The sequence below is a fragment of the Pinus tabuliformis genome, chromosome 9 (genome assembly GCF_031772625.1).
Source record: "Pinus tabuliformis cultivar Carrire ecotype Pingquan chromosome 9, CPIR1, whole genome shotgun sequence".
NCBI classification, from domain to species: Eukaryota; Viridiplantae; Streptophyta; class Pinopsida; order Pinales; family Pinaceae; genus Pinus; species Pinus tabuliformis.
The window spans coordinates 3,946,766-5,100,198 of NC_142307.1; the positions used below are offsets into that span (position 1 = coordinate 3,946,766).

The window sequence follows — 1,153,433 nt, forward strand, 5'->3', positions numbered from 1 at the left end:
TCCCACTTTGTGGCAATGCCTACATCTGAAAGGGACACCTTCGTAGTCCAATATCTGATTCCTTGTGGCTTCTCGCCACTGAATGTTAATATATTCTAGAAGGCCACCTGTGAGGTCCAGGTACACAAGAATCCTTGCAAATGCCATGCAACCCGTACTCTAAAAGGAGTTATCAAGTGTGAGGCATTTATTGATAGCATTCCCAATCCGCTTGAAGACATCTTTCGTCCAAAATTGTAAGGGTAATACTGGCAGGCGTAGTCCTGCATCGACCCTCTCCTACTCCGGGTCAAAAGAGGGTGTCCATCTCCTAAGAAGAACAAGCGCTTGATCTATGTGCCAAACAGTAGAAAGAACCCAGTTGGTGTGGGCAAGGCAATTGAAACAGAGGGCAAACTAGCCCTTAACAAAAGTTTGGACCCTTGGAGGATCTTTCAAGTGGTTCCCCCAGACCTTTGTCATCCATCGTTGTAGCTTTTCCACATTGTAGTGTCGTCCTCAAACCTTCCCTACAAGCACTTTCTCTGCGGTCTCCATGGATTCCAGTAATTTGATGTCCTCGGTGATCTTTAAGAACACATCACAGTTACGAAGCTTCAAGTGCCTCTTTCTCTCTGAATCCCTCGAGGGTTTTACTGCCATAATATTTGGTGCCTCAATAGGTTGAGCTGTCGACGATGAAAGGGGATCCTTGGAGCCTGTCGCAGCCTTTGATGAGCAAGCAGCAAAGAAATCGGGAATTGGTCCTATACCAGTGAAATTACCCAGAGGGGGAGTCTCTGAGGTTAGGGGGGCATCTGATATGGGGTCCGATGTAGCTGAGACCACAATGTGTTCGACCAAGGGTTTACCAGAGGCTTGTGCAAGAGGGTTTGTGGCCGGAGCCCCTTCTAGGGTTTGTTCGCAAGGGTTTGGCAGAGATTTTGCAAAATTTAGAGTGTGAGGAGAGAGCAGTTGGGAGATGAGATCCAGATGTGAGGGGTCATCCTCGGGCAGCGTCACAGAGGAAATGCAAGAGTGGAAGAAAGGCAGGAGGGCTTCAACTTTCTTAGAGAGCTCGCTATCAAAGGTAAAGAAACCAACCGTTGTGGTCCTAGGGGTTGTCCAGATGTGCACATCCTCCGAAGGATCTGTGGAATAATCTACTAATTCATCCATAACTGTCAAGACTGCCCACTGACCATTAATTTAAATTAAATATATATTAATTTAATTTAATGATTAATATATAGTTAATTTAAATTAAATACATATTAATCATTAAATTAAATTAATATATAGCCCATCGGGCTTTGGATTGCACTGTTAAGGCACTCTGTAGATATTTTTTTTCAAGTGCTCAAAAAGTTTTTAATATATTGTTTTGTTAATTTAAATTAAATATATATTAATCATTAAACTAAATTAATATATTAAATATTAATTATAATATTTGCAAATTATTGGTTTTTAATAACTTAATTATTATTATATTATTATTTAGTTGATATATGTTACTTACACTAGAGCACCACACCTCTCATCTTGAAAAGTAGTTACACATAATTGAATTAGAATCAATTTGTGTTTAATATTAAAAACATTATATTAAATTTATTACAAGTCATTATATAATTAATAAAGGTTATATTTAAATTTGTTATTGTGAAATGGAGATGCTATATATATAAAATCAATTTGATTTTAATATTAAAAATATTAGGTTAAATTTATTACAAGTCATTATACGATTATAAAAGGTTATATTTAAATATGTTATTGTGAAGTGGGGATGCTACAACTTTTTACATAAACATAAAATTTTTACTAATTTTGTTTTTCTCTTATTAAATATATTTTTTAAAGTGCTTAATTTTTTTATATATTGTTTTATCAATTTAAATTAAATATATAGTAATCATTATATTAAATTAATATATTTTTGAAAAAATAGACATTTTATTACATGATGAGAAATTTAACAAAAAAATTATTAATTTTAAAATTTTAAAATTTAATCAATTAGATAAATGTGTATATTTAGGAATGGTTTTTGAAAATTTAATTTAATTATTAATAATTATTATGTGGATGGTAACGATTTAACCTCTATGAAATATTCTAAAATTTTCATAGTAGTATACACAAATGAATGATTGAGATTTATCTCAAATCAAATTTATCTCCAAAGTAGATATGTCCTTTTCACCCCTTTAATTAAATTAATTATTTTTTTATTAGTATTATATTTAATTAATTTTAATATTATAGCTAAAGTAGATATTAAATTAATATATGAGATTTTTTCATTTAAAGTTTATAAAAGTATATATATTTTAATCTTTTTTTAATTTGAACCTATAACATTTTACCAAAGAAACACATACTTTCAACAGTCGTTAGGATTTCTGCTCTACCATGGGTATAATTGTTAACACTGAAAAACAAAAGTTATGATTATCAAATCCAAGAAAGACACTTACACTAATTTTATGTATGACAATAGTAACTTGGAGGAAATGTCTTCCTACAACTACCTAGGAATTGATATTCATCTCAAGCTCAACTGGAACTATAGCATTGAGAAAAGGATTAATGGGGGATGTGAAGCTTATTTTGGTCTTGAAAATAATTGTAAAATGAAAAACTTCGTAATGTGGGATAGAAAGAAGTTCCTCTTTGAAACTTTAGTCACTTCTGTTATCTAATATGGATGTGAGGTTTGGGGTTGTAGCATCTCTAGAGAATCCTGGAGAAAGATTGAGCAAATCCAGAAGCGTTTTATAACGTATAACCTCAAAATTAAAAGAAACACACCCTATCCTATTCTCCTTATAAAAGTGGTTATTCCCCTATCGAGAGCCTAGCTGTGACTAGGCTTCTACTGTACAAGCATAAACTCAATAACACAGGAGACCACTTCCTAAGCTAGCTTTAAATTCTAGCCAAAACCACCTAAGGCTCAAATGAGGTTGGTATAAAGACACCAAGGCCTGGTTAAACCATTGGGATATCGACGATAACATTGCATTGCAAAACATTAATAACATTAAAAATATTGTTACTTCTAAGTTCAAGAAAAAATGTGGTGTGAGAAAGATTTAGTAGCTAAAAGAAAATTAAGATATTATAAGGAGGTCATCAACCCCACCCTAGAAGATCAAAAGTATCTCTCTGTTTTAACTAGCTCAAAAAAAAAATTAATATAGCCAAGATTAGAATGAACTCTCATGAACTCCATAGTGATACGAGTCATTGGGTAGTTTCTAAAACACCATGGATGGAAATGTTTTCCATCTCTGTAAGAATACGAACATCGAGGATGAAAATCACTTCCTCTTAGAGTGCCCCGCGTACAACCACATTAGATATCAGTTTCAAAATCTTTGTTGCAATACCGACCTTCCTAGCCTCTTAGGTTGTCAAAATTACAGTGAGCTTGGGAGGCTTCTCTCCAAGATTTTTGAGCATAGGAATAAAATCTTAAACCAAACTAAATAATTCATTTCTTTAGGTCCGATAGATGAAAGTTTGGTCTTAATGGACATTAACAACCACCATCATATATATATAAAAATTTTATCCTTTATATTTATATTTTGTTAATATGAAATTGAGATTTATAGTTTCTCCATTCCACATACAAAACAAATATATGTAAAATAAACAATTCATTAATGTGAAAATTTTCCAAACCATAAATACATAAATTTTCCAAGAGGCCGCATATTTTTTCTACAAACCCTCGCTATACACGTAAATTTTTTATTCAGTGCATACTTACTGCATAGTTATATTTTGATGGTGTTCATTTTTAAAGTCATTCCTATGAGTAATCTCCACAACTAATCTTATCATGTACATATTTTCATATCCGGGCTTCTTGTTGTCCCCTACATCTTTACTGGTTGTTTATTCCAATTTTCTTAATCCAGAGACCACTCAATTATTTATAATCAAATTTCTTGGGAATTGTTGGGGATTCTCAAGTAGAGCCCATGGAGGCATGGAAAGCTTTGTAATTGTACACAACGGGGTTTTAAAAGAGAAATTTTTTATTTTACCTTAATTAAATTAATCCATATTTTTTTTTAATGAAGTGAAATAATCTAATTTAAATAGAAAAAAAATGCATGCAAGTAGTAGTTGTCCATAACCCCAGATTTTCTCTATTCTTGTAAAGCCTCTCTTTCCTTGATTATTAAAACCCTTGCGTGATAGCCCATAAATTATTCCTTTTACCTTAGGGAGTTTCCTCCTAATATATTATGTGAATTTTAATGAAAACGAATTTACAATACTCGATTCTCTTCCGCGAAAGAATGAAATGCAATAAGATTTATTTAATGGTAACTTTTGGTACTGTCAATAATTTTTTTGGGTGCCTCCACGCAAAGGGAATGGAGTTATGGATTATTAAATTTTGGGTCCTTTGAAAGATAGTCAAATAATTTAATTTTCAAGTTTTCTATCCTTATGTGATCCACCCCTCAATTGATGCAATTGCAAAGGAAGTTAAATTTTGAGAAGGCTCATGTTGTTTTAAATTGTTACTTCGAATATAGTTTCATGTGCCCACCATGGCCTAGTTCACTCATGGTTAAAATTAATACAATCAGTCTATTTAGCAGTTTTGGTTATCAAGCTTTGTCATAGACGACGAAGTCTATTTTTCTTTATTATTTAATAACTTGTTATTTAATAACTTGAGTTGTCGCTGAGTTAACTCGATTGTCCAACTGTTGTCGAGTCAGATTATTTTGGCTTTACCGAACCCAAATACAAGTGAATTTTGACTATTATTTTGCTGAAGCTATTTTGGTATTAAAGTTTGGAGTTACTCAATGTTTTCAGTTATTATGTCCCATATTTTTAATCGTCAAAGTGGGATTATTAGTTTTACTAATCACGATGCGGGAATGCGTTATTCCTTTTTTCGTTCCTTGCCAGTAGAATATATGCTGGAAATTCATTTTCTTAAATTTTATATTAGTACTTGTATTTTCTCTCATTAATATTTTTAGGAGGGGTATTTAAACGTTCATTTGAAAATTCTCTTTTACTATTTAAGGGATTATTCCTTTGTAATCTCATAATAAAAATACATTTTCTTGAGTGAGTTTCAGATTTATTTCTATTGTATCCCATCTCCTTATTTAAAAGAGAGGTTTTCTTGCGGGAGTGACTAACTCTTTAATTTAATTTTCATTTCATTGTATTTATATCTAATTTATTGGATTGCTTCACTTGGTCATTAATAAATCTAGACTTCATTGCTAATTGTTTGATCTCATTGGCTATTTGGTCTAAATTACATTGAGTAATTCATCTTTATCTCACGTGTTTTAGATTGAAGTAGTATATCTTTAATTTCCTAATTAGTAATCTCATCTACAATCATTTACTTGTGCTTTCATTTGCATAATTCTCACTTGCTCCATTTGTCATAACATATTATAAGTGAAGATTTTTAAGAGCACTTTCTATTAAGGCATTTGAGTTATTGTTCTAACATTTTCATCTAATTGTCATTTCCTTTATTTGCTTTATTGATTAATCCTTACATGCTTCATTGAATCATTGTTGTAAGCTAATAATCTTGTCATAAATCTTGATTACAAGTGAATTGGTATTTCTTTTTTTGAAGCATCTTGTTTTGAGAGATGAGGGTTTGACATTGAGAGAACCTGGTGACAATTGAGAGAGAACTCTGTGTGAGCTAACACAAAGCCAGATTATCTTCCACCCCTTTATTGGCAAGGAGGTCTGTTAATCTATTTGTATTCCTTCTGATATGAACGAAAACAATTGCTCGCCCTTCTATAATGATTGTTGCTAGTTGTTAAACACCGTGGTCCACCAAGTATGCAGTTGGCTATTTGAGTGGGTGGAGATTATGTGATCGAGCTATGATGAGGAAATGGTACTATTGATCTTATTGTGAGTGCATATTTCTTGACATTGTTGTCGAAAGGAACAATGGAATTTGCAGGAACACGCATACCCATGGCCGCAAGCTTACAATCTTATGTCTTATGCAGGAAATTTATGTCTTATCCGGGCAATTAATATGGCTAAATGTATTGTAATTTAGGTATTCAATATGGTGTTGCCTTCACGGGTGCGCTTGCAAGCAGGCCATATAATTAATAAAATGATTTTATTTTGGTGTTGGGGAGGAATAACCTTCCCAGTCATCCGATCCGGTTCTGGGTCGGGTGGCAGTGTCTCTTCTTATTATGGTGTGGAATATTTCTTTGATGGTTTGATTTCTTAAATTTCCTGGGAGTAATTATTTAATAGCCATAAAAATCTCAAGATACATTCAATAAATTTGTTTAACGATTTATTTTTTTAAAAGCAATCCATTTAGTTCTTCTAACATAAGTTATGATTGCTTAAACAGATGCTTAAATATTTCACTCTACAACACAAAATTTCGATCCTTAAAAATCATGAATCTGTGGAATTAATATTAGTGTGACATGTAATGATGAATAAATTTCTTTCGAAGATCAAAGTACCTTCTTAGCACAATAATGCCACCAATATTCTTAAGCTTTAGTCATTCGAATTTGGATTATACATTGAGACAATTCTCTAAGATTTATTCTGAAATCATTATGACCTTCTAACTCATGTTTTCCTTGGTTTTATACTACAAATTTGTGATTGTGATAATTTATGGTAATTTATGGTTTAAGTATTGTGATTATTGATAATTTATGATAAAATATATCTTATTAAATTCATAAACTCTGATAATAACTTTTTAACTTTGTTATTATTAGACTCTGATATACTTGTTAAACTAGCTACAACCAACTTATTTCTCTAAAATCATTACAAAAGAAGGATATTAAACTATGGAAGTGAGACCTAAAATTCTAGGGGTACCACCATTTATTTTGGAAGATCAACTAAAAATGTTTGGCTAATATAAGTTTGGTGCACTCATTAGTTCCTCATTGGTTTTCCCATGCATCATTATAGACAGCAGAATCTCATTACATGGTAAAACCACTATCTCATTTTCTTGAGTTGTTTGTGCTTGCATTCTCTTATCATTTTCTAAAAACTATTTCATAAAAAGAAAAGTGCTACAACGGTTCTCTCCATTACAACCACATAAAAAAGTGAAATTCTAAATGAATCACCTAATTAAAGGTATATAGTTTTGTTATGACTCATTGATTCATTGGAAAAAATCTTGTAATCTTGGATGGTGATAATCTACCCATAATTAATGATGTCTAATTGCTGGCATGTTTTTTGTAACAATTCTCTAATGCAAGTGTAACCACTCACCACTAGTTCATTTTACAACATAGTTTTTGAAGTATTAGGATAATTGAAGTTAAAATTTGTCACCAATTAAAGTGCTCTAAAATAGTGAAATCTGTTCCAATTGACAATGGATAAACTCTGATATCTTATTATTCACTAGCATCTGTTCATTATTTCATTGTTCAATATTTTTTGTAGCAATTCTCTAATGCAAGTGTAACCACTCACCACTAGTTCATTTTACAACATAGTTTTTGAAGTATTTGGATAATTGAAGTTAAAATTTGTCACCAATTAAAGTGCTCTAAAATAGTGAAATCTGTTCCAATTGACAATGGATAAACTCTGATATCTTATTGTTCACTAGCATCTGTTCATTATTTCATTGTTCAATCTGATCTAAAATCACAGAGATAACATTCCTTGAATGTTGATCATACTATTCACTAATTATTTGGGTTGGATTGTTTTTCTCATTGTCCTTTAGCAATAGCAGTTGCTTGGCATTTCTTTGGTCTATTATTGCAAGAACACAACTCTCTCAATATGATCTTCTAATAAATTTAATTTTACACTGCCATTGCCATTCATATTACATGTATCTGCTCATTTACTACTATATTCTCAATGGCAAATCGTACAGACTTGGATTTCAATTTAGATGTTGAGTATAATGTTACAAGAGATTTCGTGATTCAGTTTAATTACATATAGTGGATAAAGATGTCAAAAGAGAAATGGAAAGGAGAAACTTGCTAATGATAGTTCATGTGATTATGGCCAACTTGGATCGTAGAGAAGAAGTATCACAACAGGGGTAAGAAATCAATAAGAAGAAACAACCGATTTTAGAACATAATGGAAGAGTTGGTATAATCATGACTTGGTACTCTAGCGGTATCACTATAAGGTCTATCTAAGGATGATGCACATAAAGAAGAAAATATTGGCAATCAACTAATGAACTTGAAAAATTAGGGTAATAATGAAGGTTATTTTAAGGAACCTGTAAGGTATGATAAATAGAATGATTGGAGAAGATAAGTTGTGTGCATAACAACATCTATAACAATGGGAGAGCCATATTGTAAAGTTTTTCTATAACAATGGGAGAGCCACATTGTAAAGTTTTTCATAGGTGACTAACTATATGAATGAATTATGGATAACAAGACATATGATAAGGAGATTTTATTATGTTGATGTCTTAAAATAGGAAAAGATAAGTGGATTACACTTGGTAGCTATCTTAATGAATTTATTTATCAGGTCTTACCCAAGTTGGAAATAGTAAAAACATTTCCAAGGTTTATCAGTGCTATAGGAGAGGAGGAAAAACCACAATGATTGGAGGTGAGAAATTCAAGTCAATTTAATAAAATAGAATGAAGTGAAGAAACTTCCATTTTTGAAGCCAATAGACATGGAATAGTAGGAAATCAAGACAAGGAGAAAAAGAAAAATATATCTATGAATATCGGATAGGAGAAAATGAAGGGATGTTCTATCAAGAAGAAAGTTCTTTTAAAGGTATTAATGAGTAGAGCTAGAAACACCATTGGTAATGGTCATAAGGATGATCTACATATTTTAAAAATGTGAAGGTGTGAAGTTGCATGATGACCAAATGATAATAAACAAAGAAGATATAGGAAGGAATGTTGCTAGAAATTTTAGACGGATACCTTGAGAAGGATTGTGTACATAGTGACAAAATAAGTGAAAGTCAATTAATAGAGATTGTACTTGACTCATTGTTTCATGAGTAGGAATTTCCATAACGTTAAAAGAGGTCGTTTCCACATTTAAGTTTCTCATGGACAATGATGGTAGTAGTGTTTCCAACTGTTTCAAAATCTAAAATAATGATACTATTTAATAAGAAACAGTCTTTTGCCCAACTTGATGAAACTGAATTTATGAGAAAGCATTCAAGTGGTATTGAGATACGAACTTTACGAACTCGACGAGATCAGAAAATATTTTCTGTGGATGAAGTGCTGATTGTTAAATAAGTCAACATGGATTAACAAATCCTTGCTAGTAAATTAAGCATGATATAAAATTAAATCATGATAAAAAAATGTTTATATGCAATTGCATATAACGGTATTGGAATCAGTAAGCCAAAGGGTAAATGGATGTAAAATCAAAGGATTTTAATTTTGAGATAGATGATTTAAATAATGATGCTATCACTAGGAAGAATATATGACGAGAGATTAAGACTCAAGATGATGAGGCTCATGTGAAATTTAATGATGTACTTAGATGATTATACCATTGGTGTAAATAATCAACTAAATAGTAGAAAGAAGTCGAACTGATTATTGAAAAGTAATTGACAACTTGATGAAAACATATTGACGATGTTTCATGCTATCATGGTAGGAAGATAATGATGTACATATGGTTCTTATAGTGATAAGGTATCCATACGATAGTAGCGATATGCAGAGGTATTATGATGTTATGTCAAGATATATTGACATATTCATTTACTAAGTGATGATAGGTATTTAATGTTCAATACTCATGATGGATATGATATGCATAACGTGGCATAGGAATTATGATGCTATAATATAAGGATTATTGACATGTGGTTCATTTATGAGAAATCATGATATGTCTTTAATATAATTATGTTGATGGTATCACTGAAGCATGTGATAATTCCGTACAAATCTATGACATGCATGAGCATGCAATTCCTTATTATTCATAATGTTGCAATTAACAAAGATGAACGTTCTTATGATGACATGCAAGAGTTGGCATGTGGATTATTTCCTATGATACTATGATGGTATGGTTAATGCATTGGATGCATATGATTCACAGGACTCCACAAATGGGCCGAGAGGGCCAGTTTATTTGATGATCTCGTGCGAGCCCATACGCACGAGGGAGAATAAGTAACACCATATGGGCTGGGGAAAAAACTCAATCAACACTACATATGCCAGTGGTTCCTTTGTCTTGTGTATAGCTCTTGATGGATAGCTCTTGAAGAGCTATGGCACCATCTTGAGGAGGCCAAGTGCCTGATGTTATAGGCTAGGTGTCTGTTATTGGATTGGGATGCCTGGGGCTGTGTGCCTTCGTAGTTGTGGAGGGAGTGGGCCAACCTTGCGAGATGCCCGGGGTCATTGAGTACCGGACCGGATGCCTGCCTTGGGGCAGATGAGGTTTGAGTCAGGCGCGAGCCTTGGGGCTAGCCTTGGACTAGGATACAGACCGGGTCATGCTTAGCCTAGTGCCGAAAGTGGGAAAAAAGACAGAGATTCCTTGAGATTTCCTGGGGTGTTGGGGACTTTCGATGCCTGCTGGTTATACTAGTTCAGCAGAGGGTGTTGGCAACAGGAAGTAAATAAAATAATAAATAATAAAAATAATGCATAATACATAATTCAACATAACTTGGGGACGAAGTTCCTTAAAGGGGGAGAGTATGTAATATCCCCCCTTAATAATAAATAATAAATAATAAGAACAATAAATAATAATATAATAATAAATAATAAATAATAAAAATAATTACTAAATAATAATTAATAATAGAAATAATAAATAAATCACTTAATAATAAATAATAAAAATAATTAAATAATAAATGATATTAAAAATATATACAAAGAAAATAAATAAAAATAAAAATAGTAATAACCATACTAAAACTCTAAATAAGAATAAATAGAAATAAAACAAGAAAACTATCAAAAAGAAGGAAATAAAACAAGAAAAGCTAAAAATCAAAAGAAAAGTAAAGAAATAAAACAAGAAAGCTAAAAATCAAAAGAAAGTTGCATGTAGACACATGGAGTGTGTGCATGTGGATGTGGTTCCCCTTCCAATGTTGTTCTATTTAATAGATGGTGAGGAAGATGAGAGGCATTCCTGCATTCCATCATTCCGAGATTCTATCTTGCATTCTCTTGGGAGAATGGAGTTCTAAGACTTAGGAGTGACTGGCAGTAGTACGTTGATTGAGGGCTTGGGGGTGTGGTTCCCCTTCCAGTGTTGTTCTATTTAATAGATGGTGAGGAAGATGAGAGGCATTCCTGCATTCCATCATTCCGAGATTCTATCTCGCATTCTCTTGGGAGAATGGAGAGAATAGAGTTCTAAGACTTAGGAGTGACTGGCAGTAGTACGTTGATTGGGGCTTGGGGGTGGCCAGTTGTAGCAAATCCTTGCACAATTAAGCCTACGGTTGGGTGGAGAATGGAGACCTTGTTGTCATCTGGCAGACATTGATCACAGATAATATATGTATGTAATTATTTGTTGATTCTCATTTTAATTAGGAAATTAATTTTATATTTACTTTGGACTGTTACACATTGATTGTTTCAAGGGGAAAATATTTACTCACTCATTATATATATAAAACTTTTCTCCTTTATATTTATATTTTGTTAATACGAAATTGAAATTTATAATTTCTCCATTCCACATACAAAACAAAAATATGTAAAATAAACAATTCAATAATGTGAAAATTTTCCAAACTATAAATGCATATCATATACTTAGTAGGCACTCCTTCATATCAAGAGCGACAAGTGTTTAATTATTGTTTCAAATTAAAAATGGGGAAAATATTTACTCACTCATTATATATATAAAACTTTTCTCCTTTATATTTATATTTTGTTAATATGAAATTGAAATTTATAATTTCTCCATTCCACATACAAAACAAAAATATGTAAAATAAACAATTCAATAATGTGAAAATTTTCCAAACTATAAATGCATATCATATACTTAGTAGGTACTCCTTCATATCAAGAGTGACAAGTGTTTACTTATTGTTTCAAATTAAAAATGGAGAAAATGTTTAATCCCTCATTATTAAATAAAAGTAAAACGTAATAACAAAATTTTTAACATGCTTAACATTCAAATTTGTCACATCAATTAAATAACTCACTTTCATTTAAACTAAATATTTCCATTTAAAAATATATATTATAACTATTTTATTTTTAAATTTTTATAGTTAATGTAATTCACTTTTAATTAGCATTGAGAGTAGGTACTCCTTAAAAATCCAAGGGAAAAGTGTTTACTTATTGTTTCAAATTAAAAATGGAGAAAATGTTTACTCACTCATTATTAAAGAAAAGTAAAACATAATAACAAAATTATTAACAATGTTAACATTCAAATTTATCACATCAATTAAATAACTCACTTTCATTTAAACTAAATATTTACATTAAAAAAAATATATTATAACTATTTTATTTTTTAAATTAATTACCTTTTAATTATTTATAAAAAGTTTATACTTAATCTAATTCACTTTTAATTAGCATTGAGACTCTTTTGCAGTAACATCATAAGCTTTTCACTTTTAGAGGCAATTGCTAGTTATATTTTACAACCAAATCAAATTAGAGTACACAAAAGAAAATACATACATTCTTGGCTTTCATTTGTTTGTGGGTTTGGCTTTTTTTCTAGGTCTTGTTTTCTAAATCAAGGGCGAAAAGTGTTTACTTATTGTTTCAAATTAAAAATTGAGAAAATGTTTACTCACTTATTATTAAAAAAAAGTAAAACATAATAACAAAATTATTAACAAGGTTAACATTCAAATTTATGACATCGATTAAATAACTCACTTTCATTTAAACTAAATATTTCCATTTAAAAAATATATATTATAACTATTTTATTTTTAAATTAATTACCTTTTAAGTTATTTATAAAAATTTTGTAGTTAATCTAATCACTTTTAATTAGTATTGAGACTCTTACCAACCTGAACACATTTTTTCCCTCCATAGTCTAATCTTTAATCTTTAAATTGTTATCTTTCTTTTTCTGGACTTTTTGAAGTAACATCATAAGTATATCCTGTGTATCTTCACATTTTTAGAGACAATTTCAAATTATATTTTACAACCAAATCAAATTAGAGTAGACGAAAGAAAATACATGTAGTGGACGCGTAGATACGTTTTCTTGGCTTTCATTTGTTTGTGGATTTGTCTTCTTTTCTTGGCCTTGTATTGTTATGTTTGCTGCCCCTGTCACAGTAAATTATGCCATATAAACAGTTGTTTATAGAATTCTCAAAGTTAATATATTTCTGGTGCAGATTAATACGAGACAGCTAGTTATAATATAAGAGGTATAGTGGCTATTTTCGACAAACATACTAGTTATAATATAAGAGGTATAGTGGCTATTTTCGACAAACATACTTATCTTTTCTGCAACTCCTCAATTTTTTGTCAATGGTCAGCATTTCATTGACGTCTGGACTAATATTAGCTGTCGCCATCTATATAAAGGTAGCATTAGACAATCATTTTAGAATACCAAATAGAGCAAAAAAACCTCTGTGGAGGTAACCTGAATAAGGATTTTAAAGAAGAAGTTAATCCATCATAGATATGATTACCAACTCTTCAATGGCATCAAGAGACTCAACCATCTCTGAATAAGAGTGATTATTTTGTAGTTGACTACAAAGACTGCGGAGATATCTGAAAGCAACATGGGTAATAATGAATGCAACATATCCATTGTGGTGATTAGAAAGAATAAATGGAAATTCTGTAAGATAATAAAACCAGAAACAACAATAGAAAGCCATATAACAGCTGGTCATCCCAGTTTGAGATTCTAGCACAATTGTTAATGGTTACTTTCTATTGTTGAATTTTGGTTTTTGAGTTAAAACGTAGAAACATTTCAATGTACATGGTAAAATTGCCAAGTGTAACAGCAGAAACTCTAATTAATTGATGTCAAAGTGGCATGGCCGATTTTTACGTTTAGGTTTTACCTGTTTTGACTAAATTGTGAATAAAATGAAGTTTTAGTGTCCTTAATGAAAATGAAGAATAACAAAATATAAAGCACCTTTCAAAGTCGAATGCCCTTATTTTTCCGGTCACCCTTTTTAAAGCAGCTAAAGCCAACTGTAAAAGATAAGATAAAAATTAGCTCATTTTGTAATGATATGCCATGAGAGAGAAGATAACTAGTCATCGAATAAAGGTTGAATAGAAAAAATGCAGGTGTATTCAGCAAAATTGTATGATATCAAATTAAGGTCACGGAAATTATATATTGATGACCATATATGTAGAGATGGAGGACAAATAAAAAGAACCGAAGGGAGAGAGTTTGAAATTACTATAATGGTGAGTTGATCAGCATTAAGTACTCATTAAAACATTGTTAAAACTTAATTTTTGGCAAATTTTGAAGTCAAAAGACCAAATTCCAAAAGCCTAAAAAGGTGAAACAAATCACCTTAATGATGGGTCTTCCAAGGCAGATCTATGGCAAATGAGGGCCTTGATTAATGAAAGGGGAGACAACCATGGAGGAGTGAATTGAAGCTTAGAAAGAAGGATGGTAGCATAAGAAGAGGTTCCAAACAGGCAATGTTCTTGAAGATTAGAGAATGAGGAGATGTTGACCTTATCCACCAAAAGCAAAAGATTGTCTAAGAGCCAGATTTATCAGCAAATATTGCGATGAGTAAGAAAGCACCAAACCTCTGTTGAAAGTGTGTAGCTCGCCTCTTGTAATTATTTCTTGAGCCTAATAAAAATTCATTATTTCATGATTGAGTAATTTGCTCTATGGATGAAAGTTCTATCGTGATTACACAAGGATTTCCACGTTACCACAAGAATATCATTGGATTGCTCCATTTAGGAATGACAAGGGGAGATCAAGGCACTACACCTTATCTCACTTTTGTCCTTGTATAGTGCTAATCAAACCCAATTGCAGCAAAACCTCTTCTCGAAGGTTCTTTCAGTAAGGGAATGATTTCATTGTATATCATCACTAACCTTATTAGAAAATCAGAAAGGCAGAAAAATTTCCTTATGTTGATACATACTTGTGTTATTCTTGTATTCTTATTATCTTCTTTATGTTCTTCTTCTATCTTAGTTTCATCAAACAATCATCAAAACAAAACATGAACATCAACAATACCAGATGTAGGCACTCAACAAGGGCTAAAACCCCTCTCTAAGGGAAAACACAGTCAAACTCTTCCACTAATCAAATTGAGATAGACCAAGACCTTAGACTTGACTAAAATACCTTCCTCCTCCACCAAGTTAACCTTCCAATGTGATTCAACAACCTTTAGTATGTATTGTCCCTTCCTAACTTATTTTGGAACAAGATTTATTTCTACATTTTGGGGCCAATTTTGTGAATACGGGGCCCATTTGATTTTTGATAGAAGACTTAGGAGTTAGAGACAAGTTAATTTTATTTTATTTTGTTTTGTTAATGATATGTGGGGACCACCCACATAAGAAATATGCACTGCCTAAGCCGATGATTCAAAATGCATAAGGGGGAAGAAAAGATGGGAAGAAAAGCTCCACGAAAGTTATAAAAGGAAGGCACCACACTTCATTTGACATTCTTGGCTTATTGAATTTGATTCTGTTGCTCGAGTTGTTTAGTTGGGTCACTTGTTTTTTAGCAAGAGTTTGCCAAGAAAAGAACTCACCCTTTCTTTGGGGACTTCGAGTGCCACCCTAAGAGAGGTTCATCCATTATCATCCGGAGGAGATTTCTAACATTTGTATTCAGTTCACCCCAACAGTGTTTGTTCTGGAGGTCGCAGTAGTGTATCTAGTGTGCCCATTACAACATTCTACCGAAGCATTATTGTTTGCTGGGAGAAATAGGGAAAGTATTGGTGGAGTTGATTGCTACCTTTCCAGAGTGTTTAAGGAGGATTTTGCTGGTGTATTGGTAGGAAGTGTGTTTCAACATATTTGGAGGGTGTAGGACCTTTTGGAGGTCGGTTTTGGAAGGTCAAAACTAGGCCAAACCATTTCTGGGTTTTTGATAAGGATCTCAGATATAAATTTGCAGAATTTTTTGAGTATCGAAGGTGGAGTTTTCAGCTTTATTCTTTGCAGGCACTCAGAACTGCGTTGTGCCTTTTTGGGAGTCGATTTTGGAAGTTCAAAACTAGGCCCAACCATTAGTGGGTTTTTATAGGTTTTTGACAAGGACCTGAGATATAAATTTTCAGAATTTTCTGAGCATCGGAGGTGGGGTTTTCAGTGTATCTTTGCAAATAGTGCATAATTGCTAGGGACTAGACAGTGCCTTTTTGGGGGTCAATTTTGGAAGGTCAAAACCAGGACAATCCATTTCTGAGTTTTTGATAAGGACCTCAAAAATAAATTAGCATAATTTTCTGAGCATTGGAGGTAGGGTTTTTAGCCATATCTCTGCAACAGACATTGCATATTTGATGAGAAGCGCAAAAGAGTAGTTGGACAGTTTCTGGGTTATCATTTCTTCACCTTGGCATTACTTTGCTTGCCAAAAAAGGCAAGCCCAGGTGTATTCCTTTCATATATATTTACTCTTGCGCTAGTTATAATAAAATGACTCAACTTCTTCCATATTTAGGAATTTAGACTTCTGTGATCCATAATATTGTTAGATAATCTTCGGCAAAATCACATAATCAATCTTTTGTCGACGCGTTTCGAACCAACCAGTGTGGTTCATCGTCAGGACAAGTTGAAGAACCAATCCAGCTTAGCGTGATTAAATAGAGTGTGCAGAGACTCCAACAGCTATAATGCTAACGGCTAATTTTGACCTAATGATCTTGGTCAAACTACTAAAATAGTTAATTAATATTTCGCGAAAAAGCTAAAATAGGTAAATAAAGGAATCCATTTGGTAATTTAAAATAAATAGGTATATTATTATTATTATCCTAAATATTAAGAGAATACCTATTTTAATTATGATGGTCATTATATCCCATACTATATATTAATTAATCTATATTTAATTATTATTCCAACATAAAATACACGTAAAGGTAATCAATCCCTATTATTTTTAGAATTTAGTTATACTAGATAATTGTGTGATAATTATTTAATGGTCTTTGGTAAGTTAGATCTTCACTATTATGTTCTTATAATATATCATATTTATTATTTAAATATATGGTCCAAAATAATAAGTTATATAAAATAATATAAGTTTATTAAAAAATCTATATCTTCTTAATAATTAATAAATCCAAACAAATTGTTAACCATTATTATTCCTAGAATTTAGTAATATCAGGTAAATACCATAATTTAGGGTTGTTAAAATCAAGTCTATTAATAATAGTATAACTAATATTATGGTATATCATAATTAACCTTTAAACCTAACGGTCAATAATCAATATTAGATCAATATTATTTATTCCAATAAAATATTAAAGGTAACTAAGACCATAGGTAAATATACTATTACTTACAAGATAAATACCATAATCTAGGGTTGATATGTTTATTACTATAACTAATATTATTGGTATATCATAATTTATCCTTTAAACCTAAAGGTCAAATCAATATTTATTAATTTTTTTTTTTTCAAAATTATTAAGGTTAACTAAGTCATTATTATTTATTATTATTATTTATAAGGTTTAAAACGGGTTTTTTAGATATTAGTTAAAGGGAAACTCAATTCTAAGGTTAATATAGAAATAATTAAAATGTATAAATACTGAAATTAAAAAATCAAATCTAATTATAATATGCCCAATAGTATCATAAACAGGTATGGTTAATACAATAATAGCCCGAAACTAATTCATAACTAATAATGACTCAAACACTCCATAATAATAGGACAAAACTGCCAAAAGAAAAATTAAGGAGGGGGAAGACAGAAACCCTAAGACCTAACAAAAAGGAGATGAGGAGGCTAGGAAGACAGGGTTGGGACCCAACAACTGCTAATCTTCCAACCATCATCCCTATTAAGGTTGTTCAGCCTTTTCTCAATCTCCAGGGCCTCTCTAAATTTGCGATGGTGAAACTGCGCAATTTTGGCAATGACTTGAGCCTCCTCTATACATACATGATGCATAGTCTTTCCTGCATGTTCAGCCAGGGCCGAGGACTTGGTCCTCCCATGTCTTAAGTCAGCCGAATGCTCGCTAATCCGCTGATTAATAGAGTGACCAGTCTCACCAATATAAGGGGTCCCATAGGAACAGGGAATGACATAGACGCCCTTCATGTCCTTAGGGTCAATCGGGTCTTTCACAGACCTGAGGGATCCACGGATAGTATTGAGAGGTCTAAAGGTTGCGGGCACATCATACTTCCTCAGAATCCTCGCAATCTTGTCCGTGGTTCCTTGGATGTAAGGAAGGTTCACACCCATGATATGATCATTGGGAACCTTTCGGAAAGAAGGCTCCTTCTTGGCCCTGAGGAAGGCTCTTTGACCGAGGTGCCTATCGTAACCATTCTTCTCAAAGACTTCTAGGAGGTAAGCCTTCTCCGCTTCCAGGCTCTCCTCATCTGAAATTCTAACAGCACGGGTGGCAAGCGTGCTAAGAACCCCTGACTTCTGAGTGGGGAAATGGTGTGAAGAAGCATGCAAGTATTGCTCAGTATGCGTCTTCTTTCTATACACCTGATGAGAAAAGGAACCATCCACCTTTTTAGAGATGAGAACATCCAAGAACGAAAGACAACCATTATCTTCTTTTTCCATCGTGAATTTAATGGCGGCGGATTGGTTATTGAGGTGACAGAAGAAACGATCGAGCTCGTCAGGACCATGAGACCAGACAACACCAGTGTCATCAACGGATCTTCTCCAAAGCTTTGGTAAGAGACGAGAGGAGGCCAAAGCCTTAGACTCAAAATCCTCCATGAAGAGATTAGTGACGACAGGGGACAAGGGGGAGCCCATGGCAACTCCGCAAGTCTGCTCATAGAATTCTCCCTCGAAGCTGAAAAAGGTAGAGGTAAGGCAAAGCTCAACTAACTTGGCCGTATCAGGGTCAGTTAGCTTATTAATTACCTTCATTGCCTCATTGATAGGAATGCAAGTATAAAGAGAGACCACGTCAAAACTAACCAAAATGTCCTCGGGTTCAAGATTAATATTCTTAAGATCCTCAATAAAGGCAGCCGAGTCTTTGACAAAGGACTCAGTCTGCCCGACCAAGGGTCTCAACTTTGCAGCGAGGAACTTGGCCAGGAGGTAAGTCGGACCACCGATGGTATTGACAATGGGTCTCAGGGGGACCCCATCCTTATGGATTTTAGGAAGACCATAAATCCTAGGAGTGATGGGGTTACCCTCAATAAGTTTCTGGGCTAGAGGAATCGTGGAATTGCACGACTTGATCGCAAGAGCGACTGCTCTGGAAACCTTTTTGAGGGGATTCTTCGAAAGCTTCTTATAACTCCCACTATTACAAAGATGGTCCAGCATCTTATTTCTGTAATCCTTTCTATCCATGATAACAGCAGCCCCACCCTTATCAGCTTTTAAGACCACGACGTCACGATTACTGTTCAAGCTCTTCAGAGCCTCAAAGTCGGCCTTGCTGATATTGCTACGGGGAGGCTTGGCCCTCCTCATGGTAATGGCACAATCCTGCCTAATCGTGTCTTTAATCTTATCAGGAAGGTTCTTAATGCCATATTCCACATTGCAAATGATTTCTTCAATCGAGATCTTTCTGGGGCTAAGGAAAAATTCAGACCTTTCCCTAAGAGACTAAAAACCGCAGGCGGGAAGGAAAAACTCGACAGATTCACCACCTTATTGCCCTGAGGTAGGGAACCCGATTTACACACCGACATACCCTTAATATCAGATTTACCATAACGGCTATCAATCCCATCCACTACTTTATTACCACGACTACTAATATTATTATTATATACTTTAATAAAATCATAATTATGAATATCGACTTTATCCTTGTTACTTTTATATGTTATAGCTTTATTACTATAATCCCAATTGTTTTTGCTACTATTATGCGTATCCTTCTCGCTATCCATAATAACATTAACGCTACAATCCTTGCCCGAAATTGGGTCTTCCTTACGCAAAGAGATACTTACGGTTTCATCAACCACCGAGACGCTCTGCTGGAAAGATGCAAATGGAACCACCGACTCCAGCTCACAGACGGCCGGATCACTCCGCAAGCCACGCATATTCGAACGGCCTGACCTCTCTGCGCCTATCAGCTCATCAGAGCCTCCGCGTAGATCAACAACCTCTGACCCACTAATATCAATGCCATCCGGAACAGCATCTACGCGCAGCTCCTCATTCACTGATCCAGCCACAACTCCACCTGACTGCTGCGAACGGATTGGAGAGCGAACATCTGAACCCATTGCTTGGTTGACCAGACTTACCGGCTCTCGGTTACCGTAGCCTGCTTCAATGCTCGACACCACGCCTCTACTCACACCACCGCTTCCTCTCACTAAATCATAGCCATCGGTTGGCGGATCAAGACCGACAGAAGAAGGGCCGTTTAAAATCCAAGCCCTCAGGGAGGAGACCTGATTAAACGAGACACGACTGCCTGAACCCCGAACATCAAAAAGACTAGACTCCTGAATCGTATAGCCCGAAAGTCTATTAAACTTCGCTGACTGTCTGAGCTTAAGGGACTCTTCCAATCTCAAGGATTTCAATGCCGAACAGGCATCAATCCTGGACCAGAGAGAAGCAGGGAAAATATTCGCCAGCTCCAAATGAGCTGCCAGAAGAAGTCTGGATCGATGATCCAGATCCCTCCTTACTCTGCTAATCTCAGATCTGATCAACCCTAAGCTAGCTTTCAGAAAAACGCCATGATTTTTTGGAACATTGAGACTATGTTTAATCCGGGCAAAGTTAGGAATAACCGAGGAATCTCTGCAACGCTTAAGAAATACCAGATCAGATTTCAACTTAGTAACCTGCATGCGTGACCGCTCGAAATGATGAACCTTCTTAGCAGCGGCTTCTCCGTGCAGGGAAATTATTAAGGAATTTAGACTTCTGTGATCCATAATATTGTTAGATAATCTTCGGCAAAATCACATAATCAATCTTTTGTCGACGCATTTCGAACCAACCAGTGTAGTTCATCATCAGGACAAGTTTAAGAACCAATCCAGCTTAGCATGATTAAATAGAGTGTGCAGAGACTCCAACAGCTATAATGCTAACGGCTAATTTTGACCAAATGATCTTGGTCAAACTACTAAAATAGTTAATTAATATTTCTGAGTGAATTAAATTGTTTTACATTTTTTGTGGTGTAAATTCTTGATTTTTGGTAACATCGAATGTGCTCTAAGCCTCAAAATTTGCAGGGAGGCTAGGACACATGTATTCCAGAATACCTAGAAACCGTTTTGGGAAATTCCACCCGGAGACAATTTTATTAAAATAATTAATTATTTTTAATGGGTGCCTAAGTCTAAACTTAGGAAATTAAAATAGTTAAAGGGTATTAATGAAGCTAGGCGTGATTATTCTAGAAAAAAACAAAGATCCAAAATGATCTGAGCCATTTATTAGAATCTAATCTGGGCCATTGATTACTCAACTAGAAGATTATAAGAAGGACTTCGATGGGCATTTGGAAGATACACCAGGAAAATACTAAGTTTCCAAGTAGATTGATTTTCTCATTGGCTAAAGTTCGACAAGAGAAAATCGAATGAGAGGTAGGTTTGTAGGTGTGAGAGAGAGAGGGTATCAAAAATAATCGAGGGTGTAGGTAATGACAGTAAAAGGCAGCACAAAAGAGGGATTCAGATCACCAGCGCAGAGGCACTGATGCAGGGACAGCGTGGAGGCTAACTAAGTGTGGTTAGCGTGAGGGCAGTAGGTCCTCTCAAGTGTCAAAAACTCACCATGGAGTAGGAAAATTTGTTTGTAAAATTTTCTCTTAGTGATTCTTCTTCTATTCTGTTATCCATAGATTATACATGAGATTTTGCTGAAAAATAATAAAAGAAACGCTCATTTGGTACACTGGTTTTCCCACATTGAGTTTTTTTTGGGACAATTGTCCAAAAATAACTGGGTTAATGTGTTTATTTGTGTGCTAGTATTTTCCTTACATTTGTTTTATGCAGTAGTTAATTTGTGAAGACTGCAGTGTATGTATTATGATATTTGTCATAGACAACTACAAATAATTTGTTTCATTAAATTAATAAATAGAAGAAATATTATCAATTGTTGTAGCAAGATTTGAAATTTCGAGATTTTCACATGGAATTAGAGCCAAGATAGGAGGCAAGAGAGATCTAGTGCAGAAGAAACAAGAGCAGCATGGCACTGCGTAAGAAGCTGCTCGAAGTCTCCATAGGGCTGTGCAGTCCTTGGGCCAGGCAAGAATTCGAAGGAGAGTTAATTCTTTGAGTGAGTCAACAGAGAATCAAGCTCTAGATCGAAGGGTTATCAAAGGGAGAGGGAGAAGTTGTGGTTCTTTTGCAGGGCAGATCTCCAGCTAAAACACAGTATCCAACAGTAGCAAGTACAAAGTTGAGAGGGAGAATAACACGAAACAACATGGATAGTCAAGACGTATTATCTTCCAAATTAGAAGAAGAATTCACATGTTTGTCAAGTTTAGCATGTGTTTGGTATATTGATAATGGGTCGTCAGCTCACATGACTAGAGTACGAGAGTGCTTCTCTAGCTATCAAGAAGAGAAAATGGACTTACATATCACTATGTGAAATAGAACGAAGTGTACTCTAATAGGGAGAGGCACCATAGAGTTTCATACCAAAGTAGGTACCAGCATAAGAACCACTAATGTGCTACATGTCCGGGGTTAGGAATGAATCTAATTTTAGTGTCCCAATTACAGGATAAGGGGTATGATGTATACTTCATTAAAAGGATGGTGTATGTCAAACATCCCAGCTGGAAGAAGATGTTACAAATTGGAGCTCGAAGCAACAAATTTTATAGATTGCAACTCGAATCTCCAACGGAACTGATAGGCCGTAATCATAATGGTGAAAAGGAACTGAATGAACTATGGCATAGGAAAATGGGACACTTACAGCATGGAACATTGAGAATTCTCATACAGACTGTTACAAGAGTTCCAGTCCTCAGTAGTGAGCATGATGATGTATGCAGAGGATGCGTACTATGGAAATACACTAAGACATGTTTTACCAGAGGTGACAACAGAGCAAGAGGTGTGTTGGGATTAATACAGTCAGATATTTGTGGCATGATTCCCACGTAGCGGTGGCAAGTACTTTGTCACCTTTATTGATGATCACTCTAGAAAAACCTGGATCTATTTCTTAAAGACCAAGGATGAGGTTTTTTATCAGTTTAGAGAGTTTAAGTCTCTCATAGAGAACATGATAGGGAAAAAGATAAACATATTGCATTCAAATAATGGTGGAGAATATACGAATAAAAACTTCACAGGTTTCTTTGTAAAGGAGGGCATCAAAAGAGAACAGACAACTCCATACAATCCACAACATAATTTAGTAGTGGAGTGGAAGAATAGAATAATCGTCGGGGCAGCAAAGGCTATGTTATATGACCAAGACTTGCCTAGATTATTATGGGCAAAGGCATGCAACACAATGGTGTATATCCATAATAGAACTCCTCACAGAGAATTGGGGAAGAAAACACATAAAGGAGTATTCACAGGGAAAAAGTCGGAGGTGAGTCATCTCACGATATTTGGAAATGTGGCATATTTCCACATTCCGGACGAGAAGCGTATTAAGCTGGATGAGACTACAAAAATCGTAGGGTATATTGAGACCTCAAAAGCATATAGAATCTACATTCCAGATAGCAAGATAATTGTAGTAAGACGAGATGCAAAGTTCATGGAAGATAGAGCTTCCAGGAAATTTTGAGAGATGCCAGCAAAAGATCAGTGAGCAGATGTTCCATTAGTCCAACAAAAAGGACAACAAGAAGGAAAATCAGGAAGACAAACATCAAGATCAAGTACCGTAACCAACACCAATATTTCCTTAGGAGGAGGAGATCCAGATAGCTCTCAGCAGGTGGAACAACGGGAATAGCAGGAGGATTTTACTGAGCCTCCCACTACCAGTGGTAGAACTAGCAGGGAAGTACGGCGGACACTTGGGGACACAAAAGAGTTTGTCAGAGCTCCTAGAACCGACAAGAAGCAGCGTAGACATCCTAACAGGTACTAAGACTTGATAGCACAGATTGAAAAACCCTCCAGTTTTCAGGAAGTTGTACAACATCACGTTTGGTAGAAAAGTACAATTTTATCATGACGAATGATGTCTAGGAAGTGGTACCTAGACTGGAGGATAGATCACTTGTAGGATCAAGGTGGATCTATAAGATCAAGTACACTGCAGATGGCTGTGTAGAGAATTATAAGGCTAGGTTTGTGGCAAAGGGGTATGCACAAAAAGAAGGAATAGACTATGAGGAGGCCTTCACCCCAGTATCTAGATATACCTTTATCAGATTCGTTATATCCCTAGTAGCTCAAATGGGATGAAAGATTCACCAGATGGATGTCAAGACAACATTACTGAACGAGGTAATAGAAGAATAGGTGTATATAGAATAGCCTGAAGGCTTCGAGACTCATGAAAAGAGAACTCATGTATGCATGTTAAAAAAAGCCATGTATGGGCTCAAGCAGGCACCTAGAGCATGGTATGGTCAGATTGATAGTTACTTGTAGCATTTCGGATTAATCAAGAGTGATGTTGATCCCAATTTCTACTATCTAATGGTGGATAATGAGCCACTTATTCTAGTATTATATGTAGATGACTTATTTCTAACAGGGTCACCTAGGCTCATAAATGACTGCAAAAAGAATCTTGAAGTAGTCTTTGACATGAAGGATAGGGGTTGATGCATTATTTTCTAGGGTTGGAAGTTTGGCAAAAGAATGGGGAGATCTTCCTTGGGAAAGGAAGATATGCTACAGAAATTCTGAAGAGATTCCAAATGCAGGATTGTTGGCCCATGGCTACACCTATGATCACAAAATAGAAAAAAATAGATGCATCGAGAGATAAGGAAGTGGACCCCACCTTGTACAGACAACTCATTAGGTCGCTCATGTATCTGGTCAACATTAGGCCAAACATTTGTTTCACTGTTAACACCCTTAGTCAATTCACGGTGGAATCAAAAGGGGTACATTGGGCTGTAGCTAGGCACATTCTTAGATATGTGTGTGGAATAGTCGAATATGGGTTGAAATACACCCGAGGAGTTGACATAGTAGATTCACAATGTTGAAGTTTCTAAGTTTACTTAGTTTAGAAACCCTTCATACACTTTTTTTGATTTACTCCTACCTACTTGTGATTTTTCTTTAACAAGTTATTTACAAAGTAAATACTGAAAATAAAAACCATTGCATGCTGAACATATTACAAATAAGCAACTAAAAGAAACAAGAAAAACCACACCACATGACACCATTACTTTTGGACTAATGTCCTCGGAAAAACCCAATGCAGGAAAACCAGTGCAAATATATGTTGGCTTAGTGGGGCTTAACCCAGGTTCAGAGTTAATTTAGCCAAACAAATCTCGGTACTACTGGCCCTTTTGGAAACAATCTATGGAGTGCGTACTAAGGTCTCACCTGAAGTAGTATGGGAGGGTGCTAGAACCATGTTTCCGCACCCTGGAGATGTCTGATGTGTTCAAGTGGTCTGCGGTTTAACCTTGTGCGCAGGTCGCTTCGCGCCCTTCCATCTACCTCAACCTGATACACTTCCTTCACGAAGCCCTACCCAGGGGCTGAGTGTTGCGCTTTGTTCTATTACCCAATATTTTACTGGTGATTCAATGTTAGTTGATTATCTTAGCCTACTTGCATGCTTTAAGTTATACTTAACAATATAAACCATTCATACAAGTGCACGTAGTAAATAAACAGTATATTTTCCAATTATATCAAACATTCATTGACCCAAGAACAAATACACAGAATTATGATATAAATTCTCTTTATTAATTCCCTCCTTGGTTACAGACTCGACTCTGCCCTACGCACTCAGCTGCAGGGGTCCGCACACTCAGTTGTGGACTACTAGGCCTATGCGCACTAAGCTACCGAGCCTTCTCCTACCCTACGACCCAAGAACACACTACACTTTGACTCAATCACTTTGTCTTCTCATGCTCTTCTCCTATCCCTCTCATCTACACTTAGAGCCTCGCTCTATTTATACAATCCCATGGTCCACGGACCATGGGTAGGTCTATCCAGCCGACATTACATTAAAAAACTAGGACGAACAACCCTGTGATGCTCTACACCTGCAATTCATAGAGCCTTACAACAAGATTAGGTAAAAACTTGGACTTTGAGCCCCAAAACATGCCTTGGGTGGATTCCATGCCCAACACGCCCCTAACACAAACATTGTGACTCGCCCTTGAGTCAATCTATCGTCGCGGTGATCTTTGCGCGAAGTCCCTCCAACTGTTCCCAAACTATGATGAGGTCAGCAGCGCATTGAGCTGCTGCTTGCTGGATCTGCTGCATCCATTGTTCCAAGACCTCTGTGTTTGAATTTCTTCACTACATATTTACTGGTATCCCCTGCATATGTTTATAGTCCCGTGCCTTTGTCCAGATCCTTGGAGCACGAACACTATGCTTTTTCTGGTTAGTCAGATAGTTGGGCCACTTGTGTAGGGCTTCAAGCAGTTGCCATTCACTTTGCCCAAAAAAGGTTCTCCATTTAGTTTAGCTAGTTGTACTGCACCTCTATCCATGACCTCCTTAACAATGTATGGTCCCAGCCATTGCTTTTGAATTTTCCCGGGAAGATTTCAAACTTACTGTCATACAACAACACTAAGTCATTTACCTTGAAGGTGTGTAACTTAATATGGCGATCGTGTCAGGCCTTTTCACACTGCTTTTATACCTCCTGATGAAAACCATCCAAGAACTGTTCCTCCTCAAGTTCTTCCAATTGCATGAGCCTTTCTTCCAGAGCTTCGCGGTCCATCATACCTGTGAGCATTGTCATTCGCAAACTAGATACAATATACTCCATCGGCATGACAACTTCCACAACATAAACTAGCTGGAAAGGTGTTTTTCCTGTCAGTTTCTTACACATTGTCTTATAGGCCCATAGTATTGCACGTACGTGCAGGTCTCAGTAAGTTTGCTTCTCATGGTGGAACACGTTTAGCGCTTCGTGTACTTTGTCAAAGGCTTCCACATGGATAATCTTTAGTGCGCTTGGTCTTATTATAGTTCATTGTTCGCGCCATCATCTTACCCACTCCTACTTGTTGGTCATGTTTCCTGTCGCGAGGATAGTGTGTGTTTGTGCAGGTTGCGCACCATATGCCTGTACCCATATGGAGAGGTGGGTGCACAGGTTGTTTCGTCCATCATAATTGGCTTTCATCCACATCTGAGGCTTTCCAAACCGCATGAGCATCATCCTTCTGCATTCACGCTAGTTCTCAAAACTTCTTTGATGCATACCCCACCATCTTATGGGCATAGTGCGCAGTGCCCATTACAAAGCACCGAAACGCTATTGTTTCGGTACTTCCCTTTCAAAATTTTTAAGGAAATCGTCCACCTCACTCAATCCATCATACAAAGGCAAATCTCTTACCTCTGTTGTCACGCAGCGTAGCGACCTTATCATCATATTAAAATTGAGCTTGGTTACCTCGTGTAACCAATTCTGTCATCGTTCTATCTCTTTGTCTAAATCTAAGGTGTAGGGGCTTTTGCGCTTCCACAAGATCCTGCCATCCGCGGTCAGATTTACCCAGTCCTGCCCCCACGTGGTTATCTTGTAGATGCAGTCGAGGTCGTCGATGCTGTCATAGTCACGCACTAACTTTGTGTAGCGCGATCCTTCCGCAAGGTCTAAAGATACCACTACACGCAGTGACCTTTTCTCGAATATCATCTTGCGCTTCTTTATATTTATCACTCCATTCATGTCAGTGGCCCAATCTATTCCCAGTAGCGCGGGATAGGGATTGTTGTCATCAACAATCTCTATCACTTCGAAATCTGCAAGCGCGCTTGCACCTTCAATATCCACCATTATTCCCTAGCAATCTTCCCATGGGTAGGATCTTTTGATGGTTCACCATTCGTAGTTGGATCGGTGACCATTGTAGTGTAGGCCTGCCCATGCATTCCCATGTCTGCTTTGGTAGGACGTTCGCGTTTGATTCTAGATCCAGAATCACTTGAGCCATTTCATATTCCATGATTTGCGTGGTCAATCCGATCTCCCTTCCTGTTCGCGTTGTGTACTTCCCGAGCTTCCGGACTAAGCGCGGTTCTCCTAGCATGGTCCCATCACATCTAATGATGTGATGAGTTATTGAAGTCCCTTCATAGCTTTGCTGTCGCGCAGAAGCTTCATGCATGTCTCCTGAAAGGTAGTGAGCATTGATGGGTTCATTTCGATTCCATTTTGTCTTTACCACCTGAAGTGGAGACCTCTGTGAAGCTCTTCTTAGCTTCCATGAATGTCTCCTTAGCGTGCTCCAAATCAAAGTCTGGTTCCTTCATTGGAGCCTTGCAAACCCATGCACTCTTCTCAGGCTACTTGCCTTTGTCATCTCCTATCGTAATACCACTTCGAAGCATGATATTTACATTCAGGTCTTCCTCGCGTGGCTCAGACCTCATCATTTGTAGATTCTGAGTCAGGAGAGGTTGGAGTGCCCCTTTATCGTGTAATCTTGCTATCTGCGTGGGATAGTCCTCCGTCTCATGATCAAACTAGGTACAATATAAGCATGATGGTCTCGTTGGATTTGTACAATTGTGGGCATAATGCCCCGGCCCTTTGCAATTGTAATAGATCAGCTTTCCACGACCTCTTCCTGGTCCCATTCCACCTCGACCTCATCCTTGAAATCTAGTGTGTGCCATCCCTGCATTTTGATTGAGGGCCCATGTTTCGGTCTGAACTCTGTAGGTAGGAGTCTGATCCATCATTAGTTCATAACTTCTACAAATTCGCTCATCATGGCCTACCAACCTACAAAAATTATAGAACAACTGTTGGGAACTCTATGTATACTTCTGTAATAGGTGGTAGTTATCCGTAGCATGATTCCCTCCTATCTAACAATTCAGACACCATAATGCAAGCGCCACGCTCGGTCCTACTTGTGCCTCTGGCCTCAATGGCATTGGTCCTCCTACCACCAGGTAGTTCACGAATACTGGGCAATGGTCCTTGTCATGTCCTTGGCCTTTGCACTTTATGAACCATATCTCCTCATGTGCTTCTGGGCAAGCCATCCTGTCCTGTTTCAAACTCTGTATCTCGAGGCACAAGTTTTGCAACTGCGCATGGATATGTTGAACTCCTAGGTTAGGATCTTGTGCAGTCTCATTGCAATATCCAAGGCCTAGCCCTGAGTGGATAGCTTCTGTTGTGACAACACATTCCTTAGATGCAGTGTTAGCGATGCTACAAACCATGCACTGGGTTTCCCATCCATCAAGTTCATGTTGGATTCACAAATCATACCCTTCAGTCTTTGATCCAGCTCCCAGGGGGTCTCACCTGGAAGCATCGCGATCTCCTTAAATCCAATAATCGATTGTGTCTCTGTTTTTCGCCTTCTAATTCCCTGTTTAGTGTAGCTTGAATATCCATGATCCTTGCGTTTGGATTGTCATTGGAGTGCTTAATGTACCACGTCAATGCATGATCCTGCAAAGCGCTGACTAGCATTACTTTATTTATATTGTCATCCATGACTCCTTGTGCTTCCCATACTGCCTTTACCACGAACCAAAATTGGTCCAGGCCTTTGTTCCATACTCCTTTGAACACCAACAACTTTATTACACTCGCCATATTGAACTGTGGTGGTGTGGGAAAAGACGGGGGTGAAGATGGTGAAACCAATGGTGGTGTAAGTGGGGGTGGTATGCATGGAATTCATTGCTTTATCATATTGATCGCACTTCTTGGTGAAAATTTCACGAGATCTTCCTCGCTTTCTTGTAGAGGTGAAATCAAGGGGCTAGTTTCTAGCTCTGCACTACCTTTGTTTCTGTAGATCCTCCCACTTTGTGTAGCCCAAAAAATCAATTTATTTGCATAACCTACTTTTCACATAGTAACATTTTAATCCAAGTGTTCAAATATTTAATGTTCTTACCTCGTGGTCCTTTGAGGAAGTGTTGTTCTGCCTCGCTATAGCTGACCGAAGTATCTACCACGAACTCAGTGATAAATCCTCCTATAATTTGATCAAGCCAATGGTCCACAACATGTGCGCTCTTATCCTCGAATGCTTCCAGTCTACGCACCAACTTTGGGGTCCATGCAATTGGTTTGTCATACCTACACCTTCCTTGATTGTATGCTATCTTTGAGATCCACTCGTACAACTCAGAGAGGAAGGATGAAAAGAAAATTTCGTGGATTTCCGTATATAGGTAGTAATCTAACCACTCTTCCTTTGATATCCATAGATTCTTGTTTTACTGCATTGTGAACTTGTGAATCTTCCTATCCAACCACTCTTCAATTCCTTTCTTTGCCGGATTCTAGTGATACGACATCATACATCTCTTATGCATATCTTGGTCCTAGCAATGGAACCATTTGTTGGCTTAGTGGGGCCTGACCCAGGTTCAGAGTTAATTTAGCCAAAGAATTCCTGGTACTACTGCAACTTTTCGAAAAAATCCACGGAGCGCGGAATGAGGTCTCACTCGAAGTAGTATGGGAGGGTTCTAGAACTAGGTTTCCACACCCTAGATATGTCTGATGAGTTGAAGTGGTCCGCGGTTTAACCCTGCACGCAAGTCACTTTGCTCCCTTCCCCATACGTCGCAACCTGATACACTTCCTTCGCGCAACCCTACCCAGGGGCTGAGCATTGCACTCTGTGCTATTACCGAAGATGTTACTGGTATTTCAATGTTAGTTGATTATCTTAGCCTACTTGTGTGCTTTAAGTTATACTTAACAATATAAACGATTCATACAAGTGTGCACAGTAAATAAAAAATATATTTGCCAATTATTTCAAATATGCATTAACCCAAGAACAGATAAATAGAATTATGATATAACTTCTCTTTATTAATTCCTTCCTTGGTTATAGACTTGACTCCACCCTCCGCACTCAGCTGCAGGGGTCCGTGCACTCAGCTGCAGAATACTAGGCCTCTGCGCACTTAGCTGCATAGCTTTCTCCTACTCTACAACCCAAAGACACATTTTACACTTCGACTCAATCACTTTATCTTCTCGTGCTCTTCTCCTATCCCTCTCATATACACTTAGAGCCTCACTCTATTTATACAATCCCATGGTTCGTGGACCATGGGTAGGTCTATCCAGCTGACATTACATTACAAAGCTAGGGTGGAAAACCCTGTGACTCTATCATACTTTTGTGCCCCGCACCAAAAATTCGTGGAGCTTTACAACAAGATTAGGTCAAAACTTGGGATTTGAGCCCCAATACATGCCTTGGGGGGATTCCATGCCCAACACTATCTGAGGGTTTTCTTATTAAGCAATATTAGAGTACAATCTGGGTGTCGAGACTGGCCTACCCAACAGAGAATTTCCTTAGCATCTATACCTCACAATTTGAGAGAAATCTCCTGGCTGAAACTCCAAAAAATCCTTCTGGAAGCTCCTCAACACAAAACTGCTCTGCAAACCCAACATCTGCCTAATATGGACTGCATCAGCCTCCTTGGCTGTTTCACTGCTCTCCCAACACAATCTCTGCCTTCTCTGTTTCTCTATACTCAATGCCCCTCAGCTGCTCTCCCGATCACTGATTCTATCTCTCTTAGTATACCCCACTCTAGAGAATAGAATGTCTGATCACTCTGGTGTACTCTCAAAGTGACCCTCAAACCTCCTCTTATACTTTTACTATTGACATCTCAACGATCGAGATTAAGTCCCTACTCAACAACTAATATCATATATGGCCTGATCCATGTCTTTTGGACCATTCCAACATAGATTCATATTAATACACATTAATATTTTATTTTCCCTAAGTTTAGACTTAGGGACTCCATTAAAAATATTAATTATTTTAATATCTCCTGATCTGTTTAGAATCTTTCCAAACCCTTTCTAGGTATTGGAGATCTCATGTGCCCCAACCTCTCCATCAAATTTCATGGCTAGAGCACATCCGATGCTACCCCAAATCAACACTCCCTCTTAGTGAGGGCTATTGTGCTCTAGCAATACTCCTCACTGAGTATTACTCTGATCATCCGGCATTTGTACCTGTGCTAATGCTAGGCCTTCCTGCCCAACATCCTCTACACTGCTTCCTCCTGTATTGTTGCCCATGGTTTTGCCATTGCCACTGCTGCATTTGTACGACAACTCCCTCGGCATCCGTGTCACTACTAGTCCTTTCTCCCAACACCGCATCCGCACTGCACCTCCTCTCATCATGCTGCATCGTGCTACCTACTGCTACAGTACAACTTAGTTATTGAGAAGTAAGTAACTGATCTCCCAACTGACCTCCTTGTTAGGCTAGAAACACCCACTGATGTTGAAGCTCCCTATACCGCTGACATGTGCTCCCTCTCTGACCTCTACGCTGCTACAACAATTCTCCTGCATCTCGCACCGTTGCAGACATCTTTGTTTTGTCCAACATTGGTGCAACACTCTTGTGCCTCTCTCACTACTGCAGCCTGCTAGCTCTACACTTTCTTGGGACTCCTGCACTGTAGCAATCTCTACTACTCCATCAGCATCAATCATTACCCACTCAGCGAGTCTTGCTACTCCTTGTCGGGGCTCCCATAGCAAGGTCTAATCCAAGAGCCTGGGCACCTCAAGGATCCTTCCCGTCATCACCTGTAGTTTGCCTGACTACAACTCAATGTCTAGGTGTGTTCACTCATGGCACAGTCATCATCTGTCAAAATTTCCTTCTCTGGATGCTGGCGTTGCCTTAGTCTCGAAAGACTCTCCCTTACTCCTCTTCCTTGGGCATTGGGTCACATAATGACCCATCTTCCCACAGTGGAAGCACTTGATCTTGGAGAGATCTTTCTTCTTTCACTTCTCCTACTTTCCCTCAAATGCTAGGGCCACATCCTCCTCCTCCTGCTTGACCTTGATCCATTTGCTACTGCTACTGTCTTTGACTGTCGTCTGATCTCTTCCTAACGAAGAGCTACCCACATCTTGTCCGAAGGTGGGAGAGTCCCTCTGCCCAAGATACTATGGAAAAACACTTCCCAATCTTCTAAGACAACATTCAGGGTTGTCCTCACCATAAGCTCCTGATCTGGTGTCGCTCCTATAGCAGTCAACTGGTCTCATATCTCATTCAGTCCTCTGAGGAAGGTGTTAATCGATTGACCTTCTTCATCTGATATGACCTTATCTGGTTCTCGAGCAGCATTTTTCTCTACACAAAATTATGCTGGTAGAGGTTCTTGAGAGCCTCCCACATCTCAACTATCATTTCCTTCTCGACTATATGTGGAAACACATAATCCTTGACCCTGTCAAGGATAATGAACTTGGCCCTCGCCATCGCCTCTTCGTACTTGTCATTATCATTAGGGTAGACTGGGATAGCTATAACTATCAAGAAGAAGTTCTTGACACAATTCTTTTCAAGAACTGATAAGATTCTGGCCTTCCAAACTGTGAAGTTCGATGCTCCGTCCAGTCTATCCTGGTCTCTTACCCCATGCAGTGCCATGACCATCCTCTACTTCCCTCTTGGAAGTTCTCAGTTTGACTCCTCTAAGTCTCTAATTCCCATCTGGAAGTTCTCTTCTGGACTCCCTCTGAGTCCTGATTTCCCTCCTTGAAATCCTTCTGCTACTTGTCAAGATGCCCCCTACTCTGATCATCTTATGCAACTGTGCTATTGATCCAAGTTCCTCAGCTAGAAACTCTTGTTAACAACTCCTCTGGACCTGCTCTGTTCGGTATTGTTTTGATTACAGTACCTCACCAACTCCACTCTGCAATATTTTTGCAGCCTTCTAGACTCTAGCAATTGCCTCTCTGTGAACTGCATCAGCACCTCTCTGCCTCATGCTAGCTCTGCATCACCCCATATGGGTCTGCGTTAGCGCTAGGATTCCCTACATGAGCCCTTTGATCCTCTGTGTTAGCATCGTTGGCCTCTCTAAGGCTCTGCGCGACTCCTAGCTTCTTCTGCGTGGCTCTGGCTGGCTCTGCGTCACACTTCTTGGCTTCTACGCTGCTAGAAATATATTTTGTCACCTTGGGGCAACTGTTTCCTGATGTTATTACTCCGCTCAGTTGATGTCTTTTAGTGCTCCTGTTATTTGCAATCACGCTCTGATACCATGTTGAAGTTTCTAAGTTTACTTAGTTTAGAAACCCTTCATGCACTTTTTCTAATTTATTCCTACCTACTTGTTATTTTTCTTTAACAATTTATTTACAAATTAAATACTAAAAAGAAACACCAATGCATGCTCAACATATTACAGATCAGAAACTAAAAGAAACAAGAACAACCACACCACATGACACCATTATTTTTGGCCCAATGTCCACGAAAAAACCCAATGCGGGAAATCCAGTGCAACTATCTGAGGGTTTTCTTACTAAGCAATATCATAGTACAATATGGGTGCCGAAACTGGCCTACCCAACAGATAATTTACTTAGCAGCTATACATTATATTTTGAGAGAAATCTCCTGGCTGAAACCCCAGAAAATCCTTCCAGCAGCTCCTTAGCACAAAATTGCTCTACAACCCCAGCGTCTGCCCAATCTCGATTGTGTTAGCCTCCTTGGCTACTTTGCTGCTCTCCTGGAACAATCTCTTCCTTCTCTATTTCTCTGTACTCAATGCTCCTCAGCTACTCTCTCGATCACTGATTCTATCTCTCTTAGCAAACCCCGCTCCAGAGAATAGAATCACTGATCACTCTAGTGTACTCTCCAAGTGACCCTCAAGCCTCCTCTTATACTTTTCCTGTTGACATCTCAATGGCCGAGATTAAGTCCCTAATCAATGCATACGATTAGATATGGCTTGATCCATGTCTTTTGGACCATTCTAACACAAATTCATATTAATACACATTAATATTTTATTTTCCCTAAGTTTAGACTTAGGGACTCCATTAAAAATATTAATTATTTTGTTCTGTTTAGAATCTGACCAAACCCTTTCTAGGTATTGGATATCTCATGTGCCCCAACCTCTCCACCAAATTTCGTGTTTAGAGCACATTCGATGCTACTCCAAATCAACACACATGAAAATTGAGCAAGTAGTTGAGTAGACTTGAAAAGTACCTTTGGGTATTGCTTTAGCATTGGACCAGGAATGATCTCTTGGTGTAGTAGGAAGAAAAATTCAATAGCTCTAACCTTAGCAGAAGTAGAATATATGGTGGCCAACATAGCTACATGTGAAGCCATATGGCTTAGAAAAATTCTTGTGATTTTGTTTAGAAAGAGGATGGAAGCAACCAAAGTTGTATCAAAGTCTCTGAGAATCCATTATTTCATGATTGGTTGAAACACATTGATATCATATGTCACTTTATCAAAGATTGTGTTTAGCAAGGGGTAGTACAGCTGCAGTAAGCAGATCAGATAGCAGACATACTCATAGAATCTCTAGGAAGAGCTAAGTTCATCTAGTTCAGGAAGCAGATGGGTATGATAGAGAACCTATTTCAGTAGCAGAAACAGATGGTTTCTTAGTTGCAGCAACAACAGAAAATGAGAGGGAGTATTAGTGTAGATGTAGAGTTGGCAGTAGTTCAACAGAGTCAGCATCAACATAGATGTAGCATCTGCGCAGTAGTTGGTGGGCAGTGATGTCAGACATCAACAACGTAGAGGGAGATGTTACAAAGTTTGATGCTTCAGCAGGGTGCATTACTATAGAACATTCCTCGCCAAGAGCGAGTGTTGGTTCATGGTAGCATCGGATGTGCTCTAAGACTAAAAATTTAAAGGTAGTCCAGGACACATGTATTCCATAATACCCAGAAATCGTTTTGGAAAATTCTACCCAGAGACAATTTTATTAAAATAAATAATTATTTTTAATGGGTGTCTAAGTCTAAACTTAGGAAATTAAAATAATTAAAGGGTATTAATAAAATTGGGCGTGAATCTTCTAGAAGAAGATGAAGATCGAGTCAATATGATATAATCCATTAATTATAATCTAATATGGGTTGTTGATTACTGAACTAGAAGATTATAACTTCGATGGAAATTTGGAAGATACACCAAGTAGATACTCAGTAGCCCAAGTAGATCAATTTTCTCACTGGCTGAATTTCACCAAGAAAAAATCAAATTAGAGGGAGAGTTGTAGGTTAGAGAGAGAGGCTGTCAGCAATATTCGAGGTTGCAGGAAATGGTAGGAAAAGGCAGTGCAGAAGAGGGACCTAGATCACCAAGGCAAAGGCAGTGACACAGGGACAATGCAGAGGCAATGACACAGTGTGGTTAGCGTGAGCGCAACAGGTCCTCTCAGGTGTCAGAAACTCACGGTGGACCGGGGAATTTTTTTGTAAAATTTTCTCTTTGCGATTCTTCTTCTATTCTACTATCCGTAGATTGTACATGAAATTTTTCTAAAGAATAATAAAAGAAACCCTCATCTGTTGCACCGGTTTTCCCACGTTGGGTTTTTCCGAGGACAATTGTCCAAAAATAATTGTGTTAATGTTTTTATTTGTGTTTATTTACATTGGTTTTCCACAATAGTTAATTTTTGAAGACTGCAGTGTATGTATTTCGATATTTGTCATACATGACTCCAAATAATTTGTTTCATCAAATTAACAAATAGAAGAACTACTATCAGTTGTTGTAGTAGGATTAGATATTCACATAAATTTGATATTTTCTTGCATATCACTATTTTTCTTATTTTGGAACATTACAGTGGTATTAGAGCATGATCTTGGCCCAATTGTGGGTAACTAATAAGATCATGGAAGATTCAGGTATGTAGGCATAGTAACGGGTGAAACCATAGATAAACCCATGGCTCAAGAGAAATTTAGTGTGCAGAAATTTTGAAGAGGAATCCATTGGGACAATGAGAGGTTGGCCTAGTTGAGGAGGGTGACAGACCAAATCCATCATCATCCTTACAGCAGAGACATTAGAGGTACAAAAACTGAGTAGGTGCAACCATCTACACCATGTGAGGTAAATCAATAGACTCACGACACCAGATCTCCTTGACAGGAGTAGATAGGATAGGAATAATTAGAGGGTGAGACTAAGAGGCACTTCTGTTGGTGGAGACCTGGCCTTAGATATGAGGGGCTTGAGGAGGACATTGAGCATGAGGTAGAGGACACGTGGGAGTGTGAGGAGCACATTGGTATAGCTAGTGTTGCACAAGAGTCACCATTGTTGGAAGCCAATTTGATAGCACCAGTTGACACCTTAGAGGAGAGAGTAGAGCATACACCCATAGGGCCATCCATTGATGAGGTGCCAGGAGACACAAACATGTCCACCATTGAGGAAGTGACATTCACTGTTGAAGTATCCATTGATGAGGTGTCCGGGTTCGTGATTGAATTTTCAGGTGATAGCAGTGCACGACACGATGATGAGGTGTCGAGATACATTAACACCCTTGATGCGGATCCAATAGGTACAAAGGAAACTAGATCTAAGACAAAGTTGTGGGATAACAGACACCTACAAAAACATGGAGAAAACATAGAGGGGCATGAGCTATTCATGGAGGGGCAGTTTGTGACTTATGTTGAGCCGATGGTGGAGGAGGATGAGCAGTTTTCTTTGGGGCCAACCACTGACTTAGAGTAGATAGATGCACAGACCGTCAACAGAGTTGCAGTACTTTTAGATAGTAGCTCCCTCGGGACTTATATAGATGGGGCTTGCAACATTACTAGACTACCTTTGCACCATGGAGAGAGAGATGCAGAGACCTCCCGACAAATTTTATGTGTTGATCAGGATGTTGAATTGAGGCAACATGAGATGCACAGGGTGAAACACTCGCAAGATGGAGGTCTTGTTCTATGTGTTGGGTTTTGTGCATTCGATCCCTCTCTTGGGTTTGGATGGCCAGAAATTCTGATTTGGTACACGATGGAGTGGGCTAGACTCATGGAGATGGTCGTAGTCCAAAGTGAAGCTCAGTGGGAGCTCTCAGACATCGAGAGACATCAAGGGTACAGGAGGCCCAGGTTGGCATTGGGATCTAGGTGGGGCTTCCTATCCATTATCAGACATTCGGGATGACTATGGCATTAATGAGGTAGTCAACCTAGTGCCTGAGAACATGCATTCCTTAGGGGAGTTCTAGTCAGAGCTAGTGGAGAGGTGGTTTGTGAGCATACTCCATTGGTTGTTTTGGCATGTTGGTTGCACATGGGGGCACATGATGATTAGCATTCTTTGGCAGAGCTAGTTGGAGGAGGTGGCATGGGTAGGCCATTAGACCAGATATTGTATGGAGATGATGTTCTCCCATTGAGGTTTAAGACTCAGGGTTCATAGAGGATCGGTACAGCAGAGATATCCCCTTTAGTAGGAATGGAGTTAGGGTGCTCAGGTCTACCAGGATGGATGAGGGAGATGACGCGTGTCATGGTGGGGTCACTAATAGAGTGGAAGACATTTTGGCACATGTGGGATACCATATGTTACAGGGTGGTATGATAGTAGGCAGTGGTACAGAAGATTGCATAGATTCAGGCCGTAGTGTCCAGTGTTTTATAGAGGGATATGACTTGATGCATACAGACCCAATTCTAGGCCATAACACCCAATGGTGTGTAGGTCTATGCAGTAAGGAGCGGTGGCATGCAGAGGAGCATGGAGATGAATGGTGGCATACCACAACATACCGGTTTACAATGTCGGGTAGGAGGAGTTACGCACATCGCATTGAGGACGCGCGGGGAGTGATAGGTGTAGTGACACAAGCGGGATACAAGATGGTACATGATGGTATAGTAGTAGTCAGGGGTATCGAGTGGTGTACAGGGACAAGTTGTGGCGTACAGTGGCATGTTGAGTAGTGCGGTGGTACTTGGTGGTATGCAGGCACACATGATGCGGCGTAGCGAGATCTTGGAGTGTTACCCCTAGGGAGACTTATGGACAGGGATAGTATGTGTACCATTGGATGCAACTCACCTAAGACCGATGAGGACATTGTTGAGTATCAAGGGACACCATGTTTAGTGGAGGCAATGTAGGGGGTTATCATCAGATCCGAGGTGGAGAGAGGGTCATTTGTAGGATTACTCTTGAGCATTCTGGCAGATTCTTGATCATACTCTTTGGGATATACCCACCCATCATCCTCCAGTGTTGCTTATAATTGTAAAGGGTTTGGTTGTCGCCATTTGACACTCTCCATTTAGGAAGCAAGGCATGGGAGGCTCACCCTAGGCATTTGAATGAGACATCGTGTGTCATGGGTTGAGAGGAGACTCTCTAGTTGAGACACTTGGTAGGTGCACGAGTTGATAGTTACAGGCTTAGGGATGACATGGTTGATTGTTGAGGTAGCATATGTTCCACCCCTAGGCTCATACTTGGGGAGGTGACCGAGAGGGAGTTACATGGTGCTTTTTTAGCTAGACAGCTCGAGACATGAGCATGAGGTGTGGAGGATGATAGTCCTTATTGGTGGGATGATGCCTAGGCTTCTGGCAATACCCGGGCACATCATTAGGAGTTGGGATAGTAGATATCGCTATGTGATTTGGCAAGCACAGAGCATATTTATATTTGTGGCATAGGTTCTTAATGCTAGGTGCCTACCTATTGGATACCTACATGAGCCAGAGATGAGGCATAGAGGGGTCCCAACAGTGAGCAACATATCACATTAGCATGTAGAGAAGATTGGGAGTTTTGGACCTCCAGTATGGTTATGGGATCCAAGGATCCAATGGATTAGTGGGATACTCCACTCCTTAGTGAGCATGGTCAGGATAATAGGTGAATACATGGGGCATCACTGAAGCCCTCACCATAGGACAAGGTAGATTGTTGCTAAGGATTGGCGCCAGCCATGGAGTGATAGGCACTGACATTGTTGAGTCACTTTGGTAGGATTGACCTAGCCTCGATCATTACATAGATTATTGGTGAGAGTTATGGTAGAGGAGGCTATGTGTTATAGACATTTTTGGGCACTACAACCCCAAGCATGAAATTTCCATAAACCAAGGGCTCCTAAGTCCCTAAAAGTGTTGTTCTAACCCCTAAAGGAACAAGGTCAATGGATTACAGCTTCTCCCAGAAGTTCTCCATGAAAAACTGCTTAGAATTGGTCAAAACATGATCATTTCAGCTGCTCCATAGGCAAAGTGCGTTGCATTTCACCTAAACACACTATGTGGGTGCATTGCATTTCAAAAAGCCCTTATATGGGGTGCGATGGGCGAGAAATGACAAATGGCAGTGTCATTCTGTGAGGTGGAGAGGCAATGGAAGCTTCCAGAAACTTCTCCTGTGACACTTGCCTCTCTGAATTCGACCAAGGATGAGTAAGAGATCATCAATCTCCAAGTGGAAACAAGAACTATAAGAAGGAAGACACTAATCAAATCACAAGCTGACTCATCTCCCTTACAGATATCTATATATGGATCCCTCATCCCAGAGATCTAGAGGCTGGAATTTTGCATATTGTAAGGAATTGTTGTTGGTTTCTTGAGACAAAACATCAGATTGTTGGGTGATCTAAGCTTTGTATGAGGTGAAGAGGGGCTTCCTTGCTGAGAGGATGATGCTAGGTCAGAACAACTGGTTGTAACTCCCCTTGGCTCTTTCTTGTTTATCAATAAAAGCTATTCACGTTTTCCTCCATACTCTTGTGTAATATATGTTTGCTGCATTTGTATGGTCAATTTACATCTAATCCTAGATTGTTTATGATTATAGATCCATGTTCTTGTATAGTGCTATGCTACTGTGATCTTATAGGTACTTTGTGAAGCTGGGCGTGCAAGGGAACAAATAGCGAAAGACTATCAAGAAAGACAGGAATCGAACCAGGAGGTTAGCGCAAGACAGAGGTTGGTCTTTTTTGTTCTTCTCTATCTATACTTCATAAAGGAAAAACGAAAGTAGCTTTACTTTGTTTGTTTTTAAGGCAGCTATCACACCTTAGTGGGATAAGCAGTTCTGAGTAGACACTTTTCCCTGTAACAAAATGGCGACTCCGCTCGGGACGAATTAGTTTGTTTGTTTATCTTCCTTGTTGTCTATTTCATAAACTTACAGACGGAGTCTGAAGTCGTGCCAGGTAGCTTTCGAACTGCATTTTCTATGCAAATTCAAAGTAGATAAATGTCGCTTCAGTCAATCTCCGGGATCTGTTTATGATTTAAACCACTGATTCACAAACTCTCTGATTGCCCCTTGTGGTAGCTCTTAGATCCTCCTTAGATCTACCCCTGATTGTTGTATTATTGATTACCATTTTCTCGGCCAAAACCCATGAACTAAACTGCAAACTGTGACCTGGAACCCAAGCAAAGTCTCATCTCTGGCCTAGCACAGGTACTGTTCTGAGAATCTGAAATTCAGCGCACTTCTCGAGTGTACTAGGTGCGCTGCATTTCAAATTCCCTGTGTTACAATTGCGCTGATCAGACCAGGCATTGTGCAGTTTTGGTTTCTGTGATTCATTCTTTCCAGTTCTATTCATGAATTTTGTTGCCTGTGATCAGTATATCTCTGTTTGAAACCCCTTTTCCTTGCTGTTATTCTGCCTCCTTTGTACAAAAGAACTGTAAATGTTTTTGTGTGTTTGTTGAGTCATTTTCAATTCTCCTTTGCAAAAAGTAACATAATCGCATTGTCGTCCTTTGGTTTGAAAGTGTCGCAAGTGTCGTTTTCAATCATAGGAAAGAGTTTGATTGTTGTAGATAGTCGATTATCCTGTTACTATTGTTTTTGGTCTGAATTTGTAATTTTTCTAGTGTCGAAAACAAGTATTCATTTCCAAATCGTAAGGTGTTGTGATCGTCTCCATTTTTGATTTTGAAAAGAAACTTGTTAATAACTGTCGCTTGAAAAGTAATTCAGATTTGTACATCAACTTTATTTTTATCATTTACATACTAAGAAAGGCGAAAAAAAATACATGCAGGTGCATTTGCATTTTGACAGTCTGATTGGTTTGATTTAGGAAAGTGCATTTAGAGTGTGCTCTTTTCTCTTTGTGAAAGGATTCTGTCTTTCTTTCCTTAGTAGCTAGGATTTTCATTGCACAAAGCAGATAAAAAGATTGTTTATCATCTTAGATTTCATTTTAGGAATTATATTACATCTCACGGTGAACCTGAAAGGAAAACTTCATAAACAAGATCAACTATAAAATAAATTCAATGAATCTAACAACACTTTGGAACATAACGCACAACATTTAGAAGTCTAGGCTAGAGACGTATTCCGGCGTCGTAAAGCCTGGTAACTGTTGTTCTCACTGATGGTTGGGTGATTCCTCCACTTTGAGACGGTAAGTGCCAGTACGGACTTGTGCTCCCACGTACCGTCAAGTATATTTTGGGAGACCCCAATAGCCTTAATCCTTTATCCATAGGAAGCCATGTCTGCCACCCTATCGATCGCAATGCACTGAACACAACATTCAGGAAGATTGACTGTTGTATCGTAAAAAGTATTCTGCAGTTTTGCGATTGGTTTGGTAATCCCTCTACCTAGATTTACAGAGCAGTCCCTTTCGTTCCTTTTCAGACTCTTTAACGGAAAAGGTCCATCTGAGCACTTGTTACTTCAGGCTCATTAAAAATCGAAAGCGACTAGAGTCATCTTTTTTTTTTTTCTCGACTCTTAAAAATTGAAAAAACAAGTTGTGTCAAAGAGTCTAAAATTTATTTTAAATGGAATAATCATCACCTTTTCCTACATTGATCTTAGGTTGAAGATAATGGAGTCCACCAACCAAGGAGTTCCCCTTGGAGGAAATCCTAGTCCCTTCTCCTCTTGAGGAGATGTTGGTGCACCCCATATGGCCACATTGTCGCTTCCAGGACTGACAATTGGCTTGCCCGTATGGCTCTTCTCAACCTCTGTCGTTCAGAACACCGCAATTCCTGAATAGTCGAGTCAGAAACTAGATGAATCCAGAGTTACCCACTAACCTTCTACTTCCTCCAATTCTTCCTCTCCTCCTTCTTCTTCGCTTGATGGGGTTGGTAAAGCCAAAAATCAAGTACCTGAGAAGAAGAAGGAAAAGAATAAGAAAGAGAAGAAGAAGAAGGACCCAAAAGCGAAATGGGGCAACCGAGCATCGTCTAGCGAAAATCCACACACTACACCGACCAGGCCTAAATCGCCATGTGTCATTTGCAAAGGAGACCACTATCATAGAGATTGTCCTTGCATCCCTCAGGTCTTAAGGGACTGGTCTCCTCGTTTGCACAACCCGGTGTCGTCAACCTCTGATGATCATGTTGAAAACACACCATCGACTAGTGAAAGTGAACCCCTAGGACAAAAAGGAAAATATAGATTTCCTTGTAAATTGTGCGAAGGCGACCATGCCGTCCACCGTTGTCCCTTCTTAGACGAGGCAAAAAGAGTTTTGGACGATCGTCCGGTTTCACCGTTACGAATTCCTCCTGGATATCAAAAAAATCTTGCCGAGTCCATCACTAGTTGAAAAACTGGCTGACCCGCCCAGATGGTCGGCTGAAGCATCTATTATTGAAGACAAACCATCTGAACCCATACTAGACGATAGTCAAAAGGTCACGGCGGCAGTTGACCCGGTCTTGCCTTCAGAGGTTCCATCTTCAGATGATACAGTCACCGAAGAGAACAAGGATGACACTGTCCAAATTCTTTTCGTAAGCACAGACTCTGATGAACATGGGGGCAATTTGCCCGCTCCTTTACCGCAGGAAGGAATTTCGTCAGAGTCATACCCGGTCGTCTATTCGGTCCCACCTCCAAGCAACCTAGTTGTCTCCTTCGATTGGAACCAACTAGGCAGACCCCGTTTACTGGCTAGAGTACCATTCTGCATCATTGTTCAAATATATAGGATGGTTATGGCTGGTACCATCATAGATGAAGGGGCTCTATGAGTATCCTTTCCTCGACTGCTTGGAAAGCGCTTGGTTCACCATCGCTTTTGCTTGAGATGAGAAATCTAACAGGCTTTGACAAAGGAACCAGTTGACCATTAGGGATCCTTCCCAATGTGCCCATAACATTGAGAGGAAAAACTGTTCAAATGAACGTAATGGTAGTTCAAGGACCCCTGGAATATAATCTGCTCCTTGGACGAGACTATATTTATTGCATGGGAGCGATTGTCTCCTCACTCTTTATAGTAATGTGTTTTCCGCACGAAGGAAGAGTGGTCAAGCTCGTAGACTAGCTTTCATTTCCCGAATCACACATAGCAAATAGTCATATACCATCCCTGAATGGTCTTTTCACACAAGGAATGTCTCATCAATCTCCAGTCCGTCCACCTGATGAGCGCGAGTGATTCGGGAGACATGACTAAAACCCAGGAGGCATGCACCCTGGTCTGCTTCGGCAGGAAAACTTTGGGTATAGGATAGGTTTCCGCGAGAAGTATATGACCTCCGTACTCCCATTCGCGATTGGAAGAGGGAGTTGGACTGGAATAAGATTCTCTTGTCCAAGTTATGTGGGTTGGCAAGCATCGCCACTCACCTTTGTTTATTTCGATAAACATCGCTAAAGAAATGTTTTGTTTACGCCGTTAATAAAACAATCTTTGGTAACCTGTAAGAGGTAAACCTCTCTCGGTAAAACAAATGTTTTAACGGAAGGAAGAAGGGGTAACCTTGAAATTCTGTTTTATACCTGGGGGCATGGAAACCTTTTGGCGTGCAAGCGAAGAGCGACTATTTATTTTTTAAATTTGTAGGTCCTCTAACCCTTTAAACTCATAGGATTGGTCGTTTCCTAACTTGCATAAAGAAAGGATGTGGGGAAAAACTCTAAAAGTTGTCGTTTTTATATATGAGACATTCTTATTATACGACTGTATTAATCGAGCAGTTTTAGTGCGGCCTTCATGCTCATTAAAAAATAAACATAAGCAATGAGCACATGTTCCTCCAGAGTTCAAGCTCATTAAAAAATGAACCAATTTCCGGTAAATAACCATCATGATGAATCCGGGTAGGCGTATTTTTTACTTACGCAAATATTATGAATCCCGATGGATTGCTTATCTGTAGGAATACTTCAGCCTTTAAAGCCTTGGTCGTGTTTGCACCGTCACCTCCACTTTTACACTGGCTGATCATTCACCTCCATTTGATTGTTTACCCATTTTGAGGAACAGCTGTGAAGATTGATCATGTTAGCTATCCTTGTAACACTGCCGTGATTGGAAAATTCCAAACCTTACCTAGAATCAGCTGCTACCAATTTTATCACTCGTTCCTCAAAAGACGAGTCTCCTCTAAGCTCTTTTCAACTGACTCGTAAAATATGAAAAGATTGCCAAGCCATTGGCCTCTCCAGCTCATTAAAGGGACCGGAAGTGCTATCCCTCCTCTAAATTTTAATCTTTTTGGACATGAGGGATTATTACACAAAAATATCGAGCGCTTGTTTTGTTCGGCTCCGTAAAAGTATCGAAAATTCATCCCTTCTGTATTGTTTTATACTTTTTCGGACTTAAGGGATTAGATGATGAAAAACGAATTTTGGAGTTTCCTTTACGTTCCTTTTCAGACTCTCTAAAATTGAAAAGGACCGAGTTATCTTTGTTGTTAAACTTGTTAAAATTTTAATAGCGACACACTTGTCTATAGACGAGAACGAGTTTCACTATCGCTAGGCTCGTTAAAACATAGCGATCGGTTTGCCCGAAGGGAAAATTATAAAACAAGCATATTTTATCCTCCTCAAGCTTGACAAAAATAAAGAGGCACTGGTCAGCAATGACTGGGGAAACATTGGGAAGAAAACTTGAAGAAACTTTGTTGGTAGCAAGTCGCTACATGACACTTTCACTCCACATCCAAGTCGGGTTGGGTTGTTTCATTCACCGGTCACATCACCATGGTCCCATCACACCATCCACATTTCGGGTTAATGCTACCAATCCATCATGTCAGTGTCGTCGATATGTTCAAGAGAAGTCATTCAGAGAATTCACCTGTGTCTCACCCGCTACAATACATTTACACTCCATTATTTCATGACCGCCACCCTGAACCTTATATCACCAGATCGTTTTCACCTCCATTAAAATCATTTGCTCCGTTCCGTGTCATTGATGTGGGATTCATTAAGGCCCTCCTATGACGGATCGCTTCTTGTCGACATCAGCTCATTATCCAAGAAGTTGATCTAGGAACACCCCATTCAGTACTTTGAAGCTTGCATGCCTCAATGGCAAGTTTCTCACTTCCGGCGACAGGTTTACATCAATGACCTTCGACCGAAAGATTTTGCGTGGTGTTCGATGCCAAGTCCTTTATTCACACCACGTGAATTTCACTACAGTACCTTGAGGGTCATTATCATTATCGGTGATTCCTCTCGCGCCTATTAACAGCTTACATCATTGGCTGGTAATCAGGGGATGTCTTTCCATGTTCGACTCTAGAACATCTCTCACATGGATCGACTTGTACTTCGAGTGAAGATCAAATGAGATTGAAGACCCCAGATCTAGTTTCATCCATCTGGGCTGCGATATATATTCAGGGAAATAAAGACATCAAATGTACATCATTGTTGCACAGATAATCATCCAATCAAAGGGATGATGGCTCTACCAGAATCATCAATCTACACTCAGACGATTGTCTGTCCTATGTACATGAAAATGAATTTATAAAGCTGAGCATGGGAATGCCCGCCTCAGCTAGATCATGAAAATATTATGAAGATAATGTATTGTATTGTATCTTATTACAGGTCTCCTCCCAGCTTGAAAGAACTTCGGATCCTCATAATAAAGCATTTCACCCGACATCAAAAGATTAACGACCTCATGCTTTAGGGGGCAACTGTTATAGACATTTTTGGGCACTACAACCCCAAGCATGAAATTTCCATAAACCAAGGGCTCCTAAGTCCCTAAAAGTGTTGTTCTAACCCCTAAAGGAACAAGGTCAACAGATTACAGCTTCTCCCAGAAGTTCTCCATGAAAAACTGCTCAGAATTTGTCAAAACAGGATCATTTTAGCTGCTCCATAGGCAAAGTGCATTGCATCTCACCTAAACACATTGTGTGGGTGCATTGCATTTCAAAAAGCCCTTCTATGGGGTGCAATGGGCGAGAAATGACAAATGGCAGTGTCATTCTGCGAGGTGGAGAGGCAATGGAAGCTTCCAGAAACTTCTCCTGTGACACTTGCCTCTCTGAATTCAACCAAGGATGAGTAAGAGATCATCAATCTCCAAGTGGAAGAAGAACTATCAGAAGGAAGACACTAATCAAATCACAAGCTAACTCATCTACCTTACAGATATCTATATATGGATCCCTCATCCCAGAGATCCAGAGGCTGGAATTTTGCATATTGTAAGGAATTGTTGTTGGTTTCTTGAGACAAAACATCAGATTGTTGGGTGATCTAAGCTTTGTATGAGGTGAAGAGGGGCTTCCTTGCTGAGAGGATGATGCTGGGTCAGAACAACTGGTTGTAACTCCCCTTGGCTCTTCCTTGTTTATCAATAAAAGCTATTCAAGTTTTCCTCCATACTCTTGTGTAATTTATGTTTGCTGCATTTGTATGGTCAATTTACATCTGATCCTAGATTGTTTATGATTATAGATCCATGTTCTTGTATAGTGCTATGCTACTGTGATCTTACAGGTACTTTGTGAATCTGGGTGTGCAAGGGAACAAGTAGCGAAAGACTATCAAGAAAGAGAGGAATCGAACCAGGAGATTAGCGCAAGACAGAGGTTGGTCTTTTTTGTTCTTCTCTATCTATACTTCATAAAGGAAAAATGAAAGTAGCTTTACTTTGTTTGTTTCTAAGGTAGCTATCACACCTTAGTGGGATAAGCAGTTCTGAGTAGACACTTTTCCCTGTAACACTATGGTACTAGCATGCTAGGTAGTCAGTCATGACCAGAGTGTCATGATGTCAGCAGGATAGGTTCCATCTGTGATGGGAAGGGGATTTTGGCATAACAGGGTTGAGCAGTTCAGCTACCCGTAGAAGTGAGATGGTTTCTATAGGGGAGGGTCATCCAGATCTTCCATTTTGTTTTAGTGATTCGTTGATGGTGTGGGGAAATTCACTGTGTGGCAGGTTGATCGACACAAGCCAGGGGAGGCCTGGGTAGACAAGGGTTCAATCCCACCAAGATTGGATTGCATCTTCAAGAGTTTACTCTTGTAGTGCATGAGATGGTACTCCGTAGGGAAATTTCATGGGGAGTTGGGAAGAGTCTGACCTTATCATGATGCTCTACTTATTGCTAGCATGCAGAGGGCTTTTGGTACCTATATTTAGTTGGATATCGAGTGGAGCAAGTTGTGCTTCACATTGATTAGGATGGCTTGGGATCCTAGTATCAAGGGATTCCTTCATGTTGGGACAGTACTGAGATTGGGGATGACTCAATGGTACATTTGGGACCTTGGTATTATTGGCGGTTATAATGGTGATCAACAGTTAGAGAGGGCACTTGTTCAGGCATTGCTTGAGGAAAAACAATTTTGGCAGGGAGGACTGTAATGTCCCTTCTTAAATTATTTTGGAACATGATTTATTTCTACATTTTGGGGGTCAATTTTGGTGAATACGAGGCCCATTTGATTTTCATAGAAGACTTAGGAGTTAGAGGCAAGTTAATTTTATTTTATTTTGTTTTTTTAATGATATGTGGGGACCACCCACATAAGAAATACACACTCCCTAAGAAAATGATTCAAAATGCATGAGAGGGAAGAAAAGGTGAGAAGAAAGGCTCCACAAAAGTTATAAAAGGAAGGCAACACACTTCATTTGGCATTCTTGGCTTATTGAATTTTATTTTGTTGTTTGAGTTGTTTAGCGGGGTCACTCGCTGTTTAGAAAGAGTTTTTGAAGTGGAGAACTCGCCTTTTCTTCAAGGTACTCCGAGTACCACCCTAGAGAGGTTCATGCATTATCATCCGGAGGAGATTTGTAGAGAGATTTGCAGCATTTGTATTTAGCTCACCCAAGCAGTGTGTATTTGTATAGGACACAATAGTGTATCTAGTGTGGCCATTGCAGCATTCTATCAGAGGGCTATTTCTTGCCAGGAGAATTAAGGGAAGTATTGGTGGAGTTGATTGCTACCTTTCCAGTGTTTGAGGAGGACTTTTATGGCGTATTGGCAGGTAGTGTGCTTCAGCAGATTTAGATGGTGTATGGCCTTTTGGGGTTCAATTTTGGAAGGTCAAACCCAAGCCAAACCATTTTTGTGTTTTTTGACAAGGACCTCAGATATAAATTTGTAGAATTTTATGAGCACTAGAGGTGGGGTTTTCAGCTGTACCTTTGCAGTAGAAAATGAAGGATTGCTGGGAATTGCGTTGTGCCATTTTGGGTATTGATTTTGGAAGGTCAAAACTAGGCCAAACAATTACTATGTTTTTTTGGGTTTTTGACAAGGAGCTCAGATATAAATTTTCATAATTTTCGGAGCACCGAAGGTGGGGTTTTCAGCTATATCTATGTAGCAGACAGTGCAGAATTATTGGGGACTACGTAGTGCCTTTTGGGGGGGTTGATTTTGGAAGTTGAAATTGCAGACTCCTTCACTTCAAAAAAAATAAATTACATTCCACATTGTATATTATATAAGCAATCAATATTGGTTGTTTGTATTCTTTGTGGGAATATGAAATGAAGCATTGTCTCTTGGACTTCCAAAAGCTGCTCACAAGCTTGTCTCTTCATTTTCAATTCTAAAAGAAACTTTGTGATATAAAATAGAGCTGAAATAAAAACAGCTCAATAGTAATGATTACAAGATACAAATCAGATTTGTATTGACTACATTTTCCAACCTTGTACCGTACAATTTTCTTGTTTAATGAAAGCATATGTTTTCCAGCTTGTGTCTCAATATTATGTCTCATTTTTCATCAATGGAAACCAATCAATAATTCTCATTATTCACACTATTTAACATAGAATTTGCACTTCACATCACTTTCAGCCTTTGCTCCAATCAACCTTGTAACAATGACATTCAACAAAAATTAATGTTAACATAATCAACATCAATCAATCAGTCATAACCATTTGACATCAATGCCAACATTACCAACAAAAATGAACTTCTATTCGGTATATAGTTAAAACATAATTTATCAATGCATGCACTCTCTAATTGTTATTTAGATAGATTATTAGAATTATTTAGAAAGAATCTTAAGTCAACAAGGCTTTCCATTAAGTATATTGTAGATGTTATTAATGCTAAATAAAAAAATTATATTATCAATTAAAATTCCATGTCTTAAAATTCCATGTCTTAAGGAACAATAAGGATTACCTGTCCAGGAGGAAAAATAAGCGGTGCATCTGTCAACATCAATTTATCGATCTCAACTTCGAGATTTTCCTCAATTTTATCATTAGATTTAATTTCTGCTTTAGATTCCTGATGAAAAATTCATTCAATAAAATTTAGAAAATAATAAGATCAACATATAGTAAGAAATATTTCCATTTCCCTATTATAGGAAAGAAAGAAATACATAAATTATATTATTTTTCATACATTACTGATTCGAGTCAATGGAAATCAAATGCACATCAAGCAACAAATTCAATTTAAGAAGATCGAGGGCATCTCTTGAAAAGGGAAAATAACAAAATAAACCAAAAAACAAAATTAAACCCAAAGCGACAAAGTAATGACCAATCGCAAATGCATATTTTATGGTTCTAGGAAAAAATATTATTATATATAATGACCATGAATGGAAGCAAAAATTGATTGGAAAACATATCATAGAAAGCATATCTTTGAATTGTATTAACAAAATATTGGATTTTGTTGATATCCTTTACTAGTATGTAATTATGAAGGCTTCAAAGGTACTTCCAAAATAGTATTGCAAATACCTATCCTCATCATATCTAATAGATTATTGACATCACATTTAAAATGGAAGGAACTTTAGACCATCAAAGAGAATAATAACATTGGAAGGAAATGTCCATTTAGGATCTTTGAAGGATGTAATCAATTTATCACAGGAAAATATAAACAAGTTTTAAAGTTGGAGCTATGGATTATCAGAAAAGAGTTGAAAAAATGGTAATGTTAATAAGCAGATCTGTGAGGTGAGGTCTTCAAACTTTGACAAAGAAATGAAAACTGCTAAGAGAATTTATAGAATGCATTAAGCATTGAAAACTAGCTTATATGATTCCACAAAAATGATTGTTGTAAAAAGCGATAGGTCTAAAACATGGAATTCATGCCTAATTGCTAAGTAATTTGTTGAGGAGGAATACTTGATAATTACATTTCCCCCTTGTCTGAGAAGCTATAGCTACGTACACTCTAAAATACAAGCTTTATCTAAAATACAAATAATTAATCTTTACAAGTGATGTGTATAAAATTGCAATATCCTATACTAAAGTGCTCAAGTAGCTAACATAGATTTTAAAATAATTAATTATGATTTGGTTGAGGAAAAGAATTTGTATTATAACACATTTTTGCACTTCAACCCCTAATTCAGACCAATTGAGGGAAATTAGAGATTGTTCTTGAGCCTCTATGTCGATACACCCCACCAATGGGTCGTTGTTGTATCCCTCCATTTGTTGGGCTATGTTGTCAATCATTTGCATGAAAATATGGTAGTCTTAGGGTGCAAAATTTTAGGGTAGGGGTTTGTCTACAACAAGAGTGCATCCTTTAATCCCTATTTTAAACACCTTAACCAAACAACGATGAAGGCATGGTATTGGTGAACAATATAAGAATTATTTTGGTACAAGAACACTTATTCGCTCCTAGCCTTGCACAATAGCTAAAAAATGATGATTATATGAGATCTCCCAAAGTGGAATACTTTATGTTTTGGGGGTCGATTGAAAGAAGGATGGTATGTATATATAAAATCTCTCATATTTGATTAAGTTGTTCTTAGACCACCAAATACTCCATCAAGAATGTAAATTGGTTTCTCGTTGATTTTTAATGTACCTTGGACAAGTGGTTTACCATGGGTTAGTCTCTACCTATGGAAAAGTGTCCAAATTAATTATTTTCCTAAGTGTGACTTTATAAAGTGAAAGTGAATTTATAAGTGATAAAGTCAATGTTAAATTATAAAGTGAAAAGTGATTTTAAACAAAGTATAATGTGGGCACACTTTATTTAATGAGTGAGTTAAAAAATAGAAAGTGAGAATTAAATGCACTTTTATTCTCATCCCTTAATCTAAATGAGTCTGAGCCATTAGATATTAGGGTTGCCAAAAAGTCATTTAGGGAAACAAAAGAGTGAAAAGAAAAGAGAGATTGCATTCATTTTGCATGAGCAGATTGAAGAAAGGAGGCTGAGAGTTGGAGAAAAGTTCTGAAGGAGAAATTTGTTGTAGCAAGTTGAAGGAGTGATTTCTGGGCAAAGATGGGCATAGAAATCAAGGCATAGAAGACAACGAAAGGTATAGTCCGAGCATCATTTGATGTTGTGAGCTGCACACTGTTCGAGAGAAGATTTTGAAAAAAAATTGAAAAAAACTCGTATACTCCATATGAAATCCATACATTTTGTATCCGTACAATACATATTTTTAGCTTCAAGTGGGCACAAAAATTGAGGGAAGTGGGCATGATTTTCAAGGAGTTTTGGGATGAAGAGAGAAGTTGTACTTTGTTGTTTTGTTTTGTTTGCAAACGTTATTTTCCTGAACTTGAAAGATAAACAAATTTGAAGAGCTCTCTAAAACGTTTTCCCCTGTGAAGATTGAAAGGGTTTTTCGTAGGCCTAATTTGACCAAAAATTTGTGTGTATTTTGATGTGTGTTGGTGGTTGGTTTATGTCCATATTTATTTTCATGTGTTGATAGTCCCATGTGTTTTAATCTGAAAAATTCATTTCTAGAATTCTATATGTTGAATGTATGCTTATGGGAAAGGGAATTTAATTGAATGGGAGTGATAAGGTGAAATTAAAACCAGGTTGGAATTGCAGGAAACTTTTTAGTCATCAAATTTCAACATAGTATTAGAGCTCCAGGCTGAAAATTGTAGTTTGAACAATAGACCGTAGTTTAGGACAACAAACAATGGTTTGGATGACAAACTAAATTTTGGACAACAAACTCAATTTGGACAACAAACTGATATTTTGGGATAGCAAGGTGAAATTTCACACAAACTGAACTTTTGGGACAACAAGGTGTGCTAGAAAGATAATTTCTCCATTTTCTTGGTTTTGTCAATTTTGGAAAACAATCATGGCCATGTTCTTAAGGATAGAGGAAAAAACTGGACGGGATATCCAACTATGTCATTTGGAAGGACATAATTCATATAGTGTTTGAGGAGGAAATAGTTTGGTACATAGTGCGGCAAATGGTTATACCTCCTACTACTGCAGATGAAATTGTTGAATTCACAAAAAATAATGCAAAGGAAAAAAGGATTTTGATGGAAAGTTTGAAGGATCACGTGGTTCCTTAGGTGAGAGGAAACACATGCATATTAGATGTGGATAGATCTAACCACTCCTTATCAGAGTACTAATGAGAATAGGAAGATGGTACTCAAATAACAATTGAAGAACATGAGGATGACAAAGGCTAAAAGTGTAGTTCATTATCTTGGCAAGCTCAAATGGGTACATGATGATTTGACTGTTATTCGTGAGACAGTTGCACCCACAAAATTAGTGAAGATAGTTGTAATGGGACTTCCTAAGCCTTTGGGAGGTATTTGGAGATGTTGTTACCTCTAGGGAGAATTTTCCCAATTGGGAAAGATTTTGGGATGATTGTGTGCAGCATGAGATATAGAATACTAGCAGTGGTGGGGTGAAGATAGTAGATGAGGAGGATGTACCCTTGACAACCAAGGGTAAAAACAAAGGGAAGGCCAAGAAATGGGCCTCATTAGATGGGGCTAAGGGAAAAGAGAAGAAGAAGAAGAAGAAAGATACAAATATGTCTAAAGTCAAATGTTGGGCATGTATGAAGATGGGACACTATGTTGCTACGTGTCCTGAGAGGAAGACCAAGGGGAAGAAGGGTACTGCAGCTTCAGCAAAGGTGGAGTAGTTTTCTTCATAGTTTGACAGGACTTTGTATTTATTACTTCTACATCTAGTAGGAGTACATCATCCGATGTGTGGTACATATAGGTCTTCCCACCATGTGACAGGTGCACAGGAGTTCTTTTCAGAGCTTGTAGAGAGGGCACTTGATATTGAGATTTTACTAGGAGATGACCGCACTATGAGAGTTGTTCGTGTGGGGACTGTGACCTTTGAGAGGGAGTCTTTTCCTCCTTTGAAGGTCATGGATGTTTTGTATGTTCTGAGGATGAAGAGGAACTTGATTTCAGTGTCTGCTATGGAGGAGAAGGGGTTTAACATCACTTTCTCAAGAGGGCTGGTAGTGATGCATCCCAAGGGAGATTCCATCACTTCGGCCAAAGTGATTGGAGTCATCTTTGGTAAACTATACGGTCGGCAGGAGCATTGGTGAGTAGCACATTTGGTAACACTCACACTAGTACCACAAGCAGTAGAGACTTGTTCGAGTTATGGCACAGGAGGATGGCGCATATGCATCATGGAGCTTTAAGAGTACTTAGGGACATCACTATTGGAGTTCTTGATTTTACTGTCGAGCATTATGAGGTTTGCAGAGGGTGTTCTTTGTGAAAGTACTCCAAGTTACCATTACCAGCGAGCAACAACATATATACAGGTATACTAGACTTGCTTCATACTGATGTTAGTGGTCATATGCCTCATGTGTCTTTGGGTGCTTATGAGTATTATGTTATATTCATTGATGACTACTCTAGGAGGACTTGGATATATTTCCTAAAGACCAAGGTTGAGGTCTTCAGTTGCTTTAAAGAGTTAAAAACTCTTGTGGAAATGGTGGTGGGTACACCAATGGTGGGTTTTTTGACTTCTCTGCATAGGAGGGCATTAGGAGAGAGTTTAAGTTTCCTTACAACCCCCAACAGAATGGGGTGTCTCAAAGGAAAAATAGAGCTATTGTTGGGGCTACTAGAGTGATGATTCATGATTAGGGGTTTCCCTTGTTTTTGTGGGTTGAGGCCTACAACATTGTTGTGTATATTCATAATAGGAGTCCTCACAGAGTATTGTGGAATATGACTTAGGAGGAGGCTTTCATTAGAGAGAAGCCTCATGTGGGACATATGTGTATCTTTGGATGTCTCACATATTCTTATATCCCCAAGTAGTAGAAGATGAAGCTGGAACCCATGGAAGAGAAGGGTATATTTATGGCTTACAATGAGACTTTGAAGGCGTATTGGATCTTCATTCCTTCTAAATGGAGAGTGGTGATTAGGAGGGATGTGAAGTTCGAGAAGGAGAGGGCCTATCAAATATCATGGGAGTACGATGAGAGAGAGTCATAGACTTCTCCTCAGTAGGGAGGTTACGTACATGGAGTAGGACCTCAAGGTTCTGGATCAACTAGTACAGGAAGTACTTCAGCATTAGTGACATCTAGGGTACTAGTGGCGAGTTCATCAAGTACTTCTCTAGGGAGTCCACTGGTACAGAGTTCACATGGCACTTCAGCTAACACAGGCACATGGCTAGTACAGGTTTTACGAGGACAGGTGTTGGTACAGGCACACAAGGGTCAGTTGACAGACCTTCAGGTTCACCAGATTGAGGGGAAGAGGATGAGGTTCCCTATGTGGAAGATTCTTCAGGGAAGAGGAAGCCCAAGTGGCTTCAAAACACCTTGAAGGAAGCATAGTTCATTGGTGTTCTGAAGAGGGTGAACAAGGAGAGTGTGCCACCTGAGCGGTTTTGCAGTTATGTAGCCAAGGCTACCAACATTGTTGACTCTAAGCCTACTAGCTATGAGGAGGCTACCAGCAAGGAGGTATTCAGAAAGGCTATGGTGGAGGAATATGCCTCTATCATTAAGAAAAATCTCTGGGAAGTGGTGCCTAGGCCTGAGGGAAAGTCACTTGTGACTTCCAAGTGGCTCTACAAGATCAAGCATGTTGTGGATGGCATCATTGAGAAGTTCAAAGTGAGGTTAGTGGCTAGAGGGTTCTCAAAAATAGATGGAGTTGAATATGATGAGATCGTTGCTCCCGTAGCTTAGTACACTTCTATCTGGTCCCTTATTTCTATTGCCGCAGAAATGGGTTGGTAGATCCATCAGATGGATGTGAAGAGTCAATTTTTGAATGGAGTTATACAGGAAGAGGTGTATGTTAAGAAGCCATAGGGATTTTAGGTACTTTGGTGGGAGACCCATGTATGTTGGTTGAGGCGAGCATTCTACGGACTTAATCAAGCTCTGAGTGCTTAGTATTCGAGGATTGATACTTGCAGCAAATGGGTTTCATGAAGAGTGATGCATATCTGAACCTATACTAAATTGTTATAGGGGATGATCCACTCAATCTTATGTTGTATGTTTATGACTTATTAATTACTGGGGCAGAGAGACTGATTAGTGGTTGCAAGGAGGATCTTGCTATGGAGGTTGAGATGAAGGACATTGGGTTGATGCATTACTTTTTGGGGCTTGAGGTGTGGTAGGAGGAGGGGCATATCTTTCTAGGGTTGGGGCAGTATGTTGTGGATGTGTTGAACATATTTCACATGGCAGACTGTAGACCCATGTCTACACCTATGATCATGAACTAGAAGAAGCTTCATGCTCCAGATTCTAGTTTTGTGGATTCCACATTGTATAGGCACCTTATTGAGTCCTTGATGAATCTGGTCAACACTAGGCCAGATATATGCTTTGCAGTGAACACACTTATCCAGTTCATGGTTGAGTCTAGGAGGGTGCACTCAATAGCTACAAAGCACATTATTTTCTATGTGCTAGGGACTGTTGAACTGTAGGCGGGGAGATGGAGTGAGGTTGGTGCTGGGTGTAGTTTTTGTACCTATATTCTATACTTTCTTTCCCCGTTTTTGACCTTTTTCCCTCCGAATCAATAGAACTTTACATGTTAACCACCTTTTTCCTTATTATGAAAAGCATATTTTGCCATCATGTTATTTTTCCATTTTTGTTAGATATAATGATGTAATATTCCTTTTTATGGCTAACTAGGGTAAGCATTGGAGAAGTATTTTGGATCCTTTCCTCTTTTTCAGGTGTTGCCAGCAAGAACGAGGTTATGGAATGAAAATCTGCAATCAACTAAGAGTAGGATGAAAGAGATTGTTGTTACACTCTATGTGTTGTTACAAACCTTGCTATTACACCATGATCTTGTTACAGACCTTGCTGTTATAGATTAGTGTTGTTACACCCCGAGTGTCAATATAAGGTTGTCGTTATCTAGTGTTGTTGTTACATCCCAAACTGTTACTTTACCACAGGGTGTTGTTACACCATAGTTGTCAAAGATGTGGGTACTATTCCACGCAGCAACTATTCGAAGTTGTGAATTATCTATTTAGAAAGTGAAAGATCCAAGCGGTTATGATTTTAACTGATGTATTTGAATAGAACTTGTAATTAGGAATTGGTTATAACAATTTCTATTTTATGATCAACATGAGAATCGTGAGATTCTCATGAATGATCTGTTTCTAATTTTTGGGTATGCAATTTCTATAAGAGAAACTTAATCCCTCAAGCATTGGGGATGGCATAGAGAGCATTGTTATTTTGATCCTATAAATTTTAAATATTCTTAATATCAAAGACACTGTGGTGATGTTGTTGTTGTTTCCAAGCTAAATTCTTAACTAATCTCATGTTCATTCATGTGCCTACTACACAACATTTTGTCACTGTCCCTGTACTCCCCATTCCTTGATCTTGGAGGACCTCTGCAGTGAACCCCGCATGCTTTTCCTTCATGAAGAAACTCCCATTATTTCCCTCTTCATGAGCAGATCATTTCCATTTTGCACCATTTCCCCTGAAACTTCTGTTTTTCCCAATTTACAAGACCAACGCTAATGACATTTGTCTCCCCCACGCTGATGTGTAGAGATTAGCACTATTCCCCACGCCGATCGGTGTGACTGAGATGTGTTCCAGTCATGTTGATCTTGTTATAGAAATTTTTTTAAATTAGAGCTGAAGCTTCCAACTCTAGAAGCTCCGTAACGAAATTTTGGTAAATTGTTTGGCCAGATGGGGTTGAGGATGATAGTTTGGGCTCCTTTCCCCTATAATGATGGAACTACCTCAAGGGATAAGTCATTCTCCCATGAGAAGAGGATCCATCTCCCATCCATATTTCCTATATAAACCTCCCTTCTTCCCAAGCACAAGCTAGTTAGAGTGTTGGTTGAGTGTGAGTATACTATTTTGATTAAACAAGCAAGTTATTACTAGTTGTAGCCATCTAGTTGTGTGAGGGAGAAGTGTGTTTGGTTTGGAGTGAAGTCCAAAGGGAAGAGCCTTTAAACTATTGTTGTTTGAAGCCATCATGGAATGCTAGCAGAAGTGTGTGGGAACCTGGTCTTGTTAGAGGAAGACTGCCACGTCAAGAAGAATGGTTATAATCTCTCTTTGATATTAATATATGCAACTATCGATTGATTTCCTACATGTTTTGTAATATTACATATTTTTGTCTTACAGGGGCCTGACCCAGGTTCAAAGATGATTTAGCCAAACAAATCATGGTACTACTGGCCCTTTCGGCAACAATCTATGAAGCGTGGACTGAGGTCTCACCTGAAGCAGTATAGGAGGATGCTAGAACCAGGCTTTCGCACCCTAGAGATGTCTGATGGTTTTCTTGGTGGTCCGCAGTTTGACCCTACATGCACGTTTCTATGCGCACCTATTAGTACCTCATATCCTGCAATGTTGCCTTCCCGCATCCCTACTCGAGGCATGATTCGTGTTATTACCCAAGTTCCTTACTATTAACCCGACAATATCCGATTACTTAACTTATCTGTATGAGCCTAATTATACTTAACAATTTTCAGTATTCATATAAGTGTGCACGATCAACAAAACATCATAAATGCATAGAAAGTAATACAAAAGAAGATACACAGTATTTGGAATCAAAACTTCTCTTTATTATTCTTCTTCTTGGGTTACAGACTCGACTCTGCCCTATGCACTCAGTTGCGAGGGTCCGCGCACTTAGCTACAGACTCAACTAGGCCTCTACGCACTTAGCTACAGAGCCTCTTCCTGCTAATACGACCCAAGACATTTAGACTTCTTCTCTATCCGCTACTAGATCATTACATCAATCCATTACTTATTTTTTTCTTAGTTTACAGTTTAGAGCCTCGCTCTATTTATCCACTCCCATGGTCTGCGGACCATGGGTAGGCTGACATGACATTACATTACATTACCAAACTTAGGACGGACAACCCTATGACTCAATGTATATTTTGCGCTCCGCGCCTACAATTCGTGGAGTCTTACAATACATTTGACCAAAACTTGGGCTTTGAGCCCCAAAACATGTTGTGGGGGGATTCGATGCCCAACAAGCCCCCAACACAAACATAGTGACTCACCGTTGAGTCACTATGTTGGCACGACGATCTTGGCATGGAGTCCCTCCAACTCGTCCCGAACTACCTGAATGTCTATAGTGCACTGTGTCGTTGCCTGCTGAGCCTGCTGCATTCTTGCTTCTGAACCCTTTGTGTCTAAATTGTGTCCTTACCTCTGTACTAGCATTTGTTGCGTATGTTTATAGTCCCGTGCCCTTGTTTGGATCCTCAGGTTGTGTTATAGACATATTTGGGTAAATCAACCCCAAACTCTTATGTTGATGATATTAGGGCTCATCAAATCCTAAAAGATTTGTTTTGTCCCCTAAAGAAACTTAGTCATCTGAATGCCTCATTCCCCAAAAAGTTTCATCTCAGAAATCATCCAGAAAGTGCCTAAAACTGAACCATATCTAAAGGCCATGTGTTAGGGTGAGATGCATCTCACCTACTACACTATCAAAATAAGATGCATCATAGTTTGGCCCTTTATTAAGTGTGATGGGCGAGGTTGGACATATTTCCGGGACAGTTTGATAGTTTGTTGCTCATGGAATCTTCTAGAAACTTCTCCTATGCCACTTGCCTCTCTAAATTCACCCAAGGATGACCAAGGGAACCAGGAAACCATCTCCAATTCCCCTCTCTTGTGGAACTAATTTCAACAAATGGAATGGCATTCATCATTCCCATTGATGACTCACCCTCTTGCAATCATCTATAAAAGGATCTCCCATCCAAGAGATCAAGGGGTTGAATTGTTGTGAATTGTAAGGAAGTGTTGTTAGTTTCAGTATTGAGGAGAGAGCATTGCATTACTGTTGGTGTGTTCTTGCTAATTCATGAGGTGAAGAAGGATTGAAGCTGGGAGGATGGCGCTAGATCAGACAACTGGGTTGTAATTCTCCTTATTATTAATAAAGTTCTTCAAGATTTTTCCCAATTGATTGTGTTAGTTGTAAATGCTTTCATATGTTCATTATATCTCTCATTCTATAATGTTTATGTTGTGATAGATCATGATGCTTTGGCAGTTCTTTGTTGTTGTAGCTGTGCAGGTACTCTCCAAGCGTGTTAAGTACGGGGAGGAGTTACAAGATCAGCCAAAAGGAGAGGGAGATCAAGTGAGGATCAAGCAAAATTTCCAGGTTCGTCCTCTACAATCTTTCTCTTATCTATCACTCATAGGAAAGATCATTGAATTGCTTTAAACTGTTGTTTCTAGGTTAGCTACCAAACCTAGAGGGTTAGTCGTTCGACAAGACACTAATTTTCCCAGAAACAAATTGGCGACTTCACTGGGGAAAACCAGATGATTGTTTGTTGCTGTTGGTTGTTCTATGTTGAATTTTAGAAACTATAGACAGAGTCAGAAGTCAGCCAGGAAGCTTTCAAACCGCTCTTGTTATGCAATTGCGTAGTAGATAAATGTTGCTTCAGTCAATCTCTAGTTTAGTTTATGAATTAAACATTTGAACTGAAAACGCATCTAGATGCCCTTCAAGTAGCTCAGTAACCTCTTAGGACATTCCATCATACTTTGCTTATCATTTTTTATCAAAACCAACCTTGATCCATTGAAAACTACTGCAAATTTGTGCCAAAACCATTGTCAGAAGCACTCCCTGAACATCGCACTGTCTTTCACTGTGAATTAATATGCATCTCACCTCTCGAGTGTGCAAAGTGAAATGCATCTAACTATCTACAAAGTCCAGGTATGATGATTGACTAAACTCAATTTCCCATCTAGGAGTTGAGGGTTTTTGACTTGTTTTTGTAGGTTTTAACCCTGTACAGAAATTACCTGCATACGAATTCTTAAACAAAGAAAATAAACAATGCGAGAGCATAACCCATAAAACACATATGCACATAGATTTTTCCTGGATCCCAAAACCGGGACTACCAGCTTGATTTTTCATTATGTTCCTTTCAATGTTACAATACATATTTATACATGCCGAAGCATCCAATACCATGGACCGAAAACCATCGCGTCCAATACCATGGACCGAAAACCATCGCGTCCAAAAAACATGTGCGAAAATCATGCACAAAACCATAGGTGGGTCCGCCCAAACTAACATATTGTCCAAAACGACCCCATAAAGTGGGGTTACGGGTGCCCTTCAAACCCCCTATTAACTACATGGAAAGAATATAACACAACCCAACAGTTTTTAGACTTGTTTTTGGTTGTTTGATGAATTTGAACAATACCTCATCATTGAAGTCAACTTACATCACTTAGATCAGCCTCAATTTACAATAGGATTAGTGAATGCTTTTGTGTGTTTGTTCTTCATTTACAATCGATTGTCAAAAGTAGTGATAGTCCATTTGTCGTTTTCAATAGAAAAGTGTCATAAAGTCTTCCATTTTCATCGAAAAGTGAAGTGTCACAAATCCTCCTTCATAAGCTTATTGATTAAACTATTTTGATACATTTGATTTAATTTGAGTTTGTTCAAAGTGTCGAAAATATATTTGTTCAAGTTTGAGAGTGTCATTATGAGTCTTCCTTTCCCGCTTGGAAGAAGAATTGTCAAAAATTGTCATTTTTGAGTGAAACATTTTGAGTCATTGCTGCATTTAGTTTTTCTTCTTGAATCATTCATATTAAGAAGAGATGAAAACAAATACATGCATTTGCATTTTGGCATTTTTGGTTTGTGTGCAAAAAGATGATTTAGGGAAATTGCATTAGTGAATGCTCCGTGCTGTTTGCTTTAAAAGCACTTCTATGCCCTATTCTTTGTAGTTAGGATTTTCATTTGTCAAATAAACAGAAAGATTGTTTATCATTGTAGATTGCATCTTTAGGAATTTTATATCATACATCACGTGGTGAACCATCAAAGGCAAACTTTTAAGAAAGATCAACTTTAAAATGAACTTCAATGAACTTAACAATGCTTTCGAATCTAACGCAACACATTTAGAGGTCTAGGTTAGAGATGTGTTCTGGTGTCATTAAAACTAGTGGATATCATTTTCATTGAAGGTTGGGTGATTCATCCTCTTTGATACGACAAGTGCTAGCACATACTTGTGCTCCCCGTGCCGTCACATGTATACTGGGAGACCACAATAGGCTTAAATATTTTATCCATAGGAAACCAAGTCTGCCGCCTTATTGATCACAATGCACTGAACACAACATTCGGGAAGATTGACTGTCATACATAAATCCTTGGTAATTTCTCTTTAATTTATCACCAAGGTGTATATTGCAGTTTTGTGATTGGTCTGGTAAACATTTTTGTCTAGATTCTCCAGAGTAGTCACTTCCATTCCTTTTCGACTATCTAAAAGAAAAGGTCCATCTGAGCACTTGCCCTTTCAGGCTCATTAAAAATCAAAGGCGACTAGAGTCATCTTTATTTTTTTCTCGACTCTTGAAAACTGAAAAAGAAAAGTTGTGTCCAAGTGTTGTTAAAATAAATTGACCATGAAATAACATCACTTTCCCTTAGTTGATTTTTAAGTTGATCAAGTAATCCGCAATCGTGGAAGAAAGTCAATCAAAACCCCGTCGTTCGTGGAGATTAGCGAGTCAACCGTCTTTGCCTCTAGAAGCGAAACCAATTTGGACAAAGCGGTCTCATTTAACTGAGTCTAGTTCATCTGGGTTATTTGGAACATTCATTTCAACATCGTCATAGACTCCAGTTACTCCAATTATTCCTGGTACATCCACCTTTAAAGAGGAAGTCTCGTAATTACCAGAGAACATTAGAGCTAATCCTAGTGTAATTGTAAACACTTCTGAACTTGAAACAACTCCATCTAGAGTTGGTCCGGAACCCATCCCAGTTCAAACCAAGGTTACATTTGAACCAAGAGTTGTTCAAGAACGTCCCTTTGAGACTGAACTTCATTTACCTGAACATCTGGACTTTGAATTTCAGTATCTAGAAGCTTTCACCCCTCCAACATCTGTCACTATATAAACTATACCTTCTTCAGCTCTAGAAATATTTTGCGGACGTGACGGTCAACCTCTTCCACCTGGTCTGATTGCTATAGAGGAGATAGTAGAGGATCCTCCATCTAACACCCCAGTTCATTTTGGAACTAGGATTAATTTGTATCCTGCTACTCCTCAATTTGCTTCCTTTAATCTTGCTTCATTGCGAGTTCTTGTCGAACCGTTAGGAGAGCCTTTAGATAAGTTAACCATGTCTAAAAAACCATCAACATCTAGGAATGTATCATTTGATGCAGCTGCGGCAGAATCTTCTATTGCTACTCCTTCAATGTTTTCTAGTACACCTGAGACACATTTATATGGTGCATCATCCATCCCAGTTGGTTATCAATTACTAGATGGAACCCACTCAGGGGTTGCTTTAGCACCATGGTCTACTCCCATTTACTCGTCCAGAATTCCATTTGGTTTTTCTCACATGGAAATTTAGCAATTTGATCCTGCATATCAGTATCAATATGGGCAAGCTAGTTATCAGAGACTGATATATCCTTTAAACACTGGACTGCTGCCATATGGAGAGTAGTATTCTTACTCACGCTTTCCTCCTTTTTCTCGAGGACAACCATATGAGAGTTTCCCATAGTATTCAAGTAAAAGTGGAATTACATCTAGTGGTTGGATACCAATACTGCCAGATCAACCAAGGGTTGTATATCCAACGCAACCAATCCAACCTGTGTCGAATATTCCCACTACACCTGTCATTACGACCATGTCGTAGTCACAAGCGCAACTTGTTGTGTCTCAACCCCAACCCATTCCTTCTTCCTCGCAACCTCTGGTTTCAAGGCAAAAGGCTCCAGTTTCTTAGGTTGTTATACAACAGACGCTTGTTTCTGGGGCTCAACCATAATCTCAGGTTAGTGCTCCTTTATCCTGAACGACTCAAGCATAAACAGGTATAATTAATTTGCAAATTCGTCAATCTTCCAGTATTGGGCAGTAGCAAACAGTCCAATAACCGTGGTTGTCGCAATATCAACAACCTTAATTCCAGCAAACCCAACCCCAGTTTGGACTTGGTTCATAGGCTCAAACTGGATTTGGTGAAGTCTACCGAGGACCTGGGCAATAAGGTTTTGCAAGTTATGGACAGTCGCGTTTCCAAATCGGTTATCAAAAACCACCCTATATTGGTTATGTCCAACAACCTTATCAAGGTTACTAGACACAGATGCCTTATACTGGTATGCACCCATAAAATATCATAAGTTATAGGAGTATTTCCTAAATTCAAGAAGGCAGTTCTGAGGATCCCATCCCATGCACCCACCACGGTTGTTCCTATGCGAGAAACTGAAATGAATCCAATGCTAGTAAGCAGAAAGTAAATCAAAATGAATTGCTCACCTAGGACCTATTGCTTAGGCGATTCCATCTTATCCTGGGTATGCTCCACCTAACCTGAATTTACAGTTGCTGTTTGTAGCAACTCTAGAACTACCAAATTTGAACTCGCTCACAAATGATCCAATTGCATATGCCCCTTGGTGGTCAGAGATTCCACATAAAATGCCATTTGACATTCCAAAGTTCAATGGAAATACAGGAGAAGACCCATCAAATCATGTAATGACTTTTCATTTATGGTGCTCATCCAACACCCTGAATGATGATTCAATTAGACTTCGTCTTTTCCAGAGAACTCTTACTAGCCCAATAGCAAAATGGCATATAGAATTGCCCAGAGATTCTCTTGATAAATTCATCATTCTTGCCACTACCTTTCTAACCCACTTTCAATTACCTATCAGGTATGAAACTGGAACATAACTTCTTACCAACTTTAAACAGAATACCTCCACTCACATATCTGATCATATTCATGAGTGGCAACATCGTCGTCGAATGGTAAAGATGTACATTCTAGATCAGCTTCTAGTTGAGTGTTTTATAAAGTCCTTATTGCCATATATCACTAAGGATGTGGCGAAAGGAGGAGTTGTCACAGAAGAGAAAGTCATTGCTCATGCCCAATATTTGTATCTGATTTATACATAATCAGGCATGCTCTATGACAAATTCCTAATGCTCCTAGACCAACTTTTACCGTTCCACCCCCTCCAAAATCGAGTAGGGACTCTCATGCTGACGACGATGTGATCGATTCCTCGAGCACACAAATGGTGAGAGGACCATCTAGTAAAGCTCTTGCTTTTTCAAATCAAAATTCAAATTCATATGAAAATACTCCTACCTTTGAGATTAATGTCATGTCATCTGACAAGGGAAAAAATCCAAAGCAACTAGGAGGCAAGAAGAAAGGGAAGAATAATAAGAAGAAACAAGAGAATTCCACTCCTGAAAAATCATCTAAAACCCCTACTGCGGCAAGGAAACCTCGTTATCCGTGTTTAATATGCAACAATGAGTAGTTTACGAGAGATTTTCCACATCGATCTAAGGTTTCTAAAATTTTAAAGGCTTCGAATACCTCAACAGTGCTGACAAACCCGTTTTCGAACCCAAAAACACATTTGTTTGCCACTGATAATGTTTCCACCTCCCAAGTGCTTATGCTATCCATTGCAAATAAGAAAAATGATGTTTTGGTATCAACAAGGAATAAAGATTATGGGAATCCATTATCATCAAACAACTAGGTTACTGATCAACCCAGTTCTTCGACCACAACTTCACCAGGAGTTATTCCACTGATTATTTCTGAATTAAAAATTAATCCACCGAAGGGATTTGTACATAAATTAACATTTAATCCTCATGCTCGAGCAACCCAAAATTACAATATAGTGGAGGATCTGGCTCAATTTCCTTCCGCTATGTCGACACTTGAGGTATTGCGAAATTGCCCCACCCAAAAGTAGGCTTTGTTATCAGCAATAGGTGGGATCAAACCTACGGATTCCAATCTTGTGGTTTTTAATCATATAGGATATACACCACAATTAACAACACAACTAGCTTTCCTTATATAGGTAAAAGCCCTCAACAAAAATTTTCATCAAACCATTATTGATGAGGGGGCATCTACCTGTATTATGTCAATGAGTTGTTGGAAAACTCTTGGTTCACCACCCTTGTCACGATCACCAACAACACTAAAAGCTTTCAATGGAAGAACATACACTCCATATGGGAATTTAAGTAACTTGCAAGTGGAAATAAGGGGAAAAGAAATAGATATTGAAGTTAAGGTCATTGATGGACTCCTTGATTACAATATTTTACTGGGAAGGCCTTAGGTTTACGCTATGGTTGCAGTTGTGTCCACATACTTTTGAACGATTGAATTTCCCTTCAAAGGTGGAATCAAACTCATCAATCAACTAGCATTTTTTGCTAATAGTTCACAAGCTACTGGAAGTATTCCATTAATACATGGACATTCTCAATCACTTCAAAATGTTGGAGTAGGTATCCTAAAAGATCCTTCCTTGATGGGTACTTTTGCCCTCCCGTCTCCATCTGGTTTTGCGGAAGTGGCCACAGTGGAAACCTGCAACATGATCTCTTCTACATCATCTGAGTTTAAGAATAGTTCAAACTATTTTGAAAGTGATGATCATTGTGAGATGTTGCTGCCAAGCCCCATCAAATATTTGTAGCAATCAATCTATTGGGATTGTGTGGCAAACCCAAATCCGAACTCAATGAGTGTTTGGGTAGATAGGTCTTTAGAATATGGCACCTCTTCTGATCCTTGGTCTCGTATACATTCTACAAATGAAGGAATCATCCAATCAATGATGATAGGAGAGACGTCATGGGAAGATTATCATCATCGTTCTCACCTTCGAGATGACAATGAAGATCATTCAAAAGAACTCAATCACCCTTCAATCGTTGGTTTTTTATTGAATTCTGTAAATACAATCGATTCTGAGTGAAATATGTCTAACATTGAAGAAACTATTTCCATAAATATTTCGACCAAACCCAATGTGTCGGCAAACCTTTTTGTCCATCAGAACTATAAAATTACTGTGCTCTTTTTTGCAAATTTAGAGATGTCTTTGCATGGTCTTATGAGTACATGCTAGGCAGTGACTCCAACATTATTGAGCATGAAATCAAGATGTATCCTGATGTCAAACTGATACGTCAATGGCTTCGACCCGTTCATCCAAAGAAAGTCATTGCCATAAAGGCAGAAGTTGAAAAACTTTTATGTGTTGGCTTCATTTACCTTGTGCCTCTCATTGGTTAGGTATCGAATAATGTTCCTGTGATGAAAAAACAAGGAACGATAAGGGTGTGCATTGTTTATAGAGATGTAAATCAAGCATGTCTGAAGGACAACTATCCTACAGCCTTTATCGACCAAATTGTTGATGAATGTGTCAGATGCAAAATCTTTTCATTCATGGATGGATTTTCTGGATATAATAAAATTAATATCTACCCATAGGACCAATCAAAAACTACATTCATATGTCCGTAGGGCACATTCGCATATCGTAAATTACCTTTCGGTTTGAAGAACGCAAAGGAAATTTTTCTGAGGGCAATGAATTATGACTTCCATGATATCAAACACATAGCTCAACCATATCTTGACGATCTACCTGCTCATTCGCAAATATGGACTGATCATCCAAAGCATTTGAGAGCCATATTTCTGCATTGCCAACACTACAAGATAGGACTCAATCCGCACAAATGTGTGTTTTGTGTCAGCTCTGGTTGAATTCTTGGTTTTGTAGTTTCTAAGAATGGAATTCAACTCGATCCAATAAAGGTTCAGGAAATTCTTAACATGCCTCCACCTTCAAATTTGCTACAGATTCAGAGACTTCAAGGGAAGGCAAACTTTCTGAGGAGGTTCATTCCAAATTATGCTGAGCTCACTAAAGGTTATACACATCTTATGAAGAAAGGGGCACCCTTCCATTGGGATCAGGTTACGCAAGCTTCCTTTGATGCTCTCAGAGATTCCCTGATAAAAGCATCATTAATGTATGCCCCCAACTATCAAAGAGACTTTTACCTGTATCTCGCCACTGCAGATACAACCATTGGTATGGTTTTAGTGCAAGAAGATGATGAAATTGGACATCCTATATATTATTTAAGATGCAATCTTAATGATATAGAAAGAAAGTACTCTTACATTGAAAAGTTAGCTTTAGCAGTCGTCCAAGCAGTACAGATATTTTGACATTAAATTCTCCTTCGCAAAACTACCGTTGTGTCAGATTGCAACCTTATGACCTACATCGTGTCACGTCAATTGCTGGGGGGGAAATATTCCAAATGGATAGTCATCTTACAGTAGTTTGATCTGGAATCCATCAAATCCAAATAAAAGAAATCTCTTACCTTTGCAGAGTTACTTTGTGACCTTCCCTCATCATCCAACAATTTAACATCAGAAGCATCAATCATGGAGGAGTCTCTATTTCTGATATCATTAAGTAATCCGTGGTATGGGGATATAGTGGTCTATCTCCAGACCCAAGCTTTTAGGCCTTACACCTCTCGCTCAGCGATGTATTCGATACCAAGCCAAAGATTATCTGGTCGTTGGTGATACACTTTATGATCGTAGTGTTGATACAATTTTATGAAGGCGCCTTATGCATGAGGCCGAGAAAGCTTTGAATCAATATCATTTAGGTGCTTGTGGGGGGCATGTATCTAGTTACGCAACTGCACAAGAATCTTACAAGTTGGTTATTTCTAGCCAACCATATTAAAAGATTGAATACTTGTAGTCATAAAACGCCATGCTTGTCAAATTTTTGATCGTAAAACCAGATTACCACATGCACCATTGCATCCAGTAGTTGATATTGGCCCATTCGTGAAATGGGGCATTGATTTCATGACATGTAAGCCCACCTCGGCCGAGGGGCATGGGTATATTATAGTTGTTGTTGACTACTTTACCAAATGGGCCGAGGCGATGCCTACATTAAACAACAGTGACGAAACGGTTGCTCTTTTTTTTTTTCAATCATATAGTTTCTAGATTCGGTGTGCCACAGGCTATAGTCACAGATCATGGGTGGCATTTTCACAATCACATGATGATCGAGTTAACTACCAAATTAGGATTGTCCCATGATAGTTCTACTCCATATTATCTGCAGGCTAATGGACAAGTTGAGGCAATCAACAAAGTCCTTAAGTGCATGCTGCAAAGAATGATTGGAGTCCATAAGCGAAATTGGAATTTAATCCTGTACTCAGCTCTGTGGGCATACCAGACCTCGGTAAGAAATGTAACCAGATTTACGCCATTTCAGTTGATGTATGGTCTAGAAGTAGTCTTACCAATTCAATGTGAAATCTCATCCCTCAAGCTCGCAATTGACCTACTACCCGAAACTTCTGAAGAAGAAGCTTGTTTCCTGGAATTAATCCATCTGGATGAAACTCGTCGTGATGCCACATTAGCTAATGAAGCGCATAAGAAACGCATCAAGGCACAATATGACAAAAATGTTAAGCCTCGTGTCTTCTCAAAAGGTGACCTGGTCTTGCTTTACAATCAGGATTCTGACAAATTAGGAGCAGTAAAATTTGAACCATTATGCATGGGCCCTTATATCATTAAATATGTGTTGACAAAAGGATCCTATGAGTTAGTCAATTATGATGGGATTCCACTGTTGTAGCCCCGAAAAGGGTTGTATCTCAAACGTTACTATGCTTGATTAAGTGTAGTAAAACTCATTGTACATATGCTTTCATTGCATTTTTTGTGTGTTTTTTTTAGAGTTTTCATTTTGGTTAGATAATCCACTTCACAATTGTTGCAGATTTCAAACTTTTTGGAACCATTTGTTGGGTATGTCGATGGAGCTAGTCGTAGCATGCAAAACCTATCTTCTGCAGCTTGGGCCATTTTCGCTCTAAGTGGCGAGTTAGTGAGTTTCAGGGGGATATGTATTGGTCAATCGACAAACAACATCGCTAAGTATAGCGCATTGATTTAACTTCTCTCTAATGCCATTTCACATGGCATACGTCGAATCATTGTTAGGCTAGATTCACAACTTGTCATTCTACAACTTGCTAGCGTTTATTCCATATGGAACTCAGCTATTCATCGCATGTTCCTAAGAGTTAGGATTTTGGAAAGACATTTTGATTTCCTTCAATATCAACACATTTCCAGAAACTTAAACACATTGACTGATTCATTAGCAAACTATGTGTTAAATAGACATTTGTAGCATATGTAAAGAAAGCATTTCACATCAACATTTGCATTAGGATTTCATCACTTAGCCAAAATAAAACTTCAAAAGTCAAAATAGATAGTTGTTTATAAGTTTTCACAAAATGTTTTGTGTCCAAGACAAAATTGGTCATCTAACCCAAAAACTCAAAATGAATGCAGAAAACATCCTAGACTAGTGATGCTGGTGATAACAGGTCACCGCATGTGCTATCATGCACAAGAGCCTAGTCCGGCAACTCGGTACATCAGTAGAATGGCGCTGTAGCTACATAGGTAGCTCGTTAATCTAGACATTTGGAATTCCAAGAGTTAATCCCTCTATCTGATGCTGCAACTGTGTAAGGGTCTCCACTATGTCCAGATCCCTAAGGACTGCCCTCCCTACAGCTTCACCCACTAGAGCATCTTCCTCTTGTGGGCATGCCACTGGTCGAACTGGTCTGATATCTGCATGATTTTATTTAGTCTTCCTAACAATCAAAAAATAAAATAAAAAAATAGAAAACTAAAAGAAAAGACGTGGTCAAATAATTTTACCTATAGCACTCCATTGCTCACCAACTGGTAATGACAAATCCGGATCACCTCGAAAATCTATCCCTACATATGGGTACTCTACGAAAACAATCTCCTGGTGGTCGAACCATTTGAAAAAGGCAGATGAAAACGAGACTTGTGACTGGACAACATGCCTCGCCATAAGGTCCACCCACCTCTGCATCTGTGGTTCTCTCAGTCCCGGCACTTCCAGTGAAATGTTTTGAGGTTGCATAAGTGGGATTCTTTCCAAAGAAAAGGCAATCAAAATGGATCCATAACCAAATTTCTTGGTTCTTCCAATATTTACTTTGGACAGTTGATCTTTCATGATAGGAAGCACTGCCTCGCACCAGTTGAACAACTTCAGTTCCAGGTATTCCAAGGCATACTACATGTACGATCTGTTCACTAAGTGTAAGGCCGCTCTACCAGCCAATCTAGCAAGGGTAAAAAGAATGGTCCTCAAAGGCCGATTAGTAACATCCTGGATATTAATCTTGCCATCTTTGCTGGGTTGGAATCCATCTCTACAGAACTAACGAATGTAATCTTTCACAGATTCGCGCCCACGAGCGAATCCTGATAGTGAAAGAGGGGCGCCACGTCTCAACAAACCCGTCAGAAAATAAATATCCTCGATCATGAAAGGAATGGATTTACCCTTGATCTGGAATACCTGGTCAATTGGATCCCAAGCATGAATAAGATACTGCAACAAACTTATCTGTTGTCTCATGCTAGATAAGCGGAAGAACTTCAATAAACCACAATTCCTTAACGCATCCACTATTCCCTGGTCATGTAAAGCAGTCATATCCTCTTCTTCATGTTCTCGTTCTCACCAGGCAATAACCATCTTGATCCAAAAAATATCTAAAATAAAAACATCAGGTGAGTTAGGATCCTTTTTTGGCAAAAACCAGTTCAAAAATTGATGAAAAAGACACTGTACAAACTTTCCCTTTTGCGCCCATCGCACCTAGCCTTTGAGCAAGGTGAGATGCATACTGATTTGCCTATTGATAGCCTAGTATGCATCACACTTTTTGATATAGGAAAAGTGTGATGATTGGAGAACAAATTTTTCAAACCCTTGAGGCCCAGAAAGATGAGGAAACTTGCCCAAAATTGAAAAAATATTTAATGAAATTGAAGAGCACAAGTATAGCTCCTACATGGTCCTGACAGCACGAGAAATTGTCCATAGAATCTCTTGCAATCAACTTGTTATCTCAAAATCAGGCCCTGGAAGGCTACTGACCAGGAAGACTTCAAGTAAGTATTTCAGACCTACTTTAGGTTGAAGCTTAGCCTCCTCAACCTGAGAGGGCTCTCTCTGAATGGGTTAATGATTTTTACTTAAGATAAGATGGCTAACTCTTTGTGATATATCTGTGATAAATATGGATGCTGGAAAAACATTAAACAAGTTTCCATTGGGCCTATGGAGTCAACAACACCTCAGTAAACAATGATACTGCCTTTACATAGAAGTCAGGGCATTCAGCATTTGAGTATTCAGAACATAACACATATGGAACCACAGCTCATAAATGCATACAGGAAATCAGAGCACAATCAGTGAATTCTGAGTGATTATACATCTATGCAACTGTAAAAGACATTAAGGAAAGGATAAAACCACACATTCTGAACATAGAAATCCTTCATGAATCCTGAGAAGTAAAGCAGCCAAATTGTATTACTGAAACTCTGTCTTTACATAAGCCAAAACAATGCTCTGTTATAAAATTTCCCAACCCTCATTACATTGTTGTTTCAGCTATATATAGAGTCCTTATTCTAACTGATTCGAGCTTCCTCCTCCAGCATGAGGGGAATTCGATAACTACCTCTAATGACACCTATCAACTATTTAACTAACTAATAAATACAATAAAGTGCTGACTGGAGTTTTTTAAGAGTTCTAAATTAACTATGACTCTAACTCCATTTTCCATGCATAATGGCTTCTCCTTGTTCTTTGACACTTGGTCTTCTTTCGATTTGGGTGAGCTGGATGTTTAATGCTCCATATTGACCTTGAATGCTGAATCTTTTAACTGCTCAGAAGTATTAGGAGATTTCCCTTGCTTCTCGGCTTCAGTTTTCTTCAAAAAGTTCGAATGTATAGAAGCATGTCTTCTAGCCTTTAATAACCCAAAACATGGAAAACTGCCACGTTCTTGATGCGTTGTAAGCTTCATCGATGAACATGTGTGCAGGCAAAAGTTCCTTGTATGCAAATCGTTTGATACCTCTTGAACGGTGATAAAGGGGCTTTACAACAGAAATTTTAAACTTGGGTTGAAATATTCCACCTTTTTTTAAGCATCCACCTGTCTTGATCTGATTGACTATTGTTGCTCCAGCTGATGTTTTGCACACCCTTTAGGCGTTTCCCTTTCAAAATTCCCGCTCATAATTCAAAACTACCTGTTTGCGTTAAAATCATCACCTACAGCAGTTTCGTAGCGCGCTACGAAACTGCTGAGTTTTTTCTTTAAAAAACAGCTTGCTTTTGCCCTGAGACCCTTATTAGCCGAGTATTTGATTGCCCAAAACTTCTTTAAACTTTACACATGTCGCACAGGGATTTATGTTTCCTCAAAAAGATAAAGTCAAGCAAATTTGTCAAAAATTTAAACAAAATCTTACTTGGCCTCAAAACTCATTTAGCAGGTAGCTGACCTAGCTGTGCCTTCAGATCTTCAATTTGTTTCTTCATAGCTTTATTCCCAGCTCTCAGTTGCATATTGATTCTTCTGATGTACCTGGCTTCTCTGATTGCTGGTACTGTCCATGTGTGAAATTGTGAATGGCCATCAACCACTGAATTCAACTGGTTTTCTAGGGTTTCACTCCCTTTCCATAGAGCTTTACGATACTTTGCGTATATGACTGCACGTTTTCTAGCGGCTTTCTTCAATTTGGCAATCTCATATTTAGCTACTTCTAATTGGCTCTTTATGGTTGCTATATTATCTCCTTGAGATGTGATGATTGTTTTGCTTGTGTCCCTTTGCGTTCCTTTCCCTGTTTCCTCTATTCTTGGCAGTGCTTCATTTACTTGCTGGAATTTCCTTGTTATAGGCCTTCTGGGTTTAAAAATGAATTCTTCAGCTGGCTCATCTAATTTAAGCTTTTTTGATCCCTTAGACTTCTTGGTACCTTCTTGCTCTGACTGTGTCAAATCAATTTGGAATGGTTCAGACTGCTCAAATTCAATGGCCTGTAATAAATCATTCAAACTTGCCTTAGACACTGGGCTCTCTTCAACTGCTATGGCTTTACCTTTTTCCTTATTTATCTGGCTTCTTGTCCTTACCCTTGAGACTGCTTCAGATGTGCTTGTTTCAGGTATAGTCTTCTTATCATGAGTTTTTTCCTTTGTTGTTTTCTGAGGTTGATCTTGAATGATTAGTGGCTTCACTGGTTTTCTTAGCTGTGACTTTGGAACCCTTTTAGCTCTTTCTTCTTTTTGGAGCTCAGCTATTGTAAATTCTCTGGCTAGTTGTGGAGTGAGACCAGTCTTGCTTTGGAATCCAGCCATGAAAATAAAAGAATTCCAGTCTTTGTCTATCTTTTGGAGGCCATCTAAAACCAGCAGCTTGATCAAACCATGGTGAAACAAAGAGGTTTCATAGTCCTCTTTCCTTAGCTGCACCTTATCACACATCTTACTCAAGGTGCGAAACAAATAAAAAGGAAGGTCTATGGAGACTTTCCCAGTGAAATGAAAAAGCAGTTTGAAATGGTAAGAATAAACCTTGTTGTACCTTCCTTCACAGGTTAAATATTTCTGTATGCAGGTGAGTAGAAGAGCATAATGTTCCTTGACATAACTCCTGGGCACTGCTTTAGTTAGATCTTCATTTACATATGCATCCTTTAAAAACTCCTTACAAGGATTCAGGTCAAATTTGAAATTCTTAAACCATTCCTCTCGTCCTCTTGGGATCTCTGTCACAGCAGATATTGCTTCTGGAGAAACCTGCACTTCTAACATGGCTACCTTTGAATTTAAACCAGTGAAGTTTAGCACAAATTCTTTAGTTACCTGCGTGTGTCCTCCTTGTAGCTTTTTGCAAAAGTTCCAGCACCCGGCATCTTTAAACGCTTTCTTCACCCCTTCATCTCTCAGCATTATGTCCAGGCCCTCAGGTTCAGTCCTCTAACATTTACCGGATCTGTGCTCTTTTTTCTCCATTCTTTCTTCGAGATCTTCACATACAAAGACTAACAGCTCCGGTTGAAATCGTGATTCAGCTCCTTTTTAATTCGGCCTCGCTTGATTAACAGCCTCGCTTGATTATCAGCCTCGCTTGAAATTTAAACTCTTCCATTTAAAACCTTTCAATACATAATCGGGCAGATTTGTCACTCATGCAGCACTTACGACCATCATTAAGGTTTATGCACGGTAAAATTCCTTGGGAATGATACTCTGTGCATATCAACAGATCTAGTGGTGGTGATAGTGGCAAATGAGCGTTCAAACGTGATACGAGAGGTACATAAACTGACATGAGAGGACATAACTGATGACTCACCCAACGGACTTGACATTTCGGGAAAGATTCGCTGCGAAATGCACGAATCCATGATTTCGCAGCGCTGTTAGTTTTAAATTTTCATGATGCGCTGCGAAACGGCCTAATCATGATGCGCTGCGAAAACGTTTATCCATGATTGCGCTGCGAAACTGGCGAATGGGATTACGCTGCGAAATTACTAAAAGACATGGTGACTCAGATAAGACAAGATATGACTATAGAACAATGATGGTGGAGGAGAACCAATGGGAGTTGAGTATGGTTCGAGTTAAAAACTTTTTAAAACTCCAAATCCTAAGTGAGGGAAAAAAAACGAAATCAACTTAACACAGACCTTTGTCATCGGACTAGGATAGAAATTGACATACATCAAATTTTTAGTTCTAAGTGATAACACAACTGGTGAAATTTTGGTGGGGGGGGCCGCTTTAGAGCTCCAAAATCCAAAATTTGAAATGAAATGGTGAAAATGAAATGTTAAAACTACTTTTATGTTTACCTTTCCATGTACTTCAAGTAATTGTTAGTTTTAGTTCATTTTTCATCCATAAATATGTACTTTTAATCAATTCGATGGAGTTTTGAGTAGGTTGAACAAATGTCAACAGAATCTGGTGCTAAACAGTGAATTGAGCATCTTTGACCACCAAGCAAACTTTTTGTCTTCTTTTCGAGCTTTGATTCAAAAATGAAAAGAAAACTATAGAGCCCTCTTTAAACACTTTTCAGACTCTCTAAACATGAAAATATTGCCGAGCACTTATATTTTCTAGCTCGTTAAAGTATTGGAAACGTCATCTCTCCTGTATTATTTTATCCTTTTTCGGACCTGAGGGATTACTTTACAAAAAATAAATTATAGAGTTTTATTTTCATCTCTTTTCAAACTCTCTAAACATGAAAAGTATTGAATTATCCTTGTCGTCAAATGCGTTAAAATAATAGCGAAAAACTTGTCCATCTAGAGGAGATCGTGTTTCATTGTCACTAGACTCATTAAAACATCAAATAGCGACGGGTTTGCCCAAAGGGTGAATTATAGAACAAGAATATGTTATCCTCCTCAAGCTTGACAAAAATAAAGAGGTACTGGTCAGTAATGACTGTGGAAAATGTGAAAACTATTGAAGAGTTTATGGTAGCAAGTCACTCTTGAACATGACACTTTCACTTCATATCCATGATTGAGTTGGGTTGGGTTATTCCTTTCACCGGTCATCATACCATTGGTCATTCATACCATCCATATTTTGGGGTCAACACTACCAATTCATCTCAGTGTCACCGACATGTTCAAGAGAAGTCACCCAGTTAATGTCTCATACACTACAATACCTCCAACCTTCATTTTTCATGATCGCCATTCCTGAACCTTGTATCGTCAGTTCATTTTCACCTCTAGAAATCATTTGCTTTGTTTCATGTAGTAGATGTGGGATACATCAAGGCCTTCCTATGACGAGTCACTTCTTGTCAACATGAGCTCATTATCCAAGAACTTGACTTAGAAACACCCATCCAGTGCTTTGAAGCTTGTTTACATCAATGGAAAGTTTCTCTCTTCCGGCGACATGTTAACATCAATGACCTTCGAATGAAAGATTTTTCATGGTGTTTGACATCGGATCATGTATTCACACCACGTGAAATGTACTGTAGTACCTTGAGGATCATTTTCATTATCGGTGATCCCTCTCATGTCTATTAATAGCTCACACCATTGGCTAGTAATCAGGCGATGTCTTGCAATGTTCGACCTCAGAACATCTCTTCACATGGTTTGACTTGTAGATCGAGCGAAGATTGAACGAGTTTGAAGACCCCAGATCTAGTTTCATCCATCTGGGTTGTGATAGATTCAGGGATACAAAAACATCAAATGTACAAAGTCTCTACACAGATGGTCATCCTAATCATGGATTATGACTCTATATCTATAGAATCACAAGACTGTATCTACAGACGACTATCTGATCTATGTACATGAAATGAAAAATTATAAAGCTAAGCATGGGAATGCCTCCCTCAGCTAGTTCAAGAAAAATATATTATTATGATGTATTATATTGTAATTTATGTAGTTCACCTTCCAGTTCGAAACTTCTGATCCTCATGATAAAGAATTTCACCCGACATGAACATTTACAACCTCATGATTTAGGGGGCAATTGTTATAGACATATTTGGGCACATCAACCCCAAACTCTTATGTAGATGATATTAGGGCTCATAAAACCATAAAAGAGTTGATTGATACCCTAAAGAAACTTAGTCATCTGAATGTATCATTCCCAAAAAAGTTTCATCTCAGAAATCATCTAGAAAGTGCCTAAAACTGAACCATATCTGAAGGCCATGTGTTAGGGTGAGATGCATCTCACCTGCTACACTGTCAAAATAAGATGCATCATAGTTTGGCCCTTTAGTAAGTGCGATGGGCAAGGTTGGACATATTTCTGAGACAGTTTTTTGGTTGGTTGCTCATGGAATCTTCTAGAAACTTCTCCTGTGCCACTTGCCTCTCTAAATTCACCCAAGGATGAGCAAGGGAACTAGGAAACCATCTCCAATTCCCCTCTCTTGTGGAACTAATTTCAACAAATGGAATGGCATTCATCATCCCCATTAATGACTCACCCTCTTGCAATCATCTATAAAAGGATCTCCCATCCAAGAGATCAAGGGGCTGAATTGTTGTGAATTGTAAGGAAGTGTTGCTAGTTTCAGTATTAAGGAGAGAGCATTGCATTAATGTTTGTGTGTTCTTGCTAATTCATAAGGTGAAGAAGGATTGAAGCTGGGAGGATTGCACTGGATCAGATAACTGGGTTGTAATTCTCGTTATTATTAATAAAGTTATTTGAGATTTTTCCCAATTTATTGTGTTAATTGTAAATGCTTTCATATGTTCATTATATCTCTGACTCTATAATGTTTATGTTGTGATAGATCACAATGATTTGATAGTTCTTTGTTGCTGTAGTTGTGCAGGTACTCTCCAAGCATCTTAAGTACGGGAAGGAGTTACGAGATCAGCCAAAGGAGAGGGAAATCAAGAGAGGATCAAGTGAAAGTTCCAAGTTGGTCCTCTACGATCTTTCTCTTATCTATCACTCATAGGAAAGATCATTGAATCTCTTTAAACTATTGTTTCTAAGTTAGCTACCAAACCTAGAGGGTTAGTTGTTCGAAAAGACACTAATTTTCCCAAAAACAGGTTGCGAAGACTGTGCTTTGGCCAGCTAGTCAGATAGCTGACCCCCCCCCTCTGTGTAAGGCTTCAAGCGACTGTCGTTTACTTTGCCTGGAAAGGGTTCTCCATTTGGTTTGACTAGCCGTGTCACGCCTCCGTCTATGACCTCCTTAACCATGTATGGTCCCAGCCAGTGCATTTTGAATTTTCCCAAAAAAATTTCAAACTTACTGCCATACAACAGCTCTAAGTCATTTACCTTGATGGTGTGCAACTTGATATGGCGGTCGTGCCAGGCCTTTTCACATTGCTTTTGTACCTGCTAATGAAATCCAGCCAGAAACCCTTTTTCCATGAGTTCTTCTAATTGTGCGTCTTTCTTCTAGGGCTTCACGGTCTGTCATGCCTATGAGCGCTACTATTCGCAGACTAGGTACGATGTATTCCATCAACATGATAGGTTCTGTGCCATAGACTGACCGAAAAGGTGTCTGTCTCACCAATTTTTTGCATGTTATTTATAAGCCCATAGTATGGAAGGTACATGCAAGTCCCAGTCATTTCATTGTGTGTTGCACACTTTGGTTAGTGCAGTCTCCAGTATTTTGTTGAATGCCTCTACTGTCTCATTAGCTTGTAGGTGGTACGATGTACTTTTCTGATGATACACCTGGAACTCCTCTATCAGTGTGCTACTGGTTTCATTCAGGAAATGTGTTCCGTGATCACTCATTAATATTTTCATATAGCCAAATCAGGTCAACATGTTTTCGAACAAAAAATTCGCAGCCGTAGTGGCCATGCAGTCTTTGACTGGTTGCACTTCTGTCCATCATGTCAGGTACTCCATCGTGGTGATGATGTAGTGCGCACCCATCTTTCCCTGAGGTCTCATCAGTCCCACAAAGTCGATTACCCATTTTTCAAATGGTTGCAATGTCATTTGTGGATTTAATGGCATCTCATCCCTTCGTGATGGCTTTCCAGTCCTCTGACATATATCGTAGGCCTTACAGTGCGCTTTTGAATCCTGGTGCAGGGTTGGCCACCATAACCCTGTGCGAAGAATCTTTTGTGTGATCATTCGTCCTGCATTATGTCCTCCTGCAGCGCCTTCATGTGATCCCATGAGGATCTGATGTCATTCAAATTCAGGTTTGTATCTTTGCAATATCTCATCATTGCCCATTTTGTATAGGTGCCCCGCGATGACGAAAAAGTCTGTCATGCGCACCACCAATTCCTTTTTCTGTTGGACTGAATATTCCTTCGACGCAGTCCCTGTTGTTAGAAAATGGATTATATCTTCGAAGTGTCCATCTGCGATGCATACTGAAAAGAGCTGTGCATCAGGTAGTCCCTCCAAATTTGTTGGTTCCTTGCCTGTCTCAATTCGTGACAAGTGATCTGGTCCTGCGTTCAAGCGTCCTGACTTGAATGTGACCTCAAAATCATATTCTTGGAATAGTAAGAGCCATCTGCATATGCACCCCCCAACACAAGCTTATTTACCAGGTATTTTAATGTGGAATGGTCAGTATACATCTTGAAAAATCCTCCAAGTAATAGTGTCAGCATTTTTGGAGTGCGTACACCATTGCTAACCCCTCGCGCTCGGTCGTGGAATAGTTCTTTTCTACTTTGGACAATCTCTGACTTGTAAACGCGATTGGGTGATCCATGCCCTCCATGCCCTCTTGTGTTAGTACGGCTCCCAGCGCAATACACGATGCATCAACATGTACATGAAATTCTATATCCCATTTTGGTAAGACCAAGATGGGAGCGGAGGTCAGTTTCCCCTTCAAGACATCCAAAATCTTCATGCAATCATCATTCTAGCAATATGTAACATCTTTTTTCAATAGCTTTTCCATCGGTGTTGTTATTTGGGCATAACTTTTGATGGAATTCCTATAGTATTTGGTGTGTCCCAAAGTAGTGTGCAGTTGTTTAACACTTCACAGTGCTTCCAAATTTAGGATAATGGCAATCTTCGTAGGGTCCACTATTAGTCCTTGTTTGCAGACCACGTCCTAAGAGGTTTCCAAAGGGAACGAAGCATGTGCACTTCTTAAGGTTTATCACAATCTAGTGTCCATGGAAAGTATCCAACATCAATAGTAAGCTTGTGACATGATGCTTAACTAATCCAAAGACAATCCAATCATCTAGATAGACCTCCAAGAACTTGTGGATGTATTCTTTGAACAGAGCCACAACGATGCGTGAAAAGATGGCTGGTGTGTTATTTAGTCTAAATGGCATAACGGTGTATTGAAAGCAACCCCATTCTATTGCGAAGGTTGTTTTTCTCTTGTCTTTCGGCACGATCTTGATCTGATGGTACCCTGAGAACCCATCCGTGAATGAGTATGCTTCCAGACCGCCAACATTCTCCAGTACTTCATCTGTGAATGGTGTCGGGAATGGATCGTGTACACAGACGTCATTCAGTTTTCAGAGGTCCACACATATTCTTATTTTTCCCTTCTACTTTTTCTCCTATACTACCATAGGACTCACCCAGTAAGATTCTTCCACTGGTTCAATAATTCTGGCTGCAAGCATTTTGTCTAGTTCCATGCAGAATTTTTCTTTGTACTTTGGATTCAAGCGGTAAGGCCTCTGCTTGACTGGATTCGTGCCGGGTTTTAGGGTGATCTTCATCATTCCCAAGTTGCCAGCAATCCCTTTTAAATGTGTAATTTTGGTCACAAATAAGTCTTGGTATTCACAAAGTAGCTCCGTGACCTTATCCACCATGGTATCATCCCAATAATCTCTAAGCGTGGCATACTTCGATTCCGCCTTAGTCCTAATGGCTACTTGCTTTGTTTTTAGTGGCATGGTGATATCAAGAACTTCAATAAAGGGTCTCAAACCTCGTGACATCCTTCTGTTTCTTGAATCTTAATATTATGTGGGTCTTCATCATCCTCTTCTATGTTTACATTGTAACATTATATCACATAACTTAGCTGTGTTGCCCATTTCGACTGCAGTACTTCTGTTGGCCCCTGAGGTATTTTAAGAATAGTTGCTTTTACTAATTATAGCACATCATCGACATTGTCCCACAACCGATCTTTGAACATGAAGGTTAACATAAATCCCTCATGTAGGATATCCCATTCGCTCATACCATGGCAGAGCTCTGTCTCAGTATACAAGTTCATGGGTATGATGTCTAGGGTATGATAGAACAAATGTGCCCATTCAGGCTATGGCTCTTCCCCATAGGCCTTGGTCCATTTCATGAGGTGTGCACGTGGATCATTGCAGCCGTCATATTTTTCTGTTAGCCGTATTTGTGGTTTCCCAAACCATAGTCGCATCATCCTTTTACAATCATGCCAATCCTCGAAACTCTGTTGGTGCGTACCCCACCATCTTGTAGGCATCGCGCACAGTGCCCATTTCAGAGCATCGAACCATTGTTGTTTTGGTACTTCACTTTCAAATTTGTTCAGAAATTCCTCCACTAATGTCAATCCGTCATATATGGGTAGATCCCTTGCTTTTGTTGTCACGCAACGTAATGATAGGCGTCGCGCACAGTGCCCATTTCAAAGAATCGAACCGTTGTTGTTTTGGTACTTCGCTTTCAATTTTGTTCAGAAATTCCTCCATTGATGTCAATCCATCATATATGGGTAGATCCCTTACTTCTTTTGTCACGCAACATAATGATCTTATCCACATATTGCAATTTAGCTTGGTTACCTCATGTAACTAGTTCTGCCATCACTCTACTTCCTCATTCGAATCTGAAGTGCAGGAGTTGTCGCGCTCCCACAAAATCCTTCCATTGGCTATCGGATTCACCCAATCCTGCTCTCACACTATTATTTTGTATATACAATCGAGATCATCATCACTATCATCGTCGCGCATCGGTTCAGTGTATCACGCTCCTTTGGCTAGATCTAGCGGTACTACTACACATAGTGACTTTTTCTGAAAAATCATTTTACGCTTCTTCAAATTTATGAATCCATTCCTATTGGTGGCCTAGTCTATCCCTAGTATCATGGGATATAGATTGTTGTCATCGACAATCTCTATTACTTCAAAACCCACCTACGTGCTCGCACCCTCAATATCCACCATTACTCCTTGCGATCTTCCCATGGGCAGAATCTTCTGTTGGTTCACCATTTGCAACTGAATAGGAGACCATTGCAATGTGGGCTTGCACATGCGCTCCCATGTTTGTTTTGGTAGTACATTCATGTTCGAACCTAGATCCAAGATTACCTTATCCATTTCATATTCACTGATTTGCGCAGTCAACCTCATTTCCCTTCCTGTACACAATTCATGCTTTCCAAGTTTCCGAACCACAGGCAGTTCTCTTGATCCCGCACACCTAGTGATAAGTTCCTGTAGTCCATTCACTGCCTTTCTATCATGTAGCAGTTTCATGTATGTATCTAGAAAGGTAGTGAGCACTGAAGGATCCATCCCTGGATCTAGTTGATCCTTACTACCTGAAGTGGAGGCCTCTGTGAAGCTCTTCTTAGCTTCCATGAATGTCTCCTTCACGCGCTCCAAATCGAATTTAGGCTCCTTTGTAGGAGCCTTGCAAACCCACGCATTTTATTCTAACCACTTACCTTTATCATCGCCAGTGGTCATAATACTCCTGAGCATCATGTTTATGTTTGGGTCGACCTCATCATTTGCAAATTCTGCGTCAGAGGAGGTTGGAGTACCCCTTTTTCGCGTAGCCTCGCTATCAATGTAGGGCAATCTTCTGCCTCATGATCAAACTAAGTACAATACAAATAGGATGTCCTTGTTGGATTCATACAATTGCAGGAATAATGCCCTAACCCTTCGCAATTGTAACAAATTAGTTTCTTGCGACCCCTTCTTGGTCCCATTCCACCTCGACCCCGTTTGTGCCCCTGAAATCTAGCACATGTCATTCTTGTATTTGGGTCGAGGGGTCGCATTTCAGTCTGCACCCTGTAGGTAGGGGTTTAGTCGATCATTAGCTCATAGCTTCTGCATGTGTGCTCATCATGACCTACCGACCTGCAGAAATTACAACACTGTTTTTGGGACATCTGGGTATACTTCTGCAGTAGATGACAATTGTCTGTAGCATGTTTTCCTCCTATTTGATAGATCATGCACCATAATGCAGGTGCCACGCTCAGCCCTGCTTGTGCCTCCTTTCTCAGTGGCATTGGCCCTCCTCCCACCAAGTAACTCACGAACACTAGACAGTGGTCCTTGTCATGCCCCTGGCCTTTGCATTTTATGCACCATACCTCCTCACACGCTTCTAGCTGAGGTGTCCTTCCCTATTTCAAAATCTGCATTTCCAGACACAAATTTTGTAGTTGCGTGTGGATTTGTTTGACTCCCAGACTGGAGTCTTGTATAGGGGTCTCATGCAATATCATTGCCATCTCCAAAGCTTCGACCTAGGTGGAAAGCTTTTGTTGTGACATCGTACTATCCTAAAATGTGGTGTTAGAGATGCTGCAAATGATGCGTGGCGTTGTCCATCCATCAAAGTCATGTTGGCTTCGCGAATCATACTCTTCATTCTTTGGTCGAGATCCCAGGGGGTCTCACCCAGGGGCATAATGATCTCCTTAAACTTGATAATGGATTGTGTTTTCAAATTGGCCTGCTAAATAACCTGTTCAGCGCGATCTGGATTTCTATGATTCCTATGTTTGGATGGTCATTGGAATGCTTTATGTATCATGTTAATGCGTGATCCTGCAACATGCTCACCAGCGTAGCCTTCTTGATATTTTCATCCACGACACCTTGTGCTTCCCATACTGCCTTTACCACAAACCAAAATTGATCTGGGTCTTCATTCCCTACTCCTTTGAATACTGGTAATTTTATCGCACTCGCCATACTGAATGGGGTGGGTGGCGGAGGAGGTGTGGATGGAGATGGAGGTGATGATGGTGAAACCAGTGGCGATGTAGGTGGGGGTGGAATGTGCGAAATCCGCTATCTTATCAAACTGATCGTGATTCTCGAGGAAACTTTCACGAGCTCCTCCTTGCTCTCTCGCGAGGGTGAAATCAAAGGACTAGTTTCTAACTCTTTTCTACCTTTGTTTTTGTAAATCTTCCCACTTCGCATAGTCCCAAACATTAATTTATTCACATAACCCACTTTTCACACAATAACATCTTAATCCAAGTGTTCAATGATTTAATATACTTACCTCGCGATCCTTTGAGGAAGCGTTGTTTCACCTCACTATAGCTAACCAATGTGTCTACCGTGAATTAGGTGATGAACCCTCCTATAATCTGATTGAGCCAATGGTCCATAGCACGCGTGATCTTATCACCTGACGCTTCTAGTCTGCACACTAATTCTGGAGTCCGCAAGATTGGTTTGTCAAGCCTGCACCTTCCCTGACTGTCTGCTAGCTTCGCGACCCCCTAGTATAGTTCAAAGGGAAAGGATGCAAAGAAAATTTCATGGATTTCCATATATATGTAGCACTCCAACCACTGTTCCTTTCATACTCGTGGATTCTTGTTTTCCTGTGTTGTGAACTCGTGAATTTTTCTATCCAACCAATTTTCAATTTCTTTCTGTGTCAGATTCCAGTGACACGACATCAAACATCCCTTATGTAGATCCCAGTCCCAGCAACGGAACCATTTGTTGGATTATAGGGGCATGACCCAGGTTCAGAGATGATTTAGCCAAACAAATCTCAGTACTACTGGCCCTTTCGGCAACAATCCATAGAGTGGAGACTGAGGTCTCACTCAAAGTAGATTGGGATGGTGTTAGAACCAGGTTTCCGCACCCTAGAGATGTCTGATGGTTTTCTTGGTGATCTGCGGTTTGACCCTACACGCACATTGCTATGTGCACCTATTAGTACCTCACAGCCTACAATTTTGCCTTCATGTAGCCCTGCTCGAGGCACGATTCATGTTATTATCCAAGTTCCTTACTATTAACCTAATAGTATCCGATTACTTTGTTAGTGTTAGTGTCTTCACACCGCCATCAATGATCAAATTTCACTCGTTTGCATTCATATTAGAAAGTCCCATTCTCAATGAGTTGCATTCCATTAGGTCATGGATCATCTGATGGTAGGCACATTTCAGTTTTTCCCTCATGACATATATCTACTGACCTCTTTTCATGTGTGATTTAGTCAATGGTTCAAGTTCATTTTCAGTTTATTTCATTAAATAGGTTTTAGGTCTTATGGTTGTAGTCTCATTAGGTATTAGGGTTTCACCATGTCAAATTTTCAGTAACCATTGACTAATAATGGTCAGTAGACACTTGAGGATGACAATAATTATTAGGATAGTTGTAATATCATAATTTGTAAACTTAATAAGTTTTTTAACCTCAAAACCAGTTTGAGGTGAAAAGAGAGCATTGGTATTTATTTGTAAATTTCATGTAATTTTATCATTTCTCATATGTAATTAATGGTCTCACGTTGTTCCTGGTCACTTGCTGATATTTCCAAATACATGCCACTATAAAAGCAAAATATCATCAAGCATCAGTTCACCTATTTCAAGCAAAAATCAAGCATCTAAAAAACAGAGTATTTGAAAAATCCAATAGACATTATAAAGTGGGTTTTAAAGAATGAAAAATCAAAAGTTCCCAAGCCATATAAAGGTCATTTCTCTCTCAAGTTATTTCATTGTTTGAGTTGAGGTTCATGAGCAAAAACATGATTTTGAGGGGTTATTGAGCAAAGGGAGGGAATTGTTGTGTTTTTGGAGAAATCTGCTTAGCGCTACGCACCTGGGTTTTTCTTGTTGTGTTATTTCAAACTGGCGCTACACACTTGGAAAGTGCACTACGAACTTGGCAGTTGAGCTACAAATCGCTGCAAATTGCATCAAATCACCTCAAAACTCCCAATTTCCTCCATTGCAAGTAAGCATCACCACCATTCTTGCTGAAAAGAATTGTTGCATCAGTCTTTGGTTGTTTTGTCTCTCAAAAACATTAAACCCTAATTTTCCACTAAATTGTCTCATATATTATAAAAACACACTCATTACTGCTGTCATATATCATCTTTTACTGTTTCCCTAAAGCCCATCCTCCCACACATAATTCCCTAGACATCACTCCCTAAACTTTTCCCTAGTTCCCAAACCCTATCCATATACCACAAATCCTACACATATTCCCCAAACCCTACACTATTCACTAACCCTACTCACCCCCTACATCCCTTTCCCACTCTTGTTCACCCTCATATATTTTCCTATTCAAATCTCTTCATACTCATCTCACCTTCATTCACCAATTCACCACTCTTCCTCCACCACTTTTCATTCACCACAAAGAGAAACAATTGTACAACAATGGAGAGGGACAATGAGTATGAAATGGAGGAAGAAACCCATAGTGACAGTTCCAGGGAGAGAGACACACAGGGCAGAAAGCCTCATAAGGGAGGAAAACATATCAGAGAGGAGTCCACCACTTTGAGGGAGCTGCAAGCCTACCTGTTTCTCCTTTCTTGTTTCAGAAATCAGTCATGTTTCAGTTTCTGTGAAATGGTGGAAAGCGTAAAATCTCATCATGAATTAGCAAGGTTGTTTGTGACACATTTGGACAACAATGAGGTAAACCTTGCTAGAGTTACATTCACTTTGTCACCAGCTGTCACTTTAGAGGCTACAGGTATTCCAAATGTGGGTGAAAAGTTGAACAAAGGTTAGGACATTGACATAGAGTACTATGAGCCTTACATCAAGGCTAAATATCATAATAGAATCAAGAGAGTATTCCCCTTTAAATTCTTGGAGGACATGTTTGCTCCATTAATGAAGATCATCATCAAGTACTTTACTTGTGAAGTCAGGTTCTCTCAACTGTATGCCTACCATATTAGACTATTGATGCATTTCACTAGGGTGAGAATGATGAATATCCCCTAATTCATGTTCAAAAACATAGAGAAGATGGAATTCATTGTGAAGAATAAATCATACCCCCAGCAGTTAACCAACATCTACCACTACTCTTTGATTAAAAGCATTGTTTTGCATTAGCTGAACCTTCTTAACATGCCATGGGTGTTATAGACATATTTGGGCACATCAACCCCAAACTTATATGTCGATAAACTACGGCTCTTTGACCCCTAAAAGAGTTATTTCATACCCTAAAAGAACATAGTCATCTGATTACATCATTCTCCAAAAGTTCCACCTGAGAAACCATCTAGAAATGGCCTAAACTGAACCATACTGACTGCTCCACTGGCAGGGTATGATGCATACTGAGTGGTACACTACCACGGTGCGATGCATACTGATTAGGCCTTCTATAGTGTGCGATGGGAAAGGATGGACAAATGTCCGAGACAGTTTGCTAGGTGGTTGCTCATGGAATCTTCTAGAAACTTCTCCTATGCCACTTTCCTCTCTGAATTCGCCCAAGGATGAGTAAGAGATCCAAGAAATCTCCAAGTGGAACCAATTGCAATAAGTGGAATGACACTAATAAACCCCATGGATGACTCACACCCTTGCACACATCTATAAATGGATCCCCCAACTAAGAGATCTAGAGGCTGGAATATTGTGAATTGCAAGGAAGTGCTAATGGTTTTTAACTGACAGTGTCGACCCCTAAAAGAGTTGTTTCATACCATAAAAGAACATAGTCATCTGATTACATCATTCCCGAAAAGTTTCACCTGAGAAACCATCTAGAAATGGACTAAACTGAACCATACTGACTGCTCTAGTGGAAAAGTGCGATGCATACTGAGTGGTACACTGCTAGGGTGCGATGCATACTAATTAAGCCTTCTATAGGGTGCGATGGGTGAGGATGGACAAATTTCCAAGATAGTTTGCTAGGTGTTTGCTCATGGAATCTTCTAGAAACTTCTAGTATGCCACTTGCCTCTCTGAATTCACCCAGGGATGAGTAAGAGATCCAAGAAATCTCCAATTGGAAACAATTGTAACAAGTGGAATGACACTAATCAAAACCCCATGGATGACTCACACCCTTGCACACATCTATAAATGGATCCCTCATCTAAGAGATTTGGGGGCTGGAATATGGTAAATTGCAAGGAAGTGTCGATAGTTTTTAATTGAGGAAAGAGTATTGCATTATTGGTGTGATCTTGCTATTTCATAAGGTGAAGAGGGATTGAAGCTGGGAGGATGATGCTGGATCAGACAACTGGGTTGTAATTCTCCCTTCTATTAATAAATTTATTTAATTTTTCTTCCATATGATTGTGCAATAGTGAATGTTATCATTTTTGAATGCTATCATCTATTCATTATACATCTGATTCTATAATGTTTATGTTGTCATAGATCACGATGCTTTGACGGTTCTTTGTTACTGTACTTGTCTAGGTACTCTCCAAGTGGGTTAAGTATGGAGCGGAGTTGCAAGCTTGGTCAAGGGGGAGAGAGAGAAAGCAAGGGATTAAGTGGAAGTTCCAAGTTGGTTCCTTATCTTTCTCTTATCTATTACACATAGAAGAAATTGTTGAATTGCTTTAAACTGTTGTTTCTAGGGTAGCTGCCAAACCTAGAGGGCTAGTTGTTCGACAAGACACTAGTTTTCCCATAAAAAAATTAGCGACTCCACTGGGGAATGAATAGATGTTTGTTTTTTGTTATTGTTTGTTTCATAAACTATAGACAGAGCCTGAAGTCAGCCAGGTAGCCTTCAAACTACTCTTGCTCTGCAAGAGCATAGTAGATGAATGTTGCTTCAGTCAATCTCTGGTTTAGTTTATGAATTAAAAATTTGACTTACAAGCACATCTAGATGCCCTGTTGGTAGCCCAGTAACCTCTAAATACATTCCTCTATACTTTACTCTTTATTGTCCATCAAAACTCAACTCAACTCATTGAAAACAACTGCACATCTGAGCCAAAACCCATCTTAGTTGTGCTCCTTGGCCCATCGCACTATCTGTCATTGTAACCCAGTATGCATCACACCTCTCGAGTGTAGAAAGTGTGATGGATCCCTGTTTCTATGAAGCCCAGGTGTGATGACTAACTGAACCCTTTTCCATTCTAGAAATTGGGGGTTTTTGACCTTGTTTTCAATTTTGTTTAGTTGTTTTGCTGCTTATGAACAATGCCTCCTTACTGAAGCCTACTTGCATCACATAGATCAGCCTCCATTAGATTAGGATTAGTAGATTTTTTTTTGTATTTGTTCATCATTTACAATCCCTTGTTGAAAATTTGCTTAAATCGATCTGTCACTTTGGTAGAAAAAGTGTCGTAATTGTCATTTTGTGTTGAAAAGAGAAGTGTCGTGAATTCTTCCTTCCCTTGATAGTCGATTGAACTTTTCTTCATGTATTTGATTTGATTTGTTTATATTTGAAGTGTCAAAAGCATTTTTTTATTCAAAATTGAAAAGTGTCGTTTAGTCTTCCTTTCTCTTTTGAAAAAGAAATTGTCGAAAATGTCATTTTGAGTAAAATATTTCAGATCTTGGCTGCATTTAGTTTTCCTTTTTGGCATTTTTCACATTAAGGAGAATGAAATCAAGTACATGCATTTGCATTTAGTAGTTGTAGATTTGTGTGTGAAAAAATGATTTAGGAAAATGCACTAGTGTGTGCTCTTTGCTCTTTGTTTGAAAGAATTGTAATCTTCTTTCCCTAGTGTTGACCACTACGTGTCAACTTCCCATAGCAGTACACCCCCTTTTCTTCGCAAAAGGGATAGCGTTTGATTGACGTGTCCATGCCATTCGATAGTCATCATCGACTTGATCAATTTATGTTGTAAACCTAGTCTGCATGTGTGAACTGTAAATAATCTTAGCAGAGTTGAGTCATGTATGTAAATTGCCTAGGTGGACCTAATTTTCTAGTGATAATCTATGTTCCGGAAGGTTTTTTGTCTCACCAATCCATGATCACCAGAGTTTTCCTTCAGCCTAAACCCAAAGCCGGAATGAATTTTGTCATTAGAATCTTAGAGGAATCCTAGTGTGTTGATTTGCTAGATTATATTTGGTCGCAGAACTGGGTGGTCTATGAGGGTCTATGTCAAATGGGTTTTCCCCTTTGAGATGTAAAATTATAAAAGTCATGATGTAAAGTGTCTTGAGGGTTAGAAAATGTTTTAATCCCCTCATAAGTCCTAGGTCCTAGATAATTTTTCCAAAGGCTAAGTTCGAGGATTCAAAAATAAAAATTTAAAAAATTAATTAATTAAAAAATAGATAAAAATAATAATAAAATTTAAAAATTAAAAGAATAACAATTAAAAAATAAAAAATAAAATCAAATAAATTAAAAAATAAGTAAAAATTAAAAATAATAATAATAATAATAAAATAATAATAAGTCAAATTTTTGAGTAAAAAATGCAGAATTTTAAAATTTTAATATATTAAAATGCATTTAAAAAATCGACGGATGAGATTAAAAGAAATCTTGATCCTCATCGACGGTCGAGATTAGTTTGACATTGATCACTCGAACTAGCTGTTGGGAATTTTTCCTTTAAATATAGTGCTAGGGGTCATTTGAGATCAGATTGGATCTGAGAGTCTGGTGCTAAAGAAAGCTCTCTTGTAGTCATTTTTTTGTGCAATAAAGAAAGACTTTGGGGTTAAGAATCTTGTTGGTGTTACTCTTCTGAAAGTGTTGTAAGATGTTTTATTTTCATGCATAATTTTATTTTCAGCCATTGATAATAGCTTGATGAAGATTGATTTAGGCACAGGTATCTTGTCTGATCTTTGGGGTTTGAATGATAGTTTAGATTCTGAAATATAGTGGCAGGTATCTCCATTTGATCTGGATTTCACTATCGTTTTTCCCTCTATGTTAATGGTTGATTTTAAGCTGTGCAGGAAATCTTAGTTTTGAGTTTACCGGGCGTTAGGGGAAGTTCTCGGCTGAACCAGCCAACTCCCGGATTTTGTTTTCTGAAAGAGCCCAGCCAGTTCTTGATCTTGGGCTTATCATTTGAAATTTTTTTATGAATGCATGTAGGGTTTTCTGAAGTGTCTCATATTAAAATTAAACTCTGATAATATTAATGTGATTATTGACAAATCTGGCTGCTTAAGAGCCTTCAGTTTGTAAATACTGTAATTATTTAGCTGGTTCTTAGGGTTTTTTAGGGTTTCATTTATTTTTTGCATTTTCAGGTTCTGGTTGTTTGTTTTCATTGTCTTCAGGTTGCAGGTACAAGTTTTGAAAAGTTTGCAGGGATAATCTTCAACAGGTTTTCAATTTTTTCTGAAGAAGGTCAACTATCTGCTTGCTGGGGTTTCAATTTCTGTAGGAAAATTTCCGAAATTGTTTTTTAGAGAGCCTCCTGGATTTGCTGCCAGGTTTCAGCACTGTCATCTTTCAGCTCAGCTTTCTATCTATCAGCTCTTGCAGAAAAATCTAAAAGAGAGAATTTAAATTTCTTTGATTTTGGTGGAAAGTTTCAGGGGTTTTCTAGGGCAGTTTATTTGCTGCTGCCTGGGGTTTTCAATTTTTTTGGGAAAATTTTCAAAAATTATTTTTTTAAGTGTCCAAACCCTTGGACCTACATTTTCCCATATTTACGCGGGTTCACATTTCATCGTGGCTCCCAAACCTACGTGTTATCAATCAGAATCTGTGTCTATTTCAACTATTACTCTCCCACGCTCAGCCTCCTACAAATACTACACATATCCCTCCTCAACCGATTCATCCAGCTCCACATTCATTTGCCATCAGTTTTTCATTTCCTCGCAGCAAACCACATCCGCTGTCCCTAACCTACAACGAATTTTTCTGCTCTTTGATCTCTGTCTTCTCCACAACCATATCATCTCCTCATGCAAACGCAGCCCTTCCCTTCACGCTGTCCTTCAAGCAAACCTGCTCCGCATGCCACCCACAACCAATCCACCTACAAACCCACGCCTTTCTTTGCTATCTCCCTCGTCCATTTCTCAGCCGTCTCTTCCTTCCGTCGTCGACCATCAACCTGCACACGCTATAGCCAAAACAAAAAGAAAATTTGATTTGCGTAAGTTTTTCTCTGTTCTATTGTTTATATGCATTGGTTAGTTTTTAGATTTTATTTTTTAAAATTAGATTATTGTTAGTTTTAGATTTTAGTTTTATTTTTATTTTAAATTTTTATCTTTGTAAAAAATATAAAAAATCGATTTCCATTTGTTTTTTTTAACTTAGATTTTAGCTTTTCCATTTAGATTTTTAAAATCATAAAAATTAAATAAATAATAAAATCATAAAAAGTTTGAAAATAAAAAATTGATTTTCATTTTTTTTAGATTCACTCTAAGTTCAAGTTTAGTTTTGTTTTATAAATCAAAAATATAAAATATATAAAAAAAAATCATAAATATTTTAAAAAAATAAAAAGGTTTCTTTTTAGTTTAGAATAGACTTTAGCCTTATTTAGATTTTAGCTCTATTGTTCTGATTTGTTAATTTTAGAAATTTTAAAAAATAAAAAAATAAATAAAAAAGGTTCTTTTAGGATTCAGTTTTAAATTTCATTTACTTTAGTTTAATTTTGTTTTATTTACATAAAAAAAATATAAAAATTATAAAATTATAAAAATTAATAGGAGTTCTTTTTAGTTTACTAGATTTTAATTTTATTTAGGTTTTTAGATTTATTTAGTTTTGTTTAATTTTTGGGATTTAAAATAATAAATAAATAAAAATAAAAGTTTTAGCTAAAAAGTGAAAAATCATTTTGGTGACTTTTGTGGTATTTTCCTATAGCTAAATGCACTTAATGTTCATTTTGAAGTTAGCTATGTGAGGGTGGTAACTGATCAGCATCTAAATTTTATGATCATTTAAAGCATTTAATTTTTTTCTTTAAGTTTAATTGTTGGATCACCGTTAAGGTGTTGTGCATTTGTTGAAAATCTTACATCGCTTGGGTTATTTGATGATAACTGATTGTTCTACATGGTTTATATTTCTGAAATATTCAATAAATAATCATTTAATCATCATCTCCTTAAGGCACTGGTCTATTAACTTAATAGAATAGATTAAGTGCTTGTTTCCCTTCGTGTCTCCCAGCCCAACTGGCTCTCAGTTGGTCATCCATTTTCCCATAGGGTCTACCCCCCTTAGCTACGGGAGACAGGCTTAAATGGAGAGATCGGAGGTCATAGTGACAGCCCCCGGTCTGAGCGTTGCCGTGACAATCTGTGCAACAACATTTTTTGGCACCGTTGCCGGGGGCAAAGTTTTTTCTATCCTTGGTTTATTCGACATTCATCTTCTCGTTTCTCATCATTCTTTCATCTTTCTCATCTCTCATTTGAGTTGGCAGATTCAACATTCTTTGGCATCTTTTGATCTTTTCATCACCTTATCTTTCGTCATATCAACAACTTCTCTTTGGTTTGTTTCTTGTTTGGGTGGCGACTCCATTTTCTTATTTTTCCCAGACAAGAAGACTCCCTCATATCTACTGGTTGGTTGCTTTTTGGATCCTAGAATTAGATTCATTATTCAATTGGCGACTCCACTTCTTTCATTTATTAATTTTCTTGAGCAGAGATCTCTTTCTATCATCCAATTGGTCCCTCGTTATTCATCATGGATTATTCGTTTAAACCATGTCATTTTACTAATGATATCCATGATATTCCGAAAGTGGCATTTCTAAATTACCGTTGTTCTCAAGTGGTGATTCAATCCCTGTTAAAAGACATCTAGGCTTGTTTACTCATATAATGATCATATATTGTAGACCCCCTCAGTATAATTATGAAGATGTCAAAATGCGTCTTTTTGTCCTTTCTTTAGAGGGTGATGCTTTGAATTGGTTTAATAATTGTCCTAAAGATTCTTTCACTTCTTTACAAGACATTGTCAATGCTTTTAAAGATAGATATGGTTATCCAGATAGCTCGCCTTGTGCCCCTAAAATTGTGCAACAGAATGAAAGTAATCTTATGAAAGGTTCAGCTGTCGATGAAAGATTCCAAGACAATTCTTCATATCAGAATGTGCCATCCACCTGTACTATTGTAGATCAAATCCATGATAGTGGAAAAGCAGGGACAAATGACAACGAAAAGGAAGATCAAAAGCAAATTATACAAGAACTAATGCTGCTAGTAAAAAATATGGAGATTAATCAAACTAATTACGCCAATGATGTGAGAACTTTATGCACCCACCTGGAAAAACATAATAGGGAGATGGAGATCATGCAAAATCAGCATGCTAAGGAAATTGAGGCCATGAAAACTAATCATGACACAGAAATTAGTTTTATGCAAAGCAAGTTATCAAGCTTAGAGGAAAATATGACGATCATGAAAGCTAATCATGATAGGGAAATTAATTCTATGCAAAATGAAGAAATCCAGCTGAATCAAGAAGAGCTTGAAGAGGTGACTCAAGTTCCTGAAGTTCCAAAGTCCCCATGCACCCCATGACCCAGGAGGAACAAGAAGAAGATGGGTCTAGTCCGAGCCTCCCCAGGATTCAACAAACACTCGGTAGTCGACAAAGGCAAAGCAGTGACCACCGAACCCATTGAGGAGGATGAAGACCTGGAAGACCTGATCGATCAAATTGATGCACAGGAGGAGGAAGAAGAAATTTTGTTCCAGTCGTTACCCCCATATCTCTCTCCATGGACCATGATGACCAAGCTAGCGAAAGACGTAGACGCTGCAAAAACCATGCTCCAGAGCCCGCTTCTTCAAGATGATATAAGGTTCAAAGGGTTGCCAATGGGGCACGTTCCAAGCACCAAATTCAAAGATTGGGACCTTGCAGACATCGACAAGTTCCTAGAACTAGTTGAAGGCACGTTATTGTTGTAGAAGTGGTTACTAGGCGTGGAGAGGGCCAGACTACTGAATCTCAAGTGGATACCCCACTATCACCACATGACCATCACCATATTTGTGATTCAACAACTGCTAGGTCTCATCCATGATGGCTATCTCTGGTTGGAAGAACTGATCCCGATCACAGCCGACCTAATCCACTGGATTACACACCTGCCACATAAAGGGAATAACCCCGCAGACATAGCCGGAACCAGTAGCAAGGGAGCCCTCGCCAAAACAGTGAAGGCCAAGTACAATCTGGATAAAGGAAAGCAAGGGTATGTCATAGTAAGCATCAATGACCTCGTAGTATGAGTTGCCACTCAGATCCTAGACGGTAAAATTATGAGAAAAGGTCGTGCAGATGAGGTGCCTGCCATTGTCATCGCATTGGCAGGACAGTGTGCCGAGGGGGTTCAGTTCAATTGGGTACAATTTTTATGCGACAAATTTCTGACCAATTGTCAAGAAGCACAGGACAAAGGTAAGACCTTTCATTATGCATGGTTGCTCTTATTAATCCTTCTGGTTACAGGTGACTTGCCGCAGGAGAGCCAGTTTCCCAGCATTGAGGATAGTCTACCCGAAGTAGTACGGTATATTTCACTCAGGGCTACAAAGGATGCAGCAAGGGTTTCCGCAATCCGGGCATTTGGGACCTCCGTGGAAGGAACGATATGGATGCAGATTGCATGAAGATTGCGCATGTCCTCCACAATTTACAATAATTTTCAAAGCACGACCGAGTTCAAAGCAGTCATGCATCACGTATATATCCACACGCGGAAGGATCTAGAGTGATCTTGGGTCACACTTCCATTCCTTGCAATGGATGGTGCCATTTACGCAGTATTAGCAGTATGGCCCTTGGAATGGCATGCCCCAGACAAGATCATTCACGACTGAGTAGTCGCACAACAGTAGAAGAAGGAAAGGCAGCAGAGATTCATACAACTAGCACAAAAAACACGATAGGAACAACAAGCCGCTTTGCAGTAGGGGACCACCACGAGCCTGATAACAATGGGGAACTAGACAAATAAAGGAATGGATTTGGAACATGATCTGCCACACGAAACAAAGACGCAGGATAACCTCAAGCGGTTGTGCACCAAGGAATCATTGGCCTCCCTGAAAAAGTCCAAAACGGCGAAGGCTCTAGAAAAAGATTTCATGGGCAGTAGCCAGCCTGCAAGCAATGTTACCACCAATGCGTTGCCTGAACTAATCACTGCACAAACCACTGTGTTGGGGGAGATCAGAGCACAGTTACAGGCCTTACAAGAGTGACCCCTAGGCTAGGTCACTCGTGAGCTCATAGAGGACACAGACGCCGTCGCGCAGATGGTCAGCACACACACACCACATCCTCTCTTTGCCAACTAAGGTTGTCCAAGCCACAACCACAGGTGTTGAAGGCAGTTGGGAATTAAATCTAGCAGCTCAGTCTAGAGACATACAATACCTACTGCAAGAGGGAGTAACTCAGGAACTTCATACCAGGGAAGGTCGTGTGTTCCACATCTTGATAGAACAAAAGGCAAAGATAGAATAGATCACTCTCTATCATGATGAACTGGCTGCACAACACTGAGAGGTAGAACAAATTGTGACAGAGCCGTGTGGTACGGTCCTCGAACTAGTCATCCTCGGGGACCTACCCCTAGCTACCAATATTGAGCACATGGTAGTCGGCTTTCGCACGGCCCAAGCAGAGGCCGCAAAACACCAAGAGGATCTAACGTTACAGATTGTAGAGCTCCGTATCAAGGCTCAGCCGCCCACACCTCCAGCCGAACGAGAATGCCGCCACAACAAAGTTGTAGCTGGACTAGAAATAATGAGTAGTGTTGTTCACAAATGCTCAGGACTACTCGGTCAGTTGCTCGGGATACTCACCACCCTCAAGGAGGATCCAACCATACAGCGAGTAGAAACTGAGGCGCACAAGTTGCAACATGCCTATGACACTACCCGTGGTGTTGCACAGATGGTCGCTATCACACAAGGGTTGGCCAAAATGAAGGAGGCCCAGGCGCTCAAAGCCCAAGTTGATGCGGTGCAACAACAAGAGGTGGCACTTAAAGAGCGTATCCAACCCTAGCTCGAGGAAGCATTTAGCGTATCTACAACCATTGAAGGCAAAGTCACGTAGATGCAGGCAGTATGTGTGATGGAGCAAGCAGTTGAAAATGATACGGATGCCTCAGCAGTTCACTTGGAAAAGGTACAGAGGTTTGTAGTCGAATTTGTTGTAGGGATAGACGAGATGAAGTTGGTGACCGACCTCCACACAAAGATTCCCGTACTTTCCGAGTGACTCAAGACAAGTAAAGATGATTGTGTTGGGGAACTGTTGGGTAGCGGAAGCCCCACGCAACGGTCAGGGGGCACAAAGCCCACAATTTTGGGTAAAAATGGGGTAAAGACTCTGCGGGATGTGCGGAGCGCGATTTGTAATAAGTTAAAGTCAAAAGGGTAGTCCGCCCAAAAATAATGTAAAGAAATGTAAGTTGAGTCAGCCCGCCCATGGATCGCGGTCCATGGAAAGGTTTAAATAGTGTGAGGCTCTATGGGTAGAGCAGCTAAGTTTTGTTGTGTGGTTTTGGATCTGTCATGTAATGGGTTTTTGAGGAAAGCATTCTGAAAGCGTCTTTTAGTCCAAGTCGAGAGTGTGGGTAGAGGATAGAGGCTCTACAGCTGTGTGCGCAGAGGCCTGGAAGAGTCTGCAATTGTGTGCACAGACCCCTACAGGTGAGTGCGCAGGGCGGATCTAGATGTACTAGGGATAAAGTGGAAATAAAGATAAGTTCCTTCTGAGAATTTTGTGTCAAATCTGAATTATCACAAATATGGCATTTTGTATGAGTAATAAGACTGTTTTGATCTATGTGCATATGATTTCTTATTGAATAGTTTTGAATCTGGGTTAAATCTTAATACACGAACTAAATAAATCTGATAAATGTTTTCTTAAAGACTATTCTAAAGTAGATTCGAGTTGCAATACTTCATCCACTAGATTAGATCTATAGACTACGTGCTAATAGACAGTAAGAGGTATTCGGGAACTGTGCGAAGACAATGTATCGCAAAGCTGCAGAATGGGGCGTGAAACCTCCAAACCACATCTAGACAACCCAAGGGTGTGGAAACCTAGTTCCAACACCCTCCCCTGCTACCTCGGGTGAGGCCTCATTCCACGCTTTGCAGGCTATTGCCGAAAAGGCCAGTAGCTATGGGATTTGGTTGGCTAAATAATTCTTCCGAACCTGGGTCAGGGCCATATAAGCCAACATTATGCATTAAGACAACATAGGAACGTCGTTAAAAATATTAATTATTTTAATATATTTTTGGATTTGAGGCATCTTTGGTTCATTTCTTTCAAGTTGAGCCTCACAGTATCCACAATATTAATCATACTTGTCAACATTTCAAATCCCAATAGGGATCCATCATCAAGACAAATTCTGAATGATGATAGAAGAAGAGATATAGTGAGAGGATAAATAGTAAAAGGATAATTTGATTTTAAAGAGATGAGGCGAGCTTAAAAAAAATTATTTCCATTTTTAATTCTTAATTGTTAATTTTTAATTAATAATTATTGAATCAAGTTTTTTAAAGTTATATTATAATCTTAAACTGTATTTAATATTGCTATTAAAAGATCCTTTAAAGAATAGTTTTTAATTAATTATTAATAGTTTTCTTATTATTCTAATGTTATTATAATGTGACTAATTTCTATTATTAATTTTCAATTCATTGTTATCCTTAAATTCTAATTAGTTTAATTAATTAATTAAGTACTAAATATTATAATGATAAATTCATATTTGATAAAGCTAGTTAATTCTTTTGATTTTTTTATTAATACATAATAAATTTATTTTATTTCTTATAATAATATAACTAATTTTATTGGATTTAACTAATTAATACATATTATTGTTGAAATGTGGCAACAAGAATAGTCCAATTTTAATTTGTCCTTGAATTAAAATTTGAATTTAGTCTCACCAGCTTGGAAAATAATTAATTAATTCATCTTGAGTTAGTTGAGAAATTCAAGCTAGAAGTCTTTGTGAAGTCATGCAACAGTTATTCCCTAAATTAAGGAGATTATCCCTTAGTTAAGGAGATGAGGATGAGTTTCATTTGAGTTGTAATTAGTTAGCTCAGTTAACTGAGTTAAGTCCAGTTAAATTAGTTCCAAACTGTTTTAGGAAGTAATTGTGAGTTCACTTAGTTAATGCATGCATGCATAAAACTAATGTACTCCAGATAACTGAATATTCTCTCATAAATAACTCATGCATGTCAGTATAGACAAAGACCCAGTTGAGATTAAAGGCAGGGGCAATGTACTATTAGTTGCAAGAATTTTCCTATAAGAAAATCTCTTGCATGTAGAAGGAATTCATTCCTTGGGATTTGCGCAGTTTTACAGTGTGTTGGAGTAGTGTGTGAGATCAATTTCACACAAGGTTATAGCTGGAGCAGCCAGGGAAAACTACACAAGGAAATAGGAGGCTTGGAGGGCAGAGGAAAGGCATATGTGTTGTCTATTCTGTCTATAAGCAACAGTGAGGGATTGTACTAAGAGCTAAGAGCTGTGAGAGCTAAATCTATGTGAAATCCTCAAATATTTCCACTTTTATGATAATACAGATAGCAGGGTTTTAGCTGAGGCTTTCCCTAGATTATTCTTCTGTGTTTCATGTGTACGATTTCTTCTTCTCTGTTATATGTGTTCCGATTGATCTTACTCAAATTGATTAAGCTTCCACAAAGTTTGATTGTAGAAGTATATCTAGTATTTTTCTTTAGTTACATTGCCTTATCAGGTGATCTACAGTGAGAATTTCTACTGCCGACTCAAGAGAGCTTTGTACAGGATGAAGTAGGCACCTCGTGCTTGGTACACCAAGATCGACAACTACTTCATCAGGTTGGGCTTCACAAAGAGTGAAGCGGATGTGAACTTGTACCACATGATGGTGGAAGGTAAGCAGTTGATCATTATTCTTTATGTTGATGATCTGATATTAACAGGTGAGGATTAGTTGATCATTTCTTGTAAGGAGGACCTTGCAAGAGAATTCAAGATGAAAGACATGGGTCTCATGCATTACTCCCTTGGCATGGAAGTGTGGCAGAAGGATGGGGAAGTGTTTGTGTCTCAAGGAAATTATGCCAATGAGATACTTAAGGGATTTTGCAGGAATTTACAGGGTAAGTTCCTCAGATAGAACACCAAAGGACACCGCTCACACACATATCACAGATCAATACACCAGTATTTTGACGTGGTTAAAACCCTCAAAGAGGGAAACAGTCCACGGCCTGAGCCAATGCGGCCACTTCAGGCAATTTATTAATAAAAGAATGAAAATTTACATATGCTTCTCTCATAGATGGATTACCCTAAAAATGACCCTCCATGCGCTTTAAATAGAAATCATGGACGAACCGGGTGTTAAGCCACGGATCAAGTGTCGGTAATACCGAGGAGAGAATGAACCGTTGGATCACTACATATCGTGACCATTGGATTGTAAGTTACAAAATGTACAAGGTAAAGAAACACACTTTACCTAACTCTATAGACCAAGTTGTACTTAACTATTTCCTATGTGTCGGAATATCCTAACATCCCCCCTTAAGAACAACTTGGGATAGGATTGAAGGATTTACAAATATGACACAATAGGAGAAGGAAGGAGGCACTAGAGCCTATCCCCCCTTAGTGACAACTTCCTGAACTCCAACCATAAATCGAAGTTTAGTGAACTTCACCTCTGTGAGAGCCTTTGTAAAGATGTCTGCAACTTGATCATCTGTTGAACAATATTGCACTTCAAGAACATGGTCGTGAATGAGCTTTCTAATGAAGTGCATGTGCAGTTCAATGTGTTTGCTCTGCTGATGTTGGACTGGATCTTTGCATAGCTGAATGGCACTTTGATTATCACACCAAAGTGTAGTCGGATGCTGCTGCTGAAAGCCAAACTCTGACATGATCTAACGAAGCCACAAGGCTTCCTTACTAGCTTCTACGGCACCACGATATTCTTCTTCTGCTTAAGAAAGAGAAATGGCACCTTGTTTCTTGCAAGCCCATGTAATAGGTCCTGAACCAAGAGTGAACACATAACTTGCAGTAGACTTCCGATCATCAGGGTCACCAGCCCAATCGGAATCAGTGAAACCAACCAATAGAGGAGATGCTTCGACACTGTAATGAATCCCAAACTAAACTATACCTCGAACATAAAGAAGTATTCTTTTAGCTTCTTTCCAATGACTTTCACGTGGGTTTTGCATAAACGAGCAACAAGGCCAACAGCAAAGGAAAGGTCAGGATGAGTATGGGTTAGATACAAAAGTTTTCCTACAAGTTGACGGTATAAGGTAGCATCAACTTCAGGAGAACTACTAGTGACTGAAAGTTTGACTCCAAACTGAAAGGGAGAAGGGGTTGGCTTACAGTCTTCCATGTGAAAGTGGCGTAGAATATCACAGGCATACTTGAACTGAGAAAGGGAAATACCTTCCTTGGATTGCAAGACTTGAAGACCGAGAAAATAATGTAAGTGTCCTAAGTCTGTCATTTCAAACTTCCTTTTAAGGATAGACTTCACATGGTTTATAAGGTTGGGATCACTACCAGTCAGGATAATATCATCAACATAAAGAACAAGAATGAAAAGAGACCTGCCCACTTTCTTGGTGTAGACAGTATTGTCAGAATGACACCTAGAGAATCCAGATTCTAAAAGAAAGTTATCCATTTTGGCATACCAAGCTTGAGGAGCTTGCTTGAGACCATAAAGGGATTTCTTAAGCCGACATACAAGGCTGGAGTCTGTTTGTATAAAGCCAATAGGTTGTTCCATATAGATTTCTTCATGCAAGTCCCCATGCAAGAAGGGGGATTTAACATCCATCTGATGGACTTCCCATTTGAAAGAGGCAGCAAGGGAAAGAACAAGGCAGATAGAGTTCATTTTGGCAACAGGGGAGAAAGTTTTATTATAGTCAATGCCTTCAACTTGTGAAAAAACCTTAGCAACAAGACGAGCTTTATGTTTATCAACTTTCCCATGTGGTCCATACTTGGTTCTGTAAACCCATTTGCATCTAACAAGTTTTCGTCCCTTTGGTAGAGGAATAAGATCCCATGTATCATTTGCCAATAATGAATGATATTCTTCATTCATAGCTACTTCCCAATCTAGATGGCCTGAAGCTTCTGCAAAGGTGTCAGGATCATAATTCACTGAAGCTTGAGCCAGTAAAAAAGAGGCTCTCTCGAACTGAGAACGTGTACATCGCTGATCTGTAGGATCACCGACAAGATCACCTGCTGCATCCCGAGTAGCACGGACCCATTTTGGAAGTTGAGGAGCTGAAGGAGGATCCTGAGAAGGTGGGGGAGGATTTTCATCCTCGCTTTCATCATCTGAAGAAGAAATATTTTCAAAAGTAGAAGAGATAGGGAGAGGTGGCACATCCGCCGAACTAGGCTTGCAGGCCGATATATTTTCATCAAAATTTACATCTCTTCTAATGATAACATTTTTGGACTTAAGTGGAATAAGTCTATATCCTTTGACATCTTCAGAATATCCAACAAAAATACATTTTTCACTCTTTGGTTCTAAAGCTTTATGTTTCTCATCTGGAATATGGGCCCATGCTTCACTTCCAAAAACACGAAAGTGACTTACATCTGGTTTGATTGAGCTCCATGCTTCTTCTGGAGTGATATTCTTTAAAACCTTAGTAGGAGTGTTATTTATTATGTAATTTGCATAGTTAATTGCTTCTGCCCAATAATTAAGACTAAGTCCTTTAGATTGAAGCATACAATTAGCCATTTCCTTTAAGGTGCGATTCTTCCTTTCAGCTACACCATTTTGTTGTGGAGTATATGGAATAGTATGTTGCATTTGAATTTCATTCTCAGTGCAAAATTTGATGAATGTGTTTTTAACATATTCTCCGCCATTATCAGATCTTAGCTTAAGAATTTGATGTCCATATTGTTTTTCAACAAAGGCCTTAAAGGCCAAGAACATGTTAAATACTTCACTCTTGAGTTTTAAGAAGTATACCCAAGTGCGTCTGGAGAAATCATCAACGAAAGTTAAGAAATACTTGTAGCCAGAGAATGAAGCAACTGGAAGTGGACCATGTAAATCACTATGCACGAGCTGTAAAGGGGCTTGAGGCGTGCCAAGAGGCACGTTTTTCAAAACTGTCCCGATGATGTTTTCCGAGTACACATCCAGAACAAACACCATCTCTGCAAGATACCATGGGAAGACCTGTCACCATATTTTCTTTATATATATTTTGAAGAGAGCAATAGTTTAAGTGACCAAATCGCTCATGCCAAAGTTTGCTCACTTCATCATTATGAGCAAAAAATACTGAGGGAAGATTTGATGACCCAAAGTTGTGAAACTTATACAACCTTGTAGAATCATCAACGATGCCAGTAGCTAAGATCTGTCTAGGATCTCTTAGGTCCTTAATTACAACATCGTGAGGTGAAAATTCAACGATTTTACCTTCACCTGAATGGGTTATCTGATATACAGATAGAAGGTTGCAGGATAAGGTTGGAACACATAATACATCATTAAATTGACCATTGTCTAGATGAACAATTCGAGTCCCTACAACACTAAGAGATTATCATCACCAACATATATATTTTTGGTGTTACACTCATTTAAAGAAGAAAACATGGCTTTGTTTTTGGCCATGTGATAAGAAGCTCCAGACTCAATGAACCACTCATGAGAATGAGAAGAAGAAGATACATTTAGTGCATAGCCAGACCGAGATGCTTGACAACCACATGCAGAAAGTGCCATTCCTGAAGATGAAGTTGAAGTTGAAGATTGCTCCATATGGATGTTATGCTTCTTCTTTGCTGCTTCCAAGGCTTCCATCTTCTTAAAGCATTTGGATTCTAAGTGGTCATCTCGATTACAAAAGTTGCAATGTCTATCAGTCTTCTTCCCTTTGTTTTTATTTGTCTTATCATTTTGTTGAAATGATTTTTCATTTTGAGGTTGAAATTGCTAGGGACCCTTGTTTGGTTTAGGACCATTCTTTTTAGGATACAACTTCTTAGGATTCTTTGGATTTGGTTTCTGTTGGGCGGCTAATGCTTTCTTAGAAGAGTTTCCAAGATGAAGAAGACCAAGGTGTAAGAGTTTTTCTTGTTCTCTTATTAAAGAATCACAAAAGGAATCAAAGGAAGGGGACTTGTAGGTTTGCCCTTGATAAATGAAGGCTTCTCTTGTAAAATGGAAGGTGGAAACAAACACATAATAGGTTGGTCCCATCTTAGTAAGAATGGAGTAGATAAGGCTACTATCTTCTTTCTTAACCTTAACACCTTCCAAGAGAAGTCTAAGGGTCTTGAACTTGGACAAAAAATCTTCAATGCAAGAAAAATTATTGGGGTCCAATGTAAGCAATTCATTTTCAAGTTGATGGGCTTTAAGTTCATTTTTAATTCCAGAGACTTTAGTAATTTGTTGCAGTGCTTCATCAGGAGTATCAAGTTCTGCAATATGGAATCTAAGATCTGGAGAAATAGACATCCCTATCAACCCACGTGCTTGGTCTTGCCTATTTTCCCATTTAGCTGCCTTATCTTCATCTTTCGGTTTGGTCTCTTGGCCTGTGGCTATTCTGTAAAGACCTTTACTTTTAAGTAAATCCACAATATAGGACCACCATTGGAAGTAGTTAGTGCTATCAAGAATGACTTGGCATGGACTTTCCATTTTTAACAGAAAATGAAACTGTAGATGCTAAAACTAAGTTTACCAATGGAAAGATCTCGAAAAATTAGGCTGTTCCAAAAAAAATGGTTCTGAAAACGGCTTCCGGATGAAGAAGTTATGGCTTTTTGAAAAAAAATTGATGAAGTCGCCGAAGAAGTGTGGGAATGTGCGGAAATGAAAAAATCTGCCCCCAAAAAATGGAGACTTGAACCCAAGACCTCTACTCTCATAAATTAGCTTTGCACCAAGTGAGCTATACAAAAATTTTGTGAGAGAGAGAGAGAGAGAGAGAGAGAGAGAGAGAGCTTGATTCTTTCGGTTGCATGCTTGCTTTGAGAAGGCTCTTTTTCCCTACAAAACAAAAAACACAAAACCCAACACGGACATACAAAAAAAAAGAACCTTGCGGCTTGAAGTTAGCTTTAGCCAAAAAACTAAATATTTTCAAAAATGAACCTTGCGGCTCAAAGTTAACTTTAGTTGGAAACTAAATATTTTCCCCAATGTTTCTGATTTTCTGAGATCACACTAAGGCGCAACAGAAAAGAGCATACGCATGAGAAAAATCCTTCCTTTCTGTTTTTGATTTGCCCAGATCACACAGAGTCACAGGGCAAAGAGCATACGCAGAAATGAAAGGTATAGATCTGGTAATAAAAAAAGCTAAATAAACCGAAACAGAAAATAACTGTAAACTGCAAATAAACATTGTATACCTCTAGATCTTAAAAATGACGCAGCTAGGGCTACCAGAAACCTTTTCTTGTGAAACGAAAGGGTTTCCTCACTAGAACAGATGCTCCCAACACAACAGAGTAGTCCTCTCGGCCTGAAAGCAGTCAGAAACAATATATCTAGGAAACAACAGTCAGATGCAATTCTATAGGCTTCAGATTTGGATCACCAATGGACGTGGCCCTCAACTTGGCTCTGATACCATGTAGGAATTTACAGGGTAAGTTCCTCAGATAGAACACCAAAGGACACCGCTCACACACAGATCACAGATCAATACACCAGTATTTTGACGTGGTTAAAACCCTCAAAGAGGGAAACAGTCCACGGCCTGAGCCAACACGGCCACTTCAGACAATTTATTAATAAAAGAATGAAAATTTACATATGCTTCTCTCATAGACGGATTACCCTACAAATGACCCTCCATGCACTTTAAATAGAAATCATGGACCAATCGGGTGTTAAGCCACAGATCAAGTGTCGGTAATACCGAGGAGAGAATGAACCGTCAGATCACTACATATTGTGACCGTCGGATTGTAAGTTACAAAATGTACAAGGTAAAGAAACACACTTTACCTAACTCTATACCTAACTCTATACTACACCAAGTTGTACTTAACTATTTCCTATGTGTCGAAATATCCTAACATCCCCCCTTAAGAACAACTTGGGATAGGATTGAAGGATTTACAAATATGACACAATAGGAGAAGGAAGGAGGCACTAGAGCCTATAGATTTCACATGGAGAAGTGCAAACCCATGTAGACTCCTCTAGCAGGTAATTGGAGGAAGGAGGATGATACATCAGGAGAAGTAGTAGAGGCTACTGTGTATCGGTAGCTTGTGGGTTCACTGATATATGTAGTGAACACACAACCAGATTTGTGCTATGCGGTGAACCAGTTGAGTCAAGATATGGTTCAGCTTACCAAGATGTTTTGGAAGGTAGCTAAGCATGTTTTGAGATACCTCATAGGCACATCTCAATATGGATTATGGTACAGATGGACAGAGGGAGTGAAGCTATAGGGATTAACCAATGTAGATTGGGCAGGGAGTCCATCAGATCAGAAGAGCACATCAAGAGGAATTTTCAACCTTGGGTCAGCTGTAGTTTCTTGGTACAACAGGAATCAGAGGTCGATTGCACTCAACTCAGGAAAGGCTGAATACATGGCTTCAAAACATGTTATGTCATTTGGATGTGGAAAATTCTAGTTGGTTTGTTTGATCAGAGGATGAATCCAACTATGATATATTGTGATAATTAGAGTTGTATCAAACTCTCTGAGAATATAGTATTTCATGAAAATTCCAAGCACTTTGACATTCGATATCATCATCTCAGAGATTGTGTGGTGAGGAGGATCATGTTGTTGCAGTATATTTTGACCAAGGAGAAAGATGTAGAAATTTTGACTAAGCATTGTCAAAGTGTAATTTCAAGTTCCATAGAGACAGGATCGGGGTGGCAGATAATCCCTTTGTTGTTGAGAGGGAGTGTTGAAAGGTGGAAACAAGAATATTCCAATTTTAATTTGTCCTTGAATTAAAATTCGAATTTAGTCTCCCCAGTTTCTTGGAAAATAATTAATTAATTCATCTTGATTTAATTAGTTCGAGAAATTCAAGCTAGAAGTCTTTGTGAAGTCATGCAACAATTATTCCCTGAATTAAGGAGATTATCCCTTAGTTAAGGAGATAAGGATGAGTTGTATTTGATTTGTAATTAGTTAGCTCAATTAACTGAGTTAAGTCCAGTTAACTTATTTGAGAAACCAATTGTGAGTTTAGTTAGTTAATGCATGCATGCATGAAACTAGTGTACCCCAGACAACTAAATGTTCTCTCATAAATATCTCATGTATGTCAGTACAGAAAAAGATCCATTTGAGATTAAAGGCAAGGACAGTGTACTATCAGTTGCAAGAATTTTCCTATAAGAAAATATCTTGCATGTAGAAGGAATTCATTCCTCAAGATTTGCGCAGTTTTACGTGTTGGAGAAGTGTGTGAGATCAATGTCACACAAGGTTACAACTGGGTAAAAATGTGCAAGGAAATAGGAGGCTTGGATGGTAGAGGAAAGGAATATGTGTTGTCTATTTTGTCTATGAGCAACAGTGAGGGATTGTACTGAGAGTTGAGAGTTGTGAGAGCTAATGTTGTGTGTGATCCTCAGATATTTCCACTTGTATGATAATACAGATAGAAGGGTTTTTAGCTGAGGCTTTCCCCAGAGTATTCTTCTGTGTTTCATGTGTATGATTTCTTCTTCTTTGTTATATGTGTTCTGATTGATCTTGCTCAAATTGATTAAGCTTCCGAAAAGTTTGATTGTAGAAGTAGATCTAGTATTTTGCTTTAGTTACATTGTGATCTACAATGAGAATTTCTACAATTATAATTAAATACTAATTGTTATTGTAACTGTCTTATTTAATTATAATTAATATAACTAATTTCATTAGATTAATACACCTTTATTTAACTAGAATAATTAATTGATTAATTAATTATTCTTTAATAGGTATTGTAGTGACTAATTATTGTTATATGTTAAAATTATTTATTTTTTTTTTTATTTTTTTAACTAAATGATTAATAAAATTATATAATAATTAATTCTTGTTATAAATAATTAATGATACTAATTCATTATTATACTTAAATTCCAATTATTTTAATTAATTAATTAATTACTAAATATTATAATGATATAATTAATTCTTTTTAATTTTGTTATTAATAAAAGATAAATAATATAACTATTTTTATTCGATTTTAATGAATTACTAGATATTATAATTAAATACTAATTATACTACCCAAACCATTTCTGGTTCTTGGAGATCTCATGTGCTTTAGCCTCTTTACCAATTTTCATGGCTAGAGCACATCCGATGCTACCCAAAATCAACAAAAAATGCAGCGTCAAAGTTGCACAGTGGTTGGTGGGTAGTGGCAGGCCGTCACAATGGCCAGGCATCAACAAAGTGACAGTGGGTGATGTAGAGACAAGGTGTTGTAGTAGTACTAGAACACCTTTCTCGCTAAGAGGGAGTTTCATATTTTGTAGCATTGAAGGTGTTCTAGTCTCGAGACTTTGTGAAGAGGTTAAAACATAGGAGTTCTCCATAACCCAAAAATCATTTCTAGAAATTCTAGCTTGTAGTGTCTCAATTAGATTATTAGCCTATTTTTTAAACATTTCCTAGGTTTAAACCTAGGAAAAGGGGTTAATTAATCAGTATTGATTGAGGAGTGTATGAATCATCTAAAAACTCACACAGATCAATCCAGAAGTAATCTTAGCCCTTGATTAATTTTTAATCTTGGCAATTGGAATTCCAACAAAATATTATAAGAGGAGCTCGTTGGGTAAATGGATACATATACTTGAGATCAATTTCCTTGGTCATTTTGATTTTGCAGAGAGTAGCAGCAGCTGCCAAAAGCATTTGAGCCGAAGAAGGGAAGCAAAGATAGAGAGGGGTAGAGACAGTGAGGCCGGAGGAAGATTTTCTAAATTCAGTGAGTACTTTGCAAAGAGGCAGAGGTAGCCACAGAGAGGCTACACAAAATCCTCAAAGAGGCAGTTCAATTTTGCTGGAGAGAAGTTTGTTTTCAGTTCCATAGGTTAGGAGATTTTCTAGAGTCCCGGAGAGACAGTTTCCCAGTCGGTAACAGACATGACATCTTGTTTAGCAGCTGATTGAGGAAGAATGTGGAAGGGATTGCACTAGGGTGATGTAGGCTTGTGAAAAGTTAGTTGGATGGCTAGATATTTAGTAGCAGTCGGAGCCCAGATTGCCTGTGGGGTGAGGAAAATTTCATCACTATATTTTGCCAATATTTTCTCTACAGGATTGCCAATTTTTTACATCCAAATTGTACTAAGATAATTTCACTATTGCTTAATAATAAAAACCCGTAGTTACTGCACTAGTTTTCCCAAGTTAGGTTCTTCTAGGGACTTTTGTCCAAAAATAATTGTCATATTTTATGTGTGTGTGTGTGTGCCAAAATTTTCTCAGTTTCCAATTTGTCTTCTATAGTATTTTTTATTTGTGAAGGTTGTAGTGTGATTTATTATATATATTTTGTAGCAAATAAACTATTAGTTAATTAATAGTTAGAACAATTAATTCTATTTGTTCCATCACTCTCAAACCCCTCCATCTCTATAATATCTCTAACCTGGAATATTCCTCAAACCCCAGCAAAAACTCCAACCAAATATGTGAAAATGATATAATAACCCAAAATGACAAAATAACAGTGGTACAACATGTGATATTGTAAACAGGAAATATAAGCAGATACTCAAGAAATGCAGCGAGAAATGCTAAGCCATTTTATTATATTGAGCAATAAAATAAGTACAAGAGGTGATCAGACATATGGCACCTCGACTTGCACAAGGCAAGTGAAGAAATACTCTCAGAATAACAAGGAATGGCCTCTTTGCGTGGATGCTGCTGGAGAACTGTTGTGTTATTGCTGCTGCTAGAGAAAAAATAATGATTTTGGGCTACTCCGCTCCTTGAAAAAATGTTGAAACTCTCGAATCAGGCTCTACTCAAGAAACCTAGAAAAACCCAGAAAGCTTTCCTGGAATGGCTGACCCTCGAAAAACACCCCCTTGGGGTTCTGCACAGTTCCTCAATGCCCTGTGCTACCACTGAAGAAAACCCCTCTAAACTCTGCTTGAAACACTGCCTAAAATCCTCCAATGAGACAAGATCTAGACCCCTGCTCAATCACCCAACATAAATCCACCTGCAAAACCCAAATCCTGCACTACACCCAAAAAGAACTGCGTCCCTCTCTAAGTGTTGCGTAGTCCTCCAAAATGCTGCTAAAACTGCTGCTGGAATGTTGATGAAACTACTGCTGAAACACCCAAGGAAATACCTTGCCCAAGCAGGCACTCGAAGTCCCCTGGGGCTAAGGGTGAGATCTCTGAACGGAGACACTCGATGCATTAAACAGTGTTGCAGACTAGCTAAATAGCCAGCGTGCTCAGAAGTCGAATGACTAGCTCCAAATGCAAATAACTGAATGAATCCAAAATGAGGGGGTGCCTCTCTATCTTATAGCCTCTGCCTCTCACAATCCCTAGGCTCACCGTATCCTGCATGATCCCCTTCTTGCCATGTGTTCCTTCCCTCCTGCGCAGTCCCTCCATGTGTCTGCGTGGGCCCTATATCTGCGTCCCCCTTTGGCCCCCTTGGTCCCCCTTTAAGTCACAACATTGTGCTACTAGGAAGTGAATTTTTATTCTAAAAGTGAGTTATGTCCCTAGTCCTCACTTTTTTTATTTACAAGTAACTATAGAAGGCAAAAAACTGACAAAATTGAATATTCCAATTAGCCATGGCTAATTAGGAATATTACAGTCTCCCCCGACAAAATGTTACTTGTCCTCAAGCAACTAAAGTGATGGATGCTGCAAGATATTCTCACTCTCCCAAGTAGCATCCTCATCTGGCGAATTCTTCCACCTCACCAAGAATTCCCAGACCATCCTGCTTCACAGCTACCTCTCCCTGGTATCAATAATAGCCTCCGGCTACAACACCAAATGCCCCTAATCATCCATGGGTGGTAGCTCATCTATCACCGTCACCTGTTGCCCCAATGCCTTCTTCAGGCATGATACATGAAATACATTATGAATCTTGCTGCCTTGGGGCAACTCCAACTCATATGCAACCTGTCCAATCCTATGTATCACCCTGTATGGCCCATAAAAGTGAGGCTAGAGCTTCTCAACCCCCTTCTGCTTTAGTGATGACTATCGGTATGGCTGTAATCGTAGGTAGACCATGTCCCCTACCTTGAACTATCTCTCCACCCGACCTCTATCAGCATACAGCTTCTGCTGGTTCTGTGTTATAGCCATGTCATCATTGAGAGCTCGGAGAATATCCTGACTCTCTTGGATCCAAATCTTGGCTCTGGGAGCCTTGCTATCACCAAACATCACGTCAGTAAGAGATAAAGGATGATACCCATATAAGGCATAGAATGGTGACATACCAATGGACATGTGATGTGAAGTATTTTTGTAGTACTCCCCTAGATGCAGCCATCTCAACCATTCTCGCTACTGCCCACTGACATAGTTACGCAAGTAGCCCTCTAGCCAATTGTTAACTATCTCTGTCTTCCCATTCGTCTGTGGGTGATAACTAGTACTCAGTGTCAACTCTGTCCCCGCGAACTGGAAAAGCTCCTGCCGAAACCCGCCCATGAAACGGTTGTCCCTATCACTGACGATGGTCTTAAGAAGACCATGTAGCCTGAAGATCTCTCTGAAGAACAACTCGGCCACTTGTGCTGCTATATAGTGTGTGGATATGGTAAAAAAATGTGCGTACTTTTTCAGTTGATCAACGACGACAAAGATACAATCCTTGCCCTGTACCATGGGCAACCCTGTGATGAAATCCATCGAAATACTCTCCCATTTCCCCTTCAGCATGGGAAGAGGCTGCAATAATCCTGTGGGATGGCTCATCTCTCCCTTGTTCCTCTGGCAAAAATCGCACTCCCAGATGTGTTGGACTACGTCCTCCTTGAGGCCCTTCCATGAGAACCTCTCCCTGATGGCCCTGTAGGTTTTGGTAAAATGGGGAATCATGTGATGCTTGGAGTATCTTCTTCTTTAGCTAAGACCCCTCAGTCAAGAAGATCCGGTTCCTGTAATAGCTGATCTCATCGACCACCCTGTACTTGTCAACTACCACCTGCCCATCCAGAACCTCACATGCAATCCTATCCTTGGAGTAGTCTACTAAGATTCGAGCCCTCCAATCAGTATCCAAGCTCATAAGAGACAACATGGCTAGTCTACGTGAAAGGGAATTTGCTACCATGTTGTTCTTTCCCTTGACATACTCAATGTCAAATTCATATGCTTGGATCTTGTTGATCCACTTTTGCTACCTCTCCTGTAGCTGCTTCTGCTCCAAAAAGAACTTGAGGCTGTTATGATCAGTCCTCACCTTGAACCTGTTACCCACCAAATATTGCCGGTACTTAGCCAATGCATGCATGATAGCCAACATCTCCTTGTCGTATATAGAATACAACTGCTCGTGTGAAAGGAGCTTCCAGCTCTCAAAGGCTATAGGGTGACCTCCCTGCATCAACACTGCGCCAATCCCCTCTCCTGACGCATCACACTCCAAAACAAAGGGCTGCGTAAAATCTGGCAACGCAAGCACTGGGAAGCTGCTCATAACCTCCTTGAGCCTGTCAAAGGCTTGCTGCACTGTATTCGACCAACTGAATGCCCCCTTCCTCTTCAAATCTATCAAGGGTGCAACAAGTTGTGAGAAACCTTTGACGAACTTCCGGTAGTAAGTACAAATGCCAATGTATCATCGAAGTTCCGTGACATTTCTCGGCTCCGACCATTCCTTGATGGCCCTGATCTTCTCCTCGTGGACGCTCACTCTGTCCACTCCTATGATGTGTCCCAAATACACCATCTCCGTCAACCCAAACTCACATTTGGAGAGTTTGTCATATAACTGCTGCTCCCGTAAGATATGCAATATTGTCTCAATGTGCTGGAGATGATCCTCCCAAGTCCTACTGTAAATGAGAATGTCATTAAAGAACACCAACACAAACTTCCTCAGGTGATTATGGAAGATATGATTCATGCAGGACTGAAATGTAGCGGGGGCGTTGGTTAGCCCAAAAGGCATCACCAAGAACTCAAAGTGCCCATAGTAACACCTAAAGGCGGTCTTGGGAATGTCCTGCTCCCTCACACGAATCTGATGGTACCAGATCTCAAAGCGATCTTTGAGAAGAATCATGCTCCCATCAACTCATCCATCAACTCATCGATCCTAGGTATGGGGTACCTGTTCTTTAGGGTCTTCTTGTTCAGGGCCCTGTAGTCAATGCACATCCTCAATGTACCGTCCTTCTTCTTCACCAACAACACAGAAGAAGCAAAAGGACTCGTGCTCGGTCGAATGTGCCCAAGAGCTAGCAACTCCTGGATAGCCTGCTCAATCTCATCTCGATAGGCCTTGGGGTGCCTATATGGGGTGGTGATCACTGCTTGGATGCCCTGCTCAAGCTCGATAGTGTGCTCAAACCCTCGATCCGGTGGTTGTCCTGGTGGAATCTCTCCAAACACTATGGCATACCGATCAAGGATGGACTGGATCTCTGGATGTACTGTCTGCCCTGTAGTCCCTGCCTCTGATGCCTGCAGCTCCACTACCCACTCCATGTCTCCCTTCCGGAAGACTACCTCCATGCGATGAGCCAACACAGTCTGAGGCAGACATGTGTTTTGTCCCCTATCTTCTCATGCCTCCCTTTCTTCTCATCATCCCACTCCATCTCTAGGGTCTTCCAATCTGTCGTGACCTTCCCTAGAGTGATAAGCCACTGAACACCTAGTATCATGTTGGTGTCTGGGATATCGACCACGAAAAAGTGGTCACTCAACGTGTAGGTACCCATCGTCACTGAAAGCTCTGGAACATATTGAGCACACGTCATGGTCTGATCTCCTGGGACCAAGGCTGAAAACCCATCGAAGCTCTCTGTCTGAATACCTCTCCACTCAACCATCTATGCATCGATGAAGTTGTGGGTTGCCCCACTGTCAACCAAAACTGATACCTGCTGGCCACATACTATCCATCGTACGCTTAACATCAGATACTTGGGAACTCCTCGCAATGTTGCATGGGCCCCTCTGGTAGGTGCAAAATATGCACCACCTGCTGCTGGCGGTAGAGGTGGCAAAGATCCCTGTATGGCATGGCTGTCTCCTACCTCCACATCATCCTCGTCATCCTCTTCTCCACTACTCTCGGAGAATACCTCAATAAAATGTGCTTTAATAGCAGCACATCTATGCCCTGGTGCCCACGGCTCTTGACATGTGAAGCAACACTGCTTCTTCTTCAGCTCCCTCTTGACATCATCCTCGATCTGCACTCGTCCTAGATTCTCCTTTGGAGGTGGAATCCTCACATCCTTCCCCTTAGACTGAAAAGGTTGTCTTTGGGGGTATGGTGTCAGGGTCCTGGGTAAGACATCTTGTAAGTCTCGGGTCCTGCTGATAACGTCCTGGAGTGGGGCTGGTTTAGTGGATCGGAATAAACCCTGAAGTGGCTCTGCTAACCCCTCAACATAGATATAGACCCTCCACACCATGGATAGGACTGGCACCATCACGGAGACCCTCAAGAAATCTGCAATGTAGGTCTCTGGGCTCCCTGTCTGTTTAAGACTCGTCAGCTCAAAGAAATGCTGCTCTACATCCCTCCGATAAAATCGCTCCATCAGTCTCCTGGTAAACTTGGCATATGTTGTCACTGTGGAGTACCCCAGTGTAACCATCCCATGAAACCACCAATCTTGGGCCTCACCATCCAAATGCAATGTTGCCACCTTAATGGCCTCTGCCTCCGACATTTGGTTAAGCTGGAAATAAATGTCCAGCTTCTCCACCCAAGACTTTACCAAACTATTTGATGAGCCATCAAACATAGGCAAGTGGAATCTACTCGCTGCATGGTGGGTGTCACCATCATGATAATATCGATACCCTCTATGATGGTCGCGGGGTCTTCTATTCCGTTGGAGCTAAACAAAATCTCTGAATGAGAGGGCTTCCTTGAACTCCTACCCATAGGCTTGGTACTCTGTAAAATAATCGCCCATATGCTCAGGCTCTGCCTCCTGCTGGGCTACGACCCCCGTGTCTGCTCCTAAGAAAGTGGGAATGGTAGAGTGTGTAGGGGCATGTGAGGCCACCCGCTGCGCAGTATCACGCTGCTCTAGCAAGTGATGGGATGCACCTGATCCCTCACCAATCTGAACGAATCGTGGGCTCTCATTCTGTCTGGCCTCTACTACAGTGAATCTCTACCCCATCACCTCAATCTGCCTCGACAGATCTTGCACTGATTTGAGGAGCATATCCGCAAATCTCTTCCCATCCTCGTCGACCATCTGTTCTGCGTCCACTACTGGCTCTCTCTGTTCTACGTCAACCACCGGCTCCTCCCGTTCTACGTCCACCACTGGAACACAGTCTCCCTCTTTGTAGGTATTCTCCAACCTACGTCCAGTGTCTCTGTATCTCCTCCTTCTGTAACAAATATAGGGTTTTTCCCCCGGTGTCATAAATTGCTAGCTCCATAGACTGAGCTAGATCTATGCTCTGAAGCCACTGTAGTATCCCAAACCCGGAATATTCCTCAAACCCTAGCCAAAACTCCAACCAAATATGTGCAAATGATATAATAACCCAAGATGAAAAAATAATAGTGGCATAACATATAAAAGTGTAAACATGAAATATAAGCAGATACTCATGAAATGCAGCGAGAAATGCTAAGGCATTTTATTATACTGAGCAATAAAATAAGTACAAGAGGTGATCAGACATATGGCACCTTGACTTGCAAAAGGCAAGTGAAGAAATACTCTCAGAATAACAAGGAACGGCCTCTTTGCGTGGATGTTGTTGGAGAACTACTGTGCCACTATTGCTGCTAGAGAAAAAATAATGATTTGGGGCTACTCCCCTCCTCAGAAAATTTTGAAACTCTGGAATCGGGCTCTACTCAAGAAACCCAGAAAAACCCAGAAATCTTCCTTGGAATGTTCAACCCCCGAAAAACACCCCCTTGGGGTTCTGTGTAGTTCCTCAATGCCCTACGCTGCCACTCAAGAAAACGCCTCTAAACTCTGCCTGAAACACTGCTCAAAATCCTCCAATGAGACAAGAGCTGGACCCCTGCTCAATCACTCAACATAAATCCACCTACAAAACCCCAATCCTGCACTACACCCAAAAAGAACTGTGTCCCTCTCCAAGTGTTGCGCAGTCCTCCAAAATGCTACTAAAACTGCTGCTGGAATGCTGATGAAACTACTGCTGAAGCACCCAAGGAAATACCTTGCCAAAGCAAGCACTCGAACTCCCCCAGGGCTAAGGGTGAGATCTCCGAACGGAGACAATCGATGCACTAAACAGTGCTGCAGACTAGCTAAATAGCTAGCGTGCTCAGAAGTCGAACGAATAGTTGCAAATGCACATAACTGAATGAATCCAAAATGAGGAGGTTCCTCTCTATCTTACGGCCTCTGCCTCTCAGAATCGCTAGGCTCACCTTCTCTTGCGTGATCCCCTTATTGCCATGTGTTCCTTCCCTCCTGCGCAGTCCCTCCATGTGTCTGCGTGGGCTCCATATCTGTGTCCCCCTTTGGCCCCCTTGGTCCCCCCTTTAAGTCACAATGTTGTAGTACTTGGAAGTGACTTTTTATTCTAAAAGTGAGTTATGTCCCCCGTCTTCACTTCTTTTATTTACAAGTAACTATAGAAGGCAAAAATCTGACAAAATTGAATATTCCAATTAGCCATGGCTAATTAGGAATATTACAATCTCTAACCCTAGGGCTTGGAGTATCCCAAGCTACTCAAAAACCAATATTCCACAGGGCGGAAATTGAAATAAACTCTGTATATGAAATGTAATAAGTGTTTTCTATAGAAGTTGTATGGAGTATGAGTAATAAAAAATTCACATCTCACCCTCAAATTTATACTATGACACACTTTGAGGGGTTAATAATGTGTTCTAGATCCTCAAAACCCACTTTCCCTAAGTTTAGTGGGAAAAGTGGGATTAAATTAAGCTATAAATAAATTAAATGGAGAGAAATAAATTTCTCCATGTGAAACAATGACATGGAAATGAATTGGAAATTATCCCAAGTCAAAGAATTGAGTCAAAGGACATGTAGAGGATGACTGAGCACCTTACGTCATAAACAACCACCCACTCAAGGAAATTGAATTTCTTGGAGTTAATGCAACAAATATCTTGGAAAATCGATTTTTTGAAAATTAATGCACATGAAATATTTTGGGGAGATATTGATTGAGATATTCTTGGGAGTTTGTCTCCACTTATGTTTTGTCACCTTCACACTTGGCATTTGTAATATCCCTTCCCTTAATAATAAATAATAAATAATAAATAATAAAAATAAAAATATAATAATAAATAATAAATAATACAAATAATAAATAATACAAATAAATAATAATAATATAAATAATAAATCACTTAATAATAAATAATAAAAATAATAAATCACCAAAATTGTCTCTAGTAAAAAAGGACAAAGTGACGATATAGGGTTTTTGGTGGAACGAGAAAAATGGCGGGTGTTTTCGAGCTTAGGTTTTCTGCAGGTCCTTTCGTTGCCGCCGCCGCTTCCACAGGTTTGCTCGACGCTGGAAAGAGCTGGAGCCTGTCTGCGGGATCCACAACACTTGATGAAACCCTCAAGTTTTGGGCCGGTTTCATTAACGGAAAGGAGCCGCTGGTATTGCATCAAGGTTTTGATTTTCTTTCCCCTTTCCTGGCTCGTTTCGGTTTTCTCAAGAAGACTCTGGGTACCCTGCTTCATCGCCCGGGGTTGTATTTTTCAAATAATCCGATTTCTACACAGATTCAAGATGATTGGGCCTCCATCGCGGGTGTTTTTCCCTGGGCTGTTTGCTCTGGATGCGTCAACGGGAAACAGAGCAGTCTTCCTATTCCTCTGCCCCTTCTTGGATTTCCGGGGCTGCATGCTTCAGATTCGCCCTCCTTTGTCCACAACGACTGCAGATCTGGGCCGGATCTAAACGTCTGTGTTAAAAAATCCAAGCTAGCTCTCAAGGATCCAGAACAAGATCGAACCCAAATTTTCATCAAACCACTGTTTGGGAAAACTATTTGCAAGGAAATCTGGTCAGGGCAGATGATAAAGCATTTAAAAGACGATATACAAGCAGATCTGGGCATCCCATCAAATCTGATAAATTTGATACATGCAGGTAAAATCCTGCAGGAAAATTATACATTACAGCACTATGGGATTGGCCGAGATTCAACTATCATTTTAAATTCTAGGTTGAGAGGAGGAAGCTCTGGTTCAGGCCCAAAGGGTTGTGGTTCTTTTAAAGATGCTGTCAAAGGGAAGGGGGAAGCCAAAAGCAAGCCACCATCTCCAGATCTTCCTGGTCCCTACATTGTGGAGCAAAGATTACAGACTCCTGCTCTGCAAATCGACTTGCCTGAGGTAAAACATTTTCACTCTGATCTTGCTTCACTAGCTGTCATATGCAGATTCAACGGGTTTTGGCCTAAAACAGATGCTTTAAGACAATGGATCTTCTCCACATGGACCCCAGATTGTGATATCCATTTGTGCTCCAAGGGTTTCTTTATCGTAAAATTTGATACGGTTAAGGAAAAAGATTTCGCCCTCCATGAGGGGCCATGGTTCTGGGGCAATGCTGGTCTATTCATGACCCCCTGGTTCCCGGGTTTTGATCCCTCCACTATGGTGGTGTCCAAAGTGCCGGTGTGGGTCAGGCTCTATAATCTACCATTACATTTCTGGTTTCCAAAGGTTTTTGCAGCAATAGGGAATGCCATAGGTTCATTCATCAAGCAGGATGTGGAAAGAATAGATAGATGCATTCATACTTTTGCCAGAATTTGTGTGGAGGTTGATCTCAGTGAAGGGCTTCCTGACAATATAATCTTGATCCATAACAACTCTCAGTGGAAACAGACTCTTGACTATGAAAATACGGCCTTCAGATGCCGTGGCTGTCAGCAAACAGGACACTTACAAAAAAACTGTCCGCAAAACAAAAAAGAAAACAGAAGGAATAAGAAGCAAGTGCACAAACCAAGAGGCTGGCAATGCACAGTGAATCCAGAAGAAGAAATAGAGGATGAGGGGGAGCCTAACGCCCCACCTGAACAACACGAGGATCCTATAGGGGACAATTCCGCGACAGCGATCCCAACGGTAAACAATCAGGAACACCTTTACTCCGATCTCGGAAAAATTACTACAGCAACAAACAAGAGTACAAAGTTTCACCAAAATCAGGCATAGATGACAAGCATGGATCCAAGCATGGGAGGCATCAAAAGGCACCACCAATCAGATAACTCAGACTCAGATAAAGAAATAGGGATTCAGAATGCAGAATCACAGTTAGTCATTGCTTCGATCCAGCCCACTCAAGGAGAGTGGCGCAAGGTTGAAAAGAAAAAGGGGAGAAAAGCTTGAAGCGTGAGCCTCTCAGCTTTTTTGCCCTTTCTTTTCTCTCTCCTCTCTTTCTTTTTTTCTATTCTTTGTGCACGTTAGTCTTCTAACGTTGCGTGGGGTGCGAAAGCACTCGGGCCCATGTGGCAGATTTCGGAATGCTTCATTGCATCTGCTTGTGTAACTTTTCATTAAATTTTTTAATAAAAGGTTACCGTTTTTTTCCTTGGAAAAAATAAAAATAAAAATAATAAATCATAAATAATAAATTATATTTAAAAATATACAAGAAAATAAATAAAAATAATAAAAATAAAAATAGTAATAACTATACTAAAACTCTAAATCAGAATAAATAGAAATAAAACAAGAAAACTATCAAAAAGAAGGAAATAAAACAAGAAAGCTAAAAATCAAAAGAAAAGTAAAGAAATAAAACAAGAAAGCTAAAAATAAAAAGAAAGTTTCATGTAGACACATGGAGTGTGTGCATGTGGTTCCCCTTCCAATGTCGTTCTATTTATAGATGGTGAGGAAGATGAGAGGGATTCCTGCAATCCATCATTCCGAGATTCTATCTTGCATTCTCTTGGGAGAATGGTGTTCTAAGACTTAGGAGTCACTGGCAGTAGTACGTTGATTGAGGGCTCGGGGGTGGCCAGTTGTAGCAAATCCTTACACAATTGAGCCTACGGTTGGGTGGAGAGTCGTCCCCAAAACCTGGTTGCGGTAAGCCTACTTCTACGACAGGTAAGCACTATTCTTAGTTGAATTTAATGTTAATTAGAAATGTTAATTAGATATTTATTTTTGGACTGTTACATATGGTATCAGAGGCGGGGTTTCAACTCTGTGTGACCTTTAAGTAAAAATTTTGAGAAAAATACTAATTTTTTATTATTATTATTTTGTTTGTGATGATCAAGAAAAATTTAGTCAAAGTAAATTTGAGAGAAAGAGATACAAATCTAACCTTTATTTTTACAATAATTATATATATATATATATTTTAAATAAATTTAGATGCATGGATGTACTTCAAAAAAAAAAAAAAAAATGAAACAAAGTACATCACATTGCGAGGAATAGTCTATTAATAAGTGGGCTCCATTACTTTCTGAGCTCTGGTATTTCTGAACTGTTAGTAGAACTATTTACTCTTTCTGTTGTTCGTTTGTGGAAGATGCAAGCTGTATTGACAAGTATGCGGTTTGAATCCTTCCACGTTTTAGGTAATGAGCTGTTTGTTATACAACTGCTCTAAATTACCGATGTCTGAGGTCCGCGATCTTGGTCACTGTAAATAATTGCGGAGATTATTTGGTATTATCTAGTTTTGTCTTCTTTGTTTATATGTATGCATGATATAGTTTTATTTTGCTGTCAATAAGCCAATAGATGTATATAACTATCTGTTCAGATCATGTTATAGCAGAATATATAATGTCGGTTTTTTACGATTCGTGCCTATTATTGAATATTCGGACAATGAATTAATCTGTCAAGAGTACTGAACATGCTTTGTATGTATGTTAACAGTCATCTTGTAGTTATTGCGTGTGTTGTTTGTCTTGCATGTTTGTATATCATTCCATTGCATATGGATCGTGGTGTAGTCGAACGATCATTCTTGCCACAATGATGATATGAAATCTTTGTTGCCTGCTTTATATTCATTCTCGTCCAGTGAATGAGTTGTTACAGAATAAACACGAAGGAAGAAAATACTCACTTTGTTTTAGTCCTGTTTAATTTTTTTTTTTAATCAAGCACACCAAGACGTTATAGTTTCAAAGTAAGCTACAAATTAGTCTTAATGTATTCTTAGAGCATAAAGCTTAGGTATCAATGCAACATCGCTTTTGCACATAACTCACGCTTCCATAGAAGTAATCGATCAACTGTTGAATCTTCAAAATTCTGTAGCAGTCCTCCTTGATAACTTTCAATATCTTTGGAATGATCTTCAAGAAAATTGTATAGGTAACTGTTCTGTTTTCATGTTTAGTGTAGTTAGTCAATCCTTTTCTGGCATTTGTTCTCCAATACATGGCTACTCTAGTGTAATTGTTGCATCAAGCTTGGGGGGGTGGTTATGATTTCCAGTGGTAACTAGTTCACTATGCTCCTAGGCTTATATATTCTGGAACGATCAACTTGTTTGTCAATAGCTAACTTGTAAAAAAAAGCAAACAGGGTAAATTGAGTTACATGGTTGATTGAGGCTCGAATTTACTATTTTCACGTAGGATTGTTAGCTTGTCATTGCTTTTTGCTCCTGTATCTAAATTGCTGATGGTGGAAAATAGAGATGCATGCGCGCACACACATATCTGATGCACCCCTGCATCCTGACAGACCTGGGTCCCAAAAATGGCATCTCGGTAGCTGTATTGCCACCCACAACCACTCTGGCACCATAAACATCAAACAAGGAATAAGATCTACATGGTGAAAATGTGTTTTGAATGGCATCTAAATTTAGGCATATAATGAGGGACGCTGGAATGGTAGAGCGCAGAATTTGTGTGCGGATAGTCCCGGTAAGAGGGCGTTCTTGGTCCCACTATTCTCCCAACGATATGTGCAAGACAAAAACGCACATTTCCAATATATATCTCAAATTCAACTGCTTTAGTCGCACAGTAAGATTTGACTTCAACACTTAAATCATTGAAAACTAGTAGGAGAGGAGTGCTTTGAAACACCGCCTTAGTTGCACTTTATGGTTGAACGTGCGGTGGATCGAACTCGAGACATCCCAAGATCAGTATCTTTGTTGTTAACAACCGCTCGATTGTGATGCAAATGCATTACTCTAATGGCATTAGTGGATTGAAACATCTTCAAACTTCATATAGAAAGTCATAAGTGGAATTTAACTTTGCAAATATTTGTAGTCCTTTTAATATCTTTTAGGATTTGATTACCTGTTTTCTCTTTTCAATATCTTTTAGATTTGCAGTTAATCAAATTCATTTCGGAAGGTGTTGGAGGCGTTCACAAACAAGGGATTTCGGCAAAGCTAACGAGATTCATTCCCACGATCTCTCAGCTATAAACCCGACACATTAAGATGTGTGTCTGTGCTTTATACGTGTTTTCCCAGCGAGAGTTTGAATCTCTCCGGCGATGAAGAAGGTTTTCGATTTTATCTCAGCCCGTTATTACAGAAGGTAATCGTTCAATGTCTGACTGGTAGAGTTAACCATATTTCTGGAGGTCTATTTGTAAAGTTCACAAACAATGGAATTTGGCGGGATCTGGATTCTTTCACCCTTGATCGCTATAGTATCTTCTCTGGTTTTCTTGGTACTCCTATGGATCCTGACATATGCTTTGGATTTTTTAAGGGCATGGATGGATCAGCAGTATTTCTGGAGGATCCCACTTCTCTGAAAAAGGTAACTGACATCCATAATTAGAAAAAACATCTTAGTGTGAATGCCTGCTTTGTTGAATTGAGATTAATATAAGGTATCAAACGTTCAATCTTTGGAAAACCCATGATGGATTCTTAATATTGTAATGCTAATGGATATCAATAGGCAGTAATGCGAGATATGACTGATCTCGAGCCCACTTCTACCCATGTTCGGAATTTAGATAAATAAATGATAATTGTTGTGGGTTATGGTGTCAAAGGGCCTGTTTTGAAATCGTTAGCGCCTACTAGGGGAATGACATCGCGGTAGAGGCAGGGGTAGAGCCCTCGGGCTAGGGAGAGAATGCGGACCGTTCTTTTGAAGATAATATAAACCGATTGATTCAGATATCCCATTTTAAATGCAGGCAAGGATCTTAAACAAACAAGATACTCTGCTTTTCTGTTTTATTTCCCTTCTAAACTAGCCGCGTATTACCAATCTGGGCATCACATTTATATCAGCATATGAGCAGAATTTAAGTGAATATTAAAGGGGCATATTTGTTGTTTCCTGGAAGGTTGAGTCACTAGACGTGTTGCTCCTGTAGATGCATATTTAAATAGCTGAAGCGAACCACTGTTCGTCAATGTCACTCATGCTATGATATTCCATATTTATACCTGAACTGCATGCTATCACTGTTTCGTGTTAAAAATATATATACGTGGATATCTACCCTGTGTACTTATTTTAATAGCCCTGAGCTTTGTGGGGAACATTCTTATGGAAATTAATGATTATTGTACACATTCAACTCAGTTAGATAAATGAAAGGACACATTTCCAGCACCTTGCAGACAATCTGTTTGTAGGTCTTGGAAAACTATCTTCAGACTATAATTATTATCAGAAAAATTGGTATTTTTTAATTGATTAGGCTAAACCTAAGCTGGATCACTTTTCAAATCTGGGCTGGGGTGGTCAAACCACAGCCGTTTAACAACTCCAAAACTGCCTCGCAATTCTAGACCGATTTGGATTGAAGTAAGCAACTGCAATGTTTAAAGGATTTTGATATTAGTGCAAAAATTGGGGAAATTTAAGAGGGTTTGTTCATAAATTGCAAGAGAGACATCACCTTCCATGGCTACAAGTTTACAATCTTCTGTCTTATGCAGGCAATTCTATGGCTAAATGCATTGTAATTTAAGGGATTCAAAATGGTGTTGCCTTCGCAGGTGCGCTTGCAGGCAGACCATATAATTAATAAAATGATTTTTTTTTGTTGGGGAGGAATAACCTTCCCAGTCATCCGATCCAGTTCTGGGTCGGGTGGCAGTGTCTTTTCTTTATGGTGTGGAATATTTTGATTCATAAATTTTCTTACATGTATTTTAAAACAATCCATTTATTTTTCTACATAAGTAATGATTGCATAAAAAAATACTTAAAGTCATGAATCTGCAGAATTAATATTATCATGACATATAATGCTTTACTCATTCGAATTTTGTTTTATTTTACATGGATCCAATTCTCTAAGTTTTATGGCTTATACTACAAAATTGTGATTATTGATGAACTCATAAACTCCATGTTTTTTATTTTAATAAGATATGTCTTTATACTACAAAATTGTGATTGTTGGTAATTTATGGTTTAAGTATTGTGATTATTGATCATTTATGATAAAGACATATCTTATTAAACTCATAACTCTGATAATAAGGACAAATTATTAACCTTATTAGACTTTGATAATAATTATTATTGAGTATATTGGTTCTTATTTTATGATGAATCTTGAGTTACAGTAGTGTTTTTTTATTTCTCTTACAAGGTCTCTAGATCAACCTTCTTTTCTTTTACAGTTCATCAAATTCAAAATGTGATATTAAATAAGACCTGATATTAAATTAAGTGTAAGTTAAAGTTTGTGCACTCATTAGTTCCTCATTGGTTTTCTCATACATCATTATATACAACTGGTTATTTGGTATGGATACCCGTCCTTTCCTTTGGGGTTCTCTGCTCTCATTACCTGGTAAAACCACTATCTCATTTTCTTGAGTTGTTGTGTTTGCATAGCTCTAGCAAAAATCTAAATGAGTCACATAATTAAAGATATAGTTTTATTATGACTCATTGATTCATTGAAAAAGTATATAATCTTGTAATATTGGATGGTGATCATCAATTGAAGTTGAAATTTGTCACCAATTAAAGTGCTCTAAAATAGTGAAATCTGTTCCAATTCACAATGGATAAACTCTGATATCTTATTACCTTTAGATAATCATTGTTCACTAGCATCTGTTCATTATTTTTGTTCAATCTGATCTAAAAACACAGAGATAACATTCCTTGAATGTTGATCATACTATTCACTAATTATTTGGGTTGGATTGTTGTTCTCATTGTCCTTTAGCAATAGCAATTGCTTGGCATTTCTTGGGTATATCATTGCAAGAACACAACTCTCTCAATATGATCTTCTAATAAAATTTAATTTTTCATTGCAATTGACATTCAGATTACATGTATCTGCTCATTTACTAAACATCATCAAGCTACCATTGAAGTTCCCTTCATTCTTGAGTGAATCAGTTGGGTTTTGCAGTATATATATAAACCACAGGAGGGTATCTTTTAGTCTCAGTGGCAAATCTTATAGATTTGGATTAAAGTTCAGAAGTTGAGTATAATGTTACATGAGGTTAGTGATTCAAGGTTAATTGCATATAATGGTCAAAGTTGTCTAAGGAGAAATGGAAAGGAGAAACTTGCAAATTTTTGGGATGATAACTAATGATAATTCATGTGATTATGGCCAACTTGGATCATAGAGAAGAAGTATCACAACAGGGGTAAGAAATCAATAAGAAGAAACAACCGATTTTAGAACATAATGGAAGAGTTGGTATAATCATGACTTGGTACTCTAAAGGTATCACTATAAGGATGATGCTCATAAAGAAGAAAATATTGGCAATCAACTAATGAACTTGAAAAATCAAGGTAATAATGAAGGTTACTTTAAGGAACCTGTAAGGTATGCTAAATAGAAGGATTGGAGAAGATAAGTGTGTGCATAACAACATATATAACAATGGGAGAGCTACATTGTAAAGTTTTTCATAGGTGACTAACTATATGAATAACAAGACGTATGATAAGGCGATTTTATTATGTTGATGTCTTAAAACAGAAGTGGATGGTAGCTATCTTAATGAATTTATTTATCAGGTCTTACCCAAGCTGGAAATAGTAACAACATTTCCAAGGTATATCAGTGCTATAGGAGAGGAGGAAAAACCACAATGATTGGAGGTGAGAAATTCAAAGAAACTTCCATTTTTGAAGCCAATGGACATGGAATAGTAGGAAATCAAGACAGGGAGAAAAAGAAAAATATATCTATAAATATCGGGTAGGAGGAAATGAAGGGATGTTCTATCAAGAAGAAAGTTCTTTTAAAGGTATTGATGAGTAGAGCTAGAAACATGATTGGTAATGGTCATAATGATGATCTACATATTTTAAAAAAATGTGAAGGTGAAGTTGCATGATGACCAAATGATAATAAACAGGAATGTTGCTAAAAATTTTAGACGGATACCTTGAGAAGGATTGTGTACATAGTGACAAAAGAAGTAAAGGTCAATTAATAGAGATTGTACTTGACTCATTATTTCACATTAAAAGAGGTGGTTTCCACATAACACCTCACATATAAGTTTCCCATGGATAAAGATGGTAGTAGTGTTTCCAACTGTTTCAAAATCTAAATGGGAACTGAATTTATGATAAAGAAATCAAGTGGTATTGAGATACGAACTTTACGAACTCGATGAGATAAGAAGATATTTTGGTGGATGAAGTGCTAACTGTTAAATAAGTCAACATGGATCAACAAATCCTCATGATATAAAGATTAAATCATGATGAAATAGTGTTTATATGCAATTCCATATAGCGATATTGGAATCAATAAGCCAAAGGGTAAATGGATGTAAAATCAAGGGATTTTGATTTAAATAATGATGGTATCACTAGTAATATCTTAAACAATGAAATTCACCAGAATTTCCTTGGGGAAGGAAGAATACATGATGAGAGATTAACACTCAAGATGATGAGGCTCATAATGATATACCGTTGGTGTAAATGATCAACTACCTAGTAAAAAGAAGTCGAAATGATTATTGAAAAGTAATTGACAACTTGATGAAACCATATTGACAATGTTTCATGGTAGGAAGATAATGATTTACATATGGTTCTTATAGTGAGAATGTATCCATATGATAATAGCGATATGCATAGGCATTATGACGTTATGACAAGGTATATTGACATATTCATTTACTACGTCATGATAGGTATTTAATGTTCAATACTCATGATGGATATGATATGCACAATGGGGCTTAAGAGTTATGATGCTATGAGGCTTATTGACATGTGATTCATTTATGTGAAGTTATGATATGTCTTTGATGCAAATACGTTGATGATCTAACTTACGAGGGTATTCATAAGGTGAAGTATGCAATAATTGCCTACAAATTTATGATATGCATGAGCATGCAGTTCGTTATTAGTGATAATGTTGCGCTTAACAAAGATGAACGTTCTCATGGTGACATGCAAGAGTTGGCATGTGGATTATTTCCTATGATACTATGATGGTATGGTTAATGCATTGGATGCATGTTGAGATGTGATGATTCACAGGACTCCACAAATGGGCCGAGAGAGCCGGTTTATTTGATGATCTCGTGCGAGCCCATACGCACGAGGGAGAATACGTAACACCATATGGGCTGGGGACAAAACTCAATCAACACTACATATGCCAGTGGTTCCTTTGTCTTGTGTATAGCTCTTGATGGATAGCTCTAGAAGAGCTATGGGACCATCTTGAGGAGGCCAAGTGCCTGATGTTCTAGGCTTGGTGCCTGTTATTGGATTGGGATGCCGAAGTCTGGAAGGGATGTAAAGGACTTCGATGCCTGGGGTTGTGCGCCTTAGTAGTTGTGGAGGGAGTGGGCCAGCTTTGGCAGATGCCTGGGGTCATTAAGTACCGGACTGGATGCCTGCCTTGGGGCAGATGAGGTCTGATTCAGGCACGAGCCTTGGGGCCAGCCTTAGACTAGGATACAGACCGGGTCAGGCTTAGCCTGGTGCCGAAAGTTGGAAAAAGGAAAGATATTCCTTGAAATTTCCCGGGGTGTTGGGGACTTTCGATGCCTACTGGTTATACTAGTTCAGCAGAGGGTGTTGGCAACAGGAAGTAAATAAAATAATAAATAATAAATAATAAATAATAAAAATAATACATAATACATAATTCAACATAACTTCGGGACGAAGTTCCTTAAAGGGGGAGAGTATGTAATATCCCTTCCCTTAATAATAAATAATAAATAATAAAAATAATAATATAATAATAAATAATACAAATAAATAATAATAATATAAATAATAAATCACTTAATAATAAATAATAAAAATAATAAATCATAAATAATAAATTATATTTAAAAATATACAAGAAAATAAATAAAAATAATAAAAATAAAAATAGTAATAACTATACTAAAACGCTAAATCAGAATAAATAGAAATAAAACAAGAAAGCTAAAAATAAAAAGAAAGTTGCATGTAGACACATGGAGTGTGTGCATGTGGTTCCCCTTCCAATGTCGTTCTATTTAATAGATGGTGAGGAAGATGAGAGAGATTCCTGCAATCCATCATTCCGAGATTCTATCTTGCATTCTCTTGGGAGAATGGTGTTGCATTCTCTTGGGAGAATGGTGTTCTAAGACTTAGGAGTCACTGGTAGTAGTACGTTGATTGAGGGCTCGGGGGTGGCCAGTTGTAGCAAATCCTTGCACAATTGAGCCTACGGTTGGGTGGAGAGTCGTCCCCAAAACCTGGTTGCGGTAAGCCTACTTCTACGACAGGTAAGCACTATTATTAGTTGAATTTAATGTTAATTAGAAAAGTTAAGTAGATATTTATTTTTGGACTGTTACATCATTCATCATGGTACATCGAATTTCCTTGAGGGACCACGCAGCTTATGAGGAGGATCTACACTAACCTCATTGGGATCATCATTTGAGGTGTGCTTCTCCTTGTGTATCGTTACCCCTTGATATTCTTGCTCTTATATTTCTACTTGCTTCATTATGTTATTATTTCCATGATGCTTTTCAAGTTATGTTGATGTGTAGCTATCTCATATTAGCATAAGGATTATTACTTGCTCTAGATTGAGAAATGTTTTAGTAGATGTCAAATATATCTCTAGAATTTTCTCTTCATTGCATTTGATTGAGACCATTTAGATTTAATCTGTTCGTGTGAAGTTTTGTAGACAATATTTCTTTGACCAATATTCAAGTGTGAGGGGAAGTTATTGAGCAAATCAAACCACTATTGAAAGTATGAAAATTATATCTATTGCAGCTATTGGAGATTATTCTTCCAAATTAGAAATCAATTCTGCAGTTTATTTACTACGGCAAATAACGAATAAATCACAACTACAATTTTCAACATAAAAATGTTGCGCATAATAAAATAACAATTTAGAAATTCCAACACACACACATAATAAAATTGACACAGTTATTTTTGGACAATTGTCCCTGGAAAAATTCAACTTGGGAAAACCGGTGCAACAGATGAGGGTTTTATTATTGATTTTCAATAGCAAATTTGAGTACAATAGTTTAGATGCTCAACTAACAATCTAATCTGAAGAAAACTATGGCAAAAATATTGTGAGAATTTTCTCTCACCCCACAACTATTTTCTGCCTCCGAAATAGCATCTCTAACCTCTGTGTGAGAGGCTTGTATCAACCTTTGCGTAGTCCCTATGTTTCCCCTTTGAATATTCCGGCCTTCCTTCCTTCGACTCTTCCAGGAACTAAAAACTTTCTCTCGGAATGTTTTTGCTCACTTGCTCCACTTGCTATTTACCCTCTAGCTCTATCTTCACCACTGAGCTATTTCTACTGAGAAAATTGAATTGCCTAGGCAACTAAGTATCTGCATTGGATGATCTCCATCACCATATCGAATTTCTTTTATAATCCATTGTTGGAGCACCAATGACCAAGATTAAAACTTAATCAATGGCTAGGATCATTTCTGGGTCAATCCATGTGAGTTTCTAGACGATTCATGACTTATGTCAATTAATATTGATTAATTAACCATATTCCCTAAGTTTAGACACTTCTAGGTGGAATTTCTAGAAACGATTTCTAGGTTTTGGAGATCTCATATATTCTAGCCTCTCCACAAAATTTCATGGCTAGAACACATCTGATGCTACAAAGCCTAACACTCCCTTTTAGTGAGGAATGTGTTCTAGTGTTGTTGCCTCTTGTAGCAACATCCTGTCTCGGCATCATCTCCTATTATGATGTTGATGTCTGGATACTACTGCCCACCAACCACTGTGCAACTCTGATATACGCTGCATCTTTTTTTTTGCTGACCCTACTAAACTACTGCCAACACTACATATGCACTGCAACTCCAAAAATAACTTGTCCCTAATACTGAAACAGGTTCTCCACCATACCTATTTGTTTTTTGAAATAGACAAACTTAGATCTCCCTAGAGATTTTGTTAATATGCCTACAACCTTCTCTTCTATGGGAACATATTGTAATTGGATTGCTCCTTGATATACACAATCTTTGAGGAAGTGACATCGAATATCGATGTGCTTTGACCTATCATGAAACACTTGATTCTTAGAGAGCTTTATGCAACTCTGATTATCAAAATAGACACTAGTCGTCTCTATTCTATGCCTGAAAACGCTTACTAGAAGCTTCCTAATCCATATAGCTTCGCACGTAGTTGTTCTAGCTTCCATATACTCTGCTTCTGCAAAATTAACCCCAATTTTTACCCTTTGGTAAGAGCTCAAGAGGAGGAATTCTCACCTAGATTAGGCATTTTAGATTAAAAATTAACCAAGATAATTGCATTCAAATGTAGTATAGGTGCATTCCATTCTAATACATCCCATGGTTTTATTTGCAATTGGTCATTTTAATTCTCATTGTTGAATTGAATACTTTATTTTGACTAGCATTATTTCATTGATATTTTGCAAGTAGAAATACTAATTGTTTTAATTTTGCAAGATATCCTTGTATGCTTTAGCAATTGATTATATATATTTGAAAGCATCCTTATATCTTGTATTGATTGTTTTATTGTGCCAACATTTTCTTGTTTCACTTTCATGATTACTTGTGATTTTATTTGAAATAATTTATTTTATATTAAGCAAATATCTTTCATTTTTGAGCAATACTTTAAAGGGCATTGGTCTTTCATATGCTTATGCTCATCTCACGTGTCGATGGATGTTAATGGTTATTTAATTTCATATAGCTCACGTCATATTTTCTTGTAATCTTTAAAATGAAATCCCCTTCATTTTAACATTCTCCTAGAAACCTCACATCTTTAACTTATTTTTCTTTTAGGGACCACCCCCCATAGCTAGGCTAGGAGATAAATTAAGCGAACGAAGAGAGTTGGGAATAGGTGACAAACCCTTCTCTTAGTTCCTTTCCACCACCCACACCTTGTGGGGTTAAATTATTTTCTCACGAACTATAGGTAGGTGTAGGTAGCAGGGTCACCAATCCCAACCCCTGGTGAGGGATAAATTTCTTAACCTTAAGAGGGTAATCATTGTTATATCTTACACATCGTTCTCTCATTCCCTGAAGCCCCGAATAGTTATAAATTAAAAATCAATAATATAAAAAAGGATTATGAAGAAGGGTGGAAAAACAAAGTTTGGGGTAAATCATGCACCACAATATGCTCCCTCCTATATCTATAACCCAAGTTTGGGTCTCCCTCATCATAGTTTCCCTTGTATCATGGCATGTGGCTTGGAGCCTTCCCCAATGCCCCACTCCATTCCATCATTATATCACATGACCATTAACACCTACCATATGAAAAATGTACCATGGACCTATTACTCCCTTACATGTTGAAACCACTTAATAGGGTCTAGGATTAACCTCCTCCTTGAACTTGGAGACACCAGTAAACTATAAAGTCCAGTATGGAAGGGGCATGCCACTATGGAGTGCCTAATTGGTTCCATGACTTGTAAGCTCATTTGCTCAATTATACTAATGATTTGTTGTACTAGAAGGTGAGGAGATGCATTAGATCTTATGTAGGATTGCAGGTGGCTCTTCATCTTAGGGTTTGGTCTCCCTATATGGGGTCCAAGCCCTTTAGAGGGTCATATTGGAATTCATAGGGTGTGCATTGAGAGCCATGGGCTTCCAATAGAGAAGAGAGTAGATATTTAGGGCATGGATCCTTCAAAACCACTCATTTTTCACTTGTGTTCCACTTATTTGATGATGATTATGCACCTAAACCACCTTGCCTAATCGGCTACACACTTGCACCACAATCTTGGATTTGATCTGTTGACACCTAATCATCAGGATTGGGTGAATAACTGAAATTGATGTAAATAAATAATAGAGAAGAGGAATAGTCACCGAGAGATGAAATGAACAGTCTCTCCCTCATGTATATAATAAACACCAACATAAATGAAATAAATGAATTGATTTGGAGGAGTTACTGCCTAGTCTAACATGGTATCAGAGCCATCTCCCGAAATTAGTTTTTGTGTAACTCCTAGTGTCAGTTTCCTGCCTATATTTTTCCTGGTTGCTTGAAGCCTGCTCCTGGTAGTGTCATATAAGTTTTTTGACATTGTATGTGTTTTTAAATTCTGCACCCTTTGTCAAGTCTACGCCCTCTATCAAGAGACCTGGTGCTCTTCATTTTCATTTTTGGTGTGTGAACAATGTCATATGTGTTTTTTTCATATGCATACATCCCAAGTTAGCATCCATGACCAGACCAAGATCCGAAGTTTTGCTTCCCTCAAATCCCATTTCATCTATCATCTGTTTGTTCGTTCTTAAAGCCTAGCGTTTCAGGGCCGCATGGGGTTCGAACTGTGGTTGCACGCTGCTCCGTTCTGAGCAACCTAGCGTTGAAGATGGTGGAGGAATACTGGTTGAGATCTCGTATAGCAGCGTTTTGGGGTTGGTTCCGTTGCCGAGATCCACTGAATACTGCGTTGATTGAACATATCAATAATCCACAATACCACTGATACCTCCATACTGGTAATCCACTGATACCTCCATAATAGTAATACCGCACCTGAATCTGAATTATAAAGCACCTGAATCTGCTGAATAATAAAGCACCTGAATCTGCTCATTATGTTGTGGCACAATGTAATATTTGAGTAAATGAAGACTTATTTAATGCTTCACTTGCTTCTTGGAGAAATGATTGGTTGCTTGATTTAGAAGCAGCTTGCCACCTGACTCATAGAAAAGATTTTTTTGAAGAATTTACTGACAATGTTGATGGAGCAGTATACTTTGCAAACCAATCAAAAATCAAGCCATCAGGGCTTGGCACAATCAGGGTCAAATTGCCTAGCCTTCCAGACTTTCTTCTGCATCATGTTCTATATCTCCCATAGCTGAAGAGAAACTTGCTGTCCTTGGTCCACATCCGCCTGCAAGATCACTCCATTCATATGTTTGATTGCAAGCTTTAGGTGAGAAAAGCATCTAACCACTCACTTGTCATGAGGGGAATAGAAGAAGAAAGGCTTCTCAAGCTGCAAGGTACCTTTGCTCGTGCACAACATTTCTCATACAATTCTCATTATGAAGAAGGTACACTTCCATCAAGTTTATTATGGCATGCTAGATTTGGACATTTGAACTATGACAGCCTTTTCTTGTTGAAGAAAAATGGTGTTGCTGGTTTGCCTACAATTCCTAGGAAATTTAAGCAATGTGATGCTTGCATTCTAGGAAAGCATAGCAGACAGTGTTTTCATGATTCACATTCAAGAGCACATAGAAAACTTGAACTCATTCATTCAAATTTATGTGATCCAATGCCTGTTCCTTCTACAAATGGAAATAAATATATGATGACATTTATTGATGACTACACCAGAATGTGTTGGGTTTATTTATTAAAGAACAAATCTGATGCTTTTCAAACATTCAAGAACTTTCATAAATGGATTGAAAATGATGCACAATCTCATATTGGGTCTATTCACACTGATAATGGAAAAGAATACACTTCAAATGCATTTGAAAACTATCTTTTCCAACATGGGATTAAACATCAAACATGTGCCTTATAATCCCCAATAGAATGGTGTAGCTGAAAGAATGAATAGGACAATCGTAAATATGGTACGCTCCATGCTCTTCTTCAAAAATGTAAAAATAATGTTTTGGGCTGATGCTGTTCTATGAGATGCATATTCAAAGAATAGATGTGCATCTAATGCTATCAGAAACAAGACTCCCTATGAAATGTGGTATGGGAACATTCCTTCGGTAAAGCATCTCAGGGTCTTTGGTTCCACCTATTATGCCTTGATACCAAAGGTACATAGAAATAAACTTGGTGCAAGAAGTCGTAAGTGTATCTTCCTAGGGTATTCAAACACCTCCAAAGCATATCGTCTCTATGATGAAGTCAATAAAAATTTTGTTGTATCTAGAGATGTAATTTTTCTTGAATCATCCAAAACTGACAATGTTGTTGAGTGGCAATTTGATCGCTTGGATAGATTCAAAAATGAAAAATCATTTCAAGAATTTGATAATTAGATTCCACATCTTGAAGGGGGGACTCCTATACTAGAACAACATGTGGAATCTTCTTCTGAAGCACTCTCTCCCTGCATGAAACTCCAACAACAGATGATGCTTTAAGTGATGTGATTGATAGAATTGGGAGACTCAATATTGATTCAGTCCCAACTCAATCAACGAAGCAGCCTAGACCATCTAAGAAAGGTCCTCCAAAGTGGTTAATAAAGACACTTGAAAGTGTTCATCCTGATGAGGTTGGAAAGACAGGAACTAGAAATTCAAATCGGAAAAATGGAGGTGATGTAGATGACTCTAATTCACTTGTTGATATGGATGTTTCTTATGATTGTGAATTGAATTTGTCTATAGATTTTGAACCAACTTCCTTCAAAGAAGCTGCTTTTCATGATGAATGGAAAGAAGTGATGCAAAAGGAGCATGATGCCCTCATAAAGAATGGCACTTGGAAGCTGGTTGATCATCCATTAGGAACCAAACCAATTGGCTGCAAGTGGGTCTACAAGAACAGGTATAAAGCTGACGGCTCACTTGACAAGCAAAGAGCCAGGCTTGTGGAAAAAAAAATTTCACAGAAGGAAGGGGTTGATTATGAGGAGATTTTTTCCCCCATAGCAAAATGGGCTACCATCTGAACACTCTTTGCCCTAACAGCTTAGAACAGTTTGAAAGTTCATCAAATGGATGTAAAAACTACTTTCTTGAATGGAGATCTAAAAGAGAATGTTTTTATGTCCCAACCGGAAGGATTTGCTGTGAAAGGACATGAACATAAAGTATGCAAACTTGTGAAATCCTTGTATGGCCTCAAACAAGCACCGTGAGCCTACTATGGAAAACTAACTGAGCATCTTTTGAAACTCAATTTCAAACATTATGATCTTGATGATGCAACTTTATTTGTCAAGAAAGTTGGAAAAACGGTTGTATATCTTGTGGTATATGTAGATGATATTTTGATGACAGGGAACAATGAAAGCTACATTGCATCCATAAAGAAGGAATTGAGGAAAGGTTTCGAAATGACTGATTTGGACTATGTTCATTACTATCTTGGTATTAAAGTAACTCAACATCCAAAGTCCATATTCCTTTCTAAAAAGTACATTGAAGATCTGTTGAATAGGTTTGGCATGAAAGAATGCAATCCTCTTATTACTCCAATGGAAAAAAACTTAAAGCTCACATCCAATGAAGGAAAAGAATTTGAGGATGCAATAAAGTATAGACAGCTTGTAGGAAGTCTCAACTACCTAACTACTACCAGACCAGACATTTCGTTTGATGTTGGAATCCTCTCCAGGTTTATGCAAAAGCCTTGTGAGGGACATTGGTCTGCTGCAAAAGAGTTCTAAGGTACTTGAAGGGAACTCAAGACTTTGGAATCAAGTATACATAGGTGGAAGAATTTAGCTTGATTGGATACTCTGATTTAGACTTCAATGGAGACAAAGAAATTGGGGTATCTACTTCAGGTTATGCTATGAGTCTTGGATCAGGAGCTATCTCTTGGAGATCACACAAAAAATCAGTTCCAACAGATTCCGCAACAAAAGTAGAATACGTGGTAGCAACTGAGGCAACAAAATAAATTGTGTGGCTCAGGAATTTTTTTGAAGATTTGCCGGTAAACAAGTAAAATCAACTGACAATACCTATGCAATAAAGTTGGCCAAGAATCCAAAGTTCCATGATCGAACGAAGCACATCAATACTAAATATCATCTGATTCGACATCATGTTGAGGCCAAAATAATACATCTCCGCCATTGTTCCACGAACGAGCAAATTGGAAACATATTCACCAAAGCGCTTGGAAGAGAAAAGCTTGAAAGATTCAGAACGATGCTTGGACTCACAAACATCCCATTAGATTAAGGGGGGGAATGTTGACACCTAATCATCAGAATTGGGTGAGTAACTGAAATTGATGTAAATAAATAATAGAGAATATGAATAGTCACCGGGAGATGAAATGAACAGTCTCTCCGTCATGTATATAATAAACGCAAACCTAAATGAAATAAATGAATTAATTTGGAGGAGTTACTACCTGGCCTGACATGATCGAGGGCCTAAATGGGGTTGTCTCACCATGGGAGACAAAGGGAGGGATTGTATCATTGTTCCTATTATCTCAGCCTAGCTTTGAAGTATAAGGTTCAAAAAATTTAAATTCTTGTTCAAAAGATTTGGACACTGACAGTTGGATTGTCAGTGAAAATTAAAAGAACATCAAATTAAAGGTGCTGATAGTTGGACAGTCAACGAGGATATATATATATATATATATATATATATATACATATCTGTGTGTGTGTGTGTGAAATTTTAAAGCGTTGACAATTCACATGTCAGCAGAGAACTGGGTATCAAAACAACCGAGCTTTGGCCAAATCGGGGGTGTGACATGTCGTTTCATGACTTCACATTAGAATTCATATGAATTTCTACTGCTGAGGGTAATAATCATTGTAAATTAGTGATATGAACTGTAATGTTTATATATTATTGATTAATTGTTTCACTATCATGTTTAATCTCATGTTTTTATGAAAAGAGTCATGTCGGGTTTGTTGAGAAATCTAGGGCATAGAGATTAAGTGATTTCTCTTTGATTAGTAACTAGTTATGAATGATTTTTACTTTCTTAGATTAGGATCTTCCTTTGCTTAGATTATTAGTGTTCATTTTGATCAAACAACTACCAATGCATAAACCATAAAGAGACAAGAGACACAGAATAATTTCTCTTTGATTAGTAACTATTTATGAATTATTTTTACTTTCTTAGATTAGGATCTTCCTTTACTTAGATTATTAGTGTTCATTTTCATCAAACAACTACCAATGCATAAACCATAAAGAGACAAGAGACACAGAATATAGGCTATCAGCAAGGGCCAAAACCTCTCACTCTTGAGAGGAAATCCCAAACAAATTCTTCTTCTTATAGAGATTCAAATTGGTGAATACCAAGACCAAGACCCTTGACCTATTTGCCACTCAAATACCAAGACACAAGTTCCCTTGATGATAGTCAACCTTGTACACCTTCCTTTGTCTTGGTCTTCTTCCACTTTGAAAATTCTTCTACTTCAAACCTTAAGCCTCCTAGAATTAGGTCTGCAATTCTACTTCATAAATATTAACTTGTACAAAAGACCTTTTCTTATGCCTTGATTTAATTCACTTGTGATGGAGTCTCCTTTTAGCTTGACTTGGACTTCCTTAAGACTTCAATCGGGTTACCTTGGAACCAAGCCTTACAGCAAATGGTCTCCTCTTTCTTCACACATCTGACGAGAACAACACCCTAAAATAGACCCAAAACCTGAAGCTTAGAACTTGGATGAAATTGAGTCCAAGAAGTTAATTTTTGAGTTTCATTCAGGATTTTGTGGTGGTCATTATTCTACTAGAACTATTGCCCACAAGATTTAGAGCGCTGGTTATTATTGGACTTTGATTTTTCTGATGTGCATAAGTTTTTTAGAAGTTTTCAAGTCTGCTAACTATTCACTGGGAAACAAAAGCTTGCTACCCTGCCCTTACAACCTATGGTTGTGGAGGAACCTTTTCAGCATTGGGGTCTGGAATTCATTGGGAAGTTTCATGAAAATTCTAGTAATGGCTACTCATGGATTTTGACTGCTACTGATTATTTCACTAAATGGGTCAAAGCCATCACTGCTAAGAATGCCACTAAAAAAGTCATTATGGATTTCATTGAAAATAATATCACTACTAGATTTGGTGTTCCTGCAAAAATCACTACTGATAATGCCAAGGTTTTTAGTTCTTCAGAATTTTCATCTTTTTGTTTCAAGTATGGCATTATATTATCCCACTCATCTAATTACTATTCTCAGGGTAATGAACTTGTTGAATCAAATAATAAAAATCTTATAATCGTTATCAAGAAAATAGTAGGAGATAATAAGATATCTTGGGATAGTAAAATCAAGTATGCATTATGGGCAGATAGGATTACTAAAAAGAAAGCTCTTGGTAAAAGTCCCTTTGAATTGGTTTATGGCTTGGATGTAACTTTACCTGTGCACCTTAAATTGTCAGCCTATCAACTCCTTCAACAATTTTCTACTAATAAAGATGTTGTTCAAAATAGAATTGATCAAATTGTGGAGTTGGATGAAACTCGTAGGACAAGTTTTGATAATATGTGTAAAAGTCAATATAACATTAAGAAGAGATTTGATAAATTGTCTCGATCTAGATCTTTGTAGGTTGGATGGTGCTCCTTTGGGATTGCAAGAATGAAAAACTAGGTAAACATAAGAAATTTGACAGTTTGTGGTTGGGACCATACATTATTCGAGACATTGTTGGGCCAAATTCATTCCACTTGATCAAATTGGATGGCAAACCACCTGACTTACCTGCAAATGGCTAAATACTCAAGCCATTATTCAAAGATGACATCTGATGCCATTGGGCATCCTTTGTATTGTATTTATAACCTTACACCTTGTCATTTCAGCATTTCATTTTTGTTTTAGGATTAGATTTATTTTTCATGTTACTAGATAGTTAATAAACGAAGAGCTTATATATATCCCATGCTTAATGTTATATGATGATTTTTGAATGGAAACTACTTATGTTATCTTATGTTTTGCGTGGATGCAGATTCTGGATTCTCACATTCCTCTAGTGCAGCAACATGTCCCCAGGTAGAGCCATATGGTTACCACTACGTGCCAATGACCCATAGCAATATACCCCCTTCTTTCGCAAAAGGGATAGTGCCTGATCGATGTGTCCATGTCATCAAGATATCATCATCAGCCTGATTGTCATGTTATAATGTAAACCCATTATGCATGTATATAATGTAAATAATCTCAGCAGATTCGTGTCATGTATGTAATTGCCCAGGTAAACCTACTTTTCTAGTGACGATCTACATTCTGAGAGGTTTTGTCTCACCGATCCATTCTTGGATGGTTGACAGAGTTTTCCTTCAGTCTTACCCCAAATCCAGAATGTATTTTTTCATTGGGATCTTAAGCGAGTCCTAATGTTACAGATCGAGTCTATGTAAAAGTGATTTGGGAATAATCCTAACTATTTGGTTAGGTTATTTTATTACAAATTTCTTGGTCTGTTTGATTATACTTGTGTCGAAAAAATGGTTAGTCTCTGAGGCTCTATTACAAATGGGTTTTCCCCTTATGATGTAAACGATATGAAAATTATCATGTAAAGTGCCTTGAGGGTTAGAAAAATAATTTATCCCCTCATAGGTTAATTAGTTAATTTTTTTGGCCAAATATTAATTAAAATCCTAAGTCAGAAATTTATTTAATTCTAGGTCCTAGGTAAATTTAAATTCTTTAAAGGCAAAATTCATCGGTCCTTAGAAATCAAAATTTAAAGGTTCCCGAGACTAAGGTAAATTAATTATTTTGCTAAATTTTAAGCTTTTGGTCCTTGGAGTTTAAGTCAAAGTCAAATTCTTGAGGAAATTAACTCAAATTTTTATTTTTGAGTTAATTAAAATGCATTTAATTGAAAAATTAGAATTTCCTCAAGAATTTAATATTTCGACGTATGTGATTAAAAGAAATTGTAATCCTCATCAATGGTTAAGATTACTTTGACGAGGATCATTCGAACTAGATGTTGAAGAATTTATCTTTAAATAGGAGGCCATTTGTCAGTTGATCCATTTGATCTTTGAGTTGTGCGCTAAGCAAAGCTCTGTGTGTAATTCTTTTTGAATAATAAAGAAAGACTTTGGGGTTAATCTTCGTTGGTGTTACTCTTGATGCAAATACTATAAGATGTGTCATTTTTCATGCACATTTTTTTTAAGCCATGGATAATAGATTTTGAAAAGTGATTTGAGTACATGTATCTTACTCAGTCATTGGGGTTTAAGTGATAATTTAAATTTTAAATGTAATAGCAGGTATCTCTATTTATCTGAATTTTATTTTTCTCGCTCTATTTTGATGGATGAATTGAGTTTTGTAGCAAATTATTGAATTTTTAGATCCTGGGGCATTAGGGGAAATTTTCAGTTGGACCAACCAACTCCTAATCCATATTTTCTGAAGAGCCCAGCTTAATTTGATCCTAGGCTTATCATAATATTTTTATTGGTGATGCATGAAGAGTTTTGAGCTAAGAACCTCGTTTAAAATTTAAAAATTAATTTTTTTATGTGCGAAATTGATGAATTTGGCTTTTGAGAGCCTTAGATTATCAGATCTAGGAACAGATTTGGACACACACTCCTCAGATCTGATAGATCTGTCAATCTTGTGTGCAAATCTATAAAGTTTTTTGGGTTTTCTGACTTGGGTTTCTGAGTTTTTATTTATTTTTTATATATCTTGGTTCTAGGAGTTTTTTGTTTTCAGGTACAAGTTACAGATCTGAAGGTGAAGTTTGATTTGAAGCCAGATCTAGGCCCTGGAGGGTAAGATTTGGCCTCAAAACCATCTTTTGCAAGGTCATTATTTTTTGAAGTCCAAGGGTTTTAAATTTTTAAAATTTAGAGATGATTTCACAGGGGTTTCATTAATTAATCTAAAGCAAAAAATATCAACTTAATAAAAAAAAATTGGGTTTTATTGGGCCACCATTTTCCATTTCATTTGCTGCCTAGGTTTTTTGTTTTTTGTTTTGATGTAGAAAATTCAATTTTTTTTAGGGAAAGCATCTTATTTCCTTTCTCTGCCTGCGTTTTTCAAACCCTTTGAAAATTTTCTTTTCTCCTTGTCCTCTCCATCCCCTGCTACTCTTTGAGCTTGATCCTCTACTGTCGAATTGTTGTTATTTGACCTCCGCAGACTCCCTCTCTGTCACTGCTCTTGCTTCCTGCCCTAGCCCGCAACTACAACTCCCTCAAACACAACTTTTCTTTGTTGAGTCATTCCTCAAATCCATCCTTCCCTCTTGTGTCCATCCTTCCAACCTGCATCTTCCACCCGCATCCTCTTTCCCTCTTGTCCGCAACCCTCCATACCTTGTGACCCTCCTTATTTCTTCTTCTCTCTGCATTTCATCCTTCTCCCATCACTGCCTAATCCACTAAACTTTGGCGTCTATTCCTTGTCCTCGACTCCACTAGGGTGTTCCACCGTAGTTGAGTTTCTCTTTCGCCATCCTCGCTCCTCCCTGATCCTCCAACTCCCTCATCCGCTAACTCTCCCTTTGTCATTGTTATAGCTAGGCTACCAGGTCCTCCACCCTAGCTCCATCCCTGTCACCGTATAAAGTCCAATCATTTTATTATTTTGGGTTAGACTTTAGTTAATTTCTTTGGTATTTTATTCAAACACCAAAAATTCGATTTCTATTTTTCTTTTCATTTTTTTTTTGGTTTCAATTTTATGGTTTTGATTTTGATTCAAAAAATATAATTCTTTTTTCTAAAACTATAAAATCATAAAAAATAAAAATAAAAAATCCTAAAAATAAAAAAAATAAAAAAGGCTTCATTTCCATTTTTATTGTGACTTCGAGACCATCTAAAAATTTAAATCAAAAGTATTTTTTCACATTAAAAGATTTTAATTTTTTTGTTTTATTTTTCATTTTTTTTTCAATTTTTATGATTTTGATTTTGATTCAAAAAATATAAAAAAAATTCTAAAACTAGAAAATCATAAAAAATAAAAATAAAAATCCTAAAATAAAAAACTAAAAAAATAAAAAGGGCTTCATTTCCATTTTTATTGTGACTTCGAGACCTTCTAAAACTGTAAATCAAAAGTAATTTTTTGCATTAAAAGATTTTAATTTTTTTGTTTTTTTTTTTCATTTTTTTTTTCAATTTTTATGATTTTGATTTTGATTCAAAAAAACAAAAAACTAAAACTAGAAAATCATAAAAAATTAAAAAATCTTAAAAATTAAAAAACTAAAAAAAAGAAAGGCTTCATTTCCATTTTTATTGTGACTTCGAGACCTTCTAAATATTTAAATCAAAAGTAATTTTTTGCATTAAAAGATTTTAATTTTTTTTTTTTTATTTGGCCTTCGGCCCATTAGATTTTTTTTTAAGTTCTTAAATCCTTTTGATTTGTTTTGGTCACATAGATTATTTACCGCATTAAGTCTTGCTTCATAAAACTTAGCACATCGAAGTATTCTTCCTAAGGACTAATTAAATTGTCAATTTATAGCTCCTTCTTGGTGCTCTTTTGTGTGTTAAGGGACAAATCTAAAGAAAACTTTGGTGGTATAAAGCATTTTAACTTATCCATAGTCAAACATACTTAAATTTTTTGTATCTAAAGATTGACTATAGGAAAGTGATAAATTTTCCTAGATTTGGGTCACTAAGCATAAATCATTTTAACTCTAGGATTATGAATTGATTAACATTTAAATTTCATGGTTTTTAAAGTATTTGGATATTTAGAAATTTGATTGCTAGAATATTTTGCATCTATTGAAATTGATCGTCATTGCTTAAATTATTTGATGTGTGTTACATGCTAGATATTTTGCGAATATTTTCAAGTAATTGTTAAAGTGCTCTGTTGTGGAATTGTAATAGATTGCATATCTTTGTTTCCTAAGCTGAGTATTTTTTGAGCATATGTTGACATTGATTCCAAAGAAGTTTTTGTTCTCTTTGAGCTATAATTGTATCAAAAGGATTTGGAATAACCTTGTGGTTTAATTGTAATATTTTCAGGAGTTTATTTTTAGGTCTTTATCCAATAAAGCGAACATTTTATTTTGGTGATTAAGGGCTTTTGTGACAATGTTTCTAATCCTCGAGTCTAACTTCACCTCATAGTGCATTCACATATAAATTAGCTTTGCATAAATAAAATTTACTTCCAAGCATAAGCTTGATCGATAGAGAGATAGGTATCCATCCATATTTGCTTGAGAAGCCTTCTTTTAATAGTAGTTAAAACGGTGACCTTGCAGTCGTCAGACCCACAAATCTCTGCAGCATCAGAGGCACCGGGTATGTTAGATTTTCAAGAGAGGTATCGTTAATCACACCTTAGTGTGCTTCACATTATCTTCTCTTTGCCAATTACTACGAAATTAGGCTTGACACAGAAAGGATTGAAAGATTCAATTTTAAATAGGCATTAAACTAAAATTAACGAAGATTCTTGCATCTCACATTAGTTTTATGATCTGCATTTCATATAAGATAGTCATTCGTTTAAGCAACAATTTCTAATCAATTACTTGGTCTTAATTTCCCTAGAAATATCGTTGACTCCATAAGGCACTAGTATCAATTGTCTAAAATCTAATCAAATCCTATAAGTCTTGCTAAATCTTAATCAACTACTTGGTCACCTCACTGTGTCTCCCGAACTGGTTGGTTCCCAACTAGTTCTTCATTCCATTTTTCAATACGGTCTACCCCCCTTAGGCTGCTATAGGGAGAAAACTTAAACGAAGATATTAGGGATCAGGGTGACATCCCCTGATCTGAGTTATTGTCATGGTGCCTAGACATTTTGTGCGACAACACCTGCCAAATGAAAACCTTGAATAGCCTCCTCTCTCCTCTGTGAAACACTAGACTCCCTGCTAGAGAATGTAGATCTATCCCTCTCCATTGTTGCTCATCAAGTGAGAATTCAGACTCCCTTGCTGGAAGTCATTTGACGAATAATTCTCTCAACCGTGTCTCTCTTTCCTTTGACATATTTCTTCCTAATATCTTCCTGAAAAAACTACGTCACACCAGGAACCCCTCTTCCGTGAAGCTTTTGTTATGCTTCTCTCTCTACCGCTGACAAATTTCAATCTGGAAATCCTACCCCTCCGTTGACTCACTCAGAGAGAGATTTACCATGAAAATATTTCCCTCTTGACCTGATTGCACAAACCCTCTGCGGATTCGAATCGTTGCCTCTGCAGAAATTTCAAACTCCCTTTCACCTTTAACGCTAGGCTCTTCCGACACTATTCTCTTGTTTCACCTGCACCCCTGATACCATGTGAAAATTTGGATGCCCAAATTTCTACTGCAACAACTGAATAAGTTTCTCATACTTGTTAATTTCTAAATCAAGTTACTTATTGTTACCTATAGTAAATATCGAAACTAATACACTACAGTCTACACCATTAAAATTATAAGTGAAATCAAACAAGAAAGAGACAAGAAACATATACACAGTTATTTTTGGACAAATGTCCCCGGAAAAACCCAATGTGGGAAAACCAATGCAACAGTTTTGAGGGTTTTATTATTATGTAGTAGTAATTTCTGAATACAATCTTTGTATGCCTTCCCAACAATCCAGTTACAGAGAATATCATTGACAGAGATATTTGTGACATTACCTCACACTATCACTAGAAGTCCTCGCTGATCCAGCCACTGTATAAACAACCCTTGGCTAGCTCTGCACTATCTCTGTGTAGTGTCTGCAATAGCCCAACATCACACTGTCTAGGGACTACATCACCCTTTCAATTCATTAATATTCTGCTTAGGAAATTCGATTTTCACCTTCCAGTCTGACACCCCGGCTTCTAGCTTCTGCAATCGATTCCTTCATCTAATTTTTTTAATTCCTTCTTGGCTTTTTTGCTGCCTCTGCATGGCCTTGCGTCAACATCTCTAGCTCTGTACTACCACTATTAGATCTCTCTCTGCCTTCTTTGTTGAGTATTCTCCGACCGGGAAATATCCCCCTTCAAATACTATCCATGCCCCTCTCTTCAAAAGATCATTATTGAAAATCTCTCTGGCAGCTGCTATTCTTCAGAAAATTGAATTTCTGATCTACTCTCTGTGCGTTCTCCAAGTGCCCCTCAAGCCTCTTCTTATATTTTTCTATTGGATAACCAACCACCCATATTAACTTTAAATCAATGGCTTAGATAATTTTTGCTTAATCCTCTTCTTCTTCTAGAAGTTACACCCACAATTTAGATTAATACCCATTAATTATTTTAATTTCCTAAGTTTAGACTTAGGGTCCCATTAAAAATAATTAATTATTTTAATTAAAATATCTCCGGTTGGAATTTCCCAAAACGATTTTTGGGTAATGGAGAATACATGTGTCTAAACCTCCCTACAAATTTTGAGGCTTAGAGCACGTCTAATGCTATTAGAAATCAACATACACAAGTTTCACTGGGAAATTTTTGCGTAGACACAGGAGACAGGGGTTTATGGGGCTAGGAGAGAAAAGGGAAAATTTAGTGGGTATTTGTAGAGATTAGAGGTGAATTTCTAGCAAATATTTGGGCTATGCTACAACATATTTATTTCTACACCATTTTCTTGTAGCCAAATTAAGCCCCACATATTTCTTGGGGTTACCCGGCATGTTGGATTTAGCTCAAATGCTTTCTGTGTTTTTGTAGGTTTATTGAGAGGAGGATCCAATTAATTTGGCTAATTTTTTTGAGCACTTTTGTGGGCCCTAACTTAGGGTTGACTTCAGCCAACAACAACAGTTTTTACCAAGCAGTGCACAATTTCTTCTGGGGACGTTTCTGGCACTTGGAACCATTGAATTACATTTGGGTTTTGCCTTATCTTGTAGTAGCAACCCTAGGTTCCATTTTCTATCACTATTGTACTCATATATTTTAGATTAATACCATGTATTAGATTTTTTGTTGTATTTTTTGTGTAGTAATTGTGGCTGTATTATCATAATTTTGTTTTGTTGTAGCTAGTGCATGTATTTTATATTCATTGCTATTCACTAGTTATGAACATTACAACTAATTAGGGCATTTTATGTAAAATTTAGTGGTTTGACGTGTAACACAAGGTCATTTTGTCATCAAACGTGTTTTTAGGGGGCTTTGTAGGCTAATTAGTAGTTTTCCTCTTCATATAAATAGAGGAGAGGATCATTCTATTCATTCATCATCACTTGTGACTTGATATCATCCTCCTTGAGAATTTCAGATTAGCTTGTATCTTGTGGAGATGTGATTCTATGGATAAATTTTGTCTATTGGAGCTATTTCTTGGCATTGGAGATTTCATTTTAGATAAAGGATTTTTCATGTATTTTTTCTTGTAAGTGAACCTCGTACTTGATAAATCATTGAATTTATGTCTAAAGTATGGAATGAATTGACTAGCTAAGGGTTTTCTATTGTGCCATTTATTGTTGAAAATAAATTGCATAGAATATAAATATCATCATTGTGTGCATTACTCATGTATGAAATGTGAAAGTAAATCCCCTTGGTGAATCTTTAAACTAGTGCTCCCAAGTGACTTTGATCCCTCGCAAAGATAATAACTAGGGTTTTGATCTACGGCATCAAAATTCCCGTAATCCTTTGCAAGATTTAGTGAATATTTCAGCTCTATAGACTCCTAGGCACTAGCTTTGTCAATTTGGTGATCAAACATAAATTCATTCCCAAACTAAATTTTCTCTCTTTTCTAATATCATCCCTCTTAAAGATAATACATCATCTAGGGGTTGGTGCGAATTGGCTTAAGAGGATAACTTTGGCTTGTGGAGAGATTCAACATTGAGGGAAGAGTTGATTGCCTCAAAATAATCTTTCTTTAGTGGACAGTGTTTCCATTTCAAGACCTAATTTTCTTGCCCTAAAAAGTCCCTAATCATTGTAGAAATTCAACTTGGGGGTTTGTTGAAGGCTTCTTAGACCATTTTCTTGCTAATATTCATTGCTTGGAAATCTTTTATTGGCCTATTGATCCTAGGATATCCCATTTGTCTTGCTACATATCAAGCCCTAGGTCAATCATACCCTAATTTGGTCTCCCCTAAGGAGCTGTGTTGCCTTTACTTGCTTTATTAAGCCTTGCACTTAATAAAATCCATCCTCTGTAAGCCTCTAGTGTCACCTTAATCCTTGAAGCTAGAAACTTTCTCATAGGTGACCTCTCTAACAGGAAACCTCCCATTGGTGAAAGTCCATAAATAGTAGGGGGTAGTCACTGTGGTGACAGTGGGCCACACCTCATTGTGGTCACTTAGTCTAGTGATTTCCTTATAGAGCTCCCCTCTATAATTCTTGCTCGATTTTGAGGCAACAAGGATTTTATCATTAGATGTGAGAGTTGGCTTATTGGGGCTTGACCTAGGTTCAGAGTTGGTTTAGCCAAAAAAATCCTAGTACTACTGGCCCTTTTAGCAACAGTCCGTGGAGCGTGGACTAAGGTCTCACCTGAAGTAGTATGGGAGGGTGCTAGAACTAGGTTTCCACACCCTAGAGATGTTTGATGAGTTCAAATGTTCCGCAGTTCGACCCTGTACGTACCCGCTATGCGCACTTCCCCGTACCTCGCAGCCTAAGATACTACCTTCGTGCAACCCTACTCAGGGGCTGAACGTTGTTATTACCCAAGTCCTTACTAGTAACCCGACGTTAGTTGACAATCTCCATCTACTTGCATTATTTAAGTTATACTTAACAATAGAAACCATTCATACAGGTGCGCACAATAAATAAATAATATATTTGCAATTTATATCAAACATGCATTAATCGCAGAAAAAATACATAAATTGATAACAAGACTTCTTCTTTATTAGTTTCTTCCTCGGTTACAGACTCAACTACACCCTGTGCACTCAGCTGCAGGGGTCCATGCACTCAGCTGCAGGGGTCCATGCACTCAGCTACGGACTTACTAGGCCTCTACGCACTCAGCTACAGAGCCTTCTCGTACTCTACGACCCAAAGATACACTTAGTCACTCAAACTCTTTGTTCTCTCCATTACTCCCCTTTTACACTTAGAGCCTCACTCTATTTATATAATTCCATGGTCAACGGACCATGCATAGCTCGACATTACATTACAAGACTAAGGCAGAAAACCCTGTGACTCTATGATACATTTCGCACTCCACGCCCTCAATTCATGGAGTCTTTACAACAATATCGGGTCAAAACATGGGCTTTGAGCCCCAAAACATGCCTTGGGGGGATTCCATGCCCAATAGGTCCCCAACACAAACATCGTGACTCACCCTCGAGTTACTCGGTCGGCTTGACAATCTTGGCCCAGAGTCCCTCCAATTGTTCTTGAACTATGCTAAGGTCTGCAATGCACTGAGCTACTGCTTGCTGGATCTGCTGCATCCGTTGTTCTAAGACTTCTGTGTATGGGGTGCTTCTCTGCATTAATATGTGCATCCCTTGTATGTTCGTGAGCTTTACTTTGATGTTTTCTGAGATAGTGAAGGCCTCGTCAATCCAAGGTTGGACGTGTGCTTTGAGAATTGCCTCCTTGTGTCGCGCCGTGTCTACCTGCTCCTTCAGTGCTTTAGCTTGCTACATCCATGCAAGTGTTTGGGTGAGGACTACTATTTGCGCAGTTCCTCGAACACTGTCGTATTGTTGTTGGAGTTCTCACGCTTCTGTTTCCAAGCACTGAATGTTGGGGTCCTCTTGCAAAGTTGTGAGGACCTCAAGTGCTTGTTCCAACATGTTGGTATAGTCTTGCACTGCACCTCTGATTTCCTCCAGTCCTGGTGTGATAGTGCTAGCACACTATTCTCTGATTTCTGGGGGAGTGGAAGGCTGCGCCTTTAGCCGCAGCTTGACGATCTGAAGATTCAGCTCCAGCTAAATCTTTGTCATTTCTTCCTTGGCCTCGGGAACTCCTGCTACTAGTCTATGGATCCATACCTCCGTTGGTAGATTTGCTGGGATGGCCAGCTCCGAGAAACTTCAACATGTGTCGCCTACCACTTTCACCAACTGTTGATTTTGCGACACTAATTCGTCATGCTGCAAGCTAAGTTGTTCCATGTTTATCTTTTGCTCTTTGAGGACTTGGAGCGTATGGCTCTCCCTAGTGCGAAATCCTATCGTTATCCTATCGTGCAACAGATATAGTGTCTCATGCAAAAGGGCAGCCAGATTAAGGCCAAGGCCTTTCATCATGCTAACTAAAAATCGATAGGCCTCATTTTCTGTCACCAGGGCCCCTTCTGGCAACACTATTTTGTTTTCCATTCATGCACACAACATCTACTCTGTTGTCGAGGATCCTGCTGTGAGGTGTGTAGAAAGGGAACCCACGTGAGGGGGATGCACCTATAACTCTTGCAACAACACTCTAAGGTCCCCCAACATAGTTTGGTGCTACTGCATAAAATCTTGAAGAGCCTCATTTGTGACATTGCGCACTATCTCGACGATGTCATGCAGATCACCCTCGGTTAAGGTGATTAGGTCAATGGCCAATTTTGAGGCCTTGACCTTCTTCCTCAGTCTTTCTCGGTCCGCCATGTGTGGGAACTTCAACTGTGTGTGTTAGTGCCTAGATTTACCTCAGGTTGAAAGGTAGGATCCAGGGCCAACATCAAACCACGCTCAGCCTGGTAGCTAGCCCTACCAGGTCAGGAGAGGGCTCTCTCCGGGTCAATCTCAGCAAATAATGATCGATGGGGGCTTGAGATGAATGATAGAAATACTGATCTTAGGCTAGGTATAAGTGTAAGAGAATTTTATTGAATAAAATTATGTTTTGTTGGCTCAGATGGAAAGGCAGATTTTGGGTGCGAGGAATGAGGCTCAGTCTTGCAGAGATCTCAATGGGCCAAGGTAAGTAATTGTTTTTGGTACTTCAATTTGAGTGAGATGGAAGGATTAAATAGGTGAGGAGATGAAGAGGGTAAGCAAAGTCATGGATCCTCTCCAAACAACCTAAAACATCAAGAAACTAAAGAAAACCTTAAGTAGAGCATTGCACTTTCAATGGATTCTACTTACACTCTTGTTTGTTTAGTTTAGAAGAAACAAGATAGAGAATGGGATACATGACATATAAGAAAATACACAATTACAAAGAAAAGCACTATACCAAAACAAATTACCACATGAATCCCAAAGAGTGCTGCAAACCCTGGTCCCAATTCCTTAGCCAAAATGCTTATATGAGTGTACAATGAAGCTCAAGGCTTTCTCAACATTCCAACCATGCTAATGAATGAAAAACAACATAAGATAGAAAAAAATAGCTCATCATTGCCTATAGGGGTCTAGCTCACATGTTTAGGAGCTGTTTCAACTAATTCTAAACTGAGAACTAGAAATTAGGCAACATAACAGCATGCCTCTAGAAACAAAGGAACTGATTCATTCAGTTTCAAACAACCTTTAAACTGATGAATCTACCTATACAAGTAAAAATCTAACATATTTACATCATGATTCATCAATGTACATCAAATTAAATCACAAATCTGTCATTAGGAAAGTGAAAAAGTCAAACTAGCCAAAACTGGGCCAAAAACAGAGCAAAACTTGGTCAAACTGACAATTTTTCCTCTATGCGTCGTGCTTGATTCTCTATGAATAGCGCCTGTGTTGACCCGCTTTTGGAGGCCTTCCTTGTGTCCAAATAAGCTCCAAGTGTACTTTTTAGAAAGGTCTACCTGTCTACTTTCCAACCCAAGTGGAATTTTTCAATTTGGCCTCCATTTGCCCCTCCAAAAGTCCATTCTCCCAACACTGCTTCCTGTGTGTCAAAATAGGGGCAGTGAGGTCATTTTTTGAGTGTTTTTTACCCTTTTGAGGGCTCAAACCCCGTCCAAAATTCTTGGCCATTTGTAGGAAAACATATCTTTTCATTCTAAATCCAAAAATTCTGAGTTTTTGTGCTTTGGAGGCTCCTAGAAAAAGCGAGGGCCACGTGGCGCGGTGCATAGGGCAGAAAAACCTGTTTTTTGTGCCAAAATTTTGAAAAATGCAAAAAGTGCTCCAAATTTTTTGAAATTTGGGCTGAGTCTTCTTCATCAAACATGGTGTTGGGCTAAGGAAGCCTCAACCAATATCTAAAGTCCTTCATCCTCTTTTTTCCTCCTTTATGCTCTCTTCAACTTTGCCTTTAAACTCCTGATTCTCGCTTGGCACACCAAGTTTCTTGACAAGTAATGATATGACAGGTTTATAAGCATATTCTTCTCATTGATGGCCTTCTCTAGCTTCCTCTCCAAGTGGATATTAGCTCTTTCAATCCATGACTCCCTATCGGCATTAATCTCCTGCTCAAGTGAAGTGAACTCCACCCTCCTCCTTTGGGCAGCTTGGCGATTCTCCCGAATGTTTTGCAACTCCATAATCACCTGTTGGTCCTCAAGCTGCTTATTTCTTTGCTCCAGGTACTGTATTTTCCATTGGGCTCTATCCAAGTTGATAGACAAGGCACCAATGTCCGCCTGCTACTCCTGAATGATTTCTCTAAGATTTGTGCTTTGCGGGCCCATATCAGTGTCATCACCCTCGATGAGAATGAAATCAGTCTCCCGCTCACCTAATGGTCCTTCCTCCTTTAGTGGCCTCTTGCCTCGGTCCTGAACCTGTTGTTCTGATGATGGAAGCAAGGCCCCTTCCACCTTGGCTGGAGATAACACTCGCTTTGCTGCTGCAAACAATCGTCTAGTGCCCTTCTGACAGGTGATGAATATTGACAAGCTAGCGGTATGTGTCTCATGGCTCTCATGCTGATAAGAAGTTCCACCTATCTCATGCAAAGCCTCTGAAGGTCCCTGTGGAGCTCTAAAAAACTCATGAGAAATGAAGTCCTCCCAAGTGATGCCCTGTAAGCCAAGCTAATGAATGACCACAATTTTAATGAGAGAAAAATGTTAAATACTGTTGAACTACTGTTGAGGAGTCTTGTGTTGCACTAGGGTGGTCATCTTCTCTATGTTTTAGCACATGAAGTAAGGGATGTTCATCATCCTTACCCTGGTAAAATGCATCAGCAGCCTGATATGATAAGCATACAAATGTGAAAACCGGCCCTCACAGCTGAAATACCTCATGATCAATTTCATCAAAGGGGCATAAGCATCTTTGAGGTATCAGAAAGGAAATACTATGTTGAGTTTCCTCATATAGCCAGGTTTGATGTATGGTTCATAATGTTGCTGGTCAATTTTCTGCCTCTTGTTCCATTGCTCTCCAATGTTGGGAATACCAGTTGCTAGTGAAATGGTTTCTGGTGTTAATGTGAAAGCGACACCAGCTAGAGTGGCTTGATCACCATGTAAATGCAGCACAAAAAAATGAGCTAACTCATGATGAAACTGAATGCTAGCAACCTTCTCACAAAATTCATAACATGACTAATGTTGGAAAGAAGAGATGGCAAGAGGGTAGGCCTATAATTCAGCAAGAGTGGTTGGTTCTTCTCTAATATGTTTTCCACCTCTATGAGGCCTCCTGGGTGCATGTCCCTCTGTAGGTGAGTCACTGTGGGTCTCCTCTTCATAATCATATGAAGGATCAGATGCCATGTCTGCTGGTGGATAAACTGTCTTGGAGCTGCCTTGATGAGAAGTAGGTGATTGTGATGTTTTTAACTTTTTCTACCAAAGGAAACAGTGAAATGAGGGACTGTTGGGGGGGGGGGGGGGGGGGGGGGGGGGAATAGTGAGGGATTTAGGGACTGTTGGGGTAGGGTTTAGTTAAGGGAACAAGGAATTAGGGAGTAGTTTGGGAGTTTTTAGTATAGGACTAGGGTTTGGGAATTTGCATGTGGGATTTTGGGAAATGGGATTTGGGATATGGGATTAATGAAGTTAAGGGTGTGTGGATTTAGGGGATAGGGAAATCAAGGAAATAATGGAGTGAGGGAGTGGTAAGGTGAGAGGATAACTTGGTAACAAAAAAACAATTTGAAACCCTAGGCAACAATTTTCTTTGAGAAATTTCAAATGGTAGGGTTTGGTTTCCTTTAAACAATCACCATACATTAAACACCATAAAACAACCTCCAAATTTGGATGCAAATTAGTGACAAAGGATCAACCTACTTGAACAAGCAATGATCCACAAGTTTTGGGTGATGGGAGCAAGTTTTGGTAGTTTTCGAGCTTTCTGGCTGTGTGTGCCGCACATCCAACCCAATGCATTGCACCCAGCGTATGCGTCACGCCCGTGTCTTTTTGCACTGAGAAATGCGGCCCAATGCACCATGCTAGTTGTGTGCGCGTGCCTCCTGCCCAGTGCACCGCGCCTCTGGTTTTTGATCGATTTTCTCCAACTTTGCTTTTCTCACCCCAAAATGTCTTTTCCTTGTTTCCACTTTGCAAATGAACTCTTGAAATGAAGAAATGGCTTATAAATAAGGAGATTTTAGACTTTTGGCTCATAAAACCCATTTTACAATGGTTTTTGAAATGACTTTATTTTCAAACTCTGTTTTTTGGACTTTTTCACTTCATTTGAACTTTGTGATGAGCTAAATGACCTGTGCTTTGTTTGTTTTGCAGGTGATTGAAGCTACTGGAACTAGGGAAAGTGACCAGGTTACAGATGAAGGGATTCACAATGAAGAAAACCAAATTTCATGATTTTTGTACAATAAAAGCAAAAATACTCTGTTTTTTCCTCAAAATAGAGTTTTGAAGAAAAACACATTTTCGAACAGTTGATGATGAAATTTATTGATGCTGAAACCTCCTCATGTACCTGCTGGATATTATTAGACACTTTGAAACACCTTTTGATGAAACCCTAGACCTAATTGACAATGAAACCCTAAAAGACCTTTGCAATATTTAAGAGAAGAAGAAGACTGTATATGCTTTTTAATGAACAAACATGAGCTAGCAGGTAAATGACATGAGGGGAACTATAGGAAAGCCACTACCGTCAGATGATCCATGCGCGTAATGGAATGCAGCAGACTGAACGAGACACCTAATATGCAATGCAACAAGAGGATTTGATCTCTGATGGAGGGATGAAGATACCGACACTAACATTGGCTCCAATGGGGATGGTAGCTCCTTGGAGGTGCCAAGAACTATAGATCTATGGGAAAGCAAGTAGTACCTTCGTCCATTGGGCTATGGAGTCAATAACTTTGAAAAATCAAAACTGAACTCTTGACTAAAGACTCAATTTCAGGGCTGAACATGACTCAAATTGACTCATTTTCAAGACTGAAATTGACTGAAAGACCTAACTCTAACAAACCAAACCAAAACTGAAATCAAACCTCATCTTTATAGCCTTCACCTCAGGCCCCAAACTGAAGAATGAAAATAGTACACACTTGCAATGGAATTTAAACAAACCGGTATTTACAATGATGGATAGGACAACAGAAAACAGTTCACACATAATACCGTTTAAGGAGTCGACCATTGACTGGCCCGCCAGGATAGTCTTTGCCATTCAGCTCTTGCAAAAGGAAATCATTTTGGCCCTAATGTGCAGCAACATTGTATGGTCCTTTCCAAAGAATTTCAAATTTGTCATGCTTACCTTTCTCTTCATTCCTTGCATCCCATTTCAGCACTATGTCTCCGATTTCAAACCTGTCTACTTGTGCTTTTCAGTCATATATCCTCTTAATTCTTTCCTGCAGCTTGGAAGTGTTTTGAAGTACCTCCTCTCTAGTTTGGTGCGAATGTATCATTTGATTGATCCTTCGCTGCAAGCTATCATCTTCGCTACCAGCTTCTTGCAACAATTTAACTACCGGGACTACCAAAGAGGTCGGGAAGACTATGTCCACACCGTGCAGAAGCTCAAAAGAATACATGCTGATAGATTTCTTTTGACTTACCCTGTCTGCCCAAAGTGCATTGACCACCTGTTTGTGCCAACTCTTCTTGTTAGTTTCCAACAACTTTTTGATAATGTTGACAAGAGATTTGTTTGAGGATTTCGCCAAGTCATTGCCTTGTGGGTAATAGGCAGTTGAATGCCCCAAAGTGATTTGTTACTTATGGCAAAATTCAATCATTCTTTTCGATTTAAAGGCTGTTTCATTGTCAGTGATCAACTTATTTAGACATCCAAAACGAGACAAAATGTTGTTTTCAAGAAATGAGATAATTACCAAAGCGGTGGCCTGCCTTGTAGGATCACCTCAATCCATTTGGTGAAATAATCCGTCGCTGTGAGGATCCACTTATGCTGTGCTAAAGAAGAAGGATGAATCTCACCAATAAAATCCAAACCCCACTACTGAAATGGAGCACTTACTTCAATGGGTTTGAGTGGTAAAGGCTGCAACTTCCTCTTACCTTGAAAAATTTGACATTCGTGACAGCTGGCCACTGTTTTGTACACATCAGCAAATAGGCTTGGCCAATAATACCCTTCTCTCAATATTTTATTGGCTGTTGTTTTCCAGAAAAGATGGCCTCCGTAATCTCCCTTGTGAAAATCTTCCATAACTTGTTTTGCCTCTTCTTCTGCTAAACAATTCAGTAAGACACCACCGGGATCTTTCCAATAAAGTGCACCATACATGACACAAAATTTTGTAGCCTTCAATTTTAGTGTCCTACTTTTGTTCTTAGCCATTCCAGGAGGTGATGACAACTTTTGGAGTACATAAACAATGTCTGAATACCAAGGAGGAAGGAGGAAAATTTCTGATACCTGAGTGGGCAGATTTTCTTCATCTTCCTCGGACATAGCAGCAATTAGATTAATGTCCAAGGCGTGCATATTTGACTCAGCCATTAGTTTAGCCAACCCCTGTCCTTTAATGAGCTTCATTGGTTTGATTTCCATGTCATATTCCAGCAAGGCAGCAATCCATTTGCCTCTCCTTCCCTCTGGATCTATTGCACTAAGACATCCTTGACAACAACATTAGGGACATAAGCAAGGATGTGAGAATGCAAAATATAAACCCGAAAATCTTTCAATGCTTTTACCAACACAAGAACTTGTTTTTCAATAATATTATACTTCAATGCCGCATCCCTTATGGTTCTGCTGAAGAATGCAATTGGTTTCTCGAGCTGGTCTCTCTTCTGCATCAAGATCGCTGCCATAGTATGATCCGAGGCAAATGGAAACAAAATAAAACCTGAGTATAGTCCAGGCTGATCAAAACCCGAGCTGAAGAACGAGCTAATTTCACCAAATTAAAAGACTTAACTACTTCCTCGGTCCACCTTACTACACTATCCATTTTAAGCATGTTTGTGATTTCTCTTAAGTGTTCTGCAAGATTGGGCACAAAGCAATGTAAGAAATTTATCTTACCATTGAAGGATTGGATTTCTTTCTTACTTCATGGGAAATCAATCTTTTGAATGGCCTCCACCCGAGCTGGATCGATGTGGATGCCCTCTTTTGAGATAATATGCCCAAGAAGCTTGCCTTCATCCATGGCAAACAAGCTTTTCTTTGGATTGAGAGAGATGCCATATTTCCTACACCGCTGAAAAACAATCTTCAAATGATAGAGGTGTTCTTCATCTGTATTAGAGAAAATTGTTAAGTCATCAAGATAAACAACTAGAAAGACATCTTTTTCATTAGCAAATGCTATATCCATCGCCCGCTGAAAGGTTGCACCAGCATTTTTCAATCCAAACCGTATCTTTGCATAATGAAAAGTTCCCCATGGAGTGGTGAACGTTGTTTTGTCCCGATCATCCTCATGCACCAGAATTTGGTTCAGAACCCGAATAACCATCGAGTAGTGACATCCGTGATGCTCCAACTACTCTCTAAAATATGTGATCCATCTTGGGCAATGGATAATTGTCTTTCAAGGAAACTTTGTTAAGATTTCTAAAATCAATGCATAACCAGATCTCACATGTTTTCTTGCGGACGGGCACCAAGTTTGAAATCCAATTAGAAAATCTTATGGGGACTATGATACCAACTTTATACAACCTATTCACTTCCTTCTCAATTGAGGGCAGTAGCTTTGGATTTATTCTTCTTAGCTTCTGACGAAAAGGATTTTGATTTGGCTTGATCGGGATGACATGCTGAATTATGCTCATGTCATATGCCTTTAAATCTGGATAATCCCAAGAAAATACATCAGTAAAAGAAGATAACAAACTGATATACTTTGCTTTTACTTGTGGGGGAAATACCTTTGATAATTTCACCATCTTAGGATTTTCAGCTGATCCAATTTTCACATCCTCAACTCCTTTTTCGGTTGGCAGAAATCTCGGTTTTCCAGCCACACCGTCCTGATCAAAGAGCTCTTCTAAAGGTATTTGACCTTTAGGAATGATGTTGTCTTTGAGCTGCAAAACTTCCATCTGATTGACTTCCATATCCTCATCACCATCATCATACTCCACATCAATAGAAGTGTCTTTGAATTTACCTTTATTTTGCACAAATTCATCAATCTCATCATCATCTTGGAACACTTGCCAATACCTTGATTGTCGGGGACAGTTGGGTGATGCTTCACGTGAATCTCAAAATTGTTGTTTGAATTCATTGGAATTTTCAAATTGCTTGCTAATGTTGCAAGTGAATCTGCAATGACATTCTGAGCATGGGGCACACAGGTTATAGTATAATCAGAAAATACTTTCAAGATATCCAACACCGCATTGCGGTAGGCCTACATTTGAGGATGCTTAGCTTGGTATTTTCCTTTCACCTACTTGATAACTAACTCGAAGTTGCCATACACTAAAATCCTTTTAGAATTCAATTTTCTAAGAACTTTTAGACTAGAAATTAAGGCTTCATATTCAGCCTCATTGTTTGAATAATCAAAAGCTAGTTTATAAGAGCAAACCTTTATATTGCTTGGCAACTTGTTTGGGGCGAAAACCGGGTTGCGTATCCAAATACCAATTCCAGCACCTTGCCTTCCTACCATGCCATCAAAGTCCATGCTCCATAGGCCTGTTTCATCCTCTTCAAAATGCTGAAATTCTTTTCCTTTTCCTTGTTGTCCATCAATATGTTGCTGTTGTTGGACTGCTGATTGCTCAGCGGTACCATCAAGTCTTTGTCGTTCTTGTTTTAAGACTTCTTTGAAATTTTTAGTGATCTCAGGAATGTCTTCTACTTCAAATATTTGGCTATTTACATCATTAAAACTATCTGAATACAAAACAAATGATTCTAGATCAGTATGTACATAGCTGATTGGATGATTTACCGGTTTCTCCTTGCTAGTGATCATGTACTTCATTTTCTATTCCCGGTATAGTTTCCTCATCTGATCGAACACGATAATGGTAGCATAGGAGAAATCAAGTTGCATTGTCCCTTTAATCTTTGCTCCCCAATATCTGGAAAGAAGCATGCCAAATTTAGGAGGTATATTTGCCATCACCACAACCATCAAATCGTTTTTAGCCGGAATCTGATCCAAACTGACCACCAAATCATTGATAAGACCAATGCACCTTTACCGGAATCGAAAGAGTAAAGGTCATGATATTTTCTAATGATATCCAATCCCAATTTCTCCATGATGGCTTTCAGCATGAGATTATGAGAGGCTCCAGAATCAAACATAGCATTATGTAATACAAAGTCATGCACCGTGAGACTGATATAGAAAGGAGCGACATCACTATCTCAGGACTGACCTTCCAATGCTGGCCCAAAAATCAGCTCGGGACTATCATCCTCCAAATTTACCATTTCAGATGATGGATCTAAACTCAAATTTTTAGACACCTGACTTTTATAATTGTTGTTATTCATCAACTCAGTCAAAGGAATGGATATTTTCAACTTAGAAATTTCATTTTCTAAGTTAAAAACTGAAACGTTTTCTACCTCTTTCATTGGAACATCCTTCTTTTCCGTTTTCTCCTTTGACACATTTGGTTGATTTAGTCTTTCACTTGCTCATGTCAGTTTGCTAGTGTTAGGATCAGCTATCTCTTTTCCCTTTTTCTGCACATTGGGAGGATCATTCTTTGACGCTGCTGCCTCCTTCCTTTTTTGAATTGGATTCACAGGCACATCTCTATTTCGAAGTGAATATTGCCACTGATGAGCTGACAAAGGATTCATGTATCCTCTTTGGTATTCATCAGACTCTTCCTCAAGAACTATCTTATTTTCCAAAATTAAAATTTCATCCCTTCGTTCAGCTAAATTCTCGGAGTACTCCTCATCTTCAGTGATGAAAATTGGCATGTCATTGGGCATAAAGAAATGATTTTCTTCTCCAATCACATTCTCCTCCTCTTCTGATTCCGGACCATGTACAAAATTCTGTTGTAGAGGTGTCTGCACTTGCTGCTGCGCTGCTTGGTCTTGGGCTCACTACTCTCTTTGTTTGATCCTATATTGGGACTGCTGCTAGCCACGGAAGTTAGAATTTCTGATTTTTGGTTTAGACTTTTCAAGTTCCATCCTATCAAGCATCTGTTCCACCTTCCGCAGCACTTGATCTGATGAGGAAGACTCTTCTTTTATTGTGACTTTCTTTTCAGCTCTTGCTCTAGCTCTCTTGGCAAGCAGATTTTATTCAACACTGACTGCAATCTTCTGCATGTCTTCCAAAGTAGCCAAATCTCTCTCTCTTAATTGATAAGCCATATCAATATCAAAACCGTTTGGGAACTTAATCAAGGCTAGCCCCATGGGTGGCTTTATATGATCAGGGATTGCATTGTAAACTAAATTGAATCTAATACAGTAATCTTGAACAGACTCACCAACATTCCGCTTGATGTGCTCATATTCAGAAAGGATCTGAAGAGGATTTTTCTTCACTTCCCAGTGGTCTAAGAATTGTCTCTGTAGATTGGCCAATGTAGTGATTCTTGCAGCCGGCAAGGCCCTGAACCATTTCCTTACTTCACCACCAAATGTCTATACAAAGAGTCTCATGGTTACATTTTTTGCATCAATCTCATGGAGATCGAAGAAATCCGTCATTCTGTCCACATGTTGTTGAGCTGTAACACTATGAGGAGTGCCATCAAACAAAGGAATTTTGCTTTGATAATCGGTGGGCATATCATCCAAATTTTGAGGCAGTACAAGAGGTGCAAAACGAGCAGCCATTGCCCTTGGTGGATTTGCAATCGGTCTTGGGGATGTTGGGGGAGTGGGTGCAGCTAATGTATGGGGGGTATGAGGAAGTGTATGCAGAGGTGAAGCAACCCTAGATGTTTGAGGAGTAGGAGTAGATGGAGGCGACACTACTACAGATTTTTTATCAGAAATAGTAGGCTACACGGGAATGGTAGGAATGAATGGAGGTTCGATGGGAATTCTTGAACTAGATGCAATTGCAGATGACCCAAGGGTTGCAAAAGTAGTCTCTAAGACATCAACAATATTAGAAGCCACAATTGAAGTCTGGAGCTGATTCAAGATATAATCGTCAATAGATTTATTGGCCCTTTCAGTTTCAAGATTTCTAAGAAACTCAGGATTTAAGGCAGTTGAAGCAACAACACTTTATGATTTGGTTTCAAACAAAGACAACTCAAATTTCTCATCAAACTCAAGATCCTCGAGATACTCAAAGCCAATAGGTCACAACTAAGCTTTGAACATGGGAATGACAGAACTTCCTTGGCGAAGGATTCTTAGAATAAGATTGGGATTTTCATAGAAAGGAGGGGGATCAAGATCCGGATTTGCTCTGGTATGTCTTTTGGAAGCCAGTGTGCTATTATTTCCAAAAAATCAAATGGAAATTAACAACTTTTTCAGCCTATAAAATCCTAAACTTATCATCCAAAAGCTTAGAATTATCAAATGTACTGGGGTGATCTGCAAGTTAGATACTCCGTTTATAAGACTAGACTGGAGATTGACTGAAGTAGCTTTTATCTACTTGCACTAATGCAAAGCAAAAGCATTTCGAAGGCTACCTGGCTAATCTTTAGGCTCTGTCTGTAGTTTATAAAATGAAGAACACTAACAAACAAACAATTTAGTCCTCAGTATGGTCGCTGCTATGTTAGTGCCTAGATTTACCTCAGGCTGAAAAGGTAGGATCCAGGGCCAACATCGAACCATGCTCAGCCTAGTAGCTAGCCCTACCAGGTCAGGAGAGGGCTCTCTCCGGGTCAATCTCAGAAAATAATGATCGATGGGGGCTTAAGATGACTGATAGAAATACTGATCTTAGGCTAGGTATAAGTGCAAGAGAATTTGATTGAATAAAATGATGTTTTTTTTGCTCAGATGGAAAGGCAAATTTTGGGTGTGGGGAATGAGGCTCAGTCTTGCAGAGATCTCAATGGGGCAATGTAGGAAATTGTTTTTGGCACTTCAATTTGAGTGAGATGGAAGGATTAGACAGGTGAGGAGCTAAAGAGGGCAAGGAAAGTCATGGATTCTCTCCAAACAACTGAAAACATCAAGAAACTAAAGCAAACCTCAAGTAGAGCACTGCACTTTCAATGGATTCTACTTACACTCTTGTTTGTTTAGTTAAGAAGAAACAAGATAGAGAATGGAATACATGACATATAAGAAAATACACAATTACAAAGAAAATCACTGTACCAAGACAAATTGCCACATGAATCCCAAAGAGTGTTGCAAACCCTGGTCTCAATTCCTTAGCCAAAATGCTGATATGAGTGTACAATGGAGCTCAACGCTTTCTTAAGAGTCCAACCATGCTAATGACTAAAAAACAACATAATGTAGACAAAAATAGCTCATCCTTGCCTATGGGTGTCAAGCTCACATGTTTAGGAGCTGTTTCAACTAATTCTAAATTGCAAACTAGAAATTAGGCAACATAACAACATGCCTCTAGAAACAAGGGAACTGATTCATTCAGTTTCAAACAACCTTTAAATTGATGAATCTACCTCTACAAGTAAAAATATAACATATTTACATCATGATCCATCAATGTACATCAAATTACAACACAAATTTGTCATTAGGAAAGTGAAAAAGTCAAACTAGCCAAAACTGGGCGAAAAACATAGCAAAACTTGGTCAAACTGACAATTTTTCCTCTATGTGCCGCGCCTGATTCTCTATGCATAGCGCCTGTTTGGACCCACTTTTGGAGGCCTTCTCGGTGTCCAAATGAGCTCTAGGTGTGCTTTCTGGAAAGGTTTTCCTATCTACTTTCCAACCCAAGTATAAGTTTTCAATTTGGCCTCCATTTTCCCCTCCAAAAGTCCATTCTCCCAACACTGCTCCCTATGTGTCAAAATAGGGGCAGTGAGGCCATTTTTTGACTGTTTTTTACCCTTTTGAGGGCTCAAAACCTGTCCAAACTTCTTGGCCATTGGTGGGAAAACATATTTTTTCATTCTAAATCCAAAAATTCTGAGTTTTTGTGCTTTGGAGGCTCCTAGCAAAAGTGAGCACCACGTGGCGTGGCACATAGGGCAGAAAAACCTGTTTTTTGTGCCAAAAATTTGGAAAATGAAAGAAGTGCTCCAAATTTTTTGAAATTTGGGCTGAGTATTCTTCATAAAATATGGTGTTGGTGCAAGGAAGCCTCAGCCAATATATGAAGTCCTTCATCCTCTTTTTTCCTCCTTGATGCTCTCTTCAACTTTGCCTTTAAACTCCCGATTCTCGCTTGGCACACCAAGTTCCTTGACAAGTAATGATATGATAGGTTTCTAAGCATATTATTCTCATTGATGGCCTTCTCTAGCTTCCTCTCCAAGTGGATATTGGATCTTTCAAGCCATGACTCCCTATCGGCATTAATCTCCTGCTCAAGTGAAGTGAACTCCACCCTCCTCCTTTGGGCAGCTTGGCGATTCTCCCCAATGTTTTGCAACTCCATAATCACATGTTGGTCCTCAAGCTCCTTATTTCTTTGCTCCAGGTACTATATTTTCCATTGGGCTCTATCAAAGTTGATAGATAAGGCACCAATGTCCACCTGTTTCTCTTGAAAGATTTCTCTAAGATTTGTGCTTTGCGGGCCCATATCAGTGTCATCACCCTCGATGAGAATGAAATCAGTCTCCGCTCACCTGATGGTCCTTCCTCCTATAATGGCCTCTTGCCTTGGTCCTAAACCTGTTGTGCTAATGGCGGAAGCGAGGCCCCTTCCACCTTGGGTGGAGATAACACTCGCTTTGCTGCTGCAAACAACTGTCTAGTGCCCTTCTGATAGGTGATGAACACCGGCATGCTAGCGGTTTGTGTCTCATGGCTCTCATGATGATAAGAAGGTCCACCTCTCTCATGCAAAGCCTCTGAATGTCCCTGTGGAGCTCTGAAAAAACTCACGAGAAATGAAGTCCTTCCAAGTGATGCCCTGTAAGCCAAGCTGATGAATGACCACAATTTTAATGAGAGCAAAATGGTAAACACTATTGAACTGCTGCTGAGGAGTCTTGTGCTGCACTAGGGTGGTCATCTTCTCTATGTTTCAGTACATGAAGTAAGGGATGTTCATCATCCTTACCCTAGTAAAATGCATCAGCATCCTGATATGATAAGCATACAAACGTGAAAACCGGCCCTCACAACTGAAATACCTCATGATCAATTTCATCAAAGGGGCATAAGCATCTTTGAGGTATAGGAAAGGAAATACTCTGCTGAGCTACTTCATATAGCCAGGTTGATGTATGGTTCATAATGCTATCGGTCAATTTTCCGCCTCTTGTTCCATTACTCTCCAATGTTGGGAATACCAGTTGCTAGTGAAATGGTTTTTGGTGTTAATGTGAAAGTGACACTAGCTAGAGTGGCTTTATCACCATGTGAATGCAGCATGAACAAATGAGCCAACTCATGATGAAACTGAATGCTAGCAACCCTCTCACAAAATTCATAACATGATTGATGTTGGAAACAAGAGATGGCAAGAGGGCAGGCCTATAATTCAGCAAGAGTGGTTGGTTCTTCTCTAATATGTTTTCCAGGTGCATGTCCCTCTGTAGGTGAGTCACTGTGGGTATCCTCTTTATAATCATATGAAGGATCAGATGCCATGTCTGCTAGTGTATAAACTGTCTTGGAGCTGCCTTGATGAGAAGTAGGTGATTGTGATGCTTTTAACTTTTGCTACCAAAGGAAACAATGAAATGAGGGACTGTGGGGAGGGGGGGGCAATAGTGAGGGATTTAGGGACTGTTGGGGTAGGGTTTAGTTAAGGGAACGGGGAATTAGGGAGTAGTTTGGGTGTTTTTAGTATAGGACTAGGGTTTGGGAATTTGAATGTGGGATTTTGGGAAATGGGATTTGTGATATGGGATTAATGAAGTTAAGGGTGTGTGGATTTAGGGGATAGGGAAATCAAGGAAATAATGGAGTGAGGGAGTGGTAAGATGAGAGGATAACTTGGTAGCAAAACAAAAGTTTGAAACCCTAGGCAGCGATTTTATTTGAGAATTTTCAAATGGTAGGGTTTGGTTTCCTTTAAACAATCACCATACATTAAACACCATAAAACAACCTCCAAATTTGGATGAAAATTAGTGACAGAGGGTCAACCTACTTGAACAAGCGATAGTCCACAAGTTTCAGGCGATTGGAGCAATTTTTGGCAGTTTTTTGGCTTTCTGGTTGTGTGTGCCGCGCATCCAACCCAATGTGCCACGCCCGTGTCTTTTTGCACTGAGAAATGCAGCCCAATGCGCCGTGCCAATTGTGTGCTCTGCGCCTCTGGTTTTTGACTGATTTTCTCCAACTTTGCTTTGCTCACCCCAAAATGTCTTTGCCTTGTTTCCACTTTGCAAATGAAATCTTGAAATGAAGAAATGGCTTATAGACAAGGAGCTTTTAGATTTTGGGCTCATAAAACCCATTTTACAATGGTTTTTGAGAAATGACTTTATTTTCAAACTCTATTTTTTGGACTTTTTCACTTTTGGACTTTTTCACTTCATTTGAACTTTGTGATGAACTAAATGACCTATGCTTTGTTTGTTTTGCAGGTGATTGAAGCTACTGGAGCTAGGGAAAGTGACCAGGGTTACAGATGAAGGGATTCACAATGAAGAAAACAAAGTTTCATGATTTTTGTACAATAAAAGCAAAAATACTCTGTTTTTTCCTCAAAACAAAGTTTTGAGGAAAAACACATTTTCGAACAGTTGATGATGAAATTTATTGATGTTGAAACCTCCTCATGTACCTGCTGGATATTATTGGACACTTTGAAACACCTTTTGATGAAACCCTAATGAAACCCTAGACCTAATTGAAAATGAAACCCTAAAAGACCTCTGTAATCTTTAAGACAAAAAAAAGTCTGTATATGCTTTTTAATGAACAAACATGAGCCAACAGGTAAATGACATGAGGGGAACTGTAGGAAAGCCAATACCGTCAGACGATCCATGCGCCTAATGGAATGCAGTTGACTGAACGAGACACCTAATATGCAATGCAACAAGAGGATTTGATCTCTGATGGAGGGATGAAGATACCGACACTAACAGTCTTGAGGCAGTCCCTGGGTCCACGCTTCTTTTTGTTTTTTCTGCTTCCTCTACCTTCTATCCATGTGAGGGTGTTTCTTAGCCTTTGCCCGCCTTTGTGGTTGCTTCCTCTGCTGTTGTGGCTGCTTCTATGACCTTTTTCTGCTCAGCTGCTTTCTATGCTGCTTCTCGCGCTGCCCGTACCTCAGTCGCTGCTCTTTCCTTCCACCTTTTCTCGGCCAATTGTGTGACGCGTAACATGGCATCATCCTTTTTCTTTTGTGCTGTCGAATTTTCAAGTTCCACAAGATCTGGGGCATGCCACTCCAGTGGCCATGCCTCCAAGACATTGAAAATAGTGTCGTCAGTCGCTACAAATGGTAGCTTTTTCCATTTCTTTACTGAATCCTTTCGTTCCCTGATGTATATATTATGCATGTTAGCTTTGAATTCTAAAAAACTCTATAAACTATTGTACACTGTGGGTGAAAAGAAAAACTTTCAGTTGATCCACATCTAGATGTTCATCTCCATGAGCACCTAGAAGATCTTGTTGTCGCATATCTGCTTTGCATCCTTCGCGGCCTGTAGCGAAGTATACTTTGCAGCCTCTGGTAAATCTCTGTCAATGATGGGGAATTGACTATCCTCCAGTAGTTCCCCTCGCTATGAGCACTATGAATGACAAAAACCATGGATAGTGGAAGGTTTTACCTTGCTCCTAGGCTTCACGACAATTCTTCAAGAATTTCATGCAGAGGAATTCAACCCAGTTAAACTGGACCCCTTCTACGCACTGCTTGGCCAGGGTAATCACTAGTGTAGGTACCTCGTCTGCGTAGCACTTATGCATCACGTTTCCTGCTAGGATTTGGGTTGCTACACGAACCGATTTGTCCTTGATGCTGGAGATGGCGTAGCCCCTCTTCTTCTTCTCCAGCTTGTACTTCATCTTCATGGCCTGCGCGAGGGCCAAATCATTACCCTTTCCTTCCGATATGGTTGCGGGGTCTTTTCCTTTGTAAGGTAGGCGGGAAATGTGGTGAATTAGGTTTGCCGTGATGGGGATGGTCTCCTCCAGCCATAGATACCCATCATGCACCAGGTAGAGCAGTTTCCTGATGATGAAAATGGCTATTGGGGCACGGTGGAAATGCGGTACAGATAATAGGTTCAACAGCACGGCTGATTCCGCTCTGCGCAGCCACTTATGCAGTTCTAATGTTGTTACCACCACTACGGTGTTCTACTTCATGAGGTTCTTGGTCTCTAGATGAGGGAACTTCTCGCGGTCAGCGAGGTCCCAATCTTCAAACTTCATGGTTGGCATGCAGCCTAGGTGTGTGCCTTCAAACACAATATCGTCTGAGAGGAGCGGGGTCTAGAGTGAACTCTTTGTTTTGTCCAGGTCCTTGGGCACCTTGTCCTTCCCTTTTTGCAGGAGGACATAGGTGGGAAATTTTGTCGCAGAGTGCATTGGTGGAACATCCTCCTCCATGCCTTTGTCTTCTTCTTCTGCGATGATGAGGGCCTGCAAATCTTCTTCTTCCTCATTTATTTCTATCATGACAGCTTTCCCCTTATCTTCCATCGATAGTTTGTCGCGCAACATATTCCTCATGGACATGCATACAAGAGCCATTACTTGCTTATCCTTCTTGGGTCTTGGCGTACGTGGTGATTTCAAGATCTATGTCACAATATCGATGCCTTTTGGAACATCCTCCACAGTTCGGGCCTATGCTACCTCATTGGTGGTTACCTCTTCTATTCCCAGACCATCCTTAGTTGTTGTCCTTGTATCTGGGCTATAGTTTTCACTGCGAATTCAGGGGCTCAATCAATGCTCAGCTTAGAATGCTCAGGGCTCTACTCAATCGCTCAATTCGTAAATGACCAAGTGTTGTTTGTTGGGAAGCCCTTTGTATTTTATAGTGCCTTTTGAATTCGAATTCGACTGTTCCCCCCAATTTCAGTTCATTAATTCCTTCTTGGCGGCATATTTTCCCAAATATTGCCCATAAATTGCATCTTAAATGTTTTACTCCTGCTCCATTGGCCTCAAGTCAATCATCCCATCATGAACAGTGACTTCAACAGTCACTTTTTGGCCAATCCATGTGGCAGCGCAGTCCCCCATGAACGGTCATGAACCTTGAGACTCTCCGCTTCTGTGCACATCTCCAACATTGCGCAACTCCTGAGAAGGATAGTTTATAGTCCCGCGCTCCCTTCCAACTTCGTGGAGTACTAAGACTGTCCTTCTCTTGGCTAGTTAGGTGGTTGCACCTCTGGTGTGGGGCTCCATCCTATCCTCCATCATGGTTCTCGAAGAATCCCCATCTTCGATTGTTATCATCGGCAGCGCGTACTACACCATTTGCAACGCACTACCCTGGTCACTATGCTCAATGATATGCAGTCTAAGCCAAGGCATAAAACTAACCAACTCATGGCGATAGTTCTCAAACTTGTTAGTATGATCATACGCACCTTGCCGTGCCATCATAGTGTTTTCAGCGAGAAACTCTCCCTTTATCTCGTCCCCCAGTTTCTTGACTATGCAAATCAGGGAATCTGAAATGGATCAAGTGATTTTGGATCTAGGATCAGATGTGAACGTCCTACCATGCATAGACTAGGCTTTGCATGCTCCATAGGGATTACAACATTGGCTTCATACTTCGGTGTTGGAAGTGCCCGTGTGGTCAGGGTTTTGTACATGGTCTTATAAGCCCATAGAACTGTTGGTATGTGCAGGTCCCAGTCAGTGCATCTCACCTGGTGGAACGTGTTCAGTACTTCGCATATTTTGTCAAAGGCTTCTATGCAGATAATCGTGACGCGCTTGGTTTTATCATACTTTGTTGTTCGTGCCATTGTCTTATCCACTCCTCCTTTTTGGTCCTCTTTCCTATCGCGAGGACGGTGTGCGCTTGTGCAGGTTGTGTACCATATGTCCATACCATCTGGAGAGGTGGGCGCGTAGGCTATTTCGTCCACCATACCTAGCTTTCATTTGCATCTGAGGCTTTCCAAACTGCTTTAGCATCATCCTTTTGCATTCACGCCAATCCTCAAAACTTCATTGATGCATACCCCACCATCTTCTGGGCATAGTGCGCAGTGTCCATTTCAGAGTGTCGAAGAACTATTGTTCCTGTACTTCTCATTCAAACTTGTTTAGGACATCATCCACCTCACTCAACCCATCATACATACGCAGGTCTCTTACCTTTGTTGCCATGCAGTGCAATGACCTTATCATCATGTTTCAATTTAGCGTGGTTACCTCACGCAATCGGTCCTGCCATCGTTTTATTTCTTCATCTGAATCTGAAGTGCAGGAGTTGTCATGATCCCACGAAATTCTGCCATCCACTGTTGGATTCACCCAGTCCTGCTCCCATGCAGTTATCTTGTAGATATAATCTAGATCATCGTCACTATCATAGTTACACACCGGTTCTGTGTAGCGAGATCCTTCCACAGGGTATAAAGGTACCACCACATGCAGTGACTTTTTCTCAAAAGTCATCTTACGCTTCTTTATATTTATCACATTGTTCATGGCAGTAGCCCAATAGATTCCTAGTAGCGCAGGATAGGGATTGATGTCATCAACAATCTCTATCACTTTGAAATCTACAAGCGCCCTTGCACCTTCGATATCCACCGTTGTTCCCTACAATCTTCCCATAAGTAGGATCTTTTTCTCATTCGCCATTCACAATTGAATAGGAGATCATTGCAATGTGGGTCTGCCCATGCGCTCCCATGTCTATTGTGGTAGGACGTTCGCATCCAATCCTAGATCCAAAATCACTTGATCCATTTCATATTCCCTGATTTGCGCAGTCAATCTCATCTCCCTACCTGTTTGCGATGTGTACTTTCTAAGCTTCCGAACTACGAGTGGTTCTCCTCGTCTAGCACATCTAGTGATGAGTTCTTGCAGTCCCTTCACCTCTTTGTTGTCACGCAGCAACTTCATGCATGTCTCCAAACAGGTAGTGAGCATTGAGGGGTCCATCTTCGGTTCTAGCTTATCTTTACTACTTGAAGTGGAGGCCTCCGTGGAGCTCTTCTTAGCTTCCATGAATGTCTCCTTCGCACACTCCAAATCAAACTCTGGTTCCTTTGTTGGAGCCTTGCGAACCCAGGCACTCTCTTCTTGCTGCTTGCCCTTGTCATCTCTTGTCATGATACTACTTTGGAACACGATGTTTACATTTGGATCCTCTTCGCGTGGCTCAGACCTCATCATTTGCAGGTTCTAAGTTGGGGGAGGTTGGAGTGTTCCTTTATCGCGCAACCTCACTATCAATGTGGGGCAGTCCTCTGTCTCATGATCAAACTGGGTACAATATAAACATGATGCTCTCATCGGATTTGTACAATCGTGAGCATATTTCCCTGGCCCTCCGCAATTGTAACAAATCAGCTGTTCGCGACCCCTTCCTAGTCCCATTCCACCTCAACCTCACCCGCACCCCTCAAATCCAATGCACGCCATCCCTGCATTTTGATCGAGGGCTCGTGTTTTGGTCCGAACTTAGTAGGTAGGAGTTTGATCCATCATCAGTTCATAACTCCTATAGGTACAATCAACGTGACCTATTGACCTGTAGAAATTACATAACAAATGTTGGGACGTCTGCATATACTTTTGTAATAGGTGGCAGTTGTCTGTAGCATGCTTCTGTTATGAAACCAGCTCAAGAAAAGATAGAAAAGATAAATCCACGCCTTAGAATTCAGCCTCTTCGAGGGGGCAACCTCCTTTACATTACATAAATGAACAATTCTTGGATGATACAAATGAAAATACCTCCTTTCTATATATAGGAGTCTAAGTGGTCCCAATACAATCAAAGCCTACATAACAATAATATTGTAGGGCACAACAGTAACAATGGTGGGCTTCTATGTGGCATAATAGTAACAATATGGGCACTACATGGGTACATCAATATAATAAGTGGGTTATACTAATAGCAATAAGGGGTTACACTAGTAGTATAGGGGCCTAACATGCCCCTCTCCTTCAAAAAGCGTTGTCCTCAACGCTTGAGTAGTTCTTGATGCTTCTATATAAAATTCTTGTCCTCCCATGTGGAATATTCAGCGGGTAAGTTCTTCCACTTGATGAGATACTCTGAAATTGATCGATTTCGTAGCTTTCGGGTTCTTGTTTCTGTGACTGCTCCAGGTTCCAATATGATTTTTCCTTCCTCTTCAATTTCTGGCAATATTGCTTGAATTGGGATCTTTTGCAACTTTTGAATAAGTGGCCATACTTCTTCGTTCTTCTTCCATTCATCCGTTGCTTCGTTTATCCAATTTGGTTGGATAATATAAATAGCACAAAACAATGCTTCCACATCCTCATCCTTGAAGCGTCTTCCCATTCGGTAAGGTCGCCATTTTTTAAGTGCATGTAGTATTGCCAACATTTCCTTCTCATAAATAGCTTGCTTGAGATGTAGCAGTAAAAATACCCAATCACTCACATCAAAACATTTTTCACTACGATGTTGATCTACCTGTTGTTTCATTTGATTTTGCACCGAAGTGGCATTATCCTTTAAAAGTTGGAGAACTTGTTGTTGATGCTCGATATGATCTTTCTCTACTTGAACCTTTTTTTTCTTGATATGTCCTTCTATCTTTTGAGGAGTGGTAATTTCTTCCAGTCCTTTACAAGATATGGTCGGATTCATTTCTTGATGCTCGATGTGATCTTTCACTTCTTGAACATTTTTCTTCTTGATGTGTCCTTCTATCTTGATAGTTTGAAGAGTGGTAATTTCATCCATTGAATTACAAGATATGGTTGGATTCATTTCTTCTTTCTCAATGTGATCTTTCACTTCTTGCACCTTTTTCTTCTTGATATGTCCTTCTATCTTGAGAGTTTGAGGAGTGGTAATTCTTGCCAATGCTTTACAAGATATGGTCTGATTCATTTCTTCTTTCTCTGGGGTGGTGTCCTGACGTATATCCTCTTCTTTTGATGTTTCTTGATCATTTTCTTCCTCCTCTTCATATTCTATGTAAAATAATTTCTTCTTAGCACACCTATGACCTTTAGTGCATTTGCTATCACAATTGTAACAAAGCCCTTTTTCTCTTTTTTCTTCCAATTGTTGTGGTGTAACCCTTGTAGGTTGTGGAAGGCTGGGAGAAACAACACTTCCATCTTTATAGTTGTGAGGGGTATGCTTCCTGGTTTCCATAATTTTTCTTTCCATTATGTCACAAAGCCCTTTTACTCTTTCCAATTGTTGTGGTGTTGCTCTAAAGAAGATGTTGCTCTTTATATCCTCATAATGTGCTATCATTTCCTCCGTGAAAATTGACCACGTAACAAGTTTTTTACGAGAACAAAGCCCTTTGTACCATAAAAATTGATCTGGTTCTAAATATGAAGATGCAATACATACCTTTTGTAACAGTTGTACACCATGTATATCAAAATATTGCTCCATCTGAAGTATCCAATTTACTGGATCCTTGCCATCAAACTTCCTCATCTTGCTTTTTCTTGATTTTAGGAGCTCTACCTTGAAACGACTGTAACTCTGTACTTTCAGATCTTTAAGTTCTGAACTGGTGACCTATAGTAGCTCTCTGTTTCCTCTTTCTAATGCCACAAGTCTGATCTAAATTGGATTCTCCAAGAAAAATTTATGCACAATCTCCCGCAGTGACCTGATTATAGCCTAGTTCAGTAGAGCGAACTTGTATTAAGTGCCACGTGTCACTGTTTCAACTTTTGACTCTGAAAAATATATAAACAGAAACTACAGTCCGTTTTCTTTCTGTAACTTCTTACAAAATTTCAATCCGATGCTCAGAAAGAAAGTTATGACGATTTTCCCCAGGTCACCTGTTTTGAGTGTAATTCAGGAGTCTGCAAAAAGACCAACTTCCGCAGATCATATCTCCGAAAATATTGCGCGAAAAGATCTGAAATTCGGACCCAAGGTTCAGCACGATTTCTTCTCAAATGGGTTTTTTTTGCGACTTCTGAAACGTCAGAGAAACAAAGTTATAGCGAAAATTCCACGATGACTTGTTTGGAGCAGCGAAACCCTAGAATCCAAAGCTCTGATACCAAATGTTATGAAACCAGCTCAAGAAAAGATAGAAAAGATAAATCCACGCCTTAGAATTCAGCCTCTTCGAGGGGGAAACCTCCTTTACATTACATAAATGAACAATTCTTGGATGATACAAATGAAAATACCTCCTTTCTATATATAGGAGTCTAAGTGGTCCCAATACAATCAAAGCCTACATAACAATAATATTGTAGGGCACAACAGTAACAATGGTGGGCTTCTATGTGGCATAATAGTAACAATATGGGCACTACATGGGTACATCAATATAATAAGTGGGTTATACTAATAGCAATAAGGGGTTACACTAGTAGTATAGGGGCCTAACAGCTTCCCTCATATTTGACAAATTGTGAAACATAATACAAGCACCGCACTCGGTCCTGCTTGTGTCTCTGGTCTCAATGACATTGGTCCTCCTCCCGCCAAGTAGTTCACAAAGACTAGACAATGGTCCTTGTCATGTCCCTGGCCTTTGCACTTTATGCACCATACTTCCTCGCGCGCTTCTGGGCGAGCCATCCTGTCTTGCTTCAAACTCTGCATCTCAAGACATAAGTTTTTCAACTACGTGTGGATCTGTTGCACTCCCTATTGGCTTATATGGGCCTGACCTAGGTTCAAAAGAATTATTTAGCCAAGCAAATCCCGCAACTATTGGCCCTTTCAGCAACAGTCCATGAAACGTGGACTGAGGTTTCACCCGAGATAGCAAGGGAGGGTGCTGGAACCACGTTTCCGCACCCTTGGGATGTCTAGATGTGGTCTGGAGGTTTTGTGCACTTTTTGCAGATTCGCGCTGCTCTATATTTGTGTAGATCCCTGATACCTCTTACTGTCTATTAGCGCATAGTCCACAGATCTAATCTATTGGATGAAGTATTACAAATTGAATCTATTTTGTATTGGTCTTTAAGCAAACATTTATCAGATTTATTGAGTTTGCGTATTACGATTAAACCCAAATTCACAAGTGCTCAATAAGAAATCATATATGCATAGATCAAAATAGTCTTATTAATCATACAAAATGCCAGATTCGCGATAATTCAGAGTTCACACAAAATTCTCAGAAGAAACTTATCTTTTAATTCCACTTATCACCAGTACATCAAGATCCATCCTGCGCACTCAGCTGCAAGGGTCCACGCACATAGCTGCAGACTCTTCCAGGCCTTTGCGCACACATTTGCAGAGCCTCTATCCTCTACCCAAACCCTCGACTCAGACTTACAGATTCTTTCAGACTACTTCTAACAACCCATTACAATTTAGCTCCAAGATCGTACCCAAAGGAAAAGAATTTCCCTCATAGAGTCGCACTCTATTTATACCTATCTATTGTCCGCAGACTGACTTACTTGCTATTATTTTATATTATTTTTCGAGTGGAAAACCCTTTGACTTGGTCTTTTACATTTCGCGCTAAGCATATTTCGGAGGTTTACAATATTTTTATTCTAATTTCTAGGTTAACAGACCCAAAACCATTACACGGGACCTTCGCTACCCAACAGTCCCCCAACGAAATTATCGTGACTCGTCTCGAGTCACTCGTTGGTGTGGCGAGATGCACTGCCATGGCTTTGTGGTTCACCTCCCTTTGAGTGATGCTTGTCTTCCTACTACTTCTTCGTTGTCTCCTACAATGCTTCATCCGGATCCTACTTCAGTGATTTTACCACTTCTTGCGACCGATGATGCACATTCTGCTCTGCTTGGTTAACACTAAACACTGCCCCATCGGATTTTAGCTCGAGCGGGGGAGCTGCATATGGGACCTCCTTGTACCACCTCAGCCACTTCCAACCTTTGTATCCACTCTTTGCCTTGTACACTACAGCTTGTGTTGCAATTTTGCAAGACTGTTGCTGTTGTCCGTGAGATCCCATTCCTAAAGGTGTTTCATAGATGCCTTAGTAACTTCATTTCCACCTGTGGTCTCCGTGTTTCCATTCTTTTGTTGAATGGTTGTGGACCAATTCTGCTTCGTGTCTCCCCTTTTCCGGTACATCCCATACTATTGAGGCAGTAGGCTGCAGAATTCCCATGACTGTCAACACCATGCTCCTTAGATAGTCTTGCTGCTCCATCGGCCACATCACCACCCTCGGGCTTATTCCTTGTGTAGAGATACTAACCAGCTCCATATCAATACTTAACATATGCTTGGCAGAAGTATAGTTCGTCTGGTGGATGCCCCTCAATGATTTATAAGTGATTCGAATTTCAAATTCCTTGATTCCCACTTGTTCCAGCATCCCTGTGGAAATTTTGTGATAGCTTGTGCCATGTCTGGCTCATACTCCTCTTAATTGCTCTCCACTCGCTCCCTTTTGCCATAATGCACACATCTTTTCATGAATAGTGACATGAACGGTCACCTCTGGTCGGAGCAACGTAGCAGCGTGCTTCTGACTGTGTAACCTCGATCTTGATGATGAGCCAGATCGACACGTATCATGGCACTCTCACCTCTTTTCCCCAGACTGCTTTACTGTCCTATGCTCTCTTTCAACTGGCTAGAGTGGTGAGATTGTCCCTTGAACGGTTATTCAGGCAGCCAACCCACCCGTATAGAGCTTCAGGTGACTGCCATTCACTCAGCCTAGGAAGGGATCCCCATTGAGTTTGGCAAGCTAAACTACGCCCCCATCGCGCCCCCATTGGTAACTTCTTTGACAATATAGGGTCCCAACCAATGCATTTGGAGTTTGCTAGGGAATTTGTCAAATTTACTATCATATAGCAAGACTAGATCATTCTCCTTGAAATTGCGCACCTTGATATGGCGATCATGCCATGCTTTTTCATGTTGTTTTTGTACTTGCTGATGGAATCCAGCCAAAAACCGTTCCTCCTCCAATTCTTCGAGCTGCGTGAGCCTTTCCTACAAAGCCCCATGGTTTGCCATACCTGTGATTGTCGCGATCCACAAACTAGGTACAATATATTCCATAGGCATAATGGCCTCCTTGCCATAGACTAACCGAAAAGGTGTCTGGCCCATCAACTTCTTGCATGTAGTTTGGTATGCCCATAGCACAGCAGGGATGCATAAGTCCCTGTCATTTCGTCGCGCATTATAGACCTTGGTCAATGCAATCTCTAAGATTTTATTGAATGCCTCAATGGTCCCATTCACTTTCGGGTGGTACAACGTACTTTGTTGGTGACAAATCTGGAATTCCTCTGTGTGCGTTGATTGTTTCATTTAGAAAATGCATTCCCTGGTCGCTCATGAGAATTTTGGGACATCCAAACCTTGTTAGTATGTTCTCGAACAAAAACTTCACAGCTATTGCAGCCGTGTAATCCTTAACCGGTTGTGCTTCAGCCCATTGGGTCAAATACTCTGTCGCGGTGATAATATAGTGCGCGTTCATTTTCCCTCGCGGCTCAATAGGTCCTACGAAGTCGATTTCCCACTTCTCGAAGGGTTGTAGCATCATCTATGGTTGGAGTGGCATTTCATCTCGCCACGATGGTTTCCCTATCCATTGACATATGTCGCAGGCTTGGCAGTGTGCTTTCGAATCCTGATGTAGAGTAGGCCACCATAATCCTGCGTGAAGGATCTTCTAGGTTGTGAAGCGACCCGCATAATGTCCGCCAGCAACTCCCCCATGTTCTTCAACTAGGATATATACTCACTCGAACTCTGAGACATATCAGCGCAATATCTCATCGTTACCCATTTTGTAGAGGTGTCCTACAATCATGGTGAAGTCTGTTGCGCATATCACCAATTCCTTCTTCTGCTGAATGGAGTATCCCTGCGGCGCGGTTCCTGTAGTTAAAAAATGGATTATATCTTCAAAGTGACCATCCGCTATGCGCACCGCATATATCTTAGCATCTGGTAGTCCATCTTCTAAATTGGTGGGTTCTTCGCCATTCTTAATTCGGGACAGGTGATCTGGGCCTGCATTTAGATGTCCCAGTTTGACGACGACCTCAAAGTCATACTCCTGGAATAATAGTAACCATCTACAGATACGCCCCCCCAACACAGGCTTATTCACTAGGTATTTGATCTAGGTGGATGTTGGTGGCCACCCACCTATCCCATTTGGACCCCCACAATTGCCTCTTTCAGTTTTTTAGTTTCCGTAATTGCAACACAATTTACTATTTTTAGCATTTTTTGGGTTCGGAACTTCGGAGCCATTTTGAGGCCCTAAACGACCTTTTTTTGGAAATATGGGGGCAACATGTTTCCATGGACTGACGTTGCCCCTCCTAAAGTGGTAGTGCTCGGATAGATCTTTCTAACGAGCTATCGTACACGTCAAACGGAGATCGTATGCCAAAGTTACGACCCTGGGAAATTGATGTACCAATTTACCCAAACGGGGCCCACAATTTGGCGTTTCATCTTCTAGGGTTAGGTTTTGGGATGTTAAGGGTTTTCCAATGTTTCTCAACAATAAATAGGCCTTTGAGCCTCATTGTAACACAGTTCAGAGGCATGCAGCCGCCACATCTCTTCTCAGAGATAAGCTACCATCGCCCTCGCTAGTTTATTTCTAATTCTAGTTGTAAGCATATTTCACTATTTCCCATTAATGAAATGAAGCATTATTTCTGTTGCATCTATGTGTATATGGTTATCTTGGTATTTTGTTGCGTTCCTATTTAAATCCATATTAGTGGTATTAGAGGGGTCTACTTTTTCTCTATTTTTCTTTACATGTCCCCAATGAGGTTGGGATATAAGGAGTTAGGGCTTGAACTGGTTGAACCTTTGCAAGACCAGCCTCGCAAAACCGGGCGGCCTCCCATGGTGGATGAAAAGAAAGACAAGGGAGCAGGAGATCCTATCAAAATCTTGGTCGAAGAAGCCCTCGAGTGACAAAGGAACGCGATGATGGACAACTTTGCCCAGATCCTTCAACGGCTACCCAGAGGTGATGCATTGGCTTCCAACAGCTACTCTAGAAATGCCACACCGTTTAAGGTACAAGTTAATTTTGAAATCCCCATATTTGAGGGTAAAATAGATGCAGATGCCGTAGATAAATGGTTAAATTTGCTAGATGGGTATTTTTATGTTCATGAATTTTCGAGTCGGGAAAAGATTGTTTTCACTCTTCTCAAAGCAGCCCCCCACGTCAAGGACTAGTGGAAAACCTATTGCGAGCAGAAGGATGAAAATACGGGCTCACTATTTTCAGCCACACCCAGTTGGGATTCATTCCAGGATGCCATCGAGGAGTAGTACTACCCTGTCAAATGCTACGAGGACAAATACATCAGATGGACCACACTGCGGCAGGGGCGGGACCAAGATGTGCCAGAGTTCACAAACATTTTTCATACCCTTCGCACACAGTTGGGTATCAAAGACTCTGAGCTACATTTGGTACTCAAATACCTCGACTACCTACACAAATATGTCCAGGAAGAGATGGAGTCCTTGAAAATCTCCTCGCTCGGCACGACGTACCAATACGCTGTCAAAATCGAGCAAAAATTCAAACAGAAGAAGCGAGACTTTAGATCTGTAAATCCGAAGCCCAAAGGACAAAGCCAAGGCAGAGTGACCCAAGACAACTCTTCGAAGCTGCAAGAAAAGAACAACACCATAAGGATGAAGAAGGACACAAGAAAGTGGTGTGAGTTCCACAAGATTCCCACTCATAACACAAAGCAGTCGTTGGTGGCCGAGTTGAAGGCTTCCAAATCAGATGCATGTTCTGACCCTGAGCCAAACCTGATAAGGGGAATGGCAAAGGGAAGCAGATCATTGATGCGGAGCCTAGTGCTACTGTTTCCATCGCCAAGATCTAGAAGAATGAGCCCGAAGACCCAGAGGACGGGGAGCGTCTTTTCAACTCACAGATGTGGATGAAGGGTTCGCTGCTGCAATTCATTGTCGACAGTGGCAGCCAAAAGAACCTCATTTCAGCAGAGTTCGTGAAGCAGTTGGGCCTACCAACTACACCACACCTGTAGCCGTATAGTATCGAGTGGCTTCATGGGACGAGATCTAAAAGTTCACCAGCAGTGCCACCTTCCCTACACCATCATGCCTTTCACAGACGAGGTATTGTGTGATGTTACACCTCTGGATGTTTGTGATGTACTACTAGGCCAGCCATACTTGTGGAGGCGACATGCTGTGTATGAGTCAAGGCCTCGTGCTGTCATTATTTCTTTGTGTAATTCATTATACAAGATACTGGAGGTAGCCCCACCTACTGTCACCTCTTTGATCACTACCAAGAAATGCAGCAAGCTCATCTCCCAGACTAGGAAATTCATCTGTTTGGTTCACTCCCAAAGTAAGGGGAAGATCGTCACCATGACCCCCGCAAAGGGTTCCTCCACACAGCAACAACAGTAAATGGATACGGTCATGACAAAACACAGGAACAACTTCTCCTCACCCACAGGGTTACCACAAAAGTTTTAGGCGGGCGATAAAGTTTGGTTACATCTGCAGAGAGAACGCCTTACCAAAACCCATCAAAAACTTAGACCGCTTCGACATGGTCCTTACACCAGTACCAAGGCTACAGGAAATGATGCTTTGAAGCACAACATTCCTCCATTCCTTCACATGCACCAAGTGTTCAATGTGGACCATCGTCGACCATGCTTCCCACCATTACTGGACACCTCAGAGATTGCAGAATAGCTCACCAGGGACCAAGTTCAATAGATGGAGGAAATCAATGCAATGGGGACCATTGCTTCCTAAGGGGGGAGGAATGATCCAGGTGGATGTTGGTGGCCACCCACCTATCCCATTTGGACCCCCACAACTGTCTCTTTCAGTTTTTCAGTTTCTGTAATTGCAACACAATTTACTATTTTTAGCAGTTTTTCGGGTCTTGAACTTTCGGAGCCGTTTTGAGGCCCTAAATGACTTTTTTTGGGAAATCTAGGGGCAACATGGGTCCATGTGGTAGTGATAGGATAGATCTTTCTAACGAGCTATTGTATGCGTCAAACAGAGATCGTATGCCAAAGTTACGACCCTAGGAAATTGATGTACCAATTTACCCAAACGGGGCCCACAATTTGGCGTTTCATCTTCTAGGGTTAGGTTTTGGGATGTTAAGGGTTTTCCTTTGTTTCTCAACAATAAATAGGCCTTCCAGCCTCATTGTAACATAGTTCAGAGGCATGTAGCCACCACATGTCTTCTCAGAGATAGGCTACCATCGTCGTAGCTGGTTTATTTCCAATTTTGGTTGTAAGCATATTTCAGTATTTTCCATTAATGAAATGAAGCATTATTTCCACTGCATCTTTGTGTATATGGTTATCTTGGTATTTTTTTGCATTCCTATTTAAATCCGGATCAGTATTTTAATGCCAAGTGATCGGTGTACATCTTAAAGTGACCTCCAAGCAGATAGTGGCGGAATTTTTGAAGTGCATATACCATCGCTAATCCCTCGCACTAAGTAGTGGAGTAATTCTTCTCATCTTTTGACAACCGGTGACTTGAGAGTGCAATCAGATGGTTAATTCCCTCTGCTCCTGGTTGAGTAAGTATTGCCCCTAATGCGATACATGACGCGTCGACATACACATGAAATCGACGTCCCATTCAGGAAGACCAATATAGGGGTCGATGCCATCTTTTCCTTAAGCATCTCCAAACTTTTGTTACATTCCTCATTCCAACAATAAGTAGCGTCCTTCTTTAGTAACTGTTCCATCGGAGTTGTGTTCTGAGCATATCTTTTGATGAACTTTTGATAGTAGCCTGTGTGTCCTAGTGTGGCGTGTAATTGATTGACACTTCGCGGCACTTGCAGATTAAGTATGACGACGATCTTTTCCGGATCCACCATTAGGCCCTGCTTATAGACCACATGGCCCAGCAGGTTCCTGAATGGGATGAGGAAAGTACACTTATTCAAGTTTAGCACAATCTGATGTGAGGGGAAAGTATCCAACATCAACCATAAGCTTGCTACATGCTTCTTAACCAATCCAAACACAGTCCAGTCATCAAGATAGACTTCCAAGAACTTGTGGATAAATTCTTTAAATGTTGCGATTACTATTCGTGAAAATATTGCCATCACATTCTTCAGTCCGAAGGGCATCACTATGTACTAAAATCAACCCCATTCAGTAGCAAACATTGTCTTACTCCTGTGCTCTGGCGTGATCTTGATCTGGTGGTATCTTGAGAACCCATCCATGAAGGAGTAGGCTTCCTGGCCCCCCACATTTTCCAGCACCTTATCTGTAAATGATGTTGGAAATGGATTGTTGACACAATCATCATTAAGCTTCCTGAGATCCATGCAGATGTGAATCTCACCCTTCTATTTCTTCTCCTGCACAACCATTGGAATTACCTAGTCGGACTCCTCGACTGGTTGAATGATCCCTGCTGCGTGCATCTTGTCCAATTCTTCGTGGACCTTTGCTTTATATTTTGGATTCAATTGGTAGGGTCACTGCTTCACTGGTTTTGCATTTGGTTTTAATGATATCTTCATCATTCATAAGTCTCCTGGGATCCCTTTTAGCTTTGTGATCTTCATTGGGAAAAAATCTCGGTATTCCTGAAGCAATTCAACGACCTTCTCCATTGTGGCATCATCCGAGTAGTCCCTAAGTGTTGCATACTTCGGCTCTTCTTTGGTTCCAATATTAACTTGTTTCATTTTCAATGGCATTGTGATAACTAGATCTTCGATTTCGAGTCCGCGCACCTCCCAGCTCCCCTCTGATTCCAGAATATTGATGTTTCACGGATCATCCTCATCATCTTCTACCTAGATAGTATAACATTCGAGGGCCTGTCTTAGCTGCCGTGACCAATCGGGTTGCACAGTTTCCTCTAGTTCTAGCAGTGTCATGAATATGGCGGTCTTTACCAGCTGTAACTCTTCGTCCATGGGGCCCATCCATTGATCTTCAAACAGGAATGTCGACAAAAACCCTACGTGCAAGATATCCCACTCGCCTATGTCATGCCGGAGCTCCGCTTCCGTATACCAGTTTCTGGGAATGACGTCCAGGGTGTGATAAAATAAGTGCACCCATTTTGGCTGAGGTTCCTCTCCATAGGCTTTGATCCACTTGGTCAGGTGCATGCATGGATCATCACGTCCATCGTATTTCTCCACTATGTGTAGTTTCAGCTTCCCAAATTTGATCTTCATCATGTGCTAGCAGGAGTGCCAATATTCGAACATCCCTTCATGTGTGCTCCACCATCGTGCAGGCGTCACGCATAGCGCCCATCTCAAAGCATCAAACCATTGGTGCTCTGGTACTGCTATTTCAAATTTGGTCAAGAATTCATCTACCATCGTCAACCCATCATAATTCGACAATTCACGATCCTGGGTCCTTATGCAGTACAATAATTTCGTCACCATGTTGCAGTGTAGCGTGGTTACTCCATTCAACCTGTTGTGCCACTACTCGTCTTCCTCATCTGAATCAGAAGTGCAGGATTCTTCATCAACCTGTGATATTCTTCTATCCTCCAATGTCTTGACCCATCCTCACTCTTGGGCAGACATTCCGTAGCTACAATCTGCAGTGTCATCGCGTTCTCTATCGTGCACCGGTTCGATGTAGCACAGTCCTTCAGCCAGATCTAACATAATTATGACACGAAGCACCTTTGTTTCAAATATCATTGTCCGCTTCTTTAGATTAATAACTCTGTTCATGTCAGTGGCCCAATCTATTCCTAACAATGTAGGATAGGGTGTACTTTCATCCATGAGCTCAATAACTTCAAAGTCTGTGTGGGTACTTGCACCATCAAGGTCTACCGTAACCCCTTGCAGCCTTCCCATGGGCAACACCTTCTGTTGATTTGCCATCTGTAATTGGATAGGGGACCATTGTAGTGTAGGCTTACCCATGCACTCCCACACCCGTTTTGGCAATACGTTGGTATCTGAGCCCAGATCCAAAATGACCTGTTCCATCTCGTAATCATCGATCTGTGCTATTAATCGCATTTCCCTTCCGGTTCGTGATGCATGTATTCCTAACTTTCAAATGACACGAGGTTCACTCCATCATGCGCATCTATTTATCAACTCCTGTAAGCCTTTAACCACCCCATTGTCGTGAAACAATTTTATACATGTCTCTAAAAAGGTAGTTATCCCGAGCTTCGCTATATGTTTCCTTATTGCCCCTTGAGTCCTGTCCATCCGCTTTTGTGGCCATGCCACGTCTCAGAACCATGTTGACATTGGGATCTTCCTCATGGGGTTCAGACCTCATCATCTGCACATTCTGGTTCGTTGTTGGTTGTGTTGCTTTTCTTTCATGAATTTGTGCTATCAGTGTAGGACAATCTATTAGCTCATGATCAAACTACTCACAATAACTTAACGAAATTATAGTTGGGTTGGTACAATCCCATGCATAATGTTTGGGTCCTCTATAGTTGTAGCAGATTAGTTACCTGCGACCCCTTCCTAGCCCCATTCTGCTTCGTCCTCGTCCACGACCCTAGAACCCACCACGCGCGATCACCGCGGTTGGATCCTGACCTCGCACCTGAGTCTACATTCTATAGGGAGGTGACTGGTCCATTAACAATTGGTAGCTATGATAGTCTCTTTCCTCATGGCCCATCGACCTGCAAAAGTTGTAGAATAGTTGCTGGGGGCTTTGGTTGTATTTTGGTAATAGATGACAGTTATCAGTGTTGTACTTTCCTCCCAACTGATAGATTGCACACTAGAGCAGGGCTATGGTGCTCAATCCTGTTAGTGCCTCTAGTCGTAATAGCGTTGGTCCCCCCATTGATATAAAATTTAGTACGATCGGGCAGTGATCTTTATTGTGTCCCTGGCTTTTGCACTTTATACACCATACTTCCTCCCAAACTTTTGCTTGCGGTATCTGTTCTTGTTTTAGCTTCTTCATTTCAACACACAAATCTTGGATCTGCGCTTGGATTTTCTGAACTCCCAACCCCGAGTCTTGCAATGGAGTTTCGTGTAACCTGATGGCTGTCTCTAGCGCTTGGGCCTGAGTTGAGATCTTCTGTTGTGATAGAGATGCCCTTAGATGTGGTGTTAAGGATGCCATAAACCTAGTGCATGTTGTGTATCTGTCAATGTCATGTTAGCCTCGCGAATAGTACTCTTTAGTCTTTGGTCCAAATCCCATGAGGTTTCTCCAGACATCATCACGATTTCTTTGAACCCTATAATCGACTGTGTTTCTGACTTCGGTCGACTAAACTCTTTCTTCAATTCGATAAGAATTTTTGCTATCCCTGCTGTTGGGTGCTTGCTTGAATATTTTATGTACCATGTCAGTGCTTGGTCCTGCAGCGTGCTGACTAAGGTAGCTTTTCTAATATTATCATCTGCAATTTGTTGCGTGTTCCATACTGGTGTTAGCACAAACTAGAATTGATTCGGGTCTTCACCTCCTACTCCTTTGAATACCGTAACTGAATCGCACTCACCATAGTTACCCTTGATCCCTTCGATCCTTCAACAGTCTTGTTTATAACGTCCCCGCGTTGCACATCAGACACCCCTTAGGCAGATCTCGGTCCCAGTAATGGAACCATTTGTTGGCTTATATGGGCTTGACCCAGGTTCAGAAGAATTATTTAGCTAAGCAAATCTCGCAGCTATTGGCCCTTTCGGCAATAGCCCACGAAGCACAAACTGAGGTCTCACCCAAGGTAGCAGGGGAGGGTGCTGGAACCAGGTTTTCACATCCTTGGGATGTCTAGATGTGGTCTGAAGGTTTTGCGCACCTTCTACAGCTTCGCGTTGCTCTGTATTCGCAGATCCGGAATACCTCTTAGTGTCTATTAGCGCACAGTCCAAAAATCTAATCTATTGGATGAAGTATTGCAAATAAAATCTATTTTAGATTGGTCTTTAAGAAAACATTTATCAGATTTATTCAGTTCGTGTATTACGATCAAGCCTAGATTCACAAGTTCTCAATAACAAATCATATGCGCATAGATCAAAACAGTCTTATTAATCATACATAATTCTAGATTCACAATAATTCAGAGTTCACACAAAATTCTCAGAAGATAATTATCTTTTAATTCTACTTATCATGAGTACATCCCAGATCCGCCCTGTGCACTCAGGTGTAGGGGTTCGTGCACACAGCTGCGGACTCTTCCAGGCCTCTCTGTGCACATAGCTGTAGAGCCTCTACCCTCTACCCAAACCCTCGAATCAGACTTGCAGATGCTTTCAGACTGCTTCTAACAACCCATTACAATTTAGCTCCAATATCATACCCAAAGGAACTGCCTTTCCATCATAAAGCCGCGCTCTATTTATACCTATCTATGGTCCATGGACCGACTTACTTCCTATTATTTTATATTACTTTTTAGGTGGACAACCCTTTGACTCAGTATTTTACATTTCACGCTCCGCATATTTCAAAGGTTTACAATATTTTTATCCTAATTTCTAGGCTATCAAACCCAAAACTATTATGCGGGACCTCCGCTACCCAAGACTCTCAGGTTAGGATCTTGTATTAGGGTCTTGTGCAGTCTCATCGCGATCTCCAAAGCTTCTGCTTGAGTGAATAGCTTCTACTATGGTAGCGTGGTCCTTAGATGCGGCGTTGGTGACGCTACAAACCATGCATGGTGTTGCCCATCCATTAAGGTCATGTTGGCTTCACGAATCATACCCTTCAATCTCTGATCCATCCATGGAATCATCGTGATTTCCTTAAACCCAATAATCGACTGCGTCTCTAATTTTGGCCTGCTAAATTCCCTATTTAGTGTGGCTTGGATATCCGTGATCCCCACGTTTGGATTGTCAATGGAATGCTTAATGTACCATGTCAGTGCGCGGTCCTGCAAAGCGTTAACTAATGTTTCTTTCTTTATATTGTCATCCGTGACTCCCTGCGCTTCCCATACAACCTTTACCACAAACCAAAATTGGTCCAGATCCTTGCTCCCTACTCCTTTGAACACCGGGATCTTTATCGTGTTCGCCATATTGAATTGTGGTGGTGGCGAAGGTGGTGTGGTCAAAGATGGGGGTGAAGATGGTGAAACTAGTGGCGGTGTGGGAGGGGCTGGTATGCGCAGAATTCATTGCCTTATTAGACTGATCACGCTTCATGGTGAAAATTTCACGAGCTCCTCCTCACTCTCCCAGGGAGGTGAAATCAAGGGGCTATTTTCTATCTCTATGCTACCTTCATTTCTATAGATCCTCCCACTTCTCATAGCCCCAAACATCAATTTATTCGCATAACCCACTTTTCACACAGTAGCATTTTAATCGTGTTCAAAGATTTAACTTACCTTGCGACCCTTTGAGGAAGCATTGTTCTACCTCCCTATAACTGATTGAAGTATCTACTGCAAACTCAGTGATAAACCCTCCTGTAATCTAATCGAGCCAATGGCCCACAGCGCGCGTGATCTTATCTTTTGATGCTTCTAGTCTGCGCAACAACTCTGGAGTCCACATGATTGGTTTGTCGAGCTTGTACCATCCCTGACTGTCTGTTAGCTTCACTATCCACTCGTACAACTCAGAGGGGAAGGATGAAAAGAAAATTTCATGGATTTCGGTATATAAGTAGCGCCCTAACCAATCTTCCTTCGATACTCCCGAATTCTTGTTTTCCTGTACCACGAACTCGTGAATATTTTTGTCTAGACACTTTTCAATTTCTTTATTTGTCAGATACTAGGGACATGACATCAGACATCTCTTATGAAAATCCTGGTCTTGACAATGGAATCATTTGTTGGCTTATTGGGGCCTGACCGAGATTTAGAGTTGATTTAGCCAAACAAATCCCTGTACTACTGGCCCTTTCGGCCTCACCCGAAGTAGTATGGGAAGGTGCTAGAACTAGGTTTTTCACCCTGGAGATGTCTAATGAGTTCAAATGGTCTGTTGTTCGACCCTGCATGCACGCCGCTATGCGCACTTCCCCATACCTCGCAGCCTGAGATACTGCCTTTGTGCAGCCCTAGTTGGGGGCCAAACGTTGTTATTACCCAAGTCCTTACTAGTAACCCGATTTTAGTTGACTATCTTAGTCTACTTGCATGCTTTAAGTTATACTTAACAATAGAAACCATTCATACAGGTGCGCGCACTAAATAAATAGTATATTTGCAATTTATATCAAACATGCATTAATTCCAGAACAAATACACAAATTCGTAACAAGACTTATTCTTTATTAATAATTTCTTCCTTGGTTTCAAACCTGACTCTGCCCTACGCACTCAGTTGCAGGAGTCCGTGCACTCAGCTACGGACTTACTAGGCCTCTGCGCACTCAGTTGCAGAGCCTTCTCCTACTCTACGATCCAAAGATACACTTAGTCACTACTCTTTTTTCTTTCCATTACTCCCCTTTACATTTAGAGCCTCGCTCTATTTATACAATTCTATGGTCCGCAAACCATGGGTAGGCTGACATTACATTACAATACTAGGGCAGACAACCCTGTGATTCTATCATACATTTCGTGCTTCGTTCCCTCAATTCACAGCGTCTTTACAACAACATCGGGTCAAAAATTGGGCTTTGAGCCCCAAAACATGCCTTGGGGGGATTCCATGCCCAAAAGTGAGTTCATGAGGTATATATGCAACTATTGCAAAAAAGGTCAGTATTGTTTAAGGATGCAAAATAGTTAGATTGTGCCACTTACTCTTATTTCATAGTTGTTATTGAGTTTTGAAAATATCATTCATTTCCATTACACTTTCACTATTATGTCCATTATATCACCTCCATTTCACTACTATGTCACCACATTCATCCCACTTTCATTATCATTGGGCCACATTTATGTTTTTCCAAACTTTATTAATTCTAAGCTTTTTAAGTGAATTTGTGGTTAAAAATTAGAAAATAATGTGCATATGCTTATACCTAACAAATGGGTTGAGATTGTTGACATGTGTAGGTTGAAAGGAGGCTTCTAGAAGACCCTTATGTGGCACTCTAAGGCCAAATTCGAATTTGAGTGGAAAGAATCATGGGATCATGAGGATATGTGTCACATCTCCTAATTATATTGTAACTCTAAGAAGACATGTGTCTTATCAGTTCCTATTTTGATTAGGACTCTAGAGGTAGAGGGAGAGATTCATGGACTCTCATTAATGAGATGGCTTCTCATATTTTTGTATAAATATGAGATCTCTCTTCTTCATTTGTTAGTTCTTAAGTCTTAGCTTGTTAGTTCTTAAGCTTGTTAGCTTGTGAGATGGCTTTGAAAATCTTTGGAGAGCTTTGTTGTACTTTGTAATTTGGAAGAATTTGAACAAAGCTTTGATGTTCTCAACATGGAAGGAGATGTGAAGTAGATGTCATGGAGCATATTAGAATGTAAGGTAGAGTAGATTCCATTTTGTAATTTTGCTTTGATTTCATTATGTTATTTGATTGCTTTCAAGTTTGATAGATTAGATTTTCCATTCATACAATTTTAATTCATGTAAGTGTGTTCAACCGGTTGATTGTAGATTAGTTTTTCTTTATATGTTTTTGCATCAACTAGTGAAATGAGATTAACCTCTCTGTTGACTTTTCTTTTCTTAGGTTTTTTTTTAATTCTAGTTCTGTTTTGATTTCAGTCTTCTTTACTTGCTTTGTTAGTTAGTTTAGAAATCAACTTGCTCATGTCATTGATGATTACCTCCGAAAGCCATAGCTAGACTAACTAGCAAGGGATCGAATTATGAATGTGTGATTTGATTTTAGTTTTACTTTTCTGCAATTAGATATTAAATTGCTCATATCATTGATGGTTATCTCTGAAAGCCATAGCTAGACTACTGGCGAGGGATCGAATTATGAATGTGTAATTTGATTTTAGTTTTAATTTTCTGCAATTAGATCTTAATTTCTCATATCATTGTCGGTTACCTTCGAAATCCATAGCTAGACTACTGGCGAGGGATCGAATTATGAATGTGTAATTTGATTTTAGTTTTACTTTTCTGCAATTAGATATCAGATTGCTCATGACATTGATGATTACCTCCAAAAGCCATAGCTGGACTACTAGCGAGGGATCGAATTATGAATGTGTAATTTGATTTTAGTTTTACTTTCCTTGCAATTTTTTATTTCTTTGAGTGCAGTAGCTTAAATCGCTTTTCTATATTTAGACAGCAGCAGAGATAATAGTTTCATGATCAGTAGTTCATTATTTACTTGTTTAAATAGCAGCACATTTTCCATTCTTGTTCAAGCATTACTGTCATCACTAGTACATTCTAAGACCTTCTGAAGTGTTAAGTTCTGGAAATCATTATAGAGGACATAATTGCCTTAAAATCTGTATCCATACTTGCCTTCTAGAGACTTAGGAATAGGATTTCCATTTGCATTAGACACTTTAGGAGATCAACAATAACAAAACCCCAAAACAAAATAAAAACTATAAAACAACGAAGAAAAAGGTTAACTAAGCACATATGGTGCACCACACTTCATCAGTTTACGATACCCGGATTGATAATTTATGTAGAGCAATTTAAGACGTTAAATTGACTAGACAGTTGTTTTAATCATTTTCAGGAAAAGGATGTGAATATCACTATATATGCCCTTCCTTTTCTTTCTTATTGCTGACATAACTATTTTTTTTTATATATAAGAAGTATCTTTTACAATAAAAAACAAATCTTTGGATTTGAATTGATTTTATTTTATATAACTAAATAAAGTACAAATATGAAAATTTTAACAATGCCAACAATTTGTAAATGGCCTTGACTAACCCATAAAATGCATTACAATCATTATGATATAAATATTCTCTTGAACCAAAACCAAACAAGAGCATAAGATATATAAGAGGAAAATTAGATAGATTTACCTCTATTTCACTTACAAAAGCATAAATTGAATGATATGGACCATAAACAATAATATCAAAATCAAGACTCTGCAAAATAAAAGTGCAATCATTATGAACAAAGAAAAGATAACATCCCATAGTAGAGACCCAAAACTCGTTAAATTAAAGAAGTACACATGTAGGGATAGAGTTCTCATGCCTTATAAATCAACATTTCATTGGATAAGACATCATTTTCGTTAATTGATGGTACATAAGGTTTGCACAATTGCTCCACGCTAATATAGGAGTCCAAAATTTTGCATGCAATATATATGCAAGTCATCCTATACAAAAATTAAGATTCTCTTAATCATAACAAATTAAACTATTGTTTTATATCTTGCATTGATTTCATGGATAAACAAGTGAGTGAATATTTTCCAACACTTACATATTTGTAGATAAAACAAACTAGAACTTATACCTCCCTAGTAGATGGTTTTGTGGACCAATTAAGAATGTTTACATTCATATCATCAAATCTTAGTTACTAACAAATTTACAATAGATGTATTTCACTTGTTTCAATCATTCCCTTATTGACTAACAATATTTGAAAAATGAACTCTAACTAATTTTGAAAATAAAATTTTGAGGACCCTATTACAACCCATTTTATACGTGCATGAATAAAGCCCCAATCCACAATGCATAATCCTACAAGAACATATAGGAAGATTACCCACTATCACCTCAACAACATGTCCTCTCACGTTAGGCTAGCTTCCCTCCAACTTAAGGGTAAATTCTCTATTATAATCACTAAGTCTTAGACAAAAGGGCACAAGGTGATGTCAATGGTAGCCTTTGAAACATCTTTTGGAGATTTTAAGGGATTTGGTAAAAAGTATAAAAGGGTGATGGAGGGATATGATCAGTGCCAATATACTTCAAGGGATACAAAGTCAAGAGGGATCAAGTGGAAACATGATATCAAGAAGTAAACCATATTAAATCAGTTATCCAATATTTTGTGGATTTAGCAATGGGATAAAACCCAGGAGATAAAGCAACCCCTCATCTAATCAAGGAAAAATCATGAAAACACGGTCCCAGTAGAAAGGATCCTTGCATAAGGAAATCCTTCAACCACAAGTTCAACAATGGCATGAAATAGAATCAAAACCCCTTCTAAGGAACTGTGTAGTATGGCCTAGGAAGAAGGATTAAAAATTACCCCTACCAACAAATGAGAGCATAAGAGAAGAGCCTCTAAACATCCTCCTTCCAATTGACAAAGTTTCCCTTCAAATGGATCAACCTTAGTAGTAAAGTAAATATTAGTTCAATACCAGCAAATTAAATAATAAACTTAAACATTAATAAAGTAAATTGGACTTTATTTTATTTTATGCCTTTTATGTCTTAGTGTGTATATGTATTTTAGTCTTGTTGCCACATAATCTATTATGCTCTTAACCTGCAAAATGATACCCAAATACAGAATATGCGAAGAAAAGATACCCAAAACACAAAATAGCAATGATTTTATTATTCAGAGAGTAATGTTCACTTGCCTCTTCAAGGGGGCAACCTCTAATAGAGCAGAGCTCGATTACAAAATAAGACATGATGCTCCTCGGAGGGAGTCTCTATCCTTTATATATGACTCATACATGCAATACCATGGGCCAATACCATGGGTTTTATTAATACCATCTATCTAATACTACGACCCATTTGCAACTAACTGTGGTTCCGTCATTAATTGCGGATTAACCACTTACAATTATTAATATGGACTTTATTGACTCTTGACTATGACGTGATCCCATTACATAAATAAGGGGGTTAGGGTGGGACTCTAACATGCCCTTCCCCTTAAGACTAGCCTTGTCCTCAAGGTTGAAGCTGCGGAAACTGCTGAAGAATAGTGGCTGGTTCCCAAGTTGCATCTTCCAGAGAGGTGTCTTTCCATTTGACGAGGACTTCCTTCATCATGCGGCCGCGCAGTTGCTTGTCTTGTGTGTCTAGGACCTATTCAGGTTGAAGCTAGATGGACCCTTCTTCGTCCAATTCAGGTAGACTGGTCTGAATTCTGCAATTGTCCCCAATCACTTTCTTAAGGTATGATACATGGAAAATTGGATGGATTTTTGTAGTAGGTGGAAAGGCCAACTTGTAGGCCACTTCTCCAATGCGATGAAGTACTTGATATGGTTCGTACAATTTGGGAGAGAGTTTCTGACACCCCTTGTCTTTGAGTGATGTTTGATTATATGGTTGGAGCCGTAAAAAGACCTGATCCCCTTCTTGAAATTGGTGCTCTGAGCGATGCTGGTCTACCTGTTGCTTCATGCGGTTCTGAAATTGATGAAGATTCTCTCGAAGATGGGCGAGCATGGTTGCGCGGTGTTGTAATAGTTGATCCATTGCTTGTACTTTTGAGCATCCCTTGAGACACGAAGTAGGTGAAGGCGGGATTTGACCATATATTGCTTCATAGGGAGTCATTTTGGTGGTGGCATGATAGTTGGTGTTATACCACCATTCAGCCAGAGGTAGCCACTGTACCCAAAGGTGTTGCTTTTCTGAAGTGAAACACCTAAGGTAGGTTTCTAGACATTTGTTGACGGCTTCGGTTTGACCATCTATTTGCGGATGATAGGAAGTACTGAGTTTTAGTTGAGTGCCTTGTATTCTGAAGAGTTCCTGCCAAAAATTACTGGTGAAGATCGGGTCGCGGTCGGACACAATAGAAGTGGACATGCCATGCAATTTGAAGATCTGATCCATGAAAGTTTGAGCAACCAAAGTTGGTGTAAACGGGTGGGGTAGGGCGCAAAAATGAGCATACTTCGACAGTCGGTCCACAACCACCATGATGACTGACTTGTTCCCTGACTTTGGAAGACCTGTAATGAAATCCATAGAAACCTCCGTCCAAATTGATGTCAAAATGGGCAATGGTTGTAATGTTCCTGGTGTGTTGACGGTTCCCCTTTGTGGAGTTGCCAGACATCGCATTCTGCTATGAAAGTAAGGATTTCCTTTTTCATGTCTTTCCAAAAAAATGATCTTCTGGTGCGAGCATACGCCTTCTGAAAGCCCGAATGTCCTGCAATGGGAGATGAGTGCAATTCTGCCAAAATGCGACTTTTGAGGGTGGATGTTGGTGATATTATGACTCTGTCCTTGTAGCGAAGAATATCATCCTGCCACGAGTAGCCCTTGGTGGAATTTGGATCTACCTGCAATTGACAAATGAGTTGGGAGAGCCCAGGGTGTGAAAACCATTCCCTGTGAGCCTCTTCAATCCAGTCTGGAATGGGGAGGGAAATTGCTAGCAGATTACTTTCCTCCTCAAATTGGCGAGATAATGCATCTGCCACACTGTTGTCTTTCCCTTTCTTGTAAATGATCTCATAATCATATCCCAGCATTTTGGCTAGCCATTTATTTTGTTGTGGGGAGGATAGGCATTGCTCCAAAAAATATTTAAGACTGTGATGATCTGTGCGGATTTGGAAACGTCGCCCCAATAAGTAAGGTCGCCAGGTCTCTACTGCATGTAAGATGGCCATCATTTCCTTCTCGTAGGTAGATTAGCCCAGATTCCTCCCACTGAGTTGTTGGCTTGTGAAGACCAATGGTCACCCTTCCTGCATTAAGACCGCCCCAATACCTATACCCGAAGCATCACATTAGATGAAAAAATATTTGGTGAAGTCAGGTAGTGCTAAGACTGGAGTGGAACACATGGCATTTTTTAGAGCTGTAAAGGCCTGTTGTGCTTCCTCATTCCAGAAGAATGAATTTTTTTTAGGAGTTGGGTGAGGGGCTTCGCTATGCAACCATAGTTGCGGAAAAATTTACGATAATAGCCTGTGAGACCCAAAAATCCTCTCAAGCTCTTCAAGGTCTTAGGTTGAGGCCATTCCTGCATTGCCTGGATCTTTTTGGGGTCCACCTTGACACCTTCACGCCCCACAATGTGGCCCAAATACTCTACTTCTGCCATGCCAAACGAACACTTGGTCATCTTGACAAATAATTTATGCTTGCGGAGCAGTTGCAAGAGTAGATCTACATGTTGAAGATGTGCGGCCCAAGTGCAACTATAGATGAGGATGTCATCGAAGAAGAGAAGGAAAAATTTCCTGAGATATGGTTTGAGAATGTGGTTCATAAGGCTCTGAAAAGTAGAGGGGGCATTACAAAGACCAAATGGCATGACCAGGAATTCATAATGGCCTTCATGAGTTCTGAAAGCAGTCTTGGGGATGTCGACTACCTTCATGCGAATTTGGTGGTAGCCTAAGTGAAGATCCAGCTTAGTGAAGAATTGAGCCCCATTGAGTTCATCCAGCAAATCATCAACCACCGGGATGGGAAATTTATCTTTGACTGTCAACTTATTGAGGGCCCTGAAGTCGGGACACATCCGCCACTCCCCATATTTCTTGAGCACCATGACCACTGGGGATGAATAAGGACTAATGTTGGGACGAATGACACCTGCTTCCAAGAGTTCCTTGATGATTTTTTCTATTTCATTCTTTTGGGTGAACGGATATCTGTATGGGCGCACATTTGGGGGTTGGGCCCCTAGAACCAAGGTGATGCTATGATCATGTTCCCCTTGCGAGGGTGGAAGCTCATGAGGCTTGTCAAAGATCGGCAGATGGTTATTTAAAATATGTTGCATCTCAGGATGAATTAGAAGAGGCTTGGTTTCGACTGCCTGGATGGCATTAAATTGAGCTACAACTCCATGATTGCCCTTTTTTAACAATTTTTCCATCCTATGCGAGCTGATGATAGAGGGGGCTCCCGCCTGGAGTCCACGAAGGGTATGTGTGTAGTTGTTCTGCTTAAAACTCATATATAACTCTTGGAAATCCATTGTGATTGGCCCAAGAGTGCGGAGCCATTCAGTGCCGAGGACAATGTCGCAACCCCCGATGTGTATGGCAAACATGTGGGTTTTCAACTGATAATCCCTCATTTGAAGTTTGACATTTTCACAGCGGCCTTCACATTTCATTGTGCCTCCATCCGCAATTTGAACTTGGAAGTTAGAAACTGCTCATACAAAATAATGCACTGCTTCTGCGACTTTTTGATGGATGAAATTATGTGTACTTCCACTATCAATCAAGACTACTACTGGGCGATGTTTAATAAAACCTCTGATTTTGAGAGTTTGAGGGGAAGAAATCCCTACCAAAGCATGCAACGAAATAACTGGTTCGTCAGAGACATTGTCCTTTTGGTTGTCTTCTTCTAGCGGCTCATGTTCCTCCAGTGGTGGATCTTCCTCTGTTGAGCTGTAGTTAGTGGCATCAATTTGAAAAAATTTGGGCTCCTTGCATTTATGACCTGGGGAGTATTTTTCATCACAGTAGTAACATAGGCCTTGCTTTCTTCTTTCGGCCATTTCTGCAGGTGACACCTTTTGGACCTTAAGTGTTTGAGTCGTGTTGTGAGCCTGTGGGGGGCGACCTTTAGCGGAGAAATTTGGGCGACTGTATTGGGATGCTAATGTACGTTCCACGTTACGAGCTACCTTGCAAGCCTCCGTCCATGTGGGAGGGTGGTGCAGTAGGACTTGGGATTTGATAGCTTCTTTAAGACCATTGATAAAACATTCCGTGTAAAACACATTTGAGAGACCCCAAGTGTGGAAGGCTAAGGCTTCAAAAGCTGTAATATATTCATCCACTGTACCAATCTGTCGGAGCTTAGTAGGACGACCCAAAAAAGATGATTCCTGGTCAAAGCGGTCTTGAAGAGCTTTGGTGAATTTGGTCCAAGTCCTAAAAGGTCCAGTGCAACGTTGATGCCATTCCCACCATTCCCACCTTTCATTGTCCAAGTACATGCTCCCCAACATAAGCTGAGTCTCATCATCAAAGATGTGATTCAATTTGAAATACTGCTCCATTTGTGCTATCCATGCCGATGGGTGAGAACCGTCAAATTTATGCATATACAACTTGGGAGGTCGCTGACTGGGTGGTGGGTGGGTGTGCCAGACATGAGGAGAGTAGCTAGACTCACCCTCATTGTGTTCATTGCCATTATACGCCTCCTCGTGGGTTTGCTCCTTGCCCTTCGGGACTATTTTCTCAACCATGGTACATAGTCCAGTAAGCTGAATGTGGAGGTTGTGCACTGATTCTTCAAGTTTGTCCATCCTTTCATTGGACATCGCTTGAGCTCTAGTTTCTACCATACACCAACCAGTTTTTTCTAAAATTGGGATCGCCTAAAAATTTTCACTAAGAAGTGAATGGTACCACCGTGCTCAGCTTGTCGTCCTGATTATGATGGGCTAAATCACCAATAAGTGCCTCGAAAGATCTCATATTTTTTAATTAATTAATTAATTAATTAATTATTTATTTATTTTATTTTAATTTTTTTTTTTTTTATTTTTTTTTTTTTTCAGAAAACTCCTAACGGAGTTTTACTCCTTCCTTATCAATACTGCAGTGGCCAAATCCTCAAAATGTCAATGCGGCCAAAAGTCCTACGAAAATTATACCCCGGTATAGGAACCCTTCACAACGACTCTGATTTGGTGGATCTGAGAGATCTGACTGGCGGATCTGATAGCTCTGGGCGGCGAAACAGACTGCTTTTGTAAATATGATGGATCTAATAGATTGGAATGGCTGATCTGCGAACTCGAGACTGCGGGAATGATGTCTGCTGCTGCTACACCCCTTTGCACAAGCGGATCTGGAAGAGATGATGTTTGATCCCCCGATAGAAAAGGGAACTATGGTCTTGAGGAGTGTCAGGTGTTACAGATCGCAATATACATAAGGGTCTGGCAGTAATACTCAACCCAATGTTTCAGGGCTCTAACTAAGGAGGATTGACCGTACCCTTAGCCGTACAACCCGACTACCCTATCGTATGGGCGAGTAATCTCTCCGAGTGTTGTTCTCAGTGTACTGTAGCCGCAAGATGGCCGACGGTTTATCTATGGCGAGGTTTCAAGGGAGCCTAGGGGGCTTCCGATATACCCAGAGGGTACATAGAAGACAGTCCGTGCGCGGTTCTGTCTAATGTGCTACTACTCAAAGGGGTACCCACAGGGGTTACAAGGGAGTCCAATAGACGTGACCACCTCTTGTATTTCCTGTGTGCATGCCTCCCCAAATCCGCAGGTTTATGCGCTCAATGACAGATCCCGTGGTTTAAAGACGTCGGAACACGTCGCTAGCCAAAAAACATTTTGCTAAGAAATGGAGATCCCACCGGCCCTGGAAAGTGCTCTGATACCACTTGTTATGCTCTTAACCTGCAAAATGATACTCAAATACAGAATATGTGAAGAAAAGATACCCAGAACACAGAATAGCAATGATTTTATTATTCAGAGAGTAATGTTCACTTGCCTCTTCGAGGGGGCAACCTCCAATAGAGCAGAGCTCGATTAAAAAATAAGACACAATGCTCCTCGCAGGGAGTCTCTATCCTTTATATATGACTCATACATGCAATACCATGGGCCAATACCGTGGGTTTTATTAATACCATCTATCTAATACTACGACCCATTTGCAACTAACTATGGTTCCATCATTAATTGCGGATTAACCACTTACAATTATTAATATCGGCTTTATTGACTCTTGACTATGACGTGATCCCATTACATAAATAAGGGGGTTAGGGTGGGACCCTAACATAATCCAGCAAGGGTCCTAGGAGGGGTACCTGAGGGGAAACTACTATACCAAGTGACAACAATGGGACAAAGACGCACTATAACCTCAATCAGTTTCCCCTACTCTTTAAGTACTTTCATTGATGGGAGGAGTCTCGGTTTGGAGGAAATCACTTGAAATGAATGAATCAATGGAGAGGCTCAACTAGGCTCAACTCTTCAAGAGAAGCTACGAAGGCTCTCCAAGAAACACCTAAGAGGAGATTCAAGACCTAAGGTTATGAATATTAAATTGATGATGAGTATGTCTAGAGTCAAGACTTCCAAAGTGAGGCGAGCCCTCTTTAGGGGATTTGCAATATGATTCTTCTTCCAAATAGGGTTTTTGTTCCACTAGAGAGACTTGGAAAGAAATCCAAGCGAATTCTAGGATTTTTGAGTAATCGTGGGAGAAAGTCCTCCAATGTGTTCATTATGTCAAGAAAGGGTAGAGAAAGGGTCAAGAATGATTGATTCCTTGATTTTTGTGTGCAAATGAACCTCAAGAATACCTCTTAACCTATGATGTTGAAAAAAATCTTTCAGAGTCAAAGTTAGGGCTTGTTAGAAAATTATATATTACGGAGCAATGGAACACATAAACTATTGTAGAAATATAAACACAGAAAATGCACAAAACAAGAGAGACATAGATATACGTGGTTCACCCAGTTTGGGCTACGTCCACCCCGAACAGCCAGTCGTTCCTTTCTATTATCCAGCAAAATGAAGAGACACAACCTACAGCAAATCCGCTGTAATATCCTCTGTTTTCTCTCACAGTCTCACCTCTCTATTTCTCGCTCACACAGAATACACATCTATCACACAGCCTCAAATACAATACCCTCATACAAAGAGAGGGGTTTCCTTCTAGGGAAAAAAAACCTAAACAAACATAAGTTCTACCGTCAGATCATCCGCCTAATGAACGGCCCAGATTGACTAGAAATTACTATACTTTTACAAGGCAATTTTACATTTATTTTTGGCTTCGGGGGCGCTACCCCCGAGCCCCCGCTGGGGGACCGCTGGCCCCCGAACCCCCGCGGGGGGGACAAGTCCCCCCCGCACCCCCCCGCGTGGAGGGGTGTACAAAACTTCCTAGGGTATACATCTGGCTGAAACAAAGACCTCTGAACAATCATGCTCCACACACAACAGGGCTTGTGTTTTCTCATAATCCAACTGTGGGAATTCCTTGAAACATTGGGGTGTGGAGAGTTCTAGGGCATTAAGTATTAGGTGATTTCTCTCAGAGATAACTATTTGTGAATTCATTTTACCTTTTAGATTAGATTCTTCTCTTTAGATTATTATTGTATTTTTCTTTCATCAAAGAGTTACCAATGCATAAACAATAAAGAGATAAGAGACTGAGAATGTAGGTCATTCAAAAGGGACAAAAGCTCTCCCACTTGAGAGGAAAACCCGCAAAAATTATTCTTCTTATAGAGACTTAAATTGATGAATACTTATTTCTCCTTCTTCCTACACCTACATACAAGTTAGTGAGAAAACCCTTTAACCCCACAAGGTGTGGTTGGTGGAAGGGAACTCAAAGAAAGGGTTGTCACACTAATCTCGACTCTCTTCATTTGAGCTATCTCCTAGGTTAGCTAAGGGGGGTGGTTACTAATGAAAAGTTAAGTTAAAAGTGATATGAGGTTCTAAGAGAGTTGTTAGAGTTAAATAGATTACTTCTTAAGATTTATAAGAAAAAAACTAGTATGATCAATAACCATCAATACATAAGATAAGCATGAAATATATAAACAACCAGTGTCTTCGAATTATTGCTCTTAAGAGATGAAATTATATTTTCTTAAAACGAAGTGAAATGATTTCAAATGGAAAGCCAAAGTAATCCTAAAAAGTGAAACAATATATTGTTGGCACAAAATATTATAAATGACTTTAAGATGAACAAGTCTACAATTCAAAGCATGGAAACTATCTTGCTCAAAAGGATACAATTAGAAATCTACTTGTGAGAATGAGATGACAAAAAGAACTCAAATTTTAGACCAAGATGACAACATGTAATTAAGTTTACAACCCAAAATAATAGTACTTGAAAGTGAAATAAACCATTCATGACAATATGCAATTAAACCAAAAGGTAAGCCAATTTCCAAGTACAAGAAAATTAAACTTGTTGCAAAATTAAAATATTACAATGCATGCATCCAAAGTGCCTCTTGAAATAAGATTTGCATGTGAGATTTTAAACCATCAAGATAGAAAGAAAATTAAGAGCTTTGCAAACGAATCAAATGTGATGGAATGTTGTTCTTGGTTTATTTTATTAATTACTGCTAAGGAAAAATTACAATTGAACTCTAATCGTCAGACCTCATCTTCACCCAAATATTTGGATCTCATAATGAGGAGTCAATAGAGGTAGAGGATCCGTAAAAGTCTATTCAACCAACTTAAGTTGGATGTAAATTTTAGTGAAGCTTGGGGCATGTAAGTAAATTAACCAACCATTAATTTCTAGTAGCATCGGATGTTCTCTAAGCCTGAACATTTGCAGGGAGGCTTGGACACATGTATTCCACAATACACAGAAATAATTAAAGGGTATTAATCAAACTGGGGGTGAAACTTCTAGAAAAAGATGAGGATCAAGCCAAAATGATCTAAGCCATTGAATAAAATCTTATCTGAGTCATTGGTTCTCAACGAGAATATTATAGGAGGCTTGATGGGAATTTGGAAAACACATCGAAGAGAGATCAAGAGATCAAATTTCTCAGAGAGGGTAGCATAATAGTTGCTAGAGAAGAGATTGAAATGATTTCTTGCAGTGAGGGGTAGGGATAGTTATGGTTGGAGAGTTTCTTGATCTGGGAATACATCACAAAGGAGGTAGAGAGAGATCTAGAAGAGGCAGTGCAGAGGCCACATCGGACAGCATAAGGCCAAGAAGAGGCAACTCATACCTTTAGAGGGAGTTCGAATTCCAACCAAGAGAGATGATTTTTAGTGCAGGAAGCCGAGGTGTGAGACCAGAAGGCCTAAAGTTTGAATCTCTAGACAACAAGAGATCTGGGAAGAGTTGACGCAAATTCCAAGAGAGGTTGACGCAAATCCCCAGAGAGGTTGACGCAGTAGCTATCCAGAGTCAACGTGGGGCCAGAAGTCTAGGGCTTGGATTAGTCGTGGATCACCAGTGATATTGTGAGGTATATCTCACTCATCTCTCTATCAATCAAATTCTCTGTATTGGATAGGCCACAAGGCATCAAAAGATTGTATTTATAAAATTGTTGCTTAATCATACAAATCCTGAGTTGTTGCACCCGTTTTCCCACATTGGGTTTTCCCAGGGACATTTGTCCAAAAATAATGGTGTCTTGTTGTGTGTTTCTTTCTTGCTCAGTTTCTAGTTTCTACATATAATTTAATTGGTGAAGGCTGCATTGTATTAGTTTTGGTATTTGATGTAGGATGTAATAAATAATTTGTTCACTAATTAACAAATAGAAGGAACTTAATCAGTTGTTGCAGTAGAAATTTTGGGCTTCCAAATTTTCACATGGTGTCAGAGCTGCAGGTGAAGCAAGAGAACAAATTTGAAAGAACCCAACGTTGAAGAGAAGGAGGGAAATTGAAGTGTTGCATAGGCAGCAAATTGAATCCCTAAAGGGATAGGGTAGTTCAGGCCAGGAGGGAATTTTTTTTCGAGGAAATTCTCTCTGAGTGAGTCGACAGAAGAAAGAATTCTAGATCAAAGTTTGCCAGTGTCAAAGGGAGCATCATAGAAGCATCAATGTAGAGCAAATATTTAGTGAGACGCATTTTTCTGCAACATCTGTTGAGGTAGAAAGATGTCAAAAGAGAGGAGACACTACCTTGAGGGAATTCTTCCTCAGAGGACTTTTAGCCAAGAGGCTTGAATTCTCATTTGTTGAGAAGCAGCAGGGAGCAATAGATATACTAACTTCAATAGGGAGTGCATAGGCCATCCCAGTAGCAACGCAAAGGAGAGAAGAGGTAGTTCGACAATTCATTGGCAGAGATGGCAGCTAATGGGTTGCGAGATCATGATGGTTGGAAGGTGCATCCAACTATGTGATTTGGAAGGCAAGTATCTCATGCCTTCTGGATGAGCAAGATCTCAAAACCTATGTCGACAGTGTCATAGTTGTACCCACAGATCTAGATCTACTCAAGAAGTACAAGGCTAAGATGGTAAAGGTCAATCAATTGATCCTCGATGGAGTGAGAGATCATGTAGTGTGTCACATTGCCGACAAGGATACTGTGAAAATTCCTAGTCCAAGGAACTCCTACTACAACAAAAACTAAATCTACTTCACCTACTTGATTTTTAAAGCACATTCATCAAGTTTTTCCTCTAAATACTGAAGCAAATTACTTCTGTAGCCTACACTAATTAAATATTTGATCTCATGAAACAAAAAACAGATCAAAGAACAAGACACATAGGACACACTTATTTTTGGACACAATAGTCCCTGGAAAAACCCAATGCGAGAAAACTAGGGTTTTATTATTACACAAGAGAAATATCTAAATACAAACCTAGGATGCTCATCTAGCAATCCTTTACAGAGAAAATACTGGTGGAAAATATGTGTGAGTTTTACCTCACTTCACCTGGTAGAATTTTGGTTGATCAGACACAAGACTGGCTAACCTTGACTATTTCTGCATCACCTCTTGTACCTTATGCATCAGCTTTCCTGACTATTCCAACAGTTCCCGGTTATTCCCAGCAGTTCTAGCTTCTTCCTGTTGATTTGGGGTAGCATCAGATGTTCTCTAGCTATGAAAATTGGTGGAGAGTCTAAAGCACATGAGCTCCAAGACCCAGAAATGGGGTGGGAAAATTCTAACCAGTTTGGGGGATATTAAATTAATTAACATTTTTAATGGAGTTCCAGTTTGGGAGAATCTTATATGTTCTAGACAGTAATCGTGTCAAGTACTTCACCTTTAGGACAATAGCAGTCTCAGTTGACCCAACTGATAACGAAAAGTATGAGGCGGCAATGGCAAGGACCAAGAGCATCATTCTTGACAGGGTCAAGGACCATCTAGTACCATATATTATCGAAAAGGACATGACAAATGAGATGTGGGAGGCCCTAAAGAAATTGTACTAGCATACTTCTGTGCATAGAAGGATGATACTAGAAAATCAGTTGTGGTCATACCAGATGCAGAAGGGAGAATTGATCAACCCCTTCCTCAATCGATTGAAGGAGAATCGAGATCAGCTGACCTCCATAGGATCCATGCCAGATCAAGAATTGATGGTGAGAACAATCCTGAACGCAGTCTCAGAAGATTGGGAGGTATTTGTCCAAAGCATTCTGGGCAGGACGAGTCTTCCAGATTGGGAGTAAATGTGGGCGTCTCTTCATCAAGAAGATATCGTACAGCTGAACAAGGTGGGGAGTAGTGATAAAGGGGTCAGAATCAAGGAGGAGGAAGTAGAGGATGTGGCTCTAGCATCTGTGGGAAAGTAGGAGAAGCGGAAGAAGAAGGACCTCTCCAAGGTCAAGTGCTACCATTGTGTGGAACTGGGTCATTTTGTGAACTAGTGTCCAAGGAAGAAGAGCAAGGGAGAGGTCTCTGAGATGAAGGTTGTGCCAGTAAGGGCAGAGAAGGAAGTGGAGATAGAAGATGACTATACCATGAGTGCACACTAACAACTTGAACAGAAGTGGGAGACATTGAATTGTAGTCAGATGGACTACAGGTGATGACGGGTAGGATCCTCGAGGTACCCAACCTCTTGGATTAGAAATTGCTACAAGAGCCAGGAAGATGGTAGCAGTATTAGCGGATGTCAATTGAGATGGATGCAGATGGAGCGGAAAAGGGAGATACAGTGCAAGATTCCTAGGATAGCATAAGGCAACAGTGCGAGAAGCATGAGAGTATTGCACCAGTGCAAGATGGCACAAAGAGGTGTGTAATGATGCGGGCTACATGGAATAGTTGCAGCAGCATAGAGGTCAGAGAGGGATAAATTTTCAGCAACAGAGGGAGCTTCAGCATCATGGGTGTCTCTAACCTATGGAGATGTCAGAGTTGGGAGATCAGTTACTTACTTCTCAGTAACTGGGTTGCAGTGCAACAGTTCGCAGTGATAGTGCTATGGACAACACAATGCAATAGGATGAGAGGGAGTTGCAATAAAGATATAGCAGTGCAGTGGAAGGGCCATGGGTAGCAGTATAGGATGCAACAGTGCAGATGATAGGTAGTAGGCCTAGGATGAACACAGGGACCAATGTCGGATGATCAAGGTGATACTCAGTGAGGAGTATTGCTAGAGCATAGTCCTCGCTGAGAGGGAGTGTTGATTTGGGGTAGCATCGGATGTGCTCTGGATATGAAAATTGGTGGAGAGGCTAAAGCACATGAAATATCCAAGACCCAATGGTTTGGGTAGATTCTAACCGATTTGGGAGATATTAAAATAATTAATATTTTTAATGGAGTCCTTAAGTATAAACTTAGGAAAAAATAAAATATTAATGGGTATTAATATAAAACTGGGTTAGAAGGGTATAAAAGTCATGGATCAAGCCAAATATAATCTAGTCGTTGATTAAAGACTTAATCTCAGTTGTTGATGGACTAACCACAAAAGTATAAGAGGAGGCTTGAGGGTAAGTTGGAGAACACATGGAGTTGATCAAGATTGCGATTTTCTGGGGTAGGGTTTGCTGAGGAAGTTGAAAGAGTGATCAGAGTTGTAGTTGAGGGATTGTGAATACAGAAGTAGAGAGGCAGAGATAGTACTGGGAGGATCAGTCTAGAATTTGAGAGAGAGGGATACAGAGCCAGTTAGAGGTTCACGCAGAGCCAGCCAAGTGTTGCGTAGTGCCTCAAAGAGCTAGTGTGGGTTACACAAAGGCTCTAAAGGCTGACACAGTGCCTTCAGAGGTTAACATAGGGAGAGCTAGGGTGATACTAGGAAGATTCTTGGCCAATAAGGGTTGACACAGTTGGTAGAGGATGACCTTAGGGTTTTCGTGGGGAAAATTGGAGCTGGGAGTCATCATAGTGTTTATCTAGGGTTTCAGCCGGAATATCTGCTTCTGAGTAGAGAGGTACTACTGCCGAAATTATTCTTTTTTGGGTGAGACAGTTTTGGCACCCAGATTGTATTCAGAAACTACATAATAATAAAACCCTCAGATAGTTGCACCGATTTTCCGGCATTGGGTTTTTCTGGGGACATTGGTCCAAAAACAATAGTGTCACTTGCGTGCTTGTTTTGTTTCCTTCAGTTGATGATCTGTAATGTGTTGACCATGTACTTGTATTTATTTTCAGTATTTACATGGTAAATAACTTGTTAATTAATCAGAACAAGTAGGAAATGTTAGCCCTGCTATGCAACAATGATTTTCTAATGTCAGAGAAAAGATTGGTCTGATTGGTGGTGTCTTCAAAGGGGCCCCTCATGGGTCATTTTCCCTTTTCCTTCTACCCTGCTTACTCTCCACCACCTTCATTTCCCTATTTACCTCCTAAACCCGACAAAGTAACCCCTTTCTTAACCTTAGCCCCAAGTGTGAAACCCCAAATAAACCATAAAACCATACCCATATGCCCTCACGCGCTCATAAAGCCCTCATTGCATCCCCGTCGATCCAATGGCTCCCGTCGCACCCGATAAAGGTGACCCACTCTACCACTCCCCACCATCAGATCATCTCCGCCAATACCTAATGGTCTTCACTTTCATCGCACTGGCAAAATAATCAAGAGATAGTGCACGATGAGAGCGGTTGCTCTCTCTCATCCATTGCTACGTGTCAATCATTGAATGGAATTGCTCAACCCTAGGTTTTTACCACTTTACGCCCGAAAGCGGTGTGATGAAAACCATTACCACCTGACCAATCCGCCCCACCCGTTAAACGTCCATGTAGCTCCCTCATATGATGATCATCCGATGCATCTACTAGAGATCTAACGGTCGTAACTCACCCCGCTCCCACCTTGACCGTTAGCCTCTACCGAGCCATCTCCACCGTCCATTTCCCCAATCCAATGGCCATTCTTCTCGCTCACCCAAATCGTTCACCTACCCATGCATTCCATGTCCTCGACCATTCTATTTGCCAAAAGGAGATGACCAGCTCCACCATCATCAGTCATAGTCAGACCCCCAACAACCATATTTAATAATAAGCATGGCCAAAAGGGTAAAAGGACAAGCATGATTCTGTAACTAAATTTATCAGTCATGGACTCCACTGGTACAAGCGCTCTAATAACGTAAAAGGATAGAACAACACCTGAACAAATTGGATTCACCCACTGAAGCAAGAAAACATGTTCAGAGACTCCATCAATCGGTTAAATACAGTTGGTGGTTAATTATGACCCCTCCATACCTGAAAAGCAGAGTGCCCTAGTATTGTAAACTTATAAATATCAAAAAGTAAGAGGTAATCAAGGTTGGCATTTGATGTAAGGTTCAACTTCTAGAGACTGTAGACATTTTGTCACTTGCAGCGTCTCATCTTCATTTTCAGCTAATACAAGCTTCTTTTGTTGTTAACTACTCACTGTCCACTTTCTTCTTGTTCTAAGCTTGTGCCTCATATGCTGTGTTCTTGAGCTCTTGGCATTTAGCACTAGATAACTGCCATCTTATCTCTATGTTAAAGTATTGATTGCCTCACTGAATAGGTTAATTAGTTTTCTTTCTATCTAATGCAGGAGAGCTGTCATCCTGTCTTTGCATTAATAGATTAGATTTATAGGTTTCTTTACTAGTTGCAGCTGGCCATCACATGGTCTTGTGCACCTACTGGTGTGGTTAGTATTCCTCATATTCACCTTATATCTAAACTATGAGCATTGGTGGTCTAAAGCCTTGTAGTCTGAGGGTGTTCATGCATGTCTGGAGTGAAACAGAGTGAAAGTGGTTCTCTGGCTTGAACCAAACCATCATTCCTTCCATTAAACCTGCAACAATAGGTTAATTTATATGTTACCAGGCATCTTCGAGCTACAACCTAGGAGAGTTTCTTGGAATCCTGACATAATTAGCACCACTGCTAGGGAGAGGAGATTAAAGCTCAACTTCCCTGGGAGAATGACACAGATCCAACTTTGATGATAGACAAATTCTAGACACATTTTTGGTTGTAATCATCTATCTGGCGACTCTACTAGAGGCCGAACCTCTTAGCGACTCCACATTATAGTTTTGGCTCAGTTTGTGAGACATACTCAGAGAAATCCTCATAAATCACTAGCTGACCCAGTGCCTGACCCTGAGAAGATTGTTAAACAAAGCAAGATCTCACGAAAAGGAGCATCAGGATCAGGTAAGCCTAAACATCCTTATGTATCTCTGCAATAAAGGCTTGTAACTGAGCATTCACACGTTGAAAATATAGAGCCTAGCATTATCAGTGAAGAAATACTCTCAGAGATTCATAAAGCTCCTTGTCCAATAAGTTCCCCTTTAGATCTTAGTCCAAAGGAAACCTCCCTTCTAGTCCATAATATTCATTTAGCTCTGTTAGTCATTTCTCAACTCCCTACCTTTCAAATTTCTAGTATCCTTCCCTCTACCCTAGTCATGGCAGGCCCACAAGCACCTACCAAAATGGAAAGAATCATAGCTGCTAGGTATGGACCCCTGGTCCTACCTGTTCCTTTGAATTCCATGCCTGCGGGAGAATATCAGAAATACATGCCTAAGTTCACTGGTACAGAGGGAGTAACAGCTGAAGAACACGTTGAGTCTTTTTATAGTTATTCTTATAGCCTAGATATCAGTGACGATGATGTGTGGATGAGAGTTTTTTCCAAAGGCTTGATGGAGAGGCTAGAAAGTGGCTCAGAGAACTGACCCCTAGGTCTATAGCAGACATTGAGGCATTAAGCAATATGTTTTTAAAGCATTGTGGATATAATAAAGACCTACTATATTACCATACTGAGTTTGGCAACATGAAAAGGGAAAATGGGGAATCATTTCCATATTTTAATAAGAGATTCAATCATATGTATAGCAAGATACCAGCTGAAGTGAAGCCTACCCCCACCTCTGCTAAACTCACCTATGCCAATGACTTTGATTCTAATTTTTGCCTACTATTAAGAGAGAGATGATGTGCTACTCTAGCCAAAATGCAAGATGCAGCCTTGGAGGTGGAATCCAATATCATGGCTGCAAAAAAACTCAAAGGACATGATGATAGAAGGAGGCAGAGAGGTGAGATGTCTTCTTCTTCTTCTTCATCTTCAGAACCTAAAATAGACAAAATGACTAAGATGATAGAGTCATTGGCTACCGAGATATCCAAACTGAAGGTTGAACAGAGTTCTTGGAAAGCAAGGCTTCCTAATACATTTGCTCCTTGGAATCCAAATCCATTTAAAAGAGCAAATGAACAATTGCAGATCATTCAGAGGGGAAAAGAGGGCAGTGAAGAACAAAGGGCTAAGGCTCCTTTCCAGAACGTAGTCATGGAGGAGGAACAATTCGGTGAAGAGGATGAGATTCACTGTATGGATGAAACTAGACCAGTCAAGAGTGGGATAGAGAAGCTGTTCTACAGACTGAAGACCAGCAAAGATATAACTTGAGGTCAAGAACGAGTAATGTCAAGGAGAATCCTACCCAAAGAGTTGTTATCCCCACAAAGCAACAGATTAGCAAGTAGAAGCGACCAACAGCTGATCCCATCATCCTTAGAGTACCAGCTCCAGAGGTAAGAGGCCCCGACAAGTCTCCTTTCCCTTTTAGTTTTGAATCAGAGGTCCGAAAGTTAAAAATATCTGTGCTTATGACAAAACTTGTAAAGAGTGAGGTCTTTAGAATGCCTATCCTTGATGACCTTGAGCTGAAAGCCACATAATCATCCAATGACTATGTGAATTTACAAGATGATAAACCCGCAGTCTTACTTAGCCCAATGACTGAACCTGCCGATGAAAATTCCCCATCATTTTATGTCTCCTTGCCCATTCATGACAAAATCCTCCACAATTGTCTATTGGACATAGGGGCTAGCCATAATCTGATGCCCAAAGCTGTCATGGAAGAGTTAGGCCTTGATATCACAAGACCTTATCATGACTTGTTCTCCTTTGATTCGAGGAAGGTGAAATGTCTGGGGTTAATCAAAGACTTGGTTATCACCTTAGCTCAGCTACCCATGAAAAGCATGATGATGGATATTGAGGTAGCAGATGTCCCCCCTAAGTTTGGTATACTACTTTCCAGAGGGTGGATTAAGAGGTTGGGTGGGACATTGCAAAATGACTTATCTTATGCCATTGTCCCAGTTTTTGGAGGAGAAAGCAGAAGACTGTACAGGGAAGCCCAACTAGCCTATATCATCAGTGATGAGAAGAATCCCACTAATCATCCCATTTACGTTGCGGACACTGATTTTGGAGCATGTATTCTCCAAATAGAAGAATCCCATAGGGCCTCGGTGCAGCTCAAGAAACCAATAGGATAGGCCATGGAAGAAGAAGGGCCACAGGCTTGGGATATGTTCTTTGATGGAGCCTGTTGCAAGGAAACTGCAGGAGCAGTAGTGCTAGTGTCTCCAAAACAAGAAAGCACACATCTGTCTTTCAAACTGACTTTTCAAGTCACCAACAATATAGTAAAGTATGAGGCTCAGATATTGGGCTTAAACGCTACCAAAGACATGGGAATTAGAGACATAAAGGTGTTTGGAGATGCTGATCTCATCATTCAATAGGTGAAAAAAACATTTCAAGCAAGGTACACAAGGCTGAAAGCATACAAAGATGAGGTATGGAGACTCAAAGACTCTTTTGATAGTTTTTGTATCTCATATATTCCTCGAGTAAAAAATCAGCTCGCTGATTCCCTTACTGTGTCTGCTAACATGTTCATCCCTCCCATGCCCCCTAAATTGGTTTATGAAGTCCAGATAAAATATAGACCATCCTTACCTAATAATGTCCAACACTAGAAAGTCTTTGAGGATGATGATGAAGTAAATAGGTTTCTGCAAGTCATTGATGAATTCTCTGAAAATTGACCAAGAAAATGAAACCTTGGAGGAATGTCCCCATCCCCAGCTAAAGAACAGAATTGGCCAAGACAACATTGTACAGTTTCCTAACAATCATATACCTAAAGGGCTAGTGCCTCTAGAGAAGTTATTTAACCATAACGATGTGCCTCATAAGATCACCCAAAAATAAAATTAGTCTGCAGTTCATAGGCATAACATAGGGAGTCCAAATCGTCCAAAGTATATAAATCTATCCACCCATTTGTCTGCTGCCCAAAGTTCTGAGTACTGTAGTTTAATGAAGCAATTTGCTGATGTCTTTGCCTGGGAATACAATAACATTAAAACTTATGACAAAAATATCATCCAACATAAGATCCCATTGGAGAAAGACATCATTCCTTTCAAACGGAAGCTGAGACCCATTAATCCTTTGCTCCTCCCTCTGATTGAAAAAGAAATCAAGAAGTTGTTGGCTGCCAAAATCATAGTTCCTCTGAGATATTCAAAATGGGTAACCAACTTGGTAGTGGTGAGGAAGAAAAGTGGGGAAATTAGGCTATGTATTGATTTTAGGAACCTGAACAAATTCTTTAAGAAAGACAACTATCCCCAACCCAAGATGGAGCATTTACTACAAAATGTCTTAGGAGCCAAAGTTATGTCTTTCCTGGATGGATTTTTAGGGCATAATCAAGTTGTTGTACATCCAAATGACCAAGAAAAGACTGCATTCACCACTCCTTGGGGCACTTTTATGTACTCCAAGATGCCTTTTGGGTTGATGAATGTTGGAGCTACCTTTCAGAGAGCCATGGATATAGCATTTGTAGGAGAGAAGGATAAGTTTGTCCTTGTCTACTTGGATGACATAACAGTATATTCCAGCAGCTATCAAGATCATTTGCAGCATTTAAAGAAAGTGTTTCTCAAGTGCAGAAGGTTTGGGATATCAATGAATCCTAAGAAGTGACAATTTGCTTTAGAAGAGGGCAAGCTTTTAGGACACATTGTTTCTATTGCAGGTGTCAAGATTGATCGAGAAAGAGTGAAAGTAATATAGGCTTTGTCTGCCCCAAGATCAAAAAAGGACATCCAATCCTTTATGGGTAAAATAAATTTTGTAAGGAGGTTTATTCCTAATTTTGCAAAACTGGTGAAACACATCACCTCCATGCTAAAAAGGGGATCAGAGATCAAATGGATTGATGTAGCAAGATCTTTTGAAGCCATAAAGAGGGCTATTATGGAAGCTCCCACTTTGATCGGCCCAAACTACAACAAGGAGTTCCATATCTTCTCCTTTGCTTTCGATGACACCCTTGTAGTAGTCTTATTGTAGAAAGATGATGAGGGTTCAAAGCATCCAGTGGCATTTTTCAGCAAAACCTTAAGGGATGCTAAACTAAGGTATGATATTATCGAAAAACAAGCCTATTCCCTTATCAAATCTTTGAAAGCTATTTGAATATACATTCGGCACTCCAAGGTAATTGCATATGTGCCCTCTGCTTCAGTAAATGATTTCCTAGTGCAACTAGATGTTGAAGGAAGAAGGGCCAAATGGATTTCAAAGCTTATTGAATTCAACATAGAATTGAAGCCCACCAAGCTTGTCAGAGGTCAGTGCCTTGCCAAGCTGATGGCTGAAGAAAATTGCAGGATGTTGGACATGAATTAGATAAGCGCAAGCGCAGGTGACAAAGAGATAGAAGAAGCAACACTAGGACATGATCAGTTGTTGGCAAAACATCTGGCTTCTTGTGAGTGATATTCTACAATAGATCAATTTTTGCTGAAGTTAGAAGTTCCTCCAGACCTTAGTTCAAGCCAAGCTAGGACTATTAGGCTCAGGGCAGTCAAGTTATGTATTCATGAAAACTTGTTGTATTGGAAGGATCCATCTGGAATCCTTTTAAGATGTCTAGACAAAGAGCAATCTGTGGAGGTCATGCATTAGTTTCATTCCAACATTTGTGGACGACATCACTATTGGAAAACCACATCCCACAAGATCCTTAGAGCTGGGTATTATTGGCCCACTCTATTTTCTGATGTCTTCTCATTTGTGAGATCCTATGACAAATGCCAGAGGTTTGTAGGGAAATGGTAGTTAAAGTCCTTACCCTTGAAGCCAATACATGCCAGTGGCCCTTTCCAGTAGTGGGGCTTAGATTTCATAGGGGAAATTAACCCACATTCTAGTGGCCAACACAGATGGATCTTAGTAGCTACTAACTACTTCGCTAAATGGATTGAAGCCATCCCTACTAGAAAAGTTGGTCACCATGTGGTCATGAAGTTCTTGACAGAAAACATTTTCACCAGCTTTGGTTGTCCACACAAATTGGTTACAGATAATGCAGTAGCCTTCAGGGAAAAAGAGTTAGTAGACATGTGTGACTCAATGGGCATTAAGCTAGTGCATTCCACCTCATATTACCCTCAAGGTAATGGTCTAGCAGAATCATCCAACAAGAGCCTGATAAGGATAATAAAAAAGCTATTGGAAGACAACAAAAGGAACTGGGATTCCAAACTGAAGTTTGCATTGTGGCTGATAGGGTCACCACCAAGAAATCCTTAGGGAATTCTTCATTCAAGATGGTGTATGGCATTGAGGCTGTCTCCATGTGGCCAAGTTCTTGCAGGAAGAGCAGAATGAGGAAAGTGACATGGCAAAGAGGATTAGTGACTTGGCTGAAGTACATCAGATCAGAGATCAATTGATTGAAAAAGTTACAACACATCAAAAAAGAATCAAGGAAGCCTTTGACATAAAGGCAAATATGGAAAATTTTCAAGTTGGAGACTTGGTGCTTAAATGAAATGCGTTGAAGGAAAAGAAAGGCAATCATGGGAAGTTTGATGATCTCTAGATTGGACCTTTTGTCATTGCTCAGATCTAGGGGAACAACACTTTCATACTACAAAGTATGGAAGGAGAGATAGTTTCTGATGGCCCAATTAAAGGGAAGTTTTTGAAGATTTATGTTGTTTAAGGCCTCTACGCCTCAACATTGTAAATTTGTTCTTTCTACAAGTTTTAGTGTAGGCTTAATTAGACTCCATGACCAATGGAAAACTAGGAAATATTGTTGATCTTGTTTTTGTGTGAAAGGCAGTGGTCTATGGTTCTTGAAACCTCACAAGGAGGATTTCATCCCCAGAAGGAGCCAATGTTAGCCCTGCTATGCAGTGATGATTTTCTAATGTCAGAGAAAAGCTCGGTCTGATTGGTGGTGTCTTCAAAGGGGCCCCTCATGAATCATTTTCCCTTTTCCTTCTACCCCGCTACTCTCCACCACCTCCATTTCCATATTTTCCCCCTAAACCTGACAAAGTAACCCCATTCTTGACCTTAGCCCCAAGCGTGAAACCCAAAATAAACCATAAAACCATGCCCATATGCCCTCGCGTGCTCATAAAGCCCTCATTTCATCCCTGCTATTGATCTTCCCCACTAATCCAACGACTCCCCTCACACTCGATAAAGGCGACCCGCTATACAACTCCCCACCGTCAGATCATCTCCACCAAGATATGACGGTCTTCGCTTTCATCATAGTGGAAAATTAATCGAGAAATAGCGCGTGATGAGAGTGGTTTCTCTCTCTCATCCGCCGCTACATGTCAATCATTGAATGAAATTGCTCGGCCCCGGGCTTTTACCACTTTACGCTCAAAAGCGGTGCGATGAAAACCATTACGGCCTAACCAATACGCCCCACCCGTTAAACGTCCGTGCAGCTCCCTAGTATGATGACCATCCGATCTATCCGTTGGAGATCTAACAGCCCTAACTCACCTCGCTCCCACCTCGGCCAATAGCCTCCATCGAGCCATCTCCACTGTCCATTTCCCTGATCCGATAGCCATTCTTCTCACTCACCCAAATTGTTCACCTACCCATGCATTCCACGTCCTCAACCATTCTGTTTACCAGAAGAGGGAGATGACCAGCTCCGCCATCATCAATCACAGTCAAACCCCTAACAACCATATTTAACAGTAAGCATGGTCGAAGTCATGGACTCCATCCGATAGCCATTCTTCTCACTCACCCAAATTGTTCACCTACCCATGCATTCCACTTCCTCAACCATTCTGTTTACCAGAAGAGGGAGATGACCAGCTCCGCCATCATCAATCACAGTCAAACCCCTAACAACCATATTTAACAGTAAGCATGGTCGAAGTCATGGACTCCACTGGTACGAGCGCTCCAATAGCCTAAAAGGATAACACAACACCTAAAGAGATCGAATTCACCCACTGAAGCAAGCAAACACGTTTGGAGACTTCATTAGTTGGTTAAATGCAGTTGGTGGTCAATTATGACCCCTCCATACCTGAACGGCCGAGTGCCCTAGTATTGTAAACTTATAAATATCCAGAAGTAAGAGGTAATCAAGGTTGGCATTTGATTTAAGGTTCAACTTCTAGAGACTATAGACATTTTGTCACTTGTAGTGTCTCATCTTCATTTTCAACTAATACAAGCTTCTTTTGTTGTTCACTGCTCACTGTCCACTTTCTTCTTGTTCTAAGCTTGTGTCGATATGCTGTGTTCTTCAGCTCTTGGCATTTAGCACTAGATAACTATCATCTTATTTCTGTGTTAAAGTATTGATTGCCTCACTGAATAGGTTAATCAATTTTCTTTCTATCTAATGCAGGAGAGATGTCATCCTATCATTGCATTAATAGATTAGATTTACAGGTTTCTTTACTAGTTGCAGACGACCATCACATGGTCTTGTGCATCTACTGGTGTGCTTAGTATTCTTCATATTCACCTTATATCTAAACTGTGAGCATTGATGGTTTAAAGCCTTATAGTCTGAGGGTGTTCATGCATGTCTGGAGTGAAACAGAGTGAAAGTGGTTATCTGGCTTGAACCAAACCATCATTCCTTCCATTAAACCTGCAACAATAGTTGAATTTATATGTTACCAGGCATCTCCGAGCTACAACCTAGGAGAGTTTCTTGGAATCTTAACAGGTAGAAATAAATTATAATTTACATGAAGGGTTTCTAATAGTTAGACTTAGAAATTAAAACACTGCCCTCTGTGATAGCTTCCCCAGCTATTCCAAAAGTTCCCGGTAGTTCTGGTTGTTCCCCATAGTTTTGACTTCTTCCCTCTGCATCAACTTTCCCAACTGTTCTAGCAGTTCCCTACAGTTTAGGTTTTTCCTGACAGTTCAAATTTTACCCTCTGCGTCATCTTTCTCAGTTGTTTCGACAGTTTTGAATGTTCCTGACAGTTCCAAATGTTCCCAACAGTTCTGGCAATTCCCGACAGTTCCGAATGTTCCCCATAGTTTCGACTTCGGTCCTCTATGAAAACTTTCCTGGTTGTTCTGGAAGTTCTGGTTGTTCCCCGCAGTTCCGTCTTCTTCCCTCTGACTCAGCTTTCCCCGTTGTTCCAGCTTTTGCGTGACAGGCATCTTTTTGGCTCTGTGTTGGCCCTTCTCACTCTGCATCAAGGCTGCGAGGCCCAAACTGGCCCAGCATCAACTCTCCCTCCTACTGTGTTGCCTCCCTACTTGCTCTCTTTGCCTCTTTGTTAGTATTCTCTGGAAAGTCTTTCTACCAGATACTGACTACCCCTCTACTGCAAAATGATCACTTAATTCAAAATCCTTAAAAAATATTTCCCTAGAAATGGAATTCTAGACCAATTTGTTCTCTCCATGTGTTTCGAAATGAACCCCAAGCCTCCATTTTATACTTTTATTGTTGAGTCTTCAACAAACATAGATTAACTCTCTAGTCAACATCTAATATTAAAACATGAAACATGACTTCATCCACCTTTTACATTATTATCACCCTTATTTTGATTAATATCCATTAATATTTTAATTTTCCTAGGTTTAGACCCCCATTAAAATATTAATTATTTTAATAACATACAATCCGGGTGGAATTTCACCAAACAATTTCTGGGTTCTTTAGAACTCATGTGTCTTACCCTCTCCACCAATTTTCAAAGCTAGAAAACTTTCGATGCTACCAAAAACTAGCACTCCTTAGCGAGGAAAGTTTTCTAACAACAATGCCCAACTACATGCTACTCTGCTTCTGAAGCATCTCCCTTTCCACACTATTGTTGCCACCAACATTGTGCTACTACTACTACTGTACTACTACCCATGACACTACCATTGCCACTGCTACATCTATACTACAACTCCCTCTCAAATGCTGCATATGCTATGCTACTAGCACTACCACTGCTAACACTGCATTCGTACTACAACTCAGTTGCTGACAGAAGAAACTCAAAAACATCCAAAATTATCTGAACTTAACTGTGTTGAGAATAATACCATGAATATTGGAATCTGACTACTCTAGTCTCTGAACCTCTGAATCTTTTGCACTGCTATTGACCTTTGCACTATGCCAACTGCACTGCTTCCAACCTTGCTCTGCGCTGATCATTCTTTGGTCTCTGGCTAATGCATCTGTCTCTCCAAAAAATCCACTGCATCATCTGACACTAATTCCATCTCGCTACTACTGAAACTTGGACTCCCATAGCAAGGAATTGATCCAAGAGGTGAAATCCTCAAGGATCTTGCCCACACGTAGTCCTCCTCGCTACAACTCAATAACGCCCCGTCTCCCTCCTGGAGATACATGGGCACTCATGGCATACTCTTCCTCATATATCTTCACAGTTGCAACCTTAGGATCATTCTTCTCATCCTTATCCTTTTGATTCAAAGGACATTGAGATGCAAAGTGACCCATCTCCCCACATTTGAAACATTTCATTTTCGAAATGTCCTTCTGCTTCTACTTATGCAATCCCTTCGATGCTAGAGCTTTTTTCTCCTCCTCCTCCTCCTTCATATTTGTGCCACTCCCACTTTTGACATTGAGGTTGACCTTCAATAGGTCCATCCTTAACTCCTCCTATTGAAGAACTGCCCACATCTACTCCAATGAAGGTACTTTCTCCTTGCCCAATATGCTTTGGACGAAAACTTGCCATTCATCCAAGACTCCATTTAGGGCTATCCTAACCATCGTGGTTGGTTGAGGAGTGGACCCCACTATAGCAAGATAGTCCTTATTATCCTGAAGACATTGAGGATAGAGGTTCACCCCTTCTCCCTTCTACATCAAATTCCACTACAAATTCTACTCCAAATACATTTTCCGTTGTTCAGAAGAGCCTTTATACGGATAAGATAGGCTTCCCACATCTCTCGAGATGTATCCTTGCCTTGCAAGTGTGAGACCACATGATCTCTAACTCCATAGAGAATCAACCTATATGCCTCCCCTTGCTCGGCCTTGTATTTCTTCTTCTCATAATTGTCAACAACAACAACTACAACACTTGTGACGTAGGCCTTGAGATCATATTCCTCCAGAACAGCTAAGATTCTTGTCTTCCATATGACATATTTGGAGGTGTTGGAAATACTGAGAGAGGGATGAATCAATATTTTCTTTCAATTTTTATTATTTCCAGATAGATTCTTCACAATTTAATCAGAGAAATATATATGAATAATTTAATTGAGTATAAAAGAATAAGTACAATGTATGACAATTATTTTCAAGCACCAATTTGGTCTTTAATGAGGCACTGACCTTTAGGGCTTCAACCCTATCCCATCCAAGGCACTAGGCTTGATTTTTGGAGCACCAACTCCAAGGACACCAATCATGGTTTTAATAAAGAATGTAGATAGAACTTACATGAAATTCTTTACGATCTTCACCGTTCAACTTGACTGGAATTTTCACTATCTTTACTTCATTGTACACTTGTCATCATGTCCTAGAGGAGAACTATATCATGTTCAGCATAAACCAAACTTCACCAAAGGAAATTTGCAGCACAAAATATACAGTCTAAGTTTTAGGAGAGGGCCACAACAAGTATGCACATCAAGAAAATGTATAGTCAAGAAATGTCAACTACTGCACCAGCATCCTGTCATAGTCCGAGAACTTCTTCTGTCACCTAATCCAAGAGATATGTCAATCAATGCTCCAGAGCCACAGTCTGGAAAAATAAGAGGTGCTATCTGAGGTACTGTGTTGTCCAAGATTTTGTCTCTGTGTTCTAATCTGTAGTTATCTGAGGTGTTGTTCCAGCTCTAACCTGGTCTGAAAGGTGCTCAGAAACCCTAATCTGCAGTTTGTCTAAAGTCTCCACCACAGTCACAGTTCTGAAAGCTTCATGGGGTATCACTTTCTAAGGCATAATGAGCTCCTGAGTCCGAAGTCTAGTTCTGAGTTGTGTCACTGTGACATGAATGCAAAAGTAGGTGTTTAGGTCTTCCTTTTTTGCGTTTTCTTAACAAATTCTATAAGTGTTCATGAGATGTGAACCTTAGGACTGTTCCAACCACAGATGATAGAATTTCTGATATGAAAGATTGACTTCGAACCTATATAAATAGGCCTTTAGCAAGATGAATATTGAAAGGTCACGTCCATCATTCTGGCCAACATGAGTAGGTGGTGTATGTTGATTTAGGTAGCATCGGATGTGCTCTAGCTCTGAAATTTTGTGGAGGGGATAAAATGCATGAAATATTCAAGACCCATAAATAGTTTGGAGAAATTCCACCCGGATGAGGAGTTATTAAAATAATTAATATTTTTAATGGGTTCTGTTGTCGCGCGGATTGACATGACAACGCTCAGACTGGGGGCTGTCACTCTGATCCCCGATCCCTCCGTTTAAGCCTGTCTCCCGCGGCTAAGGGGGGTAGTCCCTGTGAGATGAATGAGACCAACTGTCGACCAGTTGGTTGGGAGACACGAGATACGATGTAAAAAAGCACTTGATGGATTTGATTAATTGAGCAGACCAGTGCCTTAAGAGATTATTATTTCAATGATTACTTGTTAAATGATACAGAAACATAAACCGTGAACAACAATCATCTATCATCAGCTAAATCATAATGCTCTTAAAACGACCAAAACGATATCCAGCAACTGAAAATTTAGAGAGATGAATGCTTTAAACCACCACGAGTCATGAACCATTAACCAGATATCATATTTCGTATCTCAACTTGAAAATTTTAGATCTCAGCATAAAATATATAACGTGAAAGCAACTGAAATCTGGCAAAAATAATTTTCCACAAAATTTAAATATTTTTTCAAAAAAGAAAATTTAATTTTTTTTTTTTTTTTTTTAAAAACAAAATTTAAAAAATGAAATCTAAAAAATTAGTCTAAAACTAAACTATTTTTAAAAAAAATAAAACTAAATCTAAATAAATCTTTTTATTTTTTTTATTTTTCATAAAATTTAAATCTAAAAGGACCTAAATCTAAACTCCGTAAAATAAAATAAAAAACAATTAACTAATATCTAAATGTAACCAAGCTAACTCTTTTTATTTTTTATTTTTGTTTTAAAAAATGAAACCTTAAAAAAAAATTAACATTTACAAAAAAAAATCTAATTTAAAATCTATGAAAACTAAATATTAAAATCTATGTTAAATATAAAACAAAACTATATAAAAAAAAATACCTAAATCTAAAATAAAACTTACCTACGCTAACAATATCAAAGCGCATTAAAACGACAATGAAAACCCAATGCTACAGATAAACCCTAGCCGTCGAGACAAATAAACACAGTATCGTAAAGCTACCTCGCATATGAATATAGCAGTCAAAAAAAAAAAAAAAACGATGAGCTTATCAAAGATACCTGAGACTGAAATCGAAAGGCTTCAGCATGAACGAACCTCAGAGATTACCGAAAAAATACTTACCTGGCTCGATGATGAAGCTGACAGATAAACTACAGTCATTGAGGATCAAATCGAAACTTGTTTCCTTACCTGGAGCTCCCACTGTTGATGTTTTGGATGCCTCCACGCAGGACACAAACAGAGGGTTTTGACAGCGGACGCTGGGCTGAGTACGCATAAAAACCGTGGAGACAAAAACGAATACACAGTCGACAGCAACCCAAAATCGTAACTTTGTCTGCGGGTATCCTTGATGGCAGCGTTGATGAGATTTTGAGTTTTAGCGCAGACGGCAATCAGACATACGCTTAGAAACCCGATGATACACAAGCCTACGATGGTTTGAAATCGTTTTCTGGGCCGTTGATACACAGATTTCTTGATCTTACGGCGTTTGAAGAAATGTAACCCGGGAGATCCATAACCAGGGCACGCAAATGTCGATGATGAAAATCAAACGCGCGTTGATGTACTCTGGTAACGCTCACGCCTTTTAAAAATCCTGATTTTTGTATGTGGATAGATTGGAGCTGATGCTGAGCCTTTGACTGAGGATTTTGCGCTGAAATGCTGAGACGTGGAGGATTTACTTGAATTTTTGTAGTGACAGATCCAAATTCTGAGGGTTTCCAGTAGGACGCAATCTCACACATATATAAACCAGCAACCAAAGAATGCCTCACGTTGAAATCTGCTGCTTATGCACAGTGTGTCGGCGTGTCAACCTTGACGGCAGTCCTACAATTGCAAAAAAGACAAACCCTAATAAAAACTGTAAAAATTTGAAACCCTAGATCAGAAAAATTCGAAACCCTAAGGCAGCTGATTTAATGTACAGACTTGGCCCCTTAACAGCCAGATTCAGCAATAAGCACAGAAAAATTTTAAAGAAATAAAGCCTTCAGATTTTCACTGTGAAGATCTTCAGAAAATCTCTCATGCAAATCAGATAAATAAATCGAATGATAGACCCAGGATCAAATCCAACTGGGCTCAGCAAAAAATGGCTTGCGGGAGTTGGCTGGTTCAGCCGAGAACTTCCCCGAACGCCCACAAAAATTTCCTTCAATGATGTTTTCTGCACAGCTCAAAACAACTGTCAATAAAGAGGGCAAAAATGCTGTCAGATCTCAGGAAGTAATGGAGATACCTACCATTACTTCAGAAACCGTAATAGCACCCAAACCCCAGCAAGTGAACAAGATACCTGTGCTCACAATACTCTACGAAAAGCTATTATTAACGGCTGAAAATAACATATACAGAAAATGAAACAGTCTCACAGCATTTCAAGAGAGTAACACCAGCAAGATATGGACCCCAAAGTCTTCTTTTATTAACCAGAAACAGATTTACAAGAGAGCTTCTTCAGTATCTGACTCCAGATCCAATTTTTGAAATGACCACTTAAGACCCTATATAAAGGAAATGATCCCAACGGCTAGTTCGAATGATCCATGTAGAAATGATCTCGACCGTTGATGAAGATCAAGACATCTCTTGATCTCATCCGTCGATTTATTCAATTAATTTTTTATTATTATTTTTTAAATTTTTAATTTTTTTATATTATTTTTTATTTATTTCATTTTTTAAATTTTTAAATTTTTAAATTTTTTTATTTATTTTATTATTTTATTTCATTTTTTAAATGGATCATCGAACTAAACCTTTGGAAACATCACCTAGGACCTAGGACTTAGGACTCACGAGGGGATTTAAAACATTTTCAACCCTCAAGACACATTTCATGATGACTTTTTACAATTTACATCTCAAGGGGACAAACCCACTTAATACAGACCCTCATCAATCACCCAATTCTGCGACACAACTATAATCTATCAGATTAACACACTAGGATTCTCCTAAAGTTCTAATGACAAAATGCATCCCGGCTTTGGGGTCAGGTTTGAAGGAAAACTCTGCCGATCCATGGATCGGTGAGACGAAAAACCTTCCGGGACATAGATTATCATAGAAAGTTAGGTCCACCTAGGCAATTTTACATACATGACTTTGATCTGCTTAGATTATTTACAATTCATACATGCAGACTGGGTTTACAATTGAAATGATCAAGCTGCTGATGACTGTAGGATGGCACGGAAACGCTGATCAGGGGCTGCCCCTTTCTTGCAAAGAAAAAGGGGGTGTACTGCATGGGTAGTTGACCAGTAGAGGTCAACATCTGGCTCTACTTGGGGACACGTTGCTGCTCTGTAGGAATGTGAGAATCCAGAATCTGCATCCATACAACACACAACAAAATATAAGTAGCGTTCGTCCAAAATCATCATATACATTAAGCACAGGAAAGATAAAATCTCTTCATTTATTAACTGACTAATAACATGAAAAGTAAATCTAAGCCTAAAAACAGAAATGAAATGCTGAAAAGACAAGGAGTAGGGTTAGAAATACGATACAAAGGATGCCCTACAGCATCAGATGTGTTCAATATAGTGCATACTGAGCATTTGCCTGCTTTCAGGAAAATCTGTGGGCTGCTTTTTGGATGTGCCATGTCCAATTTTGCATATGGTAGGACTTTTTCCTATCCGAAAATCAAGCTGCTCACGACCGTCTGATGTATCAAATCTTCGTCTTATCTTCTTTCTCTTGCGCTTTTTCTTTCTAGCTGGTTGAATTACTGATGACCTGGTACTTTCTGTCTCAAAGCTATCAGATGAAGTATGTAAGATATGCGTGCTATGTCTTTCTTCATCTTGCATCTGATCTTTATCATTCTTAAGTCTATCCGAATCACCTTCAATTAACCATCTTTCAATCGAATCAATAACCTCCTCATAATAAGATGGAGCTTGTTGCAACACATGAGAAGGCTCCTGATCTATTGATGTCACCTGGTTTCTTTCATATTCCAGTTGCTGAAACCTTTGAACCTGTATTCTAATGGCATCCATCTGACTAGAGTGTTCAACCTTTATAGCTCTGATTTGTCTGGCATGGTGTTCTTCCATGTCTTTTATCACTTTATTGTTCTTTTCCTTTATGTCCATCAAGTAATGCTGTATGGAATTTATTTCTTCTTTGTGATTCGCTTGCATGTCAGCCAACTGATTGTTATGATTGAACGTCATGATAGTCATTTCCTCATCCATAGTTAATAACTTGTTTTGCATAGAGTCAATTTCCCTATCATGATCAGCTTTCATGGTCACCATATTTTCCTCTAAGACTGACATCTTGCTTTGCATGATTCTAATTTATGTTTCATGATTAGTCTTCATGGCCTCAATTTCTTTAGCATGGTGACTTTGCGTGACCTCAATCTCACTATTACGTTTTTCCAGGTGGGTGCGTAAAGTTTTCACATCATTGACATAATTAGTTTGGTTGACTTCCATATTTCTCACTAGCATCATTAGATCTCGTATAATTTGCTTTTGTTCTTCCCTTTCATTGTCATTTGTCCCTGATTTTTCACTATCATGAACTTGACCTGCAATATTTCCGGTGGATGACACATTCTGACATGATGAATCGTCTTGGGATCTTTCAGCTGGACCGCTTATCAAATTACTTTCATTTTGTTGCACAATTTTAGAGGTAGAAGGCAAGTTGTTTGGACTATCATATCTATCTTTAAAAGCATTGAGAATGTCTTGTAAAGAAGTGAAAGAATCATTAGGAAAATTATTAAACCAATTCAAGGCATCACCCTCTAATGAATGGACAAATAGACTCATCTTGAAATCTTCATGATTATATTGAGGAAATCTACAATATAAGATCATTACACAAGTAAACATGTTTAAATGCTATCCAACAGTGACCGAATCACCACCCGAGAACTTAAATAATTTACCAACGGCCTCTTTCAGAAGATCATGGAGACGTTCAGTAAAACGACATGGCTTAAATGAATAATCCATGATGAATGATAAGGGATTAGATGAATGATAGAACTAGATCTCTGCTCAAGAAAATCAAGAGATGAAAGAAGTGGAGTCGCCACTTGAACAATAAATCTGATTCTAAGATCCAAGAAGTAATCACAAGCAGATATGAGGAAGGCTTCTTGTCTGGGAAAAATGAGAAAATGGAGTCGCCACCCAAACAAGAAACAAACCCAAGAGATGCTGCTGATATGGGACGAAAAGATGTCAATAATATTGAATTTGCCAGCTCAACTGAGAGATGAGAGATGAGAAGATAAATGTTGATGAAACTCCGAGAAAACAAAGTCCCCGGCAATGGCGCCAAAAAATGTTGTCGCGCGGATTGACACGACAACGCTCAAACCGGGGGCTGTCACTCTGATCCCCGATCCCTCCGTTTAAGCCTGTCTCCCGCGGCTAAGGGGGGTAGTCCTTGTGAGATGAATGAGACCAACTGTCGACCAGTTGGTTGGGAGACACGAGATACGATGTAAAAAAGCACTTGATGGATTTGATTAATTGAGCAGACCAGTGCCTTAAGAGATTATTATTTCAATGATTACTTGTTAAATGATACAGAAACATAAACCGTGAACAGCAATCATCTATCATCAGCTAAATCATAATGCTCTTAAAACGACCAAAACGATATCCAGCAACTGAAAATTTAGAGAGATGAATGCTTTAAACCACCACGAGTCATGAACCATTAACCAGATATCATATTTCGTATCTCAACTTGAAAATTTTAGATCTCAGCATAAAAGATATAACGTGAAAGCAACTGAAATCTGGCAAAAATAATTTTCCACAAAATTTTAATATTTTTTCAAAAAAAACTTTTAATTTTTTTTTTTTTTTTTTTTTTTTTTTAAACAAAATTTAAAAAATGAAATCTAAAAAATTAGTCTAAAACTAAACTATTTTAAAAAAAAATAAAACTAAATCTAAATAAATCTTTTTATTTTTTTTATTTTTCATAAAATTTAAATCTAAAAGGACCTAAATCTAAACTCCATAAAATAAAAAAAAACAATTAACTAATATCTAAATGTAACCAGGCTAACTCTTTTTATTTTTTATTTTTGTTTTAAAAAATGAAACCTTAAAAAAAAATTAACATTTACAAAAAAAAATCTAATTTAAAATCTACGAAAACTAAATATTAAAATCTATGTTAAATATAAAACAAAACTATATAAAAAAAAATACCTAAATCTAAAATAAAACTTACCTACGTTAACATTATCAAAGCGCATTAAAACGATAGATAAACCCTAGCCATCGAGACAAATAAACACAGTATCGTAAAGCTACCTCGCATATGAATATAGCAGTCAGAAAAAAAAAAAAAAACGATGGGCTTATCAAAGATACCTGAGACTGAAATCGAAAGGCTTCAGTGTGAACGAACCTCAGAGATTACCGAAAAAATACTTACCTGGCTCGATGATGAAGCTGACAGAGAAACTACAGTCGTTGAGGATCAAATCGAAACTTGTTTCCTTACCTGGAGCTCCCACTGTTGATGTTTTGGATGCCTCCACGCAGGACACAAACAGAGGGTTTTGACAGCGGACGCTGGGCTGAGTACGCATAAAAACCGTGGAGACAAAAACGAATACACAGTCGACAGCAACCCAAAATCGTAACTCTGTCTGCGGGTATCCTTGATGGCAACGTTGATGAGATTTTGAGTTTTAGCGCAGACAACAATCAGACATACGCTTAGAAACCCGATGATACACAAGCCTACGATGGTTTGAAATCGTTTTCTGGGCCGTTGATACACATATTTCTTGATCTTATGGCGTTTGAAGAAATGTAACCCGGGAGATCCACAACCAGGGCACGCAAATGTCGATGATGAAAATCAAATGCGCGTTGATGTACTCTGGTAACGCTCACGCCTTTTAAAAATCCTGATTTTTGTATGTGGATAGATCGGAGCTGATGCTGAGCTTTTGACTGAGGATTTTGCGCTGAAATGCTGAGACGTGGAGGATTTACTTGAATTTGTAGTGACAGATCCAAATTCTGAGGGTTGCCAGTAAGACGCAATCTCACACATATATAAACCAGCAACCAAAGAATGCCTCACGTTGAAATCTGCTGCTTATGCACAGTGTGTCGGCGTGTCAACCTTGACGGCAGTCCTGCAATTGCAAAAAAGACAAAACCCTAATAAAAACTGTAAAAATTTGAAACCCTAGATCAGAAAAATTCGAAACCCTAAGGCAGCTGATTTAATGTACAAACTTGGCCCCTTAACAGCCAGATTCAGCAATAAGCACAGAAAAATTTTAAAGAAATAAAGCCTTCAGATTTTCACTGTGAAGATCTTCAGAAAATCTCTCATGCAAATAAGATAAATAAACCGAATGATAGACCCAGGATCAAATCCAACTGGGCTCAGCAAAAAATGGCTTGCGGGAGTTGGCTGGTTCAGCCGAGAACTTCCCCGAACGCCCACAAAAATTTCCTTCAATGATGTTTTTTGCACAACTCAAAACAACTGTCAATAAAGAGGGAAAAAATGCTGCTAGATCTCAGGAAGTAATGGAGATACCTGCCATTACTTCAGAAACCCTAACAGCACCCAAACCCCAGCAAGTGAACAAGATACCTGTGCTCACAATACTCTACGAAAAGCTATTATTAACGACTGAAAATAACATATACAGAAAATGAAACAGTCTCACAACATTTCAAGAGAGTAACACCAGCAAGATATGGACCCCAAAGTCTTCTTTTATTAACGAGAAACAGATTTACAAGAGAGCTTCTTCAGTATCTGACTCCAGATCGAATTCACTGAAAATGACCACCTAAGACCCTATATAAAGGAAATGATCCCAACGGCTAGTTCGAATGATCCATGTAGAAATGATCTCGGCCGTTGATGAAGATCAAGACATCTCTTGATCTCATCCGTCGATTTATTCAATTAATTTTTTATTATTATTTTATAAATTTTTAAATTTTTAAATTTTTTTTATTATTTTTTATTTATTTCATTTTTTAAATGGATCATCGAACTAAACCTTTGGAAACATCACCTAGGACCTAGGACTTAGGACTCACGAGGGGATTTAAAACATTTTCAACCCTCAAGACACATTTCATGATGACTTTTTACAATTTACATCTCAAGGGGACAAACCCACTTAATACAGACCCTCATCAATCACCCAGTTCTGCGACAAAACTATAATCTAGCAGATTAACACACTAGGATTCTCCTAAAGTTCTAATGACAAAATGCATCCCGGATTTGGGGTCAGGTTTGAAGGAAAACTCTGCTGATCCATGGTTCGGTGAGACGAAAAACCTTCCGGGACATAGATTATCATAGAAAGTTAGGTCCACCTAGGCAATTTTACATACATGACTCTGATCTGCTTAGATTATTTACAATTCATACATGCAGACTGGGTTTACAATTGAAATGATCAAGCTGCTGATGACTGTAGGATGGCACGGAAACGCTGATCAGGGGCTGCCCCTTTCTTGCAAAGAAAAAGGGGGTGTACTGCATGGGTAGTTGACCAGTAGAGGTCAACAGGTTCCTAAGTATAAACTTAGGAAAATAAAAATATTAATGGTTATTAATAAGAATATGGGTGAGATGTTGATTTTGGGTAGCATCGGATGTGCTCTAGCTTCAAAATTTTGTGGAGAGGATAGAATACATGAGATATCCAAAACCCATAAAATAAATCGTTTGGAGAAATTCCACCTTGATGAGGAGTTATTAAAATAATTAATATTTTTAATGGGTTCCTAAGTCTAAACTTAGGAAAATAAAAATATTAATGGGTATTAATAAGAACATGGATGAGAAACTTCTAAGTGATGAGGATCAAGTTTGTTTTAAACTTATTCGTTGATTGGATACCTAATCTCGGCCATTGATTCATCAACAAGAAAACTATAAGAGGAGGCTTGAGGGTCAGTTGGAGATACACATGACAGATCGGTCAGTTTGATTTTTCTAAGGTGTGGTTTGCAGAGAAAATAGAATAAGTGATCTGATTTGCAGTGAGAGGGGAATTTTGGCAGAGGGACTTCATTCCAAGGTCGAGAATACATAGCAGAGAGGTAGAGCAGCACCAAGAGAGACAACGTAAAAGGAGAGCTCTAACGCAGTGTCATAGTGACACAGTAACACAATTACGTAGTGACGCAATGATGCAATGGAGGCCAAGGGGTCTCAACAACAGAGTGTTGCAATGATGCAACGATGGGAGTGGAGGCTAAGGGGTCGCAATGACAAGCTCCTAAAGGAGGTGATGCAGTTCCAGCGCAGATCTTGGAGCAGCCATCACTTCCCAGCACTGGGAATAACACAGTCACTTGTGGGGTTTGTTTGTCTAGGTGTTAGCAAAGTTTATTGTCTATTGGGTGAGCTAGATTTGGCACCCTAGTTGTATTCAGAAATCTGCTTAATGATACAAACCCTTTATATGCTACACCGGTTTCCTGCATTGGGTTTTTTCTGGGGATGATTATCCAAAAATAACAGTGTTCCTTGTGTATTTGTCTCGTTCTGTTTCAATTCATGATCTGTATGTATGTGTAGTCTGCAATGTGAAAATTTCTAAACTGAATTCTACTACAGCAACTGATTTATTTCACCTACTTATTATACACAATAAGTTATTTACAAAATCCCTTCAACAAATATTAAAATAAATTCTACTACAGCTATCACACAATTACCCAGAGAAAATACATGCACAAGAACCAATCACATAAACACAGTTGCTTTTGGACAATTGTCCCCAGAAAAACCCAATGCGAGAAAATCGGTGCAATAGATGAGGGTTTTATTAATCTTCAGCAGCAATTTCTTTTACAAGGAATGATTTTACAAAGAAACTAAAAGAAAACACCTGAGACTTTCCCTTTGGACTTTCTAACACTTTGGAGACCCTTTTGCCACTCCTGTGTCACCTCTGCGTCACTCTGGGTGGCTTTGAGTGCCTCTGTGTCTCTCTGCGTCAGCCTACGTAAGGTTTGTGTCTCTCCTTTGGAAAACATCTCTCTTTGCGTTGTCTCTCATTGTCCCCGTGTCACCTCCTCCTAAGTCACTGCCTGCTGCAAATACCCTCCTATTCCTCCACCTTGTAACTCTCCCTCTGAAATCGATCTCCTTCTCTTGAGAATAGATTTTCCTTGAGATACTAAGTATCTGTCGGTGTATCTCCAAATGATCCTCAAGTCCTCTCTTATACTTTTCCTGTTGACGAATCAATGTTCAAGATTAAGTCTCTAATCAATGGCTAAGATTAAAACAGATTTGATCCTTGTCTCTTAGAAGCTTCTCACCCTTATATTTATTAATACCCTTTAATATTTTTATTTTCCTAAGTTTAGACTTAGGAACCCATTAAAAATACTAATTATTTTAATAACTCATCATGGTGGAAATTCTAAAAACGATTTTTGAGTGAGATCTCATGTGCCTTAGCCTCTCCTCAAACTTTCAAGGCTAGATCACATCTGATGCTACAAAAAATAAACACTCCCTCTTAATGAGGAATGTGTTCTGGCAATGCTTTCACCACAGAAGCATCACATTTATCCTCAACATCAGTACCTGTGCTGATGCTTAGCCTGCTGCCCCACATCCACTGCACTGTTGCAGTTAGGGCTATGTTTATGATCAGGATATGCCAAAACTCCTGTGGGCAGAAGCATGCAACATGATAGTCTATGTCCAGAATAGAACTCCTCATAGGGCATTGGGTAAGATTACTCCAGAAAAGGTCTTCACTGAGAAGACACCTGAAGTTAGTCATTTGGGAGTTTAGCATATTGTCATATACACGAGGAGAAGAGGAAGAAGTTAGATCAAACTATAGAGAAAGGATATTGTCATATACCCGAGGAGAAGAGGAAGAAGTTAGATCAAACTACAGAGAAAGGATACCTTGTGGGATATAGTGAGAATGCTAAGGCATATAGAATCTTGGGAGTTTAGCATATTGTCATATACCCGAGGAGAAGAGGAAGAAGTTAGATCAAACTACAGAGAAAGGATACCTTGTGGGATATAGCGAGAATGCTAAGGCATATAGAATCTATTTTCCACGGAGCAGGAAGGTAGTAGTTCGACGAGATGTCAATTTCATGGAGGATTGAGCTTTTAGAAAATCTTGAGAAATGCCTTTGGAGGAGAAATTAAAGATGAGTTGTTGGTAAAACCACTTCAACCAGCAAAAGCTAGTACTAGAAATTCTCCTTCAAAACAGGAGGAATCACAGGAAGAGGAAGAGCTGATAGATGTGCCTACTACTAGAGGAAGAACAAGCCGAGAACTTTGACAGATTCTGAGGGATGTAGAAGAATTCATTGGTGCACCCAAGAACAGTAAAAGGGAGTGAAGGCAGCCAGACATATACAAGACTTTAGCATCTCATGTTCGGGAACCCTCTAGTTTTCAGGAGGCCATTCAACATCAAGTATGGGTGGATGCAATGGTGGAGGAATACAACTCTATAATGGTGAATGATGTCTGGGAAGTGGTGCCTAGGCCTCAGGATAGACCAGTGGTAGGTTCAAGATGGATCTACAAGATCAAATATGTTTTAGACGGCTGTGTGGAGAAATAGAAAGCCAGGTTTGTGGCTAAAGGGTATGCTCATAAGGAAGGAATAGACTACGAAGAGACCTTTTCCCCAGTATCCATGTATACATCTATTAGAACCATGATATCTCTTGCAGCTCAGATGGCGCGACAGATTCATCAAATGGATGTCAAGACAACATTCTTCAACGAGGTAATAGAAGAGGATATATACATTGAACAACCATAAGACTTTGAGACACATGAGAAGAATTCTCCTGTATGCATATTAGATAAAGCCTTGTATGGGCTTAAACAGACACCTAGAGCATGGTATGGTTGAATTGATGGCTAATTACAGAAGATGGGGTTTGTCAAGAGTGATGCAAATCCCAATCTCTACTATTTAGTTGTAGAGAATGAGCCTCTAGTACTAGTATTATACGTGGATGATCTCTTCCTGACAGGATCATCTAGGCTCATCGAGGATTGCAAGAAGAATCTAGCCACATAATTCGACATGAAGGATTTTTGAAAGATGCATTATTTCCTAGGGTTGGAGTTTGGCAGAAGGGTGATATCTTCCTTGGGCAAGGGAGGTGTAATATAAAAATCTTAAAGAGATTCAGGATGCAGGACTATAGGCCTATGGCTACTCCAATGATCACCAACTAGAAGAAAATTGATGTATTGGAAGACAAAGATGTTGATCCCACCTTGTACAGGCAGCTCATAGGATCCCTGATGTATCTGGTCAATACCAGGCCAGACATTTGTTACGCTGTCAACACTCTCATTTAGTTCATGGTGGAACTGAAGAGGGTGCATTAGGTAGCATCCAAACATGTTCTCAGGTATATAAAAGGAATAGTCAAGCATGTACTATTGTACACCAGAGGCAATGACATCAGGCTAAGTGGGTTCATTGACGCAAATTGGGCTGGAAGTTCAGTAGATCAAAAAAGTACCACTGGGTACTGTTTGAGTGTTGGATCAGGGATGACTTCCTAGTGCAGTATGAAACAAAAATCCATAGATCTGAGATCAGTAAAAGAAAAATATATGGCCACTAGAACAACTTCGTGAGAAGCTATATGGCTTAGAAAATTGCTTGTGAACCTATTCAATAGAAGGATGGAAGCGACCAGGATCATGTGTGATAATTAGAGTTGCATCAAGCTCTCTAAGAATCCAGTATTTCATGATTGGTCGAAGCACATTGATATCAGGTATCACTTTGTCAAAGACTGTGTCCAACGATGAGCAGTACAGTTAAGGTACACTCCTACAGGAGAACCGGTGGCAAACATCCTCACCAAGGCTTCAGGAAGAACAAATTTTGTTCATTTCAGGGAGAAGATGGGGATGGTAAAGAATTCATTTCAATAATGGATAAGTATCAGAAGTTTTAGTGCAGCGGTTAGCAGTGGCAGTGCTATGGGCAGCATGATGCAACATACTGAGAGGGAGCTACAGTACAGATGTAGCAGTGATAGTGACAGTGTCATGGGAAACAATACAGGAAGAAACAATGCAATGGATGTTTGACACCAAGCTAAGCATCAACACAGGTACTGGTGTGAAGGATTAGTGTGATGTTTCAGTGATGGAGCATTAGTAGAGCACATTCTTCGCTAAGAGGGAGCGTTGATTTGTGGTAGCATCAGATGTGCTCTAGCCTTGAAATTTATAGGAGAGGCTAACGCACGTGAGATCTTGAAGACCCAGAAATCGTTTTTGAAATTCCATCTAGATGTAGAGTAATTAAAATAATTAATATTTTTATTGGGTTCCTAAGTTTAGACTTAGGAAAATAAAAATATTAATGGGTATTAATAAAGATAAGGATGAGAATCTTCTAAGAGATGAGGATCAAGTCTGTTTTAATATTAACCGTTGATTAGGGACTTAATCTTAGATGTTGATTCATCAACAGGAAAAGTATAAGAGAAGACTTGAGGGTCATTTAGAGACACACTAGTAGATACTCAGTATCTCAAGGAAAACCGATTCTCAAAGAGGAGATCAATTTCAGGGGGAGTTGCAGGGTGGAGGAAGAGGGGGAATGAGCAACAGTCAACGAGCTCAGAAAGAAGTGATGTAGAGACTCTTAGAGACAACGCAGAGGGAGATGCAGGGATGACATAGAGAGGGACCAGAGCTACATAGATCCATGTAGAATGACGTAGGGCTAATGCAGTAGAGAAAGGAAGCTCTCCAGGGTGTGAGAAAGTCTCGGAGAAAAGTCTCAAGGGTTTTCTCCCAGTGTCTATGTAAATTTTTCTGTAAAAGTGATTGTTGCTGAAGGTTACTAAAACCCTCCTTTGCTGCAACGATTTTTTCACATTGGGTTTTCTAGGGACAATTGTCCAAAAATAACTGTGTTGATGTGATTGATTCTTGTGAATATATTTGTTTCTGTATAATGGTGAGATATTTGCAGTAGAATTTATTTTAATATTTACTGAAATGATTTCATAAATAACTTATTGGGAATAATAAGTAGGTGAAATAATTCAGTTGCTGCAGTAATAGAATTTCTGTTTAGAAGTTTTCATAGTATCTGGTCCCCAGCTACTACATCTATCCTCCAAACAATCCACTGCATCATCTGATACTAAGTCTATCTCGCTACTGCTGAATCTTGGGCTCTCGTAGCAAGGAATGGATTCAAAAGGTGGACTCCTCAAGGATCTTGCCCACATGTAGTCCTCCCGAATATAGCTCAATATCACCCCATCTCCCTCCTGGAGATGCATAAGCACTCATGGCATACTCATCCTTGTCAATCTTCGCTGAAGTAGCCTTAGGATCATGTTTCTCATCCTTTTCCTTTTTCTTCAAACGACACTAGGATGCATAGTGGCCAACTCGCCACAACTGAAACATTTCACCTTTGAAATGTCCTTCTTTCGCTTCAGCTTCTGCTGTCCATTCGATGCTAGAGTTGCATTCTCCTCCTCCTCCTTCATCTTTGTGCCACTCCCACTACTACCACTGAGGTTGCCTTCACTAGGCCCCTCCTTGACTCCTCTTGTTGAAGAACCACCACATCTCCTCCAATGAAGGTAGTTTTTCTCTACCCAATATGCTTTGGACAAAAACTTGTCATTCATCTGAGACTCCATTCAGGGCTATCCTCACCATCGCAATTGGCTGAGGATTGGACCCCACAGCAGCAAGTTGGTCTCTAGTGTCCTGAAGACGATGAAGATAGAGGTTCACCCCTTCTCCTTTCTACATTAAAGTCTGCTACAACTTCTGCTCCAAATACATCTTCCATTGTTCGGAAGAGCCTTCATACAAAGAATACAAGGCTTCCCACATCTCTTGGGTTGTATCCTTTCCTTGCAAGTGTGAGACCACATGATCTCGAAATCTGTTAGCCCCCTATACTACAAGGGTAACCCCTTATTGTTATTAGTACAACCCCCTTATTATATTGATGTACCCATCTAGTGCCCATATTGTTACTATTGTGCCCCATAGAAGCCCACTATTGTTATTATTGTGCCCTTACATTATTATTGTTATGTCGGTTCTGATTATATTATAACCCCTTAGACTATTATGTATAGAAAGGAGGTCTTTTCATTTGTATCATCCAATAATTGTTCATTTGTGTAATGTAAATGAGGTTGCCCCATCGAAGAGGCTAGATTCTAAGGTGTTCAACTATCTTTTCTATCTTTCTGTGAGCTGGTTCCATAACATTTGGTATCAGAGCTTTTGATTCTAGGGTTTCGCTGCTCCAAATAGGTCATCATGACATTTTCGCTATAAATTTTTTTCTGCAATGTTTCAGAAGTGAAAAAAAACCCATTTTAGACACAATTTCCCTAAACCTCGGGTCTGAATTTCAGAGATTTTTGTGCTATATTTGTGGAGATAAGATCTGAAGAAGTTGGTATTTTTGCAGACTCCTGAATTACATTCCAAACAGGTGACCTAGGGAAAATCGTCATAACTTTCTCTCTAAGCATCGGATTGACATTTCGTAAGAAGGTACAAAAAGAGGATGGACTTTAGATTCTTGTATATATTTTTCAGAGCCAAAGGTCGAAACAATGACATGTGGCACGCTGTACAATTCGCTCTACTGAACTAGTCTATAATCAAGTCATTGTGGGAGATTTGGCATAACTCTTCCTTGTAGAATCCAATTTGGATCAGACTGGGTGGCATTGGAAAGAGAATGCATAGAGCTACTGAAGGTCACAATTTAAGAACTGGAAGAACCGAAATTATAGAGTTATAGTCATTTCAAGATCGAGCTCCTAAAATCAAGAAAAGGCGGTATGAGGAAGTTTGATGGCAAGGATCCGGTAAATTGGATACATTATATGGAGCAATATTTTGATCTACATGGTGTACCACTGTTACAAAAGGTATGTATTTCATCTTCATATTTAGAACCAGATCAATTTTTATGGTATAAAGGGCTTTGTTCTTGTAAACAACTTGTTATGTGGTCAATTTTCACAAAGGAAATGATAGCACATTATGAGGATACAAAGAGCAACACCTTCTTTAGAGCAACACCACAAAAATTGGAAAGAGTAAAAGGGCTTTGTTACATAGTGGAAAGTAAAATTATGGCAACAATGAAGTCTACCCCTCACAACTATAAAGATGGAAGTGTTGTTTCTCCTAGCCTTCCACAACCTACAAGGGTTACACCACAACAGTTGGAAGAAAAAAGAGAAAAAGGACTTTGTTACAATTGTGACAGAAAATGCTCTAAATGTAGTAAGTGTTGTTGAGCCTCAAGCCTGCACCTTCCTATACACCCTCTCAACCTTCTTTTTCCACTTATTTCATCCACCCAGCTGTTAAATCATTGCATTGTAGTTTAAAAAGAGCTTCTTACATGGTTTTCTGACTATGCTTATGATTGTTGTTTGGTTTAGTTTTTGTTCATGCAGCTGCGGAAACTTCTCAGTTTCCGCAGCCAGCACAGGATTCCACAGCTATTTTGTTAAAAGTTGTGCTACAGGTGTCCTATGAAGAAACGAGCTATATGGGCAAGCTACAGGTGACGGATACATGGAACGTGTCCCTTCAAATCAGCCAAATCATCCATGGAAGGTCACAGTCAACAAGTGTCAAAGGAAAATCCAACTACGGAGTTCAGCGGTGGCACGTCTCTGTTTTGGGCACGTGAACGATTATGTAGCACAGTCCTCAGCCCACGAAGACACCGGCACACCTGGAGATCATCCCCGTAACCTGAATCCAATGGCTACCACTCCGAAGATTTAATAGACATGATGACAGTTACGCTAGATCTCGGCTGAAGGGATCTACGTGTCTTTGGCAACACAGTTAATAGCGTAGGAGTCAGTTAGTTAGTTCAGCACTTTTTCATTATAAATAACGCATCGATGAACGCCGTAAAAAGCTTTTTGGATATGTAATTTCTAAACTGTTATTGTTATCACCCCACTGTTTTATAGATGTTGCTGTTTTAATACATGAGAAGACTTTTCTGAGTTCATTCGTGTGACTACTCGTTGACTCGCTGAAGTGGCAGAGGGCCCCTGCGCGCTGAAGCCTTGTAAAGTTTTCATTTGGTTTTATTATGTTTCTGCTTGCATAATCTTTAGCTTGTACATAACATGTTGTTTTAATGTTTCTTAACTCACTGTTGTTTATATTTTCACCTCTGTTTTCTTATAGCTGTCAGCTGATCAGTGCTTTTCTGCAGGTTTTCTTAGGCAGCCTGGGAAAATTTTCATATTTTTGATAACTATTGACATATGATATCATCTTGTCCTTCCTGCTAACTTTCATTTTCTGAAGTTTAATTCCAGCACTGTCTTTTTCAAGTTGTGATTTGCTTATTTATTTTTCTGTTATTTAGATATCATACTACTCATCAGTTCATGGTTTCTTTCTATAGTCAAGTGACTCTATTAGCAAGAAATCAGAATATTACTAACTGTAGTGTGATTTAGTTATCATATTGCTTAAACTTATTCATGATTGCTTCCCACAAGGTAGATTGAGCTGAAGGGTAAAGGATCAAAAGAGTTGAAGTAGTGTGATTAGTTTCCTTTCTGCAATTTAATTTCTTGCAATTTAGTTATCATATTGCTTAAACTTATTCATGTTTGCTTCCCACAAGGTAGATTGAGCTGAAGGGTAAAGGACCAAAAGAGTTAAAGTAGTGTGACTAGTTTCTTTTATGCAATTTAATTTCTTGCCATTTAGATAGCATATTGCTTGACTTGTTCATGATTGCTTCCCACAAGGCAGATTGAGCTGAAGGGTAAAGGATCTGAAGAGTTTAAGTAGTGTGAATTAGTTGCTTTGTTTTTAGTTTGAGTTGCTTTAAGTTCATTTTTTACTTTCTTTTCATTCAGCAGCAAGGATACTGGGCCATTGTCATTAGTTCACTGTTTGATGCATTTACTTCCTCTTAAAAATTGATTTCAGTTTAGTTGTTTTAAAGCTTTCTTCTTGAGCACTTTCAAGTTTGAGAAAATCACTGTAGAAACCACCATCACCATCCATACTTCATACTTCACTTTCATTTTCACCATCACACATTAGGGAAAGATAAATCCAAAAATAAACTAAAAACTCAAAAACGACAAAAGATTAAGGAAATGGTTATCTAGTACATATATTACACTTCACTTCGTCAGCTTATGAATCCCGGATTGACATTTTAAATAGCAATTTAGATCACACTAAATTGACCAAACATTTTGGCACCGTTGCCGGGGAAATGAAACTAGGTAGCCAATTTCTTAAAAAAAAAAAAAAAAAAAAATTCAAGGAAGGAAAATTGATAACCTCTCAAAGTATGCTCTCCTCTTGCACTTGTGTGATCTGGAGGATTAGAAAAGAGAAAGTTATTGGTTTAATAGTTCTTGAGTATGCTCTATTCTTGCACCTAGAGTGACCTAGAAGATCAGAAAGAGAATTATTAGCCCAACTTGAAGAAAAACAAAAAAATGACATGCATAGAGCAAGAGATTCTAGGGGAAGGTTTTTAGCTAGAGCCAAGAGTTCGATTTTTACAACTCCATCTACTTCAAGGAATAGACAAGAGACACCTCCATCATCTCCAACCTACACTCCTAGCCCTAGGATTCCTGGAATTCAAGAGGCAGTAGTTGACTCTGTCACACCATCCATCGAATCTGAATTAGGAAGAGATCCTTTCCTTCCTTCTACAGGGAGACAAATTGTAATTGAAGAAGTAGAATCACCTGAGGAAGAAGAGGGAGAAATTCCTCCTCATTCACCCTTAGTAGAGGAACCAGAGGACTCTGAATTCTCCAAGGAAATTCCCATGACAGAAGAAGGATAAAATGGATTTGGTAGAGGTAGAGGAGGAGGAGGAGGAAATAATGGAAGAGGTAGAGGTAACATTGGGGGAAATAGGGATGGAGATAATTCATTCGGATTTCCTATATTCGATGAGGACTCTCGAGACACAATGAAGAACATCTCACCATCTATCCTCCAAAACTTTCATGGGTTAAGAAATGAGGACCCTGAAACATTTCTATTTGAGTTTGAGGTCGTGTGTCGAACTTATGATTATCTGGAAGACTCTCAAAAACTCAAATTGTTTCCTTCAACATTGAAAGGAGCAGCTTTGAAATGGTTCATGGGGTTACTCACTCAATCCATTAGGACTTGGAATGATATGAAACAAACATTTTTGGATAGGTACCTGGACTATTGTATGCCCACCAATCACAAGGATGAGGTATTCAAAATGGTACAAAAAGAAGATGAAAAATTGGAAGATTTACTTGAAAGATTCCAATATAATCTGAAAAGAGAAAAAATGAGTAACTTAGATGAGGATACCTTGAAAGCCCTTCTATTAAAAGCCATTAGAGATGAATGGATAGATATTTTGAACATGATGGGGAAAGGAGACATATATCAACTTCCACTTCATGATATAGCGGAGCTATGTGTCCATCTCTCGAGGGGGAAATCTAAAACTCAAAAAGGGCCTAGAGATCCTTCTCTCATCAGAGCAAACAAATCTGAAACTGGATCAGTAAGTAGGGATGAGATTGGCAACATGCTTGATGAGTTCAAAACTGATATCTTAGGGAGTCTTAATGAGCAACTAGACACTCTTAAGATACACAACAAGCAGAAAGCAGAAGCTGAAGCTTTGGCCATCTTTTGCCCAAAATGTAGAAAGAAACATGCTCTAAGGGAATGTCCCTTGGATGCAAAAGTTGTAGAAACATGTGTAATCTGTTCATAGAATCATGAGACCAAGGATTGTCCTTCAATTCCTGGGCTCAAAGCTATCTTCCAAGAAGATCCAAATACAATTGAGTCTCTTTGTTTTGTTGCAAGGATACCTTGGCAGGGGCAACAAAATCAAGGGTTTAACAACTCTATGAATTTTCAACCCCCACCAAATTGGAATCCTTGGCAACAACCTTGGTCCCAACCTCAAAATCCTTTTCAATCATGGGTACAAGGTATGCAAAATCCTTATGGGAGATTTGCTCAATTTTATCAATATCCTCCATCTTTTCAAAATCAACAAGCTCCACAACTTCCGAATCAAAACCCACAACTATCATTGCCATTTCCACAACAACAACCTTCTCAACCTAATCCAAATTCTCAACTCTTGCTCCCATTCCAACAGAAGTCAAATCAACTTCCTTCTTAGCCATTGCCAAACCCCAATAATAAAAACCCTCAAAATGCTTACGTGATGGAAGGTCAAAAATTTCCTACCTATATGATTGTCCCTCTCAATGATGTACAAATCAGATAAGGTAGAGTCTTAGATAAGCCTTCTATAGATGCTCAAAATCAAAGCATTTCTGAGGAAGAATCTCTTGAAGCCAATAAAGGTTCTGAAGCATCTCTTCAAAACCCAAACACTCAGAAAGAAAAATAAAAAGAACTAACCCCCACAACTCCTATAGTTAAGCAACCTGCATCTTCATCCACACCTCCTTTTCCTGAAAGATTACAAATTGACAAAGGGGTGGAAAAACAAATCTTGTTGCCTGACTATGATTTTCTAGATGAATTGAAGAATGTCTGTATCAAGATTCCCTTGTTACAAGCCATTAAGGAGATTCCTATTCTAGCAAAAACAATAAAGGAGTTGAGTCTTAAAAGACCAGGAAGGAAACCAAGAGATACAAGAAAAATCCACCTTGTAGGAAAAATTGTAGATATCATGATGGGAAAAATTACTATGCAAAAGTATGTAGATCCCGGTAGTCCAATTGTCAAAACACATATCAATGGGGTAGAAATTCCAAATACTTTGATTGATTTGGGGGTTGTTATCAACATTATGAGTAGACAAACTATGGAACAGCTGAAACTTCCTAACCTTCTCTTTACACCTACTTTACTGCAACCTGCAGATCGATCAATTATTTAACAAGATGGTGTATTAGAAGACATTTCAGTCTCCTTAGACTCTTGGGAATATCCAGTAGATTTCATGATTTTAACTCCCAAGAGTAATTTAGGAGGACATCCTCTCATCTTAGGAAGACCTTGGCTAGCCACAGCTGATGCTTTTATTAGTTGTAGGTCTGGGGATATGTATATTTCTGATGGTAATTCGACAAAGAAATTCAATCTGTATCCTCCAGCAAAAGCAATTACAGAAATAGGAGATAATGAGTGGATTGATGATGAAGATACTATACAACCTGTCTTTACCATTTCTGAGATCAGTGAAGATAGTCAAATTCTGAACACATTAGAAAACTTTGAAACATCTTCAGAATATGACCACACACAATTTCAGTTGGATTCTGACATTGAGTATCTATCATCTAGACAAATGTCTCTTTTCTCTATGGAAGAGTTTGGTAGTTCCGCCATTGAGATCTTTCCAGGTAAAACATTGAATATCAACAAAAACTTGGAAAGATCACAACAGGAAGAGCTAACCAAAATCTTGCAAAAACATTCTACTGCATTTTCATGGGAGTATACCGATATGAAAGGTATTGACCCTAAAACTTGCATTCACCACATCTACATTGAGGAAAACAGTAGACCAGTCAGACAACCTCAGAGAAGGATGAATCCAAACATTAGGGAGATAGTGAAAGAAGAGCTCCAAAAGTTACTTAACGTGAACTTCATTTATCCAATTTCAGATAGCCGATGGGTTTCTCCTTTGGTTATAGTACCTAAAACGAATGGTAAATGGAGGGTTTGCATTAATTATAGGGAATTGAACAGAGCAACCTTGAAGGATCACTTTCCTTTACCATTTATTGATCAGGTATTAGATACTTTAGCAGGCAAAAAGTATTTCTCATTTTTGGATGGTTTTAGTGGTTACAATCAGATTTAGGTAGCACCTAAAGATCAGGACAAGACCACATTTACCTGTCCATGGGGAACTTTTGCTTACCGAGTACTTCCTTTTGGATTATGTAATGCACCTGCAACATTTCAAAGGGCAGTACTAGGAATCTTTTCCGATCTAATCCATGATTGTGTAGAGGTTTATATGGATGATTTTACAGTTTATGGTAATTCGTTTGAAGAGGCATTAGAGAATTTGGAAAAAAATCTTATTAGATGTAAAGAAACAAACCTATCATTAAGTCATGAAAAATGCTTTATGATGTTTACTGAAGGGATTGTTTTAGGACATCATATTTCAGGGGATGGGATTAAAGTTGATAGATCAAAAGTTGAAGTCATCTCCAAGTTGCCTATTCCAAATTGTCAAAAAGATGTTAGAAGTTTTCTTGGATTTACTGGATATTATAGAAGATTTATTGAAAACTTCACCAAAATAGCATCTCCACTCTTCAAATTACTTACAAAAGACTGTGAATTCAAATGGAATCCTGATTGTCAATCTGCATTTGAAACTTTGAAAACAAGAATATCTGAAGCACCCATTTTGAGAGGGCCAAATTGGAAACTTCCTTTCCATATTTCTACAAATGCTTCAGATACAGCTCTAGGATCTGTGTTGGGTCAAAAGGATTTAGTTCCTTATGCCATTTACTACACCAGTAAAAATTTGACTCCCACTGAGTTAAACTATACTGTGACTGAGAAAGAGTTCTTAGCTGTTGTTCATGCAATCAACAAGTTTAGACATTATATAACCGGCTATGAAACTTTTGTCCATACTGATCATTCTGCAATTAGATATCTCATGAACAAACCTGTTACTAATGGCAGAGTTACAAGATGGCTTTTACTTTTACAAGAATTCAATATTACTGTGTTGGATAGACCAGGGAAACAAAATACAGTAGCTGATTTCTTGTCTAGAATCCAAAATACTAACGAAGATTCTCCTATAGAGGATAAGTTTCCAGATGAATATTTGTTTGCCGTAACTATTAAGACTCCTTGGTATGCAGATATTGCTAACTATTTGGTTATAGGGAAACTACCTCCACACTTATTTCCTAATGAGAAAAGGAAAATTATTCAGGAGAGTTCAAATTATTCATGGATTTCTAATGAATTGTTTAAAACAGGGCTAGATTGTGTGATCATAAGATGTGTTCGGGAAGATGAAATGCCTAACATCCTTAAGGCATGTCATGATGAACCATGCGATGGACACTTTGCTGACAAGAGGACGACCTATAAAATCCTTTCTTTAGGATATTATTGGCATTCTCTCTTCAAAGATGCAAAACAATATGTCAGAAGGTGTGACAACTGCCAGAGAGTTGGGAGACCGACTCTTTCAAATGAAATGCCATTACAGCCACAGGTACTCATCGAACCCTTTGAAAAATGGGCTTTAGATTTCATTGGACCAATTAATCCACCATCTAAACAAAAGAAGTATATATTGGTTTGCACTGATTATGTCACTAAATGGGTAGAAGCCAAAGCATTGCCTTCTGCCACTGAAAATTCAGTTATTGAATTTCTTTTTGAGGATATTTTTACTCGCTTTGGTGTCCCAAGAGAAATTGTGACAGATCAGGGAAGTCAATTTATATCTAATTTGATGGAGAAGCTGATAGAAGAATACAAAATTAAGCACAGAAAATCTACTCCTTACCATCCGCAAGCAAATGGCCAAGTGGAATCTACAAACAAAGTTCTTGAGAGCATCATCACCAAAACTGTTCATCTCCATAGAAGAGATTGGGCAGAAAGGCTTCCTGAAGCCTTATGGGCCTACAAAACTACATGAAGGAACACAACAGGACATTCTCCCTTTGAACTTGTTTATGAGAAAGAAGTCCTGCTCCCCATTGAGTTTCAAGTCAAGACCTTAAAAATGGCAGTCCAGTTGGGGATGAATCTATCAGAAGCCCAAAAGCATAGAATGGAGCAGCTGAATGAGTTAGATGAGATCAGACAAGATGCAATTTTAAGGACTGATCTAGTTCAACACCAAAGAGCTAAGTGGCATGACAGATACATCAAAGGGAGAAAGTTTCAAGAGGGAGATTGGGCTTTACTGTTTGATTCCAAGTTTAAAGACTTCAAAAGAAAATTTCAGACTCATTGGCTTGGGCCATATGAGATTGACAAAGTCTTTAACAATGGAGCAGTAAGAATCAAGACCATTGATGAATTTCAGACTCCTCTTATTGTGAATGGCCACCTGTTATAGACATTTTTGTGCCTTACAGCTCCAAGCATGAAATGTCCATAAACCAAGGGCTCCTAAGTCCTTAAAAGTGTTGTTATTACTCCTAAAGGAACAAGGTCAACAAATTACAGCTTCTCCCAGAAGTTCTCCACCAGAAACTGCTCAGAACTAGTCAAATCAGGATCATTTCAGCTACTCCACTAGCTAGCTGCGTTGCAAAGCACCCAAATACACTGGCTAGGTGCATTGCAACACACCTAAATGCACTACCAGGGTGCGTTGAGCGGGAAATGACAAGTGGCAGAGTCATTCCACGAGGTGGAGAGACAATGGAAGCTTCCAGAATCTTCTCCAATGACACTTGCCTCACTGAATTCGACTAGTGATGAGTAAGAGGCTCTCAGTCTCCAAGTGAAAGCAAGAACTGACAGAGAGAAGCCACTAATCAATTCATGAGTTGACTCATCCTCTTTGCATACATCTATATATGGATCCCTCACCAAGAGATCCAGGGGCTGGAATTTTGTACATTGTAGAGAATTGCTGTTGGTTTTGAGATAGATATCAGAGTATTGGGTGATTTATGCTTTGTTGGAGGTGAAGAGGGGATTCTATGCTGGGAGGTTGATGCTGTATCAGGAATCATCGGTTGTAACTCCTCCTGGATCTTCTTGTTTTATCAATAAAACTATTTGAGTTTCTCCTACATGCTTGTGTATCATTGATGTTTGTTACATTTGTATGTTTAGCTTAAATCTGATCCTAAGCTATTTATGAATATAAATCCATGTCTTTGTGTAGTTTCTTTCTTCTGTGATCTTATAGGAACTTGGTGAAGCTGGGCAAGTAAGGGAGCAGGTAGCTGGAAGCTGTCAAAGAGGAGAGAAATTGGATCAAAGGACTAGCGCAAGACACAGGTTGGTTCATCCTATTCCTCTTCGTTTATAGTTCATAAAGGAGATTACGAAAGTAGTTTTCCCTGTTTGTTTCTGAGGTCACTGTCACACCTCAGTGGGATAGGGTCGTTCTGAATAGACACTTTTCCCGTTAACAAAATGGTGACTCCACTGGGGATCGTGTCTAGTTAGTTTGTTTGTGTTTCTCTTGTTGTTCGTTTCATAAACTTAGAAGTAGCAATCGAACTGCATGTGCCATTAACAAATGCAAAGTAGACATCTGCTACTTCAATCCATTCACTGGATCTGTTTATGATTTGAACATCTGATTCACAAATGATCTGATTACCCTTTGTGATAGTTCTTAAACCTCCTTTAAATCTACCCTCTGATTGTGCATTACTGATTGCTTTTACTCGGCCAAAAACCATAGATTAAACTGCAAACCATGACCCAGAACCCGGATAGAATTCTCGTTTCTGCCCCAGCGCAGGCTCTGTGAAGAGATTATGCATTTCAACGTAGTTCCCGAGAGGGCTACCTACGCTGCAATCTAGTTTCTCTGTGTAACAGGTGCGCTGATCAGCCTAGCCTTGTGCAGCTGAGGTTCTTTGCTCAATTTTTTCAGTTTTGTCTCTGATTTTTGCAGCCTGTGATCAGTGTGTGTGTCTGTTTAAAAACCCCTTTTCTTTGTTGATATTCCGCCTCAGTTGTATAAAAGAAACTGTATATGTTTTTGTGTGTTTGTTACATCATTTACAGTTTCCCATTGCAAAAGTAGAATAGTCATACTGTCGTCCTTTGATTTAGATCTGTCGTAAGTGTCGATTTTAATCATAGGAGAAAGTTTATTTGTTGTTGACAGTTGATTATGCTTTTACTTTTGCCTTTGGCTTGAATTTGTGAATTTCTAGTGTCGAAGCAAGTGTTTATTTCAAAATCATAAAGTGTCGTAATCGTCTCTACCTTTTGATTTCGAAAAGAAGTTTGTTTGTGTTTTTCACTTGAAAACGAATTCAAATTTGTACAACAACTTTCTTTTTAGGCATCAATATTAAGAAAGTGAAAAACAAATACATGCACATGTGCATTTGCATATTGACAGTCTGTTTGGATTGATTTAGGAAAAGTGCATTTACAGTGTGCTCTTTGCTCTTTGAGAAAAGATTGTGTCTTTCTTTTCCCCTTGTAGCTAGGATTTTCATTGCTGAAAAGAGTTAAAAGCTTGCTTATCATCTTTAGATTGCATTTTAGGAATTACATCTACATCTCGTGGTGAACCCAAAAAGAAAACTTCATAAGAAAGATCAACCTAAAATAAATTCAATGAACTTAACAACACTTTGTAACTTAACGCACAACATTTAGAGGTCTAGGCTAGAGACGTATTCCGGCGTCGTAAAGCTTGGTAACTGTTGTCCTCACTGATGGTTGGGTGATTCCTCCACTTTGAGACGATAAGTGCCAGTATGGACTTGTGCTCCCACGTACCGTCGAGTATATATTGGGAGACCCCTATAGGCATAAAACCTTTATCCATAGGAAGCCGTGTCGGCCGCCCCACTGATTGCAATGCACCGGACACAACATTCGGGAAGATTGACTGCCGTACCATAAAAAGTATTCTGCAATTTTGCGATTGGTTTGGTACTCCCTCTACCTAGACCTCCAGAGCAGTCCCTTTCGTTCCTTTTTAGACTCCTTAACGGAAAAGTTTCATCTGAGCACATTAAAAATCGAAGGAGACTAGAGTCATCTTTTGTTTTTTCTCGACTCTTTAAAACTGAAAAAACAAGTTGTGTCAAAGCGTGTTAAAATTTATTTTAAACGGAATATTCATCCCCTTTTCCTACGCTGATCTTTGGGTTGAGAAAATGGAGCCTACCAACCAAGGAATTCCCCTTGGTGGAAATCCTAGTCCCTTCTCCTCTTGGGGAGATGTTGGTGCACCCCATATGGCCACATTGTCGCTTCTAGGACTGACAATTGGTTTGCCAGTATGGCTCTTCTCAACCAATGTCGTTCAGAACACCACTATTCCTGAACAATCGAATCAGCAATTAGACGAGTCCAGAGTTACCCACCAACCTTCTACTTCCTATAATTCTTCCTCTCCTCCTTCCTCTTCGCTTGATGGAACTGGAAAAACTAAAAACCAAGTTCCTAAGGAGAATAAGGAAAATAAGAAGAAAGAGAAAAAGAAGAAGGAGCCAAAGGCGAATGGGGAAAAACGAGTGTCGTCTAACGAAAATCCACACATAGCACCGACCAGGCCTAAATCGCCATGTGTCATTTGCAGGGGAGACCACTTTCATAGAGATTGTCCTTGCATCCCCCGGGTACTAAGGGACTGGTCTCCTCGTTTGCACAATCCGGTGTCATCAACCTCTGGAGATCATGTTGAAAGCACACCGTCAACTAGTGAAAGTGAAGCCCCAGGACAAAGAAGGAAAGCTAGATTTCCTTGTAAACTGTGCGAAGGCGACCATGCCCTCCACCGTTGTCCCTTCTTAGAAGAGGCTAAAAGAGTTTTGGATGATCGTCCGGTTTCACCGTTACGACTTCCTCCTGGATATAAAAAAATCTTGCCAAGTCCGTCACTAGTTGAGAATCCAGCTGACCCGCTCAGGTGGTCGGCTGAAGCGCTTGTCATTGAAGATAAACCAACTGAATCCATACCAGACGAAAGTCAAAAGGTCGAGGCGGTAGTTGACCCGGTCTTGCCTTCAGAGGTTTTATCTTCGAATGATACAGTCACTGAAGAGAACAAGGATGATACCATCCAAATTCTCTTCATCAACACAGACTCCGACGAACATGGGGGCAATCCACCCATTCCTTTACCGCAGGAAGGAAGTTCGTCAGAGCCATACCCGACCGTCTACTCGATCCCACCTCCAAGCAACTTAGTTGTATCTTTCGACTGGAATCAACTAGGCAGACCCCGTTTTCCAGCAAGCATACCATTCCGAATTATCGTTCAAATATATAGAATGGTCATGGCTGGTACCATCGTAGATGAGGGGGCTTCTGTGAGTATCCTTTCCTCTATTGCTTGGAAAGCGCTTGGTTCGCCATCGCTGTTGCCTGAAATGAGAAATCTAACAGGCTTTGATAAAGGAATCAGTCGACCTTTAGGGATCCTTCCCAATGTGCCCATAACATTGAGAGGGAAGACAGTTCGTATGAACGTCATGGTCGTTCAAGGACCCTTGGATTATAACCTACTCCTTGGACGAGACTATATTTATTGCATGGGAGCGATTGTCTCCTCACTCTTTAGAGTAATGTGTTTTCCGCATGAAGGAAGAGTGGTCAAGCTCATGGACCAGCTTTCATTTCCCGGATCACGCATAGCAAATAGTCATATATCGTCCCTAAATGGTCTCTTCACGCAAGAAATGTCTCAATTCCCAGTCCGTCCTCCCGATGAGCGGGTTTAATTCGGAGGGATATGACTGAAACCCAGGGGGCATGCGTCCTGGTCTGCTTTGGCAGGAAAACTTTGGGTATAGGGTAGGTTTCTGCGCGAGAATATGACTATTCTGTACCCCATCCGTCGGTGGAAGAGGGGTTATTATAGAATAAGGTTCTCTTGTCAAAGTTATGTGAGTTGGCAGAACTGAGTCACTCACCCTTGTTTATCTCGGTAGACATCGCCAAAGAAGTGTTTTATTTGTTGTGTGAATAAAACAATCTTTGGGTAACCTGTAAGAGGTAGGCCTCTCCTGATAGAACAAATGTTTTGTCTGCAAATTGAGGGGTAACCTTGAAACCATATTTTATACCTGGGGGCATGCAAACCTTTTGGCGTGCAAGCAAAGAGCGATTATTTATCTGTTTTTTGGATTAGTCGTTTCCTAACTTGCATAAAGAAAGGATGTGGGGAAAAAATCTAAAAGTTGTCGTTTTTATATCAGACATTCTTATCATATGACTGGATTAATCGAGCAGTTTTAGGCTTTTAGCACATAGTTCAAGCTCGTTAAAAAATAAACATAAGACTGAGCAAATGTTTCCACCCGCGTTTAAGCTCTTTAAAAAATGAACTATCCCCCGGTAAATAACCACCGTGAATGAAGCATTTTCAGCCATTAAAGCCTTGGTCGTGTTTGCACCGTCACCTCCACTTTTCCATTGGCCGATCATTCACCTCCATTTGATTGTTTACCCATTTTGAGGAACAGCTGCAAAGAGTGATTTCACTAGCCATCCTTGTGACACTGCCGTGATTGGAAAAATTCCAAACCTTACCTGGAATCAGCTGCTACCCATTTTATCACTCGTTCCTCAAAAGACGAGTCTTCTTTAAGCTCTTTTCATCTGACTCGTAAAATATGAAAAGATTGCTAAGTTTTGGCCTTCCAGCTCGTTAAAGCGACAGGAAGTGCTATCCCTCCTCTAGATTTTAATCTTTTTGGACCTGAGGGATTATTGCACAAAAAGATCGAGCACTTGTTTTGTTCGGCTCATTAAAACTATCGAAAATTCATCCCTTCTGTATTGTTTTATACTTTTTCGGACTCAAGGGATTAGGTGACGAAAAAGGAACTTCGGAGTTACCTTTACGTACCTTTTCAAACTCTCTGAAAATGAAAATGACCGAGTTATCTTTGTCGTTAGACTCGTTAAAAAGATTAATAGCGACAAACTTGTCTTTAGGCGAGAACGAGTTTCACTATCGCTAGGCTCGTTAAAACATAGCGATGGGTTTGCCCGAAGGGCAAATTATAGAACAAGCATATGTTATCCTCCTCAAGCTTGACAAAAATAAAGAGGTACTGGTCAGCAATGACTGGGGAAAAATTGGGAAGAAAACTCAAAGAAACTTTATTGGTAGCAAGTCGCTCTTGAACATGACACTTCCACTCCGTGCCTGAGTCGGGTTGGGTTGTTTCATTCACCGGTCACATCGCCATGGTCTCGCCATACCATCCACACTTGGGGTAAATGCTACCAATCCATCACATAAGTGTCGCCGACATGTTCAAGAGAAGTCATCCAGAGAAGTCACCCGTGTCCCATCCACTACCATACATTATACTTCATTCTTTCATGACCGCCACCCTGAACCATATATCATCAGATTGTTTTCACCTCCATCAAAATCACTTTCTCCATTCCGTGTCATTGATGTGGGATTCATTAAGGCCCTCCTTTGACGGATCGCTTCTTGTCAACATCAGCTCATTATCCAAGAAGTTGATTTAGGAACAACCCCTTCAGTACTTTGAAGCTTGCATGCCTCAATGGCAAGTTTCTCACTTCCGGCGACAGGTATACATCAATGACCTTCAACCGAAAGATTTTGCGTGGTGTTCGACGCCAAGTCCTTTATTCACACCACGTGAATTGTACTGCAGTACCTTGAGGGTCATTATCATTATCGGTGATTCCTCTCGCACTTGTTAACAGTTTACATCATTGACTGGTAATCAAGCGATGTCTTTCCATGTTCGACTTCAAAACATTTCTCACATGGATCGACTTGTACTTTGAGTGAAGATCAGACGAGATTGAAGACCCCGGATCTAGTTTCATCCATCCGGGCTGCGATATATATTCAGAAAAAATAAAGACATTGAAATGTACAACATTGCAGCACAGATAATCATCCTACCAAAAGGATGATGACTCCATCAGAATCATCAGTCTACCATCAGACGATTGTCTGTCCTATGTACATGAAAATGAATTTATAAAGCTGAGCATGGGAATGCCCGCCTCAGCTAGATCATGAAAACAGTATGAAGATAATGTATTGTATTGTATCTTATTACAGGTCTCCTCCCAGCATTGAAAGAACTTCGGATCCTCCTAATAAAGCATTTCACCCGATAAACGGCCTCATACTTTAGGGGGCAACTGTTATAGACATTTTTGTGCCTTACAGCTCCAAGCATGAAATGTCCATAAAACAAGGGCTCCTAAGTCCTTAAAAGTGTTGTTATTACTCCTAAATGAACAAGGTCAACAAATTACAGCTTCTCCCAGAAGTTCTCCACCAGAAACTACTCAGAACTAGTCAAATCAAGATCATTTCAGCTGCTCCACTAGCTAGCTGCATTGCAAAGCACCCAAATACACTGGCTAGGTGCATTGCAACGCACCTAAATGCACTACCAGGGTGCGTTGAGTGGGAAATGACAAGTGGCAGAGTCATTCCACGAGGTGGAGAGACAATGGAAGCTTCCAGAATCTTCTCCAATGACACTTGCCTCACTAAATTCGACCAGTGATGAGTAAGAGGCTCTCAGTCTCCAAGTGGAAGCAAGAACTGATAGAGAGAAGCCACTAATCAATTCATGAGCTGACTCATCCTCTTTACATACATCTATATATGGATCCCTCACCAAGAGATCCAGGGGCTGGAATTTTGTACATTGCAGAGAATTGCTGTTGGTTTTGAGATAGATATCAGAGTATTGGGTGATTTATGCTTTGTTGGAGGTGAAGAGGGGATTCTATGCTGGGAGGTTGATGCTGGATCAAGAATCATCAGTTGTAACTCCTCCTGGATCTTCTTGTTTTATCAATAAAAATATTTGAGTTTCTCCTACATGCTTGTGTATCATTGATGTTTGTTACATTTGTATGTTTAGCTTAAATCTGATCCTAAGCTATTTATGAATATAAATCCATGTCTTTGTGTAGTTTCCTTCTTCTGTGATCTTACAGGAACTTGGTGAAGCTGGGCAAGTAAGGGAGCAGGTAGCTGGAAGCTGTCAAAGAGGAAAGAAATTGGATCAAAGGACTAGCGCAAGACACAGGTTGGTTCATCCTATTCCTCTTCGTTTATAGTTCATAAAGGAGAATACGAAAGTAGTTTTCCCTGTTTGTTTCTGAGGTCACTGTCACACCTCAGTGGGATAGGGTCGTTCTGGATAGACACTTTTCCCGCTAACACCACCGATTGAAAATTTATCATAATCCACTTTCAAAAGGGGAGTTTGTCAAAATGTTCCAAGAGAATTCTGCAATAAGGCTGTTGGAGAAGAATCCTTCTCCCCCATCAGCCTAATCTCTGTTTCTTTTAGTTTTTGAAAAAAGAAAAAAAAAATGTATAAGCCTGAAAACCAATCACAGATTGGTGTTCTTATGTAGAAAATGTAGAGTGAAAATCAGGGACACCTGACACTCTATATTTTCCAAAAAAATATCCTCTCCTTCTTTGCCATCTTCACTTCATCTCACTTACCATTTCATTTCACCTCCATCTCATTCCCATTTCCATTTCACTTCACTCCACCTCACTTTCATTTCACTCCATTCATTCCATTTCACTCCATCAATAAAAGTCCCCTTCAGGACTATTTTCATTCAGTTGGTTTCCCTCTAACTATATTTGTGCAGTTAAGGGGGTGATGTCTCAGTTTCCACAGCTGGAGACCGTTTCCGCAGCCAGAAACAGTTTCCGTAGCCAGAAATAGTTTCTGCAACCAGCATCACTCTGTTTTCAAAATTTACAGTCAACTGTTAGTGCCATAATCATGAAATGCAGGTGTAATAGAGATAAAGACATGGGACATCTCCAAGATAACAAAGAAGAGCAATTGGGTAGAAGCCTTGAGCAAGAAATGACAAAGTTACAAAGGTATGATCAAAAATCTTTATCAAATAACAATTCAAGTCATAATTACGCATAGTCATTAAACCATAACAAGTTCTACTATGAGCGATGATTTGATACGATAGCTCCACTGCCACTCCTATTCCACTAATCCTCGTTAATGGCTTGTTAATCCACACACCTCGCATTCATTTCCCTAATGGTCTCATGATTATCCCGAGTTTAAACTCAAGACTGACTGCACTTCCATTTATTACCCGTACTCTTGAGACGTGACCTATTGTGTTACGGCTCTTCTTAGCCGTAATTTCCGCAGCCGTCTGTTGAGATGTGTATAATTTCATACGTAGTCATCTGATTCGAAAGAGTCCCACCATTACTCCACTCGCTTATTACTCCACTTACACTCCACTTATACCATACTCCTCGCATGCATCCACATTTCATTTCATGAACTCGTTTACTGCTGCTCACCCACTGTTCCTCCTGTAATTCGGGTATTTCCATTCACGGTTCTCCATTTCTAACTGCAGCCACTACAGTTCGTTCTAAACCCTGACCACAGTCACTACAGTCATCCTAAACCCTGACTGCAGTCATTACAGTCTATCCTAAACCCTGTAACAGAGTTATTTTTTCCCTTAAACCCTCACACGCAGAAGAAATCTCAGTGGAATTTAAAACAGAGGATGGGAAAATTATTGAGAGCTGAGCTGGAAGGACCGAAATACTTGGAGGGTTATCCTCAAGTTAAGGAATTGCTGAAGAAAGTCAGATGGCTACGATTTATCCAGATGTTTAAAGGCTATAACAAGGAGGTGACCAAAGCTTTTGCACGGTCTTTTAATGGAAAAACAGTGGAGGTTGGAGACTTAAAATTCACAGTGACCGAGGCCACAGTAGCAGCTGCCACGGGCCTACCTCAAGAAGGTGAAAGGTGGTTTAAAAATAGAAGTGTGGACGATCAAATATGGAGAACCATGCTACAAAACCAAGGTATGGATACCACCGTATTTACAAGAGGCATCCCTGTTCATGTACTAAAAGAGGAATGGTCTAGTCTACTGTTAGTCATCCAAAAATTTATCATGTGTGAAGGTCGTTTTGGCTCTATGTATATGTATCATGTTAGATTGATGATGAATTTCATAGACGGTCACACTCTTAATTTGCCTCATTTTCTGCTATCAAGTTTGAAAAAGATGAGTTTTACAGTTCAAAAACACGTAGGCAACATTGAACCTCATCTCTACCATCATGGGCTCATAAAAATTCTTATTGAGGACCAGTTGAAGAAAACTAAGGATACTTGGGAGCAATTCTTGACAAGAAACTACTTCTAAGAGCCGTCTGAGGCCTTTGGAAGTAGTCCACCAAAGATTCCAAGGAAAAGTAGGAGGAAAGAAAAGAACATTACAATCCAAGACTCCCCTACAATAGAAATTCAAGAAACAGTCCAAAAAGAAGAAGAAGATAGAGCTAAAAGTAAGAAACAGAGAAAAGAAAAAGGCAAAAGAACCATCCAAGAAGTTTATCCATCCCCTAAGCAATCCATAGAAGAGGATTATCAACCTCTGTCAGAAATATTAATAGATCTTCAAGTTGCTGCCATAGCCAAGAAAAAGCAAAAAGGAAAACAGAGTGCACCAGAGAAGAGTACTCGTTCATACTTAAGAAGGAGCACTAGGCTAAAAAGGAAGGGGAATAAAACCAAAGAAAAACAGTCTCACTTTATTGATTTAGATGAAGAGACACTTGAGAAATCTCCAACTCAGCCAAGCATTGAGTCAAGTCCTCCACGTGAGGAAAGCCCTTTTCGGTCGGAAAGGGAGAGCAGTCTTCCTCCTCCACCACATTTTGAGCCTAGTCCAAGAAAGACACCTGAGGTAGATCCTAATCAACAAGAGGCATACAATTACCTGGAATCCTTAGAACAATCAGCTGCAGGACCAAGTACCTCTCTGCCACGTGATGCACAAGTTTAGTCTTTGAAACAAGAAGTATTTGAGTTAGAAGTCCTAAATAGGCATATCATACAGGAAAATGAAGCACTCAAAGAGCAGAGTAAAGCAGACAAGATTGTCCATGATAACACTATGCTTCATTTAGGACTGTGGCGAAAGAAAAATAGAAAAGTGAAGAAGAAGTGCAAAAAGTTAAGCAGAGCATTGATTAACCTCAAGTTCAAATGTCTAGTCAGGAAACCCAGGATGATGATGTTAGCATCAAAGAAGAAGAAAAGAGGGCTAGATGTCCTTGCAGAAGCCTCAGAACATGTGGATTAGAGGGAAATAACTCAATTTTGGTTGCATGAGGACATGCAACACCTTCACAGTGGGGGTATGTTGAGCCTCAAGCCTGCACCTTCCTATACACCCTCTCAGCCTTCTTTTTCCACTTATTTCATCCACCCAGCTATTAAATCATTGCATTGTAGTTTAAAAAGAGCTTTTTACATGGTTTTCTGACTATGCTTATGACTGTTGTTTGGTTTAGTTTTTGTTCATGCAGCTGTGGAAAGTTCTCAGTTTCCGCAGCCAGCACAGGATTCCGCAGCTATTTTGTTAAAAGCTGTGTTACAGGTGTCCTATGAAGAAACGAGCTATATGGGCAAGCTACAGGTGACAGATACATGGAACGTGTCCCTTCAAATCAGCCAAATCATCCATGGAAGGTCACAGTCAACGAGGGTCAAAGGCAAAGCCAACTAAGGAGTTCAGCAGTGGCACGTCTCTGTTTTGGGCACATGAACGATTACGTAGCACAGTCCTCAGCCCACGAAGACACCGACACACCTGGAGATCATCCCCGTAACCTGAATCCAACAGCTACCACTCCGAAGATTTAATAGACATGATGACAGTTACGCTAGATCTCAGCTGAAGGGATCTACGTGTCTTTGGCAACACAGTTAATAGCGTAGGAGTCAGTTAGTTAGTTCAACACTTTTTCATTATAAATAACGCATCGATGAATGCTGTAAAAAGCTTTTTGGATGTGTACTTTCTGAACTGTTATTGTTATCACCCCACTGTTTTATATATGTTGCTGTTTTAATACATGAGAAGACTTTTCTGAGTTCATTCGTGTGACTACTCATTGACTGGCTGAAGTGGCAGAGGGCCCCTACGCGCTGAAGCCTTGTAAAGTTTTCATTTGGTTTTATTATGTTTCTGCTTTCATAATCTTTAGCTTGTACATAACACGTTGTTTTAATGTTTCTTAACTCACTATTGTTTATATTTTCACCTCTGTTTTCTTATAGCTGTCAGCTGATCAGTGCTTTTCTGCAGGTTTTCTTAGGCAGCCCGAGAAAATTTTCATTTTTTTGATAACTATTGACATATGAGATCATCTTATCCTTCCTGCTAACTTTCATTTTCTGAATTTTAATTCCAGCACTGTCTTTTTCAAGTTGTGATTTGCTTATTTATTTTTCTGTTATTTAGATATCATACTACTCATCAGTTCATGGTTTCTTTCTATAGTCAAGTGACTCTATTAGCAAGAAATCAGAATATTACTAACTGTAGTGTGATTTAGTTATCATATTGCTTAAACTTATTCATGATTGCTTCCCACAAGGTAGATTGAGCTGAAGGGTAAAGGATCAGAAGAGTTGAAGTAGTGTGATCAGTTTCCTTTTTGCAATTTAATTTCTTGCAATTTAGTTATCATATTGCTTAAACTTATTCATGGTTGCTTCCCACAAGGTAGATTGAGCTGAAGGGTAAAGGACCAGAAGAGTTAAAGTAGGGTGACTAGTTTCTTTTATGCAATTTAATTTCTTGCCATTTAGATAGCATATTGCTTGACTTGTTCATGATTGCTTCCCACAAGGTAGATTGAGCTGAAGGGTAAAGGATCTGAAGAGTTTAAGTAGTGTGAATTAGTTGCTTTGTTTTTAGTTTGAGTTGCTTTAAGTTCAGTTTTTACTTTCTTTTCATTCAGCAGCAAGGATACTGGGCCATTGTCATTAGTTCACTGTTTGATGCATTTACTTCCTCGTAAGAATTGATTTCAGTTTAGTTGTTTTAAAGCTTTCTTCTTGAGCACTTTCAAGTTTGAGAAAATCACTGTAGAAACCACCATCACCATCCATACTTCATACTTCACTTTCATTTTCACCATCACACATTAGGGAAAGATAAATCCAAAAATAAACTAAAAACTCAAAAATGACAAAAGATTAAGGAAATGGTTATCTAGTACATATAGTACACTTCACTTTGTCAGCTTACGAATCCCAGATTGACATTTTAAATAGCAATTTAGATCACACTAAATTGACCAAACAAGTGTGCTGAGAAGAAATTATTTTAAATAGAGAATGAAGAGGAGGAAGAAAATGATCAAGAAACATCAAAAGAAGAGGATATACGCCAAGACCCAACCCCAGAGAAAGAAGAAATGAATCAAACCATATCGTGTAAAGCATTGGCAAGAATTACCACTCCTCAAAATTTCAAGATAGAAGAACATATCAAGAAGAAAAAGGTGCAAGAAGTGAAAGATCACATCAAGAAAGAAGAAATGAATCCAACCATATCTTATAATTAATTGGTCAGAATTACCACTCCTCAAACTATCAAGATAGAAGGACATATCAAGAAGAAAAATGTTTAAGTGAAAGATCACATCGAGCATCAAGAAATGAATCTGACCATATCTTGTAAAGGATTAGAAGAAATTACCACTCCTCAAACTCTATAGATGGAAGGACATATCAAGAAGAAAAAGGTTCAAGCATTGAAAGATCACATTGAGCATCAACAACAAGTTCTCCAACTTTTAAAGGATAATGCCACTTTGGTGCAAAATCGAATGAAACAACAGGTAGATCAACATGGTAGTGAAAAATGTTTTGATGTAGGTGATTGGGTATTTTTACTACTACATCTCAAGCAAACTATTTATGAGAAGGAAATGTTGGCAATATTACATGCACTTAAGAAATGGTGACCTTACCAAATGGGAAAACACTTCAAGGTAAAAATGGATCATGATAGTCTTAAATATTTTTAGAACAACTATTATCTTTAGAAGAACATAAAAAATGTGTCACAAATATGATGGGTTATGACTTTGACATCATCTATAGAAAATGGAAGCACAATTTTGCTACAAATGCACTCTCAAGAAAGGATGAGGATGTGGAAGCATTGTTTTGTGCTATTTATATTACCCAAACAGATTGGATAAACGAAGCAAGGGATGAATGGAAGAAGGATGAAGAAGTATGGCCACTTATTCAAAAGTTGCAAAAGATCCCAATTCAAACAATATTGCCAGAAATTGAAGAGGAAGGAAAAATCATATTGGAACCTGGAGCAGTCACAGAAACAAGAACCCGATAACTACGAAATCGATCAATTTCATGGTATTTTATCAAGTGGAAGAACTTACCCACTGAAGATTCCCCATGGGAGGACAAGAATTTTATACAGAAGCATCAAGAAGTACTCAAGCGTTGAGGACAACACTTTTTGAAGGATAGGGGCATGTTAGGCCCCTATACTACTAGGGTAACCCCTTACTGTTATTAGTACAACCCCCTTATTATATTGATGTACCCATGTAGTGCCCATATTGTTATTATTGTGCACCATAGAAGCCCACTATTGTTATTATTGTGCCCTTACATTATTATTGTTATGTTGGCTCTGATTATATTATGACCCCTTAGACTCCTATATATAGAAAGGAGATCTTTTCATTTGTATCATCCAAGATTGTTCATTTGTGTAATGTAAAGGAGGTTGCCCCCTCGAAGAGGTTGGATTCTAAGGTGTTCAACTATCTTTTCTATCTTTTTGTGAGATGGTTCCATAACAAAATCAATCGAGAATAAGCCTCTTTTCCTCCCCCTGCTCAGCCTTGTACTTCTTCTTTTGATTATTGTCAACAGGAACAACTACAACACTACTGAGGTAGGCCTCGAGATCATATTCCTCCAGAACAACTAAGATTATGGTCTTCCATATGACATAGTTGGAAGCATCTTGCAACCTGTTCTGATCTCTAAGACCATGCGATGCCAACTCACCCAACTATTGAATTGACTCCTCTAGTCACTGCTTAGCACTTCTCAACTGCTCAGCAAGTGAGAAATTCTAACTTTATAGCAAAAATTTCTATGTCGAGAAAATTCCGCTTCTACATGCTTTTTCTCTTTTCCAGTAGATTTCTACCACAGAAGAAATGCACCCTTCAAGCACTGCATTGAGGCTCTGCATCACTCCCTCTACCTCTGAAAACTCACAACTTGAAATCGTACCTCTCTGCCATCTCACTCAGAGAGAGAATTCATTGGATCTTCTTCCTGGCAAGGACTGCACAATTCCTTCAAGGGGATTCGAATTGCTACCAAATGCAGCTTTTGGCTTCTCTTCTTAGCACTTGATCTACTCTTCTTGTTTCAAAATCCATGCTTTGATACCATGTGAAAAATCCTACACTCAAAGGAAACCCTACTACAGCAAATCTGAATCTACTTCATCTACTTGATTTTTAAATTATATTCATCAAGTTATTCTTCTGAATACTAAAGCAAATTACTTCTGCAACCTACACTTAATTAAATATTTGATATCATGAAACATAAAACATAGCAAAGAACAAGATACATAGGACACACTTATTTTTGGACACAATAGTCCCTAGAAAAACCCAAAGCAGGAAAACCAGTGCAATAGTTTTGAGGGTTTATTATTATGCAGGAGAAATATTTGAATACAAATCTAGGATGCTCATCTAGCAATCCTTTAAAAAAAAAATACTAACGGAAAATCTGATTGAGTTATACCTCACTTCACTCGGTAGAATTCTGGTTGATTCGACATGACTGGCTAACCCTAGCTATTTCTGTGTTGGCTTTGCATTAGCCCTGTGTCACCTTCTCTTCCCTCTGTGACAACTCTCCCGACTGTTCCGGTATTTCTCGGCAGTTTTGGTAGTTCCCAACAGTTCCGGTAGTTTCTGACAGCTTTTCTGTGTCAGCTCTCACGGCTGTTTCGAACTTCTGATAGTTCCTGGCAGTTTTGGTTGTTCTGATAGTTCTGGATCTGTGTGACAGGCAACTTTTTGCGTTAGCTCTTCCGACTACTGCACTACTTCTCTGCAAGATCTCTTCGCCTCTCTATCAATATTCTCTAGAATGTCCTTCCAGATTCTCTCTACCCCTCTGCTATAAAATGATCACTTAGTTCGAATTTCTCAACTTCCTAGCCCCATAAATCGAACTCTAGATCAATTCTTTACCTCTCTGTGTGTTTCCAAATGAACCCCAAGCCTCTATCTTATACTTTTCTAGTTGAGTCTTCAATGACTGAGATTAAGTTTCTAATCAACATCTAAAATTAAAACATGACTTGATCTGCCTTCTAGATCATTCTCACCCATATTTTGATTAATACCCATTAATATTTTAATTTCCCTAAGTTTAGACTTAGGAACTCCATTAAAAATATTAATTATTTTAACAAAATACAATCCATGTGTAATATCACCAAATGGTTTATGGGTTCTTTATAACTCATGTGCCTTAGCCTCTCCACCAATTTTCAAGGCTACATCACTTCCGCTGCTACCAAAAAATAACATATGTATCTTGTTCTTTACTTAGTTTCTTGTTTCATGTAATCAAATTAAATTGGTGTAGGCTAAAGAAGTAATTTACTTCAGTATTATTCATAAAATGACTTGATAATGTATATTACAATCAAGTAGGAGAAGTAAATACAGTTTTGCTACAGTAGGGGTTGCTTGAGTGTAGGAATTTTCACATGGTATCGAAGCATTGATTTTGAAATAGGAAGAGAAGATCGAGAGATGAGCATAGAGGCCAATATCTACATTTGACAACAATTCAAATCCCCTTGAAGGGATTGCGCAATCCTTGCTGGGAAATGAGAGATTCTGAGGAAATCTCTCTCTGAGAGAGTTGATAGAGAGGTACGATTTTCGATTCATGAGTTTGTAGAGGCAGAGGGAGTGATGTAGAGCCTTAGTGCAGTGCTTGAAGGATGCAGTTTCTGCCAAGGTAGAAATCTGTCAGAAAAGAGCGAAGACACATAGAAGGGAAATTTTCTCCTCAGAGGACTTTTATTGCCAAAAGTTCAAATTTTTCACTTGCTGTTGATTTTGGGTAGCATCGGATGTGCTCTAGCTCTGAAATTTTGTGGAGGACCTAGAACACATAATATATCCAAGACTTAGAAATCATTTGGAGAAATTCCACTAGGATGATGAGTTGTTAAAATAATTAATATTTTTAAAGGGTTCCTATGTCTAAACTAGGAAAATAAAAATATTAATGGTTATTAATAAGAATATGGGTGAGAAACTTGTAAGTGACGAGGATCAAGTCTATTTTAATCTTAGCCTTTGATTAGGGACTTAATCTAGGACGTTGGTTCATCAACAGGAAAAATATAAGAGGAGGCTTCAGGGTCACACACACTAAGAGTGATCACTCAGTTCAAATTTTCTGGGGTGAGGTTTGCTAAGAAAATCAAATAGGTGATTTGAGTTACAATGAGAGGGGCACAAGTAGAGAGTTGGATCAGAAAGGATTTCCGAGCCAAAGAGTACTAGGAAAGAGGCAATAGTAGCATCAAAAGAGGCAACACAGAGGCCTACGTAGCCCAAGAAGGGGTTCACTTAGTATTGACACAGGCTGAGAGGGTTTCTTGCAAGGGAAATGCGAATAATCGTCGAAAATTCAAGATTTTTCTAGGAGTTTGACGTTACAAGCCAGGAGGGCTGGAGTTGAATCTCTTGAGAGAAAATAAATCTAGCAGAAGGGGTGATGTAGGCTCATAGAGCTAAGATGTTGGCCAAAGTAGAGATTGCGCTAATATTTTTCCAATGTTTTCTGGAGTCAGACCACTCAGTGGATCAATTGTGACTTGGAGAACGAGGTAAAACCCTTGTATGAAATTCTTACTGCCGAGATTTCTCTGAAAGGTTAACCAGTGTGAGAGGAAACCGATTGTACTTAGATTCTGCTTGCTTAATAATAAAAACCCTCTATATGTTGCACCAGTTTACCCGCATTGGGTTTTTCCGGCAACGTTTGTCCAAAAATAGTGATGTCCCTGTTTGTCTCATGTGTTTTCAGTTTATAATCTGGATATCAGTGTAGTTTGTAGTAGTGTTTTTCATCATTGTTTATAAATTAAATAACTTGTTGAATGTAATAGCAAGTAGGAGATGATAAATAAGTAATTACAGTAGGATTTATGATGTGTAGATTCAAAAATTTTCACACTTGTCAGGCAACAGACCAGTGCTGCGCAGTGACTAGAGGAGTCAATTCGATAGTTTGGGTGAGATGGCATCACATGGGCTTAGAAATCAGGATAGGTTGGAAGGAGCTTCCAACTATGTCATATGGAAGACCAGAATCTTAGCTGTTCTGCAAGAGTACGATCTCGAAGGTTACGTCAAGAGTGTTGTGGTTGTTCCCACATAAAATGATTAGAAGAAGAAGTAAAAAGTCTAGCAGGGGAAGATGAAGAGGTTCATACTTGATGGAGTTCAAGATCATGTGGTTGCACACTTGCAGAGAAAATATATAGCCCAAGAGATGTGGGAAACTTTTTCTTCACTGTATGAAGGTTCTTTCGAACAACAGAAGATTTACTTAGAGAAAAAGTTGCAGTAGACATTGATGCAGAAGGGAGAAGGGGTTAACTCCTATCTTCAACGTATTTAGGACACCAAAGACCAGCTTGCTGCAGCGGGGTCTACTCCTTAGTCTACCGCAATTATAAGGAGGGCCCTGAATGGAATCTCAGATGAATGTGTTGACCACTACGTGTCAACTACCCATAATAGTACACCCCATTTTTTGCAAAAGGGATAGCACTTGATCGACGTGTCCGTTACATTCGACTATCATCATCAGCCCGATCATGTTATGTTGTAAACCCAGTCTACATATGTAAATTGTAAATAATCTTAGCAGATATGTGTCATGTATGTATTTTCCTAGGTAAACCTAATTGTCTAGTGATGATCTACGTTCTGGATGGTTTTTTGTCTCACCGACCCATGGTCAGCAGAGTTTTTCTTCAGCCTAACCCCAAAATCGGAATGGATTTTTTCATTAGAATCTTAGGGGAATCCTAGTGTGCTTTGAGCCTATGTAAAAGTAATTTGGAAATAATTATAACTATTCGGTTAGGTTATTACAAATTGCTTGATCTGCTAGATTATATTTGTGTCGCAAAACTAGGTAGTCTATGAGGGTCTTTGTTAAATGGGTTTTCCCCCTTGAGATGTAAGTGTGAAAATCATGATGTTTGGCCAAATTCACATTTTGAGACTTTAACATAAATTTTTCTCTTTTCAAAACATCTAATGTCTTCTTAACATGCTTTAAGTGTTTTTCCCATGTTTTACTAAAAATCATAATGTCATCTAGATACACAATAACAAAATCATCAAGAAAAGGTCTGAGTACTTCATTCATTAATTTCATGAAAGTAGCAGGAGCATTGGTCAATCCAAAAGGCATAACTAGCCACTCATACAATCCCTACTTTGTTTTGAAAGCAGTCTTCCATGCATCTTGCTCTACAACTTTGACCCGGTGGTATCCACTGTGCAAATACAACTTGGTGAAATAAACAACTTCCTGTAATTGATCCAAAAGATCATCTATGTGAGGAAGGGGAAAACGTTTTTTTATTGTTATCTTATTCATTGTTCGGTAGTCAATGCACATTCTCCACAAACCATCTTTCTTTCTCACAAAATGATTGGTGACCCACATGGTGATGTGCTAGGCCTGATGAATCCCTTCTCGAGCAACTCCTGCACCTGCTTCTTGATTTCAACATTCTCTAAACCAGACAACCTGTACATCCCAATGTTACGTAATGGAACATCTTGCTGCAAAATAATATCATGTACTATTTCCTTTTTGGGTGGCAGACCTTTAGGTTCCTGAAATAGGAAATCATACTCTGAAATAATGTTTTCTATATCAGCGTGCTACTAAGCATTACAGCCCTCAAATACATTGGTTTTATCAGGTTTCTTTTCCTTTACAACCATTAGTAAGAATTGTTTGCATGAATTTATCATTCTTTTCATCTGCCCAGAATTTATGAGAGTATAATTATTATTGAGCTTGTGAGCTCTTAAAAAGTATTTGATTCCCTCTTTAACAAGTAGATACTTGTTCTTAGCTCTATAGAAAATAGACTTTCTATCATACAAGTAAGGACTTCCTAAAACAATTCCACATATATCCAAAGGAATTATGTCTAACTCAACCTCATCTACAAATGTTGACCCAAAAGAAAACTTGAGTTTGCACTGTCTAGTCACTTGTAGTTGTGCTTTATCATTCAACCATCCTAATGGGTATGGTTTCTTGTGAGGTGTAGTTTATAATCCCAATTTCTTTGCAATTGATTCAGAAATCAAATTTACTTGTGAGCCACTATCAAACAAAGTATCAATCTTTTGATTTTTGGAAATAACTCGAATATGAAAAAGCTCATGTCTTTTTCTCTCATGTTCTTCATCAATAATAGTTTGAGTAGAATTAATAGTAGATACTTCAAAATTCTTACCGTTTATACCCGTGGTTGCAATGATTGTTTCATCTCTTGAGTCTGACCCCAAATCTTTCTGAATAGCTGCAGCAGTCTTCTTCTTCTTGCCCTCGGACTTCTTAGGTCTCAGCTCTAGATGCAGAATCCAACAATGCACATCATCATGCCCCTCCTTTTTACAGTGAGTGCATGAGGCTTTGCCTTTTTGTGCAGCGTTAGCCTTCCACTTCTGCTTTCTTTTATCCTTGCTCTTGCTTATAGTGGGTTGGGATGGTCCCCCAACTTTTGGATTTCCATTCTTTCCTCTAGCTTCTAGATGAGTAGCTTGTACGGATACCTCATCTATACTAGTGGGATTAAACATGAGGATGGTATGCCTCATGTAGCTATGTAGACCACCAATGTACTTCAAAAGAGTCTCTGGTGAGTCTAATGGGATGCCCAAGATTAATGCTCTCTTTCTGAACTCTTGAGTATACCCTTGCACACTTTTTTCCCTTTCAACTGCCGAAGAGTTTGCCAACTCATCATGGCTTGTTGCATGTAGGCCAATGGATAGAACTGCCTTTTGATTGTAAAAACAAATTCACTCCATACAGAGATGGTCTTACCATGTTTTTTCATATCAGCTTGGGTTCTGCCTTCCCACCAAACCAAGGCAGTGCCTCCTAGGCGTAGCCTTGCCAGCTGAATTTTACTCTTGTCTGAGTTGATGTTCTGCACTCTGCAATACACATCAATTTGTCTGATCCAATTGTCCAACTTTTCAGCATTTAACTCTCCATCATATATAAGCAAATCAAATTTAACATCTAGCTTAATCAAAGATGCTTTCTTATTATGCACAGGGCTATTAGGAGGTGTGAGAAAGCTTTCCTCTTTCCCTATTCCTTTTCAGTGTTCATGGGAATGAGACTCATCTTCTTCTTTATCTTGTTTAGAACTTGATGAATCTTCGTCCTTGTGCTTTCTAAAGTCCCTATACATTTCTTCTACCATAGGTTTTATAGCTAGGAAACTCTCTATGAATTGAGGGTCCGGCCCCATAGAACCTTCCTCTGACATTGTCTTCCGAGAATAGACTCTCCCAATTTCAGGATTCGTTTCGACCAACTCACCTTCTCCTAATTTGAGCATTGATCTTGTGAGAATTCAACAGCTAAACCAACACAAGCTTTTCTAATCTTACAACCTAAAGCTCTGATACCACTTGATCTGATAATCACCCTCTGAATGACATTAGTTAAAGATTTATTGTTTAAAGGTATTACAGACTCATGTGTTGGTGTGTTTTTTGTGTTGTTGAAGCAATAGATTGATCAGATTGCCAATACACAGACAATAAAATGGAAAGACAACAGAGAAATACAGTAAGCAAACATGAAGACACAAGAATTTTAATAAGGAGTTCACCCTATTATCCAGGGCTACATCTCCGATCCAGATTTTAATGGTGGCCTTGTTTTATTATGCCCTTAAGCAGAGAATTACAATACAGGGACTCAATGTGGGTTCTACTGAAGCAAGTTTTGCTTGGCAGGGTGGTTCTTGGATTCCCCAAGCCACTGGAGTACACAAACTCTTCTTCTTCCTACCAGCTCTGTGACCTTCTGGTCTACAGTGGAAAGAGAAAAATGTGATGCTCAGTCCAGATAGATTTCTCTATGGGATGGCTTGAATCTCTCAAGCTCTCTGGTGCTCGATGTTGCTGTTGGTCAGCTCGGCCCTCTATCCTCTTCCTAATTTTTCTATACTATCTTCTTTCTCTACGTGTTCCATCCTCCTCTTGCAATTCTGGTCTTTCTTCGTCTCTCCAACTTCACTATGTCGTTTTCTTGTTGTTCATGGTTTTTAGCCATTTGAACCCATGCCTGTTCAGTTCCTCTTCCGCCTCTGTCGATTCACCTTCTGCAGCTGCGCTTGAAGTTCCCTGTTCGGCATCAGCATGAACGCTCAGGGAGTGGCCACGTGTCCTCCTCTAAATAGCACCATCCTACTTCGTCAGTTCATTTCTTCAGTTACGTTGTGGATGAAGTCTTTCCTCCACTATGGCGGTCAAACGGACTCCAAATCTCTACAAATCATGGCATATTCCTTCATCGATTCTGCTTCCTCCATCAGGCTTGATCTCAGCCGTTTGATCTGGGGCCTCCAGATCCGACGCCATACGCATGTCCCACGCGGTTGACTTGCTCGACCGATAACACGTGATCAATGGTGGTTTTCTCTCACCTCTGCCTACCACATGTCAATCAATGAGTGGGATCACTCTACTCTCGTCCAAAACCATTTACCATTTGAGGGCGCCCCGATCAATACCACCGGTTTCTAGAGCGTGGGTCCCGCCTTTGTCCTTTCAGCATTTTTTCCTCTTCACCTGAAGTTCTCCGGTTCACCATGCATCCGAGTGCTTAGGCTTTTCCACTTTGGCCCTGTTTGCTAATCGCGCATCAAAAACCACCTCCTTTTCCTGATTCAAGGCTCCCAGGGGCTACTTTGACCTCCTGCGCAGTCTCCATGGGCCTTGGTCAGTGCGCTTTGACCGAGGTCCTCGTCATTCCATGCTAGATGCCACTACCACTAGTTCAGGGGTGTTTTTGATTGCAGTTTCTGAATTCTTTAGAGATTTGTCCCAACCTGATACAGTCATGGTTCTTTCACAGTCTTTTATGGATCCAATTCGGATCACTAGATCACCTCGCTTCTACCTCAAATCAACAGTATATACAAGGAACAGTCAAGCATGGAATATTTTATACCAGAGGCATGACATCAAGGTGAGTGGGTTCACTGATGTAGATTGTGTTGGAATTTCAGTAGATTGGAAAAGTACCACTGGGTACTGTTTCAGCATTGGATTAGAGATGAATTCCTAGTTCAGTAGGAAACAAAAATCCATAGCTCTGAGCTTAGCAGAAGCAAAATACATAGCCGCTAGCACAACGTCGTGCAAAGCCATATGTCTTAGAAAATTGCTTGTGAACCTATTCAGTAGAAGGATGGAAGCGACCAGGATCATGTGTGATCATTAGAGTTGCATCAAGCTCTCTGATAATCTAGTATTTCATGATCAGTAGAAGCACATTGATATCAGGTGTCACTTTGTCAAAGATTGTGTCCAAAGAGGAGCGGTACAGTTTGGGTACACTCCTACAGGAGAACAAGTGGTAGACATCCTCACCAAGGCTCTAGGAAGAAAAAATTATTTTCATTTCAGGGAGAAGATGGGGATGGTAAATAATCCATTTTAGTAGCAGAAATGGATAAGTGTTAGGAGTTGCAATGTAGCAGTTAGCAGTGGTAGTGCTATGGGTAGTAGATGCAACATTTTGAGACGGAGATGCAGTATAGATGCAACAATGGCAGTGGTAGTGTCATGGGCAGTAGAACAAGAAGCAGTAGTGTAGGGGATATGAGGCAGCAGGCCAAGCATGAGCACAAGTACTGATACAGAAAATCAGTTTGATGTTTCTATAGTGAAGCATTGCTAGAGCACATTCTTCGTGAAGAGAGAGTGTTGATTTTTGGTAGCATTAGATGTGCTCTAGCCTTGAAATTTGGAGGAGAGGCTAAGGAACATGAGATCTCCAAGACACATAAATCATTTTGAGAAATTCCACCTGGATGAAGAGTTACGAAAATAATTAATATTTTTAATGGGTTCCTAAGTCTAAACTTAGGAAAATAAAAATATTAATGGGTATTAATAAAGATAAGGGTGAGAAGATTCTAAGAGACGAGGATCAAGTCTATTTTAATCTTAGCCACTGATTAGAGACTTAATCTATGTCGTTGATTCATCAACAGGAAAAGTATAAGAGAAGACTTGAGGATCTGGAGACACACCGGTAGATACTCAGTATCTCTAGGAAAATCGATTCTCAAGTAAAGGAGATCGATTTCAGTGGGATAGTTGCAGGGTGGAGGAAGAGGAGGGCATCAGTAGTAGGTAGTGACTGAGGAGGAGGTGATGCAGGGACAGTGGGAGACAACATAGAGAGAGACACAGTCCAGAGGAGATACATAGCCCTCACGCAGAGGGACGCAGAGCCAATCAGAGCTATGTTGAGCCACGCAGAGTGACACAGAGGTGATGTAAGAGTGTGAGCAAGGTCTCCAAAGTGTCAAAAAGTTTCAAAGGGAATGTCTCATGTGTTTTCTTTTAGTTTCTATGTAAAATCATTCCTTGTAAAATCAAATGCTGCTAAAGAGTAATAAATCCCTCATCTGCTGCATCGATTTTCCAGCATTGGGTTTTTCCAAGGACAATTGTTCTAAAACAACTACCTTGATGTGATTAATTATTGTGCATGTAATTTTTCTCTTGGTAATTGTGTGATAAGCGTAGTAGAATTTATTTTAATATTTGCTAAAGGGATTTTTTAAATAACTTATTGTGAATAAGGTGGTGAAATAAATCAGTTAAAGTAGTAGAATTTCAGTTTAGAAATTTTCACACTGCACCGGTTTTCCCACATTGGGTTTTTCCGAGGACTATTTTGTCCAAAAATAATTGTGTTCTATGTATCTTTTTCTTTGCTCAATTTCTTGTTTCATAGAATCAAATTAAATTGGTGTAGGCTACAAAAGTAATTTACTTTAGTATTATTCAGAGAATAACTTGATAATGTATATTAAAATCAAGTAGGAGAAGTAAATTCAATTTTTCTGCAATAGGGGTTCCTTGAGTGTAGGAATTTTCACAAGACTATAATGCAAAAATCTCAGAGAATGTACCCATCCAAAATTGCAGAGGAGTCGAGAAGATTATTGTGGAAGATATGCACCTTTCTCTATTGTACCCATCTGAACTCTTTCATTCTTTCTGCGATCCGAAATTGCAGAGATATGTGAAGATCTCACTATCTAAATGTAAGGGGTATAGGTACCTATATATAGTTGTTTGCTCCTATATTTGAGCCAACATGACCATTTGAAAGGGTGTATCTCCATATGTGAGCCGACTTGTCATTTGTATACATTCTGAGGCTAACATCAAAAAGAGGATGATTATTCTTGTTTATTGGAGGGCTTCTAATCAACTTGTGAACCTAGATACATTCTTTATATGCCCAAGAAGGGTCATAAATGATATTGACTTTTAAAAACAAAAGTCCCTTGCTCATGAAACCCATGAAGCAAGCCAATAATAAATTATTTTCTTCGTTACATTATTTACAAAAATCACAATTACATGTCATTATGAAGACCAAACCTAGTTACATTTTACAACACTATCCACACTTGGTCCACTCTCACACTGCCCTCCAACAGTCCACAAGTGACCAATCCTCGGTGTAATGTTTTCTCATAGTTAGGGTATTCAACACTTAGGAAAGCCTTCCTCTTGGCTACTAATAGACTCCATCAATTAGTCCTCTCCTAGGACCTCATACAACCATCATCCAAGGCACCATCTACAACTCTCTTTTGTTGCCCTCTTGCCATTGAATTATATGCTTCTAGAAGACTAGTTAGGGCACACTTCTAGCCCTCAACCCTTTGCTTCAACACTATCTGAACTTCTCCCACTAGGCTGCTCATTTTGTTGTTCAAGTCAGGTACCCAAACTCAACTCTAGGGTATGAGGTTGCTTCTTTGTTAAAATTGGCAACTAGGGCCAAACTCCATGCGGATCATCTTACTTATGGAGCTAATATTTTTCTTGGATCCCTCTCATCGAGAGGTGTAGGATTGATCTAAAGATCATCTGATTCTGATAAGTATTCACGGAGTTATGAATTTATTTGTGTTATAAGACAATTCGTCAAAGTCGGCCAACAACCAAATAAACCCCACATGTGTTCAACGTTTTAGTATAAATAGAGGTGGCCTTCTAGTCATTTCAACACCCCTGGGATCTCTTCCTCTCTACTTTTCTTTGGGTTTTAGTAGGAGGAGAGATCCTAAGGAATAACGTTGCCTTGATCTAGAGGGTAGAAAGCCAAAACTGTCAGAACAACCGAAAAAGATGGAAAAGCTGAAATGCCGGAACTGCTAGAAAAGTCGTGACTGCCAGAAAAGCTGGAACTGCCAAGAAAACCAGAACTACCGGGAATAGTCGGAATTGCCAGAATTGTTGGGAATAGTCAAAATTTCCATAACTGCTAAAACAACTAGAGCATCTGTCTCCGAAGGAGAGCAGCATGCAAGGGATAGCTAACTGACATTGGGATAGTTGTACAGTACTTAGCAGCAAATACACCAAGCATGTAATGTTACAGCTAGCATGCAAGGGAAAACTAGCATGCAACAACAAGCATGCTAAGGATAACAAGCATGCTAGGGACAACAAGCAAGCAAGGTGCAACCAACACATAGGACAGGATGGAAACATGGTGCAACAATGGCACAGAATGCAGTACAAGGATGGGTATAGTCATGATTAATGAAGCGTGATGAGATGTAGCATAGTGATGATGGGTGCAGCATGGTGCAGCACGGTGAGGTGCAACATGATGATGAAATGAAACACAATGATAGGTAAAGGAGTCACCTTGGAGAATTAGTTGAAGCAACATGTCTTCAACTGATCTCATGTATCATCTTCTTAGAGATGTTCTATTCTCTTATCTAGATAAGTCAAAGTGTTGACTTCTATTGTAAACGTACTCTCTCTCTCTCTCTCTCTCTTTGTTGAACTATTGAAGAACATATAAGAAGAATTGATCAAGGTTTTCCCCACATTGGGGTTTTTCCCTGGCTAGGGCCACATCTTGTCTCCTCTTGTCTTGGCTCGTCTTCTACAATTTATGTTTATGTTCTATCTGCAGTTTACTTTAATACTCATGTGATTTCTAATCTAGAAAAGATATGGAGCTAACTACAAAAATTGAAATAAATTTCTCTAAGCATAGAACATACCTAAAATTAACATGGTATCAGAGCTGAGGTGAAGACAATGCCCAAGCAAGAGTGAAAGAGAAATCACCGAAGATAGTTGGGAAAGGAAAAAAGGATCAGTGGATTCCTCATCCCTCTTCAAATTCACCAAGGGTGAAGTCGAAGCAGAGAATATTATTAGAATGGTGCAACAGAATATGGCCTACCTAAAGATCACTTCATTGGAAGACCGGATCTCAGGGTGGAAGGAAAGGTAGATAACTAGTTCGGCCATTATGCAAAGGAGTGTCTGAATGGCAGGGACACATCACTTGATGATGATAAAAATCATTCCAGGTACATCTTCAATGATCAAAGGAATGACAGGGAATGCAGGTCATCAAGTAAATGGTCGAATCTTCATAGAAAGCAAGGAACCCTAGGTATGAATAATCAAATGTTGTTTCTAATAAGATAAAGAACCGTTATCTTGTATTGGCCCTCTCCTTCAGATTCTTTGGGAATATAGCTTATAGATTGTAGTGCTTCAAGGCACTTCATCGGATAGATGAGTGCACTCTATAATTTGGTAGAGATGGAAACAATCGTGGGATTATACTTGGATTCGATGCCACCTATTCCGGAAAGGGTGTAGGGAATATTAACTCTGAATTGAATAAGGGTAACTCGATTCATTTACATAATCTCTTTTATGTACCTGATTGCAAGAAGAACCTAGTGTCCATCTCGGAAATGGAAGTCAAAGGTTTCAGGGTGGCATTCATCGATGGAAAGGTACGTGTTAAAAAATATAATTTTCAAAGTTGCTTTTTCTCATGGGTTCAGGGTTGGCAATTTGTATCAAGTTGCAGGATGGTCCATTGGGGATCATGTCAATTGACATATCACATCTACAACACCAGAGGTCTACCTATGGGTCCCTACCTGATGTGATCCAAATGGTGATAGGGATGTTTGAATTCAAGTAGAACATGAAGGTACATGTTTGAGATGTACAGAAGGAAAATGTTATAAGGGGACCATTCCCCTCATGAAGCAGGTCCACAGGTTTGGAACAACAAGAGGAGTTTGAGATTCATGATCAGGAATATCATGTATACATGTGGAAGAAATCCCTCTATGGATTGAAGAAAAACACCCCAGGCATAGTATGAGAGGATTGATAGTTGTCTGATGAAGCTGAGATTCACTAGGAGCGAAACCGATCCAAACCATTACCCGAAGGTTGTGGATGATAGACCTCTCATACTAGCACCTTATGAGGATGACCTATTTCTAATAGGTGTAGACCCTCTCATTTGCAGAAGTAAGAGGGAGTTAGATTCCGAATGTGGAATGATAAACTGCAAGCCTATGACTACCTCGAGGATATTAACTTTTAGAAGTTCTATGGTAGTGATGTCAGACCAGATTTGGGAAATGCCTTTGAGTTTCATAAACTCATTCACGTTAATGTTCTTGGTGAACTTCTGTCTAGACATATTGTTATGCTCTTGACCTGCAAGAAGATACCAAAATACCAAATATGCAAAGGAATATACCGAGAACACAAAACAATAAGAAATAACAACAAGGTATTTTATTATTCAGAAAGGAAATCAATGTTCGCTTGCCTCTTCGAGGGGGAAACCTCCAATAAAGCTAGGTTCAATTACAAAATAAGACACGATGCTCCTCAAGGGGAGTCTCTATCCCTCATATAGGATTCATACATGTAATACCATGGGTCAATACCATGGTTCTTATTAATACCATTTATCTAATACCATGGCCCATTTGCAACTAACTGTGGTCCATTCTTTAAATGCAGGCCAACCACTTACAATTATTAATATGGGCTTTATTGACTCTTTACTTAACTATAACTATGACTCGATCCTATTACATAAATAAGGGGGTTAGGGTTGGACCCTAACATGCCCTCCCCCATAAGAATAGCCTTGTCCTCAAGGCTGAAGTTGCAGAAATTTCTAAAGGATAATGGCTAGTTCCTAGGTTGCATCTTCCAGAGAGGTGTCTTTCCACTTGACGAGGACTTCCTTGATCGTGCGGCCGTGCAGGTGCCGTTCTCGTGTGTTAAGAACCTATTAAGGTTGGATCCAGATTGACCCTTCTTCATCCAATTTAGGTAGACTGGTTTGATTTCGGTAATGGTTCGCAATCACTTTCTTGAGGCATGATACATGGAAGACTGGATGGATTTTTGTAGTGGGTGGCAAATATATCTTGTAGGCGACTTCTCCAATGTGCTGAAGTACTTGATACGGTCTGTAGAATTTTGGAGATAATTTTTGACAACCCTTTTCTTTGAGTGATGTTTTCTTATATGGTTGCAGCCTCAAAAATACCTGATCCCCTTCTTGAAATTGGCATTCTGAACGATGTTGATCTGCCTGTTGCTTCATGTGGTTTTAAGCTTGATGGAGATTCTCTCTGAGGTGGGCCAGCATGGTTGTGTGGTTCTGTAGGAGTTGATCCACTGCTTGTACCTTCGAGCATCCCTTGATATAAGAAGTAGGTGAAGGAGGGAGTTGACCATAAACTGCTTCATATGGAGTCATTTTGGTGGTGGCATGATAGTTGGTGTTATACCACCATTCAGCTAGAGGTAATCAATGTACCCATAGATGTTGTTTTTCCGAAGTGAAACACCTAAGGTAGGTCTCCAGACATTTGTTGACTACTTCAGTTTGACCATCATTTTGGGGATGATAGGAAGTAATGAGTTGTAGTTGGGTACATTGTAGCTTAAAGAGTTCCTGCCAAAAGTCACTGGTGAAGATCGGGTCACGATCAGACACAATGGAAGTTGGCATGCCATGCAATTTGAAGATCTAGTCCATGAAAGATTGAGCGACCAAAGTCGGTGTAAAATGGTGGGGTAGGGCGCAAAAATGAGCATACTTAGAAAGTCTGTCCACAACCACCATGATGACTGACTTGTTTCCTGACTTCAGAAGACCCGTAATGAAATCCATAGAAACCTCCATCCAGATTGAAGCTAGGATGGGCAATGGCTGTAATGTTCCTAGGGATTTGACTGTTTCTCCTTTATGGCACTGACATATGTTGCACTCAGCTACAAAAGTAAGAATATCCTTTTTCATGCCTATCCAAAAGAATGAACGTCGAGTGCAAGTATAAGTCTTCTGAAATCTTGAATGGCCTGCAGTGGGAGATGAGTGCAACTCCACCAAAATGCGGCTTTTGAGGGTGGATGTTGGTGATATCATGACTCTATCCTTTTGTTGGGTGTGGAGCCTGATTATCTTCTATATTCAAAGGTATCGCCAAATAGGAACCCAGTTCGAAATGGGGGCGGCAACGCCGCCCGTAAAATATTCGCTGCAGGGGGGGTCCAGGGGGGGGCGGCTGCGACCTTTGGGAGCCCCCCCCTGGCAGGGGGTTTCGGGGGCGCTGCAAACAGCTGTAAAATTGCCTTGTAAAAGTATAGTAATTTCTAGTCAATCTGGGCCGTTCATTAGGCGGATGATCTGACGGTAGAACTTATGTTTAGTTTAGGGTTTTTTGCCCTAGAAGGCAACCCCTCTCTTTGTATGAGGGTATTGTATTTGAGGCTGTGTGATAGATGTGTATTCTGTGAGCGAGAAACAGAGAGGTGAGACTGTGAGAGAAAACAGAGGATATTACAGCGGATTTGTTGTAGGTTGTGTCTCTTCATTTTGCTAGATAATAGAAAGAAAGGACTGGTTGTTCGGGGTGGACGTAGCCCAAACTGGGTGAACCACGTATATCTGTGTCTCACTTGTTTTGTGCGTTTTCTGTGTTTATATTTCTGCAATATTTTATGTGTTCCATTGCTCCATAATATATAATTTTCTAACAACTGGTATCAGAGCTGAAGGTCTATTTGGCTTATAAACTCGCAGGAAAGAAGGGTTCCTGGTTCGAGTGGGAGCAATGGCGGAAGATGGTAAGTTTAGGGTCGAGAAATTTAACGGCCAAAACTTCTCGCTGTGGAAGATGCAGATGGAAGATTATCTGTATCAGAAAGATCTATACCTACCATTGGGCGGAAAAACAAAGATGCCGACAGGTATGAAAGACGAAGAATGGAACCTTCTCGATAGAAAGGCACTCGGAACAATATGGTTGTGCCTTGCTGCGTCAGTCGCCTTCAATATTTCGAAGGAAACCACGATAGAGGGTTTGATGCAGACGTTGTCGAAACTATATGAAAAACCCTCGGCCTCAAACAAGGTATTTCTTATGAAACGGTTATTTAATATGAATATGTCGGAAGGTGGATCTGTTGCAAACCATTTAAACGATTTTAATACAGTTACAAGTCAGTTAAGTTCTGTAGGGGTAAACTTTGATGATGAAGTTAGAGCTCTGTTATTCTTGTGCTCATTACCAGAAAGTTGGAATGGTTTGGTAATGGCCATTAGTAACTCCGTTTCTGGATCTAGTATTTTAAAGTTTGATGATGTTGTCGGTGCTATCCTTAGCGAGGAAATGCGACGGAAAAGCTCCGGTGAGACATCGGGAAATGCTTTGAGTGCAGAGTCTAGAGGAAGAAAAATGGAAAGAGGAAAGAGCTCAGGATATCACAGTAAATCAAGGAAAGGCAGATCCAAGTCCAGATCGGGGATAGTGTGCTGGAAATGTGGAAAGAAAGGACACCTAAATAAAGACTGTAGATCTCGGAAGGGAAAAGAAGGAGATGCACAACAAGAAAACAATCATGAAGCAAATGTGACAGGGGAGGTGTTACAAGATGCTTTGATTCTTTCTTTTGAAATTATTACTGATTCCTGGGTGGTAGATTCAGGGGCTTCATTCCATGCCACACCTGATAAGAAATACTTTCATGACTATGTTCAAGGAGATTTTGGACAAGTTCGTCTGGGTGATGATAAACCCTGTAAAATCGTTGGAATGGGTAAGGTTCTTGTAAAACAGCAGAATGGAAACCAATGGTTATTAAAGGAGGTAAGGCATGTTCCAGATCTAAAGAAAAATCTGATTTCAACAGGGCAGTTAGGCGGTGAAGGTTGTGTGACAACTTTCACAGATAAAGCTTGGAAGGTCACCAAAGGAGCCCTGGTAATAGAAAAAGGCGAAAAGGTTGGTACATTGTATTTATGCAATGGTATTTCTAACTCTGTTAATGCTTTAACTTCCAAAGGAGCGGATGCAGCATTATGGCATCATAGGCTCGGACACATGAGTGAAAAGGGGATGAAGATTCTTCACTCAAGGAATTTGTTGCCGGGTTTGAAGAATGTTGGTTTGGACTTCTGTGAGAATTGCATTTATGGAAAACAGAAGAGAGTCAGATTTCTCAGAGTTGGGAAAGAAAAGAAGAATGAAAAATTAGAGCTTGTGCATACAGATGTATGGGGACCTGCTCAGGTACCATCTCTTGGTGGCTCTCGTTATTATGTTACTTTTATTGATGATGCAACTAGAAAAACTTGGATTTATTGTATTAAGAATAAATCTGATGTATTTGATACTTTCAAGAAATGGAAAGCTTTGGTTGAGATTGAGACAGGAAAGAAATTGAAGTGTCTTAGATCAGACAATGGAGGTGAATATTGCAGCAAAGTGTTTGATAGGTACTGTTCAGAGCATGGAATTCGCAGAGAGAAGACAGTTCCAAGAACACCACAAGAAAATGGTGTGTCAGAAAGGATGAACAGAACAATCATGGAGCGTGCAAGGTGCATGAGATTGCATGCAGGATTGCCTTTACAGTTTTGGGCAGATGTTGTAGATACTGCTATTTATCTAATAAACAGAGGACCTTCAAATTCCTTGGATGGTGGTGTTCCAGAGGAAGAATGGATAGGTAAAAAGGTAAACTACTCTATTTTAAAGTCTTTTGGTTGTGAGGCCTTTGTCCATATTGATAAAGAAAATAGAACAAAGCTTGAGGCAAAGTCAAAGAAATGTACCTTTATTGGATATGGTGTTAATGATTTTGGTTATCGCTTATATGATTACGAAAATCACAAAATCATTAGGAGCAGAGATGTAATATTCAATGAAAAGGTCTTGTATAAGAATCAGTTGCAGGAAAAGAAACAGGAAAAGGAAAACAAGGAATACGCAGTTTTTGATGAAATCACTGAAAAAGTAAAGGTGCCTGAAAATAATAATAATCAACAGCCACAACAACAGCAACCACCACAACAACAGCAGGCACCCGAAACACCTGAAAGTGGTGTTAGAAGATCTACCAGGATAAGTAGACCCCCTGAATGATACTCTCCTTCATTATATTATTTATTGCTGACTGATTCCGGTGAACCCGAATGTTATGAAGAAGCAATGCAGGTTGAAAGTAGGAAGAAGTGGGAGGTAGCCATGGAAGAAGAGATGGACTCCTTAATGCATAACCAGACTTGGGATTTAGTCAGGTTGCCTGTAGGAAAAACTGCATTGAAGAATAAATGGGTTTACAGGCTGAAGGAAGAAGATGGAGGAAAACAGAGGTATAAAGCTAGACTTGTGGTGAAGGGGTTTGCACATAAGAAAGGTATTGATTTTGATGAAATATTTTCTCCTGTTGTTAAAATGACTTCAATCAAAACTATTTTAAGTCTTGTAGCAGCTGAAGATTTGCATCTTGAGCAGTTAGATGTAAAGACAACCTTTCTCCATGGGGATTTGGAGGAAGAGATATATATGCAGCAGCCACAAGGATATGAGGTGAAAGGGAAGGAGAAACTAGTGTGCAGGTTGAAGAAGAGCTTGTATGGCTTAAAACAGGCTCCAAGGCAGTGGTATCTAAAATTTGACAAGTTTATGTCTGAACAAGGTTATACTAGATGTCACTCTGATCATTATGTTTATTTGAAAAAGCAAAATGATGGCAGCTATATTATATTGTTATTGTATGTAGATGACATGCTTGTTGCAGGATATAACATGCAGGAAATAAATGTGCTGAAAAGAAAATTGGCAAATTCATTTGCAATGAAGGATTTGGGAGCTGCGAAACAAATCCTTGGTATGAGAATAACTAGAGACAGGAAAAATCGTAAATTAACATGGTCTCAGAATGAGTACATACAAAAGGTGTTGAAAAGATTTAACATGCACAATGCAAAACCAGTTAGTGCACCTTTTGCTAGCCATTTCAAACTTAGCAAGGAAATGTGCCCAAATACCCAAGAAGACATGGATTATATGTCTAAAGTTCCATATGCATCAGCAGTTGGAAGCTTAATGTATGCAATGGTCTGCACAAGGCCTGATATTGCACATGCAGTGGGAGTTGTAAGTAGGTACATGAACAATCCAGGAAAGGAACATTGGATGGCAGTGAAATGGATTCTCAGATATTTGAAAGGTACCACAAATCAAGCATTATGCTTTGGTGGTTCAAACATCTCCCTACAAGGATACGTTGATGCAGATATGGCAGGTGACAGAGATAACAGGAGGAGCACTATAGGATATGTATTTACTGTTGGAGGAACAGCTGTCAGTTGGGTTTCAAAAATCCAAAGTGTTGTTGCACTTTCAACAACAGAAGTAGAGTATGTTGCTGCTACAGAGGCTAGTAAAGAAATGATTTGGTTACAAAGGTTTATGGGTGAATTGGGTAAGGAGCATGATATGGGCACGTTATACAGTGATAGCCAAAGTGCCATTCATCTTGCAAAGAACTCAGCGTTTCATTCCAGGACTAAACACATACAGCTCAAGTACCATTTCATACGATCAGTGTTGGAAGATGGAGAGTTGAAGCTGGAAAAGATACACACTAGCCAGAATCATGTAGATATGCTAACAAAAGTTGTAACTAGGGAGAAACTGAGAATATGCTCAGTTTCAGTTTGTCTTCAAGGATGACGATGAAGATGAGAAACAACCAGGTCCAAAGAGGAGTTATTTTCCAGCAAATGGAGCAGCGGTGGAGTTGCTACAATCAGTCTCCAAGTGGGAGATTGTTGGGTGTGGAGCCTGATTATCTTCTATATTCAAAGGTATCACCACATAGGACCCCAGTTCGAAATGGGGGCGGCAATGTCGCCCGTAAAATATTCGCTGCAGGGGGGGTCCAGGGGGGGGGCGGCTGCGACCTTTGGGAGCCCCCCCCCTGGCGGGGGGTTTCGGGGGCGCTACCCCGAAGCTAAAAACAGCTGTAAAATTGCCTTGTAAAAGTATAGTAATTTCTAGTCAATCTAGGTCGTTCATTAGGCGGATGATCTGACGGTAGAACTTATGTTTAGTTTAGGGTTTTTTGCCCTAGAAGGCAACCCCTCTCTTTGTATGAGGGTATTGTATTTGAGGCTGTGTGATAGATGTGTATTCTGTGAGCGAGAAACAGAGAGGTGAGACTGTGAGAGAAAACAGAGGATATTACAGCGGATTTGTTGTAGGTTGTGTCTCTTCATTTTGCTGGATAATAGAAAGAAAGGACTGGCTGTTCGGGGTGGACGTAGCCCAAACTGGGTGAACCACATATATCTGTGTCTCTCTTGTTTTTTGCGTTTTCTGTGTTTATATTTCTGCAATATTTTATGTGTTCCATTGCTCCGTAATATATAATTTTCTAACACCTTTAGCAAATAATCTCATCCTGCCAAGAGTAGCCCGCTATGGAATTTGGATCTGCTTGCAATTGATTAATGAGGCAGGAGAGCAAGGGATGTGAAAACCATTCATTGCGAGCCTCTTCAATCCATTTTGGAATGGGAAGGGAGATTGCTAGCAGGGTTCTTTCCTCCTCAAATTGGCGTGATAATGCATCTTCTACGACATTTTCGTGCCCTTTCTTGTAAATTATCTCATAATCATATCCTAACATTATCTCATAATCACATCCTAGCATTTTGGCGAGCCATTTATTTTGTTGTGGCGAGGATAGGTGTTGCTACAAAAAATATTTAAGGCTTTGATGGTCTGTGCAGATTTGGAAATGCCGCCCCAATAAGTATGGTCACCAGGTATCTACTACATGTAAGATGACCATCATCTCCTTGTCATAGGCAGATTGTCCCAGATTTTTCCCATTTAGTTGTTGGCTAGTGAAGGCAAAGGGTCGACCTTCTTACATTAAGACTTCCCCAATACCCATACCTGAAGCATCACATTCAATCATAAAAGATTTGGTGAAGTCGGGTAGTGCTAATACGTGAGTTGAACACATGGCATGTTTGAGAGCTATAAATTCCTGTTGCGCTTCATCATTCCAGAGAAATGATTTTTTCTTGAGGAGGTGAGCGAGGGGTCTAGCAATGTGACCATAATTATGGACAAATTTGTGATAGTATCCCGTGAGACCCAAAAATCCTCTCAAGCTCTTCAAGGTCTTTGGTTGAGGCCAATCCTACATTGCCTGGATATTTTTGGGGTCCACTCTGACACCTTCACACCCCACAATGTGGCCCAAATAATCAACTTCTTCCATGCCAAGAGAGCACTTGGACATCTTCACAAATAATTTATGCTTCCGAAGCAGTTGCAAGAGCAGATCTACATGCCGAAGATGTGTGGCCTAGGTGCAGCTGTAGATGAGGATGTCATCAAAGAAAACAAGGACAAATTTTCTGAGATATGGTTTGAGTAGGTGGTTCATAAAGCTTTTAAAAGTGGATGGGGAATTACAAAGACCAAATGGCATGACTAGGAACTCATAATGGCCTTCATGAGTGCGGAAAGCAGTCTTTGGAATATCTACTTCTTTCATGCGAATTTTGTGATAGCTCGAGCGAAGGATGAGCTTAGTAAGGAATTGAGCCCCATTTAGTTCATCCAACAAATTATCGACAACTGGGATGGGAAATTTATCTTTGACCATCAACTTGTTGAGGGCCCTAAAGTCTGGACACATATGCCATTCCCCATCTTTCTTGAGCACCATGACCATAGGCGATGAATAAGGACTAATGCTAGGACGAATGACACTACTTCGAAGAGTTCCTTGATGATTTTTTCAATTTCATTCTTTTGGTCGAACGAATATCTATATGGGCACACATTTGGTGGTTGGGCCCCTAGGACCAAAGTAATGCTATGATCATGTTCCCCTCTTGAGGGTGGAAACTCATGAGGCTTGTCAAAGACTAGAAGATGGTTGTTTAAGATCTGTTGCATCTCAGTATGAATATGAAGAGAAGTGGGTTCAAAGGTCTGGATGGCATTAAATTGGGCTATAACTCCATGGTGGCCCTTTTTTAACAATTTTTCCATCCTATGTGAGCTGATGATAGAGGGATCACCCGCGTGGAGTCCGTGGAGGGTATTTGTGTGGTTGTTCTACTTAAAGCTCATATATAACTCCTATAAATCCATTGTGATTGGGCCAAGTGTGTGGAGCCATTCAACACCCAGGACAATGTCACACCCTCCCATGTGTATGGAAAACATGTGGGTCTTTAACTGATAATCCCCCATTTGAAGTTTGACATTTTCACAACGGCCTTCACATTTCATTGTCCACCCATCAGCAATTTGGACCTAGAAGTTAGAGACTGCTCTGAAAAAACAATGCATTGCTTTTATGACTCTTTGATGTTATGCATACTGCCACTATCAATCAAGACTACTACCGAGCAATGCTTAATAAAACCTCTAATTTTGAGAGTTTGGGGGGAAGAAATCCCTGCCAAAGCATGAAGCGAGATAACTGGTTCTTCAGGTACATTGTCCAGCTAGTTGTCCTCATCTTCCTCCTCTGTTTCCGTGGGGCTTCCTCTATGGAACTATGATCAGTAGCATCAATTTGAAAGAATTTGGGCTCCTTGCATTTATGCTCGGGGGAGTATTTCTCATCACAATAGTAACACAATCCTTGCTTTCTTCTTTCCACCATTTCTGCTGGGGACACCTTTTGAACCTTGAGTGTTTGGGTAGTGCTTTGAGCTTGGGTGGGGTGACCCTTGGCTATGAAATTTGGGAAATTGGACTAGGTTGCTAACGCATGTTATACTTCATGAGCTATCTTGTAAGCATATAGCCATGAGGTAGGGTTTTGCAGTCGCACGTGGGCTTGTATGGCTTATTTGAGACCACTGACAAAACATTCCAAGTAGAACTGATTGTGTAGACCTCCTGTGTGGAAAGCTAAGGCTTCAAAGGCTGTAATATATTCATTCACTGTTCTTGTCTGTTGGAGTTTAGTGAGATAACCCAAAAAGTTAGATTCATGGTCAAAGCGATCCGTAAGAGCTTTTGTGAATGTCTGCCAAGTCATGGGCCTTCCATAGCAATGTTGATGCCACTGCCACAATTGCTAGACTTGCCCTCCATGTTTTCATTGAAAACATATGCCTCCGCACATTCATCCATCTTGCCCTTTGTGAGTGTGTCAGCTAAGGTCTTGAGCGACGACAGTATTCGTTCAACTTTGTTTCAAGGTTGTCGATCTTCTCATTGGTCATAGCTTGAGCTCTAGTTTGTACCATGCACTGATCCTATGCACTTAAAATTTAGGACCGCCCAAAAACATTTTATGCTAACAATTGAATGGTACCACCTTGCTCAGCTCATCGACCTGATTTTTATGGGCTAAGTCTCCTATAAGCATCCTGGGGGGTCCTCAGACTTTTTTTTCCTTCTTTTTTTTTTACTCGGAAAGGAGTTTTACTCCTTGCTTAGGAATACTGCAGTAGCCGAATCCTAGAAAAGTCAATGCTTCCCAAAGTCCTACGAGAATCATGCCCAGGTATAGGAGCCCACACAAATAGTCAGATTTGTCAATGAAACCTCAATTGTAGAGTATGAGTAAGAATGTGGCAGTGATCAAACCCCTGCTACTAGATCGAAATGGTGGATATGATTGTTGCAACTACTACAGAACCTAAACTGCTAGATCTGGATGGCAGATCTGATAGATCTAATTGGCAGATCTGATGGATTTGAATGGCGGATCGGATAGATCTGAATGGTGGGACTGATCGTTGATGCTGTGATAGAACCCCACCTGCTAGATCTGATCTGGCAAAGATGATGCGTGATCTAGAGAGAGACACGGGAACTATGGTCTCAAGAGTGTCAGGTGCTATAGATCACAATATACATAAGGGTTTGACAGTAGTACTTGACCCAATCTTTCAGGGCACTAACTAAGGAGAATCAACCATACCCTTAACCATACAACCCGAATACCCTATTGTATGCGCAAGTAATCTCCCTGACTGCTATTCTCGGTGTACTGTAGCAACAAGACAACCAACGGTTTATCTATGGAAAGGTTTCAAGAGAGCCTAGGGGGCTTCCGATATACCCAGAGGGTACTTGGAAGACAGTTCGTGTGCTATTCTATCTAATACGCTACTACTCGAAGGGGTACCCACGTGACCACCTCTTGTATTTCCTATGTGCATGCCTCCCAAAATCCGCATATTTATGCGCTCAATGACGGATCCTATGGTTTAAAGACGCCGGAACACGTCTCTAGACAAAAAAAAAAAATTGCTAAAAATTGGAGATCCCATCGACCCTGGAAAGTGCTCTCATACAACTTGTTATGCTCTTGACCTACAAGAAGATACCAGAATACCAAATATGTGAAGAAATATACCCATAACACAGAACAATAAGAAATAACAACAATTATTTTATTATTCAGAAAGGAAAGCAATGTTCACTTGTCTCTTTGAGGGGGAAACCTCCAATAGAGCTGGGCTCAATTACAAAATAAGACACGACGCTCCTCAAGGGGAGTCTCTATCCTTTATATAGGATTCATACATGCAATACATGGGTCAATATCATGGTTCTTATTAATACCATCTATCTAATACCATGGCCCATTTGCAACTAACTATGGTCCCTTCTTTAAATGCGGGTCAACCACTTACAATTATTAATATCGGATTTATTGAATCTTTACTTAACTATAACTATGACTTGATCCTATTACATAAATAAGGGGGTTAGGGTTGGACCCTAACACATATGTTTTACAATTAGCATGGTGAGCTCATATTTGGTTGAGCTGAGCCTCACTGGATTGGTGCCAAGAATATTTTGAGATATCTTTGGGGCACAATCTCTCATGGATTGAGACACACTGCCAGAAATATGAAACTGCATGATTATTCAAATGCTGACTGGGCAAGTAGTGTGGAGGATCACTAGAGCACTTCTTAGTGCTGGTTCTCTTTGGATTCTGCTTCGATATCATGGATGAGTAGGAAGTAGAAGTCAGTTGCTATAAGCACTACCGAGACCAAATACATAGCTACGAGTATGATCTCATGTGAAGCTACATGGTTACAGAAGCTCTTAAGTGAGCTATTTGTACATGTGATGAATACCACTGTGATTCTCTGTGACAACCAGAGGGGGGAGTCAATTATTTAGGAATCCTGTATTCGACGATTGCTCCAGAAAATAAACATCAGATACTTCCTTATCCACGATATGGTAAGTCGATGAGTGAGGAGGCTCCATTGCATTGAGACTGATGTACGGGTCGTAGACATTTTGTCAAAGCCCTGGGGAAAGGTCAAATCTATGACTTTCGAATGAATTGGAGTCATTGAGAGACCTTCTTATAAGGGTCCTGCATGTTGCATGCATTGAGCTCTGGGAGCTCTGTGGGGCTTGGGGTACTTACTAGAGCAACATACGACCATAGGGCAACTCACCCTCCCCTGGTGGTGTGCTATGAACATGATGATTAGTTCTTCTGTGGGCCCATATGATTAGTTCTCCCGTGGCAACTGTGGAATAGGATGATTAATTCCCCTATGGGCCAGGATGATTTGTTCTCTGTGGTGACTATGGAATAGGATGATTAGTTCTCCTGTGGGACAGGATGATTTGTACTCTGTGGTGACTGTGGAATAGGATGATTAGTTCTCTATGGCATCCACTGACAGGATGTTTTGTTCTCCTGTGGACAAGATGATTAGTTCTCCTGTCGAGGCATCCTACCCATGTAGTCTGGGACTCATGGGAAGTACATCTCATATGATCAATGAGCATGGAAATGAGGATAAGGACCATAGTAGTACTATCGATGGATGCATAACTGTATCTACCGTACTCCCTATGTAGGATGACCTCCATTGATCTGGGATCAGTATGAGTGGTTTGAGACACTCTCCTGTGACATTGATCTGGGATCCATGAAACTGATTTGGGATCAGTATGAGTGGTTTGAGAGACTCTCTTGTGACATTGATCTGGGATCAATGAAACTAATTTGGGATCAATATGAATGGTTTAAAGCACTCTCTTGTGATATTGATCTGGGATTAATAAAACTGACTTTCTGGTCAGTAAGAGTGATGTGACACATTCTCTTCAGATGAAACTGACTTCGGGTTAGTAGAGAATGGTATGAGACATTCTCAATCAAGTCTTCTTCTTCATGATTTAGCAGAGCAAAGCAAAGCAGAGCTCAGTAGATCAGAGCAGAGCAGAGCAGTGCAGGGCACTGATGGCAGAGATAGTACAGTCGGACATATGGATCAATGGATGGAGTTCTCCCTAGTTGAGAGGGAGTGTTAAAATTGGCAACTAGGGCCAAAATCCATGTGGATCTTCTTATTTATGGTAGCTGATATTTTTCTTGGATACCTCTCATCGAGAGGTGTAGGATTGTTCTAAAGATCATCCGATTCCAATAAGTATTCATGAAGTTATGAATTTATTTGCATTATAAGACAATTCGTTAAGGTCGGCCAGCAACCAAATAAACCCCACATGTGCTCAACGTTTTAGTATAAATAGAGGTGGCCTTCAAGTCATTTCAACACAATTGGGATCTCTTCCTCTCTCTATTTGTCTTTGGGTTTTAGTATGAGGAGAGATCCTAAGGAATAACATTGCCCTGATCTAGAGGGAAGAAAGCCAAAACTACCAGAAAAGTTGGAACTGCTGGAAAAGTCGGCGCTGTTAGGACTATCGGAATTTTCGGGAACAACCGGAACTGCCGGGAATAGTCGGAACAGCTGGAACTATCGGGAACAACCGAAACATCCAAAGCATCTATCTCCAAAGGAGAGGAGCATGCAAGGGACAGCTAACTGACATTGGGACAGTTGTATGCTACTTAGCAGCAAATATACCAAGCATGTAATGTTACAGCTAGAATGCAAGGGACAACTAGCATGCAACAACAAGCTTTTTAAGGACAACAAGCATGCTAGGGAAAACAAGAAAGCAAGGGACAACAAGCAAGAAAGGTGCAGCCAACAAATAGGTCAGGATGGCAACATGGTGCAGCAATGGCACATAATGCAGTACAGTGATGGGTACAGTTATGGTTAATGAAGCGTGATGAGATGTAGCATAGTGATGATGGGTGTAGCGTGGTGCAACGTGGTGAGGTGCAGCATGATGACGAAATGCAGCACAACGATAGGTGGAGTCACCTTGGAGAATTAGTTGAAGCAACATGTCTTCAACTGATCTCATGTATCATCTTCTTAGAGATGATCTATGCTCTTATCGAGATAATTCAAAGTGTTGACTTCTATTGTAAACATACTATCTCTCTCTCTCTCTGTGCTAAATTATTGAAGAACATATAAGAAGAATTGATCAAGGGTTTCCCCACATTGGGTTTTGTCCCTAGCTAGTGCCACATATTGTGTCCTCTTGTCTTGGATTCTCTTTTGCAATTTATGTTTATGTTCTATTTGCAGTTTACTTTAATACTGATGTGATTGCTAATCTAGAAAAGATATGGAGCTAACTGTGAAAATTGAAATAAATTGCTCTAAGCATAGAACATACCTAAAATTAACATCCTCAACATACCATACAACGAACTATGAAAATTTGCTGTAGTAATTGATTTATTTCTCCTACTTATTTTCAATAAGTTATTCACCAATACTTCATGTAAATATCAAAATAAATTCAGTTGCAGACTTCACAAATTAGGAAATGAAAATTAGAAGGCAAGAGAAACATCATCATATGAACAATCACATTGACACACTTGTTTTTGGACAATCATCCCCAGAAAAACCCAATGTGGGAAAATCGGTGTAGCAGATCTGAGGGTTTCTATTATTAGCAGTAAGTATATGAATAGATCTAGATGCCTTACAGAAAAATGACAATCCACTCAAAGAAGTTCTCTCACACTGATTCTGGAGATTTTTCCCTACCCTTAGCTCCTAGATGAGCCACTGTGCAGTCTCTACGTGAGCCTCTGCATGGAGGCTCCCTTTGACTGCATCAACCTAGATTGTTGTTGCTTCTGCTGCTGAGAAATCGAGATTTCTCCTTCCAATCACCTATTGTGATTCCCGACACTGATCTCTGCTTATCCCCAACATTTATGCGTTAATCTCCTTCAGCTGCTATGTTGTCCCTTCTTGGCCCATCGCTGGCTCTATTATCATTCTCTCTATATTCATTGGAACTGGAAATCACTTCCTTTCAATACTGCCTCAGATCATCACTACTTAATCACTGTTCGAATTCCTTAGCAAACCCTACCCTAGGAAAATTGAACTAACTGATCAACTCTCTGTGTATTTCCAAATGAACCCCAAGCCTCCATGTTATACTTTTCATGTTGAGACTTTAGTGGTTGAGATTAAGTCTCTAATCAATGGCTAAGAGTAAAACATGACTTGATCCACCTTCTAGATCATTTTCACCCATATTTTGATTAATACCCATTAAGATTTTAATTTTCCTAAGTTTAGACTTAGGAACCCCATTAAAAATATTAATTATTTTAATAAAATACAATACAAGTGGATTTTCACCAAACAACTTTTGGGTTCTTTAGAAATGATGCTCCTTAGCCTCTCTACCAAATTTCAAGTCTAGAGCACTTCCGGTGCTATAAAAAACTAACACTCCCTCTTAGCGAGGAAAGTGTTCTATTAACAATGCTAACTGCATGTTGCTCTGCTTTTGAAGCACCTCCTTTCTGCACTATTGTTGCCACCAACACTGTGCTACTGTAGTACATGATAGTGTTGCTGCCACTGCTACATCTGTACTACAACTCCCTCTCAAATGTTGCATTACTCTACTGAAAGGGATTTTCCAACATGCCCATCTGTTCCCAAAATTGAACAAAATTTTCTCTTCCTAGAGCCTTGGTGAGTATGTCTGCTACCTAATTTCTTGTGGGATTGTACAACTGTACCACTCCACACTAAACACAATCTTTGATAAAGTGACACCCAATATCGATGTTTTTGGAGCCATCATGAAAAACTGTATTTTCAGAGAGCTTGATACAACATTATCACAGAAGTTCCTCGTCGCTTGCATCCTTCTCCTGAATAGATTTACAAGCAATTTCCTGAGCCATATAGCTTCACATGTTGCTTTTCTAGTTGCCATGTATTCAGCTTCAGCAGATCTCAGAGCTACAGACTTTTGCTTCTTACTGCACCAGGAGGTCATCCCAAATACAATACCGAAGTAATACCCAGTGGTATTTTTCTTGTCTACTGAACTTCCTGCGCAATCTGCATAAGTGAATCCACTCAATTTGATGTCATTTATTTTGGTGTATCTTAATCCAAAATTGACTTTTCCCCACACATACCTAAGAATGTTCTTTGTTGCTGCCCAATGTGCCCTTTCTGGTTCCACCATGAATTGACTAAGGGTGTTGACAACATAACATATGTCTGGCCTAATGTTGAAAAGATATATAAGTGACCCAATAAGCTGTTTGTATAAGGTGGGGTCCACTTTCTTGTCTCCTGAAGCATCTATTTTCTTCTAATTGGTAATTATAGGTGTAGCCATAGGTCGACAATCCTGCATTCTGAATCTTTTCAAAATTTATGATGCATATCTTTCTTGGCGAAGGAAGATCTCACCATCCTGTTGCCAAACTTCCAACCCCAGAAAATAGTGCATTAGCCCCAAATCCTTCATATCAAAATCATTTTCTAGGTTCTTCTTACAATCCTCTATGATTCTGGATGATTCTGCCAAAAATAGATTATCCACATACAATACCATAATTAATGACTCACCTTCTACCAGTAGATAATAAAGATTGGGATCAACATCGCTCTTGATGAATCCCAACTGTTGTAAGTAGCTGTCAATTTGACCATACGAAGCTTTGTGTGCTTATTTTAGCCCATACAAGGCTTTCTTCAACCTACACACATGAGTTCTCTTTTCATGTGTTTCAAAACCTTCTAGCTGTTCGATATATACCTCTTCTTCTATCACCCCATTGAGAAACGTTGTCTTGATATCCATTTGGTGAATCTCCCATCCCATCTATGCTGGAAGGGATATAATGGATCTGATAGAGGTATACCAAGCTACTGGGTCAAAGGTTTCCTCATAATTGATTCCTTCCTTTAGTGCATATCCTTTTGCGACGAACCTAGCCTTGTACTTGTCTACGCTGCCATATGTAACATAATTGATCATGTAGATCTATCTCAAACCCACAACTAATCTGTTCTCTTGTCTTGGTACAATTTTTGAGACATTATTTGTCATGATAGAACTGTAATCTTCCACCATGGAATCCACCCATACCTGGTGTTGTGCGGCTTCTAAAAAACTAGAAGTTTCTTTGACTTGAGCTGTTCAACATAATACAATGAATGTTTGAATTTGATTGCTGCTGATTCTGACCCTTTGAATCTTTTGCACTGCTACCAACCTTGCTCTGCGTTGATCAGTCTTTGGTCTCCAGTTACTGCACCTTCCCTCCTAACACTCCATTCCATCATCTGACACTAAGTCCATCTCACTAGAACTGAAACATTTCACCTTCGAAATGTCCTTCTTTCACTCTGGATTTTGTTTTCCCTTTGATGCTAGACTTGTTTTCTCCTCCTCCTTCATCTTTTCACCACTCCCACACCTGCCACTAAGGTTGACCTTCACTAGGTCCCTCCTTAACTCCTCTTGTTGAAGAGTCGCCACATCTCCTTCCATGAAGGTAGTTTCTCCCTGCCCAATATGCTTTGGATGGAAACTTTCCATTCATTTGAGACTCCATTCTAGGCTATCCTCACCATCACGGTTGGCTGAGAAGTGGACCCCACTGCAGCAAGCTGGTCTCTAGTGTCCTAAAGACATTGAAGATAGAGTTTCACCCCTTCTCCCTTCTGCATTAAGGTCTGCTGTAACTTCTGCTCTAAATACATCTTTTGTTGTTCAGAAGAGCCTCATACAAAGAAGATAAGGCTTCCCACATCTCTCAGACTATATCCTTTCCCTGTAAGTGTGAGACCACATGATCTCAAACTCCATCGAGAATGAGCCTCTTTTCCTTCCCCTACTTGGCCTTGTATTTCTTATTTTGAGCATTGTCAGCAGAAATAGCTACAAAACTTTTGGCATAGGCCTCGAGTTCATATTCCTCCAGAACAACTAAGATTTTGGTCTTCCATGTGACATAGTTGGAGGCTCTGTCGATCTTTGAGCCCATGCGTTGGCATCTCACCCAACTATCGAAATGATTCCTCTAGTCACTGCTTAGCACAGCTGCCTAGCAAGTGAGAAATTCGAACTTTCTAATGGAAAGTTCTCTGAGGAGAAAATTCCCCTTCTACGTGTCTTCGTTCTTTTCCGGCGTATTTCTACCCCTGTAGAAACTGCACCCTTATAGCACTGCGTTGAGGCTCTACACCACTCCCTCTACCTCTGCAAGCTCAAGATTCAGAAATCGGAGAGGTGTGACTCCACAGTTGGCAAGTAGATTTCTAGGAGGGAAATTGAGACTCAGAGGGAGTCTAGCAGAGAACTTCCAGACGAGAATTAGCGACTCAGAGGGAGTCAAAGTGAGAACTTCTAGAGGGAAATAGAGACTCAGAGGAGTCGAAAGGACGAGAAGAGAGATGGCCATGAATGGATTAAGGGATTGGGACAGGCTGGATGGGGCATCCAACTTTGTTGTCTGGAAGGCCAGGATCTTGTCCATTCTAGACAAACATCGCATCAAGGTCTTTGCCTTGAGAACAGTGGCTATTCTAGTTGACCCAGCTGACAATGAGAAGTATGAGGAGGCAATGGCCAAGGTGAAATGCATAATCCTTGATGGGTTCAAGGATCATGTGGTCCAACATATTTTCGAGAAGGAGACGACAGAGGAAATTTGGGACACCTTGAAGACGTTGTACCAACATACTTCCGTGCAAAGGAATATGTCACTTGAGAATCAACCACGGTCATACCAGATGCATAAGGGGGAGAAGATAGATCACTTCCTCTGGAGATTGAAGGAGATCTAGGACCAATGACTTCCATAGGGGCCACGTTGGATCAAGAGTTGATGGTGAGGACCGCCCTAAATGCACTCGGGATACATTTGTCTAGAGCATTCTAGGCAAGGCGAATCTTCCAAATTGGGAATAATTGTGGGCATCTCTTCACCAAGAAGAGATGAGACGGTTGAGCAAGACGGGAAGTAGCAACAAAGGAGTATGCATCAAGAAGGAAGAGGAAGAGGATGCAGCTTTGGCATCTGTGAGGAAGTAGGAGAAGAGAAGAAAAAAGACATCTCCAAGGTTAAGTGCATCAACTGTGGGGAACTGTGTCATTATGCGAACTAGTGTGTGAGGAAGAAGAAAAAGGGAAAGGTGTCTAACTCCAAGGCATCGCCAGTAAAGGCGGAAAAGAAGGTAGAGGAGGATGACGATTATGCCATGAGTGATCATGTACCTCTAGAGAAGAGGTGGGGAGAAATCGAACTGTAGTCAGGAAGACTACAGGCGATGAGGGGCAAGATCCTTAAGGTACCCAAACTCTTGGATTATACCTTGCTACCATAGCCTCAAAGAGAGAGTAACAGCACTGGCGGATGTTGGTAGAGACATATGTAGATGAAGCAGTGGAGAGTGCTAAAGTGTAGTAGTCTCGGGCAGTGTAGAGCTAGCATGGTTGCAGCAGTGTAAGAGGCACAGGAGATTGCAACAGTGCAGGATGGCACAAAGAGGTTGCAACAGTGCAAGATGGCATAGAGAAGTTTGTAGCAGTGCGAGAGGCAGGGAGTTGTTGCAGCAGTGTAGAGGCAGTAGAGGGAGCATGTGTTAGCAACATAGAGAGCTTCAACATCGGGAGTGTTTCTAGCCTAACAGGAATGTTAGTAATTGGGTGGATCAGTTACTTACTTCTCAATAACTGAGTTGCAGTGCAATAACAGTTAGCAATAGCACGAAGAAGCATGATGAGAGGGGGTTGCAATGTAAATGCAGTGTTGGGAGAAAGGCCCAGTAGTAGCACAGATGCAGAGGGAGCTGTTATATAGATGTAGCAGTGGCAGAGCCAAGGGAAGCAATACAGGATGCAGCAGTGAAGAGGATGTTGGGCGGCGAGGCCTAGCATCAACGCAGATACCTGTGTTGTATAATCAGGGTGATTCTCAATGTGGAGTATTACTAGAGCACAGTCCTTGCTAAGAGGGAGTGTTGATTTGGGGTAGCATCATATGTGATCTATCCATGAAAATTGGCGGAGAGGATAAAGAACATGAGATCTCCAAGACCCAGAAATGGTTTGGGCAACCCAGTTTGGAAGATATTAAAATAATTAATATTTTAATCCACGCAGAGGGTAGCAAGAGTGATCTAGAAGGCCGTAGAGGTTACATAGTGCCTAAGAGGGCTGAAAAAGAGGGTTTTGAGGCTGACGCAATGCTCCAGTTGTCTTTGGAGAGGGTTTCATGGGGCAAATTTTTTGAATATCTGCTTCTGAATAGAAAGGTAGTACTGCCGGTTATTTTTCTCTATTGGGTGAGCCATTTTGGCACCAAGTTGTACTCAAGGATATACTGAATAATAAATAACCCTCAAAATTGCTGCACCAATTTTCCCAAGTTGGGTTTTTCCGGGGATGAGTTGTCGAAAAATAACGGTGTCACTTGTATGTTTGCTATTTCTTTCAGTTGTTGATCTGTAGATGGTTGAGACTGTATTGTGTTTATTATGATGTTTATATGTTTAAATAACTTGTTGGTAATTGACAAATAGGAGAAATAAACCAGAAGAATATAGATAAAATTTCTAATAGGTAATACTTAGAAATTTCAACACTCTTTTGGGTGGGCCGGATTTGGAACCCTAGCTATATTCAAAAATCTCCTTAATAATAAAACCCTCATATCTGCTGCACCAGTTTTCCCACATTGGATTTTTCCTGGGATGTTTAATGCAAAAGTAAGTGTGTCCTTTGTATGATTGTCTCATTCATTTTTCAGTACTTGATCTGTATAATGGTGTAGGTTGTAGTGCATTTACATTAATATTTTCTGAAAATTTCTGAAAATAACTTGTTAAATGAAGAACACAAGTAGGTAATGCAAATCAATTTACTGCAGTAAGATTTCTGACTCGTTCGATTAAGAAATTTTCACATTCTCCAAGCCCTGTCAACTTTCTTCTTATAATTCTCTATTGAGGCTTCAATGGCCAATATTAGATCTTAAACTATGGCTAGGATTAACTAGAAGTCGATCAGTGTGAGTTTTTAAAATATTCACACCATAACTTAATTAATTTATATTAATTAGTCATATTCCCTAAGTTAAAACAACTAATAATATAATTACGTCATATCTAGGTGGAATTTCCAGAAATGATTTATGGGTTTTTGAGATTTCATGTATTCTCACCTCTCCACAAAATTTTATGGCTAGAAAAGATCTGATGCTACAAAAACTAACACTCAAATCTTATGATATCTTGTTGAGTGGTTTATGTATTCTCGCCTCTCCACAAAATTTCATGGCTAGAAAAGATCCAATGCTACAAAAAAATAACTCTTAAATCTTATGATATCTTGTTGAGTGGTTTAAGTTACATTAGTTGTCTTTGTAAAATCTAATTATCTCTAATCAAATTGGCATTAAAGTAACTTGTTTAAATTGTACATCATTGAGAAATTTAGCTTCTAAGAATCTAATTGGTTGTGATCAAATTACAATATTTTGGCATCCTTCTAATTGATTGGCATCTTGTATTGAAAATCATTGGCTAAGTGTTCTAAGTGGATAAGGGATCGTGTTCTCTTTTGACATCATTGGTTTATGGTTACTGGGAATCCTTGGCAATCTAAAAGCATACATCTTGTGATTATTGAATAATTGTATCATTGGCATTTTTATCTCTCGTTCACACTTGATAACTCAACACATTTCTTGTGGTTAAGATTAGATATTATTGATAAGTAATTAAGATCGAATCATAACTAAGTACCTAAAGAACACTTAACCAATATTACCTTAAGAGCCACTCATAATCCTTGCATATCATTCTAAGCTAGTCTTGCATCTAAAAACTTACCTCCAAGCATAAGCTTGGTTTATAGACATTTAGGGCCACCCTTTCTCATCTATCCTGAGAATCCTAACACCTCTTTAGTGGTTAACACGGTGACCTTGCCGTGGTCAGAGCCACAGTCTCTAGAGCACTAGAAGCATCGAGCGATTAGACACAAATTGAGGCAAATGTAACCATATCCATCATGAAATGCCCATATTTTATAACAATAAATGGTCAAGTACAAAAGAATGAATCTTGTAGAACTGAAGTAATCACATAATGAAATTTTGATGAGCGAATGAATGATAGATGATTAATTGTAAAGTCTATTTGTGTTATTAATACATGTCATGTGGCACTTGAAAATTGGCATACGTATGAGTTGACCATACATTTATAACTAATTGCTAATATCTAGCCTATAATCTATACCTAGTAAAAAAAATGGTCATGAGAGAAACAAATTCTTCATGAGAAAATCATCCCACGTGATGTAAATAAGCTTCACGAAAGGAAATTTTTGGTTTGGAAAGTACAAGAAATGTCGTAGTGAAGATACTTACATGATGGATTTAGGATGATGTTCCATTACTGACCATAGTAAATAAAACCTTTTAAAATATATGATGGCTGCTTCCTGTAGACAATCAACGACATAAATAGCCAAAATGTGATACTCTAGATATGCTCGAAGAAGGAATTCTATTGATTTTCTTTTGTTAAAGATGCTCTCCATGCAGTAAATGTAAAGATTTTTCAATTCTTAATAATTTAGATTACTAAAATATTTTCATAATTCATCATGGAAAGTGAGAGGCCCAACATAAACTATAGAAAGGAATTAATGTGTTTTGATGTTAACAAACCTTAATTTTGCGTGGTACGTTGAACGATTTACAAACCTTGAACAATGTCTGTTCAAAATTTACTCGCATGAGTAACTCATCATTAACAGTGAGGGGTTCAGGGAGAGATTCCCTTTTCCTTTTATCTGAAAAAAGAAACAAAGACAACACAACAATATTTGAGTGGAAACCTAAATTAAAATGACATAAATGATCGATTGTGTTATCCTATATTTCATAGCCTTTTTCTTACTCAAATGATTATGTAATGATAAATTGATGGAAAGGGAAAAATATATGTAGCATTATTCATAAAATTAAAAACTTACATAAATCCTCACACTCCTTAAATTGTTTAGGCACACCAAAACATTTATAACACCTACACTCTTTGACTTAGAAAAAGACATAGAGAAAACATAGATAGCATTAAGGCCACTTGATCAATACCTTACACTTCAGATCCAGGGAATTTCCTAATTGTATCAAATTTAATGAGGCACCATCGTGTGAAGCTTTTAATCCAATTACATGTTGATAAGAGAATCCTCACTAGGAATGGTCTTCTAGAAACTCCCAGCATTTAAAATGAGAAAATAATAATGAATTACTCATGCATGGTATGTTTTTCTTCAATAGTTTGTTGTATGAATTTTTCTCTAAGGATCCTATCAAGGTTAGGTTTTTTCCCCTTTGGGTTGTCATTAGGCCATTATCTAAAAACAACAAGAAATGTTGAGTTACCAACCAAACTAGCAGGGTTGCTAAGGTCCTGGAAACTTGCTATGATTATCACACATAAGATGAGCACCCATTGTCACCTCGACCCATATCCCCACTCTTTAAGCCCAACTTCCTCCTAAAGGACTATGGGATAATTCCCATTTGATACATCACCCAACCAAATAAATACTAGTTCCTTAAATGGGATATATGGACTGTTAGTTTTTGGTAGCATCAGAAGTGCTCTAGACTTGAAACTTGGTGGAGAGGCTAAGGCACATGAGTTCTAAAGAACCCAGAAACTGTTTGGTGAAATTTCACCAAGATTGTATTTTATTAAAATAATTAATATTTTTAATGGGGTTTCTAAGTCTAAACATAGGAAAATTAAAGTATTAATGGGTATTAATCAAAATATGGGTGAGAATGGTCTAGAAGGTGAATCAAGTCATTTTTTAATCTTACTCGTTGATTAGATACTTAATCTCGATCGTCGAGTCTTTCAATAGGAAAAGTATAAAATGAAGGCTTGGGGTTCATTTGGAAACACACATGGAGAGAAAAAATGATCAAGAATTTTTTTCCTAGGGCAAGGTTTGCTAAGGATTTCGAATTAAGTGATCATTCTATAGTAGAGTAGCAATGAGAATCTAGGAGAAGGAATTTCTGGAGAATACTGATAGAGAGGCGAAGAGAGCTTGCAGAGAGGTAGTGCAGTAGCCAGGGGAGATGACGTTGGGCCAGTCTGGGCCCATGCAGAGTCAGAAAGGCCAATGTAGAGTAGAAAATTTGCCTGTCACGCAGACACTGAAACTGCTGAGAACAGTTGGAACTGTCAAGAACTATCGAAAGATCCAGGAAAGCTAATACAGAGGGAAGAAGGTGAAATTGCCAGAACAGCTAGGAAATCTGATGCCAAGGGCAACAGTCGGAACTGTCGGGAAGAGATGGAACTATCGGGAACTGCCAGAACTGTTGGGAATGCTAACGTAGAAGACAAAAGAGGTGATGTAGAACATGAAAGGTTGACGCAAGGCCTACATAGGGCCAAGGCAGAAATAACCAAGGTTAGCCAGTCTTGTGCCGGATTAGCCAAAATATGTCGGGTGAAGTGAGGTAAAACTCAATCAGATTTTCTACCAGTATTTTTTCTTTGTAAAGGATTGCTAGATGATCATCCTATACTTGTATTCATATATTTCTCCTACGTAGTAATAAACCCTCATAGTGGTTGCACCAGTTTTCCTGCATTGGGTTTTTTCGGGACTATTGTGTCCAAAAATAAGTGTGTACTATGTATCTTGTTCCTACTCTGTTTTCTATTTCATGAGATCAAATATTTAATTAGTGTAGATTGTAGAAGTAATTTCCTTCAGTATTAAAAAGAATAACTAGATGAAAGTAATTTAAAAACCAAGTAGGTGAAGTGATTCATATTTGTTGCAGTAGGGGTTCCCAAAGGACTAGGAATTTTCACATGCTATCAAAGTGTTGATTTTGAAACAGGAAAGAGCAAATCCAGTGCTAAGAAGTGAGGCTGAAATCTACACTTAGTAGTAGTTTGAATCCCCTTGGAGGGATTGTGCAAAAATATCTCTCTGAGTGAGTCAACAAAGAGGTATGATTTTCGAATCATGAGCTTGCAGAGGCAGAGGGAGTGACACAAAGCCTCAGCGCAATGCTAGAAAGGTGCAGTTTTTATCGGGGCAAAAATCTACTGGAAAAGAATGAAGACACATAGAAGGGGAATTTTCTCATAGAACTTTCCACCATGAATTTATCACTAGCTGGGCAGTTGTGCTAAGCAGTGACTAGAGGAGTCAATTTGACAGTTGGGTGAGATGGCATCGCATGGGCTCAGGGATCAGGACAAGTTGGACAGAGCATCCAACTATGTCATATGGACTAATAGAATCTTAGTTATTCTAGAGGAATATGATCTCGAGGCCTACGACAAAAGTGTTGTAATTGTTCCTGTTGACAACAATTAAAGGAAGAAGTACAAGGTCGAGCAGGGGAAGGCAAAGACGTTGATTCTCGATGGAGTTCAAGATCATGTGGTCTCACACTTGTTGGGGAAAGGATACAGCCTAAGATATGTGGGAAGCCTTGTCTTCTCTATAAGAAGGCTCTTCCAAACAGCAGAATATGTATTTAGAGCACAAATTACAGTGGACCTTGATGCAGAAAGGAGAAGAGGTGAACCTATATCTTCAATGTCTTCAGGATAGTAGAGACCAGCTTGCTGCAGTGGGGTCCACTCCTCATTCAACTGTGATGGTGAGGATAGCCCTAAATGGATTCTCTGACGAATGGAAAGTCTTCATCCAAAGTATATTGGGCAGGGAAAGACTACCTTTATGGGAGGAGATGTGAGTAGCACTTCAATAGGAGGAGTTAAGGAGGGACCTTGTGAAGGTCAACCTTAATGGCAGCAGTGGGAGTCACACAAAGATGAAGGAGGAGGAGGAGAATGCAACTCTAGCATCGAAGGGATAGCAAAAGAAAAAGTGGAAGGAGGACATTTCAAAGGTGAAATGTTTCAGATGTGATGAGATGGGTCACTATGCATCCCAATGTCCTTTGAAGGAAAAGGATAAGGATGAGAAACATGACCCTAAGGCTACTTCAACAAATATTTATGAGGATGATTTTTCCATGAGTGCCCACGCATCTCCAGGAAAGAGATGGAGTGACTTTGAGTTGTAGTTGGGAGGACTGCATGTGGGTAGGATCCTTAAGGAGTCCACCTCTTAGATCAATTCTTTGTTACGGGAGCCCAAGATTCAGCAGTAGTGAGATGGAATTAGTGTCATACGATGCAGTGGGTTGATTGGAGAGACAAATGTAGTAGCTAGATAATAGAGACTGGTCAACACAGAGAAAGGTTGGCAACAGTGCAGTAGGCACAGTGCAGAGGTCAGCAGCAGTGCAAAAGATTCAGTGGGTCAGAATCAACAATAGTCAGATTCCAACATTCATTATATTATGTTGAACACAATTAAGTTTAGTTAACTTTGGATGTTTTTTAGTTGCTTCTCTCAACAACTGAGTTGCAACACGGATGCAATGTTAGCAATGGTAGTGCTAGTAGCATAATAGATGTAGTGTTTCAGAGGGAGTCGTAGTAAAGATGCAACCATGGCAGTGGTAGTGGTAGTGTCATGGGCAGTAGTATGGTAGCAAAAAAAGCAGTGTTGGTGGCAGAAACAGTGCAGAAAGGAGGTGCTTCATAAAGAAAGTAGGATGCAAGTGGACATTGTTGCTAGAGCACTTTCCTCGCTAAGAGGGAGTGTTAGTTTTTGGTAGCATCGGAAGTTATCTAGCCTTAAAATTTTTTGGAGAGGCTAAGGCATATGAGTTCTAAAGAACCCAGAAATCGTTTGGTGAAATTCCACCCAGATTGTCTTTTATTAAAATAATTAATATTTTTAATGGGGTTCCTAAGTCTAAACTTAGGAAAATTAAAATATTAATAGGTATTAATCAAAATATGGGTGAGAATGATCTAGAAGGTGGATCAAGTCATGTTTTAATCTTAGCCATTGATTATAGACTTAATCTCGGTCATTGAAGACTCAACATGAGAAGTATAAAATGGAGGCTTGAGGTTCATTTGGAAACACACATGAGAGAACAAATTGATCAAGTATTTGATTCCTAGGGGAGGGTTTGCTAATAATTTCGAATTAATTGATCATTTTGCAGAAGTAGGCCAATGAAAATCTAGGAGGACTTTCCGGAGAATACTGACAGAGAGGCGAAGAGAGCTTGCAGAGAGGCAACGCAGTAGTTGAGAGAGCTGACGTTGGGCCAATCTCGGCCCAAATAGCCTTGATGCAGAGCCAGAAAGGCCGGTGCAAAGCAGAAAATATTCCTAATGCACAGAAGCCGAAACAATAGAAACAGCCAGGAAATCTGACATGGAGGGTAGAAGACGGAACTGTTGGAACAACCGGGAAAGCTAATGCAGAGGGTAGAAGCCAGAACTGTCAAGATAGCTAGGAAAGCTAATCTAAAAGGCAAAAGAAGTGACGCAGGGCCAACACAGAAATAGCTGAGGTTAGTCAGTCTTGTGCCAAATCAGCCGGAATTCTACTGGGTGAAGTGAGGTAAAACTCACTTAGATTTTTTGCCAATATTTTTTCTCTGTAAAGGATTTATAGATGAGCATCCTAGATTTATATTAAGTTATTTCTCCTGCATAATGATAGACCCTCAGAGCTACTGCACTAGTTTTTTCGCATTAGGTTTTTCCGGGGACTATTGTGTCCAAAAATAAGTGTGTCCTATGTATCTTGTTCTTTGCTCTGTTTTTTGTTTCATGAGATCAAATATTTAATTAGTGTAGGCTACAGAAATAATTTGTTTCAGTATTCAGAAGAATAACTTGATGAATGTAATTTAAAAATCAAGTGGGTGAAATAGATTCAGATTTGTTGCAGTAGGGGTTCCTAGAGAACTAGGAATTTTCAGATGGATGAGATGGAGGAGTTAATTGTTGGTTGTTGCATTAGTTTCTATCTAAAAATATGCAAAGAAAACTTCCATGACGCTCAAATGTAAAATATAAATCATTGTAAGTAGTCAAAATGAATGTACTAAACATATGTTAATAGAATCTAAAGTTATTCTATACTTGGAGCTTTGGTTAGGGGGGTTCAGTGTTATTTTGCTTGCTATCCTATGACTGGAGAAGCTAGGAGATGCTAAACAAACATTGTAACTCCAAATTCTATTTCCAGTAGCAAGATACAATTTCTAGTAGCTAGAAATTGATATTGTGAGGTTAAGTGATCAAATCACACTAAGTATTATGACCAAAAAAATTCCAGCAAGAATATTTTATTTATAACCAGAAATTGTTTTTCAATCTGTTACCCACCGTCAATGGGTGACCCCATAGGAGAAACATATTCTCTTGTTTTTTTCTTCAAACAACAACCAACAGCCCCTGATAGCCACTAATGTAACATATGTTGTGTCAATTGATCTCCGCTCCTTGAGCTAGTCATATGTCCACTCGCCCATTTGTCGAGATCGTATGTTCGAAAGTGGGCCATGTTGATTTGGGGCAGCATCAGATGTGCTCTAGCCATGAAAATTGGTGTAGAAGCTAAATACCATGAAATTTCCAAGACTCAGAAATGGTTTGAGCATATTCTAACTAGTTTGGGAGATATTAAAATAATTAATATTTTTAATGGAGTTCCTAAGTCTAAACTTAGGAAAAATAAAATATTAATGGGTTTTAATATAAAAATGGGTTAGAATGTTCCAAAAGTCATGTATCAAGACAAATCTAATCTTATCCATTGATTAGAGATTTAATCTCGATCGTTGATGGACCAACGAGAAAAGTATAAGAGGAGGCTTGAGGGTCAGTTGGAGAACACACCAAGAGAGATCAATAATTCAATTTTCTGGGGCAGGGTTTGCTGAGGAAATCAAGTGAGTGATCTATGTTGCAGCTGAGGGGAAATGAATACATAGTAGAGAGGTAGAGTTGGTACTAGAGAGGCAGCGCAAAGCCCAGTGAGGTTGACGTAGAGGCAGCTGGAGGCTATGCAGAGGCAGCTAGGAGTTGTGTAGAGCCAGAGAGGCCAACGTGTGAGACACAAAGGGTCTAGGGTCTGATGCAGAGGCTCCAGAAGTTGATGCAGAGGCTAGCAGAGCTGACTCAAGGACTAGAGGTAGTGATGTATGATTTCGTGGGACAGGCTAGGAGTTGGTGAGACAGATAGGGTGACACAACCCCTATCAGAGTGATGCAGAGTAGCATAAGCTACAATTGTTGTTGTGGATCGTTCATCTGGTGATTAATCAGCCAGAATATCTATCTCCGAGGAGAGGTACTACTAACGAGGGAATTCTCTGTTGGGTGAGTTTTTTCTGGCACCCTAGTTGTATTTTGAAAACTACATAATAATAAAACCCTCTAAATAGCTACACTGGTTTTCCCGCATTGGGTTTTTCCGGGGACATTGTTCCAAAAACAACGGTTTCACTTGTGTGCTTGTTTACTTTCAGTTGATGATCTATAGATGTTGATATTGTACTTTTCTTTATTTTCAATCAATTTTGCGGGGGAGCCCCCCTGATCCTGCTCCCAATCCGCGCTTCGAGCGGGAGTGATTCGGGAGCGGGTCAAGAGTGCGCTCCCGAAATCGCTCCTGAAAAGGGAGCTATTTCGAGAGTGCGCTCCCTTAAAAAAATTTACGCTCCCTGTTTTTTTTTAATTTGATATAGGGAGCATCGCTCCCATTGCTTTGAGTTATAAAAATCTCTCCCGGAGCGACACCCGGAGAAACACACAAAATATATATATAGATATATAGATATATATATATATATTTGTGGAGATAAAGTGAGGGAGGGAAGGAGGGAGGGTTAAATAGACCCTCCCTCATTCATTTCATCATTGCAATGAGAGTGAGAGTGAGAGTGAGAGGAGTAAGGAGAGAGCAGGAGAGAGCGAGCAAGAGAGTGAGAGAGCAATGGAAAGCAAGGAACAAGGGGAGATTGAAGAGCTTGCAAGGGGAGATTGGACGCGAAAGAGGTAGCCTCTACAATGTTGAATAGAGTGTCTAGAATTTTTTTTTTTTAATGTTTATTCCTAAATAAATAAATAATTTTTTTCTCTATTTCCCATTCCATTTTTTTAAATTTTGCAGATTCAAAACTTCAAATTTCAAACATCATGGTTATATTTCTTGGCATTTTCTTCTTCTTGGTTCCTTTTTTGGTTATTATGGCGTTGGAGAGTAGAAAAAGGAGGGTTGAAAATGAAGAAGGGGATGAAGAAGGGGGTCATAGTGGATTTGATGAAAACCCCGGTGAGGAGGAGCTGGAGGAGAGTGAACATGAGTCAGCTCAAAAAACTAAACAAGACTAAACTCCATTGTGGAAATATGTTAATATACCTGAAGCGGGGAAAGGGGGTGGAACCACTAAATTTCATTTCCCCCATTGCAACAATAATTACACAGGTTCATACACCCATGCCAAAAATCACCTCTTTAGAAAAAGGCCATCGGATGGAGATAAACAAATAGGAATCAAAACTTGTTCAGGTGTGTTAGTAGCAGATAGAGCCAAATACATAAAGGAATAGGAGGAAACCTAATACAAATCTAAAAAATAAAAGGGTTTCTTTGAACCAAGCTCACAATCACATGCACAAAGAAAGCCTTCAACATCCTCCCAAGGCAGTGGATATGGAGGCACAGGGTCACCAGGTTTAAAGCATAGAAGCATATCAGATTTCCTTGATGAAGGGTGTAGGAATGATGTGGATTCAAAATTTTACAGGTTTCTTTATGCATGTGGGATACCATTCAATGTTCTTCACTCACCTTATTGGCACGAAATGGTTTCTACCATAAATGATGCCCTTAAAGGATATAAGAGCCATGGGTATGACAAGGCAAGAACTGTTGGACTTGATCATGGAAAAGAAAAAATATCACATTCTTTGAATAGAATGACAAGTTTTTGGATTGACCATGGGGTGTCCATTGTATCTTAAGGATGGAAAATGTAAAAGGAAATCCATTGATAAACGTTCTTGATGTGTGTGTTAGTGGTGCCATCATTCTTTCAACATATGATTACTCAAATAAGTTCAAGACTGGCATCGACATTGCATAACCATTACTTGAAACAATTGAGAGTATTGGGCCATACAATGTCATCCAAGTCATCACTGATAATGCTCCTATGTAATATCTCGTTTCAGGATATTACCCCAAACCCTATTAAAATCCAACCAAATACGCACAAATGATAAAATAACCAAGAAGCTCAAAATGATAAAAATAACAGCGGTGCAACATGTAATAATGTAAACATGAAATATAAACAGAGACTCGTGAAATGCAGAGAGAAATGAGAAGCGATTTTATTATACTTAGTAATGGAATGAGTACAGGAGGTGATAAAAAAGATGGCCTCTCAACTTGCAATAGGCTAGTGAATAAATACACTCAGAATTGCAAAGGAATGGCCTCTCTTTGAACTGCGTGGATGCTGCTAGGGAACTGTCATGCTGCTACTACTACTGGAAATCAAATTAGGATTTGGCGCTGTCCCCCTCCTCAGAAAATACTGAAACTCTGGAATCAACCTCTACTAAGAAAACCCAGAAAAACCCAGAAAGCCTTTCTGAAATGGCCGACCCCCGAAAATCGCCCCCTTGGGGAATCACACAATCCCTCAAGGCTCTGCGCTGCCATTGAGTACAATCCTCCAAAATACTACCTGAAACTCTGCCAAAATCCTCTAATATGCAAAAGCTGATCTCTTTCTCAATCTCCAAGTTCCACTCCTCCACAAACCCCCAATCGGGAACTGCCCCCAGAAGAACTGCGTCCCTCTCTCTCAATATTGCGCAGTCCTCCAATGCTCAGCTCCACCTCAATGCCAAAGATCAAAAATACTACAAAAATATTTCTAAAACTACCTTGCCCTAGTAGGCACTCGAAGTCCCCTGGGGCTAAGGGTGAGATCTCCGAACGTAGACACTCAGTGCACTAAACAGTGCTACAAACAGGCTAAACAGCCAACGTGCTCCAAGTCGAAGTGACTAGCTCAAATGCTCATAACTGAATCCAAAATGAGGAGCCTCCTCTCTCTTTTATAGCATTGGCCTCCCTCAATCCCAAGGATCACCTCCTCCAACGTAATCTCCTCTTGCCACGTGTTCCTTTTCCCATCTGTGCAGTCCTTCCAAGTGTCTACATGGGCCCCATCTCTGTGTGGTCCTTTGGCCCCCTTGGCTCCCCTTTAAGTCAAAACGTTGTGCTACTAGGAAGTGACTTTTATTCTAAAAGTGTGTTATGTCCCCCTTTTCCTCACCTTTTTATTTACAAATAACTATAGAAGGTGAAATTGAGCAAAATCAAATATTCCAATAAGTCATGGCTAATTAGGAATATTATAGTCTCCCCCAGAAAAATGTTGCTTGTCCTCAAGAAAGTAAAGTGATGGATGCTACAAAATTTTCTCACTCTCCCAAGTCACATCCTCATTCGGAAAATTCTTCCACCTCACCAAGAATTCTCGGATTGTCCTGTTTCGTAGCTTGCCTCTCCCTAGCATCAATAATAGCCTCTGGTTGCAACACCAAATGCCCCTCATCATCCGTGGGTGGTAGCTCATCTGTCACTATCACATGCTGCCCCAATGCCTTATTTAGGCATGATACATGAAAGACGTTATGAATCTTGCTGCCTTGGGGTAGCTCCAACTCTTACGCAACCTATCCAATCCTGCGTATCACCCTTTATCGCCCATAAAAGCGGGGCTTGAGCTTCTCAGCCCCCTTCTGCTTCAGTGATGATTGTCGGTATGGCTGTAATCGTACGTAGACCAAGTCCCCTACCTCAAACTGTCTCTCCACCCGACCCCTGTAAGCATACAGTTTTTGCTGGTTCTGCGTTGTAGCCATATTATCCTTGAGAGCTCGGAGAATATCCTGACTCTCTTGGATCCAAAATCTTGGATCTCGGAGCCTTGCTAGCACAAAACATCATGTTAGCAAAAGATAAGGTTTGATGTCCATACAAAGCATAAAATGGTGACATACCAATGGACATGTGATGTGTAGTGTTGTAGCAGTATGCCCCCAGATGCAGCCACTTCAACCATGCTTGCAGATGCCCACTGACATAGTTACGCAAGTAGCCCTCTAGCCACTTGTTAACTATCTTTGTTTGCCCGTCCATCTGTGGGTGATAATTGGTACTCAGTGTCAACTCCATTCCCACCAACTAGAAAAGCTCCTGCCAAAATCTGCCCATGAAACGACTATCCCTGTCACTGGTGATGGTCTTGGGAAGACCATGTAACCTGAAAATCTCTCTAAAGAATAGCTCGACCACCTACGCTACTGTGTAGTGTGCGGATATGGCGAAAAAGTGTGAGTACTTTGTCAGCCAATCAACGACGACAAAGATGCAGTCCTTGCCCTGTACCATGGGCAACCCTGTGATGAAGTCCATCGAAATACACTCCCATTTCCCCTCCGGAATGGGAAGAGGCTGCAATAGTCCTGCTAGATGGTTCATCTCCCCTTGTTCCTCTGGCAAACATCGCACTCCTAGACATGCTAGAGTACATCCTCCTTGAGGCCCTTCCATGAGAACCTCTCTCTAATGGCCCTGTAGGTTTGGTAAACCCCTAATGACCTGCCAATGGTGAATCATGTGATGCCTGAAGTATCTTATTCTTGAGCTGAGATCCCTTAGTCAAGAAGATCCAGTCCCTGTAGTGGATGATCTCATCAACCACCTTGTACATGTCATCCGCCACCTGCCCATCCAGAACCTCACATGCAAATCTATCCTTGGAGTACTCTACTAGGAGTCGAGCCCTCCAATCTGTGTCCAAGCTCATAAGAGACAACGTGGCTGGTCTACGTGAAAGGGCATCTGCTACCATTTTGTTCTTACCCTTGACATACTCAATGTCAAAGTCATACGCTTGGATCTTACTGATCCACTTATGCTGCCTCTCCTGTAGCTGCTTCTGCTCCAAATGAACTTGAGGCTATTGTGATCAGCCCTCACCCTGAGCCTATTACCCACCAAATACTGCCGGTACTTGGCCAATGCATGCATGACGGCCATCATCTCCTTGTCGTATATAGAATACAACCTCTAGTGCGGAAGGAGCTTCTAGCTCTCAAAGGCTATAGGGTGACATCCCTGCATCAACACTGCGCCAATCCCTTCTCCTGACACATCACACTCCAAAACAAACAGCTACGTAAAATCGAGCAATGCAAGCACTGGGAAGCTGCTCATAACCTCCTTGAGCCTGTCAAAGGCTTGTTGTGCTGTATCCGACCAACTAAATGCCCCCTTCCTCGTCAAATCTATCAGGGCTACAGAAAGTTGTGAGAAACCCTTGACGAACTTCCAGTAGTAAGTGCAAATGCCAATGAATCCTCAAAGTTCTGTCATGTTTCTCGGCTTCGACCAATCTCTGATGCCCCTGATCTTCTCCTCGTGGACCCTCGCTCCATCCACCCCTATGGTGTGTCCCAATTATAACATCTTCATCAACCCAAACTCACACTTGGAGAGCTTGGCATAGAACTACTGCTCCTCCAAGATGCGCAACACCGTCTCAATGTGCTGGAGATGCTCCTCCCAAGTCTTGCTGTAAATGAGGATATCATCAAAGAACACCAACACAAACTTCCTTAAGTGACTGCAGAAGATGTGATTCATGTAAGACTGGAAGGTAGCAGGGGTGTTGGTTAGCCCAAAGGGCATCACCAAAAACTCAAAGTGCCCATAGTGACACCTGAAGGCGGTCTTGGGAATGTCCTGTTCCCTCACGCGAATATGATGGTACCCAGATCTCAAATAAATCTTCGAGAAGAACTGTGCTCCTCTCAACTCATCCATCAGCTCATCAATCTTGGGTATGGGGTACCTGTTCTTCAGTGTCTTCTTGTTCAGGGCCTTGTAGTCAATGCACATCCTTAATGTGCCATCCTTCTTCTTCACCAACACCACAGAAGAAGCAAAAGGACTCGTGCTTGGCTGAATGTGCCCAACGGCTAGCAACTCCTGAATGGCCCACTCAATCTCATCCCGATAGGCCTTGGGATGCCTATAGGGGGTAGTAATCATGGCCTGTATGCCCTGCTCAAGCTCAATGGTGTGCTCAAACCCCTGGTCCGGTGGCTATCTCGGCGAAATCTCCCCAAATACTGTGGCATATCGGTCAAGGATGGATTGTGTCTCCGGGTGCACTGTCTACCCTGTAGTCGCGCCTCTAATGCACGCAGCTCCACTGCCCACTCTATGTCTCCCTTTCAGAAGATTGCCTCCATCCGATGAGCCAAAATAGTCTGAGGCGGATATGTGCGTTGTCCCCATATCTTCTCATGCCTCCCTGTCTTCTCATCATCCCACTCCATCTATAGGGCCTTCCAATCTGTAGTGACCTTTCCTAGAGTGATAAGCCACTAGACACCCAGTACAATGTTGGTGTCTGGAATATTGACCATGAAGAAGTGGTCAGTCAATGTGTAGGTGCCCATCATTAATGATAATTCTGGAACATAACGAGCACACGCCATGGTCTGATCGCCTGGGACCAAAACTGAAAATCCATCGAAGATTTCTATTTGTATACCTCTCCACTCAACCATCTATGCATCAATGAAGTTGTGGGTGGCCCCACTGTCAACCAAAACTGGTACTCGCTGGCCACATACTGTCCCCTGTACGCGTAGTGTCAAATACTTGGGAACTCCTCGCAATGCTGCAAGGGCTCCTCCGGTAGGTGCAAAAGTTGCACCACCTGCTGCTGGTGGTGGAGGCGACTAGTGACCCTGCACAACATGACTATCTCCTGCCTCCACGTCATCCTCCTCATCCTCCTCCCCACTGCTCTCGAAGAAGACCTCAATAAAATGTGCTTTGCCAACAACACATCTATGTCCTAGTGCCCATGGCTCCTAGTAGGTAAAGCACAACCACTTCTTCTTCAACTCCCTCCTGGCATCGTTATCAATCTGTGCTCATCTTGGATTCCCCTTTGGAGGTAGAATCCTCATGTCCTTCCCCTTAGGCTAGAAAGCCTGTCTCTGGGGGTAAGGTGTCTGGGTCCTGGGTAAGGCATCCTGTAAGTCCCGGGTCCTGCTGATAGCATCCTGGAGTGTGGCTGGTCTAATGGATCTAACTAGACCCCGAAGTGGCTCTGCTAACCCCTCAACAAACATGTAGATCCTCTGTGCCGTGGATAGATCTTGTACCATCACTGAAATCCTTAGGAAGTCTGCAATATAGGTCTCTAGGCTCCCCGTCTATTTGAGCCTCGTCAGCTCAACAAAGTGTTGTTCCAGATCCCTCTGGTCAAACCTCTCCATCAATCTCTTAGTGAAATCAACATATGTCGTCACTGATGAGTGTCCGAGTGTAACCATCCCATGGAAACACCAATCATGGGCCTCACCATCCAAATGTAATGTCACCACATTGATGGCCTCTGCCTCCGACATTTGGTTAAGCTGGAAATAGATGTCTAGCTTCTCAACCCAAGACCTTGTCGAACTGTTTGATGAACCATCAAATGTAGGCAAGTGGAACCTACTAGCTGTGCGGTCGGTGTCTCCATCGTGATAATGTCGATGTCCTCTGTGATGGTCACAAGGTCTACTATCCCGCTGGAGCTAAACAAAGTCTCTGAATGAGAGAGCATCCCTGAACTCCTGCCCATAGGCCTAATACTCTGCAAAATAATCACCCATATGACTAAGCTTTGCTTCCTGCTGGGCTCCGGCCCCTATGTCTGCTCCTAGGAAAGTGGGCATGGTAGAGCATGTAGGGTCATGTGAGGCCATCTATAGAGTAATATCATGCTGAGCGGCACCCTGCTCTGGAAAATGGTGGGATGTACCCGATCCCTCACCAATGTGGAAAACCTGTGGGTTCTCACTTTGTCTCACCTCCACTGCCATGAATCTCTGCCCCATCACCTCGATCTGCCTCGACAGATCTTGCACTGATTTGAGGAGCATGTCCACAAATCTCTTCCTATCCTCATCTGCCATTGGATCCTCCTGCTTTGCGTCCACCCTAGGCTCCTTCTGTTCTGCATCCACCACAAGCTCCTCCTATTTTGTATCCACCACAGGCTCCTCCTGTTCTGCATCCACCACAGGCTCCTCTTGTTCTGTGTCCACCACCGGAACACAGTCTCCCTCTCCTTAGGTGTTCTACAACATACGCCCAGTGTATCTATATCTCCTACCTCTGTAGTAGAGGTAGGGTTTTTCCCCCGGTGTCATAGATTGCTAGCTCCATAGGCTGAGCTAAATCTATGCTCTGATACCACTGTAATGTCCTGTTTCATAGATATTCCCCCAAACCCCAGTAAACTCCAACCAAATACACACAAATGATATAATAACTGGGAAGCTCAAAATGATAAAAATAACAGTGGTGCAACATGTAATAATGTAAACATGAAATATAAACAGAGACTCAAGAAATGCAGAGAGAAATGCTAAGCCATTTTATTATACTGAGTAATGGAATGAGTACAGGAAGTGATCAAAAAGATGGCACCTCGACTTGCACCAGGAAAGTGAAGAAATACACTCAGAATAGCAAAGGAATGGCCTCTCTCTGAACTGCATGGATGCTGCTGGGGAACTATTGTGCTACTGCTACTACTAGAAATCAAGTAAGGATTTGGGGCCATTCCCCTCCTTAGAAAATGATGAAACTTTGGAGTCAGCCTCTACTCAGAAAACCAAGAAAGCCTTTATGAAATGGCAGACCCCCGAAAATCACCCCCTTGGGAATCACACAATCCCTTAAGGCTCTGCACTGCCACTGAGTAGAATCCTCCAAAATACTACCTGAAACACTGCCAAACTCCTCCAATATTCAAGAGTTGATCTCTTGCTCAATCTCCGAGCTCAACTCCTCCACAAACCCCCAATCCGGAACTGCCCCCAGAAGAACTGCATCCCTCTCTCTCAAGACTACGCAGTCCTCCAATGCTCATCTCCACCTCAATGCCAAAGATCAAAACGACTGATGTAACTACCTTGCCTGAGTAGGAACTCGAAGTCCCTCGGGGCTAATGGTGAGATCTCTGAACGGAGACACTCAATGCACTAAACAGTGTTGTAAACAGGCTAAACAGCCAGTGTGCTCCAAGTCGAAGTGACTAGCTCAAATGCTCATAACTGAATCCAAAATGAGGAGGCTCCTCTCTTCTTTATAGCATTTTCCTCCCTCAATCCCAAGGCTCACCTCCTCCAACGTAATCTCCTCTTGCCACGTGTTCCTTTTCCCATCTGCGTAGTCCCTCCAAGTGTCTGCGTGGGCCCCATCTCTGCATGGTCCTTTAGCCCCCTTGGCTCCCCTTTAAGTCACAACGTCGTGCTACTAGGAAGTGACTTTTATTCTGAAAGTGAGTTATGTCCCCCTTTTCCTCACCTTTTTATTTACAAATAACTATAGAAGGAGAAATTGAGCAAAATCAAATATTCCAATCAGCCATGGCCAAATAGGAATATTACATCCTAATTGTAAGGCAGCGGGAGCAATTATTGAGGATAAATACCCCAACATATTTTGGTCTGGGTGTTTGGTTCACACAATGAGTCTTTTGATGCATGATATTGTTAAGAACAAAAACAAACAATACAAATGGATTGGTGATTTATACAAGAGAGGCAAATAAATGATAAAATTTATTACAAATCATAGCAATACCCATGGCCTTTTACGCAGTCACTCAAGATTGAAGTTGTTGAAGATTTTCAGGACGAGATTTGGTAGCTATTACCTCACCTTCAGGTGCCTTTTGAAGGTAAGAGAGTCATTGGCTAGCATGGTATCAAGTCCTGGCAGGTATTAAAGGAAAGGGCTACAAATGCAGCTGACAAGCAAGGTTTTGAACAAGTGGAGGAGGCCGCTCTTGATGGTATGTTTTGGGCACATGTGAGGCAAGTATTCAATTTCACCAAGCCCATTTATCACATGATTCAGTTTGAAGATACATATAGACTAGTGATTGGTGAGGTGTATGAGTAGATGGATACCATGTTGGGGAAAATAAAAGATATTGTTCATAACAATGATCCCAACTTGTATAAACTGATTCACGATTGTGTGTGAATATGGTGGAATAAACTTAATGTTCCACTACATTGCTTGGTGTATATCGTTACGCGAAAATACTACTCTACATCTTGGTTGGGCCAACCTGCACCAGGGGGTGGGGTTAGGGTCAAACCCCATATAAATGGAGAGGTATCTGATGAGCCCCAAAAATGGATGATTATTTGGGCTCATTCAACCACCTAATTCGACTTAATCCACCATTCTCATTAGTTTATTGCATGTTTTTGATTATATTTATGCTAATAGAGTGAATTGGGTTAGTCATTATGCCAACAAATCTAATGTGTGCTTTGTGTAGCCTTTTTGGTCAATTTGGAGACAAAGTCAATGGTTGAAATGAGCACTTGGCAGCCAAATTCGTGGAGAGTATTTTTAGGAAGGTGTTCCCTTCATTTATGGGCCCTTACCTCGAATTCTCCACCATCAGCTTGGAGTTCAAGGGCCACCAAATCAATCAGCACAAGGGCAGCCAAGCAAGTCAAGTAAGACTGTTGTTAACTACAAGTCTTGGGCAGCCGAGTCCCTAAAGTTTAGGAGGACTGTTGGGGTCCTCAATTTGTATAAATAAGAAGGCTTAGGGCCTCATTTTGGTCAGCTGGTGGTTAGTCATTTTGTAGCTGGTAGTTAGCCAATGGTTAGTCATTTTGTAGGTAGAAGTTAGCTAGTTTGTATTTCGACTTTGAGGCAATAGATTAGCTTTGCTTTCAGCTCATTTTCAAGTTCTCCTTGTGGACAATTTTGATGTAACTCTTCTTTTCTTGCTCAATAGAGATGAATCCAGCTTTGCACCAGCTCTAAATCTCTCTTAGGAGGCTATAGCTCTTGGGGTTGGGCCCATCTCAAGCGCCCAATAACTCCTTTGATTATCTTTATTTGTTTTTGCTACATTCTTAGAATAAAATCTGCTATATAGATCTAAATCTTGTTTTGTTATTTAGTTTGTTTTTTTATGAGTAAAATATCTTTTCATGCTCAGATTTAGTTGATAGGTTGTTAACAGAAAAAGCTTCAAGAAAAGGGCCAACAAACATCTGTGGTTTCACCACTCCCTCAGTGGGATCAGGAGTTGTGACTAGGATGACTTTGCTGCCCACAAAAACACTGACTTTGCTTTGCCATGCAATCATTAGTGTTTGGTTTTCATTTGCAGAAGTTGGTTACATGTTTAGATATTTGAATGCTTCATTGCATAGTTAATATACATGGTTTCCTTGCAAATAAAGTTGTTTTCCATTCTTGTTATTGTTAGCTAGATCATATTAGGGTAGCATAACTAGATCTTTGTTTTCTTGCATGTCTTTGTTGGTTCAGTTGGAATTACAAATTGCAAAGCACCTGTACCACTTCTCTGTCTACCCAGACTCCCTCAAACCCATCTTATCCATCTTCTAACTTGGTTTCTTGCCTCACGTTGCCACACTGCCCTCATAACCCTACCTTTTGTGCAGCATTACTTCAGTCTTCTTGGAACAAGTCCAGCCATCTACACCTTCTCCTCAACTCTATCCATCAGTCCTTGGGTCATTTCAGGACCCTACCCTGCCTCCCTATCCATTCATGCACCTTACCTCACTCACCCATCCTCCAAAATCCAATTTTTAAACATCCTGTAGAAAAATTATAGAACATCCTGTAGAAATCCTAAACATCCTGTAGAACCCCTGCAGACTTCCTTTAGAAGCTCACGAATGAGGTTTCTTGATATCCAAACTCTGTGAAACTCTTTGGAAGGGTGTTAGGGACCCCTTAGGCCCTCTCTGTACCATCCCAACCTTTTCCAAGCATTTCTCCTCCTTGATCCACCCCTGCACAGTGAAAAGCCAGTTCAAAGCACATGCATGATAATTCTAATAACTTAGTAAAAAATACAAAAAGATGTTTTCTTCAGCTAGAGGCAGTGTAGACACATGTATTTTACCTTCATAGAAGTAATGGCATCTCTTTTCGTAGTTTTCATTCTCTCCTTTGCGTCAGTAGGACTAGCTGGTAGAATTAGGGTTTGCTAGGGTTTGCGTTTCTTTTTGGCTTTTAGTTTCTTTCCGCAAGTAGATTAACTTCCTTTGAGTTAGCTTTCATCCATCAGTTAAAAAGCTTCTTCTAAGAGCTCATAGAAGTTGGCTTAAGCCCCTAGTGGACTTGTGCCAGCTGACCAAGTGACAGCTGCGGCAAGAGCTAGTACTTGTGCATACAACACCGTCGCTTCCAAGTTTGTTACGAACTATCGGGTTGATAAAATTAAAGAAGGGAGTCTCAGGAGTTGTAGCATTATTGCTGTAATACTGGGGCCCACCAGTATCTACAGGATATTTGCAAGCATTAGAAAAGTTGATACCTAACAGGGAGGAATGTACTAGTGTGCATCTTGAATTAGGAAGATACCTCATTGGCATTAGTTTGTTTGGTACCTTTCATGCAATGGAAGATAGAGATAGATTTGATGCTCTCACATGGTGGGAATCATATGACGGCCATGGACTTTTGACAAAATTGGTAAAAAAAGTTCTCTCATAGGTTGTAAATACTTCTTCTGTAGAGAGGTGTTGGAGCACCTACAACTTCATACATAATGTGAAAAGAAACAGACTCAATGAAAATTGGGCAGAAAGCTTGGTTTATGTGCACTACAACTTGAGGTTGTTGAGTCATTACTATGATCGGGCTTATGAAGATCCAACATATAAAATTTGGGACAGCCACCCAGAGGATGATAATTTGGAGGATGGCACTATACATCTTGAAGAACTAGAAGTGAAACTTATGAGAGAGGGAGATGAAGCAACAACCATGCCACCTCCACTATCTAGTAGCAGTGCTCAAGTTCTGAGCCATGTTCCTTTGTTGTCGCCGCCTCCATCTACACCCTCACATGGAGGGCATGTACCTTCTGGTTCTGGTCATCGGTCTGTGCGGGAGGAGACTCCTAGAAGACCACCATGACCTACTCATACATTAGACACTTCTTATGGCAATGCCCACATGAAGTAGTAGATAATAGATTTACAATTTACTTGTCTTTTATAGTTTCTATTAGTTTTCATAACTGTTAAGTCTTGACTCTTTCATATCATAATGGTATTTTTTGTAAACAATATATGACTGGGACAATTTAAGTTTGAAGTTTGGAGTTGGCAATTATTACTCATCAGTAATGATTCTGAATTATGAATATGATGCTTCGTGAAAATTGTTTCATTTCATTTCATAATTCATTTTATAACATTTCATTTCATGTTAGATATTATTTCTTGTAATGGTTAAAGTTTAAACTCAGCTTAGAAGTAAAACTTTGGTGATCAATGATGATAAATGTTATATATTGAATTTTCAATTTTGAAAGCTTGAAGTTGAAACTTTAAGATTGATGAATCATGATTCATGAGACTCAATATGTTGTATGTTACTAACTTGTGGACATGGTTGATGAAGATTATAACTTCTAGATGATTGATGTTATATGGTTCAATGATCAATCTATGGTTTTTTTTTTATGTTTTTTATATCTAATTCATCATTCTACATGTTTTTGTTGACATATATGTATCAAAATATAATATATATATATATAGATATATATATATATATATATATATATATATATATATATATATATATATATATATATATATATATATATATATATATATATATATATATATAAATCACTTTGGGATTCGCTCCTAAACCGAGAGCTTTTGAAAATGTCTCTCCCGCACCCGTTTTCGCTCCCACTCCCCACTTTTGTTCCCGCTCCCAGGTAACACTGTTTTCAGTATTTACATAGTAAATAACTTGTTAAGTAATTGAACAAGTAGGAAGAAACAAATCAGATAGTACAAGAAGATTTTCTAACGGGTTAAACTTAGAAATTCTAACAGGCCATCCAATTCTAAATGAGGGGCTAATCCTCAACCTTAGTCACGTGGGATCTCCCCTACTGGCTTCCAGATTTGAATTGGGCAATAATTGGGAAACCTAAATTTTGGTAGCATTTTCTCATACCACATTTTTCACTCCCCTTGCACATTACATGCCCTATTTCATCATCTTCTTGTTGATTTTGGGTAGCATCAGATGTGATCTAGCTCAAAAATTTTGTGGAGGGGTTATAATTCATGAGATCTCCAAGACCCAGAAATTGTTTGGATCAATTCCACCCAGATGATGAGTTATTAAAATAATTAAAATTTTCAATGGGGTTCCTAAGTCTAAACTTAGGAAAATAAAAATATTAATGGGTATTAATAAAGATATGGGTGAGAAGCTTCTAAGAGACGAGTATTCAGTCTATTTTAATCTTAGCCATTGATTAGGGACTTAATCTAAGTTGTGCAAAGACTTGAGAGTCATTTGGAGATACACCGGGAAAATACTCAGTAACTCAAGAGAAATTGATTCTCAAGGAGAAGTTCAATTTTAGAGAGAGTAGCAGGGTGAAGGAAGAGGAGGGTATCAACATCAGTCTTAGATTGACAAAGAGGTGACACAAAGCGTATGAGAGACAACGCAGAGGGAAGATCAGAAAGAGTGCAGCTGGACACGCAGTCCTCACACAGGCTAACACAGAAGTGACGCAGAGGAGGGTGGAAGGTCTCCAGGATGTCAAAAATTCTCTAGGAGGAGGAGAAAAATTGTCTCAATTGTTTCTCTCAGAAGTGTCTCAGTATCTTGCAAAATTTTACAAAAGATTCTTTGGCGAAGATCACATGAAACATCATTTGTCGACGCGTTTTGAACCAACCAGTGTGGTTCATCGTCAGGACAAGTTGAAGAAACAGATCTAGCTTAGCAAGTTAAATAAACAGAGCAGAGCCTCAACCGGCTAAGGAGACCAACAACTACTTTTGACTAGGTACCCAGGTCAAAACCCTTTTTAATAATTAAAGGGGAAAAAGAACCCTAGGGGAACCAAAAAATATAATATTATGATAAAAATATTAATAATTAATTAAAATATTAGGCAAAAATTTTAATTTCATGATACTAGTTAGTTAAAATAAATAATTAAAAAATTTTATATTTAAGGAAAAGAAATTTCCTAGGGGGAACAATCCCTTAAACTAAATTAAAAATAATTTAAAGATAATAGTTTGTTAAAATATTAATAATCCATGATAAGAGTTAGCTTAAAAAAAAATAAAAAAAAAATAAATAATATTTAAGGAAAATACCCTATAGAAATAATTTAATAATAGTTAGCTAAAAATAGAAAAATTAGTAACTAAAATCATTTAATGATAATAAAAAATATTAATAAATAATTAAAATATTAAGTAAAAAATTAATTCATGATACTAGCTAGTTAAAATAAATAATTAAAAGATTATATTTAAGGAAAAGAAATTTCCTAGGGGGACCAATCCAATAAACTAAATTAAATAAAATAATTTAAACATAATAGTTTGTTTAAAAATAAATAAATAAAATTATATTTAAGGAAAATACCCTAGGGGGACCAAATAAATTAATAGAAATAATTTAATAATAATAGTTAGCTAAAAATATTAATAAATAATAGAAAAATTAGTAACTACAATAATCCATAAAAATCATTTAATGATAATAAAAATATAAATAATTGAAATGGTAGTTAAAAATAATATATAAATAATAAGTTAAAAATAAATTAAATTTTTTTTAAAACTAAATAATTGAAATGGTAATATGGTAAGTTAAATTAGAGAAATTAAAAATAGGAATATTCTTTAAAAAAAAAAATATTAATAAATAAATAAATAAAAATAAAAAATAAAATAAAGGGACGACTTGGACGAGAGTGCTGGGACCCAACACTCACTGATCTTCCAGCCATCATCTCTGTTGAGATTATTCGGCCTCTTTTCAATCTCAAGCGCCTCCCTAAATTTCCGATGATGGAAGTGCGAAACATTAGCAATAACACTAGCTTCCTCAATACAAACATGATGATTGGTTTTCTCAGCATGCTCAGCTAAAGCGGAAGACTTAGTTCGCCTATGCCTAAGGTCTGCTGCATGCTCACTAATCCTTTGATTAATGGAGCGACCAGTTTCCCCAATCAAAGGATTAGTGAGCATGCAGCAGACCTTAGGCATAGGCGAACTAAGTCTTCCGCTTTAGCTGAGCATGTTGAGAAAACCAATCATCATGTTTGTATTGAGGAAGCTAGTGTTATTGCTAAGGTTTCGCACTTCCATCATCGGAAATTTAGGGAGGCGCTTGAGATTGAAAAGAGGCCGAATAATCTCAACAGAGATGATGGCTGGAAGATCAGTCGGTGTTGGGTCCCAGCATTCTCGTCCTAGTCGTCCCTTTATTTTATTTTTTATTTTTATTTATTTATTTATTTTTAAGAATATTCATGTTTTTAATTTCTCTAATTTAACTTACCATATTACCATTTAAATTATTTAGTTTTAAAAAAAAATTATTTATTTTTAACTCATTATTTATATATTATTTTTAACTACCATTTCAATTATTTATATTTTTATTATCATTAAATGATTTTTATGGATTATTGTAGTTACTAATTTTTCTATTATTTATTAATATTTTTAGCTAACTATTATTATTAAATTATTTCTATTAATTTATTTGGTCCCCCTAGGGTATTTTCCTTAAAAATAATTTTTATTTATTTTATTTATTATTTATTTATTTTTAAACAAACTATTATCTTTAAATTATTTTATTTTAATTTAGTTTATTGGATTGGTCCCCATAGGAAATTTCTTTTCCTTAAATATAATTTTTTAACTAACTAGTATCATGAATTAATTTTTGACTTAATTTTTTAATTATTTATTAATATTTTTTATTATCATTAAATGATTTTAGTTACTAATTTTTCTATTTTTAGATAACTATTATTAAATTATTTCTATAGGGTATTTTCCTTAAATATAATTTATTTATTTATTTATTTTTATTTTTATTTTTTTTATTTTTTTAAGCTAACTCTTATCATGGATTATTAATATTTTAACAAACTATTATCTTTAAATTATTTTTAATTTAGTTTAAGGGATTGTTCCCCCTAGGAAATTTCTTTTCCTTAAATATAAAAAAATTTAATTATTTATTTTAACTAACTAGTATCATGAAATTAAAATTTTTGCCTAATATTTTAATTAATTATTAATATTTTTATCATAATATAATATTTTTTGGTTCCCCTAGGGTTCTTTTTCCCCTTTAATTATTAAAAAGGGTTTTGACCTGGGTACCTAGTCAAAAGTAGCTGTTGGTCTCCTCAGCCGGTTGAGGCTCTGCTCTGTCTATTTAACTTGCTAAGCTGTATCTGTTTCTTCAACTTGTCCTGACGATGAACCACACTAGTTGGTTCGAAACGCGTCGACAAATGATGTTTCATGTGATCTTCGTCGAAGAATCTTTTGTAAACTTGATATGGATCACAGAAGCCTAAACTCTACTATCTTGCAAAATTGTTCCTTGTAAAGAGATTGTTGTTGAAGATTAATAAATAAACCCTCATCTAATGCACCGGTTTTCCTTCATTGGGTTTTTCTGGGGACAAGTGTCCAAAAATAACTGTGTTGATGTGATTGATTCTTGTGCTTGTATATCACCGTTATATTTTCTCTATGCTATTATGTGATAACTACAATAGAATTTATTTTAATGTTTACTTAAGGGTTTTGTAAATAAATTATTGTTGAAAATAAGTAGGAGAAATAAATTAGCTACTATAGTAGAAATTTGTGTTAGAAATTTTCACATGGTATTAGAGCAGAGATCGGGCAACATGATTAAAAAATGTGCTATGAGTTAGGAGCATGGTGTCGCAGCAGCAACTCAGAAAGACTCACACATATCTCTAGAGAAAGAAGAGAGCACAAAGAACATGGATCATAATTATTTTATGTTAGCTTCCAGACTGGAAGAAGAAGTTTCTTGCTTAGCAAGTTCAGCCTCCTCTAAGGTTTGGTATAGATAGTGGAGCTTCCTGGCACATGGGAGGAGTACGATAATGTTTTTAGAATTATCAAGAGGAAAGGATGAACTTCCATATCACCATGAGAAATAAGTCAAAATATATCCCGATAGGAAGAGGTACTTTAGCCTTTCAAATAGAAGCAGAAACCCCTACTGCATTTACTGGTTTACAATCTCCTACTTGTTCTTTACATTAACAAGTTATTTAACTGCATAAACATCGAAGTAAACATTATTGGAGTCTTCACAAATATACAGATCATGCACTAAAATAAACAGAGACAATAACACAAGGGACACCGTTATTTTGGACAATCGTCCCCGGAAAAACACAATTCGGTAAAACCGATGTAGCATATAGAGGGTTTTCATTATTAAGCAAATTTCATGAATACAATTAGGGTGCCAGAAATGGCTCACCCAACAGAGAATATCCTCAACTATAGTACCTCTATCTAGAGACATATATTCTGGAAAATAAGAAATTGAATGATCAAACGCCATAGCGACTCTGGTTGTTCCCTATGCTGAATAGAAAAAGCTACTCCAACCACTGCTCTGGAACAACATCACTCCTCCAAGAGCTGCGTCACCCTCTCCCGGATTAGAATCTATTGATCTTCTCCCTAGTCTGCCCTGCAAAATCTCCCCAACGCTACCTCTGAGGTCCAACGTCATTGTTTGCAGCTTCTGTGTCTCATTGCATCAACACTTTTAGGGCCTGTGTTGTCTCTCCCAGCACTGCGCTACTATATATTCTTCAGCCTCATATCAAAATACCTTGTTGAACTACCCTTCACTATAACTCCGATCACTAACTCAATTTACTCAGCAAGCCTTGTCGTAGAAAATCAAATTCTTTGATCACTCTGTGTATCTCCAATTGACCCTCAAGCCTCCTCTTATACTTTTCCTTTTGATGAATCAATGATAGAGATTAAGTCACTAATCAATAGCTAAGATTAGAAATAGCTTGATCCTCGCCACTTAGAACTTTCTCACCCATATTTTATTAATACATTGTTGAACTAAGTTGTCATTGATGTCAATATGGCAATATTATGGATACTAGAGGATGAAATGAAGCCAAGGGGATGCAGAGCAGATTCATGAAGAGACAGGAGCAAAGGCCATCAGTATAGCCGAGCCATATATATATATATATATATATATATATATATATATATATATATATATATATATATATATATATATATATATATATATATATATATATATATATATATATATATATATATATATGCGGAAACAGACTTATATGCAAGGAGGTCTTTGAAAGACACTGCCAAGCCAGAGGAGTAGATGGAGACGAGAAGCCAGAGGAGCCACATTGGACATGACTAAAAGGAGCTGCAGGAGGAGCCACATACATATATACATATGCCAAAACAGGCATATCAGAGAGGAGCAGATGGAACAAGAGGAGCCAAGAGGAGACGGACCGAGAAGAGTAGATGGACCAAGAGGAACCAAGAGGAGCCATATATATGTATATGTCACATATATATGCCAAAGAAGAGGAGCACACAGAGACCGATCAAAAGAGCATAGAGAAAGAGCGAAGGACACAGCCATCGGAGCAATAGCAGAGTAAACAAAGCTAACGGAGCCATAGAGGAAGCAGACAGAGTTATCAGGAGCCTATCGGGAGCAGAACAGCTATCGGAGAGCCATATCAGAGCAAGAGGAACGTTGCTTGTAACATAGCCATATATGCCGCAGATAATAGATATCGGGAGCATACACATATATCGGAGAATATCGGAGCAAAAGGAGCCATCGAAGGAGCTATCGGAGCTATCGGAGCATATAGGAATTCATTTGATGGCGATCAAATGAACTACTATTATATACATGCCCAGACTTTCCATCAGAACGACGAGAGCATACACAGGATCCATTTGGCCTTCCAAACCAACGGTCCAGGAGACATGGGAATAGTGCGATGAGCTGTGAGCCATCCGATCACTAATCCGGATCGACGGTCCCGATCTAATCGGCGATCGAGAGATCGGAGGAGTGGAGCCTTTCGGGACTGCGAAGCGGAGAGCTCCGATTTCCGGATCCGAAGTCATATTAGAGAGCAGCCTAAAGGGAGATCGTGTCCGATAAAGAATTGCTTGTGAAGTGGGGTGCTCCGACAGACTGGAGCCGAACCATTATAAAGGGGAGCATAAAGTAATATCGGGTCCGCAAAGGCCTTTGGGACAGTTAAGTGTAAGCTTCGACTGCCCGCAGCCGAAATATTATAAAATAGAGCCTAAAGGAGCATTGGGTCCGCAGACCCATTACATTGCAAATCTGCCGATAGGGAACTGCCGATAGGCCGGACCCGAAATCTCTTTAGAAGGGAGCTTAAAGGAGTATCGGGTCCACAGACCCATTACATTGCAAATCTGCCGATAGGGAACTGCCGATAGGCCGGACCCGAAATCTCTTTAGAAGGGAGCTTAAAGGAGTGTCGGGTCCATAGACCCTTTGTATTACAAAGTCGACGAGGTGAACTCGCCGAATTGACGAAGCCAAAATTTGAATAGGCTGGATCATAAAAGGGTGTCAGGTCCGTCGCATCGGAAGAGGCTGCATTGGGTTTGCCTGCATTGGGTTTTTCCGGGGATGTTTAGTCAAAAAATAAGTGTGTCCTGACTCCTTTGTGTGGTTGTCTCATTTATTTTTTCAGTGCTTGATTTGTATATTGGTGTAGGTTGTAGTGTATTTGCATTAATATTTTCTAAATATTTTTGAAAATAGCTTGTTAAAATGAAAAACACAGGTAGGTACTGCAAATCAATTTATTGCAGTAGGATCTCTGATTTGTTAGATTCAGAGATTTTCACATTCATCAGCAACATCTAGGCTTCATATGCACGATTTTACAATAGTTCGAATGTCTTGGTGAGAATGCACAGGATCCCATCAATGGGTTCCCTCATTGAGGCTAAACTAAAGAACCAAGTCCAACTAGATATCAATGAGTACATGGGGTAGATAAGACAAGAGGTCATCAGGGAAGACTGTTAGCTGAGTGCACATAACATGCAGAAGTACATTGGTGATCCCTTCATGGTCAATACCATGTTGCACATGCTTCAGAACAAGTTGGACACAAGTTCCAAGACCATATACCTGGATGCTATGGAGACAAGATTCCACTATCAAAAAGACACCATCAATCAGTTTGGGGACATCATCATGTAGTACCAATCTTGGTATAAATGTGACCGAAAAGCACCAATTGGAGGTTGCAAAGTTGGTCTTTCCCAAAACTTCAGAGTCATACTGTTTTGTCTTGTTAGGCTATCACTAGCCTATTTTGTCTCCCATGGGTACATGTGGAAAATTCAATATTATTTGTAAATATGTTGCAAGTGAAATTACAAGTGTCATTAGTAGAATGTGAAAGGTCGTCATGTTAAGTAATTAGTTACTTGTAAAGAAGTTTAAGAGTCATGAGGAAAGTTAAAGAGTCACAAAGAGGAATGTCAAGGGTCACCCCACCCTTTGTTATAAATAGAACCTCATAACTCATAGAACAAGATTTTGGAAGCCAAGCTTTTAGCTAGGCTTAGGCTTAGAAAATGCTTGGGAGTATTGTGACAAGCCTTAGCTTCTCTATAGCGTAGAGCGAGTATACTTCTTTAGAGGAGCAGAAGTTCTTGACTGTAATGTTCCAGTATTGGGGTTAGTGGTCATGAATGTGTATGTATAGATGGAACTTTCACTTATAATAATAATATCAGAGCCAACACACTCTAATGCATGTGTTGTTATTGTAGTTGGACTATTCTAGTTTCTTTAGCAATGTATGTTGTTTAACTTACGCATTTTCTTATTAACTAATTTGTATGCAATTGTACAAATCTTGTTGGATGTGTGTTGTTGGATTAACTCGCCACTTTAATTTGTGGACTATTCCACATTTTATCTTCTAATGTCATTCCACTCCTATGTTCCTTTCAAGATGCGTACTATTACAGCCTTCTAAGGGGCACACTTCCTTTTCCCCTCATGTGTCAGAACCTTCACGCATCGCACATGACTCTCTGTAGGGTCACACACTTTCCGCCCAAAGCTATCATACTTATCTTTGCATGCTACCACAGTCAAGACATTACATTACCACCCACTGTTAGGACTCCTACTCCAAACGGTTTAAGGTCTAGTTGGGACTTCTTATCAGGGAGATCCCCTGAATGTTGGCGAGTCCAGCACTGTCAACAATGAACTACTTGATGGGCTTGTCTCCAAGAACATGTTGTTTTACACATTAAAATAATGTTTAGGGTAATCTAGGTTAATTCAAATTAGATAGAGGATCATATAAATTTATATCTCTCCCATTAAGAGAGATCATCATCATAACACTTGGATCTATTTCTCTTGGAGAATTTCGCACTTTTTCCTTGGATGTATACTAGATATATTTTAATGCATTTCGATGTTTTTGGGAGCTAAATTCGATTTCTATTGGAGATACTCTCTTGATCTTAGATTGGATATATCTCTTGTTATCTTGTAAGTGATTTTGTTTAATATTTTTCATGAATAATGTCTAATGTGTGGAATTATTGCAACTAGCTAGTTCTTTTGTGCCCTAATTTATTGAAAATCATTGTGATGTGGAATTGCACATGCTACTTGTGGAGCACCTGGAAGGTATGCTTTTGACTAGCAATCTAGTGGTTTTTCAATAATAATTGTAACCTTTTCTGCATGAGGAATTCGAAGAAGATAAAGGATTTTGATAAAACGTGCAAAAATAGACAAAGGAAGCTCAAGTGCTAATAATTGACGTTTTCTATGCAGGAAGACATGCGAGCAAGGAGTTCCCGCCCAAAAGCGAGAAGCAGAGGAAAAATAACTGTTGTTCCTCCAGTAGGGAACCGGATGCGGACACGATCAAGCAAAATCGGAATTGAATAGTCCAGGAAAAGAATGCGGGATACCGGCTCGGCAAACGCAAGAAAGATTGATACTAGTTAGGCAAAAATTTTAATTTCATGATACTAGTTAGTTAAAATAAATAATTAAAAAAATTTATATTTAAGGAAAAGAAATTTCCTAGGGGGAACAATCCCTTAAACTAAATTAAAAATAATTTAAAGATAATAGTTTGTTAAAATATTAATAATCCATGATAAGAGTTAGCTTAAAAAAAAATAAAAAAAAAATAAATAATATTTAAGGAAAATACCCTATAGAAATAATTTAATAATAGTTAGCTAAAAATAGAAAAATTAGTAACTAAAATCATTTAATGATAATAAAAAATATTAATAAATAATTAAAATATTAAGTAAAAAATTAATTCATGATACTAGCTAGTTAAAATAAATAATTAAAAGATTATATTTAAGGAAAAGAAATTTCCTAGGGGGACCAATCCAATAAACTAAATTAAATAAAATAATTTAAACATAATAGTTTGTTTAAAAATAAATAAATAAAATTATATTTAAGGAAAATACCCTAGGGGGACCAAATAAATTAATAGAAATAATTTAATAATAATAGTTAGCTAAAAATATTAATAAATAATAGAAAAATTAGTAACTACAATAATCCATAAAAATCATTTAATGATAATAAAAATATAAATAATTGAAATGGTAGTTAAAAATAATATATAAATAATAAGTTAAAAATAAATTAATTTTTTTTTAAAACTAAATAATTGAAATGGTAATATGGTAAGTTAAATTAGAGAAATTAAAAATAGGAATATTCTTTAAAAAAAAAAATATTAATAAATAAATAAATAAAAATAAAAAATAAAATAAAGGGACGACTTGGACGAGAGTGCTGGGACCCAACACTGACTGATCTTCCAGCCATCATCTCTGTTGAGATTATTCGGCCTCTTTTCAATCTCAAGCGCCTCCCTAAATTTCCGATGATGGAAGTGCGAAACATTAGCAATAACACTAGCTTCCTCAATACAAACATGATGATTGGTTTTCTCAGCATGCTCAGCTAAAGCGGAAGACTTAGTTCGCCTATGCCTAAGGTCTGCTGCATGCTCACTAATCCTTTGATTAATGGAGCGACCAGTTTCCCCAATCAAAGGATTAGTGAGCATGCAGCAGACCTTAGGCATAGGCGAACTAAGTCTTCTGCTTTAGCTGAGCATGCTGAGAAAACCAATCATCATGTTTGTATTGAGGAAGCTAGTGTTATTGCTAAGGTTTCGCACTTCCATCATCGGAAATTTAGGGAGGCGCTTGAGATTGAAAAGAGGCCGAATAATCTCAACAGAGATGATGGCTGGAAGATCAGTCGGTGTTGGGTCCCAGCATTCTCGTCCTAGTCGTCCCTTTATTTTATTTTTTATTTTTATTTATTTATTTATTTTTAAGAATATTCATGTTTTTAATTTCTCTAATTTAACTTACCATATTACCATTTAAATTATTTAGTTTTAAAAAAAAATTATTTATTTTTAACTCATTATTTATATATTATTTTTAACTACCATTTCAATTATTTATATTTTTATTATCATTAAATGATTTTTATGGATTATTGTAGTTACTAATTTTTCTATTATTTATTAATATTTTTAGCTAACTATTATTATTAAATTATTTCTATTAATTTATTTGGTCCCCCTAGGGTATTTTCCTTAAAAATAATTTTTATTTATTTTATTTATTATTTATTTATTTTTGAACAAACTATTATCTTTAAATTATTTTATTTTAATTTAGTTTATTGGATTGGTCCCCATAGGAAATTTCTTTTCCTTAAATATAATTTTTTAACTAACTAGTATCATGAATTAATTTTTGACTTAATTTTTTAATTATTTATTAATATTTTTTATTATCATTAAATGATTTTAGTTACTAATTTTTCTATTTTTAGATAACTATTATTAAATTATTTCTATAGGGTATTTTCCTTAAATATAATTTATTTATTTATTTATTTTTATTTTTATTTTTTTTATTTTTTTAAGCTAACTCTTATCATGGATTATTAATATTTTAACAAACTATTATCTTTAAATTATTTTTAATTTAGTTTAAGGGATTGTTCCCCCTAGGAAATTTCTTTTCCTTAAATATAAAAAAAATTAATTATTTATTTTAACTAACTAGTATCATGAAATTAAAATTTTTGCCTAATATTTTAATTAATTATTAATATTTTTATCATAATATAATATTTTTTGGTTCCCCTAGGGTTCTTTTTCCCCTTTAATTATTAAAAAGGGTTTTGACCTGGGTACCTAGTCAAAAGTAGCTGTTGGTCTCCTCAGCCGGTTGAGGCTCTGCTCTGTCTATTTAACTTGCTAAGCTGTATCTGTTTCTTCAACTTGTCCTAACGATGAACCACACTAGTTGGTTCGAAACGCGTCGACAAATGATGTTTCATGTGATCTTCGCCGAAGAATCTTTTGTAAACTTGATATGGATCACAGAAGCCTAAACTCTACTATCTTGCAAAATTGTTCCTTGTAAAGAGATTGTTGTTGAAGATTAATAAATAAACCCTCATCTAATGCACCGGTTTTCCTTCATTGGGTTTTTCTGGGGACAAGTGTCCAAAAATAACTGTGTTGATGTGATTGATTCTTGTGCTTGTATATCACCATTATATTTTCTCTATGCTATTATGTGATAACTACAATAGAATTTATTTTAATGTTTACTTAAGGGTTTTGTAAATAAATTATTGTTGAAAATAAGTAGGAGAAATAAATTAGCTACTATAGTAGAAATTTGTGTTAGAAATTTTCACATGGTATTAGAGCAGAGATCGGGCAACATGATTAAAAAATGTGCTATGAGTTAGGAGCATGGTGTCGCAGCAGCAACTCAGAAAGACTCACACATATCTCTAGAGAAAGAAGAGAGCACAAAGAACATGGATCATAATTATTTTATGTTAGCTTCCAGACTGGAAGAAGAAGTTTCTTGCTTAGCAAGTTCAGCCTCCTCTAAGGTTTGGTATAGATAGTGGAGCTTCCTGGCACATGGGAGGAGTACGATAATGTTTTTAGAATTATCAAGAGGAAAGGATGAACTTCCATATCACCATGAGAAATAAGTCAAAATATATCCCGATAGGAAGAGGTACTTTAGCCTTTCAAATAGAAGCAGAAACCCCTACTGCATTTACTGGTTTACAATCTCCTACTTGTTCTTTACATTAACAAGTTATTTAACTGCATAAACATCGAAGTAAACATTATTGGAGTCTTCACAAATATACAGATCATGCACTAAAATAAACAGAGACAATAACACAAGGGACACCGTTATTTTGGACAATCGTCCCCGGAAAAACACAATTCGGTAAAACCGATGTAGCATATAGAGGGTTTTCATTATTAAGCAAATTTCGTGAATACAATTAGGGTGCCAGAAATGGCTCACCCAACAGAGAATATCCTCAACTATAGTACCTCTATCTAGAGACATATATTCTGGAAAATAAGAAATTGAATGATCAAACGCCATAGCGACTCTGGTTGTTCCCTATGCTGTATAGAAAAAGCTACTCCAACCACTGCTCTGGAACAACATCACTCCTCCAAGAGCTGCGTCACCCTCTCCCGGATTAGAATCTATTGATCTTCTCCCTAGTCTGCCCTGCAAAATCTCCCCAACGCTACCTCTGAGGTCCAACGTCATTGTTTGCAGCTTCTGTGTCTCATTGCATCAACACTTTTAGGGCCTGTGTTGTCTCTCCCAGCACTGCGCTACTATATATTCTTCAGCCTCATATCAAAATACCTTGTTGAACTACCCTTCACTATAACTCCGATCACTAACTCAATTTACTCAGCAAGCCTTCTCGTAGAAAATCAAATTCTTTGATCACTCTGTGTATCTCCAATTGACCCTCAAGCCTCCTCTTATACTTTTCCTTTTGATGAATCAATGATAGAGATTAAGTCACTAATCAATAGCTAAGATTAGAAATAGCTTGATCCTCGTCACTTAGAACTTTCTCACCCATATTTTATTAATACATTGTTGAACTAAGTTGTCATTGATGTCAATATGGCAATATTATGGATACTAGAGGATGAAATGAAGCCAAGGGGATGCAGAGCAGATTCATGAAGAGACAGGAGCAAAGGCCATCAGTATAGCCGAGCCATATATATATATATATATATATATATATATATATATATATATATATATATATATATATATATATATATGCGGAAACAGACTTATATGCAAGGAGGTCTTTGAAAGACACTGCCAAGCCAGAGGAGTAGATGGAGACGAGAAGCCAGAGGAGCCACATTGGACATGACTAAAAGGAGTTGCAGGAGTAGCCACATACATATATACATATGCCAAAACAGGCATATCAGAGAGGAGCAGATGGAACAAGAGGAGCCAAGAGGAGACGGACCGAGAAGAGTAGATGGACCAAGAGGAACCAAGAGGAGCCATATATATGTATATGTCACCTATATATGCCAAAGAAGAGGAGCACACAGAGACCGATCAAAAGAGCATAGAGAAAGAGCGAAGGACACAGCCATCGGAGCAATAGCGGAGTAAACAAAGCTAACGGAGCCATAGAGGAAGCAGACAGAGTTATCAGGAGCCTATCGGGAGCAGAACAGCTATCGGAGAGCCATATCAGAGCAAGAGGAACGTTGCTTGTAACATAGCCATATATGCCGCAGATAATAGATATCGGGAGCATACACATATATCGGAGAATATCGGAGCAAAAGGAGCCATCGAAGGAGCTATCGGAGCTATCGGAGCATATAGGAATTCATTTGATGGCGATCAAATGAACTACTATTATATACATGCCCAGACTTTCCATCAGAACGACGAGAGCATACACAGGAGCCATTTGGCCTTCCAAACCAACGGTCCAGGAGACATGGGAATAGTGCGATGAGCTGTGAGCCATCCGATCACTAATCCGGATCGACGGTCCCGATCTAATCGGCGATCGAGAGATCGGAGGAGTGGAGCCTTTCGGGACTGCGAAGTGGAGAGCTCCGATTTCCGGATCCGAAGTCATATTAGAGAGCAGCCTAAAGGGAGATCGCGTCCGATAAAGAATGCTTGTGAAGTGGGGTGCTCCGACAGACTGGAGCCGAACCATTATAAAGGGGAGCATAAAGTAATATCGGGTCCGCAAAGGCCTTTGGGACAGTTAAGTGTAAGCTTCGACTGTCCGCAGCCGAAATATTATAAAATAGAGCCTAAAGGAGCATTGGGTCCGCAGACCCATTACATTGCAAATCTGCCGATAGGGAACTGCCGATAGGCCAGACCCGAAATCTCTTTAGAAGGGAGCTTAAAGGAGTATCGGGTCCACAGACCCATTACATTGCAAATCTGCCGATAGGGAACTGCCGATAGGCCGGACCCGAAATCTCTTTAGAAGGGAGCTTAAAGGAGTGTCGGGTCCATAGACCCTTTGTATTACAAAGTCGACGAGGTGAACTCGCCGAATTGACGGAGCCAAAATTTGAATAGGCTGGATCATAAAAGGGTGTCAGGTCCGTCGCATCGGAAGAGGCTGCAATGGGTTTGCCTGCATTGGGTTTTTCCGGGGATGTTTAGTCAAAAAATAAGTGTGTCCTGACTCCTTTGTGTGGTTGTCTCATTTATTTTTTCAATGCTTGATTTGTATATTGGTGTAGGTTGTAGTGTATTTGCATTAATATTTTCTAAATATTTTTGAAAATAGCTTGTTAAAATGAAAAACACAGGTAGGTACTGCAAATCAATTTATTGCAGTAGGATCTCTGATTTGTTAGATTCAGAGATTTTCACATTCATCAGCAACATCTAGGCTTCATATGCACGATTTTACAATAGTTCGAATGTCTTGGTGAGAATGCACAGGATCCCATCAATGGGTTCCCTCATTGAGGCTAAACTAAAGAACCAAGTCCAACTAGATATCAATGAGTACATGGGGTAGATAAGACAAGAGGTCATCAGGGAAGACTGTTAGCTGAGCGCACATAACATGCAGAAGTACATTGGTGATCCCTTCATGGTCAATACCATGTTGCACATGCTTCAGAACAAGTTGGACACAAGTTCCAAGACCATATACCTGGATGCTATGGAGACAAGATTCCACTATCAAAAAGACACCATCAATCAGTTTGGGGACATCATCATGTAGTACCAATCTTGGTATAAATGTGACCGAAAAGCACCAATTGGAGGTTGCAAAGTTGGTCTTTCCCAAAACTTCAGAGTCATACTGTTTTGTCTTGTTAGGCTATCACTAGCCTATTTTGTCTCCCATGGGTACATGTGGAAAATTCAATATTATTTGTAAATATGTTGCAAGTGAAATTACAAGTGTCATTAGTAGAATGTGAAAGGTCGTCATGTTAAGTAATTAGTTACTTGTAAAGAAGTTTAAGAGTCATGAGGAAAGTTAAAGAGTCACAAAGAGGAATGTCAAGGGTCACCCCACCCTTTGTTATAAATAGAACCTCATAACTCATAGAACAAGATTTTGGAAGCCAAGCTTTTAGCTAGGCTTAGGCTTAGAAAATGCTTGGGAGTATTGTGACAAGCCTTAGCTTCTCTATAGCGTAGAGCGAGTATACTTCTTTAGAGGAGCAGAAGTTCTTGACTGTAATGTTCCAGTATTGGGGTTAGTGGTCATGAATGTGTATGTATAGATGGAACTTTCACTTATAATAATAATATCAGAGCCAACACACTCTAATGCATGTGTTGTTATTGTAGTTGGACTATTCTAGTTTCTTTAGCAATGTATGTTGTTTAACTTACGCATTTTCTTATTAACTAATTTGTATGCAATTGTACAAATCTTGTTGGATGTGTGTTGTTGGATTAACTCGCCACTTTAATTTGTGGACTATTCCACATTTTATCTTCTAATGTCATTCCACTCCTATGTTCCTTTCAAGATGCGTACTATTACAGCCTTCTAAGGGGCACACTTCCTTTTCCCCTCATGTGTCAGAACCTTCACGCATCGCACATGACTCTCTGTAGGGTCACACACTTTCCGCCCAAAGCTATCATACTTATCTTTGCATGCTACCACAGTCAAGACATTACATTACCACCCACTGTTGGGACTCCTACTCCAAACGGTTTAAGGTCTAGTTGGGACTTCTTATCAGGGAGATCCCCTGAATGTTGGCGAGTCCAGCACTGTCAACAATGAACTACTTGATGGGCTTGTCTCCAAGAACATGTTGTTTTACACATTAAAATAATGTTTAGGGTAATCTAGGTTAATTCAAATTAGATAGAGGATCATATAAATTTATATCTCTCCCATTAAGAGAGATCATCATCATAACACTTGGATCTATTTCTCTTGGAGAATTTCGCACTTTTTCCTTGGATGTATACTAGATATATTTTAATGCATTTCGATGTTTTTGGGAGCTAAATTCGATTTCTATTGGAGATACTCTCTTGATCTTAGATTGGATATATCTCTTGTTATCTTGTAAGTGATTTTGTTTAATATTTTTCATGAATAATGTCTAATGTGTGGAATTATTGCAACTAGCTAGTTCTTTTGTGCCCTAATTTATTGAAAATCATTGTGATGTGGAATTGCACATGCTACTTGTGGAGCACCTGGAAGGTATGCTTTTGACTAGCAATCTAGTGGTTTTTCAATAATAATTGTAACCTTTTCTGCATGAGGAATTCGAAGAAGATAAAGGATTTTGATAAAACGTGCAAAAATAGACAAAGGAAGCTCAAGTGCTAATAATTGACGTTTTCTATGCAGGAAGACATGCGAGCAAGGAGTTCCCGCCCAAAAGCGAGAAGCAGAGGAAAAATAACTGTTGTTCCTCCAGTAGGGAACCGGATGCGGACATGATCAAGCAAAATCGGAATTGAATAGTCCAGGAAAAGAATGCGGGATACCGGCTCGGCAAACGCAAGAAAGATTGAACGATTAGCGAATCCCTCAGGATCTTCGATCCTGAGGGATCGATGCTTTACTTATCTCTGATTATCTAGATATCTCCGTCATTTCTGTTATATAATGGCACAGCATCATTAAGCAAGGGGAGGATTGTTTTTGTAATTTTACAGTTCCAGAACAAATTTTAATCATTGAGTCTCATTGAGACCTGACTTTGTTATACTTTTGTGGATGCGATTAATATAAAAGACTTGGTGTTTATTCCGTCTCTGCGTCTGGAGTAATCTAAGGCAGTGTACCATTGGCAGCTAAGGGCCCGGCTCCGAAGGACACTTGCTTTTGTATCATTATATGGTGATTTGTGTGTGGTTTGTTTATCTTTATTACTTAGCAGTCTGATGAACTCTTTATATGATACGCTATGCTCTGTTATGTTTAATGAATGAATGATTTCTCTATGTAAAGATTTTGCACTGTATAATTGGATTTACACAGGGTTGGATTGTATCTTTATTCAGCCATTTCTGTAACAGAGTACTGGTATGAATGTTACTGTCATTGGATTTATGTTAAACAATATTCATGGGATTTGAGAGTAGCGTCATTCTGTTTAGAAACATAGTTGTATCATTCAATACTCTCAGATTGCTATATTAATGTAGAACATGTACATACGGGTGATGGTTGTTGTTTCGTAAATCATTAAGGGTTGTTGTTCCATTTGATTATTGTTGTTCCATTTGATTACTGCTGTTCCATTTGATTATTGTTGTTCCATTTGATTACTGCTGTTCCATTTGATTATTGCTGTCCCATTTCCATTTCGCTGTTCCATTTTACTTTCCGCTGATTTATTTCCCTGCCTTTGTTGCTTTGGTGTGAGAGAAGGCCTAAGGCTGTAGTGAGCCTCAGCAAGGCGCTGCTTAGCTCCCAGACCTATAAGTCCATGCTCTAATTTCCCTTCTTTAATCAGTTTCTAAAGGGATGGGATATTGTTTCCGTACCCTTGACTGATCAACTGTTTGTGTGACTCCATCTTTTAGGTTAGTTTAGTTACAGCTTAGCATCTGTTTTCCTTTGATCTTCTCAACCCTGTACTACTAAGCATTACTCGGACAAATAGCCTCGGATTGAGCTACTTCTTGCAATAACAAAACGTTCCCGGATTGACTTATTAATGTGGAATAATTAGCGGTGTGAGAGACCCTAGTTGCAGCTCTACATTTTGGCGCCGTTGCCGGGGAGTGTTCCCACGAATAAGAGTTCAAATGAATCCAATAGCAATATTTAATATGAAAGCTCTGTAACAGAAACAATTGGCTTAAATAGTGAACATGCAATCAACTCTGAAGAGGTTCATTTACACGATACAGAGTTACTTACATAAATCTCCTGAATGAAACCATTAATGAAGTAGTCATAACAGAGCATAGAACAACATATGACAAACACGTCAGATTACCAATTTATAATAAGTGTGTTGTGTATAATAATTCATCTTCGCTGTCATTGTCATTTACCGGTACCATTGTCATTGGTGATCTTTATCATGACGATTCCCCTAAAAATCTTTTTTTTTTTATCATTACTTAGGAGTAAGAATGAACGATTTATATCTATCTGTTGGGATCGTAAGACTTCTTCCACCATTCCCCGCTCTTAAGGAGTGCGGAACCAACCTTATGTGAAAATAAACAAGAGAGGTGCTCTGCAAAAGAAAACAAAAACAAAATATGAAAATTGTCAAATGCAGGATAGGGGGTCTCATTCAGAGCCGGCCTACCATGATCATAAGGGTGGAAGCGAAGTGGCATTCCCATAATGGTCACCACACCAGGGATATGGTCCGAAGGTAAATTAACAAGCAAACCTTGGAACAAGAGGTCTCATCGCGAGCCGGCCTGACCACGTTTCGCGCCTACCTTGTGAATGGCATTATGGCTATCTGGTCACCAAGCCAGCATAATGGCCTGCATTTTGACAAAGCACTCTTCAGAATATACACAAAGGATCATGGTTCCAGAGGGTGAAATAAACAACTCTGCCAAGGTTATGAACACTTGTTGGCAGCAGAGATCTGTTAATGGCATAGAAGTCGTAATAATTACACCAACAGGTATGATATTAAAATTTTCCTGTCTCTTATCCTTTGCAAAGATCATATGTCACACCCGATGTATATATCGCATGAATATTTATTACCACCAATCATGGCAACGGAACTGACAGTGACCACTGGAGACTTCGTACGCTTGATAGACGTCCCATCCCCTAGCTCCTCATTATATCACACAGGCTCTTATGCAAAACGCGATCTACCTTTTTGCCTCGGTTTCGGCATTTCGTTGTTTTTCTAAAACATGGCATAATTTCATATGCTGTACTTTACGATTGGACCTCCGACTGGCTGCTGCTCCTCTCTTTGACGGCTGAGGACAGCCTATCAGATCGCGAGGGGGAAGGTAATCTCATTACTCCATGATTACGTGGCTGCACACCATTCGGGCGAAACAATGTACGAAGGAATGACATGGTTTAACGGTATGATGCTTCCATTTTACGGAAATTGCCATCCACGATCTTTTTTTTTTTTAGTTGCATGCTCGGTGATCATCTTCTCCGCGTCGCAAACACCGCAAGCAGTTGCTGTTCCATTTCTGAGAAGAATCATGGGCGGAAAGACGGTCCGAAGTGAACCTCACAAGCTGACAGTTTCCGCTGCTGCTCGTGAAATTCTGGAAAACGTAGGATGGTTGAATTACTTCAGCCGCCTGCAAGAATCAAATGAAGCCGTGGCGTTGGAATTCCTGCAGAATTTGCAGGAAAATTACTCCATAGTAGGAGGGAAGCGGATAGCGGTTACAAAGGATATTATCACAGAAGTTTCAAGATTACCAGCTGTTGGACCCATATGGATGCCGAAGAAGGAAAGATTACAAAAAGCTATGGAAATTTTCCAGGACGAAGGCCAAAGCTTGACAGTCAAAGGGAAAGGAGTTCTGCCGGCAACACTAGGGGAACCCTGGACCGAGCTAGCGAAGACAGTACAAAGTTATATCACCTGCGAAGGGAGAAAAGACGTGGTAAGACCTCGTCACTTGAAACTTTTAGCTGTTTTAAAAGGAAAATGTTCTGTAAATCTCCCTGCACTTTTAAATTCGCTACTACATGACGCGGCCCGAAACCTGAGAAAGGCCCAGCACATAGATGCAGTCGTTAGCCACCATGGGCTGATTCGGTTGATAGTGAGCCACAGTCTCACTCAACAGCAAAGCACTTGGGAGGAATTGATTGCAATAGTCGAAGGAGGATCGACTGCACCACCCCCAAAACCTGAACAATCCTCTAGCACGCCGGAACGATTAGAGAAACGCAAGAAGACAGCAACAGAAAGACATGCCGCTTCAAAATGGAAACAACCTTCCGATACGCCAGAATGACCAGAGGAACCCAGAGAACCTGCTGGCACGCCCGACCTACCTGAGAGACCAAGGAAGTCAGCTCGGCTGGCCCGGATACGAGGACGGTTGGAAAGAATTCAGGAAGCAACGGCCCAGCCAATTGAAATTGCGGACGAACCTCCAGAACCAGAAGGAGGACCTTCCAAAGGAAATGTGGAGCAATTAGGGCCTGGGACTGGCCAGTCGGAAGGGGAAGAAATGGTTATCGAACAGAACAATCAAGAAAATGAGCACTCTGAGGAAGAAAGGGTTACCGAACAGGGCAATCAAGAAGAAGAAATAGCACAGCCAGGGGGTAGCCCGTTGCAGGACCCTATATGTGAAGAGGAATTGGCAGCAGTTCTGGCCAATATGGGGGAATATGGCCAGCCCTCCAGCACAGCAGGCGTCCCTGACAGTCCCGCAGAGGAAGAACTACCCGAGGAAGCACATGCAGAAAAGGCAGGAGAAGAAAACCCGCCTGGTTATGATAATGAAATTGAAGACAACAATCAGGGACAGTCTGTCCCCAGGACGCCGGAAGATATCCCAGATGAAGAAGGAGCGGGCTTAAGGGTCAAACCCTCTGCCGAGGCAAAGGAGATTAAGAAATTAAGAAAGAAACAGCAGAGGTTGTTGGGTACTATAGCCAGGCTCCGGCAGCAAATTCGAATTCTGAAAGCCGATTTGAGAATACAAAGGACCTCAAGGAAAAGGAGGAGGGCCACTACAGCAAAAACCTGAGGACAAGAACCCGTTTTGTTGGTCGAAACCCCATCAGGAGACCTACTGCCGAGGAACAGTCTGCTGTTCCAAATGTTAATGAGGAACATGGTGTTGTTCCAAATAACATAGAGGAACAGATTGCTGTTCCATCCGACCCTGGAGAACAAACTGACATTCCAATTAAGAGAGAAGAACAGCAAGATGTTCCAATGGCAGGGGGACCTCAGCAGCCTTTCATTCGTGTCAAGAAGGAGAAAGAGAATAAGGAGACCTAAACAGAGGCACCACCCTCAGGGGTTATTCGAGTTCTGAACTCTAAACAACGCAATAAAAAGTTGCAGGCAAAATTCTCGGCCTCTACGGCTCAATGGAACAAGGATCCAAAAATGAGAAACTTGCACAGGATGATGAAGCAAGCCCAACAAGAAGCTGAACAACTAAGAGAGCAAGCAATCCCCCGGGAGAAATATGAAGAATTACAACAGCAACTTCGGAATATTAGTCAATCCGAAAGCCAAGCCTTTGAGGGGTGGCAGAAGGAACAAGAAAAGGTTGCTAAGGTAACTCGTCGATTAGATAGTGTTGTTAAGTAGATGGACACTGTGTGTTCCTTATATAATGACGTTTTGACTTGTAGGGCCCCTGCTAAAAATTATGCTTTATTTTTGCTTGAAAGATATTTGAGATTGAAAATAAAATCCGTTAGGGCAGGAGCACCTATCCACATCAACACTGTTAATGATTTTATAGACTGTTGCAAGCATTATGGGGTTAAGGTTCAAAGGTTATTATGCGAGTTTTACTTGCACAACCTTGTGCTAGACCAGGAAACTGATTTAAATCCTGGCCCTTTTGTTGGCGATATACAATTCCAAGCCTTCATCTCATTTGGGGTTAATCAGGTGAAATGGCTCAGAGCTTATAACACCTTTCAGAGACAAGAAAATAGCCTAGACTTGTGGATACGAGCTGAACCTAGAGACCCAGTGACGCTATGGAGAGAGCATAGGAGTCTTATGAGGATCCCAGGTGTCATTGAGATAATAGGACCCATGCACGAAGACTTGATCCGAAATGGTCTGGAATATTTCCTGACTATTACAGATCTTGCCCTCGATGCTGCATAATTTCGATACCGGACTTCTAGTCCAAGCATCCAGCTCAGGGAACCATTCAAATATGAGAATTTTGAGCTGGCTGCCAGCCGATTGAACCTTTATGGGGAACGGATTCTGCAAGCAGGGCCATCCTGGTTAGGGTATCGATTTTGCAGTCCAATTATTTGACACCCTGCACCCGGATATCAGGCCTTGTATGAGATGCCTGCAGATCAAATAGATCAGTTCTTTGATAATCTAGTTGCTCATCACGGTTGTCGGCCTCCTCACGAGATCCCTTCTCCGGCCTATTCTCTCACCACCTTGCATGTCAACTACAATGTTTTCATGAGGCCATGAAACAGGGTAAGCAGGGGGGTGTGTGGAGCACCTGAAAGGTATGCTTTTGACTAGCAATCTAGTGGTTTTTCAGTAATAATTGTAACCTTTTCTGCATGAGGAATTCGAAGAAGATAAAGGATTTTGATAAAATGTGCAAAAATAGACAAAGGAAGCTCAAGTGCTAATAATTGACGTTTTCTATGCAGGAAGACATGCGAGCAAGGAGTTCCCGCCCAAAAGCGAGAAGCAGAGGAAAAATAACTGCTATTCCTCCAGTAGGGAACCGGATGCGGACACGATCAAGCAAAATCGGAATTGAATAGTCCAGGAAAAGAATGCGGGATACCGGCTCGACAAACGCAAGAAAGATTGAACGATTAGCGAATCCCTCAGGATCTTCGATCCTGAGGGATCGCTGCTTTACTTATCTCTGATTATCTAGATATCTCCGTCATTTCTGTTATATAATGGCACAGCATCATTAAGCAAGGGGAGGATTGTTTTTGTAATTTTACAGTTCCAGAACAAACTTTAATCATTGAGTCTCATTGAGACCTGACTTTGTTATACTTTTGTGGATGCGATTAATATAAAAGATTTGGTGTTTATTCCGTCTCTGCGTCTGGAGTAATCTAAGGCAGTGTACCATTGGTAGCTAAGGGCCCGGCTCCAAAGGACACTTGCTTTTGTATCATTATATGGTGATTTGTGTGTGGTTTGTTTATCTTTATTACTTAGCAGTCTGATGAACTCTTTATATGATACGCTATGCTCTGTTATGTTTAATGAATGAATGATTTCTCTATGTAAAGATTCTGCACTGTATAATTGGATTTACACAGGGTTGGATTGTATCTTTATTCAGCCATTTCTGTAACAGAGTACTGGTATGAATGTTACTGTCATTGGATTTATGTTAAACAATATTCATGGGATTTGAGAGTAGCGTCATTCTGTTTAGAAACATAGTTGTATCGTTCAATACTCTCAGATTGCTATATTAATGTAGAACATGTACATACGGGTGATGGTTGTTGTTTCGTAAATCATTAAGGGTTGTTGTTCCATTTGATTATTGTTGTTCCATTTGATTACTGCTGTTCCATTTGATTATTGTTGTTCCATTTGATTACTGTTGTTCCATTTGATTATTGCTGTCTCATTTCCATTTCGCTGTTCCATTTTACTTTCCGTTGATTTATTTACCTGCCTTTGTTGCTTTGGTGTGAGAGAAGGCCTAAGGCTGTAGTGAGCCTCAGCAAGACGCTACTTAGCTCCCAGACCTATAAGTCCATGCTCTAATTTCCCTTCTTTAATCAGTTTCTAAAGGGATGGGATATTGTTTCCGTACCCTTGACTGATCAACTGTTTGTGTGACTCCATCTTTTAGGTTAGTTTAGTTACAGCTTAGCATCTGTTTTCCTTTGATCTTCTCAACCCTGTACTACTAAGCATTACTCGGACAAATAGCCTCGGATTGAGCTACTTTTTGCAATAACAAAACGTTCCCGGATTGACTTATTAATGTGGAATAATTAGCGGTGTGAGAGACCCTAGTTGCAGCTCTACACTACTCATTAAATAACAAGTAGATGAATGTTCCTAGTGGATTGAAAATTGTTTCTCTTCCATGAAATTCCATATATTTTGGGTGGGTAATTGTCGAAAAGTAGAGAATCCCTAAGAGAAGGGTATGTTGCAGTTTCAGTGGTCATCGTTTACATTGATGATTGGACTTGGGTGCTGATGAAAGAAAGGATTCAAGTGGTGTTGTCGCCCAAATTGTACAGGTAAATGCGACAACGACTGGGGGGGAGTTGTCACTCTAATCCCTACCCTTTCTGTTCTAGTTGTCTCGCTTTAGCAGGCTATGGGGGGTATTCCCTATGAAATGTGAAGATAAAAGGCTTAGCGGGAACCAACAAGCTCAAGAGACACAACAGAATGGTCCATCAACTTGGTTAATGATGATTAGCAAGTTTAATTATTAACATTATTTGATTATATTATTTGAGATACCAATGCCTTATGGAGTCAAATTATTTACAAAATATAAATTAGCTACCAAGTCGCCAGATTAAAAGTTGTTGCTTAGGATGCACACTATCCTATATGATATGAAACACCTAGGAACTAAGTGAAATGCAAACCCTTGGTTAATATTAAATTAGATATCTATCTAAATGAATCATTTCTCTCATATTTTTTGAGGTTAGTCTCAAGTGTAGGTTGTGGAGACAAACCCAGGAGAAGATAGCAAACGTTATTAACGATACCTCCCTTGGAGTTCTAACCACCTGATGCCTCCAGTGCTGCAAAGACTGTGGCTCTAATGACTGCAAGGTAACCACGTTAACCACAACTGAGGGTCTAAATATCACAAGTTAGGTGAGAGAGGTGATCCTATCGTCTTTCAACCAAGCTTATGCCTGGAGGTAAATTAATTAATGCACTACTACTCCTAGAATGCAAGTGAAAAATGATTGATTAGCTTTAGGTGAGATTATTAAATGCTTTAAGTACTTTAAGATAAATTATCCCAAAAATATTTGATTTAGAGCAATGAAAGGAAAAGTACTTAACAATTACAAGGAAAATCTCCACCAAAGAAGTGCTCAATGAACCAATTAGATGAAAAAATCATACAATCTCACAATCGACAATTGCTTATGAAATTACAATAATATAAAGTGCATAAGTCCAATGCTTCTCAAAATGTGCCAATTAAAGAATACCAATCTCTCAACAAGATATCAATGCAATTAAAAATTCTTGAGATTACTTAGATGACATCAAGATTACAATGGTGATCAATTACATGCTTTAAGAGTGAGTTAAATTGCAAGATTATGATTCTTTAGATGTGGCGTGTTGTCACTCAAATTGTACAGGCAGACGCAACAATGATCAGGTTGGGGGCTATCACCCTGATTCTTGACTTCTTTGTTCTAGCTATCTCCCTACAACATGCTATGGGGGGTAGTCCCTATGAAATGTGAAGATGCAAAGACCCATCGACAACAGACAAGTCCGGGAGACACAACTGAATGGCCTAGCAACTTGGTTAATTTTAGCAATTTAAGGATTAGATTAAATTATCTTAACAACCAATGCCTTTAATGGAGTCAAATATTTTCTTGATATGAATTATTCACCAACTAATCGAATGAATAGTTGCTGCCTTAGGATGCTTCACTATCCTAATTGAGACGTAACACCTAAATTCTTATTGAAATGAATAATCTTGATTGATTTTAGGTTAAATGCCTAACTAGATGAGTCCACTCCCTTAGCTATTTTGAAACTAGCCTCTAGAGTAGGATGTGGAGAGAAACCAAGGGGAAGAAAGCTAAGGATTGGTTAATGATCCCTTGAGTTATACCCACCTGATGCCTCCAACGTTGCATATATTGTGGCTCTAATGACTGCAAGGTCACCATTTTAACCACTAGAGAGGTTCTAGACTTCATAATCTAGATGAGAGAGGTGGTCCTTGTTACCACTAAAACTAGTAGGGGTCTTAGGAGGGGATCCTATAGAGCTACTACTAGGTCAAGTGGAAACAATGGAGCAATAGCCCACTGTCACCTCAGCTAAAGCTCCCTGCTCTTTACAGACTTTCACCAATGGGAGTAGACCTGGTATAAGAGGAATCACAAGGATGAATAAATCAATGATGGGATGAGGAGTGATTCCTAAAGCCTATTCACAAGAGAGGCTCAAATTTTGGCTTACTTGATTTGTAAGCAAGGTGATGGGCTCTCTAGGAAGGGCTAAGGGGATACTTGGACCTAGGGTTGAGAGGTATTTTCTTCATTAAAGGTTCCCTACACCCAATAATTCTAGAAAAATAAGGTTTCTAAGTGGTCCTTGTGGAACTAGAGTTGCAATGTTGGGGGACCACAAAGAAGCCCTAGTGGGCCCAAACAACATCAAGGGTTTGGGGTTGATCAACACACTAATGGACTTGACCAAGTAAGGGAGGAGAAGAGGATCAAAGGAATTAAATTTCTCTTGGAATATGAATGCAATGATCCTTAATGAAGCCACTAACCCAAAGAAAACTAGGGAAATGGTCCCCGATCTAGGGCTTGGGATATCTCGAGATTCCACTGTCAAAAAGCCTCAACTTTGTAGGACCTCTATAGGATTTACCATCGCAACTCTAGACCAATTTTCATCAATTTTTTTATGGATACAATAAAATTCATGTGATGCCCTATATGGCCTTCTAGGTTAGGGATTAGAAAAGAGGAAAATGAGGTGTAAAATATATTTGTTTAGTGATCACCTCATACTAGAGTAGTGGCTATCCAATTGGGAGAATGGAGTCAAATGAAATCAACATTTAGATATTCTTAATTCCAACCAAGGAGTTCCCTAGCAACTTCGTATGGCCTAAGCAACGACTAGGTTAGAAAGGGAAAGTTATACTTCTTTATATTGCAAACGATGACTTATCAAGGCAATTCATGAATCATTCATGTGCCTCTATGAAAATAATTCACCATGCTTCAAGTGATAATATGAAAAATCCCTCACAAAGACAAGCCCGACAACATCACATAAAGAGTAGCTATACCAACTTCGTGAACGAAAATATTCCATAGACAATTTATGAGACAAAACTACAAATAAACATGCAAAAGTTACTCACAAGTATAGTGAAATTATTTCAATCATCAAAATGCAAAGAAATAAAAGCTCCAAGACAAGACATTAAGCTCTTCCAAACGTCGAAACGCATTAGATCACCAATTCATCCATCAAAAGGCCCGATGGAATTTCCAGAAGAAACAAATGATCCAAATCCAAGTGATGATGAGAAGAATGAATGAACCTCTCATCATTTATACAATCCATAAGGGAGTTTGAATAGCCTAATTGTCCAAATTGAGCCCCAAATAATAAAATAATATGCAACAATAACATTCATTGGTGACAAGCCCACCAAGACAGAAAGATTACCCTCTCAAGAGAGAAAAATAGTAAACATGATGAGTTGTTGGGCCATTGAGAAGGCCTAGTAGAGTCCAAAGTGTGCCAATGTGTGAGAATAAGATCCAAACAAGTGAATGAGGGGGTGGCCGCTTGATATCCAAGCAAGTCACATGTGGTGTCCCCAAGTGGGTGTGGGGGTACAATGACATCCTCATGGGTTTCCAAGTGGATCGATAATGCTTGTAAACCATCTGTAAGGGCTAGGATGATGACATAAGCCATACCTTTGTCTCCTGCAGTGAGAAACATCCTCATCTGGACCCTGGAACCTCTTCCAAGTGTGTGGTATAGGTGTGAAGCTAGCTGGGAATGGTGACCCAAGTGCATCATCCTCATCCAAAAGGTGGAACATGAGAAATCACTGAATGGTGGTGGGGATCAATGAAGTGCTCTCTACTATGAAGAGACCCATGGCTCTCTATGTTAGATTTTGTAGCATCGGTGTGTTCTAGCCTTAAAATTTGTGGAGAGGCTAGAATACATGAGATCTCCAAAACCCAATAATCGTTTCTGGAAATTCCACATAGAAATGACTTAATTAGATTATTAACCAGTTTTTAAATATTTCCTAAGTCTAAACTTAGGGAATATGGTTAATTAATCAATATTAATTAAGTTAGGGCGTGAATGATCTAGAAACACAAACATATTGACTCCAAGATGGTCCTAGCCATCGATTATGTTTTAATATTGGACATGTTGTTTTTGTAGCTATGTGTTCTAGCCATGAAATTTTTTCGAGAGGCTAGAATATAGGAGATCTCCAAAATCCAGAAATTGTTTCTAGAAATTCCACCTAGAGATGGCTTAATTAGATTATTAATTGTTTTTAAATATTTCCCAAGTCTAAAATTGGGGAATATGGTTAATTAATGAGAATTAATTAACTCAAGGTGTGAATGTGCTAGAAAATCACACGGATCAACTCCTACTTAATCCTAGCCATTAATTAAAATTTAATCTTGGCCTCTGGAGTCACAACAGAGGATTATAATAAGAATTCGATGGGCACTTGGAGAGCACACTTGAGCAGTGGTTCCTTGTGCAGATCAAGCTAGCAACAATAGAGTTCGAGCCAGAAAGGGATGCAGTGTCAATGAGGGGCAGAGACAATGATTTGGAGGAAGATTTCCAGATCTGGAGAGGTAGTAGCAAGAGGCCGATTCATTCCTAGTGCAAGAACATGAGCGCAGGAACACGAGTGTAGGAAACATGAGTGTAGGAAGCATGGGTGTTGGGGTTGCTTAGGGAATATCTCTGCCAAATTTTCTTGCTTCTTGGATTGACAGTTGGGCATCCATAGATGTACTTAGATTTCATTGCTACATAATAAAATAAAACCCTCACAATTGCACTAGTTTTCCCAAGTTGGGTTTTGTCGGGGACATTTGTCCAAAAAAAATTGTGTTATTTTATGTGTGTGCGCTAGCATTTCTTTCGATTTTTATTCTTCACCAATTTTATTTGTGTAGGTTGCAGTGTGAGTTATTTAATATTTTTTGTAGGAAACAATAAATAAATTGTTAATTAAATTAAAAATTAGGAGAATGATTTCCAGTTGCTGGAATAGGATTCAGGTTTCCAAATTTTCACATGGTATCAGAGCACAGTTGATCATCCAAAGAAATCAAAGGCGAAAAGAGAAGGAATTTCGTTGCTCATTGTGGGCAGCAGGCCGAAATTCCGAAGGGAAGTGCAGTCTTTTGCCAGAGAGGCCGAGTCTCTTGAGGAAGACCAATTTTTTCTGAGAGAGGAGTAGAAAAATTTGATCCTTCCAAATCGAGTGATTCTAGAGGCAGAAGGAGCAACTCAGATTTTTTGCTGTGAAAATCTCTAACTAAACTCAGTGGTTTTTGTAGCAGTTTGCTAGAGCAGAACCAACATCGGGTAGAAGAAAGAAGAGCACACACAGAAGGAAATTTTTCTCAGGGAACTTCTAGTCTCAAGAAGTTCGATTTTCCTTGCAAATCAACAGTAGTTGTGAGCAGATCTTCTCACTCCAAAAGGGAGTGCAAGTATCAAATCCAGCAATCGAGTGGTGGGAAAGAGAGATATTTTCGAGCTTACTTTCCTAGCTTTTGAGTTTCACCACTTTTGCACAGTGGTTGGTGGGCAACAACAGCCAAACATCAATAGCATCAGAGGACATGATGCAGAGACATGGTGCTACTACAGGGTGTAAAGTAGAGCACTAGAACACATTCCTCACTGAGAGGGAGCGTTTGTTAGTTTGTGTAGCATCGGATGTGTTCTAGCCATGGAATTTTTAGAGAGGCTAAAATACAGGAGATCTCGAAAACCCATAAATCATTTCTGGAAATTCCACCTATAGATAGCTTAATTAGATTATTAACCGTTTTTAAATATTTCCTAAGTCTAAACTTAGGGAATATGGTTAATTAATCAGAATTAATTAATTCAAAGTTTGAATGTTGTAGAAACTCACACAGATCGACTTCTAGTGAATCCTAACCATCAATTAAGATTTAATCTTGGTCTTTGGAGTCCCAACAGAGGATTATAATAAGAAGTCAATGGGCACTTGGAAAGCACACTTGAGCAGCAGTTCCTTCTACAAATCGAGCTAGCAGCAGTAGAGTCCAAGCTAGAAAGGGATGTAGTGTCAGTGAGGGGTAGGGACAATGATCCCAAGGAAGATTTCCATATCTAGAGAGGCAGTAGCAAGAGGTCGAGTTATTTCTAGTGCAGGAACGAGCGGGTACAACAACAACATGAGTGAAAGAACGTGAGTGTAGGAACGTGTGAGTGCAGGAACAGAAGTGCAAGAACGTGTGAGTGTAGGAAAGTGCAGGAAGCATGAGTGCAGGAAGCGTGAGTGTTAGGGTTTCTTAGGGAATATCTTTGCCAAATTTTCTTGTTGTTTGGATTTCTATTTAGGCATCCATAGATGTGCTTATATTTCACTGTTGCATAATAAAACAAAACCCTCACTGTTGCATTGGTTTTCCCAAGTTGGATTTTTCCAAGGACATTTATCCAAATATAACTGTGTTATTTTATGTGTGTGTGCTAGCATTTCTTCTAGCGTTTATTCTTGGCAGTTTTATTTGTGTAGATTTTTGTTCTTAATCAAGGTTTTCATTGATGTCAACATGGCATTGGCCAAGATGGAAAATATCCTTGAGATGCTTGATTCCAGATGATGATGCCATGGCTCTTGTTTGACAAGGATGCCATCAATTGATATGTCAAGCCACTAATGAAGAAGTCTTAAGAAGTGCCAAGTGCCAAATGCCAATCATGTGCCTTATTTGATGATCTAAACCTTAACCCTTGATGACATATGGAGGACTACACTTGATGATCGCACTTGATGAGGTCTTGATAACTGGTTGGAAGACTACCTTGGAAATTTCCTAATGATGCTGCCTATGACACAAGACGATACACTCATTGTTGGATACTATTAGCATGACATGGATGTCCTACATGGTCTTATGATGATGAAGAAGCCAAACAATGGAGAAGCCATACTATTCCAAACATTCCTCATGTTGTCCCAAACTTTTATGCATAAAATTGAAGGACAGTCACAAAGAAAAAATATGTTTGCCACCTTAGATGCATCTTTTCTCAATGGGACCTAGATCATCTTAAAGAGTTTTTTTTCCTCTTTTTAATGAGCCCTTACTTGCCCCGAAACTCCTAGTGGTTGTTGAGAAAATGATTTCTTAAGATGAGATATATATATTTTAATGCAAGCTGACATGAGCCGACTCATGCAACTTGGCTTCTCATTCAAGTGACGTGTCTCCTCACCTTAATGCAAAACCAATATAATTATAAGTCTCTCTCCTCATTCTATCCATCAAATTTCAGTGATATTTTTTGAGGTTGAGCACAAAATTTGGACAAGAATTACATGAGAAAATAAGAGGCCAAGGAGGACATTGAAGTTTACTGTTTGGGAAATCTTTAAACGAAGTTGTGGTTGAATTTTCCATAGTTGTCATGGTCGAAGCTGCTGTAGTTTCTGTGGTCGAAGCTTTCATATTTACCATGGTCAAAGCTTTCATAGTTTTTGTGGTCGCAGCGGTTGTAGTTTCCTTGGTTGAAGCTACCATGGTTGAAGTTGTCATAGTTTCTGTGGTTGAAGTTGTCGCAGTTGTTATAGTTGAACTTGTCACAGTTTTCATGGTTTAACCCACCTTGGTTGAATTTTTCGTAGTTTCCATGGTCGAAGTTTTCGTAGTTTCCATGGTAGAAGTTGTCATAGTTGTCATGGTCGAAGTGTTGATTTATTGGGATTGGACAAATAGAGCTTGTTGAAGTCTTCTCTTCAGAACATAATAGGGAAGAGTTGGAGAACCCTGTGAAGCAACATATTGAAGATTTGTGGGGATTGTTGAAGACCATGATACATTGAATCCGTCATGAAGTGACCTTGAAGAAGTTTTGTTTGGGTAACATGAAGAGAAGTGGTGACACCTTCATATGAAGAACAAGGTTTTCATTGATGACAAGACATGGAGAATAAAGTGGAGGGATAGCTGAGGATTGACAGGGCTTCTTGAAGAAGACATTGGGAGTCATGAAGTATAACCAAATATATCTTGACGAAGTAAAGCTAAGGGTTGGATCCTTGAAAATATGAGGTTTGTGTGTAATATCCCGTTTTAGAGATATTCCCCAAACCCCAATAAACTCCAACCAAATACGTACAAATGATATAATAACCGGGAAGCTCAAAGTGATGGAAATAACAATGGTGCAACATATAATAATATAAACATGAAATATAAGTAGATACTCAAGAAATGCAGAGAGAAATTCTAAGCCATTTTATTATTCTGAGTAATAGAATGAGTACAGGAGGTGATCAGAAAGATGGAACCTCAAATTTCACAAGGCAAGTGAAGAAATACACTCAGAATAACTAAGGAATGGACTCTCTCTGAACTGCGTCCAAGCTACTGGAGAATTGTCATGCTGCTGTTGCTGCTGGAAATCAAATGAGGATTTGGGGTTGTTCCCCTCCTCAAAAGAATGCTGAAACTCTGAAATCAGACTCTACTCAAGAAACCCAGAAAGCTTTTCTGAAATGGCCGACCCCCGAAAATCGCCCCCTTGAGGACCTACACCATCCCTCAAGGCTCTGCGCTACCACTGAATAAAACCCACCAAAAATCTGCCTAGAACTCAACCAAAATCCTCCAATATGCAAGGGCTAATCCATTACTCAATCTCCCAACTCAAATCGTCCACAAACCCCCAATCCAGAACTACCTCCAGAATAACTACATCCCTCTCTATCAAGACTGTGCATTCCTCCAATGCTTAGCTCCTCCTCAATGCCAAAGATCAATACTACTGCAAAAAGACTGTTGAAACTACCTTGCTCGAGTAGGCACTCGAAGTCCCCGGGGGGCTAAGGGTGAGATCTCCAAACGGAGACACTTAGTGCACTAAACAGTGCTGCAGATAGGCTAAACAGCCAGCGTGCTCCAAATCGAAGTGACTAGCTCAAATTCTCATAATCGAATGACAAAATGAGGAGGCTCCTCTCTCCTTTATAGCGTGGGCCTCTCTCATCCCCAAGGCTCACCTCCTCCAATGTAACTCCTTTTCTTGCCACGTGTTCCTCTCCATCTGCGTAGTATCTCCAAGTGTCTGTGTGGGCCCCTCCTCTACGTGGTTCTTTGGCCCCCCTTGGTTCCCCTTTAAGTTACAAAATTGCGCTACTAGGGAGAGACTTTACTTTAAAAGTGAGTTATGTCTCCCCTTTCCTCACCTTTTTATTTATAAATAACTATAGAAGGAAAAATTGAGCAAAATCAAATATTCCAATTAGCCATGGCTAATTAAGAGTATTACAGTCTCCCCCAGCAAAATGTTGCTTGTCCTCAAGCAACTAAAGTGATGGATGCTGCAAGATTTTCTCACTCTCCCAAGTGGCATCCTCATCCAGAAAATTCTTCCACCTCACCAAGAATTCTCAGATTGTCCTGTTCCGTAGAGGCCTCTCCCTGGTATCAATAATAGCCTGTGGCTGCAACACCAAATTCCCCTCATCATCTGTGGGTGGTAGCTCATCTTTCAATATCACATGCTACCCCAATGCCTTCTTCAGGCATGATACATGAAAGACGTTATGAATCTTGCTATCTTGGGGCAGTTCCAACTCATACGCAACCTGTCCAATCCTGCGTATCACCCTATATGGCCCATAAAAATGGGGCTTGAACTTCTCAGTCCCCTTTTGCTTTAGTGACGACTGTCAGTATGGCTATATTCGTAGGTAGACCAAGTCCTCTACCTCAAATTGTCTCTCCACCCAACCCCTGTCAGCATACAACTTTTGTTGGTTCTGCACTATAGCCATATTATCCTTGAGAGCCCAGAGAATAACTTGACTCTCTTGGATCCAAATCTTGGCTCTCAGAGCCTTGCTAGCACTAAACATCATGTCAGAAAAAGATAAAGGATAGTATCCATATAAAGCATAGGATGGTGACATACCATTGGACATGTGATGTGTAGTGTTGTAGCAGTACTCCCCCAAATGAAGCCACTTTAGCCATGCTCGCTGCTACCCATTGACATAGTTACGCAAGTAGCCCTCCAGCCACTTGTTAACTATCTTTGTCTGCCCGTCTGTCTGTGGGTGATAACTGGTACTCAGAGTTAACTCCGTCCCCACCAACTGGAAAATCTCCTTCCAAAATTCACCAATGAAAGGGCTATCCCTGTCACTGGTGATGGTCTTGGGAAGACCATGTAACCTGAAGATCTCTTTGAAGAATAGCTCGGCCACCTATGCTTCTGTGTAATGTGTAGATATGGCGAAAAAGTGTGAGTACTTTGTCAGTCGATCAACATCAACAAAGATGCAATCCTTGCCCTGTACCATGGGCAACCTTGTGATGAAGTCCATCGAAATACACTCCCATTTCCCCTCCGAAATGGGAAGAGGCTGCAATAATCCTGCAGGATGGTTCATCTCCCCCTTGTTCCTCTAGCAAACATCGCACTCCCGGACATGCTGGAGTACTTCCTCCTTGAGGCCCTTCCATGAGAACCTCTCTCTAATGGCCCTATAGGTTTTGGTAAACCCCTGATGGCCGGCCAATGGTGAATCATGTGATGCCCGAAGTATCTTCTTCTTGAGCTGAGACCCCTCAGTCAAGAAGATTTGGTCCCCATAGTAGATGATCTCATCGACCACCCTGTACCTGTCATCTGCCACCTACCCATCTAGAACCTCACATTCAAATCTATACTTGGAGTACTCAACTAAGAGTCGAGCCCTCCAGTCTGCGTCCAATCTCATAAGAGACAACATGTCTAGTCTACGTGAAAGGGCATCTACTACCACGTTGTTCTTACCCTTGACATACTTAATGTCAAAGTCATATGCTTGGATCTTACTGATCCACTTCTGCTACCTCTCCTATAGCTGCTTCTGCTCCAAAAAGAACTTGAGGCTGTTGTGATCAGTCCTCACCTTGAACTTATTACCCACTAGATACTGCCAGAACTTGGCCAATGCATGCATGATGGCCAACATCGCCTTGTCGTATATAGAATACAAACTCTCATGTGGAAGGAGCTTCCAGCTCTCAAAGGCTATAGGGTGACCTCCATGCATCAATATTGCGCCGATCCCCTCTCCCGGCGCATCACACTCCAAAACAAATGGCTGCGAAAAATTTGGCAATGCAAGCACTGGGCAACTGCTCATAACCTCCTTGAGCCTATCAAAGGCTCGTTGCACTGTATCTGACCAAATGAATGCCCCCTTCCTCGTCAAATCTATCGGGGGTGCAACAATCTATGAGAAAATATTGATGAACTTACGGTAGTAGGTGCAAATGCCAATGAATCCTTGAAGTTCTGTCACATTCCTCGGCTCTGGCCAATCTCTGATGGCCCTGATCTTCTCCTCGTGGACCCTCACTCCATCCACCCCTATGATGTGTCCCAAGTATAACATCTCCCTCAACCCAAACTCACACTTGGAGAGCTTGGCATAGAATTGCTCCTCCAAGATGCGTAATACTATCTCAATATGCTAGAGATGCTCCTCCCAAGTCCTCCTGTAAATGAGGATATCATCAAAGAACACCAACACAAACTTCCTTAAATATCTGCGGAAGATGTGATTCATGCAAGACTGGAATGTAGCGGGGTCGTTGGTTAGCCCGAAGGGCATCACCAAAAACTCAAAGTGCCCATAGTGACACCTGAAGGTGGTCTTGCGAATGTCCTATTCCCTCAAGCGAATTTGATGGTACCCAGATCTCAAATCAATATTTGAGAAGAACCGTGCTCCTCTCAACTCATCCATCAACTCACCGATCCTGGGTATGGGGTACCTTTTCTTCAGTGTCTTCTTGTTCAGGGCCCTGTAGTCAATGCACATATTCAATGTGTCGTCCTTCTTCTTCACCAACACCACGAAAGAAGCAAAAGGACTCGTGCTCGATCAAATGTTCCCAAGAGCCAGTAACTCTTGAATGGCCTACTCAATCTCATCCTGATAGGCCTTGGGATGCCTGTAAGGGGTAGTAATCACAACCTGTATGCCTTGCTCAAGCTCGATGGTGTGCTCAAACCCCTAATCTGGTGGCTGTCCCGGATCTCCCCAAATACTGTGGCATACCAGTCAAGGATGGACTGTATCTTTGGGTGCATTGTCTATCCTGTAGTCCTGGCCTCTTATGCACGCAGCTCCACTACCCACTCTATGTCTCCCTTCTGGAAGACTACCTCCATCCGATGAGCCGAAACAGTTAGAGGCAGGTATGTGTGTTGTCCCCATATCTTCTCATGCCTCCCTATCTTCTCATCATCCCGCTCCATCTCTAGGGCCTTCCAATCTCTCGTGACCTTCCCTAGAGTGATAAGCCACTGAACACCCAGTACTATGTTGGTGTCCAGAATATTGATCACAAAGAAATGGTCAATCAGTGTGTGGGTCCCCATCGTCACTGATAACTATAGAACATAACGAGCACACACCATGGTCTGATCTCCTGGGACCAAAACTGAAAATCCATCAAAGCTCTCTATCGGTATACCTCTGCGCTCAACCATTTGTGCATCGATGATGTTGTGGGTGGCCCCACTATCAACCAAAACTGATACTCACTGGCCACATACTATGCCTCGTACGCACAGTGTCAAATACTTGGGAACTCCTCTCAATGCTAGAAGGGCCCCTCCGGTAGGTGAAAAAGTTGCACCACCTACTGTTGGTGGTGGAGGTGGAAAAGGACCCTGCACAACATGACTATCTCCTGCCTCCACATCATCTTCCTCCTCTTCTTCCCCACTGCTCTAGGAGAAGACCTCAATAAAGTGTGCCTTGCCAGCAGCACACCTGTGTCCTGGTGCCCACGGCTGCTGATAGGTAAAACACAACCACTTCTTCTTCAACTCTCTCCTGGCATCATCATCAATCTGTGCTCATCCTGGATTCCCCTTTGGAGGTGGAATCCTCACATCCTTCCCCTTAGGCTGGAAAGCCTATCTCTGGGGGTAAGGTGTCCGAGTCCTGGGTAAGGCATCTTGTAGGTCCAGGGTCTTGCTAATAGCATCCTGGAGTGTGGCTGGTCTAGTGGATTTGACTAGACCCTGAAGTGGCTCTACTAACCCCTCCACAAACATGTAGATCCTCCATGCCATGGATAGATCTGGCACCATCATTGAAATCTTCAGGAACTCTGCAATGTAGTTCTCTGGGCTCCCCGTCTGTTTGAGCCTCGTCATCTCAAGAAAGTGTTGTTATGGATCCCTTTGGTCAAACCTCTCCATCAATCTCCTACTGAACTCGACATACATCATCACTGTGGAATGTCCGAGTGTAACCATCCCATGGAACCAACAATCCTGGGTCTCACCATCCAAATGTAATTTCGCTACCTAGATGGCCTCTACCTCCGACATCTGGTTAAGCTGGAAATAGATGTCCAGCTTCTCCACCCAAGACCTTGCCAATTTTTTTGATGAACCGTCAAACATAGGCAAGTGAAATATACTAGCTGTGCAGTGGGTGTCCCCATCGTGATAATTCTGATGTCCTCTATGACCATTGCAGGGTCTACTATCCCGCTGGAGCTAAACAAAGTCTCTGAATGAGAGAGCATCACTGAACTCCTGCCCATAGGCCTGGTACTCTACAAAATAGTCACCCATGTGACTGGGCTCTGTCTCCTGCTGGGCTCCAGCCCCCGTGTCTACTCCTAGGAAAGTGGGCATGGTAGAGCGTGTAGGGGCATGTGAGGCCATTTGTTGAGTAGTGTCATGTTGAGTGGCACCCTGCTCTGCAAAATGGTGGGATGTACCTGATCCCTCACCAACCTAGAAAACCCATGGGTTCTCACGCTGTATAGCCTCCACTGTCATGAATCTTTGCCCCATCACCTCGATTTACCTTGACAGGTCCTGCACTGATTTGAGGAGCATGTCCGTAAATCTCTTCCCAACCTCATCTGCCATCAGATCCTCCTTCTCTGCGTCCACCATAGGCTCCTTCTATTTTGTGTCCACCACAAGCTCCTCCTGTTCTGCATCCACCATAGGAACACAACCTCCCTCCCCGTAGGTGTTCTCCAACCTAAGTCCAGTGTCTCTGTATCTCCTACCTCTGTAACTGATGTAGGGTTTTTCCCTCGGTGTCATAGATTGCTAGCTCCACAGGCTGAGCCAGATCTATGCTTTGATACCACTGTAATATCCCGTTTCAGAGATATTCCCCAAACCCCAGTAAACTCCAACCAAATACATACAAATGATATCATAACTGGGAAGCTTAAAGTGATGGGAATAACAATGGTGCAACATATAATAATATAAACATGAAATATAAGCAAATACTCAAGAAATGCAGAGAGAAATGCTAAGCCATTTTATTATTTTGAGTAATAGAATGAGTACAGGAGATGATCAGAAAGATGGCACCTCAACTTGCACAAGGCAAGTGAAGAAATACACTCAAAATAGCAAAGGAATGGCCTCTCTCTGAACTGCATCCAAGCTGCTCGAGAACTGCTGTGTTGTTGCTACTGGAAATCAAATGAGGATTTGGGGCTGTTCCCCTCCTCAGAAAATGCTAAAACTCTGGAATCGGACTCTACTCAAGAAACCCAGAAAAACCGAGAAAGATTTTCTGAAATGGCTGACCCCCGAAAATCGCCCCTTGAAGACCCATGCCATCCCTCAAGGCTATGCGCTGCCACTGAATAAAACCCACCAAAACTCTGCCTAGAACTCAGCTAAAATCCTCTAATATGCAAGGGCTCATCCCTTGCTCAATCTCCCAGCTCAAATCCTCCACAAACCCCCAATCTGCAACTACCTCCAGAAGAACAGCATCCCTCTCTCTCAAGACTACGCAGTCCTCCAATGCTCAGCTCCTCCTCAATGCCAAAGATCAATACTACTGCAAAAAGACTGCTGAAACTACCTTGCCCAAGTAGGCATGAACTCCCCCCGGGCCAAGAGTGAGATCTCCGAAAGGAGACACTCAGTGCACTAAATAGTGCTGCAGACAGGCTAAACAGCCAGCGTGCTCCAAGTCAAAGGGACTAGCTCAAATGCTCATAATCGAATGAAAAAATGAGGAGGCTCCTCTATCCTTTATAGGGTTGGCCTCTCTCATCCCCAAGGCTCACCTCCTCCAACATAGATCCTTTTCTTGCCACGTGTTCCTCTCCATCTGCGCAGTCCCTCCAAGTGTCTACGTGGGCCCCTCCTCTACATGGTTCGTTGGCCCCCCTTGGTTCCCCTTTAAGTTACAACGTTGTGCTACTAGGGAGAGACTTTATTCTAAAAGTGAGTTTTGTCTCCCCTTTCCTCACCATTTTATTTATAAATAACTATAGAAGGAAAAATTGAGGAAAATCGAATATTCCAATTAGCCATGGCTAATTAGGAATATTACATTATGCCTTGGAATATAGGGTTGGAGCCATAGAGGATCAAAGCCCTCAAGAAACTAGGCCAGAGCCTGAACTGGATATAGGCTTTGAGCCCTTGAGGTTGGTGCCTCAAAATTGACAAGGTTGGAGCCTTGGAAGTCCAAGTCAGTTCTTGATATATTACAGGTTGGAGCCTGGGAGGTTGAAGATCAATGTCTTCATCTAGGGTTGCAGCCCTACATATATTTTACTTGATTTATTGTAAATAAGAAATTAAAAAAAAAATTATTCATATTGTTCATTTTGTGTTCTAAATATAAGTAATCTAACTAGTAAAAATGACAATTGAAAAGAAACACTAATTCACCCCCCCAAAGTATTTCAAACAATTGGTATCAGAGACAGTACCTTCACTCAAAGCCTAATAGCTTGAAGGTTGATCCTTAGAACACAAATGGTAAAGCCAAGGAAGATAGCCTCCAACCCTTCTAAAGATGTCTCTTCCTCAACCATGAAAAAAGAAGACAATCAATTTGGGAAAGCTCCAATGTTCAATGGAAACTTTGATGTATGGAAGGTAAGAATGAGAAATTTCTTAATGGCTCAAGGCTTTGGAGTATGGGAATCAATGATTACTGATAGCATGGTGAACGAAGAATCTAAGGAGTACAATGCAAGAGTGATGAAGGAAATTTTGAATGGGTTACTAGATTCTATAAAGGCCAATTTGGAGAGTTATTTGTCAGCAAAATATATATGGGACAAATTTCATTACCTTCACTTAAAAGGAGTGTTGACGATGACCTCTAGTCAAGAAGATGATGGCAAGAAAGAAGGTAATCTAGAACCCATCAAGGAAGCTGAAAATAAGAGTGATGACATCAAGGCCATAAAAGACCTAGAAGAAGAAGAAAGTAAAGAAGACTTTGAAGAAGATCTCCTGACCAAAATTATAGCTGCCATGGAAGAGATTAACAATTTGAAAAATGAAAATGAGGAACTTAAGAAGAAAGCACGAGATGGTGACCAAGACAAGCCAAGGAAGGAAGTTGACTTTTTCAAGCTTCAAGTACAAGAAAGAGATGAGGATCTCACCAAGCTTAAGGAGGAATTTCATCAAAACAAAAGAAAGCATCATGAAGAAGTCATATCCATGTCAAATCAATTGGATAAGGCAAACAAAAGGGAAGAAATTTTGTCAAACCACCTTGAACAAAGACTCAAGAGTTTAAACAAACTCGATGCAGAGATTGGTCAATACAAGGAAGAGGTCTCCTCCATTATATCTCAACTAGAAGAAGCAAGGAAACAAGCATAAGGAGCTGAGAAAGTGATGGAAGCTTTGCCATTCATAGAAGGACAAATTAACGAAGTAGAAGAGGAGAGAAAAACCATGACATGCCAACTAGAAGAAAAGAATGGTGACATCACTAAGTTAAGATCAAAAATCACTTCGCTTAAGGCCCACTCACGTGAAGCAACCAAGATGAAGGAAGAAATAGAGATCATATTATCAAAGAAGTATGAAGAATGCAAGAAAATGAAGGAAGAAATTTCCTTTCTTAAAAAGGAAGTTGACTTTCTGAATAAGAACTTGAAAATTTCTCAAACCTTAGATGGCATCCTAAATCATCAAAGGTATCCCCTTGATAAATCAGGTCTTGGCTATGCAGGTGAATCTTCAGGCAAGAATGATAATGCTAAACAACAAGGATGTGAGGAAGCCAAAAAGGATGTGAGGAAGCCATAAAGAAATGTTGATGCTCCCAGTTCTAGCAAAGGCAAGGAGAAGAATCAAGACAACAATGGAAGGAATCCTACTCCAAGGAGACTTGCAGATGGTGTCAAGAATACAAAAGGAAATCAATATCATCAAATAATACCAAGGCTAAAAGACTTCATAAGTACATTAAGGAAATCTTCATCTCCCAAGTACCAAAGTATATTTCTTGGTTATTTCTATTCTTGTACAAACTTTGGGCACATGGAAAAAGATTGTAGGGCATATCACAAAGACAAATATAATGGTCCCTGTCAATCTCCTAGAAGCAATTTGGCAAGAAGAAGTCATGATTTATTATTCATGAACAAGATGGATTGCTTCAATTGCCATAACATTGGACATATGCCCGTGATTGTAACTTGACTTGGGTCCCTAGAGAAGGGAGAACTATGCCAGAGAAGAAAGTTACACAAGTATGGAGAAAGAAGTGGATTCAATCCGGAAATATCTTGAACTCTCCAGCCAACAACACATGTTGTTGACCTAAGCCTTGATAATCTAAGTATTTGATGGGGAGACTCTGTCACAAAGAAGACCATGCATACAGTTAGGGGAAACATATGATGATTAAGAATTCTTGTAGAAGTTATCCACATGGACAATCATCCTTTGATAGATCATCTCGTGGGAGTAATTCCATTGAAGAACATGATCCCTTATTCATCCATGAACTATTATTAAATATCTTTTCCACTTTATCACTAATATTTCATGAGCTAAAGAAGGTCGTTCAAATAGGGGGAGTCGGTTCATCACATGAATGAATGTAAGTACATCTATCATGGACCACATTGCCAAAAACAAGAGAACTATGACAAGGGGAGTAACATACCTATGAAGAACTATTATTGATGAAGAAAATATGATGAAAAGAAGCAACTTGACAAGGGGAGTACTTGCGCACCCTATTTGCCATTGATGTCAAATGGGGAGAGAATTTTGGAAGGGCAATAATATTGCCATCAATGACAAATGGGGAGATTGTTAATCAAGGTTATCATTGATGTCAATATGGAATTTGTCGAGATTACAAATATTCTTGAGATGCTTGGTTCCAAATGATGATGTCGTGACTCTTGTTTGATAAGGATGCCATCAATTAATATGTCAAGCCACTAATGAAGAATTCTTTTTTTTTTTTACAAATTCGGCTGCTAGTTGTATTGAAAAAAAGATAGGGAGGCTAAGCTTCAGTATTACATGAGTAGAGCTCGTAGGATGAGCTTGGAACTGGATTACATTAAAGCATTTTGCTAAATTGCTTTCATTTTCAACTTGAAAAGTACTAACACAGGAAAAGATTCGGACAAACTGAAAAAGAAGTAAGCAAACTTTACAACACATCTAATCTATACTTATGTGACTAATCTGTCAAGTAGTGGACTCTTCAGGTTTGTTGTCGGCGTTGACTTGCTTCAAGCTTGACAACCTTGTTGGAGCTGCGTTTTTCTTTTCTGTTGTTCCTTTTTTGTTGTTCTGTTTTTCCTGTTGTTCCTTTTCTGCTGTTCCTTTTTTGATGTTCTATTTTTCCTGCTGTTCCTTTTCTGTTGTATTTTCTGTTGTTCCATTTTTATTTTTTTTTGTTCCTTTTCTGCTATTCCTTTTCTTTTGTTCCTTTAGATTGGCTTCATATTTAGTAGTGATTATCCTCGTAGCAGAATCAATTTTCTCATCCAAGAGGCGATGATGCGTTCTGATTTTCTCAAGTTCTTCCTGCAAGTCTTGACAGTGAAGACAATCCTCGTTGCGGGCCATCTGGAGGTCCTCGACTATGTCGTGAAGAAACGCTGAAATACTGCTCCAGCAAGCTGTAACTGATGAGACAGTGAAAACCAAACAAGGGATCTGAAGAGTAGGGAAGAGGGAGGAAAGAGGGAGGAAAGAGGGCTCAAATAATCGAGAACAGAGCGATAAGAAATTTTAGAAAAAATAAAGTCTGATGCTGAAGCAAATAAGGAGGAGGGATGATTATACGAGATCAGAATATGAAGTAGGGAAGAAGCGATCCTTGGTAACACAGGCTCGAAAGGAAGTACTTTGAGTAGAGAAGGGATAGAAAAAAAGGGAGGAGAGAACAGAGGCCATCGACTCCCAGGAAGAGTAGAAGTATATGATTGGGCAAGGAAGAGACTGCATAAGGAGGAGAGAGCAATGGGGGAATGAGCAAAGATGGGAAGGGAGACTTGGGAATGAAGAGGGAGCATCCCGGTATAAGTAGCAAATGAGAAGTGAGGCGTGAAGGACTGAATCACGTGGAGGGAGCTGGGCCGATCACAGGTTCCACAGGGGTAAAATGAATTCACAAAAGTAGAGGAATCTGCAGTGAGAAAAGGGAGGATTTTCGGCGGCATAGAGTAGATAACCTTGGGATTGATTTGGATTTGGTCAGGGTATGCCCTGAGAAAAATGTGAGTCACTAGATATGACAAATTTTCACAAATCATGGGAATCATGGAAGAAATTGAAACAGGTTCTCATTGTTACAGAGGATATTTCTTTTTGGCCATATGCATGCTTGGCTGGCGCGTTTATTAGCTTCCCGATTGATGGTACGAAGGATATGGTGAAATTGAAAATCCTGAGTTTGATTGATCATGACTTAGCATCTGCTGATGGTTTGTTGTAAGAAGATATTAGAGGCTTTTCGCTTTCTAGTCATAAATTAATAATGATAGCAGAATCGCCGAAGATCATAGCTTTCTAGATTCCCTGAATCTGTAGTTGAAGGATTCCTTGATAGAGTGCCAGAACCTCTACTCTGTTGTTTGAAAGGATCCCTAATCCCCACTTGAAGGTGACTAAGGGTTTGCCATTGGGATTATAAATAATGCCTCCTGCTCCCGCTGCTCTCGGATTTGATTTGGAGGCATCGTCAAAGAACAAAGAGTGGGTGTTGCTTGTGCAGAGCCATTTGATGAAATCGTCCTACTTTAGTCGAATTTTCTAGTTTTGGCTGTGACTACTATCCAAGTTGTTGCATATTTTCACTACTGGAGGGATATTAATCTTATCTATTAGGCTCCTTATGAAATCTTTTTCTTCAACCAAAAGACTTGTTATGTTAATTTTTTTTGTGCTCTTAGATGCGATGGTTTCTATCGCAAGGCTTTTAGCCTTGCTACAAAGATGCATGATTAAGGTCTCTTTATCTTTAAAGATCTTATTGTTCCTAGCTATCCAGATCCTCCATAAGAGGGCCAATGGGAGGGCATCCCACACTCTCTTGGCAATGTTGTTTTTCATGGATTGCCAGGGGTAGTTTTTTTCCAGTTGTTAAGGACTTCCCCAATGGAAAGCTGAGAGTTCCAGATGGGAGGCGTGATTGGGTTAATGTTATTCCAACAAGAAAAAGCAAAGGAGCATGAAATGAAGAGGTGTTGGATAGACTCCTCTGCTTCTTTGCAATTAGGGCATCTAGAAGGTCCAACAATACCTCTTTTTTAAGATTCTCTGCAGTGAGAGTTTTTTCTTTTAAAAGGTTCCACATAAATAATTTCACCTTAGGGATGGCTTCTAATTTCCACACTATTTTCCAATGCATCCTTATTGGTGCCAGGTAGTCCCTATTGCATAGATAATCATAGCCTGGTTGTGTTGAGTAGCGGGTGCCAGTGGGGTCCCATCAGAATTCGTCCTTGCCATTTCCAATTGTAGGAGCAATGTTGTGAAAATGCTTCTGGAAGTTGTCAAGGTTCTCTTTGAGGTGTTGAGGGATAGGAGGAAGGATCCATCTCTTCCAAGTGTGGGTGATTGCGTCCCATTGTGAAATTTGATCTAAATTGTGTATTCCTTTGCTTTGAAGAAAGAGAATTATTGAAGTCATACCTGGAAGACTGCGAATTGGCTAATTCCCCATAATTTTATCAGTGCCAATGTTGATTTTGCTGCCACCATTGGGCACCTTGGAGATATTTTGAGCCATAAAGGAGATGGATTTTTTACAAAGTTTCCATATCCTTGTGCTATTTTTGTTGGGTATTTCAATTGTAAGTAGCTTCTGCCTTAGGTGACTGAGATATTTGGCCTCCAAATTTTTTTTCCACCAAGCTGATTGGTCTTCAATAAGTCTCCAGATTATCTTGCTGCCAAAGGCTGAATTTGTAAGTGTTGGAGATCTTATTCCAAGACCTCATTTTTCTTGGTTTTGAATGACTTGTTTCCATCCAACCAAGTTTAATTTTCTCCTTTTTTTTTTCCCTCCATACCAAAGGAAAAATCTGAGAACACGGTCCATTTTGCGGTGAAATGAAGTTGGAGCTTGGGCAAGGGAGAATTGATAAAGAGGAAGAGAGGAAAGGCCCGATTTGAGGAGCACGAATCGCCCAATTGGGTTGAGCCAAGTGGTTCCCCACTTTTGGACTTTTCTTTTCATTTTGTCTAAAGTTAATTCCCAAACATCAGCTCTTGCATTTCCTATACTCACTGGCATTCCCAAATAGCTGAAATGATCCCAGTTTAACTTGCAAGGCACACCAAATATGCTGGCAATGCTTTGAAGCATTTGAGCTGAGGAGTTCCATCGATAAATACAACTTTTGAAGTGATTAATCATTCCCCCTGAATATCTCATGAATTTGTCTAATAAAGATTTGAATCTTCGAGCTATGATTGCGGATGCCCCTCCAATCAGCAGGGTATCATCAGCAAATTGGGAGTGATTGATGTTTTTCACTCCATCTTCAAATTTAATACCAGTTATAAGGCCTGTCTGTCGCTTATGGTCAAGGGCACAAATAAAGGACTCGGCCATTAAGAGGAAAAGGTAGGGGGATAATGGAAAGCCTTGCCATAATCCTCTTGAGGATCGAAAGCCGGGGCTAGGTCTGCCGTTGATAAGAGGAACTATCCAAGGGCCAGAGATACAAGCTCTTATGATATCAATAAAAGAGGAAGAGAAGCCCATTTTTTGAAGAAAAGCAACTAGAAAGGAGTGTTTAAGCCTGTCAAAGGCATTTGCCAAGACCAATTTCAGAATGAAGCCCTTTTCATTCCTAGAATGGCTTGAGTGAATGGCTTCCTGGACTAAGAGAATAGAATCTGAAATTTGCCTGCTAGCCATAAAGCCACCTTGATTTTCAAAGATTAACATAGGCAATAGAGGTTTGAGACGAGAAGCAAGGAATTTTGTGAAGATTTTATATGAATAATTACATAATGATATTGGCCGAAAACGGGAAAAATTTGAGGGGCGGTTCTCCTTTGGAATGAGGCCCAGATGTGTTGAATTTGTATAGCCTCCTATTTTGTTTTTCCTCTGTATCAATTTGAAGTATTTGATGAGGTCCTTTTTTATCATTTCCCAATATTCCCTATAAAAACAAATAGGGAAGTCGTCCGGCCCTAAATCCTTGTCTGGCTGGAGGCCCCAAATTGCTTCCTTGACTTCTTCTTCTTTTATTTCTTCTGCCAACCTTTCATTTGTTTCCGCTGCAATCCTTTTTGGCAGATGTTGTAGGAGGTCAGCATAGTTTTCGTCCTCCCCTGTTTCAGTTAGGAGCTCTTGAAATGGTCTGAGGCAGCACTTTTGATGATTGTTTGGTCATTATGTTGAGTGCCTTCATTATTTATGATAGCTGTTATATTATTTCTGATTTGCCGAACAGTGGCTTGATTATGGAAAAAAACTGTGTTCTTATCTCCGTTTTTCAACCAAGTCTGCCTTGACTTTATTCGCCGTTTTTCTTCCTCTTCTATTCTAATACTGTATAGCTGGCTATAAAGATTTTCTTCTTGATTTCAAACTGATAATATTCTTGCTTTTCTATTGCATGGTGAAGTTCTTCAATTTTGGCTTTCACTTCTCTTTTTTTTCCTCTAGCTCTTTATACCGCGTTTTGGCCCAACTCTTGAGAGCATTCTTCACATTTTTGAGTTTTCTTTCCTAGATAAAGCTTGGAGATCCTTCAACATGTTGACACCAATTTTTTTGAACCAGCTCTTTGGCTGTTTTGAAGTCATTCCATATAGGATTGTATTTAAAAGGAAGAGGGCCCAGAGGATAGTGAGATTCAAGAGCTAAGACAGTGGGATAATGATCTAAAGCAGCAAAAGGGAGGATGGAAGCGTTGACAGCTGAAAAGGTAGAAAGGAGGGAAATATTTACCAGGATTTGGTCGAGCCTTTCCATAATATTGTTTCTCCCCAATCTGCGATTGCTCTAGGTGTATTTACGATTTTTTGGGATGATATCGACAAGATCACCATGTTGCATTATGTTTTCCAATTGATTTCTAAAAGGATCTGGGGTGAAGCTGAATCCACATTTTTCATTAGCATGTAAAATGAGATATAAGTCACCCCCTAAAATGATGTTGCTGCTGTCTTCTTCTACTATGTTATTGCCGAGTGAATCCTAGCAAACTTCTTTGTCCCTATAATGATTCGGGGCATAAACATTGTAAATTACAATCTGTTGACTGCTCATAATGTTTTGCAAGACTATCTTAACCAAATGTTTTTCTACTATTTCTGCTACGTTGTTCCATTCATCCTGAAGCCAAAGTGTAGCAATTCTGCCTGAGGCTCCTCTAGAATCACATATACATCCTCTGTAGCGCTTATGCTGTTCAATGATATTTTTCATTTTTGGCTGTCTCTGTTTTGTTTCTTGCAATAAAACAATGGTTGGCTTCTCTTGGTTAATAAGATCCTTTAAGGCATTTAATTTGGAGGGGTGCCCTAGTCCCTTGCTGTTCCATGAGAGAATTTTTATCATTTCAAATGAGAGATGCGAGGAGTTGCTCTCCCTCCCTTGTCTTTGTTTGTTGTGTCTTTGTCTATTGGTCCTTGAATATATGATTCAATGGGGTTCTGGAGCCCCAATGCTATTTATTTTTATGCATTCTTGTCCCTGTGTTGTTTGGCAGACTTTCTTCCAAGCTTCTTTTAGCTGTCTAGAGTGGATCCATGCTCCTTATAATTGCTTCTGGTGATTCTGAGAGGGGGAAGATCAGACTGGAGGGAGGAGGAAATGATCTGGGGAAGGGGAGAAGAGGGAGGATCAGATTGAATCAAGAGAGCAGGGGATTCCTCAGGAAGAGAGAGGATATGAAAGGGATTGGAGGAGCGAGAGGAAAGAAGGGGATCCAGCTAGCGAATAGAAGATATGGGTGGTTGTGGAGAAGAAGGGGGAGGAAATGAAGGTGGGGGAGAAGAGGTAGGAGAGATGGGAGAGATGGAGGGAGGTCGAGAGGAAGGACCAGCTTCATTGGTTAGTTTAGGGTTAGGGGCTGTCTTTTTTTTTAATGGTTTCTCATTATTCTTCTTGTGGAGTATTTTCTACATTAGAAAGTTTAGTGCAACGATTAGCAAAGTGGCCGTACTCGTGACATACCTTACACTTGAAGGGGATCTGCTCATAATCAAGTTGTTAAATGTGCGTCCAGTCGTCAACCTTGAGTTTGATGGCTTCTGGTAGGCTTTTGCCCAAATCAACTTCTACACACATGCAAGCACAAGCCTGCATGTTATCTTTCGGCTCACTCCGATCAATGTATTTCCCAACAACATTCCCAATAGCACGAATTGATTCGTCTCCCCAACAATACAAGGGGAGGTGAGAAAGACGGACCCAAACATGGACCGCATTGGGAATATCAAGCTCTGGGTCAAAATCTGGAGTCCATTTGTTTAAATACAAACCTCTGGAATCCATGAAATAAGGTCCATTATGAAAGATTAAATCCTTGTCTTCCTTTGTCTCAAAATGAAATGTAAAATATCCCTTTCCACAAAATCTGATAGAGAATTTCCCTTGAATTTTTTCTGTCCAATTCCTTTCCACCCACCTCTGGACTATTTTTGGGGAGGGCCAGAGTCCTGTAAATTGCCCAATAAGTCCTTTTCCAACCAGGGCAAGAGCAGCCATTCTGGGAAAAGTTGGATGGAGAGAGACTTCCTATAACCCATCAAGTTTTCTCACAAATTTTGAGACTGTAGGGCGAGCTCGCTGAGGAGGCATGGATTTGATCAAAGCAGAGAAGGCATGTTGGAGAGCTACCTCCTCCGATGGAGCCTCTAAAGGGGCCATTCCGAGTGGCCGAAGCGCCACTCAAACCTAATGTTGCAGGCGGCGGTAGGAGCAGAGGAGCGCGCACGGTCCACTAATGAAGAATTCTTAAGAAGTGCAAGTGTGAGAATTTATGAATCCACACATCAAAAGTCCTACTGCAATCACTAGCTTATCATTTCCTACTTGTTCTTTACATTTAATAAGTTATTTAATTATTTAAAAATCGATGAAAAACACTATTGCAGCCTACACACACACATATAGATCATGAACTGAAATAAACTGAGACAATCACACAAGGGACATCATTATTTTTGGACAATCATCCCCCAAAAAACACAATTCAGGAAAACCGGTGCAGCATAGAGAGGGTTTGAATTATTAAATAGATTTATGAATACAACTAGGGTGCCAAAGCCGGCTCACCCAACAGAGAATAAACCCGATAGAAGAACCTTTATCCAGAGATAGATCTTTTGGCAATTCTAGCAACTGGATGATCAAACCCCATAGATGAAAATTGTCGTTCCCAGTGTTGTGCAAGGATGGCTACTCCAAGATCTACGTTGGAACTGCGTCACATCCTTTAGGAGCTACGTCACCCTTCCAGTGAGCCCCCCTGGCTCAGAATTTGATATGTTAAACTGTTGCTCTCTCTGCCCCACAAAAAACCATAGTGCTACCTCTAAAGAATTGCATCAGCCCCTCTAGCTTCTGCATCACCCTATCTAGAGTTGTGTTGTCTCTCCTGCTGCTACTCTACCTCTCTGCTATGTATCCTTTGTTGATTTGGGGTAGCATCGGATGTGCACTAGCCATGAAAACTGGTGGAGGGGCTAAAGCACATGAGATCTCCAAAACCTAGAAATAGTTTTGGAAAATTTCATCTAGATGAAGAGTTATTAAAATAATTAATATTTTTAATGAGTTCCTAAGTCTCAACTTAGGAAAATAAAAATATTAATGGGTATTAATAAAGATAAGGATGAGAAGCTTCTAAAAGATAATGCTCAAGTCTATTTTAATCTTATTCATTGATTAGGGACTTAATCTTAGCCGTTGATTCATAAACAGGAAAGGTATAAGAGAAGACTTGAGGGTCAGTTGGAGATACACTGAGGGAGACCAATCAGTTCGATTTCTAGAGTGGTGCATGCTGAAAAATTCGAACTTGAAGACTGGATTGCAGCAAGAGGTAACAATTACGTTGTTCAAGGGAATGACTGCCGCCAAAAAATATTTCCAAATAAAGACATAGCAATTGTGTTGTCCAATTTCTCCCCATCTGATTAAATCTAATGAGTCCAGAGGGGTAAGGGGACAGAGCTAGAGGACCAGCGCAGAGATTAGAGAGGTAGACGCAGAGGCAGCTGGATTGCACAGTCACTGGAGGGCCTGTGTAGGTGACGCAAAGAGGCCAAGTGATGACGCAGTGAGAGAGTGCTAACGCAGAGGCTCTAGGAGATGAGCAGAGGCTAGCAGGACTGACGCTGAGCCTAGGAGAAATGTCGAAGAATGTATCTCTGTTGGGTGAGCTAGTTTGGCACCCTAGTTGTACTCAAGAAAAGTTTATTAATAAAATCCTCCTTTGCTGCATCGGTTTTCCCGCATTGGGTTTTTTTGGGGACAATTGTCCAAAAATAACAGTGTTGATGTGTTTGATTCTTGTGCATGTGTTTGATTTTGTATAGTAGTAGATTTTATTTTGAAGGGATTTTGTAAATAACTTATTGGAAAATAAGTAAGTAAAATATATCAGTTGCTGTAGTAATAGAATTTTCACATACTGAACCTTAGTCCCTCTGCCGAATTGCCCCTCTCACTGTAAATCAGATCACTTAACTCGAGTTTCTCAACAAACCATGCCCCCAAAAAATCAAACTCTTTGATCTCTTGGTGTATCTCCAACTAACCCTCAAGCCTCCTCTTATACTTTTCATGTTCATGAATCAACGGTAGTGATCTAATTTCTAATCAATGGCTAAGATTAAAAAAAGCTTGATGTAATGTTCCAAAGTAGAAATTTATAGAGATAACAAAGACATGCAACAATTACAACACAAAAATTTACTTAGTAAACACACATGTAAATAGAAATTTTGCGCGGAACACCAAATTGGCCAATTTTTATTAATTATAATTGCTGGAGTACAATATGAGATGGAAGGAATTCACTTGGGCTTGCACAAGGCAAGCTACAAGCCTCAAGTGGATGATACAATAGTGCCCAACAATTGTAATCTTTGTTGCCTCCAAAACATTGCGTTGTTCCCTCAAAAATACTCTGTTGGCTGACTTCCGGCTTTGATTTACCCCCTCAAAAAAACCCAAAAATTTCTGTAACTTTGGGGATGTACTCCTCTCCAAAAACCCAGAATTTTTTTTTCCTAGTTTTGACTTTCCAATCTCAACCCCTTGGGGATTGGCCCTCCTCCAATGCTGGTTCTCACTGCCTACAATTAAAACTGCTATAACTTGCTGCCACAAGATTGGAAACCTCCCCAAATCAGGCTCCCAAGAATCTCTCCACAACCCAACTCCCAAATCCTCCAGCTAAACCTCCAACCAAGAATCCCTCTCTAGTGACTGCACAATCTTGAGTGAAGATGATGCAGTGCCTCCAACTTGTAGTTTGAACTGGGGGTATGAATGACTGTACTGATACAAATTCTCCTCCACAAGATGACAATTCGATGTGGGCAATGGAAGCCCTCCTAGGGTGGCACTCAAAGTCCACCGAAGAGAGGGATGAGCTTCACTCCTTAGGAATCTCTTGTGCTGAACAACACTTTGTAGCTTAGATAAATAGCCAAATCAACAATGGAATTCTTCAAATGATCGAAAGCCCCAAATGTTGCTCACTTCATCCTATTTATGCTTTTGCTCCCTTAGGCCCCACGTGGGTCCCATCAAATATTTCGATCCTCACTTAGGAAATTCGAACTGCCTTCATGGGGTGCGTATATTTAGGTGGGTGAGTGGCTTCCACAATCCACTAAATCACATCAACCCCCTTTTCTAAGTTCTCCCACATATTTTCTTGAAGCCAAAAATATCAAAATTGCCAAAATGGATTTTCTCCTCACCTTAGGAAAATTATTAGGAAGGGACATTACAATCCTCCCCTCTTGGATGTTGCTTGTCCTCAAGCAACTGCAAAACTAGATTCTTAAAGATTTGTTCCCTTTCCCACATGGCATCCTCTTCTGGAAAATCCTTCCATTTGACTAGGTACTCCTGGATCACCCTATTCCTTATCTTCTTCTCCCAGGTCTCCAATATGATCTCTGGTGTCAAAAAAAAGTTCCCCTTATCATTCGAGGGAGGCAACTCAACCAATGTTGTGATATGCTATCCCAATGCCTTTTTCAAGCATGAAACGTGGAACACATTGTGCATTTGACTATCTTAGGTGGCTCTAACTTGTAGGCCACCTCTCCCACCTTCTGAACCACCTTATACATCCCATAAAACTATCGGCGAAGCTTCTCTAACCCTTTCTGCTTGAGCGTAGATTGCCTGTATGGCTATAGGCATAAGAAGACCATGTCCCCTACCTCAAAGTGTCTCTCCACCCTGTGTTTATTAGCTAGACCTTTTTCTGATCTTGGGCCACATGCAAGTTGTTCTTGAGAGCTCGGAGAATCTCCTATCTCTCTTGAACCCAATCCTTTGCCCCTGGGTCCCTGCTATCGACAAACACCATGTCAGAAAAAGAAAGTGCATCATACACATAAAGTGCTCATATCGATGGACATGTGATAAGTAGTGTTGTAGCAGAACTCCCCGAGGTGTAGCCACTTGACCCGTGCTCTTTGATGTCCAATCATGTAGTTGCGCAAGTACCCTTCCATCCACTTGTTCACGATCTCTGTATGTCCGTCGATTTGGGGATGATAGCTAGTGTTAGGTGTAAATTTTGTGCCCACTAACTGGAACAACTCCTGCCAAAAATCCCCCATAAAATTATTGTCCTGGTCACTAACAATGACCTTGGGGAGACCATGTAACCAGAAAACCTCCCAAAATAACAACTCTGCCACCTAGGAGGCTGAAGATCTCGTTGGGATAGCAAAGAAGTGGGTGAACTTGGTCAGTCTATCGACCACCACATAGATGCAATCTCGCCCATGTGTTGCAGGAAGTCCCATGATGAAATTCATGGATATGCTCTCCCACTTCCTCTCTAGAATGGGGAGCGGTTGTAGCAAACCGGCCGGGTGACTCAGCTCCACTTTGTTCATCTGGAAATCCACACACTCTCTCACATGTCTCAACACATCTTGATGCAGGAGCATTCAACTAAACATCATTACTATATTCTAGTAGACATAGGGGGTCTTGTGTTTCAAGGAAGTTGGTTTCCTAAGTATTGAATTAATGTAATTATTTAATGTTTTGAGTGATTTTAATGAGAATAGGATTTAATTAAATATGGTGAGGCATAATTGTAAATATTCTTGAATGTAGGAGAATATGAGAGATTTAGGATATGTGAGAGAGCTGAGGAATTTGAGAATTGATTGTAAAATCCAGGGTAGGAGTTAGTTCATGATTTTGTGGATTTGAGAGAATCCTTAGGGATGAGAAAGAGATTTTAGGATTTTGTTGAGAAGCTTATGGATCTAAACCAGGAATTCATTTTAGAATCCATTTTTGTATAAATGTAAGCCTAAAAGGCATAGATAGGGGTAGAGAGAGAGAGAGAGAGAGAGAGAGAGAGAGAGAGAGAGAGTTACACATTTAGCCAGTGTTTGTAAGCCTACGTGCAGATAATGAACAAAGGCCATTAAATTAGAAGATCAGGCCAAGGAGAGATAGAAAGTCTCATTATGTAATTGTTTGTTGATATATATATGCACAGAGATTCAAATTCCAATTTGTATAAGTGTGTTATTGAATATTGAATGATGAATGAATGAATTAGCATATTCTATGTAATAGAGAGTTGTAGGAAAAGTTCGGCAATTACACAGAGAAATTCATGAAGAGGAAGATCATAATGGATCATTGAATCCATTAGAGGGATCAAAGTCAAAGCTCAGGAGGAAGTGCACAATGGGACAACTGGACCAAAATCTTGAAGAAACCCAAAACCATAATGGAATGTTGAAGGAATAGTGTAAAAACATAAACAGAGTAGCGGAGGAGTAAAGTGTCAATGCACAACAACCGTTAGATCTTGTTGTCACATAGATTATCATGACAACACTCAGACCAGGGGCTGTCACCCTGATCCCTGATCTCTCTGTTTAAGCCGTCTTCCGAGGCTAAGGGAGGTAGACCCTATGGGATAAAAGATGACCAACTGTGGACCAGTTGGGTTGGGAGACAGAGCAAGGCAATACCAATACTTGATTGATTTAGGAGTTAATGTACCAGTGCCTTATGGAGTCAATGATTAAATAATTGTTTATCAAATGTTGCAGAAATATGAACTTTGTAATTCCACCATTAACAATCATTTATCAAATAACTCAAGCAATGCAAGATATTCAACAAACGCACAACGCCTAAATAGTGATCCAGCAATTAAATTTCTAAACATTGAATGCTTTAAACCACCATACAATTTAAATTCTAACCAATTACCACTTTCATATAGCTAACCTGTAAATAAACATTTACGTGCATTTAGCTATAGAAAAATGAAACATAAATACCACAAAAAGACACCAGAATGATTCTTCAATTTTTAGCTAAGCTTTTCAAAAAAAAAATATTTTTTTATTTTATCCATTTTTTATATAATTCTAAGCTAAAAAAAAATCAAAATAGAACAAAATTAAAATCCTAAACTAAAACCATAAAAGAATTTTTTATATTTTAAAATTAAAAATCAGAATAAAGCCTAAATATATTCTAGCCTAAGATCCAAAAAAAAGAACAGGAACCTTTTTATTTCTTAACCATTTATGATTTTTCTTTTTTGTATATTTTTATTTTATTTTTTAATTAAATAAAAAACTAAACAAAATAACTCAAAAACCTAAATATTAATCTAATCTAAATATGAACCAAAGTTAAATCTAAAATCTAAAAAAGAAATTTTAGATGCCTTTTTTATATTTTTATATTTTTTATTTTTTATTATGATATGAAGTTCTAAACTAAAAGTAAAAAAAGGCAATCTAAACTAAAACGTAACATACCTGATCTATATACATAAAATCAAACGATATAAAATCTAACTTCTAAAATAAAAATTATGATTTTATTATTTATTTAATTTTTATGATTTTAAAATTCTAAATGGAAGAGCTAAAATCTAAGTAAAAAACAAATGGAAATCGATTTTTTATATTTTTTACAAAGATCAAAATTTAAAATAAAAATAAAACTAAAATATAAAACTAGCAATAATCTAATTCTAAAAAATAAAATCTAAAAACTGACCAACGGATATAAACAATAGAATAGAGAAAAACTTACGCGTATCAAATTTTCTTTTTTTTTTTGCTGTTGCGTGTGTAGGTTGATGGCCGACGACAGAAGGAAGAGACGACTGAGAAATGGACGAGGCAGATAGCAGAGAAAGGTGTGGGTTTGCAAGTGGATTGGCTGCGGGTGGCACGCAGAGCAGGTTTTCTTGAAGGACAACGTGAAGGGTGAAGGGACTGTTGTTTTTATCCAGACTCTGGCAACGTTAAAAGATGATAAACTGCGGATTTGGATGGGATCACAGGAAGAAATTGCATGGAGGGTGCTGGAGGAGTGATGAAGACTACAATCCGATTGATGATGGGCAACGTATATGGATATGCGGGCAGCAGTGTGAGGAAATGCAGGTCGATGAGGAGCTGCAATGAAAGAAAGGTGCAGCGATGAGGAGATGGATGAATCGGCTGAGGAGGGAGATGCGTAGTGTTTGCAAGAGGCTGAGAGTGGGAGAGTAACAGTTGAAATGGACACAGATTCTGATTGATAACACGTAGGTTTGGGAGCCACGATGAAATGGGAACTAGTGTAAATCTGGAAAAATGCAGGTCTAAGGGTTTGGACACTTGAAGAAAAGAAATTTCAAAATTTTTCCCAAAAAATTTGAAAACCCCAGGCAACAACAAACAAACTGCCCTGGAAAAACCCTGAAACTTTCCACCAAAATCAAAGAAATTTAAATTATTTCTTTCAGATTTTTCTGCAAGAGCTGATAGATAGAAAGTTGAGCTAAAATATGACAATGCTGAAACCTAGCAACAATCCAGGAGGCTCTTTAAAAAAAAAAATGAAAAAATTCCTACGGAAATGAAACCCCGGCAAGCAGATCGCTTACCCTCTTCAGAAAAACTGAAAACCTATTGAAGATTATCCCTGCAAACTTTTCAAAATCTGTACCGGCAACCTAAAGACAATGAAAACAAACAGCCAGAACCTGAAAATGTAAAAAATAAATGAAACCCTAAAAACCCTAAGAACCAGCTAAATAATTATTGTATTTACAAACTGAAGGCTCTAGATAGCCAGATTTTATCGTTATGTCACAGAAATATTTTTGGAATTTAAATTTAATGTGAGATTCTTTAGAAAAACCCTTCATGCATTCATAAAAAAAATTCAAATGATAAGCTCGAGATCAAAACTGGCTGGGCTCTTTCAGAAAACACAATCTGGGAGTTGGATGGTTCAGCTGAGAACTTCCCCTAACGCCCAGTAAACTCAAAACTAAGATTTCCTGCACAGCTTAAAATCAACCATTAACGTAGAGGGAGAAAACAATAGTGAAATCCAGATCAAATGGAGGTACCTGCCATTATATTTCAGAATGTAAACTATCATTCAAACCCTAGAGAGCAGACTAGATACCTGTGCCTGAATCAATCTTCATCAAGCTATTATCAATGGCTGAAAATAAAATTATGCAAAAAAATAAAACAATCTTACAGATTTCCAGAAGAGTAACACCAACAAGATTTCAACCCCAAAGTCTTTCTTTATTTCACAAAAAGTGACTACAAGAGAGCTTTCTTTAACACCAGACTTTAAGATCTAATCCCATCTCAAATGACCCCTAGCACCCTATTTAAAGGAAAAATTCCCAACAGCTAGTTCAAGTGATCTATGTCAAACTAATCTCGACCGTCGATGAGGATCAAGATTTCTTTTAATCTCATCCGTCGATTTTTTTTTTTAACTAAAATGGTTGTGAATTTTATTTATATGTTAAAACGAGAGAGGGACTTTGCCGAGGCAGCCCTGCATACATGGCTGTAGTCCTACTTTTTTTGCCTTTGGAGAGAGGCAGCTTCACAAATTATGATAAAAACTTTCCCCATTTACATTTAAGATCCCTTTCATGAGAGTGCTGCCTAAGTTCGCCATGCGGTCTGCTTCCTTGTTGGAATTTCTGAGAATATGATAAAATTTATATGAATCAAAACTCTGTAGGACCATCTTCAATCTGTCCATGATTTTGTTCAGCCCAAGATTGTTGAAATATTCCTCACTGATTAGTTTTTTTATTAAAATTTTTGAGTCTCCAAAAACTTGAATATCTTTGGCTCTTTTCTCTCTGGCAATGTGGCAGGCCTTAAGCAGCCCCAGAATCTCCACTTGATTGTTTGTTTTCTCACCAAGACCCCAGGCAAAAGAAACAGTGGAGAGCCCTTCCGTGAAGTAGATGATCCCACCAGCGCCTGCAGCTCCAGGATTCCCTTTAGATGCTCCGTCAAAGAAAATATTAGTAAGATTTTGGGTCCTCCACCAGCTTTGAAAGATGTCATCAATCTCTCTTTTTCTCTAATCCGGGTTTGCTTTCAAGGGAGAGATTCTATACTTTCGGGGATGCGGTTCCAGGGAAAGCCACCTCTTTTCTTTCGGCCTGAGCAAGGAGTCTTCCTTGAAATATTGTTGTTGAGCCGCTTCCAATAGAAGGGCCTTAGCTTTTGCAGCAACTTGAGACGGGGAGTGTTGCAAATCTTTGAATATCTGCTGATTTCTTGTTAACCAGAGTTGCCAACATACAAATTTGGACAGTGCTGTCCATATTCTGCGCCAAAAGGACTTGGGAGGGATTCTTTTGGGGTAGCTAGAACTCCAAGTCGCAAATAAATCCGAGACAGAGGTTTGTGGGAGAGAGATCTTAAAATCATGGAGAAGAAGCCCCCAATACCTCCTTTGCAAAGGCGCAGTCTATAAACAAGTGTTGGATAGTTTCTAAATGACATCTGTAGAGTGTGCATCTGTGAGGCCCTTCAAACTTCCTTTTTGCCAGATTGTCCCCTGTCAATAACTTGTTGTGTACCAAGGTCCAAAAGAAAAAATTTATTTTTGGGAGCTAACGGCTCCCAAACCTGCTTCCAGAAGGTGGGAAAATGGTGGCTGTTCTTGTGTCCTTGAAGAGTCCTGTAACCCTCAGCTGAGGTGTATACTCCAGACTTTCCCCATCCCCATCTATCCTTTTTGCCTCTGCTGACTGGGGTGGCATCTTCGAGCAGGTTCTTGAGCTGAATCAATTGGTCTCTTAGGCGCTCTGGGAGTCCATGGAAGTCCCATGTTATCCATTCTCCATGGTTGTCCCAGCTTGCCAGATCATAGACTCTATTTACTCCTACTCGTTGCAGCCAATTTCTGAGCTCAACGATATCCTCTCTTTCTTCCAACGGTTCTTTTCCCATAATGTGATCTTTCCATAAGTGAGTGGACTTACCATTTCCGAGAATTCTGTACATGTGTTTTTTGAAGAACTCGCTGCTCTTACAACAGAGCCTCCATACCTGCGAACAGGATGTTGTAGACTGCAATTGCATTTTTCTTAGCGCTTCTCTATCTGTGTATTTTGAGCGTAAAATCGTGCTAATTGGATGGGAGGGGTTGCTGATTATTTTCCACAATAGCTTGCCGCCCAGTGATTTGTTGACTAGGGAGGGGTCTCGAATTTGAATTCCGCCCTCATCAATTGGGCTCTTAACCATGTCCCAGTTAACTAAATGCATCTTTTTATCGTTGCCTTTCCCGCCTTGCCATAGGAAATTCCTGAGGAGGGTGGCAATCTGATCCGTGACATGTTTGGGGGCAAGGAGAAACGCTGCCTGATAAATGGGCATAGCTGACAGCTGAGATTTTATTAGAATGGATTTGCCGCCTTTAGTTAACCAATATCCTCCCCATGCAACGATATTGGATTTGATTTTGCTGATTATATGAGTCCATAGAAACCTCTTGTTCACCCCTGAGGAAATGGGAAGACCAAGATATCTGAAGCTGTCCCATTTGGCTTGACCTTTGAATCCAAGGATCTTCAAGATATTGGTGATCTCTTGCTGTTCAGTATTCCAACTGTATATTTCGCTTTTGCTCTCGTTGATAAGAGCACCAGTCACCCTGCAGTAACTTTTGAGCACATTGTCGAAGGCTTTCGCTATTCTGGTGGAAACGCCTCCGAGGAGCAGAGAATCGTCCGTGAACCGAGCATGGTTTAGAGAAGTTGCTTCATTAGAAGGTTTGAGCCCTAGGAGGGAGCTAGCGGTTTTTTCAGCTGCTAGCTTTCTACTGAGAGAGTCGGCCATGAGGATATACAGGAAGGGAGAGAGTGGGCATCCCTGCCTGAGACCTCTCTGAGCTTGGAAGAAGTTGGTTGGATGACCATTGACGAGAGGGGAAATCCACGGGGATTCTATGCATGCTTTAATGAGCTGGACAAAATGCTGAGAGAAACCAAAATAAAGCAGGACTTTGCATAGGAACAAATGATTTACTCTATCGAATGCATTCGCCATATCGAGTTTGATCAACATACCTTTCTCGCCCTGTTGTTTGCTTGAATGGATGGTCTCCTGAACTTGAATGACATTGTCCATAATATATCTGCCTTCCATGAATCCGCCTTGAGTGTTGGAAATCAATTTTTTGAGCAGTGGCTTGAGTCGATTTGCTAGGAGTTTGGCTATGATTTTGTAAGAAGCATTACACTGCGAGATAGGCCTGAATCTTGCAAAGGTGACTGGATTAGTTTCCTTGGGGATTAAAGCTAGATAGGTGGAGTTGATACCTCCTCCTATCTTAGCTTTTCTCATAAAACCTCTGATCATTTTGAGGAGATCAGATTTGATAACTTCCCAACAGGACTGATAAAAATGGATTGTGAATCCGTCAGGCCTAGGGGCCTTATCAGCTTCCATTGACCAGATTACTTTGATAACCTCCTCATTTGTGATGCGTCTGCAAAGGGATGTGTTTTCATCTGCATTAACTAGATGGGGAATATTAGATAGAAAGTCATAGACTTCCTCTTCATCGCCTTGAGTTCCTTTGTTGTATAGATTCCTGAGGTGTGCTTCACCAGCGCCTTTCACCTGATCAAAGCCTTTGCAGACATGTCCCTCCAAGGTTTTAATATCCGCTATATGGTTCCAGGACAATCTAGCTCTGTATTGTCTGTGGAAGTAAGAAGTGTTACGGTCCCCTGACTTTAACCATAAACTTCTGGACTTTAATCTCCAGTATTCTTCTTCAGTTCGGAAGGCCTGGTAGGTGGATCGTTGTGCTTTGACTTCCTCATCCAGAGGTTCTGCTGTAATATCTTTGATCTCCATTTCCGTTTGCATTGAATGCAACCTCTGAACTGCCTCTTTTCTCTGGTTGGTTAGATTAGGGTCTGGCTTTTTTATCCACTCCTTTAACGATCCATAGAGGGCTTAATCGAAAGGGAATGGGGCCCAGATCTTCTTCGTCTTCCAATAGAAGTTGTATTGGCTTATGATCCGAAGTCAACTTGGGCAGGATTTTTGTGTTGGCAATCTTTCTGTTCATCACAAGGGCGCTTTGGATCAGAAATCTGTCCAGCTGGGTGGAGATTTGTTCCGGCCCAATGCGATTATTCAACCATGTATACAGCCCATGGACTGGGAGGAAGTCTAAGAGATCCCAGTTCTGAATGAGCTCCTCCACTATGGCCAGCATGGAGTCTCTGAAACTAGTGCCTCCCCTCTTCTCCTTTAGCTTCAGAACTATATTTAAATCTCCTGCTATGATAATATTATTTGGGGAATGATGTTCTAGATAAGATGATAGAGAGTACCAGCATTCTCTTTTTTTCTGCATAATTTACCGGAACATACAAATTGAAGAGAGAGACAGTCAACTTACTAACTTTGAGCGTCAATTCAGTGTATATCCAATGCTGGGTTTCTTGACAGTTATTGAGCTGGAATGTGATATCTGACCAAAGAGTAGCCAGTCCTCCAGAGGTACCCCTTGCACTTACTGCCTTGCCTGTATTTTTATTCCATTTTAGCCTGCTGATATCTAGAAGGGAATGCCCTTCAGTTTTGGTCTCTTGGAGCATGAGGATGTCTGAGGGTTCAACTTTAAGAAGATCCTTGACTGCTTCTAATTTTGCAGGGCTCCCCAGTCCTCTGCAGTTCCAAGAGACGAACCTCATTATTTACTTGGTGGAGGGGTTGGACCTCCCTTGGAAGGTCTCAGCCTGATATTTCGCCCAATGGACATTTCTATTGTAGCTTGGCTCCCTTGGGTTTTAATTCTTTCGGCCTCTTCTTCTCTCATTTCTTTACGGGATTTCCTTCCAACTCTTTTCGTAGGACGCTCATAGGCTTCATCCTCCGAAGATCCTGAACTTTCTATTGTTTTTTTCCTTGTAACTTCTGCATATGAAGGGTTGGACGGGCTGCCCTGTGAGGCTTCGACCTGTTTTTCTTTCTCGCCTTCTTTGCTTGGAGGGGTGCTTTCTACATGCACCTGGTTTTCTTGTTCCGGGTCTGTTGGGTTGATCTGTATGCTTGTTGTCCCTTGTACATTTGCTTCCTCTTCTTGGATGGGCTTGGAACTGCTTGGCATCCTTGTTGTCTTTCCTTTTCTAGGACCTTTTTTTGGGTGTGTTGTTTTCTGGACTAGGGTCCATTGTTCCTCTTTTTGTTTGTCTGTTTGCTCTTCTGCCTTCTTCTTGCAATACTTCACGAAGTGTCCGTGCTCGTGGCAATGTCTGCATTTGAACGGGAGCTATTCGTAGCCCAGTTCTTGGATATGCACCCAACCTGCAACTGTAAGTTTGATTGCTTCTAGTAACCCCTCCTCCAGATCAACTTCAACACATGTTTGAGCGCATGAATACTGATCTTTCCTTACAGCTTTGTCAATGTATTTACCCAGTGCATTGCCGATGTTTTCTAGGTATTTTTTATTCCAGCAGTGGAGAGGCAAGTGGGGAAGTCTCACCCATACTAGGACTGCGAAGGGGACGTCTTGGGAGGGGTCGAAGTCTGGGGACCATTTATTCAAATACAGGCCCTGCGGTCCCATAAAATATGGGCCATTTCTGAAGATTAAGCTTCTGTCTTTCGGGTTTTCAAACACAAAGACAAAATATCCTTTCCCGACAAAGTAGCTTTTCACACCCTCTTTGATCAGGGGGCTCCAGTTTCTTTGAGTCCAATCTTCTACTGACTTTGGTGAAGGCCAAAGGCCCGTGAACTAGCCAATGAGGTCTCTCTCTGCCAGATTCAGTGCTGCTTTACACGTCTCTTCTTCAGAAAGGGCAACTGAGGGGATCTTGTCCATCCTCTTGATAAACTTTTGCTGAGCCACTGTTGGGACTCTCTTCGGGCATGCTTCAACCAGTGCTTTGAATGCCAGAACCTCCGAAGGAGGGGGGGCCGAGCCCCCGTTGGGATCCATGTTCTCTGAGGGGCGCCTCAGGACTGAGCGCAGGGGCGCAGCAGCCACAAGGGCGCAAGGAGAGATCTCTGCGGTCAGAAGGAACAGACCCTCCGCGACAGGCAGAGGGCCGAGGCAGCCAGCGGCCTCTTGCGCAGGAGAAGTGCGACAGCTAGGTCAGGGCCGCAGCGCGAGTGTTGATGGTACAACCTCATTTGTCGAATTTTTAAATGCATTTTAATAATATATTAAACAATTAAAATTCTGCATTTATTTACTCAAAAAATTGACTTACTATTATTTTATTATTTATTTATTTTTTAAATTTTATTTTATTTTATTGTTTATTTTTTAATTATTATTTTTTTAATTTTTTTATTATTTTTGTTTATTTTTTAATTTATTTTTTAATTTCTTTAATTTCTAGTTTTTGGATCATCGAACTTAGCCTTTGGAAAAATTACCTAGGACTTAGGACTTAGGACTTATGAGGGGATTAAAACATTTTCTAACCCTCAAGACACTTTACATCATGACTTTTACAATTTTACATCTCAAGGGGGAAAACCCATTTGACATAGACCTTCATGGAACACCTAGTTCTACGACCAAATATAATCTAGCAGATCAACACACTAGGATTCCCCTATGATTCTAATGACAAAATTCATTCCGGCTTTGGGGTTAGGTTGAACGAAAACTCTGCCGATCATGGATTGGTGAGATAAAAAACCTTCCGGAACGTAGATTATCACTAGAAAATTAGGTCCATCTAGGAAATTTACATACATGACTCAACTCTGCTAAGATTATTTACAATTCACACATGCAAACTGGGTTTACAACATAACATGATCAGGTCGATGATAACTGTCGAATGGCACAAACATGTCGATTAAGCGATATCCCTTTTGCGAAAAAAGGGGGTGTACTGCTATGGGAAGTTGACACGTAGTGGTCAACATCTGGATCTACTTGGGGACACGTTGCTGCACTGTAGGAATGTGAGAATCCAGAATCTACATCCACAAAACACACAAGAGAAATAAGGAGCGTCCATTCAAGAATCATCATATAACATTAAGCACATGAAAGATATAATCTCTTCATTTATTAACTAGTCTAACAACATGAAAAAATAAATCTAATCCTAAAACAGAAATGAAATTTTGAAAAGCAAGGAGTAGGATTAGAAATACAATGCAAAGGATGCCCCATGGCATTAGATGTGTTCAATATAGTGTATATTGAGCATTGTCCTTTTAGGAAAATCTGTCGGCTGCTTATCGAATGTGCCATGTCCAATTCTACATATGGTAGGAATTTTTCTTATCCGAAAATCAAGTTGCTCATGGCCGTCTGATACAACAAATATTCTTCTCGTTCTCTTTCTTTTGCATTTTTTCTTAGTGGTAGGCTGTATCACTGATGGCATGGAACTTTCTGCTTCAAAACTCTCAGATGAAGTATGTAAAATATGCGTGACATGTAATTCTTCATTCTACATCTGCCCTGCCAAAGATGATGGATCAATCTCACAGGTGCCATGAGTTATAACTTGATCTTCAATGACTGGCGGATTAACAGTGTGAGAATCAATCTGATTACTAATTTCCCTTTTATCCAGGTCACCTTTAATTATCCACTTTTCAGTGGAACAAAGGACCTCATAATATGATGAGCTTGATGTAACAGATAAGGAGGCTCCTGATCTATTGATGTTCCCTGGTTTCTCTCATCCTCTGACCATTGTTGAAACTTTTGAACCTGTATTTTGATGGCATCTATCTGACTAGAGTGTTCAACCTTCATAGCACTGATTTTCTTGGCATGGTCTTCTTCCATGGTCAATAATTTATTTTGCATAGAATTAATTTCCTTATCATGATTAGCTTTCATGGTCGTCATATTTTCCTCTAAGCCTAATAACTTGCTTTGCATAAAACTAATTTTTGTGTCATGATTAGTCTTCATGGCCTCAATTTCCTTAGCATGTTCATTTTTCATGTCGGTTATGTAATATGAGTGTTTAATTTTCATGATATCCATCTCCTTAGTACGTTTTTCTAGGTGTGTGCATAAAGTTCTCAAATCATTGGCATAATTAGTTTGATTGATCTCCATATTTTTTACCAGCCACATTAGTTCTTGTATAATTTGCTTCTGATCTTCCTTTTCATTGTCAACATTGTTTTTACAATTTGTCCCTGCTTTTCCACTATCATGGATTTGATTTGCAATGGTACAGGTGGATGGCACATTCTGATATGAAGAATTGCCTTGAAATATTTCATCGACAGCTGGACCTTTTACAAGATTACTTTCATTCTGTTGCACAATTTTAAGGGCATAAGACGAGCTATCTGGATCACCATATATATCTTTAAAAGCATCGAAAATGTCTTGTAAAGAAGTGAAAGAATCTTCAGGACAATTATTAAACCAGTTCAAAGCATCACCCTTTAAAGAACGGACAAATAGACGCATTTTGACATCTTCATGATTATATTGAGGAAGTCTACAATATATGATCATTACACAAATAAAATCGTTTAAATGCTTTCTAACAGCGACTGAATCACCACCTGAGAACAAAAATAATTTAAAAATGGCCTCTTCCAGAAAACCATGGAGATTATCAGTAAAATGACATGGTTTAAACGAATAATCCATGATGAATAACGAAGGACCGAATGGATGATAGAACGAGATCTCTGATAAAGAAAATCAATAGATGAAAGAAGTGGAGTTGCCACTTGAACAATGAATCTAATTCTTGGATCCAAAAAGCAACAAACAAGCAGATATGAGGGAGGCTTCTTGCATGGGAAAAACAAACGAAATGGAGTCACCAACCAAACAGGAAACGAACTGAAGAGTAGTTGCTGATATGATGAAAGATAAGGCGATGAAAAGATCCAAATGATGCCAAAAAATTTTGAATCTTCCAGCTCAAATGAGAGATAAGAAAGATGAAAGAATGATGAAAAATGAGAAGATGAATGTCGTTGAAATGCCAGGGACAGAAAAACTCTATCCCCGGCAACGGCGCCAAAAAATGTTCTCGCACAAATTGTCACAACAACGCTCAGACCGGGGGTTGTCACTCTAATACCCAATCTCTTCGTTTAAGCCTTCTCCCGAGGCTAAGGGGGGTAGACCCTATGGGATAAAAGATGACCAACTGTGGACCAGTTGGGTTAGGAGACAGAGCAAGGCAATACCAATACTGATTTTAGGAGTTAATGTACTAGTGCCTTATGGAGTTAATGATTAAATAATTGTTTATCAAATGCTATAGAAATATGAACTTTGTAATTTCCCCATTAACAATCATTTATCAAATAACCCAAGCAATGCAAGATATTCAACAAACGCACAACGCCTAAATAATGATCCAACAATTAAATTTCTAAAGATTGAATGCTTTAAACCACCATACAATTTAAATGCTAACCAATTACCACTTCCATATAGCTAACTTGTAAATAAGCATTTATGTGCATTTAGCTATAAAAAGATGAAACATAAATACCACAAAAAAACACCAAAATGATTCTTCAATTTTGAGCTAAGCTTTTCAATTTTTTGTTTTGCTTTTTTTTTGTTTTGTTTTGTTTTGTTTTTTTTTTTATATAAAAAAAAAATCAAAATAGAACAAAATTAAAATCCTAAACTGAAACCATAAAAGAAATTTTTATATTTTTTTATATTTTAAAATTAAAAATCAGAATAAAGCCTAAATCTATTCTAAACTAAGATCCAAAAAAAAAAGAACAAGAACCTTTTTATTTCTTAACCATTTATGATTTTTTTTTTTGTATTTTTATTCTTTTTTTTTAATTAAATGAAATACTAAACAAAATAACTCAAAATCCTAAATATTAATCTAATCTAAATATAAACCAAAGTTAAATCTAAAATCTAAAAAAGAACTTTTAGATGCCTTTTTTATATTTTTATATTTTTATTTTTTATTATGATATAAAGTTCTAAACTGATGAACGAAACTAAAATTAAAAAAAACTAATATAAACTAAAACGTAACATACCTAACCTATATACATAAAATGAAACGATATAAAATCTATCTTCTAAATGAAATTTAAAATAAAAAAATAAAAAAAAATCTTTTTATGATTTTATTATGTATTTAATTTTTATGATTTTAAAATTCTAAATGGAAGAGCTAAAATCTAAGTAAAAAACAAATGGAAATCGATTTTTTATTTTTCACAAAGATCAAAATTTAAAATAAAAATAAAACTAAAATCTAAAACTAACAATAATCTAATTCTAAAAAATAAAATCTAAAAAGTAACCAACGCAGATAAACAATAGAACAGAGAAAAACTTACGCATATCAAATTTTCTTTTTGTTTTGGCTGTTGCATGTGCAGGTTGATGGCCGATGGCGGAAGGAAGATATGACTGAGAAATGGACGAGGGAGATAACAAAGAAAGGCGTGGGTTTGCAGATGGATTGGCTGTGGGTGGCACGCGGAGCAGGTTTTCTTGAAGGACGGCATGAAGGGTGAAGGGACTGCGGTTTTTATGTAGACTCTGACAATGTTAAAAGATGATAAACTGTGGGTTTGGATGGGATCGCAGGTAGAAATTGCATGGAGGGTGCTGGAGGAGTGATGAAGACTACAATCTAATTGATGATGGGCAACGGATATGGATATGCGTGCAACAGTGTGAGGAAATGTAGGTCGATGAGGAGCTGCAATGAAAGAAAGGAGCAACGATGAGGAGATGGATGAATCAGCTGAGGAGGGAGATGCGTAGTGTTTGCATAAGGCTGAGCATGGGAGAGTAACATTTGAAATGGACGCAGATTCTGATTGATAACACATAGGTTTGGGAGCCACGATGAAATGGGAACCAACAAAAATCTAGAAAAATGTAGGTTTAAGGGTTTGGACGCTTGAAGAAAAGAAATTTCGAAATTTTTCCCAAAAAATTTGAAAACCCCAGGAAGCAGCAAACAAACTGCCCTAGAAAACCCCTGAAACTTTCCACCAAAATCAAAGAAATTTAAATTCTCTGTTTCAGATTTATCTGCAAGAGCTGATAGATAGAAATCTGCGCTGAAAGATGACAGTGCTAAAACCTAGCAGCAATCCAGGACGCTCTTTTGAAAAAAAAATCGAAAATTTTCCTATGGAAATGAAACCCCAGCAAGCAGATAGCTGACCCTCTTCAGAAAAATTGAAAACCTGTTGAAGATTATCCTTGCAAACTTTTCAAAGCATATACTTGCAACCTAAAGACAATGAAAACAAACAGCCAGAACCTGAAAATGCAAAAAATAAATGAAACCCTAAGAACCAGCTAAATAATTATAGTATTTACAAACTGAAGGCTCTAGATAGCCAAATTTTATCGTTATGTCATAGAAATATTTTCAGAATTTAAATTTAATGTGAGATGCTTCAAAAAAACCCTTCACGCATTCATAAAAAGAATTCAAATGATAAGCCCGGGATCAAAACTGACTGGGCTCTTTCAGAAAACGCAATCTGGGAGTTGGTTGGTTCAGTCGAGAACTTCCCCTAATGCCCGGTAAACTCAAAACTAAGATATCTTAAAATCAACCATTAACATAGAGGGAGAAAACAATAGTGAAATTCAGATCAAATGGAGATACCTGCCATTATAGTTCAGAATCTAGACTATCATTCAAACCCAAGAGATCAAACAAGATACCTGTGCCTGAATCAATCTTCATCAAGCTATTATCAATGGCTGAAAATAAAATTATGCAGAAAAATAAAAAAATCTTACAGAATTTCCAGAAGAGTAACACCAGCAAGATTTCAACCCCAAAGTCTTTCTTTATTGCACTAAAAGTGACTACAAGAGAGCTTTCTTTAGCACCAGACTCTAAGTTCTAATCTCATCTCAAATGGCCCCTAGCACCCTATTTAAAGGAAAAATTCCCAATGGCTAGTTTGAGTGATCCATGTCAAACTAATCTCGACCGTCGATGAGGATCAAGATTTCTTTTAATCTCATCCGTCGAATTTTTAAATGCATTTTAATAATATATTAAACAATTAAATTTCTGTATTTATTTACTCAAAAAATTGACTTATTATTATTTTATTACTTATTTATTTATTTATTTATTTTTTAATTATTATTATTTTTTTAATTTTTAATTTTTTATTATTATTTTATCATTATTTTTTAATTTATTTTTTAATTTATTTTTTAATTTCTTTAATTTCTTTAATTTTTACTTTTTGGATCCTCGAACTTAGCCTTTGGAAAAATTACCTAGAAGACTGAGGACTTATGAGGGGATTAAAACATTTTTTAACCCTCAAGACACTTTACATCATGACTTTTACAATTTTACATCTCAAGGAGGAAAACTCATTTGACATAGACCCTCATGGACCACCCAATTCTGCGACCAAATATAATCTAACAGATCAACACACTAGGATTCCCCTAAGATTCTAATGACAAAATTCATTCCGGCTTATTTGACATAGACCCTCATGGACCACCCAGTACTGCGACCAAATATAATCTAGCAGATTAACACACTAGGATTCCCCTAAGATTCTAATGATAAAATTCATTCTGGCTTTGGGGTTAGGCTGAAGGAAAACTCTGCAGATCATGGATCGGTGAGACAAAAAACCTTCCGGAATGTAAATTATCACTAGAAATTAGGTCCACCTAGGCAATTTACATATATGACTCAACTCAGCTAAGATTATCTACAATTCGCACATGCAGACTGGGTTTACAACATAACATGATCAGGTCAATGATGATTGTCGAATGGCACGGACATGTCGATTAAGCGCTATCCCTTTTGCGAAAAAAGGGGGTGTACTACTATGGGAAGTTGACATGTAGTGGTCAACAGATTTCATAGATCAACGACCAAGATCAAATCGCAAGAGTGGAAAAATCGGGATCACATCGCAATCTTTCAAAGGGAGGAAGCGAAGTGCGATTGCGACATGCGATGCATAGCCAGACCTGAAACCTTATCAAATGTAACATAGAACCCCTTCGGATCTGAAATACATATCAATTAGAGTTTTAAAGTGGAAGAGTCAAGTACAAGGATCAAGCGATAGCCAATAGCGATAGATCGAAGGCATCAACGATCAGAGATCGGAGGAGGAACAACGCAATGGAAGGTTTGATATGGAAGGGTGGAACCGACGATATATGAATGCGGGTGTATAATATTTGAGATCCACTTATGTGGTTTAGAGTGGAATTTCAATGTAATTCTATGTGTTATGGTTAAAGTGGGGTCCCAGTATTTTAATGTAAAAGCGGTGTTAAACGATTCTATAGTCGCATATTGGATACGGAAGGGGTAATAGGAGTCATATGAGCATGGAGGACTGCGATGAGCGATTGCAAGAAAGGCAAGTCTTGGGAACTGTGAAAAGGCTTATGAAAGGCAAAAAAAGGTATGATTTATGTGGTTTTATGTGATATCTATTATAAAGGGTTTATAATAGTATTAAAATGCCGACAGCGATTTGTGGGTTAAGCCTATGTGTGACACAAAGTTTAATAATGGTTTAGGGGGTTGGTTTATATATGTGGGCCTAAGGATTAACGAGGGTTAATGCAAAGGATGGATCAAGGGACAAACTATGGTTAGTTTGTTTGATGAATCATTTCACCAAGTACCAATAAAAGTACTATAATGAATATTTGACTGGAAGGTCATATAAATTCCTGGGCAGAAATGGTTTATGCATAGGTTTATGCATACTGTGAGTAAAGCAGGGGTAACCCTGCATCATTTGGTATCAGAGCTGAACAAAGAAATTGTGTGTGAAAGTTTCTTTGAAAGAATTTAGAACAGAGATATTTGGAAAGATGTGTATGCAGGCAAGGGAGATCAGATTCTAATCTGACAGTTAAGCGACCAGAGTAAAGCTGGGAGATTGGTAAGAGGAATACTAATCTTGTAATTTTTGCATTTTGATAGAATGTTCAGATTTTGAGAAAAGTAGAGTAAGTGATTTATAGCCAATGAATCTGTATAGTTGGAATGGTGAAATGTTTGAAATTGAAATTGGAGAAGTATAGTTAAGTTCTTAGAGATAGGTGAGTAAGAATTAAGAAGAGATTGCAGAAACATATAGAATCCACAGTGATGTTTTGGAGAATGGAGATTCATTTGAATATGAATAGACTTCTTGTGAAATTATGCAAGTATTGATAGAGAAATAGATTGAATATTGATAGTTGCAGCTAATGAAGTATCTCAACAAAAGAAGATCAAGCCTTAAGAAGCAGTAATGAAAGAATCTGGTAAGGAATTCTGAGTGGAAGAAAACTCAGCGAAGGAGAAATTGTTGCCGACAGTTAAGCTTTGCCAATATAAAGCCAGAAGATTGAAAGAAAGAACTAGATTCTAAATCTGATTGATAGTATCTGAATGTTTGCACAATGGAAGCATGAGGATCTGCTGAAACAAATTTGTGGAAATGGTGGGATCCTGAAGGTATGAAAATTTGTCTAATGATTAGTAGATATTGAATGAGTGAAATTTTAGAGCAGGATTACATTAGTTAAACTATAAGAGGGATGTTTGTAAGTTTTTGAAGTAGCAGAGTTTGAAGATACAGCTGAAATCTAGTGAAAAGAATAGTCCATTCAAAGTGCAGGTGAATGTGGGGGCAAGATCAGATAGAGATCTTGAAGGTAAGATGATATGGTCTATTTTAATTTGATTCGAAGATTGGAGAATTGTAGGCTTTGTATTGATGGAAAAGTATTATTGCAACTCCCAAAGGCAATTCCACAGAGGATGTGGGTAGAATTGCTAAAGAGATAAAAGAAGTTGGTAAGAGTTTCTAAGTGAAAGCAGAATGTGGCAGAACCTTGAGGAATTCCAATAGGGATTAGATATAATAAAAAAAAATTGTTCTTAGAAGAACACAGATGAGTTGAAAGCTAGAAGGAGCAAAGAGAAGTGCTCAAAGAAGGTTCCAAAGATAGAGAACCATTTGCTTGCCAAAAGACCAAGTATAGAGGAGAGTTTGGTGAGGTAAGTGGCAGCAGGGCAGACTTGTTGTTCTAGAGGCTTTAGTGCAACTCATAGTGAGTGAGTGAAAGGAACTCATAGAGATGGAGAGGATGATGACTAGTGATAGTCATAACAGAGGTTCTGAAAGAGATCACTGTAGAGGACAAAAGGAGAAGGATGCCAAGACAAATGGCATGAGAATGAGTGATGAAGAATATGATAGAGAAATGGCTGAGATATCAGTTCAGCTTGAAGTGTTAATGGAGATGTTGCAGGGAAATGAAGTGGACCAGAAATATGGTTACGTCATGAGAAAGAAAGTGAAGTGGCAGAGGCTACAAGAGAAGAGGAATCAACAGGTGAATATGCAGTTAATAAAGGAGCTAAGGGAACTTGAACAGATTTTAGATGCCAAATTGGAGACATAGAAACTCGAAATATTTGACTACAGCAAAAGGAAGATGCTGAAGAAGATGTTGAAGTTTTGATATGTGAACCAGAACGTGGACCATACTTTTTGAAAATGATGAAGAGCCTGAGGAGTTAAATCATATGAATGATTGAGAGCAGCCAGAAGATAAGTCTTTTAACTCTTGTTTAATGTTCCTACGTTTTATATATCATCCATATATCATATTCTGAATTGCAGGAAAAGAGAATAGCCCAGAATTCACTTGAATGTACTCTGTGTTCAACTCCTGTCACTTTTTATGTTTTCTTCAGGACCAGCATAGGTAGGAATTCTTGACTACTCCTGTCTCCCTGGTTCTTACACCATAAATATAATTAAGGAATTCTTAACTGCTCATTGATAATATTTATTCATTTTCCCTTTGTTAGCATAATGAAAGATTCATAATTGCCTTTCATTCCCTGACTTCACTTCATCTTATTTCAGCTTGAAAATTTTTCTGTGTTTAACTATCTTGCTCTGCAGTTTCTCCTTTTCCAAACGAACCATACCCAGAGGTTTATTTTCATTGACTCCATTAACCCAATGGTTTGAACTTCTCTTATTTTGCAGCCCTGTTCTACTGAATGTCATCTTCCAAACATCAAACAAATACTCGTGCCTCATAACTAGCCTAACATATAGCAAAACAAAGCTAAATCATACAGAGAGAGCCCACTCTGGTTGCAGATTGGCTAGGATCTGCAGCTAAAAGATTGGTTAGTGGTTACCTCGGTCGTATTCCCTTTTCTCATATCTTTTTGGGGAGCAACCTGAGTGATAACAAGACATTTAGCTAGTGTTTGTAAGCCTATGGGCAGATAATGAATAGAGGCCATTAAATTAGAAGATCAGGCCAAGGAGAGACAGAGAGTCTCATTATGTAATTGTTTGTTGGAGATTCAAATTCCAATTTGTATAAGCGTGTTATCGAATATTGAACGATGAATGAATGAATTAGCATATTCTATGTAATAGAGAGTTGCAAGCGAAGTTCGGTGATTACATAGAGAAATACATGAAGAGGAGGATCATAATGGATTGTTGAATCCATTAGAGGAATCAAAGTCAAATATCAGGAGGAAGTGCGCATTGGTACAGTCGAGGGTCCAAAATCTTGAAGAAACCTACAACCATAGTGGAACACTGAAGGAATAGCGTAAAAAATAAGTAAACAGAGTAGCAGAGGAGTAAAATGTCAATGCACAGCAACTATTATATCTCATAGATCAAAAGCTAGGATTAAATCACAAGAGTGGAAAAATCAGGATCGCATCGCAATCTTTCAAATGGAGGAAGTGAAGTGCGATTGCGACATGTGATGCATAGCCGGACCCGAAACCTTATTGAATGTAACATAGAACCCCATCGGATCCGAAATACATATCGGATTGGAGTTTTAAAGTGGAAGAGTCAAATGCAAGGATCAAGTGATAGCTGATAGCGACAAATCAGAGGCATCGGTGATCGGAGATCAGAGGAGGAACAACGCAGTGGAAGGTTTGATATGGAAGGGCGGAACCGACGATATATGAATGCGGGTGTATAATATTTGAGATCTGATTATGTGGTTCGGAGCGGAATTTCAATGTAATTCTATGTATTACGATTAAAGTGGGGTCCCAATCTTTTAATATAAAAGTGGTGTTAAACGATTATGATAGTCGCATATCAGATATGGAAGGGGTAATATGAGTCATATGAGTGCGGAGGACTACGATGAAAAATTGCTTTAATAGCAAGTCTTGGGAACTGTACAAAGGCTTATGAAAAATGGAAGAAGGTATGATTTATGTGGTTTTATGTGATATCTATTATAAAGGGTTTATAATAGTATTAAAGTGCCGACAGAGATTTGTGGGTTAAGCCTATGTTTGACCCAAAGTTTAATAATGGTTTAGGGGGTTGGCTTATATATGCTAGCCTAAGGATTAACGAGGGTTAATGCAAAGGATGGATGAAGGGACAAACTATCATTAGTTTGTTTGATAAATCATTTCACCAAGTATTAATAAAAGGGGTCTTAACCCATTGTTCATTTATAATGAATATCTAACTAGAAAGTCATATAAATTCTTGGGCAAAAATGGTTTATGCATAGGTTTATGCATACTGTGGGTAAAGCAGGGGTAACCCTGCGTCACATCTCCTTTAAAACCCTGCCAGGAGAACCTCTCCCTGATGGTACGGTATGTCTTGAGGAAACCTAGGTGCCTACTAGTGGAGAATCATGGGCTACTTGCATGATCCTCTCCTTCAGCTGAGATCCTGGCACTAAATAAATCTGGTCCTTGTAGTAGAACACATAGTCCATCACTCGGAATCAGTCATCTTGGTGCATGCCATCCAAAATGTCGCAGGCCTATATATCCTTGGAGTACTCAACCAATATTTGAGCCTTCCAATCCTATGTGACATCCATCAAAGATAGAGTTGTGGGTCTCCTAGAGAGGGCATCAGTTACCATGTTGTGTTTTCCCTTCACATACTCTATCTCAAAGTCGTAAGCCTAGAGCTTACTCACCCATTTCTACTGCCTCTCCTCTAAGGATTGTTTCTCAAGGAGGAAGCGAAGACTATTCTGATCCATCTTCACTTTGAATCCATTGCCCACTAAGTACTGCCTGAATTTGGCCAGTGCATGCATCACTAAGAAAATATCCTTGTCGTACACAAAGTACAACTACTCGTGAGAATTACTGCTTGAAGCCAGCGCATGCATCACTGCCAACATCTCCTTTTCATACAAAGAATACAAAAACTCATGAGGCTACAGTTTCCTTCTCTTAAATGTAATAGGATGGCCCCTCAGTTTCAAAACGTCCCCAATTCCTTCACCACCAGACACATCACACTCCAGCAGAATTGGCCTTGTGAAATCCCACAAGGCTAAGACCAGACAACTGCTCATGACCCTCTTGAGGCACGTGAACACCTCCTCTGCCACTTGCGTCCACACGAAATATCCCCTCTTCATCAAATCCGTGAGGGGTGTTGCAAGCTGTTTGAAATCTCTCACAAATCTTCAGTAGTACATACAAATACCCAGGAAACCCCTCAACTCCATCATGTTCCTGGGTGTAGGCCAATGTAGAATTTCCTGAATCTTCTCCTAATTCACCTTCATTCCATCCTCCCCAATCACATGCCCCAAGTACAACATCTCTGTTAGCCCAAAATCACACATGGACAACTTCGCATACAACTGTTGCTCCTCAATTATGCGTAGCACCTCCTCCAAATGCTAAAGGTTCTCCTCCCATGTTCTGCTGTAAATGAGTATGTCGTCAAAGAAGACTAGAACAAAACGTCTTTGCTATCTACGTAACATGTGATTACTGGAATGTGGCCGGAGCATTGGTTAGCCCAAAGGGCATCACCAAGAACTCAAATTGTCCGTAATGGAATCAAAAGGCAGTCTTTGGAATAACCTGCTCCCTCATGCGAATATGATGGTACCCTAAGTGCATATCTATCTTAGAGAAGTATTTATCTCCCCTAAGCTCATCCATTAGCTCATCTATGAGTGGGAAGGGGTACCTGTTCTTCAAGGTCTTTTTATTGAGAGCTCGGTAGTCTATGCACATGTGCAATGTTGAGATTTCTAAGTCTAACTCGTTAGATATTTTCCTGCACTATATGGTCTATTTCACCTACTTGTTTAATTACAAAACAAGTTATTTAACCATATAAATACTGAAATAAACATAATGCAGTCCCAACCATCTAAAGATCATCAACTGAAAGAAATAGATAAACACACAAGGGACACTGTTATTTTTGGACAACCATTCCTGAAAAAATCCAACTTGGGAAAACCAGTGCAGTAGTTCTTAGGGTTTTATTATTAAGCATATTTTCTTGAGTACAACTAGGTGCCAAACTGGGTCACTCGATAGAGAAATATATCTGGCAGTAATACCTCTCTTCGGAATCAAATATTCTGAAATTATGCTCCATGAAACTCTCTCCAATGCCTCTTTGAGGCACTGCGTCATCCTGAAACCCTTTGCGTCTGACCTTTGATGTTCTGTGTTGGCTCTCTGGCCCTCTGTGTCACTTCTTCAACCTCTGGGTCACTTACATAGGCCCTCTGGTCCTCTGCATGGCTCCTACTAGCTCTGCGTCTGCCTCTCTTCCTCTATGTTGGTCTGCTGGTACTATCTATACCTCTATACTATGTAGTCACTACCCCTCATTGCAACTCTGAACACTGGTTCAATTTCTCTTAGCAAACCCCCTCTATAAAATCGAACTGACTGATCAATCTGGTGTATCTCCAACTGACCCTCAAGCCTCCTCTTAAACTTTTTATCTTGAGTCTTCAACGGCCAATATTACATCTCTAATCAACGGCTAATAGAACCTTCTCACCTAGTTTTATATTAAACACATTAATATTTTTATTTTCCTAAGTTTATACTTAGGAACCAATTTTCATGGCTATAGCACATCTGATGCTACTCTAAATCAACATGTAGTGTCCCATCTTTCTTCTTCACCAGCACCATAAAAGAAGCAAATGGACTCGAGATAGGCCTGATGTGCCCCAACCTCAACAATTCCCGAATGGCCCACTCTATATCATCCTTATAGGCCTTCGCGTGCCTATAAAGAGTGGTGATGACTGTATTCACCCCCTCCTCTAGCTCAATGGTGTGTTCAAATCCACAGTCTAACGGTCTACCTAGTGGGACATCCCCAAAAACCCCCTGGCACTTCTCCAATAGGGCTAGTATATCTGGATGTATGACTTGCATCTGTTAAGTTTAGGTATGTTCTATGCTTAGAGTAATTTATTTCAATTTTCACAGTTAGATTAATATATTTTCCAGATTAGCAATCACATCAGCATTAAAGTAAACTGCAAATAGAACATAAACATAAATCATAGAAGACAAGCCAAGAGAAGAGGACACAAGACGTGGCGCTACCCAGGGACAAACCCCAATGTGGGGGAAACCTTGATCAATTATTCTTATATGTTCTTCAATAGTTCAGCAGAGAGAGAGTACATATACATCAGAAGTCAACATTTTGACTTGTCAAAATTAAGAGTAGAGATCTTCTTTATGAAGATGTCACATGAGGTAGCTGATCTAGACTAAGGTGATTCCATCACCTTGTTGTACCTATCACTGTGATACACCATGTTGCACCGTCATACCATGTCCATCATCACTTTGTTGCACTATGTTGCACCATCACCATGTCCATCATCATTGTGCTGCACCATGTTGCACTATGCATCACTGTGTTGCACCACTGTTACTGTGCACTATGCTACACCATCACCATATCCATCATCACTACGCTACACCATGTTGCACTATGCATCACTGTGTTGCACCACTGTCATCGTGCACTATGCTGCACCATCACCATGTCCATCATCACTGTGTTGCACCATGATGCACTATGCATCATTGTTTCAGAGATTAGCACTGATGTAACCTTCATTGAGATCATAATCTTCAACTCCAAGATCATATCTTGTGCCTGTGCCTTACTGTAGAGTCAGATGACATATTGTTTTAAGGCTAAGGTTGTTACTATTCCTAGAAGTACATCAAGACTACATCATACCAGATCTGAATGATACCTCTTGAGATTGTATGTCTCCATTCATAGGTATACCTAGGATCTCTTGTACATCTCCAAGACCTATTACACCTTTAGAGTTATGGAAAGGCTGTAATACATATACATAGTTTTATATTCATTGTCTAGTCTTCACCATGATCAATGTATGTCATGATTGCTGCTATATCAATGTTATACTGAGATAGATATGTCGAGAATGTCAACCTGTTGCTGCATCCTTACACATGGTCATGAGTGAACCTAAACCAAAGACATTGGTCCAATCAATGCCCTTCTACAACTCTCTGTTTTAGGATAGCGTGTAGGCTTCATTTGGACAACGTTTAACATAAGGATGACAGTGTATAGTTTAGGCATCCCTTCCATCACAATGTATAGGATTTAAGCTCATTTCATGATAGCATATAAGATTTAGGTTCCATAACAGTGTATAGGAATTAGGCTTATTTCATGACAGTGTATAGGATTCTCTATTCTGACAGTGTAGATGCTTAGGGCACTCATTCTATGGCATTGTATACTCTTAGTGACTCTTCCTTCCACTAAGACCCAAATGAGTGGAGAGGAAGAGATCACAAGAGAAAATGTATGTTACTCAAATGACTAACAAGCCATCTCCTTTTATACTAAAGTGTTGAGCACAAGTGGGGGAAATTTCTTTATTGGCCAACCTTAACGAATTGCCCCATAACACAAATAAATTCATATCTCCATGCATACTTATCGGAATCGGATGATCTTTAGATCAATCTTACACCTCTGGATGAGAGGAATCCAAGAAAAATATCAGCTGTCATGAATAAGAAGACGCACATGGAGTTTGGCCCTAGTTGCCAAATTTAACACTTCCTCTCAACTAGGGAGAACTCCATTTGTTGATCCATCTATCTGACTATACTATCTCTGCCATCAGTGCCCTGCACTGCACTGCTCTGCTCTACTCTGCTTTGCTGAACCATGAAGAAGAAGAATTGATTGAGAATGTCTCATACCATTCTCTATTGACTTGAAGTCAATTCCATATGAAGAGAGTGTGTCATACCACTCTTACTGACCCGAAGTCAATTTCATTGATCCTAGATCAATGGAGTTCATCCTAGCATAGGGAGTTGAGTAGATACAATGATGTGTCCTGTAGGTTTTAACCCCGTACAGAAATTACCTGCATACGAATTCTAAGACATAGAAAATAAAAAATGCGAGAGCATAACACATAAAACACATATACACAAATATTTTCCCATGGATCCAAAACTGGAACTACCAACTTGATTTTTCATTATGTTCTCTTCAATGTTACAATACATATTTATACATGTCGAAGCATCCAATACCATGGATTGAAAACCATCGTGTCCAAAACCATGGACCAAAAACCATCGTATCCAAAACCATGCAAAAAACCATAGGTAAGTTCACCCAACCTAATATAGGGCCCAAAAACAAAATTTTCTGGGGCGCTGCCCCGAACGCCATAGAGGGGGATTACTTGCACCCCTCAAACCCCTTGTGACCCCCCTGCTATACAATTGGCTCAATGAAAGGGGGGGCTCCGTCCCCCCTCTAACCCCCCGATTAACTACGTGGGCTAGTCGTGGAAAGAATATAACACAACCCAACATTCTCCCGCTTGTTGTTTTCTTTCCACAGGGGGCGACAAGAGAGCTTAGTCATTTATCCAACCCTGCAGTGCCCATTGTTTCTCTAGACCAAGAAAACTTCTCAAAACTCACAAATTTTGTCAATGCATCTGCAGTATTCTTCAAAATCTCCACCTTTACCAGCAACATCTTTTTGTCTTCTATCATATTCCTCACAAAGTGATATTGAACATCAATGTGCTTTGTCTTTGAATGATATGCAAGGTTTGTTGCCAAGAAAATTGCACTTTGGCTGTCACAGTCTATCCTTATAGCTCTTTGTACTAACCCCATATTTGAACACAATCTCTGCAACCAAACTGCTTCCTTGCTTGCATGAGTGGCTGCCATGTATTTTGCCTTTGTAGTTGATAGTGCCACTACAGATTGTTTCTTACTCATCCAACTGATTGCACCTCCAAATAGGTTAAACACATACCGACTTGTAGATCTTCTTTGATCCATATCTCCAGCCCAGTTCGCACCAACAAAGCCATGAATATCCAACACCCTATCCAATCCTGGTCTTCCTTGGTAGCAAAAACTGTAATCACTAGTGCCACGCAAGTACCTGAAAACCTCCTTCACTGTTGTCCAGTGCTCCTTCCCTAGTTTTGACATAAAACTTCTCAATACTCCCACTACATGTGCAATGTCTGATCTAGTATAGACCATCACATACATCAAGCTATCGACTGCACTTACGTATGGAACACGAGACATGTCCTCTTCCTCTTCTTGTGTCTTGGGACACTGTTCAGAAGATAACTTTACACCTACAAGAATAGGAACCTTCACTCGTTTACTATCCTTCATATTAAACCTCTGCAATATTGTCTTGACATACTTCCTCTGGTTTAACCAGAGCTTCCTTTTTGTCCGATCTCTTTTAATTTCCATGCCCAAAATATAATTTGCAACACCAAGATCTTTCATGTCGAATTTGGAAGACAAATGGGTCTTCAAATCCTAGATAATCTCTTTGTCATTTCCAACTAGCAACATATCATCCATATACAAGACTAGATAAATAACACGGTCACCAATTAATTTAAAATACACACAGTGATCTACTTTGCTTCTAGTGAAGCCAAGTCCCCGTATAAATATATCAAATTTTTGATACCACATCCTTGGTGACTATTTTAACCCATATAAAGACTTCTTTAACTTGCATACCAGTTCTTTCTTACCCTTCACCGCAAATTTTTGATACCACATCCTTGGTGACTATTTTAACCCATATAAAGACTTCTTTAACTTGCATACCAATTCTTTCTTACCCTTCACCGCAAAACCTCAGGTTGCTTCATGTAGATCTCTTCTTCAAGATCCCCGTGAAAAAATGTTGTCTTCACATCCATCTGTTCTACCTCAAAATCAAAAGTAGCAACAACAAAAAAAAGTAATCTAATAAAAGTTACCTTGGAAACAAGAGAAAAAATATCACCAAAATCAATTCCTAGAACTTGGGAATAACCTTTTGCTACCAACCAAGCTTTGTATTTCTCCACCTTTCCTTCTACATTTGTCTTCTTCTTGAACACCCATTTGTTGCCAATGGGTTTCCTACCAAGCGACAACTCCACCAGATCCCAAGCCTCATTTTTGTGCAAAGATGCCATTTCATCAACCATGGCCTCTTTCCATAGTTTTCCATCCTCTAAATATATTGATTTCTTCACAGTTCTGGGATCATCATCAGTAACGGATAAAGAAAAATTTGAATAGAAATCAGATGGACTATACCTTTTTGGCTGCCTTCTCTCTCGAACTAATCTTCTCACACCTGGAGTTTGTGGCTCTTCCTCTTCTGATTCCTCCTCTGCTGTATAGTCTGATTCTTCCTCCTTAAGCTCAAACTCTATCTTCTTAGGTTCTTTTGATTGGAATTCATGTTTAATAACATCTTTCACCTCTCTGAACACCACATCTCAGTTGTAAACAACCTTCCTTATTACCGGATTCCAAAGCTTATAACCCTTTAAACCATCCTTATACCTAATAAAGATGCACTTTTCAGATTTACTATCCAACTTGGTGCTTTTCTGCTTTGGAACATGTACATATGCATCACATCCAAATACCTTTAGATGTGAAAGAGAGGGTTTCTTACCAGTCCATACCTCTTGTGGATTCTAATCCTCCAACGTTGATGAAGGTGATCTGTTGACCAGGTAACATGCTGTCTCCACCACCTCTACCCAGAATTCATATCCTAACTCGGCACCACTGAGCATGCTTCTTGCCCTTTCCATCAATGTCTTGTCATTCTTTCTGCAACTCCATTTTGCTCATGTGTGTGGAGTAGTCTTTTGTTGTGCTATACCACACTTCTTACAAAATTCTTCAAATTCCTTGCTGCAAAACTCTCCATTGTTATCTGTCCTCAACATCTTTATCTTCTTCTCTGTCGAGTTTTCCACCAGAGCCTTAAATTCTTTAAACCTGTCAAAGACTTCAGATTTCTTCTTAAGGAAATATATCCATGTATTCCTTGGGAAGTCATCTATAAATGATACATAATACATACACTTACCCAGTGATGGAACCTTCACAAGTCCAAACACATCACTGTGCACAAGTTCTGTTATATGTTTCGCCCTCTTACCACCAGAGGGGAAACTCACCCGATTCTGCTTCCCATATACACAATTTTCATAGAAATCAAAACCCAGAGAGCTATTACTCATACCTTCTACCATACTTTTACCATGAAGTATTTGAAGGCCCTTGTCTCCAACATGTCCAAGCCTTTGATGCCACAACATGGTCTTCTCTCCAGAGACCACTATATTTTCTACTCCACTTTCAGGAACCACAAAATTGTTGCACCCATCAACAACAGTGCTATCTTGTAGCTTGTATAGAGTTCTAATTCGAACAACCCGCATCAATACTAGTGCTCCCTGAACGATCTTGCAGGTATCTTTCTCGAACACTGTTTTTATGCCTGCATCATCTAGGTTGCTTACAGAAATTAGATTTCTGGCCAATGCAAGAATATGCAGAACACCCGGAAGTGTTCTAACCCTTCCACCTTGCAACTTCATCTTTACTTTTCCACGACCAACAATTCTAGCCTTCCTATCATTCCCTAAGAAGACATCACCACCATCATATTTCTCATACTCGCAGAACCACTCTCTATGGGGAGTGAAGTGAAAGGATGCACCTGAGTCAATCAACCATGCCTCATGATCTACATGTGTACTTGAAGAAGCCAAGTACACATCCCCACCTTTGTTTGAGGTGGTTTTTGCCTCTGTAGAAGGAGCATCATCAAATCCCTTTCCTTTGTCAAGAACTTTAGATTTACAGTCCCTTTTGTAGTGCCCTTCCTTTCCGCATTTCCAGCACACCACCTTTACAGGTTTTCCTAGAGATTTAGATCTCCCACTCGATGACTTATTTTTGTTTCTATTTTTGGACCATCCTCGTATAGACAAGGAATCACCATTCTGGCTCTCCATATTTTTCCGTCTCATCTCCTCCATCAGCAAGGATGAGACTATTTAATCAAACTACAAGGCAGTTGTATTGCTACGTATTGCAATAACCATACTATCCACAAATCTGGTAGAGAACACAACAAACTGATGCACTTATCTTCATCTAAAATTTTAATATCAACAGATAATAACTGACTTACCACAGTATTAAATGTGTTCAGATGCTCTGTCACCAAGTCTCCATCTTTCATCCTCAAGTTATACAGTTTTTTCTACATGAATGGTTTATTCACCGAAGACTTAGATTAGTACAAAGTCCCTAACTTGTCCCATAAAGCCTTAGTCGTAGCTTCCCCTGATACATTTAGCAATACAGAATCTGAGACACAAACATATTGTGCTCTTTGCCTTCCGATCTAACTTCTTCCAACTTCTTCCATTCTTCATCAGACACTCTCGTTGGTTTAGTACCCGGATCTACCATGATCCACTAATATTTATCCACCAACAGATACTCTATCTTGAGTTTCCACAACTCAAAACTCTCACCATTAAATTTCTCGATCTCTATCTTTCCACTGCTCACCATCTACTTTTACTACTAGAATCGATCTCGCAGATCTCCCACTGAACAGGGTCTACCACAGGCCCGAGTGAAACCACTCAGCAATAAATTCGTTCCCTTGAAGCCAAAATGGCTTTGATACAAAATGTAGGTTTAACACCGTACAAAAATTACTTGCGTACGAATTTAAAACACAGGAAAATAAACAATGCGAGAGCATAACACATAAAACACATATACACAGAGATTTTCCCCTGGATCGCAAAACTGGGACTACCAGCTTGATTTTTCATTATGTTCCTTTCAATGTTACAATACATATTTATACATGCCGAAGCATCCAATACCATGGACCAAAAACTATCTCATCCAAACCAATGGACTAAAAACCATCGTGTCCAAAACCATGTGCAAAAATCATGCACAAAACCATAGGTAGGTCTGCCCAACCTAATATAGGATCAAAAAAATAAATTTCTGGGGTGATACCCCTAACCCCATAGAGGGGGGTTACCAGCACTCCTCAAACCCCCTGTGACCACCCCGCTACACGCAATCAGCACAATGAAGGGGGGGGGGGGGGGGGGGGGGGGGGGGGGGGCTCCGCCCCCCCTCTAACCCCCTAGTTAACTACATGGGATAGTCGTGGAAAGAGTATAACACAACCAAACACATCCATCGATAGTACTACTATGGTCCCTAACCTCATTTCCCTGCTCATTGGCCAGATGAGAGGTACTTTCCATGAGTACCAAACTACATGGGTAGGATTCCTCAACAGGAGAACCAATCATCCTATCCCTAAGTCGCCACAGGGGAAGGCTGAACCATTCACCCTATACACAATGCACCATTAGGGGAGGGTGAGTTGCCCTATGGTTGCTTGTTGCTCCAAGCAGTCCCAAAGCCCCCTGGAGATCCTAGAGCTCAATGCATGCATCATGCAGGACCCTCAAAATAGGGTCTCTCAACGACTCCAAGTTGTTCGGGAAAGTCACAAATTTGACCTTTCCCTGGGGCTTCAACAAAATGTCTCCGACCTGTACATCACTCTCAATGTGATAGAGACTCATTGCTCATCAATGTACCATATCGCAGATAAGGTAGTATCTGATGTCTATATGTTGGAGCAATCATAGAATACGGGATTCCTCACGAATCAAATCCCCCTTCGTTGTCACAAAAAATCATGGTGGTATCCATCATGTCTCAAACAGATCACTGAGGAGCTTCCACAACTAGGCAGCTTCATACGAGGTCATACTCGTAGCTATGTATTAGGTCTTAGCGGTGCTTATAGCAGCGGAATTCTACTTCCTACTTATCCAGGATATCGAAGCAGAACCCAAAGAGAACCATCACTCAAAAGTGTTCTTGTGATCCTCCACATTGCTTGCCTAATCAGCATTCGAATAATCATGCAACTTCACATTTCCGACAGTGTATCTCGATCCATGAGAGATTGTGCCCTTAAGATATCTCATAAGATTCTTAGCACCAATCTAGAGAGGCTCAACCATATATGAGCTCATCATACTAACTGCAAATTATATGTCTAGACAAAATTTCACCAAGAACATCAATGCGAATGAGTTTATGAAACTCAGAGTTATTTCCCAAATCTGGTCTGGCATCACTACCATATAACTTCTGAAATTTAAGATCCTCAAGGTAGTCACGAGCTTGCAGTTTACCATTTCACATCCAAAATCCAACTCCCTATTACTTTTGAAAATGAGAGGGTCTTCACCTGTCAAAAATAGGTCGTCCTCAGAAGGTGCCAGTATCAGAAGTCTATCAGCCACAACCTTCAAGCAATGGTTTGGATTGGCTTCACTGCTATTGAATCTCAACTTCATCAAACAACTATCAATCCACTCATATCAAGCCCGAGGTGTTTTGCTTCAAGCCATAGAGGGCTTTCTTCCACCTGCATACATGGGATTCCTGATCATGAATCTCAAACCCCTCAACTTGTTCCAAACTTCTGGACCTGCTACATGAGGGGAATGGTCCCCTTGTAAGATTTTTCCTTCGGTATATCTTGGACATGTACCTTCATGCTCTTCTTGAATTCAAGCTTCCCCCTCAGTTGGGGCAAACAAACCTCCTCTAGGTGGTGGTGGTGGTGGCCCTCCTACTAATGCCCCCCCTCCCATCTCCCAACTTCTCTCATGCCTCAACCTCCTCCTCCTCAGGCTCACTATTCGAGAACACCTCGATGAAATGGGATTTCCCCTTGGTCCACTTGTGCCCTCGTGCCCAAGGCTCATGGCACATGTAACAAGACCTCCTCCTCCTGAGGTCCCTCCAGGTGTCATCGTCCAGCTGGCTACGTCCTCCATCTCTCTGTGGTGGCCTTGCATCTCTATTCCCCGATGGAGTTGTGGGTCTTGTGGGGACAAAATCCTAGTTCTTGGGCACTGCGTCAATCATGTCTTGAGTCCTAGAAATGGCATCCTATAGTGATGTGGGCTTGTAAGCTCTCACCTAGCCATGCAAAGGGTCAGTAAGCCGCTCCACAAACAACATGATCAATTGTGCCCCTGAAATATCTGTCACCATCACTGCAAGTCTCTGGAACTCTGTAATGTAGACCTTTGTGCTGCTAGTCTGTCTCAAGTGGGCCAACTCCCGAAAGCGTAGCTCCAGGTCCTTCCTTTCAAACCTCTCCAACTATCTCCTGGTGAACTTCGTATAAGTGGTGATGTGAAGGTGTCTCAACGTGATCAACCCATGATACCACAACTCTTGGGCATCACCCTCCATGTGAAGGGTGGAAAAGCATATGCCATCAACTTCCCTCATGGGATTCAAGTGAAATTATGTATCAAGTTTCTAGATCCATGCCCTAGTGGAGCTCTTTGCTGACCCTTCGAAATTTGGGAGTGTGATCTTCCTCGATAGCTTCTGCACATATTCGTTGGCTGCTCTTCCTCTATAGTGGCCTCCAGTCCTAGTAGTATGCCTCTCCTTGAGGTGAATGTACTCTCTATTGTCACATAGATTGTCTAGGAAGTGCGACAATGCTCAGACTGAGGGTTGGAACCCTGATCCCCGATCTCTCCATTTAATTCATCTCCCGAGGCTAAGGGGGTAGACCATATGGGATAAAGGAAGACCAACTGTGGACCAGTTGGGTTGGGAGACACAATAAGACAATTTAGCACCTGATTGTTTTAGAAATTAATGCACCAGTGCCTTATGGAGTTAATGATTAAATGATTATTTATTAAATGTTGCAGAAATATGAACCTTGTAAAACAATCATTTATCATCAAATAACCCAAGAAAATATTAATTTTGCCAAATGTGAGATATTCAATAGATGCGGAATGCTCTAGCAAATAAATTTCAAAAGATCAAATAGTTTAAGTAACCACAAAATTTAAATGCTGACCAACCACCACTTTCATATAAAAAATCTTTAAATAAACATTTAAGCGCATTTAACTATAGAGAAGTGGAAAATAAATTCGAAAAGACACCAAAAAAAATGAATTTTCAATTTTTAGTTAAGCTTTTCAAAATTTTTAAGTTTTATACATTTTTATATTTTTAAATAAAACAAAACTAAACTAAGAAAAAACTAAAGTAAATAAAACTTAAAATTATTAAAATCTAAACTACAATAAATGAAATTTAAAATTTTTTATGACTTGTTTTTAAATTTTAAATTTTTAATTATTTCATTTTTTTATGAGATTTTAATTTATTTTGAAATCAAAATAAAACTAGACTTAAACCTAAGCTAAATAAAAGTAAATAAAAAAAAAAGGAGTGAGAAAATCTTAAGTCTAACTAAAAGAAATGTATATATACCGCACATAATTTATTAGCCAACGCAAATAAAAAAGAAAAACCAAAACGAAATATGACCCTAGCCCATATATAGAAAAAAAATCGAAATTTTTTGGCTGCTATGTATGTATGCAGTGCAAGTGCAGTCGACGGCAAGGAAGAAAAGCTGAAGCAAAGACCGAGGGGAGGAACGTGGGTTTGGCTTGCAGTTTGAAATGGCAGCGTGAAGCTAGAAGGTTTTTTGACAATTTCTCTTGCAGGGAGGCGGTACGTGCAGCTCGATGGTGGACAGAGGCTACATAGGAGAGATGGATGGTAGCGTGGATGGCATGGAGAGTAAGGTAATGCTAGCTCGAATGGGCTTGGGCAGCAGGAAACTCAAATTTTTAAATGGGTTTAGAGCTAAATGGAATGAATGATGGGAGGTTGCGGACAGAGGGAAAGCTAGCAGCAATGAGGAATAAGGATTTGAGGGACTGTATATGAATAGAAAGGAGGGTGAGGCGGAAATTTTAATGGGAAGGAGGCTACGTAAATAGGAGAGTTGCGTGAAGAGCAAAGGGAGCACTGGGCTGAGGAGAAAACTGAGGTTGCCAAAGGGTTTGAGGAGCATGCCGCATGGAGATGAACTTGTCAGGCCAGGGTAACTCCACATTGAACGAGAGACAAAACTGATTGATTTTATTCATTAGCTAACACATTATTTATATACATACATATGATGGATCAGTTCATCTTCTAGATGACTGTCCAGTTCACCCATCCGTTTCGGATTAGGTGTCAACATTCCCCCCTTAATCTGAAGGGATGTTGGTGAGTCCAAGCATCATTCTGAATCTTTCAAGCTTTTCTCTTCCAAGCGCTTTGGTGAAGATGTCTGCAATTTGCTCGTTTGTGGAACAATGACGGAGATGGATTGTTTTGGCCTCAACATGATGTCAGATCAGATGATATTTAGTATTGATGTGCTTAGTACATCATGGAACTTTGGGTTCTTGGCCAACTTTATTGCAGATGTGTTATCAATCATGAGTGGAGTTGATTGTATTTGTTTTACCTGCAAATCTTCAAGAATTTTCCTGAGCCACACAATTTCTTTCGTTGCTTCAGCTGCTGCCACATATTCTGCTTCTGTTGTGGAATCTGCTGGTACTGATTGTTTGCGTGATCTCCAGGAGACAGCTCCTGATCCAAGACTCATAGCATATCCTGAAGTAGATACCCCAGTTTCTTTGTCTCCATCGAAGTCTGAATCAGAGTATCCAATCAAGTTGAAGTCGTCCACCTGTGTATACTTGATTCCAAGGTCTTGAGTTCCCTTCAAGTACCTTAGAACTCTTTTTGCAGCAGACCAATGTCCCTCACAAGGCTTTTGCATAAACCTGGAGAGGATTCCAACAGCAAATGAAATGTCTGGTCTGGTAGTAGTGAGGTAGATGAGACTTCCTACAAGCTGTCTATACTTTGTTGCATCCTCAAATTCCTTTCCTTCAATAGATGTGAGCTTCAAGTTTTGTTCCATTGGAGTAGAAAGGGGATTGCACTCTGTCATGCCAAATCTGTTTAACAAATCTCCAATGTATTTCTTTTGAGAAAGAAATATGGACTTTGGATGTTGGGTTACTTCAATGCCAAGATAGTAATGAACATAGCCCAAATCAGTCATTTCAAAAAAATTTCCTAATTCTTTCTTTATGGATGCAATATAGCTTTCATTGTTCCCTGTCATTAAAAGATCATCTACATATACCACAAGATATACAACTGTTTTGCCAACTTTCTTGACAAATAAAGTTGCATCATCAAGATCAAAATGTTTGAAGTTGAGTTTCAGAAGATGCTCAGTTAGTTTTTCATACCAGGCTCGTGGTGCTTGTTTGAGGCCATACAAGGACTTCACAAGTTTGCATACTTTGTGTTCATGTCCTTTCACAGCAAATCCTTCAGGCTGGGACATAAAAACATTCTCTTTTAGATCTCCATTCAAGAATGCAGTTTTTACATCCATTTGATGGACTTTCCAACCGTTCTGAGCAGCTAGTGCAAAGAGTGTCCGGATGGTGGCCCATTTTGCTGTGGGAGCAAAAGTTTCCTCATAATCGACCCCTTCCTTCTGTGCAAAACCTTTTGCCACAAGCCTAGCTTTGTGCTTGTCAAGTGAGCCATCAGCTTTGTACTTGTTCTTGTAGACCCACTTGCAGCCAATTGGTTTGGTTCCAAATGGAGGATCAACCAGCTTCCAAGTGCCATTCTTTATGAGGGCATCATACTCCTTCTGCATCGCTTCTTTCCATTCATCATGAGAAGCAGCTTCTTTGAAGGAAGTTGGTTCAAAATCTGTAGACAAGTTCAATTCACAATCATAAGTAACATCCATATCAACAGGTGAATTAGAGTTATCTACATCACCTCCATCTTGTCGGTTTGTATTTCTGGTTCCTGTTTTTCCAATTTCATCAGGATGAACACTTTCAAGTGTCTTTGTCAGCCACTTTGGGGGACCTTTCTGAGATGGTCCAGGCTGTTCTGTTGATTGAGTTGGGTCTGAATCAAGATTGAGTCTCCCAATTCTATCAATTACATCACTTAAAGCATCATCCGTTGTTGGAGTGTCATGCAGGGGAGATTGTTCTTCAGAAGAAGATTCCACATGTTGATCTAGTATAGGAATCCCCCCTTCAAGATGTGGAATCTGATTATCAAACTCTTGAAATGATTTCGGTTTTGTGAATCTATCCAAGCGATCAAGTTGCCGCTCAACAACACTGTCAGATTTGGATGATTCAAGAAAAATGACATCTCTAGATAAAACAAACTTTTTATTTACTTCATCATAAAGGCGGTATGCTTTAGATGTGTTTGAATACCCCAAGAAGATACACTTACGACTTCTAGCACCAAGTTTGTTTCTATGTACCTTTGGTATTAAAGCATAACAGGTGGAACCAAATATCCTGAGATGTTTTACCGAAGGAACATGTCCATACCACAATTCATAAGGAGTCTTGTTTCTTATAGCACTAGATGGACATCTATTCTTTATATATGCAGCACATAGAACAGCATCAGCCCAAAACATTGTCTTTACATTTTTGAAGAAAAGCATGGATCGTACCATATTCAAAATTGTTCTGTTCATTCTTTCAGCTACACCATTCTGTTGAGGATTATAAGGCACAGTTGTTTGATGTTTAATCCCATGTTGGCGAAGATAGTGTTCAAATTCATTTGATGTATATTCTTTTCCATTATCAGTGCGAATAGACCCAATATGAGATTGTGCATCATTTTCAATCCATTTATGAAAATTCTTGAATGTTTGAAAAGCATCAGATTTGTTCTTCAAAAAATAAACCCAACACATTCTGGTGTAATCATCAATAAATGTCATGATATATTTATTTCCATTTGCAGAAGAAACAGGCATTGGACCACATAAATCTGAATGAATAAGTTCAAGCTTCCTATGTGCTCTTGAATGTGAATCATGAAAAGACTGTTTGTTGTGCTTTCCTAGAATGCAGGCATCACATTGTTTATGTTTTCTAGGAATTGTAGGCAAACCAACAACACCATTTTTCTTCAACAAGCGGAGACTATCATAGTTTAAATGTCCAAATCTAGCATGCCATAATAAACTTGATGGAAGTGCACCTTCTTCATGATGAGAAATATATGAGAAATGTTGTGCATGAGCAGATGTTCCTTGCAGTTTAAGAAGTCTTTCTTCTTCTATACCCCTCATGACAAGTGAGTGGTCAGATGCCTTTCTTACCTCAAGCTTGCCATCAAACATGTGAATGGAGTGACCTTGCTGGCGGATGTGGACCAGGGACAACAAGTTTCTCTTGAGCTGTGGGAGATATAGAACATGATCCAGAAGAAAGTCTGGAAGACCAGGCAGTTTAAGCCTGATTGTGCCAAGCCCTGATGGCTTGATTTTTGACTGATCTGCAAAGTATACTGCTCCATCAACATTGTCAGTGAAATCTTCAAAGAAATCTTTCCTATGAGTCATATGACAGGTTGCTCCTGAATCAAGCAACCAGTCATTTTTCGAAGAAGCAAGTGAAGCATTAAACAAATCTTCATTTACTCCAATGTTACATTGTGCCTCAATATAGTGAGCGGATTCAGGTGCTTTACCTTTGTCTGTGTCATCAGTTTTACCTTTCTGCTGATTTCTTCTCTGCTCAACTTTGTCCCATGGTAGCTTGCATGTAGAAGCATCATGTGATCCATTTCGTTTGCAGCGAATGCAATGCAGATCTGCCTTTTCTGCTTGAGGATGTCTGCCCCCCTACCTCTGAAGTATCTTCCTCTTCCTCTTCGTCCACCTCTTCCTCTTGTAGAATCTTGAGCAGGATGCTTTTCTTTATGAGCAAGGCAAACAGTCTCTTCAGAAGATTCAGGGACTGTTTTCTTTCCAAAGGTTTTCTCTCTTTCAGCAAACTTTTTCACAAGAGTGTCAAAGGTTATATCTTTAAGATTTCCATTTGCTTGTAAAGACTCAAGATAATTAGAGTAGGTAGGATAGAGTGCTTTGAGAAAGGCAATAAGAGAGATATCCAGCTCAACCTTAGTGGATTTAATATCATGCATTATAGACTTTATTTCAGATGCAAGAGCAAGAAGATCATTATTTTTCAGTTCAAGAGTGAAGAGTTTAATCATGAGCTGAACAACTTCAAGTGCAGAATGTGTATCATAGAGTTCATTCAGCTTTTGTAAAGCTTCAAAGGCAGTGGAATAGGATGAAATATGACGACTTACTTCCTCATTTACAGATGCTGCGATCAATGCATAGGCTTTGTTGTTCTTGTTTTCCCAAATAACAAGTTCTTTATCTGATGTAGGCTGCACAGGGTCTTTGTCTTCTTCTCCGACACACACTCCTTTCCACAGCTCATTGTAGATGAGGGTGTGTTTTACCATCCGAGACCATTCTGAATAGTTCTCCTTTCCAGTGAGAACTATTCCCACCATAGAAATGATTGAATGCATTCTGTAAAAAAAATATCTCTGCCAAAAAACTTCTGTTGATAAAAAAAATCCTTATGCCACAGCCTTATGTAACCTCTGTATGTAACAATGCATCAGTTATGTAATTATCTGTTTAAAAACAGTCTTTTACTTGAGAACAGATTCAATGGTGTTCCATTTTCCTTCATACATCAAAGGCTCTAAAACATTTCATAGAGCACTACTGGAAAAACTTTGAAATAGTGAACTAATGTATGAACAACGCATTCAAAAGCTCAAACATAAAGTCCTTTGGACAGCGCATTCAAAGAACACTGTTTGGACAGGTTTTTATAATTGCTCAACTTCATGGCAACATTGAATTTGCCAATATTAAACATAGCTCTGCAAAATTTCAACGCACAAGGGGAATAACATACCATTACACAGTCTCCAACACACAACTTTCACCTTCGAAATTACCAACGCATAACCATGCACCAAACACCATTCAAAACTGCATGCAACATTCCGCGCACAGAATGAACCATATACTACTCCCTTCAACACATACAAAGTAGAGGGAGCATTCAACTTTCGCAAAAAATTAGTTTCTGGCAACAACCGATGCCGAGAGCAGAGAAAAAAGTTTTGCAGTCTTCAAATCCACGGTCACAGCACCAAAATCTGTCAGTCTAAGGCACATATATTAGCGTTGCATATCATCCAATTTTAATGCGGATCCAACCTTCGTAGGTTCAATACAGAGAAACCGGAACCAAAATATATGTTACAACAATGCACATAGAGGCACGTTAAAACAAGGCACGGATCCAGGGTTTATTTCGGATACCACGTGGATTTATGAAGCTACAAGTTATTTTACCAGGCGCAACACTATATTCCGTCAACGCTTCCACGCATCAGCCAAGCATATGAACTAGAATAAACCTGCATAATAAATATGATATAATGCAAATAAGGCATGTTCCACAAAAAGTTGCAACATCGCTCTAAACCAGTCCTCATATTTCAGGTTGGACTTGTTCTTGAACGTATATGTTTGACGAAAAGCCAACAACAAACGTCATTTCGCCCGAACAGTAAGAAAAGCATGACTGCAAATAGCCTATTGAAGGAAAAGATCACTATTGATCATGATGATCCAAAAGCAGTGTCTAATTATGCACAGGTCATGAAGACTGTGAGAGAAAAGGCTGGTTTATATTCAGAATCACAACGCATCAGTAATACAATTCGTGATTTTACAGAAGGAATTCCAGATGCTCGGTCGTACTTAGAGAAATCTGCTCAAGCACATGGCAGACGGAAACCAGTGAGCCAAACGGGAAAATGAGTGAGCATGCGGATGTTATGGTATCTACGCAGCTGGATAGAGGCGTTGGACGGTGGAAGACGGTGGGAATACGTTACATGCATCTCTGGGCAGCGACAGAGACAGAGTAGGCAAATCGATTCAGACAGATGCGTTGGAATATGGACAGATATGTCAGGTCAGAGGCAGCGCAGAGAGGGGCAGCGAATTCAGACAAAACGGATGCGCAGTCTCTCAGGACAGAGGTTTCATGAGGGCGCAGAAACCTGGCAGAGGCAGGAGTTACAGTTATTTTAAGGACTGGGACCTGTGCTCTGATACCATGTCAGGCCAGGGTAACTCCACATTGAACGAGAGACAAAACTGATTGATTTTATTCATTAGCTAACACATTATTTATATACATACATATGATGGATCAGTTCATCTTCTAGATGACTGTCCAGTTCACCCATCCGTTTCGGATTAGGTGTCAACATAACTAGTAGTGAAGAGAAACGTAGCAGCATGGGATGGTCTCTGTGAAAGCAAATGGAGTTGCAGATATGCATGGATTTGAATGGCCAGCGCTGCAGTTTGATGGATGCAAATCTGGAGATTTGGACAGTGCACACCCCAAAAAAAATTTGAAAATTTCGTGTGAAAATGAAACCCTAGCAAACAAATGGCTTGGAAACCTCGAATTTCTCTAGAAAATTTGAAAAATTCCAGATTATATCTATGCTTTAAATTTAGCAGTAAAACCCTCAAAGACTTCTGAATAAAATTTATATGTTCTGCTTTAGAAACCCATGTAAGATCACCTCTAGATAAACAAAAATCTAAAACCTTGGATTGCAAAAGGATGCACCTGCAAAAGCTAGTTCTGAGGCCAGATCTTGCCCTCCAGGGCCTAGATCTGGCTTCAAAATCAAATTTCGATTTCAGACCTGCATTCCTGAAAACAATGAAAACAAACCAAAACCTGAAGATGCAAAAAATAAATGAAACCCTAAAAACCCTAAGAACGAGCTAAATAATTACAGTATTTACAAACTGAAGGCTCTAGGTAGCCAGATTTATCAGTATGCCACAAAAAATATTTTTAGAATTTTAGTTTTAACATGAGATGCTTTAGAAAACCCTTCATGCATTCATAAGAAAAATTCGAATGATAAGCTCGGGATCAAAACTAGCTGGGCTCTTCAGAAAATGCAATCTGGGAGTTGGCTGGTTCAGTCGAGAACTTCCCCAAATGTCCGGTAATATCAAAAAAGGATTTCCTGCACAGCTTAAATCAACCATTAATGAAGAAGGAGAAAACGATACTAAAATACAAATGTAATGGAGATACCTGCCATCATATCCACAAATTTAACTACCATTCAAACCCTAGTGACTAAACAAGATACTTGTGTTTCATCAAGCTATCATCAATGGCTGAAAATAAATTTATGCAGAAAAATAAAACAACTTACAGCACTTCCAGAAAAGTAACACCAACAAGATTTCAACCCCAAAGTCTTTCTTTATTTCACATGAAAAATGACTACAAGAGAGATTTCTTTAGCACACGACTCTAAGATTGATCATCTCAAATGACCCGTGACACCCTATTTAAAGGAAAATTTCCCAACGACTAGTTCGAGTGATCCATGTCAAAGTGATCTTGACCGTCGATGAGGATAAAAATCTCTTTTAATCTCATCCGTCAAAATTTTAAATGCATTTTAATATATTAAAAATTAAAATTTTGCATTTATTTCCTCAAAACTTACTTATTATTATTTTATTATTTTATTTTATTTTTCAATTATTTATTTATTTTATTTTATTTTTTATTTTTTAATTTATTAAAATTTTAAATTATTAATACTTTTTTATTATTTATATTGGACCCTCGAACTTAGCCTTTGGAAAAAACACCTAGGACCTAGGGCTTATGATAGGATAAAACATTTTCTAACCCTCAAGACACTTTACATCATGACTTTTATAATTTTACATCTCAAGGGGGAAAACCCATTTAAAATAGACCCTCATAGACCACCCAATTCTGCGACACAAATATAATCTAGCGGATCAAGCAATTTGTAATAACCTAACCAAATAGTTAGAATTATTTCCAAATTACTTTTACATAGACTCGAAGCACACTAGGATTCCCCTAAGATTCTAATGACAAAATTCATTCCAGCTTTGGGGTTAGGCTGAAGCAAAACTCTGCCAATCATGGATCGGTGAGACAAAAAACCTTCCGGAACGTAGATTATTGCTAGAAAATTAGGTTTTCCTAGGCAATTTACATACATGACTCAGATCTGCTAAGATTATTTACAATTTACATATGCAGACTGGGTTTACAACATAACATGATTGGGCTGATGATGAAATTCAAATGGCACAAATACGATCATCAAGCGTTATCCTTTTGCGAAAAAGGGGGTGTACTGCTATGGGTAGTTGACACGTAGTGGTCAACACTCTCTAAAGACATCACCCTCTTCATTCGGCCATCCAAGCCATCGTACTCATCAATGCCTAATGCAACATAATATACCAAATATGCAACTGGGTATGGCTCTTTCTCTGGCTCAGCCTCCTCCATGAAATGAGGCATTGTGGGGCAGTTAGCTTGCCCATACTGTGGGGTGTGTGGAGGCTGATAAGTACAACTGCCTCCTCCCACTCTGGAATACTCTTCACCTTGAGGTTCTCCCTCCGGCCTTCCACCCATTTGTAGGCCCATCACCTACTGCATCATGTCCATCATCAACTGCCCTTGCCTCATCATCTGTTGGTTGGTCCTCAATAGCTCCTATAAGACCTGATACGTTTTGCTTTTTCTGGGAAGCTCATTTTTTTCCTATTTCTCCATCTGGCCTCTAATTTTATTTCCTTCAGTGTCTAAAATGGGTTTGGCCCCTCTTCTCTACCTCAACCCCTGCCTTTGCCTCTACCACGGCCTCTCTGGAAAACCAATCCCTAGTATCTTGGTGGCATCACCCGCTCTTGTTCCCCACTCTAGCCAAGAACATGCTCTGATACCACTCTAACTTTCTAAAGTAGAAATTTACAGAGAAAATAAAGACATACAACAATTACAACACAAAAATTTACTCAGTAAACACCAAATTGGCCAATTTTCATTAATTATAATTGCTGGAGTACAATATGAGATGGAAGAAATGCACCTGGGCTTGCACAAGGAAAGCTACAAGCCTCAGGTGGATGATACAATAATGCCCAGTTGTTGTGATCTTTGTTGCCTCCAAAACACTGTGTTGTTCCCTCAAAAATACTCTTCTGGCTGACTTCTGGCTCTAATTTACCCCCTCAAAACAACCTATAAACTTTTTTAACTTTGGGGATGTACTCCCAAAAAACCCAGAAAAATGCAAAAAAAGTTTTTCCTGGTTTTGACTTGCCAGTTTCGACCCCTTGGGGATTGGCCCTCCTCCAACGCTGGTTCTCACTACCTGCAGCTGAAACTGCTGTAACTCGTTGCCACAAGATTGGAAATGTTCCCAAACCAGTCTCTCAACAATCTCTCCGCAACCCATCTCCCAAATCCTTTGGCTAAACCTCCAACCAAGAGTCCCTCTCTAGTGACTGCACAGTCTTGAGTGAGGATGATGCAATCCCTCCAATCTGTAGTTTGAACCAGGTGCATGACTGACTATACTGCTGCAAATTTTCCTCCTCAAGATGACAATTCAATGTGGGCAATGGAAGCCCTCTTAGGGTGGCATTCGAAGTCCATCGAAGAGAGGGATGCACTTTACTCTTTGGGATGCTCCTGTGCTAAACAAAACTTTGTAGCTTAGCTAAATAGCCAAAGCAACAATGAAATTCTTCAAATGATCAAAAGCCCCAAATGTTGCTCACTTCATACTATTTATGTTTGCTCCCTTGGGCCCCACGTGGGTCCCATCAAATATTTCAATCCCCACTTAGGAAATTTGAATTTCCTTCATGGGGTACGTATTTTTGGGTGGGTGAGTGGCCCCCACAATCCACTAAAAGCACATCGACCCCCTTTTCCTAATTTCTCCCAAATATTTGCCTAAAGACAAAAATATCGAAATTTCTAAAATTGATTTTCTCCTCACCTTGGGAAAATTATTAGGAAAGGACATTACACTTGATCCTTGTCGCTTAGAACCTTCTCACCCATATTTTTATTAATACACACTAATATTTTTATTTTCCTAAGTTTAGACTTGGGAACTCATTAAAAATATTAATTATTTTAATAACTCCTCATCCAGGTGGAATTTCTCCAAATGATTTCTAGGTTCTAGAAATCTCATGTGTTCTAGCCCCTCCACAAACTTCGGAGCTAGAGCACATCTGATGCTACCCAAAATCAACACTCCCTCTTAGCGAGAAATGTGTGTTGAAGTTTCTAAGTCTACCAGTTAGAACCCCTCCATGCACTTTACTGATTTATTCCTACCTACTTCTTCTGTTACTTAACAAGTTATTTACAATGTAAATACTAAAAATAGACACTATTGCATGCTCAACATATTACAGATCAATAATTGAAGGAAACAGAAAAAATCACACCAAATGACACCATTATTTTTGGACCAATGTCCCTGGAAAAACCCAATGCGGGAAAATCGATGCAACTATGTGAGGGTTTTCTTAGTCAACAATTTCATAGTACAATCTGGGTGACAAATCCAGCTTACCCAACAGAGAATTTCCTTGGTAGTAGTACCTTTCAGTCTGAGACAAATGTCCCAGCAGAAGCCCCAGATAAACCGTCTGATAACTCCTCAGCTCCAATCTACCCTAGAAACCCCATCATCTACCTTTCTAGCCTGTGTCAGCCTCTCTCTTCCCAACACTGGCCTTGCGTTGCCTTGATTGGGTCTACGTCAGCCTTCTGGCCCTATACGTCAACAACACTAGTCTCTGAAGCACTGCGCAGCTCCCAGCTACCTCAGCATGGCCTAGTGTGAGCCCTAACTGCTACTGCGTCACTCTCTCTCTAGCTCATGCGCTGCTCTCCTGGCACTATCTCTTCCTCTTTGTCTCTCTGTACTCAATGCCCCTCAGCTGCAATTCTGATCGCTGATTCTATCTCTCTTAGAAAACCCCACTCTAGAGAATAGAATGACTGATCACTCTAGTGTACTCTCTAAGTGACGCTCAAGCCTCCTCTTATACTTTTATCGTTGACATATAAACGACTGAGATTAAGTCGTTAATCAATGAATAAGATTAGATCTGGCTTGATCCATGTCTTTTGGACCATTCTAACATAGTTTTATATTAATCAACATTAATATTTTAATTTCCCTAAGTTTAGACTTAGGTAGTCCATTAAAAATATTAATTATTTTAATATCTCCCTAACTGTTTAGAATCTGCCCAAACCCTTTCTGGGTATTGGAGATCTCATGTGCCCCAACCTCTCCACCAAATTTTGTGGCTAGAGCACATCCGATGCGACCCCAAATCAACACTCCCTCTTAGCGAGGAGTGTGCTCTAGTAATACTCCTCACGGAGTATCATCCTGATCATCCGACATCGGTCCCTGTGCTAATGCTAGGCCTGATGCCCATCATCCTCTACACTGCCGCATTCTGTACTGCGACCCATGGCTCTGCCACTACCACTGTTGCATCTATACGACAACTCCCTCTGAATCCATGATGTTGCTAGTCCTTTCTCCCAACAATGCAACTTCTCTCATCATGCTGCATCGTGTTGCCCACTGTTGCACTATAACTCAGTTACTGAGAAGTAAGTAATTAATCTCCCAACTTTAACCTCTCTATTGGGCTAGAGACCCTCCTAATGCTGAAGCTCCCTTTGTCGCTGACAATTGCTCCCTCTCTAACCTCTGCGCTGCTACAACAACTCCCTGCATCTCACACCGTTGCACACCTCTCTGTTCCATCCTATAATGGTGCAAGACACCTGTGCCTCTCACATTGCTTCAGTTTTCTTGGCTCATTCTATCCTTGGAATCTTGCATTGTAGCTCTCTCTTCCACTTCATCCGCATCCGTCTCTACCCACATCAGCCAGTCCTACTACTCCTCTTCGGGGCTCCCATAGCAAGGTATAATTTGAGAGGATGGGTACCTCGAGGATCCTGGCCTCATTGCCTGTAATCCAGCTAACAACAACTCAATGTCTCCCCACTTCCGCTCAAGTGGTGTGTGTGCACTCATGGAACAGTCATCATCTGTCTCCACTTCCTTATCTGCCTTTGCTGGCGTTGCCTTAGTCTCATAAGACTCTCCCTTACTTTTCTTCCTTGGACACTAGGTCGCATACTGACCCAACTCCCCACAGTGGAAGCACTTGATCTTGGAGAGATCATTCTTCTGCTTTTCTTGCTTTCCCTCAGATATTAGGGCATCATTTTCCTCCTCTTTGACTCTGATCCCCTTACTGCTGCTTCCCGCCTTTGATTTTCATTTGATCACTTCTTGGCGAAGAGCCGCCCACATCTCATCCCAAGGTGGAAGTGTCCCTCTACCCAGTATAATCTAGATGAATACCTCCCAGTCTTCTGCGACTACATTCAAGGCTGTCCCCACCATCAATTCCTAATTTGATGTGGCTTCTATAGCAATCAACTAATATCAGATCTCATTCATTCCTCCTAGGAAGGTGTCAATTAGTTCTCCCTTCTTCATCTGATATGATCTCAGCTGATTCTCTAGTAACATTCTTCTCTGCACAAAAATATGCTGGTACAATTTCTTTATGGACTCCCACATCTCATTTGTCATTTCCTTCTCAGCAATGTCTGGTACTACATGGCCCTTGACCCCGTCAAGGATGATGCTCTTGGCCCTCACCATTGCCTCCTCGTACTTTTCATTCTCAGCTGGTTCAACTAGGATGGCTATCATCTTCAAGGTGAAATGCTTGACATGATTTTTGTCAAGTACAGATAAGATTTTGGCCTTCCAGGCTGCGAAGTTTGATGATTTTTCCAGCCTATCCTAGTCTCTTACTCCATGTAGTGCCATGATGCTCTTCTACTGCCCTCCTGGAAGTTATCAATCTAACTCCCTCTAAGTCTCGATTTCCCTAAATCCTTCTGTCGATGTCGAGATCCCCCCTACTCTGATTGTCTATGCAACCGCACCACTGATATGGATTTCTCGACTAGAAACCCTCGGTACCAACTCCCTCCTCTTGGCCTTGCCCTATCAGGTACTATTCTGACTACAGTACCTCACTAGCTCCACTCTACAACATTCCCACAGCCTTCTAAACCCCATCAACTTGAAGGTGAGAGCTCCTAAGCTCTACGCAATCCCAACACTAGCAACTCAGCCCCCTCAGCCAACTGCATCAGCCCTCCTAGTTTCCGTGTGGCTCTGCGTGAGGCTCCCTTTGCCTCCCTTAGCCTCTGTGTTGCCTCTTCCTAGCTCACCCTTGATGACGTAGGCACTACATCACCCTTCTCTTGTTGCTGCTCTGCTAGAAACAACTTTTGTCACTCAGGACAATTGTTTATGCTGCTATTGCTCAGCTCGGCTGATGTCCTCAGTTCTGCTGTGATATGCAACCACACTCTGATACCATGTTGAATTTTTTAAGTCTACCAGTTAGAACCCCTCCATGCACTTTACTGATTTATTCCTACCTACTTGTTCTGTTACTTAACAAGTTATTTACAATGTAAATACTAAAAATAAACACTAGTGCATACTCAACATATTACAGATCAACAACTGAAGGAAACAGAAACAATAATGCCAAATGAAATTGTTATTTTTGGACCAATGTCCCCGGAAAAACCCAATGCGATAAAACTGGTGTAGCTATATAAGGGTTTTCTTATTAAGCAATTTTAGAGTACAATCTGGATGCCAAATTCGGCTTACCCAACAGAGAATTTCCTTGGTAGTAGTACCTCTCAGTTTGAGACAAATGTCCTGGTTGAAACCCCATATAAACCTTCTGGTAGCTCCTCGGCTCCAATCTGCCCCAGAAACCCCAGCGTCTACCTTTCTGGATTGCGTTAGCCTCTCTCTGCCCAACACTGGCCCTACGTGACCCTGAATTGGCCTGCATCATCCTTCTGGCCCTCTGCATCAACAACATTAGCCTCTCTAAAGCACTACGCAGCTCCCGGCTACCACTGCATCGCCCTGGCTACTATTGTGTCACTCTCTTTAGCTCCTGCACTGCTCTCCCGGCACTATCTCCACCTCCCTGTCTCTCTGTACTCAATGCCCCTCAATTGCAATTCCAATCACTGATTCTATCTCTCTTAGCAAACCCCACTCTAGAGAATAGAATAATTGATCACTCTGGTGTACTCTCCAAGTGACCCTCGCCTCCTCTTATACTTTTCTCGTTGACATATCAATGGCCGAGATTAAGTCCCTAATCAATGACTAAGATTAGATCTGGCTTGATCCATGTCTTTTGGACCATTCTAACATAGTTTCATATTAATCCATATTAATATTTTAATCTCCCTAAGTTTAGACTTAGGGACTACATTAAAAATATTAACTATTTTAATATCTCCCTAACTGTTTAGAATCTACCCAAACCCTTTCTTGGTATTGGAGATCTCATGTGCCCCAACCTCTCCACCAAATTTTGTGGCTAGAGCACATTCAATGCTACCCCAAATCAACAATGTGGTCAAGTAAGACTTCTCAACAGAAGTACTACATTGATCCACTGCATTGATCCTCTATGCTGCTAATGCTTGGCCTACTTCCCTTCATCCACTGCACTGTTGCTTCCAGTACTGCTGCCCATGACACTACCACTGCCACTGCTACATTTTTACAGAAGCTCTGTCTCAAAATTATGCATCATGCTACCCATAGCACTGCCACTGCTAACTGTTGCACTACAACTCAGTTACTGAGAAGTAAGTAACTGAAACTTCACCCAAGCACTAACATGATGATCAGTCTAGATGCCTCGTGATGCTGAAGCTACCTTTGCTGCTAATCTGTCTTGATCCTACTGCTACTACGCTGTTGCAAACTACTTTGTGCCTCTCACACTTCTACAACATCCACTGCGCTGCCTCAGACTTTGGCACTTGAGCAATGCCAATGTCGCTCCATCACACCTCACTCATTATGCTACTTTCATTAAGCGCTCCTATAGCCATATGTGATCTAAGAGTTTGGGCACCTCAAGGATCCTTCCCTTTCATGTAGTCCTCCCGAATACAACTCAATTTCATCCCACTAGAAATCCTCTAAGAAACAAGCTCCTCTAGACTCCCTCTGAGTCCTAATTTCATTCACGGGAATCCTCCTACCAACTATCAAATCACTTCCTCTCCAATCCTCCTTTGTTGCTGCAACATGAATCTAGATTTATTTGGCTAGAAATATGTAAAGGTAGTGACTCTCTCTACCTCGGCTATGTCTCCACAGACATTTTTTTACACCAATAGAAACAACCTCCCACCATCTCCTCAAATTGAATTTTCTCTACTCCTCTAGCCCTGACAACTAGCTGATTCGAGCCTTTCAAGCTTTGCGCTGGCCAAGAGAGTTATGCAGTCACTACCTGGGCTCCACTCTGGCTCTGTGTCACCTTCTGTAGGCTCAAAAAGCTGACGCATGCACTGCGTGAGCCTATATGTCACTCTTGTAGCTGCTCCTCTGCCTTTGAAACAATGTTGTCACTAGAGACAACTGCTCTCTACAACAAATTCTCTAGATTTATTGGCTAGTGTCTTTAGTATCCTATGATCTGCAATGCTTTGATACCATGTGAGAATTTTTGAATCCACGCATCACAAATCCTACTGTAATCATTGGTTTATCATCTCCTACTTGTTATTTACATTCAACAAGTTATTTAATTATTTAAATAGTGATGAAAAACATTATTGCAGCATACACATACATACAAATCATGAACTGAAATAAACTGAGACAATCACACAAGGGACACCACTATTTTTTGGAAAATTGTCCCTGGAAAAACCGAATTCGGGAAAACCAGTGCAACATATAGAGGGTTTTTATTATTAAGCAGATTTCAGAATACAACTAGGGTGCCAAATCCGACTCACCCAATAGAATAAACCCGGCAAAAGAATCTTTATCCAGAGACAAATATTTTGGCAATTCCAGTAGTTGGATGATCAAACCCCACACATGACAATTGTTGTTCCCAGTGTTGGGAAATGATGGCTGCTCCAAGCTTTGCGTTGGAACTGCATCACCTCCTATAGGAGCTACGTCACCCTCCTAGTGAGCCTCCCTCGCTCAGAATTTGATATGTTGAACTGCTGCTCTCCCTGCCCCACAGAAAACCCTGTTGACCACTACTGGTCAACTACCCATGCAGTGCACCTCCTTTCTGTTGGCAGAGAAGGGTAGCTCCTGAGCGACATGTCCGTGCCAGCCTACAGTCATCGACAGCTTGATTTTTCCTGTTGTAAACCCAGTCTGCACGTTTGAATTGTAAATAATCTAAGCAGATCAGAGTCATGTATGTAAAGTTGCCTAGGTGGACCTAACTTTCTAATGACAATCTGCGTCCCGGGAGGTTTTTAGTCTCACCGATCCATGGATCGGCAGAGTTTTCCTTCAAACCTGACCCCAAAGCCGGGATGCATTTCGTTATTAGGAATTTAGGAGAATCCTAGCGTGTTAATCTGCTAGATTATAGTTGTGTCGCAGATCTGGGTGGCCTGTGAGGGTCTATGTTAAAGTGGGTTCGTCCCCTTAAGATGTAAATTGTAAAAGTCATGATGTAATGTGTCTTGAGGGTTGAGAAATGTTTAAATCCCCTCGTGAGTCCTAGGTCCTACGTCTTAGGGGATGTTTCCAACGGTTTGGTTCAAATGATCCATTTAGAACATAAATAAAATTAAAAAATAAAATTAAAAAATTAAAAAATTAAAAAATAAAAATAATAATAATAAATAAAAAATATAAAAAAATAATAAAAAATTCATAAAACAAAGCAAAAACCCTAAATAATAAAATAATAATATTTTTGTGGACACATGCAAAATATCTTTTTAAATAAAATCGACGGATGAGATCAAGAGGTGTCTTGATCCTCATCAACGGTCGAGATCAGTTCTACATGGATCACCCAAAACTAGCCGTTGGGATCATTTCCTTCTTATAGGGTCTTAGGGGGTCATTTTACAGGTTTATCTGATCTGTGAGTCTGTATTGAAAGCTCTCTTGTAAACTGATTTTTGATGAATAAAAAGACTTTGGGGTTCAAACTGGCTGGTGTTACTCTCTGGAATTGCTGTGAGGTGTTTGCTTTTCTGCATATTTCAGTTTTCAACAGTTAAAATAGCTGATTTTTTTTAGAGCATTGTGAGTACAGGTATCTTGCTCACGTGCTAGGGTCTGAATGTTGTAGGGTTTCTGGAAAATGGCAGGTATCTCCATTTTCTCTTGAAATCTAGCAGCATTTCTTGCCCTCTTTTGCTGATGCTTTCTTGAGGTGTGCAGGAAATTTTTAGGTGAAGGTTATTTGTGGGCGTTTGGGGAAGTTCTGGGCTGAACCAGCCGACTCCCACAAGCTGTTCTGTGCAGAGCCTAGCTGTTTGTGCCCTGGGTTAATCTTTTAGGGTTTATTTCCTGTTTTACATGAGGGATTTTCTTTATTTCACAGTAAAGTTCAAATGTTTGATATCTTGAAAATGTTACTGCAGTCATTGTCAAATCTAGCTGTATCAGAGCTATAAAATTTTTGCGACTTTGGGTAATTTTTTTTTTGAAAGGTTTACTGCAAAAAATTCTGTGTATCTGCCAAATTTCTTTTGTTTCTGCAGGATATCTGTCATCAGGGTTACAGCCGTTTTCTGATTTTGGCATTCGACAAATTGGTAATTGGGTGAACTGGCTTACATCTCACGCTGCATCAACGGGATAATTAAACGTGAATGAGGGTGCTTTCTGTATGATTAAATCATCCCAGGTACCTCAAAATCCTGCTGTCTTCATTAACCTGCAAGCACATTACTAAAAAACGACAGATTTTTTTTTTGAAAACATAACAGAAGCGTGACTGTATACACAACTGTGGTTTTCAATTTGGGCAGTTTGTGATTTGTTTTCTGGTGAAACGTATTGAGTAATTTCATCAATCCAGGCAATATTAAATCGATTTTATTCCAGAACCAGTCAGTTTCTCTCATTTATGCATCATTTTCTCTTCTCAGAGCTAGGGCTAAGTCGCTCATTCGAAATCCTTTGCTTGAAATTTTCACCTACGCGTCAGTCTTTTGCATCCAAGCAGGGCCACGATTTTTTTTTAGTCTTTAGTGTCGTTTTCATTTTTGGATTTTTCCTGGATATCACTGCGTTTTTGCCTGGTGTGTGCTTCCGAGCCCTGGTATTTTCCTTGGCCGCCGTCTGTGCATCGGTTGTGTTCGTTATCGAGGCTACGTTCGTATCTTTTTTGATCACGCCATTGAAATATTTTGCGTTTTAGTCGTTTGCATCTTCAGGATTGGCTGCAAATCGACCGCCCTCCACCTGCGCAGCATCACCCTAACCTTCGAAATTTTTTTTTGTTTGCTGTAGCTGAGGATCTCGTGTTCAGCATTTCGACTGTCATTGCATCATCTGCCGTCTCAGCGTTTGCATTTGTTCCGGCCTTCGTTGCATATCTGAAACCCGTCACCAGGCATAGTCTTTCGCCTTCCTGAAGCCGAGTTTATTCTCATTTCAGTCGTTTCCCTTTCTCGTGGGCTGTGGTTACGCAGTCGTAGGGTTTACGCTCCTCATTTCGCCACCCGAAGCCTGTCACGGAGGTCGTTTTGATTTCTCTTTCGATTGAGTCTGAGTTTGCGTCTCTTCTGGCTGCCATCCCTTGCGTGTTTCCCCCTTGACCTTGGTTTCGTTCAAACCCTTCTGCGTTTTCTCCTTCAGGCTCATTGTTTAGCGTCTCGACTGCCGGTTCCAGGATTGGTTGTGGTTTCAAATACGTTCGATTTGCTGCTGTTAGCATAGTCGTAGGGTTAGCATAGGTTGACTTTAATTAATTCCTTGTTTTAGCTTAGATTTATTAAAATTTAGTTCATTTAAATTTTCATATAGTTTTAATTCTTTTTAGTTTACGGTGCTGTAGTTGATTTAGTTAATGTTTTAGTTTGTTTGTTTTTTTTTTTTTATTTTAGATTTTGAAATTTTCAAAAAAAATTAAAAATATAAAAAATAATAAAAAAAAAAAAAAAGGTTTTATTTTAGTTAGTTTTTTTAGGCTTAGTTTTAACCTTTTGTTTTAGATTAATTTTAGTTTAAATTTCTTAGATTTTAATTTAGATTTTAGATTTTATTTTTTTAGTCTTTTAAATTTAAATTAGATTTTTTTAAATTTAAAAAAAAAAAAATAAAAAAAAAAAAAATTTGAAAAAGCATAAAAATTTCTTTTGTGGAGAATTGCTCTTGCTACCTTCAGTTGTTTATCATTGCATATCTTTACTCTGAGATCTGAATCCAAACTAGATATCTGGTTTTACTGTTATTTGAAGCGAAATTATTTCTCTTAGTTTTGCTGGATATCGTCATTCGAAGAGCTTTGTGTTTTTTGCTGGATATTTAAGGCATTGTTCTGATCATCCGATAATCAATGATTGCTGTCTGTGGCTCATGTTCTTAGATCACCTAGCTAGTAATCATTCAGATCTTTTAAGGCACTGGTCTGCTCAATTCATCAAATCATCTTAGTGCTTATCTTAGTCGTGCATCTCGTCTCCCAGACCAACTGTTTGACAGTTGGCATTCACCATCTCGCAGGGTCTACCCCCCTTAGCCGTGGGAGACAGGCTTAAACGGAGAGACCGGGGATCAGAGTGACAGCCCCCGGTCTGAGCGTTGTCGTGTCAATCCGCGCGACAACATTTTTTGGCGCCGTTGCCGGGGATAGAGTTTTTCTGTCCTTGGTCCTTGTTTTTCAAGCTTTTCCGTGCTTAGCTTCTTGTTCAAGTGGCGACTCCACTTCCCATATTATCTGCAAGAGTGTACACTAGAAGACATCCGGGCAGTCTGTGCAACCCCACTCCGGATCCTGAAAAGGTTTACAGGGTGCGATCACACAAACTCGCTTCTCGTGCACTCCTTACAAGTCTTGGACAAGAAGCCCTTTCTGACGTTCATCTGCTCTTTAGGGGTCAAGTTAGGCGCAACACCATGAGTCTGTTTGCCCCTTGTGATTTTTCTAACATTCCTGGAGCCCCCAATGATATTCCATCTGTTGGGATAGACAAATTGCCTAGCTTTCATGGAGATAATGCCATTACTGTTAATTCCCATTTGCGAGATTTCAACATATGGATGGCTAAGTATGCTAGATCTCCTGATTTTGACCATGAAGATGTCAGGATGACTCTTTTCATCTTGACTCTAGGAGGTGATGCTCATGACTGGTTTACAGAAAAACCTCCTAATTCCTTTGACTCTTTACAATCAATCATTAATTCGTTTAGAGAAAAATTTGGAGATAAGAGAGAGGGAAGACATCTTGTAAGAGCTCTTACTCTGATGAAAAAGAGAGAAGATGAAACTGTTGAAGAATTTAATAGAAGCTTTAATGGTATCATTAGAGAATTACCTCAGGACTATAAACCTTCAGATAAAACTCTCCAAGATTTTTATATCGATGCCTTTGGTCCTGAACCATCTTATGAGTTAAGGCGTGCCAAACTTACTGATTATCGTGATTGCCAAGCCTTAGCGGTAGAACTTGAAAAGGACAAGGCAGCTTCTGGGAAGTCTGAAATCCCAGGATTTGATAGGGCTGCTACAAAACTAAAGGAACCTAAGGGAAAAGCAGTCCAAGAGCCTGAAAATGAACTTGTTCTCAAATTGCTTCAGAAAATTGAAACCATGGAAATCAATCATAATAAGGAGATAAACACTTTGCAGAATAGGTTAATTCAAATGGAAAGAGTGCAACCGCAAAATTTTCAGCCTCGAAATAATAATAACAGAAATAGTAACTGGCAAAGAAAGGGTCAATCGAGTGAGCAGAGGCCCCCTAATCCGCTTACCAATCTGGTGGATGATGCTCCTCCTTACTGTCGTGCTTGTGCTGATTTTCACGAAGAATCCTCTTGTCCCATTATCAGGAGACTTTTCGATAATGGAATGATTGGGACAGGTGAGCAAATAAACGTGGTAGGGAGCAAGTTTCCTTTGCCCATGAATGATTGGATAGAGGTTAAGGAAAGAAGCTATGATGTTGTGAATCCTCAATCCGCTTTTAGTATAAATAACCTTGAAGACGAAGATGACATTTTGGCTAGGTTATATGGTGAGAAGCCTTCTCCTGAGAAAATTCTGGAAATTGCTAGAGATAAGGGTTTGACATACCAGAGAAGGGATAAGGATCAGAGCGGGAATCAAATTCCTCCTCGAACTTTAAACCCTGGTATAAATTTGGGAATAGATGTCGATTTGGGGAATTGGTTTAATAATGCTAAAATCTGGGTTCCCGTCTCTGAGATCGCTAAGATCCCTTCCCAAAGAGACAAATTACTAAAAGCAATTCAGGGTCCTCAAGTCAACGCTTCTCAACAGAAGATTCGTGAGGTTGACTATCATGATGCTCCTATTTATCTGCAAAGCGTGGATGCTGATAACAAGGATCATCAACCCTTCTTTATCACCTTGTTAGTCAATGGGTATAAATTGAATAACTGCATGTTGGATTCAGGTGCATCTGCTTGTGTTATGACTAAAAGGGTTATGGAATAGCTTAACTTAAGAGTTTCCAGACCCTACTATAATATATGTGCCATGGATTCTAAGAAGATCGAAGTACATGGTTTAATCAAGGATTTGCAAGTTCATCTTTCGGTCTACCCAGACATCATGGTGGTTATGGATATTGTTGTTGTTGATGTACCTGATGCTTGGGGCATGCTGTTATCTAGAAAGTGGGCCTCTGATCTAGGGGGAAGCATTCAGATGAATTGGTCATATGCTATGATTCCTTCTCCCGGCGGTGACGGTTTCGTTAGACTAAATAGAGAGCCTGAGAGGAAATTTCATGTTGAAAATCCTAAAAAGCCTCATAACGAAATAATTAGAGAGCAATCTGACATCGGGAACTATGCTATCCTGTCTAACTTCATAGCTCCTCCCGACGAAAAGGTCAGAAGTCTTAAAGATGAAGTCTGGTATATGTATTTCGATGGTGCTTTCTCCAGTCATGGTAAGGGTGCTGGAATTGTGCTTGAGTCTCCCCTTGGTCACGTATTCAAGTTTGCCTATCGTCTAGAATTTGAAGCAACCAACAATGTCGCTGAGTATGAAGCCATATTGTTGGGTCTTGAATTGGCCAAAGCTTTGAAGATTAAGTTGCTTAGCATAAAGGGGGATTCCGATTTGGTTATCATGCAGCTTAAGAACAAATTCACGTGTAGAAATCAGAGATTAAGAAACTATCGAAATGCTGTGTGGGATACTATGGAGCACTTCGATGCCCTTAACCTTGAAGCAATTCCTAGAGATCTAAATAGTTCGGCAGATGAGCTTGCCGTAGCTGCTACCACTTTCCAGTTGTCTGACGAGTTAATTAACGATAAAATTAAAATGGAAGTAATATTCAGACCATCTGTTCCAGACAACTCAGAGCATTGGCAGGTTTTTAATGATGAAAAACAAGTCGTTCGTTTTCTCAATCATTTAGACGAGTTTGAGGATTTCCGGCTAGTTTCTGGCGAGGATGGGTCTTTAGATCAAGGACATATCATAAATCCCACTCCCAGAAATGTAGTTGCCTTAGAGCAATATTTTGATCGGCATGATGCCACGAAGCTGAGAGAAGAAGACAAGTTGGACCCAGGCGAGTGCCTTGAAGTTAACATTGGTACTTTTGAAAATCCGAAAATGGTTAAAATCGGTAAAGGTGCTAGTCTGGAGGAAAGGAAAAAGTTGATTGATTTACTTCGTGAATATCGAGATGTTTTGGCTTTTTCCTATGATGAGTTGAAGGGATATAGGGAAGATATTATGGAGCATACTATTCCCTTAAAAGACAAAAATGCTAAACCTTTTCGGCAGAAACTTAGGCAGATTAATCCTAAGTTAGCCCCCCTGGTCCAAAAAGAGCTTGCGAAGATGCTTGCAGCAGGAATCATCGCTCAAACTAGGCATTCGACATGGTGTTCGAATTTGGTGATTGTCAGGAAGAAGAATGGTACAATAAGACTTTGTGTCGATTTTAGAAACCTTAATCTAGCATGCAAAAAGGATAATTACCCTTTGCCAAAAATGGAAACTTTGTTGCAAAGAGTAACTGGGTCTGGAATGATGTCATTGCTAGACGGTTTTTCTGGGTATAATCAAGTTTGGGTTAAAAGGGAAGATCGACACAAGACCACGTTCACAACACCGTGGGGCACTTTTGAATACATCAGAATGCCATTTGGGTTAACAAACGCTGGAGCTACTTTCCAGAGGGCCATGGACTATGCCTTCAAAGGGTTAATCGGGAAAATTATCGAAATATACCAAGATGATCTTACTGTTTTCTCTAAAGATGGTATCACCCATATAGATCATCTTAGGAAAGTTTTCGATAGATGCAGAGAATATGGAATCTCTTTGAATCCGGCTAAATCTGTCTTTGGGGTAACTGAAGGGAAACTTCTGGGTCATATCATTTCTAAGGAAGGAGTCAAGGTCGATCCTGAACGTGTTGAAGCAATTCAAAAGATTCCTCTCCCGCATAACCTCAAGTCCCTTCAGTCTTTCCTTGGAAAGATAAATTTTATTAGAAGATTTATCCCGAATTATGCGGAAATAGCTAAGCCCATTCAAAGTCTTCTGAAGAAGGATGTGAAATTTGTCTGGCAAGAAGAGGGCAAAAGGGCTTTCCAAGAAATCAAGTCTGCTATCGCGAAGGCTCCTGTCCTTGTTAGTCCTGATTACTCCAAGGATTTCATGATTTTTTCTTTCGCTTCTGAAGATACCATCGCCGGTGTTTTGCTTCAAAAGAATAGAGAGGGTCACGAGCAGCCTATTGCTTTCATGAGTAGAGCACTTCAAAACTCTGAGTTGAAGTACAATACCATGGAGAAGCAGGCCTATGCCCTGGTCAAGTCTCTCAAGCATTTTAAAACTTATGTGGGTTATTCTAAGATCATTGCTTTCGTCCCACATTCTGCTGTTAAGGACATATTAACTCAAACTGATTGCTTAGGGGCTCGTGCTAGGTGGGTTACTAAGATACAGGAGTATGATTTAGAAATTAGACCCACCAAGCTGATCAAAGGCCAAGGATTAGCTCAAATTTTAACTGAAAGTAATGAAAAGACTCTTGGTTTGTTCTGCCTTGACGATCTTTCTTCACCAGAATTAAGAAGTTTAGCTGAGCATGAATGGTATCAGGACATAGTTTACTACTTAACAAATCTTGCTTGTCCTAACCACTTAGTCGCTCATAGAAGAAGGGCTCTTAGACTAAAAGCCACTAAGTACTGCCTTATGAAGGATGGCCTTGGATGGAGAAATCCAGAGGGCATAGTGCTTAGGTGTGTTGACGATGTTGAGTCCAAAAGATTGATCTCCGAATTTCATTCAGGATTTTGTGGTGGTCATTATGCCGCTAGAACTACTGCCCACAAAATCCTGAGAGCTGGCTATTATTGGCCTTCAATTTTTTCTGATGTGCACAAGTTTGTTAGATCGTGTCAAGCCTGTCAACTGTTCACTGGGAAACAGAAGCTTGCTGCCCTTCCTCTACAGCCTGTCATTGTAGAGGCACCTTTTCAGCATTGGGGTCTGGACTTCATAGGCAAGTTCCATGAAAATTCTAGCAATGGCTACTCTTGGATTTTGACTGCTACTGATTACTTCACTAAATGGGTAGAAGCCATTTCGGCTAAGAATGCCACTGAAAGGGTGATTATGGATTTCATTGAGAATAACATCATTACTAGATTTGGTGTCCCCGCTAAAATCACTACGGACAATGCCAAGGCTTTTAGTTCTTCAGAGTTTACATCTTTCTGTTTCAAATATGGCATCGTCTTATCTCATTCATCGAATTACTATCCTCAGGGTAATGGTTTGGCTGAATCAAGTAATAAAAATCTCATAACCATTATCAAGAAAATAGTAGGAGATAACAAGAAGTCTTGGGACAGCAAAATCAAGTATGCTTTGTGGGCAGACAGAATTACTAAGAAGAAATCTACTGGTAAATCTCCCTTTGAATTGGTTTATGGCTTGGATGTTACCTTACCTGTGCACCTAAAATTGCCAGCCTATCAGCTTCTCCAAAATTTTTCCACTGATAAAGATGTTGTTCAGAATAGGATAGATCAGATTGTGGAATTAGATGAGACTCGTCGGACAACTTTTGAAAATATATGTAAAAATCAATCTAATATTAAGAAAAGCTTTGATAAATGCTCTAGATCTAGATCTTTGCAGGTTGGAGATATGGTTTTACTTTGGGATCGCAAAAATGAAAAACCAGGAAAGCATAAAAAGTTTGACAGCTTGTGGTTGGGACCGTACATCATTAGAGACATAGCTGGACCAAACTCATTCCACTTGAGCAGATTGGATGGTGAACCACTTCATCTACCAGCGAACGGCCAAATGCTCAAGCTATTCTTCAGAGATGATATCTGATGCCATGGGGCATCTTTTGTATTGTATTTCTATCCCTACTCCTTGTCTTTTCAGCATTTTATTTCTGTTTTTAGGATTAGATTTACTTTTCATGTTATTAGTTAGTCAATAAATGAAGAGCTTTTATTTTTTCCTGTACTTAATGCATATGATGATTTGGGAATGGACGCTACTTATTTTTATTTGTGTGTTGTATGGATGCAGATTCTGGATTCTCACATTCCTACCAGTGCAGCAACGTGTCCCCAAGTAGAGCCAGATGTTGACCACTACTGGTCAACTACCCATGCAGTGCACCTCCTTTCTGTTGGCAGAGAAGGGTAGCTCCTGAGCGACATGTCCGTGCCAGCCTACAGTCATCGACAGCTTGATTTTTCCTGTTGTAAACCCAGTCTGCACGTTTGAATTGTAAATAATCTAAGCAGATCAGAGTCATGTATGTAAAGTTGCCTAGGTGGACCTAACTTTCTAATGACAATCTGCGTCCCGGGAGGTTTTTAGTCTCACCGATCCATGGATCGGCAGAGTTTTCCTTCAAACCCGACCCCAAAGCCAGGATGCATTTCGTTATTAGGACTTTAGGAGAATCCTAGCGTGTTAATCTGCTAGATTATAGTTGTGTCGCAGATCTGGGTGGCCTATGAGGGTCTATGTTAAAGTGGGTTCGTCCCCTTAAGATGTAAATTGTAAAAGTCATGATGTAATGTGTCTTGAGGGTTGAGAAATGTTTAAATCCCCTCGTGAGTCCTAGGTCCTACGTCTTAGGGGATGTTTCCAACGGTTTGGTTCAAATGATCCATTTAGAACATAAATAAAATTAAAAAATTAAAAAATTAAAAAATAAAAATAATAATAAAAAATATAAAATATAAAAAAATAATAAAAAATTCATAAAACAAAGCAAAAACCCTAAATAATAAAATAATAATATTTTTGTGGACACATGCAAAATATCTTTTTAAATAAAATCGACGGATGAGATCAAGAGGTGTCTTGATCCTCATCAACGGTCGAGATCAGTTCTACATGGATCACCCAAAACTAGCCGTTGGGATCATTTCCTTCTTATAGGGTCTTAGGGGGTCATTTTACAGGTTTATCTGATCTGTGAGTCTGTACTGAAAGCTCTCTTGTAAACTGATTTCTGATTAATAAAAAGACTTTGGGGTTCAAACTGGCTGGTGTTACTCTCTGGAATTGCTGTGAGGTGTTTGCTTTTCTGCATATTTCAGTTTTCAACAGTTAAAATAGCTGATTTTTTTTAGAGCATTGTGAGTACAGGTATCTTGCTCACGTGCTAGGGTCTGAATGTTGTAGGGTTTCTGGAAAATGGCAGGTATCTCCATTTTCTCTTGAAATCTAGCAGCATTTCTTGCCCTCTTTTGCTGATGCTTGCTTGAGGTGTGCAGGAAATTTTTAGGTGAAGGTTATTTGTGGGCGTTTGGGGAAGTTCTGGGCTAAACCAGCCGACTCCCACAAGCTGTTCTGTGCAGAGCCTAGCTGTTTGTGCCCTGGGTTAATCTTTTAGGGTTTATTTCCTGTTTTACATGAGGGATTTTCTTTATTTCACAGTAAAGTTCAAATGTTTGATATCTTGAAAATGTTACTGCAGTCATTGTCAAATCTAGCCGTATCAGAGCTATAAATTTTGGCGACTTTGGGTAATTTTTTTTGAAAGGTTTACTGCAAAAAATTTTGTGTATCTGCCAAATTTCTTTTGTTTCTGCAGGATATCTGTCATCAGGGTTACAGCCGTTTTCTGATTTTGGCATTCGACAAATTGGTAATTTGGTGAACTGGCTTACATCTCACGCTGCATCAACGGGATAATTAAACGTGAATGAGGGTGCTTTCTGTATGATTAAATCATCCCAGGTACCTCAAAATCATGCTGTCTTCATTAACCTGCAAGCACATTACTAAAAAACGACAGAATTTTTTTTTTGAAAACATAACAGAAGCGTGACTGTATACACAACTGTGGTTTTCAATTTGGGCAGTTTGTGATTTGTTTTCTGGTGAAACGTATTGAGTAATTTCATCAATCCAGGCAATATTAAATCGATTTTATTCCAGAACCAGTCGGTTTCTCTCATTTATGCATCGTTTTCTCTTCTCAGAGCTAGGGCTAAGTCGCTCATTCGAAATCCTTTGCTTGAAATTTTCACCTACGCGTCAGTCTTTTGCATCCAAGCAGGGCCACGATTTTTTTTTAGTCTTTAGTGTCGTTTTCATTTTTGGATTGTTCCTGGATATCACTGCGTTTTTGCCTAGTGTGTGCTTCCGAGCCCTGGTATTTTCCTTGGCCGCCGTCTGTGCATCAGTTGTGTTCGTTATCGAGGCTACGTTCGTATCTTTTGATCACGCCATTGAAATCTTTTGCGTTTTAGTCGTTTGCATCTTCAGGATTGGCTGCAAATCGACCGCCCTCCACCTGCGCAGCATCACCCTAAACCTTCGAAATTTTTTTTGTTTGCTGTAGCTGAGGATCTCGTGTTCAGCATTTCGACTGTCATTGCATCATCTGCCGTCTCAGCGTTTGCATTTGTTCCGGCCTTCGTTGCATATCTGAAACCCGTCACCAGGCATAGTCTTTCGCCTTTCTGAAGCCGAGTTTATTCTCAGTGCAGTCGTTTTCCTTTCTCGTGGGCTGTGGTTACGTAGTCGTAGGGTTTACGCTCCTCATTTCGCCACCCGAAGCCTGTCACGGAGGTCGTTTTGATTTCTCTTTCGATTGAGTCTGAGTTTGCGTCTCTTCTGGCTGCCTTCGTTCAAACCCTTCTGCGTTTTCTCCTTCAGGCTCATTGTTTAGCATCTCGACTGCCGGTTCCAGGATTGGTTGTGGTTTCAAATGCGTTCGATTTGCTGCTGTTAGCATAGTCGTAGGGTTAGCATAGGTTGACTTTAATTAATTCCTTGTTTTAGCTTAGATTTATTAAAATTTAGTTCATTTAAATTTTCATATAGTTTTAATTCTTTTTAGTTTACGGTGCTGTAGTTGATTTAGTTAATGTTTTAGTTTGTTTTTTTTTTTTTTTTTTTTTAGATTTTGAAATTTTCAAATATAAAAATATAAAAAATATAAAAAATATAAAAAATAATTAAAAAAAAAAAAAAAAAAAAAAAGGTTTTATTTTAGTTAGTTTTTAGGCTTAGTTTTAACCTTTTGTTTTAGATTAATTTTAGTTTAAATTTCTTAGATTTTAATTTAGATTTTAGATTTTATTTTTTTAGTCTTTTAAATTTAAATTAGATTTTTTTAAATTTAAAAAAAAAAAAAAAAAAAAAAAAAATTTTGAAAAAGCATAAAAATTTCTTTTGTGGAGAATTGCTCTTGCTACCTTCAGTTGTTTATCATTGCATATCTTTACTCTGAGATCTGAATCCAAACTAGATATCTGGTTTTACTGTTATTTGAAGCGAAATTATTTCTCTTAGTTTTGCTGGATATCGTCATTCGAAGAGCTTTGTGTTTTTTGCTGGATATTTAAGGCATTGTTCTGATCATCTGATAATCAATGATTGCTGTCTGTGGCTCATGTTCTTAGATCACCTAGCTAGTAATCATTCAGATCTTTTAAGGCACTGGTCTGCTCAATTCATCAAATCATCTTAGTGCTTATCTTAGTCGTGCATCTCGTCTCCCAGACCAACTGTTTGACAGTTGGCATTCACCATCTCGCAGGGTCTACCCCCCTTAGCCGTGGGAGACAGGCTTAAACGGAGAGACCGGGGATCAGAGTGACAGCACCCGGTCTGAGCGTTGTCGTGTCAATCCGCGCGACAACAAACCCCAACGCTGCCTCTAAGGAAATGCGTAGCGCTACCTCTAAGGAACTGCGTTAGCCCCTCTAGCTTCTGCATCACCCTCTAGAGTTGTTTTGTCTCTTCTGCTATTGCTCTGCCTCTCTACTATGTATCCTCGAACTTGGACTAAATTCCCTCTACTGAACTGCTCCTCTCACTGCAACTTAGATCACTTATCTTAACTTTCTCAGCAAAACATGCCCCAGAAAATTTGAACTCTTTGATCTCTTGTTGTATCTCCAACTAACCCTCAAACCTGCTCCTATACTTTTCATGTTGATGAATCAACATCCATGATCTAATCTCTAATCAATGGCTAAGATTAAAACAGGCTTGATTCTCGTCACTTAGAACTTTCTCACCAATATTTTTATTAATACACATTAATACTTTATTTTCCTAAGTTTTGACTTAGGAAATCATTAAAAATATTAATTATTTTAATAACTCCTCATTCAGGTGGAATTTCTCCAAACAATTTCTGGATTCTGGAGATCTCATGTGTACTAGTCCTTCCACAAAATTTTGGATCTAAAGCACATCCTATGCTACCCAAAATCAACACCAAGTGCCAATCATGTGCCTTATTTGATAATTTCTCCAAACAATTTCTGGATTCTGGAGATCTCATGTGTACTAGTCCTTCCACAAAATTTTGGATCTAAAGCACATCCTATGCTACCCAAAATCAACACCAAGTGCCAATCATGTGCCTTTTTTGATGATCTACATTTATTTTGGGTAGGATCGGATGATCCGAATTGGATCCTAAAAACTCTCTAAGTTTTCATGACTATTTCAAATTCTTCTAAAATACTCAAGTCCTCGAAAAGATCAAAGCTATCAGAAGGAAGCCTCGTAACAATTGCAGTTGTGGCCAGAGTGGAGCAACGAGAACTCTTGGTCGAGCGTGTAGACTGTTGGCCCATTGTAAACTGCAATGGCACAAAACTAGCAAAACCATAGGCTAATTCGAGAAACAGAGGTGGATTCTGATACGCACTAATCATGTATCACAGGGCATCCCCCTCAGTGAAGGAAAGCCCTGAAGCACCCGAACTTGAAATCAATATAATATTCAGAAAAGTAACTGTTTTGGTTTTGTAGCACGGGATTCCCCAAAAATGGTAAGATATCAGAAGGCTTCGAGGTGGTAAGCAGTTTTGACTGAGTCCTACCTGATGCCATACAACGAGAGACACACGTCCGACATAAGAGAGAGAAAAATGCTCGCATCGAATGGGTAAACATCGTGCGACTTGTCTGCCTGATATGAAGGACAACTGTAGGATCTGGGGGGTCCATATCGACGATGTAGATATGTCCCGATGACTGACCAGATTTGACAGGTCAAAGAGCAACATGACAGGGGATTTGAAGTTCGACGTGGATGATGAGTTGGCAAACAATTCGTGTTCATGGGCAATCTTGAAGCAAACAGATTTAACGGCCATTCGAACATGATTCAGGGAATCTGACACCCAGTTGTTAGAAAACAGGTGGCCACCTCACTACAAGGCATTACCCAGTGATGATGATGCAGAGTAGAAGAATTTGAACGGACAAAGGAAAGGAAACTAGAAGGTCGGGAAGCGGAAATGATCAGTCAAAGAACAGACTGGCTTTAAAGACATGCACTGATAGAAGTAGAACACAAGACGGAGACAACAAAGAGATGAAGAAAGCTAATAGCAAAGAACAGAGTACAAGCCGAGCTGACCTGAAGGTAGCATTGAGCCAGACAGAGCTAGAGAGAGTCAAAGAGTCTATGTACTCCATTGAAGGCTTGAGAGGTTCAAGCAAACTCCTCAGCATAGGCCTATCATACTACTGTGACCCTCAGAGGTCGAGTTTCAGTAAGGAGAGTTTGTGCACTCCATTCCTACTGACTTCATTTTGATAAGTGAGTCTCGAATCGAGCTCACTGTTGTAAACACTCTACTTGAAAACATAATAGAAAGGCCACCACTGAAAGGCTAGACCAGGAGACATAGCCCAGGAGCATTGGGTGAACTTCTTATTAAACTTGTTTTGTTTACATGTTTGACTATTATTTTTTCTCTGATTGCCTCAGTGTCTATGTATTCTAGCAACCTTATTGATCCGTTGCATAAGTAACATAGGCACGTCCATGCAAATGCGTCTGTAATACCTTTCATTCTTTGTCCTGGATAAATTCCAGATCAAGTGGTATCAGAGCTTTAGGGTTACTAAGGTTAGACAATCTTGTGATGGATTTTGTTGTTGAATGCTAATTAGATCAAGGCTTAAATTAGGAGAAGGAGAATTGGCAACTAACCTATAAATTGGAAGAGTCTATTCTAAGAGGAAAATGTCAGAAGAAAATCCCTTGGAATCAAACCCCCAGTTCACAAATAGTTTTATGGCCTAAAATCCATGGTGGAGGAAATGTATAGGGACTTTAAGAAACATAGAGATCAAGATTCATCAAGCTCCAAACAAGACAAAGGAGTAGAAGAATCTCTCCTCCATAACCACTCTAAAGGCAAAGGGAAAGAAGAAAAATTTCTCATGCCTCCTAATAGCCCTGAAAATAAAAAGAAGACATCTTTGATTAAATTAGATGTTAAATTTTATTTACCAATATATGATGGAGAGTTGAATGCAGAGAAGATGGATAATTGGATCTGACAGATTGATGTTTATTGCAGAGTGCAGAGCATTGACTCAGACAAGAGTAAGATTCATCTGGCCATCCCACGCCTTGGAGTCACTGCCTGGGTATGGTGGGAAGGCAGGACACAAGATGACATGAAGAAACATGGTAAGATTCTTTCTGTCTGGAGTGAATTTGTTTTTGCAATTAAAAAGCAATTCTATCCACTAGCCTACATGCAACAAGCCATGATGAGTTCGCAAACTCTTTGACAACTAAAAGGGAAAAGTGTACAAGGTTACACCCAAGAATTTAGGAAAAGAGCTTTGATTCTAGGAATTTCTTTAGAATCATCTGAGACTCTGTTGAAGTATATCGGTGGTATACACAGCTACATGAGGCACACTATCCTCATGTTTAATCCCACTAGCATAGATGAGGTATTCGTTCAGGCTACGCATCTAGAAGCTAGAGGTAAGAATGGGAACCCAGAAGTTGGGGGATCATCCCAACCCACTGCAAGCAAAAATAAGGAGAAAAGAAAACAGAAATGGAAAGAGAGGAAGACAAACACTGTATAGAAGAGCAAGTCCTCATGCACTCACTGTAAGAAGGATGGGCATGATGATGAACACTGTTGGATTCTGCATCCGGAGCTGAAACCTAAGAAGTTTGAGGGAAAGAAGAAGAAGACTACTGTAGCTATTCAAAAGGATTTGGGGTCAGACTCAGGAGATGAAGCAAAAATCGTAGCCACAGGTATAAAAGGTAAAAATTCTAAGCATCTACAAGTAATTTTGCATAATCTACTAATAATGAAGAAAATGAGAGAAAAAGACGTGAGATTTTTCATATTCGAGTTATTTCCAATTATCAAAAGATTGATACTTTGTTTGATAGTGTCTCACAAGCGAAATTAATTTTTGAAGCAATTGTAAAGAATTTGGGATTACTAACCACACCTCACAAGAAACCATATCCATTAGGTTGGCTATGTGATAAAGCAAAGCTACAAGTGACTAGACAATCTAAACTTAAGTTTTCTTTTGGGTCAGCATTTGTAGATAAGGTTGAGTTAGACATAGTTCCTCTGGATATATGTGGAATTGTTTTAGGAAGTCCTTAATTGTATGATAGAAAAGTTATTTTCTATAAAGATGAGAACATGTATCTACTGATTAAAGATGGAATTGACTATATTGTAAGAGATCATAAGCTCAAGAATAATTATACTCTCATAAACTCATGGAAAATGAAACGAATTGTAAATTCATGCAAACAATTTTTACTGATGGTTGTAAAGGAAAAGAAACCTGATAAAACCAATGTATTTGGGGGTTGTGTTGCTAAACAACAAGCTGATTTAGAAAAAGTTGTTTCAGAATATGATGTATTGTTTCAAAAACCTAAAGGTTTGCCACCCAAAAAGGAAATAGTGCATGATATTAATTTGCAGCAAGATGCTCCACTGCCTAACATCAGAATGTACAGGTTGTCCGCTTTAGAGAATGCAAAAATCAAGAAGCAGGTACAGGAGCTGCTCGAGAAGGGGTTCATCAAACCTAGCACATCACCATGTGGGTCTCCAATTGTTTTAGTGAAAAAGAAAGATGGCTCGTGGAGAATGTGCATTGATTACCAAGCACTGAATAAGATAACGATAAAAAATCGTTATCCCCTTCCTCACATAGATGATCTATTAGATCAGTTTAAAGAAGCTGTTTATTTTTCCAAGTTAGACTTGCATAGTGGCTATCATCAAGTCAGAGTTACTACTTTCAAAACAAAGCAGGGATTGTATGAGTGGTTGGTTATGCCTTTTGGCTTAACTAATTCTCCTGCTACTTTGATGAGAGTAATGATTGATGTACTCAGACCTTTTCTTGATGATTTTGTTATTGTATATCTAGATGACATTCTTATATTTAGTAAAACGTGGGAAGAACATTTAAAGCATGTTAAGCAAACACTAGATGTTTTGAAAAGAGAAAAACTTTATGTTAAACTCTCAAAATGTGAATTTGGCAAAACATCTTTGAATTATTTGGGACATATAGTAGGGGGTGGTGAATTGAAGATAGATCACTCTAAGGTTGCAGTCATTGTAAACTAGCCTAAACCCAAATCTGCTACAGAAGTTAGAAGATTCTTAGGAACAACACAATATTGAAGAAAGTTTATTTCTAACTTTTCCTTAATTGCAGCTCCCTTATATGCTTTAACATGATTGAACAAGGTGTTTTAGTGGGGAGGCAAATAGTAGAAAGCCTTTGAAACCTTGAAAGAAAGGATTAATACAACACCAATACTAGCACTGCCCGATCTTCAAAGACCATTTGAGATTGAAACAGATGCTAGTGACTATGCCATGGGAGCAGTGTTGATGCAGCACAGTAAACCCATATGTTATCATATTCAGAAGTAGTTGACTATACCACATATGATAAAGAATTGTATGCATTAGTATAGAGTGTGAAAAAGTGGAAACATTACTTAATGGGCAAAGAGACAGTTATACATATTGATCATCAACCACTTCAATATCTACACTCCCAAACTAAGTTGCAGCAATCAAGACACTATAGATGGATGGGTTTTCTACAACAGTTTCATTTAGTCATGAAATATAAAAAGGGCATACACAATAAAGTTACAAATATGTTATCTCGATCAATTATAAATGCATCTACTATACTTAAGCATAATTAAACATTGCATGAGAGCTACATTAAACAATATGCTCATGATATAGATTTTAAAGATGTATATGCAACTTTAAGTCAAGGCAAATGAGTAGAAGAATTGGATTATCATATTAAGGACCAACTCTTGTATCATTTTGGGAAGCTATGCATTCCACAAACTGAAAGAGTAAAGATAATTCGAGAAGCACACACTTCTTTAATATTAGGTCACTTTGGTGTAAGCAAAATAGTTTTACAGCTGCAAAGATTTTGTTATTGGCCAAAAATGAATGAGATAGTTTCTAGATATGTAAGAGGGTGTACCATGTGTGCTGAAAGCAAGCCCAACAATAGAAAACTGGGCTTGTACACTCCACTACCAGTTCCTTCTCATCCTTGGGAAAGTGTTTACATGGACTTCATTGGAGGACTGCCTAAATCTAGGAAAGGTCATGACTATTTATAAGATGTTGTGGATAGGTTCAGCAAAATATGTATTTTAATACCTTGTAACAAACAAATTACAGCTGAACAAACTGCAAAGTTGTTCTTTCAGCATGTATGGTTTCATTTTAGATTACCCACTTCTATATATCTGATTGAGATACCCGATTTGTTGGGAAATTTTGGTCAAGTTTGTTGGAATTGATGGACACCAGGCTCAAGAAGAGCACAACTTTTCACCCACAAACAGATGGCCAAACAGAAGTGGTCAACAAGACAGTGATCTAGTTGCTCAGAGGCTATTGTAGAAAGCATCCCAAACTTTGGGATGAACATTTATGTTATGTGTAGCATGCTTACAACTGAGCTAAACATTCTTCTACATAGAGATCTCCTTTCAAGACTTTTTTTGGTTTCACACCAAGGTCTGCCTTGGATTTTGTCTTTGGTAAAGACATAGTATTTGATGAACACAGTGATGTGGACAAGGCAACCAAGTTCATTAAACAAATCCAAGAGATTCACCAGGCAGTACAAGGATGGTTGGAAAAGAGCCAAGCCAAGTACAAGGCAAGGCATGACAAGCATTGGATGGAGCATAGTTTCCAAGTTGGTGATCAAGTCTGGTTGTATATCATCAAACGAAGAATGCAAGGTGAAGGAAAGAAGTTGAAGCCAATAAGGTATGGACCTTTCAAGATACTTGAGAAAATTGGTGAGAATGCTTTTCGCTTTGATCTACCAGCTTACATGCACATCTAATTAGTTGTTAATGCAGACAGCTTGAGACTATTTGAACCTTCATTAATTGATGATCCCGAAGATCAGAGTCAATTTCCTACTATTGATGATCTATTACCTGAATATCTTAATTATTTGTAGGAAGATACAATTCTAGATAGGAAGGTAAGAACTACACACAGAGGGGATGTTGAGTACCTTAGGATCAGACTCAAAGGTTCAAAGCCAAGTAGTATGAAATGGATAGAAATTGAGAAAGTGAGGAAGCAATACCCTCACTTGATTGATGCTTAAAAGAAAACCAACTTTTGGTGGTCCAAAAGCTTTTTCAGTGGGAAGGTCGTGATCCTAATTGGATCCTAAAAGCTCTCTAAGTTTTCATGACTATTTCAAATTCTGCTAAAAGACTCAAGTCCTAGAAAATATTGAAGCTATTAGAAGGAATCCTCATAACAATTGCATTTGTGGCCAAAGTGGAGCAAAGAGGACCCTTGGTCGAGCACGCAGACCGTTGGCCCATGGTAAAGTGCAATGGCACAAAACTGGAAAAACCAGATGCTAATTCGGGAAACAGAGGTGGATTATGATATGTGCTAATCGCGTATCGCAGGGCGTTGCCCTTAGTGAAGGAAAGCCCCGAAATGCCCAGACCCAAAATCGTTATAAATTCAGAAAAGTAACTGTTTTGGTTCCGTAGCGCGGGATTCCCCAAAACCGACAGTATATCAGAAGGCTTCAAGGGGTAAGTAGTTTTGACTGAGTCCTGCCTGATGCCACACATCGAGCGACACGCGTCAAGCAGAAGAGAGAGAAAATCACCCACATCAGACGGGTAAATGTCGTGTTACTTGTCCGCTCGATATGAAGGACGACCGTAGGATCTGGGGGGTCTAGATCGACAATGGAGATATGTCCCAATGACTGACCGGATTTGCTAGGGGATTTGAAGGCCGACGTGGATGATGAGTTGGCAAACAATTCATGTTCATAGGCGATCTTGAAGCAAACATATTTAACATCCATTTGAATATGATTCAAGGAATCTGACACTAAGTTTGTTAGTAAACAGGTGGCCAACTCCCTGCGAGGCATTACCCAGTGACGATGACGTAGAGCAGAGGAATTCAAACAGACAAAGGAAAGGAAACCAGAAGGTCGGGAAGTGGAAACGAGCAGTGAAAGAACAGACTGGCTTTAAAGCCATGAACTGACAGAAGTAGAACACAAGAGGCAGATAGCGAAGAGACACAGAAAGATAATAGCAGAGAACAAAGAGTAGAAGCCGAGTTGACCTGAAGGCAGCATCAAGCCAAACAAAGCCAGAGAGAGCTAGAGAGTCTATCTACTCCATTGAAGGCTTCAAAGGTTCAAGCAAACTCCTCAGCATAGGCCTGTCATACTATTGTGACCCTCAAAGATCGAGTTTCAATAAGGAGAGTCTGTGCACTCCATTCCTATTGATTTCATTTTGTTTAAGTGAGTCTCGAATCGAGCTCACTGTTGTAAAAACTCTTCTTGAAAACATAATAGAGAGGCCACCACTGAAAGGTTGGACTAGGAGACGTAGCCCAGGAATATTGGTTGAACTCCTTATTAAACTTGTTTTGTTTACATGTTTGACTGTTATGTTTTCTCTAATTGCCTCAGTGTCTATGTATTCTAGCAATCTTATCGATCTGTTGCATAAGTAACATAGGCACATCAATGCACATGAGTTTGTAATACCTTTAATTCTTTGTCCTAGATAAATTCCAGATCATCGGATGTGATCTAGCTCTGAAATTTTGTGGAGAGGCTAATATTCATGAGATCTCCAAGACTTAGAAATCATTTGGAGAAATTCCACTTGGATGATGAGCTATTAAAATAATTAATATTTTTAATGGGGTTCCTAAGTCTAAACATAGGAAAATAAAAATATTAATGGGTATTAATAAAGATATGGGTGAGAATCTTCTAAGAGACGAGGACCAAGTGTGTTTTAATCTTAGTCATTGATTAAGGACTTAATCTTTCCCGTTAATTCATCAACAGGAAAATTATAAGATAATACTTGATAGTTATTTGGGGACACACTGGGAAAATACTCAATAACCTAAGGGAAATTGATTCTCAAAGAGATGAAGCTTGATTTCAGAGGGAGAGTAGCAGGGTGAAGGAAGAGGAGAGTATCAGAATCAGCCAGACACTGAATAAGAGGTGACGCAGAGCATCTGAGAGATAGCGCAGAGAGAAGAGCAGTGAGGCAGCACAGTTGGAGATACAGTTCTCACGCAGGCTGATGAATAAGAGGTGACATAGAGCATCTGAGAGACAGCGCAGAGGGAAGAGCAGTGAGGCAGCACAGCTAGAGATGCAGTTCTCACGCAGGCTGATGCAAAAGGGACACAGAAGTGATACATAGGAGGGTATAGGGTCTCTAGGGTGTCAAAACTTCTCCAAGAGGAGAAAAATTGTCTCGGTGTTTTCTCTCAGAAGTGTCTCAGTATCCTATAGAATATTTCTTTGTAAATAGATTGTTGTTGAAGATTAATAAATAAACCCTCATCTACTGCGTCATTTTTCTCGCATTGGGTTTTTCCGGGCACAATTTTCCAAAAATAATTGTGTTCATGTGATTGATTCTTGTATATCATTGTTATTTTCTCTATGCTATTATGTGATAACTGCAGAATTTATTTTAATTCTTACTGAAGGGTTTTGTAAATAACTTATTGTGGAAAATAAGTATGAGAAATAAATCATTTGCTGCAGTAGAATTTCAAGTTAGAAAATTTGGCATGTTATCAGAGCAGAGATTAGACAACAGGATTATGTGAAAATTTCAGAATTTAGCACTTCAAATATCCCTAAGGCTATTTTTGGTTTATTATCTCCTACTTATTCTTTACATTAAAAAATTATTTAGTCATAAAAATATCGAAATAAACACAATAGAAGCCTTCAAAAATATACAGATCAACAACTGAAATAAACTGAGACAACACAAGGGACACTGTTATTTTTGGACAATCATCCCCAGAAAAACCTAATGCGGGAAAACCGGTGCAGAAAATATGAGGGTTTTATTATTATGCAGATTTCTAAATACAACTAGGGTGCCAGAAATGGCTCACCTAACAAAGAATTCCCTCGGAAGAAGTACCTTCCTTTAGAGACAAATATTCCAGTGAATCAACAACCAAATGATTGGCCCCATAGTGACTTCGACTGTTTCTTAGCTGGATAGCGAAAGCTGCTCCAAGATATCCTCTAGAACTGCATCACCCTCCTACGGCTCTGCATCAGCTGATCAGCTCTCAATCTGCCACAAAAATTCCTCAACGTAGCCCCTTCAGCCCAACGTCATCTCTGCAGCCCTATGCATTGCCTGCATTAGCCTCTTCACCATCTGCATCTTCTGCACTAACCTCCTCAGCCTCTGCGCTAGTCCTAGATACCTCTGCGTCAACCTTCTTAGGCTCTGCGCTGTCTTTCTGACGCTCTCTCTGCCTCTCTACTATGTATTCTCGGACTTGTACCGAACTACCCCTCGCTTCAACAAATCACTAACTCGATTTTGGAGCAAACCCTGCTCCAAAAAATCGAATTGACTGATCAACTTGGTGTGTCCCCAATTGACCCTCAAGCCTCTTATACTTTCCCTGTTGATGATTCAACAGTCAAGATTAAGTCCCTAATCAACGACTAAGATCAGATCTGGCTTGATCCCCATTATTTATAACTTTCTCACCCATATTATATTAATACACAATAATATTTTAATTTTCCTAAGTTTAGACTTAGGAACCCCATTAAAAATATTAATTATTTTAATATCTCTTCATCCGGGTGGCATTTCTCCAAATGATTTATGGGCCTTGGAGATCTCATGTGCCTTAGTGTCTCCAACAATTTTCATGGCTAGAGCACATCCAATGCTACCAAAAATAAACACTCCCTCTTAACGAGGAATGTGCTCTAGTAATGCCTCACCATAGAAGTATCACACTGATCCTTCGCACTAGTACCTATGCTGTGTGAAAATTCTATCACTGCAGCAACTGATTTATTTTACCTACCTATTTCCCAATAAGTTATTTACGAGTAAACATTAAAATAAATTATGTTGTAGAGATCACACCATAATACAAAAACAAATACATGCACAAGAATTAGACACATCAACACAGATATTTTGGACAATTGTCCCTGAAAAACCCAACGTGGGAAAACCGGTGCAGTAGAGGAAGATTTTTATTATTTTTCAACAATTATTTAGTACAAATGGGTGGCAAACTAGCTTACCCAATAGAGAAAAATTCTCCACCACTTCTCCTAATCCCAGCGTCAGGCTTGCTGGCCTTTGCACAGGTCCCAGACTCAGCTCCTACCTCTCTGCGTCAGCAATGGGCCTCTCTACATCACCTATGCAGGCCCTCTAGTGACTTTGCAGTTATGTTGCCTCTATGTCTACCTGGGAGGCTCTGCGTCTACCTCTCTAACCTCTGTGCTAGTCCTCTGGTGTTGCTCTTAACTCTCTGTTCCATACCTATTGCCTCTTGCTACTATCCAAACCACTAGTTCAAATTTCTCAGCTAACCCCACTCTAGAAATCGAACTGACTGATCTCCCTTAGTGTATCCTCCAACTGACCCTCCAGCCTCTTCTTATACTTTTCCTATTGGTCCTTCAACGGTCAAGATTAAATATCTAATCAATGGCTAATATTAGATTTGGCTTCATCTAAGTTTTGGAACCTTCTAACCTAGTTTTATATTAATACCCATTAATATTTTATTTTTCCTAATTTTAGACTTAGGAACTTCATTAGAAATATTAATTATTTTAATATCTCCCAAACTGGTTAGAATTTTCCCAAACCATTTATGGGTCTTGAAGATCTCATGTGCTTTAGCCTCTCCACCAATTTTCATGGATATAGCACATCCGATGCTACCCAAAATCAACACTCCCTCTTAGCAAGGATTGTGCTGTAGTAATACTCCATACTGAGCATCACTATGACTATACAACACCAGTACCTGTGCTGATGATAGGCCTCCCCGCCAAACCTCCTTTGCACTATTGCATCTTGTATTGCTTCCCATAGCCCTACCTCTGCCACTGTTGCATCCGTACAGCAACTCCCTCTGCATCCGTGCTATTGCTGGTCCATTCTCCCAACACTGCATTTGCATTGCAACCTCTTCTCATCATGTTGCATCGTGCTACTGCTGACTACTACTACACTACAACATCACCCCCATTTCTACTACTAAAATGGATTCTTTATCATCCCCATATTTTCCCTAAAATAATCAAACTTTGTTCTTCCAAGGGCCTTGGTGAGGATGTCAGCGACCTGTTCTCCTATAGGAGTGTAGCTCAATTGTACAACTCCTCGTTGGACACACTCTGACAAAGTGACACCAGATGTCAATATGCTTTGAGCAATCGTGAAATATTGGATTCTAGGAGAGCTTGATGCAACTCTAATTATCACACACGATCTTGGTCACCTCCATATTTCTTCTGAATAGGTTCACAAGCAGTTTTCTAAGCGATATGGCCTCACACGAAGATGTGCTCACAGCCATATATTCTACCTCAGTTGAGCTCAGACCTACGAATTTCTGTTTCCTACTGCACCAAGAGGTCATTCCTTATCCAATGTTGAAACAATACCTAGAGGTACTTTTTTGATCCACTAAACTTCCAGCCCAATTTGCTTCAGTAAATCCACTCAATCAGATATCCTTACTCTTGGTGTACAAGAGTCCATAATCGACTATTCCCTGTGTATATTTGAGAACATGTTTGGTTGCTGCCCAGTGCACCCTCCTAGGCTCCACCATGAACTGACTGAGGGTGTTGACAGCATAGCAAATGTTTGGCCTGGTATTGACTAGATACATCAGGGAGCCAATGAGCTGTCTGTATAAGGTGGGATTAACATATTTGTCTTCTAATGCATCAATTTTCTTCCAGGTGGTGATCATTGGAGTAGCCATGGGTCTATAATCCTCCATCTCGAATCTCTTCAGAATTTCTGTAGCATACTTGTCCAAGGAAGATCTCCCCCTTTTGCTGCCAAACTTCCAACACCAGGAAGTAATGCATCTATTCCAAATCCTTCATGTCAAATTTTGTGGCTAGATTCTTCTTGCAGTCCCCAATGAGCCTGGATGATCAGGTCAGGAAAAGGTCATCCACATATAATACTAGGATTATAGGCTCATTCTCTACAACTAGATAGTAGAGATTTGGATCTGTGTCACTCTCAACAAATCCCATATTGAATTAAACAAAGTCTTTCGGTAGAAATCACATGAGAGAATTTTTTGGCCGACGCATTTCGAAAGACTTTGTTTAATTCATTATGGATCATAGAAGCTTGAATACAAAAAAAAATCCCATCTTCTGCAAGTAGCCATCAACTTGACCATACCATGCTCTAGGTGCCTATTTCAGCTCATACAAGGCTTTCTTCAATCTACATACATGAGACTTCTTCTCATGTGTCTCAAAGACTTCTGGTTGTTTAATGTATACCTCTTCTTCTATCACCCCACTCAAAAATTATGTTTTGATATCCATCTAATGAATCTCCCAACCCATCTGTGCTGCAACATATATCACAGTTCTAATAGATGTATACCTGGTTACTGGGGTGAAGCTCTCTTCGTAGTCAATTCCTTCCTTCTGAGCATACCCCTTAGCCACAAACCTAGCTTTGTATTTTTCCACACTGCCATATGCAGCGTATTTAACCTTGTAGAACCATCTCGAACCTACCATCATCTGTCTTGACGCCTTGGCACTACCTCCCAAACATCATTCACCATTATGGAGTTGTACTCCTCCACCATCGCATCCAACCAAACCTGATGTTGAGCAACCTCTTGAAAACTGGGAGGCTTCCCATCCTAAGCTACTAATGCCTGATATCTATCTGGTTCTTTTCACTCCCTCTTATTGTTCCTTGGTGCATCGACAAAATCCTCTACATCTCGTAGAATCTGATGAAGTTCTCTACTTGTTTTTCCTCTTCCAGCAAGTGCTTTTGTTAGCTCCTCCTCCTCTTGTGATTCCTCCTGATCCGAGGAAGAATTCTTTACTTCCGATGGTCGAAGAGGTTTGACCAACGACTCCTCTTTTGACTGCTCCTCGGAAGGCATTTCTCAAGATTTTCTGAAAGCCCTGTCCCCCATGAACTTCACATCTCATCGAACTACTACCTTCCTTCTCCCTAGAAGGCAGATTATGTATGCCTTAGTGTTCTCACTATATCCCACTAGAACTCATTTCTCTGTAGTTTGATCCAGCTTCTTCCTTTTTTCCTCGGGTATGCGGCAATATTCTAAGCTCCCAAATATCCTAAAATGACTAACCTTAGGCGTCTTCCCTGTGAAGACTTTCTCTAGAGTAATCTTTCCCAATGCCCGATGAGTTCTATTATGAACATAGACTGTTGTGTTGCATGCTTATGCCCACCGGAATTTTGGTATATCCTGATCATACATCATTGCCCTAGCTACTTCTATGATAGTATTTTTCTTCCTTTCTACTACTCCATTCTGGAAACTCATCTATGTAGAAGGATTTATCTCCTTCAAGTTTGTGTAGTTATTTTTGAGGCAAGTGAACAGTGTGAGATGGGAATTCACACAAGTGGAAGCACTGGACCCCAGGAAAAATTGCGCAAGGAAATAGGAGGCTTGGAGGGCAGAGGAGAAGGTTTGTGAGAGGCCTTTGATTGTCCATGAGCAACAAAGGGATTATACTAAGAGCTGGTTGGCTTCCAAGCTAAGGCTTTGTGTAATTCTGTGACTATTTTCCACTTGTATGATAATACAGAGTTGGGGTTTTAGGCTGAGGTTTTCCCTGGGTTATTTCTTCTATGCTATGTGTGATTCATTTCTCATTCTCAGTTAAATGTGTTCTTATTGATCTTTCTAAAATTAATTAAGCTTCTGTAATATCTTGTTTTAGAGATATTCCCCAAAACCCCAGTAAACTCGAACCAAATACGCACAAATGATATAATAACCGGGAAGCTCAAAATGATAAAAATAACAGTGGTTCAACATATAATAATGTAAACATGAAATATAAGCAGATACTCAAGAAATGCAGAGAGAAATGCTAAGCCATTTTATTATACTGAGTAGTGGAATGAGTACAGGAGGTGATAAAAAAGATGGCACCTTGACTTGCACCAGGCAAGTGAAGAAATACACTCAGAATAGCAAAGGAATGGCCTCTCTCTGAACTGCATGGATGCTGCTGGAGAACTGTCATGCTACTGCTACTACCAGAAATCAAATGAGGATTTGGGGCTGTTCCCCTCCTCAAAAAATGTTGAAACTCTGGAATCGGCCTCTACTCAGAAAACCCAGAAAAACCCAGAAAGCGTTTCTTAAATGGCTGACCCCCGAAAATCGCTCCCTTGGGGAATCACACAATCCCTCAAGGCTCTGCTCTGCCACTGAGTAGAATCCTCCAAAATACTGCCCGAAACTCTGCCAAACTCCTCCAATATGCAAGAGCTGATCTCTTGCTCACTCTCCCAGCTCAAATCCTCCATAAACCCCCAATCTGGAACTACCCCCAGAAGAACTGCGTCCCTCTCTCTCAAGACTGCGCAGTCCTCCAATGCACAACGACACCTCAATGCCAAAGATCAAACTACTGCCAAAAATACTGCTGCAACTACCTTGCCTGAGTAGGCACTCGAAGTCCCCCGGGGCTAAGGGTGAGATCTCCAATCAGAGACATTCAATGTTGTTAAATTGGAAACTAGAGCCAAACTCCATGTGGGTCAGCTTATTTATGGTAGGTGATATTTTTATTGGATCCCTCTCCTCGAGAGGTGTAGGATTGATCCAAAGATCATCTGATTTCGATAAGTATTTATGGAGATATGAATTTATTTTGTTTATGTAATTATTATCAAGCCGACCAGCACTTATGTAGGCTCTAGAAGCCCAACCGACGTGTCTATTCATCATCCTCATTTTTAGTATAAATAAGAGAAGACTTTAAGTCATTTGATACACATTCATTATGGGATCTCCTCTCCACGTCTTGGGTTTTTGGAGAAGGAGATGCACTAATGAAGGATGCCCTAAAATGATGCCCTAATCCAACATAGATCAAGGAGACTTATACGCTGTTCATAATAGAGACATACGAGACTTATACGCTGTTTGTTATGGAAGAAATCCTAGATGGAGAAATCTACACGCACGCAAAGGCAATACATATACGTAGGCAATTGAGATACATATACGCAACAATGGCGATATATATACACAGCAATAGAGATCAATACACGCTGTTCATGATGAGGATATATGCAGGTAAATATGGACACCTTATCCACAGTGAATGAAGACATATATACGCTGATAATAGTGCCCTAATACGCAGATCAGCCATAGTGCAAACATACATATATACGCTGGTAATAGTGCCCTAATACACAAATCAGTATGCTGGTAATAGAGACACATACGCAGTTCATATATGTTGTTCTTTACGCAGGGTTGAAAGATTAATACGATGTTCATATACGTTGACACATATACGATGTTCATACACAGAGCACAGGGTCATGGTAATGAAGCCGCAGTAAGTAACAAAGTTGCTCTCAAGGTAAAGGAATCCACAGTAGAAATAACTACTTTTATTAATATAATTTTTACAATGGATGAAGTACAATATAGTTAGGGCTCCAACCCTTGATGAAGACACCCAAGCTCCAACCTGGGATGTGGCAAGCACCTACTTGGACTTTAGTGAGGCTTTGACCCTATCTTATCCAAGGCACCAACCTTGAGTTTAGGAGCACCAACCCAAAGGACACCAATCCTATAGATTTTCTTTGTCAAGATATATTTAGTTGTACTTCAAAACTCCCCAAGTATTCTTCACCAAGCACTATCAATCTTTAACTTCACTGTAGTCTCCACGCTACATCATCAATGACAACCTTGTCAATTATAAGGTATCACCACTGCACTTCATTGTACCCAAGCAAAGTCTCCAAATCACCTCATGATGTCTTCAATGCATCATGGTCTTCAAGGGTGCCTTAACAATGCTCTCAAATATATTCTTAATAGGTTTTCTCCAAGTCTTTCCTTAATATCACACAAGGACTGCTTCATAAATCTCCAAAATCTGAGGTCAAATGGTGTATCAAAGCTTTCCACAAGAGCTCAAGATGACCATTGGAAATAACCCATAGAAGACTGAATTCAGGGACAAGTTTACAGGTTCAAGCTCCTAACGCTGGAACAGAGGTTTTGTTATAAATTCGAGCTTTAGGAAATGATATATTGCATGCCTTTAAAAGATGACTACTTGTTGTTCCAAGTATGTGTTGATTTTTGGTAGCATCAGATGTGCTCTAGCCATGAAAATGGGTGGAAAGGCTAAGGCACATGAGATATCCAAGACCCATAAAATGTTTTGGGAAATTCCACCCATATGGAGAGATATTAAAATAATTAATATTTTTAATGGGGTTCCTAAGTCTAAACTTAGGAAAATTAAAATATTAATGTGTATTAATATAATATGGGTGAGAAAGTTCTAAATAATGAGGATCAAGCCAAATCTATTCTTAGTCGTTGATTAGGGACTTGATCTCGGTCATTGAATCGTCAATAGGAAAAGCATAAGATGATGCTTGAGGGTCAATTGGAGACACACCAAGTTGATCAGCCAATTCAATTTTCTGGGGCAGGGTTTGCTAAGAAATCAAGTTAGTGATCAGTAGCAATCAGGGGTAGTTCAGTAGAAGGCTAAGAATACATAGCAAAGAGGCAGAGATAGTTCCAAAGAGACAACAGAGAGGCAGCTTGGGCTGACGCAGAGAGAGCCAGAGCTAACGCAAAGGCTAGCAGAGCTCACGCTGGGCAGAGAGTTGCACTGGGGTGTCTTTGTGGGGCAGATTGAGAGCTGAGAGGCAGACGTAGAGCTGTAGAGGATGACACAGTTCCAGAGGGAAGCTTGGAGTAGCTTTCGTTGTCCAGCTAATGAATAGTCACTGTGGGAATCATCACCTGGTTGCTGATCTACAGGAATATCTGTCTCTGAAGGTACTTCTACCAAGGAAAGTCTTTGAAGGGTGAGCCATTTTTGGCACCCTATTTGTATTTAGAAAACTACATAATAATAATTTTGTTTGAATTTTAAAGGAGGTATTGAGCTCAAAACCATTCATGCATCACCCATAAAAAATATCTTATGATAAACCCGGGATCAAATTAAGCTGGGCTCTTCAAAAAACATGGATCTAGAGTTGGTTGGTTCAACCGAAAACTTTGCTGAATGTCCGATGATCTAAAAATCAAGATTTTTTTGCAAAACTCAATTCAACCTTCAACATAGAGTGAGAAAATAATAATAAAATTTAGATAAATAGAGATACTTGCTATTATATTCAAAATTTAAATTATCATTCAAACCCCTGCGATTGAGCAAGATACCTGTACTCAAATCACTCTTCAGAAAACTATCATCAATGGCTAAAGAAAAATTTATGTAAGAAAATAGCACATCTTACAATATTTCCACGAAGAGTAACACCAACAAAAATTAACCTGCTATGGGGTAAAATTCATGGTGTATGGAGAATGAAAGCTATCCTCAAAGGCCTTCCTAGGACCTTCGACAGACTGTAAGATTATCTGTAGAAGCTACCAAGTTATACACATGTTCATCTATCAAATATCTGTTAACAAAGTATGGAAAGAGGATTACCTCAAGTCTCCTTCTAGATATGTTTGAAGATCTCAATGCAGCCAAGAAGAACTCCTTCAAAGCCGGCTCCAAATCAATTCCTACACAAAGGAAAGGAAAACACAATCACAACATACAATCTTGAAAACTGATATAATAATGCACAATGAAAATCTATTTGGATACAACTAAACCACTCATCTAAACAAGCATTGAATGAACAACTCAATGAAAAAAGGTTACCAACACCATGGAGTAGGGAACACAACTGTAGTTCTGTATTAATAAAGGAAGAGTGATTACAACCATCTGTTGTATCAGTCTTCCTTTGCCCCTTCACAACAACTTAGTAGGCTATCCTTTCAAATGCTCTGACCCCTTTCATAATGGCCCTCTCACTGCTTATGTAGCAATCGAGTTAGGGTTGCCAAGCTCTTCATAGAGTTCATTAGGGAAAAAGCAATGAACCTGCCCTGTTTTCCAACTCTTTCCCATTTGCCTTCTTTTTCAAATTGGAATTTCCCCAAATAGTTTGATTTTTGGGAATTTCCTTGCTTTTCTTGAGCAAATTTAGGGATAAATATCTAGATATTTGTGAGCAGATTCGTTGGTTTGACCCATTGAACTTCCCTTAGTTTCACTAACATTGCCCCTGGTCTAACAACTTGAGTTAGCAGGGTCACTAACGCACCCTTAGGCTTGGTAACAAGCTTTATAAAGCAAGTTTACAGTGTGCAACTAGCGTTAGTGTAGAGTCAAGGCCTGCAATTGTGGTCTTTGCTTCAGTCATGTTGTCTTTCACCTCTGAGTTGATGAGGAGGTCATTTTGTTGTATAAAAGATGCCCCCTAAAGTATGAGATCAGAGGTAGATATGATGGCCTAAATACTTTACTAAAACTGTAATTTTCTGTCAAAATTTGTAGAGAGAGAGAAGCTTCGGGTGGCAAGGAAAACCTGATACAACACATATATATATATATAACTGATAAAATCATGTCCTAAGTCGGGAATTCCCATGCTCAATAGCTATGTTAGAGCAATATTCTCCTAAGAGATATAACAAGGCTGGCTGCTGATAAGCACAAAGCGGATCCAGTGTCATAATAGAATCATTCCGAAACAACTGTCTGCAAAAAACAATATTTGCAGCTTGGGAGAGGAAACAAGGCTGAAAGATGCAAGCCTCTACCCAAGGTCTTGATTTCCGCTTCACCGAGCATCATAGATCGATACATGTGAAAAATATGTGTTAATGTCGAACATGCACGAAATCATCTAATTACTAGTCAATAATGGAGACTGTTAACAGATGCGAGGAGGGCCACCAATAATGGTGATGCTCTCCAAGATGTACAGTACAAACTAGCAAGTGTGAAAGATTTCTTTGTCGTCGAACACCCGTAGAATCGCTTAACTTGGAGCCAATAATGAGAACCCCTAATCAAACACAAGGTAACCTGCCACTAATGTCTGCAAGTACCAAGGCACTGAATGTGTTTCTGGGTTATCTTCCTAGATAGAGTGTTGAAGTTGATAAGAAGAAACTTGTCAAAAGGTAGGCAATAATGTGTCCTACATCAGTCGACACGAAATGGGACAAGAATGATTTTGTTTATTGAGGAATCTTTTGGGCATTTGAGTCTAAACAACGAAGGGCATGATGAAAGGATATGTTTGATCATTTGATGGAGGAAACAAATGGGTAACCCTTGAACAATAGAAGGCACGAAAACGGTTTTAACCAGACAACACTTGACTCATGAACACTAGAGTGTTAGGATACAGAGACACAATTACATCAGGGTATATAGGCTAAAACTCATAGAATGGTAGGGTTCATATTGAGAGGCCATCAAAAGGAAGGTTTTTCTAAGGGAGTGCCATGTTCAAGGGAACGACTGCTGCCAAACCACGCTTTCAAATACGGAATACAGTTGTATTGTCCACTTTCCCCGTCTGATTAATTTTATGAGTCCAGACGGGTAAACTCATCGGTCTTTTCATGTTTAAAGAGTCTGAAAAGGACTGCAAAAAGAGTGACTCTTTGCCCTATCTGATTAGTTTAATGAGACCAGACAGGCAAACTTGTCAATTTTTTCATGTTTTAAGAGTCTGAAAAGTACCGTAAAAATAACGACTCTATATATTGTCTGTGTAATTTAAAGAGTCTAGAATAGACAACTCCTTTTCATATTTAGAGAGTCTGAAAAGATTGTAAAGAGAGACTCCATGGTAGTCCCTTTGTCATAGTTGTTAACCGGGTGCGACAAAAGGTTAATAGTATACCCGGATCAGTTAGTTTTCCGTTAGTTAATCTATTGAACCCGGATAAAGAGAAACCTACTTTCAATAGATGTCGACCTCATTTTGTTACGAGTACAAGGCAATGAACTAAACTCGTTTTTTTTCGTGATTTTTTAATGAGTCACGTGATGACAAACTCAATACCTTCATCAAAATTTTTAATGAGTCAGATGAAGAAAACTCAAGGTATATTTTTTAGTTTAGTGAGCAAGAAAAAGAGGGAAAAGAACGGCTCATCCCTTCTTCATAGTTTTACGAGCTCAAATGAGGGGAAAAACATGGGGATTTTTCGATTTAAGAGCGAGAAATGGTCCCAAAAAAAGAAAGTACTCTTGCTGCTGTTGTATATTTTTAACGAGCTTGGTAACAAAAACTCAGGAATTTTCAGTTTAACAAGCGAGAAAAGTACCTGAAAGAATGCTCGGGTCATTTTTATCAATTTTAACGAGCCTAAAGCCAAAGATCAGGATTTTTTCAGTTTAAAGAGTGAAAAAAGTGCCTAAAAAGAATGCTCCCTTGGTCTTTTTTAGTTTAATGAGCTGGAAAAAGATCAAAAAATAGTTGCTCAGAGCATCATTGTATGGATTTAACGAGAACAACGATGAAAACTCATAGATGTTTCTTATTTTTTAAAGAGAGATAAAATATCACAAAAAGTGCTCTGACCATTGTTGCAAAGATTTTAACGAGCTTAACGATGAAAACTTGGATCTGTTTATATTTTTTAAAGAGCAATAAAATATCTCAAAAAGTTCTCTAATCTTCTTTGTAGTAGTTTAACGAGCCTAAAGAAGGAGACTCGAGGTTTTTCGGATTAACGAGCAAGAAAAATACCATAAAAATAACATTCGATCTTCTTCATGCTAGTTTAACAAGCCTGAAGAAGGAGACTCGAGGATTTTTCAAATTAATGAGCAAGAAAAATACCATAAAAAGAATGCTCGATCTTCCTTGATCTCATGCTTGACAATAGAATGGTCTATGGCATGCATTTCCTCATAAGACCAAGGGAAAACATCGTGGAAATCCTTAAAATGGTAGGTGAAGCTTGTAAGTTCCTCAGGATTGCAATTGGCTCCAATCTATATGTTTTCCATGGTGTCTGTCTTGACAGAAATATCGATGAGCAATGGTTTTGAAATATTGCCCATGTTTCCTTCCGCCTCCAAAGTTTGGAGGATTGTATAGGGTGAGGAAATTATTTCTGGAATGTCAAGGGACATGATTTGAAGAGACATCATGTCCGAATCAGATATCGAAACATGATGGTATGAATCCTCCCAAGGTCGCTCTTCTAAACTCGTGATCTCTCTAATAGCTTCATCCATAGGTAGGACTTGATTGAGTGGATCAAAAGAAGGAGTAATTACGGAAGGGGCAGTGGTATCATTGGCTGAAACCAAAGTGACCAGAGATTCGAATGCAAATTGAATAGCTGGGTAGGCCGATTCAGCTGGTGACAACGACATTTTTTCTCTGTATGTGTCAATGTCTGAAAGAGTTGGTAGGATCCATGGATCGGTCTATTCATGAGGAATAAATGAAAGCATATTGACTGTTTGTGAAACCTTTGGTAGCTGAAGAGGGAAACAACCCATGAGGGAAGAAGCCTTCCATAGACTAGTACCAATACTAACATAACTATCAGGCACACCACCTACTAGGGGTACAAAGCTGTTTGGTAATGGCGAATAATTAGGGGTGCGGAAAGACAACTGATCTACTGTAATTACCTTTCCATCCAATGGGAATTGGATGATGTGAAAGACAGTAGATACTATGGCCATCATGGCATATGTCCAACTGTGACCCAGCAAGATATTATAGTCGAGTTTCTTGTCTACAACTTCTATGTCCACCATTATAGTTTTCCCATACAAAGTGATGGGGAAAGTGGCTAGGTGTCCTTTTGGGATAAAGGTGTGGCCTTCGAAAGCTTTCAAGGAGTTCGATGATGGGGATAGGGTTGTGGAACCCAGAGCGAGCCAACATGAAGCTGACATGAAGCAGGTAGAAGCACCTTCGTCAATGACAGTTCTGTGTATACCTTAACTTTTCGAAGTGATATGCACCTGGAATGCAAGTTGGTGAGAAAGGGGAGGTTTACACTTGTCCATATCGAAAATAGCAAGCATGGAATCCATTGGGTCAATACCTCCAATAGCCGAAAGCAAATATTTCCATTGCGTTGGGCATGTTTGTAATACTTCGAGCACTGACATAGCCGATGGTGCTTGCGCCAAATCCTCTACAATGTTGTAGTGTTGGGAAACACGTGCAGATGTATTGTGCATTTTGTGTCAAAGTGCCCCTTTTCGGGGTCGAATTACAAGGTCCTCAAGTGGCTTTTCGATATGCAAATCGTTAGGTGGCGATGGGTTTTGACCTGAGGATGGTTCTGCTGCAGGAGTGACAGGAGCTCCATATGCTTTGGCTCTTATGGTGAGTTCTATTGTTTCAAATGTGTAAATGGTAGAAGATCCTTCACCAGCCGAAGGATGTTGCAAACCATCATTGCCCCCATGCGGGGGTTGCGGTTGGTTTGCAATAAGATTTTGCTACTGTTGAGTGGGAAAAGGATTTCTAAGGACAGTGGGGCCTTACCAGAATCCCTCCTGGCAAGGTATTCTGTGCATTCCCAAAGCCGCGGATAATGCCAAGTTGTGTGGTCTTCAACATAGAGTTTGCATGGATATCTGAAGGTTTTATCCTTTTCCTCGTCAGTAGGTGCAACGACCTTCTGTTTTGGGTTGGGCTGATTTGGTGATTGCTCTTCAGAAGGAGCGATATTTTTCTTGTTCTTCTTGTTCTTGCCACTGGATTTTTGTGTAGACTACACAGAGTTTATCATAGTGGTAGGAAGAGTAGTTATATTGGTAGAGGGGTCCACTGCCAGCTTGGCAATGGAACCACTGAGTTGTTTTACAGTGGTCCAAGAGGTTGCGCCAAAAATCCCGTCGGCATGCACTCCGGGGTGCTGAGTGGTGGAAGCATTTGGGTTACTAGGAGAATTGGGATTATGTCATAAAGAGTGCCAGAATGTGAATATATCAAATCTAAGTGTTGGGCATGACGTATGGATTGGTCGTCTGTGACCGCACCACCTAGAGCAATATCTCTAGCGATTTGTAGGAGTAAGAACTTACAGAAACAGTCTGTTAAGAGAAGTTCTGGGATGGGAAATTTGACTAACCTCCACCTACGTCTCCATTCTTGAATATGATCGAAGATGTGGGAGAAGTTCTGGGATGGGAAATTTGACTAAACTCCACCTACGTCTCCATTCTTGAATATGATCGAAGATGTGGGTGGTGGTATCCTGACGAAATGAAGTGAGGAGCTCTATCCTAGTCTCATAGTGGATAGGTAGCTGGAAATGCTTTAGGAATTCCATCACTAAAGTATCAAAGGTGTTTACTGACGTGCGTGTTAACTCAATATACGATTTCATTGTGTTGCCAGTGAAGGTGCGGGGAAAAAGACGTAACCAGACACTATCATCCACCATAGAGTTTGAAACACACCAGAGATTGTAGGTGGAGATATGGTGCCTGGATCCTCCCCTTGTTTTCCATCAAACATTGGGATGTCCATTGATATTTTATTCGATATCGATGGCCATTGTAATTTGTCATAGATGGGGTCATTCGTCAACTTATATAAGTTGGGGATATCCATCGTTGCCAAAACGACAGAGAGCTAGGTGCCCCCGACTCGAACCATGGTGATAAAAGATGACTTGAGGAGCTTTGCGCTCCTCCCATCATTTGGTTCCCCATGGTGTAAATGGGTTGTGCGGCGTAGCAGTTGCTTTGAGGTATGGTGTTGTAGAGTGGATATCCATGAGAATATTGATACTGGGGTACGGAATTTCCCCCATTATAAGTGGTTCCCCCTTGACTCATTTGAGTATGTGAGTACGGTGCCCCCATGGACTGGTTGGGAACCCCTTGTGGATTCCTACCCGACACAGAACTAACCATTTGACCTTGATTGATAGAGGGAACAGTCATGTCAATTAGCAACTGACCATGCATGACTGATAACGGAGGGGGAACTGTTACATTCCCTACCGGCATGTGCATATTGGAAACCCCCTAGGTATATGAGTTGGGGGTTTGAACTATACATTGGCAGCTGACCATGTTGTTGGTAAACGGGAACCGCACCCATAGTGCCGCATTGAGTGTTATAAGGAGCACTATATGTGGCACTTGTCGAAGGTATGCAGTGTGGCACCATAGGGGTGGAACCTAGCATCTACTAGGTTCCACTCATAGAGGGTGTCATGTGAGTGGTTGTACCTGGGACAAACAGAATAGCGAGATTCCACATTACTGGTGTTGTGATGACTATTAACTGGGGGAGTGGTAAAGGACCAAAAGTGTCCCTAAAGTCCACAACCCATTAGGTGTTGAATGGATAGATGGAAAGTTCCAACTATCGAAGCAGGAAGTACAGGTACCACGCGAGTCAAGACAGGTTCCAACAGATCCATGAGCGGAGGGTTAAAGGGGGGAAGAAATCCATCGGTGAAGAAATCCTCTGGCAAACTTGAATCGTCGATTGTCCAAACAGATCCCTTGTGAGATCTAGGAGAATGATCCCTCAAATATGAGGAATCCGGTTTAGTGGAACTCGTTGGATCTTCCACAATGAGTGGAGGAAGTCCTAACAATCGTCTAGAGTGACGACAAGGGCCGGATGTAGCCATGGTGACCGTTAATTTTATCAATAAATTTTTATCATGATATTCTTTAAAGTCTCAAATGATAGCACTCAAGTACCTAAATAAATATAAAAAATACACTAAATGGATCAATTAGAAAACAGAGGGAAATTACCTCGTCTGATAAGAACCGATCACCGGAGATGAAACCCGGTCTCTCAATGAATAATAGAGAAGGATGTCCAAATGTACGGTTATGGTTACTCTAGCGCTTAGCACAAACCTCAGATTTAGGGGCCAAGTACTCTCGGGAAGACGAGCACCCTCCTAAAAACTGAAGACAGAGTAGATCCATCCGTGTTAGGTACCAGGACAGCCTGTCCCAGTCACCTTGTGTAAGTACCTAGAATTTTGGCCACTAGAGATACCTCAAATCACAGACATCATCGAGGGGGACATAGTCTTAAGCAGCACGCTGTGTGGGCAAGATACTTGAGTCCTCGAATCAATTCCAAAATCCCCGAAGCACCCCCAATACACAAAATGCCCAAAGGATTTGTAAGAGAAGGTAGGCTACCTTCAATTACAGTCCAATGTTGTCTCGTATTTCGCTCCATTGTTAGTGGAGTGGTCCTGGTAATATGAGTACAGAAGGAATATTTCACTCATTAACGACACTAGTTTTGGTTTTCAACCTTGGGCAGTTCAGTCACATGCTTATCCCATGATCTTAGCCTAGCTAATGTTGGTTTTCTCAAAAGAGTAACTGATTGATTTTAATGTAAATTTTATGTGTACTTGATTATTGTCTTTGGTAGGGGTGTTGACATATGAAATATGGTGAGACTCTTGACTCAATAAATCATGGAGAAACAATGCTTTGAAAAAAAAAATCAATTTGATGCATACAAGTTGTATTCTACATATTCATCTTTTTCACATATTCCTAGATTCGTCTGTGCATCTATAATCTTTCAACACATGCATAACCAAAAGATTATTTTCCAATATTTTCTAACAACTACTGAAAACCAAAATGAAGCAACTCACAACTATTTAAACAGAAGGATGAACACAAATTATCGGTGTTTCTTTCAAAAAAGATGTTTTTTAAGAGAGAAAAACCAAATTTTTTTCCTAAAAATAAATTTCTAGGAAACCAATTTTGCTGACATAATATAGTTACAGATCTTATTTCAGCCCATGAGAAGATTTTCCATCCCTTTTGGTCCATAGACACTACTATAAATCAAGATAAATGGGATTAACGCTCTATAACAGTGGTTACAAAGAGTTAGTAGGGTCACTAACGCTCCCTGTACACAGGCACAATGCTTTATAAAGCTCTGTGTAGCCTGGTAACCTGTGTTAGTGTGGGAAATATTTCACAAGGGTTTCCAAGATCCGTTTTTGAGGTGAATGTATACTAGTAGGATGCAGCAAGATATTTGGTGGATCAGAAAAAGGATTGCTGAAGAATAAGGAGCTCTTGGAAGGAAGACAGAACAGAGAAGAGTTTGGGTAAATCGGGAAATAGATGTATAGTCCCCAACGGAGTCACCAATTCTGTTATGGGGTAAAATGCACGGTGTATGGAGAATGAAAACTACCCTCAAAGGCCTTTCCAGGACCTTCAACATACTGTAAGATTATCAGCAGAAGCTACCAAGTTATACACATGTTCATCTATCAAATATTAGTTAACAAAGTATGGAAAGAGGATTACCTCAAGTCTCCTAGATTTGTTTGAAGATCCCAATGTAGCCAAGAAGAACTCCTTCAAAGCCGGCTCCAAATCAATTCCTGCACAAAGGAAAGGCAAACACAATCACAGCATACAATCTTGAAAACTAATATAAGCATGCACAATGAACATCTATTTGCATACAACTAAACCACTCATCTAAACAAGCATCAAATGAACAACTTAATGAACAAGGGTTACTGACACCATGGAGTAGGGAACACAACTGCAGTTCTATATTAATAATGGAAGAGTGATTACAACCATCCGTTGTATCAGTCTTCCTTTGCCCCTTCTGTCTCTCTCTCTCTCTCTCTCTCTCTCTCTCTTTCAGCTCACTTCTTCAAGTATATGATAGTTCACAACAACTTAGTAGGCTATCCTTTCAAATGCTCTGACCCCTTTCACAATGGCCCTCTCATTGCTTATGTAGCAATCAAGTTAGGGTTGCCAAGCTCTTCATAGAGTTCATTAGGGAAAAAGCAATGAACCTACCCTGTTTTCCAGCTCTTTCCCATTTGCCTTCTTTTTCAGATTGGAATTTCCCCAAATAGTTTGATTTTTGGGAATTTCCTTGCTTTTCTTGAGCAAATTTAGGGATAAATATCTAGATATTTGTGAGCAGATTCATTGGTTTGACCCATTGAACTTCCCTTAGTTTCACTAACGCTGCTCCTGGTCTAACAACTTGAGTTAGCAGGGTCACTAACACACCCTTAGGCTTGGTAACAAGCTTTATAAAGTAGGTTTACAATGTGCAACCAGAGTGTAGATTCAAGGCCTGCAATTGTGGTCTTTGCTTTATTCATGTTGTCTTTAACCTCTGAGTTGATGAGGAGGTCATTTTGTTGTATAACATAACCCCAAAGTCTTCCTTTATTATCTGAAAAAGTTTACACAAAAGCTTTTCGCTTAGTACACGATCCAGAGATTAGATGAACTGAGTAACAATTGACCTCCTATTTAAGGATAAATCATCCAACGGCTAGTTCTAGTGATCATTGTCAAAGAATATCGACCGTTGATGAGGATCAAAATTTCTTTTAATCTCATCTTTCAAAATTTTAAATTCTTGAGGAAATTCAAATTTTTCAATTAAATGCATTTTAATTAATTCAAAAATTAAAATTTTGAATTCATATCCTCAATTTTGACTTTGACTTAACCCCAGGGACCAAAGGCTTAAAATTTAGCAAAATAATTAATCTACCTTAGTCTCTAGACCTCTTAAAATTTATTTTTTAAGTACCGACAAATTTTTCCTCTGAAGAGTTTAAATTTACCTAGGACCTAGAATTAATTAATTTTTTGGCTTAGGATTTTAATTAATTTTTCCCAGAAAATTTAATTAATTAACCTATGAGGGTGATAAATTATTTTTCCAACCCTAGCACTTTAGATCATGATTTTTACATTTTAAGGGGGAAGACCCATTTGTGATAGACCCTCACAAACTACCCATTTCTGCGACACAAATACAATCCAATAGACCAAACAATTTGTAATAAAACAAACTAACCAAATAGTTAAGATTATTCCCAAATCATTTTTACATAGACTTGATCTAGAACACTAGGACTCCCCAAGATCCCGATGAAAAAATCCATTTTGGCTTTGGGGTAAGGCTGAAGGAAAACTCTGCCGACCATCCGATAATGGATAGGTGAGACAAAAAACCTCCTGGAATGTAGGTCGTCACCAGAAAAGTAGGTTTACCTAGGTAATTACTGTTATGCTATTAACCTACAAGATGATACCGGAATACAGAATATGCGAAGAAATATACCCAGAACATAGAATAGTGAGAAACAACAAGTATTTTATTATTCAAAAAGCAATGTTCACTTGCCTCTTCGAGGGGGAAACCTCCAATAGAGCAGAGCTCGATTACAAAATAAGACACGATGCTCCTCACAGGGAGTCTCTATCCTTTATATATGACTCATACATGCAATACCATGGATCAATACCATGGTTCTTATTAATACCATCTATCTAATACCATGGCCCATTTGTAACTAATTGTGGTCCTGTCATTAATTGTCGGTTAACCACTTACAATTATTAATATGGGCTTTATTGACTCCTTACTTAACTATAACTATGACTCGATCCTACTACATGAATAAGGGGGTTAGGGTGGGACCCTAACATGCCCTCCCCCTTAAGAATAGCCTTGTCCTCAAGGCTGAAGCTGCAGAAATTGCTGAAGAATAGTGGCTGGTTCCTAGGTTGCATCTTCCGGAGAGGTGTCTTTCCACTTGACCAGGAATTCCTTGATCATGCAGCCATGCAGGTGCCGTTCTCGTGTGTTGAGGACATGTTTAGGTTGGAGCCAAATTGACCCTTCTTCATCCAATTCAGGTAGACTGGTTTGAATTCTGCAATTGTTCCCAATCACTTTCTTGAGGAATGAGACATGGAAAACTGGATGGATTTTTGCAGTGGGTGGCAAAGCTAGCTTGTAGGCCACTTCTCCAATGCGCTGAAGTACTTGATATGGTCCGTAAAATTTTGGAGATATTTCATGACAACACTTGTCTTTGAGTGAAGTTTTCTTATATTGTTGCAACCTCAAAAATACCTGATCCCCTTCTTGAAATTGGCGCTCTGAGAGATGCTGATCTACCTGTTGCTTCATGTGGTTTTGAGCTTGATGAAGATTATCTCTAAGATGGGTGAGCATGGTTGTGCGGTTTTGTAGGAGTTGATCCACTGCTTGTACCTTGGAGCACCCCTTGATATAAGAAGTAGGGGAATGAGGGAGTTGACCATAAACTGCTTCATAGGGAGTCACTTTGTTGGTGGCATGATAGTTGGTGTTATACCACCATTCAGCTAGAGGCAACCACTGTACCCATAGATGTTGCTTTTCTGAAGTGAAACACCTAAGGTATGTTTCCAGACATTTGTTGACGGCCTCAGTTTGACCATCCGTTTGTGGATGATAGGAAGTACTGAGTTTTAGTTGGGTGCCTTGTAGCCTGAATAGTTCCTGCCAAAATTTACTGGTGAAGATCGGGTCACGATCAAACACAATAGAAGAGGGCATGCCATGCAATTTGAAGATCTGATCCATGAAAGATTGAGTGACCAAAGTCGATGTAAACGGGTGGGGTAGGGCGCAGAAATGAGCATACTTAGAAATTTGGTCCACAACCACCATGATGACTAACTTGTTTCCCAACTTTGGAAGACCTGTAATGAAATCCATAGAAACCTCCGTCCATATAGATGTCGGGATGGGCAATGGTTGTAATGTGCCTGGTGCTTTGACTGTCTCCCCTTTGTGGCGTTGACAGACATCACATTCCGCTACAAAAGTAAGGATGTCCTTTTTCATGTCTGTCCAAAAAAATGATCTTCTAGTGCGAGCATATGTCTTCTGAAAGCCTGAATGTCCTGCAATGGGGGATGAGTGTAATTCTGCCAAAATGCAGCTTTTAAGGGTGGATGTTGGTGATATTATGACTCTGTCCTTGTAGCGAAGAATCTCATCCTGCCATGAGTAGCCCTCGGTGGAATTTGGATCCGCCTGCAATTGAGTAATGAGTTGGGAGAGCCCGGGATGTGAAAAGAATTCCCTGTGAGCCTCTTCAATCCATTCTGTAATGGGAAGGGAAATTGCGAGCAGGGTACTTTCCTCCTCAAATTGGCGAGATAATGCATCTGCTACACTATTTTCGTGCCCTTTCTTGTAAATGATCTCATAATCATATCCCAGCATTTTGGCGAGCCATTTATTTTTTTATGGGGAGGATAAGCGTTGCTCCAAAAAATATTTAAGATTGTGATGGTCTGCGCGAATTTGGAAACGTCGCCCTAGTAAGTAAGGTTGCCAAGTATCTACTGCATGTAAGATGGCCATCATTTCCTTCTCATAGGTAGATTGTCCCAGATTCCTCCCACTTAGTTGTTGTCTTGTGAAGGCCAAGGGTCGACCTTCCTGCATTAAGACTGCCCCAATACCCATACCCGAAGCATCACATTCAATGACAAAAGATTTGGTGAAATCAGGTAGTGCTAAGACTGGAGTGGAACACATGGCATTTTTGAGAGCTGTAAATGCCTGTTGTGCATCATCATTCCAGAAGAATGAATTTTTCTTGAGGATTTGAGTGAGGGGCTTCGTAATGCGACCATAATTGCAGACAAATTTTTGTAATAGCCGGTGAGACCCAAAAATCCTCTCAGGCTCTTCAAAGTCTTAGGTTGCGGCCAATCCTGCATTATATTAGATATCATTTTTGGGATTCAACTGCGTTAAGTAAGTCATTCAAACGTATGACCATTTCCATGAGAGGTAGTCGTAACTGACTAATTTCTCATGATTTTTTTGAATAGTTCACTTAGCACTCATTGCATCGGGTGATGCTCACAGGGGTGAAGAAGTGGGATTGAAACTAGTGAAATGTGGAGAACGAATCACATAGCATCAATCATCACTTCCGGGGCTTGCACCCGGTAACCAGGACTTCCCAGGAGGTCACCCATCCCAGAACTCCTCTGGCTCAAGCGCGCTTAACTGTGGAGTTTTCCCCACAATCAAGCCCACTTAGCTTGCTACCCCATTTGCAAAACCTTAGCAAGTATTGTGCCTCATGAACCATTCAAGTAGAGATCCCTTGACTCTTTTTGAATTTAAGTATGGGGATTTACGCAGTGCATTATATTAGATATCATTTTTGGGATTCAACTGCGTTAAGTAAGTCATTCAAACGTATGACCATTTCCATGAGAGGTAGTCGTAACTGACTAATTTCTCATGATTTTTTGAATAGTTCACTTAGCACTCATTGCATCGGGTGATGCTCACAGGGGTGAAGAAGTGGGATTGAAACTAGTGAAATGTGGAGAACGAATCACATAGCATCAATCATCACTTCCGGGGCTTGCACCCGGTAACCAGGACTTCCCAGGAGGTCACCCATCCCAGAACTCCTCTGGCTCAAGCGCGCTTAACTGTGGAGTTTTCCCCACAATCAAGCCCACTTAGCTTGCTACCCCATTTGCAAAACCTTAGCAAGTATTGTGCCTCATGAACCATTCAAGTAGAGATCCCTTGACTCTTTTTGAATTTAAGTATGGGGGATTTACGCAGTGCATTATATTAGATATCATTTTTGGGATTCAACTGCGTTAAGTAAGTCATTCAAACGTATGACCATTTCCATGAGAGGTAGTCGTAACTGACTAATTTCTCATGATTTTTTAAATAGTTCACTTAGCACTCATTGCATCGGGTGATGCTCACAGGGGTGAAGAATTGGGATTGAAACTAGTGAAATGTGGAGAACAAATCACATAGCATCAATCATCACTTCCGGGGCTTGCACCCGGTAACCAGGACTTCCCAGGAGGTCACCCATCCCAGAACTCCTCTGGCTCAAGGTCACCAATCCTGCATTGCCTGGATCTTTTTTGGGTCCACCTTGACACCTTCACGCCACACAATGTGGCCCAAATACTCAACTTGTTCCATGCCAAAAGAACATTTGGACATCTTAACAAATAATTTATGCTTGCGGAGCAGTTGCAAGAGAAGATCTACATGCTGAAGATGTGCGGCCCAAGTGCAACTATAGATGAGGATGTCATCGAAGAAGACAAGGACAAATTTCCTGAGATATGGTTTGAGAAGGTGGTTCATAGGGCTCTGAAAGTAGATGGGGCATTACAAAGACCGAATGGCATGACCAGGAACTCATAATGGCCTTCATGAGTTCTGAAAGCAGTATTTGGAATGTCAACTTCCTTCATGCGAATTTGGTGGTAGCCTGAGCGAAGATCCAACTTAATGAAGAATTGAGCCCCATTGAGTTCATGAATAAGGACTAATGATGGGATGAATGAAACCTTCTTCCAAAAGTTCCTTGATTATTTTTTCTATTTCATTCTTTTGGGAGAATGGATATCTGTATGGGTGCACATTTGGTGGTTGGGCCCCTAGAACCAAGGTGATGCTATGATCATTTTCCCCTCATGAGGGTGGAAGCTCATGAGACTTGTCAAAGACTGGCAGATGGTTATTTAAAATTTGTTGCATCTCAGGATGAATCAGCAGATAATTGGGTTCGACGGCCTGGATGGCATTAAATTGAGCGATAACTACATGATGGCCCTTTTTTAGCAATTTTTCCATCCTATGTGAGCTGATGATAGAGGGAGCTCCTGCCTAGAGTCCACGGAGGGTATATTCGGTGTCTCTAACAAAGTGACACCGATTATCAATGTGCTTTGACCGATCGTGAAATACTGGATTCTCAGAGAGCTTGATGCAACTTTGTTAGGCCCCTATACTACTAGTGTAACCCGTTATTGTTATTAGTACAACCCCATTATTATATTGTTGTACCCATGTAGTCCCCATAAAAGCCCACTATTGTTATTATTGTGCCCTTACATTATTATTTTTATGTCGGCTCTGATTATATTATGACCCCTTAGACTCCTATATATAGAAAGTGGGTCTTATCATTTGTATCATCCAAGAGTTGTTCATTTGTGTAATATAAAGGAGGTTGCCCCCTCGAAGAGGCTAAATTCTAAGGCGTTGATCTATCTTTTCTATCTTTTTGTGAGCTGGTTTCATAACATTGGATATTAGAGCTTTGGATTCTAGGGTTTCACTGCTCCAAACAGGTCATCGCGGAATTTGTGCTATAACTTTTTTTCTGTGACGTTTCAAACGCTAAAAAACAAAACCCATTTGGGTTAAAATCATTCTAAGGCTCGGCTCCAAATTTCAAAACTTTTCGTGCTATATTTGTGGAGATATGATCTGAGGAAGTTGGCCTTTTTGCACTCCCGAATTAATTCCAAACAGGTGACCTGGGGAAAATCGTCATAACTTTTGTTTTGAGCATCAGATTGAAATTTCGTAAGAATTTACAGAAAGAGGATGGGTTGTAGTTTCCTGTGTATATTTTTTAGATCCTAAGGTTAAAACAATGATACATGGAACTTCATACAAGTTCGCTCTTCTAAAAAGGTATATAATCAGGTCATCTTGGGAGATTGTGCATAACTCTTTCTTGGAGAATATAAATTTGATCAAACTAGTGGCATTGGAAAGAGGACATAGAGGGCTACTCCAGGTCGCAATTTCAAAACTGGAAGAACCAAAATTACAGAGTTATAGTCGTTTCAAGATCGAGCTCCTAAAATCAAGAAAAGGCAATATGAGGAAGTTTGATGGCAAGGATCCGGTAAATTGGAGATGGAGCAATATTTTGATCTACATGGTGTACCACTGTTACAAAAGGTATGTATTGCATCTTCATATTTAGAACCGGATCAATTTTTATGGTATGAAGGGCTTTGTTCTCGTAAACAACTTGTTACGTGGTCAATTTTCATGGAGGAAATGATAGCACATCATGAAGATACAAAGAGCAACACCTTCTTTAGAGCAACACCACAACAATTGGAAATAGAAAAAGGGCTTTGTTACAAAGTGGAAAGTAAAATTATGCCAACAAGGAAGTCTACCCCTCACAACTATAATAATGGAAGTGTTGTTTCTCCTAGCCTTCCACAACCTACAAGGGTTACACCACAACAATTGGAAGAAAAAAGAAAAAAAGGGCTTTGTTACAATTGTGATAGAAAATGCACTAAAGGTCATAAGTGTGCTGATAAGAAATTGTTTTACATAGAGTATGAAGAGGAGGAAGAAAAGGATCAAGAAACATCAAAAGAAGAGGATATGCACTAGGAACCAACCCCAGAGAAAGAAAAAATGAATCCGACCATATCTTGTAAAGCATTGGCAAGAATTACCACTCCTCAAACTCTCAAGATAGAAGGACATATCAAGAAGAAAAAGGTTCAAGAGGTGAAAGATCACATCAAGAAAGAAGAAATGAATCCAACCATATCTTGTAATGCATTGGCCAGAATTACCACTCCTCAAACTATCAAGATAGAAGGACATATCAAGAAGAAAAATGTTCAAGAAGTGAAAGGTCACATTGAGCATCAAGAATTGAATCCGACCATATCTTGTAAAGCATTGAAAGAACTTACCACTCCCCAAACACTCAAAATAGAAGGATATATCAAGAAGAAGAAGGTTCAAACAGTGAAATATCAGGAAGAAAAGTATCAAGAAACATCAAAAGAAAAGGATACTCACCAGGAACCAACCCCAGAGAAAGAAGAAATGAATCCAACCATATCTTGTAATGAATTTGTCAGAATTACCACTCCTAAAAATATGAAGATAGAATGACATATCAAGAAAAAAAGGTAATAGTGTTGATTGATTCAAGTAGTACCCATAATTTTATTAATTGTAAGATAGCCAAGGACTTGAATTGCTTCCTAGATCCAACTCCAGAGTGTCAAGTGAAGGTTCTAAGTGGAGGAACCATAAATTGCTCTGGAAAGTGCCATAATATCAAACTATCCATGGGAGAATATTTATTGAATAGCCCAATGTTTTCCATCCCAATGGGTGGTGCTAATGTTCTACTAGGAGTCCAATGGCTACAATCCTTGGGCACAACAACTTTTAATTTTTGAGAACTTTTTATGAAATTTTCTTCAGAAGGAAAGGAAGTTGAATTAAGGGGTATCACAGGGAAACCAGGAAAAATAATCAACTCTGATAGAATGACAAAGCTTCTAAAGAAAGAACAACGAGACGTAATTGCACAATTATGTTTGCTAACTGTTCACACATTGAAATCATGTATTTCTCTAGATCTCGAAAAAGTCTTGGACAATCATTCCAAAGTATTTGAGACTCCCAAAGGTTTCCCACGGATTCATGATCATGATCATGCTATTCATTTTATTCCAGGATGTGTTCCTCCAAACGTCAAGCCTTATAGATATCCATAAGCCCAAAGGAGTGAAATTGAACATATGGTTGCAGAAATGGTAGAGGTTGGTACAATTATCCAACCAAATTTGATAAACAAAGGAAGGTATGAATGGAAGATTGGTGAAGAAGGGTGGGAACTCATTCAAAAGTTGTCGAATATCCCAGTTCCAACAATATTGCCAGAACTAGACAAGGAAGGAAAAATAATATTGGAACCTGAAGCATTTATAGAACCGAGAAGTCGACAGCTACGAAATCGATCAATTTCAAAGCATCTTATCAAGTGGAAGAAATTACCTATTGAAGATTTCACATGGAAGGACAAGAATTTTATACAGAAGCATCAAGAACTACTCAAGCGTTGAGGACAACACTTTTTGAAGGAGAGGGACATATTAGGCCCCTATACTACTAGTATAACTCCTTATTGTTATTAGTACAACCCCCTTATTATATTGTTGTACCCATGTAGTCCCCATTGAAGCCCACTATTGTTATTATTGTGCCCTTACATTATTATTGTTATGTCAACTCTAATTATATTATGACCCCTTAGACTCCTATATATAGAAATGAGGTCTTGTCATTTGTATCATCCAAGAATTTTTCATTTGTGTAATGTAAAGGAGGTTTCCCCCTCGAAGAGGCTAAATTCTAAGGCATTGATCTATCTTTTCTATCTTTTTGTGAGCTGTTTTGATAACAAACTTTGATTATCACACATGATCCTAGTTGCCTCCATCTTTCTTCTGAATAGGTTCACAAGCAGTTTTCTAATCCATATGGCTTCACATGAAGATGTGCTTACGCTCATATATTCTGCTTCAACTTAGATCAGAGCTATGAATTTTTGTTTCCTACTGCACCAAGAGGTCATTCCAAATCTAATATTGAAACAGTACCCAGAGGTACTTTTCGATCCACTGAACTTCCAGCCCAATATGCATCAATAAATCCACTCAATCTGATATCCTTACTCCTGGTGTACAAGAGTCCATAATCGATTTTTCCCTATATATATAAGAACAAGTTTGGTTGCTCCCTAGTATGCTCTCTTTGGTTCCACCATTAACTGACTGAGGATGTTGACAACGTAACAAATGTCTGTCCTGGTATTGACCAAATACATCAAGGACCCTATGAGCTTCCTGTATAAGGTGGGATCAACATCCTTGTCTTCCAATGCATCAATTTTCTACCAATTGGTGATCATTGGTGTAGCCATGGGTCTACAATCTTGCATTCTGAATCTCTTCAGATTTTTTGTAGCATATCTCCCTTGTCCAAGGAAGACCTCCCCCTTTTTCTGACAAACTTCAAACCCTAGGAAATAATGCATCTGTACCAAATCCTTCATGTCAAATTATGTGGCTAGATTCTTCTTGTAGTCCCCGATGAGCCTAGATGATCCTGTCAGGAAGAGATCATCCACATATAATACTAGGATTAAAGGCTCATTCTTTACAACTAGATAGTAGAGATTTGGATCCGCGTCACTCTTTACAAATCTCATCTACTTCAAGTAGCCATCAATTCGACCATACCATGCTCTAGGTGCCTATTTCAGCCGATACAAGGCTTTCTTCAATCTGCATACATGAGACTTTTTCTCATGTGTGTCAAAGCCTTCTAGTTGTTCAATGTATACCTCCTTTTCTATCACCCTGTTCAAGAATGTTGTTTTGACATCCATCTGATGAATCTCCCATCCCATCTTTGCTACAAGAGATATCACAATTCTAATACATGTATACTTGGCTACTAGGGAAAAGGTCTTTTCATAGTTAATGCCTTCCTTCTGAGCATACCCCTTAGCCACAAACCTGGCTCTGTATTTTTCCCTTCCTTCTGAGCATACTCCTTAGACACAAACTTGGCTTTGTATTTTTTCACATTGTCGTCTGCAGCGTATTTAATCTTGTAGATCCATCTCGAACCTACCACCATTCTGTCTTGAGGCCATGGCATTACCTCCCAGACATTGTTCACCATTATGGAGTTGTACTCCTCTACCATCGCATCCAACCAAACCTGATGTTGAGCAGCACCCTAAAAACTGGCAGGCTCCCCATCCTGAGCTATTAATGCTTGATATCTATTTGGATGTTTTCGCTCCCTCTTACTGCTTCTTGGTGCACTGATGAAATCCTATTCATCTTGCAAAATCTGACGAAGTTCCCTGCTCGTTCTTCCTCTTGTAGTAGGTGCTTCTGTTAGCTCCTCCTCCTCATGTGATTCTAATTTCTTCCTGATCCGAGGAAGAATTCTTTACTTCCGTTGGTTGAAGATGTTTGACCAAAGGCTCATCTTTTGACTGCTCCTTGAAAGGCATTTCTCGAGATTTTTTGAAAGCCCTGTCCTTGTTGAACTTCACATCTCGTTGAACTACTACCTTCCTGCTCCTTGGAAGAAAGATTTTGTATGCCTTAGTATTTTCACTATATGCCACTAGATATCCTTTCTCTACAGTTTGATCCAACTTCTTCCTCTTTTCCTTGGGTATGCGGAAATATGCTAAGCTCCCAAATATCTTGAAATGACTGATTTGAGGTGTCTTCCCTATGAAGACTTTCTTTGGAGTAATCTTGCCCAATGCCTGATGAGGAGTTCTATTCTAAACATAGATTGGCGTGTTGCATGCTTCTACCCACAGGAACTTTGGCATATCCTGATCATACATCATGGCCCTAGCTGCTTCTACGATAGTCTTGTTCTTTCTTTCTGCTACTCCATTCTGCTCCAGATTGTAAGGAGTTGTCCACTCTCTTCTGATGCTCTCCTTAGCGGAAAAATCGGTGAAGTCCTTATCGACATACTCTCCACCATTATCTGAGTGCAAAACTTTTATTTTCTTCCCTGCTAGAGTCTCCACCAGAGCCTTGAACTCTTTGAATTGAAGGAAAACCTCGTCCTTGGTTTTTAAGAAAATAAATCCAAGTTTTCCTTGAGTGGTCATTAAAGAAGGTGACAAATTACTCAGAACCACTAAGAGCTTTAGTAGACATAGGTCCACAAATATCTGAGTGTATCAATCCTAGTACACTCTTGGACTTGTTTTTACTTCTAGGAAATGCTTCTTTGACATACTTTCTTAGAGCACATCCTCTACATACATCATCTCGTTTTGTACTAAGACCCGAAACTGCTATTACTATTTTCCTGACAATTCTCAGAGCCCCATGGTGCAAATGTCCCATAATTCTGTGTCATGGTTCGTTCAAATCCTTGTCTCCATGACTACCTATCAATGCCATTGGTGATTCTAGTTGTAGTTTGTACAAGCTATTACTTTTGATCTCGATCTGCACTTTCTTTTTCCAGCTCAGATGTTTGACATATACTTTCTCCTTGATGAGAGGAACATCATAGCACTTGCCTTGAAGTTATGACACGGAAACTAAGTTCATCCCTAATCCCGGTACATGCAGCACATTGGTAGCACGAAACTGCTCTCCTCTTTCTGTTTGAAAAACTATGGTACCCTTCCCTACTGGAGTACACTTTGCCTTATTCCAGATGGTGATATGAAAACTCATCCTTTCCTCCTAATAATCTGAGAAACATTCTTGGATTCTCATCATACGCCAAGAGGCTCCACTGTCTATATACCATACCTCTGATGATGCAGAGCTAGTCACACAAGCAACTTCTTCTTCCAATCTAGAAGCCAACATAGAGAAATCGAAATAATTGTCTCTTGTGCAATTTTCTAAAAATTTGTGCAAGTCTTCTGACGTAGATGCCTCTGCATCATGGTCTCGACCCATAATTGATTTTCCCTTCCTGTCTCTGATTACTTACTCTGATACCATGTTGAATTCTATCACTGCAACAACTGATTTATTTTACCTACTTATTTCCCAATAAGTTATTCACGCAAACCCTCCAATAGACATTAAAATAAATTCTGTCGCAGAGATCACACCATGATACAGATACAAATACATGCACAAAACACATCATCACATATATTTTGGAGAATTGTCCCCAAAAAAACCCAATGCAGGAAAACCGGTGCATTAGAGGAGGATTTTATTAATCAACTATTCTTCAATACAACTAGGTGCCAAATTGGCTTACCCAATAGAGATAAATTCTCCAGCACTTCTCTCAGACTCAGCGTTAATCTTGCTGACCTCTACACAGCTCCCAAACCCTCTGCATCAACTTTTGTCTCTGCTTCAGCTTCTGTCTCTCTGCATCAAAAATGGGCCTCTATGTGTCATCCACACAAGCCCTCTAGTGAATGTCTAGTCCTATTGCCTCTGTGTCTGCCTGAGAGGCTCTGAGTCTGTCTCTCTAAACTCTGTGCTGATTTTCTGGTGTTGTTCCCGACTCTCTGTTCTATACCCGCTACCTCTTTCTACGCTCCAGACCTCTAGTTAGAATTTCTCAGCTAACCCTGCTCTAGAAATCGAACTGATTGGTCTCCTTCTGTATATTTTCAACTGACCCTCAAGTCTCCTTTTATAAATTTCTTGTTGATGAATCAACGGGCAAGATTAAGTCCCTAATCAATGACTAAGATTAAAAAATACTTGATCCTTATCTTTTGAAAGCTTCTCATCCTTATCTTTATTAATACCCATTAATATTTTTATTTTCCAAAGTTTAGACTTAAAAACTCATTAAAAATATTAATTATTTTAATAACTCTTTATCCAGATGGATTTTTCCAAAACGATTTCTGGGTTTTGGGCATCTCATGCTTAGACACTCTACCAATTTTCATGGCTAGAGCACATTTGATGTTATCCCAAATCAATAGGTAACTGTTGCTACTCTCTAGAAATCAAACTGCCAATGAAATCGAACTTCTCAAGTGTCTCCAGTGTGTTCTCCAAGTGCCCATCGATTTCTTTTTATAATCTTCTATTAGGGCACTGATGGCCAAGATTAAAACTTAATCAAGGGCTGAGATCATATCGGAATTGATCTATGTGAGTTATAGGATTCTCACCTTGCATAAATTAATTCTGATTAATTAACCAATTTTCCTAAGTTTAGACTTAGGAAACATTACAAAATAGGTTAATAATCTAATTAAGTCATCTCTAGGTGGAATTTCTATAAATGATTTTTGTGTTATGGAGATCTCATGAATTCTAGCCTCTCCACAAAGTTTCGTGACTAGAACATATCTGATGCTGCAAAAACTAACATAGGACAGTATTGGAGCAGCGAAAAAAACAGGAGTTAGGAGGGTTGTAGTGGATTGCTCCAAGTCCTAAGTACATCTTCTTGAAGGACTAAGAGGACTGTTAGAAGAGGCATAATTGAGTGAGATCAGGACTGATTCTTGAAGGATGAATAAAGGAGGTCAAGGGAGCAGATCACATCAGTCCAAGTTCATTGTTGAAGAAGGGTTTTTTAAAATGATAGGTGGCAACCTTTTGTACGTTAGGTGTGTCTTCATCAAGTAACACAGGAAGACACTAGTGGGGAGAAAGTCCCTAAGAGTTTTATCCTTGAAGGACTAAGGACTAGCTAGTGGGAAAGAAGTCCCAAAGGAGTTGAGGAGCAATAGTGGGCAGTTGAGAGTTGTGAACAACTCAATAGGAGGCTCAATGTGTTGGTGCATTGGAGGATTAAAAATCAACTAGAGAGTAGTTGGAGTCGTGTTTGGTGACCTAATGGATCTGGTTCATAACTTCATTGATAGAGGCAGATTGCAGTTGCTGTAGATCAGGAGCCGAAGGACTAGGCAGGTGTGTCCAAGATATGACCAAGAGGAGATGAGAGAACGCATTACATCATCCATATGGTCGGTGTATCTTGTTCAGGGAGTTTGGTTGTCGTAAGTTGTTGACACCGTGTCCTAGTTCTTGTAGTCTTGTATCAATAAATGTACGAGGGCCATTATCTCTGGTACGGGAGCCCTAGACAGTCGTATTAACAATTTGATTAATATAATGAAATTGGGTTATTGTAGAATGGGAGCCCTACACTGTCGTATTAACAATTTGATTAATATAATGAAATTGGGTTATTGTAAAACTGTAAACAGTTGTCTATATTTTGTGCACTAGTAGATTTACTGTTGTATATTGCTCTGGTGTGCAAAGTAGTTTGTTGTGATACTTGGATTGGTAGCATTAGTGATTGTAAGATTCTAACCTAGAGTCCATTTTCATGGAAAAACAACAATAAAGACCCTATTCACAAGCTGATATATACCAGAAATTTCAAGCTGAATATACACTTGAAAATTAAGGTGCATAACTTCCTATAGCTGGTTCAAAGACTGTGTTTTATGTGCTGAAGCTGACTGAGTATCTCAACTTCCTTGGACGGCGTTAATGCCAGGTCATATTTCCCTTTGAAATCCGTACTAACATTTGTAAATGAGATGTTCCTGTCACTCATAGGAAAAACGATTGTATAATTTCTGGAAAAGTATATTGATTTTAAAGTCTCAATGGTGGTTACTCTTGTTGTCTTATTTCTGGACACGCTGATGTTGTATTAGATAGTCTCTTGGGTATTTGTTGGGCATTGTAAACTCGTTTGAACTAAAACTCAGAGGAATTACACCTACAGCAGTTTACATTCTAACTGTTTGACCAAAAACTTCACTGGAAAACCATATAAACTCCGAAAACTACAATGAGTATTTTGGGAGATTTCTAAGCTTACACACCATTCATTTAATGCAAAATTTTGTCACACATTTCTGGTGTTATTACTTTAAGTGAATTATGGAGTGCAATCATCACCTTAAGGTGCTTCCAAATCAAATCAGTTAGTATTGTATGGAAATCAGCATTGAGAACAATTCAGATATATTATTTGTCGCCCGTTATCAGACTCAAATTTACTAGTACTGTTCAGAGTGTTTGAACGTAAATTCCAGATTTATATACCAATACATCAGCAATGCTAAAACAACCTTTTAACAGATTGCCATAGATGTGGAGAAATAGACCATGGATGAATATCACAGCTAGAGTGCAATTTAGAAATTCTCCTCAGTCCTTTAAACCCTCACACAGTAGCAGATAACCTTGCATCATTAACAATATTTAAGTCATTCTGTCAAGTTCACCATTGATTTACTTCCTTGAAAGGACTAAATGTGAATCCATTAGAACTTTATGAAAATGTGATGTGTACAGGTATATTCAATGACAATATCGCATGCATGCCAGATTTTCCATCAAACTCGACTTTGAAAGGGACCTTCGGCAAGAGTTTAGATTTAAAACCTTAGATTCAATCAGTGGTTATAAGATTTTCCATTTCTTTGATTATTAGAACAAGTTAGAGTGTAAAACGATGCCACAGCTCTGTAAAAATGGTGTATTCAGCCTTTATTCAAAGAAATTTCCATCAAACAAATTCAGATTTAAATCCTTCAAACCCCGAGAATTTGTTAGTTATTCTGGTATTAAATCCATACAAGAATGAAACAATGGAACATTAGATTCAACCCAGGAAAATAGCAAGTCCAATTTAAGATAAGCTATTTCAATGCACTGTCATATTCAAGCTATCAGTGCACTTTCCTTTGCACGTGTTATTAGTGAGTATAATGAGAAGCCTGGATGAAGGTCCACTCACTCATCCTCGACAGCTAGTTCCAACTTCAGCAGGCCTCAACATTCTTTTCAATGTTCATCACTAAGACTCATTAGTTTCTAGCATTTTTTTTTCACATTATTTTTTAACTTCTCTCAATTAGACATGTGGAATTAATCTTGACAATTCATTCTATATGGTTTCCTACTTACTATTTTGTGAAGTTTCTTTCACTCTCCCACTTTGTACCTACTCTGGATGTACCCTTTTAGTTGCATTGACCCACTTTTGTTATGAGTTGTTGGACTGGAACAAAATTGTTTTATCTTATATTTTCTCAATACAAGTAAATGGAAGCACACGAAATGTTAACAACAAAGGAGGATTAAAAGTGTCACATATATTAAATACTATATCATGACACTATAAAGTGATGTTAACAACAAAGGAGGATTAAAAGTGTCACATATATTAAATACTATATCATGACACTATAAAGTGATCTTGACATAGCCATTAAAAATCCATGCTACAAGTACAACTTGTACTCTTTTAGTTGCATTGACCCACTTTTGTTATGAGTTGTTGTACTGTAACAAAATTATTTTATCTTATATTTTCTCATTTTTTAGTTGCATTGACCCACTTTTGTTATGAGTTGTTGTACTGTAACAAAATTATTTTATCTTATATTTTCTCATTTTTTAGTTGCATTGACCCACTTTTGTTATGAGTTGTTGTACTGTAACAAAATTATTTTATCTTATATTTTCTCAATACAAGTAAATGGAAGCACACTAAATGTTAACAACAAAGTAGGAATAAAAGTATCACATATATTAAATATTGTATCATGACACTATAAAGTGATCTTGATATAGCCATTAGAAATCCATGCTACAAGTGCAACTTACTATTTAACACATATAAAAGACCTAGCGTACCTTTTTTATGTTCACTAATCAATTCTCTACTATATATTACATATCCATCAGTTGAAGCTTCTATTGCAGTACACCCACGCTGCAAAATACATGACACCAGTTACAAAGCAGGGGAACTATTTTAAACAAGTGTAATATGCAACATCGCTGCTTAGTATTTGCCTCTTATGCCAAAAGTAATTGACAATTTTAAATAATAATAATAATTTATTGATAATTTTAAATATATATATAAATACACTAAATATACTTTAATATAATTTTAAATTAATATAATATTAAAAAGCAATATAAAATTTAACATAATAAAAGCCTAATAAATTTCATAGAATCTGTTTAAAAATTTGAAAACCAAAATGTTATAAAATAGAATATTTTGATTTTTAAATGGTTATGGTTTTTCGGTGGTATTGATAAAACATGGTATTGGCCCATGGTATTGTAACAAAGCCTATTTACATGTTAATAATATCCATGGTAAAATAGGGGTAAATATCCATGGTTAACAGAAATACTCCCCATCAAACATCACCTCCAAGCACTAAATGGGAGATCGGTTGTCGATTATTGGAAAGATATAGAGACTCCAGATGATTGAAGGAGATGGAAAGGAAAATGAAATTAGCCTAGCTCAGAGGAAGTTGAGGGTTGGGACAGATTTGAGGAAGTACTAATGAATGCCAAATTCCAATTGAAATAGGAGCGGATAAGTTAAGATGGGGGTATTCTTTGAAAGGTATGTTTTCAAGCTTACAGGTTGGAAGTTGGTTTCAATGAGTAGGAGCAAGAGCCTGTTTGGGCAAAGATCTGGTTGGAAAGCCTATGGACAAAAGTGTCTCACTTTCTCTGGTTAATAGGGAGCGGCAGAATCCTCACTTGGGATCAAATAAGGAAAAGAGGTTTTAGTGGACCTTCAAGGTGTGTGTTGTGCTGATCACAAGAGGAAACTCTAAACCATCTTCTAAATAATTGTACAAAAATAGAGGTCTAATGGAGAAAAGTGGAGCAATCATTTGGACACCTGGATCAAATGAGGGACCCTTTGAAAGAAGCTATAGTGGGATGGAGGAAGAATTTATTCTAGAATCCAGTGTTCAATCGAGCATGGGTCCTCATCCTAGGATTTCTGGTTTGGAATGTCTGGAAAGGGCGTAACCAAACTATATTAAAAAATATACAAGCCACATCACAGTCAATATGGCAACATATTCTTTATAATCTCAAGGAAACAATATTGGCAGAGTCATGGACAAAAGAAGATTGGAAAGCTAGTGAAGAAGAGATGGAGATCCTCCATAAATTGGGGCTTCCTCTGTCAGCAGTCAGAAGACAAAATCCAGCAGCACCCAGTCCTCCAAGATCATTCCCAAAAGTTTTTATCCCCCCTCTAGGAGGATTTGGGAAGATTAACTTCAACGGGGCAGCCAAAGGGAACCCTAGTCTTGCAAGGTATGGAGGAGTTGTCAGAGATGTTGAAGGAAGACCAATAGCGATATATGCAAGTTATAGTGGCATAACCACCAATAACATTGCTAAACTTACTACTCTCAAAAAATGTTTATGCTTAGCCTCGCATATGGAGTTCAGAAAAATCCAAATTACTGGAGATTCTACTTTAATCATCCATATAGTCTAAACACTGATTAATGGATCTCGTCTTTCCAAAGTTGTTAAAAGCTAGCGAATGGAAGCCCAAATTTAGTGAATCAAGGGTCTTCTTTCTTCATTTGCATATGTGTGGACTTCATATGTTAGGTACGTTGTTTCTCAAATTGTACAGACATTGTGACAACGACTCATGTTGGGGGTTGTCACTTTGATTCACGACCTATCCATTCTAGTTGTCTCCCAACAACAAGCTATGGGGGGGATTCCCTATGGAAACATGAAGGTGAAAGACAAGTTGGCAACCAACGAGTCCAGGAAACACGATTGAGTGACCTAGCTACTTGGTTAATTTAGAAAGATTAAAAGATTAGATTAGATTGAATTGTGAGACCAATGCCTTATGGAGTCAACTACTTGCTTATTTTCAAATAACGACCCAGTAACTAGATCGACAATCGTTGCTTAGATGCTATGCAAATCCTAAGACGTACATGTGATGCAAGAATGTTGGTTACTTTTAGTTATATGCCTATTCTAAGTAAGACCTTCCTCTTAACTGTTTTGGAACCAATCTTTAGAGTAGGTTGTGTGATAGAAGCCAACGGGAAGTAAGCAAAGGCTTAATTAATGATACCTCCCCCTGTGTTCCAACCACCTAATGCCTTCGATGCTATAGAAACTGTGGCTCTGATGACTACAAGTTCATTGTGTTAACCACTAGAAAAGTGTTGAATCCCTTAAGCTAAATTGAGCAAGGGTGGCCCTAAATTTCTATCAACCAATCTTTTGCTTGGAGGTATGTTATTAAGGCAACTCAATGTTATCAGAACTGGATCAAAACCGGTGGAACCGACCAGTTCGACCATTTTTGGCCCAAAACCGGTCTGAACCAGGCCTCTGAACTGGAACAGGTCAGTTCGGTACCAAACCGGCCAGTTCTATAACGGAACCGACTAGTTCGGTTGTTATAGATCTGATATGAAAATATAAGACAATGCAAATAAACCAAAGAAATAACAAGATCTGAATATAGATAGAAATGATTCACTTTATTGATCAAACCCTTAAGGTAGGGCAACACCATATATTCACTCCTTAAGGAAGGAGAACACTCCACAAGCCATATGCCTGTTCATACAATAAATCTTCACCTCCCTCAATGTGGAGTCTCTAGCCTCTTTATAGGCCTCATATATACAATACCATGGGTCATTACCATAGTTCCCTCAATACCATCTATCTAATACCATGGGCCCATTACATTATTACTAACTATTTGTGGTCCCTTACATGATATGGGTTAACCACTTATTTATTACTATGGCCCATCCCATTATTACATTATTCCCTTGGATACCTCCTTTGTACCCCATGTTATCCCCCCTAGGTATATAACATTCCACCCCCCTTAACATGTTTCGTCCCCGAAACATGAGAAGAACACAAATAATAAGACCTACTCAAAAGAGTAGTCCACTGGTACCATGCACGTGCATCTAGCCATCCAAGAGAAAGGTGAACCCTCGATCTTGCTAGTGCCTTGCTCACTTGAGATGGAAATTGACCGTGGTAGCTCTTCTGTGTTGATGTGTAGTAGGTGGATCTTCGCTCCTCTCTATCTGTCATGCGGGGGTTATTGTCCTTGTGGCTAATTGGTTGCCATTTTGTTGGTTTTTTTCTTGCCGGGTGATGTGGGTGATGATATGTTGAAGTTTCAACCCACGGTGTCTTTTTATTTAATTCACTCTGCTGTGGTGCCTGCTGTGGTGTCTTATCTTCCAATATTACTTGAACCACTGAGCCCTCATCTGATGTATCAGCACCTGTATCCTTTTCTGCTTCAGCCTCTGTTTGTGTTTGATTGTTGATCATCAATGGCTCATCATCTGATATGTCAGTCCCTGGAACATCTTCTGCATCAACCTTCATGGACTCTACTTGTTTATTGATGGAAATATCCTGTAATGTAATTTTCTTCTTTTTATACCAGAGCTTCAGGAATTTCTTCTGCACATTAATATTGATAGTACCCATGGATTCCATCTAAGGATATCCTAAAACAACATCCATATTATCCATCTCTGAAGTATAAAAATCACCATGCCACACATACTTATCCATAGAAATCTTCAAATCCTTATACACTTGAACATCCTCATCATCCACTTGTGTATTTACAATGTGTTTTGCTGGAACTTGCAATTTTTTTACCAAATTAACATTCATAAAATTGTGCTTGCAACTAGGATTTATAGATACAACAATTTTCTCCTTCTAAATCAATCCATGAACCTGCAATAAGGAGACACCCGTAGAAAATAGCCCTTTACGTGTCTCATTTTCCTTTTTTCTAGTCCGAGACCATTTGTTTAAAAGGACACTTTCAAATTCTGTATCTGAAAGTTTGGACAACTGCTTGTCGTCAAGTGAGAAATACCATTTGTAAGCCTCATCTCTGAAATTAAGCCACATTGAATCCTTCCAATTTTTTTCCCATACTAACTTAGTTTGTTTTATGTATTCTTCAATAGTAGGGCTATCATATTTTCCAGTAAAATTTTCCATGAAGAGGGTTTGAGAAAAATTCACTTACTTGGCGAAAATTTGAAATGGCCACAATTTCATCAATATTGCTCAGAAATCCTATAATGACCTGTTTTTGGAAATGGAACAACCATTCTGCATCTACCCATGTGATAGAAATCCTGATCTAGGCACTGGAATTTCAGATCTGCACTAAAACTCTCTCGTCGTCACCAAATTTCCTGCAAAAAAAACTGATTTTAAATCAGCAATATCTCCCTCATCTGGACTCCGATTCAACTGATTTTTTTTTGAAATTGGGTAATTTTTCCCAAAAAATTTAGATCTGCAATTATATTTTGTAGATCTTGCACTAGGACATCCAAATATGCGCCGAAAACTCGCTGCCCCGAAAAATTATTTGCAACACCACTGATTTTAAATCAACGATACTCCTTCATCCGGACTCCGATTCGACCGATTTTTTTTTTAAATCGAGTATTTTTTCGCAAAGAATTCAGATCTACAATTAGATTTTGTAGATCTTGCACTAGGACGTCTAGATCTGTGCCGCAAACTCGCTGCCCCGAAAAATTGTCTACAACCCCACTGATTTTTAAATCAGCGATATCTCCTTCATCCGGACTCTGATTCGACCAATTTTTTTTTGAAATCGGGTATTTTTTCACATAGAATCCAGATCTGCAATTAGATTTTGTAGATCTTGCACCAAAACATATAGATCTAATCTGAAAACTTGCCGCACCAAAAATTTCCTGCAAAACATAAGAAAAATTCTCCACTTTTTTTCCCAGGAAAGTGCTCTGATACCACTTGTTATAGATCTGATATGAAAATATAAGACAATGCAAATAAACCCAAGAAATAACAAGATTTGAATATAGATAGAAATGATTCACTTTATTGATCAAACCCTTAAGGTAGGGCAACACCATATATTCACTCCTTAAGGAAGGAGAACACTCCACAAGCCATATGCCTGTTCATACAATAAAACTTCACCTCCCTCAATGTGGAGTCTCTAGCCTCTTTATAGGCCTCATACATACAATACCATGGGTCATTACCATGGTTCCCTCAATACCATCTATCTAATACCATGGGCCCATTACATTATTACTAACTACTTGTGGTCCCTTACATGATATGGGTTAACCACCTTATTTATTACTATGGCCCATCCCATTATTACAAATTATTCCCTTGGATACCTCCCTTTGTACCCCATGTTATCCCCCCTAGGTATATAACATGGTAATGACCAGTTCCATGCAGTTTGTACCTATGCAGGCCAGTGTAAAAAAATTGCATTTTATTATTATTATTATTATTTTATTTATTTGTTTAGTTGGTTGGCCCACTTCTAATTCTCCCCTAGGCTAGCCTAATATTCAAGCCTATGGCTCTTAGCCTAATAATCAAGAATATGGCCCTAGTATTGCTATGCAATCCATGGTAATGCTAAACTCTTAAAGTAAAAGTGACATTCTTGTTGATTTAGGGTAGCATCGGATGTGCTTTAGCCATGAAAATTGGTGGAGAGGAAGGGTACCATAGTTTTTCAAACAGAAATGAGAGAGCGATTCTGTGCTACCAACGTGTTGCATGTACCAAGACTGGGGATGAACTTACTTTCCATGTGGCAACTTCAAGGCAAGGGCTATGATGTTTAATTCATCAAGGAGAAAGTATACATCAAACACCCGAGCTGGAAAAAGAAAGTGCAAATCGGGATCAGAAGTAACAGGTTGTACAGATTACAACTAGAATCGCCATTGGCACTGATAGGCAATCATGGAAACAAGGATTTGACCGAACTATGGCACAAAAGAATGGGACATTTGCACCATGGGGCTCAAAAAATTCTCAAGAAAACTGTAACAGGAGTTCCAGATCTGAGCACAAAACAAGATGATGTATGTAGAAGATGTGCTCTAGGAATGTATGCCAAAGACATTTCCTAGAAGTAAAAACAAGGCCAATAATGTCTAGGATTGATACACTAAGATATCTGTGGACCTATGTCCACTAAAGCTCTCAGTGGTTCCGAGTGGTACTTTTCAGATCCATTGGAATTCTTACGCAATCTACCTCAGTAAATCCACTCAATCTGATATCCTTACTCCTGGTGTACAAGAGTCTATAATTGACTGTTCCTTGTAAATACCTGAGAACATGTTTGGCTGCTGCCCAGTGCACCCTCTTCGGCTCCACCATGAACTGACTGAGGGTGTTGACAGCGTAGCAAATGTCTGGTCTGGTATTGACCAAATACATCAAGGACCCTACGAGCTACCTGTATAAGGTGGGATCAACATCCTTGTCATCTGATGCATCAATCTTCTTCCAGTTGGTGATCATTGGAGTAGCCATGGGTCTACATTCCTCCATCCAGAATCTCTTCAGGATTTTTGTAGCATATCTCCCTTGTCCAAGGAAGATCTCCCCCTTTTGCTGCCAAACTTCCAACCCCAGGAAATAATGCATTGTTCCCAAATCCTTCATGTCGAATTCTATGTCTAGATTATCCTTGCAATCCCCAATGAGCCTGAATGATCCTGTTAGGATGATCAGGTGCTCAAGTCCTAAGTGTTGTAAAAATGCTCAAAATTCAAAGTGCTCAAAACTGGTTCAAAGCTGAACGACTGCAAAGTGCTCGTCCTCCCGATTCCGGCGCCGCAAACGGTTCGGAAAACGGTCGCCGTATGAGGGAGATATGGCCAAAAGAACATTTTGCCTAGCACATTAGAAAATGTAATTTTTTAAAAAAAAATTAAAAAAAGAATATTCCGAGGAATATTCCAGGGAATATTCCCTCTACAGCAGCCAATCACAGGCCGCCACGTGGCAGGCCCGGAGGGCGCCACGTGGCCCCCAGATGACGTCAGCAACAATGGGCGCATATGTATTTAAAATTTTTTGGCACTTCCATGGTTTGAACCCGCGACCTGTTGGATACAAACCGCCAGTCTTACCATTAGCCCAAAGGCTGGTACGTTGGTCAATGGGCAGAACGTTTTATTAATAAAGTTTAAATTTTGCAGAGCGGGAAAAACAAAGGGGGCCAGCCCCGCCCTCCATGTGACCGTGAGCCGGAGACCGTGGGCTATCCACTAACCGCCAGCCAAAACAGCCGGGCACGCACTCCGAGGCAAACGTTTATTGTAACTGCAGTTGTGGCGGATTAGTTGGCGGTGGCGCCGAATTTGGCGGACCCGCCATATTTGGCGGGCCTAACTGGCCTCCACTAAAGTTAGCTGGAGTTCTTTTAGGGGAAACTGGCAGTCTGGAGTAAATGGCCATAACTTTGGCCCAGAAAGTCGGTTTTGGACGAATTTTTTTTTGTTTTTGGATAATTTCGACCTTCTGAAGCCATTGGTGCAGGTATTACAGCCATCAGAGATCATTTGCATACGTTTTTGAGCCGTGAAAGTTCTAGGAGCCACCAGGGGCCAGTATTGGGAAGACTGTACAGGGTTGCAGGTATCCATTGGAGGTGATCCAATAGTCAATCCTGAAGGATTCATGTGTTCTGAATCCATTTCTACCATCTATTTATCCTATATATGCTTCTATTCAGCTGTATTTTCAATTTGAGCATTTAATAAAAACAAGGACAAGCCCATTTGGAGGCTTTGGACCCAGCAGACGTAGCCCTGGAGGGGGTGAACTGCTTTATCAACTTCTTGTGCATATGTGGTTGGTTTATTTTGCAGAACAAATTCGTTTTTATGTGTTAAACAGTAAAAGGAAATAATTCTGCTATGCTTAAATGGGTTGTAATCAGTTGAAAAATTCATGTGTTTCATTTCTGCAAGACATGGGAAGCTTTTAAATATGTTTATTTCTGAATTGAATACCTTGCAAACGAATTTCAAGTAGTTTCATATTCAGATCAAGTTGGTATCAGAGCTCAGGGTTTTTGTGCAAAGATCTTCTAACTGTCTTGCAAGTATTGATGCTTACCAGGTTGAAACTTAAAAGAGGGGAAGGACAGTTGACTAGAGAAAGAGAGAATCCTCAGTCAAGGAAGGCCAGAGAGCCATCACCTACACCTTCAATTTCACCCTCAAGAGTCTCAGCAGAAGCTTCAAGGATGTCTGAGCATGGAGGAGAAATTCCTAGAGACAGATCCAAGAGAAGAAGAAAGAATCTTCAGAAAGGCTTTCTTAGATCTCACTGAAATGGTGAGGATATTGTACCAAGAAAGAAATGAGAAATTGGCTGGAGAAGGGTCCAAACATCCACCTGAAGGAGAAGGCTCTTCAGGAGGTAAGAAGGATGATGATCATTCCAAGAAAGGACATGGAGGAAATGGTGATCCACCACCCCCATCTTCACCTTCTTCCTCTTCATCTTCGTCTTCTTCTGTTCATAAGCATAGATCCTCTGGAAAAAGTCCTTTTTTAAAGCTTGATGTAAAATTTGAATTACCTATGTTTAATGGTGAAGTGAATGCAGAAAAGCTTGACAACTGGATTAGGCAGTTGGAGGTTTACTTGAGGATCCAAAATATGCATGATGATGCCACAAAGATTCAGTTGGCTTCTTTGAGAATGGATGGAGCAGCCTTAGTCTGGTGGGAAGCCAAGACTAAAGAGGAGATCAAGAAATTTGGTAAGGTTACCTTAACATGGCCTGAATTTCTGTTAGCCATTAAAAAACAGTTTTATCCTCTTGCTCACATGCAGAAAGCCATTATGAACTGGCAAAATTTCAGACAACTTAAGGGTCAGAGTGTCCAAGACTACACCCAAGAATTCAGGAGAAGAGCTCTCTTGTTACGGGTAGATTTACAGGCCCAAGACACCTTGCTGAAATACATTGGTGGCTTGCATAGCTACCTTAGATACACCATCTTGATGTTTAACCCTACTAGCCTGGACGAGGTTTGTGTCCAAGCTACCCATTTAGAGGCAAGGGGAAAAAACACATTTGAAGAGGGTAGAAACAAGCCCCCCAAGGGGAAAAGCAAAGAGAAAACCTCCAAGGGAAAAGGGAAAAAGAATGCATCTGTCAAACAGGAGAGTGAGAAAGTGATCTGCAAACACTGTTCTAAACCAGGTCATGAGGAGAAAAACTGTTGGAAATTACATCCTGAAAAAATACCTCAATTTAACAAATCCAAAGGGAAACAGAAAACTGCTGCTACTACATCTACACCACAAGATTTAGGGGAAGATTCAGGTGATGAAACCAAAATTGCAGCCATGGGTTTGAAAAACTTGAAGGGAAAAGAAATTGAAACTCAAGCCAAAACTAGTACCTCAAACTGCCATGTACAAGCTCCTAATGAGGAAGAAAGAATTGAACTGTTTCATGTGAGGGTGATTTCAAAACATACTAAAATTGACACACTTTTTGATAGTGGGTCACAATCAAACCTTATATCAGAGGACTTGGTCAAGCAGCTTAAACTTGAGACCGTTCCACATCCGAAGCCATATCCACTTGGATGGATTTGCAAGGATGCAAATTTACAAGTTTCAAGAAAGTGCACATTGCGCTTTGCAATTACTGCACATTTTATTGATACAGTTGAACTTGATGTGGTACCTTTTGATATAGCAGGAATTGTTTTGGGAAGTCCTTACTTGTTTGACATGAAAGCTATCTTTCATCGCCATGAAAACAAGTATCATCTGTTCAAAGATGGCAAGGAGTTCATTGTTAGAGCTCATCGTAAGAAGACAAATATAGCGATGGTGAATGCAAGACAGGTAAAAAGGCTGGTCAATTCAAGTAAGAATTTTGTTCTTCTTATGATTAAGCCCAAGGTTGATGTGAATCATGAGTCATTTGACAATTGTGATCCAAAACTTAAATCAGATCTGTATGATGTAGTTGATGCATATCATGAGATGTTTCAGGAGCCAACAGGTTTGCCTCCTAAGAGGGAGATTCAGCATGAAATCCATTTGCATCCGGATTGTCCTCTTCCAAACATAGGCATGTACCGCATGTCTATTATGGAGAATGCTGAAATAAAGAAGCAAATCAAGGACTTGTTGGACAAGGGTTTCATAAGGCCAAGTACTTCGCCATGTGGGTCACCGATTGTATTGATTCCAAAGAAAGATGGCACTTGGCGTATGTGTGTTGATTTCAGGGCCTTGAACAAGATAACGGTAAAGAATCGTTACCCACTCCCAAGGATAGATGATTTGCTAGATCAGCTGAAAGATGCTCGATATTTCACTAAGTTAGACTTGCGTAGTGGATATCATCAAGTAAGAATTGAAGAAAGTGACATTTGGAAGACAGCCTTCAAAACCAAACAAGGACTCTTTGAGTGGCTTGTGATGCCATTTGGTTTGTGCAATGCACCTGCAACTTTCATGCGGGTAATGGATGATGTCTTGCGTCCTTTTCTTGATGATTTCATTATTGTCTACTTAGATGACATCTTAATTTTCAGCAAGTCTAGAGAAGATCATGTCATGCATGTTAGAAAAGTACTTGATGTTTTGAAGAAGAATCAGTTATTTCTTAAAATGTCAAAGTGTGAATTTGGAAAGACTTCTTTGGTTTATTTGGGACACATAGTAGGAGGAGGTGCTTTGAGAATTGATCCTGCTAAGATTGAGGCTATTGTGAAGTGGCCTACTCCCAAATCCATAACAGAGGTAAGAAGTTTTTTGGGTGCAGCTCAATATTGGAGGAAGTTCATCTCTAACTTCTCTTCTATAGCAGCTCCTATGCATGCAGTGACAAGTGTGAAGCATGCTTTCCAATGGGGAGGAAAGCAGCAAAAAGCTTTCGAATCTTTGAAAGAGAAGATTAGTTCAGCTCCAGTCCTTGCATTACCGGATTTGAGACAGCCATTTGAGATACAAACTGATGCTAGTGATTATGCTATGGGTGCAGTTCTTCTACAGCATGGTAAGCCTATTGCTTTTCATTCTGAAACTTTTAATGGTGCTGTTGTAAATTATCCTACATATGATAAGGAGTTGTATGCGTTGGTACAAAGCGTCAAAAAGTGGAAACAATATTTGATGGGCAAAGAAACTGTTATACATACCGACCATCAGCCCTTATAGTACTTGCAATCACAAAGCAAGCTACAACAGTCACGACACTTCAGATGGATGGGCTTCTTGCAACAGTTCCATTTGGTAATAAGGTACAAGAAAGGTACTTTGAATAAGGTTGCTGATATGCTTTCAAGGCCTATTATTGGTGCTGTTACTATACTTAAGAATGATTCCATTGTACATGATAGTTACATAGAACAATATGCATCTGATGATGACTTTAAAGATGTGTATGCTAACTTGAGTAAAGGGAGTCATGTAGAGGAAAATGATTATCACATGCATAACAATTTGCTGTTTCATTTGGGCAAGTTGTGTATACCACAGGGGGAGAGGATAAATGTCACGAGAGAAGCTCATTCTTCTCTTATTGCTGGCCACTTTGGTGTGAGCAAAACAGTTGCACATCTACAGAGGTATTGCTATTGGCCTCGCATGGTAGATTCAGTTTCAAGGTTCATAAGAGGTTGTTCATTATGTGCTACAAGCAAGCCTAGCAATAGGAAGCTTGGTTTGTATACTCCTTTGCCGGTACCTTCTAGACCATGGGAGAGCATCTCTATGGATTTTGTAGGAGGTTTGCCAAAATCTAGAAAGCAGCATGATTACTTATATGTAGTAGTTGATCGTTTCAGCAAAATGTGTATACTTATGCCTTGTAAGAAAACTATAACTGCTGAACAAACTGCTGAATTATTTTTTCATCATGTATGGATTCACTTTGGTTTGCCTACTTCCATTATTAGTGACAGGGATTCCAGATTTGTGGGGAATTTTTGGTCCAACCTATGGGAGATGATGGACACAAAGTTGAAGAAAAGCACTGCTTTCCATCCACAAACAGATGGACAAACCGAAGTTGTGAACAGAACCATTGTGCACCTCTTGAGAGGTTATTGCAGCAAGCATCCCAAGCTTTGGGATGAACATTTGCACTACATACAACATGCTTACAATCGTGCCAAGCACTCCTCCACCAACACCTCACCGTTTGAAGCTTGTTTTGGTTACTTGCCAAAATCACCTCTTGATTTCATTCTTGAGAAAGATGTTGCCATTGAGGGACATAGTGATATTGACAAAGCTCGTTCATTCATTGAAAGAATTCAGCAAATACATCAGCAAATTCAAGAACAACTTGAGAAAAGTCAAAGCAAGTACAAGGAAAGACATGACAAGCATAGAGTCGATCACAAGTTTCAAGAAGGGGATGAGGTATGGCTGTACATTAGGAAGGAAAGGATGCAAGGAGAAGGTAAAAAGCTGAAGCCTATTCGTTATGGTCCATTCAAAATCCTCAAGAAGGTTGGAAATAATGCTTTTCAATTAGATTTGCCTTCCTACATGCAAATGTATTCTGTTGTCAATGTGGAGAACTTACGTTTGTATGAACCTCCTTTGATTGCTGATCATGAAAGTGTTGTTCAGCTGCCATCTATAGAAGATTTCTCGCCAGAATTCTTAGATGAGCTGAAAGAAGATACAATCCTTGACAGAAGGACACGTACTTCAAGGAGGGGCAGTGTAGATTATGTTCGGGTTGGTTTGAAAGGCAACAAACCGAACAAGGCAAAGTGGATGGAGGTGGACAGAGTGAGGGAGCTGTACCCTCACCTCTTTAACAGGTAATTGAAGGCTTTTGGGGTCCAAAAGCTTCCCAATGGGGAGGCGTGATCAGGTGCTCAAGTCCTAGGTGTTGTAAAAATGCTCAAAATTCAAAGTGCTCAGAACTAGTTCAAAGCTGAACGAATACAAAGTGCTCGTCCTCCCGATTCCGGCACCGCAAACGGTTCGGAAAACGGTCGCCGTATGAGGGAGATATGGCCAAAAGAACATTTTGCCCAGCACATTAGAAAATGTAATTTTTTAAAAAAAAATTAAAAAAAGAATATTCCGAGGAATATTCCCTCTGCAGCAGCCAATCACAGGCCACCACGTGGCAGGCCCGGAGGGCGCCACGTGGCCCCCAGATGACGTCAGCAACAATGGGCGCATATGTATTTAAAATTTTTTGGCGCTTCCATGGTTTGAACCCGCGACCTGTTGGATACGAACCACCAGTCTTAGCATTAGCCCAAAGGCTGGTATGTTGGTCAATGGGCAGAACGTTTTATTAATAAAGTTTAAATTTTGCAGAGCAGGAAAAACAAAGGGGGCCAGCCCCTAAGGGCCAGCCCCGCCCTCCATGTGACCGTGAGCCGGAGACCGTGGGCTATCCACTAACCGCCAGCCAAAACAGCCGGGCACGCACTCCGAGGCAAACGTTTATTGTAACTGCAGTTGTGGCGGATTAGTTGGCGGTGGCGCCGAATTTGGCGGACCCGCCATATTTGGCGGGCCTAACTGGCCTCCACTAAAGTTAGCTGGAGTTTTTTTAGGGGAAACTGGCAGTCTGGAGTAAATGGCCATAACTTTGGCCCAGAAAGTCGGTTTTGGACGATTTTTTTTTTTGTTTTTGGATAATTTCGACCTTCTGAAGCCATTGGTGCAGGTCTTACAGCCATCAGAGGTCATTTGCATACGTTTTGGAGCCGTGAAAGTTCTAGGAGCCACCAGGGGCCAGTATTGGGAAGACTGTACAGGGTTGCAGGTATCCATTGGAGGTGATCCAATAGTCAATCCTGAAGGATTCATGTGTTCTGAATCCATTTATACCATCTATTTCTCCTGTATATGCTTCTATTCAGCTGTATTTTCAATTTGAGCATTTAATAAAAACAAGGACAAGCCCATTTGGAGGCTTTGGACCCAGCAGACGTAGCCCTGGAGGGGGTGAACTGCTTTATCAACTTCTTGTGCATATGTGGTTGGTTTATTTTGCAGAACAAATTCGTTTTTATGTGTTAAACAGTAAAAGGAAATAATTCTGCTATGCTTAAATGGGTTGTAATCAGCTGAAAAATTCATGTGTTTCATTTCTGCAAGACATGGGAAGCTTTTAAATATGTTTATTTCTGAATTGAATACCTTGCAAACGAATTTCAAGTAGTTTCATATTCAGATCATAGGAAGAGATCATGCACATATAATACTAAGATTAGAGGCTCATTCTCTACAACTAGATAGTAGAGATTTGTATCTGCGTCACTCTTGACAAATCCCATTTTATGCAAGTAGCCATTGATTTGGATCTGTGTCACTCTTGAAAAATCTCACTTTCTACAAGTAGCATACATGAGACTTCATCTCATGTGTCTCAAAGCCCTCTGTTTGTTCAATGTATACCTCTTCTTCTATCACTCCATTCATAAATGTCGTTTTGACATCCATCTAATGAATCTCCCACCCCATCTGTGCTGCAAGAGATATCATGGTTCTAATAGATGTATACCTGGCTACCAAGAAGAAGGTCTCTTCGTAGTCAATTCCTTCCTTCTAAGCATAGCCCATAGCCACAAACCTAGCTTTGTATTTCTCAACACTGTTGTCTGCAGCGTATTTGATCTTGTAGATCCATCTTGAACCTACCACTCATCTATCTTGAGGCCTTGGCACTACCTCCCAAACACGGTTCACCATTATAGAGTTGTACTCCTTCACCATCGAATCCATCCAAACCTAATGTTGAGCTGCCTCCTAAAAACTAGCAGGCTCCCTATCCTGAGCTACTAATTCCTTATATCTATTTGGTTTTTTTATCTCCCTCTTATTGTTCCTTAGCACAACGATGAAGTCCTCTGCATCTCACAAAATCTAACGAAGTTCCCTGCTCATTCTTCCTTTGCCAGTAGGTGCTTCTATTAGCTCCTCCTCATCCTATGATTCTTCCTAATGAATAATTATTTTCTTCCATTGGTTGAATAGGTTTGACCAACGGTTCCTCTTTTGACTGCTCCACAGAAGGCATTTCCCAAGATTTTATGAAAGCCCTGTCCTCCATGAACTTCACATCTCATCGAACTACTCCTTCCTACTCCCTGGAAGATAGACTTTGTATGCCTTAGCATTCTCGCTATATCCGGTTACATAGTAATTTGTCACTGTCCTCATCTCCCGTTTGCTGTGTCATGCATCAAATAAACATGTCCATATCTTCCCACTCATGCAAGAAGATTAAGCAAATGCTCTCTAATGCTGAATATTGACCCTTTTTTACTAAGTTCTTGCATTGTCGCTAGTAAACCCTTAAAATGTGCAATGATTGGTCCAAATGCATTGTATCCTTGCGATGTCGTCGCTAGTCCCTAGTTCATGACTTGTGATGATCCAGATTTGGCGAATTAGTTCAAACAATCGGCCTTTTGGATGTTTCTAGAGATGGTTGTTGGGTCAGTTTGGGTCACCTTTCTGCCTCTAGGATGGTGGTTCCACCTTTTATGAAACCTCCCTTGAGGATAAGCTCCCTCTCCCTCATTCATGGAGGTTCCTCCTCCTATAAAAGCACTCACCATTGCTATGATCTTCTAATTTTTTGAGTTCCTAATTCTTGGATTGCTGATTGCTAGTTCTTGTTTTAGCAAAGTAGATAGCTTTGGTGTGAGTGTGACAAGTGTGGAATTGCTGATAGTTTGATAGGAGGGTGTGGAGTGCTTAGCCTTGAATTAGAGCCTGTGGGTGAGAGAGATATATCATCCATTTGGGAGACCCATTCTTGAGAGTGAATGCTTGAAGGAACATATCGACTAGACCCTCTAAAAAGGCTTGCGACTTCAAGGCTTGGTTGTAAGATTTTCTCTTTATTTATTTTAATGTAATCAATAACGATTTCCTATATCTTGTGTACAATTTACTTGATAACTTGTAACTCCTTGACTTTGAGTAAATAGATCATTGTTGTTCTCGGTTACGTGCTCTGTTGTTTCTTATGGTGTTTCAGGTGAATTACTCTTTAAGGAGAAGGAAACGAAAGCTGGAGCAGTGCAATGGAAGCTTCATCGAGCACCGGTTTTGAGGTAGGCCTCCAACAATGAAAATTTAAGGCAATTGATTGTTGATTTGTTTTGGCTATGACTAGACCCACTCTAGGGCTAGAGGGGTTGCCTCTGTCCAGAGAGGGAACACTTTCCTTTATCACAAGTTGGCGAATTCACTGAGGAGTCCTTTGTATGTTTCCTTCTTGTTTTTCTTTTGTTTTAGTGTCTCTTGAATTTTGGGGTTGCACCATCAGTTCTTGGATTACCTAGGTCAATCTCGGATTCCTTCTGACTGTTTGGAAGATTAATCTAGTGTGATTTAGGTGATTTTACTTTGTCTTTTGCTTAAGTAAGATCATCGTTGAAGATAGCCTAACAATCACGATGATGTTGCTGATGTTCTAGCTTGTACCCGCGACTATTTGGATTTCGTCTTGGGTTGCTAGTTTAATTCTTGCTACGACTCCTGAAATCGAACCGTCTCTGAAAGTAAGTGTACTTTAACGACTAGTATCTAGTTGTCAATGTAACACCTGTGGCGATGTATCTAGTTGTCAGTGTAACACCTGCGACAACGTCTCTAGTTGTCAATGTAACACCTGCGACGATTCATGTAAAGTTGTTTTTACAACTTTACCTCCTGAATCCACCAATCTTGTTTATCCCCTGTTGTTTCTTGTCTCTCATTAGCTTGTTTTGATTGCTTTTGGTTAAGGCACTGTCTCTTTGATTTCATTGAGTGAGCCTTGTGTTTTTTTTCGATCATGTGACCTAGCTCTTTAGAAATTTCGTTGAGAAACCATTTTCCTGGGTTACTTGTCTGTCCAAGGTTCATCCACAACTGTCTTATTGATTTGCTTGAGGCTTTTTCGCTGCTTGTTTTCTTGCTGGTTGATTTTTAGTGTTGATTATTGAGCCAATTTTTTATGCTGATTCGATTTCTTCACTACCAAGCACAGATCACAATTGTTTGGATCTATCAGTTCACACTTGCTTGTTTGTCTCTTTAAATTTAAAACAAAAAAAAAATAAATTAAAAGATTGCATTCATTTAGCATACGAAAGTGAAAATACATAATTTTCATTACAAATTTTCATGTTTGAGAAATTGGAAAGCAAATTTTAAATCTTTCATTAATAGTATCAATGCATTGTGAGATTAGTGTATTGATGCATTGTGTTTCTTAGTGTTTGCATTCCCTTGTGAATGAGCTTTCTACCCTCCTTTAAGTAGGTGTTCATCGAAACAATCGATGCTTTACTCATTGTAGCTGCATCCTAGGAATTGTTGAGATACATTTGGTAGGGCCTGGAAACTGAAACTTAATCCAATATCAACTCTAAAATCAATTGAATGAACCTAACAATGAATTGGAACTTAACGCACATTATTTAGAGGTCTAGGCTAGAGATGTGCTCTGGCGTCGTTAAACCTAGTCACTATTGCTTTCACTTAAGGTTGGGTGATTCCTCCTTCTGTGACTCAATAGCTGCCTAGTACGGACTTGTGCTCCCAGTACTGTTATAGAAATATTTGGGCACTGCAACCCCAATCACATATGTTGATAAACCAAGGGTTCTTAAAACCGTAAAATTGTTGTTTCATACCCTAAAGGATCAAGGTCAGTTGATTACATCATTTCCCAGAAGTTCCACCTGAAAAACTACTCAGAACTGGTCAAAACTGACCCATACAGGCTGCTCCTTGGTGAAGGTGCGATGCATCTCACCTATTACACACAGGGGGTGCGATGCATACTAAAAAGGCCTTCTGTAGGGTGCGATGGACGAGAGTAGACAAATGGCAGAGGCAGTTGGCTAAGTGGAAACCCAGAGAATCTTCTAGAAACTGCTCATATGACACTTGCTTCTCTGAATTCACCCAGGGATGAGTAAGAGATCATGAAATCTCGAAGTGGAACCAAGAACTCTCAGTGGAATGACACTAATAAAAAACCCAGAAGCTGACTCACCCCCCTGCAAATATCTATATGGATCCCTCATCCTAGAGATCCAGAGGTTGGAATTTTGTAATCTGTAAGGAAGTGTTGTTGGTTTCTCTTTGAGACATTGTATTGTTGGGTGATCTTGCTTTTCATGAGGTGAAGAGGGCTTTCATGCTGGGAGGATGATGTTGGATTAGACGGCTAGGTTGTAATCCTCTTTTCTACTTCTACTATCAATAAAGTTATTTGAGTTTTCCTCCATATACTTGTGTGTTTATGAATCATGTATTTGTGTATACAATTATATGGTTAATGTACTTATGATTCTACATTGTTTATGGTATCATAGATCTCTATGCTTTGATGTTTTCTTGTTGCTTTGCCTCTACAGGTGTTCTTTGAAGCAGGACAAGTGAGGAAGGAGTGGCGAGCTCTATCAAAGGAGAGAGGAAACAAGCAAGGAGCCAAGTGAAAGGCTAAGGTTGGTGCTCTCTGCTTCTCTCTTATCTATCTTCCATAAAGGAAATCACAAGTTACTTTGAATTGTCTGTTTCTAAGATAGCTATCTGTCTTAGTGGGACTAGTAGATCTAAATAGACACTAGTTTTCCTAGAAACAAAATGGCAACTCCGCTGGGGAACGAGGAGTTTGTTTGTTTGTTACTGTTGTTTGCTTTATAAACTACAAACAAATCCTAAAGTTATGCTAGCTAGCCTTCGAACTGCTTTTTCTATGCAACTGCAAAGTAGATCAACGCTGCTTCAGTCAATCTCCGGGTTGGTTTATGAACTGAACATCTGACTTGCAAACATCCTAAGTTCCCTAGTGGTATCTCAATAACCTCATAAGATCATACCCTGTACTTTGTGTTTACTGTCTATCATAGCCTAGCTGAAATCACTGAACTAAGCTGCAAATTGTGAGTGAAAACCAAGCTCAGTTTCGTTCTCTGGACCATTGCATTGTCTCTCATTGGCAATATGGATGCATCGCACCTCTCGTGTGCTGCAGGTGAGATGCATCCATGTTTCCCTTAAGAACAGGTGCAATGATTGAATGAGACTGTTTCCCTCTCTGGAATTTGGTTTTTTCTCCATTTTTTTTAGCTCTATTCAGTAGTTTTGCTGCCTATGATCAGTTTATCATTGTTGAAGCCTTCTTCCTTTACATTATTCAGCCTCCATTGATAAGTAATTGTGAATGTTTTTATGTATTTTTCATCATTTACAGTCCTTCTTTGCAAAAAGAAGCTTAATTGAACTGTCGTATTTTGATTCGAAAGTGTCATAACTGTCGTTTTCAGTCAAGGAAAAGAGTGACGTAAAGTATTCCTCTTTTAGATAGTCTATGGCACTTTTGCCATTTTATTTGATTTGAATTGTCAACATTTGAAGTGTCGAAAGCAGTTTTCCATTCAAAATTGAAAGTGTCATCTTAGTCTTCCTTTTGTTTTGAAAAGAAATTGCTAAAGTGTCGCTTTGAAGAAAAGTAGTTTAGATCTGTACTTAGCTTTCCTTTTTGGCATTCACACATTAAGGAAGTGGAAAAACAAATACATGCATGTGCATTTGCATCTAGACTGCATGCGGAAAATGATTTAGGAAAAGTGCATTTAGTGTGTGCTCTCTGCTCTTTGTTGAAAGAATCGTACTTTTCTTTCCTTAGTAGCTAGGATTTTCATTGCTAAAAGAAAACAAATGACTGTTTATCATTTTAGAGGTATTTTACATCTACATCACGTGGTGAACCTTGAAAGCCAAACTTCTTAAGAAAGATCAACTATAAAATAAAGTCTAGGCTAGAGATGTATTCCCGCATTGTAAAACCTGGTAACTATCGTTTTCATCGAAGTTGGGTGATTCCTCCTATTTGATATGAAAAGTGCCAGTACAGACTTGTGCTCCCCATACCATCGAGAATATATTGGGAGACCACAATAGGCTGATATCCTTTATCCTTAGGAACTCGTGTCTGCCACCCTATCGATCGAAATGCACTGAACACAACATTCGGGAAGATTGACTGCTGTACATAAAGTCCTTGGTAATTTCTCTTTAATTTACCACCAAGGTGTATATTGTAGTTTTGCAATTGGTTTGGTAATTCCTCTGTCTAGACTTCCAAACTATTCACTTTCATTCCTTTTCGACTCCCTAAAAGAAAAGGTCCATATGAGCACTTGTCACTTCAGGCTCATTAAAAATCGAAGGTGACTAGAGTCACCTTTAGCTTTTTCTCGACTCTTAAAAATTGAAAAAGCAAGTTGTGTCAAAGCGTCATAAAATTCATTTAATTTGGAATAACATCCATGTTCCTTCGTTGATCTTAGGTTGAGGTAATAGAGTCCACCAATCAAGGATTTCCCCTTGGGGGAAATCCTAGTCCTTTCTCCTCTTGGGGAGATATTTGTGCTCCTTATATGGCTACATTGTCCCTTCCAGGACTCACAATTGGCCTGCCAGTATGGCTATTCTTGACCTCTGTCGTTCAAAACACCATAATTCCTCAACAATCGAATCAGCAACCAAATGATATTGAAGTTTCTCCCTCACCTTCTACTTTGTTTGTTTCTCCCTTTCCTTCTTCCTCTTCGCTTGGTGAAACTAGTGATACTAAAAGCCAAGTGATTGAGAAGAAGAAGAAAGGGAAGGAGAAGAAGAAGAAGAAGCCAGTCACGCAAGGGGGCAACCATGCATCATCCGGCGAAAATACGTACACCGCACCTTCCAAACCCAAATCTCCATGCGTAATTTTCAAAGGGAACCACTATCATCGAGATTGTCCTTGCATCCCGCGGATCTTGAGAGACTGGTCTCCCCGCTTGCACCATCCGGTGTCATCAACCTCTGTCGATCATGTTGAGAGTACACCATCGACTAGTGAAAATGAAGTCAATGGATAAAAAGGAAGATCTAGATTTCCTTGTAGGTTGTGTGAAGGCGATCATGCCCTCCACCGTTGTCCTTTCCTAGACGAAGCTAAAAGTGTCTTGGATAACCATCCTACTTCACCACAGCGACTTCCGCCTGGATACAAAAAATTCTTGCCAAGTCCATCGCTAGTTGAAAATCCGACTGGCATACCTCTGTTGCCGATCGAAATGCCTATCATTGAAGATAAACCTTCTGAGTCCGCAATGGACCAAAGTCAACAGGTCGAGACAGCAGTCGACCTAGTCTTGTCTTTAGAAGGTCCGCCTTCATATGATACAGTCTCCAAAGAGAATGAGAATGACACCATTCAAATTATTTTTGTTAACAGAGAGTCTGATGAACATGGGGGAAATCTACCCATTCCTTTACCACAAGAAGGAAGTTCCCCATTTCGAGAGATTCATCTAGCTGTTTATTCGGTCCCTCCTCCAAGCAATCTAGTCATTTCCTTTGGTTGGAATCTACTACCGGGACCCCACCTAGCATCTAATGTACCATTTAGAATCATAGTACAAGTTTATAGTATGATTATGGCTGGCATTATCATAGATGAAGGGGATTCCATGAGTATCCTTTCCTCAACTGCTTGGAAAGCGCTTGGTTCGCCATTGCTTCTGCCTGAGAATCGAAATTTGTCAGGCTTCAATAAAGGAACCAGTCGACCATTAGGGATCCTTCCAAATTTGCATATAACTTTGAGAAGGAAAATCATTCATTTGAATGTGATGGTAGTCCAAGGGCCACTAGATTACAATCTAATCCTTGGGTGTGGCTACGTTTACAACATGGGAGCTATTGTTTCCTCACTCTTTCGGGTGATGTGTTTCCCATATGAAGGCAGAATGGTACAACTTGTTGACCAACTTTCTTTTCCTGGTTCAAACACTTCTACGAGTCAAACACTGTCCCTAAATGGTCTCTTTACACAAGGAATGTCTCTTCAACCTCCAGTTCATCCACCTGATTACTGCGAGTGATTCGGTGAATGTAACGAAACCCAAGGGGCATGCACCCTGGTTTGCTTCGGCAAGTGAACCCAGATGAGAAGATAGATTTCCTCATAGGATATATGACCAGTTTGAAACACCCGCCCATGTAGGATATGGGATTAGTTTGGAGCAGGATCTCCTTGTCATAGGTTATATGATTGGTTTGAAACACCCATTCATGTAGGATATGGGATCAGTCTAAAACATGATCTCCTCAAAGGTTATGTGATTGGAAGTGCCGACCCACACAATTCACCTTTGTCTATTTCGATGGACAAAGAAAAGGAAGTGTTTTGTTTGCTTTGTGGACGAAACAATCTTACTTAAATACAAGGACTTCCATATGGTAACCTGGAAACTCTACTTTTCTTTATACCCGGGGGCATGCAAACCTTTTTTTTTACGCAGGGAAAAGGGACCAACGTAACTCTAACCTCATAGTATTTTAGTGTAACTTTTAGTTCAGTTGCTTTGGTTAGGTGATTGGTCTGATCCACCATTCACCTTTGTTGGCGACCCCGACAAAGCAAAGGAAATGTTTTGTAGGAAACTATCCTACCTAGCCACAATAGTTCATTAACTCCTAGTTCTGTAGTTGGTTGTTTCTCGCCTGCATACAAAAGGCACTGAGAAAAGTTTCACATGGGGCAAGCTCATTAAAAAATGAACCTACTAATAAGAGACATCTTTAAAGACGACTGGAACGAGCAATGTTTCCGCAAAGTTCAAGCTCGTTAAAAAATAAACCTAGCAACGAGCAATGTTTCCGCAAAGTTCAAGCTCGTTAAAAAATAAACCTAGCACTGAGCATAGTTTCTAAAGATTCAAGCTCATTAAAAAATGAATCCACCCTCGATAAATAACCTTTGTGATTGCATTGCTATCAGCCTTTTGAGCCTTGGTCATTTTCTTACTGTCACCTCCACTCTTTTAGCCGATCATATGCCTCCACTTGATTGTTTACCCTTTTGAGGAACAGCTGTGACAAGTGATTCTGTTAGCCACCCTCTTTACACTACCGTGCTTGAGAAGTTCCAAACTTACCTGGAACCAGTTGCTACCCAAAAGCATCACTCGTTTCTCAAAAACGAGTCTCTTTTAAGCTCTTTTTAGACTTGTAAAATATGAAAAGATTGTCAAGCTTCTGGCCTTTCCAGCTTGTTAAAGTAAAGGGAAGCACCATCCCTCCTCTACATTTTAATCTTTTTGGATCTGAGGGATCATTCCACAAAAACATCGAGTGCTTGTCTTTTTCGGCTCTCTAAAACTATCTAAAAGTCATCCCTTTCGTATTATTTTATACTTTTTCAGACTTAAGGGATTATACCACGAAAAAGGACTGTTGGAATTTCCTTTTCGTCCCTTTTCAAACTCTCTAAACATGAAAATGATTGAGTTATCTTTGTCGTTAAACTCGTTAAAACAATAGCAACAAACTTGTCCATCCAGACAAGAGCGAGTTTCATTGTCGCTAGGCTCGCTAAAACATAGCGACAGGTTTTCCCGAAGGGAAAATTATAGAACAAGCATATGTTATCCTCGTCAAGCTTGACAAAAATAAAGAGGTACTAGTCAACAATGACTGCGGAAAAAGGGAAGAAAACTTGAAGAACTTCATTTCTAGCAGGTCGCTCTTGAACATGACACTTTCACTCCATCACCATGATTGAGTCGGGTTGGGTTATTCCGTTCACCAGTCATATCACCATTGGTCCTCCATACCATCCATTTTTGGTTTTAATGGTACCAGTCCATTTCAATGTCACCGATATGTTCAAGAGAAGTCGCTCAAAGAATTCACCAACCCAGCTAACGCCTCATCCACTGCAATACCTTCACTCTCCATTTTTCATGACTGCCATTCCTGAACCCTGTATCATTAGATCATTTTCACCTCCATAAAATCATTTGCTTCATTTCGTGTCATAGATGTGGAATTCATTAAGGCCCTCCTAGGACGGGTCACTTCTTGTCGACATTAGCTCATTATCCAAGAAGTTGACTTAGGAACAACCCTTTTCAATACTTTGAAGCTTGCATGCCTCAATGGCAAGTTTCTCACTTCGGTGATAGGTTTACATCAATGGCCTTCGAACAAAATATTTTGCGTGATGTTCGAAATCAACTCATATATTCACACCACGTGAATTGTACTGTAGTACCTTGAGGGTCATTATAATTATCGGTGATTCCTCTCGCACCTGTTAATAGCTTACATCATTGGCTAGTAATTAGGCGATGTATTTTCATGTTCGACTTCATAACATCTTTTCACATGGATCGACTTGTACATTCGACAAAGATTGAACGAGTTTGAAGACCCCAAATCTAGTTTCATCTATCCAGGCTGCGATATATTCTGGAAAATAAAGACATCAAATGTACTCCATAGCTGCACAGATGATCATCCAAGCTAAGGGATGACGGCTCTACAAGAATCACCACTCTGCAACACCAGACGATTGTCTATCCTATGTACATGGAAATGAATTTATAAAGCTGAGCATGGGAATGCTCGCCTCAGCTAGATCATGAAAATATTATGAAGATAATGTATTGTATTTTATCTTATTACAGGTCACCTTCCAGTTTGAAAAACCTCGTATCCTCATGATAAAGCATTTCACCCAACATCAGAAGATTTACGACCTCATGCTTTAGGGGGCAACTGTTATAGACATATTTGGGCACTACAACCCCAATCACATATGTCAATAAACCAAGGGCTCTTAAACCCCTAAAAGTGTTGTTTCATACCCTAAAGGATCAAGGTCAGTTGATTACATCATTTCCCAGAAGTTCCACCTAAAAAATTACTCAGAACTGGTCACAACTGACCCATACAGGCTGCTCCTTGGTCAAGGTGTGATGCATCTCACCTATTGCACACGGGGGGTGCGATGCATACTGAAAAGGCCTTCTGTAGGGTACGATGGGCAAGACTAGACAAATGGCAGAGGCAGTTGGCTAAGTGGAAACCCAGAGAATCTTCTAGAAACTGCTCTTATGACACTTGCCTCTCTGAATTCTCCTAGGGATGAGTAAGAGATCATGAAATCTCCAAGTGGAACCAGGAACTATCAGTGGAATGACACTAATAAAAAACCCAGAAGCTGACTCACCCCCTTGCAAATATCTATATATGGATCCCTCATCCTAGAGATCCAGAGGCTGGAATTTTGTAATCTGTAAGGAAGAGTTGTTGGTTTCTCTTTGAGACATTGTATTGTTGGGTGATCTTGCTTTTCATAAGGTGAAGAGGGCTTTCATGCTGGGAGGATGATGCTGGATCAGACAACTGGGTTGTAATCCTCTCTTCTACTTCTACTATCAATAAAGTTACTGAGTTTTCGTCCACATACTTGTGTGTTTATGAATCTTGTATTTGTGTATACAATTGTATGGTTAATGTACTTATGATTCTACATTGTTTATGGTATCATATATCTCTATGATTTGATGGTTTCTTGTTGCTTTGCCTCTACAGGTGTTCTTTGAAGCGAGATAAGTGGGGAAGGAGTGGTGAGCTCTATCAAAGGAGAGAGGAAACAAGCAAGGAGCCAAGCGAAAGACTAAGGTTGGTGCTCTCTGCTTCTCTCTTATCTATCGTCCATAAAGGAAAACACAAGTTACTTTGAATTGTTTATTTCTAAGATAGCTACCTGTCTTAATGGGACCAGCAGATCTGAATAGACATTAGTTTTCCTGGAAACAAGTACTGTCGATTATATATCAGGCGACCCCACTAGGTTATCATCCTACATCCATAGGAAGCTGTGTCTGTCACCTTGCGAACTGTAATGCAACAAACACAACATTTGGGAAGATTGAAAGTCGTATGGAAAGTCCTTGGTCATTTCTCTTCCATTTGATCACCAAGGTGTATATGCAGTTTTATGGTTTGTCTGGTTAACCTTTTGCCTAGTTCTCCAGAGTAGTCACTTTCGTTCCTTTTCGACTCCTTAAAAAAAAAGGTCCATCTCAGCACTTGACCTTTCAAGCTCATTAAACCTCGAAAGAGATAGAGTCACCTTTTCGTCCCTTTTCTCGACTCTTGAAACATGAAAAGGTCAAGTTTTGTTCCTGTGTCATAAAATTTACTGCCCACGAAATATTCTTTGAAACAGTTCAGGTTCTTGGTTACAGTACGAGTGTTTTTCAGGCTTATTCCCGACGGAAACATTCCTCGAGTCTACCCGCCAAGGTCTTCCCCCAGATGAGAACCTTGGTCTGTTTCCTTCTTTCAGAAATGTCAGTGCTCCATACATGGCAACATTGTCCTTGCCTGGCTTAACCATCGGTTTGCCCGTTTGGTTGTTTTCAACCTCGGTGGTCTCGAGTGTCATGACTCCTGTTCCACTGTCTCCTTCGTCTAAATCATGACACGATGATTCCAAGGTTGAGCCTATGCCTTCTTCCCCTATTTCTTCATCTTCTTCTCCCACTTCGCCTAGTGAAAGTTCCACATCTAGTAATGAGGAGAATAAGAAGAAGAAGAAGAAGAAGAAGACGAAGAAGAACAAGAAGTCCGATAAGTGCGAGGCCACCTGTGCAACTATTTCCCCGAGTACGTCTCAAGTCGGAACACCTTTTGCTCCTCCACAGAAGGTTAAGTTTCCTTGTAAATTGTGCAAGGGTGACCATCTTCTTCGTGATTGTCCTAGCATTCCTAGGGTCTTAAAAGTATGGTCTCACAATCTGACTCGTCACTCATCATCCTCTGAAGCTCATGACACTGCTACCCTATCAACTGGCAGCGGTAAGAAGAAAGGGAAGATTTGATTCCCCTGTAGGCTATGTTACAGCAACCATCCCCTTCACCTTTGTCCACTCATGGATAAAGCTTCTGTTGTTTTGGAAAGTCTTACAGCTTCTTTGCCTCCACTTCCAGTTGGTTATCAGAGGCTCTCCTCAGAACCTCTCATGGTTGACAAAGAGATTGACTTAGATTCTTCTCTTTTCCATCCTCATCTTCCTGAACCTGGCTGTCCTCACCCTATTCCTGACCAACCATTGGTAGGAAAGAGTGTCGACTTGGATTCACCACCAGTGGTCCACTCTGTTCCCAAAGAACATCATGATTATACTGCTCATGTTCTTCTCGTCTTGTCAGATTCTCCTGAGTCTGAGAGCAACCCCCCTATCCCAGTTGATTCAGAGAGTCCTTCTTCGATTCTTGTAAAGCATGGGGGCAATCATATGATACCCCAACCAAGTAGTTCGGTCATTTCTTTTGACTGGAGTCACTTGATTGCTTTCTACCTTGCATCCTATTTGCCTTTCCAAATTACAATACATGCCTATGCACTGTCTTGAATGAGGGTGCATCAGTTAGCGTCATGCCTTTCACTACTTGGCAAGCTTTGGGCTCCCCACAGCTTGTGCCAGTCACTCAGAATTTGTTGGCATTTGACGAAGGAACCAACCAACCTTTAGGGATCCTTCCAAAGTTCCCTGTTACTTTGGGAGGCAAAACCGTCTATATAGACGTGATGGTTGTCCAAGTTGATTTAGATTTCAGTCTTCTCCTTGGCCATGATTATATTTATGCCATGGGAGTTATTGTTTCTTCACTTTTCCGTGTGTTTTGTTTTCCGCACAATGGAAGCATGGTGACTATTGGTCAATTGTCGTTCTTTAGTCACTCGGTGCCTCTTGTACCATCGTCATCCCCCATTGGTTCTTATCCGCAATCAGTACCTTCTTTGCCACAGGTCAATTATGTGGCTACTCGTTCCATCTCTGCCTCTACCACTGATTATGCAGATGGTCTCGTACATCATGTACTGGGGACATTGGAACTTGATCTTTCATTGGTGTTTAATGACATGTGTTCCTCCCAGAGCGTGATTCTTCCATCTAGTGAAGATCTCTTGGGAGTCATGTTTGCGTATGACCCATGAACAAGATCTGAGAAGAGTTCTTTTCTTGTGTCGACCTTGTTAAAAAATGAAGCAAGGGCCCGAGGATAGTTTGATCTTGTGGCAACCTCATTAAAAAATGAAACAAGGATCATGTGAGCACAGTTACCAACCTTGTGTCAAGCTCGTTAAAAAATGAATCAAGGAGTCCGAGGATAGTTTGATCTTGTGTCGACCTCGTTAAAAAATGAAACAAGGAGTCTTAAGGAAAGTTCTTGATCTTGTGTCAACTTCGTTAAAAAATGAAACAAGGGTTATGAGGATAGTTCTTTTACTGTGTCAACCTCATTAAAAAATGAAACAACTCCCTTTCCAAATCGAGTCCTTGATTAAGATCTCGTAAAATCCGAGTCGAGTCCTTCCAAGATCTCAAAAGTGAACCTTCAGTCCATCCACCTCGTTGAATGCAGTGAAGCTTGGGGGGCATGTACCTCGATTTGTGTCATTGTGCTGGGGGCATGCAAACTTATTACAAGAATAGTTTTTCATTTCAAGCTTGTGTAAACATGAAACCAAATCCAAGCAGAATTATTCTTGGTTCAAGATTGTGTAAACATGAAACCATACTCGATTTACATCTCGTGATCGCTATTTTTATCCACTAAATTTTGCTAGATGAGCCTTGGTTGTTTCATTCCATTGCCACCATCTCTTTGGCTGATCATATGCTTTCACTTGGTTTTTTTTCCTTTCCTGAGGGACCGCAGCGATGAGTGGTTTTATTAGCCAGCCTCTTGACCATTATGTGTTTTGAGCAGTTCCACCATTGCCGAAACTAGTTGCTACCCTTTCCTCTAGGATGAATCTCCTTTAATCTCTTTTCTGACTCGTAAAAGATGAAAAGATTGCCGAGTTTTCCTTTTTAACTCGTTAAATGGAATTAAAAAGGCGGTCAGAGTTTTCCTTTTTTGACTGTATAAATGTGAAACAATAGCTAGACTTTTGTTGTTTCAAGTTCGATTTTGGTTATGAAACGACGTGTCTCCGATCGCTTTTTTACTTTTTTGGATCGAGACCACTAATTATGAAAAGCACTCTTTGGTCGTAATGGTCAAGCGATTATCTTAGGTATTGTTTTCTACTTTTTCGGGCTCGAGAGACACAAATTTACAAAAAAGGACCCCCCTGAGTTTTCTTTTCCGTGTCTTTTTCAAACTCTCTAAACATGAAAAAGACTCTGAGTTTTACCTGTGTCGAACTTGTTAAACCTTGACGACATTAGATTTGTCACCATGATGAGACTCGAGCTTCTCCTCCCTAAGGCTCGTTAAACTATCACTAGGTTGGATTCATCTAAAGGTCGAACTTATATCACAAGCATATGCTATTCCCTTCAAGGTTGTTTCTCAAAAATAATTGGGGTACTCGTACGGTAGCTAGTCACTCTTGAACATTGACACTTTTGCTTCTCATCGGGTTGGGATATCCTCACATTGTCATTGGCCTTTCGGAGCTTTTTGGGTTGCCTTTTGGCCTCATTCCATCTGATCCATGTTGTCTCCGTCAGACCTCTGATCCCTTTGTACCAAAATGTTGTCGCATTCCAGAGTCGTGTCGCCGATATGTTCAAGAGTATAATCCTTTTGCAGTTCACACCCTTACCTCCTTCTCTGATGCTCTGTTTCACCATCTACCACTTGTTCCTTATCTCGTGTCATTGATGGGGGAAACATTATGGCCCTCTTATGACGGATCGCCTCCTATCAACACCAGCTCATTATCCAGGAGGTTGATCTAGAGATCCTTTTTGGTACCTTGGAGCTTGCATGATTCAATGGCAAGTTCTTCGCGCCTGACAACAGACTTTCATCATTGGTCTTCGATTGGGTGATTCCATAAGTGTTCGACTTCAGCCCATTTTTCACACTTAGTGGATTGTACTGGCAGTACCTTGAGAGCCATTAGCATTATTAATGGTTTCTCTCACGCTTATTAATGGTTTTTATTATTGACCGGTAATCAAGGGACTTTCTATCATGCTCGACTTCAACATGTTTGTTCGCATGCTAGAATTTGTATTAAGATAGGTTAAGGTTTCAAGACCCCGAACTAATATTACATATGTTCTGGCTGCGTGGATTGGTTCGTGATTACATAAATGAATCTTTGATTGGATGGCCGCAACCATACCTGAGTCTTTTCAGATGGCTGCGACCAGACCTTTATCATTAAAATGGTCTTGTTAACTAGGTGGCTGCATCCATACCACAAACCACATTTCATATGTCTTTTTGGATGGCTACGCCCATGCCTCGACTACATGTATTTCACTTTTCAGAGATATCGGTTGTACTTGCGCCTGCAGGTTCTTCATGATGGTGTTCCAGTTTGGTCATGGTTTTGTAAAGAATTTCACCCCTCCCACTCTCTCAGGCTTCATGCTTTAGGGGGCATCTGTTACACAGTAATTTGTCACTGTCCTCATCGCAACCCCTTTGTTGTGTCATACATCAAATAAACATGTCCATATCTTCCCACTCATGCAAGAAGATTAAGCAAATGCTCTCTAATGCTGAATATTGACCCTTTTTTACTAAGCTCCTACATCATCGCTAGTAAACCCTCAAAATACGCAACGATTGGTCCAAATTCATTGTCTCCTTGCGATGTCGTCGCTAGTCCCTAGTTCATGACTTGCGACGATCTAGATTTGGTGAATTAGTTCAAACAGTCATCCTTCTAGATGTTTCTAGAGCTATTGGTCGGGTTAGTTTGGGTCACCTTTCTGCCTCTGGGATGGTGGTTCCACCTTCTATGAAACCTCCCTTGAGGATAAGCTCCCTCTCCCTCATTTTATGGAGGCTCCTCCTCCTATAAAAGCACTCACCATTGCTATGATCTGCCAGTTTTTTGAGTTCCTAATTCTTGGATTGTTGATTGCTAGTTCTTGTTTTAACAGAGTAGATAGCTTTGGTGTGAGTGTGACAAGTGTGGAATTGCTAATAGTTTGATAGGAGGGTGCGTAGTGCCTTAGCCTTCCATTAGAGCTTGTGAGTGAGAGAGAGATATCACCCATTTGGGAGACCCATTATTGAGAGTGAATGCTTGAAGGAACATATCGGCTGGACCCTTTGAGAAGGCTTGCAACGTCAAGGCTTCGTTGTAAGCTTTGCTCTTGATTTATTTTAATGCAATCAATAACGATTTCCTATATCTTGTGTACAATTTACTTGATAGCTTGTAACTCCTTGACTTTGTGAGTAAATAGATCATTGTTGTTCTCGATTACGTGCTTTGTTGTTTCTTGTGGTGTTCCAGGTGAATTACTCTTTAAGGAGAAGGAAAAGAAAGCTGGAGCAGCGCAACAGAAGCTTCATCGAGCACCGGTTTTGAGGTAGGCCTCCAATAATGACTATTTAAGGGAATTGATTATTGATTTGTTTTGTCTTTGACTAGACCCACTCTAGGGCTAGAGCGGTTGCCTCTATCCACAGAGGAAACACTTTCCTTTATCACATATCCCACTAGATATCATTTCCCTATAGTTTGATCCAACTTCTTCCTCTTTTCCTCGAGTATGCAGCAATATGCCAAGGTCCCAAATATCCTGAAATGACTAACTTCAGGTGTCTTCCCTGTGAAGACTTTCTTTGGAGTAATCTTGCACAATGCCCGATTAGGAGTTCTATTCAAAACATAGACTGTTGTGTTGCATGCTTTTCCCACAAGAATTTTGGCATATCCTGATCATACATCATGGACCTAGGTGCTTCGACAATAGTTGTAGAAATTCTCACTGTAGATCACCTGATAATGCAATGTAACTAAAGAAAAATGCTTGATCTACTTCTACTATCAAACTTTGCGGAATCTTAATCAATTTAAGCAAGATCAATCAGAACACATATAACAGAGAAGAAGAAATCATACACGTGGAACAAAGAAGAATACTCTGGGGAAAGCCTCAGCTAGAAACCCCGCTATCTATATTATCATGCAAGTGGAAATATCTCAGGATTACACGAAGCTTTAGCTCACAAGCTATCCAACTCTCAGTACAATCCCTCACTGCTGCCCATAGACAGAATAGACAACACATATGCCTTCTCCTCTATCTTCCAAGCCTCCTATTTCCTTGCACAGTTTTCCCTGGGTCCTCCAGCTGTAACCTGTGTGATTCTCACTTCACACACTGCTCTGACCTCTATAGAAACTGCATAATCCTCAAGGAATGAATTCCTTCTACATTCAAGAGATATTCTCATAAGAATATTCTTCCAACTGATAGTACACTATCTTTGCCTTTAATCTCAACTGGGTCTTTATTTGAATTGACATGCATGAGTTATTTATGAGAGAATATTCAGTTATTTGGAGAACAATAGTTGCATGCATGCATGCATTAACTGACTGAACTAACAATCAGTTCCACAAACTGTTTGGAACTAATCTAACTGGACTTAACTTAGTTAACTAAGCTAACTAATCACAACTCAAATACAACTCATCCTTATCTCCTTAATTAAGGGATAACTTCCTCAATCAAAGGGATAACTATTGCATGACTTCAAAAAGACTTCATGTTTGAATTTCTCCAACCAATTAACTCATGATGAATTAATTAATTAATTTTCAAACAGCTGGTGAGAATAAATTCAAATTTCTCAATTTTAATTCAAGGACAAATTAAAATTGGAATATATCCTGAAATGTTATCTATAGCAATGCTATTTTTAGCATTTCTTGTTGCTATTTTCAACAATAGTCCTGTTCTTTCTTTCTGCTACTCCATTCTGCTTCGAATTGTAAGGAGCTATCCACTCTCTTCTGATGCCCTCCTTAGCATAAAAATTAGTGAAGTCCTTATCAACATACTCTCCACCATTATCTAAGGGAAAAAAATTTATTTTCTTCCCAATCAAATTCTCCACCAAAGCCTTGAACTCTATGAATCGACATAAAACCTCGTGCTTGGTTTTCAAAAAATAAATCCAAGTTTTCTTTCATCAATGAAGGTGAGGAAACACTTGGCATCACTAAGAGCTTTAGTGGACATGGGTCCGTAGATATCTGAGTGTATCAATCCTAGTACACTCTTGGCCCTGTTTTTACTTCTAGGAAATGCTTCTTTGGAATACTTTCCTAGAGCACATCCTCTGCATACATCATCTCATTCTGTACTAAGATCCAAAACTCCTACTACAGTTCTCCTGATAATTCTCAGAGCCCCATGGTGAAAATGTCCCATTCTTTTGTGCCATAGTTTGTTCAAATCCTTGTCTCCATGATAGCCTATTAGTGCCATTGGTGATTCTAGTTGTAGTCTATACAAACTGTTACTTTTGATCTTGATCTACACTTTCTTTTTCCATCTCAAATGTTTGATGTATACTTTCTCCTTGATGAAGAAAATTTCATAGCCTTTGCCTTGAAGTTGCGACACGAAAGTAAGTTCATCCCCAATCCTGGTACATGTAGCACATTGGTAGGATGGAGCCACTCTCCCGTTTCTGTTTGAAAAACTTTGGTACCCCTCCCTACTGGAGTACACTTTGCCTTGTTCCCCATGGTGATCTGAAATTTCATCTTCTCCTCCTGGTAATCTGAGAAAAATTTCCAGATTCTCGTCATATGACAAGAAGATCCACTAACTATACCATATCTTTGATGATGTAGAGCTAGGCACAAAGGCCACCTCTTCTTCCAGCCTGGAATCCAACATATGGAAATCGAAATCACTTTCTCTTATGCAATTTTTTGAAAATATGTTCGAGCCTCTTGATGTATATGCCTCTGCATCATGGTCTCGATCCATAATTGATTATTCCTTCCTGTCTCTGATTACTTGCTCTGATACCATGTGAAAATTCTAGCACTGCAACAACTGATTTATTTTACCTACTTATTTCCCAATAATTTATTTAAGAAATTCCTTTAGTAAACATTAAAATAAATTATGCTGCAGTTATCACACCATAATATAGAAACAAACACATGCACAAGAATCAACACATCGACACAGATATTTTGGACAACAGTCCCCAGAAAAACCCAATGTGGGAAAACCGGTGTAGCAAGGGAGGATTTTATTATTCAACAATTCTTCAGTACAACTGGGTGCCAAACTGGCTTTCCTGTTAAATTATGGTATGTTCTATGCTTAGAGCACTTTACTTATATTTCTTATTATTATCCACAAATTAGCAATCACAAGTACATAAATAAAGTGAAAATAGAACATTAAATGATCTACAGAAAACAAGCCAAGACAAGAGACACAAGATGTGGTGGCTAGCCAGGGACAAACCCCAATATGGGGAAACCCTTTGATTAAATCTTCTTTTATCTTCAATAATTTAGCAAAGAGAAATAGTACATAAATCTGATTTACATCAGCAGTAGCAAACCCTAGATCAGCGGCATCAACATCATCGGCATCACCAACATCATCAGCTTCACTGGCATCATTGGCTTCACCGGCATCATCATCATCGGCATCACCGACATCATCGACTTCACAGGCATCATCGACTTCACCGGCATCATCGGCTTCACTGGCATCATCGACATCACCGGCATCATCAACTTCACCAGCATCATCATCATCACCGGCATCATTAGCTTCACCGGCATCATCGGCTTCACCGGCATCATCATCATCGACATCAACAGCATCAGTATCATCAGCATCTGTCAACATCATCGGCTTCACTGGCATCATTGGCATCATCTTCTTCACCGAAACCATCAGCTTCACCTTAGGATCTCTCCTCCTACTAAAACCCAAAGACAAGTAGAGAGAGGAAGAGATCCAAGTGTGTGTAGAAATGACTTGAAGTCCTCTTCTATTTATACTAAAACGTAGAGGTTGAATAGACATGACTGTTGGGCCTACACAAGTTGCTAGCTGACTTAACAATCTGTCCATAACATAAATAAATTCATAACTTCATAAATACTTATCGAAATCGGATGATATTTAGATCAATCATACACATCTTGATGAGAGGAATCTAATAAAAATATTATCAGCCATGAATAATATGACCCACAAGAAGTTTGGCCCTAGTTGCCAATTTTGACACTCCCTCTCAACTAGGGAGAACTTCATCTGCAATCTGTCTGTCGGTCGCTACTATTCATCGATCAAATGCATTGCCCTGTACAACCTGACCCTTGCCCTGCTCTACTCTATTCTACCTATTCTTCTTTGTCATGTTTTGCCCTGTATCGATCTATACTGCTCTACTCTGCTCCTTTGTTTTGTTCTCCTCTGCTTTTGTTCGAATTATGAAGAAGAAGAAATGATCGAGGATGTATCATACTGACTCAAAGTCAGTCTCAAAGTATGTACCACTAGTCCCAGACCAGTCTTAACCAACCCAAAGTCAGTGTCATAGTGAGTACCTATCCTACTACTGGTCCCAGACCAGTATCATCCCCCATTGACTCAAAGTCAGTCTCAAAGTGCGTACCACTGGTCCCAGACCAGTCTCAACCAACTCGAAGTCAGCATCATAGTAGGTACCACTCCTACCACTAGTCCTAGACCAGTATTGCAGTCTTAGAGAGTGTAACATTGGTCCCAGACCAGTCTCAACTGACTCGAAGTTAGTGCCATAGTGGGTACAACTCCTACCACTGGTCCCAAACCAGTATCGCACTCTCAGAAAGTGTACCACTGGTCCCAGATCAGTCTCAACCGAACCAAAGTCAGCATCATAGTATGTACCACTCTCACTAGTCCCAGACCAGTACTGCACTGACTAAAGGTCAGTCTTAGAGTATGTACCACTGGTCCCAGACCAGTCTCAACCGACCAAAATTCAACGTCATAGTGGATACAACTCCTACCACTAGTCCCAGACTAGTATCGTAGTCTCAGAGAATGTACCACTAGTCCTAGACCAGTCTCAACCGACCAGAAGTGAGCGTCATAGTATGTACCACTCTGCACTGACCAGAGCTCAGTCTCAGAGTATGTACCACTGGTCCCATACCAGTCTCAACCGACCCGAAGTCAGTGTCATAGTGGGTACAACTCTTACCACTTGTCCCATACCAGTATCACAGTCTCAGAGAGTGTACCACTAGTCCTAGACCAGTCTCAACCGACCTGAAGTCAGCATCATAGTATGTACCACTCTCACTTGTTATAGACATTTTTGGGCACTGCAACCCCAAGCATAAAATGTCCATAAACCAAGGGCTCCTAAGTCCCTAAAAGTGTTGTTCCAACCCCTAAAGGAACAAGGTCAACCGATTACAGCTTCTTCCAGAAGTTCTCCATGAAAAACTACTCAGAACTGGTCAAAACAGGATCATTTCACCTGCTCCATAGGCAAAGTGCGTTGCATCTCACCTAAGTACACTTAGTGGGTGCATTGCATTTCAAAAAGCCCTTCTATGGGGTGTGATGGGCGAGAAGAGACAAATGGCAGTGTCAATCTGCAAGGTGGAGAAGCATGGAATCTTCCAGAAACTTCTCTTGTGACACTTGCCTCTCTGAATTCGACCAAGGATGAGTATGAGATCATCAATCTCCAAGTGGAACCAAGAACTATCAGAGGGAAGACACTAATCAAATCACAAGCTGACTCATCTCCCTTACAGATATCTATATATGGATCCCTCATCCCAGAGATCCAGAGGCCGAAATTTTGCATCTTGTAAGGAATTGCTATTGGTTTCTTGTGGCAACATCATAGTGTTGGGTGATCTAAGCTTTGCATGAGGTGAAGAAGGGCTTACTTGCTGAGAGGATGATGCTGGGTCAGAACAAATGGTTGTAACTCTCTTGGCTCTTTCTTAATTATCAATAAAGCTATTCAAGTTTTCCTCCATACTCTTGTGTAATCTATGTTTCGTGCATTTGTATGGTCAATTTACATCTGATCCTAGATTGTTTATGATAATAGATCCATGTTCTCGTATAGTGTTATGCTGCTTTGATTCTACAGGTACTCTGTAAAGCTGGGTATACAAGGAAGCAAGTAGCAAAGGACTATCAGAAGAGAGAGGAATCGAGTAAGGAACCAAGCGCAAGACAGAGGTTGGTCTCCTTTATTCTTCTCTCATCTATCTTTCATAAAGGAAAACGAAAGTAGTTTTACTTTGTTTTTTTCTAAGGTAGCTACCACACCTTAGTGGGATTAGCAGTTCTGCATAGACACTTTTCCATGTAACATCACTGGTCCCAGACCAGTACTGCACTGACCAAAGGTCAGTCTCAAAGTATGTACCACTTGTCCCAAACCAATCTCAACCTACTCGAAGTCAGCGTCATAGTGGGTACAACTCCTACCACTAGTCCCATACTAGTATCATTGATCACAGATCAATGAAGGTCATCCTAGCATAGGGATTACGGTAGATACAACGATGCGTCCATCAGTACTACTATGGTCCCTATCATCATTTCCCTACTCATTGATAAGATGAGAGGTACTTCCCATGAGTCCCAGACTGCATGGGTAGGATGCCTTGATAGGAGAACTTAATCAATCCTATCCTCACAAGAGAACTAATCATCTTGCTACACAATTTCCATGGAGAACACATCATCCAGGCCTCATAGGAGAACTAATCATCCTGCTACACAATTGTTATGGAGAACACATCATCCAGACCTCACAGGAGAACTAATCATCCTGCTACACAATCATCATGGAGAACACATCATCTAGACCTCACAAGAGAATTAATCATCCTGCTACACAATCGTCATCGAGAACACATCATCCAGACCTCACAGGAGAATTAATCATCTTGCTACATAATCGTCATGGAGAACACATAATCTAGACCTCACAGGAGAATTAATCATCTTGCTACACAATCGTCACGAAGAACACATCATCGAGACCTCACAGGAGAATTAATCATCCTGCTACACAGGAGAGCAAATCATCCTGCCCCACAATAGAGTGAATCATCTTGTCCCACAAGAGAGTGAATCATCTTGTTCACAGGAGAGCGAATCATCCTGTCCATAGGAGAGCAAATCATCCTATCCACAAAAGAGCGAATCATTTTGTCCCACAAGAGAGCAAATCATCTTGTCGACAGGAGAGTGAATCATCCTGTCCATAAGATAGCGAATCATCTTGTCCCACAAGACTGTGAATCATCTTGTCCATAGGAGAGTGAATCATCTTGTCCATAGGAGAGAAAATCATCCTGTCCACAGGAGAGCAAATCATTCTGTCCCACAAGAGAGCGAATCATCTTGTCCCAGTGCACACCACTAGGGGAGGGTGAGTCACCCTGTGGTTGTATGTTGCTCCAATAAGAACCGCAATCCCATAGAGCTCCCAAAGCTCAATGTATGCAACATGCAGGACCCTTTTACAAGGGTCTCTCAACGATACCAAGTCGTTCGAGAAAAATCACAAATTTGATCTTTCCCCGAGGCTTTGACATGTACATCATCTCAGTGTGATGGAGCATCCTTGCTCATCGACTTACCATATCCCAAATAAGGCAGTATTTGATGTCTATCTGTTGGAGAAATCATTGAATACGAGATTCCTCAATAATCGAATCCCACCTCTGGTTGTCACAGAGAATCATAGTGGCATTCATCATGTGTACTCACTAAAGATTTTCCATAACCAGGCAACTTCATACGAGGTCATACTCATAGTTATGTATCCGGTCTCGGCGGTACTTATAACAACCAATTTTTGCTTCCTGCTCATCCATGTATTGAAGCAGAATCCAAAGAGAACTAGCACTCAGAAGTTCTCTAGTGATCCTCCACAATTCCTGCCCAGTCAGCATTCGAATAATCATGCAGCTTTCATATTTCTGGCAGTGTATCTCAATTCATGTGAGATTGTGCCCCGAAGATATCTCAAAGGATTCTTGGCACCAATCCAATGAGGCTCAACCAAATATGAGCTCACCATGCTAAATGCAAAACATATGTCCAGACGGAAGTTCACCAAGAACATCAACGTGATTGAGTTTATGAAACTCAGAGGCATTTCCCAAATCTGGTTCGACAGCACTACCATATAACTTCTTAAAGTTAATATCCTTGAGGTAGTCATAGGCTTCTAGTTTATCATTCTAGATTCGGAATCCAACTCCCTCTTACTTCTGTAAATGAGAGGATCTGCATCTGTCAGAAATAGGTCATCCTTACGAGGTGCTAGTATGAGAGGTCTATCATCCACAACCTTCAGGTAATGGTTTCGATCGGTTTCATTCCTAGTGAATCTCAGCTTCATCATATAGCTATCAATCCTCTCATACTATGCTCGGGGTGTTTTGCTTCATGCCATAGAGGGGTTTCTTCCACCTGTATAGATGAGATTCATGTTCATGAATCTAAAACTCCATGGGTTGTTCCAAACTTGGACCTACTACATGAGGGGAATGGTCCCCTTGTAAGATTTTCCTTCGGTACATCTCAGACATGTACCTTCATACTCTTTTTGAATTCAGGCATCCCTATCACCATCTGACTCACAGACCTCTGGTGTTGTGTCAATGGACATGGTCCTCAGTGGACTTCCTACAACTTGATACAACCCTGAACTCAAAAACATCTTTGAAAAAATCTATTTTCAAACATGTACCTTTCCATCAATGAGTGCCACCCTGTAACCTTTGACTTCCATTACTGAAATGGACACTAGGTTCTTCTTGCGATCAGGTACATGAAATAGATTTTATAAATGAATCAAGCTACCTTCATTCAATTGAGGGGTAACATTACCTACACCCTTAGATTTGAACTTCCCAGTGAAGTGATCTTTAAGTAGGCCATTAGAAACATCTGCATCGCCATTCGAATAATATTCTCTGCTTCCACTTCACCCTCGGTGAATTTGAACCCATTGATCCTTTTGTCTGGCCCCAACTATTTTTGGTGATTGCTCTTTCACTCTTGCTTGGGAATTGTCTTCACCTCAGCTCTGATACCATGTTAAATTATGGTATGTTCTATGCTTAGAGCAGTTTACTTATCTTTCTTATTATTATCCACAGATTGGCAATCACATGTACATAAGTAAAGTGTAGATAGAACATTAAACGATCAACAGAAAACAAGCCAAGACAAGAGACACAAGATGTGGCGGCTAGCCAGGGATAAACCCCAATATGGGGAAACCCTTTGATCAAATCTTATTTTATCTTCAATAATTCAGTAGAGAGAAATAGTACATAAAAATCTAATTTACATCAGCAGTAGCAACCCTAGATCAGCGATACCGGCATCATCAGCTTCACCGGCATGATCGACATCACTGACATCATCGGCTTCACCAGCATCATCGGCTTCACTGGCATCATCATCATCGGCATCACCAGCATCATCGCCTTCATCGACATCATCGGCTTCACTGGCATCATCAACATCACCGGCATCATCAGCATCATCAGCTTCATCGACATCATCAGCTTCACTGGAATCATCGGCTTCACCAGCATCATCATCATCGGCATCAGTATCATCAGCATCAGCCGGCATCATTGGCTTCACCGACATCATCAGCTTCAACGGCACCATCAACTTTACCTTAGGATCTCTCCTCCTACTACAAACCAAAGACAAGTAGAGAGAGGAAGAGATACAAGTGTGTGTAGAAATGACTTGAAGTCCTCTTATATTTATACTAAAACATAAAGGTTGAATAGACATGACTGTTGGGCTTTTGAGCCTACATAAGTTGCTGGCCGACTTAACAATTTGTCCATAACATAAATAAATTCGTAACTTCATAAATAATTATTGTAATCGAATGATCTTTAGATCAATCCTACACCTCTCAATGAGAGGAATCTAATTAAAATATTATCAGCCATGACTAAGATGATCCACATGAAGTTTGGCCCTAGTTGCCAATTTTAACATTACCCAACAGAGAGAAAATTTTCCAACACTTCTCCCAGCCTCAACATCAGGCTAGCTGACTTCTGCGTAGCTACCAGACCCTCTGCATTAGCTCTTGCCTCTCTACATTAGCACTAGGCCTCTATGCGTCACCCACATAGGCCTTCCAGTGACTGCGCAGTCTGCTGCCTCTATGTCTACCTCTCCAACCTCTACGCTGGTCCTCTGGTGTTGTTCATGACTCTGTGTTCCATACTTGCTGCATCCTGCTGCTCTCGAGACCACTGGTTCAAATTTCTCAGCCAACCCTACTCCAAAAATCGAACTAACTAGTCTCCCTCGGTGTGTTCTCCAACTGACCCTCAAGCCTCTTCTTATACTTTTCTTGTTGGTCCATCAACGGCAAAGATTAAATCTCTAATCAACTGGCTAAGATTAGATTTGGCTTCATCCATGACTCTTGGAAACTTCTAACCCAATTTTATATTAATACCCATTAATATTTTATTTTTCCTAAGTTTAGACTTGGGAACTCCATTAAAAATATTAAGTATTTTAATATCCTCCAAATTAGGTGCAATCTATCCAAACTGTTTCTGGGTCTTGGATATCTCATGTGCTTTAGCCTCTCTACTAACTTTCACGGCTAGATCAAATCCGGTGCTACCCCAAATCCCTCTTGGCAAGGACTGTGCTCTAGTAATACTCCTCATTGAGCATTACCCTAATCATTCGGCACTAGTCCCTGTGATGATGTTAGGCCTACTCACCCAAAATCCTCTGCACTACTACATCCTGTACTATTACCCATGGCCTTGCCACGACCACTTTTGCATCCGTACAACAACTCCTTCTGCATCTGTGGTGCTGCTAGTCCATGCTCTAAGCATTGTGTCTGCATTGCAACTCCCTCTACATCCATGTTGTTGCTATTCCTTCTTCCCAACATTGCATTTGCATTGCATCCTCTTCTCATAATGCTGCATTGTGCTAGTGCTGACTTCTACTACACTGCAACATCACCCCCATTTCTGTTACTGAAATGGATTATTTATCATCCACATCTTTTCCCTGAAGTAATCAAACTTTATTCTTCCAAGGGCCTTGGTGAGGATATCTGCCACCAATTCTCCTGTAGGAGTCTAGTTCAACTATACAAATCCTCGTTTGACACAGTATATGACAAAGTGACACCAGATATCAATATGCTTTGACCGATCATGAAACACTGGATTCTCAGAGAACTTGATGCAACTTTGATTATCGCACATAATCTTGGTCACTTCCATATTTCTTCTAAATAGGTTCACAAGAAATTTTCTTAACCATATGGCCTCACATGAAGCTATGCTCGTAGCCATATATTCTTCCTCATATGAGCTCAGACCCACAAATTTCTATTTCCTACTACACCAGGAGGTCATTCCTAATCCAATGTTGAAACAATACCTAGAGGTACTTTTCCAATCCACTGAACTTCATGCCCAATATGCATCAGTAAATCCACTCAATCTGATATCCTTACTCCTGGTGTACAAGAGTCCATAATCAATTGTTCCCTGTAAATACCTGAGAACATGTTTGGTTGTTGCCCAGTGTGCCCTCTTTGGCTCCACCATGAACTAACTGAGGGTGTTGACAGCGTAGCAAATGTCTGGCTTGGTATTGACCAGATACATCAGGGACCCTACGAGCTGCCTGTATAAGGTGGGATCAATATCCTTGTCTTCTAATGCATCAATCTTCTTCCAGTTTGTGATCATTGGAGTAGCCATGGGTCTACAACCCTCCATCCATAATATCTTAAGTATTTCTTGTAATATTCCTAACCTGGGATATTCCTCAAACCCGAGCAAAACTCCAACCAAATACATGCAAATGATATAATAACCTAGAAGTGATAAAATAACAGTGGAACAACATATAATAATGTAAACCGAAAATATAAGCAGATACACAAGAAATGCAGCAAGAAATTCTAAGCCATTTTATTATACTGAGCAATCAAATAAGTACAAGAGGTGATCAGATAGATGGCACCTTGACTTGCATAAGGCAAGTGAAGAAATACTTTCAGAATGACAAGGAATGGCCCCTCTGTGTGGATTCTGCTAGAGAACTGTCGTGATGTTGCTTCTACTAGAAAACAAATAATGATTTGGGGCTGCTTCCCTCCTCAGAAAATGCCAAAACTCTGGAATCAAGCTCTACTCCAAAAATCCAAAAAAATCCAGAAAGATTTCTTGGAATAGCTGACCCCCGAAAATCACCCCCTTGGGATCTTACATAGCTCCTCAATGCTCTGCGTTGCCACTGAAGAAGACCCCTCTAAACTCTGCCTGAAACTCTCCCAAAACTCCTCCAATAGGCAAGGACTGGTCCCCTACTCAATCACCTAGAATAAATCCCCCTGCAGAAACCGTGGTCCAACACTATTTCTAGAAAGAACTGCATCCCTCTCCTAGTGCTGCGCAGTCCTCCAAAACGTTGTTCAAACTATTGCTAGAATGCTGATAAAACTACTGCTGAAATTCCAAAGGAAATAACTTGCCTGAGTAGGCACTCAATGTCCCCCATGGCTAAGGGCAAGATCTTCGAATGGAGACACTCAATGCACTAAACAGTGCTGCAGACTAGCTAAACATCCAGCGTGCTCATAAGTTGAAACGACTAGCTCAAAATGCACATAACTGAATGATCCAAAATGAGGGGGCTCCTCTCTATTTTATAGCCTCTGACTCTCACAATCCCTAGGCTCACCTCCTCCTGCATGATTCTCCTCTTTCCATGTGTTCTTCCCTCCTGCGTAGTCCCTCCAAGTGTCTCCGTGGGTCCCATTTCTGTGTCCCCCTTTGGCCCCTCTTTAAGTCACAACATTGTGCTACTAGGAAGTGACTTTTGATTCTTAAACTGAGTTATGTCCCCCGTCCTCACTTTTTTATTTACAAATAACTATAGAAGGCAAAAATTGGGCAAAATCGAATATTCCAATTAGCCATGTCTAATTAGGAATATTACAGTCTCCCCCGGCAAAATGTTTCTTGTCCTCAAGTAACTGAAGTGATGGATGTTGCAAGATCTTCTCATTCTCCCAAGTGGCATCCTCTTCTTGAAAATTCTTCCACCTCGCCAAGAATTCTCGGACTGTCCTGCTCCACAACTACCTCTCCCTAGTATCAATGAAAGCCTCCGGCTGCAATACCAAATGCCCCTCATCATCCATGGGTGGTAACTCATCTGTCACTATCACCTGCTGCCCTAATGCCTTTTTCAGGCATGATACATGAAAAACGTTATGAATATTGCTTCCTTGGGGTAGCTCCAACTCATATGCAACCTATCCAACCCTGTGTATTACGCTGTAAGGCCCATAAAAGTGGGGCTTGAGCTTCTCAGCGCCCTTCTGTTTTAGTGACGACTGTCGGTATGGCTGTAATCGTAGGTAGACCATGTCCCCTACCTCAAACTCTCTCTCCACCTGACCCCTGTCAGCATATAGCTTCTCCTAGTTCTGTGTTGTAGCCATGTTATCCTTGAGAGCTCAGATAATATCCTAATTCTCTTGGATCCAAATCTTGGCTCTGGGAGCCTTGCTATCACCAAACATCACGTCAGCAAAAGATAAATGATGATACCCATATAAGGCATAGAATGGTGACATACCAATGGACGTGATGTGAAGTATTGTAGTAGTACTCCCCTAGATGCAGCCACCTCAACCATGCTCGCTACTACCCACCGACATAGTTACGCAAGTAGCCCTCTAGCCACTTGTTAACTATCTCTGTCTACCCATCTGTCTATGGGTGATAACTGGCACTCGGTGTCAACTCCGTCCCCACCAACCGAAAAAGCTCCTGCCAAAATCTGCCCATGAAACAGCTATCCCTATCACTGACGATGGTCTTAGGAAGACCATGTAGCGTGAAGATCTCTCTAAAGAATAGCTCGACCACCTGTGTTGTTGTATAGTGCACGGATATGGCAAAAAAATGTGCACACTTCATTAGTCGGTCAACGACAACAAAGATGCAATCCTTGCCTTGTACCATGGGCAACCCTACGATGAAGTCCACCAAAGTACTCTACCATTTCCCCTCTGGAATGGGAAGAGGCTGCAATAATCTTGTGGGATGGCTCATCTCTCTCTTGTTCCTCTGGCAAACATCGCACTCCCGGATGTGCTACAGTACGTCCTCCTCGAGGCCCTTCCATGAGAACCTCCCAAATGGCCCTGTAGGTTTTGGTAAACCCTTGATGTCCTGCTAATGGTGAATCATGTGATGCTTGGAAAATCTTCTTCTTAAGCTGAGACCCCTCAGTCAAGAAGATCTGGTCCCTATAATAGATGATCTCATCGACCACCCTGTACTTGTCATCTCCCACCTACCCATCCAAAACCTCACATGCAAACCTGTTCTTGGAGTACTCTACCAAGAGTCGAGCCCTTCAGTCTGTATCCAAGCTCATAAGAGACAACATGGCTGGTCTAATAGAAAGGGCATCTTCTACCACGTTTTTCTTACCCTTGGCATACTCAATGTCAAAGTCATATGCTTGGATCTTGCTGATCCACTTTTTCTTCCTCTCCTGTAGCTGCTTCTGCTCCAAAAAGAACTTGAGGTTGTTGTGATCAGTCCTCACCCTGAACCTATTACCCACCAAATACTACCGGTACTTAGCCAATGCATGCATGATGGCCAGCATCTCCTTGTCGTATCTGTAATACAACCTCTCATGTAGAAGGAGCTTCCAGCTCTCAAAGGCTATAGGGTGACCTCCCTGCATCAACACTGCGCCGATCCCCTCTCCCAATGCATCAAACTCCAAAACAAATGGCTGCGTAAAATCTGGCAACGTAAGCATTGGGCAGCTGCTCATAACCTCCTTGAGCTTTTCAAAGGCTCACTGCATTGTATCCGACCAATTGAATGCCCACTTCCTTGTCAAATATGTCAGGGGTGCAACAAGCTGTGAGAAACCTTTGACGAACTTCCGTTAGTAAGTATAGATGCCAATGAATCCTCAAAGTTTTGTCACATTTCTTGGCCATGCCCAGTCTCTGATGGCCCTGATCTTCTCCTCATGGACTCTCACTCCATCCACTCCTATGACGTGTCCCAGATAAACATCTCCGTCAACCCAAACTCACACTTGGAGAGTTTGGCATAGAACTGTTGCTCCTATAAGATACGCAATACCGTCTCAATGTGTTGAAGATGCTCCTCCCAAGTCCTGCTGTAAATGAGAATGTCATCAAAGAATACCAACACAAACTTCCTTAAGTGACTATGGAAGATGTGATTCATGCAGGACTGAAATGTAGCGGGGGTGTTGGTTAGCCCAAAAGGCATCACCAAGAACTCAAAGTGCCCATAGTGACACCTGAAGGTGGTCTTGCGAATGTCCTGTTCCCTTATGCGAATCTGATGGTACCCAAATCTCAAATAAATCTTTGAGAAGAATCGTGCTCCCCTCAACTCGTCCATAAACTCATCAATCCTGGGTATGGGGTACCTGTTCTTCAGGGATTTCTTATTCAGGGCCCTATAGTCAATGCACATCCTCAATGTGTCATCCTTCTTTTTCACCAACACCACAGAAGAAGCAAAAGGACTCGTGCTCAGTCGAATGTGCCCAAGAGCCAACAACTCGTTGATAGCCCACTCAATCTCATCTCAATAGGCCTTGGGGTGCCTATAGGGGGTAGTGATCACTACCTATATGGCCTGCTCAAGATCGATGGTGTGCTCAAACCCCTGATCCGGTGGTTGTCCTGGTGGAATCTCCCCAAAAAGTATGGCATACCGATCAAGGATGGACTGTATCTCTGGATGTACCGTCTACCCTGTAGTCCCTACCTCTGATGCACGCAGCTCCACTGCCCACTCTATGTCTCCCTTCTAGAAGACTACCTCCATCTGATGAGTCAACATAGTCTGAGGCGGATATGTGTGCTGTCCCCATATCTTCTCATGCCTCCCTGTCTTCTTATCATCCCACTCCATCTCTAGGGTCTTCCAATCCATCGTGACCTTCCCTAGAGTAATAAGCCACTGAACACCAATATCATGTTGGTATCTGGGATATCGACCATGAAAAAGTGGTGAGTCAAGGTGTAGGTGCCCATCGTCACTGAAAGCTCTAGAACATAACGAGCGCACGTCATGGTCTGATCTCCTGGGAACAAAACTGAAAACCCATCGAAGCTCTTTGTCTGAATACCTCTCCGCTCAACCATCTTTGCATCGATGAAGTTGTGGGTTGCCCCACTGTCAACCAAAACTGATACACGCTATCCATGTACTGTCCCTCGTATGCATAGCATCAGATACTTGGGAACTCCTCGCAATGCTGCAAGGGCCCCTCCGGTGGGTGCAAAGGATGCACCACCTGCTGCTGGCGGTGGAGGTGGAAAAGGTCCCTGTATGGCATGGCTTTCTCCTGCCTCCACATCCTCCTCGTCATCCTCTTCCCCACTGCTCTCAGAGAAGACCTCAATAAAATGTGCTTTTCCAGCAGCACATCTATGTCCCGGTGCCCACGGCTCCTGACATGTGAAGCACAACCGCTTCTTCTTCAGCTCCCTCTTGACATCATCCTCGATCTGTACTCGTCCTGGATTCCCCTTTGGCAGTGGAATCCTCACATCCTTCCCCTTAGACTGAAAAGGTTGTCTTTGGGGGTAAGGTGTCCGGGTCCTGGGTAAGACATCCTGTAAGTCCCGGGTCCTGCTGATAGTGTCCTGGAGCATGACCCCGAAGTGGCTTTTCTAACCCCTCAACATACCTATAGACCCTCCGTGTCCTGGATAGGTCTGGCACCATTCCGAAGACCCTCAAGAAATCTGCAATGTAGGTCTCTGGGCTCCCTATCTGTTTGAGCCTCGTTAGCTCAACAAAATGTTGCTCTGGATCCCTCTGATCAAATTGCTCAATCAATCTCCTGGTAAACTCTGCATATGTTGTCCCTGTAGAGTGCCTAAGTGTAACCATCCCGTGAAACCACCAATCCTGGGCCTCGCCATCCAAATGCAATATTTCCACCTTGATGGCCTCTACCTCCGACATCTGGTTAAGCTGAAAATAAATGTCTAGCTTCTCCAACCAAGACTTCACCGAACTGTTTGATGAACCATCAAACGTGGGCATGTGGAATCTACTTGCTGCATTGTGGGTGTCACCATCATGGTAATGTTGGTTTCCTCTGTGATGATCGTGGGGCCTACTATCCCACTGGAGCTGAATGATCAGGAGCTCAAGACCAAGTGTCAAAAATGCTCAATTTTGAAAGTACTCAAAAATGGTTCAAACCTAAACGAATGAATATAGCTTGTCCTCTTGATTCTGATGCCGTGAACGATTCGAAAAATGGTCCCGATATGAGGAAGTTATGCCAAAAAGAAGAATTTCCCAATAACATTGAAATTTTGAATTTTTCAAAAAAAAATTAAAATAAAATATTCCATTTTAAGCAACGAATGACATGATGCCACGTGGCAAGCCCGGAGGCCCGCACATGGCTAGAGTGACATCATCATAATGGGCACATATGTTTAAAATTTTGGTTGGTTTTTGAATTGAACCCATGACCAGTCAAACTGCATTACAATGCTTTACCAATGCACCAATGGGATCGGACTTGATCTGCTGGCGGAGTTAACAATATTAAAAGGTTGTATTACATTTGGGCGGGGCCTAAAGGGGGCCAGCCCCCATCACATATGTCCGTAGCCCTGGAACCGAGGGCCTTAACCCCAAACCGCCACCGTGATTCCAACGGTCTTCCATTTAATGTGTGGGACGTGTTCACATGGTATAATAAAGCGGAGTTAAGATAACTGCCCGTTAACCGAAACCTCCGACACGAAATCCAACAACAAACTGCCAGCCCAAAATGTGTTCACATGCAATTACTCCAACTACAGTTACGCCAACCGTAACAGCCAGTTAGCATGGCGAAAAATTTGGTGGAGCGCCAAATTTGGGCAGTTAAGCCATATTTGGCGAGCCTATCTGGCCTTCAACTAAAGTTAACTGGAGTTTTTCTAGGGCAAACTGACAGTTCAAAGAAGGAGCCATAACTTTGGCTAGGAAAGTCCTTTTTGGACGAATTTTTTACTTTATTTTGGCTAATCAGGTGATTTTGAAGCCATTGGCATAGGTTTCACAGCCAACAGAGGTAATTTGCAAGTGATTTTTGCTTCGTGGAAGTTCCATGAGCCACTAGGGCCATTTTAGTGATTGAGATGTGCTGGGCTAGGTTCATCTGTTTGTGGTGAAACAAAAGCCTATTTCTACTGCAAGGAACCTTCTGAATCGAATGAAGGTGTTTTCAGAAGAATTTGGATAATTCTAAAGGTGGAGATGTTGAAGAGAAGTTTCAGGCAACCTAGATTGGGGATGCAGTGCTCATTTTGAGCAAATGAATAGTAATTTGTTTATGTAAGATATGTGCTGGAGACAGTAGTAGAGGTTTTAGAGACATTTGAAGCATTTTGAAGGATTTTGTGCCATTAAGAAGCTCAGGGAATCTTAGTGCACCTACTGAAGGAATCAAGTCCAAGGGAGCCTAGTTCTGCCTGCACAAAGTGGACAGCCATGACAGGGACGTATATGGTTTTTCTAAACCCATAGGTTCAGTCAGTAACCTTTTGGATTTGAGTGTGGAACTTGTAAAAGAATTCAAGCCATAATCCCAAAGATCCAAGTCTAGTTGACTAGAGCTCACAGGAGACGTAGCCCATGAGATTGGGGTGAACTCCTTATTAAATTTGTTTTTATGTGTGATGTTTATTTGTTGCCTTGTATGTCTGATATATATGTTTAATATCAGCTGAAACAAATCCAGTTAAAACACATAAACAGAAGAAAATACATACACCTCTTTCAAGCTAAGATTCCGCATAATGTCAAGTTCAAGCAAGGTCTTGTTTTTAATTGAATCTGAGTGTTTACTTTTTATTTCTTTAGGTAGAGTCTGTAGAGGGCCACGTAGCTTCTGGATCTCATCCTCTCTTTAGAGGTGACATATCCAGTAAATGCCCCTACAGTCAATCCCTGTATTAGAAATAAGAAGTGCACATATCTGCAGAATTAAACTTGGAGTATTTGTGCACTCATTTACATAAATTAAAATGGATACCTTGCACCCTTAAACAAGTACATTCCACTTTCAGATCACTGAATAAAGTATCTAAATGAGAGAGCATCCCTGAACTCCTGCCCATAGGCCTGGTACTCTGCAAAATAATCGCCCATATTGTCGAGCTATGCCTCTTGCTGGGCTCCGACCCCCATGTCTGCTCCTAAGAATGTGGGCCTGGTAGAGCGTGTAGGGGCATGCGAGACCACCTGCTGCACAGTAATGCTGCTATGGAAAATGATGAGATGCACTTGATCCCTCACCAATCTGAAAAACTCATGGGCTGTCATGCTGTCTGGCCTCTACTGCCATGAATCTCTGCCCCATCGCCACAATCTGCCTCGACAGATCCTGCACTGATTTGAGGAGCATATCCACAAATCTCTTCCCGTCCTCATCTGCCATTTGCTCTGCGTCCACCACCATCTCTTTCTATTTTGCGTCAACCACCGGCTCCTCCTTTTATACATCCGCCACCGGCAAACAGTCTCTCTTTCCATAGGTATTATCCAACCTACATTCAGTGTCCCTGTATCTCTTACCTCTGTAACAAATGTAGGGTTTTTCCCTTGGTGTCATAGATTGCTAGCTCCACAGGCTGAGCCAGATCTATGCTCTGATACCACTGTAATATTACTAAAACTGGGATATTCCTCAAACCCCAGCAAAACTCCAACCAAATACATGCAAATAATATAATAACCCAGAAGTGATAAAATAACAGTGGAACAACATATAATAATGTAAACCGGAAATATAAGCAAATACATAAGAAATGCAGCGAGAAATGCTAAGCCATTTTATTATACTGAGCAATAAAATGAGTACAGGAGGTGATCAGATAGATGGCACCTCCACTTGCATAAGGCAAGTGAAGAAATACTCTTAGAATAATAAGGAATGGCCCCTCTGCGTGGATGCTACTGGAGAACTGTCGTGCTGCTGCTGCTGCTAGAAAACGAATAATGATTTGGGGCTGCTCCCCTCCTCGGAAACTACTGAAACTATGGAATTGGGCTCTACTCCAAAAACCCAGAAAAACCTAGAAAGCTTTCCTAGAATAGCTGACCCACAAAAATCACCCCCTTGGGGTCCTACGCAACTCCTCAATGCTTTGCGCTGCCACTGAATAAGACCCCTATGAACTCTACCTGAAACTCTGCCAAAACTCCTCCAATAGGAGAGGGCTGGTCCCTTGCTCAATCACCCACCATAAATCCCCTTGCAGAAACCCTGGTCCAACACTACTGCCAGAAAGAACTGCGTTCCTCTCCTAGTGTTGTGCAGTCCTCCAAAACGCTGTTGAAACTACTGCTGGAATGCTAATAAAAATACTGCTGAAATGCCAAAGGAAATACCTTGCACAAGCAGGCACTCAAATCCCCCCCGGGGCTAAGGGTGAGATCTCCAAATGGAGACACTCAATGCACTAAACGATGTTGTAGACTAGCTAAACAGCCAGCGTGCTCAGAAGTCGAAACGAGTAGCTCAAAATGCACATAACTGAATGATCCAAAATGAGGGGGCTCCTCTCTATTTTATAGACTCTTCCTCTCAAAATCCCTAGGCTCACCTCCTCCTGTGTGATTCTCCTCTTGCCACGTGTTCTTCCCTCCTACGTAGTCCCTCCAAGTGTCTGCATGGGTCCCATTTCTGCGTCCCCCTTTGGCCCCCTTAGCTCCTCTTTAAGTCACAAAATTTTGCTACTAGGAAGTGACATTTTAATCTTAAAGTGAGTTATGTCCCCCGTCGTCACTTTTTTATTTACAAATAACTATAGAAGGAAAAAATTGGGCAAAATCGAATATTCCAATAAGCCATGGCTAATTAAGAATATTACAGTCTCCCTCGGAAAAATGTTGCTTGTCCTCAAGTAATTGAAGTGATGGATGCTGCAAGATCTTCTCATTCTCCCAAGTGGCATCCTCACCCAGTAAATTCTTCCACCTCACCAAGAATTCCCGGACCATCCTACTCCGCAACTGCCTCTCCCTGGTATCAATGATAGCCTCTGGCTACAATACCAAATGCCCCAGATCATCCATGGGTGTTAGCTCATCTGTCATTGTCACGTACTACCCCAATGCCTTTTTCATGCATGATACATGAAAAACGTTATGAATCTTGTTGCGTTGGGGTAGCTCCAACTCATATGCAACCTATCTAACCCAGCGTATTACCCTATATGGCCCATAAAAGCGGGGCTTGAGCTTCTCAACCCCCTTCTTCTTTAGTGACGACTGTCGGTATGGCTGTAATCATAGGTAGACCATGTCCCCTACCTCAAACTGTCTCTCCACCCGACCCCTGTCGGCATACATCTTCTGTTGGTCCTGTGTTGTAGCCATGTTATCCTTGAGAGCTTGGAGAATATCCTGACTCTCTTGGATCCAAATCTTGGCTCTGGAAGCCTTGCTATCACCAAACATCATGTCAGCAAAAGATAAAGGATGATACCCATATAAGGCATAGAATGGTGACATACCAATGGACATGTGATGTGAAGTATTGTAGAAGTACTCCCCTAGATGCAGCCACCTCAACCATGCTCGCTGCTGCCCATCGAAATAGTTACGCAAGTAGCCCTCTAGTCACTTGTTAACTATCTCTGTTTGCCCATCCGTCTGTGGGTGATAACTGGTACTCGGTTCAACTCCGTCCGCACCAACCGGAAAAGCTCCTGCCAAAATCCACCCATGAAATGGTTGTCCCTATCACTGATGATGGTGTTAGGAAGAGCATGTAGCCTGAAGATCTCTCTAAAGAACAGCTTGGCCACCTGTGCTGCTCTATAGTGCACGGATATTGCAAAAAAATGTGCGTACTTCATTAGTCGGTCAACAACAACAAAGATGCAATCCTTTCCCTGTACCATGGGCAACCCCGTGATGAAGTCCATCGAAATACTCTCCCATTTCCCCTCCGGAATGGGAAGAGGCTGCAATAATCCCACGAGATGGCTCATCTCTCCCTTGTTACTCTGGTAAACATTGCACTCCCAGATGTGCTAGAGTACGTCCTCCTTGAGGCCCTTCCATGAGAACCTCTCCCAAATGGCCCTGTAAGTTTTGGTAAACCCCTGATGTCCTGCCAATGGTGAATCATGTGATGCCTAGAGTAACTTCTTCTTAAGCTGAAGCCCTCAATCAAGAAGATCCGGTCCCTGTAATAGATGATCTCATCGACCACCCTTTACCTATCAGCTGCCACCTGCCCATCTAGAACCTCACATGCAAACCTGTCCTTGGAGTACTCTACTAAGAGTTGAGCCCTCCAGTCTGTATCTAAGCTCATAAGAGACAACATGGCTGATCTATGAGAAAGGGTATCTGCTACCACGTTGTTCTTACCCTTGGAATACTCAATGTCAAAGTCATATGCTTGGATCTTACTGATCCACTTCTGCTGCCTCTCCTGTAACTACTTCTGCTCCAAAAAGAACTTGAGTTTGTTGTGATCAGTCCTCACCCTGAACCTGTTACCCACCAAATACTGTCAGTACTTAGCCAATGCATGCATGATGGCCAGCATCTCCTTGTCATATATGGAATACAACCTCTTGTGCAGAAGGAGCTTTCGGCTCTCAAAGGCTATAAGGTGACCTCCATACATCAACACTGCGCTAATCCCCTCTCCCGATGCATCACACTTCAAAACAAATCGCTGCGTAAAATCTGGCAATGCAAGCACTAGGTAGCTACTCATAACCTCCTTGAGCCTATCAAAGGCTCGTTGCGCTGTATCTGACCAACTGAATGCCCCCTTCCTCATCAAATCTGTCAGGGGTGCAACAAGCTGTGAGAAACCTTTGACAAACTTATGGTAGTAAGTACAGATGCCAATGAATCCTCGAAGTTTCGTCAAATTTCTCGGCGCGGCCATTCTCTAATGGCCCTGATCTTCTCCTCGTGGACTCTCACTCCATCCACTCCTATGATGTCTCCTAGATACAACATCTCCGTCAACCCAAACTCACGCTTGCAGAGTTTTGCATAGAACTACTGCTCCTGTAAGATACGCAATACCGTCTTAATGTGTTGGAGATGCTCCTCCCAAGTCCTGCTGTAAATGAGAATGTCATTAAAGAATACTAGCACAAACTTCCTTAAGTGACTATGGAAGATGTGATTCATGCAGGACTGAAATGTAGCGGGGGCATTGGTTAGCCCAAAAGGCATCAACAAGAACTCAAAGTGCCCATCGTGACACCTGAAGGCGGTCTTGGGAATGTCCTGTTCCCTCACGCAAATCTGATGGTACCCAGATCTCAAATCAATATTTGAGAAGAATTGTACTCCCCTTAACTCGTCCATAAACTCATCAATCCTGGGTATGGAGTACCTGTTCTTCAGGGTCTTCTTGTTCAAGGCCTTGTAGTCAATGCACATCCTCAATGTGCCGTCCTTCTTCTTCACCAATACCGCAGAAGAAGCAAAAGGACTCGTGCTCAGTCGAATGTGCCCAAGAGCCAACAACTCCTAGATAGCCCACTCAATCTCATCCCGATAGGCCTTGGGGTGCCTATAGGGGGTAGTGATCATTGCCTATATGCCCTACTCAAGCTCGTCGGTGTGCTCAAACCCCCAATTCGATGGCTGTCCTGGTGGAATCTCCCCAAATAGTATGTCATACCGATCAAGGATGGACTGTATCTCTGGATGTACCGTCTGCCCTGTAGTCCCTCCCTCTAATGAACGCAACTCCATTGCCCACTCTATGTCTCCCTTCCAGGAGACTGGCTCCATCCGATGAGTTGACAAAGTCTGAGGCGGATATGTGTGCTGTCCCCGTATCTTCTCATGCCTCCCTGCCTTCTCATCATCCCACTCCATCTCTAGGGTCTTCCAATCCGTCGTGACCTTCCCTAGAGTAATAAGCCACTAAACACATAGTATCATGTTGGTGTTCGAGATATCGACCACGAAAAAGTGGTCAGTCAAGGTGTAGGTGCCCATCGTCATTGAAAGCTATGGAACATAACGAGCGCACGTCATGGTCTAATCTCCTGGGACAAAAACTGAAAACCCATCAAAGCTCTCTATCTGAATACCTCTCTGCTCAACCATTTGTGCACCGATGAAGTTGTGGGTCACCCCACGGTCAACCAAAACCGATACACGCTGGCCACATACTGTCCCTTGTACACGTAGTGTCAGATACTTGGGAACTCCTCGCAAGGATGCAAGGACCCCTCCGGTGGGTGTAAAGAATGCACCACCTGTTGTTGGCGGTGGAGGTGGAAAAGGTACCTGTATGGCATGGCTTTCTCCTGCCTCCACGTCCTCGTTGTCATCTTCTTCCCCACTGCTCTTGAAGAAGACCTCAATAAAATGTGCTTTACCAGCAGCACATCTATGTCCCAGTGCCCATGGCTCTTGACATGTAAATCACAACCACTTCTTCTTCAGCTCCCCCTTAACATCGTCCTCGATCTATACTCATCGTGGATTCCCCTTTGGAGGTGGAATCCTCACATCTTTCCCCTTAGACTGAAAAGGTTGTCTTTGGGGGTAAGGTGTCTGGATTCTGGGTAAGACATCCTGTAAGTCCCGGTTCCTGCTGATAGCATCCTGGAGCATGGCTAGTCTAGTGGATCGGACTAGACCCCAAAGTGGCTCTGCTAACCCCTCAACATACATATAGACCCTCCGTGCCGTGGATAGGTCTGGTACCATCATGGAGACCCTCAAGAAATCTGCAATGTAGGTCTTTGGGCTCCCTGTCTGTTTGAGCCTCATCAGCTCAAAAAAATTTGGATCCCTCTGATCAAATCGCTCCATCAATCTCCTGGTAAACTCCACATATGTCATCACTGTAGAGTGCCCGAGTGTAACAATCCCATGAAACCACCAATTCTAGGCCTCACCATCCAAATTCAATGTTGCCGCCTTGATGGCCTCTACCTTTAACATCTGGTTAAGATGGAAATAAATGTCCAGCTTCTCCACCCAAGACTTCGTCGAACTGTGTGATGAACCATCAAACATGGGCAAGTGGAATCTACTCACTGCACCGTGGGTGTCACCATCATGGTAATGCCAGTTTCCTCTGTGATGATCGTGGGGCCTACTATCCCGCTAGAGCTGAACAAAGTCTCTGAATGAGAGAGCATTCCTGAACTCCTGCCCATAGGCCTGGTACTCTGCAAAATAATCACCCATATGGCCGGGCTCTACCTCCTGCTGGGCTCTGACCCCCGTGTCTGCTCCTAAGAACGTGGGCATGGTAGAGCGTGTAGGGGCATGCAAGGCCACCTGCTGCGTAGTATCACGCTGCTCTAGCAAATGATGGGATGCACCTGATCCCTCACCAATCTAAAAAACTCGTGGGTTCTCATGTTGTCTGGCCTTTACTGCGGTGAATCTCTGCCCCATCACCTCAATCTACCTCGACAGATCCTGCACTGATTTGAGGAGCATATCCGCAAAGCTCTTCCTGTCCTCGTGTGCCATCTGCTCTGCGTCCATTGTTAGTGTCAGTCTTTGCAGTGTTCCTCTAGTGATCAAATATGCTCTTACAAAGTGATTTTAAGGTGTCAAGGTCAATTTTTTTCATTTCAGTGAGTCTTCAAGCAAAATTTGGTCATTAGGCATTAGGTCTAGGGTTTGCTTTTACTCCTGTCAAAGTTGTCCAAATGTCGGTCCGTGTCACCATTCAACTGAGTGTACCATCATTTAGAGGGTTTTCATTATCACGTCAAGGTCTAATGGGTCATTTTACACCTTGTTCATGCTTCAGTTGCGTCTAGGTAAGGTCATTTCCCTCTCCTATGGTTTTGAAGGAAATTTCTCTTGGATGGTCAAATCTTCAGCAAATCTTGTATACTTATGTTCATACACCTTCCCCTATCCTTAAATTACCTTATCAAACACTTCCCATCACTGAGATCCCCCAAATTCCTCATTTTCGCACAAACCCTAGTTTCTTGCTACAGCTTGGCAATTTTCTAGGGTAGACCTACGTTTTATCCTTTTGGACCCTTTCCCCTCACCCAATATCTAAAATTCCACTTTCCCCTGCTTCCTAACATACCTCCCCACCTAGCAAAATTTCCTCAAGAATTTGGAATCCCTCGATCCCCTTCATTTCACTTCATTTCGACAAATCCCGTGTTCCACACATCGGGCTAGGTTTTACTCCAATGATGTTTTTGAGCAAGAAGAAATGAATTTCGGAAACCTGAGAGCGGTTTGTGTCCAAAATAGGCCAAGGAAGAAAGTCCTCCTTCACTTTTTACATAGGTGTCATGGTTTTAGAGAAACGTCAAAAATACAATTGCGGGAGAATTGATGCACCTCTGAAGAGACCTTGGGAAAATCAAGTTTTCTCCTAGATTGGTTGGCCAAATGACTTTCTTGATGAGTCAAATGATAACTAGACACAAAGAGATTTCCAATGAGCTATCATGAGTTCAATTTAGAGTTGCGTAAGGCATTCAAAAGTTGATTGCAACAGCACTCTGCCTTGAGGCAGCCTCATTTGGCACATTTTGACCAGTGTTGGGAGATTTGATTTTTGACAGAGCAAATGAACTCCAAATTGAAAAATTCCACTTGCGTTGGAAAGTAGACTCAACAAATTTTCCAACAAGCTATCCTTCACCAAATTTGGACACTGGGAAGGCCTCCAAAAGGCTCCTGCAAAAAGGCATGGCGCACTAGGGAGGCGCGACGCACTGGGAGAAATTTTTGTGTAAATTTACACTAGCACGACGCACTAGGGAGGCGCGGCGCATTGGGCTAAAAGGCCTGAAATTCATTGAAATCTTCCTCCAAATTGAAAATTCTTCATTCCACAAGTAGGTAGAGCCTCCATTTTTGTGTTTCATCCAAGTTTGTGCTAGGGTATGGTGGTTGATGGATGCTAATGATTGAAACAAAAATTCAAACCCTATCATTTTGAATTCCTCACATGTAAACTGCTGCCTAGGGTTTCAAAACTTGTTTGCCACCAAGGTTACTCTTTTCCATTATTTCTCTTGCCCTTAATTCCCTTTGTTCCTTGACTCCATTGTTCCCCATCCCCTAAAGTTACTAAACCCCTATCCTAAATTCCCTTTCCCAAAACTTTCAAAGGTGAAACCCTAAACCCTATCCCACACATAAAACCCCTCAAACCCTCCTACATTTCCCTAATAAAAATTTTCCCAATAGTCCCTAATCCCTCACTATTTTTCCCTCCCCTTACTGTCCCTTATGTCATTGTTTTCTCTTGGTGACAAAGGTCAAGCACATCATCAAAGGCATTACAAGACAGTGTGACATATCAACACCTATTTGTCTAAGACAGTTTGTCCACCAGCAGACAAAAGAGACACAGTGATTTGCCAACAGAGGTACATGCACCCAGGAGGCCTCATAGAGGTGGCAAAACATCCGTGAAGACCAGCAGGCTGCCCAACGAAGCCTAAATGAGAGGACACCGATTCAGAGGGAGATAGAGGCTGATCGAGAGATTTTGCTCGAGAGGATCAACATCCACTTAGAGAAGCTGTTGGCGAAAGAAAACAAGGACAAGTACATGCTCAGGCACATGAAAAACCATTATTGGGCACGAAATCATGTTTGCAAGGCACGAATCAGGAATTTAAAGGCAAAACTAAAGAAGGTAATAAGGAAGCAAAAGAGGAAAAGGGAGCATGATCGACTCCAGATATTGGCCAAGGAAATCCTTGGCCCACCATATCTCTTGATGAAGAAGCTCCAGCCTAAATTTCAAGAAATTTGGAGCAATTTTTGCATTTTGAAATTTTTTGCACTAAAAAACAGGGTTTTTCTCCCTGTGCGTTGCGCCACGTGACGCACGCTTTTTCTAGAGAGCTCCATATTGCAAAAGGTTTACATTTTTGGATTTTTCATGAAAAATCATGTATGCTGGTGCATGGCCAAGAAGTTTGGGCAATTTTTGAGTCCCCAGGATGTCAAAAACATTTAAAAAATGACCTCTCTGCCCCTATTTTGACACACAGGAAGCAGTCTTGGGAGATTGATGTTTTGGAGGGGCAAATGGGCACCAAGTTCAAAAATTCCACTTAGGTTGGAAAGTAGAAAAGCAGGGATTTCCAACGAGAACACTTGGGATCAATTTGGACTTCGGGAAGTGCCTCAAAGTGGCGTGACGCACAAAGAAATTGGCGCGGCGCACAAAGGATTTTTGCTCAATTTTTCACCTTCTAGCTTAGAAATTCGGCCAGTTTGACTAGTTTTGCTTTGTGATGTAATTTTTGATCTATATTGATGTAATTGGATAAACATGATGTAATTTGGGCACTTATTTACTTGTTCTAGAGGATTCATTCACTAAAAAGTGAAAATTTAATGAATGAATAAGTTTCCTACCTTATAGAGGCAAGTTGTTTTGATTGCCTAGATTTTAGTGCTTTGTTTAGAATTGGTTGAAACAGCTCCTAGAATGATGAGCTCGACCCCTAGAGGCAAGGGAATGGGTTGGGCTAGTCTATATCATGTAATTCCTAAATCATTTTCATGGTTGGACACTTGGGATTGCTTTGGCATATCATTGTACATTCTATCTCTACATTTTTGGCTAAGGAAAGACTAGGGTTTTGTAGCATTGTTTGGGATCCATGTGGCTTTATGTTTTGATGGTGTTCTTCTCTAAGTAATTGTAAGTTCATTAGTGTTATGTGTATCATTTTCCTATCTCTTCTTCTGAATTTGAACAAATGAGTGATTAAGGTAGAATCCATTAACATCTATGCTCTGCCTTTGAATTTGTTTAAATTTCCATGTTTTCATCTGTTTAAGGAGAATTCTTGAGACTCTCTTGTTCTCCTTAGCTCCTCACCAGTCTGATCTATCCATTCACTCACTTTAAAGCATAAAAATGATTGCCTTCCTTGCTCCAATCAGAACTCTACAGAAACTGTGCCTCATCCCCGAGCCCAATTTGCCTTTCCCTGTTTCCAGCACAAAACCCCAAAAACTCAAATCAAACCCTTGTACTTTATACCTAGCCTAAAATTATCTTTCATTTCAGTCATCTCGAAGCCCCATTGCTTGTCTTTTACCGAGATTGACCCGGAGAGAGCCCTCTCTTGTCCTCGTAGGGCTAGCTACGAGGCTGAGCATGGTTTGATGTGGACCTAGAACCTTGTCTTTTCAGCCTGAGACAAATCTAGGCTCTAACATCCACCACTAGCTCTTTTTGTTCTGCGTCAACCACCGACTCCTCCTGTTCTGCGTTCGCCACTGGCACATAGTCTCCCTCTCCGTAGGTATTCTCCAACCTATGTCCAGTGTCCCTGTATCTCCTACCTCTGTAACAAATGTAGGGTTTTTCCCCTGGTGTCATATATTGCTAGCTCCACAAGCTGAGCCAGATCTATGCTCTGATACCACTGTAATATTCCTAACCCGGGATATTCCTCAAACCCCAGCAAAACTCCAACCAAATACGTGAAAATGATATAATAACCCAGAAGTGATAAAATAACAGTGGAACAACACATAAATATAAGCAAATACACAAGAAATGCAGCAAGAAATGCTAAGCCATTTTATTATATTGAGCAATAAAATGAGTACAAGAGGTGATAAGACAAATGGCACCTCAACTTGCACAAGGAAAGTGAAGAAATACTCTCAAAATAACAAGGAATGGCCCCTCTACATGGATGCTGCTAGAGAACTGTCGTGCTGCTACTGCTACTAGAAAATGAATAATGATTTGGGGTTGCTTCCCTCCTCGAAAAATGCTAAAACTCTGGAATCTGGCTCTACTCCAAAAACCTAGAAACCCATAAAGCTTTCCTGGAATAGCTGACCCCTGAAAATCACCCCCTTGGGGTCCTGCACAGCTCCTCAATGCTCTGCGCTACCACTAAAGAAGACCCTCTGAACTTTGCCGGAAACACTGCCAAAACTCCTCCAATAGGCAAGGACTGGTCCCCTGCTCAATCACCCAGCATAAATCCACCTGCAGAAACCCTCATCCAACACTACTACCAGAAAGAACTACGTCCCTCTCCCAGTGCTGCGTAGTCTTCCAAAACGCTGTTGAAACTACCGCTAGAATGCTGATAAAACTACTGCTGAAATGCCAAATGAAATACCTTGCCTAAGCAGGCACTCGAAGTCCCCCAGGCATAAGGGTGAGATCTCCGAATGGAGACACTCAATGCACTAAACAGTGTTGTAGACTAACTAAATAGCCAACGTGTTCAGAAGTCGAAACAACTAGCTCAAAATGCACATAACTGAATGATCCAAAATGATGGAGCTCCTCTCCATTTTATAGCCTCTGCCTCTCACAATCCCTAGGGTCACCTCCTCCTACATGATTCTCCTCTTGCCATGTGTTCTTCCCTCTTGCGCAGTCCCTCCAAGTATCTGTGTGGGTCCCATTTCTGCGTCCCCCTTTGGCCCCCTTGGCTCCTCTTTAAGTCATAATGTTGTGCTACTAGGAAGTGACTTTTTATTCTTAAAATTAGCTATGTCCCCCGTCCTCACTTTTTTATTTACAAATAACTATAGAAGGGAAAAATTGGGAAAAATTGAATATTCCAACTAGCCATGGCTAATTAGGAATATTACATTTCTATAGCATATCTCCCTTGCCCAAGGAAAATCTCCCCCTTTTGCTGACAAACTTCCAACCCCAGGAAATAATGCATTTGTCCCAAATCCTTCATGTCGAATTTCGTGGCTAGATTCTTCTTACAGTCCCCGAAGAGCCTGGATGATCATGTCTAGAAGAGATAATCCACATATAATACTAATATTAGAGGCTCATTCTCTACAACTAGATAGTAGAGATTTGGATCTGCGTCACTCTTGAAAAATCCCATTTTCTACAAGTAGCCATCGAATCGACCATACCATGATCTAGGTGCCTGTTTCAACCCATACAAGGCTTTCTTCAATCTACATATATTAGACTTCTTCTCATGAATCTCAAATCCCTCTGGTTGGTCAATGTATACCTCTTCTTCTATCACTCTATTTAGAAATGTTGTTTTGACATCCATCTGATGAATCTCCCACCCCATATATGCTGCAAGAGATGTCACGATTCTAATAGATGTATACCTGGCTACTGGGGCAAAGGCCTCTTCATAGTTAATTCCTTCCTTCTGAGCATACCCCTTAGCCACAAACTTGGCTTTGTATTTCTCAACAATGTCGTCTGTAGCGTATTTGATCTTGTAGATCCATCTCGAACCTACCACTGATCTGTCTTGAGGCCTTGGCACTACCTCCTAGACATCATTGACCATTATGGAGTTGTACTCCTCTACCATCGCATCCATCCAAACTTGATGTTGAGATGCCTCCTAAAAACTGGCAAGCTCCCCATCCTGAGCTACTAATGCCCGATATCTATCTGGTTGTTTTCTCTCCCTCTTATTGTCCCTTGGTGCACCGATGAAGTCCTCTACATCTTGTAGAATCTAACGAAGTTCCTGCTCGTTCTTCCTCTGCTAGCAAGTGCTTCTGTTAGCTCCTCATCCTGTGATTCTTCTTGACCCGAGGAAGAATTATTTTCTTCCTTTGGTTGAAGAGGTTTGACCAATGGTTCCTCTTTTGACTACTCCTCGAAGGCATTTCACGAGATTTTCTGAAAGCCCTATCCTCCATGAACTTCACATCTCATCGAACTACTACCTTCCTACTCCCTAAAAGATAGACTTTGTATGCCTTAGCATTCTCGCTATATCCCACTAGATATCCTTTCTCTGTAGTTTGATCCAACTTCTTCCTCTTTTCCTCGGGTATGCATCAATATGCCAAGCTCCCAAATATCTTGAAATGACTAACTTCAGGTGTCTTCCCTGTGAAGACTTTCTCTGGAGTAATCTTGCCCAATTCCCGATGAGGAGTTCTATTCTGAACATAGACTGTTGTGTTGAATGCTTCTTCCCACAAGAATTTTGGCATATCTTGATCATACAACATGGCCCTAACTACTTCTACAATAGTCATGTTCTTTCTTTTTGCTACTCCATTCTGCTCCGGATTGTAAGGAGTTGTCCACTCTCTTTTGATGCCCTCCATAGCGCAAAAATCAGTGAAGTCCTTATTGACATACTCTCCACCATTATATGAGTGCAAAACTTTTATTTTCTTCCCAATGATATTCTCCACCAGAGCCTTGAACTCTTTGAATCGACAAAAAACCTCATCCTTGGTTTTCAGAAAATAAATCCAAGTTTTCCTTGAGTGGTCATGAATGAAGGTGAGGAAGTACTCAACACCACTAAGATATTTAGTGGACATGGGTCCGAAGATATCTGAGTGTATCAATCCTAGTACACTCTTGACCCTATTTTTGCTTTGGCATACTTTCCTAGAGCACATCATATACATCATCTCATTTCGTACAGTTCTCCTAAGAATTCTCAAAGCCCCATGGTACAAATGTCCCATTCTTTTGTGCCATAGTTCGTTCAAATCCTTGTCTCCATGACTGCCTATTATTGCTATTGGTGATTCTAGTTGTAGTCTGTACAACCTATTACTTTTGATCCTGATCTACACTTTCTTTTTCCAGCTCGGGTGTTTGACATATACTTTCTCCTTGATGAAGAAAACGTCATAGCCTTTGCCTTGAAGGTGTGACACGAAAGTAAGTTCATCCCCAATCCCGGTACATGAAGCACATTGGTAGCATGGAACCTCTCTCTCGTTTCTGTTTGAAAAACTATGGTACCCCTCCCTATTGGAGTACACTTTGCCTTGTTCCCCATGGTGATTTGAAATTTCATCTTCTCCTCTCGATAATCTGAGAAACATTCCAAGATTCCCGTCATATGCTAAGAGGATCCATTGTTTATATACCATACCTCTAATGATGTAGAGCTAGTCACACAAGCCACTTCTTCTTCCAGCCTGGAAACCAACATAGATATATCAAAATCACTTTCTCTTGTGCAATTTTATGAAAATCTGTATGAGTCTCTTGACGTAGATTCCTCTACATCATAGTATCGGCCCATAATTGACTTTCCTTCCTGTCTCTGATTAGTTGCTCTGATACCATGTGAAAAATCTATCACTACAACAACTGATTTATTTTACCTACTTATTTCCCAATAAGTTATTTATGAAAATCCTTCAGTAAACATTAAAATAAATTATGTTGTAGTTATCACACCATAATACAAAAACAAACACATGCACAAGAATCAACACCTCAACACAGATATTTTGGACAACAGTCCCCAGAAAAACCCAATGTGGGAAAACCAGTGGAACAAGGGAGGATTTTATTATTCCGTAATTCTTCAGTACAACTGGGTGCCAAAATGGCTTACCCAACTGAGAGAAAATTCTCTATCACTTTTCCCAGTCTCAGTGTCAGGATAGCAGACCTTTGCATAGCGCCCAAACCGTCTGCGTCAGCTCCTGCCTCTCTATGTCAGCACTAGGCCTCTCTGCATCACCCACGCAGGCCTTCCAGTGACTGCGTAGTATACTACCTTTGCATCTGCCCCTCCACCTCTGCGCTGGTCCTCTGGTGTTGTTCCTAACTCTGTTCTGTACTTGCTGCCTCCTACTGCTCTCCAGACCACCGGTACAAATTTCTTAGCAAACCCTGTTCCAGAAATCGAACTGGCTGGTTTCCTTCAGTGTGTTCTCCAACTACCCCTCAAGCCTCTTCTTATACTTTTCTTGTTGGTTCATCAACGACTGAGATTAAATCTCTAATCAACAGCTAAGATTAGATTTGGTTTGATCCATGACTCTTGGAACCTTCTAACCCAGTTTTATATTAATACCCATTAATATTTTATTTTTCCTAAGTTTAGACTTTGGAACTCCATTAAAAATATTAATTATTTTAATATCTTCCAAACTGGGTACAATTTGTCCAAACCATTTCCAGGTCTTGGAGATCTCATGTGCTTTAGCCTCTCTACCAATTTTCATGGCTGGAGCACATCCGATGCTACCCCAAATCAACACATGGTGGAACCGAAGAGGGCACACTAGGCAACATTCAAACATGTTCTCAGATATATATAGGGAATAGTTGATTATGGAGTCTTGTACACTAGGGGTAAGGATATTAGATTGAGTGGATTTACTAATGCAGATTGGGCTGGAAGTTCAGTATATCGGAAAAGTACCTCTGGGTACTGTTTCAAAATTGGATCGGGAATGACCTCCTGGTGCAATAGGAAACAAAAATTTGTAGCTCTGAGATCAATTGAGGCAAAATATATTGCTACAAGCACAGCTTCTTGTGAGGCCATATGGCTTAGAAAATTGCTTGTGAACCTATTCAGAAGAAAAATGGAGGCGACCAGGATCATGTGTGATAATCAGAGTTGCATCAAGCTCTCTGAGAATCCAGTTTTTCCCGATCAGTCAAACCATATTGATATTCGTTGTCACTTTGTCAAACAATGTGCCCAACGAGGAGTTGTATAGTTGAGCTACACTCCTATAGGAGAATAGGTGGCAGACATCCTTACAAAGGCCCTTGGAAGAACAAAGTTTGACTATTTCAGGGAGAAGATGGGGATGATAAAAAACTCCATTTCAATAGTAGAAATGGGTATGATGTGGCAGTGCAGTAGCATCAGCAGTAGTATGATGTAGCATGATGAGAAGAGGTTGTAGTGTAGATGCAGTGTTGGGAGAAAGGACTAAAAACAACATGAATGCAAAGGGAGTTGTCGTATGGATGCAGCAGTGGCATGGCAAAGCCATGGGCAACAGGACAAGATGCAGCAGTGTAGAGGATGTTGGGCAGGGAGGCCTAGCATCAGCACAGATACTGATGTGATGCTTAGTGTGGAGTATTACTAGAGCACAACACTCGCTAAGACGGTGTGTTGATTTTGGGTAGCATGTTGTAGCCATGAAAATTGGAGATCTCTAAGACCCAAAAATGGTTTGGGCAAGTTAAAATAATTAATATTTTTAATGGAGTTCCTATGTCTAAACTTAGGAAAAATAAAATATTAATGGGTATTAATATAAAACTGGGTTAGAAGGTTCCTAAAGACATGGATCAAGCCAAATCTAATCTGATTTGTTGATTAGAGATGTAATCTTAGCCGTTGAAGGACCAATAAGAAAAGTATAAGAGGAGGCTTGAGGGTTAGTTGAAGGACACACTGAGGGAGACCAGTCAGTTCTATTTCTGGAGCAGGTTTTGCTGAGAAATTCGAACTAGTGGTTTGGATTGTAGCAAGAGGTAGCGAGAACAGAACAAAGAGGTAGGATCAGCACCAGAAGATCAGCGCAGAGATTAGAGAGGCAGACGCTGAGGCAATAAGACTGTGCAGTCATTGGAGGGCATGTGTCAGTGACGCAGAGAGGCAGGAGCTAATGCAGAGGGTCTGAGAGCTACGCAGAGGCCAACAATTATGATGCTGAGTCTGGGGGAGGGTGATGGAGAATTCATGTCTGTTGGGTAAGCTAGTTTGGCACACAGTTGTACTCAAGAATAGATGATTAATAAAATACTCCTCTGCTGCACTGGTTTTCCCACATTGGGTTTTTTCGAGGACAATTGTCCAAAATATCCACGTTGATGTGTTTGATTCTTTTGAATGTATTTGTTTTTGTATTATGCTGTGATGTATGTGGCAGAATTTATTTTAATGTTTACTGAAGGGTTTTTGTAAATAACTTATTGGAAAATAAGTAGGTAAAATAAATCAGTTGTTGCAGTGATAGCATTTTCACAATTCACATTTATCTTTCATTTTCTTTCCCCTGGGAAAATCGTAATCTTTCATTAACTTAGAAAAATTACATATTGTAGATGCATTTTGCATATGTTGTATGTTCTTCTGCCACATGTGGGTGGCTATATATCAATTCTGTCTGTTCAGTAGCAAAAATCATCACGCAGGATGTTCTTTGTTATCAGTTATATATATACAGATTGCCACGCAGGGCTTCAGGTTAAAATTTTTATCATCTATGTACAAAAAAGTTCCAAAAAAGTATCATTTTCAGATCTGTATCTCATGGGCTGGCTGCCCTGTGATAGTGTGCATCTATGTATGGGCGGTGGTAGTATTGGTATGCATTTGTTCCTCGCTGCTCCTGTATCATCCACTCTCCTCTGGGAAGTGTCGTGGCCTCCTTGGATAGTTGGTCGGCACTGCTGTTGTGTTCCCTGTAGATATGTTGACAAGTGATGTCAATAAATTGTGCCTTCAGTAAATTAATATCATCCAAAATGTTGCTGAGAGTGTGTGTGTGGCAAACAATATTATTGTTAAACCAATCAATGACCATCTTCAAATCGAATCTCCATATATGTGAGTATGCATGCAATTGTGCCCCAATGAAAAATGCAAGAGATGACGGAGGGTACTGATCTCAGCAAAATTATTTGTGCCAGCTCCCAACCCCAGTTTTGCTTTGTAGAAATGTTGATCATTGATGAATAGTAGAAAACCTCCCCCACAGCCCTATTGTTGGCCTGTGCCATCGAAGAATGCCCATGGGGTGCTATGATCTATATGAGGAGGGTCACAGGGTCTTCGAACCTTAGGCTGTGGCGGCTCAGGCGTCTCATGGTAGACCGATATGATTTTGGCAGTAAGATGCGGCCAGTGCACAGGTTTATCTTCGAAGATCATTCGGTTTCATGCAAGCCATAGGTACCAACAAATAATGATAGGCAGGCTTTGTAGCTTGGAGTTTTTGTGATGGTAAAACCAAGTTTCCCAGGTTCGATTAATATCATCGCCCTCCCATTTACCAGTGTGTTGAATAGAGGATGATATAGATTGCCATATAGACGTTAGCGCAGAATAGTTTAAGAACAAATGAATGCTCGTTTCGGAGTTATGTTTGCACAGGGTGCACCAGGTCGGTCCATAGACTGCACGACGCATGAGGTATTCCCCAATAGGGACAACACCCTTTAAGATACACCAGAAAAATAGCTTCTGTCTGGGGGGAGCGGTGAGTTTCCAAATAGAGTTCCACCAAAAAGAGATTGTGTCCGGAACCTTATGCGATATCAGAGTGTGATAGCCAGACTTTGGGGTGTATACTCCGTTCTCCGAATGATACCATATTAGCTCATCCTGCCCTTGTTTGATCCTTATATGCGATTCTGATAATGCATTGATATATGCCAACCAGTCCTGATGCCAGAGTGGTGGTATATTGATCTGATTTGCATTTTTCCAGCGTTGTTCAAAAATGGAAGTGTTTTGTGGATCAGCAATGTCAGCCAGAACTTTAATCCCCTGTGAGTGAAGATGTCGGATGAGTGCTTCAGGAAGAATGTGCCTACCGCCGCTACCATTCCAAGGATCCAGACCAATACGGACCTGTGTTCCATCATTGATTTTCCATACCAGATTATCCCTGATAAGAGTCATAGAGTTAAGAAGCGCTTTCCAAACTGGTGATATACCAGATTTTGGCCAGGTAGGGAGGCAAATCCAATCCAAGATATTGAGGAACCAGATATATTTGTAATATGAAATATATGTCTAGAGGTTGTTTCCAGTGAGTAAGGTCCACCCCATTTTAGCCGCAAGGGCTTGAGCGAAAGTAGGGAGATCTTTAAGCCCCCATCCACCCCATTTCTTTGGAGTGGCGATCTTCTTCCATCCAACCCAAGAAAATATGTGCTTTTCCTGATTCCCATTCCACAGGTATCTATTGCAAGTTTGTTGTAGCCTGGCCAAGATGTTGCGCGGGATCCAGGCTAATGCCATCCAAAAGACCGGGGTAGCTTCTAGGACAGCCTTTACCAGAACGAGTCTGCCTGCTCTTGAGAGATGTCGATGGCTCCAAATATTGAGGCGCTTCTCCAATTTTGCGACTAGCCAGACCCAGTCCGCAATCTTTGAGCTGAGAGGCTTGATCCAGAACCCCAGATATTTGAGGCCGAGGTCTAAGGGATGGATGCTATAAGGAAACAGCTGCAGGGCCAGATGGGATTCATGGATAGAAGTTCTGGAGAGAATAATGGAGGATTTTGAATGGTTGGCAAGCATCCCAGTGGCGGATGAGAAAAGAGTGATAATGTTCGAGAAAGAACGGGAGTCTCGAATGCTGCCATCAAGGAAGATCATTACGTCATCCACAAAGAGAAGGTGGGTGAGGAAGCAGTCGTCAGTTATCTTGAGTCCACTAAAATCCCCATTTCTCTTAGCAGAGTCTATAAGGCGGCTCAGGCCATCCATGACAATAAGGAAAAGAAGGGGAGACAGAGGACAACCCTGTCTGAGACCACGTTCAGAATGAAAAAACTGGGATGCAGATCCATTAATCAGAACACTGAAGGTGGGAGTGGTAATGCAAGCCATAATCCAGGTGATGAAATTATGAGGGAACCCCAGGTGGATGAGAAGCATCTTGAGATAGAGCCAACTGACCTGGTCAAATTCCTTGGCTAAATCAATCTTTAAAGATAATGGCTTTGTGATGCTTGGTCCAGATAGTATGTACTATGAAAGGCTTCTTGTGCAGCACCAATGGCTTCATGAATCTGATGATGTTCCAGGAAAGAAAATTGTTGAGGAGCGATATGTCGAGACAGAATAGGACGGATGCGATTTGCAATGATTTTGGAAATGATCTTGTAGAGCACGTTGCAGAGGGAAATGGGGCGATAATCATCAAAGGAGGAAGGAGTATCAGATTTGGGGATCAGAGCTATGAAAGTTGAATTGATGGCATTATACAGGGACCCGGACACCCGACATTCCTCTACAACCCTAAGAAGATCATTGTTGATCAGCTCATAGAAGGCAATGTAAAATTCGATGGTCCATCCGTCCTGCCCCAGGCTATGGTCCTTCTTGAACCACTTTATGGTGTTTTCAAGTTCCTCAGGAGTCACTGGATCAAAAAGGTTCTCTGCTTCTTCTTCATTTACAAACCTGGGGAAATGTCCTGCTATGTTGATGATATCTACAATAGTGGAGCCCGGGGGGTGCTTGTAGAGGTACCTGAAGTGGGATGATCCCAGCTTTGAGAGCTTGGAGAAAGTGTCTGCCACACCACCATCTGGCAGAGGGAGGTTCCATATAGTATTTTTAACCTTCCTGCCTTTAGCGTAATTGTGAAAGAAGCGAGTATTGTCATCTCCGGCCTTTAGCCATGTAGCTCTGCTGCGAAGTCGAATAGATTCTTCTCGCTCCCTCAATATCTTTTGCTTCTGGTTTTCAAGTTCCACCAAGTGGGCTTTATCTTCAGCTGTGGTAAAGCCCAGGCCTCTTTCATCTGAAAGAGTGGATAGTTCGGATTCTATGAGCATAAGAGCTGAGTTCTCCTTTTGGTGTTTCTCTCTGGCCCATTCGATAGAGAGATGTTTGAGCTGCGATAGGTTCATGCAGAAGCCTTTTGCCAGAGTGTCTGTTCTATCAATCGGATTGTGGATCCAGAAGTCTTTAACTAGCTTGATGTAGGAGGGATCCTGTAACCAGCCATGATTGAACTTGAAGGGGGCTTTTGGTTTTTTGTATGGCCCCGAAATCTCCAGATAGATAGGATAGTGGTCTGATATTCCCCCGGTACCAACCCATTGTTTGTAGTGATGAAGCTGTTGTAACAGAGTGCCTTTCATAATGAATCTATCGAGTCTGCGCGCCAGGGCAGCTTCACCAATTCTTCTGTTCCTCCAGGTTGGGAGAGGATTATTCATGGGAACATCGATCAGGTCATGACGTTCCAGGAGGTCAGTCATAAACCCGGTGATCGAGTCAATTTGTGCCGTGGATCCCCAAGATTCGCTATACCCCAGGGAGAAATTTAGGTCGCCCCCAAGGATGGTATTCTCAGCTGAGAGGATAGATCGGCTCAGAAGGTGATTCCAGAAGGATTCTCTTTGATGGCAGGGTCCATATATATTGATAACCCTGAGATTGATACCCAGATCAGCCGAGAAAAGGTCAAGTCCTAAGAATCCAGATCCCCCCCAAGTGCCATGAGCCCTTATAGAAGCAGGGTTAAAACCAATCGCAAGGCCCCCCGATCTACCCGAGGAGTCCATCGCTGTGAAGTTCCATCCCGGGGTGATGGAGGATAGGGAGGCAGATATGGAGTCCGCAGGGCCAAGGGTCTCCTGGAGGAGAATAATATCAACAGGAGATGATTCAATCAGTCTTTTCAGGGCTAGTTTCTTGGAGGCGCTAGCCAAGCCTCTGCAGTTGAAAGAGAGGCACTTCATGGAGGAAGATTGCCTGGGGTGTTCTTCGCTCTAAGTACCCCAACAATGGTGGATTGTCGCCCAGAAGCTACCTCAGCTTCCGCTCTCCTGATAGCTTTTGTAAGATCAGATTTTCTCCCTCGAGCAGACAAGGGAGTCAACCCAGATGATGTGATACCCAGACCGACGATTTTCAGATGAGTTCCCAGGGTGTGAGTACGAGGACGCAGATTATAGGAGTGTTTAGAACCCCGGGATGATGAGGGAGAAGATGATGGTGACGGGAGCTTTTGAGATGATGGAGCGGAAGGAGCAATAATCGGGGAGGAGGGCATAGTGCAGAATGCAACAGACAATGAGGGAGAGAGTGTAGATGGAGTAGATGTGAAAATAGACAAAGGAGGGAAAAGTGAATTACCCGGAGTGGATGTAGATGCTGAGGCTGCCCGAGATCTGGTGACCGGAGTAGATGCATGGCAATGAGCAGCGCCCGGTGTCTGAAGTGGAGTGCTGAGGGGAGCGCCCGAGACCGGAAAGCGCTGAGCGGTCGGTGATATAGTCTTCGATGGAATGGTAGAATGCACAGGTGCTTCATCTGTTCTCTTGTTGAGAGGGCAATCCTTGAATATATGACCCACCCTATGACAGCGGCGACATCTGAAAGGTACCCCTTCATAGTCTAGGATTTGTACCCGAGTGAATCTGCCCCAGTGTAGAGTGATCTTTTCCTCCAAGCCTTCACGAGTGTCTAGGTGTACAAGGATGCGAGCAAGCGTTCTGTTCCTGGATTCCACGAAAGTACGATCATGGTCGAGGTATGTTCCCAGGGCGTTCCCGATGCGAATGAAGACTTCTTCGCTCCAGTATTGGAGGGGGAGCCCAGGTAGATGAACCCACAAAGGCCCAGCCCCAATCTGTTCTCGTTCAGGGTCGAAGAGAGGGCTCCATCTTTTTAACAGCACCGGCGCCATCTCGATATGCCAGTATCTAGCTAATACCAGGTCCGTGTAATTTTCCTTAGCAAAGTGAAGGGCGAACCAGCCTCGGGGAAGAACTTGTACTTCAGGGAGTTCTTTCAGAACCCCTCCCCAAATCTCCTTCACCCAAAGGGTAAGCCTGGTCGCTGAATAAGCACGCCCGCGAACATGTCCAACAAGAATGGTATTTGCCATTTTGGCTGCCTCCCCAATAGCCGATGTCTCTCCAAACCGAATAGAAATGTCCCTGGATGTAGCTTTGACACACTTAGTTCGCTTCTTACCTGTGCGCGGAGCTGAAGGGTGATCCACCAAGGGATCCGGGGAGCATTCCAGGGGAGTCGCCTTCGATGAACTGACTCTGACTGCAGGGGTCTCAAAGCAACCCGAGGGTGAGTGGAGGAGAGCAGAGGGCCCGACCACCGACGAAAGAGGCAGTCCAGCAGATGCTGTAGCCGGGTACGAAGAAGTCGGAGGGTGCGAATCAAAGGGAGGCGACGGTGGGATGACAGTCGATAGGAAACAGAGGGTCCCCGGAGACAGAGGAGGGAGGTCCAAGCCAGGGGGCTCGAGTGGGGGGGTACCTTCAGGCAGGCAAGAGGGGGGGGAGCCGGGATAGTAACCACCGGAGAGGGATGCGGCACAGAAAGCGGAGAATGGCTAGGGCCAGCAGACGACGAAATGAAAGAAGGGCGATCAAAAATGACCTGTGAAGAAAGCGGGTCTTCTGAGTAGTCAACCTCCTCCTCCGTTTCCATTACATCACCGACAGAATCTGGGGCCATGTTGAAAATGACAGATGGGTCCTGAAAAGTCGGGCCAGCTAACAGGCAGATCAGGTGCGCGGTTAGTCTTCAGGCGATAGAGGGAGGGTTTTCAGAAAGCCCTAACCGAAACCCTCGCGGGCAGCTGCAGAGCGCGCCATCAGTCCTCCCTCATAGGTAGGCACTTACTTACACTTTTTCCAATTTATCTTTCATTTTCATCCTTTTACTTAAATTTTTAATAATACCCTGAAATGACTCAAGATGTTTGAAAGTGGTTCCAACCTCATTGGATTTCATATGGAGAAAGTAAAATTTTTTATTTCAATCACAATCCAATAGACTTAACAACTTTTCAAGATTTCAGGATTGGGGAGACTGCAACGATTCCATTGGATTTTGTCATGTATGAGTATGGAACTAGTATTTAATAAAGAGAACCAAGGCCTTTATGTACTTTGATATTAGTGGCATTGGTTGTCGAACTACTCTATCATGAATCTACTAAAAATGTACCCATCACTCAAACAAAATCTTGACATGACATGCTACGTTTTTTCTATCTTATTTTAATGCCTAAATGGTTATATTGATGATGAAGATGTATGTTTTTTCTATCTTATTTTAATGCCTAAATGGTTATATTGATGATGAAGACCCCAATATAGGCGATGATTTTGTTGATATGTAGGCATTTGTTATAGCATGATGTTTTTTGGATGTTAGAGGCAATCTAGTGCCTATTTGTTGATGTATTTTTAGTTTAGATATGGATTTCACTTGATGCTAGTTTAGTTATGTGCACCCTTACATGCTATGTAAATGAGAACTTTTGCATATTTGTGTATAAATGGTTTGGATTCATATGGATGCACATGAATATATATGTTTTTCTTAAAATATGAATATTTTATGTGTTTTTGGTAAACCGTTCTTTTTTTAATTCTTCTAAGTGATAAATTAATTATTCAGTTTATTGTTATGGCAACATTGAATTAAACACACTGCAAATTTCACAAATAAAAATTCTGCAAAAAATAACTAGCACTAGAATCTGAGAAAATACTAGCACACACAATAAAAATGTCGCCGTTATTTTTGGACAAATGTCCCTGGAAAAACCCAACTTGGGAAAACCAGTGCAACAGATGAGGGTTTTATTATTATGTAGCAGTGAAATTATGAGTACAATCTATGGATGCCCAATTGGAAAGCCATACATAAAGGACATCTGGACAAAATTATCTAAGGGAGTTACCCTTCTTCCACAAGCAACCCCGGTACAACTTCCCTTCAGAAAATTCGCCCTCTTGGACCCTCTGCTTCATCCTCTGCGCAGTGCTTACGCAAACCCTTGGACGTCTAAGCTTGAAATTGCCTCTGATGAAGTCGTTCTACCTACCTCTTCTGAGGAAACTGATTCTTCAGTGCTCTCGAAGACTTTCCTAGTCGTTGGAAGCTGAATCAATTTTTCCTTTAGCCAAATCAAATTGCTTTTTGAAGAAACTGCACAAATCCTCTTCACTACCTCACTAGGAATAACTATGTCTCCTTGTTGTTGCCTCTCCGGATCTAGAAAACTTCCTCTAGACCACTATCTCTGCCCCTCACTGTCTCTACTTTGATATTTGGCTCTTCGACAACTACTATTGCTTTCTGGAAATCGATCTGCCAAGGAAATCGAACTACTGGTGTGTAATATCCAAGTGCCCTTCGATCCCTTCTTATATCTTCCTTGTTGGAACACCAACGACCAAGATTAAATCTTTCAATGGCTCAGATCATGATCTGTGTGATTTTCTAGAGAATTCTCACCTAAATTAATTAATTCTGATTAATTAACCAAATTTCTTAAGTTTAGACTTAGGAAACTTTTAATTATTGGTTAATAATCTAATTAAGTCATCTCTAGGTGGAAGTTCTATAAATGAATTCTGGGTTTTTGAGATCCCATGTATTCTGGCCTCTCCACTAAATTTCATGGCTAGAACACATGCAATGCTACACAAACTAAGACTCCATCTTAGCGAAGACTGTGTTCTCTCTAGTGTTGCACATCCTGCCACAACGCCCTGTCTCTATAACACCTCCTATCACGCTGCTGATGTCTAGATGCTACTACCCACCAACTAATGCGCAACTCTAATGTGGCATCTATGCTATTAGAGACACTTCCATACTGATACCAACTCTGCATTTGTATTGCAACTCCCTCCCATATGTCGTTGTTGCTATTGCAACTACAGCAACTATGAAGCATCATAAATACTGAATCAACTGTGTTTAGTATGCATTTGTCCCCTGAGTCTCTGACTGCTACTGACATCTGCACTGTCACTGAATAATTTGTGTTGCTGCCAACTCTGCACTGAACCACCTGCTCTGCTTTCAACATTGTACTATGCTCCCCAGAAGCTGACTGCTACTAGTTTGCAACTGTCACTCTGGTAATGACTCCATCAACTACCACTGATCCATCCTGCTACTGAATACTGTGGCCACTGTAGCCGGGTTCCATAAGGTGGAATCCTTAAGGACCCTGCCCAATCTCTGTAGCTCTCTAAGGCTACAACTCTAAGTCGCCCCACCTCATTCTTGGAGGTATGGCTGCCATCATCGCAAAGTCTTACCCCATCCTAGAGGAAATCCTATCTATCTCATCATGTGTTGTCACTTGGTCCTGCTTCTCCTGCTTGTCCTTATTTCTGAGAGGACATTAGGTAGTATACTAGACAAACTAATCACACCTGAAGCACTTGACCTTAGATAGATCTTTCTTTTTCTTCTGATCTGCCTGCCTTTGATTAGGACCCTTTGATGCGAATGCCACATTCTCCTCCTCCTTCACACCCTTCGATCCGCTGCTACTACTACCACTGATGGAGCTCTTTAGTAGATCTCACCTCAACTCCTCCTGCTACAAGTCAACCCACATTGTGTCCCATCCTTGTAGTGTGTCTTTACCCAATATGCTTTGGATGAAGACTTGCAAATCCTCCAAGACACTATTTAGTGCCAATCGTACTAGCTCTGAAGTTTGAGATGTTTAGTCATGGACCTCATAAATCCTGGTGAGAAATGGATCTATGCCTTCCCCTTCTCCATCCTAATGCATCTCAGCTTTTCTTCCAGGAACATCTTTCGTTGCTCAGAAGTACCCTGGTATAGTGTGGAGAGAACATCCCACATCTCTTTGGCCATTTCCTTGGCTGCTATATTTGAGACTATATGATCCCAGACTCCATCTAGGATCAACTGCTTTGCCTTTGCCATTTCCTTCCTGTAGTCCTTAAGCTAGTCCACATCCTCGGGAACTGCCACCACATTATCTCTGTAGGCTTTCAAGCCATATTCATCTAGAAGGAAGGACACCCTAGCCTTCCAGATGACATAATTGGAAGCTCCATCCAACCTATCTTGATCTGTAAGCCCCGTTGTAGCCATGTCTGGTCAAGTCGAAAACTCCCTCTTCTCTCTACTTAGTTGTTGCTCTGCTACTCAGACTCCCTTTTGGAGTGAGGAAATTGCACTCAGCTACTACCAATCTGTAATGTGGAAAATCAGATTCCTTGGCTAGAAACCCTTTGAGATAAATTTTCCCTCTATTGTGTGTGATTTTCTCTTCCACTTGACATTGATTTTGCAAATGAAATTGCTGCAAAACCCTCTGCATCCAACCAAAAATCTGCTCAACAAAAATCTGAGTTGTTGCTGCTCCCTCTGACTATAGGAATCAAAATCTCAAGAAACTCAAATTTTTTGCCAACCTGCAGCTGTAAATCGATTTTTTTCCCTATAAATTTGGCCTACCTGTCAAAGTACTGCATTGGCTCTAGGAATTTCAGCCTACTACTCCCACTGAACAATGAAATTCCCTTCTCTACTTTTGATCTTCCTGGCTGATGACTCATGATCTAAAACCATGCAAAAATTTAATATATTGAAATCCTATTGCAGCACCAGTATTAATTCTTCTAACTGATAAATTAATTATTCAACTTATTTCTACGACAACATCAAATTAAACACACTGCAACCTTCACAATTAAAAATTATGCAAACAATAACTAGCACTGGAATCTGAGAAAATACTAGCACACACATAATAAAAATGACACCACATTGGGACTTGTAGGGTGAGCGTTGAGATCCATGGGCCTCCACCATAGCAGAGAGTACTTCATGGATCCCCAACACCATTTAATGATTACTCGTGTTCTGTTGATTTTTGGTAGCATCGGATGTGCTCTAACCTTGAAATTTGGAGGAGAGGCTAAGGCACATGAGATCTCCAAGACCCATAAATCGTTTTGAGAAAGTCCACCCGGATGAGGATTTATTAAAATAATTAATATTTTTAATGGGTTCCTAAGTCTAAACTTAGGAAATAAAAATATTAATGGGTGTTAATAAAGAAAGGTGAGAAGCTTCTAAGAGACAAGGATCAAGTCTATTTTAATCTTGGCCATTGATTAGAGACTTAATCTCGGCTGTTGATTCATCAACAGGAAAAGTATAAGAAAATACTTGAGGATCATTTGGATACACACCACCAGATACTCAATATCTCTAGGAAAATCGATTCTCAAATAAAGGAGATCTATTTAAGAGGGAGAGTTGTAGGGTGGAGATAGAGGAGGACATCAGTAACAGGCAGTGACTGAGGAGGAGGTGACGTAGGGATAGTGGGGGATAGCGTAGAGAGAGACATAGTCTAGAGGATAGACGCAACCCTCACACAGGCTGACACAAAGGGACACATAGCCACTCAGAGTCACGATGAGCAACACAGAGTCAAGAAGAGGTGAAGCAAGAGTGGGATCAGTGTCTCCAAAGTGTCAGAAAATGTCAAAGGGAAAGTCTCATGTGTTTTCTTTCAGTTTCTCTATAAAATCATTCCTTGTAAAAGAAATTGTTGTTGAAGACTAATAAAGCCCTCATCTACTGCACCAGTTCTCCCACATTGAGTTTTTCCGGGGATAGTTGTCCAAAAACAATTGTGTTGATGTGATTGGTCCTTGTGCATGTATTTTTCTCTGGGTAATTGTGTGATAACTACAATAGAATTTATTTGAATATTCGTTGAAGGGATTTCGTAAATAACTTATTGTGAATAATAAGTAGGTGAAATAAGTCGGTTGTTGCAGTAGAATTTTAGTTTAGAAATTTTCACATGTTCCACCTTTTTTCATAAGGATGAAGCACCTAGACCACTATGCCTAGTCGGCTCCACACTTGTACCACACACTTGACAGAGGTTCCAAGGTCCAATGAGGATGTGTCTCACTGCAGTAGACAAAGGGAGGTTTTATGTCATCATCCTTGCCTTTACAGATGGTTTATAGGCATTATCCCTTCTAGGACCTTATTAGTTTGAGCGGTAACATTTTTGGTGCCTTTGTAGAGGACACAAGACGTGTGTCTTGTTCCCCATACAACATCATTGATATATTTTTATCAATGACTCCATTGTAAGAACAAAGCTTCATTGAACTTTAAATGGAGAAATTTCTCATTTCCCACTCCGGTTTTCAGTTTCTCCTTATTTCTCCCATATAGTTAAATGCCCTTTCCCATAACCATACATTCAATAAGTTGGAAAAAATAAATATTGCTGAAAACACAAATTCTAGAAATTTTACAGAATGCTGGAAATTGCAGAAATAAAAATCAGCAGTAATAAACAGCCATTAAAACACATTTAAACACTGAGATTTTTTGTCAATGTGACTCTGGAAAAACCCCCTACAACTCTTGGGGAAAACCAGTTTGAGATCTCTTCCTTATTTTTGGAAAATGCCTTTTTACAGTGAAAGAAATGTTCAGCAAAAATCAACAAACAGACTTTTACAACTTATCTCAGCCTTGCTGAAACTCAGCCTTCCTGATACTCCGCAGCTGTTGCTGTTACACCACCGCTGTTATTGTTACACCGCCGCTGTTGCTGTTACACCGCGGCTATTGTTGTTACACCGCGGTTGTTGCTGTTACACTGCTTTCAGCTGCTGAAACTCCGCTTTCAGCTTTGCTGTTACTCCGCTTTCAGCTTTGCTGTTACTCCGCTTTCAGCTTTGCTGTTACTCCGCTTTCAGCTTTGCTGTTACACCGCTTTCAGCTGCTGAAACTCCGCTTTCAGCTGCTGAAACTCCGCTTTGCTGCAACTCCGCTTTCAGCTGCTGAAACTACGCTTTGCTGAAACTCTGCTTTCAGCTGCTGAAACTCCGCTTTCAGCTGCTGAAACTCCGCTTTGCTGCAACTCCGCTTTCAGCTGTCTGGAAATCTCCCTTGCTCTCTTGCTCTCCTTCTCTCAATCTACTCATGAAAGAATTGAATCATCTTTTTCCTCCTTTTCCTCCCTTAACCCAACCCTAAGTGACTTTTGGGTGATCCCTAAATCCAATGGCTGAAATAGATTTAGATCAATGGCTGAGATTAAATGCTCATTTAAATCTCACTTTCTATTTTTTAATTCACCCCACTTTAATAAAGACCCACTTAGTCATTTATTTCCAAAGTCACTTTTCCTTTCTAATTTTTCATTGACTTTATAAAATTCACTTTAAAATTAGACTTAGTAACTTTATCACTTAAAGTCACTTCTAAATTAGATTTAACTTTATAAAAATTATAAAGTTACTTTAGGAGAAAAATTAAATTCTTTTGGACACTTTTCCCTAGGCCAAAGATCAAAGCCTAAGGGAACCACCTGTCCTCCGGTACCAAATTTCAACACTCCCTCTTACCGAGGAAGGTGTTCCTCACCACACCCATCTTGTCTCTGAAGTAGACATTCTTGCCCCGTGGTAAGGCTTTGGTAAGAATATCTGCAACCTGCTCATCAGTGGAAATATACTCAAGCTTCACAGCTCCCTTCTGAACATAGTCTCTGATGAAATGATATATGATCCCGATATGCTTTGACCTGTCATGAAATACTGGATTCTCCGTGAGTTTAATGCAACTCTGATTATCACAATAAATCACTGAAGGTCTCAACGGCTGACCAAATAAGCCAAACAACATCTTGCGAAGTTAGATGGCCTCACAACTAGCTAGACCAGCTGCCATATACTCTGTTTTCGCTGAACTCAGTGCTACTGACTGCTGCTTCCGGCTGAACCATGACACTACTGCTGAACCCAACCCAAAACAACACCCTGAAGTGCTCTTCCTATCAGAAGCACAACCTGCCCAATCAGAATCAGTGTATCCTGCCAATCTCACTCCATCTCCCTGCCTGTAGTGCAGACCATAATCCACTATCCCCTGCAAGTACCGCAGAATGTGTTTTGCAGCCACCCAGTGAACCTTCCTAGGCTCACACATAAACTGACTCATCGTGTTGACTGCAAAACAGATATCTGGTCTAGTGTTGACCAAATACATCAAGGAACCAATCAGCTGCCTGTACAATGTGGGATCCACCAACTCGGAATCCGAAGAATGAAGCTTCTTCCAGTTGGTGATCATTGGTGTCGACATGGGTCTACAATCCTCCATGTGGAATCTGCTAAGGATGTCCACAATATACTTCCCATGCCCCAGGAAGAAATGCCCCTCCTCCTGCCACACCTCCAAACCCAAAAAGTAATGCATCAAGCCGATGTCCTTCATCTCAAACTCCGCTGCAAGATCTCTCTTGCAGTGTTCTATGAGTCTCTCTGCACCTGTAATGACCAAGTCATCCACATACAGCACCACAATGAGAGGCTCCTCACCAATCATAATAAAGTAAAGGTTCGGATCTGCCTCACTCTTTGTGAAACCCATCCCCTGCAAATATGTATCTATCCTGGAGTACCAAGCTCTGGGAGCTTGCTTCAGTCCATAAAGGGCCTTCTTCAGTCTGCACACATGGGACTCCTTCCCATGCACCTCAAAGCCCTATGGCTGCTCAATGTACACCTCCTCCTGTATGAAGCCATTGAGAAATGCGGTCTTCACATCCATCTGGTGGATCTTCCAACCCATCTCTGCTGCTATCGATATAATGGAGCGTATCGAAGTATATCGAGCCACGAGAGCGAAGGTCTCCTCATAATCAACTCCCTCTACCTGGGAGAACCCTCTAGCCACAAACCTTGCTTTGAATTTCTCAATGCTGCCATCTGCAGCATGCTTTACCTTGTAAAGCCATCTGGAAGTAACCACGGATTTGCCCTCAGGCCTCGACACCACCTCCCAAACATCATTCTTCATGATAGAAGAATACTCCTCCTGCATGGCCTCTCTCCAGACCTGCTGGCTAGCTGCCTCCTCATAGCTAGAAGGCTCAGAGTCAAGGATGCTGGTAACCATCGCCATATAACTACAAAACCTCTCAGTTGGTCTACTCTCTCTGACCGGTCTCTTCGGCTCAGCAACAGATGTGGCATCTCTCAAGGTGTCCTGAAGCCACTTGGGCTTCCTCTTCCCTGAGCATGCTTCTCCCATAGGAGAATGAAACTCCTCCTCCTCATCACCATCAGTAGCCTGAACTCCTGACTGTCTGTCTGTTGTACTCCTGCCTGCACCTGAACCTGTAGAAGCTGAGGTACCGTGTGAACTGTCCATCAGTGGACTCCCTAGTGAACTACTCTGCATGTTGCCCGGAGCACCACCCCTCTGGCTCGGCGAGCCACTGCTCACTGATGGACCTGACATCCTCATAGATGTACCTCCGGATCCTCCTGATCCCTACCCACTAGATCCCTGCGACTGACTCAACTGCTGCTGAGGGTCTGGCTGATCCAGATACTCTAACTCCCGTGACCTCCTAAAGACCCTGTCCTCCTCGAACTTCACATCCCGTCTGACAACAACTCTCCTCTGTGCAGGAATGTAAATCCGAAAGGCCTTTGAGGTCTCACTGTAGCCCACAAAGATACCCTTCTCTGCGATGGGCTCTAGTTTGGTCCTCTTCTCCTTGGGTATATAGGAGTATGCAATGCATCCAAAGATATGAAGATGACCAAGATCAGTCTTCTTCCCAGAGAAAGCCTCCTCCGGAGTCATGTGCCCCAAGGCACGATGCGGACTCCTGTTCTGCAAGTAAACAGCTGTGTTGCAGGCCTCTGCCCACAAGAACAATGGCAACCCCTGATCATGTAACATGGCTTTGGCAGCCCCTATGATGGATCTGTTATTCCTCTCCGCAACCCCGTTCTGCTGGGGGTTGTAAGGAACAGTGAACTCCCTCCTAATGCCTGCCTCCACACAATAGTCAACAAACTCTCCAAGGGTGTACTCTCCTCCATTGTCCGACCTCAGGGACTTGATCTTTCGACCTGTTTGTGTCTCCACAAGGGCTCTAAACTCCTGAAACCGCTTGAAGACCTCACTCTTGGTCTTCAAAAAATAAATCCAGGTCCTCCTGGAGTGATCATCAATGAATAAAACATAGTACTCATATCCACTCAAGGAAACATGAGACATCCGACCGCTCACATCGGAATCAATCAAATCAAGTATCCCAGTCGCTCTGCTGTCACCGCTAGGAAAAGGGGATTTGGCAAACTTGCCCATCACACAACCTCTGCAAGTATCAAAGTGATCAGTACTGAAATCTGGCACACCTGTAGTGATCTCCCGCAATGTCCTCAAGGCTCCATGATACATATGTCCCATCCTGCGGTGCCAAATCTCACATAGCTCAGAACTGCTAGCTCTGCTGTCGGTACTACTACTCAATGCCAAAAGGGGCTGGAATGCAAACTTGTACACCTTTGCATGGCGTACACCTATCACTCTAGCTGAATCAGCTGGAGTGCCCCTGGGATACATCAACACCTGTCCTCCCCTAAACAGTACCTCATATTCTCTGTCCTCCAAAGCTGAGACGGATATGAGGTTCTTCCTCATCCCTGGCACATAAAGAACCTCTGACACCTTCAAGGGAGGTTTGGACTCCCTCTGAAATGTCACTGTCCCCACCCCGACTACTCTAACAACTCTGTCATCACCGAGTACTACCTCAATATCAGTGCCACTCTCTGAAAGCTCTGAGAAGTACTCCCGGACTCCTGTCATGTGACGTGAAGCCCCACTGTCCACATACCAGATACCTGAAGATGCTCCACTAATCGAGGGAAAAGCATGCTCCCTCTGAACCTGTGTGGCAGGTGATCCTGCACTAGAGGACTCACATGTAGTGAACGCAAACTCCCGGTCAAAACGACCTGCAAAGTCCTCAATCTCTACTGAAGCTGCCACGTCCTGGTTCTTCCCCTTCTTCTTCTTCTTCTCCAGACACACAACTGCATAGTGTCCCATCTTCTGACAATTCCAACACTTCACCTTGGAATAGTCCTTCTGTGTGTTCCCCTGTTTACCTTTACCTTTGCCTTTGCCCCCACCACCGCTTGTGGAAGCCTGCTTCTTCCCTTTGCCTTTCTTGCCTCCTGCCACCAGTGCTATGTCCTCATCCTGCTCAACTGGCTTGGCTGCCCCAAGCTGTCCTTTCCTGATCTCTGTCTGAATGCAATCATCCCAAAACCTCTCCCATGTGGGAACGGTCTCACGTGCACAAAGCCCATCAGCAAAGTTCAACCATGAACGGGGGAGGCCATTCACTGCAATCCGCACCAACTCAGTGGGTGGAATGGCCTCTCCAATCGCTGCCAACTCATCTCTCACATTGGTAATCTTTGTGAGATATCCAGCTGCACTATCATTACCCATCTTAATGTTCTTCAGCTTCTCCTTCAGGACCATCTTCCGGTTCTCATTGGTACTCTGGTAGAGATTGGACAATGTTGTCCACATCTCATGGGCATTGCTCTTTCCTCTCACATGAGGAATGCAATGGTCTTTGATTCCATCTAGAATCAACCACTTACCCTTGTTGTTCTTTTTATTATAAGCTGTCAACTGAGTTGCATCAGTAGGCACAACAACAGGGTGTTGTGTTGTATGCACCATGATATCCCAGACTTCTGCCTCCTCAAAGATACTCTGCATTCTCTCCTTCCAAACGTTGTAATTTGTATGCCCATCCAACCTATCCTCCACCCTCAATACCAATGACATCTTGATGTCCTAAAACTGAAAAATAGCACTGCTTTGGTAAAGATAAAACTGCTGTTTATAAAAAATCAGCTTGTTGGAATTTTCTGAGTGAAAAATCAGCAACTGTAATTTTTCCTTTTGCTGTCCCAAACTGCCCTTCAGCACTCAAGCTCCGATACCATGTAGAAATTTCTCATTTCCCACTCCGGTTTTCAGTTTCTCCTTATTTCTCCCATATAGTTAAATGCCCTTTCCCATAACCATACATTCAACAAGCTGGAAAAAATAAATATTGCTGAAAACACAAATTCTGAAAATTTTACAGAATGCTGGAAATTGTAGAAATAAAAATCAGCAGTAATAAACAACCATTAAAACACATTTAAACACTGAGATTTTTGGTCAATGTGACCCTGGAAAAACCCCCTACAACTCTTGGGGAAAACCAGTTTGAGAGCTCTTCTTTATTTCTGGAAAATGCCTTTTTACAGTGAAAGAAATGTTCAGCAAAAATCAACAAACAGATTTTTACAACTTATCTCAGCCTTGCTGAAACTCAACCTTGCTAATACTCCACAGCTGTTGCTGTTACACCGCGGCTGTTGCTATTACACAGCGGCTGTTGCTGTTACACCGCGGCTGTTGCTGTTACACCGCTTTCAGCTGCTGAAACTCCGCTTTCAGCTTTGTTGTTACTCCGTTTTCAGCTTTGCTGTTACACCGCTTTCAGCTGCTGAAACTTCGCTTTGCTGCAACTCCGCTTTCAGCTGCTGAAACTACGCTTTGCTGAAACTCCGCTTTCAGCTGCTGAAACTCTGCTTTGCTGCAACTCCGCTTTCAGCTGTCCAGAAATATCCCTTGCTCTCTTGCTCTCCTTCTCTCAATCTGCTCATGAAAGAATTGAATGATCTTTTTCCTCCTTTTCCTCCCTTAACCCAACCCTAAGTGACTTTTGGGTGATCCCTAAATCCAATGGCTGAAATAGATTTAGATCAATGACTGAGATTAAATGCTCATTTAAATCTCACTTTCTATTTTTTAATTCACCCCACTTTAATAAAGACCCACTTAGTCATTTATTTCCAAAGTCACTTTTCCTTTCTAATTTTTCATTGACTTTATAAAAGTCACTTTAAAATTAGACTTAGTAACTTTATCACTTAAAGTCACTTTTAAATTAGATTTAACTTTATAAAAATTATAAAGTTATTTTAGGAGAAAAATTAAATTCTTTTGGACACTTTTCCCTAGGCCAAAGATCAAAGCCTAAGGGAACCACCTGTCCTCCGGTACCAAATTTCAACATTAAATTCAATGCTTGTAGGGTGAGGCAGGAATTTATCTAGGCATATTTAAATTCACCCTGGTGACTCCTACATAATTTACATGTATATCAAAATAGGATGTCAGTCTTTGATGATGTTCCTACTTTGGACATCACTAGCATCATTGGGCACCCTAAATTTATCTAGGCATATTTAAATTCACCCTGGCAACTCCTACATAATTTTACATGTATATCTCAATAAGATATCTTTCTTTGATGATTTTCCTACTTTGGACATCAATAGCATCCCTAGGCACCATAATCATGTCACAGGAAGGATGGTACATGGGGTGTCTGTGTTTGATGGTGATCTAGTATCCATAATTGATCACGTAGAAAGATTTATTTTGCATACTTCAAAGGAGAATGTGGTCCATCAAGATGTCCATATGTTATTGTTCATGAGCTCTCTCCATGGTCGTAACTCATGGTTTCATAATCATGAACCTAGGAGCATCTCATCTGTCGAGGAGTTCTTTGAAGGCTTTCTTAGACATTTTCAAGTGTGCCTTGCATTAAACATTCAAGAGGAAGATTTCATTGAGCATCATCATCACCTTGGGAATCTAGACGATGAGCAAGAAAGAGGGTCCTCACTGGATCCACATGATAAAAATACGCATGAAAATAATTATGAAAACACATGTGATAGGGAGTGTGAGTTTGTAGAGAGCAAAGTTAAGGTTAGCCCTGCCTTTTCTAAGGATATCATCTCTGATGATCTACCCTTTGAAGACCTCCGAGAAGGTGATCCTATAAACCCTTCAAACATTGATATCAATGATTACTTACTTATTCAAGAAGGGAAGTGGGAGGTTTGTTTCGAAAAAGACCCTATCTATGACACTGATGACGAAGATACCCATAGGACCCTTGTTTTTCCTCAACTCGAGAGTTGTAGTAGCGCCCCATGGGGGTGATATGATTGAGGTTTCCATCCATAAAACGTTTATGAGCCTAATTGTTGAAATCTCTATATTTTGGTTAGAAGAGAGGATCTCGTGGAGTAGATTATATCCCTTTGTTCCATCTTTTTTCGTAATCCTCCATGTATGGCCATTCTATTTTCCCACCTCCCACCGTAGTGACACTCCATATGATTGTTCTTGTCCTTGCTTTTCGATTTGTTAAATAAGTAATCACTACGTAAAATGTTTCTATATTGATCTAGTGATGTCTTTTTTGAATTGTCTCTATGATTACACTTAGTACTTGCACATGTAGTATGCATGTTAGGTAGGATACACTGCATGCTGATTTTTCTCATTAGAACTAACATCATATGATATTTTCATGTTAGATTAGCTGCATTTAGAGTAAAATTACATTAGAAATGTTATTTTATTTATTAGTTGATTTTTATGGCCTAATACTAAGCATGTGTAATGTTTTGAAATAGGAAAAATAGTGATATGCAAAGAAAATAACATATACAACACCAAAAATTCCAGACATTCAACAAACACCCATGTAAACTCCAAAAATAAGAACCAACTAAGCCATTTTATTAATCAATTGGAGCAAAGTATAATAGTGTGGAAGGAGAGTAAAATTGCATTGGAAATTTTATTTTATTTATTAGTTGATTTTTATGGCCTAATACTAAGCAGGTGTAATGTTTTGAAATAGGAAAAATAGTGATATGCAAAGAAAATGACAAATACAACACCAAAAATTTCAAACATTCAACAAACACCCATGTAAACTCCAAAAATAAGAACCATCTGAGCCATTTTATTAATCAATTGGAGCAAAGTACAATAGTGTGAAAGGAGTGTACCTGGGCTTGCCTATGTAAGCACACAAAATCCATGTGAAAATGAAGAAAACTCCACATTTAAATGGCTCACTGGCTGTATGTTATGCCCAAAAATTTACAATTGTTGTTGTTGGAGGCAAACAGATATTTGAGGCCTCAAATCTTCTCCAAAAATTATGAAAAATTAATTGGAGGTTGATTTTTAATGTACCTTGGGCAAGTGGTTTCCCATGGGTTAGTCTCTACCTAGGGAAAAGTGTTCAAAATAATTATTTTCCTAAGTGTGACTTTATAAAATGAAAGTGACTTTATAAGTGGTAAAGTCAATGTTGGTAATTAGGATTTTCAATTAATATAGATAGTCAATGAATTGGAGACTAAACAGGGCAATGGGTTTTTGGGCTCTGACGTGGCCACAAGCGGGCAGGTGGCGAGCGAGGTTTCCTGCACCTACCAAGTTTCAGTCATGAATTAATTCGTAGTTATTATGTAGTTAAACAAGAATTAAGGCGATTGCAGTCACCCTGTAATTTCAACCGGACGACAATCGTCCCACCTTTCTCGGGCAACTAACTCCTGTCTGGCAGTTTCGAAGGCGATTTAGGTCAATGGAAGACATGGAGTTTGAAGAGGAAGCAATCGACTATTTGCAAAACCCATATGAAGGTCAGTCTATTTTCTACGGCCTCAGTGTTAGCCCTAGCTCTACTGAACCTGCACCTCCTCATCCCGCTAACTCTCTGGCTGCTGCACACCCTGGATCCTCCTCATCGCCGCTGCGATCGGCTCACTCTCCTTGGAGTCCCCGGGTCTAGACATCCCCACTCTATCCCCTGGCACGCTCAATCTACTCTCTGCAATCATGCCTTCCTCCCCCAATTTTGATCCGCTCCCCTCTTTCAACACAGTGCTTCCCCTAAGAGCGCCTCACCCAGACCCGGCAAACCCTAACTTCCTCCCTTCGGGATGTTTCTACTCTCCTATTATAAACCCTAAAGCCATAGCTCACCAGAAGGACTCGAGACCTGATCCACTAGCGGAGCACCCATCAGCGCCGAGAACTGGAAAGCAGAAGATTAAGTGCATGAAGAAGTCCTCAAAAGATCTCAACATCACCTTTGGCGAAGACATTCCTATGGGAGAGGTGGTGGATAGGGCCAACAGAGTACTCATTGGGCATGTGAGAGGGAGGGCATACTCTGCGACCAGACTCACAAATTGGGTACAGGAGATATGGGGAGGCATCTTATAGGAGCTGCTGGAGGTTCAGAGCTTGGCACGAGGATGGTTTTCCCTGCATTTTTCAAGAGCAGAATACACAGATCTGATCCTAGCCAAATATTGACACTTAGAGATGGCCCTAGTTCTCCTTAAGCATTGGTCTCCATTATTCGACCGGAGAGGGAACAAATTGGAGCGGGACCTATCTGGGTACGTTTACCCGGTCTACCACTACAATTCTGGTCTAAAGCGGTGTTTATCAAGATTGGTAATGCCCTCGGAACATATTTGGAATATGATAATACTTACGTACAGTCAAAGAACCAGGCACTAGCAAGAATTCTGGTGCATTTGGACACAAGGGAGGGCTTGGAAGAAAACATCACTCTAAAGTGGAGACATTACACCAGGATTCAGATATTGGATTATGAGGGGGTACCGTTTCAGTGTAGAAGGTGTCATAAGGTAGGGCATGTATTCAAAGAATGCCCTCTGCTCTCGAAATCACCGGATTCCATGGGCCCGCCCTCAACACATAAAGGAAATGCTCCAGTGACGGCTTCACAAGCCCCTGTCTCGGCTTCGTGATCTAGACCAATGACTCCAAAAGATCTCAGTGCGGGAGGGGCATCGAAGAAGGCTGGAGAATCGATCAGGATGCCCTCGCCACCTATGACCTGGGCTCGGGCTGCTGCGGCTGCGGAGGTAGCTCGGATTTCGGGTACATCTTCTTCTTCCCCTTTGATATCTCCTACAATCTCTAATTCCGTTGTTGCTCCTTCGGTAGTTTTTGTTTCTCTGGCAACTTGTTCCATTTCTCCCCCCCCTGCCCATCAATGCTCCATCCTCTCCATCGGTCCATTCCTCCTCAATTCCTTCTGGGGTAGAGGCCTTGCCATGCCAGATTCTGCCTCACCCTTACAACCTACGGTCGAGGCCCTCTTAGGGTTCCGACTCTCAATCTGGGCTGGGGGTAGTCTACCCAGGTCCCCCTGCCCTTTCAACCCGAGGTCGCAAATCTAATATTTCCGATGCTATTCTAAAAGCTAGAGTCGAGGTAGTAACTAGCAAACAATCTACTATGGAAGGGGTCCTTAGAGCACTGAAATCCCCAGAAGGGGTTCCTCCATGAAGTGCCTCTCCTTTAACTGTAAACGTCTAGCTAGTACCTCAAAGAAACTAGCCATGCGGAGGTTGATTGAGAACATTCCTATTGCTATCCTTATGTTGCAAGAGACCTTGGGAAATGCTGAAGACATTGAACACTCCATCGCCGGCCTGCGACCTGGATGGCATCACCATGCGTTGGATGCCATTGGTAGGGCTGGAGGATTAGCCATTGGTTACAATCCTCGGACAATAAACGTATCTGCCACCTGGGGGGAGTGGGATACATAGGCATGGATTTCTTCTCGGCGGAGTTAGGGGAGACTCTAAGGATCATTAATGTATACGGTCCATGCCAGCGGAGGGAGGATTTCTGGAAGAATTTTCTGGGCACAAACTTGACATCTGTCGACCAGCTAATCATCGGGGGTGATCTAAACTTCTCAATAGGATTTGGGGAATCCTGGGGTTCGCTCGCTCAGATAGACCCCTTGTCCAATTTCTTTAAAGACATCTTGGAACAGCATCATTTGGCTGATATTCCCATGAACAAGCCGCTGCCTACTTGGAGGAATTGAAGGACTGGAGAGGCTGCCCTGGCTAGGAGACTTGACAGATTCTTGATCAAGATCCCCCTTCTCTAGAGACTGTTCAGATACAGACAATGGGTAGGGGCAGGGGGTAAATCCGACCATTCCCCTATATATTTGAAAATTATGGGACCTGAAGCTAAGCCAAGGGCTCCTTTTAAATTCAATGATATCTGACTTCAAGACAAGGAATATATTAAACTGATCAAAGACCACTAGGTGTCCCATCCTATTACAAATCATAGGACGGTAGCAGAAGGTTTCTGCCACAATCTTTCGAAGCTCAAACAAATAACCAAGACTTGGGCCAAAGAGAAGAAGGTCAAAGATGATCGGAAGATTCTGGACATAGAATCAAGGCTGGAAACCCTGCTGGATGATAGGAATCTTGGATTCTACTCAGCTGAAGGAAAAAACAGATTGATAGAGCTAGAGATATAGAAAGACAAGATCCTCAAGGAAAGGGAGGAGGCATGGAGATTGAAGAGCAGGGTTGTTTGGTTGAAGGCAGGAGATGACAATACCAGATTCTTCCAGAATTACGCCAAAGGGAGGAAGGTCACCAATACGATCTGGAAGCTGCCCCTTCCCAACAATGAATTGGCAGACAATTTCCAGAAGCTCTCTAGATTAGGCATGACGCATTTTTGGAACTTATTCAGAGCACCCCAAGAAGTCAACCTGGCAGATATTATTCATGTGGCTCGTCTCTTTCCCCGGTTTGTAGGAGAAGAAGAAGCAAATGAACTAAACACGTCGGTTACTCTGGAGGAACTGGAGGGGGTACTAAAGTGGTTCAAGAAGGATAAAAGCCCAAGACCAGGCGGGTGGCCTATTGAGTTCTATTCGGTGTTCTATGAATTTATGGTCGCGGACCTCCTCCAGGTCATAGAGGAATGCCGCTCATCAGGATGGATGTACAATGCTATCAATACCACCTTTATAGCCCTTATTCCTAAGAATGACTCCCCTAGCTCATTTGATGAGTTCCGTCCCATTTCTCTCTGCAATTGCCTCTACAAGATTATTTCGAAAATCATTGCCAATCGTATCAGACCTATTCTTTCCCAGCACATACTCCCTGAACAATTTGCTTTTCTCGAAGACCGCCAAATTCATGAAGCGATTGGTTCTGCACAGGAAGCCATTCATTCCATCTGAGCTCGTCGTCTAAAAGGTATCATTCTCAAGATTGACCTGGTGAAGGCTTTTGATCGGGTGGACTGGACTTATATCAAAATGTTGCTTATCCATCTGGGCTTTCCTTTGCCATTCACAAACTGGATAATGGCATGTATAACCTCTCCCACCTTCAGTCTGCTCATTAATGGTTCCGCCTCCCCTTTTTTTCATGCTGAAAGGGGCCTCAGACAGGGATGCCCTCTCTCCCCGCTTCTTTTCCTTCTTGTAATGGAAGGGTTGAGCAGACTCATCTATTATGAAAAACAAAATGGCAGATTATCAGGTTTGAAGATTACTGAACAATGTTTCTTAACACACCTACTATTCGTAGACGATGTTATCATATTTTTGGATGGAAGCATTCGGGACACGACTGCCTTTGACAAGATTCTTGCCTCTTTCTCCAAGGCAACAGGCATGATGGCCAACCATTCAAAATCAACTATCTCCCAGGTCTTTACATCTGCCCAAGAATCTGAACTGGCTTTACAGTGTTTCTCTTATAATCCTTGACCATTGGAATAGAGGTTCAAATATCTGGGTTACTGGATCAAACCGACGGGTCACAAGATTGCGGATTGGACTTGGCTGATCACAAAATTTGAAAATCGGATATCCCACTGGAGCCATCGATTCCTATCAAGAGCAGGGAGGTTAGTTCTCATTAAATCAGTCTTGGAGGCCACAACTGTTTTCTGGATGGCCTTAGCCTAGATAACCAAGGGTATCCTCGCTCGCCTCAGGAAAATTTTATGTAGATATCTCTGGAACAGAAAACAGGACAAAAGAGTTTTTGCTTGGATCAGTTGGGATAACATCTCTCTGCCAAAAAAGTGGGGAGGATGGGGCCTAAAGGACCTCACACATTTTGCTCATGCTCTGGCTACGAAATTGGGATGGACTTTTCTTACAAAGCAAAATCTTTGGACATCAATCTCGTACCACAAGTACATCTGGCCACTACACCTCATGGATTGGATGCGATTACCTGGATGGAACAGAACAGGTATATCTACTGTATGGAAAGCGTTATTGTCTTCGCTGCCTCTCATTCGGAGCCACCTAACTTGGAGAATAAATGACGGATCCAAGGCTCGAATTGGTATGGATCCATGGACAGGAGGGGGCGGGAGGTGTTATCTCCCACACGAGCTCGTTCAAATACTTGAGCAGCAGAATACTAGAGTTATAGCCCACATAGCGGATCAGGAGAACACTTCCATATTTACGTAGGCATGGAAAATAGCAACACAACTAAACCTGCCTCTGGAATGGCATCAAATCTGGGAGGACTACACTAATGCACTAATTGAGTCCCATATTCGTATCAAAGAAGGACCAGACGAACTCATGTGGGATAAGGCAGAACACAGTTTTTATACCCCAAAGGAAGGATACCTGGTTTTGATTGGGAACAAAAAGCCGGAAATAGTGCAGAGTTGGTGGAAGATCATCTGGAAATTAAAATCCCCTCCCAGAACAAAACTCTTTTTTTGGTGTTTACTCCGGAACAAGATCCCCACTGGGGAAGCGCTCATGCACAGATCTATACATGGCCCCACTTGGTGCATCCTATGTAAACAACAATCGGAAACGACTTCTCATCTCTTCCTTGCATGTGAAGTTACCAAACAGATATGGAAGACGGTAACAGAGGAGCTCGGTATTGTGAGTAAGTGGGAAAATGAAACCATCTCTATAGCATGGGAGAATTGGTATCAGGCACACTCTGGAACAAATCGTGCATGTCTTCCCCTTATCATTAGCTGGGTAATCTGGCTGGCGAGAAACAAAATGATATTTGAGAGTGGATCGATTCGCTGGCAAACTGTCACCACCAAAATTATCGCAGCATACCATGAATTGTCGACAATTACCCCTCCTTGCACCCGCAGACCAGCCGACCTGGACCCAATTGATCAATCTATAACATGGGCCTTCTTCGATGGAGCCACTCAGCAGCATGGATGCGGCGGGGGGTTCATTCTTAATATAACAGCGAATCATCATTACAAAGTGAAGATGGGCTTAGGCATGGGAAAAAACAATTTTGCTGAACTCATAACCATCAGACACCTTATGCACTTTGCATTAAACCATGACTGCAGAGAGTTACAGATATATGGTGATTCAAACATTATCATAAATGGATCAATCTGAAATCTAGATGCCATGCACACACACTTTTAAATATATTGGATGAAGTGATGCACATCAAAGCACATTTTAACTCTATTATTGTTCGTCATATTTACAGGGAACACAATCACTGTGCCGACAGATTATCCAAGGAAGCCTCGCACATTCCAGAAAGACAGTGGAAAATCAACGAACAAAGGGGCAACACTCAGTATCAATACTTCCACAGGCCATACATAGATCAAGTCTACCCTCGGGTGGACGACCATTGATTTTTGTAATGTATATAAGCTGTTAAATAGAAATCTAGCGACTTATGAGCAGCATCCTGCTAGATGCAAGTATATATTTTTGCCTACTATACATACATCCTGCGTGGTGTTTTTTGACATTTTGATACAGTATCATCCTGCATGATGATTTTTTTATTATGACATAGACATGTACAGGAAAGACCATAGACTTTTAAAAGTCACGAAGAAATTCGCATATGCTGAATAGCATTTACTACATGTAATTTTTCACCATATAATGAAAGATTACGATTTTTCCTTGGGGAAAAAAAGTGGTAAAGTCAATGTTAAATTATAAAGTGAAAAGTGACTTTAGACATAAAGTACAATGTGGGTACTTTATTTAATGGGTGAGTTTAAAAATAGAAAGTGAGAATTAAATGCAAATTTATTCTTATTCCTTGATCTAAATAAATTTGAGCCATTAGATCTCCGGGTTGCCAAAAATTCATTTAGGGAAGGAAAAGGGGGAAAAGAAAAGAGAGACTACATTCATTATTCAGGAGGCTGAGAGCTGGGGAAAAGTTATGAAGCAAAAATTTGTTGTAGGAAGCTGAAGGAGCACTTTCTGGGAAAAGTTGGGCATGGAAATCAAGGTTTAAAAGATAGCAGAATGTGTAGTACAAACACCATGGAATGTTGTGAGATGCACGTTGTTCGAGAGAAGCTTATGAAAAAAAAATTGAAAATAAATCTATACTGTTTCTACAACGATACAGTCTGTACAATCCGTCTAGTCCATATTGTACAGTCCATCCAATCATATTTGTACAGGTTATATTTTCAACTTTAAGTGGGCATGGAAATCGAGGCAAAGTGGGCATTATTTTCAAGGAGTTTTGGGCAGAAGAGATAAGTTGTATTTTGTTGTTTGTTTTGTCTGCAAATGGAATTTTCCTCAACTTGAAAGATAAATAAATTTGAAGAGCTATATAACATCTTTTTGTTGATTTGGGGTAGCATCGGATGTGCTCTAGCCATGAAAATTGGTGGAGAGGCTAAAGCACGTGAGATCTACAAGACCCAACAATGGTTTGGGAAAATGTTTCCCGTTGAAGGAGATATTAAAATAATTAATATTTTTAATGGGTTCCTAAGTCTAAACTTAGGAAACTAAAAATATTAATGGGTATTAATATAAAACTAGATTAGAAGGTTCTAAAGGACATGGATCAAGCCAAATCTAATCTTAGCCATTGATTAGAGATGTAATCTCGGTCGTTGAAGGACCAACAAGAAAATATAAGAGGAGGCTTGAGGGTCACTTGGAGAATACACCAGGGTGATCAGTCATTCGATTTTCTAGAGCGAGGTTTGCTAAGAGAAATCAAATTAGTGATTAGTTGCAGCGAGGGGTGGTGAGTACCAGGTAGAGAGGCAAAAATAGTGCCTAGAGACCAGCACAGAAGCAGAAACAGGCAGACACTAAGCCAGAGGGAGCCATGCAGAGGCAGAAGAGGCTTTGCAGAGGCCAGAAGGGCCTGTGTCATCCATGTAGAGGCTATAGAAGTGATGCAAAGGGCCATAGAGGCTGCGCAATGCCTTAGACGGCTGACACAGGGAGTTTTGGGCTGACACAAAGGCCAAGACAAATGATGTTGAGCTTCAAGTTGTGCTGGAGAGGGTTTCGTGGGGCAGACTTTCCGAATAGAGAGGTATTATTGTCAGATTATTTTTTTTCTCTGTCGAGTGAGCTAATTTGGCACCTAGTTATACTCAGAAAGACTGAATAGTAATAAAATAACCCTCAAAATTGTTGCACCCGTTTTCCCAAGTTGGGGTTTTCCTAGAACGTGTTGTCCAAAAATAATGGTGTCACTTGTGTGTTTGTCTATTTCTTTCAGATGTTGATCTGTAGATGGTTGAGACTGTATTGTGTTTATTTTTAGTGTTTATATGAATAGATAACTTGTTACGAATTAAACAAGTAGGCAAAATAAACAAGAGAATACAGATAAAATTTCTAACAGGTAATACATAGAAATTTCTACAGTTTTCCCCCAAGAAGTTTGAAAGGGTTTTTCCTGGGTCTAGGTTGACCAAAAATCTGTGTATTTTTATGTGTGTTGCTGGTCTGGTTATGTCCATATTTATTTTTAGCATGTGTTAACAGTGCCATGTGTTTTAATCTGAAAATTTCATTTCCAGAATTCTATATGTTGAATGTATGTTTATGGGAAAGTGCATTTAACTGAATGAGAGTGATAAGGTGAAATTAAAATGGGGTTGGGATTGTTGGAAACTTTATTTTAGTCATCAAATTTCAACACGGTAATAGAGGTACAAGCTTAAAATTGTAGTTTAAACAACAGGTAGCAGTTTGGGACATAGTGCGGCAAGTCAAGCTCACTGTGTCCACGCTACCTATCGAGATCCCTTCCGCTGTCTCAACCTGCTACCTGCATCCCTCTCTGCATGCTACCCTCCTCTCTTTGTTGCGTCCTTCTCTCCTCCCAAACGTTGTCGCCGTTGTCAAGCTCCTTCGAACCCGAGCTCCATCTCTCCCTTCCATTGAACTTACATCTACAACTTGAGCTCCATTCCTATCCTTGCACCTGTGTGCAACTCCTCTAACGTGTAGTCTCCTTCCATCCTTACCCTCATCAAACATTTTGATTTCCATTTTCCTTTTACTTTTTTTTGTACTTCGTTTAGGGTTAGGTTTCGACATCTATCAATTTCTTTTCTTTGGTTTATTTTTTTATTTGCTTATGCTTTAGTTTCGATTTGTTGTTTTATTTTGATTTGAGTTTTTCATTTTTATTTCATTTGTAATATGCATAGGGTTTGGTTAGTTTCATTTTGTTAACTTCTAGATTCAAATTGTTTTATTTTTTGTTTTGATGCTTCTCCTTTTCCTTTTTTTTTATGATTTTGTTTCGATTTTATTTTTTATTTTTCATTATTTTGATTTTGTTTAAAAAAAACAAAAAAACAAAAAAAAAAACAAAAAAAAAACATTTAAAAATCTAAAAAGTTTTAAAATTTTTATTTTTGTGACTTTAGAATGGCTATGGAATTAAATTTAAAGAGGATTTGCGCTTTCACATTAAAATTTTTAATGTGACCTATGGCCCATTAAAATTGCAATTTATTAACCCTTTTGATTTACTTTTGTCACATTAAAAATTTAATTTCTTCATTTACCACATTAAATTGATTGCCTAAGGGATAATTAACATTCAAATTTGAAGTTCCTTGGTGTCATTGGTGTTAAGTGTAAAATGTTGATTTTTGTTGTATTTGATTCCTCTATTGGCAAGTGCAATTAATTTTTTGAAAATTATATTGGCTATAGGAGAAAGATAATTGATTCTAGATCTGAGTTATTTAAGAAAATCATTTTTAATCTAGAATCATTGCTTAGCATTTAATTTTCATAATTCTTCATGGGATTTAGTTGCTAGAATATATTGCAGTTTTGGGCATTTACATTTAATCGTTCATGATCGCCACCTTCGCCACATTATAAATTGCTATGGGTAACTTGTTCTCATTTAGTTAATTAAATATTAAGGCACTTGTCTATAATCATTTCTATCTTGTGGTTGTGTCTTGTGTTTAATCTATTCATCTCAGTTAACTAGGACTCATTTACATTCATCAAGTTGTCCATCTTTAAGTCTCCTAGAGCTTGTGTTCCATAGGCTATTCTCATTCATTCACCTTAGGGACTACCCCCCTTGACTTGTCTATGAGAGAGTCTAAATAGAGTGAGTAACGATTAGAGTGACAACCCTTACTCTGAGCATTGTCGAGGTTCCTAGACACTTTGTGCGATAACAAACTAGATTTCCTAAGTTTAAACCTAGGGAACTATTTTAAAAAGTTAATTATTTTAATTAAATAATCTCAACGTGGAATTATCCCAAGCGATTTCTAGGTATGTGTTGTCTTAGCCTCTCTGCAAAATCTCAAGGCAAGCGCACATCCAATGTTAAAGAAATCAACACTCCCATTCAGCCAGTTGATCCTAGACATCCTGAAGCCTCGTGAAGAAGGGGTCCACTCGCTCCCCTTTGTGCATCCTTGTGCATCTCAACTTCTCCTCCAAGTACATCTTCCGTTGCTTGGAAGATCCTTCTTATAACATAGCTAAGGCTTCCCTCATCTATTGGGAAGTGTCCTCACCACTATATGGGATACTACGTGATTTCGAACCTCATCGAGAATGATCCTCTTAGACATTGCCATCTCAGTCTTACTTCTTGAGTGAATTTGCATCAACAAATACAACTACCACACTATCGACATACATCTTGAGATCATGCTCATCTAGAAGGCAGGAGATCATAGCCTTCTAGATCACATAGTTGGAGGATTTGTCCAACTGATCTTGATCTCTCAATCGAGCTGATGCCATCTCTCCTAAAAAACGTTGAACTACTCCCTATTCTCCTCTGCACAACTGTTGCCCAGCTATTCGCATTCCCTTCTTGAGTGAGAAATATCACACACAACTCTTGCTGCTCTGCTATAAAAATTCGGACTTCGTGGCTGGAAGTCTTCTAAGGAAGAAATTCCCTAAGTATGTGCTCTTCTCTCCCACTAACACTATTCTGCTAATAACTGTTGCAAAACATTTGCATCCCAACTGAAAATATTCTCTACGACAAAAAATATGTTGCTCCCTTATGCCTCTGGAAAGCTTCGATTTGGAGATCGAATTACTCTATCGATTCACTCAGAGAAATCGATTTCTCCTCAAAACTTCGACCTCATGGCCTAAGGACTGTGCTGCCTCTAGGGTTTTGAATTGTTGCCTCGCACTAATTTCAAACTCACTCTTCCTTTTTGCAACTAAGCTCTTCTCCTCACGATCTGTGCTTTGATACCATGTGAAAAATCAGTTACCCAATTCCTATTGCAGCATGTTGAAATTTCTAAGTCTAATCATTAGAAATTTTATCTGTATTCTTCTAGTTTATTTCTCCTACTTGTTAAATATAAACATCAAAATAAACACAATGCAGTCTCAACCATCTACAAATCAACAACTGAAAGAAATAGCAAACACACAAGTGACACTATTATTTTTGGACAACTCGTTCCCGGAAAAACCCAACTTGGGAAAACCAGTGCAACAATTTTGAGGGTTATTTATTATGTAGTATATCCTTCAGTATAACTAGGTGCCAAACTAGCTCACTCGACAGAGAAAAATAACCGGTAGTAATACCACTCTATTTGAAAGTAGATATTCAAAAAAGCTACCCCACGACACCCTCTCCAAACAACTAAAGCACTGCGTCAACCTTCCTGGCCTCTGTGTTAGCCTCAAAACCCTCTGCGTTAGACCTCTGAGGCACTGCACAGACTCTACAGCCTTCTATGTCACTCCTGCTGCTCTCTGGGTGGATGACATAGGCCCTTTGGCCTATGTGCTGTCTCAACTAGCCTCTGCGTGGCCTGCTCTCACTTCTGTGTTTGCCTCTTTCTACTTCTGTGTTGGTCTCTCAACACTATATCTACCTCTCTATCCATTACTCACTGCCCCTTGCTACAAATTGAACACTGATTCAATTTTTTTTTAGCAAACCCCGCTCTAGAAAATCGAATGACTGATCACTTTGGTGTGTTCTCCAAGTGACTCTCAAGCCTCCTCTTATACTTTTCCTGTTGGTCCTTCAATGGCCGATATTACATCTCTAATCAATGTATAAGATTAAATTTGGTTTGATTCATGTATTTTGGAACCTTCTAATCCAGTTTTATATTAATACCCATTAATATTTTATTTTTCTTTAGTTTAGACTTAGGAACTCCATTAAAAATATTAATTATTTTAATATCTCCTACACCGGGTAGAATCTACCCAAACCATTTCTCGGTCTTGAGATTTCATGTGCTTTAGCCTCTCCACCAATTTTCATGGCTAGAGCACATACGACGCTACCCCAAATCAACGCTCCCTCTTAGTGAGGATTGTGCTCTACTAATACTCCACACTGAGCATCACTCTGATTATATGGCACCGGTACCTATGCTGATGCTAGGCCTCCCCACCCAACATCCTTTGCACTACTTCCCATGGCCTTGCCACTTCCATTGTTGCATCTGTACAGCAGCTCCCTCTGCATCTGTGTTGCTTCTCGTCCTTTCTCCCAACACTGCATCTGCACTATAATCCCCTCTCATCATGCTGCATCATGCTACTGCTAACTACTACTGCACTGCAACTCAGTTACTGAGAAGTACGTAACTGATTCACCCAACTACTGACACCCTTGTCAGGCTAGAAACGCTCTCGATGATGAAGCTCTCTCTGCCACTATCAAGTGCTCCCTCTACTACCTCTGTGTTGTTGCAACAACTCCCTGCATCTTGCACCATGACCAACCTCTCTGTGCCATCCTGCACTGTTGCAACCTCCTCTGTGCCTCTCGCACTGCTACAGCCTGTTAGCTCTACACTGCCCGAGACTACTGCATTGTAGCACTCTCTACCGCTTCATCTGTATCCATTTCTACCGACATCCACCAATCCTGCTACTTCTTACTTCGAGGCTCCTGTAGCAAGGATCTGATCCAAGAGTTTAGGTACCTCAAGGATCCTACCCCTCATCGCATGTAGTCTTCCTGACTACAGCTTGATGTCTCCCCACCTCTTCTCTAGAGGTACATGAGCACTCATGGCACAATCGTCATCTTCCTCTACCTCCTTTTCTGCTCTCACTGGCACTGACTTGGAGCTAGACACCTCTCCCTTATTCTTCTTCCTCTGACACTGGTTTGCATAATGCCCCAGTTCCCCAAAGTTGAAGCACTTAACCTTGGAGAGATCCTTTTTCTTTCTCTTCTCCTTCTTCCCCGAAGATCCCAAAATTGCATCCTCTTCCTCCTCCTTCTTGACCCAGACTCCTTTGTTGTTACTTACCATCTTGTTCAACTGTCTAATCTCTTCTTGGCGAAGAGTCGCCCATAATTCTTCCCAATCTAGATGATTCGTCCTGCCCAGTATGCTCTGGACAAATGTCCCCCACTCCTCAGATACTACATTTTGTGTGATCCTCACCATCAACTCTTGATCTGGCATGGCCGTTATGGAAGTCAGTTGGTCTCGGATCTCCTTCAACCTTCTGAGGAAGTGATCTATCTACTCCCCCTTCTACATCTGGTATGACCGCAACTAATTCTCAAGTAACATCTTCCTCTGCATGGAAGTATGTTGGTAGAACGTCTTCAAGGTGTCCCACATCTCCTTTGTTGTCTCCTTCTCAGCAATATGTTGAACCACATGATCCTTGACCCCATCAAGGATGATGTGTTTCGCCTTCGCCATTTACTACTCGTACTTCTCATTATCAGCCATGTCAACTGGGATATCCATTGTTCTCAAGGTGAAGGCCTTGATGAGATGTCTATCTAGAATGGAGAGGATCCTGGCCTTCCAGAAAACAAAGTTGGACGCCCCGTCCAGCCTGTCCTGATCCCTTAGGAAATTCATGGCCATCTCTCTGCTCTTCCCTTCGACTCCTCCGAGTCTCTACTTCCCTCTAGAAGTTCTCTCTTCGACTCCCTTTGAGTCACTAATCCTCATCGAGAAGTTCTCTGCTCGATTTCCCTCCTACAAATCCGCTTGCCAACCATCAAGTCACACCTCTCTAATCTCATGTGCACCTACAACACTGATCTAGATTCCTTTGCTAGAAATCTGCCTCGGTAGCGACTCCCTCTACCTTGCGTTTTCCCTGTTAGGTACTATTCTATCTCGGCAGCAACAACACCACATCAGCTTCACTCCTCGCAATCTGCCCACAACTTCCTATGCCCCAACAACTGATGGAATGAGCCTCTAGGCTCTGTGCAATCCCGGCACCAGCCGATATGCTCCCCTAGCCAACTGTAGCAACCCTCCTGGTCTCTGCATGACTCTATTTGAGCCTTTTTTCCCTCCTCACCCTCTGCGTTGGCCTCTCTCTGGTCCGGACTTATGACACAGTCCCTTTGTGTCAAACCTCCTTCTGTTGCTTTCTACAAGGAACAACTTCTGTCACTCAGGACAGTTGTCTCTGTTGCAAATGATTTGCTTCAGCTGGTTCCCTCACCTCTCCTATGATCTACAACCATGCTCTGATACCATGTGGAAATTTCTAAGTCTAATAGTTAGAAATTTTATCTGTATTCTTCTGGTTTATTTCTCCTACTTGTTAATTATGAACAAGCTATTTAAACATATAAACATTGAAATAAACACAATACAATCTCAACCATCTACAGATCAACAGATGAAAGAAATAGAAAACACACCAGTGACACCGCTATTTTTGGAAAACTCGTTCTCGGAAAAACCCAACTTGGGAAAACTGATGCAACAATTCTGAGGGTTATTTATTATGCAGTATATCCTTGAGTACAACAGGGTGCCAAACTAGCTCACCTGACAGAGAAAAATAACCTGTAGTGTTACCTCTCTATTCAGAAGTAGATATTCAAAAAATTTGCCCCACGAAACCCTCTCCAGCAAAACAGAAGCACTGCATCAGCCCTCCTGGCCTCTACGTCAGTCGTCTAAGGCACTGCGCAACCTCTACGACCTTCTGCATCACTCCTGATACCCTCAGCATGGATGACGCAGGCCCTCTAGCCTCTACGTTGTCTTAGCTAGCCTTTGTTGAAATGTGGCAACAAGAATATTCCAATTTTAATTTGTCCTTGAATTAAAATTGTGAATTAAAATTTAATTTACTCTTACCAGCTACTTGGAAATAATTGATTAATTCATTTGAAATAATTAGTTGGGGAAATTCAAGTTAGAAGTCTTTCTGAAGTCATGCAACAATTATCCCTTAAATTAAGGAGATAAGGTTGAGTTATATTTGAGTTGTAATTAGTTAACTCAGTTTACTAAGTTAATTCCATTTAAATTAGTTCCAAACTGTTTTAGGAACTAATAGAGAGTTAACAGTCAGTTGATGCATGCATGTGCTCAACTATTGTACTCTAGTTAACTGAAGATTCCCTCATCAGTAACTCATGCATGTCTATTATGAGAAAGACCCAGTTGATATTAAAGACAAGGACAGTGTACTATTAGTTGCATGTGTTTTCTTATAAAGAAAACTCATGCATGTAGAGAGGAATCATTCCTTGAGGATTGCACAGTTCTGACAGTGTCAGAGCAGTGTTCCACGTGGTTGAAGGAAGATCATCCACTAGGAACAATGCAAGGAAATAGGAGCTTGGAGGGCAGAGAGGAAGGCTTGTGAGAAGCCAAGTTTTCCTGTGAGCATCTGTGAGGATTATACTAAGAGCTGGCTAGTTGTGAGAGCTAAGGATTTGTAAAATTCCTATGTGTTTCCACCTTCTATGATAATACAGACAGTGGGGATTTTAGCTGAGGATTTCCCCGAAGTATTCTCATGTGTATTGTGTATTGATTCTTCTTCTACTGGTTATATGTGTTTGATCCGAATTGGATCCTTAAACATTCTCTAAGTTTTCATGATTGTTTCAAATTATTTCAAGTTTCAAAGTATTATGGATATCGAGCTTATCAGAAATAACCTCTAAACAATGGCAATTTATGGTCAGCATGAAACAACGAGGACCCTCGGTCAAAGTGCATAGACGATTGGCCCATGGTGACCGCGCACTGGCACAAATTGACAAACAGGGGGTCAAATCCAAAAACAAAGGCAGTTTCTGATACGCGATTAGCGCTAATCGCGTATCGCAGGGCGTCGCCCTCAGTGAAGGAAAGTCCCCAAGCACTCGGTCATGAGCAAAGCATAAAACTGTAGGAAATTTCTGATTCCATCAGAAGGCGGGTCCCACACTAAAATTGATAGGATATCGGAAGGGCTTCAAGCAGTAAGCAGGTTCAACCGAGTCCTGCCCGATGCCATACACTGGGTGACACAAGTCCAGCGAATGAGAGAGAAAACTGCTCACATCGAATGGGTAAAGGTCATGTTACTTACCTGCTCGATATGGACAGAGACCGTAGGATTTGGAGGCTCCATATCAACAATGGAGAAATGATCTGCTGGATGACCGGATTCGACAGGGAAATGGGCTGAGTCACATAAGATTTGAGGTCCGGTATGACCGATGAGTTGGTAGAGGAATCAGTTTTGCGGACAATCTTGGAGCAACGGAAATAATGACCATTCAAAGAGAACTGACACTCAATTCATGAGGAAACAGGTGGCCACCTCTCTGTGAAGCGTTACACAGTGATGATGATGTAGAGCAAGGGAATTCAAGTGGAAAGAGGCAGGAGATCCAGAGAGCCAGGAAGCGGAAACAAACAGTCAGGGAGAAAATTGGATTTAAGCCATGAACAGACAAAGAGTAACACTAAAGAGGCAGAAAGAGAGAGAAGTAAATTTTAGAGAACAAAGAAGCTGAGCGAACCTGCAAAGCAAAGGTAGCATCGAGCCAAACAGAGACAGAGAGAATCCGAGAGTCTGTGAACTCCAGAGAAGGCTTGAGAGGTTCAAGAAAACTCTTCTATGAATACTTGTCAAGTATTGAGTACCAGATTGGACTCGCACCACTGAGACCAGTTGAGGTCGAGATTTAGTAAGGGGAGTTTGTGTACACTAGAGACTTGGGGGATCCAAGTACAAACCTACTGATCATTATCTGTTAAGTGAGACTCCAATTGAGCTCCTTATTTTAAAAACTCTGCTTTAAGACACAATAGAAAGGCCATCACTGAAGGCTGGACCAGGAGACATAGCCCAAGAGGATTGGGTGAAATCCTTATTAAACTTGTTGTGTTTATGTGTTTGCTTACTATGTTTCTCTTACTATTCCAATGTCTATGTATTTTGCAATCTTATTGATCCATTGCATAAAATAACATAGGCACACCCCAACACTTGAGTCTGTAATACCTTCATTAATTCTCTGAGGTCATTTACAGGTGATTTCGGATCAAATGGTATCAGAGCAACTAGGTTGTTAAGGTTAGAAAAGCTTGTGTTGGATTTTGTTGTTGAATGCTAACTAGATCAAAGATTAAATTAGGAGAAGGAGAGTTGGTTGAAACTAGCCCGGAAATTGGAAGAGTCTATCCTAAGAAGAAAATGTCGGAATAAAGTCCCTTGACCAGACCCCCAAATTATAGATAGTTTCCTAGCCATGAGGTCCATGGTAGAGGAAATGTATAGAGAGTTTAAGAAAGGTAAAGATGAAGATTCATCATGCTCCAAACAAGATAAAGGAGAAAAATAATATCTCCTCCATGACCACTCAAAAGGAAAAGGGAAAGAAGAAAAATTCCTCACGCCTCTTAATAGCCCTGAACATAAAAAGAAGACATATTTGATTAAATTAGATGTTAAATTTGATTTACCATTAAGCTGGATAATTGGATCAGACAAATTGATGTTTATTGCAAAGTGCAGAGTATTGACTAAGAAAAGAGTAAGATTCAGCTGGCCAGCCTATGCCTTGGAGGCACTGCCTTGGTATTGTGGGAAGGCAGGACACAAGCTAACATGAAGATACATAGTAAGATTCTTTCTGTCTGGAGTGAATTTGTTTCTGCAATCAAAAAGTAGTTCTATCCACTAGCTTACATACAGCAAGCCATGATGAGCTGGAAAACTCTTCACCAATTGAAAGGGAAAAGTGTACAAGGTTACACCCAAGAATTTAGGAAAAGAGCTTTGATTCTAGGAATTTCATTAGACGCACCTGAGACTCTGTTGAAGTACATAGGTGGTCTACACAACTACATGAGGCACACTATCCTCATGTTTAATCCACTAGTATAGATGAGGTATCTATTCAAGCTACGCATTTAGAAGCTAGAGGAAAGAATGGGAACCCAGAAGTTGGGGGATCATCCAAACCCACTGCAAGCAAGAATAAGGAGAAAAGAAAACAAAAATGGAAAGAGAGGAAGGCCAACACTGTACAGAAAAGCAAGTCTTCATGCACTCATTGTAAGAAGGATGGGCATGATAATGAGCACTATTAGATTCTGCATCTGGAGCTAAGACCTAAGAAGTTCAAGGGCAAGAAGAAGAAGACTGCTACAACTATTCAAAAATATTTGGGGTCAAAATCAGGAGATGAAACAACCATTGCAGCCACCGGTATAAAAGGTAAAATGTTGAAGCATCTACTAGTAATTCTACACAATCTACTAATAATGAAGAAAAAGAGAGGAAAATACATGAGATTTTTCATATTCGAGTTATTTCCAATCATCAAAAGATTGATACTTTGTTTGATAGTGGCTCACAAGTAAATTTAATTTCTGAAGAAATTGTAAACAAGTTGGGATTACTGACTACACCTCACAAGAAGCCATATCAATTAGGTTGGTTATGTGATAAAGCACAACTACAAGTGACTATACAATGTAAACTTAAGTTTTCTTTTGGGTCAGCATTTGTAGATGAGGTTGAGTTAGATATAGTTCCTTTGGATATATGTGGAATTGTTTTAGGAAGTCCTTACTTGTATGATAGAAAAGCTATTTTCTATAGAGCTGAGAACAAGTATCTACTCATTAAAGATGGGATCGAATATATTGTAAGGTCTCATAAGCTCAAGAATAATTATACTCTCATAAACTTAGGGCAGATGAAACGAATTGTAAATTCATGCAAAATTTTTTGCTGATGGTTATAAAGGAAAAGAAACCTGATAAAAGCAATGTATTTGAGGGTTGTGATGCTAAAAAGCAAGCTGATTTAGAAAAGGTTGTTTTAGAATATGATATCTTGTTTCAAGAACCCAAAGGTTTGCCACCCAAAAAGGATATAGTGCATGATATTAATTTGCAACAAGATGCTCCATTGCCTAACATCGGAATGTACATGTTGTCTACTTTAGAGAATGCAGAAATCAAGAGGCAGGTACAGGAGTTGCTCGAGAAGGGGTTCATCAGACCTAGTACATCACCATGTGGGTCTCCAATTGTCTGGTGAGAAATAAACATGGCTCGTGGAGAATGTGCATTGATTACCGTAATGAGAAAAAATCGTTATCCCCTTCCTCGCATAGATGATCTATTAGATCAATTAAAGGAAGTTGCTTATTTTTCCAAATTAGACTTGCATAGTGGTTATCATCATGTCAGAGTTGCAAAGCAAGCTACATGGAATACTGTTTTCAAAACAAAGCAGGGATTGTATGAGTGGCTGGTTATGCCTTTTGGCTTAACTAATGCTCCTGCTACTTTCATGAGAATAATGAATGATGTAATTAGACCTTTTCTTGATGATTTTTTTATTGTATATTTGAATGAAATTCTTGTATTCAGCAAAACGTGGGAAGAACATTTATAGCATGTTAAGCAGACACTAGATGTTTTGGAAAGAGAAAAACTTTATGTTAAACTCTCCAAATGTGAATTTGGCAAAACATCTTTGAATTATTTGGGACATATAGTAGGGGGTGGTGAATTGAAGATAGATCCCTCTAAGGTTGCAGTCATTGTAAATTGGCCTAAACCCAAATCTGTTACAGAAGTTAGAAGCTTCTTAGGAGCAGGACAATATTGGAGAAAGTTCATTTCTAACTTTTCCTTAATTGCAGCTCCCTTACATGCTTTAACATGATTGAACAAGGTGTTTCAGTGGGAAGGAAAATAGTAGAATTCCTTCGACACCTTGAAAGAAAAGATTAGTACAACACCAGTACTAGCACTGCCCGATCTTCAAAGACCATTTGAGATCTAAATGGATGCCAGTGACTATGCCATGGGAGCAGTGTTGATATAGCACGGTAAACCCATATGTTATCATTCTGAGACATTTTATTATGTAGTAGTTAACTATCCCACATATGATAAAGAATTGTATGCATTAGTATAGAGTGTGAAAAAACGGAAAAATTACTTAATGAGCAAAGAGACACTTATACATATTGGTCATCAACCACTTCAATATCTACTCTCACAAACTAAGTTGCAGCAATCAAGACACTATAAATGGATGGGTTTCCTACAATAGTTTCATTTAGTCACCAGATATAAGAAGGGCATACACAATACAGCTGTGGATATGTTATCTAGACCAATTATAAATGAATCTACTATACTTAAGCATAACTCAGTATTGCATGAGAGCTACATTGAACAATATGCTCAAGATATAGATTTTAAAGATGTATATGCAACCTTAAGTCAAGGCAAACGAGTAAAAGAATTGGATTATCATATTAAGGAACAACTCTTGTATCATTGTGGGAAGCTATGCATTCCACAAACTGAAAGGGTAAAGATAATTCGAGAGCCACACACTTATCTAATATCATGTCACTTTGGTGTAAGTAAAACAGTTGCACAACTGCAAAGATTTTGTTACTGGCCAAAAATGAATGAGACAGTTTCTAGATATGTAAGAGGGTGTACCATGTGTGCTAGAAGCAAGCCCAACAATAGAAAACTAGGCTTGTACACTCTACTACCAGTTGCTTCCCATCCTTGGGAAAGTGTTTCCATGGATTTTGTTGGAGGACTGCCTAAATCTAGGAAAGGTCATGACTATTTATATGTTGTTGTGGATAGGTTCAACAAAATGTGTATTTTGATACCTTTTAATAAACAGATTACAGCTGAACAAACTACAAAGCTTTTCTTTCAGCATGTATGGGTTCATTTTGGATTACCCACTTCCATTGTATCTGATCAAGATTCTTGATTTGTTGGGAAGTTTTGGTCGAGTCTGTGGGAAATGATGGACACCAAACTGAAGAAAAGCAAAGCCTTTCATCCACAGACAAATGACCAGACGAAAGTGGTCAACAGGATAGTGATCCAGTTGCTCAGAGGCTATTGTAGCAAGCATCCCAAGCTTGGGACGAACATTTATGATATGTACAACATGCTTACAACCGAGCTAAACATTCTTCTACACAGAGATCTCCTTTTGAGACCTGTTTTGGTTTCACACCAAGGTCTCCCTTAGATTTTGTCTTTGGTAGAGACATAGCAGTTGATGGACACAGTGATGTGGACAAGGCAACCAAGTTCATTGAGCAAATCCAAGAGATTCACTAGGTGGTACAGGAATAGCTAGAAAAGAGCCAAGCCAAGTACAAGGAAAGGCATGATAAGCATCAGATGGAGCATAGTTTCCAAGTTGATGATCAAGACTGGTTGTATATCCGCAAAGACAGAATGCAAGGTGAAGGTAAAAATCTAAAGCCAATAAGATATGGACCTTTCAAGATACTTGAGAAAATCGGTGAGAATTCTTTTTGCCTTGATTTACCAGCTTACATGCACATCTACTTAGTCATTAATGCAGACAACTCGAGACTATTTGAACCTTCATTAATTGAAGATCCTGAAGAGTAGAGTCAATTGCCTTCTATTGATAATCTATTACCTGAATATCTCAATGAATTGCAAGAAGACACAGTTCTGGACTGGAAGGTGAGGACAACGTGCAGGGGAGAAGTTGAGTACCTCACGATTGGGCTCAAGGGTTCAAAGCTAAGCAGTGCAAAATGGATAGAGATTGGAGAAGTGAGATAGCTATACCCTCACTTATTCGATGCTTGAAAACCAACTTTTGGTGGTCCAAAAGCTTTTTCTGTGGGAAGTTCATGATTCGAATTGGATCCTTAAACATACTCTAAGTTTTCATGACTATTTCAAATTATATCAAGCTTCAAAGTCTTATGGATATCGAGCTTATCAGAAATAACCTCTAAACAATGGAAATTTGTGGTCAGCACAGAACAACGAGGACCTTGGGTCAAAGCACGTAGACTGTTGACCCACGGTGACCATGCACTAGCACAAATTGAAAAATAGGAGGTCAAATCCAAAAACAGAGGCAGTTTCTAATCACGTATCACAGGGTGTCCCCCTCAGTGAAGGAAAGGCTCCAAGCGCTTGGTCATGAGGAAAGCATAAAACCGTACGGAAATCACCGATTCCGTCAGAAGGTGGGTCCCGCACTAAAACCAACAGGATATTGGAAGGGCTTCAAGTGGTAAGTGCATTCGACCGAGTCCCGCCTAATGCCATACACTGGGTGACACGCATTTGGCGGATGAGAGAGAAAACCTCTCACATCGGACAGGTAAAGGTCATGCTACTTACCCGCTCGATATGGACAGAGACCATACGATGTGGAGGCTCCAAATCAATGGCAAAGAAATGATCTGATGGATGACCGGATTTGACGGGGAAATGGGCTGAGTCACATAAGATTTGATGTCCGATATGACCGATGAGTTGGCAGAGGAATCTGTTTCGCAGGCAATCTTGGAGCAACAGAAATAATGACCATTTAAAGAGAACTGACACTCATTTCGTGAGGAAACAGGTGGCCACCTCTCTGTGAAGCATTACACAGTGATGATGACGCATAGCAAGGGAATTCAAGTGGATAGAGGTAGGAGATCCAGAGAGCCGGGAAGCAGAAACAAACAGTTAGGGAGCATATTGGCTTTAAACCATGAACAGACAGAGAGTAAGACAGAAGAGGCAAAAAGAGAGATAAGAAAATTGCAGAGAACAAAGAAGTTGAGCTAACCTGCAGAGCAAAGGCAACATCGAGCCAGATAGAGACAGAGAGAGTCCGAGAGTCTGTGAACTCCAGAGAAGGCTTGAGAGGTTCAAGTGAACTCTTTTGTGAATACCTGTTAGGTATTGAGTACCAGATTGGACTCATACCATTGAGTCCAGTTGAGGTCAAGATTCAGTAAGGGGAGTTTGTGTACTCTAGTACTCTAGAGACTTGGGGGATCCAAGTACAATCCTACTGATCATTATATGTTAAGTGAGACTCCAATTGAGCTCCTTATTGTAAAAAATCTACTTTAAGACACAATAGAAAGGCCACCACTAAAGGCTGGACCAGGAGACGTATCCCAGGAGGATTGGGTGAACTCCTTATTAAACTTGTTGTGTTTATGTGTTTGCTTACTGTGTTTTTCTTACTATTTCAGTGTCTGTGTATTTCGCAATCTTATCGACCCGTTGCATAAAATAACATAGGCACACCCCAGCACTTGAGTCTGTAATACCTTCATTAATTCTCTAAGGTCATTTATAGGTGATTTCATATTAGTGTTCAAGTTGATCTTTAATATTCTGCTTTGATTTATATTGCATTATCGGGATAACCTATAGCAAATTTTCTATAGAGATAAATTTGTAGATAATTTCTACATGGTATCGAAGCCAAGTTTATCAGAGTTGTGAACAGTATAATGAGAAGAAAATTCAAAGTTTGAAGTTCGGGGTTGCAGGTGCAAATCGAATTCATATCATACTTCAAGGTTGACCAATGGTGTTCTATGGCTTGAGACTCGAGTATGCCTTGGAAGGTAGCTCGAATTACATAGCATGGAAAGATAGAATGGAGGCTGTATTAGAAGACAATGGCTTGAAGGATTTCATTGATCAAGAAATCCCAAAGCTAGCTTCAACTAATGCACAACAGTTGGCTGAGTGGAAGAAGTGTGTGGTGAAGGCAAGACGGATCATCCTTGAGGGAGTTCAAGACCATATTGTCTCGAGTCTCCATGGGAGGGATACTCCATTTTCAATGTGGAAGACATTGAAGGACCCCTACCAGAATAATAGCGACCAGAGGAAATTGGTGCTCAAGGATAAGCTTTGAAGAATCAAGATGGAGAAGGGCGATATTATTTCCACATATCTGAACAATCTCACCACCTGTAGAGATGAGATTGGTAGTGTGGGAATAACTACTGCCGATGATGATATGGTGAGCCTTGCTCTCCTTAGCCTTCCAAAGAGATGGAATAGCTACTAGGACTCTATGAATGGAAGGGAGAAACTGTCGGATTGGGAACAACTGTGGTCAGATATTATGCAGGAGGAAATCAGGAGGAGCACACGAGATGGTTCTTCATCTAAGAATGATAATAGAAAATTTGGCCTTAGCAAGTAAGGCAAGGAAAGGGAAGGGGAAGGCTTCCCATTCCAAATCGAATTCTTCTCATGCAGGGAAGAAGGGTGACAAGTCTAAAGTAAGATGCTTTAATTGTCACGAGATGGGACATTATGCATCTAATTGCCCATCAAAGAATTCCAAGAATGGATCCTCAGAAGGATCAAAAGGTGAGGCATTAACCTTTCAGTTCGAAATGGAATTTACCCTCATTGCATGCATGGTGTCATTGATGATGGGTTGTGTTTGGTATCTTGACAGTGGGGCCTCAATCCACATGACCAGTGATAAAAGTTTATTCAGTGCCTTGGAGGAGAAAGACCTCAAGATGTGCATAGAGATGGAGGATGATGGAAGGTATAGTGTTTCAGGAGTGGGCACAGTTTCTTTTCAGAGGGAGCATGGAGCTCCTCTCACCTTGACAGATGTGAAGTATGTGCCTAGATTGAAGAAGAACTTGATATTGGTTGCGATGTTTGAGGACAAAGGCTACAATGTTGTCTTCAATAAAGGAAAGGCATTCCTAATACACATAGCCATAGGTCCGACCAAGAGGATTTGGATTCAGGTGAAGAATCTCTATAAACTAGAGGTAGATGATTGTGCATCATTGAGTATGAAAGTAGAATTGGTGTAAATCCAAGACATTGGCGAGTTGTGGCACAGGTAGTTGGGTCGTTTGCATCATGGGGCTTTGAAGATAATGTAGCAGATATCTACAGGACTTCCCGAAGGTAAACTTGAGCAAGTTGACACATGCAAAGGTTGTACCTAGGGAAAGTACACCAAGTCTTCCTTCCATGATCAAGACAGTCAAGCAAAGGCTATCTTAGAGCGAGTTCATATTGTTGTGTGTGGACCATTCTCGATAGCATTCATAGCGAAGCAAAGGTATTATGTGATTTTCATTGATGATTATTCTCGTAAATGCTGGATTTATTTCATGCAGAAGAAGGACCAAACCTTCACAAAGTTTTGTGAGTTCAAAGCTTTGGTCAAGAAAGAGTCAGGGAAGAAGATCAAGACCTTGAGAAGCGAAAATGGTGGAGAATCTGTCTCTCAAGAGTTTAAGGACTTCTGTGCAGTGGAAGGATTTAAATGAGAGTTGACGGCACCTCATAACCCATAGTAGAATGGGGTGGCTGAGAGGAAGAACAGAACTATTGTAGGGGTAGCACGGGAAATGTTGCATGACCAAGGCCTACCACTTCACTTGTGGGTTGAGGCATGCAACACAGTGGTCTATTTGTAGAATAGAAGCCTGTATCGCCTACTTGGGTGAAGACACTAGAGGAAGCTTTATCCAGTAAGAGACCAGATGTGGGTCACTTCAGGATCTTTGGCTCATCGACATATTTCCATGTGACAAAGGATGCATGGAAGAAGCTTGAGCCAACAACAGAGTTAGTGATATTTGTGGGGTAGACATATACACCTCACAACTATCGGGTGTACTTGCCTACCATTCAGAGGAATGTGGTTTGAAGAGATCTCATGTTTGATGAGCAGAAGGCCATGCGAGTTTCCCTCGAGAGGGAGTTCCAACTACAGGCTATGGAGGAACTATTGGTTCCTAAGGAGGAGGAGCCTCAGACTGATGTGAAACAGCCGCATGCAGAGGTTCCAGGAGTGGATACATCCACTCAAACAGAGTCTTCCAGAGATGGATGGAAGCACACAAGAGAAGCTGACAGATTGTTGCAGGATGCAAGAGAGAATGTGGGAACACCATTTTCTTAGCGCAGATAGAGAAGGCCACCTGAGAGGTACGTTGTAGACATATACACCTCACAACTATCGGGTGTACTTGCCTACCATTCAGAGGAATGTGGTTTGAAGAGATCTCATGTTTGATGAGCAGAAGGCCATGCGAGTTTCCCTCGAGAGGGAGTTCCAACTACAGGCTATGGAGGAACTATTGGTTCCTAAGGAGGAGGAGCCTCAGACTGATGTGAAACAGCCGCATGCAGAGGTTCCAGGAGTGGATACATCCACTCAAACAGAGTCTTCCAGAGATGGATGGAAGCACACAAGAGAAGCTGACAGATTGTTGTAGGATGCAAGAGAGAATGTGGGAACACCATTTTCTTAGCGCAGATAGAGAAGGCCACCTGAGAGGTACGCTAGATACATGGCCCTTGCTAGGGAATGTGTTGAGACAAAGCCATCTTCCTTTGAGGAACTAGTGCAGCAGCCAATTTGGGTTGATGCTATGGTGGAGGAGTATGACTCCATAGCTCATAATAGTGTTTGGGACGTGGTTCCAAGACCAGAGAACAAGTCAGTTGTGAGTTCCCGTTGGCTTTACAAGGTAAAGCAAGCTGCTGATGGTAGTGTGGAGAAGCATAAGGCAAGATTTGTTGCCAGTGGCTTTTCATAGGTCGAGAGGATTGACTATGATGAGACTTTTGCTCCTGTCGCATGGTACTCATCTATCAGATCTATGTCAACACTATCATCATGGATGGGTTGGAAGATCCATCAGATGGATGTGAAGACTGCATTCCTCAATGGAAAAATTGAGAAAGAGGTGTATATAGAGAAGCCGGAAGGTTTTGAGACCTTTGATCATGAGTCACATATGTGCTGACTCAAGAGAGCATTGTACGGGTTGAAGAAAACACCTCATGCTTCGTACACTAATATAGACAACTACTTTACTGGGTTGGGCTTCACAAAGAGTGAAGCAGATGCAAACCTATACCACATCATGGTGAAAGGTAAGTTGTTGATCATTGTACTTTATGTTGATGATCTCATATTGATTAGTGATGATCAGTTGATCATGTCTTGCAAGGAGGATCTTGCAAGAGAATTCGAGATGAAAGACATGGGTCTCATTCATTATTTCCTTGCCATGGAAGTGTGACAGAAGGATGGAGGGTTGTTTGTGCCTCAGGGAAAGTATGCCAACAAGATACTCAGGAGATTCCACATGGAGAAGTGCAAGCCCATGTAGACACCTCTAGCAGGTAACTGGAGGAAGGAGTATGCTACTTTAGGAGAAGTAGTAGAGGCTACTGTGTACAAGCAACTTGTGGGTTCACTGATGTACTTAGTGAACACATGACTAGATTTGTGCTATGCAGTCAACCAGCTGAGTCAAGCAATAGTTCAGCCTACTAAGATGTTTTGGAAGGCAGCAAAGCATGTATTGAGATACCTCAAAGGTACATCTTAGTATGGATTATGGTACAGATAGACAGAGGGAGTGAAGCTACAGGGATTCATTGATGTAGATTGGGCAAGGAGTCCATTAGATTGGAAGAGCACATCATGTGGGATTTTCAACCTTCGGTCAGTGACAGTTTCTTGATACAATAGGAAATAGAGGTCAATTACACTCAGCATGGCAAAGGCAAAATACATGGCTGCGAGTCAGGCAACATGTGAGGCCATCTGGATGTGGAAAATCCTAGTTGGTTTGTTTGATCAGAGGATGGATCCAACTGTGATCTATTGTGATAATCAAAGTTGTATCAAACTCTCTAAGAATCCAGTATTTCATGATAGGTCCAAGCACATAGACATTCGGTATCATCATCTTAGAGACTGTGTAGTGTGGAGGATCATGTTGCTGCAGTATATTTCGACAGAGGAGCAAGATTCTGACATTTTGACAAAGGCATTGTCAAAGTGTAAATTCGAGTTCCATAGAGACAGGATTAGGGTGGCAAATAATCCCTTTCTTGTTGAGAGGGAGTGTTGAAATGTGGCAACAAGAATATTCCAATTTTAATTTGTCCTTGAATTAAAATTGTGAATTAAAATCGAATTTAGTCTTACCAGCTACTTAGAAATAATTGATTAATTCATTTTGAAATAATTAGTTGGAGAAATTCAAGTTAGAAGTCTTTCTAAAGTCATGCAACAGTTATCCCTTAAATTAAGGAGATAAGGTTGAGTTATATTTGAGTTGTAATTAGTTAACTCAATTTACTGAGTTAAGTCCATTTAAAGTAGTTCCAAACTATTTGAGGAACTAATAGAGAGTTAAGAGTCAGTGGATGCATGCATGCACTTGACTAGTGTACTCTAGTTAACTGAAGATTACCTCATCAGTAACTCATGCATGTCTATTCTAAGAAAGACCCAGTTGAGATTAAAGACAAGGACAATGTATTATCAGTTGCATGTGTTTTCTTATAAAGAAAACTCATGCATGCAGAGAGGAATCATTCTTTGAGGATTGCGCAGTTCTAACAGTGTGTGAGAGTAGTGTTCCACTTGGTTTAAGGAAGATCATCCACTAGGAATAACGCAAGGAAATAGGAACTTGGAGGGCAGAGAGGAAGGCTTGTGAGAAGCCAAGTTTTCCTGTGAGCAGTTGTGAGGATTGTAATGAGAGTTGGCTAGCTATGAGAGCTAAGGCTTTGTATAATTCCTATGTATTTCCACCTTGTATGATAATACAGATAGTGGGGTTTTTAGCTGAGGCTTTCCCCGAAGCACTCTTATGTGTTTTGTGCATTGATTCTTCTTCTTTTGGTTATATGTGTTCAGCTCGATCTTTAAGCTTCCACAAATTGATAGTAGAAGTAGGCTATAGTATTATACTTTGATTTATATTGCATTATCGAGTTAACCTACAACAAATTTTCTATAGAGCTGGATTTGTAGAGAATTTGTACAGCCTATGCGTGGCCTGCTCTAGCTTCTGCGTCTGCCTCTCTGCCTCTGTGCTGGTCTCTCAGCACTATCTCTTCCTCTGCCCAGTAATCACTGCCCCTCGCTACAAACTGATCACTGATTCGACTTTTCTTAGCAAACCCCGCTCTAGAAAATTGAATGACTGATCACTCTGGTGTGTTCTCCAACTAACCCTCAAGCCTCCTCTTATACTTTTCCTATTGGTCCTTCAACAACCGAGATTACATCTCTAATCAATGACTAAGATTAGATTTGGCTTGATCCATGTCTTTTGGAACCTTAATTAGGTGAACAACTATAATTAGTGTAAATAAATAATAGAGGAAATGGAGAGTCATTGGGAGATGAATTGAACAGTCACTCCCTCTTGTATATAATAATGAACAACCTAAATGAATAACACAATTACATTTAAGGAATTACCTCCTGGCCTGACATGGTATCAGAGCTAACTCTATTTTTAGTATTCCTACCCCTGTAACTCCCTTTCTGCCTATGTTCTACCTATTTTGTGGAACTGACACATTTTCCCCTCCTCCTAAGGCTTGACACTATCTCTGCATTCTTTTCTAAATGCTACATAAATTTTATACCATACATAGTCTTCCATACACAATGTTTCTCCTCAAAGTGCTTCTCTGCATATAACTCCTATTTGTTGAACACCTTGAATCAAGTGTTGAGTCCTATATGCATTGAGAATGAATGTTTCTCACCCAGGTTTAATATGTTGATCTTTGCTACCCACGATGCTGGTGAAAGCTGAGTTTAATTGTCGATTGTGTGTCCATTCTTTGCACTAGTCCATTGAAGCTGCCATTGTACGCTGGTTGGGGAACTCGACTTGGCTACTTAGTGTGGTGGTGTTGCACCAATGGTGTCATTATGGAAGTGTGGGATGGAATATAAGCCCAAAAGATGAATGATTGTTTGTTGTTTTTTGTTGGAAGCCCCGATGTGGCTTGTTTGTTGACTAATGGTTATTTCATTCCAATTTTTGCCTGGATTGTGCGTATGGTGCTGTGATGAATGATCATTCTGGAGTCAAGACCTCTATGCGTTGTTTTCATATATGTAAGTGTTGTTTTGGTATATATATGAGCATTGTTTTTACATGTTGTCTTGGTATATATAAGTGTTGTCTCCCAACATATATATACATTGTTCCATATATGAAATATGCTGAGCTGATAGTGTTTAGGAGCCAGCATTTACATACATGAGGGAGAAACGCATGTCCCATATATACGTTGTCCATCTCCCCACAATAATATCTATGTTTTTTAATATATCAGAGTGTAATTTTTAACCACTAGAAGTGCATTTTTTATATATTGGCAGCAGGCTACATTTAAAAAAAAATGCATTCATTGATATCTATTGTGGGAGTGGTTCTCACCGGGAAGGAGAACTATCCAGAATGGTCACGGAAAATCAAACACACTCTCATTTTTAATGAGTTGTGGAAAGGAGTGTGTGTTGGAAACATAGACAAAGAGCAAGAACAACCTACCTTAGACAAGGAATTCACCATTTGAGAAAATAAGAATAGCAAGGCTTATGCATTGATTGCAGCATCGTAAATGAAGAGGTGAGTCACCATATTTTTCCATTTTCAAATGCTTTCAAAGCCTTACAAAAACTGAAGGAACTCTATGACTCACACTCTGCACTTGAAGTCGTTCAACACATGATTAAATTGTTCACTCTTGAATTACAAAATGATGATCCTCTTGCTCTTGCACCAGAAGTAAAATCTATTATGCATGATATCAAAGTCACTAATGTTAAACATTCCTATCATAGCTTTTCTCAAGACACGTTATCCAACTTACTCAAATTATCTCGAGTCATTGCAAGCAAATGGAAACCTCACAGATACTACCTTTGACTCCCTTGTGAAAAAATTGCTGAAAGAGAGAAAGATTTTGGGAAAAAGAGAACTCCTCAGTCTTTTGAAGAGGTTATGTGCCTTGCACATAGAGAAAATAATCTTTCTCAAGATTCTTCTAGACGAAGAGGTGGTCGAAGAGGAAGACGAAGAAATTTTAGAGAGAGGGGGGGCAGACACTCTCAAGGAGAAAAGTCAAATTTGTTGAAGTTTCTAAGTTTACTTAATTTAGAAACCCCTCATGCAGTTTTTCTGATTTATTCCTACCTACTTGTTATTTTTATTTAATAAGTTATTTAAAAAGTAAATACAAAAAATAAACACGAGTGCATGCTCAACATATTACAAATCAACAACTAAAAGAAACAAGAACAAACACACCACATGACACCATTATTTTTGGACCAATGTCCCCAGGAAAACCCAATGCGGGTAAACTGGTGCAACTACCTGATGGTTTTGTTATTAAGTAATATCAGAGTACAATCTGGGTGCCGAAACTGGCCTACCCAATAGAGAATTTCCTTAGCAGCTATACCTCATAGTTTGAGAGAAATCTCTTGGCTAAAACCCCAGAAAATCCTTCCGACAGCTCCTCAGCACAAAACTACTCTGCAACCCTAGTGTTTGCCCAATACTGGACTATGTCAGCCCCTCTCTATCTCATGCTGGCCCTACGTCAGCCTTTCTTGGCCTGTGCCAGTCCCAAGAGGCCCTACGTCAGCTTTCTGGGCCTCTGCATTAGACATGCTAGCCTCTTTGGTGCTTTGCGCAGTACTTCGCTTCCTCTACGTGGCCCTACGTGAGCCCTTTCTAGCTCTATGTCGCTCTCCTTGGCTGCTGGGCTGCTCTCCCGGCACAATCTCTACCTTCTTTGTTTCTTTGTACTCAATGCCCCTCAACTTATCTCCCAATCATTGATTCTATCGCTCTTAGCAAACCCCACTCTAGAGAATAGAATGACTGATCACTCTGGTGTGTTCTCCAAGTGACCCTCAAGCCTCCTCTTATACTTTTCCCGTTGACATCTCAATGGTTGAGATTAAGTTCCAAATCAATGGCTAATATTAGATCTGTCTTGATCCATGTCTTTTCGACCACTCTAACACAGATTCATATTAATACACATTAATATTTTATTGTCCCTAAGTTTAGACTTAGGGACTCCATTAAAATATTAATAATTTTAATATCTCCAGATTTGTTTAGAATCTACCCAAACCCTTTCTAGGTATTGGAGATCTCATGTTCCCCAAACTCTCCACCAAATTTCGTGGCTAGAGTACATCTGATCCTACCCAAAATCAACACTCCCTCTTAGCGAGGACTGTGCTCTAGCAATACTCTTCACTGAGCATTACTCTGATCATTCGACATCGATACCTGTGCTGATGCTCGGCCTTCCTGCCCAACATCCTTTGCATTGTTACCTCTTGTACTGTTTCCCATGGTTCTGCCACTACCACTAATGCATATGTACGACAACTCCCTCTGCATCTGTGCTGTTGCTAGTCCTTTCTTCCAGCACTACATCCGTACTGCACCTCCTCTCATCATGTTTCATTGTGCTACCCACTACTACACTTCAATTCAGTTACTGAGAAGTAAGTAACTAATCTCCCAACTAACTTCCTTATTGGGCTAGAAACACCCTTTGATGATGAAGCTCCCTCTGTTGCTGAAAGTGCTCCCTCTCCGACCTTTGTGCTGCTACAACAACTCCCTGCATCTCACACCATTTCACACCTCTCTGTGCCTTCCTACACTGGTGGAACACTCCTATGCCTCTCGCACTGATGTAGCCTACTAGCTCTATGCTGTTTCGGGAATCCTGCACTATAGCTCTCTCTACCACTCTATCCACATCCGTCTCTACTCACTCAGCTAGTCTTACTACTCGTCGTTGAGGCTCCCATAGCAAGGTCTAGTCCAAGAGGTTGTGTACCTCAAGGATCCTGCGCTTCATTGCCTGTAGTCTGCCTGACTACAGCTCGATGTCTCCCCACTTCCGCTCAAGTGGTACGTGTGCACTCATGGCATAGTCATCGTCTGTCAAAACTTCCTTTTCTACCCGTGCTGGCGCTGCCTTAGTCTCAGAAGACTCTCCCTTACTCTTCTTCCTTGGGCACTGGGTCACATAATGACCCATCTCCCCATAGTGGAAGCACTTGACCTTGGAGATATCTTTCTGCTTCTGCTTCTCCTACTTTCCCTCAAATGCTAGGGCCACATCCTCCTCCTCCTACTTGACCTTGATCCCTTTGCTGTTGCTACCTATCTTTGACTATTGTCTAATCTCTTCCTGGTGAAGAGCTACCCATATCTCATCCCAAGGTGGAGAGTCCCTCTGCCCAGGATACTCTGGACCAACACTTCCCAATCTTCTGAGACAACATTCAGGGTTGTCCTCACCATAAGCTCTTGATCCGGTGTCGCTCCTATAGCAATCAACTAGTCTCAGATCTCATTCAGTTCTACGAGGAAGGTGTCAATTGATTGACACTTCTTCATTTGATACGACCTCATCTGGTTCTCGTGAAGCATTCTTCTCTGCATAGAAGTATGCTGGTATAGGTTCTTGAGAGCCTCCCACATCTCAACTGACGTTTCCTTCTCGGCTATATGTGGTACCACATGATCCTTGACCCTGTCAAGGATAATGCACTTGGCCCTCGCCATTACCTCTTCGTACTTGTCATTATCATTGGGGTTGACTGGGATAGCTATAACCTTCAAGGCGAAGTACTTGACACGATTCATGTCAAGCACTGATAAGATTATGGCCTTCCAAACTACAAAGTTTGATGCTCCGTCCAGTCTATCCTAGTCTCTTACCCCGTGTAGTGCCATGACTCTCCTCTACTTCCTTCCTGGAAGTTCTCTGTTCGACTCCTCTAAGTGTCTACTTCCCATCTGGAAGTTCTCTTCTAGACTCCCTCTGAATCTTGATTTCCCTCCTGGAAATCCTTCTGCCGCTTGTCGAGATGCCCCCTACTCTGATCATCTTATGCAATTAAATTGCTGATCTGGGTTCCTCGGATAGAAACACTCGATAACAACTCCTTTGGCGTTGCTCTACTAGGTACTATTCTAACTACAGTACCTAACCAACTCCGCTCTGAAATATTTCTACAACCTTCAAGGCTCCATCAACTATCGCTCTGTGAACTACGTCAGCCCCTCTATACCTCATGCTGGCTCTAAGTCACCCCAGATGTGTCTGCGTCAGCCCAAGGATGTCCTACATCAGCCCTCTGGCCCTCTGCATCAGCAATGCTGGCCTCTATGAAGCTCTGCGTAGCTCCTGGCTTCTTCCACGTGGCTCTGGCTGGCTCTGTGTCACACTTCTTAGCTTCTGCGCTCCTAGCAACAAATTCTATCACCTCAGGACAATTGTTTTCCGCTGCTATTGCTCTACTCGACTGATGTCTTTTAGTCCTCCTGTGATCTGCAATCACGCTTCGATACCATGTTGAAGTTTCTAAGTTTACTTAATTTAGAAACCCTTTATGCACTTTTTCTGATTTATTACTACCTACTTGTTATTTTTCTTTAACAAGTTTTTACAACGTAAATACTGAAAATAAACACCAGTGCATGCTCAACATATTACAAATCAACAACTAAAAGAAACAAGAACAAACACACCACATGACACCATTATTTTTGGACCAATGTCCCCGAAAAAACTGGTGTAGTTATCTGAGGGTTTTCTTATTAAGCAATATCAGAGTACAATCTGGGTGTCGAAACTGGCCTACCCAATAGAGAATTTCCTTAGCAGCTATACCTTACAGTTTGAGAGAAATCTCTTGACTGAAACCCCAAAAAATCCTTCTGAGAATTCCTCAGCACAAAACTGCTCTGCAACCCCAGTGTCTACTCAATCTAGATTGCATCAGCCCCTCTTTGTCTCACGATGGCCCTGCGTCAGCCCCAGGAGGATTAGCATCAACATTCTGAGCCTCTGTGTCAGACACGCTAGCCTCTCTGGTGCTCTGCACAACACTTGGCTGCCTCTGTGTGAGCCCTTGCTGGCTCTATGTCACTCTCCTTGGCTACTACACTGCTCTTCTGACACAATCTCTACCTTCTCTATTTCTTTGTACTCAATGCCCCTCAGCTACTCCCCTGATCACTGATTCTATCTCTCTTAGCAAACCCCGCTCTAGAGAATAGAATGATTGATCACTCTAGTGTGTTCTCCAACTGACCCTTAAGCCTCCTCTTATACCTTTCTTGTTGACATCTCAATGGCTGAGATTAATTCCCTAATCAACGGTTAAGATTATATCTAGCTTGATCCATGTCTTTTGGACCACTCTAACACATATTCATATTAATACACATTAATATTTTATTTTCCCTAAATTTAGACTTAGGAACTCCATTAAAAATATTAATTATTTTAATATCTCCTAATCTGTTTAGAATCTGCCCAAACCCTTTCTAGGTATTGGAGATCTCATGTGTCTCAACCTCTCCACTAAATTGTGTGGCTAGAGCACATCCGATGCTACCCAAAATCAACAAGATTTTCACTGCATACACTACAAAAGAGATAAATCACATGATGCAATCACATGAAAGTTGCCTTGGGACAGAATTGAGCAGGAAAGAAACCAACCCAAAGGTAAAACTAATGACAAAGAGAAAGATAAAGCACTTGAATCTTCTCACTATGTTGTGGCACACTGTAATATTGGAGTAAATGAAGACTTATTTAATGCTGCACTTGCTTCTTAGAAAAATGATTGGTTGCTTGATTCAGGAGCAACTTGCCACATGACTTTTAGAAGAGATTTTTTTGAAGAATTTACTAACAATGTTTATGGAGCAGTATACTTTGCAAAAAAATCAAAACTCAAGCCATCAAGGCTTGGTACAATCAGGCTTAAATTGCCTGGTCTTCCAGACTTTCTTCTGCATCATGTTTTATATCTCCCACAACTGATGAGAAACTTGTTGTCCTTGCTCCACATCTACTAGAAATGACACTCCATTCATATGTTTGATGGCAAGCTTGATGTGAGAAAAGCATCAGACCACTCACTTGTCATGACGGGGATAAAAGAAGAGAGGCTTCTCAAGTTGCAGGGTACCTTTGCTTGTGTACAAAATTTCTCATACAATTCTCATTATGAAGAAGGCACATTTCCATCAAGTTTATTATGGCATACTATATTTGGACACTTAAAATATGACAGCCTCCACTTCTTGAAGAAAATTGGTGTTACTAGTTTTCCTACAATTCCTAGGAAACTTAAGCAATGTGATGCTTTCATTCTAGGAAAGCATAGAAAATAGTCTTTTCATGATTCACATTCCAAAGCACATAGAAAACTTGAACTCATTCATTCAGATTTATGTGGTCCAATGCCCGTTCCTTCTACAAATGGAAATAAATATATGACGACATTTATTAATGACTACACCAGATTGTGTTGGGTTTATTTATTGAAGAACAAATCTGATGCTTTTCAAACATTCAATAACTTTCATACATGGATTCAAAATGATTCACAATATCATATTGGCTCTATTCACACTGATAATGGAAAATAATACACTTCAAATGAATTAGAAAACTATCTTTGCCAACATGGGATCAAACATCAAACAATTGTGCCTTATAATCCCCAACAGAACGGAGTAGCTGAAAGAATGAATAGGACAATATTAAATATGGTGCGCTCCATGATGTTTTTCAAAAATGTAAAATTGATGTTTTGGGCTGATGCAATTCTATGTGTTGTATATGTAAAGACTAGATGTCCATCTAATGTTATTAGAAACAAGACTCCTTATGAAATGTGGTATAGGCACATTCCTTTAGAAAAGCATCTCAAGGTCTTTGCTTCCACCTGTTATGCCTTGATACCAAAGGTACATAGAAAAAAACTTGGTGCAAGAAGTCATAAGTGCATCTTCCTGGGGTATTCAAACACCTCCAAAGCATATTGTCTCTATGATGAAGTCAATAAAAAATTTGTTGTATCTAGAGATGTAATCTTTCTTGAATCATCCAAAACTGACAATGTTGTTGAGCAACAACTTGATCGCTTGGATAGATTCACAAATGAAAAATTATTTCAAGAATTTGATAATCAGATTCCACATATTGAAGGGGGGATTCCTAAACTAGATCAACCTGTGGAATCTTCTTCTGAAGCACTCTCTCCCCCGCATGAAACTCCAACAACGGATGACACTTTGACTGATGTGATTGACAGAATTGGGAGACTCGATCTTGATTTAGTCCCAATTCAATCAACAGACCAGCCCGGACCATCTTAGAAAGGTACCCTAAAGTGGCTAACAAAGACACTTGAAAGTGTTCATCCTAATGAGGTTGGAAAGATAGGAACTAGAAATTCAACCCGAAAAAATGGATGTGATGTAGATGACTCTGATTCACATGTTGATATGGATGTTTCTTATGATTGTGAATTGAATTTGTCTATAGATTTTGAACCAACTTCCTTCAAAGAATCTTCTTCCCATGATGAATGGAAAGAAGTAATGCAAAAGGAGTATGATGCCTTGATAAAGAATGGCACTTGGAAGCTAGTTCATCCTCCATTGTGAACCAAACCAATTCGCTGCTAGTGGGTCTACAAGAACAAGTATAATGATGATGGCTCACTTGACAAGCACAACCCCAGGATTGTGGAAAAATGTTTTTCATAGAAGGAAGGGATCGATTATGAGGAGACTTTTTCCCCCGCAACAAAATGGGCTACCATCCAGACACTCTTTGCCCTGGTTTTCTTGAATGGAGATCTAAAAGAGATTGTTTTTATTTCCTAGCCTGAAGGATTTGCTATGAAAGGACATGAACATAAAGTATGCAAACTTGTGAAATCCTTGTATGGCCTCAAACAAGCACCGTGAGCCTGGTATGAAAAACTAATGGAGCATCTTCTGAAACTCAATTTCAAACATTATGATCTTGATGATGCAACTTTGTTTGTCAAGAAGGTTGGAAAAATAGTTGTATATCTTGTGGTATATGTAGATGATCTTTTGATGGTAGGGAACAATGAGAGCTACATTGCATCCATAAAGAAGGAATTGAGGAAAGGTTTTGAAATCACTGATTGGGCTATGTTCATTACTATCTTAGTATTGAAGTAACTCAACATCCGAAGTCCATATCTCTTTCTCAAAGGAAGTACATTGGAGATCTGTTGAACAGGTTTGGCATGATTGAATGCAATCCTCTGATTAATCCAATGGAACAAAACTTAAAGCTCACATCCATTGAAGGAAAAGAATTTTTGAGGATGCAACAAAGTATAGACAACTTGTAGGAAGTCTCAACTACTTGACTACTACTAGACCAGCCATTTCATTTGTTATTGGAATCCTCTCCAGGTTTATGCAAAAGCCTTGTGAGGGACATTGGTTTGCTGAAAAAAGAGTTCTAAAGTACTTGAAGGGAACTCAAGACTTTGGACTCAAGTATACACAGGTGGGCGACTTCAGCTTGATTAGATACTTTGATTCAGACTTCGATGGAGACAAAGAAACAGGGGTATCTACTTCGGGTTATGCTATGAGTCTTGGATCAGGAGCTGTCTCCTGGAGATCACACAAACAATCAATTGCAAAAGATTCCACAACAAAGGTAGAATATGTGGTAGTAGCTGAGGCAACAAAAGAAATTGTGTAGTTCAGGATAATTCTGGAAGATTTGCAAGTAAAACAAGTACAATCGACTCCACTCATGATTGACAATACCTCGGCAATAAAGTTGGCCAAGAACCCAAAGTTCCATGATCAAACGAAGCACATCAATACAAAATATCATCTGATTCGACATCATGTTGAGGCCAAAACAATCCATCTTTGCCCTTGTTACACTAATGAGCAGATTGCAGACATCTTCACCAAAGCGCTTCGAAGAGAAAAGCTTGAAAGATTCAGAACGATGCTTTGACTCATCACCATCCCTTCAGATTAAGGGGGGGAATGTTGACACCTAATCATAGTGATTGGGTGAACAACTGTAATTAGTGTAAATAAATAATAGAGGAAATGGAGAGTCATCGGGAGATGAAATGAATAGTCACTCCCTCTTGTATATAATAATGAACAACCTAAATGAATAACATAGTTACATTTGAGGAGTTACCACCTGGCCTGACATAACCCATTTTTATATTAATACCCATTAACATTTTATTTTTCTTAAGTTTAGTGTTAAAATTGGCAACTAGGGCCAAACTCCATGTGGATCACCTTATTTATGGCTTCTGATATTTTTCCTAGATTCCTCTCATCAAGAGGTGTAGGATTGATCTAAAGATCATCTAATTCTGATAAGTATTTATTGAGATATGAATTTATTTTGATTATGGACAAATTGTCAAGGTCAAAAAGAAAACTTATGTAGGCTCAGAAGCCCAACAATCATGTCTATTCAACCTCAACGTTCTCATATAAATACAAGGAGCATTCTCCCCATTTGGACAATTCAATTCACGCATCTTCTCTCTCTCTCTCCTATGCATAAAAGGAGCCTCTCTCTCTCTCTCACACATGGCTAAAAGGAAGACATCCTAGGGCAAGGAAGACATAGAAAGAAGGACGCTAGGGCAGCAGGTCATCTCTTTGACAAGCATTGACCAAGCATTGACCTTCCAGAAGTGTGGATTGGGTGTGGTTGCCTCTCCTAGGCAGGTCGTAATTTTTGGCATGAATATCAAAGTGCTTTGACCTCTGGTTTGACCAGTGTTGACTGCCCTAGTTTAGGGCTACAAATTAACTTCAGAAATTTTCAAATTGACTGAACTTTTCGGGCTGTTCAAGGGATATTTCTTTAGGTTGTTCGAGGACAAGTTAACCGGAAATTGACCAAGTATTTTAGAGGTCAATTTCAGCTAGTTTGACCAAGCTTGAATTTGCTGATCTAGGGTTTGCTATTGCTGATATAAAATTACAGAATTTGGATTTTGTACTATTTTTCTCTACTGAACTATTGAAGATAAAAGAAGATTTGATCAAAGGGTTTCCACGCATTGGGTTTGTCCCTGGCTAGCTGCCACATCTTGTGTCTCTTGTCTTGGCTTGTTTTCTGTTGATCATTTAATGTTCTATATGCACTTTACTTAATGTATATGTGATTGCTAATCTATGGCTAATAAGAAGAAAAATAAGCAAACTGCTCTAAGCATAAAACATACCATAAATTAATATGGTATCTGAGTTGAGGTGAAGACAAAGCCCAAGCAAGAGCAAGAGCAAGAGAAATCATCGAATAGAAGGTTGGCAAGGCTATCTTAAAGAAATCATGGGGTCCTCAACACACTTCCCTGCTGAAGACAAACTCCGTGAGAAGTTTGACTATCACGAATGGAAGATGTCTCTTGATCTAACATTAGAAGAGCAGGAAGTGTTGGACCATGTGAGAGGCGAGATTGTTGAGCCTCCATCAAATGAATTTGCTACTGCTAGGAAAAAATGGACCAAGTGAGAAGTCAAAGCAAGGAATATCATTTGGGACTCTATCGACAAATGCTTGGTGGCCTATGTTTCCGAGCTAAACACCTCCAAGGAAATCTACGATAGACTGGTGAGTTTATTTAAAGCTAATGATGCAAATCAAGTCTTGTTTCTTAGAAATAAGCTGAAGGAAATTACGAAGGGCAAAGATAAGAGTATGCAAGCATATTTCTTAAGGATCACCGAGATCAAGAATGATATCCTATCTATTGGGGAAGTAATTCCTGATAGGGAAATGACACAACTCTTAGAGGACTGCCATCTAAATGGTATATATTCAGGACTACTCTTCTCAACAATAACGTAATTCTTGGATTTGAGGAATTAATGGCCAGATACATTCAAGAAGAAACGAGGATGGAAGAGCAATAAATTCCCATACTTAAAGGTCATCCCTCTGCCTTTTCTTCTCATACTGAAAGAAGAAACAATTCCGGGGCTAAATTCAAAGGAAAGGCTAGACCAAATGGCAAAGGTAAAGGAAGTGCCAGAAATCAAGGAAGAGGACTACCATTCAAGAAGGCAAGAAATTCCAGTTATGAATCTAACACTGTTAACAATAAGCAAGATGAATATTATCTACCAACAGCTCTATCTACTACTGCTCCCCTGGACTCGCTGGGAAATTGGCTTATTGATAGTGGTGCCTCAAGGCACTTCACTGGTTACAAAGAAGCTCTCCATAATCTGATAGAGAAGGAAACCAACCCTGAAATTGTTCTTGGAGATAATTCAAAATATCCCATGAAAGGCATAGGAAATGTCACTCTTCAATTGAATCAGGGTAATACCATCCACTTACAAGATGTGTTATACGTATTTGTCTCAAAAAGAACCTGGTGTCCATTTCGGAAATGGAAGACAAAGGCTACAAGGTGGTCTTCAACGATGGCAAGGTATGTGTATGGAAAAAGAACTTTAAAGATGCTTTTACTCTTGGGTTTCGAGTTGATTCATTATATCAGGTCGGTGGAAGTCTACTGGGTGTCATGTCTTGTGACACATCTCTTCAGTCTGAACTAGGTTTGATCACATTCATTATAAAGCTCTACCCAATATAAGAAAAATGGTGACCGGGATGCCCAAGTTCAAATTAGAGCAAGAAGATGTATGTCAAGGATGTGCCGAAGGGAAGCTCAAGAGGGGACCATTCCCCTCAAGCCAAAGCAAGACCTCTGATATATTGCAGCTGGTTCACTCAAACATATCCACTATGATGCCTGTGAACTCCTTGGGATGATATTTATATTACCTCACTTTTACAAATGATTATTCTTGCAAGACTTGGATATGCTTATTGAAAAAGAAGGATGAAGTGTTCTCCTGGTTTCGGCACTTCAAAGCCTTGATCGAGAATCAAACCGAAAATAAGATCAAGATCTTAAGCACTGATAATGGGACTAAATATGAATCCAATGAGTTTCATGACCTTTTCAAAGAGGCTGGCATTAAGAAGGAGACTACTATTCCATATACTCCTTAACAGAATGGTGTAGCAGAAAGGAAGAATCATACGATTGTGGAAGTTGTCCATTCTATGCTCCATGATCAAAGACTTCCGAAGTTTCTATGGGCTGAAGCTACAAATAACGCCATATATGTACAAAACCGATGCCCTCATCAAGCATTGGGTTCCAAGACTCTCGAAGAAATGTTCATCGGTAAGAAACCTGACATATCTCATTTTATAATTTTTGGAAGCCTTGTATATTTTCATGTGCCTAAAGAAAAAAAGGAATAAATTGGGTGCATCTGGAAAGAAAGGAATCTTCGTGGTCTATAGCGAAAATACTAAGGGTTATAGAATCTATGTAGCTGGTCAAAGGGAAGTCGAGATTAGTCATGATGTCACCTTTGACAAAGATATGACTCTTAGCAAGGTAGACAATCTTTCTACTTTAAAGGGATCTAAAGAAGCTGACACTAGGGAACCGAAGGAAAAAGAAGATGAGACAATGCCCGATGTGGAAGAACCTATGGATCCTATTGATCCTCCTCCACAAGATCCTTCCTCTTCTAGGAAGAGGCATTCATGGCTTAGGGGGACACTTGATGATGCTGAAGGACATATTGCACCGCGAGGAACCTTCTATGAAAGTAAGAAGCCAAACAGGTATCAGGGATACCTGACCATCATGAGCATGATCATCCAAAATGAGCCTTCTTCATTCACAGATGCTGTCAAGCATGAAGTATGGAAGGATGCTATGACTGAGGAATATGAGTCCATTATGAAGAAATGATGTATGGGATGTGGTCCCTAGACCCCAGGACAAAGCAGTTGTCACTTCAAAATGGCTTTACAAGATAAAGCATGCAGTTGATGGAAGTGCGGAAAAGTATAAGGCTCGTTTTGTCGCTTGTGGCTTCTCCCAGAATGGATGTATAGACTATGACGAGATATTTGCACTTGTTGCCCGATATACCACCGCCCGCTTGATCATAGCCCTTACTGCTTCGCAAGGATGGAACCTACATCAGATGGATGTCAAGATTGCGTTCTTATATGGTTCGATCAAAGAGGAGGTCTATGTGGAGCAACCTGAAGGATTTAATATTTATGATCGATAATATCATGTGTACATGTTGAAGAAGGCCCTCTATGGGCTAAAGCAAGCACCCTGAGCATGGTATGAAAGGATCGATAGCTACTTAATGAAGCTGGGATTCACTAAGAGTGAAGTCGACCCTAACCTTTACTTTAAGGTTATAGATGACAAGCCTCTCATACTGGTGCTATATGTTGACGACCTCTTTCTAACAGGTGCAAACCCTATCATTCACAAATGTAAGAGGGAGTTGGCTTCTGCGTTCGAGATGAAATACCTAGGACTTATGCACTATTTCCTAAGACTAGAAGTCTAGAAAAAACTACAAGAGATTTTCCTATCTCAAGGAAATTATGTGGTGAAGATATTGGAGAGATTTGGGATGGTGGACTGCAAGCCCGTAACTACCCCGATGGAGCTTGACTTCAAGAAGTTAAGTGGTAGTGCTGTCGGACCTGTTTTACGAAACGCTACCGAGTATCATCAACTCGTCGGAGCATTAATGTTCTTGATGAACACCCGTCTGGATATATGCTTTGCAGTCAACACATTGAGTCAACATATGGTTGAGCCTCACCACTCACATTGGATTGGTGCCAAGAATCTGTTGAGATATCTTCGTGGAAAAATCACTCATGGGTTGAGATACACTACCGGAGATATGAGACTACTTGGGTATATTGATGTTGATTGGGTAGGAAGTGTGGTGGACCAAAAGAGCACTTTCGTGTGCTGTTTCTATTTGGGATCTGCCTCGATATCCTGGATGAGCAGGAAGCAGAAGTCAGTGACTTTGAGCATCGTCGAGGCAAAGTACATTGCTACTAGCATGGCCTCCTGTGAGGCAGTCTGGTTGCAAGAGCTCTTCAGTGAGCTGTTTGGATTTACATTGGATACCACCGTGATTCTGTGTGACAACTAGAGCAGGATTTGTTTATCAAAGAATCCTGTATTTCATGATCGCTTCAAGAATATCGAATCGGGTACCACTATATTCGAGATATGGTGCAGTGAGGAGCAATAAGGCTCCAACATATTGGTACAGATGAACAGGTCGCCGAAATTTTGACAAAGCCCCTAGGAAAGGTCAAATTCTTGACTTTCCGAGAACAACTTGGTGTCGTTCAGGGACCCTCTTATGAGGGTTGAGTATGATGTATTGAGCTTTGGGAGCTCCAGGGGGCGTGGGGTACTTCTTAGAGTGACATGTGATCACAGGGTGACTCACCATCCCCTGGTGGTGCACTATATGCAGGGTAAAGATTCAACCTTCCCCTGTGACACCCCGTGGCAACTGTGGAACAGGATGATTAGTTCTCCTATGGGCCAGGATGATTCATTCTCCTGTGGATGGGATGATTAATTCTCTTGTCGAGGCATCCTATCCATGTAGTCTGGGACTCATGGGAGTAACTCTCATCTGATCAATGAGTAGGGAAATGAGGATAGGGACCATAGTAGTACTATCGATGGACGCATCATTGTATCTACCATACTCTCTATGCTAGGATGACCTCCATTGATCAGGGATCAATGATACTGATCTGGGATCAGTGAGAGTGGTTCACACTCTGAAACTGACTTCGAGTCACTGGAGGATGGTATGATACATCCTCGATCATTTCTTCTTCTTCATAGTTTGAGCAGAGCAAACCAGAGTAGAGTAGAGTGGGGTCAAGCTATACAAGACAATGCATTTGATGGATGGAAAGCAGTGACGATCTAACAGATTGCAGATGAAGTTCTCCCTAATTGAGAGGGATTTTTACAATTGGAAAATAAGGCCAAACTCCATGTGGATCACCTTATTTATGGCTTCTAATATTTTTCCTAGATTCCTCTCATCAAGAGGTATAGGATTGATCTAAAGATCATCCGATTCTGATAAGTATTTATGGAGATAAGAATTTATTTTGATTATGGACAAATTGTTAAGGTCAGCCAGCAAACTTATGTGGGCTCAGAACCCAATAGTCATGTCTATTCAACCTCAACATTTGCATATAAATACAAGGAGCATTCTGTTGGACACAGATTGTCATTGATGTCAATATGGCAATATTCGAGGAGCAGATAGAGACGAGAGGAGCACACAGAGCCAAAGAAGAGGAGCACACAGAGCCATTGGAGCAGATGGTGATGAGAGGAGCAAATATACCACATATAACGCTATCAGGAGCCATTGGGATCCGTATAGGCCACAAAAGCTTATCGGATGCTCGCGATTACACTATCGGAAGCTTATCGGGCCTGTAAAGCCCATATATGCATTTAATACATTATCAGAGCAGAAACCATATAAAAATGCATTAATGTAAATGGAGGCGGAATAATATGAATCCCCGGAAAATACACTATCAGAGTTGCGCATATGGACGGCAGATACAGCACAACAAGTAGATCCAACGGTCGCGGGCGATAAATATGCACACAGGTTAACGAGTAGGAGGACGGGCGAGAGAGGGATGCAGGCCATCAGATCAGAGGCACGGTGGATCCAATGGTGATTGGGAGCGGAGGCCACGCAGAGGTTAACGGCTGGGGGATAGGCCATTTAGCAGGCGGGCAGAATTCCCCACACCGCCTACGGAGCAACGGCGGTATCCGTATATGACTACACAATCCAATTGTTTCGCGACACATGGCAGACAAAAACCACTGTCCCCGTGGGTTAATACGCGCGCAAGTCGCGCGATCAGGGCTTGTGACTACCGTTATATTTCGCGATGGATGCGATCAACGGTGGGAAAGAGAACGACGTTTAACGCACATGAAGAAACAACGAAGACCGTTAGATCAAAACACGGCAGATCAACGGCTGCAAAGGGGGGCGAAAGCGCCATGGTTATATGGTTAGATCTTATGGAAGACTTGCGCTTTGCACTTAGGGGCTGGGGCTAAATAGGGGCTTTGCCTGGTTTTGGGGGTTTAAGCAGGAATGAAGAAGTTTTATAGGGGAAAACAAGAATAGCGGTGCATGAAGATTTTCATAGAAGAAACAGAGACTACAGAGGGTAAGAGAGTGTGAGGAAACCGAAGGAAAAGGAGGAGAATCGACTACTGCGAGCACCTTTCTCGGCACAAACCAACCATCAGTCCTGAATTTGACCTTTAAGCACTGAAGTTTATAGCAGAGCTAACACTAATAATCACAGCGATCAAGGAGGGAAGCTGAAAGATCAAGCGAGTCAAAGGAAACAACAACGACTGAGGAGGAAGCCTAAGAGACAGTCTAAGAAGAAACAAATGGACAAAGGCATGGGAATGTATAAAACAGTAGAAACAGAGAATTGTTGGTGCGTTTATGGTGGTGAAGAACCCGAGGGTGAGATAGTAGAAGCAACAGAGGCAAAAGAGGCAGAAAAAGCAGTGGAGGCTGTAGAGGCAGCAGAGGCAAAAGAGGCAGAAGAGGCAGAAAAAGCAGCGGAGGCTGTAGAGGCAGCAGAAGCAGCAGAGGCAAGAGAGCAGGAGTGAGACAACCTCAGTTGAATAGAGTGCAGTAGCATACCTGTTTATACCAAGGTTGGGTCGGAGCCCAAGAGGTTGGAGCCTCAGAACTGAACAATACTGAATTCATTGGGGTAGGTTCTCCTAAGTGCAGAACCACTGCAAAATAGAGTTGGTGCTTTGGAGGTTGGAGCCTCACTGAAGTCCAAGTTGGAGCTTTGCAACTATTCACAATCAGATTTATACTTATATTGTATTTATTTCTTTGCACTGTCTTGAGTTTTAATAAAAGCATTAAATTCAGCTGTTGATTTCTGTGTTCTGTGTATACATATACATATCTATATAGGTTGTTGGCAATCACTAGAACAATTGAAAAAAAATTAGTAAGAAATACTAATTCACCCCCTCCCCCTCTCAGTATTTCCAACAATTGGTATCAGAACCAAGTTTCTTCATACTAGCCTAACAACTTGAAGAAGGATCCGCAACCATGATGAGAAACCACAAAGCATCAGGAAGACCTCCTTTGTTCAATGGCACTAAATTTGGTTTCTGGAAGAAAATAATGACTTACTACTTAATGTCCCTTGGACCTGAAGTATGGCATTTTGTTCAAAATGAATACAAAACTATTTCCACTCTTCCAAAAGACCAAGACAAGAGGAAAGCCTACATCGCAAATGCAAAGGCCATGAACTCCATCACTAGTGGAATCACTGATTCTGAGTTTACAAAAATCATGTACTGTACCTCGGCCAAAGAAATGTGGGAGAAGCTAGTTGGCTTGTATGATGGAGACTCAAAAGTCTAAAAGGCAAAGCTTCAAACTCACCGAAGACAATTTGAAAGTTTGAGGATGGAAGATGAAGAAGATATTGCAGCATACCTCCTTAGAGTGGCTGAAGTGGTAAATTCCCTTAAAGGATTGGACAAAAAAGTTGAAGAAAGTACCATTGTTTAAAAGGTATTAAGGTCTCTTCCAGACAGGTTTGACTCCAAAATAAGCGCTATAGAAGAAGTAAAGGATCTAGATACCCTCAAAATGGATGAATTCCATGGAATTCTCACTGCCTATGAAATGAGGAAAGGTGGCCCAAGCTCCAAAGATGCAGCATTCAAGGCCTCAAGGTCAAAGAAAGGGAAAGAAAGGAATTACTGTAGTGATGAGTCAGATGTGGAATCCGAATTGGCTCAATTTGTATGAAAGCTGAAGAAAGGATCTAAGCTTAAAGGCAAGTATCCTCTTATGTATTTTAAATGTGGTAAAATAGGTCATTATGTAGAAAAATGTCCTCATAAACATGACAGTGATGATGGAGGAAATTCTAAAATAATGGCACATAAAAAGAAAGGGTTCAATAAGAAAAACTTCTTCTCCAAGCAAGATGAGTCTGATGAGGATGAGTTTATGGTCATCAAAAGGAAATCAAATGAGGAAAGCGATCATGATGAAAGCCAAGAAGCATTATTCATGGCACTCACAGATGATGATGACTCAGGGATGGAAGGAAATGTAGATGAACTGTTAATAAGTGCCATTGAAGAAAATGAGAAACTACAGAACAAAATCATTTCTCTCAAAGTGGAAAACGAGGAAATAAGGAGAGAAGATCTCTTGGAAGCAAAGCTTAAAGAAAAGGAAGAGACTTGTGAAGAATGTGAGACCGAAATAGTGTCTCTGAGAAAGCAGTTGGAGAAAATTAAAAAGGGCTGTGAAAGCTCTCAAATACTTGAGACTATGGATTTAAGACTTCTGTGGTTTATTTCTTTTGACTTAGTTACAGGAGAATCCACAGTAAGAACCATTTTCTACCAACGTTTCAAATCCCAACCGGGATCCATCATCTGAAACATCAAAAACCTCAACATGAAAAGTCTGGAATAGGTTTCAAAGGAGAATCCTCAAGCACTAAGAATAATGTGAAAAGCTATGTCGATGCACTTTCCTGCAATCCAAAAGATGAAAAGTGCACCCCAGATGCCAAGAATGAAGAGAGAATTACTCCAAAGAAGAATGTGGAGTCGAATCATGGACACTATAGCAAATAAAAACCTGTACTCCACCAAGGGCCTATCGCAAATCCAAAGAACGAGGGAGGAGTAATTCCCAGGAAGGAAATCAACTCAAACCGTGGTTGCTTCAACAAGTACAAAACCATCTTTCTTGGACACTGCTTTCACTTCAAAAACTTCAGTCATCAAGCCAGACATTGTATGGCTTGCAGAAGTGAAAAGACAAAGCTAAAGGATAGAATAATCAACTCATATGCCCACAAAAGGTATGGAAAAATCAAAACCTTTAATTCATTTGATCCCTTGACCAAATTTGATCTGATTTGCTCTTTCTGCTACAATAATGGACACTATTAACAAGACTTCCCACTCAAAGGAAGAAATATGAGTAGCAAGAACTCCAGCATGGACAAATGCGGCCTGGCTCTATATGCTCAAAATAATGGAAACCAGTGGTTTATAGATAGTGGGTGCTCCAGACACATGACAAGAGATAGAAGGAAGTTTGTCTCACTAAGCAAAAAGGAAGGGAATGTGTCCTTTGGAAGAGGATCTAGCAGAATTGCAGGAAAAGGAACAATTACTCTGATCAATGGAAAAGGAAAAGCTCAAGATGCTCTGCTGGTTGATGGACTCAAACACAACCTCTTGAGTGTCAGCCAAATCTTTGATCAAGGACATAAGGTTGTTTTCAGCACCAAAGACTGTGAAATAAGGAACTTTGCCTCCGGGAAACTTGTGGCAAAAGGGGTGAGGACACGAGACAACATTTGCATTCTGAACAAGATTCAAGAAAATAAATGCTACCTGAGTCAGACAGATGAGAGTTTGCTGTGGCACAAGCGACTTGGACATACAAGCTTTGAAAATCTGATTAATATAAGCAAGATCAAAGTTGTACGAGACATCCCAAGGCTGTTCGAACCAAATTAAGTAGTATGTGGTCCATGTCAACATGGAAAGCAGACTAGAATCAGCCACAAGACATAGGAACACTCTACATCGAAACCCTTAGAGATCATCCATACTGATGTATGTGGGCCAACTAGAAATCAATCACTCCAAGGAGAAAGATACTTTGTGTTATTTATTGATGATTATACTAGAATGATGTGGATATATTTCATAAAGTATAAATCTGAAACTTTTGAGTGTTTCAAGAATCTAAGAGCCCTTGTAGAAAATGAAAAAGATTCAAAAATTAAGTGCCTTAGAACAGAAAAAGGAGGAGAATTCACATCAAACAAGTTTAGTGAGTTCTGTAATATTCATGGAATTAAAAGGGAATTCTCGACTGCCAGAACACCTCGGAAAAATGGGGTAGTTGAAAGAAGAAACCGAACAGTCGAAGAAATGGCAGGAACTATGCTATTAACAGCAGACTTACAGCGTAGATTCTAGAGAGAAGCAGTAGGGACAACTGTCTACACATTGAATCGAACTCAATTAAGACCAAATTGTGATAAAAATCCTTATGAGCTATGGTAAGAAAGACTTTCTTTGGTGAAGTACTTCAAGATCTTTGGAAGAAAGTGCTTCGTAAAAATAAATGATGGTTCACCAGGAAAGTTTGATTCTTAGGTTGATGAAGGGATATTTCTTGGATACTCTACATGGAGCAAGGCTTACAAGTGCTACAATTATCGACTGGAGAAAATAGTGGAAAGCATTGATGTAAAGGTTGATGAAGATATTCCAGTAAAGGAAATTGAAGAACGTGAAGATGACTCTCTCATTGAAGAAGAAGAACCTAAAGAAGAAGAAATAGATGAGGAAGAAGAAGAAGAAGAAGAAGAGGAAAGAGAACCACCTAATACCCCTTCTAAGATGAAGTATGCCCAAAGACACCATCCAGAAGAGCAGATCATTGGCGATAAAGATGAAGGTGTGCAGACCCGAAGAAGGATAACAATTACACCCAAGAGAAAATTCATTACCCTCCTATCTATGATAGAACCAGAAACATTTGCAGAAGCAAGTAAGGATCCTCATTGGGTAAAAGCCATGGAAGAAGAAATGACCCAAATTGAGAAGAACAAGACACGGGAGCTAGTACCTCATCCAAAGGAAAAAAACATAATAGGAACCAAATGGGTGTTCAAAAATAAAATGAATGAGGAAGGACAGGTTATCAAAAACAAGGCAAGACTTGTCTGCAAAGGCTATTCACAAATTGAAGGAATTGACTTTGAAGAGACATTTGCACTAGTGGCCCATATGGAAGCTATCAGGATGTTCTTGGCATTTGCTTGCTCAAAAGGATTCAAAATCTATCAAATGGACGTGAAATCAAAATTTCTAAATGGGGAACTCAAGGAGGAAGTCTACATGGAGCAACCAGAAGGTTTTGATCTAACAACAGGAAAGGACTTAGTTTGTAAGCTGAAAAAGGCTTTATATGGGTTGAAACAAGCTCCTAGAGCTTGGCAACAAGGCTTCAAAAAGGGAGTGGCTGGAAGCAATCTATACATAAAGACAGATCAAGGTAAGTTACTAGTTGCTCTTGTTTATGTCGATGATCTGATTTTTGCTAGTAATAATGATGAAATGAGCCATGAATTTTCTCAAAACATGTCAAAAGAGTTTGAGATTTCAATGATAGGAGACGTGTCCCACTTCCTTGGACTTCAAATATCTCAAACTAGAGCAGGATTGTGTATATCTCAAACCAAATATCTAAAAGACATGCTCAAAAAATATGGAATGGAGGATTGTGCACCCATGAGCACACCTATGACCACAAACTACAAACTGAGCAAAGATGATGACTCCCCTCTAGTAGATGCAACTCATTATAGGTCAATGATTGGATCCCTTCTATACTTAACAGCTACATAACCAGACATAATGCAAGCAGTAGGAATGGTGGGAATATTTCAATCTGGTCCCAAACAATCCCATTTATTAGCTGTAAAAAGAATTCTCAGATATCTGAAGGGAACTTCTAATTTCGGTCTTTGGTACCCAAAGGACTCAACACTGATTGTAACTGCATACACTGATGCTGATTGGTATGGAAGTAAAGATGATCAAAAAAGCACTAGTGGAAATGCATTCTTCCTAGGAGACTGTTTGGTATCCCAGCTCAACAAAAAATAGTCATCCATATCATTATCCACAGTCGAAGCTGAGTATATTGCTACAGCAGACTGTTGTTCTCAGATACTATGGATGGAGGAAGCTCTAAAAGATCTCGACATAAGTACAGATCAACCAATTTTCGTCTATGTTATGAAACCAGCTCAAGAAAAGATAGAAAAGATAAATCCACGCCTTAGAATTCAACCTCTTCGAGGGGGCAACCTCCTTTACATTACATAAATGAACAATTCTTGGATGATACAAATGAAAATACCTCCTTTCTATATATAGGAGTCTAAGTGGTCCCAATACAATCAAAGCCTACATAACAATAATATTGTAGGGCACAACAGTAACAATGGTGGGCTTCTATGTGGCATAATAGTAACAATATGGGCACTACATGGGTACATCAATATAATAAGTGGGTTATACTAATAAAAATAAGGGGTTACACTAGTAGTATAGGGGCCTAACATGCCCCTCTCCTTCAAAAAACGTTGTCCTCAACGCTTGAGTAGTTCTTGATGCTTCTATATAAAATTATTGTCCTCCCCTGTGGAATCTTCAGCGGGTAAGTTCTTCCACTTGATGAGATACTCTGAAATTGATCGATTTCGTAGCTGTCGGGTTCTTGTTTCTGTGATTTCTCAAGGCTCCAATATGATTTTTCCTTCCTCTTCAATTTCTGGCAATATTGTTTGAATTGGGACCTTTTGCAACTTTTGAATAAGTGGCCATACTTCTTCGTCCTTCTTCCATTCATCCCTTGCTTTGTTTATCCAATCTGGTTGGATAATATAAATAGCACAAAATAATGCTTCCACATCCTCATCCTTGAAGAGTCTTCCCATTCGGTAAGGTCGCCATTTTTTAAATGCATGTAGTATTGCCAACATTTCCTTCTCATAAATAGCTTGCTTGAGATGTAGCAGTAAAAATACCCAATCACCTACATCAAAATTTTTTTCACTACAATGTTTATCTACCTGTTGTTTCATTTGATTTTGCACCGAAGTGGCGTTATCCTTTAAAAGTTGGAGAACTTGTTGTTGATGCTCGATGTGATCTTTCACTGCTTGAACCTTTTTCTTCTTGATATGTCCTTCTATCTCTAGAGTTTGAGGAGTGGTAATTTCTTCCAATCCTTTACAAGATATGGTCGGATTCATTTCTTGATGCTCGATGTGATCTTTCACTTCTTGAACATTTTTCTTCTTGATATGTCCTTCTATCTTGATAGTTTGAGGAGTGGTAATTTCGAACAATGAATTACAAGATATGGTTGGATTCATTTCTTCTTTCTCGATGTGATCTTTCACTTCTTGCACATTTTTCTTCTTGATATGTCCTTCTATCTTGAGAGTTTGAGGAGTGGTAATTCTTGCCAATGCTTTACAAGATATGGTTTGATTCATTTCTTCTTTCTCTGGGGTGGGGTCCTGGCATATATCTTCTTCTTTTGATGTTTCTTGATCCTTTTCTTCCTCCTCTTCATATTCTATGTAAAATAATTTCTTCTCAGCACACTTATGACCTTTAGTGCATTTGTTATCACAATTGTAACAAAGCCCTTTTTCTCTTTTTTCTTCCAATTGTTGTGGTGTAACCCTTGTAGGTTGTGGAAGGCTAGGAGAAACAACACTTCCATCTTTATAGTTGTGAGGGGTATGCTTCTTGGTTTCCATAATTTTTCTTTCCACTATGTCATTCAACCTCTTCGAGGGGGCAACCTCCTTTACATTACATAAATGAACAATTCTTGGATGATACAAATGAAAATACCTCCTTTCTATATATAGGAGTCTAAGTGGTCCCAATACAATCAAAGCCTACATAACAATAATATTGTAGGGCACAACAGTAACAATGGTGGGCTTCTATGTGGCATAATAGTAACAATATGGGCACTACATGGGTACATCAATATAATAAGTGGGTTATACTAATAACAATAAGGGGTTACACTAGTAGTATAGGGGCCTAACAGTTTATTATGACAACACAAGTGCTATCAGTCTCAGCAAAAATCCTGTGATGCACTCAAGAACCAAACACATACCAATCAAGTATCATTTCCTCCGTGAACAAGTAGCTGAACAAAACATTGTCCTGGAATATATCAGTACTAAGGAGCAGATAGCTGATATTTTCACAAAACCTCTTCCTTGAGAAGCATTCAAACATTTGCGTCAAAAGATGGGGGTTGTTTCTTTATCATCACTCAAGTTCATTCATAAAGATGTAGTAGGACAGGGGGAGCAGTTTGACAGGGGGAGTCCATATGTATCCCTTTGCCATTGATGTCAAAGGGGGAGAAAGCAGAAGAATATTTCCATCAATAACAAAGGGGGAGATTGTTGGACACAGATTGTCACTGATGTCAATATGGCAATATTCGAGGAGCAGATAGAGACGAGAGGAGAAAACAAAGCTGAAGAAGAGGAGCACATAGATCCATCAGAGCAAATGGAGACGAGAGGAGCAAATATACCACAGATAACACTATCAGGACCGATCGAGAACCGTATAGGCCACAAAAGCTTATCGAATGTTAGCGATTACACTATCGGAAGCTTATCGGGCCTGTAAAGCCCATATATGCGTTTAATACATTATCTGAGCAGAAACCATATAAATATGCATTAATGTAAATGGAGGCGGAATACTATGAATCCCTGGAAAACACACTATCAGAGTTACGTAGATGGATGACAGATACAACACAACGGGCAGATCCAACGGTTGCGGGTGACAAAGATGCACGTAGCTTAACGAGCAGGAGGACGGGCGGGAGAGGGATGCAGGCCATCAGATCAGAGGCGCGGTGGATCCAATTGTGATCAAGAGCAAAAGTCACGTGGAGGTTAACGGCTTGGGGACAGGCAGTTTCACGGGCGGGCGGTATTCCCCGCACTGTCTACGGAGCAACGATGGTATCTGTATATGACTGCATGATCCAGTTGTTTCGTGACACGTGGCGGACAAAAACCACCGCCCCCGCGGGTTAACGCGCGCACAAGTCGCGTGATCGAGCTTGCAACTACTGTTAGATTTGGCGATGGACGCGATCAACGGTGGGAAAGAGAACGATGTTTAACGCGCGTGAAGAAACAACAGAGACTGTTAGATCAGAACGCGGCATATCAACGGCTGCGAAGGTGGGTGAAAGCACCACGGTTATATGGTCAGATATTATGGAAGACTTGTAGTTTGCACTTAGGGGCTAGGGCTAAACAGGGGCTTTGCCTGGTTTCGGGGGTTTAAGCAGGAATGAAGAAGTTTTACAGGAGAAAATAGGAATAGCGGGGCATGAAGATTTTCATAGAAGAAACAAAGACTGCGGATGGTAAGAGAGTGTGAGGAAACCGAAGGAAAAGGAGGAGAAGCGATCGCTGCGAGGACCTTTCTCGGCACAAACCAACCATCAGTCCTGAATTTGATCTTTAAGCACTGAAGTTTATAGCAGAGCTAAAACTAACAGCCACAGCGATCAAGGAGGAAAGCTAAAAGATCAAGTGAGTCAGAGGAAATGACAGCCACTGAGGAGGAAGCCTAAGAGACAGTGTAAGTGGAAACGAATGGACAAAGGCATGGGAATGTATAAAACAGTAGAAACAGAGAATTGTTGGTGCGGTTATGGTGGTGAAGAACCCGAGGGTGAGATAGTAGAAGCAGTAGAGGCAAAAGAGTCAGAAAAAGAAGCGGAGGCTGTAGAGGCAAGCAGCAGAGGCAAGAGAGGAGTGAGATAACCTCAGCTGAATAGAGTGTAGCAGCATACCTGTTTATACCAAGGTTGGGTTGGAGCCCAAGAGGTTGGAGCCTCAGAACTGAACAGGACTGAAGTCATTGGGGTAGGTGCTCCTAAGTGCAAAACCAATGCAAAATAGAGTTGGTGCTCTGGAGGTTGGAGCCTCACTGAAGTCCAAGTTGGAGCTTTGCAACTATTCACAATCATATTTATACTTATATTGTATTTATTTCTTTGCACTGTCATGAGATTTAATAAAAGCATTAAATTCAACTGTTGATTTCTGTGTTCTGTGTATACATATACATATCTATATAGGTTGTTGGCAATCCCTAGAACAATTAAAAAAAAAATAGTAAGAAATACTGATTCACCCCCCCTCTCTCATTATTTCCAACACATTCTCCTCATTTGGACAATTCAATTCACTCATCTTCTCTCTCTCTCCTACGCATAAAAGGAGCCTCTCTCTCTCACACATGTGTGGCTGAAAGGAAGATGTCCTAGAGCAAGGAAGACGTAGAAAGAAGGACACTAGGGTAGTAGGTCATCTATTTGACAAGTGTTGACCAATAATTGACCTTTCAGAAGTGCGGATTGGGTGTGGTTGCCTCTCTTAGGCAGCCTACAATTTTTGGCACAAAAATCGAGGTGATATGACCTCTGGTTTGACTGGTGTTGACTGCCCTAGTTTAGGGTTGCAAGTTGACTTCAGAAATCTGTAAATTGACTGAACTTTTGTAGCTGTTCAAGGGCTGTCTCTTCAGGCTGTTCGAGGACAAGTTGACCAGAAATTGACCAAGTATTTTAAAGGTCAATTTCACTAGTTTGACCAAGTTTGACTTTTTGATCTAGGGTTTGTTGCTGCTAATATAAAATTACAGAAATCATATTTTGTACTATTTCTCTCTGCTAAACTATTGAAGATAAAAGAAGATTTGATCAAAGGGTTTCCCCGCATTGGGGTTTGTCCCTTGCTAGTGCCGCATCTTGTGCCTCTTGTCTTGGCTTTTTTCCTGTTGATCATTTAATGTTCTATCTGCACTTTACTTAATGTATATGTGATTGCTAATTTGTGGCTAATAAGAAGAAAATAAGTAAACTGCTCTAAGCATAGAACATACCATACATTAACATTTAGACTTAAGAACTTCATTAAAAATATTAATTATTTTAATATCTCCTAAACTGGGTACAATCTGCCCAAACAACTTCTGGGTCTTGGAGATCTCATGTGCTTTAGCCTCTCCACCAATTTTCTTAGCTAAAGCACACCTGATACTACCCCAATTGTCGTTTCGTAGTAATTTCGAACTCCCTCATCATTTCTGCAACTGAACTCTTCTACTTAGAATATGTGCTTTGATACATCAGTTACCCAATTCCTATTGTAGCAAATTGATTATATTTCTTCTATTTGTTAATTACTTAAACAAATTATTTGCAGTTACCCAATTCCTATTGCAGTAAATTGATTGTATTTCTTCTATTTGTTAATTACTTGAACAAATTATTTGCAATTATTTACAGAAAATATTTAAATACATACACTGCAACCTACAAAAAATAAACACTCCGGAAAAAAAAAATACAACACTGGAGAGAAATAAACATCATAAACATCTGCATAGTTGTTTTTGGACAATGTCCCCGGAAAAACCCAATGCGGGAAAACTGGTGCAACAACTAAGGGTTTTAACTATTATGCAGTAGTAAATATGAGTACAAATCGTTGGATGCCAAAACTAGCTATCTGATATAGAGAAATACTGACAAGGAGATAGTAAGAAAAATCTCATACTATCTGGCGATCTAAATCTAATCCAAGCACTGGATGGATGGCCCCACGCTGGCTTTGCGCGGCCTCTATGTCAACCTACACAAATCTGCATCAACATCTATGGGGTCTGCGTCACCTCTTCCACAGATCTCCTACTTTCTAGGAATTCGATCCTCTAGCCCTCCAGTCTCACACCCTTGCTTCTAGCTCTGGAACTCGACTTCCCAACTGAATCTCAAAGTCCCTCTAAAGCTCTGCGTGGCACTGCGCTGCCTCTCTGACTCTCTCTATCTTCTTTGCCTTGTACTCCTTGGATCTGGAAAACTCTCCTATGGTATACTTTCCCTGCCTCTCACTGCAAGAAGATCACTCGATCTCACTCCGGCAACTCAATGCTGCTACTCTTGAGAAATTCAATCTCTAATATCTCTCTTTCAATGTGTTCTCCAAGTGCCCATCGAACTCCTCCTTATAATCTCTCATTGGAGCTCCAACAACCAAGATTAAAACATAATCAAGGGCTAATATTAACTCGGAGTTGATCCTTGTCTTCTAGAAGTTTCAAACTTGATTTAATTAATACCCTTTAATTAATCAAATTTCCTAAGTTTAGACTTAGGGAACCAGTTAAAAAGTTTAATTATTTTAATTAAATCATCTCTAGGTGGAATTTTCCCAAACAATTTTTGAGTATTGAAGAATGCATGTGTCTTAGCCTCTCTACAAAATCTCGATGCAAGAGCACATCCGATGCTACAGAAATCAACAACCCCTTTGTTGGCAAGCACTAGGTCCAAATGAAAAGAGAGATTTACTTGTGACACTTATGGCAGATTTTCCTATTTGTTTATTGATTTCCACAGTTGATTTTCAAAAGCAATCTTGTTCACAAGTGGTCTAAAAATTAGTGCTAACAAGGTTTCCACTAATTTCCATTTGGGGGAGATTCAAGGTTGTTGGGCTATCTACCTACATCAAAGCTAGGTTAAGTGTTTTTAGTAAAGACATTTACTGCCTAGAGATTGGGGATTATGATGACATGATGGCCCTTAGGTCCAAATGAAAAGGGAGATTTGCTAGTGACACTTAAGGCAGATTTTCCTATTTGTTTATTGATTTCCATAGTTGATTTTCAAAGGAAACCTTGTTCACAAGTGGTCTAGAAATCAGTGCTAACAAGGTTTCCACTAATTTCCATTTGGGGGAGATTCAAGGTTGCTAGGCTATCTACCTACATCAAAGCTAGGCTAAGTGTTTTTAGTAAATATATTTACTATCTAGAGATGGGGGCTTATGATGACATGATGGCCCTTCATGGCTATGTAGGGCAAAGGTGACTCATCAGAAGCTTTTCATCCCCATGTAACCATTGATATAAACCTATTAAGAATTTAATGTGATATAAGATGCATATTCTTAAAAAAACATGGCATTTGCAGTTGAGAAAATAATGAAATTTTACCTCATTAAGTGTTTGTGATGCTCGTTGATTTGCAGTTAGATGTCTATTGTCCTGAAAGACATAATACACTAGCACGAAATTAGCCAAGAATTATAAGGTGATGCACGTCCAAGGCCCCAAAACCATATTATTATCACTAAAATGTGTAAATGTTTTACATTACAAAGATCAAATTCCTTCTCAAAGCTACTATTTTCTTCTTTTTCGTAGAACTCAGAAATAACTATAAATTGATATTTGAAATGATCAAATTCAGTTTCAATTTCCTAGACCATTTATGTATCATTCCATAGGAAGAACTGGAAACTAAACAGATTTTTCTCAGCCAACTTAGAAAACAGGTTTTATTATTGATGGTCAAATAACAAAATTAATATTCCATATAAGCAATATTTATAAGCATTAACCAAGTATTTTTGTATCTTAAATAATTTATATTAAAAAAAATCCAAGGAAAACCTCACATATTTCATTTTCAGTTGTGCAATACTTGTGTAAATTGCAGATTTGATTTCAAGCCATCTGTATTCTTCATGGTTCGTAATTTCCAGCATTATATGTCTAGTTGATTTAACATTATAATTAAAGAACATAAGAGACGACTTACTATTACCATTATCGTAAGTATTTTTAGATCCATTATATGCATGATAATATTGCCCTAGAGGGAAAAAAAACTTATTGGAACATATTGGTATCTTTTCTCTTGAATTTCCTAGTGGTTGGGATTATTAAGAATTGAAATACAGTTTGTCACTACTGCTATTTTATTTATATTTCATAATAGTCCTAAGGTTGAAAATTCATAGGTTAAGATCCAAGAAACCTTTAGTTAAGAGGTAAAAATTCTATTTTTCATTAAAACTCTACAATTTATAAATTACTATAGGCAGGCATAGTAGAGATGTTAGGGTCTTGTTACTCCTTATTTCAGCTGGGGTACATATAACCAATTTTCTTTTGTGCAACACCACTGTAAGTCTAGGGAATGCAATCCAAAATCCTTGTAGGCCATGTGATGTTATGTATTATGGTATCCTAGACTTATTATGGTTGGCCATGCCCGGTTCTTTTAGCCTCCACTCTTAGGTCCCTTTCATCCTAGATGGGATTGGAGGCTTAGGATGGACCTACTTGAACTCATGGTTTAGAGGAGCCATTGGTTTTGTAGGGGTGATTTGACCATGTAGGGCCAGTCTAGCCCATCTCCTGAACATGCTTATGTCGTATCCACATATTCATGTGTCATAGACTTTGTATGTGTTCTTTGGTGTTGGTTCATCATTCATTTTACAGTTCTCATAATGGAAATCTCACAATTTAAAAGGTTCCATGTTTCTTGAGGTAGTTCACGAAACCCAATGCACAGTCTTATTACACCTGTTTCAATGGGGGTAAATATGACCCAATTCACTTTTCGTAGCACCATTGTGAGCCAAAGGAATGCAAGTATAAAGCCTTGTAAAATAGCTATTGGATGATATTTATGTGAGAGTGTGTCTTAGATCCCCAGTGTGTGGATGGTCATGTCCAATCTTCCTAGCTTCATTTCCATGTTGCTTCGTTTTATGGCACTACTAAAATCCTCATGGCATGATATTTATGTGAGAGTGTATCCTACATCCCCCATGTTTGGATTGTCTTCTTAGCTTCATTTCCATGGTGCTTGGTGTGAAAATTTCATCTATTGCAGTAACTTGGAATTATTCACCTAACTGTAAATTTAATTATGTAGTATATTTTCTACGACAAAAAATGAATAAATCACTACTACAATTTTCAAATTAAATACTAGAAATAGAGAAATCCTAGCACACAAAAATTTAACACAGTTGTTCTTGGACAAAAGTCCCCAGAAAAACCCAGTAGATGAGAGTTTTATTATTATTATTCAGCAGCAAATATTAGTACAATAATTTAGATGCTCTACAGGCAATCTAATATGAGAAAAAATACTGGAAAAATTATTGTGAGAATTTTCCCTCACCGCACAGCAAATTTTTGTCCCCAGAACTACCTTCCTAGCCACACACAAATCCTTCTACGTCAACCTCTACGCAGTGCATGCGCAAACCCTCTAAGAATTTCGCACTCCTTTTGTCAACCTCTCTCGGAATCGAAATACTTACTCCGTGAATGTTGATGACCTCCTCAACCACTTGCTACTCACCCTTTGGCTCTATTTTCTCTTTTGAGTCTCTGCTACGGAGAATATCGAACTATCTAGTAAATTGAGTATCTGCACTAGTGTGTTCTCCATCACCACATCGATTCCTTCTTATATCTTTCTATTGGGACTCCAATGACTAAGATTAAATCTTAATCGATGGCTCAGACCATTTATGGATCGATTCGTGTGATTTTCTAGACTGTTCTCACCTTGACTTAATTAATTCTGATTAATTAACCATTTTTCCTAAGTTTATACCCAGGGAACATTAAAAAATGGGTTAATAATCTATTTAATTCATCTCAACGTGGAATTTCCAAAAATGATTTATGGGTTTCAGAGATCTCATGCATTCTAGCCACTCCACTATTGATTTGGGGTAGCATCGGATGTGCTCTAGCCACAAAATTTGGTGGAGAGGTTGGGGCACATGAGATCTCCAATACCCAGAAAGGGTTTGGGTAGATTCTAAACAATTCAGGATCAAGCCAGATCTAGTCTTAGCTATTGATTAGGGACTTAATCTCGGTCATTGATATGTCAACAGGGAAAGTATAAGAGGAGGCTTGAGAGTCAATTGGAGAATACACCAGAGTGATCAGTCATTCTATTCTCTAGAGCGGTTGAGGGGCATTGAGTACAGAGAAGCAGAGAAGGCAGAGATTGTGCTCGGAGAGCAGTGCAGCAGCCAAGGAGAGTGATGCAGAGCCAACGTGAGGTAGAGAGAGGCTGACACAGTCCAGATTAGGCAGACGCTGGGGTTGTAGAGCAGTTTTGTGCTGAAGAGTTTCCGGAAGGATTTTTCGAGGTTTCAGCGAGGAGATTTGTCTCAAGATGTGAGGTATAGCTACTAAGAAAATTCTCTGTTGGGTAGGCTAGTTTCGACACCCAAATTGTACTCTGATATTGCTTAATAAGAAAACCCTCAGATAGTTTCACCGGTTTCCCACATTGGGTTTTTCCAGGGACATTAGTCCAAAAACAATGGTGTCATGTGGTGTGTTTGTTCTTGTTTCTTTTAGTTGCTAATCTATAATATGTTGAGCATGCACTATGGTTAATTTTTAGTATTTACATTGTAAGTAACCTATTAAGGAAAATAATAAGTAGGTAGGAATAAATCAAATAAAGTGCATGGAGCATTTCTAACTAACTAAACTTAGAAAATTCAACATGGTATCAGAGAGTGATTGCAGATCACAGGAGGACTAAAAGACATCAGCCGAGCGAAGCAACAGCAGTAGAAAATAGTTGTCCCGAGGTGACAGAAGTTGTTTCTAGCAACGCAAAAGCCAAGGAGTGTGATTTAGAGCCAGCCAGTGCCACGTAGAGGAAGTCGGGAGCTACGAAGAGCCCCAGAAAGGCTAGCATTGCTAATGCGGAGGGCCAAAGGGCTGACGCAAGGCATCCCAGGGCTGACGCCAATCCATCTGGAGTGACATGGAGCTAGCCTGAGGCAGGGAGGGGCTGACGTAGTTCACAGAGAGGCAGTTGCTAGGGTCTAGAAGGCTGTAGGAATATTGTAGAGTGGAGCTGGTGAGGTATTGTAGTCAGAACAATACCTGCGAGAGTAGGGCCAAAGAAGTTGTTACTGAGGGTTTCTAGCTGAGGAACCTGGATCAGCAGTGTAGTTGCACAAGACGATCAGAGTAGGCGGCATCTCAACAAGTGACAGAAGGATTTCCAAGAGGGAAATCAAGACTCAGAGGGAGTCTAGAAGAGAACTTCCAAATGGGAAGTAGAGACTCAGAGGAGTTGAACAGATAACTTCCAAGAGGGAAGTAGAGGAACATCATGGCACTACACAAGGTAAGAGACCAGGATAGACTGGACAGAGCATCAAACTTCGCAGTCTGGAAGGCCAGAATCTTATCAATGCTTGACAAGAATCGTGTCAAGAACTTCGCCTTGAAGGTTATAGCTATCCCAATCGACCCCAATGATAATGACAAGTATGAGGAGGCAATGTTGAGGGCCAAGAGCATCATCCTTGATGGGGTCAACGATCATGTAGTTCCACACATTGCTGAGAAGGAAATGGCATATGAGATGTGGGAGGCCCTCAATAAATTGTACTAGCATACTTCTGTGCAAAGAAGAATGCTACTTGAGAATCAGTTGAGGTCATATCATATGAAGAAGTGAGAAGCGATTGACATCTTCCTCGGAGGACTGAATGAGATCCGAGACTAGTTGACTGCTATAGAGGTGACACCGAATCAAGAGTTGATGGTGAGGACAACCCTGAATGTTGTCTCAGAAGAATGGGAAGTATTTGTCCAGAGTGTACTGGGTAGAGGGATACTTCCACCTTGTGACGATATGTGGGTAGCTCTTCGCCAGGAAGAGATTAGATGGTAGTCAAAGACGGGTAGCAGCAACAAGGGTATCAAAGAAGCAGCAGGAGGAAGATGTGGCTCTAGCATCTGAGGGAAAGCAGGAGAAGAGGAAGAATAGAGATCTCTCCAAGATCAAGTGCTTCCACTGTGGAGAGACGGGTCATTATGCAACTTAGTGTCCAAGGAAGAAGAGTAAAGGAGAGTCTTATGAGACTAAGGCAGCGCCAATATGGGCAGAGAAGGAAGTTTTGACAAACGTTGATTGTGCCATGAGTACACATGCACCACTTGAGTGAAAGTGGGGAGACATCGAGCTGTAGTTAGGCGGACTACAAGAGATGAGGTGCAAGATCCTTGAGGTACGAAGCCTCTTGGATTAGACCTTGCTATGGGAGCCTTGACGAGAAGTAGCAGGATTGGCTGAGTAGGTAGGGATAGATGCGGATGGAGCGGTAGAGAGAGCTGCAGTGCAAGAGTCCTGAGACAATGCATAGCTAGCAGGCTGCAGCACTTGTCAGCGGCAGAGGGAGCTTCAGCATCAGTGGGTGTCTCTAGCCCAACAAGGAGGTCATTTGTGAGATTAGTTACTTACTTCTCAGTAACAGAGTTGTAGTGCAGCAGTAGATGACATGATGCAACATGATGAGAGGAGGTGTAATGTGGATGCAGTGTTGGGAGAAAGGACCAGTAGTAGCATGGATGCAGAGGGAGCTGTCGTACAGATGCAACAGTGGCAGTGGCAGTGGCAGAACCATGGGCAGTAGTATAAGATGTAGCAGCACAGAGAATGTTGGGCAGGAAGGCCTAGCATCAACACATGTACTGATGCCAGATGATCAGAGTAATACTCAGTGAGGAGTATTGCTAGAGCACAGTCCTCGCTAAGAGGGAGAGTTGAATTGGGGTAGCATCGAATGTGCTCTAGCCACGAAAATTGGTGGAGAGGTTTGGGCAGATTCTAAACAGTTCAAGAGATATTAAAATAATTAATATTAATGGAGTCCCTAAGTCTAAACTTAGGGAAAATAAAATATTAATGTGTATTAATATGAAATTGTGTTAGAATGGTCCAAAAGACATGGATCAAGCCATATCTAATCTTAGTTGTTGATTAGGGACTTAATCTCGGTCGTTGATATGTCAACAGGGCAAGTATAAGAGGAGGCTTAAGGGTCACTTGGAGAATACAACAGAGTAATCAGTCATTCTATTCTCTAGAGCGGGGTTTGCTAAGAGATATATAATCAGTGATCGGGAGAACAACTGAGGGGCATTGAGTAAAGAGAATCAGAGAAGGCAGAGATTGTGTTAGGAGAGTAGCACAGTAGCCAAGGAGAGTGACGCACAGCCGGCAAGGGCTCATGCAGGGCCATGAAGAGGCATCCAAGTGTTGTGCAAAGCACCAAAGAGGTCATTTTGTCTAACACAGAGGCCCAGAAAGCTGATGCAGGGCCTCCTGGGGTTTACATAGGCCAAGAAAGGCTGACGCAGGGCCAACGTGAGACAGAGAGGGGATAACGCAATCCAGATTGGGCAGAGGTGGGGTTACAAAGCAGTTTTGTGCTGAAGAGCTACCGGAAGGATTTTCTGGGGTTTCAGCCAGGAGATTTCTCTCAAACTGTGAGGTATAGCTGCTAAGGAAATTCTCTGTTGGGTAGGTCATTTTTGGCACCCAAATTGTACTCTAATATTGCTTAATAAGAAAACCCTCAGATAGCTGCACCGGTTTTCCCACATTGAATTTTTCTAGGGACATTAGTCCAAAAATAATGGTGTCATGTGGTGTGTTTGTTCTTGTTTCTTTTAGTTGCTGATCTGTAATATGTTGAGCATGCACTAGTGTTTATTTTCAGTATTTACATTGTAAATAACTTGTTAAGGAAAATAACAAGTAGGTAGGAATAAATCAGATAAAGTCCATGGAGGGTTTCTAACTAAGTAAACTTATAAACTTCAGCATCCACCAAATTTTGTGGCTAGAACATGATGCTATAGAAACTAACACTCCCTCTTACCAAGCATTATGTTCTCTCTAGTGTTGCACATCCTGCCACAACACCCCGTCTCTGTATCACCTCCTGTCATGCTACTAATGTCTAGCCATACTGCCCACCAACCACTGCGCAACTCTAATGCTACATTTGTGTTGCTACTAACACAACCATAATGCTGCCAACTTTGCATCTTCACTGAAACTCTCTCTAATCTATTACTGCTGCAACTACAAAATAATATGTTCCTGCTACTAAAATGGGTTCTTCACCATACACATCTATTCTTTGAAATAGATGAACTTATCTCACCCTACAACTTTCATGAGTATATCTACAACCTACTCTTTTGTGAGAATGTACTATAGCTGGACTGCTTCATGCTATACACAATCTTTGATGAAATGACACCGGATATTTGTGTTTCTACCTGTCATTAAACACAAGATTCTCAGAGAGATTAATGTTGTTGATTTGTGGTAGCATCAGATGTGCTCTAGCCATGAAAATTGGTGGAGAGGCTAAGGTACATTAGATCTTCAAGACCCAAAAATGGTTTGGGGAAATTGTACTCGGTTAGAGAGATATTAAAATAATTAATATTTTTAATAGGGTTCCTAAGTCTAAACTTAGGAAAATTAAAATATTAATGGGTATTAATATAAAATTGAGTGAGAATATTCTAAATGACATGGATCAAGCCAAATCTAATTTTATCCATTGATTAGAGACTTAATCTCAACCGTTGATGTGAGGCCCATGAGCTGCAGGGCATTCGGGTGTGCGGCCGAGACGAGCGAACAGCAGCACAATGGGAGAATGCACAAATCGAAATGAAGCAAATGCGATGAAGTTTGGGCATTGGTATAGTTATACCGTGTGGGTGGTCCTGGGCGACCCGACAAGTAGGCGAGCCGATTGGAGAACCAACACACGGTTGGGCAGTCTCAGGCAAGGCAACGAATGGGCCGATGACTAGATAAGTGAAACAGGCCGACGGAAGTGAGATGTGTAGGCAGGTCAGCCGAACGACCAAATGACAAGTGGGCAAGCATATATAGGCAACGGAAAGTTGGTTTGGAAGATAATCATTCGAACTTGGATGAGAAAGTCTCAGTGGAGAAATGCGAAGATAGTTCTACGATTGGTACAGGGCGTGCGGATGTGCTTGCACGATGGAAAAATCAGAGGCTGAACACAGGTGTCGTAGATTGTGAATGGAGGCAATATTCATGTAGAGCACGCCCAAGTTGGGTGACACGATCATGCAGAGTGTGCCTGAGTTGGGTGACACAGTCCTGCAGAGCACGCCCGAGTTGGGCGACATGGACACGAAGGGCGGGTGCCCGAGTTGGAAAAATGACACAGCAAGCCGAACGAAGAGTGGATGAACCGGAGGGCATGAACAGGATTTGTGCAGGCAGTACTATATGTGGCCCACCGAATGAAGAAAGGTCAAGTCCATGAACGAGAGTTCAGGCAAGACGCAACAAGGGTGCATGTGCACCCGTCGAATGAAGGCACAGTTGGCTGAACGATAATGTCGGGTAGGGTAACACGGTGAGGACGTTTTCTAACGAACAGTGAACAAATCAGTTGGTGAACGACGAGTTGAACGAATGCGTTCAGGGATGAATGAAGAGTTGGGAAGAAAACGCAGCGACTGTTCAGGCGTGCCGATGAGTTGGGAAATTAAGTTTACCGAAGTTGTAAAATTAGCTAAGTGTAAATTTGGGGTTTCCTCCAAGATTTAACTTGTACATGAAAGATTGTGAATTATATATATTGATATATGGGCAAACTCACATCGGGGAGCTGCCCCTCCCTTTATACTATTGTGCATTTATATATGTGTAATGCTATTTATGGTGAATGTTTATGGTTTTCACTGTGTATAAAGGAAAACATAATACTTGGTAAGAAGAAATAAACTAAGTACGAATGTTAGGCATAGTCCATGGTCATAAGTATTGGTGAAAAGAAAGTGGTCGGTGGTGCCGCACCTCGCTATAGTGTTGTTGGAAGAGTACTGCCAGTGTAGGGGTGTGCAGTTGAAGACTCAACAAGAAAAGTAAAAGAGGAGGCTTAAGGGTCAGTTGGAGATACACCTTGATTGATCAGTCAGTTCAATTTTCTGGAGCTGGGTTTGCTGAGAAAATTAGAACAAGTGATCTGAGTTGTAGCGAGGAGTAGTGAGTACATAGCAGAGAGGCAAAGATAGTGCCAGAGGGATAGCGCAGTGACTAAGGAGGCTACGGAGAGGCAACAGGAGCCACATAGAGGTAGCTAGAGACTGTGCAAAGGCTGAGGGGCATGCGTGGGTGACGCTAAAGGCCAGAAAGCTGACACATAAAGGTAGAGGGTTGACGCTGGGGGTTCTAGACTACACAGAGGCTAGCCTGGATGACGCAGAGCTTCAACGAAGTGCTGGAAGTATTTTCACGGGGCAGACTAGTGCTGAGGAGTTGAATATCTACTTCTGAGAAGAGGTATTACTGCCGTGTAGAAATCTCAGTTGGGTGAGACAGTTTGGCACCCTAGTTGTACTCAAGAAAGCTACTTAATAATATAACCCTCAGAACTGTTGCATCGGTTTTCCCAAGTTGGGTTTTTCTAGGGACGATTGTCCAAAAATAACGGTGTCCCTTATGCATTTTGCTTATTATTTTAGTTGATGATCTGTATATGAGTTGAGACTACATTTGTGTTTATTTTCAGTATTTATGTGGTTAAATAACTTGTTAAGGAATAAACAAGTAGGTGAAATAAACTAGATAATGCAGTAGGAATTTATGATGTGTCAGACTTAGAAATTTCAACATGGTATCAGAGGATTGCAGATCACAAGAGGACTAAAGGCACCAACATAATAAGAAGTATTTGCAGCAGTAGCAGTTTTCCTGAGAGACAAAGCTGCTCCTAAGTAGAAAGAAGCGAAGAAAGAGTGACACAGAGGGCCTGAATCATCATTTCGAGCTAGAGAAAGGGTCAACATAAAGGCAAAGAGAGCCACGAGGAGTAGTAGAGGAAGCAGCAGTGCAGTGGATGTAGGGCAGTAGGCCCAACATCAACACAGGTACCGGTGCAAAAGGATCAGCGTGATGTTCAGTCCATTGAACACTCAACAAGAAAAGTATAAGAGGAGGTTTGAGGGTCAGTTGGAGATACACCAAGATTGATCAGTCAGTTTGATTTTTTGGAGTGGGGTTTGCTAAGAAAATTCGAACAAGTGATCTGAGTTGCAATGACGGGTAGTGAGTACATAACAAAGAGGTAGAGATAGTGTCAAAGGGCTAGCACAACAACTAAGGAGGCTACGTAGAGGCAACAACAGCAACGTAGAGGCAGCTAGAGACTATGCAGAGGCTGAGGGGCCTCCGTGGGTGATGCAGAAGGCCAGAAAGCTGACGTAAAGAGGCAGAGGGTTGACGCAGGGGGTTCCAGAGCTACACAAAGCAGGGCTGACACAGAGCCTTAGAGAAGAGGTGGAAGGATTTTTGTGGGGCAGACTACTCATGAGAAGCTAAATATCTGCTTCCGAGAAGAGGTATTACTGTCGTAGAAATCCCTATTGGGTGAGCTAGTTTGGCACCCTAGTTGTGTTCAAGAAAGTTTCTTAATTATAAAACCCTAAGAACTGTTGCACCGATTTTCCAAAGTTGGATTTTTCTGGGGATGATTGTCCAAAAATAATGGTGTCCCTTGTGTGTTTTTTCTGTTATTTTAGGTGATGATCTGTATATGAGTTGAGATTGAATTTGTGTTTATTTTCAGCATTTATATGGTTAAATAACTTGTTAAGGTATAAACAAGTTGGTGAAATAAACCAAAGAATGCAGTAGGAATTTCTGACGTGTCAGACTTAGAAATTTCAACAAATGCAACTCTAACTATCACAGTAGACATTGGTCACCTGCATACTCTTCCTAAACGAGCTTACTAGCACCTTCCAAATCCATATAGCTTTGCATGTAGTTGTGTTTTCTTCCTTATACTTTTCTTTCATAGAGTTCAGTGCCACTGACTTCTGCTTCCTGCTACACCAAGAAACCATCCCTGGTCCAATGCTAAAGAAATATCTAGAGATAATTTTCCCATCCAATGAACTGTCTGCCCAATCTGCATCTATGAATCCACATAGTTTGACATCATCCCCTCTGGTATATCTCAACCCATATTCGACTGTGCCATGCACATACCTCAAAATATGCCTCACTGTTGCCCGATGTACCCTCTTTGGTTCTACCATAAACTTATGTGAAATTTCTAAATCTAACGAATTAGAAATCCTACTGCAGTAAACTGATTTGCATTACCTACTTGTGTTCTTCATTTTAACAAGTTATTTTTCATAATTATTCAGAAAATATTAACGCAAATACACTACAGCCTACACCAATATATCGATCAAGTATTGAAAAAATAAATGAGACAACCACACAAAGGACACACTTATTTTTGGACTGAACATCCTTAGAAAAACCCAGTGTAGGAAAACTGGCGCAACAAATATGAGGGTTTTATTATTATGCAGATTTCTAAATACAACTAGGGTGCCAAATCCAGCTCACCCAACAGAAGTACCTCTATCTGGAGACAAATATTTTGGTGAATCCAACAACTAGATGAACAAACCCCACAGGTGATTGTGTTTTCCCCAGTGTTGTGCAGCGATGGCTGGTCCCAGCTCTGTGCTGAGACTACCTCACCTCCTCTAATATATAAACCCCAGTTATATATTATAATAAAAGTTGAGATTATTTCTTCTTATTGTATGATTGAATTGCATGCATTATCTTGTTTTATTTTACATGGCAGTCTTTTGTTAATTGAATAGTAATTTTATGGTGAAATTTTTTGCTGAGTTAAATTTCTGCAAAATAAGTGAAATATCCCGTTTGGGATATTATACGATGCTACCCAAAAATCAACACTCCCTCTTAGCAAGGAATGTGCTCTACCAATAATTCCTGGCAGAAGTATCACACTAATCCATAACATTGGTTCTTTGCACTGTTGATGCTCATCTTGCTGCCCTTCATCCACTGTGTTGTTGCAATCTGTATTGCTACCCATGATACTGCCACTGTCACTACTACATCTGTACTGCAACTCCCTCTCAATATGCTGCATCATGCTTCCCATAGCACTGCCACCACTAACTGCTGCACTGAAACTCAGACGCTGAGAAGTAAGCAGCTGAAAAGCCACCCAAAAGTTGACATGTTAGTTAGTCTAGATGCCCCTTGACATTGAAGCTACTTATGCCGCTAATCTGTGTCGATCCTCTGATGCTACTGCACTGTTGTTGTATCTGCTCTATGCCTTCCACACTGCTACAAAACTCCACTGTGTTGCTTCAGAATTTAGCACTCTAGCTCCTCCCCTGTTGCTCCATCATCCCTCGCACCAACTAACTCTCGTCATTCTACTACTGTCATTCAGGCCTCCCGTAGCCGTATGTGAGCCAAGAGTTTGGGCATCTCAAGGATCCTACCCTTCTATAGTCCTTTAAAACTACAACTCTGGATCACCCCACCACCCTCCTGGAGATGCAGCTTCCATCTCTACCAAAATGAATGTCGAACTGGTTCTCTCTCCCTCTTTCGTTGCTACCCCAAAAAAACTCAGATCTAGATTTCTTTGACGCTAGACATCCTCTAAGCAACAAGCTCCCTCTGAATTTCGATTTCCTTCACAGAAATTCTCTTTCCAACCACTATAGAACCACCCCTCTCTAATCTCTCTTTGCTGCTACTCAACACTGGATCTAGATTTCTTGGCAAAAAATATTCTAAGGAACTGATTCCCTCTACTTTTCTTCTGCCCCACTAGGTATTGTTCTACACCAACAAAATGAGCACCCTCTAGCAACTCTAGATAAAACCTGTGCTTCACCTCTAGCCATGGCAACCAGAAAAAATGAGACTCAACAGTATCCATGATGGACCAATAACCACTGCGCTACCTTCTGGAATAACAACTTCAACCAATCAGGCTGATGCAAGCTCTGTGTGAGCCTCCCTTGGTGACTGCGTCACCCCTCCTATGCTCTCTTGGCTTGAAACTACGCTCTCTCAAGATAGCTATCTTCACGCATAAATTTTTCCTCTATCCTTTCACAAACGGATTTAGTCCTCCTTGATCTGCAATCTCTTCGATAAGATGTGAAAATTTATGAATCTAATGAATCAAAAATCCTACTGCAGTAAACTGATTTGCATTACCTACTGGTGTTCTTCATTTTAACAAGTTATTTTCAGAATTATTAAAAAAATATTAATGCAAATACACTGCAGCCTACACCAAATTACAGATCAAGTACTGAAAAAATAAATGAGATAACCACACAAAGGACACACTTACTTTTGGACTAAACGTCCCTGGAAAAACCTAGTGTGGGAAAACTGGTGCAACAGATATGAGGGTTTTATTATTATGCAGATTTCTGAATACTACTAGGGTGCCAAATCGGCTCACCCAACAGAGAATAAACCCAACAGAAGTACCTCTATCTGGAGACATATATTTTGGCAGATCCAACAACTGGATGAACAAAGTTACAAACCCCATAGGTGACTGCGTTGTCCCTAGCAGTGTGGAAAAAATCTCGAAAAAATTGGGATTTATTCCTAAAATTACGATTTTTTGGGTGAAAGGATTAAATCGGGCGATTTTTTCAGAAATGAAAAAATCGCGATTTTATCGAAATAATCCCGATTTAATCGCTAGTCAATGGAAAAAATCGGCATGAATTTTTTGTTCGTGGATAAAGAGCCACAAAGGGTGATTTCAGTTTAGTTTTGTTGTGCATTGTCATTGTTCGTTGTTTTGGCTACTATGGAGAATCGAGAGAACGAGGGTTACATTCCAAATTGGAAAATCCAACTTCCGTTTGCAACTACCATTGCGTGGAGAGGAGCCAACAAGGTATGTCCATAGTCCATTGTCAACACTCAACACTGGTGACCTCGTTGATAGCATTTGCCAAGTATTCAACATTGCCGGTACTATATCATTGCATTTATTTCTGCATTTTTGGATTAATGCATATTAAGCATTATTCTTGTCACTTGATAGGCATAATATTCTTGAGTGTTGAACACTATCTACTTGTAATATCCTTGGATATATTTATGCAATTTGGGATAGCAAGCTACCAAGAAAACAGTCGATGTAGCTTGTACGTTTCACTGTTCAGCCACATCATTATAAGGCCCGGTACTAACACCTGCCATACTATTTTAAAAAGAAGCCAGTTAAAAACATTTTAGCTATAACAAGAGGCAACATATTAACTTATATCTGAGGCAAGAGTGAGGCCTGTTCTGTGGCCTTTCCTTGACAGAATTCGGAGATTCTATAAGGTTGATTCATGGTAGAATTAAGGACCATATGAAGCATGAGTCTTGCACTTGTAATGGCTAAAGTTTCAAATCTATATTGATTGCAAACTTAGCCCTTGTTTGAGGAAGATTTCAACCCCCATCTGAACCTAATTCGGCCCTGTCTCTGAGGTAAACATTCGGCCTTGTATTAGGGTAGAATTGGAGCTTCTTTGGAGTCTAAAACACTCCCAAATTACCAAGTCCATTAAAAATTTACAATACATGCCCATGCCCTATATGATAACTTATATTCTTATCATTTCCTGAGGTACGTTTGATTATTTCCAAAACAATACAAAACAAAAAACCAGTGTCTTATAGTGCTAATTCAAGAGCAGAGGTTAAGGAGTATTCGTGGAGGTATTCCCTATCTTAATATATAACCCTGAAGCTTATCACTGTAATCTTTGAGAGGAGTCATTCTATTGAAATTTGAACTTGGGCAGGGATTTTATTGACATCATCCTAGTCTTGCAAAAGGGGTTAATTGTCATCAGTAAGGGTTTCAAACTTTCACAATTAGTTGTTTCATCATCATGCAGCAGTAAGGGTTTCATCCACATATCATCTTACAACAGTCTAGTAGTAAGGAGTACATTATCTTATCATTGAACTTCTGCAGTCAATGGTTTCTTCATTTGCAATTTTGCAGTAAGGGCTTTATTATCATGATACCTATCACTGTTAAATCCACTGTTTTCTTCAAAAAAAATCTCTTCTTCTTACAGTGACATTTTGTTCTGTCATTAAATTGATGGATCATTGCTACTATTTTGATAGATCATTGCTAATTTAATTTGTTTCACTTTTTTTGTGCCTAGGTTTAAACTTTAAATTCAAGCTCAAAGTTTAAAACAAAATGCCAAGGATTTTGGATTCTATGTGGGAGTTTGGTGAGCCTGATGCTACACTCGAAACTGGGGGGGTCAATAGAATGTATTTGACTTGCAAGTTGTGTGGCAAGCATATGTCAAGAGGCATCAACAGATTAAAATTCCATTTGGGGCAAATTCTGGGGCAAAATGTTGAACTTTGAAAAAAAAAACTCCAGAAATCATCCGACGGGCCATTCAATCATTGATAGATAAAGAGGAGGGAAAAGACACCAGGGCAGCACTAACAAAAAAACTTGTAGGGGGCTCAAGAGTGGGGGGAATTGAGAGTGGCAGTGCTTCTACAGCAGCATCACCTTCCTCACCCATGGGTACTCATCCTTCTATCTCATCTTTTGTTGTTCCTAGAACAACAGCTGGTTCACACCCTGGGATCAAATCATCAATAAAAAAAAAGGAAAAGGCAAAAGCTGACAGGTTGATTAGTAGGTGTCTTCTATGGAGTGATGTTCCTTTCAACATTGCCATGACAAACCCATTCTACCAACCTATGTTTGATGCTCTTGTTGTCATTGGCCGGAGGTACAAAGCCCCCACCTTTGTAGAATTGAGAGGGCCACTTCTTCAAGATGAAAAGACTGAGTGCACTGCTAAATTGGTAGAGTTTAGGGCATCATGGGAGCACACTGGATGCATAGTCATGTCAGATGGTTGGACTGACCAGAAGGGTAGGACCCTTCTTAACTTCTTGGTTAGTTGTCCCAATGGGACAATGTTTATGAAATTTGTTGATGCATCTGCACACATTAAAGATGCACGTACATTATGTGAGTTGTTGGACCTCTTCATTCAGGAAGTAGGCCCAAGCAATGTTGTCCAAGTCATAATGAACAACGCTGCAAATTATGTTGCAGCTAGCAATATGCTTATGGAGAGGTATCCTAACTTGTTTTGGACACCTTGTGTTGCTCATTACATTGACTTGATGTTGGAGGATATAGGTAAGATTCCTACTGTGAGGGATATTTTTGAATCATCCAAGAGCATAACAAAATTTATATATAATCATTCATCTGTGCTTAGGTTGATGAGAAGATTCACCAACAACAAAGAGTTGACGCAGCCTTCCATAACACGATTTTCCACTAGTTTCATATCTCTTCAATCTTTGTTGAATTCTATGTGGGAGGTGAAGATCATGTTTCTCTTAGTGGATTGGCATTCTTTATCTATTAGCCGCAAACTAGAGGGAGAGGGCATATGCAGACTAGTTTCATATGATCAGAGCTTTTGGGCAGGAGTAGAGGAGGTGTGTGCCATTTCAAAACCTTTGGTAAAGGTTCTTCGGTTGGTTGATGGAGACAAGTCCGCAATGGGATACTTGTATGAGGCCATGGATAGGGCCAAAGAAGCCATCCGTGCTTATTATGCAGATAAGGGAGACGAAGGGTTAGAGAAACAAAAGGTCATATGGAGAGTGATTGATCAGTGATGGAACAATACCCTCCATCGCCACATTCATGCTACAGGTGTCTACCTCAACCTTGCATTTTCTTATGCTTGTTGATGCCGAGGTGATGGATGGATTCTTCACTTGTGTCAAGAGGATGGTGTCATCTGAGCAAGAACGTGAGGAGATTTATAAAGAAATCGAGTTCTATAGGATGGGAGGTGACACATTTGGTTTTAGCATGGCTATTAAGAATAGGGCGACCAAAATTCCAGGTAAGCTGCAGTTTGTTTCAAACTTTCAAGTTTAGAATTTCAATGTTTTTTTTTTATGTTTCTCATTTTTCTTTTAACTTGTAGATGCTTGGTGGACAAGCTATGGTGACAAAGTACCCCATCTCCAAAATCCTTCCATTTGAGTGCTCAGCCAAACATGCAGTTTCTCTGGGTGTGAGCACAACTGGAGTGTATTTAACAAAATACACTCCAAAAAGCACAATAGGTAAAAACTAAAAAGATTTCAAATTAAATTTTTTGAATTCATTTGATTAATTTTAATATTTAAATTTTCTAAGTACTAATTTACAATCTATGACCCTAATACAGATTGGAGTCCCAATGCCTCAATGACATGGTCTACGACTACTACAATCTTCGAATGTGGGTGAGATAGCTTCAGAAACCTACTGATGTGGAAGCCATCTCATTGGACAATATTGATACCACCTCTTCTTGGAGAGTCGAGACTGAGAGGCTGATCTTGGACACGATCCCAGATTTGTTAGGTGTGGATTTAGAGGATGTAGCAGTTGCAGAGGAGGGAGAGCCAGAGATAGAAGAGGAGGAGGCAGAGCAACATCACAGTCAGGAGGTAGTAGCAAAGCTGGATGAGGATGTTGAGGAGGAGGTGAAACTATCTAGGATGGGCAACAACAGCAGCATAGCACAGAGGCCAGCTCTTCCATCCGCTTCTAGAGGACGATTGAGTCCATTTGATTTTGTATCCCCAGGGGCAGGGTCTTCTTCCTCTAGAGGAAAAGGCAAAGCCATTCCCTATTCCTGTGAAAGGGGAAGAGGATCTCAATGACTGATTAGTGATTACTTGATGACTTTTAGATGACTCATGATGTACATTTATTATATTTTTTATTGATATTTTGACTCTTGAGAGTTGAGACACATGACTCAAAATTCAGGAGTTGATTCACTATTTTGATATGTGATGTAGCACTAGACTTCATATACATATTATATATTAGCTTTCTTAACATGTTTATGTGGAAATGCATTTATTTGATTTGTGGATACTCTAGATGTTAAAAAAAAATAAAAAAATGAATAATTTTGTGTTTTTTTAATTTTGCCGACTTTTTCAAAAAAACTCTCGACTTTGCCAAGTTTTTCAACTTTTGGACCCTTGCTGAATTGATCCTGACTTCGACTTTTTCCACACGGGTCCCCAGTGCTATGAAGCTATGGCTTCTCCTAGCTCTATGTAGAGACTACGCCACCTCCTCTAGGAACTGTGTCACCGTCCCAGTGAGCCTTCCTAGCTCAGAAATCGATCTGTTGAATTGATGCCTGATCTGCCCAAAAAAAACCAGTGTTGCCTCTACATGACTGTGTCAACACTCTAGCCTCTGTGTCACCCTCCTAAAGTTGCGTTGTCTCTCCCTGGTGTTGCACTGCCTCTCTGCTATGTATTCTCGGCCTTGGAGGAAAGTCCCACTGCCAAACTACCCCTCTCTGCACTAGAAGCTTACTCTGAAATTCTCAACAAACCATGCCCCAAAATTTCGATCTAGCCCAAATGTTGCTCTCCTTGTGAGTGTTCTCCAACTGACCCCAAGCCTTCCTTTATATTTTTTCCTATTGAGAAATCAACAGTCATGATCTAATCTCTAATCAATGGCTATATTTTTTCCTATTGAGAAATCAATAGTCGTGATCTTATCTCTAATCAAAGGTTAGGATTAAATTAGACTTGATCCTCGTCTCTTAGAAGCTTCTCACCCATATTTTCATTAATACCCATTAATATTTGAATTTTCCTAAGTTTAGACCCAAGAACCCCATTAAAAATATTAATTATTTTAATAAAATAAAATCCAGGCAAAATTTCACCAAATGATTTCTAGTTCTTGGAGATCTCATGTGTTCTAGCCCCTCCACAAAATTTTGGAGCTAGAGCACATCCGATGCTATCCAAAAATCAACAACTGACTAATGGTATTGACTGCGAAGAAAATATTTGGCCTATTGTTGACCAGATACATGAGAGAACTGATAAGTTTTCTATGCAAGGTGGGGTCAACATCCTTGTCATGTTGTTATCTATCTTCTTCCAGTTGGTGATCATGGGTGTAGACATGGGTCTATAATCCTGCATTTTGAATCTCTTCAGAATGTCTATAGCATATCTTTCCAAGGAAGATCTCTCTATCCTTATGCCACATTTCCAATCTTAGGAAACAGTGCATTAACCCCATATCCTTCATATCAAACTCTGTTGCAGCGTTCCTCTTGCAATCCTCTATGAGCCGTGAAGATCTTGTCAAGGAGAGATCATCTACATACAATACTAGGATGAGTGGCTCATGCTTTACAATGAAATAGTAAAGGTTTCACTCTTGAAAAATCCCATCTGTTGCAAGTAGTTATCGGTTCCACCATAACATGCCCTGCTTGAGCCCGTATAAATCTTTCTTCAATCTACACACGTGAGTGCACCTCTCATGAGTCTCGAATGTGAAAATTTCTAAATAGAAATACTACTGCAGTGATTATTATTTATTCTACTTATTACCTCATAAATAAGTTATCTACAGTATTCTTACGGCAAATATCAAAATATATTCTACTGCAGCCTTCACAATTAAAATATTGCAGAAAGTAAAATACACTGGCACAAATAAAACCACAATGACACAATTATTTTTGGACAATCGTCCCCGGAAAACCCAACTTGGGAAAATTGGTGCAGCAGTGAGGGTTTTATTTTATTGTGCAACAATGAAATTTGAGTACATCTATGGATTCCCAACTGGAAATCCAAACAGCAAGAAAATTTGGCAAATATATTCTCTAAGCAACCCTGGCATTCATGTTGCCTGCACTCACGTTCCTACACTAGCATGTTCCTCAACTTGCAAGCTCCTGCACTCGCGCATTCCTACACTCATCCGATCCTGTACTTGTGAGTTCCTACGCTGGGAATAATTTAGCCTCTTGCTACTACCTCTCTAGATCACTATCCTTGCCCCTCCACTACAAAGGATCTCTTCAATCAGAATTTCCTCCTCCTGGGAACTTCTCACTTCAGGAACTCGATCTCTTGATCTCTTGGTGTGTTTTCCAAATGACCCTCAAGCCCCTTCTTATATCTTCCTTTTGGACAACCAATGGCCTAGATTAACTCCTAATCAAAAGCTCATATCATTTTGACTTGATCTTCATCTTTATCTAGAAGATTCACCCACAATTTGATTAATACCCATTAATATTTTATTTTTTCTAAGTTTAGACTTAGGAACTCCATTAAAAATATTAATTATTTTAATATAATCGTCTCTAGGTGGAATTTCCCAAAACGATTTCTGGGTTCTTTGGAATGCATGTGCCCAAGTATCCCTACAAAATTTGAGGCTTAGATCACATCCGATTCCACCCCAAATCAACACTCCCTCATAGCAAGGAATGTGCTTTAGCAATATACTATTGTTGCATATTGTTATGACTCTGAAGCATCATATTCTACATTGCTGATGTCTAACATACTTTCCACCAACTACTGCTCTACCGCTGCAACTATACTGCTACCTTTGACACTACCACTTCTAATGCTACATCTATACTACATCTCCCTCTGAATGTCTGTGTTTGTGTTGTTGTTGGCACTTCCATTGCCAACTGTCCCTAAACTGCAAATTGTTGTTGCTACTGAAACATATTTTCAACCATACCCATCTGCTTTCTGAATTGAGTGAACTTATATCTTCCGAGAACCTTTGTTAGTATATCAGCCACCCGCTCTCCTGTGCGGACATACTATAGTTGCACTGCCCCATGCTAAACACAATCTTTGATAAAGTGACAATGGATATCTACATGTTTCGACTGATCATGAAATACTGGATTCTCACAGAGTTTGATACAACTGTAATTATCGTAGTAAACCTTGGTCGCTTCCATCCTTTTTCTAAATAATCTCACAAGCAATTTTCTGAGTCATATGGCTTCACACATAGATCTTCTAGCTGCCATATATTCAGCTTCTGCTGAACTCAGGGCTACCAATCCCTGCTTCCTACTGCACCAAGATATCATTCCTAATCCAACACTGAAGAAGTACCCTGAGGTACTTTTTCAGTTTACTAAATTACTTGCCCAATTTGCATCAGTGAACCCATTCAAACTAACGTCCTCCCCTCTAGAATACTATAACCCATATCTGATTGTTCCACATACATACCTAAGAATGTGTCTTGTTGCTACCCAATGCACCCTTTTTGGTTCCACCATGAACTGACTAAGAGTGTTGACAACAAAACAAATGTCTGTCCTAGTGTTGGCCATATACATAAGCGACCCATTGAGCTGCCTATATAAGGTAGGATCTACTTATTTTTCCTCTGATGTATCTATTTTCTTCCAGTTGCTAATCATGGGAGTAGCCATGGGTCAGAAATCCTGCATTTTGAATCTATTCAGAATTTCTATAGTGTACCTTCCTTGTCCAAGGAAGATCTCCCCATTCTTCTACCAAACTTCCAACCCCAAAAAATAATGCATCAATCCCAAATCCTTCATGTCAAATTCAGCTTCAAGATTCTTCTTGCAATCTTGGATGAGCCTGGATGACCCAGTTAGGAACAGGTCATCTACATATAGCACCAGAATAAATGGCTCATTCTCTACCAACAAATAGTAGAGATTGGGATCAACATCACTCTTGACAAATCCCAAATGTTGCAAGTAACTATCAATTTGACCATACCATGGATTGGGGGCCTGCTTGAGCCCATACAAGGCTTTCTTTAACCTGCAAACATGAGTTTTCTTCTCTTGAGTTTTGAAACCTTCAGGTTGTTCTATATACACCTCCTCTTCTATCACTATGTTCAAAAATATTGTCTTGAAATCCATTTGGTGAATCTACCATCCCCTTGAGTTGTTAGGGATATAATAGATCTGATAGAGGTATATCGAGCATCTGGGGTGAAGGTCTCTTCATAGTCTATTCCTTCTTTCTGAACATACCCCTTTACTAAAAACCTTGCCTTGTATTTTTGTCGCCTGCAACATACTTGATCTTGTAGATCCATCATGACCCTACAATTAATCTATCTTCTGATCTAAGTACTGCTTCCCAAACATCATTCGTCGTGATGGAGTTGTATTCGTCCACCATGGCATCCACCCATTCTTGGTGTTGAACAACTTCTGGAAAGCTAGAGGGTTCTTCAACCGAAGCTACCAATGTTTGGTATTTGTTTGGTTGTGTACGTTGCCTCTTATCAGCTCTAGGAGCTCCAACAAACTCCTCTACGTCCGTCAGTGTCTGTCGCACTTCCATATTAGTTCTATTACTAGTGATGGGAGGCTCAACCAACTCTTCTTCCTGATCCTATTGTTTCGTCTATTGAGAATCATCTGCATTTCCTCCTTCTGAGAAGATATTAGTGCTCGTCACTATAATTGATCCAGGTGTATGTCCTCATGCCTGTCCTTCTTGCTGCCCCTATTGCTCTTGGAATAACAGAACATATCCTAACTAATCTTTTGCAGACATCTCACGAGATTTCCTGAAATCTCTATCTTCCATGAACTTTGCATCCTACCTTACTATAATATTCCTGCTACCATGAATGTAGATTCTATATGCCTTTGAGGTATCATTGTATCCTACGAGATATCATTTTTTGCAGTCTGATCTAGTTTCCTACGCTTCTCATCTGGAATGTGACAATAAGCCACGCTTCAAAATATCCTGAGATGATTGACTTTCGGTTTCTTCCCTATGAAAACTCCTTCAGGTGTTCTCTTTCCCAATGCTCTATGAGGAGTTCTATTCTGGATATATATTGTTTTGTTGCAAGCTTCAGCCCATAGATACCTAGGTAGATCCTGATCATACAACATAGCTTTAGCTTCCCCAACAATAGTTTTGTTCTTCCGTTCTGCTACTCCATTCTGCTCTAGATTATATGGAGTTGTCCACTCCCTTTTGATGCCCTCCTTTGCATAGAAATTTGTGAAGTCTTTGTCTGTATATTCTCCACCATTATCTGAATGCATGTTTTCAACAAGAGCTTTAAACTCTTGGAAACGATCAAAGACCTCATCCTTGGTTTTTAAGAAATAAATCCAAGTTTTTCTGGAGTGATCATCGATAAATATAACGAAGTATTCGCCACCGCTAAGGGCCCTTATGGACATAGGACCATAGATATCTGATTGTATTAATCCTAATACACACTTTGCTCTATTGTTACTTCTAGAAAAAGTTGCTTTAGCGTACTTTCCTAGCACACATCCCTTGCACAAGTCATCATGTTCACTACTAAGGATCGGTACCCCTGTAACAGTCTCTCTGAGCATTCTCAGTGCTCCATGGTGTAAGTTCCCCATTCACCTGTGCCATAATTCATTTTGCTCCTTCTCATCATTACAATTTCTGCCTATCAATGCCATTGGTGATTCTAGCTACAACCTATACAACTTGTTGCTTCGAATCCCAATTTTATTTTTCTTCTTCCAGCTTGTATGCTTGACGTATGCCTTATTTCCTATTAAGTATACATCATATCCCTCGTCCTGTAACTAGGACACTTAAATTAAGTTCATTCCTAATCCTGGCACTATAGAACATTGGTGGCTTGGATGTTGGTTCCTACTTCCATCTGAAAAGCTATGGTGCCTCTCCCTACTAGAGTACATTTCATTCGATTTCTCATAGTTATTTGGAAGTACATTTGTTCTGCTTGATAGATCAACAAATGTTCTCGTGCTCTAGTTATATGAGCTGAAGGCCCACTATCAATGTACCAAACATCCGCTGATGTTGAATTTTCTAGGCATGCAAATTCTTCATCTAATTTGGTAGATAAATATGAGACATTTTGAGTATCCATATTTTCCCAATTTCTGACACTAAACTATCCCAGCAACTACTGCAGAAGAAACTGCGTCCCAGCTATGACAGCCCTCCTTTTTGAATATTCTATTGTGCAATCCTCTGGGAGATTCAAATTTCTGCCCCTGCAAGAATTTCGAATTCCCTTCTCCTTTCAATGTTGGGTCCTTCAGCTTCTCTCTTCTGCTTCCTTGTAGCTCTGGTACCATGTGAAAATTTCTAAATAGAAATCCTACTGCAGTGATTAATATTATTTCTTCTACTCATTACCTCATAAATAAGTTATCTATAGTATTCTTACGACAAATATCAAAATTTATGACAAATATCAAAATATAATCTACAACAACATTCACAATTAAAACATTGCAGAAAGTATAATACACTGGCACAAATACAACCACAATGACACAGTTATTTTTTGGACAATCGTCCCCATAAAAACCCAACTCGGGAAAACCGATGCAGCACTCAAGGTTTTATTTTATTATGCAGGAGTGAAATTTGAGTACATCTATGGATGCCCAACTAGAAATCCAAACAGAAAGAAAATATGGCAGAGATATTCCCTAAGAAAACACGACACTTGTGTTTCCTACACTCGTGTTCTTGCACTTGCACATTCCTACACGTGTTCCTGTACTGCATGTTCCTGCATTCGCGAGTTCCTACACTCATGTCTGAGTGCACTCACAAGTTCCTGCACTAGCGCATTCTTGTACTCGTGAGTTCTTGCACTTGTGAGTTTCTGCACTAGGAATAATTCCGCCTCTTGCTACAGCCTCTCTGGATCTGGAAATCTTCCTCTGGATCACTATCCCTGCCCCTCTGCTGCAAAGCATTTCTTCGATCGAAATTTCCTCCTGATAATTTCTCTCTTTAGAAATTCAATCTCTTGATCTCTTGGTGTGTTTTCCAAATGACCCTCAAACCCCTTCTTATATCTTTTTGTTGGACAACCAATGGCCTAGATTAACTCCTAATCAAAGGCTCAGATAATTTTAACTTGATCTTCGTCTTTATCTAGAAGATTCATCCACAATTAGATTAATACCCATTAATATTTTAATTTTCTAAGTTTAGACTTAGGAACTCCTTTAAAAATATTAATTATTTTAATATAATCGCCTTTGGGTGGAATTTCCCAAAACAGTTTCTGGGTTCTTTGGAATGCATGTGCCCATGCCTCCCTAAAAAATTTGAGGCTTGGAGCACATTCGATGCTACCCCAAATCAACATTGAAGCCCTTTGGTGGTTCAATCTACACCTCTTCCTCTATCACCCCATTCAAGAATGTTGTCTCCATCTGATGAATCTGCCACCCCATCTGAACTATTAGAGATATAATTGACCGAATAAAGGTGTATTTGGCAACTGGAGCAAAGGTCTCCTCATGGTCTATCCATTGTTTTTGGGAATACCCCTTTGCCACAAACCTAGCCTTATACTTGTCCACATTACCATCTGCAACATACTTGATCTTGTAGATTTATCAAGAACCTACAACTGACCTGTCATCAGGCCGCTTCACCACTTCCCAAACATCATTCTTCATGACAGAGTTGTATTCTTCTACCATGGCATCTACCCACACTTGATGTTGTGTGACTTCCTGAAAGTTGGAAGGTTCTGCAACCTGAGCTACCAATGCTTGATATACTGGAAAAATTATCGTGAGAATTTTCCCTCACCCCACCACTAATTTCTGTCCCAAAAATTACCTTCCCAACCATACATAGATCCTTTTGAGCAGTTCTTGTGCAGAAGCTTTGGGAATTTCACGTTCCCTCTCACTGCCTCTCTTAGAACTAGAATACTTCCCCCAAAAATGATGCCGACCTCTGTGTGAAAATTCCTACACTCAAGGAACCCCTATTGCAACACATCTGAATCTACTTCACCTACTTGATTCTTAACATACATTATCAAGTTATTCTTCTAAATACTGAAGCAAATTACTTCTGCAACCTACACTAATTAAATGTTTGATCTCATGAAATAGAAAACTGATCAAAAGAACAAGAAACATAGGATACAGTTATTTTTGGACAAAATAGTCCCCGAAAAAACCCAATGCGGGAAAACTGGTGCGGCAACTCTAAGGGTTTATTATTATGGAGGAAAAATATCTGAATACAAATCTAGGATGCTCATCTAATCATATTTTACAAAGAAAATACTGGCAGAAAATCTGAATGAGTTTTACCTCACTTCACTGGCAGATTCTGGGTGATTCTGAAACACGACTGGCTAACCCCAGCTACTTCTACGCTGGCCCTGTGTAGGCCCTGCGTCAACCTTTGCGGCTCTGCATCAGCCCTGCGTCATCTCTTCTACCCTCTGCGTCAACTATCCTGACTATTCTAATAGTTCCCGGTAGTTCCAAATTCTACGTGATAGGCAAATTTCTCCTCTACGCTAGCCTTTCTGGATCTGCATCAAGGCTACGTGGGCCCAGACTGGCCCAACATCAGCTCTCCCAGCTACAGCGCTGCCTCCAGAGGATCTCTCCACCTTTTGTTAGTATTCTCTGAAAATTCCTCCCGAATTCTCACTGAGCCTCTACTGCAAAATGATAACCTAGTTCGAATTTCTCAGCTTCCTAGCCCCAGAAATCAAATTCTAGATCAATTCGTTCTCTCCATGTGTGTTTCCAAATGAACCCTAAGCCTCCATCTTATATTTTTCTAGTTGAAACTTCAACGACCGAGATTAAATCTCTAATCAACGGTAAAGATTAAAACATGACTTGATCCCGCCTTCTAGATCATTCTAACCCATATTTTGATTAATACCCATTAATATTTTAATTTTCCTAAGTTTAGACTTAGGAACCTCATTAAATATATTAATTATTTTAATAAAATACAATCTAGGTAAAATTTCAGTAAATGGTTTCTGGGTTCTTTAGAACTTATGTGCCTTAGCTTCTCCACCAATTTTCAAGGCTAGAGCACTTTCGATGCTACCAAAAATTAACACTCCCTCTTCACGAGGAAAGTTCTCTAGCAACAATGCCCAACTACATACTAATCTTCTTCTGAAGCACCTCCTTTCCGCAATGTTGCTGCCACCAGCACTGTGTTGTTGTTGCTACTGTACTGCTAGCCATGATATTGCCACTGCCACTGCTGCGAGGGTACTACAACTCCCTCTTAAATGTTGCATCTGCTATGCTGCTAGCACTGCCACTGCTAACACTATATTCGTACTGAAACTTAGTTGTTGAGAGAAGCAACTAAAAAACATCCAAAATTAACTGAACTTAACTATGTTCAACATAATGCCATGAATGTTGGAATCTGACTGTTCTAGTCTCTAACCCTCTGAATCCTTTGTGCTTCTGTTGACTCCTGCACTCTTGCCAACCTTGCTCTACGCTGATCAGTCTCTGGTCCTAAGCTACTGTATTTGTCTCTCCAAAAAATCCACAGTATCATCTGTCACTAAGTCCATCTTGATATTGTTTAATCTTGGGCTCCTGTAGCAAGGAATTAATTCAAGTGGTGGACTCCTCAAGGATCTTGCCCACATGTAGTCCTCCTAAATAAAGCTCAATATCACCCCGTCTCCCTCCTGGAGATGTGTGGGCACTCATGGCAGACTCTTACTCATCAATCTTCATGGCTGCAACCTTAGGTTCATGCTTCTCATCCTTATCCTTTTGCTTCAAAGGACATTGAGATGCAAAGTGACCCATCTCACCACATCTGAAACATTTCACCTTCAAAATGTCCTTCTTCTGCTTTTACTTTTGTTGTCTCTTCGATGCTAGAGTTATGTTCTCCTCCTCCTCCTTCATCTTTATGCCACTCCCATTGTTTCCATTGAGGTTGACCTTCACTAGGTCCCTCCTTAACTCCTCCTGTTGAAGAGCTGCCCACATCTCCTCCTGTGAAGGTATTTTTCCCCTACCCAATATGCTTTGGATGAAAACTTGCCATTAATTAAAGACTCCATTCAGGGCTATCCTCACCATCTTCGTTGACTGAGGAGTGGACCCCATTGCAGCAAGCTGGTCTCTAGTGTCCTTAAGACATGGAAGATAGAGGTCCACCCCTTCTCCTTTTTGCATCAAATTCCGCTACAACTTCTGCTCTAAATACATCTTTCGTTGTTCGGAAGAGCTTTCATATAGTGAAGACAAGGCTTCCCACATCTCCTAGGTCGTATCCTTTCCCTGCAAGTGTGAGACCACATGATCTCGACCTCCATCGAGAATGAGCCTCTTTGCCTTCCCTTACTCGGCCTTGTACATCTTTTGATCATTATTAGCAAGAACAACTACAACACTTTTGACGTAGGCCTCGAGATGGTATTTTTCCAAAAAAACTAAGATTCTGGTCTTCCGTATGATAAAGTTGGAGGCTCCGTCCAACCTGTCCTGATCTTTGAGCCCATGCAATGCTATCTCACCCAACTGTCGAACTGACTCCTATAGTCATTGCTTAGCATTTCTCAGCAAGTGAGAAATTTCGAAATTTTTGGCGAAAAGTTATCTAAGGAGAAAATTCCCCTTCTACGTGTCTTCATTCTTTTCTAGTGGATTTCTGCCCCGACAGAAACTAAAACCTTCAAGTACTGTGCTGAGGCTCGGCATCACTCCCTCTACCTCTACAATCTCTCAATTCAGAAATCTTACCTTTGTCAACTCTCTAAGAGAGAGATTTCCTCATATCTACTTCCCGACAAGGATTGCGCAATCCCTTCAAGGGGATTCGAATTGCTCCCAAGTGCATCTTTCATCCTCAATGCTTAGCACTGGATCTTCTTTCCCTTTTTCAAAATCAATGCTCCAATACCATGTGAAAATTCCTACACTTAAGGAACCCCTACTACAGCAAATTTGAATCTACTTCACCTACTTGATTTTTAACATACATTATCAAGTTATTGTTTTGAATAGTAAAGAAAAGTACTTTTGCAGCCTACACTAATTAAATGTTTGATCTCATGAAATAGAAAACTAAGAAAAATAACAAGATACATATGACACAGTTATTTTTGGAAAAAAAAGTCATCGAAAAAACCCAATGCAGGAAAACCAGTGCAACAACTTTGAGGGTTTATTATTATGCAGGAGAGATATCTAAATACAAATCTAGGATGCTCATCTAGCAATCCTTGACAGAGAAAATATTGGTGAAAAAATTTGAGTGAGTTTTACCTCACTTCACTTGCCAGATTTTCGCTGATCCGGAAACAAAACTAGCTGACCCCGGCTACTTCTGCGTTGGCCCTACGTAGGCCATGTGTAAGCTCTTTTACCCTCTGCGTCAACTATCCCAGTTATTCCAGCAGTTCTAGTTTCTGCATGATAGGCATCTTTCTCCTTTGTGTTGGCCTTCTGGCTTTGTGACAAGGCTGCATGGGCCGAAATTGGCCCAATGTCAACTCTCCCGTCTATTGCGTTGCCTCCATAGGCTCTCTTCGCCTCGCTGTCAGTATTCTCCAGAAATCCTTCTCATGGATTCTAAGTGACCCTCTAGTCTCTAACCCTCTGAATATTCTGCATTGCTGTTAACTCCTGCACTACTGTCAACCTTGCTCTGCGTTGATCAATCTCTGCTCCCAAGCTACTACATTTGTCTCTCCAAACAATCCAGTGCATCATCTGTCACTAAGTCCATCTCGCTATTATTGAATCTTGGGCTCCTTTAGCAAGGAATTGATCCAGGAGGTGGACTCCCCAAGGATCTTGCCCACATGTAGTCCTCCCAACTACAGCTAAATATCGCCCCATCTCCCTTCTAAAGATGCATGAGCACTCATGGAAGACTCTTCCTCGCCAATCTTTGCAGCTACAACCTAAGGGTTATGCTTCTCATCCTTATCTTTTTTCTTCAAAGGACACTGAGATGCAAAGTGACCCATCTCACCACATTTGAAACATTTCACCTTCGAAATGTCCTTCTTCTGCTTTTGCTTCTGTTGTCCCTCTGATGCTAGAGATGTGTTCTCCTCCTCATCCTTCATCTTTGTGTCACTACCATTGTTTCCACTGAGGTTGATCTTCACTAGGTCCCTCCTTAACTCCTTCTATTGAAGAGCCACCCACATCTCCCATGAAGGTAGTTTTTCCTTACCCAATATGCTTTGGCCGAAAACTTGCCATTCATCAGAGAATCCATTCAAGGCTATCCTCACCATTGCAGTTGACTAAGGAGTGGACCCCACTATAGCAAGCTGGTCTCAAGTGTCCTGAAGACATTGAAGATAGAGGTTCACCTCTTCTCCTTTCTACATCAAAGTTCATTGCAACTTCTGCTCTAAATACATCTTTTGTTGATCCGAAGAGCCTTCATACAGTGAAGACAAGGCTTCCCACATCTCCCAAGTTGTATCCTTGCCTTTTAGCCCTACAAGTGTGAGACTACATGATCTCGACCTCCATCGAGAATGAGCCTCTTTGCCTCCCCCTGCTCGGCCTTACTTCTTTTGATCGTTGTCAGCAAGAACAACTACAACACTTTCGACATAGGCCTCATGATGTTATTCTTCTATAACAACTAAGATTTCGGTCTCCCATATGACAAATTTGGAGGCTCCATCCAACCTGTCCTAATCTTTGAGCCCATGCAATGCTATCTCACCCAACTGTCGAACTGACTCGTCTAGTCACTGCTTAGCACTGCTCAACAAGTGAGAAATTCGAACTTTCTGGCGAAAAGTTCTCTAAGGAGAAAATTCCCCTTCTACATGTCTTCATTCTTTCTAGTGGATTTCTTCCCTGGCAGAAACTACGCCCTTCAAGTACTGTTCTGAGGCTCTGCGTCACTCCCTCTACCTCTACAAGCTCTCGATTCAGAAATCGTCCCTCTATGTCGACTCTCTCAGAGAGATTTCCTCGAATCTACTTCTCAACAAGGACCATGTAACCCCTTCAAGGGGATTCGAATTATTGACTAGTGCAGCTTTCGGCTTCACCACTCAGCACTGGATCTACTTTTCCCTTTTTCAAAATCAATGCTTCGATACCATATGAAACTTCCTACGCTCAAGGAACCCCTACTGCAACAAATCTGAATCTACTTCACCTACTTGACTTTTAACATACATTATCAAGTTATTCTTCTGAATACTGAAGCAAATTACTTTTGCGGCCTACACTAATTAAATTTTTGATCTCATGAAACAGAAAATTGAACAAAAGAACAAGATACATAGGACACGGTTATTTTTGGAGAAAATAGTCATCGGAAAAACCCAATGCGGGAAAACCGCGTAGCATCTCTGAGTGTTTATTATTATGTAGGAGAAATATCTGGATACAAATCTAGGATGCTCATCTAGCAATCCTTGACAGAGAAAATATTGGTGGAAAATCTGAGTGAGTTTTACCTCACTTCACTTGGCAGATTCTAGCTGATCCAAAAACAAGACTAGTTAACCCCGACTACTTCTGTGTTGGTCCTGTGTAGGCCCTATGTCAACTCCTTTTCCCTCTGCATTAGCTATCTTGACTATTTCGGTAGTTTTGGCTTCTACTTGATAGGCATCTTTCTCCTTTGCGCTAGCCTTTCTAGCTCTGCCACAAGGCTACGTTGGCCCAAATTGGCCCAGCGTTAGCTCTCCCATCTACTACGCTGCCTCTAGAGGCTCTCTCTACCTCTCTATCAGTATTCTCTGAAAAATCCTTCGCCCATATTCTCACTGCCCCTCTACTATAAAGTGATCACCTAGTTCGAATTTCTTAGCTTCCTAGCCCCAGAAATCGAACTCTGGATCAATTTGTTTTCTCCGTGTGTGTTTGCAAATGAACCCCAAGCCTCCATTTGATACTTTTCCTGTTGAGACTTCAACAACTGATATTAAGTCTCTAATCAACGAATAAAATTAAAACATGACTTGATATTATTAATTATTTTAGTAAGATACAATCCAGGTGGAATTTCACCAAACGGTTTCTAGGTTCTTTAGAACTTATGTGCCTTAGCCTCTCCAACAAATTTCAAGGCTAGAGCACTTTCGATGCTACCAGAAACTAACACTTTTTCACATGCTACTCACCCTCTTGCACTATCTTCAATGTTGAGTCTCTGCTACTGAGAAAATTGAACCACCTCGGCAAATAAGTATCTGCACTGGTGTGTTCTCCATCACCACATCAATCTTGTCTTATATCTTCCTATTGGGACTCCAACAACCAAGATTAAAACTTAATCGATGGCTCAAATCATTTCTGTATTGATCCGTGTCAGTTTCTAGACTATTCTCACCTTGTCTTAATTAATTATGATTAATTAACCAATTTTCCTAATTTTGGACTTAGAAAACATTAAAAAATGGGTTAATAATATAATTAATTCATCTCTGGGTGGAATTTCCAGAAATTTTTTTTGGGTTTTGGAGATCTCATGCATTCTATCCTCTCCACCAAATTTCTTGGCTAGAACACATTCCATGCTATAGAAACTAACACTTGGTTGTATGGCAATGTTGATATCCCCCTCGTGAGAAGTAACTCCTTGCCTTGATGGGAATCTTTATGTCCTCGGGTGGTACACAGATATTTTTGAAGTGGATCTATTAAAACTCATGATTTATGGAAGAAATCAATCTCTAGCCCTATAAAGGTGAATGCTTATTGTACTTTTCGTCTCATTCTCCCTTTAATCTCAGTGTACCTACTGTTACCCACCATCTGTGGGTGACACCTATATGACAAATTTTTCTCCTTGATTGTCTTCAACCAACATATAGAAACCCCTTGCAACCACCAGATAACTCGATGTGCCACCATCCACGGCCACCTGAGCAAACCATTATATGCCCTAGCCCATCTGTGTTTTTGCTTACGTATCATGGACATTTCTAGGAATGGATTAGTGAGGGGGATTCGACAGAAACAATGGGCTTGGTCTGTACTCTTGTCCCCTTATCCAACTTGGTGACTAATCTTGTATCCTAGTCCCATGGGATCTCTTTTATTGGCTACTAGCTTTTGGGGTGGCACTACAAGGGAAATATCGATTTTGGTTGCATGATCCCGCTTCTCGACATCACATACATTACTCATCTCCATATAACCCCTTGTCACATATTTACCATCTGAGTCCAAATTTGTCCATCAAGTCTTGTTACCCACTATTTTGTGGGTGATATCCCTAGGAGAATGTTTTTCTCTAAGATGATCCTCAACCGACAACTAGCAACCCCTTGTGACCACCCGCTAGCTCATTGTACCATTTCTCTACCACTTGAGCTAGCCATGTGGTCTCTCACCCTCTACCATGATCATATGTTTGAAATGGGCCTCCCAAACCTAAAGGTATGCCTTGTCATTTGGTAATTGAGTATTGTATTTTTTTTATCATGGACACTTTTGGGCATGCATTAATGGGGGGGTTCAATAGAAAGAATAGGCTAGGTCTATGCTCTTGTCCCTCATACCCCTTTTGGATATTAACCTTGAATTCTAGTTGGTGGGTCTCCAAATTAGACATAAATTAAGGCCCATCTAACCTTTCTTGGGCACGTGAAGGTTGTATTAAACCTCTCCTTCTACACTTAATAATGTTTTTAGCTTTAATATGTTCATTAGGAAGGCTTATGGATAATTGCATATGTGCCTAATATTATTTATTTTTGTAGAATAATATTGGGAAGATTACAGAGATTTGGAGGAGATAATTTAAGGATTTGGAGGAGATAATTTAAGGACTTTACTACAAGAGGATCAATATTGGATAATAAATCAACAAGATATTTTGAAATTATTGTACAAATTCTACAACTCCAATGATTGAGAAAATCTAGGAATGTGTTCCCTTTCATTTAATGCAAATTCCTAGTGTTAGGACCTAGATCCACTATTTGAGGGATTTTGCAGGGGAAAGCTTCCTCCTTTCATGGGGAATTCTTCATAATCATTTTGTATAAATATCAAGTCGAATTTGGATCTAGGGGTTGATTTTTATTAGTCTTCTTGTGGAGAGAACTCGTATTTTTGCAACTCCACTTTTATTTCTTGCAGGGATGTAATTGTATTGATGGAAATAATGAAGGCTAGTGCCATGTTTAACTTCTAAATCTTGGTCTCCTTCATAAGACTCTGAGTTTCCTTGGGCTTGTCGATCCCCAGCGCCTCAAAGCCCTTTTGCATCATTTACTTTTCTTTCTTTCACTTCTTATTCACATGCATCTCTCGTTCTTGTCCTTTTCTATTTCTGCATTTAGTATTGATGATTTCTTGTTGTAGGATTGAGTTAAATGGTTTAAGTAAATTCTTTTGCATGATCAAAAGCATGATTTCATTTTTTTAATAACTTTGGAAGGTCATAGTAATCATTTAGCTACTTGGACTAGATTGCTTATTACCAAATTTAAATTTCTGGGAGTCCCTTGTGGAAAATAGTAATAAATTTCTAAGGTAGCTTTAATCGAATTGATTCCACTTGATTAGATCAAAAAAACATTCCAATTAATAAGAAAATTTACCCCATTGAATTCGCACTTGATTAGGTTAGGCATTTGATAGATTAACTAGCTCACTAGTTCTTGAATTTTTAGATTTTAGACTAGTAATTTTCTGTTATTTGTTAGAACATGTTAACGAGCTTTAATCGAATTGATTCCACTTGCATTAGATCACAAAAACATTCTAGTTAATAACAAAATTTACCCCATTGCATTTAATATTGATGATTTCTTGTTGTAGGATTAGGTTAAATGGTTTAAGTAAGTTCTTTTGCATGATCAAAAGCATGATTTCATCTTTTGAATAACTTTGGAAGGTCATAGTAATCATTGAGCTACTTGGACTAGATTGCTTATTCCCAAATCTAAATTTTTAGATGTCCCTTTTGGAAAATAGTAGTAAATTTATGCTATTTGTTATAACATGTTAACGAGATTTAATCAAATTGATTCCACTTGAATTATATCACAAAAACATTCCAGTTAATAACAAAATTTACCCCATTGCATTCGCACTTGATTAAGTTAGGCATTTGATAGATTTAACTAGCTCACTAGTTCTCAAATTTCTAGATTTTAGATTAATTTTATGTTATTTGTTAGAACATGTTAACGAGTTTTAATCGAATTGATTCCACTTGCATTATATCACAAAAACATTCTAGTTAATAACAAAATTTACCCCATTGCATTCACATTTGATTAGATTAGGCATTTGATAGATTAACTAGCTCACTAGTTCTCAAATTTCTAGATTTTAGACTAGTAATTTTCTGTTATTTTTTAACATGTGTTAACAGGGGTATTTTTGAGTGATTCCACTTTAGATTAGGCATTTGATAAATTAACTAGATCACTAGTTCTTGAATATCTAGATTTTAGACTAGTAATTTTCTGCTATTTTCTAACATGTGTTAACAGGGGTATTTTTGAGTGATTCCACTTGGAATGGAGACCTAAGACATCCTAGTCAATAAAAAAAATTGTACCATCCAATTTGGATTTGATTTTATTGGTAATTTGGTGAATTATTTCTTCTTGTAGCAAACCTGTTTCCTGTAGCAGATTCCTGTAGCACTCTTCCGGCATGTAATATTTGCTCAAAAATGTTGGTTTTTATCCCTTAGGGTTGAATCATGACTCCTATGATCTCAATCAATCGACGAGAAGGAATAAACACCACTTAGGACTTGCCTTTTTACCCCTGCAAACATCTCAGCAAATTGGCTTAATGGACAAATTTATGAATTGGATAATACAATAATGATTTTCTTGATTGCCACATCCATGAACTTTGTCAATGGATCTAAACTCTTTGAAATATAGTGATTGATATTTAGTTACTGATCTTTACTTTATGCAATTAGAACAATTTTTCCTTCCTTGTATTTTCTTTCTTGCAATAGGTTAGGGTTTCCATTTCGATCATTTCCATTTTTGCAACTAGTTAGGATTTGATTCATTACATGCACTTCATTACATCATGACATCAAAGGAAGGACACATTGTATGTTTCACATATAGTGTCGATAACTCTTAAGTTTGTACGAACCTCGGGTTGATAATTAAAGTTGGTAGCCTTGGGAGTTGCAACATTCTTGTTGCAATACTAAGGCTCATCACTAATACAATGGGATCTCTTTCACTGACCATTTGGCTTTAGGGATGGTATTTCATGAAAAACCCTAGTTTTGGTTGCATGGTCCTGCTCCCTTACCTGCATATATTACCCCTTCCCCGCTCATTACTTCCCCATTCACCATTTATCCCACCTGGGTCCACATCCCTCCATTGGGTCCACATAGGGATAACTCACCCCCCCCCCCCTTGCCCACATCTTGGGTTAGGCCTGGAATAACGCCCTAGAGATTGATGCAAAAAAGAAAGATAAAATCATAATTGGCCACATTCAAAAGGAAAATATACCACAAAATGAAAAATATGGTTGGGACAAACACATTTAGCATGTGGGAAAAAGCCAATACATGATCTCTACCCCATCATCATGGCCATCACTCTGATTCCGACAGGTTCTATAAGCTTCCTTCATCACATAGGAACCAATGATTGTCCCAACCCTTGGTGGGTAATGAACTGCCCTACCTTAAAAGGGGGTATCCACTGCTACATCTCATACATCATGCTCTAACCCCTTGAGCCCCAAGTAATTAATCAAAGAAAAATCATAAAAAAGAAAAAGGCATATAAAAAAGGATGGAAAAATCAAGGCCGAGGCAACTCATGCACCACAATTGCTCCCTCCTATATGCTATAAACCCAACTGTGGACTTCCCTTTTATTAGCTACCCTTGCACCCCAGCATGTGCCCCAGGCCTTGCCCTTCTCATCTCCTACTTCATTCACTTATCTATCACATACCACCAACTTTTGAAGGATGTACCTTCATCATATCATCCCTTTTATAAGTAGAAACAACCTAATAGGATACTTGGTTAACCCCATTCGGAGTTTGGGAGACATTGGAACATCCCAAAGCCCATTATGGAAGGGTGAGCCATTATGAAGTCCCCATCTGTGGTCCATGGTTGGTAAGTTTATTTACTCGATCTCTCTAATGACTTGTATTGGAAGGCTAAGAAACACATTAGATCTTATGAAAGATTGTATATGGTCTACATCTTGTGTTTGGTCTCCCTATACGAGGCTTTAATCCTCCACAAGCCACATTGGAAGATGTACGGGGTGTGTTGAGAGCCATGGGCCTCCACAGTAGTAGAAAACACTCCATGGATCCCCGAGGTTATTTAGAGATGCTCGATATTCACTTATTGGATGAGGAAGATGCACCTAGTTCACCTTTTCCCAGCCGACCCCACAGATGTACCATACACTGGGCAGTTGACCCAAGACTTGTAGGATGATGTGGCATGACCTACAACATCATCAAAACCCTTGCAGATGATCTACAGGCATCTTCAATTCATTTGGAGACCCATGAGGTTATTATTGTGCCCTGACACCCACTGGGAGCACCACAAGTTTATTGTTTTGAGGGAGTTGTCGTACAAATGAAGCAGTGGTAGTGGCAGAACCATGGGTAGCAGTACAAGATGTAGCAATGCAGAGGATGTTGGGCAGGGAGGCCTAGCATCAGCACAGGTACCGATGACGGATGATCAGAGTAATACTCAGTGAGGAGTATTACTAGAGCACAGTCCTTGTTAAGAGGGAGTGTTGATTTGGGGTAACATCGGATGTGCTCTAGACATGAAATTTGGTGGAGATGTTGGCGCACATGAGATCTCCAATACCCAAAAAGGGTTTGGGCAAATTCTAAACGAATAAGGAGATATTAAAATAATTAATATTTTTAATGGAATCCCTAAGTCTAAACTCAGGGAAAATAAAATATTAATGTGTATTAATATGAATCTGTGTTAGAATGGTCCAAAAGACATGGATCAAGCTAGATCTAATCTTAGCCATTGATTAGGGACTTAATCTCAGCTGTTGAAATGTCAACAGAAAAAGTATAAGAGGAGGCTTGAGGGGCACTTGGAGAACACACTGAGGGAGACCAGTCAGTTCAATTTTTGGAGCGGGGTTTGCTGAGAAATTGAACTAGTGGTCTGGAGAGCAGTCAGGAAGCAGCAAGTACGAAATAGAGAGATGAGAGATAGGCGCAAAAGAGGGAGACGCATAGCTAGAGGAATCCATGCAGAGGCAGCAGAGACTGCACAGAGCCAGAAGGGCCTGTGTCATCCACATAGTGGCTACAGGAGTGACGCAGAAGTCCAGAGACGCTGCACAGAGCCTCAGTAGGCTGACGCAGAGGGTTTCAAGTTGTAGCATAGGTTAGTAGGGCCTACACTAGGTTTAGGAAAGTGCTAGAAGTTTTTCTATCTGTGGATAAGTCAGTTTGGCACCCTGTTGTACAAGAAAATTGCTGAATAATAAAATCCTCCCTTGCTGCACCAGTTTTCCCACATTGGGTTTTTCCAGGGACATTAGTCCAAAATAAATATGGTAATGTGTGCATATTTATGCCTCTATATTACAATGTGATATCAATATTTATTTTAATGTTTTTTGAAGTGATTTCATGAATAACTTATGATGAAATAAGTAGGAAAAGTAAATCAATTGTGCAGTGATAGAATATTCACATGTGCACTCCAACCTTCGCCTCGCATCTCGTAGGGGTCTAGAATACAACAATGTTCCTTCTAAAGAATGGGATGTGGATGCAAAAAGTCCTGATTTGGATCTCTCTCTTGCTGCCCTGAATATTGAGGTCCAGCCCGAAAGTGGAATTGGCCCATCATCTGCTTCATCACCACCATCCACTGTTGAGCATGGTTCTGCTTCTATTTTTTATGAGGATTATGATGATGAGGATTTTTCTTTTGTCTCTATAGTTCTTGTAGCCTTATAGTATTTATTGTACTTGCAGACTTATATATTAATATGTAATAAAGTCTGATTTTGAGATTGGATATATAATAAAGGTTGCATTTGGATATTTTGATATTTTATTTTCATTGTGTGATCATTCATGAGTAAATGTGATGTAAATTTAATCATAACGTTTAAATGTATTAAATTATAATGTATCATGTATGCTTTATGATTGCACATAAGATTTCTTAAATGTCCTAAATTCTAATATATATATATATATATATATATATATATATATATATATATATATATATATATATATATATATATATATATATATATATTCGTGTTTTCCCATTTCCAAAATTTGGAGAGGTCACATTTCTTACCCGTGCCCGTTTCGGAAACTCATACCCGTTTCCCCATTTCGTGCAACTTAGGTTTGAAGACTGTAGTGTCCATATTTCCATCCCAAGTGATCTCCATATTGGGTGGTCCCTGTATTTGTGTGAACACTATGAATAGGTGATGCAATCAAGCCAATGAATAAATGGACTATTTCAGTAAAAAATTCTAAGAAGGGGAAAATAGGTCGATTAGAGCAATGGTCTGTCACACTAGGGTTTGAACCCCACATTGTTCCCAATCCTTGGAAGGCAAAAGGATAATCTAACAAAATGGGTGGGGAACCTCAATTACTAGATCTAAAAACACAATCATGATACAAGGCACAATGACTGAGCTTGCCCTGACAACATTGGTACCTACTATATCTAAAAACACATTGGTATCTCCTAGATCTAAAAACACGATCATGATATCAGGCACAATGATTGAGCTTGCCCTGACAACATTGGTAAGTATGGGCAGGAACTATAACTATACAATAGACATTTGTAACATATGAAAAGGTCATATATATGGTTATTGAAGTTTATAATTATTAATTAAACCTTAGAGTCTTGTAGTAATACTTAAGTTTTATATTGATGTTATTTATATTATAATTTATAATTAATATATCACAATACACACACACATATTGTTAGTTTATGTAGCATCATATGTGTTCTAGCCATAAAATATGGTGGAGAGGCTAGAATACATAAAATCTCCAAAACCCAGAAATATTACTATATATATATATATATGTTATTTTATGTAGCATCGGATGTGTTCTAGCCATGAAATATGGTGGAGAGGCTAGAATACATGAGATCTCCAAAACCTAGAAAGAAATTCTGCCTAGAAATATCTCAATTTAATTATTAGCCGATTTTTAAATATTTGCTCAGTCTAAACTTAGGGAATATGATTAATTAATCAATATTAATTGAGATAAGGTGATAATAGTCTCGAAGCTCACACGGATCGACTTCAAGATGATCCTAGCCCTTGATTAAGATTTAATCATGGTCGTTGGAGACCTAATAGAGGATTATAAGAAGAATTTGATGGGAAATTTGAGATGATACACGAGAAGTTTGATTTCCTTGGTAGATCGATTTCCAGAGAGAAACAAAAATTGTAAGAGAGACAGAAATCGAAGCAGAGAGTGATGAGTAGGGACCATGAGGTTGGAGGAATTTTTCCATATCCAACGAGTGCATTTGCAAAGAGGCAAAAGTACCACAGTGAGGCTGATGCAGGGGCTACGCAAAAGCCTCTAGAAGGAAGTTTGATTTCGCTAGAGAGAAGTTGAGTTTCAGTTCCAGAGGTTGGGAAAGGGTTCCAGAAGGCTAGAGAGATAGTTTCTCAGCCAATGGTAGAAATGGCGGCTACAGGAGCAGTTGATTTAGGCTGAGCATGGATGATATTTCTCTAAGGTGATGCAGGTCAACGCAGAGGCAGTATGGACATCTCACTTGGAGGTGCATTCAGGGCTCAGATTTGCTTGTGGGGTGAGGAAAATTCTTCACTAGAATTTTTCTTGTAATTTTCTCTATAGGATTGCCAGATTTCAACATCCAGATTATTGTACTCAAATTTTCTCACTGTTGCATAGTAATAGAACCATCAGTTGTTGCACCAATTTTCCCAAGTTGGTTTTTTCCCGGGAAAATAGTCAAAAATTAATAGTGTCATTTTTATTGTGTGTGTGCGATAGAATTTCTCAATTTCCAGCACTATTGTTTCCTCAGTATTTTATTTGTGAAGGTTGCAGTGATTTATTTGATATTTGTTGTAGCAGATAAATTGTTAAAATAATTAACAATTAGAAAAATAAATTCCAATTGCTACAATAGGATTTTAGTAGTGAAATTTTCACATGGTATCGAAGCGTGAGTGATCAGCCAGGATGCTCAAAAGCGAAGGAAATAATTTTGCTGCTTAGAGGGGAGTAGTAGGCCAAAATTCTTAGAGTTTGTGTAGTTCATTAACAGGAAGGTTGAATTGTTGGGGCAGAAAACTTGATTTTTAGTTGCAAGGTTGCAAAAAAATTGAGTTACCCAGGATTGTGATTCCAGCAGTGAGAAGGAGCAACAACAACTCATATTCTTCACTGAGTAGATTTCTGGTTGGATGCAGAGGGTTTTGTAGTAGAAAAATCAACATTAGGTGGAAGAGAAAATCACACATAACAGAGGGAAAATTTCTCTCTGGGACTTCGAGTCTCAAAAGTTTGATTTTTCCAAGCATGATGGTAGTAGCAACTAGCAGGACTGCGCATTCCAGAAGGGAGTGTGAATAGCAGAGCAACAACAAAGTGTTGATTTGTGGTAGCATCAAATGTGCTCTAGCCATGAAAATTGGTGGAGAGGCTAAGGCACATGAGATCTCCAAGACCCAGAAATGGTTTGTGGAAATTCCACCCAGTTGGAAAGACATTAAAATAATTAATATTTTTAATGGGGTTCTTAAGTCTAAACTTAAGAAAATTAAAATATTAATGGGTATTATTATAAAACTGGGTGAGAATGTTGTAAATGACATGGATCAAGCTAAATCTGATATTTGCCATTGATTAGGGACTTAATCTTAGACGTAAAATACTCAACAGGAAAAGTATAAGAGGAGGCTTGAGGGTCAGTTGGAGATACACCAAATTGATTAGTCAATTCGATTTTCTGGAGCGGGGTTTTGCTGAGAGAATCGAACCAGTGATCTGTTGCAGCGAGGGTCAATTTGGCACAAGGCCGAGAATACATAACGGAGAGGTAGAGATGGTGCCAAAAATACAGCACAGAGCCTAGGAAGGCTGACACAGAGGCAGCTAGGACTTACGGAGAGGCTGAGGAAGCTAGCGTGGGTGATGCAGAGGGTTAAGGGCTGACGCAGAGAAACAAGAGTTTGACACAAAGGCACCAATATCTGTACAGAGGCTAGCAGAGCTAACGCAGGGTCAATAGGCAGCGTTGGGTGATTTTTCATGTGGCAGACTGAGTGTTGGTGAGCTGGGAAGGGTGACACAGTCCCAATCAGAGTGATGCAGAGCAGTGGAGAAGCTTGGAGAAACTTTTGCTGTCGAGCTAAGGAGCTACTGTAGTTGTTGTGGGATCATTCATCCAGTGATTGATCAACCGAAATATTTCTCCGATGAGAGGTATTACTGCCGAGGACATTCTCTGTTGGGTGATCCATTTCTAGCGCCCTAGTTGTATGCAGAAACTGCATAATAATAAAACTCTCATATCTACTGCACTGATTTTCCTGCATTGGGATTTTCCCGGGACAATTGCCTGAAAATAACTGTGTCCCTTGTGTGTCTGTCTCAGTTATTTCAGACTTTAGTTGTTGATTTATATATGTGTTATGAATACATTTGTGTTTATTTTCAGTATTTATATTTATAAATAACTTGTTAATGAAAAGAACAAGTAGGAGAAAATAAACCAGATAATACAATAGGGATTTCTGACGTGTCAGAGTTATAAATTTCAACATGGTATCAGAGCATTGCAGATCACAAGAGAACTGAAAGCACCAACAATAATCTAAAGTATTTGCCGTAGTAGCAGCGATTCTGAAAGACAACATTGTTCCAAAGCAGAAGCAGCAAAGAATAAGTGAGGTAGAGGAGGGTCAACGTAGAGGCAGAGAGGGGCAGATCAAACCTACAGAGCGCCCCGTCATCTTTCTCAGCCAAGAAAGATTGATGTTTTGGCCAGGAGGTGCAAATTTTGCCATTGTGAGGATTGCACAGAGCCGAAAAGGCTCAATTTCTTCAACTGTCGGGGCTTGGGGAGCTGTGGGAAAATTGTGACTGAGAAGTTTGTGGGGTGTTGGTTCTATCAGAACAGAATAGTACCTAAGGAGATAGAACAAAGGTAGAGGGAGTCACTACCTTGATGAAATTCTATCCAAGAAATACAGATCCGAGTTGCAGTTGCAAGGAGGATTGGAGAGGAGCGATTCGAGAGTTGGCTAGAGGATTTCCAGGAGGGAAATTGTTGGAATTTTTAAGTTTGACACGTTAGAAACCCTTCATGAACTTCACTGATTTATTCCTACCTACTCGTTCTATTAATTAACAAGTTATTTACCATGTAAATACTGAAAATAAATACAAGTACATGCTCAACATATTACAGATCATCAACTGAAGGAAATACAAACAAGTACACAAGTGACACCATTGTTTTTGGACTAATGTCCCCAGAAAAACCCAACGCAGGAAAACCGGTGCAGCTATTTGAGGGTTTGATTTATTAAGCAGTTTCATAATACAATTTGGGTGCCAAATCTAGCTCACCCAACAGAGAAAAATCTCGGCAATAGTACCTCTCTACTCGAAAGTAAATATTCTAGTTGACACCCCGGATAAACACTCCGGCAGCTCCACAGCTCCAATTTTCCCCACGAAACCCTAGTGTCAGCCTCTAGGGATTGTGTCAGCCTCTCTCTAGCCTAGTGTCACTCCGATTTGGCTTGTGTCAGCCTCTGGAGGCACTGTGCATCAAACTTCTGGCACTCTGCGTCACCCATGTTGGCCCTCTGAAGCACTACGCAGCTCCTAGCTGCCTTTGTGTGAGCCCTGGCTGCCTCTGCGTGAAGTTTGAACCCTCGACTGCTTCTGCGTCCCTCTCTCTGGCTACTGCATTGATCCTCCCCATGCTGTCTATGCCACTCTGCTTCTATATTCACTGCTCCTCAACTACAACCCTGATCACTCTCTCAACTTTCTCAGCAATCCCAGCCCCAGAAAGTCAAAATCTTGATCTCTTGGTGTGTTCTCCAAGTCACCCTCAAGCTTCCTCTTATACTTTTCTCGTTGAAAATCAATGGCCGAGATTAAATCCCCAATCAATGGCTAAGATTAGATCTGGTTTGATCCATGACTTTTGGATGATTCTAACATATTTTTATATTAATTCACATTAATATTTTAATTTCCCTAAGTTTAGACTTAGGGACTCCATTAAAAATATTAATTATTTTAATATATCCCAAACTATTTAGAATCTGCCCAAACTCTTTCTAGGTATTGGAGATCTCATGTGCCTTAGCCTCTCCACCAATTTTTGTGGCTAGAGTACATTCAATGCTACCCCAAATCAACCCTCCCTCTTAGCGAGAACTGTGCTCTAGTAATACTCCTCACTGAGCATTACTCTGATCATCTGGCATCGGTCCCTGTGCTGATGCTAGTCCTGATACCTAACATGCTCTGCATTGTTGCATCCTATACAGCTACCCATGGCCCTGCAGCTGCCACCACTGCATCTGCACTGCAACCCCTCTCATCATGTTGCATCGTGCTTCCCATAACACTACCACAACTAAGTGTTGCACTGCAACTCAGTTACTGAGAAGTAAGTAACTGATCTCCCAACTTTGACATCTCCGTCAGGCTAGAAAGACTCTTGATGCTGAAGATCCCTTTGTCACTAACAAGTGATCCCTCTCTGACCTCTGCATTGCTGTAATAACTCCATGCATCTCGTACCGTTGCACACCTCTTTGTGCCATCCTGCACTGGTGCAACACTCACGTGCCTCTCGCACTGTCGCAACCTGCTAGCCTCACGCTGTCCTGGGAATCCTGCACTGTAGCTCTCTCTGTTGCTCCATTCGCATTCATCTCTACTGACATCGACAGTACTGCTACTCCTCTTCGGGGCTACCATAGCAAGTTCTAATCGAAGAGGTTGGGTACCTCGAGGATCCTGCCCCTCATCGCTTGCAGTCCTCTTAACTACATCTCGATGTCTCCCCACTTCTTCTAAAGTGGCACATGAACACTCAAGGCACAATCATCATCTGTATCTGCTTCCTTCTCTGCCCTTGTTGCCACTTCCTTGGTCTCGAAGGCCTCTCCCTTACTCTTCATCCATGGACACTGGGTCACATAATGACCCAACTCCCCACAGTGGAACCATTTGACCTTGGAGAGGTCCTCCTTCCATTTCTCCTACTTTCCTTTAGATGCTAGGGAAACATCTTCCTCCTCCTCCTTGATTCTAATCCCCTTTCCATTGCTTCTTTCCTTGGTCAGCCTTCTGATCTCTTATTGGCGAAGAGTAGCCCACATTTCCTCCCAATCTGGAAGGGTCACCCTACACAGTATGCTCTAGACAAACACCTCCCAGTCTTCTGAGACTTCATTTAGGGTTGTTCTCACCATCAAGGATCCAGTGTTTCCCTTGTGGAAGTCAGTTGATCTCGGATCTCCTTCAATCGACCAAGGAATGGGTCGATCTGTTCTCCCTTCTTCATCTGGTATGATCGTAACTGATTTTTTGGTAGCATCTTCCTCTGCATGGAAGCATGCTGATACAGCTTGTTCAGGGCATCCCACATCTCCTGTGTCATGTTCTTCTCGGCAATATGTGGTACTATATGATCCTTGACCCAGTCAAGGATGATACTCTTAGCCCTTACCATTGCATCCTTGTACCTATCATTATCAGCCGAGTCAACTCGGATAGCTAACGTCCTCAAGGTGAAGTGCTTGACATGATTCCTGTCTAGCATGGATAAGATTTTGGCCTTCTAGATTACGAAGTTTGAGGCTCTATCCAGTCTGTCCTAGTCTCTTACTCCATGTAGTGCCATCTCGTTGTGCCTTTACTTCCCTCTTGGAAGTTCTTGGTATGACTCCTTTGGGCCTCAATTTCCCTCCTGGAAACCCTTCTACCAATGTTGAAATTCCCCTCTCCAATCCTCTGTGCAACTGAAACACTCATCTAGATTCCTTGGCTAGAAATCCACCTTGGCAGCAAATCCCTCTACCTTGGTCTTGTCCTGTTAGGTACTGTTCTGACTACCTTACCCCACCAGCTCCACTCTGCAACTTACCCACAACCTCCTAAATGCCAGAAAACTGAAGGTTAGAGATCCTAGGATCTGCGCAATCCCAACACCGGAAAATCAGCCTCCTCAGCCAACTTCGTCAGATCTCTTGGCCTCTGCGTGGCTCCTCCCTCAGCCTTTGCGCTGCTTATTCCCAGCTAAATATTGATGATGCAGGCACTGTGTCACCCCTTCCTTGCTTCTATTGTGCTAAGAATAGCTTCTGTCACTTGGGACAACTATTTTCTGTTGCTGCTACTCTGTTAGGCTGGTGTCCTTAGTTCTCCTGTGATCTGTAACCATACTCTGAAACCATGTTGGAATTTCTAAGTCTGACACATTAGAAACCCTTCATGCACTTTACAGATTTATTCCTACCTACTTATTATGTTAATTAACAAGTTATTTACCATGTAAATATTGGAAATAAATACAAGGACATGCTCAACACATTACAGATCATCAACTGAAGGAAATAGAAACAAGCACACAAGTGACACCATTGTTTTTGGACTAATGTCCCTGAAAAAACCCAATGCGAAAAACCAGTGCAGCTATCTAAGGGTTTGATTTATTAAGCAGTTTCAGAATACAATCTGGGTGCCAAATCTGGCTCACCCAACAAAGAAAAATCTCGGCAGTAGTACCTCTCTACTCATAAGCAGATATTCTGGTTTAAACCCTGGATAAACACTCTGGCAACTCCACAACTCCAATCTGCTCCACGAAACCACAGCATCAGCCTCTAGGGACTACGTTAGCCTCTCTCTGGCCCAACGTTAGCCCAATGTCACTCCAGCTTGGCCTGCATCAGCCACTTGAGGCATTTCAAGTCAACCTTATGGCCCTCTGCATCACCCATGATGGCCCTCTGAAGCACTACGCAACTCCTAGCTACCTTTGCATGAGCCCTGGCTGCCTCTACATGAACCCTTAGATGCTTCTACGTCCCTCTCTCCGACTACTAAGCTAATCCTCCCAGTGCTATCTCTGCCTCTTTGCTTCTGTATTCACTGCCCCTCAGCTGCAACTCTAATCACTCTCTCAACTTTCTCAGCAAACTCAACCCCAGAAAGTCGAAATCTTGATCTCTTAGAGTGTTCTCCAAGTGACCCTCAAGCCTCCTCTTATACTTTTCTCGTTGACAAATCAACGGCCGAGTTTAAGTCCCTAATCAATGGCAAAGATTAGATCTGGCTTGATCCATGAGTTTTAGACCATTCTAACACAATTTTATATTAATTCACATTAATATTTTAATCTCCCTACGTTTAGACTTCAGGACTCCATTAAAAATATTAATTATTTTGAAATCTCCCAAACTGTTTAGAATCTGCCCAAACCCTTTCTGGGTATTGGAGATCTCATGTGCCTTAGCCTCTCCACTAATTTTTGTGGCTAGAGCACATTCAATGCTATCTGAAATCAACAGAAATCAAGACTTAGAGGGAGATTTCAAGGGGGGGAGTCGAATCTCAAAGGGAGTCCAAAAGAGGAGTTGAAATGGTAGTGAACGGAATGAGGGATCAGGGCAGGTTAGACGAGGCTTCCAAATTTTTCATCTAGAAGGCCAAGATCCTGGCAGTCCTGGATTGAGATCGCATCAAGGACTTTGCCTTAAGAGCTGTGGCTATCCAGATCGACCCCGCTGAGAATGAGAAGTATGAGGATGCAATGGCGAGGGTGAAGTACATGATCCTAGACAGGGTCAAAGATCATGTCATACCACAGATTATTGAAAAGAACACGACAAATGAGATGTGGGATACTTAGATGACCTGTTGTTGCACAGATTGTCTAGGCAGCATGACAACACTCAGACCGGGGGTTGTCACCCTAATCCCTGATCTCTCTGTTTAAGCCGTCTCTGAATAGCAGGCTAAGGGGGGTAGACCCTATGGGTAAATGAAGACCAACTAGGAATCAGTTGGCTTGGGAGACACAACAAGGGAAAACCAGCTCTTGATTGATTTTATAATTTGATTTTAAATGCTTAAGACCAGTGCCTTATGGAGTCAATGAAAACCAAGTAATTAATTAGCTGCTGCTGCTTATGAAGTAATTTAGCGATTGCTTGAAAGTATTCACAAAATATCCAACATGTAACAAGCATTATATAATCCAAGCAATGATTGATTTCACCAGATGCAAGATATGCAATAGATGCACAAAGCTTTAGGAATTAACTTCAAAGGATCAAAATTCATTACTCAACCATGAAATTCAAATGATAACTAGTTCATAAAATGATTCATCACTTTCAGATAGCTAATCTCTAGATAAAACTTAAGCACATTTAACTACACAAAATGACAAATATTAATCCCACAAAAAAAAGACATCAAAAGGAATTTTCAATTTTTAATTAGTCTTAATATATATATATTTTTTAAATGATCAAAATCCTAAAACAAGACTAAACAAAACCCCAAAATCCCTTTATGCCTTCTGAATTTATTTTTATTTTATCTTTTAATCCTTTTTAGATTTTATTATATAATTTTTTTTTATGATTTTTTTATTATTTATATTTTTTATTATTTTTATTGGACCCTCAAACTTAGCCTTTGGAAAAATCACCTAGGACCTAGGACTTATGAGGGGATAAAACATTTTCTAACCCTCAAGACACTTTATATCATGTTTTTTTACATTTTTACATCTCAAGGGAGAAAACCCATTAAAACATTTTCTAACCCTCAAGACACTTTATATCATGTTTTTTTTACATTTTTACATCTCAAGGGAGAAAACACATTTGACATAGACCCTCATAGACAACCTATTTCTACAACACAAATATAATCTAGCAGATCAAGCAATTTGTAATAACCTAACAAAATAGTTAGGATTATTTCCAAATTACTTTTACATAGACTCGACCTAGCACACTAGGATTCCCCTAAGATTCTAATGACAAAATCCATTCCGGCTTTGGGGTTAGATTGAAGGAAAACTCTGCCGATCATGGGTCGATGAGACAAAAAACCTTCTGGAACGTAGATCATCGCTAGAAGATTAGGTTTACCTAGGAAAATATAGACATGACACAGATCTAGTAAGATTATTTACAATTTACACATGCAGACTGGGTTTACAACATAACATGATTGGGCTGATGATGACACTCAAATGGCATGGACATATCGATCAAGCGCTATCCCTTTTGAAAAAAAGGGGGTGTACTGCTATGGGTAGTTTACACGTAGTGGTCAACATTTGGCTCTACTTGGGGACATGTTGTTGCATTGTAGGATTGTGAGAATCCAGAATCTGCATCCACGCAACACACAACAAAACATAAGTAGCGTCCATCCAAAAATCATCATATAACGCTAAGCACAGGAAAGATATAAGCCCTTGATTTATTAACTATCTAGTAACATGAAAAGTAAATCTAATCCTAAAAGAGAATTGAAAATGCTGAAAAATCGAGGAATAGGGTTAGAAATACAAAGGATGCTCCATGGCATCAGATGTGTTCAATATAGTGTATAATGAGCATTTGCCTGCTTCCAGGCAAATTTGACAGCTGCTTCTCAGATGTGCCATGTCCAATTCTGTATACAATAGGACTTTTTCCTATCCGAAAATCAAGCTGCTCGCGGCCGTCTGATGCATCAAATCACCTTATCATTCTCTCTCTTGTGCCTTTTCTTCATGGCAAGATGTATCAATGATAATGTCGAACATTCTGCTTCAAAATTCTCATATGAAGTATGTAAGATGTGCATGAAATGTCTTTCTTCATTTTGCATTTGATTATTAATTTCCCTTTTATCCAAGTCACCTTCAATGAGCCACTTTTCAATGGAACAAAGGACCTCATAATAAGATGGAGCTTGCTGCAGCAGATAAGGAGGCTTATAATCTATTGACATCCCCTGGTTTCTTTCATCCTCTAGCCATTGTTGAAATTTCTGAACCTGTATTGTAATGGCATCCATCTGACTAGAGTGTTAAACCTTCATAGCACTAATTTCCCTGGCATGGTCTTCTTCCATGGTCAATAACTTATTCTAAAGACATATCTGATTATCTTCCATATCTTTTATTAGTTTGTCATCCTTTGCCTTCATGGTCATCAAGAAATTTTGTATAGAGTTTATCTCTTTCTTATGATTTTATTACAGGGTAGGCAACTGATTATTATAATCGAATCTCATGATGGTCATTTCATCATTCATAGTTGACAACTTGTTCTGAATAGCACTTATTTCTTCCTGAAAACTTGCTTCCATGGCAGTCACTTGATTTGAATGATTGATTTCCATGATCGTCATATTTTTCTCTAAGCCTGATAACTTGCTTTGCATAAAATTAATTTCCCTGTCATGATTAGCTTTCATGGTCTCAATTTCCTTAGCATGTTGACTTTGCATGTCGATTACGTGATCAGAGTATTTAATTTTCATGATTTCCATTTCCTTATCACATTTTTCCAGGTGGGTGCATAATGTTCTCATATCATTGCCATAATTAGTTACAAATTTTTCTTGACTGATCTCCATATTTTTTACCAGCCGCATTAGTTCTTCTATAATTTGCTTCTGATTTTCCCTTTCATTATTGACACTGATTTTAAAATTTGTCCCTGCTTTTCCACTATCATGGATTTGATCTAAAATGGTACAGGTGGATGGCACATTCTGATATGAAGAATTGTCTTGAAATCTTTCATCGACAGTTGGACCCTTCATAAGATTTCTTTCATTCTGTTGCACATTTTTAGGGGCACAAGGCGAGTTATCTTGATAACCATATCTATCTTTAAAAGTATTGATAATGTCTTGTAAAGAAGTGAAAGAGTCTTCAGGACAATTATTAAACCAATTCAAAGCATCACCCTCTAAAGAAAGGACAAATAGACACATTTTGACATCTTCATGATCATACTGAGGAGATCTACAATATATGAATGTTATACGATAAAAACTCCATAAATGCCTTCTAACAGCGACTGAATCACCACCCGAGAACAAAGGTAATTTAGAAATGGCCACTTCTGGAATATCATGGAGAAAATCAGTAAAATTACATGGTGTAAATGATTAATCCATGATGAATGATGAGGGACCGAATGGGAAAGAGCTTGCGAGGCGCGCAGAGGAACTTCCTAGGGTTTTTCCTGCGCCTGCAATGGCAGCTTTTCATAGCGCTCTGTAACCCTGCCAACATCGCCAGCAATACGACCCTCTTGACTCAGCAGAAAAGTCACGAGTATCATGAAACCCCCCCAGGGGGAGGACGCAGAGCCTCCCCCCATTGGAAATGAAACAAGGCAAGAGAATGAGGAAGAAGCCAGACCAGAGGAACAAAATGGAGACAGAGTAGATACGAATCCACAACAAGCCAAGATAGCTGACAATGATCAACCCAAAGTCACTTCAACCACCTGCAAACCAGTGGTTGCTGAAGTCCAAAGATAGTACTCCCAAGTCATTGAATCAATGCTTAGATTCAGTACATGAAAGATCACGCTCTGATCGGCAAGTTCATAGGCTTATGGCCAACCGGGAAAGCTCTGCATTGCTAGATCACAGCTAAATGGAAGCCGAAAGGACACATCACACTTCAGTTAAGACCTAAAGGGTTCTTCACGACCATCTTCAACTTCATAGAGGACCGAAACAAGGTACTAGATGGAGGACCATATTTCTTCAATGTCGTCGGCTTGTATCTGAGGGATTGGACAGTGCGCTTCAACCCAGATAAAGAAGACCTCAGCTGGGCCCCAGTCTAGATTTGTCTTTACTCTCTCCCTGTGGAATACTGGGATGAAGCTTCCCCACAAGACATTGGGAATGGTATTAGAGAATATATCAAAGTTGCAGAGGAAACAAAGCTTCAAAGATACACCTCCTATGCCCGAATTTGTGTCTACATGCACCCTCAGCAAGGCACTACCGGATGCAATAAGTCTCTATCACGACGATGATGAATGGGTTCAGCTAATAGACTATGAACATGTTCCATTTAGATGCAAAATATGCCATGCTTTGGGTCACTTATTTAGGGACTTTCCTTTAAATCAAAAACCCTCAAAACCTTCAGCACCTAATAAGCTTGATTCAGAAAGCTTCACTAAAATTGCCAATCGTAGAAAAACCCATAAGAAACCAGCTTCAAATCCCAAGATGCCTCAAGCCAGCTCCTCCAAGCCCTCTATGAGCAAATACTTTTCAGCATTAGCCCGAAAAGTTGACCAAAACTCTGATAACCCTGATCCCTCAGAGAGGGAGACCAAGAAGGACAAACAAGCTAGACATGAAGATCCCAAGAAAACCCAAAAGGATCCCCCCACCTACAGATCCATCCCTCTCTGCATTACACAAGGTTTCAGCCTGGAACACTCAAGGAATGGAGGTAGATAACATGCAACCTAACTCCATAACAGCAATAGAAATAACATAATAATTAAAGCACATGGAAGAGGAACCAGAAAGCATAGATATTGGGGACCTAGACATTCCTGGCCTTGAGCAGGCATGTAAAACAAAAAGTTATGACAAAATCCCAAAGCAACAACTGGAGAATATGGAAGTGATTCTCTCACGAGCACAAGGGCAGAAATCCCTGGGCATTCAGATAGGAGGCCTTTGGGATGGGAAACATATCATCAAAGATAACAAAAAGAGTGGAAGGAAAACATATCTCCAACGAACAATCCACATTGGGGAGATGCTGGTGGAATCAAGGAGATATTCCAAGATTACAAAGTTCTACAAATCCCTCCCCAACATTTCTAAATGAATTTAATATCATGAAATATCAAAGGGCTCAATAGCCCTGGGAAAGGTTGACTAATTAAAAAAATGATACAGCAAGAGAAGCCACAAATCTTATTATTTCAAGAAACCAAATGCAATTCAACCTCTCTGGAACAAACTGCAGCAAAAGAGTGGTCAGGTTATCTCACAGCAGCAGTAGATGCCTCTGGTGCTTCGAGAGGCCTTGCCATCATATGGGACGCTTGAACCATTATGCCCAATAACATCCATGCTAATAAGCACTTTATTCAATCCACTTTTCACATTATAGGAAATGATATACACGGTCATTTAACCAATGTATATTTTCCCCAAGAAGCTTTGCACAAAATAGAAATTTTGAGCATCCTTACGGCAATCAATACTGAACGAGAGCATCCCCTATGGATCACAGGGGGCGACTTCAATATGATAACTAATCTAGAAGAAAAAAGGGGAGGCCTAAATAGGCTGGACAAGGAAAGTTCACATCTAAAATAATTCATTCAAAACAACTGTCTCATCGACATGCCATTCAACAATGGTCTCTATACCTGAAACAATAAAAGAGTAGGTTTGCATCAAATCACTTCTCGCCTGGATGGATTCTTACTTTCAGACAATCCAATCCATCTTGGACGAGATCTCTCAGCTTCTATTTTACCGATCTCAGGATCAGATCACTGGCCAATCTCACTCCAATGGTCTCGTCCTGGCAATAACACCCGAATACCATTTTGATTCAAGGCTTTTTGGATGTCACACCCAGATTTTAGCAATCTAATAAACTTAGAATGGAACAATTTTTCTCCTTCAAATGGCACAAAAAAGTTCCAATTTCAGCAGAAACTTAAGCACCTCAAAAGCAAGATCAAACAATGGAATCATGCTTCTTTTGGCAACATTTTCCATGCGCAAAATTCCCTTGATCAAGAAATGAAACAACTGAAGCAAAGGATCATTTCAGAAGGAAGAACAGATGACTTGTTAAAGCAGGAAAAGTATCTTGAGTCTCATATTTCAAAAAGGGCAAGTCAGGAGGAAATGCTCTGGAGGAAAAAGTCGAGGATAAGATGGCTTAAAGAAGAAAAAAACACAAAAAAATTTCACAGGACTACGATCCAATGAAGAATGAATAACAACATCCCCATATTCAAAATGATCAGGGGGTAAAGATGGAAACACATGAAGACATTGAGTGTGAACTTCTAAACTACTTCAAGCAGGCACATCAAGAGCCACAGATTGAAAGAATGCAAGCCATAGAAAAAATTACTAGAAATATTTTGAAAGTTATTACTGTTAGGATATTCCGACACATAGGATATAGTTAAGTTCAACTTGGTCTAGTATAAAGTTAGGTTAGAGTTACGTAAAGTGTGTTTCTTTACCGTTGTACATTTTGTAACTTACAATCCGACGGTCACGATATGTAGTGATCCGACGGTTCACTCTCACCTCGGTATTACCGACACTTGATCCGTGGCTTGACACCCGATTGGTCCATGAGTTCTATTTAAAGCGCATGGAGGGTCATTGTTCGGGTAATCCGTGCATGAGAGAAGCTTATGTAAATTTTCATTCTTTGATTAATAAATTGCCTGTAGTACCCACGTTGGGACAGGCCGTGGACAGTTTCCCTCCTTGCACTCTGAGGGTTTTAACCACGTCAAAAATACTGGTGTATTGATTTGAGATCTGGTTGTGAGCGGTGTCCTTTTGGTATTCTTTCTGTGGAACTTACCCTGTAAATTCCTACATGGTATCAGAGCAATTTGAGGGACGCGTCCGTTGGTGATCCAAATCTGAAGCCGGTAGAACTGCATGCGGCTGTCGTTTCCTAGATCTGCTGTTTCTGACTGCTTTCGGGCCGAGAGGACTGCTCTGTTACGTTCGGAGCATCTGTTCCAGTGAGGAACCCCTTTCGTTTCACGCGAAAAGGTTTCCGGTAGCCCTAGCTGCGTCATTTTTCAGATCGGGAGGTATACAGTGTTTCTTTTGCAGTTTACTGTTATTTTCTCTCTGCTTATTTCGGTCTCAGTTTATTTAGCCTTTTTTTTACCGGATCTATACCTTTCATTTCTGCGTATGCTCTTTGCCCTGCGACTCTGTGCGATCTGGGCAAATCAGAAACAGAAAGGAAGGATTTTTCTCATGCGTATGCTCTTTTCCCTGCACCTTAGTGTGATCTCGGAAAATCAGAAACATTGAGAAAAATATTTAGTTTTTCGGCTAAAGCTAACTTTGAGATTTTTTTTAAAATTTCTAGTTTTTTGGCTAAAGCTAACTTCGAGCCGCAAGGTTCGTTTTTCTTTGCATATTCGTGTTGGGTTTTGTGTTTTGTGTTTTGTAGGGAAAAAGAGCTTTCTCAAGGCAAGCACGCAAACCAAGGCCCCCCCCCCCTCTCTCTCTCTCTCTCTCTAAAATTTTTTGTATAGATCAATTGGTTCAAAGCTATTTTAAGAGAGTAGAGGTCTTGGGTTCAAGTCTCCATTCTGTGGGGGCGGATTTTTTCATTCCCGCACATTCGTGCACTTTGCCGGCAACGTCAACAATTTTTTTTCAAAAAGCCATAACTTCTTCATCCGGAAGCCTTTTTCAGAGCCGTTTTTTTTAAAACCGCCTATTTTTTCGAGATCTATCCGTTGGAACACTTACTTTCATCATCTTCAGCTTCAGTTTTTTTTAAAATGGAAAGTCCATGCCAAGTCATTCTTGACAGCACTAACTACTTCCAATGGGTAGAATACATGGAAGATTTACTTAGAAGTAAAGGTCTCTTCAGAATAGCCACAAACCAAGAGAAGAAACCAAAAGATGAAGACAAGGCGGCAAAATGGGAAAATAGACAAGATCAAGCACGTGGTTTGATAGGGATGTCTATTTCTCCTGATCTTAGATTCCACATTACAGGACTTGAGACTCCTCATGAAGCATTAGAAAAACTTGCTAAAGTTTTTGGGATTAAAAATGAAATTAGAGCCCATCAACTTGAAAATGAGCTGCTTACTTTGGATCCTAATAATTTTTCTTGCATTGAAGATTTCTTGTCCAAATTCAAGACCCTTAGATATCTCTTGGAAGGTGTTAAAGTTAAGAAATAAGATGGTAACCTTATTTATTCCATCCTTACTAAGTTGGGACCAGCCTACTCTGTATTTGTTTCCACTTTCCATTCTACAAGGGAAGCTTTCATTTGTCAAGGACAAGACTACAAGGCCCCTTCCTTTGACTCCTTTTGTGATTCCTTAATAAGAGAACAAGAAAAACTCTTACACCTTGGTCTTCTTAATCTTGGAAACTCTTCCACAAAAGCGTTAGCCGCCCAGCAGCAACCAAATTCAAAGAATCCTAAGAAGTCATATCCTCAAAAGAATGGTCCTAAACCATCTCAGCCTCAAAATGAAAGATCATTTCAGCAAAATGATAAGACCAATAAAAACAAATGGAAGAAGACTGACAGACATTGTAACTTTTGTAATCGAGATGGCCACTTAGAATCTAAATGCTTTAAGAAGATGGAAGCCTTGGAAGCCGCAATGAAGAAACATAACATCCATGTGGAGCCTACTTCAACTTCAACTTCCGGAATGGCACTTTCTGCATCTCATTGTCAATCATCTCAGTCTGGTTATGCATTAAATGTATCTTCTTCTTCTTCTCATTCTCATGAGTGGCTCATTGATTCTGGAGCCTCTTGTCACATGGCCAAAAACCAAGCCATGTTTTCTTCTTTAAATGATTGTAACACCAAAAATATATATATTGGTGATGATAGATCTCTTAATGTTGTAGGGACTGGAACTGTTCATCTAGACAATGGTCAGTTTAATGATGTATTATGTGTTCCAACCTTATCCTGCAACCTTCTATCTGTCTATCAGATAACTCACTCAGGTGAAGGTAAAATTGTTGAATTTTCACCTCATGATGTTGTAATCAAGGATCTAAAAGATCCTAAACAGATTCTAGCTACTGGTCTTGCTGATGATTCCAAAAGGTTGTATAAGTTTCACAACTTTGGGTCATCCAATCTTCCCTCAGTATTTGTTGCTCATAATGATGAAGTGAGCAAACTTTGGCATGAGCGATTTGGTCACTTAAACTATCGCTCCCTTTCATCTCAGTCCAGCCTTAAAAAGAAATTTGAAATGACAGACTTAGGACATTTACACTATTTTCTCGGTCTTCAAGTCTTGCAATCGCAAGAGGGTATTTTCCTTTCCCAGTCCAAGTATGCTTGTGATATTCTTCATCATTTTCACATGGAAGACTGTAAGCCAGCCCCTTCTCCCTTTCAGTCTGGAGTCAAACTTTCAGTCTCTTGTACTTCTCCTGAAGTTGATGCTACCTTATACCGTCAACTTGTCGGAAAACTCTTGTATTTAACCCATACTCGTCCTGATCTTTCCTTTGTTGTTGGCCTTGTTGCTCGTTTTATGCAAAACCCCCGTGAAAGTCATTGGAAAGCAGCTAAAAGAATACTTCGTTATGTTCGAGGTACAGTACAGTTTGGGATTCATTACAGTGCCAAAGCAGCTCCTCTGTTAGTTGGTTTCACTGATTTTGATTGGGCTGGTGACCCTGATGATCGGAAGTCTACTGCCGCTTATGTCTTCACTCTTGGTTCAGGACCTATTACATGGGCTTGTAAGAAACAGGCTGCCATTTCTCTTTCGTCAGCAGAAGCAGAGTATTGTGGTGCCGTGGAAGCTAGTAAGGAAGCCTTGTGGCTTCGTCAGATCCTATCCGAGTTTGGCTTTGAGCAACAGCATCCAACCACACTTTGGTGTGATAATCAAAGTGCCATTTAGCTATGCAAAGATCCAGTCCAGCATCAGCGCAGCAAACACATTGAACTACACATGCACTTCATCAGAAAGCTCATTCATGACCATGTTCTTGAAGTGCAATATTGTCCAACAGATGATCAGGTTGCAGACATCTTCACAAAGGCTCTCACAGAGGCGAAGTTCACTAAACTTCGATATATGCTTGGAGTTCAGGAAGTTGTCACTAAGGGGGGATAGGCTCTAGTGCCTCCTTCCTTCTCCTATTGTGTCATATTTGTAAATCCTTCAATCCTATCCCAAGTTGTTCTTAAGGGGGGATGTTAGGATATTCCGACACATAGGATATAGTTAAGTTCAACTTGGTCTAGTATAAAGTTAGGTTAGAGTTAGGTAAAGTGTGTTTCTTTACCGTTGTACATTTTGTAACTTACAATCCGATGGTCACGATATGTAGTGATCCGACGGTTCACTCTCACCTCGGTATTACCGACACTTGATCCGTGGCTTGACACCCGATTGGTCCATGAGTTCTATTTAAAGCGCATGGAGGGTCATTGTTCGGGTAATCCGTGCATGAGAGAAGCTTATGTAAATTTTCATTCTTTGATTAATAAATTGCCTGTAGTACCCACGTTGGGACAGGCCGTGGACTGTTTCCCTCCTTGCACTCTGTTTTAACCACGTCAAAAATACTGGTGTATTGATTTGAGATCTGGTTGTGAGCGGTGTCCTTTTGGTATTCTTTCTGTGGAACTTACCCTGTAAATTCCTACAATTACAGAGGAACATAACCAACTCCTTCTCAGGCCGGTGGACTTATAGGAGGTGGAAACTGCAGTTCGTCAATTAAAAGAGGGGAAGGCGCCAGGTCCTGACGGTTTTACTTCAAATTTTTCCAGAATTTATGGGAGCTGATAAAATTGGAAGTCCGGCAGGTAGTTGAGGAATCAAGAAAATTAATATGGATGCTTCCAGCCATGAACACCACCTTCATCGCTCTTGTTCCCAAGGAAGATCGGCCCAACACCCCTGACAAATATCACCCCATTGCCCTGTGCAATGTAATCTACAAGATTGTCTCCAAAATTATAGCCTCCAGACTCAAATTATTGCTCCCTCTTCTCATATCTCCCAAGCAATCTGGTTATGTGGAAGGCAGACAGATTACGGATGGCATTATCCTCACTCATGAAATAATCCATTCCCTAAAGACTACCAAAAAGTCAGGTATGCTCCTTAAAATCGATCTTTCAAAAGCTTTTGATAGCTTAAGCTGGCTGTACATACAAAAAAAATTAATTGCTTTTGGGTTTGCACATCCTTGGGTAAGATGGGTCATGAGCCTCATTTCTTTCTCCTTTTTCTTTGTTCTGGTCAATGGCATTCCATCCCCCCCTTTCCATCCCTCTTGGGGCATTAGACAAGGTGACCCTCTCTCTCCCTTCCTCTTTGTTATTATGGTAGAATGTCTTGGGCGCAGCATTAAAAATGCCCATCTATCCCAAAGTTAAGAGGCTTATCCTTTCATAATACCCCTACTTTTACCCACCAACAATTTTTGGATGACAACATGCTTTATGGCCACCCTTCAGTCTAGGAAGCTCGTCATTTCAAGTCTTTACTGTCGGATTTCTCAGAAGCCTTAGGTGCAAAAATTAATAACACCAAATCCCAATTTTTTTTCTTTCATACACCTGCTATTACCCAAGCATCCATAGGCCACATTCTTGGATTCTCCATTTCTATCCTCCCTTCCAAATATCTAGGTGCCCCTTTCACTGATGCGGCCTTGAAGCACTCCTCTTGGAGGGTTCTTCTAGAAAATATGGAGGCTCGCCTTTCCTCTTGGACTCATAGGACCCTCAATATGGAAAGTCGTCTTATCCTAATTAAAGTTGTCCTCCAATCATTGCCGTTGTACCTCTTCTCAATCATGGCTGCTCCTAAATGGGTTCTCAAAGAAATCAAACACATCTAGTGCTCCTTCCTGTGGGGCAATTCAAGTCAACTACACAAATGGGCTCTAGTCAAATGGGACACTGTGTGCTAGCCAAAATTTGCTGGCGGAACGGGATTGCGAGATCCATGTCATAGTAATGAGGTCATGGGAGCACGCATCTGGTGGAAATGGCTCATAGCACCATTTACCCCATGGGCAACCCTCTGGATAGAAAAATATGCTAGCAATTGCCCTACTGAAGAGCTAATACGACTTTCAGAAGTTAGGCCAGGCTCTCTAATCTGGAACACAGCCAAGCAACACAGACTGCTAATTCAGCAGCACAGCTTTTGGGAGATTAAGGATGGCAATACAGCTCTGTTCTGGGAGGATTCGTGGCATCAACAACCCAAGTTGAAGGACCTATTATTACCCCTACAGTTACTAGAGTAGGATTTGTAGACCTTTGACAAAGTCAAGCTCTGTTGGAACCCCTCTACATCACAGGGAAATAGACAATGGCTTAATGTGGATCACATTTTAAGACATGGAATGGAACAAGCTCAACAACTCCTAGATACATAATTAATGAAGAGGAAAATACAACACTCAAATGAAAGGGATATTCTTAGATGGGGCTATGAAGAAAAAGGCTCTTTTACTACCTGAGAGGCTTATAACATCATCATAAAAGATCATATTGTCAAAGATCCTCTCTGGAACAAAGTCTGGGACCCAACAATATGGCCAAAAGTCTCAACCTTTTTATGGCTTTTATGTCAAAACAAAATCCTGACTTGGGACAATCTAAGGAAAAGGAATTATCACGGGCCCTCCCTGTGTCCCAACTATAAGCAAGAAGAGGAAACCACTCAACATCTTATGCATTATTGTCAGATAGCATGCAAGCTCTGGGAAAAAGTCAGCTTTTGATGCGAGAGCGAGGGACGAATCCAAGGAGACATCATAGCCACTGTTCGCAATTGGGATAGGATTCCATACAAAAGCAAGATTTTAAATTTCTTATGGAAGCTCATTCTAGGCTTTCTAATGTGGATGCTATGGAAGGAGAGAAACCGGAGAATATTCAAGGATCACTCCTTGCCCCTGGAAACTCTATGGAACATGTTCTATCAAAATATCAAGGAAACCTTACTTCTCCATTCCTAGCATGAGGAGGACTTTCCTTCTCTCCCTCAGGAACAAAATATCTGGGCAAACTGGAACCTCCAATGGAATCAAGATTTGATAATCAAAGGAAAACCTATAATGAGTAGGAATACTAGAAAGTGGATCCCTCCCCCCATTCATATGTTCCAATTAAATTTTGATGGAGCCTCGAAAGGTAATCGAGGCAAAGCAAGTTTTGGAGGAATTTTCAGAGACCACAAGGGAGCTCCTCTGTTAACTTTTTTAGGCTCAAAAGGATGGGATACTAATAATGCGGCCGAACTTGAAGGACTATGGCAGGGACTCATTCTGGCTCAAAAAATGGCTATTTCTCACTTATTATAGAAGGCGATTCTCAGATCCTCATAAACATGGTCAACAAAATTTTGCAACGAACACCTTCAAGTAAAGTGAGCAACAGCTGGAGAATGGCGAATAGGATTGAACTCATTGAAATATGGCTCTCTACTCACAGAGCGATCACTCTCAAGCACATACATTGGGAAGGAAATAAAGTGGTTGACTTATTGGCTAACATTGTTTTGGAAAGTGGGATGGACCTCCATATAGGCACACTCTCAATGGTGGCCTCGGAAGATCAATCAAAGGAATACCATAATCTTGTAAAGAATGAAATGAAACAGGAAGGAGAAGTGCACCCTGATGCGGGTGAATTAACTGCACATTAATGCAAGGGAGATGGAATGATAGCGCTTGACCCAGCCAGCTGGTGGCCAGCGCACCATCCCAGGCTCGGCCTTGGCACCTGCATACTCACCTCAAGCGAGAGCAGGCCAACATGCAGAATTTCATAAATGATCACTCTGGCCCAGAAATTTAGATAGAACAATTCATTATGGTGCCTATTAACCCCTTTGCTCACCCTCCATCCTGCAGTTTCTACCTGCTCCAAGCTTAAATCTCCTGCAATAGAATTGTTGTAGGAAAACGTTGTTGCCTGCTCTATTTTCTAGCCTTCGGTAATGAATTCCATTATTCTCATTCCCAGTTCTGCCCTCTGAGCCATTCCCCGACACCCTCTGCTCATTCTCAGATTTCTTCCCAAGCCCTTAATTCTCCAGAGCCTCTCATTCGGCGCAACGAGATGGTTCGACATTGTATGCGGAGTCGCAAAGGAGGGGACTGTGGGGGCAGTTCTCACTCTCAGGCTGCGTGCAATGAGGCTCCACCTCCACCTCCTGCTTCTCCTCCACCTTCTCAGACCAGCTCTCTCCCTCCCAGTCCACCTAGATGTCACTACCCTCACTCTGCCTTCCACTCGAACCATTTCAGGTTCCAGAGCAACCTGAACCGGCCCATAATATCGGCTAATGTCACCATTATCTTTTCTGAAGAAGAAAGCCAGCTTAGTGCTCCTGCACGCTTCTCTGCGGACCAAACTCAGAACATTCGCAGAATGGAATTCCTTTCAGGTCATGAGCAGCCTCCGATGGATGAAGGCGGAGTTGCCTACCGTGTCGACTTGAATGTTGATGGTGATTCTAGAGACTACACCCGACGCCCAAGTGGCAATGCTCAGGGAGCCACCACTTCGTCTGCCTTCGTGGGTAGCTCAAGCGGCACTCCTCCGGTTACAGGGATCCCAGGTGGCAACGCTCTTGATGCCATTGCTGGTTGTTCAAGTGACTTACCTCTGGCGACTGGTCCTCCAGCTAGCATGGTAGACGGTGATGCGGCGAAAAAAGGCATGGTTTAGTATGGAAACGAATGTCGAGTTGTTGAGGAGGCTCCAAACTAGGATTTCCCAATGTGACGACACTTGGCCTCCCAAAATCCACCTCAAAGTTCTCATGTTGAATGGTCAGGTCCTAGTTTCTGTGGTTTTCTATTTAGTTCTATATTGTCTTTCAACTGTTTCAGAATGGTGATTTCTCATGTCTTCATTCTGGTTTTGTTGTTGTTCTCCTGGTCTTTAATATGGTTTTTTGAAATTCCAAACTGGTTTCCCTAAATCTGGGGTAGTTTTTTTTCCAGAAGGGACTTAGTTGCTCTATGCTGAGTCTATAGCCACATTGTAAATATTTTTTTCCTTTTAATAGAATTAGCTTTTACAAAGAAAAAAATGAGGGACCAAATGGATTATACAAAGAAATCTCTGTGCAAGAAAATCAAAAGATGAAAGAAGTGGAGTTGCCACTTGAACATGAATCTAACTCTAGGATCCAAAAAGAAACAAACAAGCAAATATGAGGGAGGCTTCTTGTCTGGGAAAAAATAAATGAAAATAAATGGAGTCACCACCCAAATAAGAAACAAACTAAAGAGTAGGCGTTGAAGGTACGATTAAACGATATGACGAAAGATAAGGCAATGAAAATATCAAATGACACCAAAGAATGTTGGCCATTTGACAAGGTAATGAATGGTGGAAAATATGAGATGATGACAAATAAATGTTGACTTTGCCAACTCAAATGAGAGATGAGAAAGATGAAAGATGAATGTCAAATAAACCAAGGATAGAAAAAACTCTATCCCTGGCACCGGTGGCAAAAAATGTTGTCGCACAGATTGTCTAGGCAGCGCGACAACGCTCAGACCGAGGGTTGTCACCCTGATCCCCGATCTCTATGTTTAAGCCATCTCCCAATAGAAGGCTAAGGGAGGTAGACCCTATGGGTAACTGAAGACCAACTGGGAATCAGCTGGCTTGGGAGACACGGCGGGGGAAAACTAGCACTTATCGATTTTAGAATTTGATTTTAAATGCTTAAGACCAGTGCCTTATGGAGTCAATGAAAACCAAATAATTAATTAGTTGCTACTGCTTATGAAGTAATTTAACGATTGATTGAAAGTATTTACAAAATATCCAACATGTAACAAGCATTATATAATCCAAGCAATGATTGATTTCACCAGATGCACAAAGCTTCAGGAATTAACTTCAAAGGATCAAAATTCATTACTCAACCATGAAATTCAAATGCTAACCAGCTCATAAAATGATTCATCACTTTCAGATAGCTAATCTCCAGATAAAACTTAAGTGCATTTAACTATACAAAAATGACAAATATTAATCCCACAACAACAAAAAAAGACATCAGCAGGAATTTTCAATTTTAAATTAGTCTTCTTTTTTTATTTTTTATTTTTTATAGATTAAATGAAAATCTAAACCAAAAATAAATCAAACCCCAAAATTGACTTTTTATGTTTTTTTTATTTTTATTTCTATTTTTTTAAATGATCAAATCCTAAAACAAGACTAAACAAAACCCCAAAATCCCTTTATGCCTTTTGAAAAAAAAATATTTTTTATTTTTTATACTTTTTAGATTTTATTATATAATTTTTTTTTATCATTTTTTATTATTTATAGTTTTTATTATTTTTATTGGACCCTCGAACTTAGACTTTGGAAAAATCACCTAGGACCTAGGACTTATGAGGGGATAAAACATTTTCCAACCCTCAAGACACTTTACATCATGTTTTCTTTACATTTTTACATCTCAAGGGGGAAAACCCATTTGACATAGACCCTCATAGGCCACCCAGTTCTACGACACAAATATAATCTAGCAAATCAAACAATTTATAATAACCTAACCAAATAGTTAGAATTATTTCCAAATTACTTTTACATAGACTCGACCTAGCACACTAGGATTCCCCTAAGATTCTAATGACAAAATTCATTCCAGCTTTGGGGTTAGGCTGAAGGAAAACTCTGCCGATCATGGATCGGTGAGACAAAAACCCTTTCAGAATGTAGATCATCACTAGAATATTAGGTTTACCTAGGAAAATACATACATGCACAGATCTGCTAAGATTATTTACAATTTACACATGCAGACTGGGTTTACAACATAACATGACCGGGCTGATGATGACAGTCGAATGGCACGGACATATCGATCAAGCACTATCCCTTTTGTGAAAAAGGGGGTGTACTGCTATGGGTAGTTGACACGTAGTGGTCAACACGACCTTCTATCAAGGCACTTCCGTGCAGCGGAAGATGCTATTGGAAAATCAATTGTGGTCATATCAAATGCAAAAGGGAGAGTAGATAGATTCATTCCTTCTCAGGTTACAGGAGATTCACAACCAGCTTACTTCCATGGGGTCTACATCGGATCCATAATTTATGGTCAGGACTGCCCTGAATGCAGTCTCCAAGGAGTGGGAAACATTTTTCCAAAGTATTTTTGGTAAGGCTACTCTTCCAGGTTGGGAAGAGATGTGGGTAGCTCTTTGCCAAGAAGAGATGAGGAGGTTGACCAAGGCGGGGAGTAGTGGCAAAGGAATTCAAATCAAGAAAGAGGAGGAGGATGATGTAGCTCTAGCATCTGCAGGACAGCAAGGGAAGAGGAAGAAGAAGGACATCTCCAAGGAGAAGTGCTTCCATTGTGGGGAGCTAGGACATTATGCATCCCAGTGTTCCGGGAAGAAAAATAAGGGAGAGGCTTACGATTGAAAGGAAGCTCCAGCTAAGGTAGAGAAAGAGGTCGATATTGATGAAGATTGTGCCATGAGTGCTCATGCACCTCTAGAGAAGATGTGGGGAGACATTGAGTTGTAGTTAGGAGGGCTACATACTAGGGGCAGGATCCTTTAGGTGCCCAAACTCTTGGATCATATCCTGCTACTTGAGCCCCTTAACAACAGTAGCATGATGATAGGGGTCAATTGGAGAAAATTGTAGTGGAGCATCAAGGAAGTGCTTGGGTGCAGAAATATGAGGCAGCGCAGTGGAAGTTGCAATAGTGTGTGAGGCACAAAAGTGTATACAGAAACACAGTGGAAGAAGAGGGCACACAAGATACCTGCAGAGTCAACTTTAGTTTCACGAGGCTTCCAGACTGACTGGGATGTCAGTGTTTGGGAGAAGTCAGTTACTTACTTCTTAGTAACTGAGTTGTAGTGCAGCAGTTAGCAGGGGCAACATAGGCAGCATATTGAGAGGGAGCTGTAGTGCAGATGTAGCAGTGGAAGTGTCAGTGTCTTGGGTAGCAGTACAGGAATCAACAGGTCAAGCATCATCACAAGTACCAGTGCGGAGGATTAGTGTGATGTTTCAGTGATGGAGCATTACTAGAGCACATTCCTCACTAATAGGGAGCATTGATTTGTGGTAGCATCGAATGTGATTTAGCCATGAATATTGGTGGAGAGGCTGAGGCTCATAAGATCTCCAAAACCCAGAAATCGTTTGGGGAAATTCCACCCAATTGGAGAGATATTAAAATAATTAATATTTTTAATGGGGTTCTTAAGTCTAAACTTGGGAAAATTAAAATATTAATGGGTAATATAAAACTAGGTGAGAATGTTCTAAATAACATGGATCAAGCCAAATCTAATATTATGTTCTAAATGACATGGATCAAGCCAAATCTAATATTAGCTGTTTCTTAGGGACTTAATCTCGGTCATTGAAGACTCAAGAGGAAAAGTATAAGAGGAGGCTTGAGGGTTAGTTGGAGATATACCAAATTGGCCAGTCAGTTCAATTTTCCGGAGCAGGGTTTGCTGAGAGAATCGAACTAGTGATCTATTGCACCGAGGGGTAGTTCGGTACGAGGCCGAGAATACATAGCAAAGAGGCTGAGATATTGCCAAAGAGACAACACAGAGCCTAGGAAGTCTGGTGCAAAGGCAACTAGGACTTATGCAGAGGCTAAGGAGGCCAATGTGGGTGATCCAGAGGGTCAGAGGGATGACGAAAAGAGCCAAGAGGTTGACACAAAGGCATCAGTAGCTGCGCAGAGACTAGCAGAGCTGACGCATGGCTAAGAGTCAGCGCTGGGTGATTTTCGTGGGCAAACTGAGAGATGGTGAGTTGGGAAGGGTGACGCAATCCCTATCAGAGTGACAGAGAGCAGTGGAGAAGCTTGGAGCAGATTTCGCTATCTAGCTAAGGCGCTGCTGTAGTTGTTATGGGATCGTTCATCCGGTGATTGATCAGTCAGAATATCTATCTCCGAGGAGAGGTATTATTTCCGAGGACATCCTCTGTTGGGTGAGCCATTTCTAGCACCCTAGTTGTATTCAGAAACTACATAATAATAAAACCCTCATATCTATTGCATCAATTTTCCCTCATTGGGTTTTTCTAAGGATGATTGTCCAAAAATAATTGTATCCCTTGTGTGTTTGTCTCAGTTATTTCAGTTGTTGGTCTGTATATGTATTAAGGCTGCATTTGTGTTTATTTTCGGTATTTATATTTATAAATTACTTGTTAATGAAAAGAACAAGTAGGAGAAAATAAACCAGATAATACAGTAGGGATTTTTGACGTGTCAAAGTTATAAATTTCAACACCAAGCAGAGGAAAGAGGAAGTTTTTGACAGATTCAGACATGGCCACAATAGGGCTTAGAGATCAGGATAGGTTGGATGGTGCCTCCAACTATGTCATCTGGAAAGCTAGGATGTCCTTCCTTCTAAATGAATATGGCATGAAAGCCTACATAGATAATGTGGTGGCAATTCCCTAGGGTGAAGACCAGCTCAAGGAATACATGAAGGAAATGGTGAAGACGAAGTGATTGATCCTAAATGGAGTCCGAGATCATATAGTCTCACATATAGCAGCTAAGGGAACAACCAAAGAGATGTGGGATGCTCTCTCCACGCTATATCAGGGCGCTTATGAGTAGCGGAAGATGTTCCTGGAAGAAAATCTGAGATGCATCAGGATGGAGAAAGGGAAAGGTACAAATCTCTTCATCACCAAGATTCAGGAGGTTGGAGACTAGCTTGTAGTTGTTGGGGCAATGCCTCAACTAAAATAGCTAGTGAGATTGGCAATGAATAGTGTCTTTGAGGAGTGGTAAGTTATTTTCCAAAGTATATTTCATAGAGACAAGGTACCAGAATGGGACAAGATGTGGTCAAACTTGCAGCAGGAAGAGTTGAGGTGAGCTCTGTTAAAGAGATCTATCAGTGGCATCAGTAGCAGCGGATTGAAGGTGGTGAAGGAGGAGAGTGTGGCTTGTTACCCACCACTTCGTGGGTGATATCCCTAAGAGAATTTTTTTCTCTAAGATGGTCCTCAGTTGGCAGCCAATAACCCCTTATAGCCACCAACTAGCTTGTTGTGCCATTTCTCCACCACCTGAGCCAACCATAAGGTCCCTCACCCATCTGTCTTGATTGTATGTTTGAAGGTGGGCCTCCCGAACCTAAAGGTATGTCTTTTCATTTGGTAATTGAGTATTGAGTTTACTTATCATGAACACTTCTGGGCATGAACTAATGGGGGGATTTGGCATAAAGAGTGGGCTAGATCTATGCGTTTTTCCCCTAGACATATTTTGCATGTTACCCTTGGATCTTAGTCCCGTGGGATCTTTGTTACTGACCATTTGTTTTAGGGTGGTACTACATGGGAAACCTTGATTTTGGTTGCGTGGTCTCGCTCCCTCGTCCACATATATCACTCCCCTTTCATTTATTATAACCCCATTCATCATTTTTCCCACTCGGGTCCACATTTCCTCATTGAGTCCACACAGGGTTAGCCTCCCCTTTCCCTTACCCCCACCTTGGGTCAAGCTTGGAATGATGCCCTAGAGGTTGAAGCAGCTGAAAAGAAAAACTAAAAGCATAAATGGTTACATTCAACCGGAAAATATACCACAAGATGCAAAAGATGGTCCGGACAAATATATTTAACATGTGGTCAAAATTTATTATTTTTTGTAGCATCAGATGTGTTCTAGCCAAGAAAATTAGTGGAGAGGCTAAAATACATGTATTCTCCAAAACCCAGAAATTGTTTCTAGAAATTCAACATAGAGACAACTTAATCAAAATAATTAATCTTTTTTTAATGGTTCTTAAGTTGGAAAATTGATTAATTAAAGGGTATTAATTAAGTCATAGTGAGAATCTTCTAGAAGAAGACATGGATCAAGTTCTAGTTAATCTTAGCCATCAATTATGTTTTAATCTTGGTCGTTGATGCCTCAACGAGAGATTATAAGAAGAAACTTAATGGGGGTTGGAGACCACACTTGAGACACCAAGAATTCGATTTTGCTAGGAAATCGATCTCTAGAGTAGCAACATTTAGTTGTCCAAGGTGATTCAGTAAGATTAAAGTAGTGAGAGATGGGTAGGGATAGTAAGGCTAGAGGGGTATTTTCCAGTTCGGTGAGTGCATAGCAAAGAGACAGTGAGTTCCACAGAGAGGCAACGCAGTGCTTAAGAGGGGAAGTCGTATTTTGCTGGGGAGAAGTAATGATTCAATGCCAGAAGCCAGAGTGGGAGCCTAGAGGCTAGAAGAGTCTGTTTCCCAAACAACAACTGTTCAGTTAGCGAGAGAGACATTGGTCCGAGTTGTGTGACGTAGACTGCGTACGCTGATGCAGGGACTGCGCAGAGGCAATAGAGAGCAATTCATCTTGAGCCAAGGTCAATGTCAAATCATCGGCGGAAGTGAAATTTTTCTCACTAAATCTTTTGTTAGTCATTTTTCTGTATGGATTGCTAGATTTGAGCATCCATAGTCTTGTACTCATATTTACTACTACATAATAAGAAATCCCTCAGTTGCTGCACCAATTTTCTTGAGTTGGGTTTTTCTGGGGACATTGTGTTGATTTCTGGTAGCATCAGATGTGCTCTAAGTCTCAAATTTTGCGGGGAAGGAAACCCAAAAAGCGTTTTGGGAAATTCCACCTGGAGACAGTTTTATTTGAATAATTAATTATTTTTAATGGGTCCCTAAGTCTAAACTTAGGAAATTAAAATAAATATGGGTATTAAAATAAAACTAATTAATTATTTTTAATGGGTCTCTAAGTCTAAATGTAGGAAATTAAAATAATTAATGGGTATTAATCTAACAGTGGGTGTAACTTCTAAAAGAAGACGAGGATCAAGCAGAAATGATCTTAGCCATTGATTAGCTTCTAATATGGGTCATTGAATGTCAATGAGAAGATTATTTAAGGAGCCTTGAGGGTCATTTGCAAGACACAAAGAGAGATATCAAGAAGATCAACAGTTGCTAGAGTGATCAAAGTGATCTTTTGCAGCGAGGGGCAGAGATAGTATCCAGAAGAGGGAAGTTTTCCTAGGCTAGAGAGTATAAGGTAAAGAGGGAAGAATGACGTCCAAAGAGAGGCAAATGTTGTCTCATGCACAGATGATGCAGTGGTAGTGAAAACCTTAGAGGTAGATTGAATTCTTGCTGAGGAAATTGAGTTTCAAAAGTTGGGAGTTGCAGTGTGAGACTGGGAGGCAGAAATTCGAAATTTCTAGCCTGTAGAGGATCCGAAGGAGTAGCATGATTCCCAACAGGGTGATGCAGAGACTGCGTGAGGATTATGTAGTTCTACACATAGGCCACGCAGAGGGGATGCAGAGGCTCTAGTCCAGCATGGTCAGACTCAGATTCTTTGAGTGACAGGGTGAGAGCATCTCACTATTTGTTTTAGCCAATTTCTTTTTGTACCAGATTGCTAGTTGAGCATCCAAGGAATTGTACTCATAATTTCTACTGCATAATAATAAAACCATCAGATCTGTTGCACCTGTTTTCTCGCATTGGGTTTTTTTGGGGGCATTTGTCCAAAAATAATGGTATTATTGTGTTATATTTCCTTTCTTGCTCAATTTCTTGATTAAAATTCTAAAATAAAAATCCTACTGTAGTGATTAATATGATTTCTTCTATTTATTACTTCAAAAATAAGTTATCTACTGTATTCTTACGACAAATATTGAAACATATTCTACTGCAGCCTTCACAATTAAAACATTGCAAAAAGTAAATGTAAGTAAAATGCTGACACATACAAACACAATAACAATTATTTTTGGACAATTTTCCTTAGAAAAACCCAATGAGGGAAAATCGGTGTAGCAGATGAGGGTTTTATTATTATTCAGCAAAAAAATCAAGATGTACAAATTTCACCCAGTGGTATAGAACAAGGCTTTCTGAGAAATATTTACAAACATTCTTGAACAAGTATTTGACCCAAGAGAGAGGTTCCCCCACCCTTTCCGTCTCTCTGGCTTGCCCAATGTCACTTTCTCTAGCCTTTGGACTAGATTTCGCAATGCCTACACCACTCAAGCTAGCGCTGCCTCTCCCAGCGTCAACCTACCCAGCGTTGTCCCTTCTATTGCTCTTCGTCTTCGTCCCTATCTCCCTGAATGATGTTGAACCCCCTCTGTCTCTCCTCCACCTACAACTCTCCCTCCGAATCGATTTTCTCTTACCAAAATTCGACGAGTGAGAAAATCGATTTCACTTGGGAAATTGAGTATCTACCTAATGTATTTTCCAAATGACCCTCAAGCCCTTTTTTATATCTTCTTGTTGGGTAACCAATGAACTAGATTAAATCATAATCAAAGGTTTAGATCATTTTGGCTTGGTCCTTGGATATTTCTAGAATTTTTACCCCTGATTGGATTAATACCCATTATTATTTTAGTTTTCCTAAGTTTAGACTTAGGAACCCCATTAAAAATATTAATTACTTTAATAAAATCACTTCTGAGTGGAATTTCCCAAAACGCTTTCTCGGATCTTTTGAATGCATGTTCCCAAGCCTCCCTGCAAAATTTGAGGCCTATAGCACATTTGATGCTACCCCAAATCAACACTCCCTCTTAGCGAGGAATGTGCTCTAGAAATATACGTTGTTGCATACTGCTCTGACTCTGAAGCATTGTTCTCTGCAACTGCTAATTTCTGACATGCTATCCACCAACTACTATGTTGCTACTACTACTGTTATGCTGCCTTTAACACTGCCACCGCCAATGCTACATCTGTACTATAGCTCCCTTTGAACCGCTGCATCTGTGCGTTGTTGGCACTACCACTACTAATCGTCCCTACACTGCAACCTGCTATTGCTACTGAAACATATTTTCAATCATACCCAATTGCTCTCTGAACTGAGTAAACTTAGCTCTTTCGAGAGTCTTTGTGAGTATATCGGCTACCTGCTCTCCCGTGGGAACATACTATAGTTGTACTGCGCCACGCTAAACACAGACTCCGATAAAGTGACAACGAATATCTATATGTTTCGACCAATCATGAAATACTGGATTCTCATAGAGTTTGATGTTCTGATTATTGCAGTAAACCTTCGTTTCCTCCATCATTTTTTTGAATAGGATCACAAGCAATTTTATGAGCCATATGGCTTCGCACGTAGCTGTGTTGGCATCCATATGCTCTCCTTCTACTGAACTCAGTGCTACCGATTTCTGCTTCCTGTTGCACCAAGATATCATCCTTGATCCAACATTGAAGTAGTACCCTCAGGTACTTTTTTGGTCTACTAAATTACTTGCCCAATCCGCATCGGTGAACCCATTCAAGTTGATATCCTGTCCTCTAGATTACTTCAACCCATATCTGACTGTTCCATGTACATACCTAAGAATGTGTCTTGTTTCTGCCCAATGCACCCTTTTTGGTTCCACCATGAACTGACTAAGAGTGTTCACAACAAAACAAATGTCTAGTCTAGTGTTGACCAGATACATAAGCAACCCAATGAGTTGTTTGTACAAGGTGGGATCTACTTCTTTATACTCTGATGCATTTATTTTCTTCTAGTTGGTGATCATGGGAGTATCCATGGGTCGAAAATCCTTCATTCTGAATCTCTTCAGAATCTCAGTAGCATACCTTCCTACCTTCCTTTTCCAAGAAATATCTCCCCATTCTTCTGCAAAAATTCCAACCCTAGTAAATAATGCATCAATCCCAAGTCCTTCATGTCGAATTCGACTTCAAGATTCTTCTTGCAATCTTGGATGAGCCTAGATGATCCAGTTAGGAATAGGTCATCTACATATAGTACCAGAATAAGTGGCTCATTCTCTACCAGTAAATAGTAGAGATTGGGATCAACATTGCTCTTGAGAAATCCCAACTACTGCAAGTAACTATCAATTTGACCATACCATGCTCTAGGTGCCTACTTGAGCCCGTACAGGGCTTTCTTTAACCTGTAAACATGAGACTTCTTCTCATGAGTTTCGAAGCCTTCAGGCTGTTTTATATACACCTCTTCTTTTATCACTCCGTTCAAGAATGTTGTCTCGACATCCATCTGGTGAATCTCCCATCCCATTTGAGTTGCTAGGGATATAACAAATTTGATAGAGGTGTAGCGAGCAATTGGGGTGAAGGTCTCTTCATATTCTATCCCTTCTTTCTGAGCATACCCCTTTTCTACTAACCTTGCCTTCTACTTCTCTATGTTGTCGTCTGCAGCATACTTGATCTTGTAGATCCATTTTTGGAATTTCTAAGTATTAGCCATTAGAAATTTTATCTGTATTCTTCTGGTTTATTTCTCCTACTTGTTAATTAGAAACAAGTTATTTAAACATATAAATACCGAAATAAACACAATATAGTCTCAACCATCTACATATCAACAGCTAAAAGAAATAATAAACACACAAGTGACATCGTTATTTTTGGACAACTCATCCCTGGAAAAACCCAACTTGGGAAAACCGGTGCGACAATTCTGAGGGTTTATTTTATTATGCAGTCTATCCTTGAGTACAATTGGGTGCAAAACTAGCTCATCTGACAAAGAAAATAATCAGGCAGTAATACCTCTCTATTCGGAAGCAGATATTCAGAAAATCTGCCCCATGAAACCCTCTCTAGCAACTTTGAAGCTCAGCAGCAACCCACTTGGCCTCAGCGTCAGCCTAGAACCCTTTGTGTCAGCCCTCTGAGGCACTGCGTAGCCTATACGGCACTCTACATCACTTCTGTTGCCCTCTGCGTGGATGACGCAAACCCTTATGGCCTCTGTGCAGTCCCTTCTGGCTCTGTGTGGCTCCCTCCAGGTCAACGTCTGCCTCTCTCTACTTCTACGCTGGTCTCTCGACACTATATTTGTCTCTATGTCGAGTACTCACTGCCCCTCGTTGCAAAGTGATCACTGATTCGACTTTTCTTAGCAAACCCTACTCTAGAAAATCAAATCACTGGTCACTCTGGTGTATTCTCCAACTGATCCTCTGTAGAAATTTTGAATAATTTAACACATATTCAATGGAGATTATCCTGATCATGTACTATTGTGGAAACCATACACAATACATAAGCTCCTCTACGTTGATCAACAATATAGCAGCATCAATAACAATAAAGCATCAAGAGCATTCACACATTAACACAGTATGTATCCCGGGGAAAGCATCTCGCTAAAAACCCCAACTATCTGTATATTAATAATTGAGTCATGTAACATTACACAACATAATACTTCTCACAAGTATATCCACCTCTGTTACACACAATACAGCTCAGATCTGATCTCCAAATCTCTTCCACTGCTTGCCTACCTCCACTGCTCAATACCTGCTCGAGAACTGATGAGAATGGCTCACCAAACTCGTTTTTCACCTGCAAAATAGTTACTCACACTTTGTTGGACGTGAGAACAAGCTATAATGTGGGCAAATACGTGAGAAAACTCATTGGCATACTCAATCCCTTGCTTGTGCAAGATCTGGTGCACAACTATAGTCACAACTGATAGCAATCTAATTCTCTACCACCTGTCCCTGTTGAACTGAACATGCACTGACATGCAACTGAGTTAACTGATGTATTCATTAGTTGTATTATGAGTTAATAACTTGTGAATTAATTAATAACTAATTCACCCAACTCATCTCTAGTCTATTTGCCAGTTAGACTAAATACAACCAGTTTAACAAAGCTAAACTGAACACAACTCCATCAACTCCACAATCAACTCCACCAAACTCAACTGATTGAGTTCTAACTGAAGTCATGCATGCAACAACTCAACTAACTCATAAGAAAAGCGTATTTCCTTCTGACAGATGCATGTGCCACCTCTGTAGCTCAAACTGAAGTGCTCCAAGAGAATAAGATTAAGTTTATAGTCCAAATATTATTGTGAGATAATAATATTTGACTTTTCTATTTTTGACAGCCAGTCTAAAAATAGACTTTGATCACTCACACTGTGATCACTCACACTTTCATCAAAAATAAAAGTCCATCTATTTTTTCCCAACTTGATCAATCATCCATAAACAACAACCTGCAATCCATAGACATGATCCATATGTCTAAAAATAGACTTGCGCCAAAAATAGCCTGCGGGCCCACTTAGTGAAGGCGACTCTTTTCACTAAGCTCCATCATCTTGTTGCAATCTCAACACTCCCTCTCGACAAGATATGGATTATCAGCAACCCCTATCCTGCCTCGGTGGTACTCGAATTTGCTCCTGGTGAGAGCCTTCGTCAGAATATCAGCATCCTGATCCTCCGTTGGAATGTACGAAAGTAACATGATCCTCCGCTGCACAAAATCTCTGATATGATGGTACCTAATGTCAATATGTTTAGATCTATCATGAAATACAGGATTAGCCGAGAGTTTAATGCAACTCTGGTTATCACAGTGAATCACAGTAGGATCCAAATGAGAACCGAACAAACCAACTAGGATCTTCCTCATCCATATAGCCTCGCATGCAGCCAAACTTGCTGCCATATACTCGGCCTCCGCTGAACTGAGTGCCACGGATCTCTGTTTCCTGCTGTACCAAGAAACTGTTGTCGATCCAATACTGAAGACCCCTCCTGATGTGCTCTTTCTGTCTGTTGGGCTCCCTGCCCAATCTGCATCCGTGAAGCCACATAGCTTCACCTCATCCTCCTGGCTGTACCACAAACCATATCCCGATGTGCCTCTCAAGTAGCGCAATACATGCTTGCCCGCCTTCCAGAAGAGCTTGGTAGGCTTAACCATAGCTTGTGAAAGCTGGTTAACTGCATAGCATATATCAGGTCGTGTATTGACCAAATACATCAGCAACCCCACCAACTGTCGATAAACAGTGGCATCCACTTCTTCTCCCGAAGTGGCATCCTCCTTCCTCCAACCTCCAGGAAGAGGAGTATCAACGGGTTTGCAGCCATGCATGTTGAACTTCTCCAGTATCTCCCGAGCATACTTGCCCTGAGAAACAAATAGTCCACCACTGCGCTGCCATATTTCCAATCCCAGGAAATAGTGAAGGAGGCCCAAATCCTTCATCTCAAACTCTGTAGCAAGATCCTTCTTTCATGACAGTATCAACAGCTCATCACCCGTTAGAATCAAATCATCAACATATAGTACAATGATAAGCAACTTACCCTCCACCACAATCTGGTATAGGTTCGGATCCGCCTTGGTCTTGGAGAATCCAAGTCCTGTGAAATAGCTGTCTATCCGTGTGTACCAAGCACGTGGTGCTTGCTTCAACCCATACAGTGCTCTCTTGAGCCTGCACACATGCGACTCGCTGTTGAAGACTTCAAAGCCTTCGGGTTGCTCAATGTGCACCTCCTCCTCAATGACTCCGTTGAGGAACGCAGTCTTCACATCCATCTGATGAATGTGCCATCCCATCTGCGCTGAGAGAGCAAGAATCGTCCGTATGGAAGAATACCTTGCGACAGGTGCAAAGGTCTCCTCATAATCGATCCCCTCAATCTGTGAAAGGCCTCGGGCAACAAATCTTGCCTTGTACTTCTCCACACTCCCGTCAACTGCCTGCTTAACTTTGTAGATCCATCTCGAACCCACCACTGATTTCCCTTCCAGTCTAGGAACAATCTCCCATGCACTGTTTCTGACAATAGAATCATACTCTTCCACCATGGCGTCTACCCATGCGGGATCCTCCACAGCTTCCTCGAAGGAGGATGGCTCAGTCACAACACACTTGCTCATAAGAGCCATGTATCCATTGTACCGATCAGGTGACTGTCTCTGCCTGCGTTGGGCTGTAGGTGGTCCTACAACTTTCTCTGCATCTTGAGCCAGTCGCTCAGCTTCTGTCAAGCGATTTCGCCCTCTGATGGTTGGCGCTGCATGAGTGGTCTCTTCCACTCCATGAACCTCGTCCTGTGGCTGATCCACGTCCTAAAGCTCATCCTTAGGAACTAATAGCTCCTCATCTGCATGCAAGTGTAGCTCCCTCTCAAGCGAACACTTCATGGCTTTCTCCTCCTGAAATTTTATATCCCGTCGCACAACAGTTTTACCACTGTCTGGCAAATACACATGATAGTTGTGGGGCGTATCAGTGTACCCCACAAATATCCCAACCTCTGCGGTCGACTCCAACTTCTTCCTGGCATCCTTCATCACATGCATGTAAATGTTAGCACCAAAAATCCTCAAATGAGAAATATCAGGCTTCTTACCAGAATAAGCCTCCTCGGGTGTACTCATGCCAAGTATCCTATGAGGACAACGGTTCTGCACATAAACTGTTGTATTGCATGCTTCCGCCCACAAGTGAAGGTGTAGGCCCTGATCATGTAACATTGCCCGTGCAGTACCCACAATCGTTCTGTTCTTCCGCTCAGCTACCCCGTTCTGCTGTGGGTTATGGGGAGCTATGAGCTCTCTACGAATCCCTTCTGTCTTGCAGAAATCCTTGAACTCATCCGAGATGTATTCACCACCATTATCGCTCCTAAGAGCCTTCACCTTCTTCCCCGTCTCCTTCTCAACCAGTGCTTTGAATTCACAGAACTTTGAATATGTCTCGCTCTTCTTCTGCATGAAGAAGATCCAGCACTTACGAGAGAAATCAGCAACAAAAATCACATAATACCTGTGTTTTGTTGTTGAAGCAACTAAGAAAGGTCCAAAAACGTCTTTGTGAATTCTCTCAAGGATCGTCATGGCGCGACTATCCTTCTCGTGAAAGGTGGCTTTCACAAACTTCCCCAAAGTACACCCCTTGCACTGATCTGACTGCGCAAGTGTGCCTTTAGGAAGCCCTGTAGTGATCTACTGCAGTATCTTCAAGGCTCCATTGTGAAGGTGACCCAATCTCCTGTGCCACAACTCGCCATCATCCCGGCTCACCAATCCTTCTGCCTTGCCTGCCATTGTTGCGCATCCATCTACATGCAACTGATAAAGGTTCCTCACTCGAACCCCTATCTTCCGGGTCTCACCAGTTGTCTTGCTGCGCAGGAAGGCCTTTCCCTCGCTGAAAACAACATCATACCCCTTGTCTTCTAACATCGCCACTGAGATGAGATTCTTCTTCAATCCTGGAACATGCATGACTTCCTTCAATACAAAGGGTTTACCAGACTCCCTCTCAAAGGAAATGGTATCGATACCGGTCGCACTGTATCTACCATCATCGCCCATCTCGATGTGCACTCCAAGATCCTTGTCCTCCAGATCAGAGAACAAATCTCTATCTCCCGTCATGTGAAAAGACGCACCACTGTCCAAGAACCACATTGATCCCATCACACTTGAAACCAAGCATGCGATCAATGAAAAATCAAGCTCAAACTAAGAAGCTAAGGCCTCTCCCCCTGCAGATCCAGCAGCTTGCTTGTTCTTCTTCTTCTGCGGACAATTTGTGGCATAGTGTCCGTGCTGGTGACAATGAAAACACTTCACCTTGGACATATCCTGCTTCTTGCCTTTCGCACCAGACTGAGAAGCTTTCTTGCTCTTCCCTTTCTTTGCTTTGGCAGCCAAAGCACAATTCTCTTCATCAGCTCCCTTTGACGAAGATCCGTCCCTGGTACTCCGCCTGATCTCCTCCTGCACAAGATCTGACCATAGTCTTTCCCATCCTGGCAATTTCTCCCGACCATTGACAGAGTCCTGATAGGAATGCCAACTCTTCGGAAGACCAAGGAGAGCCAATCTCACCAAGTCCTCATCATCGACAGTAACCCCCACACTTCCCAACTCATCTCGACACTGAGTGAACTTCGTGAGATACTTGGGAATACTGTCACCCTTCTCGCATTTGATGTTTCTGAGTTTATCTTTGAGCGCCAGCTTCCTCTGATCACTCTTGCTTTGGAATAATTCTGTTAATGATTTCCACATCAAATATGGAGTAGCCTTTCCATGGAGGCTGGACACAATGTGATCCTTCACGCCCTCCAGTAGAATCCTTCGACATTTTGCAGTCTTCTTTTGCCAAACTTCCGCCTCAGCAGCATCAGTAGGCTTTGGGATATTCGTATCTATGAACTCCTTCAGCCTGTTATCATCCAATACTACCTCCATCCTATCCTTCCATGCAATATAGTTTGAGCTGCCCTCAAGAGCATACTCCAATCGCAATCCGTTGAAAGACATTGCTGCGTTGTCACCAAGAAAACACTGCTGCAAATTCGAATTCCACCAGCAACCAACTCAACTGCTTCCGATCTAGAATTCGTGAGAACAAAATATTTCTCATACAGAGATTGACTGTATGGGCTTTTACCGGATATTTCACCTTCCAAAGGAAGGATGAATCCAAAGGCTACCTGGCCCGATTACAGACTCTGCCTGAAGAAATAGAATGTAGACACTTCCTGAATAGTAGATCTGATGATCAACAACTCTGATACCATGTAGAAATTTTGAATAATTTAACACATATTCAATGGAGACTATCATGATCATGTACTATTGCGGAAACCATACACAATACATAAGCTCCTCTACATTGATCAGCAATAGCAGCATCAATAACAATAAAACATCAAGAGCATTCACACATTAACACAGTATGTATCCCGGGGAAAGCATCTCGCTAAAAACCCCAACTATCTGTATATTAATGATTGATTCATGTAACATTACACAACATAATACTTCTCACAAGTATATCCACCTCTGTTACACACAATACAGCTCAGATCTGATCTCCAAATCTCTTCCACTGCTTGCCTGCCTCCACTGCTCAATACCTGCTCGAGAACTGATGAGAATGGCTCACCAAACTCGTTTTTCACCTGCAAAATAGTCACTCACACTTTGTTGGACGTGAGAACAAGCTATAATGTGGGCAAATACGTGAGCAAACTCATTGGCATACTCAATCCCTTGATTGTGCAAGATCTGGTGCACAACTATAGTCAAAACTAATAGCAATCTAATTCTCTACCACCTGTCCCTGTTGAACTGAACATGCACTGACATGCAACTGAGTTAACTGATGTATTCATTAGTTTTATTATGAGTTAATAACTTGTGAATTAATTAATAACTAATTCACCCAACTCATCTCTAGTCTATTTTCCAGTTAGACTAAATACAACCAGTTTAACAAAGCTAAACTGAACACAACTCCATCAACTCCACAATCAACTCCACCAAACTCAACTGATTGAGTTCTAACTGAAGTCATGCATGCAACAACTCAACTGACTCATAAGAAAAGCGTATTTCCTTCTGACAGCTGCATGTGCCACCTCTGTAGCTCAAACTGAAGTGCTCCAAGAGAATAAGATTAAGTTTATAGTCCAAATATTATTGTCAATCAATCAAGCAGTCGGCTCAGCAGCCCAAACCAGCATCATTCACCGTATTTATCTCAAAACCCCTTTCCTTTCTCTTCTCAGCATATCAAGTCCTGATGATGAGTCTTGCTCTAGACTCGAAACGTCGACAAAAAAGATGAACACTGTGGATTATCCGAACTCAATCTCTCAAAAACCGCTCCACAGAAACTTGCAATCCAAAATATTTGACTTTTCTATTTTTGACAGCCGGTCTAAAAATAGACTTTGATCACTCACACTGTGATCACTCACACTTTCATCAAAAATAGAATTCCATCTATTTTTGCCCAACTTGATCAATCATCCATAAAAAGCAACCTGCAATCCATAGACATGATCCATATGTCTAAAAATAGACATAGTCTAAAAAATAGATTTGCGCCAAAAATAGCCTGCGGGCCCACTTAGTGAAGGCGACTCTTTTCACTAAGCTCCATCATCTTGTTGCAATCTCAACACCCTCAAACCTCCTCTTATACCTTTCTTGTTAGACATTCAACGTCCAAGATTACATCTCTAATCAACATCTAAGATTAGATTTGGCTTGATCCATGTCTTTTGGAACCTTCTAACCCAGTTTTATATTAATACCCATTAATATTTTATTTTTCTAAGATTAGACTTAGGAACCCCATTTAAAATATTAATTATTACAATATCTCCTTAACTGGGTAGAATTTTCCCAAACCATTTTTGGGTCTTGGATATGTCATGTGATTTATCCTCTCCACCAATTTTTGTGGCTAGAGCACAACCAATGCTACCCCAAATCAACACTGCCTCTTAGCGAGGATTGTGCTCTAATAGTACTCCATACTGAGCATCACACTGATTATACGGCACCAGTACCTGTGCTGATGCTAGGCCTCCCCGCCCAAAATACTTTGCACTGCTACATCCTGTACTATTGCCCATGGCGCTTCCATTGCCACTGCTGCACCCTTATGACAACTCCCTCTACATCCTTGTTGCGGCTGGTCCTTTCTCCCAACGCTGCATCTGCACTGCAACCCCCTCTCATCATGCTGCATCGTGCTACTGCTAACTGCTATTGCACTGCAACTCAGTTACTGAGAAGTAAGTAACTGATCCACCCAACTACGGACATCTTTGTCAGGCTAGAAACACTCCCAATGTTGAAGCTCTCTCTGCCACTATCAAGTCCTCCCTTTACTGCCTATGCACTGCTGCAACAACTCCCTACATCTCGCACTGTTGCAAACCTCTCTATGCCATCCTGCATTGTTGCAACCTCCTCTATGCCTCTCGCACTGCTAGCTCTGCGCTGCTCAAGACTACTACATTGTAGCACTCTCTGTTGCTTCATCTGCATTTGTTTCTACCGAGATCCGTCAGTCCTTCTACTCTTTCTTTGGGTCTCCCGTAGCAAGGTATAATCCAAGAGGTTGGGTACCTCAAGGATCTTGCCCCTCATTGCCTGTAGTCTCCGTGAATACAGCTCGATGTCTCCCCACCTCTTCTCTAGAGGTACATGAGCACTCATGGCACAATCATCATCCTCCTCTACCTCCTTCTTCCTTCGTTGGCGCTTCCTTGGAGTCAGACGCCTCTCCCTTGTTCTTCTTTCTCAGACAATGGTTCACATAATGACCTAGTTCCCCAAAGTTGAAGCACTGAGTTTAGGAGAGGTCCTTTTTCTTCCTCTTTTCCTACTTCCCCGCAAATGCCAGAGTTGCATCCTCTTCCTCTTCCTTCTTGATTTGGACTCCTTTGCTGCTACCTCCCATCTTGGACAGTCGTCTTACCTCTTCTTGGTGAAAAGCCACCCATAATTCTTCCCAATCTGAAAGATTTTCCCTACCCAGTATGCTCTAGACAAAGTTCTCCTACTCCTCGGAGACTACGTTTAGTGTGGTCCTCACCATCAACTCCTCATTCATTGTGGCTCCTATGGAAGTTAGTTGGTCCCAGATCACCTTCAACCGACCGAGGAAGTGATCTATCTACTCCCCCTTTTGCATCTGGTATAACCGTAGCTAATTCTCAAGTAACATCTTCCTCTGCACGGAATTATGTTGGTACAACGTCTTCAAGGAGTCCCACATTTCCTTTTCCATCTCTTTCTCAACAATATGTTAGACCACATGACCCTTGACCCCATCAAGGATGATACATTTCGCCTTGGCCATTTCCTCCTCGTACTTCTCATTATCAGTTGGGTCAACTGGGATAGCCATTATTCTCAAGGCGAAGGCCTTGATGCGATGTCTGTCTAGAATGGACAGGGTCCTAGTCTTCCAGACCACAAAGTTGGATGCCTCATCCAACCTGTCCTAATCCCTCAGTCCATTCATGGCAATCTCTCTGCTCTTCCTTCCGACTCATTTGGGTCTCTACTTCCCTTTGGAAGTTCTCTGCTCGATTTCGCTCCTGGAAATCTACCTGGCAACTGTCAAGTCGCACCTCTCCAATCTTCTAGGCACCTGCAACACTGATCCGGATTCCTTCGCTAGAAATCCTCCTTGGTAGCAACTCCCTCTACCTTGGGTTTTCCCTGTTAGGTATTGTTCTATCTCGGCAACAACAACACCCCACCAGCTTCACTCCTCACAATCTACCTGCAGCTTCCTATGCCCCAACAACTAAAGAATTGAGCTTCTAGGCTCTGCGCAATCCTGGCACTAGCCAAAATGATCCCTAAGCCAACTGCACCAACCCTCCTGGTCTCTGCGTGAGCCTTTCTCTACCCTCCTCAGCCTCTGCACTGACCTCTCTTTGGCCCAAACTAATGATGCAATCCCTCTGCATCAACCCTTCTCCATTGCTTTTTGCTAGGAACAACTTCTGTCACTTGGGACAGTTGCTTCTGCTGCAAAAGCTCTGCTTAAGTTGGTGCCTTCAGCTCTCTTGTGATCTGCAACCACGCTCTGATACCATGTCCGAATTTCTAAATATTACCCGTTAGAAATTTTATCTGTATTTTTTTCATGTATTTCTCCTAATTTTTAATTACAAACAAGTTATTTAACAGTGTTCCACGAGGTCTCCTCCCCCCACCTAGGGGTCGAGTTGCCTAGCTCCTTCACGTTCCAGGGACTTGGGGACAAGAGGGGGTCATTTCCCCATGCTCCCAAAAAATAGGGTATGTGAGGAAACTTGAAAGGGGTCATTTCCTCCATTTTTGGGGTCATTTCCTAAGCGAAAGGGGTCTTGAGGGGTCGTTTCCCTAAAAAAATATTGCAAATTTTGTTTATGAATCAAAAAATAGTAATTTTTAATATTTGTTGACCGATAGGTAAGGGTTTACATTATGTTCATTTCACATTTCATTTTTTGTTTTCTCCTTCATTGAACTAAGCACTGACGCCATTGCCAAGCTTCCTTCTGTCTACTCCTTCGTTGAACTAAGCACTGTCACCATCGCCAAGAATCCTTCTGTCTACTCCTTCGTTGAACGGATTACCTTGAGTAATTATGCTCATTTATCTTTTGATATGTTCTTATGTTATTGTGACTCTATAAAATTAAAAAAATTTACTCTTGATGTATCAAACTTGTCTTTTATAATTTTATTTCAATATTCAATATTCAATGTTCATAGTTGGAAGTAGAACATCAATATGGTTTAAATTTTAAAAGTTTAAACATTTATAATTCTATAATTTATTTTCATTGTGCATTGGTAGTAAGTTAGTAGACTAGTAGTTACATTGTACAGTTACGAACTTACATGTATGATGTATGATTATAATTTATATGATAATGATATCAATGATCATGCTTTTCATTTTAAATTCGTTTCAGTTATATGATTCATCGATTTATATTTTATATTTAAAGTTTTTAACACCCCCGACGTCCCCCAACATTTCCTAAAAATTGGTGGGGAGTGTTGTCGCACAGATTGACACGACAACGCTCAGACTGGAGGCTGTCACTCTGATCCCCGATCTCTCCGTTTAAGCCTGTCTCCCGCGGCTAAGGGGTAGACCCTATGAGGTGATGAAGACCAACTGTCGACCAGTTGGGTTGGGAGACACGAAGAAACGAGCACTAAATTGATTTGCTGAATTAATATACCAGTGCCTTGTGGGTTTGATGTTTAAACGATTATTTATTAGATGTTGCAGAGATGTAAACCATGTACAGCAATCATTTATCATCAAGTAACTTGAACGATGCAAGACATCCAGTAAACTCACGATGATCTAGCAATTTTAAAACTTCAAAAGATAGAGCTTGATACACAACCATGTAAATTTTAACATTTACCAGATATCATATTCATGCAGTAAATCTTCAGATGAACATTAAATCATATCAAACACATCAAAATTTTAGCTTCAGCATAAAAAATGAAACCTAAGAAATTCCCTAGCCAAGACTGAAATTGGCGAATAAGCTTCCAAAAAATATTCTTTATAACCTTTAAATGAAAATGAAAATGAATTAAACCAAAAAAAGAAATCTTTTTTTTTTTTTTTTTTTCTATTTTAATTTTTTTATGATTTTTTAATAAAATCTAAAAAATGATGAAACTATTTAAAACAAAAAAATTAAAGCTCAACAAATAATAAAATTTAAATTATTAAACTAAGCTAAAATTAATTCCTAAACTAAAACAAACTATTAAAATAAAAAATTAAAAGATTATTCTAAATCTAAATTCTAACTAAAAGGAAAAAAGTTTTTTTTTTTTTTTTTTAAAGAAAAAACTAGTCACTAAAACTAAACTAAAAATATAGACTAATCTAAATTTAAATAACCTAAACGTCATATAAAATCTAAAACAAGAAATGAAAATCGATTTTTATTTTTTTTATAACCTAAAACAAAGCTATATAAAAAAAGAAAATGGCAATCTACGTTATACATTAAACTTACCATAACCGCATACCTGAAAGGTCGAAGCTAAAACGCAGTCGGGTTTGAAAGTCGAGAACAACTCTTCGTGCGCAGGCAGAGAGGAGATCTCACTGTTAACGGCTCAAAAAATTACCCGCCCAACGCACCGATACATAAAAAAAATTGCCTAGAAGACTTCAACGCATGAATTGCGGCCTCAAATCAGGATTGCATGATAGCTTACAGAATGCAGAGAATTGTTGAAGAGTGAATCGCTTGAAGGGATCGAGCTGCACGTCGATAATCCAGCCACCACATGCCTTGAATCCCAATTTCTTCTTCTATCTCGTCTTGTATATGCGTTCTGAGACCAAAAACGACTGTACAGCCTCCCAAGATGTATCGAAATGACTAGTAAAATAAAACAAAATCATGATCTCTTATGGCTTTTGCAAGTGACAGCGGGAGAACAACGATAAATGAATCGGTTGCAAATGAAAAACGCGTGAAGCAAATAAGGAGCGGACAGATGCAGGCAGAAGGGGGACGTGGGTAAATGCTCCAGCGTTAGCAGATTGTTTTCAGTGGGTAGAAGGCATCAAACGCCGACAGCGTGGGAGAAAGCCACGCTGAGACCCCAAGAACGCAGGCAGATTGACACTGGCTTTCATGCATATGATTGCAGCGTGACTTGAGAGATCAACTGACAGATAGACGCGACGGGGATAAAATATTTCAACGCACCAGATATTGTCACGTTTTTACTGCTCCTTCCCTCTTTTTTTTATTGCGTTTGTTAACCGTGAGTAATCTCCACATGCTGTGAGAAAATATGCAGACAAACTCACTTGCTGACCCAAGAAATCGAATTTTGTTGGCTTAATGTGACTGCAGGATTGATTGTGGTGACCGATCTGCGTTGAAGAATAGATTTGGGCAATGGCGTGGAAAGAAATGAAATCTGCAGGATGTAGGTTGTTTGCAGGTTTGGAGCAGGGATGCACATTCAGGTGAATAGGAAGAGCGTGGGAGGACTGTAAAAAAAAATGTTGTAGCAAATGGAGGGGGCAACGTACAGGAGTTGGAATTTGATGGGGAACAACTAAAAATAAAACTTCCTGCAAATAATGAGACCCCGGATCTGAAAACAACTGATATCTGAAACCCTTGGACAGCAAAACGGCGCAGATGAATCCTCAGAAATCTCCAGAAAACCCTGCAACCTGTAATAAAAAATCGCCAAAAATAATATGTGCAGTAAACAAAATCAAAACCCTAGATCCGACAAAAGAATTACAGTATTTACAAACTGAAAGCTCTTAAGAAGCCAGATTTATCAATAATCACAGTAATATTATCATAATTTAATTTTAATATAAAACGCTTCAGAAAACCCAGCATGCATTCATAATAAATATATTTCAAATGATAAGCCTGGGATCAAGAACTGGCTGGGCTCTTTCAGAAAACACAACCTGGGAGTTGGCTGGTTCAGCCGAGAACTTCCCCTAACGCCCGGTAATCTGAAAAAAGGATGTCCTGCACAGCTTAAAATCAACCATCAACGTAGAAGGAGAAAACAATAGTGAAACCCCGATCAAATGGAGATACCTGCCAATATATTTCAAAATCTAAACTATCATTCAAACCCCAAAGATCAGACAAGATACCTATGCCTAGATCAATCTTCATTAAGCTATCTTTAATGGCTGAAAATAAAATTATGCAGAACAAGTAGAACAATCTTACAGCATTTTCAGAAGAGTAACACCAGCAAGATTTTTAACCCCAAAGTCTTCTTTATTGCACAAGAAAAATGAACTACAAGAGAGCTTCTTCAGCACAAGACTCACAGATCCCCTCCTCTCAAATGACCCCCTAGGACCCTATTTAAAGGCAAAATCCTAGCGGCTAGTTCGAGTGATCCATGTCGAAATGATCTCGACCATCGATGAGGATCAAGACATCTCTTAATCTCATCCATCGAATTTGTTAATTTATTAAAAAATGAAATTATGCATTTATTTACTCAAAAATATTATTATTTTATTATTTTTAGGGTTTTTGCTTTATTTTATTATTTTTATTTTTATTTATTTATTTATTTATTTTTATTTATTTATTTATTTATTTTTAAATGGATCCTCGAACTTAGACTTTGAAAAAAACACCTTGGACCTAGGACTTAGGACTTATGAGGGATTAAAACCTTTTCTAACCCTCAAGACACTTTACATCATGAATTTTACAACTTTACATCCCAAGGGGGGAAAACCCATTTGACATAGACCCTCATAAATCACCCAATTCTGCGACACAACTATAATCTAGCATATTAACACACTAGGATTCTCCTAAGATTTTAGTGACAAAATCCATCCCAGCTTTGGGGTTAGGTTGAAGGAAAACTCTGCCGATCATGGACCGATGAGACGAAAAACCTTCCGGGACATAGATTATCACTTAGAAAATTAGGTCCACCTAGGCAATTTACAAACATGACTCATATCTGCTAAGATTATTTACAATTTATACATGCAGACTGGGTTTACAACATAAATTGATCAAGATGTCGATGACTGAAGGACGGCACGGACATGTCGATCGAGCGCTACCCTTTTTGCAAAGAAAAGGGGGTGTACTGCTATTGGTAGTTGACCGGTAGTGGTCAACAGGGAGCTTTTGTGTAGGTTGCTCCTGCGTATCCCCGCTCCCTTGCCTCCTCATCTTGGAAACTTGGTGGAACATTTTTATTTAAACATATAAATATCAAAATAAACAAAATACAGTCTCAACCATTTGCAAATCAACAACTAAAAGAAATAGTAAACACACAAGTGACACTGTTATTTTTGGAGAAATCATCCCCGGAAAAACCCAAGTTGGGAAAAGTGGTGCAACAATTTTGAGGGTTTATTTTATTATGTAGTCTATCCTTGAGTACAACTGGTTGCCAAACTAGCTCACCCGACAGAGAAAATAATCTGACAGTAATACCTCTTTATTCAGAAGCAAATATTCAGAAATCTGCCTCACGAAACCCTCTCCAGTAACCTCTAAAGCTCAGCATCAGCCTAGAACCCTTTGTGTCGGCCTTCTGAGGCACTTCGTAGCCTCTATGGCCCTCTGCTAGCTCTGTGTGGCTCCTTCTGGCTCAGCATCTACCTCTTTCTGCTTCTACACTGGTCTCTCGGCACTATCTCTACCTCTTTGTCCAGTACTCACTGCCCCTCGCTGCAAACTAATCACTGATTCGACTTTTCTTAGCAAACCCTACTCTAGAAAATCGAATGACTGATCACTCTAGCGTATTCTCCAACTAACCCTCAAGCCTCTTATATTTTTCATGTTGGTCCTTCAATGGTCAAGATTACATCTCTAATCAGTGGCTACGATTAGATTTGGCTTGATCCATGTCTTTTGGAACCTTCTAACCTAGTTTTATATTAATACCCATTAATATTTTATTTTTCCTAAGTTCAAACTTAGGAACTCCATTAAGAAAATTAATTATTTTAATATCTCCTTAACCAGGTAGAATTTGTCCAAAGAATTTCTGGGTCTTGGATATCTCATGTGCTTTAGCCTCTCCACCAATTTTCATGGCTAGAGCACATACGATGCTATCCCAAATCAACACCATTGCGATCCTACAATTGATCTACTTTCTGGTCTAGGTACTACTTCCCAGACATCATTCATCATGATGGAGTTATACTCTTCCACCATGGAATCCACCCATACTTAGTGTTGAACAACATCCTGAAAGCTAAATCTAGGGTTCTCTAACCTGAGCTACCAATGCTTGGTATCTATCTGGTTGTCTATGATGCCTCTTCTCAGTTCTACGAGCTCCACCAAACTCCTTTGCATCCCTTAGAGTCTACCTCACCTCTCTACTCATTCTACCACTATTGGTGGGAGGCTTAACCAACGCTTCCTCCTGATCTTGTTTGTTACACAGTAATTTGTCACTGTCCACATCTCAGTCCCTCTACTGTGTCATGTGTCAAATAAACATGTTCATATCTTCCCATCAATGTAAGAAGATTAAGCAAATGCTCTCTAATGCTAAAGATTGACCCTTTTTGACTAAGTTTCTGTGTCGTCGGTAGTAAACCCTTAAAATCCACTATGATTCTCTTTCATGCGTTGTATCATCGTAATGTCGTCACTAGTCCCCAGTTCAGGGCTCGCGACGATCCAGATTTGGCGAATAAGTTCAAACAGTCAGCCTTCTAGATGTTTCTAGAGCTGGTTGTTGGGTCAGTTTTGGTTGCCTTTCTGCCTCTGGGATGGTGGTTCCACCTCTTGTGCAAACCTCCCTTGAGGATAAGCTCCCTCTCCCTCGTTTCATGGAGGCTCCTCCTCCTATAAAATCACTCACCATTGCTATGATCGGCTAGTTCTTTAGCCTTCTTAACTAGTTAGTAGTTCTTTTGGTTGGGCAGTGCTGCTATTGCTTTCAAGTTTGATAGATAGTTGGTATGGGTGTGACAAGTGTGGGATTGTAGATAGCTTATGGAAGGTTGTGGAGTGCCCTTAACTTTGTGTTAAAGCTTATAAGTGAGAGAGAGACATTTTATGTTGGGAGATTCATCCTTGAAGAGTGAATGCTTGAGAAACATAATGGCTGGACCCTCTAAGAAGGGTTGCGATGTCAAGACTTGGTTGTAAGCTTTCTTTTGATTCATTATTAATACCATCAATGATCTTTTCCTATGTCTTATAGCTCATGACTTCTTGACTTTGTGAGTAAATAGATCATTGTTGTTTCTCGTTTATGTGCTCTGTTGTTTTCTTGTGTTGTTTCAGGTTGATTGCTCATTGAGGAGAAGGAAACAGAAGCTGGAGCAGCGCAACGAAACTTCATCAACCATCGGTTTGAGGTAGGCCTCCAACGATGACTGTTTAAGGAAATTAATTGTTGATCTATCTTTACTGTGACTAGATCCACTCTAGGGCTAGAGGGGTTGCCTTTGTCAGCAGAGGGAACACTTTCCTGCATCACAATTTGGCGAACATACTGGGGAGTCCTTTGTATGTTTTTTCTCTTGTTTGATTGTTTTTGGTTTTGATTTGGTGTCTCTTGAATTTTTGGGTTAAACCATCAGTTTTTGGGTTACCTGGGTCAATCTAGGAAGTCCCCTTACTATCTGGAAGAATAATCTGGTGTCATTTAGGTGATTTTACTTTATCTTTTGCTTAAGTAAGATCGTCGCGGAAGATAGCCTAACAGTCGCGATGACATCGCTGATGTTCTAGATTTCTACCCGCGATTATTCGGCTTTCATCTTGGGTTGCTAGTTTAATTCCCGCTACAAATCCTAAAATTGGACCGTCGCTGAAAACAAGTGTGCTTTAGTGACTAGTCTCTAGTTGTCAGTGTAACACTAGCGACTAGTCTCTAGTTGTCAGTGTAACACCAGCGACTAGTCTCTAGTTGTCAGTGTAACACCAGCGACTAGTCTCTAGTTGTCAGTGTAACACCCGTGATGATTCCTGTAAAGTTCTTTTTACAAATTTACCTCCTGAATCCATCAATCTTGTTTATCCCCTGTTGTTTCTTGTCTCTCATTAGCTTGTTTTAATTGCTTCTAGTTAAGTTATTCTCTCTTTGGTTTCATTGAGTGAATCTTGTGTTTTTAGACCTTGTGACCTAGCTCTCTTAAGTGTTTTAAACCATTTTCTGGGTTTCTTGTCTATCCAAGGTTCATCTGCAACTGTCTTATTGATTTGCTTGAAGCTTTTTCATTGCTTGTTTCTTGCTGGTTGATTTTTAGTGTCGATTATTGAACCGATTTTTTATGTTGATTCGATTTCTTCACTACCAAGCATAGATCACAATTGTTTGGATCGATTAGTTCACACTTGCTTGTTTGTCTCTTTAAATTCAAAACAAAAAAAAATTAAGGGATTACATTCATTTGATATACGAAAGTGAAAGTATATGTGCATGTCAAATTTTCATGTTTGAGAAATTGAAAAGAGAACTCTAAATCTTTCATTAGTAGTATTGATGCATCGTGAGATTAGTGTATTGATGCATTGTGTTTCTTAGTGTTTGCATTCGCTTGTGTTTGCTCGGGAATGAACTTTCTACCCTCCTGTAAGTAGGTGTTCATCGAAGTGAATGATGCTTTACTCATTCTAGCTACATCCTAAGTTTGAACATACAGTAAGGCCTGAAAATTGAAACATAATTCAAGATCAACTCTAAAATGAACTGAATAAACCTAACAAAGCATTGGAACATAACGCACATTATTTAGAGGTCTAGGCTAGAGACGTGCTCCGGCGTTGTTAAACCTAGTCACTATTGCTTTCACTTAAGGTTGGGTGATTCCTCCTTCTGTGACTCAATAGCTGCTATTACGAACTTGCGCTCCCAGTACCGTTGAGTATATGTTGGGAGACCCCACTAGGTTATCATCCTATATCCTTAGGGAGCTTTGTCTGCCGCCTTGCAAACCGTAACGCACCGAACACAGCATTTAGGAAGATTGATTGCCGTACGGAACGTCCTTGGTTTTCATATGATCGCCAAGGTGTATATGCAGTTTTACGGGTTGTTTGGTAAACCTTTTACATAGTTCTCAAGAGTAGCCACTTTCGTTCCTTTTTGGACTCCTTAAAAGAAAAGGTTGATCTGAGCACTTGTCCTTTTAGGCTCATTAAACCTCGAAAGAAATAGAGTCATCTTTTCTGTTGAAATTTGGTACCGGAGGACAGGTGGTTCCCTTAGGCTTTGATCTTTGGCCTAGGGAAAAGTGTCCAAAAGAATTTAATTTTTCTCCTAAAGTGACTTTATAATTTTATAAAGTTAAATCTAATTTAAAAGTGATTTTAAGTGATAAAGTTACTAAGTCTAGTTTTAAAGTGACTTTTATAAAGTCAATTAAAATTAGAAAGGAAAAGTGACTTTCGAAATAAATGACTAAGTGGGTCTTTATTAAAGTGGGGTGAATTAAAAAATAAAAAGTGAGATTTAAATGAGCATTTAATCTCAGCCTTAGATCTCAATCTATTTCAGCCATTGGATTTAGGGATCATCCAAAAGTCACTTGGGGTTAGATTAAAGGAGGAAAAGGAGGAAAACGTCATTCATTCTTTCATGAGCATATTGGGAGAAGGAGAGCAAGAGAGCAAGAGAGATTTCTGAGCAGGGAGGAGAAGGAGATAGCAGCTTGGCACACATTCCAAGGCAGCAGTTGATCAGATTTGTACAGTTGGTTCAGCACACAGTGAAAGGCAGATTTTGGCACGATTTTCGAGGAGTGGTTTGCACAAAAATCGAGGAGCAGTTTGCTTATTTTTCTGCACGCAAAACGACGGCCGTACAGCTCATTTATTGCAGTCTGTATAGCGCATTTAATGCTGGCTGTACAACAACATTTAATGCTGAAAGTGGGCACGAAAATCGAGCAGGCCGTACAACATTTATTGCTGTCCTGTTTGCTGTAATTTCCAGTTTGCTGTGAGGCATGGGAAAAGAGATAAGTTGTAAATTTGCTTGCTGAATATTTCTCACTGTGAAAAAGGCAATTTTCAGAAATAAAGAAGAGCTCTCAAACTGGTTTTCCCCAAGAGTTGTAGGGGGTTTTTCCAAGGTCACATTGACCAAAAAAATCTCAGTGTTTAAATGTGTTTTAATCTGTTTATTACTGCTGATTTTTATTTCTGCAATTTCCAACATTCTGTAAATTTCCAGATGGTATCAGAGCTTGAGTGCTGAAGGGCAGTTTGGGACAACAAAAGGAAAAATTACAGCTGCTGATTTTTCACTCAGAAAATTCCAGCAAGCTGATTTTTTCATAAACAGCAGTTTTATCTTTACTACAGCAGTGCTATTTTTCAGTTTTAGGATAGCAGGATGTCATTGGGATTGAGGGTGGAGGATAGGCTAGATGGGCATACAAATTACAACGTTTGGAAGGAGAGAATGCAGAGTATCTTTGAGGAGGCAGAAGTCTGGGATATCATGGTGCATACCACATAGAACCTTGTTGTTGTGCCTACTGGTGCTACTCAGTTGACAACTTATAATAAAAAGAACAACAAGGGTAAGAGGCTGATTCTAAACGGAATCAAAGACCATTGCATTCCTCATGTGAGAGGAAAGAGCAATGCCCATGAGATGTGGACATCATTGTCCAATCTCTACCAGAGTACCAATGAGAACTGAAAGATGGTCCTGAAGGAGAAGCTGAAAAACATTAACATGGGTAATGATAGTGCAGCTGGATATCTCACAAAGATTACTAATGTGAGAGATGAGTTGGCAGTGATTGGAGAGGCCATTCCACCCACTGAGTTGGTGCGGATTGCAGTGAATGGCCTCCCCCATTCATGGTTGAACTTTGCTGATGGGGTTTGTGCACGTGAGACCCTTCCCACATGGGAGAGGTTTTGGGATGATTGCATTCAGACAGAGATCAGGAAAGGTCAGCTTGGGGTAACCAAGCCAGTTGAGCAGGATGAGGATGTAGAACTGGTGGCAGGAGGCAAGAAAGGCAAAGGGAAGAAGCAGGCTTCCACAAGCAGTGGCGGGGGCAAAGGCAAAGGTAAAGGTAAACAGGGGAACACACAGAAGGACTATTCCAAGGTGAAGTGTTGGAATTGTTAAAAGATGGGACACTATGCAGTTTTGTGTCTGGAGAAGAAGAAGAAGAAGGGGAAGAACCAGGACGTGGCAGCTTCAGCAGAGATTGAGGACTTTGCAGGTCGTTTTGACCGGGAGTTTGCGTTCACTACGTGTGAGTCCTCTAGTGCAGGATCACCTGCCACACAGGTTCAGAGAGAGCATCATTTTCCCTCGATTAGCAAAGCATCTTCAGGTATCTGGTATGTGGACAGTGGGGCTTCACGTCACATGATAGGAATCCGTGAGTACTTCTCAGAGCTTTCAGAGAGTGGCACTGATATAGAGGTAGTACTTGGTGATGACAGAGTTGTTAGAGCAGTCGGGTGGGGACACTGACATTTCAGATCTTCTTTATGTGTCAGGGATGAGGAAGAACCTCATATCCGTCTCAGCTTTGGAGGATAGAGGATATGAGGTACTGTTCAGGGGAGGACAGGTGTTGATGTATCCCAGGGGCACTCCAGCTGATTCAGCTAGAGTGATAGGTGTACGCCATGCAAAGGTGTAAAAGTTTGCATTCCAACCCCTTTTGGCATTGAGCAGTAGTACTGACAGCAGAGCTAGCAGTTCTGAGCTGTGTGAGATTTGGCACCGCAGGATGGGACATATGTATCATGGAGCCTTGAGGACATTGCGGGAGATCACTACGGGTGTGCCAGATTTCAGTACTGATCACTTTGATACTTGCAGAGGTTGTGCGATGGGCAAGTTTGCCAAATCCCCTTTTCCTAGCAGTGACAACAGAGCGACTAGGATACTTGATTTGATTCATTCCGATGTGAGTGGTCGGATGTCTCATGTTTCCTTGAGTGGATATGAGTACTATGTTTTATTCATTGATGATCACTCCAGGAGGACCTAGATTTATTTCTTGAAAACCAAGAGTGAGGCCTTCAAGCGGTTTCAGGAGTTCAGAGCTCTTGTGGAGACACAGACAGGTCGGAAGATCACGTCCCTGAGGTCGGACAATGGAGGAGAGTACACCCTTGGAGAGTTTGTTGATTATTGTGAAGAGGTAGGCATTAGGAGGGAGTTCATTGTTCCTTACAACCCCCAGCAGAATGGGGTTGTAGAGAGGAAGAACAGATCCATCAAAGGGGCTGCCAAAGCCATGTTACATGATCAGGGGTTGTCATTGTTCTTGTGGGCAGAGGCCTGCAACACAACTATTTACTTGCAGAACAGGAGTCCGCATCGTGCCTTAGGGCACATGACTCCGGAGGAGGCTTTCTCTGGGAAGAAGCCTGATATTTATCATCTTCATATCTTTGGATGCATTACATACTCCTATATACCCAAGGAGAAGAGGACCAAACTAGAGCCCACCACAGAGAAGGGTATCTTTATGGGCTACAGTGAGACCTCAAAGGCCTTTCGGATTTACATTCCTGCACAGAGGAGAGTTGTTGTCAAACAGGATGTGAAGTTCAAGGAGGACAGGGCCTTTAGGAGGTCACGGGAGTTAGAGTATCTGGATCGGCCAGACCCTCAACAGCAATTGAGTCAGTCGCAGGGATCTAGTGGGCAGGGATCAGGAGGATCAGGAGGTACATCTATGAGGATGTCAGGTCCGTCAGTGAGCAGTGGCTCACCGAGCTAGAGGGGTGGTGCTCCGAGCAGCATGCAGAGTAGTTCACAGAGCAGTTCACTAGGGATTCCACTAATGGACAGTTCACACGGTACCTCAGCTTCTACAGGTTCAGGTGCAGGCAGGAGGACAACAGACAGACAATAAGGAAGGATTTCAGGCTACTGATGGTGATGAGGAGGAGGAGTTTCATTCTCCTATGGGAGAAGCATGCTCAGCAAAGAGAAAGCCCAAGTGTTTCCAGGACACCTTGAGAGATGCCACATCTGTTGCTGAGTCGAAGAGGCCAGTCAGAGAGAGTAGACCACCTGAGAGGATTTGTAGCTATATGGAGATGGTTACCAGCATCCTTGAATCTGAGCCTTCTAGCTATGAGGAGCAGCTAGCCAGCAGGTCTAGAGAGAGGCCATGCAGGAGGAGTATTCTTCTATCATGAAGAATGATGTTTGGGAGGTGGTGCCGAGGCCTGAGGGCAAATCCGTGGTTACTTCCAGATGGCTTTACAAGGTAAAGCATGCTGCAAATGGAAACATTGAGAAATTCAAAGCAAGGTTTGTAGCTAGAGGGTTCTCCCATGTAGAGGGAGTTGATTATGAGGAGACCTTCACTCCCGTGGCTCAATATACTTCGATCCACTCCATTATATTGATGGCAGCAGAGATGGGTTGGAAGATCCACCAGATGGATGTGAAGACCGCATTTCTCAATGGCTTCATACAGGAGGAGGTGTACATTGAGCAGCCACAGGGCTTTGAGGTGCATGGGAAGGAGTCCCATGTGTGCAGACTGAAGAAGGCCCTTTATGGCCTAAAGCAAGCTCCCAGAGCTTGTTACTCCAGGATAGACACATATTTGCAGGGGATGGGTTTCACAAAGAGTGAGGCAGATCTAAACCTTTACTTTATTGTGATTGGTGAGGAGCCTCTCATTCTGGTGTTGTATGTGGATGACTTGGTCATTACAGGTGTAGAGAGACTCATAGAGCACTGCAAGAGAGATCTTGCGACGAAGTTTGAGATGAAGGACATCAGCTTGATGCATTACTTTTTGGGCTTGGAGGTGTGGCAGGAGGGGCATTTCTTCCTGGGGCAGGGGAAGTATATTGTGGAAATCCTTAGCAGATTCCACATGGAGGATTGTAGACCCATGTCGACACCAATGATCACCAACTGGAAGAAGCTTCATGCTTCGGATTCCGAGTTGGTGGATCCCACATTGTACAGGCAGCTGATTGGTTCCTTGATGTATTTGGTCAACGCTAGACCAAATATCTGTTTTGCAGTCAACACGATGAGTTAGTTTATGTGTGAGCCTAGGAAGGTTCACTGGGTGGCTGCAAAACACATTTTGTGGTACTTGCAGGGGACAATGGATTATGGTCTGGACTACAGGCAAGGAGATGGAGTGAGATTGGCAGGATACACTGATTCCGATTGGGCAGGTTGTGCTTCTGATAGGAAGAGAACTTCAGGGTGTTGTTTTGGGTTGGGTTCAGTAGTAGTGTCATGGTTCAGCTGGAAGCAGCAGTCAATAGCACTGAGTTCAGCAGAAGCAGAGTATATGGCAGCCAATCTAGCTAGTTGTGAGGCCATCTGGCTTCACAAGATGTTGTTTGGCTTATTTGGTCAGCCGTTGAGACCTTCAGTGATTTACTGTGATAATCAGAGTTGCATTAAACTCACGAAGAATCCAGTATTTCATGACATGTCAAATCATATCGGGATCAGATATCATTTCATCAGAGACTATGTTCAGAAGGGAGCTGTGAAGCTTGAGTATATTTCCACTGACGAGCAGGTTGCAGATATTCTTACCAAAGCCTTACCACGGGGCAAGCATGTCTACTTCAGAGACAAGATGGGTGTGGTGAGGAACACCTTCCTCGATAAGAGGGAGTGTTGAAATTTGGTACCGGAGGACAGGTGGTTCCCTTAGGCTTTGATCTTTGGCCTAGGGAAAAGTGTCCAAAAGAATTTAATTTTTCTCCTAAAGTGACTTTATAATTTTATAAAGTTCAATCTAATTTAAAAGTGACTTTAAGTGATAAAGTTACTAAGTCTAATTTTAAAGTGACTTTTATAAAGTCAATTAAAAATTAGAAAGGAAAAGTGACTTTCGAAATAAATGACTAAGTGGGTCTTTATTAAAGTGGGGTGAATTAAAAAATAAAAAGTGAGATTTAAATGAGCATTTAATCTCAGCCTTAGATCTCAATCTATTTCAACCATTGGATTTAGGGATCACCCAAAAGTCACCTGGGGTTAGATTAAAGGAGGAAAATGAGGAAAAGGTCATTCATTCTTTCATGAGTAGATTGGGAAAAGGAGAGCAAGAGAGCAAGGGAGATTTCTGAGCAGGGAGGAGAAGGAGACAACAGCTTGGCACACATTCCAAGGCAACAGTTGAGAAAATTTGTACAGCTGGTTCAGCACACAGTGAAAGGAAGATTTTGGCACGATTTTTGAGGAGTGGTTTGCACAAAAATCGAGGAGCAATTTGCTTATTTTTCTGCACGCAAAACGAGGGCCATACAGCTCATTTATTGCAGTTCGTACAGTGCATTTAATGCTAGCCGTACAGCAGCATTTAATGCTGAAAGTGGGCACAAAAATCGAGGAGGCAGTACAGCATTTATTGCTGTCCTGTTTGCTATAATTTCCAATTTGTTGTGAGGCATGGGAAAAGAAATAAGTTGTAAATTTGCTTGTTGATTTTTTTGTTGAATATTTCTCACTATGAAAAAGGCAATTTTCAGAAATAAAGAAGAGCTCTCAAACTGGTTTTCCCCAAGAGTTGTAGGGGGTTTTTCCAGGGTCACATTGACCAAAAAATCTCAGTGTTTAAATGTGTTTTAATGGCTGTTTATTACTACTGATTTTTATTTCTGCAATTTCCAGCATTCTGTAAAATTTACAAAATTTGTGTTTTCAGCAAATTTATTTTTTCCAGCTTGTTAAATGTATGGTTATGGGAACTGGCATTTAACTATATGGGAGAAATAAGGAGAAACTGAAAATCGGGGTGGGAAAACAGAAATTTCTACATTTTCATCCTTTTCTCGACTCTTGAAACATGAAAAGGTCAAGTTTTGTTCTCGTGTCATAAAATTTACTACCCACGAAATATTCCTGGTAACAATTCGAGTTCTTGGTTGTAAAAAAAGTGTTTTTCAGGCTCGTTCCCGATGGCAACATTCCCTAAGTATACCGGCCAAGGTCTTCCCCCAGATGGAAATCTTGGTCTGTTTCCGCCTTTTGGAAATGTCGGTGCTCCGTATATGGCAACATTGTCTTTGCCTAGGTTAACCATCGATTTGCCCGTTTGGTTGTTTTCAACTTCGGTAGCCCCAAGCGTCATGACTCGTGTTCCACCATCTCCTTCATCCAAACCACAACGCGTTGATTCCAAGGTTGAGCCTGTGCCTTCTTCCCCTCTTTCTTCATCTTCATCTCCTACTTTTCCTGGTGAAAGTTCCACATCCAGTAACCAGGTGGCTAAGAAGAAGAAGAGGAAGACAAGGAAGAAGAAGAAGTTGGATAAGCGAGAGGCCACCCATGCAGCTATTTCTTCAAGTACATCTCAGGTCAAAACACCTCTTGCTCCTCCGCGGAAGGTTAAGTTTCCTTGTAAGTTGTGCAAGGGAAACCATCTTCTTCGTGATTGTCCTGGCATCCCTAGGATCTTAGAAGTATGGTCTCACGATCTGGTTCATCCCTCTTTGTCCTCTGAAGCTCATGACGATGCTATCCTATCAACTGGAAGTTGTGAGAAGAAAGGGAAGATTCAATTCCCTTGTAGATTATGTGAAGGAAACCATCCCCTTCACCTTTGTCTGCTCATGGATAAAGCTTCCACCATTTTGGGAAGTCTTACATCTTCTTCGCCTCAACTTCCCATTGGTTATCAGAGGCTCTCTTTAGGACCTATCCCCATTGACAAAGAGATTGACTTAGATTCTTCTCTTGTCCGTCCTCCTCTTTCTGAACCTAGTTGTGCTAAGCCCATCCCAGATCGACCATTGGTCGGAGAGAGTGTCAACTTGGATTCACCGCCCGTTGATCGCTCTGTTTCAGAAGATCATCATGATAGCACTGCTCATGTTCTTCTCATCTTGTCAAATTCTCCTGAGTCCGAGAATGACCCTCCTATTCCCACTAATCAGGAGTGTCCTTATTCGGTTCCTATAGAGCATAGGGGCAATCATATGATACCCCCACCAAGTAGTTCAATCTTTTCCTTCTGCTGGAGTCATTTGATTGCATTTCGCCTTCCATCCTACGTGCCTTTCTAGATTACCATACATGCCTACGATAAGGTAGTACCTGGCACTGTCTTGGATGAGGGTGCATCGATTAGCCTCATGCCTTTCACTACTTGGCAAGCTTTAGGCTCCCCGCAACTTGTGTCGATCGCGCAGAATCTGTTGGCGTTTGATGGAGGAATTAGCCACCCTTTGGGGATCCTTCCGAAGTTTCCTATTACTTTGGGAGGAAAAACCACCTATATAGACATAATGGTTGTCCAAGGTGCTTTAGATTTTAGTTTTCTCCTTCGCCGTGACTATGTTTATGCCATGGGGGCCCTTTTCTCTTCACTTTTCCATGTGGTCTGTTTTCCACACGATGGAAGAATGGTGACCATCGATCAATTATCATTCTTTAGTCCCTTGGTGCCTCCTGTGTAGCCATCATCCCCTATCAGTTCTTGCTTGCAAGCAGTACCTTCGCAACCACACGTCAATTATGTGGCTACCCGTTCCGTCTCCGCATCTGCTGATGATCATGTAGATGGTCTCGTACATCATGTACTGGGGGAATTGGAACTTGATCTGTCATTGGTGTCTCATGACATGTATTCCTCCCATAGTGTGGTTCATCCATCCAGTTGAGACCTCTTGGGAGCCATGTTCTCATATGGCCGATGAACAAGGTTACGAGGATAGTTTGTTCCTGTGTCAACCTCGTTAAAAAATGAAACAAGGATCATCGAGAATAGTTCCTTGTCTTGTGTCAAGCTCGTTAAAAAATGAAATAAGGAGTGTTGAGGAAAGTTCTTGATCTTTTGTTAACCTCGTTAAAAAATGAAACAAGGATCATTGAGCATAGTTCCTTGTCTTTGGTCAAGCTCGTTAAAAAATGAATCAAATATTATGAGGATAGTTTTTTTACTGTGTCAACCTCATTAAAAATGAAACATCTCCCTTTCCAAATCAAGTCTTTGATTAAGATCTCGTAAAATCCAAGTTGAGTCTTTCCAAGATCTCGAAAGCGAACCTTCATTCCATCTACCTCATTGAATGCAATGAAGATTGGGAGGCATGTACCTCAATTTGCATCATTATGCTAGGGGCATGCGAACTTATAACAAGCATAGTTTTCGTTTCAAGTTTGTGTAAACATGAAACCGAATCCAAGCAGAGTTCTCCATGCTTCAAGCTTGTGTAAAAATGAACCCATACCCAATTTACACCTCGTGATTGCCATTTTTATCCGCTAATTTCTGCTAGATGAGCCTTGGTTGTTTCATTCCATCGCCACCATGTCTTTGGTTAATCATATGCTTTCACTTGGTTGTTTTTCCTTTTCTAAGAAACCGCAGTGATGGGTGGTTTTATTAGCCAGCCTCTTGACCATTACATGTTTTGAGCAGTTCCACCATTGTCGGAACCAGTTGCTATCATTTATACCACTCGTTCCTCTAGAATGAGTCTCCTTTAAGCTCTTTTCCAACTGTTTAAAGACGAAAAGATTGTTGAGTTTTCATTTTTGACTCGTTAAACAGAATAAAAAGGCGGTCCACTTTAATCTCTTTTCTAACAGCATAAATGTGAAAAGATTTCTGGACTTTTGTCATTTCAAGTTCGATATTGGTTATGAAATGACGTGTCTTCGATTGCTTTTCTACTTTTTCGGATCGAGGCCACTAATTACGAAAAGTACTCCTTGATCATAATGATCAAGCGGTTCTCTCGAGTATTATTTTATACTTTTTCAGGCTCGAGGGACAAAAATTTACTAAAAAGGACCCCCCCTGGAGTTTTCTTTTCCATGTCTTTTCAAACTCTCTAAACATGAAAAAGGCTCTAAGTTTTCCCTATGTTGGACTCGCTAAACCCTAACGACATTGGATTTGTCACCATGACAAGACTCAAGCTTCTCCTCCCTAGGGCTCGTTAAACTATTACTAGGTTGGATTTGTTCGAAGGTCGAACTTATATTAAAATCATATGCTATCCCCTTCAAGATTGTTTTAAAAAATAATTGGGGTACTTGCCAACAATGGAGGGGGAAATTTTTTTGGAAGTCATTATTGGTTACCTGCGGCAGCTAGTCACTCTTGAACATCGACACTTTTGCTTCTTGCTGGGTTGGGACATCCACACATCGTCATTTGGCCTTCCGAGGTTTTGGGTTGTAATTTTGCCTCATTCCATCTAATCCATGTTGTCTCCATCAAGCCTCTGATCCCTTGGTATCGAAATGTTGCCGCATTTTAGAGTCGTGTCACCGATATGTTCAAGAGTATAATCCTTCTACAATTTACACCCTACCTCCTTCTCTGATACTCTATTTCACCATCTACCGCTTGTTCTTTATCTCGTGTCGTTGATGGGGGAAATATTATGGCCTTCCTACGACGGATTGTCTCCTATCGACACTAGCTCATTATCCAGGAGATGGATCTAGAGATCCCCTTTGGTACCTTCGTGCTTGCATGCCTCAATGGCAAGTTCTTCGCACCTGGCGATAGAATTTCATCATTGGCCTTCGATTGGGTGATTCCACAGGTGTTCGACTTCAGCTCATTTTTCACACTTAGTGGACTGTATTGGACAGTACCCTGAGAACCATTGGCATTATTGGTGGCTTCTCTCATGCTTGTTAACGGTTTTCATCATTAACCGGTAATCAAGTGACTTTCTATCATGCTCGACCTCAGCACATCTGTTTGCATGAGAGAATTTGTACTATGATTGGTTGGGTTTCAAGACCCTGAACTAAGATTGCATATGTTCGGGCTGCGTGGATTGGTTCGTGATTACATATATGACTCTTTGATGGATGGCTGCGACCATGCCTGAGTCTTCATGGATGGCTGTGACCATAACTTTATCATTCTCATGGTCTTGTCAACTGGATGGTTGTGTCCATACCACAGACCCAATCTCCTATGTCTTTTGGATGGCTGCGCCCATGCCTAGACTATATTGTAATTCACTATCACAGATATCAGTTGTACTTGCGCCTGCAGGATCTTCGAGGTGGTTCTAGTTTAGACAGTTTCGTAAAGCATTTCATCCCTCCCACTCTCTTGGGCTTCATGCTTTAGGGGGCATTTGTTACACAGTAATTTGTCACTGTCCTCATCTTAGTCACTCTATTGTGTCATGTGTCAAATAAACATGTTCATATCTTCCCATCAATGTAAGAAGATTAAGAAAATGCTCTCTGATTCTGAAGATTGACCCTTTTTTACTAATTTTCTGCATCGTCACTAGTAAACCCTTAAAATCTACAACGATTCTCTGTCATGCACTATATCATTGCAACATCGTCTCTAGTCCCCAGTTCAGGACCCGCGACGATCCAAATTTGGCGAATTAGTTCAAACAATCGACCTTTTGGATGTTTCTAGAGCTGGTCGTTGGGTCAGTTTGGGTCGCCTTTCTACCTTTGGGATGGTGGTTCCTCCTCTTGTGCAACCTCCCTTGAGGACAAGCTCCCTCTCCCTCATTTCATGGAGGCTCCTCCTCCTATAAAATCACTCACCATTGCTATGATTGGCTAGTTCTTTAGCTTTTTTAACTAGTTAGTAGTTCTTTTGGTTGGGCAGTGCTGCTAGTGCTTTCAAGTTTGATAGATAGCTGGTGTGGGTGTGATAAGTGTGGGATTGTAGATAGCTTATGGAAGGTTGTGGAGTGCCCTTAACATTGTGTTAAAGCTTATAAGTGAGAGAGAGATGTTTTATGTTGGGAGATTCATCCTTGAAGAGTGAATGCTTGAGAAACATAATGGTTGGACCCTCTAAAAAGGCTTGCAATGTCAAAACTTGGTTGTAAGCTTGTTCTTGATTCACTATTAATACAATCAATGATGTTTTCCTATGTCTTGTATGTAATTTACTTGATAGCTCATGACTTCTTGACTTTGTGAGTAAATAGATCATTGTTGTTTCTCGTTTATGTGCTGTGTTGTTTTCTTGTGTTGTTTCAGGTTGATTTCTCATTGAGGAGAAGGAAACGGAAGCTGGAGCAGTGCAACAGAACTTCATCAACCATCAGTTTGAGGTAGGCCTCCAACGATGACTGTTTAAGGAAATCAATTGTTGATCTGTCTTTGTTGTGACTAGACCCACTCTATGGCTAGAGGGGTTGCCTCTGTCCGCAGAGGGAACACTTTCCTGTATCACATTGTTGTTCTGTCTGTTGAGAAGCATATGCATTTCCTTCCTCTGAGGAAATACTGGTACTGGTCAATGTACTCGACTCAGGTGTATATTCTCTTGCCTATCCTTCTTGATTCCCGTGTTGAGCATCTCCTGACTGATCTTTTGTAGGCATTTCACGAGATTTCCTGAAAGCGCTATCTTCCATGAACATTGCATCTCATCTTACTACAATCTTCCTACTTCCTAGAATGTAGATTCTATATGCTTTTGAGCTTTCATTGTATCCTACAAGATACCCCTTCTCTGTAGTCTGATCCAATTTGTTGCATTTCTCGTCTGGAATGTGGAAATAAGACATGTTTTCGAATATCTTGAGGTGACTGACTTTCAGCTTCTTCCCTGTGAATACTCCTTCGGGTGTTCTCTTCCCCAATACTATGTGAGAAGTTATATTCTAGATATATATCATCGTGTTGCAAGCTTCTACCCATAGATACTTAGGTAGACCTAGACCATAGAACATGACCTTGGCTGCCCCAACAATAGTTCGATTCTTTTGTTCTGCCACTCCATTCTACTCCAGAATATATGGAGTTGTCCACTCTCTTTTGATGCCCTCCTTTGCACAGAAATCTGTGAAATATTTGTCTGTATATTCTCCACCATTATTTGAATGCAACACGTTTATCTTTTTCCCTGTTATATTTTCAACAAGAGCCTTAAACTCTCAGAAACAATCAAAGACCTCATCCTTGGTATTTAAGAAATAAATCCAGGTTTTTCTAGAGCGATCATCGATAAAAATGATGAAGTATTCACCACCACTAAGAGCCCTTGTGGACATAGAATGCAAATATCTAAATGTATTAATCCTAATACATCCTTTTCTCTATTGTTACTTTTGGAAAAAAGTTGCTTTAGCATACTTTCCTAGCACACATCCTCTGCACAAGTCATCATGTTCACTACTTAGGACCGGTACCCTTGTAACAGTCTCTCTCAGCATCCTTAGTGATCCATGGTGTAAGTTCCCCATTCGCCTGTGCCATAATTCATTTCGCTCCTTTTCACCATTTAGTTGCTACCTATCAGTGCCATTGGCAATTCAAGATGAAACTTATACAACTTGTTGCTTCGAACCCCAATTTGCTTTTTCTTCTTCCAGCTTAGATGCTTAACATAAGCTTTCTTCTTGATAAAGTATCCATCATATAACTTGTCCTGTCACTGGGGCACTAAGATTAAATTCATTCCTAATCCTGGCACATGCAGAACATTGGTAGCTCAGATGTTGGTCTCTGCTTCCATCTGAAAAGTTATGGTGCCTTTCCCTACTGGAGTACATTTCATTTTGTTTCACATAGTTATTTGGAAGTCCATTTGTTCTTCTTGATAGCTCGAGAAATGTTCTTGTACTCCAGTCATATGAGCTGAAGCCCCGCTATCAATGTGATGCTAAATTAGCCAGGCATGCAAATTCTTCATCTAATTTGGTAGATACATCTATCCATATTGTGCCAATTTCTGATGCCAACCTATCCCAGCAATTGTTGTAGGAAAAACTGCGTCCCACTTGAAATAATATTCCTTGTTGATAAATTTCGATTGAAAAATACATAACTCTCTGTCAGCTCACTCAGAGAGAGCTTTCCCACGAAATTCAATCTCTTAGGATTGAACTACACAATCCTATAGGAGATTCGAATTTCCACCCTTGTAACAATTTCAAATTCCCTTATCTTCTCAGTGCTAGATCCCCCGACTTCTCTCTTCTGCTTCCGTGTAGCTCTGATACCATGTGAAAATTTCTAAAATAAAAATCCTACAACAGTGATTAATATGATTTCTTCTAGTTATTACTTCAAAAATAAGTTCTCTATTGTATTCTTACAACAAATATCAACACATATTCTACTGCAGCCTTCACAATTAAAACATTTCAAAAAGTAAATGTAAGTAAAATGTTGACACATATACAAACACAATGACAGTTATTTTTGGACAATTGTCCCTGGAGAAACCTAAAGTGGGAAAATTGATGCAGCAGATGAGGGTTTTATTATTCTTCAGCAAAAAATCAACATGTACAAATTGCACCCAATGGTATAGAGCAAGGCTTCAACATGTACAAATTACACCCAACAGTATAGAACAAGGCTTTCTGAGAAATATTTACAGACGCTCCTGAATAAGTATCTGACTCGAGAGAGAGGCTCCTCCACTATCTGCGTCTCTCTGGCTTGCCTAGCGTCACTTTCTTTGGCATTTGGACTCACTTGTGCAATTCCTTTGTCAATCAAGCCATCGCTGGGTCATCCAACGTGAACTTTCCCAACGCTGTCCCTTTTTCTGCTCTGCGTCTTCATCCCTATCTCCATGACTGATGTCGAACCCTCTCTACCTCTCCTCCACCTGCAAATCTCCCTCTGAATCAATTTTCTCTTTTTGAACTTTGACCAGTGAGAAAATCGGTTTCACTTGGGCAACTGAGTATTTGCCTCTTGTATTTTCCAAATGACCCTCAAGCCCCTTCTTATATCTTGTCCTGGATTAAATCATAATCAAAGGCTCAGATAGTTTGGCTTGATCTGTGGCTTTTTCTAGAAGTTTCACCCCTGATTAGATTAATACCCATTAATATTTTAATTTTCCTAAGTTTAGACTTAGGAATCCCATTAAAAATATTAATTATTTTAATAAAATCACTTCTGCGTGGAATTTCACAAAAATATTTCTGGGTTCTTTAGAATGCATGTTGCAAGCCTCCCCTCAAAATTTGAGGCCTAGAGTACATTTGATGCTACCCCAAATCAACATTTCTTGTTTCTGCATTATATTTAATTGGGTGAAGGATGCAGTGTATGTATTTCGATATTTTTTGTAGGTAAACTACAAATAATTTGCTTAAAGGAACTTAACGAATAGGATAAATATCATCAGTTGTTAAGGCCTAGAGCACATTAGATGCTACCCTTCAACATTTTTTGTTTCTGCATTATATTTAATTGAGTGAAGGATGTAGTGTATGTATTTCAATATTTTTTGTAGTAAACTGCGAGTAATTTATTTAAAGGAATTTAAAGAACAGGAGAAATATCATCAGTTGCTGAGGCTTAGAGCACATTAGATGCTACCCCAAATCAACATTTCTTGTTTCTACATTATATTTAATTGAGTGAAGGATGCAGTGTATGTATTTTGATATTTTTCATAGTAAACTGCAAGTAATTTGTTTAAAGGAATTTAACGAATAGTTGAGTGAAGGATGCAGTGTATGTATTTCAATATTTTTCATAATAAACTGCAAGTAATTTGTTTAAGGAATCTAACGAATAGGAGAAATATCATCAATTGTTGAGGCCTAGAGCACATTAGATGCTACCCGATCAACATTTATTGTTATTGCATTATATTTATTTGAGTGAAGGATGCAGTGTATGCATTTCAATTTTTTTCATAGTATTTCGACATTTTTCATAGTAAACTGCAAGTAATTTGTTTAAAGGAATTTAATGATTCAATATTTTTCGTAGTAAACTGCAAGTAATTTGTTTAAAGGAATTTAACAAATAGGAGAGATATCATCAGTTGCTACTGTAGGGATTATAGTTTAGGAATTTTCACACATTGGTCCAAAAATAATTGAGTACTATTGTGTGTGCATCTATTCTTCCAGTGTTTTTAGTAATTTGTTTAAAGGAATTTAACAAATAGGAGAGATATCATCAGTTGCTACTGTAGGGATTATAGTTTAGGAATTTTCACACATTGGTCCAAAAATAATTGAGTACTATTGTGTGTGCATCTATTCTTCCAGTGTTTTTATTTCTTTTGCAGTATTGTATTTGTGAAGGCTACATTGTATTTGTGAAGGTTGCAGTGTATTAGTTTCAATATTTACCGTAGAATACAGTAAATAATTTGTTAATTTTATTTAACAAATAAAAGAAACTTAATTAGTTGATATAGTAGGATTCATGGTTTCCTAATTTTCACATGGTATCATAGCACAGATCGTAAGATGGAGAACTCAATAACAGAAGGAAAGAGGAATTTCAAATCTCTGCATAGGTAGTAGTTCAAAACCCTCAAAGAAAACACAGTTCCTTTGGCCAGGAGGGTCGATATTTTTTGAGGAAAAACCTATTTCTCTGAGAGAGTCAATAGAGAAATTAGATTTTCTATATCAAAGAGTACCAAAGGCAAAGGGAGCAATTTTTTTTTCCTTGCATAGCAGATCTTTAGTTGGGACGTAGTTATTTTGCAGCAGTTTGCTAGAGCAAAATAGTGTCAGGAGGAAGAAAGAGCACACATTGAGGGAATTCTTTTCTCACGGGACTTCTAGCACAAAAGTTCGATTTTTCTTAGCAAAGCAGTAGCTGTGAGAAAAATTTTCCCACTCCAGCAGGGAGTGCATAGAGCAAGTCAACAATTGCGCAAAGGAGAAGAGGAGGAATTCGACAATTTTACAAAGATGGCATCAACAAGGCTAAGAGATAAAGATTGATTGGAGGGAGCCTCCAACTATGTGATGTGGAAGGCAAGAATTTCTTGTCTTCTAGATGAGTATGTGTTAATAAAGGTTGTCATTGATGTGAATATGGCATTGATCGAGATGTCAATATTCTTGATATGCCTAGTTATAGATGATGATGTCAGCACTCTTGTTTGACAAGGATACCATAAATGAAGATGTCAAGCCATGAAGATGTCAAACCATTAATGAAGAAGTCCTAAGGATCCCTTGAACTAACTATAATGTTGCATATCTAGGCCTTAACCCTTGATGACATATGGAGTCATACACTTGATGATGTCATACACTAAATGAATGCCCACAATTGATGATGGCACTTGATGAAGGTTGGAAGACTAGATGATGATGTGGAAGATCTCATTTGATGGTTGGAAGACTACCTTGAAACTTTCCTAATGATGTTGCCTATGACGTATCACTGCACCATTATATGATGACACAGGATGATACACTCATTGTTGGATACTACATGATGACATTATGATCCTATGATGATGAAGAAGCCAAACAATGGAGAAGCCAAACAAGAGAAGCCATACTGTCCTAATCATTTTCTGCACTAAATAATTCAAGGACAGTCACAAAGAAAAATAATTCTTGCAACCTTAGAGGCAACCTTTCAACATGGGACCTAGACCATTTGAAAGAGGATTTTTTCCTCTTTCCAATGAGCCCTTACTTGCCCCGAAACTCCCAATAGTTTGTAAGATATTGAATTTTCAAATTAAAAAATATATTTTTTGACAATGAGCCGACCTACACTCATTAACACATGTCGGCCTATTCTCCAACAGTCATGTTTTTTCATTAAAGATCAAAACCACTATAAATATCAGTTTGGACTGCATTTCTCCTCCAATATTTTTCGGTCTTCATCACAGAATACTACAGCAACTTGGTCTACAGTGAAAAAAAAAGGTGAGAAAAGGAGCACAATTAAGTGAAAAGGCAGCGTTGGATTTTCTATTTGGGTCTAATACACTACAGAATAGCAAGGACATTGCTATGGCTTAGATCTCTTGCTGAAATTGCAAAAAACTCTTGGACTATGTATTAGCTTATACCTTTGATCTGTGGTGCCTCAACATCACCTTAACTTGGTCCTGTTACAACTATCATTACCTTGGACTGTGTTAAACTCATTACCTCGGACAGTGGTGGATTTTCCTCGGACTGTGGTGGATTCTCCTCAGACTATAGTGGCAGATCTTGACTGTGGTGCAGTGTGGTGCAACTATCTATTTTACAGTGGCTCAGTCTCCTTAACTTTGACTATGGAAAATTATAGTGAATACTTCGGCCTTCATCTTGGACAGTGGTTACACTTGCTGGCTCAGATTTCTTACCTTGAATTGTGGTATAGCCTCCTGTGTAGCATCTTATCCTGGCTCCCTTACTGTACAGTGGTTCGGATCTCCTAGGATTGTGACTACAGTGCCTCAGATTCTTGAGCAGTGGATAGTGTAGTATCATTTACAGTGTGATTCCTTGCCTTGGTGTGGACTGTGACTGTGATAGCTTGACTGTGGTGCAACAAATTTTCATTGACTGTGGCTCGGATATCTCTTACAAAGTAATCTCCTTTGTGGACAGTCTTATTGTGTGTGTACCTAAAGCTACACTTGAATTGTGGATCAAGTCTATTAAAGATAATTGAAGTCAAGGAGAAGTAAAGTCAAGTACAACTTAAACACAAGAGAAGTCAAATACAATTGAAGTAGCTCTGTTCTTTGAAGATCCTATTTTGGAGCACATTGACAACACTTTGAGGCATTTTGGTTGAAGTATCTTTGAAGCCATTATTAGGAATCTTTTTGGAAGACCTTGTGTAGAACTTGTGTAGTTGATTGAAGATACACATTGATTGAAGTTTCAAAGATACCCTTGAAGACCATGATGCATAAACCATCACGAAGGACCTTGGAGAATTTCATTTTGGGTACCATGAAGAACAACAGAGACACCTTCATGTGAAGATCAAGGTTGTCATTGATGATGTGACGTGGAGACTAGGTGAAGGGATAGTTGAAGATTGACAGGGGTCATTGAAGAAGACATTGGGAGCCGTGAATTATAACCAAATATATCTTAACGAAGTAAAGTAAGGCTTGGAGCCCAAGAGGTTTGAGCCTTGAAAAGATAAGGTTGGGGCCTTGGAAGATAAGGTTGGAGCCCTAGAGGATCAGAGTTCTCAAGAAACCAGGTCAGAGCCTGCACTAGATATAGGGTCGGTGCCTCTAAATTAACAAGGTTGGAGCCTTGGAAGTCCAATTTAGTGCTTGGTAAAATACAGGTTGTAGCATGGGAGATTGAAAATCAGTGTCTTCATCTAGGGTTAAAGCCCTATATATATTGTACTTGATTTATTGTAAAGAAGGAATTAATAAAAGCTTTGATTCTTATTGTTCATTTTATGTTCTAAATAAAAATGTTCTAACTTGTAAAAATAACAATTGAAAATAAATATTAATTTGGTTGAAGTATCTTTGAAGCCATTATTGGGACAGCTGTTTGGAAGACCTTGTGCAGAACTTATGCAATTGATTGAAGACACGCATTGATTGAAGTTTCGGAGACACCCTTGAAGACCATGATGCATAAACCATCATGAGGGACCTTGGAGAATTTTGTTTTGGGTACCATGAAGAACAACAGAGACACCTTAATGTGAAGATCAAGGTTGTCATTGATGATGTGATGTGGAGACTAAGTGAAGGGATAGTTGAAGATTGACAAGGGTCGTTGAAGAAGACATTGGGAGCCGTGAAGTATAACCAAATATATCTTAAAGAAGTAAAGCAAGGGTTGGAGCCTGAGAGGTTAGAGCCTCAAAAAGACAAGGTTGGTGCCTTGGAAGATAGGGTTGGAGCCTTATAGGATCAGAGTCCTCAAGAAACCAGGTCGGAGCCTGAACTAGATATAGGATTGGAGCCCTTGAGGTTGGTGCCTCTAAATTAACAAGGTTGGAGCCTTGGAACTCCAAGTCAGTGCCTGGAAAAATATAGGTTGGAACCTAGGAGATTGAAGATCAGTGTCTTCATCTAGGGTTGGAGATCTATATATATTTTAATTGATTTATTGTAAAGAAGAAATTAATATAAGCTTTTATTCTTACTGTTCATTTTGTGTTCTAAATAAAAGTGATCTAACTGGTAAAATAACAATTGAAAATAAATATTTATTTGGTTGAAGTATCTTTGAAGCCATTATTGGGACAGATCTTTCGAAGACCTTGTGCAGAACTTGTGCAATTGATTAAAGACACACATCGATTGAAGTTTCGGAGACACCCTTGAAGACCATGATGCATAAACCATCACGAGGGACCTTCGAGAATTGCGTTTTGGGTACCATGAATAATAGCGAAGACACCTTCATGTGAAGATCAAGGTTTTCATTGATGATGTTGTGAAAATTCTACCACTGCATCAACTGATTTACTTTTCCTACTTATTTCATCATAAGTTATTCATGAAATTAATTCAACAAACATTAAAATAAATACTCTTGCAGATATCACATCATAATATAGAAACAAAAATATGCACACATTGACATAGTTATTTTGGACTAATGTCCCCGGAAAAACCCAACGTGGGAAAACCGGTGCAATAAGGGAGATTTTATTATTCACAATTTTATTATACAACAGGGTGCCAAACTGGCTTACCCCAAGGTAGACAAACTTCCAGCACTTTCCTAAACCTAGCGTAAACCCTACTGACCTCTATTGTAGCTTGAAACCCTCTGCATCAGCCTGAAACCCTCTGCATCAGCCTACTAAGGCTCTGTGCACGCCACTCCTGCAACCTCTGCGTAGATGACACAAGCCCTTCTAGCTTTGCGCAGTCTCTTTTGCCTCTGCACAGCTTCCTCTGGCTCTGCGCCTGCCTCTTTTGTGCTAATCTCCCATCTCTCTGTTCCATACTTGCTACCTCCTGATTGCTCTCCAGACCACTGGTTCAATTTCTCAGCAAACCCTGCTCCAGAAATTGAACTGACTGGTCTCCCTCAGTGTGTTCTCCAAGTGCCCCTCAAGCCTCCTCTTATACTTTTTCTGTTGACATCTCAACGGCTGAGATTAAGTCCCTAATCAAAGACTATGATTAGATCTGGCTTGATCCATGCCTTTTGGACCATTCTAGCACAAATTCATATTAATACACATTAATATTTTATTTTCCCTACGTTTAGACTTAGGGACTACATTAAAAATATTAATTATTTTAATATCTCCTAATTTGTTTAGAATCTGCCCAAATAATTTCTGGGTATTGGAGATCTCATGTTCCTCAACCTCTCCACCAAATTTCGTGGTTAGATCACATTCGATGCTACCCCAAATCAACACTCCCTCTTAGCGAGGACTATGCTCTAGCAATACTCCTCACTGAGTATTACTCTGATCATCCAGCATCGGTACCTGTGCTGATGCTAGGCCTCCCTACCCAACATCCTCTACACTACTGCATCCTGTACTACTACCCATGGTTCTGTCACTGCCACTTCTGCATCGGTATGACAACTCCATCTGCATCTGTGTTGTTGCTGGTCCTTTCTCCCAGCACTGCATCTCCACTACACCTTCCTCTACATCTGTGTTGTTGTTGGTCCTTTCTCCCATCACTGCATCTGCACTGCAACTCCTTCTACATCTATGCTATTTTTCATCCTTTGTCCCAACACTGCATCTGCACTGCAACTCCCTCTTCATCTGTGTTTTTGTTGGTTGTTTCTCCCAACACTTCATCTGCACTGCAACTCCCTCTTCATTCGTGTTGCTAACACACTACTTCTAAAAGGGGTTCTTTATCGTCCCCATATTTTCTCTGAAGTAGTCAAATTTTGACTTTCCAAGGGCCTTGGTGAGGATATCTGCCACTTGTTCCCTTGTAGGAGTGTAGCTCAACTGTACAGCTCCATGTTGGACACAATCTTTGACAAATTGACACTGGATATCAATATGCTTTGACCCATCATGAAATATTGGATTCTTACAGAGTTTGATGCAACTCTGATTATCACACATGATCCTAGTCGCCTCCATATTTCTTTTGAATAGGTTTACCAGCAGTTTTCTAAGCCATATGGCCTCACATAAAGTTGTGCTTGCTGCCATATATTCTACCTTAGATGAGCTCAGAGCCACAGACTTCTATTTCCTACTTCACCAGGAGGTTATTCATGATCCAATGTTGAAACAGTACCCAGAGGTACTTTTCTGATCCACTGAACTTCCTACCCAATCTACATCAGTAAATCCACTCAACCTGACATCCTTCCCCTTGTTGTACAAGAGCCCATAATCAACTGTTCCCTGTAAATACCTGAGAACGTGCTTTGCTACTACCCAGTGAGCCCTCTTTGGTTCCACCATGAACTAACTAAGGGTGTTGATAGCGTAGCAAATATTTGGCCTGGTATTGACTAGATACATCAAGGACCCTATGAGTTATTGGTATAGGGTGGGATCGACATCCTTGTCCTCTGATGCATCAATCTTCTTCTAGTTGGTGATCATTGGTGTAGCCATAGGTCTATAGTCTCCCATCCCAAACCTTTTCAAATATTTTGTAGCATACCTTCCTTGCCCAAGGAAGATTTCTCCTTCCTACTGCCAAACTTCCAACCCTATAAAATAGTGCATTCATCCCAGATCCTTCATATCGAAATTTGTGGCTAAATTCTTCTTGTTGTCTTCAATGAGTCTAGATGATCCTGTCAGGAAGAGATCATGCACATATAATACTAATATAAGTGGCTCACTCTCTATGACCAGATAGTAGAGATTCAGATACGCATCACTCTTGAAAAATCCCATATTCTGCAAGTAGCCATCTATTCAACCATACCACGCTCTTGGTGTCTGCTTCAACCCCTACAAGGCTTTCTTCAATCTACATAAATGAGACTTCTTCTCATGAGTTTCCAAGCCCTCTGTTTGTTTAATGTATACTTATTCTTCTATTACCCCATTCAGAGATGTCGTCTTGACATCCATTTGATGGATCTCCCATCCCATCTGGACTACAAGAGATATCACGGTCCTAATAGATGTATACCTGGCTACCAGGGCAAAGGTTTCCTCATAGTCAATCCCTTCCTTTTGAGCATACCCCTTAGCCATAAACATGGCCTTGTATTTTTCAATACTGTCGTCCACAACATATTTGATCTTGTAGATCCACCTTGAACCTACCACAGATCTGTCTTGAGGCCTTAACGCCACATCCTAGACCTTGTTTACTATTATGGAGTTATACTCCTCCACCATCGCATCTAGTCAGACCTGATGCTGAGCTACCTCAATGAAGTTGGCAGGCTGTCCATCCTAAGCTACTAACACCTGATACCTACCTGGCTGTTTTCACTCCCTTTAATTGTTCCATGGCTCTCTGATGAAGTTCTCTGCATCACACAAAATCTGACAAAGTTCCCTGCTGGTTCTTCCTCTGCCAACAGGTGCTTCTATTTTCTCCTCTTCCTCATCCTGCGAATCTTCCTGATTTGAGGAAGGATTCTTCACTTTTGTTGGTTGAAGAGGCATGACCAACAGATCCTCTTTCAACTACTCCTTGGAAGGCATTTCGTGAGATCTTTTGAAAGCTTTATCCTCCATGAACTTTACATCTCGTCATACTACTACCTTCCTTCTCCCTAGAAGATAGATCCTGTATGCCTTAGCGTTCTCGCTATATCCTACCAGATACCCCTTTTCTACAGTCTGATCCAACTTCTTCCTCTTTTCTTTAGGTATGTGACAATATGTCAAACTCCCAAATATCTTGATATGACTGACTTCAAGTGTCTTCCCAGTGAATACTTTCTCTAGAGTAATCTTTCCTAATGCCCGATGAGGAGTCCTGTTCTGAACATAGACAGTTGTGTTGCATGCTTCTACCACACGAATTTTGCAATATCCTGATCATACAACATGGCCCTAGTTGCTACTAAAATAGTCCTGTTTTTCCTTTCTGCCACCCTATTCTGCTCCGGATTGTGGGATCTATCCACTCTCTTCTGATGCCCTCCTTAGCGCAAAAATCAGTGAAGTCCTTATCGACATATTCTCCACCATTATCTGACAATACTTTTATTTTCTTACCTATCAGATTCTCCACTAGAGCCTTGAACTCCTTGAATCGACAGAAAACCTCATCCTTGGTTTTCAAAAAAATAGATCCAAGTTTTCCTCGAGTGGTCATTAATGAAAGTAAGGAAATACTCAGCACCACTGAGAGCTTTGACGGACATAGGTCCGCAGATATCGGAGTGTATCAATCCTAGTACACTCTTGGCCCTGGGGTTGCTCCTAGGAAATGCTGCCTTAGCATACTTTCCTAGAGCACATCCCCTGCATACACATCTCGTTTCGTACTTAGATCCGGAACTCCTGTTACAGTGCTCCTAAGAATTCTTAGAACTCCATGGTGCAAGTGACCCATCCTTCTTTGCCGTAGTTCACTCAAGTATTTGTCCCCATGATTACCTATTAGTGCCATTGGAGATTCTAGTTGTAATCTGTACAACCAATTAATTTTGATCCCAATCTCCGCTTTCTTTTTCTAGCTCAGATGTTTGACATATACCTTTTCCTTGATGAAGTAGATTTCATAGCCCTTGCCTTGTAGTTGTGACACAGAAAGCAAGTTCATCCCCAATCCTGGCACATGCAGCACATTTGTGGCACAGAACTGCGCTCCCAATTCTGTATGAAAAACTATGATACCCTTTCCTACTGGAGTACACTTTGCCTTGTTCCCCATGGTGATCTGAAAGTTCATCTTCTCTTCTCAATATTCTAAGAAACACTCCCTGATTCTCGTCATATGCCACGGGACTTCACTTTCTATAAACCATACTTCTGATGATGTAGCACTAGTCATGCACCCCACTTCTTCTTCCAACCTCGAAGCCAACATAGAGAAATCGAAATCTCTCTCTCTTGTGCAATATTTTGAAAATATGTGTGAGTCCCTTGAGGTGGATGCCTCTGCCTCGTGGTCTCGACCCATAACTGATTTTCCTTTTCTATCTCTGATTACTTGCTCTGATATCATGTGAAAATTCTACCATTGCAACACCTGATTTACTTTTCCTACTTATTTCATCATAAGTTATTCATGAAATTACGTCAACAAACATTAAAATAAATATTGTTGCAGATATCACATCACAATACAGAAAAGAAAAATATGCACACATTGACACATTTATTTTGGACTATTGTCCCCGAAAAAGCCCAATGTGGGAAAACCAGTGCAGTAAGGGAGGATTTTATTATTCAACAATTTTCTTGTACAACAGGGTGCCAAACTGGCTTACCCATGGATAGAAAAACTTCCAACACTTTCCTAAACCCAGTGTAGGCCCTACTGACCTCTGCTACAACCTGAAACCCTCTATGCAGCATCTCTGGGCTTCTGCGTCACTCCTGTAGCCTCTGCATGGATGATGCAGCCCTTTCTATCTCTGCGCAGTCTCTGCTACCTCTGCATGGCTTCCTTTGGCTCTATGTCTGCCTCTTCTGCACTGATCTCTCGTCTCTCTATTTCGTACTTGTTGCCTCCTAACTGTTCTACAAACCACTGGATCAATTTCTCAGCAAACCCCATTCCACAAATTGAATTGGCTGGTCTCCCTCAGTGTGTTCTCCAAGTGACCCTCAAGCCTCCTCTTATACCTTTTTTGTTGACATTTCAACAGCCTAGATTAAGTCCTTAATCAACAGCTAATATTAGATCTAGCTTGATCCATGTCTTTTGGACCATTCTAACACAGATTCATATTAATACACATTAATATTTTATTTTCCCTAAGTTTAGACTTAGGGACTCCATTAAAAATATTAATTATTTTAATTTCTCTTGATCTGTTAAGAATCTACCCAAACCCTTTCTGGGTATTGGATATCTCATGTGTCCCAACCTCTCCACCAAATTTCATGGCTAGATCACATTTGATGCTACCCCAAATCAACAACACATAAACAAGACCCTCTACCTTCTGTGAGCCCAACCTGTTGCACTTCACAGAATGAATAAAACCATAAGTGCTCCAATTCCTTTCTGCTGATGAAGAGCTTGCCACTTGTGAATACAAATGGCAAGGTTTTGCAAATGTAGATGATTTTCTCCATGAAAAATCCACCACCTAACTGGATTCTTGGTGCTTCTCTCCTCCAAAGCTGATATATCTACATAATCATCTATTCCTGCAGCAAAACTGGCAAATTATTCATTTACCTCCCTATGTAGATGAGAAGAAAACATTCTCAAAAGGGATTTTTTCACCCCACTAGACACCTCTCTATCCTTATGGGTGCCTTCCTCTTCCCATTTCTTTGAGAAATAAGCCCTCATCATAAAATTTGGGGTTCAAGGCATGTGCTAAAGTATTCAATGGAGCGTTGAAATTGTTGCACCTATCAACAATGATTTTCTTAACTAAACCAACAAAATGATCATCAACAAACAAAAGTTGTGGAGACTTGTGAAATGATTTCCATAGTTTTCTCATCCATGGAATCCATGCCATCATATACCTCCTATAAGAAAGGTTGGTCAATGTCAACACTCTGAAGAAGATCAAATGTAGGGGTTGTGAACTTTAGCAAGAAATCTACCTTGCTCCACCAATCATCATCAAGGCACAATCTATGCACCATATATCCCCACTCTGAATCTGCTTGTCTCCACTCAATCCAAAGTTGACTCACCACCATAGAAACTAATGCATGCTTAAACTCAACAAGGCGGCACAACATCAGGACTTTTGAGGCATATCTTGTCTCATCAACTTTTAACAACTCCAATTTGGAGTACTTTCGAAATACGGCCTGAGATTGGTGGTGGTTGATGAATTTGACAATCTTCGTTGCTTCCCCTGTGATTTCCTTTATCCAGGAAGCTTTGTTATCAATCTCCTCTAAGATCAGATTCAGATTATGGACAACGCATGGTGTCGAAAAGATGTGGTCATACCTCCCCTCAATAATTAAACCTACAACTTTGTAAACTGGTGCATTATCCTGATAACTTGCACCACCTTGTTAGGCCCTATTTGTTCAATAGCTTTTATAATAACATCAGTAATGAACTGTGCATCTTTTACCTCTCCTGAGTAGTCTTTTGCCTTGATAAACATTGCTCCTTTGGGGAAGTGGCAATGATATTTATCAATGGTCTACGCCTTGTATCTTCCCATCCATCTGAAACTATGGTAACCCCAGAGCTACTCCAAGAAGAACGAATTGGTGATAAAATATCCTCCACAATCTCCTTCTCATTTTTGAGAAGTTGAGTTCTAACTTTCTCATAGTTGGGACCCTTGTGCCCTTGAGGAGCTTTGTTAATTTCCCTTATCATATCTTTCCAGTAAGGAGAGTGAACAACATTGAATGGGATACCACATGCATAAATTCACCTAGCCACTATGGAATCAGTTTCTTCTCTCGCTTGCACATTCACCAATTTAGCAATTCTACTATCCTAAACTGAAGGGGATGCCCCTCTAGTATTTTTTTGTGTTGGTTATTCATGTTGTTGAGTGGCACCGACTCTCCTCTTTCTTGCTTCAACTACAATGTTATATGGAGCTTGAGGAGTAGCTTGAGTAAGCTCATCATGCCTTCTCTTAATAACATCTGCCTCATCTTGCTCTCTTTGATATTCCCTCCTTGCCAATGGATCTGTTGTTTTCGTGCAACCCACAACCCCCTGTACTCCTCCATGCAAAAGATGTGCCTTCACTCTTGGGTAGGAGCCCTTGTATGAATTATTGCAAAGATTACAACGCCATTCCCATGAGCCATCACCTCCACAGTTTTGAAGCTTCTTAACATGCCTCCAAAGAGGATAATATTCAGCCCTTGGGTTGGCCTTAGGGCTTGAACTTGCAATTGCACTTTGGTTGGAAGCCATTACTACAAAAATAAATAAATAAAACAAATATGTAAACAAAAAACGTTTTTCATATTTTTGGCAGCATAAACCCTCGAAAAATTGAAGAAATAGTAGGAAAAAAACTAAGAAAATGAATGTTGCTTACCCAAATTAATTTTATGTATCTGAAGCTACCCTAAAATGCTAGAAAAGACAAGAGAAATATGGTTGTAGCTGAGCCAAAAAGCCAAGAATGTCGTAACTAGAAACTCTACACTCCAAATCTGCTGTTGAAATCTCTTTCTTGCTGCTGAAATCTCCTTTGCTCACTGTTGAAAACACCCTAGCTGAAACTACTGCTCTCTTCCTTTCTTATCCTTTGCTAAAATCGCCAGTCTCCAAGAGAAACGACTTGCTCAATTGTGTGATGAGAGAATGAGGCGAAGGTCACTTTTATAACTTGAGAGAGGCATCTAGAAGCAACTAGAAGCCACTTTAGTTGCCCAATTAAAAAATAGAAAACAAAATAATAATAATAAAAAAATCAATCTGCATGGGGAAACTCCATCGTATGACTTGGAAACTCGTTTCCGGCCGTACTGGCCACATTTCCTCATCAAGAAATGAGCCAGTATGGCCGAAAACAATTTTCCGGGATGTAGCATACGGGTTTCCCCGTTTCTGTTTCGTTTCTGTACGGAAACGTACCCTGGACCCACGTTTCCTGCAACTTAGCTTCAAACCATTCCTTCTATTGTTCATCCACACTTTTCTCTCACTCCTACAAACTCTCATCGTAGATAGAGTGCATTTGTGCACCCATCTTAAAAATATAAATCATCTTATCAAATCTAGCATAATTCCAAAAACTAACATTGAAGGGTTTTGCTATAGTTACGAAAACATGTCATTGACTTACAGTCAAATTGTAAGTGACCACATGGATGGAATTTCTTTTGACTACAAAATCGTAGGAAAACCTTTTTATTCCATATTTAAAAAAAAAAAGAATTGTAATATCCATAGGGTGCATTTCCAAATGGTTGGGTCTGTTTCCCTTTGTGCAAGAAACACTTATGAAACAGATCTTGAGCAAATCCAAATCCAAATTCAATTTGTGGATCCCGGATCTAGGCACTAGGGTTGACAAATTTTGTAACACATATGATACACACACACCTTCAAAGGAAAAATGAAGAGGGTTGACCTGAGTTACATAAGTTAGTTGACCTAACATAATGATGTATCCACCTTTTAAATGATCTAAAGTTTTCACTTGCATCTTAATGCATGATACATGTACCCTAAAATCCTTTGAATGGTAAACATGGCACATTGAGGACAATTTTTGGAGAGGTTGTTCCCTTTTGGTTGTTATCTAATCATTTTTGTGGGGTTGCTTTCCTTGGGATGTTAGAATGTTCCCCTTGGAGCTACATACACCCACCTTGGAGAGATTTTGAGGTTGAGTAAAGTTTTCACTTGCATCTTACTGCATGATACATGTACCCTAAAATCCTTTGAATGCTAAACATGGCACATTGAGGACAATTTTTGGAGAGGTTGTTCCCTTTTGGTGGTTACCTAATCATTTTTGTGGGGTTGCTTTCCTTGGGAATTTAGAATGTTCACCTTGGAGCTACATACACCCACCTTGGAAAACTTTTGAGGTTGAGTGTTTCACATGTGGATATAATTTTTAGGGGCCAACCCCTATGGATTGATATTTATTATCATTGAAGCTCTTGTGTCCACAATTACAGGGCCCTTGGAGACAAAATCTGTTCAACTTTCCTTCATTTAAGGAGGTGTCTTGATTTTGGGGGTTTGTGTCCCTTATTTAATGTACATGTAACATGAAAAGCCATTTGATTTTGTATTCTAATAAATTAATTATAAAAGAGGGCCATTTCCCATCCATAGGAAAGAATAAGGATTTTATTTAGGAAAATATTATTTTAATGTAAAGGGAGTTGAACTCCTCTATAAATCTATAAATAGAGGTGCACTTCCTCTCATTTTCTCATGGTTGGATTGGAAGAGAAATCCCTAAGAAAATCTCAAATTTCTATGATTTTGTTCTTCTTATGATTTGGCTATGGATAGATGAGTTGAGAGACGTCTTGGAGAGGCTTTGTTAATGTGGACTTTTTTCTTCAGTGAATACTGGTGAAGCTTTGATGAATCCAAGATAATCTAAGTGCACTTGTTTAATGTTGGTTAATGTTTATGGATGATGGCAATTAAGTATTTAGAAGGTGGGCATGGTATTTTATTTTCATTATCCCTCTTAAACAAACCCTTCTTTCAAGATCTTTGTTGACACCTAATCATAAAGATTGGGTGAACAACTGTAAATAGTGTAAATAAATAATAGAGAAAATGGAGAGTCATCAGGAGATGAAACTCAATAGTCACTCCCTCATGTATATAATAATATATAGCCTAAATGAATAACATAATCTCATTTGAAGAGTTACTTCCTGGACTGACATGGTATTAGAGCCAATTCTAATTTTAGCTTTCCTCCCTTTGTAACTCCCTCATGTTCTACCTATTTTTGCAGAACTATCACCTTCTTTGCATCCTGTACACCTGCACTGGTGATTTCTCTGTCTTATCCCTGCAATATTCTATGCATTATTGAATTCACTAGTCTAAATGCAGTGGGAGTGCTGAAGGGTCAATTTGCTGCATTAAGGTATATCTTTGCCTACGGTGAAGACTGGAGCAAGTTGCTGCATGGAATGGTCATGTGATGCCAGGAAGTGCTGTGACTGTGTGCTAGAAAGGTGGCCTAGCTGGAAGCGTGGTGTTATGGCCAACACTGTGACTGCAACTGCATTTGAGTCTATTATTCCCTGGAGCATGGTGCTGGACTGAGTACGCTCTAAGTTTGGTAGAAGACCAAATGATTCTCCATTATATTAATATTTGGAGACTGCTAAAAAACGTTGCATACTACTAGTATGAATTATTTATATGAATTGAATGATTGTTTTGTTGGTCTGATATCAAAACGCTGCATACGCTGGTTTGATATCAAAACGTTTTATACGCTAATATTACAATATGAATATTTTGAAAGTATACATATAAATCCCTGCCATATATAAATCATTGTTCCTCAGCTCCACTCCCATAGCTCCAGTTATCACAGCATCGAATACTGTTGGGGTATTTTTCAAACTGGTTGCAAATTCACTGCTACAGTTCCGTAGACAAAAGTTCGAGAAGATATCAAGAAAGGTTGTATTTGTTTTGGAAATCAAAAGAAGATTTTTTTGGGGGGGGAATGCATTCAATAATATCTATTGTTGGAGTAGTTCTCTCTGGGAAAGAGAACTATCTAGAATGGTCAAGGAAAATTAAACACATTCTCATTTTTAATGAGCTTTGGAAAGGAGTGTGTGTTGGAGACGGAGACAAAGTACCAGAACAGCCTAGCTCAGACAAGGAATTCAACATTTGGGAAAGTAAGAACAGCAAGGCTTATGCATTGATTGCAGACTCAGTAAATGAAGAGGTGAGTCGCCATATTTTTCCATTTTCAAATTCATTCAAAGCCTTACAAAAACTGAAGGAACTCTATGACTCACACTCTGCACTTGATGTTGTTCAACTCATGATTAAATTGTTTAGCCTTGAATTACAAAATGATGATCCTCTTGCTCTTGCGTTAGAAGTAAAATCTATTATGCATGATATCAAAGTCACTAATGTTGAACTGGACATTCCTCTTATAGATTTTCTAAAAGCACTTTATCCCACTTACTCAAATTATCTTGAGTCATTGCAAGCAAATGGAAACCTCAAAGATATTACCTTTGACTCCCTTGTGAAAAAATTTGCTAAAAGAGAGAAAGCTTTTGGGAAGAAGACATCTCCTCAATCTTCTAAAGAGGCTATGTGTCTTGCACATAAAGAGAAGAATCTTGCTCAAGATTCTTCCAAAGGAAGAAGTGGTTGAAGAGGAAGAAGAAGAAGAAATTTTAGAGGCAGGGGGGGCAGACACTCTCAAGGAGAAAAGTTAGATTTACATTACATACGTTGCAAAAGAGATGGATTACATGATGCATCCACATGCAAGTTGCCTTGGGGCAGAAGTGAGCAGGAAAGAAACCAACCCAAAGGTAAAACTAATGACAAAGAGAAAGGTAAAGCATGAGAATCCTCTCACTATGTTTTGGCACACTGTAATATTGGAGTAAATGAAGACTTATTTAATGCTTCACATGCTTCTTGGAAAATGATTGGTTGCTTGATTCAAGAGAAACTTGCCACATGACTTTTAGAAGAGATTTTTTTGAATAATTTATTGACAATGTTGATGGAGCAATATACTTTGCAAACAAATCAAAACTCAAGCCATCAGGGCTTGGCACAATTATTCTTAAATTGCCTGGTCTTCCAGACTTTCTTTTGCATCATGTTTTATATCTCCCACAGCTGAGGAGAAACTTGTTGTCCTTGGTCCACATCCGCCAACGAGAACACTCTATTCACATGTTTGATGGCAAGGTTGAAGTAAGAAAAAGCATCTGACCACTGACTTGTCATGACAGGGATAGAAGAAGAAAGGTTTCTTAAGCTGCATGGTACCTCTGCTCGTGCACAAAATTTCTCATACAATTCTCATTATGATGAAGGTACATTTCCATCAATTTTATTATGGCATGCTATATTTGTACACTTGAACTATGACAGCCTCTGCTTGCTGAAGAAAAATGGTGTTACTCGTTTGCCTACAATTCCTAGGAAACTTAAGCAATGTGATTCTTGCATTCTAGGAAAGCATAGAAAACATTCTTTTCATGATTCACATTCTAGAGCACATAGAAAAATTGAACTCATTCATTCAGATTTATGTGGTCCAATGCCTATTCCTTCTGCAAATGGAAATAAATATATGATGACATTTATTGATGACTACACCAGAATGTGTTGGGTTTATTTATTGAAGAACAAATCTCACGCTCTCAAACATTCAAGAACTTTCATACAAGGATTGAAAATGATGCACAATCTCATATTGGCTCTATTCACACTGATAATGGAAAAGAATACACTTCAAATTAATTTTAAAACTATCTTCACCAACATGGGATCAAACATCAAACAATTGTGCCTTATAATCCCTAACAGAATGGAGTAGCTGAAAGAATGAATAGGACAATCTTAAATATGGTGTGTTCCATGATGTTTTTCAAAAATGTAAAATTGATGTTTTGGGCTAATGCAATTCTATGTGTTGTATATGTAAAGAATAGATGTCCATCTAATGCTATTAGAAACAAGACTCCTTATGAAATGTGGTATGGACACATTCCTTCGGTAAAGCATCTCAGGGTCTTTGTTTCCACATGTTATGCCTTGATACCAAAGGTACATAGAAACAAACTTGGTGCAATAAGTCGTAAGTGTATCTTCCTTGGGTATTCAAACACCTCCAAAGCATACCGTCTCTATGATGAAGTCAATAAAAATTTTGTTGTATCTAGAGATGTAATCTTTCTTGAATCATCCAAAACTGACAATGTTGTTGAGCGACAACTTGATTGCTTGGATAGTTTCACAAATGAAAAATCATTTCAAGAATTTGATAATAAGATTCCACATCTTGAAGGGGGGTCACTATACTAGATCAACTTGTGGAATATTCTTCTGAAGCACTCTCTCTCCCGCATGAAAATCCAACAACGGATGATGCTTTGAGTGATGTGAATGACAGAATTGGAAGATTCAATCTTGATTCAGTCCCAACTCAATCAACTAAGCAGCTTAGACTATCTCAGAAAGGTCCCCAAAGTGGCTGACAAAGACACTTGAAAGTGTTCATCCTGATGAGGTTCGAAAGACAAGAACTAGAAATTCAACCCGACAAAATGGAGGTGATGTAGATGACTCTGATTCACCTGTTGATATGGAAGTTTCTTATGATTGTGAATTGAATTTGTCTACAGATTTTGAACCAAATTCCTTCAAAGAAGTTGCTTCTCATGATGAATGGAAAGAAGCAATGCAAAAAGACTATGATCCCTTGATAAAGAATGGCACTTGGAAGCTGGTTGATCCTCCATTCGGAACCAAGCCAATTGGTTGCAAGTGGGTCTACAAGAACAAGTATAAAGTTGATGACTCACTTGACAAGCACAAAGCCAGGCTTGTGGCAAAAGGTTTTGCATAGAAGGAAGGGGTCGATTATGAGGACACTCTTTGCCCTAGCAGCTCAGAATGGTTGGAAAGTCCATCAAATGCATGTAAAAACTGCTTTCTTGAATGGAGATCTAAAAGAGAATGTTTTTATGTCCCAGCCTGAAGGATTTCCTGTGAAAGGACATGAACATAAAGTATGCAAACTTGTGAAATCCTTATATGGCCTAAAACAAGCACTGTGAGCCTGGTATGAAAAACTAATTGAGCATCTTCTAAAACTCAATTTCAAACATTATGATCTTGATGATGCAACTTTGGGTGTCAAGAAAGTTGGAAAAACAGTTGTATATCTTGTGGTATATGCAGATGATCTTTTAATGACAGGGAATAATGTGAGCTACATTGCATCCATAAAGAAGGAATTGAGGAAAGGTTTTAAAATGACTGATTTGGGCTATGTACATTACTATCTTGGTATTGAAGTAACTCAACATCCGAAGTCCATATTCCTTTATCAAAAGAAGTACATTGGAGATATGTTGAATAGGTTTGGTATGGTTGAATGCAATCCTCTGACTACTCCAATGGAACAAAACTTAAAGATCAAATCCATTGAAGGAAAAGAATTCAAGGATGCAACAAAGTATAGGCAACTTGTAGGAAGTCTCAACTACCTGACTACTACCAGACCAAACATTTCATTTTTTGTTGGAATCCTCTCCAGTTTTATGCAAAATACTTGTGAGGGACCTTGGTCTACTGCAAAAAGAGTTCTAAAGTACTTGAAGGGCACTCAAGACTTTAGACTCAAGTATACATAGGTGGGCGACTTCAGCTTGATTAGATACTCTGATTCAAACTTCGATGGAGACAAAAAAACTGGGGTATCTACTTCTGGTTATGCTATGAGTCTTGGATCAGGAGTTGTCTCCTAGAGATCACGCAAACAATCAGTTCCAGCAAATTCCACAACAGATGCGGAATATGTGGCAGCAATTGAGGCAACAAAAGAAATTTTGTGGCTCAAGAAAATTCTAGAAGATTTTAAGGTAAAACAAGTACATTCGACTCCACTCATGATTGAAAATAGCTCATCAATAAAATTGGCCAAGAACCCAAAGTTCCATGATCGAATGAAGCACATCAATACAAAATATCATCTGATTCAACATCATGTTGTGGCCAAAACAATCCATCTTTGCCATTGTTCCACTAATGAGCAGATTGTAGACATCTTCACCAAAGCGCCTGGAAGAGAAAAGCTTGAAAGATTCATAACGATGCTTGGACTCACCAACATCCCTTAAGATTAAGGGGGCGAAAGTTGACACCTAATCGTCGGGATTGCGTGAACAACTATAAATAGTGTAAATAAATAATAGAGAAAATGGAGAGTCGTCGGGAGATGAAACTCAACAGTCACTCCCTCATGTATATAATAATGAACAGCCTAAATGAATAATATAATGTCATTTTAGGAGTAACTCCTCGACTGACAACCTTGATAAATGAACAAGTGGGTCTCTTCCTTTATCTCATCCTTGGAGATTGAAATGCCTGGAAATAATGAGTAGACTTACCTAGATCTAGTGAATTTGAATCTACTCCATTGTCTTCAAGTGAGTTGACCTTTAACCCCATATGCCCCAAAAATATATTGGGGGGCTAAAGCACTAATCTTCTATCCTCCATCACATTTTTTCTTTTAAATCATTAAACTATTTTGCAGGGATTTTATTCTCCTTTTATTTCTTTGCTTATGCTTTTTTGGGAGATCATTCACTTGAATTCAAATTAAGAATTAAAAAACCCTAGCAATCCTATCTTCAAGATCCACATTAAACGTTAATTGTTTGGTGGTGATAAAATTAGAAGTCTAAAGGGGCTCTTGACTTGGTTTGACTAGGCCATTTCATCATGACATCTGCTAGGGAAAACTCCCTTGAGCTAGAGAAGAATTAACCAAAAGTGAGAGGAGGCTTGGTGAGGTGACAATGGCCCCCCTCTTAAAGTGCAAAATTTTACTGTAACAATGACCATGCAATTGAGTTGTTTATTATGGCTGGGATCAAGTGCAACTTCTATCCAACTATGATAAAATATATATGCTCTCCCCTTCCTCCCCACAACTCCATAGGCAAAGAATTTCAAGAGTGCAACTTCTATCCAACTATTATAAAATATATATGCTCTCCCCTTCCTCCCCACAACTCCATAGGCAAAGGATTTCAAGTTTAACAATGTAAACTGACTTAGTTTCTTTGAAGATATTCCTAATTGTGACATTACCATACAAGAAGAGCAACATGCATAAGCGATAGATACTTGGGAGCCGCTAAACATCATCATCATCATTTACAAAAGGAACTCATTTAGCAATAGTCTATACTCTTTAATTTTTATTTTTTATTGCAATCCCTATATCATTTACACACACACACACATATATATACACTTTTATTTTTATTTTAATCCCTTTATTTGATCTAAAGAGAACTTTGAACTTTGGTGGTAACATCCCCTCACCCAGGTTTAAATCCCTTCACAAACATGTTTTATTTTTATTTTTTATTGCAATCTCTTTATTTCATTATTTTTTATTGCAATCCCTTTATTATTTACTAAAAAAACTCATTTAATAATAAGTTATACTCTTTTATTTTTATTTTAATCTCTTTATTTGATTTAAATAAAACTTTGAACTCTAAATTTGGTGGTAGCATTCCATCACCAAGGTTTAAATCCCTTCACCGGCATGTTTTATTTTTATTGCAATCCCTTTATTTCATTATTTTTTATTGCAATCCCTTTATTTCATCTATAGGGAGCTTTGAACTATCACCACTAAGGTTTAAATCCCTTGAAAACCATGTTTAAATCACTAAGGTTTAAATCCCTTGAAAACCATGTTTAAATCACTAAGGTTTAAATCCCTTGAAAACCATGTTTAAATCACTTCACAAACATGTTTAAATTTTATTTTTTATTGCAATGGGAGCTTTGAACTATCATCACCAAGGTTTAAATCTTTTGAAAAACATGTTTGACTGCTCTGGGTCAAACAATGTGCCCATGCAATTTGACTGTTTATTATAATTGGGGTTAGGTCTACTTCCACCCTTTTGTTCCCTAGCTGGAGGAGTTCAAATCAAATTGAACAATATAAACCGACTTAGTTTCATTGACGATATTCCTGATTGCGGGATTATATTACAGGAAAAGCAAAATACAGTAACTAATAGATATTATTAGTCTTTGCGGACAATAAACATCATCATCATTTATTAGTCTATGCGGACAGTAAACATCATCATCATTTACATTAGTCTGTGCGGACAATAAACATCATCATCATTTACAAAAGGAACTCCTTAACTCCAGACATTATTCTCTTTTATTTTTAAGTGCAATACCTTTATTCGACCTATAGGGCGCTTTGAACTCCAGTTAATTAATGGGGAGGGAACTCGCTAAGAATTGATCTTTGGACCTGTGACCATCAACAGGCCATGGGTGTCCCCTAATTTATTTTCTTTTATACAACATAGCACTTATTTCACATCTAATTGCATTTTTCTAATCATTAAAATATTTTTACAGTTAATTGCATGCTTTTATAGATAAATCGTTTTAGATGCTTTTACATTTAATTGCACTTCTAATGCTTTTAGTCCTTTCAAATGCTTTTACAGGCAGCCGGTAATGTTAAAATAATCTATTCGGTGAATTACAATAGCAATACGGATTCACGACTTCCGCGTTGAAAAACAATTTAGAACACTATTTTTACGGTACTGCCTATAAGTATGCACAAATCATCGCATTTCAGAATTACATACATAGAAAGTCTCAACAAACTGATGCAAAACTAATAAAAACCTAAATGATCAGTATGGTGTCAATTCCGTTATAGAGTTATTAATGCAATTAAATTTGTACCAGCTCTGTGGTGGTGAAGAACCAGCGGGCTCGATGACTTGACGTGGTGAAGTCGGCCATTCCCATCTTGCCCCCGCTCCAATCCGTTGCGATTGCAGAGAACGACAGAGGAGAAATGGCAGGCTTTTCAACCGCTTTTTAACTCCAGCAATTGCAGACGGTTACATCGTTAATTTTTCATTGTGCCACCTTTTCCGTATGAATTGCTGTCTCATTAGTATATTACGACTAAACAGTTGATAAAAGTCTACCTGCAATCGTTAGGAGAAATATCTAATTTGCACATTGCCGCTCAGTATTATGAAAAAAATAATTTATGATTTTAAATAATATATATATAATTTTAAATTAATATAATATTAAAAACAAATATTGAGAGTTTCATAACTTTCATAGAATTTATTTAAAATTTTTAAAACTAAATAAAACTAAAATATTATAAAAATAAAATATTTTGATTTTGAAATCTATAATGATTTTTGATCGAATGGTATTGATAAGCTAAATATTGTACAAAATTTGTTACGAGTTAATAATATCTATGTAAGTTTTAATTTTAAAAATGTTATAAAATTAAATTAAATCAAAATATTTTGATTTTGAAATAAAGTATGGTTTTTGGGTATGTGGTATTTATAAGTCATGGTATTGGCAAACGGTATTGTAACAAAGCCTAAATTATTATGACACTTGGCTAATAGAATTTTATTTTTTTTAATACAATTTTTTTCGAGAGAAAAAAGGCATAACTTGTATCCACGAGAAATGAGAAAGTTACATGCAACATACATACCAAGTGTTTTCTGAGTTACAATGGGGAGATCCTCTTCCAAAAGGAAGACACAAATGCTAACTAAGCACCATAGAAAACATACAATCAATTTATCCTGGGGCAAAACCGATCAACTGGCATACAAAAACGATCACAGTGCACAGACAGAGAGACTGCCTAACAGACATACAGGAAAAACCATAAAACCTGAAATGATGGAGAAAAAACCATAAAACCTGAAATGACGGAGTCATAGTCGAGCAAAAGAGCACCAAATCTGTGGCTATCATTCAATCACAAAGCCATAAGTGAAAAAATCACTAAAGAGGGCCCTCAAAGGGCCGCATCTGTGACAAGCTCCTCATCCCATCTTGTCGCTCCATTACCTATCATGAACAAGGGTTCAACACCAAACCTGATTTGGAGAGATGGTTTGCCATACCATTCTGGTCCCTAAGGCGTGGGCATCATCAAAGAACGCAAACATCATTTTGAGACACAATACATCTAAGACTAATGGGACTAAATGTATATTTCTGCATTCTTGAAAACAAGGCATAACCTTCCTTAGGAGAATACACCCTCGAGGGAGAGGCCCTCCACACCAACTTATCATCCCTGTTTTTGAGTTAAATATGCCCTATTGCGAGAACGTTCAGATACACACACCATGTGTAACAACCCTAGTTAAAAATCCATGTAATAAAGATAATAAAGGAAAAATAATAACCAAGGTCATGGAACACGTATTCCAAGTGGAATGTTGGGCAAAAGCATAGCGATATGGTGACACTTGTGATTAATTAATGACCATGGAAATTGGCAAAGGCAAAGTGGCATTAATTAGGATTGTATCAATGAAAATAATGGAAAATAGGAGAAAAGGAAGGTGAAAGGTCATAGGTTGCATGTGAGGAGGAAATTGAAGGAAAAATAGAGAAAATGAAGAAAATAGAGGCCTCAATGTTAAAAATGCTTCTGAGGATTGTGAAAATTCCTAGTCGAAGGAATGCCTACTACAACAAAGCTGAATCTACTTCACCTACTTGATTTTTAAATTACATTCATCAAGTTATTCTTCTTAATACTGAAGTAAATTACTTCTGCAACCTACACTAATTAAATATTTGATCTCATGAAACATAAAACAGAGCAAAGAACAAGATACATAGGACACACTTATTTTTGGACACAATATTCCGCGGAAAAACCCAATGCGGGGAAACTGGTGTAACAGCTCTGAGGGTTTTATTATTATGTAGGAGAAATATTTGAATACAAATCTAGGATGCTCATCTAGCAATCCTTTACAGAGAAAATACTAGTGGAAAATCTGAGTGAGTTTTACCTCACTTCACCTAGCAGAATTCTAGTAGTTCTCGGTAGTTCTGACTTAAGCCTTCTGTGTCAACTTTCCCGATTGTTCTGGAAGTTCTGGCTGTTCCCGACAGTTTTAGCTTCTGCCCTCTGCGTCAGCTTTCCCAGTTGTTCCAGTAGTTCTGAATTCTGTGTGACAGACAACTTTTCTGCTCTATGCTGGCCCTTCTAGTCTGCATCAAGGCTGCGTGGGCATAGACTAGCCCAACGCCAACTCTCCTGGCTACTACATTGACTCTCTACTGGCTCTCTCCGCCTCTCTGTTAATCTTCTCCAGAAATTCCTTCTCCCGGATTTTCACTACCCCTCTGTTGTAGAATGATCACTTAATTCGAAATCCTTGGCAAGCCCTACCCTAGGAATCAAATTTTAGATCCATTCGTTCTCTCTGTGTGTGTTTCCAAATGAATCTCAAGCCTCCATTTTATACTTTTCTTGTTGAGTCTTCAACGACCAGCATTAAGTCTCTAATCAATGGCTAAGATTAAAACATAACTTGATCTACCTTTTAGATCATTCTCACCCATATTTTGATTAATACCCATTAACATTTTAATTTTCCTAAGTTTAGACTTTGAAACCCCATTAAAAATATTAATTATTTTAATAAAATACAATTCAAGAGGAATTTCACCAAATGGTTTCTGGGTTCTTTAAAATTCATGTGCCTTAGCCTCTCCACCAATTTTCAGGGTTAGAACACTTATGATGCTACCAAAAACTAACACTTACTCTTAGTGAGGAAAGTGCTAAGCAACAATGCCCAATTGCATGTTGCTTTGCTTATGAAGCATCTCCTTTCCACATTGTTGTTGCCACCAACGATGTGTTGTTTTTCATACTGTAATGCTACCCATGACATTGCCACTGCCACTACCACATATGTACTACAACTCCCTCTCAAACGTTGCATCTACTATGCTGCTAGCACTGCCGCTGCTAACACTACATCCATACTACAACTCAGTTGCTGAGAGAAGCAAATGAAAAACATCCAAAATTAGTTGAACTTAACTGTGTTCAACGTAATACAATGAATGTTGGAATATAACTTCTCTAGTCTCTGACCCTCTGAATCTTTTGCATTGTTGCTGACTTTTGCACTGTTGCCAACCTTGCTCTGTGCTGATCAACTCTTGGTCTCAGGTTATTGCATCTGTCTCTCCAAACAATCCACTACATCATTGTTAAGTTATGGTATGTTCTATGCTTATAACAGTTTACTTCTTTTTCTTATTATATTCCACCGATTAGCAATCACATGTACATAAAGTAAAGTGCAGATAGAACATTAAACAATCGACAGAAAACAAGCCAAGACAAGAGACACAAGATGTGGTGGCTAGCCAGGGACAAACCCCACAATGTGTGGGGAAACCCTTTGATCAAATCTTCTTTTATCTTCAATAATTCAGCAGAGAGAATAGTACAATAAATCTTATTCATATCAGCAGTAGCAAACCCTAGATCAGTAGCATCAGCATTAGCGACTTCATTATCAAACTAGGGCAGACCATATCTCACAAACCGACAGTCGGATTGAATTCATTCCACCACCAAAAGTTTCGGCTTCCAGAGGAGGTTCAGATGAACCTACAGTGCAGTTTAGATGAGGAGATCTTCTAGGCCACGCAAGTCAAGCTTTACTTCTGCAGTTGCAGCTTCAGTTTCAGCAGTTTCCGGCTTCAAATGTGTGAGAGAGAGACACACATTTCAGCGCAGTAGAGAAGAGACTCATATCTGCGCAGTAGAGAGAGAGAGATGTGATGAGATGAGTGAATCCAAATGAGGAAAAGTCCTCTTATATTTATACACAACGTTGGTGGGTGAATAGATGCGACTGTTGGGCTTCTGAGCCTACATGAGTTGTAGGTCGGCTTGATAATAATTCCATAATCCAAATAAATTCATATCTCCATGAATACTTATCGGAATTGGATGATCTTTATATCAATCCTACACCTCTCGACGAGAGGAATCTAATAAAAATATTATTAGCCATGAATAATATGACCCACATGAAGTTTTTCCCTGGTTGCCAATTTTAACACTCCCTCTCAACCATGGAGAACTTCATCTGCAATCTGTCTATCGGTCGTTACTATTCATCCATCAAATGCACTGCCTTGTACAGCCTGACCCTTGCCCTGCTCTGCTCTATTTTGCCTGTTCTACTTTGTCTTGTTCTGCCCTGCACTGATCTGTACTTTTTTTGTTCTATTCTGCTCTGCTCTTGCATTGTTCTGTTCTACTCTGTTTTTGTCCGAATTATGAAGAAGAAGAAATGATCGAGGATGTATCATACTGACTCAAAGTCAGTCTCAGAGTATGTACCACTGGTCCCAGACCAGTCTCAACCAACCCAAAGTCAGCGTCATAGTGAGTACAACTCCAATGGTCCCAGACCAATATCATCCTCCACTGACTCAAAGTCAGTCTCAGAGTATGTACCGCTGATCCCATACCAGTCTCAACCGACCCGAAGTCAGCGTCATAGTATGGTACAACTCCTACCACTGGTCCCAGACCAGTATCATTGATCACAGATCAATGGAGGTCATCCTAGCGTAGGGAGTACGATAGTTACAACGATGTGTCCATCGGTACTACTATGGTCCCTAACTTCATTTCCCTGCTCATTGATCAGATGAGAGGTACTTCCCATGAGTCCCAGACTGCATGGGTAGGATGCCTCGATAGGAGAACTAATCAATCCTGTCCTCACAGGAGAACACATCAATCCTGCTACAATTGCCATGGAGAACACATCAATCCAGGCCTCACAGGAGAACACATCAATCCTGCTACAATTTCCATGGAGAACACATCAATCTAGGCTGCCATGGAGAACACATCAATCCAAGCCTCACAGGAGAACACATCAATCCTGCTACAATGTTGCCACGGGGTGTACATGTATACCTGATCCAGGTGGATATTGGTGGCCACCTGCCAAGTCCACCTGGACCCCCACCATTGTCTTTCTCAGCATTTTCAGTTTCCTTAATTGTAGCACAACTTACTATTTTTAGCAGTTTTTTGGGTCCTGAACTTCCGGAGCCATTTTGAGGCCCTAAACGACGTTTTTTGGGGAATCCAGGGGCCTGTTCCAACAATGATAGTGCTCGGATAGATCTTTCTAATGAGCTATTGTACGCGTCAAACGAAGATCATATGCCAAAGTTACGACCCCGGGAAGTTGATGTACCAATTTACCCCCAAACGGGGCCCTCAGTTTGGCGTTTCATCTCCTAGGGTTAGGTTTTGGAATGTTAAGGGTTTTCCATTGTTTCTAAACAATAAATAGGCCTTCGAGCCTCATTGTAACACAGTTCAGAGGCATGTAGCCATCACATCTCTTCTCAGAGATAAGCTACCATCGCCCTAGCTGGTTTATTTCCATTTCTGGTTGTAAGCATATTTCAGTATTTTTCCATTAATGAAATGAAGTATTATTTCCGCTGCATCTTTGTGTATATGGTTATCTCTATAATTTGTTGCGTTCCTGTTTAAATCCGGATCAGTGGTATTAGAGCGGTCTGCTTTTTCTCTGTTTTTCTTTGCATGTCCCCAACAAGGTCGGGATATAAGGAGTTAGGGCTTGAACTGGTTGAACCTTTACAAGACCAGCCTCGCAAATCCCGACGGCCTCCCATGGCGGACGAGAAGAAAGACGAGGGGGCAGGAGATCCCATCAAAATCTTGCTCGAAGAAGCCGTCAAGCGACAACGGAACGCGATGATGGACAGCTTTGCCTAGATCCTTCAACGGCTACCCAGAAGCAACGCATCGGCTTCCAGCAGCTACTCTGGAAACGCCACACCCTTTAAGGTACAAGTTAATTTTGAAATCCCCATATTCGAGGGTCAGATAGACGCAGATGCCGTAGATAAATGGTTAAATCTGCTAGAGGGTTATTTTTCGGTTCATGAATTTTCGAGTCGGGAAAAGATTGTTTTTGCTCTTCTCAAAGCAGCCCCCCACGTCAAGGACTGGTGGGAAACCTACTGCGAACAGAAGGATGAAAGTACTAGCTCACTATTTTCAGCCACACCCACCTGGGATTCGTTTCGGGATGCCATCAAGGAGCAGTACTACCCTGTCGGAAGCTATGAGGATGAATACATAAAGTGGACCACGCTGCGGCAGGGAAGGGACCAAGACGTGCCGGAGTTCACCAATCTTTTCCATACCCTTCGCACAAAGTTGGGTATCAAGGATTCGGAGCAACATTTGATACTTAAATACCGTGGCTGCCTGCACAAGTACATCCAGGAAGAAATACAATTCCTAAACATCCCCTCGCTCGGCGCAGCATACCGATATGCCGTCAAGGTCGAGCAGAAGTTTAAACAGAAGAAGTGAGACTTTGGATCTGCGAATCCAAAGCAGGGGAAAGGTGCCCCTAAACCACAGAACAAAGGACAAAGCCAAGGCGAGACAGCCCCAGACAACCAGCCGAAGCTGCAAGCAAAGAACAACGCCGCGAAGCCGAGAAAGGACACTGGAAAATGGTGCGAGTTCCATAAGAGCTCCACTCACAACACAAGTGAGTGTCGGGCCAAGCAGTCACTGGTGGCTGAGCTAAAGGTTTCAGAATCAGATGCATGTTCCGACTCTGAGTCAGAACCCGATAAGGGGTATGAAAAAGGGAAGCAGATCATTGATGCGGATCCCAGCGCCATTGTTGCTACCGCAAAGATCCAGAAAAATGAACCCGAAGATCCAGAGGAGGAGGAGCGTCTCTTCCACTCCCAGATGTGGGTAAAGGGCTCCCCGATACAGTTCATTGTTGATAGCGGGAGTCAAAAGAACCTCATTTCGGAAGAGGTCGTGAAGCGGTTGGGCTTACCGACCACAGCACATCCACAACCATACACCATTGGGTGGCTTCACCAAGGACGAGATCTTCGCGTGAGCCAGCAGTGTCGCCTTCCATACAACATCAAGCCCTTCACGAATGAGGTATTGTGTGACATTGCTCCTCTTGAAGTTTGTGATGTATTACTAGGACAACCATACTTGTGGAAGCGACATGCTGTGTATGAATCAAGGCCCCGTGCTGTTATTATTACATTGGGAAATAAGTTGTTCAGGATACCAGAGGTAGCACCACCTGCCGCCATCTCTTTGATTACTGCAAAACAATGCAGTAAGATCATTTCCAAAACCAGGAAATTTGTTTTCCTGATGATACGCCCTCAAGGAAAGAAGAAGACAGTGGCCGCGGCCTCCAAACGGGGCCCCTCCGCACGACAACTACAGATGAACAAGGTTGTGGAGGAGTACGAGGACATCTTCACCTCCCCGGCAGGGGTTCCTCTGCACTGTCAAGTCAAGCACTCCATCGATCTGACCCCAGGTGCGCCGCTACCCAATGGACCAATTTATCGGCGCTCCGTTCTGGAGAACGATGAAATCAAGAGGCAGATTCAGGAGCTCCTGCAGAAAGGTCACATCCGTCCGAGTTCATCGCCCTGTGGGAGCCCGATCGTGTTGGTACAGAAGAAGGATGGGACGTGGAGACTCTGTATTGACTATCGGGTGCTGAACAAGATCACTGTCCGTAATAGGTACCCGATCCCGCGGATTGATGACCTCCTAGACCAACTAAAGGGGGCGAAATATTTCAGCAAGATCGATCTGAAGTCAGGATATCACCAGGTACCAATCGAACCCTCCGATGTGTGGAAGACTGCCTTCAAATCCAAGGAGGGCCTCTTCGAATGGTTGGTCATGCCTTTCGGATTGACGAATGCTCCTGCAACCTTTATGAGGCTAATGGATGACATCTTGCGGCCATTCACCAACTCCTTTGTAGTAGTATACTTGGATGACATTCTGATCTTCAGCCAGAGTTGGGAAGAGCACCTCCAGCACATCCGACAGGTTCTCCAAACACTGCGGCAACACAAGCTATGTGCCAATTTGGAGAAATGCACTTTTGGCATGACCCAGGTTCAGTATCTGGGATACATCATTGATGAACAGGGGGTGCATGTCGATCCGGCCAAGATCCAAGTCATTCGGGATTGGCCCTCTCCAACCACTCTAACAGAGCTCCGCAGCTTTCTAGGTCTTGCCAACTTCTACCGCAGGTTTGTGTTGGGGTTTTCTCATATTTCTTGGCCCTTGAAGTCAAGTCACCAAGGGCGGGGCGAAAGCAAAATTCTTTTGGTCTGAATCTCAACAGAAGGCATTCAGGGAATTGAAGGATCGCCTCTGCACGGCACCAGTGCTCGCGTTACCAGATTTACAACAACCATTTGAGGTCGAGACAGATGCCTCTGACTATGCTATTGGGGCAGTCCTTACTCAACATGGACATCCAGTGGCATATCACAGTGAAACACTTTCAGACACAGTCCGGAAGTACCCCACTTATGATAAAGAGATGTATTCCATTGTACAGGCCTGCAGACAATGGAAGCATTACATTTTGGGGAAGGAAACGGTCATCCACACAGACCACCGACCTCTACAGTTCATACAGACCCAAGGGAAATTGCAGAATGATCGCCATCAGAAGTGTCTACATACCTGCAACAGTTTCACTTGAATATCAAGTATAAAAAGGGCAGCACCAATAATGTTGCAGATTGCCTCAGTCGGCCACCGATCATGGCGCTAACCACCGTGCTCAACTCTTGTGGGCACGAGACTGCTGATTGGCCACTTCTCTACAAAAGCGACCCAGAATTCAGCCACACATACCAGACACTCTTGGAGGGTCGGCACGTTGCAGATTTTCACCTCCAGGATGCCCTATTATGCCACCTCGGTCACCTCTGTGTTCCTTCAAGCGAGCGTGCCAAGATGATTTGGGAAGCACACTACAGTCGGGCTGTTGGGCATTTCGGGGTCGAGAAAACAGTGGCAGTACTGCAAAATTATTTCTATTGGCCGAATCTTCGACAGGATGTTGGGAAGTACATCCGATCATGTACTGCCTGTGCCATTGCCAAACCGACCATTAAGAAGCACGGCCTCTATACCCCGTTGCCTACCCCTAGTCGACCTTGGGAATCCATTTCCATGGATTACATGTCAGGCCTTCCTTCCACTAAGCATGGAAATGACTGTGTTTTTGTGGTCGTCGACAGGTTCTCGAAGATGGCCATTATGATGGCCTGCAAGAAGAATATCACAGCAGAAGCCACTGCTAAACTCTTCTTTGAACGAGTGTGGGTGCACTTTGGGATCCCACAGTCTATCATCTCAGATCGGGACAGTCGGTTTCTCAGCACATTTTGGTCCAGTCTCTGGTCAATGCTGGACACCAAACTCACGAAGTCCACAGCCTTCCATCCTCAAACTGATGGCCAGACAGAGGTTGTCAACAGGATGATTGTGCACATTCTGCGCATGTATAACTCAAAGCATCCACGCACATGGGACGAGAGCCTCCCCTATGTTCAGCACAGCTACAACCGAGCTCTTCACAGCTCCACTGGCCATAGCCCATTTCAGGTGGGTTTGGGATTCCAGCCATTATGCCCCATTGATGTGGCCATGCCCCTTGCAGCTACTCACATGAATTCAGCTCATGTCCAGTCCGAAACAGATAAGGCCACCAGCTTCATTGAGCGCATCCAACATATTCGCCAACAGGTCCATGACATTCTTGAGAAATCAAATGCCAAGTACAAGCAGCGACATGATCAACACCGGGTGCCACACAAGTTTCATGTGGGCGACAAAGTCTGGTTGCATTTGCAAAAGGAACGCCTTACTGGAGCCTATCGGAAATTGAGACCACTCCGATATGGTCCTTACACCATTACTAAGGCTATGGGAGACAATGCATTTGAGCTCAGCATTCCCCCATCCCTTGGCCTGCATCCAGTGTTCAATGTGGACCGCCTTCGGCCATACTTTCCACCATTGCTAGACACATCCGACATTGCAGAACAGCTCAAACCCACAGAATTAAATCCAGATTGCATGGAACAAGCTGCAACTGATCGGATCATGGACACACAGATCAAGAACACTCTCCAACAGAATATCCAACTGTATCGAGTTGTCAAAGCAGGCCAACTCCTTCAGCAGGGCAAGTGGCTCACCAGGGAACAAGTTCAGCAGAAGTTTCCTCATCTCATGGAGGAGCTCAACGCAATGGGGACCATTGCTTCCTAAGGGGGGAGGAATGATCCAGGTGGATATTGGTGGCCACCTGCCAAGTCCACCTGGACCCCCACCATTGTCTTTCTCAACATTTTCAGTTTCCTTAATTGTAGCACAACTTACTATTTTTAGCAGTTTTTCGGGTCCTGAACTTCCGGAGCCGTTTTGAGGCCCTAAACGACGTTTTTTGGGGAATCCAGGGGCCCGTTCCAACAATGATAGTGCTCGGATAGATCTTTCTAATGAGCTATTGTACGCGTCAAATGGAGATCATATGCCAAAGTTACGACCCCGGGAAGTTGATGTACCAATTTACCCCCAAACGGGGCCCACAGTTTGGCGTTTCATCTCCTAGGGTTAGGTTTTGGAATGTTAAGGGTTTTCCATTGTTTCTCAACAATAAATAGGCCTTCGAGCCTCATTGTAACACAGTTCAGAGGCATGTAGCCATCACATCTCTTCTCAGAGATAAGCTACCATCGCCCTAGCTGGTTTATTTCCATTTCTGGTTGTAAGCATATTTCAGTATTTTTCCATTAATGAAATGAAGTATTATTTCCGCTGCATCTTTGTGTATATGGTTATCTCTGTAATTTGCTGCGTTCCTGTTTAAATCCAGATCAATACCACCAGGGGATAGTGAATAATCCTGTGGTCATATGCTGCTCCAAGAAGCACCCCGCACCCCCTTGGAGCTCTCAGAGCTCAATGCATCATACATGACCCTCATTGGAGGGTCTTTGAACAACTCCAAGTTGTTCACGAAATGTCAGAAATTTTACTTTCCCAAGGGGTTTTGTCAGAATGTCGGCGACCTGTTCATCTGTACCGATATGATGGAGCCTTATAGCTCCCCGTTGCACCATATCTCGAATATAATGGGATCTGATATCAATATGCTTGGAGCGATCATGGAATACGAGATTCTCTGACAAACGAATCCCACTTTGGTTGTCACAAAGGATCACAGTGGTATCCAATGTGAATCCAAACAACTCACTGAAGAGCTTTCGCAACCAAACTGCCTCACAAGAAGCCATGCTAGCAGCAATATACTCTGCTTCGGCGGTGCTCAAAGGCACCGACTTTTGTTTCCTGCTCATCCAGGATATCAAAGCAGATCCCAAGGAGAAACAACACCCTGAAGTGCTCTTACAGTCCTCCACATTGCCTGCCCAGTCAGCATCTGTGTATCCAAATAGTCTCACATCTCTGGCAATGTATCTTAACCCATAAGTGATAGTGCCACGAAGATATCTCAGCAGATTCTTGGCACCAATCCAGTGTATGTGGTGGGGTTCAACCATATGCTAGCTCAACGTGTTGACTGCAAAGCATATATCTGGACGGGAGTTCACTAAGAACATTAATGCTCCGACGAGTTGTCGATACTCGGTAACATTTCGTAAAACAGGTCCAGTAGCACTACTGCTTAACTTCTTGAAGTCAAGCTCCATCGGAGTAGCTACAGGCTTGCAGTACACCATTTCGAATCTTTCCAATATCTTCACCACATATTTTCCTTGAGATAGGAAAATTTCTCCTGGCTTTTGCCACACTTCAAGTCCTAGGAAGTAGTGCATCAGTCCTAGGTCTTTCATTTCGAATTCAGAGGCCATCTCCCTCTTACATTTGTGAATGAGAGGGTCTGCACCTGTTAGAAAGAGGTCATCCACATACAACACCAGTATGAGAGGCTTGTCATCTTCAACCTTAAAGTAAAGGTTAGGATCGGCTTCACTCCTGGTGAATCCCAGCTTCATCAAGTAGCTATCGATCCTCTCATACCATGCTCAGGGTGCTTGATTCAGCCCATAGAGAGCTTTCTTCAACCTGCATACATGATATTTTCGATCATAAATCTCAAATCCTTTGGATTGCTCCACGTAGACCTCTTCTTTGATCAAGCCATGTAAGAACGCAATCTTGACATCCATCTGATGTAGGTTCCATCCTTGTGAAGCGGCAAGGGCTATGATCGAGCGGATGGTCATATATCTGGCAACAGGTGCAAATATCTCATCATAGTCTATACCTTCCTTTTGGGAGAAACCTCGAGCAACAAAATGAGCCTTATACTTTTCCGTGCTTCCATCTGCTGCATGCTTTATCTTGTAAAGCCATTTGGAAGTAACAACAGTCTTGTCCTGGGGTCTGGGAACTACTTCCCAAACATCATTCTTTATGATAGACTCATATTCTTCGGTCATAGCATCCTTCCATACTTGATGCTTGACGGCATATGAGATGACGAAGGCTCATTTTGTATGATCGTGCTCATGATGGTCAGGTATCCTTGATACCTATTAGGTTTCTTACTTTCACGAAAGGTTCCTCGGGGTGCAGCATGTCCTTCATCATCATCAAGTAACCCCTTAAGCCATGATGGCCTCTTCCTAGAAGAGGAAGGCTCATATGGAGGAGTATCAATCGAATCCATGGGTTCTTCTACATCAGGCATTGATTCATCATCCTTTTCTTTCGGTTCCCTGGTGTCGGCTTCTTGAGAGCTCCTCAAAGTCGGAAGATTAATCACCTTGCTGAGAGCCATATCTTTGTCAAAGGTGACATCATGACTAATTATGACTTCCCTTTGACCGGCTACATAGATTCTATAGCCTTTAGTATTTTCACCATAGCCCACGAAAATTCCCTTCTTTCCAGATGCTCCCAATTTATTTCTTTTCTCTTTCGGCACATGAAAGTATACAGGGCTTCCAAAAAATTTAAAATGAGAAACATCAGGTTTCTTACCGGTGAATTTTTCTTCAGGAGTCTTGGAACCCAATGCTTGATGAGGGCATCTATTTTGTACATATACGGCAGTGTTTGCAGCTTCAGCCCATAGAAACTTAGGAAGACTTTGATCATGTAGCATGGCCCGGACAGCTTCCATAATTGTGTGGTTCTTCCTTTCTGCCACACCATTTTGTTTAGGAGTATATGGTGTAGTAGTCTCCCTCTTGATGCCAACCTCTTTACAAAAATCATGGAACTCATTAGATTCATATTCAGTCCCATTGTCAATTCTTAAGATCTTGATCTTCTTTTCGGTTTGATTCTCAATTAGGGCTTTGAAGTGTCGGAACCAAGGGAACACTTCATCCTTCTTTTTCAAGAAGTATATCCAGGTCTTTCGAGAATGGTCATTTGTAAAAGTGAGATAATATGAGTATCCTCCCAAGGAGTTCATAGGCATCATACCTGATATGTCTGAGTGAACTAGTTGTAATATATCGGAGGTCCTGCTTTGACTTGAAGGGAATGGTTCCCTTTTGAGCTTTCCTTCGGCACATCCTAGACATACACCTTCTTTCTCTACTTGGAATTTAGGCATCCCTGTTACCATCTGTCTTACATCGGGTAGAGCTTTGTAATGAAGGTGGGAAAACCTCTGATAACAAAGTTCGGACTGAAGCGTTGTGTCACAAGACATGACACCTAGCGGACTTCCACCGACTTGATATAAAGAATCAACTCGAAACCCAAGAGTGAAAGCATCTTTAACATTATTTTTCCATATGCGTACCTTACCATCGCTGAAGGTTACCTTATAGCCTTTGTCTTCCATTGCCGAGATGGATACCAGGTTCTTTTTGAGATCAGGTACATATAATACATCTTTTAAGTGAATCGTATTACCTTGATTCAGTTTAAGAGAAACATTGCCTACACCTTTCATTGGGTATTTCATGTCATATCCAAGGACAATTTCCAGGTTAGTTTCTTTCTCTACCAGATTATAGAGTACTTCTTTGTAACCAGTGAAGTGTCTTGAGGCACCACTATTAATGAGCCAAATTCCCATTGAGTCCGAAGGAGCGGAGGTAGATAGAGCAGCTGGTAGATAATATTCATCGTGCTTATCGTCAACAGTGTTAGATTCATACTTGGAATTTCTAGCCTTCTTGAATGGTTGCCCTCTTCCTTGATTTCCCGCATTCCTTTTTCCTTTGTTGTTGAATTTTCCATACCTTCGATTACCATGAGAGGGATTTTGATCATCGTCACGGTGAGATTCCTTTCTATCAGGGCATTCCCTTGCATAATGACCTGCTTTATTGCAAATGAAACATCGTCCTTTTCTTCCACCCTTAAATCCAGCCTTTCTTTTCGATTTAGACCCAGAATTATTTCTTTTCTTAGCATGAGAAGAAAAAGCAGCAAGAGGACCTTTAGGCAAGGGCATTTCCTGCTCTTCTACCCTTGTTTGTTCTTGAATGCATCTAGCCATTAATTCCTTGAAACTAGGAATTACATTATTGTTCAGAAGAGTAGTCCTGAACACATACCATTCAGATGGTAATCCTCCGAGAGTTGTGAGTGTCATTTCTCTGTCAGTAATGGTTTCCCCAATAGATAGGAGATCGTTCTTGATCTCGGTGATTATTAAGAAGTATGCTTGCATACTTTCATCTTTACCCTTCTTGATTTCCCTAAACTTATTTCTAAGAAACAAAACTTGATTTGCATCATTAACTTTAAATAAACTCACCAGTCTGTCGTAGATTGCCTTGGAGGTGTCTAGATCAGAGATGTAGGCCACCAAGCGCTTGTCAATAGAGTCCCGGATGATCTTGTTTTGACTTCTCCATTTTTCCATTTGTTCCAGGCAGCAACAGATGCATTTGATGAAGGCTCAACAATATTGCCTCTTACATGGTCCAGCACTCCTTGATCTTCAAGGGTTAGATCGATAGACATCTTCCATCCGTGATAGTCAGCTTTCTCACGGAGCTTGTCTTCGGCAGGAAAGAGTGTTGAGGACCCCATAGTTCTTTTAGGATAGCCTTGCCAATCTTCTCTTCAATGATTGCTCTTGCTCTTGCTCGGGCTTTGTCTTCACCTCGGGTCTGATACCATGTTAAGTTATGGTATGTTCTATGCTTATAAAAGTTTACTTCTTTTTCTAATTATATTCCACCGATTAGCAATCACATGTACATAAAGTAAAGTGCAGATAGAACATTAAACGATCGACAGAAAACAATCCAAGACAAGAGGCACAATATGTGGCGGCTAGCCAGGGAAAAACCCCACAATGTGTGGGGAAACTCTTTGATCAAATCTTCTTTTATCTTCAATAATTCAACAGAGAGAAATAGTATAATAAATCTGATTCATATCAACAGTAGCAAACCCTAGATCAGTAGCATCAGCATTAGCGGCTTCATTATCAAACTAGGGCAGACCATATCTCACAAACCAACAGTCGGATTGACTTCATTCCACCACCAAAAGTTTCGGCTTCTAGAGGAGGTTCAGATGAACCTATAGTGCAGTTCAGATGAGGAGATCTTCTAGGCCACGCAAGTCAATCTTTACTTCTGCAGTTGCAGCTTCAGTTTCCAGCTTCAAATGTGTGAGAGAGAGAGACCCATTTCAACGCAGTAGAGAAGAGACTCATATCTGCGCAGTAGAGAGGGAGAGATGTGATGAGATGAGTGAGTCAAAATGAGGAAAAGTCCTCTTATATTTATACACAACGTTGGTGGGTGAATAGATGTGACTGTTGGGCTTCTGAGCCTACATGAGTTGTAGGTCGGCTTGATAATAATTCCATAATCAAAATAAATTCATATCTCCATGAATACTTATCGGAATTGGATGATATTTATATCAATCCTACACCTCTCGACGAGAGGAATCTAATAAAAATATTATTAGCCATGAATAAGATGACCCACATGAAGTTTTTCCCTGGTTGCCAATTTTAACAATCATCTAACACTAATTCCATCTCGCTACTACTGCAACTTGGGCTCCCGTAGCAAGGAATTGATCCAAGAGGTGGACTCCTCAAGGATCTTGCCACATGTAGTCCTCCTGACTATAGCTCAATATTGCCCCATCTCCCTCTTAGAGATGCATGGGCACTCATGGCATACTCTTCCTCGTCAATCTTCGTGACTGCAACCTTAGGATCATGCTTCTCATCCTTATCCTTTTTCTTCAAAGGACACTGGGATGCATAGTGGCCCATCTTGCCTGATTTGAAATTGATCAAAGACAAACAATAAGGTATTACAGACTCATGTGCATGGATGTGCCTATGTTACTTTGTGCAATGGATCGATAAGATTGTGAAATACACAGACACTGAAGTAGTTAGAGAAACGCAAATAGGAAAAAACATATAAACACAACAAGTTTAATAAGGAGTTCACCCAATACTCTTGGGCTACGTCTCCCGGTCCAGCCTTCAGTGGTGGCCTTTTTATTATGTTTTCAAAGCAGAGTTTTTACAACAGTGAGCTCAATTTGAGTCTCACTCAATAGATAGAAATCAGCAAGATTGTACTTGGATTCCCCAAGTCTCTGGAGTACACAAACTCTCTTTACTGATTCTCGACCTCCTATGGGTCACCATGGTATGAGTCCAATCTGAGACTCAATACATGACAGACATTTACAGAGGAGTTCGCTTGAAACTCTCAAGTCTTCTCTGGAGTACACAGACTCTCTGACTCTCTCTGTCTCTATCTCGATGCTATCTTTTGCTTCTGCAGGTCAGCTCAATTTCTTCTCTCTGTTCTCTGCTCTCAGCTTTCCGCTTCTAACTCACTTGCTCCTAACTTGCTTGTCTCTTTCTCTGTCAGTTCGTGGCTTTAAAGCCAATCTTCTATCTAACTGTTCGTTCCGCTTCCCGACTTTCTGGTTCTTCTGCCTCTATCTGTTTGAATTCCTGTGTTCTACGTCATCATCATTGTATAACGCCTCACAGGGAGGTGGCCACCCATTTCATAACGAACTGAGTGTTAGTTCTCTTGGACATTTTCAAAATTACCGTTTATTTCGTTAACTCCAAGAATGCCTGCGAAACATGTCCTTCTGCAAACACATCATCCACGTTAGACTTCAAATCTTATACAACTCTGCCTATTTACCCGATTGAGTCTGGTCATCCATCGGAACGCATCTCCACCATTGATCTGGGGCCTCTAGATCCTACGGTCATCGTTCATAACAGGCGGGTAAGTAACATGACTTTTACTCGTCTTATGTGAGTGGTTTTCTCTCTCTTCCACCAAACACGTGGCACCCATTGTGTGGTATCGGGCGGGACTCGGTTGAAAACGCTTACTACTCGAAGCCCTTCCGATATTCTGTCGGTTTTTTGTGGGACCCCGCCTCTGATGGAATCGGCACGATATCTATTTCATTTCATAACTTTTTGGGTCTGGTCGCTCGGGCTTTTCCTTCTTTGACGGGTTTTCCTAGCGATATGCGATTAGAGACTTGTCACTAATCACATCTCAAAAACCACCCCCATTTCTCGAAAAGGCCTCTTGTTTTTCTAATTCGCGACAGAGCGTGATACCATAGGCCGACAGTCTGCGCGCTTGACCGAGGGTCCTCGTTGCTCCGTGCTAATCATAAATTGCAACCGTTTCGAGGATATTTCTGATAAGCTCGATCTTTATAAGACTTTGAAACTTTGGCATGAATTTTACAGAGTTCATAAAAACTTAGAGAGTGTTTTAGGATCCAATTCGGATCACGACCTTCCCACTAAAAAAAGCTTTTGGACTGCCAAAAGTTGGTTTTTAAGCATCAATCAAGTGAGGGTACAAATTCCTCACTTGCCCAATTTCTATCCATTTCGTGCTACTTGGTTTTGAACCTTTGAGTCCAATCCTGAGGTACTCAACATCCCCTCTACGCATAGTTCTCACCTTCCTGTCCAGAACTGTATCTTCCTGCAATTCATTGAGATATTCAGGTAACAGATCATCAATAGAAGGCAATTAACTCTGCTCTTCGAGATCTTCAATCAATGAAGGTTCAAATAGTCTCAATCTTTCTGCATTATTGGCTTCAGCTTCTTACCTTCACCTTACATTCTATCTTTGCTGATATACAGCCAGACTTGATCACTAACTTGGAAACTATGCTCAATCTGAGGCTTATCATGCCTTACCTTGTACTTGGCTTGGCTCCTTTCCAGTTGTTCCTATACTGTCTAGTGAATCTCTTGGATTTATTCAATGAACTTGGTTGCCTTCTCCACATCACTGTGTCCATCAATCGCTATGTCTTTACCAAAGACAAAATCCAAAGGAGACCTTGGTGTGAAACCAAAACAGGTCTCGAAAGGAGATCTTTGTGTAGAAGAATGTTTAGCACGGTTGTAAGCATGTTGCACATAACATAAATGTTCATCCCAAATCTTGGGATGCTTGTTGCAATAGCCTCTGAGCAACTGGATCATTGTCCTGTTGACTACTTCTATTTGGTCATCTGTTTGTGGATGAAAGGTTGTGCTCTTCTTCAGTCTGGTGTCCATCAATTCCCACAAACTCGACCAAAGCTTCCCAACAAATCGAGAATCTCGATCAAAAATAATGGAAGTGGGTAATCCAAAATGAACCCATACATGCTGAAAGAACAACATTGTTGTTTGTTCAGCTCTAATTTGTTTGTTACAAGGTATTAAAATTACACATTTTGTTGAACCTATCCACAATAACATATAAATAGTCTTGACCTTTTCTAGATGTAGGCAGTCCCCCAACAAAGTCCATGGAAACACTTTCCCAAGGATGAGAAGGAACTGGTAGTGGAGTGTACAAGCCTAGTTTTCTATTGTTGGGCTTGCTTTTAGCACACATAGTGCATCCTCTTACATATCTAGAAACTATCTCATTCATTTTTGGCCAATAACAAAATCTTTGCAGCTGTGCAACTGTTTTACTTACACCAAAGTGACCTGATATTAGAGAAGTGTGTGCTTCTCGAATTATCTTTACTCTTTCAGTTTATGGAATGCATAACTTTCCAAAATGATGCAAGAGTCGGTCCTTAACGTGATAATCCAATTCTTCTACTTGTTTGCCGCGACTTAAAGTTGCATATACATCTTTAAAATCTATATCTTGAGCATACTATTCAATGTAGATTTCATGCAATATTGAATTATGATCAAGTATAGTAGATGCATTTATGATTGGTCTAGACAACATATCTGCAAATTTATTGTGTATGCCCTTTTTATATCTGATGACAATATGAAACTAGTGTAGAAAACCCATCCACCTATAGTGTCTTCATTGCTGCAACTTAGTTTGTGAGTGTAAATATTGAAGTGGTTGATGATCAATATGTATAACTGTCTCTTTGCCCATTAAATAATGTTTCCACCCTTTCACACTCTGTACTAATGCATACAATTCCTTATCATATGTGGGATAATTAACTACTACAAAATTAAATGTCTCAGAATGATAACATATGGGTTTAACGTGTTGCATCAACACTGCTCCCATGGCATAGTCACTAGCATCTGTTTCAATCTCAAATGGTCTTTGAAGATCGAGCAGTGCTAGTACTTGTGTTGTACTAATCTTTTCTTTTAAGGTGTCGAAGGCTTTCTACTGTTTGCCTCCCCACTGAAACACCTTGTTCAATTTGGTTAAAGCATGTAAGGGAGCTGTAATCAAGGAAAAGTTAGCAATAAACTTTCTCCAATATTGTGCTGCTCCTAAGAAGCTTCTAACTTCTATAGCAGATTGTTGGCTACTTGAATTGTTTATTGATTAAACAGTTGAGTACCACATTAATTTGTCAACCCGGGAAAGTCCTTTTATTTCAAAGGTGACCTCGTATTGTATGTACTTAACTCTAAAAGCATTAAAAGTTGTAGTATACACGATTCTATTTTCTGTCAAACTCCTTACTCTATGTTATAGCAGTTAAAATATATTGCAGAGATGAAATGAAAGCAGTTAACTAAGAATACAAATCTGCAAGGAAAAATAATGGCTGCTCTGTTAGAAGAGGATTAGGACCCTATCCTCAGGGTAAGGATGTTTAGCACCTGCCCCTGTAACCAAATTGCCAATACACACTGCAATTCCTAATCACCGGTGAAGTACTCTTTTACAATATCAAGCAACTAACAAAACAGCGTATCAGCAAAAGGAAATTATCAGAGGTAATGCTACAGAATCCAAACAGAGTACCAGCAAAAGGAAATTATCAGAGATAATGCTACAGAATTCAAACACACTCACACGCTAATAGAAAATAAATGGGTGAATCTTGTGAAGAAGGTGGGCCCTGTCCCTCTCACAAGATTCCCCAGAACACAGTTGTCGAATTAGATGCTCAGAACAACCTTTTATTCATCTGCCAAAATGTCCAGTTACAATGAAGATTCAGACTTGATTTTGTTTTTCAAAATTTCCCTTACAACTTGTTTTCTTTTCCTTTCCCCTTTTAATGTAGATGTCTCCTCTTTATAGAGGAGACATCTATTACAATAAACCGTCATGGTTTATTCAGTTTAACCTTTTTGTCAAAAATAAGAAATCCATCCTTGTTACAGGATGTCGTTACAACAGTGTGACGGTGTATTCTTTCTTGGGTCTCTTACTGTTACACAGCTGGTAAACAAACCTCAACCGTCTTCTTGGAATCCTCATACTATCCTTTGTCACTTCACCATTGTTGCGGATTTAGTAAACTCATGCTGTTCCTGGTGTTTCAGCAACTATAACTGTGTTTTACCCTTTCTGGACAGTTGTTGATCGTGTTGTGTCAGCATGGAACTCTGCCGATCTTCTGATAGTTGTTGTTTCCGCTTGTCATTTTAGGTGTTCTAGTTGTTTCAAAATAACGTTTTCCCTGCTTTAGATAGTTGTTGTTGCTGGTGTTGCGGGAACTGCGTAGTTGCTGTTTCTGGTGTTGCAGCAACTACGTAGTTGCTGTTTCTGGTGTTGCAGCAACTACGAACTATAATTTCTGCAGACTTTAGATAGTTTCAACAATTACTTAGCAACTTGGTTAACTTCTCCAAAGATTAATTATAAAGATAACATGAATATGTAATGAATGATTAAACATATAGTAATGAGGAGAGTTACTTCATACCTTGGAATGATTAGGTCATTATATAATCAAGGCTTTCAACTTATGGACTGAAGAGGGTAATATTATAACAAAAATACAAGGTCAAAAGTGGTCAATTCGGAGTCCTAACATCCCCCCCAACTGAAAGGGTTGCATGTCCACATGCAATGCTTACTCTGAATCTGAGTCGGAGTACTGGGATGAACAGTGTAAATTACTGATACAGTAGCTATGGAAAGTGTTATCAAACCTGTCTCTGAACCCACAGACAGTCTCTAGTTGCTTCCATGCTGCCACCTCTTCCTTTTTGGATGGTCTAAACTGACCCTTGTATTGCTGACTAGATAACCATAAGAGGGGAAATTTAAATCTGTATCCAATCCATTTTTCAGCACATTGTTCCATACATCTAACATAGTAAGGTACCCTTGAAATTGCTGCCTGTAGATTAGGGGGATTGTAGGGATGATACTCCTGTCTTTCCTTGGGACAGTTTTCCCAAAATAGGTTGTTGGCTTTAATAGCCAAAGGTGCCTTTGTTTTCACATAGTGTTGGAAATCTCGCAAGACCACTACTTGTAGTTGCCTAATGTGATCAATCATTCCAGGTTCACTTAACATTCTTTGGTGCTGTGCAATGAAAGTAGCTGCATTTTGGGGTTCAGCCCTAATCCAAAGGAGGCAGTTCTGTTCATTGTGTTGTGCTGAGATGAAAGCGTTTTGCCAAGTGAGTTGGTTGGCTAGAAAGGAAATGAAAGCTCTGAGTTGTATGTCACCAACAAGAGGGAGTATATTCATTTTTCTGTCTTCAGACATAGCTTTGTTGTGGAGATAAAGCTCACACAACAAATTCTGATCATTCTTGGGTGCTTCTGCAAAGGTTTCAATAAATTGTTCTAATGTAATCACCTGATGAGGTCTAGCATCTCTAACTGCCTTTATCTGTAAGAATGTTAGTCGTTCCCTCAAAAATGCTGCATAGTTGAAGGAAGGTTTTCTTGTAGCAATTATTCTTTGAACCAAATCAAAGATCTGGGACAGTCTGGCTTTTAGTTCCTTAATTTCTTTGTATTGAGCTCTAGACTGCTCAAGTGCTTCCCAATTCTTATATGCATAATTGAACTAGATTCCCTTTTGCTGTTGGATTGCTTTCCCTTGTGACAACTCATATTCTTTCCACCATATTCCCTTTAATTCCTGAAAACTAGCGGTCTCTATGCATGCATCACTGACAGAGGGAGATTCAGTTTGTGTATAGGCATCAACAAGAATTTTTTTTTCTGTGATAATTGGAGTAGGCCGGTGTGGTTCGATGTCTTCTTCTCCATTTCCTGTTGATTCCTGTGTAACAGCCAATTCTTCTTCCTCTTGTTCCATAACAATTTGGGTAGGCCGAGGTGATTTTATGTCTTCTTCTCCATTTCCTGTTGATTCCTGTGTAACAGCCAATTCTTCTTCCTCTTGTTCCATAACAATTTGGGTAGGCCGGGGTGATTTTATGTCTTCTTCTCCATTTCCTGCTAATTGCTGTGTAATAGCCAATTCTTCTTCCTCTTGTTCCATAACAATTTGGGTAGGCCGGGGTGATTTTATGTCTTCTTCTCCATTTCCTGTTGATTCTTGTGTAACAGCCAATGCTTCTTCTTCTTGTTCCATAACAGTTTGGGTAGGCCGGGGTGATTTTATGTCTTCTTCTCCATTTCCTACTGATTCATGTGTAATAGCCAATGCTTCTTCTTCTTGTTCCATAATTTTTGGGGAGCATGCTGGTTCTTGAGTTACAGCAAGTTCTTCTACTTCTTTCTTTACATTTTTTGGAGATTCTGCTGGTTCTTGTGTTACAGCAGGTTGCTCTGTTTCCACCTGTATAGTTTCTGGAGAACTTGCTGGTTCTTGTGTTACAACAGGTTGGTCTGTTTCCTCCTGCACTATTTTTGGAGAGCCTGCTGGTTCTTGTGTTGCAACAGGTTGCTCTATTTCCTCCTGCACAGTTTTTGGAGAGCCTGCTGGTTCTTGTGTTGCAGTAGGTTGCTCTGTTTCCTCCTGCACAGTTTTTGGAGAGCCTGCTGGTTCTTGTGTTGCAGCAAGTTGCTCTGTTTCCTCTTGCACAGTTTTTGGAGAGCCTGCTGGTTCTTGTGTTACAGCAGGTTGCTCTATATCAGCAGAGGGTTGTGGTGGTTTTGTTTTTTCTTCTGCAATTTGTGTAACAGCAGGTTCTTTCGTTTCAACTACAACAACAGAAGGTTCTGGAATGACTCCAGTCACTGGTACTGCAACTATCTTGTATCCTGCTTGAGTGTATAGCTCACCACACTTGGTGCACATATATTCACTCTCTTTACTCTTCTCTGCTGCAGATGCTACCTGTGCTAAAATGTGCAGGTTGCGTTCATTTTGATAAGCTTCTTTGACCCTTATTATTTCCTCCTGATAATCCTGAATTTGGGATTTCAGAAATTCAATTTCTTCCTGCAGGGCAGATATGGTAGGTTGAGCTTGTGGAACTGCAGGTTCCAGTGGAGGTAGAGGTTGTGTTTTAGCATTCATTTGAACATTTATACCCCCAACAGGTGGTTCTTGTGTGTCACCTGGTGGGGTAGTGGTTGTTTCTTGTGTTGCAGCCACTTGGCCAATATTACCTTGGGTGTCAGCAGCTGGTTCTTGTGTGACAGCTGCCTCAAAAGATAATGTCACGAAACTGTGAACACTCTGCATCTCAGCCCCAGAGGGTGAGGAAGGGGAGTGTTCAGGGCTGGTGGGAGTATGGGTTCTTAACATGATGGGTGGAGAGCTAGGGAGAGTGGGGCTAGGGGGTTCAGTTGTTACAGACGACCAAGTCCTTTGCTTGGGTAGAGAAGCAGGGAATTCATATATTTTTCTTTTTTGGCTAGCTTTCTTTAAAATAGGAGTAGTGGCGGAAATAACAGCTACCTTGACCGAAGCCCTAGTTCTTCTTCTTTTCGGTGGGGTTTCATTTGTCTGCTACTTCTTTCATTTGAGAAGGGTAATAAGGATGTTATCATCAGATTCGTTGGTAGAAATACCAAGTATGGGAGTGGATGGGTCGGTTTTATTGGGGGATGGGGTTGTTTGCATGGGTATTTCTACTGCTGATTGTACATTTTCAGCAACTTGTGGGGGAGTTTTTTCAGTTTGTTGGGGGATTTCTTGGGGTATTTGCTTTGAAATATCCTCTATTTGCTGAGGAATTTCTTTCGGGTATTTGCTCTGAAATATCCTCTGTTTGCTGAGGAATTTCTTCGGGTATTTGCTCTGAAGAATCCTCTGTTTGGTGAGGAATTTCTTCATCCTGCTGAGGTATGTCCTCAACTTGGTGAGGAATTTCCTCTTCCTGATGAGGAATTTCCTGCTCTGGCTGAGGGATTTCTTCCTCTTGGTGGGGATTAATGAGGGGAGGGGGGTTATTTAAGGCAAGGCCTTTATTTATCAATAATTGAGCTAGACGGTGGTGTTTCAAGGAATGGAGCGGATGCTTTGCGTTGACAGTGTAACGTGACATATTTTTAAGACATCCCAATAGATAGTATGGCATATTTATCAACTGACCATGCCTCAAGTGATTCAACAAGACAAAATCATGCTGGTAAATTACCTGGTATCGGCCTTCGAACGTCAGGTATTGCTTTACAAACTCAGCAACTTTCGGCCATGGTTGAGGCAGTGATTGAAGTGCTACGCCTCTGCCCTTAGGTTCCACCTGCTCGCCTGGTTGAAGAAAATCCTACTGCGCATTAAGGATCAGATGCTTCCTACTGAACCAGCGCGTGCCATTAGCTGGTAGCCCGGTAGCTTGGGCTATGACTTCCTCTGTGACTGGAATTTGTACTCCCTGAATGACGGAAAACCCCTCTGTTAAATTGCATGCAAACTCAAGGACTTGCTGTGTGTCGAAATCTGGAAGTCTCCTAAAATAATCTAGCCATCCCACTTGCAGGAAGATTTGGTAGGCCTCAGGATAGAGCTCAAGAAGTGTTGTTGTGCCAGGTTCGTATTTGATGAGATTTCCTCCCATAGCTGTTGTTTCAGTGAGAATTCTCAATACAGAGCCGAGTTTCCGAGTTCAGTCCAGAGTAAACCGTTGCAAATGGTAACATGACACGATGAGGTGACTTTTACATATTACCGGGAGAGTTAAGGGGGGCGGCCGTTGGCGTGCTATACAATTATGACAGCGCTTTGGTAATCCCCCCCCAAAAGCTACGACTAAGTGATATGATTGGAAGTACAATTATTCGGTAGTCCTATCAACGTCTCCACATTAACTATTATTTAATATCCATGCATAATTATGCGTACCTTTATATTTTACCTTTTTAGTGGTTGCGTCGAAAAGTCTTATCTTGTCTTTTGCTGGATTAATAATGATTAAAGCGGGTCTAAAAGTATGAGAATACCGGCGGTTTTTATTACTGACGAGAAGTAATAGTGGAGGATTGTAATCATCATAGTGTATGGCTGGTTCTTTTGGTAGGAAATGGTATGTTTTATGCAAATAATAATTCATTTCTTGGGAACCGAAGTGGAGAAATCGGTGCTTTTTTTTTAGTATAAATGAGAGAAATACTGAAAAAGGCATTAGGCATCGGTAAGTGGTGTTGCAGCAACGGGAGTTGGTGTTGCAACAACGGGAGATGGTGTTGCAGCAACGGGAGATGGTGTTGCAGCAACAGGAGATGGTGTTGCAGCAACGGGAGTTGGTGTTGCAGCAACGGGGAGTGGGTTGCAACCATAGGAAATTGTGTTGCAGCAACAAGAGTTGGTGTTGCAGCAACGGGAAATGGTGTTGCAGCAACAAGAGTGGTGTTGCAGCAACGGGAAATGGTGTCGCAACAACAGGAAATGGTGTTGCAGCAACAGGAGTTGGTGTTGCAGCAACGGGGAGTTGGGTTGCAACAACAGGAAATGGTGTTGCAGCAACGGGAAACGGTGTTGCAGCAACGGAAAACAATGAAAGACTGATTTATGGTCCAAAAAAACGTTCCCAAGTCCGCAAAGTGATTCTTTTGAAGTTTTTGTTCTCAGCCATTTTCCAAAACTAAGATCTGCAAAATAATGAATTGTAATATGGCAACCCTTTGCAGGGATTATTAGTTGAAAATAATATCTAATCTAAAAAAAAAAAATATGAACAGAGATTTAAGTGCCTTGAGGGACAGCAAGTTCCCCTAGGAAAGCATAGTGTATATCCGTCATGCAAGTAGCTTTAAAATCTTCTTTAGAAACAGGCCGCTGATACAAATGGATTCGATACCCATTCACTAGTAGTGGTGTTCTGCTATCATCAATCGTTAAAAGTCTGACTGTCCCATTTGGAAAAACAACATCTACTTCATAAGGCCCTAACCACCTTGTTCTTAACTTACCTTGGAAATTCTCAAAACGGGAGTCATAGAGTAAAGCCCAGTTACCTTTCTGGAACTGCTTTTGCTTGATGGTTCTATCATGCCACCTAATTCTTTGTTGTTGTATCATGGTTGTTTGATGGATGGCATCCAGTCTCTTCTCGTCCAATTCCTGAAGCTGCTGCAACCTAGCTGTCTGTGCATCAGTCAAGTCAAGGTTAACAGCTAAAGCAGTTCTTAAAGTTTTGATTTCAAACTCTACAGGGAAAACAATATTTTTTCCAAAAACTAATTCATAAGGTGAAAAGCCCATAGTATTCCTCCACGTAGTTCTATAGGCCCATAATGCCGCAGGCAACGTTTGAAACCAGTCCCTTCTATTCTCCTTTATTGTTTTTGTCAAGATGGCTTCTATGACTTTATTGGTGCTTTCTACCTGCCCATTTGCCTGGGGGTGATAAGGTGTAGTCATTTTGTGCTTAATATGATATTTCTAAAGTGTATCCTTGAAGCCATGAGAGTTGAAAGGAGGTCCTCCATCCGTGACTAGTTCTCTGGGTAATCCAAATCTAACAAAGATCTCTTCAAATAAAAATGTTAGTACTGATTCTTCATTAGCTTTAAGGAGTGCCTTAGCTTCTACCCATTTAGTCATATAATCTATGCACACTAATATGTACACTCTTTGATTGGATGGGGGATTAATGGGACCTATAAAATCTAATGCACATCTCTCAAAAGGTTCAAGAATTACTTGGGCTTTGAGTGGCATTTCATCCCTGTGATTAGGCTGGCCCATTCTTTGACAGCTATCACAGGTCTTCACATATTTCCTTGCATCTTTGAAGAGTAAGGGCCAATAATAACCCATTCTGAGTACCTTGTGTGCTGTTCTTTTATCTGCAAAATGCCCTCCACAAGGGCCATCGTGACAAGCTTTTAACACATCATAAATTTCATCTTCACCAATGCATCTCCGGATTTCCTGATCGAGTCCTGTGTGGAAAAGACACCCGCTTATCCAGCTGTACCTAGCACTTTGCTGAATGATCTTTCTTTTTTCCCTGTGTGATAGGTGCGATGGTAATTTTCCTGCAACTAAATAGTTGGCAATGTCTACATACCAAGGTGAGTGAGCAGATACTGCAAATAAATATTCATCAGGAAAAGAATCATCTATTGGAATATTTTCATCAGTTTTTAATCGAGAAAGGAAATCAGCAACTACATTTTCTTTTCCTGGCCTATCTACAATTGTGATGTCAAATTCTTGTAATAATAATAACCATCTGGTAACTCGAGCATTTGTAACTGATTTATTCATTAGATATTTAATGGTCGAGTGATCAGTATGCACAAAAGTAATATAGCCAGTAATATAATGTCGAAACTTATTGATAACATAAATGACTGCTAGGAATTCCTTCTCAGTGACTGTATAATTCAGTTCAGCTGGTACCATATTCTTACTGATAAAATAAATAGCATAGGAAGTCTATTTTCTTCTTGGCCCAAGACAGCTCCAATTGCAGTATCTGAGGCATCAGAGGATATATGAAAGGGTAGTGCCCAATCAGCTCCTCTTAAAATGGGAGCTGTAGACAACTGATGTTTAAGTTCATTAAATGCTTTTTCACAATCATCAGTCCACTTAAATTCAACATTTTTTGTTAATAACACAAATAGAGGAGAAGCTATTTTGGAAAAATTCTTGATAAATCTTCTATAGTATCCAACATGTCCTAAAAATCTTCTTACATCAGTTTGTGTTTTGGGGATAGGGAGGGTCTGAATTACCTGTATTTTGGCTGGATCGACTTGAATTCCTAGGAATGAGATGAAGTGACCCAATACAATACCTTGATTCATCATCATATGACATTTTTCAGTGCTTAAGGCAAGGTGTGCTTCTATACATCGCTTAAGTACTTTTTCAAGGCTCTGCAGTGCATCCTCAAAAGTCACTCCATAAGGAGTAAAGTCATCCATAAATATTTCTAAGGAATCATTTAGCATATCAGAAAAAATCCCTATCACTGCTCTTTGAAATGTTGCTGGAGCATTACATAGCCCGAATGGAAGAACCCTGTAAGCAAAGGTCCCCAATGGGCTAGTAAACGTGGCCTTTTCCTGGTCTTGGGGTGCAATCTTAATCTGATTGTATCCACTAAATCCGTCCAAAAATGAAAAGAATTTCTTACCTGCCAAATTATCTAATACCTGATTAATGAATGGTAAGGGGAAATGGTCTTTCTGGGTGGCTTTATTTAGAGCTCTGTAATCCACACATACTCTCCATTTGCCATTTTTCTTGGGTAAGATTACAAGTGGAGAAACCCACTCACTATCAGATATAGGATATATAAATCCTGCATTCAACAGTTTTTGAAGTTCTTCCTTCACAATTTCCCTTAAATTGGGATTCATCCGTCGCTGGGGTTGACAGACTGGGCGGGATCCTTCTTTAATATAAATGCGGTGGGTGCATAGCTTAGGAGAAATCCCCTTCATGTCTGTATAATCCCATGCAAATGCTTCTTTATTCTCCCGGAGTAACTTTATTAACTGTTGTTTTTCATTATCAGTTAAGTTAGGATTTATATTTAATGTTTTGCCAGGCTCAATTTCTATTGTTGTACTTTTGGAGGAGCTGCCTGCTATTTTCTGAGATAAATTTTCAGTTTTCAGGTTCTGCTGAGATTCAGATTCCAAGATTGCAGTGAAGTGATTATACATTTCTGGGTTGACCGAAGAAGGTTCAGAAATGAAGCTACTGATTAATTCATCTTCGGTAGAATCTTTGAAAGTTAAAGCTTGTCCGATAGTCAGGATAGGTTGGCTTTCTTCATCCTCATAATCTACCCATACAGAGTTGTCATTATTAATCATAGGTGTAGCATGAGGATAAAGGGTAAGCTGTTTGGTTTCTTGCCCATTAGAGATGGTCATTGATCCTGATCTACAGCTGATGAAAGCATCTGCTGTAGCTAGCCAAGGTCTTCCTAGAATCAGTGGATGACCCCCCAACTTTGTTTTAGTTTGTAACACCACAAAATCAGCTGGGTAATTCCAGGATTCTACAGAAATTATTAGGTCTTCAATGACTCCTTTAGGTTTAATTGTAGATCGATCAGCCAGCTCTAGAATGGTTGGAGTTTCCCTAATAAAGTTTTTTAACTGTAGCAATTGTGTTGTTTCAAGCGTCATAATGTTTATTGCAGCACCAAAATCTACTAGAACTTTAGAGACAAAAGTTTTTCCAACCTGGACTGTTACTGTAGGGTGACCAGGGTCACCATATTTCACAGGAGGATCTTTTTCTGTCATTAAAGCAGTCAGTTCTCCCATCACATGAACTGTGAGAGGGTCCTTAGCTTTTCTTCCAGGTTTTTTTATACAGATATCTCTAACAGTCCTAGCATAAATGGGAACATCTCTTAGCGCTTGCAACAATGGAATTTTAACATATAAATTCTGCAGTTCGCCTAAAAGGTTAAAGGCAGGTTGCTCAAGCGTTTTGGTGAGAGCCAGACGTTCAGGGAATGGTGGATCTGTTGTTTGAGCATTGATGTTAGATGCCGATTCAACTGTTTCAGCGTTATTGTTAGCTGGTTTTTCTTTTCCAACTTCCTCTTTATCAGAGTCAGTAATGTCATCAATGATGGGTTCAACAATTCTCCCTGAATGGAGATGGATATCGTTACATTGCATAGGGGAGATAGGCTGATTTTGAACATCAATTACTTGCAGAGCTTTATTATTATTTGGGTTGGGGTTAGGTTGCACAAGCAGCTGTGGTCTAATTGCTTGGTTATTCGGAGGAGTATTGGATGGTAAGGAAAGAGATTGTTGATGCTGAGGAAATGGCATCTGTTGGGCTGCCCAGTTCGGATTCCATTGATTAAAATACGATTGCTGGGGAGCCCAAGGATTCCACATGGTAGGATCAGGAAAAGGAAGACTTTGTTGCTGCATGGGTAGAAAATTCATCGTATTAAAGGGTGGGTATTGCATTTGGTTCATGGGTGGGTAATTCGTTTGAAAAGGAGAATGATTATTCCAACGACTAAATGCTGTGTTAGAATTCATACCTTGTCTTTGTGGCCATTGCCTCCTCTGTGTCATCAGGTACACTGCTTCAGCCTCTTCTTCAGTTGACTGCAGTGCTGCTTTTATGCCCATCAAAGAGGGGCATTGCTGGGTCTCATGGTCCTTTTCACAGATCGTGTAGACTGATACCTTATCTAGTGGGCATTCCTTGAGTGGGTGTTTTTCTCTGCATTTAGAACAAAAAATAGCTAGGGCAGCTTCTGCTTCTGCCTGTTTCTTTTTTACCTGCAGAGCATCAATTTGTGAAGCAAAAGAGCTTAACATTTCAGTTTTAAATTCTTCCAACAAATTACCTATTTCAGCCCTTGTTGCTCCTCCACTTGCTGACTTATGGAATCTTGAATATACGTTGTCCCTGCTTTTTGGTCTGCTTACTGTTCCTCTTGAACATCTCATACAGAGGTTGATAATTTCATCAAATGGTTCCTTGGAAATGTCCCCTTTTCCAAGCATATTCAACATGTCCAAGCAGTCATCTCGTACCCCTTTCAACAGTATTGTTTTCAAAATATCTTTACCCATGGTAGGGTGGTCAGACCGCTGTAGATTATACTGTAGTCTTTCCACAAAGTCCTCCAGATTCTCATCCTCCTTCTGAACAATTTTAAACAACTCTTCCTTCCTCTCTCTTATTCGGTAGTAATCCTGATATTTGGCCAGAAAACTTTCTTTCATCTGATCACAGGTAGTGATTGCCTGAGCTCCTAAGCTCATAAACCACCTTAACGCATTCCCTTTCAGTGTTGCTGGAAACAGTTTTAGTTTCTGATTAGGGCTCACATAATCATAACTCCTACATAGTATATCAAATTCAAATAGGAATTCATCCAGGTCTTTAGAGGATAACCCATGAAAGTTGGGTAATGCTGAAAGTGGAATGTTCTTCATAGGGGTTGCCCCTCTCAGGAGCTCCCCAATAGGGAAATCCAGGGTAGAGAGTGAGTTTCCCCCCTTCCTTCTTCTCTGTTATCCTCCATTGGTCTTTTTCCTGAATCGCTTGCTCTATCTTCAGTATCTTCTATCTCTTCAGGTTCTTCTACCGGTTCCTCAGTGTGCTCTGGTACTTCCAGCTTCCTTTCAGGTCCTAGTACTTCCTCCGTCTGTCGATCTGTTTGTGAGGAATACTGGATCTGAGGTCTCTGGGAACTCATCCTCTGTGATGTCTCGGCCTTTGAAATAATTTCGTCAATGAAGGTCTTTCTTCCTCCCCCGCCTTTGCCGCCTGTGAAATTAGGTTTCCGGCGTCCTCTCATGCACTTGTTATTCTTAAAAAGAAATCATTAATGCTTTTAAAATCTCTAGTCGCCTTCCCCAGAAACGGCGCCAAAATGTTGGCTACTTGAATTGTTTATTGATTAAATAGTCGAGTACCACATTAATTTGTCAACTCGGGAAAGTCCTTTTATTTCAAAGGTGACCTCATACTGTATGTACTTAACTCTTAAAGCATTAAAAGTTGTAGTATACACGATTCTATTTTCTGTCAAACTCCTTACTCTATGTTATAGCAGTTAAAATATATTGCAGAGATGAAATGAAAGCAGTTAACTAAGAATACAAATCTGCAAGGAAAAATAATGGTTGCTCTGTTAGCAGAGGATCAGGACCCTATCCTCAGGGTAAGGATGTTCAGCACCTGCCCCTGTAACCAAATTGCCAATACACATTGCAATTCCTAATCACCAGTGAAGTACTCTTTTACAATATCAAGCAACTAACAAAACAGCGTATCAGCAAAAGGAAATTATCAGAGGTAATGCTACAGAATCCAAACAGAGCACCAGCAAAAGGAAATTATCAAAGATAATGCTACAAAATTCAAACACTCACACACTAACAGAAAATAAATGGGTGAATCTTGTGAAGAAGGTGGGCCCTGTCCCTCTCACAAGATTCCCCAGAACACATCTATCGAATTAGATGCTCAGAACAACCTTTTATTCATCTGCCAAAATTTCCAGTTACAATGAAGATTCAGACTTGCTTTTGTTTTTCAAAATTTCCCTTACAACTTGTTTTCTTTTCCTTTCCCCTTCTAATGTAGATGTCTCCTCTTTATAGAGGAGACATCTATTACAATAGACTGTCATGGTTTATTCAGTTTAACCTTTTTGTCAAAAATAAGAAATCCATCCTTGTTACAGGATGTCGTTACAACAGTGTGACGGTGTATTCTTTCTTGGGTCTCTTACTGTTACACAACTGGTAAACAAACCTCAACCGTCTTCTTGGAATCCTCGTACTATCCTTTGTCGCTTCACCATTGTTGCTGATTTAGTAAACCTGGTGTTTCAGCAACTCTAACTGTGGTTTACCCTTTCTAGGCAGTTGCTGATCGTGCTATGTCAGCATGGAACTCTACCGATCTTCTGATAGTTTTTGTTTCCGCTTGTCATTTTAGGTGTTCCAGTTGTTGCAAAATAACGTTTTCCCTGCTTTAGATAGTTGTTGTTGCTGGTGTTGCGGCAACTACGTAGTTGCTGTTTCTGGTGTTGTAGCAACTACGTAGTTTCTGTTTCTGGTGTTGCAGCAACTACGAACTATAATTTCTGCAGACTTTAGACAGTTTCAACAGTTACTTAGCAACTTGGTTAACTTCTCCAAAGATTAATTATAAAGATAACATGAATATGTAATGAATGATTAAACATATAGTAATGAGGAGAGTTACTTCATACCTTAGAATGATTAAGTCATTATATAATCAAGACTTTCAACTTATGGACTGAAGAGGGTAATATTATAACAAAAATACAAGGTCAAAAGTGGTCAATTCGGAGTCCTAACACAGATTTGGGTTTAGGCCAATTTACAATGACTGCAACCTTAGAGGGATCTATCTTCAATTCACCACCCCCTACAATATGACCCAAATAATTCAAAGATGTTTTTCCAAATTCACATTTGAGAGCTTAACATAGAGATTTTCTCTTTTCAAAACATCTAGAGTCTGCTTGACATGCTTCAAATGTTCTTCCCATGTTTTAGTAAATATAAGAATGTCATTTAAATACACAATGACAAAATCATCAATAAAAGGCCTGAGTACATCATTCATTACTCTCATGAAAGTAGCAGGAGCATTACTTAAGCCAAAAGGCATAACTAGCCACTCATACAATCCCTGCTTTGTTTTGAAAGCAGTCTTCCATGCATCTTGCTCTGCAACTCTGACCTAATGGTAGCCACTATGCAAGTCCAAATTGGAAAAGTAAACAACTTCTTTTAACTAATCTAATAGATCATTTATTCGAGGAAGGGGATAACGATTTTTTATCATTATCTTATTCAGTGCTCGATAATCAATGCACATTCTCCATGAGCCATCTTTCTTTCTCACCAAGACAATTGGAGACCCACATGGTGATGTGCTAAGTTTTATGAACCCTTTCTCGAGCAACTCCTAGACCTACTTCCTGATTTATTCATTCTCTAAAGCGGACAACTTATACATTCTGATGTTAGGCAATGGAGCATCTTGTTGCAAATTAATATCATGTACTATTTCCTTTTGGTGCGGCAAACTTTTAGGTTCTTGAAATAGTATATCATATTCTGAAACAACTTTTTCTAAATGAGCTTGCTGTTTAGCATTACAACCCTCAAATGTATTGGTTTTATTAGGTTTCTTTTCCTTTACAATCATTAGTAAAAATTGTTTGCATGAATTTACAATTCTTTTCATCTGCCCTAAGTCTATGAGAGTATAATTATTCTTGATTTTATGAGCTCTTACAAGATATTCAATTCCATCTTTAACGAGTTGATACTTGTTTTCAGCCCTATAGAAAATAGCTTTCTTATCATACAAGTAAGGACTTCCTAAAACAATTCCACATATATCCAAAGGAACTATATCTAACTCAACCTCATCTACAAATTCCTACCTAAAAGAAAACCTAAGTTTACATTGTCTAGTCACTTGTAGCTTTGCTTTATCACATAACCAACCTAATGGATATGGCTTCTTATGAGGTGTGGTTAGTAATCCCATCTTCTTTGCAATTTCTTCAGAAACTAAATTTACTTGTGAGCCACTATCAAACAAAGTATCAATCTTTTGATGCTTGGAAATAACTCGAATATGAAAAGTCTCATGTATTTTCCTCTCATTTCCTTCATTATCACTAGATTGTGCAGAATTACTAGTATATGCTTCCGGATTTTTACCTTTTATTCCTGTGGCTGCAATTGTGTTTCATCTCCTGAGTCTAACCCCAAATCCTTTTGAATAGTTGCAGCAGTCTTCTTCTTTTTTCCATCGAAATTCTTGGGTCTCAGCTCTGGATGCAGAATCTAGCAGTGTTCATCATCATGCCCATCCTTCTTGCAATGAGTGCATGAAGGTTTGGTCTCTTGTACAAAATCTGTCTTCCTCTCTTTCCATTTCTGTTTTCTCTTTTCCTTGTTCTTTCTTGTAGTGGGTTTTGATGATCCCCCGACTTCTGGGTTCACATTCTTGCCTCTAGCCTCTAGATGTGTAGCTTGAACAGATACCTCATCTATGCTAGTGGGATTAAACATGAGAATGGTGTGCTTTAAATAGTTGTGTAGACCACCTATATACTTCAGTAGAGTTTCAGGTGAGTCTAAAGAAATTCCTAGAATCAAAGCTCTCTTTCTAAATTCTTGAGTGTAGCCTTGTACACTTTGCCCTTTTAATTGGAGAAGAGTTTGCCAGCTCATCATGGCTTGCTGCATATAAGCTAGTGGATAAAATTGCTTTTTAATTGCAGAAAAGAATTCACTCCAAACAGAAAGAATTTTACCATGCTTCTTCATGTCAGCTTGTGTCCTACATTCCCACCATACCAAGGCAGTGCCTCCAAGGCATAGGCTGGCCAGCTGAATTTTACTTTTGTCCGAGTCAATGCTCTGCACCCTGCATTACACATCAATCTGCCTAATCCAATTATCCTGCTTCTCTACATTCAACTCTCCATCATATATCGGTAAACCAAATTTAACATCTAATTTAATCAAAGATGTTTTCTTTTTATTTTCAGGGCTATTAGGAGGTGTGGGAAGCTTTTCTTCTTTCCCTTTTCCTTTAGAATGGTCATGGAGGAGATATTCTTCTACTCCTTTATCTTGTTTTGAGTTTGTGGAATCTTCATCTCTACCTTTCTTAAATTCTCTATACATTTCCTCCACCATGGCTCTCATGGTCATGAAACTATCCATGAACTGGGAGTCTGATTCCAAGGCACTTTCTTTTGCCATTTTCATCTTAGGGTAGAATCTTCCAATTTATGGGTTAGCTTCAATTAATTCTCCTTCTCCTAATTTAAGCTTTGTCCTAGTTAGCATTCAACAACAAAATCCAGCACAAGCTTGTCTAACCTTAACAACCTAGAGCTTTGATACCACTGGATCCAAAATTTATCAAAGATAAACAATAAGGTATTACAGACTAATGTGCATGGATGTGCCTATGTTACTTTATGAAATGGATCGATAAGATTGTGAAATACACAGACACTGAAGTAGTTAGAGAAACACAAATAGGAAAAAACATATAAACACAAGTTTAATAAGGAGTTCACCCAATACTCCTGGGCTACATCTCTCGGTCCAGCCTTCAGTGGTGGCCTCTCTATTATGTTTTCAAAGTAGAATTTCCACAATAGTGAGCTCAATTTGAGTCTCACTCAACAGATAGAAATCAGCAAGACTATACTTGGATTCCCCAAGTCTCTGGAGCACACAAACTGTCTTTATTAATTCTCTACCTCCTATGGGTCACCATGGTATGAGTCCCATCTGAGACTTAATACATGACAGGAATTTACAAAGGAGTTCACTTGAACATCTCAAGCCTTCTCTGGAGTACACAGACTCTCTAACTCTCTCTCTCTGTCTCGATGCTGCCTTTTGATTCTGCAAGTCAGCTCAATTTCTTCTCTTTGTTCTCTACTCTCAAATTTCCACTTCTAACTCACTTGCTCCTAACTCGCTTGTCTCTTTCTCTGTCAGTTCATGTCTTTAAATCCAATCTTCTTTCTGACGGTTCATTTCCACTTCCTGGCTTTCTAGTTCTCTTGCCTCTGTCCGTTTGAATTCCTCTGTTCTGCGTCATCATCACTGTATAATGCCTCACAGGGAGGTGGCCACACATTTCATAACGAACTGAGTGACAGTTCTCTTGGATGTTTTCAAAACGACTGTTTATTCCGTTAACTCCAAGAATGCCCACGAAACACATCCTTTTTCCAATGCATCGTCCACGTCGGACTTCAAATCTTATACAACTCTGCCTGTTTACCCCATCAAGTCCAGTCATCCATCGGAACGCATCTCCGCCATTGATCTGGGTCCTCCAAATCCTACGGTCATCGTTCATATCAAGTGAGTAAGTGACATGACATTTACCCGTCCGATGTGTGCAGTTTTCTCTCTCTTCCGTCTGACACATGGCACCCATTGTGTGGCATCGGGCAGGACTCGGCTGAAACTCCTTACTGCTCAAAGCCCTTCCAATATTCTGCCAGGTTTTTGTGGGACCTTTCCTCTGACGGAATCGGTGCGATATCCATTTCATTTCATAACTTTTTAGGTCCAGGCGCTCTGGGACTTTCCTTCTTTGAGGGGTTTGTCTGGTAATATGCAATTAGCAATTTGTTGCTAATCGCATATCAGAAACCACCCCCGTTTCTCGAAAAGGTCTCCTGTTTTGCTAATTCACGACAACGCGTGTTACCATGGGCCGAAGGTCTGTGCACTTGACTGAGGGTCCTCGTTGCTCTGTGCTGATCACAAATTGCAACTGTTTCGAGGATATTTCTGATAAGCTTGATCTTTATAATACTTTGAAACTTTGGCATGAATTTTACAGTGTTCATAAAAACTTAGAGAGTTTTTAGGATCCAATTCAGATCATCGCCACAACTAAAAATTTCACCATCGAAATGTTCTTCTTTCGCTTCAGCTTCTGATGTGCCCTCAATGCTATAGCTACATTCTGCTCCTCCTCCTTCATCTTTGTGCCACTCCCACTGCTGCCACTAAGGTTGAAGACGTTGAAGATAGAGGTTCACCCCTTCTCCCTCTTGCATCAAAGTCTGCTACAACTTCTACTCCATTTCGTTGTTTAGAAGAGTCTTGAACAGAGAAGACAAGGCTTCCCACATCTCTCGGGGTGTATCCTTTCCCTGTAAGTGTGAGACTACATGATATCGAACTCCATCGAGAATCAACCTCTTTTCCTTCCCCTGCTCAGCCTTGTATTTCTTCTTTTGATCGTTGTTAGCAAGAAAAACTACAACACTTTTGAAGTAGGCCTCGAGATCATATTCCTCAAGAAAAACTAAGACTCTAGTCTTCCATATGACATAGTTGGAGGCTCCATCCAACCTATCCTAATCTTTGAGCCCATGCGATGCTATCTCACCCAACTATCGAACTGAATCCTCTAGTCATTGCTTAGCACAACTGCCCAAGAAGTGAGAAATTTGTTTTTTTGGTGGAAAGTTCTCTGAGGAGAAAATTCCACTACTACATGTCTTTGTTATTTTCTAGTGGATTTATGACCCAATAGAAATTTCACCCTTCTAGCACTGTGTTTAGGCTCTCTGTCACTCTGTTTGCCTCTGCAACCTCATGATTCCGAAATCGTACCTCTCTATCGACTCACTCACAGAGAGATTTACTCGAACCATTTTCCCAACAATGACTATGCAATCTCTCCAAGGTGATTCGAACTGATGCCAAGTGCAACTTTCGACCTCACTGCTCAACACTGGATCTTCTCTTTCCTGTTTCAAAATCAATGCTCTGATACCATGTGAAAATTCCTAGTCCAAGGAACCCCTACTGTAGCAAAACTGAATCTACTTCACCTACTTGGTTTTTAAATTACATTCATCAAGTTATTCTTCTGAATACTGAAGTAAATTACTTCTTCAGCCTACAATAATTAAATATTTGATCTCATGAAATAGAAAATAGATCAAAGAACAAGATACTTAGGACACACTTACTTTTTGACATTGTTGACCACTATGTGTCAACGACCCATAGAAGTACACCCCCTTTTTTCACAAAAGGGATAGCGCTTGATCAACATGTCTATGTCGTTAAACTATCATCATCAGCCTGATCATGTTATATTGTAAACCCAGTCTGCATGTGTAAATTGTAAATAATCTCAGCAGATCCGTGTCATGTATATAATTACCTAGGTAAACCTAATTTTCTGGTGATGATCTACATTCCAGAAGGTCTTTTGTCTCACTGATCCATGATCGGCAGAGTTTTCCTTCAGCCTTACCCCAAAGTCGGAATGAATTTTGTCATTAGAATGTTAGGGGAGTCCTAATGTGCTAGATCGAGTCTATGTAAAAGTGATTTGGGAATAATCCTAGCTATTTGGTTAGGTTTTTTATTACAAATTACTTGATCTGCTAGATTATATTTGTGTCACAGAACTGGGTAGTCTGTGAGGGTCTTGTTCAAATGGGTTTCCCCCCTTGAGATGTAAAAATGTAAAAATCATGATGTAAAATGTCTTGAGGGTTAGAAAAATAATTTATCCCCTCATAGGTCCTAGGTCCTACGTAAAGTTTAATTTTCTAGAGGTAAAATTCATGGGTCCTTTAAAAACTTAAATCTTAACTGGTCCGGGGACTAAGGTTAGTTGATTATTTTTCGAAATTTTATGTCTTAGGTCCTTGAGGTTAAGTCAAAGTCAAAGTTTTGAGGAAATAAATGCAAAATTTTAATTTTTGAATTAATTGAAATACATTTAATTGATAATTTCAAATTTCCTCAATAATTTAAAATTTCAACGGATGAGATTAAAAGAAATTTTAATCCTCATCAACGATTGAGATCACTTTGACAAGGATCACTCAAACTAGTCGTTGGAAGATTTGTCTTTAAATAGGAGGTCAATTGTCAGTTGAGATCATTCGATCTTTGAGTCATGTGCTAAGTGAAAGCTCTCCTGTAATATTTTTTTTTTAGCAATAAAGAAAGACTTTGGGGTTAATTTCTATTGGTGTTACTCTTCATGGGAATGTTGTAAGATGTGTTACTTTCATGCATAGATTTCCTTTTTAGCCATTGATAATAGCTTTCTAAAGAGTGGTTTAAGCATAGGTATCTTGCTTGATCACTGGGGTTTGAATGGTAATTTAATTTCTAGATATAATGGCAGGTATCTCTATTAGATATGAATTTTATTATCTTTTTCTCGCTCTACATTAATGGTTGAATTGAATTGTGCATGGAATTCTTGATTTTGATATCATCGAGCATTCAGGGAAGTTTTCAGTTGGACCAACCAACTCTCGATTAGCATTTTCTAAAGAGCCCAACTTGATTGAATCACAAGCTTATCATTAAAATTGATTTTATTGTTGATGCATGAAGGGCTTTAGGCAAAGCACCTTCGTTTAAATCTAAAATTTTCGAAAAAAATTTTGTGCTAAATTGATAAATCTAGCTTTTAAGAGCCTCAGATTTTTAGACCTGGGAGCAGAGTTAGACTCACACTCGCTAGATTTGGTAGATCTGCTACTTTTGTGCATAGATCTGTAATTTTTATTTTTTATTTTCCGACTTAGGGTTTCTGGGGTTTCCTTTTCTTTTTTTTTGGTATATTGGGATTCTGGGTGTTTGTGTTTTTTGGAACATGTTGCAAATCTGAAGGTGAAGTTTGATTTTGAAGCCAGATCTAGGCCCTAGAGGGTAATATCTGGCCTCAAAACCATCTCTTGCAACAACATCATTTCTGTAGTCCTCGGCTTTTTTTTTTGGAGACAATTTTTCAGGTGTTTCAAGTAACAAATCTGAAGCATAAATTTGACATTTTGATCAAGGATTTCTGGCAAATTTTGAGGGGTTTCTGGATCACCCATCTTGTGCTACCTGGGGTTTTCATTTTTTCCAATCTGCAATAGATTTGTTGAACAGATCTCTCTCACCCTTCGTGTGTTTCATTTCCTCATCTGTCCAGCTCCATACAGCTGCTCATCAACTAGCATTCTCCTCACTGTACATGCAACCCTTCCTGCAATTGTTGCAATCCCTACACAGCTCCTCCATGCTACCATAGCTTCGTCAGCTCATCACCCATTCCATGTTTCCTTACCCATCACTCTTGTGACCTACTCCATCGATCCGTAGTCTTGCATCTTTCCATCATATCTGCAGTCTTGCATCTTTCCATCATATCTGTAGCAATCTCTTACTGCCAAAACCCTGTCCATTCTCCATCAATCTTCCAACCCACACGTGGCTCCCTTGAACCTGCATTTATCTCCCTCATATCTCCTTATGATCTCCATCGCATCCCTTAGCTATCCCCTTGATCTGCAAACCTACAGACAAGTTGAACCCCAAGTTGTCGTCAAAGTCTTCAAGCTGCCGCCATCGAGCCCTCCAAACCTGCATTCATAAACTTCATTTTTTTTTTTAGTGCTCGTTGGTTTAGAAAGGATAGCTTAGCTTAGGTTTTATGTAAATTCGATTCATGATTTTTAGTTTTAATTCATTTTGATTTTAGTTTTGATTTTTTGATTTTTTGATTTTTTTTAGGTATAGAGCATAAATAAGAAAATAAAAGATTTTGACTTCGATTTCTTTTCCCTTCTATTTGTTTGGTGTTTCATTTTAATTTTTTTATTTTATTTGATTTTGACTTTGCTTAAAGAGAAAAAAAAAACAATTTTTTTTTTGGAAAGGACTAATTAAATTGAAAATTCCTTTTGGTGACTTTTTGTGCTAAGGACACGATATAGAGAAAATTTTGTGGTATTAACATTTTCATGTGCTTAAATTTTTTATATATGAAGATTAACTATTTGAAAGTGGTGAATTTCCTAGATTTCAGTCATTAAGTATAATCATTTGAATTCTAGGATCTAAGTTGGTTAGCATTTAAATCTCGTGGTTGATTAAATATTTATATCTCTTGAAATTTAATTGCTAAGGGATTGTGCATCTATAGAAAATCTATTATCATTTCTTGGATTATTTAATGCTCATTACATGCTAGACTTTTTTTTTTGCAAATATTCTCAAGCAATTGTTAGGATTTTTTTTTCCTAAGCAGCAGTTGATAATCAATTACTTGAATCATTGACTCCATAAGGCACTGGTATTAATCATTTAAAATTTAATCAAATTCTAAATATCGCTAGCCTTAATCAAGTGTTTGATTACCTCGTTGTGTCTCCTGAACCGGTTGATTCCTAGCTGGTTCTCCTTCATCCAATTTCTCCATAGGGTCTACCCCCTTAACCTGCTGTAGGGAGACAACTTGAACGGAGAGATCGGGGATCAGGGTGACAACCCCCAATCTGAGCATTGTCACGGTGCCTAGACACTCTGTGCGACAACATTTTTTGGCGTCATTGCCGGGAATAGAGTTTTTTCTGTCCTTTGTTTATTTGACATTCATCTCTTTCCTTTCTTCTCATCTTTTCGTCTCTCACCAGGATAAGTTCCTTGTCCTTGGCTCCTTGCTTTTGAGTTATTCCCTGTTAGAATTTTTTGTCAAGGTAACGACTCCACTTCATCTATCTTCTACAAGAGTGTATACTAGAAGACATCCAAGCAGTTTAGTTAATCCTACTCCTGATCCTAAAAGGGTTCTCAAAGTACGATTACAAAAACTCTATTCTCGTACCCTTCTTGTTAATATTGGACAAGAAGTCCTCTTCGATATCCATTTTCTTTTTACTAGCTCGATCGAGCATGACATCATGGAAATATTCACCCCATGTGATTTTGCTAACATTCAAGGTTATCCCAATGATATTCCAAAGCATGGGATGGATAAATTGCCTATCTTCCAAGGCAATAATGCAGTTAGTGCTAACTCTAATATAAAATATTTTAGTTCATGGCTGGGTATGTATGCAAGGGCTGCTGATTTTAATCATGAATATGTAAAAATGACCCTTTTTGTTCTTACCCTAGAGGGGGATGCCTTAGATTGGTTTACAAAAAATCCTCAAAATTCATTTGATTCTTTGCAATCGATTGTTAATGCATTTAAGGAAAAGTATGGAGATAAGAGAGAAGGAAGGCATCTCGTAAAAGCTATCAGTATCATTAAAAAGAGAGAAAATGAGACCGCAGAAGAATTTATCAAGAGGTTCAATGATGTCATTAAGGAATCACCTCAAGATTATAAGCCTACTAATAAATCTCTTTGGGACTTTTATATTGATGCCTTTAGCCCTAAACCTTCTTATGAGTTAAGATGTGCTAAACTTCCTGATTATAGGGATTGTCAAGCTTTAGTAGTAGAGCTTGAAAAATATAAGGCAGCGTCTGGGAAGTTTGAAATCCCAGGTTTTGATAGGGCTTCAACGAAATTAAAAGAACCCAAAGGAGAAGAGGTTCAAGAATCTGATAATGACCTCATTCAGAAATTACTGCAAAAAATTGAAAGCATGGAGATTAAGCAACCGAAATTTACCTCTAACCATGATAAGGAAATAACTACTTTGCAGAATAGGTTGGTCTAAATGGAAAGAGCTCAAACACAAAATTTCCAGCCTAGAAATAATAATAATAATCAAAATAATAATTGGCAGTAGAAAGGTCAATCTAGTGAGCAGAGACTACCTAATCCGCTTGAACATATTAATTTGGTGGATGACGCTTCGCCTTATTGTCGGGCTTGCGATGCTCTTCATGAGGATGCAACTTGCCCCATAGTTAGAAGGCTTTTGGATAATGGAATGTTTTGGGCAGGTAATCAAATAAATTGTGTGGGTAAAGAATTTCCTTTGTCTATGAAAGACTGGATGGAATTTAAGGAAAACAGTCGAGATGCTATGAATCCCACATTAGCTTTTAGTATAAATAATTTCGAAAATGAAGATGATATGATGGTTAAACTTTATGGTGAGAAGCCTTCTCTAGAGTGAATCATGGAAATTGCTAAAGATAAGGGTTTAATTTATCAAAGAAGGGATAAAGATCAAAATGGGAATCAAATTCCCCCTCGAATTTTTAACACTGGTTCAAAATCTGGATTAGATGTTGATTTGGGAAGCTGGTTTAATAATTCCAAAATCTCGATTCCTGTCTCTTAGATTGTGAAAATTCCTTCCCAAAGGGCTAAGTTACTAAAATATATTGAGGCTCCTCAAGTGAATATTTCTCAATAGAAGGCACCAGAGGTTGATTATCAGGATGCTCCTATATATTTCCAAATTTTAGATTCAGATAGCAAGGATCATCAACATTTCTTTATTACTTTGATGGTTAATGGATATAAATTGAATAATTGCATGCTGGATTCTGGTGCGTCAGCTTGTGTCATGACCAAGAGGGTCATGGAACAACTTAATTTAAGAGTTTCTAGGCCTTACTACAATATATGTACCATGGATTCTAAGAAGATTAAAGTTCAAGGTTTGATCAAGGATTTACAGGTTCATTTATCAGTTTACCCTAACATTATGATTGTTATGGACATTCTCATTGTTGATGTGTCTGATGCTTGGGGTATGCTTTTATCAAGAAAATGGGCCTCTAATCTAGGAGGGAGTATTCAAATGAATTGTTCATGTGCTATGATTCCTTCTCCTAGAAGTGATGGTTTTGTGAGACTTAATAGAGAGCCTGAGAGAAGATTCCATGTTGAAGATCCTAGGAGACCTCATAATGAAATAATTAAAGAACAATCTGACATGGGCAATTATGCTATCCTATCTAATTCCATAGTTCTTCCCAATGATAAGGTTGATAAAAGATTGGGGATCTCAATGATAAAGTTTGTTACATGTATTTTGATGGTGCATCATCTAGACATGGTAAAGGTGCAGGAATCGTATTAAAATCTCCCCTTGGTCATATTTTTAAGTTTGCCTATTGATTGGAATTTGAGGCAACCAACAATGTTGCTAAATATGAAGCTTTGTTGTTGGTTCTTGAGTTGGCAAAGGCTTTAAGAGTTAAGTTTCTTAGCATCAAGGGGGATTCTGACTTAATTATCATGCAGATTAAAATAAATTTACATGTAAAAATCAACGGTTAAAGAATTATCGAAATGCTATATAGGATACTATGGAATACTTTGATGCCCTCGACTTGGAGGCTATCCCAAAAGAGCAGAATGGTTCGGCAGATGAGCTTGTTGTAGCTGCTTCTACTTTGTTGTTGCCTGAAGGATAAGATAAAAATGGAAGTTATATTTAGGTCTTCTGTTCCAGATAACTCAGAGCATTGGCAAGTCTTTGATGATGAGAAACAAGTGATTCGCTTTCTTGATAATTTGGATGAGTTTGAAAATTGTCAGATAGATTCTAAGGATTTTGGATCTGATGATCATGAAGATATCATAAATCCTACTCCCAGGAATGTGGTTTCTTTAGAACAACACTTAGATTGGCATAATGCTACAAAGATAAAAGAGGAAAATAAAATGGATCCAAGCAAATACATTGAGGTAAACATTGGTACTTCTAGAGATCCAAAGATTATCAAAATTGGCAAGGGTTCTAACGTTGAAGAAAGAAAAAAGTTAACCAATTTACTTCGTGAATATTGGGATGTTTTAGAATTTTCTTATGATGAATTAAAAGGTTACAGGGAAGATGTCATGGAGCACACTATTCCTTTGAAAGATGAAAATGCTAAACCCTTTCGTCAAAAGCTTAGGTAGATAAATCCTAAGTTAGCCCCTTTGGTTCAAAAGGAGCTTTCAAAGATGCTTGCAGTAGGAATTATTGCTCAAATGAGGCATTCAACATGGTGTTCCAACCTGGTGATTGCTAGGAAAAAGAATGGTACAATAAGATTTTGTGTTGATCTTCGAAAGCTTAATCTAGCATGTAAGAAAGATAATTATCCTTTGCCGAACATGGAGACTATGTTGCAAAGAGTAATTGGTTTTGGAATGATGGCATTGCTAGATGGTTTTTTTTTATATAATCAAGTATGGGTTAAGAAGTAGGATCGTCACAAAACTACATTCACCACACCATGGGGTGCTTTCGAATATATTAGAATGTTGTTTGGATTAACCAATGCTAGGGCTACGTTTCAAAGGGCTATGGATTATGCCTTCAAGGGTTTAACTGGGAAGTTTATCGAAATTTATCAAGATGATCTTACTATTTTTTCTAAGGATTGTATTAGTCATATAAGTCATCTTAGGCAAGTTTTTGATAAATGTAGAGAGTACGAGATTTCTTTAAATCCAACTAAGTTTGTTTTTGGAGTAACTAAAGGGAAATTACTTGGTCGCATCATTTCTAAAGGCAAAATCAAGATTGATCTTGAAAGAGTTGAGGCAATCCAAAAGATCCCTCTTCCCCATAATCTTAAATCCTTTCAGTCTTTTCTTGGAAAAACAAATTTTCTTAGAAGATTTATTCCAAATTACGCAGAAGTAGCTAAGCCTATTCAAAGTCTTCTGAAAAAAGATGTAAAATTTGTTTGGCAAGAAGATGGCAAAAAGAGTTTTTAGGAAATCAAAGGTTCTATTGCAAAAGCCCCCATTTTAGTTAGTCCTGATTATTCTAAGGATTTCATGATTTTCTCTTTCACTTCTGAAGATACCATCGCTGGTGTCTTATTGTAGAAAAATAAGGATGGTCACGAGCAGCCTATTGGTTTCATGAGTAGAGTGTTTCAAAATTCTGAGTTAAAATACAATACCATGGAAAAGCAAGCCTATTCCTTAGTCAAATCTCTTAAGAATTTCAAGACTTATGTGGGTTATTCGAAAATCATTGCTTTTGTCCCACATTTTGCGGTTAAAGATATATTAACTCAAACTAATTGCTTAGGGACTCGTGCTAGGTGGGTTACTAAAACACAAGAATATGATTTAGAGATTAGACCCACCAAGTTAGTCAAAGGCCAAGGTTTGGCTCAAATGATGACCGAAGGTAATGAGAAAGCTCTTGGTTTGATTTTTCTGAACGATTCATCTTCACCTGAGCTACAAATATTATGAGAGCATGAGTGGTACAAGGACATTATTTATTACTTGTTAAATCTTACATGTCCTAACCATTTAGTCGCTCATAAGAGAAGGGCTATTATATTAAAAGCCACTAAGTATTGCCTCATGAAGGATGGCCTTGGATGGATAAATCCTAAAGGCATAACACTTAGTTGTGTTGATGAAATTGAGTCCAAGAAGTTAGTTTCTGAGTTTCATTCAGGGTTTTGTGGTGGTCATTATGCTACTCGAACTACTGCCCACAAAATTCCAAGAGTTGGTTATTATTGGCCTTTGATTTTTTCTGATGTGCATAAGTTTGTTAGGAGTTGTCAAGCTTGCCAACTGTTCACTGGGAAATAGAAGCTTGTTTCCCTACCCTTACTACCTATCGTTATGGAGGCACCTTTTCAACATTGGGGTCTGGACTTCATCAAGAAGTTTCATGAAAATTCTAGCAATGGCTACTCATGGATTTTGACTGCTACCGATTATTTCACTAAATGGGTTGAATCCATCCCTTCTAAGAATGCCACTAAAAAGGCTATTATGGATTTCATTGAAACTACTATTATTACTAGATTTGGTTTCCCCGCTAAGATCACTATTGATAATGCCAAGGCTTTTAGTTCTTTAGAATTTTCGTCTTTTTGTTTCAAGTATGGCATTGTTTTATCTCATTCATCAAATTACTATCCTCAGGGTAATGGCCTTGCTGAATCAAGTAATAAAAATCTCATAACCATTATCAAAAAGATAATAGGGGATAATAAAAGATCTTGGGATAGCAAAATCAAGTATGCTTTATGGGCAGATAGGATCAGTAAAAAGAAAGCTCTCTTCTTCGATCTCTTCTTCGATCATCTCAATAATCAATCCTCGGCCATCAAGTTCACTAAGGAATAAGAAGTCGATGGTTGCCTCCCATTCCTTGATATTCTTATCTCTAAGAATGAGGATGGTTCCCTCTCCCACTGAGTGTTTCGCAAGAAAAACCATACGTAGCAGATCTTCATGCTAGTTCCCACCATTTCCCAGCCCAGAAGTTGGGGGTTCTCAACACCCTGGCGACTCGTGCCTTAAGGATCTCTGATGAAAGGAGCTTCGAAGAGGAGAAGTCCCATCTCCTTAATGTCTTTGTTGAGAATGGGTATAGCAGACATTTGGGACATAAGAATTTCCTCAAAGCATCTAGAAATTCGTTATCCAGAAGAGAACCTAAGGAACGGATTCCTGGTGTCCATCTTCCTTATGTTCAAGGGACCACGGATAGGATTGTGAGGATTCTTAAGAAGCGTAATGTCCCCACAACCTTTAGACCTCTTAACACCATTTGTAAGTCTCTCAGATCTGTGAAGGACCCTATTGACCCCAAGGAGATGAAAGGTGTTTATATTATTCCTTGCTCTTGTGGGACCCCCTATATCGGTGAGACTGGTCGCTCCATTAACCAAAGGATTAGTGAGCACGCAACTGACTTCAAGCATATGAGAACTAAGTCTTCTGCTTTAGCAAAGCATGTGGAGAAAATCAATCACCACGTCTGCATCGAAGAAGCTAGTGTGATTGCTAGAGTGTCGCAATTCCATCACCGAAAATTTAGGGAAGCCCTTGAGATTGAAAAAAGGCTGAACAATCTCAATAGGGAAGATGGCTGGAAGATTAGTAGTAGTTGGGTCCCAGCCCTCTTCCCCTAGTCGTTTTCTCCCTTGAGTAAAATTATATATATATATATATATTAAGAATGGTAATTTTTTCTAATTCTTGAATTTTCTAATACTTATTAAAATTAATATTTTTATTTTTATTTATTTATTTGTTATTTTATTTATTTATTATTATTATTATTATTATTATTATTATTATTATTATTATTATTATTATTATTTATTTTATTATTTATTTTATTATTTATTTATTTATTTTTGAATTCGCTAATATTTATTTATTTAAAACCTTTTTTTTTCAACTATTTTTTATCCCCTTAATAAACTATTAATTAATATTGTAATTTCTCTAATATTTTTATATAGGGTTACTCTTTGACTTTGAATTTAAAATTAATCCATTTATTTTAATATATATTCATAAATATATGTCCTTTCAGCTTATATTTAAAATAGAATTAACTATTTATAGATTATTCTATTTTAACTTATACAACTAACTAATATTTATAAACTATTTGATAACTAAATTTATTCATGTATTTACTTAATTTAAATTAAGAATTAAATGTCCCTTTAACTTATATTTGATTTATAATATTATTAACTAATTTCTATTACTTGAATTAATTTATGATTATAATATATTAACTCGCTTATTCTAACATATATTTATACTTATAAAATTATCCATTTATGTTTATAAGGAAATTAATAACTGATTTTGCTTATTTAATTCAATTATACCCTTCATAGTCTAGCTACCCGTTTCCTGGTCAAATCTAGCTGTTATCTTTTTAGCCGTTACCTGATCTGGAAATTTGGTCATGGGATATTATGCCCGATCTATTTATATTGCATAGCAAGATCTACTCATTCAGCTTGTCCTGATGAAAAACCACACTAGTTGGTTGGAAACGCGTCAACTAAAATATCTTTATGTGATTTTTCGCCGAAGATTCTTTTCAAAATTGATATGGATCACAGAAGCCTAATTTCATTAAAAAGAAAGCTACTGGTAAAAGTCCCTTTGAATTAGTTTATGGCTTGGATGTAACCTTACTTGTGCACCTGAAATTGCCAGCTTATCAACTACTTCAGCATTTTTCCACTAATAAAGATGTTGTTCAACAGAGAATTGATCAGATTGTGGAGTTGGATGAAACTCGTAGGACAACTTTTGATAATATATGTAAACATCAATCTAACATTAAGAAAACCTTTGATAAATCGTCTCGATCTAGATCTTTGCAGGTTGGAGATATGGTTCTCCTTTGGGATTGCAAGAATGAAATACCGGGAAAACATAAGAAATTTGACAGTTTGTGGCTAGGACCATACATTATCTGAGACATTGTTGGGCCAAATTCATTCCACTTGAGCAGATTGGATAGCGAACCACTTAACTTACTTGTGAATGGCCAAATTCTCAAGCTATTCTTCAAAGATAACATCTGATTCCATGGGGCATCCTCTGTATTATATTTCTAACCCTACACCTTGTCATTTCAGCGTTTCATTTCTGTTTTAGGATTAGATTTACTTTTCATGTTACTAGATAGTTAATAAATGAAGAGCTTATATCTTTCGTGTGCTTAATGTTATATGATGATTTTTTGGATGGACGCTACTTATGTTTTATTGTGTGCTGCATGGATGCAGATTCTGGATTCTCATATTCCTACAGTGCAGCAACGTGTCCCCAAGTAGAGCTAGATGTTGACCACTACGTGTCAACGACCCATAGCAGTACACCCTCTTTTTTTTGCAAAAGGGATAGTGCTTGATCCACATGTCTGTGTCATTTAGCTATCATCATTAGCCTGATCATGTTATATTGTAAACCTAGTTTGCATGTGTAATTTGTAAATAATCTCAGCAGATCTGTGTCATGTATGTAATTACCTAGGTAAACCTAATTTTTTGGTGATGATCTACATTCTGGAATGTTTTTTGTCTCACCGATCCATGATTGACAGAGTTTTCATTTAGCCTTACCCCAAAGCCGGAATGAATTTTGTCATTAGAATGTTAGAAGAGTCCTAGTGTGCTAGATCGAGTCTATGTAAAAGTGATTTGGGAATAATCCTAACTATTTGGTTAGGTTATTATATTGCAAATTGCTTGATTTGCTAGATTATATTTGTGTCGTAGAACTGGGTAGTCTGTGAGGGTCTTGTTCAAATGGGTTTCCCCACTTGAGATGTAAAAATGTAAAAATCATGATGTAAATTGTCTTGAGGGTTAGAAAAATAATTTATCCCCTCATAGGTCCTAGGTCCTAGGTAAATTTTAATTTTCCAGAGGTAAATTCATGGGTACTTTAAAAAATTAAATCTTAACTGGTCCGTGTGCATGTGATTTCCCTTCCAATGTTTGTTCTATTTAATAGACGGTGAAGAAGATGAGAGATCATTCCATGATTCCATCATCCATTCTCTTGGAAGAAAAGTGTTGTGAGACAAAAGATTCCCTGATAGTAGTGCGTTGATTGAGGGTCGAGGGTGGCCAATTATAGCAAGATTTTGTGCAACTGAGCCTACGGTTGGGTGGAGAGTCATCCCCAAAACTTTGTTGCGCTTAGTAGGATTCAAATAGCGTTCAACTTTGAAACCACAAGGAATATCATCGCCATAGGTAAGTTGTCTCTGCTCATATTTCCAAAATTTTATGTTAAATAGTTGATAAATTGTGTGTTGATTATAAATCGCATAATTAATCTAATTAGTTGCTTGTTTTAATTTTGGGGCTATTACATATGGTATCAGAGCAAGTTGCAACTCTATTGGACCTTTGGGTTATTGTTTTCATGCTTAATTATTATAAATATTTTTTTTCACAATTATTGAATTTCTTTTATATTTATAGAAAAAAATTCAATAAAAAAATTATCTATTTCCAAAACCCTAAGTTTTGATGTTGAGTGGTTTACACCAAAATTAAAACAGGCAACTAATTAGATTAATTATGTGATTTATAGTCAACACACAATTTATCAACTATTTAACATAAAATTTTGGAAATATGAGCAGAGACAACTTAACTGTGGCGATGATATTCCTTGTGATTTCCAAGTTGAATGCTATTTGAATCCTGCTAACTGCAACAAATTTTTGGGGACGACTCTCCACCCAATCGTAGGCTCAGTTGCACAAAATCTTGCTACAACTGGCCACCCCCGAGCCCTCAATCAATGTATTATTGCCAGGGAATCCTTTGTCTCATAACACTTTTCTCCCAAGAGAATGGATAATGGAATCATGGAATGATCTCTCATCTTCTTCACCGTCTATTAAACATAACAAACATTGGAAGGGGAACCACATGCACACATTACATGTGTCAACATGCAACTTTTATTTCTTTATTTTAAGTTTAATTTAATTGAGTAATTCTCTTAATATAATTCTTTCTTATTTTATTCATTTTTATTTTTTGATAACTTTACTTATTTTTACTATTTTTATAGTTCTCTTAATTGAACCATTTCTTATTTTATTTTACTTTTTGTTAACTTTATTTATTTTTACTATTTTTATAGTTTATTTTTATTTTTATTTACTTAGAACTCTAGTATTGTTATTTACTACTTTATTTATTTAATATTATTATATTTTCTTCATTATTTATTATTTATTTACTATTATTATATTTTCTTTATTGTTTATCATTTATTTTCTTATATTTTGATATTATAATATATTATTTATGATTTATTATTTTTATTATTACTATTAGGGGACATTACATACTCCCCCTCTTTAAGGAACTTCATCCCGAAGTTAAGTTGAATTATTTAACATTTTATTTATTTAGTTATTTATTACTTCATGTTTGCCCTACACCCTCTGCTGAACTAGTATAACCAGCACGGATTGAAAGTTGTCACAACACCCGAGAAATCTCAAGGAATCTCTATCATTTTTCCCACTTTCAGAACCAGGCATAAGCGTCCTTGGTCTGTATCCTAGTCCAAGGCTGGCCCTAAGGCTCGCGCCCAACTCAGACCTCATCTGCCTCAAGGTAGGCATCCGGTATGGTACTTAATGACTCCAGGCATCTCGCAAGGCTGGCCCACTCCCTCCAAAACTACTAAGGTGCACAGCCCTAGGCATCAAAGTCCTTACACCCCCACCAGACTTCGGCATCCCAATTTAATAATAGGCACCTAGCCTACAACATTAGGTACTTGGCCTCCTCAAGATGGTCCCATAGCCCTTCAAGAGCTATCCATCAAGAACTCTACAAGACAAATGAACCATTGGCATATGTAGTGTTGATTGAGTATGTCCCAGCCCATGTGGTGTTACATATTTTCCTTTGTAGGTATGGGCTCCTATGAGATCATCAAATAAACCATCCCTCTCGATCCATTTATAGATTTCTTGTCCATCACCACATCTCAACATGCATCCAATGAATTAGCAATAACCATAGTATCTTAAAAATCAATCCACATGTCAAGTCTTGTATGTCATCATGAGACATAACATCATTGTTATCACAAAATTATGCATGTCATAAATCTACATATAATTACCATGTGCTTCACATCATAATATCAACATATCAACATCAAAGACATATCATCACATAATAAATGAACCACGTGTCAATATAACCTCATATCATAACATCATAATCCATATGCCACATTATGCATTTCATATCATCATGAGCATTCAACATCATTATCATAATAAATAAATAAGCACCACATATACAATATTAACCTCTCATCATAACAATATCCATTTACCACATACCATCATATCATGAAACATCATTAATATGAGAAATCATCTCAATACTGATAAAGTATAGAACAAAAATACACTATAATCATTCTTATCATGAATTCATTTCATTTAATTATATAAACAATGAATGCTAACTATGAATTAAAATTTTCAACATCCCTCTAGGATCTATGTTATCTCATGAGTACTATTAGTGTCATGTTTTCATGAAGGTACCAATTACTTTTCAATAATAATTTCTTTTTCTTTATATTAGGAAGTTAACCATTTACACCGTAGATATAGTGATCTGGAATTGATCCAAGACAATTAATAGGGTATTATAGAATCATGTGCATGGATGTGCCTATGTTATTTTATGCAATGGATCGATAAGATTGCGAAATACACAGGAACTAAAATAGTTAAAGAAAACATAACAGGTAAACATATAAACACAACAAGTTTAATAAGGAGTTCACCCAACACTCCAGGGCTACGTATCCTGGTCCAGCGTTCAGTGGTGGCCTCTCTATTATGTTTTCAAAGCAGATTTTTTACAACAGTGAGCTCAATTTGAGTCTCACTCAGCAGATACAAATCAGTAAGACTGTACTTGGATTCCCCAAGTCTCTGGAGTACATAGACTCTCCTCACTAAACTCTTGTACCTCTATTGGTCACAGTAGTATGAGCCCAATCTGAGACTCATACATGACAGGCATTATAGAGGAGTGCGCTTGAGTCTCTCAAGCCTTCTCTGGAGTACACAGACCCTTTGACTCTCTCTGTCTCTGTCTTGACTTTGGCTCGATGCTGCCTTTGCTTCTACAAGTCAGCTCGACTTCTTCTCTCTGCTTTCAGCTTACTAACTTGCTTGCTTGCTTTCTCTGCCATCTTGTGGATTTAAAGCCAATCTGCTTCCCGACTGTTCGTTTTCGCTTCCCGACTTTCTGGTTCCCTTGCCTCTATCCGTTTGAATCCCTCTGTTTTGTGTAATCATCAATGTATAATTCCTCACAGGGAGGTGGCCACCTATTTCATAACGAACTGAGTGTTAGTTCTCTTGGACATATTCGAAATGACCGTTATTCCGTTAACTCCAAGAATTCCTGCGAAACATGACCTTCTTCCAACGCATCGTCCATATCGGACTTCAAATCCTATACAACTCTGCCTGTTGACCCTGTCAAATCCGATCATCCAACGGAACACGTCTCTGCCATTGATTTGGGGCCTCCAAATCCTATGGTCATCGTCCAAATCGGGTGGATAAGTAACATGATGTTTATCCATCCGATGTGAGATGTTTTCTCTCTCTTCCACCAAACGCGTGACAACCATTGTATGGCATCAGGCGGGACTCGGTCGAAACCACTTACCACTCGAAGCCCTTCTAATATCCTGCCGGTTTTTTAAGGGACCTAGCTTCTGACGGAATCAGAACGATATCCGTTGTATTATTTTTCAGCTTCGGGTGCTTGCGGCCTTTCCTTCTTTGAGGGATTTGCCCTGCGATATGCGATTAGTGACTTGTCGCTAATCGCATATTAGAAGCTACCCCCATTTCTCGAAATGGCCTCCTGATTGCTAATTTGCGATGGCGTGCATTACCATGGGCCGACAGTCTGCGCGCTTGACTGACGGTCCTCGTTGCTCCGCGTTGATCACAAATTGCAACTGTTACGAGGATATCTCTGATAAGCTTGATCTTTATAAGAGTTTTAATCCTTGATATGATTTTTAAAGAGTTCATAAAAAATTTAGAGAGTGTTCTAGGATCCAATTTGGATCACGGCCTTCCCACTGAAAAAGCTTTTGGACCACCAAAAGTTGGTTTTTAAGTATCAATCAAGTGAGGATATAGATTCCTTGCCCAATTTCTATCCATCTTGCATTGCTTGGTTTTGAACCTTTGAGTCCAATCCTGAGGTACTCAAAATCCCCTCTGCACGTAGTTCTCACCTGCCTATCCAGAACTGTGTCTTCCTACAATTCATTGAGATATTCAGGCAACAGATCATCAATAGAAGGCAATTGTATTTGCTCTTCGGGATCTTGAATTAATGAAGGTTCAAACAGTCTCAAGATTTCTACATTAACTACTGAATATATGTGCATGTAAGCTGGCAAATCAAGGCGAAAAGCATTCTCACCGATTTTCTTAAGTATCTTGAAAGGTCCGTATCTTATTGGTTTCAGCTTCTTACCTTCACCTTGCATTCTGTCTTTGCTTATATACAACCAGAATTGAACACTAACTTGGAAATTATGCTCAGTTTGATGCTTATCATGCCTTCCCTTGTACTTGGCTTGGCTCTTTTCAAGCTATTCCTATACTGCCTGGTGAATCTCTTGGATTTGTTCAATGAACTTGGTTGCCTTGTCCACATCACTGTGTCCATCAATCGCTATGTCTTTACCAAAGACAAAATCCAAGGGAGACCTTGGTATGAAACCAAAATAGGTCTCAAAAGGAAAGGAGATCTCTGTGTAGAAGAATGTTTAGCCCTATTGTAAACATGTTGCACATAACACAAATGTTCATCCCAAAGCTTGGGTGCTTGCTGCAATAGCCTCTGAGCAACTGGATTATTGTCATGTTGACCACTTCTTTTTGTCCATTTGTTTGTGGATGAAAGGTTGTGCTCTTCTTCAGTCTGGTGTCCATCAATTCCCACAGACTCAACCAAAACTTTCCAACAAATCGGGAATCTTAATGAGATACAATGGAAGTGGGTAATCCAAAATGAACCCATACATGCTGAAGGAACAACTTTGCTATTTGTTCAGTTGTAATCTGTTTGTTACAAGGTATTAAAATACGCATTTTGTTGAACCTATCCACAATAACATATAAATAGTCATGACCTTTTCTAGATTTAGGAAATCCCCCAACAGAGTCCATGGAAACACTTTCCCAAGGACGAGAAGGAGCTGGTAGTGGAGTGTACAAGCCTAGTTTTTTATTGTTGGGCTTGCTTTTAGCACACATGGTACACCCTCTTACATATCCAGAAACTGTTTCATTCATTTTTGGCCAATAACAAAATCTTTGCAGTTTTGAAAACTGTTTTACTTACACCAAAGTGACCTGATATTAGAGAAGTGTGTGCTTCTCAAATTATCTTTACTCTTTCGGTTTGAGGAATGCTTAAATTCCAAAATGATACAAGATTTTGTCTTTAACATGATAATCCAATTCTTCTACTTGTTTTCCATGACTTAAAGTTGCATATACATCTTTAAAATCTATATCTTGAGCATATTGTTCAATGTAGCTTTCATGCAATACTGAATTATGCTTAAGTATAGTAGATGCATTTATGATTGGTCTAGACAACATATCTGCAACTTTATTGTGTATGCCATTTTTGTATCTAATGACAAGATGAAACGGTTGTATAAAACCCATCCACCTATAGTGTCTTGATTGCTGCAACTTAGTTTGTGAGTGTAAATATTGAAGTGGTTGATGATCAGTATGTATAACTGTCTCTTTGCCCATTAAATAATGTTTCCACTTTTTCACACTCTATACTAATGCATACAATTCTTTATCATATGTGGGATAGTTAACTACTATAGAATTAAATGTCTCAGAATGATAACATATGGGTTTACCGTGCTGCATCAACACTGCTCCCATGGCATAGTCACTGGCATCTGTTTCAATCTCAAAGGGTATTTGAAGATCAGGCAGTGCTAGTACTGGTGCTGTACTAATATTTTCTTTTAAGGTGTCGAAGGCTTTCTGTTGTTCGCCTCCCCACTGAAACACCTTATTCAATCATGTTAAAGCATGTAAGGGAGCTGCAATCAAGGAAAAGGGAGCAATAAAATTTCTCCAATACTATGCTACTCCTAGGAAGCTTCTAACTTCTGTAGCAGATTTGGGTTTAGGTCAGTTTACAATGACTACAACGTTAGAGGGATCTATCTTCAATTCACCACCCCCTACATATGACCCAAATAATTCAAAGATGTTTTGCCAAATTCACATTTTGATAGCTTAACATAAAGATTTTCTCTTTTCAAAACATCTAGAGTGACTCTGCTTTACATGCTTCAAATGTTCTTCCCATGTTTTACTAAATATAAGAATGTCATCTAAATATACAATGACAAAATCATCAATAAAAGGCTTGAGTACATCATTCATTACTCTCATGAAAGTGGCAGGAGCATTAGTTAAGCCAAAAGGCATAACTAACCACTCATACAATCCCTGCTTTGTTTTGAAAGCAGTCTTCCATGCATCTTGCTCTGCAACTCCGACCTGATGATAGCCACTATGCAATTCCAACTTGGAAAAGTAAGCAACTTCTTTCAACTGATCCAATAGATCATCTATACGAGGAAGGGGATAACGATTTTTTATTGTTATCTTATTTAATGCTTGGTAATCAATGCACATTCTCCATGAGCCATCTTTATTTCTCACCAAGACAATTGGAGACCCACATGGTGATGTGCTAGGTCTTAATAACCCTTTCTCGAGCAACTCTTATACCTGCTTCTTGATTTCTGCATTCTCTAAAGCGGACAACTTTTACATTCTGATGTTAAGCAATGGAGTATCTTGTTACAAATTAATATCATGTACTATTTCCTTTTTGGGTGGCAGACCTTTAGGTTCTTGAAATAGCATATCATATTTTGAAACAATTTTTTCTAAATCAACTTGTTGTTTAGCATGACAGCCTTCAAATACATTTGTTTTATCAGGTTTCTTTTCCTTTACAACCATCAGTAAAAATTGTTTGCATGAATTTACAATTCTTTTCAACTGCCCTGAGTTTATGAGAGTGTGATTATTCTTGAGTTTATGACCTCTTACAATATATTCGATTCCATCTTTAATGAGTTGATACTTGTTTTCAGCTCTATAGAAAATGGCTTTTCTATCATACAAGTAAGAACTTCCTAAAACAATTCCACATATATCCAAGGGAACAATATCTAACTCAACCTCATCTACAAATTCTGACCCAAAAGAAAACCTAGGTTTACATTGTCTAGTCACTTGTAGCTTTGCTTTATCACAGAACCAACCCAATGGATATGGCTTCTTGTGAGGTGTGGTTAGTAATCCCATTTTCTTTACAATTGCTTTAGAAATTAAGTTTACTTGTGAGCCACTATCAAACAAAGTATCAATCTTTTGATGCTTAGAAATAACTCTAATATGAAAAAGATCATGTCTTTTCCTCTCATTTTCTTCATTATCAGTAGATTGTGCAAAATTACTAGTAGATGCTTTAGAATTTTTACCTTTTATACTTGTGGCTGCGATTGTTGTTTCATCCCCTGAGTCTAGCCCCAAATCCTTCTAAATAAATGCAACAATCTTCTTCTTTTTTCCATTGCACTTCTTGGGTTTCAACTCCAAATGTAGAATCCAACAGTGTTCATCATCATGCCTATCCTTCTTGCAGTGAGTGCATGAAGGTTTGGTCTTTTGTACAGTATTTGTCTTCCTCTCTTTCCATTTCTGCTTCCTCTTTTCCTTACTCTTGCTTGCAGTGGGTTTTGATGATCTCCCAACTTCTAGGTTCACATTCTTGCCTCTAGCCTCTAGATGTGTAGCCTGAACAGATACCTAATCTATGCTAGTGGGATTAAACATGAGAATGATGTGCTTTAAATAGATGCGTAGACCACCTATATACTTCAGCAGAGTTTCAAGTGAGTCTAAAGAAATGGCTAGAATCAAAGCTCTTTTCCTAAATTCTTGGGTGTAACTTTGTACACTTTGCCCTTTCAATTGGCAAAGAGTTTGCCAACTCATCATAGCTTGCTGCATATAAGCTAGTGGATAGAATTGTTTTTTAATTGCAGAAACATATTCATTCCAGGTAGAAAGAATTTTACCATGCTTCTTCAAATCAGCTTGTGTCCTGCCTTCCCACCATACCAGGGCAGTGCCTCCAAGGCGTAGTCTAGCCAACTAAATCTTTCTCCTTTTTGAATTGATGTTTTGCACTCTGCAATATACATCAATCTGTCTAATCCAACTATCTATATTTTCTGCATTCAATTCTCTGTCATAAACTGGCAAATCAAACTTCACATCTAATTTAATCAAAGAAGCTTTCTTCTTTCTTTTTAGGGCTTTCTTTGTGTGAAGAGGATGAGGATGAAGGTGATGATGGGGGAGATGGTGGAGAGGGATTCTCTTATTTTCCTTTGCCTTTTGGGTGGGAAACTAGAAGAGGTTCTTCTACTCCTTTATCTTGTTTGGAGGTTGATGACTCTTCACCTCTACCTTTCTTAATTATCTATACATTTCTTCTACCATGGCTCTAATGGTCATGAAACTATCCATGAATTGGGAGTTTGATTCCAAGGGACTTTCTTCTGACATTTTCCTCTTAGGATAGACTCTTCCAATTTCTGGGTTAGCTTCAATTAACTCTTCTTCTCCTAATTTAAGCTTTGATCTAGTTATCATTCAACAAAAAGAATCCAGCACAAGCTTGTCTAACCTTAGCAACCTAGAGCTCTAATACCACTTGATTTGGAATTGATCCAAGACAATTAATAAGGTATTACAAACTCATGTGCATGGATGTGCCTATGTTATTTTATGCAACGGATCGATAAGATTGCGAAATACACATGCACTGAAGCAGTTAAAGAAAACATAACATGCAAACATATAAACACAACAAGTTTAATAAGGAGTTCACCCAACACCCCGGGGCTACATCTCCTGGTCCAGTTTCAGTGGTGGCCTTTCTATTATGTTTTCAAAGCAGATTTTTTACAATAGTGAGCTCAATTTGAGTCTCACTCAGCAGATACAAATCAGTAAGACGCACTTGGATTCCCAAAGTCTCTGGAGTACACAGACTCTCCTCACTAAACTCTTGTATCTCTATTGGTCACAGTAGTATGAGCCCAATTTGAGACTCATACATGACAGGCATTACAGAGGAGTGCACTTGAGTCTCTCAAGCCTTCTCTGGAGTACACAGACCTTCTAACTCTCTCTGTCTCTGTCTTGACTTTGGCTCGATGCTGTGTTTGCTTCTGTAGGTCAGCTCGACTTCTTCTCTCTTCTTTCGGTTTACTAACTCGCTTGCTTGCTTTCTCTGTCAGCTTGTGGCTTTAAAGCCAATCTGCTTCCCGAATGTTTATTTTTGCTTCCTGGCTTTCTGGTTCCACTACCTCTGTCCATTTGAATCCCTCTGTTTTGCGTAATCATCACTGTATAATTCCTCACAGGGAGGTGGCCACCTATTTCATAACGAATTGTGTGTCAGTTATCTTGGACATATTCGAAACGATTGTTTATTCTGTTAACTCCAAGAATGCCTGCAAAACATGACCTTTTGCCAACACATCGTCCATATCGAACTTCAAATCCTATACAACTCTGCCTGTTGACCCTGTCAAATCCGGTCATCCATCGGAACGCATCTCCGCCGTTGATCTGGGGCCTCCAAATCCTACGGTCATCGTCCATATCGGGTGGATAAGTAACATGATGTTTATTGGTCCGATGTGAATGGTTTTCTCTCTCTTCCGTTGGACGCATGGCAGCCATTGTATGGCATCAGTCGGACTCGGTTGAAACCGCTTATCGCTCAAAGCCCTTCCAATATCCTACCGGTTTTTTGCAGGACCCCGCTTATGACGGAATCGGAATGATATCCGTTGTATTTTTTGATTTTTCGGCTCCGGGTGCTTGCGGCCTTTCCTTCTTTGAGGGGTTTTCCCTACGATATGCGATTAGCGACTAGTTGCTAATCGCATATCAGAAACTACCCCCCTTTCTCGAAATGGCCTCTGGATTGCTAATTTGCGATAGCGCACATTACCATGGGTCTTCGATCTGTGCGCTTGACCGACGGTCCTCATTGCTCTGCGATGATCACAAATTGCAACTGTTACGAGGATATCTCCGATAAGCTTGATCTTTATAAGACTTTTAATCCTTGGCATGATTTTTAAAGAGTTCATGAAAACCTTAGAGAGTGTTCTAGGATCCAATTTGGATCATATACTAATATAAGTACATCGTGTTAAATTTCAAATGAGTCTCATCATCTTAAGCCTTAATCTCTCGTCAAATATTCTTCCTTCCCCAAAGAAATTCATTGTTAAGATATTACTATTTCTACAATACTTTAAATCAATCAAATTAAAATTTCATGATCACTATACATATTGTGCTTATCTAAATGGCATACATATACGAGGTCATCCTTATTTAAGTCTTACACCATGATTAATCCATTTGTACATGGGGTTGTTGGTGATTTATCCATCACTTGGTCCTTTTGTTGTTTACTCAAAAAATATTTTCTTATCTCATCAATTTCCCATCTCAACATCACTTGATCTCTTTTATCATAGATTCACCCTTATTCAATTTGGGCTAGAGATTGTTCCCTCTTACTTCTGGCTTGTGGAGGATATCATTAATTTTGAATTGAAACACTTGAACACTAATACCATTATCATACATAGAAAAAAAATTATATGATTTGTTGGCTTTAGTAATAACTTCTTCCATTTACCATGGAACAAAATTGATAAATTTACCCACGAAAAACCTTAATATATCACCGATCTAATCATGAAACAATGAGTAAAAATCAGTCATGCATACCTTTTATTTGTTGATTCTGACTTGTTTTCTCAATTTATGTTTAATCCTTCTAAAGGTCTCATTATATAATTTCTAACAATGTTTCTTCCTACACTTCATACTCGATGTTTTCTCATTAGTTTACATAGTCTATTCTCTTGCCAAAAGGTAGACAAATACTTATCCTTTATTATTTAAACCTTCGAGCCTATTGTGAGTGTTTCCATTTCATAATTCTCCATCTTGAAGCCTTATAATTGTATATGTCATCACTATGAACCTCATCAATCATGTTGCTCAATCTGTTCATCAATATCCTTAAGATAACTTTCCACTTGATAGAGATACCCCTTAGTATTATTACATAAATTAACCCTAGATATTATTATGCTTCCATAGTTCCCTTCACCCTTCAATTTGTAAGCCTTAAATGAAACTTATAGGATTTTTAATAGCTAATTCAATCCTAAAATTTGAAATCCTCTTCAATTAACAATAATCATGGAACTACCATGAAAGTAATATATTTTATGCTAAGGAAATTCCCCCCTTTTCACCAGTGGAATATTACTAATTTCTACTTTTATCTTATTCATTGTCATTGGTTTATCACCTCTGTAATTTAGTGTCACCATATTTCCTACAATTCCATAAAATGTCCATCATGACTATAAATCTTTATTGACAATATTTTCTTCCTAATAGGCATTGTCCTTATTTACACTTAATGGAGATCATTATCACATTCTTATTATTGAAATACTATTATGATTCCACATCTATTTACCATAGGTCTCTTCAGAGACATTCGATAAAATTGGAATGATACAGAGAAGATTAGCATGGTCCCTGCGCAAGGATGACATGCACAAATCGAGAAATGGTCCAAATTTTTAGACTTAATGGAGATTAGTATTACATTCTTATTATTGGAATACTATTATGATTCCACATCTATTTACCATAGGTTCTTCATTCAGAAAATGCCTCTAAAGTGCTAAGTTATTCCAAAATCCTCCATAATGTTCTAGGATATGCTACTAATTTTTCTTTTCTTTTTACACTCTTTTATGAAACTTGCACTGTCTGCCCTTAGTACCTATCTTGTACTCTTCTATATTCATATCATTATTCCAAGTTGGTCATCGTTACTAGGGCCACCCTTTATTATCACCATTAGAAAATTGATAAGATGATTTTGCTTCTTTCCTATGAGTTTCTTTTATTGTATTTTGTGTCTACAAGTCTACTCGTATCTTCATTTGTTTCATGCCTATCTTGTAAGGGCATAGGTTGCTTCTATCATTCACTTATCATCATAAAGTTCTGGAATTTCTTGGTCCACCAAATGAGTAATAGAGATTCATAAATACAATAATCATCCTTAAAACAACAACTCATTTACTTTAGTTAATTTCTTTTGAAGATAGAAAAATATTAGTGAAAAATAATCATTAACTATATGTACATTTATGAATTTGATATTCCTCTTAATTCATTTATTACTTATTATTCTTCCGCTCTTTGATATGTGACTTACTCTCGAGCACAAGCACGATCAACACTATTCGTTTGACATCATATATAAATTCACTTACTACCATATTTTCTTTTTTTTTTGTAAGCTGGGGCGGGACTCTCTGATTTACATGTCCATTATGTACCCCTCTACGGGGGAGGGGTAGCCCAAGATTTGAACCCAAGACTTCCGGTTCGGTGAGACTTCATTTCGACGGCCCTTGCCGCTTGAGCTACCCCATGTGGACACTTACTACCATATTTTCATCCAATTGTTTTCCTTGAATTTATTTAATATTTTAAGTTATATCCACTTTTACAAGAATTCAAACTACACTTACCTCTTTAACTCATGTAAATATATTGTTTCTCATCACAAACATAAATTTATTAAAAAAAAACTTTCTAATTCTAAAAAAAATCACCATTACTATTTTTTTTATTGCAGCTAATTGAAGAGACAATAACTCTAACAAAATTGTATTTTAGTTGTTAATAATATTACTATTAAAATAATGATCTATCTAAAAACAAATTTATCATACAAAAATTTAATAAAAATAACATACTTCTTTTCAAATCATCTTTATTATTATTATTTTTTTTCAAACATCATATAATATATTTTATTTTTATATATACTTTATCTCTTAAAATATTAAAAATACTTTTAATAAACGTTTACATTTCCCACACTGTTTCCTATCCTATTCTCCTTATAGAAGCAGGTCTTTCCCCTATTGAGAGCCTAGCTATGCTTAGGTTTCTGTTGTACAAGCACAAAATCAGTAACATAGACGATCATAGACTTCCTAAGCTAGCTTTAAATTCTAGCCAAAACCACCTAAGGCTCAATCGAGGGTGGCATAAAGACACAAGGGCCTGGTTAAACTATTGGGAGATTAACGAAAATGATGCATTGTAAACATAAATAACATTAAAGATATTGTTACTTCTAAGTTCAAAGAAAAAATGTGGTGTGGGAAAGATTTAGTGGCTAAAAGAAAATTAAGTTATTATAAGAAGGTCATCAACCCCACCCTAGAAGATCAAAAGTATCTCTCTATTTGACTAGCTCAAAGAAGAAAATTAATATAGCAAAGATTAGAACGAATTCTTATGAGCTCCATAGTGAAACAGGTAGTTGGGCAGTTCCTAAAACGCCATGGATGGAAAGGATATGCCATATATGTGAGAATAGGAACATCGAGGATGAAAACCACTTCCTCTTAGAGTGCCCCGCGTATAACCACATTAGATCTCAGTTTCACAATCTTTGTTAGAATACTGACCTTCCTAGCCTTTTACAAAGTCAAAATTATAGTGAGCTCGGGAGGCTTCTCTCCAAGCTTTTTGAGCATAGGAATAAAATCTTAAATCAAAATAAATAATTTGTTTCTTTAGGTCCGATAGACCATTATTTGGTCTCAGCGGATGTTAATCATCATCATCATCAAATATATATAATACTTTTAAATAACTATTTATTATTCATCAATCTACTTGTCACACTGATTCAATTAATAAAAAATTGATTTACCTGAAATAATAATAATATAAAAATTAAAGAAAATAAAATTATTAAAATAACATTACTCAAAAAATAACCTTATAAAATTTCCCAAAATACAAAATTTGGTCGATGAATTTTTATTTGTTACATACCCGTAAAGTTGTGATTTCTACCCAGCTCTTGAGACTAGCGGAATCTACTCAACGACACGTGTTAGTTAAATGTGAATTACATCACACAATTTCCGTGGAATCTACTCAATGACAAGTGTTAGTTAAATCCGAATTACATCACACAATTTCCAAAGTTCGAAGCTACATGTATAACCTATTGATTTATTGGTTACCATCTATAGAGGTCGTAAATATTGCTTTCGTTTTACGAAAATCCTCACATAAGTTCTGGAAAATACCTAAAGCAAGCTACGTTACCTTTTTACATCAGAATACAACCCTTTTATTTTAGGCTCATTCATATATATGAAGTGAATAAGGCCACTCTAATGTTAGCTTCTGATCTATATCGGAGAGCATATCCGTGCTATTAAGTTAAAACTCGAAAGGAGGGTGTAATATGGGTATAACCTTACCCAAAAAATTATATAGGAAATACTTGCAAGAAGGTCAATTAATTTTTTCTTTTGAATATAGCGATTGTAAAATAGGCACTAACATATATCTTATTTGGCACCAAGATCACAAATTGTTTACAATGTAGTTTTAATTTCAAGATTATGGAGTGGAATCATGGACCCATGCGTTTATTTTTTGATTCTCACCCAAATATTATATAAATTGTGGTTGAGTTTTCATATTTATATAAAGGGATTATCTAGAGGTAAACCACTCAATATCAAAACTTATGGTTTTGGAAATAGATAATTTTTTTTTTATTTTTTTATTTTATTTTTCTATAAATATAAAAGAAATTTAATAATGGTGAAAAAAAAGAATATTTATAATAATTAAGTATGAAAACAATAACCCAAAGGTTCAATAGAGTTATAACTTGCTCTGATACCATGTGTAACAACTCCAAAATTAAAACAGACAATTAATTAGATTAATTATGCGATTTATAATCAACACACAATTTATCAACTATTTAACATAAAATTTCGGAAATATGAGCAGAGATAACTTACCTGTGGCAATGATATTCCTTATGATTTTGAAGTTGAACGCTATTTGAATCCTGCTAACCGCAACAAAGTTTTGGGGACGACTCTCCACCCAACCATAGCTTAGTTGCACAAAATCTTGCTACAACTGGCCACCCTCGAGCCCTCAATCAATGTACTACTGTCAGGGAGTTCTTTGTCTCACAACACTTTTCTCCCAAGAGAATGCATGATGGAATCATGGAATGATCTTTCATCTTCTTCACCGTCTATTAAATAGAACAAACATTGGAAGGGGAACCGCATGCACACATTACATGTGTTAACATGCAACTTTTATTTCTTTATTTAAGTTTAATTTAATTTAGTAATTCTCTTAATATAATTCTTTCTTATTTTATTCCTTTTTACTTTTGATAACTTTACTTATTTTTACTATTTTTATAGTTCTCTTAATTTAGCTCTTTCTTATTTTATTTTTATTTTTTATTAACTTTATTTATTTTTACTATTTTTATAGTTTATTTTTATTTTTATTTATTTAGAACTCTAGTATTGTTATTTACTATTTTATTTATTTAATATTATTATATTTTCTTCATTATTTATTATTTATTTACTATTATTATATTTTCTTTATTGTTTATCATTTATTTTCTTATATTTTGATATTATATTATATTATTTATGATTTATTTTTTATTTTTTTTCATTAGGGGACATTACATAAGGTTAGTTGATTATTTTGCTAAATTTTATGTCTTAGGTCCCTGAGGTTAAGTCAAAGTCAAAGTTTTGAGGAAATAAATGCAAAATTTCAATTTTTGAATTAATTAAAATACATTTAATTGATAATTTCGAATTTCCTCAATAATTTAAAATTTCGATGGATGAGCCCCCGATCGGGGTGAGAGATGGGGAGATGATGTGGGAACGGATCGTGGAGAGGAATGGAGGGCAGTGCCGCCCCCCAAAAATTCCCATAATAAAATAGGACGTGGGGGCTGCATGCAGAGGGGACAGCACCCCAAGGAACAGAGCTAACAGGGGAAGAAACAACAGAAATCGGCGATGATAGAATGATGAGAGGAAGGACAGATGGTAGAAGGAAAAGAAGAGAGGTGAAGGTAGTAAGGGTGGTCATTAAGCAGCGAAGGAGGAAGACAGCGGGAGTGCAGGACGAGTTGGTTGCATCTGAGGCGACGCAAAGGTCCGTGTATGTTTTCGTAAGCCAAATCCTATAATTTTCTTAACCTTAGGTAGTATGATAGAAGAGGGGGGAGAGCTAGGAGTAGCAGAGAGAAGGAGAAGTATGCCAGAGGGGGCAACATCCTTTAGAGCTTGCAGTAAGGAAGTTGAAGGTGTTTCGAAGGAAAATTCAGAGGAAGGGCATAGAATGGGAAGGAGCCGCGGAAATCAAGGCAAAGACCTATTTGGTTTCAGCAAGGGCTGTGATCAAGAACAACCTGAGGAGGACAAAGAAACAATCTGGGAAATGGAGAAGACTATAAAGGGTAACCAATTGTCAGGGTTAAGCGAAGGAAAGACTGAGAGCAGCCTGACCATCGAGAGAAATTGGAAAGGGGAGGGCCAATTATGGGGAAGGGGAACTCAGGAAATGGGAACAAAGGTAATGGCAGAGAATCTAACCTTTGCTATTGGCCATGATAAATAGGAGACTGTAAGAAGCAAAATGGTGTGGCCGGGATGGGGAAGGGGGCGTGGTGGAAGAGGCCGATCTAACCAGCCTGGTCGCAATAACACAACAACCTCAACGTCGGTCCCTCAAAGACGCAGCCGGAGAACTATGAGGAAAACTATCCAAGAGGCGGAAAGGGTGTACCAAGAAGGCATAGACGAGGACATTCGTAGACTCATTAAGGAACTGGAAGAAAACGTAATGGAAGAAGACTCAGAGCCAAAAATGGAAGAGTGGGGGGACCTCATTCCGGACCCAGGTAACATCAGGGGACGAATGACTTTATATAAATGGGCCTTGCATGTTTATTGGGTGTTGAAACACCTACTAGCCAAGGCGTTGTAGCAAGTTGCAGGAGAAATGGCGGAATTGGCCCAAGGCATGCCTAATATGAAGAAAGAAATGAAGAATGTTCAAATCACAATGATCATGCAGGATAGTAAGTTGGACAAAATCCAACAACATTTGAAGTAGCTTATTCTAGCACAGAGGGCGGCGGTGGTACCACCGAGAGGGGGGAAGAATGAAATTTTAATTCGTGCAATTGTTTACCATGTTGGATTTTTGAGAATAGTATTTCTTCCTTTTGTCTTTTTTCATGACTACCAAATATATGCTTAGTATTTCTGTTGCGAAGTTTATTTAGCATGGATTGATAAACTTATTCATTTTTGTTACTGGATGGCTTATATTAATTTGAGGTGGCCAACAAAATCGGTTTCCCATTTGGGCGGGTTGAGGCCACCAAAACGATGTATATGGCTTAACCTGGATTTATATGAATAGAAATAGAAAGGCACTACCTCAGCTTACAAAAAAAAAAAAAAAAAAAAAAAAATCGATGGATGAGATTAAAAGAAATTTTGATCCTCATCAACGGTCGAGATCACATTGACAAGGATCACTCGAACTAGTCGTTGGAATATTTTTCTTTAAATAGGAGGTCAATTGTCAGTTGAGATCATTCGATCTTTGAGTCGTGTGCTAAGTGAAAGCTCTCAGATTGTAATCTTTTTTTTTTTAGTAATAAAGAAATACTTTGGGGTTTGTTAGTCCTTACAATTTCCTAGGCTAAAGAGGAAATCGACAAGGGTAACCTCAAACCACTTCAGCTCAATAGCTAGCCCTACTAAGCATGAGAGGGATCTATCTAAGTCTCTTATCAATGATATGACTTTAAAGCAAATGAATTTTAGGCTATATATATATATATATATATTTGTTTGTGAATTTTTTTTTTTAAAGGGTTTGCTAAACTTAGGGTTTGGGGCCACAAGTAGGTCTAGGCTGTGGGAATACAGGAACAAGCATAAGAAGGAGCTAGATGTCAGAAGTTATGGTGTAATTGGAGTATTCTGTTAGTGTAGCACAGAGGATATAGAAAGGAAGAAACTAATGAGCATTAAAAGATGATTTCATTAGCTTAAGAAGACAAAACATATAACCATGAAAACCTAGATAACAAAGCTTGATAATACAAGAATTTTGAGTATTTTATCACAAGGTATTCATATAGAGAATAAATATAATGTATGTAAAGATGTTTAGACCATGATAAAACAAAAAGAGTGAAGCACAAACACCATGAACTCATTGTGCTAGAGTTCCTTGAAAATAACTGCAGCCTGTCTCTATATTAGCTTAAAGATGATTACAATGCAAGCCTTCCTTTACAAAAAGTTCAACCCCCTTCTCCTAAGGTGAAATAGTATTTATAGACTCTCTTGACCTCTTTCCTACCTTCAGGAGTCGAACTCCTAGGTGGAGGAACTGACTCCAATATTCTCTCAACCAACAGTGAGAGTGAGAAGGTGTAACTCAAACACTTCATGAAGAGTTCGATTAGGATTTTTCTTCCTTTATGAAGCCTAGTGAATCATCAAAAACAACATATGATATGAATTTATTCATGCCTACATCACCTAGCCTCGTAACTTGTGCCATTACAAAGAGAATCTTGACTTTGACCAAGTTTGACTAGAAACTAGAAAATTTACATAGTGAATTTTTACAAATAAAAACACAGAAAATGCAGAAGCGCAATGCCAACTTTGAGATGATTTTTAGGTGCCTTCCAGGGGTCAAAATGAAAATATTATAGAACGGTCAACTAGCCCTTCAAGTATAGTTTCTAGAAAATTTTGAATTTCGGAATTTGGAGCATGGGAAGACCTTCAAAAATCCATTCTCCCAAGGTCGCTCCAGAAGTGCAACACCTGTCAAAAAATGGTCCAGAATGCTAGTTTTTTGCCACTTTTTTGCCTTTTTCTCCCAAAATAAGCCACCTCTGCAAAATATGGGAAAATGGGTTTTTAGAGGATGGAAATATCTTTTCAAAAATATAAACTTTTCCTCAAATGGATGCCCGAGGAAAAAGCGCAGCGCCAAGGCGTTGTGCTTCTGGACAGGCCAAATTTCTAAATTTATACCAAAAATTCTCAAAAAACACAAAATGCTCAGAATTGGCTCAAAATTGGAGGGAAGGTGTAAAAATGAGTTTGTTAAAGCTTCATGGATGCTTCAACAAGCATCTCTAAGTTTCCCTCATCCTTTTGCTCTATTTTGGTCTCCTTGAGCTTGTTTTTTGAGTTGTTTCACTTTGACATTGGCGATCATGTGTTGAGCTTGATAATGATGACTTGACCAATTTTCATGGTATATGACAAGCAACCATCATGAGAGAAATTTCAAACAATAACTCTATCTTAAACTGACCATACAATGACCAAATTTGCTGTGTAAACCTAGTAACATAAAAATTTGACGATGAAAACCTAAAAAGACCATGGTAAAAGCATTTTTTGATCCAGGTGATAGGCTAGCAAGGATGACACTAATAGGGTTAATTTCTACTGGTGTTACTCTTCATTGGAATGATGTAAGATGTGTTATTTTCATGCATAGATTTCATTTTCAGCCATTGATAATAGCTTTCTAAAGAGTGGTTTAAGCACATGTATCTTGCTTGATCACTGGGGTTTGAATGGTAATTTAATTTCTGGATATAATGGTAGGTATCTCTATTAGATCTGAATTTTATTATCATTTTCTCGCTCTACGTTAATGGTTGAATTGAGTTGTGTAGGGAATTCTTGATTTTGAGATCATCAGGCGTTCGGGGTCCAAGTTTTCAGTTGGACCAACCAACTCTCGAATGGAATTTTCTGAAGAGCCTAGCTTGATTGAATCCCGGGCTTATCATTAAAAAAAAATTATTGTTGATGCATGAAGGACTTTAGGCGAAGCACCTCCGTTTAAATTTAAAATTTTCGAAAAATTCTGTGCTAAATTGATAAATTTAGCTTTTAAGAGCCTCAGATTATCAGACCTGGGAGCGGAGTTGGACTCACACTCGCTAGATATGGTAGATCTGCTACTCCTATGCATGGATTTGTAATTTGTAATTTTTTATTTTTTGACTTAGGGTTTCTGGGGTTTTCTTTTTTTTTTTGGTATATCGGGATTCTCGGTGTTTGTGTTTTCTGGAACAGGTTGAAAATCTGAAGGTGAAGTTTGATTTTGAAGCCAAATCTAGGCCCTAGAGGGTAAGATCTAGCCTCAGAACCATTTCTTACAACGACATCATTTCTGCAGTCTTGGATTTTTTTTTTTTTTGGAGACAAATTTTCAAGTGTTTCAAGTAACAAATCTGAAGCATAAATGTGACATTTTGATCAAGGATTTCTGGAAAATTTTGAGAGGTTTCTGGATCACCCATATTGTGTTGCCTAGGGTTTTCATTTTTTTCGTTGTAGGAAAATTTAGAGATTTTTGGAACCCTCACAGCTCTCAAAAGCTTTACCCCAATCCATTTCTTCAATCATTGTCTACGCAACATACGCTGTGCGTCTTCCGCTCAGAACCCTTGTTTCCTAACCTCACTGTCTATCCGTGCAGCCTTTTCCAATTTGTAGTAGATCTATTGAACAGATCTCTCTCACCCTTCATGCGTTTCCTTTCCTCATCTGTCCATCTCCACGCAGATGCTCATCGCCCAGCATTCTCGTCACTGTACATGCAACCCTTCCTGCAATCATTGCAATCCCTACACAGCTCCTCCACACTGCCATAGCTCCATTAGCTTATCACCCATTCCATGTTGCCATACCCATCGCCCTTGTGACCTTCTCCATTGATCTGCAGTCGTGCATCTTTCCATCGTATCCACAACAATCTCTTACTACCACAACCCTGTCCATTCTCCATCGATCGTTCAACCTATGCGTGGCTCCCTCGAACCTACATTTAGCTCCCTCGTATCTCCTTATGCTCTCTGTCGCAACCCTCAGTTATCCCTTTGATCCAAAAACCTGCAAACATGTTGAACCCCAAGCTGCCGTCAAAGTCTTCAAGTTGCCGCCATCAAGCCCTCTAGACCCGCTTTCATAAACTTCATTTTTTTTTTTTTAGTGTTCATTGGTTTAGATAGGATAGCTTAGCTTATGTTTGATGTAAATTCGATTCATGATTTTTAGTTTTAATTCATTGTGATTTTAGTTTTGATTTTTAATTAATTAATTTATTTTTTAGGTATAGAGAATAAATAAGCAAATAAAAGATTTTGACTTTGATTTCTTTTCCCTTTTGTTTGTTTGGTGTTTCATTTTGATAAAAAATCTAAAACTTAAAAAATTGAAAAAAAAAATTGTGTTTTTTTTTTGAATTAATAAAAAAAAAATTAGATTTTGGTTTCATTTAGATTTTGACTTTGATGAAAAATTCTAAATTAAAAGTTCTAAAAATTTCTAGAAAAAAAAAAAAAAAAAAAAAAATTTAAAAAATCTGAAAACATTTAAAATCTTTAAAAAATTCTAAAAATTTCAAATTTTGTGATTAAGGATTTAAATTAAGGGGTTTTTCACTTAAACGTTTAAAATTTTTAATGTGGCCTATGGCCCATTAAAATTTCAATTTTTGGCCGGTTGATTAGTTTTAAATTCCTTGGCGTTTATGATGTTAAATGCTAAATCTTAAATTCTCACGATTCTTTTATAGTCTAGTGCGATAAATCATTGATTAATTCTTGGTCATTAATGATAATCATTTTAGATATGGAATTCTTTGCATGCCGCAATGTTATTGTCACTTTTTCATCACATATTGAAAATCGATCTAGATAACTTGTTTTATTGATGGTTGATTCAAATATCGAAGGCACTAGTCTAAAATTGTTTCTATCTTGAGGTCGTGTCTTGGCGTTTAATCTATCAATCTGATTTAATCATTTAGATTCATCAAGTTATCCATCATTAAAATCTCCTAGAGTCTGTTTTTCATAGGCTATCGTTATCTATTTACCTAGGGACTACTCCCTTGACTTGCCTAGGAGAGAGTCTAAATGGAGTGAGTAAGGATCGAGAGTGACAGCCCTTACTCTAAACTTTGTCACGCTGTCTAGACACTTTGTGCGACAACAGGACATAATAGTCCTTGGAAAAACCCAATGCAGGAAAACTGGTGCAACAACTCTGAGGGTTTTATTATTATGCAGTAGAAATATCTGAATACAAATCTAGGATGCTCATCTAGCAATCGTTTATAGAGAAAATACTGGTGGAAAATCTGAGTGAGTTTTACCTCACCTTACCAGGAAGAATTCCCATTGTTCTCAACAATTTTGGCTTCTGCCCTCTGCATCAACTTTCCTAGTTCTTCCGGCAGTTCCTAGCAGTTCTGGTTGTTCCTGATAGTTGCGGTTGTTCTTGGCAGTTCCAGCTTTTGCCCTCTACGTCATATTTCTTGGCTATTATGGCAGTTCCTGGCAGTTTTGGCTTTTGCGTGAGAAGAATTTTTTCTTCTCTGCACTGGCCCTTCTGGCTCTGCATCAAGGCTATGTGGGCCCAAACTGGCCCAACGTCTATTCTCCCAGCTACTACGTTGCCTCTCTGTTGGCTCTCTCCTCCTCTCTGTTAGTATTCTCCAGAAAGTCCTTCTCCCATATTCTCATTTCCCCTCTACTACAAAATGATCACTTAATTCGAAATCCTTTGCAAGCCCTACCCTAGGAATTGAATTCTAGATCAATTCGTTCTCTCTGTGTGTGTTTCCAAATGAACCCCAAGCCTCTATTTTATATTTTTCCTATTGAGTCTTCAACGGCTGAGATTAAGTCTCTAGTCAATGGCTAAGATTAAAACATGACTTGATCTGCCTTCTAGAGCATTCTCACCCATATTTTGATTAATACCCATAATATTTCAATTTTCCTAAGTTTAGACTTAGGAACCCCATTAAATTTTTTTATTATTTTAATAAAATACAATCCGGGTGGATTTCACCAAAGGGGTTCTGGGTTCTTTAGAACTCATTAGCCTTAGTCTTTCCACCAATTTTCAAAGCTAGAGCACTTCTTATGCTACCAAAAAATAACAAGGATCATTTAATAGCTTTTTGTCAGTTTTAGCTTGGAGCTCTCTCTCTATTCTCTCTCTCATACTCTTGCACACTTAGAGTTTCTAAGAGCAGTCTTGGAGGATTTTGGGAACACTTTGGATTTCAAGAAAGAAGGAAAGTGAAAAGGAACAACAGAATCGACAACTACGACGAGTTTTCTTTCTAGGTACCGAGTTGCATGTACGACTTCCTTTCTATTTTTGGTATGCATGGTCTAGGCATGTGGTTGTTTGATTGTGATCCACCATTAGCATGGAGGATTTCCTAGATTGACAGTGGTTTTCCTAGTCTTGCCACTTCCTAGATAGCCATGGTGTTGTGGGTTTTCCCTTTTGATTTTTGGTTGGTTCTCATACACCTTATGGTTGTGGGTTAAGTTATTAGTTCTTGAAGCCTTGGTTGGAAAAACGCTCTGGAGCCTTTGGTGGGTTGAGTTACTAGTCATGAAGCCATGGTTCGACAAACATCATTAAGCCTTGTGACAATTGTGGGTTGAGTTACTAGTCCTGGAGCTGGGTTGGAACAAACATTATGAAGCCCTGGACAACTTGAGTAGAGACCAATCTAGTGATGGTTAGTGATGTCTGACCATGATTTGGAATCACTGGTTGAGGGTTACGATGGTTTGACCTTTGGAAGCCCTGGTTTGATGTTGGTTGGTTTATTCCATGAAATCTCGCATTCATGCTTAGAATATGGCATGCAGGTGATTAACTGAAAGAGATATTTGGTTCAACCAAATCTATGTTCGGGTGGTACATGGAATTCCTTGACTTGGTTGGTTTTGGATATGTTAATAAGATCTTCTTTCCTCTTGTGTTTCATGATTAAATGTACTTGTTATTATATGGCTTTAATGGTTGTTTCATCATTGATATTTCTCTGTTTATATGTTGGTTATAAGCATGGTTTTATGACAGACTTGAGTTATGGATTTCATCATGTTTTGATTAGTAAATGAATGGATTATAAATGCATGACTTAATAGATGATAATACAACTATTGTAAGAGGGCATCAAACCTTCTAGACGATTCTCAGATAAGTATGAGACCCCTATGTTTAGATGAGTATTTCTGACTTGTACATTGCTTGTTCATGATGTGTTTGAAGAAATGTATGTCATGGTTGATAGGGTCAGGTTAAGTTCTTGTTCAAGTTTTGCATTAAAGGATTTGCATCCATGTTATCTGTCATTTCTGAGAGTTTCATTAAGTTATGGGAAGAGACTTGGGTCCTAGCCCTAAAACAATGGCTCAAATCTCGAGGTCGCTAGCACAAAATTGAGTCAATTAGTGATCTGAACTTAAATAGGAATGCAAAAAATTACAGTTATAATCATAAATACAAAGATGAAGCAAAAATAACACTTCATTTTATTAATATCAAAATATTGAAATATGCTTACAAACAGAATGGAAATAAACTAGCTCGAGCGATGGTAGCTTATCTTTGATGTGGCGGCTACATGCTCTAAATTGTTTTAAAATAAGGCTCAAGGACCTATTTATTATTGAAAAACAAGAAAAAACCCTAAACAACCAAAACCTTAACCCTAGGAGATGTAATGCCAAGAGTTTGTGGGCCTCATTGGGGTTAGTTGGGTAGCAAACTTCTAAGGGTCGTAACTTGGACATATTATCTAGGTTTAGCATGCATGATACCTCATTGGAAAGTTATCTACGAGTATTATAGTATTTGCGGTAAGCCCCTACCTATGTCCATGGGCTTGCTGCGGACCTCCAAAAACACCATTTAGGGGGTCAAAACTGCTCCGGAAGTTCAGGACTCAAAAAACTGCTAAAAATAGTATATGATGAAATAAACAAGGAAACAGATGAAACGAATTGGGGTTCTAGGTGGAATAGACAGATTTTCACCAATATCCACCTGGATCACTCCTCACCCCTTAGGAATCATGGTCCCCATTGCGTGCAGAGCCTCCATGAGGTGAGGAAATTTCTGTTGAACATGGTCCCTAGTGAACCACTTGCCCTAGTTAAGGAGTTAGCCTACTTTGATAACTCGATATAGTTGGATCCTATGTTGGCGAGTGTTCTTGATCTACATATCCATGAGCTGATTAGTTGTGGCTTGTTCCATGTAGTCCAGGATGAACTCTATTGGTGTGAGTTATTCTGTAATATTGGATGTGTCCAACAATAGTGGAAAGTATGGTCGAAGGATGTCTACATTGAACATTGGGTGCTGGTGGGCTTCAGTATTGTAGCAATAATGCTACAACTCCTGGAGCTTCCTATCTCTAATTTTATCAACCCGGTAGTTCGTACAAACTTGGAAGCGACGGTGTTGTATGCACAAGTACTAGCTCTTGTCGCAGCTGTCACTTGGTCAGCTGGCACAAGTCCGCTAGGGGTCAAGCCAACTTCTATATGCTCACAGAAGAAGCTTTATGAGTGATGGATGAAAGCTAACTCAAAGGAGGCTAATCTATTTGCAGAAAGAAACTGAAAGCCAACAAAGCATGAAAACCCTAGCAAACCCTAATTTGACTAGCTAGGCCCTTACAATGCAAAACTGTGAATGAAACTTCTACTAATGATGCCATTACTTGCAGTGAGCTGAAATACATGCATCTAAGCTACTTGCATCTGAAAGGACATGTTTTTGTATTTTTTCATTAAGTGGTTGGATTTATTATGATGATGCTTTTGATTAGGGTTTGATTGTGCAGGAGCAGTTCGAATGGAAGGAAAGCATGGGCAAGGTCAGGATGGCTAGGAGAGGTCCCAGAGGGTCTCTAGCATCAGTCCACAGAAGTCTACCACGTTCGGATGCTCAGCAACTGAGTTTGCAGGCTTCTACAGGAAGTCTGCAGGGGATCCTACAGGAAACTCAGGGGTTCTATAGGAAGTCTGTGAAATTCTACAGGATGTTCGACCGTGGGAGTTTTGGGAGATGGTGAAGTGATGGAGTGGTGTGGGAGGAAAGGTGAGATGGAGATGGAACTGGTGATGGCTCAGGAGTAGAGAAGTCAGATGGAGAAAAGAGTGCATGCAGTGGGTTGATGGCTGGAAGGATGGGATCAACGAAAGGTTAAGTAAATGGAGCTACGTGAGTAATGGAAGAGCTGGAAGGTAAACGAGCTGAACAGAGGTCGGTTGAGTGGCTTTAGGTGCGGTTGAAAAGAAGAGGAAGGTAATGGAATGGTGTGGAGCAGTGTAGATGAAACAAATTGTCCATGAATGTCACCAAAAATGAGAACTCTTTAACCTATGTTAACTGTGCTATTTTGAACCAATGAACAGCAGTGCAATTTGTGAAAGAAACTCGTGCATGGAAGTGGAATGAAGAAGTAATGATCAAGACCAAAGTGCATGGATGGATCTACGACTAAAGTAACTGTTGCAGCTTACATGGACGTGAAAAGAACTGCGTTTCTTTTTGGTGGTTGATATGGACTGCACCCCAATCCCTACGCAGAGATGGCAGTGATCTCTAACAACCTTTTTCTGGAGCTCCAATGAATTATAACTGTCCTCTTCTAACCTAAGCAACTGGAAGCAAATTCACCATAAACTAATCCTATTCAATCTCATAAAAACTAAATCAGCAGACTGTAAATTCGAATTGCATGTCAAAGTAAAGAAACGAAGTGCTGGAACGAAAGGCAAATAACATTACAACACAGAGGAGGTCTATTGCTCTCAGGTTGGGCCCTAACCTGAGAGCTATAGCTCCCTTAGAAACTCAGAATGAGATCAAAATCTGCCTGCATTTATTCATAACCAAAAATCTGATGTCATGCCAAAACTGGCTTACAAAAAGAACCAACACCGAGCTGTAGCTCGTACTTCGAAATTACAAGAGTAATGCAAAAGTTCAAAAAGCTCCTATCAAAGGCTACGGCCTCAGTATTTATGCAAAATGATAATCCAACAGGTTTCCTTGATTTGTGGAGCTCGGCTGTCCAACTGAAGGTTAAACTGCTGATCCTGTAGAACAGTTGTAACTGTTGTTCCTGTAGAACGGTTGGCTGCCTCTAAGCTCGGTGGGGAGATTGGTTGGAGCTCGGAGCTATGGTGGGAATCACGAGGAAGGTCCCCAAGACTGTGGACATCCTCTCCTAAAAACCAGCAGTGCCACCTTACGGTCTCCTTGTCTCCTTTCTCGTGGTCTTTGCTCCCTTTTAATGCCAAAAACCTGAAATCATCATGTATTAGTCACGTAGATAGAATGCCTACCCTTCTTCCTACAAACAACATGAATAAACCAAGAAATGAATGCATAAGCAATAAAAGATGAATGGTTTGAGCAAAGAAAGTAGGCCAAATGAGCCCAAATTGTACCAAAAATTGGGGCTCATCATCGCCCCCCAGCTAAACTATTTGCTCATCCTTGAGCAACTTTGCTCTGGCTCCTCGTCTTTGGCCGAGAACTAGAGCCCGGAGCATGCTCTTCCTTTCCTGTTTTTGGTGGCCCTGCCTTTTCTACCCCTGGTGGTGACGAGGGTGGCGCTTCCTCCCCCTTTTCCATTTCCTTGAGGCGGGCTTCGGAAGGCGATTGGCCTATTTTTCGTGTCCAAGAAGTTATTTTTGGGCTTCCCCTCTCGGGGGTGGCTGATGTTTTAGAGGGGGTTCTTGCACTAGGTGAAGTAGGGACATCCCCTAAAATGGTTTGGCTGCTGGGCGGAGGCTGTGGCTTGCCCGTGTTTATCCTCTTACTTCTCCTGGCTTCAGATGGTAGAGGGGTCTCCCTCTCTCTCTTCTCCTTCGGCTTTGGAGGTGTACTGAGGGCGGCCAGCGCCGCTGCTGCCTCCTTTTCGAGAATACCAGCCTTCTCCTTCTTGCGTTTTGCTCTCTCAGAGCTCCTTGTAGAGGGCCCCTCCTTTTCAGATTTCGGGCTTCCTGTAGAAGACCCTGCTTTGCCCACTTCCGGGCCCCCTGTAGAAGATCCTTTCTTTCCCGATTTTGGGCTTCCTGTAGAAGACCCAGTTTTAGCCACTCTCGGGCTTCCTGTCGAAGCCCCTGCTTTGGTAATCTTCGGGCTTCCTGTAGAAGACCCTTTCTCTGTCTTCAGGCTTCCTGTAGGAGCCTGTTTCTCAATGATCTTCGGGCTTCCTGTAGAAGCCCCTTTTTCCAATTTCGGGCTTCCTGTAGAAGCCCTTGTCTCTGTTTTCGGGCTTCCTGTAGAAGCCTGTTTCTCAATGATTTTCGGGCTTCCTGTAGAAGCCTGTTTCTGCTTTCCTGTAGACACAGGTGTCTCCACCTTTGCTTGCTTACCTGCCTGAGTTTTGCTTTTTGCTTTGGTTGCAGGTGCTGTTGAGGTACTTGGGCTGACGTGGACCACCTCAGCTTTGTCCATTCTGCTCTTCAGCCTCTTTTCTCTTGCTGACAAGATAGGTGTGCCACCTTTTTCTTTGTCCTCCTTTTCCTCATGCTTCTTCCTTTGTTCTTTCTTCTGCACTGTGGTCGGGGTCTTCTGGCCTTTTTCTCTCTGTCCCTCGGCCACTGCTTCTTGATCCTCACTGCTGGAGGAACCCGTTTCTTCGATCAACATTTTAATGTCTCCATCTTTTGTCAAATTCCGGAAGGATTCCCATGAGAGGGGAACCTTATATGAATGCAGCGCATCCTCCACAAGAAGCTTGATCAACCCATGGTGGGCTATCTGATCTGGTATGCCCTCTTTTAGCTTTGTGGCACACTCCATTAGAGACTGCAATAGGAAATAAGGGATGCTCAGTTTTTGTTCTACAGGAAGATCAATCCGGTGCCTCAATTCAGTGAGCAACCGAAAGTGATATGCATACACGATGCTAAAATGGCCTTCACAAGTGATATATTTCATGATTTGCAAACTGACTTCATTCCATGGTGGCAACAGACTCGTTCTTCGCACCCCATTTTTGTCCTCCGAGAATTCCTCCTCAGGTGGAAAGAATTCTTTCTTTGCCTGCTGGCTCAGCTTTCTTTCTTCCTTATCCCACGGCAAACCCATAGGAAGTTCTGTGATCCGACTGATATGTTGCGGGGTGAGCTTGAGGCTTAGACCTCTGAAGTTCACTGTGGCCAGTGTCTGGGATTTCGGCCTCAGAGCCTGCAAGAATTCTTCGGCCACTTCATCATCGTAACCCTGCAGCTTATCACAAAAAGACATCCATTGTGCTCGTGTGAAGAGCTCTACCACTTCCTGGTTTTCCCTTAATTTGGTTGAATCAGTGGGTTCCCGTCTTATAAACCCACCCGGCATGATGAACACGGTTGTTTTAACTAAAGGTGGCAAATGCAAAAGATATTTGGTCTATTGAGACAGAGCATGCACATAATCCACAAAATTCAACACAGTCTAATTACACTGACATCCTGTAGAACGACAGTATAGGCACAGCAAACAACAATTTCACCGATATCTTTATGACCAGACTGTGGACGATGATCTTGCCACTCTTACTAACCAATTGCATGAAGAGTTCAAGGTTACCTCTTTAATTGGCCACCTTTTTACGTGAGGCACCCGCTTCCCTGTAGAAGACTGCGTTCCTGTAGAGACTGCGTTCCTGTAGAAACTGTGTTCCTGTAGGAGCAGTGCGCAAATTTCGGGGAGGACTGTAGTTGGCCTGCGCTCGAGGTGTGCTTCACCGGCGTTCTGGTAGCCAAAAGCTCGGCGCATCAAAGTGCAGAGGAGATCAGAATAGCCACTCGAGTTTGAAGTGGTGGTTGATAAATGCATGCGCACAATCTAGCCGATTAGATTTTGAATCGGCGCAATCCGTGGCGCGGGGGGTGAGCTGTCCCCGCCGGACCGTTGGGCGATGTCATCCATCATTCGCCTGCGTATTCACTTGCTGCCGCATCCATTCCCACAGATCTGCCGCCGCCTCTTTCTGTTAAACTCATTGCTTCTGACGGGAGTGTTCTCACGTGCGTGCTGCTCATTCTCTTTGTCGTGGCCGCCACCCAAACATCCAACTATACCCTAACTAGCCGACGTGGCCAGTCGACTGGCCATACGGCCGCTCAACCATTCACTTTTACGCTGTGCAAACAATTCAAATTAAAATTCATGCAATTTGATGGAAGGAAGGGTCGAGACACTTACCTGTGTGGCTGCACATGATTTTTCCAGTTTTTGGACGATGGTGAGTGGATCTACCTGCTGCATGCAAACTTACACAGACCCGGAGGCTCATGGTTACAGGCTGCCGACGATGGAGTGGATTCTTTGGTTGCATGCGCCCGCATTTCATTGCAGATGGCGGTGCTGTGAATGGTATCCACTCTAGCAGGTTTAACCGTTACAGGATTCCCGCGGGGTGTCTCGTAACAGTTCTTCCTCCTTGGGTGCATGCTGCACGACGGAGGATCTGGCCTTTCGATCACACTCCCGGAGCTTCTGATGCCTGTGGTATGAGATCTCAGCACTTGTTTATCTTTGAAAATGGCTTTTCCCGTGAGAACTCATCGATCTGCTTTGTTGGTGCAGGGAACTTGGTTGCATGTCGACAAGGATGGTGGAGCAAGGTAACAGCAATGTGCAAGGGTGCCAACAGAGGCTTGCATGCGTCCAAACCGATCCGTAGTCGCTAGATCTCCTTTTAAAATGAATTCTGGGCCGTCCCAAACTTCTATAGGAAGTTTCCTGTAGAACACAGAGCTTCCTGTAGAAAGTTCGGGCTTCCTGTAGAATGTCTGCACTTTCCTGTAGAAAATCCGCGTCTTCCTGTAGAAAGACTGCATCTTCCTGTAGAAGATTCAAACCATGATAAAAGTGCACATACCTTAAAAAAACATGGGTATCCTTGGAGGAGGTGCTGGTGAGGTCCCTTGACAACATGATAAGGACCCTTGGCTTTGAGTTGAAGGGCTTCCTATCCTCCATAGAACATCTGCAACCTGCATGCAATTTTACCATATTTTGCTTATTGTTTTTTTCTCTCTTTTCTCTTTTTTTTTTTTTTTTTTTTTTTTTTGAAAAATAACAGGGGCGCCTCAAAGAGGTTTTCACCCGTGCCATCTGCCTTGAGCGCCTCAGAGAGGTTTTCACTCAAGGATCTTTTTCAAACCTTTTCCTTTTTTTTTTGTTTTTTTTTTGAAAGACAATAGGGGCGCCTCAATGAGGTTTTCACCCCTACCACCTGCCTTGGGCGCCTCAGAGAGGTTTTCACCCAAGGATCTTTAATATTATTATTTTTTTTTTTTTTCTTCTTCAGGGTATGCCAAAAGCAGAGGCAGAACCCTTCTCTATGACCAATACAGATTTCTCCATAGTTTTGATGAACTCTTGTCTTGAGAGAGGTCTCCTGTAGATCTTCAATCGATGCCCATTGACAAGCATGGGAATGGCTTCCTCATCAATGGTTCGAATAAGGACAGATCCATTGTCATGGCATTTTTCCACTGCATATGGTCCTAGCCATCTGGTTCTCAGCTTCCCCTTGAAATCTTTGTATCTGGAGTCATACAACAAAGCCCAATCTCCCGGCTGAAATTGCTTGTCATGGAGATGTTGGTCATGCCACACCTTTCTCTGAAGTTGAACCACTTCTGAGTGAAGGAGGGCCTGCATTCAGTGCTCATCTAGGCCATTCAGCTGCAATAGCCTTTCTTGTTGTGCATGGCTGAGATCTAGGTCCAGCTGGGCTGCCATCCTCAAAGTGTTGTATTCAAACTCAATGGACAACAAAGCTTTCTTCCCATAGACCAGCTCATACGGTGTGAAGCCGGTGGTGGTCTTCCAAGTGGTGTTGTAAGCCCATGTGGCTTCAACCAGGCGATCTGCCCAGTCCTTTCTGCTGCTGCTCACCACCTTAGTCAAGATCCCTTCTAATGCTCTATTGGTGACTTCCACCTGCCCATTTGCTTAAGGGTGATAAGGGGTGGAAGTCCTATGCTTGATCTTGTGATGAGCTAGTAGATTTTCAACCAGGTTGGAGGTGAACTGGCTCCCTTGATCGGTGACCAGCTCCCTTGGATAGCCAAACTTATAGAAGATGTTTTCTCTTAGGAACTCAGCCACCTTTTCTTATGTTGCTGCTTTGATTGCTTTGGTCTCTGCCCACTTTGTCAAATAGTCAGTACACACAATGATGTAAGACCTTTGCCTCGAAGAGGGGTTGATTGGGCCCACAAAGTCCATGCCCCACTTCTCAAATGGCTCAAGAGTCACTTGAGGTTGGAGAGGCATCTCATCCCTTTGGGTCGGTTTCCCCATTCTTTGGCATTGGTCACACTGACTGACATATCTTCTGACATCTTGATGAAGTGTGGGCCAATAGTAGCCTGCCTGCAGGATTCTGAAGGTAGTTCTCTTTGCTGCAAAATGTCCTCCACAAGGCCCATCATGACAAGTGAGGAGGATATCAAAGAATTCCTCCTCCCTTACACAACGCCTTAAGATCTGATCGGGGCCAAGCTTGAACAGATTGCCCCCGATCCAAGTAAATGAGGCACTTTTTCTGATGATTCTGCTCTTTTCTCTGGAAGATAGGTGCGGAGGGAACTGTGCTGAAACAAGATAGTTTGCTATATCAGCAAACCATGGAGAGAGTACTGAAATAGAAAACAGATGTTCATCGGGCATCTGGTCATCCACTGTTCCATCCTCATCTGCAGACAAATCCAATCTAGATAAAAAGTCAGCAACAACATTTTCTCTACCTGGTTTGTCAACAATGGTCAAATCAAACTGCTGCAATAAAAGTAACCATCTAATAATACGAGCATTCACATCTGGTTTATTCATTAAATATCTAATTGCAACATGGTCAGTATGTACAAAGGTTTGGTAACCAGTAATATAATGTCGGAACTTGTTCAGTGCATGGACCACAGCGAAGAATTCTTTCTCGGTTACAGTGTAATTCAGCTCAGCTTTGGACAAGTTTTTGCTAACAAAGTAAATGGCATATGGAAGTTTTTGCTAACAAAGTAAATGGCATATGGAAGTTTTTGCTCAACTTGTCCTAAAGCTGCACCTATGGCTTTGTTCGAGGCATCAGTGTGGATGTGGAAAGGTAGGGCCCAGTTTGGACCTCTCAGGATTGGGGCTGACACCAACTTGTCCTTCAATTCATTTAAAGCCCTCTGACAATCGTCAGTCCATTTAAACTCCACATCTTTTGCCAACAGACCAAACAATGGCGAGGCTAGCTTGCTGAAATCTTTAATGAATCTCCGGTAGTATCCTGCTAATCCCAAGAAACTCCGTACATCCCTTACCTTTTGAGGAGGTGGAACCCTCTTGATGAGAGCAATTTTGTTAGGATCCACCTGCAACCCTTGGCAAGAAATGGTATGGCCTAGCACGGTCCCTTCAGTCATTAGGAATTCACATTTTTCAGGACTAAGGGACAAGTTCATCTCGGTGCATTTGGTTAGGACTTTTCCCAGGTTGGACAATGCTTCCTGGAAGTTGGCCCCATAAGGAGTAAAGTCATCCATATAGATTTCTACTGCATCATGGACCAGCTCCGAGAAGATGCTCAAGACAGCTCTCTGGAAGGTAGCAGGAGCATTGCATAGCCCAAAGGGAAGGACTCGGTAGGCAAAGGTACCCCAAGGACAAGTGAAGGTGGTCTTATCTTGGTCTTTCGGGCTGATTTGGATTTGGTTGTACCCGCTAAACCCATCCAGGAAAGAGAAGAACTTCTTTCCTGCCAGTCCATCCAACACTTGATCTATGAAAGGTAGAGGGAAATGGTCTTTCTTGGTAGCTTTGTTCAGTTCTCGGTAGTCCACACAGATTCTCCATTTCCCATTTTTCTTGGGAACCAACACTAGAGGGGACACCCATTCACTATCTGAGATGGGGTAGATGAACCCGGCATCGAACAATTTTTGCAATTCTTCCTTGACAATGTCCTTAAGGGCTGGATTCATTCTCCTCTGAGGTTGCCTAACCGGTTTACAACCCTCTTTGATGTATATATGATGGGTACAGACCGAAGGATGGACTCCTTTCATTTCCTTATAGCTCCAAGCAAAAGAATCTAGGTGGTTGGCCAACAGACTACACAGCTCCTTTTCCTGGGAAGGAGATAGGGAGGAGCTGATCTTCAATGCTTTCTCAGGGCCGAACTCCACATTCTTGACTCTGGGAGTAACAGGGTTGGTTGTACAAAGATCCACTAAGGTGCTAGCTTGGGCATCCTCCACCAATTTCTCTAAGGGTAGTGCACTAGAAGGTGGATTCTGGATCAAGGTCTCGATCAAGTCATCCTCGGTTGGGGGGTCTCTTCTAGTGGTATCTAAGGTGCACAGAGGTGCTGAGTACACCTCGTCTTCCTCTCCTTCTTCCAACCAGAGTGGTAAGTCATGCTCTAAGGAGGGTTGGGCAGGAGGGTATAGGACTAGCTGCTTGGACATGGGACCATTTTTGATGGTCATGTTTCCTGCATGACAACTTATGTAAGCATCTGCAGTAGCTAACCAAGGCCTTCCCAAAATGAGAGGATATCCAATAAGCTTTGCCTTTGGTTGCAGAACCAGGAAGTCTGCAAGGTATTCCCAAGAGTCAATAGAGACCAAGACATCCTCCACAATCCCTTCGGGAGTCACGGTGGAGTGATCTGCTAATTGCAGTACTGTCGAGGTCTTCCTCAAGGAACCCTGAAGATTGAGTTTAAGCATGGTATCCCTGGTCATCACATTAATGGAAGCCCCCAGATCAATCAAGGTGTGAGGTATAATGGTGCCATTGATGTGGACATCTACTACAGGACTTCCAGGATCTAGGTACTTTGGGCAGATGACTTGTCCTAACATAAGGTCAGACAGTTGTCCTATGACATCGATAGTTGAAGCATCTTTCTTCCGTCTGCCTGGGTGTTTGAAACACTTCTCCTTAACCAGTTTGTTGTATATTGGCACATCCTTGATGGCTTGGAGAAGTGGTATTTTTACACACAACTGCTTGAGCTCACCCAGAAGCTCATCCTCCTCTGGGTTGGGTTGTGTGGTGGCTGTTAGTCTCTCAGGAAAGGGTGGAATAGCCTTTGGTTCACTTTCCTGTTTATCTTCCTCATCCTCTGGGGGAGGAGGTTGGTGATCTGGTAGAGTCTTTCTAGATCGAAGATTGATCTCTTGGATCTCCACAGCATAGGTAGGGCATGAGGTTTCCCCAGTGTATACCTGTTGGGCCTGTCTATTGTTGGGGTTCGGGTTCGTTTGAGCAGGCATTTGAGGTTGCCTTGGAGGAGCAGGAGGTAATGGCTGAGGTTGAACTGGTGGTGGAGGCAAGATGGTAGGAGGAGTGTTGTATTGGGGCCTCCACCCCGACTGAGGTGCATTCCATTGAGGCTGTGGCTGGGCATGTGAGTGATATGAATGAGAAGTAGGTTGAGTGGGGTACTGAGGTGGATAAGACCATGGAGGAGGCATGGACCATGAAGGATGAGCAGGGGGACCCCAGGAAGGCATAGGAGTCGATTGGTTGGGGCTGTAATAAGCTTGAGATGCCCCTTGCATCCCCTGCTGATAAGGTCTAGATCCTTGTGGCCTCCTTTGGTTGAGGTAATAGAGAGGTTCAGTGGGAGCTTCTGTCCCTTGGTACATGGCTTTAAACCCAGGTAAGGTTGGACACTGATTTGTGGGATGGTCCTCCTCACAAACGAAACACACTTCAACCGAATGCAATGGACATTCGTTCTTAGGGTGTCTCCTTGTGCACCTAGGGCAGAAGACAGCCAAGGCTCTCTCAGCTTCTTCTTTCTTTTGCTGAATCCTGAATGTGTCAAGTTGCATGGCAATGGTCTGTCTCACCTCACTCTTAAGATCTTCTAATTGATTTGCAAGCTCATGTTTGGAGAAAGGGACACTAGTTGAGAGGAGGTTTCCTCTACCTCGTTTCAGAGCTGCGCTGGAGTGGTTTCTAAACACAGTCTTGATGTCCTCATAAGGCAGTTGGTAAATGTCCCCCCCAGCTAACATGTGAAGGGTATCTAAGAGGTCTTCAGGGACTCCTCGGAGCAGGACCAACTTGAGGGATTCAGGGTCAAGTGTGCACCTGGCCCGCTTATAGCTTAGTTGGAACCTCTCCTCATAATCCTCTAAGGACTCATCATTTCCCATGGTCATCCGAAAGATTTCCCCCTTTGTTTCCTTGGACCTACAGTAATCCCGGTACTTGGTATTGAAAGCTTGCTGCATCTGAGCCCAAGTGGTGATACTATTCCCAGGTAAGCCCATGAACCAGCGTAATGTTGCATCCTTAAGAGTGGAAGGGAAAAGTTTCAGCTTTTGCTCATCTTCAGTATAGTCATAGGTTCTACAAAGGACAACAAACTCAAACAGGAAGGTATCCGGATCTTCAGTAGTCAGCCCATGGAAGTGAGGTAAGGCGGAGGGGCTAATGTTCTTCATTTTCATCTCTCCATTGGTCTCTCGGATGGGGAAGGCACCTTCTATTCTCTCATCTTCTCTTCTATTGTCAGCCATAGCTTCAGATGGAGTGGTCTCTAACTCTTCTTCTACTATAGGATCTTTGTATATCTCAGGATGTTCACCTATAGGTTCTTCTGGGTCACTGTCACCAAAGAAGAGAGAAGGGTGACTCAGTGATGTGGTGGGGGTGTTTGGTAGGAATTTGCCTGATCTATCTCGGTTCCTACGAGGCATGAAATGGAAAAGACTTTCTTTTTCTTTTGATTGTTTTTGCTTTTTTTTTCTTTTGGTACCTGCAAAACTGAAACAGATTGATCTACAACTAACTATGAAAGATGCAGAATTAAACTGAAAGCAGGAAAGAACTAATCTACTTTGCTCAAATGAAATTGCAAGAATGGAAATGCTAGTCTACGCTTGCAGAAAGGAAATGCTAATCTATGAAAGCAAGAAATGCTAATCTATGAAAGCAGGAAATGCTAATCTATGAAAGCAGGAAATGTCTATGCTACTTTTGCAGAATGGAAATGAAATAAACTACTTAGCAGAAGGCAAGAGTAAGAAAGTAGAAGAAAAGCAACAATTACTAATACTCTGACGCTTCCCCGGCAACGGCGCCAAAAAGATGGTGGGCTCCAGTATTGTAGCAATAATGCTACAACTCCTGGAGCTTCCTATCTCTAATTTTATCAACCCGGTAGTTCGTACAAACTTGGAAGCGACAGTGCTGTATGCACAAGTACTAGCTCTTGTCGCAGCTGTCACTTGGTCAGCTGGCACAAGTCCGCTAGGGCTCAAGCCAACTTCTATATGCTCACAGAAGAAGCTTTATGAGTGATGGACGAAAGCTAACTCAAAGGAGGCTAATCTATTTGCAGAAAGAAACTGAAAGCCAACAAAGCATGAAAACCCTAGCAAACCCTAATTTGACTAGCTAGGCCCTTACAATGCAAAACTGTGAATGAAACTTCTACCAATGATTCCATTACTTGCAGTGAGCTGAAATACATGCATCTAAGCTACTTGCATCTGAAAGGACATGTTTTTGTATTTTTTCATTAAGTGGTTGGATTTATTGTGATGATGCTTTTGATTAGGGTTTGACTGTGCAGGAGCAGTTCGAATGGAAGGAAAGCATGGGCAAGGTCAGGATGGCTAGGAGAGGTCCCAGAGGGTCTCTAGCATCAGTCCACAGAAGTCTACCACATTCGGATGCTCAGCAACCGATTTTTCAGGCTTCTACAGGAAGTCTACAGGGGATCCTACAGGAAACTCAGGGGTTCTACAGGAAGTCTGTGAAATTCTACAGGATGTTCGACCGTGGGAGTTTTGGGAGATGGTGAAGTGATGGAGTGGTGTGGGAGGATAGGTGAGATGGAGATGGAACTGGTGATGGCTCAGGAGTAGAGAAGTCAGATGGAGAAAAGAGTGCATGCAGTGGGTTGATGGCTGGAAGGATGGGATCAACGAAAGGTTAAGTAAATGGAGCTACGTGAGTAATGGAAGAGCTGGAAGGTAAACGAGCTGAACAGAGGTCGGTTGAGTGGCTTTAGGTGTGGTTGACAAGAAGAGGAAGGTAATGGAATGGTGTGGAGCAGTGTAGATGAAACAAATTGTCCATGAATGTCACCAAAAACGAGAACTCTTTAACCTATGTTAACTGTGCTATTTTGAACCAATGAACAACAGTGCAATTTGTGAAAGAAACTCGTGCATGGAAGTGGAATGAAGAAGTAATGATCAAGACCAAAGTGCATGGATGGATCTACGACTAAAGTAACTGTTGCAGCTTACATGGATGTGAAAAGAACTGCGTTTCTTTTTGGTGGTTGATATGGACTGCACCCCAATCCCTACGCAGAGATGGCAGTGATCTCTAACAACCTTTTTCTGGAGCTCCAATGAATTATAACTGTCCTCTTCTAACCTAAGCAACTGGAAGCAAATTCACCATAAACTAATCCTATTCAATCTCATAAAAACTAAATCAGCAGACTGTAAATTCGAATTGCATGTCAAAGTAAAGAAACGAAGTGCTGGAACGAAAGGAAAATAACATTACAACACAGAGGAGGTCTATTGCTCTCAGGTTGGGCCCTAACCTGAGAGCTGTTGAGTCTTGAAAATGTCATTCATTTGCATTACACTTTCACTATTATGTCCATTATATCACCTCCATTTCACCTCCATTTCACTACTATGTCACCACATTCATCCCACTTTCATTATCATTGGGCTACCTTTATGTTTTTCCAATATTTATTATTTCTAAGCCTTTTAAGTGAATTTGTGGTTAAACATTAGAAAATAATGTGCATATTCTTATACCTAACCAATGGGTTGAGTTTGTTGACATGTGTAGGTTGAAAGGAGACTTCTAGAAGACCCTTATGTGGCACCCTAAGGCCAAATTCGAATTTGGTTGGAAAGAATCATGGGATCATGAGGATATGTGTCACATCTCCTAATTGTATTGTAACTCTAAAAGACATGTGTCTTATCAGTTCCTATTTTGATTAGGACTCTAGAGGTAGAGGGAGAGATTCATGGATTATCATTAATGAGAAGGCTCTCATCTTTTTGTATAAATAGGAGGCCTTTCTCCTTCATTAGTTAGTCTCTCTTTTAGTCTTTTTGGAGTCTTTTTAGTCTCTTTTTAGTCTCTCTTTGGAGAGCTTTGTTGTACTTTGCACTTTTGAAGAAATTGAATAAAGCTTTGATGTTCTCAACATGGAAGGAGATGTGAAGTAGATGTCATGGAGCATATTAGGATGTAAGTAGATTAGATTTCATTTTGTAAATATTGCTTTGTAGAATGTAAGGTAGATTAGATTTTCATTCATGCAATTTTAAGTATGCTTTGATTTCATAGGTAGAAGGGGGCCCCTGCCTTGTACAGTTTGAATTATTGCATTTTATTTTCTCCCGGGATTTGTTTTTATGTTTATGTATTTGCTTTACAAACTAATGGTATTTGAAGTTGACAGGTTCAAGCTGCTGCCTTTGTTTTTATAGCTGATTTTTAATTTTATTTCTCAAAGAGCTGCTAACACATAAATGATCTTCATCATAAACTGTTATCCTTTAAGATCAAAATATCACTAACTTGCAGCTTGTTTGGGTGCTTTTTGGACTGTTCTTAAGCTACTTTCTTTCCGTACTTTACACAGTACATGTGCTTTGAAGTATCGAGTTAGAAAGAGTAAATCATTACCACTAGTCTTTAAAGTAGAAGTTTTGATTTTAAAGTGCTTCCTAGACTATTTCCTCACTACTTTCTAATCATGCTTTCCATAGTACATATGGCTGAAGTAGAGAATTAGAAATAGCAAATTATTATCATTAGTCTTTCAAGCATATTTTTCTCACTTTTATAATTCCACTTAAGCTACTTTCTTTCCGTGCTTTACACAGTACATGTGCTTAGAAGCATCGAGTTAGAGAGAGATAATCTTTATCTTTGGTTTTAAAAGTGACTTTCTTTTCTTTTATTTGCAGCAGCATGAATGGTGTCTAGTGCCATTGGAAGTGGTCATTTACTTTCAAGTCATTTCAAGTTCTTTGCTTTCAGTTTCATTTCAAGTTATTTCTGACTACTTCTTAATCGTGCTTTACACAGCACATGTGTTTGAAGCAGAGTTTTAGGAAGAGTTGAACATAAACTATAAAACAACGAAGTAAGAGAAAGGTTAACTAAGCACATATAGTGCACCACACTTCATCAGTTTACGATACCCGGATTGATAATTTATGTAGAGCAATTTAAGACATTAAATTGACTAAACATTTTGGCGCCGTTGCCGGGGAAGTGTAATTAGGAGACCTTATTTCTTACATCTGGAAAAAAATTAATAATCCTTGAGTATGCTCTCCTCTTGCACTTTGTGTGATCTGGAGGATCAGAAAAAGGATTGTTAAGTAAAAAAGACAAAACAATAATTTTTGAGTATGCTCTCCTCCTGCACTTTGTGTGATCTGGAGGATCAGAAAAAGAATTGTTACAAAAAAAAATAAAAAAAATAGGAGACAAAATAAACTTCATCACTTCAATTGATTCAATAAAAAAAAAAAATGAAAAAAAAAAATAAAAAAAATAAAACTCAGGTGCTTTGATAGGTTCAAATTGTCCAAAATTGTCTGGTTATGCTTTGTAGTGGTCTTCAAAACACTGTATCTTGTTCAAATAAGGTTTTGCAACTTAGTTGCAGAAACTGCCCTGATCCCGCAGCTGTTTAACAATCCTGCAGCTGTTTCAAGGTTTAACAAGTTACAGGCATCTAATGAAAAAACCGACCACATGGGCATCTCCAGAATTGTCCCGACATGGATCCTATCCTAGTCACCCAGCTCAGACCGATGAAAAACCAGCCTAGGACCTCAGTCAAAGTCTTGTTTTTAACATGTTTTTCTTGAAATATTTGCTGCCTGAAATTGAAAATCATTAATCTTTTTTATAAAAATTTTACAATTTCAGAGAAGAAAAAAAAAGAGAAAAACAATCTAGGGTTGTCTCCATTCTTAGTTTTCACTGTGGCTTCAATAAAAAAAATATAAAAAAAAAAATAAAAATAAAAAAATATGCCTCCCTGTTCAAGCTTTGACCTGTTGATTCCTGTAGTAAGGCTATTTCCATATTTGAAGCAGGAAAATCCTGACACTAATCCTCTTCAGGTTTCAGCAAGATCAGATCCACATTTGCTAATCTCTAATGAACTCGTACCCTTTTAGGAAGTGCATTCAAGAGATACATCCTCATTTGAGTATGTTCCATGCAATAAAGTCTACGATCCCAGTGGAAATTATTTTGAAGAACTAGATGATGCCTCTGTTTCAGATACCATTGATGTACAAGAAAGCCCATTTAATGATTTATCAATGCCGAGAGACGTTTCAAGACGGATTTTACCTTCTATTGGGGCATTCACTGTCCAGTGTGCAAGGTGTTTCAAGTAGAGGTTAATTCCAACCAAGGATGCTGCACGAGAACAAGAAAACGTATGTATTATTGTACATAATCAGTTCATATTTCAGCAGAGAAGGCCCTGTAAGCTCAAACTTCCTCGCTCCACCTGCTAAACACCTGCAAAACAATAGAAAAACGAATTCATGAAAGGCAGAGCAGTAAAAGTAACTCGGAAAAAAAACGCAAACAGCAGAAAAACGTCAAACTTTAAACGTTCGATTCTCCCAAACAAAGACGAATTTCAGAAAAATAAAACATGGGTTTTGTTGCCAGGTGGGTTAATTAGAAAACCCAGAAAACGTTTGAGACGATTCGTGGCGGTTAGGGAGAAATGTTCGGTTCTTTAGAGGGTATTTTTTGACGCCGCGTGAAGAAAAACGTGAGTTATTAACTGACAGATTGATTAATTAAACTAACTCCGCGTGCCTGAGGGGAAGAGTTGTGATGGGGATCAATTACATGCTGACTAAACATTTTGGCACCTGTCTAGAGACTTGTTTCAATCAAACACGACTCTTGGTCATTAATCATTTCCGGTTAAATGTTGGGTAGCCTGTAATGTAAACCGCTCTACATAATAGGTGGTCGATTCCCTAAATGTCAGTTGAATACCAGAGAGTTGTTGATGGATTGAGGTCGATTTGATTACTCTGTGTTTACTGTCGGTTGTTGGTATAATCGTTGTGGACCTGTGGTTGTTATATGCATTGAATGGAGCATATCATGGTACCGGTGAATGAGGGAGTTGAGGTTGAATTGTTGTGCCAATTTTGGAGAGACCGTGTAGGGTCTTCCTAGAAATCATTCGCTCAGCCAAGTTCTGGAATATTTGTCCATATTGCTGCCTTTCAAAGCAAGGTTTCGATCAGCTAATTACACCCTAGAGGAGGACAAATGATTTACTTGCATTTCAAGAATTTGTGCCAAGTCTATCTTCAAAATTTGGAGCTGAACTTGTGGTCGAATTTACTACAACTAGTGGGCCAAAAATCTGTCTTAGGGACTGATATTTTCATGTTGATCTCAGATCTGAAGGTGCCACGAATTTGTCATTTCTGGGTTGAAATTTGTTAGATTAAATACTGTAGTACCTTTGTGTTGATTTCTTGAGTATACCCAAGTTTTGGGAGGTGAAAAACAATTATTAAATCTCTGTTGAACACTGCATGTAATTGCTGATATTATTACTCTGAATGATGACCTCCATATGCAGTCATTTGCTCACTATAGTGGCTGGAAAAAGGGTAGATATACGATGGGGCAACTGCAGATTTGTGGTCATGTGGTGTCATCCTATTTGTTTTAATAGCAGGTTACTTGCCTTTTGATGATCCAAACCTTATGACATTGTATAAAAAGATATATAAAGCAGATTTTACGTGCCCTTCATGGTTTTCTTCTGGTGCAAAGAAATTAAGTACAAGGATTTTGGACCCAAACCCTAAGACACGAATTACAGTACCTGAGATTTTAGACAATGAATGGTTCAAGAAAGGTTATAAGCCACCCAAGTTTAATGAAGATGAAGATGTAAATCTGGATGATGTTGATGCTGTTTTCAATGATTCAGAAGAACATCTTGTTACAGAAAAAAAAAAAAAGGAAACAACTCCAGAGGTGATGAATGCATTTGAACTTATGTCCCAGGGTCTCAATCTTGGCAATCTCTTTGAAATGGACATGGGTATGGTTAAGCGAGAAACGAGGTTTGCATCTAAACGCCATAATTCCATTTTTCAGCTGAAGTTTGAGATGGAGAAATTGCTTAGTTTGTTCGCACACAACCACTCCATTTCACAATATTTTTTTACACTCTGCAATCCCGCAGCCGTTTAGTGATCCCGCAACTGTTTTGTTAAACTCTAGGTTGTAGGTGTCATCAGGCAAAACAGGCCACATGGGTAGCTAGGGAAATTTCAGTACATGGATGGTGTCCTATCCACTCGGTCAAATTTGTTGAAAAAGACCCCGGTCAAAGGGAAGTCAAATTGGGTGTTATAACAAAGTCGCCACACTGAGTCGCCACACTAAGTCGCTGCATGTCAAGAAAAAAACAATAATTTTGAATCAATGAAATGAACAAGTTATTTTCTCACTTTTCTGAAGGTATTGATTAATTTTGGACTGATAATGAAAATTGAATGGCTAACTTTTTATTTAAGATTTTTAGCTACAGAGCTGTTCCTCAATTCCGCAGCCAGAAAAACCTCATTGTTCAAATCAGCATATCTTTCTCATACAAAATCAGATTTTGATGATTTAAGTACCATTGGAAAGATCTCAACAAGATCTATACAATAAGAAATATATCATTAGAGTTTGAAATGGCAAATAATGAAATAAATTGCTGAAAAGAAGCAACATCAACTTGAGGCACTAATTCCAAAGCAGGTATAAATTCTTTTGATTTTTCCTTTGAGAACTTGTTTCATTAATACAAATTCTTAGTTTTGTGTGTAAATATCATAACTAGAGAGATTGATCACCTCTCTCCTTTGATAATCTTACATTCCATTGCGGAAAGAGTATTAGTTTTTTTTGCAGGTTCTAGGAGGAAGGACAAATGACTACAAGGGAATGATGTTTCTCTAAGAGACCAATTTGTTTCATAAGAGGTTGATCCGCAACAAAGAGGAAATCAAAATCAGATCCAAATACTTGAAAAACTTTCAGATATTATTGTCTCCATCACATCCATCCATCACATCCATCCATCACATCCATACTCCATAATAAACCATTCACCTCATTCCACTCCATATTTTCCATTTTCATTCACATACACTTTCCATCTCTTTTTGTCCATTCATAACCCACCAATAAAAGCAAAAGGCTCATTCACATGCTTATTGCGCATTGTCATTTCTGTTCTCCATTGCCATTTTCCATTTTCACTTTCCATTCCTTGTCATTTTCATTCTGCAAATAAGCCCTGCTTCAATGCAAATTATTGAGTCCATAGTCCTTTGAGTCTAAGTTCTTTGTAAAAAAACACCTTGAGACTTGCATGCCTTAATGGCAAGTCCTCATGCTGACAAACAATGGGAATACATTAATGTCCCTTGTTCGTTAGATCTTCTAGGTGACTCGACATCAGCAAATTCATTCGTACCTAGCAAGATGTGTTTGGGCATCTTGACTCTCATTGACATCAATGGTGAGAGTACTCGTGTTGACTAGTGGCATCCATTAATGGCCACTAAGCCAACAATTTCTTACTATGTTCGACATCAGAACATCTTTTCACATAGTAGGAATTGTGCCAATGAGTTTTGAAGACATGAAGACTATTATTTTCAGCATTTTGGAGCAGATTCAGCAAGTTTTAGTAGAAACAATAAAAAGCCATCTTATCTCTCTATCCATGACTCCTATTGTTCAGCCACTTGAAGAAGAATGTGATCAGAAGTTTTCAGCCACCACACACATACAACTCATCCATTCAAAAGGGTAAGTGAAGGTACGACATTTTCTAACTTTTAACCATAGAATTCCATAAAAAGCTAGAATGATACTTGTTGGAAAAACATTTCTCTTCCTCATTTCATAAAATTGCCAATACTATCAGTTGGGGGGGGAATACATTCATATTCATATCTTTCCATGTCCATAACATATTCAAGAACTCACATACTTCCAACATATATTAATTATTACATTGCTATTATGAGCATACAATGGCTTTTGAAAAAGTGCTTAAAGGATAAATTGGATACAAACAAAATCATGGTTGTCACACAAGAACCAACCATCATGCAATCCAATAAAGATATACTTTGCAACAATAATCAAAATATCATTATGCAAAGTTCAAAGATCAAAATAGAAGGCAACAATAAAAAAAAAAAATTTGGTTGTAACACAAGAACCAACCATGTTGCAATTCAAGTAAAACACTTTGCAGAAATATGAAGTTATCAAATGATATCATGCAAAGTTAAGCCAAAACTCAAGGATCAAAAGAGTCAATGTAATATATGTTGCATGAGGACATGCAATAGCTTCAGTTGGGGGGTATGTTGAGTCTTGAAAATGTCATTCATTTGCATTACACTTTCACTATTATGTCCATTATATCACCTCCATTTCACCTCCATTTCACTACTATGTCACCACATTCATCCCACTTTCATTATCATTGGGCTACCTTTATGTTTTTCCAATATTTATTATTTCTAAGCCTTTTAAGTGAATTTGTGGTTAAACATTAGAAAATAATGTGCATATGCTTATACCTAACCAATGGGTTGAGTTTGTTGACATGTGTAGGTTGAAAGGAGACTTCTAGAAGACCCTTATGTGGCACTCTAAGGCCAAATTCGAATTTGGTTGGAAAGAATCATGGGATCATGAGGATATGTGTCACATCTCCTAATTGTATTGTAACTCTAAAAGACATGTGTCTTATCAGTTCCTATTTTGATTAGGACTCTAGAGGTAGAGGGAGAGATTCATGGATTATCATTAATGAGAAGGCTCTCATCTTTTTGTATAAATAGGAGGCCTTTCTCCTTCATTAGTTAGTCTCTCTTTTAGTCTTTTTGGAGTCTTTTTAGTCTCTTTTTAGTCTCTCTTTGGAGAGCTTTGTTGTACTTTGCACTTTTGAAGAAATTGAATAAAGCTTTGATGTTCTCAACATGGAAGGAGATGTGAAGTAGATGTCATGGAGCATATTAGGATGTAAGTAGATTAGATTTCATTTTGTAAATATTGCTTTGTAGAATGTAAGGTAGATTAGATTTTCATTCATGCAATTTTAAGTATGCTTTGATTTCATAGGTAGAAGGGGGCCCCTGCCTTGTACAGTTTGAATTATTGCATTTTATTTTCTCCCGGGATTTGTTTTTATGTTTATGTATTTGCTTTACAAACTAATGGTATTTGAAGTTGACAGGTTCAAGCTGCTGCCTTTGTTTTTATAGCTGATTTTTAATTTTATTTCTCAAAGAGCTGCTAACACATAAATGATCTTCATCATAAACTGTTATCCTTTAAGATCAAAATATCACTAACTTGCAGCTTGTTTGGGTGCTTTTTGGACTGTTCTTAAGCTACTTTTTTTCCGTACTTTACACAGTACATGTGCTTTGAAGTATCGAGTTAGAAAGAGTAAATCATTACCACTAGTCTTTAAAGTAGAAGTTTTGATTTTAAAGTGCTTCCTAGACTATTTCCTCACTACTTTCTAATCATGCTTTCCATAGTACATATGGCTGAAGTAGAGAATTAGAAATAGCAAATTATTATCATTAGTCTTTCAAGCATATTTTTCTCACTTTTATAATTCCACTTAAGCTACTTTCTTTCCGTGCTTTACACAGTACATGTGCTTAGAAGCATCGAGTTAGAGAGAGATAATCTTTATCTTTGGTTTTAAAAGTGACTTTCTTTTCTTTTATTTGCAGCAGCATGAATGGTGTCTAGTGCCATTGGAAGTGGTCATTTACTTTCAAGTCATTTCAAGTTCTTTGCTTTCAGTTTCATTTCAAGTTATTTCTGACTACTTCTTAATCGTGCTTTACACAGCACATGTGTTTGAAGCAGAGTTTTAGGAAGAGTTGAACATAAACTATAAAACAACGAAGTAAGAGAAAGGTTAACTAAGCACATATAGTGCACCACACTTCATTAGTTTACGATACCCGGATTGATAATTTATGTAGAGCAATTTAAGACATTAAATTGACTAAACAAGAGCTATAGCTCCTTTAGAAACTCAGAATGAGATCAAAATCTACCTGCCTTTATTCATAACCAAAAATCTGATGTCATGCCAAAACTGGCTTACAAAAAGAACCAACACCGAGCTGTAGCTCGTACTTCGAAATTACAAGAGTAATGCAAAAGTTAAAAAAGCTCCTATCAAAGGCTACAGCCTCAGTATTTATGCAAAATGATAATCCAACAGGTTTCCTTGATTTGTGGAGCTCGGCTGTCCAACTGAAGGTTAAACTGCTGATCCTGTAGAACAGTTGTAACTGCTGTTCCTGTAGAACGGTTGGCTGCCTCTAAGCTCGGTGGGGAGATTGGTTGGAGCTCAGAGCTATGGTGGGAATCACGAGGAAGGTCCCCAAGATTGTGGACATCCTCTCCTAAAAACCAGCAGTGCCACCTTACTGTCTACTTGTCTCCTTTCTCGTGGTCTTTGCTCCCTTTTAATGCCAAAAACCTGAAATCATCATGTATTAGTCACGTAGATAGAATGTCTACCCTTCTTCCTACAAACAACACGAATAAACCAAGAAATGAATGCATAAGCAATAAAAGATGAATGGTTTGAGCAAAGCAAGTAGGCCAAATGAGCCCAAATTGTACCAAAAATTGGGGCTCATCAGGTGCAAACCAAGGAATGGTGGGATGATGAGATCGAAGGAATTGTCACCTACAGCCTTGGTGATTATGTATGGCTCATATCGAAGCCGAAAAATATTGTAGTGGCATCCAATGAGGTGCTGGTTCTACTTGTACTTAGCATTGGCTCTATCCAATATATCATGGACCTCCTGGTGGATGTGTTGAATGCTCTTAATGAAGTTGTTAGCCTTGTTGGATTGAGGCTGGATGTGAGCCACATCTGTCTAAGTAGTTGTAAATGGTATGGCCACATCGATGGGACATAATGGCTGAAATCCCAGCCATACCTAAAAGAGGTTGTGGCCCATTGAGTTGTGGATAGCTCTGTTGTAGCTATGCTGGACATAGGGGATGATTTCATCCCATGTGCGTGGATGCTTTGAGTTGTACATGTGCATAATGTGTATGATCATCATATTGAAAACCTTTGTCTGGCCATCAGTTTGGGGATGGAAAGACGTGGACTTAGTAAGTTTTGTATCCAACATCGACCAAAGACTTGACCAAAATGCTCTTAAGAATTTGTTGTCTTGATATGAGACAATAGACTGTGGGATCCCAAAGTGTACACACACTTCCTCAAAGAAGAGATTAGTAGTGGCCTCTACTATGATACTCTTCTTGTAGGCAGGGAAAATTTTAAGAACCCCCCCTAAATTTATAAATATAATAAATGGGCGAATCTCCATGGTATATAGGAAAAATGGAAGGCGATTTTATCAATAATATAATATGTATATATAATTTTTTGGCGAATCTCTCACCAGGCATGGCGAATATTTAACTCATTTATAAAATCTTGTAAGATCTTGGCGAGTCTTTCACTAAATAATAAAACTTTGTAAAGTCCTAGTGAATCTTAGCATAGGCTACATGCTGGTTTAATTACCCCATTTAAATAGGCTACATTCCAGGTGAATACCATGGGTCAATACCATGTGCCATTTTGGTGAATACCATGGGTCGATACCATGTGCCATTTTGGTGAATACCATGGGTCAATACCATGTGCCATTTTTGTTTTTATTGATTCTAATATTAGGGTTAATAATGGTTTTTTGCATGGTATTAATAACAATCTAGTCCATAGTATTTGTCCCATAGTATTTTGGCCATAGGTTTCACCTAAATATAACCCATTTTTTGAGTGTGCGTAAATATAAGGTGACTTATGGAGTAAATATAAAAAAAAAAATTATTTGTTTACCATACCTTTCGTTTATTTATATTTTTATTAATTTACCATACCTCTTTTACAAATATGGTATTTGGCCCATAGGATTCACTTAAATAAAACCTCTTTCTTGAGCCTTCATAAATAGAATGAGGGTTATGGACTAAATATAAAAAGAGGTTTTATTTATTTACGATACGTCTAGTTTATTTATATTTTTATTTATTTACCATACCTTTTGAGTAAGTATAAAAAGACGTTTTATTTATCTACCATACCTCCACTTTACTTATATTTTTATTTGTTTACACCCTTACATGTATATAAGGTGACTTATGGAGTAAATATAAAAAACGTTTTATTTATTTACCATACCTCCACTTTACTTATATTTTTTAAGGTGACTTATGGAGTAAATATAAAAAATGTTTTATTTATTTACCATACCTCTCATTTATTTATATTTTTATTTCTTGAAAATGGGTGAATGGATTCACTTAAATAAAACCTATTCTTGAAAATGGGCGAATGGAAGGTTGTAAGTCCTAATTTCAAGGGCTAAATTTACCTTTTTTACCCTCTCCCTTAAAATAAGGTGGGCTATTTGAGGTGATTTGTAAAAATGTACTATGATACAAAATATTCGCCCACTAAAAATTTAAAACCCCTTAATTTCGCCAAAGGGCGAACATTCGCCCCTAAAATTATCCTTACTTGTAGGCCACCATGATGGCCATCTTAGAGATTTTGTTGATGACCAGAAAAACATAGTCATTACCGTGCTTAGTATAAGGAAGGCTCAACATGTAATCCATGGAGATAGATTCCCAAGGTCAACTAGGATTAGGTAGAGGAGTATATAGGCCTTGATTCTTGATGGTTGGTTTGGAAATGGTGCAGGAAGTGAAGGATCTAATGTACTTCCCAACATCCTGACAAAGTTTCGGCCAATAAAAATACTTTTGCAGTACTGCCATTTTTTTCTCTACTGTGAAATGTCTAATGACCGACTTTAGTGCACCTCCCAAATCATTTTGGCATACTCTCTTGAAGGAACACATATGTTTCCCAAGTGGCATAATAATGCATCCTTAGGTGAAAATTTTGAACTTGCTTCCCTTCTAGGAGTGTTTGGTATGTACTACCGAATTCTAGATTGCTCTTGTAAAAATGAGGCCACCTCGAAGTCTTGTGCCCACAGGAGTCGAGCATAGTGATCAGCGCCATGACTGGTGGTTGGTTGAGGTAGTTTGCAACATTATTAGTGCTACCCTTCTTGTACTTAATGCTCAAATAGAATTTTTGTAGGTAGGTGGACCATTTCTAATGGTGATCACTCTTTAACTTCCCTCGTGTCTGTATGAAGTGTAGTGGTCAGTGGTTTGTGTGGATGATCATTTCCTTCCCCATAATGTAATTCTTCCATTGAAGACAAGCCTTTACAATGTAATACATTTCTTTGTCGTAAATTGGATACTTTCGAGTTGTGTCTGAAAGTGTTTCACTGTGGTAAGCCACTAGATGCCCCTGCTAAGTAAGAACTACACCAATAACATACTTAGAAGCATCTGTCTCAATCTCAATTGGTTGTTGCAGGTATGGTAATGTGAGCACTGATGTAGATTAGAGGCAATGCTTCAATTTGGAAAACACCTTCTGTTGGGTTTCGAACCAAAAAAACTTTGATTTTTCTCTGCCCTTTGTGACTTTACTTAAAGGCCAAGTGATATGAGAGAACCCCAACATGAATCTGCGGTAGAAATTGGCAAGACCCAAAAAGTTGTGGAGTGTTGTTAGAGTGGTTGGGGTTGGCCAATATTGAATGACTTGTAACTTGGTTGGGTCCATATGCACACCTTTCTCATCAATGATGTACCCCAGATATTGAACCTGGGTCATGCTGAAAGTGCATTTCTTCAAATTGGAACATAGCTTGTGTTTTCACAGGGCTTGAAGGACCTGTCGAATATGGCAGAGGTGCTCTTCCCAACTACGGATGAAGATCAAGATGTCATCTAAATAAACCACCACGAATGCATTGGTGAAGGGTTGCAAGATATCATCCATCAATCTCATGAGGGTTGTGGGGGCATTCCTCAACCCGGAAGGCATGACCAACCATTTGAAAAGGACCTCCTTGGATTTGAAGGCAGTCTTCCACACATCGGAGGGTTCGATAGGAACCTGCTGATAACTGAACTTCAAGTCAATATTTTTGAAATATTTTTCCCCCTTGAGCTAATCCAGAAGGTCATCTGTCTATGGGATTGGGTACCTATTCCAGAAAAAAATATTTTTCAGTGCCCGATAGTCAATATAGAGTCTCCAGGTCCCATCTTTCTTCTGTATCAATACAATCAGACTCCCACAAGGTGATGCGATTATGTGCCCTTTCTTCAAAAACTCTTGAATCTACCTCTTAATCTCGTCATTCCCCAGAATAGAGCATTGATAGATTGGTCCATTGGGTAGTGTTGCACCCGGGGTCAAATTGATGGAGTGCTTGACCTGACAGTGTAGAGGTACCCATGTAGGTGAGGCAAAAATTTCCCTGTACTCCTCCACGAACTTGTCCATCTCTTATTGCTATGTGGAGGAGCCCTATCTGGAAGCCATGGACACAACCTTCTTCTTGCCCTGAGGGCGAATCATAAGGAAAACAAATTTCCTAGTCTGGGAAATGATCTTACTACATTTCTTTGCAGTGATCAAAGAGATGGTGGTAGGTGGGGCTATGAAAATTCCTATACTCAACGGACCCCTACTACAACAAAGCTAAATTTACTTATCCTACTTGATTTTAATATACATTATCAAGTTTTTTTTCAAAAAATACTGAAGTAAATTTCTTCTGCATCCTAAACCAATTTAATTTGATTGCATGAAATAAGAAACTGAGCAAAGAACAAGATACATAGGACATTGTTATTTTTAGACAAAATCATCCCTGGAAAAACCCAATGCAGCAACTCTGACGGTTTATATTATTAAGCAGTAGTTTTGAATACAATGCTGCATATGCTCCCGAAAATTCTGTTACAGAGAAAAATATAATGGTGGAAAACTGAGTGAGATTACTTCACTTCACATGGTGGTTTCCAGCTGATCCAACAACAGAACTAACAAATCCCCAGCTATCTCTACACTGGCCCTTCGTATGCCCTACATTAGTCTTAGAGGCTCTGCATCAGCCCTGTGCTGTCTCTTCTACCTCTTGGAACCTCTACGTCAACCTGTCTCAATTTTTCTGGAAACACCCGACAATTCTGGATTTCCTCATGAAGGCAACTTCCCTTCTGCGCTGGCCCTTTGGCTTTGTGTCAAGCCTGCGTAGGCCCAGAATGGCCCATCGTCAGTCCCTCTAGGTGTTGTGTTGCCTCCACTAGTGGCTCTCCACATATCTACCCAGTATTCATGAACTATCCCTGCCGCTCTCTTGTAGAATGATCACTTAGTTCTAATTTCTCAGCTTCTTAGCCCCAGAAATTTTGAACTCTAGATCAATTCATTCTCTTAATGTGTTCCTGAATGAACCCCAAGCCTCCTTATCTCGTTGAGGCTGCAACGAACGAGATTAAGTCTCTAATCAATGGCTAAGATTAAAAACTTGACTTGATCCACTTTCTAGAACATTCTCACCCATATTTTGATTAATACATATTAATACTTTAATTTTCCTAAGTTTAGACTTAGGAACCCCATTAAAAATATTAATTATTTTATTAAATACAATCCAGGTGGAATTTCACCAAACGGTTTCTGGGTTCTTTAGAACTCATGTTCCTTAGCCTCTCCACCAATTTTCATGGCTATAGTATATCCGAATATCAAAAAATAACACTCCCTGTTTCGGGGAAAACTAGTGTCTTGTCGAACAAATAACCCTCTAGGTTTGGCAGCTACCCTAGAAACAACAGCTTAAAGCAATTCAATGATTTCTTCTATGTGTAACAGATAAGAGAAAGACAATGGAACCAACCTGTAACTTCCGCTTAATCCCTTGCTTATCTCTCTCCCCCTTAATAGAGCTTGTAACTCCTCCCCGTACTTAACCCGCTTGGAGAGTACCTGCAGAAACACAGCAACAAAGAACCGTCAAAGCATCTTGATCTATTACAACATAAGCATTATAGAATTAGATATATAATGAACAAATGACAACATTCACAAATGATAACATTCACAATTGCACAATCATATGGAAGAAAACTTGAAGAACTTTATTAAATAGAAGGGAGAATTACAACCCAATTATCTGATCTAGCATCATCCTGCCAGCTTCAATCCCTCCTCACCTCATGAAATAGCAAGATCACACCAACAATACAATGCTCTTTTCCTCAAATACGAACTATCAACGCTTCCTTGCAATTCATAATATTCTAGCCTCTGGATCTCGTAGGTGAGGGATCCATTTATAGATGTGTGCAAGGGTGTGAGTCATCTCTGGGGTTTTGATTAGTGTCATTCCACTTGTTACAATTGGTTCCACTTGGAGAATTCTTGGATCTCTTACTCATCCCTGGGCGAATTCAAAGCGGTAAGTGGCATATGAGAAGTTTCTAGAAGATTCCATGAGCAACCACCTAGCAAACTGTCTCGGACATTTGTCCATCCTCACCCATCGCACCCTATAGAAGGCCTAATCAATATGCATCGCACCCTCACGTGTAGCACTCAGTATGCATCTCACCCTGCTAGTGTAGTAGTCAGTATGGTTCAGTTTAGGCCATTTCTGAATGGTTTCTCAGGTGGAACTTTTGGGTAATGATGTAATCAGATGACTATATTATTTTAGGGTATAAAAGAATTCTTTTAGGGTATAAAACAATTCTTTTAGGGGTTGATGAGCTCTAGTTTATTGACATATAAGTTTGGGGTTGATGTGCCCAAATATGTCTATAACAATTTCCCCTTAAAGCATGAAACCATAAATCTTGATGTGGGTGAAATGCATTATCATGAGGATCCGAGGTTTCAAACCGGAAGGTGACCTGCATAAGTTACAATACAATACATCATCATAATATAATTTTCATGATCTAGCTAAGGGAGGCATTCCCATGCTCAGCTTTATAAATTCATTTCGTGTACATAGATCAGATAGTCGTTTGTAGATGCAGACTAGTGATTCTTCAGATGTAGAGTCATCATCCTTGGTTTGGATGACTATCTGCGTAGTGCCTTTGTACATTTTATGTTTTCATATCCCTAAATATATCGCAACCTGGATGGATGAAACTAGATCTAGGGTCTTCAAACTCATTCAATATTCACCTGATGTACAAGTCAATCCATGTGAAGAGATGTTCTGAAGTCGAACATGGAAAGACATTGCCTGATTACTAGCCAATAATGTGAGCTATTAACAGACGAAGAGGAATCACCGATAATGATAATGACCCTCAAGGTACTATAGTACAATTCACGTGGTGTGAATATATGATCCGATGTCGAACACCACGCAAAATCTCTCAGTTGAAGGCCATTGATGTCAACCTATCACCGGAAGTGAGAAACTTGCCATTGATGCATGCAAGCTTCAAAGCACTGAAAGGGTTGTTTCTAAGTCAACTTCTTGGATAATGAGCTGATGTCGACAATAAGTGACTTTTCGTAGGAGGGCCTTAATGTATCCCACATCTACGACCCGAAACGAAGCAAATGATTTCTATATGTGAAAACAAATTGACAATATGAGGTACAGGAATGGCGGTCATGAAAAAATGAAGGTTGGAGGTATTACAGTGGATGAGACATTAATTGTTTTGTGGTTTCTCAACTAAGTGACTTCTCTTGAACATGTCAGCGACACTGAGATAGATTGGTAGCATTAACCCCAAAAGAGGGATGGTGTGAAAGACCAATGGTGAAATGACTGGTGAACAGAATAACCCAACCCGACTCAATCATGGTGATGGAGTGAAAGTGTCATGTTCAAGAGCGACCTACTACCATAAATTCTTCAAGTTTCTTCCCTTTTTCCCCAATCATTGCTAACCAGTACCTCTTTATTTTTTTCAAGCTTGAGGAGGATAACATATGCTTGTTCTATAATTCGCCCTTCGGGCAAACTTGTCGCAATGTTTTAATGAGTCTGCGACAGTGAAACTCAGTCTTGTCTAGAATGGAAAAGTTTGTTGCTATTGTTTTAACGAGTTTAACGACAAGGATAACTTGGTCCTTTTCATGTTTAGAGAGTTTGAAAAGGGACGAAAAGAAAACTATAAGAGTTCTTTTTCATAAAATTATCCCTCAAGTCCAAAAAAGGATAAAATAATACAAAAGGGATGACTTTTCCGATCACTTTAACGAGCCAAAAAAGACATGCGCTCGAATTTTTTGTAGGATAATCCCTCGGGTCCAAAAAAGTATAAATTATACAGGAGCGATGACATTTCCAATCACTTTAACGAGCTGGAAAGGCCAATTGCTGAACAATCTTTTCATATTTAATGAGCCTGAAAAGGGTTTAAAGGAGACTCGATTTGAGGAACGAGTGGTGTCTAGGGTAGCATCTGGTTCTAGTGAATTTGGAACTTCTCAAAACATGGTGAATTCTGTGAAGAGGCTGGCTAATAAGACCACTCATTGCAACTGTTCCTCAAAAAGGGTAAAACAACCAAGTGGAAGTGTATGATCGGCCAAAGGGATGGTGGTGATGAGAGGTACATAACCAAGGTTCAAAAGGCTGATAAAATGACAATCACAAAGGTTATTTAGTTGAAGGTGGGTTCATTTTTTGACAAGCTTGAACCATGGGGAAACTATGCTTGGTGTTAGTTTCATTTTTACTCAAGCTTGAAACGACAAAATTGTGCTTCGAGTGGTGGTAAAAGATGTTCAATTCACTGTTCAGCACATCAGATTCTTTCTTCAGTCATTCAACTTGCTCAATCACTCCATAAAATTGATTAGAAATACATATATATGGACGAAAAAGAACTAAAACTAACATTTTACTTGAAGTACATGAATAGTAAACACAAAAAGTAGTTTTACCTTTCACTTTCATCATTTCTTTTCAAATTTGGGATTTTGGAGCTCTGGAGTGGTTTTCCCCCTCAAATTTCACCAGTTGATTTTGGGAGATCCTGTGGACCATTTTCCGTGCCGTCAAGACCAGGTAGGAGCTATCCTTGAGCTCTTCATTTTCATTCCATCTTTTCTTGATTCTGAGCTATTTTTTCCATTTTTCTAGGTCCCTAGGGTTTGAAGATTTCATTCCCCAATCATCGCACCTAGCCTATATTGAAAGGTGTGATGCATACTGAGCTTTACACTGGCCAGTCAGTATGCATCTCACCTTGCTCAAAGGCAGGGTGCGATGGCCGCAGAAAGGCACCTTTACACAATGTTTTTTCATCAAATTTTTGCCTGTTTTTGCTCAAATTTGGATCCTAACTCATCTTTTGTCTTCATTTAAGATATCTGTTGGATCAATATGGATGAACGAGAACATGAAGAGGAGGATATGATTGCTTTACATGACCAAGGCACAGTTGATGCACTAAGAAATTGTGGTTTGCTAAAGTTCTTCCGCATATCTAGCATGAGGAAACATATCAGTTTGTTGCAGTATTTTCTCGATGCTTGGGATCCTATTGACCAGGTATTCCAAATCAGAGGTAAATCCATTCCTCTCACAGTCGAGGATATTTACTTTCTGACGGGGTTGTGAGGTGTGGTGCCCCTCTTTCACTATCAGGATTTTCTCGTGGGGGAAAATCTGTGAAAGATTACATTCATCAGTTCTGCAGGGATGGATCTTAGCCCAGTAGAGATGGTAAGATTAATATCTAGGATATCATTGATTGACCATTGAGGACCATTTTATTTACCTTTGCTAGGTTGGCTGGCAGCGCGGCCTTACATTTGGAAAACAGACCTTACATGCAGTATGTCCTGGAATTCCTGGAACCGAAGGTGTTCAAGCGGTGTGAGGTGATACTTCCTGCCATAAAAGAACAACTCTCCAAAGTAAAGAATGGAAGAAACAAGAATTTTGTCTATGGTTCCATATTGACTGCTTTTTCTTTCGAGAGGATTCCACTAATGCAGCCTCAGAACATTTCACTGGGATTGCTAGCACTGAGGGGACCACAGATGTAGAGATGGGTTGATCTTATGGCCAGACATGCCGGCCAATCACAGATTTCCTTCTCTGATTCCTTTTTCGAGTGGTTCAACCGCCAGGAGATGGTATTTGCAGAGTATCCATACGTTGGGATGGATTTCCGAGGCGACCCAGATTTGGTGTTACCAGCTGGTGAACAGTGGAGTACTATAGGTAAAATGATTTGACCACATCTTTGTTTTTGAATTTTTATAATGTTTTTGTGTTTTTGATGTTACCAAGACTAATCAAACTTATAAATGTGTGCAGATATTGGACTAGTGTGACTAGTGGCATGCCTAAGGGCGACAGATGATGCTCCGGCAGGAGAGGCTATAGGGAGGGTCATCCTTCGGGATCTGGACATATCAGAGACCTTGACAGTGTTGCAGTATCAGATCAAGGGCCTCACTCTTGACATTCAGTATGTCAGGACTGATGAATTACCTTTGAGGTTACAACGCCATACTACTGGCGTGCCGAGTCACTAGACTAGGCTCCTGTGCATGATAGCACAGGCGGTGACATGTTATCACTAACATCACTAGTCTAGGATGTTTTTCTGCATTTATTTTGAGTTTCTTGGTCAGATGACTGATTTTTCCTTGGACACAAAACATTTTGTAAAAACTATAAACAACTATCTACTTTTGATTTTTGGAGTTTTATTTTGGCTAAGTGATGCAATCCTAATGCAAATGTTGATGTGAAATGATTTCTTTACAAATGTTGCAAATGTCTATTTAACACATAGTTTGCTAACGAATCAGTCAATGTGTTTAAGTTTCTGGAAATGTGTTGATATTGAATGAAATCAAAATGTCTTTCCAAAATCCTAACTCTTAGGAACATGTGATAAATAGCTGGGTTTCGAACTGAATAAACACCAGTAAGCTATAGAATTATGAGTTGTGAATCTAGCCTGACAAAGAGTCAGTGTATACCATGTGAAATAGCATCAGAGAGAAGCTCAATCAACGCACTATACTCGCGATGTTGTTCGTCGATCAACCAATACATATCCCCCTGAAACTCACTAACTCACTGTGTGGAGTGAAAATGGCCTAGGCCACAGAAGATAGGTTCTGCGTATTACGACTAGCTCCGTCAGCATACCAACAAATGGTTCAAAAAAGTCTGACATCTGCAACAAATGAGAAGTGGATTACCTAACCAAAATGACAACTCTAAAATCAAACACTAAAAAATGCAATAAAATCATATGTCCAATGAGTTTACTACACTTAATCAAGCATAGTAACGTTTAAGATACAACCCATTTTAGGGATGTGACAGTGGAATCCCATCATAATCGACCAGCTCGTAGGCTCCTTTTTTCAATACTTGTTTAACAATGTAGGGGCCCATCCATAATGGTTCGAATTTACCTGCTCCTAGTTTGTCAGAGTCCTAATCGTAAAGCAAGACCAGGTCACCTTCTGAGAAGACACGAGGCTTAACATTTTTGTCATATTGTGCCTTGAGGTGTTTCTTATGTGCTTCATTATCCAATGTGGCATCACGATGGGTTTCATCCAGATGGATTAATTCTAAGAAATGAGCCTCTTATTCAGAAGTTTCGGGAAGCAGATCAATTTCAAGCTTGAGGGATGAGATTTTGCACTGAATTGGTAAGACTGCTTCTAGACGATACAACAATTGAAAAGGCATAATCTAGTCCCATTTCTCACCGAAGTCCTATATGCCCATAGAGCTGAGTACATGATTAAATTCCAATTCCATTTGTGGACTCCAATCATTCTCTGCAACATGCGCTTAAAGACTTTGTTGATTGCCTCAACTTGTCTATTAGCCTGCGGATAATATGGAGTAGAACTATCATGGGAAAATCCTGATTTGGCAGTCAATTCAATCATCATGTGATTTTGGAAATGCGACCCATGATCTGTGACTATAACTTGTGGTACACCAAACCTAGAAAGTACATGATTAAAAAAGAAAAGAGTAGCTGTTTCACCACTGTTGTTTGATGTAGGCATCGCCTCGGCCCATTTTGTAAAATAGTCAACAATGACTATAATATACCCATGCCCATGCCCCCCAGCCATTGTGGGGTTACATGTCATGAAATCAATGCCCCATTTGGAAAATGGCCCAACAGCAAAGACTAGATGCAGTGGTGCAGGTGGTAATCTAGTTTTGCGATCAAAAATATGACAAGCATGGCAACTTCTGACTGCAATTATGCAATCTTTGAATATGGTGGGCCAGAAGTAACCAGCTCGTAAGATATTTTGTGTAGTAGCGTAACCAGATATATGTCCCCCACAAGCACCTGAATGACAATCATTCAAAACCTTTTCAGCCTCATGCGTGAGGCACCTTCTTAGAACTGTATCGACACCATGACAGTAAAGTGTATCACCAATGATCAGATAATCTTTGGCTTGGTATCAGGTATGCCACTATTTAGAGTGAGAGGTGTTAGGCCTAAAAGTTTGGGTTTGGAGATAGACTAGTATATCCCCGTACCACGGATCGCTTGACGATATCAGAAACAGAGTCTCATCCATGATTGATGCTTTGGATGTTAAATCATTGGATGACGAGGGAAGGTCACAAAGTAACTCTGCAAAGACAAGAGGCTTCTTTGATTTGGATTTGGTGAATTCTAGATCAAACTCTTGTGAAATGGCTATCCATTTGGAATATTTTCCCCTGAGTAATTGACGCGACAGAATGTAGGCCATAGGGTTGCAATCTGACACAATGGTAGTTTTGTGAAAGAGAACATAGTGTCGAAATCTCTGTACTACTTGAATGGCTGCTAAAGCCAACTTTTCAACATAAGAATACTTGATTTCTATATCATTAATATTGTGACTTAAATAATATATAGGATGTTCGATTCCATTATCTTCTTGCACTAAAACCATGGCAATGGTTGTATCTACAACAGCGAGATATAGGTTGAAGTCTTTTTGATAGCCAGGAATGTACATTAATGATGATTTTATCAGGGAAACTTTTAAAGCATCAAAGGAAGCTTGCGCAACTTGATTCCAGTGGAAGGGTGCTCATTTTTTCAAAAGACGTGTATAGCCTTTAGTGAGCTCAACATAATGTGGAATGAACCTCCTCAAAAAGTTAGCTTTCCCTTGGAGTCTCTAAATCTGAAGTAAATTTGAAGGTGGAAGCATGTCAAGGATTGCCTAAACCTTAAATGGGTCGAGTCGAATTCTGTCCTTAGAAACTACAAAACCAAGCTATTGACCAAAACCAACACAAAACACACATTTGTGCGGATTGTGTCATATCTTGTAATGTCAGAAACGTAGAAATATGGCTCTCAAATGTTGCAGATGATTAGTCTATTTTTGCGAGTGAGCCGGCAGATCATCGAGATATGGTCGAACAATGTGTTTGATGTCATGGAAGGTGTAATTCATTGCCCTCTAAAATGTTTCCCTTGCATTCTTCAAATCGAAAGGTAATTTATGATATGCTAATGTACCCCATGGACATATAAATGTAGTTTTTCACTGGTCCTGTGGGCGAATATTGATTTTATAGTATCCAGAAAATCCATCCATGAATGAAAAGATTTCGCATCTGGCACATTCATCAATAGTATGGCGATGAAGGGTGTAGGATAGTTTTCCTTTGGACACGCTTGATTTACATCCCTATAATCGACTCACACTCTAATCGTTCCTTGTTTTTTCATTACAGAAACAATATTTGATACCCAATCAGGGAGAGGAATAGGGTAAATGAAGCCAGCACAAATTTTTTTTTGACTTTTGCTTTAATGGCAACGGCTTTTTTCAGATGGATAGGTCGAAGTTGTTGTCGTACTGGTTTGACATTTGGATACATCTTGATTTCATGTTCAACGATTCTCGAGTCAATGCCTGTCATTTATTCATATGACCATGCAAAGACATCTCTGAATTTGTGAAATAGAGCACAGTAAATTTCTAGTTCTGATGGAGAACAAGATTTTCCAACATGAATATTCTCTACAATATTAGGTTTGGTCAAAATATTAATGGCAATAGTTTCTTCAATGTTAAACAGATTTTGCTCGAAATATACTATATTTACAGTATTTAATAAAAAATAAAAAATTGAAGGATGATTGAGGTCGCTTGAATAATCTTCATTGTCATCTCGAAGGTGGGAACGATGGTGGTAATCTTCCCATGGTGTCTCTCCTATCATCATTGATTGGATGATTCCTTCGTCCTTAGAATGTATACAAGACCAAGGATTGGAAGAGGTACCATATTCTAAATACCTATCTACCCAAACACTCATCGAGTACTGATTTGGGTTTGCCGCCCAAGCCTAGAAAATTGATTGCTACAAAGATTCGATGGGGCTTGGTGGCAATGCCTTGCGATGATCCTCACTATCAAAATGGTCGGAATTCTTCTTAAACTCAGATGATGTAGAAGAGATCATTTGACAGGTTTCCACTGTGGCCACTTCCGCAAAACCAGATGGAGGTGGGAGGACAAAATTACCCATTATGGATGGGTCTTTTAGGAGACCTACTCCAACATTTTGAAGCGATTGCAAACTTCCATGGATCAATGGAATGCTTCCAGTAGCTTGTGAACTGTTGGGAAAAAAGGTTAGTTGGTCAACGATTGTTATTCCACCTTGGAAGGGAAATCCAATCTTTCTAAAATATGTAGACACAATGGCAGCCATAGCATAAATCCAGGGCCTTCCTAGTAAGATATTGTAATCAAGGTTTCCATCAATGACCTCGACTTCAATCTCTACTGTCTTGATCCCCAGTTCAACTTGAAAGTTACTTAAAATCCCATATGGAGTGTATGTTCTTCCATCAAACGCTTTTAACGTCGTTGATGATCGTGACAAGGGTGGTGAACCAAGAGTTTTCCAGCAACTCATTGACATAATACAGGTAGATGACCCCTCATCAATGATGGTTCGATGAACATTTTTATTGAGGGCTTTTACTTGTATAAGGAAAGCGAGTTGGGCTAGTAAATGAGGTGTATATCCTTTATGATTAAAGGCCACAAGATTGGAATCCGTTGGATCAATCCCACCTATTGCTGATAACAAAGCCTGCTTTTGGGAGGGACAATTTTGAAATACCTCAAGTGTTGACATAGCAGATGTCGATTGAACCAGATCCTCCACTATATTATAATTCTGAGCAGCTCGAGCACGAGGATTAAATGTCAATTTATGTACGACTCCCTTTGGTGGCTTTAAATCTAATTCAGGAATAATGGGTGGAACAACTTCTGGTGAAGTCAGTGTTGAACCACTAGGTTGATCTGTAACTTGGTTGTTTGACGATGATGGATTCCCATAATCTTTATTCCTTGTCGATATCAAAGCATCATTTTTCTTGTTTGATATGGATAGCATAAGCACTTGGGATGTGGAAGCATGAACGATAGCAACTAGATTAGTTTCTAGGTTTGGAAATAGATCAGTCAACATTGCTGAGGTATTCGAAGCCTTCAAAAGTTTTGAAATCTCAGGTTGATGTGGACAATCCCTTGTATAATGCTCCTCATTACATATCAAACATGGAAAATGAGGAGGTTTATTTGGCCCAGTAGGGTTCTCAGATGATTTTTCAGGAGTGGAATTCTCCTGTTTTTCTTATTATTTTTCCCTTTCTTCTTCCCCCCTGGTTGCTTTGGATTCTTGCCCTTATTAGATGACACAACATTAATCTCCGAGGCAAGAGGTTTGTCATTTGCATTTTGACTAGAAACATCAAGAGCTTTACCAGATGGATCCCTTGCGGTTTGCGTGCTTAAGGCACCGATCAAGCTGTCACCGGCATGAGAGTCCCTATTTGATTTAGGAGGAGGTGGAACAGAAAATTCTGGTCTAGGGGCATTAGGAATTTTGTCGTAGAGTGTGTCAGACTGAGTATAGATCAAGTATAAATATTGGGCACGAGCAATGACTTGCTCTTCAGTGAAAACTCCTCCTTTCGCCATGTCCTCAGTGATAGATGGCATTAAGGACTTAATAAACCACTAAGCTAGAAGGTAATAAGGAACATACGTCTTTACCATTCAACGACGACGTTGCCACTCATGAATATGATCAGACATGTGAGTGGCCGTGGTCTATTTAAAGTTAGTAAGGAGTTTTGTTCCCATTTCATACTTGATGAGTAACTGAAAGTGGGTTAGAAAGGTAGTGGCGAGGGTGCTGAAGTTATCAAATGAAGCTCTAGGAAATTCAATATACCATTTCGCTGTTGGACTAGTAAGCGTTCTCTGAAAAAGGCGAAGCCTAATAGAATCATCATTCAGGGTGTTAGATGAGCACCACAAATGAAAAGTCATTATGTGATTCGATGGATCTTCACCTAGATTTCCATTGAATTTAGGAATATCGGAGGGAAGTTTATGTGGAATCGCTAGCCACCAAGAGGCGTATGCAATTGGATCATTCGTTAGCCGGTTCAAATATGGCGATTCTAGAGTTGCTACAAAAGGTAACTGCTGATTTAGGTTAGGTGAAGTGTACCCAAGATAAGATGGAATCGCCTGAGCAGTAGGTCTTTGCATACCAACATAATGTATCTGATGCTGGTAGCTTTGATAAGGTTGTTGGGCATAACCAGTATAGTGTGGTTGTTGATACCCATTTTGAAAATGAGGTTGTCCATTATCTACAAAGCTTTGTTGCTCAGGTCCTCGGTAGGCTTGATATTGACCAAATCCAGTTTGAGCTTGTAAACCAAGTCCAAACTGAGGTTGGTTTTGCTGGAATTGTGGTTGTTGGTATTGTACTAGCCATGGTTTTTGGACCATTTGCTGTTGCCCAATATTGGAAGATTGACCAAGATGCGGATTGACAATACCCGTTTGTGCTTGAGTCGTTCTAGATAAGGAAGCACTAACCTGAGGTTGCGATTGAGCTGTAAAGACAGGTGGTTGTTGTATCGCAACCTGAAATATTTGAGGTTGAGACACAACAAGTTGTGCTTGTGCTTGCGACATAGTCATAATAGCAGGTGTAGTGGGAATATTCGACACAGGTTGGATTGATTGCATTGAATATACAACCCTTGGTTGTTGTGGCAGTATTGGTATCCAACCACTATATGTTATTCCAGTTTAACCCGAATTTTGTTGGAAACTCTCATATGGTTGTTCTCCAGGAGGAGAAAGTGAAAAGGCATACTGCCCTCCATATGGTGGCAGTCCAGTGTTTAAGGGTATACCAGTCTTTGAAAACTGGTATGCCCAAATTGATACTGGCATGCAGGATCACATTGTTGAGTTTCAACATAAGAAATACTAGATGGGACTTTGGATGAAAAAATAGGAGCAGACCATGTTGCCGAAGTAGCCCTTGAGTGGACTCCAGCTAGCAATTGATAACTAGCTAGAACAGATGGTATACCAACAAACATTGTAGGAATGGCAACAGGAAGTTCTATCGTAGCTGCATCAGATGACACATTCCTAGATGTTGATGGTTGCTCAGACATGTTTAGTCTATCCAACAGATTTCCTAGCGATTCGATAAGAACTTGTGATGAAGGAGGATTAAAAGAACTAAACTCAGGAGTAGAAGGATGAAAATGAATCCCAGTTCCAAAATGTAACGGGGTACTAGATGGAGGATTCTATACTATATCCTCTATAGCAATCAGATTAGGTGGAAGAGGAAGACCGTTAGGTCCATAAAATATTTCTGGAGCCGAAGAAGGTATAGCTTCTGCAGTGACAAATACTAGAGGGGTGACACCTTCCGAATTCTGAAACTCAACTTCCAGATGTTCAGGTAAGTGAACTTCAGTCTCAAAGGGAGGTTCTTGAACAACTGTTGGTTTGAATGTAGCCTTGGTTTGAACTGAGATGTGTTCTAGATCAACTCTAGATGGAGTAGTTTTAGGTATAGAAGTGTCTACCATTACAGTAGGATTAGTTCTAATGTCCTCTTGTAACTGTGGAACTTCTTCTCTAAAGGCAGATGTACCAGAAATGATCGGAGTAACTGTAGTCTCTAACGATGTTGAGACAAAATTTTCAAATAAACCAGATGAATTGGACTCAGTTAAATGAAACCATTTTTCCCAGATTGGCTTCGCTTCCAGAGTCAAATACGGCTGACTCGCTAGTCTCCATGAACGACGGGGTTTTGATTGACTTTCTTCCACGATTGTGGATTACTTGACGAACTCAAAATTTAGGGGAAAATGATGTTATTCCAAATTCAATTAATGTTAATGACGCTTTGACACAACTTTTATTTTTCAGTTTTTAAGAGTCGAGAAATAGCTAAAGATGACTCTAGTCCCCTTCAATTTTTAATGAGCTTAAAGTGACAAGTGCTTAGATGGACCTTTTCTTTTAAAGAGTCAAAAAGGAACGAAAGTGACTACTCTGGAAAATCTAGACAGAGGGATTACCAAACCAATCGCAAAACTGCAATCTACACCTTTGTCATAAATTAAAGAGAAATTATCAAGCACTTATGTACGACAATCAATCTTCCCGAATGTTGTGTTCAGTGCATTGCGATCAATAAGGCGACAGACTCGGCTTCCTATGGATAAAGGATATAAGCCTATTGTGGTCTCCCAATATATATGCGACGGTACGGGGAGCACAAGTCCATGCTAGCACTTTTCGTATCAAGGAGGAGGAATCACCTAACCTTCAATGAAAACGATAGTTACTAGTTTTAATGACGCCGAAACACGTCTCTAGTCTAGACCTCTAGATGTGTTGCGTTAAGTTCCAAAGTGTTGTTAGGTTCATTGAAATTTATTTTAAAGTTTGCCTTTCAATGGTTCACCGCATGATGTTGATTTTGAAATTCCTAAAATGCAATCTACAATGATAAACAATCTTTGTTTATTTTGAGCAATGAAAATCCTAGCTACTAGGGAAAGAAGATTACAATTCTTTCAAACAAAGAGCAAAGAGCACACACTAGTGCATTCTCCTAAATCATTTTTCGCACACAAAATAAAAAATTATAAATGCAAATGCATGTATTTGTTTTCATTCCCCTTAATGTGAAAAATGCCAGAAAGGAAAACTAAATGTAGCAAAGATCTGAAATATTTTACTCAAAGCGACATTTTCTACAATTTATTTTTCAAAAGAGAAAGGAATACTAAACCACACTTTTCAATTTTGAATAAAAATGCTTTCGACACTTCGAATTTAAACAAATAAAATCAAATACATAATGAAAAGTACAATTGAATGTCTAGGGAAGGAAGAATCCACGACACTTCTATTTTCGACACAAAACGACAATTACGACACTTTTTGTATTAAAGCGACAGATCGATTTAAGAAACTTTTCGACAAAGGATTGTAAATGATGAACAAATACATAAAAACATTCACTAATCCTAATCTAAAGGAGGTTGATCTATGTGATCCAAGTAGGCTTCAGTAAGGAGGTATTGTTCATAAGCAACAAAAAAACTAAACAAAACTGAAAACAAGGTAAAAAACCCCCAATTTCTAGAATGGAAAAAGATTCAGTCAGTCATCACACCCGGGCTTCACATAAACAGGGATGCATCACACTTTACACACTCGGGAGGTGCGATGCATACTGGGTGACAGTGACAAACAATGCAATGGGCCAGGGAGCATAACTGAAGTGGCTCTTGGCTCAGATGTTATGAAACCAGCTCAAGAAAAGATAGAAAAGATAGATCAACGCCTTAGAATTCAGCCTCTTCGAGGGGGCAACCTCCTTTATATTACATAAATGAACAATTCTTGGATGATTCAAATGAAAAAACCTCCTTTTTATATATAGGAGTCTAAGGAGTCACAATATAATCCAGCCGACCTAACAATAATAATATAAAGCCACAAAAATAACAATAGAGGGATTCTATGGGCACATTAATAACAATATGGGGGCAATGGGGGCACAACAATATAAATAAGGGGTATAACTACAATAGTAATGGGGTAATCACTAGTATTATAGGGACCCAACATGCCCCTCTCCTTCAAAAAAGTGTTGTCCTCAACGCTTGAGTAGTTCTGGATATTTCTGCATAAAATTCTCATCCTCCCATGTGGAATCTTCAGCGGATAAGTTCTTCCACTTGATAAGGTACTCTGAAATTGATCGATTTCGTAGCTGTCGAGTTCTTGTTTCTATAACTGCTTCCGGTTCCAATATAATTTTTCCTTCCTCGTCAAGTTCTGGCAATATTGTTTGAACTGGGAGCTTGTCGCCTATAACCTTCTTTAAGCATGAAACATGGAAAACTGGGTGCAATCGAGAAGCTGCAGGAAGCTCCAATTTGTATGCCATAGTACCAATCTTTTGCAACACCTTGTACGGACCATAATACTTTGGTGATAATTTATTATCCTTCTTAGCTTGCTTGAGGGACATTTTCTTATATGGTTGTAGCTGTAGGAATACCCAATCACCTACATCAAAACTTCTTTCACTGCGATGTTGATCTGCCTGTTGTTTCATTCTATTCTGTGCCAACACGAGGTTATCCTTTAAGAGTTGGAGGACTTGTTGTTGATGTTCGATGTGATGTTCCACTGCCTGAACCTTAGAATTTTCTCTTAAATATGATGTGATGGATGGTGGTTGATACCCATAAAGTGCCATAAATGGGGTCATTTTTGTTGCTGTATGAAAGGAAGTGTTATACCACCATTCAGCCAGAGGCAACCATTTGACCCATTGTGTCTGTTTATCAGATACAAAGCAACGAAGATATCCTTCCAAACATTTGTTTACTATCTCAGTTTGCCCATCAGATTGAGGATGATAAGATGAGCTATGAGCTAACTGAGTACCAAGACAAGAAAATAATTTTGTCCAAAAATTTCCAGTGAAAATGGGATCTCTGTCACTTACAATAATCTTTGGGTTTCCATGTAGCTTTTGAATTGTTTCCATAAATGCAGTAGAAACTGTACTGGCTTTAAATGGATGTGATAATGCACAAAAGTGTGCATACTTGGTAAGTCTGTCAACTACCACCATGATGACACTCTTTCCCTCAGACTTGGGTAAACCTGTGATAAAATCCATTGAAACCTCCTCCCAAAGTTGGCTTGGAATGGATAAAGGTTGTAATAGACCCGGTGTCTTAATTGTTTCAACTTTATTTTGTTGGCAAACCAAACATTCTGCCACAAACTTTTGAATATCTGATTTAAGGCCATCCCAAAAAAATTCCTTCTTAACCCTGTGGTAAGTTTTTAAAAATCCTGAGTGCCCTCCTAAGGGAGAAGTGTGCAATTCCATAAGAATCTTTTGTTTTAGCTGGGAATTCTTACAGAGGTATAAGCGATCTTTGTACCATAACGAATCATTTTTCCAGCTAAATGTATCAGACGTACTGGAATCTTGTTGTAGCTTTTGAATAAGTGCCCACACTTCTTCGTCATTCTTCCATTCCTCCCTTGCTTCATTTATCCAATCTGGTTGGATAATAGAAATAGCGCACAACAATGCTTCCACATCCTCATCCTTTCTTGAGAGTGCATCTGCCACCACATTTTGCTTCCCTTTTTTGTAGATGATTTCAAAGTCATAACCCAACATCTTTGTGACCCACTTTTGTTGCTCTTCAGAGGATAATCTTTGTTCTAAAAAGTATTTAAGGCTATCATGATCTGTTTTTACCTTGAAGTGTCTTCCCATTAGGTAGGGTCGCCATTTCTTAAGTGCATGGAGTATTGCCAACATTTCCTTCTCATAAATAGCTTTTCTTAAAAACTTTCCCTTGATTGGACGACTTTCAAAAGCAATGGGTCTTTCATCTTGCATTAGAACAACACCAATTCCATTTCCTGAAGCATCACATTCCACAATAAAGGTTTTTGTGAAGTCCGGTGTAGCTAAGACCGGTGCTTGGCACATTGCCTCTTTAAGATGTTCAAAGGCCTTTGTTGCTTACGGAGTCCATGAAAATGCATCTTTCTTCAATAATGTTGTTAGAGGTGCTGCTATTCTCCCATAATTCTTAACAAACTTGCGATAATACCCTGTCAACCCAAGAAATCCTCGCAAATGCTTTATGGATGTGGGGATTTTCCATTCCTTAATGGCTTTAATTTTGCTAGGGTCTACCTTAACTCCTTCATGAGATACAATATGACCCAAATATTCCACCTCCTGGACTCCAAAAAAACATTTGGATCTTTTGGCATATAATTGTTTCTCCTCCAATAGTTGTAGCACCCTGTCAACATGTTCAACATGATCCTTCCAAGACTTGTTGTAGATTAGTATATCATCAAAAAATACTAACACAAATTTTCTAAGGAATGGTTTGAAAATTGAATTCATCAAACCTTGAAATGTTGAAGGTGCATTGGTAAGGCCAAAAGGCATGACCAAAAATTCATAATGACCCTCATGAGTTCTAAATGCCGTTTTCGGAATGTCTTCAATCTTCATTCTGATTTGATGATATCCTCAACGAAGATCCAACTTGGTGAAGTAAATTGATCCATGCAATTCATCCAGTAATTCATCAATGACAGGAATGGGGAACTTATCTTTAATAGTGAGCTTGTTGAGCTCCCTATAATCCGGACACATGCGCCATGATCCATCCTTCTTGTGCACCAATACTACTGGAGCAGAGAAAGAACTTTGACTCGGTTGAATTATACCAGCCTCTAGCATTTCTGCAACCATACGTTCAATTTCACTTTTTTGGACATAGGGATATCTGTACGGCCTGATGTTTGGAGGAACACTTCCTGGAATCAGATGAATAGCATGATCATGATCACGCATAGGTGGGAGACCTTTGGGAGTCTCAAATACCTTGGAATGATTGTCCAGGACTTTTTGGAGATCTGGAGAAATAGATGATTCTAATGTGGAAACATCTAGCGAACATAATTGTGCAATTACACCCCTTTGCTCCTTTTTTAGAAGCTTTGTCATACCATTAGAGCTGATTATCTTTCCTGGTTTCCCTGCAATACCCCTTAATTCAACTTCCTTTCCTTCCGTAGAAAATTTGATGAAAAGTTCTTGAAAATTAAAAGCTATTGTACCCAAGGATTGTAGCCATTGGACTCCTAGTACAACATCAGCACCTCCCATTGGAATGGAAAGCATTGGGCTAGTCAATACATATTCTCCCATGGATAGCTTGATATTATGGCACTTTCCAGAGCAATTTATTGTTCCTCCATTTGCAATCATCACTTGACACTCTGGTGCTGGATATAGGAAGCAATTCAATTCTTTTGCTACCCTACAATGAATAAAATGTGGGTGCTTCCTGAATCAATCAACACTATTACCTTTTTCTTCTTGATTTGTCCTTCTATCTTGATGGTTTGAGGAGTGGTAATTCCGCCAATGCATTACAAGATATGGTCGGATTTATTTGTTCTTCATCTAGGCTTTGTTCCTAGAGCATATCCTCTTCTTTTGACCTTTCTTGCTCCTTTTCTTCTTCCTCTTCACAATCTATGTAGAATAATTTCTTCTCAGCACACTTATGACCTTTAGTGTATTTGCTATCACAACTATAACAAAGCCCTTTTGCTCTTTTTTCTTCCAATTGTTGTGGTGTCAACCTTATAGGTTGTGGAAGACTAGGGGCAACAACACTTCAGTCTTTATAGTTGTGAGTGGTATGCTTCCTGGTTGCCATAATTTTGCTTTCCATTTTTCTTGCTAACCTGAATGCCTTCTCTAATGAATCAGGTTCCCAAAGGCGAACATCATGTTGGATATTATCCTTTAAAGACCCTATGAACACATCAATCCTATGCTCCTTTGGAATATCTTTTACCCTTATGTTCAATTTTTGGAACTCCTCAATGTGCTCCATTATTGAACCCTTTTGTTTGAGACTTATCAATTGGCTAAAAAAAGTGTTGCTTTTTGTATCCTCATAATGTGCTATCAATTCTTCCTATAAAAATTGCCCAAGTGATAAATTGTTTACGAGAGCAAAGCCATTGATACCATACAAACTGATTTGGTTCCAAATATAAAGTTTCCATACGTACCTTTTGTGTGTTTTGCACATTATTGAGATCGAAGAATTGCTCCATCTGTAATATCCATGTGGTAGGATCCTTGCCATCAAACTTCCTCATATCGATTTTTGGAATATGGTGGGTCTTCGATCCAACATTAGAGTCTATGGAATCATGATTAACATTTCTTTTGTTCACATCATGAGTTTCCTTTACAACCTTTTCACCATTAGTAAGTATTTCTTGTAGAAAATTTGTCAAATCTGTCTTCAAATCTGCCATGTCTGTCTTCAAATTTGTCCTCAATTCTACCTTCAGATAATCCATCTTAGCTTCCTTTCCCTTTATCTTAGATTCCACGCCATTTATCTTAGCATTTGTTAGCTTTTGTGAGCGTGACATTTGTTGCACTTGTTCTTGTAATTTTGATATATCATGTAGCATTTCTTCCTCTTCTTCATTAGTCATGCTAGAGATTTCAGGTTCCTTACTAGCTGTTTGCATTTTATTTCCTTGGGGCATCAGTTACTGATAATAATTCTTTACTATGCCCTTTGAATTCCTTCAAACCAAGCTTATGCAAAAAATTTAAAAAAAAACTACACACCTTTTTTTCTTTGTAGAAGCCTGATATTGAATCTGATGTATCTCTGTAATTTCGAATCATCCAGTTCTGAAATTATGACCTGTAGTAGCCTTCTATGTCCTCTTTCCAATTCCACTAGTCTGATCCAAATTGGATTCTCCAAGAAAGAGTTATGCACAATCTCCCGCAGTCACTTGATTATAGACTAGTTCAGTAGAGCGAACTTGTATGAAGTGCCACGCGTCACTGTTTCAACCTTTAACTCTGAAAAATATATAAAAGAAAACTACAGTCCATCCTCTTTCTATACCTTCTTACGAAATCTCAATCCGATGCTCAGAAAGAAAGTTATGACGATTTTCCCCAGGTCACCTGTTTTGAGTGTAATTCAGGAGTCTGCAAAAAGACCAAATTCCTCAGATCATATCTCCGAAAATATCACGCAAAAAGCTCTGAAATTCGGACCCAAGGTTCAGCGCGATTTCTTCTCAAATGGGTTTTTTTTTGCGACTTCTGAAACGTCACAAAAAAAATTTATAGCGAAAATGCCACGATGACCTGTTTGGAGCAGCGAAACCCTAGAATCCAAAGCTCTGATACCAAATGTTATGAAACCAGCTCAAGAAAAGATAGAAAAGATAGATCAACGCCTTATAATTCAGCCTCTTCGAAGGGGCAACCTCCTTTACATTACATAAATGAACAATTCTTGGATGATTCAAATGACAAAACCTCCTTTCTATATATAGGAGTCTAAGGAGTCACAATATAATCCAGTCGACCTAACAATAATAATATAAAGCCACAAAAATAACAATAGAGGGATTCTATGGGCACATTAATAACAATATGGGGGCAATGGGGGCACAACAATATAAATAAGGGGTATAAATACAATAGTAATGGGGTAATCACTAGTATTATAGGGACCCAACATCAGATGTGTAGCTGTTTTCAAGGAGTTAGGCTAAGCTATGATGAACAGTAAAGAGCAAAGTATAAAGGGAGGTATTGAGAGGTTACTGAGCTACCAAAAGCGCATCTAGAATTCTTGTAAGTCAAATATTTAATTCATAAACTAAACCAAAGATTAACTGAAGCAACATTCATCTACTATGCAATTGCAGAGCAAGAGAAGTTCAAAGGCTACCCAAGCTCTGTCTACAGTTTATAAAACAAACAATAACAAAAAAACATCTATTCGCTCCCCAACGGAGTCGCCAATTTGTTTCAGGGAAAACTAGAGTTTTGTCGAATGACTAGCCCTCTACGTTTGGCTGCTACCCTAGAAACAACAACTTAAAGCAATTCAAAGATTTCTTCTATGTGTAACAGATAAGAGAAAGACAATGGAACCAACCTGGAACTTCCACTTAATCCCTTGCTTGATCTCTCTCCCCCTTGACAGAGCTTGTAACTCTTCCCCATACTTAACCCACTTGGAGAGTACCTGCAAAAACACAGCAACAAAGAACTGTCAAAGCATCTTGATCTATTACAACATAAGCATTACAGAATTAGACATATAATGAACAAATGAAAACATTCACGAATGATAACATTCACAATTGCACAATCATATGGAAGAAAACTTGAAGAACTTTATTAAATATAAGGGAGAATTAAAACCCAGTTGTCTGATCCAGCATCATCCTCCCAGCTTCAATCCCTCTTCACCTCATGAAATAGCAAGATCACACCAACAATACAATGCTCTTTTCCTCAAATACGAACTATCAACACTTCCTTGCAATTCACAATATTCCAGCCTCTGGATCTCTTAGATGAGGGATCCATTTATAGATGTGTGCAAGGGTGTGAGTCATATTTTGGATTTTGATTAGTTTCATTCCACTTGTTACAATTGGTTCCACTTGGAAATTTCTTGGATCTCTTACTCATCCCTGGGCGAATTCAGAGTGGCAAGTGGCATAGGAGAAGTTTCTAGAAGATTCCATGAGCAACCACCTATCAAACTGTCTCGTAAATTTGTCCATCCTCACCCATCACACCCTATAGAAGGCCTAATTAGTATGCATCACACCCTGACAGTGTACCACTCAATATGCATCGCACCTTGCCAGTGGAGCAGTCAGTATGGTTCAGGTTAGGCCATTTCTGGATGGTTTCTTAGGTGGAACTTTTTGGGAATGATGTAATCAGATGACTATGTTCTTTTAGGGTATAAAACAACTCTTTTAGGGGTTGATTAGCCCTATTTTATTGACATATAAGTTTGGGGTTGATGTGCCCAAATATGTCTATAACACTCCCCCTTAGCAAGGAATGTGCTCTAGCAACAATGTCCAACTGCATGTTGCCCTATTTCTGAAGCATCTCCTTTCCGTACTATTGCTTCCATAAACATTGTGCTACTACCGCTACTGTATTGTTGCCCATGACACTGCCACTACCACTGCTGCTGATCTGAAAATGGAATGTACTTGTTTAAGGGTGCAAGGTATCCATTTCCAATAATTTCAACTGTGAGCTAGACACTCCAAATGACCTCTAAAAATGTATAAACTTATTATTTCTTATACAGAGATAGACTGTAGGGGCATTTACCGGACATGTCACCTCTAAAAAGAGGATGAGTTCCAGAGGCTAGCTGGCCCTCTACAGGCTCTGCCTAAAGAAATAACAAAGTAAACACTTAGAAGTCTTTGACATACACATACTTGAAGGTTAAGGTCTTGCGGAATAAGACAAGTAACTTTCTATAGCTGAATAAGTGATTATGTGTGTATGCAAGTTATATTTATTTGCTCTTTAATAATTTATATCAATTTTGTTTAGCATCTCATCTTCAGCAAATAAAGACATCAAAATGATAAAGCAGTTCACCCCTTCTGGGCTACATCTGCTGGACCAAGCCTCTCCAACTAGGCTTGTCCTCTTGTATTAAAATTGATACAAAGGATAATACAAGAATATGGTGTCTCAAAGGACAGATCTGACTGTAAATACAGAATCAAAAGATAGGAATTAGCCAAACATGCTCTTTCCCAAACACTAAACAGTGAATTTTGTACCTTACACAGTACTTTCCCCAATTGGCCCTGGTGGCCCTTTAAACTTGCATGGAGAATTTCTAGGTGAAGATGACCTAAATTGGTTCTAAAACCTCTTCCATTACACTCAGAAGGTCGAAAATAGCAGACATAGGCTTTTGAATCACCAAAAACGGATGAACAGAGCCCCTAAACAGCTCCAACACTGAAATGGCCCTAGTGGCCCTGAAAGCTTCCCTGAAGCTAAATAGTGAAAAGAGTGCCTCAAAAGGAAAAACGAGCTGCAGAAATGGATTCAGAAGGCTGGAAAACTTCAGGAATGGGCTTCGTTCCACATTCACTGGCTGCACAATTCCCAATGCAGCTCCCAAACTGATTTGGCCCTAGTGGCTCCTGGAACTTCCACTAAGAAAAAACACCTGAAAATGACCTCATATGGCCGTGAAACCTATTCCAATGGCTTCATAAGGTCGAAGAGACCCAAAATAAAAAAAAAATTCATCCAAAACAGACTTTCCTAGCCAAAGTTATGGCCATTTAAAGTTTGTCCAGTTTTTCCCTAGAAAAACTCGAGCTAACTTTAGTTAACTCCAGATAGCTCCGCCAATTATGGCGGGTCCGCCAAATTTGGCGCTCCTACCAAAATTCCGCCAACTTAACTACAGTTACATTTAATGTTTAGTGGTTGCCTCGGATTTTGTGCTAGGCAGAATATTCCTTTTTAAATTTTTTTTTTGAAAAATTAAAATTTCTAATGTTATGGACCAATTCTTCTTTTTGCCATAACTTCCTCATACGGCGACCATTTTTCGAACCGTTTGCAGCGCCGGAATCAGGAAGACAAGAAATTTCTAGTAATTTAACTTTGAACCAGTTCTAAGCACTTTAACTTTTGAGCATTTTACGACACTTAGGACATGAGCACCTGATCACACCTCCCAAATGAGAAGGCTTTTGGTCCCCAAAAGCTCACTGAATCTCTGAACTGAACTGTACAGAACTTGAGGAACAGAAATATCCTCTTCCATTCAGCCCAAAGAGCATATTGATGCCAAAATGTCATGCCTTATCAACTGTCGTCATGGCGAATGTTGCTGCATAAACCAAACACTTGTCGAATCTCGACCAAGCTTGTTCGTTAGACAAACTAAAAATTTGCAGCAACCAGCAATGAAACTTTCTGATATATGAGCTGAAATATTCTCCTGGACATGTGGGCTTGCTAGCTGTCACGATGCCCATCCATGGCACCTCCGCTCCAGAAGAAGAGTTGCCTCCCAAATGAGAAGGCTCTTATAAAGATGAAACACTTCATCCTTTCTCCTCTTTACAATCTTGGAGATCAAATTAACTTTTTCCAAGTCAATATTACATTACATGCCTGGTTAAAAACAAAGTAATCAACCCTTCAACTTAATCACACATACATGTTTAAAATACAAGGAAATCATCATGATCCATGTGCTCATGCATGCAGTTTATCCTTCAACTTTCTCTTAAGTACAATCATAAGTACAAGATCCTCAATCACATGTACATGTACTTTCAAAGCTGAAATGAATATAACTTCCACTGCAATAGAGTGAGTCTCATACTTAGCTTTTCCTTCCTGCAACTTGCATTCCCTTAACAAAGAAATGCGTTCAATCAAAAGACATGTCACTTTAATTGGATAAGAATTCTAACCATTTCTTACCAATCCATTTCAAAGGCGCTTCCTTTAACTGCACATCAATATTAACATGTGTATCATCCTGACACATATCAATGATGGAAACTTCCTTCCCATTCTTGCCATACTCTTTCTCCCATTTCTTCAATTTTTGTGGAAGCATTGTTGGCTTCAGAGTCCAACACCTTTCAACAGAATGTCCTTGCTTATGGTAATAAGTGCAACACATGTTCATCTTCTTGACAGCATGATTTGCATTGTTCAATGGAACTTTGGCTTCTTGCCTCCTTTCCTTCAAAAGTTTCCTGCATGTTGCCATTCTTTTCCAACATCTAGAAACACTATGGTTAAACAAACCACAAAAAGAACATGCAATTCTTTTCCAATGCTTGTGTGGAAATTTTCCATGCTTTACATGATCAAAGGAAATATGATTGAAATCAGATTTATACCTTTCCCTTTCCTCTTCATTACCTTCATGAGGAGGTGAATCAAACGAAGAAGAAGCTCCTTTTTGAACACCATGAATCCTTGCAATGGCTTTATAGCTTTCACCACTTCCTAGTTCAAGTGCATGATTATGCACACCTTCTTCCTGCAAGGTCTGTTTCAAACTATTGCATTCCTCAAGGATACAACCTTTACAACCTTGAGATAAAGAACCTGAAATGAAACTCCTTCTAGGAACTGTTTCAATTGCCTTCATGGCTTCTTTGGAACTTTCTCCACAAGATTGTCCATAGCCAAGACCCAAATTCTTAGGCCTTACCTCAACCATTATTGTCTCAACTATACCCTATGCATGTTTGCCCAATCCTTTTCCTTCATATCCCATTTTGGACATCAACTTGGACCCTATGCCTCTGGTATGTTTCTCAAAAGAACCAACATAAACATTCTTATCATAATTTGAAGACAAACTAGAATTTTTTACCTCTTCTTCCAGCTGATACTTGGCTAAGGCTTCTTTGGAAACAAGGAGTTGTGTTTCCAACTCATGCATCCTTTCCAGCTTCATGTTTGCAATATGAAGTTGGCCTTCCATTTCCTGCAATTCGTTAGAAAGCAACTGATTCTCTTCCCTCATGGAATTCAACTGCTCTTGAAGTCTAGAGCTCTTTCTTTCATCCTCATACATTTCTCTCACCATATTCATTATGATGAAAAATTCTTGCTTCAAGCCTTCATCAAAGAATCTTGTGAAGGAGGACGATTTTGAGAACTCACTTATGGAAGTTGTCATTATAGAAATGAACAAAAGAGCTTCAACAACTCAAACAACAAGTAGTTTGTAGAATAATGAAGCAGTCAATCTTCAACATTGCTTAAGACACCTTTCAAGCTACACAATCAAGCTAGTGATGTCAGTCAAGAAAACCTAGTGCTCTGATACCATCTGATCTGAAAATGGAATGTACTTGTTTAAGGGTGCAAGGTATCCATTTCCAATAATTTCAACTGTGAGCTAGACACTCCAAATGACCTCTAAAAATGTATAAACTTCTTATTTCTTATACATAGATAGACTGTAGGGGCATTTACCGGACATGTCACCTCTAAAAAGAGGATGAGTTCCAGAAGCTACCTGGCCCTCTACAGGCTCTGCCTAAAGAAATAACAAAGTAAACACTTAGAAGTCTTTGACATACACATACTTGAAGGTTAAGGTCTTGCGGAATAAGACAAGTAACTTTCTGTAGCTGAATAAGTGATTATGTGTGTATGCAAGTTATATTTATTTGCTCTTTAATACTTTATATCAGTTTTTTTTAGCATCTCATCTTCAGCAAATAAAGACATCAAAATGATAAAGCAATTCACCCCTTCTGGGCTACATCTGCTGGACCAAACCTCTCCAACTAGGCTTGTCCTCTTGTATTAAAATTGCTACAAAGGCTAATACAAGAATATGGTGTCTCAAAGGACAGATCTGACTGTAAATACAGAATCAGAAGATAGGAATTAGCCAAACATGCTCTTTCCCAAACACTAAACAGTGAATTTTGTACCTTACACAGTACTTTCCCCAATTGGCCCTGGTGGCCCTTTAAACTTGCATGGAGAATTTCGAGGTGAAGATGACCTAAATTGGTTCTAAAACCTCTTCCATTACACTCAGAAGGTCGAAAATAGCAGACATAGGCTTTTGAATCACCAAAAACGGATGAACAGAGCCCCTAAACAGCTCCAACACTGAAATGGCCCTAGTGGCCCTGAAAGCTTCCCTGAAGCTAAACAGTGAAAAGAGTGCCTCAAAAGGAAAAACGAGCTACAGAAATGGATTCAGAAGGCTGGAAAACTTCAGGAATGGGCTTCGTTCCACATTCACTGGCTGCACAATTCCCAATGCAGCTCCCAAACTGATTTGGCCCTAATGGCTCTTGGAACTTCCACGAAGCAAAAACACCTACAAATGACCTCAGATGGCTGTGAAACCTATGCCAATGGCTTTAGAAGGTCGAAGAGACCCAAAATATAAAAAAAAATTCGTCCAAAACCGACTTTCCTAGCCAAAGTTATGGCCATTTAAAGTTTGTCCAGTTTTTCCCTAGAAAAACTCCAGCTAACTTTAGTTAACTCTAGATAGCTCCGCCAATTATGGCGGGTCCGCCAAATTTGGCGCTCCTACCAAAATTCTGCCAACTTAACTGCAGTTACATTTAATGTTTGGTGGTTGCCTCGGATTTCGTGCCAGGCGGAATATTCCTTTTTTAATTTTTTTTTTGAAAAATTAAAATTTCTAATGTTATGGACCAATTCTCCTTTTTGCCATAACTTCCTCATACGGCGACCGTTTTTTGAACCGTTTGCAGCACCGGAATTGGGAAGAAGAGCACTTTCCATTAATTTAACTTTGAACCAGTTCTAATCACTTAAAATTTTGAGCATTTTACGACACTTAGGACATGAGCACCTGATCAACTGTATATGCACTAGAATTCCCTCTCAAATGCTACATTTTCTATGTTGCTAGCACTGCCATTGCTAACATTGCATTGGTACTGTAACTCAGTTGCTGAGAGAAGCAACTGAAAAACACCTGAAATTACTGAACTAGCCGTGTTCATCATAATAACATGTGAATGTATAACCCTTTGAATCTTTTGTGTTGATTCTCACTTTTGCATTGTGCCATCTGCACTGCTGCAAACCTTGCTCTAAGCTTATCAGTCTCTCGTCTTAGGCTACTGCATCTGTCTCTCAAACCAACCCATTGCATCATCTGACACTAATTCCATCTCACTACAGCTGAATCTTGGGCTCTCGTAACAAGGAATCGATCCAAGAGGTGGGTTCCTCAAGGATCTTTCCCATAAGTAGTCCTCCTGACTAGTCCTCCTGACTATAGTTCTATATCGCCCAATTTCCATCCTGGAGATGCATGGGCACTCATAGAAAACTCTTCTTCGTCAACTTTTGCTAGAGAAAACTTAGGATCATGCTTCTCATCCTTATCCTTTTTCTTCAAAGGAAACTGGGATTGAAAGTGGCCCATCTCGCCACATCTGAAACATTTCACCTTCAAAATGTCCTTCTTCCTCTTTTGCTTCTGTTGTCCTTTTGATGCTAGAGTTTCACTCTCGTCCTCCTCCTTGGTCTTCGTGCCAATCCCACTTCTTCCATTAAGGTTGACCTTAACCAAATCCCTCCTTAATTCTTCCTGTTGAAGGGTTGCACGCATCTCCTCCCATGAAGGTAGTATTTCCCTACCCAATATACTTTGGATGAAGACTTGCCATTCATCTGAGACTCCATTCAAGGTCGTTCTTACCATCGCGGTAGACTGAGCAGTAGACCCCAATGAAACAAGACGGTCTTTGGTGTCCTGAAGACATTGAGGATAGGATTTAACCCTTCTCGCTTTTGCATCACTGTCCACTGCAAATTTTGTTCTAAGTACATCTCCGTTGTTCAAAAGAACCTTCATACAGTGAAGACAAAGCTTCCCACATTTCTCAAGCTGTATATTTTCCCTGCAAGTGTGAGACCACATGATCTTGAACTCCATCGAGTATGTACCTCTTCACCTTTGCTTGCTCGGTATTGTACTTCTTCTTTTGATCATTATCCATGGGAACAAGGACAACACTCTTGACGTAAGATTCGAGATCATACTCCTCTAAAACAACTAAGAGTTTGGTCTTCTATATGACATAGTTGGAAGCTCCTTCCAACCTGTCCTAATCTCTGAGCCCATTTGATGCCATCTCACCCAAACTGTCAAATTGACTCCTCTAGTCACTACAAAACACTGGTTTGCTTCCCAGAAAGTGAAAAATTCAAAATTTTGGCGAGAAAAGTCCTATGAGGAGAAAATTCCCCTTCTATGTGTCTTCACTCTTTTCAAAGGATTTATTCCCTGGCAAAAATTGTGTCTTTCAAGCACTGCGCTGAGGCTCTGTGTCACTTCCTCTGCATCTACAAGCTCACGAACCAGAATTCGCACCTCTTTGTCCACTCTCTCAGAGAGAGATTTTCCTCAGAATCTTTGCTTTCTCAGAAAATACTGCGAATCCCTTTAAGGGGATTCAAATTTCTTCCAAATGCATCTATTTGCCTCTCTGCTCAGTGTTGGATCTACTCTTCCCATTTCAAAATCAATGCTCTGATACCATGTGAAAATTCCTATACTTAAGGAACGCATACTATAGAAAACCTGAATTTACTTCTCCTACTTGATTTTAATATACATTATCAAGTTATTTTCTGAAAAATACTGAAGTAAATCACTTCTACAACCTACACCAATTTAATTTGGTTACATGAAACAAGAAATTGAGAAAATAACAAGATACATAGGACACCGTTATTTTTAGACAAAATAGTGCCCAAAAAAATCCAATGCCAGAAAGCTGGTGCAACAGCTCTGAGGGTTTTATATTATTAAGCAATAGTTCTGAATACAATGCTAGATGCCATCTCGACAATCTAGTTACAGATAAAAATATAATGGAAGAAAACTGAGTGAGATTAATTCACTTCACCCAGCATTTTCCAACAGATCTGACAACTAAACTGGCAAATTCCCAACTATCTCTACACTGGCCCTACATAGAGCTGATGTCAGCCTTAGAGGCTCTGTGTCAGCCCTACATTGTCTCTTCTGCCCCTTGGATATTCCGCGTCAACCTCTCTCGGCTGTTCTGGCAACTCCCTGGTAGTTCCAGGTTTTTGCGTAAAGGCAACTTCCCTTATGCTCCGACCCTTTCTGCTCTGTGTCAAGCCTATGTGGGCCTAGACTGGCCCAACTTCAGTCCCTCTATGTGTCCTACTGCCTCCACTAGTGGCTCTCCACCTATTTGCCCAGTATTCCTGAACTATCCCTTCCCCTCTGCTGCAAAATGATCACTTAATTCAAATTTCTCAGCTTCCTAGCCCAAGAAATTTCCAACTCTAGATCAATTCATTCTTTTAGTGTGTTCTTAAATGAACCCCAAGCCTTCTTCTTATAATTTTCTCGTTGAGACTTCAATGGCTGAGATTAATTCTCTAATCAATAGCTAAGATTAAAAACTTGACTTGACCCACTTTCTAGAACATTCTCACCCATATTTTGATTAATACCCATTAATACTTTAATTTTCCTAAGTTTAGACTTAGGAACCCCATTAAAAATATTAATTATTTTAATAAAATACAATCCGGGTGGAATTTCACGAAATTATTTATGGGTTCTTTAGAACTCATGTGTTGTAGCCTTTCCACCAATTTTCATGGCTAGAGAACATCTAATGCTACCAAAAACTAATAGGGGCTACCTCTGGTATCCTTTACAAATTATTGCCCAAAGTAATAATCATAGAGTGAGGTCTAGACTCATATACAATATGTCACTTCCATAAGTATGGCTTTTCTAATAATACATCACAAAATTCAAGAGGAGAAAAATCACACAATACCTCATTCGTGAAGGGTTTGATGTTGTAAGGAAGGTGACACTACTGGTTGACACGTAGATCTTGTCCTTGGTGAAACCACCTGATGGTGTATGGCTACAGATGTGTTGTCATTGGTAGGCCCATACGCTTCATGACCTCTACTGAAATGAATTTCTTTTGGCTCTCAATGTCAACAATGAACTGCAATGAAGAACCCTTCACCCACATCTGTGTGTGGAAGAGGTGTTCCCCCTCCTCTGGATCTTCAGGCTCATTCTTCTAGATCTTGGTGGTGACCACAATGGAAATGGGCTCTGTGTCAATGATCATCTTCCCTTTGTCATTCCCCTTGTCAGGTTCTGACTCAAAGTTGGAACATACGTCTAAATTAGAAACCTTCAGCTCGACCACCAACAACTGCTTGGCCCGACAATCACTTGTGTTGTGAGTGGGGCTCTTATAGAACTCACACCATTTTCTCGTGTCCTTCTTTATCTTTGTGGTGTTGTTCTTTGCTTGTGGCTTCGACGAGTTGTCTTGGGTCATCCTGCCTTGGCTTTGGCCTTTTCTCTTTCGTTTGGGGGGGGCCTATTCCATGCTTCAGATTCGCATATTTGTTTAAAATTCTACTCAATCTTGACAACAAATTGGTATGTCATGCCGAGTGAGGGGATGTCCAAGAATTCCATCTCATCCTGGATGTACTCTTGTAGACAACTGCGGTACTTGAGTACTAAATGCCACTCAGAATCCTAGATACCCAACTTCGTGCGAAGGGTATGGAAAACATTTGTGAACTCTAGCACATCTTGGTCCTTTCCCTGTCGTAGCGTGGTCCACTTTATGTATTTATAGTCATATCTCCTGACAAGGTAATATTGTTACTTGATGGCATCTCAGAAAGAATCCCAAGTGGGTGCAGCTGAAAATAGTGAGTATTATTTCTCATCCTTTTTTTCACAGTACGTTTCCCACCAGTCCTTGACATGTGGGGCATCTTTGAGAAGTACAAAAGTAATATTTTCCTTATTGGAAAAGTCATGAATTGAAAAATATCCTTCCAACAGATTCAACCATTTATCTACAACATCTGCATCTATTTGGCCTTCAAATATGGGAATATCAAAGTTAACTTGTACCTTAAAAGGAGTGGCGCTTCCAGAGTGGCTGCCAGATGAAGATGTGTCACCCGTGGGTACCTGTTGGAGGATCTGAGAAAATTTATCCATCATCGCATTCCTTTGTCATTAGAGAGCTTCTTCGAGCAATATTTTAAAAGGATCTACTGCCCCCATGTCTTTCATTTCTTCTGCCATGGGAGGCCGTCGAGTTTTGTGAGTCTGGTCTTGCAAAGGTTCAACTAGTTCGAGCCCTAACTCCTTATACCCTAACCTCATTGGGGACATGCAAATAAAAATAGAGAAAGATTAGATTACTATGATACCACTGATCCGAACTTAAACAGGAATGCAACAAATTACAGATATAACCATAAATACAAAGATGTAGTAGAAATAACACTTCATTTCATTAATATCAAAATACTATAATATATTTACAAAAAAAATGGAAATAAACTAGCTCAAGTGATGGTAGCTTATCTTTGAGAAGATATGTGGTGGCTACATGCCTATGAACTATGTTACAATGAGGCTAAAGGGCCTATTTATTATTGAACAACAAGAGAAAACCCTAAACAACCAAAACCCTAACCCCAGGAGATGTAACACCAAGCGTTTGTGGGTCCCATTGGGGTTAGTTGGGAAGGCAACTTCTCGGGGTTGTAACTTGGTCATATTATCTCCGTTTGGTATGTACGATACCTCGTTGGAAAGGTCTATCTGAGTAGTACAATTGTTCCAGCAGAATTTTGGTCTGTTGCTGACCTCAAAAAATGTCGTTTAGGGGGTCATAACTTCTCTAGAAGTTCAAGACCTGAAAAACTACTAAAAATAGTAAATGATGAAATAAACAAGGAAACATATGAAACCGACTAGAGGTCTAAGTAGAATAGGTAGGTGGCCACCAATATCCACCTGGATCAATTAGGCTACAATCATTGGGAAGCAAGTTCATGGGACTGACTGGAGGCTTAAAATTGATGGATTTCCTTATCATGGGAGTGACTTAAAGCCTTGGTTAGTGAAAAAACAAGCCAACTCAGGGGTTGGGCACATGGAGTGGTTGGTTAGCTCTTGGAGGTCCTGTAGCTCCTGACGAAGGTTAGTTGGTTTCAGTTCATCAATTCCACTTCCTTAACTCTACCTAGTAGCTTGAGTCATATCATAGTAACTCTTCATCACATATTTAGCCCAGTGGACTGGTAAGCTTGGGTAAGTTTGGGAGGAGGGTGTTACAAGGTGGTATTAGAGCTCCCAGATTCAACCTTTGAAATGGATGGGCAGGATGTGTTTTTCATGTATGCATGAAGGTTGTACATGTGCTTGATGTGTATGCATGGTGGTGGTCATTGTTGTAGTTGTGGTTTCATATAGAAGCTAAGGATGATGTTGTTGGATGTGTTTATCAATAATGCATGTTAGTTTCATATGTGTTCATTATGTTTGTGGTCTATGTGCGTGTTAGATATGCATGGTGATGGTCATTGTTTGGTAAAGTAATTTTCCTTAATTTACTTCATTAAATGTCAACCAATATTTGTGTTCTTGTAAAGTGTATGTGCACTATATATGCTAGGATTTATTTTGCAAATTAAGTGATCTAAAAATGAAAGTAATTTTAAAGATGAATGAAATTATTTTTTATACAAATCAGAGAGAGTGAATGCACATGTTCTTTCAATAGAGAATCCTATCTAAGCCTGACTTTTTAAAAATAAAGAATCTTATCTATATTGCAAAAATTCACACTTAATTCTAGTCTATCAAAAAGGAAATGCTTGAAGATTAAACATGAAAGAAAATGACCTAACTTACTGCTACGGAATTGAACTCATTCTGCATTAATTGCTAAAAAGAATTCTTTCGAATAATTGACAAATATGAAAGATCCAATAACGAACTGTAAATTGAAAAAAGATAAAATTGCTTTTAAAAAGGTATTGATAATGAAATAAAAAATGGGAAACTTTAAACCCAAGACTAATTACTAATGTGCACATCCATCTCTAAAATGTACTCTATTCAGCATATCAAAAGTTAGGTGTGAATGAAGAAATAGCTCAGAGAGACTAAAATTGAATGCTAAAACAACTAAGTAACAATGCATATAAATAAACTCTTTTTGGTATTTTTAGTTTATGAGTACTCTGTAAAAATGGCTGAAACAAAATAACTGTAATGAAAGTGTTAATGTAAAACTAAAACAAAACCTGACAGCTCTTAGGGGGCCCTCCTAGAGTGCAAGGTTAATTTAATACTCAACAATTCTTCAGGCACATCTTTGGAGAATAACAAGAACTTGTATGAAGAAACATAGTATCTGATTCGGTCTGAAATCAAAAGGGTTAGGGCCTCTCTGGAAAATCTTGGACGTTTAGCGCTCTCATCCCACCTTAAGCTTGCCAACAGCATCAATAAAGATCTCTGGGCCATTATCGATGCCAGGACTGCCCTTAAAGCAGATAATGAAGGACAGATTGCCCTGACAAGGCAGCGCAAAAAACTATCCAAGCTATCAGGTAGATCCCAGGCGTTGGTCAAAAATCTGAGTCCTGCCAGTGAACCTGAACCTGCACAAATCACAATGGACAGTAACATGTTGAGCAACGCAGATTCGGATGGCAAAAGAGGCAACGACAGCTATGAAAAAGAAAAATTAAAAGATGCAAGAAACCGGGCAGGATTGGTTATAAGCCACGCAGAAAATTGGAGTCACGCAGAAGGTTCCAGTATAAACCACGCTGTTGGTTCCAGTTTTATCAGCCACGCAGAGGGGGTTATCAAATCCGTAGACAATTCTAATGGTAGTTACGCAGATGGCTCCTTTATTAACCTGGCAGTCAGTTCCAATTCTATGAGCCACGCAGAGAAGGTTATTAGATCCGCAGACAATGGGAGTTTCGCTGATGGTTCCATTACAAGCCTCACCGTTGGTTCCAGTCTCCAGCTTAAAGGAGTCTATAAAATAGACTGTTCTTGTGGAAAAAGCTACATAGGTGAAACTGGTCGCTCCCTCCAGACAAGGCTCAAAGAACATGGCGCTGATATCAGAAATGGAAGATCTCGTACCTCAGCATTGGCGGAACACTCCTTGAAGACTAAACACCATATTTGCCTAGAAAGCGCATCCATTATCGCAAGAGAGGAACATCATCAAAGACGAAAGATCAGAGAAGCTCTTGAGATTATTAAGCATCCTCAGAATCTGAACAGAGACAATGGTATGGAAATTAGCGGAAGCTGGCTCCCCTTGATCAAAGAAATTAGAAGTCGCCAACCCATCCCCAGGTAATGCATCCCTTTGGTATGTTGTCCCCTCTCCTTTTCTTTTTCTAATTTTTTACATCATTAGAGTTCTTTAATAATTTAATTAATATATTTTATTATATTAGTTAACTATAAATATTAACTATTTATAATTACTAATATAATTTAAATATATTAATTAAATTAAATTTATTTAATAATTATTATATTAATTAATTATTATAATATTTATTTAATTATCATTATATATTAATTATTAATTAATTATTATATAACAATTGATTAGTCTTATATTAATATTATATTAATTTATTTATTAGCTATTATATTAATTAATATTTGAATATTAGTTAGCTATAAATATTAATTATTAATTTGAATTAATATATTAATTAATTAATTTGATTAAAAAAATATTATTTAGTTAATTATTATTATATTAGTCATCTATAAATACTAATCTCCTATAATTTAATTTATTTAATAATTATAATATTAATTAATATATTAATTAATTATTATAATATCTATTTAATTATCATTATATAAGAATAATTAATTAATAACAATTGATCATTATTATGGTAATATTATACTAATTTATTTATTAGCTATTACATCAATTAATATTTGAATTATTATATTAGTTAGCTATAAATATTAATTATTAATTATTAAATATTAATTAATTATTAATTTGATTATTATATTAATTAGTTAATATGACTTAAACATATTAATTAGTTTATTATTATATTAGTCACCTATAATCCTAATCATTTAAATTTACTAATATGATTTAAATAATTTACTTTATATAATAATTATATTAATTAATATATTAATTAGTATATTAATTAATTAATTAATTATTATTATATTTAATTATTAATATACAATAATAATTAATTATTTATTATACAATATTAATTAATTAATTATTTATTATATAATAATTGATTACTATTGTTTTAGTTTTATATTAATTTTATTAATTAATATATTAATTATAAATATTAATTATGTTTAATAATTAATAATTAATATGAATAACAAGAAAATATTATTATTATTAATTATTTATAATAATTATTCTATTGTAAATATTAATTACTTATAATAAATATTATTAATATTAATTATTTATTTATTTATAATAATTAATTTATTATAAATATTAATTATTTATAATAATTGATATGAATAAAATAAAAATAAAATATATAAAATAAATTAAAAATTCTAGCCGACTCTATGTTCTTCCTTATTCTTCTTCCTCATTAGTATTTATTCTGGTTTTTTGCTCTTCTTGTATCATCATTCTTCCACCCTGATGATGGATCCCACTTGGGATTTGAAACGTTGGTATAAAGATGTTCAAAATGTGGATTCTCCGATCACTTCAAAAAACTTAATAACAATAAGCGCCAATGCTACTATGTTCTTTAGTTTCTCTTATTACTATTTATACAAATAATAAAAGAGTTTTAAGTCAAGAATCTGTAAGTAAATATGAAACCTATGAGATCGATATCTAAGAGTCCAATCTCTTTATGACTTGCTATTGAAAAAGAAAGTCATAGGAGATTTCATGTTTTAACAGCTAACTACCTCACTCACTTGATTGTTTGCTTAAATGCCTCTCTCACTTGATTATCTTATTCCTGTTTTTATCTGCAATACACAAATTCCAAGTTTGACTTAGCCTTTGAATTCAAGATATATGATTTCACTTAGCTTTCCAAGATATGTCAGTAGGTGGTTATTGTTATAGACATATTTGGGCACTGCAAACCCGATCACATATGTTGATAAACCAAGGGCTCCTAAACCTCTAAAAGTGTTGTTTCAAACCCTAAAGGATCATGGTCAACTTATTAAATCATTTCCTAGAAGTTCCACCTGAAAAACCACTCAGAACTGGCCAAAACTGGACCATATAGACTGCTCCATGCTTAGGGTGCGATGCATACTGGCTACTACACTAGCCAGGTGTGATGCATACTGAAAGAGCCTTCTGTGGGGTGCAATGGGCGAGAATAGACAAATGGCAGAGACAGTTTGCTAAGTGGAAACCCAGAGAATATTCTAGAAACTGTTCATATGACACTTGCCTCTCTGAATTCGCCCAAGGATGAGTAAGAGATCAATGAAATCTCCAAGTGGAACCAAGAACTATCAGTGAAATGACACTAATCAAAAAACCAGAAGCCAAATCACCCCTCTACAAATATCTATAAATGGATCCCTCATCTGAGAGATCTAGAGGCTGGAAGTTTGTAGTTTGTAAGGAAGTGTTGTTGGTTTCTCTTTGAGACATTGTATTGTTGGGTGATCTTGCTTTTCATGAGGTGAAGAGGGTTTTCATGCTGGGAGGATGATGCTGGATTAGAGAACTAGGTTGTAATCCTATCTTCTACTATCAATAAAGTTATTTGAGTTTTCCTCCATATACTTGTGTATGTGTGAATCTTACTGTTTGTGAATGCATTTGTATGGTTAATGTATTTCTGATTCTGCATTGTTTATGGTATTATAGATCTCTATGCTTTGATGGTGTTTTGTTACTTTGCCTCTACAGGTATTCTCTAAAGTGGGACAAGTAGGAAAGGAGTAGCAAGCTCTATCAAGGGAGAGAGGAAACAAACAAGGAGCCAAGCGAAAGAGTTAGGTTGGTGCTCTTTGCTTCTCTCTTATCTATCATACATAAAGGAAATTACAAGTTACTTTAATTTTTTGTTTCTAAGATATCTACCTGTCTTAGTGGGACTAGCAGATCGATAAGACACTAGTTTTCCCAGAAACAAAATGGCGACTCTGCTGGGGAATGAATAGTTTGTTTGTTTGTTACTGTTGTTTGCTTTATAAACTACAAACAGAGCTTGAAGTTAAGCCAGCTAGCCTTCGAACTGCTCTTGCTATGCAAGTGCAAAATAGATCAACGTTGCTTCAGTCAAGCTCCGGGTTGGTTTATGAATTGAGCATCTAAGTTGCAAACATCTTAAGTGCCTTTTTGGTAGCTCAATAACCTCATAAGATCATACCCCTGTACTTTGTTGTTACTGTCCATCATAGCTCAGCCTAAATCACTAAACTTAGCTGCAAATTTTGAGCAAAAACCAAGCTCAATTTTGTTCCCTTTTCCATCGCACTGTCTGTAACTGGCAGCCTGGATGCATCGCACTTCCCGTGTGCTGTAGGTGAGATGCATCCCTGTTTCCCTTAAGGATAGGTGCGATGACTGAATGATACTGTTTCTTTCTCTAGAATTTGGTTTTTCTTCCTTGTTTTCAGCTCTATTCAGTAGTTTTGCTGCCTATGATCAGTATATCATTACTGAAGCCTCCTTCCTTCACATTATTCAGCCTTCATTGTTCACGATTTGTGAATTTTTTTAAATGTGTTTTTCATCATTTATAGTCCTCCTTTTTCAAGAGTAGCTTAATCGAACTGTCGTCTTTTGATTCAAAAGTGTCGTAACTATTGTTCTGAGTCAAAAAGAAGAGTGTCGTAAAGTCTTCCTCTTCTAGATAGTCGATTGTACTTTTGCCATTGTATTTGATTTGGATTATCAATATATGAAGTGTCGAAAGAAGTTTTCCATTCGAAATCGAAAGTGTTGTCTTAGTCTTCCTTTCATTTTGAAAAGAAATCATTGAAGTGTCGCTTTGAAGAAAATAGTTCAGATCTGTACTTATCTTTCCTTTTTGGCATTCTCACATTAAGGAAACGTAAAAACAAATACATGCATGTGCATTTGCATTTAGACTACATGCACAAAATGATTTAGGAAAAGTGCATTTAGTGTGTACTCTCTACTCTCTGTTGAAAGAATCGAACTCTTCTTTCCTTAGTAGCTAGGATTTTCATTGCTAAAAGAAAACAAACGATTGTTTGTCATTTTAGATTGCATATTTAGGGATTTTACATGTACATCACGTGGTGAACCTTGAAAGGCAAACTTCTAAAAAAGATCAACTCTAAAATAAACCTCAATGAACATAAAAACGCTTTGGAACCTAATGCACAACATCTAGAATTCTAGGCTAGAGACGTATTCCAGTGTCGTAAAACATGGTAACCATCATTTTCATTCAAGGTTGGGTGATTCCTCCTCTTTGATATGGCAAGTGACGGTACGGAATTGTGCTCCCCATACCGTCAAGTATATATTTGATCTGGATTTAAACAGGAACGCAACAAATTACAGAGATAACCATATACACAAAGATGCAGCGGAAATAATACTTCATTTCATTAATGGAAAATACTGAAATATGCTTACAACCAGAAATAGAAATAAACCAGCTAGGGCGATGGTAGCTTATCTCTGAGAAGAGATGTGATGGCTACATGCCTCTGAACTGTGTTACAATGAGGCTCGAAGGCCTATTTATTGTTGAGAAACAATGGAAAACCCTTAACATTCCAAAACCTAACCCTAGGAGATGAAACGCCAAACTGTGGGCCCCGTTTGGGGTAAATTGGTACATCAATTTCTCGGGGTCGTAACTTTGGCATATGATCTCTGTTTAACGCGTACAATAGCTCATTAGAAAGATCTATCCGAGCGCTATCATTATTGGAACGGGCAACATCGGTCCATTCCATGGACCCATGTTGCCCCTGGATTCCCAAAAAAACGTCGTTTAGGGCCTCAAAACGGCTCCGGAAGTTCAGGACCCGAAAAACTGCTAAAAATAGTAAGTTGTGCTACAATTAAGGAAACTGAAAATGCTGAGAAAGACAATGGTGGGGGTCCAGGTGGACTTGGCAGGTGGCCACCAATATCCACCTGGATCATTCCTCCCCCCTTAGGAAGCAATGGTCCCCATTGCGTTGAGCTCCTCCATGAGATGAGGAAACTTCTGCTGAACTTGTTCCCTGGTGAGCCACTTGCCCTGCTGAAGGAGTTGGCCTGCTTTGACAACTCGATACAGTTGGATATTCTGTTGGCGAGTGTTCTTGATCTGTGTGTCCATGATCCGATCAGTTGCAGCTTGTTCCATGCAATCTGGATTTAATTCTGTGGATTTGAGCTGTTCTGCAATGTCGGATGTGTCTAGCAATGGTGGAAAGTATGGTCGAAGGCGGTCCACATTGAACACTGGGTGCAGGCCAAGGAATGGGGGAATGCTGAGCTCAAATGCATTGTCTCCCATAGCCTTAGTAATGGTGTAAGGACCATATCGGAGTGGTCTCAATTTCCGATAGGCTCCAATAAGGCGTTCCTTTTGCAAATGCAACCAGACTTTGTCGCCCACCTGAAACTTGTGTGGCACCCGATGTTGATCATGTCGCTTCTTGTACTTGGCATTTGATTTCTCAAGAATGTCATGGACCTGCTGGCGAATATGTTGGATGCGCTCAATGAAGCTGGTGGCCTTATCTGTTTTGGACTGGACATGAGCCGAATTCATGTGAGTAGCTGCAAGTGGCATGGCCACATCAATGGGGCATAGTGGCTGGAATCCCAAACCCACCTGAAAAGGGCTATGGCCAGTGGAGCTGTGAAGAGCTTGGTTGTAGCTATGCTGGACATAGGGGAGGCTCTCGTCCCATGTGCGTGGATGCTTTGAGTTATACATGCGCAGAATGTGCACAATCATCCTATTGACAACCTCTGTCTGGCCATCAGTTTGAGGATGGAAGGTTGTGGACTTCGTGAGTTTGGTGTCCAGCATTGACCAGAGACTGGACCAAAATGTGCTGAGAAACCGACTGTCCCGATCTGAGATGATAGACTGTGGGATCCCAAAGTGCACCCACACTCGTTCAAAGAAGAGTTTAGCAGTGGCTTCTGCTATGATATTCTTCTTGCAGTCCACCATAATGGCCATCTTTGAGAACCTGTCGACGACCACAAAAACACAGTCATTTCCATGCTTAGTGGAAGGAAGGCCTGACATGTAATCCATGGAGATGGATTCCTAAGGTCGACTAGGGGTAGGCAACGAGGTATAGAGGTCGTGCTTCTTAATGGTCGGTTTGGCAATGGCACAGGCAGTACATGATCGGATGTACTTCCCAACATCCTGTCGAAGATTCGGCCAATAGAAATAATTTTGCAGTACTGCCACTGTTTTCTCGACCCCGAAATGCCCAGCAGCCCGACTGTAGTGTGCTTCCCAAATCATCTTGGCACGCTCGCTTGAAGGAACACAAAGGTGACCGAGGTGGCATAATAGGGCATCCTGGAGGTGAAAATCTGCAACATTCCAACCCTCCAAGAGTGTCTGGTATGTGCGGCCGAATTTTGGGTCGCTTTTGTAGAGAAGTGGCCAATCAGAAGTCTCGTGCCCACAAGAGTTGAGCACGGTGGTTAGCGCCATGATCGGTGGTCGACTGAGGCAATCTGCAACATTATTGGTGCTGCCCTTTTTATACTTGATATTCAAGTGGAACTGTTGTAGGTATGTAGACCACTTCTGATGGCGATCATTCTGCAATTTCCCTTGGGTCTGTATGAACTGCAGGGGTCGGTGGTCTGTGTGGATGACCGTTTCCTTCCCCAAAATGTAATGCTTCCATTGTCGGCAGGCCTGTACAATAGAATACATCTCTTTATCATAAGTGGGGTACTTCCGGACTGTGTATGAAAGTGTTTCACTGTGATATGCCACTGGATGTCCATGTTGAGTAAGGACTGCCCCAATAGCATAGTCAGAGGCATCTGTCTCGACCTCAAATGGTTGTTGTAAATCTGGTAACGCGAGCACTGGTGCCGTACAGAGGCGATCCTTCAACTCCCTGAATGCATTCTGTTGAGATTCAGACCAAAAGAATTTTTCTTTTGCCCCTCCTTTGGTGACTTGACTCAAGGGCCAAGAAATATGAGAAAACCCCAACACAAACCTGCGATAGAAGTTGGCAAGACCTAGAAAGCTGCGGAGCTCTGTTAGAGTGGTTGGAGAGGGCCAATCCCGAATGACTTGGATCTTGGCTGGATCGACATGCACCCCCTGTTCATCAATGATGTATCCCAGATACTGAACCTGGGTCATGCCAAAAGTGCATTTCTCCAAATTGGCACATAGCTTGTGTTGCCGCAGTGTTTGGAGAACCTGTCGGATGTGGTGGAGGTGCTCTTCCCAACTCTGGCTGAAGATCAGAATGTCATCCAAGTATACTACTACAAAGGAGTTGGTGAATGGCCGCAAGATGTCATCCATTAGCCTCATAAAAGTTGCAGGAGCATTCGTCAATCCGAAAGGCATGACCAACCATTCGAAGAGGCCCTCCTTGGATTTGAAGGCAGTCTTCCACACATCAGAGGGTTCGATTGGTACCTGGTGATATCCTGACTTCAGATCGATCTTGCTGAAATATTTCGCCCCCTTTAGTTGGTCTAGGAGGTCATCAATCCGCGGGATCGGGTACCTATTACGGACAGTGATCTTGTTTAGCGCCCGGTAGTCAATACAGAGTCTCCACATCCCATCCTTCTTCTATACCAACACGATCGGGCTCCCACAGGGCGATGAACTCGGACGGATGTGACCTTTCTGCAGGAGCTCCTGAATCTGCCTCTTGATTTCATTGTTCTCCAGAACAGAGCGCCGATAAATTGGTCCATTGGGTAGCGGCGCACCTGGGGTCAGATCGATGGAGTGCTTGACTTGACAGTGCAGAGGAACCCCTGCCGGGGAGGTGAAGATGTCCTTGTATTCCTCCACAACCTTGTCCATCTGTAGTTGTCGTGCAGAGGGACCCCGTCTGGAGGCCGCGGCCACTGTCTTCTTCTTTCCTTGAGGGCGTATCATCAGGAAAACAAATTTCCTGGTTTTGGAAATGATCTTACTGCATTTTTTTGCAGTAATCAAAGAGATGGCGGCAGGTGGTGCTACCTCTGGTATCCTGAACAACTTATTTCCCAATGTAATAATAACAGCACGGGGCCTTGATTCATACATAGCATGTCACTTCCACAAGTATGGTTGTCCTAGTAATACATCACAAACTTCAAGGGGAGCAATGTCACACAATACCTCGTCCGTGAAGGGCTTGATGTTGTATGGAAGGCGACACTGCTGGCTCACGCGAAGATCTCGTCCTTGGTGAAGCCACCCAATGGTGTATGGTTGTGGATGTGCTGTGGTCGGTAAGCCCAACCGCTTCACAACCTCTGCCGAAATGAGGTTCTTTTGACTCCCGCTATCAACAATGAACTGTATCGAGGAGCCCTTTACCCACATCTGGGAGTGGAAGAGACGCTCCTCCTCCTCTAGATCTTCGGGTTCATTTTTCTGGATCTTTGCGGTAGCAATAGTGGCGCTGGGATCTGCATCAATGATCTGCTTCCCTTTTTCATACCCCTTATCGGGTTCTGACTCAGAGTCGGAACATGCATCTGATTCTGAAACCTTTAGCTCAGCCACCAGTGACTGCTTGGCCCGACACTCACTTGTGTTGTGAGTGGAGCTCTTGTGGAACTCGCACCATTTTCCAGTGTCCTTTCTCGGCTTCGTGGCGCTGTTATTTGCTTGCAGCTTCGGCTGGTTGTCTTGGGCTGTCCCGCCTTGGCTTTGTCCTTTGTTCTGTGGTTTAGGGGCACCTTTCCCCTGCTTTGGATTCGCAGATCCAAAGTCTCGCTTCTTTTGTTTAAACTTCTGCTCGACCTTGACGGCATATCGGTATGCTGCGCCGAGCGAGGGGATGTTTAGGAATTGTATTTCTTCCTGGATGTACTTGTGCAGGCAGCCACGGTATTTGAGTATCAAATGTTGCTCCAAATCCTTGATACCCAACTTTGTGCGAAGGGTATGGAAAAGATTGGTGAACTCCGGCACGTCTTGGTCCCTTCCCTGCCGCAGTGTGGTCCACTTTATGTATTCATCCTCATAGCTTCCGACAGGGTAGTACTGCTCCTTGATGGCATCCCGGAACGAATCCCAGGTGGGTGCGGCTGAAAATAGTGAGCCAGAACTTTCATCCTTCTGCTCGCAGTAGGTTTCCCATCAGTCCTTGACGTGGAGGGCTGCTTTGAGAAGAGCAAAAACAATCTTTTCCCGACTCGAAAATTCATGAACAGAAAAATAACCCTCTAGCAGATTTAACCATTTATCTACAGCATCTGCGTCTATCTGACCCTCGAATATGGGGATTTCAAAATTAACTTATACCTTAAAGGGCGTGGCGCTTCCAGAGTAGCTTCTGGAAGCCGATGCGTCGCTTCTGGGTAGCCGCTGAAGGATCTGGGCAAAGCTGTCCATCATCGCGTTCCATTGTCGCTCGAGGGCTTCTTCGAGCAAGATTTTGATGGGATCTCCTGCCCCCTCGTCTTTCTTCTCGTCTGCCATGGGAGGCCGTCGGGATTTGCGAGGCTGGTCTTGCAAAGGTTCAACCAGTTCAAGCCCTAACTCCTTATATCCCGACCTTGTTGGGGACATGCAAAGAAAAACAGAGAAAAAGCAGACCGCTCTGATACCACTGATCCAGATTTAAACAGGAACGCAACAAATTACAGAGATAACCATATACACAAAGATGCAGCGGAAATAATACTTCATTTCATTAATGGAAAATACTGAAATATGCTTACAACCAGAAATAGAAATAAACCAGCTAGGGCGATGGTAGCTTATCTCTGAGAAGAGATGTGATGGCTACATGCCTCTGAACTGTGTTACAATGAGGCTCGAAGGCCTATTTATTGTTGAGAAACAATGGAAAACCCTTAACATTCCAAAACCTAACCCTAGGAGATGAAACGCCAAACTGTGGGCCCCGTTTGGGGTAAATTGGTACATCAACTTCCCGGGGTCGTAACTTTGGCATATGATCTCCGTTTGACGCGTACAATAGCTCATTAGAAAGATCTATCCGAGCGCTATCATTGTTGGAACGGGCAACATCGGTCCATGGAAGTCCATTCCATGGACCCATGTTGCCCTCGGATTCCCCAAAAAACGTCGTTTAGGGCCTCAAAACGGCTCCGGAAGTTCAGGACCCGAAAAACTGCTAAAAATAGTAAGTTGTGCTACAATTAAGGAAACTGAAAATGCTGAGAAAGACAATGGTGGGGGTCCAGGTGGACTTGGCAGGTGGCCACCAATATCCACCTGGATCAATATTGGGAGACTGCAATAGGTTGATATCCTTTATCCTTAGGAAGCCATGTCTGCCGCCCTATCGATCGCAATGCACTGAACACAACATTCGGGAAGATTGACTGTCGTACGTAAGATCCTTGGTAATTTCTCTTTAATTTACCACCAAGATGTATATTGCAATTTTGCGATTGGTTTGGTAATCCCTCTGTCTAGATTTCTAGAGTAGTCACTTTCGTTCCTTTACGACTCCTTAAAAGAAAAGGTCCATATTAACACTTGTCACTTCGGGTTCATTAAAAATCGAAGGCGAATAGAGTCATCTTTAGCTTTTTCTCGACTCTTAAAAATTGAAAAAGAAAAGTTGTGTCAAAGCGTCATAAAATTTATTTAATTTGGAATAACATCCCCATTCCTTCATTGATCTTAGGTTGAGGTAATGGAGTCCACCAATCAAGGATTTCCCCTTGGGGGGAATCCTAGTCCCTTCTCTTCTTGGGGAGATATTGGTGCTCGATATATGGCTATATTGTCCCTTCCAGGAATCACAATTGGCCTGCCGGTATGGCTATTCCCAACCTTTGTCATTCAAAACAGCGTAATTCTTCAGCAATCGAATCAGCAACCAGATGATACTGGAGTTGCTCCCTCACCTTCTACTTCATTTGTTTCTCCCTCTCCTTCTTCCTCTTCGCTTGGTGAAACTGGTGATACTAAAAACCAAGTAACTAAGAAGAAGAAGAAAGGGAAGGAGAAGAAGAAGAAGAAGTCAGTCAAGAAAGGGGGCAACCATGCATCATCCAGTGAAAATCCGCACACCAAACCTTCCAAACCCAAATCTTCATGCATAATTTGCAAAGGAAACCACTTTCATCGAGATTGTCCTTGCATTCTGCGGATCTTGAGAGACTAGTCTCGTCACTTGCACCATCCGGTGTCATCAACCTCTATCGATCATGTTGAGAACACTCCATCGACTAGCGATAATGAATTTGATGGACAAAAAGGAAGATTCAGATTTCCTTGTAGGTTGTGTGAAGGTGATCATGCCCTTCACCATTGTCCTTTTCTGGATACAAGAAACTCTTGCCAAGTCCATCACTAGTTGAAAATCTAACTGACATACCTCAGATGTCGGTTGAGACGCCTATCATTGAAGATAAACCCTCTGAGTCCATACCGGACCAAAGTCAACAAGTCGGGACAGCAGCCGACCCAGTATTGCCTTCAGAAGGTCCACCTTCAGATGATACAGTTTCCAAAGAGAATGAGAATGACACCATTCAAATTCTTTTTGTTAACATAGAGTCTGATGAACATGGGGGAAATCTACCCATTCCTTTACGACAGGAGGGAAGTTCCCCATTTCAAGAGATTCATCTAGCTGTTTATTCGGTCCCCCCTCCAAGCAATCTAGTCATTTCCTTCGATTGGAATCTACTAGGGACCCTGCCTTCCATCTAATGTACCATTCCGAATCATAGTACAAGTTTACAAAATGATCATGTCTAGCACTATCATAGATGAAGGGGCTTCCGTGAGTATCCTTTCCTCAACTGCTTGGATAGCGCTTGGTTCGCCATCGCTTCTGCTTGAGAATCGAAATTTGTTAGGCTTCAACAAAGGAACCAGTCGACTGTTAGGGATCCTTCCGAATTCGCCTATAACTTTGAGAAGGAAAACCATTCACTTGAACGTGATGGTAGTCCAAAGTCCACTAGGTTACAATCTACTCCTTGGGTGTGACTATGTTTACAGCATGGGAGCTATTGTTTCCACACTCTTTTGGCTGATGTGTTTCCCGCATGAAGGCAAAATGGTGCAACTTGTCGATCAACTTTCATTTCCCGGTTCAAACACAGCTACGAGTCAAACACCATCCCTAAATGGTCTCTTTACGTCAAGAATGTCTCTTCAACCTCTAGTTCATCCAACTAATTACCACGAGTAATTTGGTGAATGCAACAAAGCTCAGGGGGCATGCACCCTGGTCTGCTTCGGCAAGCGAACCCCGCTGAAAAAAAAAATTTCCTTGTAGGTTATATGACTGGTCTGAAACTCCATCTCTGTGTAGGATATGGGATCAGTGTGAAACATTTATCTCCTCGCACGTTATGTGATTGGAATCTCACACCATTCACCTTTGTATATTTCGATGGACAGAGCCAAGGAAGTGTTTTTTCTACTCCGCAGATGGAACAATCCTGCTTAAATGCAGGAACTTCCATAAGGTAACTTGGAAATTCTCATTTTCTCAACACCTGGGGGCATGCAAACCTTTTTTATGCAAGTGAAAAGCAACCAGTTTAACTCTAACCTCGTATTGTTTTAGCCTAACTTTTAGTTCAACTGCTTAGGTTAGGTGAATGGTTTGATCCACCATTCACCTTTGTCGGTGACGCACAGGCAAAGCAAAGGAAATGTTTTATCTAGGCGAAAGACAAAACTATCCTACCTAACCTCAGTAGTTCATTAACTCTTAGTGTAGTTAGTTCTGTAGTTTGGTCGTTTCCAGCCTGCATACAAAAGGCAATGAGCAAAGTTTCGCATGGGGCAAGCTCACTAAAAAATGAACCTACTAATAAGAGACATCTTTAAAGACGATTGTCTCAGTTCCTGATCCAATTGGTTTAGCCGCATGCCTAAAAGAATAATGGACTGTGTTTTATGAATCGGTTAAAGCTTCTTCAGCTTGAGGACTGGCTTCGGTCTCCTCGCGGGATTGAAACCTCTGTACATATTTTCTTTTCTTTAATATAACAGTAGTCTTTACTTAGAAAAAAAAAACAATATTTATAAAAATAATCATATTTTATATAATTATAACAATATTAATAATAATAGTAATTTTTTTATGTAATAATAATAATGATAATAAAAATAATAATAATATTAATTTATGTTATAATAATAATAATTTTGTATGTAATATTAATAATAATAATAATTAATTATTATTATTATTATTATTATTTCAACAGTGATAATAATAAAAGTAATAATTTTTTAGATAATAATATTAATAATAAATTATGTAATAATAATAATAATAATAACAATAATAATTTGTGTGATGATATTATTAATAATAATAATATTGATAATGAATCTATTAACGATATTAATGACAATGATATTAATTTATCGCTTGAGAATAATAACTATATTAGCAAAAACAATGAGGTCTTGAACTTGGACAAGAATATTCTTCCCTCTCCCTCTCGGAACAATAGAGTTGTTAACTTATCTAGTTTCTCTTTTTCCCCATCTGTTTTTAGACTTTTAGGCAAAGGTTTAAATTTTGCCCTAGCCCCTAGAAAAATCCCAGTGGATGATATTATTTGTGACGTGGAATACGGGATTAAAGATCTTCCAAATAATATCAAGGACACTATTAGGCAGGATTGTGTTGTCGTCCTTAGAAAGGCTAAGCCCCCCCAGAAGAACCTTAGTAATGAGGAATTCATTGCCCTTAAAACCTTAAACCAGAACAAAGATATCGTCATTCTGAAGGCTGACAAAGGAGGAGCTGTGGTCATCCTTAATAGGGATGATTACCGCAAGAAGATGTTAGATCATCTTCACAATAGTGGTAGTTATAAAAAGTTTCCCAAGAACCCTCTTAAGAAAGTTTATAAGGTGGTAGCTCTTGCCATCAAATCCAGTAGCTCTGTGAATTCCCTATGCCATAAACTCATTGAGAGTAGTCCAATTACTCCTAGGATCTATGGGTTGCCAAAGATTCACAAAGAAGGGTGTTGGGCCGCAAAATTAGCATACATTTTCACTCCATTTTCACCTTTATCCTCATTTTGTCACCTCATTTCATCACATTATCATTACATAACCCTATATTTCCATTACCATATGGGTTTATATTTTCATTTTCTAAAGTTATTAGTTTCAAGTATTTAAAGTGAATTTATGATTAGAAGTTAGAAAAATAACATGTATTTGCTTATACCTAAAGGTGGAATGAGTTTGGTGACATGTGTAGGTGATTTGGAAGGTTCCAAGATACTCTTATGTGGCCTCCAAGACTCAAATTCGAATTCTTTTGAAGATTTGAAGGATATTTGGGATAAGGGTCAAGCATATCTCATGGAGAAAAATCATGGATAAAGGAATATGTGTCTCATATTAGTTGTAACCATATGAGGGATTAGTGGATCCCCATTAATGAGTTAGTTGCTTAAATTTTTGTATAAATAGGAGCACCTCCTCCATTCCAAAGAGAGGACTCTTGGAGTATGTATCCAGCTTATGATGGAATAGAATAAAGCTTCATTTTACATAAATTTCCATTCTATAGTTTCATATATAAGTTGTTTTAATGTAGTATATGGAATAATTTGTCACTTTGTTCTTAAGAGAATTGAGCTCACTCTAAAAGGATCAAAGAAAAGTTTTATTTCATAATAGATCTTATTTCATTTAATTGCTTAAATGTTTGAGGGTTTCTTTGTGATTGATGAATGAATTTTAAATTAAAATCTTATCAACATATGAGGGGACAACAAAGGGTCTAAGTTAGGCTCTCTCTCTATTTGATTTGCATGATAATTGAAATTCATTCTTTTGCTTTTAAGTTTCAAGTTATTTCATTTCTTATGCTTATGAATGAATCTTAGTTTAGTTTGGATTAGTATATGAGGGGACAATCAAGGGACTAACTTAGTCTCTCTCTCTATTTGAATCTGAACAACAATTAAATTCATTCTCTTGTCTTTATTTCAAGTTTCTAGTTTTATGTAATCAATGATTTCTTTCAATCTATGATACTGTAGGGAAGGACAACCATGACCTCCTCAATTAGGACCCTCTTCCCTTGCATATTATATTGAATCATAAATCATTTAGCTAGACATAGAGTTACTTGCCTACTCCTGCATATATTTTGCTGGCATCATCACAAGCTTATGAGTTTCCCTAGTTGATAATTTAATGAAAGCAATTTAAGCAATTAAATTGCCCAACAAAGGGGCCCCCCTGAGGCCTATTGTCAACACCATTAGTGGTCTGACCTACCTTCTAGCTAAGTTCCTTGCCCTTAAGCTAAATCCCCTTATGGGCCATACAGAGTCCTTCATGAAAGACTCTGCATCCTTCATTAATGAGCTTAAGGACATTAAGCTTGACCCTGAAGACAACCTCGTTAGCTTTGATGTGGTCTCCATTTACACTTGTATCCCGACAAAGGAGGCCTTGGAAATAATCTATCGCCTTACAGATCCTGACACCGCTCAGCTGGTTAAGATTTGTCTCACTTCCACTTTCTTCTGTTTCAAGGGTGAGTTCTTTGAATAGACCTGTGGTGTTGCCATGGGCTCACCCCTTTCCCCTATTGTTGCCAATATTTTTATGGAAGATTTCGAAGCCAAAGATTTAGCCTCGTACTGTCTCCTACCCAAGCTTTGGAAAAGGTATGTTGATGACACTAATGTCATCTAGTCCCATGGCCAAGAGGAGTTGGATATCTTCTTCAATCACCTCAACTGTCAATCCTCGGCCATTAAGTTCACCATGGAAAAAGAAGTCAATGGTTGCCTCCCCTTCTTGGATATTCTTATTTCTAAGAATAATGATGATTCCCTCTCCCACTTAGTGTTCTAGAAGAAAATGCATACTAAGCAGTATCTTCATGCCGATTCCCATCATTTCCCCGCTCAAAAATTGGGGGTTCTTAACACCCTCGCTACTCATGCCCTTAAGATTTCTGATAATAAGAGCTTCTATAAGGAAAAATCTGATCTCCTTAATGTCTTTGTGGAGAATGGCTATAGTAGGCGCCTAGGTCAGAAGGCTTTCCTTAAAGCCTCTAAAAATTCAGTTATTAGAAAAGAACCTAAAGAACGCCTACCAGGTGTCCATCTTCCCTATGTCAAGGGAACCATGGACAAGGTTGCTCGGATCCTTAAGAAGTATAATATTCCCTCAACCTTTAGGCCCCTCAACACCATTCGTAAATCCCTCTGATCTGTGAAATATCCCATTGACCCTAAGGACATGAAGGGTGTCTACTTGATTCCCTGTTCTTGTGGGACCCCCTATATCAGGGAAACTGGGCGTCCATCCATCAAAGGATAAATGAACATGCACTTGACCTAAGACATGGGAGAACCAAGTCTTCAAAATTAGCAGAGCATGCAAAAAAGACCAAGCATCATGTTTGTATTGAGGAGGCCAAGGTTATTACCAAGGTTGCCCAATTCCATCACCGTAAATTCAGGGAAGCGATTGAAATTGAAAAAAGGCCTAACAATCTCAATAGAGATGATGGCTGGAAGATCAGTCGTTGCTGGATCCCTGCCCTTTCTTCTTAGTCTTGTCGAGTCATCCTCTTATTCCCTAGTTCCTTCTCCTTATAGTTGTCTTTTCCTTCCTCCTAGGGTTCTCCTTTTGGTTATATTTTTTACTATTGTCTTGTTCTTGTCCTCCTTGTTTAAAAAAATAAATAAATAAAATAAATAAATAAATAAATAATAATAAAAATAAAATAAAATAAAATTTTGACGCTCGTTTTAATTTTTATTACTATTTCCTTATCAAAAATTTTATGAATATTATTATTCCTATTTGTCACTAAGTTTCTACCTTTACCATATAAATAAAAATAAAAATATATATTAATTTTAACCAATACTCACAATTTATTCCATCAAATCATAATTAAAATAAATGAATAAATAATTAAATAATTAAATAAATAAATATTTCTAATATATAAACCCCTTTTCTCATCCCTAGCAATTCAATTGATTAAATAAATTAGAATTAGGTAACTTAGTATAATAATATAAATAAAATAATATAACATTCTATTATATAAAACCCCCCCTTTTTATGTATGATTAAATAGATTATAAATGAGTTAAATTAAATAATTTATTAACCTAAGAAAAATATATTAAATGTTAAAATTGAATAACTGATATACTACAAGTAGTTATTTATTCTATTACCTTTGACTTATTAATATTTTATTTTTATTTTTAATCTAGCCATTTTAGATAGCCATTGATGGTCAACCCAATCAACCTAGCCATTTGGATGATCTGCTCTCCCTATATAATTGGCAACCATGATCTGACTCCTCAACTTGTCCTGGCAATGAACCACACTAGTTGGTTCGAAACGTGTCGACAAAAGTTTTGTACATGTGATTTACGCCGAAAATCTTCTTAATAATTGTTATGGATCATAGAAGCCTCAATTCAACAATTGATTCCCTGCATGGAAAAGCCATTGCATCTAAGGTTCATCATTTTGAATGGGCACGCTTGCAGGTTTCGAAGTTGAAGTCAGATCTTGCTTTTCTAAAAAGATGCAGAGATTCCACCATCATTCCGGTCTTCGCTTAGATCAACCATCGCCTCCACACTCCTTCCAACCATGGGGTGTTCCTAAAAGCCAGTTTAGCGTTAATAAGATCCAAAATTAGTAGGTTCAGGAGAGACCTGAGTCGACTCTCTCAGAATCTTCTGAGTTTGCACTTAGAACTTTCAATCTTGATCTCTGCCTCCCTGTGGGCCAAAATAGATGCATGCTCTGCATCAAAATCCATGCGTTTGGAGGATATCAAGGGAAAGAAGCAAGCTTCAAAATTTCAGAAATTGACTCAAAATTCTGCGAGTTTTAGTTTAGTGGAGGGTTTCTCCCATAGCCGCATTTCTGCTAATAAAAAATCGGCCCTCCGCTCGTGGTTAGCTTCCACTCCTGCAGATGGTTTTGATTCCTCGCCCCCGCCTGCAGTTCGAGGGATCTCGGTGAGTTCGCATGCAGTAGCTAGCGTTTCTTCTATTTTTGGTTCCTGTGTTCAAGAGGACTATTCCCACGTTGCTTTGGTTAACCTTGCTCCCTGAGAAGTTCTACGCTCCTCTGATCAGGCACTCCCCCCCACTGTTTTAGTTCCTGATCCGATTGGTTAAGCCGCATGCCTAAAAGATTGCGCGGGCTTCCCTGGCAATCCTGTGGTGTTCACTCCCTCAGGTTTACATGTGCAGCAACTCTTTGCGTTACTGGATCATTCCGCCTCCCACAGTGTTGATGCTACCAATCGGAGAAACTGTTTACCTGCGTAGCGTGGCGTTTAGCTCCCTTTGTCACCGGATCCTTCTGCCTCCCTCAGTGGTGATGCTGCCAGCCTAAGCATCGGTTTGATCTCACTGCTCCATGATCAGGTGGTTCATTGCCATTCACAGGAGTTTTATTATAATAGTTCACGTAGTTATAATTATATTAATATTAATAATAATAATAATATTTTATATTATTATAGCAATATTAATAATAATAGTAATTTTTTATGTAATAATAATAATAATAATAATGATAATAAAAATAAAAATAATATTAATTTATGCTATAATAATAATAATAATAATAATTATTATTATTATTTCAACAATGATAATAATAAAAATAATAATTTTTTAGATAATAATAATAATAATAATAATAATAATAATAAATTATAATAATACTAATAATAATTTGTGTGATGATATTCTTAATAATAATAATATTGATAATGAATCTATTAACGATAGTAACGACAATGATATTAATTTATCGCCTGAGAATAATAACTATGTTAGCAAAATCAATGAGGTCTTGAACTTGGACAAGAATATTCTTCCCCCTCCCTCCCGGAACAATAGAGTTGTTAACTTATCTAGTTTCTCTTTTTCCCCATCTGTTTTTAGACTTTTAGGCAAAGGTTTAAATTTTTCCCTAGCCCCTTGAAAAATCCCGGTGGATGATATTATTTGTGACATGCAATACAGGATTAAAGATATTCCAAATAATATGAAGGACACTATTAGGCAGGATTGTGCTGTTGTCCTTAGAAAGGCTAAGCCCCCCCGGAAGAACCTCAGTAATGAGGAATTCATTTCCATTAAAACCTTAAACCAGAACAAATATATCGTCATTTTGAAGGCTAACAAAGGAGGAGTTACAGTCATCCTTAACAAGGATGATTACCACAAGAAGATGTTAGATCATCTTCACAATAGTGGTAGTTATAAAAAGTTGCCCAAGAACACTCTTAAGAAAATTTCTAAAGTGGTAGCTCTTGCCATCAAATCTAGTAGCTCTGTGAATTCCCTATGCCATAAACTCATTGAGGGTAGTCAAATTACTCCTATGATCTATGGGTTGCCAAAGATTCACAAAGAAGGGCCCCCCCTGAGGCCTATTGTCAACACCATTGGTGGTTTGACCTACTTTCTAGCTAAGTTCCTTGCCCTTAAGCTAAAGCCCCTTGTGGGCTGTACAGAGTCCTTCGTGAAAGACTCTGCATCCTTCATTAATGAGCTTAAGGACATTAAGCTTGACCCTGAAGACATCCTCGTCAGCTTTGATGTGGTCTCCCTTTACACTTGTATCCCGATAAAGGAGGCCTTGGAAGTAATCTATCGCCTTACAGATCCTGACACCGCTCAACTAGTTGAGATTTGTTTCACTTCCACTTTCTTCTATTTTGAGGGTGAGTTCTTTGAACAGACCTATGGTGTTTCCATGAGCTCACCCCTTTCCCCTATTGTTGCCAATCTTTTTATGGAAGATTTCGAAGCCAAAGCTTTAGCGTCGGCTCGTCTCCTGCCCAAGCTTTGGAAAAGGTATGTTGATGACACTAATGTCATCTGGTCCCATGGCCAAGAGGAGTTGGATCTCTTCTTCAATCACCTCAACTGTCAATCCTCGGCCATTAAGTTCACCATAGAAAAAGAAGTCAATGGTTGCCTCCCCTTCTTGGATATTATTATTTCTAAGAATAATGACGGTTCCCTCTCCCACTCAGTGTTCCGGAAGGAAACACATACTGAGCAATATCTTCATGCCGATTCCCATCATTTCCCCGCTCAAAAATTGGGGGTTCTTAACACCCTCGCTACTCATGCCCTTAGGATTTTTGATAATAAGAGCTTCGATAAGAAAAAATCACATCTCCTTAATGTCTTCCTGGAGAATGGCTATAGTAGGCACCTAGGTTAGAAGGCTTTCCTTAAAGCCTCTAAAAATTTGGTTATTAGAAAAGAACCTAAAGAACGCCTACCAGGTGTCCATCTTCCCTATGTCCAGGGAATCACAGACAAGATTGATTGGATCCTTAAGAAGTATAATATTCCCTCAACCTTTAGGCCCCTCAACACCATTCATAAATCCCTCTGATCTGTGAAAGATCCCATTGACCCTAAGGACATGAAGGGTGTCTACTTGATCCCCTATTCTTATGGGACCCCCCATAGTGGGGAAACTGGGCGCTCCATCCATCAAAGGATAAATGAACATGTATCTGACCTAAGACATGGGAGAACCAAGTCTTCAGCATTAGCAGAGCATGCGGAAAAGACCAAGCATCATGTTTGTATTTAGGAGGCCAAGGTTATTACCAAGGTTGCCCAATTCCATCACCGTAAATTCAGGGAAGTGATTGAAATTGAAAAAAGGCCTAACAATCTCAATAGAGATGATGGCTGGAAGATTAGTCATTGCTGGATCCCTGCCCTTTCTTCTTAGTCTTGTCGAGTTGTCCCCTTATTCCCCGGTTCCTTCTCCTTATAGCTGTCTTTTCCTTCCTCCTAGGGTTCTCCTTTTGGTTATAATTTTTACTATTGTCCTATTCTTGTCCTCCTTGTTTAAAAATAAAATAAAATAATAATAATAATAAATAAAATAAAATAAAATTTTGACGCTCGTTTTAATTTTTATTACTATTTCCTTATCAAAAATTTTATGAATATTATTATTCCTATTTGTTACTAAGTTTCTACCTTTACCATATAAATAAAATAAAAATAAAAATAGAAATATATATTAATTTTAACCAATACTCATAATTTATTCCATTAAATCATAATTAAAATAAATAAATAAATTAATAAATAATTAAATAAATAAATATTTCTAATATATAAACCCCTTTTCTCATCCCTAGCAATTCAATTGATTAAATAATTAGAATTAGGTAACTTAGTATAATAATTAAAATAAAATAATATAACATTCTATTATATAACCCCCCCTTTTTACGTATATAATTAAATAGATTATAAATGAGTTAAATTAAATAATTTATTAACCTAAGAAAAATATATTAATATGATAAAATTGAATAACTGATATACTACAAGTAGTTATTTATTCTATTACCTTTGACTTATTAATATTTTAATATTATTTTTAATCTAGCCGTTTTAGATAGCCATTGATGGTCAACCCAGTCAACCTAGCCGTTTGGATGATCTGCTCTCCCTATATAATTGGCAACCATGATCTGACTCCTCAACTTGTCGTGACGATGAACCACACTAGTTGGTTCGAAACGCGTCGACAAAGGTTTTCTACATGTGATTTATGCCGAAAATCTTCTTAATAAATGAATCCCCCCTTGGTAAATGACCTTCGTGATTGCCTTGCTATCAGCCTTTTGAGCCTTGGTTGTGTTCTCCGTCACCTCCATTCTTTTGGCCGATCATAGGCTTCCACTTGATTGTTTACCCTTTTGAGGAACAGCTGCGATGAGTGATTTTGTTAGCCACCCTCTTCACACTACCATGTTTGAGAAGTTCCAAACTTACTTGGAACGAATTGCTACCCAAAAACATCACTCGTTCCTAAAAAACGAGTCTCTTTTAAGCTCTTTTTAGACTCGTAAAATACGAAAAGATTGCCGAGATATTGGCCTTTCCAGATCGTTAAAGTAAGGGGAAGCATCATCCCTCCGCTGCATTTCAATCTTTTTGGACCTGAGGGATCATTCCACAAAAAGATCGAGCATTTGTCTTTTTCGTCTCGCTAAAGCAATTGAAAAGTCATCCCTTTCGTATTATTTTATACTTTTTCGGACTTAAGGGATTATGCCACAAAAAAGGACTACTAGAGTTTCCTTTCCATCTCTTTTCAAACTCTCTAAACATGAAAAGGACTGAGTTATATTTGTCGTTAAACTCATTAAAACAATAGTGACAAACTTGTCCAACCGGATAGGAGCAAGTTTCACTGTCGCTAGGCTCGCTAAAACATAAGGACAGGTTTGCCCGAAGGGAAAATTATAGAACAAGCATATGTTATCCTCCTCAAGCTTGACAAAAATAAAGAGGTACTAGTCAGCAATGACTGCGGAAAAAGGGAAGAAAACTTGAAGAACTTCATTGGTAGCAAGTCACTCTTGAACATGACACTTTCACTTCATCACCATGATTGAGTCGGGTTGGGTTATTTCGTTCACCGGTCACATCACCATTGGTCCTCCGTACCATCCATTTTTGGGGTTAATGCTACCAATCCATATCAATGTCGCTGATATGTTCAAGATAAGTCATTAAGAGAATTTGTGACCCAGCTAACGCCTCATCCATTGCAATACCTTCACTCTCCATTTTTCATGACCACCATTCCTGAACCTTGTATCATCAGATCCTTTTTACCTCCATAAAATCATTTGCTTCGTTTTGTGTCGTAAATGTGGGATTCATTAAGGACCTCCTACGACAGGTCACTTCTTGTCGACATCAACTCATTATCCAAGAAGTTGACTTAGGAACAACGCTTTCAGTTCTTTGAAGCTTGCATGCCTCAATGGCAAGTTTCTCACTTCCAACGACATGTTTACATCAATGGCCTTCGACTGAAAGATTTTATGTGGTGTTCGACATCAGATCCTATATTCACGCCATGTGAATTGTACTGTAGTACCTTCAGGGTCATTATCATTATCGGTGATTCCTCTCGCACCTGTTAATAGTTTACATCATTGGCTGGTAATCAGGCGATGTCTTTCCATGTTCGACTTCAGAACATCTTTTCACATGGATCGACTTGTAAATTGGGTGAAGATTGAACGAGTTTGAAGACCCTGGATCTAGTTTCATTCATCCGGGCTGCAATATATTCAGGAAAATAAAGACATCAAATGTACACTGTAGCTGCATAGATGATCATCCAAGCTAAGGGATGATGGCTCTACACGAATCACCAGTCTGCAACAGCGGACGATTATCTGTCCTATGTACATGAAAATGAATTTATAAAGCTGAGCATGGGAATTCCCACCTCAGCTAGATCATGAAAATAATATAAAGATAACGTATTGTATTGTATTTTATATAGGTCACCTTCCAGTTCAAATACCTCATATCCTCATGATAAAGCATTTCACCCGACATCAAAAGATTTACGACCTCATGCTTTAGGGGGAAACTGTTATAGACATATTTGGGCACTACAACCATGATAACATATGTCGATAAACCAAGGGCTCTTAAACCCCTAAAAGTGTTGTTTCACACCCTAAAGGATCATGGTCAACTGATTACATCATTTCCCAGAAGTTCCACCTAAAAAACCACTCAGAACTGGCCAAAACTAGACCATACAGACTGCTCCATGCTTAGGGTGCAATGCATAATGACTTCTACACTAGCCAGGTGCGATGCATACTGAAAGAGCCTTCTGTGGGGTGCGATGGGAAAGAGTAGACAAATGGCAGAGACAATTTGCTAAGTGGAAACCCAGAGAATCTTCTAGAAACTGCTCATATGACACTTGCCTCTCTGAATTCGCCCAAGGATGAGTAAGAGATCAATGAAATCTCCAAGTGGAACCAAGAACTATTAATGAAATGACACTAATCAAAAACCCAAAAGCTGACTCACCCCTCTGTAAATATCTATAAATCGATCCCTCATTTGAGAGATCTAGAGGCTGGAATTTTGTAGTTTGTAAGGAAGTGTTGTTGGTTTCTCTTTGAGACATTGTATTGTTGGGTGATCTTGCTTTTCATGAGGTGAAGAGGGCTTTCATGCTGGGAGGATGATGCTGGATTAGATAGCTGGGTTGTAATTCTCTCTTCTACTATCAATAAAGTTATTTGAGTTTTCCTCCATATACTTGTGTATTTGTGAATCTTGCTATTTGTGAATGCAATTGTATGGTTAATGTATTTCTGATTTTGCATTGTTTATGGTATTATAGATCTCTATGCTTTGATGGTTTTTTGTTACTTTGCCTCTATAGGTATTCTCTAAAGTGGGACAAGTAGGAAAGGAGTAGCAAGCTCTATCAAGGGAGAGAGGAAACAAGCAAGGAGCCAAGCGAAAGAGTTAGGTTGGTGCTCTCTGCTTCTCTCTTATCTATCATACATAAAGGAAATCACAAGTTACTTTAATTGTTTGTTTCTAAGATAGCTACTTGTCTTAGTGGGACTAGTAGATTGATAAGACACTAGTTTTCCCGGAAACAGTAATCCATCTGGGATCCAAATGTCATCTTTTGAAAATCTTCTTTATTCTTCTAGAACACTACAAGATACTTTTGTCATAATTTCACTAAAAACATAGAATTTAAATATGGATAATATTACCTTGTAGGTATTGATCTTGAGCTTAATATGCTGAGGATTTTGCAGAAAAATAACAGAAAGGTAAAATGTGGTCAAAAAGTGATATTTCTAGACTTCAACATTCCCTGACACCAAAGGTTTTGCATGTCCTCATGCACCAAAATTACAAAAACTAGTTCTTCTTTCCATTGTTAGTGAGTAATCGTTGAGGCTTGTGCAAGTACATCCAAGATAATGTTCTCCTTCTTCTTTTTAATGCCAAACATGGTCCTTGGTTTCTTCATTAAAATTATGCTTTGGAATCCTTTGACCCTGTTTTTGAGAAACTTATTTTGAACTTTATGTTTCCTATTATGTTTGTACCAATGATAGAGGTATAGAAGTAAGTTGTCATTTTGAGTTCTAAATATGTCATTCTAAATCTTAACTGCTTCTATTTCTTGAATTATATGTTTATTAAGAACCTTTAATTCATAAATATCTTGCTTCAAATTCTCTTCAATGTTGTATCCTTGTTCTATTCTTGGTTTTGTTGCTGAGGTCTCACCTGTTTAAACTTGAGATAACTTTGATTTTTGTTGTGCCTTTTGCTCTAGGTATTTTACATAATCGTAGATCTCTTGTTGAACTGGATCAATTTATGGGGTTCTCTTGTTGAACTGAATCTGTAAGGATGAGTTTAACGTCTCCTATTTCAACTTCCACTCCATCAAATGCTCAGGCGAAGGCTTTAGTAATATTTGTTTCATGCCAATCAAATTTTTCGAAGAAATGAAGCCAACCCACCTATTGTATTTTCTCCTTAACCCTTGGATAATCTTGGAGGAATTTGACACCATTCGGTTATAACGCACAAGGGTACGCATAGTGCATGGAGAAGTCTTCGACCTAGAATGCTCTTTTCGGCTGAGAACTAGATGAGAATTTCAACTGAGAACCAGAAGGAAATGAAGAGAATGAAAGGCTTTGGAACAAGTACAATTAATATGGAGGAGGGTTTAAATGACGACAGGGGTAAAATACTAATGGAGGAATTCATGTTGCATCTGGCTTGTACTCCCAAATCTGATTTAAAGGTATGGTGTTATTCTTGATCTTATTAATTGGACCTTGATGTGACAAGCAGTGTAATGATGAGGGGTTATGGTCATAATGTTTAACACATTTATAAAATTTCAATCTTTTGTTGTTTCATCCATAATTAAAATCTAAGTTATTATGTGAAACTACAAATTCAAATATTCTTGCATACCTTAATGTTTTCTTTTGATATTCTTCCTTATTTTGAATTTTATATCCTTCTTGATGTTTAATTTGATTTTTATTGCAGAACTGTAAATTGGATGCAAAATGATAAGAATTTTGTCTCTGCTCTTTTTTCTCGGACTTCCTTTATTTATTAGAATAAGGCTTCCTTATTGTTTTGTTGTTGTTGCTGATGATGATGACCAATAAAAATACTAATCAGAAATATAGTTTTGGCACCTAAAAATAAAGAGGAGGAAAAAGAAATAGGGACAAGAAAAAGGGTTTTTAAAAATATAAACTAGCAAGAAATCTTGGGTTTCAGTTAAGATTTTTTGCATAAATATGCCAACATAGTTGGTTTATATATATATATATATATATATATATATATATATATATATATATATATATAGATATAGATATAGATATATATATATACAATGAAGTTGGAAGGTGAGGAGAAGAATCATCTTCCTTAACTAACTTAGATTCATAATTCTCTTGAAAATATCTCACAAATTCTTCCCTTGTTAGTAGTTTATGATACAAGCTTAATCTATGACAATTAACAAGGAAAGTAATTTTTTCATCATGAATAGATTTGATCTTGACTGCTCCATTATAAAAAATAGTGTCAATCTCATAAGGATCAAGACAATGAGTTTGAAATTTTCCTTGAAAATATTTAAACTTGGAATCAAAGAGAAGAACCCAATCACCTTGCTTGAAATTTTTAGCTTTGATAAACTTGTCATGCCACTTAGATCTTTGTTGTTGAACTATGCTAGTTATTTGAATAACATCTTGTCGGGTTTCATCTAGCTCATTCAATTGAGCCAACCTTTGTTTCTAAGATTTTGAGAGATCAAGGCCCAATTTGACTATTGTTCTCAATGTATCCACTTGGAATTCAATAGAAAAAAATACTTTCTTCCCATAGACAAGCTCATAAGGAGTAGGCCAAATTTTGTTACTCCATGTGGTTCGATATGCCCATAATGCTTCAGGAATCTTTTCTACCCAATCCTTTCTATGCAAATGCACAGTTTTGATAAGAATTGCTTCAAGAACTTTGTTGGTAGATTCCACTTGCCCATTGGCCTATGGATGATATGGAGTATATTTATGATACTTGATTTTGTATTGCTCCATGATCTTTTGCACCAACTTTGATGTGAATTGAGTACCTTGATCTGTTACAATTTCTCTTGGAACACCAAAATGAGTGAAGATATCCTAAAAAAGAAATGTACTTACAACATTTTCAGTTGCAAATAAATTAGGTTTAGCGTCTACCCATTTTGTAACATAATGTTAGCAAACAAATATACATTTTCTGTTTATATGGAGGATTTATTGGTCCAACAAAACCTAGAGCCTATTTTTCAAAGGGTTCTATAAGTACACAAGGTTGTAGAGGCATCTCATCTAATGGAATGGGTTTCCCCATTCTTTGACAACTATCACATCTTTTAACCTATTCTTTGGCATCATTAAAAATAGATGGCCAGCAATATCCCAAAAGAAGGATTTTGTAAGTAGTTATTTTACTGGAAAAATGTCCTCCACATGGTTCATCATGACAAGCTTTCAAGATTTCAGGTACTTCATCTTTGTAGTGTTATTTTCCGGATTCATCACATTCATGATTTTATTGTATCGACATTTCGAACCAACCTCTGTGATTCATCATCAGGATCAGATGTGTGAAAAATTTAGTGAATAATGGCTCAATAAATAGAGGATAGGGTTGGGAAGATAATGAATGGAGCCAACAGGTTTGTTAATGCTCAGAAATAAATTTATTTTAATTAATTAATTAATGTTTTTGATATTTGTATGTTTATATTTTCATGATATCTATTTTTTTATTAATTACTTGATAAGGAACTAAAGCTTATATAAAAATTAAAATTATTTAAGTGTAATTTTAATAAAATCTTCATAAAATTATTTGAATGTAAATTTTGTAAAAACTTCATGAATTTAATTTAATTTTAATTTTAATTAATTATTTAATTATTATTATTATTATTTCAACTATTATGATGTTATTTATACAAATATTGTGATTTTTGTATTAATTATTTTAGTTGACTTAATTGTTATTTATTTAAACATTAATACTTCAAATATTATAATGTTTAACTAAAAGTTTCAATATTAATTAATTTGTTGAATTATTGATGTTGAATTTATTTAGTTTTAACATTAAACATCTAGATTTTATTGTTGAGGAAGTTCCTAGGTTCTAATGTTAGATTAATATTATGTATTGAACCATAAAGGTTTAAAACTTTCTGGTTAAATATTTATAGTGTTTATTGAATTAATAATGTTTTTTAGTGCTTGATTCGGTTAATTATGTTTGAATAAACTAATTAAAATATTAGTTTACTGATTTTAGGGATAGGTGAACCATTAAGAGATAAAGGGGCCAGGGGTACCTAGGGGACAGTAGAATCCCTTGTTAGTGTAGGAATCCAATTGTCACTAATTTTCCAACCATCATCACGGTTGAGGTTATTAGGGTGTTTTCCTATTTCTATAGCTTCTCTAAATTTCTTATGGTGATATTGATCAATTTTGGCCAAAACACTAGAGTTTTCAATGCAAATGTGATGATTGGTTTTACTAAAGTGCTCGGCCAAGGCTGAGGTTTCAGAGCGGTTATGTTTGATTTCAGCGGCATGTTATTCAATCCTAGTTAATACAAATGACCAGCCTCACCAATATAGGATTTTCCACATGAACACGGAACCAAATAAACCCCTTTATGGTGCCTAGGATCAATGGGATCTTTTACAGATTTCAGACATTTGCTAATTGTATTCAAGGGTTTGAAAGTGGTTTTTATATTATTCTTTTTTAAAATGTGTGAAATCTTATCAGTGGTTCCTCGAATGTAGGGAAGGTGAACTTTGCCTGCACAGTCATCCAATGGTTTTTTCTTTTTTAGATTCTCCGCTTTTTTGAAAGCTTTGATTCCTTGGTGTATTCTATATCCATTCTTTACAAAAACATCTAAGAGGTGGTTCTTCTCTTGATCAAAATGATCATGATCCGAAATACAAACTGCCCTAGTAGCTAGAGTGTTGAGCACCCCGAGTTTCTGAGTAGGATGATGGTGAGAGTTGGCATGCACATAGTGTTCTCTGTGGGTTTTCTTGCGATACTTCATATTCTTTAACACATATTTGGATAATCAAATCAGGTCCAATTTTTTACAATTCCCCATCTATCTAGGAATAAGGTGCACTTTTTTTTATCACATTTTGATTTTCTATAGTTGATAGTTGCAAATCTAACTTTCTTGTAGCCAAATAATTAGAAATATCTGTAAACCAATGTGTTTTAATAGAAACTGAAAAAATATATTTATTAGGAAAGTTATCTTTTACAAGAACATACTCATTATTATTTTGCGGTCTAGAAAGAAAATCAACAAATGTATTTTTTTCATGGTCTATCAAGAATACTAATGTTGAATTCCTGTAGTAATAACAACCATCTTGTAAATCTACCATTAGTAATTGGCTTGTTCATTATATATCTAATGACAGAATTATATGTATGAATAAAAGTTTCATAACCAGTAATGTAATGACGAAATTGATTAATGGCATGAATAACGACTAAAAACTCCTTTTCTATTACAATGTAATTTAACTCTGTAGGAGTCAAATTTTTACTTGTATAGTAAATGGCATAAGGAGTTAAATATTTTTTTCCCAAGATAGCTCCTAGAGTTGTATCTAAAGCATCAATAGAAATATGAAAAGGAAGAGGCCAATTAGGTCCTCTTAAAATTGGTGCTTCAATAATCTTTTGCTTCAATGTCTCAAATGCCTTATGACACTCTGGATTCCAAGCAAATTCACAATCTTTTGTAAGAAGTTTGAAAAGTGAAGAGACTATTTTTGTGAAAATTTCTATGAATCTTCTATAATATGAAGTAAAACCTAGAAAACTTCTTACATTCATTTGGCAAACAACAATTGAAATTTTAGAAATTACTTCTACCTTAGATGTGTCTACTTTAATTCCATCACTTGAAATATGGTGGCCTAAAAAAATCTGTCATTGAACATCATCAAACATTTCTCATGTCTTAATGAAAGGTTTGCTTCTTTAAATATAGAAAGCACATTTTTCCAAATTTTCCATTGCTTCTTTAAAATTATAACCATATACAGTTAAATCATCCATGTATACTTTCACACAATTATGAATTAGATCAGAAAATATAACTACAACTACTCTTTGAAATGTGGCATATGCATTACATAATCCAAAGGGAAGGACCCTATAGGCATATGTTCCCCATGGACTTGTAAAAGTAGTTTTATCTTGATCTTCTCGTGCTAGTTGGATTTGATTATATCCACTAAAACCATCTAAGAATGAAAAATACTTTTTCCCTGCTAAGGTATCTAATACTTGATCTATAAAAGGTAGTGGAAAATGATCTTTTAAATTAGCTTTGTTTAATTCCTCGTAATCAATGCACACTTTCCATTTTCCATTTTTCTTAGGAACAATAACTAAAGGTGACACCCATTGACTATCTGATATTGGATTAATGAAATTCACATTACGTAATTTTTGTAGTTCCTCCTTAACCATTTCTCTCAAACTACGATTCATCCTTCTCTGAGGTTGTTGAACTAGTTTGGTATTTTCTTCAATATACAAATGACGCATACAAGTTTTAGGATCAATCCATTTTATCATCTCACCAAATGGCTTTACATTCTATGGATAAATTTGGCAATTCTCAATTATAATTTCGTCTAGATAAAACATTTAATATTAACAATAATTTGGAAAAATTTCAAAAGAGAAAATTGATTCAGATGCTACAAAGAAACTCCTTTGCTTATGCATGGGAATGCACTGATATGATAGCTTCATTGTTAATTTTCCTTTAGATGTGTTTTCATTGCAAGTAGTGTAGATTGGATTGGTTGTTTATTAGTTTGCTTCTATTTGTGCCTTATTTCAGTAGCAGGTTAGCAGGGATAAAAGGAATACCACAAGGTTGTTAGTGGGTGTCTTGGTCTAATTTCTTCCCTTTGGGATCATGATTTGAGGAAGGGACCTTTATGCAGCCCAAAAAACACAAATTTCTATTTCTTGCATAATATTTAGAGTTTACTATATTTAAGTTAGAATTTGATTAGTTTTGAAAAGTATGATTTCATTTCCATCTCTTCTATCTTCATTCTTGCAGTAGATCTCATCCATTCTTTCATTCCTTTCAGCAAATTTCCTCATGCATAATGTAGGTAGTTAGTTCATTAATTCTGCTTTTCTAGCTTATGGGAATGCTTCTTGTTTACATAGCTTTTTGGGAATTATACATGTTTTATGTAGGGTAGGTGCTTTAGGAGCAGGAAAATACTTCATACCCAGAAACCACCTTCCACTTCATCCACCATAATCATTCCTTGCTTTCACCATTGCCTTCACTAGTTTTCATCATTTTACATAGAAATTCTTCGAAGCACATTAAGCGAATCCAACCATCCTCTATCTTTGTTGTTGACTTCTGAGTGATCCTAGACCTTTCCTCACTTCGTTCCACCCATTTACCACCTTCCCTAAGCCTTCCATCACCTCCAACACCTTCCATTTTTCTCTCGACTGTATCATGTAGGTTTACAGGGAATCTTGTAGGTTTCTAGTACATCCTGTAGGTTTTCCTAAAATGGATTTTTTTGAGGCTGAATTGAGGGAAAACCTCTAGGAAGTAACCAAAATCCTCCCAAGGGTCTCCCACACCATCCAACCATCTCCTAACGCTTCCATCCATCCTCCAACATCCTTAATTCACTTGTCACATCACTGAAAGAAATTAGTTTGCATCCTTGATTTTGCATGAAAAGATGAAAAGACAAAAAGACAAAAACAAATTTATTTCAGTTCCTTTACTTGTACATTAGTGAATTTTGATGCTTCTTACTTCCATGCTTAGATAGTAACATTTGGTTCATGTTAATTTATCATTAATGCAAAAGAATAGTTTCTTGGCAGTTAATTAGGAAATGGTGTGATTTAGCATTGAATTTCGATCTTTTCCATTATTGAAGTAGAGTAGTTCTCCCTTAAAGCGGATTTCCCTTTATTGCATCAATAAACCAAGATTCTTCTGACTCCATAGAAGTATGGCTTGAAAACCCCAGTGGCCTTTCACCAGCTGAACTGTGACAAAAGGCAGAACCATCACTTTTACTTATGTATACAACACTGTCACCTCCAAGTTTGTACGAATCCCAGGTTGACAAAGTAAAGCTGGTAGCCCAGGAGTTGCAACATTATTGCTACAATACAAGGAGGAGTCACCTAGGGTGTCTCCAAAACTCACTGAGAGAGAGGGAGTAGCTGCCTTCACTGCTCTTAGCAGCCCCATCAAGCAAAAAGGCAAAAGACAGAGGCAGAACCCCTTATATTTCAAGACAAGGAAAAGCACAAGAATAAGGCAGAGGAAACCCCAAACACCAACCAAAATTCCCATTGTGATTGAAGGCTCACCTAAACAAAAGGATAAAATTCCTTCCCCTAAGTATCCTATCACCTATGTAAGAAGGCCTATGACTAGATCCACCTCCTCCAAGGGAAAAGAAATCCTACAGGATACACAACAGGATCTACAGGAAGCAGAAGCAATCCTACAGGATACTCTGCTGAACCTACATGAGACACAAAAATTGGAAAATGAGGTAGGCCAACAGTAAGAAACTAAATAAGAGGACCCAGAGTCAAAATAACCTAGCCCCCAACCTAACCTTGATTCCTGCTACATGTTTATTGAAGGAGGTAGGGTCATTCCTCAAAAATTTGTTATTCCAGTATTCTTCAAGCTTGAGAAGGAGAGAGACAAAACTCACCGATGGATGTAGTTCACCAAATCCAAGGGGGTGGAAGACATTGGGAACATGGAGGAGAGGCTCAAGGAGATGGGAAAAGAGCTAAGTAGCTTGAGAGACAGAGAGGTCATAATGAAAAATCAACTAGAAACAGAAAATGCATGGTTGAGAGGAAAACTGCAATAATGAGAGATTAAATTAGCATGTATGCCAAGTCTCTCTTTGGAAGCAATCTGTTGTAGGATGCCAGCTAAATCATATGCCCTATACCTCAAGGAATAGTGGCTACAATTCCAGATCAAGACCCTAGCACAAAGAGGCACCATGCAATTTCAGGACTACAAGCAACTCATTGATTTTTGTGATCATAACACACTAGAATATAGGGCCAAGATGTCTGAGTTTTATTTGTACAACATGGCCTTAACAAACATGAATGTATGGGACCCTAATGCCAAGCTAGGAGATTTACAGTTGATGGCTTTGGCATCATGGATGAACCATGAGGAATCAAGGGTTGCAGAGATGAAGAAGATATTGGCAAGAGAGCAAACTGAACCTCTTATGATCAGAGCTGAACAACCAGATCCCATGGCCTTCATTGGTACCCATAATTTGATTGCAAATGATCCTCAACTTGCACCTAGATATCTTGCTGCCCAAGAGCAAGCAATTTCACATTTTGAGGACATGTTCAAGTTGTTAGGGGATGATAGCATACATGCTTGCTTGAGGAGATGGAACACATTGCCATATAGCTTAAAGATAAGAGAGTACCACTCTCCTCAAAGATTGAGAGAAGCACTAAACATGACACCCATGTATAAGAAATCTATGCAAAGGCTGAAAGTCAATTGGATTGGCCTAAAACTCAGTCCACCACTTCTCTTAGGAATTCTAGAAGGAAGGAAGAAAGAAGAAGAAAAGAGGCAGTGCGAGGAGGTATCAAGGAAAGAAGGCTTCTATGAACAAGAAGAGGAAACCACAACAGAGGCATGGGATGTTAGGGAGGCCACTAGAGATATGAAAGATATGGATATTGATCGAGTTGCTTAGAGGATGAGCAACACTTCCAGCAGGTGGGTGATGATGAGCCTCATCATTGGGTAATTATATGGGCCTTAATTCACCTCATAGCTTAGTCAAACCAACTTTTCTCACAACTTATTACATGTTTTTAATTATATTTTTTTTATGAGATGAGTTAGAGTTGGATATTATGCCTAGTGGACTAATATGCATTGAATGTAGGATTGAAGGAGAAAATCAAGGAATTTTGACAAATAATAAGGTTAAAACTTGCATGGGACAAGGGAGAGATATTGTAGGAGGTAAGTCATCCTCATTTACTTCTCCCCCATTCGAATATTCCTCCATCCATCACACCAGCTCAGAGTGCAAGCCATGAGGATTAGAAGGGAGTCGAGCAAGTGAGAGACAAAGAGCTAGTTTATCTTGAGTTTGGGAGCTAAGTCTCCCTAATTTTAAGTGAGTCATTGGGGAATTTAGTTGTATAATTAGAGAGGCCTAGAGCCTCAATAGGATTCAAATTTTTGATGTAAAACTCTAAGCTATTTTCGAGCTCCAAACTTGTGAAAGTTTTATTGATGTAATTTTCTATTTTGGTAATAAGAATGAATTTTGTTTTGAGAAAGCACTGAGTTAACCCAAAGGGATGAAGCTCTTGGGTTAGGGCCCAACCCTAGCAACCAAGGCTCCTCTTTCTTGTATATGTATGTTTAGATTAGTCTCATAGCTTCATTGTTAATTTTCCTTTAGATGTGTTTTCTTGCAAGTAGTGTAGATTGGATTGGTTGTTTATTAGTTTGCTTCCATTTGTGCCTTATTTCAGTAGCAAGTTAGTAGGGATAAAAGGAATACCACAAGGTTTTTAGTGGGTGTCTTGGCCTCACTTCCTCCCTTTGGGGTCATGCTTTGAGGAAGGGACCTTTATGCAGCCCCAAAAATACGAATTTCTATTTATTGCATAAGCTTTATAGTTTACTGTATTTAAGTTAACATTTGATCAGTTTTTCAAAGTAGGATTTCATTGCCATCTCTTCTATCTTCACTCTTGCAGTAGATCTCATCCATGCTTTCATTCCTTTCAACAACTTTCCTCATGCATAATGTAGGCAGTTAGTTTATTAATTATGTTTTTCTAGCTTATGGGAATGCTTCTTGTTTACATAGATTTTTGGGAATTATACATGTTTTATGCAGAGAGGTGCTTCGGGAGTATACAAATACTTCATAGCCAGCAACCACCTTCCACTTCATCCACCATAGTCATTCCTTGTTTTCACCATTGCCTTCACTAGCTTTCATCATTTTACATAGAAATTCTTCCAAGCACAATGAGCGAATCCAACCATCCTCTATCTTTGGTGTTGACTTCTGAGTGATCCTATACCTTTCCTCATTTCATTACACCCATCTACCACCTTCCCTAAGCTTTCCATCACCTCCAACACCTTCAATTTTTCTCTCGACTGTATCTTGTAGGTTTACAGGGAATCTTGTAGGTTTCTAGTACATCTTGTAGGTTTTCTTAAAATGGCCTATTTTGAGGCTGAATTGAGGGAAAACCTCTAGGATGTCACTAAAATCCTCCCAAGGGTCTCCCACACCATCCAGCCATCTCCTAACCCTTCCAGTCATCCTCCAATAGCCTTAATTCACCTGCCACATCACCAAAAGAAATTAGTTTGCATACTTGATTTTGCATGAAAAGACAAAAAGACAAAAACAAATTTATTTCAGTTCCTTTACTTGCACATTAGTGACATTTGATGCTTCTTAATTCCATGCTTAGATAGTAGCATTTGGTTCACTTTAATTTAGCATTATTTCAAAGCATAGTTTCTTGGCAGTTAATTAGGAAATGGTGTGATTTAGCATTGAATTTCGGTCTTTTCCATTATTGTAGTACAATAGCTCTCCCTTAGAGCAGATTTCCCTTTCTCCCATCAAGAAACCAAGATTCTTCTAACTCCATAGAATTCTGGCTTGAAAAACCCAGTGGTCTGTTGCCAGCTGAACTGTGAAAAAAGGTAGAACCATCACTTTTACTTGTGTATACAACACTGTCACCTCCAAGTTTGTATGAACATCGGGTTGACAAAGTAAAGATGGTAGCCTATGAGTTGCAACATTCTTGCTGCAATACTAGCGCTCATCAATTATTATTCATTAAATTTATCAATTCATATTCTTCATCTAATTGTGAAAAAGTATAAACTGCTTGAAAATCATCGGAGTCTTCATTATCATCATCTAACCAAATCTCACTTCTATTTCAATTATTGTTTTTGCAGGAGGAAAAAAGGTAATTTTCTTAGTGGAATTTCCATAAGAGATATGCATATCACCATATATACAACTTATGAATGCATCAACTGTAGCTGGCCAAGGTATACTGAGGATCAATGTATGGCCTCTCAAATCATTCTTGGGAGTCAAAATCATGAAATCTACAGGATATTCCCAAGAATATAGAGAAATAGACACATATTCTAATACTCCATCTAGTTTGATAATAGATTGATCTACTAATTGTAATAATGTACGAGTATATTTAATATTAGGAAGCTTCAACTGTTCCATTGTTTGTTTACTCATGATATTAATGGTTTCTCCTAGATCAATCAAAGTATTTGGAATCTCAACACCATTGATATGATTTTTCACAATAGGACTACCTAGATCTAGGTATTTTGAACAATAGGTTTTCCCATCATGATGTCAGTAATTTTTCCTACCAATTGGATCTTTTTGATATCTTTTCTTTTTCTTCCTAATTTTCTAATGCATAGCTCCTTGATAGTTTTTGCAAATATTGGTATTTCCTTTATAGCTTGTAATAAAGTAATTTTAATGAAAATATTCTTAAGTTCATCTAACATATCATAATCTCGTAAAATAATCTACCTGTCTATTCATTTATCAAGCTTAAGTCTTTTAGGGAAAGGTGGATCTTGCAAAGAAATAGAAGGTTCTTCTACTAGAGGAACTATAGGAGATTTCTCTATTTGTTCGTCCTTTGATAATATAGGAACATCTTCCTTTAGAGGAATGCTTTCTTGATCAAGATTTGCATCTTTCTCAGGAACTTCATTCTTTTTAAATTTCTGGCTGATAGTTGTTGGTGACTTCTTTGGTAAAACCATACTGGATCTAAGTTGAGCATCATTTAGACCTAATGGGGTAATCATACAAGCTTGAAAATTTTGTCCTTTGACATTATAAATAGCCTATTGATTTTTATTGTTTGGATTCAGAATTGGTTGGGCAAGTAGTTGATTGGTATTTTGGGGAAATGGTAATGAAATTTGTTCATTTGAATTTTTAAATTGAGGAGGTTCAGTTGGTTGAGGAGGATAAAATTGTGGTGGAAGAGAAGGATATGGAAGCTGGAACTAAGGAAGTTGAGGATATTTCCCATAAGGATTTTTCCAACCTTGAGCCCATGATGGATTTTGAGGTTGTGGGGGCCAAGGTTACCATGGCATGGGTGCAGTCCAATTGTTTTGTGGTTGTTCATATGATTGAGCATCGAAACCTTGAGTCATATTCGATTGTCGATTTTTCCATGGTCTTTTAGAAATCAAACAAAGAGATTCATCTTGAGTTGTCTTAGCTTCTCCTTGGAAAACAACTTTAAGACCAGGTATTGAAGGATATTCCTTTGTATTATGATTTTCAACACATATGACACAATTTTATATTCATATCAAGGGACATTCTCTTAGGGCATGTTTCTTTCTACACTTGGTATAAAAAATAGATAATGCAACATTTTCATCTTTCTTCTTGTTTTGTATCTTAAGGGTATATAGATGTTCACTAAGACTCCCTAAGATATTTTTTTTTAAATTATCAACAATATTGCCTATTTAAGATATACTTACTATTCCAGTTGCAGAATTATTAATTTTAGAAATCACACGATCTCTTGGATTTTTGCATATCATAGCTTTACCCCTAGAGATATGTTTACATAAATAAAAATTTCTGCAAATGAAAGTTGTGACACATATCCCTTTCCTATTAAATTTAGAAAATCAATGCATTCATATTTAATGGATTTTAACAAAAAAGCTTTCAGTGTTTCATCATCCAAACTATACCTTTTAGCTCTTTTGATGTTGTAAACAAACATTTCAACTAGATCTTCAAGGCTCTCATCCTCTTTTTGCATTATCTTAAAGGCTTCATCTTTAAGTTTATGGGGCATACAATATTCCTTGTATTTTTCTAAAAGCACAACTTTCATTTCATCCCATGTTCTAATTGTATGTGTTCCTAATCCCATGAACCATTTAAGTGCTCCATCTTTAAGAGTTGCTGGAAACAATTTTAGCTTTTGAGGATTAAGTAAATAATCATAAGTTCTACATAGAACTTCAAACTCAAAAGGAAATGTTTTGGGATCCTCATGTCTCAATCCATGGAAATTAGGGAGAATGGAAGGTGAGATGTTCTTCATTGTAGCAGCGGTATCTTCATCAAAGATGGGAAATCCATAAGGATCTGGTTATTCCCTACCACCTCTACCAACACCTCAGCCTCCACCCCCTCCTCTATTTCCTCCTTTGCATCTTCCACCTCCAATCCTAAATTCACCACCATCTACATTACACACTTCTCCTTCTCCTTCCCCTACCATTGTAGATTCTTTAGAGATAATATAAGGTTCTATAATAGGATTTGTCATGCGAAAAGAGTCGACAGTGCGGACACAACCGACCTCCCTAGAAGCAAAAGGTTTCTAGTGACAAACAAAACAAATAAATCCTATCTTTCTCTAAACATGCATTGCAAATACAAGTAATCAGGGGATCTTTAACATACCTTTAGTCCAACGCTTTGTAGTAGTCCAGCCTCGCCGATCCGGATGAGCTCCTCCTTCTCTTCGAAACCTGCATTCACTAACAAGCCAAAAGATTAAATAGCACCTGATAAACTCATAAAACAATACATATCTATCATATAGACCAAGGAGTATATGAAACAAACCATGAATAACAATCTGTTGAGAAAAATAAGTTCATTTGCATTAAAAGGTAACAAAAGGAACCATTACAACCTGGGCCTTGGTATTGTGCAAGTCCCTCCTAGGGTCCAACAAGAGTTTTCCTTTACTTTGATCAGCTCACCCACTCTCAAATAAGGCTAGGAAAGGATGGGAATCTCTCCTCTCAAGCTTTACAAGGGACTCCTAATTCCAGCAGCATCTACCCTTAGGAATGTTCAGCTTTCAACCTCTCTCCCTTTGGCCCAATGCCTGTATTTATAGTGCTCTAGAGGAAGTTATTTAGGTCCACCATCAATGGGATAAGCCCCTCTTTGGATGGGATAGCTCCCCTCTTGATGGGATAAGTTCCTCTTTGGTAGGGATACATGAACCATCTGGAGGCACTTCATACACGTCAAACAAGCTTCTAGAATGCTCTAGAAATGACCACAAGTAACTTTTTTGGAGTGAAACTTGCGCCTTTTGACCTTTACAGGAGTACGCACCCATTGCTTTACATACAGAGCGTACAAGTACGCAGGTATTGTGAACTTGGAGTGCGTACACGCAGGTAAGGCTAAGAGAAACTGCGTACCCAAAGATATATAGATTTTTAATAACTTTCTCTCTTTCTTGAAGTTTGACATGGAGAGCAGAGGTATGAGGCTTGCCAAGGAGGATAGTATGACAGTTGATGGAGCCATACTAACTGTAAGTAGTCATGGTGACAAATTTTAGTGTAACAGGATTATATAGCTCTTCTTCTAGTTCCTCTACTCATGGCATTTTAAAATAAGGTTCTTCTTCTTCTTATTCACTGGGCACTTCTAATTATTGTCCTAGAAGTTGTTATCCTGTAGAACAGAGGAATATTACTCCTTCTATTGGGAATGTGGGTTCATCAACTACAACGTATGTAGAAGAAGTTGGTGAATCTCTAGATTGGATTTCTGATCTATGCACCTTAGCAAGTCTATGTCTACCTGCCAATGATGGGATGTGAGTATGGTTGGATGGTGTGAGATTGATATCTAAGAGTCCAATCTCTTTATGATTTTATATTGAAAAAGAAAGTCATAGGAGATTTCATGTTTTAATAGATAAGTGCCTCACTCGCTTGATTATCTTGTTCTTGTGTTTATATGCAATACACAACTTCGAAGTTTGACTTAGCCTTTAACTTCAAGATCTTTAATGTCGCTTAGCTTCCCAAGCAGTGTCAGTAGGTGGTTATCCATCTAAGAGCCAAATGCCATCTTTTGATAGTCTTATTTCTTCTTCTGGAACACTGCAACCTATCTAACAATGGCTTCTACTACAGAAATGGATATTAGTTGCTGAATATACAAAAATTTGTAATTGCAAGATACTTTTGTCATAACTTCACTAAAAACATAGAATTTAAATATGGATGATTATTACCTTGTAGGTATTGATCTTGACCTTAATATGTTGAGTTTTTTGTAGAAAAATAACAGAAAGGTAAAATGTGATGGCAAAAAGTTGGTCAAAAAGACACATTTCATGACTTCAACAGTCATTGTTGCAGTTATGTCATCATGCATAGGTTGGTGTCGAGATGATGAATATGTTGATTTCATTGTATATATATGTTATGCTAATCTGGATTGATCTTGTCGATGAGATAACATCCCCTAAACGCCACTGAGGTATGTTGATTATGTTTATATTTTGGTTTAGCTAACATGGTATGTTTGTAGGAAGAAGATTAAAGATGACAAGAAAAATGGTGGACTACAGTTCACGTGACTCTCCCTATAGATAAGATGAGCAACATGGTGATGAGCACTCCCCTAAAATAGAAGACACTTTGAGAAGTTTAAAGTTAGAGATAAGAATTTTCAAAGAAGATAATGATAGGATCATTCAGTCACAAGAGAGAATTTCTAGGGCACAAGAGAAGAAAGCAGAGGCCAATGTAGTTATCCTTCAGAGTTTCTCAGACTTGCAAAGACAAGAACCACATAGGATCAGTCATGGATAGGAGGACAAGACTAATGGAGCATATGGTAGTAGGTCTCATGGTGGGAACAAGTCAGATAGAGATGATGTTAGGTCCCTATAATACTAGCGTATCCCCCTTATTGTTATTTTTGTACCCATGCAGCCTCCATATTGTTATTTTTGTTCCCCATAAAAGCCCACTATTGTTATTGTTGCACCCTTACATTGTTATTGTTATGTAGGCTCTGATTATATTGTGACCCCTTAAACTCCTATATATCAAAGGAGGTCTTGTCATTTGTATCATCCAAGAATTGTTATGTAATGTAAAGGAGGTTTCCCTCTCGAAGAGGATACTTTTTAAGTCGTTGATCTATCTATTTATGATCTGGTTTCATAAAATTTGGTATCAAAGGTTTGGATTCTAGGGTTTCGCTTCTTCAAAAAGGTCATCTTGGAATTTTCACTATAACTTTTTTCTACAAGGCTTTTGTTGAGTCTCAAAATTGTCTTCCATATTCATTCATATTTCCGTCATTTCATAACCATTTAGCCCTCATTTAATATCATTTCATACCTCATTTCAATTATCTAGCCTAAAACCCTACATCAAGTAATCATCTTCATGATCATATAAGATAAAATAATCATTTTCCAAAGTTATTTATTTTGTGTATTTTTAAGTGAATTTATGATTAAAAACTAGGAAATTAACATGGTTTCATTTATATATATGTGTTATGACTTTTGTGACATGTGTAGGCGTATGGCCTCCCAAGCACAAATTTGAATTTCAACTCAAGGGGTGGACCATATTCCAAGGAGAAAGATCATGAAGATCTTGATGTGTCATGGGATTTGTATGTAGTATTTAGGGATAAGTTGAGACAAGTATAGATCTAGTAGATATTTAAGGGATTTACATTTATTGATAAGATATCCGTAATTCATGTATAAATAAGAGGAGCATCCTTCAAAGGAAGCCAATAATTTTCAGTTATTCATTAGCATCAGATTTATGATTCTTCATTCAACATGAATAATATCATTTTCTTGCAATTGTGAGTTATGAATCTTGCTTGATTCTTAAGGAGTGATAGCTGTTCATGTGTGCTTATTGAGGAATGGATGAATCCCCATCAACCACAATTCGCATACATTTGTAACATAGTTTAATTTCTATTATTTCCTTTCATGCAGGTGTGATTTACTTTCCACAAGTGTGTTTTGTTATGTGAATATTGATTTCCTTTCAGTAGATAGCTTTTATGTGAGAAGGACAACCAAGACCTCCTAAGTTAGGAGCCTCTTCTCCATGAGCTAGATTGAACTGAAACAAGATTCACTTTCTTATATGCTTTCCTAGATTAAATTTATGTGAAGATTGATTTCCTTTCAGTAGCTAGTTTTTATGTGAGAAGGACAACCAGGGCCTCCTAAGTGAGGAGACTCTTCTCCATGAGCTAAGAACTGAACTGAAAACAATATTTACTTGCTTTCATTTATATGCTTTCTTTCCTCTTTCTTAGATTTTTGGCAATGTTATTATAGAAAGATTGTAGAAGGATAACTAGGACTCTTGAACAAGAGACTCTTCTCGATCTTCTAAAGTAAACTATTCCATTGATCAAACATTTTTATGCTTTCATAATATAGATCTGATTTTTTTCTTTTCAAAATAGTTTAGATTTGTAATATGCATTATTTGCATCTAAGGAACTACTTCCTACACTAGTTTAATCTAAGGTTCCATATACTTTGGTTTGCTTCTAAGTTTACCAACCCAGGTTGATAAATAAATGAATTCTCTAATTCACCTCAATAAATTAGACCAAAATTTTGGCACCGTTGCCAGGGAAGAAAACTTAGATGTAAGCTAGTTAGGAGGATTGTTTAGGAAGCATTTTTCCTTTAGGGTCATTTTCATGTAGGGTTAACTGCATTTACGCATTTTACTTTAAGTTTATTTTGCATTTGCATATAGAAAACATAGAAATAAAACAAAACATCCACAAATAAAAAATCCCCATTCACTAAAAACACACACACACACACACACAATAAAAATCCAATTGCAACAACAAGATCTGAAGAGCTTTGTGCTATGACAGTTGAAGAAGATCAAAAACCTAAAGATCATGTTCAAATTTGGTCTCAATTAGTCATTAGACTATAATTTTAAACGTAAAATCTTCATAAGCATGTCCAATAATTCACTAGGATTTATTTTTCAAACTTGGATGAGTTTACTCATGATCTTGTTACGTAAATGGATGCATTGGAAATTCTCTTATACTTAAGAGAATGTTTCATTTATTTTTTCAATAGGATAGGACTAACAAATAAAAACAATTTTTTGTGATGTTTTCATTTCAATTGTAATTCTATTTTATTAGTGGTGCAATAAGAGCCACCCATCTCACTAATATTTTGCAGGAGGATGAAGAAAGAGAAGGAAAATTTAAGAAAAGAGGAGAATAGATAGAGTTTTGAGAGCCACAATCTGAATTTAGAGATCAAATCCATGTGTTTGGCCTTTTAAATTTCACATTCCAATTGAATAAAAAGATTAAATATTGTTGAGTATGCTCTCTTCTTGCACTCTCTGTGATTTGGAAGATCATAAAAGACAATTGAAAAAAGTTAGTTTTAGAATTTTGTAATAAAAATTGGAAAAAAAATATAAATTCGAAATCAAAAGTATAATACTAGACCTTTAGAAATCTCAAACAGAAAAGCTAATACCTAAAATGGATCCATCACTGTCGAAAACCCTAATTTTGACTCTTTTTGCACCTCATTTGGTTAAAAAATGAGAAAGATATGACTGTTTTAAGTTTTTACCCAATTTTGTTGTTAATGAGCCCACAAATCAACCCAAACCGACTGATGTGCCCAGAAATCAAGAACAATGCAAGAATTTGGCCTTGCCAACTGGTGGGAGAATTTGTGAGACACTTAAAATCACCCCCAAAATCAAACCTATGGCCATATGGAGGGTTATATGACTAGGGCTAGGGCTTAACCCCAACCCGTTTCCACAAAATGCACTCTTTAAAGTTAAATATTAAATTTTTGGTTTCATTGAAAATGAAACATTGTAGCACAATTTGTAAAGTTGCTTAGATTATAGGCATGAGGTTGCTGGATCAATTCTTGTAAAGGTAATTTCAACCTTCATGGTAATTTTGGCCACCACGAGGGTTAAGATAAGACTTGTGCATACTAGATAAATAAAAATCCATGTGTCAACCAACCAATAAGTGACAAGTGTCAACCTCACATTGGCCAATAAGGTACAATCAACTTGCACAATCAAATTTCCATGTAACACTCTTCAAAAATGGTATGATTCTTCAAAATGGAACTTCTTGGAAATATGGAATCTTGCAGCATGAAAAGATGACATATTTGGCATGTAAAACAGTCAATCATGAAATATGAAACCTATTGCAATAGGAGGCTAACAAGACGCACTAGAGTGGTTACACCGACATGATGAAGGCCAGCCACAAATATCTCCCATCACGGCAGAATACAACATATGGTGCACTTACCTGACAAAAAAGGTCGGGCTCAACATTCTATAACTCGCCATTTGTAGATTAGCCAATTAGGATGGTAGTCATTTTTTTTTTGTGTACTACAATAGCACAGAATACCCTATGAGCATGAAAGGTCACATAGAATTCCAAGAGTCGTTTGGTAGGTGAGAGGTCATGAGGAAATCCAAGAGTCAAGAGTAGACCAAAGGTCTCTCTTATCCTATAAATGTAACCTCATGCCTCATTTGTAATGGGTTTTTTGCTAAGGACTATTTTGGAGATTCATAAACATATTTCTTGAGAGGATTGTTGTCCTTCTAGTCAACACAAGAGTTAATTGTACGTTTTCACTATTGAATTCTTAAAATATCTATTGCTTGTGCCATGAATATTTTTCTCACTTAACGGATCGAATGTTCCCGAAAGCTATTTGATGTGCAGTCTCCCCACATGTTGTTTTGTACTCCAAATCTAGTTTTGCTACGTATGAATGATATCTGGTTTACTCACTCTATACTCATGACAATGAACTATTTCTTTAGGTATTAGTATAATATGTTTTTCTACTGCAGATTTATGTAAACTAATAAATGGTTGATTGTTGTAAACTGATTTTGCAATCATTAAGAATTATTTATCTAGTATGCACAAGTCTTATCTAAAGTCCTGCTAATAGTAACTTTATGTGTGATTATGTGGTTTACCTTTTGCTATTCATGGTATATATATGGTACAGGATATTTGTCAATTATTCTCTTGTGTTTATTAAAGCTCATACATTCTGCTAATTTTATATCACACCTCTATATGAAGCTAGCTCCACAAAACTAAACGACAATCGGGCCTACATACCAGAAGGGAACTCCAACACACTCGGTGTAGGCTTTAGTTGGGAACCTACACCGAAGAGATCCCCTTGATTGTTGGTGATAAATTCCAGCTCATCAACAGAACTATGGATGAAAATTTTTGCAGTGGATCAAGTTTTATTTGACAAAATGAAAAAGGGAAATGAAATGAATCAGCTTTGTAGGGGAGCTGGATGGTTTTATTGTTGGGTTACAGGTTAGTGAAAGCGAGGTAGGAGAGTATAATGACTGTGAAGGAAAATGAAATGAAGACTTTATTGACTGAATGAATAGGAATGTGATAGTAAAACTAGTATCTGATAAGATTTCAAATGGTGTGACAGATCTGATTTGACATTCTTTATCCAAAATCATGTGCTCATGCTTGTTGCTTTGATCATGTTCTTTTTGAAATAAATGTTGTCTTTGAGAGACACTGTTTTTCTTATGGTCATTTGTTTATCTTCCCAGAACCTACAAAATCTTAGTACTTTTTCTACAATGAAATATAAGTTTATCAAGAGAGAGAGGTTATCAGACTCTCTTCATCTAATATATACAAAAAAAACATAGAAATAGTACTAATAAAACAAATTCAAGAAAAATTTAATGCACTTTTACCTGTCTCTTACCAATTTTAATCTTTAAACATCTTCTCCATACACTTAATGCTTTGACAATAGATCATAAATCAATTTTGCATAAACTACTGAATTTTGTCGATTCTGTAACTACCAAAAACATAGATCGTTGCACTGCATTGCTACTTTACAACCTACAATTAGGATCAAATGGAGGTTTTTTTTATCACAATTGGGTTTTTAATATTTGTAGTGTTTTTATGAAAGTTAAATCTTGTAACTTCATTTTTCCTCTTATTTAGCGCTCCACCCTTATACATGATCTTGTAAATCAAGAAAATGTGCAAAAATCAAAATTCTTGGATCAGATTGAAACCAATTCCAAACCGTAGATCTCATCTTTTTGAATCCAACTCACTTCGTTTCACTGAAATCCGACGTTTTATGAAAAAAGTTATGGCTATTTGAAATTTTTATGAAAAATGGAAAAAATGATGAGGGGTGCCACGTGGTAGCACCAAGGAGTGCCACGTGGCAAAACCTGAGGATACCACGTGGCAGAGTGTGACAAGTCCGTACTGACATGGCAGTGTGGTGACTAGGCATTGATGATGTAGTAGAGTGGTAACTGGGCAGTGATGATGTGGCAGAGTGATGACTAGGCAGTGATGACATAGCAGAGTGGTGACTAGATAATGATGATGTGGCAGAGTGATGACATGGAAATTTGATTGTGCAAGTTGATTGTACCTTATTGGCCAATGTGAGGTTGACACTTGTCACTTATTGGTTGGTTGACACTTGTCACTTATTGGTTGGTTGACACATGGACTTGTGCATACTAGATAAATAAAAATCCATGTGTCAACCAACATGGATTTTTATTGGGTTAAGATAAGACTTGTGCATACTAGATAAATAATTCTTAATGATTGCAAAATCAGTTTACAACAATCAACCATTTATTAGTTTACATAAATCTGCAGTAGAAAAACATATTATACTAATACCTAAAGAAATAGTTCATTGGCATGAGTATAGAGTGAGTAAACCAGATATCATTCATACGTAGCAAAACCAGATTTGGAGTACAAAACAACATGTGGGGAGACTGCACATCAAATAGCTTTCGGGAACATTCGATCCGTTAAGTGAGAATAATATTCATGGCACAAGCAATAGATATTTTAAGAATTCAATAGTGAAAACGTACAATTAACTCTTGTATTGACTAGAAGGACAACAATCCTCTCAAGAAATATGTCTATGAATCTCCAAAATAGTCCTTAGCAAAAAACCCATTACAAATGAGGCATGAGGTTACATTTATAGGATAAGAGAGACCTTTGGTCTACTCTTGACTCTTGGATTTCCTCATGACCTCTCACCTACCAAACGACTCTTGGAATTCTATGTGACCTTTCATGCTCATAGGGTATTCTGTGCTATTGTAGTACACAAAAAAAAAATGACTACCATCCTAATTGGCTAATCTACAAATGGCGAGTTCTAGAATGTTGAGCCCGACCTTTTTTGTCAGGTAAGTGCACCATATGTTGTATTCTGCCGTGATGGGAGATATTTGTGGCTGGCCTTCATCATGTCGGTGTAACCACTCTAGTGCGTCCTATTAGCCTCCTATTGCAATAGGTTTCATATTTCATGATTGACTGTTTTACATGCCAAATATGTCATCTTTTCATGCTGCAAGATTCCATATTTCCAAGAAGCTCCATTTTGAAGAATCATACCATTTTTGAAGAGTGTTACAGATAAGGAAAAGCCAAACAGCTTAATCTTGGCTTCCCCAGGTTTAAATTACTTGTTTTAGAAAATAGAGAATGAATATCTGTCCAAACAGCTTAAACTTGGCAGATTAGTAGCTAGGTAGAGAAATGAAGGAGCCCAACTGCTTAATTTGGGCCCTTGGAAGATATAAGGGTACATTTAGATAGGAGGGCAATCAAAAGAAAAGAAGATAATCAGGGTCTGCAAGTCTAAGTGCACCCATGCAAAAAGAAGAAAAAATGGTAGGCAAGTAAGTTGGGTAAGTAGTTTTATGGTTGCAGAATTAAGCTATGTGATCCATTTCATCTTTTCAAGTGTTATATCTATTCAGATCACAGTTATGAGGAAATTTTCCCTTGGAGCAACTCAAGCGAGGCATGTCTAACTCCCCCTTCTTCTTATTCCCCAAATCACTCACTAACATCCCCTTGAGGACCTTGGGATCTACCCAACCAGTCATGTTACCACTTCACTTTTGTAAAAAACTAAGTCAAGCTTTGACTTTCTTCAGTGAAAAGAAGCCACATTTCTTGTGTAAAAATCATTTCTCCACAGTTTAGTCACTTCCTATGTTTTAAAGTTTCAGTTCACAAACTTAGCCTCTCCCCTACACTTCACCTCACAAATTCATATTAACTTCTAACATTATTGTTGGGTGTGGAGCCTGATTATCTTCTATATTCAAAGGTATCGCCACATAGGACCCCAGTTCGAAATGGGGACGACAACGCCGCCCGTAAAATATTCACTGCAGGGGGGGTCCAGGGGGAGGCGGTTGCGACCTTTGGGAGCCCCCCCTGGCAGGGGGATTCGGGGGCAATGCCCCCGAAGCTAAAAATAGCTGTAAAATTTCCTTGTAAAAGTATAGTAATTTCTAGTCAATCTGGGTCGTTCATCAGGCAGATGATCTGATGGTAGAACTTATGTTTAGTTTAGGGTTTTTTGCCCTAGAAGGAAACCCCTCTCTTTGTATGAGGGTATTGTATTTGAGGTTGTGTGATAGATGTGTATTATGTGAGAGAGAAACAGAGAGGTGAGACTGTGAGAGAAAACAGAGGATATTACAATGGATTTGCTATAGGTTGTGTCTCTTCATTTTTTTGGATAATAGAAAGGAAGGACTAGCTGTTCGGGGTGGACGTAGCCCAAACTGGGTGAACCACGTATATCTGTGTCTCTCTGAATCCTTGATACCCAACTTTGTGCGAAGGGTATGGAAAAGATTGGTGAACTCCGGCACGTCTTGGTCCCTTCCCTGCCGCAGCGTGGTCCACTTTATGTATTCATCCTCATAGCTTCCGACAGGGTAGTACTGCTCCTTGATGGCATCCCGGAACGAATCCCAGGTGGGTGCGGCTGAAAATAGTGAGCCAGAACTTTCATCCTTCTGCTCGCAGTAGGTTTCCCATCAGTCCTTGACGTGGAGGGCTGCTTTGAGAAGAGCAAAAACAATCTTTTCCCGACTCGAAAATTCATGAACAGAAAAATAACCCTCTAGCAGATTTAACCATTTATCTACAGCATCTGTGTCTATCTGACCCTCGAATATGGGGATTTCAAAATTAACTTGTACCTTAAAGGGCGTGGCGCTTCCAGAGTAGCTTATGGAAGCCGATGCGTCACTTCTGGGTAGCCGCTGAAGGATCTGGGCAAAGCTGTCCATCATCGCGTTCCATTGTCGCTCGAGGGCTTCTTCGAGCAAGATTTTGATGGGATCTCCTGCTCCCTCGTCTTTCTTCTCGTCCGCCATGGGAGGCCGTCGGGATTTGCGAGGCTGGTCTTGCAAAGGTTCAACCAGTTCAAGCCCTAACTCCTTATATCCCGACCTTGTTGGGGACATGCAAAGAAAAACAGAGAAAAAGCAGACCGCTCTGATACCACTGATCCAGATTTAAACAGGAACGCAACAAATTACAGAGATAACCATATACACAAAGATGCAGCGGAAATAATACTTCATTTCATTAATGGAAAATACTGAAATATGCTTACAACCAGAAATAGAAATAAACCAGCTAGGGCGATGGTAGCTTATCTCTGAGAAGAGATGTGATGGCTACATGCCTCTGAACTGTGTTACAATGAGGCTCGAAGGCCTATTTATTGTTGAGAAACAATGGAAAACCCTTAACATTCCAAAACCTAACCCTAGGAGATGAAACGCCAAACTGTGGGCCCCGTTTGGGGTAAATTGGTACATCAACTTCCCGGGGTCGTAACTTTGGCATATGATCTCCGTTTGACGCGTACAATAGCTCATTAGAAAGATCTATCCGAGCGCTATCATTGTTGGAACGGGCAACATCGGTCCATGGAAGTCCATTCCATGGACCCATGTTGCCCTCGGATTCCCCAAAAAACGTCGTTTAGGGCCTCAAAACGGCTCCGGAAGTTCAGGACGCGAAAAACTGCTAAAAATAGTAAGTTGTGCTACAATTAAGGAAACTGAAAATGCTGAGAAAGACAAGGGTGGGGGTCCAGGTGGACTTGGTAGGTGGCCACCAATATCCACCTGGATCAATATTGGGAGACTGTAATAGGTTGATATCCTTTATCCTTAGGAAGCCATGTTTGCCGCCCTATCGATCGCAATGCACTGAACACAACATTCAGGAAGATTGACTGTCGTACGTAAGATCCTTGGTAATTTCTCTTTAATTTACCACCAAGATGTATATTGCAATTTTGCGATTGGTTTGGTAATCCCTCTGTCTAGATTTCCAGAGTAGTCACTTTCGTTCCTTTACGACTCCTTAAAAGAAAAGGTCCATCTTAACACTTGTCACTTCGGGTTCATTAAAAATCGAAGGCGAATAGAGTCATCTTTAGCTTTTTCTCGACTCTTAAAAATTGAAAAAGAAAAGTTGTGTCAAAGCGTCATAAAATTTATTTAATTTGGAATAACATCCCCATTCCTTCGTTGATCTTAGGTTGAGGTAATGGAGTCCACCAATCAAGGATTTCCCCTTGGGGGGAATCCTAGTCCCTTCTCTTCTTGGGGAGATATTGGTGCTCGATATATGGCTATATTGTCCCTTCCAGGAATCACAATTGGCCTGCCGGTATGGCTATTCCCAACCTTTGTCATTCAAAACAGCGTAATTCTTCAGCAATCGAATCAGCAACCAGATGATACTGGAGTTGCTCCCTCACCTTCTACTTCATTTGTTTCTCCCTCTCCTTCTTCCTCTTCGCTTGGTGAAACTGGTGATACTAAAAACCAAGTAACTAAGAAGAAGAAGAAAGGGAAGGAGAAGAAGAAGAAGAAGTCAGTCAAGAAAGGGGGCAACCATGCATCATCCAGTGAAAATCCGCACACCAAACCTTCCAAACCCAAATCTTCATGCATAATTTGCAAAGGAAACCACTTTCATCGAGATTGTCCTTGCATTCTGCGGATCTTGAGAGACTAGTCTTGTCACTTGCACCATCCGGTGTCATCAACCTCTATCGATCATGTTGAGAACACTCCATCGACTAGCGATAATGAATTCGATGGACAAAAAGGAAGATTCAGATTTCCTTGTAGGTTGTGTGAAGGTGATCATGCCCTTCACCGTTGTCCTTTTCTGGATACAAGAAACTCTTGCCAAGTCCATCACTAGTTGAAAATCTAACTGACATACCTCAGATGTCAGTTGAGATGCCTATCATTGAAGATAAACCCTCTGAGTCCATACCGGACCAAATTCAACAAGTCGGGACAGCAGCCGACCCAGTATTGCCTTCAGAAGGTCCACCTTCAGATGATACAGTTTCCAAAGAGAATGAGAATGACACCATTCAAATTCTTTTTGTTAACATAGAGTCTGATGAACATGGGGGAAATCTACCCATTCCTTTACGACAGGAGGGAAGTTCCCCATTTCAAGAGATTCATCCAGCTATTTATTCGGTCCCCCCTCCAAGCAATCTAGTCATTTCCTTCGATTGGAATCTACTAGGGACCCTGCCTTCCATCTAATGTACCATTCCGAATCATAGTACAATTTTACAAAATGATCATGTCTAGCACTATCATAGATGAAGGGGCTTCCGTGAGTATCCTTTCCTCAACTGCTTGGATAGCGCTTGGTTCGCCATCGCTTCTGCTTGTGAATCGAAATTTGTTAGGCTTCAACAAAGGAACCAGTCGACTGTTAGGGATCCTTCCGAATTCGCCTATAACTTTGAGAAGGAAAACCATTCACTTGAACGTGATGGTAGTCCAAAGTCCACTAGGTTACAATCTACTCCTTGGGTGTGACTATGTTTACAGCATGGGAGCTATTGTTTCCACACTCTTTTGGTTGATGTGTTTCCCGCATGAAGGCAAAATGGTGCAACTTGTCGATCAACTTTCATTTCCCGGTTCAAACACAGCTACGAGTCAAACACCATCCCTAAATGGTCTCTTTACGTCAAGAATGTCTCTTCAACCTCTAGTTCATCCAACTAATTACCACGAGTAATTTGGTGAATGCAAGAAAGCTCAGGGGGCATGCACCCTGGTCTGCTTCGGCAGGCGAACCCAGCTGAAAAAACAAATTTCCTTGTAGGTTATATGACTGGTCTGAAACTCCATCTCTGTGTAGGATATGGGATCAGTGTGAAACATTTATCTCCTCGCACGTTATGTGATTGGAATCTCACACCATTCACCTTTGTATATTTCGATGGACAGAGCTAAGGAAGTGTTTTTTCTACTCTGCAGATGGAACAATCCTGCTTAAATGCAAGAACTTCCATAAGGTAACTTGGAAATTTTCATTTTCTCAACACCTGGGGGCATGCAAACCTTTTCTATGCAAGTGAAAAGTAACCAGTTTAACTCTAACCTCGTATTGTTTTAGCCTAACTTTTAGTTCAACTGCTTAGGTTAGGTGAATGGTTTGATCCACCATTCACCTTTGTCGGCGACGCACAGGCAAAGCAAAGGAAATGCTTTATCTAGGCGAAAGACAAAACTATCCTACCTAACCTCAGTAGTTAATTAACTCTTAGTGTAGTTAGTTCTGTAGTTTGGTCGTTTCCAGCCTGCATACAAAAGGCAATGAGCAAAGTTTCGCATGGGGCAAGCTCACTAAAAAATGAACCTACTAATAAGAGACATCTTTAAAGACGATTGTCTCAGTTCCTGATCCAATTGGTTTAGCCGCATGCCTAAAAGAATAATGGACTGTGTTTTATGAATCGGTTAAAGCTTCTTCAGCTTGAGGACTGGCTTCGGTCTCCTCGCGGGATGTAAACCTCTGTACATATTTTCTTTTCTTTAATATAGCAGTAGTCTTTACTTAGAAAAAAAAAACAATATTTATAAAAATAATCATATTTTATATAATTATAACAATATTAATAATAATAGTAATTTTTTTATGTAATAATAATAATGATAATAAAAATAATAATAATATTAATTTATGTTATAATAATAATAATTTTGTATGTAATATTAATAATAATAATAATAATTATTATTATTATTATTATTTCAACAGTGATAATAATAAAAGTAATAATTTTTTAGATAATAATATTAATAATAAATTATGTAATAATAATAATAATAATAATAATAATAATAATAATAATAATAATTGTGTGATGATATTATTAATAATAATAATATTGATAATGAATCTATTAACGATATTAATGACAATGATATTAATTTATCGCTTGAGAATAATAACTATATTAGCAAAAACAATGAGGTCTTGAACTTGGACAAGAATATTCTTCCCTCTCCCTCTCGGAACAATAGAGTTGTTAACTTATCTAGTTTCTCTTTTTCCCCATCTGTTTTTAGACTTTTAGGCAAAGGTTTAAATTTTGCCCTAGCCCCTAGAAAAATCCCAGTGGATGATATTATTTGTGACGTGGAATACGGGATTAAAGATCTTCCAAATAATATCAAGGACACTATTAGGCAGGATTGTGTTGTCGTCCTTAGAAAGGCTAAGCCCCCTCAGAAGAACCTCAGTAATGAGGAATTCATTGCCCTTAAAACTTTAAACCAGAACAAAGATATCGTCATTCTGAAGGCTGACAAAGGAGGAGTTGTGGTCATCCTTAATAGGGATGATTACCGCAAGAAGATGTTAGATCATCTTCACAATAGTGGTAGTTATAAAAAGTTTCCCAAGAACCCTCTTAAGAAAGTTTATAAGGTGGTAGCTCTTGCCATCAAATCCAGTAGCTCTGTGAATTCCCTATGCCATAAACTCATTGAGAGTAGTCCAATTACTCCTAGGATCTATGGGTTGCCAAAGATTCACAAAGAAGGGTGTTGGGCTGCAAAATTAGCATACATTTTCACTCCATTTTCACCTTTATCCTCATTTTGTCACCTCATTTCATCACATTATCATTACATAACCCTATATTTCCATTACCATATGGGTTTATATTTTCATTTTCTAAAGTTATTAGTTTCAAGTATTTAAAGTGAATTTATGATTAGAAGTTAGAAAAATAACATGTATTTGCTTATACCTAAAGGTGGAATGAGTTTGGTGACATGTGTAGGTGATTTGGAAGGTTCCAAGATACTCTTATGTGGCCTCCAAGACTCAAATTCGAATTCTTTTGAAGATTTGAAGGATATTTGGGATAAGGGTCAAGCATATCTCATGGAGAAAAATCATGGATAAAGGAATATGTGTCTCATATTAGTTGTAACCATATGAGGGATTAGTGGATCCCCATTAATGAGTTAGTTGCTTAAATTTTTGTATAAATAGGAGCACCTCCTCCATTCCAAAGAGAGGACTCTTGGAGTATGTATCCAACTTATGATGGAATAGAATAAAGCTTCATTTTACATAAATTTCCATTCTATAGTTTCAGATATAAGTTGTTTTAATGTAGTATATGGAATAATTTGTCACTTTGTTCTTAAGAGAATTGAGCTCACTCTAAAAGGATCAAAGAAACCTTTTATTTCATAATAGATCTTATTTCATTTAATTGCTTAAATGTTTGAGGGTTTCTTTGTGATTGATGAATGAATTTTAAATTAAAATCTTATCAACATATGAGGGGACAACAAAGGGTCTAAGTTAGGCTCTCTCTCTATTTGATTTGCATGATAATTGAAATTCATTCTTTTGCTTTTAAGTTTCAAGTTATTTCATTTCTTATGCTTATGAATGAATCTTAGTTTAGTTTGGATTAGTATATGAGGGGACAATCAAGGGACTAACTTAGTCTCTCTCTCTATTTGAATCTGAACAACAATTAAATTCATTCTCTTGTCTTTATTTCAAGTTTCTAGTTTTATGTAATCAATGATTTCTTTCAATCTATGATACTGTAGGGAAGGACAACCATGACCTCCTCAATTAGGACCCTCTTCCCTTGCATATTATATTGAATCATAAATCATTTAGCTAGACATAGAGTTACTTGCCTACTCCTGCATATATTTTGCTGGCATCATCACAAGCTTATGAGTTTCCCTAGTTGATAATTTAATGAAAGCAATTTAAGCAATTAAATTGCCCAACAAAGGGGCCCCCCTGAGGCCTATTGTCAACACCATTAGTGGTCCGACCTACCTTCTAGCTAAGTTCCTTGCCCTTAAGCTAAATCCCCTTATGGGCCATACAGAGTCCTTCGTGAAAGACTCTGCATCCTTCATTAATGAGCTTAAGGACATTAAGCTTGACCCTGAAGACATCCTCGTTAGCTTTGATGTGGTCTCCATTTACACTTGTATCCCGACAAAGGAGGCCTTGGAAATAATCTATCGCCTTACAGATCCTGACACTGCTCAGCTGGTTAAGATTTGTCTCACTTCCACTTTCTTCTGTTTCAAGGGTGAGTTCTTTGAATAGACCTGTGGTGTTGCCATGCGCTCACCCCTTTCCCCTATTGTTGCCAATATTTTTATGGAAGATTTCGAAGCCAAAGATTTAGCCTCGTACCGTCTCCTACCCAAGCTTTGGAAAAGGTATGTTGATGACACTAATGTCATCTGGTCCCATGGCCAAGAGGAGTTGGATCTCTTCTTCAATCACCTCAACTGTCAATCCTCGGCCATTAAGTTCACCATGGAAAAAGAAGTCAATGGTTGCCTCCCCTTCTTGGATATTCTTATTTCTAAGAATAATGATGATTCCCTCTCCCACTCAGTGTTCTAGAAGAAAATGCATACTAAGCAGTATCTTCATGCCGATTCCCATCATTTCCCCGCTCAAAAATTGGGGGTTCTTAACACCCTCGCTACTCATGCCCTTAAGATTTCTGATAATAAGAGCTTCGATAAGGAAAAATCTGATCTCCTTAATGTCTTTGTGGAGAATAGCTATAGTAGGCGCCTATTTCAGAAGGCTTTCCTTAAAGCCTCTAAAAATTCAGTTATTAGAAAAGAACCTAAAGAACGCCTACCAGGTGTCCATCTTCCCTATGTCAAGGGAACCATGGACAAGGTTGCTCGGATCCTTAAGAAGTATAATATTCCCTCAACCTTTAGGCCCCTCAACACCATTCGTAAATCCCTCTGATCTGTGAAATATCCCATTGACCCTAAGGACATGAAGGGTGTCTACTTGATTCCCTGTTCTTGTGGGACCCCCTATATCAGGGAAACTGGGCGCTCCATCCATCAAAGGATAAATGAACATGCACTTGACCTAAGACATGGGAGAACCAAGTCTTCAGAATTAGCAGAGCATGCAGAAAAGACCAAGCATCATGTTTGTATTGAGGAGGCCAAGGTTATTACCAAGGTTGCCCAATTCCATCACCGTAAATTCAAGGAAGCGATTGAAATTGAAAAAAGGCCTAACAATTTCAATAGAGATGATGGCTGGAAGATTAGTCGTTGCTGGATCCCTGCCCTTTCTTCTTAGTCTTGTCGAGTCATCCTCTTATTCCCTAGTTCCTTCTCCTTATAGTTGTCTTTTCCTTCCTCCTAGGGTTCTCCTTTTGGTTATATTTTTTACTATTGTCTTGTTCTTGTCCTCCTTGTTTAAAAAAATAAATAAATAAAATAAATAAATAAATAAATAATAATAAAAATAAAATAAAATAAAATTTTGACGCTCGTTTTAATTTTTATTACTATTTCCTTATCAACAATTTTATGAATATTATTATTCCTATTTATCACTAAGTTTTCACCTTTACCATATAAATAAAAATAAAAATATATATTAATTTTAACCAATACTCACAATTTATTCCATCAAATCATAATTAAAATAAATGAATAAATAATTAAATAATTAAATAAATAAATATTTCTAATATATAAACCCCTTTTCTCATCCCTAGCAATTCAATTGATTAAATCAATTAGAATTAGGTAACTTAGTATAATAATATAAATAAAATAATATAACATTCTATTATATAAAACCCCCCCTTTTTATGTATGATTAAATAGATTATAAATGAGTTAAATTAAATAATTTATTAACCTAAGAAAAATATATTAAATGTTAAAATTGAATAACTGATATAGTACAAGTAGTTATTTATTCTATTACCTTTGACTTATTAATATTTTATTTTTATTTTTAATCTAGCCATTTTAGATAGCCATTGATGGTCAACCCAGTCAACCTAGCCATTTGGATGATCTGCTCTCCCTATATAATTGGCAACCATGATCTGACTCCTCAACTTGTCCTGGCAATGAACCACACTAGTTGGTTCGAAACGTGTCGACAAAAGTTTTGTACATGTGATTTACGCCGAAAATCTTCTTAATAATTGTTATGGATCACAGAAGCCTCAATTCAACAATTGATTCCCTGCATGGAAAAGCCATTGCATCTAAGGTTCATCATTTTGAATGGGCACGCTTGCAGGTTTCGAAGTTGAAGTCAGATCTTGCTTTTCTAAAAAGATGCAGAGATTCCGCCATCATTCTGGTCTTCGCTTAGATCAACCATCGCCTCCACACTCCTTCCAACCATGGGGTGTTCCTAAAAGCCAGTTTAGCGTTAATAAGATCCAAAATTAGTAGGTTCAGGAGAGACCTGAGTCGACTCTCTCAGAATCTTCTGAGTTTGCACTTAGAACTTTCAATCTTGATCTCTGCCTCCCTGTGGGCCAAAATAGATGCATGCTCTGCATCAAAATCCATGCGTTTGGAGGATATCAAGGGAAAGAAGCAAGCTTCAAAATTTCAGAAATTGACTCAAAAGTCTGCGAGTTTTAGTTTAGTGGAGGGTTTCTCCCATAGCCGCATTTCTGCTAATCAAAAATCGGCCCTCCGCTCGTGGTTAGCTTCCACTCCTGCAGATGGTTTTGATTCCTCGCCCCCGCCTGCAGTTCGAGGGATCTCGGTGAGTTCGCATGCAGTAGCTAGCGTTTCTTCTATTTTTGGTTCCTGTGTTCAAGAGGACTATTCCCACGTTGCTTTGGTTAACCTTGCTCCCTGAGAAGTTCTACGCTCCTCTGATCAGGCACTCCCCCCCACTGTTTTAGTTCCTGATCCGATTGGTTCAGCCGCATGCCTAAAAGATTGCACGGGCTTCCCTGGCAATCCTGTGGTGTTCTCTCCCTCAGGTTTACATGTGCAGCAGCTCTTTGCGTTACTGGATCATTCCGCCTCCCACAGTGTTGATGCTACCAATCGGAGAAACTGTTTACCTGCGTAGCGTGGCGTTTAGCTCCCTTTGTCACCGGATCCTTCTGCCTCCCTCAGTGGTGATGCTGCCAGCCTAAGCATCGGTTTGATCTCACTGCTCCATGATCAGGTGGTTCATTGCCATTCACAGGAGTTTTATTATAATAGTTCACGTAGTTATAATTATATTAATATTAACAATATTATTAATAATAATAATATTTTATATTATTATAGCAATATTAATAATAATAGTAATTTTTTATGTAATAATAATAATAATAATAATGATAATAAAAATAAAAATAATATTAATTTATGCTATAATAATAATAATTATAATAATACTAATAATAATTTGTGTGATGATATTCTTAATAATAATAATATTGATAATGAATCTATTAACGATAGTAACGACAATGATATTAATTTATCGCCTGAGAATAATAACTATGTTAGCAAAATCAATGAGGTCTTGAACTTGGACAAGAATATTCTTCCCCCTCCCTCCCGGAACAATAGAGTTGTTAACTTATCTAGTTTCTCTTTTTCCCCATCTGTTTTTAGACTTTTAGGCAAAGGTTTAAATTTTGCCCTAGCCCCTAGAAAAATCCCGGTGGATGATATTATTTGTGACATGCAATACAGGATTAAAGATCTTCCAGATAATATGAAGGACACTATTAGGCAGGATTGTGCTGTTGTCCTTAGAAAGGCTAAGCCCCCCCGGAAGAACCTCAGTAATGAGGAATTCATTTCCATTAAAACCTTAAACCAGAACAAATATATCGTCATTTTGAAGGCTAACAAAGGAGGAGTTACGGTCATCCTTAACAAGGATGATTACCGCAAGAAGATGTTAGATCATCTTCACAATAGTGGTAGTTATAAAAAGTTGCCCAAGAACACTCTTAAGAAAATTTCTAAAGTGGTAGCTCTTGCCATCAAATCTAGTAGCTCTGTGAATTCCCTATGCCATAAACTCATTGAGGGTAGTCAAATTACTCCTATGATCTATGGGTTGCCAAAGATTCACAAAGAAGGGCCCCCCCTAAGGCCTATTGTCAACACCATTGGTGGTTTGACCTACCTTCTAGCTAAGTTCCTTGCCCTTAAGCTAAAGCCCCTTGTGGGCTGTACATAGTCCTTCGTGAAAGACTCTGCATCCTTCATTAATGAGCTTAAGGACATTAAGCTTGACCCTGAAGACATCCTCGTCAGCTTTGATGTGGTCTCCCTTTACACTTGTATCCCGATAAAGGAGGCCTTGGAAGTAATCTATCGCCTTACAGATCCTGACACCACTCAACTAGTTGAGATTTGTTTCACTTCCACTTTCTTCTGTTTTGAGGGTGAGTTCTTTGAACAGATCTGTGGTGTTTCCATGAGCTCACCCCTTTCCCCTATTGTTGCCAATCTTTTTATGGAATATTTCGAAGCCAAAGCTTTAGCGTCGGCTCGTCTCCTGCCCAAGCTTTGGAAAAGGTATGTTGATGACACTAATGTCATCTGGTCCCATGGCCAAGAGGAGTTGGATCTCTTCTTCAATCACCTCAACTGTCAATCCTCGGCCATTAAGTTCACCATGGAAAAAGAAGTCAATGGTTGCCTCCCCTTCTTGGATATTATTATTTCTAAGAATAATGACGGTTCCCTCTCCCACTCAGTGTTCCGAAAGGAAACACATACTGAGCAATATCTTCATGCCGATTCCCATCATTTCCCCGCTCAAAAATTGGGGGTTCTTAACACCCTCGCTACTCATGCCCTTAGGATTTTTGATAATAAGAGCTTCGATAAGAAAAAATCACATCTCCTTAATGTCTTCCTGGAGAATGGCTATAGTAGGCACCTAGGTTAGAAGGCTTTCCTTAAAGCCTCTAAAAATTTGGTTATTAGAAAAGAACCTAAAGAACGCCTACCAGGTGTCCATCTTCCCTATGTCCAGGGAATCACAGACAAGATTGATTGGATCCTTAAGAAGTATAATATTCCCTCAACCTTTAGGCCCCTCAACACCATTCATAAATCCCTCTGATCTGTGAAAGATCCCATTGACACTAAGGACATGAAGGGTGTCTACTTGATCCCCTATTCTTATGGGACCCCCCATAGTGGGGAAACTGGGCACTCCATCCATCAAAGGATAAATGAACTTGTATCTGACCTAAGACATGGGAGAACCAAGTCTTCAGCATTAGCAGAGCATGCGGAAAAGACCAAGCATCATGTTTGTATTTAGGAGGCCAAGGTTATTACCAAGGTTGCCCAATTCCATCACCGTAAATTCAGGGAAGTGATTGAAATTGAAAAAAGGCCTAACAATCTCAATAGAGATGATGGCTGGAAGATTAGTCATTGCTGGATCCCTGCCCTTTCTTCTTAGTCTTGTCGAGTTGTCCCCTTATTCCCCGGTTCCTTCTCCTTATAGCTGTCTTTTCCTTCCTCCTAGGGTTCTCCTTTTGGTTATAATTTTTACTATTGTCCTGTTCTTGTTCTCCTTGTTTAAAAATAAAATAAAATAATAATAATAATAAATAAAATAAAATAAAATTTTGACGCTTGTTTTAATTTTTATTACTATTTCCTTATCAAAAATTTTATGAATATTATTATTCCTATTTGTTACTAAGTTTCTACCTTTACCATATAAATAAAATAAAAATAAAAATAGAAATATATATTAATTTTAACCAATACTCATAATTTATTCCATTAAATCATAATTAAAATAAATAAATTAATTAATAAATAATTAAATAAATAAATATTTCTAATATATAAACCCCTTTTCTCATCTGATTAAATAATTAGAATTAGGTAACTTAGTATAATAATTAAAATAAAATAATATAACATTCTATTATATAACCCCCCCTTTTTACGTATATAATTAAATAGATTATAAATGAGTTAAATTAAATAATTTTTTTTTTTTTTTTTTTTTTTTTTTTTTTTACAATGTCGGCTACTCATATATTAAAAAAACTTTCTGAAAGTAGAGCTGTTACATGATGGGGAAGAGCATGAGAGCAGAGGCACAAAATCGGGTACGCAGACCCGCATTCCTCGTAGCTTCTCTTGAATGAAAGCAGAACTGAAAATAAACGACTATACTGCCTTACATAGGATCCTCCTAACCAAATACATTTGCAATGCATAAAATCACGGAAAGTGTGGAGTAACCGAGTCTTCCTTCTGGGCGCTGGCTCTGGTCGATGCTTCTGCCTGATGACTTTCGGTGAGGGTGCGAAGATGGTCGATTACTGCCTCCATGTGGATGCAGCGGTCCTTCAGGTCTTCAATCTCCTTCTTTCTTTTTCCCAGCTTCTTTCGCTTGGATTCTCGGTCAGCATGGTAGTCCTCTGTTAACTCCTTCAGCTGTTTTTTCACACTGTTGATCATAATAGTATGTGCCATGCACATATTGCAATCTTTGCTATTGAAGAGATTTCCCAGAGGGTCTTTGTTTGGGCCCTGTTTAGATGGCTGCCCTTTGTCCTCCATCGACGAGGCCTGAGGGTTGAAGACAGAGAGCGCTCTGCTGAGAAGAGAGCTTGAAACCTCTTTGAAGAGATTTGCGGAGTGCAGGGGCGTTGAATGGAGGGGAGGAGTTCTCCAGAGCTTCGGGAGGGCGCTACTACGGGAACCAAAGACACTGTTAGTTATGAACAGGATCACCAAAGAAGGAAAGAGACTTACAGCAGAATCAAAACGGAAAAATAGAGCGTTCTGAGAAGAGGGGACTCCCGATCTGCTCCGAGGATTTGCGGGGGCTCTTGCAGATTGATCTCTGAGTGCAGAGAGGTTGGAGAACAGACCACCTTTTATAGAAGGAGGGAGGCTCGTAAACCGGGAGGAGAGGGGTTGGATGGGGCCAGTCTGAGGATGGGCTCGGTCCAAATTCATGATTGCGTTGATGTCCCTGCGCGTGCCAGAGACAGAAGCTGAGCTGTTGTTACAGAGATGGCCTGTTGTGGAGGAGCTCGAGATCACGCAAGCTCTGAGGATGTTGATACTCTTTGTGGCCCGAAAACGAGGAGATCTCCCAAAGTACTCCCCGGTGTAGCTTGGGGATTTGCAAGGAGGATCGATAAGATGGCCTAAGTGCATGAGATGACTGCGCCCTTGGGGAAGATCGAGTGGAGGCGATGGATTACGGGATATCTCTGACATAGATTTTGTCATTCTCTCGGACCTGACCAACTCTCCTTCTGACCGCTAGATTAGCTTGCTGATCTGCGTCCTTATTATTATTTCTGAGAACATGTTTGAGTGTCACTTCACCAAGCGCTTTGATTTTCTCCATGGTTCGATTCTTAATATTGTTTAAAGCCCATTGCTTGTAATCTCTACCTGTGATCATGGCTGTGATAATAATAGCTGAGTCTCCTAGAATCAGAAGATTCTGAAGGCCAAGATTCTTTGCAATGTGAGAGCCTAGAAGGAGGGCGTAGGCTTCTGCTTTGTTATTGGACATATGGCCTAGTCCCCATTCAAAGGAAACCATGAGATTCCCTTGAGAATCCTTTATGATCCCGCCAGCACCAGCTTGGCCTGGATTCTTCTTGGAGGCCCCATCAAAATACAATACAGGCCTGTTTTGGCTTCTGATCCAGTTGTTCACTTCCTCCTCCGTGCCTCGAAGCTTCTAGTCTTGGCTGCCATTCTTTTCTTTCGTTTGAGTTCTTGGATTTGGAATGAGTTTGAACTTACCTATCCATACCCTATGCCTCTCCTCCACAGCCTCCATTTCTGACTGGGGGACCCCTTTTGCCTCTAAAGACTCCGCAATGAGGGCGATGGAGTTGGCCACGATGCCTGATATGGATGGCTTGACATTGTTGAAGATACAATTATTTCTCGCCTTCCATATTTGCCAGCATACATTGGAAGGGATGCTGCTCCAGATCCTTTTCAATATGGACTTGCCTTTTTTGGGCTGATAGAGTCTTTTGTCCCAGCTTTTCTGGAGGGCCTGAATCTGGGAGGGGAGAGCTTCCAAGGAGATAGTATCAGAGAGAAGATTCCAACATGCTTTAGCAATCGGGCACTCAATAAAGAGATGAGAGATGTTCTCTTCAGCTAGCCTACACATGCAACATATTGAAGGCCCCTGAATACCTCGCTTTCTGAGGTTTTCGGCAGTTAGGATTTTACCATGAAGGAGAGTCCAATTAAAAAGTTTGATCTTTGGGAGGCATTCGGGACTCCAGACAGCTTTGTGAAGGGGCCAGTTGTTTGCCGAAGATATGTCTTGGAGGGCTTTATAACCCTCTTTCACCGAGTAGTTGCCTCCATTTGGGATCCAGACAAACTTGTCTTCTTTCCCTCTGTCTATTGGGGCTGAGCCACTGAGGGAGCATTTGAGATCTGCCCAAAGCTGAGCAAGATCATTAGGGAGGTTGAGGGGAATCCACCCTGCCCAGCGGTCCTCATCCCACATAGAGATGTCTGAGAGAGAGTTGAGGTTGGCTTCTGCCATCCACCTGTGGAGGGGATAAAGATGGGGAATTGAGTCTCTGGCCTGTGATCCCATAATACTGTCTTTCCAGATGTTTATATCTTTGCCATTTCCAGGAGCTCTTGATATGAGAGGTTTGCAGAGAGGGAGCGCTTTCTTGATGAGATTCCAGGATGGGGTACCTTGTCTCTCAGTGATGTTTTCCATGAGGATATTTTTGTTTGGACCATTCAGATATTTCTTCTTTATAACAGCTGCCCACCAAGCTTCTTTTTCATTGAGGATCCGCCAAATGAGTTTGAAACCCATTGCTAAATTGGCTAACCTAGGGACCCTGATTCCTAGCCCCCCTTTTTCCACTGGAAGGATCACTTTCTCCCACTTGACCAAACTGAACTTCTTCGTATTTTGTCTACCTCCTTGCCACAGGAAGCTGCGCATTATTAGCTCCATGTGCTAATGGATACTTGCTGGGGCTAAGGTAATGGCGAACTGATAAATAGGGAGAGAGGCAAGAATGGACTTGATTAGTGTCAAACGGCCTGCTAGATTTAGCCAATGCATTCCCCAATTTTGCAGTTTGCTTCTGAGTTTTTCAATGATCTTGACCCAGATCACTGATTTGATTTTTTCTTTGGCCAGAGGCAGCCCCAGGTACATGAAATATGACCAATTTAGCTGGGCTGGAATTTCCATGATGCGGGATATGCGCTGAATGATATGGTTAGGGATGTTCCATGTATATATCATACATTTGTTGTTGCTAAGTTTGCCACCAGAGGCCTGAAGGAAGAGGTCCAAGACTTTTTTGAATCTCCTCGCCATAATGCAAGAGGCGCCACCAATGAGGAGGGTATCATCAGCGAACAAAGAGTGGTTAATACCTTTCGAGCCTCTTATGATTTCTATCCCCATTATTTCTTTTTTTCTCCTCATGTCTTCCAATTTGGAGCTAAAAGCTTCCGCCATGAGAATGTAGAGGAAAGGAGAGAGAGGGCAACCTTGTCTCAGGCCTCTAGTGCTTTTGAAAGCTGTGCTGGGTCTCCCATTAATGAGAGGAGCTGTCCAATTTCCCGAGATGCACTCTTGCACCCTGCTGATGAAGAGTTCTGATAAACCAAGCTTTTTGAGGACTGCAAGGAGAAAGGAATGGTTTACCCGATCAAAAGCATTTGCCATGTCCATTTTCATTATCATACCCTTCTCTTTCCTGTTCATACTGCTGTGAATGGCCTCTTGGATGAGGATTACGTTGTCTGCTATTTGCCTCTTTGGGACAAAACCACCTTGATTTTCAGAGATGAGGGAGGGGAGGATAGGTTTAAGTCTGTTGGCAAGGATTTTGGTTATGATTTTGTAGGACAAATTACAGAGGGAGATAGGTCGGAAGCGGTTGAAAGAGAGAGGGTTGGGCTCTTTGGGTATTAGGGCCAGAAAGGAGGACTTCATACCACTACCCATCTTGCTTTTTTGGAAAAAGTTCCTAACCACTCTAATGAAGTCCTTTTTAATGATGTCCCAATGAGCTTTGTAGAAGTCTATCGTGAACCCATCTGGTCCCGGGGCCTTGTCTGAGGCCATGTTGCGGATTGTTAGCTCTATCTCTTCTTCAGTAAACTGTTTGTCCAGCTCAGCGTTTTGTACATCAGAGGTTTTGCTTTCCAATGTGTCAAGGATTTCCATGCCTCCTCTGTCGTGTTGATCCTCCGTGAGAAGATTTTGGAAGTGGGAAGACGCTGCCTCCATGATTTCATTTTGCTCTTTTAATTCTGAACCATCCACTGTAATCTTTTCAATATTGTTTGCAGCTCTCCTCATTTTCATACTGTTGTGGAAGAAGGAAGTGTTCCTATCTCCCGCCTTAAGCCAAAGACACCTTGACTTTTGCCTTTGTTCCTCCTCCTCTTTTCTATTTAACTTGTACAGCTCTTTTTGAAGTTCCATCTCTTTGATCTGCTCTTCTTCCGTATCCTGTCTTGCCTCTTTCTCTTGATTCCATAGCGTTAACTTATCTTGGAGCTCTGTTTTGGTTTTTTTCTCTTCAATTGCCTTGAATTTGGCCCACTGTTTTATGGCCGATCGGAGGAGTTTAATCTTGGTTTCCCAAACGAAATGCGGGGACCCTCTGATCTCTGATGACCACTGATCTTTAACCAACGCTCGGAAGTCCTCCTGATTTTCCCAAGCTCTGTTATACCTGAAAGGAAGCGGGCCCATATTCGATCCTTTGTCTAGTTTTAGGGCCACTGGTTTGTGATCAGAGAGGTATCCCTGGATGATGAAGCTTTTGATACATGCAAAACTAACTACTATTCTCTCTTGAACCAATATGCGATCCAAACGTTCTTTGATGTTATTTCTGCCTGCTCTCTTATTTGACCAGGTAAAGCGCCCGTTTTGAGGGTGGAAATCCACCAAATTATGGTTGAGAATAATTTCTTCCAGGGTATCCCTTGAGGGGTCAGCCAAAAAATTCCCTCCAATTTTTTCTTCAGAGTTTCTTATGAGGTTCAGATCCCCCCCTAAAAAAATGTTTCTGCCTTGCGTTTCTAGGAGGTCTTCTTTAATAGAATTCCAGCAGGCCGCTTTGTCCTGGAGTTGAGGAGGGGCGTAAACATTGTAGATAGTATATTCTTCTGTCTTTGTTAAATTCTGGATGTCTAAGCGTATCCACCAACTGCTGTGTCTTTGACTTAAAAGAGTCCATTTTCGCTTATCCCAGATGGTACCTATACCACCTGAGGCCCCAGATGCGCTTACTGCTATTCCTTCGTAGATTTTGTTGTTTTTTAGATAGTTCTTAAAGTCCTGCTCATTGATTTTGGTCTCCTGGAGAAGGAGGATGTCTGGGTGTTCTGATTTGAGGAGATCACGGACTGCGTTAGCCTTAAGGGAGGAGCCCATCCCCCTACAGTTCCAAGAGACCAGGTTCATCATTTATTTGTCTTGAAGTGGGCACCTCCTTTCTCTTTCCCTTTTTCTCCATTTCCTTTCGTCTTGTCCAGATAGGTATCCATTGGTTGTTGAATCCCTGTGGTCATTTCTTTTGCTGCGGTCTCATCCCTTATTTCTTTATTTGATTTCCTTCCGACTTTTTTTGGGGGGTCTACAGATGTGCTGCTTTCCTTGGACTTATTCCTGGTTAATATTCTCTCTACAGTATGGGGTGGGGAGGAAGGCGGGGGGGAGGTGAGCGGAGGGGAGGCGGGGGTAACAGGGGGGGCTCTCGGGGATGGAGGGGGGGAAGGAGGCTCAACCTCTGATAGAGTTTCGAATTGATTAGAGGATGAAGGAATAGTCGGGCCTTGCTGAGTAGTAGGGAGAGGGGAGGCTGTTGGGTTCTTGTTGTTTCCATGTGGGGGGTTGGTTCTCTTCTTCTTGACAATTTCCCAGGCTTCCTCTGCTTTTTCAGTGTTAGATTCAGAGAGATTTGCATTAGCTTTACTGCATCTATTAGCGAAATGGCCATACTCATGACATACCTTGCATTTGAATGGGAGTTGTTCGTAGTCGACTTGCTGAAGGTGCGTCCATTGGTCGACTCTGAGCTTGATGGCTTCTGGTAGTCCCTTCCCCAAGTCCACTTCAACACAAATTCTTGCGCATGCGTGCATGTTCTCCTTAGGTTCCGATCTATCAATGTACTTCCCTATTCCGTTTCCGATTGCTTTCACTGACTCATCTCCCCAGCAGTGAAGGGGCAGGTGCGGGAGCCGGACCCAAACAGGTACAGCATTGGGGACGTCCATCTCCGGGTCGAAGTCAGGGGTCCACTTGTTCAAGTAGAGACCTCTTGTGTCCATGAAGTATGGGCCATTCCTGAAGATTAAATTTCGATCTTCCACTGTTTCAAAGAGGAAAGTGAAGAACCCTCTTCCACAAAAACGGATCGCAATCTTGCCTTGAACCATCGAGTTCCAATTTCTTTCAACCCATCGCTGGACAGTACGAGGGGAGGGCCATAAGCCCGTGAACTGACCAACTAAGCCTCTGTCAGCAAGAGCCACCGCCGCTCTCCTTGGAAGGGCAGGGGGGAGCGGGATTTCTGGGACCTCATCCATTTTTTTTACGAAGCGAGAAGTAACAGGCCGGATCTTCTCCGAAGAGTTTTCCTGAGTGAGGGAGGCAAAGGATTTCATTAGTTCGTCCTGGTCCGGTCCAGAAGGGCCCGTGGCCGCCATGATCGGGGAGCTGAGAGATCCAGAGCGACCTAGCAGCAACGCTGCTAGGCGCGGAGGCAAAGCGGGCCAAGGGGGAGCTCAGAAGGCAGGATGAGACGGGAGAGGGGAAGGGGACACGGGGAAGGAAGAAAAAGGAGGGGAGCGCCCGAGGGCAGGAGGCCCTACAGCAAGGGGCGCAGAGCCTCGCAGCAGAGCTGCCAAGACACGGGCCGCGGGAAGGTCAAGGGGCTGCCATGGCTAGAGGGGCGCGCGCAGCAGTCCTTCAAAATGGAAGGCCCTCAATCCTTCAAAATGGAAGGCCCTAAATATTTCTAATATATAAACCCCTTTTCTCATCCCTAGCAATTCAATTGATTAAATAATTAGAATTAGGTAACTTAGTATAATAATTAAAATAAAATAATATAACATTCTATTATATAACCCCCCCCTTTTTACGTATATAATTAAATAGATTATAAATGAGTTAAATTAAATAATTTATTAACCTAAGAAAAATATATTAATATGTTAAAATTGAATATCTGATATACTACAAGTAGTTATTTATTCTATTACCTTTGACTTATTAATATTTTAATATTATCTTTATTCTAGCCGTTTTAGATATCCATTGATGGTCAACCCAGTCAACCTAGCCGTTTGGATGATCTGCTCTCCCTATATAATTGGCAACCATGATCTGACTCCTCAACTTGTCGTGACGATGAACCACACTAGTTGGTTCGAAACGCGTCGACAAAGGTTTTCTACATGTGATTTATGCCGAAAATCTTCTTAATAAATGAATCCCCCCTTGGTAAATGACCTTCGTGATTGCCTTGCTATCAGCCTTTTGAGCCTTGGTTGTGTTCTCCGTCACCTCCATTCTTTTGGCCGATCATAGGCTTCCACTTGATTGTTTACCCTTTTGAGGAACAGCTGCGATGAGTGATTTTGTTAGCCACCCTCTTCACACTACCGTGTTTGAGAAGTTCCAAACTTACTTGGAACCAATTGCTACCCGAAAACATCACTCGTTCCTAAAAAACGAGTCTCTTTTAAGCTCTTTTTAGACTCGTAAAATACAAAAAGATTGCCGAGATATTGGCCTTTCCAGCTCGTTAAAGTAAGGGGAAGCATCATCCCTCCTCTGCATTTCAATCTTTTTAGACCTGAGGGATCATTCCACAAAAAGATCGAGCATTTGTCTTTTTCATCTCGCTAAAGCAATTGAAAAGTCATCCCTTTCGTATTATTTTATACTTTTTCGGACTTAAGGGATTATGCCACAAAAAAGGACTACTAGAGTTTCCTTTCCATCTCTTTTCAAACTCTCTAAACATGAAAAGGACTGAGTTATATTTGTCGTTAAACTCATTAAAACAATAGTGACAAACTTGTCCAACCGGATAGGAGCAAGTTTCACTGTCGCTAGGCTCGCTAAAACATAAGGACAGGTTTGCCCGAAGGGAAAATTATAGAACAAGCATATGTTATCCTCCTCAAGCTTGACAAAAATAAAGAGGTACTGGTCAGCAATGACTGCGAAAAAAGGGAGAAAACTTGAAGAACTTCATTGGTAGCAAGTCACTCTTGAACATGACACTTTCACTTCATCACCATGATTGAGTCGGGTTGGGTTATTTCGTTCACCGGTCACATCACCATTGGTCCTCTATACCATCCATTTTTGGGGTTAATGCTACCAATCCATATCAATGTCGCTGATATGTTCAAGATAAGTCATTAAGAGAATTTGTGACCCAGCTAACGCCTCATCCATTGCAATACCTTCACTCTCCATTTTTCATGACCGCCATTCCTGAACCTTGTATCATCAGATCCTTTTTACCTCCATAAAATCATTTGCTTCGTTTTCTGTCGTAAATGTGGGATTCATTACGGACCTCCTACGACGGGTCACTTCTTGTCGACATCAACTCATTATCCAAGAAGTTGACTTAGGAACAACGCTTTCAGTTCTTTGAAGCTTGCATGCCTCAATGGCAAGTTTCTCACTTCCAACGACATGTTTACATCAATGGCCTTCGACTGAAAGATTTTATGTGGTGTTCGACATCAGATCCTATGTTCACGCCATGTGAATTGTACTGTAGTATCTTCAGGGTCATTATCATTATCGGTGATTCCTCTCGCACCTGTTAATAGTTTACATCATTGGCTGGTAATCAGGCGATGTCTTTCCATGTTCGACTTCAGAACATCTTTTCACATGGATCGACTTGTAAATTGGGTGAAGATTGAACGAGTTTGAAGACCCTGGATCTAGTTTCATTCATCCGGGCTGCAATATATTCAGGAAAATAAAGACATCAAATGTACACTGTAGCTGCACAGATGATCATCCAAGCTAAGGGATGATGGCTCTACAAGAATCACCAGTCTGCAACAGCGGACGATTATCTGTCCTATGTACATGAAAATGAATTTATAAAGCTGCGCATGGGAATTCCCACCTCAGCTAGATCATGAAAATAATATAAAGATAACGTATTGTATTGTATTTTATATAGGTCACCTTCCAGTTCAAATACCTCATATCCTCATGATAAAGCATTTCACCCGACATCAAAAGATTTACGACCTCATGCTTTAGGGGGAAACTGTTATAGACATATTTGGGCACTACAACCATGATAACATATGTCGATAAACCAAGGGCTCTTAAACCCCTAAAAGTGTTGTTTCACACCCTAAAGGATCATGGTCAACTGATTACATCATTTCCCAGAAGTTCCACCTGAAAAACCACTCAGAACTGGCCAAAACTAGACCATACAGACTGCTCCATGCTTAGGGTGCAATGCATACTGACTGCTACACTAGCCAGGTGCGATGCATACTGAAAGAGCCTTCTGTGGGGTGCGATGGGTGAGAGTAGACAAATGGCAGAGACAATTTGCTAAGTGGAAACCCAGAGAATCTTCTAGAAACTGCTCATATGACACTTGCCTCTCTAAATTCGCCCAAGGATGAGTAAGAGATCAATGAAATCTCCAAGTGGAACCAAGAACTATTAATGAAATGACACTAATCAAAAACCCAAAAGCTGACTCACCCCTCTGTAAATATCTATAAATCGATCCCTCATTTGAGAGATCTAGAGGCTGGAATTTTGTAGTTTGTAAGGAAGTGCTGTTGGTTTCTCTTTGAGACATTGTATTGTTGGGTGATCTTGCTTTTCATGAGGTGAAGAGGGCTTTCATGCTGGGAGGATGATGCTGGATTAGATAGCTGGGTTGTAATTCTCTCTTCTACTATCAATAAAGTTATTTGAGTTTTCCTCCATATACTTGTGTATTTGTGAATCTTGCTATTTGTGAATGCAATTGTATGGTTAATGTATTTCTGATTTTGCATTGTTTATGGTATTATAGATCTCTATGCTTTGATGGTTTTTTGTTACTTTGCCTCTATAGGTATTCTCTAAAGTGGGACAAGTAGGAAAGGAGTAGCAAGCTCTATCAAGGGAGAGAGGAAACAAGCAAGGAGCCAAGTGAAAGAGTTAGGTTGGTGCTCTCTGCTTCTCCCTTATCTATCATACATAAAGGAAATCACAAGTTACTTTAATTGTTTGTTTCTAAGATAGCTACTTGTCTTAGTGGGACTAGTAGATTGATAAGACACTAGTTTTCCCGGAAACAGTAATCCATCTGGGATCCAAATGTCATCTTTTGAAAATCTTCTTTATTCTTCTAGAACACTACAAGATACTTTTGTCATAATTTCACTAAAAACATAGAATTTAAATATGGATAATATTACCTTGTAGGTATTGATCTTAAGCTTAATATGCTGAGGATTTTGCAGAAAAATAACAGAAAGGTAAAATGTGGTCAAAAAGTGATATTTCTAGACTTCAACATTCCCTGACACCAAAGGTTTTGCATGTCCTCATGCACCAAAATTACAAAAACTAGTTCTTCTTTCCATTGTTAGTGAGTAATCGTTGAGGCTTGTGCAAGTACATCCAAGATAATGTTCTCCTTCTTCTTTTTAATGCCAAACATGGTCCTTGGTTTCTTCATTAAAATTATGCTTTGGAATCCTTTGACCCTGTTTTTGAGAAACTTATTTTGAACTTTTCCTATTATGTTTGTACCAATGATAGAGGTATAGAAGTAAGTTGTCATTTTGAGTTCTAAATATGTCATTCTAAATCTTAACTGCTTCTATTTCTTGAATTATATGTTTATTAAGAACCTTTAATTCATAAATATCTTGCTTCAAATTCTCTTCAATGTTGTATCCTTGTTCTATTCTTGGTTTTGTTGCTGAGGTCTCACCTATTTCAAATTGAGATAACTTTGATTTTTGTTGTGCCTTTTGCTCTAGGTATTTTACATAATCGTAGATCTCTTGTTGAACTGGATCAATTGATGGGGTTCTCCTTGTTGGACTTCCTATTGGACTAATTGTTGGATTGACTGTATGAGGTGTGTGAAATTATTCATCTTCAAGATTTATTGTTTCCGATGATTGAGTGTTTGACAATTTTGAAATTTGTTTACTCCTTCTCAAACTTATTCCTGAGCTTCCAATGTTCTTCTTTTCTACTCTGTTGTCCTCTGGGTTTTTTTTTTTTTTTTTTTTTTTTTTTTTTTTTTTTTTTTTCAGGTACTGGTTGACTCGGGCTAGCTTTATTCTAAGTTCTTTCCTGCTACTTTTCTATTTATACTTTTCAAGGTACTAACACAGTGGAGTATTGTCTTCAATTGGATCCTATGGAATTTTAGTCATATTTAGCTCTTGGATTTCTTTTCGACTCTTTTCTTTGTAGGGTTAGGGTTTCTTCTATTTTGTTTGACACTAATGTTTGGTTCTTTTCTCGATCTTCTATGAAATTATTCCTTACTAAGAAATCCTGCCAATTATCCCCTTTTTCTTGCAAATGTGCTTCAATCAGAATTTTAACAATTCCATGATGACATAGAGAGTTATCTATGGACCTAGATTCTCTTTGGATACTAAGGGCCATTTTATTTAAACTCTGAAGCGAAAATTAAGGAATATTGATTTCAAACCTATCAACAAAGTGCATCGTAAGACTAGCATGATAGAAAAACATTGTTCCAAATCTTCCTTCACATGTTATAAATTTTTGAATGACAAGAAAAATATTTTGCCATTTTCCTTTTAATGTTGTCACTGGGATACCCTTTTTGAAAATAGACAAGTCCATACCTGCTTCTCTTAAGAAGTCAACCCACTCATTTTCTTTAATTCTTCTATTTTTGAACTAGCTCTCTCCATTCCTTGGTAAACATGTTGCTTAAACTATAATTGAATCTGTAAGGATGAGTTTAACGTCTCCTATTTCAACTTCCACTCCATCAAATGCTCAAGCGAAGGCTTTAGTAATATTTGTTTCATGCCAATCAAATTTTTCAAAGAAATGAAGCCAACCCACCTATTGTATTTTCTCCTTAACCCTTGGATAATCTTGGAGGAATTTGACACCATTCGGTTATAACGCACAAGGGTACGCATAGTGCATGGAGAAGTCTTCGACCTAGAATGCTCTTTTCGGCTGAGAACTAGATGAGAATTTCAACTGAGAACCAGAAGGAAATGAAGAGAATGAAAGGCTTTGGAACAAGTACAATTAATATGGAGGAGGGTTTAAATGACGACAGGGGTAAAATACTAATGGAGGAATTCATGTTGCATCTGGCTTGTACTCCCAAATCTGATTTAAAGGTATGGTGTTATTCTTGATCTTATTAATTGGACCTTGATGTGACAAGCAGTGTAATGATGAGGGGTTATGGTCATAATGTTTAACACATTTATAAAATTATTAAGGAATTTAGACTTCTGTGATCCATAACATTGTTTTGATAATCTTTGGCAAAATCACATAACCAATCTTTTGTCGACGCGTTTCGAACCAACCAGTGTGGTTCATCGTCAGGACAAGTTGAAGAACCAATCTGGCTAAGCTTGATTAAAATTTAAATCTTTTGTTGTTTCATCCATAATTAAAATCTAAGTTATTATGTGAAACTACAAATTCAAATATTCTTGCATACCTTAATGTTTTCTTTTGATATTCTTCCTTATTTTGAATTTTATATCCTTCTTGATGTTTAATTTGATTTTTATTGCAGAACTGTAAATTGGATGCAAAATGATAAGAATTTTGTCTCTGATCTTTTTTCTCGGACTTCCTTTATTTATTAGAATAAGGCTTCCTTATTGTTTTGTTGTTGTTGCTGATGATGATGACCAATAAAAATACTAATCAGAAATATAGTTTTGGCACCTAAAAATAAAGAGGAGGAAAAAGAAATAGGGACAAGAAAAAGGTTTTTTAAAAATATAAACTAGCAAGAAATCTTGGGTTTCAGTTAAGATTTTTTGCATAAATATGCCAACATAGTTGGTTTATGTTTATATATATATATATATATATATATATATATATATATATATATATATATATATATGAAGTTGGAAGGTGAGGAGAAGAATCATCTTCCTTAACTAACTTAGATTCATAATTCTCTTGAAAATATCTCACAAATTCTTCCCTTGTTAGTAGTTTATGATACAAGCTTAATCTATGACAATTAACAAGGAAAGTAATTTTTTCATCATGAATAGATTTGATCTTGACTGCTCCATTATAAAAAATAGTGTCAGTCTCAGAAGGATCAAGACAATGAGTTTGAAATTTTCCTTGAAAATATTTAAACTTGGAATCAAAGAGAAGAACCCAATCACCTTGCTTGAAATTTTTAGCTTTGATAAACTTGTCATGCCACTTAGATCTTTGTTGTTGAACTATGCTAGTTATTTGAATAACATCTTGTCGGGTTTCGTCTAGCTCATTCAATTGAGCCAACCTTTGTTTCTAAGATTTTGAGAGATCAAGGCCCAATTTGACTATTGTTCTCAATGTATCCACTCGGAATTCAATAGAAAAAAATACTTTCTTCCCATAGACAAGCTCATAAGGAGTAGACCAAATTTTGTTACTCCATGTGGTTCGATATGCCCATAATGCTTCAGGAATCTTTTCTACCCAATCCTTTCTATGCAAATGCACAGTTTTGATAAGAATTGCTTCAAGAACTTTGTTGGTAGATTCCACTTGCCCATTGGCCTATGGATGATATGGAGTATATTTATGATACTTGATTTTGTATTGCTCCATGATCTTTTGCACCAACTTTGATGTGAATTGAGTACCTTGATCTGTTACAATTTCTCTTGGAACACCAAAATGAGTGAAGATATCCCAAAAAAGAAATGTACTTACAACATTTTCAGTTGCAAATAAATTAGGTTTAGCGTCTACCCATTTTGTAACATAATGTTAGCAAACAAATATACATTTTCTATTTATATGGAGGATTTATTGGTCCAACAAAACCTAGAGCCTATTTTTCAAAGGGTTCTATAAGTACACAAGGTTGTAGAGGCATCTCATCTAATGGAATGGGTTTCCCCATTCTTTGACAACTATCACATCTTTTAACCTATTCTTTGGCATCATTAAAAATAGATGGCCAGCAATATCCCAAAAGAAGGATTTTGTAAGTAGTTATTTTACTGGAAAAATGTCCTCCACATGGTTCATCATGACAAGCTTTCAAGATTTCAGGTACTTCATCTTTGTAGTGTTATTTTCCGGATTCATCACATTCATGATTTTATTGTATCGACATTTCGAACCAACCTCTGTGGTTCATCATCAGGATCAGATGTGTGAAAAATTCAGTGAATAATGGCTCAATAAATAGAGGATAGGGTTGGGAAGATAATGAATGGAGCCAACAGGTTTGTTAATGCTCAAAAATAAATTTATTTTAATTAATTAATTAATGTTTTTGATATTTGTATGTTTATATTTTCATGATATCTATTTTTTTATTAATTACTTGATAAGGAACTAAAGCTTATATAAAAATTAAAATTATTTAAGTGTAATTTTAATAAAATCTTCATAAAATTATTTGAATGTAAATTTTGTAAAAACTTCATGAATTTAATTTAATTTTAATTTTAATTAATTATTAATTATTATTATTATTATTATTATATTATTATTTCAACTATTATGATGTTATTTATACAAATATTGTGATTTTTGTATTAATTATTTTAGTTGACTTAATTGTTATTTATTTAAACATTAATACTTCAAATATTATAATGTTTAACTAAAAGTTTCAATATTAATTAATTTGTTGAATTATTGATGTTGAATTTATTTAGTTTTAACATTAAACATCTAGATTTTATTGTTGAGGAAGTTCCTAGGTTCTAATGTTAGATTAATATTATGTATTGAACCATAAAGGTTTAAAACTTTCTGGTTAAATATTTATAGTGTTTATTGAATTAATAATGTTTTTTAGTGCTTGATTCGGTTAATTATGTTTGAATAAACTAATTAAAATATTATTTTACTGATTTTAGGGATAGGTGAACCATTAAGAGATAAAGGGGCCAGGGGTACCTAGGGGACAGTAGAATCCCTTGTTAGTGTAGGAATCCAATTGTCACTAATTTTCCAACCGTCATCACGGTTGAGGTTATTAGGGTGTTTTCCTATTTCTATAGCTTCTCTAAATTTCTTATGGTGATATTGATCAATTTTGGCCAAAACACTAGAGTTTTCAATGCAAATGTGATGATTGGTTTTACTAAAGTGCTCGGCCAAGGCTGAGGTTTCAGAGTGGTTATGTTTGATTTCAGCGGCATGTTATTCAATCCTAGTTAATACAAATGACCAGCCTCACCAATATAGGATTTTCCACATGAACACGGAACCAAATAAACCCCTTTATGGTGCCTAGGATCAATGGGATCTTTTACAGATTTCAGACATTTGCTAATTGTATTCAAGGGTTTGAAAGTGGTTTTTATATTATTCTTTTTTAAAATGTGTGAAATCTTATCAGTGGTTCCTCGAATGTAGGGAAGGTGAACTTTGCCTGCACAGTCATCCAATGGTTTTTTCTTTTTTAGATTCTTCGCTTTTTTGAAAGCTTTGATTCCTTGGTGTATTCTATATCCATTCTTTACAAAAACATCTAAGAGGTGGTTCTTCTCTTGATCAAAATGATCATGATCCGAAATACAAACTGCCCTAGTAGCTAGAGTGTTGAGCACCCCGAGTTTCTGAGTAGGATGATGGTGAGAGTTGGCATGCACATAGTGTTCTCTGTGGGTTTTCTTGCGATACTTCATATTCTTGAACACATATTTGGATAATCAAATCAGGTCCAATTTTTTACAATTCCCCATCTATCTAGGAATAAGGTGCACTTTTTTTTATCACATTTTGATTTTCTATAGTTGATAGTTGCAAATCTAACTTTCTTGTAGCCAAATAATTAGAAATATCTGTAAACCAATGTGTTTTAATAGAAACTGAAAAAATATATTTATTAGGAAAGTTATCTTTTACAAGAACATACTCATTATTATTCTGCGGTCTAGAAAGAAAATCAACAAATGTATTTTTTTCATGGTCTATCAAGAATACTAATGTTGAATTCCTGTAGTAATAACAACCATCTTGTAAATCTACCATTAGTAATTGGCTTGTTCATTATATATCTAATGACAGAATTATATGTATGAATAAAAGTTTCATAACCAGTAATGTAATGACGAAATTGATTAATGGCATGAATAACGACTAAAAAATCCTTTTCTATTACAATGTAATTTAACTCTGTAGGAGTCAAATTTTTACTTGTATAGTAAATGGCATAAGGAGTTAAATATTTTTTTCCCAAGATAGCTCCTAGAGTTGTATCTAAAGCATCAATAGAAATATGAAAAGGAAGAGGCCAATTAGGTCCTCTTAAAATTGGTGCTTCAATAATCTTTTGCTTCAATGTCTCAAATGCCTTATGACACTCTGGATTCCAAGCAAATTCACAATCTTTTGTAAGAAGTTTGAAAAGTGAAGAGACTATTTTTGTGAAAATTTCTATGAATCTTCTATAATATGAAGTAAAACCTAGAAAACTTCTTACATTCATTTGGCAAACAACAATTGAAATTTTAGAAATTACTTCTACCTTAGATGTGTCTACTTTAATTCCATCACTTGAAATATGGTGGCCTAAAAAAATCTGTCATTGAACATCATCAAACATTTCTCATGTCTTAATGAAAGGTTTGCTTCTTTAAATATAGAAAGCACATTTTTCCAAATTTTCCATTGCTTCTTTAAAATTATAACCATATACAGTTAAATCATCCATGTATACTTTCACACAATTATGAATTAGATCAGAAAATATAACTACAACTACTCTTTGAAATGTGGCATATGCATTACATAATCCAAAGGGAAGGACCCTATAGGCATATGTTCCCCATGGACTTGTAAAAGTAGTTTTATCTTGATCTTCTCGTGCTAGTTGGATTTGATTATATCCACTAAAACCATCTAAGAATGAAAAATACTTTTTCCCTGCTAAGGTATCTAATACTTGATCTATAAAAGGTAGTGGAAAATGATCTTTTAAATTAGCTTTGTTTAATTCCTCGTAATCAATGCACACTTTCCATTTTCCATTTTTCTTAGGAACAATAACTAAAGGTGACACCCATTGACTATCTGATATTGGATTAATGAAATTCACATTAAGTAATTTTTGTAGTTCCTCCTTAACCATTTCTCTCAAACTACGATTCATCCTTCTCTGAGGTTGTTGAACTAGTTTGGTATTTTCTTCAATATACAAATGACGCATACAAGTTTTAGGATCAATCCATTTTATCATCTCACCAAATGGCTTTACATTCTATGGATAAATTTGGCAATTCTCAATTATAATTTCGTCTAGATAAAACATTTAATATTAACAATAATTTGGAAAAATTTCAAAAGAGAAAATTGATTCAGATGCTACAAAGAAACTCCTTTGCTTATGCATGGGAATGCACTGATATGATAGCTTCATTGTTAATTTTCCTTTAGATGTGTTTTCATTGCAAGTAGTGTAGATTGGATTGGTTGTTTATTAGTTTGCTTCTATTTGTGCCTTATTTCAGTAGCAGGTTAGCAGGGATAAAAGGAATACCACAAGGTTGTTAGTGGGTGTCTTGGTCTAATTTCTTCCCTTTGGGATCATGATTTGAGGAAGGGACCTTTATGCAGCCCAAAAAACACAAATTTCTATTTCTTGCATAATATTTAGAGTTTACTATATTTAAGTTAGAATTTGATCAGTTTTGAAAAGTATGATTTCCTTTCCATCTCTTCTATCTTCATTCTTGCAGTAGATCTCATCCATTCTTTCATTCCTTTCAGCAAATTTCCTCATGCATAATGTAGGTAGTTAGTTCATTAATTCTGCTTTTCTAGCTTATGGGAATGCTTCTTGTTTACATAGCTTTTTGGGAATTATACATGTTTTATGTAGGGTAGGTGCTTTAGGAGCAAGCAAATACTTCATAGCCAGAAACCACCTTCCACTTCATCCACCATAATCATTCCTTGCTTTCACCATTGCCTTCACTAGTTTTCATCATTTTACATAGAAATTCTTCGAAGCACATTAAGCGAATCCAACCATCCTCTATCTTTGTTGTTGACTTCTGAGTGATCCTAGACCTTTCCTCACTTCGTTCCACCCATTTACCACCTTCCCTAAGCCTTCCATCACCTCCAACACCTTCCATTTTTCTCTCGACTGTATCATGTAGGTTTACAGGGAATCTTGTAGGTTTCTAGTACATCCTGTAGGTTTTCCTAAAATGGATTTTTTTGAGGCTGAATTGAGGGAAAACCTCTAGGAAGTAACCAAAATCCTCCCAAGGGTCTCCCACACCATCCAACCATCTCCTAACGCTTCCATCCATCCTCCTATCATCCTTAATTCACTTGTCACATCACTGAAAGAAATTAGTTTGCATCCTTGATTTTGCATGAAAAGATGAAAAGACAAAAAGACAAAAACAAATTTATTTCAGTTCCTTTACTTGTACATTAGTGAATTTTGATGCTTCTTACTTCCATGCTTAGATAGTAACATTTGGTTCATGTTAATTTATCATTAATGCAAAAGAATAGTTTCTTGGCAGTTAATTAGGAAATGGTGTGATTTAGCATTGAATTTCGATCTTTTCCATTATTGAAGTAGAGTAGTTCTCCCTTAAAGCGGATTTCCCTTTATTTCATCAAGAAACCAAGCTTCTTCTGACTCCATAGAAGTATGGCTTGAAAACCCCAGTGGCCTTTCACCAGCTGAACTGTGACAAAAGGCAGAACCATCACTTTTACTTATGTATACAACACTGTCACCTCCAAGTTTGTACGAATCCCAGGTTGACAAAGTAAAGCTGGTAGCCCAGGAGTTGCAACATTATTGCTACAATACAAGGAGGAGTCACCTAGGGTGTCTCCAAAACTCACTGAGAGAGAGGGAGTAGCTGCCTTCACTGCTCTTAGCAGCCCCATCAAGCAAAAAGGCAAAAGACAGAGGCAGAACCCCTTATATTTCAAGACAAGGAAAAGCACAAGAATAAGGCAGAGGAAACCCCAAACACCAACCAAAATTCCCATTGTGATTGAAGGCTCACCTAAACAAAAGGATAAAATTCCTTCCCCTAAGTATCCTATCACCTATGTAAGAAGGCCTATGACTAGATCCACCTCCTCCAAGGGAAAAGAAATCCTACAGGATACACAACAGGATCTACAGGAAGCAGAAGCAATCCTACAGGATACTCTGCTGAACCTACATGAGACACAAAAATTGGAAAATGAGGTAGGCCAACAGTAAGAAACTAAATAAGAGGACCCAGAGTCAAAATAACCTAGCCCCCAACCTAACCTTGATTCCTGCTACATGTTTATTGAAGGAGGTAGGGTCATTCCTCAAAAATTTGTTATTCCAGTATTCTTCAAGCTTGAGAAGGAGAGAGCCAAAACTCACCGATGGATGTAGTTCACCAAATCCAAGGGGGTGGAAGACATTGGGAACATGGAGGAGAGGCTCAAGGAGATGGGAAAAGAGCTAAGTAGCTTGAGAGACAGAGAGGTCATAATGAAAAATCAACTAGAAACAAAAAATGCATGGTTGAGAGGAAACCTGCAATAATGAGAGATTAAATTAGCATGTATGCCAAGTCTCTCTTTGGAAGCAATCTTTTGTAGGATGCCAGCTAAATCATATGCCCTATACCTCAAGGAATAGTGGCTACAATTCCAGATCAAGACCCTAGCACAAAGAGGCACCATGCAATTTCAGGACTACAAGCAACTCATTGATTTTTGTGATCATAACACACTAGAATATAGGGCCAAGATGTCTGAGTTTTATTTGTACAACATGGCCTTAACAAACATGAATGTATGGGACCCTAATGCCAGGCTAGGAGATTTACAGTTGATGGCTTTGGCATCATGGATGAACCATGAGGAATCAAGGGTTGCAGAGATGAAGAAGATATTGGCAACAGAGCAAACTGAACCTCTTATGATCAGAGCTGAACAACCAGATCCCATGGCCTTCATTGGTACCCATAATTTGATTGCAAATGATCCTCAACTTGCACCTAGATATCTTGTTGCCCAAGAGCAAGCAATTTCACATTTTGAGGACATGTTCAAGTTGTTAGGGGATGATAGCATACGTGCTTTCTTGAGGAGATGGAACACATTGCCATATAGCTTAAAGATAAGAGAGTACCACTCTCCTCAAAGATTGAGAGAAGCACTAAACATGACACCCATGTATAAGAAATCTATGCAAAGGCTGAAAGTCAATTGGATTGGCCTAAAACTCAGTCCACCACTTCTCTTAGGAATTCTAGAAGGAAGGAAGAAAGAAGAAGAAAAGAGGCGGTGCGAGGAGGTATCAAGGAAAGAAGGCTTCTATGAACAAGAAGAGGAAACCACAACAGAGGCATTGGATGTTAGGGAGGCCACTAGAGATATGAAAGATATGGATATTGGTCGAGTTGCTTAGAGGATGAGCAACACTTTCAGCAGGTGGGTGATGATGAGCCTCATCATTGGGTAATTATATGGGCCTTAATTCACCTCATAGCTTAGTCAAACCAGCTTTTCTCACAACTTATTACATGTTTTTAATTATATTTTTTTTATGAGATGAGTTAGAGTTGGATATTATGCCTAGTGGACTAATATGCATTGAATGTAGGATTGAAGGAGAAAATCAAGGAATTTTGACAAATAATAAGGTTAAAAATTGCATGGGACAAGGGAGAGATATTGTAGGAGGTAAGTCCTCCTCATTTACTTCTCCCCCATTCGAATATTCCTCCATCCATCACACCAGCTCAGAGTGCAAGCCATGAGGATTAGAAGGGAGTCGAGCAAGTGAGAGACAAAGAGCTAGTTTATCTTGAGTTTGGGAGCTAAGTCTCCCTAATTTTAAGTGAGTCATTGGGGAATTTAGTTGTATAATTAGAGAGGCCTAGAGCCTCAATAGGATTCAAATTTTTGATGTAAAACTCTAAGCTATTTTCGAGCTCCAAACTTGTGAAAGTTTTATTGATGTAATTTTCTATTTTGGTAATAAGAATGAATTTTGTTTTGAGAAAGCACTGAGTTAACCCAGAGGGATGAAGCTCTTGGGTTAGGGCCCAACCCTAGCAGCCAAGGCTCCTCTTTCTTGTATATGTATGTTTAGATTAGTCTCATAGCTTCATTGTTAATTTTCCTTTAGATGTGTTTTCATTGCAAGTAGTGTAGATTGGATTGGTTGTTTATTAGTTTGCTTCCATTTGTGCCTTATTTCAGTAGCAAGTTAGTAGGGATAAAAGGAATACCACAAGGTTGTTAGTGGGTGTCTTGGCCTCACTTCCTCCCTTTGGGGTCATGCTTTGAGGAAGGGACCTTTATGCAGCCCCAAAAATACAAATTTCTATTTATTGCATAAGCTTTATAGTTTACTGTATTTAAGTTAACATTTGATCAGTTTTTCAAAGTAGGATTTCATTGCCATCTCTTCTATCTTCACTCTTGCAGTAGATCTCATCCATGCTTTCATTCCTTTCAACAACTTTCCTCATGCATAATGTAGGCAGTTAGTTTATTAATTATGTTTTTCTAGCTTATGGGAATGTTGCTTGTTTACATAGATTTTTGGGAATTATACATGTTTTATGCAGAGAAGGTGCTTCGGGAGTATACAAATACTTCATAGCCAGCAACCACCTTCCACTTCATCCACCATAGTCATTCCTTGTTTTCACCATTGCCTTCACTAGTTTTCATCATTTTACATAGAAATTCTTCCAAGCACAATGAGCGAATCCAACCATCCTCTATCTTTGGTGTTGACTTCTGAGTGATCCTATACCTTTCCTCATTTCATTACACCCAACTACCACCTTCCCTAAGCTTTCCATCACCTCCAACACCTTCAATTTTTCTCTCGACTGTATCTTGTAGGTTTACAGGGAATCTTGTAGGTTTCTAGTACATCTTGTAGGTTTTCTTAAAATGGCCTATTTTGAGGCTGAATTGAGGGAAAACCTCTAGGATGTCACTAAAATCCTCCCAAGGGTCTCCCACACCATCCATCCATATCCTAACCCTTCCAGTCATCCTCCAATAGCCTTAATTCACCTGCCACATCACCAAAAGAAATTAGTTTGCATACTTGATTTTGCATGAAAAGACAAAAAGACAAAAACAAATTTATTTCAGTTCCTTTACTTGCACATTAGTCACATTTGATGCTTCTTAATTCCATGCTTAGATAGTAGCATTTGGTTCACTTTAATTTAGCATTATTTCAAAGCATAGTTTCTTGGCAGTTAATTAGGAAATGGTGTGATTTAGCATTGAATTTCGGTCTTTTCCATTATTGTAGTACAATAGCTCTCCCTTAGAGCAGATTTCCCTTTCTCCCATCAAGAAACCAAGATTCTTCTAACTCCATAGAATTCTGGCTTGAAAAACCCAGTGGTCTGTTGCCAGCTGAACTGTGAAAAAAGGTAGAACCATCACTTTTACTTGTGTATACAACACTGTCACCTCCAAGTTTGTATGAACATCGGGTTGACAAAGTAAAGATGGTAGCCTATGAGTTGCAACATTCTTGCTGCAATACTAGTGCTCATCAATTATTATTCATTAAATTTATCAATTCATATTCTTCATCTAATTGTGAAAAAGTATAAACTGCTTGAAAATCATCGGAGTCTTCATTATCATCATCTAACCAAATCTCACTTCTATTTCAATTATTGTTTTTGCAGGAGGAAAAAAAGTAATTTTCTTAGTGGAATTTCCATAAGAGATATGCATATCACCATATATACAACTTATGAATGCATCAACTGTAGCTGGCCAAGGTATACTGAGGATCAATGTATGGCCTCTCAAATCATTCTTGGGAGTCAAAATCATGAAATCTACAGGATATTCCCAAGAATATAGAGAAATAGACACATATTCTAATACTCCATCTAGTTTGATAATAGATTGATCTACTAATTGTAATAATGTACGAGTATATTTAATATTAGGAAGCTTCAACTGTTCCATTGTTTGTTTACTCATGATATTAATGGTTTCTCCTAGATCAATCAAAGTATTTGGAATCTCAACACCATTGATATGATTTTTCACAATAGGACTACCTAGATCTAGGTATTTTGAACAATAGGTTTTCCCATCATGATGTCAGTAATTTTTCCTACCAATTGGATCTTTTTGATATCTTTTCTTTTTCTTCCTAATTTTCTAATGCATAGCTCCTTGATAGTTTTTGCAAATATTGGTATTTCCTTTATAGCTTGTAATAAAGTAATTTTAATGAAAATATTCTTAAGTTCATCTAACATATCATAATCTCGTAAAATAATCTACCTGTCTATTCATTTATCAAGCTTAAGTCTTTTAGGGAAAGGTGGATCTTGCAAAGAAATAGAAGGTTCTTCTACTAGAGGAACTATAGGAGATTTCTCTATTTGTTCGTCCTTTGATAATATAGGAACATCTTCCTTTAGAGGAATGCTTTCTTGATCAAGATTTGCATCTTTCTCAGTAACTTCATTCTTTTTAAATTTCTGGCTGATAGTTATTGGTGACTTCTTTGGTAAAACCATACTGGATCTAAGTTGAGCATCATTTAGACCTAATGGGGTAATCATACAAGCTTGAAAATTTTGTCCTTTGACATTATAAATAGCCTATTGATTTTTATTGTTTGGATTCAGAATTGGTTGGGCAAGTAGTTGATTGGTATTTTGGGGAAATGGTAATGAAATTTGTTCATTTGAATTTTTAAATTGAGGAAGTTCAGTTGGTTGAGGAGGATAAAATTGTGGTGGAAGAGAAGGATATGGAAGCTGGAACTAAGGAAGTTGAGGATATTTCCCATAAGGATTTTTCCAACCTTGAGCCCATGATGGATTTTGAGGTTGTGGGGGCCAAGGTTACCATGGCATGGGTGCAGTCCAATTGTTTTGTGGTTGTTCATATGATTGAGCATCGAAACCTTGAGTCATATTCGATTGTTGATTTTTCCATGGTCTTTTAGAAATCAAACAAAGAGATTCATCTTGAGTTGTCTTAGCTTCTCCTTGGAAAACAACTTTAAGACCAGGTATTGAAGGATATTCCTTTGTATTATGATTTTCAACACATATGACACAAATGTATATACTATCAAGGGACATTCTCTTAGGGCATGTTTCTTTCTACACTTGGTATAAAAAATAGATAATGCAACATTTTCATCTTTCTTCTTGTTTTGTATCTTAAGGGTATATAGATGTTCACTAAGACTCCCTAAGATATTTTTTTTAAAATTATCAACAATATTGCCTATTTAAGATATACTTACTATTCCAGTTGCAGAATTATTAATTTTAGAAATCACACGATCTCTTGGATTTTTGCATATCATAGCTTTACCCCTAGAGATATGTTTACATAAATAAAAATTTCTGCAAATGAAAGTTGTGACACATATCCCTTTCCTATTAAATTTAGAAAATCAATGCATTCATATTTAATGGATTTTAACAAAAAATCTTTCAGTGTTTCATCATCCCAACTATACCTTTTAGCTCTTTTGATGTTGTAAACAAACATTTCAACTAGATCTTCAAGGCTCTCATCTTCTTTTTGCATTATCTTAAAGGCTTCATCTTTAAGTTTATGGGGCATACAATATTCCTTGTATTTTTCTAAAAGCACAACTTTCATTTCATCCCATGTTCTAATTGTATGTGTTCCTAATCCCATGAACCATTTAAGTGCTCCATCTTTAAGAGTTGCTGGAAACAATTTTAGCTTTTGAGGATTAAGTAAATAATCATAAGTTCTACATAGAACTTCAAACTCAAAAGGAAATGTTTTGGGATCCTCATGTCTCAATCCATGGAAATTAGGGAGAATGGAAGGTGAGATGTTCTTCATTGTAGCAGCGGTATCTTCATCAAAGATGGGAAATCCATAAGGATCTGGTTATTCCCTACCACCTCTACCAACACCTCAGCCTCCACCCCCTCCTCTATTTCCTCCTTTGCGTCTTCCACCTCCAATCCTAAATTCACCACCATCTACATTACACACTTCTCCTTCTCCTTCCCCTACCATTGTAGATTCTTTAGAGATAATATAAGGTTCTATAATAGGATTTGTCATGCGGAAAGAGTTGACAGTGCGGACACAACCGACCTCCCTAGAAGCAAAAGCTTTCTAGTGACAAAAAAAACAAATAAATCCTATCTTTCTCTAAACATGCATTGCAAATACAAGTAATCAGGGGATCTTTAACATACCTTTAGTCCAACGCTTTTTAGTAGTCCAGCCTCGCCGATCCGGATGAGCTCCTCCTTCTCTTCGAAACCTGCATTCACTAACAAGCCAAAAGATTAAATAGCACCCGATAAACTCATAAAACAATACATATCTATCATATAGACCAAGGAGTATATGAAACAAACCATGAATAACAATCTGTTGAGAAAAATAAGTTCATTTGCATTAAAAGGTAACAAAAGGAACCATTACAACCTGAGCCTTGGTGTTGTGCAAGTCCCTCCTAGGGTCCAACAAGAGTTTTCCTTTACTTTGATCAGCTCACCCACTCTCAAATAAGGCTAGGAAAGGATGGGAATCTCTCCTCTCAAGCTTTACAAGGGACTCCTAATTCCAGCAGCATCTACCCTTAGGAATGTTCAGCTTTCAACCTCTCTCCCTTTGGCCCAATGCCTGTATTTATAGTGCTCTAGAGGAAGTTATTTAGGTCCACCATCAATGGGATAAGCCCCTCTTTGGATGGGATAGCTCCCCTCTTGATGGGATAAGTTCCTCTTTGGTAGGGATACATGAACCATCTGGAGGCACTTCATACACGTCAAACAAGCTTCTAGAATGATCTAGAAATGACCACAAGTAACTTTTTTGGAGTGAAACTTGCGCCTTTTGACCTTTACAGGAGTACGCACCCATTGCTTTACATACAGAGCGTACAAGTACGCAGGTATTGTGAACTTGGAGTGCGTACACGCAGGTAAGGCTAAGAGAAACTGCGTACCCAAAGATATATAGATTTTTAATGACTTTCGCTCTTTCTTGAAGTTTGACATGGAGAGCAGAGGTATGAGGCTTGCCAACGAGGATAGTATGACAGTTGATGGAGCCATACTAACTGTAAGTAGTCATGGTGACAAATTTTAGTGTAACAGGATTATATAGCTCTTCTTCTAGTTCCTCTACTCATGGCATTTTAAAATAAGGTTCTTCTTCTTCTTATTCACTGGGCACTTCTAATTATTGTCCTAGAAGTTGTTATCCTGTAGAACAGAGGAATATTACTCCTTCTATTGGGAATGTGGGTTCATCAACTACAACGTATGTAGAAGAAGTTGGTGAATCTCTAGATTGGATTTCTGATCTATGCACCTTAGCAAGTCTATGTCTACCTGCCAATGATGGGATGTGAGTATGGTTGGATGGTGTGAGATTGATATCTAAGTGTCCAATCTCTTTATGATTTTATATTGAAAAAGAAAGTCATAGGAGATTTCATGTTTTAATAGATAAGTGCCTCACTCGCTTGATTATCTTGTTCTTGTGTTTATATGCAATACACAACTTCAAAGTTTGACTTAGCCTTTAACTTCAAGATCTTTAATGTCGCTTAGCTTCCCAAGCAGTGTCAGTAGGTGGTTATCCATCTAAGAGCCAAATGCCATCTTTTGATAGTCTTATTTCTTCTTCTGGAACACTGCAACCTATCTAACAATGGCTTCTACTATAGAAATGGATATTAGTTGCTGAATATACAAAAATTTGTAATTGCAAGATACTTTTGTCATAACTTCACTAAAAACATAGAATTTAAATATGGATGATTATTACCTTGTAGGTATTGATCTTGACCTTAATATGTTGAGTTTTTTGTAGAAAAATAACAGAAAGGTAAAATGTGATGGCAAAAAGTTGGTCAAAAGACACATTTCATGATTTCAACAGTCATTGTTGCAGTTATGTCATCATGCATAGGTTGGTGTCGAGATGATGAATATGTTGATTTCATTGTATATATATGTTATGCTAATCTGGATTGATCTTGTCGATGAGATAACATCCCCTAAACGCCACTGAGGTATGTTGATTATGTTTATATTTTGGTTTAGCTAACATGGTATGTTTGTAGGAAGAAGATTAAAGATGACAAGAAAAATGGTGGACTACAGTTCACGTGACTCTCCCTATAGATAAGATGAGCAACATGGTGATGAGAACTCCCCTAAAATAGAAGACACTTTGAGAAGTTTAAAGTTAGAGATAAGAATTTTCAAAGAAGATAATGATAGGATCATTCAGTCACAAGAGAGAATTTCTAGGGCACAAGAGAAGAAAGCAGAGGCCAATGTAGTTATCCTTCAGAGTTTCTCAGACTTGCAAAGACAAGAACCACTTAGGATCAGTCATGGATAGGAGGACAGGACTAATGGAGCATATGGTAGTAGGTCTCATGGTGGGAACAAGTCAGATAGAGATGATGTTAGGTCCCTATAATACTAGCGTATCCCCCTTATTGTTATTTTTGTACCCATGCAGCCTCCATATTGTTATTTTTGTTCCCCATAAAAGCCCACTATTGTTATTGTTGCACCCTTACATTGTTATTGTTATGTAGGCTCTGATTATATTGTGACCCCTTAAACTCCTATATATCAAAGGAGGTCTTGTCATTTGTATCATCCAAGAATTGTTATGTAATGTAAAGGAGGTTTCCCTCTCGAAGAGGATACTTTTTAAGTCGTTGATCTATCTATTTATGATCTGGTTTCATAAAATTTGGTATCAAAGGTTTGGATTCTAGGGTTTCGCTTCTTCAAAAAGGTCATCTTGGAATTTTCACTATAACTTTTTTCTACAAGGCTTTTGTTGAGTCTCAAAATTGTCTTCCATATTCATTCATATTTCCGTCATTTCATAACCATTTAGCCCTCATTTAATATCATTTCATAACCATTTAGCCCTCATTTCAATTATCTAGCCTAAAACCCTACATCAAGTAATCATCTTCATGATCATATAAGATAAAATAATCATTTTCCAAAGTTATTTATTTTGTGTATTTTTAAGTGAATTTATGATTAAAAACTAGGAAATTAACATGGTTTCATTTATATATATGTGTTATGACTTTTGTGACATGTGTAGGCGTATGGCCTCCCAAGCACAAATTTGAATTTCAACTCAAGGGGTGGACCATATTCCAAGGAGAAAGATCATGAAGATCTTGATGTGTCATGGGATTTGTATGTAGTATTTAGGGATAAGTTGAGACAAGTATAGATCTAGTAGATATTTAAGGGATTTACATTTATTGATAAGATATCCGTAATTCATGTATAAATAAGAGGAGCATCCTTCAAAGGAAGCCAATAATTTTCAGTTATTCATTAGCATCAGATTTATGATTCTTCATTCAACATGAATAATATCATTTTCTTGCAATTGTGAGTTATGAATCTTGCTTGATTCTTAAGGAGTGATAGCTGTTCATGTGTGCTCATTGAGGAATGGATGGATCCCCATCAACCACAATTCGCATACATCTGTAACATAGTTTAATTTCTATTATTTCCTTTCATGCAGGTGTGATTTACTTTCCACAAGTGTGTTTTGTTATGTGAAGATTGATTTCCTTTCAGTAGCTAGCTTTTATGTGAGAAGGACAACCAAGACCTCCTAAGTTAGGAGCCTCTTCTCCATGAGCTAGATTGAACTGAAACAAGATTTACTTTCTTATATGCTTTCCTAGATTAAATTTATGTGAAGATTGATTTCCTTTCAGTAGCTAGTTTTTATGTGAGAAGGACAACCAGGACCTCCTAAGTTAGGAGACTCTTCTCCATGAGCTAAGAACTGAACTGAAAACAATATTTACTTGCTTTCATTTATATGCTTTCTTTCCTTCTTTCTTAGATTTTTGGCAATGTTATTATAGAAAGATTGTAGAAGGATAACTAGGACTCTTGAACAAGAGACTCTTCTCGATCTTCTAAAGTAAACTATTCCATTGATCAAACATTTTTATGCTTTCATAATATAGATCTGATTTTTTTCTTTTCAAAATAGTTTAGATTTGTAATATGCATTATTTGCATCTAAGGAACTACTTCCTACACTAGTTTAATCTAAGGTTCCATATACTTTGGTTTGCTTCTAAGTTTACCAACCCAGGTTGATAAATAAATGAATTCTCTAATTCACCTCAATAAATTAGACCAAAATTTTGGCACCGTTGCCAGGGAAGAAAACTTAGATGTAAGCTAGTTAGGAGGATTGTTTAGGAAGCATTTTTCCTTTAGGGTCATTTTCATGTAGGGTTAACTGCATTTACGCATTTTACTTTAAGTTTATTTTGCATTTGCATATAGAAAACATAGAAATAAAACAAAACATCCACAAATAAAAAATCCCCATTCACTAAAAACACACACACACACACAATAAAAATCCAATTGCAACAACAAGATCTGAAGAGCTTTGTGCTATGACAGTTGAAGAAGATCAAAAACCTAAAGATCATGTTCAAATTTGGTCTCAATTAGTCATTAGACTACAATTTTAAACGTAAAATATTCATAAGCATGTCCAATAATTCACTAGGATTTATTTTTCAAACTTGGATGAGTTTACTCATGATCTTGTTACGTAAATGGATGCATTGGAAATTCTCTTATACTTAAGAGAATGTTTCATTTATTTTTTCAATAGGATAGGACTAACAAATAAAAACAATTTTTTGTGATGTTTTCATTTCAATTGTAATTCTATTTTATTAGTGGTGCAATAAGAGCCACCCATCTCACTAATATTTTGCAGGAGGATGAATAAAGAGAAGGAAAATTTAAGAAAAGAGGAGAATAGATAGAGTTTTGAGAGCCACAATCTGAATTTAGAGATCAAATCCATGTGTTTGGCCTTTAAATTTCACATTCCAATTGAATAAAAGGATTAAATATTGCTGAGTATGCTCTCTTCTTGCACTCTCTGTGATTTGGAAGATCATAAAAGACAATTGAAAAAAGTTAGTTTTAGAATTTTGTAATAAAAATTGGAAAAAAAATATAAATTCGAAATCAAAAGTATAATACTAGACCTTTAGAAATCTCAAACAGAAAAGCTAATACCTAAAATGGATCCATCGCTGTCGAAAACCCTAATTTTGACTCTTTTTGCACCTCATTTGGTTAAAAAATGAGAAAGATATGACTGTTTTAAGTTTTTACCCAATTTTGTTGTTAATGAGCCCACAAATCAACCCAAACCGACTGATGTGCCCAGAAATCAAGAACAATGCAAGAATTTGGCCTTGCCAACCGGTGGGAGAATTTGTGAGACACTTAAAATCACCCCCAAAATCAAACCTATGGCCATATGGAGGGTTATATGACTAGGGCTAGGGCTTAACCCCAACCCGTTTCCACAAAATGCACTCTTTAAAGTTAAATATTAAATTTTTGGTTTCATTGAAAATGAAACATTGTAGCACAATTTGTAAAGTTGCTTAGATTATAGGCATGAGGTTGCTGGATCAATTCTTGTAAAGGTAATTTCAACCTTCATGGTAATTTTGGCCACCACGAGGGTTAAGATAAGACTTGTGCATACTAGATAAATAAAAATCCATGTGTCAACCAACCAATAAGTGACAAGTGTCAACCTCACATTGGCCAATAAGGTACAATCAACTTGCACAATCAAATTTCCATGTAACACTCTTCAAAAATGGTATGATTCTTCAAAATGGAACTTCTTGGAAATATGGAATCTTGCAGCATGAAAAGATGACATATTTGGCATGTAAAACAGTCAATCATGAAATATGAAACCTATTGCAATAGGAGGCTAACAAGACGCACTAGAGTGGTTACACCGACATGATGAAGGCCAGCCACAAATATCTCCCATCACGGCAGAATACAACATATGGTGCACTTACCTGACAAAAAAGGTCGGGCTCAACATTCTATAACTCGCCATTTGTAGATTAGCCAATTAGGATGGTAGTCATTTTTTTTTTTGTGTACTACAATAGCACAGAATACCCTATGAGCATGAAAGGTCACATAGAATTCCAAGAGTCGTTTGGTAGGTGAGAGGTCATGAGGAAATCCAAGAGTCAAGAGTAGACCAAAGGTCTCTCTTATCCTATAAATGTAACCTCATGCCTCATTTGTAATGGGTTTTTTGCTAAGGACTATTTTGGAGATTCATAGACATATTTCTTGAGAGGATTGTTGTCCTTCTAGTCAACACAAGAGTTAATTGTACGTTTTCACTATTGAATTCTTAAAATATCTATTGCTTGTGCCATGAATATTTTTCTCACTTAACGGATCGAATGTTCCCGAAAGCTATTTGATGTGCAGTCTCCCCACATGTTGTTTTGTACTCCAAATCTGGTTTTGCTACGTATGAATGATATCTGGTTTACTCACTCTATACTCATGCCAATGAACTATTTCTTTAGGTATTAGTATAATATGTTTTTCTACTGCAGATTTATGTAAACTAATAAATGGTTGATTGTTGTAAACTGATTTTGCAATCATTAAGAATTATTTATCTAGTATGCGCAAGTCTTATCTAAAGTCCTGCTAATAGTAACTTTATGTGTGATTGTGTGGTTTACCTTTTGCTATTCATGGTATATATATGGTACAGGATATTTGTCAATTATTCTCTTGTGTTTATTAAAGCTCATACATTTTGCTAATTTTATATCACACCTCTATATGAAGCTAGCTCCACAAAACTAAACGACAATCGGGCCTACATACTAGAAGGGAACTCCAACACACTCGGTGTAGGCTTTAGTTGGGAACCTACACCGAAGAGATCCCCTTGATTGTTGGTGATAAATTCCAGCTCATCAACAGAACTATGGATGAAAATTTTTGCAGTGGATCAAGTTTTATTTGACAAAATGAAAAAGGGAAATGAAATGAATCAGCTTTGTAGGGGAGCTGGATGGTTTTATTGTTGGGTTACAGGTTAGTGAAAGCGAGGTAGGAGAGTATAATGACTGTGAAGGAAAATGAAATGAAGACTTTATTGACTGAATGAATAGGAATGTGATAGTAAAACTAGTATCTGATAAGATTTCAAATGGTGTGACAAATCTGATTTGACATTCTTTATCCAAAATCATGTGCTCATGCTTTTTGCTTTGATCATGTTCTTTTTGAAATAAATGTTGTCTTTGAGAGACACTGTTTTTCTTATGGTCATTTGTTTATCTTCCCAGAACCTACAAAATCTTAGTACTTTTTCTACAATGAAATATAAGTTTATCAAGAGAGAGAGGTTATCAGACTCTCTTCATCTAATATATACAAAAAAAACATAGAAATAGTACTAATAAAACAAATTCAAGAAAAATTTAATGCACTTTTACCTGTCTCTTACCAATTTTAATCTTTAAACATCTTCTCCATACACTTAATGCTTTGACAATAGATCATAAATCAATTTTGCATAAGCTATTGAATTGTGTCGATTCTGTAGCTACCAAAAACATAGATCGTTGCACTGCATTGCTACTTTACAACCTACAATTAGGACTCAAATGGTGGTTTTTTTTTATCACAATTGGGTTTTTAATATTTGCAGTGTTTTTATGAAAGTTAAATCTTGTAACTGCATTTTTCCTCTTTATTTAGCGCTCCACCCTTGTACATGATCTTGTAAATCAAGAAAATGCTCAAAAATCAAAATTCTTGGATCAGATTGAAACCAATTCCAAACCGTAGATCTCATCGTTTTGAATCCAACGCACTTCGTTTCACTGAAATCCGACGTTTTATGAAAAAGTTATGGCTATTTGAAGTTTTTATGAAAAATGGAAAAAATGATGAGGGGTGCCACGTGGTAGCACCAGGGAGTGCCACGTGGCAAAACCTGAGGATACCACGTGGCAGAGTGTGACAAGTCCGTACTGACATGGCAGAGTGGTGACTAGGCAGTGATGATGTGGTAGAGTGGTAACTGGGCAGTGATGATGTGGCAGAGTGATGACTAGGCAGTGATGACATGGCAGAGTGGTGACTAGATAATGATGATGTGGCAGAGTGATGACATGGAAATTTGATTGTGCAAGTTGATTGTACCTTATTGGCCAATGTGAGGTTGACACTTGTCACTTATTGGTTGGTTGACACTTGTCACTTATTGGTTGGTTGACACATGGACTTGTGCATACTAGATAAATAAAAATCCATGTGTCAACCAACATGGATTTTTATTGGGTTAAGATAAGACTTGTGCATACTAGATAAATAATTCTTAATGATTGCAAAATCAGTTTACAACAATCAACCATTTATTAGTTTACATAAATCTGCAGTAGAAAAACATATTATACTAATACCTAAAGAAATAGTTCATTGGCATGAGTATAGAGTGAGTAAACCAGATATCATTCATACGTACCAAAACCAGATTTGGAGTACAAAAAAACATGTGGGGAGACTACACATCAAATAGCTTTCTGGAACATTCGATCCGTTAAGTGAGAATAATATTCATGGCACAAGCAATAGATATTTTAAGAATTCAATAGTGAAAACGTACAATTAACTCTTGTATTGACTAGAAGGACAACAATCCTCTCAAGAAATATGTCTATGAATCTCCAAAATAGTCCTTAGCAAAAAACCCATTACAAATGAGGCATGAGGTTACATTTATAGGATAAGAGAGACCTTTGGTCTACTCTTGACTCTTGGATTTCCTCATGACCTCTCACCTACCAAACGACTCTTGGAATTCTATGTGACCTTTCATGCTCATAGGGTATTCTTTGCTATTGTAGTACACAAAAAAAAATGACTACCATCCTAATTGGCTAATCTACAAATGGCGAGTTCTAGAATGTTGAGCCCGACCTTTCTTGTCAGGTAAGTGCACCATATGTTGTATTCTGCCGTGATGGGAGATATTTGTGGCTGGCCTTCATCATGTCGGTGTAACCACTCTAGTGCGTCCTATTAGCCTCCTATTGCAATAGGTTTCATATTTCATGATTGACTGTTTTACATGCCAAATATGTCATCTTTTCATGCTGCAAGATTCCATATTTCCAAGAAGCTCCATTTTGAAGAATCATACCATTTTTTAAGAGTGTTACAGATAAGGAAAAGCCAAACAGCTTAATCTTGGCTTCCCCAGGTTTAAATTACTTGTTTTAGAAAATAGAGAATGAATATCTGTCCAAACAGCTTAAACTTGGCAGATTAGTAGCTAGGTAGAGAAATGAAGGAGCCCAACTGCTTAATCTGGGCCCTTGGAAGATATAAGGGTACATTTAGATAGGAGGGCAATCAAAAGAAAAGAAGATAATCAGGGTCTGCAAGTCTAAGTGCACCCATGCAAAAAGAAGAAAAAATGCTAGGCAAGTAGGCTGGGTAAGTAGTTTTGTGGTTGCAGAATCAAGCTATGTGATCCATTTCATCTTTTCAAGTGTTATATCTATTCAGATCACAGTTATGAGGAAATTTTCCCTTGGAGCAACTCAAGCGAGGCATGTCTAACTCCCCCTTCTTCTTATTCCCCAAATCACTCACTAACATCCCCTTGAGGACCTTGGGATCTGCCCAACCAGTCCTGTTACCACTTCATTTTTGTAAAAAACTAAGTCAAGCTTTGACTTTCTTCAGTGAAAAGAAGCCACATTTCTTGTGTAAAAATCATTTCTCCACAGTTCAGTCACTTCCTATGTTTTAAAGTTTCAGTTCACAAACTTAGCCTCTCCCCTACACTTCACCTCACAAATTCATATTAACTTCTAACATTATTGTTGGGTGTGGAGCCCGATTATCTTCTATATTCAAAGGTATCGCCACATAGGACCCCAGTTCGAAATGGGGGCGACAACGCCGCCCGTAAAATATTCACTGCAGGGGGGGTCCAGGGGGAGGCGGTTGCGACCTTTGGGAGCCCCCCCTGGCGGGGGGTTTCGGGGGCAGCGCCCCCGAAGCTAAAAATAGCTGTAAAATTTCCTTGTAAAAGTATAGTAATTTCTAGTCAATCTGGGTCGTTCATCAGGCAGATGATCTGACGGTAGAACTTATGTTTAGTTTAGGGTTTTTTTCCCTAGAAGGAAACCCCTCTCTTTGTATGAGGGTATTGTATTTGAGGCTGTGTGATAGATGTGTATTATGTGAGAGAGAAACAGAGAGGTGAGACTGTGAGAGAAAACAGAGGATATTACAACGGATTTGTTGTAGGTTGTGTCTCTTCATTTTTTTGGATAATAGAAAGGAAGGACTAGCTGTTCGGGGTGGACGTAGCCCAAACTGGGTGAACCACGTATATCTGTGTCTCTCTTGTTTTGTGCGTTTTCTGTGTTTATATTTCTGCAATATTTTATGTGTTCCATTTCTCTGTAATATATAATTTTCTAACAACTGGTATCAGAGCCGAAGGTCTATTTGGTTGATAAACTCACAGGAAATAAGGATTCCTGGTTCAAGTGGGAGCAATGGCAGAAGATGGTAAGTTTAGGGTCGAGAAATTTAACAGCAAAAACTTCTCGCTGTGGAAGATGCAGATGGAAGATTATCTGTATCAGAAAGATCTATACCTACCATTGGGCGGAAAATCAAATATGCCGATGGGTATGACAGACGAAGAATGGAACCTTCTCGATAGAAAGGCACTCGGAACAATACGGTTGTGCCTTGCGGCGTCAGTCGCCTTCAACATTTCGAAGGAAACCACGACAGAGGTTTTGATTCAGACGCTGTTGAAACTATATGAAAAACCCTCGGCCTCAAACAAGGTATTTCTTATGAAACGGTTATTTAATATGAAGATGTCGAAAGGTGGATCTGTTGCAGACCATTTAAATGATTTTAATACAGTTACAAGTCAGTTAAGTTCTATAGGGGTAAACTTTGATGATGAAGTTAGCTCTGTTATTCTTGTGCTCATTACCAGAAAGTTGGAATGGTTTGGTAATGGCCATTAGTAACTCCATTTCTGGATCTAGTACTTTAAAGTTTGATGATGTTGTCGGTGCTATCCTTAGCGAGGAAATGCGACGGAAAAGCTCCGGTGAGACATCAGGAAATGCTTTGAGTGCAGAGTCTAGAGGACGAAAAATGGAAAGAGGAAAGAGCTCAGGATATCGCAGTAAATCAAGGAAAGGCAGATCCAAGTCCAGATCAGGGATAGTGTGCTGGAAATGTGGAAAGAAAGGACACCTAAAGAAAGACTGTAGATCTCGGAAGGGAAAAGAAGGAGATGCACAACAAGAAAACAATCATGAAGCAAATGTGACAGGTGAGGTGTTACAAGATGCTTTGATTCTTTCTTTCAAAAATATTACTGATTCATGGGTGGTAGATTCAGGGGCTTCATTCCATGCCAAACCTGATAAGAAATACTTTCATGAATATGTTCAAGGAGATTTTGGACAAGTTCATCTGGGTGATGATAAACCCTGTAAAATCGTTGGAATGGGTAAGGTTCTTGTAAAACAGCAGAATGGAAACCAATGGCTATTAAAGGAGGTAAGGCATGTTCCAGATCTAAAGAAAAATATGATTTCAACAGGGCAGTTAGGCGGTGAAGGTTGTGTGACAACTTTCATAGATAAAGCTTGGAAGGTCACCAAAGGAGCCTTGGTAATAGCAAAAGGCGAAAAGGTTGGTACATTGTATTTATGCAATGGTATTTCTAACTCTGTTAATTCTTTAACTTCCAAAGGAGCAGATGCAGCATTATGGCATCATAGACTCAGACACATGAGTGAAAAGGGGATGAAGATTCTTCACTCAAGGAATTTGTTGCCAGGTTTGAAGAATGTTGATTTGGAATTTTGTGAGAATTGCATTTATGGAAAACAGAAAAGAGTTAGATTTCGCAGAGTTGGGAAAGAAAAGAAGAATGAAAAATTAGAGCTTGTGCATACAGATGTATGGGGACCTACTCAGGTATCATCTCTCGGTGGCTCTCGTTATTATGTTACTTTTATTGATGATGCAACTAGAAAAACTTGGATTTATTGTATTAAGAATAAATCTGATGTATTTGATACTTTCAAGAAATGGAAAGCTTTGGTTGAGATTCAGACAGGAAAGAAATTGAAGTGTCTTAGATTAGACAATGGAGGTGAATATTGCAGCAAAGAGTTTGATAGGTACTGTTCAGAGCATGGAATTCACAGAGAGAAGATAGTTCCAAGAACACCACAAGAAATGGGTGTGTCAGAAAGGATGAACAGAACAATCATGGAGCATGCAAGGTGCATGAGATTGCATGCAGGATTGCCTTTACAGTTTTGGGCAGATGCTGTAGATACTGTTGTTTATCTGATAAACAGAGGGCCTTCAAGTTCCTTGGATGGTGGTGTTCCAGAGGAATCATGGACAGGTAAAAAGGTAAACTACTCTATTTTAAAGCCTTTTGGTTGTGAGGCCTTTGTCCATATTGATAAAGAAAATAGAACAAAGCTTGAGGCAAAGTCAAAGAAATGTACCTTTATTGGATATGGTATTAATGATTTTGGTTATCGCTTATATGATTACAAAAATGACAAAATCATTAGGAGCAGAGATGTAATATTCAATGAAAAGGTCTTGTATAAGAATCAGTTTTAGGAAAAGAAATAGGAAAAGGAAAACAAGGAATACACAGTTCTTGATGAAATCACTGAAAAAGTAAAGGTGCCTGAAAATAATAATAATCAACAACCACAACAACAGCAACCACCACAACAACAACAGGCACCCCAAACACCTGAAAGTGGTGTTAAAAGATCTACCAGGATAAGTAGACCCCCTGAACGATACTCTCCTTCATTATATTATTTATTGTTCACTGATTTCGGTGAACCCGAATGTTATGAAGAAGCAATGCAGGTTGAAAGCAGGAAGAAGTGGGAGGTAGCCATGGAAGAAGAGATGGACTCCGTAATGCATAACCAGACTTGGGATTTAGTCAGGTTGCCTGTAGGAAAAACTACATTGAAGAATAAATGGGTTTACAGGCTGAAGGAAAAAGATGGAGGAAAACAGAGGTATAAAGATAGACTTGTGGTGAAGGGGTTTGCACAGAAGAAAGGTATTGATTTTGATGAAATATTTTCTCCTGTTGTTAAAATGACTTCAATCAGAACTATTTTAAGTCTTGTAGCAGCTGAAGGTTTTCATCTTGAGCAGTTAGATGTAAAGACAACATTTCTCCATGGGGATTGAGGAAGAGATATATATGTAGCAACCACAAGGATATGAGGTGAAAGGGAAGGAGAAACTAGTGTACAGGTTGAAGAAGAGCTTGTATGGCTTAAAACAGGCTCCAAGGTAGTGGTATCTAAAATTTGACAAGTTTATGTCTGAACAAGGTTATATTAGATGTCACTCTGATCATTGTGTTTATTTGAAAAATCAAAATGATGGCAGCTATATTATATTGTTATTGTATGTAGATGACATGCTTGTTGCAGGATCTAACATGCAGGAAATAAATGTGCTCAAAAGAAAATTGGCAAATTCATTTGCAATGAAGGATTTGGGAGCTGCAAAACAAATCCTTGATATGAGAATAACTAGAGACAGGAAAAATCGTAAATTAACATTGGCTCAGAATGAGTACATACAAAAGGTGTTGAAAAGATTTAACATGCACAATGCAAAACCAGTTAGTACACCTTTTGCTAGTCATTTCAAACTTAGCAAGGAAATGTGCCCAAAGACCCAAGAAGACATGGATTATATGTCTAAAGTTCCATATGCATCAGCAGTTGGAAGCTTAATGTATGCAATGGTCTGCACAAGGCCTAATATTGCACATGCAGTGGGAGTTGTAAGCAGGTACATGAACAATCCAAGAAAGGAACATTGGATGGCAGTGAAATGGATTCTCAGATATTTGAAAGGTACCACAAATCAAGCATTATGCTTTGGTGGTTCAAACATCTCCCTACAAGGATATGTTGATGCAGATATGGCAGGTGACAGAGATAATAGGAGGAGCACTACAGGATATGTATTTACTGTTGGAGGAATAGCTGTCAGTTGGGTTTCAAAAATCCAAAGTGTTGTTGCACTTTCAACAACAGAAGCAGAGTATGTTGCTGCTACAGAGGCTAGTAAAGAAATGATTTGGTTACAAAGGTTTATGGGTGAATTGGGTAAGGAGCATGATATGGGCACGTTATACAGTGATAGCCAAAGTTCCATTCATCTTGCAAAGAACTTAGCATTTCATTCCAGGACTAAACACATACAGCTCAAGTACCATTTCATACGATCAGTGTTGGAAGATGGAGAGTTGAAGCTGGAAAAGATACACACTAGCCAGAATCCTGCAGATATGCTAACAAAAGTTGTAACCAGGGAGAAACTGAGAATATGCTCAGTTTCAGTTGGTCTTCAAGGATGACGATGAAGATGAGAAACAACCAGGTCCAAAGAGGATTCATTGTCCAACAAATGGAGCAGCGGTGGAGTTGCTACAATCAGTCTCCAAGTGGGAGATTGTTGGGTGTTGAGCCTGATTATCTTCTGTATTCAAAGGTATCGCCACATAGGACCCCAGTTCGAAATGGGGGCGACAACGCCGCCCGTAAAATATTTTCTGCAGGGGGGGTCTAGGGGGGGGCGGTTGCGACCTTTGGGAGCCCCCCCCCTGGTGGGGGGTTTCGAGGGCAGTGCCCCCGAAGCTAAAAGCAGCTGTAAAATTGCCTTGTAAAAGTATAGTAATTTCTAGTCAATCTGGGCCGTTCATTAGGCGGATGATCTGACGGTAGAACTTATGTTTGGTTTAGGGTTTTTTGCCCTAGAAGGCAACCCCTCTCTTTGTATGAGGGTATTGTATTTGAGGCTGTGTGATAGATGTGTATTCTGTGAGCAAGAAACAGAGAGGTGAGACTGTGAGAGAAAACAGAGGATATTACAGCGGATTTGCTGTAGGTTGTTTCTCTTCATTTTGCTGGATAATAGAAAGGAAGGACTGGCTGTTTGGGGTGGACGTAGCCCAAACTAGGTGAACCACGTATATCTGTGTCTCTCTTGTTTTGTGTGTTTTCTGTGTTTATATTTCTGCAATATTTTATGTGTTCCATTGCTCCCTAATATATAATTTTCTAACAATTATTATATAAATCCCTATCTATTTTCCCTTCTCCTTACTAAAAAGCACTAAATAGATCCCTGTTACACAGTAATTTGTCACCATTGGTCACCGTCCCTGTTACCCCTTTCCCGTACTTTGGAGGACTCATTCTGGGACCTGTGAGTAGTGACATAACCTAAAAACACTTGCATTATATTCCCCTAAGTATGTACTTCATGTTCCCTGAAGACACCTTCTGCAAAATATCCCTGAAAAGTGCCCTTTTTCCACTAGCGCAGGTCCACAATGTACTACCCATGCCAATCAATGAGATACTCAAAAGAGGGTGCGACCATTGGCACTCTGTCTTAGAACAACACCCGCGCCAACTAAGTTTGGTAAAGATTTTTGGACAAACGCGCGCCTAGATGTTTTTTCCCTTCAAGTCATGAAGTCTTTTGAGCATAAAGCTCATCTTCTAGATGTCGAGAGTCATCATCTATCCTTGACATCTATCCACAGTGGCTTTTTGAAGATAATGCCAATCCATAATGTGTGTCCTGATGCATTGTATCTTCCTCCCCTTCTCCATCTATAAAAGTCTGTCCTCATGCATTTGACAAGCTAGTTTTTGAGTAATGCTAGTTGTGATAACGCTTGTCTTGAGTGATAGTAAGAGTCTTGAAGTATAGGGAGGTTATGCTGCCGGAAGTCTGAAAGAGAGAAGGTCTATTGCAAGACATGTATAGCTGCTCGCCCAGCCAGAGGAGAGGTTCAACGTCAGAACTTTGGTTGTATCTTTCTCTGTTGATTATTCATTAATAAACGACTACTATTATGGTTTCGATCTCATTGTTCATCATGATAATGTTTGATCTACTTCCTTTCTGACTGAAATATAGTTGTATTTAGTGGATTTTATGCTTGTATTCGCTTTGTTATTTGCATGTGCAGGTATCCATTCGCGGGGATCGCAAGGATTGTGACTTGCCGAAGCAAGGGAATGGGAGTGTCAACTCTTCTTCGACATTAGCGTTGGACTCCAGGTTGGTTCTCATAATCCACTTTTGATTTGCAACTAGGAACTTGCATGGTAGCGTGAATTGATTGTTGCTAGATCCATTTTGGTCTAGTGGGATCGCCTCTGTCCACAGAGGGGATTTACCTCTCCAACAATTTGGCGACTCCACTGGGGAGGAGCTATTTGTTGTTTGATTCATAAACCTTGGACGGAGTCTGAAGCACGGCCAGGAAGCCTTTGAAACGCTATTGCTTTGCATTAGCGGAGTAGATCAACGCCACTTCAGTCAATCTCCAGTTTGGTTTATGAACCGAACAGCTTGGAGTTTGTCTTGCATGTTAGTTTTCTCTTGCTTGCTTGCGTAAATGAGTTTTCTGGGTCAGTTTTAAAGTTGTTTCTTGTTGTTGGATCTGTCTGAGTACTGTTGACCAGACCCTGGGCTGCTTTATTTATTTTTTGGGCCAGCAAACTGTGTTGGCGCGTTTTTTTACCTGACAGTCGCGCCAGTTGGCGCATGTTGCATAACAGCAACTCGCGCCAATTCCTTAATAGCGCAAGTTGTCGGCTGACAGTCGCGCCAGTCCTGTGAATTTTGCTAGTGTGTTTGTTGGAAGCTCTTTAAACTCAGATTTTTATCTTTTTACATCCTCTGCAGCTTCTGGAAGTGTGTTGGAATTCTGTTTGACTGGTTTTTTACCTTTATCCTTCGGTTGTTTGTCTATTTCTATCGATTTTATAGCCCAGCCCTAGAGTATCTAGTGGCCTTGTATATCGAGCCTTCCATGGGAGTTTTTGGTTCTTTGATTGTCCAGTCAACTTTTTGGTGGTTTTCCGCACTTGTCTAGTGGTCGTTAAAGCTTATTATTCTGTGCTTCGGGCAATTCACCTCTAGCTCATTTGGATTTTGCTTGACTTCACTTAAGCTTAGATCACATGGTTCATTGAAGGTCTTTGCGATTTTCCTTGTTTTGACAGTTCATCTTGGTGTTTCAGACTTGGTTCTATTTGCATTGAGTGAATTTTGTCTGTTTATGCTTGTTAATATCTCTCGATATTTGTTTAAATGCATTATGCCATTTTAAAAGAAAAAACAAATGATTTTTTTGCATTATATTAGTTAGCATTTATTGTTATTGGCAATTAGTCGCTTTTAAAAAGAAAAAGAAAAAGTTTCATTTCTTGTTATTAGCTGCATTAGGATCTTTGTTGATTGTTTGGTGTTCATTTTGTTTGTTTGAAAATCTCAACTCTCCTGTAGTTAGCATTCATTGAACGAAATGATATAATTTTGGCATATAGTTTGCATTTAGGAAGTTTTGAGAGATCACATACGGTAGGACCTAAAAACTGAAACTTAATTGCAGATCAACTGCAAAATAAACCGAATGAATCTAACAACGCATTGGAACATAACGCACATATTCTAGAGGTCTAGGCTAGAGACGTGTTCCGGCGTCATTAAACCTAGTCACTATTGTTTCACATTACGGTTGGGTGATTCCTCCTCTTGTGACTCGATAGTGGTCTAGCACGGACTGAGCTCCCACGTACCGTCGCGTATATAAGGGAGACCCCACTAGGTTATCATCCTTTATCCACAGGAAGCCGTGTCTGCCGCCTTACAAGTCGTAATGCACTGAACACAGCATTCGGGAAGATTGACTGCCGTACGGGAAGTCCTTGGTTTTCATCTGATTGCCAAGGTGTATAAGCATTTTTACGGATTGTTTGGTAAACCCTTTGCCTAGAGTCTCCAGAGTAGTCACTTTTGATCCTTTTCGGACTCCTTAAAAGAAAAGGTGCCAGTGAGCGTCTTGTCACTTCGTGCTCATTAAACATTCGAAGGAGACTAGAGTCATCTTTTTGTCCTTTTCTCGACTCTTAAAACATGAAAAGGTCAAGTTGTGTCTTTGCGTCTTAAAATTTATTCGGCCACGATAACATTTACCCGGTTAGACTTTGTTTGCATTAGTTTGCGTAGGGTGTTGTCTCGTTAGATTCCCTAGGATTTTGTGAAGTTTCATCCTGGCGGAATTACCAATTTCGTCTTCCGAGATACCGGTTGTGAGTGCAACTCTTTCTGTTGTTCCGAGCATACAACCGATTAGTTCTCGTGCTCCAGGCAACGAGACTTACGAGTTTCATTGGAACCCTGTTTGGGAACCTGCTGAGGACAGTGTCCCTTTTTGGGATTACACTGCTCCTCATGTTTCAGACCCACCTTTTTCCTCTGACATGGAGGACGTGTCCCCTACTACGACTGACAAGTCCGTTGTGACGAGCGGTGAAATTCCCACCGCAACAGAACCTACACCTATCAGTAGTACTCCTACTACTGGGAACCTACCACCAGGCTATAAAGCATTTAGGGATACTATACCCTCTGGGACCCCTTTCACGGGTTCTATTTGGTCGCAACTTGCTTTTCCCACCACGGAGCCCTTTACTCCACAAAGTTGCAGTGCGTCTGTTACTTCAATCACAACTGCTCCAACGGTATGTACAGCTTCTTCGACTCCTATTTTTAGTCGTCCTTCAGCTTCTTTATTCAGAGTCTTTGACCCTACGTCAAATGTCCCAACAGAGGGGCCATACGATCGATATTTGTCGTCTCAACCGATTGTTGAGGTATCAGTTCCGTTGTCAATAGATTAGGGTTCCACCTCTTTTCATGGTGGCCAAGTACCGTCTGCGCAATCTCCAAGGCAACCTCCTCAAGACCAACAAGGGAAATCCTTACATGGAAACCCTTTTGCCTCTGGTGGTCCGTTTTTCCCTTCGTATGTTCAACCTTATGGTAACTCAGGTCAATCTTCTGTTCAACAAGCCCAACCTGGTATCCAGCAAGGTTATCCTACTGGACAAATTGGTCAATCATATGTTAACCCAAACCAACCCAATGTACAGTATGGTCAAATATCTGGACAAGCTGCTACAACCACATGGTCAGCCCACCGTCCAGTATAGTCAACCTTCTGGGCAAGTCGGTCAGCCTCAAATCCAATTAGGCCAACCAACTGCCCAGCCCACTCAGCCATCTGGTCCGTTAGGACAACCTTCAGTTGTGCAACAACAACTCCATTCCCAGTAGGTACAACCTTCTGGGCAAGGAGGCCAACCTCAATATCAACAAGGTTATCCTTCCGACCAGATAGCCCAACCTACAGGACATCCTTCTGGCACTACTCAACCTGGTTTTTTGCCACAGGCTGGACCCCAGACCCCATCCGGTTTTCAAATGCAAGCTGGAGTTCAATCTCAGCAAACCTATCAAACTCAGCCTGTTTCTCAAACTCAGTTTGGAGTCCAGCCACCGTATGGTCACCAGCAACCTCAAGGGCAACCTTTGTTTGCCCCATATCAAAATTATCAACAACTGCAGACGAATCCTTATCAGAATTATCTGCAACCATATGGTGCTCTTGCAGGACCGTTTGGTAATCCATGGAACGCTGGGGGGCAGAACCCAAATCCCTATGGACAAAACCCTATGGGGCCAAATCCGTCTGGACCAAGCCCTTGGGGGCAACCACCAGTTGTTTGGAACCCTGGTGCTCCTTCCCACCAGCAGCCCCAGATGTCCTTTAATCCTCAATTACCTTTCTTAGCGACTTTAGAATTACCGGATGTGTCCAAATTGACCAATGATCCAATTCTCCATAATCCATATTGGCCTCTGGTTCCAATGAAAATTCCCGGTGACTGTCCAAAGTTTGATGGTAAAGCTAATGAATATCCACAAGCCCATGTCATGACTTATCACCTCTGGTGCTCATCCAATTCATGGCTTGATGATTCAATTCGGCTTCGCCTTTTTCAAAGGACTCTCACTGGCTCTACAGCTAAGTGGTATATTGAGCTCAATCGCGGATCCTTTCAGGATTTCAACTCGTTGGCTATGGCATTTCTCACGCATTTTCAGTTACCCATTCAATATGAAACGAGTACACACCTCCTCACATCCTTAAGACAAACAACGGCTACGCATATCTCTGATCATATCCATGAATGGAGACGGCGTAGACGTATGATTAAATTTTGGATTCCCGACCAGCTTCTTACCGATTGGTTTACGACTTCGTTCGTTCCTCCAATAGCTCGGGACATTGCCATGGGGGCGTGTGTCACTGAAGAGCAAGCTATCGCGCGTGCTCAGTACCTTGACTTGGTTTACTCTCATTCAGGTACATTGTATGATTATCTGCCTGATGCCCCGAGACCAGGAACATCCAAAGCCCCGCCAACACCAACTGCTGACGGTATTATTGGTTCTGTTAGTTCATCCTCGAAGAAAAATTCCGCGAACCCTAGGAAGCAAAAACCAACTGCTTCGAGTGAACAAACTTCTCAGGTAGCACCCATTTCGAATGTTACTTCTGAGGTCAATTCCGTCCAATCCACCACGGCAGACAAAGCCTCGAAAGGAAGGAAGAAAGGGAAAGTGAAGAATAAACCTGATCAACCGAAACAGGACTCCCCTAAACCTCCACCCGAGGACGGTGCCAAACGCAAACCCAAGTATCCTTGTCTTATCTGTGATCAAGACCACTATACCAAGGACTGCCCGAGGCGGTCCGAAGTTAGTCGTTTGTTGAAAGGCGCTCCCGGGACTCTTGCGGTGCTCAAAGAACCCTTTCCCTCACAACAAACTCAAAAAACTCAAATGGTGGTTGACCCCTCTCAGCCTCCCTCTTCCTTCGGTTCTCAAGTGTTTATGGCTGGAATGATACCCGTCAATATCAGTACTCGAACAAAAGATTATCCACCATCTACTGGGAAAGAGCCTGAGATCCCCTCTGGTGCTCCACCGTTCAGTTCAGGTCCGCTCCACATTGAGAGACCTACTACTGAGACGCCTCTTCGACCCCCTCCAAAAGGAGTACTCCAGGAATCTTCTTACAACCCAAATGCTCGTGTTGCACATCACTACAATATCATTGAGGACTTAGCGTAGACTTCGTTGACTATGTTCGCTTTAGAAGTTCTCCAGAGCTGCCCTTCTCAGAGGAAGTCCTTGCTATCCGCTATTGGTGGCATAGACCCGGCCAACTCGGATTTAATTACTTTTGACTTAGAACGCCATACGCAGAGACTGCCTCCCCAAATCGCATTCCTCATACATGTTATTATTGATTCCAAAACGATTCATCGTACAGTCATTGATGAAGGTGCTTCAACTTGCATCATGTCTGTCGCCTGTTGGAAAGCTATTGGATCTCCTACGCTGAGCCAGTCTCCCACAACCTTGGAAGCTTTTGATGGAAGAGCATCTCGTCCTTATGGTATACTCCAACATTTTCCCATCTCTTTGGAAGGGAAGACGGTCGAAATGGAAGTTGAAGTCGTTGATGCTACTCTTACCTACAACCTCCTTCTCGGACGTAGCTGGATCTACGCGATGAAAGCTGTTGCTTCATCTTTGTTTCGTATCATCCGTTTCCCTCATCAAGGGAAGATTGTTACCATAGACCAGCTATCATTCTTCGCTTCCTCTTCTGAAGGCAACATCCCTTTTGTGGAGCATACCTCGAAATTATCTGAGAGTCTGGGAGCCGGACTTTTCAAAGATCCCGCTCTTATGGGTGTTTTTCCGCTCCCACCTCCTAACGTCGCTTCTGTTAATATGATTACTACTTGTTCTGATCTGTGGATCATTCCTCCCACCGACCAAGTAGATTCTTTGGGCGACCAGATGCCGTTGAGTCCTGCCGAACTCAACTATGTTGAAATTATTGCTGCATCGGCTCCTTCTTCTGAACTTGCTCCTTCGAGCAAGGTTCTCCACTCATTTGCTCCATCCTCAGGGCTTGTAGATGAGACTTCTTCGGATCCTTTAAAAGAAACATTCTCTTCCGACGAAGCCATTATTGAGACTATGTCTCTCGAGGAACTTCCTTGGCATGATTCTCACCATCGTTCCTCGTTTCTCCCTGCCCCTCAGGATATACTCACTTGCCTTGAGCGGTTTGCTCCTTGTCTCCCATTACAAACACCTATTCAGATCTATCAGGTGTATTCTGAAGGGAATATGGCAAACATTACGCAAACCCAGCCCATCGACATCTCTGTGAAACCAGGGATTGTCGAGCATCTTCACATTGGAGTCACTTGTACTCCGAAGGAGATTCAACTTTATTCCAATCTTTTTCGCGAATTTCGTGATGTCTTCGCATGTTCCTATGAAGAAATGCTCGGCATTGATCCTAGTATAGTGGTGCATGAGATAATCACGTACCCCGGTGCTAAGCCTGTTTGTCAACGTTTACGACATGTACACCCACGAAAGGCTGCAGCTATTAAAGCCGAGGTCGAGAAGCTTCTTAAAGCCGGTTTTATTTATCCTATTCTGCTCAAAGATTGGGTTTCTAATATCGTACCTGTGAATAAAAAACAGGGTACCATTTGTGTTTGTGTCGATTATCGTGATATAAATCGAGCCTGTCCTAAAGATAATTTTCCCACACCATTCATTGATCAAATTATTGACGAGTGTGCCGGAAGTGAAATGTATTCTTTTATGGACGGTTTTTCTAGCTATAACCAGATCAATATTGCTCCCGCTGATCAACACAAAACTGCCTTTATCTGTCCATGGGGCACATTTGCCTATAAGAAGCTCCCTTTCGGCCTTAAAAATGCCGGTGCCACCTTCCAGCGTGCAATGTCCTATGCGTTCCATGACATTCAACACATTGTACAGCCTTACCTGGATGATCTCCCTGCTCATTCAGCTAAACGTCAGGACCACCCTACTCACCTTCGCGAAATTTTTCTTCGCTGTCGATACTACCGAATCAGGCTTAATCCTCACAAGTGTGTCTTCTGTGTTGAATCTGGCCGACTTCTCGGGTTTGTCGTTTCCCGAGAGGGCATCCGTTTAGATCCCCTTAAAGTCGAGGCTATAGTGAATCTTCCTCCCCCTGCTTCTTTACAGCAATTGCAGAGCTTGCAGGGTAAAGAAAATTTTCTACGCCATTTCGTTCCAAACTATGCCGAGGTGGCCAAAGGTTTTACACGATTACTAAAGCGCGATGTCCCTTTTCATTGGGATACCATTGCTCAGGAATCTTTTGAGCGTCTCAAGGGTCTCCTTGTTTCTGCTCCATTGCTCCGTCCTCCGAATTATTATCGTGACTACACTCTGTATTTGGCCGCCGCCGACACCACGATCGGCATGGTTCTTGTTCAAACTGACGATGATGACACTGAGCATGTTATCTATTATCTCAGCCGCAACCTTTTAGACACGGAAACTCGATATGCTTATGTCGAGAAGTTGGCTTTGGCCGTCGTTTGTGCTGTCCAACGTTTCCGTCATTATATTCTGCTGCGTACTACTACCGTGATTTCTGATTGCAACCCCATGACGTATATTTTGTCACGCCAGTTGCTGGGGGGCAAGTACTCAAAGTGGATTGTTATCCTCCAAGAGTTTGACTTGGAATTTACCACTGCCAAGTCCAAGAAATCCCTTGTATTTGCTGAGTTAATTTGCTCTTTGCCATCTTCTTCCCCGACCTCTCACGTAGAGGATCAAATTCCGGATGAGACCTTATTTCTCATTAGCACCCTCGATCCATGGTACGGAGATATCATTATATATCTGCAAACGTCCTCCTTTCACCCTGGCGTGTCCAAAGACGCTCGGCGAAGGATTCGTCATCAATCACAACCATACCGTATCATTGGGGATACACTATATCGCCTCGGTGCCGACTCTGTTCTCTGCCGATGTTTAACTCTCGAGGAAGCTGAGCGTGTCTTGAATGACTGTCACTCAGGTGCCTGTGGAGGTCATATGTCCGGATATGCCACTGCCCAAAAAATCCTCCGCGCTGGCTACTTTTGGCCCTCTATCTTTAAGGATTGCATTCTTGCCGTCCGCTCTTGTCATGAGTGCCAGATATACCAGCGGAAGATGCGAGCGCCTCCTGCTCCATTGCACCCTGTTGTCTCCGTCGGCCCTTTTGCAAAATGGGGCATTGATTATATGACCTGTAACCCTCGCTCGGCCGGGGGGCATGGGTTTATTATCGTTGCCGTCGATTACTTTACTAAATGGGCCGAGGCGATGCCTACATTAACTGAAGACGGTCACACAGCGGCGCAATTTTTATTCAATCATGTTATTTCGCGATTCGGCGTCCCTCAAGCCATCGTTACTGATCACGGGAAACATTTCCGTAATCATATGATGTCGGAATTAACGACCCAGCTAGGCTTGCAGCACAATAGTTCAACTCCATACTACCCTCAGTCCAATGGACAAGTTGAAGCTATCAATAAGGTTTTGGTTACAATGCTTCAACGTACCGTTGGCATGCATAAGTCTAACTGGCATTTGATGTTGTTCCCTGCCTTGTGGGCCTACCGAACCTCTGTGAAGGATGCCACTGGTTTCACTCCATTCCAACTAGTTTATGGACTAGAGGCTACCCTTCCAATCGAATGTGAAATCCCTTCATTAAAGTTGGCTGTCGAGCTACTTCCCAACACCACTCCATTAGAAGAATGCCTTCTTTACTTGGAACGGCTAGATGAGACTCGTCGCCTGGCCTCTTTGGCCATCGAAACACAAAAGAAGCGAGTCAAGACTCACTTCGATCAGACTGTACGCCCACGTTCTTTTGTTGAGGGAGATTTAGTCCTGCTCTACGATCAGGCAAAAGATAAGCTAGGAGCAGGAAAGCTCGAGTCTATGTGGCTAGGCCCTTACATTGTCAAGAAAGTTTTGCAGAAAGGGGCCTACGAGCTAATTGATTATGAAGGGAACCCTCTTGGGAAGCCCCGAAACGGGCTGTATTTGAAAAAGTACTATGCGTGATGCTGGTACATTTTATTTTGTACATACATGTACTCTAGCAAGTGTGTTGTGTGTGTGTGTGTCAGTGTAGCTGCCACTTATTGTGTCTTTCGCTTCTTGTGCAGATGTCTGATGCACCTTATGTTGGTTTCGTTGATGGTGCCTGCCGCAGTACTTGCAACTTGTCCTCTGCGGCGTGGGTGATCTATGATCCTCATGGCGAGCTGATAGATTTTCAGGGTGTGTGTTTGGGTCGTACCACTAACAATGTCGCCGAATACTGTGCTGTAATCGAGCTACTTGCTGAAGCAATTAATCTCGGCATTCGTGCATTGGTAGTGAACCTGGACTCTCAACTTGTCGTCCACCAGCTCAATAGGCAATATTCCATCAGAGACCATCGCATTCTAAGGTTGTATTTACGTGTGAGATTGTTAGAAAGGAACTTTGATTTTATCACATATCAACATACTCCACGACAATTAAACACATTATCTGATGCATTGGCTAATTATGTATTAGATAGACATTTGTGTAATTTGTAATCAAAACATTATACAAGCAAGCACATGAAAATACAATAATAAACCATAGGCATATGTATATATATACGTGTGTGTCATAATGTTTGCGCCACGCGCATTACATAATCTAAAAAATAATACATGTCTGAATCTCATATGGCCGCAAACAACATGTCTCTCAAAAATATGCAAAAATGAAACCTAGGCGTCTAATCACGGTGATGCTCATGATAGCATGTCACCGCTCGCACCAAACGTCTCAGCAGACGATGGACGCGAGTTGGTACTCCCACTGTGTGCCTCTGGTACGGGAAGGGCACATCTGCCAATCTGGCGTAGTCTGGAATCCCTCGAGTGAGTGCCTCAAGGTTCTGTACTAGCTCGTCACCCGCACCACCCTCTACCTGAGGGTCGGCTGCATGTTGTGCCCTCCGTGCTATGTGAGACAAATCGGCTGGTCGCTCTGCACCAACATCTGCATACATATATATAGCTATTGTCAGAGACAGACATGTATTACAAAAAAACTTAAATACACCAAAAACACAAAAAGTTCTTACCAAGCTCCTCATCCCAGTCTTCTCCCGCAGGCAATGGGAGATCTGGGTCTCTAGTAAAATCAGTGCCCGCATAGGGCCAGTCCTCTATGATGATCATCTGGTGACGGAGCCATATGAAGAACTCGAGCCTCCAGGCCATCTGCTGGCCCCCCCCTCCTTTGGGCATGAGTGCTGCCCATCGAGTCAACCTCGGCTCCCGTGGCACTGGATCTGTCACTATACCTCCTTGAATCCAGAATATCGGCAGTCACTCCAGGAAGAAAGATACCACGATGGACCCATACCCGAACTATTTGTTGCCACGCTTACACTTCGTAAGCTGCCTCTTGATGTTTGTAGTCACAGCTGTGGCCCAGTCAAACAGTGTAGGTTGGAGACACTCGGTTTCCAGCAGTAAATGATTCTTGCTGGCCTCGTGGGGCGCCTGTACCCCAGCTGTCCATGTGATAGTGAACAGTATCACTCGTAGCACTAGGTCTGGGACTGTGATAATATCTACCTTGGCACTGTTTGATCCAAACTGTGTCCCAGGACAAACTCGTTCCATCACCTCCCCCATCTTTTCCCCAGAAGGCCTACTACCAGTCAAGATGGGCCGTGCACCTCTCCGCGATAATCCAGTGATAAAGTAGACATCGGAAACATCCAGTTCCAATGTCTGATCTTTCAGGCAGAATACCTGATCCTCCGTATCCCAAGCATCCACGATGAATCGTAGCAGCTCCGGTTGTGCACGCAAATAGGAGGTGAGGAAGAATTTCTTCAAGCCGCAGTCCCTCAAAGCATCCATGCAGGCATCATCCTCCAATGCCATGGCATCTATGGCATCATGCTCTCTTTCTCTCCATTCTACAGCCATTCTGACGAATCCCTGCAACCATAAAGTCGAAAATTTCATCATTAGATCACTGGTGAAACCAAAATTGAAAGAAATTTGCAAAATCAACGGTTAAATCTATGGGAAAAATTAGGTCGCGCAGTTGGCGCGACTGTTTTCAAAAAAGTCACGCCAAGGTCGCGCCCCCTTTGGGTAAAATATCCCATTGGCGCGATCCCGAGCGGGAAACTCGCGCCAATGGCGCAACCCTAAAGTTTTGCAATTCCTCTTGCAGGGGACCTATCTATGGATAAAAAACTGAAAAAATGGAATAAAAATGAAGCTAAGGATGAGGCCTCTTACCTGCTTCAGACGATGGCTCGAATGCTCTCCTGGATTGATCGTAATCAACAGTTAAATTTTCACCCAAAACCCTCCAATGGTAAACTCACAAGGTGAAAAGTAAAAAGTAATTTTGTTTTCTACCATTTCACTATCTATAGCATTTTTTGACCTAAAAATACATTAAAAATAATATTTTTTGGGTATTTTTGGAATATATTTATGTCGAAGTGGGTTTTACGCTGTTTTTTGTATGATGACGGGGGTTGGTGCAACTCAAGCAATGAAACGAGCTCTTTTTCCTACTTTTTCAAGCTCGGTAAAACATGTGAAAAGGTTATTTTAAGGTCCGCTTTCAGCTCTTTTCTGACCGTTTAAAGAAGAAAAGATTGCCGAGTTACTCCTCTTGACTCGTTAAACGTTAATAAGGGGCGGTCGTTTTAAGTTCTTTTTGTCGACCGTTAAAACGTAAAAAGATTACCGGGTTTTTGTCGTTTCAAACTCGTTAATGGTTACGAAACGACGTGGTTTTGACCGCTTTTTTACTTTTTCAGGTCGAAATCACTATTTATGAAAAGTACTCCTCGATCGTAATGGTCGGGCGGTTCTTTCGAGAATTATTTTATACTTTTTCGGGCTCGCGAGACACAACTTTACGAAAAAGGACACCCCTGGAGTTTCCTTTTCTGCTGTCTTTTCAAACTCTCTAAACATGAAAAGACGCCGAGTTCTTCCTTTGTCAGACTCGTTAAAACCTGATGACATCAGATTTTGTCGAAATGACGCACCACAAGCATATGTTATCCCCATCAAGCTTGTTAAAAATAATTGGGGTACTCGCCAGAAATGGCGGGGGAAAAAAGGAACCATAATTATTGTCGTGTCGGCAGTATGTCGCTCTTGAACATGGCACTTGTCTGCTTTCGTGTCTGGGTGGGGATATCTCATCTCATTTTTCACTTGCCTCCGTGGACTTGGGTAATCCTGTTTGACCTCTCATCTGCTCATTGTCTCGTCACCATGACCTCTGATCCATTGATGTCAAATACTGCCAATTCCACTATCGTGCCGCCGATATGTTCAAGAGAAGTTGACCTCTGCAAAGAAACAACCTCCCTCTGATAGTTCACATAATCTTGATTCACAACATTATCTCTCTGTCTCATGTCGATGATGTGGGAAACATTATGGCCCACCTTCGATCAAGGTCACTTCCTGTCGACCTCAGCACATTATCCAGGAAGCTGATCTAGAGACTCCCTTCCGGTGCCTTGGAGCCTGCATGCCTCAATGGCAGGTTCTTCGTGTTCGATGTGAGGTTTTCATCATTGGCCTCCGATCGAATGATTCTACAGGTGTTCGACGTCAGATCACTAATTCACACGCCGTAGATTGTACCTGTAGTACCTTGAGGGACATTGTCATTATTGGTGGTACCTCTCGCGTCTGTTAACAGTTTTCAATATTGACTGGTAATCAGACGATGTTCCTGCATGTTCAACTTCAGCTCATATATTCGCATGCTTGAACTTGTACTTTTTTCGGGTCGAGATGGAGCGCAAGACCGTGGATTGTGTCTATTGTAATCCAGGCGTGATTCTTGATGCATGACTCATTCACTGGATGGCTGCGACCATACCTGAGTCAATTCATTGATCCTAACCAGATGGTTGCGTCCATACTATGGATCTAGATTATTATGTACTCTCTTATGGATGGTTGCGACCATACCACATACATCATGTACTTGAGCTATCAGTTGTATCTCTCAATGCAGATTCTCGGCGGCAGCTACATGTGTTCTTGTAAAGCATTTCACCCCTCTCTCTCTCTCTCTCGGGCCTCATGCTTTAGGGGGCATATGTTACACAGTAATTTGTCACCATTCGTCACCGTCCCTGTTACCCCTTTCCCGTACTTTGGAGGACTCATTCCGGGACCTGTGAGCAGTGACATAACCTAAAAACACTTGCATTATATTCCCCTAAGTATGTACTTCATGTTCCCTGAAGACACCTTCTGCAAAATATCCCTGAAAAGTGCCCTTTTTCCATTAGAGCGGGTCCACAATGTACTACCCGCGCCAATCAATGAGATCCTCAAAAGAGGGTGCGACCATTGGCGCTCTGTCTTAGAACAACACCCGCGCCAACTAAGTTTGGTAAAGATTTTTGGACAAACACGCGCCTAGATGTTTTTTCCCTTCAAGTCATGAAGTCTTTTGAGGATAAAGCTCATCTTCTAGATGTCGAGAGTCATCATCTATCCTTGAAATCTATCCACAGTGGATTTTTGAAGATAATGCCAATCCATAATGTGTGTCCTGATGCATTGTATCTTCCTCCCCTTCTCCATCTATAAAAGTCTGTCCTCATGCATTTGACAAGCTAGTTTTTGAGTAATGCTAGTTGTGATAACGCTTGTCTTGAGTGATAGTAAGAGTCTTGAAGCATAGGGAGGTTATGCTGCCGGAAGTCTGAAAGAGAGAAGGTCTATTGCAAGACATGTATAGCTGCTCGCCCAGCCAGAGGAGAGGTTCAACGTCAGAACTTTGGTTGTATCTTTCTCTGTTGATTATTCATTAATAAACGACTACTATTATGGTTCTGATCTCATTGTTCATCATGATAATGTTTGATCTATTTCCTTTCTGACTGAAATATAGTTGTATTTAGTGGATTTTATGCTTGTATTCGCTTTGTTCTTTGCATGTGCAGGTATCCATTCGTGGGGATCGCAAGGATTGTGACCTGCCGGAGCAAGGGAACGGGAGTGTCAACTCTTCTTTGACATTAGCGTTGGACTCCAGGTTGGTTCTCATAATCCACTTTCGATTTGCAACTAGGAACTTGCATGGTAGCGTGAATTGATTGTTGCTAGATCCATTTTGGTCTAGTGGGATCGCCTCTGTCCGCAGAGGGGATTTACCTCTCCAATACTCCCCTATGTATATATCCCCTCCCTCTGGTTGGAAGATAACCTTGACTATGCTTGGGAATCGCTAATTTTGCCTGGAACTTAGCCAGAACCCTTAGCTTGCCTCTCAAACCATCTTCTAAAAATGCATTAGGACTCATTCCTATGCATAAAATTCCCTCCAAATATATAAAATCCATCCTCGACCGTGTTTTACCTTCCCCAAGGCATAAACCCCTTTTTGGCCATAAACCCTTCTCAAAACACATAAAACCCTTCTAAAAATGCATTAAGGACTCATTCCTATGCATAAAATTCCTTTTTTTGTTATTGTACCCCTTCCGAGGCCTCAAGAACCCGTATTTCCCAAAGTTTTGACCCCCCCGCACATAAATATTAATTTAATATTCGGGCGGGCCCCCGCATATAAACCTACCGCCAGCTCCGCACTCCGTCAGCCCTCCGATCCACCCGCCTAGATCCAACGACTCTCGGCGATTTCGGACCCGCCCTGATGATCGACGGTTATCCTCCGATAGCCGGGTAGTTTTTTCCATCGTATAGAAGACAGGTGTCTGCCTTTTATTGCGTCGGAGCCCCTCTGACAATTACTGCTCTCGTATAGAAGGCGGTCCGATGAAACCACAAGCCGCCTTCTGTCTCTCCGCCCCTGACGTCATCACCACGACAGCACTGCGTCACCCCCGCATCAACCCGCCACTGCATCCTGTGCCACGTCGTCACCCTGTCGTACTGCCACATCACCCTGCTGACGTCACCCTGCCACGTCACCGCCGTACCGGGACCCACTACTGATGTCATGCTGACGTCATCACCGAAAAAAGGCGCGAAGGGCGAAATCGCAGCGAAGGATGCCCAGAATGAAAAACTGAGGTAGTTTTTGATGCGCGATTAGCGCTTAGCGCTAATCGCGCATCGCTAAGAAAAAATGATCAAAATGAAAAGTTGCCTGTGGCTAGGCTACCAGCAAGCCCGAAAATGCGCAGTTTGACAGGATTTCTTCATGAAGGTTCAGGAAAGGGGCAATTTGACAAATTCAAGAGTAACATAGGAAAGACAAAGCCCAAATTAAATTAAAAGAGTATCAGTGAAGCAGCAAAGAGTATCAAATTGGCAATACCAAAGCAGGTGAACATTAAAGACCCCCAAAGCAAAGTCAAAGAAAACAGTGAGGCCATCTAAGGCTCTCAGATCACAGTTAATGCACATCAAAACCACTCGAGAGCAGGGGATCAAAACCCAATGCATAGTTATGGCTAAATGAACAGCACAGAGCCAAAAGGACACCATATTAACTCATTTTGATACCGCTGCCTCCAACGCAGCTCAAAGATATTTTCCTGCATTAAATTCAGGACAAAAATTAGGTTAAAGAAGTTATTTCCCTCAAACCTGTTTAAGGTCTGCTGTAATAGATATTTTCCCTATATAAACCACCCTAATTCATTGTTTAAAGGGTTGGTTGGTTGATATTCCTCATGCTGGACCTGCGATGTATTTTTGAGAAGCTCTGTAATCAAAGACTGCTAGAATGTTTTGGATGAAGAACTGACTATTGTGTTATTAATGGTTAAAGAGTGACTGTGGAATTCCTGTGCTACTACATGGCTCAATAAGTTTTTCTACCTCTATTTACAGTTTTATTATGTTTATGCACAATTGTGTTACCATCTAAATAGCAAGAAAAAAGAATAGCTTAAAGTTTTGCTTGACTGCACCTTATGCTCAGTTCTTGTTATTTCTATATGTTTTCCTCAAAAATGGTTATGAATATGCATACTTAAATGATCATGTTTACCCTGTTTCTTTCATATATGACTATTTTTTAGGAATTCTTTACTGCTCCTAGACAAACTTTCATCCACCTTCCCTCTATGTTAGCTAATGAAATATTCTTAGTTGCCTTTCATTTCTGACCTTCATTCCATCTCTATTCCAGCCTGATATTGTTCTATGTGTAGCTATCATGCTCTATATTCCTCTTGTGACCAAGAAAATGCAACAGCAAGCCCTAATCCATGACTCCATGCCCAATGGTTTGAACTTCTCACACTATGCATCCCAACTCTGCTTGAAAACATCTCCTTCCCACCAAAATCAAAACTAAACCCTTGTACACCATAACTAGCCTAAAATCAACCCAAAACAAAGTTAAATCATAAAGAGAGAGCCCTCTCTGACTGCAGGTATGCTAGGACCTGCAGCCCAAAGATTGGTTTGTGGTTACCTCGGCCGTATCCCTTAAGGAGCCAAGGGACAACCTGAGTGATAACATCATTGGTGACTGCACTGGGGAACAATCCTCAGATAATTTCACAAATCAAGTTGGAAATCTTAGCTGGGGACCTTACTCAAAAAATTCCAAAAAACAAGTTAGAAGCTGGCTCCCAAGAAGAAACACAAAATACTAGGTCAAACCCAAACCCAAATCCACTAGCTGTTTTTGAAAATCCCAATTTAATCTCTAGAAACCTTAGCAAGCAAAAACAAGGAGAGCTTGCTGATTCTAGTCTTGAAACAGTTCAGCCAAGCTGTTTTCCAACCCCTATTAAAGTTTTGTTTCGTTCAACCCCTACTTCCTCTTGTTCTTCATCCACCTCTCCAAGCACCTTTTCCACACCTCCATTCACTGCGCATACTACCACTACCACCACTGTTTTTACAGTTCTTCCAGCTGTTCTAGTTGTTCCACTTATACCTGTAAATATGGCTAACAGATATGCACCTTTACTGTTACCTGCAAATCCAGGGGCTATGCCTTAGGACTATCAAATTAAAATCACATACTTTGATGCTATTGGTTCTGGCACAGCCCTGCAGCATACCAAGAAAATGCAGGACTTCTTTGAGAGTTATGAAATAGATGATGATAGTGTAAGAATGAAGATTTTTGTCCAAAGTTTAACACGAGATGTAAGGCCTTGGTTTAGAGAACTTTCTGCAAATTCCATAGCTGACCCAAAGGCTCTTTACCAAGCATTTCTTAACAGATGGGAAAAGAAGAAGGACCCTCTGCACATATTATCCGAGTATGACACTATCAAAAGAGGCCCTCAAGAAGCTGTCTTAGACTATTGTGCCAGGTTTAACAATGTTTATAATGCTATTGCACAAAACCTTAGACCTCCACCTAATCTGGCTTTATACAAATTCCCTGATGGATTTGATTTGGACATGGCTTATCAGTTAAGAGAAAGAGCCCCTCAAACCTTAGCAGACATGCAGAATGTAGCTGTTAGTGTGGAGGCAAATCTGATTGCCAAGTGAAATAGGGCAAGAGCTGAGAGAAGAACCACTTTCAAAGATGAACCTTCAACCTTTGAGCAAAAATTGGACACAATCATCAAAGGTATGGACACCTTTGAAAATAGAATGGGAACTATTGAAAGAAAAGCCACATGGGAAGGATAGCAAAACAATCCTATCAAAAATCCAAACTTTAGAAAAAATCAAAACCCAAACGTTGGAAGGGCAAGTCCTGACCATGATATAAGACCTCCTTTTCATGAAAACTATGCCGAAGCATCCACATCTAATGAGCAAATAGAGGACACTCACATAAAGTTGATGGGTTTGAAGAGTGAACAACAAGTATTTCTAACCCAAGAAGACCAAGATAACCATGATATAAATCAATTTCAGAACAAGTCTGGAGATTCATTTGACTTCAAACAAGGCTATGATTCGGCCGTCATACAAATTGAGAACAAGAACCATTGATGTGTCTGATCCCATCAAACCAAAGGATGCCAAGCTAGCTAAGAAAGTAAAGGACAAGACCGCTATTACAGAACCTGTTGACAAAACATACCCAAAATCAAAAGAAGTGACCATAGAGGATGTATCTGACATGTAGCCCCTCTAATAACCAGCCTTTTGTATCCTTTCCCTCAAGAGACAATGTAAATAACACTCCTCAAAGCCTTCCCAAAACAGAACAATCTCAAGAAATCACTGATAACCAAGTGAAGATCACTGAAGATACAATGGAAAAGGGAAAATCCTCCAGTCACAATACTAAAACACCGTCAGAAAAAACTTTTGATTTAGAAGCAGAAATTGGTAAATTAAAAATATCTATTCCTCTCTCTGAGCTTGCCAAACATGATGTGTACAGACAGTAAATCAAAAGATCACTACAAATAGCAGAGAACAGGGATGATGTTAATGTCTTGGATAATAAACCTGAATTACTTTTTGGTCCTGAGGTCAATAGTAAATCAGGACATGGAGTGTTGGAAATAATACTGAGAGGGGGGCTGAATCAGTATTATCAGATCAATAAAACTTTTTCATTGCTCAGAAACATATACGCTACTTCAGTTAAGTGAACCAGCGTGTACACGCTACTGTGTCTAAAGAAACCAGCGTATAACCATAAATCTTATTATTCAGTTAGTTTATCTTCAGTTAAATGCATCAGGACATTATTCATCATATTAAGAGTAAACAGATGCAGTATAGCAGAACAGATCATCACACAAAAGCCACACACATGAACACCATGATATAAGGTGGAAACCCAATGTGGGTGAAAACCACCTGCTGCAAGTCGTCTCTATCTTTCTTTAATAAGAACTTCAGTTTACAATCTTTTGTACTGGTGCAGCCTTATACCAGTAAGCAGGCTACAACCTGCAGAAGGCTTCAACCTTCTCTCGTTCTCCAAACTTCCTTGGAAGGGAGCTCCAACCCCCTTTGCTCTTGTACTAGCTAAGATACTAGTACGTAGGTGCTGGCCTACAATCTTCTTTCCTTCAGGTACCACTTTTCATCAATTTTCAGACTGGATACTCCTGAAGCACAACATTACAATCTGAAGACCATGATTCATTCACAAATCATTGAAGCATAAAACAACCAATACTAGCATCATCAATCTTTGAATCACTGAACCACTGAAACCCTGTCAAACCCAGTCACCAGAACACAGAGCAGACTACAGAACTCTGCAATAACAGTCAGATCCAGCTGCAACCCAAAAATCAAGCTCCAAAATATATACGCTACTACAATGAATGCAACCCGCGTATACACGCGGTTTTACCGAAGACAACCTGCGTACAGATCTAAAAATAATTTTTCATAACTTGCAGTTGTACCAGATTTCAGTCATACCCAGAACATAACATTGCGTCAGTATGCAGATCTAGAAATACGCATAATCAACCATATAAAGATAGTTCATTTCAAACCATTTGATCCCGATCTCTCCTTAGATCTTGTTCTCCATCAACCGATGAGATCTCTCCTTAGCTCAGATCAAGCAATACATCATCAACCAATAACCTGCATACTGGATCTAATACTTCATCAGATATTCAAGACTTTTTCAGATACACTTGCCTAATGATTTCCTTCTCCTTATATAGCCTTGGGCCTTGTTCAATACCAAGGGCCAAAACCATAGAAATCCAATACCATTATCTTCAAAACTAGGGATCAACACGTCCGTCGAGACACCAAGGTCCAAAACCATAGGCACAACTTCCAAGGAATAACCGCCGTGGACCAAAGATAAGTTTTCCACATACACGCGCTTTTACTGAAGCTAACCAGCGTGTACACGCGACTTGGTATATAGCGAACCTGCGTATACGCGACTTGGTATATAGTGAACCTGCTTGTATACGCGACTTGGTATATAGTGAACCAGCGTGTATATATTTTTCTTCATACTTGTAGACTGATCATCAATTCCTTGCTGCTATCCTTCTGCACTATGATTTGTTATCAGTGTGATTTGCCATCAAGGACAATACTTGTCTCATAATGCCAACATGGAGTTGTTCCACCCTTTTATGTCAGTTTGCACATTCATGACAAAGTGTTGCACAATGCTATGTTTGATTCAGGTGCTTCACACAATTTAATGCCCAAAGGTGTAATGGAAAAGCTAAACCTTAATGTCACTAGACCCTACAAAGACTTATTCTCATTCGATTCTAGTCAGGTCGAGTGTTTAGGCTTAATTAAATACCTTTGTGTGTCTTTAGTCCAATTTCCCAATAAAACGATCCTAATGGACGTAGTTGTTGCTGACATTCCACCAAAGTATGGCATGCTCTTATCAAGATCTTGGGGAGCAAAACTCCAAGGATATCTCCAACTAGACGTCTCCTATGCCACTATTTCAGTCTTTGGGCAACCAAAGAGACTGTATAGAGAAACACTGATGAAGTATGTGGTAAGTAGTGAGGAAAAACCCCAAAACTTTCCCATTTACTCAATCCATTCTGATATGGATTCCTTTATATTGTTCAATGATGATAGCTGCCCTCCCACTGATGAGAAGCCTTTGCCTTTAGAACAAGAAACATGCATCAATCAAGAATCGGTTGCCCATACCCATGAAATTGTTAAAACAATTAGTGCAACTAGCATACTAGAAGAAGCACATGAAGCACAAAACCAAGGTCCACCCAATCCTAAAATAACTGAAACTCTTAATACTAACCACAAGCAAGAAATCACATGGTATTTAGAGTTTGATGGTTCTGTTAATAAGCTAGGAGCAGGGGCAGGAATATGGATTCACAATACACATAATAGCCACGCAGAGGGTCATGCTTACATACTAGACTTCAAATGCACCAACAACATGGCAGAGTATGAAGCTCTCTTTTTAGGCCTTAAACTGCTCAAAGCTCTAAGAGCTGCAAAAGTGTCCATTCTAGGTGACTCCGATTTGATCATTCAACATATGAAAGGTAACTTTGTTACTAATGACAATAGGTTGAGATCTTATAGGTCTGCTGCCACAGAAATACTCAATTCCTTCACCGAATCTAAGCTTGCTAAAATTTCTAGAAACCATAACATGCATGCTCATAGTCTAGCTACTTTTGCTAGCACTTGCAACCTACCCTTTGAGCCCAATTACCACTTTACTGCTGAGATAAAGCACAGGCCTGTTGTCCCTAACAATATCAAATATTGGCAAGTGTTTGAGGATGATGCTCAAATCAACAATTTTCTTACCTTACAGCAAGAATTCTCAAGCTTAAACATTGATGAAGAGGCCATGAATGACCCACAACAACAAATGAGCCAAAATGAGCAAACTATAACAGCTGGAGCAGCAAATCAAATGCTGCACCCAACTATTTTTGAGGAGAAAAATATGCAAGAGCTGAAGAAAATACATTTAGAAGAAATGGCTGAAACAGAGGCCGAACTGATTGATTTAAAGACAATTTTCTACCTGCTGGCCTCACTCCATTAGAAGACATATTTGATTCAAACGATATCCCCAAAAAGACAAAGATGCAACCCTTAAACACTGTTGTGGAAGACTGTAATATTGGGACAACAGAGAAGCCTAAAATGATTAAACTGTCCAAGTCTTTGCCTCCAGATCAAAAACCAAAATATGTTGATTTATTTAAATAGTTTCAAGATGTATTTTCCTGGAGTTATGAGGACCTTAAGTCCTATGACACCTCTGTTATTCAACATACCATTCCCTTAAAGCCAATTCAAAATCCCTTCAAACAGAAACTAAGGAGAATCAATCCTGTGCTCCTCCCTTTGATTGTGAAAGAAGTGAAAAGAATGTTTGAGGCTGGCATCATAGCACCCATTAGATTTTCAGAATGGGTATCCAATCTTGTTCCCACAAGGAAGAAAACAAGGGAGATTAGACTATGTGTAGACTTAAGAAATCTCAACCAAGTCTCCCTTAAAGATCACTACCCTCTGCCAAAAATGGACCACATTCTACAAAGAGTAGTGGGGTCATCGAGAATTTCTTTGTTAGATGGCTTTTCAGGTTTTAATCAAATACTTTTTCACTTGGATGACCAAGACAAGACAACCTTTACAACACCGTGGGGAACATTTAAGTATGTGAAGATGCCTTTCGGACTAAAGAATGCAGGTGTTATCTTTCAAAGGGCCATGGACATTGCATTTGCCAAAGAAATCCATGATTTCCTAGTGGTTTACCTGGATTACCTTACTCCTTTCTCAAAATCTGATCAAGAGCACCTAAAACATTTGAGACAAGTGTTCCTAACCTGTAGGAAATATGGCATTTCCTTGAACCCCAAGAAATATCTCTTTGGCCTAGAAGAAGGAAAATTGCTGGGCCACATCATCTCAAAACATGGGATTAGAATTGATCCTGAAAGAATTCAAGCCATCCTTCAAATCCCTTATCCAAGAAACATCAAAGAATTGCAAGCATTCCTAGGAAAGATCAATTGCCTAAGGAGATTTATCCCAAACTTGGCCGAGCCGATACGAATGCTAAATAAAATGTTAAAGAAGGATTCCAAGGTTAAATGGACTTTAGAGGCCAAGCAAGCCTTTGAGGGCATAAAATTTTCCTTAACCCAAGCCCCAGTCCTCACACGTCCTCAATTTGATAAAGATTTCATCATTTTTTCATTTGCACCCGAACACACCATTGCTGCTGTCCTTTTGCAGAAAGATGATCAGGGAAATGAAAAGCCAATTGCATTTTTTAGCCGAGCCCTTAGAGATGCACCCTTGAAATACCAAATCATGGAGAAGCAAGCATATGCCCTTATAAAAGCAATCAAAGATTTCAGAATTTATATTTTATATTCACATGTGATTGCTTATGTACCAAATGCTGTTGTAAAAGACATATTAACTCAAGAGGGCATAGAAGGCAAAAGGGGCAAATGGATTGCCAATATCCTTGAGTATGACATTGAAATAAAACCCACCAAGTTGATAAAGGGACAAGGTTTAGCCAAACTGATGTCCAAAACCAATTTTCAAGCCTTAGACATTAATCAACTGGACAATGAACAAGAGCTGGCGACTCCACAGATCAGTCAAGATTTTTTTCAATCCCCATGGTATGTTGATATATGTTCTATATTGTTAAACCTGTGTGCTCCTCCAGGGTTGTCCATAACCAAAAGGAGATTTTTAAAGATGAAAGCGTCAAAGTTTTGTGTCTTAGATAGTGCCCTGTTTTGGAAAAATCATGAAGGAATATTGTTGAATTGTCTAACTATGAATGAAACTGACAGTGTCATGAAATAATTCCATGCAGGGGACTGTGGAGGGCACTTATATTGGAAGTCCACTGCTGATAAGATACTAAGGGCTGGTTTTTATTGGCCCTCTTTGTTTGTTGATGTGAGAAAGTTTGTTGTTTCATGCCACAAATGCCAAATCTTTGAAGGCAAAAGAAAGATTCTCCCCTTGCCCCTTAAGCCTATTTCAACCGAGAAGCCTTTTCAAAAATGGGGTCTTGACTTCATTGGAGAAATCCATCCATCCTCTTCTGGCTAGCATAAGTGGATTCTAACAGCCACAGATTACTTTACCAAGTGGATTGAAGCCATCCCATGTAGGCAAGCCAATGACTTCACCATTATCCAATTCCTTGAAACCAACATTTTGTCCAGATTTGGCTGTCCTGAGAAGATCATTACAGATAACACCGCTGCCTTCAAATCCAAGAAAATAATCAGTTTTTGCCACAAATTCCACATTTTCTTAGGCCACTCCACAACCTATTACCCTCAAGGGAATGGCTTGGCTGAATCATCTAACAAAAGTCTGATTAACATCATTAAAAAAGTCTTGGAGGAGAACAAGAAGAATTGGCACAAAAAGCTTGTAAATGTCCTATGGGCAGACAGATTGTCAACCAAGAGGTCCATAGGAATGAGCCCATATGAGTTAGTCTATGGCATGGAGGCCAAGTTCCCCTCTTCGTTGGGAATCCCTGTTATCAAATTGCTGCAAGAAATCCAGGCAGAGCCAAATGATATCCAAAGAAGAATAAACCAAATCATCCATTTGCAGCAAACAAGAGAGCAAGTGTACGACAGAGCTTAGATTTTACAAGAGAAGCTGAAGAAAATGTTTGACAAAAGAACCAAGAATGAATATTTGTACATAGGCAACAAAGTCTTAAGATGGGATTCAAGAAGAGAGGACAAAGGAAAGCATGGCAAGTTTGATTTATTGTGGAAAGGCCCCTTTATTATTTCTGCTGTTCAAGGTAACAACACATATTTTCTGAAGAATTTGGATGGCATCACAGCTGAAGAAGGCCCTGTCAATGGTTGAATGCTAAAGCACTATCATGATCCCATTTGGTGAAGGTAGTACAGTTCTGTATACTATCTGTACATTAATATTAGTATTTTCAGCACCTTTTCTTATAAACAGGCCAATAAGAGGGAACAATGCAGCAAATTTTGAAGGAAAGATCAAAGAAAGTTCTATTTCAGATCTCTGTTTTTGAAATAATCACAAAGAAGTGTTGAAGTCGAGCTGGAATTTTTCTGCGATTCAGCTCAAAGGAATACTACATATCTGCTTATGAGAATTCAGTCAAAGGCATTAACAAGAAGGAAATTTTCAGCTCACAGCAACAAGTAAAGATCAAGGCATTCTGACCTGCTGTTCTTGGCTTTTCATCATGAAAAACCATGCCCAAGTGGAGCCACTGTTAGCCTCCTATTACAATAGGTTTCATATTTCATGATTGACTGTTTTACATGCCAAATATGTCATCTTTTCATGCTGCAAGATTCCATATTTCCAAGAAGTTCCATTTTGAAGAATCATACCATTTTTGAAGAGTGTTACAGATAATGAAAAGCCAAACAGCTTAATCTCGGCTTCCCCAGGTTTAAATTACTTGTTTTAGAAAATAGAGAATGAATATCTATCCAAATAGCTTAAACTTGGCAGATCAGTAGCTAGGTAGAGAAATGAAGGAGCCCAACTGCTTAATCTGGGCCCTTGGAAGATATAAGGGTACATTTAGATAGGAGGGCAGTCAAAAGAAAAGAAGATAATCAGGGTCTGCAAGTCTAAGTGCACCCATGCAAAAATAAGAAAAAATGTTAGGCAAGTAGGTTGGGTAAGTAGTTTTGTGGTTGCAGAATCAAGCTATGTGATCCATTTCATCTTTTCAAGTGTTATATCTATTCAGGTCACAGTTATGAGGTAATTTTCCCTTGGAGCAACTCAAGCGAGGCATGTCTAACTCCCCCTTCTTCTTATTCCCCAAATCACTCACTAACATCCCCTTGAGGACCTTTGGATCTGCCCAACCAGTCATGTTACCACTTCACTTTTGTAAAAAACTAAGTCAAGCTTTGACTTTCTTCAGTGAAAAGAATCCACATTTCTTGTGTAAAAATCATTTCTCCACAGTTCAGTCACTTCCTATGGTTTAAAGTTTCAGTTCAAAAACTTAGCCTCTCCCCTACACTTCACCTCACAAATTAATATTAACTTCTAACATTATTATATAAATCCCTATCTATTTTACCTTCTCCTTACTAAAAAGCACTAAATAGCTCCCCTATGTACATATCCCCTCCCTCTAGTTGGAAGATAACCTTGACTATGCATGGGAATCGCTAAGTTTTCCTGAAACTTAGCCAGAACCCTCAGCTTGCCTCTCAAACCATCTTCTAAAAATGCATTAGGACTCATTCCTATGCATAGAATTCCCCTCCAAATGTATAAAATCCATCCCTGGCCATGTTTTACCTTCCCCAAGGCATAAACCCATTTTTGGCCATAAACCCTTCTCAAAAACAATAAAACCCTTCTAAAAATGCATTAAGGACTCATTCCTATGCATAAAATTCCTTTTTTGGTTATCAGACCCCTTCCGAGGCCTCAAGAACCCATATTTCCCAAAGTTTTGACCCCCCCGCACATAAATATTAATTTAATATTCGGGCGGGCCCCCGCATATAAACCTGCCGCCAGCTCCGCACTCCGTCAGCCCTCTGATCCACCCGCCCAGATCCAACGGCTCTCGGCGATTTCAGACCCACCCTGATGATCGACGGTTATCCTCCGATAGCCTGGCGGTTTTTTTCGTCGTACAGAAGACAGGTGTCCACCTTTTATTGCATCGGAGCCCCTCTGACAATTACCGCTCTCATATAGAAGGCGATTCGATGAAACCACAAAAAACCTTCTGTCTCTCCGCCCCTGACGTCATCGCCACGACAACACTACGTCACCCCCGCATCAACCCGCCACTACGTCTTGTGCCACGTCGTCACCCTGCTGACGTCACCCTGCCACGTCACCACTATACCGGGACCCACTGCTGACGTCATCACTGAAAAAGGCGCGAAGGCCGAAATTGCAGCGAAGGATGCCCAAAATGAGGAACTGAGGCAATTTTTGATGTGCGATTAGCACTAGCTGTTATAGACATTTTTGTGCCTTACAGCATTGAGCATGAAATGTCCATAATCTAAGGGATCCAAAGTCCCTAAACATGTTGTTCCTACCCCTAGAGGAACAAGGCTAACAAACCACAGCAATTCACAAAAGTTCTCCACCTGAAACTGCTCAAAAACAAGTCAATTTAGGATCATGTCAACTGCTCCATTGACCATCTGCACTGAATGTCAGTGGCTCCACTGTCTACCTGCGTTGAATGTCAACTCCAACACTAGCTACCTGCGCTGAGCGAGTTTGGACAAGTGGCAGACTCATTCCTCAAGGTGTCAATGCTCAGGAAGCTTCCAAAATGACACTTGCCTCAGGGAATTCGACTGGTGATGAGTAAGAGGTTCCAAATCTCCAAGTGGAATAAAGAATCTCCAAGTGGACTCAAGAACTAAGAGAGGGAGAGGACACTAGTCAGATCTCAAGCTGACTCATCCTCTCTCCAAAATAACTATATATAGATCTCTCCTCCATGAGATATAGGAGGCTGGAATTTTGATTATTGCAAAGAATTGTTGTTGGTTTGAGACTGGAATCATTGGGTGCTTAATGCTTTGAAGGGGCTGAAGATAGGAATTCCATTTGCTGGGAAGGAGATGCTGGATTGGAGCCCTCTGGGTTGTATCTCTTCCTGAACCTTGTTATTCATCAATAAAGCTATCTTGATTTCTCCTATATGCTGATGTATTTTGATGTATAAATGTATTAGTGTATTTGGTTTATTTCTAATCCTAAACTAGTTATGAATGTGAACATTTGTCTTTGTGTAGTGTTCTTCTCTTGTCTCAAATAGTTGTTCTCTTGTCGCAAGTAGTTGTTCTCTTGTGATCTTGCAGGAAGTTGTAGCTGGATAAGCAAGAAGGCAAGTAGCTGTGAACACCTAAAGAGAAGGGAGATTGGATCGAGGGACAAACGGAAGACACCGGTAAGTCTATTGATCTCTTTTCTTTCACATTTCATAAAGGAAGAAACCAATGTAGTTGTACTCGTTTGTTGCTAAGGCACTGTCACACCTTAGGTGGATAGGATCGTCCTGCATAGGCATTTTTCCCCACAACAAATTGGAAAATCCGCTGGGGAGCATTTGTTTATTCATTTCATTTGTGTCTCTGTCATTTGTTTACTTCATAGACTTGACAGCAATAATCGAACTGCATCTTTCCCGGATGAAAAGTAGAAAGTTGCTGCTTTGATCCAGTTGCTGGACTTGTCTATAATCTGAACAATGGATTCACAAATGATTTGATGATCCTTGTGATAGATCTTAGTAGCTTTCAAAGCATCCCTTTGATTATACCTTGCTTGTGTTTCTGATTTGGCCTGAAACTATTGATTTTTGAGCAATTTGTGACCCAGAACCTAGGAGAAACGAGAGTTTCTCCTTCAGCACAACTGCTGTGAAGGCAGTCTGCATTTCAACGCAGGTCCCGTGAAGGCTACCTGCGCTGAATGTCAAATCCTCAGTGTTGAGGTTGCGCTGAACCAGTTTGGCCTTGTGCAGCTGGGGTTCTCTGTTCTCTGTTGCCCTGTTTTGATCTCTGTTTTTTGCAGCCTTTAACCAGCATAGGTACCAGTCAGATAACTCCTTTTCTTTGCTTAGATTCCGCCTCCTTTTGTACAAAAATACTGTGAGTGTTTTTATGTGTTTGTGGCATCATTTACAGTTTTCCTTTGCATGAGTAAAGTAGTCATCTTGTAGCCTTTGATTCAGATCTGATTGGTTGTGATCTTAGAAGAGAGTTCATTGGCTGTTTGCAGATTGATTATACATTTACTTTTGCTTATTGGTTTGAATTTGTCTCTTTTAGGTGTCAAAACAAGTCTTTGTTTCGAAAATCGTTAAGTGTTGTAATCTCTTCTATCTTCTCTAATTTCGAAAAAGTGAACTTGTTTGTATTGATCATTTAAAAGCAAATTCAAAGTTGTACAAAAAGCTTTCTTTGTAGGCATCAATACTAAGAAAGCGGAAAACAAACACCTGCATTGTGCATTTTGCATTTGATAGTTTGCATGTTGGATTTAGGAAAAGTGCATTAGAGTGTGCTGATTTCTCTTTGAGAAAAGATGGTGTCTTTCTTTTCCCTTAGTAGCTAGGATTTTCAAAGTTGAAAAGATATAAAGCTTGCTTATCATCTTTAGACTGCATTTAGGAATTTGTATCATACATCTCGTGGTGAACCTTGAAAGGCAAACTTTAAAAATATCAACCTAAAATAAACTGAATGAACCTAACAACGCTTTGTAACATAACGCACAACATAGAGGTCTAGGCTAGAGACGTGTTCCGGCGTCGTTAAGCCTAGTGACTGTCGATCTCGTGGAAGGTGGGTGATTCCTCCTGAGGGACGATAGCACTAGTACAGATTGTGCTCCCACGTACCGTCGCGTATATATTGGGAGACCCCTATATGCATATATCCTTTATCCTTAGGAAGCCGTGTCGGCCGCCCTACTGATCGCAATGCAGTGAACACAACATTCACGAAGATCGACCGCCCGTACCTTAAAAAGTATTCTGCGGTTTTGCGAAAAGTTTGGCACACCCTCTGCCTAGAACTCCAGAGCAGTTTCTTTTGGCCTTTTTCAGACTCTATAACAGAAAAAGTCCATCCGAGCATTTGTCACTTCGGGCTCGTTAAAACATCGAAGGAGACTAGAGTCATCTTTAGCTTTTTCTCGACTCTTTAAAACTGAAAAAGCAAGTTGTGTCTAACGCGTCATTAAAATTTATTTTAAACGGAACAATCACCCTTTAATTCCTGCGTTGATCTTTAGGTTGAAAGATGGAGCACACCAACCAAGGAATTCCCCTTGGTGGAAATCCTAGTCCCTTCTCCTCTTGGGGAGATGTTGGTGCGTCCCACATGGCCACATTGTCGCTTCCAGGACTGACAATTGGCCTGCCAGTTTGGCTCTTTTCAACCAATGTCGTTCAGAACGTCACCATTCCTGAAAAGTCGAGTCAACAGTCAGACCAGACCAGAGTCACCCACCAGCCTTCTACTTCATCTTCCTCTCCTCCTTCCTCTTCGCTTGATGGAACTCGTAAAACCAAAAACCAGGTTCCTAAGGAGAAGAAGGAGAAGAAGAAGAAAGAAAAGAAGAAGAAGGAGCCAAAGGCGACTGGGGGCAAACGAGAGTCGTCTGAAAAAAATCCACACACAGCACTGACCAGGCCTAGATCGCCATGCGTCATATGCAAGGGAGACCACTTCCATAGAGATTGTCCCTGTATCCCTCGAATACTAAGGGACTGGTCTCCCCGTTTGCACAATTCGGTAGCATCAACCTCTGATAGCCATGTTGGTTGCTCACCGTCAACTAGTGGGAGTGAAGCCCCGGGACAGAGAGGGAAAGCTAAATTTCCCTGCAGACTGTGTGAAGGCGATCACGCCATCCACCGTTGTCACTTCTTAGACGAGGCTAAAAGAGTTCTGGAAGATCGCCCGATTTTACGAGCGCAACTTCCTCCTGGATATCAAAAACTCCTGCCAAGTCCTTCACTAGTTGAGAACCCGGCTGGCCTGCCCAGGTGGTCAGCCGAAGCACCTGTCATTGAAGATGAACCGTCTGAATCCATACCTGACGAAAGTCTAAAGGTTGAAACGGCAGTTGACCCGGTTTGCCTTCAAAGGCTCTATCTTCGAATGATACCATCACAGAGGAGAATAAAGACGACACCGTCCGAATTCTCTTCATCAGCACTAACTCTGATGAACAAGGGGCCAATGCCACCATTCCTTTATCGCAGGAAGGAAGTTCATCAGAGCGATATCCGGCCATCTACTCGGTCCCACCACCAAGCAACCTAGTTGTCTCGTTCGACTGGAACCAACTAGGCAGACCCCGGTTGCCAGCCAGTATACCATTCAGAATTATTGTCCAAATATACAGAATGGTAATGGCTGGCACTATCATTGATGAAGGGGCATCTGTGAGTATCCTTTCCTCTATTTCTTGGAAAGCGCTTGGTTCGCCTGCGCTTTTGCCTGAAATGAGAAATCTATCAGGCTTTGATAAAGGAACCAGTCAACCTTTAGGGATCCTCCCCAATGTGCCTATTACATTGAAAGGGAAGACCGTTCAAATGAACGTGATGGTCGTTCAAGGACCCTTGGATTATAACCTACTCCTTGGACGAGACTATATATATTGCATGGGAGCTATAGTCTCCTCACTCTTTAGAGTAATGTGTTTTCCACGTGAAGGAAGAGTGGTCAAGCTCGTGGACCAACTTTCATTTCCCGGATCACGCATCGCAAATAGTCATGTACCATCCCTAAATGGTCTATTCACGCAAGAAGTGTCTCAACCCATGGTCCGTCCTCCTGATGAGCGCGAGTAATCCGGGAGGATATGACTGGAACCCAGGGGGCATGCGTCCTGGTCTGCTTCGGCAGGAGAACTTTGGGTATAAGGTAGGTTTCCGCAGGAAAATATGACTAGTCCGTACCCCGTCCGTGGTTGGAAGAGGGGTTGTTCTGGAATAAGATTCTCTTGTCAAAGTTATGTGAGAGGGCGGGTGTCGTCACTCACCTTTGTCTATTTCGGTAGACATTGCCGAAGAAGTGTTTTGTTTGAAAGATTAACGAGACAATCTTTGGGGAACCTGAAAGAGGTAAGCCTCTCTCGTTAAAACAAAAGTTTTGGCGGAAGAGAAGTAGAGGTAACCTTGAAACTCTGTTTTATACCTAGGGGCATGCAAACCTTTTGGAGTGCAAGCAAGGGGCGGCTATTTATTTTTTTAAATTTTTAGGATCTCTAACCCTTTAAACTCGTAGGATTAGTCGTTTCCTAACCTGCATAAAGAAAGGATCTGGAGCAAAGCTTAGTGAGATGAATCTCCATAAAAAATAGAATCTTGATGAGACACTCTTATCATATGACTGGGTAATCGAGCAGTTTTAGCATAAAGTTCATGCTCGTTAAAAAATAAACGCAAGATCCGAGAAGTTTTAACGCGGACTTCATGCTCGTTAAAAAATAAACATAAGCAATGAGCAAGAGTTTCCTCCAGTGTTTAAGCTCATTTTAAAATAAAAAATGAACCTACCGGGTAAATAACCACTGTGAATGTAATATCATCAGCCATTAAAGCCTTGGTCGTGTTTGCACCTGTCACCTCCACTTTTCCATTGGCCGATCGTTCACCTCCATATGATTGTTTACCCATTTTGAGGAACAGCTGCGAAGAGTGATTTCACCTAGCCATCCTTGTGACACTGCCGTGATTGGAAAATTCCAACCTGTACCTGGAATCAACTGCTAACCCTGTTTATCACTCGTTCCTCAAAAGACGAGTCTTCTTTAAGCTCTTTTCAACTGACTCGTAAAATATGAAAAGATTGCCGAGTTTTGGCCTTCCAGCTCGTTAAAGCGACCAGAAGAGCTATCCCTCCTCTAGATTTTAATCTTTTTGGACTTGAGGGATTATTGCACAAAAAGATCGAGCGCTTGTTTTGTTCGGCTCGTTAAAACTATCGAAAACTCATCCCTTCTGTATTGTTTTATACTTTTTCGGACTTAAGGGATTAGATGACGAAAAAGGAATTTTGGAGTTGACTTTATGTACCTTTTCAGACTCTCTAAAAATGAAAAGGACCGAGTTATCCTTGTCGTTAGACTCGTTAAAATCATTAAATAGCGACAAACTTGTCTTTAGACGAGAACGAGTTTCACTATCGCTAGGCTCGTTAAAACATAGCGATGGGCTTGCCCGAAGGGCAGGTTATAGAACAAGCATATGTTATCCTCCTCAAGCTTGACAAAAATAAAGAGGTACTAGTCAGCAATGACTGGGGAAAATTTGGGAGAAACTAAAGAAAACTTTGATGGTAGCAAGTCGCTCTTGAACATGACACTTTTCCTCCGTACCACAATCAGGTTGGGTTGTTTCATTCACCAGTCACATCACCATGGTCTCTCCATACCATCCATATTTGGGGTAATGCTACCGATCCATCACATCAGTGTCGCCATATGTTCAAGAGAAGTCGTTCAGAAAGAGTCAACTGTGTCCCATCCACTGCCATACATTATCCTTCATCCATTCATGACCGCCACCCTGAATCATATGTCACAGATCGTTTTCACCTCCACTAAAATCATTAGCTCCGTTCCATGTCACTGATGTGGGATTCATTAAGGCCCTCCTGTGACGGATCGCTTCTTGTCGACATCAGCTCATTATCCAAGAAGTTGATCTAGGAACAACCCCTTCAGTACTTTGAAGCTTGCATGCCTCAATGGCAAGTTTCTCACTTCCGGTGACAGGTATACATCAATGACCTTCGACCGAAATATTTTGCGTGGTGTTCGACGCCAAGTCCTTTATTCACACCACGTGAATTGTACTGCAGTACCTTGAGGGTCATTATCATTATCGGTGATTCCTCTCACGCTTGTTAACGGTTTACATCATTGACCGGTAATCAAGCGATGTCTTTCCATGTTCGACTTCAGAGCAATTCTCACATGGATCGACTTGTACTTAGAGTGAAGATCGAAAGAGTTTGAAGACCCCGGATCTAGTTTCATCCATCCAGGCTGCGATATATATTCAGGAAAGATAAAGACATTGACATGTACATCATTGCAGCAGATAATCATCCTACTCAAAGGATGATAATTTCATCAAAATTATCAGTCTACCATCAGACGATTGTCTATTCTATGTACAGAAAAATGTATTTATAAAGCTGAGCATGGGAATGTCCGCCTCAGCTAGATCATGAAAGCAGTATGAAAAATAATGTATTGTATTGTATTGTATTACAGGTCTCCTCCCAGCATTGGATGAACTTCGGATCCCCCTGATAAAGCATTTTGCCCGATAAACAGCCTCATACTTTAGGGGGCAACTGTTATAGACATTTTTGTGCCTTACATCATTGAGCATGAAATGTCCATAATCTAAGGGATCCAAGGTCCCTAAACATGTTGTTCCTACCCCTAGAGGAACAAGGCTAACAAACCACAGCAATTCACAAAAGTTCTCCACCTGAAACTGCTCAAAAACAAGTCAATTCAGGATCATGTCAACTGCTCCATTGACCATCTACGCTGAATGTCAGTGGCTCCACTGTCTACCTACGTTGAATGTCAACTCCAACACTAGCTACCTGCGTTGAGCGAGTTTGGACAAGTGGCAGACTCATTCCTCAAGGTGTCAATGCTCAGGAAGCTTCCAAAATGACACTTGCCTCAGGGAATTCGACTGGTGATGAGTAAGAGGTTCCAAATCTCCAAGTGGAAGAAAGAATCTCCAAGTGGACTCAAGAACTAAGAGAGGGAGAGGACACTAGTCAGATCTCAAGCTGACTCATCCTCTCTCCAAAATAACTATATATAGATCTCTCCTCCATGAGATCTAGGAGGCTGGAATTTTGATTATTGCAAAGAATTGTTGTTGGTTTGAGACTGGAATCATTGGGTGCTTAATGCTTTGAAGGGGCTGAAGATAGGAATTCCATTTGTTGGGAAGGAGATGCTGGATTAGAGCCCTCTGGGTTGTATCTCTTCCTGAACCTTGTTATTCATCAATAAAGCTATCTTGATTTCTCCTATATGCTGATGTATTTTGATGTATAAATGTATTAGTGTATTTGGTTTATTTCTAATCCTAAACTAGTTATGAATGTGAACATTTGTCTTTGTGTAGTGTTCTTCTCTTGTCTCAAATAGCTGTTCTCTTGTCGCAAGTAGTTGTTCTCTTGTGATCTTGCAGGAAGTTGTAGCTGGATAAGCAAGAAGGCAAGTAGCTGTGAACACCCAAAGAGAAGGGAGATTGGATCGAGGGACAAACGGAAGACACCGGTAAGTCTATTGATCTCTCTTCTTTCACATTTCATAAAGGAAGAAACCAGTGTAGCTGTACTCGTTTGTTGCTAAGGCACTGTCACACCTTAGGTGGATAGGATCGTCCTGCATAGGCATTTTTCCCCACAACACTAGCACTAATCGTGCATCACTAAGAAAAAATGATCAAAATGGAAAGTTGCTTGTGGCTAGGCTACCAGCAGGCCTGAGAATGTGCAGTTTGACAGGATTTCTTCATGAAGGTTCAAAAAAGGGGCGATTTGACGAATTCAAGAGTATCAGAGGAAAGACGAAGCCCAGATTAAATTAAAAGAGTATCAGTGAAGCGGAAAAGAGTATCAGATCGGCAACACCAAAGCAGGTGAACATTAAAGACCCCCAAAGCAAAGTCAAAGAAAATGGTGAAGCCATCTAAGGCTCTCATATCACAGTTAATGCACATCAAAACCACTCGAGAGCAAGGGATCAAAGCCCAATGCACAGTTATGGCTAAATGAACAGCACAGAGCCAAAAGGACACCATATTAACTCATTTTGATACCGCTGCCTCCAGCGCAGCTCAAAGATATTTTCCTGCATTAAATTCAGGACAAAAATTAGGTTAAAGAAGTTATTTCCCTCATACCTATTTAAGGTCTGCTGTAATAGATATTTTCCCTATATAAACCACCCTAATTCATTGTTTAAAGGATTGGTTGGTTGATATTCCTCATGCTGGACCTGCGTTGTATTTTTTAGAAGCTCTGTAATCAAAGACTGCTGGAATGTTTTGGATGAAGAACTGACTGTTTTTTTATTAATGGTTAAAGAGTGAATGTGGAATTCCTGTGCTACTACATGGCTCAATAAGTTTTTCTACCTCTGTTTACAGTTTTATTATGTTTATGCACAATTGTGTTACCATCTAAATAGCAAGAAAAAAGAATATCTTAAAGTTTTGCTTGACTACACCTTATGCTCAGTTCTTGTTATTTCTATATGTTTTCCTCAGAAAATGGTTATGAATATGCATACTTAAATGATCATGTTTACCCTGTTTCTTTCATATATGACTGTCTTTTAGGAATTCTTTATTGCTCCTAGACAAACTTTCATCCACCTTCCCTCTATGTTAGCTAATGAAAGATTCTTAGTTGCCTTTCATTTCTGACCTTCATTCCATCTTTATTCCAGCCTGATATTGTTCTATGTGTAGCTATCCTGCTCTATATTCCTCTTGTGACCAAGAAAACGCAACAACAAGCCCTAATCCATGACTCCATGCCCAATGGTTTGAACTTCTCACACTATGCATCCCAACTCTGCTTGAAAACATCTCCTTCCCACCAAAATCAAAACAAAACCCTTGTACACCATAACTAGCCTAAAATCAACCCAAAACAAAGTTAAATCATAAAGAGAGAGCCCTCTCTGACTGCAGGTAAGCTAGGACCTGCAGCCCAAAGATTGGTTTGTGGTTACCTCGGTCGTATCCCTTAAGGAGCCAAGGGACAACCTGAGTGATAACACGTCTGAGATAAGGGTATTTTGTTTGGCACGTATATGATTATTCAAGGTACCCAACTTGGTGTAGAGCCACACTGGTTCTACAATGTAATGTTTGATATTTTCTCTTGAGATTGGCATATCTCCTATGTGGGCGACTTGTCTATATGTTTCCATGAATTCCTGCACCTCATTGTTGATCTACTCTTGATTTCTTACCTATCCAATCTCTCCTATAGAGGGGGACCCATGCATTTGGATCACTGATTCCAGACTACTGAACAATTGTCTATAGGAAGCCATCACCCTCTCCGCATCTTTGGCCAATTTTTCTTTGGACTACACTTTGATACGAAGCGGACCCTGGTATTTTGCATAGCGATCCAATATTTCCTAGGGACTACTGTCGAGGCTTCGGGGTACTTTTAAGACCACTCATGTCTTTTATTGAAAGTGGTCATGGCCTCTTTGAGCATGACAACCCTTTCTTTTGAGTGAGTTTCAATGGTCACTATGGATGTTATAGTGTGGTGCACTTTTTCCATTTCTTCATACACTACTACCATAGTCTCCCTAGAATATATGTTTCTGATGTGACTGCCACTTGGAATTCAACTGATAGTGTGTGTAATAAGCAGAGTGTTGCGATTTCCTCCTCCATCCTTTTCTTCCCTTGTTTTGCGATGGTGGCCCTTTACTCGGATGCGTATAGCCTGTTTTGCAAATCTACAATTTGCTTACTCATTCGGGCTAGGTTGTGTTCTATGGCAGCCACAAATGCTATTCCGGGGGAGGTGATCATTTGAGGATTTAACATGATGTTTGGCACGATATCCATTTCCGTAGTTACTGACAATGGGTCAGCTGGGTTTCTACTGTAAGATTTCTTCCTCTCCTGTATAATTTTGAGGTTTACTTCATCAAATGTGATTTTAGTCAAATCTAGAACCTCCTCATCTTGATCTTCTGAGATGCCTAGCTCTCGGAGGGGAAGGTGTCCACCAGTGAGGGGAGTAATGGGAGGTATATCCAAAGGAGGAAGCTCACTTTGTCCTGAGCCTAAGTTGACCACCCTTCTTGTCTCTCCTTTTTCATTTACTACAACTTCCTTTTCCCTATCTTTCCTACACTCCTCCTCCTATTGCCTCTTTTCTCTTTTTGCTGGCGCTCATTGCTTTTCTAGCTCTTCCTCCATGTTTTTCAGTTCCTTTTCTAATATTTGTTGTTCCTCTTGTTTTTTCTTTGCATCTTCTTCTTCTTATCTATGCTTTTCAGCTTCTTTCTTTTTCCTCTCTATCTCATCTTGTGCTCTCTTTTCTTCTTCCTACCACCTTTTCTCGTCTTCTTGCCTTTTCTTCTCTACCTCATCCCGGCCTTAGTCAGTGGATTCCTGTGATTGTTTTCTCTCTAGTTCTCTTCACCTCTTTAGCTCTCGCTTCTTTCTTGCCAGTTTGGCATTTCTTTTTATGAGCGTAACTTCTTCTTCCTCGCTGTCGCTTAGAGGGTCTTCAACCTCTTTTCCTTTTCGCTTCCCTGTTTCCTTAGCTCCCTTCGGTGTTCTTTCTCTGAGGCTTACATCATCATGGAAATCATCAAGGAGCTCATCTTCTGTAGCCTATTACTCACTGGGGCTGATCTCTCTTGTGGATTTATACCAGTTCCTAATCCCGTCCTCGAGATCCTTCCTAGTGTGGGCGTAAGACCAACTGAATTTTTCCTTCTTACAGTGAGTAGTTAAGACTTTCTCGGGGTCATATGTTCTATAATTCAGGGTCACGAAATGGCTCCCATATAGTTCTTCAGCTTCTGCTTCTACCTGTTTGAAGTTTTCTACTACGTATGCTCCAATAGTGAGAGGAAAAGGTGGCCAAGGTTTCTTCTTACATTTGTTCAAAACATTTGAGAAACCTTGTTTCATCTGGTAACAAACCTCTCATAGAAGAGTCTTATCTGTGATGAACTTGGGTAGAGTGTGAGGAGCTTTATGAGTACCAAACACCCTGAAGATTGTTCCTTCATCAATGGAGAATCAATGAGCTACTTTAACCACGATCCTCATGGATCTCTATGACATGCAAGGTGGCTCTTTCCCGAACAGTAGTTGGTATAATGGGATGATAAATGTTTTAGATATAATATCCAACGTGTCTCTATAAGTTGTGTCCTAGAAGAATTTGTAGTGGAAGTGGACAGGTTGGGCTACTGATGTGTCCCAATTGCAGCTCCAGTGCTCAAAGTTGCATTTTGAACAGACGACATCAAGGAGGTATGAAGAAATATAGAATTTTGGAGGTTGCTTGAGGGGTGGGCTTTGGGTGGTAGTTATGTTTGTCCTCAAGGATGATGACAGGATGCTTGCCCAATTAAAAATAATTCCCTGAGTGGTGACAACATTCATGAGTGGGACCCACGTGCCATAAAACACATCACAATTTGCTTTGCCATATAGCCAGCACATCATTGCAATGGTTAACTAATATAATTTGCATATCCCTTCTATCTTGTAGGCCTAGTATGTCCTAACTTAGAATTTCGCAGGTTCTTTCCACCACCTTAAGATGTCTTTCGTTGGGACAGTGAATTTGGCAAGCCACTTGGTGTTAAAAATCTACTGCTTCTCCGGTAATTTGTAGTAGGTGCCGATGCTTGTGAAAGCAATGGTGGCTATAAGTGCTCCATCATGACCCCTGATCATCCAGTCATCTTTGCTTGTACACTGCAAGATCCATTCGATGGTTTCAGTGCATAGGAATACTCATGGATGAGTCGCTACTTTATGTAATCTTGACCTTTTAACGTTGATATATACTTGGAAGTCCTCCTGTGTTTCCGGGATATCCCTCTTAAACAATTCCTCCTAGATCTCATACCAAGAGAGCCTGGTGGTTTTATTTATGTTGCAAGATGTGTCTGTGAAGATAGGTGGTTGTTCGTCTGGATCGGCTTCCCGTGCCTCGCTTCCCGAGGTGCCTTAAGTTTTTTTAGTATTTAGGTGGCCCATATCATCTTCAAAAGAAGAAATGGATATGCACTCAAGGTCGACGTCACCTGGCATGTCAAAAACACAATCCCACAATGAGAGAGAGGAAATGATAATAAATTGAAAAAAAATAAGAGGGAAACTAGCCCGTGAAAGGAAGGTCGCGGGGATGAGTGAGTCGCACGGTCTTCAATGTTAAGAATGTGACTCTGCGACTGAGGTCAAAGGTCAAGAGTGACTGCAAAGTCGCGATGCACAAAATTTGGTCACAGATCACACAACGAGTGGTGGTCACAGGTCGCAAATGGTAGGAGGTCACAAGAATGAGGAGCTGTGAATTCGCGAAGTCTCAAGGGGAAGGGTATCACGGCTGCAGGGCATGCGACTGTGGCTCAAAATGGCTCAGGGAAGGCCATGAATGACTTTCGGAGACCGGGATCACTTTAAGACAGATGGAGATTCAGCTTCTTGATCCAAATGAGGGGGATCAGATGCAAGGAAAACCTAAAAATCTGAGTGGAGGAACAAGGAAAGGCTAGGGAAACCTATGAAACATGAAACAAAAAGGAAATCTAAGTAAAAGGCTAAACCCTAGGATGGGAGGTAAGCTAGAGGTCATGAGGTGTAGCCAATGACATTCAAAAGAAAATAATCATTGCAGGAGGGAGGACCATTACTTACTGGGTGTTAGACGTGCACCGAAGTCGGGTCAGAGGGATTTCTGGCTTCTAGTGTGGCCAACAGAGCCTTGCCAAATGCGACCAGGTGCCCCCCTATTTATAAAATAATTGCACATGTATAGGTCATGAGGTTCGGGAGTGTGACTATTGCGACCTTGTGATTCACAGGTCACGAAGTCACATGAGTCACAAGGTTGCGTTGGAAGGTGTGAATAGGCAGTGCGACCTTGCGACTTTGTGACCTTGTGAGTCACGGAGTCGCATAGTCACATAGTCGCACAAGTGACTGACGATTATTAAGGAAACTTTGTGACTTTGTGACTCGAAAGATCACAAGGTCATGGGGTCGCAAGATAGTTGAGTGGTTAGAGGTGCGACTATGCGACCTTGCAACCCACGAGTCACCATGGTTGCGATTATAGGCGATAGTCGCGTTCTGATTATGTGACCAGGTCTATCAAGGTGTGAACTGGCGACTTTGGCTTGACTTAGCCAAAAATTGGATTTCTATTTAGGTTTACTGATACTGATGGACCTTCAGGCAAGACCTGGCAGGGTCGAAGCTTAGGCTTGATGTAGGGTCTCCAAAAATTTAATGGTTACCTAGATTTTGGGAGGTGTTGTCGCAAAAGCTACAACAAGTTCTTAATTTTTTCATTTTTTTTCTCACGTTAGATGATGGAGGATTCATTGATGCCTCCCTTCTAACAAGTCTCCAAAAATTTAATGGTGAGATGATGGAGGATTCATTAATTCCTCCCTTTTCTCTCATATGTTTAGAATCAGTGTGTTGTTGCTGGCACGAAGATAAATGTGATTTTCTTTGTGCATATTGTTAACTACCAGTTCATGGTTGTTCTTGGTTATTTGAATGTAATTCAATAGCATTGATAATTCAGGAGAGGTTGTTGATTCCGGACTTTGTTAAACATCAGTTGCAAGTGTTTTTGTATGGAAAGGAATGTATATTCCTGTTGGGCAGTGGATCCCCCAATAGCGGGTTTTTGGGGCTTAAAGCCAAATTTTAGGTCAATGTAATGTAAGACCCCGCAAAATTCGGGCGTGGGGCACAAGAGTCTAGGGTAGTCCACCCTAAAATATTATAACTTAATATAGAATGTGTCGGCCTACCCATGGTCTGCGAACCACGGGAATGTATAAATAGAGCAAGGCTCTAAGTGTAGAAGGCAACTTTTGCTAGTTTTGATCCTAAGTGATATGGGTTTTTGAATGCGATATTCGCTCTGAGTCTATAAGTCCAAATCTTGGGTCGTAGTAGTAGAGAGAGGCTCTGCAGCTGTGTGCGCAGAGGCCTGGTAGAGTCCACAGTTGTGTGTGCGGACCCCTGCAGCTGAGTGCGCAGGGTGGAATTGGATTGTATTGGAACAAAAGGTTAATAAAAGATAAGTTGATTTTGTAATATTTTGCATTTGATCTGTGTGTTTATGTTTCGGTTATATCTTTGCATCTCTTTACAATTTATGATTTCGTGCACTAATTTCAAGTGTTAATTGAGTAAATAAGAATACTGGGCCCACAAAATTAAGATAGATCAATAATAATAACTCAATAAGGATAAAGGATCTGGACAATGCCTCATCGTGCTCTATACAAAGCTATGGGAAGGTCAGAAAGTTGTGTTGAGCAGCGCAAGATGGCAAGATCAGATCATGACCCTTCTAGACCTCATCAAGACATCCCTAGGGTGTAGAAACCTAGTTCCAGCAAACTCCCTTACTACCTCGGGTGAGACCTCAGTCTGCACTCTGTGGATTATTGCCGAAAGGGCCGGTAGTGTGGGATTTGTTTGGCTAAATCACTTCTGAACCTGGGTTAGGCCCCAATAAGCCAACAAATCCTGTATAAATAATTGGATTGTGATTAGGATTTAATACAACCTTGTTCTTCTGTGGACCGGTGATTGATTCATTTGGACTTGGGATTTATATATGATGTTTAACATCCTTTTTTTTTGCTCCTACAAGATAGATTATGATAGTTAGGACTAGATTAGAGTAGCTTAAGTAGTTTAGATAGGATTTGATACATATAGGTTAGCTATTTCCTTTTGTTGATTTAATTGAAGTCTTCCTCTAGGGAGCCATCTCTCAACGCCTATAACAATTCACGGGGTCCTTTAAAACCCATTGGAACTAGCCACTCCAAACGAAAGCAGATCTAATTAGGGTCTATGATCGGGTTAGTTCCCCTTGTTGGTATAGCGAAAATTTTCCATGTCAATAGTAGGTTAATTTATAATTCTCCAAATTAGTTTTTTTATTTGGGAAACGGTTGGGCCATTGGAAATAGGAGGTGAGTAATAGGTAAAACTCGTGAACTCCACCTGAAATTAAGGAAAAAAAATTTCTAAGTGTTTTAACATATGTACACGGGTTGGGTATATGCTGACCTACGTGTACACGCTTTTATCACAGGGAAAAGTATCATATAGGGAATAAAGCACTGTTTTTTTTAATTTTGGACCAAGTCTAGAAGGAAGGGCTACCATAGGCCATAATCAGAGCATCAGATCTACCAAGAGTGGTAAATGGTGCTATAACAATGGTGGCTTCGACATATGTCTTTATAGAATCGACCAATGTAGTTGGATTTCTATTCACATTGGACACGATCAATCATTCTTGAAAATGCGCAGGAGATGCATGGACATTCGAGGTGGGCACTCGGTGTGACTAAAAAACTATGTTTTTTGTCTCGTTAAAGGATATGTTGTGCACATCTACTTCTAGATTGTCCTCAAGGATTTCAATGTCTCCTTGATCACTTGGGACTTTCTCTATTACTAGATCTAGTGAAACTTGTGGAGTGAACTCTGGGTCCTTGGGCATCGAGTCTATAACCTAATCCTGCTCTAGTTGAACCACATCCATGGCCATATGCTCCAACATCTATTCAATCTCTTGAGCAAAGTCCTACTCATGCAACTTCTCACCATTGTTTTCTATCTTCCTTCTCTTCTGATTCAATAACATGTATTTGTGTAGTTTCCTCAATGTGTGCACACTGTGCTTCCTATTGTTCCTATTCCTGTTGCACTTCCTTCTCCCTTTTGTGCAGCCCTTGTTCTTCCCTTAGTTGTTGCTTCACCTTGTTACATAGTATTTTTTTATGTTTTTTTTCACTTCCCATGCCATATCTCGGAGTTATAAAACATTGACTACTGTGCAGAATATCTATCATGATATATATACCAAGACCTCCCTAAAGAATCAAAGGAAAGCTGCCCTGAAATCATTATAGAGAAAGTTGCCTTAAAACCTAATTTTTGGCATCAGTGCATTTTTATCCACTACCTACCCATGCTTATGGCAGGTTTCTTAGTTAGACACCCGCACTACTAGCGTGGTTTTTCATAGTAAAACTTGTGTTGAACTCCTTTTGGTAGGATTTCCTAAATTGGAGGGGAAGCTTTGCTCACTAGAACCTTTTGGAACAACGAGCTCAATATTGGTTATTGTTGATATGGTCAAGCTCTCTCATTTGAGTCTCTTGATCTTATCATCATGGGCTTTCCCCTTGAGATGTGGACCTTTCTCCCTCTTTTATGGATCCCTAATTCCCTCTACCTTCCTATAAATTCACTCCCTTCTATTCCAAAATGGTTGGTCATTCACTGTTTCATCCCTATGTTGAGATTATACTTACAAGCTTCCCATTCTAGCTTGGAGAAGGAGTGCTTGAAGAGTCTTTGCTTGGACTTAGACATCCACCCAAAGGAAGGCCTCAGCATCAGGGCATAGGTTGTATGCTTCCATTTTTCAGTTTCTTAATATATAAATTTGATGTTCACTTTCCATAATTGTACAAATATTTATGTGATTAAGTTAATTTTCCTTGATTTGTTAAGTAGTTAATGTGCTATTATATATTCTCTCATGTCTCATATAGTACTTTGATCTTCCTTGTAGGTTTTTGGACATGAAGAATGACTTAGGAGAGAAGCCTGGAGTGAAAGATTCAAAGCCTGATCCAAACTTAAACATGAACGCAACAAATTACAGAGATAACCATAAACACAGATATGCAGCGGAAATAATACTTCATTTCATTAATGTAAAAAACTGAAATATGCTTACAAACAGTAATGGAAATAAACTAGCTAGGGCGATGGTAGCTTATCTCTAAGAAGAGATGTGGTGGCTACATGCCTGTAAACTGTTTTAAAATGAGGCTCAAAGGCCTATTTATTGTTGAGAAACAATGGAAAACCCTTCACATCCCAAAACCTAACCCTGGAAGATGAAACACCAAATTGTGGGCCCCGTTTGGGTAAATTGGTACGTCAATTTCCCGGGGTCGTAACTTTGGCATACGATCTCCATTTGACGTGTACGATAGCTCATTAGAAAGATCTATCTGAGTAGTACCCCTTTGGGAGGCAACATTAGTCCATGTACCCATGTTGCCCCAGATTTCCAAAAAAACGTCGTTTAGGTCCTCAAAACGACTCTGGAAGTTTAGGACCCGAAAAACTACTAAAAATAGTAAATTGTGCTACAATTTAGGAAACTGAAAAAGCTGAAAGAGACAGTTGTGGGGGTCCAAATGGGATAGGTGGGTGGCCACCAACATCCACCTGGATCATTCCTGCCCCCTTAGGAAGCAATGGTCCCCATTACATTGAGTTCCTCCCTGAGATGAGGAAGCTTCTGCTGAGCTCAGTCTCTGGTGAGTTGTTCTGCAATCTCTGATGTGTCCAGAAATGGTGGGAAGCATGGTCGATGACGATCCACATTGAACACTCGGTGCAAGCGAAGGAATGAAGGAATGTTGTGCTTCAAAGCATTGTTGCCGGTAGCCTTGGTACTGGTGTAAGGACCATGTTAGAGTCGCCTGAGTTTCTGATGGGTTATGGTAAGGCGTTCTCTTTGCATATGTAACCAAACTTTGTTGCCCACTTGAAACTTGTGTGGTACCCCTGTTGGTGAGGAGAAGTTGTTCCTGTGTTCTGTCATGACCATATTCCTTTGCTGCTGTTGCTGCGTGGAGGAACCCTTTGCAGGGGTCATGGATGTAGCAATGATCTTCCCCTTACTTTGGGAGTGAACCAGACATATGAATTTCCTAGTCTGTAATATGAGCTTGCTGCCTTTCTTGGTAGTGAACAAAGAGGTGGTGATAGGTGGGGCTACCTCCGGTATCCTGTATAATGAATTGTCCAAAGAAATAATGACAACGTGAGGCCTTGACTCATACACAGCATGTCACCTCCACAAGTATGGCTGGCCTAATAGTACATCGCAAACTTCTAGAGGTGTAACATCACACAATACCTCATATGTGAAGGGCTTGATGTTGTACGGAAGGCGGCACTGCTGGTGAACATTGAGATCTTGTCCTTCATGAAGCCACCTGATACTGTACGGCTGCGGGTGTGGTGTAGCCGGTAGGCCCAACCGCTTCACGACCTCTGCTGAAATGAGGTTCTTTTGGCTGCCACTGTCGACAATGAATTGTAGCGGTGAGCCCTTCACCCACATCTATGAGTGGAAAAGACGCTCCCCCTCCTCTGGATCTTCGAGCTCATTTTTCTCGATCTTGGCGGTGGCCACAGTGGCACTCGGATCCGAATCAATGATTTGCTTCCCTTTGCCATTCCCCTTGCGGGTTCTGGCTCAAGGTCAAAATATGCATCTAATTCAGAAGCCTTAAACTCGGCCACCAGTGACTGCTTGGTCCGACATTCACTTGTGTTATGAGTGGGACTCTTATGGAACTCACACCACTTTCCTGTGTCCTTCTTCGGCTTCGTGGTGTTGTTCTTTTCTTGCGGCTTTGACAGGTTTTCTTGGGTCACCCCACCTTGGCTTTGTCCTTTAGGCTTTGGATTTGCAGATCCAAAGTCTCGCTTCTTCTGTTTCAACTTTTGCTCGATTTTGACAGCGTATTGGTACGCCGTGCCGAGCGAGGAGATGTTCAGGAACTCCATCTCTTCCTGGATGTATCTGTGTAGGCAGCCGCAGTATTTAAGTACCAGATGTAGTTCAAAATCTTTGATACCCAACTGTGTGCAAAGGGTATGAAAAATGTTTGTGAACTCTGGCACATCTTGGTCTCGTCCCTGCCGCAATGTGGTCCATTTGATGTATTTGTCCTCATAGATTTTGACAGGGTAGTACTGCTCCTTAATGGCATCCCAGAATGAATTCGAAGTGGGTGTGGCTAAAAATAGTGAGCATGTGCTTTCATCCTTCTGCTCGCAGTACGTTTCCCACCAATCCTTGACGTGGGGGGCTGCTTTGAGAAGAGTGAAAACAATCTTTTCTCGACTCGAAAATTCATGAACAGAAAAATACCCATCTCGCAGATTTAACCATTTATCTACGACATCTACATCTATTTGACCCTCAAAGATGGGGATTTCAAAATTAACTTGTACCTTAAAGGGCGTGGCATTTCCAGAGTAGCTGCTGGAAGCCGATGCGTTGCTTCTGGGTAGCCGCTGAAGGATCTGGGCAAAGTTGTCCATCATCACGTTCCGTAATATGGGGTACCAAGGGAGGTACCCAAGGTAATAATGTAATAATGGGATGGGCCATAGTAATAAATAAGGTGGTTAACCCATATCATGTAAGGGACCACAAGTAGTTAGTAATAATGTAATGGGCCCATGGTATTAGTTGATGGTATGAGGGAACCATGGTAATGACCCATGGTATTGTATGTATGAGGCCTATATAGAGGCTAGAGACTCCGCATGGAGAGATGTGAAGGACTATTGTCAAGTATTATTGTATGAAAAGGTATATGGCTTGTGGAGTATTCTCCTTCCTTACGGAGTGAATGTATGGTGTTGCCCTACCTTAAGGGTTTGATCAATAAATAATCATTTCATATACTTTCTGGGTTCATTTGCATTATCTTATATTTTCATATCAAATCTCTAGTATTTTTGGATCAGAGCTATAACAAGTGGTATTAGAGCTATAAAAAGTGGTATCAGAGCTATAACAAGTGGTATCAAAACTATAACAATTAGTATTAGAGCTATAACAAGTGGTATCGGAGCTATAACACCCAACCTGAGAGGGCTCTCTCACAAAATTAAAGATTTTTGATAATGAATAAGATGGATAACTCTACGAAACAAATGAAAATTGTAGAAGGTTGAAACACAATTTAGAAAATATCCATTGGGCTTATGGAGTCAAACATGCTTCAGTATTGTCAATAATGCTAGCTTTACATAGAAGTCAGGGCATAAGAATTCAACATATAGAGAACATATAAGAAAATATAGAGCCACACAGTATATAAATGTATGAAGTTAGAGCACAATCAGTGATTTCTAAGTAATCACACATTCACACCACTGTAGATAATGAGAGAAAGACAACACAAAACATTCTGTAACATTGAATTCTTTCTAATTCCTAAGAAGTAAAGCCAAGTAATATATTACTGAAAACAGAGTATTACACAAAGCTCAATATGAGAGTTTCTCTGAAAAATATTCAACCCTTTGTACATCCCATTTTCTCCTATATATAGAGCTTTTTACATAACTGAGATTCCTCCTCCTGCATGAGGGGAACTTGAATTCTCCTTACTATGACACCTATTGACACTTTAACTAACTATTAAATACAACTAACTGCTAACTAGCAGTTTGAGAGACCTAAAACAACTAGGAGTCTAACTCCTCATCATGTTGGTAGTAGCATTTAATACAATCCAAATTCGTTCTCTGACAAATGGCCATCTTCAGTTTAGCTTTGGTGGTTGTTTGAAACTCCTTGCTGGCCCTTGATGCCTCACCCCTTAATTGCTCCTGGAAATTAGGAAACTGCTCCTGCTTTTCTGCCTTTGGTCTCCACAAGGATCTTCGAAATTAATTATCCCTGTTGTTCTTCTTGATTACACAAAAATGTATTGGACCACCCTGTTTTTCATGCAATGTAGACCTTGCCCATATACATGTGTGAAGACAAAACATCTTTAATGCTGCTTGAAATATCATGAACCATACTAGCTGTGATCATTTTTATAACAAATAACTTAGAGTTCATATATATCTTTCCTCCGCTTGTTTTGCTCTTGCTGGATGCTTGCACTTTACAAATGATCCTTTTCAAAAATTCCCTTTCAAAAATATTTCCTCTCAGTCACTCAAAATTGGCCAACCGAATTATAACATGCAGCTACAGCAGTTTCGTAGCGCGCTATGAAACTGCTATGCATTAGGCATCACCTCCAGCAGTTTCCTAGCGTGCTACGAAACTATTGTGTAATTTCAAAAACAAAGTTTTAATGCCAAAATTTGACTATCTTGAGCTTTCTTTTTCTTGAAATGTCTTTTTCATCTCCCCTGAAACTTGTTCAAAACTAAATGCAGAGGCACCATTCATCAAGGAAAACTTCAAAAAGGTAAATCATCAAAATTTAGGGCTTAGCCTCACTTGCTGTGTGAATTTCCTTAGCTAACGAAGTCCTTCTCACTGGCTTAATTGTATCTTTAAATCCTTGATTTGCCTATTCATAATTCTGATTCTGGATCTCAGTCTTGTATTAAATATTTTGATGTATTTTGCTTCCTTTATTGCAGGGACTGACCAGGTGTAGTATTGAGCATGACAATCGACCACCTTGGGTATTGAAATTGTTTTGTCTTCTCACAGAGCTTCCATTTTATTAAAATGAGCTTCCTTGATTGCATGTTTCCTTGAGGCTTTCTTCAGTTTAGCAATTTCAAGGTTTGCTAATTTCAACTTCTTTCTCAACTCTTCAACACTATATTCCTCTTGAGGGATAACTACCTTACCTTTATCATTTTTATGCAACTGAGATGGTGTTCCTGATGTAGTCACAGGTTCTTCATGGGATTTTGTTACCTCCTCTGTTTCACTTGACTCTAGAACCTCCTTTTTTACTTCTTCTGAACGCCTCGTCACAGGTCTTCTTGGCTTAAAGACAAATTTAGAAACCTGATCATCAAATTTGAGCTTTTTGGAGGCTTTGGCCTTCTGGGTTTTGTCTTTACCTGATTCTATCAAGTTTTCTCGAACCAGAGGAGACTCCTCAATATCAATAGCTTGAAGTAAGTCATTCAGACTTCCCTTTGAAACTGAGCTTTCCTCAGTCACCACTGTCTTGCCTTTTTCTTTATCTAACTAGCTCCTGGTTATTCTTCTCTGAATTGCTTCACCTGTAGACTGCTTGTGTACACCCTCTTTGCTCTGAGATTTCTCTTTATGTGGCTGTAAGGGTGTGTCTTGAATTACTAATGTTCTGGTGGGCTCCTTTACCTGTTTCATAGCTTTCAATTTTATGAATCTCCTCGATCATGTTTCTGCACGATAAAACTGTCGGTGGAGAACTCTTCGTAGCCTGAGGGCTGAGGCCAGTTTCATTTTTGAAGCCAGACATAAACATGAACATGGACCATTCCCTATCTACTTTCTGGAGCTCATGCAAAACGATAAATTTGACTAAGCTGTGATGAAACAACGAGGTCTCACAGGCTTCCTTCTTTAACTGAACTTTGTCACACATTTTTCATAGGCTACGAAACAAGTAGAAAGGCAAATCAAGAGATATATTCCCAGTGAAATGAAGTAGAAGCTTAAAGTGGTAGGAAACACCTTATGATATCTTCCTTCGCAGGTGAAGTACCTCTGTATGCAGGTAAGTAGATTAGCATATGAATCTTTGACAAAACTTCTGGGCACTAACTTGTTTAAGTCTGAATCCATGAACTCCGGTTTCAGAAATTCTTTGCAGGGGGTCATATCAAACTTGAAATTTTTAAACCATCTTTCCTGTCCCTTTGGAATCTCAGTGACTGGAGATATAACCTCTGGAGAAATTGGCAATTCAAGCACCCCAACTTTTGAATTCAGTCCTATGAAATTTAAAGCAAATTCCTTGGTGACTTGCTTGCATATGACCTCCTTGAAGTTTTTCGCAAAACCTCCAACAGCCAACCTGTTTGAAGGTTGTTCGACTTCATCATTCTTCAGGAGGGTATCTAGACCCTCAGGTTCATTCCTCAAACATCTGCCTGACCTATGATCCTTTCTTTTTGCAGACCCCTCCATGAAATTCCAACGGAATGAAAATTTAAAAAACTGGCACTATCTCAATCTTCGATCATTGCCTCGCTTGAAAGCTGCCCCGCTTGATCTTCAAGGAATTCAAACTAAACGCTTGCCAAGTTGCTTCTCATGCATGAATCCAAACATAATTATGACTGTGAATATTTGGCCTTTTTTTTTTAATTTGTAACTCGAACTTACCAAGACATTTAATGACCCTAATGATGAGGATAAGCGGTTGAATGTGATAGGAAAAGTGCATGGACTGACCACTGATGATGTAAGGATAACTGATTTTGATGGATTTGATAGCTGGATGAGATTTTCTATGGATCTACATGAATCCCCGATTTGGTAGCGCAGCCAGTGTAAATTTTGGGTTTTGCGCTACGAAAACTCCTAGACAGTTTCGTAGCACATAAGAACCTTGAAACCAGCTTCAACATGTGGAGTTAATGTGAGATATGAGACCAATGATATACAAGAACAGAGAATTGACCCCTTTTGACATACCAACAAGACTCTTTACAAGACTCATATTCAAAATCTTAGACTCTAAAACATCACGGAAAAACCAGACCAAGACTGACACCACTCTTTTGAAAAAAACTGATGCTCAGAATTTGAAATTTTTCTTAAGTGATAACACAACTCATTAAATATTTCCCACTCTTTATCCAGCTCAGTTCTCACTGGATTTGGTGGCTGGATGAGGGGAGGGGGAACCTTTACCTGTGGTGTCAACAAAACTTGTTGCTCTGGGTGCTCTTTAGATTGGGCAGTATCCCTAACTGACCCTTCGCTTCTATTATGGTCACTCTCAAACCATTTATAGTGTTCTGGTGATTCTTTCCTAGACTTAGATCTGGACTTGTTTGTACCTAAGCTTCCACTTAAACTAATGTTGGGAGTTGGCTCCCTTATTGGTTCTAGACGCAACTTATCCAAGGGGATGTTTGCTAATCTCCTTTCTCTGTAATGTTTGAATTCCTGGAATTCCCTGGGCCAAATTTAATTTGAGCCATATGCAAAATGTATTTCAATGTACTCTTCTGCTAGAAGATATCATCAAAGAGATCATCTTCTTTGCTGAATACCTTTATCTTGATAGCTGTAGTAAAATTCTTAATTACATCATAGGGATCGTATTGTCTCCCTGGAAACTTGAACAGTCATAGACTCGGCATGTTGTCTACTCCTCTGAATGCATGGCTTAAATCAAATAGTGGAAAGGCCCCACAGGCCACAGGAAATTACGGCCAGATGGCCTTTTTCTTGTCTTTCAATTCTTTGCTCATTCCTCTAACCCCACAAGTCGGGTAGGCAATTTCACGGGCCAATAACTTATCAGGAACGTACATAGGTAGCACATCAGGGGAAGCAATGCTTCCAAATACTCTGATGCAAGTGAAAAACTCTTCTCTAAACCATATTTCAACAGGGAGAATATCAACTTCTGCTTCGAGGGAAAATCTTGAGGCATCCTTATCATACAACATTATGTAAAGAGGTTACATAACTCCATGACAAATTCTGTAAAAATATGGGATAAATTTGGAATCCCACAATTCCTTATGATAGACATGAATGGGCAAGGGATTCTGTATAGTCCACTTCCAACCCATTAAAGGAAATCTAGAAACAAAACAAATTGCATCCATAACATAAGTAGCTAAAAGGAAAGGAGGATAAATCCTCTGAGAGGTAGTTCTTTTAGACCGGTAGTTCCAAATAGTCGAGGCTAAACTATTAGACAATATCTGGGCCTGTTCCATAATATTGGTGTTAGTGGCTGCATCTAATAGGGGTAGCCACTCGGATGAAAACTTGTTGATGTCAGACCTTCCAAATAGCCTACATATCATAGCAACAGCAAAACAATACGAGGAGGAGAGGGAATCAGTACTGTACAAACCATGTTTGTCCCTTTTTAATGGTTCTTCCTTTGCTGACCATTTCTTGGTGCATTCTACCAAATATTCGTTTCCTTTGGCGAACTTCTCTACGAACTGCTTGTTATAGATTGCCTACAGCTCTGGTAGATGATACATAAGCCTTAAATTTTATGGGGTAAATGACCCAATGAGCTCCTGGCTCTGAGACTTGAATTGTCTGTCAGTTATATCAACATTGTCCAATACCCACTTGAACATGTCTGTATATGGAAGTATCTTAGTTCTTTCTACTTTGTGGTGTAGAAATGAGCATGCAAGTTCAGTAAGTGAGGCTTCAGAAGACACATGTGCGTCTGTTGTTACTGTAAATTCCATAACTCTAGGGTTTTCTTCTTCCAACAGACTATACATGCCTTCCCAAGTGGATATGTTGGCTTCTCTAGTACAGGTGGTGTCTGTGAATAAGGGTGTCATCTATGTTTTCTAAGCAACCAAAGCTTTTCCCTTCTTTCCCATTACGTTATGCACTCTGCTATGTATATTATTTTACTTTCCGCTCCTGCAATTTTACAAGTAAGGAAAGAATAATGGTAAGTGATAAGGTGATGGGAAAGTACTTTAACTTCAAAATCATATCAAATATAACACCCTACATGAAACAACCTTTCGATCAGATCTAAAATCTTTTCCCATAAATGACCATCAATATACCACTAAGTTGACATTAATGCCCATAAATCGGTATTGGTTTACGAGAAATAATTTATTGAACCATGAGCCCTACTAATCTGTGATAAATTGATTTTGTGATTTGCTTCGCAATATCGCTAAATCTTTTCGTTAACAATCATTTATTTCTCCATGCGACTGCGAGATGCGATTTGTGAGATACTTTATCGCACATCGCAGGAACGACATGTTTTATCTTAGGTGATGCTTGCGGCATATGAAAGCTACGATGTGTGATGATTCTGTTAGGCACATGATCTCGCATCATCGTGTTTTTCCAATTTCGAAAGTTTGTTTATATGATGTCCTCTATTACTGTTTTTGTGATGCAATGTTGTGTCGTTGAGAGAACAATTTTATTCGAAACTTATCATAAAACTTAAGTTTTTTGGTTTAGCGAATGTTTTTCCTAAGTTTATGATAGTGTGTTTTATTTGAAGGGAACTATAAGTTCTAGTTTTTTATTTTTTATAAGGGTCCCCATTTATTTAGTTTTATTACTAATACTAAATAAAAAGGGGGGTTGTTGTTGGCCACAACAGAACCATACATCAAACCTAGGTACATAAGTGAAAGAAAAGGCTATTTCCCTTTATCATACCTCCTTGATAGATATGCACCTATTATGATGATTATAATGAAGTATTTTTCATGTGAGAGTAGGTTCTCTAGGGTCTATTCTTACCACATCCAGTTACTTATGCATTTCACTAGGGTTAAAATGCTCAATATACCCTACTATCTTTTCAGGAGTGTTGAGAAGATGGCTAACATTTCCCAAAGAAGATAATACAAAGATCAAATGAAAATCTTATTTCACCACTACCTCATAAAGATCATAGTTCTTTATCACCTTAAAGAAATTAACATTGCATGGAGTACATTTATAGCTAACCCCATTTTCACTCAAGTTTCCACTCAAAATGTTTAAGACATTCCATCATCATCTCATCCACCAACCTCCATCCCTCCATCTCATCCCATGCACTATTCATCTCATCACCCCCATTATCACCATTCCATGGATCTATTCTTTCATCTGACAAGAAAGAGGATACTGATAAAGAACAAAGTGATCAGGGTCAAAGTAGCAAGCCTGGAAGGACTAATTTAGGTACTGTGATGCAAACCTATCAGAGAGGAAATAGGCAAGAATTTGCCCCACGGATTATGGGAGGGGCCTTGCTCTATTCATTAACAAATCAGGTACAGAAAGGAAAGGAAAAATGGTTGAAACAAAAAAGAAAAAACAGGAAGAAGACCCCCATGAAACTGAGCAAGATTTTGACTTAGTGGACTTAGATGAGGAAGATGAAAAGGAAAACACCAGAATGATCTTCAAAGAGCAAGAAGCATTGATAGGTGAGTTGTAGGTGAATCTACATAGAGCAAAATACATCATATCTTATTATGAATAGGAAAATAGGCAAATGGAGACCAAGCATGAGCTTATGGAAGTTCAGCTCATCAAAGCTAAAAGCGAAGTTGAAAAGACTAAAGTCAAACTCGAGGAAGCCTATGGTGACTATGGTGAGTCCATGGAGGAATAAATTCCCAGGAGGAGGCCTAGGACTAGAGGCCTAAAACGAGCCTTGGAGCTTGAAAGAGAAAAAGAAGCTAAACTTGCCAACCAACTCACCTTAAATGAACAATTTTGCATAATGATAAATGAGAACTGAGAATGTTGGCTTGAGAGGGCTAACACTCATCTTGAGGACCTATTAGCTAAATCTAATAGAGATATAGAGATTCAAAGAAGAATGGACAAATACTATTCCATGAGAAACAAAATTGCTAGAGCCAAGCTCAAAAGGGCTCATGCAAAATTTGAGGCCTTAACTCATCAGAAGGAGAAGGACAAGCTGGACCTATTGGTGGAGGATTCTCTCCATGCTTAGGCACCTTTAGCATCAACTATGTCAACCATTTTTGAAGACCCTGAACTCAGCTTTTTTTGCTTTGGTCTTTTCCTATCATCTTTAGATAATTTTTATATCAATCCATTAGTCAAATGCATAGCACATAGAGTGCTACACACTTTTTTGGGGCATTTTTTGGAGGAATGGCCACCACCATTGGATTCAGAATACCATTTACACTCAAGAAAACCGTGCTTCTAGGTTTGAAAGTCAAAACTAATAGGTGGAAAAGGCAAAAAAGCACCTAAAAATCATGTCTCTACTTATTTTTTGAGCGAGGCACTGCGCATTTGACACTGGCACTGCGCACTTGACAAGCAGCCAAATGTTTCAGTGTTTCTCTCAGAAAAAAAATTTCACCTATGGGATTTTGATTTTTCAATGATGTAATTCATGATGATGATGTAATTAAACTGTATTTTTGTTACCTAGGGTAGATACATCAGATGAATGGCCTAAGTGGCATGTAATGAATCATTTTACTTCATATTAGGAATTATTCAATTTGACCACCCTAGTTTAGCTATCAGTTCAGTATTTTGTGAAACTATTCCTCCTCTCATGGATTCGACCCCTAAGGTTAGGATTAGTTGTTTTGAGGCCTATATCATGTATTTTCTTAGTCATTTTGTTGGTTGGACTCAGTGTGGATGCTCAGAGCTTGATTGTACACCTTTGTAAGTAGTTTGGTAGGAAATTAATAAGAATTGCAACTATTTTTATGGTATCCCTGTGGTATGGAGTTCTAGTACAGTTTATTCTTCTACGATTATATGTTTTATGCATGCCATCAATCATTTCATTGCTTCTAGTTGAATGTTTTCAAGTTTGATAGGTATAATCCATTGTATCAATGCTCTGCCTTGGGAAACCATTCACCATTTCATGTTTTTTGCAGTCCAGGAAGGATCCATGATTATCACATGCCCTTCTTAGCTTCTCACCAGCCTTAAACATATCACTTCATCAAGCTCTAGAGTGCTAAATCCTATGCCTACCTTGCCCCATATAACACCCTACATTTTTGACCTAATTTCCCAAACCTAAACTGCCTAGCTCCTCCTGATCCTGCAAACCTCTACAAAATCCAATCAAAAATTTTGAGCTACTATACCTAGCCTAAAATCCTTTACCTGATCTAGTTGTCTTGACTGAGATCCTTACAGAGAGAGCCCTCTCCCGGCCTAGTAGGGCTAACTACTTCGCTAAGCTTGGTTTGTGGTTACCCTGGCATTTCCTCCCTTTAGCTTGAGGTCAATCTTGGTGATAACAGAGGGTATGTCCTAAAAGAAAAATCAAAGGACAAAAATAATAAGAGAAGGTCAAAAAATGAGAATATATGAACCCCCAAAAAAAAAAAGAGACCATGAAAGTGTGCAAGTCTAAATGCCACTAATATTTACTTTATGCATAATAATGATTGTGTGCAGCTTGTTATTCATGCCACAATCCATGGTACTCGACTTGTTTAATATTGATTATTTCATTCTTTGAATTTTATGTTTATAGTTAGAGAACAAAATCTGACCAAACAATTTAATCTTGGCAGATCATTAGATAGGAAGAGAAAATAAAAGGAGCTCATCAGTTTAATCTGAGCCCTTAGATGATATAAGGTTAGAATTAGATAGATTACTTTTCAAAAGAAAAATGGATGTGAAGGGTTTGCTAGTCTAAATGCACCCAAACAAAATGAAGAAAAAATGGTAGGGTAAGTAATGGGTAAGTAGAAGAAAGGTTGTTGAAGTATAAAGTTGATTGGGTCAAAAAACATGAATCATGATTAGACACATATTTCTACATGTATGATCAATTATGGAATCAAAAGTAAAGGTTTGCAAGTTAATATGATTAACTCCCCCTCATTGATTTTTCCCCTTACTTACTAATTTCCTATCCACAAGTATGTTCTAGTAATTTAAATCCTTCAAGTCAAAGGGGCTCAGAGCATTTCTCTGACTTTTGGTGGGACTGGAACCTCGGCTTAATGACTTATGGACATCAAGTGTTGGAATCCCCTTCATGAAATTCATTTCCCCCTCATTACCGTAATAAAACCCATTTTCCTAAGGATAAACTTCATTTACCTAGGAAAAGTGAAAACCCCCTTGTAAATCCTATTTCATTCAAAAACCCAAAAAAACATCTTATCCTAAGTATTGAGTGTATGGAAATAAAGTGCGCAAATATTACATTTTACATTATGCTAAGGATATACCCACTCCGCCAATTTCATATTAATTTTTAATTTTATTATATAAATCCCATAATACCTTTTCCCTTATATTAATTAAATCCCTTATATAAATATCCCAACCCTTAGTTTAAATATAAAATATAAATTACCCCATATCCTGACAAAACCAATTAATCCTGACATTAAGCCCTGCTTGATAATTTTAACCCATCATTAACCTATAATTAATCCCATACCGCTGAAGTTTAAAGCACTGCCCCCATCAAAACCTATGATTTTATCACTTGCACACTTCCCTCACCCGATTTCCATCTGATCAACATCCCCCTCATCCGACGGTCCACAAATATATCGGTCGCGCCCGATGGCCGATTGTTATCGTCCTGAAAAATTGGTTTTCCCCGACCCCCTGACTTCTACGTGAAAATCACTAGAGTAGATCGAGGGACCCCTCCCAAATACCTCCCGACCCTCATAAGCAGTGTGATGGCCTGGGAACTGCCTCCCCGCTCGACCCAATAAACCACTTGCTATTCATTCATAAAAATTTCCACCAAAAAGTGATCGTTGCTCCATAAAAAGGCTAGGAAGCCCTTTTCCATCTTTTTTCGCTCGAGCTCTTTGTAAACCTCTATGAACCAGTGCGACACTTGCAAACCTAAAAACTACCAATTGACCTCATTTCAGTCCTCAAAGAAGCTACGAAGATCACCTACAAAACTCTTAGAGCCCTTTCAACCTTCCACCATCATCCAGAACACCAGTTTGAAGTCAATTCACCTAAACTCCAGGTATTTACAAAGGAATTACGAGACCCCCTTTCAAAATTTGAAAACATTCACTCTTGAAGTATTTTAATTAAGTAAAATTAATTGAAAATTACTCTAAATTCAAAAGCCTGCGACCAAACCATTCTTAAAGTTTCCAGTTTCCATTTAAAACCCCATGAATAAACTTGTGAAATCCAAATTCAAATCCACAAGAATTGAATTATGGTTTCCCCTATCGTCATGGATGTTAAACCTATCACTACTCCCCATTTGGACCTAGACCACCTCCCCCGGTAGACAAGGACTTCCAAATCAGAGATACCAGTGCATATGAGGTCCTGCTCAAACTTCATTATTTGAGTAGGGACAGATACCTGAACCATTCTGATGACATTGGTCTTTGGGAATCCAATTTTTCCAAATACCAATTTCCCCAAGTACATGTTTTTCCTGAAATTGTCCATATGTGCCATGCCTGTTACATTCCCAGCCACAGAGCTATAATGTCCCCTAACCAGAAAGTCTTGTTCACCATCACAGCCGAATCAATCAATGAGATGCTGCAACTCCAACTAGGACCAAACCTGACCCCACTCTCAATTGGAGATTTGCTAGACTAGTACACCAAGTTAAGTCCCTCTAGACTGGTCCAATTATTTGAAGATTTCATTGTAGAAGAGTAGCACATTCCTAAAAGTCCCCCCCATATGTTTCGGCTACGTTCTCTGAAAGGGGAAAACAAATCATTACCATGATATCATGTATTCTAGACTACACCATTGATGAACTTATTGATGAGCTTATCCTGGCCTTCATGTCCATTTACACCCCAGGAAAGCCTCCTGCTACTATGTATGATTATGCCTAGTTCATAGCTTAACATATGCATGAACAATTTACTAGAATGCATAATGAAAGAGTGTTCAAGTACTCATCTGTACTTTACCATATGTTTCTGTATTATCAGTCAGACAAGTTCCCTTTCACCCTCTATAAGCTTGATACCAGAGGCCAGCCCAGATCTGTTATCTTTTGGACACCACTATTTCACAAGTATTCCTCACCATATACCTATACAGACTTCATTGATTTGTTTCTCCATCCAGTCATGACCATACTGACAGGAAGTCCTCCACCCAAAATAAGTCAAGTTATCATAAGAGTCCTCCAGTTGTCCAAAGAGAGTAAAGTGGGAGATTGGTACATGTGCCAAAACCACACATAAATAAGAAACTATGGGTGCCAGCTAGCACCATACAAACTCCCCAACTACCTCCCCATGAGGTTATTTTCTCTAGAGTACTATAGACAGGTAATGAACTCTGACGAGATCAATTTTGTCTCAGCCAAGAAAAAAATATCAATTCAAAGTAAAAAGCTAGTTAATCCCCTTCATTTGCAACTCTAGAGAAGCAGGGCAGGAGGAAGACCAAATTTTGTAGCAAATGAAGTTCCAAAAGAGTTTCATGTGGAGGTATGAGCCCCAAGAGTTATGACCAGATTGAGAAAGAAGGTCAAGTTGGCACCTTATATTCATCACCCCATACCAGAGATAGAAAGATATGCAAATCAATCTGAGTGGGTGGAAAACACTCTTGTAGATAGGGATAGTACAAAGGTAGATGTAGAGAATACCTTGGTTGACTTAGAAAGACAACTTGATGAGAGATAATTTTTGCAGGTACCTAAACAGCTAGAAAGAACCATGAGCACCCCTCCTATCATGCAGACTCCTCAGAATGAGGAAAAGATGTTATCGGGAAAAGTGTCTATTCAGAACGACCCTATCCCACTGGGTTGTGACAGAGACCTAAGAAACAAATAGGGAAAACTACTCTTGTATTCTCCTTTATGAACTATAAACGAAGAGGAATAGGATGAACCAACCTGTGTCTTGCGCTAGTCCTTTGATCCAATTTCTCTTCTCTTTGACAGCTTCCAGCTACTTGCTCCCTTACTCGCCCAGCGTCACCAAGTTCCTGCAAGATCACAAAAGAAGGAAACTACACAAAGACATGGATTTATGTTCATAAAAAGCTTAGGATCAGATTTAAGCTAAACATACAAATATAACAAACATCAGTGATATACAAGCATGTAGGAGAAACTCAAATAGTTTTATTGATAAAACAAGAAGATCCAGGAGGAGTTACAACCGATGATTCCTGATCCAGCATCAACCTCCCATCATAGAATCCCCTCTTCACCTCCCACAAAGCATAAGTCACCCAATACTCTGATATCTATCTCAAAACCAACAGCAATTCTCTGCAATGTACAAAATTCCAGCCTCTAACCTCTGGATCTCTGGGATGAGAGATCTATATATAGATATTTGCAGAGGTGTGAGTCAACTCTGGGTTTTTGATTAGTGTCTTCTCTCTGATAGTTATTGATGCCACTTTGAGATCTCATTGATCTCTTACTCATCCTTGGGCGATTTTGAGAGGCAAGTGTCCCATGAGAAGTTTCTGGAAGATTCCATGATCATCCACCTCGCAAACTGTCTCCGCCACTTGTCTTTTCCCATACATCGCACCCTCACAGTGTATTTAGGTGCACTGATCAATGCACTTCCCGTGTGTACGAGGTGTGATGCATAGCACCCTGGCCATGGAGCAAGTGCACTGATCCAGTTTTGACCAATTTTGAGTAGTTTCTGGTGGAGAACTTCTGGGAGAAGCTGTAATTTTTTGACCTTGTTCCTTTAGGAGTTAGAACAACACTTTTAGGTACTTAGGAACCCTTGGTTTATGGACATTTCATGCTTAGAGCTGTAAGGCACAAAAATGTCTATAACAGTTGCCCCCTAAAGTATGAGGCCGTTTATCGGGTGAAATGCTTTATTAGGAGGATCCGAAGTTCTTTCAATGCTGGGAGGAGACCTGTAATAAGATACAATACAATACATTATCTTCACACTGTTTTCATGATCTAGCTGAGGCGGGCATTCCCATGCTCAGCTTTATAAATTCATTTTCATGTACATAGGACAGACAATCGTCTGATGGTAGACTGATGATTCTGATGAGGTCATCATCCTTTTGGTAGGATGATTATCTGTGCTGCAATGTTGTACATTTCAATGTCTTTATTTTTCCTGAATATATCTCGCAGCCTGGATGGATGAAACTAGATCCGGGGTCTTCAATCCCATCCAATCTTCACTCGAAGTACAAGTCGATCCATGTGAGAAATGTTCTGAAGTTGAACATGGAAAGACATCGCTTGATTACCAGTCAATGATGTAAACTGTTAACAAGCGCGAGAGGAATCACCGATAATGATAATGACCCTCAAGGTACTGCAGTACAATTCACGTGGTGTGAATAAAGGACTTGGCGTCGAACACCACGCAAAATCTTTCGGTCGAAGGTCGTTGATGTATACCTATCGCCGGAAGTGAGAAACTTGCCATTGAGGCATGCAAGCTTCAAAGTATTGAAGGGGTTGTTCCTAGATCAACTTCTTGGATAATGAGCTGATGTCGACAAGAAGCGATCCGTCAAAGGAGGGCCTTAATGAATCCCACATCAATGACACGGAACGGAGCAAATGATGGAGGTGAAAACGATCTGGTGATATACGGTTCAGGGTGGCAATCATGAAAGAATGAAGTATAATGTATGGTAGTGGATGGGACACGGGTGACTTCTCTGGATGACTTCTCTTGAACATGTCGGCGACACTTATGTGATGGATCGGTAGCATTTACCCCAAATGTGGATGGTATGGCGTGACCATGGTGATGTGACCGGTGAATGAAACAACCCAACCCAACTCTGGCACGGAGTTGAAGTGTCATGTTCAAGAGCGACTTGCTACCAACAAAGTTTCTATGAGTTTTCTTCCCAATTTTCCCCAGTCATTGCTAACCAGTACCTCTTTATTTTTGTCAAGCTTGAGGAGGATAACATATGCTTGTTCTATAATTTTCCCTTCGGGCAAACCCATCTCTATGTTTTAACGAGCCTAGCGATAGTGAAACTCATTCTCGCCTAAAGACAAGTTTGTCGCTATTAATCTTTTTAACGAGTCTAACGACAAAGATAACTCGGTCCTTTTCATTTTTAGAGAGTCTGAAAAGGTACGTAAAGATAACTCCAAAGTTCCTTTTTCGTCATCCAATCCCTTAAGTCCGAAAAGTATAAAACAATACAGAAGGGATGAGTTTTCGATAGTTTTAACGAGCCGAACAAAACAAGCGCTCGATCTTTTTGTGCAATAATCCCTCAGGTCCAAAAAGATTAAAATCTAGAGGAGGGATAGCATTTTCGGTCGCTTTAACGAGCTAGAAGGCCAAAACTCGGCAATCTTTTCATATTTTACGAGTCAGTTGAAAAGAGCTTAAAGAAGACTCGTCTTTTGAGGAACGAGTGATAAAATGGGTAGCAGCTGATTCCAGGTAAGGGTTGGAATTTTCCAATCACGGCAGTGTCACAAGGATGGCTAGTGAAATCACTCTTCGCAGCTGTTCCTCAAAATGGGTAAACAATCAAATGGAGGTGAATGATCGGCCAATGGAAAAGTGGAGGTGATGGTGCAAACATGACCAAGGCTTTAATGGCTTAAATGCTTCATTCACGGTGGATATTTACCAGGGAATAGTTCATTTTTTAACGAGCTTAAACACGGGTGGAAACATTTGCTCATGTCTTATGTTTATTTTTTAACGAGCTTGAACTATGCGCTAAAACTTCTCGAGGCGGGTTTATTTTTTAACGAGCTTGAACCTTGCGGTAACACTGCTCATGGCGGGTTTATTTTTTAACAAGCTTGAACCCTACAGTAACACTGCTCGTGATAAGTTTGCATGCCCCCAGCATAATAATGCAAATCAAGGTGCATGCCCCCCAAGCTTCATTGCATTCAACTTGGTGGTTGGAATGAAGGTTTACCTTTGAGAAAGGGGATTTGTTTCATTTTTTAATGAGGTTGACACAGTAAAAGAACCATCCTCAAGACTCCTTGTTTCATTTTTTAACGAGGTCGACACGAGATAAGAACCATCCTCGGAGTCCAAATCCATTAGATATAGAAGGTTTCATATTCCACTGTGGCCACTTCCGCCAGATTACTCGGAGGCGGTAGGGCAAAAGTACCCATTAAGGCAGGGTCTTTTAGGAGACCTACTCCGATATTTTGGAGCGAATGATTGCTTCCATGGATCATTGGAATGCTTCCCATAACTTGTGAACTGTTGGGGAGAAATGTTTGTTGGTCGACGATTGTAATTCCTCCTTGGAAGGGAAATGCAATCTTCCTGAAGTAGGTCGACACAACTGCGGCCATGGCATATATCCAGGGTCTTCCCAATAGGATGTTGTAATCAAGGTTTCCGTCGATTACTTCAACATCAATTTCTACTGTTTTCCCTCCTAGTTCAACTTTCAAGTTACTTAGGATACCATATGGTGTATATATCCTTCTGTCGAATGCTTTTAATGTCGTCAAAGATCGCGACAAGGTTGGAGATCCTAAAGTTTTCCAGCAACTCATCGACATAATGCATGTAGATGCCCCCTCATCAATAATTGTTCGATGAACTGTTTTGTTGAGGGATTTCACTTGAATAAGGAAAGCTAGTTGAGCTGGTAACTGAGGGTCATATCCTTTATGATCAAAGGCCACAAGATTGGAATCCATTGGGTCAATCCCACCTATTGCTGATAATAAAGCTTGCTCTTGGGAGAGGCAATTTTGCGGTACCTCAAGTGTCGACATAGCGGACGGCGATTGGGCCAAGTCTTCTATTATATTATAATTCTGTGTTATTTTTGCACGAGGATTAAATGTCGATTTGTGCACTACTCCCTTTGGCGACTTTATCATTTGTTCAGGAATGATGGGTGGCACAACTTTGGTCAAAGTTGTTGTCGAACTACTAGGTTGTTCATTTGCCTTGTTATTCGACACCTATGGATTCCCGTAATCTTTATTCCTTGCCAAAGCATCATTTTGCTGCTTTGAGATAGACAACATAAGCACTTGGGATCGGGAAGCATTTTGATTAGCAACCAGTTTGGTTCCCGGGCTTGGAAACGGATCAGTCAATACTGCTGAGGTTTTTGAACTCTTAAAGAGTTTCTTAACTTCAGCTTTATGTGGACAATCTCTCGTCCGATGATCCTCATCGCATATATGACACCCCGCAGGGGGTTTCCTTTGCCCAGAAGGGTTTGTAGAAGGCTTTTCAGGAGATGACTCATCCTGCTTCCTTTTTCTCCCTTTCCTTTTCTTCTTGCCCCCTGGTTGCTTCAGTTGTTTGCCCTTGTCAGTCGACACGGAATTTACTTCCGAGGCAAGAAGTTCCTCATTTGCATTTTGACTAGAAATCTTACAGGCCTTTTTAGATGTAGCCTTTGTCGATTTCGTGTCTGTCACGCCAATCACGCCATCGATGGCATGAGAGTCATTTTTTGATTTAGGAGGAGGAGGAATTGAGAATTTCGGTCTAGGGGCGTCAGGTATTTTATCGTAGAGTGTGCCGGACTGAGTGTAAATCAAGTCCAAATATTGCGCACGAGCGATAACTTGCTCTTCTGTGACGACCCCCCCTTTTGCCACATCTTCCGTGATGGAAGGCAGTAATGACTTAATAAACCATTCAGCTAAAAGTTGATCGGGAACATACGTTTTCACCATTCTACGACGACGTCGCCATTCATGTATATGATCAGATATGTGAGTGGCCATCGTTTGTTTGAAGTTGGTAAGAAGTTCGGTTCCCGTTTCGTACCTTATCGGTAACTGAAAATGGGTTAAAAAGGTTGTGGCTAGGGTACTGAAGTTGTCGAATGAAGCTCTAGGAAATTCGATATACCATTTTGCTGCCGGACCAGTTAACGTCCTCTGAATAAGGCGAAGCCTAATCGAATCATCATTTAGGGTGTTTGATGAACACCACAGATGAAATGTCATCACATGGTTCGACGGGTCTTCACCCGGATTTCCATTAAATTTAGGAATATCTGACGGAAGTTTATGAGGAATCGCTGGCCACCAAGGGGCATAAGCAATTGGATCATTCGTCAGCCGGTTTAGATCTGGTAATTCTAGAGTTGCTACAAAGGGCAACTGTTGATTCAGGTTAGGCAAAGCATACCCAGGATAAGATGGAATCGCCTGAGCAGTGGGTCTTTGCATACCAGCATAATGTATTTGATGCTGGCAACTTTGACAAGGTTGATGGGCATAACCATTATAATATGGTTTTTGATAACCGCTTTGGAAATGCGGTTGCCCATTACTTACAAAGACTTGTTGCTCAGGTCCTTGATATGATTGTTGGAATGGCGGTTGTTGAGATTGAACCAGCAATGGTTATTGGACCATTTGTTGTTGCCCAATACTGGATGATTGACCAAGATGAGAAGTCATAGTACTTGTTTGAGCCTGAGTCGCTCCGAATAAGGAGGCACTAACCTGAGGTTGTGATTGAGTCGTTGAGACAAGAGGCTGTTTTATTGCAACCTGAGGCTGTTGGGGTTGACATACAACAGGTAGCGCTTGTACTTGCGATGCAGTCACCATAGCAGGTATAGTGGGAATATTCGACGCAGGGTGGACTGGTTGCATTGAATATACAACCCTTGGTTGCTGAGGCAGTATTGGTACCCAACCACTGGATGTAATTCCAGTTTGACCTGAACTTTGTTGTAAACGCCCATATGGTTGTTCTCCAAGAGGGAACAATGAAAAGGCATATTGCCCTCCATATGGTGGAAATCCAGTACTTAAAGGGTAGATTGGCCTTTGAAGACACATTGGATCAACTTGTTGAGTTTCAACATAAGAAATACCAGATGATAATCCGGATGAAGAAATAGGAACTGACCATGTCATCGAAACAGTCCCCGATTGGACTCCGGCTTGTTGTTGATAACTTGCCGGGACAGTTGGTATACCATCGAACATCGTTGGAGTAGCAGCAGGAGGCTCTGCCACTGCTGCATCGGATGACACAGTCCTGGATGTTGATGGTTGTTCAGACATATCTAGTCTATCCAAAAGATTTCCTAGCGATTCTACAAGAACTTGTGATGAAGGGAGACTAACTTCAAAGATCAACGAGGGAAAGGTGATGATTATTCCGTTTAAAATAAATTTTAGACACTTTGACACAACTTGTTTTTTCAATTTTTAAGAGTCGAGAAAAAACAAAAGATGACTCTAGTCGCTTTCGATTTTTAATGAGCCTGAAGTGAAAAGTGCTCAGATGGATCTTTTCCGTTAAGGAGTCTGAAAAGGAATGAAAGGGACTGCTCTGGAGGTGTAGGTAGAGGGAGTACCAAACCAATCGCAAAATTGCAGAATACTTTTTACGGTATGGCAGTCAATCTTCCCGAATGCTGTGTTCGGTGCATTGCGATCAGTAGGGCGGCCGACACGGCTTCCTATGGATAAAAGTTTTAAGCCTATAGGGGTCTCCCAATATATACTCGACGGTACGTGGGAGCACAAGTCCGTACTGGCACTTATCGTCTCAAAGTGGAGGAATCATCCAACCATCAGTGAGGACAACAGTTACCAAGCTTTACGACGCCGGAATACGTCTCTAGCCTAGACCTCTAAATGTTGTGTGTTAAGTTACAAAGCGTTGTTAAGTTCATTGAATTTATTTTAGGTTGATCTTTCTTATGAAGTTTTCCTTTTGGATTCACCACGAGATGTAGATGTAATTCCTAAAATGCAATCTAAAGATGATAAGCAAACTTTTATCTCTTTTCAGCAATGAAAATCCTAGCTACTAGGGGAAAAGAAAGACACAATCTTTTCTCAAAGAGCAAAGAGCACACTGTAAATGCACTTTTCCTAAATCAAGCCAAGCAGACTATCAATATGCAAATGCACATATGCATGTATTTGTTTTCACTTTCTTAATATTGATGCCTAAAAAGAAAGTTGATGTACAAATATGAATTTACTTTCAAGTGACAAACACCAACAAGCTTCTTTTCGAAATCAAAAGGTAGAGAAGATTACGACACTTTATGATTTTGAAATAAACACTCGTTTCGACACTAGAAAGTCATAAATTCAAACCAAAGGCAAAAGTAAAAGCATAATCGACTGTCAACAGCAAATAAACTTTCTCCTAAGATCAAAATCGACACTTACGATAGATCTAAATCAAAGGACGACAGTATGACTATTCTACTTTTTCAATAGAAAATTGTAAATGATGTAACAAACACACAAAGAACATTTACAGTCTTTTTGTACAAAGGAGGTGGAATTAAGGCAAAGAAAAGGGGTTTTTGAACAGACACGCACTGTTCATAGGCTGCAAAAATCAGAGACAAAACTGAAAAAATGAAGCAAAGAACCTCAGCTGCACAGGGCTAGGCTGATCAGCACACCTGTTACACAGAGAAAATAGATTGCAGCGCAGGTAGCCCTCTCAGGAACTGCGTTGAAATGCAGAATCTCTTCACAGAGCCTGCGCTGGGGCAGAAACGAGAATTCTATCCGGGTTCTGGGTCACGGTTTGCAGTTTAATCTATGGTTTTTGGTCGAGTAAAAGCAATCAGTAATGCACAATCAGAGGGTGGATTTAAAGGAGGTCTAAGAGCTATCACAAAGGGTAATCAGATCATTTGTGAATCAGCTGTTCAAATCATAAACAAATCCAGTGAATGGATTGAAGTAGCAGATGTCTACTTTGCATTTGATAATGGAAAATGCAGTTCGATTGCTACTTCTGTGTTTATGAAACAAACAACAAGAGAAACACAAACAAACTAACTAGACACGATCCCCAGTGGAGTCGTCATTTTGTTATCGAGAAAAGTGTCTATTCAGAACGACCATATCCCACTGGGTTGTGACAGTGACCTCAGAAACAAACAGGGAAAACTACTCTTGTATTCTCCTTTATGAACTATAAACGAAGAGGAATAGGATGAACCAACCTGTGTCTTGCGCTAGTCCTTTGATCCAATTTCTCTTCTCTTTGACAGCTTCCAGCTACTTGCTTCCTTACTCGCCCAGTGTCACCAAGTTCCTGCAAGATCACAGAAGAAGGAAACTACACAAAGACATGGATTTATGTTCATAAAAAGCTTAGGATCAGATTTAAGCTAAACATACAAATATAACAAACATCAATGATATACAAGCATGTAGGAGAAACTCAAATAGTTTTATTGATAAAACAAGAAGATCCAGGAGGAGTTACAACCGATGATTCCTGATCTAGCATCAACCTCCCAGCATAGAATCCCCTCTTCACCTCCCACAAAGCATAAGTCACCCAATACTCTGATATCTATCTCAAAACCAACAGCAATTCTCTGCAATGTACAAAATTCCAGCCTCTCACCTCTGGATCTCTGGGATGAGAGATCTATATATAGATATTTGCAGAGGTGTGAGTCAGCTCTGGGTTTTTGATTAGTGTCTTCTCTCTGATAGTTCTTGATGCCACTTGGAGATCTCATTGATCTCTTACTCATCCTTGGGCGATTTTGTGAGGCAAGTGTCCCATGAGAAGTTTCTGGAAGATTCCATGATCATCCACCTCGCAAACTGTCTCCGCCACTTGTCTTTTCCCGTCCATCACACCCTCACAGTGTATTTAGGTGCACTGATCAACGCACTTCCCGTGTGTACAAGGTGCGCTGCATAGCACCCTGGCCATGGAGCAAGTGCACTGATCCAGTTTTGACCAATTTTGAGTAGTTTCTGGTGGAGAACTTCTTGGAGAAGCTGTAATTTGTTGACCTTGTTCCTTTAGGAGTTAGAAAAACACTTTTAGGTACTTAGGAGCCCTTGGTTTATGGACATTTCATGCTTAGAGTTGTAAGGCACAAAAATGTCTATAACAAAAGAACCCCAAAAGGACCAGAGAGGAGCCCTCAAGTTCAGTAATGGGCACACCAAATATATAATATGAGACCAGTCAGAGCAAAAAGCCTGGGCTAAATCCTGTTTCAGAGCAGGAAGACACAAAAGGTTCAGTAGAAATAACTGATACTGAGTTGGATAGAAGTAAAGGCACAACTCCATCTGGGGAAACACAGGGACCATCCACATCACAGACCTAGATTTTGGAAAGGCAGCAAAGTGTAGAAGTATCCTCATTCAGTAGGCTTGCTGATAAGGATAAGGATATAAAAGATAGATATAAAGAGATGAAGATGAGAAATGAGAAATTGAAGGCCTAAACTTATGCTCAGTATCTCAAACTCACACCTACCAATCAAACCAGGTTGATGTCAATTGTCGACAAAGAGGGAAAAATATAGATGTCCTTCATAAAACTAGATGCACAACAGCCAAGGACATCATCGGACTACAAAAAGATTGACTTTTAGGTATTGGCAAGGGATATTCATCCAATTGACCAAATCGAATTGCACAAATAGGCTAGAGAGATGATTTACTCCATCCTCACAGGTAAATCCATATGTTTCTCATTAGTTGCAAAATTCATTGAGAAATATCTCAACTCAATATCAGTTAGAGAAGGCCTCCTCACAAGCCAAAGACACCAGAATTAAGTCTTTGGAAGACTTAGTGATTGAATTGGGACATGATCACAAAGACATCAAAGCCACCGAGTAACTAGTCAAAAGGAAGAATGATGACATTGCAACACTTAAAAAACAATTGAAGATACCTCAGCTACCGCATCCCCAAACACTAGAAGTCTGGGAGGACCAAACCAGACATGAAGAATTGATGGGCTTAGTCTTAAAATTAAATGATTAGTTAAGGGAGATAGAGAAGGAATTGGACACTTTAATCCAACTAAAGCAAAGTGATATTGCCACTACATATGCAAATGTCATCCCAGTAGTCTCAACAACAGTCCCTTCCACATTGGCAGCCTCATTGGCTCAAATAGCTCCTATGCCTAAAACAAAACTAGTTTCAACAGAGTCTACATTAGCAGCAGGTGCATCAAGTGAAGAAGCAACAAAGTTGGTCAGAGCCATGGAGGAAATGTCCATGCAGGCTACAGAGGTGAATAAGCTGAAGGAAAAGGTGACAAGTTTGGAAACAGATTACAAGCTTGCCAAGATCATGCACAAGGAAGAAGTGCAAAAAGCCGCCAGAATGAATGAGAGAATAAAATCCATGGAGAAGGATCTGACACTGAAAGAAACCCTTGGGAAAGCTAAGGAACTCCTATGGGCCAATATCATTAACTCTGTCAATGATATTTGGCCATTTATTCAGGTAATGTTTGAGAAGATAGATCTAATAAAGATGGCTACAGAAGCCATCCAAAAGGTAAAAGAGGAATTGGGAAAGATGCCCAAGGATGCCACTAGAATCATCTAATTCCTTAACAGTAAAAATAGATATGAGCTCTAGAAATTTGAAATTGAAGACATAACTGAAATAATTTTGGAAGCGAGGAAGATCCTTTCCAAGAGAAACTTGATGTTAAACTTGGAGGACAAATGTCAGAATATGCAGGTAGCCATTGATAGATTTATGGCTAAATTTCAAATTTTGAGGGAGAAAGGGCTACCCAGTCCCTTAGTCATAAATTACAATCTCATGTCACAACAGGATTACAAAAACAAAATCAAAGAGTTAGCAAAAGAACAAGCCAATTCATCATCAATGAAGGCATTACCAACAAGAAAAGTATTATACCACATGTTTGAAAACTTATTTTACCTCTAGCATGAGGTAAAACACTTGTTCATAAATAAGCCTACTTTTGCCAAGTATACTGAGGAAAATTAAATATACAGAAGGATGTTGAAGATCAAATTACCTAATGCTGAATTATGGGAAAAGTTGACTGACTTACTGTGAGAAATATATAGTAAAAAGGTAAAAGTAAAACAACCAGGTGAAAAGATGAAGACAGGTCTGCAGGGTCAAAGAGTATGAGTGTCAAAGTGTATCAGATGAGAGCCTAAAGTGACTAAAGCCTCGAGCATGAAAGTTCAAACAACAAAAAGCATAAAGAGCTAAAACCAAACCATAAAGGCCAGCAGTACCAAAATAAATGGGACAGCATGAAAGCAGTTCAATAACTGTCTCTATCTTCTTGCAAGAAGATATTTTTATTTCCTATATTAAATCTCAAAGTTAGTTTGAGATATTTTGTAATAATTTTTGTATAAATACTTCACAATTCGAAGTATGTGGGGTGGATTCTTTGACATTTCTATAGAATTTTGATCAAAAGGACTGTAAATCTATTGCATCACTGACTGAGCCAGCAAGTTGGATTGATGAATAAAGACAAGATATTTCACAGGATTCTTGTGTTGAGCAAAGTGCAGACAAGTATTTTCTTATGTTATCGTTATCTTTCTTAAAGTTTTTCCATAATTTTTAATGTATTTCTGAATCTCAATGCTATAACTAGAACAATATCTCAGAATTTGTTTAATTACAGATGTTTTAACAGTTAAGCATATAAATGTTTTCAACTGATATCTAAGTTAAGGAATTCTTAATTGCTCCTTAGTTTAGGTTGTTTCTTACTAATTCAGATCAAAGGATTCTTAATTTCCCATTGTTTTTTATTACCCTCTATTCCTCATTTATATCTCGGTCTTAGAATTCTTAATTGCTCTCTCACCCTGATTAAAACCATTTTACATTCCTGTTCCAAAGACCTGCACTTTACTCTGCTACCTTGCCCTTTGAACATTCCCTTTAGTGAGTTGATCCAGTTTTGTTGCCCTTTTGTTGACTCCATAGCCCAATGGTCTAAAGACATCATTCTATCAATCTGTTTCAAGGATTCCACCACCCAATCTTGAATACAAATCAAAAACCCCCTTGAACATTCATACCTAGCCTGAAATCCCAGCAAACAAAGCTAAATCATATAGAGAGAACCCTCTTTGAGCCTAGGTTGGCTAGATCCTATGCTCCAAAGTTTGTTTTTGGTTACCTCGGTCATTTTATTTCTTCTAATAACTTCTAGAGAAATTTTTGAGTGATAACAACCTCTATGCAACTAATACAATAGATAATAGAAGCCAAACATAATGAAATGGCTTGTTGTCTTCTTGGGATTTTGTGTAGTTCACAAGGAGCTCCTGGTAGAGGTACCTTGACCAATTATACTACACGCCCTCTACGCACTGTGCAGCAGGTGATACAACTGACGCCGGAACTTCGTCCGCACGGCACTTTCGCATGATCTTTCCTATGAGTATTTGGACAACGAACTGGACTCCCTGATCTTGTATTGACATAATTGAGTATCCTCGTGACTTATTCACAAGACCATACTCCTTTCTAATTTTATGAGCTAGCTCGTTTTCCCCTATTTTCTTGCAAATTCCTTGGTAGAGTCTACTCCTTCGTGGGGCAGCTTCGTTACACTGTGGATCAGCCTATCTATTATTGGAATAGGCTTCCCGAGCTACAAAATCCCATCATGCACCAGCACGAGGAGTTGGTGCACACAGACCATATTGATAGGGGTGAGGTGATAGTGTGGTACTAATAGCATATTCATTAGCCCCAACTTCTTAACGCCGCGGACCCACTTCATAGGTTCTAACTGTGTAACTCCTGTGTTATCATAGTATATCTTCATCATATACTTATGGGTCTCCATATGCAGAAATTTTTCCTGATTCGCGATGTCCTAGTCCTCCAATTTCAAGAGTGGGATACGTGCCAGCTTAGGGACTTCAATTTTTACCTGCTCTGATAGCAGGGGAGTGGATACCCTGAATTGTCCCAAATTAGGGTCCTTGGTTACATTAGTTTTTCCCTTCTATGGAGGGATGTATTTAGGTAGCATATATATAGGCTCGACGCCCTCGGCATCGACTTCTTCAATGCTTTGGTACTCCTTTTCCTCTAAATCCACTAATTTCTCTAGTTGTTTGTCCTTTTTTTGCTTTGGTTGTGGCTTTGTATGCTTCCTCGGGGAGATTTGCATCGACATCGGCTTCTTTTGTTTTTCTTTCGCAACTAGTTTCTTTTATTTCATAGTGGGCTTCTTTTATTTTGTCACCGATTGTTTCAGACTAAGCAACCTTGGCGCTATGGGCACAACAGGCGTAGTCTCCGTTCTAGATTCTTCAGGACCTGGCACCTCAGAGACAACCACTGCTGAATCAAGGGCTTCGACGGGGTTAGTGGTAGTCATCCTTTCAATAAATAGCTCTCAGGATGTTGGAGAACAGTTCGCAAATGAGGGGCACATCACAAATTCTTCCCAGAACACTCTGTTCTTATGCGTTAGACAAAAAAATGCTCCAACAATTCTTAAAATGTAAAGTGTTCTCTATTGGTCCAGTATGCACAATTTATAGGGGGATTTGAATTCAAATTTGACCATTCCCCCCAAATTCTGATAATAAATGCTACTTTGGCAGCATATCTTCAAATATTTTTACCCTAACTATCGCTTTCTAGCCATCAAATCATGAATAGTAACTCCAACAATCATTTTCCTATTAGGATATGTGGAACCCTCCTCCATGGCGCATTGTCCTAAGGTGCAGCTTCATCTAGTGCATCCTCATCAATATTCACGCAACCTTCTCACTGCCTTTTCCTTCAAACTGAGTAGTGTAGTTTATAGTCTTGTGCTCCTTGCAATTGCCTGGAGTACTAACACTGTCCTGCTGCCATAGAGTCATTGACATGATCACCCGTATATAGCTTCAACCTGCTCCCATTCACTTTTCCTGGGAAGGGCTCCCCATTCTGCTTTGCGAGTTGAACTGCACCACCATTTGTAATTTCCTTGATAATATATGGTCCTAACCAATGCATCTAGAATTTACCCAGAAATTTAGTGAAATTGCTATCATATAACAACACATGATCATTTACCTTGAATGCGCGAAGCTTGATATGGTGATCAGGCCATGCTTTTTCACATTCCTTCTGTACTTGTTGGTGGAATCCAACCAAAAATTGGTCCTCCTCTAGCTCCATGAGCTACACGAGCCATTCTTCCAAGGCTTCGTGATCAACCATATCTGTCAAAGTTGCTATGCACAGACTATGCACAATGTATTCCATAGGCATTACTACCTTGACCCCATAGACTAATTTGAATGAAATCTACCCTATCAACTTCTTAGAGGTTGTCCTATAGGCCAATAGAACTACAGGTACGTACACATCCCAATTATTCTACTATGCGTTACAGATATTTGTCAGCGCGTTGTCCATTTTTTTTTAAATCATCGATAGTTTCGTTTTCCTACGGGTGGTATGGCATACTTTTCTGATGGTAAACCTGGAATTCCTTTGCCAGCGTGCTAATTGTTTCATTCAGAAAGTGTGTATCCTATCACTCATCAACAATTTTGGGCATCCAAAACTCGTTAAGACATGTTCAAACAAGAATTTTGCTGTTGTAGCCCCTGTACAATCCTTTACTGGCTATTCTTCCACCCATCTAGTTAAATATTTTATCACAGTGATAATGTAGTGCGTGCTCGTTTCCTTTCTAGGTGGCCAAATTGGTCCAATAAAATCAATTTCCCACTTCTCAAATGCCTGAAAAGATACTTAAGGATGTAGCAGTAGCTCATCCCTTTGTGACAATTTTCCAGTCCTTTGACATGCATCACATGCCTTACAATATGCTTCAGAATCCTTGTGAAATGTTTGCCACCATAAAGCTACGCGCAAAATCTTCTGCGCGGTTGCTTTTCCTGCATAATGACCTCCTACAACTCCTCCATGAGCCTCAGCAAGGATACTATCATGCTCAAAGTCCAGCACATATTTCCGCAGTATTTCATCTGCACCCATTTTGTACAAATGTCCCACAATGACCGAAAAATTGGCTATGCGTACTATTAATTACTTCCTCTACTTATTTGTATATCCTTTGGGTGCCACCCCTATAGTTAAGAAGTGAATAATATCGAAATAATGGTTATCAACTACTCGTACCACAAAGAGTTACACACCGGGAAACCCTTCCTCCAAATTGTTGGGTTCTTCACCCGTTTCAATTTGTGACAAATGACCAGGTCCACCATTCAACCTCCCCAGTTTTGTAGGTTTTAACCCCATACAAAAATTACCTGCATATGAATTCTAAAACACAGAAAATAAACAATGTGAGAGCATAACACATAAAACACATATACACATAGATTTTCCCCTGGATCCCAAAACCAGGACTACCAGCTTGATTTTTCATTATGTTTCTTTCAATGTTACAATACATATTTATACATGCCGAAGGATCCAATACCATGGACCAAAAACCATTGCGTCCAAAACCATGGACCGAAAACTATCACGTCCAAAACCATGTGCGAAAATCAAGCACAAAACCGTAGGTGGGTCCGCCCAACCTAACATAGGGTCCAAAACCAAAATTTTCTGGGGCACTGCCCCGGACCCCATAGAGTGGGGTTACCTACACCCCTCAAACCCCCTGTGACACCCCCCCCCCCCCCCCCCCCACTATGCAATTAGCTAACCCCCAATTTAACTACGTGGGCTACTAATGGAAAGAATATAACACAACACAACATTCTCCCACTTGTTGTTTTCTTTCCAAAGGGGGCCACAAGATAGATTAGTCATTTATCCAGACCTGCAATGCCCATTGTTTCTATACACCAAGAGAACTTCTCAAAGCTCATAGATTTTTTCAATACATCTGCAGTATTCTTCAAAGTGTCCACCTTTACTAGCAACACCTTTTTGTCTTCTATCATATCCCTCACAAAGTGATACTAAACATCAATGTGCTTTGTCTTTGAATGATATGCAAGGTTCTTTACCAAGAAAATTGCACTTTGGCTTTCACAGTCTATCCTTATAGCTCCCTACACTAACCCCATACTTGAACACAATATTTACAACCAAATTGCTTCCTTGCTTGCTTGAGTGGTTGCCATGTATTCTTCCTCTATAGTTGATAGTGCCACTACAAATTGTTTCTTACTCATCCACCTGACTGCACCTCCAAATAGGTTAAACACATACCCAATTGTAGATCTTCTCTAGTCCAGATCTCCAACCCAATCTACATCAACAAAGCCACGAATATCCAACACTCTGTCGAATCCTAGTCTTCCTTGGTAGCACAAACCACAGTCACTAGTGCCACGCAAATACTTGAAAACCCACTTCACTGTTGTCCAATGCTCCTTTCCTAGTTTTGACATAAACCTACTCAATACTCCCACTGCATGTGCAATGTCTAGTCTAATATAGACCATTGCATACATTAGGCTCCCGACTGCACTTGTATATGGAACATAGGACATGTCCTCTTCATCTTCTTGTGTCTTGGGACACTGTTCAATAGATAACTTTACACCTACAGGAATAGAAACCTTCACCGGTTTACTATCCTGCATATTAAAACTCTGCAGCATTGTCTCAACATACTTCCTCGGGTTTAACTAGAGCTTCATCTTTTCTCAATCTCTTTTAATTTCCATGCCCAAAATATAGTTTGCAGCACAAAGATCTTTCATGTCGAATTTGGAGGACAATTGGGTCTTCAAATCCTAGATAATTTCTTTGTCATTTCCAACCACAAAATATCATCCACATACAATACCAAATAAATAACACGATCACCAATTAATTTAAAATACACACAGTGACATGCTTTACTTCTGGTGAAGCCAAGTCCCCATATAAATGTATCAAATTTCTAATGCCACATCCTTGGTGACTGTTTTAACCCATACAAAGACTGCTTTAACTTGCATACCAGTTCTTTCTTACCCTTCACCGCAAAGCCTTCAGGTTGCTTCATGTAGATTTCCTCTTCCAGATCCTCGTGAAGAAACGTTGTCTTCACATCCATTTGTTCTACCTCAAAATCAAACTGTTGTAGCTCTGATACCAATTGTTGTAGCTCTGATACCAATTGTTGTAGATCTAACCCAGAAATATTATAGATCTGATATGAAAATATAGAACAATGCAAAGAAACCCAGAAATAGATAGAAATGATTCTTTATTATCCAAACCCTTAAGGTAGGGCAACACCATACATTCACTTCTTAAGGAAGGAGAGCACTCCACAAGCCATATGCCTGTTCATACAATAATACTTCTCTTCATATTCCTCCATGTGGAGTCTCTAGCCTCTATATAGGCCTCATACGTACAATACCATGCATCATTACCATGGTTTCCTCATACCATCAACTAATACCATGGGCCCCTTACATTATTATTAACTACTTGTGGTCCCTTACATGACATGGGTTAACCACCTTATTTATTACTATGGCCCATCCCATTATTACATTATTACCTTGGGTACCTCCCTTGGTACCCCATATTATCCCCCCTAGGTATATAACACAAACGTAGCAACAAAAAATAAAAGTAATCTAATAGAAGTTATCTTCGCAACAGGAGAAAAATATCACCAAAATCAATTCCCGACACCTGGGAATAACCTTTTGCTACCAACTAAGCTTTGTATTTCTCCACCTTTCCTTCTGCATTTGTCTTCTTCTTGAACACCCATTTGCTACCAATGAGTTTCCTTCCAACTGGAAACTCCACCAGATCCCAAGCCTCATTTTGTGAAAATATGCCATTTCATCAACCATGGCCTCTTTCCAGAGTTTTCCATTCTTTGAATCTACTGCTTCCTTCACATTTCTGGGATCATCATCAGAAATAGATAAAGAAAAATTTGAATAGAAAGTAGATGCACTATACCTTTCTAGCTTCCTTCTTTATCGAACTGATCTTCTCACACCCGGAGTTTGTGGCTCTTCATCTTCTGATTCCTCCTCTGCTGTAGAGTCTGATTCTTCCTCCTTTATAGCTCAAACTCTATCTTCTCAGGTTCCTTTGGTTGGAATTCATGTTTAATAACATCTTTCACCTCTTTGAACACCACATCTCGGCTATACACAACCCTCCTTGTTACTAAGTTCCAAAGCTTATAACTCTTTAAACCATCCTTATACCCAATAAAGATGCACTTTTCATATTTACTATCCAACTTTGTTCTTTTCTCCTTTGGAACATGTACATATGCATCACATCCAAATACCCTCAGATGTGAAAGAGAGGGTTTCTTACCAGTCCATACCTCTTGTGGAGTTTTATCGTCCAACGCTAATGAAGGTGATCTATTGACCAGGTAACATGTTGTCTCCAAAGCCTCTACCCAGAATTCTTGTCCTAACTTGGCACCACTAAGCATGCTTCTTGCCCTTTCCACCAACGTCTTGTTCATTCTTTCTGCAACTCCATTTTGATGAGGTGTATATGGAGTAGTCTTCTACCGTGCTATACCACACTTCTTACAGAATTCTTAAAATTCCTTACTGCAAAACTCTCCACCGTTATCTATCCTTAGCACCTTTATCTTCTTCTCTGTCTAGTTTTCCACAAGAGCCTTGAATTCTTTAAACCTGTCAAAGACTTTAGATTTCTTCTTAAGGAAATATATCCATGTATTCCTTAAGAAGACATCTATAAATGATACATAGTACACAAACTTACCCATTGATGGAACCTTCATAGGTCCAAACACATCACTATGCACAAGATCTAATATATGTTTCATCCTCTTACCACCAGAGGGGAAACTCACCTGATTCTACTTCCCATATACACAATTTTTACATAAATCAAAATCCAAAGAGCTGTTACTCATACCTTCTACCATACCTTTACCATGAAGTATTCAAAGGCCCTTCTCTCTAATATTTCCAAGCCTTTGATGCCACAACATGGTCTTCTCTCTAGAGACCACTAGATTTTCTGCTCCACTTTCAGGAACCACATAACTGTTGCATCCATCAACAACCGTGCTACCTTGCAACTTGTACAGAGTTCCAATTCGAACTCACTGCATCAATACCAGTGCTCCCTAAACCATCTTGCAGGTATCCTTCTCGAACATTGTTTTTACACCTACATCATCCAACTTGCTTACACAAATCAGATTTCTGGCCAATGCAGGAATATGAAAAACACCTGGAAGTGTTCTAACCCTTCCACGTTGCAACTTCAACTTTACTTTTCCTTGACCAATGATTCTAGCCTTCCTATCATACCCTAAGAAGACATCACCACCATCATATTTCTCATACTCGCAGAACCACTCTCTATGGGGAGTGAAGTGAAAAGATGCACCTGAGTCAATCAGCCATGCCTCATGATCTACATGTGTACTTGAAGAAGCCAAATACACATCCCCGCCTTCATCTGAGGTGCTTTTTGCCTCTATAGAAGGAGCATCATTAGATCCCTTTCCTTTATTAAGAGCTTTAGATTTACAGTCCCTTTTGTAGTGCCCTTCCTTTCTTCATTTCCAGCACACCATCTTTACAGGTTTTCCTGGAGATTTATATCCCTCTAAATTTAGATCTCCCACTCGACGACTTATATTTGTTTCTATTATTGGACTGTCCTCATACAGACAAGGCATCACCATTTTGGCTCTCCATATTTTTCCGTCTCATCTCCTCCGTCAGTAAGGATGAGACTATTTCATCAAATTGCAAGGTAGTTACATTGCTACCTATTGCAATAACCAGACTATCCCATGAATTTGGTAGAGAACACAACAAACTGATGCAATTATCTTCATCTAAATTTTAATATCAACAGATGCTAACTAACTTACCACAGTATTAAATGCGTTCAGATGCTCTTTCACCAAGTCTCCAACTTTCATCCTCAGGTTATACAGCTTTTTCTGTAGGAATAATTTATTCACTAGAGACTTAGATTGGTACAAAGTCCCTAACTTGTCCCACAAAGCCTTCGTTGTAGCTTCCCCTGATACATTCAACAATACTGAATCTGAGACACACAATCGTATTATGCTCTTTGCCTTTCGATCCAACTTCTTCCATTCTTCATCGGACACTCCCATTGGTTTAATACCTGGATCTACCACGATCCACTGATCTTTATCCACCAACAGATCCTACATCTTGAGTTTCCACAACTCAAAACTTTGACCATTAAACTTCTCGATCTCTATCTTTCCACTGCTTGCCATATTTTTTCACCACCAAAATCGATCTCGTAGATCTCCCACTGAATAGGGTCTACCATAGGCCCGAGTGAAACCCCTTAGCAAAAAAGGCATCCCCTTGAAGCCAAAATAGCTCCGATACCAAATGTAGGTTTTAACCCTGTACATAAATTACCTGCATACGAATTCTAAAACACAGAAAATAAACAATGCGAGAGCATAACACATAAAAAACATATACACAAAGATTTTCCCCTGGATCCCAAAACCAGGACTACCAACTTGATTTTTTATTATTTTCCTTTCAATGTTATAATAAATATTTATACATTTCAAAGCATGCAATACCATGGACCGAAAACCATCGCGTCCAAAACCATAGACCAAAAACTATCACATCCAAAACCATGTGTGAAAATCATGCACAAGACCATAGGTGGGTCTACCCAACCTAACATAGGGTCCAAAACCAAAATTTTCTGGGGCACTACCCCAGACCCCATAGAGTGGGGTTACCTGCACCCCTCAAACCCCCTGTGATTGCCTCGCTACACAATTGGCACAACAAAGGGGGGCTCTGCCCCCCCTCTAACCCCCCGTTTAACTATGTAGGCTAGTCGTGGAAAGAATATAACACAACCCAACAGGTTTCACAATGACTTCAAAGTCATACTCTTGAAATAATAACAACCATCTGCAAATCTTTCCCCCCAAAATAGGCTTGTTAACCAAGTATTTAAGGTACAATGATCTATGTACATCTTGAAATGTCCTCCCAACAGATAATGCCTAAATTTTTTGCAATGCGTAGACTGTGTCCAACCCTTCACACTCAGTCGTTGAATAATTTTTCTCAACCTTTGATAACTTCCTACTTGCGAAGGCTATGGGATGATCTAGTTCTCCCTCACCTTCCTGTGTGAGTAATGCACCCAGTGCAATGCAAAACGCACCCACATGTACATGAAACTCCTTTTTCTAGTCGGGAAATAACAAGATTGGAGCATTTACCATCTTTTCTTTAAACACATCTAAGTTGCATTGACATTCTTCATCCAAAAAGAATGTCACATCCTTCTTTACGATTTTTTCCATGGGCGCGGTAATTTGAGCATAAGCTTTGATATATCTTCTATAGGATGCTGTGTGTCCCAGCATCGCATGTACCTGCTTGATGTTCCTAGGGGCCTCCAAGTTCACAATCACCACAATATTTACAGGGTCAACCATCAATCCTTGTTTGCACACAACATGACCCAAAAAGATCCCAAAAGGAACACAGAAGATACATTTTTCCAAATTCAATGCTATCTGGTATCTTCGACATGTATCCAACATAAGGTGCAGACTGGCTACATGGAACTTTACCAAGCCAAACACTGTCCAATCATCAAAGTACACTTCTAGGAACTTATGAATGAATTCTTTGAACTCCGCTATGACTACGTGGGAAATATTGTAGGTGTGTTCTTTAATCCAAACGACATAACAATGTATTGAAATCAACTCCACTCTATCGTGAAGGTGGTTTTTCTTCTATCCTCTAGGGCAATCTTAATTTGATGATACCCGATAAATATGTCAGTAAAGGAATAGGCCTCCTGCCCTCCGACGTTGTCTAATACTTCATCTCTAAACATCATCATAAATGGATCATGAACACATGCATCATTAATCTTCAGCAAATCTATGAAAATCCTTATTTCACCCTTTTGTTTCTTCTCTTGGATCACCATCGAGCTCACCCAATCAAACTCTTCAATAGGTTCAATAATGCTTGCCTCCAACATTTTATCTAGCTCTTGGCGAACCCTTTCCTTATACTTAGGTTCAAGGATATAAGACCTCTGTTTAACAAGATTCGTATATGGCTTCAATGTGATCCTCATAACACCCAAATCACCAATTATGCCCTTTAAATCTGAAAACATAGTGGCCAAGAGATCTTGGTATTGCGAGAAGTAATTCAACAACTTTGTCTATTGTAGCATCATACCAATAGTCACCAATCTTCGCAAACTTAGGTTCTTCTATAGTGCCAATGTTTACTTGCTCCATTTTTAAAGGTGTGGAGATGTCTGGGTTCTCCACTTGTGGGCCATTGACTTTGTGATTCCCTTCTGTCTCTAGAATATTGATATTCCTCGGGTCTTCTTCCTCCTCTTCAGTGGTCATGTTATACCATTCCAATGTGTGGCATAGCTCGGTGCTCCAATCTGGTTGGGTCCATTCCATAGGTTCCTTTAGTGTTCTGAAGATAGCCACTTTAATCTCTTGAAATGCTTTATCGATGCTTGGAAATTCGTACTCGAAGCTTAAAGTCAATAAGAATCCCTCCTTCAATAAATTTCATTCTGTAGTGTCGTGGCAGAGCTCTGTTTTTAGGTACCATTTCATGGTGATTGTATCCAAGGTATGACAAAAGACATGTACCCACTTTGGATGTCGTTTCCCCCCATGACTTAGTCCACTTTTCCAAGTGATCGTGCAGATCATCCTTCCCATTATACTTTTTATACATTCTGGTATTAGCATTTCCAAATCATAAATTCATCATTCTTCTATAATCTCTCCATCGAGTAAAACTATCCTTATGCGTACCCCACATCGTACGAGCGTAGCACGCATCTCTAACTCCAAGGTTTGAAAGCGGTGATCCTTAGGGACTTCATGCTCAAATTCATCTAAAAACATATCTACATGTTGTAGCACCACAACCACCCTCCAAATTTTTTCCTTAGCTTCGTTTTGGAGCCTCCCTACCAACCTTTCACAGCGGCATGTCTTTCTTCATCAAGTACACAAGATTCAGTGATTTTCTTGCAGAAAGGCAGCCTGTCTACTAGAGTTTGATGCATTCCCCTCATAGGTTGTTTCTTCGTACTTGGTCTAGATGCAAGCTGAGCAGGTCCTTCAAGAAATTGCGCAATTATAAAGGGAAACCAACCTCCCCTCCATAAATTGTGCAACTCAATCTGGCAACCTGCTGGGCTCCAGAATTTCACAATTCTGCCAGTCAGGCTTCATCCATAAAATTGCGCAATTCTTACTAGTAGGGCTGCTCAGCCCAGGAATTGCACAATCCTAGGCAGGAGTTAGCTACTCTACCCAAAAATTGTGCAAATCTCTGGGAAACCAGCCTAGCCCCCATCCATAAATGCGCATTTTCTCCCAGCAATTGAGTAGCCTCTTGCATGTGCAGTTGGGTTGACCAGTTCCACCTGGGACGAAGGAAAATCAACTTGCATGCATGGCTTTCTTTTTCCTGGAAAAGAAAAAGGAAACATGCATAAAGAATCCCTTGATTTAGGGAGATATTTTTAGCAACTGGAGGTTACATGCAATGATCATTTTAGAATCTTTCCTCCAAGTGTCACTCCTTCCTAGATTTGTGGCATGAGTATCATGAGCCCAAACTTATTTATTTGATGCATCAGAGCTCATTCTTTCACATCAATCTTGGAGCTCTGACATCCCACAACATATCCAGGACTCCTCAACACATCCAGCTCAGATATTCATGGGTGAGTGGTTTCAACTTGTCTTTTTCACCATTTCTACTGATTTTTGTGTTTTTGCTTGTGTGAGTGTTGCTTCCTTGATTTCTTTGAACACTTGTTGTCATTTACATGCATACTAGCTTGTAATGGCACCATTTTAGTTTTCATTTCTATCTCACTATTGTCACATACATGAAACTATTTTTCACGAGCATTCACCGATTCGGCGACTCGCTTCACGCACATGCATGTTGTTCCATTTTCTGAATCTTTCATTCACTATTTTCATGCATGATCATTTTCTTCTACTTACACTCATTTTTGCCATCCAATCGCTTTCACAATTGTTTTCAATAGCCCCTCAGCGGGTTTGGGTAGCCTTGGCCTAGACTCTGCCTCACCAAGATAGTATTACGCAATACAGAGAGGGGAGGCTCTACCTTCCTCTCCAGAAATGCACATTTATGCCTAGAAATTGTTCCCTATGCCTACTTTGTGCAATCTTGAGGGACAATGACTGCTAGCTGAGAAAATTGCACAGTGCAGTCACTGAGCCTGCAGTTATTGCCAATGCATAATTCTAGTAGTCAACAGTAAGCTTGGATTGTGCACTGCATAATTCTAGTAGCCATTCAGCCTCCCCAAACAACCTAGATTGCCTTTTGTGCAGTTTTGGAAGCGAGTCACTTGGCCTCCTAGAATAAATTGTGCAATATTTTCCTATCAATCCCTAGGTATGTGTTATGTTGTTCCCCAAATTTTCTTTGGTTTTCACTGACAGATTTCTTGCCATGGATATTGCTTTGTCTCCAGATATTTCAGATGTTCACCCGCCTCTTAGTAGTTCAGGATCAATGGCTTCCAAAAGAAAAGGATCAAAGGACACTGACGGAAGTGCAACTAGAGTGACAATTTAGCGAGTGTCCTAAAGTCTACTAATCTATGAAGATACCAAGTTGTTTCTAGACAAGGACATCAAGATGAAATAAAAATAGGTTAATGATGCATTTACAGGCACATTTGGGGAAGACCTCAAAGACTTCCTGGTATACGTGAACATTCACAAGTCCATCTTGTACCAGATTGCATGCAGATACCATGTGTTCCCATGCATGGACATGATACACTGGATCGTTTCACACACTGATCCTGAGACAATGACCTTGAGCAATGTCAGTGGGACAAAGATTGCAACCTTCAGGGCAGAGGATTATGATGATATGTATCAGATGTTGGAGCTTGTGACTATCATGGAAACTCCCTTCAGCTTACCCAGCAACAATTCCAACTCCATAGACATTATGAAGAACTAGGTAAAGTAGCCAGCTAGATTTAGGATGACACCCAACCAGATCTACAAGATGAAGATACTATGGAAGGCATATCAATACTTGGCCATTTTCACATGTCGGCTATATGGCGAAGAAAGCATGGAAACCTTCCCACGGATTTGGGTGATTATGCTGGACCAATTGGCCAAAGAGGGAAAACCATGCAACTGATATGTACATTGGCTTTTTAGTTGAAGGAACAGGTAACGAGGGATTGACAACCACCCAAAGGTATGCAAGTAGAAATCTACATGTACGCTTATATCTTGGATGAAATCTGTGCCTGATAAGAGTTCTCGAGCTTGAAGTGGGCATGGTCACTGACAGAGACTATTGTGAACACTTATTTTAAGGTTTTATCCGAATGTAGCTTCAAAGGAGTTATCACACAACTATCCAATCATTTTGTCACCCCAGTCTACAAGATGATATTCAAACAAGATCCACCCTGCATGTCGAAGGCAACAATGGAGGCACTGATAGACATTACTAATTGGTATGCCTCACTGTCCGACACCATCATACGAATGTCTAGTGTGGAGAAGCCTTCGCATGTTCTACCAAATTTTTCCTTGGACATACTCGTCATGCAAGAAGTAGCATATCACATCTCGACAACATTAACAACTAGACTGCACCAGAAGAAGAAGGCACCTTGGACCACTCTTCCATTGAGGATTGGGTTATACGAGATCTAGAGTTTTAATCACGTTGATGTCAAAGCAGAGTAGATGAAGAAGTATCCATTTGAACTCCAAAGTTAGAATCCGTATGACCCCCACTGTCTTGTGAAAGATCACTACACGAGAGTACAGTTCAATTGGATCCATGGGGAATTTCATTGGGTGGAGGAGGACACATGGAGATATTGCTACAGTTTCACTAGACCCAATGAACAAGTCGGCTTCATTGTGGAATGGTTAGTGGAGTAATGTGAAGCAGCATCCTAGAGAGCATCAGAAGCAGCAATAGCACTAGAGGTGAACATACTAGTGCGCGACAAGGGAAAGAGGAAGATTTTCGATTGCATGGAGGAAGAGAAAATCTGCAAGTTCCAAATAGATCCACTTGTATAGAAAGTAGCTATGGCTATACAAGCGAAAAGGCAATAGCACGATAAGAGAATCGCACAAAGGTAGAGGGAGAAATGGAGAATGGAGGAAACATAGAAGGAGTTGCATGAGTTGAAGGAGTTGCATGAGTTGAAGGAGCAACTTCGAAAGGAACAAGAGCTGTGAAAACATGATAGGAAATCACAGTAAAAACATGTACAGTAGGGGGTGCAACATGTGCAGACAAATGAAACAATGCCCGTATAGGCAGTGGACTCATCAGAACAGCTGGCATCAAGTAGATAGGGTGAACCATTGCAGGAGCAAGACTTCTCTCGTGAGATAGAGAAAGCACTTCAACAGTTGAATACGGATATGGAGCAATAGGATTTGTAACAAGACATTGACCTCATGCCTCATCACCAAGCGGGTGACTTACCCTCTTCACCGCATCCAGAAGATGAGCAAGGAGGAAATTATATCCTTGGAGATTAGATGGAAGGAGAGATGCACAACATCTCATTCGACGAGTCTCAACATAGAGTTGTGCAGTCTTGCAGAGTGTCGACTCCAGATGATCATGCATCCCCTGCACAAGTTGATGAATGAGTGATCATGTGTGACATGTGAAAACATCTAGCAGCCTTGGCTGATGCTACCAAAGCATATGCCAAATCCACTGGCTCAAGTGTTCACTTTCTGATAGCTAAGAATGAGCGAATGGCTAAGGAGCTACAGATGGCCAAGCAAGGAGGAGAGTTGGTGACAACATCTGCCTGAGCAGAACAGAAGAAGGGAATACTAGATGAAGTGTTGTCCCTTGACATAGTTATGCAGGTGTTGTTTTCTAAGTTTGGTACTGTGCACAAGGTAGTCATCCATCTCAATGGATGGCAACAATGATTTGTTAGAAGAGTACGTATCTTGGCGAACTTGCATGTTGTTGTTGATTATATGCAAACATGTATGATGAGATATAAGGAGCCTTGCTTCACTTGCCTAAGATGATGAAGCCAAAGCGGTCAAGCTGAAGGCACTATCTGAATTCAGATCCAGAACTATGAAGAGATATCGCAGCTCATCACTAGTATACAGGCTTCTCATGCATGTGTATTCAAGAGTATGGATGTTGTGGTGAATGCACATGCAATCCCATCTATTGGGACTCTCACCCAAGAAAAAACAAAGGCACGGATCTGACTAGACCTTGACTCATACTTTGACAAGTTGATGCACATTGCCACCAGCCCATACTTTCCCATCAGCGTGTTGAAGCCCCGAAAATCGAGTCTACAACAAGGGGGATACCCGCCCGGCCTGGACCTTGGTTGGCATCTCCTTTTCCATTTGGTATAGCGGGTCCGACTAGGGATATGGGACCATTTTCCCAATTTCTGTGTGTGTGTGAGAAAGATGAATATTTATGTTTCTAATAGTTTCTAAATGGAATACTTCTACTCTAATTCTAATCTAATAATAAGGAAAATATATTCTAATAAACAGAAATATGTAAATCTACGCTAACCTGGGGTGTCATATTTCTTCTATGCGATCTAAAATGATTTCAAACGACAACTGGTAATAAAGATCATTCAGCTATTATGAGAAAAGAATTCAATAAAGATGAACCACTTCGTATAAAAAGTTAGACGAAATAGTTGTGAAAAACATATCGCATAATGGGCTATTCATACACTAAGCATAAATAAATAGCTATCACCGTACAAAAGTGTCAAATGATAACTCAAGCATTCATACATTAATATATAAATAACTGAACTGGAAATCACTCTAACACAAGGTAGAAATAGTTAAGAGATAGAAATACCATTTATAACTAGTCCTACTCATGAGCTTCAAGCGATAACGATTTATTTCTCCTTAATCAAATATCCACTAAGAGTACAAAAGTGCAACATCAGTAGCAGATATCAAATGCAAACATCAATAAACCCTGTTCCATTCATTCATCAAAACCTCCTCAGAGGGTACAAAAGTGCATGTTTTGGGGATAAGTTTTTGATAAATTTCAGGACCCCTCTCTAAATGCATGAGAAGGGTTTAAATACTACTAACTAAAATCTAAAAATAAATTATTAAAAAAATATAGGATGTGGTTTAAATGACCGTCCTCTTTTCAGGAAAATAAAACAAAATTAAAGCTAAAATTGAATTTAAAATTAAACTACTTTTGTATTTGGTCCTTGAAATCGCACGCATGCAGCATCTATTTGAGAAGAGTTGGCTGGCTGACTTCCACTTTTAGTTGAGCTGAGAAAACATAATCGACAAGAGTTGGTGCCATTTTTTCGACCGAATTAATGATACACTTAACAGTCATCCACTGGCTATGTGGCTTTACCAAGTATGCCCAGTAATAATCCCAGTTCAACTTGGTTAACCCTTGGATTGCTTTTGCCTTTTCTTGAGCTCTCTGTTTCCAATCTGCCTCTAGTGTTACTTTCTTGTGATTTTCGGGACCTGCAGGTGACTGGGCAACCAACAGCTTTCCTTTTCTAGAAATTTTTCTCAGTGATGTGTGATTAGCGCTAGGCGCTAATCGCGCATCGGAAACTGCCTTCGTTTCTTGATCCGGGTTTCCTTGATGCGTTTTTCGCCTTTTGCGCTTTTTCTTCCAGCAGATATAAAGTTCAATATTTGTAAACATAAGAGTTCCGTAAGCTCTTGACCTTGAGTTTTAAACTGTCTATTTTTTATATCTGTGTTGTCCATTATCCACTTGACCATGTCCGTGTATGGGAGGATTTTTGGCCTTGCTGCTATCCCGTGTAAGAATGAGCAAGCTAGCTCTGTAAGGGATGCTTCTGAAGAACCATTTGAGCCCGCGGTAGCAACTACTTCCATTACTCTGGGATTCTCCTCTTCGAGCAGATTATACATGCCTTCCCACGTAGCTATTCCCGTGCCTCTGTTACAAGATGTGCTTGTATATAAGGGCGCCATTTCCTTTTCTTCTGTGCTCGGGGCTTTTCTTTTCTTTCCCATTTTATCCCGCATATTGCTTTGTATTGGCCTCTGTTCTCCTTTCCTAAAATTCACAAATGAAGCGAACATGAATGACAAGGAAGGGTGATGGGAAAGTTTTAACTACCGCAGACATACCAAGTATACCAACTTACGTGAAATGGTTCTTTGAAAATCACACACCCATATTCCATTAATAATTGACAACTAACTCATTTATTATCATTAAAGCACATAACCAGGTGTCAGCTTATGGAAAATAATTTTCTTGAATAGCATGCCTGAAAGATCTACGATGGAGTGATTTTAACCAGGTGTCAGCATATGGAAAATACTTTTCTTGAATAGCATGCCCGAAAGATCTACGATGGAGCGATTTTGCGATTTGCTTCGCAACATCGCAGATCGCAATATCGCAACATCACAAAATTGCCGAATCGCAAAGTTGCAAAGTTAGTGATTCATGACATCGCATTATCGTATTATCACTGCATCGTTGTATCACGAACTCGCAATATCGCAAATCGTAGAAATGTTATGTATGACAATCTTTGTTAACTTGTTTTCTTTGAAATGTGATTTTGCGATCGGCGTCATCGCATATCGGCAAATTGAAGTGTTTCAATGTGAGTTGTGCTGAATGCGATGCGATATCTATTTATTATCGCATATTGCGATCTCGCAAATGTTGGAATTGTGCTTGTAAGGTGGCATCCCGCTATCTTATGCGATGCGATATTTCCTAAGGAAATATTTGCATTTTACCTTATCATAAAACTTAGATTTTTTAGATTTTCCAAGGGGCTTCCTAAGCTTATGATGGTAATTTTATTTAAAAAGGAAATTTAACCACTACTTTGATTTTTTAGATTTTTTAACTAAGGGTCCCCACTTATTTAGTATTAGGAATAACACTCAATAAGAAGGGGGGTTGTTGCTGGCCACAACAATTGGCGATTCACTTGGAAGAACCAGTTATCTCTGCTGCTTTTTGAATTTTCAAAACTTCCAAAACAGAAAATTTTCATAAAGTTAAACTTTATTATAGAAAGATAAAGTACATTATATTTTAACCTGTCAATGACATTTTGTTTCAACTATTTTCAACTTTGATTATTTGTTGCCTCAAGCTAGTCCTTTTATTTACATCAGTCATTACTTGGCTTGTAAAGATAAAACAAAGTCTTCTCTGTAAACCAGTTTTAAATATGCTCATTTTTCATAGGTAGAGCCTCTGCTGCCAGAAGGCATTTATAGCCTCGACAGGGTTACCTGTTACTCAGCAATGATCCTTTATCCTACTTAAAGAAACCTACAATTCCCAAAGAAGAATCCACATCCACACTTATTGCTTTAATTTTCTTTTTATTTCTTAAAGAGCAATGTCTTGGTTTGGTAGCCAATTTATGACACCGTCATTCACTGATTTATAACTTCACTGAACAAGCTGGCTCATGATGAGACCCCTTGTCTTTTGATTGCAACAATCTTGAGTCTTTGCCCTGTTGTGGTATGCAGTATTGGCAAAGTCAACAAGTTATAATATCTATGATTATGATAAGCCGGCTCGTGATGAGACCTCTCACTCTTTAAGATAAAGTGTATCCTTGGATTGTTCCTCTAAAAGTTGTGATTTCCTTAGTAGGGAGAAAGTCATTGTTTCCTTAAGATAGCTCTGGACGACAATAGTAGAGTTTTTGGAAATAGTTGTTCTACAGAGAATCTTTATTTTTTTATTGATACCTTTTGTTGCACTGATATAAAACAATTTCTCGCTAAAGGTTGTGTTCATCAAATTTTATGAAGTTGAAACTAGTATCATATCTAGGCTAGAGTCTTTTAACTGTATCTTTCAATAATAAAGATCAATTTTCCAAAATATTTGCTATTTATACAAGCGAAATATCAAAATCTAGAAGAGAATTTTGTGTCTTTCTAGTGAATCTCAAAAGTAACCATTCACAACCGGTTTTATTATGAAAATAAAAACAACTATTCTACAAAAATAGAAGACTAATCTTCTATGGAAAATATTTCTTGAGAATTTGACCATTAATAGGTAAAGAATCTCTTTTCCCTGCTAAATCTTGTAACATGAAGGTCGATGGACCTATGACTTCTATAATTTGAAAAGGACCAAGCCACATTCTTTGAAATTTTGTATGTTTTTTCTTTTCCTCATGAGCCTTGTCCCATTTTAAAACTAGATCTCCCATTTGAAAATCTTTTGTGGATACCATATTGGAATCAAAAGAGGCTTTCATGAATGCTTGATGATGAGCGTGATTTACTTTAGCCCATTCTCGTTGTTCTTCTAATTTAATTAATTCCAGCTGCCTAAGTTGTAAAGAAGAAGTTGGTACTTCATCAATGTACTTAACTAAGGCTAAAGAGGGAATCGCCAGGTGTGTTGGAAGAACTGCTTCTTTCCCATATACTAAATTAAAGGGAGAAGTGCCAATAGAGGCTTTCTGAGTTATTCGATCTGCCCATAAAGCATATATTAAAGACTTATGCCAATTCTTATGATTTTGGTCAATGGTTCTCTTGATGATTTTGATTAAGTTCTTATTTGTGGACTCAGCTAAACCATTTCCCTACGAATAGTAGTTGGCAGAATATTTAAGTTTGAAACCTCTTTTGAGTGCAAACTCAGTCATTGAATTTCCAGAAAAGTATGATGCATTATCAAAAATTAAAGCGAAAGGCAATCCAAACCTGGTGATTATGAACTGATCTATGAATTCAATGATATTTTCAGCGTTAGCCATCTTGAGTGGAACTGCTTCTACCCATTTGGTAAAGTAATCGGTTGCTGTAAGGATGTATCTATGCTGTTTAGAAGAGTGAGGAACGATCTCACCTATTATGTCCAATCCCCATTGATCGAAAGGTTGTTCAATAGTAACTGGTTGTAGTGGCAAGGATGGTTTCTTTTGTCTTCCAGCAACAGTTTGGCAGACTTGACATTTCATTACATAGTTATGTGCATCTTTAAATAATGTGGGCCAGTAATAGCCTGTGCATAAAATTTTATGAGCAGTTGCATCTCCAGCGTAGTGTCCACCTGCTGGCCCATCGTGGAGTTCCTGCAAGACTTTTTCAGCTTCAGTTTTCTCAAGACATCTAAGTAGAAAAAAATCATAATTTATTCTGAAAAGAACGTCATTTACAAGTTGATATTGTTTTGCTTTTAACTGTAGAGCTCTTTTCTTGGTATGCTCGAGGTTTGAAGGAGCATATCCGTTCTTTAAATAATAAATAATATCAACGTATAATGACTCAGCATCGTGTAGGCTTACCTCGTAAACTTGTACCTCTTCAAATGGATTTTCGGGCATTAGCGATGCTCCTGCCAGCAGTTTGCAAAAGCCTTGACCTTTTACAATGTTTGCTGGTTTGATTTCTACGTCATATTCTTGTAAGGCAGTAACCCAATTGGCCCTTTTCTCACCCACACCCTTTTGTACTATAAGATTTCTTACCGCTGGGAACGGTACTATGATCTTGGTATGTGTTTTGAGTAAGAAAGGTTTGAAATACTTAATTACTTTAAAAACAACATAAGCTTGTTTTTCCACATCTGAATAATTCAATTCAGCACCTTGTAAATTGGAACTAAAAAAAGAAATTGGGGCTTCTGCCTTTTCTTGATTTTCTTGAGTGAGTATCGCAGCATATGATTTATCTGAGGCAAAAGTATACAAAATAAAAGGATTGGAAAAATTCGGAGTTGCTAATGATGGAGCATTGATAATGGCTTGTTTGATCAGATTGAAAGCCTCATGTTCATCTTGGCCCCATTTAAAGTTTGCGTTATTTTTAATCATGGCTTGTAAAGGAGACACAATTCTTGAAAAGTCTAGAACGAATCCCTTTACAAAGTCAATCTAGCCAAGGAAAGATTGCATGGCTTTCTTGTTGTGAGGTAGGGGGACTGCGGAAATTTCCTTGATTTTGTTAGGATCAATGTGAATTCTAGATTTTGACACAATGAATCCTAGAATCTTTCCTTCACTTAATGAAAAAAAAGGATTTTTTTGGGTTAAGAGAAATCCCATACCTTAAACAACGTTGGAAGGTTTGTTTTAAATCCCTGAGATGATTGTTTCGTTTCTTGTAATAAACAGTTATATCATCCAAATAGATTACCACTGATTTGTTAACTAACCCTTTGAATGTAATGTCCATGGCTCTCTGAAATGTGGCACCCGCGTTAATCAAGCCAAATGGCATCTTTTGATATGCGTATGTGCCCCATTTAGTTCTAAATGTCGTTTTTAATTGGTCGTCAGGATGTACCAGCACTTGGTTGTATCCTGAGAATCCATCTAAGAATGACATTAGTTCTGAGCCCACAACTACCTGCAGTATTTGTTCCATGGGAGGTAAAGGAAAATTATCCTTTTGGCGGGCCTTGTTAAGGTTTCGAAAGTCAATGCAGATTCTGATATCTCCGTTTTTCTTTCTAATAGGTACCATATTGGAGACCCGTTTAGAATGTCTAACGAGAAAGATTATTTTGGCTCTCAATAACTTGTTGAGTTCAGTTTTGATCTGTTTTTCTAAATTTGGGTGGATCTTTCTCAATTTCTGTTGGACAGGTCTTTCATCATCAATCATTGGGATAGTATGTTGGATGATGGAGGTGTCGTACATTTTGAGTTCATCATAATTCCAGGCAAAAACACCTTTGTATTGTTTCAAGAGACGAATATATGCTAATTTCTCTTCAGGGGCTAGGCCGAGGCCTAGGTTGATGTTCTGTGGTTTAGCATCAGTTCCTAGATTTACTAATTCATAATTCAAAGTTGAACTTTGGAGTTTTGAATTGGTAGATCATTTGAATCAATCTTTCAAATCATAAAGGTCTTCTAATTTTACTACTGATTTAGGTATAGCATTGTTAGTACTATCTTGTTGCAATTGTTGGTCATGTTGGTCTTCGTCAATTATTTGATTGGTGTAGGATCCTTCAGATGTGAGAAAACTCACGATATCAGGATCGTCATTGAAAATCCTCCAATTGGTGATGTTATCAGGGATAGATGGTCTAAAAATTAACTCAATTGAAAATCGGTCAGGGCTAAAATCTTCTGAAGGAATGAGCTTGGAAGTTATGTTGGCTAAGAGGTCTGTGCTAGCATTCTGGAGTCTGGGAATTGACGAAATATTAAATGCTATAAAATGTTCAGTCAGATCTTGAACTAAAGATTGGTAATGCTTTAAATGACCTGATAAACAGTGTATAGTATTACGTACCTATCTGATTACAATTTCAAAATATTTGAAAACTTGCAGGTGTTTGATGTCTAATCCGATTGCCTTATACAACCCTTAGACTAGAGCTTTGTATTCTACGGTATTGTTGGTGCATTTGAATTCGAGTCTACAAGTTAGCATGGTCTTATCTCCCTCTGGGCTTACTAATACGCATCCTGCTCCTGCTCCTTCGTTAGACTTAGAACCATCAAAAAATAATTTCCAAAACAAAGATTTATTTACAAGACTATCTATAAAATTAATGCATTTAGAACTATATGTTTGAGAAAAAATTTCTACTTGAGATAAAACAGAATGTTCTAAGTAAGGTGAAGAATGAGCATTAAAATTTCCTAGGAAAGAATGTACTGAATAGTTGCCAATGATGTTAGAATTATATGCTACTGGTTCGTTTTCTCCCTCGAGTTTTGTTACTATGTATTTCTGATGTCGCTCGCGTTCAAATTTTATTTGGTTGGGTTTACCATTGGAAGGGAGCCACATGTGCGAGCAATCAGTTGCAAAGTATCCGTGAAGTTTTTCTGACCAATCTTTGCTAAGAATTAAGCCATAAAATTCAGGAATATCAGCAACTAAAATGTCGATAACTTGACATACCTTCGGGTTGGATGACAGCCTTATGGTAACCTGATTTAACTCGCCAATCACTTCGACTTGCAATCGATCTAGCTGAACTATATGCACAGTGGATTTCTGTGGTTGAACATTCAATTTTGCACAAATTGATCTTGGTAAAATATTCGATGAAGCTCCAGAATCCACTAAACAATTATGCACATTTTTATTGAAAATTTCATAAGTAAGGAGAAATGGGGGAGTATGCGATCTCGATCTACCTCCAATTAATGCGATATCATTTGGATCAACTTTATTCACCGTACTAGTTGGAGGTCTTCCCATATCATGAGAAGCTTGAGAGATTACAGCAGTTGGTAAAGGTGCAACTGGTACAACATGCAATTATTTCAGAAGTACTTTCTGCTGGTGTTTTAACTTGCTCAATTCAAAAAGAGTAATATTGGCCCTAGTCTTTTTCATGTCTTCAACGATGTTATACTCCATTTCATCCGAAATGATTAGTGTTTTAGATGGAGTAGATGTGTCTGTTGGACTGGGCTGGTTTGAGTCGCTTTAGGTGATGTTTTCTTGGGTGAGACTTTATCCTTAGTCATCGAGCTTGTGCTCTTTGGCTTAGGTGTAGGTTGAGGAGGATCAAGTTGATTTCTGCTATGAGTACTAACCGGGAATACCTCTTGATCTTCTTCATTTGGGAGGATGAAATCCCAATACCTTGTAATTCTACAACTTCTTCTTCATCGGTATGTTCTTCAGTAATGTTTTCCTCTTCTTCATCTTCTGATTCAGCATTTGAAATAGCGTCAGGGGGTTTGGAATCAGTTGAAGGATTTCTTTTAAAAGGCTTGTATTGCTTTTTAGAAGAAGTTCCTGCCACTTGTTTCTTAATGTCGACCATTTTGTTAGACATGGTCTTCAAAAAATTTTGTAATCCTTATAAATCAAATGGATCCTTTGATTGTTTTTTCTTGGGATCTTCTTTGAATGAGACCTTCTTAGATTTTCGTTCTTCCATCATGTTTTTCTTTTCTAAGGCCGTAATACGTTTCTCTATTGTTATTGCTTCCTTCATGTTTTCGACTAAGGTTGGTTTGTTAGCCCTATCAACAAAGATTGCTAAGTTGGATGGTAAAGCAGTAATGTACCATTCACTTCGCACTTCTTCACTAGGCTGAGAAGCAGTAGGAATTTTGTTTAAGATTTTATTGAAACGTAAATTGAAATCTTTGATAGGTTCTCTTGACTCAGCCCTAAGGTTGGACAAGTCATTGATTAGTGTTGCTGTAGACTTGTCATCACCAAACTTGGTCAAGAATTGTTCTTGGAAGATATCCCAACTAGTAATAGATCCAGATGGTAACGAGAAGTACCATGATCCGGCTATTTCTTGCAAAGTATAAGGGAAAAGTCGGACAACAGCATCTTCATTAACAACTCCATTGAGATTTATGGATAGCATAAAGTTATTTATATGTTCTTCTGCTAGCATGCCTGCCTCAGGGTTAAACTTAGGCAACCATTTTTCAGGATGGGCCGGTATCTGACTCAAGGGTGCAGGCATTAAGACTGCCCCTGGGTTATTCCATGGAGATTGGGCCATTGCTGAACTACTAACAGAGGAAAGTGCAGAAGATGATCCCTGCGGTTGAGAAGATGAGGATATTATGACTCCAGATGGTTGAGAAGGAGTTGAGGAAGTTACAATAGGCTGATGGATGACGATCTGAAGCGGAGGAGTGGATGGTTGACTTCACGGCGAAGAGGTTGAGATGGATGATGATGATGAAAGAGTCTCACTATCGGATCCTTTAGGAGACTTCCTTGCTCTCTTCCTAGTAGGTAGAGGTAATTCGGTTGGCTGAACAACAAACTTTTCGCTTTTTAACCTGGTAAGAGGATGAGCAGGGTTATATTGCAAAGTCACGCTACCTTGAGATTTATCAGATTTCTGAGGAGATATAGAAAATCGCTGAAGTTTGTGAATCAAAGATTCAACTTCAGGAGGCTCAATAGTAGATTGTTCTGAAATGTTAGGGTTTGTAGCAGCGACTGTTGCTCCAATGACTTCTAACTCTGGGTTTAAAGTTTCTGAATGCAATGGAGAAGTTAGAGGAGATTGTGAGGGTGATTTACTCTTAGAATGGTATTTAGATTTGGATTTGCTTGCCATTCACAGTTCGGTGGCCCTCCTTCTAGCGCAAAATATGTTGAAGCCCCGAAAATCGGGTCTACAACAAGGGGGATACCTGCCCAGTCCGAACCTTGGTTGGCAGCTCCTTTTCTGTTTGGTATAGCGGGTCCAACTGGGGATATGGGACCAATTTCCCAATTTTCGTGTGTGTGTGAGAAAGATGAATATTTTTGTTTCTAACAGTTTTTAAATGGAATACTTCTACTCTAATTCTAATCTAATAATAAGGAAAATATATTCTAATAAACAGAAATATGTAAATCTACGCTAACCCGGGGTGTGATCTTTCTTCTATGCGATCTAAAATTATTTCAAACAACAACTGGTAATAAATATCATTCAACTATTATGAGAAAATAATTCAATAAAGATGAACCACTTCGTATAAAAAGTTAGACGAAATAGTTGTTAAAAACATATCGCATAATGGGCTATTCATACACTAAGCATAAATAAATAGCTATCACCATACAAAAGTGCCAAATGATAACTTAAGCATTCATACATTAATATATAAATAACTGAACTGGAAATCACTCTAACACAAGGCAGAAATAGTTAAGAGATAGAAATACCATTTATAACTAGTCCTACTCATGAGCTTCAAGCGATAACGATTTATTTCTCCTTAATCAAATATCCACTAAGCGTACAAAGGTGCAACATCAGTAGCAGATATAAAATGCAAACATCAATAAACCATGTTCCATTCATTCATCAAAACCTCCTTAGAGGGTACATAAGTGCATGTTCTGGGGATAAGTTTTTGATAAATTTCAGGACCCCTCTCTAAATGCATGAGAAGGGTTTAAATACTACTAACTAAAATCTAAAAATAAATTATTACAAAAATATAGGATGCGGTTTAAATGACCGTCCTCTTTTCAGGAAAATAAAACAAAATTAAAGCTAAAATTGAATTTAAAATTAAACTACTTCTGTATTTGGTCCTTGAAATCGCACGCATGCAGCATCTGTATGAGAAGAGTCGGCTGGTTGACTTCCGCTTTTAGCTGAGCTAAGAAAACAAAATCGACAAGAGTTGGCGCCATTTTTTCGGCCGAATTAATGATACACTTAACAGTCATCCACTGGCTATGTGGCTTTACCAAGTATGCCCAGTAATAATCCCAGTTCAACTTGGTTAACCCTTGGATTGCTTTTGCCTTTTCTTGAGCTCTCTGTTTCCAATCTGCCTCTAGTGTTACTTTCTTGTGATTTTCGGGACTTGCAGGTGACTGGGCAACCAACAGCTTTCCTTTTCTAGAAATTTTTCTCAACGATGCGCGATTAGCTCTAGGCGCTAATCGTGCATCGGAAACTTCCTTCATTTCTTGATCCGGGTTTCCTTGATGCGTTTTTCGCCTTTTGCGCTTTTTCTTCTAGTAGATAAAAAGTTCAATATTTGTAAACATAACAGTTCCGTAAGCTCTTGACCCGAAGTTTTAAACTGTCTATTTCTGATATCTGTGTTGTCCAGTATCCACTTGACCATGTCCGTGTATGGGAGGATTTTTGGCCTTGCTGCTATCCGGTTAAGAATGAGCAAGCTAGCTTTGTAAGGGATGCTTCTGAAGAACCATTGGAGCCCGCGGTAGCAACTACTTCCATTACTTTAGGACTCTCCTCTTCGAGCAGATTATACATGCCTTCACACGTAGTTATTCCCGCATCTCTATTACAGGCTGTGTCTGTATATAAGGGTGCCATTTCCTTTTCTTCTGAGCTCAGGGCTTTGCTTTTCTTTCCCATTTTATCCTACGTATTTCTTTGTATTGGTCTCTGTTCTTTGTTCCTGCAATTCACAAATGAAGTGAACATGAATGACAAGGAAGGGTGATGGGAAAGTTTTAACTGCCGTAGACATACCAAGTATACCACCTTACGTGAAATGATTCTTTGAAAAGCACGCACTCATATTCCATTAATAACTGACAACTAACTCATTTATTAGCATTAAAGCACATAACCAGGTGTCAGCTTATGGAAAATAATTTTCTTGAATATCATGCCCAAAAGATCTGCGATGGAGCGATTTTGCGATTTGCTTCGCAACATCGCAGATCGCAATATCACAACATCACAAAATCGCAGAATGACAAAGTCGCAAATTTAGCGATTCATGACATCGCATTATCGTATTATCGCTGCATCACTGTATCGCGAACTTGCAATATCGCAATATCACAAATCGCAGAAATTTTATGTATGACAATCTTTGTTAACCTGTTTTCTACGAAATGTGATTTTGTGATCGGTGTCATCGCATATCGGAAAATTGAAGTGTTTCAATGTGAGTTGTGTTGAATGCAATGCGATATCTATTTATTATCGCATATCGCGATCTCGCAAATGTTGGAATTGTGCTTGTAAGGTGGCATCCCGCTATCTTATGCGATGCGATATTTCCTAAGGAAAGATTTGCATTTTACCTTATCATAAAACTTAGCTTTTTTAGATTTTCCAAGGGGCTTCCTAAGCTTATGATGGTAATTTTATTTAAAAAGGAAATTTAACCACTACTTTGATTTTTTAGATTTTTTAATTAAGGGTCCCCACTTATTTAGTATTAGGAATAACACTCAATAAGAAGGGGGGTTGTTGCTGGCTACAACACAGTGTAGAAATAATGTGCAAGTATGTTGCTGGTCCAGCCGCATTCAAGACATTGATGTGCATTCTTTCAGACGAGTTGGATAGAGGAGCCTGAGAAGTGTACTCGGATGTTATGGAAGCAAGAGTTAGGTTCCAAAAAGATGTCACCTTGGAGCACACAGAAACCATCTCGGACTATCGGTCTTGGCATCAATACGCTACTATTAACCACAATGAAGATGTCAAAGAGCTGGTCTTCCAAAAGTTGTCAAAGTCATAGTGATGTATAGCATGGCTTGCTCAAGAAATTTTGTCTCACATGGGTACATGTGCATTGTAATGTAACGTCTTTTCAAGCGTAAGTTCAAGTGTTGATAGTTGGATGTAACATTCTTAGAGTAGATGAAGAGTCATGAGGGTTGTTGAACTGTCACAAAGGGGAATGTCAAGGGTCACCCCACCCTTTACTATAAATAGCCCCTCATAAATCATTGTAAGGGATTTTGGTAAGCCAAGCTTCCAACAAGACTATCTTGGAGAGAGCTTGGACAGTATTGTAACATGCCTTGGCTTCTCTATTGCGTAGAGCTAGTACATCTCTTTGGAGGAGTAGGCGGTTGTGGTTGTAACATTCCATTTTCGAAACTAGTGGTTGGACATGGATGTATTATATGACCGAAACTTACACTTCTTAATATAACAAGAGCCAACACATTTCATGCATATGTTGTATTGTATTCTATGTTATCTGGTTTACTCTAAATGATATATGTATCTTTTGTTTATGCATGCATGTATAGCTTTCTCTGTATGTATGAATCTTTCTAAAATGTGCTATTGGTTTAACCATCACTTGGGATTTATAATAACTTTCCTTCCATGTTGTGATGCATCTTTTCTCGTGTATTCCCTGCTTAACTACATGCTATCACAAGTTTCCAAGGGGCGCACTCATCTCAACCCTTGTGTGTTAGAACCTCTCATGCACATTCCTTGGATCATTGCATATGTCACACCCTTGCTACCATATGACACACTACTGGGACTCCTACACCAAATGGTCTAAGGTCTAATTGGGGCTTCTTACCTGGGAGATCCCCTGACATGTTGGTGGGTCTAGCACCGTTAACATTTCTAGCACTAAAAGGAGGGATAGATCACAAGTTGTTTCCTCTCATCCTGATTTGAACTTTTGCATATCTATCATGGAGTCTTGCACTCTCCTCCCTCCACGATGTTTTTCAAATCCCGAAGATATCACAATCGTGAGGGAGTTTTTCGATATCTTGTCCACTTACATGTATGATGGTGAAGGCGGAGTGGCCTGGCCTGAGTTCTTACATGAATTTCTTTCCATGCTTCATGAGGAAGATGGATGTTTTAACGAACATGCTATCTTGCTTCTTGCATACACACTTCGTGAATCTCCACATCGATGGTTTTGCAGCCTACTGGATGATAGCATGCACTCACTTGTAGTTGGCTAGTTGAGCAGTGTTGTTAGTGTTTGTGAGTTTGCTAGATAGCTGGTGTGAGTGTGACAAGTGTGGGATTGTTGATAGCTTGTGGAAGGTTGTGAAGTGCCCTTAATCTTGTGTAAAGCTTGTGAGTGAGAGAGACTTGTGTATTGGGAGATCCATCTTCAAAGAGTGAATGCTTGAAGAACAGGCTGGCTGGATCCCTCTGAGAAGGCTTGTGACGTCAAAACTTTGGTTGTAAGCTTACTCTTATTTCATTATTAATGAAATCAATGATGTTTCCCTATGTCTTGTATGTAATTTACTTGATAGCTCATGACTTCGAGGGTGAGTTCTTTGAACAGACTTGTGGTGTTTCCATGGGCTCCCCCCTTTCCCCTATTGTTGCCAATCTCTTTATGGAAGATTTCGAAGCCAAAGCCCTAGCCTCGGCTCGTCTCCTTCCTAAGCTTTGGAGGAGGTTTGTAAATGACACTAATGTCATCTTGTCCCATGGCCACGAGGAGCTGGATCGCTTCTTCAATCACCTCAACGGTCAGTCCTCTGCCATTAAGTTCACCATGGAAAAAGAGGTCAATGGTTGCCTCCCTTTCCTGGATATTCTTATTTCTAAGAATATGGATGGCTCTCTCTCCCACTCAGTATTCCGGAAGAAAACACATACTGAGCAGTATCTTCATGCTGATTCCCATCATTTCCCTGCTCAAAAGATGGGTGTTCTTAACACCCTTGCTACTCGTGCCCTGAGGATTTCTGATAATAAGAGCTTTGATAAGGAGAGATCCCATCTCCTTAATGTCTTTGTGGAGAATGGCTACAGTAGGCGCCTTGGTCAGAAGGCTTTCCTTAAAGCCTCTAAAAATGCGATGATTAATAAAGAACCGAAGGAGCGCCGACTAGGGGTCCATCTTCCCTATGTTCAAGGAACCACAGACAGAATTGCTCGGATCCTTAAGAGGTATGATATCCCCTCTACCTTTAGGCCCCTCAACACCATTCGTAAGTCCCTCCGATCGGTAAAAGATCCTGTTGACCCTATGGACATGAAGGGTGTCTACTTGATCCCTTGCTCTTGTGGAACCCCCTATATCGGGGAAACAGGACGCTCCATCCATCAGAGGATAAGCGAACATGCAGCTGACCTAAGACATGGGAGAACCAAGTCTTCAGCGTTAGCAGAGCATGTGGAAAAGACCAAGCATCAGGTTTGTATTGAGGAGGCCAAGGTTGTTGCTAAGATTGCTCATTTCCATCATCGTAAATTCAGGGAAGCTATTGAGATTGAAAGAAGGCCTAACAATCTCAATAGAGATGACGGCTGGAAAATCAGTAGCTGTTGGATCCCTGCCCTGTCGTCTTAGTTTTCTGTGTTCCCCCTGGAGCCTTCCTTCCTCCTGGGGTTGATCTGTTTTGCTCTATGGTCGCTTTTAGTCTTTTTCCTGTCCCTCCCCCTCTTTTGTATTGTTTTTATTTATTTATTTATATACCCTATATTTACATGCATTTATTATTATTATTTATTTATTTATTATTTTTTTATTTTTTTATTTTTTTATTTTTTTATTTTTTATTTTTATTTTTTATTTTTATTTTTTTTTATTTTTTTTTATTTATTAATTAATTAATTAGTTGATTTATTTATTAATTAATTATTTATTTATTTATTCATTCATTTATTTTTATTTCTTTTTATTTATTTATTTTTTTTTTTTTTTTTTTTTTATTTTTTTTTTTCAACGGTCTTTTACCTAACTTTATCTAAATAACCTAAGATTATTAATTCAATATATATATATATATATATATATATATATATATATATATATATATATATATATATATATAATTATAATAAATAATTTAGATAAATAAACTAAATAATTTATCTATATATCTTACCTAATTTAACTTTTTTCCATAAATAATAATAATAATAATATTAATATTAATAATATTAAATTAATAATAATATTTTCACTACTAATATTAATAATATATTATTATCAAGGCTATTTTACTAATATAATATTAATTATATTTAATAAATAACTTAATTAAACAAAAAATTACTCATATTATTAAATTAAATAATTTACCTTTTCTAACTAACCATTTAAATTAAATTATTGATATTTTTAACCTTAACTATATGATATATATATTTTATATTAACAATAATCAATGAATAATTTAAATAAATAAGCGAATTATCTTCTTAAAATAACCACTAATAATATTTTATTTATTTTGGATCCTAACTTGTATTATTAACCTAATATTATAACTTTATATCTATATATATATATCTATATATATATATATATATATATATATATATATATATATATATATATAGATATATATTAATTAATTAATTTTGATAACTAACCAGTAAAAATATTTTATGTATTAATATTAAAAAATAATAATAATATTAAATTAATGAATAGTAATTTGACCTATGGACCGTAGGTCAAAGTTAGCCGTTGGTCGATTTAGCCGTTGGAGTCTCTGCTCAGACTTATTAACATGCTAAGCTGGATCTGTTTCTTCAACTTGTCCTGACGATGAACCACACTGGTTGGTTCGAAACGCGTCGACAAAGGTCTTTCCTCATGTGATTTTCGCCGAAGTTCTGCTTACAACTATTATGGATCACAGAAGCCTCAATTCAATAATAAGCTCATGACTTCTTGACTTTGTGAGTAAATAGATCATTTTTGTTTCCGGTTACATGCTTTACTGTATTTCCTTTGCATTGTTTCAGGTTGATCACTCGTCAGGAAGCGGAAGCTGGAGCAGCGCAACGGAACTCCATTGACCACCGGTTGAGGTAGGCCTCCAACTATGACTATTTAAGGAAAGCTATTGTTGATCTGTCCTTGTTTGTGACTAGACCCACTCTAGGGCTAGAGGGGTTGCCTCTGTCCGCAGAGGGAACACTTTCCTACATCACAAATTGGCGACTCCACTGGGGAGGTTGGCCTTTGTTCTTTTCTTGTTTACTCTTGTCTTAATTTTTTATTTGGTCTCTTTTGAAGTTTGGGGATTAGTTACTAGAATTTTGAGTTTCCCTGGGTTGATCTAGGAAATACCCCTATTTGATTGAAGGATTGACTGTTTTTGGTTTGGGAGTTTTTGGTTCGCCTGTCATTGTTTTGAAAGTCATCGTGGATTTAAATGTAACAGTTGCACTATCATCGCGCTCACCCTTTTGTAATATCCTGTTCATCACGTAATTACACCTTACAGTCGCGACGGTTTTGAAAATATGACCATCGCGGAAAAGTCGTGTACTTCCGCTCTAACATCGCTCTGTTGCTGTGGATAGTTCTTTATCAGCGCTTGTTGCTTGTGTATTACCCGCGCTGATTGCTATAGAATTGATTTTCTCAATTCTGCCTCTTGAGTCCTTCAATCCTGCTGCTCCCTTGCTTTTCTCACTTGTTTGATAACTTGTTTTTCACTATTTATGATTAAAGCACTTTTTTGTGAGCTTTGTTGAATGAGTCTTGCTTTTTGCTTATGTGACCTAGTTCATTATTTCAAGTCTCTTGGATCAGTTTGGCTTGGTTGCTTGTTTGCTCAAGTTTCGTTTGCAGCTTGTTGTCGGTTTGATTGAGCCTTCCCCTTTGCTTGTTTTTGGTTGATTGTTTAGTGACTGTTATTGAACCAATCTTTGGCATTGATTCGATTTCTCTTCACTACCAAACATAGATCACAATTGTTTGGATCAACCGGTTTTTTCCACAGTTGACTGTTGCTTATTTGTTTTTTCTAGATTTAAAGACATCAAAATCAAAATAATAGCATTCATTTAGTATATGAAAGTGAAAGTGAATTTTCATTTCAAGTAGTATCCATGTCTATATGCATTGAGTGACTGCCTTTGTTTTCTTGGTTCTTGGTTTAGGATGATATCTTTACCCTCCCGTAGGTAGGTGTTCATTGAAGAAAAAGGATTGTTTCATTCATTCTAGCTACATCCTAGGATTTGTTGTATACATACGGTAAGGCCTGAAAACTGAAACATAATCCAAGATCAACTCTAAAATGAACTGAATAAATCTAACAATGCATTGGAACATAATGCACACTATTTAGAGGTCACTAGAGACATGCTCCAGCATCGTTAAACCTAGTCGTTATTGCTTTCACTCAAGGTTCAGTGATTCCTCCTTCTGTGACTCAGTAGTGGTCTAGCACGGAATTGTGCTCCCAGTACCGTCGAGTATATGTTGGGAGACCCCACTAGGTTATCATCCTTTATCCTTAGGAAGCCGTGTCTACCGCCTTGCAAATCGTAACGCACCGAACATAGCATTCGGGAAGATTGACTGCCATATGGAAAGTCCTTGGTTTTCATATGACTGCCAAGGTGTATATGTAGTTTTACGGGTTGTTTGGTAAACCTTTTGCCTAGTTCTCCAGAGTAGTCATTTTCATTCCTTTTCGGACTCCTTAAAACAAAAGGTCCATCTGAGCACTTGTCCTTCCAGGCTCATTAAACCTCAAAAGAGATAGAGTCACCTTTTCGTCCTTTTCTCGACTCTTGAAACATGAAAAGGTCAAGTTTTGTTCCTGTGTCATAAAATTTGCTGCCCACGAAATATTCCTGGTAACAGTTAGAATTCTTCTTTACAGTTCGAGTGTTTTCAGGCTCGTTCCTGATGGAAATATTCCCCGAGTCTACTGGCCAAGGTCTTTCCCCATATGGGAATCCTAGTCCGTTTCCACCTTTTTGAAATGTCGGTGCTCCGTATATGGCAACACTGTCCTTGCCTGGGTTAACCATCAGTTTACCTGTTTGGTTGTTTTCAACCTCGATAGTCCCGAGTGTCATGACTCCTGTTCCACCATCTCCTTCATCCGAACCATGACACGATGATTCCAAGGTTGAGCCTATGCCTTCTTCCCCTGTTTCTTCCTCCTCCTCTCCTCCTTCGCCTAGTGAAAGTTTCACATCTAGTAAACAGGAGACTAAGAAGAAGAAGAAGAAGAAGTTTGATAAATGCAAGGTCACATATGCAGTTACTGCTCCAAGTACATCTCAGGTTGAACCACCTTCTACTCCTCCGCGGAAGGTTAAGTTTCCTTGTAAATTATGCAAGGGTGACCATCTTCTTCGTGATTGTCCTGGTATTCCTAGGATCTTAGAAGTATGGTCTCACAATCCAGCTCATTCCTCATCGTCCTCTGAAGCTCATGACAATGCCACCCTATCAACTGGCAACGGTAAGAAGAAAGGGAAGATTCGATTCCCCTGTAGGCTATGTGAAGGCAACCATCCCCTTCACCTTTGTCCACTCATGGATAAAGCTTCTGCCGTTTTGGAATTTTTTACAGCTTCTTCACCCCAACTTCCCATTGGTTATCAGAGGCTCTCTTCAAACCCTCTCCCCGTTGACAAAGAGATTGACTTAGATTCTTCTCTTGTCCGTCCTACTCTTTCTGAACCTGGTTGTGCTACGCCTATTCCAGACCAACCATTGGTCAGAGAGAGTGTCGACTTGGGTTCACCACCTATCGATTACTCTGTTTCAGAAGTGTGTCATGCTCATGTTCTTCTCGTCTCGTTAGATTCTCCTGAATCCGAGAATGACCCTCCTATCCCTGTTGATCAAGGGGGTCCTCCTTCAGTTCCTGTAGGGCAGGGGGGCAATGATACGGTTCCCCACCAAGTAGTTCAGTCGTTTCCTTCAACTAGAGTCATTTGACTGCATTCTACCTTCCATCCTATGTGCCTTTCTAGATTATAGTACATGCCTATGATAAGGCAGTACCTGGCACTATCTTGGATGAGGGTGCGTCTGTCAGTCTTATACCTTCCACTACTTGGCAAGCCTTGGGCTCCCCATAGCTTGTGCCAATCATGCAGAATCTATTGGCGTTTGACGAAGGAACCAGTCAACCTTTAGGGATCCTCCCCAAGCATCCTGTTACTTTGGGAGGCAAAACCGTCTATATAGACGTTATGGTTGTCCAAGGTGCTTTAGATTTCAGTCTTCTCCTTGGTCGTGACTATGTTTATGCCATGGGGACCCTTGTCTCTTCACTTTTCCGTGTGGTTTGTTTTCCACACGATGGAAGAATGGTGACCATAGATCAATTATCATTCTTCAGTCCCCCAGTGCCTCCTGTGCAACTGTCATCCCCTATCGGTTCTTACTCACAAGCAGTACCTTCCTTGCCACTAGTCAATTATGTGGCTACCCGTTCCGTCTCCACCTCTGCTAATGATCATGCAGATGGTCGCGTACATCATGTATTGGGGGCATTGGAACCTGATCTGTCATTGGTGCATCATGACATGTATTCCTCCCAAAGTGTGTCTCTTCCATCCCACGAAGACCTCTCGGGAGCCATGTTCTCATATGGCCCATGAACAAGAGTCCCGAGGATAGTTCTGATCTTGTGTCGACCTCGTTAAAAAATGATACAAGGTGCCTGAGGATAGTTCTTATCTTGTGTCAACCTCATTAAAAAATGAAACAAGGAGTCCCGAGCACAGTTCCTTCTCTTGTGTTAAGCTCGTTACAAAATGAAACAAGGGTTATGAGGATAGTTCTTTTACTATGTCAACCTCATTAAAAAATGAAACAAATCCTCCTTTTTCAAATCGAGTCTTTGATTAAGATCTTGTAAAATCCAAGTCAAGTCTTTCTAAGATCTCGAATGTGAACCTTCATTCCATCCACCTCATTGAATGCAATGAAGCTTGGGGGGCATGTACCTTGTGTAAACATGAAACCGAATCCAAGCAGAGTTCTCCATGGTTCAAGCTTGTGTAAAAATTAACCCATACCCGATTTACATCTTGTGATTGTCGTTTATCCGCTAAATTTTGCTAGATGAGCCTTGGTTGTTTCATTCCATCGCCACCATCTCTTTGGCTGATCATATGCTTTCACTTGATTGTTTATCCTTTCCTGAGGAACTGTAGCAATGAGTGGTTTTATTAGCCAGCCTCTTGACCATTACATGTTTTGAGTAGTTCCACCATTGTCGGAACCAGTTGCTACCCTTTATACCACTCGTTCCTCCAGGACAAGTCTCCTTTAAGCTCTTTTCTGACTCATAAAAGATGAAAAGATTGCCAAGTATTTTTCCCTTTTTTGACTCGTTAAACGGAATAAAAATGGAGGCCTGCTTTAAGCTCTTTTTTTACCGTGTAAACACGAAAAGATTGTCGGGCCTTTGTCGTTTCAAGCTCGTTATTGGTTCCGAAACGACGTGATTCCGATCACGTTTCTACTTTTTCGGGTCGAAGTCACTAGTTACGAAAAGTACTCCTCAATCGTAATGATCAGGTGGTTCTTTCAAGTATCATTTTATACTTTTTCAAGCTCGAGAGACACAAATCTACGAAAAAGGACCCCCCTGGAGTTTTCTTTTCCGTGTCTTTTTCGAACTCCATAAACATGAAAAAGACTCCGAGTTTTACCTATGTCGGACTCGTTAAACCCTGACGACATTGGACTCGTCACCATGACGAGACTCGAGCTTCTCCTCTAGGGCTCGTTAAACTATTACTAGGTTGGATTCAACAACAGGTTTATCATTGATTGTCTATGGCAGCTAGTCACTCTTGAACATCGACACTTTTGCTTCTTGTCGCGTTGGTACATCCATACATTGTCAGTGGGCCTTCCGTGGGTTTAGGTTGCCATTTAGCCTCATTCCATTTGATTCACGTCGTCTCCATCGTGCCTCTGATCCCTTGGTATCTGAATGCTGCCACCCTCCGGAGTCGTGTCACCGACATGTTCAAGAGTATAATCCTTTTGCAGTTTACATCCTTTCCTCTTCCTCTGATACTCTTTTTTGCCATCTACCACTTGTTCCTTATCTCGTGTCATTGATGGGGGAAACATTTTGGCCCTCCTGCGATGGGTCGTCTCCTGTCGACATCAGCTCATTATCCAGGAGATTGATCTAGAGATCCCCTTTGGTACCTTAGAGCTTGCATGCCTCAATGGCAAGTTCTTCACACCTGATGGTCGACTTTCATCATTGGTCGTTGCTTGGGTGATTCCACGAGTGTTCGACTTCAGCTCCTTCTTCAAACTTCGTGGATTGTGCTGGACAGTACCTTGAGAACCATTGGCAATATTGGTGGTTTCTCTCGCGCTTGTTAACGGTCTACATCATCGACTGGTAATCAAGCGACTTTCTCTCATGCTCGACTTCAGCACCTTTATTCGCATGCTAGAATTTGTACGGTGATTGGATGGGTTCAAGACCCCGAACTCAGATTACACATGTTCGAGCTGCATGGATTGGTTTATGATTACATGACTCATTGATGGATGGTTGTGACCATACCTGAGTCTTCATGGATGGCTGTGACCATACCTTTGTCATTATCATGGTCTGATTAGCTGGATGGTTGCCTCCATACCATAGACCTATTTCGTATGTCATTTGGATGGTTGTGCCCATACCTAAACTACATGTACTTCATTATCAGAGATATCAGTTGTACTTACATGCAGGTTCTTCCAGATGGTGTTCCAGCTCAATCAGTGTCATAAAGCATTTCACCCCTCCCACTCTCTCGGGCTTCATACTTTAGGGGGCATCTATTACACAGTAATTTGTCACTGTCTTCACTCCAGTCCTTCTACTGTGTCATGTGTCCAAGTCAAACATGCTCATATTAGACAAATTATCTTTGATGTTGCTAAATGACCCACTTTTCCTAAGTTATCTGCCTCATCGCATCTGTTGGCTAAATATACGCGCTGAAGGGCGCTCCTAAACAGTCAAGAAGCACTGCCATCGTAGAAGTACACCTGATTCCCGCGATGGTCCGATTTCATGTCCCAGCACGAGGTTGTTTGTAGTATTTAGCAATGATCTCACTAGATATGTTATTCAATAGTGATGTCAGCGCTATAGATCAGTTATGCCCCCGCGATGATCCAAATTGGGCGAATTTGTTCCAGCAGTCAGCCTTCTAGATGACTCTAGACCTGGTTGTTGGCATAGTTTATATCGCCCTCCTTTCTCTGGCATGGTTGTTCCGTCATTTGTGCTACCTTCCTTTGGGATAAGCTCACTCTTCCACCTTTCATGGAGACTCCTTCTCCTATTTAAACTCTCACCATTGCTATGCATTGCTAGTTTTTGGACAGTTTTGATAGTTGGCTAGTTGAGCAGTGTTGTTAGTGTTTGTGAGTTTTCTAGATAGCTAGTGTGAGTGTGACAAGTGTGGGATTGTTGATAGCTTGTGGAAGGTTGTGAAGTGCCCTTAATCTTGTGTAAATCTTGTGAGTGAGAGATACTTGTGTATTGGGAGATCCATCTTCAAAGAGTGAATGCTTGAAGAACAGGTTGGCTGGATCCCTCTGAGAAGGCTTGTGACGTCAAGACTTTGGTTGTAAGCTTACTCTTATTTCATTATTAATGCAATCAATGATTTTTCCCTATGTCTTGTATGTAATGTACTTGATAGCTCATGACTTCTTGACTTTGTGAGTAAATAGATCATTATTGTTTCCGGTTACGTGCTTTGTTGTATTTCCTTTGCATTGTTTCAGGTTGATCACTCGTCAGGAAGTGGAAGCTGGAGCAGCCCAACGGAACTCCATCGACCACCGGTTGAGGTAGGCCTCCAACTATGACTATTTAAGGAAATCTATTGTTGATCTGTCCTTGTTTGTGACTAGACCCACTCTAGGGCTAGAGGGGTTGCCTCTGTTTGCAGAGGGAACACTTTCTTGCATCATAAGGACAACAGTCTAAAGGAGTTCATTGATTAAGAAGTCCCCAATCCGGCAGTAGCTAATGCTATAGAATTGGCAGAATGGAAGAAATGTGTGGCTAGAGCGTGGAGAATCCTCCTAGAGGGAGTTTGAGACCACATTTTCTCGAGCCTCCATGGGAAGTAGACACCATTTTCGATGTGGAAAACATTGAAAGATCTATATCAGAATAACAGCAATCAAAGGAAGCTGGCACTGAAAGACAAGCTTCGGAAAATCAAGTGTGAAAAGGGCGACACGATCTCTACATATTTGAACATGCTCACCACCTACAGGGATGAGCTTGGAAGTGTAGGGATCATGACATTCGATGATGACATGGTGAGTCTTGCTCTCCTTAGTCTTCCTAAGAGCTAGCATAGCTACCAAGACTTGGTTAATGGAAGAGAGAAACTGCCAGATTAGGATCGACTTTGGTCGGATCTGATGCAGGAGGAGATAAGAAGAAGCACCAAAGATGGATCTTCATCAAAACAAGATGATGAAGAAAATCTAACCTTAGTGAGTAAGGTGAGGAAAGGGAAAGGGAAGGCATCCCATCCCAAATCCAGTTCTTCCAATGGTGGGAAGAAGTTTGACAAATTGAAAGTGTCATGCTTTCATTGTCATGAAGTGGGCCATTATGCTACGAATTGTCCACAGAAGAAATACAACAAGGGATCCTCGAAGGGATTAGACAGTGAGGTACTGGCCTCACAGTTCGAGTTGGATTTCTCTCTCATCACATGCATGGTTTCATCCATGGTGGGATGTGTTTGGTACCTGGACAGTGGATCATATCCGGCGACAAGAATCTTTTCAGTACCCTGGAGGAGAAGGATATCCAGATGCAGATAGAGATGGGCAATGATGGAAAGTATCGTGTTTCAGGTGAAGGTACAGTTTTGTTTCAGAGGGAGCATGGAGCTCCTCTCACCCTGACTGATGTAAAGTATGTACCAAGTCTAAAGAAGAATCTTGTGTTTGTCGTTATGCTGGAAGATAAAGGTTATGATATAGTCTTTAGTAAAGGAAAGGTATTCTTGAGGCATATCGGTACTGGACAGACCGAGAGGATTGGGATTCGAGTTAAGAATTTCTACAAGCTAGAGGTAGATGATTGTGTTGCACTGAGTTCCAAAGCAGAGGTGGTGCAAATCCAAGATGTTGGCGAGCTATGGCATAGAAGATTGGGCCACTTGCACCATGGGGCCTTGAAGATCATGCAACAGATTTCTACCAGACTTCCCAAGGGAAAAGTGGAGCATGAATACTTGCAAAGGTTGTACCTTGGGTAAGTATGTGAAATCTTCCTTTCAATATTGAGACAGTAGAGCAGGAGCAATCCTGGAGTGAGTTCATTCAGATGTTTGTGGACCATTCTCTACAGCCTCCACCGCTAAAAAAAGGTACTATGTTATTTTTATTGATGATTTTTCTCGTAGATGCTGGATCTACTTTATGTAAAAGAAGGATTATACCTTCTTGAAGTTTTGTGAGTTTAAAGCCTTGGCAAAGAAAGAAACTAGAAAGAAAATAAAAGCCTTGCATAGCGATAATGGTGGAGAGTATGTCTCCCAATAGTTTAAGGACTTCTGCGCTACATAAGGAATTAAACGGGAGTTGACTGCACCCCATAACCCCAGAAAAATGGGGTGGCCAAAAGGAAGAACAGATTAATTGTGGAAGCAGCTCGAGCGATGTTGCATGACCAAAGCCTACCACTGCATTTGTGGGTTGAGGCATGCAATACAGCAAAATACTTGCAGTACAGAAGCCTGCATCGTATACTGGGAATGAAGACACCTATGGAGGCCTTTTCCGGGAAGCAACCAGATGTGAGTCACTTCAAGATCCTTAGATCATTGGTTTATTTCCATGTGACCAAAGATGACCAGAGGAAGCTAGATCCAACGATTGAGTTGGGGATACTTGTGGGGTGCACTGATACACCCCACAACTATCGAGTGTACCTGCCTACTAGTCAGAGGACAGTGGTAAGCAAAAATCTGAAATTTGACAAGCAGAAAGCCATGTGATTATCACTTGAGAGGGAGCTCAAGTTGCATGCAGAGGAGGAACTTACAATTCCTAAGGAGGAGGAGCCTCAGATTGATGCAGAGCAGCCGCATGCAGAGGATCTGGGAGTGGAGACATCCACTCATACTGAGTCTTCCAAAGATGGGTGGAAACGCTAAAGGGAAGCTAACAGTTTGATGATGGATGTGCGAGATAATGTGGGATAGCCATCTTCTCAGTGCAAATAGAGGAGGTCACCCGAGTGGTACACTGGTTACATGGCCCTAGTTGGGGAGTGTGTAGAGTCTGAACCTTCTTCATTCGAGGAGGCAGTGCAGCAACCAGTCTAAGTTGATGCCATGGTAGAGGAGTACAACTCTATCATTCATAAGAGTGTGTGGGATGTTCTCCCAAGACCTCAGGACAAGTTAGTGGTTAGTTCCAGATGGATTTACAAGGTAAAGCAGGCAGTTGATGGCAATGTTGAGAAACCTATGGCAAGGTTTGTTTCCTGAGGTTTCTCACAGGTCAAGGGGATCGACTATGATGAGACCTTTGCTCCTGTAGCAAGGTACTCATCTATCATATCGATGTTGGCACTATCAGCTCAGATGGGTTGGAAGATCCATCAGATGGATGTGAAGACTGCGTTCCTCAATGGGAAGATTCAAGAATAGGTGTACATTGAGCAACCGGAAGGTTTTGAGACCTTCAATCGTGAGTCGCATGTGTGCCAACTCAAGAGGGCTTTGTACGGTCTGAAGCAAGCACCTCGTGCTTAGTACACTAGGATCAACAGTTGTTTCACCGGGTTGGGCTTCACCAAGAGTGAAGCAAATGCAAACCTTTACCACATCATGGTAGAAGATACGTCATTGTTCATTGTTCTTTATGTGGATGATATGATTTTGACAGGTGATGATAATTTGATCAAGTCTTGCAAGAGAGTTCGAGATGAAAGACATGGGTCTAATGCACTACTTTATAGGCATGGAAGTGTGGCAGAAATATGGGGAATTATTTGTGTCTCAAGGCAAGTATGCTAATGAGATACTCAGGCACTTTCACATGGATAAGTGCAAGCCCATACAGACTCCTCTAGCTGGGAACTGGAGGAAGGAGGATGCTACTTCAGGTGAGGTAGTAGTTGCTACTGTTTATCGGCAGCTTGTGGGTTCACTTATGTGTCTAGTGAACACACGACCAGACTTATGCTTTGCGGTGAACCAGCTAAGTCAAGCTATGGTTCAGCCTACCAAGTTGTTTTGGAAGGCAGCAAAGCATGTGCTGAGATACCTTAGAGGCACATCTTAGTATGGATTGTGGTACAAACAGACAGAGGGAGTGAAGCTTCAAGGCTTCATAGATGTGGATTTGGCAGGAAGTCCATCAGACCAGAAGAGCACTTCTGGAGGAATATTCAACCTTGGTTCAGCTACAGTTTCCTAGTACAGCAGGAAACAGAGGTTAGTTGCCCTTAGCTTAGCAGAGGCTGAATACATGGCTTCCAGTCAGGCAGCATGTGAGGCCATTTGGATGCAGAAGATTCTAATGGGATTGTTTGGTCAGAGGATGGATCCAACTGTGATAATCAAAGTTGTATCAAACTCTCTGAGAATCCAGTTTCTCGTGACACGTCCAAGCACATTGATATCCAGTATCACCATATTGGAGACTGTGTGGTCAAGAGAATCATGTTGTTGTTGTATGTTTCGACCAAGGAACAGGATGTAGATATTTTGACTAAGGCATTGTCAAAATGCAAGTTCGAGTTCCACAAAGACAGGATTAGGGTTACTAATAATCACTTTCTTGTTGAGAGGAAGTGTCAAAAATAGCAACAAGAAATGCTGAAAATAGAAGTGCTAAAATTAGCATTGTTATAAATAGCATTTTGGGATACATTCCAATTTTAGTTAGTCCCTAAACTAAAATTGAGAATTAAAATTCGAATTTTGTCTTAGTAGTTGTTTGTAAAATAATTAATTAATTCATCTTCAGTTAATTAGTTGTAGAAAATCAAACATGAAGTCTATGTGAAGACATACGATAGTTTCTCCATTGATTGAGGAAGTTATCCCTTGATTAAAGGAGATCAGGATGAGTTGTACTTTGAGTTGTAATTAGTTAGCTTAATTAACTAAGTTAAGTCCAGTTAGATTAGATTAAATAGTTTGTTGAACTAATTGTGAGTTCAGTTAGTTAATGCATGCATGCATGTAACTGCTGCACTTCAGATAAATGAATATTCTCTTATAAATAACTCATGCATGTCAGCAGACAGAGACCCATTTGAGATTAGATGATGGGACAATGTACTATTAGTTGCAGGAATATTCCATGGAGGATATCTCTTACATGCAGAAGGAATTCATTCCTTGGAGATTGCGTAGTTACTTTTGGGTTTGGTGAGTGTGTGATGATGCCAATTCACACAGGTGGTAGCATTGGACCTCAAGGAAGACTGTGCAAGGAAATAGGAGGCTTGGAGGGCTTAGGGAAGGAATATCTTGTGTCTATTCAGTCTGTGACTTGTATTGTTCGATTGTGCTGAGAGCAGGATAGCTTGTGAGCTAATGATTTGTGTAATCTGAACATATTTCCACTTGTATGATAATATAGAGATCAGGGTTTTTAGCTGAGGCTTTCCCCAGAGTATTCTTCTGTGTTCATGTGTGATTGCATTCTCATTCTTAGTTATATGTGTTCTATTTGATATTTCTCAATTTGATTAAGCTTCAATAAGTTTGTTGTAGAAGTAGATTTGTATTTTGCTTTAGTATATTGCATAATCTATTGATCTATAGATAGAAATTCTACATGTATCTATTGTGGCTAGACCCATTATCGGGCTAGAGAATTTTTTTTGTGTCCGCACTTATAATTTTAATTCACCACACATAACCACATGATAGCATAACACCCATACCGCATAGTGGAGCTTTATAACACAGCTCGTTATGGTATTTACATCCATACACGAGTGTACATATAACAACATCATCAAAATATATATACCAAAACATATGCCAAATCATATACCAAACATATATCATTCATACACTAATCATCATATAGCATATATCAAAACATCATAAGGCATATATCAAAACATCATATAACATGTATCAACCAACATAAAGCACATATGAAATCATCATAAAGCATATATCAACCATCATAAAGCATATATCAATCACCATAAAGCATATACTAAACCAACATAAATAAAATACTAAACCATCATAAAGAAACTACCAAACCACCATAAGCAACTACCAAACCACCATTTCAAGCTGCTAATTCTTGTAGTTGATTTCAACTACCCAACCAAGCATGTTCATGATTCTTGTACCACACACATAGCTTCCATCAGTTTTAAAATAAATTCACATCATACCTCATTGGTATCTTGTCAATATGGTACATTTGCAATCATGTTTGCTTCCTGTCACAACAAGTCAAACTAGCATATTTGACCAAGTCAATATGTATAAAAATATCACATCAGGTTAGCTCAAACATAACCATCAAAATCATAAATGACATGTAACCACCATAAAACAAAATCATAGATCACATGTAATCATCATGTACCATAAGCATAAATCACATGCATACTAAACCAAAATATAATACAGTTACTTATCCTTTCATCAATCCTTAGCTTCTACCTTCGTCTTTATTTTGTACGCACTCTGGATTGGTTGCTACACCCGAAAAACACCCAGTTCCTTCTCCTCAACCATGTGCATAGACACACAGTGCAGCACACACATACAACCACACACCATGCAATACATGCATCTACACTTGACATACAACACATACACCTACAACTAGTATATACAATACAATTCATCCATCTATACCTGATGTGCAATACCACCCAATACATGTATTGATCAAATATTGATCCAAGACTTTAGTGATAGCTCAAATTTCAAAGTGTTCAAAAGTGTGTCGAACCTAAATGACTAGATAGATCTCGTCTTCCTGATTTCGGCACCATGAAGGGTTCGAAAAAAGGTCATCATATGAAGGAGTTATCGCATTTTAAAAATGTCCAGTAAACTGCAATTTTCAAGAATAATTTGATTTTTGGAAATATTAAAAAAGAATATTTCAAGGAATATTCCTTGGAATATTCTCCAAAATATTCACTAGAATATTCCTTCTAGATGGACCAATCATGAGCCAACATGTGGCAAGCTCGGAGGCCGCCACGTGGCCCTGAATGGGTATGGCAAAAATATATTTTGGGTCAAGTGGGATCGAACTCGTGACCTCCCGTGGGCAAACAAGCACTCTAACCATCTCCGCTACAGGTTTTTTCTTAGCAGTCTATGGTTGCATGTTATATTTTTTATGTTACGGTTTTTGGTTTGGGAATAGACCGCCAGCGGTCCCAAAACTGTGTTCATATGCACCGGTTCCAAAACCGCTAGTAGTTAACGTTAACAAACATTATCCCTAACCGTCGCCGGTAATAGTGGTCACATGCACGCTCATCTTGACGGTTACGGTTAGTTAACCCGCCAGCTTAACCATATTCGCATGGATAAACCGCCCATGTGTGCGCCTTCCAGCAGTTACGTTGACGGTTATGGTTAGCCGACGATCAGGCCTAGCAAACCTCCAAAATTGGTGGGAATTGCCAAATTTAACTCCAGTTAAGTGGAGTTAGAAAGATTTAGTGGAGGATCTCTAGGATAAATTGATTAAATGAACTGAAGAGTCAAATTTCGACTTAAGATAGTGAAACAAGAGTCTACCTAGGCTAATTTGGGCCTTTTAAAGCCATTGGAACAATCCATATAAGCTAAAGAAATGGGTTGGAGGTTGTTGCAGGAGCTACCAATATCCATTCTTAGCAAACAAACAGTCGTTCCTAACTGTAATGAACCTTATGAATCCAATGAAGGTGTTTTCAGAAGCATTTGGAGACTTCTAAAGTCCAAGATGTTGAAGGGAAGTTTCAGGCAGCCTAGAGCCAACCGTGGAAGAAGGCCTAGATCAAGGACACAGTGCTCTTTTTGAGCAAATGTACAGTCATTTGTTGATGTATGATATGTGCTAGAGATAGTAGCAAAATTTTCAAAGACATTTGAAGCATTCTAAAGGAGTTTGTGCCATTAAGAATCTCAGGGAAGCTCAATGCACCTGCTGAAGGAATCAAGTCCAAGGGAGCCTAGATCGGCTTGCACAAAGAGGACAGCCATGACAAGGATGTATATAGTTTTTCTAAGCCCATAGTTTCAATCAGTAACCTTCTGGAGTTGAGTGTGGAACTTGTAAAATAATTCAAGCCATAATCCCAAAGATCCAAGTCAAGTTGACAAGGGCTCACGAAGATGTAGCCCACAATATCGGGGTGAAATCCTTATTAAATTTGTTGTTCTATGTGATGTTTATTTGCTGCATTATATGTCTAATATATATGTTTAATATCAGCTGAAAAAAATCAAGTTAAAGCACTTAAACAGATGAAAACAAACAAACACATACACCTGTTTCAAGTACATAATTCCACAATTGTCAATATAAGCTAGATCATGTTTGTTTAAGCTTTGGAGTGGGAGGTTCTTGTAAGCATGACAAGATGTTCAAACCATCATTTCAGTTCAGATGGTATCAAAGCCAAGTTGCTTGATTGACAGAGAAATCTATTTGCTTGTTTGACTTGAAAGGTGTTTAAACAGTACTAAGGATTTCACTGTTTGATTTTTTGTAAACTGACTATTATTTGAGTTTGCAGAGGTGAATGGAAAGCTACTGATAGCTAAGTCTAGGAGAGGACAAGAAGGAAGAAGGGCTGAAGGCATTTTCCTTACCCCAAGGACCTCAAGGAAATCCTTAAAGCATAAGAGGTTTGTTTGCAAAAGGGTTGTTTGAATAAGAGATTGACTGTGTAGTCATTTGGTTTAGTCATTTGATTCAGGAATTTGTTAATAGATTCTGAATTTTGTTGAAGTTCTTTTGTTCATTTTGATAATGACAACTTCCACAAGTGAGTTTTCAAAATCATCCTCCTTCACAAGATTCTTTGATGAAGGCTTGAAGCAATAATTTTTCATCATGATGAATATGGTGAGAGAAATGTATGAGGATGAAAGGAAGAGCACTAGACTTCGAGAGAAGTTGAATTCCATGAAGGAAGAGAAGCAGTTGCTTTTTGACCAATTGCAGGAAATGGAAATCCAACTTCATATTGCAAATATGAATCTAGAAAGGATGCATGATTTGGAGACACAACTCCTTGTTGCCAAAGAAGCCTTAGCCAAGTATGAGCTTGAAGAAGAGGTAAACAATTCTAGTTTGTCTTCAAATTCTTCTAAGAATGTTTATGTTGGTTCTTTTGAGAAACATACCAAAGGCATAGGGTCCAAGTTGATGTCAAAAATGGGTTATGAAGGAAAAGGATTGGGCAAACATGCACAAGGTATTGTTGAGCCAATAAAGATTGAAAAAAGACCTAAGTATTTGGGTCTTGGCTGTGGACAATCTTATGGTGAAAGTTCCAAAGTAGCCATGAAGGCAATTGAAACAATTCCTAGAAGGAGCTTCATTTCAATTTCCCTACCTCAAGTTGGTAAATATTGTATTCTTGGTGAATGTAATAGTTTGAAACATACCTTGCAGGAAGAAGGTGTGCATAAGCATGCACTTGAACAAGAGATTTGTGAAAGCTCTAAAACCATTAAAGGAGTTGATGGTGTTCCAAAGGGAGCTTCTTCTTCATTCGATTCACCTCCTCATGAAGGTAATAAAGGTGAAAGAGAAAGGTATAAATTTGATTTCAATCATATTTCCTTTGATCATGTAAAGCATGGTAAATTTCCACATAAGAATTGGAAAATAATTGCATGTTCTTTTTGTGGTTTGATTAACCATAGTGTTTCTAGATGTTGGAAAAGAATGGCCACATACAGGAAAATTTTGAAGGAAAAGAGGCAAGAAGCCAAAGGTACATTGAACAGGGAAAAATATGTTGTCAAGAAGATGAACATGTGTTGTACTTATTTCCATAAGCAAGGACATACTACTGAAAGGTGTTGGACTTTGAATTCAACAATGCTTCCATGAAATTTGAAGAAGGTGGAAAAAGAGTATGGCAAGAATGGAAAGGAATTTTCCATCATTGATATGTGTCAGGATGATCCACATGTTGATGTCAATGTGCAGTTAAAGGAAGCACCTTTGATGTGGATTGGTAAGAAATGGTTAGAATTCTTATCCAATTAAAGTTGCATGTCTTTTGATGTGAAAAGAAATGTATCAAATCTATTTGCATTTTCTTTGCTAACGGAATGCAAGTTGCAAGATGGAAAAGTAGAGTATGAGACTCACTTTATTGCGGCAAAAGTATATTCAATTCAACTTTGAAAGTACATGTACATGTGATCGAGGATCTTGTACTTATGATTGTACTTAAGAGAAAGTTGAAGGATGAAATGCATGCATGAGAATGATATGCATGAGCACAGGGATGATGATTTCCTAGTATTTTGAACATGTATGTGTGATTAACTTGAAGGGTTGATTACTTTATTTTAAACATGCATGTAATGTAATATTGACTGGGAAAATTTGATTTGATCTCCAAGATTGTAAAATGGAGATAATGATAAAGTGTTTAATCTTTGTAAAAGTGTCGTTTAAATTCTTTTCGTACATGCTTGACTTGAAGGGTCAAATGTTTGAAAGGCATGATTTTTGTCAACTTTTGATATATTCGATCATTTGTAAACTAGATGTAAAGACATGATGATGATTCACATGATGTGAAATTTATTTCATTTATTGAAAAGAAAATTTATTTCATCAAGTTTTTTTTCTTCTTTCGACGTCGTCTACAGAAGAAGATTTGTAGCAGCAAAAGTCACCATAGTTACCTTTGTGACTTTTTCATGGAAGTGGCTTGGAAGCGATGTTCAGCTAACTTCTGTAAATTCTGAATGAGTTCAAGGAAGAAAGTTCTTAATAGGAGGACAAGCGCATCCAGGAAGGGAAGTGTCGACTACCTTCGTGTTTTTTTTAAAGGCACTAGCCATGCAAGGCAAGTGTATGGAGGCTGAAAGAAGAGGGTATTGTACTCTCATCTACTGTTCAGATCAGTATATCAGTATTTTGGGGTCCAAAAGATTCCCAATGGGGAGGAGTGATCAGATATTGATCCAGGACTTCAGTGATAGCTCAAATTTTAAAGTGTTTGAAATTGTGTCAAACCTGAATGAATGGATAGATCTCGTCTTCTTGATTCCAACACTATGAATGGTTTGAAAAAAGGACACCGTATGGAGGAGTTATCACATTTTAAAAATGTCAAGTAAACTACAATTTTGAAGAATAATTTGATTTTTGGAAATATTAAAAAAAGAATATTTCGAGGAATATTCCTTTAAATATTCCTTGATATATTCTCCAAAAAATTTGCTGGAATATTCCTTCTGGATGGACCAATCAAGAGCCGACACGTGGCAAGCCCGGAGGCCACCACGTGGCCCTAAATTGGTATGGAAAAATATATTTTGGGTCAAGCGGGATCGAACCCGTGACCTCCCATGGGCAAACAAGTGCTCTAACCATCTCCGCTATAGGTTGTTTCTTAACAGTCTATGGTTGTGTGTTATATTTGTTATGTTACGGTTTGTGGTTTGGGAATAAACTGCCAACATTCTTACCCGCCAACGGTCCCAAAACTGTGTTCATATGCATTGGTTCCAAAACCCACCAGCAGTTAACGTTAACAAACATTATCCCTAACTACCGTCCGTAATAGCGGTCACATGCACGCTCAGCCTGACGGTTACAGTTAGTTAACCCACCAGCTTAACCATATCTACCCGGATAAACCGCCCATGTGCGTGCCTTCCAGCAGTTACGCTGACGATTACGGTCAGCCGATGGTCAGGCCTAGCGAACCTCCAAAATTGGCCGGAATTGCCAAATTTAACTCCAGTTAAGTGGAGTTAGCCAGATTTAGTAGAGGATCTCTAGGAGAAATTGATTAAGTGAACTAAAGAGTCAATTTTCGACCCAAGAGAGTGAAACAATAGTCTACCTAGGCTAATTTGGGCCTTCTTAAGACATTGGAATAGTCCAAAGAAGCTGAAGAAGCCATCTTCAAGGAGATTTTCATCCAAGGCGATTTTGGAGCTCAGGGCCACCAGGGGATGGAGACTATTGCAAGAGATACCAGTATCCATTCTCAGCAAACAAATACTCGTTCTAAATCTAATGAAGGTGTTTTCAAAAGCATTTGGAGACTTCTAAAGGCTGCGATGCTGAAGGGAAGTTTTAGGCAGCCTAGAGCCAACCGTGGAGGAAGGCCTAGATCAGGGATGCAATTCTTGTTTTGAGCAAATGAACAGTCATTTCTTGATGTCAGATATGTGTTGGAGATAGTAGCAGAGGTTTCAGAGACATTTGAAGCATTTTGAAGGATTTTGTGCCATTAAGAAGCTCAGGGAAGCTCTGTGCACCTACTAAAGGAATCAAGTCCAAGGGAGCCTAGATATTCTTGCACAAAGAGGACAGCCATGACAGGGATGTATATGGTTTTTCTAAGCCCATAGGTTTAGTCAATAATCTTTTGGAGTTGAGTGTGGAACTTGTAAAAGAATTCAAGCCATAATCCCAAAGAGCCAAGTCAAGTTGACAAGGGCTCACGGAGACATAGCCCACGATATCAGGGTGAACTCCTTATTAAATTTGTTGTTATGTGTGATTTTTATTTGTTGCATTATATGTCTGATATATATGTTTAATATCAGCTTAAACAAATCAAGTTAAAGCACTTAAACAGATGAAAACAAACAAACACATACACATGTTTCAAGTACATAATTTCGCAATTGTCAACATAAGCTAGATCATCTTTGTTTAAGCTTTGGAATGGGAGTTTCTTGTAAGCATGACAAGATGTTCAAACCCTCATTTCAGATCATGTACCTACATAGAGTACAACACAACAAGTACACACGCAGCAATACCACGACTAAATGATGCACATACATAATACCACATGTCCTCAACACAAAATGTATGACATGCACACAATACCACACATGCACCAGTACCATATGTACAATATGTACACATTACCACTGGTACATCGCACCACCTGCACAACATGTGTACAACATCACATGTACAGGGCACCACTTGCACAATGTGTACACAACGGCACATGTACACTACACCACTATACAATGCGTACACAATACCACATGTACACAGTACCACATGCACGACATGTACACGACACCACATGTACACAGCGCCATATGCACGACATGTACATAGCACCACATGCACATAGCAGCACTTGTACAATATGAACACAGCACCACACGCACATGACACCAATTGTACAATCATGCACACCACACCATATATATAATGTACCACATGCATGCAACACAACTTGTACATAGCACTGCATATCCAACATGCGCATAGCACCATCTGTACACAGCACTGCATATCCAACATGTACATAGCACCATATGCACACACACTGCATATACATCATGAAGATAGTACAATATGTATACAACACCCCATATGCAATATTCACACAACTCTATTTGTACCATCTTGTACATAACATTGCGTAAATAACATGTACACATGCTATGTATACACAACACCACAAGTGCACACATCATAGATGCAACATTTACAACATATACAACATATGCACAACAATAGTACCACACATCCAAAACCACATTATCCTTACCAAGAAACCTTTCTTCCAGTATCTCATCCATGCTTATCCTAGCATGCCACAGACCACACTACCTTCACTTTGTTGATGTATCCTTCAAAATTACCAGCCATAACATAAACATAGGGATAATACAAGTATACAATATCAAGTCATATCTATATGATACTGACCTCGTATATTTGTCGTGACTACTCTTCAAAATTGATTCCTCGTAAGATAAGACCAGGAACCTCTCCATGTCATTCTCCTGCATAAGAAATCATTCCTCCAAAAGAATGATCCCTGACAACCCTGTCATACAGTAACATAGATACATGGATACATACATACATATATAAACATTAGCATAAAACAATCATGATCCTATCGGACAACGACATACATACATACATGTATACATATATAAACTTCAACATAATCATGATCATAAAATAATTACCAGATATCAAGGTCATGGTTAAGAGAACTTCCTTTATTCATGCACAATATTGAGAATAATAATTCCCAACATAGCCAAAGCATATGAAACTACTGATCCATTTATTGTACCTTTTCTGGTTACATTTCTTGTGTCTGCACTGCTACTATCCATTTAGCACAATGGACCCAACCAGTCCAACCAATTGTCATATTCTTACCTTCCCCTATGCTTACCCTTGCACAAAGCTTCATCTGGGTCTTATGTCATCGGTTGGGTACCACAAATCTCTCCTGATTTCCATCAACTTTCCTCTTTCCCAACCAATTCCCAAGACTCAAAACATAAAAGGAAAGACAAGAAATAAACAATAATAATACCATAAAAACCAATAGCAACATGACTCCGCAAAAAAAATGGTATGGCCATACATAGACATGAAAAATTCCATAAATCAAGCTCAACAATTCATAAAAGACCAAAAGCAAAAGACTAAAAACAAACACCATGACTCAATCCCCATGGTTCCCAGGGAAATCTCAACCCGGGCCTTCTTCACGATTTCATGGAAACCTCTCTTTCCATGCAACTCCCTGCATCATGCTCACACATGTCAACCACATATTCCAAATATCAAGCGAATCATATTTATTAAATTGAAATCAACTTTTACAAACAACCATGTAATAATCCATAGTCATTAGACATAATGCTACAACTATCAACTACATTCAAGTACATATCAACTATCTCAACACATACATGTTAGTACAATCATCTTAAAACAAAATCATTTGAACACATACTCATATTAAGCAAGTCATCAATCATTCAACCACTTTCAACATACCATGTTAAATGAATCAACTAGGCACCAAAAACTCAACACCGAATAGACGTCATAATCAAACAACCAATTACCAAATATACGACATAAGAAAACTCATACCTTAATGTATATAAGGGGAGGCTATCTTGTCTACACGATAAAGCTAGGTTAGCATGATACAACTTTACAACACATCAACTCAAGCACTCATAAGATCATGATATCCATAACAATATCTAACTAACATGTTCACATTGTAAACTCATACACAATTATCATTCACGCATATGCAAAGTCAATCTAGATTAGTATGACACCATATCACAAATATGACAGCTCATACCTGAATATTGCAACCATAACCATCTGCATAGGTCAAACCAGGTTAACACAATACATATAACATCAATATATTTAAGGCAATGAACATAACCATCACTCATATTACCAATCCAAGTTATAACATCAATATCTCAATGAAATAACCCTAATCATCAATTTAATAGCATATAACAACAATAAGCTATATATCATACTCATCAACAACATACAACATAATCACCAGGTTATCTAATATAAAACAACAATAGAAATGCATACAACTACAGGTTACTATCATTCTTGACTATTTGACACATGTGCATATAACCACACTAATCATCTAAGATCTATCATGAATGTAACCATAAAATCAAATACATGTTCATAAACCTAATGTATATAACCGTAATGCATATAATAATCCTTAACTTACATACCTGCATGCCAAACATACACTACTTGTATGACGATCTTCTCTTATCCCAAAGTCTAATGTTGCAACCTCATTATGATGATCTGCATCTCCTGCTCTATCTCAGCCAACACATTAGCATCATAACATCCAATAGCACTACAGTGACCTAAATTAAATACAATGACTTCACAAGGCATATTTTACCTACTATACATGCATAATCGTAACCAAGACCATACACGCATAACAACTCCATATACACACATAAAAAATTGAGTACCAAACCATATACACATCATTCCAGCTAGAGTCCATTCATCAATGCATGACCATATCAACTACACAAACCATGACCTCATGCATGACAACAACCATTACTCCATTATACACATTTCCATATGTAACCAACAGTATGCACAAGCAATGCTAAACCAACTACCAATATTCATAGCTACATGTAGTCAAACATAATCGATCGGTTCTTGTAATCAACCTACACGACTGATGCATGTAATCAAAATTTTCAAAAAATGTAACCTAACATACAAGGATGTAAGTAGGTATCATGAAATCAAAATGTAAGTGACATATAATTTATACATAGTCAATCATATGTTCCAAAAATCAAGACATTGTGTCTGTTAATTTGAAATCAGTATTCACCAATACTAACAACCTATAAGCATACCCCCTTACTATCCATGGTCCACACTAAGGTAGAAGGAGCAAGCTACTATAATGGCCCGATCTCCAATATCCAATTATGGAAATGGGATCTCCAAAGCTCTACAAAATTTAACCACACTTGAAAAGAAATTGACTTGTATTTCTCATATTGCACTTATTCCACTTGTAACATCATAACTAAAAACATGCCACTTTTCCATTTCATTGCATGCAACTTTTCAAATTCCTTGCATGCAACATTTCAAATTCCCTACATGCAATTCTTCAAATTCTTTGCATGTGAATAGGCATAGATCATCTACATCCATATTATCATACCACAATACTGTCGCATCTAAAAATAACATTTTCTTGAAAAAATTACCATACTTTTACATTTTCCACAAACAACTACTATACTATTACATTTGCATGTAAGCATTTATTCAAACACTTTACATGCAAACTAATATAGAAAACTATTTACATACAAGTAAGAACTACAAAAATACTATTACACATCAATACTATCCCCAACCACAAACAACATACTCATTGGGGCATTTTATCAAACAATTTGTATGCAATTAATCATTGAACCATTTAAGCATTTCATCAAACACTTTTGCATGCAAAGTAATATAGTGAATGATTCAATGCATATATCCTAAAATGTAGTAGTAAAAGTTATGGAAACTGAACCATATGATCAGTGGAATTATTCCTAACTATGGTTCAAGTTTCATCTTCTGAGATTTCATAGATGAAAAGTTATAACAAAATACCAACACAATCTTATTTGGTGCACAATTCTAGGAGTATCCAGAAAACTCGATTTACACTGGTTATATCTCCTAAAATATAGTGAATAAATGTCTGAAATTTTTATCACAATATAAGAGGTATTTCCTCTCATTGTGGAAAACATTACAACTCCTAAGAGTGCCCAGAATAAAAGTTATAAAAAAATGTCAGCGTGACCTGTTTGAGACAAGATTTTAGGAGCATTCAGAAGATGCAACTCCCTCTGCTCATATCTCCTAAAATATTGTGACCCAATATCTGAAATTTCTACCACATAATAATTGGTATTTCCCCTCAATGTGGACGATTTTTCAGCTTCTGAAAGCCTACAGAAGAAAAGTTATTGCAGAAATTCCAATGTGACCTGTTTAAAGGTGCATTTAGGAAGGTCATCTTCCTTAGATCATAATTCCTAAAGTATTGTGAACCAATATCTGAAATTTTTACCATTTTCAGTGGGTTTTATCTTCAATATGGATAAATTTTCAACTTCTAATATGCCACAGAAGAAAAGTTATAACAGATATGACAGAAAGGTCTAAAATTTAACCTTTTTTCTTCATTTCACCTATGATAGAGCCCATCTAGTCCAAGTGTTTGAACCATGCTCTGATACCACTCTCTAACAACCTCTGGGGTAAATTTGCATATAAAAAAACATAATAGGAACATAAATACAATAAACATATCAGCCATCAAAATCCATATATACATCAGTACATTTGCACATGAAAATCAACGGAATGAATTTTTTTCATTAATAAATGCAATGAACCAACCGAAGATGGGACTACCACATTCCACCTGACCATCGATTCGCTGAGCCAAGTCTCTCTTCATCCAATCACCCCCGTTCCATATTCCAAGCATGAATGTGGGATCTCATAGAACACATCAATCAAAACTGACGCAGTAAAACCCTGCTTTTACCCACAGTATGCATATTGAAATGCATAAACCATTTTGCCCCAGGAATTAATATGATCTACCGAGTCAAATATTCATTACATAATGGCTAAGGCCCCTTTTATTCCAACTCAATGGAATGATTTATCAAAATAACCAAAGATCAACCCTTAATCAGTCATTTTATCATCGGGACTTAATGGCTCTTATAACCCTTTTATTAATCTTTAATATCAGTGCTCTTTATACATCCACTATCATTAAGATTTCATTAAACCTTCGTTAATCTTAATGTCCACACATATAAATAAACCCCATAATCCTTTATTAACTTTGGGTCCTGTTGGGGTCCATGTATGAACGATTTATTCACCCTATTCCGACATTAATTTTCAATCTGGGTGCTTATCCTTTCAAGGCAACGTGCAAGGTATATGCAGGAGCAAGAACACAATCCATTCCAACCAAGGCCTCACGGCTAAGATTCAAAACGTGACTGTAAGAGTAAATAAATTACAGAGCTCCAGAAACAATTACAATAAATAAAGAACTATAACAGCAAACATAAACTACCAAATAATGTACACACAAAGATGCAGCACCTGATTAGAAGAGCAAGCCCAGCTCTCTGATCAAGGTTGCATTAGCCACGGAAAAGATTAGAACAGCAAAATAGATGATATTTTATTAAGCCGCAATAGGTGATTACAATAGCGATGGGGGAATCCCCATTTACAAGAACATTCTTCTTTTATACACAGCACAGGAGAATAACATATCTCCCTAAAACACGGTAACCGCATATGCAGAAATATACATTCTATTGGAACGGAACCAACACCAGATGACCGAGATAGCAAAAAGGCCCAAGAATAGTTCCAGGGGATTGTGACTCTAGCTACGCGACCTCCTCAGGGCTGGCTGTTACCAGATCTGTTGCGAAATGCTGAAGCGAGGGTTCCTATTCTCCAAGTTGTGGTCAAACATTCAATTCAGTGTTGCGAATAGATAAGACTCTATGACTTTAATTCATTACTTAAAATATTCCAATTGGACAAGTTAGGGGTATTTACCTCATAAGTTTATCATAGAAACGTGGGTAAATAAGTACAAAAAGGGTCAAAAAGGATGACAAAGATGGACAGAAAGATAGCCAGATTCGGTGCCCAACATCTCCCCCCAACTAGCCTTCTATATGTCCTCATGCAGTTCGCCGCCTCCACAAGTCTGGATTCTGCAGACTGTAGGTTTCATGAAGCATTGTGAAATCATATTCTAAGGCCATCTCTGTTCTTGGAACTTTAAACCCATCTGAAAGGAGAACTTCCTTCCACCAATCTGTTGGAACATCATATGCTAGAGTGTAAATTTCTACAGGAAACCAAATAATAGGAAACTGAAACCGGATCCCCATCCACTAGACCCCACATGTTTGGACACATGCCACATATTTGGGTACTCTGGTGAGCAATCCTGAAAAATTTGGTGCCCCAAAAGGTTCCCTATTCCAGACAGCTGTCGGTAACATCATCCACCTTTTCTGACAAAAATCATTGGCTTCTTTTTGAAAAGCAGTTAACTAATTGACACAAAGATCAAGGCACCATATTTGTGTCCTCAACATCCTATCTTTGTTCCCCTGGATTCCCAAAAAGGTGTGGTGCTTAGTGAACATTGTGATTGACCGCTCATGCTCTCCTCTTACTATAAATGGCTTGGTAACTTGATTGGATTAAGTGTTGAAAGCCTTCTGCCAATGAACTTGATTGAGAGAGTAAGAGGTGAGGACCCTTAAATGAATGTCCCCTACATACGGAACCGGGTTGAAATCTCTATCCAAACGCAATAGATACCCATGCAGGTAAAACTCACACATCAAGTGTTGAGTTGGCATGTCATGATTCCTCATTATCCGAAGGAATTGTACACCATCTTCTATCTCATAACTAATCTTGTTTTTAATGCTTTCCATACAGAATAAAAGAAAACGTTCGTGCAAAAATAGGGAATAACAAGAAGCAGGGGCATGACATGCCATCACCTCTTGCACAAGATTGAACATCTGCTCCTTATCAGCCTTTAATTCTGCCACTTGCTTCTCCAGCTGCTCCACCTTGAGCTGCTGCTTTCACATGAATTAATGTCATGATATCTATGTGCTCCACATATCCAAAGATAGTTGTGGAGGCTCTTTCCTAGGTTCTCCTGATCTCATTTTTATACTGGGCCGCAGTAGATTTACAAGTCTGTACTTTGGTCGTTAAGGCATACTCCCGACCTTCAAACAATCTCTCGACCAGGTCTATTTGGGTGGCAGCCGAGGTTATGACTATCTGGTCCACCTGAGTTCCTATTTCGACCCCTATGGCCTTGGGCTTCTTAGCTTACCGCCTGTATTTCTTTATCCGTTTCTGAATTTGGTGCACCTATTTCCTCAATTTTCTGACTTCCATTTTGAACCGTATTGTTTCCTTAAACTGCAGTTGATATCTTTGTTTGATTGGGAGTCTTCACTGTTCGCACAACTCTACCCATTCCTACTTGACTTGTATTTCCTTCGTTTCAGCAGCTGGAGGTAAATCTCCCAGAACAGCTTCTACTATGCTGACTAACGTTCCTTCCTTCACTGCCCACTTTTCTTCAATTATTTCGCGCTTCACTCCCTTCTCGCCTAACTGTTCCATTGGCTCAATTTTTGAGACTGCTTCACTTGGTCCCTCCTCTTTGCCAACGACTATTTCTTCTTCATGCGCACTCTCTGCAACCGACGATGCCCTGGCAAAATTCTCTCCTGCTAATGTGCTTGTTGGAGTCCCTTCCTATTCCCCAGCATCAGGAACCTCTGTCTCTTCTCTCCTCTCAGGCTTCGAAGTTCCAGTCGCCTGAGTAGCATCCTCCCCACACGGTTGTGGACTTAGTGCTAAATTCGAAGCCATAGGAATGGAAAAATATTCTTCCTCTTTTTGCCATGGGGAACGAGTTACCCGCGCTCCTATTGGGATAAAGAAGGAAAACTGGAATGAATCCTCAACATTTGGCCCCGAAGCCGACGTTGGTTATTGTGGATCAGCGTCGACCTCACACCCTAGTTCTCCCGGCATTTCCTCCATGCGTCCCCTTGTTTCCTCAACTCCGGGCCTTCCTTGTCCTCGTTCTTCTTCTTCCATGGTTTCTCTAGTCGGAGTGGCCACAACCTCTTCTCCAATCGGATTATCCTCCTCCATCAGCTCCATGGTGACAGGAGATCCCTGTGGGGTACCCTCGGTCGCAATATCGACTGATTTGCCCACTCTTGCATGTTGTGGGTCTACCTCCGTAGTCATCACGCTATCCATTTGCTCTGCTAGTTCCATGGGTGGGGCTGGTTCTTGTGGGACAGCCTCGGCCGTAGTACTAGTGGGCATCTCTATATCAATCTTTGTAACTTCCATTGACTCCACAGTTTCAGCTCGCTCTTAAGGAGCCATCTCTTCTTCAAATTCTTCAGTCTCCATCTCCATCTCTTCCTACTCCTCCTGGTCAATATACTCGTCATCTTCTGCATCTTTGTTATGAAACCAGCTCAAGAAAAGATAGATCAACGCCTTAGAATTCAGCCTCTTCGAGGGGGCAACCTCCTTTACATTACATAAATGAACAATTCTTAGATGATACAAATGAAAAAACCTCCTTTATATATATAGGAGTCTAAGGAGTCACAATATAATCCAGCTGACCTAACAATAATAATATAAAGCCACAAAAATAACAATAGAGGGATTCTATGGGGCACAGAAATAAAAATATGGGGGTAATAGGGGCACAACAATATAAATAATGGGTATAACTACAATAGTAATGGGGTAATCACTAGTATTATAGGGACCCAACATGCCCCTCTCCTTCAAAAAAGTGTTGTCCTCAACGCTTGAGTAGTTCTGGATACTTCTGCATAAAATTCTCATCCTCCCATGTGGAATCTTCAGCGGATAAGTTATTCCACTTGATAAGATACTCTGAAATTGATCGATTTCGTAGCCGTCGAGTTCTTATTTCTGTGACTGCTTCCGGTTCCAATATAATTTTTCCTTCCTTGTCAAGTTCTGGCAATATTGTTTGAGTTGGGAGCTTGTCACCTATAACCTTCTTTAAACATGAAACATGGAAAACTGGGTGCAATCGAGAAGCTGCAGGAAGCTCCAATTTGTATGCCATAGTACCAATATTTTGCAACACCTTGTACGGACCATAATACTTTGGTGATAATTTATTATCCTTCTTAGCTTGCTTTAGGGACATTTGCTTATATGGTTGTAGCCGTAGGAATACCCAATCACCTACATCAAAACTTCTTTCACTGCGATGTTGATCTGCCTGTTGTTTCATTCTATTTTGTTCCAACACGAGGTTATCCTTTAAGAGTTGGAGGACTTGTTGTTGATGTTCGATGTGATGTTCCTCTACCTGAACCTTAGAATTTTCTCTTAAATATGATGTGATGGATGGTGGTTGATACCCATAAAGTGCCATAAATGGGGTCATTTTTGTTGCTGTATGGAAGGAAGTGTTATACCACCATTCAGCCAGAGGCAACCATTTGACCCATTGTGTCTGTTTATCAGATACAAAGCAATGAAGATATCCTTCCAAACATTTGTTTACTATCTCAGTTTGCCCATCAGATTGAGGATGATAAGATGAGCTATGAGCTAACTGAGTACCAAGACAAGAAAATAATTTTGTCCAAAAATTTCCAGTGAAAATTGGATCTCTGTCACTTACAATAATCTTTGGGTTTCCATGTAGCTTTTGAATTGTTTCCATAAATGCAGTAGAAACTGTACTGGCTTTAAATGGATGTGATAATGCACAAAAGTGTGCATACTTGGTAAGTCTGTCAACTACCACCATGATGACACTCTTTCCCTCAGACTTGGGTAAACCTGTGATAAAATCCATTGAAACCTCCTCCCAACGTTGGCTTGGAATGGATAAAGGTTGTAATAGACCCGGTGTCTTAATTGTTTCAACTTTATTTTGCTGGCAAACCAAACATTCCACCACAAACTTTTGAATATCTGATTTAAGGCCATCCCAAAAAAATTCCTTCTTAACCCTGTGGTAAGTTTTTAAAAATCCTGAGTGCCCTCCTAAGGGAGAAGTGTGCAATTCCATAAGAATCTTTTGTTTTAGCTTGGAATTCTTACAGAGGTATAAGCGATCTTTGTACCATAACGAATCATTTTTCCAGCTAAATGTATCAGAAGTACTGGAATCTTGTTGTAGATTTCGAATAAGTGCCCACACTTCTTCGTCATTCTTCCATTCCTCCCTTGCTTCGTTTATCCAATCTGGTTGGATAATAGAAATGGCACACAACAATGCTTCCACATCCTCATCCTTTCTTGAGAGTGCATCTGCCACCACATTTTGCTTCCCTTTTTTGTAGATGATTTCAAAGTCATAACCCAACATCTTTGTGACCCACTTTTGTTGCTCTTCAAAGGATAATCTTTGTTCTAAAAAGTATTTAAGGCTATCATGATCTGTTTTTACCTTGAAGTGTCTTCCCATTAGGTAGGGTCGCCATTTCTTAAGTGCATGGAGTATTGCCAACATTTCCTTCTCATAAATAGCTTTGCTTAAAAACTTTCCCTTGATTGGACGACTTTCAAAAGCAATGGGTCTTTCATCTTGCATTAGAACAGAACCAATTCCATTTCCTGAAGCATCACATTCCACAATAAAGGTTTTTGTGAAGTCCGGTGTAGCTAAGACCGATGCTTGGCACATTGCCTCTTTAAGATGTTCAAAGGCCTTTGTTGCTTCCGGAGTCCATGAAAATGAATCTTTCTTCAATAATGTTGTTAGAGGTGTTGCTATTCTCCCATAATTCTTAACAAACTTGTGATAATACCCTGTCAACCCAAGAAATCCTCACAGATGCTTTATGGATGTGGGAATTTTCCATTCCTTAATGGCTTTAATTTTGCTAGGGTCTACCTTAACTCCTTCATGAGATACAATATGACCCAAATATTCCACCTCCTGGACTCCGAAGAAACATTTGGATCTTTTTGCATATAATTGTTTCTCCTCCAATAGTTGTAGCACCCTGTCAACATGTTCAACATGATCCTTCCAAGACTTGCTGTAGATTAGTATATCATCAAAAAATACTAACACAAATTTTCTAAGGAATGGTTTGAAAATTGAATTCATCAAACCTTGAAATGTTGAAGGTGCATTGGTAAGGCCAAAAGGCATGACCAAAAATTCATAATGACCCTCATGAGTTCTAAATGCCGTTTTCGGAATGTCTTCAATCTTCATTCTGATTTGATGATATCCCGAACAAAGATCCAACTTGGTGAAGTAAATTGATCCATGCAATTCATCCAGTAATTCATCAATAACAGGAATGGGGAACTTATCTTTAATAGTGAGCTTGTTGAGCTCCCTATAATCCGGACACATGCGCCATGATCCATCCTTCTTGTGCACCAATACTACTGGAGCTGAGAAAGAACTTTGACTCGGTTGAATTATACCAGCCTCTAGCATTTCTGCAACCATACGTTCAATTTCACTTTTTTGGACATAGGGATATCTGTACAGCCTGATGTTTGGAGGAACACTTCCTGGAATCAGATGAATAGCATGATCATGATCACGCATAGGTGGGAGACCTTTTGGAGTCTCAAATACCTTGGAATGATTGTCCAGGACTTTTTGGAGATCTGGAGAAATAGATGATTCCAATGTGGAAACATCTAGCGAACATAATTGTGCAATTACACCTCTTTGCTCCTTTTTTAGAAGCTTTGTCATGCCATTAGAGCTGATTATCTTTCCTGGTTTCCCTGCAATACCCCTTAATTCAACTTCCTTTCCTTCCGTAGAAAATTTGATGAAAAGTTCTTGAAAATTAAAAGCTATTGTACCCAAGGATTGTAGCCATTGGACTCCTAGTACAACATCAGCACCTCCCATTGGAATGGAAAGCATTGGGCTAGTCAATACATATTCTCCCATGGATAGCTTGATATTATGGCACTTTCCAGAGTAATTTATTTTTCCTCCATTTGCAATCATCACTTGACACTCTGGTGCTGGATATAGGAAGCAATTCAATTCTTTTGCTACCCTACAATGAATAAAATTGTGGGTGCTTCCTGAATCAATCAACACTATTACCTTTTTCTTCTTGATTTGTCCTTCTATCTTGATGGTTTGAGGAGTGGTAATTCCCACCAATGCATTACAAGATATGGTCGGATTTATTTGTTCTTCATCTAGGCTTTGTTCCTGGAGTATATCTTCTTCTTTTGACCTTTCTTGCTCCTTTTCTTCTTCCTCTTCACAATCTATGTAGAATAATTTCTTCTCAGCACACTTATGACCTTTAGTGTATTTGCTATCACAACTGTAACAAAGCCCTTTTGCTCTTTTTTCTTCCAATTGTTGTGGTGTCAACCTTATAGGTTGTGGAAGACTAGGGGCAATAACACTTCCATCTTTATAGTTGTGGGTGGTATGCTTCCTAGTTGCCATAATTTTGCTTTCCATTTTTCTTGCTAACCTGAATGCCTTCTCTAATGAATCAGGTTCCCAAAGGCGAACATCATGTTGGATATTATCCTTTAAAGACCCTATGAACACATCAATCCTATGCTCCTCTGGAATATCTTTTACCCTTATGTTCAATTTTTAGAACTCCTCAATGTGCTCCATTATTGAACCCTCTTGTTTGAGACTTATCAATTGGCTAAAAAAAGTGTTGCTTTTTGTATCTTCATAATGTGCTATCAATTCTTCCGTAAAAATTGCCCAAGTGATAAATTGTTTACGAGAGCAAAGCCATTGATACCATACAAACTGATTTGGTTCCAAATATACAGTTTCCATACGTACCTTTCATGTGTTTTGCACATTATTGAGATCGAAGAATTGCTCCATCTGTAATATCCATGTGGCGGGATCCTTGCCATCAAACTTCCTCATATCGATTTTTGGAATATGGTGATTCTTTGATCCAACATTAGCATCTATGGAATCATGATTAACATTTCTTTTGTTCTCATCATGAGTTTCCTTTACTACCTTTTCACCATTAGTGACCCTTTCTTGTAGCAACTTCTTCAATTCTTCCATGTCTGTCTTCAAATCTATCTTCAAATATGCCATGTCTCTCTTCAAATCTGTCTTCGAATCATCCATCTTAGCTTCCATGCCCTTTATCTTAGATTCCACGGCATTTATCTTAGATTCCATGCCACTTATCTTAGCTTCTGTTAGCTTTTGTGAGCGTGACATTTGTTGCACTTGTTCTTGTAATTTTGATATATCATGTAGCATTTCTTCCTCTTCTTCATGAGTCATGCTAGAGCTTTCAGGTTCCTTACTAGGTGTTTGCATTTTCTTTCCTCGGGGCATCAGTTACCGATAATAATGCTTTACTATGCCCTTTGAATTCCGTTAAACCAAGCTTACACAAAAATTTAAAAAAAAAAAACTACACATCTTTTTTCACTTTATAGAAGCCTGATATTGTATCTGATGTATCTCTATAATTTCAAATCATCCAGTTCTGAAATTGTTACCTGTAGTAGCCTTCTATTTCCTCCTTCCAATGCCACAAGTCTGAGCCAAATTGGATTCTCCAAGGAAGAGTTATGTGAAATCTCCCACAGTGACTTTCTTTTAGACTATTTCAGTAGAGCGAACTTGTACGATGACCACGAGTCACTGTTTCAACCTTTGAATCTAAAACACACATACAAGAAACTATAGTCCGTCCTCTTTCTGTACCTTCTTACGAAATTTCAATCCGATCCCCAGAGAGAAAGTTATGACGATTTTCCCCAGGTCACTTGTTTTGAATGTAATTCAGGAGTCTGCAAAAAGACCAACTTCCTCAGATCATATCTCCGCAAATATCGCGTGAAAAGCTCTGAAATTCGGACCCAAGGTTCAGCATGATTTCTTCTCAAATGGGTTTTTTTTGCAACTTCTGAAACGTCACAAAAAAAAAATTATAGCGAAAATTCTACGACGACCTGTTTGGAGCAGCGAAACCCTAGAATCCAAAGCTCTGATACCAAATGTTATGAAACCAACTCAAGAAAAGATAGAAAAGATAGATCAACGCCTTAGAATTCAGCCTCTCTGAGGGGGCAACCCCCTTTACATTACATAAATGAACAATTCTTGGATGATACAAATGACAAAACCTCCTTTCTATATATAGGAGTCTAAGGAGTCACAATATAATCCAGCCGACCTAACAATAATAATATAAAGCCACAAAAATAACAATAGAGGGATTCTATGGGGCACAGAAATAACAATATGGAGGTAACAGGGGCACAACAATATAAATAAGGGGTATAACTACAATAGTAATGGGGTAATCACTAGTATTATAGGTACCCAACAATCTTCCTCCATGGCTTTAGGTTCCTTTGCCCTAGCAGCCACAACAGCTGATATTTCCTCCTCTATGGAATCCCAAAATAGTTCTCACAGAATCGAGATCCTTCCAATGGCATTCATTACTAACAGTTGAACCAACCCATGGTGAGTGATGACTGCCAATACGTATCGTGACCCCTGAGCCAAATATGTCATTAAGTGAAGGCTCCTTAATAGAAAATAGGGCACATTCATTGAAAAAGCTTTTGCCTGTGGAAATCGCAGGTGAGCTAGTATGAAGAGATGGTATTTGAAGATGGTGGAGTATCTTCCTTCGCAAGTCATATATTTGATGACGAACTCTTCAACTCCTCCCCATGGATGTGGTAGCGAAGTTCTATCGTATCCCCTACCCTTCTTGCGCAATACTTTCTCTGGCTTGCAGGAAGGCCTCGGGGAATTTTGGAAGGGTCATCCTCCTTGAAAACCAGCGTTCTCCGACTTGCAGAAGCCCACTGACTTCCGTGATGATTTCCTCTATCACCGGGATTTCGATCCCACAAACCCGAGAGCCTCCTTCTCCCAAGTTTAATGCAAACTCCATCATGGTTTCTTCATTCGACCCTCTCAGCCTGTCGAAATAAACATCCCAGCCTACATTCTCAAACACTTGCCACACCTCACGATTGCTCTTAACTCTCGTTGTATCCTCAGGTTCATGTCGCACAGATTGGCCACCCATTTTTGCAGAGGTAGAATCATCATAACGACTATAGTTGGCTGGCAGGGGAGAGTGGCAGGGCTCCAAACCGTTGGCAACTGAAATAATGTCATGGTCGCTTTTGGAGACAATGGATGAAACCGTACTAGTATGCTCGAAAATGATGACAGATTATGGTGGTACTGTTAGAAATTTCAGGAATTTAATGCAGCGTGTTGGAAGGGTGACTTATATGACTCTGTGCATATGAATACGCATTCCAACACATAAAGGTATGATTAGGGAGTACTGAAATCATTAGATTCGGTTAGGTGAAAATCGTGTGTCATGAATGCTTTTTCGAGGTACGTCGTCATTCATTATGACGGTTTCCCCCCCCCCACAACTAAATGACGGCCGTCCTCGGCATGTTTGAATTTCATTTTTGGAATATTTAATTAAATCCATAAATTCAATGGAGATGTGCCTGCGGACCTACCTTAAGGTGGATAGCGACAAAAATATCTAACGGAGTAACAGCACAGTGAGTAACAGAAACAGTGAGTAACAGCAACAATGAGTAACAGCACAGTGAGTAACGAAAACAGTGAGTAACAGCAGTTACGGAGTAACAACATCGACAGAGTAATGGCAACGTCAGAGTAACGGTAGTTGCGGAGTAACAACACCGGCAGAGTAACAACAGTTTCATTGTAACAGCAGTTGCGGAGTAATGGCACCAGTAGAGTAACAACAGTTGCAGAGTAATGGCACCAGCGGAGTAACAATAGTTGCAAAGTAACAGCATCGACGGAGTAATAACAGTTGCGGAGTAACGGCACTGGTAGAGTAACAGTAATTGCGGAGTAACAGCACCGGCGGAGTAACAGCAGTTGCAGAGTAACAGCACCAGTGGATTAACAACATTTTCGGAGTAACAACATCAATGGTATAATGGCAATTGCAGAGTAACAACAGCTACGGAGTAAGGAAGTTATGGAGTAACGGCAGTTACGGAGCAACGGTTGTTACGAAGTAATGGTAATTACGGAGTAACGGTAGTTATGGAGTAATGGTAGTTACGGAGTAACAGCACTAAGTGAAGTAACAGAACTTAGTGAAGTAACAAGACTTAGTCGATTAACATCACTCAGTGGAGTAATAGTACTTAGTGGAGTAACAACACTTAGTGGCACCATCAGTGAAATAACATAATATCTTTATAACAGTATTGGTGGAGTAACAACACTGAGTGTTACCTTTCTCCTAGCCATATTTCTTTATTATTCCTGCAAAATACAAACAAGTAAGTAGTAACCATCTATATATATATATATATATATATATACACACACACACACATATATATATATATATATTAATTTATTCATTTTTTTTTAGATTTATTTATTTATTGTTTTATATTTTTTTAAGGTTTAGATTTAGAGCAGAGTGAGAGTGTCTCTATTCCAATAACCATTAGATTCGTTGAATCAGAAAGGTTTTTGACAAAGGCATCTTTAGAGGCTAGACGGTGCCCATTCCCCACGAACATGGTCTGATTCTCGTCTATTGTAATTAGTCTAACCGTGCCATTGTCGAACATTGCATCTACTTGATATGGTCCCATCCAACAAGTGCGAAGCTTGCCTTTAAAATCCTTAAATCAGGAGTCATACAGTAACGCCCAATCTCCCACATGAAATACCTTAGTTTTGATAAATTTATCGTGCCATTTCATCCTCTGTTGTTGAACAGCAGTAGTCCTCTGGACAACTACTGATCGAATCTCATCTAACTCATTTAGTTGTTCCAGTCGGTGTTTTTGTGCCTCTGATAGATCTAGGCCTACTTCTAGAGCTGTTCTGAGTGTACTGATTTCAAATTCTACCAGAAACAAGGGGGATTTCCCATAAACTAATTCAAATGGAGAAAACCCAGTTGTGTTCTACCATGTTGTTTTGTATGCCCATAAAGTTTCTGGAAGTTTTTGTGCCCAGTTCCGGCGATGACTTGCTACTGTCTTTGTCAAGATATTTTCCAATACCTTGTTTGTGCTCTCTACTTGCCCATTCGCTTGTGGGTGATAAGGAGTTGTCACTCTATGTTTGACCCCATATTTCTGCATCAACTTTTCTATCATATGAGATGTGAACTTTGATCCTCCATCTGATACAATTTCCCTTAGAGTACCGTACCGGGCAAAGATTTCTTCAAAAAGAAAGTCTGCCACCACTTGCTCTATTGCTCTCATGACACTCTGGCTTCCACCCATTTAGTTACATAATTGGTGTAGACCAGGATGTAAGCTTTCTTATGAGAATGTGGGTTAAATGGTCCAACAAAATCGATGGCCCATTTCTTAAATAATTCAAGGACTATCTGGGGTTGAAGAGGCATTTCATCTGCTTTCCCATGTTGTCCCATTCATTAAAAACTATCACACCTTCGAACATAATCCCGAGCATCACGAAATATGGAGGGCCAATAATATCCCATTTGCAGCACTTTATGACCTACTATTTTCTCTGCAAAATGTCCTCCACAAGGTCCATCATGTGCAGCCTTTAAGATCTCATAAATATCATCCTCTGCCACACAACGCCAAATCTGTTGGTCCACCCCTGTATGGAAGGGTTATCCAGCAATCCACGAATATTGGGTACTCTCATGAATGATCTTCCTTTGCTCCTTATATGACAGATGATGAGGTACCTTTCCTATGGCAAGATAGTTAGCAATATCTGCATACCACGGAGTGTTAGCAGAAACTGCAAAACGATGCTCATCTAGAAAATTATCCTCAATTGGTGTGTTCTTACCATCATGTTTTGTCCTAGATAATAAATCTACAACCACATTGTCCTTGCCTGGTTTATCTACTATAGTAATATCAAATTCCTATGGTAGCAACAACTATCTTGTAATGCGACCAGGGGTAACAAGTTTGTTCATTAAATACCTGATAGCTGCATGATCAATGTGCACGAAAGTAGGATACCGGTAATGTAGTGCCAGAATTTGTTGATGGCGTAAATGACAGCAAGGAATTCTTTTTCAGTTACTGTGTAGTTTAATTCGGCCGGAGTCAAATTCTTACTAACATAGTAGACTGCGTAGGGTACTTTATCCTCTTGTTGTCCTAGTACTACACCAATTGCTATTTGAGAAGCATCTGTATGAATGTGGAAAGGTAATGTCCAGTCTGGACCCCTAAGGATCAGAGCACTGTACACCAATTCTTTAATCTTTGTAAAATCTACATCACAGTCACCTGACCACACAAATTCTAACTCTTTTGTTAGTAATTGAAACAATGGGTATGCTACTTTTGCAAAATTTTCTATCAAATACCTGTAATAACCAGCACAACCAATAAAACTACGTACCTTTGTGGGCGTTTTAGGTGTTGGGAAGTGCAGAATTACCTTTATCTTTGCTAGGTCCATTCTAATTCCTTATGCTGAGAGCAAATGCTCCAAAACGATTCCTTATTCCATCATCATATGACATTTCACTGCACTCAGAGAGACACGTGCTTGTATACATCTTTCAAGAACTTTTTCCATATTTTTAAACCCTTCCAAAAATGATTCCCCATATGGAGTAAATTCATCCATATAAATTTTAATGTTTTCATCTATCAATTCAGAGAAGATTCCCAGAATTTCCCTCTAGAATGTCGCAAGAGCATTACAAAAGCCAAAAGGAAGGACCTAGTTGTTTCCGGGAAAGCTAGTGTCTTTTTGATCTGCTAGTCCCACTAAGACACCTTGAGTACCCATATATATCTAGGGAACTGCAACCCATATATGTTATAGACATATTTGTAGCAGCCAGTATGCATCGCACCCTAAGCATGGAGTAGTCTATATGGTCCAATTTTGACTAGTTCTGAGTGGTTTTTCAAGTGGAACTTCTGGGAAATGATGTAATCAGTTGACCATGATCCTTTAGGGTGTGAAACAACACTTTTAGGGGTTTAAGAGCCCTTGGTTTATCGACATATGTGATCAGGGTTGCAGTGCCCGAATATGTCTATAACAGTTGCCCCCTAAAGCATGAGGTCGTAAATCCTTTGATGTCAGGTGAAATGCTTTATCATGAGGATCTAAGGTATTCGAACTGGAAGGTGACTTGTATAAAATACAATACAATACATTATCTTCATATTATTTTCATGATCTAGCTGAGGTGGGCATTCCCATGCTTAGCTTTATAAATTTGTTTTCATGTACATAGGACAGACAATCGTCCATTGTTGCAGACTGGTGATTCTTGTAGAACCATCATCCCTTAGCTTGGATGATCATTTGCGCAACTACGGTGTACATTTGATGTCTTTATTTTCCTGAATATATCGTAGCTCAGATGGATGAAACTAGATCCAGGGTCTTCAAACTCGTTCAATGTTCACCCGATGTACAAGTCGATCCATGTGAAAAGATGTTCTGAAGTCGAACATGGAAAGACATCGCCTGATTACCACCCAATGATGTAAGTTGTTAACAGGCGTGAGAGGAATCACTGATAATGATAATGATCCTAAAGGTACTACAATACAATTCACGTGGTGTGAATATAGGATCTGATGTCGAACACCACGTAAAATCTTTCGGTCGAAGGCCTAAACCTGTCATCGAAGGTGAGAAACTTGCCATTGAGGCATGCAAGCTTCATAGCACTGAAAGGGTTGTTCCCAATTCAACTTCTTGAATAATGAGCTGATCTCAACAAGAAGTGACCTGCCGTAGGTGGGCCTTAATGAATCCCACATCTACGACACAAAACAAAGCAAATGATTTTTTGGAGGTGAAAACGATCTGATGATACAAGGTTTAGGAATGGCAATCATGAAAAATGGAGAGTGAATGTATTGCAGTGGATGAGGCATTAGCTGGGTGACGAATTCTCTAAATGAATTCTTTTGAACATATCGGCAACACGGAGATGGATTGGTAGCATTAACCCCAAAAACGGATGGTACAGAGGACCAATGGTGATGTGACCGGTGAACGGAATAACCCAACCCGACTCAATCATGGTGATGGAGTGAAAGTGTCATGTTCAAGAGCGACCTGCTACCAATGAAGTTCTTCAAGTTTTCTTCCCTTTTTCCCCAGTCATTGCTGACCAGTACCTCTTTATTTTTTTCAAGCTTGAGGGGGATAACATATGCTTGTTCTATAATTTTCCCTTCGGGCAAACCTGTCGCTATGTTTTAGCGAGCCTAGCGACAATGAAACTCGCTCTTGTCTAGTTGAACAAGTTTGTCGCTATTGTTTTAACGAGTTTAACGACAAAGATAAATCAGTCTTTTTCATGTTTACAGAGTTTGAAAAGAGACGAAAAGGAAACTCCAGTGGTCCTTTTTCATGGCATAATCCCTTAAGTCCGAAAAATTATAAAATAATACAAAAGGGATGACTTTTCGATTGCTTTAGCGAGCCGAAAAATACAAGCGCTCGATTTTTTTGTGGAATGATCCCTCAAGTCCAAAAATATTAAAATGTAGAGGAGATATGGGGCTTCCCCTTACTTTAACGAGATGGAAAGACCAATAGCTCGGCAATCTTTTCATATTTTACGAGTCTAAAAATAGTTGTTCCTCAAAAGGGTAAACAATCAAGTGGAAGTGTATGATCAGCCAAAAGAATGGAGGTGACGGTAAGAACACAACCAAGGCTCAAAAGGCTGGTAGCAAGGCAATCACGAAGGTCATTTACTGAGGATGATTCATTTTTTAATGAGCTTGAATCTGAAGAAACTATGCTCAGTGGGGTCTATTTTTTAACGATCTTGAACCCTGCAGAAACATTGCTCATGCCAGTCGTCTTTAAAGATGTCTCTTATTAGTAGGTTCATTTTTTAGTGAGCTTTCCCCATGCAAAAATTTTCTCATTGCCTTTCATATGTAGGCTGGAAACGACCAAACTATAGAACTAACTACACTAAGAGTTAATGAACTACTGAGGTTCGGTAGGACAGTTTTGTCTTTCGCTAGATAAAACATTTCCTTTGCTTTGCCTGCGTGCTGCCGACAAAGGTGAATGGTGGATTAGACCATTCACCTAACCTAAGCAGTTGAACTAAAAGTTAGGCTAAAACACTACGAGGTTAGAGTTAAACTGGTCACTTTTCACTTGCATAAAAAAGGTTTGCATGCCCCCAGGTGTTGAGAAAATGAGAATTTCAAGTTACCTTATGGAAGTTCCTGCATTTAAGCAGGATTGTTCCGTCTGTGGAGCAGACAAAACACTTCCTTGGCTCTGTCCATCGAAATAGACAAAGGTGAATGGTGTGAGCTTCCAATCACATAACGTGCAAGGAGATAAATGTTTCAGACTGATCCCATATCCTACATGGAGATGGCATTTCAGACTGGTCATATAACCTACAAGGAAATTTGTTTTTTCAGTTGGGTTCGCCTGCCGAAGCAGACCAGGGTGCATGCCCCCTGAGCTTTGTTACATTCATTGAATTACTCGCGGTAATTAGGTGGATGAACTGGAGGTTGAAGAAATATTCTTGATGCAAAGAGACCATTTAGGGATGGTATTTGACTCGTAACTGTGTTTGAACCGGGAAATGAAAGTTGGTCGACAAGTTGCACCATTCTGCCTTCATGCGGGAAACACATCACCCAAAAGAGTGTGGAAACAATAGCTCCCATGCTATAAACGTAGTCATGCCCAAGGAGTAGATTGTAATCTAGTGGCCCTTGGACTACCATCACATTCAAGTGAATGATTTTCCTTCTCAAAGTTATAGGCAAATTTGGAAGGATCCCTAACAGTCAACTAGTTCCTTTTTTGAAGCCTGACAAGTTTCGATTCTCAGGCATAAGCAATGGAGAACCAAGCGCTTTCCAAGCAGTTGAGGAAAGGATACTCACGGAAGCCCCTTCATCTATGATAGTGCCAGACATGATCATTTTGTAAACTTGTACTATGATTCGGAATGGTACATTAGATGGAAGGCAGGGTCCCGCTAGTAGATTCCAATCGAAGGAAATGACTAGATTACTTGGAGGGGGACCGAATAAACGGCTAGATGAATCTCTTGAAATGGGGAACTTCCCTCCTGTCGTAAAGGAACGGGTAGATTGCCCCCATGTTCATCATACTCTATGTTAACAAAAATAATTTGAATGGTTTTGTTCTCGTTCTCTTTGGAAACTGTATCATCTGAAGGTGGACCTTCTGAAGGCAAGACTGGGTCGGCTGCCGTCCCGACCTGTTGACTTTGGTCCGGTATAGACTCAGAGGGTTTATCTTCAATGATAGGCATTTCAACTGACAACTAAGGTATGTCAGTTGGATTTTCAACTAGTGATGGACTTGGCAGAGTTTCTTGTATCCAGGCAGAAGTCGATGCGGTGAAGTAGGACGGTTATCCAAGACACTTTTAGCTTCATCCAGAAAATGACAATGATGAAGGGCATGATCACCTTCACACAACCTACAAGCAAATATGAATCTTCTTTTTTGTCCATTGACTTCATTTTCGCTATTCGATGGTGTGTTCTCAACATGATCGACAGAGGTTGATGACACCGGATGCTGCTAGCGGGGAGACCAGTCTCTCAAGATCTGTGAAATGCAAGGAAAATCTAGATGAAGGTAGTTTCCTTTGCAAATTATGCATGGAGATTTGGGTTTGGAAGGTTTGGTGTGCAGATTTTTGCTAGATGATGCATGGTTGCCCCTTTGCTTGATTGGCTTCTTCTTCTTCTTCTCCTTCCCTTTCTTCTTCTTCTCAGTTACTTGGTTTGTAGTATCACTAGTTTCACCAAGTGAAGAGGAAGGAGAGGGAGAAACAAAAGAAGTAGAAGGTGCGGGAGCAACTCCAGTATCATCTGGTTGTTGATTCTATTGCTGAGGAATTACGGTGTTTTGAACAACAGAGGTTGAGAATAGCCATACCGGCAGGCCAATTATGATTCCTGGAAGGGACAATGTAGCCATATATGGAGCACCAATATCTCCCCAAGAAGAGAAAGGACTAGGATTTCCCCCAAGGGGACATCCTTGATTGGTGGACTCCATTACCTCAACCTAAGATCAATGAAGGAACAGGGGTGTTATTCCAAATTAAATAAATTTTATGACGCTTTGACACAACTTTGATTTTTCAATTTTTAAGAGTCGAGAAAAAGCTAAAGATGACTCTAGTTGCCTTCAATTTTTAATGAGCCTGAAGTGACAAGTGCTCATATGGACCTTTTCTTTTAAGGAGTAGAAAAGGAACGAAAGTGACTACTCTGGAAATCTAGACAGGGGGATTACTAAACCAATCGCAAAACTGCAATATACACCTTGGTGGTAAATTAAAGAGAACTTACCAAGGATTTTACATACGGGATCCAGTCTTCCCGAATGTTGTGTTCAGTGCATTGCGATCGATAAGGTAGCAGACACGGCTTCCTAAGGATAAAGGATATCATCCTATTGTGGTCTCCCAATATATACTCGATGGTACATGGAGCACAAGTCTGTACTGGCACTTCTCGTATCAAAGAGGAGGAATCACCCAACCTTCGATGAAAATGATAGTTACCAGGTTTTACAACACCGGAATACGTCTCTAGACTAGACTTCTAGATGTTGTGCGTTAGGTTCCAAAGCGTTTTTATGTCCATTGAGGTTTATTTTAGAGTTGATCTTTTTTAGAATTTTTCCTTTTAGGGTTCATCGTGTGATGTAGATGTAAAATCCCTAAATATGCAATGTAAAATGATAAACAGTCGTTTTTTTATTTTAGCAATGAAAATCCTAGCTACTAAGGAAAGAAGAGTTCGATTCTTTCAATGGAGTGCAGAGAGCACACACTAAATGCACTTTTCCTAAATCATTTTTCGCATGCAATCTAAATGAAAATGCACATGCATGTATTTGTTTTTCTGTTTCCTTAATGTGAGAATGCCAAAAAGGAAAGCTAAGTACAGATCTGAACTATTTTCTTCAAAGAGACACTTCAACAATTTCTTTTCAAAATGAAAGGAAATCTAAAATGACACTTTCAATTCCGAATGGAAAACTTCTTTCGACACTTCAAATATTGAGAATTCAAATCAAATACAATGACAAAAGTAAATTAACTATCTAGAAGAGGAAGACTTTACGACACTCTCCTTCTTGACTCAAAACGACAGTTACGACACTTTTGAATCAAAAGACGACAGTTCTATTAAGCTACTCTTGACAAAGGAAGACTATAAATGATGAAAAATACATAAAAAAAATTTACAAATACTGATCAATGGAGGCTAAATAATGTGAAGGAAGGAAGCTTCAGCAATGATATACTGATCATAAGCAGCAAAACTACTGAATAAAGCTGAAAACAAGGAAGAAAAAACCAAATTCCAGAGAAGGAAACAGTATCATTCAGTCATCGCACCAGTCCTTAAGGGAAACAGGGATGCATCTCACCTGCAACACACGGGAAGTGCGATGCATCTAGGCTACCAGTTATAGATAGTGCGATGGACCAGGGAACGAAACTAAGCTTGGTTTTTGCTCAAAATTTGCAGTTGAGTTCAGTGATTTAAGCTGAGCTATGATAGACAATAACAACAAAGTACAGGGGTATGATATTATGAGGTTATTGAGCTACCACAAGGGCACTTAGGATGTTTGCAAGTCAGATGTTCAGTTCATAAACCAACCCAGAGATTGACTGAAGTAGCGTTGATCTACTTTGCACTTGCATAGCAAGAGAAATTCGAAGGCTAGTTGGCTTAACTTCAGGCTCTGTCTGTAGATTATAAAGCAAACAACAATAACAAATATGAGTGAATTAAATGCATTATTTGTGTATAAATATGAGTGGTTTTTGTGAGTAAAAGACACTGGAATAGTTGAAAAGAGAGTGAGAGTGTGAGTAGAGAGTAGGGATGATACATGATGATGATCAATTTGTTATAAATGTGGATAATGACAAAAAAAATTATTAAGTGATGGACAGATAACTGAGTTTATTGCAGGAGTTGAGAATCAGAATTATGTTCTGATAACAGATGATGAGATGGTGACAACAGAAATCTTGGCTTGTGAAAGTATTGAAGATTGCACAGAAAGTTTCTCAAAGGAGATGACAGGTTTATGGCATGAGTTAAGTGTTCCAGAGAAGAGAACCAGAAGGATGCCAAAAGACCGAGTGAGGAGGGCTTGGTGAGGTATCGTGTAATAGAGGAGACTGTTACTGCAGAGGTTGGTTTCTTTGTTATTGTTGTTGTAAATTCTTTATAAGCGAGTCTATGTGCGTGAGATATAGGAGGGCGAGTGAGAATACAATGTAATCAGTGTGGATTTATTGACTAAGGCTGCAATGCCTTAGATTTAAGCGATTTTTGTACATAATCAAAACTATATATTATATCGATTTTCTGCAGGTTGATTTATGGGTTTTCAGAAGTTAAATTTATGAGTAAAATCCTGTGTTGCGAGCTTGTTGATCGACATCGATCACCTAAAGGATCGATGGTGATCTAAATATCGTTTAACTGTTATATATGAGTGTTTCTGGTAAAAGCTTGTGCCAGCGTTAAATAGCGGTCAATCTGTTTAAAAAAACTGTGTGATGATTGATGTTGGAAGCTGTTGAATGCCAGACACAGAGAATTGGGTCGAACATATGGTGGAAACACAATTGAACCGGTGGGAATTTGCGCATAAAAAGCAGTGCAACTTTGGCAATTAGTAACAGTCACAGCCTCTTCAAAATCGTGACGTTTTTTTAGCCAACAGGGATGCAGGATGCGTTGGTCCAGCTTGGTAATTTGAAAGGGAAAAGGCACATATATATTTGGTACCTTGGTTCAGTTGAAATGAAGTATCGAAGATACATAATTTTGTGAAGGCCAAATGATATTGGTGATGTTTGTGTGAAAGGTTTACCTTGTGTTAGGTTCTTATACCAATAGGTTTCATTTTTCATGATTGACAGTGGAAGTTCCAAATATGTTCATCTTTGATGCTGCAAAGGTTCCATATTTTCTATGCAGATAGACAAAATTAAAAAATGTGAAGAGGGTGTGCCCTAAAAGAATTATCAAAGGGCAAAAAGAGTAAATTGGTCATAAAGAAAAATAAAAATGAACCCCAAAGAAAGACTAGGAAATTGGCTAGCCAAAATGCCACTGCTAGCTTGATGGATGGCCCAACACTTCAATCTGGACCATGCCATGTTTTAAATTGCTTGTTCTAGACTAGAGAATGAATACCTGTCCAAACAGTTCAAGATTGGCAGAGGAATAGATAGGCAGAGAAATGAAGGAGCCCAATTGCTTAATCTGGGCCCTTGGAAGAAATAAGGGTAGAATTAGATAGGAGGACAGTCAAAAGAAAAGAGGACAATCAGGGTTTTCTAGTTCAAATGCACCCAATCAAATGGAAGAAAAAATGCTAGGTATATTAGGTTGGGTAGGTAATTTGAGGTTGCAGAAGCAGGTGGGTGCTCATTATTGACTTGTCAAGGAAGACTCAAATCATCAGTGACATAAGCACTAAGGCAATTGTTTGAACTATGGAACAATGGATGCATGACTAACCTCCCCTTTCCTCCCTCACAACAAACACTCACTAACATCCCTTAAAGAGATTGAGATCTGCTCAAAAACTCTTAAACTTCATTTCATATCCATGAAAAACTTAAGTAAAACTTCTGGTTTGCTTAAAGGCTCAAAGCCACATTTCTTGTGTAAAATCATCATTCCAACTTCCTCTCATGCCTAAGTTCACCTTATAAGCTTGGTATTCATCCATACAATTTCAATCCATAAAGTCATATTAACTGCTAACTCTATTATTTAACTCCCTAAGTCATTTTCCCTACCCCTAGTTCTACAAAAATTATATAAAAATCCAAAAATAGTAAATATCCCACCCCTTGGCACTATAGCCATATGACCTAAGTTCGGGGAAATGCTAAGTTCATTCGGGGCTTACATTAACCCCTCCGCGTCCACTTACTTTGGGATTAGTTTAACCTTTGGTTAAATTAATAACCGTGTTAACCCTCCCTCCTATACCATACTTTATCTCACCCCGCGCTCATATTTTGTGTTGGATTGATTTAATACAATGTTTTAAACCAATAAACATGCCTATGTTGTATATAACACATATAACCCGTTTTTCCAAAGTTTTAACCCCCACCATATAAATAAATAATATTTAATACATGAGCGGGCCCCATACATTATCATACCCGCAACTTCTCACTCCGTCAACCCTCCGATCCGCCTTCCCAGATCCGTCGGCCCTCGCCGATTTCAGAGCCACCCCTACGTACGGGAGTTAGCGTCTGATAGCACGGAGGTTTTCCCATCGTACAAAAGACACATGTCCTTTTTTGATTGCATCAGGCGGGCTCTGACACATACCGCCCCCGTACCAAAGGCGGTCCGATAAAACCGTTTACCGCCTTCTGTCCCCGCTGCCAGCGTCATATGCCACGCCAGCCCCCACGCCATTGTTCCATCCTACCTGTTTGCCTAATCATCCGGCCACGTCATCATCCTAGTCAACTACCACGTCACCATGCCATACCCGCCAAATGACATCATGCTGACATCATCCCGAAAAATCACCAAAAGTGCCAAAAGTCCTGAATTTTCATAAAGTATGCCAAGTCGACCGTTTTTGTTCATTTTCATTGGACAATTTGGAAGCTCTGTGCATGCTATTTTACGTCGTTTGTCCGCCCAAGTGCAAATTCGATCATCTGAGCCGCTGCCGCCTGCAATTTCGACTCCATTGCTCGCCATTGAACCAACTCAACACCCTCGGCTCCATAAAAACCAGGTATTTGCCCAAATTTTACCTGTTTACCCCTGTTTTCGCCGATTTCTCCATTTTACTTGCTTGTAACTCTGCAAATTCCCAAACTAAAGGCACTCATGCACCTAAATGCTGCCTAAATTTACTGAGTAACCCCCTGTTCAAAAGAAACCCTGCGAACCCGCGACCATTTGCAAAATTCACCGTCAAAAATCATTTCTAACTAAGTTTTGCCGAGAGAATCTTCATACTGCCCCTGCAATGACTCCTTTTGCCAATATCCCCTACAGGAACTTCCTTCATTTGGCCAAAATCATCCTCTTTTCCCTCTGCAAATTGCCCACAGTCTCTTAATACAGGGAACTCAAGATAAGTTTGTCTAGACTTTAAACTCCCTAAATTGCCTCTTTTATCATAACTACAGACAGTAAAGACCATTGCCTCATTTAAACTCAGTCTACAGCTCTTTTGCAAATCCTCAACAACTCTTTCATGAGTCCGTTGTTGTACTAATCCTGGTTCCAAGGATAAACACAGGTAAACCTCAAAATGGCCACTCCCACAGCATTAAATATTTCCCCCTTGAATGCACCACATAGGAACCTGGAATGGTTGCCCCTTGCTGACAGGGATTACCAAATGAAGGAAACAGTGGAACTGACCAACAAATATCACATTGAAATCTTTTGTGAGATAAGGAAAAGATACAGAAGCAATGCTGATATCCTTGGTATCTGGGAGTCCAATCTGCCAATTTATTATCTCCCACAAGTAAATGTATTCCCTAACCTTATCCATCAATGTTGTGAGAATTATGAGCCCACTCAAAGAGCAGTTTTGGCTCCATCTGGGACTGTTCTGTTTCACATCACCCCTCAAGCCATAAACAGGATGCTGAACTTTGAGCCAACAAAGCCTCTGGTTCCTCTCTCCATGAAACTTCTGCTTGACCAAGGTGCCAAGCTATCCAGCTCAGAGATCACAAGAATTGCCCAGTTGTTCATGCAACCAGATTTTCAGCCCCGACAGCCTCCTCCTTATCTACATGTATGGTTTAATGAAACAGGGAGAATGTTGGTAGACATCATATCTTGCATCTTAGGATTCAATACCAGTGAGTATGTTGATGAGACAGTTTTGGTAATATTGTCCATGTTTGCTCCAGGACAGCCCCCTGCTGTCCAGTATGATTATGCCACATTCATAGCTGATAAGATTCATGAGCAATTCATGAACCTGGAGAGAGAAAGGGTGTTCAAACATACCTCCTACATATATCATTTGTTGTTGTACTATCAGCCTGATAGTTTCCCAGTTTTCCTCAGAAAATTGGACGCCAAGGGGGAGCGAAGGTCTGTAATATTTTGGTCATCAGTCTGCCACCATGTTTATTACTCTCCATATACCTACTGCAAGTTTATTGACCTATTTATACACCCAGCTTCCTCCTTACTTGTGACCACTCCTCTTCCTAGACTCACTGATGAGATGCAAGAGATTCTGCAGCTTTCCAAAAGCTACAACATTGGTGACTGGTATTTTTACCAAAACCACACAGTAATCAGGATTTATGGCTGTGAATTGGCCCCTTACAGATTGTCCAAATATGTCCCCATGAGACTATTTGCCTTGGAATACTTCCGACAATTTGGTAATGCAAATATGATTCATTTCTATGGCAAAAGAAAAAAGGCACAGCTCAATATTAGGCATCAATTGGGCCCATTTATTTTCAATAAGAGAGAAGAAGCCTGGGTGGAGGCAGACAAAATGTTGAAAAAATTTCTGTTACTAAAAACAAGCTTTTATTGGGCACCATATGACCCCAATCACTTTATAAGCCTTAGAAGAACCAAATATAGGCTTGCAGCATATGAACACTGCAATATCCCTCAAATTGAACAACATGCTAATCAACAAGAATGGATAAAGGGCACTCTAGTTGAAGAATTTTCTAAGGAAGAGATAGCAGAAAAAGAAATCAAAGACCTTGAAAAAGCAGTTGACTTAGAATCTTTTGGACAGGTGTTTTTCACAGCCCCTGGGCACCTTGGAGAAGGCACCTCATCTGCCACGGCCTCCCAGCAACCTGCTCAAGTAATTGCCCCATCAGCAACAACAGATAAAGGTAATGGGGTGCAGCATTCAGAAGAGCAAGTACATAATTTGGAACAACAAGACACAATGGCAGATCGCCCTACTTCTATAGATGAACAAAATCAAGGGCAAGACCCTTCTACTCAAGCAAAGGCAACAGAAATCCCAGTGTTACAGACACCTCTTAATGAGGAAAGGGCAAAGAAAAGGGATAGACAAGAAGAAACCCCTCCAGGGACATCCACCGAGCAGCAAGGGGAAAAAAGACAGAGGTTAAATCCTTATTCAGAAGAGGAAATTCCAGAAGGACAAACAGAACAGAAAATTCCCCCAAGCATGGAGACATCGGCCAGCTCCTTTCAGCAGGAGCAAGAGAGACAACAAGGGGTGGAGGTAACATCCACCAGGCAACAGAGCCGACAGGGCTCTGATATCAAAAAAGCATTTACTAATATTAAGGCTAGAAATGAGCCAGTGAGACACCAGTTGTATAACCAGTTGCTAAGGATGGCACCCACCAATCAGCAAAGGCTAATGTCAACCTATGACATCCAGGAAGGAAAAATGAATCTCAGTCATTTCAGACCTACAATGAAGCAACCCCAATTAGCTGCTGACTATATTAGAACTAATCTGGAAGTGTTTGCCAATGATATCCATCCGATGGACCAGATTGAATTGCACAAGCAACCAGTGAAATGGTATATTCTACCTTGGCAGATAAAACATTGTTAGCCCATAGATTGCAGAACTCGTTGCACAATAATTCTGCCCAACTAGAATTGGAGAAAGCTTCATCACAGGCCAAGGACAATAGAATCAAATCCTTGGAGGAGATCATTATAGAGCTGGGACATGATCCCATTGATCCCAAGGGCGTGCAAGCTTTGATAAAAAATAAGGACGAAGACATAGCCACCCTTAGAAGACAGATCAAGCTGCCATCTACATTGCATCCTCAAACTACAGAGGTAGCACAACAAAAAGAAGAGCAGGATGTGGTAGCTTTGCTTATGACCTTGCATAAAAGGTTGATAGAGACAGAGAGTGCCTTGGAGGCATCATTACAGGGAAGACAGGGAGAGTTGGCCTCTCAGCCAATTCAAACGGCTCAGATCTTTACAGCTGCTCCTCCTACGGCCACCACAACATTCCCTCCCCCTACTCCAGCATCAGAAGTAGGTACCTCAAGTTCAGCACCAATTTCAACAGCTACTACAGCACCTGCAGAGCAAGAGGCCAGCCTGAGAATGGACAATATGATGAAAGAAATAAAAGCCCTGGAATTGCAAATGGCAGAATTAAAAGAGATCAAAGAAAGGCTGGCTAAAATTGAGGCAAAATATGACAAGTCAAAGCAGGAGGTAGCTGAGAAGACAAGGGAAGTGAAAGCCCTGGAAAAAAGGATAAAAGAACTGGAGAAAGAGTTCACTTTTGATAGAACTCTAGCTGATATCAAGAAAATTATGTGGGCCAAGATTGGCCAATCGATTACAGACCAATGGCAATCCATTGAAACCATGCATGAGCAAATGGATTTGATAGGCATAGCTCAATTTGAAAATCAAAAGGCTAGAGCATCTTTAGGAAATATGCTTGAGCAAGCTAATAGGATGATCCAATTCCTGAACACTCACACCAAAGAGCAGTTGGCAGCAATAGGAATCAGGAATAGGACTGACACTATCTTGCTAGTAAAAAGGGTGTTGACCCTAAGGAATTTTGTGCAGACCTTGGAAAGAAAGTGCCAAGAGATGCAAGCAGAGGTGGATGAGTTCAGAATAAATATCACAGCATTACAGAGCAGAGGGCTACCCAGCCTAGTAACCAGTGCTGGAAGACTGCTGTCACATGAGCATTATGCCAACAGGGTAAACAATTATGCTTCCAATCAAATCACAGCTTCCTCAAGCACATCAGAAGAAACAGGGCCTCCATCTGGACAGAGTGTCTTTGATAAGCTAGAAAATCTATTCTACATTGCACACGAAATAAACCATCTCTTTGAAGTCCAGCCAAACTTTTATAGATATACCGAAGCTGATGAGACACTGATCAAAATACAAAGGCATCAGCTACCTACAGAGGATTGGTGGAGAGGAATGATGGAGACATTGCTCAGGTGATTTTGATTATTAATCCTTTTTGTAAGCTACAGGTCAGCACATACAGATGGTATGCTCCACCTGTCAAAAGGGAAGAAAAGGTAGTGCAAGGCAGAAACAGAATGGTCACTACAGCTCAATGAATGCAAAGAAGCCGAGCACCGATGATGAAGACAAAGACAAAGACAGCAACAAGCAGCATAAGGACAGCACACGCAGAATAAATGCGCAGCAAGCAGCCGACTCATTCAGCCCAGAAAGTCAAAACTCCTCTGACAAATTGGACAGCTAGCGCATTCATATTTACTACAACATTTATTCCTTCACTTACTACTTCTTAAATAGTTGGTAAAGAAAGTTATGAGCTAAAAGCTTATCCTCATGATATTTTGTATCCTCCTTTTGTATAAATACCCCCCCATAATATGTATTTGGGGTTGGTAATTTCATTTCTGAACTGCGTTGTAAGTTATCAAAGCTATATAATACAAAGGTTGCTAAAATTTCACTGTGTTGAACCATCTGAATGTGGAAGTGAAGCTCTGGGAACGCTACAGAATTCTTGCGTATTTTATGGATCAATAAGTCCCTCTTCTCCGTGTTTTTATGTTTTCTATATATGCAATTTCATGTAGGTTCCATAAACTTAGTAGCAGAGAAGAAGAATAGCACAGAATTTGCTCAAGGGTACTCTGTGTTCAATCTCAGTTATTGTATATGTTTTCTTCAGAATTAATCATAAATAGGAATTCTTAATTGCTCCTATTTGCATTGGTTCTTTCATTCTGAATATTGCTTAGGAATTCGTCATTGCTCCTTAGTGGTCTTCATGCACTTTCCCTCTGCCAGCATAATGAAAGATTCTTGAGTGCCTTTCATTCTCTGACTTAATTTCACCATTTCAGATAAAAAAATTGCTCCTAAATTGACTACCTTGCTCTGTAGCAAACTCCTTTTACCAAATGAACACTTCAGCATTTTACCAGTTCACTCACTCCGACTCCATCTACCCAATGGAAGAAATTGTTCCCTACTTACATTCCTGTTCCACCTGAAATTACCCTCCAACAAAATCAAAACAAAACTTGTGCATAATAGCTAGCCTAAAATACTCCAAAAACAAAGCTAAAACTACAAAGAGAGAGCCCTCTCTAGTTGCAGGTAGGCTAGGACCTGCAGCTAAAATATTGGTTAGTGGTTACCTCGGCCGTATTCCCTTCAGGAGGCAGGGAATAACCTAAGTGATAACACCTTGCATCAATTTTTTTTAGAACGCTTCCAATAAAGACTTAGTGGGCCATAACCCACATGTCCAGGATCGAAATTTATATATGAAAGGGGATTTTTGCCACTACCCAAGATCTCTTTTCATCACTTAACTTCAGGCTCTGTTTGTAGTTTATAAAGCAAAAAACAATAACAAACAAAAAAACTAATTGCTCCCCAGCAGAGTCACCATTTTGTTTCCAGGAAAGCTAGTGTCTTTTTGATCTACTAGTCCCACTAGGACGGGTAGCTATCTTAGAAACAACCAATTAAAAGAACTTCAAGATTTCCTTTATGTATGATAGATAAGAGAGAAGCAAAGGGGGCCAACCTGTATCTTCTACTTGGCCCCTTGCTTCTTTCCTCTCTCCCTTGATAGAGCTTGCCACTCTTCTCCTACTTGTCCTACTTTAGAGAATACCTGTAGAGGCAAAGTAAAAAAACACTATCAAAGCATCTCGATCTATGATATCATAAACAATTCAGAATTAGAAATACATTAACCATACAATTGCATCCACAAATAACACGATTCACAAATGCACGATTATATGGAGGAAAACTCAAAGAACTTTATTGATAGTAGAAGTAGAAGAGGGGATTACAACCCATCTGTCTGATCCAGCATCATCCTCCCAGCATGAAATCCCTCTTCACCTCATAAAAAGCAAGGTCACCCAACAATACAATGTTTTTCTCAGAGAGAAACCAACAACACTTCCTTACAAATTACAAAATTCCAGCCTTTAGATCTCTCAGATGAGGGATCCATTTATAGATATTTGCAGAGGGGTGAGTCAGCTTCTGGGTTTTTTATTGGTGTCATTTCACTGATAGTTCTTGGTTCCACTTGGGGATTTCATTGATCTCTTACTCATCCTTGGGCAAATTCAGAGAGGCAAGTGTCATATGAGCAGTTTCTAAAAGATTCTCTGGGTTTCCACTTAGCAAACTATCACTGCCATTTTTCCACTCTCACCCATCACACCCCATAGAAGGCTCTTTCAGTATGCATCGCACCTAGCTAGTGTAGCAGCTAGTATGCATCGCACCCTAAGAATCTCCCACTAGCTCATATTCATAAACTAGTGTGTTAGGCCCCTATACTACTAGTGTAACCCCTTATTGTTATTAGTACAACCCACTTATTATATTGATGTACCCATGTAGTTCCCATATTGTTACTATTGTGCCCCATAGAAGCCCACTATTGTTATTATTGTGCCCTTACATTATTATTGTTATGTCGGCTCTGATTATGTTATGACCCCTTAGACTCCTATATATATAAAGGAGGTCTTTTCATTTGTATCATCCAAGAATTATTCATTTGTGTAATGTAAAGGAGTTTTCCCCCTCGAAGAGGCTGAATTCTAAGGCGTTGATCTCTCCTTTCTATCTTTTTGTGAGCTAGTTTCATAACATTTGGTATCAGAGCTTTGGATTCTAGGGTTTCGCTACTCCAAACAGGTCATCATGGTATTTTCTCTATAACTTTTTTTCTGCGATGTTTTAGAAGCTTAAAACAAAACCCATTTGAGAAGAAACCGCGTTGAATCTCGGGTCCAAATTTCAGAGCTTTTCGCGCTATATTTGCGGAGATATGATCTAGGGAATTTGGTCTTTTTGAAGACTCCTGAATTAAATTCCAAACAAGTGACCTAGGGAAAATCGTCATAACTTTCTCTCTAAGCATCAGATTAAAATTTTGTAAGAAGGTACAGAAAGAGGACAAATTTTGGTTTCTTTTATATATTTTTCAGTGCCAAAGGTTGAAATAGTGACACGTGGCACTTCATACAAGTTCGCTCTTCTGGAAAGGTCTATAATCAGGTCATCTTGGGAGACTGTGCATAACTCTTTCTTGGAGAATCCAATTTGGATCAGACTAGTGGCATTGGAAAGAGAACATAGAGGGCTACTACAGATCGAAATTTTAAAACTTGAAGATCTGAAATTAAAGAGTTACAGTCGTTTCAAGATCGAGCTCCTAAAATCAAGAAAAAACAAGATGAGGAAGTTTGATGGCAAGGATCCAGTAAATTGGATACTTCAGATGGAGCAATATTTTGATCTACATGGTGTACCATTGTTACAAAAGGTATGTATTGCATCTTCATATTTATAAATGGATCAATTTTTATGGTATGAAGGGCTTTGTTCTCATAAACAACTTGTTACGTGGTCAATTTTCACAGAGGAAATAATAGCACATTATGAGGATACAAAGAGAAACACCTTCTTTAGAGAAACACCACAACAATTGGAAAGAGTAAAAGGGCTTTGTGACATGGTGGAAAGCAAAATTATGGAAACCAAGAAGCATACCCCTCACAACTATAAATATGGAAGTGTTGTTTCTCCTAGCCTTCCACAACCTACAAGGGTTACACCACAACAATTGGAAGAAAAAAGAGAAAAAGGGCTTTGTTACAATTGTGATAGCAAATGAACTAAAGGTCATAAGTGTGCTGAGAAGAAATTATTTTACATAGAATATGAAGAGAAGGAAGAAAAGGATCAAGAAACATCAAAATAAGAAGATATACGCCAGGACCCCACCCTAGAGAAAGAAGAAATGAATCATACCATATCTTGTAAATCATTGGCAAGAATTACCACTCCTCAAACTCTCAAGATAGAAGGACATATCAAGAAGAAAAAGGTGCAAGAAGTGAAAGATCATATCGATAAAGAAGAAATGAATCCAACCATATCTTGTAATTCATTGGTCAGAATTACCACTCCTCAAACAATCAAGATAGAAGGGCATATCAAGAAGAAAAATGTTCAAGAAGTGAAAGATCACATCGAGCATCAAGAAATGAATCCGACCATATCTTGTAAAGGATTGGAAGAAATTACCACTCCTCAAACTCTAGAGATAGAAGGACATATCAACAAGAAAAAGGTTCAAGTAGTGAAAGATCACATCGAGCATCAACAACAAGTTCTCCAACTTTTAAAGGATAAGGCCACTTCGGTGCAAAATCAAATGAAATAATAGGTAGATCAACATCGTAGTGAAAAATGTTTTGATGTAGGTGATTGGGTATTTTTACTGCTACATCTCAAGTAAGCTATTTATGAGAAGGAAAGGTTGGCAATACTACATGCACTTAAAAAATGGCGACCTTACCGAATGGGAAGACTCTTCAAGGATGAGGATGTGGAAGCATTGCTTTGTGTTATTTCTATTATCCAACCAGATTGGATAAATGAAGCAAGGGATGAATGGAAGAAGGACGAAGAAGTATGGCCACTTATTCAAAAGTTGCAAAATATCCCAATTCAAACAATATTTCCAGAAATTGAAGAGGAAGGAAAAATCATATCAGAACTTGGAGCAGTCACAGAAACAAGAACCCAACAGCTACGAAATTGATCAATTTCAGAGTATCTCATCAAGTGGAAGAACTTACCCGCTAAATATTCCACATGGGAGGACAATAATTTTATACAAAAGCATCAAGAACTACTCAAGCATTAAGGACAACGCTTTTTGAAGGAGAGGGGCATGTTAGGCCCCTATACTACTAGTGTAACCCCTTATTGTTATTAGTACAACCCACTTATTATATTGATGTACCCATGTAGTGCCCATATTGTTACTATTGTGCCCCATAGAAGCCCACTATTGTTATTGTTGTGCCCTTACATTATTATTGTTATGTCGCCTCTGATTATGTTATGACCCCTTAGACTCTTATATATAGAAAGGAGGTCTTTTCATTTGTATCATCCAAGAATTGTTCATTTGTGTAATGTAAAGGAGGTTGCCCCCTCGAAGCGGCTGAATTCTAAGGCATTGATCTCTCTTTTATATCTTTTTGTCAGCTGGTTTCATAACATAGTATCCTCCCAGCATGAAAGCCCTCTTCACCTCATGAAAAGCAAGATCACCCAACAATACAACATTTTTCTCAAAGAGAAACCAACAGCACTTCCTTACAAATTACAAAATTCCAACTAGTCCCACTAAGATGGGTAGCTATCTTAGAAACAAACAATTCAAAGCGCTTCAAGATTTCCTTTATGTATGATAGATAAGAGAGAAGAAAAGGGGACCAACCTGTATCTTCCGCTTGGCTCCTTGCTTGTTTCCTCTCTCCCTTGATAGAGCTTGCCAGTCTTCTCCTACTTGTCCTGCTTTAAAGAATACATGTAGAGGCAAAGCAACAAAACACTATCAAAGCATCTCGATCTATGATATCATAAACAATGCAGAACCAGAAATACATTAACCATACAATTGCATCCACAGATAACACGATTCACAAATGCACTATTATATGGAGGAAAACTCAAAGAACTTAATTGATAGTAGAAGTAGAAGAGAGGATTACAACCCAGCTATCTAATCCAGCATCATCCTCCCAACATGAAATCCCTCTTCACCTCATGAAAAGCAAGATTACCCAACAATACAATGTTTTTCTCAGAGAGAAACCAACAACACTTCCTTACAAATTACAAAATTCCAACCTTTAGATCTCTCGGATGAGGGATCCATTTCTAGATATTTGCAGAGGGGTGACTCAGCTTTTGGGTTTTTGATTAGTGTCATTTCACTGATAGTTCTTGGTTCCACTTGGAGATTTCATTGATCTCTTACTCATCCTTGGGTGAATTCAGAGAGGAAGGTGTCATATGAGCAGTTTCTAGAAGATTCTATGGGTTTCCACTTAGCAAACTGTCTCTACCATTTGTCTACTCTCATCCATTGCACCCCACAGAAGGCTCGTTCAGTATGCATCGCACCTCGCTAGTGTAGCAGCCAGTATGCATCGCACCCTAAGCATGGAGCACTCTGTATGGTCCAGTTTTGGCCAGTTTTGAGTGGTTTTTCAGGTGGAACTTCTGGGAAATGATGTAATCAATTGACCATGATCCTTTAGGGTGTGAAACAACACTTTTAGGGGTTTAAGAGCCCTTGGTTTATCGACATATGTGATTGGGGTTGCAATGCCCAAATATTTCTATAAAATCAGTATGCAAATGTTCCCCAGGGGCATGTGAAAGTGGTCTTACCCTGATCCTCTGAAGCTATCTGGATCTGGTTATATCTGCTAAACCCATCTAGAAAAGAGAAAAACTTCTTACCATCCAATGTGTCCAAAACTTGATCAATAAATGGAAAAGGGAAATGTTCCTTTTGTGTTACTTTATTTAACTCGTGATAATCTGTGTAGATCCACCATTTACCATTATTTTTGGGGACCATTACTAATGGTGAGACCCACTGGCTATCTGAGATAAGGTAGATGAAACCCATGTCTAGTAGTTTCTAAAGCTCTTCTTTCACAACATTTTTCAATGCAGGGTTCCTTCTTCTCTGCGGTCGTCTTACAGGATGAAAATTTTCCTTAATATATATGTGATGGGTACATAGGTTGGCAGGTATCCCCTTCATATCTGAATAACCCTAGGTGAAAGCTTTGTTATGCTTCTGAAGAATGTCTGCTAGTTGCTTCTTCTGGGACTCTGACAGATTCAGATTAATATTCAGAGTTTTCCTTGGTTCTATCTCTACTTGAATGCTTTCATGAGGTGAACCAACAGGTGGTTCCTTTAGTCCTCCCGTTGCTTCGATAACTTCTTGAGTTTCACAGCTTAGGATAGATTATAGGATCTGCTAGTTTGGTTCTGAAGCAGAGCAAGGATCATCCATGAAGGAAGTGATTACATCATCTTTTGATTCCATTTTCAACTGAAGGGCCTGTCCAATAGTGAGGATTGGTATCACTTCCTCATTTTCCATTTCAAGTTCTTTCCTAGCTGAGGATTTCTTGCCACCTGCTAGCTTGATGGAAGGATTTGGTTCTGCAGGTGGATATAACACCAAATTCATAGTGTTATGCCCGTTATAAATAACCATATTCCCTGAACGACACCCAATGTAAGCATTCGCAGTAGCCAGCCATGGTCTTCCCAAAATCAGAGGATGACCGCCTACTAAGGATTGTGTATGTAATACTAGGAAATCTATGGGGTAGTGCCATGAATCCATTGAAATTGTTAGATCTTCCAACTTCCCTATAGGTTTAACTGTAGACCAATCTGCCAGTTCCAACACTGTAGGTGTATGTTTCAAATTGCGGATGCCTAGCACATGCATGATTTCAGTGGTAATGACATTGATGGCAGCACCTAGGTCTACTAGCACATTTGGAATCTCTACCCCATTAATTTGTACTGTCAAAATTGGGTTCCCTGTATCTCCATATTTCTCTGGCATTGATTTTCCCATCATGATGTCCGATAATTTTCCCATAACATGAATAGTGATGGGGTCTTTAGATTTCTTTGTAGGTTTCTTTGAACAATATTCCCTAAGATTCTTTATGTATATTGGTACATCCTTCATAGCTTGTAATAAGGGAATTTTAACAAAAAAATTCTGCAATTCCCCTAATAAACCAAATTCAACTTGAGGGCTTGATTTACTCATAATTAGTCTCTCTGGGTAAGGCGGTTCATATTGATGTTGATTCACAGGAGGCATCCGGTTTCTACTAGTTTGTTTTGGCTCTTGACTAACTAGTTCTACCTCCTTACCTTCACCATCGAGTTGTTCAATTATAACAGGAAGAGGTTAGACATTAATTGTGCGCCCTGATTGCAGATTCATTTCATACAACTCTACAGTGGAGATGCTATATGAAGGCAGGTTAAGAACGGCAGCTTGATGATTCCCCTTATTGTTAGTGTTAGGGTTAAGTTGCATGGGAAGCTGAGGACGGGAAATCTGGTTACCAAGAGGCACATTAGAGGGCAATTGGAGTTTTTGTTGTGGCATCTACTGGGGGAACTGCCCAGGAGGGGATCCCCGCCAGGTTGGAGCCCAAGGAGAGCTCGTACTAGGTTGAGGATTCCACTGCTGCCAAGGTGGAAACTAGTATTGCGGCCACATGGGGGGATAAGGCATGGTCTGAAGATTCATATTAAAATTATTAAAATACTGAGATGGATCTGGATACATACCTTGATTTCCCATCAGTGGTCAAGGTTTCCATGGCTTCTTAGACCCCATAAGGTACAGTTTCTCTGCGTCCTCTCCCATCCCTTGAAATACTGCTTTCAGGCCTAGCAAGGAGGGGTTCCTATTCTCCAAGTTGTGGTCAAACATTCAATTCAGTGCTGCGAATAGATAAGACTCCATGACTTTACTTCATTAATTAAAATATTCCAATTGGACAAGTTAGGGGTATTTACCTCATAAGTTTAGCATAGCAACGTGGGTAAATAAGTACAAAAAGGATCAAAAAGGATGATAAAGATGGACAGAAAGATAGCCAGATTCGGTGCCCAACAAGTCATACACAGACTTACCCACAAATCATCTATAGGTGCTTTAATACTATTATAAACCTTTTATAATAGAATACACACCAAACATATGTAAACCATACCTTTTCGTGATTCCTCTGCTTTACCACGTTTTTCGAGACTTGGCTTTATCTCAATCGCAATCTCGCAAATCCACTAACATGCCTTCCTCCTTTCTACCCGATATGCGATAACACAACCCGGATTCCAAATACCATAAACTGCATCCATTACTTTCTCAAGACTTCTCTCATCGCATTTCGCAATGTCGCACATCGCAATTGCTTATGGCTGAAGGTTCGTCCCTCATAATTGAAACATTGTGATGTAGGATTTAACAACGATTCTCCACCGTTGATCAGAACATTTGATCCAACAGTCAACAATGATTTCGCATGTCGCAATCATCCATCACTTAAGACCACTTTACTCACTCTTGAGATATGTTGCAATGTGATTTCACTTATCCCGTTCTCTACGACTTAATCTTGTCCATTGATCTGTTATATCCAATGGTTATTGTGTATCAATACTTTACTTCCTCATTCCCCTTTTCACTTGTATTTTACGTCATTTCTTCAGTTCAACTGTGGTTTCAGATTACTCTAAGGTTTCTCACCCTTCGTTGTTTTGTTGCACAATTCCTCCTGAGCTTAAGTATGCGTGTTCTTTCATTACTATCCCTCCAGAGCTTTCACTTTGATCCTTCGAATGGTTTCAAAGGTACATTACAATCCTCTGTATTATTCTTCTCCTCTGTGTATTCACCTGGACTCTGCATGCATACATATGTTATACAGAATACTCTGATTCATTCATAATTCATCATTTGATACTCAAACCACACACTCATACAATTTCGGAATTAATCTTTGTATATATAAACAAACATTTACATAGCCTCACTATCTTTGGCCTGATTTTCTAATTTTAGTGGCCACTATTTACAATATTCCCGTAGGTTTATAGTCACTCTCTAGTTAGCTTAACTGTCTAACTATCTCACCCTCTCATCTATGCCTTTTTTGGCTTACATTTATACAAAAGGATTCTAAAACCAATTCCTGGTTTATATCCATAAACCTCTCAACAAAATCCTAAAATCTCTTCCTTATCCCTAAGGATTCTCTCAAATCCACAGAATCATGAACTAACTCCTAATATGAGTTTTACAATCATTTCTCAAATCCCTCAATCTCTCAACTATCCTAAATCTCTCATATTCTCCTATATTCGAGAATATTTAAAATATGCCTCACTATATTAAATTAAATCCTATTCTAGTTTCTCTCATTAAAATCACTCAAAACTCTTAGTAATTACATTAATTCAATACTTAGGAAACCAACTTCCCTGAAACAAAAGACCCCCTATGTCTACTAAAATACAGTGATATTTCTTGAGCTGAATGCTCCTGCATCAGACTCCCCATGTAAGAAAATTTATGACCATCTGGTCATAAGCCTAGATAATTGATTCCTCCTAGATCCCAGACTTTATTTTGTAATATTTCTTTACTTGTTAATTGTTCTATTGTTGTTGTTGTTTGCTGTCGTTCTCCAGGTCTCCATACCTTATCCTATAATGCTCTACTTGCCATGCTTTCATAGTCTACTGCTATCTTCCTCTTGTTGTCGCTCCTCTCATTTCTTGTTTTTATCTTATTCTGAAACACTTTCATCATTAACCTTCTTATCAACTCAATTTCTCTGTCCAATATATCCTCTGTCTGTTGATTGTCTTCAACTCTTAATCGTTGAATTTCCATTACTACTGCCACTCTTTTATCCTTACTCTCTTGTTCACTATTGTCTTGCACCTTTTCCATTGCTGTCATATTGTATTTCAACACAATTTTCTTCTTCTATTTTTTGTACCTGTCAACTTATTCTTGTCTTTCATTTATGACAACTTCTTTGTCATCCTTCATCAGCAATTTATCCTGAACATTTATCCTCTACTCTTCCAACTTCCTTCTTTGAAAGTCTAACTCTCTATATAATTCAATGATTTTACTTGGAGTAAACTTTGGAAATTTTACACAATCTCCCATTTCTTCATTTGCTATTGACCCATCATCACATGGTCCTTCTTCCTCTGCTAAATCTTTCTTAACATCCTTCAGTAGATGTTCTTCCTCTTCTTCTTTCATTTGGTTGTCCACCTGTGCCAAATATGTTCTAGTTTTTGCAACAAAATTTGCACTCATAAGACAATTATCAAAATAAAAAATATAAGGCCTTTGTACCTCTCCTTATTCTTCTGGCAACCTTTCAGTATGTTTCTTTGATCTCTCCTTTAACTCCTCTGTCAGCACATCAGTATGTTGATTCCAACTCAAAGAACTCTTGAGACTATCAGCAAGTCTCGCTCCAACACCATCTGTTTTTATGATTCCTCTCTGCACTTGTTCACTGTAGCGAACTGTGTCTTTTCAAGTCTCCTTGTCATATTCTGCTTCAAAATTTTCATTTTCTAAAAGGTATTCTTTTATGTTTTTGATAGCTTTAAAAGACTGCCTATTTTCTTCCAAACCTGCAACCATACACAAATTATCAGTTTTAAAATCACAAGTCCTTACAGTCTCATTTGATGCTTGAATCATCAAGTCTTCTGGCTTCTCTCAATCATTCATATGATCCAACTCCACTTTCTCTTCATCACTTTCAAAAAGTAATGGTCCACATTCTGGTTCACATATCAAAACTTCAACATCTCCCTTTTGTTGTATCTCAACTCTTTGGAACTTCTCTATTTCCAATTTTGAATCTAAGATCTGTTAAAGTTCCCTCGACTCCTTTATTAACTGCATATTCACTTTTTGATTCCTCTTCTCTTGTAGCCTCTGCCACTTCACTTTCTTTCTCGTGACATAACCATATTTCTGGGCCTGCAACA

At 39.6% G+C, this 1,153,433-nt stretch overlaps 1 protein-coding gene and 1 non-coding gene across 2 annotated transcripts; one reads left to right on the forward strand and one right to left on the reverse strand.

Moving 5' to 3' along the window:
* Positions 1-375,259: 375,259 nt before the first annotated feature.
* On the reverse strand, positions 375,260-376,052 carry LOC149146825 (uncharacterized). The gene is made up of 2 exons (XM_089441636.1): positions 375,758-376,052; positions 375,260-375,666 (listed from the first exon to the last, which is right to left on the reverse strand). The coding sequence occupies exons 1-2, from the start codon at positions 376,050-376,052 to the stop codon at positions 375,260-375,262; spliced, it is 702 nt and encodes a 233-aa protein (XP_089297762.1).
* Positions 376,053-811,470: 435,418 nt separating this feature from the next.
* Positions 811,471-811,573, forward strand: LOC149146826 (U6 spliceosomal RNA). Its single transcript, XR_016263832.1, has one exon. It is a non-coding gene; the product is annotated as a U6 spliceosomal RNA (small nuclear RNA).
* Positions 811,574-1,153,433: the final 341,860 nt, after the last annotated feature.

Bases quoted from the DNA above. Each gene is read 5' to 3' on its own strand.
- LOC149146825 (XM_089441636.1), bottom strand. From the start codon at position 376,052: ATGAGGTTCGTCTCTTGGAACTGCAGAGGACTGGGGAGCCCTGCAAAA. The intron at 375,667-375,757 runs GTAAGTTGACTG...CATCTTATCTAG, and splicing joins TGAATTGACGCTCAAAGTTA to AACATCATTCCCCAAATAAT.